Raw genomic sequence first — 1,153,433 nt, 5'->3', positions numbered from 1 at the left:
AAGATTATTTTATGTTGTAGAATGTTTAATCAACTTAACCTTGTTTAATCTAAAGGTTATTCTGATGGTGTTGGACTCCTAAAAATATCAGAACTTTTGGGAAAATATGTTGATTATACCCCACTGTAATCCTTAAAACATTTGATTCTCTTGAAAAAACAAATCGTACTAGAACAGATAGGAAAGATTTTTCTTTGGGTTTTGTTACTTGCTTGTGCCTGGCCCATACCTTATTCCATAAAGTCCCATCATAACAAATCATTAATTCTGATGCTATTTCTGTGAATTAAGAATATTCTTATCTCAAGTTTACAGGTAGGGAACTTGGGAGAGAAGCTGATTGACTTGCTCTAGGTTATTAAGTAAACCAAAAGCTTGGCTATCTGGGATACAGCCCAGATCTTCTCAGCCCCATGCTCTGTGTGCCAAAGGCTCTGCCATCAGTATACTATTGACCTTGTCTCCTTCTGAGCTTGCAGAGGTCTATCCTGTGTGTTAATGTCATTTCTGTGGTTCATACCTGAATTACTTTTCTGCCTGGCAACTTTGCAGTGTTGCACTATTTTCAGAATATGGAAAAATAGGTCATAAAATAATTTTTTTTTAAATGACATAAGATGGAGATAAGAGAATCCTTAAAGTATATTAACTCTTAATGTGTAACTTCACAGTAATAGAAAAAAATTCAAATGAACTTCAAAATTGAGTTTTTTAAAAAATATTTAAGGTCTACATAATCAACTACACAATATACATTTCAAAAGGTGAATGGCTACACTAATGTTTTTGAAGCATTTTGGGGATTTAGTAAGTCATAAGTTATATTATAAGTACAGTGTTCCATAAATTTACTCCATTTAGTCAGAATAACCTGGAATTACAACTTCTTTCCATCTCCATTCTGGCAATATGTCTCCAAAAATGTCATGAGTTGAAATGTTTATCTTTCAATGGATTCCACATTGTTTTGCTTGGAATTTCTTTTCTTAGAGTAACTTAGAATAGCATTTACTGTGAGGCTGGTAACATGATTTGTTTTATCATAACAAACCTAATTAAATAGACTGTTGTTTAAGATCTACTTAGGGCTCGATCATTCCCATTCACCCCAGAAATTATAAACAGATAATAAATGTCAACTTAAGGAAGTGTCTGATTCTTTGTGAGGAGTGGTTAGGAAGAACTTTCAGAGAGCCATAAGTGAAGTTACTAAACTTAAAAAGAGCTCCTAAGAATTCCAGGTATCTGGTCCTGCTAAAACAAGATATAGTGGCCTCTTTAACCAAAATTAAATTAGGACATAATTATATGACTTGTTACAGAATTTCTGGAATTTTAGAAGTTTAGTCCCAATATTCTCTAATTGGGAACACCAAATTTTCCTCAGTCCTTTTACTTAGCACTATATGAGAAACTTTATTTTTGCAATATTTTTCTAATGATTTAGGGAAGATAAATCAAGTTCTACTACCGTGTATATGTGAATAAGACATAATCTCTTGATAATGGAATTTTGAAAATGGTCTTAAAAATAAATCCATAGGATAGTAATATTGTATACCAAGTAAAAAAGTGACGTGTCTGGGTTAGACCAGGCACCAAAATCTATGAAGAATCTATAAATCTATGACTTTAGATTTTCCAGAGAAGCAGAACTAGTAGATTTTTAATATGCACATATGAATAAAATAAAAATTTTAAAAAATTTTGTTTTTAGAAATTGACTCTCAGGATTATAGAGGCTGCCATCTTCAAGGTGGAGATCCAGGAAAGACAGTAATGTAATTCAGTCTGGGTTTAAAGGCTTAAGAATCAGAAGAGTTGTCAATGTCAATCCCAGTTCAGGGCAGGAGAACATGAGATAAAATGTACTATTTCAGTGAGAAATTTTAAAAAAAGGCAAATTTTTCCACTTTTGCCCTTTGTTCTATTATACCTTCAATGAACCTTGGGGAGGATGCTGTCATTTGTCCTTTTTTGTTTGTTTTTTATGGTATTGGGGTTTGAATTCAAGGCCTCATGCTTGCTAGGCAGGCACTCTATCACTTTAGTCACTCCACCAATCCTTTTTTTTTTTTGTCTTGGGTAGTTTAGGGATAAGGTCTTACTTTTTTTGCCCAGGCTGGCATCAAACTCTGATCCTCCTGATCTCTGCCTCCTGAGTAGCTAGAATTATAGGCATTAGCCACCTGCACCTGGCTTTTGTTTGGATTTTTTTTTTTTATTGTTGTGCTGGGGGTACATGATGGCACTTACAAAAGTTCTTATAATTTATCAAATATATCATAGTTGAATTCACCCCCTCCATCATTTTCTTCTTTCTCCCACTTCCCCCCATACCTGGAACAGTTTCAATAGGTCTCATTTTTCCACTTACATTCATGTGCATGTAATATTTCCACCATATTCACCTTCCTATACCTTTCCCCGCATCTCCCCCAACTAGTGTCAACTCCCCAGACAGGACCTCTTGTCTCTGCCCTCCTGTTCTCTGATTTTATTTAAGACAATGGCATTTTTGTTTGTTTGAAATAACTACACAGGAAGTTTCCAATGTTTAATCTGGGCACCCCATGGGTCACTCAAGTTGACACATATAATTAACCACCACAAATCCACCCCTTTTCATTTTAGCATGCATACACATCTTTTAATATATACTTAATCTCCAAAATGAAGACAATAGCAAGGTTGTAATTTCACTTAACATGATACAGCTAACCTGCACGCAACTAGAACACAGTAACCCTTTCCCCAGAAGCAAAAGTAAAGTTCTTAGGTGATGCTTATTATTCTCCTTGATATCCTGATGGTTAATTACTATAGCGTAGAATTAACAATACTTAAATACTATGGTAAAACATTTATATATTTTATGTTACATGTTAACAGAATAAGAGGGAAAAATGAAGATAGACATAAACACGTATACAAAAATGGAGATATGTCAAATTGGCCTATATAATTCTTCTCCTAGCTTAGGCTCCTACAACAGAAATTTGTTTCTCATAGTTCTGTTGACTGGTTTTGTTTCTCCTGAGGTCTTTTTCTTTGACTTGCAAATGGCTACCTTTTTTGTTGCTTCTTCACATGGTCTTTTTTTTAAGTTATCATATTATTGTTTACTGGGGGTACATTGTGACAGATACAAAAGTTCTTACAATATATCATAGCTGAATTCTTCCGCTCCATCATTCTCCTTTATCACTGCCCCCCACTCCTGGAATAGTTTCAACAGGTCTCATTTTTCCATTTTCATACATGAGTACATAATATTTCCAGCACATTCATTTCTTTTGTGCATATACATCTCTAGTTTTCTCTGTGTGCCCTGATTTCCTCTCTTTGTAAGAGCACTAGTCATGTTGGAATGATGTCCTTTAACCTTAATTACCTCTTTAAAGGTTCTATTTCCAAAAACATTCACATTCTGAGGTACAGGGGATTGCAGATTTTTTCACTTTTATAAATTTTTTTCCTGCTTCTTAACTGAAAAGCAGTATAGCACAACAGCTAAGTGCATGGGATCAGACCATTTGGAGTAAGTCTTTGCTATGCATTTACTAGAATTTCAATCAAATGTAGGTTGCCTGATTTCTCTGTGCCTCAGCTTTCTTGCATGTAAAATAGAGGTGTTAATAGTAATTATCTCATTGGGTCAATGTAAGGCTTGGATGGATGGATATATATACCTTGCTTAGTGGTGGCTGGCACATTGCAAGCACTCAGTAAGTAGTAAGTATACAATCTAGTCATAAAATTGTATAATTTAACACTTATACATAAGAGGGCTCACAAATAAAAATTTGTATTCTGCGGAGCTGTATCCATTTTTCATCAAATGTCACAATCAGAAAGAAACATGTATAGTTTAAAATGACTATCACAGCTACAATTTGTGTCACTTATTATTCACATATTCACATAGAGCATACATCTGTCTGGCCATCTGTGTTTCTAAAATAACTTCAGTGATATTTCAGACACCTAATATTTTTAATAATAAAAACTTCATGTTTCTTTTGCATTTGTGTGGGTGATAATTCCATACTTAAATTTGTTGTTCAAAATTCACCCTATTCTAGCTTTTGGTTTTCTTATGCGTGGGTTAGTCCTTTTATTTAGTCCTTTTATTTTCTTTATAAATACATTGCAGCATTTTTTCTTTTTTACTAACATATAGTATTTGTGCTTTTCTTGGTCCTGCTCTAAGCACTTTCAATATGTTGTCATTAATTCTCACAACAGCACCATAAAGTAGGTTCTAGTATCCTCATTGTACAGATGAGCAAAGTGAGGTGCAAAGAGATTAAATTACTTGTCCTTCACCTCTTGAGTAGGTAGTGGAATCATCAACAGACCCTAGGTAGTCATACTTACATTTTTATTCTGGGCACTCTTTGGCTTACAGAGTACAATAGTCATGTGTGACCTAATGACATTTTAGCCAATGACAGACCTGACAGGTGACATATATAGTAGTTCCATAATATTATAATAGAGCTGAAAAGTTCTTGTCACCTAGTGACATTGTAATATCATAGTGAACTCATATTTCTGGTGATGCTGATATAAAAAAAAAATACCATGCTGCCAGTCATATAAAATAGTAGCACATGACAACTATGTGGTTTATAGATTTACTATATTGTATTTTTATCATTAGAGTGTACTCCTTTCACTTATAAAAAGTTTATTGTAAAACAGCATGTCATGTCATGCTGGTCACAGCCTCAGACATCTCATGTTTACCACATCTCTTGATTATATAAAGAGCCCACAATGAGTTAAGCCTGTATCATCCAGCATTGTGTTGGTATCCTCTGATATTCCCATAATAATAAAGTCACCTAATGATGCATTTCTCAGAGTATAGCCCTGTTGTTACATGATACATGTCTGTCCTCATTTTCCACCTTTCTGGTTACTCCTTAATATCCCCTATTGGGACATCATCTTTACATGAGATGGTTCTTGAATACTGGAACTTTATAGCCTTTATTATTGGAATGCTTGTTTTCCTTTTTAAATTCATTCTAGGGTGAGGCACAATCTAAATATTGATGGATTTTACATCTTTATCTCCAGAGCCATCTTTTCTGAGTAAATACATATTTCCAACCATCTTTAAGGCACCTCAAATTTGATGTTGAGCATGCACAAAACTCAACTCTTCATTTATCTCACTTCCTCCAAGTTGCTGCTTCTTCTGTTTCAATCCCTAATCCTCATAGAGAACTCTTTGGTGTCCCCTATTTCACATGTGAAATCTGGCAACAGGTTCTATTGATTCTAGCACCAAGTGGCTCCTTAATTTTGTCTCTATCTCAAATCTCACTATCATTGCTTTAGTTTAGCATTTGTGGATAGGTATTTCTAGGTTTCTATTATATTACCATCCATTAACAACTTTTGCTTGTTCAAAGTTGTTGCTTGACCATTGTTTAGTTCATACAAGCATTCTCTGCAGTTTGAGATATTTCAATCATTTCATTACTGTTATTTCCCCGTGATCCCAGACTTGAGGGCTTTGTTTCTTGAGTTGGTTTTCTGCCTTTTATTTGCTAAGAAAGAATTCATCTCAACAATGTTCTGCAGGAGCAAGACACTTTGAGGATCATCCTTTTTTAGAGTTTTAAAAAATAGATGAGTGTTTTGTTTCCTCACTCAGTGGTTACCAATGCACAAATGGAATGAAAAGAGATAAAGAACTTTTAAGAAAGACCTGTTATATTTTTCTTTGGGCAAATTCTCTGACTTATAAAATATCTCTAGGGGGGATATTAATTATATTATATGTTATCACTCAGTTGAAATATTGCAGATGCCTTCAAACTTGTCTATCTTTTCACTTGAGTTTATCCTCTATAGAATTTTCCTAAAAATGTGAAACAAAAGATTATTGTTAGCCACTGGATTAACCAAAAATCTTTCTGAATGACTTGTAGGATCTTTGACAAATCAGTAGAAAATGACCTCTCCTATCTCCTTCTCTTTGCTCACCATGGTCCCTAAAATCAAGTCACAATAAAAACCTGTGTTTATGCACAAGTTTTAATTTCTTTCTCTCATGACATATGCTTCTTCTGTGTATAAAACCACATATGTCATCAATATCTAGCCTTGATATGACTTCTGGATACTCAGTCTTCTTCATTAATTTTCAGATAGGATATTACTTCTGCCTTTGTTCCACAGCATACTAGATAAATGCCCCATAGGACAAAGCCTTCAGCCCAGATTCAGTCAGTTTTCTGGTTCCTATAAATCCAAAGGCACTTCAAAACAGGTAACACACAGTTTGCTAAATATTAGAATGAATGGGTCACTGCCTTCTTGGAATCACTCTGATAATCTATTCATACCTTTACTGTATAATGTATTCATACCTTTACTGTAATATCTCTGCTTTTAAATTATAGTCACTCTAATACTTGAGAGTCCAATCTCAGAGGGAAAATGTAACAGAATTTCTGCAACAATTCCATTTCTATTGAACACAATGTTTCTCCCAGAGTCCTTTATATCCCTTTCCCTACCTCTGCAGTCTCCCCTGTCTTAAATGTGCCTTTGCTTCCCTCAGCTCTCTCCACAATTCTGGTAGGTAGTCATGGTGATGGTGATATATTTATGGCATCATCAGGGATAGTGTCCATCTGGTCCCAGTTGTCAGGTCTGTCCTAGTGACATTTTGTCTCCCAATTATCTGTTTCCCTGTTTGTTCTCATTGTTATGGTTAAGGCATTTATAGTGCCTACGTCTCTTTCTCTTCCTTCTTCTCTTTATCTGTCTTTTTCCATTCCTGCTCAGTGCCCCTCCCCATACTTTCTTTATTTCAGCACTTAAAATAGGAACACTAACTGTTGTGTGTGTGAGTGAAAGAAATGACAATATGAGACCTTTGTAAATTAGGCATTACCCTAGTTTTACAAGCTTAGTGATATTAAATAATTGAAGGACAGGAATCTAATGGGTTAATACCAGAACTTAAATGTCATCTTCTGACTCTACATGAATTTGTCCATAGCACCCTCCTCACCTTACTTCACAATGCTCTTCAGATATCATGACTGTGTCATTGTGCTTGCTAATCAGGGACTTTCCTGCTCACAGTGATCTCAACCACCAGAAAAGCAAGTCACAAACATATACCATAGTCCTATTAGGGAAGGGAAGAGTCATTTCAAAGCCTTTGTCACTACTGGAAATGAAAACCAGAGTCTTCCTGATGGGTCTTACTCACTGAATATGAGCATTCATTAACACCTTTCTTTCTTCCATAGAGAAACTAAAGCTTCATTAGAAACTTACATGTAATATGATAAAGCATCACTTTTGATAACAGAGGAAGATTCCAGACATTATGGAAGAGAAGTACTGGGTTTTAGGGAAGGTATATATTTGCAGCTCAAATCAGAAAGAAGACCAATTAATAATGGGAATATTCCATGTTGGAAATGGAAGATACATACTCTAGGAAGATTTGATGGAAGGACAATGTTCTTAAGTTATTGATGTTACAATGAGCAGAGAATTCTCTGCACAGTTATCTTTTTAAAATCCCTCCCATTCTCACTCTTAGGGGTTCCAGGCCTTAGTGCAGGGTTTAAAAAGGCATCTCTGATACCTTCTGAGGAGAAGAGATGTCATGACCTCTCATTCCTGGGTATGTGTGCAGGCATCTGGATCATTCTGTGATAGAAGTATCTGTGCTGAGTTATGTGAGTGCAGGAGCTGGTGGGTTGGAGGTGCTCAGATATGTTGCCTAGCAGGAGGGAAGAGCAATGCAGCTGGAAAGACGTGATTTAGTTAATATGCTATGCTCTACCTCTCAGGAACTTTGGGGCACATCTTTTGTTATTCTGCTTATTTCTCCTGACAAGGGCATGATTTGGCAGTTTGTTAGGGAACAACATTACCATTTAGTGGAAGAACACTTGCCGTTTTAAAACTTTTAACTTGAATTAATGTCATGTAGAGTATATTTGTTTTAACCTATTGACTCTTAGCACTTAAACACCTTCAGCAAGATCTATCTGTATGTACAGAGCCTGAAATCATTTGCAATTTGGTAATGCATCTCATTGTAACATTTTTGAATGCCATTATGAATTAAATACAGTAGTATCATCTTATATTACATTTTGAGATCTTAAAGTTGACATTTACTTTTTGCAAATAGATTCCATGGAAAATCTGGCATAGTACTTTCTCCACCTTGTACATTTATAGTTTTTTAATCTTTTAATTGAAAGTCCTGAATAGTAACTTGGGGACTTTTCTTTTTCCTAAAGATATATTGCAGGGCCAGCATAGTGGCTCATACCTAAAATCCTAGCTGCTTGGGAGGCAGAGATTGGGAGGACCATAATTTGAGGCCAGCCCTCACAAAGTTAGCAAGACTCCATCTTAACAAATAAGCCAAGTGTGGTGATTCATGTCTACAATCCCAGCTATGCAGGAGTGTAGGGAGGAGTATCACAGTTTGAGACTAGTCCCAGACAAAAATGTAAGAGTCTATCTGGAAAACAGCTAAAGCAAAAAGGACTGGAGGTATGGCTCAAATATAGACTACCTGCCTTGTAAGTGCAAGGCCCTTAAGTTCAAACCTCAGTAATCTATATCTACTATTGACTATCTATCTATCTAGCTATCTATCTATCTATCATCTATCTCTATATATAATGAAGAGATACTTATAATAGGAGACACATTTAAAGGTAAATGGTAATTGGTACCTTCAGGATTGTCCCCCCCAAAATTTTAAGCTTAATGAAATTTGATCTCAGCTAAAACTTCTGTATTTTCTTCCTCTAGTGTCCACTGTCCTCAGAATGGCCTTTTAATTTGCTCTTCTATTTATATACTCCCTCTAGGAGTATGGGTCTCTTCTGTGTCACCTAAAGTCATAATGCCTCCTTCTTCCAAATGATTCCTTCCAGCTAGAGTCCAGTCTAGGAGATGCTGGCTGCACATACAGCCCTGGGTTTTCCAATTGCAGCTCAGCCTCTTTACACCTGAAACTTCAGACTAATTGATGACCTCCTAAATTCCATTAATTTTACTTTGATACAATGCAGTTTAAATTCATATTGAAGGAAAATTTATTGCCCTATTAGCATGCCCCTTTCTATTGCCCTTTCCTTTATTTTTATTTTTACTATTTTAAATTGACACATAATAATTGTACAAGTTTTTGGAGTGCAATATAATGACAACAGATCCCATCATTGGACTGAAGATCAATGTTTTTTTCTGGCCCCTTTTTGTGAAAGCAAAGTTTAGCTTTTATAGGGTATTCTCTTTCTGTTTATGGGTCAGATTCAGAAGTCTTGATTCAGAGACCAATTTTGATACATTCTTCTCATAAATTTAGTGCTTACTATGTCATAGGAATTGTTTGAAGTGCCATAGAGATAATGATAAACTAAGCAGACAACATTCAAACTCATACAGCTCATGTTCTGATGGGTAGGGGAAACAAACAAAAAGCTTTATGAGTAAAGAAGGAAAATATTAGGCCGAGTGTTACATGCAGTGATATGATAGAAAGTGATTTCAATTACTTCAGATTATCAGATAAATCTTCTTTGAGGAGAGGTTATTTAAGTTGGTTACTGAATAACAAATTTCATTGTCCACTTTATAAGCCATGTATGGTTTAGGGGGACAAGAGTGCTGGCAGAGCAAAGGCCTAAAGACTAGAATGAATATAGTTTGTCAGACTAGAGGAATAACTAGATAGCCAATAACTCTGAAAAAATCTAGGCAGAGGAAGAGGTAGGAGATAAAATAGGAGAGGCAGGAGGGAGACACATCGTCTAAGGTTTTGTAAAGCTTTTGAAGTAATTAGGATTTTATTGTGAGACTGTGGGGAGTCGTTGCTTGTTTTAAGCAGGGTACTGATATTCTAGAATGAGCATGTTGCCTGCTGTAGGGAAAGTCAAGCAATGCTAAAAATTCACAAGAAGAGAGAAGAGGACTAGCTAATTAGCACATGCTTTTCCCCAGAAGTCTCCCTTTACCTGTCTTCATCTTGTGAGTTCTTAGCAACTTTTGACTTGTACATGGTTATGACTGCTTGAGTCTTATTTAAAGTCTTGCCACAAAGATACTGCTTGGTACCCAGTATCAACAGATTAAATAAATGTCAACCTTTCAAATACTATATATCATCTAGGAAACCAAAAAAACAAAATTTTTAAGATAGAGTACTAGGCATGGGAAGTAGTATGTTTAATAGATATAAATAACTGGAACTGGGGAGGGAGAAGGGAGGTGAGGGGCACGGGGGAAAGGTGGCTCAAACAAGGTATACACATATGAATAAGTGTCAAAACAATAAAAAAAAAAAGAAAAGAAAACTGAAAAAAATTGGAACTGCCAGAAGGTGGTGACATTGTTTAGTCCTGGAAGAAAATGAATAATGTTTTAGCTGTAGCTACTTGGATGCTAAAACTATGTTGTTTAAGTAAGTTCTATATACTTCCCCATAGGTAAATCTAAGGCATCTTGTAAGCACATATGCAAATATCACAATGTATCCCATCTGTGCAACTATTACATGCTAAAAAAAGAGAAAAGGATAATAAATTACTTCACCACCAATGATTCTGATTGAAGTCACTCACAAAGTTGTGAAATCATCATATGTATCACCATTATTCACTTGAAAACTGCTTTTTTTAATTTGGGTCTTCATTATAACTAGAATTCAAACAAGTATGAATTCAAGTGTGCTAAGAGGCCATTGGAGAACAACTGAATAGATATGAGCAGCAATAGATAAGCACTCACTAGGACAGTTGTCTTCAGCAATTAAGAATGTCACTATTATTCCCTAATACAAGCTCCTTCCATTTTATTAGAGCAAATCAGGTCCATTACAAAAATCATTTCTTAGGTTTGAATTTTTCCCATCTCTTGTCAATGCCATAAGAGGTGTTTTTGTATAACTCATCACTTAAATTCTCACCTCTATAACTCATTCATATACTGTGACATTACGTCACATCAAGGTATACCATGAACTGACCCATAATGTGACTAGTACACTTAGAAATCAGAGTAATTTAGGTTCAGTTAGTTTATGTTTTTCTTTATTTTTATGCTGGATGGGGCACATGGCATTTATAATCAGTTAGTTTAAAATGAATATAAATACTGGAACATTTTTCCTTTGGGTAGATAGAACCTGTCTTTATTTCAGAAAAAAATTATAATTTCGTGGGCTTGTATTTTCAAATTTGTTATTTAAATAAGAAACATAAACAAAAACTTTTCAGAAAAGAGTTTGTTAAACATACAAATGTAAGGGTAAAACAAGCAGTTTTGCTGCTGGGGCAATGAGGCTTACTTATATGGATGAAGAAGGAAAGACACCTTTGATATCTGCTTGTTAATATACTCAAGAAGGCAAACAGGCCAATAAAATGTTAGCTACCAAGAAGAGAGTGTAGTCTACTACACTATAGTAGAACCCAGAGTAGCAATGCTTCCTGTCCCTATCAGAAGAAAGGTGTCAAATAAATGCCAAAGCTGAGATGGTAGAAAAGAACAGACAGAAAGTGGAGCTAAAATAGATTATTGACTACCAGGGTTCTAAGAGTCAAGTGAAACAAAATGTGGGTTGGAGAAGCACATGAGAGCTAGAATTATGAATGTGTTAAAGATTTATATAGTAAGTCTTATTTATTATTGAATGGGTCTCCTGGGAGCTCTTTTAAAACATATGAGTGTATCTTTAGGAATATGATCTGCTTTCACAGACACGAATGGAAATATAGTATTGGAACCAAACAGAAAACACCCTTCTATCCTCCTTTGCATTTAAATTACTTCTGGAAATTTTAGCCAACACTTTTGGCAACTTATAGGAGAACTACAAATTTCATACACAGACACTTTAAATCAAGGATGAGGAACTGCATTATAAAACAAAAAAATTAGGAAATTTAGTGAAGTCATGAATTATGGTTAGAAAATTCAATGGTAGAATAAAGTGCACCATAAAAATTCAGAAAATCATGAACAATACAGATGAACACTGACTTCATCAGCAATAAAAGAGCAAAATGTGTAAAACTTAAAAAGAAGTTGAGGAAAAAATAGAAGTACTAATGACCAAAAGATCATTTGCTGAGTTTCAAACTCCAGATTGTCAATGGCATAAAACAATAAAAATGTCCACCACTGACTGAATAGGGACTCTGTTCATGTCATGATCTTATTTACTCAGGAACCCAAATTAATAATGTTCCTGGCAGACAGAAAGAGGATATAGGAAGGCATGAACTTCCTATTAAATCTTCTTTCAGGAAGTGACATGCTTTACTTTCATTCCAATGGCCAAGAATAATCACAGGACAGTGCATGAGCTCAATGACTAGGGAAATACAGTCCTATTTCATTGCTATGATAGAAAGATAGATCTAGATGTTTAGGAATAGATATAACAATTGCCACTGTAGTGAACTTTAAAGACTCAGTGTTGTAAGAGTGGAATAGGCTAAATATATAAATAACTTCAAAAGAGGTTTAGCTAAATTACTGGGTGAATTTATAAATGGAATTTATTAAGAAGTTCAATGATGTAGAACACCCTAACATTTCGGTCTGATGTCAAAGGGAACAATCATGATCTTTCAAAATATTTCCCAGAGTATGTAAAAGAGAATGAGAATAGTCTATTAGTCACAATACCTGCTGTGGGATTATCTATTCTCATGAAACTCTTCTTTCTTATAAGCTAGATGTGCTAATTAATTTTCTAATCTAAATTTATGTATCTCCCATGGTTATGTGTTCAAAGTGAGAGTCAGTATTCATCCATATTGTTCATGATTTTCTGAATTTTTATGGTACTCTTTGTCCTACTAATGAATTTTCTAACCATATTTCATGACTTTGCTGACTATCCTAATTTTTTTCTGTCTGAATTGGCAACAGAGTTTTAGATGAATAAAAAGTTAAAAAAACAAACAAACCCAGAAGGGCTATTTTCCACATATTAACCAGATCTAGATATACATCCAAGAATAAATTTATATCCAGGAATAATTGTTCACATTATTTGTTCTTAACATTTGGTACACATCAGAATCATCTTTGAACTTGAAAAACGTGCAGATGCCTGAGACCTATCCCCCAATATATTGCATCAAAATCACAATAGGGTTTGTGCACATGAATTTTAGTAAAGTGGTGAAATATATTGTAATAAGCAGTAAAGTTTGAGAAACACTGATCTGCAAACCAAAGTACAACCTTAAAAGACTGAAAGGACAGAATTGTCCCAAGGGATAGTGTTTCAAAATTTCCCTGCCCAATTTCAAGAGAGGTTTGGCTATATCAAGTTCATTTCAATGTGTTTGGGTTGGAGAAAGGAACATGGGGAGCTTGGGATTCCAGAGAGTCCACTAGGTAAAAAGTTAAAGAACAGCGTTTATTGCTATTGCTTTTGGGATGAAGATATAATACATAGGGCCCTGATTTGTTTGAGTTCCCTGGTTAATCCACAGAACAGTAAGTGTTTGGGTAGGTGAGAGACAAAAGGAAAATTTGTTCCCTTTGGGCATATCCTCTAAAATTTATGCCTTTTAGACAATAGTTTAAAGGTAATATGATGAGTATATATAAGGCTGAGATGTGAAGTTATTAAAGAAAGTAGACTCAAGATGTAATTAATATTGAGTAATATCTTTTTAATATGCCTACTTTTCCACCCATCAGTGATGAAATCAGGTATTACTCCCAACCTAGAGTATTGCCTGGCTAACCTCTGAACTACCCTTTATTACGACCATTGTAGTAATAATTTGATTCCAAAAGAATCAAATGTCATAAATTTCTTTGGGAGAATGGAGTACTTGATCAGAAGTATGAGCATTTGGAGGGACGATAGCACATCAATGGGCACTGGGCAATTAGGAGCACTCTGCTTGAATTTGAGGGCCCAGAGGCTATTGGCAAAGTAAAGTTGTGGGGAACTTATCTAGGATATAATGCTTGCTTTGTATTTTCCGAGAACTTTACATGCAATACCCTATTTAATCTTTACAATTGCCGTACTATGCAGATGTTATTAACCCTATTCTACAAAAAAGAAAACTGAAGCTAAGGGATTAAATCACTAAATTTTGCAGTTAGTAAATCATGAAAGCAGGATTTTAACACTATTCTAAAAGACTCAAAAGCCATACCTTTATTGCTACAAAGGAAAAAGAGGTCATCCAAGCAAATTTTGACGCCATGATAATTTTGTGTTACTAAGACTTGACCAACTACACACTTTTATTAGGCCACATATCAGGAACAATAGTGGAATGGAATATAGGATAGCTCCACTTTCAAAATTCTGAAGGTGACTGAAGAGGGAGTGTGTAAATTTTCATACAACCCCAAAGAGCTTTTTGGGAGAGAAGACATTAAAAGTCCTCAAACTAGCTTTTAGTACCAGACTAAGTAGATTTGAAAGTAGTACTAATAAATTTAATTAAACCAGCAAAACAAGAGAGACCAAGCCTGAAATACATAAGTAAACCCTGGGAGGGGTGACTCAGGTAGTATTTAAGCCTTCGTTGTGTGTAGAGGGGAGTTGGAGGTTCATCTTACTATTGAACAAATATGCCCTACAATATACCTGTAAGGTTGGTGAGTGGGGCATGGCTACAAATGTGTCATCACCTGAAATGGCCTGTATATTTCCCTTTCCCTTCTAACATGTTATAGCTTCCCTTGAGTGTATTTTTTTCTCTCTTATCTACTCCTGAAACTTTTTATTCCTAAATTCAATGTATTGTAATTGGCGGTACCAAACTCCTTCAGAGACACATTCCCACTTTGGGTTGCCTCCTTTGTTAGCTTTCCGTCACTTTGACAAAAACACCTGAGATAATAAATGTATAAGAAGGAAATATTTATTTTTGTTCATGATTTCCAAGGTTTTAGTACCTCGTCACTTGGCCTCATCACTTGGGCCTGGGGTGGCACTGTACTTTATGGTGGGAGCACCTGTTGAAGGAGTTCTGTTCACCTCATGATGACCAGGAAGAAAAAAGAGAGACATTGACTGAACTTGTGCTAGGCCCCAACTCCTAAGAATTCTACCACCTCTCAAAAGTACCACAGGCTGGCAACCACTTCTTCAACAGGTAGGAGGACGATTCAGAGCTCCCTTGAAACCGTCAGTTATCCTTCCCATGATTGGAACCGGCCAGGGTTTGCAGTGCCATTAGGGTGGAGTATTCCATATCTGAGTCAGACTTGGTCCCATGTTACCTATTTTGTCCTGTTCTCATATCCTCTTCTCCGAACATATTATGTGGTTAAACAGATGTTCTTTTTTTGTTGTTTTTTTTTGGCAGTACTGAGGTTTGTACTCAGGGCCTACACTTTGAGCCATTCCACCAGCCCTTTTATTTGTGATTTTTTTTTTTTTGAGATAGAGTCTCATGAACTATTTGCCTGGGTTTGAGATGTGATCCTCCTGATCTCTGCCTCCTGAATAGCTAGGGTTACAGGCTTGAGCCACTGGCACCCACCTCTCCACCCCCCCCTTTTTTTTTACAGTTCTTACAATGTATCAAATATATCATACTTGAATTCACCTCCTCCACTGCTTTCCTTTATTCCCCTTATTTCCCCATTGCTGGAATACTTTCAACAGGTATCATTTTTGCATTTACATATCTGCGGATATTCACCCTCCTACCCACTTTCCCTGCAATCTTCCCCCTTTCACTGGTACTAATCCTACCGCTTCCCCTTGCAGGACCTGTTCTGCTCTCCTATTCTCCAATTTCATAGAAAAAAAAAAGAAAAAAATGACATTTTTGCTTGTTTGTGATAAAGGGAGTTTCCTTGTAATCTTTTCATGTATATACGTATTATAAGGAACTCTGGGACTTATGCCAGTGAGAGCTTCTCAGTCATGGACTGGGACTTAGAGTCAGGAGGACGGTGGCATGGCAAGAAGATGCTTCTACTGGACATTTATTTTGCTGGTGGAATTTTTGCATGATTCTTATACATGGTGCAAAATAAGGTCAAGATCTGGCTACAGATAAGTTTGGGTCCAACTCCAATCCTTGACTTTGCACTGTATGTATGGGCCCTTGCACCAGGTTTTGCTGTACTTTGTTCCACTTGTGGTGCCACCTCTAGTTCACCACACTGAAGGGTTGTGTTGATGTCAGAGTATCATTAATTCTGTACATATCTTAAGTAGCACTGACAACCTGGGTATCATTCCCAACATCTCTGTAGGTTCTATTGCAGGTGACAGGCAGTCTTCCTGGGGTGACTTCACCTATCTTTTCTGATGGTTTTTGTATTCAATTGTTCTGCAATGCTAATGGGCTCTTCTAATTGATGTCTTCTGCTTCTAATTCACATGGCAATGCCATGTTCTCCTAGATGATTTTATATTGTGCCTGATGAAGAATGGCCCTTCTTTTGATGACTGGGATCATTCTTCTCATCCTTTCTATGGCCTTTCAAATATTCTTGTTACTGATGGTACATAGAAGGCAGGAGTGGTAAACATCAAAAAAAGCTGTGGAGGGGTTGAATTCAAGTGTGATATAGCTGATACATTGTAAGAACCTTTGTAAATTCTCCAATGTACCCCCACCCAGCATAACAATAATAAAAAAGTTCACACTTCCGGGATGCTGTAAAGTGGTTTAACAAGTTCAAGAAAAGACATGGTTGAAGAAGTGCTTTTCTCCACTTAGGCTATAAAATTCTAAACAGTGAATTTAGCTATCAGATAATGAATGGTCATTCTCATTTTCCCTAGTACTCTGGGTTCAGACCTGCATTTGTTGTCATCACCAGTAAAACAGCAAGAACCTCTGAAAGACTCACTGGAAGGCAGTATTCATAGGTGGCACAATGAATGATTACATTATTACATGACTAATGATGTAGCCAACATTAAATAAATGGTATTAGAGAACTGTAGCAGCAAGAAAATCTATCATGTTTCAGTGCAAAAAGTACCAAAGAATCACAGCATTGTGAGTAATAACAGCATTGGTACATTTTTCTCCTATTTAGGAGATATGAAATAAGCTAGGATTAGAGCACTTCACATTAAAGGATACAAAGAGACAGTTCCTGGACTTGGACAAGAAGAAATAGTGGCTGAGCATTATAAGGAATCTTCACATGCACTGACTGGAGAAAAACAAATAATATGTAAGCATTTCTTCTCTCTCCACTATTTGAAACTTTATTCAGATAACTGACCACATGTAACATGGGTCTGTAAATTTCCAAATACATATTAATGTCCAATTTTTAATATTGTACATAAAGAGTATTTGCCCAAGGTCCTTCACAACTCAGAGCCACTCTAGTGTTAGCAGATTGTGCCAGATGAAACTGAAGGCATCTAGAATGTCTCTATTATAAAGGAACCTAAATGTATCCATCAATTTATGGGAACAAATGCCTTCAGAGAAAATCAATATTTACACCTAATTGATAGGCTGAGGGTATAGTGTGAGAAAGAGGAAACTCTCTAAAACATTAATCAAGGGAAAAAATGAATGGATAACTTTTTGTGCCAGTAAGAAAAGTATAGCACCAACATGAACGTTAGATACCTCCAAGTGCTAAGATCTAATAACAGGGGGACACAGTATAATAATAGGCCTAGATTTTGATTACTTTTCCTAATGAGAGTGAAGCACAGCATGGAAAAGTGACAACTTGAGATAATTCAAAATGTCACATCAACTCTGAGTTTCAATCTCTTCCACAACCAGTCTTCATAAACACCACTAATGAATAGTAAATTGGACTGATTTGAGCTTTACTTCACTCTGCTCCTAGGGCTAATCTTTAGAGAAAGGGTTTAGGCAGCAGATAGCACATTAGAGCAGAAGTCAAGTGACCCCTGTTAGAATCTGGGTTTTGCAATTAACAATTTTTGTGGCCCTGGGTAAGGAAGGCAAATAAATGAGCTGCTCACAAATATCTATATGTGCCATGCACTGCGCTAGGTCCAGAGGAGACTGGTGAGTAAGTCTAGGATCCTCAACTATTTCTCCATGGGAGTGGAAACTCACATGTAAAAAATATTGGGATATCTTATGACCAATTTATTACAGAGTTATGAACAATGGACTTTGGGAGTGCAGAATATAGTATGACTGGCCAACAATGAGAAAATTAATGATACATGTTAAACACTGCTGTCAATGGTAAACATTGAAAACTACATATGTAATCTTGACATTTTAGGAAATACATTGAAAAAGACACAGGTGAAATTAACTTTAGTAATATATTTTATTTAAACTAATAAGACAACTTTTCCAAATGTTATTTTAACATATAGTAGATATAAAGTTATTAATTGATGAGGTAGCTTGCATTCTTTTTTCATTGTCTTTGAAATTCAGTGTGAAATTCATTTATAGCACATGTCAATTCAGAAGAGCCACATTTGAAGTGTGAACAAGGTGGCCAAAAAGTCTTAGGGTGTATATGCACTTAAGTTCAATAAGGGGTCTCAGACCAAGCTTAACATGAAGACACATGAAAAAGACAGGAACTTTAATGCTCTTCAATAATGGCTCAATAATCAGTTCACAAACTGATTTTAGACTGAGTGCATAAGAATTTCTGGGAAGTTTGTGATAAGACAGACTTCTAGATTTCCAAGTCTCTGAGATTCTTAATCACTAGGTTTTGAGTGGAAGTTAGGATTTATAATTTATAAAAGAACTCTGATTATTTTTAGGTGTATCAGATTTGGGATTATTGGCCAATAAATTCAGTAGGAGTTACCTATAGGAGTCAAACAGGTAATTTGATTTCAGGTAGCATTTGCAGAAAGATCTTTCTCTGTGCAAATGCCTAACAGGTTCAGTATTTCCTGGAAAACTGCATCTCTTCTCTCTCTGGAGAGATGGATGTCTGGAGCCAGCCCTGCCTTCACTTCAGATCTGCCCACTTGCTCAGCTTATAGTTGATGGCTTCTCTGCACTAGACTTCAGGAAATCATGCAAGTTTCATTTTCTCCATGTTCACAATTTTCTGTCTGATATTTTTCAGATGAGTGGGTCTAAAGTCAGTTATGCATTACAGTTATCTAGGCAACATAGACTCTTCCCAAGATTTACTAATCAGATGCTTAGGGAGTAGAGCATACTGTATCTTTACAAACACTTTAGAGAGCACTGGTGTGTAGGAAGACATTTGGGATATAGTGATTTACAGAATCATTTGTGATTACGAGGTACTACTTTCACTGATAGATTTCATATGATTTGCCACAGGTTTTCCACATCAGCAAAATGGGGATGGAAATATTCAATTTGCAATTCTGTTGTTAGTATACTAGTTCTTGGTCCACTTTTTCATGCTTAGTAAATCTTTGTGATCTTATCTGGTCTTGTGGCTTTAAAGAGCATTTATAGCCGATGAGTCCAAAATTAACATCTCCAACCTAACACACTTGTCTAAGTCAAACCAACTGTGCCCACCTTCTCATGCAACATCTTTACTTGAATATCTAGAGACAACTGAAATCTATCATTCCTAAAACATGACTCTGTCCTCAGTTTCCAAAACCAGACTCTCACTCACTTCAGAAAATGACAACTCTAAACTTGCAACTATACTGGTCACAAACTTTGATCTATCCTAGTTCAGATGGTTTCCCTTAGAACAAAACCCAAAGACCTTAAAAGAATCTCCAAAGCAACTCTCAGATCTGATCTCTGCTTCTTTTTCAATCTCAAATCCTCCTCATTTCCTTCTTGCCTGTTCTACTCCAGCCTTATCCTTGCAACTCCCCATAGCATAGCAATCTCATTTATGGGTCTTTGCATATGTTATTTCTTCTGCTTGTAATGTTCATCCCTCAATGCTATACTTCAGATCTCTGCTCAAATGCTCTCTTATCTGTAAGGTTTTACCTGACCTTCTTACTTAAATAATTGATCCCCCTTTCTTGCTTGATATTTCTTTTGCATATTTTACCTTTTGGAATAAGGTCTGTCTCTCTTTACTAGAATGTAATCTACCCAATGGCCAGGGATAACAGTCTATTTTGTTGATTCACACTCACTGTTTAAAAAAGTAAATGGCACATATTCAAAAAAAGAATTTTTGAGACAGGATCTTGGTATTCAGCCCATGCTGTCTTTGAACTTGGGATCCTCTTGCCCTAGCCTCCTAAGGGTTGGGATTACTGGTGTGTATCAACATGCCTGGCTCACATATTTGTTGAATGAGTAAATGTATGCCATTATGAGGCATGTAGTAGGAACTTACGCAAATCAGGGTAAGGAATTTTCTTTTTGAAATTAATTTTTATTATCATATTATTATTGTACTGGGGGTACATTGTGACATTTACAAAGTTCTTACAATATATCATTGTTGAATTCACTTCCTCCATCACTTTAAGAATTTTTCTTAAGAGGTAGAATTCAGTTACATAGAATATTAACATTTTTAAGTTTTTTGACCAGAATGCCAGAGGCTTAAACAAAATAATTAGGTAACTGGCTAATTGGTGAGACTTTCATTTAAGCAGGTTATTAGTCCAAAAATTTTTTGAGAGAATCTCTTTGGCTGAGATGTTAGGTCCTTATTCACATAAGACTTGTGCTAATTCAAATTTATGCTTTAATCTTATTTCTTCTTCTTCTCCCTTGTAGTAGATATTAACCTGTTTTCCTACCACTGGGATTTTTCTTAGTCACTACCCACGTGGGTAGCAGGAGTTACTATGTTAGTAAAGTATGATCTTATTCTCCCATGCATTTGATTGAATCAGGGTGAACATCTACCCAAAAATCAGAGATTTCCTCCTTTAGAATTTGGAGTTGAGCCCATATCCTCATGAAAATATATAGTAGATCAATGTGTGTCTCACAAAAAGTCCTGACCCCTGGTACCTAGTAATGTAACCTTACTTAGAAATATGGACTTTGCAGGTCTAATTGTGATAGTTAGTTCTGAGGATGACAAGAAACTACACAAGAGAAGGATGACACTGTCAAGCCAAGAGGAGCCAGAGAGTAAAACCTGATGGCATTGGAATTTTTGGCTCTGTTTTCCTTCTGCTACAATTCAGTTCCTTGTCCTAACCTTATGCAAAATTCCCAAGTTAGCTTACACTGTTTCCAAATCAACTTTAGTTGATTTTTAATGACTTATTACCAAAGGAATTCCAATCCATATAGTTCTCCTTAGGGAAATTTCTTTTGTGGACAAACTTTTCCTTTAGGATTTTCCCATAATTGAACCCACTTTTACTGGTTCAATTAGTAGCACTTAAACCAACCATCACTGTTTTATCCCTTAGGACTCAAAAGAAACTATTTTCATGAAACATTAATGCCTTTACATTAGGAAATGGCTCTCATAGAAAGATTGTTAAATTCTGTACCACCTGTAAAAATAAGACAAATTGATCATCCCTAGAAAAATCTTCCTAGTTCTATGACTTCTTCAGAGACTAATACACTGAAGTGGCTTCTGAACTCTTTAATTCTGTAAACCTGCTATGTGTAAAGTACTGCTCTGTGTGCTAGAGGAATGCAGAGATGAATAAGACAATGTTATTTTCCTCAAAGAAGAAGTGAGATCCATAAGGGAAGAGACCCAATAGTAACACATTAAAAACTAGGATAAAATGGGTATGGTATCATGTTACTGTAATCCCAGGCTTTGGGAAGCTGAAGCAGGAGGATCTCAAGTTCAAAACCAGCCTGGGCTACATAGTAAGACTCTGTTTTAAAAAATAATAAATATCCACTCCTCTCCAAAAAACCTAAGTGAAGTAGGATAGTATGAAACAAGTGCTAGGCTAGAAGTACCACCAATGTGTTCAGGGGAAGAGTATGATTATTTCTAGCTGTATTATTAATGAATTGAAGCATGAATAGAATTTCGATAAATGGAGATAGATAATCCTACAAACCTTAAGAAAATCCAGGTTAGGTGTCTTTGTTAAATATTTGCATAGCTTCCTATTCATCTTCCTATTCAGTGTGTGAATTTGCCACTGTACTACAAGTTCTGTAAGTGCAATAATCACATTTGCCATTGTCAACATTTAACTTCAGAGCTTACCATTATGGTTGGTGCAGGATTCCAAGATGGCAGCTAGAGGGAGGAAGCAGAAAGCATGCTTCCTGAAGTAAAATCTTGAAGAGATGCTGGAGATACACATTACAGGAAAAGCCACCGAGAAGAGGCCAAACTTTGACTCCCCCACACCCCCAGCCCACTCATACCATCCCCACTCCACATTAAATGGAGAAACCAGGAGGGCCTTACACTGCCGCCAGATGGCTATGCCCAGACCACTTGGGAAGACGCGGACCTTAAGGTGAGCTAAGCAGCATGCAGTACTCCCACAGACAACCCTGGGCCAGATCAGCATAGCCCCCTGGACAGATGAACCCCTACCCAGGGAAAAAAGAAAAAAACTGAATAATAAGCAATAACAACAAAAAAGACATATAGCAAAGAGGGCGGGGTGCCCTGAGCACCAAAGAGGGGGGAGGGGCAATCTCTCATGGAACTGTAAATAAACAATTTGGCCAGAGAAAGTAGGAGTGGCAGTACATGCCCAGCAACTAGGAGTGGGAAAGCTTGTAAAAGTGGTGGTGGGAGGAAAACTCCACAGGAGACAGGGAAAGACCCATTTCCCATGTTAACTGTAAATAAACACGCAGGCCTGAGAAAGCTGATGCAGTGTCACCTCCCCCAGTGTGCTTGGAAAGGGGAGAGCTCGTAGCAGTGGCTCATGCCCAGGAGAACTCTAAGTAAACAAAGCCTGAGGAGCTAGGTGGGTGTTAAGCTCACCCCTGAGATCTGCATAAATAAAGCCTACAGCAACAGCAGGCTGACAGCAGCAGGCAGGTGAGCCACAGCCTCAGATAGCCATTCACAGAACTGTCTCCAGACTCTTTTTTTTTCTCCCTTCCTTTGATGAGACAACAATTGAAATACACCCGCATGCTGAAAAACTTACTGAAACTGTATTGCATTTGAACTTGGGAAACTTTATGGTGTTTTTGTTTTGTTTTGTTTTGCTTGGTTAGGTTTGGTTTGGTTTTTTTCCCCTTTGATGAGACAATGACAGAAATGCTTCAGAGACACCATCTCCAGGATTGGAGGCTGAGGGACTAACACCAAAATTATTAAGACTAAAACTTTATTGCATTTGAACTTGGGGATTTTTGAATTTTTTTTATTTATTTTTTTTTCTCAATCCTCTCTTTGTCTCTCTAATGCCTGTTTAGCTTACTGTTGATTAGTACACTGTCTCTCCCTGTTTATATCTTTGAAACTTTTGTTTTTTTGTTTGTTTTTACTTATTTGTTTATTTGCTTTTCCCTCTTTCTTTAACTTCTTCACTTTCCCTCTCCTCTCACCCTTCCATTCTAAATATCACCATTATTATTATTACGAGCTAGAAAATACTTAATTGCACACAGTACAGGGACAATAACAACACCAAGGGCAATGACGGGAAGACAGAAAAAACAGGGAAACTGGTTTCCCCACAGCAAAAAAATTAGTACAAGAACCAGAGGGAAATGAAGAAAACAGATACTCAGATCCAGACTCCAACAAAACGAAGATAAACTATGCCAAAGAACCCAATGAAGCCCACAAAAATAATTTAAAAGAAGACATACTACAGGTACTCAATGAGAATTTTATAGAGATGATACTGGATATGGTCAACCAAAATGTACAGGAGACCCTCAAGAAATTCCAAGACAACAAAAATAGAGAATTTGAAAAAGCACAAGAAGAAATAAAAGAAACCATAGAAGCACTGTATAAACACCAAAGTGAAACAAAGAACACGATTAATAAAGAGATAAATGAACTCAGGACAAAAATAGACAACATTAAAGAGGAAACAACTCAGGATATGGACAACCTCAGAAAAAAGAACAAAACAGAACTGCAAAACAAAATGGAAGGCCAATACAGCAGAATAGAACAAACAGAAGACAGAATCTCAGAACTCAAAGATGAAATGGTAATTAAAGGAAAAACCTAAGAACTATTAGTAAAACAACTCAAGACCTGTGAAAAGAAAATGCAAGAACTCACTGACTCCATCAAAAGACCAAACCTGAGAATCATGGGTATTGAAGAAGGAGAAGAGGTGCAAGCAAAGGGAATGTATAATATATTCAACAAAATAATTACAGAAAATTTCCCAAATCTAGAAAAATCTATGCCCATACAGATGCAAGAGGCCTCCAGAACACCAAACAGACCAGACCAAAATAGATCTACCCCATGGCATATTATCATTAAAACAACAAATACAGAGACCTGAGAAAGAATATTGAAGGCTGTAAAAGAGAAAAAACAAATAACATACAAAGGTAAACCCATCAAAATCACAGCAGACTTCTCAACAGAAACATTAAAAGCAAGAAGACCTTGGGGTGAGACCTTCCAGGCACTGAACGAAAATAACTTTAACCCTAAGATACTCTACCCAGCAAAACTATAATTCAAAATAGATGGAGCAATAAAAGTCTTCCATGATAAGCAGAAACTAAAACAATATGTGATCACAAAGCCACCACTACAAAAGACTCTTCAAGGGATTCAGCACACAGAAAGTGAAAACCAACATAACCATGAAAAGGCATACAGCACCAAACTACAGGAAAAGAAAAAGCAAGAAAGTAGAGAGTAACCTCAACTTAGGTACACACAATCAAACTTCAAACAACTAAGACAACTAAGTGACAGGAATCACCAAATACCTATCAGTACTAACACGTTAGTACTGTTAGTACTGATGTTAATGGACTTAATTCCCCCATCAAAAGGCACCGTTTGATGAACTAGATTAAAAAGGAAGATCCAACAATTTGTTGCTTACAGGAGACCCATCTCACCGACAGAAATAAGCATATACTTAGGATGAAAGGCTGGAAGAAGATTTGCCAAGCAAATGGCCCCCAAACACAGGAAGGAGTAACAATACTTGTTTCTGACAAAGTAGACTTCAAACCTACATTGATCAAATGAGATAAAGAAGGACATTCCCTACTAATAAAAGAGAAAATAGACCAAAAGGAAATAACAATTATCAACCCATATGCACCCAATGTCAACACACCAATTTCATCAAACATACTCTGAAGGACCTAAAAGCATCTATTAACTCCCAACACAGTGGTCGTGGGAGACTTTAACAGCCCATTATCATCAACAGATACGTCATCCAAACAAAAAATCAGTAAAGAAATTCTAGGTCTAAAATATACAATAGATCAAATGGACCTCGTTTATGTCTACAGAACATTTCATCCAACTTCTACACAATATACATTCTTCTCAGCAGCCCATGGAACCTTCTCCAAAATACATCATATCCTAGGGCACAAAGCAAGCCTCAGCAAATATACGAAAATAGAAATTATACCATGCATTCTACCTGATCACAATGGAATAAAACTAGAACTCAACAACAAAAGTAAAAACAAAAAACATGCAAACAGCTGGAAACTGAATAACTCATTACTTAATGAACAATGGGTCACTAATGAAATAAAAGAGGAAATTAAAAAGTTCCTGGAAGTCAATGAAAATGAAAACACAACCTACCGGAACCTATGGGACACAGCAAAGGCAGTCCTGACAGGAAAGTTTATAGCCATGAGTGCATATATTAAAAAGACTGAAAGATCCCAAATCAATGACCTAATGATACATCTCAAACTCCTAGAAAAACAAGAACAAGAAAATCCCAAAACAAATAGAAGGAAAGAAATAATAAAAATAAGAGCTGAAATCAATGAAATAGAAACCAAAAAAACCATACAAAGAATTAATGAAACAAAAAGTTGGTTCTTTGAAAAAAAACAAGATTGACAGACCCCTGGCAAACCTGACTGAAATGAGGAGAGAAAAAACCCAGATTAGTAGAATCAGTACTGCAAAAGGGGAGATAACAACAAATACCATGGAAGTCCAGGAAATCATCAGAGACTACTTTGAGAACCTATATTCAAAAAAATTTGAAAGTCATAAAGAAATGGACAGATTTCTAGATACATATGATCATCCAAAACTGAACCAAGAGGAAATTAATCACCTGAATAGACCTATAACACAAAATGAAATTGAAGCAGCAATCAAGAGTCTCCCCAAAAAGAAAAGTCCAGGACCTGATGGATTCTCTGCTGAATTCTATCAGACCTTTAAAGAAGAACTGATACCAACCCTCCTTAAACTGTTCCACGAAATAGAAAGGGAAGGAAAACTGCCTAACACATTTTATGAAGCCAGTATTACACTTATCCCAAAACCAGGCAAAGATACCTCCAATAAGGAGAACTACAGGCCAATCTCCTTAATGAACATTGATGAAAAATCCTCAATAAAATAATGGCAAACCGAATTCAACAACACATCAAAAAGATCATTCACTGCGACCAAGTAGGCTTCATCCCAGGAATGCAGGGTGGTTCAACATACGAAAATCAATAAACGTAATACACCACATTAACAGAAGCAAAGACAAAAACCACTTGATCATCTCAATAGATGCAGAAAAAGCCTTTGATAAGATCCAACACCATTTCATGATAAAAACTCTAAGAAAACTAGGAATAGAAGGAAAGTACCTCAACATTATAAAAGCTATATATGACAAACCTACAGCCAGCATAATACGTAATGGAGAAAAACTGAAACCATTCCCTCTAAAATCAGGAACTACACAAGGATGCCCACTATCTCCACTCCTATTCAACATAGTACTGGAATTCCTAGCCAGAGCAATTAGGCAAGAAGAAGGAATAAAAGGAATACAAATACGTAAAGAAACTGTCAAAATATCCCTATTTGCAGACGATATGATCCTATACCTTAAAGACCCAAAAAACTCAAAAGCTCCTAGACACCATCAATAGCTATAGCAAGTAGCAGGATATAAAATCAACATAGAAAAATCATTAGCATTTCTCTATACTAATAATGAACAACCTGAGAAAGAATATATGAAAACAATTCCATTTACAATAGCCTCAAAAAAAATCAGATACCTAGGTGTAAACCTAACAAAGGATGTGAATGACCTCTACAAGGAAAACTATAAACTTCTGAAGAAAGACACTGAGAAAAACTATAGAAAGTGGAGAGATCTCCCATGCTCATGGACTGGTAGAATCAACATAGTAAAAATGTCTATACTCCCAAAAGTAATCTACATGTTTAATGCAATTCCCATCAAAATTCCAATGACATTCATTAAAGAGAATGAAAAATCTACCGTTTTTCACAAGAGACTACGAATAGCCAAGGCAATACTCAGTCAAAAGAACAACGCTGGAGGTATGACAATACCCAACTTCAAACTATATTACAAAGCAATAACAATAAAAACAGCATGGTACTGGCACAAAAACAGACATGAAGACCAGTGGAACAGAATAGAGGACCAAGATTTGAAGCCACACAACTATAACCAACTTGTCTTTGACAAAGGCGCTAAAAATATACGATGGAGAATTAGCAGCCTCTTCAACAAAAACTGCTGGGAAAACTGGTTAGTAGTCTGCAAAAAACTGAAACTAAATCCATGTAGATCACCCTATACCAAGATTAACTCAAAATAGATCAAGGATCTTAATATCAGATCCCAAACTCTAAAGTTGGTACAGGAAAGAGTAGGAAATACTCTGGAATTAATAGGTATAGGCAAGAACTTTCTCAATGGAACCCCAGCAGCACAGCAACTAAGAGATAACATAGATAAATGAGACTTCATAAAACTAAAAAGCTTCTGCTCAACAAAAGAAATGGTCTCTAAACTGAAGGGACCACCCACAGAGTTGGAGAAAATATTTACCAGCTACACATCAGACAAAGGACTGATAACCAGAATATATAGGGAACTTAAAAAACTAAATTCTCCCAAAATTAATGAACCAATAAAGAAATTGGCAAGTGAACTAAACAGAACTTTCTCAAAAGAAGAAATTCAAATGGCCAAAAAACACATGAAAAAATGCTCACCATTTCTAGCAATAAAGGAAATGCAAATTAAAACAACACTAAGATTCTACCTCACCCCCGTTAGAATAGCCATCATTAGCAACACCACTAACAACAGGTTTTGGCAAGGATGCAGGGAAAAAAGAACCCTCTTACATTGCTGGTGGGAATGTAAACTAGTACAACCATGCTGGAAAAAAATTTGGAGGCTACTTAAAATGTTAAACATTGATCTACTAGCAATACCACTCTTGGGGATACACCCAAAGGAATGCGACACAGGTTACTCCAGACCACCTGCACACCCATGTTTATTGCAGCACTATTCACAATAGCCAAGTTATGGAAACAGCCAAGATGCCCCACTACTGATGAATGGATTAAGAAAATGTGGTATTTATGCACAATGGAATTTTATGCAGCCATGAAGAACAACAAAATGTCATCATTCGCTGGTGAATGGATGGAATTGGAGAACATCATTCTGAGTGAGGTCAGCCTGGCCCAGAAGACCAAAAATTGTATGTTCTCCCTCATATGCAGACATTAGATGAAGGGCAAACACAAGGGGATTGGACTTTGATCACATGATAAAGCGAGAGCACACAAGGGAGGGGTGAGGATAGGTAAGACACCTAAAAAACTAGATAGCATTTGTTGCCCTCAACGCAGAGAAACTAAAGCAGATACTTTAAAGCAACTGAGTAGAAGGGGGCCAGGACCTAGAGAAAAGGTTAGTTCAAGAAGAATTAACTTAGAAGGTAACACACATGCACAAGAAATCAATGCACGTCAACTCCCTGTATAGCTATCCTTATCTCAACTAGCAAAATCCCTTGATCCTTCCTATTATTGCTTATACTCTCTCTTCAACAAAATTAGAGATAAGGGCAAAATAGTTTCTGGTGGGTAGCGAGGGGGTAAGGGGGAGATGGAGGGGGTGGAGGTGTAAGGGAGGGGGTGGGGAAGGGAGGTGAAATGACCCAAGCATTGTATGCACATATGAATAAATAAAAAATTTTTTTAAATGCTTGGTGCAAAGCAGTTGTCAATAAATGCTTTCTTGCACAAGTGGATAAATTCAGTTACAGGGCCCTGCCACATCGAAAATAGAGTAGGAAGGGGAATCCTCTATTTCAATGATTTTTTTTTCAGTGATTTTGAAGGACCTCAATAGCAAGAACTCATGCAGTTTTACTCTGGTGTTTTACCTTAATGTTAATAGCTATGCTTCTTATGTTTCCCAGTGTCTACTTCAAGCAGTAAATTCTCTCTACAGCTCTGTTTAGGTACCTGAAAAAACAAAAGGGTTTGGCTGATTTGTAAATATTTACCAATTAGGCCATGAATGTCATTTCCTAGGTAATACAATGGTTATCCTTGGGCTATATGTCTACCTCTAGACCAATCATCCAGAAATGCAAGGAGGTTCTGTAGTTCAAAGCATGCATGTCTAAGCAGTATGATCTAGTTATGGAAGAGTTTTACGTAGAAAAGGATTTGAACTAGAAAGACAGTAACTAATGTATTTGGACTATTCCTTGTGTACAGTGTCCTAATATGTGTAACTAAAAACCTTCCACCACATTAATTGCAGCCACATTAGAATTTGGTAGAGGTTATTAAATAGGTCAACAGGAGAGCTGGCTCACCTAGGTGCAAATACTGGTTGAAAGATCAGTGTGGCCAATGCAGAAACACAGCTTCAGATTCACACCTCTCAATTCTCATATACAAAGGATATTTTTTTTCTTTTACCCATCCTCTAATTTTTCTGTTCCTTTCTCACTCTCTTAAAATAGTAAAGAAACATACAGCATTGTCTAGATTATCTATCAAAATATTCTCTTTATTTTGAACACAGATAAGATATGTTGGTTTAAATTTTCAATTGCATACAGAATTTATACATTATTACATATTTAGTTTTTTCTTTTCCTGACTTTTCACTCATTCTTCTCCCTCTAAGGGAATTTGGGTAAAGGAAAGTAAATGAAGTCATACTCATTATAATGATATGGTTGAGGAGGAGGAGAGTTCAGAAATTCAGGTTAGGTGATTGTAGGTCTTTACCCTAAATTCAAGTGAGGGGAGTTACGTACAGCAACAACAAAAAGCACTACAAATAAAAAGAAATTCTTTAGTGATGCTGTATTTGACTGTGTGCTTATACATATGACTGTTGGAGATATTTGTTGGCTGCTAAGATGGAACAAAAGAGGGAAGGAGTTGAAGTTACTGAGTGGCATGAATAAGATGTATGTGGTATCCATTTAATCATATTTCTGCCTCCTATTTCTTGAGTAATTTTTTTATAAATTACTTTTTAGGCCTTGTCAATAAGAAAAAAAAAACATTTGTTTGGTCTGAGGCAGTGTACATACACTTATTTGTTAGAGCTGTGTTTAGCTGAAATTTCATCATTTTGTTTGACTATATTTGAAGATAGTTCCTTTTTAATTCTTATTATGTATATAGACTCAGAATGAGTTAAGTGATCTATAGTCTCTATCATATATACTTGCATAGTCCAGGGCTACAAAGACAAAGTTGAAAAATAGGTGAAGATTGAGTTAGGACCCCTCCCACTCTGTTTCATAGTTATATGTAACAGTAGTTGTAATAGGCTGAAGTTGCCATTTTATTCAGGATAATTTATACACTATTTTTCATATTCTAAAACTAGAGACACTTCACAAGAAAAATGCCACTGACAATTCTAATTATCAAGATGAATAAATTTGCATTGCAGCCCTCATCCTTACCATTAGTGTGTATAACCCCCCTGTTCTAGACCAGTCTTCTTCCTAACCCAAAGGCCAGAGAAGCCAGTAAAGAATATGGGAGCAGAGTTGGCTAGGGCATTGGTGCAGTTATACTGCTCCACTAGTGATAGATAAGGAGTCCCATGGAGAAAGGGTTGTAGATGTTTCCGCAGGGAAGTAGCACAAGTCCTGGGCTTTGCTTTCCATATCTGGTAGCATTGGGAGCCTGAAACCAAAGTTTCTGCTGCTGCCCTGTATCTAGGCACAGGGACCCCTGACCTTGCCTTCACCTCCCCTGCTTACTTATCCTATCACTCCGGAAGACTGGACAGAGAGAAGACTATTGTTTGCTACCCTGAAGTCATATTTCCTGCCTCCCTGCTGGAAGAACCCTTGAAAATCACCATTGCCTGGATGCAGTACCAGGAACCATGGCAGTTTTCTTATAACCATGAGAGGAACTGGCTTGAGGACAAATTATACACATCGAGAATTGTGTACTAACAGATACAAAGGACTCTGGGTGGCTCCTCAAAGAAACCAGTAGGCTCCTAATTAAGACAGAAGTACTTTGTACTTTATTACATCATTTATTATTATTTTTGAGTTGTCTTTTTTATTTGCCATTGAAAGTTTCCCAAGTGCTGTGGCCAATACATTTTTCTTCTCTTCTGCCACCCTGTTTCCTTACATTCCCATTGCTTGCACTAGACTTAAGCTGAATAGTATGCTAAATGTTAAAGATTATACTTTATAATACTTATCTTTAAACAGTAGGTGAGATAGAGGAAAGCTTCCATAAAAAACTTAACTAGGTCTTAGGCAACTTGTATAATTTTTATTTTATTTTATACTTACAATATATTTTGAGTGCAGATAGTTTTATACCCATTTTTATACTGAGGATATTGAAAAAGGCACATACAACTTGTCTTAAATTACCCTTGGAGGAGGAGCAAAATTAGTTTTAACTTTTAACTTTTTATTGATAGATAATAAAAATATGTATACAAAAGTATATATATCATAAGAGCACAGATTGATGTATTTTCACAAATGGAATATATATAACCAGCCCCACGTCAAACACAAAATATTAATTATCAGTACCTAGAAGCCCCAGGCTTCTTTCCAAAACTATTCCTCCTTCCACCTGGGATAACTGTTAACTCCTACTGCAAATGCTTTGTAGGCTATTGGTCTTTCTCTAGTTTGAATCATAGAGTACATGCTACTTGTATCATGTGTTATTTAATATTTTGTGAAATTCATCCATATTGTTTGATGTGGTTTTTAATTGATTATTTTCATTGTTCTATAGTGTTTCATTGAGTGAATGTGACAATTTCTTTATTCATTCCACCTTTATGCTCTTTTAAAAATGCCATTGAAATGTCTAAACAAAAAAACCTTCAGTTTTGAGAGTAAAATTAAAATGGCAGAAAAACAGTTGAATATGGTTGATATTCTGGGGAAAAGTTTCCTCCCTTATTTTTTATATCTCAGATGCCTGCTTAAAAGTCAGCAGAGTAAAGGATTTTTCAAATCTTCTGAAACAGTTTAGGGTAAATGCTAACATTGAGTGCATGATGAGCATTCAAACTAGGCAGGATGTTCATGACTGATAATACTCAGAGTCCGTGGTTCTAAATAATGTGTTAAATGTCACACTAACACTGACCACTGTTCTCACTGTGACATGTGAAAGTCGCCCTTCTTCTCTTGGCTCAGCATTGACTATGTTGCCCCCAGGTTATGGCCATATTCTGACACTAAAAATGAGCAAATGAGAAAGGCTGACAGTAATAAATGGGACCTCACCTTTCTCCTTTGGTTCGTCCATTGTGTAGGTTTTCACAGGAATGAAAGCCTCTGGTCTTCTGTACCTTCTTCCATTCAGCTGTACAGTCTTCACTTTTAGGCCAGTCCATTTAATTTCCCATGCAATTTTGACTGGGGAGTCAAATATTAACAGCCTCATTCTCATTGAGAGGTGATAGCTAAAGATTAGTCACTTTCTTAGTGTATTGGCCATGTGAGGAGGTACAGGAGTTTGAAGTCTATAGCCTCTTTTGGGGAGGTAGAGGGTGATACTGGGATTTGAACTCAGGGCCTCATGCTTGCTAGGCAAGCACTCTACCACTTCAGCCACACCCTCAGCCTTTTTGCTTTAGTTATTTTTTAGATAGGGTTTCATGTTTTTGTTTTTCCCTGGGCCAGCCTAAGACCAAGATCCTCCTACCTCAGCCTCACATAGCTGGAATTACAGTTGTGACCCACAATGCCTTGCTTGTTGAGATGGGGTGTTGCTGGCTTTCTGCCCAGGCTGTCCTCAAACAGTGATCCTCTTGAACTCCACCTCCCAAGTAGCTGGGATTACAGACATGAGCTTGCCTAGGACCTGTTAAAATTTTAAATTAGAGTATTGGAAAACAGTTGGAATATGCATGTGATCAATTTAAGGTCTTGACAAAGATGGATCTCATTAAGGGACCTCTTTCCCAAAATGTTAACTGGATTCATTACTCAGCCCTTTCTGAATAGAGGTACAGGCTTGGTGAGATTTTCAAAGAATTGTCTTCACCCTGTGTCCTGTTTATTTTTAAGTTTCACAGTTTTTTCCTAGATTGTGTGGATACAGGTTTCATTTGATGATTAAAATTGAAGTTTTAATCTCAATCTCTGGGATTGAAAAGGTTTTCCTCAGATATTGTGAATCATTTGAAGTCATTTCCTTTGTATATTTTCCTTCTCAGTACAATAGCTTTTTGAACTATAGACTTTCAGTTTTAAGACCTTTGGAAGAGGCATAGAAAAGCACATGTGAAATACAGAAAATTTCTACTAGACAGGAATAGGAAAAATAAAGCCTTTCAGTTTGTAGAGGAGAAGTCTAGACAGAGGAAAAGAGGGAAAAGGTCAGATGTTACTGATAGATGTTACTGATTTCTCTTTGTGGGTCCCACCTGCCACACTCAGGTCCTTCTTGAAAGGTGGGGCAGAATATATAAACACAAAATACAGAATTTGTTGAGAAGTTGAAATAAAAAGAGCTGAGCTGTGCCCTGCTGATCTCCACATCAGCCTTGGTGTATAGATGGGTGCTGAGCTGAAGGAACTGACGGTGTGGTGTGTTTATGTAGGGAGGTGGCTGGGTACCAGACATTTCTTTTGACTCCTATATAGCATAAAAAAGATGCAGAATGTCCTTGAATAATCAGAAGAGATGATACAGAAGGAACTAGAAGTAGAGAGCCATATGGAGACTATGACTTTGGGCAGGGGCCACACAGAAAATGCAGCAGAGATTTTAGATATTATATAGTGTCTGGGGGAATCAGAATGGACCAACTCATCAGAGTAGGCAAGAAGATTACCAGTCATGCTGAGAAAATAGCCCAAGCTTCATAAGCTATGAATTTAAGTGACAGAGTCCAGAAAAATTTAAATAATCACAAGGAGCAAGGAACATTTTATGGAGGCCAAAAATTTCAAAAAGAAAGAACAAGAGACAATACTTTTGCTTAGGGCTCCCTCTTCTCTCCACCATGAAGATACTTAAGATGTTTGTGTCCATAGGCTATGTTAGTTTGGAGACCAGTAGGGGGAAGAAACTTGGAGAAGAACCACAAGAGATGATACAAATCTGATCATTTAAAGTGAACATCTGAAGTACTCATCTTACTTGACATTTACCCCACTGCTCAGTAACAAGAAGAACTTAAGAGCAACAGATCAGTAACAGAAAGTAAGCAGCCCATATTTTTTCATGCAACTGAGTTTATAGTATATTAAATTATTAGCCTCTATGATGAAATGAAAAACTCGTAATACATGACATGCAGTAACGTGTCTCTTCTTGAATTCAAAAGTAACCTTGGGTTACAAACATGTGTGTTTGGTTATGTGGTTTGGAGAAATAACCTTAATTCTGTGATTGTTGACTTTATTTGTAAGGCCCAGTTGTACAGTTTTTACCAAGTGTCAAATTTAGAAATTTGCCCTCTAGAGGATTTACCAGGGCTGAGATGGTAGGGAGTCTGTGATTAGTGGCAGAAAACAACCTTGAATAGGAAGCTATGCAGGGGAAACCTCATAGAACTTTGTAAATGTGCTGAGAAAATTAATGGGCAGTTGTGTATCTGGGTCCATTTCTCTCCTCCATTATGGTAGAAGATTCTTTCCCAGCACCAATCCTCCTGCTAGGACATTAGCTAGGATAATGATAACCCAGAATACCATAAATTCACGCCCTTTTCTGTTATATACAGACAGTGAGTTATCACTAGCTCTGAAAACTGGCAGCAGCAAACTAGTTATACTTTTTCCCATTTATTACTTTTTCCATTTTTGTGATATTTTTAACTGACAGTGTGGTCACATATTTTTAGCATTATGCAATCTGTGTAGAATGCAAGGTGAATTCCTGATACTACCCATTTCAGAAATAAAACTCAAATTAACAAACATTTGTTGAACACTTATGACTGGTATATTATCCATGAGGATACAAATATTAGTTAGTCATGGTCCCTGTTTTTGAGGATCTCATACAGTACTGGAATTTGATTTTAGAGTATTCTATAGGGTAAGCTAAAAAGAAAGATGATGGTGATGATAGCCACTGTTCAGTAACATCTGTTTTTAGATACTGCTATTTGCTTTACATATATTGTAATTAATTCTTTTGGTAATACTGTAATAAAACATAATTTGTTTGCATTTTAGTTGAACAGCTTGCATTTTATATATTTATCACATTCTCTTTACCTAGTCCTATATTGATGGACATTTAGTTTTTGCATATCTTGGCTATTGTAAATAATGCTTCAGTGAACATGGGAATTAATATATCTATTTGAAATTATTTCAATTCTTTTGGGAATATACCTAGAAATTGGATAGCTTAAGCTGTCTAATATGTTTATATACAGAGGCTATTTAGATTATATACTAATTTTATTTTTAATTTTTTGGAGAACTTCTATGCTATTTTCAATTGTGACTGTACCATTTTTATTATTACTATGAGTATACAAGGGTTCTCTTTTGTCTATATACTAACACTCATTAGTTAGTAATGAGTGGTTTCATTTTTTTGATAATAGCCATCTTAACAGATATGAGGTGATATCTCACTGTGGTTTTGATTTGTACTTTCCTGATGGTTAGTGAGGTTGAGCATCTATTTATATATTTCTTACCCATTTGTATATTTTTTGAGAAATATACAAAGTATATGTATATAAATATGCAAAATATACAAAGTACTCAAGTACTTTGCTCATGTTTTAATTGGGTTTTTGTTAGTATTTTTTTTTTTTACTATTGAGTTACAGGAGTTCCATGTATGGTTTTGTTATTAATCCCTTATCAGACATATGTTTTGCAAATGTTTTCATCCATTTGGTAAGTTGCCTTTTCATTCGATTGGTTATTTCCTTGGCTGTGCAGAAGCAATTTAATTTGAAATTGTTCCTTTTGTATAATTTTTCTTTTCTTGCCTTGTTTTTAGTGTCTTATAAAAAAAATTGCCAATTCCAGTGTCATAAGCTTTTTCACTTTTATTTTCTTCTAGCAGCTTTACATTTTCATGTTTTTTTGTTTAAAATTTTAATAATTTTGTGTATGGTGTATGTGCAGGGTCATATTTCATTCTTCTGCATTTGAGTACTCAGTTTTCCCAGAGCTTACATATTTGAAGAGACATACTTTCCTTAATAAGTAAGGAAATCCTGCCATATTCAACAACATGGATGGACCTGGAAGGCATTATGCTAAGTGAAATGCCCAGTCACAGAGAGGACAAAAGACAAGATGATTCCACTTATGTGACATATCTGAAATGGTCAGTCTCATAAAAACAAAGAGTAGACTAGTGATTATTGGGGCTGGGGTGAGGGACAATAAGGAAGTGCTTATAAAATTTCAGTTAGGTAAGATGAATAAATTCTGAAGATCAGATATACAACATCGTCCTTATAGTTAACTTACTGTATTGTGTATTTTAAACTTTAAGAGAGTAGATCTCATGTTAAGAACCCTTACCACATAATGAACACTCTAAATTAACTTCCCTAATTCACTGATATATATGATACTGAACCAGAATCTAAACTGAAGTCTGTCTGACTTGATATATTATAACAACTTCTCTGGCAATTGGATTTATTTTCCAAAATAAAGATATAATTCACCATAGGCCCATGGACACCAAAGAAAATCTACCAAAGAAACCACATCATTGTAGCAGTGAACAGTTAGGACAAGACTTACACAATTGCCTAAGACCAAAAAGAGGATGGTAGAGGAACAATCGTTTAGGTTTTCAAGGAAAAGCAGTATTTATTTACTGAAGAAGTGAATTAGTGACTGAAAAAATCATCAATGGCTAAAGTGCATTATTTCTGGACTCATCTCCTTTTTGAGCATTGTAGTTTCTCTCCTCTTCCTTCTAAGTCTCTCAGTCCAGTGGTATTTCTCTTTCCAACATTAGTCATTTTAAAATGTAGTGATAGCCTTAGTTGAGCTATGAACTGTGAATTTATACAGATCTAGTTGACATGTTTCCTGAGCCAAACAAAACCAAGTCTTGCTTTATGTTTCCTATACATTTACAGTTTAAAGAAGATAATGAAGATTTTTGGGAGTCAAATGCTTCCATTTGTGTATCCAGTAGATGTCAGCATTGGGCTGTTTCTGACTACTTAATCTGTTTCCATATTATTTTGAAAGGATCATAAATATTCAGTATGAAATATACTGAGATGTAAAGTAACAGGTGCAGCAAATCTGTGGCGAGGATACATTTAATGGGTGAAGGATTCAATATTCCATCTACCAAGCAAACAACTGTATATAAAAACCCCATCTGTAGCTTTTTTATCCATGTCCATTTTTAAAAATCAATTTATTTCAAAATACCAGTATACTATTTTGTAGAAGATAGCTTTATACAATTAACTGGCAAAATGGATTAAAGCCATTGACAGAAATGTAAATATTTGAGTAATTTTAGTTTGCATCTGCTTAAATCAGAAAGGGACATAGAAGGATTTAAAAAAAATCTCATTAGGATATAATTTCAACCACAAAGTTTTGGCAAAATGGTCATTTAGTTACTCTCTTTTCTCTTCAATATTAAAATTCCAGATCCTTTGGAGCACATTAAAACCACTTCTGGTAATATGCACGCTAATGAAGCCAAATGGATTGTTGATTAACATTAGCTGGAATATAATATGTATAATTCATACCTCTACTGAATCTAAAGTTGACACATGTGTTTCATATTTATAGTACATAGAACACAAATTTTCTAGGGTATTTCTCAGTTCTGTGGCTGATCTAAGTATATCAGTTCTTGAATCAAATAGAAATTAAGAAAGAAATCAAGATTTGTGTTTTCCTTAAAAAAGGGGAATCTTAGCTTTTCTAGATTCATTGTATGCAAATATATGGTAACAGAGGGACAACAAATGGAAAAAGTTATGGAGAACATTTTGTACAGCACTTTCATGAGGACATCAAAGACCAAAGAGGCAAAAAGGTTTGGTTGATGTGTCAGAGCCTAGGTATGAGCAGATGAGTTTCCTTATGGAGTTTCAGTTTATTTTAGAACAAAAACTATATATTGAGACAAATGAAAATTCTAGAGTAGATTCCAAGAGGAATTTAAAATTGCCTTTCTCTCAAGGATCTTGGAAAGTAGGATAATTGGGGAAACAGAAACATTAATAGAATATCAAAGAGCATTTTAGCAACTTTAACGACAGAGATATGCTCAGGGTGCAGATAAGGGGCGCTTAGTTTAGTTAGCATCTTCGTAGTTTCTATAAAATGAGCTATTTCTTGCTTGAAAACTCTTCTAGGAGCTATGTAACCAAACTATATTTTTATGCTTTGGGTTTTTCTCCCTTAAATTTGAGGACCCATCTATCCTGATATTTATCAAGTAGTGGCTAATATCTGCATTAGAATTATCTTGGTGGTTAGGATTCAGAAGAATGGATGGCTTAAGGAAAAGAAAAACAGGGGGCTTTTTTTTTTTTAACAGATGTGTGGTGGCACACATCTGTAATCCCCGCTATATGGGAAGCATAGGTAGGAAGACCAGCGTCCAAGCCTGGACCGGGGCAAAACTGTGAGACCCTATCTGATATCCAAAAAAATAACTAGAGAAAAAAGGCTGGAACATGGTCATTTGGAAGAGCAACTGCCTAGCAAGTGTGAGGCCCTGAGTTCAAACTCCAGTACTGACAAAAAAAAAAGAATAGAAGAGCAAATATAAAGACAATAGCAATTCTGAGGCACAAAATTAAGGAACCATTGCTCTAGCCTATATGAGCCAACAACTCTGCTTCATCTTGAGACCAATAGCATGGAATGTATCACTGTAAGGAATGTAGTTTTGATCCTATGAGAGAACCAAGTTAGATAGTTCTTATATAAATCAAAACCATAGCTATGAAATCTTTTATACTGTGTTCCCATCCACAAAAACTAAAGTCACTATTAGTATGACTACATCTAAAATGAATGACTGACTTGAGGTGTTAGTAATATGTGTATGCAATCATATAAATATGCTAAAATGACATTCAAAGTATGATCTATTTTGAAATAATTTAGGTAAGATTCAGTAATCATGCAATAGACTGCTATGGCAGTGAAATGATGGTTTAGCAAATCTTTTCCTTGCTTTTTTCTGAATGATGGGAAAGAACACCTCTCTTATGGGCACTATATAATATTTTCAACCATCTTTTTTCATCTCTTTGGAACACTACAGGGGGACACTATAGGTCATAACTCAGTGCTAGAAGAAAATTCTGATGATGAACCTAGCTTGTTCAAAGACTCTTTGACATTAATCTGCCATATGCAATCACTATGTGTGAGATTGAAGATCATATTTCAGTTCTGTGTACCAGAACACAAAACCCTATCATACAACTCATCCAAATCATTGGAGAGATATGCCTCTCCAGATAACAAGTATAGTGCAAGGAATATGGACAGGTTCCAGGGAATACAATTGCCTAGTTTTTCAGTTCATGGTGTCAGAATCAGTGACAAAAGTTATTGTGCATTTGCCTGGATATCTGTGAACTGGAATTATTCACATCGGTGGAAAGAAGAAGATGTACTTTAATACTTGAATAGCTTTTCATTTAGATTAACTAGCAAACATTATAAATAGCATTTTTGGTACATGTTCAACACTCCCTGTTTCTATATGCAGAGTAAGAAAAGCGGGTTAGACGTAGGATCGGAAAGATGGTTGTAAGGGTATTGTTTCCCAGAGATTGGGCATAGTAGTCCTTATTCTTTTATTATAGTTTTTAGAAATTAAAGTCAAGTTTGCATCTGAATGTGCTTATTTATTTTTTCAAATGTAATTAATAGAACTTAGACATTTAAAGCATAGGTATTTGTTATTTAGATCTTCCTGTACTCCTTTACAACATGAATTACTTTAACAATCTTAGCTCATTATTCTTGATACTTTAACCTGTTTTATCAATCAGTTGCCATTTGTTTATACTCCTCTTTTCCATGTAGTTAAGGCATTTTCTTTTGGGTTGGAAACCCCAAAAAATTGGCATGAGAGAAACTTGCTTATTTCTTTCCCAATGAGTAAATATCCTAGAAATAAAGTCTTTCTTGAGGCCATAAAATTTATTTTCAATTCCTAGACTTTGATCTAGGAATGCTAGTTCTGCACAAATACTCTCTCACTGATAGATATTGATTATGAAGTTGATTAAAATGATTGGCTATAATGGAATAGAATCTTACGAGAAAGTTATAATGTCTTTTTTGCCATTCAGATAAACAAATAGCTATTGTAATGCTGCTGTTGTATAATCTCTAGGATCAGTTTATTTTTGCCAGTGTACCAAAGTAGGCTCAGAGGGTTTTAGTGTATTTTTGTTAGCATTAACTGAGGAGTGTGTATGTGTGTGTGTTTGCAAAAGTTTTTATTAAAAAATTATTCATCATAAAAATTAGAATTATTTGAAAACCTTTTAATTTAGGTTAGTTTTTTTTAACTTGATTTTCCTTGCAAATTGCCTGTCAGTACTTCAAAAATATCAAATTTTATACAGCTGCCTGGGCGGCTATAGTAATGAAATGTGAATGTACTTTTATAATATCTGAAGACTTCTACTTGGGATTATAAGCAGAAAGACAGGTTTTTAAGAAGATTTTGGCATATTTTTCAAATGTTTTGAAAATGATGAAGCTTAAAATAACCTATCATGCTAGGACTACTTTAGTTTTATTCTAACAACAAGATCTCCTTCCATTAAAATTCTCTGTTTCTCTCTTGTGCTCTCTTTCTCTCTCTCTTTAGAGCTCATTATAACAGAAGTCAGCAGATCTGGCTCTCAAAGACAGCATAGTAATAAGCACCAAAGGGTTGTGCTCAAAGAAATGAGACACAGTCCTGCATGGGTGATATGTTAAAGAAAAGAAAAAGGTCTTTTTGGTATCTTTCCTGTGCATATACTTTACAATTTACAGTGATTTAGAAATTATTTCTGCATTTGAATGAGATAGATCATGTCTCCACCGAGTATGAATATTACAGATTTCTTTTACATCATATTAACATAACATGAAATAATTATTCCCTAAAAGAGAAAAATTTAGGGTCCTCTGAATAAGTGATAATGTTTAGAGATATAATTCAATAGTCTGATTTGGTCTCAAGCCTAAGGTGGCCCTGTGTGTGGATTGCTCTCAGACCCCAGCTAGGGAACATGCTAGAAGCCCAAATGTCACTGCTGGCAAAATGTAATATATTCTAGAGTCAGTCATTTGGGGGTCCTGAGCTGCCAAGAACACTGCATACCAATTATCATACAGAACTTCAAAGTATGGAGTAGGTGTAAGGGAAGAGCTTTCAGCCCACTAGGGGCAAAAGGCAAAGGCTCTTCTTAAATATAATACACAAATTTCACAGACCATAACTGGGGTGTTCAGTTCATTGGATGTTTGTTAAGAACAATGATAGGCAAGTAATATTATTTGGCTATAAATCAATCTTCTCATCTTAGTATATTTAAGGTCCATAGGAAATTCTGTATAAAACACATCTTTACACAAGCCAAATGTGCCATTAAGAAGTATACTTCTCAAATCATTTTTCCTTTATAAGAAAAATGCATACCATCTCAAACAACATTTAATACTATAGAACCCTGTTGTATTTCTATTTGCTCTAAAAATGCAATGGTCTCCTGTATATTTCTGTCTCAACATTTTAGCTTCAAGCTTTATTCTAAGAAGGCAGCTCTATTTACCTATCTTCTTTAGCATGAAATTTTATGGAATACTAAAATTTTCCTATATAGAAATAACAGTAGTGATTTTCCTCATTAAATATTTTTCTATTTTATCTATTTTTTACATGAGTGTATGCATCAAATTTAAAATTTCTCCAAGGAAAACTCTAAGCATATATAACTTAAATTAGCTCAACAAGTACATTCTACCAGCAGTTATTCAAACTCAATACTCATAGACAAACTAACTTGAAATGTAAATTTTTAAGTTTTTCTTAATACAAAGGACAGAATGAGTAGCAATGCATCTGCTGAAAGATCCAAGGATCTCCCTAGGCACAGAGAATAGCTAAGTGACTTCTAGACTTTTCCTAAGGGAAAATGCCATCAGGTATCAAATTAGAATTGATTTCATTTTAATTTTGTACCACTACCATATGTTTGGTATTTTTTTTAGGCATAGGGTTTGGGATATGCTACAATTATTTAAACCAAAGATTATATAAAACCAGGGTCATACTCACTAAGCTGCACAAGTAAGATGGTATGACTCAGGGACTGCACACTCTTCATCCAATGTTCATTTGGTGATTTTTTTTTGAGTCTTGATATTATGGGTAAGTTTTCTGGGTGAATCCTCCAGATGTAACCTTCTTCATGGGATAAGGATTCAAGAGCAATTGGTTTCTCAGGCAGTTTCTAGAAAACATTCTTAGGAGAGGGAAAGGGAAGGAAAGCCAATCTATGAACTCATCCAGCAAGTTACCACTTTTAGCAACTCTACCTTATTCCAGTTCGGGAACTCTGGGGTCACATGAAACATGCATGTGCCAGTTAGCCTCTCATGTGCTCTCTTCCATTAGTCATTTTTATAGGATGTTTCTGGGTTCATGAATTTCTCTGAATTTCTGGCCTGCCCCATGCAGTAACAGACCAAGCCTTGGTTGCCAGAGAAATCCTGCAGATGGAGTTGTAGATGCTGTCATTTGGTGTTTAGAAGGTATATGCAGATGTGGTGAGTGTGGATAGCATATGGGAGGACACTGACAGTATCCGCTACACTGGTTGGAGAAATAAGATTCGAAGATCTTCTATTAATTTCAGTTTGGCAGTAGACTAAATAACATTTAACAATGAACTTAAGTCATACAGATTATAAGGCAAATTTTACAGAAAGCAAAATTACCTTTAAAAATATATTAGGAAATATAAATCACCTAAATAGATCTACAAGAAATGAAATTGAAGCAGCAATAAAGAGTCTCCAAAAAAAGAAAATTGCAGGACCGGATGGATTCATGGCTGAATTCTACCAGACTTTTAAAGAAGAACTGATGCCAACACTCTTCAAACTTTTCCACAAAATAGAAAGGGAAGGAACACTGCCAAACTCATTCTATGAAGCCAGTATTACATTCATCCCAAAACTGGATAAGGACACATCTGAAAAGAAGAGCTACAGGCCAATCTCTTTAATGAACATTGATGCAAAATTCTCAATAAAATACTGGCAAACCAAATTCAAACAACATATCAAAAAGATCAAACACCACGATCAAGTTGGTATCATCCCAAGAATGCAGGGATGGTTTAACATATGCGAATCATTAAATTAATATAGCATATTAATAGAAGAAAAGACAAAAACCACATGATCATCTCAACAGATGCAGAAAAAGCCATTGACAAAATTCAACATCCTTTCATGATGAAAGCTCTGATGAAACTAGGAATAGAAGGAATGTACTTTAACATTGTAAAGATTGTATATGACAAGCCGGTAGCCAACATCACACTAGATGAAGAATATCTAGTTCTTCAGAACTAGATGAGGAACAATTAGTTCTTTAGAACTAGATGAGGAACATCTAGTTCATCTAAAGTCAGGAATGTCCTTGCTCCACTCTTGTCAATATAGTCTTGGAATTCCTAGCCAGGCCAATAAGATAGTGAGAAGAAATAAAAGATATACAAATAAGAAAGGAAGAAATCAAACTATCCTTATTTGCAGGTGACACAATCTTATACCTAAAAGTCCTGAAAAAGTCCACAAAAACTCTTAGACATCAAAAACACCTTCAGCAGTGTAGCAGGATACAAAATCAATTTACAAAAATCAGTAGCCTTTCTATATACCAACAATGTACAAACTGAGGAAGAATATAGAAAAACAATTCCATTCACAATATCCTAAAAAAATACCTAGGAATAAACCTAACAAAGGAACTGAAAGACCTCTACAGTGAAAACTATAAACCATTGAAGAAAGAAATTGAAGAATACTAGAAAAGATGGAGAAACCTCCCATGATCATGGATTGGCAGAATCAATATTGTGAAAATGGCTATATTACCTTAATGGCTATATGTACACATTCAATGCAATTCCCATCAAAATTCCAGTGACATTCTTCACAGAGATTGAAAAAAATCAACCCTAAAGTTCATTTGGAAACACAAAAGACTACAAATAGCCGAGAGAATACTGAGGAAAAAGAACAACGCTGGAGGTATCACAATACCTGACTTCAAACTATATTACAAAGCCATGGCAATAAAAATAGCATGGCTCTAGGGCAAAACCAAACATGAACATCAGTGAAACAATAGAAATCCATGCAGCTACGTGGATCTGATTTTTGACAGTTGCCAAAAACATACAATGGAGAAAAGACAGTCTCTTCAACAAATGTTGCTGGGAAAACTGGATATCTGCATACTGAAAACTGAAACTAGACCCATGTCTTTCACCCTGAACAAGTATCAACTCAAAATGGATTGAACACTTTAATATAAGACCTGACACTTTGAAGCTAGTGCAGGAAAGAGCAGGGAATACACTATAATTAATATACATAGGCAATGACTTCTAAATAGAACTCAAATGTCTTAGCTACTAAGAGAAAGGATTGACAAATAAGACTACATGAAATTAAAAAGCTTTTGCACAACAAAAGAAATGGTCACCAGATTGAAGAGGCAGCCCACAGAATGGGAGAAAAATCTTTGTCAGTTATACATCTAACATGGGGTTAATAACCAGAATATCCAGGGAGCTCAAAAAACTGAACTCCCCAGAAATCAATGACTTAATGAAGAAATGGGGAAATGAACTGAACAGAGCTTTTTCAAAGGAAGAAATCCAAATGGTCAAAAAACACATGAAAAAATGCTCAACTTCCTTGGCCACAAAGGAAATGCAAATCAAAACCACGTTAAGATTCCACCTCACTCCTCTTAGAATGGCTATCATCAAGGACACAAGCAATAACAAGTATTGGTAAGGATGTGGGGAAAAAGGAACCCTCATAAACTGTTGGTGGGAATATATTTTAGTATAACCACTATGGAAAACAGTATGGAGGTTCTTCAAAAAACTAAAAATAGAACTGCCATATGATCTAGCAATACCACTCCTAGGAATATACCTGAAGGAATGTAAGTCAGGTTACAATAAAGGTACCTGCACATCCATATTTATTGCAGTATTATTCACAAAAGTGAAGCTATGGAAACAGCTAAGATGCCCACTACTGATAAGTGGATTAAGGAAATGTGGTACTTACATACAATGGAATTTTGTTCAGCCATAAAGAAGAATGAAATTTTGTCATTTGCAGGTAAATGGATGGAACTAGAGAGTATTATCTTAAGTGAAGTTACCCAGGTTAAGAATGCCAAAATCCACATGTTTTCTCTTATACTGGAATATGGACCTAACACAAATACAAGCAATATTACAAAAAACAGGTCATGCTAAAGCAAGGTTACATATTAGAGAGGGAGAGTAAAAGAAGGAAGTTAAGAAGGTGAATATAGTTAATATACTTCCTATATAAGGATGAATATAGAATTTTTAAACCTGTTGAGATCACCATACAAAAGGGAATAAGGTAGAAAGGAGAAAAATAGAGAAGATGAGCCAATTTGAATTATAATACATATACGCATGGAAATGTCACAAGGAAATGAATGTATAGTTAGCTTAAACAAACAAATATATCATTTATTTTTACAAAAATGGAGAACAGGAGAGCAGAGCAGGTCCTGGCTATGGTGTTGGTACCAGTGGGAGGGGGAGGATGTGGAGGGAGGGCATAGGAGGGTGAGTGTGGTGCAAATACGGTGTACACATGTATGTAAGTGGAAAAATGATACCTGTTGAAACTATTTCAGGAAAGGGGAGGGATAAAGCAGAATGATGGGGTGGAGGGGTGAACTCAACTATGATATATTGAAAGAAATTTTGTAAATGTCACAGTGTACCCCCAGCACAACAATAAGAAAAATAAAATATATTAGGAAGATGTCACTTTAGAAATGGGTATACATAGATCCAATGTCCAGGTCAATGCTCACCGTTGGAGCAGAGCTCTTTTTCTGTGGTTGAGCATCAGATGAAGTGGTTGGCTTACATTTGGGTGCAGTGATGTATAAAAAAATGTTATCTTTATTTTTTCTTTCTTTTTTTCTCCATTTATTTTATCATTTTTATATTTACTTACATGTGTATACATTGTTTGTGCCACCTCCCCATCTCCCTACTCTCCTACCCTCCCCCAAAAGAACCTGTTCTGTCCTCTTCTTCTCTGATTTTGTTGAAGAGAAAACATAAGATATAATAAGAAAGACATATTGTTTTTGCTAGTTTGGGATAAAGGTAGATATACAGAGTGATTCCTAGCATTGCTTCAATGCACTTATGTATTGCAACCTACAATGGTTCATTTCTATCAGAAATCTTTGTTACTCCCTGGTCCCTTTCTCATAGTGGCCTCTGCCAATTTAAGATACCTTTATTCGCTCCTCAATAGGAAGCACATCAACCACATTCAAGTTGTAGGTTCCTTCCCTTTCCCTATTTCTCCCATGCGTGTTCTCCCCTAGTGTGTGACCCATGTCCAATAATATTACTGCATTGTTTTGGGTCTTTAATCTGCATATGAGGGAGAACATGCGATTTTTGACCTTCTGAGCCTGGCTAACTTCACTTAAGATGATGTTCTCCAATTCATCCATTTACTTGCAAATGACAAAGTTTCACTCTTCTTAGTGACCGAGTAAAATTCCACCGTGCATATATACCACATTTTCTTGATCCATTTGTCTGTTGAGGGGTATCTTAGCTATTTCCATAGGTTGGCTATTGTAAATAGAGCCGCAATGAACATGAGTGTTCATTGTTCATTGTAATAACTTGAGTCGCATTCCTTCAGGTATATCCCTAGGAGTGCTATTACTGGATCATATGTTAAATCTAGTTTAGTTTTTTAAGGAGTCTCCATAATGTTTTCCAAAGTGGTTATACTAGGTTACATTCCTACCAGAAGTATATGAAGGTTCCTTTTTCCCCACATCCTTGCCAGCATTTGTTGGTGGTGGTATTCTTGATGATAGTCATTCTAAGAGAGGTGAGATAGAATCTTAATGAGGTTTTGGTTTACATTTCCTTTATGGCCAGGGATGGTGAGCATTTTTTTTCATGTTTTTTTTTTTTTGGCCATTTGGATTTCTTCCTTTAAAAAATTTCTGTTTAGTTCAGTTGCCCACTTCTTTATTGATTCATTGATTTTGGGGGATTTTAGATTTTTTGAGCTCTCTGCATATTCTGGTCATCAGTCCTTTCTCTGATGTATAGCTAGCAAAGATTTTCTCCCACTCTGTGGGTAGTCTCTTCAATTTAGAGACCATTTCTTTTTTGTGCAGAAGCTTTTTAATTTATGTACTCCCATTTGTCCATCCTTTCTCTTAGTTGCTGGGCTATTCACCACAACCAAGTCAGCTTCATGCCAGGGATGCAGGGGTGGTTCAACATACACAAATCAATAAATGTACTACAGCACATTTCTAGAAGCAAAGACAAAAAACACATGATCATCTCAATAGATGCAGGAAAAGCCTTTGATAAGATTCAACACAACTTAACCATAAAAGCTCTAAGAAAACTAAGACTAGAAGGAATGTACCTCAACATTGTAAAGGCTATATATGATATCATACTTAATGGGGAAAAACCATTCCCCCTAAACTCAGGAATGAGACAAGGGTGACCACTCTCCCCACTCCTATTCAACATGGTCCTTGAATTCCTAGCCAGATCAATAAAGCAAGAAGAAGAAATAAAATGAATACAAACAGGTAAAGAAACAGTCAAAATATCCCTATTCATAGTCGACATGATCCCAAAAAATTCCACCCAAAAACTTCCAGACACCATAAACAGCTTCAGCAAAGTAGCAGGATACAAAATCAACTTACAAAAATCAGTAACCTTTCTATACATCAACAATGAACAAATTGAGAAAGAATATAGGAAAACTATTCCATTTACAATAGTCTCAAAAAAAATTAAATACTTAGGAGTAAACTTAACAAAGGATGTAAATGACCTCTTCAAGGAGAACTATAAACCACTGAAGAAAGATTGAGGAAGACTACAGAAGATGGAAAGATCTTCCATGCTCATGGACTGGTAGAATCAACATAGTAAAAATGGCTATACTATCAAAAGCAATGTACATGGTTAACACAATACCCATTAAAATTCCAATGACATTCATCACAGAGATTGAAAAATCTACCGCAAAGTTCATTTGAAAACACAAAAAACAGTGAAAAGCCAAGGCAATACTGAGCAAAAAGAGCAATGTTGGAGGTATCAGAATACCTGACTTCAAACTATACTACAGAGCCTTAGCAATAAAAACAGCATGGTACTGGCACAAAAACAGATATGAAGACCAGTGGAACAGAATAGAGAACCTGGATATGAATCCACCCAGCTATGTCTACCTTATTTTTGACAAAGGCACCAAAAACATATGATGGAGAAAAGACAGCTCCTTCAACAAATGTTGCTGGGAAAAGTGGCTCTCTGCCTGCAGAAAACTGAAAATAGATCTATGCCTATCACCCTGTACTAGTATCAACTCAAAGTGGATTAAGGGCCTTAATATCAGACACAAATCCTTGAAGTTAGTACATAAAAAAGCAGGGAATACCCTGGAAACAATAGGAATAGGCAAAGACTTCCTCAGTAGAAAAAAATGCTATCTTTAAACATTAGAATTACACTCATTTTTTTTTTTAGCTATCCATGAGAGCTGAGACTGAAGAAACACCATAAGTCTTGTTTTCACACTTAATTTAGGCTTATACTTCTTGAGTGGAATATGCACTCACCATTAATTCCACTAATTATCTACACTATTTAATTCTCTTGCTTTCTTTTTCCTGGGGACTGAAGTTGACTATGTGCAACTTAAATATGCATATGATGTGACTCTATTTGTATAGAGATGCTAAACTTAAAAGAAACATCAGTTGGTCTACTCTTTGGGTATAGTTGGAAAGAGATGCATGCTTGAGAATTGGAATGGATTTCAACCACCTGTCTTAGCAATTCATTAAAGATCCTTTAGTGATTGACATCATAAGTTCAGTAACTAAACAGATGTAAAGAACTAGCTACCAAAAGGTAAACTACAGACTCTGCTCTTCAAGATAAAGCAAAAGGATTAGGAATTCAAGCAGTGCTGTTTTATAAGAAGATGTGGAAGTAATTGTAGATCTTAATCCAGATCTTATTTCCATGAACAGGCATTAGGGGAAAACAAATCAAGAGTTGAAATGTAGGAAAATAAAGAGAGAAATGCACTGCAAATATATGGATCCTCAGGATCACTTCTTATTGCACCATTATTTAGAAATTCATTTTAAATGGTGTTTCTTCAAGGAGATAGAATTTTCTACAATAAGCCTCTAGTAACCTTCATTGTTCTTAACACTGGATTTACACCATCCCATTATTTTGAGCTCTAGCTGGATTATGGAATAGAACCACAGTGCTGAGATGTTGGAATATATGCTATACAGAAACCAAGATTTTTCTTATACTCCTTGTAATAACCCCACTGCCTATGCAATGCCTGTGTACAGCATACCATAAATAAATAGCTCTTGAAAGAATGAATGGTGGTTACTGTATTAAGGTGATTTCCTTCCTGATATCTAGCTGATTTCTCTAATTTCCAGTTCTAGGATCTCCATATGAAAGACTGAAAACTGTCCATAGAAAACAGGGTTCAGAGACATTTCACATGGTGGAGTAAGAAGGTCAAGGAAAGTCTATTGGAAGCTAGATTCAAGATTATGGAGAAGAAAGTTTCTATGAGTAAAGAGAATGATTCAATGAGCTAAATTCCGTAACAATTCTAAATGAGAGAAGGAATAGGTTCTGTAAGAATGTGAGACAATACTTGATGGCATCCCTGATTCCCCAGCATATTCCAAGGCTTCTTTTCACCATGTCACCACCTTTTGTATATATTTTAACTTGTATCATATTGTATTGACATTAGTTTTTGTAAACCTAGTCTTTTTATTTTTAGACTTCAAGATAACTGCTACAGATCCCTGGGTCAAGGGAGAGAGGTAACAGGGACCTTTAGCAGCTTTCTACATTGTACATAAACACTGCTATGAATAAGCTGTGGCAAAAATTTTCCAAGCAGATCCTGTATTCTCATGTGCTATGACTTTTTACCTCTTGTCTCTGCTAGAAATGCCTCTGATTTGCTTATCTGCTTGGCAAACAACTACCAAACTTTAAGTCTCTGCAGATACACTACATCTTCCATGAAGTCTCTGACTCTAGGACACTCTTGTTTTCCCACTGCCTAGAACTTACTACATTACTTTGTGATACCATACTTGTTTGCCCTCAAGGCTGTTGATAGGAGTCTTTGTGGCTCTGCTTCCGTAGTCTCACCATTTCTTTAGATCTTGCCATGACTGGAAGGCTTTCCTAAAAAAAGAGTTTCCTCAAAAGCACTTCAGTAACTAAGTTACCTGTCTTACAAAAATAGTGTGCAAGAAGGAGAAAGTAATCTAGGATTTTGGAGACTTGATCCAGGATTTTGAGGCTGAGTGTATTTGCTGCCTTTGGATATGACTTCATTCCTGCCTAGAAAACTCCGTTCCTGCCATCTTTGGTTCACCCCATTCTCTCTGAATTTGATTTTTTGTGATAACTTTCTTTTTCTCTTTTTCTGTTTCACCAAAGGTACTGGGGAGTGGATAGAATATGGCACATCAGTTTCTGGAATCCCTTGAAGTTGCGATAATGGATCTCATGACTTAATTGTATTTAGGCTTGTTCTTAGAGATGTATGGTAGCTCTCACAGTCTCTAACTCCATTATCTGTAAGTTCCCAAAAGTAGGTACTGGGGTGTTTCATTTTTGTATCCATAGCACTTAGTGAATTTGTTAGCTGAATCAATGTATGAGATTACATAGTTGCTTGTGCATTTCTTTACTATCCTGAACCTCTAGAATTTGATGTAAACCACCTCATGCTGAAGGTTGATAAACCTTAACGGCTAGCATCAGTGCTGAGTTTTTGACCCAACTAACATCTAGAAGACAGGAAATATTAATTCTATTCCTTCTCAGCCAATATTTGAGTTTATGGCTAGAAAAGAAGTACTTTAGGTCCTTGAAGCATTTGCCTTGTCTATAAAATAAGAACTATAGCTTTTTGTCACTTAAGATTGGAGGGATTTATTGACCTTACCAAATGGTTATCTTGAATTAGTCATGTATTATATTTTGTGTTCTAAAGATGTTTTATTCTTTTTGAAACCTGATCCTCTACCCTCTGTTATTTGGCCCTTTGAGCAATACAATGAAGGAAGTGAGGGAGCTATAAACTCAAGTGGTAGTTTAAAAAAAGGGTAAGAGGATTATCCTGTGACATCACAATCTTACAGCTAGTTAGTGACAGAGCCAGGTCCATCCCATGAGCTCACCTCAATTTTAATATACAGATGTAAAAACTCAGAACATTTCTTCTACTTTTAACATGTTCCACGTTCTGTTCTGTGTGATACATGCATTAACTTATTTTATCTTTACAACCACCCTCAAAAAGTAGGGTGTTTGGCTGAAATTTTAGCCCAATTGTTAACTGACCCTCCCATTTGGTTCTTTACCACATCTTTGCCATTGTCTTGTTGTAGGAGGTGCATATTTCTCTACTCTTTGACTTGGCCATGTTACCTATTGTATCCAGTTACATGTGTTTGGAAAGGCCAGTGTGTTTGCCCTAAAATGAAGCCAAAAGATTTTAATATTCTCACTTTTCCTTCCACATTTCTGCCATCAGACTGGAGAAAACTAGTTTGCAAGAAGGCTGTTCCATGCACAATTGCAGCACATGGCTGGCCATAGGTTTGCAACAAGAAGCAGAACTGCTCAAGCTGCTGCAACCAAAAAGCAGAGTATTTCCACCCCTAAACCAAGGCTAATATTAATCAGACTCTTGTCTATTTGCAGATTCACAAGAATGATAATTCTTTGAGCCACTAAATTTAAATTTAAAAGTGGTTTGTTTTAAGCCACTACATTTATGAGTAGTTTTCTTGGCAGTGTTATTATGGCAATAGCTTACTGATATATATATTTGTAACATTATTTGATATTTGTATGTTATGAATCAAAAACCACACTGAGTCACAGACAGACTAGGTAATTTGCTTCGAGTTGCTTAGTAAACTAAGGTTTGAGGATTTTAAATCTGGCATTCTGTCTCCAGAGTCAAAGATCTTTAATTCCATACACTGCTGCTCTAATATTCTAATGGAATTAATTCTAAAACTAAATTTAATTATGCAGAAATTCTGTTTGAAAAGGGAAATCGAAGGGAAGAATAGTATAGAAAAATCTGTGGGAATGTTGGAGTCAGATGTTCCCAGGTTCAGATTTCAACTCTATCACTTATGATGTAGTTGTGTGAATTAACTGATGAATTACTAGTTTATTCAGAAAAATGGTAAGGATTTGGACTATATTGTGAGTGAGTATTAAATAATTAATCCCACTCATTGAGCACCTAATCTGCTAGAGTCTGTTATAAGTACTCACAATCCTAAAAGGAGTAATATTTGCTAAAATTGTTTATAGTTTAGAAACAAAAACAGACAGTACACAGTGAGATAAAGGAGATGGTAACTCTGTGGTATTGGCATCCTAACCTGTGTGTTAGCTAGGGTTCTCCAGAGAACTATATTCAATAGAATTAATTAATTAATTCTAGGGAATTTGCTCATGAATTTTATGGTGGTTAAGGAATTCGAAGATTGGCAGTCAGCAAAATTAGAGACTCAGGAGAACCAATGGTGTAGCTCCAGTACAAGTTCCAAGACCTTAGAACCAAGAGAACCAATGGTGTAAGTTTCAGTTGGAATCAAAGTTCAGTGTTCCAACTTCAGACGGTCTAGCTTGAAAACAGTCAGGTAGAGAGAAAATTCTACCTTTTCTATTCAGTCTTTCCACATAGTGCATGAAACCCAACTACACTGGAGAGAGTAATCTGCATTGGTTAGACTATAATTCAAATATTAATTGCATGCAAATGAACCATACTAGTGGTTTTCACCACCAGCAGAAGACTCAGCACTTCTTTAGTTTAGCAATAAGTAAAAAAAAAAAAATTTTAAAAATCCCATGCTTTATGGCCTGAAAAAGTTCTTGCTGGGTTAAGAAAGTAGTATTTATTCTTATGACCTTTGAAGGTCATAAGAACCTTTGAAGGTCATTTCACTTCTAAACAGAGTGCTTTTTGATGGTGTTTTAAAATCTCCAGTCGTTTTTTACTTATGAGGTGAATTTACAGTGAGTTATGTTATAAGGTAATTTAACCTGACAAGACACACTGCACTAACCATTCACAGACACAGTTCTGTTTCTCCCTGGAGAAGAAGCTGTTAGAATAGAGTGGTAATTGCTAACATGATCAGCATGGGGGAGGTTGATCACACCTAGGAAAGTGACCTCTTGGAGGATCTTTGCAAAAGGCACATCTTTCTTGTTGATTGATTACACATCAGGGTGACCATCCCTGGGTGGAAGAACTCAGTGTGGTCCTCACCTTTTGCTGGCACATGCACTTTTTTTTTTGGTTAGTATTCATGCAAGATTGATATGCAGCAGCTGTAGTGTAGAATCCCAAATATTCATACTATGAAAACAGAGGATTTTGAAAAGAGAAAGGGACTTACTCTCCACAAATATAGTAACAACAAGCCCAATTCAAAATGATGATTACATTTTAATAAGCCCACAGAAGGTGATCCTCTTGCTGAGAAAGGGAGTATGGATGTATTCACAGAAGAAAGGACCACACTCTACATCTTGACCCTTACATGTCTCTGGATGGGTTGCCTGGGTGGATTTTACTCTCTAATTTTGATTCCAGAGCATTACTCTCATTTTCATACAAAGTGTCTGTTTATTAAGGCTTACTTTGTCTTCTACTCCAAATTGTTACTGTGGTCATCTGACTACCTAGTTACTTGCCTTCAGTTGGCACTGCTTTTATAGCTCTCTCCCCCTTCTTGCTTAACTTGGACATGCACCAGGACAGTAGGTTCACTGCAGTCTCAGTGCCTTCACTTACCTTCAGGGATCTTTTCCTTTATTAGCCCAGTCCCTAGAGTGTGTCATCACCTCCTTGCCATCAAGTTAAATGTTTCAATTCTGAAATGTTAATTTAAAATTGTCTAGTCTCTAGCCACATTTCCTCAACTTTCTTTTTTATCTTTGCAGCTCTCTTGGGGATTGTCAATAGATCTGTCCCTCAGGTTCTTAGGACCTCAAATATCTTACTTTTACTGTCAGATCCCTCCTATTCTCACTTCCTGTTCAAACATGTCTCTTTGTGGTTGTCCTCAAATCCTTTATCTTGTTTTCTTTTCTCTTATTTTGGTAATTCTGGGGTTTTGAATTCAGGGCCTTGCACTTGCTAGGCAAGAGCTCTATTCATTTGAGCCATATCCCCATTCCTTTTGTGATTTAGTTATTTGTCAGATAAAATCTAATGCTTTTTGCCTGGGCTGATCTTTGACCACTGTCCTCCAATTTATGCTTCTCAAGTAGCTGGGATTATAGACATGAACCGCAACTCCTGGTCTCCTTATTTTGTTTTCTTATGTCTTATCTATCTGGAAAATCCTCAGCTTTATATGAATCTGATTTTTTTTCCTCTTTCTGCCCAGTAGACTGAACATTACTAAAATACAAAAATCATACAGCTCTGAAAATTAATGCTATCTAATTGTCACTAAAACGAATTAGTTTCATGATCTCCAAATTCAGCTGGATTAATCTTATCTTACATACCTCTTATAAACTTCTCATCAGTTTTCCTCTTATTCTTAAAACCAGCTTTTTCAAAATTCCTCCATTTTCTTCAAACCTCTACACTTCCTGCCTCTCTGCTTCTCAACAGATAACTTGGTTCTGACTTTATTTTTAAAAAGGAAAGAAATAATTAGAGTGAAATGATTTTAAACTCCTGCCACCTTACCTACAAACTTAAACTGTATTTGACCAGATCTTCCTTGTTCTTGAATCTCTCAGTGAAAGTGGAACTGAAAATCTTATTTTAAAACCAGTCTTCTATGATTCATCCCCTTTCCCTCCCATCCTTCTTTGCCTATTTGATATATTCAATTTCTTTTGCCAGAAACTTGACTCTCATTTTTGACTCTATGTTCTTTCTCATTTCTCACATTAGACAATTGCTAAGTCCTGTTACAACTACCTTCGGAATATTTCTCAAATTTATCTTTTTCTTCATCCTGATGACACTGGGTTGCTGCAATAGCCTTTTTATAATGAGCCATTTGGCCTCCAGCTTTACCTCCATCTAATCTGCTTTTCATATCTCAGCCAGAGTGATTTTTTCCAACATGCTAATATGATCCTGTGATTTCCTTACTTAAAATCTTTCAGGGTTCCATATTTCCTTTAAAATAAAGTTTAAAGTCTGTAAAGCAGCTGGCATGTCTTTGTAAATTCACCTGATTTATTTTCCATAATACCTCCAACCTCATCTTAAAATCTAAGTTGTAAATCAACTAAGTACTTGAATTTCCACAAATTTGACACATCTGGTGTTACTTGGTCATTGCACATGCTGTTGCCTTTGTTTTTCTTTAATCTTGTTTTCCGCTCTACTTCTGGCTTCAACATAAGCATTATCTCCTTTTAACTTGACCTTCCCTTCAAGACGGAGCTAGATATTCCTCTTAAATGTTTTTGTTCCACCTTGTGTTATCTCCTCCAATTTTGTTCCTATCACACCTCATTGCAACTGTTTGTTTATCTGTTCAATCCTGCACTAGACAATGAGGTCAGAAGTTATCTTTTCCACAGGTCTAACTCCAGTGGCACGAAGTAGAGGCTCAGTAAATATTTGTTGGTAGAAAGAATTCCAGTAGCACAGTGACACATGCTGCAATTCTTCTTACTACTGATTTTACAGAGACATAGATGCTTGGAATAGCCAATGGCCAGGCAGTCAACCTGAAGAAATAAAGAGAAACACAATTATGGCAAATCTTATTTGATTAGTACTTTTATTTTTCAGAGTTCAAATGTTTCTGACAGTGTGTGAAATTTGTCCTCATACACCTATCTTTGTTTGTGAATGGTATGTTCCTTTACAGAGTTTTGTTTGGGGGAGGGAATATTGGAGGGATAAGACAATTTGGAAACATCATGCTAAGTTGTAGTATTTTGTTTGCTTGCTCGGTGGTTGGGCTTCATTCAACAGTGATATTATATTAGAAATATACTATCACAGATAATTTCCAGGAGGGCATTTTAAATGGATTATTATATGGAAAGGGAATTTTCAAATCTGTACTTAAAACTTCTGGATAAAATGGCAAGAACATAGTTAGTCTAATGGGACCACTTAAAATGCTGTGTTGCCAAGTGTTGCTAAAGACCACTTTTAGTTCTCCCATAATTTTAGGTCACACCCTCTCACTGCTAGCTCTAGTCATGTTGCAAGGAGGGTATCTGACAACTGAGTAATAATGAAGTTTAGTGTACATTTTATTTAACCTTCTATCAGGTAAGCCAATTAAAATATTATATCTGAAAAAGCACATTTTCCAATTTCAGCCTAGGGGTGTAATACATTAACTTACATTTGGATATGATTTTGTTTTATACCTTGCAGTTAGTGACATTTCACAATTTATTCTCTTGGGATAGTTAGCAGTTCTTCTCAAGGTCCAATGATAATACACCCGAACTATGGATTTGATCCTATAAAAAGCAGTTAGTATTCACTGAACACAGCATGAAGACATGTGTACATGCCTATGCTGTGCTTTAGCTGGCATTTTTCCAATTGTAGCCAAAAAAGCAAAAATGAGATAGAATTCTAGGGAATGTCATCAGTCTATGATAACACTGGGATCATTAAAAAAAAGCAATGTGACAAATTCTGAGGTATTTTCCATACCTATTTCTGTGCTTTAATTAAACAGGAAAATAATAATGTAATATTAAGCAATGGTAGCTAAATGTAAACGTAAAGACAGAGCAATAATACATTTAAAGAAACACAGATTCATATTACTGTAATTTAATTATGCCATGTATAAAATCATGTCAGTCTAAGAAATATCAATTACATTGTCCAATTTTTTGGCACATTTGGGATTTGCCCTTTAATTTTGGCCCTGTACTAGTTAGCTCAGGTTGCCATAACAAAATACCACAGATTGCATGATTTAAATAACAGAAATTTGCTTTCTCAGTTTATGAGGCTGGAAAGTTCAAGTATAAGGCTGAGGCAGGATTTGGTTTTAGGCAAGTGCTCTCTTCTGGGGTTGCAAATGGCTGCTTTGTCCTCATCTGACCTTTCCTCTGAATGTTCATGGAGGGGCCTCCATGAACATTATGACCTTGTTTTTGCCTAATTACCTCCTAACTACCTTATGTACAAGTAGATTCATTTGGGGGTTAGGGCTTTAACATATGAATTATAGAAGAAACATTTCAGTACAATAATGGCCCCAAGAAAAACTAAAAGAGATTATTAGAATTTAAGAACTAATGTCATACACATGTGTATAAATAGGGCCATGAGTAAAGAAGGTAGAACTTATGTAAACCTATTGATTTTCTTATTGAGCAGTTGAAATTAGAATCTCAAATTCTATTTATTAAAAAAGCAATGTTATTGCTGAAAAAAAAAGAAAATAAATTATGTGTGACGATGAAGATGCACTAACCAGTCCCTCCTTCAGGGAAGGACCCGTTGCTGAGCTGCTGGGCAAGCTGCCTAAGGCAGACTTCACTGGTCAGTAGCTAGTGCCTCTGCTGCAAAGAATCCCTTGCCCAGTTACACCTTTCCCAGGGCAGCCAAGCTCCAGTGATTGACCAAAGCAGACTTATTAGCAGTTGCTATTTTGAAACAGGAGGTGATAGCTCTCAGAGTTCCAGGTGGGGTTAGGTAGAACTGTTATTAAGCCCACAAGTCTACTTATTTCCGCCCCCATCTTAAGGGTGTAAATTGCATGTTCCACTCTGATAAGCCCTGCGTACCCTACCCCATCTTAAGATCTGCTTCCTGAAATCCCTTACCTTCAACAGGATTTAATGTGGTTTCATATGATTTATGATTTTACACCATTAAAAAGGATGATCAAAAGCAAAAGAATGAGATTATTTTTATATCCTTAATTATAAGTAATTTTACAGCCTGATTCATTTAAGACTTCACTTTCCCCCAAGAACTTGTGTTATTTTTAGTGTACCAGAATAATAATTTTTATAAAAATTCAATGGATATATAGCCATTTGTTAACCTGTGTTTGGATAAATCATGGTGGTCCTTCCTTTTATGTTAGCACATAGTTCATAGTATGTACACAGCTTCAATATTCATTTAAGATCCCAAACTTTTTTGACCTTTATTAACATAAACTTGACAAAATTACATATGTTCGATGTATACATTATGATGTTTTGATATATATGTAATGATTATCACAATTAAGCTGATTTTCATTTCTACCCCTCATATAGCTCCCTGTTTACATGAATATGCTGAGAACACTTAAGACCTGCATGTCTTAGAAAATTTTAAGTATATAATATATTGCTATTAGCTGTAAATACTATGGTGTACATTAGGTTCCAAAACTTATCCTTCTTAAATTTCACGTTTTTACTGTTTGACCAACATTTCCGCATTTTCCCTATCCCCTGATACATAGTAACCACCCTTCTGCTCTCTGTTTCTGAGGTTGACTTTTTCAGATTTCACATATAAGTAAGATCATGCAGTACTTGTCTTTTTGTGTTCAGATATTTTCACTTAGCATAATACCTTCCTGTTTCATTCATGTTATCACAAATGACAGATTTTTCCCTCCTTTTTAAGGCTGGATAGTATTCCATTGCATTGATTAATTAATTGATTGATTTAGATATATATTTTTACACATTCATCCATCAGTAGACACTTACATTGTTGTCAGAGCTTGGATATTGTGAAAAATGCCATGCTTATTGTGAGAGTGTAGCTACCTCTTTAGATAGTGATTTTATTTCCTATGGATATATATACTACTGATATCATAAAGTGACTTTTATTAAATGTCTCTTTAGTCATTTTAAGTTTTTCCTCTGCACACCCTTCCCTTTTTTTCTTTTTGGTGTTTTATGACATTAAACATTTTGAAGAATCTAAGTTGGTTGTTTTGCAGAATGACTTTCAATTTAGGTTTGTCTAATTGTTTTTCATAATTAATTAATATTACATAGATGACTTGTATCCTTCAAAGAACAATATACCAGGAACCACACATTATATCAATTTGTCCCACTGATGATGTTAATGTCCACTACATTTCTCCCATTATAAAGACCTTTTTCAGGATGTCAATTTTGTTTAGATTTATATAGGTTGAAACTCCTCTTTTACCATCTAAACAATTTTTTTAAATTTTTTTACACTTCAGCTTATTGCCTAAAGTCATACTAACCCACATCCCAAAAGATCTGAAGGAAGTAAACTTGTGTGAGTGTCACTCAGTTTCAACTTGGAAATGTTTGTCCTTAAAAGTATCCCATCCAGTGATCTTATCTTCTTATTGTGATCATTTGTCATTTTATGACATGCACTGTCTACCTAAAATAATTCCTATAAAATTTTTCTCATGGATTGGTGCCTTCCACAATGTCTAGTAAAACTAGAGACTCTAGTTTACTAAAACTTCCACTTTAGTAAAACTAAAGTAGATCAGATGAACCTCAACATTACAGAAATCCTATATATATATAATGGAAAAAAGTGAAATAAATCCCAAAAGGTAAAAAATGACATGCATGTTGCCCCCACATGTCTTTCTCCAATGTTAGGAAAATGAAGGATGTTGGAGATTATATTGATGAAGGAAATGGAAAAAAAAGATGGAGTGGAAGGCATGAATGGAAATGGACAAGTTTCTATGACTAGCTCATCCCAATTTCAGTGAAATAGTTCTCTTTTAATACCTGAAATACTTGGTTTGGATTTCAAAGGTCTTATTCCTTCTTTTTGTCACTGCTTGAGCTTGGACAGATTACTTATTGTCTTCCTAACCCTCATTTTCCTTATCTATTAAATGGGAAAAATAATGCATATATTGCATAGTTGTTGTAAAATCAGTAATGTTGACTGCTCAATCCCTAACTTCCAGTAGAGATTAAACAAACGGTATCAGTTGTTAGAACTCTTACTGCTGAACTTTTTTTATGGTGTTTGTAAGGTAGAGATAATATTCACATCAAACATTATTTGATCCAATTCTTACAAAAAATTACAGATAAGAAGTGGAGAGTCAGAAAATCCCTCAGAAAAATTGGCAACATTCCAAATCACATGCTGATAAAATATCAAATCTGGAAATTAATCCTGTTTACTACACCAAAGAATGAAGCAATAATGTCATCTTTCTGCAAGAAAAAATTTATTTTTAATGTCTTAAGGTAGGTAGATAATTATTGTACAGTTTATAAATGCTAATATTAATTCAGGGAAAAAGTTAAGTCCAAATTAACAACAATAAACCATTAATCAAAATTGTAAGAAACATTTCTTGGAAGCAAAATAAGATCTCAACTCTTTCTCATCCCAAAATATGTGTCTAATGACCACAACCCTGGTTCCTTTGTCTTTTTTAAGAGCTAAAACGAGATGGGTTTTTGAAACATGATTATTAGATGTTCTAGCTCTGTTTGGCAGGACTTCATGCTTGTTATAGAATAAATTGTTCTTTGTACTTGGCATTGTGAGCACTTGTTTATACTCAGATGAATTAGTGATGACAATGATTAATTATTCAACTATTTTAATATGTAAATTATGTGCTGGCCTGTGCTGCTATAACATGGTTAGTATCTACATGATTTTTAAAGCTTTTAAAGGAAAAGTAAATAAATACATATATAAATCAGTCAAATAAATATTAATTGAGTTTCTATTATATGTCTTGTACTGTTCTAGGCTGGAGATTAAAAACAACAACATAATACACTTATTGTCCTCAAAATAATAGTAATTTATTAGAGAATAAAAGAATAGACAAAATATACCATGTAATATACATAAAAGAAGTTCGGTAAAATCTTGATTGGGATACATACTATAAAAATAGCAAAAAGACATCATTTCAGGACTCCAGAGCATCAATTAGGACCCAAGTTGTTTTTCTGCAAATAACCAAGGATTATGTACCTTTAGACAGCTTTCTTGCTGTCTGGATCAACCACTGTGTTGAGATGTCAGCCTTTGGGTACTCCCCTGCCTGCAGTCATCTCTCTCTAGTCCTTGGAGTTAGTTTCCTACAGAGAAAACAGAAATAATTTCTAGTCCAATCCAAGGCCACCATGCTCTTAGTCCAGGGATTTTTTTTTTTTTTTTGATAGTACTTCTGAAAGAGTTTCATCAAATTACATGCCATTGGCACAGAGTAAACTGATTTTTTTTTTGACACCATACTTTTGGTCTCCATTTGAATGCTTTTTTCATAGTATAATGATGGTATTCAATGAAAGTGCTCATTGTAAATTAAGTTGCTGTTCAGAAGCCATCAAAATATATTCTGATACCTGTGGAAGAGCAATCCCTTCAGGATGATTTTTGTGTCTGGTCATTTGTTTTGCTGAACTGTTAGAATGTCAGGATCCTAACAGCTCCTAAAGAACTCTGGTTCTTAAAGCATTTTCATACATTACCTACCTCATCTGCTACTGACAATAACAGAGTAAGATATAGAATAGGTAGTTTTATTCTCCTTTTCTGACAGATGAGAAACTGAGACATAGATAGTTTATTTAATTTGTTAAAAATCCACATACAGAATTAAGGCTAAGATGAAAGTAAATGCAATCTTCAGGTTCCAAAATCATTGCTCTTTTCACCCCAACCTACCTTCTTTATGCTGTACATCTCAAATATTATAGTACCTTGGTTTCTGTTCTCCTTTTCTTCTACTCTCTGCTATCTTTTAGCTCTTCTCTTTGTATCCCTTCTTTTCCTTCTTCATTACATTCTGCATTCCCCATCCTTTGTCTTTTTTTTCTTTCCTTTCATTCCTCTATTTCCCTCTCCTCTACTCCTTTTATTCTGCTTGGAATTTTCAACTAGATTGGCATTGGCTAGCTGAGGAAAACTGTCAAAATCAAGCTGCCCCATCTCAGTGGTTTGAATCAGCAGGGCTATCAATTTCAAAGAAGTACACAGGACACAATACATTTATTGTAAAATGATAAACCAGGATATGGATGTGTAGAGTACTAGGGTTAGGATAGGACTTCATCACTTCTGTTTCTTCCACTGAGCATTTGATCTCCCTTATGTCTAATATTCAAGCCTAAGGGGCAGAAGTTGGCAGTCAGGCCACAAAAAATTCCTTCCAGGGAAAGAAAGTAAGAAGGGCATCAATATGGGCTTTTATGTAGTGATAGCTCTAACAAACAACCACGAGTTCCCAATGTTGTTTTCTGTCTGCTCTTCCCCATTTTTTGGTGAGTCAAATCAAAACATGGTTAACTAGGAACATCTGTTTATGAAGCATAACAAAAATAATGTGAGTCACGTATGTGACAAAGATGATATAAGAATGACCTTATTGTTGATGGTCTTGTAATTACAATCTAAAAAGGATAATTAGGAAGTGGGAGATTGAGCAGAAAAGTCATCTTAAGCACAATATGAAATTTCCATTCCTCTTCTAAACACAAGGCAATGCCCCTTCTATTTTCACTTTTGTGGACACTTTTGTGTCCATTTTGTCTCTACATCTTTACAATAAAGCACTTATTGAGATTTCTATTTGAAACTAATTTTGGAAATAACTGGAGCATGGAATTACTTGAGTAACATGCAGAACATTCAGTCTCCATTCTCCAGAGTTCAGAATTGTCCCCCTTGGAGATTGCAGCTCATCCACCCATCTGTGCATTTGGTCCCTAGAGCCCAGTACAAAGCCAAAAAAGAGAAAAGTCTATGCTTCTAAATATTAAACCCCTGAATCTAGAGTCAGGAAAAATCTGGATTATGTGTCCAAGATTTAGTACTCTGTGACCCTGGGCTAAACACTTGATTTCTCTGTGATATACTTACCTTTATTAATGAAGATAAAGACAAAATCCTATGCTTCTGAAATATTGTAGGAGCAGTCTGTGTTTATAAAATCTTGAATTGCCAAAGGAAATGCAGTAGGCCACTTAGGTAGATGGAAATCACTTTCCGGTTTATCTTTCATTGACTTTTACAATAACATTGTAATAGAACAGATGTTTTTAAGGATTAATGAATGATAGGTAAAAATTGCCATAATAATATTGCTTTACTGTTTCCATTCTGGTTCATTAACTGTCATTAAAGATATCATGTGACTTCTATTTTGCATGTGTTGTGATGTAATCACCTAGGAACTATATTCCTTCCCCAAGCCTACAATCTGAATCAATGCAAGTGTGAAATTCATTTCCAGATCATCTCTTTAGGAGACCAGAAGGTCATTGGCTCTCATCAAAAACACGAATGAGGAAAACAAGATACTGGAATAGAGTGAGAAAGAGAGAAGCTAATTCCCACTGCTCCCTGAAGTTTAAATAGTTCCCTTGTGGCTTCAAGTTCAGTTCTGTTCTGCTTTTAATTTAAAACTATTCTCTATCAGGCAACTGATTTTTGCTAGTCTCTTGGGTGATTTTCTAAGACAGATATCACTGTATTCTTCCCTTGTGTGTGCACTTAGCTCCCATTAGCAGTAATGGGTGTTATGCATGTATAGCTCCCATTAACAATAATGGAAATTATGCATGTGCATCCAGAGAAAAGCATGCTCCTCAATGTTGGAACTTTTTCAAGAAGAAAAGTACTCCTTATTTAGCATTTGGCTTTTGTTTTAGGCTCTTTATTGTAGCGATGGTTTGTGCTGCAGAGAATGAACAGGGTGTGAGAGAGTGCCAGCTTTTTCATGTGCAATCTGCACAGTATTTTAAAAAATCTTGGCTTATAATTTTTTTGTGCGACTAAAACAGCAGTCAGACAAAACCTGTTAAAGAAGTGAAACAGATCCAGATCACTTAATAAGAGGTTAGAAGGGGGCTATGTAAATGCCTGAAAGCTACAAATTATGGTAGATAATGTCACCTGGTTCAGGGCAATAAACATAGTGTAAATTTGAACAGATGGAGAAAATAATTTTTCAAAAATAACTGAGTGTTATTTATGCAGATCATAATGACATTTCTTCAGATAAGTGTGCTTTAGTCCAAAGAGATGTTTTCAATAATTTTATTGATATATATTGATTTATATATCAATAAAAATGGTAGACCAAAGGTATTATTACAAGGGGCTATGAATATGAATCATTAGCATATTAATTTTAGAACAAATCATGCAAAAAAGAATCTTTAACTTTTATATGGCATCAAGAACATGATTCATCTTCATTTTTATGGATGACAGAAAGCACAACACTTCAAATGTTTTTGGATTGTCAAAGTGTTAGTCTAAGTATTTATCTTTTCTGAAAGCACCTTTGCTGAATGTCTAACATCATTGTTAATCTGCAAAAGAAACTGGTCTGTGTCTAGTATTGGATGCCCCCTGGCACTGCTTGGAGGTGAAGAAAGTCAGAGTCTGAGAAAGGCTTGAGATTTGGTCATAGGAGTGAGGCACATAAAAAGCCTTGGAGTGTTTAAAAGTACAAGGTGCAGGGCAGGGAGAGGTCCACCCACATCCAAATGCTGACCCTGTCACTTGGGAATTTATTTTACTTCTCTGAATGGACTAAAGCTATCTCATTTGTAAAATGAGAATCATAATTCTCATCTTATAGCTGTTGTGAGAATTAAACGAGGTCTAAAATTACATTAAAAGAAGTATTATTAACAATTATTAATTTATTCAGAGAAGTAAAATTTGACAATACTAGATATCAAGGCATTTATCTAGGCAGATCATGTAGACCAGCACCTAATAAGCTGTAACCTGTTTTACATTTTAAAATAATATTTATTTTTTCATTATATAGCTATAAATATGCCTGCTACAACCTGTACTTCATTTTTTAAAGGAAGGATAAATGTTATACTTTCAGATAAAAACTCCAAAATCTACAGATTTGACACCTTCTTTGTTCTTCTACTTTGCTTTTATACTGGCCAAAGTTTAATAACTATAAACTCTAAATTTTTTAAAAAGATATAGCTATACAAAGTATGAAATTTTTTGAAGGTGATGAGAACTTGTATTTTCTTTCCCTTGTTGCCTTATCACTGTGATATTGTCTGTACAGAAATTTGTAAACACTTTTCCAGTTTCATACCATTATCTCTCAGTATCTGTGGGGTATGGGGTTTTAAGACACCCCTCCCCATACCAAAATTGGAGAATGCTCAAGTCACTAATATAAAATAGTATAGCATACAACAACTATGGAAAACATTATGGAGGCTCCTTAAAAACGAAACATAGATCTGCCATATGGTCCAGCAATTCCACCCCTAAGTATATACCTGAAGGAATGCAACTCAGGTTATTCCAAAAGCACTTTCACACTCATGTTTATTTCAGCAGTATTCATAATAGCCAAGCTATGGAAACAGCCAAGATGTCTCACAACTGATGAATGGGTCACAAAAAATGTGGTATCTATACACAATGGAATTTTACTCAGCCACAAAGAAGAATGAAATTTTATCATTCGCAAATAAATGGATGAAACTAGAGAACATCATCTTGAGCGAAGTTAGCCAAGCTAAGAAGGCCAAAAATTGCATGTTCTCCCTCATATGTGGATTAAAGACCTAAAACAAATACAGTAATATTATTGAACATGGGTCACACACTAAGGGGAAAACATGCACGGGAGGAATAGGGAAAGGGAAGGAAACCTAAAACTTGAATGTGGTTGATGTGCTCATTGTAGAGGAGTGAATAAAGTAATCTTAAATTAGCAGAGGCCACTTATGGAAGGTGACCAAGAAGTAGCAAAGAGGTCTGGTAGAAATGAACCAATGTGGGTTGCAGTACAAAAGTGGATGGAAGCAACGCTAGCAATCTCTCTGTACAGCTATCTTTATCCCAAACTAGCAAAATGTTTTTCTTATTATCTCCTAAGTTTTCTCTTCAAGAAAATCAGAGAAAAGGGTGGAACAGATACTGCCTGGAAGTGGGAATGAGGATTGTAGGGGGGATGGAGGTGGCAAAATTCATACAATGTATAAAAACGATAAAATAAAAGGAGAAAAAAATAGTATAACATTTGCATATAACCTACAAATAAATCATCTCTAGATTACTTATAGTAACTAACACAATGTAAATGTTATGTAAATAGTCATTATACTGTATTGTTTAGGGATCAATGACAAGAAAAAAATCCTGTACATATTTAGTACAGACACAATTTTTAAAGAATATTTTCTATGCCCAGTTATTTGCATTCATGAACATGGAACCTGTGGAAACAAAGGGGAATAACTGTTCATACATTGTTACTGTCTTAAAGGTATTGAAATATGTAAAAATATAGATCTTAACTCATTAACTCACTTAATTAACTAGGTAGTCACTTAGCACATTACAGTAGAAGAAGAAAGATAGTAGCCACAGGCATAATACTTCATCTCTTCATTGGCAAGATGAAAATGGTTGTGTTTATCAAGGTGGCTTGAAGAGTAAATTAACATAGGATATAACACAGGTGGTACTTCACCAGCATTGTTTCTCTGAGGAAAGTCTTGAGAATGGAGAGAGCAGCATCAAGGAGGTACCATGGTTGTAGGTTGTCGACAGCCAATACTACATGAAGTATTTTGGCTTTTGAGGAAATATTAGGGTGAAGGGTGAGTGGTCATATGAATGAGAAAGGCCCTGGAAGGCAATAAAGGGTACATGCTCTTCTGATTATTCAGGTTTTGCTTGGGTCAATTTTCACCAGATACAATCACGATGTCTTAGGTCCTCAGAGTAGTTTACTCTGATGTTGGAAGGGTAAAGCTTGTCTCCAGAAGATTTCAGCTTTCTCTTGGGATAGATGAAGAATTACAACTTTATCACAATGACTACTTGATACAACTCCCTCTATAATCTCTAATTTCTAGAAAGATTCACTTTCCTATCAAGAAAATTGTATGATATGTATACTTGTCAATCAGAATTTATGATTAGTCTGCATAGAACTTCCACAGAGTTGATATAATTTGTCTTAAGGTTTTTATTTTTATTTATTTATTATTTTGTGATACTGGGGTTTGAACTTAGGGTCTCATGCTTGCTTGGCAAGCACTCTACCATTTCAGCCAACTCCCCACCCCTCCAAAAAAAAAAAGATTTTTAAAAAAGGAGTTTGTAACGTTTTCTTTCAGTAAATATTTAATTTATGCTGTTTGTGTATTCATTTGAAAGCACTGATTATAATTCTTAGATTCTTATGGATCTGTGAAGTCAGGCTTTTTACTGTTGCTTAAAGATCTTTGTATGTGAATTGTGTTCATGTTGATTTGTTGAAATTGAGAAAAAGCCACTGGGTAACTAATAATTGCTACTCCAAATACCTCCCATCCTCTTACCTTACTTCATTTTCCTTATAGCCCTTATTAACGTCTGCACACACATACACACACATTTGCTTATTGTCTGCTTTCATGAGGACAGTAACTTTGTCTATTGTTCTTATTGCTACATCTCTGTAACTCAGATCATTGCCTAGCATACAGTAAGTGATCAATATCTGTTTGTTGAATGAAGTGGTTGATGAACAATTACCTCCTTTCACTAACTAACTCCATTCTCTTGGATAGATACAATGGAAGAAAAGAAGAAGCATTTTCTATGTGATTGTGTGTACTAGACAAGCAGCATGGTTCAAGAAACTGACTCCATTTCTAAGAAAGAAGACGTAGGTTTGAGTCCAACGTATTCTATGTGCTTTTTAGATAGATCAGTTAATTCCTCTGAGCTTTAAGTTTTCAGCTCTGTGCAAAGAAGAGAATAATACCACCTTCACAGGATTGCAGCAGAGGTCAAGGATGATAATATATTGTGTTGTTTTGTGGACTGCAAATCTGGTTGTTACTATCTATAGCATCACTGGAAAGCAAGATATTTGGAATATTGTCCAAATGGCTGCACTCTGCCTCCAAAGCTCTATGAACTTGGGGCAGATCTCTTTTCTAGGTCTTTCAATTCTTTATCTGGAAAGAGAATTGTTATTAGTGACCCTGAATGTTCTCTCCAGTTATGAAAGTCCATGTTGCTAAAGGCTATATTTTTCTTTTTATCTTCCTTCCTGAATTGTGTTAAGAATTGTGTAGATGTTCCTTCAATTTCTATGAAAATATCATAAAAGAGATTCAATATCAGATGTTTGCTTCATTTTCTTATCACCAATAAGGATTGTCCTACTTAGAATGACAAATGCACTGCCTAACAGTGCTCAGGTTTTCAGTTTCTTTTACTACGACAGCTCTTAGTAGCTACAAGGAGAACCTTTTCCCACATAGTTACTACTGTTGACATGAGACTCAGCACATTTGACAGAGGACACTTGCTGTGTTGGCAGGAAGAGTGCCCAGCTATACTGGTGTCCAGCCTTTCAATATTCACATTATTCTGGTTTGGAAGAACATGTCTTCCACTCCCCTCATCCCACTAAATATGAGAAAGAAAACTGCTTCGCCTGTACAGAACACTCTATTTTCAGAGCTTCTCTAGGGGAGATCATGACAACCAGGGGCTGGATTTGCAGGTGAGCTATGCTTTCTAGGTTACATTTTACACTGTAGGCTGATGAAGCATGCCATTCTTGTCAACTCTCTGGGCTACAGAGCAGAGCTCCTGTCTTTCGCTTGGAAACAGGAACTGAGGGCCTGCTTTGTATTGAGGGTCTTGATAGTGCAGGAGGATGCTATTATTAGGCAAATTTCCCATAGGGCAAGCTTTTTCCCCACCCCCATACATGGGATAGGGAACTGGCCTTGTACCTGTCTCAAACTCTATAGCTGGAGTTGTAACAGCAATTGTAACATGAAGCTATTGGGAAGCAGGAGAAAAAGTCAGTAAAAAATCAGCGCCTGGGCGGGCAGTAACACACTCGAATGATCGTGGATCGTGAGATAAGTGGAGTAACAGAGAAGCTGTGACAACCAACTGGGTTCAAGTACCTTATATTTAATTTCCATAAAATGTTTTAAGGCATACCATAACCTACTCCAATTTATAGGTCTAACTTCTCAGTTCTTCCCAGAACATGCTCTTAATTCTGATCAGACAAATCTTACAACCCTCAATAAGTCACATTCAAATTGTACTTGTTGGTTGGCTTCTGTTATGCCTTTGGTCTAGAGGAATTCACTTAATTCCTAGTAGTTTTTTAAGGTACAGAGCATTTCCTGCCTGTCCCATTTGACCCCACAAACCTTAAAAGTTTATCTTTTCTCTGAACTATTACTATATTTTATGCTCGCTTGTCAGATTTAACTCCAAAGGTTTTATATCCCAGCAAAGGTCTGTGTTGTTACTGAATGTAGGATTACTGAATGCTGGAATCCTAGTAGGGTCACACAAATCTCTTAATTTTTGGTTGCAAATCTCTACATGATTTTTAACAACTGTTCTTTTTTCTCCTTAATTAAAATGATGGCATTTTTGGCCATCCCATCCAATCATTTATTTGTTTTTTATCTCTCTTCTCTTAAAATCTCTGAAGAACTATTCAAAGAGCCCAAAACAACTATCCACAGCTATCAATTTTACTTACATTATGTTCTCTGGGTTTTTTTCTTATGGCAGAGTTTCATGTCAACACGGTATATGTTTCCCACTCATTCCTTCCAAACATTCATGCCCCTACGTCCTTTTCCAGAAGGAAGGGTAATCAGAATTCATTTGGGGATGAGTGGGTCACTGCTTTCTTTTTCTTTCTCCACCACCATCAAACTTCTTTCTGCAAGTCAGTATTATTACCAGCAACTTCTTAGTTCTTTTTACTTTGACCAATATATTAAACTGAAATGCTCTTTTCCTAGGAAAAAATTTATAAAATTTTTAGTGAAACTATTATGAATTATAACAATTTGGGAATTTTTGGTGTATTTTTTCTGAAATGTGGCAAGGTCTTCCAGTGACTATGTTTCATACACTCTCTAGAACACATTTGAAGTAATTTACTTAGATTTCCTAGTCATTCTCAATTAATTTAAAATGTAAAAAGAATGAAACATCTCTTCCATTTTAAAGAAATGTTATTTACCACAAAAGTAGAGCATGTAACAGTTGGTTGAAAGACCCCCAATTAGATGATTTTAGCATCATAAACAGAAAGATTAATTTTGTGGTTTTTTAAATTCTTTTATTCACATGTGCATATATTGTTTGGGTCATTTCTCCACCCAGCCACCCTCCCCTAACCTCTCCCCCCTTCCCCCCTCAGTTCCAGGCAGCTCCTGTTCTGCCTTTATCACTAGTTTTGTTGAAGAAAAGAGACAAGCCTAATAAGGAAGACAAAGTGTTTTTGTTAGTTGAGTTGAGGATAGCTATACAGAAATATTCCTGGCATTGCTTTTGTTTACACATGTTATGACCCATGTTGATTCATCTCTAACTGATCTTCACCCTGGTTACTGATCTCCTTCTCATGATAACTTCTGTTGCTTTAAGGTTTCTGTATTAGCTCCTCTGGAGTGGGGACATCAAACGCTTTCATGTTCTGGGTTTTCTACCTATTTCTATATCATCCAAATGTACTCTCCCATTATCAGATCCAAATCCAACCACATTGCTGCATGTGCCCTAGATCTAAAGTCCACATATGAGGGAGAACATATGATTTTTGGTCTTCTGAGCCGGGCTGACCTTGATCAGAATGATGTTCTCCAGTTCCATCCATTCACCTGAAAATGATAAGATTTCATTCTTCTTGATAGCTCAGTAAAATTCCACTGTGTACAAGTACCACATTTTCTTGATCCATTCATCATTAGTGGGGCATCTTGCTTATTTCCATAACTTGGCTATTGTGAATAGTACTGCAATAAACATGGGCGTGCAGGTGCCTCTGGAGCAATCTGTGTTATATTTCTTTGGGTATATCCTCAGGAGTGGGATTGCTGGATCATATGGCAGGTCTATGCTTAGATTTTTAAGGAGTCTCCAAATTTTTTTCCGTAGTGGTTGTACCATCTTGCATTCCCACCAGCAGGTGGATTAGGGTTCCTTTTTCCCCACATCCTCACCAACACCTGTTGGTGGTGGTGTTTTTGATAATGGCTGTTCTAACAGGGGTGAGGTGGAATCTTAGTGTGGTTTTGATTGCATTTCCTTTATGGCTAGAGATGGTAAGCATTTTTTCATGTGTTTTTTGGCTATTTGAATTTCTTCTTTCGAAAAAGTTCTATTAAGTTCAGATGCTCATTTTTGAATTGGTTCATTGATTTTAGGAGAGTTTAGTGTCTTAAGTTCCCTATATATTCTGGTTATCAGTCCCTTGTCTGATGTATAGCTGGCAAATATTTTTTCCCACTATGTGGGTGGTCTCTTCGGTTTAGAGACCATTTCTTTTGTTTTTAATTTTATGAAGTCCTATTTGTCCATCCTTTCTCTTAGTTGCTGGGCTGCTTGGGTTCTATTGAGGAAGTCCTTGCCTATACCTATTAGTTCCAGAGTGTTTCCTGCTCCTTCCTGTAGTAACTTCAGAGTTTCAGGTCTGATATTTAGGTCCTTGATCCATTTTGAGTTGATACTAGTACAGGGTGATAGACATGGACCTAGTTTCAGTTTCTTGCAGATGGATAACAACTTTTCCCAGCAACATTTGTTGAAGAAGCTGTCTTTTTTCCATTGTATGTTTTTGGCACCTTTGCTAAAAATGAGGTGGATATAGTTGTGTGGACTCATATCTGGATCATCTATTCTGTTACACTGGTCTTCATGTCTGTTTTTATGCCAGTACCATGCTGTTTTTTATTGCTATTGCATTGTAATATAGTTTGAAGTCGGGTATTGTGATACCTCCTGCATTGCTTTTTTTGCTGAGTGTTGCCTTGGCTATTTGTGGTCTCTTGTGTTTCCAACTGAACTTTAGAGTAGGGTTTTCAATCTCTGTGATGAAAGTCATTGGGATTTTGATGGGAATTGCACTAAACATGTAGATTGCATTCAGTAGTATAGCCATTTTTACTATGTTGATTCTACCAATACATGAGCACGGGAGCTCTTTCCATCTTCTATAATCTTCCTCGATCTTTTTCTTCAGGAGTTTGTAATTCTCCTTGTAGAGGTCATTCATATCTTTTATTAAATTTACTCATAGGTATTTGATTTTTTGGGGGGTTATTGTGAATGGAATTGTTTCCATATATGCCTTCTCGGTTTGTTTGTTGTTGTATAGAAAAGCTAATGATTTTTCTAAGTTGATTTTGTATCCTGCCACCTTACTGTAGCTGTTTATGGTATCTAAGAGTTTTTGGGTGGAGTTTTTTGGGTCTTTAAGGTATAGGGTCATATCATCTGCAAATAGGGATATTTTGACAGTTTCTTTACCTATTTGTGTTCCTTTTATTTCTTCTTCTTGCCTAATTGCTCTGGCTAGGATTTCCAGTACTATGTTGAATAGGAGTGGGGATAGTGGGCACCCTTGTCTCGTTCCTGATTTTAGGGGAAATGGTTACAGTTTTTCACCATTAAGTATGATGCTGGCTGTAGGTTTGTCATAAATAATCTTTACAATGTTGAGGTACATTCCTTCTATTCCTAGTTTTCTTAGAGCTTTTATCTTGGATCTTGTTGAAGGCTTTTTCTGTGTCTATTGAGATGATCAAGTGGTTTTTGTCTTTGCTTCTATTGATGTGCTGTATTACATTTATAGATTCGCGTATGTTGAACCATCCCTTCATCCCTGGGATGAAGCCAACTTGGTCGTAGTGTATGACATTTCTGATGTGTTGTTGGATTTAGTTTGCCATTATTTTATTAAGGATATTTGCATCGATATTCACTAAGGAAATTGGCTTATAATTCCCCTTTTTGGAGGTGTCTGTCTGGTTTTGGGATGAGAGTAATATTGGCTTCATAGAATGAGTTAGGCAGAGTTCCTTCCCCTTCTATTTCACGGAACAGTTTTAGGAGAGTTGGTATTAGTTCTTCTTTAAACATCTGATAGAATTCAGCAGTGAATCTGTCAGGTCCTGGACATTTCTTTTTTGGAAGACTCTTGATTGCTGCTTCCATTTCTTTTTGTGCTATAGATCTATTGAGGTGATTAATATCTTCTTGGTTCAGTTTTGGGTGGTTGTAAGTTTCTTGAAATCTGTCTATTTCTTCAAGATTTTCAAATTTATTAGAGTATAGGCTCTCAAAGTAGTCTCTGGTGATTTCCTGGATTTCTGTGGTGTTTGTTGTTATCTCCCCTTTTGCATTTTTAATTTTACTGATTTGGGTTTTTTCTCTCCTCATTTTAGTCAGGTTTGGCAGGGGTCTGTCAATCTTATTTATTTTTCAAAGAACCAGCTTTTTGTTTCATTGATTCTTTGTATGGTTTTTTTGGTTTCTATTTCATTGATTGCAGCCCTTATTTTAATCATTTCTTTCCTTCTGCTTGTTTTGGGATTTGCTTGTTCTTGTTTTTCTAGGAGTTTGAGCTATAGTATTAGGTCATTGATTTGAGATCTTTTTGTCCTTTTAATATGTGCATTCATGGCTATAAACTTTCCTTTCAGGAACCTTTTAATTTCCTCTTTTATTTCATCAATGCCCCATTTGTCATTAAGAATGTGTTGTTCAGCTTCCAATTCTTTACATGTTTTTTACTGCTGTTTTGTTGTTGAGTTCTAGTTTTAATGCATTGTGGTCAGATAGAATGCATGGGATTATTTCTATTTTCTTATATTTGCTGAGGCTTGTTTTGTGCCCTAATATATGATCAGTTTTTGAGAAGGTTCCATGGGCTGCTGAGAAGAATGTGTATTGTGCAGAAGTTGGATGAAATATTCTGTAGACATCAGCTAGGTCCGTTTGATCTACAGTGTGGTTTAGTTCTAGAATTTCTTTATTGATTTTTTGTTTGGATGACCTATCTATTGGTGATAGGGGAGTATTAAGGTCTCCCACTATCACTGTGTTGGAGTTTATACATGTTTTTAGGTCTTTCAGAGTATGTTTGATGAAATTGGGTGCATTGATGTTGGGTGCATATAGGTTGATAATTGTTATTTCCTTTGGTGTGTTTCCCCTTTTATTAGTATGGAGTGTCCTTCTTTATCTTGTTTGATCAATGTAGGTTTGAAGTCTACTTTGTCTGAGATAAGTATGGCTATTCCTGCCTTTTTTTGGGGACCATTGGCTTGGCAAATCTTCTTCCAGCCTTTCACTTTCAGCCAGTGCTTATTTCTGTCAATGAGATGGGTTTCCTGTAGGCAGCAGATTGTTGAGTCTTCTTTTTTAATCCCGTTTGCCAATTGGTGTCTTTCATGGGGGAATTTAGTCCATTAACATTCAGTGTTAGTATTGATAACTACGTGGTGATCCCTGTCATGTAGTTGTCTTTGTTGATTAAGAGTTTGATTATGTGTAGCTGAAACAATGTTCCCCTTTACTTTCTTGCCTTTTCTTCTTCTGTGGTTTGGTATTGCCTGCCCTTTCTTGGTTTTGTTTGCTTTCATTATCTGTGTGCAGAATTCCTTGGAGAATCTTTTGTAGTGGTGGCTTGGTGGTCATATATTGTTTTAATTTCTGCTTATCATGGAAGACTTGTATTGTTCCATCTATTTTGAATGATAGTTTTGCTGGGTAAAATACCCTAGGATTGAAGTTATTTTCATTCAGTGCTTGGAAGATCTCACCCCATGCTCGTCTTGATTTTTATGTTTCTGTTTAGAAGTCTGCTGTGATTTTGATGGGTTTACCTTTGTATGTTATTTGTTTTTTCTCTCTTACAGCCTTCAATATTCCTTCTCTAGTCTATGTATTTGTTGTTTTAATGATGATATGTTGTGGGGTATCTCTATTTTGGTCAAGTCTGTTCGGTATTCTGGAGGCTTCCTGTACCTGAATGGGCATAGTTTTCTCTAGGTTTGGGAAATTTTATGTTATTATTTTGTTGAATATATTACACATTCCTTCTGCTTGAACCTCTTTTTCTTCTTCAATGCCCATGATTCTCAGGTTTGGTCTTTTGATGGAGTCAGTGAGTTCTTGCATTTTCTTTTCACAGGTCTTGAGTTGTTTAACTAATAGTTCTTCAGTTTTTCTTTTAATTGTCATTTCATCTTCAAGTTCTGAGATTCTGTCTTCTGTTTGTTCTATTCTGCTGGAATGGCCTTCCATTTTGTTTTGCATTTCTGTCTCATTCTTTTTTTTGAGGTTTTCTATATCATGGGTTACTTCTTCTTTAACATTGTCAGTTTTTGTCCTTAATTCATTTACCTTTCTGCTTATGGTGATCTTTGTTTTAGTTTGGTGTTCATTTAGGGCTCATATGATTTCATTTATTTGTTTCTGTGTTTTCTGGTATTCTTGAGTTTTGTTGTGTTGGAATTTCTTGAGTGCCTCCTGTACATTTTGGTTGACCATGTCTAGTAGCATCTCTATGAAATTCTCAATTACTCGTAGAATTTCTTCTCTCGAGGTGTTCTTGTATACTTCATTGGGTTCCTTGGTATAGTTTATCTTTGTTTTTTTGGAGTCTGGGTCTGGGTATCCATTTTCTTCATTTTGCTCTAAATCCTGTACTACTTTATTTTGGGAGGAAGCATGGTTTCCATCCCTTTTTCTTCTTCCTATATTTCCACTAGGTACCATTTCTGTCCCTGGACTGTGTGTAATTTGGTATTAGCTGGGTTACAATATTAATAATAACAAAATTGTGAGAGAAGGATAAAAAAGAGAAAAAGAAGAGAAGATAAAAAGAAGAGAGAAGAGAGAAAAAAGGAAAGAAAGAAATAAAGGAAAAAAAAATCAGAGAGATGGTAGGTGATCAAACAGCAAACCAGGCTGCCAAACCCTTAAAGAAGGGAGAAAAAAAAATCACCAGTTCTGGAACAGTAGGCTTGCAGGCTTAATAGTTTTTAGTTCTTTAGTGTCCAGTATAGTCTGTGAGTGTCACTTAGGCACACTTGGAGCCCTCTAGTGGTGGCGGAGCAGGAGCCTAGTGGAGCAGTTATCTGGGAGGCCTATACAGCTGGGGCTGGCTCTACCCAGGGGTTGGGGTTCCTGGCAGGCTGGTAGGTGTGGCTTTTTCACACCAGGATGGTGCCTGTCCCAGCGGGGCAGGGCTGCAGTCATTCCACACTGAGCTGGTGCCAGGCAGGAGTCTGGTCATCCCATGTGTGGCTGGGGCTCAGCAGGGCCTGAAGGGCAGTGGGTTTGGGGAGAGGGGTGGGTATTCCAGTGAGCTGTGGGACCAGCTCCAGGCTAGGGTCCAGCCCAGATTGGTGGTGGGGATCCCAGTGGCTGTGGGTATAGTGGCACATCCAAGGCGCGGGTATTCTGGCAGGGTGTGGGTCTGAGGGCTGCAGGCCAGCGTGGGTGAGGGATGGGTATTCTGCCATGTTGTAGGTCTGGCACGGGGCTGTGGCCTCAGGATTGAGGGGTGAGATCCCGGCAGAAAGGAGCAGCAGCTCTGCAGACCTACATGGTGGGAATTTGGCAGGCTGGCTGTTCTTTTATTAGCTTGTAGTGTATTGAAGCCTTCCATGATCTAAGTCTTTAGAGTGCAGTGTTTTTGGCTGTCCCTGGAGCTTTACCTCAGTCAGGCATATCTCCAGCTTCTCCGCAGGATCTCTGGGTCCGCTCATGAGGTCTGCGCCTCTGTCTCCATTGCTATCTTGGATCCTTGTGTCTAATATTGTGTTTTTATTAACTTATTTTGGTTTGTGAAACTAGCTTGCATTTCTTCTAAAAGTTGATCTGGGGAAAGGACACAAGCTGTGTGAGGGTATCTGTATCCTGAAGTCAAATTCATTTTGGATTCTGGTTTTGTCATTCCCTAACTGGATGATCTTCTTCAATTTATTTAACTTTTCTGGCCTCAGTTCTCTCATATATAGAATGGATTAATATAGTTCCACTTATCTTGCAAGCTTTTCTTCTCTATAAAATTAAATAGTGTTTGTAGAAGATAAAACAATGTCTGGCATATTGTTAGACACTTGTTGTAACTATCATGCGATTGCATCAATCAGGAGGAAACTACTTATTTTGCAATACATGAATAATTTCCCAGGCACCTATTTTGGCCTGACATTCTTTGTTGCTTTAAATTCACTGGAGTCATATCAGCTATGGCCGTTTCCAAATGCAGAACTGGAATTTCACTAATTGAACTGCTTTGCCAGTTTCTGGAGGGTTCCCTATGAAACTGAGGAGAAATGTGGGGATGTTTAGCCATAAACATAATTATGGAGACAATTAATTCATGGTGTTTATTGCCTCAGCATTTACTTTTTCGATATCCAGAGTTGAAAATTGTCATGTGCGTGAGTATGCATGGCAGCAGATGTGGTTGGATCTGGCATTAATTCAGTTCATACACACAGCTTGAAGCAGAATATGGTAACTGGAATCCATGGTGATAAATGATAGAGGATAGATCCAGTAAAGAGACAGCAAGCTCTAATATGGAACACTCATTCATTTGTTTGGTTATCTGATATTTACTGAGGTCCTTCTGTGTTCAAGGCACTGGTCTGAATGCTTGAGATATATAAGTTATCAAGGCAGAATTCCATGCTTTGGAAGGATAAAAACTAGAAGAATAAAAATATACAATAAATTGACCAAATATATAACAAAATAGTATGGATATAAATAAAATTGTGGAGAAGTATAGGAAGCTAGAAGGGTAAAAAAAGGAAAATGTACTTTAGATATGGGTCATGGGAGGTCTCCTTAAAGGAGTATTATTTAAGCTGAGTAGGGAAGAGGGAATAATAGTAATAGGGAAGTAAAGCTTATTTCTAGGAGAAGAAAGAGCCTATAAAAAAGCACAAAGCCTGCTGGAAATGAAGGCTCTCAAGGCAAGCTAACATTTGCCACCCATTAAAATGGATATTTTAAAAACTATTTGTTCAATATTTATTTCTGTAGGCCAGGAATAAATTGATTTTTCTATTAACAAAAATTATATGCAAAAAAAATGCAATTAGTAATTCACTTCACCTGGGTCAAAGTAGAGTCAATATTGTGGAATTATTCAACAAAACATTCCCCATTTTCTTCAGTTTGCATGAGAACTTTTTGGGAGGTGTATTGAAAATGCAAAATTTAATTAACAAAATAAATGACTCATCCTTGATAAATAGCACTATGCTACATATTATTTGGTTTTAGAAATTCAGGTTGATGCCAACTTTTAACTGTTACTGTAAATTTGTTTTGCAGAAATACTTAATAAGTTGATGTGTTTGGTGAATGAGGATAATATTTTTATTTACATTTGATAGGCTGATTCCTCTTTCAGAAGCAACACCACAGTAAATTTTGCTAGTTAAACAAGGAGTTGAGGACTCAAGGTAGCAAGTCAGGTATTTCTCATGTGCAGCAATGCAGTAGGTATAATTACTTTAACCCATAGTCAGGTTCATAAATAATGTAAGGGTGACTGAGCATCAAGTGCAAGGTAGCATGAGCATGGGGTAAGACTGAAAGTATAAGTGGAGTCTCGTTTCAAAGTCCCTTGGATGGCATTATGTAGAGTTTGTCTGTAAGACCACCAAACAGTGTTAAGCAGGAAAATGACATTTCAAAATTTTTGGTTTAGAAAAATCTTTCTTGTTTTAGTGTGGGCCAACACATTGAAAGGAAGCAAGACTTCAAAAGGAAGACTTTTTAGTGCTGTGTTGTAGTGATTGAAGAAATGATAGTGACAGCAATAATTGACATAGGAGTTTAGTGTTAGTCAGGATGGTGAGAAGTAGACTTTAGGGAGTGTCTTGTTTCATAAAACATAGTAACCAGAAGTATTAATGAAGGCTGGCTAGTGTTAGGAAATACGCCACACAAAGAAAACTCATGTCCAAGGGCAGGGTTTAATGGCAGGTACGAGATAGTGCAGGAAGTGGAAAGAAAAAAAAGGGGGGTGGTTCAGGCCAGGCATGGCCTTTTATAGCAGAGGGAGGGTAGGGGGTTGGCGCATACACTGGGGTCACTGATGGAGGTGGAGCTTGAGTGGAGCTTGTTTTGGGGAGTGTGGGAAACCTTGTTAAGGGGAGGGGCTGATTACTGGGAATGGCTCCATTTTCCATGAGGTGCTGATGATTTACAAAACGGTGACATTATTGTTCTATCATTCCCCCATTTTTTCTTTAATAATGATGAGGGTAGGGGCTGAAGATCAGGAATTGGGGTGAAGCATCAATCTCTTTAACTGCTTCCTGCTGGCAGGGGGCATTGTATGGGGCAGGGTCCTCAGGCTCCTGTGGTGTCCTGGATGGGGACTTCACAGTAGTTTTCTGGGCGGTTTTGGAGAGGTTGGTATCCCTGGAGGTACAACTGGTTAAATTTTTGATTAACAACAGCAGACATACAGTCTAAAAGAAATCCTTGTATTGTTCTTATGATACAAGGGAGGAAGCTTAAGAATATGAGAGCAAGAAATATAGGCATTAGGATGGGCATTAACCAGGAAAATCACTGTGAAATGTTATTCTCTAGAGGATTCCAAGAGTCCTCCAATTCTCTTCTCCATTTTACTAATTGTTTCTTGAGAGGTGCCATCATTGGGGGAGCCCATTGAGCTTGACAGCAGTGGGTGTCATGAGAATGACTAGATGAGGGCTGGTCCATTGAAGTCCCAATGGAGAGGGTAGAAGATCCTTTTTGGAGAACAAGATGCCCTGGTTTAACAGAAATTGTTATAGGGTGTGCAGGATCTGGTTTCCATGCTCTCTGAGAAGTTCCCTGAGAAGACAGGTAGTCAGCCAGAGGAGCAGAGTCTGTTGGAGGCAAGTTTTCTAAAATAAATGGGTGGCCATACCTTATCTAAGATCCAAATAGGAGTATTAGGAGGAGCATAAAAAGGTGTCTGCTCAGGGACTACATACCTAGGGATCTAAATTCTGCAAAATCCTGTAACTGCCAGGAAAGCTGTAAGCTGTCTTATGGTATGGGGGTTGGGAAATGGAAGATTGGGTTAATGCATTTATGACTCAGGGAGTGAGTCTGTCCCTTTAAGCCCACACCTAGGTAGGTGACCTGTGGGAGGCAGGGGCTGTCAGGATTTAAATCTCTTGGATAAAAGAGAGCTTTAGTTCATTATTTTATATAAATTGACACATTTAACTTTTTAAACGTTTGTACCATATTTAGATAAAGTATAACATAACACTGTTACAAGGTGGTCACAAGACACATAAGGAAATATGTAAACGAACTCTGATTTAGTAGTACTTAAAGCTTGACAAGATCAGCAGAAAACATAAATAATTTCTTTGATAAAATCTTTCTCTGTAATGGTTTTTTGTAGATGTTACTCAGAGCAGAACAATATTAAGATAACCTTGCTATTTTATAGACATAGAGGATTTGATTTTAGTTTGACATGACCCCAAAAATCTTTTAGGCAACTCTTAGATTATATTCAACTTTATCACACACCGAAGTTTTTTATTATGTACCTTTAAAACTTACTTAGACCTTTATATAACATACTAAACCCTTTGATGGCTTGTTTTTATCCCTCCTATTTGAAACAATCTTTAGGATAAGCCCTTTTTTACAAAATCCTTTCTTATCCAAAAACATTTATTTTTCCTTTAACTTTTCAAAAAATACATTTATTACCTATCTATATCCTTTCCAGTTGTTTACTTTGTAACTTGTATTTTAAAATTAACTTTTATAAGAATTTTAAATTTATTATAGGGGCTGGAGCAGCTAATTAGTAGCCCTTATTGTTTTTAGAAATAGGCATAGGCCTCATGTCCCTCAGGCTTGAGGGGATATTGTTTTGGGTGTGGAAACTGTGAGGGATTTTTGAGTTTTATTTGAATAGGGAGGGCCATCCTGGCTCACCCTACACTCATCTCATCAGTCCACACTGTGGAATCTATTTATTCCTGAAGGAGGGGGCAGCAGAGATAGCTGCCTGGGGAAGGAGAATTTGAGCATTTAATTGAGATAGTAAATCCTGTCCCAGCAGGGACATTGGAGTTTCAAGTACTATGGGGAAAGAGTGACAGAAGAGGAGGTCTTCCCAAGAGAGGCCAGAGGCCAGGTAAACTAGCGCTCTAGGGGCTAGCAAGATTTGCCTTGAATGATAACTTTTGTCACTGGACCAGGGACCAGGAGAAAAAGGTAAAACAGAAAGATGGGCTCCACTGTCTAGGAGGAAAATGGCCTTTTGTTTTTCTGCCATTATGGCTCCTAAGCATTGATGCCAAGAAGTGGAGTGTGGACAGGAGGCTTGGACCCATCAATCCATAGGAGGAGGCACCTCGCCTTCCATCTGGTGATGGGGACACTTAGACGTCCAGTGGTTACCCTTGCAGAGGGCAGGGTCCCAGCTGGGGACAGGGCTGTCTCCTGGGCTGTTCCCCTTTAAGCATTCTCTGCAGAAGTGCCCTTCCTGTCCACCTTGGTATCAAGCTCAGGATTCAGGCCCCAGTCGGGTGGGGCCTTCTCTGAGAGCAGCAATGAGGCCATTGTGTCTCTTATCTTTTTCTCTCCTGTTAGTAAGGTCCCGGACATACAGACATAGCTATAAATACAGACACAGCTAGCTGTATTACTTGGTTCAATGACTTTTCCCTTCAGCCACAGTCTGAGTTTTTTATGAATATCTGGGACTGACTGTTAGAAATTTATCTTTGAGGAGAACCTCTCTCACCTGTGACTCTGAGTCCACCGTGGTATGCTTTCTGATAGCGTCCTTAAGATGCTGTAGAAAGGTAAGAGGATTTTTTTTTTTTTTAGGTTGTTGCTGTAAAGTAAAGTTGTTATTTTACATCGACACCTGACACTCTGGAGAGCAAGTCTCTGAACTGTTCTGGGCCTCAGTTTCCTCACTTGAAGAATGAGGGATCTGGTCTAGGCTAAACTACGTTTTTCTACTATGAGATGGCTGAAGTGACATTAATGCCACTTATCTTCTTTATCATTTTTTATTTTTTTAGTAATACTGGGGAATTGAACCCAAGGCTTTGCACACTCTGGGCATACATTCTCCCATTGAGCTACTTCCTCAGCCCCAGATATTATTATTTTTTACTTTGGCTATACTGGGCTTGAACTCAGGCTTTTGTAAAGCAGCTGACTTAAAGTTACTTTAGACTGAGAGGCCTGGCAAACTAGTTGGAATAACTTAAGTCATAAGGTACCATGCTACAAGTTTTTCATGGGAGGCAGGGTCCCAGGAAGCCCAAGGAGGGGAAGGCAGACAGAGACAAAGGACACTTGGTGAGACTATGGAGGAGGCAGAAACTCTTAGGTAAGGGAAGGGAAGGCAGAGCCTGGAGGCATGACACGCCTATGGGATTAGCCATCACCTGTGTCTCTAGGTTGCTCCCATTGACTGGTACTGCCAGGCTTTCAGCAAAATGAAACCTCCACTCTCCAGCCGCTGTCTCAGGAAAAACAGACATTAGATGTTGGGGGAAGAGAACCAGTCGTCAGATGCCATAATCAAATAGGACTCCACCAATGTAGCATGAGGCATATCCAAATAAATCCGGGGCTTGGTCTCAGCCCATAGGAAGGGAGCATGAGCTCTCCTAGAGCTGGAATCACCTTGAGGCCAGAATTGGCAAGGAGTGGCTTGCTTAACTCCATGACAGGGAAAGTTTTTCGGGAAGATAGGAGGAGATAGGTATGGTAAGCAGTGCAAGAAGTCTGCTTACATGGGGAAGGAGGAGGTTTGGGAGAGGAATTGGCTGATTTAGAAACTGGTTTACAGGCTAATAGAATCTGTTCAGGGGAACAGAAAGTACAGAGGGAGGGTTTGATGCAGAGAAAGGGAAAGGGTTGGACATACGAAAGTTCCTTCCATTTACCAGCACGCTCACAGAGATTGCATAAATCCCTTAAAATATTGGGATTGACAGTGCCATCAAGTGGCCATTTGGAGGCATTATCCAATTGGTGTTGGGGCTATGCCTGATTACAGAGAAAAGTGAGCTTTCATGGCTTAAGATCAGGCGTTAGGTGGAGGGGCCCAAGGTTGGCCAGGAGACATCCCATTGGGGAATCTGAAGGAATTTGGAAGGTCCAACTCCCATGGTGAAGGCCTGACCTGAGGAGAGATATGGCGGGTGTCCCTGAAATATCAGGTCCTCAGGAGAGAGAGAGAAATGTGAACACAACCCCCAGAGGGAATGTCTTCACCATGGGGAGGCCCACAGTCCCAAGTGGGGAACCCAGCACTAGGGTTTTCAAGGAAATGAGAGAGAGAACACAGCTCAGCGTGCGAGGAGGACTCACCGAGGGAGAGAGGACTGTAAGGGAAGATTGGCCGGTGGTGGATGGCGGTTGGAGGCACGCTGGGGAGGAGGAACTTCCCTGTGAGCTAATGAGAGAGTGGCGCTTTCTAGGATCGGGGGTCCTGGTAAAGCAGCTCAGATCCCGAGGGAAAGCCAGGACATCAAGGTCAGTGCCAGGAACTCAACCTGGTCCCGGGTTTCGGCACCAAATGTTAGGAAAAACGCTGCTCTCAAAGAAAGCTCACGAGAAAAGTCTCACGTCCATAGAGCAAAGTTTAATGGCAGGCCCAAACTGCCAGGCTGGCTGGGGAAAAGATGGCACAGCCCCCAGTTTGGGCGAGCAGTGGCTTTTATAGAAGGGGGAGGGTAAGGAAGTTAGTACAGGTCCAGTAGTCGCTGGTAGGGGTGGGGCTGTCTTAGAGCATGGGAATTTGTTTAAGGGAATTTGTTAAGGGCAGGGCTGTCATTTTGGCTGATTCACAAAATGGCGACATTATTGTTTTATCAGCTAGTAAAAAGCCCCATCCCCTAAATGAGTGCAAGAGCAAGACTCCATGGTCATAAGGGAATGATAAGACTAAGATGAGGCCTAACTATGTAAAGTGCTAGGGATTATACACCTCTATATGATAATAACAGGAATCTTGACAATGGGACTGACATGCTAGGTAAAGACTTTATTTTAACAAAAAGGATAGGAGAAGAAAAGGGGAGATAAATAAAAGGAAAGCTACAGTTCATTGGGGATGTGGATACTCAAGGGATCTCAGTCTGATGGCTTTAATTGTCATATTCTTGTATCAACAGCTAGTTGGAAGGAATTTAAGAGACTAGGACACGAATAGCTGATAATGGCATATTGTGTTTTACATATTCAATCTTTGCCTTGCTACACAGAGAAGCCAGAATTGTTAAATAGAAACCTAATCATGCATTCCTGTAATTTTAAACACCTGGGGGAGGGGATGGACAAAGATCAAAGTCTATGTTATGGTTTACACAGCCTAAAATATTCTGCATTCTCCTCCACCCCTATCATTCAGCCACCTGAGCATTCACTTTTGTTTTTAAAATTTGAAATAACATTTTGCCTATTTCAAAGCTTTTAAGCATGTTGTTTGTCTGTGTTAGAACTCTCTCTTCTTCCTTCTCACTTCCTTTTAAATTTTTAGTCTATGTGCTCCTTCCTCAGTAGAGTTCTCTGCTGTACACTCTCACAGCTACTTCAGTTTTCCATTTGTAACCCTTATAATTATAATTGAATAATTATTTTAGAATAAAATTCTCTTAAGTCTCTCTTCATAGACTGATTGCAAACCCTATCACAGGGGGTACCATGCTTGCTTGTTTATTGTATATTTTATACCTACCAGTGTCCAGCATATGAATGCCATCAATAAGTACTTGTTGAATGAATAGTTGAATTATTGGATTATTTTTATACACATTGTAGCTATGCTTTAACTTAAAGTATTGGTTCGTAAGTGGTAGCATCCAAGTCACCAGTGATAGAGAAACAAGCTTCTTTGAGTGGTGATATGATAGGTCTTCTCAGTATCCTTTGCAATGTATTACTTAGTCTGTTACTTAAGCAGATTATCATTTTTACCCAAACTAGCATATTGAGGGAGGAGAGGGAATGGCAAGAAAACTAGGTCTCTTAGTTTGAAGTAGTGAATCCCTAAACAGAAAGAATTCCTAAGCAGAAAGAAAATGTTTGACAAAGAGTTGCTAATGTGGAATTTTTTTGAGATGTTAATTTTTCTCCTTGAATCTCCCCCCTTTTCTATCTTCCAATCAAGCAGAGCAGATAGCAAGTTCTGTACTTCCTTGTCACATGAAAGGTTTTTAGCAGACTTTTCTGACTTCTGTTTGCCTACTAAGAAAGAGGAAATTGGTAACCCTGTGTGAAGCCATTAGAGACAGAAGGTTCTCCAAGAAAAAAACAAAAAAATAAAACGAGCTTTCCCCTGGTCTAGGGAAAGGTCTGGGAGTCTTTAAACAGAGGGGAATTCTACTTCTTCTCTGGTAGGGCTCAAAGGTATGGTAAGACTTCAAGGGAAATAGTGAAATAGTGAATCAGTAGGTTAGATTTCATCCTTGGGATACCAGCTTTGTTAAAGAGTGTCCTTTAAAACATAAAACCTGGCATACTGGTGGATTTGTTGATCTCATGTGGCTGCAGTGAAATCCAGCTTTGACCTATGTGGACAGACACCTATAGTGATCCATGTTCTGGAGAAAAGACCTCAGAACCTCAGCACAAACTTGGGAGAAGGCAAAAACCTGGAAGTAATTGAAGTTGAATTTTTCACTAACTCCATGGGACTAGGTACTCAGAATAGAAATTAAATGATTTATAGACAATAATAAAATGTGATTTTGCTTAATATCCAGATCTGCTACAATAAGCAAGTCAATTATAATTTGAAAAGTTTTATTAGTTTTTCTTATTTTGAGAATATAGTGCATTGTACTTAACAACTTAAATTTTTAAGTTGAGTTAAAGTTACAAAATTATTTCAGAGTTCAGCACTAAACTATCTGCACTGAACTAACAGATACCATCAGTAGAGAACTCTTAACAGTACCTTGACAATAAGAGTAATAAATAAAACTCAATTCACATCCATTCAGGTAATCACATCATGCTGAACATGTCTGTGGGGGCTGCCCTTTTTATCGGAAAGAAAAAATAACACTGAGCTCTAGTTTTCTAACAAAAAGGTGATCTATTATCAGCAAAGAGTGATTTATCTCACTGAAGCATGAAAGTATTAACTTAAATAGAGTAAGGAAGTCAGATATGCGTTTCCCCTTATAGAAGGAAGATGCAAAGGCAATATGTCTACTATAAGAGCATGCTGATGATGGCTCGCAATATCAACTTGACTTTGATGAAGAATTGATAACAAAGTGAAATTTTTGGAAATCAGTAAAAAATTACTTATGTAAACTGATACTGAAATAAACTTTTTCCTAATTAATCGTTTTTACTTGTGAACTGTTTTACCCATTTCTTTCTTAAAGGTATTTATTACTTTTTAATTTTTTATTAGTATACAATAGTTTTATGGGGGCTTCATTGTGACATCTCCATATATGAGTATGATATACCCCAGTTGGTTCATCCCCTTAATTCCATTTCTTTTACAACAAATGTATATTGAAGACTCGTTATAGGCTAGGCATTGAGTTAGGTGTTGTAAGGATATAAAAAATGAATTAACTGATGAAGTACTTGAGCTATTTTTAACTTGAGAAAGTGTAACAATTGTGCAACAATGACTGTCACACTAGGCAAGTAGTAAGTTTGTGAGAGGGAAGAACGATATACTTCTTCCTTCTTTCCTTTTCTCTCTTCTTTCCGTGCTTTTCTCTTTCCTTTCTCTCCCTTTCACACACTTATTTTGTGAAAATAAGCATACAATAATTGCATATGCATACAGATTTAAAACATATGTAAACAAGTAGGAAATGCCAGGTTGACAATTTCAGCCTGAGATACTAATACTGGGTGTGAAGGACACTGACAGTAGAATTTAAAGGATGATGAAGACAGTGGGATCTTTGAATTTATAGGCAATAATATTTCCCAAGGCAACCAGATGAGAGAGCATTTTTTTGTTTGGTAGATAAAAAGCCATAGAGAAAAACTGAGATAAGGCAAAATGAAGAAAGCAGGGTCAATGGTGTTTTGGAGCTAGCTTATACTCATGAGTAGTGATTGGCAATTACTTAATAACTTTGTGAACCAGTTTGTAAACTGGTGGTAGCTTGTAATCAGCCATGGTGGGTGTATTTATATCACAAAAAAAATAGATAAATACTATAAACCCTGACTTTAAAAGAAATAATAAACAATAAAAACACTACTACCCTGCTTCAAAACAAAAACAAAACCAGAAATGGAAACAAAACAGAACAGTAGAACTGAGGGCAATACTGAAACATCTTCCTGAAGTTAGAAAGCAGATATTTATTTTTGCTTTTGTACCTGCCTATGCCATTCAGATGTTCATTACTGTGTTTGCATATATATATATATATATATATATGTTAATAAACTGTAAGTATTGTTTGTTAATAAACTATAAATATTAGTTACTATTTATTCCAGTCTACACTGGAAAATAATTCTCAGGTTAAAGCTGTATCTATGTACCATGTCTTCTCATAGACTTATAATAAGAAACAGAAAGCATATTATATGAACATAATGTATATGTTTACATAGATAGAAACACAGTATGCCTGTCCTCCCAAAGCTAATTTGTATTATCTGCATGGTCTCACTCTAAGAGAAAATTCCAATTACTTTATCTTGTAATTTGGCAAATTGAGCCCCAAAGGATCTATAAATTTAAAATACACTTTGACTTAAAATCTTTATTGACTGATTTCGGTTATGATCAGAAATTTTGTCTTAAAATTCTATGTTTTATTTTAAGTGTTTCTCTACCAAAGGGATTCTCTTTGGAATTTAAATGCTTTGGGTTAACTATCTGCTAAAGACCTTATGAAACTATTTCTCATTCTGTGAGTCCAGTTAGCATTAGAAGTCATTTAAGGGGATCCTTTTGAGGTCCCTGTGAGGTCCTACACCTAGATTGCTCAAATGTCCCTCTCACAAGACTGCTGGCCTGACTTTCAGTCTTCTGGGGCTTGACCTGTCTATAGATGCCATCAGTCTGCTGTGATCGCACCAGTTCTCAGCTTGCTGTTTTTGTACATTGTAGATGCTACAGTTTTTGATATTTTCCTAAGTTTGACCTGGTTTTGTAACTCCTGTATGTATTTTTCCTCTGCTCAATATTATCCACTTAAGAAACTTTCCTATTCAGTCTAAGAAGAAAGATGTTTAGACAGAAAGTATCTGAAAAATTGATACTTATAAGTTTATTTCCAGAATGATACATAGTTCCTAATTGTTGAATTGTATGTCAACATAATTAATCTTCTGAGGATGAATAATTGATTCTCACAGGAATAATTTTGTTCAGAAAAAGTGACTCTCTTGTACTGAGATAAGGCTGATAATGCACTTTTTTTTTTTTTTGTCAGTTCTGGGGTTTGAACTAAGGACCTACACCTTGAGCCACTCCACTAGGCCTTTTTTGTGATGGGTTTTTTCGAGATAGGTTCTCACAATCTATTTGCCTGGGCTGGCTTCGAACTTCCTCCTAAGTAGCTAGGATTACAGGCGTGAACCACCGGTACCCAGCTTTGTTTTTTTCTAAGCCTACAAACCTTGGAGAAATAATTTGCTTTTATCTTTTTACCCTTTTTTTAAATAGGTGATTTAGGTTTCAGTGTGAAATTACCATTTCTTAATAAGAATGGAAAGCATGTTCCTCTCTTTGGTAGAAAGTGAAAAATGTTTAAGACAAAGGTTAAAAAACCATACCCAGTGGCCAAGCTGACCTGGGGCAAGTCTTTGTATGGACTGACCTAAGCATTTTCCCATTTTTAAAGAGCTATAAACATACACATTGAGGATTATGCAACAGATATCATATCTAGGCCTATAAAATCTAAAATTTTTACTACCTAGCCTTTTACAGAAATAGTTTGTAGACTCTTGTTTTAAAATGACTATAATAGGAATGGAGTAGAGTAAGAGAGTGTTGCATAACACTCATAAATAAGACTCTGGGTTTGATCCCCAGCATTACAAAACAAACAACACTCTGTCCCAGTACTGCCAAAATAATAAAAACAAAACCAACAACACAAAAGATATCAAATATGTTGAGAACTAAAAGATTGTCCCTATTTTGGAGGAAAAAACTGACATGTGAGAGGTTGATATCACATAATTCTAAATGTCAGAGAAAAGATTTATACTAAGACAGTTGAGAATTAAAGCTTGTAATTATAGCTACTATATTATACTGCCTATAAATGTGATTGGAAAATTGTCTGTTTGGGATCCATCCCACTCCTGCCACCAATCTTCAGGTAGTCAAAATAAAATTGTGTTGTGATTGGCAAAGCATTACTCATATATAGGGCAAAGTATACAAATTCCTTTAAGCATGTAAAAGCAGCACTAGTACACACAAACCAGGAATATAGTGCAGCAAATGCAGCAACACTTCCATCCATATGAGCAAGACCCTCTTGCTCTCCAATTCCCAATGATGTATCTGATTTCTAATCATACTACTTGTTCACTACCCTTCACATTCCCACAGTGATGTAATACACTGTTGGTTCTTCCTATCTCCTCTCTAGAGATTTGTGCTATGTGCTTGACTGTTTAACATTTAAAATTACTGTAACTGGAAACACTCCCAAAATATTCTTCAGTGCTATTGAAACATTGGGGGAGATTAAAGGTTAGTTCTGGGACTGCAACCCTCTTGACAGGTTAAGATTTCAATTCAGCCTGAGAATATTCCCAGAAACTTGTAAAAACATGACAGATTGTTGGTTTGATACAGCATATATATTAGTATTTCCCAGAGCAGTGGGCATAATATTTGTCCCTAGAGGTGCTCCATGCCTTAAAATTTCTTGTCATTTACCATTGGGAAACATTCCCAAAGTTCATAGTAAACATATGCACATGAAGCATTTTGAGCAGTCGAGCAAGAATTTTTTTAACTTAGCAATTCTTTATTTGACTAGTCCTTTTTTTTTCATGTAATTCTTATTAACATCATTTGTAATTTTGGGAAATGCTGGTATACATATAGTCCTGCTAATGAGATAAACTGAATGATTCCTCTTGACAGTATTCTTAATTTTATGGATCTATGAAATGTTCAGAATTGGACTTGTCATTGTATAAGGCCAATTAGGAAAAACACCCTTGTTTAAACTTTGAGTTTCAAAGTTGTTACTCTATGCTTTGTGCCTATGCTGTTTTGGAGAATAAATATTTGTGTCAAATATTCATTATTAATAAAATTATTTTCTAACTTTACATTATCATTTCTTTGCATATTTACCTGTGATTTGCTGGTAATTTGTGATTTAGAGGAAAACTTAGAATATATTGCTAAATACTTGGTGGTTGAAGAGATTCATACTAGTCAAGTTCAGAAAATTTATATTTTCTTAAATATCTTTGAACAACAGTATTATCACATTAATAGAGAAAGATAATTAATTTTGATTTCACTAAGCATGTATCAGTGCATGACTTACCTAAGCAAAATAAGTGTATTGAGTTCAAGTGGAAATTGAGAATAAAACTTTTGGCTCTTCTGACCTTTGTAACTAAATTCAAAATGTGATATACAATCAAGTTATTTACATCTAAATTTTCTGAGCACAGAGAGTTAACACAAAATTCTTCAGTATATTTCTTAGTCCATTTTGTGCTGCTATAAATAAATACTTGAGATGGGATAATTTATAACGAGCAGGAATTAATTTCTCATACTTTTGTTGGCTTGGAAGTCCAAGATCAAGGCCTCAATAGGTATGGTGACTGACAAGGGTCCAGTCTCTGCTATCAAGATGGCACCTTGAACACTGTGTCTTCCGGAGGGAGTAACACTGTTTTTTGCATGGCAGAAGATTAGAAAAGTAAAGAGAGAGAACTCACTCCTGAACATCCCCCTACTCTTTATTTTTGAAACATAGTCTTGCTCTGTAGACCAAACTAGCCTACAATGCCCAAGCTAACCTTGAGCTCACCATCCTTCTGCTTCAGCCTCCCAAGATCTTAGATTCCAAGTATGCACCACCATGCCTGGTACCCCCAAAACTGTTTTTTTCTTTTCTTTTTTTTTTCTGTTTGTTATTCATTTCCAAGCCATGTTTTAATGGCAAAATTTCACTCACGAAAGTGGAGGCTCCCTGGTATACTCACCTAAACTTGAGGGTCCCTCATCCCAATTCTGTTACATTGGCAATTAAGTTGCAACATGAGTTTTGGAGGGCAGATCAACTTTCAAACCATAGCACTTCATATTTTCTTTGTTTTTTTATTGTTGTGCTGGGTGGGTATACATTGTGGCATTTACAAAAGTTCTTATATCAAATACATCATACTTGAATTCATCCCCTCTCCCATTCTTTTTCACCCCTCTCTCCCTCCAGGAATAGTTTCAACAGATATCTGTAGTCTAAAAAAAGGTTTTTTGGTTTTTGTTTTTTTTTTGGCAGTACTGGGGTTTGAGCCTCAGGGCTTCTCACTTGCTAGGCAGGTGCTCTGCCACTTGAGCCACTCCACTGGCCCTAAGTAAAACATTTTATTCTTAATATTTTTCATTTTATTTTCAAAATACCAAATTTATCCCTTATTCAGAAAGGCCATGTAAGAGAGACAACAATCTATCACTTCAGTGATACTTTATGAAGTAAGGAGTACATTTAGTACATCTGCAAGTCTGAGGAAAATGAATTTTGTTCTTTTTTTCATCACTATTGAAAGCAATAGGAAGTTCACTTACATACCCAAGTCCATACTTGACGTATTTAAAGATATGTTAATCTTAGATTAAAGTGGTGCTGGATTGCATGGCAGACGTGAGATACATTCCCTGACACGTGGATTTTGTTGTAACATTTTCATAGAGAGAATGATCACTCTTTGAGAGGAGAATGGTGTAATGGTTAAGCAAAGAAGTACAATGGTGAATGACTAATGACCAGCCCTGGTGTGTGTGTAAGGGAGGATTGATTTGAGTGTTTGATAATGTCCACATTGTAAAACCTTCCATTGTGACTACTTTAAATTAGGAAACACGATGTCACTGAACACAGACTTGGGTAAGTGTGTGGTCACCATTTATAGTTTTTCTACTATACAGATAAAGCAGAAATAAACTCACAAGCACATATAATAATACATTATAGTTAGACACCTAATCAGTAATGTTTTTGGTATCTGTTACCTCTGCTTCAATATATTTTACTTAATATTAAATTTAAATGATTTAATTTTTGCTAACAACTATGTTTACCAATTACTCAAAAAATTCCTGCAAACCTAACAACCACCTCTTGTGAGCCAGTGTAGGTGGGAGTCCCATTCACCATCAAGTAAGAATATAAAGTTAAAATTAGATCTGAATTTGATCCTTTGCTCTGCCATTTTTTTTTTTCATTTTTCTTTTATTATTCATATGTGCATACAAGGCTTGGTTCATTTCTCCCCCCTGCCCCCACCCCCTCCCTTACCACCCACTCCACCCCCTCCCGCTCCCCCCCCTCAATACCCAGCAGAAACTATTTTGCCCTTATCTCTAATTTTGTTGTAGAGAGAGTATAAGCAATAATAGGAAGGAACAAGGGGTTTTGCTGGTTGAGATAAGGATAGCTATACAGGGCATTGACTCACATTGATTTCCTGTGTGTGGGTGTTACCTTCTAGGTTAATTCTTTTTGATCTAACCTTTTCTCTAGTTCCTGGTCCCCTTTTCCTATTGGCCTCAGTTGCTTTAAGGTATCTGCTTTAGTTTCTCTGCGTTAAGGGCAACAAATGCTAGCTAGTTTTTTAGGTGTCTTACCTATCCTCACCCCTCCCTTGTGTGCTCTCATTGTGTGTGGCAATGTGAAGTTTGCATTTTTTCTTTAAGCCTTTTGTTTTCTCCTATGAAAGATAAGGGTAAAATTATATTTTCCTCCACTGTTTGTTATGAGGATGAAATATGATTGATAGTCCCTTTCCCCAAAGAGCAGGGGCTCTACAGTTAAAAATTTCATAAGGCTCCTGTTAGAACTGTGACCACAAAGCATCTTTTTTTTTTTTGCTTTTTTTTTTTAACTAAGGGAGAAGTCATTAAGTGGAATATGCTCTGCTGTACATAATGATGTGATTTGCATAATTCAAGGGAAGACAAGCAGGTTTCTTTAAGGATTCAGACTGTACTATTGCCGACAATGAATATTTCTCCTTGGGATATGTGCAATTTGGTTCCACCATCATTTCTCCTGACTTTAGTGTTAAAATTGGGAAGATACTAATTCTTGGAGAACTTTTACATTCCCTGAGTGTCTTATGGGACTTGTAGGCCAAAGTCTGCTCCTAGGTTCCTACTTTATGGATTTTGTGGAAGACAGTGAAAAATAGGTGGAGACACAGGAAAAGGACAATTTAAGAAAGGCACATAAATCTGAGAATAGAACACAAGACTGAGAATAGGGAACTGGGAGTCTATATATGAAGAGCTCCCTTATGAAAGATTTATATTCTTGGACTTTGAGAAAATCTCCACTGGGTTTATAGCTTTAAGTCCTTCATATGATATGTATAATACTCATGCAATAATTAAATGAATATTTCTTGTATAATGCTACAGCTTAGATATTGAATAGCTTTCAAATGTCCATATGTTGAAGGGCAGATTCTCAGGTGGTTAGTATCAGAAGATACTGTGGACATTCAAGAGGTGAGGCCTAGTGGGAGGTCCTTTAGTCACTGGGGGTGCTCCCTCAGAGAAAACTATGTGATTCTGGCCACTTCTTGCTCTTTGCTCCTTCTTACTATATGCCCCTTGCCATTGGCTTCTGGCACACCCACAAAGCCCTAAAACAATGAATCTGCTCAGTCTTGAAGTGGAGCTTCCAAACTATGACCTCATATGCCTCTTCTCCTTATAAGTTAATTATCTTAAGTATTTTATTATAGTGAGAGAAAGCTGACTAACACATTCAGCTACTATGTGTTATATACTCTGAATAGCACTAAGAATACTATGGTGAACAAGAATCAGTGACCTTCATCCACATTGACCTTGCGTGCTATTGGAGAGGACACATTATCAGCAAGTAATTCAAGTGATAGAATGATAATTACAAGTAGCAGTAAGTGCAATGAAGAAAACAAAATAGTACACTAGAGGAACTCAGTTGATTGGGTAAGGGAAGGAAATTAAGACGATAAGAGATTTTATGAGTGGTGATTTTTCTTTTCCTAAAAGCAATAAAAAACATTTAAGAGATTAAATAGGAGAGGAGCATAATTCTGGCTGCCATGTAAAGAATGAATTAGAGGGGAATTATTGTGGTAATCTAAGAACATGATAATGGTAGGTTATTCTAGTGTGGTGGCAGTAGGGGTAAAATGAGATGGAGAGAGTCTAACTATATTTTACTGGCATGATCAACAGAATTAGCTATTATATTGAAAGCAGGTACTAAGAAAAGGGACGATGACTCCATTATGTTTCAAGATTATTCTAAACAACTTGGAATACACCATAGAGTTATACTCAGAGGAAGATTTAGAATTAAGACACTTTATTTTCATAGCCTCTTCCAACATCTAGTAAAATCTTGGTGACACATTTGTGTTAATTTGTAAAAACGAGACAGCTGTCTACCACAATCTCTACCTCTTCCTACTTTAACTTCCCCATTGCACCTCCTCTTTGTTGTGTAACATTGGAGTGGCTGTGGGCATTTTGGGGATACAGGTAAGAGGAAGGTGAACTGGACAAGCATTTGATTTTGTTTAAAACCCTCCAGTTGTGTCCATATATAATTAAATTACTGTGAGCTGATCTTGTCTCTCTGGAGTACTTACACCTGCCAGTGCCAGCATGTTCCATATTGGTACAGGGCTAGTAGTTGTAACATATTATGATTTTTTTAAATTGTTTTATTATTCATATGTGCATACAAGGCTTGGGTCATTTCTCCCCCCTGCCCCCACCCCCTCCCTTACCACCCACTCTGCCCCCCTCCCTCTCCCCCCCACCCCCTCAATACCCAGCAGAAACATATTATGATTGTGTCCTCCATTACCCAGCTCTGGAGGTGCTGTTGTAGAAATAACGTTTGAAAAGTGGGACAGGAAGCTAATCTATGGAAAATTCATCCAATTGTCAGGTATATACAATTGTTTCAGAGACAGAACTTTCACAGATATTTATTCATCATAAAATGCTCACACTGTAACAAACACTTCTCTGTGTGTTTGTTAGCTCTGCACAATGGAGTAGTCATTCAAAAATGAAATTCTAATATAATGGGAGGGAGACATCTTAATGGATGCCAGAAACATATACTGAGATGAGGAAAAATGGCAGAAATATAAACATTCCAAAAATTCTTTTATAGTATCCTAATAGAAGCCAATAACTCCATTGTCAATACCATAAAGGTAGAGAAAGGTGTCACAGTACTGAAAATACAGATGGTAAAAAGGATATCTCACAATTGGGAGTTAGAAGCAGGAGGATCACGTGTTGGAGGCAGCCTGGGCTTCAGGTGGGACACTGTCTCAAAAAAAGGACAAAAGATTATGAAAATCAGACATTGCTTTCCAAGCAAGAAACAAAAAGGAGAAGGAAAATAAAAGTAAAGATAAATCAGTTTTCATGATCATAAAAGCCAGTTGTAGTTTTATGTTGATAAAGTTATTGTCTTCAGTAAGTACTGTTATCTTTTGTTTTGGTCAGCCTCATAAAGAAATAATTTTACTCAATGTTATGTAATAATATAAAATTACTTTCTGAAATTGTTTCCAATATCAAACAGAGCATAAGTAGAAAAATGCTACCCAAGCAGATATTTTGAAAATGAAACTATTATGAGACTGTGGATTGGCAATCCTAAAACTTAAAGGTTGTACCTATTGTTATGTTCAAACTGTTTTTAACAAGACAGTCATTACATGCAACAGAAGAGCTTCCAGAACAGATGTGTAAAAGGAGAACCCTTGAAAGTCCTGAAGACTGCACAGAGCACAAGAAATCTATATTTATTTGTATTACAAGTTAATCAATTACACATGCCTGCACATCAATGTCTTGAATAACAGAGAAGAAAGAGAAAACATTTAGTATTATTTTGGAGAGCCCAACAAAAGCACCTTTTAAAGGTAACAGTGAAGACTGATTTTCTTCAATTTGCCAAATTTGATCCATTTTTATGTCACCAGTTGGGAAAATGTCAGAATGGAAAAAGTAAATGTGACACATCTAAAGCAGTTTAAGAAGAATTAACTTTATAAAAATGGAAAATGTGTACAAAATGAAAAGGCATATGTAAGAACAAAGACACAAACTACTAATCTGTTCTGGCCTCCAAACTGCGTATAAAACACTGATTAATTATCAACTATTGTACCCTACTGTTTTATCAAAAAAAAAAATCCATTGAGTGACTTTTTAAACTTTTTTCTTCATTCAAAACACCTAGCTAACTGTGACTTTAAATTCCAAAAAATGGACAAATTTGGAAAATGTTAACTAATTGCTGAAAAAATCAACAATAACTTACAATGACAAAACAGGTGTAATTAAATGAAATATAAGAACAAAGGCTTGCAAGCAGGGAGGGGGCAGAATAAAAGAAAAGTGTGAAGGAAGGTGTCCATGGTGGATATATTACATACTCATATATGAAAATGGAAAAATGAGACCTGTTGAAACTATTCCAGGAATGGAGGGCAGGGGGATAAAGTAGAATGATGGAGGGGGAGAATTTACTAAGATATATTATAAGCACTTTTGTAAATGTCACAATGAACCCCCAGTACAACAATAATATGAAAAAAAATAATTTAAAAAATAAAACTTTAATAATTAAGCAGAAAATGTGTATTTTAGCTCATTTCTTTAATCTTATCAGAGAAAAAGATGCCATGACAGTATGTGAAATTGTTGACTACTTAGTATTTTGCAACAGTTATGCTTTTTTTTTCAAAATTCATCTTATAGATGAATTTTAAGCAGTGGGATATTTTAACATTTTAACATACATACAACCTAGATTTCCATTGAAAATCCTTTATGTAACAAGAGGAATTGCCTATTACAAAGTTGCTTAAATCTTACATAATGGATATAATGATACTTAAGCATTAACTTTTTATAAAAGTTTTATATAAAAAGTTTATCTAAAAAGTTGATGAACTCTGAGTATGGCATTTTAACTGCTCTTCTGAAGACATTGTGGAATGTTTCATTAAAACAAATGAGAAAATACAGCCTCTCGATTTGGAAGTACATAAAAAGTGCCACGTTTTTATAGTCTTTAAGTTGTCTTTAAAACTTGAGAGAAAATTCATTTTAAAAAAGTTAATGGAACCTGACATAAGAGCAATAGGGTTGAGCAATGACCTTGCAGAAATATTCTGACATTGAGAAGCAAATAGAAATGCAACAGGGGCTTCTCTGATTTGAAGGAGGATCCAGTCATTGTCCTAATTTTATTTTGTCCCTCTGCCTTGTTCTCTTTTTGAGTCATTTCTTCTCTCTAGCTTTTCTCAAATTCTAGGAACAATGAGACTTACAGACAATCACCCCATGTCAAAACCCAACTTGCTCCACTAAGTGTCCTACAGAATCAGACCTGAGATAATGATAATCCAGGTCACAGCTTGACCAAGACTGCTGACTGCATACATGTTAGCCCACCCCTAATATAATCCTGCAGTTTTCATCAGTACCTTCAAGGCATAATTTAGCTTGTTAGATAAGCTCCTGTGCTTTCTGGTGTGGGGCACACTGAAGTAAATTTCTTTCCTGCTTCACTTGTGCTCATCTCTCTGCTGATTGGATTAATTTGCAGTCTGTTAGGACTCCCCAGAGCCGAGTTCTCTAGCCTAGGATTCCAGTATAGAAGCAAATCTTTTTGTCAAGTAATGCCAAAAATCAGTAAAATGAAGAGAGAAAGTTCAAGTAAAAGTACTGATCAGGTTTTATAAATTAATAATCTATTGAATAAAAAAGAGAAAATTATATTAATACACTAGGAAAGATGTTTAAGATGAAATGCTGGTGTATGAGACCAGAAAATGCTACCTCAAAATGTGCATCTTTGGGAGACCATTAATCTGAGTTGATTATGTAACTGGAGTTTAGGCCATGATCCCAACTCCAGAGGTTCCACATGTCAGGTCTGGTCACTTGTCCCAATATACCAAATAAAGAGATGAGTAATGGTGAAGGGTAGAAAAAGAATATTTAATTAATGTGAAACAGGCCTACCTAGGGAGGAGGCAAAATGAGCATTTCATTCCTCCTTCCCCTTACAGTCCGCGCTTTAGGTTTAAAGAGAAGAACAGAGAGGAAGAAGAGAGGTATGCATAATCATTAAACAGTCCTGGTCACAGGTGTTTTCCAGGTGATCTGGTCATTCTCCATCTCAGGATTGGTCAGGCAGGGACTTGTTACAATAAGAAAGTCATTGTATCCTGGTAGGGGTAAATTTGTCTCCTGTCACAGGATATTTATCCATCAGTCTATCTTTCTGGATTGGAAAGGGGCGGCAAACAACTGCAGGAAAGAATGGCTCAGAGCAAAGGACAAAGATATAAAATGGAGGCAGAGTTGCAAGTTTTTATCTTGGTTTTAGCTACCCTTTGAATATTTTCAGGGGTGACTCCAAATGAGAACTCAGTGTTTTTCTGCAAAAGCAGAATTGAAGACCCAAAGACCCAGGGAAAACTGGTTTTTTTAGTGCTTATATTTGATGAAGAATGGACACCCACATAGAAATGTGATTAAATAAAAGGATGTGATTTACTGGTAATGAACTGAGGAATAGAGAACCTGGAAAAGCCTGTCTAGATTCTTCTTGGCCTCTCTGTGTTGTTCCTCCCTTCTGGGTGTATCACATTCATTCTTTTGGAATGAAGGTCTTTAAGAAAGGAGAAAGGGGACGGTAATCTGTCTCAGTTTTATATCTTGCTTTGAGGAAGAAAGGTTCTAGTTTCTATGAAACTCCACCTCTATCTCCCCTTGAGGAAGAAGAAGTCTAGTTTCTATAAGTCACTTCAGGGGCAAAGAAGATCAGAGAGATACTTTGCATCTAAGGCTGCTTCTGAGGCTTCCCATTCTCCTTTAGCTTGTAGTGCTCAGCTGCCTAAGCATTGTACTTCGTGGCATCATGTCTGAGTCCTCAAAATCTAGCATTTAATAGATTTAAAAGTTTTTCAATTTATTTTTATTTTTTAACTTGAAATATTTACTAATGCTCATACTCCATAGTATATTTTGTATTATTGCTCTGAAGAGACACCTCAAATTGCCTAAGCTTTGGTCCCAGAAGACCTGTCTCTACCATGCATATGTACTGAGGACTCTGAAGGAACAAGGAGAGCAAGAAGTGGCCTGTTGCATATAAACCTCTGCTCTGGCCCTGAAGGAGAGGAGCAGCATCCTACTTGCCCACTAATCCAGGTATTTCTTGAAATGATTTACAGCAACCTTCTTTGTTAAGATCTCAGTTTTTGAAATGAAACTGCCTGTGTTTGTGGGTCTACCACTTACTGGATATTTATTTAATGAGGGAAAGGCAATAAGTACAAACAGTAGGGTTCAGGACATAGTGAAAAAATTCAGCAGTGCTAAGCAAATAGACATTTTCAAGACAGAGACCTATGCCAAAGAGAATGTCATGATAATAAGGCGGTAACAAAAGCACAGGAGAGCTGTCCTTAAATGGAAGCACATGTTCATAGAATTCTTTATTTCAAACTTAGTCTAAGGAAATTGACACAGCCTCACAGATGGGGGTACACTGGGAAATTTTAGGTGGTAGTGAGCATTATAATTTATAAATTCTCTATGTCCGTTGATTTTTTGAGTTCTGCCCTGCATAACTTTAAACTCCACAGGAATTCTCTCCTGTGGTTGCTAAAATGAACACACAGTGATAAACCTACATTCTCAAGAAAAGACAGCCCTTCCTTCATACTCCCTTAGATGGAGACCACACTGCCCACCAGAGTAGAGAGGCTACCCAAAGATTTGTTTTTTAACATTTTTAGTAGTGTGTATTAGTTGTATGGAGGAATTCATTGTGACAATTCTTTATATGCTTATACTGTACCTTGGTTAGGTTCACCCCCGCCATCATTCTCCCTCATCCCTATTAAAAATGATTTCAACGAGTTTCCTTGTTCTATTTTCACACAAGTAGATAAAGTACATTGACTATATCATCCTCCTTCACCCTGTCCATTCACCATGTTTCTCCCTCCAACCTGTACCCATACCCTAACAGGACCTGTTTCACATTCCTGTCCTTCATTTAAAAAGCGTAAATTCATTGTTCAAAAGAGTTTCACCATAAGAGTATACCCATGAATATATTGTATTTTCATTGGATTCATTTCCTTTATTATTATCTCTTACCCTTCGCTCCACCCCTTTTATTAAAGAGCTTTCAGTGCATTTTTATGTCATCTTCCTATACAAATGCAAAGCATTTCTATATTATTCAATATCATTCTCTTTTCCTCCCCTTTCTCCTCCTAATCCCCTCGGACAGTCACACTATTGTAAACATGGTATACATGTTTACATATATATATGTGTGTGTGTATATATGTATATATATGTGTATATATATGTATATATATTTGTATATATATGTACATGATCATGTTTGGTTTTGTGCATATGTTTATCTTTTGGATCTATCTTCCAACATGTGAAAGAGAACATGTGACCTTTGTCTTTCTGAACCTGGCTTACTTTGCTTAACATGATGATCTCCAGTTCTATCCATTTATCTGCAAGCAACATAATTTTATTTTTCTTTATGCCTGAATAATACTCCTTTATGTATATACAACATTTTATTAGACCGTTCATCAGTTGTGGGACATCTGGGTTGTTTCCATAGCTTGGCTATTTGAATACAGCTGCAATAAACATGGGTATGAAAGTGTCTCTCTTGTATCCTGACTTGCATTCCTTCAGCTATGCCCAGGAGCCTTATCACTGGATTTTAGGTACTTATATTTTTAGTTTTTAGAAGAAGCTCCATACGGCTTTCATATGCAGTATGATATTGGCTATAGGCTTGTCTATATAGTGGTTGTCCTAGCTTACATTCATACCATGGGTGAATAAGGGTTCCTTTTTTCCTGCATTCTTGGGAACATTTGTTCTTTGTGTTCTTGATAAGGACCATCCCGACTGGCACGAAGTGTAGTTTTCACTTGCATTTCATTTATGGCCAGGGATGTTGAGCAATTCTTATGCATTTATTGGCCATTTGAAAATTATCTGTTTATTTCTTCCTTTGAAATTTGTTCAGTTCATTTGCTTGTTTCTTCACTGTGTTGTTGATTCTTGTTTAGTTTTTTGAGCTCCCTGTAAACTCTGGTTATTAATACATTATCAGATATATAGCTGGCAAAAATTTTCTTTAATTCTGTAGAGTGTGTTTTCAGTCTAGTTACTGTTTCCTTTGCTGTGCAGAAGCCTTTTAGTTTAATGCAGTCCCATTGTCAATTCTTTTTTTTAATTCCTGAGCTATTTGATATTTTATCCAGGAAGTTATTGCCTAACCTATATGTTCCAGTGTTTTCCTTACTCTTTCCTATAGTAGTTTCAAAACTTACATTAAGATTTTTGATCTGCTTTGAATTAATATTAGTATAGGGTGAAAGACTCAGATCTAGTTTCAATATTCAACATGCAGATATCCAGTTTTCCCCAGACCATTTATTGGAGATGCTGTCTTTTTTCCATCATACATTTTGGGCTCCTTTATGAATAATCAGATGGCTGTAGTGTCATTGTGTTATATCTCAGTTTCCTAGTTTGTTCCATTTGTTTTCTGTCTGTTTTTGTGCTAGTACCGTGCTGCTTTTATTATTATGGCTCTGTAGTATAGTTTGAAGTCAGATACTGTGATATTTCCGGCATCTCCCTTTTTGCTTAGGAAATCCTTGGCTATTGGAGTCTTTTGTGATTTCATATGAACTTTAGGATTGATTTTTCTATCTCTGTGAAGAATGTCATTGGAATTTTGATGGGAATTGCACTGAACAAATAGATTGCTTTTAGTAGTATAGCCATTTTCACAATATTCATCCTGTTGATCCATGAGCATGGGAGATCTTTCAATCTTCTGATGTCTTCTTGAATTTCTTTCTTCAAGTGATACAGTTTTTATTGTAGAGGTCTTACATGTCTTTTATTAAATTTATTCCTACGTACTTTTTAGGTTATTGTATTCACAATTTCTTTCCCAATAGAAAAGCTACTAATTTGTTTATATTGATTTTGTTTCTTGCTACTTTGCTGAAAGTGTTTATCTTATCGAAGAGTTTTTGGTAGGGTCTTTAGGGTATTTTAAGTGTAAGATCATATCATTTGCAAATGGGGATAATTTGAGTTCTTTCTCTATTTATATCCCTTTATTTCTTCCTCTTATTTTATTGCTCTGGCTAGGAATTCCAAATGTATACTGAATTAGAGTGAGGAGAGTCAACACCCTTGTGTCATTTCAGACTTTAGAGGAGATGGTTTTAGTTTTCCACAATTTGGTAAGATGTTGGCTATAGGCTTGTCATATATTGTCTTTATTATGTTGAGTTACATTCCTTCTATTTCTATTATCTTTTATCATAAAAGGATGTTGAATTTTGTCAAAGGCTTTTTCTGTACCTATTGAGATGATCATGTGATTTGTGTCTTTAATTTATTGATTTGCCTATGTTGAACCATCCTTGCATCTCTGGAATGCAACCAACTTGATCATGGTGCATTATTATTATTTTTTTTAATGTGTTGTTGAATTCAGTTTGCCCATATTTTATTGAGAATTTTTACATCTATGTTCATTGAAAAGATTGGCATATAATTATTTTTGTTTCATCCTTGTCCAGTTTTGGAATGTGTACAATACTGACTTCATAGAACAAGTTTGGTTGTGTTCCTTTCCATTTTATTTCATGGAAAAGGTTGTGGAGTATTTATATTACTTCTTCTTTAAAGATTTTGTGAATTCAGCAGGGAATCCATAGGCTCCTGGACTTTTCTTTGTTGGGAAACTCTTTCTTAGTGCTTCAATCTCATTGTTTGTTATAGAACACCTTATGTGATTTTATTGAATTCTTGGTTCAACTTTGGTTTCTCAAATACATCTAGAAATTTATCCATTTCTTCTAGATTTTCCACTTTAGTTGAAAGTAGGCTTTTGAAGCATTCCCTAATGATCCTCTAGTTTTCATTGGCATTTGTTGTGATAGTTCCTTTTTCATCTCTAAGTTTATTAATTTGGGTCTTTTCTCCCTTTGCTAGTCAGATTGGTTAAAGGTTTATTTTTTTTGAAGAACCAACTTTTTGTTTCACTAATTCTTTGTATTTTTTTATTTCATTAATTTCTGTCCTAATTTTTATAATTTCTTTCCATCTGCTAATTTTGGAGTAAGCTTGTTCTTTTTTCTGGGAGCTTTAGGTGTAGCATTAAGTCATTTATTTGAGATCTTTAAAAAAAAATTATTGTAGATGCTCATAGTTATAAACTTTCCCTTTAACACTGCCTTTGCTGTGTATCACATGTTCTGTTAGGTTGTTTTCCCATTTTCATTAGATTCTAGGAAATTTTGGGTTCCTTCTCTTATTTTATCAATGACCCACTGGTCATTCAATAACAAGTTGTTTAGTCTCCAGGTGTTAGGATATTTTCTGTAGTTTATTTTATTGATAAGTTCTACTTTTATTCCATATAATTTGTTAAGACTTGCTTTTGTCATAAAATATGATCTATTTTGGAAAACGTTCCATAGGCTGCTGAGAAGTATTGTGTGGGGTGGTGGTAGGGATGACCTATGCACATTATGAGTGTGTGCTTTTAAGTCCCGTAATATTCGTTTAATAAGGTTGGGTGTGCTGACATTAGGCACATATAAGTTAACAATTCTTATTTCTTCTTGATACATTGTTCCTTTTATTCAGGAGTAACATTCTTTGTCTCTTTACACTAATTTATGTTTGAAGTTTATCAGTTATAATTATAGCTACTTCTTATTTTTTTCAGGGTCCTTTTGCTTGGAAATCTTTTTCCATCCTTTTGTCCTAGGCATGTGTTTATTTTTGTGAGCTACATGAATTTCTTGTAGGCAACAAATTTTCAGATCTTGCTTTTAAATCAAGCTTACTGATTAATGTCTTTTGATTGAGGAATTAAGAACATTATTGATCAGTGTTAATATTAAAAAGTATGTTGTAATTCCTGCTATGTTGTTGCTTTTTTACTGTAATTTTTTAATGTTTGAATCTTTTCTACTCTTCATTTGCTTATCTACTCATCTGGTGAGATTTATTTATTCCCATACTTTCATACCTATATTTATCTTCATCTTCTGTTTGTGGGATTTCTTTGAGTGTCCTTTGGAGTGATGGTTTAGTGGTCATAAATTGCTTTAGTTTCTGTTTATCATGTAAGATTTTTATGAATTATAGCTTTGCTGGGAAAAGTAACTTGGGTTTGAAGTTTCTTCTCAGTACTTGAAATATCTCACCCCATGCCCTCCTTGCCTTTAAGGTTTCTGCTGAGAAATCTGCTATTATCCTGATGGGCTTGCTTTTGAAGTGACTTGGTACTTCTCCCTTTCAGATTCCAATAGTCTTTCCTTGTTCTCTGTACTTAATATATTAACTATAATATGCTGTGGAGAGGTTCTGTTTTGGTTGTGTCTGTTTCGAGTCCTTGAGACCTCTTGTATCTAGATAGGCATCTCTTTTTCAAGAATTGGGAAGTTTCTTCTATTATTTTCTTAAATGTGTTTCTTGTGCCTTTAGTTTTCAACTCTTCTTCTTCTTCAATGCCTGTGATTTGTAGGTTTGGTCCTTTAATGAAGTTGCAGAGTTCTTATCTATTCCATTCATATTTCTTCATTAATTTTTCTATATATTCATCTGTTTTTCTATTATATATGCTTTGTCTTCAAGCCCTGAAATTACATTTTCCACTTAATTCAGACTGTTGAAGATTTCAACTGAATTTTTTTATTTGTCTGAAATAAGGTTTTATTTCCAGAGTTTTAATTTGTTTTTATTTCAGACATTTTATATCTTTAGTGAATTCCCCTGTAATGTTTGTATTGTCTTCTTTATTTCATTTAACTGTTTACTTGTATCTTTGTTGATTTCATTCAGTGGTTTATTTGTATCCTTTTTGATTTCATCTAATTATTTCTCTGCATTCTCATTGAATTCATTCAGCTATTTATTTGGATTCTCTGATTTCATTGACTTGTTTTTGCTTGTCTTTTTTCATCTCCTTAATTATTCTTATCATCATTCTTTTGAGCTTGGATATTGAGATTTCATCACCTTTAAATCCTATATTGTGTGATTATTGACTTTTTGAGGAGTCTTATTCCTCTGCCTCTTAATATTATTCCTTTATTTTGATATTTGTTAATCTGTAGTCAGCTAGTTGGTAGGGGGTTTTAGTTACCTAATATCTTTCCCTTGAATTATTTTCTATGTTTTAGCAGGAGTGGTTACTGGCAAGGTTGTTGTGCAGTTTCTGGTCAGTGGCCTAGGAGTGTAACCACAGTAATGATTCACCCATTCGATACCAAACCAGAAATTTGCATGAAGTAGAATGTCTTTGGCAGCATTATCTATGTAACTGATCATGTTATATGTGAGGGGCTATTTTTCTGGTATGGTACAGTAGGGGTTAGAAAAATAAAATGTTTTTGTATAGGAGTTAAAACTTAGTAAAAATAATGGGAATAGGGGAAGAGATAAAGAAGAAGGAAGATATATATAAGGGTAGTAAATTGTAAGAGCTGCAGGAAAGCAAAACCCTTGTGTGCAGAGGTATAGTTCAATTGTTGTGGAGAAGGGTGCTATAGTCAGGCATTGCAAAATGATAGAAAGGTTGAGAGTAATGTAAGAAGGAGGTATAATAAACCACTAGCTGAATGGTTTGTAAAAGAGTGATAGGAAAAGTGTAGAAAAAAGTAAATAAACAAAAAGAAATGAAAAAGGATAAAAATTAGCAATACAAGAGGGATAAAGAAGTTAAATCTCAAAAAACAATTTTAAAGAGTCAATATTCTTTCCTTGTTGAGAAGAAGAGTGGATGTCTTCTGTGCCCTAACAGTACACTGGATGCTTCCTTCCAATCTCTGGTCCTCAAGTTGTCTGCAGTTCTCCTGTTGTGTTTACTCATGTGTCCCCTCAGGGCCCTGGGTTGCCCAGGTATAACATGGGGAGAGAGACTCTGAATTGGGGCAGCTGCTAGAGTGAGGTGGGGCAGTTTCAGGTGTGAAAGGTAGCCATTGGTATCAGTGGTGCATTCTCTGAGTGCAGTTAGAGGGTTAGAAAGCACTGTGCTGTTTTTGGAGTGTGTGTTTTTCCCTGTTCTGGGAATTTAAAGGCTGCTCTGGCTTGTCTATGACAAGCTTCCTTCCTTTTCCACCTAGGCTTCCAGTTTAATGTTTTGCTTTGGGAGTAAGGGTCAAATAGTTCCTGTCACTTGTCTATATGTATACATTGTTGACTTGGGTGACAAGTTAAGGGCTACAGCTAGCTGACCAGCTCGTGTTGATGCCTTCCTTGTCTTGGGATATAGACTTGGATGCTGAGCTCACTTCCTACATTTCACTAGGATAGAGATGTTGGACTAAGAGACTTCACCTTGCTCCTATGGGGCCAGTCTAGGAACCTTCAATCAGTCTTCCTAGCCAAGCGTGGGGTCAGATTCAGCCTACTTAGCCAAAAGATTTCTCAGGGGTTGGATAAATTTGCTACTGGGTGTAGAAGACTGGATTAGAACTGAAACTGCCTAGCTTACTTAATTAGTTTTGGGGTTGGTCTTTATGGTCTCAGTGGTGGGTGGGTCTACTGGTCAGCAGTTGGTTTCTGTCCAGTGTCTTGGACAAGGTTTGCCAATCAGCTGTTAGCCTTCCATGTGGTTGTTTTACATGCAGGTTGATCCTCATGAGTGGCTCTTGCAGGAAGCAATTCAGGTCCAGACAGTAAAAACAAACAAACAAACAAAAAAACCTTAAAAATCTGAAAATATGTTGGGGGAATAGATGTGGGATGGAGCAAATCCAGCTCAGCTCCTGCATGCCCATTGTGTATTTGTACTTTTAGAGGCTTAGTTAGAGATTGGTAACGTTACTGATTTGCTCAGTCTGAGCCTGGTATCTTTGTCTTGCAATTTCAAAAAATGGCAGTCATAGACAATGAGAGCAAGTAAATCAGGAGAGTTCACTGAGACAGAAAAAATAGCAAAGAGTAGAACCCCCAGAACTGGGAGGGCCCCTAAGATATAGTTGCCAGAGAAGTGATATGGTCTAGTGTTTTTATCCATATACTCCAAAGCATTGCTCAATCTCTATGCTAATTAGGTGTGCAGAAAGTAGCATTCTGTTTGGCTGTGCCTGCAACATTTTGATTGCTTGTGCCCTTTAAACCATGGGGTTTGAAATTCCTATTAATCCTCATAGTGTCATTCTTATTTGTCCTGCTTTTTCTTCTTTCAGCCCTATAAGGTCACAAGGGAGGTCATAATGGAGTTGTCCAGGGGCCCTTCTGTTCTAGTGTTGGGGTCCAAGGTTGGCCACCCCTCAGAGGAACAAAAAGACACTCATGATAATGTAAGCCACAAAGCAAGGTTTATTTCCAGCCAGCTGGGGTCCAGGTATCTGCCCGACGCAGTGGGTTTCAACACGGACCCCGAATACAAAATTCAGGCTGCTTTTATATTTTTTTAGACATTAGTCACAGTCACACAGCAATTTTTATGGTCCCTGGGGTCACATATTTCTGATATCACCCACATCTTGGTGGTGGGGCAAGATTACTTGAAGATTATTTATCAGGAATTTGGTAAATGCCAGGTGTCTCAACTCATTGACTCACATATCGTTTTAGCAAGATTAACCAGAAACAGTCCCTGTTCCCAGAAACCATCCCACCTCCCTTAGTTCCAGTAAGTGGTGGCTTGGGTCATGTTAGCCATGGCCGGTTTCAGGCTGAGTGGGCTGCAAGCCTCAAAGGTACCCTAACATTTGTACCCTAACTTTCCCCCCTTTAGTTGTTCATAATGAAGAATCATGCTCATCTGGGCGACGAGCGTAAACATCCTCAGGGCTAGGTAATTGTTCGTATTGCTGCCTCAGGACCATTAGTTGGACTGTAGTAACTTGATCTTTCACGAAGGTCACTAGCTTATTCAGAATACAAGGACTGAAGGTTAAGATAAGCAGTAGTATGACCAGAGGGCCCACCAGGATAGAGACCAAGTTAGTGAACCAGGGGGACCTGTTGAACCAAGCTTCAAACCAATTTTCTTGGGCTTCCTTTTCCCATTTCCTTTTTGCCAGTCCTTCCCTCACTTTAGACATAGACTCCCTAACTACCCCTGAATGGTCAGCATAAAAACAACATTCCTCCCCTAAGGTGGCACATATTCCCCCCTGCTGAAGGAACAATAAGTCTAGGCCCCATCGGTTCTGAAGCACTACCTCAGATATAGAGGTAAGGGATTTTTCTAGGTGACTAATGGAGGCTTTTATCCTCTCTATATCCTCGTCTATGGCTGCACGCAGCGAGGACATCCCTTTATGTTGAATAGCCGGGGAGGCTATGCCAGTTCCTGCCCCAGCCACCCCTAGGCTAAGTAGGGTAGCAATGGTTAATGCAGAAATAGGCTCTCTCTTCTTTTTCTCACCTGTTCCTGTATTCCAGTATGAATATAGGCTCTCCTCAGAATGATAGATGATGTGGGGCAGCACAGCCACTAGGACACAGAATTCTTTAGAGCCGTTAAACACATTAGTTGATAGGCAAGGGGTGAGCCCAGACTGTGAGCATATCCACCATCCATTGCCTTTTGGAATTACTCACTTAATACCATCGTCCCAGGTGGGGTTGTTTTCTACAACAGCACATAGGTCCTGTTTTCCCACTGGCACCTTCCCTAAGCAGGTTCCTTGGCTGCTCACTTGTTGTATGGTCAGACCTCTCTTATGGTCTCCCCAGGAACATTGGGTGGGGTTTTCACTAGTCGAGATATTGTAGGTGACATTTAGCCCTATTGCCTCATAGAATGGGGGCCTCACATCATAGCACAGCCAGCAGAAGGTAGTCATATTAGGGTTGGTGTGGTTCAATGTTAGGAATGCAGCATTTACCAGATTCCAGAGGGGGTCTGTGGACTCAGTCATAAGACTGGTCTTCACCAAGGGAGGGCCAGTGCCTAATGGTTCTGGAGTTTTAATACTAGCCTTTGTGTGAGGCTGGGTAGGGACTGGGGTTGTGCAAGGTCGGAGAGGTGGCTCTACATAGGGCGGCTTAAGTACTTTGTTGGGGCCTACCATTTTGGACGGTGGCCCCATGGGCTCAACTTTTAATCTGATTACTACGGTCGAGCCAGAATGTCCACCATATTTATAAAACACAAGTCCCCACACCTTACCTTGTATCCACCCGGGGGTGTCCTCTTTGCCACTGTCAGTGAAGGTGACCTTGATTCTATCTGTATCTGTGGGCTGGCATTCATGGGTGGGTGATGGAATTCTGCGCCCCCAGGGTACCCTGTTTACAAAGGCAAATTTGACTAGGTCCGGTTTTGATATCCCCCACTTCCATTCACCATCGTTGGATGTGACACGTGCCCATGACTTACAGAAGGAGTATTGTACCCCCCCACAGTCCTTGTTCTTTTTGTGGCCAGGGCAAGCATAAAAACCATAACGTCGGGCTGACTCCTGGACAGTAGACTTGTAGGCAGGATTGATGTCTCTGAAGCAGAACTGAAGCTCCGGCTACCAAGTTCCTATGGGGGCAGTGCAAGTAGTCTCTTTAAGGGTGGTATGAGTCTCCCCATTGGTGAGTATCCAGGTTTGCTTATAGGGCTGGTGAGGGTTGGTTTCTGTGAGGCTCCTGCTCTGGGCATTGAGCAAGATCAGAGCGACCAGCCAACCCATCCATGGCTGCTCCTGAAGACCCTGCATGTTCCCGGGGTCACAAAAGCTTCAGCTTCAATGGGTTATCTGGGTGCCGCCGTGCGGTCCACTCTCTAGCCTCTTTCTGTTCTGATGATTGGCTTGACGCACGTGGGAGTGATGGACCCAAGGCCTGATGCTGTCAACCTTAAGAGCAGTGGGGGTAACCGGAATGACCAGGTAAGGGCCTTTCCATCTTTCTTCCAGAGTGCGGGCTCTGTGCCTCTTTACCCATACCCAATCCCCTGGGACTATGCCATGTTCCGGGTTCGATGTGTCCTTTGTCTCATACAAGGCATGCACTATGGGCCAGATTTCACGTTGGACCTCCTGTAGGGCTTTTAAGCTGGCCAAGTAACTTGGGGCCGTACTGGGGTCTTGGTCCGGTAGGGTTCAGACAATAATGGGGGGCGGAGCCTCATACAGAATTTCAAAAGGTGTCAATCCATGTACATATGGTGAATTTCGAACCCGGAAGATGGCATAGGGTAGGAGGGCCACCCAGTCTCCACCAGTCTCGATGGCTAATTTAGATAAGGTCTCCTTCAGGGTCCAATTCATTCTTTCTACCTGCCCTGAGCTCTGGGGGTTATATTCACAATGCAGCTTCCAATTAGTCCCCACTGCCTGGGCCAGCCCTTGTAGGGCGTTACTGATTAAAGCCGGACCGTTATCAGAGCCTAGAGTTTCAGGGCTGCCATATCTGGGTATGATTTCCTCCAGCAAAACCTTAGCTACAACCTGGGCAATCTCTCGTTTTGTAGGAAAGGCTTCCATCCAGCCTGAGAAGGTGTCTATCAGAACCAACAAATACCTATACCCATACCTTCCCGGCTTCACCTCAGTGAAATCCACTTCCCAGCTCCGTCCTGGCGCCCTCCTCTGTACCTGTGTACCTGTATGTAGGAGTCCCCTTTTGCTGGGTTTCATAGCCTGGCACCTGGCACATTGGTCCACAATCTTTTGAATCTGGGCTGTTTGGTGTGGGAACCAGAGGCGGGCCAACTCGAGGAAGGTGAGTAGTTTCTTCTTGCCTAAATGGTTGGCTCGATGTAAATTGGAGAGGAGAAACAGTCCTAACTTTTCAGGAAGGATCAGCCATCCTTCGATATCACGATACCAGCCTTGCTGATTGGGCTCTGGGCATCGGTGATCTTGGATCCACTCTTTGTCTTCCAGGGTGTACTCGGGTCACGGTGGCAAGCGTGGAAGCTCGGGCATGGGTAAGGTCAGCGCTAGGGTCATGGAGGCCAAAGCAGCATTTCGGGCTGCTATGTCCGCACGCCAGTTCCCCGTAGCTTCTGGAGTCGGGGCAGATTGGTGACCAGAAACATGTACTACTGCCACAGCTTGGGGCTTCTGCACCATAGTCAGTAGTCTCTGGATCTCCAGGAGGTTACGTAACTCCTTTCCTTCCGCTGTAATGAAACCACTTTCCCAGCAGATGGCGCCGTGTACATGGACGGTGCCGAAAGCATAATGGCTGTCGGTATAAACAGTCACTCGTTTTCCCTCAGCCCGCTCGAGTGCCTCTGCCAGCGTGATCAATTCGGCCTTCTGGGCTGAGGTCCCCGGGGGCAGCGGAGCACTCCAAATTATGTTCCCACCTTGGTCCACTACCGCTGCGCCCGCCTTACGCACCCCATCTGAGATGAAACTACTCCCATCTGTATACCATACCAGCTCACTGTTGGGTGGGTTTGAGTCCTGGAGATCAGGGAGCACTTGGGTGATTTCAGCTATAATCTCCTGACAGTCATGTAGAGGGGCTTCCAGGTCTGGATTTGGCAGCAAGGTGGCTGGATTTAGAGAAACCAGGTTGGAGAAGAGGATTTGGGGAGCATCCAGCAAGAGCCCTTGGTAATGAATCAGTTGGACGTTGGTCATCCATCTACCTGGAGGGTGCTTTAGGACTCCCTCTACTGCATGGGGGGTTACCACCTTCAGATGTTGCCCAAAAGTGAGCTTATCTGCGTCTTTTACCATTAGGGCAACTGCCGCTATGATCCGCAGGCATGGGGGCCAGCCCGCTGCAACTGGGTCTAACCCTTTGTATAGATAAGCAACTGGCCGCTTCCAGGGCCCTAGGCACTGCATTAGTACCCCTTTCGCAGGAGTATCCTATACAAAAAATGACAAGACAAACAATAAAAGTAATGTTGGCTCCTAATACACTATGCATAATGCTTTGAAGCCAAGACCTAGGATCCATACCTTGTAAAGCATCTGCAATACCTTTTGCCAAGACTTCATAAGAAATGCCAGGCAATTTACTTTTGAATGTGTTAAAAAGGTCCCTTTTTAATTCTTTCACATCTAAGGTGATATTACCTCTAAGATCTTGTAAATGGTATTTTATTTGTTCCCAACTATATCAGGAAGTATTATATTTTGCTGGAGTAACACAATACATAGCAACATTCCAATCACAAGAAAGCATTAATTGATGTTGCATGCTAACTATCTGATCCCCTAGTCATAATACAGCTTGTTTAGGTCTCCTATTTTGCTTTCTATCTTTTCATTGATTTTACATTGGGTAGTCCATAGCATGTATGATTGATTTTGCCATTGTGCAACAAATTCATGTGTTTGAATGGAAGTCTGTAATGCTACTCCTGCCATGGCAGCAATAGTAACAATGGCAATCAGACCAAAGAGGGTGAAGGGCTTTAGATGGTCTGGCAGCGCCAGGGCCAGGGCTCTCAAGAGGGCAGTCTTGAGCTCCTCAAAGGCCTTTTGTTGATCTGGCCCCCAGGCCCAAGGGGCCTTCTCCTTAGTTGCCTCATATAAGGGTTTTGCCAGTTCAGCATACCCCAATATCCACAGCTGGCAGTAGCCCGCCATCCCAGGAACTCGCAGACTTCTCAAGCCAAGGTGGGGACGGGGAGTCTGAGAATAGTTTCTTTCATAGCATTCATTAACCATCTGGTTCCCTCTTTTAGTTCATACCCCAGGTAGGTGACTGTTTGTCTACAAATTTGAGCCTTCTTTGCACTGGCCCTATAGCCCAACTTCCCCAGCTCCTGGAGGAGGTCTTCAGTGGCTTGCCAGCACTCAGCTTCAGATGCAGCTGCCAGAAGCAAGTCATCTACATACTGCAAAAGTGTGATGGAACTGTGGCTCTGGCAATATAAGTCCAGATCCTGATTAAGAGCCTCATTGAACAGAGTAAGGGAGTTTTTGAAACCTTGTGGAAGTCTAGTCCATGTTAACTGTCCGGGGGTTCCCGTATTTTCATCATGCCATTCGAAGGCAAAAATGTGTTGACTATTGGGTGCCAGGGCTATGCTAAAAAAAGCATCTTTCAAGTCCAAAGTGGTATACCAAACATGGGAGGGGGGCAAATGGCTCAGCAAGGTATAGGGGTTGGGGACTGTGGGGTGGATGTCCTCAACCCTCTTGTTTACTTCCCTTAAATCTTGGACTGGCCTATAGTCTTTTCCCCCGGGTTTCTTGATGGGGAGAAGTGGAGTGTTCCAAGCAGAACAGCAGGGCCATAATATTCCGGCCTCCAGGAGACGGTTTATGTGAGGGGCAATCCCCCTCCATGCCTCAGAAGACATGGGATACTGATGGACTCGGATGGGCTGAGCCGAAGCCTTGATCTCTACTATTACCGGGGCTCGATGTTCCACCAGCCCCACACCTGCTATTTCTGCCCAAGCCTGGGGGTAGGTTTGAATCCAATAAGCCATTTCAGGGGACCACTCAATAGGTTTCAGGGGAGGGTCCTGCAAGGAGAACAAGCGATGTTCATTCTCGAGAGACATGGTCAAGACTTGGAGGGGCTGTCCTTGTCCATCTGTCACTTTGATACCGTCCGGCTCAAAGTGAATGTGAGCCCTCACCTTAGTTAGCAGATTGCGTCCCAGGAGGGGGGCAGGGCACTCAGGAATGACCAGAAAGGAATGGGTCACCTGATGTCGGCCCAAATCCACCTGACGTTTGCTAGTCCATTGATATGTCTTGGATCCAGTGGCTCCCTGCACAAGGCTAATTCTCTGGGACAGTGGCTCTGTAGGTTTATTAAGGACTGAATGTTGGGCTCCTGTGTCCACCATGCATCTCACGGGCTTCCCCTCCACATATATGGTTACCCAAGACTCAGGGAGGGGGTCTGAGTCCTGTGCCCTCTAGTCACTGTCCATTCCAGCTAACAGGACTCGGGCGTCATTATTAGGGCTGCTATTTGGTCCTGGGTGACCCTGGAGTTTGGGACATTCCTTCTTCCAGTGTCCATATTCCTTACGATAGGCACATTGTCCCTGGTCTAGCCTGGGTCGATCTCTTCGGGGACGTGTGGGGCCGGTCCGTCCAGAACTCGGTCTGGCCAGACCCTGGACTCCTGCTAGCAATATCTTAGCCATCTCTTTTTGCTGTTTCTTGTTTTCCTTACTCTGGTGTTCCCTGTCCTCCTTCCGAATCCTTTCTTGTAGTTCCTGATTCTCCTTCCTGATTCTATCCTCTCGTTCTTCCGGGGTTTCTCGGGTGTTAAAAACCCTTTCAGCTACTTTCATCAGATCCCGGGTAGTCATCTCCCCAAGCCCTTCCTGCTTATATAGTTTCTTTCTAATATCAGGGGCAGCCTGATTTATGAAGGACATTATCACAGCTGACTGATTCACCTCCGCTAGTGGGTCTAGGGGGGTATACTGTCTGTATGCATTGTAAAGACACTCAAGGAACGCGGCTGGGCTTTCATTTTCCCCCTGCATTATTGCCTTTACCTTAGCCAAATTGGTAGGGTGGCGGGCTGCTGCCTGGAGGCCTGCCATAAGAGTCTGGCAGTAGACCCGGAGACGCTCCCTACCTTCTGTGGTCCCATAGTCCCAGTCGGGTCTGTTTAAAGGAAAACAATCATCAATCAGGTTTGGCAGGGTGGTCGGTCACCCATTGTCGCCGGGGACATTCTTTCTGGCTTCAGTGAGAATCCACTCCCGTTCCTCGGTGGTGAATAGGGTCCTAAGGAGCTGCTGACATTCATCCCATGTGGGACTGTGAGTATGCAAAATGGACTCAAACAGATCAGTCAGGCCTCTAGGGTCCTCAGTAAAAGGAGGATTCTGGGCTTTCCAGTTGTACAGGTCACTACTTAAAAAAGGCCAATACTGATAGGGGCATCCCCCATCGGGACCAGCACCACCCAGGGCCCACACCAGGAAGATGGGGGACCCGTGGAAGTGGAGGAGGGCTCCTCTTCTGGGGTTTCTTCTCACTGCCTATGGGGCCTGAGTCCCCTCGCCGGTCCGGAGACCGGGGCAGGGCGTGCAGACGGGGAGGCTGATGAGTGGGGAGGCTCAAAGGAGCCATCTGGCTCTGGCTGGAGTGGCGCGGCAGTGGCATATGGTGGGGGATTTACTTCACAATCTAAGTCTATCAAGGATGGATGGAGAGTTGGGTCTTCCTGCAGAATAGGCTTCTTAGGGGAATTAACGGGAGTGGGGGTGTTCCCCGACACGGCCAGTATTGCGGGCTGGTCTGTAGGTGCTCCATGGATAAATGGCCACAGCCAGGAAGGGGGGTCTTCTACTAAAGTCTGCCACATAAGGACGTAGGGATATTGATCAGGGTGGCCATGAAGACCAGGTGATTAATGACATCTTGGACCTTCTTAATCGTGTCCAAGGAGAAGGTACCTTGAGGAGGCCAGCCTACATTAAAGGTTGGCCATTCTGCTGAGCAAAGGGTGTCAAACTTACCTTTCTTAATTTTCACACCATAATTGTGTCCCTTAACGTGGATTTCTGAAAAATGACTCAGAAGAAGTGTCTTAGGAGTTACCTGAGCCTGTCCCATGATGATCAGGAGAGATGAACAGAGGAGACAGCAAAGAACAAAAGAGACAATTCCAGCAGACAAACAAATTCACACAGGACTTTCCAACATACACAAGTACCAGCCGGTCAACCAGACTACTCTCACAGGTGCAATTCCATTCACACCAGACTCTGGATCCTTACCCAAAGACCGACCAAACGGCATCCACTGAGGACGCCGGTGTGCCTCCTGACTGTCGGGGATGTCTCCCACGACTTCCAATAGTGAAGCCTCCAGGGCTGTAACCCCTTCCTTCCACTCAATGAGAATTCTCAACCAAATTCAGATGGGGACTCTAAGTCCCTCCAAACGGAGGTGGGCAATCCTCCTTCCGTGGTCTTTCCCAATTAAACTTTGGTATCGGAGGCCATTTGTTCCTCTCAGGGAGGAGCTGAGATCTCGCTGGGGCCTCCAGATCTTGGGGTCCAAGGTTGACCACCCCTCAGAGGAACAAAAAGACACTCACGATAATGTAAGCCACAAAGCGAGGCTTATTTCCAGCCAGCTGGGGTCCGGGTATCCGCCCGATGCAGTGGGTTTCAACACAGACCCCGAATACAAAATTCAGGCTGCTTTTATATTTTTTTAGACATTAGTCACGGTCACACAGCAATTTTTATGGTCCCTGAGGTCACATATTTCTGATATCACCCACATCTTGGTGGTGGGGCAAGATTACTTGAAGATTATTTATCAGGAATTTGGTAAATGCCAGGTGTCTCAACTCATTGACTCACATACCGTTTTAGCAAGATTAACCAGAAACAGTCCCTGTTCCCAGAAACCATCCCACCTCCCTTAGTTCCAGTAAGTGGTGGCTTGGGTCATGTTAGCCATGGCCGGTTTCAGGCTGAGTGGGCTGCAAGCCTCAAAGGTACCCTAACATTTGTACCCTAACACTAGCTATACTGATTTTAAATAATTGCCTAGCCTACTTGCTCAGCAACTCTAACTACTGTTCTTATACAGTATATTGGGTCTGGAGAACTAAGGCAGATTGTCGGAGACAAGGCTCCCTTTGTGAGCCATTCTGTCTTGACCTTGCCCTGGAACATTTTGCGGTTGTTTGTCCCAACTTCTCCAGCTCCAGCACAAGATGGCACCGTCCCTGCTTCTCTTCCAGGAGTTCACCTTGCCGCCGGCGCGAACGTGCACCCTATCAGAAGTCCTATAGCAGAACCAGCCAACCAGCCTGCACCTCGTCGTACCCCTCACTCCCTCAGCACATAAATACCCCTGTGTGAACAATAAAATTTTGCAGCTTGATCAGAACTCCTGTCTTGCTGTCTCCTTCGTGTCTCTTGTCCCTTCAGGTTCTTCCCCTTCTAGGTTCGCTACCCACGCTGATGTGTCCTGCAGGACGGGACATCTGGCGCCCAACGTGGCTGTAGCTATTCCTTTGATTGCGGGGAGAACACCGTCCTCCGGGAAGGCTTGGGCCCAAGCAGAGTCCGTGATCACCTCGGCAAACGCAACTGAGAGACAGATCCAGGAGGAGAGTGAGGATGGCGAACGGTGAGTGACCCACCCCGGGACAAGCAGTGTCGTCACATGATTTGTTTCTTTTAGGCCTCAAGGAGGCCCTCAAGACACGAGGGGCGCATGTTAAGAAAAAAGACTTGAGGTCATTATTTTGTTACATAGAAGATTTATGTCCTTGGTTTCCTCTCGAAGGAACCATTGATGGTAAAAGATGGCTCCGGGTCGGAGACTGTTTAAAAGACTATTATGAATCTTTTGGCCCCAAAAAGGTCCCTGTGACTGCCTTTTCTTATTGGAACTTGATTAATGACATTCTCAAAAGTGCACCCTTTGATAATGGTACTTTAAAACTTGTTAAAATTGGGCAAAATGCTATGCAGACGGCTTCCCGCCCTCCTACAGGGGTCTCTGACGGTGGAGGACCCACGGATGCTGTCAAACATCTTCAAATAATCGAGCTTTTAAAACCCCAAATCCCTGAACTCACATATCACCCCTTAATGTTGCCTAAATCTCAGATTCCAGATTTAGATCCCAATACATTAGATATTTTGGGAAGTACCTTCTCCTTGCTTAACACTTCCAACCCCACCCTTGCTAAGGATTGCTGGCTTTGCATGACCACAGGAGCAATAATGCCCATGGCAATACCTGTTAACTCCACCGTAAATAATCAGGATACCTGCCAATCTGGACTTCCCTTTAAAGTACAGCCTATGGATGCACCTACAGTATGCCTTCAAGGCAGGATGCAAAATAATTCTTATGATATTGACGTTGGGGTTAGTTCTTTTGGAAATTGCTCATCAGTTCTAAATTATTCCTCACCCACCCCAGCTCTTTGTCCCCCCAACGGTACAGTTTTTTTGTGTGAAGGAAACTCAGCCTTCCCCAGGCTTCCAGCAAATTGGACTGGTGGCTGTGTTGTTGCCTTATTACTCCCAGATATTACTGTTGTCTCAGGAGATGAACCACTGCCCATTCCTAGCTTAGACACCTTAATTAAAAGACATAAACAGGCAATACAAGCCTTACCGCTCCTTGCCAGCCTTGGAATAACAGCAGCTATAGGCACAGGTACAGCTGGCTTAGGCATGGCTATACACTCTTACCGTCACCTATCTCAACAACTTATAGATGATGTACAAACTCTATCTGGAACTATTAAGGATTTACAGGACCAAATAGACTCCCTGGCAGAAGTGGTCCTTCAGAACAGGCGAGGCTTAGATCTGCTAACAGCCAACCAGGGAGGTATCTGCTTGGCCTTAGGGGAAAGATGCTGCTTTTATGCCAATAAATCAGGCATAGTATGCACCAAAATTAAACAGCTTCAAGAAGATTTAGAAAAGAGACGAAAGGAGCTATTTGAAAACCCCCTCTGGACTGGGCTTAATGGAATTCTACCCTACCTTCTTCCACTATTAGGCCCCTTGCTAGGTCTACTTTTAATTGTGATCGTAGGGCCCTGCATTATAAACAGGCTGATACAATTCATTAAAGAACAAATTAACACCTTAGCCTCTAAGCCTATACAGGTCCATTATCATCGCCTGGATATGGAAGACCGTGCTCCTGAGACCTTCCTTTCAATAGAAACTTGTTAAATGCTCCATCTGGGTTTCAAAATTTCTCTCTGCCACCCCCTCTTCTTATATAACATTCTTGACCACTCATCGCCCATTGGGCCCTCCTCCACTGGGCCTCTCTGCTTGGGGGAGGCAGCACCCAGGGAGAGTGATCATAAAGGCTTTTCTAAATGAGGGTGCAGGTAAGACTGCAGGAGGGTGGATCCTAGGATCCCCAGACCCAAGACCTCTGTATGACATGCCCTGGTGCACGGCGGTTGGCATGCTCCTAAAAAATCCGCCTCCTCAAAAAACATGCCGAGGAGATTCTCTTGAGAACTTAGCAAGGACGCTTCCTTACAAAGCAAAAATGATCTCCACCCTGAGGAACTGGGCCTCTGTCATCCCCTCTCAATAAGCCGACATATTCTGGTCATGTTTGTATAAGAATAAGGGGGAAATGTCGGAGACAAGGCTCCCTTTGTGAGCCATTCTGTCTTGACCTTGCCCTGGAACATTTTGCGGTTGTTTGTCCCAACTTCTCCATCTCCAGCACAAGATGGCGTCATCCCTGCTTCTCTTCCGGGAGTTCATAACAGGTAGTTATATGTTCTTTTCTAGCATGCAAACTTGCCAAACTTGCCTTGAAGCCACCTACCTGAGGTTTTATTTCAGATTCACGGAAACTCAGGGACATGGTGCCTGTCAGCACTATCACCTTGGTAGTGCTCAAATTGTCCCCAGGACCTTTTTGAAGACAAGGTATCATTGCTCATAAATGTACAGGGAACACGTTAAGGAAGGCATGTTACCAGTGTTACCAGAAAGTCAGCACAGCTGTCTTCCTCCATCCCTGCATCTGGCAAGGGAAGTATTCATGCGAGATATGAAAATGTAGTGAAAGAAATAGTAAAGTTTATTAGGGAAGAAATTTAGCTTAATAGGGTAAAAGTAGGGGGCAATAAGGAAAAAGGGATAAACATTTCCTGTGCAAGGTGATAGTAATCTCTCTTTATCTCAAACTAGAAAAATTGCTAGTCGTTCTTATTACTTCTTATGTTTTCTCTTCAACAAAATTGTAGAAGAGAGCAGAACAGGTTCTGCCTGGAAGTGAGGGGGTGGGGGAGAGAGGATGGGGGCGGGGGGGGGTCAGTGGGGAGAGATGGCCCAAACAATGTATGCACATATGAATAAATGGATAAAAAAATTCTTTAAAACCCCCAAAAACCAAACAAACAAACAAAAAACATGTCCTGTGCAGGCAATGGGAGTAATGACTCAAAACAGTGGTCCTCCTCTCTGGGCTTATACTTTCTGAGCTGACGGAATACACATAGTTATGTCTAGCAATTTCTAATCACTAAGGTAATGGATCTGGGTGGCTAAGATGAGTGCTAAAACAGGGAGATCTTATCTAGGCCTACCCAAAACACAGGAGCAATATGTATATTTTAAGACTTCCCTTTGCCTGACATGCCTTTCATTCTTTCTGTCTCTTTACCCATCCAAGAAACCTTGAAGCTTGTTAACATGTCAAAGAGGAAGGCAGATGTAGATAGCCCCTTAATGTCTCCCCGCTCTGTTTTTGTAATTTAACATCTAAAAGGAGAGGGGAAGGCACTAGCTTTTCTGGTATTTTAGTTTTTACCTCTTCATTCCAATGGCTGAATCTGATCTTTTTTATATTTATTAAAATAATGTAATATCCTTGTCTCCTCATCTTTTTATCCTCCCTCACCCATTACTTAGGGCTAACTACTACCAATACTTTCTTAGCCAGGGCTTACATTTGACTCTTTGTACCCCTTCTACTAGGAGAGTAGCCCTTTAGAAGGAATGACCTGTTCTCAGCCCATCAATAATAATAACAACAAGAATAAAAATGACTAATGAACTGGGTGACAGTGGCTCATGCCTGTAATCCTAGCTACTCAGGAGGCAGAGATCAGGAGAATTGCGGTTTGAAGCCAGTCGAGGCAAATAGTTCACGAGACCCTATTAAGGCAGGATAGATAGATGAGGAGACAGAGAAATTATATTATTTTAATAAATACTTAAAAGTTAGACTTTGACATTAAAACAAGGAAGTACAGGCTGGAGAGCTAGAGCATTTACCCCCTCCCATCTCTTTTTAGATGCTAAGTTACAGAAATGGAGAGACAAAAGAGGAGCTACCTGCTTCTGCTTTCCCCTTTGAGATGTTAACAAGCTACAAGGATCCTTGGATGGACAGAGAAATAATAGTGTTTAGGATGTTATTTCGAGGGTGATCCCTCCCTGTCAGCCATCTCAGTCACCTAGCCCTATTATCTTTGACCACGTTCATTCCCCCAGCTCTCCACTATAAAACAAAGAGTTGGGGACCACCATTTTGAGTCTTTGCTCCCATTTCCTGTGTGGGGAACAGTAAATGTTTCTTCCCCCCCCCCACCTTTTCTATACTTTATCCTGTTATTCTAAAATAAATCCTTGATGAAACTTTCACCTTGTGAGACGTCTTGTTGTGAGAACCTTGAAAGGCTTTTCAGTGTTCATGGATCTCAAATACCTGAGATTTTGCATGGAAACTGTGGAACTGTGGGAGCCCTCTCACCCACCCTGAGTTCAAGCCCCGGTACTGCAAAAAAAAAAAAAAAAAAGAAAAAATGACTACTAATGTGATAAACCTATATGTGCCAATCCCAGGGTTGATTTTAAATATATCTTCAGTCTCCATACCCTCTGTACATCTTTTCTTAGGGCATTTACTTTGGCACCAAAGTGAGAGAAGTATATTTGGTAGAGGCTTTCTAAGTGTTTTTTTTTTTTTTAATCTCTCTCAAATTAGTAACTGCCCATTCACATTAACACTTTTAAAGTCACTCATTCTTGTTAATTCTCATATTCCTGTTTAAGTACAGTTATAATTAGCGGTAGCTTTTGTGTGTAAGAAATTAGTTCTCAGGTATGGACATGTTTTAAATTTTTTCTTCAGTTTTATAACCATGTCACATAGACATGTCACAGTCCAGAACCACTGGAGACTTGTTCTACTTAGGAATCAACTAATGCTACTTAGAAGCAGGCAATGATCCTGGATGTTATATTTTATCTAATGCTCTTTTCTTTATCATTGACCATTACTTTCAGGTTAGTGGACTCTCAACCTCTGGCCAAACTTAAAAAAAAAAATGCTGGTTTATACATTGCTCCAGGCTCAAGCCAGAGAAATCTGAGAAACTACATTTTTAAAATCAGGTTGAAAAAATATATATAAGCAGAAATAAGATGGCTATGGTTAATTATAAACTTATATTGCTGTTAGAAACTAGTTTCCTTCAATCATTTTAGCAACCAGGGTATATCTGAGAGAAGGAAAAAATAGGGACTGCCATGAAATTAATAAAATGAACATAATTTTACAATTGAGATAATCCTGGAAATCCCTTGTATTGTGGCTGTCCTCAGGTCTGAGAAGTAATTAGGATTTCATGTGTGAAAACTTCTGCAGACTCTGGGAATCCTCTTGGGAGACTGACAGCCAAGCTATATACATGAGGAGAAATATGTACACATATCTTGTTTCCTAAGTTCAGCAAAGGGTTTGATAAAGTGCCTCCATATTGTCATGAAGCCGAAGAAATGTGAGTGGAATGAGGTATAGTTAAGTGAATCTGTACAACTGTATTCAGATAGTGTATTTGACTTATAGATGCTGAGCAAATAAATGTTTGTAAGCTAAACTGATGTAAATTGATCTATGTTAATCTGTGCAGAATGCAGCAGTGATATGCATAGCATCATTCTTTACCTTGTCCTGTTTAGCATGCAGGTCACAGATCGATGGAAATTTCTAGTACTAACTTGTCAACCTACATGCCTTCAGTTAGTTTTACCAACTGTTTCCAATTAGTTAAAGTTCAAGGCTTTTTCAGCACTACCCCATTTGCTGTCTCTGGGCATTTAACACTAACTTCTACCTATTTTTAGAAAATTCATCTTCTTTGGCTTCCAAGGTCCTATTATTCTGGTTTTCCTCTTAACTCTGTGACTGTTCCTCCTCTTTCTTTTCTCATTTCCATTCTATCCACCCCTGAAATGTTCATCTTCCAACTTCCTCACAATTTTACTACTCGCTGAGTAATTTCATTCTTGCTCTTGGTTTTGCATACTCTTTATGAGAACTCCAAGATACTCTGTATTTTCTGCCTCAACCACTTTCTTGGGCACCAGAAACTCATGTCCACTCTTGTCATATAGCATGTTTTAATTTAGTTGAAGCTATTTAGCATGAACTATCTTAACCTTACTTTTCCCGATCTTCACATTTCTGATAACTGAAAAATTGGCATTAGACACAGAGCTGTTTGATTTTTACATCCATCACTTTACTAGTTAAGTAAAGCAAGGCAAATCATTTCACTGACTTATAGTAGTTTTCTATTGCTGCATAGCAAATTGCCAAAACTGTTGCTGTTGGCTTCCAGCAACACACCTTTTATTGTCTCTCAGTTTCTGTGGGTCAGAAGTCCAGGCATGACTTAGTGAATACTCCAGTTAGGGTGTCTCACAAGGCTGCAGTGGTTTCAGTCAGGGCTTATTTCTCATCAATGCTCAGTTGGGGAAGGAGAGGATCCACTTATTACCAGTTGTACTAAAAGAGCACACAACTTGTTTTTGTTTATCTGTAAAATGTAATTAGGAAAAGGATGTGGATAATTATAATGGATGTATTAACTACATGAATATTGGGTATCACAATCAGAAGTCCTGTGGGAATTGGGTTAAATCTGTGTTAAGATTTTTTTAGGTATCTTTTGTACCTACCCATTAAATACCATTAGTGTCTCCAATTCCTATAATTTCTTCTATAACAAGAAGAAACATCTCCAGAAATTTTCAAAACGTCCCTATGGGTGCTACTTCCCTCTTGACAGGCAGCAGATTAGGGGTTTAAAATATCATTCTTAACAAATAAACATGAACCATGAATATTGTTGCAGAAACCAACAGAATATTTACTGACCATGACATTGGGCAAATTCATCAGAATCTAAATGTTTCTGCTTCCTCATCAACAAAACAGTAGTGTTTATAATGATTGTGACCAATATACTGCATACCAGAAATGCTCTCAAGAATTGGGATTAAGAACTGAGGTCTTTGGAGTCAGATGGAATGGAGTTCATATCCCAGTTTCTTTGTTTACTAGTTGGGTGACCCTAACAAAATTAAGTTGTATCACAAAGCCTGAATTTCTTAAATTGTTATTTAATTAGAAATAAATGTGTCCATGATTCCAATTTTTTATTTCTTAAAAGTTTATTTTGTGTTTGAGTTAGTATGCATTAATAATACGAGGGGTTTCACTGTGATAATTCCATATATGGATACAGTATATTTTGAACAAGTTTACCCCATCCATTATCTTCCCATTCTTTCTGCTCCTCCTTCTCTCTTTTTCAAACAGTGTATGTTTCATTATGCTGTCTTCGTATGCATATATATAGCATACTTCCATCATCTTTGCCCCTCAGTATCCATTCCTTTCCCTCTTCTCCCTCACACTGATCACTCCCTAGACAGTCCCCATTTTACAGTTATATCCCATTATTATTATCATCCATGCTTCCTATTGCTTCTAGAAAAAAATTCAATCTACCACCATCCTTTGGTTTCTATGGAGGATTGGTTCCAGGATCCATGTGAATACCAAAATCTGTAGGTCTTCAAGTTCATTATATAAAATAGCATAGCATTTGCATATAATCTAAGCACATCCTCCTGCATACTTTAAGTCATATCTATATTACTTATAATACCTAATGCAATGTTAATGATACACAAATATTTGTTATGCTTTATTGTTTAGGGAACAATAATAAAACAATTATACATGTTTAGTACAAACAAAATATTTTTTTCTCCAAATATATTCTATCCTTGTTTGGTTGAATTCAATTATGTGAAACCACAGATTGGAGGACCAACTACTTACACAATGGTCTGATGCTAAGACCAACATGATCTGCCTGCTCCCTATCCATCCAAATTCATTCCACCCTCTCCTTTGCCTCCTTTAGACAGAGTGGTCTGTTCTGTGTTTGTTAAACAAGCCAGACGCTTACCAGTTAGTCCTTTGTCACATGACAAATCAATTTCCGTATGAATTCAAATAATACTTCTTCATGGAAGGTTCAAGTCACCACCTTATCTAGCAGAGCCCTCTGTTCCCTGTATCACCTACTATTCAGTGATTCCCTCTGACTTGATTTATTCTCACAGACACATAATTACTTACTTTGGGTGTTTTTTGTCTAATTATTTATTTATAGTCTATTTCTTCTACTAGAAAGTAAGCTTCATCTAGTCTGGGTCAATGCGTTTACTAATCTGATTGCAATATCTGGAAAAGTATAAGTGTTCCAAAAATAGAATTATATTCACAAATGAGAGAATAAATTTTTATAGGCGTTTGAAAAAAAATAAATGAAGTAATGTATAGTATCTGGCAGAAAATAAGTGCTGAATTGATGTTAGTTGTTATTATGATTACTTGTGACTTGAAGGTAGAAATGATCTAACTTTTGTAAAGTTTGCAAACTAGAGGAAGATGTGGCTATGTAACAAGCCAACTCTAACAATGATAAGGACAGGGTAAATGGGGCTGTTGTGATATATGACTGTGTAGATGTCCATAGGAAATACTTGCTGAACCATTGTTTTGCGGAAGCACTGCCTGGCAACAAGTACAGCATGAGACTGGAGGGTGGAATCCATGCCAATCCTTCGAAATAGAGTTAACACTTTGCTATTTTAGAGGTAAAGACCTGCTACCCAAGGAAGAGTAATGAAGTATAAGCAATGGCTGTTATATATTTGTTGAGTTTATCATCTGCTCCAGAACAGCTACTGAATGTACAACATATCCTAATATAGATCATGTTTATGCTTTCCTGACTTTTTTCCCTCCTCCCTAACACTGGCATCAAAAAGGAATTTATGTTATTTGGCCCTCACACAATCTCCCTAAGACCTCTCCAGCACTGCTCTAAATTAAATTCAATCTAAGTGAAGTCATTCGTTACTATGCTATTGCAGCTACACTACCAGTCCTCCAGCTACCCTCCACCCTACTTCTTTCCCTTAATTCTCTCAGATGCAGACATTTTGGGCTGCAACATCCCTCTTTACTCCTCCCTCTGCTCCTGCCCTGTAATCACTCTCCTGTATTCTATAGATTGCACATTTACCCTAACAGAAAGTTCTATATCTGGTCCCCTCTTCCCTCACCAACCTTCAGTAATTACAGTTTTATATTTAGGGAACACATTCCCTCCTATTAGAAAATCTTCAGAAAACAGTTGTGGAGATAAGACTGACTTCTCAAATTTTATGATTACAACTGTAATGTTTCCATGTTGATAAATTATAAATAGAACAAGGCAGTTTCTTTTCCCACCAGGATTTCTGTTTTGGCATACTAAAACTGCCTGACAGTAAGAAAGACAACATGATAATTTTTTTTCTTGTTGGTTGATTTCCTACATCAGGGATGTGCACAAGCAGGGGTTGAAATGTGAATATTAATTTTATTTTAAAATAAGGTAATAGATAAACCAAGATCTCATTGTTATGAGAAAAATATATTACTGCTAGGGATGGTTCTGGTGAGTCATCTCTCAGTACTTGCAGTGTGTTGACTTTGTAGACACAGAAGTTCAAAGATCACATAATGCCCACTGAGTTTGACAAAACAGTAATGACTGTTACCCTTCTAGCAATAATACCACTGAACTTGTTAAGAGTAGCAGAGAATCTGCCACAGAACCTCTCTAAGGGCATAAAAGACCCTTGGTAGGAAAACAGGGCAAGAAGGGGCTGTGCCTGGGCAAACAGATAATGGTTACAATCAACTAATTTTAGAAGGAACAAGATCAACCGCAACAACTTTGCCAGACAATACATTTCCTGTGAGTAACATTTCCAGAGAATCTGTATGTTCCAGAACTTTACGAAGATGCTTAAAAGAAAAATCCTTCAAAAATGAATGTGTGTTGCTAGAAGGTGAGACTTCAGGGTGGTAGTGATGCCTATTATCATAAATCATTATAATAAGAATTATAACTGGATTTGGGATGGATAGTATGTGCATGCCAATAAAAACCAGACAGTATCAGAGAAAGTGTAGGAGGGCTAGTGATGGTGGCTAAGAATTAGTGAACATGTAATGAATATTTTTATCTTATTTATTCACACAACACTGAAAAGATAGTAAATAATAACGGAGACAAGAAGCTTGAAACACAGGGTCTGGTTGGGAGTCTTGTGTTTTTAAAAAGTATTGATGGCACAGGTGTTTGAACTCAGGGCCTCAGGCTTGCTAGGCAGGTGCTCTACTGCTTGATTCACCCGATCTGTTCTGGCAGTCCTGTGTTTTTAACCAGTCACTAATATTGCCTTTACTGTGTATTGTATCATGGTTGTAGTTAATATTTACTTATGTATTTATACCAGTTTGCAGGCTCTGTGAGAGCAGGCACTGGGCCTTTACCTTTCAGTCCCCAGAAGCTAACATAGTACTAAACACATAAGTGTTCAAAAATGTTTAATGAAGGCCCACTATGAATCAGTAAAACTAAAAAAAATTGTCATTGGGTCTTAAAATAAAGACCTAAGGAGGAAAGGAGTATAATGTCAATGTGCATATTTCCTCTGAAAATAAAATCAAATCCCCTTGTGTTTTAATTAAGGTGATGGAGACAGATGAGAAAAAAAGAGAAAAGTTTTCTCAAAGGCTTATACTATATGTTTCTCAGTTTCTTAAAAGGCTTGTGAATATAGTTATCTGTATATGTCTGCCAGAGTTTAAATTGAAGAGAACCTCCCTGAATTTTGCATAGGTGTTCCATTTTAATTATAATTTTGCTTATAAGAGTAAGAGTAAAATCAACTGAAACATGAAGGACAAATTCCTTTTGGACCTTAGTTTACCATATTTGTCTCCAAAAGAAAAGCTGTGTGAATGGATTAGGAACACAAATTCTAGTTATGTACAAACTTTGTGTCTAGGATACTATGAGAGGTCCAGAAGATTCACCTATCATCCAATTATTCCAAAATATCACCAATGAATGGGTATGATTTAGATCATGAATTTCAGTCCCAAGCATCTCAGCTCTCAGCTCATGTTGGAATTTCAGCAACTTTTGAGGACCCAAGTACATATTTTTGAAAATATCAAAAAATTTCTTACATAAGATTATAAATTTGTATTAACTTCTGCCATGCTTTACTTGTGTTTCTGCTACAGTTACTCAGGCCTGGATTCACCTTAGTTTCTGGTGCTCTTAATCTTTGCAGTGCCATGAAATTTTGCAGACATGTTTAAGGGCAAAGAATATATTTATAATGCTTAGTTAGGTGGCTTGGGACTGTTTGGGCCCTGAAATGTTGAGCTATTAAGAGCACAATCATTTTATGCTCATACCCACGGCCTTTTGTCTCCTTGGGATGTGCACTGCCACTGAGGTCACTAGGTTGGGATGAGATTTCACTATCTGCGACCTCATCTCCTCACTGTATCTCTGCTCTCATTAACCCTGGTTGTGAAATTGCCCTTCTGGAATCCTTTCCTTGATATGCATTCATTCTCAGAAGTTTTGCTATTTTTCTGTGCCATTTGGCAGCCTTACTTTCTCCCCTTCTCAACTAGTCCAAAAATTAGTGAATATAAATTTGAATTCCTCTTCTCATGTTGTGAGTCAACCTCCAGGTTGATCAGTGAATATGAATAATGTGCAGGATGTTATTTGCACAGTGGTCCAGCTATTGTCTCATCATCTAAGATACTGTCATCAATTAGCTTCTCAGTCCCAAGGAATGTCTGTCAATAGGCAGGGCTTTGCTAGATATTACAAATCCTCACTCATTGGAATCCTCCCTCTCCTTGGAAGTTGGGAGAAGTGTTTGGGGACTGTATCTATCCATCTATCTATCTATCTAATCATCTATGAACATATATCTGTAACATATCTATTCACCTCCAGTATGTTCTCCTTTTCTCCACATCTCACTGATTTCCAATCCAGACAATCCTCCATGTAAACTCATGTCCCATTTTCATCATTGTAATCATCATCATCATCATTGTAGGTTTAAATTCCACATATGAATGAAAACATGTGACATTTGGTCCTTTGAACTTGGCTTATCTCATCCAACATGATGATCTATAGTGCTATCTAGTTTCTGAAAATGACATAATTCCATTTCTCTTTATGCTTTGATAATACCTCATTGTGTTTATATACACCACATTTACTTTATTCATTTATTGGTTATTGAGCACCTAGGCTGATTCCAAAGCTTGGCTATTGTGAATAGTGGTATGTAAACATGGTGTGAGGGTACCGCTCTGGTATGAATGTTAGGAAAAATGCTGCACAAAGAAAACTCATGAGAAAACTCACGTCCAAGGGCAGGGTTTAATGGCAGGTACAAGGTAGTGCAGGAAGAGGAAAAAAGGGGGGCGGTTCAGGCCAGGCATGGCCTTTTATAAAAGAGGGAGGGTAAGGGGTTTGCGCATGCGCCAGGGTCCCTGATGGAGGTGGAGCTTGAGTGGAGCTTGTTTTTGGGAGCACAGGAAACCTTGTTAAGGGGAGGGGCTGTTTACTGGGAATGGCTCCACTTTCCATGAGGTGCTGCTGATTTATAAAAATGGCAGCATTATTGTTCAATCTTTCCCCCATTTTTCTTTAATAATGATGAAGATAGGGGCTGAGGATCAGGAATTGGGGTGAAGCATCGGTCTCTTTAACTGCTTCCTGCTGGCAGGGGGCATTGTATGGGGCAAGATCCTCAGGCTCCTGTGGTGTCCTGGATGGGGCCTTCACAGTAATTTTCCAAGTGGTTTTGGAGAGGTTGACATCCCTAGAGGTACAACTGGTTAAATTTTTGATTAGCAATAGCAAACATGCGGTCTAAAAGAAATCCTTGTATTGTTCTTATGATACAAGGGAGGAAGCTTAAGAATATGAGAGCAACAAATACAGGCATTAGGATAGGCATGAACTAGGAGAACCACTGTGAAATGTTATTCCCTACAGGATTCCAAGAGTCCTCCAATTCCCTTCTCTGTTTTTCTAATTGTTCTTGGAGTTGCCTAATTTTATTTTTTACTACTTCTGACTGGCTAACATAGAAGCAGCACTCCTCTTGTAAAAATAGGCAGAGACCACCCTTTTCTCCAGTGAGCAGGTCAAGGCCTTGTCGGTTTTGGAGTACAACTGAGGCTAGGGAGTCAAGTTGTTTTAGTAGGGTTAGGATAGATTCGGCTACTGTTTGAAGATGACTTATCAATTGATTAGAGAGTTTTGTGTAGTAGTGGATAGAAGTTCCTATTCCCGCAGCCCCTGTTCCCATGGCAGCTGTTATTCCCAGGATGGCTAACAAGGGAATAGCTTGGATTGCCCATTTTGATTGAAGATGCGAGGTGAGGGGGATGGGTAGGTCCTGATCTCCTGTAATAATAATATCCATGTAATATTCATGTAATAATATCCATGTCAGAGAGTGCAGATGCCCTTCCAGGCTTGGGGTAAGCAGGGGTATACACTCTGACTGCATAGAAAGAGGGTCCCGGGAATGGAGGGGCAACAAATATTGTTTTCGGTTTTGTTGGCCACCCTAGTAGTGTGACATTTTTTTTGTCACCAGGGAACCTACCTCGACTATCCCTGAGGAACTCTGTAGGCAAAGAGGGGCTGGCTGGAAGAGGGGAACTGGGGAAGGGGTGGAGGCCTTTTGGTAAAGGAACAGTTTAAGGTAAGAGGTGTGGAAATATTTATGGGGCTGGTGATGACCTGAGAAGGGCTAGTTCACTGACACATCCAGCAACCATGGGCTAGAGTAGGATTGATGTGGTTGAGTAGTTGATGAGTGGTATTTATGTCCTGGAGGAGAAGGGTTTCAGAAAGGAACAGTGTTTGTAAAGGAATTTTGAGAGGCTTTCTGGTGGGAAAGAATAGGTTTTCAAGAACCTGAGGTACCTGGGTGCAGAGGACCTTCTTGTATGCTTGATCCTGGACTCCTCCTCTATCAGACATACCATAATGTGTGAGCTCAGTCCAGCACACTTGTTGCCCCCGATTCCCAAAGCAAGTATAGTCTGCATTGCTGCCTTTACTCCTTGCAGTCCAGTGCAGTTTTCCCCACATTGTACATGGGGTAGTTGTATCATAGCAAGCCCTGTGCTGGTATGAATAGGATGAGGTGCATGGGCAAGGGGGAAGTTTGGGGCTTGCAAGAGTACAGGTCATAAGAAAGAAGAGATCACAAGAAGTAAGGCACACAGGGCGAGGTATCCAAAACAGAGAGCTGAACGATGGGGCCATCTCCACTCAGGGGGGGAAGTTACCCATAGGCCAATAATCAGGAGGGAAGGGACAAGGACAAGAATTACCCATAAGAAGGGATGGAGTGGAAGCATAGGTGGAGTGGTTTACAGTAAGGCAAAGAGTATGTTGGAAAATGAGTAGATTTCTTCAGGAGTAAAGTCTGAGAGAGTACCTTGGAGATGTAGGTAGGCTATCCAATCTATGAAGTAAGGGAAATGAAGAGGAGGGAGGCTGATTATACTGGGGGTGGGAAATCTAAAACCTCAGAGTAGAGTGTATATACGAAAGAGTAAAAGCGTGGGCAGGAACTGACAGGAAAGAATGGGAGGGGGGAAGTATAAAGAGTGAGTAGGCGAGATGCCAGGTCCCTAGGCATAGGGCTCCTGCTCATGCCCCGAAAGTCTCCTTGAGTGTGTCTCTGTCTTCTGGGATCTTGGGGAGGCAGGAGATTTTTATTTTTATTGGTCCTGTAAGAAGAGATTGGTAGGTCTTTTGTGGGGCTGCCAATTTCAGATTTTGAACATGTACTCTGGAGGGAAATCCTGCTAGCTTAGCAGCCATGGATGTGGTGAGGATGACCTTAAATGGGCCTCTCCACTTTTCCTGCAGGTGGCCAGGTGTGGCTGCACTTTTTAGATAAACTAGATCTCCCATTTGGAGAGTGGGAGTTATTTTGGTGGTGTCAGAGGGCTGTGGTAATTGAACATGAGCATGCAACCAAAGGAGAGAGCAAAGAAAAGTGAGGAGAGGATTGAGGAGAGCAGGGGGAATGTTAGGGGGTTCTGGCTGAACTGTGATAGGGAGGAGTGGACAGCCATAGAGGAACTTGAAGGGGCTGAGCACGAGTGGTCTCCTTGGCAGGGCCTGGAGGTGGAGAAGGACTAGGGGTAGGAGCTTTGTCCAGTCTAGGTGGAGCTTGAGGGAGAGTTTGGTGAGAGTATTTTTTAGTGTGCTATTGGCACATTTGACTTTACCTGAAGATTGGGGGGGTGATAGAGAATGTGAAATCTCCAGTGAATATTTAAGACTTGTGCCAATTTTTGGGAAATAGAGGAAACAAACTCAGGCCCGTTGTCTGACTGAATAGAGGCTGGAAGACCAAACCATGGGATGATGTCTGTGACTAAAATCGTTGTTACTGTGGAGGCCTTTTTATTGGTCATAGGGAAGGCTTCCACCTATCCTGTGAAGGTGTCTACCAATACCAGGAGGTACTTAGTCCTCTCTACTAGAGACATAGGTGTGATGTCCACCTGCCAATCCATGGCAGGGAGGCATCCCCTGGCTTAGTGGGTAGGAAAGGGAGGGGGTCTAATATTGGAGTTGGGGTTTGTGTGCTGGCAAATTGGGCAAGATTGGGTAATCTGTTTAAGGTATTGTATGTCTCCTGGAGATAGGGAAAGGGATTGGCAGAGAAAGGTGTAAAGAGCATGAAGATTAGGATGAAAAAGCATTTGTAAATAGGAGAGAGGAGTTTTAACTTCAGAAGGGGGGAGAGAAAGTTTAGTGAGAGGAGGGGAGGAAGCTGGGGTAAGGGGGTACATGGCCAATTGGGGTGCAGTTTAGAGGGCTGCTCGCTTGGCCTTTGTAGCTGCTTGGTTATTTCCTCTGGTAATCATGGAAGAGTCAGTGTGGTGGGCTTTGCAATGAGTAATGCCCACCCAGGAAGGAAGGCGTGAAGCCTCTAAGACCTGGGCTATTAAGGCAGCATTGATAATGGGAGTTCCTCTTATAGTTAGGAATCCCCTTTCCTTCCAGATAGCGGAGTGGGGCAGTAAAGTGTGAAATGCATACTTAGAGTCAGTGTAAATGTTGACGGTTTTGTCTTTTGCCAGAGTTAGAGCTCTGGCCAGGGCAGTCAGCTCTGCCTTCTGGGAAGTAGTGCCCAAAGGGAGAGGGCATGCCTCAATGACAGCAGAATCAGACACGATGGTATATCCAGCTCTTTGCTGTCCATTGTGAATGAAGGAGCTGCCATCAATGAACCAAGCGTAGTCAGCCTGAGAAAGGGTGCCCTCCTGAATGTGGTCTGGGCAGGGGAGGAGCTCTTCAAGGATCTCAGGGCAGGAGTGAACTAGGGGTGTCACAGAGAGAGGAAGAAGAGTAGCTGGGTTAAGTGGGGGACACGAGACAAAAGTTAGAGTGGAATCCTTGACCAAGGCCACCTGGAGGGATAGGATACAAGAGAGGGGCATGGAGTAAAGTCCCTTATATGTGAGGAGTTCCAAGAGGCAATGGGGGGAATAAACAGTAAGGGGGGACCCAAAGGTAAGTTTTTTGCTTTCCTGGATCAAGAGAGAGGTGGCAGCCAGGGCCCTGAGGCATGGGGACCGTCCCCTGGTTGTGGGGGTCTAACTGTTTGGAGAGTTATGCTACTGAAGCAAAGGAGGGCCCTATGTTGTGTCCCAGAACTCCTAGGGCAAACCCCTGCCTCTCAGAAATGTAAAGGAAGAAGGGATGAGTGAGGTCTGGCAAGCGAAGTGCCAGGGCTTGTAATAGGGCTTGTAGGAGGGTTTTAAAATGACTTGACAAAGGCTGAGAAGGGTCTAAGGGCTCTTGAATGGAACCCTTGGATGCCTCATACAGGGGTTTGGCCATGAGGCTGAAGTTGGGTACCCAGGCTCTGAGATAGCCAGCCAGGCCAAGAAAGGAGAGAACTTCAGCCTTGTTGGTGTAGGTAGGGAGAGAGGCTAACAAGGCCTTACAATCTGTGGTGATAGCCTTATGAGTAGGGGAGATAGGTAGGCCCAGGTAAGTTACCTGGGTGAGAGACAGTTGAGCCTTGTTAGGGGACACCCGGTATCCCTTTTTTCCCAGAAAATTAAGCAGGAGGGCAGTGTGTTGTTGGCTATCCTCGAATGAGGGGCTGCAGAGCAGGAGATCATCTACATACTGGAGGAGTTTACTTGGAGAGAGATGGAGGGTAAGGAGATCCCTAGCCAGAGCTTGGCCAAAGAGATGGGGGCTGTCCCGGAACCCCTGAGGCAGAACAGTCCAGGTCAGTTGTTGGGAAGTATGAGAATCTGGATCAGTCCAGGTGAAGGCAAAGAGGTTTTGGGACTGTGGGTGAACAGGGATAGTGAAGAAAGCATCTTTTAGGTCCAGGACTGTGAAATGGGTGGTAGTACCGGGGATGAAAGACCGGAGAGTGTAGGGGTTGGGTACCACCAGGTGTGTATGAGTCACTGCTGCATTGGTTAAGTGGAGGTCCTTTACCAGCCGGTAAGACCCATTGGGCTTTTTTACAGGTAGAATAGGAGTGTTATAGGGGGAGTGGGTTGGGCAAAGAAGGCCCTTAGAGAGAAGCTCTGAGATGAAAGGCTTTAATCCCTGTAAGTGGATTAGAGAGATGTGATATTGAGGTTGGTTTGGGAAAACAGAGGTGTCCCTGAAAGTAATAAAGATTGTCTCGTGATGGGTAGCAACTGCAGTGTTCTGGAGGCCCCACACAATGGGATCTACCAGTGTAGCGGGTAAGGGCAAGGTATCAGGAGGGGCTTGTGGAAGCAGGGCACCCATGATGGCAAGGAGGGGCTGAGAGGATGGAGACAAGGGGTTAATGGGTCACAGCTTAAGAGGAGGTGGGTGTAAAGTGAGAATGGCCTGGAATTTTGACAAAATGTCCCTTCCCAAGAGTGGGGTGGGGCAATTAGGGAAGACTAGGAAGGAGTGAGTAAAAAGTGTATCTCCCAGTATGCAGGTTAGAGGAAAAGTCATTAAGAGCTGGGTAGGAGTTCCCTCCACCCCGACTATGGAGGTTAAAGAAGGCTTGGTAGGTCCCCAGAACTCTGGCAAGGCAGAAAAAGTGGCACCAGTGTCGAGGAGGAGAGAGATAGGCCTACCTCCAATAATGGCCATTACCCTGGGCTCCCGTGAAGTTACGGTCGTCGGGCCTGGGAGTCCTGGGCTCTGTTGGTCATCAGCTACAGTCACCAGACCTAAAAGATCAGTTAGGGAGGAGGGACGGTGGGGGGGCTTAGATCCTCCACCTTGAGGAGTGGAGGGGTAGTCCATCACCCAGTGACCCTCCTGTTTGCACTTAGGACATGGCCCTGGTGGGTGGCATGGTTTAGGACAAGCATGGGCCCTGTGTCCTTCAAGGCCACACGAAAAACATGGGTTGGGAGGTGTTTGGGATTTTCCCTGGTCTTGGGAGTTAGAGGTTGGAGGTTTTTGTCAGAGGGCTTGTGCCAACATCTGGAATTTAGCCTTATCTCTCCTCTCCTATCAGCCCTTTGTTGTTCTCGGTAATTATAGGCTTTGAAGGCCACGTTTAAAATTTCAGCCTGTGGAGTCTGAGGGCCATTTTCTAGCCTTTTAAGTTTTTTTCTGATATCTGGGGTTGACTGGGAGATAAAGTGGGTCATAAGGATAATTGTCCCATCCTTAGTTTCAGGGTCAACTTTTGTATGGTGTCATAGCGCCTCTGTGAATTGGGACAAGCAACTAGCTGGATTTTTCTCTTTTTCTTGTTGGATTTCTCTGAGCTTATCAAAATTAACAACCTTTTGGGCCAACTTTTTTAATCTCACCACTAAATAGGTAACCATCTGATCCCTAAGCGTTCTGTCATTGGTTTGGTAATTCCAATGAGGCTCCTCAGTAGGGATGGCTGTAGCCCCTACATGGTGGGTGAGGGTGGTGTGATGGATCTCATCTGCATGTGCCTGAGCCACGTCCCAGACCCGTTGTTTCTCCTCTGGAAGGAGGGTGGAGGAAAGAATGAGATAGATGTCATGCCAAGTAAGGTCATAGGATTGAGCCAAGTATTGGAACTCTTTAACATAAGAATCAGGGTTAGTGGTGAAGGAGCCAAGGCGCTTTTCTATCTGAGAGAGGTCAATGAGGGAAAAGGGGACATGGTCCCTCACAATGCCTTCCATTGTGGCCACTTCCCAGAGAGTGTAGATGGAAACTGGCTGACTGGGGGGTCTGTGAGAACGAGTGTGTGTGGGGCTCATGGGATCCTGTGGTCCTGGGTGGGTGGAAGGGTGGGCAGAAGGAGGGGCAGGAGGAAGGGCAGGAGGAGGAGTGGAAGGAGGAGCAGGAGGAGGAGTGGGAGGAAGAGTGGGAGCCAACTGCTGAAAAATGGAAGCCTGTCTTTGGTAAGGTGGAGGCTCATTAGCAGGGTGGAAAGAAGGGAAAGCTTCAGAGTCAGGAGGGGGTTCAGAGAAGGATTTGGCTGGTTTTGAGACTGGTTTAGAGGCTAGTAGGACCTGTGCAGGGGAACACAAGGTACAGAGGGAAGGTTTGGTGTGGAGATAAAAAAGGATTGAATGTAGAGAAGTTCCTTCCATTTACCAGTGCACACACAGAAATTATATAGATCCCTTAAAATATTGGGATCAAAAGTGCCATTAAGTGGCCATTTGGAGGCATTGTCCAATGGATATTGGAGCCAGGCCTGATTACAGAGAAAAATGAGCTTTCTTGGCTTAAGATCAGGTGTGAGGCATAGGGGCCCAAGGTTGGCCAGGAGACATCCCAATGGGGAGTCTGAAGGAATTTTGGAAGGTCCAACTCCCATGGTGAAGGCCTGATCTGAGGAGAGATATGGTGGGTGTCCCCGAAATATCAGGTCCTCAGGAGAAAGAGAGAAATGTGGAACACACCACCCAGAAGGAACGTCTTCACCACGGGGGGTCCACAGTCCCTAGTGGGGAACCTGGTTCCCAGGACAAAAGCGAGGTGAGAGAGAGAGAGAGATCACAGCTGTGTGTGCAAGGAGGACTCACCGAGGGAGAGAGGACCTTGAAGGAAGATTGGCTGGTGGTGGATGGCAGTTGGAGGTGTGCTGGGGCAGAGGAACTTCCCTGTGAACTAGTAAGAGAGTAGTGTTTTTTAGGATTGGGGGTCCTGGTAAAGTAGCTCAGATCCTAGAGGAAAGACAGGAGAGCAAGGTCAGTGCTGGGAACTCAACCCGATCCCAGGTTTTGGCACCAAATGTTAGGAAAAATGCCGCACAAAGAAAACTCATGAGAAAACTCATGTCCAAGGGCAGGGTTTAATGGCAGGTATGAGGTAGTGCAGGAAGAGGAAAAAAGGGGGTTGGTTCAGGCCAGGCATGGCCTTTTATAGAAGAGGGAGGGTAAGGGGTTGGTGCATGCGCCAGTGACCCTGATGGAGGTGGAGCTTGAGTGGAGCTTGTTTTTGTGAGCACGGGAAACCTTGTTAAGGGGAGGGGCTGTTTACTGGGAATGGCTCCATTTTCCATGAGGTGCTGCTGATTTATAAAATGGCGGCATTATTGTTCTATCTGTATGTTGATTTATACTCCTTTGATATATGCCCAAGGATGATACAGGTAGATATATTTTTAGTTTTTTGATTAACCTCTATACTGATTTCTATAGTAGTTGTACAGTTTACATTCACCCCAACAGTGTATGAGGATTCCTTCCCCCCACATCCTTGCCAGCATTTGTTGTCATTGGCTTTCTTGATGATAGCCATTCTGACAAAGATGAGAAGGAATCTCAGTGTAGTTTTAATTTCCATTTCCTTTATGGATAAGAATGTTGAACATTTCCTCATGTATTTATTAACCAATTGGATTTCTTTGGAGAACAGTCCATTCAATTAATTTGCCCATTTATTAATCGGATTATCTGCTTAAGTTTTGGAGCACTTCATATATTTTAGAAATTAATCTTTCATTCAATGAATAACTGACAAACTTTTCTTTCACTCCATGGGTTGTCTCTTCATTATAGTAATTCTTTCCTTTGATGTGTAGAAGCTTTTTAATTTGATACAACCACATTTGCAAATTCTTGTTCTCTTTTTCCTGGGCAGTTGTGGTTCTATTCAGAAAATAATTACCCATGCTAATTTCTTAAAGTGTTTTCCCTATGTTTTCTTGTAGTAGTTTCAAAGTTTTAGGCCTTACATTAAGATCTTTTATCTATTTTGAATTTCTTTTTGTACATGGTGAGAGATAGGGATCAGTATTAATCATCTATATGTGGTATCCAATTTTCTCAGCACCATTTGTTGAAGAGGCTGCCTTTTCTCCAACATATATTTTTGGCTCTTTTGTTAAAAAATAAGATGGCTACAGCTGTGTGGGTTTATTTCTGGGTCTTCTAGTTCATTATCTTTGTGTCTGTTTTTGTGTTAGTTCCATGCTGCTTTTATAACTATATATAATTTGAAATTCAGTATTGCGATACCTCCAGCATTGTTCTTTTTGCTCAGAATTTCTTTTACAATTTGGTGTTTTTATGTTTCCATATGAATTTTAGGATAGATGTTTCTATTCTATGAGATTGTCATGGTAACTGCATTGAGTCTGTAGACTGCTTTTGGTAGTATAGTCATTCCCACAATATTAATTTTGCCAATCCATGAACATGGGAAGTCCTCCCATCTTCTGGTTTCTTCAATTTCTTTCTTCAAGGTTTTGTTATAGAGTTCTTTTACCTCCTTGGTTAAATTTATTCCTGGGCATTTTATTTTTTGAGGCAATTATGAATGGAATTGTTTTCCTGATTGCTATCTCAGCCTGTTCATTGTTGGCATGTAAAAAATAAACAGATTTTTGTATGTTTGATTTTGTATCTTGCTACATTGCCAAAGGTGTCCATCAGATGTGGGAGTTTTTTGGTGGGGTCATTAGGGTCTTTTAAGTATAGGATCATATTATTTGTAAGTAAGGATATTTTGACTTCTTCCTTCCTTATTTGAATCATGTTTATTTCTTTCTCTCACCTTATTGCTCTGGCTAAAAATGAAATATTTAAGAATAAAGAGTATGGAAACCCTTGTCTCATTCCTGACTTTAGAGAAAATGACTTCAGTTTTTCCCCATTTAGTATGATGTAAGTCATAGGTTTATCTTATGTATCCTTTATTATGTTGAGGTACATTCCTTCTATTACTAGTTTCTTCAGAGCTTTTATCATGAAAGGATGTTGAATTTTGTCAAAGTTTTTTCTTCATCTGTTGAGATGAACATTTATTTTTTGTCTTTGATTCTACTTATGTGCTGCATCACATTTATTATTTGCATATGTTGAACAATTATTATGTCCCCAGACTGAAACCAACTTGAGAACAGCTATTTCCAACTGTTTTTGGGTTCATTTTCTTGGAAAATCTTTTTCCATACTTTCACCTTAAGCCAATGCTTGGTTTTGTCAGTGAGATGTGTTTTTTGAAAGCAAGAAATAGTTGTGTCTTGTTTTTTCATCCAACTTATCATTCTATATCTTTTGATTGAAGAATTAAGACCATAAACCTTCTTGGTTATTATTTAAAGGTATGCAGTATCTCTTGCCATTTTGATGATGTTTGCTTCTTTTCTAATCCTCTTTTGTTATTCTACTCATCTAGTGGGATTTATTCTCTCTTGTATTTTCCTGGTTTTATTTACCTTCCTCTTCTATGTATAAGATTCCTATAAGTATCTTCTACAGTGCTGGTTGAGTGGTCATGAATTCCTTTACCTTTTGTTTATTGTGGGAGGTTTTTTATTTCTCACTCTTTTATCTATTTATTTATTTGGCTGTACTGTGGTTCAAACTCAGGGCTTCACACTTGCTAGTTAGTGCTCTACTTCTTGTGACACATTTTCAGCCATTTTGCTGTAGTCATTTTGGAGATAGTTTCTCAGTTTTTGCCCAGTGGCCTGGACCACAGTCTTTCTATTTTACAAGTCTTGCCCTTGCTGGGATAACAAGAGTAAACCATCATGCCTGGCTTTTTCCATTGAGATGTGGTCTCTCAAACTGTTTTTCCTGGGCTGGTCTAGAGCCATGATCTTTCCAACTTCATCCTCCTGCATAGCTTGGTATGACAGGCATATGCCAACATACCCTGCTGTTGGTTTGAGCAGGATCTTGCTAACTTTTTGCCTGGGCTGTTATAGAACTATGCTCCTCCCAATCTCAGCATCCCAAGTCACCAGTGCCCAGTTTCATTTTTCCTTCAGTCAGTCAGTTTTATTGGATGTAGTAATCTAGGTTGCTTAGGGTTTGTAACATATCACTACATGTCTTTCTTGCTTTTAGAGTTTCTTTTAAGAAATCTGATGTTATTCTGATTGGTTTGTCTTTGCATGTGACTTGTTGCTTCTCTTGCAGTTTTCAGTATTCTTTTTTTGTTCCATATATTAATGTTTTAGTTATAATGCATCTAATCTTGCATGTTTGGTGTTCTTGTACCTAGAAGATCCTATCTTTCTTAAGATTGTTATTATTTTATTAAATATGTTATTTATATCTTCAACTTGTACATCTTCTTCCATAACCATGATTCATAGGTTTGGTCTTTTAATGTTGTTCCAGTGGTCTTGCATGTTCTGTTCATATCTTCTTTAGTGTTTTTCTTTGTTTTTGTCTGATCTAATTTCTCTCTGCTATTCTTTTTTCAACTTGCTCCTTTCTATTAGTAAGACTTTCAGCTAAATTTTTTATTTGGTTGGCTATTGAGCTTTTAATTTCCAGGACTGAAACTTGATTTTTTCATAATTTCTACATCTTTATTGAATTCATCTTTGTATCCTGAATTGTCTTCCTTATTTCATTTAGCTATTTATTTGAATTCTCTTAGAGTTTATTTAGCTGTTTATTTGTATCCTCTTTGAATTCATTTGGGTGTTTATACATATCCTCTTTAATTTTATTGATCATTTTTATTGTTCTTTTGAGTTCATTGTTTGACATTTCATGCATTTCATTATCAAGTTCTTTATGGTGAAATTGTTTACTTTGGGAAGAGGCTTGTTATCTTGTGTTTTTGTAATACTTACATTTCTTAGTTGGGATTTATAAATCTAAGACCAAGTATTTGGTTGAAGGTTTTAATTTGCCTTAAATCCAATTTATGTCTTTAAATTGGAGTTTTTACAATGTTTAAACAAGATTGGGTAATGGATAAGTTGTAGTGTATTTTCTTATTACTAGACTCAGGGATATAGCTCAGTAGTTCAAGCACTGAACCACAACACTTAAGACACTGATTCTTGCCCTCTAATCCACTCATGGAGAGGAAGCTTAGCTGCAGATGCAATCACACTTGACATACACCCACCATGATAACACACCAATTCTTAATAAAGAACAATCACTGCCCTTCCTCCAGTATCTTTAAAAGAATAAAGAAGCAAAGATAATACTTCATGAAGTAGGAAGACCTAGTTAATAAGGGTAGTAATGGCAAAAGATAGGAGGAATACTACTAATGAATAGTACAAGGTATATGGTGCTGTAATGCTAATAGCACAGTGGCTGAAGTAAATATGGGATGGGGAATGAGAAAATGAAATAAGATAGGTAAAAAGGTATATTGAGAAAGAAAGAAAGAGAAAAGAAGGAAAAAAACCCCAAATAAAAGGAAAGCAATCTGGCAATCTCACTATCTGATAAAAATAAAAGCAATAAAGAAGGATTGTAGATTTGGGAATAGAGAGAGAAAAAAGATAAGTTAGAGAGGTACTGTAATTGTAGACAGAGAGAAAATAGAAAAGAAGAGAGAGAGAGAAGATATGGTGAAAGATGAATGTTGAAAGGTAGGTATTGTGGCTCACATATATTGACTGTAAAACAAGGAAGAGTGAATAAGCAAAACTGAAAAAATTTGAGAAAAAGAGAACAAAAATACCCAAAATAAACAATAAAAAAGTCAAAGAAAAAACAGGTCTTATATGGGGGTTTGGTACCAGTGGGAAAGGTAAGGATATAAGGAAAGTGTGTAGGAGGGTTAGTATGGTAGAAATATTATGTGCACATGTATGTAAATGGAAAAGTGAGACCTATTGAAAGTATTCCAGTAATGGGGGGAGTGGAGGTAAAGGAGAAGGATGGAGGGAGTGAATTCAACTATGATATATTGTGAAAGTTTTTGTAAATATCATAATGTACCCAAAGTACAACAATAAATGAAAAAATAAAACAAACAAAAGAGAATAGTATTTACTTCCTTACTCTTCTGGGAAGTTTTTTTGTTTTTTGTTTTTTTTTTTTTTAAAGTCTGAACTGCTTATTTCAATTAGGGCAGCCTGGCTGGCTTGGAGTCTTAGTTCCAATTGGAAGGGTGACTGCTCTGAGCCCTGGGTTGGTTCCCCAGCACAGGAAGACAGACTTAGAGTTCTGATTATGGGCTTCTGGACACTCAACCCCACAGTTCCCAATCACTCCCCACTTAATCTGTGGTGGGCCCCATTTCCTAGGTCCTCACCAACTCACAGTCTGTTGTTCTCTGGTCCAGAGCCTTTTGTTCCTGGGTCAAATACTGCTCTGCTGTAGCCTGAGTTTTCTGGCACTCTCTCTGGTCATGCCACTTAGGTCTGCACTGTTAAGATTTTTCTAGATGGACCTGTGACTAGTAACTAGGCTATGCTATTTCTCAGGACTCTATCTTTTGTCTCACGAGGGTTTCTGTGATGTGGTTTCCATCGCAGGCCTGCCATACTTATCAGAGATCTCCACTGCTTTATCTTCTCTTGTACTTCTTCCCCTCTTCACACTTTGTAGTCTGTAAGTTTCATTCAGCATTGCCCACAGGTCCGTACTCAGTGACACCTGCTGGTAAGCTCATGGGATGCTGATGAAATTTTTTTTTTCATTTTTCTTTTATTATTCATATGTGCATACAAGGCTTGGTTCATTTCTCCCCCCTGCCCCCACCCCCTCCCTTACCACCCACTCTGCCCCCTCCCTCTCCCCCCTGCTGATGAAATTAAATTGAAATCAAATCTACTTTGTCATTAGCACTGACTTCCTTAACAGTTCTGCAGGGAGTTGATGTGAAAATAGCTATTCAAAAAGATATGTCCATGAGTAGAGACACTAGATAATGTCCCTCAGCTGCCATCTTGGACCACCAATCCCTTCTTCTGTCCAAAACATATTCTTGTCCAAAAACAACCTCATAAAAACTCCAAACTAATGTTTGACCAAATATCTTGGTCCCTTGTGGTTCAATCAAGGTGACATATAAATTAATAATCACAGGTACCACATGCTTTCATGTATTTACCTCCTAAATAGCTGTAAGCTTGGAGGGAAGAGAAACAAGTCCCCAAAAGCATGGCATCTTTTCTCTTGGATAAAAGAATGTAGAATGAATCTCTGTCATAGAATCGATAATATAATAAAGCAAAAATAACCCAATCAAACACAGTCACCCGGCAATAATCATCAGAACAATAGTTATGGAAAGAAGAAGTTCTAAAGGGGAGCAGTACTATTCTCACTACCAAAGAAGTCATTTGGGAATGTTGACAAAGTCCAGAGACTTCTCATTAATTCTTTCTAGCCTAGAGAAAATAAATTTAGCAGCATATGATTATGTTTTCCTTTTTCAAACTGACTGGTTTCAGTAAGAAACTGTAGAAATCAACAAGTGCTGAAGGTTTCTGAAAGAAGTTATATTATTTGGTTCAAAATCAGGTTACAAGTGACAAAAAAATTGGAAGTACTAGCTAAATAGGATATGCATATATTTCTTTCTCATCTAAATGTAAGTGGCCTTGGGCTTGTACATGCTATGCATTTTGAAAAACTTAGGCTTCTTTTCTTTTGGTACTTTATTCATGCAAAAGAAAACAATCACATTCAAGCAGTGTTAGGAGGAAAGGACAAGTGTGCTTTCTCTTATGGAACATTCCTGAAAATGTTCACACTCTTTCTTTGCATATATCAGTCAGAAATTGGTGACTACACTCAACTGCAAAGAAGTTGTAGAAATGTAATTTACAAAAATGCAAATGTAGTCTTAATTGTGACCAGCAGTGAGTAGAATTTAACATCAGGGATTCTATTACTATAGAAAAAAAGAATATGTAGTGGACAGAGGCAATCCAATAGTGATTTTAAGGACTATTCTGAATTCTGAGACTGTTTCCTTGAGAAATGGCATGTTTTTTCACAGTTAGATGAATTTAGTTCTACTATAGGGCATTTAATGAATTCTAGAAGAGCAGAACTCTGGGGTTATAGTCAAGACTGCCGATTAGTTCATTATGTCAACTGCAATTTGTTCACTTTACCCTTTCTCCCATGCCCTTGGGATATAGAATAATGTGTATCAAGAATAAATCAGTGAGTCCTCAACTGTAGGCAGTTTAGAAGAGAGGACAAACTGATTGCTGATACTAAAAGACACAATCAGAAAGTCACTCACACAATATAAGAGGAAAAAGGTAAAATTAGAAAATTAAAACCATTTAACTATGAGTGAATGAAAGGAATGGCTCAGTATAATCATCTAGGCAACATAATTTTTAAAAATTTACTATGCAAAAGAGAAAACCAAACTTTGAAGAAACAAAAACTCAAGGAATAGTAAAAATTCTCCAAAAGCCACTCATGCTATGAAATAATTTAAGGATATAATTAAATAAAACTAGAAATCAAAGAAGAGGTAACAGAACAGCTGAATGTGATTAAAATGGAGTTCGCATACCAAAAGAAACAAAATGAGTGAAAATAATATTTAGAACTACCTTATGCTATCAGGATGAGGCCACCCATTTGAGAGAGGGCAAGTTTACCCATTATTAAACTTAAAAACTTAGAAAGCATCTATTTTTAAGGATATATTTTTATTATGATAAATGGGTGAAAAAAAATTCAAGGTAAGTATCCATTAATGGTGATACATAATGAATATCATGATTAATCATTAATCATTATTAATGATTTTTTTATTTTGCAAAAACAAATGAAAATAATTCAGGGTTATACCTTAGAAACTTAGAAAGTATTATTAATAATATATTTTCATTATAATAGGATGATGTAAATGATTTGAGGGTATTCTCTGACAACAAAATCGGGCCCTTTGTGTCACATATACTATTTGATTAAGGAGATCATCATGGTTATCCAAACAAAACTTTTTTTCACGAGGAGTAAATTCCTCTTTTCTTTTACATTTTGTTTTTCACTTTAAACCAACAGAGGCTGAAGCAACAAATGTGGAGTGTGAAAATAGCACTGAGCATTTGACATTTTCAAATTTGTTTTCTATTAGTTCCATACAAACAATAGTCTGCCACAATGCTGGTCTGAGACTTGGACCACAAACAAAAGCACAGCATGGTGAGGTCCATGCCCTGTACAGACCAGACAAATGGCAATTTCCTCAATATTCATGGTAGGATTTGTTCCACCCACTCTCTTCCCTGTTGGTTTCCTTGAGATTGCTACAAAAGTCAAGGGAGGCACATGTGTATAGCTGTGAGAAGTAGTTTACATTTTTCTACTTGCAGGGACTATATTTATCTAAACTGAAACTTGGCTTGGAAAGGTATTGGTATTACGGCTATGTCTGTTTGTCTACATTTACTTAATTTATGCAGTATATGTTAATTACTTGCTCAATGTGAAAATATTTTGACATTACTTTTTCTCATTTCTTTGACTTTTTGAAAATTTCATCATGAGTACTGCTCTGAATCACATCTGCTCTCTAGGCTTGTAGGCTTTTAGTTAGTGTATATATCCTTCAATATTGGTGATCAGGTTTCTTGTTTCTGGTTTCCTAAACCATTTTTAGTAAAGCAGAATATTATCATAGTTATAACTTCAGTCAATGTGAAATTTGATGGCAAATTCTAGATTATTCCACATCTGGATGTTCAAAAAAGTAAAGATATACATACAGGCTAATCAAATATAGACTTACTCATGCTGCAAGAATAAAACAAGGAGCTCAGTTTTGAGCTGAGGCAGGTCATTCAGCAAAATTGGATCTACCCGACCCTTTTTAGAAGCTGTATAATGTGTTTTACCTGTTGCCAAAGGATGATCAAAACGATGCAATTTTTCTTTATAGGAAGGGAAGCATCATGTGTATTCAGAGATAACACTTTACAACTGCTCATCACTTTTAAAAACTACCTAAGATTTTGCATGGGGGAAGAAGACATGTGCTTGTGAACTTGGGAAATGGATTTTAGGTTTCTTCTGCTCAATCTAACACCAAGTCTTCTAAAGTCACATACTACAACCTAGATAGTGTCTACCCCTACAGGTGTGGGCCTTTCCTTGTCATTGCCTGGCATACACAAATCTGTTCCTCATCACCATCATTCTGACAAAACATCATTCTAAAGAGCCATTTAAGTGATTGACACAAAAGACTACGGTTCAGAAAGACTTGTTGACTAATCACTTTTCCACACAGTTGGTAAATCTTTATGGATTTTTGAGTTGGTATTCCTGAAACATCTTACCAGCTATTACTATTAGGAAAATGTTCACAGGTCCAATGAGAATATTATCCTTCTTGTTGCTACTAGCTTGATATCTTGTCTATTAGAGATTTAGAAAAAAAATGGGACTGCCATGCAAATTTTTCTCAGGGTATATTGAAACAGCCTTTGCTATAGCTGCAAGATTTTTAAAAAGTGTTTTCCAAGACATCTATCTTATACAGACAAGACCATTTTAAATTGGACTCATTAAATCATTTGTTGTCACAGGCAAAAGCTGTGTGGAGGCTAGTTAACAAATGAAAAATGAGCCTTTCTAACTTGTTTACTTTATATGGATGCTTCTTTTATTTTAGGTTTTTTTTTTATTTCTGGTAACATATTGACATAGGAGGTCCTATTATAATACTGCCTAACAAAAATTAAAAATATGAAGGTTGAAAATACTATAGATATTGTGTCTACATTTACATAAAATACTGGTAAAGCTCCTAGTGGCATTGAATTTTGGGAATATTTTCTACTTTAAGGAAGGGAACCAATTAAAACCTCATTTACTTTGTTGCAAAAAGTATTACTTGAGAAATACAAGGCTCTTGGCACAGGATCATAATTTAAATGATGATTTAAATTCATCTCTGAGGTTTTCCTTCTAGATTCTGTTCCAAGTTTACTCTCAACAATATAACTAAAGTGTCTTTGTTCCTTTATTCACTCATTCCTTCCTTCGCTCATTCATTCAATCATTCACCAGTCTTCATTGTGCCAATACTGGGGAGGGTACTCAAGGACTCATGTTTGCTAGGTAGTGCTCTACCACTTGAGCCATGTCACCAGCTGTTTTTGCTTCAGTTATTTTTTTCAGAGTGTGACATTTTTGCCCAAGGCTGGGCTTGGACTGTGATACTTTTACTTATGCCTCCTGCATAGATGGGATGATGTGCCCCATCAAGACCAGACTATTGAGTGTGATGGGTCTCACTAACTTTTTGCCCTGGTTGTTCTTGAAACAGGATTCTACAGATATTCTCCTCCAAATAACTGGGATTACAGAGGTGAGTCACCACACCCAGCCTTCATTCAGCAATCTTCATGAAAGTAATCTTGATGACATGTAGTGTTTTTCTTTCAACTTGTGATAAATCTTTGCTTAGTTTCAGTTTATAAATACTTTTTTGTTTTAAGTCAGTGTAGTTGGATTTTTGTCATCCTGTCTTAGCTATGGCTTAAAAGAAATATATGTTAAATACTCATTTGCTTGTTTTATTTTTCATTTCAGGAGTCTGTTTTAAAGTTTTTTTTTTGGGGGGAGATTCCAAGATGGCGACTAGAGGGAGGAAGCAGAAAGCGTGATTCCTAAATCAAAATCTTGGAGAGATGCTGTAGATACACCTTACAAGAAAAACCACCAAAAAGAGGCAAAACCCCAACTTCTCCACACCCCTAGACCGTGCATAGCATTCCCACTCCACAATAAATGGAGAAACCAAGAGGGTTCCCACACCTCCAGATGCCAGCTCCTACCATCTTGAGAAATGCAGACCACCAGGTGAGCTAAGCGGCACACGGTACTCCCACAGACAACTTTGGGCCAGATCAGCATAGCCCCCTGGACAGATTGACCCCCACCCAGGGAAAAAAAGAGAAAAACAAACTGAATAAACAACAACAACAAAAAAAGACATGCAGCAAAGAGGCTGGGTCACCCTGAGTGCTAAAGGGGGGGGGAGGGGCAATCCCTCACGGAACTGTAAATAAACAAGCTGGCCGGAGAAGGCAGGAGTGGCAGCACAAACCCAGCAACCTTGTAGAGGGAAAGCTTGTAAAAGAGGCGGTGTGAGGAAAGCCCCACTGGAGAGGGGGAAGACCCACTTCCCACGTGAACTGTAAATAAACACACTGGCCAGAGAAGGCGGGTGTAGCGCCACCTCCTCCAGTGTGCTTGGAGAGGGGAAAGCTTGTAGCAGTGGCGGTCGTGCCCAGGAGAACTCTAAGTAAACAAAACCTGAGGGGCCAGGTGAGTGTTAAGCTCACTCCTGAGATCTGCATAAATAAAGCCTCCAGCAACAGCAGGCTGACAGCAGTGGGCAGGTGAGCCGCAGCCTCAGATAGACATTCACAGAACTGTCTCCAGCCCTTTTTATTTCTTTTTTCCTTTTCTCTTCCTTTGATGAGACTATGACTGAACTACAACTGCATGCTAAAAGACTTACTGAAACTATACTGCATTTGAACTTGGAATATTTTGTTGTGTTTTTTTGTTTTTTTGTTTTTTTCCCCCTTTGAAGAGACAATGACAGAACTACTTCTGAGACACCATCTCCAGGATTGGAGGCTGAGGGACTAAAATCAAAATTATTAAGACTGAAACTTTATTGCATTTGAACTTGGAGATTTTTTTAAAATCCTGTACCTGTCTCTCTAATGCCTGTTTAGCTTACTGTTGATTAGTACACTATCTGTCCCTGTTTATTTCTTTGACACTGGTTTTCTTTTGTTGTTTGTTTGTTTTGTTTTTTTACTTGTTTATTTGTTTTTCCCTTTTTTTTCACTTTCTTTGCTTTCCCTCTCCTCTCACCCTTCTATTCTAGATATCACCATTGTTATTACTACAAGCTAGAAAATACTTAATTGCACACAATACAGGGAGAGTAACAATAGCAAGGGCAATGATGGGAAGACAGAAAAAGGAGGGAAACCAGTTTTCCCCCAGCAATAAATTAGTACAGGAACCAGAGGGAAATGATGAAAACAAATACTCAGATCCAGACTCCAACAAAACGAAGATAAACTATGCCAAAGAACCCAATGAAGCCCAAAAGAATAATCAAAAAGAAGAAATACTACAGGTACTCAATGAGAATTTTATAGAGATGATACTGGATATGGTCAACCAAAATGTACAGGAGACACTCAAGAAATTCCAAGACAACAAAAATAGAGAATTTGAGAAAGCACAAGAACAAATATGAGAAACAATAGAAGCACCTGTATAAACACCAAAGTGAAATAAATAACATGATTAATAAAGAGATAAATAAACTCAGGATGAAAATAGACAATAAAAAGAGGAAGTGACTCAGGATATGGAAAACCTCAGGAAAAAAAAAAAGAAACAGAACTGCAAAACAAAATGGAAGACCAATCCAGCAGAATAGAACAAGCAGAAGACAAAATCTCAGAACTCAAAGATGAAATGGTAATTAAAGGAAAAACTGAAGAACTATTAATTAAACAACACAAGACCTGTGAAAAGAAAATGCAAGAACTCACCAACTCCATCAAAAGACCAAACCTGAGAATCCTGGGCATTGAAGAAGGAGAAGAGATGCAAGAAAAGGGAATGCATAATATATTCAACAAAACAATTACAGAAAATCTCCCAAATCTAGAGAAGTCTATTCCCATACAGGTGCACGAGGCCTCCAGAACACCAAACAGATCTGACCAAAATAGAACTACCCCACGGCATATTATCATTAAAACAAGTACAGATACTTGAGAAAGAATATTGAAGGCTGTAAGAGAGAAAAAACAAGTAACATACAAAGGTAAACCCATCAAAATCACAGCAGATTTCTCAACAGAAACATTAAAAGCAAGAAGTCCTTGGGATGAGGTCTTCTGGGCACTGAATGAAAATAATGTCAACCCCAGGATACTCTACCCAGCAAAACTATCATTCAAAATAGATGGAGCAATAAAAGTCTTCCCTGATAAGCAGAAACTAAAACAATATGTGACCACAAAACCACTACTACAAAAGATTCTCCAAGAGATTCTGCATACAGAAAGTGAAAACCAACACAACCATGAACGGTCAGGCAGTGCCAAACTACAGGAAAAGAAAAAGCAAGAAAATAGAGAGTAACATTGATTTAGGTGCACAAATCAAACCATCAAACAACTAAGACAACTAAATGACAGGATTCACCACATACCTATCAATACTAACACTTAATGTTAATGGACTTAATTCCCCCATCAAAAGGCACTGTTTGACAAACTGGATTAAAAAGGAAGTTCCAACAATTTGTTGCTTACAGGAGACCCATCTTACTGACAGAAATAAGCATAGGCTTAGGATGAAAGGCTGGAAGAAGATTTACCAAGCCAGTGGCCCCTGAAAGCAGGCAGGAGTAGCAATACTTATCCCTGACAAAGAAGACTTCAAATGTACATTGTTCAAATGAGATGAAGAAGGACATTCCATACTAATAAAAGGGGAAATAGACCAAAAGGAAATAACAATTATCAACCTATATACACCCAATGTCAATACAGCCAATTTCATCAAACATACCCTGAAGGACCTAAAAGCATATATCAACTCCAACACAGTGGTCATGGGAGATTTTAACACCCCATTATCATCAACAGATAGGTCATTCAAACAAAAATCAATAAAGAAATCCTAGACCTAAAATATATAATAAATCAAATGGACCTAGTTGATGTCTACAGAACATTTCATCCAACTTTTACACAATATACATTCTTCTCAGCAGCCCACATAAACTTCTCCAAAATAGATCATATTCTAGGGCACAAAGCAAGCCTCAGCAAATATAAGAAAATAGAAATTATGCCATGCATTCTATTCTGATCACAATGCAATAAAACTAGAACTCAACAACAAAAGTAAAGACAAAAAACCTTTAAAGAAGAACTGATACCAACCCTCCTTAAACTGTTCCATGAAATAGAAAGGGCAGGAAAACTGCCTAACACATTTTATGAAGCCAGTATTACACTTATCCCAAAACCAGGCAAAGGCAACTCCAAAAAGGAGAACTATAGGTCAATCTCCTTAACGAACATTGATACAAAAATTCTTAATAAAATAATGGCAAATTGAATTCAACAATACATCAAAAAGATCATTCACCATGATTAACTAGGCTTTATCCCAGGAATGCAGGCATGGTTCAACATACAAAAATCAATAAATGCAATAAATCACATTAATAGAAGCAAAGACAAAAAACCACTTGATCATCTCAATAGATGCAGAAAAAGCCTTTGATAAGATCCAACACCATTTCATGATAAAATCTCTAAGAAAACTAGGAATACAAGGAAAGTACCTCAATATTATAAAAGCTGTTATGACAAACCTACAGCCAGCATTACATTTAACAGTGAAAAACTGAAACCATTCCCTCTAAAATCAGAAATGAGACAAGGATTCTCACTATCTCAACTCCTATTCTACATAGTACTGAAATTCCTAGCCAGAGCAGTTAAGCATGAAGAAGGAATAAAAGAATACAATAGGTAAATAAACTGTCAAAATATCCCTATTTGCAGATGACATGATCCTATCCCTTAAAGACCCAAAAAACTCTACTCAAAAGCTCCTAGACACTATCAATAGCTATAACAAGGTAGCAGGATATAAAATCAACACAGAAAAATCATTAGCATTTCTATACACTAATAATAAACAAACTGAGAAAGAATGTATGAAAACAATTCCATTTACAATAGCCTCAAAAAAAAATCAAATACCTAGGTGTAAACCTAACAAAAGATGTGAATGACCTCTACAAGGAAAACTATAAACTTCTGAAGAAAGAGATTGAGGAAGACTATAGAAAGTGGAGAGATATCCCATGCTCATGGATTGGTAGAATCAACATAGTAAAAATGTCTATACTCCCAAAAGTAATCTACATGTTTAATGCAATTCCCATCAAAACCCCAATAATATTCATCAAAGAGATTGAAAAATCTACCGTTAAATTTATATGGAAACACAAGAGGCCACAAATAGCCAAGGCAATACTCAGTAAAAAGAACAATGCTGGAGGTATCATGACACCTGTCTTCAAACTATATTACAAAGCAATAACAATAAAAACAGCATGGTACTGGCACAAAAACAGACATAAGACCAGTGGAACAGAATAGAGGACCAGAGGACCTGGATATGAAGCCACACAACTATAACCAACTTACCTTTTTTTAAAATTTTTTATTGTTTTATTACTCATATGTGCATACAAGTCTTGGGTCATTTCTCCCCCCCACCCCCTCCCTTACCACCCACTCTGCCCCCTCACTCTACACCCCATCCCCTCAATACCCAGCAGAAACTATTTTGCCTTTATCTCTAATTTTGTTGTAGAGAGAGTATAAGCAATAATAGGAAGGAACAAGGGTTTTTGCTGGTTGAGATAAGGATAGCTATACAGGGAGTTGACTCACATTAATTTCCTGTGCGTGTGTGTTACCTTCTAGGTTCATTCTTTTTGATCTAACCTTTTCTCTAGTTCCTGGTCCCCTTCTCCTATTGGCCTCAGTTACTTTTAAGGTATCTGCTTTAGTTTCTCTGCGTTGAGGGCAACAAATGCTAGCTAATTTTTTAGGTGTCTTACCTATCCTCACATCTCCCTTGTGTGCACTCGCTTTTATCTTGTGATCAAAGTGCAATCCCCTTGTTGTGTTTGCCCTTGATCTAATGTCCACATATGAGGGAGAACATATGATTTTTGGTCTTCTGGGCCAGGCTGACCTCACTCAGAATGATGTTCTCCAATTCCATCCATTCACCAGCGAATGATGACATTTTGTTGTTCTTCATGGCTGCATAAAATTCCATTGTGCATAAATACCACATTTTCTTAATCCATTCATCAGTAGTGGGGTATCTTGGCTGTTCCCATAACTTGACTATTGTGAATAGTGCTGCAATAAACATGGGTGTGCAGGTGCCTCTGGACTAACCTGTGTCACAGTCTTTCGGGTATATCCCCAAGAGTTAACCAACTTATCTTTGACAAAGGTGCTAATAATATGTGACGGAGAAAAGACAACCTCTTCAACAAAAACTGCTGGGAAAACTGGTTAGCAGTCTGCAAAAAACTGAAACTAGATGCATGTTTATCACCCTATACCAATATTAACTCAAAATGGATCAAGGATCTTAGTATCAGACCCCAAACTCTAAAGTTGGTACAGGAAGGAGTAGGAAATACTGTGGAATTAATAGGTAAAGGCAAGAACTTTCTCAATGGAACCCCAGAAACTCAGCAACTAAGAGATAACATAGATAAATGGGACTTCATAAAACTAAAAAGCTTCTGTTCAATGAAAGAAATGATCTCTAAACTGAAGAGATCACCCACAGAGTGGGAGAAAATATTTGCCAGTTACACATCAGACAAGGACTGATAACCAGAATATATAGGGAACTCAAAGAACTAAATTCTCCCAAAATTAATGAACCAATAAAGAAATGGCAAGTGAGCTAAACAGAACTTTCTCAAAAGATGAAATTCAAATGGCCAAAAAACACCACCAACAACAGGTATGGTGAGGATGCAGGGAAAAAGGAACCCTCTTATACTGTTGGTGGGAATGTAAACTATGTAAACTAGTATAACCACGCTGGAAAAAAATTTGGAGGCTACTTAAAAAGCTAAACATTGATCTACCATTTGATCCAGCAATACCACTCTTGGGGATATACCCAAAAGACTGTGACACAGGTTACTCCAGAGGCACCTGCACACCCATGTTTATTGCAGCACTATTCACAATAGCCAAGTTATGGAAATAGCCAAGATGCCCCACTACTAATGAATGGATTAAGAAAATGTGGTATCTATACACAATGGAATTTTATGCAGCCATGAAGAATCACAAAATGTTATCATTCTCTGGTAAATGGATGGAATTGGAGAACATCCTTTCTGGTGAGGTTAGCCTGGCCCAGAAGACCAAAAATCATATGTTCTCCCTCATATGTGGACATTAGATCAAGGGCAAACACAACAAGGGGATTGCACTTTGATCACAAGATAAAAGCGAGTGCACACAAGGGAGATGTGAGGATAGGTAAGACACCTAAAAAATTAGCTAGCATTTGTTGCCCTCAACGCAGAGAAACTAAAGCAGATACCTTAAAAGTAACTGAGGCCAATAGGAGAAGGGGACCAGGAACTAGAGAAAAGGTTAGATCAAAAAGAATTAACTTAGAAGGTAACACACATGCACAGGAAATTAATGTGAGTCAATTCCCTGTATAGCTATCCCTATCTCAACCAGCAAAAACCCTTGTTCCTTCCTATTATTGCTTATACTCTCTCTTCAACAAAATTAGAAATAAGGGCAAAATAGTATCTGCTGGGTATTGAGGAGGGGGAGAGGGAGGGGGCAGAGTGGGTGGTAAGGGAGGGGGTGGGGGCAGGGGGGAGAAATGACCCGAGCATTGTATGCACATATGAATAATAAAAAAATAAAAATTAAAAAAATATGAAAAAATGCTTACCATCCCTAGCAATGAAGGAAATGCAAATTAAAACCACACTAAGATTCCACCTCACCCTCGTTAGAATAATCAACATTAGCAACACTACTAACAACAGGTGTTGACGAGGATGTGGGGAAAAAGGAATCCTCTTACACTGCTGATGGGAATGCAAAATAGTACAACCAGTCTGGAAAAAAATTTGGAGACTTATTAAAAATCTAAACATAGATCTACCATATGATCCAGCAATACCACTCTTGGATATATACCCAAAAGAATGTGACACAGGTTACTCCAGAGGCACCTGCACACCCATGTTTATTGTAGCACTATTCACAATAGCCAAGTTATGGAAACAGCCAAGATGCCCCACCACTGACGAATGGATTAAGAAAATGTGGTATTTATACACAATGGAATTTTATGCAGCCGTGAAGAAGAATGAAATGTTATCATTCTCAAGTAAATGGATGGAATTGGAGAACATCATTCTGAGTGAGGTTAGCCTGGCCTAAAAGGACAAAAATCGTATGTTCTCCCTCATATGCAGACATGAGATCAAGGGCAAACACACCAACGGGATTGGACTTTGATTACATGATAAAGCGAGAGCACACAAGGAAGGTATGAGGATAGGTAAAACACCCAAAAAACTAGGTAGCATTTGTTGCCCTCAATGCAGAGAAACTAAAGCAGATACTTTAAAGCAACTGAGGCCAATAGGAGAAGGGGACCAGGAGCTAGAGAAAAGGTCAGATCAAGAAGAATTAACCTAGAAGGTAACACACACGCACAGGAAATTAATGTGAGTCAACTCCCTGTAGAGCTATCCTTATCTCAACCAGCAAAAACCCTTGTTCCTTCATATTATTGCTTATACTTATATTATTTTCTAATAACTGTTGCTGAATATGTTGCTAAGTCTTTTGTGAAGAGGAATGGGTTTTTTTCTGGTTAGACCTGTGCAGTAATATGTATCTTGGAGCATGCAATGTGGAAGTGTTAATGAAGAAAATGCACTGTGGAATGAGGTAGATCCATCAATTTTCTTATATGTAAAATGAAGGTCATAAAATCCTTTAGGAGTTAAACTAAAGATAGGATGAGAGATATGTAAAGTTCATTGCATATAATAGACACTCAACAAATGGTTCATCTATTCAGAAAATGTAAAAAAAATCATTCTTTTATGTTGTAAAAGAGTGTCAAATTTCTGCCTATTATACAACTGTCTCCACTAGCTCCTCAACTTTCATTTATTTGATGAATGAGTAGAGTCAGCTGAATTGTATGAAAATATTTGTATTTTAAACTGAGTTCAAATCAATTTTCATGTTTTAATAGACTTAGACTTTTTTAAGGTAATTGGTGTTACTTGAGAATTTATTCTATCGATACTTGCAACAAAAATCAGTTTGGAATTATTTGCAGTTCATAAGTGTGATACATATTTTCATTTCAAGTTCCTTATTAACAGCATTAACAATGCACAAACCTCACAACCCTAGAGTTAGTACTTTGAACACTCCCACAATTTAATTTATCCCCATTTATCTTTGTTTACCCTGCGACTTGAATGTTGATTTGCTTTGTAGAGAAAATGTAATAGCTGCTCATTTAGAACTGGAACTTTTAAAGAAATCCCAGCCATTGTCCTGCTGATCTGTTCTTCGTGTTATTACTCCATCCCAGCTTCACTTCATCCTGCGAGGGAAACTGCCTCCCCTCTAGTTCTGGAGCAAACACAACTCCCCAAAGCAGAAATACGTCTGCAGCCTTCTCAATCTACACATGCACGTTTTCTTATATCATTGTTTTCTTAGTCCCAATGAAGGTGGGTGACTGAATTCAGTTGGTTGGGATCTCTGACCAATAATATCACAGAAAACAGATCTGAACTAATCCCTCAAGTTATTGTACTTTCTTCAAGACTCCCATTAATGCATACATTCTATATACACATTTAGTTGTCACCCTTAATTACCCAAAATTTTATCATCCCTAACTTCTTCATTTTCCCTAGTATCCCAGTTTGAGTTAGATGTTGCACATCTATAGTCTTGTATTCATTCAGTCAATAGGGATGTACTGAAAGCCTATCATGTGCCAGAAGCAATGAATGAAACATAGTCTCCAACCTTTTGGAAGTTATATTTTAGTGGAGGGTGGAGAAAGGCCAAATGCTCATTGTGAAAGTAAATAATTGAACAATCATTTTTGAAATTGTGATGAGTGTTGTAAAGAAAAAATTGGTAATAGGGTAAGGACCTGGTGGGGTTAGGGTGCAGAGGTTATTATTTCAGGGAAGGTTTGTCTAAAAAGGTGGGATTGAAGTGAAGAGAAAGACTATTATTGGAAGAAGAGCAGAAATTTAGAAAGTCCAGTGATAGCAATGGGTATGTTGTTTCTGAGGCAGGAAAAGAAAGACATTTCTGGGGTAAAGTGTATGCAAGGGAGCAGGTTAGGAACTGATGTTACCACAGGAAGGAGTCAGGTCACATATGGCCTGTCAAATGTGGTAAAATGTTTAGTTTTTTCTTTTTTCCCAAAAGCAATGAAAATATGTGGAGTGGTCTTAGCAGCAGAGTCGATTGATATAAGTGATCATTCCAGCAACACATGGTTGTCAGATGGCTAAGAGCTGAGACAAAAAGTCCAGCTGTAGAAGTAAGAAATGATGGTGATTTAGATGAGAGTTCTGAAAGATTTGGGGGGCAGTGTCAACATCACTGGCAGGTTGGACGAGGAAGTAGTATTTTGCTAGATTTAGCACACGAAACCCACCTAGCAGTCTCCATTCGGTACTTGGTCCCTTCTTTATGGAAGCTCCTTGAAAATAGTAACTCTTCTAACTTATCTTTGGATTACCAATACCATAATATAGCTACAGCTCAATAAGTAAATATGGAGGTAAATGTAAAGTTATTCAGCTGGACGGAATAATAGCCACTGATTAAAAAACAAAACAAAACAGGCATATGGTATAATATGTGAATGGAGAACAAGTCGCCAACATACTTTATGAAATGGTACTCAGGCTTCCCTTGCCTTATTTTATAGTTTTGTGCCTTACTCTTGTTGTAGCTTTATTCTCAAATTGTTAAAAGATGGTGATATCAACTGCAGACTTTATATCCTTTGATTTTCACTGGGAAAAAAAGCTTCTTCACAATACTGGAGCAAATGTCTTGAGCCCGGTTCTCATTGACTCAGACTGGGCCACTTTGTCCAGCCCTGTGTCAATCCCCATAAGTGAAGTGGCTCCTAAAGGGAATTTGGGGTAATAATGAGAAGAAGTAACAGAAAATGGCAGCTCAAAATGTAACAAATATTTACTACATTTTTTTAAACATGTGTGTATGGTTTCAAGGTAGTGTATGTGTATATGTGTGTGTGTGTGTGTGTATGTGTGTGTGTTTAATCTGTCTATATTCCATATTTTGAGGAGATAGGCTTTTGGCTTTAAGATTGAAAGAATGCTCTATCATTCTTTTGTCCTCAGTGATCAGCAATATGCCTGATACAAAATAGGTAAGCAATATCACTTCTTGAGTGAATTAGTGAATACAAGCTACCCCTCAACCTTATAAAATATTCTGCAGGATTTCTCTATCAACTTGTTTCATAAAGAAAAATAAGAATTTCTATGCACATGTATAAATAATTTGGAAAAAACTAATCATAGGCTATAAAAATATTGTAAAGAACAAATTGTTAGACTCAATTACAGCCTCCTGAAAAGGTTTTACAAGTAGAGATTTTGGCCTGCATTTAAAATTTGAATTCTTTTTGATCTCTTTCACCTTTTGGGTAGAAATAAACACCATATTTTCTATGGCATTTCAGAGAACTGAACTTGATAATTCTGGTAGTGCTATTTTGCTCTTTCAAGACATTCAACAGCAAGCACATATGTGTCTGACTAAATGTCACTGTGCTTAAGGTTTCTATAATTTGGATTCAGATGCTGGCAGAGAGAGAAGGAAGATAGAACTTTGTAGTTTCTTATTACCCTGTCCCATGATGTTTCTTTGTTCATTTGAATTTAATGATTCCAAAGGAGTTGAAACAAAAGCTGGAAGATCGGCCTACCATGGGTTAATTACTTACTGGAAGGGCTATTTCTTGAGTCTGATGGTGGAGAATGGGTCAGAAAAGACTAATTAGACAAGCTTCAAGTTCTAGGGAAATGCTAGTGGAACAGGTGAAAATAAACTGGTGATAATTGAAGGGCTAATTATCCTCCACCTAGCAATTGGCCACCAGGTGTTCTGCAGCACATAAAAGAAGGACTGGCAGAGCAACAGAGGCTGTTTTTGTTCAGAGAAACAAGGAGATCTGGGGGGTTGGGGGGAAGAACAGAGGACTTTAAAATCCATAAGATGGTGTTTTTTATATTTCTGACTCATTCTTTCCTGCTGCATGGTATAGAAAACTGGACCAAGGATATATGGTGGTGGTTTATTTTGTTTGTTTTTAAACAACCTATATTCTATATAGTCTGGATATTCCAGAAGAATTTCAGCGTTAAGTGTATAGGTACAAATATCGTTGTAATTGAGCTTATGGTAACAATCTACATGGCACATTTAATAGGAGGAAAGTTTAGTGGCATTTAGAAGGCTATGATTAATAACAGGACGGGGACCAACCAATCTGAATTGTTATAAACAATGGTTTCATAATTACCACCTTTCTCTTTTTCAGGCAGTAGTAGAATGTAGCAAGAGTTCTCAGAGTATCCGTAGTGGTATAAGGCATATTACCAACATATCCTGTAAAAAGTCTTTCAAATTTCTATTACTGTCTTAATTTGTCATTTTTTTAAATAGTCATTCAGAAATTCAGTAACTTAAACAGAATTAGTAATTTCATTATTTTTTTGCAGTACTGATTTTTTAATTCAGAGCCTTACACTTGACATACAGCCATTCTACCACTCAAGCTGTGTTGTTTCAGGAGGCTCAGACAGAGACTGAAAGGGCACCAAAACTTTCAAGAAGCAAGTTTATTAAGCAAGCTGGCAGTGACTCAGTGGACTCAAGTCCAAAGGCTGAGCCCTGAGAACAAAGGGAGCCTTCCTTATATACCATTTAGAGCAGGTTACAGAACTGGGGCAGTGTTGTGCAGCCTGTCCCGTACATAATCACATGTCATTTCATTGGCTACTCTTACTTCTGGGGCGAGGTGACCCTTCTCTGGTCTCCAGGTAACATTCCCCAACTCTGGTTTTTCTTTGTTTCACTATAGCACTCATTAATCTCTCTTCCCCTACCCCCGCCACAATATCCCAGTCTTTTTTGCTGTAGACATTTTTCAAATAGGGCATTTATGCCTGGGCCTGACTACATTGAGATCCTCTTATTTATGCTACCTGTGTAGCTGAATGACAGGTGATCACTACCATGCCCCGCTTTACTGGTTGATATGGATTCTCACTAACTTTTTGCTGGCTGTCCTCAAATCCCAATCCTCCCAATTTCTTCCTTCCAACTAGCTAGGATTCTAGGCATGAGCCACCACACTTGGACTTAAGCAGAACTATTTTTAATGTAACACTTTATAGGTAATGGAAATCAATTAAAAGGGTGAATAGCTGGGGTTTATGAATGCCCCTAAAATAATATAGTATCCTATTCACAAATATGCTTACAAGCCAAAGAGCTTGATAAGGGTAGAACATAGTTTTAAATAGCAGAAGGTGAAAATTGGCTTGTCAGAAGAGCTAGCCTCAGGATAACTGATCATTACCTTGGCCCATGAGTTCTGATTCTACATCCTCATGATGAAGGTGAAGGTGGCAATGCTTCTTTGGAATAGGGCACTTGGCTCTGGAGCTGGAATATTTCTCTTACTGAACTCTCACTTCTCAGTGGGGATAGAATTCCCTTGAGTGACACTGCTTAGGCCTAAGAGAGCCAGGCTATAGATTAAATAGCTGCTTAATCCCCCCCCAACCCAAACCCTGGGTATTTCCCTGGCTCTGCCATTTCCCTTGTTAGGTAGAGCATTTTAAGTGTGACTTTGTAACTGAATTTTAATTAAAGCCCTGCTACTTACTCGTGCTGTGACTTTGAGCAAAGACCTTAAGTTTGCTGACTTTTGACTTTTCTCATCTGTGAAGTAGAGGTAATGATTACTACCTTTCAAAGAACTTGTAAGGATTAAATATGATGTGAAGTGTTTTCTGTATTATTAAGGTCAGATCAGAAAAATGAAGCACTACATAATGTATAAATACCATGAGTGCATTACACAGGGAATTGAATACAGAGAATACGTTGCAAACTTAATGAAAGAACCAAGAAGTTGAATAGGGAATGGTTAGGCAACTTGGTGGTTAGTACTATCAGGACTCAAGTTTGTCTTCTATTTTAGAGAATAAGTAGGGAGTCTGTGTTATTAGAACTCAGGGATTACCTTGGCCTTGGCCAACCAGAACCAGGGCCAATATGTCTGGCAGGAGTCATGGGGGATACATTGAGAATGATGGTCCCAGAAGCAGAAGAGAAGGAGAAATATCCTGCTTCTTTCTTGTTCCATCCTTCTGTGCCTCTCATCAGCTGAACTCAGCCAGAAGCCACCAGACATGGGAGCTTGAAACATACAGCAGACTACTTGACATAACTCCCCTGAGATACAGAGAGGATCATGAAAAGGTAAAAAATGTATCAGACACTAACAGTCCTGGGACTGGTACCTATCGCATGTTGCCTGATACAAAGCACCTAACTGAAGAATCCTTAGAACCATGTCCTTTCCTTCCTTGGGACCAGGAGTCTTGACTTGTTTTTCTTTCCCCTACTTCAACCATTTCAAGGTTCCTGTTGCCTGGAAGAGATCAGAGAAGAAACTTTAGCCTCTGTCTGTTGTCTCTATTCTTTCTGATGCTTCTCCCCTGTGTACTGACACTCTTGGAACCCATCTGTGCCTCCATTTTTTCTAAGAAACAATGTATCTTTTAGACTACATCCAGAATTTTCCTATGACCTCTCATCTTTCTTCCCCTCAGGGGAGCCTTCCATATTTCCAATTCTTCACCCTCAATTGAGGGAACTTGATTCACTTTGAATGCATACATCCAAATTATTTAATCATGTTAGGGACTAGGAAACCTTAATACAGATTAATGTAATTCTTCAGAGTAGTGCCCATGCCTGTTTAAAGAAAGACCAATTCCTAAACAGCTGCTAAAAATATGAAGCAATTTTATTCTTGACTTTTTATTTTTGCTTTTGGCAATATAGAGGTTTGAACTCAGGGCTTCTTGCTTGCTAGGCAGCTACTCTACTGCTTAAACCGTATCTCCAACTCTTTTTGCTTTGCTTATTTTGGATATAGGGTCTCCCTTTTTGCTCAGGCTGGGCTGGACTGATGTTCTCCTATTTTAGGGTTTCCACTGTAGCTGGGATGACAGGTGCATGTACCCAGGCTGGATTGGAGCTATCATTCTCCCAATATGAGCCTCCCACATAGCTAGGATGACAGGCAGGAGCAAATGGGTTGTCTGAACTTCTTGCCTAGTCTGGCCTGGAAACTTGATCCTCCTGATCTCAGTTTCCCAAATACCTAGGATTACAGATCTGAGCCACTTGCTGGGTGCTGGGCTATTATAGAGTTCTAATGGAGTGGTATATCTAGTTTTCAAACCCCATGCAGGTCATCAAAACAGCATGGTGGATGATGAGGAGAATGAGAACAATATAAAAATACACAAATTCTTATAGGTAAACCAGATTTTAATGGAAAAATAACAATGAAGGAAGATTGAGAACTAAAATTTATCAAATTGTATTCCCTTGCTAGTTTGGACACTGCAAATGGTTATCTTGAATAAAGGGATATTTAATTCTTTTTAAACATCTTTTGGCTTAAGGGGTTTGTATACCTCCTGAAACATTCTGAACCAAAAAATAGTTAGAGAGTTGAATTATTAAGTAAGTCTCAGTTATATGAATAATTTTCTACTTCATGCAACTACAGCCTCTTTTGTGTTACTCAAATAAGGTATTACTATTTGGCAAAGACGGCTTTTTCTTTTTCTTATTTTTTAAATAAGCTGCCCCACATAGAATCATTGAAAGTTCACAACTTTCTAAAAGCTGAATGAAGGACCAGATAAAATTTGTATTATAAAATAGATCACTTTTTCATTTTCCTGTATTTAATATGTATGTAGAAATTAGACATTCAAGATCAGAGAAAGACTTCAGCCTTCTTTCCCTTTTATTGTTGTGCAAGTACTCATTTAAGTAGTCCACAGACTTAGAGTAGGCATTAGGAAAGGTGTATGTGGAGTGGGTAGTCACGGGGATGATAGGTTAAAGATAAGAGAAATCTAAGTATGGATTTTAATTCACTGAGGAAGCTGTCAGTAGCATAATTAGAAGAATAAGCTGTGAAGAGAATGCAGCTGCTAAACCATAGCTTATGACAATTTTTTAAATCTATCCTTTTTAGCCTTAAAATAAAAGCTTTTCCTGCATCAAGGACTATCTGGAGAGTATGTCTTCCATAAACTGCATGCAGACTGATTTAAGATTACTGAAAGAAGAATGCAGCATATTTCATTGGGGATACAAATACCAAATTTGAATAGCTTTTTTTTAAAAATTTGTTCCATCTTGTAAACTCTTTAGCAGTTCAGAATTCCTGATTTTGTATAGATTATGTGTTTCTACTTTTTGAAATGGTACTTATTCAATGTCTAAGACATCTGGGAAGAATATAGTAATGGTTTGATGCAGTTAATTCCAATAGCCACCAGTTCCTAAGAGAAAGGATAAAAATCTTAGACAGGGCAAGCTATTTATTATCCAGAAAACCAGCACATGACAGGGTGAGACAAAGGGAAATTATAGACTGTAAACCAAAGTTGTAAATTTTATAAACACTATAGGTTTTTTTTGTTGTTGTTTATTTGCTTTTGTTGAGACAGGGTCTCATTATGTAGCCAAGGCTGGCCTTGAACTTGCAGTCTTCCTTTCTCAGCTTGCTGAATTTTGGGATTACACTGAAATCATTTAAGAGAACACTTGATGTTTCTGTTAGTGAAGTTTTATTATTATGGTTTGACAGTAATAAAAGTTAACTCAAGCTAGCAAGACAAAAAAGTTAAGATATTAATATATAGTTGTTCTCTTCATTAGCTTCATTCTTTTCCCATTTCAGATAGATACCCAGACTCATTGCATTTCATATCAGAGTCAGATATGGGATCTAAATTAGCAGCTGCTTGAAAGCAATGATTCGCCCTATCTTTTATGAAAGCCTAAAACTCCTTGAAGAGATTATCTAAGGGAGGAGAAAGAAGGCAATGCCTCTGAAAGAATTTAGGTGGGAGAGAGAAAGATTTACTCTTTCCTTAATGTGGTAAAAAGATAGACTTGATAGACTTGGTGGATACCATTGGTAGTTGGGACTTGTGATAGTGACATCAGAAGGAGAAATATCTCAAAAGGGATGGCGCTGTGGTCACTGCTGGAGCCTAGACCTTTCAGTTTCATTAACATTTCACATGAACATGTGCCATGAAAGCATCCGAGTCTCCAGATCCCAAGAGACTCTGAGGACTGAAAGAATGTGTGTCTCAGTAGTAACTCCTAATGACTCCTAATGATTAATTACTGAAAGACCCTTCTTGAACTGCTGGCATTTCCCAAGACCCTGGGACCTTCACATAATACTTGTGTGGGTGTGAGAGTGAGAGCAATTACAAATGAGATGGTGGATTAAAGTAGACTTAGAGAAATAAACTTTCATATTTCTTATAGCTTACTAAGATTTATATTATTATACTTAGGCAGAAATGAAAACAATTATCATAAGAATAAAGCAAGATCCTAGCCTTCTATCTCCAAATATACTTCATTCTAACAGCTTTCCTTCCTTGATGTATTCTAGACACACTGATGAGCCCCCAACTCAACTTGTTCCTTCATACCTAAGGACTTTTGAGCTTAAACTTCCTTTAGCTTAAAAAATAGCTGCAAATATTTGCACCTTCAAATATTTTCTTACCTTTCCTATCTGACTTAAAATTCTGTTTGTAGGAGATGTTATCCTAACTCACCTTAAATAAAATAATCCTCCTCCCGCATTCTTCTCTGACAAACCAGCTATTTTTTGATTATCCTGCTTTGAATTCCTTTGTAGGTGTCATTGTAACTCTTAGTTTGTTAGGGCTTCCAAGCCAAATACCACAGAATAAGGACCTAAGCAACAGAAATTTATTTTTTCATAGTTCTGGAAGCTAGAAGTTCAAAATCAAGGTATAGATGGTTTAGTGCCTTCTGAGGCCTCTCTGTTTGACTTGCAGATCAAGAGCTTATCATGCTCTTTTCTGTGTGCCTGTGTTCTAATATCCTTTTATTATAAGGGCACTGGTTGGATGAAGAACCAACCATATACTCTCATTTCATCTTAATTAAAATTTTAAATCTTAACTCCAAGTATAGTCACATTCTAGATACTGGGGATTAGGACTTCAAAATATGAATTTGAGGAGGTAGAGTTCAGCACATAGCAGAGATAGTGAGAGTCTGCAAGGATGATGAGAGATATTGGCCTGGTTGTAGGACTATGGAAGGGGGCTGTGGTCCTATGAGTCCTTCTACTTGCCCCAACCCATTTTCTCCTACCTTCAGAGATACCTGGCCTCTCTAATTCTGAAGCCTTATGTTGCTAGTGCCATGAGTCAGGTTGCTTCCTTTGATTTACTATTCCCTACCCTCGTTCTTTTTCTTTATGAGTCACTTAACAGACCATAGAACACTCAGATCACATTTAGTTACTAGCCTTCTAGTTGCCTCATATCTTCTGAAATATTGTTGACATTTCTTACTGGCTGTTATCTTTCTCTTATTCAGTTATCTTTTTAATTAATTAATTAATTAATTATTTTTTTCTTTTATTCATATGTGCATACAATGTTTAGGTCATTTCTCCTCCCTTCTCCCCACCCTTTCCCTTACCTTTTTCAGTTATCTTTTTGATTTTATATTTTTTCTCCTTCTTTCTTCATGATGATGCAGTGGTAAATGTGCAGCTTAAAATCTTGGTTTTTAAACCCTAGAGTGCTCCTTATCAATAGTTGTGAAAAGTTCTATTCTTAGTGCAAAAATACACTTATTTTTATAGAATTTAATTGCATAAGAAGTGTTATTCAGGAAATTATAAATACTAAATATAGCATTAGCTGTAATTACTATGAATTTGGTGAAAATTTTATGTATAATCCTGGGTTAATACATAACAAAATAGCATACCATTTCATAACATTTAGTTATTTAAAAAGATATTTGGTCGAGGTTATGTTTCTTATTATTTGCCATTTTTATTACCTGCCTATAGACACTCTACTGTAGCCCAACTAAATTATCAGCTTGCTGTTTTCTAGACTTGTTCCATAGATTTCAGACTTTGTGCTTTTGTTTGATGTATTTCTTCCTCCTAACATGATTCAGCCCTGCTTGTTAAAATCCTCTCCATATTCCAAAGCTTACCTCAAAAGCCACCTTTCTTGATGCTCTTGTGTTTTGTTTCTTCTTTGAATGTAGCATTTATCTTCATGCCTTTAGAGTCAAGATATGAGTGAACTTGGCTTACCTTTCTTGCTAGTCAATAAGTATCTTGAAAACAGAGTGTTCTAGTTGATTCTTAATGAATGCTTTTGCACTTAATAAGAGCTCAATAGTATCTATTGATTTGAATTGAGCTTCCAATTTGAATTGGATATAAATTTTCAGTTGATAAGCATTTAAAAATATAAACTTATTTAAGTACTAATCTTAACAAAATAATTAGAAAGCTAAATGTGTTGTTAATATTATTATATATTCTCCTGACAGATTAAAAAAAAACAAACTTAAACATTATAAACCCAAAATCATGACTAGTTTTTATATTAGACAGGTCATTTGGGGATGTGTTTTCATTTTTGAAAATTATGGCAATGTTGTAACTGATCACATAGAATCAATCAGCAAAGGTTTTAGAACAAATTTAATATACACTCAGAGGTTTGTCAGTCTAAGTGCAAAAGACCCAATGACAGTCTGGTTATTATTAGAATGATAGAAAATGAAGAAGACATCTGTTTAAGAGATATTTCTGTTGAAGCAGAATTGGGGGCAGAGATCAGCTCTCTAAGAAGGGAAGAGAGCAGAACTAAGCAGATGATACATCTAACAGTTTTTCCCCAAGACGTTTTGAGTGTAAAGAAGTGGTACTACCAATGCACTAAAAGCTCTTCAGGGAATCTTGAAGATTTGGTGCATTGATCTGTGCCACAGAATAGGATATTCAGAGAAGTGAGAATAGGTTGGTCTCAATAATTTCAGAAGAGTTTGTGGTCTTCAAAACCAGCACACATTTCAATGTAACAAATATATAATTTTTGGGCATTGGACAGCATTACTGAATGATAACTAGTGATTTCTTCATCTCCTTTGTTTTGTGGTATATCATCAGGGACAAAAATGAAGCAAATTTTCTTTTATGTATACTGTAAACATGACCAAACAGTGGAATATCACAAGCAAGATGAAAACATAGGAGGACACAAGAACATGCATTAAAAAAACTTATTAATAAAAGGTGTTACATAGTAAGTCACAATAAGTATTTGCTTAATAAATGAGTAACAGGCTAATGCCTCAAATCTAGATAATGATAATTGATGATTTTAAACTAGGATAAAAGCAATAAGAACTAATCAATGTATGTTTTTCTACATTGTGAAGTTAGAAAATTATACTCTATAGACCTGGAGCACATTAGATCACATTCATATTACATATAGAGGAGTCAAATGCAGGGATTGTTGAAGTCCTTTGTCCAATGCACAAAAGTAAGTAGTGGGAACAGGTAAGAGTCAAATTCCGGTCTCCTCTTTTTTTGGCTCAGTCACCATGCTTAATCTGCCCACCATACTGCCAAAAAGAAAAGCAACTGAGCAATAAATGTATCAACTATCTATTACCAAAAGGACTGCAAAAGGAGAGCATGTTAAAGCCTTTATTGTTTTAATCAGTATAACCCACTCAGTTCTCTATCTTTATATGTAGTGCTGTGTATTTTATATTTTGCTAGAATGAATATGACTTCATTTATTCACTTGACCAACATTCATTGTATTCCTATTATGAATAGTTTAGTTTCAGTTTATTGACAATCTCCTTGACCTTATGGAGTTTTGACACAAATAAGCACACTCATATGGTTTAAGGGGAAATAAATAGGCTTTACAAAGCACAAGGCTCTGTTTTATTTTAAGATCTTTTCCTTTGGTGACCAACCTGTTTTCTTCTATGGCTACAAACAATTCCTTTGACCTCAATCATTTGTAAACCAATGCCCTCAATTACAGAAGGATGGAGAAGGTGGATGAATCATTGCCATTTGGTCTCTCATATGGCAAGCATGTAGGAGTCATATTATTATAATCAGCGTTACACAAAAATAGAACTGGTTTATTATTACAGATGAGGTCCTGTGGTTTTTAAGGAATAGTGCACTAAACACAATGTTATATAAAAGGGAAGAAATCTTGATAACTACTTAACTCCCTTGTAAGAACTTGGTTGTTGGGCAGTGATATGGAGCTTTGTGGGAGCATTTGTGGTGGATTTCTTCTCATAACTTTCATGATTATTAGGCAAAAGTATGTCATGACAATAGTAAAGCCATGCCTTTTGCTTTCTGAGCAGGTCTCTGTAAGCAATTTAATATGGTTCACCGAGAGAGGTTATGGTAGCTAGTCCATGTTAAGCCTAAACAAACTGCAGTAGAAATTGAAATGGTTGTTCCTAGCTCAATTCATGCCCCTGGATTAAACTGAAATATTATCCATGTCATGTAGGGATATTGAGGAGAGTCGTAATTCTGTTGGTTTCAGCTAGGTACTGCCAGTGGTAACTGCCATATGAAAAATTGAAAATATAGTTCCCAAAGAATTATTAACAACAGGTGAAACTTCAACAAGGAGTGTAATCCAGAACAGTAATAAAGTAAAGAATAGGGAAAATTATTTGCTATCTAAAAGAGTAAAATTATGAAAAGCTGTCATCAGTGAAATTACCCTCCTCACAGAATAACAGAATTGTTTAGATTTCCTTTACTGTTTCTGTTGAGTAAGCTGAGTTTACATTGTTTCTAGAGATACACACATTATATTATTTATTTCCATAACTGGTAAAATTCCAGAATCATAAATAACTTTTCCCACAGCCTGCATGGTTTTATTTGGTACGTACATGTTAATGCCTTCAATTACATTTCTACAGCACGTTCAATGAGCATTCTAATAAAATCACAGCCGCTTCAATGACCTTGAGCCTGAACTTCAGTCCTTCTCCTACAGAATTTTAAAAATGCAAACATGGAGGAGGCACAGGGAAGATGCATAAGTAATTGTGGATTCAAAGCATATGTTTATCTCTGGGAGTATTTGCTTCTCAAATGTTGTTAATATTTAAATATACATTTTCTGAAAGCAGCCATACTCTAATAATGAGAACTCTTGCAACCATCCTAAAATTTTGTGGGCTACCAATCTTCCAGTTAGACCACTTGGCTGAGCTAGTATCTGTAACAGTAATTGCCAATTTGACAACCCCTTTAATCTCCAAAGCACATTTCAAATATTAACCAGGAATCTGCACATAACTCTTCTGAGATTTAGTTATCTCCCATTTTACAGAAGTGACAACTAAGCCTACGTGCTTTGTTGCAGAACTGTAAATGTGAGTGAGGGTCAGAGCTGGGATAAAAATTCTGGGACCAGCATCTACTAAAATCAATGATATAGTATTAGCAAAGCCATTTTTGAATTTTGTTTCCCTAGTGAGGAGTAAAATATAGAGACATATGATACTAAAGACTATTTAGTATTTTTATACTTTGCTTCTGTCATATAGGGTCATGTTTCCCTAATGCATTAGAGTGTGATTACAATAAAAAGTAGTATCTGGTGGGGATGTAGCTCAGTGGTAGAACACTTGTCTAGCTTTAAGCAGACCCTGAGTTCTTCTTCAGCACCAAAAGGTTTGGGAAAAAAGAAAAAGCAATAGGACCAAGTTGTGATAAGCTTTGTTATACTAATATAACCTTCAGTGATTCCCAAACCCACTACCTTGCAGTCCCCAAGAAATACTTGAGAAGAGTTGTCTCAGTATATTAATATAGAGAATCTTTCTAGGAAGGGCAATGTAGATTTTGTGGCTTAGTGTTTGCTTTCACAGGATTAAGTAAAACAAGTCAGAATCTGTTGAAATTCCCCACCTTTTTTTTTTCAGCTCTCATATTACCATAGTATTTTGCAGAGCAGGTAAAAAAATGATTTCAGGATAGCTGGCTTTGTGGCATCTTCTAGTGTAAAGAATAATAAAAACAGAGAGAAAACGATAGTTTTCAATTATTTACATTTATTTAAAACTGATATCATTGAACACTACAAAAATCTGAAAATTAAGTTTTGTGTATAATTTACTTAAAGTAAAGAAGATGGAAATATAAAAATAAATAAATTAAGAGAAAGTCTATTAAGATGAGAGAGAAGAAAACAAAGGAATGAGACATAACTGATTAACATTCTGGGCAAAGTTAATACTAATGTGTTCCACTCCTTAGAAAATTCTAAAACTGAATATTTTAAATCTGGAAGGACAGTGAAAGAAATTATCTCATAATGTGATATTTTCATTTGATTCTAAGAGCTACAATTTTTCACAACTTAACATTCTTGTATAGGAATCTATCTTATAATCAAAATCGTCTTGCTGTTGTTGTTAGTTAATAGTTCCAGATTTCTCAAGCTAATCTTTGGGATTCATGAAAGAAAAATCAGAATTCCTAGGAATTCCCTTAATCATGTTGTTGTTCATTTTTCATAGCAGAATGTTTTAAATAAAATCAAGTGATCACAATAATACTGATTTTTTTGTGATAGGATTATGCTAAGGGTTAATTTTATAAGAAATTATTTATTTTAAAATGATATGAAAATGCATAATTTATTGGCATTATAAGTCAATGTATTTTAATAACCTATAAATCTCTAACCTGTTATAGTTTGTAGTAGCTTACAAACTATAGTTTGAGTAAAAATTATTTGACGTATTTAAAGGTTCTAATAAATATTTAATATTTAAAAGTTATTCTTAAAATGAAAATTTAAAACATAAAGACCCAATTTGATAATCTTGTGGCAAATATTTTATTTCATGGCAAATATTCCAGCTCCAGTAAGAAAAGTTTCTTCTAATTTGCATTGATGTTGATTGCATTAAGAATATTTTCAAAGCAACTTTGTTTGACAAGTTTGTTGTTATATAAGCTCTATTTTTAATGGCCTGGTTTTAGTTTTGATGCTGAAATCAATATTGTTTTTGCTTTTTTCATACTTCAGATCAGTTTTTGATTTCATGTTGTACTCTCCTACAACAATATTCACACTTTTTGCATTTCTTCCATTAAAGTATTCTTAAGGAACTTTACTCACAGCAAATATTCAAATAGTGCAGAATAACAGTTAATATATTAATGAGCAGTATCAGAATACATTGGTATCTCTTAGTAGGATCAACAGTACTACTCAGAATAACATGCTGAAAATGCTAATTTAAAGATTTATTTTGTTTCCAAATCTTGTTAATTCTTGGAACACCATAAAGATCTTATAAATTATTTAATAATCATTTTATTTGCAAGAATGAATCCCTGATAACTGCAGAAAGGGTACAAAAACCTATAGCATTGTAACTATAAGTAACACTGATTAATTAGCAATATCTACACATTGATTGCTAAGTTTTCATTTTTCACAGGAGAATCAGAATATTTTTCCTATTCTTTCTAATGATTTTTCTAAAGATTTTAGATTCAGACAACCACAAAAAGTTTCAAAGATTTTTCCACGTGGAAATCATACTATCCTCAGACATCAGTTATGACACAGTTGTGGCTATCTGTGCATATGTAAACATCAAAAGAATCAACATCAATACAAGCATCGGCAGTTTGGAATGGTATCCAAGCCGCAAAAAAAGTTTAGGATAAAGAGTAGGGTTCTTTTAGATCTTGCTCCAAACTTAATGGTTGTGAGGAAAAGATAGAGAAAGGGCTGTATCAGAATTGTTTAAGAACATTTCTGGAGTAAGTGTCAAAAGGAAGATAGTTCTACATAATTGCAATGTGAGTGTGAAAGCCCAGCATGAAAGTACTTATTTCTGTTAGCATTTTTTTTCTTTTGAACTGCTATACCAAGTATAATTCTGACTGCCCAGAAGTTAGAAGATGTTAGAGTGTATAAGAGAATGGATACTAAATTACTCTGAATTGAAAGGTGATTCAGAAAATTAGAGTCTGAAAGTGAAGACCTTTTAGCAGGATACCAATTTCTTTTGTATACATTATATTTTTAAAAGAGGGATATGACAAATAATAAAAAGTTGCAATAATTAATTCTAAGACAATGCCTCCCATAAGTAATAAATACAATTTCAAAGTGATAAGACAATACTTTATCAAAATTTTATTGGCAGTGTTTCCTTTTTTGTTGTTATGTAAAATAATACTAAATACAGCTTACAATCAATGATATCTCCAATTTTATAAAAACTATAGATGCAGGAATTGAAAAGCTGACTTCTCATAGTTGATATTTTTATAAATGTGCATGATGGTATAATATTGTATAAGTGTATTTGTTAATGGACTCGAGTATTTTTGAAGTCTTCTCAGATCTATATTAATACATGTATATCAATACAACTAGTTTTAGCTCTTGAATAAGTATTACATCCTATTAGTAATTACTGTTACACTATATACCTCCCCCCCACAACTCTCTTGAATAGTAATCCACACTATCAGTAATTGGTATTACATTAATTAATAATTAGTTTTTCACCCTATGAATATTTCACAATTTACCACATCCCCTGTAGATGGACTTTTTCAAAGCTTATTAACAATTCTGCAGTATCTCTAGTATAAGCTAAGGCAACATTAGCAACTCTGAGAACAAATGCAACTCTACAATATGACAGACCTTTATTTTTAGCTTGCATAGAGACCAAAATGCATATTCTCAATGGGTGAAAGTCTCTCCTTCATGTTGGAGCACCCAGCTCCTTTTATCTTGTGGCTCCACCATCAACAAGAGTGGCTTTTAAAGTCTCTGCTGCTTGTTGGCTTCAAGGCAGTGGAAGAGGCATGGGAGTTGTGTGTGGATTTTTTTTTTTTATAGCCTGGATGGGCTATATATGACTTCCACTTCTGTATCGTTTTCTAGAGTTCCAATGCAGGGCCTCTCAAATGGTGAGGAACTGAGGAAGTTTAGTCTGTGTGCCCAGGAAAATGAGGAAATAGGCTTGGTGAAGTGCTACTCAGTCTCTGCCACACAACGTCTTTGTCTTTATGCCCATGTATTAATCTATCCAGGACATGTACCACCAGGTGGAGCTGGTAAGTATTAGTGAATTTCTCAACTCCATCAGCCTTATAAGTGTATTGCTATTTCCATTTCCTTGGCAACTAGTGAAATCATTAAACTTTTTAATCTTTTCCAATATGACAAATGTGAAGTATTATTTAACTTACTTTGCATTCCATTGACTGTAATGTTGAGGAACTTTTCATAATTGTCTGTCACTGAAATGACTTTTTCCATTAAAGCCCCCTATCTTTTGTTCACTTTCCTATGGAAGTTGTTATTACTATTGAATAGTATGAATACTTATTGAGTAGTTTAAGTTCTTTATATGCGCTGAATATTGATACCTGGCAATTTGCATTGCAAATATGTTCTCTCAGTTGTTTTATTGTACATGCATTTGGTTTATGATACCTCTTCTCAAACAGAAGTTAGCTTTAATGCATTTAAAGATACCCTTTCCTTTATTTCTTGTGCTTATTGTAACTTATTCAAAAAATTTCTTCCATCCTTACAGTCTGAACAAATTCAAATACATGTTCTTCTAAATATTTTAAAGCTTTGTCTTATATATTTTTACTTTTAGATCACATATGATTTATTTTTAGGTAAGTAGAATATAATTATTTAATTTTCTTCCATAGGTATATAACCAACTGTCCAGGACCATTTATTGAAATATTCTTTTTTCCCAACTTATTTTTAACTTTTTCTTTTGGCAGTACTGGGGTTTGAACTCAAGGCCTCATTTTTGCCAAAAAACTCTACCCCAAAACTCCTAGACACTGTAAACAGTTATAATGAGGTGGCAGGATACAAAATCAACTTACAAAAATCATTACCTTTTTTATACACCAACAACGAACAAATTGAGAAAGAATATATGGAAACAATTCCATTTACAACAGCCTCAAAAAAAAATTAAATACCTAGGAGTAAACTTAACAAAGGATGTGAATGACCTTTGCAAGAACTACAAACCCCTGAAGAAAGAGATTGAGGAAGACTACAGAAGGTGGAAAGATCTTCTGCGTTCATGGATTGGTAGAATCAACATAGTAAAAATGGTTATACTATCAAATGCAATCTACATGTTTAATGAAATTCCCATGAAAATTCCAATGACATTCATCACAGAGATTGAAAAATCTACCCTAAAGTTCATTTGGAAACACAGGAGTCCACGAATAGCCCAGGCAATACTGAGCAAAAAGAGCAATGTTTTTATTGCAATAGCAATAACAATAACAATGTTTTATTGCAATAGCAATAAAAACAGCATGGCACTGGCACAAAAACAGACATGAAGACCAGTGGAACAGAATAGAGGACAAGGAGATGAATCCACACAGCTATGCCCACCTTATTTTTGACAAGGCACCAAAAACGTGATGGAGAAAAGACAGCCTCTTCAACAAATGTTGCTGGGAAAAGTGGTTATCTACCTGCACAAAACTGAAACTAGATCCATGTTTATCACCCTGTACTAGTATCAACTCAAAATGAATCAAGGACCTTAATATCAGACCCGAAACTGAAGCTAGTACAGGAAAGAACAGGGAATACTCTGGAAGCAATAGGTATAGGCAAGGACTTCCTCAGTAGAACCCTAGCAGCTCAGCAACTAAAAGAAAGGATGGACAAATGGGACTACATAAAATTAAAAACCTTCTGCACAGCAAAAGAAATTGTCTCTAAACTGAAGGGACCACCCACAGGGTGGGAGAAAATATTTGCCAGCTATACATCAGACAAGGGACTGATAACCAGAATATACAGGCACTCAAAAAACTAAACTCTCCCAAAATCAGTGAACCAATAAAGAAATGGGCAACTGAACTAAACAGAACTTTTTCTAAGGAAGAAATCCAAATGGCCAAAAAACACATGAAAAAAATGCTCACCATCTCTGGCCATAAAGGAAATGCAAATCAAAACCACACTAAGATTCCACTGCACCCCATTAGAATAGCTATCATCAAAAACAGGATGAGGGGAGAAAGGAACCCTTTTCGTACACTGCTGGTGGGAATGCAAGCTAGTGCAACCACTCTGGAAAACAATATGGAGGCTTCTTAAAAATCTAAACATAGATCTTCCATATGATCCAGCAATCCCACTCCTAGGGATTTACCCAAAGGAATCCGACTCAGGTTACTCCAGAGACACTTGCACACCCATGTTTATTGCAGCACTATTCACAATAGCCAAGTTATGGAAAACACCAAGATGTCCCACTACTGATGAATGGATCAAGAAAATGTGGTATTTGTACATAATGAAATTTTACTCAGCCATGAAGAAGAATGAAATCTTATCACTTGCAAGTAAATGGATGGAACTGGAGAAATCATCCTGAGCGAGGTTAGCCAGGCTCAGAAGACCAAAAATTGTAAGTTCTCCCTCACATGCAGACTTTAGATATAGGGCAAATGCAGCAATGTGGTTGGACTTGGGTCACATGATAAGTGGAGAGCACATAGGGGAGATAAAGGAATAGGTAGAAACCCAAAACATGAAAGCGTTTGATGTCCCTACTCCAGAGGAACTAATCAGAAACCTTAAAACGACAGGTTATCATGAGCACGGGATGAGGAACCTATGTAAAGATCAGTTAGAGTTGAATCAACATGGGTCATAACATATGGGTACATGAAAGCAATAGTAGGAATCTTTCTGTATAGCTATCCTTAACTCAACTAGCAAAAACGCTTTGTCTTTCTTATTATTCATATGTCTTTTCTTCAACAAAATCAGTGATAAGGGCAGAACGGGACCTGCCTGTAACTGAGGGGAGGAGGGGGAAGAGGGGAGGGGAGGGGGGCTGGGGGGAGAAATGACCCAAACAATGTATGCATATGTGAATAAATGAACAAATAAATAAAAATAAAAATAAAAAAAGAATACTTCCAGGTTCAGAAGGCCAATGCTGCATGTTTTCTCTCATATATGGAATATAGACCAAATCAAATGCAGCAATATTATGAAAACCAGGTCATGTTAAGGTGAGGGTTAGGGTTAGGGTTAGAGCACATCAACCACATTCAAGTTTTGTGTTTCCTTCACTTTCCCCATTCCTCCTGTGAGCCTTCTCCCCTTAGTGTGTGTGATCCATGTCCAGTAATATTATTGCATTTGGTTTATGTCTATAATCCACACACGAGGGAGAACATGTGATTTTTGGCCCTCTGAGCCTGGCTAACTTTGCTTAAGATGATGTTCTCCAGTTCCATCCATTTACTTGTGAATGATAAAATTTCAATAATTTGTATGTTCTAAACAAACTACTTGCAAGGTAGGTATTTGTCTCTTGTTTACCTATGATATATCCAGAGTCTAAGTAAAACAGTCCTTCAATATATTGAGATTATATAAACTCATAAACTCATAAACATTTGTTGACTATGAATAAATGAATAGAACTGATGATTTTTATTTTTACTCCTTTACTTCCTTCAGTTCAATTACTAAAACAGTATTTTCATTTTCATTTTTCAGCTATTATTTTTATTTTAACATATGTGCTTAGTATTTTCTAACCAAATCTATAATTATTTAGTATATTTTTTGAAAATGAGAAGTACATTGACTTGCTTTTAACAAACTTCCAAATTTTCAATTGTACATTAACTTCATCTAGAATTTTTAGCTTCGTCCTTTATCTTAAATAAGTACTGCTAATGTAATTATTAATTATAACCAACCAATTTTAATCATAACTTTGCTCATAATTAATCTTTCTTTACATTGGATCTGATTGTCTTCTTTCATATCTCTCCTTCTCCATATTCCTCCTCCTCCTTTATTTCATCTATTACCTTTTTTCCTTTTCCTCTAACACACATAAAAACTCCCCTCTTAGGTTATACATACTGAAACCTACTATGTAGTCTTGATACCTTCCATAGAACCCTACAGAAATATGCACGAATGAGCTAATAATGTAGACATTTTTCTTTGTTTTGCTCTTCTCCCTCTGAACTCCCTTGTGGAAATTTTTCCAGAACAGTATTCAACTAATTCATTCTCTTTGATGGCTACATAATAGCTCCTGGTATGACTATCTTATATTTTATTAAATTATTTTCATGGTGATGGACAAAATCACTTTATTTCAAAATGTTTAACATCAAAAAGTAATGCTGGTTTAAACATTTTGATAAGTATGTAGTAAGATTCTCATCCCCACAAACGAAGTAGCATTGCCATATCTTATGATACCTGAATTGAAAATTTTAGTAGATATTTATAGATTGTTGTACAGAAGAGTTATTATAGCTCCAGTTTTCACAACTATATTTAATAGTACCTTTCTCTCCTCCTGTCCCCATTATGCCCAGCCATAGGGGCCATTGCTCCTTTGAATGTTTGCCAGTTGCACATATATAAAGTATTATGCTTTGCAGCTCTCTCAGTATTTTGTCATATATTTTTGACTATTTGTAATTGTATATTCATAAATTATCTTTTGAATTGTCATCACTTTGAATCCTTTATAATCTATATGTACTTATTTGCTTTTTTTTCCATTATCTGCCTTACAACTCTTTTCTAAAAATGACATTATTCTTTTGACTTCATTTGTGATATATTTCCTCCAAATATTTTAAGTTTTAGCATAAATAGTGCCTACTTCTTTTTTTTTATTAAGAAATTCAACATTATATGTATTTATTATAGCTATAATAAAAAATGGAAAATAAACATTGGCAAGGATGTGAAGAAACTAGAACCCTTAATATATTGCTGGAGGGATTGTAAAATGATGCAGCCATTATGGAAAACAGTTTGGTGGATCCTCAAAAAATTAAAAACAGAATTACCATATTACCTAGGATTCTGCTCGGCATATACTTACTGGATTGACAACAGAGACTCAAACAGATACTTGCATGGCACTGTCATTGCAGCATTAGTCCCAAAGTTAAAAGGACAGCAGAGGTGTCTACTGTCAGATGAAGAGATAAAGTATAGCCTATACTTACAGCATAATATTAATCAGCCAAAAAAAGGCACCAAGTTCTTATACATGCTAGAACATGAACAAGAGATGAAAACATGCCAAATGAAATAAAGCTAGATATAGGAGACAATTATATTATTTCAATAACATGAAATATCTGCAAAAGGCAGATTCATAGAGACTTAAGTAAATTAGAAGTTACCCTATGTTGAAAGGAGAGAAGATGGGAAATTATTGTTTAATAGATAAATTGTTTCTGTTTTGAGTTATAAAAATTTTTTTTGGAAATAGATATTGATACTGGCTGTACAGCATTGTGAGCATAATCAGTGCCACTCAACTGTGTACTTTAAAATGGTTAAAATGGCCAACTTCATGTTATATACATTTTACCATAATAAAAACTCTTAAAAGCCTTTGCAGTTTACAAGATTTCCTCAAAAATATTTATTTTCGCATACTATATTAAGTCTTTAAAATGATTTTTTAAAATGTGCCTTAATACAGGGCTCCAATTGTACCCTTTTTCCTTATGAATGTAGTGCTAGCCTCATTTATTAAACAGTCCCTCATTTTCCACTGAATAGGACTATAGTCTGTCATATATTAAAATCTTTTATTTCTGGTGTCCCATTTTTATCTATTCTGTAACACTTATCTATTTATACATTTCAATTATAATATAATCATTTCTTTAAAGTGCTTTAAAGAATATACTGATAACTAGAAGGGAAGTTTCCTCTCATTATTCTACTTTTATATATGCTTCTTGGTTAATCTTAACCATTAAATGCAGCTATGTAAGATTTAAACCATTCTATCCAATTCCTTCTAAAGTTTTTTAAAATTCTGTTTCAAATTATGTTAAAATATGCATTTTGTTGGTTTGATATTGTTTTACATTAAATTTTCTTAATATGTATATTTTTCCAATTGTTCAAAATGTTTTCTTTCTAACAAAATTTTGTACCATTTCTCTTGGAAAATTTATTCCTATCTGCTTTAGAATATCTTTCTATAATTGTAAATATAATCTTCTCTAATTCTATTTCTCAATGCTTGTTGCTAGAAGAGAGGAAAGGTATTTATTTTTGTGTATCTGTCTTATATACATGCACTTTACCAAGTTCTCTTATTTTTTTAAACTCAGATTTTCTAAGTAGATGACTATATCATACCTTTCTATTTTGTTAAATAGGTCATCGTCATTGTCAGTGTCACCACTGCCTCTTCTTCCTTGTCCTTTTTTTCCTTCCTTTTTTCTGTTTTCCTCTTCTTCTTCTTTTTTTTTTGCTTTTACTATATTCCTTAGAACTTTCAAAACAATGTTGAGTTGTAAAAGCATTCCCAAATATTCTGTCCTGATTTCAGTTAAAATAATCTTAATCTTTTATTAGTTAGGAAAAGACTACTACTCACTATTTTCTCTTTCTACTTAATTCTGTATTTTTATTAAAAATGACTTGTGATTTATCAAACAGTTGTCATCTATTGATATATTTGTGGTGGATTGTTCCCCAATTTCATTTCTCCCTAAATTCAAATCTATGTCATAACCTCATTATGGATGGAGTATTTTTTTCTTACGTCTTGAGTTTGGTCTTTGCCATGTGACTTTGCTTTGTTCAATGTTACTTGGGTGGAAGTGACAGTGTGCCATGGGTAGGCTGTAAGAAACCTTCCAGGTTTCCATTGCCATTCTATGCATCTGCAGTCACCACGAATAGAGCCTCACTAGTGAAACCAGGGAGTGAGCACATGTGGAGTAGAGCCACTCCAGACACCCAGTTCAGCCAAGGCAAGGATCAGCAGCAGCACTCCAGCTGGCCTACTTATCCATGAGTTAGTGCTTGTTACTTTAAAGCCCTCAGATTATTGTTTAATGCAGTTCAGTGTGGCAATAATTAAGTGATGTACAATTTGATGACTAGAAGTAGGGTGGTAATAAAATAGCAAATTCTAAAATATTTGGGACTAAGCCATGTTTGGGAGGAAACTCTTCAAGGATATTGGTAAAATGACAACCTGTACAAAATGACAGTGAAGCAAGTGGGTAAATCTGCCACCTGCAGTTACATAGATGATTAAGTATCTGATGACACTGACAACTGGGCAAGATGGTCTCTCAGCTGAATGTTCCAAATGTAGGTCAGTTGCATTTAACTGCATTTGATAATTTGCCTACGTGAAAGAGATAAGCTTAGAATAGACTGACTAGTTTATAAGGAAACTGTAGATGGAATATTGGGAGCCCATAACTTTCTGGGCTGAAGAATTAAAACTTTCATATCTTGGTCTTTGGAGTTAGTAAAACATCCTCAAGTTAAGATTGAGTTTAAATGCAGAGATTAAGTCAAATAAATGAGCACTGGGTAAAACCTGTGTACTTAGTACAAAACATGGAGGTGGGATCAGAATTTCATTATGATCTTTGAGATAATTAGGGTGACAAGTAATATGTCTTCTCAGATGAATAAAACAGTTTGTATAAAGTATAAGTTTGTAGTTCCATGGAAGCTTGATAGGCCCCAAGTATTTATAATTAAATCTAAGAGACACATATAAAGGGGAATTTTAAGTGTGTTTTTTGACAAAGTTGACTAGCATCAAATATATAGAAGACTCATAAAGTTTTGAAGAAAGATCAAGCTGGAAAAACCTAAATCAAAACTTGTAGACACAAGCAGGAACAAGGCTGAGAAAATGGTTCAGTCATCAAAAGGCAGCAAGTTTTCCAAAGCCTTCAACAGAAGTAACCAGTGAGGATTTTGGACGGGGAAACACTTCACAGAGGATAGAACCAAGGCCTGTGGATAATAACCCAGGACTAGGGATATACTCCCAGGGATCAGAAACAGAACCTAATCGATAATATTCCCTTTCTCAGAGGACAGTGACCTGGCAGCATTTGATCAATGGGATTTTCAGAATTGATTTTGGAGCAATGAATACTGTGGAGTTATCTGGTCCCTGATCCACCACATTTTAATGTCTATTGGGTAAGGGATAAAGGGGAGTGATGATTTGTTTTTTTTAGTTCATAGTTCTTTTGGTCGAGCTGTGTTTGGTAATGATATAGATCAAGTTCCTTGATTTTGAGCCTGATGTCGTGATTGGAAAAAACTGTTTGGAGTACTGGTGTAAGAGTGTATAGGGCAGTTTGAATTATTGTACTAGATTCTTTACCCCTCCCATACTTTTGCCACAGCCTAATCATAGCTAGAGAATATTTCCTTTGTTTGACTTTGCCCTTGGCCATGTGATGTTTCCACTTGATCTCTTGCTTTTCTGCTGTTATTGGAAAAGGAACTTCCTCCAGCTAGCTGCTGCCACTTCTTCCAGGATCCCAGAATGAACATGTGTGAGCAGAACGCGGTAGGCTTTCATGAAGGAAGAGAACTGCCCAGCAGAGTCCAGCCAAGACCAGCAGAGTTGCCTCAATCAATACACAAATCCATATGAATAAATAATTGCAAATTTTTTAAAGTATGAGATAATGAACATTTTAGGCTTTGTGGGCCATATGATCTAGTTGCAACTATTCAACTCTGCTGTGGTAATAAAAAACAGCCTTAGCAAAGCATAAACTAATGGGCATAGTTATATTACAACAGAATTATTTACAGACATCAAAATTTCAATTACATGTAAATTTTTCACATATCGAAGATATTATTTTGATACTTTCAACCATTAAAAATATAAAAGTCATGCTTAGCCTATAGGCTGATACACACACACACACATACACACAGACACAAATATATGTTGGCCCCCAGACCAAAAATCATTTGATGATTCCAATTTTAACTTACTGAGTTTTGTGGTTTTACCTTAATTTTTCTTCATGACCCAAGGTGGAGATTCTATAAGTTATCAAAGCAATATTCCTAACAATCCTTTTTAGATACATATTCTACCTCAACAAAGCTCTACTTCTTATGGTAGATGTTCAAACTTTTCTTTCTCCTCTCTTTCTCTCAGTCTCCAGAACATAGAATATTTTATCCCCATCAATGTACATGTAAATTCTTTGTTATGTAAAACATTCTTGGATCATTTTTTCTTCTATTTTTATCCATCATCTCTGATAAGTAAAAGACAAATATCTTTCTTGGGCCTTACGCTCTTAAAAAGCCAGGAATATGGGTAAGTATATATTTTGTTCATTTACCCAGACAATTTACTCATGCAAATAACATTACCACTTAATGCTACAAGAAAATCATTTAAAGTAATATTGTGTAATAAAACCAAATTTTCAAAAAGGTAGTATTTTATATTGACATTAACAAATTCAAAAAAGGAAAAAAAAAAAAAAACAAATTCAAGGCTGAATTGCCTTCTAGTATGGAGTCAAGAGGAAATGACCCACTACCTGATATACCATAGTTAAATGCAAATACAAACCAAGCATTTTTTAAAGTGTGATTCAGCATTGCAAGTATTTTCAACTCCATTTCCACTGATAATGACATTTAAACTGAGTTCACTGTGACAATTACAGCAAAGTACTATTAGGTTACACACATCTGCAGTTGCTCAGATAAACACACTCACTAGACTTCCTAATTCCCTTTTGAGGGAAAAGGAAGCCCATTAATGAGACCTCATCACTGACCAGGATAGAATTAGTTGTTTTATTAGGGACAGTTTATAACATATCCCCTGGGACCTAGGGCTATTTGAATTTCTTGTGGTATGTCAGACTGTGGAATATATTTTCTAGCCTAAAATCCTAATAAAATCAAGAAGGTGAAAAAAAGGCTTTCTCTTCTTTATTTTCTTTTCCTTCTGGCTTCTCTCATAATATTTTAACATGAAATTATTTTTACAAACTATTTTCTGGCACAAATATATGGATTGGGGTGTCAACTCTACAGTGGTCAAGTCTGATTCAGTGTGACCAAAACTTTAGAGAGAGAAGGAAGAGAAGAAAAGAGAGGAGAAATAAGGAGTAGGTCTGAGAGATGGCAAAAGAGGTGAGGGGAGAGAGAAGGACAACAAGAGAAGCAATGGGAAGAGACAGGAGGAAGAAAATAATCAGATTTACATTAGAGATAAGGGCCAATTCTCATGAAATCTGAATACAGAGGAAAGAAGGATCTGTCTCAGGTCCTGCTTAGTTGGAAAGATTTAATTAAAAAATTTAAAATCCTGAAAGTGCTGTTTTATTGGGACAGTAGCTGTTTCAATGCACACAGCATTCTTTACTTAAAATGCAGCTATTTTAAACAGCCATTTTGTCCCTACTTCAGAAACTCTGGAAAAGGGATATACATTTAAAAGTTCAAAGAGGAAAATACCACAGAATATGGGGTCTGAAATTTTGAGAATAGAAGGTAGCATAAAGAGTTCTTACCCACTAACTCTGATCAATTGATCTACGTAGAGCCCTCAGCAGAAAAAAGTCCTTTGCCACATGTAGGTGTGGTGACAGCAGAAGTGCTACCCAAATCACCATTCAAGGTAGGTTCTGCTGCCTCAGCTGGTGTTGCCCCAGCCCTCCAGTGTTCTATTTCTCCAGTATCTGCCTCAGTGGCAGAGGATCATTTCAATTAATGTCATGACGTCCTCAAGGCAGCCCATATCCAGTGGGTGATCACTGTGAGAATATAAAGCTCTAAACATTTTCTGCCTATAATGGATCAACTCTGATGGGTGAGAATAATAAGCATGTTTGTTTTGCTATGCCTATACCATTTGTATTGAAGAGAAAAGTTCTTCCTTCAAGTCTTAAACTATAATGGCAGAATAATTATTTATTTTCAGATTTTAAGGATAAAAAACAAAAGGAACATTGGAATCCTCTGGGAAAACACCAGAAAGATTCAAGCATTGAATCTTTATTCTTTAAGTATTGACTGATACTTGACCCATACCAGATAGAAAATAGCAATATAGGAAACAATTAACACACAATTTAATATATACTACCTGGAACTCCTCTAATGAGACTGTCTCGGAAACAGAGAGCAGCTTTGTTAAGAGAAGTTGGGAAGGAGTCAGTATTTTCCTGTTATAGAAAGGACATGGAAGGGCTCTTTCAGTGAAGAGAGTGGAATTCCCAAGGGCCTCAAGCCCAGAAAGGATGGTGTCCTTGGGGAACAGGTAGTTTTTGGCATGATGAAGTATAGGGTGAAGGAGGCTTGGAGAGAGGATCAGGTGGGGCAGCAAAATATCTGGTTACTGCTAGTTGGGGAAGGTGTTTTTTGCCTTGCTTAGGAGTTGGACTTTATCCAATAGCCAATGGGCACATTTAGAAAGGGAAACTGCAAAGCTATTTTGCATGTGTTAATGTTTCTGACAGATGTTAGATGTTTCTTGAACTGTTTTGGATTCTGATGTTGTCCTTTGGATTAGTTTATACTTCTGTGGGCCCTAAAAAGGAGAGTATTTCAGGGGTCCACCACTTAGGAAAGGCAGGTCTCAAAACAATCAGAGATGGGATTGCTGTTTCTCTCTGAATCTTTCTTGGTCTTAGACCTGCATTTTAATGAGGCTCAATATGCTAAGAGTTATTGGAGAGTTCTGGGATGTTCTGGAGGGAAAGGAAAGGATTTCTGATACATAGAAGTGAGCCAAGGAATAGAAAGGGGAATAGAAGCGTGTGGTAAAGATGAGCAAAAATGACCTGTGAGCCGATGGCTGAATCGGTTTTCTTTTACTATCCCAGAGCTTTCAGGAAATCACGTGTAACAGTGTGTGTCCTAGCTGAACTGGAGGTGTCTCCCTGGTGTTCCAGCAAGTAAAATTAGAAAGCACCTGCTGGAAGTCCTCCAGTTGCTCTGGGCAGGCTGTCTCCTTAATTGTGACAGGATGGTCAGGGACACAAACAGGTGTCCAGCCATACTCCCTGATTTGTCTGGGTCTCAGGAGCCCCATAAAGAGTCTATAAACTCATCTACAATTAGGGTGCATTACAGATACAGATGATAAACCCTGTGAGGAGTAGGAGTTCAGGGTGGTTGGAGGGAGAGGGGTTGGTATATGGTCTGGGGGAGGAGTGGTATCTCAGGATGTACAAGTGCAGGAGCACTCCACAAGATCTCTGGCGGAAACAACATGGAAAGCTGGGGGTGGACTCCACGGCAGGGCCAAATGTAGCAAAGGAGTAGGAGTGCTGGCACAGCAAGAAGCTGTGCTTGAGATTCTTCTCATAGCCCTGTCTCCTACAGGAGTCTGTGCTTCCTAGAAGGAACTGCCTGGGTGGTAAAACTGACAGGATCCTGGTTCAAATAATTTTGCAACAAGACCTCATTAAAAAAGAGCTGGAGTAAGGCAAAGGTACAGATCACCCCCAGCTAGAGAGATGATTGTGGTCCAGAGACTGGGAGGCAGGTGATGGAGCTTCACTGGTGTCATGACAGAGACGAGAAGATTCTGATCAATGATGGAACTGTGACAATGAAGTCTGTGGGGAATGTAGGTGGCAGCGTTAATAGATCATTGTGACATTAAATATGAAAGGTGAGAGAGGAAGATGATCTAACAACACTCTGTTGCTGCTTTCATAGACAGTGATATGACAATTCCGTGAGAGATGCAAGAAATCAGAACAAAAAGAAATGAGATTGAGTTTGATATGGAGAAAGTTTTCTTATGTTGGAACAGGTTGCTTGATTGTCTGTAATAATATTGGGTGAGAAAAAAAAAACAAAAAACCACCAGGCAGTTGGGTATAGAACTCTTAAGAGAAGTGGCAGATGAAAAACTAATATTGGAGACAGTTAAGAATAGAAGCTTGCAAAAATATATTTAAGCAATTATCAGAAGCAGTGGAATAAAGAGGATGCAGAGAATGCAGGGAAAAATACAGAAAACAAAGGGGCAGACCTGGGGATGCATATTTTGTGGAAGGTTGGGGGATTTTTCCAGACATATTCCACGGTAGTGAGATGAAATAAGAAAGGAGAAATCACCACTGAGTGACATCATATGGTCAGCAAGACCAAAGAAAAATGAAAGATGCCTTTAAACTGTTGGTCTGTGGTCATATATAGTAGCTGAGAAAAATCCCTTTGAGTACCTTCTGGTATCATATGTGAAGGGAAGACTGTAGTGCCAGGCAGGAGCTACCTTTCAATGATCATCAGTTCTCCAACCACAGTGCTATGCAGGTGGGGGTGTAAAACTGCGAGGGCATGCTGCTTTTCCAGGATTTCCCTTTGACTCAGATGTATTCCTGGTTGGGGAGAAGATTCAGCTACTTCTTCTTTGTCCCTTTACCAAGTCCTTCCTCAGATGAGCTGTGCTTTAAAGGAATTTGGGAAAGTCTCGCCCTATGCCTGTGATTACTCTACCCCATTCTCCACCCCACCTACAAAAATACCTCAACTGGATGTAGCATGAAGGATTACATTCTGCTGTTCTTCAAAGAAGGGCCCGCTTTTCACTTTCCTCAGATTAGAAAAAAATAAGCTCATGCCACATTTTTCTTGTATTATCATGCACATAGTAAGGAGGAAATGGAATTTACTCAAGAAGAACACGCAAGTACTTGTTGTTTCTAATGGAGAAAACAAAGGTAAAGTAGCAGGGGCAATTTGGCTCTTGTAGCCTCTGAATAGCATTCACTTTTATTGCAAATGAGATTTAACTGAGATCTGGTTTTTAAACTGCACAAAAGCAGAATTTATTAATATTTTCTTGGTTTTTTTTATTAGGGCTTTGTTTTCAAACACAAATGAGACAGCTGAATCTATTCATAACTAAAAATGTAAATGTTATCATTAACATAAACTAAGCAAAACTGAAACTCTTACAAAAGATGCTACTTAAAGATGCAAGAGAGCTGTCTGATAAAAAATCAATCAAAATAAGTCCAGAAGTGCTTCTTCTACTTGAGAAGAAAAAATAATGTAATTGGTAATTACAAAAAGAGAATAGAACAGAATAGCTACACTTTAAATAGTTGATTAAGGTTCAATGGTTTCTCTATAGTGTTTTGAAAAAAAAGACTATTTAGTGCATAAGGAAGACCTTCTGAGATAAACAAATAGAATTAGGTAAAAACATTTTCTCATTTATACTGAAGGGAAGAAAAAAAATCACATCAGCTGCTCACATTACAAATTAGTTTCATTAAAAACCTGAACTAATTTCAGTATTTGGAAAGATTTCATGTTACAGATAAGTACTTTCTTTCCCAAAGATCATATATTTTTTTTCTTTTCAATTCATTGATTGAAAGTATTATGAGATGAATTCTTGGAAATTCTCTGATATTTTTAACATGTTATTTTAATACAACACTCAGTACAAATTTGCTTTTAGCCATATGCTCCTCCTCCTTCTCCTTTCTTCTTTCTCTTCCTCCTCTTTCTCCTTCTTCTTTCTCCTTTCTTCTTTCTCTTCCTCCTCCTCCTTCTTCTTCCTTTTCCTCCTCTTCCTCCTTCTTCTTTCTTCCTTCTCCTTTTTCTCTTCCTCCTCTTCCTTCTTTTTTGAGACAGACTCTTCCTATGTACCCCAGGCTTGCCTCAAACTTGTCTGTGACTGCTGAGTGCTGATAATACAGGTGTGCACTCCCTCTACCCCCACTTTGGTATTTGTTTAATTAATTAATATATTAAAAAATATTTACTAAGTGCCCACAGTTTCCTAGGCACTATTGGACAGAACTCAGAAAAAAAAAAAAACCCACAATTTCACTTTATACAAAGAGTTAAGAAGAGTAAAGACATTTTTTCTCTCATAATCATGCAAGGATATACCTTCTTTTATCCCTTTTTGTGCTGAATTTTTTGGCATAAACATATTTTAACTTTTAACAAAAGAAATAAGTTTAATTTTTCACCACTGACAACAAATCTAGAGGCAGTTTTTAAGGTTCCTCTCTTAAGTTTGATTATTACTTGCTTTGCCTGGCCAGGTGCTCAGTACTGAAAGGGAATGTCTTTGTCTTGTCATCTCACTGCCCTGTACACTGTTTCTACTGCTTTCCTTTCTAGGACCTTTGTTAAGAACCTGGCTCAATACTAACAAATGAACTTAATGGTAAACATAGACTTGCGATCTTTTTAAACATGCTGGTTTCTCTAGTCTATTTATTAGAAATTTGACAACAGCTATGGCAGAGATCTTACCCATGGCCTTTTTGGACCATCAGAGGCCAGATCTGGTGCTTCAGATCTGTTTAACCGAGAGACAACTAAATTTAGCTTGTCACATTCAGAAGGCAAATTAGACAAATCAGCCACAAAAACAATCAGACAATTTAAAAGACAGGTGATCTAATTGGGATTACATTGCAATTGCTGGGAGGGAGGGGTCTAAAGAGAGCAAATTCCTTCTTGTAATCAGATTTTGTAGGTCAGAAGTGAGAAAATGTCAACAGTTCTTCAATCTGTCTGAAAATGAGTAGTTACAAAATTTCATGTGGATGAAGGGTTATGTGGTGTGCACTTCCAATGAACTGAACTCCTGACACTAACTTCTTCACCCACTTTCCTCCCTTCTTTTTTCCATCTCTCCTTCATTTCCTTCCTTCCTTTTAAAAAATCATATGCTTAACAAACAATATAATCCCTATTATATGCAGATGAAAAGCTTCTCACTGTAGTCCTCTTCAAGGATTAAATGGAAGTTAATAGATGTATTCTCAAAGAAGTCAAAAATGTGTGTTTAGTGGATAAAGGCATGAGTTTTGAAGTTAGATGGACCTGTGTTTAAGTCTCTCTCCTATTGCTTGGTGTCTGTGTGACCTTTAGCAACTGTTTCATCCTCTCTAAATCTTAGTTCCTTCTTCAGTCAAATACAGATAGTGATAGCCCTCACCTTATAGATTTGTTGTAATAATTAAGTGATAAAAGGCAGCAATGAACAAGTAAGACTTAGAGAAATTAGAGGCACAAGGAGAGGGAGCATTAAGTACTACAGATAATTGACGCAGCCTTTATTCCTTAACCTAGTAAAGGAAGAAATCAGAAACTGGGATTATGAAGATGGTATTTCCTTCTGTTCATATCTAGCATTTTCAAAATTTATCATTTGTTTTTGTTGGGAACATTCAAAATTGTCTGCACCAGCTATTTTGAAATATTCAATTAATTATTGTCATCCATAGTTTTATTACAGTACTAGAAAACATTAGAAGTTATTTTTCCTATCTAATGCACCACTGTACCCACTAATCATTCCCTCTCCATCCCTCTCTCCTGAGGGTTTCTAACCACTATTGTGCACTTTGCTTCGAGATCAACTTTTTAGCTTCTATGTATCAGTGAAAATATGTAGTATTTATCTTTTTGCACCTTTTTTTTTTACTTAACATATTATCCTTCTGTTTCATTCATGTCACTGCAAATGACAGAATATCATTCTTTTTATGGTGAAATTATAATCCGTTTTGTATATCTACCACATTTTCTTTATCTACCACATTTTCTTTATTGTTTTTGGACACCTATGTTGGTTCAATATCTTGGCTTTGGTGAATAATGCTGCAACAAACATGAGAGTATATCTGGGAAGGAGTGACTCATGCCTGTAATCCTACACTAGGGCATTTTGAGGTCAACCAGTACAAATAGGTCCTGAGAACCTATCTTGAAAATACTCAACACGAAAATGGCTGGCAGAGTGGAACAAGTGGTAGAGTGCCTGCCTAGCAAGCCTGAGGCCTGCTTTCAAATCTCAGTACTGCAAAAAGAAAAAAAAAAAAACCAATTTCCTCTTTGCATATGTATGTAGTAGTGGGATTTCTGGGTCATCTGGTAGTTCATTTCTAGTGTTTTGAAGAATCTTCACAGTGCTTTCCATAGTGGTTAAGCTAATTTACCTTTTCACCAACAGTGCATGGGAGTTCCCCTTTCTCCACAACCTTGCCAGCATTTCTCATTCTTTATCTTCATTGATAATGGCCATTCTAACTGATGTGAGATGATATCCCACTGCAGTTTTGATTTGCATGACCCTGATCACTAGTGATGTTGGATATTTTAATCATATGTTCACTGGCCAGTCATACATTCTCTTTTGAGACATGTCTATTTGTTCATTCTTTGATGAGATTATTATGGTTTTTACCATTGATGTGTGAGTTCCTTATATGTTATCGAATTAATCCTTTGTTGGATGAATAGTCTGCAATTATTCTCTTGCATTCAGTAGATTGTTATTTCACTCTGTTAATTGTTTACTTTGCTGCCCAGAAGCTTTTTGGTTTGAGGTAATCCCATTTGTCAATTTTTTGCTTGTGCTTTTGGGGTCATATCCAAAAATATTTTTGTCCAGATCTACATCCTTAAGTGTTTCCTCTACATTTTTCTCTAGTGGTCTTATAGTTTGGTGTTTTACATTTAACATTCTGATCCATTTTGAGTACATTTTCTGAGTTGATTTCCACACATGGTGAGAGAAATATTCAGTTTCTTTCTTCTGCATGTGGACCCATTATTTTTCAGAACTCATTTCATTCAGATATTGGGAGAACTTGCCTTCAATTTGCTATTTGACAGACTATTCAATTAAGTTAGATCAGAATTAGCAGTAGAGGATTTTTAGTTTTTATTTGTTTTATTTAGCCATTACTGAGGTTTTTGAATTCTGGGTCTTGAGGTTTTGAACCCTTGTTAGGCAGGTGCTTTACCACTTGGGCCATGACCCCATCCCTTTCTGATTTGCTGTTATTTTTCAGCTTGGCCTCATGCTTTTGTCGGGCTGGCCTCTGACCATGATCCTGCTACCTCCACTTCCCAAACAGCTTAAACTACAGGTGTGAGCTACCAAACCTGGCCAACAGTAGAGATTAAAAAAAATAAAAATAGAGATTCTGTGACAGAGATTAATTTACAGTTCTCAACATTGTACCAGGTATATCTACTTTTGGAAAATTCAAAAATGAATTTTTAAGAACCTCTATAAAGACTCACAATGAGTCTGAAGGATATCCTTAGTTGAAAACCATTAGTATACTAAGTGATTTTTATTACATTTCTTCAAATTATGATTCAAAGAAATACAGAAATATTCTTATTTCCGTATCCTTAGTTTCTTTAAAATTAAAGTAACATTAGAAAATTGCTAAGAGATTTAGAGGAAATATGATCAGTATTAAGCAGTTGGTAAGTACTCAGTAATACTAATAATTAATATTTGTGCCACAAAAGAGATGTTGTAAGAAATCATTTTATATATGAATGGAGTTGATGAATTTGGAAAAATGAAATATTATCAATATGAAGAGTCTTTGAATCTATTAAATGCTACTAGTTTACCCAGAATGATTATAGAATTAAGTATTTTAATTAATTTATATCCTTGGTCTACCCAGAAAATTAATTTTGATTTAATTCTTATTGCTGAAAATATTTCTAAAAGCTTTTTTGCTTTAAAATATCTTGTATAGTCCACAGAATTGAATCAGTTTTTGATAATGGCAGTGCCACAGCATTACCATTCAGAACAAATATTTTCTTTGTACAGCACTAATATTGCTTATTGAAGAAGACTAGAATAAGGATTTGGATATTCAAGACCTATTTGAGAGGTTGTTTTATTGCTTTCTGTTTAGTCCTTTGTTTCTAACATAAATCATGGTTCCCTGCATCCCTGGTAGTCACCTTGAAGAGCACTGTTATAGAAGAGTCTTGTGCAACAACAGTTGGAATCCGTCCTGGAGCATTCCCTCCTATATTGGAGCTTTATATCCTATCCCAGACAAAAAGTAGGAACAATTAAGACTGGTCCTTGGATATATGTTAGCACCTGGGGATATATTCTAGGGAAGAGAGGTGTAAAGAGACTAAATCTCCTATTCTAAGCTGTGGACTTTTGATACTCCTGGGAAAACATTATTTATTCTCCAAATGGCAAAAACAGTCAGTCTTTTATAATACTTGCCTTATCACCTTTTCATGAAGATCATGTGTGCTAACATTTGTAAAAGGACAAAAGGGCTGGTCATCCCAAATGCCTAGGAGAGTCCTCAAGGAAACCTGAGGAGTGAATAAATAAATATTCTTCCTTTTTCCACCATCTGAAGCACCATAACACTTTTGCTGTACCTTTCTAATGACATGTATTATATTCTATCTTGTAACCCAACTAGTCTTATTGTTTCTTACATTGTACAATAAACTCCTTTAGCACAGGGCTTACTCATGTCTCTCACAATTTTGTTTTCCCAAAGAACATAGCAATGAATATTTGTTGAGTAAATGTATGCTGTAAGTAAACTCAGCTACATAAATAGTATATGTAACGAAGGATCATCATGTTATTTTCCTAAGTGGTCTTGGAGACTCATAGAATTACTCCATTATACATATTGTAATTGCATTTAGCATAAAGAATATTGCTGAAAACATTTTATATTTTTCTTTCAACATTATTGAATAACATTGCTTTGTTTTTCAACTCTGACCATGTATGGTGACTGTTTTAACGATCCATAAAGTCCCCAAAATATGTAAGACCTATCATAATAGAATTCTTTGAGAACTGAAAGATATTCTAAGCCATGCACATGTTTTCTTTTCTTTTTTTTTTTTTTTTTTTGTAGAAGGCTATCAGTATTAGGTTCAATGAGAAAAATGGGGAAATTGGATTGATTCCTTATTTTTAGCGTCTGTTAGATGACTGTAATTCACTATTCTCTGGGGCACCTGAGGGTATACTTCATCAACTGTGATGGATTTAGAGTGCAGCTGCTTTGTATCTCTTGGGATCCAGCTTTCTCAGCCTATCACTCCTCCTGAAATCTCACCATTGCCTCCAAAGAAGTAGTGTGTCAATATTATGATTTTATTGATAGCCACACAATTCATGTTCCACTTCTTTCCCTAACCTTTTTTTTTGGTATGTGATTGTATCTGCTGATTTAGCCCTTTCATGCTAGCCAGTTTTTATTTCCCCAAGCATCTAGCCTTTAAAACTATAATGCATCAGCTTATTGAATAAGAGATGTATGACCGTGCTTATATTCAAGCATACTGTGCTTACATACTTAGTCTTACTAACGTACTTCAGCTACATCAATATTCTGTTAGTTCTCATAATAGCCTGCCACATTTCCTAGTCATTGTATAATTATTAATCCTCTACTATATTTAAAAAATAAGTTAGACAGGATAATGCTCTAAGACTGAAGGCTTTGATACCCTAGAAAATACTGTATTATTCAGTCTATCAATTTTCAAATGCAAATTTATGTTGCAAAGAGATGAGCCTTACAAACAAAGAAGAAACAATACATGTAAAATATCTTGTTTTCAGGTAGATTGGTTTCTGCCTCATTCTTATCTAGAAGCTAAAGATTAATAGATTAGAAAGCATTCTTCTAAAATATGAACTCACAATTTATAAGACAATTATAAAAAGAACGAAGCAATTGTTTTCAGCTAATGTAATGCATGAGCTCTACACACAGTCAATAAGTAGAAAATGGCTAATAGGCGATATTTACTGATGTACATTTGAAAATGCTATTTTACCCAAGTTTTAGAGACAACTTTTCAGAAGATTAAACATCTAGAGAAAACTTATTCTACTGCAGAGATAAGAATAGGATTCATAACTGATATTTCTAAACTACTGTAACTTGTTCATTCAAAATTATAGCATAGTTAAGGATCAGTAGATTACATGGTTGTAATATACAGAGAAATAAATAGCCACCACTTTAAGAAACTTCTTTTTTAAAAAAGAGCTGAAATTCAGAGTGAGAATACTAAATGTAAATCAAGTGTTAATGGGATGTGACCCCCCCATAACACCTTAGTGTCTTCATGACAGCATATTATAGCACTTATGAAAGCCTGTGATGTAGGTTATGTGCCCATCTTCTCCCATTGACTTGTGAGCTCATCCTGTAGTATAATTGTATTTGCAGCACCTAACCCAGTGCCTAGGGCAGGTTTACATTAACTTTTTAAATGAAATTACTATGTATTAATAATTAAATTGACAAATTGGCCATAATAAATAAAAATAATAATGAAATTAATTTTAGCAGTATTAAAAGAGGGAAGTAAATCAGCACTGACAGCATCTTTTAAAGTATGTTTTCTGTTTCACACTAGAACTTTTAAAAATAATATTGAGAAACTTGTTAAGTTAGAAAGAAAACAATGTAACTATTCAGAAAAAAGTGAAGACTGTATTCTAATCAATCCCACTCCCCCCAAAAAATTAGGAAAATTTTCATGGAATTTTACTATTTTTTTAAATAGTTAAGCCCATTAATTTCAAATATTTGTCTATTTAGGTATTCTTAGGATTGATTTTTAAGTGGATTTTAAAATAACTATACTACTTTCTACAACAGAATCAGGTTAAGCAACTAGTAACAAAGACTCTTGCCCAAATCTGCCCCCAAAATGCCTTAAACAACGTGGTTGCTTATTTCTCTCTTAAGAGCATATGTGAACAGGCTGATAGTTCCAGGTTTAGCTCTACTTACATGAGAAATCTGGGTTCTTTCCATTTTGCCTACCATTTTTACAGATTTATGTGATTTTAAAGTGGCTGAATCAGTCCTTGCATTTGTGTGCCAGCAAGTACTAATGAAGGAACCAAGTTTCTTTTAAGGAAACTTAGAACTTGCATACAAAAGTTCAACTTATATCTCATTGGCTGGATTCTCTTTTTGTTAATGAGGAAGATCAGCTTACAATATTGAGAGTCAATGAATAGTTTGTGTGGCATGGCAAAATAATAAAAACAACAAAAACAAACAAATAAAACAACCCCCCACCAACCTAACACTGTTAAAAACATATAAGCAAAAAGTGTAGAAGGTACAAAGTTGAAATTTTTCTGTCACTCACATTAATGGACATCTGTCACTGTAGTCTGTTTGCACTTTTTGAATGCTCTCTCCTCACAAGAAAGAGTTCCTTATACTTTACCCTCAGCTTTCTAAGAGGAAGAGAACAAACTTGTGTTTTGTAGGCATTTATTCTGGCCAGAGTGTGACGCAGGCTCTATCAATTGAATGCACCTGTGTGAGGCTTTGATCCAGAACTGATTTATTTGGGGAAATAGGTAGAGCTCAGGGAAGGCATTGGCTCTCAAAGGTTTGTAGTTCTGGCTACACAGTCAATGATTCTGATGGTGACTTCCTGATTCAGTGGCCACCTGATTGTGGCAGAGAGAGCACCTGCTTTAGTTGGTCAATTTTGTTGTGTGTTTCTGGGAGTCTTTTAGGAATCCTCAGCCTAGGAGCTATATTTTCAGGTTTAGATGCCTGAAGAGATTCTCCCACCTTCAGAAATTAAACATTACTGATAGAGTTGAAGTTCCTTGTGCAGTCCTCCCTGATCTATCTCTCTACAACACACTCCCTCCACCACCAAGATAATCACTATCTTAAATTGAATATTTACCATTTTCAAACATATACCTTTTTTAGCCTATGTGGAAGTTAATGTGGCTTCTCTCCATCTCCAAGATACCAGCCTGCAGCGTGAACGACTGCCAGGAGATGCTGGCTACTACTCTCTCACTGACTCCTTAAATATGTAGTGTGCATATGATATTTTATATGATTTTACTTGTATATGAATGATATCCTTTTACCATATCACTGTATGTTTATGAGATTCATCCATACCAATTCATGTAACTCTTGTTAACTCATAGCATCATGGAAGTTTAATGAAATGCATTTACCTATTGTATGTTAGTGAAAAATTAGTGTACTATTTTTTACTGTTATAAATAGTCTTGCTAAGAACTCATCTTCAAAAAGTATGTCTGCATGTTTTCATACAAGCAAGAGTTTATGCATGGTATATAACTAGGGATGAATTTGTAGGGTTAGGGTATTTATACCTTGAAATTTATTACTTTTATTATTTAGTACCAAATTCTTCTTCAAGGTGTCTAAGTGTTACCTTTTATCTGCATTCTTGTCAATACTTGATAATATCAGTTCTCTGTTTTTGCCAATACAATAGGTGTGAAATATTGTGTTTTAGGTTGAAATTTCTATAGCTACCACAAAGGTAAATCATCTTTAGTAGACTTATTGGCTATTTGAGGAACACCCTTGATTAATTTCCCATTTATATCCCTTTTCCTCACTTTTAATTGTGTTGTAAAAAAGCACTGTGGGAGTGCTTTTTTATATTCTGGGTAATAATTCTCTTTCTGTTATAAATATCCTTTCCACATCTGGGACTTGCTTTTTCATTTTTAAATGTGTTTTCACTTTAAGAAGTTTTTGAATGATAATATTATTGAAATTATCCATAATTGTTTCTATAGCTTTGTGTTTTTTAAGAAAATTTCCTCCATATTACTCTGTAAAAGTTTTATAGTTTCATTTATTTTATTAAGATGGTATATTAGTCAATACAATCAGAGAAACAGTACCACTAAGAATGGCATAAAATAAAACATTTATTTAGGGATTTGATCTGTCACTATGGGATCTGATAAAATAGTCTTGGTTCTGCTGTTTCTTCTGCATCTGGTGCTGAGTTTAAAGTCATAGAGCAGGCAGTAGGAAGCAAGGATAGATGAAAACTAGGACCATGAGGAAAAAGATGGAATCTGACTTTGTTTCTCATTGAATCAACCTTGTCTTCTCTCCATGTCCATGTCATCAGCCTTGCAACTGAGAATGACCTGCAGAAATCCTGGGGACTATTCCACAGAGCTACAATAGCACCTGAACAGGATGTGAAAAGATAAAGGAAAATAGCCCATGGGACTAGGACTCTGAACTCGGCTGCTGCTTATGTCGATAAGGCCATCCAGCAGATTGCAAAAAACGGGAATGAGTCAAAATAGGAGTAAATATGGCTACCGTTCTCCTCCTCTATTCTCACCTCAAGAAAGTTTCTTGCATGGCCAAACTTAACCACCAGAAATCAACAAAGGAATTCTAGGAAACATAGTTCAACTTAGCCAAGTTTACACTTTACAAAGCTATTTAAAGAATATGTATTTTGTGTATTCTATGACAGGTAATTAAACTTTATTTATTTTACCAAATAGATAACCCCTGCACAAGTATTAAATACTCCCCACTGATTTGCAATGCATTTTGTCATATATTAAATTTTATTATTATTTTGTTCTTCCTCTGGAATATTTATTTTGGCCCACTGCTATTTGTTGATTTCTTTTCTACTACCTGTGTGATACATTTTTAATAAAACACATAGTGATTACAGCAGCAAATAATATAACATTTGCAAGCTAGCTAGCTAAATATTATTGATTTCTAAACCTATAAAATACTTTCAGTAGGTAAAATAAATTGTCTTAAAGACTTTTTTTAAATCTCGGAGGGATATATGATATACAATACAACAAAGAATATATTTATTATAAGAGGAAAATGTTTTTAAACATTATGTTTCGTTGCTACAAAGCATGGCACAGTTTTAATTACTATCACTTTAAGTCTTAATTTTTATAGTACAAAAAAACTCTACCTAATTCATATTCCTTAGAAATACTTTTGCATAATCTGATCCTTTGATCTTATCTATAAAGTCTTAAATCTTCATCATATTGAGCCATTTTATATGTAAACATAACTCTACAGATATTTAGCCCTTTAACACTTTTGATAAAGTATTAAATATTAAAGTTTTAAATATTGTTATTGAAGTAATATCTCTTAACATGATATTTTGTACCTTTTTTGTTTATGCAATTGATGTTTACATTTTAGTCTTTATCTAGAAAGTTTCCTGAATATTTTATTAATTCTAGTATTTTGCTGAAACTTCTGTATACAACTAATAGTCCTGCAAATAAAGGTCATCGTGACTCTTCTTTAAGTTATTATTCTTATAATTATAATAGTAATGAAATATTCTTATATTATAGGTTGTATGCAATATATAAATTTAAATAAAAATAAAATTACTATATCTTATCTTTCCACATAGCTCAGTACCTCCATAATGCTAAATAGAAGTTTTAACATTTGTGTCAAAGTTTGTCAAGATCAGGTTTTGTGTTTATAACAAACTTGTGGTCACGATTACAAAATTCTGCCTATTCTATTTGCAGACTTGCCTAATATTTTTTAAAGAGTGCATTTAAACTAACATAGTTACAATTTTTGTTTGTGAAGGGCAAGTGGTTTTTAAAATCTGAAATGTTTGTTATTTCGACAGCTGTTATTTTTGCAGCTATAAAACCTTCACATTTACAAATATATTTTCTGTCATAAAATATATATTTTTCTTTTATGTATTTTATATCTCTTAGATCATTTTTATTCTTTCAATGTATTTTTAAAATATTGATAATAGAACCCATTTTTATGATGCTCACTGCAAGTATTATAGTAATCAGTAATGTTTTGCTACTTTGCAAATGTTACATTATTTGCTACATGTTTTATAAAAAGCTATATGTTGCTTGAAGTTTGGACTTGCTAAATTGTTCACGGTTCACACAGTACATCCTTTTAAGTGTTAAGCATCACTTTGAAAATATGGCATACTGACCCCCTTTGTATCTAGAGATGCAATTAAAAATAATGGTCTAAATATTCAAGTAGCAGAGAATGTTGGCAGTATGACTCTGAGGGTATTTATTTGACCTTCTTTTGTGGCTTGCGGGCATGCAGTTTGTTTTTAAATGGATGGCATGTTTAAGATCTGCAGTCATGTCATTTTTTTCCCTGACAATTAGTGAGATAAAGAAGGAGAAAACTTTTATGGATAGAGATTCCAACTAGGCTACTATCCACAAATCAATAACATCTAGTGTTTCCATAATGTAAATAAGCTCTAAATCCATCTCTAGGGATTGGGGAGAGATCAGCTTTGTATAAACAGGTCTTTATTTGATGACAAAAGATAAAGAAAAAGATCTCTGCTGTGGTTCTTTCACGGAGTGTTTCTGGGATTTGGAAATGGTGTACAATTATAATCTATGAACAAAATGTAGAAGAGAGGATTTTGAATGTATTAACCATAAAGTCATGATAAAAGTTTAGGAAGTATATGCTAATTTCCCTGACTTGATTATTATCCATTGTATAATTGAATCAAAACATCACATTGTATTTCATAAGCACATACAATTACAAGTCAATCAGAAGGAAAGAAAAGACAGGCTGAAGGCAGAGTGGCTCAAGCAGTAGAGTGCTGCCTAGCAAGCAAGAGTTTCAAACCCAAGTGCCACCCCCCAAAATTAAAAGTAAACAAAAGAGGAAGGGAAAAGATAAGCTAAATAAGGATCATAACCCTTGAAAACATTTTCATTGAATATCTTCCAGTCTTAACTTACATAGCAGAGAAGACTTCCCTGACCATTCATATTAAGAACCCTATGTTATATTCTCATATTATCTTGACCTTTTTACAGTTTTTAATTTCAAAAAGTATTTTTGCTACATTTCTGATCTTTGGGATAAGGGTTAGCTCCATAGTAGTGGACACATGTCTGTTTTTCCCAGTAGTATAATTCCAGAAATTAGCACAATTGTTGCTTAATAAATATAATGAACTGATGAATAAATGATGATTATTATTGTTTGAAAAATGTGTAACTGTGTAACTGCCTTTAATTTCAGCAACACACAATTTTGGGTAAATATAGACAGAAAAGGAATTTCTTGGATAGACCAGGGTTGGGTCCTATGAATCAAATGAGCACTAAGGTAGTCATCAGAGAAGCTCTAAGGAGTGTAGGATGCAGAAACCAACAGATGATCTCTCAAAGGCACGGCTATCAAAACACATCAACTATGTCTAGTTTTCTTGTTGCAGTGAACAATATAAAAATTCCAATGAGACTATAGGAAAAATTTTCTCTGTTTGAGAAATTCAGAGAATCAAAGAGAAATTCAACTTCTCTCTTCCTCCCTTCTTTCACTTTTGTGTATTATTGACATACTTAACATTGTTTCCTGCTTATTGACCACTGTAATTTTCTTTCAGCCAAAAATGTTTAACTTTCTATCAGGTTAGGTTTGTCCCTAGAAAATTGTCTTATTTATCTGGGAATGCCATGATTTTAATCTTATTTTTATCAATAGTGTTTGATTGACATATATTTCTTTATTGGCTATTTTTCTTTCTTTCATCTCATTGTCTTCCATTCTCAATTGCTTTTGAGTCTGAGTGAGACTTTAATCATGTATTGTTCTCTTGTGTGTTTCCTCTTTTTTGCTTTCAATGTTTTTTTGTCTTTCACAATTTGACTTTAATGAGTCTAGCTATATATCTCTTTGTGATTATTTTACTTTAAGGTTCATTAAACTTCTTAGATCTGTATGTTAATTTGGGAAGCTTTCAGCCATGTAATTTTTTTTCTTCCTTTTTTACCTTCTTCTTTTCCACAAAGGACCAGTATTGCTTGTATTCTATTCAATGTCTCCAAGGCGCTGCTTATTTTTCATCCATCTTTTTTCCTCTCTTCTTCATGTTGTACAATTTTGATTTTTTTCTTTTAGTGTTCATGGATTCCATTTTCTGCCACCGCAAATGTGCTGTTGAACCCATCTAGGTTTTGTTTTTTTTTCCCCCCATTTCTATTATGGCATTTCTCAAGTATTAGAAGTTCCATTAAAATAAATTCTATTGCTCTATTGAGATTTGCTAAATTGTTGAGATTTGTTAAGTCATTCTCGCCATTTCCCTCTTCTCTTTTCTTCTTACTTTCAGTAACTCACTGAACCTATACTGCAAAATTTGTCCATTTTTAATTTAATTGTTTTGTCTGATTTTCCTAAAGTGTCCTCCTGTGTTTATCCAATGGGTGGCTGCACCAAGTACCTCTCACAGTTGATCTGTGTGTGGGTTGCAGGGTATATTTGCAGTTATAGCTAGGTCTCAATTTGCCTGGCCATTATTTTTACTGAGCTCTCTCAGGTCTTCATGAAAGTGCATAGTTTGTTTTCAGGTCAGCCAGGAATGCTTCAAGAACTTACTTTAGCCCGTCTATCATTTCTATGACCTACTGTTAATTTTCTGGTATGTTCGCCTCTTGCTCCAGATGGACTACAACTTGGGCTATCAAAACTACAAGATTTTCTCATTCATTTCCTGTGGATTTTGTTAACTGACAAAACCAGATAACTTTTGGGTTGTTTCCTTGTTTTGTTTTTACTCTCATCTAAATAGAGTCTATCCTCTCCTGCAGCAAAGCTGCTTGTTTGTGCAGAAAGTCTCCCAATGGTGAATCTACAGTTTTCATCTGTAAGGAATAGTGACATCCCCAAGTAAAATAGACACAGCTTTCTGCTTCTAAGGCTGTAAGAGTTTTGGGACACTGAATAACGATTTATTGTATGATTTCAATCAATTTTCACAGTTAGTTTTTCTTGAAAATTTAGTCCAGTTTAGTTTATTTATTAGTTTATTAATTTTTGGCAGAGAGAATTTGCTTACCTCTTGTTGGTACCATAACATGAAGTACTTCGTTGTCTTACTGATTCAAAGATTCAAGTTTTTGTTCATTTAATCTGTCGTAGTATTTCTTCTCATTGGAAACAGTCACTGTCTATGCAGTAGGTAAGAGGGAAAAAATCAATAACTTAAGAATTTCTCACTTAATTGTTTTAGCAGTTCTGGGAATTGAACCCAGAGCCTTGCACTTGCTAGGTATCACTTATTTAACTATAAGTAGCAACATCCTATGTTAAAATTTCCATTTCCTCTTCATAAGGTGAGTGGCAACTCCATGTGGACAGGGACAGTGTTTTTCTTCTTCTTTTTTTTTATATTAATGATTCTACTCTCAACATCTGGCAGGGTGCTTGACCTAGAGAATGTACAATACTAAAAGGGAATTTAATTTAAACCTGGGGTGTGATGTGTCAGTGTAGGTTCATTGATCATAACAAATATAAAAAACAAACAGATAATTGAACAAACACCACAGTGCTCCTCTGACCACTAATAATTTACATTTCTCCCATGTTCAATAATACCTAATTTCTCCCAGGACTCTCCAAATATTTCATCCCCATTATAGCATCATCTCCAAGTCTGGAATTTTAATGTCTAATTTAAGGGGTGTTCCTAGGGCATAGTTTATAAAGTGCAGAGAGTTTATTTCATATTGCTAATTACTCAATACATAATTTTAGGAAAGGCATGGGTTAACTGCTATAAAATCCTCTTCAAAAAATGGGGTAAATAGAGGGTACAGAGGACTGACTAATGAAGCCATGGTATTTCTAAATCCTTCTTGACAAATATTAAAAGATTTTGGATTGGTTCTCAGTATTATTGCTATCCAAGATTGATTATCCAAGTTTCTGGGCTTAACAGAGTGGAATTTTGCTTCTGCCTTCCAAGTTATAATTAGTAGCTATGTCTCCATAGCTCACTGACAGAATTTATGGAGTTGAAAGTCATTTCATTTTGTACTATCTTTGGGGGCCAGGGCTCAAGTGGTAGAGGACCTGCCTAGCAAGTGCAAGACCGTAAATTCAATCCCCTATATTGCCAAAATAATAAAAAGGAATTTTGTACTGTCTGTCCCTTTAGGTGCTTCTACTAAAGTAATTCTTTAAAAATCTGTATAGGACTCAGGTAAATTTTATTGGAGTTCCTGTTACAAGTCAATGTCCATACCCCAATTGATTTGAGATGACATTTTTTTTTCTGCTTTGGGCTTCTACTATAAAGCAACAGTCATTAAGCTTCTTGGAATCTCCACTGTTTAACTAAATAGGCCTTGGGTCCAATCCTTAGGACTTTCTGAGACCTTACCAAAAGTAATAGCTCTGTTTCATTTAAAAAATTTGTTTTTGAGTTTTCCCACAATTTGATCTTATGGTTCAGAAGCTATTTTCTTAATTGTAACATTGTTTGTTATTTGAAGAGACCGTAAAATTTCAAAACCACTAAACCTGGATCCTAATTCTTATCACTTTCTTGTCATATTTTACTATCAGCAACATAAAGAAACCAGGTAGCAACTTCAACATTCTACTGTGAAATCTTTTGAGCAGATGACTTAGCTCATTAGACATGTCGTGGGCTTCTTACCTTAGTGGATGTATTAGCATTGCGAAACTATCACCACTAAAGTTTGGAAACCTCTATCCTTTAATTTCCAATGAAAGTTTTCTCACTATTCTTCAAGCCTGCATTGTAACTGCTTCAAAACTGTCCTACTTCCACAGATATTTTCTTCAGGTCACTCACATTTCACTGATACTAACATTCTTGAGAGTCTGTGTTGCCCCGCTGGCCTCCAACCTGTGAGTCTTCTGCCTTAGACTCCCAAGGAGCTGAGATTACAAACATTTGCTACTATATCTGCCCCAAAAATGGTATTTAAATTGATTGTAAGACAGCTGGATTAATTTTTGCATAAAAATATGTGAATTCTAATGGATTATTTTCAGGTCTTTTTTGTACAATTGTATTCATAGAGAGAAAGTCAGAGAAATGTGCAAAGTATATTTTTTTAAGAACACAGAACCTATAGAGAAATGAGGTATTATTTAAAATTCCAACTCACAACTCCAGATGGGCTTTTTAAAAAAGCAAGTGAGTTGTGCATTCTGTTCACTTGGCTATTAGATAATTTATTGATTGAATCCTATTTATATTTGCTGGATAGCTGAAAAGAAAATAATAAAGAATATTTGTAAGAAATATTCTGTTGTTTACTAGAAGAACTAGCAGGAGTTCAACATAGATTTTATAATTTTGAATTTAGGTATGATAGATGGGATAGCAGGGGGGAAGTACTCTTTTAGAAACTGCCTGAGAATTTTTTTTAGTAATACAAATAATGTGCAACTAATCTAATTTAATTAAATTTAGAATCATAACAGCTTCTTTGAAGAGTTAGTGGAATGCTTTTCTTTTGTATTTCTCCTTACTGTTGAAATGCAGTACATTAAACTGAATAAGAACAATAGACAGTTTCAGCTAATCTCATCTGAAACTCCATCTGATCAAATGAGAAGATTTTAATTAAAGCTGGACTTCGTTCAAAAAGAGGAACTATTGTAACAAACCATAATTAAGTTGATTTTTTTCCATAGTGCATAGGTCATACATTCATTATTTTATTGTATTTGGTTCTCCTAGTGCTATATTTTTACCTTTAATATTCCTGTTCACATATTCATAACAAACTATGAATTTTCCATTTTCTATAACAGGTATTATTCACTGGCCTCAATCATGATCTCTTTAATAATATTCCATCTTTAGAAACTTTTCTTCCCTAATCATTCTCTTTTTTAATCATGAGTCAATAAAAAATCATTTCTTGCAAAAAGCTAAAAAAAATACATATGGATATGAAATAAATATTCATGTATTATGTTTTATTTTTTTATCAAATTAAAAATAAAAAATTATGAATTTGACCTATTAACCTTAATAGTTTGAAATTGTATAATTAACAATAAACAAAAAACCCTCATAATGTATATTGCAATTGGAGCTGTTTGAAGGTCAGAGTATATATATATAAAGGAAAATATTGAATACATATGGAATCATTGGTGCATTTATACCTTAAATCCTGGAACATTCTGGCAGAGAAACAATACAATTAGATCAAACAACAATGATTGCTAATTAAGGCAATTTTGTTCAAAGTCACATTTAAATGAAATAGTATCTCCTAGTGATATGGAAACAATGGTGTTCTCCACAATACTTGGCTAGGGGTGTGTGTGGGGGGGGGGCATGATTTTTCAAGGGAAATTGCTGAGCATTTTTTCATGTGATTTTTGGCCATTTGGATTTCTTCCTTTGGAAAAGCTCTGTTTAGTTCAGTTGCCCACTTCTTTATTGGTTCATCGATTTTGGAAGAATTTAGCTTTTTGAGCTCTGATGTGTTTCTTCAACTCAGTTGAATAGGCCTATTTGGAAGAAAGAGAGCCTACCTCAACGTTGAAAAATCTAAGTTACAGGAAGTATTCTTTTCAAAAACTAACTCAATTCTCACAAGGAAACAATGTGCTAGATGCTCTTGCTTCTAACACAGCTAGTTTTATTTCAAGAGATATATGTGTTTTCAAATTAGCCAAAGAGCCTATTTGGAAAAAAGAAAACCTATCTCCAACTCCTAAATCATAAGTTGCATGAACTATTCCTTTCAAAAACTAATTCAGTTCTCACAGGGGAACAATGTGGTAGATGCTCCTACTTCTTACACAAATGTTTTTCTTTCAGGAGACACAGGTGTTTCTTCAACTCAGATATTTTGGTTATCAGTCCTTTGATGTATAGCCAGCGAATACCACTCTGTGGGTGGTCTCTTCAGTTTAGAGACCATCTCTTTTGTTGTGCAGAAATGTTTTAATTTCATGTAGTCCCATTTGTCCATACTTTCTCTTAGTTGCAGGGCTGCTGGACACAAAGAAGAACGAAATTTTATCAATCTCAAGTAAATGGATGGAACTGGAGAACATCATCTTAAGAGAAGTTAGCCAGGCTCAGAAGGCCAAAAATTGTATGTTCTCCCTCATATGTGGACTTCAGACCTAAAACAAATGCAGCAATATTATTGGACATGGGTTATATGCTAAGGGGAGAACGCATACAGGAGGAATACAGAAAGGGAAGAAAACCTAAAACTTGAAAGTGGTTGCATGCTCACTGTAGAAGAGTGAATATAGTCATCTTAAACTGACAGAGGCCACTATGGGAAGGTCACCAAGAAGTAGTGAAGAGGTCTGGTAGAGATGAATCAACTAGCGTTGTAATACACATGTGCATGGAAGCAATGCTAGGAATCTCTCTGTATAGCTATCTTTATCTCAAGCCAGCAAAAATGCTATGTCTTTCTTATTATCTCTAAAATTGGAGAAGAGGGCCAAACAGGTTCTGCCTGAAGGGAGGGGGCAGAGGGAGGGGGTGGAGAGCAGAGGGAGAAATGGCCCAAACAGTATATACACATATGAATAAATGAATAAACAATAAAAAAGGGAAATTGCTGGTTGTTCATCATTTTTTTCTATCCTAAACTCTTAAAAAAATCTCTTTAAGATAACTTCTTACTTCAAGAACCTAAATATTTAAAATGTACACAATATATACACAGAACCACTGATTGTGAGCTTATCTCACAGTTTTGTGAAAGGAATATTGTCTTTTACTTGAAAATCTCCTGAATCTCCTCCTAATCCTAATCTTTTTCCTTTAGCATCTCTGCAAATTTTCTATTTGTAATTTCCTTCCTTTTGTCTTGCTGTTTATTCATGTCTTTGCATACTATGATCCTTACTTTTTCAGGTCTTTCAAATTAGGATAACTTAATAATACTTTCTGTATTTGTTTACAACTTGATTTTATTTTTCTTCTCAACCTTACAGTTTTAAAATTTATCTTTTGATGTGTCAGTAATTAACTTATTTTCACTGCTGTATAGTCTTCTAATATGTAAATATTCATACACTATTACTTGTACTTACAATGGGTATTTTGGTGGCACCAGGGTTTGAACTCAGGGTTTCATGCTTGCTAGGCAGGTGCTCTGCCACTTGAGCCATTCTACTGGCCCTCAATGACTATTTTGATCATATGCATTTTTCTGCAAATACAAACAGCATTGCTATATAATATGCACTCTTGATCAATCTTGGACTGAGATCCTACTACCTTTGCTTCCTATATAGCTGGGATTACATGTGTTACTACCACATTCAGCTTATTTGTGGAGATGAAGCCTCACTAGCTTTTTGAACCAGTGGGCCTCAAACTATGATCCTTCCTAGTAGTTGGGAAGACAGTGCCTTCTTACTGTGTCTTCACATGGAAGAAGGGGATCAGGCATCTCTGAGGCCTCTTTTGCAAGGCCACTAGTCCCATTCATGGAGGTAAAGCCTTCATGACCTAATTACCTCCCAAAGGTCCAACTTGCTAATCCTATACCCATCAATGATTATGTCTAAGCATAATCAATTTTGGAGAACACAAACAGACCATAGCACTATATCTTCAAGTTCTTTTTCCTTAGACTTGCCTTTTTTCTTTTATTCCATCATTTAAAATATATTCTGAATACACATTTTTGTCTGCTGTGTTTCAATAAGCATCTGCTGTTTATGTCTTGAATTTTAATTCTACCTGTGGAGCACTGAACTGCCTTATGAATGGAGCGTCATGTCTTGTCTAAGAAGCCCTTCTCCATACCAAAGTCAAGGGGTTTTCTTTGCATGGTTTCCCCAAGATTTTAATTTTACTTTTCATATTTAAGACTTTGATTATGTGAAAGTGACTTTTGTTTATGATGTGGGGTACAGGATTGATCATTTATTACATGTGTATAGATTCACCCTTGTGCTATTAAACAAATAATGCATTATTTCTACAAAGATAACTGTCATAATCAAGTCTTTTTAAGTTTGAATTGATTTTGTATTTTTTAAAATTTTGTTCTATGGGTAGTTTTCAGTTCCTGAGCAGTACTACAATGTTTTAATTTCTGTAAATTTATGACAAATCAATATATAGCAAGGCAAATTCTCCTTTTTGCTTGACTTTCACAGTATTGGAACCATTCTTAGCTATTTACCTTTCTTTTATATTGTAAAATAACTAGTTAACTCATAAAAAGCATCTTATGATTAGAATTGCATTGATTTCTTGGATCAATATGGAGAAAATTAACATCTGATGATATACTCCCCATTTATGAACATATCATATTCACAATTTAAGTCTTATTTATTATTCTTCATTATCAGCCTAATGTACTGAATGTTTATGCATCATCTAACAGGATTGCAAAATACATGAAATAAAAATTGATAGAATTAAATGGAGACATAAGATATTCCATGATTATACTTGAAGATATCAATATACCTTTCTCAATAACTCACACAACAGGTCAAAAGGAAGTTAATGAGGATAGAGAATATTTGAAAAACACTGTCAACTAATTTGGCCTGATTTTCATTTTTACAATATTACATTTAACCTGAACAAATCACTGATGTGCTTCAGTGTCACAAAGTACATTTATTAAATTGGATCATATTCTGGTCAATAAAACTAAGTCAATAAATTTTCAAAATATTCAAACTATTCAAAGTATATTCTTTGGCCAGAATTAAATTAAATTAAAACTAAATAATAGAACAGTCTCTGGAAAGTTCCCAAATTAGAAGATAAATAATTCACATCTCATAGCCAAAGGTACAAAGAAGAATTCAAAATGGAAATGAGAAATTAGTTTGAGCTGAATATAATTATCATTAAACAAACTTAGCAAATTTATGTCATTAAGTTTGAAACTATAAAACTTAAAAAGAACAGGGAAAAAAACCTTTTGTGTTCTTGGTTTAGGCAAAAATTTCTTACATATGACACCAATAATCCAGAAAGACCAAATAAGAAAATTGATCTTTCTCCAAGTTTAAAAATTTTAATCTTTGAAAAACACTAAGAAAGAAAAACCATAGACCAAGAGAAAATACTTACAAATCATATATTTCAAAAAAGATTGTATCTAAAATATATGAAAATCTCTTTCCCTTAATAGGAAAAAAATAATGTAGAAAGATTTGAACACTTTCTCCAAGAACATATATAGAAGAGAAATTCAAGGCAAAACCACAGTCAGATATTTTGACACTACATATGTTCTAGAGTAGCTAAGGTTAAAAAGACTGATCATTCCAAGTCTTGGCCAGATTCTGGAAGACCTGGGACATTTATATGTTGCTGCTCAAACTTTAAATTACTAAAAACTTGTGTTTGTATCTCTCATTGTAATTGGGAATTTTTTTTCTTATAGTTGTTTTATATAAGTTTACATTATTATGTGCTGTCTTAATCTGTTTATCCCTCATGACAAAATATTGATTGGGTAATTTATAATAAGAAAAATTAATTTCTAACAGGACTGAAGTATAAGATGAAAAGATTCCATGTCTGGTGAGGGCTGTTCCTCATGGATGGTGCCTTCTATGTCACTTCGTATGAATGAAGAATGAAAAGGGGAAAATAACATCCTTAAACTTCTTTCATGGAGTTGGGGATATAGCTCAGTGTTAGAGTGCTTACTTGGGATGGGGGCAAACCCCAGAACAGAAAAAAATAAATAAAAGCAAACAAAACAAAACAGCAACAACAAAAAGTCCTTCTTTATAAGTTCACTAACCTCTTCTACCAGACAATGTCGAAAGGACACACCTCTTCACCTCTTAACACTATCACACTGACCATTGTTTTCAACATAAGAGTTCTAGGTGACCAATTCAGGCCATAGCAGATACATACATATGTAAGCCTGTTATCATGAAAAGCTCCCTCTCTCTCTCTCTTTCTCTCTCCAAATGTTTTTGTCTTAGTGTCTTATTTTTTATGTTGATATACCAGCTCTATAAAATTTTATTTTATACTTTATTTTTATTATTGTTTTATTGGGGGTACATTGTGACATTCACAAAAGTTCTTACAACATATCATAGTTGAATTCACCCCCTCAATCATTCTCCTTTATCCTTCTTCCCCCCATTCCTGGAATAGTATCAACAGGTCTCATTTTTCCATTTACATAAATGTGTGCAGAATATTTGCCCTATATTCATCCTCCAACTTCTTTCCTTATATCCTCCCTGCTCCCACTGGTACCCACCCTCCAAGCAGGACCTATTTTGACTTTCTGGTCTCTGTTTTTGTTTTTTAAAAATGACATTTTTGTTTATTTAAAATAGCTATATAGGGTGTTTCATTGTGACATGCTTTATATATTTTAATCCTTTTACTGTAAGCATGTGTTTATTCTTATTTTTAGGGCATATACCTTTCAGACTGCATACAGCAAAAATTTTAAATTTGGGTTTTAAAATCCTGTCTTTTGGGAAAACAGTGATTTATGTTTTTGGTAATTGTATTTTAATTTATAACATGTAACATGTATATTTTTCCTCATGACTTATCCTTATATCTTTTCTCTATTCTTTCCTTATATTGAATGCATTTTTTCTCATTTTATGTCTTTGATAAATGATTTTAAATTATGTATTCATACTCACTAATAATTAGCTTACATTTGCTGATGCAAGCTTAACTTCTGAAAAATCTGTTTGCCCAATATTTTTATTCTTTCAGACAGTACAAGAATTGCAGGATAGTTCAATTTTAATACATTTATTTTATTTTAAATTAATTTTTATTTAAATTTGTGAAAGTTAGATGATGTTGTGTTTCCTTATTCATTGTTGGAAAGGAGCTCTTTTCTCCTCCTGGTTTGAATCTGAAGAATAATGACACTACACATACTCCAAGAAGCTGTGAAAAACTTTATTACTCCTATAATGCCTCTTTCTTAAGTAAGTAGGACAGACTCCCTAGCTGATTCAAAAATGGGTTTGAAATTAGGGAGAAGAGACAAGTGAGGCTTTAATTTTGGGTTTGGTGTCCAGGGTTGTGTGCTTTGGACTCCTTTGAATGTCAAAGGAGGGAACAACGGGGTTTTCTATCAGCCTGCCCAGATATGGAGTAGAAGGGGAAACAGGAAAACTGTCAACAGTCAAGCATCAAAAACTCAGTTAGGCTCTATTACAATTTACCTTGATGTGACCAATGACTGACTGAAGTGCACCATTTTTCATTTAGTTGAACTCATTCAAATAAGACATTATATACTCTGTCAGGCCAGTGCCCTCAGTCTGGGAAAGTTGTTGAAAGTTCTACTGATACCTTGGTCAACATCAGTAATGTGTAGAATTCTGAGGAAATAGAGTATCTTAATGAGGTCATGTATTGTGACCTTATCCTAGATTTGGGTATCTCTGAGGCAAGACATTCTTAGAATTCTTTATCCCAAAAGGGAATCTTGGCTAAAAAGTTGTTGCTGCCATTGACTGGACTAGACCCAAGTGTCTAAAATGTGTAGATAATGATGATTGTTGGCTAAGGAGCCAATTTTATTGACCTTTGGTTTCTACCCCTGATCAGGAACATGTAATTGAAGGATGAAGTGCCATGATATGTTTTGGTGGTGCTGGCATCCTTACTAGATAGCTACTCTCCCAAGAGATTCCTGAAGAAGCTAAGAGGAAAGGAAGAGGGGTTATTTCTTTCATCACTGAGCCATTTGACAAAGAAGCAAGGATAAGACAGCCCACCCCACAAGTGGGAGAAGCTAGAGGACCTAGATTTGGCTCTGCCTTATAGTAAGGAGACGTCAATGGCCATGGTGAGCTCATGAGGTTCTATTTCTGTGACTCCTAAGGTTATAAGAGATACTTCATTTAAATTTAGTAGCATTTCTAGGAATAATGGTAATTTCAACCCTGGTAATGATTAAGCCTATGAAAGTTTACCAGTTGGTGCATTTTTATACATGTAAAAGTTTATTCAGAACCTATGTTATAAAGGCAAAATGACAATCAGCTCCTTTTTATCCTTTTATTGTATAAATTCTTTTAGTGAGTATTAATTTTGAATTGGCTCAAAATTTGAATCTCTTTTTTTTTTTTGTTTCCTCCTATATGTAGTTTGTGTGTGTGTGTTTCTAGATATCTGTTGGACCTCTGCACCATGATCATCTACCTGTAAGCTTATCATACAGAGATCCTCAAATCAGTGTTATCAGGGTTAGAGTCCTACTCTAGTGCTAAATTGCTGATCATTGCATAAGGATAGCATGTCTTTTCCTGAACTCTGATATGAAGAATTTCATCGAAATAAAAGAATAGCTCATAGCAACAGTATCAACATTTTGTAGGGTTCCAGAAAGTCACTTACTTTTATACATGTCACATTATAACTTTTCTTCATAACAGCCATCACTTAAATAGACCTATATAGTGTTCAAGGTATCGTCTTTCCCCTAAATATTCTATGGACTAAGACCAGTACTTATTCAGACACAAATCTCAATATCGTTCAGTAGGAGTTTCTTCCCTGACCCTTATTTTTAGTTATTTTGTTCTGGAATCAGGTTACTTGCTTCAATCTAAACTACACAGATAAGGCAAGAATGAGACATACTCCCACTGCCATTTTGAGGAGGTTCCAATCCCATAGTTCTGGCCCTAAACTCTAATTACTAAAATCTTCCAAATTAAGTTGGTCAAATGTAAACATTTTGATCAGTTGTTGTGACTGATAATGCCACGTGTGTATCATGAAGATGTGAAAAACAGAGCCTGACACACTGAGGTTGCTCACTGAGCTCAGAACAAGTACCCAAACTGGCCTAAAAATGGCTTGAGAGAACAGAAGATAGAGGCTGGTGACATTTTTTTTACTGCAAATCTAAATGAGACTATTCACAATAAATAGGATGGACAGACTGTGAGGTTTCCTGTGGGCTGTGGTCAGAACTTGCTTGGTTTGAACTTTTTGCTGATGTTAAAGAAGGGGGGTCTTGGGCTTTCTTATCAGCTTTTACAGATGAGGTTCTTGAAAGCTGTTGAAAGTAAAATACAAAAAATGGAGTCAGACTCTATTACAGTGTGGTTCTCTTCTCTTCCCAGTTGTGAGTATGCTTTTATTTCTCTTACTTGGGACTCTTGGATCTATATATTTGATCTTTCATGAGACCAGAAACATTCTCAGTCACCTCTTCTTCAAATATTGTGTTTGCCTTATTTCATTTTTCCTTCATTTGAAGCTCAAATTTCACACATTATAGAGTCTTCATAAAAACTTTGGCATTTTTACTCTTGTGGCCTATACATTATCCATGGTGTTTTATGACCTTTATTTAAACTCAATGATCTATTTTTGAGTTATACTTATTTTTCCCTATAAACCTATTGACTGACATTTAAAAATTTAACAAATAGATTTTTATTTGAAGTTTTACTAATTTGGTCTAATCTAATTAGTCATGTTTTAGCTTTTAATTATTAATTATCACATTCCTGTTTCTTTTATTTGTTCAATTTGATAACTGTAGTCTCAGAACTCTCTCTGGGTATGATTCTGCTTTTTGACTTCACCATCTGCCTTTTGCTCATAATACCTTATCTTTTATGTTTGACTATGAATTATACTTTTTAGAAGTTTATCTATAAAAATCTTTTCAGTTTGGAAGTAAAATGAGAATATTTACTCCTTCCAAGAATCTGGGTCATCAGTCCTACATTACTAAATTAAATTCTTCATTTAATTGTTTTTGACTACCTATACAGTATACAGTTTAAGTATCTTAGACTTAGAAATTATTAAGAAAGATATTTTCCACCTCTGTCAAGCTTTTTAAGATCAAAATTAAAATAAAGAGTTTTCCTTCCAGTATTTTTTGTTGTTGTTGTTGTTTGGTTTTTTGTTTTATTTTTGAGGCAAGATCTTGCTGTGTAGCTTAGGCTGACCTTGAACTTGCCATCCTCCTGCCTCTGCCTCTTGAGTGCTGGTATTACAGATGCCTGTTATAACACCTGGTCTTCCTGTAGTATTCTTCAGGAAGGTTCATGTTATTTTAATTCACTTCTATAAGGAAGCTGCCATCCTTTAGCACCTGTGTTAAGAGTGTCTTCTGTCAGAATCCCTAAAGTAGGTAGCCCACAGGCTTTGTGTACTGTCCTTAATACCTCTTGTGACCTTGAAAATCAAACTTCCTGTTAATCTGATTAAAATTATTTCAAGACATTAAATAGCTTAATAAAGTAGCCAGCAATGTGTCTTGGTTTGTTCCTTCACTTACTTTTTAGTCTGGTTATTCTTAGTGTTCTAATAAATTTATCAATGAATTTAAACAAGCTTATGGTCAATGCAGCTGTTTGGTTGTTTTCTTTGAGGTATTTAGTCAGTATACTTTTAATTTTTATATAATCATTATTATTTGCAGTTCTCCTAAGCAATAAAAAGAAGTCTTTTTGAATGGATGAGACATTTTTTAAAACCTTGGATAATGTTGGGTTTTCTTTTTGTTTAAAAACTATTTCTTAGGGAAAAAAAACAGTATAATTGTGAATGTTTGGAAAAACATGAATTGATCCATGGCAATTGGCTTTGTTATTTTTTTAAAAAGTAACATTTTGTACTAGAGGTGTGGCTAAAGTGTTAGAGCACCTGCTGTTCAAGGATGAAGCCTTGAGTTCAAACTTCAGTAACCCCAAAAAAGAAATAAAAAATAAAATGAAAACACTTGATTTTAGATGTGCTTTCTTGTGTTTATAAAAATGTAACAACTGTTTCTCAAAAAATTAAATAATTTCCCTTGTAATATTTCTTAAGGAATTCTTTTTGACTGAGATGTGAAAAGGGGAAGGAGATAATAAAATTGTTTTTCTCCATATCACAGAGTGATACAAGAAAATGGAAATTCAGCCTAATAGACCCTAATGTGTAAGTTAAAGCATATCTCATATGTGGTAGACTGTTTTATTGGGGGAGATGAAATGAATATGGCTCCCCAGTCTTTATGTCTTTGTGGTCTTCTCACACAATGATGCTTGACTTGGTCATGTTGATGGTTTGGTTAATGACACATTACCAAAAATGATGCAAGCAGGGTTTTGATATATGTTTTCATGGAGAGGCATATCCTCTCAGTTTGCTCTCTTTGGTAACTTGAGTGTCATGATATAAGTTCATCCCTACTCATCTGCTGGAGAGAGAAGCTAAGTGGAAAGATCTTGGAGGATGTGGAATCACATGGATTTCTAACAACAAAAGAATAATTGAGACCACCAGGCATCAGCCAATGCCAAGGCCCAGTATGTTAGGCAGGCCTTCTTGGACCTTCTAACTCAGCCTGTCCAGCTGACTACACCCCAGAGTGACCCCAGTAGATATCATAGAAAAGAGTTCCCATTAATCCTCACAATTATGAGAAATTATGATCAATCATCAATGTTTTAAGCCCTTAAATTTTGAATCATTTATTGTAAGTAATAGGTAAAAAGCATTAGGTGAGAAGCTTAATTTTACTTAATCACATAAAAGCCATATTGTTTATAAGCCAAAATGTATATTCCTTTGATTATATATTATGTACTTCATTTCCAAAGTACTTGGAAATCTGTATTAAAGTACAAATTTGGTACCTTTTCACACCATTCGCCTTTCACCAAGATATCTTAGTTATAATGAAATCATTTGGCAAAAGTCAAATAATTCTTTCTATTACTAATGTGATCTGTGTTAAGTGAAATGTTTATGTAAATGTTTGCCTTCACTGCTAGGAGCTGTCACTAAAGGATTTATATTCTATAATGATGAATAATGCCAGGCTGTCTCATACCCCTTACTGAAATTTTGACCTTATTTGCTCTTAAAAAAAATCTCTACTCTTAAAAGCTGTAACTCTTTTGAATGATTTCTTAAATGTTTGAGGAATCATACTGTGTAATATTGGCAATACTTCACAGTGTGCAACATTACCTTGCATGTATGCTTTCCTATTGAGTGGTTTCATTTTATAGTCTTGGTAGAAACATCATATAATTAAACTGTAAACTTGTGTGGTGTAAAGGTCAGAATCTTTAAATATACAAAAGCAAGTGCTATGTATATTTAGGGTTCTATCCATGACACATTGAAATCAACGTAAGGAATGAAGAAGGCATGTAAATTACATAGAATTTCTAGTATTTGGAATAAGATTTTTGTGGCATGCTGCAATTCTAAAGAAGTCTTACAGAAATAATTTAAAACTATGCCTTTATTTTCTTGGGCTCTTCATGGAAGAAAAACGTGCCAGTTAGGTATTTTCAACCTACTAATGAAGAAGATTGATCACTCTATTCATTGGCTACTTTTCTTCTTAACTTTTTCCTCTGTTGAGTCTTCTTAAGTTTCTCCTTGTTTTTTTGCTTTGTGGTTTCTTTAACAATCAGAAATACACTGTAGCTTTCTTCCTGATAATCAGAAATTTGGAATATTGCAACCTGATCAGTTTTAGTTTTCTTAATAGTTACAATAATTTCAAACTATTTATTTTGAAGTGTGTTTCTTTAAAGTACAAGAAAACATGATTGTTTATACTAGCTCTCTTTCATCTTAGCCTAGTCCCTGGAGATTCCAGAGAAATAAATGGGTCAAGATCCTAACATAATAGGTTGTTGTTAAAAAGTATTATAGTTATTTTTAGAGAAAATTCTGAATTAAATTTAAATGGATCAGGTGTTGATATGATAAAATAATACATCATTTTATTCTACCAGATTATTGTAGAAGAACACATAGAGGTTATTGATCCATTTATTTATAACAGAGAATTCTTAGAGTAGGTTAATATCTTCAAGTTCCAATCTTTTGCTTGATAATTGATGTCTTTTACTATAAGATTTCCTAATTAGTGAGTTTCTGAAGAGGTATCCTGATACAAAATTCTATGTATACATATCTATGTATCTGTGAAGCATGTCCAAAATTTTATCAAAATTCTCATGATTCTTTAAAATAATTTGGTTATTCTTTCACTCAAACCATACATCAAATTTTTTTATCTAGAATGGTTTTATTTGAATGATTTTCAGATTTAGAAATACCACAAACCCAAATAATTCAGCTTAATATATATGCTTAATAAGTAAAGCAAAATTTTATGCTTAAACACCCTTGCCATAATTACTATTGTTTAGGGATTATTCAGAAAATTAATTAAAAAATGTGAGTTACAGAAATATATCACTATCCATTATCACTGCATCACTACGGTTTTCCTTTTTTAGCTAGAATTAGGTCTTATAAATACATAATTTAATTTGATTTTTTAGATGTTGTGTTTTACTGAAAATATGATTTAATGAATAATTTCATGGCTCAAAGGTAATCTAAAAAGCTTTTTTTTTGTTCTGTAAATGACAAAAGATTAACTGCAACTTTATTTCCTGGTACAACTTGTGCTCTAATATTAATGATAATTACTATATTTTATTTGTACTGCCCATTCTTCCCAGCAAAGATAAATTCATTGTCTAGCCTTTTCATTAGCTGGCCCCATTCAATGCTATGGGGCATATCAATGTTTCTGTTAATTATGCTCTCCAGAAACCTCCTTCTTTACAGCATGCATCTCACTGTATTTATCTATACTGTGTGACCTCTTTTCTAGATTTTAAACTTCTAGCAAAAGATGTCATGGCTCTGTTCCCAATAAAGTATTTCAGTATCTAGTAGAGTGTGTTGTCCAGTAATTTTTGATAAATATTTGTGGAATGAGTAGATTAAATGTAGAATTCTAAGCAAAATAGAGTTATTGCAGATATTTTGCTTACCAGTTCCTGAAAGTTTTTAATTTCTGTCAAATTTTGTTTCTTCTAGATAACTTAAGAGATTTTGGGAAAGGCTTCAATGGCTTTTTTGATTTCAAGAAGGCTTGGCACACATATGTTCTACTATCCTGGGAGGGATGAGAATATATAAGGGTCTCACCACTTTCATATTCTTCTAAGCCATTCAAATCTAGGGAAAGCTACTGCCTACAAGCTTAACTAATGGAAGATTAGGAGTAATAAGAGCAAGAGTACTGAAAACAAAGATCTTTGCTAATGTACGTGAATCTCTTGGGGTAAAAAGTCTCAAGCCTTTCCACAGAGCCCAAAGTCTCCCTCCTATAAAGGCAAGGTCATCATTTGGTTGGAGGTACTTGGAATCTTACTGCACCCATTCATTTTCTCTATATAATTTTTGGGAGCTACACTTTTAAATCTGAAGATTAGTTTCATATATAAAGCATGAAAGGTACAGATGTATGCTAAAAGCCATTCAGAAAATTCACCCTTAAGTAATTTCATAGTATTAAAAACATGAAATCCATATGAATACAGAACATGCACTCATTTTTTTTATAATTCTAAGAAATGTGAAACTAGAATCATTCGTGTTTTGATGCATCTTCTTGGACATAAGTTCCTTCCAATTAGAATTACTAATGGAAATGTATTTATGAACTGTGAAGCAGATGGCTTGGAACTCACTTTTTTTCAGTGTTGCATTGTTTATGTCAAAATTCAAGCCACACCATTTTTAACATTTAGTGAAGAAAATATTCCACAAAATACTTTTAATCATTTAAATGTTTATTTTAAAATGATATTTCAATTTGGAAGATGAATATTTGTGGGTCTTGTGCAATGCAAGAAAGTATTTTAGAGCTAATCCATTAATTATTTAATATTTACAAAATTTTAATTTATATGCAACAATGAAAATTTTGGCAGATGTGATAAAAGAGGAGCTATAAAAATTATAGCATTTTTCCTGGGATGGACAAGATACTTACATGTAAACATCAATATTTCATAATGATCTTTCAAAAAGGAATATCTAAATCACTAATGTGTGAGTAAAACTTAGAGATATTTAATTCTAAAAAAAAGTTTACCAAGAAATGTTGGAAATATGTAAACAATATGTAAAATCTTGATTTATGTGGTGTGACATAAATGTCTGTCTCATTAGGTGCCTTTGCTTTTGTTTTGATTTTTTTTTATTTTTGTAGATATATATTTAAAATCTGTCTCTGAGCTGGATGTACAGAGAATACAACAAAGCATTTTTTACTCTTGGCAACCATTCTAACTATAAGTCTGAAGTAATAAAGATAAGATGAACATATCATTGAAAAGTACACAGAATATGTGCAGAATTGATAGAAAATATTGTCTTATGGGCTATATTTCCCCTGTAAAACTGACTGCCCAAAACTAAGACCTATACCTAGAAATAATCCTTTAAAATTCCTTATAGAACATTTCATAATTTAGTATGCAATTAGAAGAAAATTATATCTTGTTTCTGCACAACTAAACTACATAAAATATTTCCAAGGGATGGAAAACATCTTTTCCTTTTCAGAATATTTTTATGGAATTATGTGAAACAAATTTTCAACTTGTATCTGGATAAGTGCATAAGGCTTTGTTATTAGTAATTTTTATAGAAAGAAAAATTAATTTTGCTGTTTGTCATGAAAATGCAACATAATTGAACATGTCCAATTTGACTTCAGAAAGGGCATTATTAAGAGAGAAAAAATAATTATGATGAAGTCTGTATTTAGATAATAATCTTGATTCCTACCATCCAACAACATTGAAATGTTACTCTATAACTGGAATATTTCTTGTATGAGACTGTCATTCTTGGTCATAGAAGTATGGCTTTCTTATTTCACCCTTTCTGTGAATGTGGAATGCTGCTAGAAATTTCTTATATGTTATCTTTAAACAGATCTTTGAATAATAACAGAAAATATGTTGCTTTATGTACTCTCTAATTTTTTTACTTTAAATATTTATTTACAAATTAAAAATTATATCCCAAACTGCCTTTGAAACTATAGTTAAACAAACAAAAATGCATGGTGAAAAATTATTCTGATGAACATTCAGAAATTCAGCCTGTAAATAGCTTTTAAATGAGCTTCCTCTGTCAATCACTGAACTTCAATTTATTTATTTTCCTATCTCCCTTTTTAAACTGAAGTTAAAGAAAATCTCAGACACTATGCTATTTGTATTCTAAACATTCAGTATGTATCTTTCATTGATAAATATTCTGATAAGTATTAATTTAATTGATAAATATTCTGTTTTTAACATAGGTACCAGTCAGTGATTATGCTTCATGTAATAAAATAATTATTTCCCATCACCACTGTTTAGATGTTGAAAAATATCCAATCTTCAGGAAAGTTGCAAGAATAGTGCAAAGAATACCTGCAAACCCTCCCTACACTTAAATTTAGCAATTTGGTCATATTTGGTCTTTTTTTCTTGTTCAAGTAACCAGCATACACTCTTTCTTCTACTTATTTTATCTTTTGAAACCATTTAAGAATTGGTTGTAGATGTTGTGATACTTCATTTCTGAATACTCATGCCTGTGTGTCTAGTGAGCTGGACATTATCATACATATACAGTCCATATTCCATGTCCTTCAGTTTTCTCAGCATTTCTCTATATAGTTATTTATTTTCCTAACCTAGAAGGTAATCAAGTATCATACTTACAGGTATACTGCCTTAAATTTCTTTTATTTTCTAATAGTCTCCCTTCCTACTTTCCTTATGTTACTTCTCTTTTCATGTCATTCATTACTTTATTAGGGAAATGAGTCAATTGCTTTGTAGAGAAATCATTTTTTTTTAAAGATGTGCTCAACTTGTTATTTTGTTTCCCATATTTCCTTTAAACTGGTGTTGAGGTCTAAGTGTGATCATTCTAGTTTTTTTTTTTTGTGGTATTGGAGTTAGAACTCAGGGCTTTCTGCTTGCTGGGCAGGCATTCTACTACATGAGCTACATCTCAGCCCTTTTTGCTCTGATCATTTTGGAGATAGGGTTATGCTTCTTGCTAGGGGTTGGAATGATCACCTTACTTTGCCTTTCTGCTATAGCTGAGATGGCACGTATGTACCACCATGCCCAGCATTTTTCTGTTGAGAAGGGAGTGTCAGTAACTGTTCAGGCTGGCCTGGGGCTGTGATCCTCCCGAGCTCACACTCCTGCATAGTTGGGATGACAGGCACATGCCAACAAGCCCAACTATTGGTCAAAATGGGGGGTGAGTCTCATGAACTTTTTGCCCAGGATGACCTTGAAACATGGTCCTCCCAACTTCAGCCTCCAAAATAGGTAGGACTACAGGTATGAACCACTGGTGCCTGACCATTCTTTTAAAGGCATATATTTCATAAGTTGTGTTGAGAACTTTCTGTCAGTCATTCAAAGGAATACTATTAATGTTTTTCTGCATTCTGTCTAGTGCTTGTGCAGAAAATTTTATCATGTTCAACAGCATTTTTCTTCACTGTCTCAGTGCTCTTCAGCTTTCTATTGCAGTTACAAAGTGCCTGCATGAATCAATGTAAAAAGATGAAAAGTTTATTTGGACTCACAATTTTGGAGATTTCAGTGCACGATTGATTGTTCCTATTACTTTGAGACTTTAGTGAGGTAGAATATCATGGTAACAATGAATAGTAGAGCAAGTTACTCGCCTTATGGTGGCAGGGAAGCAGAAACAGAGTAAGAGGGTCCATAAATAATTCTTTCAAGGACATGACCTCAATGATCTAAGATCTCCCACATGCACCACTGTACCTGACCACTGGTTAAGATGGTGTCTCATGAAATTTTTGCCAGGCTGGCCTCAAAATGCAGTCCTCTCAATCTCCAACTCTTAAGTAGCTAAGATTATAGGCTTGAGTCACTATGCCTGGCCTTGCACATTTTCTTTATTCATTCATCTGTTAATAGGTACCTATGCTGGCTCTATAACTTGACTACTGTGAATAGTGAAGCAATAAACATGGATGTGCAGGTATCTCTGAAGTAATCTGAATTTGTTTCTTTTGGATATACAACCAGAAGTGGTATAGCTAGATCAAATGGAAATTTTATTTTTAATTTTTTGAGGGAGCACCATAGTGTTTTTCATAATGACAGGACAAATTTTCATTTCTATCAGCAGCATAGACAGGTTCCTTTTACCCTGCATCTTTATTTGTTTTTTGTTTTTTTAATGCTAGCCACTGGGACTTGGGTGAGATGGAATCTCAATATAGATTTGATTTGTTTCTTCCTGATGGCTAAAGACGGTGAACATTTTTTCATGTATTTATTGGCCATTGTACTTCTTTTGAAAAGTATCTGCTTAGCTCATTTGAATGGATTATTTGATTCTTGGCTATTTAATTTTTTGAGCTCTTTATATAGTCTGGATATTAATGCCCCATCAGATGAATAGTTGGCAAAGATTTTTTTAGTTTTTTCCAATATTGTACTGACACTTTTATGATTTCATGTGATCCCATTGGTCAATACTTCCTGTTATTTCCTGAGCTACTATTCAGAAAATGTTTTCCTCCAGTAGTTTCAAACTTATATTAAGGTCTTTGATTCATTTTAAGTTGATCTTTGACAGTAGGGGTTGAGCTTCAGTCTTTTACATGTGAATATCCAGTTTTTCCAATACTTTGTTGAAGAGGATCTTTTCTACAATGTATGTTTTTGGCACCTTTGTCAAGAATCTGATGGCTTAAACTGTGTGGGATTATTTTTGGGTCCTTTATTCTATCCCATTGGTCTACATGTCTATTTTTGTGCCAGTATCATGCTTTTTTTTGTTACTGTGACTCTGTAGTAGAATTTGAAATCAAGTATTGTGACAGTGCTAACATTAGTCTTTTGCTCAGGATTGCTTTGGCTACTTTGGGTCTTTTGTGTTTCCATGTGAATGATAGGATATTTTTTATAGTTCTGTGGAAAATGTAATTGGAATTTGAAGGAAATTGCATTGAATCTATCACTTTCATTAGTATGGTCATTTTCACAATATTAGTTCTGCTGATCTTTGTAACATGTTTTTTCTCCTCATTTTCCAGTGTCTTCTTCAATTTCAGTCTCTAGTGTTTTTGCAGTTTTCATCATAGAGGTATTTCTTTTACTTGGTTAAGTTTATTCCTAAGCTTCGCTTGCTTGTTTTGTTGCTTTTGAGGGTATGAGTGTTATGTTTCCCTGATTTCTTTCTGAGCATTGTCGTTATTGCTGTATAGAAAAGCTATTGATTTCAGTATGTTGATTTTGTATCCTGCTACTTTGTTGAAAGTGTTTATCAGATTTAAGAGTTTTCTGAGTGGAGTTGTTAATGTCTTTTAAGTGTAGGGTCATATCATTTGCCAATAGGGATAATTTTATTATTCATTTCCTATTATATACCTTTTATTTCTTTTTCTTGCCTTATTGCTCTGATTGAGATTTCAAAACGTATATTTATTTAATAAGAAAGTAGAAACCCCATTTCAACATTTTAGAGAAAATGCTTTATGTTTTTCCCCACTTAGAACAATGTTGGCTATAGTTTTTCATGCATAGACTTTATTATGGTAATATATAATCCTTATATTCCTTCAGGTATTTTATCATGAAAGGATGCTGAATTTTGTCAAATGCTGATTTGATTGAGATATTCATGCAATTATTTTTGTCCTTAACTCTATGTTTATTGATTTGCATGTGCTGAATCATCCTTACATCTTGTATGATCTTTTCAATGTGTTGTTAAATTCAGTTTGCAAGCATTTTACTGAGAATTTTTGCATCTATATTCATCAAGGAGATTGGTCTATCATTTTCTCTGTTTTCCTCCTTATTCAGTCTTGGTATTAATGTAATAATGACTTTGTAGAATGTTTATGAAAGCATCCTTCCCTTTCTATTTAATGGAATATTTTTAGGAGAATTTGTGTAGTTTCTCATTTAAAAATTTGGTAGAATTCTGCTGTGTATCATCTGGTCCTAGACTTTTCTTCCTTTGGAGATTTTTGGAAATTACTGTTTAAATTTCATTGCTCATTATACATCTGTTTAGGATTTTTATTCCCTCTTGATTCAATTTTGAAGGTCGTATGTGTGTAGGAATTCATACACTTCTAGATTTTTCCAACTTATTGAATATAAGCTTTCAAAATCTTCTGTAGGTACATCAGACTTCAGCAATGTGTATTTTAAAATACCCTTTTTATATTTAATGTTATTACTATATGTCTTCTCTTTCTTTTAATTAGTTTGATTAAGGGTTTGTCATTCTTATTTACCTTTTAAAAAACCAACTATATTTCATTGATCCTTTTGGTCTCTATTGCACTGATTTCTGCTCTGATCTTTACTATATATTCTACTAATTTGGGGTTTGGTTTCTTCTTTTATTTCTAAGACCTTCAGATCCATCATTGTTATTTATTTGATATCTCTCTGATTTTTTAATGTAGCCTCTCATAGCTATAAACTTCCTCTCAGTATTGCCTTTTCTTTATTTCACTGGCTCTTGTATATTATGTTTTCATTTGATTTTTAATTTCCTTAGATTTCTTCATTGACATGAACATTCAAACATTTGTTGTTCAATCTCCATGTGTTTACATATTCTCTACAGTTTCTGTTGTTCCTGAATTATAGTTTATTTCATTATGATCTGATAAGAAGCAAAAGGTTATTTCAAAGCCAGGCATGATTATACTTATCTTTAATACCAGTCCTTGGGAGGATGGGCAGGAGGGTTGTGAGTCAGAGGCCAGCCTGGACTACACAGTGAGTTCAAGGCTAGCCAGGACTACATGGTAATACCCTATCTCAATCTCCATCCCCCAAAAAAAGACAAAAATTCAAAACTATTTCAAATATTTTATATTTTTTTAGACTTGTTTCATGGCATAAGACATGGTGTTTTTGGAGAGACTTCCATGAGCTACTGAGAAGAATGTGTGTTTTGTAGCTGTTTGATAAAATATTCTATAGTTGTTTGTTAAGTCAATTTGACCTAAGGTGTGGTTTAACTCTGGAGTTTGTTTTCTAAATTTTTTGTTAGGATAATCTATGTGTTATGAGAATGGGGTATTAAGGTCATCCACTATTATAATATCTGGACCTGTTTGTCCCTTTATGTCTAGTAGCATTTGTTTTATGAACTTGGATGTGCAAATGTTTGGTGCACATATATTTACAATCATTGATCTTGAGCACTTTCTTTTATTTGGCAGTATTGTGGTGTGAACTCTGGGCTGCTTGCTTTCTAGGCAAGCATTCCAACAGCCCTACAATTATTACATCTTGATGGATTTTTCCATTTATTAATATGTAGTGACCTCTATCACTTTTAATTTTTGTTTGAAACCTGGTTTTTTATATATGAGTATTCTTGTTTGCTTTATTGTTTTACTAGTTTGGAACATTATTTTTCATCTCTATACTTTCAGTCTATGTATGTCTTTGGCAGTGAGGTGAATTTCTTGTGGGCCACAGTTGGATTGCATTTTTTAATTCATTCAGATGGTGCATCCTTTAATGTGAGAATTAATATTATTTACATTAAGGGTTGTTATTGGAAGTTACATGCTAATTTTTGTGTTTTTTTAAAATTGTGGTTATTTTGAATACTCTGTTCTCTTCTTTGCTTTTCATTTTAAAGGTCTGCTGATTAGCTGTGCTAATAATGTTTAAATTTTTATTAATTCTCATTTGTTTATCTAGTCTTCAGTTGGTGTATCCTCTCCTAAGTTTCCACAATTGTGTTTGCCTTTCTTCCCCTTTCTGTGTAGTATTCCTTTAAGTATCTTCTGACATGTGAGCTTGGTAAGCATGAATTATTTTAATTTATGCTTATGTTAAAAGTCTTTATTACTCCTTTAATTTTAAAGGATAACTTTGCTGGATGTAGTGATCTTGGTTGGCAGGATTTTTTTTGGGGGGGGGGCTTGAAATAAATTATCCCATGTTCTCCTGGGCTTTAGGATTTCTGCTGAAAGGTCTGCTATCATTCTGTTGGGTTTGAATTTACAGGTAAATTGGCACTTATGTCTTACAGTTTTCTGTATTCATGGTATTTTAACTACAGTGTGACATGGAGAAGAGCTTTTCTGGCTATTAAGTATCTAAATGCCTCCTATGCCTGAATGTCTGTATTATTTCCTAGGTTTTTGAAAGTTTCTGCTATTATTTCAGTATTCCAAAAGCTCCCAAATTTGGTCTCTTAATCATGTCTCACAGCTTGGAAAGCTGTCATCATAATTTCTTCTTTTTTTCTTACCCCTTTCTGAATATAATAATTCATCAACCTTTTCTTGAACCCTGATATTGTATCTTCTGCCTGAACAAGTGTACTGGCAATGCTTTCTATTGAGTTTCTACTACTAACTTTTTTCTTTCTTTTTTTTTTTGGCAGTATGGTGCTTGAACTAGCACTAGTACTAGCTAGTTCGAGCACTGTAAAATCTAATCTATTCAATTTTCTGGTATAGCATAAGGAAAAAAAGTTGGACATATCGTAGATATATGACAAAGGTATGTGATTGGATTTTGGAGGGTACTGTGGTTTGAGCTCAAAGACTTGCTAGGCAAATGCTTTACTACTTGAGGCACACCCCCAGTTCAACAAAATTATTTGTTACATAAACATATCATAGAGAAGGAATATGAGTTCCTTTCTCAGCTCTTTTAGGAAGTAGACTAAACATTTCAGTAAAACAGAAACATGTTGTTTAATTTTGTGTTTGGCAGAATGGACTGAACCTTAGTCTGATTATCTGACATAAGCTATTGCTATATTCATTAAAAAGTCATTTCACTAATGGCAACAAATGTGCAAATGCTGCTTCCTTTACAAATGATGAAATACTATTATAATAGTTGTTATTATCTCATTAGCTAGTATACCAAGCAGTTTTGTTTTTGTGTTCTTTAAAAAAAATCTGCTGCTAATTTAAAATCACTTTCCCTTGGACACCACTGGAAATTCTGAAAAATGAATGCTTTTATTTTCTAGATGGTCTTAATTAATCAGTCTATTTAAGGTGTTCAACAAAACTTTGATTTTTAGAGGGGAATTAATGAAAAAGAGCATCATAATTTAAATACCAAAATGTGATTAGCATCAATACTAATGTTTAGCAGATTTTTCATTAGTGACTACTTTAGTAACAATCAGAAAAAAGAAAAACATATTAGAGTCATACATTCCTACTTCACATTGTAAGCTTAATTTTATTTCTAACTTTATTATTATATATTTGGTCATGTATGTTATTTCAAAATAAGATCGTATAATAATATTTCAGACCCTTTCTTTTCTTTTTAGTATTTTTAAAAATCATTGATATTTGATATTGAAATTTTGGAGAATGAAAATCTGATTATCTAGAACAATAGAATGTGTGGTAATGAAATAGTAAAATTGAAATCTCACTTAAATAGTGAAATTTATGTTATTTTTATTATGTTGATATATCCTTCTATGTATCTAGAAAGCTTAACAAAAGGAAAGCACATTAATCTGAAAGTGGCATGATCATCAGATCTAACAATAGTCTCTTGAAGAATAAGGAACATCACATACATGTTGACTGCTATTTATTTTTGCTTTTCTAAGTGATAAGTAATGGTGGAAATAATACTTATAAAGGGATTTTAATGTGAACCTATGTTTTATGTCAGTTAGTAGTCAGGTTTATGAAAGAAGACCACAGGTAATAAAATTATGTCTACAAGGTAACAGTTTTTATGTGTTATTCATTTGTATCACATTTCCATTATGTTAGGAATTTTTAAAAATGCAAATAGAAAATTATTCATAGAATAAACTGCTAGTTTATGACATAATGTGGTCTAGTGTGTGCATGGACAGGGAATTCTATATTACTTTCCAAATGACAACTCCAAACTAGTAAGAGTATAGGATATATTCGAAAATCATGATTTTTGAAAATAAATTTTTAGATGAAGAATCACATATTGCTTCATTAAAAAATTTGAAACTTAGGTTGTAGATTGTTTATTACTCAAATCAATCAAAAAAATTTCCCAAAGACTAATTTAATGATCTGAGCAAAAGAACCACAAAAACAAAAAATATATTGATCATTATATCATATTGAGCTGTGTTGTAAAATGACTAAAAATTTCTGAATGTTTCAGTTTACTTTCAATCTGCAGCTTTCATGCAGTTTCCAAACTTCATGGGCTGTAACAATAGAAACTCTGAAATTGGGGCACTGCCTGAGTATTCTTCTAGGTAACTGAGAAGCCAGTGAAGTGGACTCCATTAAGTTCTCTATATCTGAGAGTCACAGTGTGGTATGTGAACCTAGCCGCTCTTAGAATTTCTTGTTATCAATCTGTAATGAGAAGAGAACAGAAGTTAACTCTGGGTATTTAGAGTGTCTTCTCTTTTTGTGGAGATGAGGATTGAACCCAGTGCCTAGAACATGCCAGATAAGAATTCTACCGCTTGAGCTACATCAGAACCCCCACTCCCGCCCACCTTTTTTTTTTTTCTTTTTACATTGGGTCTTTCCTTAAACTTGCAATACTCCCTGCATCCATTTCCCAAGTAGCTGGTATTCTTAAATTTTGCAGTGCCATGATATTATATCTGTATATAAGTATGTGAACTGTGGGCTTGTTTGTCATTGATTGTTTTATATTTTAATTGTAAGATTATTAAAATAATTGAGCTTGTTTACTGTGTATCCAGCTTTATATTTTCATTTCATTTTGTAATAATTTATTTTTATTGAATTTTACAAAGTAATAGTATACAGAAGATCGGAAATGAAAACAAGCAAAAAACTTCTTCATCCTTAAGCACTGAGTAGTCTTTTACCCTCCATCCAGAATCCAATATGGAAGGCTCAGGGGTGTTTACACTGTGCTTCTTGATGCCTGGCTTCATACCTGCCAATAGTATGGAAGAAATGGTAGTTAACTTTTAAATTTACCTTTTCTTCCCAGTTTAATTCAGGCATATTATTTAGGGTGGTGATGGAAAGTGCCAAATGGAATCTGGAACCAGACTGAAATAGGGCAATCTTGTCCACCATTATTCATTATTACTTATAATAATAACTATGTAACAATAATTAAGTCTTAATTTTTTTGATCTCTGTAAAGCCAATAGTATCTTTCTTGCAGGGTCACTATGAGGGTTAAGGGAAGTGATTTTTTTAAAATATCTAATAATTTGTGGGTATTCAATAATAGAGAAGACTTTGCTGTTTATTTTTCTTTCTCCTCTGAACACATATAATCATCAAGACTTTTAAATGGATGGCTGATATTGGCTCAAATAATCTTCATAAGCAGCCTTTAAAAATGTGAGTTGATTTCTCAGTAACATATTTTGGAAAGAATGCTTTTGTTAAAAAAATTTATGAGTGCTTATTGCTATGAACACATAATCAAAGGAAAAATACAAATCTGTTAGATTTTTTTCTCTACCTGCTGAGTCCTACTGGAAAGCTGTGACAATGGACAGAGGGATAATATCATAAGCCAGTATTATTATCTCATCAATGAAATGATTTATGATGATCATGGGGCAAGCTGTGTGCTAATAATGAAATCATCCCATACAATTTGTAAAAGCCACATATGGCGATATACCACTTCCTACTGTTTTACATCTATTTATAACTCAATTATCTAGTGTTATTGTTAAGGGGATTGTTTTCATATTGAATAGTAACTGAGATAAGCTGATGGTAAAAATATCTGTAAAAATGTATTTATCTTATTTTGTTATGTCTCTTTCTGTATCCCAGTGCTCAAATCTCTGCAATTTGAGATAGTAGTATATATTTGGTTTATAGATTAAATACAGTATTTACTTTCATTCTCTGCATGTAGAAGGGTTTTTAAATCTGGTGTCATTAGTAACATGATTGCATTGCTAGATCCAGTCAAGGAATAAATTAGGCTCATTTCAAAAGAACATTTTTGTCTCTGCTAAGATTCTGTTTCAAAAATTATCATTATGGTGGGTAATGACCACAAAAGTGTTAATGCCCTCTGCAGTGTACCTCACTTACTTTTTCAATGACTCATGAGAAATCAAGGTGGATGAATTTTCAGTGCCTTTTTCTTATGTTCCCTGTAGTTTGAGCAATGTATTAAGTGATAGCTGTTCTTTTTACCTACAGCATGCATAAATACATATGTATGATGCAATTAGGTTTCATACTTTTTAATAGTAGTTTAATAACAGTTATTGAGAGTCAGGAAATTGATTTTGTTTGCCTTTGCTTATATATTTTTGCTATTCTATCAAATTATTTGACTTTGATGCAAAACAATTAATAATAGAATGTTTGAATAGCATGGAAATACACTGGATAAATATTTCCTCAAAGAGCATATGGTTCACTGAAAATGAATTAAACTAATTACTGGTGTCCTGCATTTATATATTGTTATGAAACTACTTCTCATGCAAGCATATTGTGTTGCTTTGGTATCCATATCACTTAACTTGAGGAAATGCAACAAACTTCATTATACAAACACATCATTAAAGGTATTACAGTCTAAGCAGTAGAGGCACAATGCCTTAGTGTGGCATGATGTAATAAATAACATCAGATAAATAATAAAAATCTTATCATTTTCTAAAGTAGAATAAGTTTAAGTAATTTTGTATTGTGAGAGTGTTCTATGCATTAAGTAAATGACCAACATGACTCTCAAAGTTTATGTATAATCCTCATAGTAGCAAAAGCTCTAATAAGGGACAATGTTAGCTATCTGCACACATGATCAAAATGAGTAAGTAAATTAGGTAATTAAAAGTTTCAAAGACTTAAAAAATTTTTGTTATTTATTTAAGCTATCTCCTGAAAAAGCAAAGGGGAATAGTCATCACTTGATACTAGTAAAGAAGGTGAGTTTAAGTCTCAGACACATTTTTAGTTCATGCACAGAGGAATGTCCTAAACCAGAATGTAGCCTCAAGTGCCCAGAGAGTGGTTCAGATCCTCTTTATTCACTTTCATAGCTGATTGGAAGCAAATTCATATAAGGGTTGTGGGAATAGAGTTTGGTTACCTTTTCCCCAGGGAAAGGGTTTGGACCTAATATAGAGATGGTGGTGAACTCAGATGTCTCATATCCTTGTGTTGTGACTCCAAGAAAGCATTTTGTCTACTTATGTCTACCCTAGTCTCTGGATGAAGTAGGCAAGGGCCTTTCCCATTTGAGCTGAGCACCCCTCACCATGAGTGCACTTGACATAGCAGAACCAGCTGTGCTTGGCCAGCTGCTGCCATTAATCTTAAAGAGCACTGTGCCACCACAGTGCTCTTTAAGGTTATTTTTAAAAAAATTAATAAACACAGTTGAGTATCTCTCCCGTAGACTGGATCAAATTGAAGATTTGAAGACCAGGTATATATGTTAGAACATTCAGATAAAGATAGACAAAAAATAACTAAATTAGTACATCATAACATCCAAGACCTCTGTGACTCCATTAAAAGACCAAACTTACAAATAATGGGAGAAGAATAATTATGGAAGAGGGAGAAGAGTTGCAAAATAAAGGTATTTAAAATATATTCAGTAAAGTAATAGCAAAAACTTCTGAGCTCTTGAGAAAGATGTTCATCCAGGTACAGAAAGCTTTTAGGACTCCAAGTAGACAAGATCAGAAAAGAATCTCCCCATGTCATATTACAGCTAGTGCACTGGACATACAGAGCAAAGAAAGACTATTGAATCAACTATTAAGGCAAATCCATCAGAATAACAACATATTTCTCAACAGAAATTTTAAAAGTAATGACTGCAGATAATGTATTTTAAGCCTTGGAAGAAAATAACTGCCAATTTAGATTACTTGACCAAGAAAAGCTATCCATCATAATTGAAGAAGAAGTAAAAACTTTGAAGGATTAAAAAAACCTACAATAATACATGACTACTAAACCAGTGCAACAGAATATACTTAAAGGAATCCTATCACAGAAAAGGATAATAAATGCAATCCTGAAAATATGGGAAAGAATAAATCTCACTAGATGAGTAGATAAGCAAATGAGAAGTAAGGAAGAATCAAATACCATGAAAACCAATAAAATGACAGGAATTACTATATACATTTCAATAATAACTGAATATCAATGGTTTCAATTTTCTAAAAACAACAGATTAATATATTGGATGAGAAAACAAAACTCAATCATTTATTGACTATAAGAAATAGACCTTACCATCAAAGACAAACATAGACTTAGAGTGAAAGAATGGAAAGAGATTTTCAAAGTAAATACAGTCTGAAGGCAAGCAGAAGTAGCTATACTTATACCTGCCAATGCAGACTTCAAATTAAAATTAGAAGAGACAAAGAAGACAAACTTCATGTTGATAAAGGTAACAATCCAACAGGAAGAGATAACAATTTAAACATATACACTAAACATTGGCATACACAATTTTATACACTACTGGACTTACAAGAACAGATAGACCCCCCCAACACAATAAATACTGAAACTGTTTCCTCAAAATTCAGAGTATGGCAAATGTGTTCATTCTGTCCATTCTATAATACAGAGCTCGAATTTTTAGCCAGAGCAATAAGGCAAGAGAAAGAAATGAAAAGGGTAGAAACAGTAGAAATCAAATAATTCCTATTTGAAGATGATGTGATTCTGTGTGGGAAGCTGACAGGTGTATCAAATATGCTGTGTATTTGAGCTTGGTATAGCCCCAAATTGCAGAAGGGAGCAAGCATAGTTATGCCCAATAAATTGCATGCTTCAGTTGGCACAGCCTCAGCAGCAGAAGGGGGCAAGATGCAGTACAGCTGTTTTTTCCTAAGATGTTTGTGTTCTGAGAGAAGCTGTCACAGGTTCCTCCTGTTCCTGAGGATTACAATGTCACACTCCGAGAAATGCCTGTCCACCTTGTGCTGCTACTGTATGTAATAAACTCACTGGAGGTGGAGGAGTTGGTATGTCTCTATCTGAGCACCCAGCCTATCTGGCCCCAGCTTTTATGCATGTTTGGTCTTCTGTCTGTTGTCTTTTTCTGCATCTTCCATCACCCCCAGTTAGGTTTTTAGGACAAGCTTGCCCAGCACGTAAGAGTTTTGTACTTAAAAGACCCTACAGACTCCATCAAAAATCTCTTAGATTGATAAGCACGTTAGGCAAACTGGTAACATACAAAATCAAGATACAAAACTCATTAGATACCTATATACCAATTTGAACAGACTGAGAAAGAAATCATGGAAACAATTCCATTTACAATAGCCTCAAAAAAAAAAAAAAGAGCAAAATCTAGGAATAAACCTAACAATGGAGGTGAAAGACCTCTGTAATGAAAACTATAAAATATTGCAGAAAAGATTGAAGAAGACACTAAAATATTGAAAGATCTCATATTATGAAAATGACTGTACTACTAAAAGCAATCTACAGATTCAATATAATCCTCATAAAAAAAAATTTATATGGGTGCACAAAAGACCCCAAATAGCCAAGGCAATCCTGAGGAAAAAGAAGTGCTGAAGGTATCACAGTACCTGACTTCAAATTATACTACAGAACCATAAAAACAGCATGTCATTTGCACAAAGACAGACACAAAGCTTAATGGAAGAGAACAGAAGATCCAAAAATAAGCTTACCATATACCGACAGCCATATGACTTTCAATAAAAGCACCAAGAATCAAGAACATGTTGGAGAAAAGACAGTTCAAGAAACGGTGTTGGGAAAACTGGATATCCACAAATAGAAAACTGAAGCAAGCTCCCTATCTCTCACCCTGAACAAAAATTAATTGAAAATGTATCAAAGATCTAAATGTAAGGCCTAAAACTTTGAAACTGCTAGAGGAAAATGCAGAGAAGACCACTGAAAATGTAGGCATTGGTAATACCTTTCTAAATAGGACTTCAATTGTTCAGAAAATTAGAGAAAGAATTGAAAATAGGATTGTATACCAAATTAAAAATCTTCTACATGGCAAAAGAAGCAATTGCCAGAATCAAAAGGCAATCTACAGAATGAGAAAAACATCTTTTCTATTTACTCATTGGATAAAAGATTAATATCCAGAATATATGAGGAACTCTAATGATTAAACACCATAAAAATCAGTGATCTAATTAATAAATGGTTAAATTAATTGAACAGACAGTTCTTTAATTAACAAGTAAAAATAGCCAGTAAATACATGAAGTGTTTAACATCCTTAAGCCATAAAGAAATGTAATTCAAAGCTACACTGAGATTTCATTTCACCCCAGTCAGACTATCATCAAGAAAACAAAGAACAACAAATGTTGACAAGGATGTGGGGAACAAGAACCCTACACACTGTTGGTAGGAATGCAAATTAGTGTAGCTACTATTGAAATCAGTATGGAGGTTCCTTAAAACCTAAAAATAGAAAAGTAGAACTACCATATGATCCTGCTGTTATACTCCTCAGCACATATCAGAAAAGAAAGTGATACCCGAACGCCCATGTTTATATCAGCACTACTCAACAATAGCCAAGCTATGGAATCAGCCTAGGTTCCCATCTACTGATGAATGGATAAGGTGTTATATATACATCTGTATACATACAAAGCAGTATCACTCATCCATAAAAAAGACTGAAATTATGGTGTTTGCCAAGAAAATGGAAGGAACTGGAAATCATCATGTTAAGTGCAATAAGGTAGGCTAGGAAAAACATCACACGTTCTCTTGCATATGCACAATCTAGAGTTAAAATATGACAGGATTTTAAAATGGGTGGGCTGTTTGAGAATGGGAGCTAGCAGGAAGGGTGAGGATATAAGGAGAGGGTGAAGCAAAAGTGATTATGATCAGAGTACTTTAATAGCATGTACGAAAATAGAGTAATGAAACCTGTTAAAATTGTTTCAAAAAGGTGGAGGGAGATTCAATGAGTAATAGAGGGGATGAATTTAACCAAAGTACGTTTTTTTCATGTATGAAAAGATCACAATGAAATTTCTTTGTACAATTAATACATGCTAACAAAAAGAGAAAAATAAACTGTCACAGGTATGTATGTTTAGGAAAAAACATAGTATGTATAGTTTGGTACTATCTATGATTTTAGGCATTCACTATGGGTCTTGGAGAGTATCCCTCATGGGTAAATGGAGACTACTGTAATTATTTAAAGAGCATTGCTGTAGATGTACGGTGGTGAGAAAAACTATTGGGAGAAGTGAAGGTTACTGAAGATTCTTAAGACTCATTTTTGTCAACCTAATGCCTTTTCAAATACTTAGTCTGAGAAATAGAAGCTTTGGGGGCCTTTAATTAATCTTATTATGGCTATTGAGTAGCTAAATGTATGCCAAAAAGACACCTCATAATGACACTGAAGAAAGAAAACCCACAGACTAAGTAAGACCAAGTTTTATGGTATTACTTCTTATCTATATTAGGCTATTAGTTTTTAAATGATTGTAATCTTATTGAAATGATAATTTAGTCATGGATTTATTTAGCTGGATTATTTTTAATATGGTATGTACAACAATTGCTATAATTTTTATAGATCCTACTTCAAAAGTACTACCCATGAAGTTTAACTATGCCAGTTGTATAAAAATTATTTTTATTTTATACATTTTATAAACTTGTCATGTAAAAATATTAGTATTATTTCAAGGTGTCTAATGTTAACTGAAAATTAGTACATTAATTAAAAAATATGGTGGCCTCTTAATCAAACAATGTGCAATTATTAATTGGCTAGTCCTTTGGCTAGAAGTAAATAAGGATTTACTTTTCTGAATTTATTTTTCATTTGTGAAAAAGGTTCATATTGGGTTAAAAATGCAATTACATTTTATAGCTATGAAATGATTTCCACAGAACTGTTACATTGCCCTCACAATATAACAAGTAAAGTTTACTGCTAGCAACAGCTTGCTTTGTAATTATCACATGGGAACAATTTTCCTTAACTCTAATTCCAATAGACATTGGATTAATTTATCAGAATTTCCTATTATAGTGTTTTCAGGTAGGGCACTAAGTTATTATTCAAATACAATGGTGCCTGAGTTCTTAAGTATTACAAACTGAATGAGCAGATAGAAACAAAATTATATCTCATTCTAGTGAAAATGACAGCAACATTTTTTTCTTTAACAGCATCCTATGGGAGGCCCAAACTGATTTGCACTCTGCTCTCTATCTATTTGTATAGTTAATTAATCCAAAAGATGCATCCATTAACTTTAATTTTTAAAGTCTGTTTAATTTTTAAAGTTCCCTTTTAAGAGTGCATATTACTTAGCAGACAAGGACAAGAGAAGTTGATATAGGAACCTAAAATATAGTTAATAAGGTCATGGATTACTGTGTTTCTCTTCCTCTTTCTCTCATGAGTTCCATGTTTCTTTATGTTTTATGCGTAATACACAAGAGAGGAAACAGAGAGGGAATGAAATTGAATGTTGCATTAGTGTTCCATTGTTGTATTATCATATTATCACAGGTGTAGTGGCTTAAAACAATGATGTTTTTTCTTACAGACCCAGAGGTAAGAAGAAAGGTTTCACAGAGTTGAAATGAGGGTGTAGACAGGGCTGCGTTCCCTCCCGTAGGTTCTGGGGGGAAGCTGCTGTGTGATTTTTAAAACTAGCATTAAAATGAGAGTATAAAAATAAATTAACTGTTTGAATGATATTTCAATGTAGTATCTCGCCTTAAAATAACCTTTTATCAAATATTGTGATTAGGTATGAGTTAATAAGATCAGAAGTTAGATATTTTTACTGTGGCTGCAAATTCAGAATCATTTTACATTTGATTCATTAATAAAGCTTAAAATTCAAGTTATTGACACTATAATAGAAACCCAGTGACCCTACTGAGTCAAATTTTTCTGTAATCTAAAATCCTGTAAATGAATGCTTCTTGTGGATTATCTTCACTAGAGATACCAACCTGAAAAGTTATACATAATGAGGACATTGCTGAAGTAGCAATCTTTGTCATTTTTTTAAAGTTTCAGCAAATATCAGCTTCCTGATATCAGCAATGATTTAACAGATAGAAGAATAAGTGACTCTTGTCTTATGACCTTAACAGAGTGAAGCAATGAACACATTTCTCAGAAAAGAGGATGTGGTAGAAGCAGCAAAGAGCTACAATTTGTTTGACAATTTTGGATAATAGAAGAATGGAAGGTTACACTGATTTTATTTCTGTTTTTTTAATTTTATGATTTATTAATATTTTAAATTAAACAAATCACCAGTTTTTTTTCTATTTTATCATTTTTACATTTATTCACATTGTTTACATTGTTTTTCCCCCAACACCCTCCCACTCCCACCCAGCCCCTGCTTCCAAGCAGAAACTGTTCAGCCCTCTTGTTCCCAATTTTGTTGAAAACATAAGATATAATAAGACAGACATAGTGTTTTTGGTAGTTTGAGATAAAGATAGTTATACAGAGAGATTCCTAATGCTGCTTCCATTCATGTGCGTACTACAACCCACATTGGTTCATCTCTGCCAAGGCCTCTAACCTACTTCCTGTTCCCCTTCCCACAGTAGCCTCTGCCAGTTTAAGATTATTATATTTGTTCCTCTACAGTGATTTCATTTCTCAACAAATTTATTGTCTATTTGTCAACTTTAGTAAATGTAATGAGTTATGTTCATACATAGCTTTGTCATAGAACCTTAATCTCCAACAGACTTTAGTGAATCAGATCAGACTGCCGATTACCCTAGAACTTTTAACATTTGCAAACATGTTGTTTTAAGAATAAACTGAAGATTGGTGGTATAGAGAAGTGGTGAGAAGAACTGACTTGGAAATCAGATTGTCTTTTTAAAACTTAGTGAATAATTCACTAGTGAATTATTTTGCCTGTCTGTGCCTCAAGAGTTCCCATCTGTAAACGGGACATAATAACAATCCATATTACATAAGGTTACCAGATGAATATATGAGGAATAAGTGTGAAATATGTAGCCAATGGCCTGCACTTGATAAGCACCCAAAATGTTAACTATTTTATATGTAAATGGACCTTATTAGAGATGTTTAATCTAGAATTATTTTTCTGCTCAAGAAAAAAATTCTTCAAACTTTCTTTGAATCAAAGAAATCTCAAAACAAGGAGTTGCTTTTGTTTTAAGCCAACATCAACTTTTAGGTTTAAATTTCCTGAAAAAATGAAAATAATAACCAGGATTTTTGAAGTTGGAAGTCTTAGGTAAAAATACCCAAAGAAGTCAGCTAAGAAACTTACATGTCCTTAAACAAATAAAAATGTCAATTTTCTTTACAAAAATGTAAAACAGTCCTATCTGGGGGTTGGCACATGTGAAAGGGGAAGGATATAAGAAGAGTGTGCATGAGGGAGAATATGGTGAAAATATTATGTACACATATATGTAAATGGAAAAATGAGACCTGTTGAAATTATTCCAGAATGGGGAATAGTTATCCCCATAAAAGGGAATGATGAAGGATGTGAAGTCAACTATGATATATTGTAAGAACTTTTGTAAATGTCACAATGTTCCCCCAGTACAACAATAATAAAAAGTAAAACATAAACAAAAAAAGATGTTCTATGATTCCATTGACCAAATATGTGCAATGTAGAGTTTGAAAATTTCAATTTACTAAACTTTGGCTTCTATGTTGAATTTAGTTTTTGTTTTTATAGAATACAAATTTAAGAAGATATTTGCTTATATAAATTGACTTTAGGTAGTGTAATCAGAATATTCCTTCTGATGCCAAGCATAAGTATTTTTAACACCTAGCGCTGCATCCTAGTAGAAAGTGAAATCCTAATCTTAGTAAAATTATCATTATAGTCTGAACACTTTTCCAAGGGCATGTCCTCTGTCAATTGATGACATCAGGAAGCCAAATGAGCTGGATCTAGAAGTTAGTGAAAGGAGACATTAGCTAAGGATTAGACACCAATATCAAGGAACTTCAACAAAATGTCCTGAATATCTTGTCCTGAAATGGGACATTTCTGTATGTCCATGAAAGTGGACATTTCAGTATGAATTATCCTTAGCTATGCACTAAATTACTTTGATGTTACCCTGTACCCTACATATCTCCTTCCATGTCTTTTTGATTAGGCAGAAATCTCTCTTTCTCATTTGTCATGAAGATTGATTTCTTTTTCTAAATACTTTGTCAGTTTTGTTTTATCTTGTGTTTCTCATAATATTCTAATGCTATGGATGAGAATACAATTACTTCTGTTGTTATTAAGGAGTGCTTTCCTTAAAACATGGAGGATATTTACAGTCAGGAAAGGATGAGGTCATAGGACTAACAGTACATGGTTTGCACAGAACTATGGTTTTTGTATTATGGTATATGATGATCTCGATTTATGCTGGCTTTTCACATTCTGCTCCTACTATAATATGTAGCAATGGAGCCTGATGTTTAGATGAAGACAAAACTAAAGAAAATTAAAGAATGTGGGAAAGAAACTATTCTTCATTATTAATGATAAACCACTTTAGAGAGCAGTGTTGGTCTAAACACCAGGGACTAAGTAAATTATGGAGTCATTATGATTCCTCATGAAGTTGCCTACAAGTTTTTACTATAGGTTGCAAGACCATATATTGTGTTTTTCTTTAAAGTATGGTTATTATATTCTATATATTCTGTTTTTCTTTAAAGTATGGTTATTATTTCTTGTCTTCATTGGGTGCAAAGTGTAGTTTTTATCAACTATGATACATCTTATCCTTTGAGCTGGATGAAGAAAATCTGTTCTATGAATTATGTACCTTCTTGAAGAAATTGTGACTGTCACCTAAAGTTATATTTTCATTATTGGTCATTTTTAGTGACAAAATCTTTTCATTGAAAAGTTAATAGTGCTTTAGATCTAATCAGCAAATGTAGTTGCTGAGATACGAAAAAAGTAGTCTGTCCATTTTCTTGAAATGTCATAATTGGGTTAGTTATGCTGACACTGGATCAAAATACTCTTTGTATCTGAGACTTCCAAATATGCTTCTTGTCCATTATTTATCTGGTTATATGTCTAGTACTCTGCTTTTTTAAAAACTCATTTAACTTCTGAGAAACTTTCATGTCAAATTTCTGTTTTCCAGATCTTACCATGTGAAGTCTCACCTTCCTTGTAGTGAAGTTTTTAAATATTAAGCAAGACTTTGCTTGACTTATGTCAGAAAACATTTCATAAATATGTTTTAACAATAGAAAAAGAGAAGATTGTCTCAATTCATTTCATGTTTCCTCCTTCTGCATATCCCTTCAGCTCATCTGAAACAAATCCAATTATCATTTGTTTTATGCCATTTTTCTCAAAGCATGGGTAGAACTTTATACTCTGTAATGCAAATTTATTGCCATTTATAAATAAAATATTTTATAGTATATTGTTTTTGTAAAGCTATGTATGTTGCATGGTCTTATTGATTTTTTTGTTCTGATATTCATTCCCTATAGCTAGAACGAGCATATAACTTATTACTCATGACAGAAATCTTATAAAGAGGGAGCAATTAATAATTATGTGAGCTCAAGAGATGAAAACTGGGAGTGCCCTGGATAAATTATGATGTAAAGCAAGCATCAGCAAACTATGTCCCATGGACCTAATCCTAACCACCACCTGCTTTTGAATAGCACACAGGCTAAAGCTGATTTACACTGCAAATGACTGGAAAAATACAAAGGGGAGTATCTCCTGATGTGAATGTGAAATAATATTAGACTCTGTGTCTCTAATTAAGGTATTATTAGAATAGAATAATATCAAATCATTTATATATTGTCTCGGTACATTCATGTTACAATTAATAGTTGCAACATATCATATTGACTAAAGTATTTACTGTTTAAATCTTTAATAAAAAGTATACTGATCCCTGATATAATTTTAAACCTAACCCAATTTATTTTTAAATTGTGTACATTAATTATACAAAGATATTTCATTATATTTACGTATAATATTCACTATATTCATATTCTCTTTTATTCTTTCTTATCCCCTCCTCCTTTTTCCTTTCCCATTCCACTTTACTAGTAAGTTTCTTATAGTTTGATTTTTATTAATTGTATGAGCTAACAGGACTTATTTTGACATTTTTGTACTTGCATACTATGTAATTCAATAATACACACCACACGTTACCCTCTCTTGTCCCCCTCCATCCTCTTGTTACCTCTTTACTCCACAGTTCCCCTTCTGCTTTTATGTCTTTAAAAAATTAATTTAGAGTCCACATGTGACAGAAAACACACAATATTTTTCTTTCTGAGCCTGGCTTATTTCACTTACCATAATGATCACGAGTTCCAAACATTTTCCTGCAAATGACATGTTTGCTCTTTTTACGTGTATATATATATGTATACAGACAATAGTGCATTCTTTAGCCATATTTAATATATATGAGCTACACATATAATATATATGAGCTACATATATGTATTTTATATATATTATATATATATATATATGTTTTCTTTATCCATTCATCTGTTGATAACTTGGCTATTGTGAGTAGTGCCACGGTAAACATGGGTGTACAGGTTTCTCTATTGTATGAAGACTTTGATTTCTCCAGGTATACTCAGGAGTGATATAAGAGGATCATATGGAAAATCCATTTTTTAGTTTTTGAGGAAAATCCACAGTGATTTTTATAGTGGCTGAGCTAATTTATATTCCCATCAACAAGTATATAAGATTTCCAGTTTCCCTGCATCCTTGCCAACATTTATTGTTCTTTATTTTCTTGATGATAGCCATTCTGACTGGGGTGAGATGGAATTTCAGTGTAGTTTTGATTTGCATTTCCTTTATGACCAAACTCCAATTTAGATGATTTAGGTTTAACAAATCAGGATACTTTCTTTACTAATATTGCATGTGAAATAGAATATCTGTAAGTAATAATTACTTGTCCTTAATGCTGATGTTGAGGTGCTATTCTGAAGATGTATTTATTCACTCTGTAGTTTTCTGTTGAGTGGAAACATTCCCTGGTCACTTTCTGCTGCACAGAAAATTTACTGGGAGATCATTTAGACTTTTGACAAAAACCTTTGCATGTGAATATTCAAGTTAATAATTTGATATGAATTAAAAATAGGTTTTTCTTCAAGATCTAAACTACCCAGTGTTTCTATTTTATTTGATAAGAAATTATTATCAGAATTTGAAACAGTTTTGGTTTTTGTCTGACTACTTATAAATGTGAGATATAGCAATAGTTCAAAGTAACCTCATTGTGTCTCTTCAGTATTGAATCAAAGGAGTTATAGGATTTACCTTTCTCCAATAGGGCCAGGCAAATGTCTTCTGTAAAGTGATTACTTATGTGCTCACCCACTTACAAACCATATACTCTAAAAGTTAACATAATTGCTTTCAAGCCATTTGCAACATTGTTGTCTATCAAATTTACCAAAATTGTGTGGTGATAGAAACTCTTCCATTTTTCTGATTAGGATGGATCTGTCAACAGGCACATGTGGTACCTTTTAAAAGTTACATAGAATACAAAAGCTATGTAGATCTAGACAATAAGTTAATTGGAAGTTCTGTTACCAGTAGAATAGAACAAATATATTGTCCTTATATCTGTTTACCTATTTGTTGTCCAAATGTTGACATTTGTGAAACATGGTACAGTTAACAAATAGCAGCCAGTGTAAGATTTAGACCTGCTAGAAATGAGTTCTGAATTAGTATTCTCTTGGTACCAGAAATGTACCATTTGTATCTTTTCATTTATAACACTAATTACATATAATAATTCTAGGTTTTAGTTTTTAAAAAAACCCTTCATGTATAGGGTACTGTAAAACTATTCAGTTCATATGTCATCTTTAATTAAGGCCTATCCTGGAATTCATTAAAATCTGGCCCAATTGTTTAACATCTCTTATAGCAGTATACCTTTAGATGAAAAACACTGTACCTTCTATTTTTTCCCTTTTTACTTTTTGTTGTCTAATTAATAGAAACCATTAATTTGAAGAAGTGAATTAAAATGGAATAATAATGTAGCCTTGTGTAATTCTCTAAAGATTTTCTATGCCATAATCAAGGTGAAGAAAAAAATGCTTATTACAAATGTCCTAAGCTGACAGAACTATATATTTAGAATCATGATATCTGTGGTAACTAGTGAAATAAAACTTATAATGAGGATAAAATTAAGTGGGTGACATAATCTAAGCTTTAATGACTCAAAGAAAAAAATCCAAACTCCAGTTCCCAAGTCCATGCTTGTCAAAAGGAAATAAAACCTTTCATTTTTTCCTTTTCAGTAAAGAAAATTACATATTATGATGCTTTAGCATTTTACTCAATTTGTAGTTTGATGATGGGATTTTGTGAAAGAAGTGGTTCTGGTATATATTATAAATGATACAATAAAATATAGAATTTTTGGATATTCAGAGAAATTCAAGAAATATGATTCGCTGAGTAATTGAGCAATAAATTATATACTTTTAATGAGGGCAGAAAAGTGAGAAGTACTGTATCTTTATATCCATATTCCATATGAAAACTTTGAGACGATGTGTACATACAAAAGTCTCACTCATGGTTGGTAACATTGAAGGTGATTCACAATGACACAACTGACTTAGCTTTGCACAGTTCTCTATTAGAAAGGCTAAAACTGTAATGGTCTGATTCATTTCTTTGAAGAAATAAGGACAAACCTCACTCCTTGTTGATTTACCCTGGGAATCCTCATCAAAGAACTTTAGAGATGTTTCATTTCTGCTCCTGGTTCTTTTTTAGTCATAGGAAAGAACTATTTGTATGAAGCAAGAGTTTCCCAATAAACTCATAATTTTATCCTTATCCTAATCATCCTGTCAACTAAAATATTAGTAGGGGCATGAAGCTATAGTGTGGTCCTACTTTGGAACTTGATGCAATGGATACCAACACTCTACAGCCTCTGTCCTTCCAAGATTGCTAACAGACCTTCTGCATGAAGATCTTTAGACCTTGAACTTAATGATTTTATACTTTCATAAAAGAAAAACTAATATTACCTTAGAAAATCTATCTTTTGTAATGCTAAACACTTCAGGAAGGACATATGGTTCATTTTGATGCTATTATGAATTCATAGTTCATTTCTTTTAGAATGTGTTCACATACTTGTTTAATTCTCTTTATCTTGAATTACTATGGGTATGCAAGAGCTAAGAATGTTGAGCAAAATGCAGACAAGAAGCAAGCTCAAATTGCATGATTCTAAAACCCATGTTAAAAAAAATGGTCAGAATGAGGGTGTTTTCCCTTCAAAATCATGTTGCTTTTTGCCTTTTTTCACTTTGGAAGTAAAGCTATTCTAGCAGAGAATGAGTTCTTAGAAAATAAATCTCATAAGCATTAAATATTTCACAGAAGTTCAAAGACTTTCTTGACACCATTTTCTTACCTATCTTGATATCTTAAAAAATTCCTTTCTTCAACTCAAAACAATTCTTTAGACTTAATAGTTTCCCCGGGAACTACCTGGGTCCATAGCTATACTTCACTTCTAAGCCTTTCTTAAAGTTGGATATACTCACATGACTGATGTCTGGCTCATTAGCTCAAAGATTGCAGTGTAAGTGATATATCCTACTTCTGGTTCAAGAAATCAAAGAGAGTGAAGAAAGTATAGAAAGTTGGTAGCAGAAGGACTGGAAATATTACTATTGCTTCACTTCAAAATATAGGAAATAAAATTGAAACAGCTTGTTAGGGACCATGAAGATCTAGCCCAATAACAAAGATTAAATTAAGACTCCAGCTTTCCTGCTGGAGCAAAAATCTGGATTCCAAAGCTTCTGCAGTCCCAAATGAGGGCCTAATTCTTACATCAATCTCAGATGTACATAATGATCATGGAAGACTTTTCTGAAGAGCAGAGTTAGGTCTAGGGAGAACAAAGGATAAAGGAGATTTTTTTTCAGAAATCAGACTCAGGGTTGAGTCAAAGAATTATTCCTCTTGTGTGGGGTACTTAAAAATGTCTGTCTGCAGGATTTTATAAATCACTGCCAGTCACCTTTTTTCCTTTTCCAAATGGAAAATTTGATGTAGTTGTTCTATTCTTACACTACTTTCATAAACTAAGTATGTGTGTGTGGTTTCAGAGTAGTGGAATTCCAGTTCATGGGGAACTACATATGAACTTAATGGAGAGTTTTTGTATCATCTGACTTTGATCTGGATGGGACTTTAAGGGAGTGGAAAACATGTTCCACATGTGGGAACAAAAGGAAAAATACATATTTAGTGACTAAAGAGCAGAAAGGGGAATACACTGCCTAAAATTAATAAAATAGATTTCCCCTTTCTCTTTGGTACACATTATGCAGTCTGTCTTGAGGTAGGTTGGGGCTGAAAGTCTGAATGCTGATGAATGGAATGTAAACATGTATATGCCATGTGTCAACCTAGCCCACAAAACCTTCATGCATCTTTCTCTACTCTTTTCACCTTTGCCTTGTAGTTGATAACAAAGCTTAAGATAACATGGAATCCATGTTTTGATGATAGCAGAGGCTTCAAGAGCTTGTCTCCTGATTTTAGTTGCAATTATATTAGTAATTGTAAAACTTTACATCCGTGTTATCATCTCAACAATTAAATATCAACTATTACTGTTTTGGTTCGAACCAAAATAGTACTATTTTAGTACTTTTAACAATACTACTGTTATTGGCATGGAAAGATAAGGAGTTAATAATTTCTATTCCAATATGCTGTGATCTAAATATTTGCATCCCTTCTCCCCATTTCATATGTTGATGTCCTAATTCCCAGAGAAATGGAATTTGATGGGAAGGCATTTGTAGGTGATGAGCTTACAGGGCCAAATCTTCTCCAATGGTATTAGTACTTTTACAAAAGAAACCCAGAGAGTTCTGTTCACCCCTAAGACCAGATAAGGACCTGCCAGAAGGTACGATCTATAAACTAGAAAGGTCCCCTTAGAGATCAAATCTGCCAATGTCTTGATCTTAGACCTCCCAGTCTGAAGAACTATGGGAAATAAATTGGTGTTGTTTATAAGCTACCATTTTGTGGTATTTTTTTCACAGCAGTATGAATATATGAGACACAGCAGAGACATTTTGTATGAATACTTGGAAAGAAATAGAACATGATGTGACAGAATGACAATGTTGCACACAAGGTCGATCATTTCTATCTTAGCAACTTATTAAAGTGAATAATTCTAATTAGAAATATGAGTACAAATGAAATGAGTGTTTGACAAGGGTTTAAACTTGGTAACTTTTAGTGAAAAAAGAAGAGGAATCTGAGAACATATTCCTTTAGGATAATATGTTAGCATCCATTAAGTTCCAGGTTCAGAAGTGACACCACTTCAATTTCCACCTGGAATTCTGGCCTGGGCAGACTTTGTGTCAGGATCTATGCCTTTCCTCCTCTTGTTTGTTGCAAAGGCCTCTGATTTGGCATGAAATTTACATATTTTCACCTATCTTTTTAGCAAATTCTGCAGAACTTAGATGAGTAAACAGTCAGTATTCTATTACCCTAAACATTTATGTTTGTATTATTTATTTACTGAAAATATATATTGAACATATATTATTTGTCAAGCATGGCTTGTGGATATTAAAAATACAGAAGTGAATGTCGCATAAAAAAACTCCCTGCCATCATTGTATATACTCTGATGGGAAAGACAGAAAGCAAGTAGAAGTAAAAGCAAGAGCAAGTAAGTATATGGGAATAGTTAGAATACTATGAAGACTAGAGTCAGAGGAATATGTGGAAGAGTTGCAAGAGATGATTAAAGAGAGTTAATGAGATGTTGGATCACATAGAACTTTTGTGATTCATTGCAAAAATTTTGGTTCTTCTCAGAGTGAGATAGACAGATGGTAGGTAGTTTGTGGCAGAGAAATAACTTGATCTGACAGAATTGCCATGGTTTAGATGTTTAGAATAGAGAAGAGGCTGGACTTAGAGTGAGCAATTTGATGGTTATTACACAAATTCAGGAGGGTATTTCAGGGCAGGAAAGTAAAGTGATGATAAGCCATCAAATTCCAGATGTATTTTGGAGGTGGAGTTGACATCAGATGTATTTTGGTGGTGAAAGAGATGTGGAAACTGAGAGAAAGTCAGAAATGACTGTATATTTTGTGATGAGAACAACTGGAAGAAAAGTGTTACCATTGCCTGAGATGGGAAGCCAGCAGGCAGAGCTCGTACAGAGTGAAATACAAGGAGCTCAGTCCTGAGGTCATTGCAGACTTTGGGACTGGCGATACTGATAGGAAGTAGCAAAAGATGCTGCTTAAAGCTTAGACATTGAATGACATCACAAGAGTTGAGTGTAGCAAGAGCAGTGATGTAGCATAAGGACTGTACACTGACATTTAGTTATTTGTTAGAAAAGGAAGAACTGTTTTTTAAAAAAAACTACAACTGTAAAGGAGTGGTCAGAAATCCAGGAGAAAATGAGGCACACAAGGTTCCATAGAAGTTAAATGTTTCCTTGCAGAGCAAGTGATCTGTTAACCTTGCTAACTGCTGCTGAAAAGTCAAGGAAAAGAAGGACTGAAAAATTATGTTTGGATTTAGCAATGCGGAGATTAGTGACGACAGAGGTTTAGCAAAGTGAAGGGGACAGGAACCTGATTAGAATGGATCCACAGAGACTGGAAGAAAGAAATCGTTCGAGGCAATGAATATCAACTTTGTATTTGATGAGACAAGTGGTAGTGTCTGGGCCCTAAATTAAAATAAATTTCACTCTATTGACATATGTTGTTTCAAATGAGGACTCAGGCTCATATTTATCAATATATTTATATTTACTGCAATTCAAAGTCAACATGAAACTGTCACATCACAAGATTGAGCTTCAATGTCACCCTTTCTGTGAAATCTTTCCTGCCTTCCTCAGACAGTTAATCACTATGTTTTCTGTGCTTCCCAAACACTTAAATATACTTGCAACACTACATTGTGTTGTAATCACTTATTTATGGGTCTTACTCTCCCATTACTTTCTGAGTCCCTCAGCCTATATACACAGTGTTTGGTAAAAGTGCACTCAATACATGCTTAGTGAATGAAAGAATAACTGAAAATCATATTTCAATTAGTCTAAATGCTGTAGGGCAGTGCACAAGGCAAATTTATTGAGTGTTATGGATTACAGGGAAATGCAGTGTCCTCAATTACTTTTTCTAACATAAAAAAAACTTGGTGCTTCAGGAGAATAAAGGTGCCTATTTTTCCAACTATAGTCATGTACTAGCTCTTTTATGATGAAAAGATTAACAAAATAATAAGGCATGAACATGTCATTCAACTAATTACCATGATTTTAATCTTGTTTGCTTCAGATTATAGATTTTCAAACTCTCTTTTCCTCACTCTGTCATTCAGATTAATTCAATACCATCACAGATAATAACAAAGAAATTCTTTTGTCTAGGATGGAAATCTGGAACTTGGCTCATAGTCTTTATGAACACCTCTGTATCCTTAAAACTCAAACTAGCCTTACTATAACTTCAATTTAAAAGAGAGACAATATGACTTGTTCTGTGACGATACTTTCCTAGGGTAATTAGTTTTTATATTAATTTTAATATGACTCCGTTATAACTTTCTCATATGTGATTTTGTAGTGACACTGAGTTAGAGTGTAAGAAAAATATCTACTAAAACTGAAATATTAAATGTGCATAAAAATTCTTTTATGTTGCTCTACACCTTAGATAAACAATCATCATGAAAACCAAACTATTCCTGAGAAGTTCTTTATTAAAACTACGTAATAGAATAACTGCATGGGCTTAGGATAATGTGCTATATCTATTTTAAATACTATTAGAAATATTTAGAGAGGGGAGAATTTTTATCTATTAGTTTTGTTACTCTTAAAAAATGCCCTTTAGGACTGGAGGAGTGGCTCAAGTGGTAGAGCACCTGCCTAGGAAACATGAGACCCTGAGTTCAAACATCAGTGCCACCAAAAAAAAAAAAAAAAAATTAAGCAAAGGTTATGTTTAGACATATTCCCTTAAGAAAGTTTGCTCTTAAGGAAAAAGTTGTATCTGTTTTTCTGTCTCTCTCCCTATCTACCTATCTCTCCTCAAATTAAAAGATTAGTCTTTTCAAAATATTAGAATTTCTGTCAGTTCTGTTATATTTTTCAAGACCACAGTCAAATAGAAAACAACATTCTGGTGATTTTTTTCCAATATATTTATCTTAGTGAGCAGTCAAAGAATTTAGGTATAGAAGACACTAACTATAATAGGCATATTTGAATCTTTTCTTCAAGTTATAATTAAAATACAAGACCATTATTAAATTATCAGGGAAGCAAGTGTATAATGGCTTTCCATGTTCAATCTATTACAAACTCACCTTCTTACAGGAATGTGTGGTAAAAATTTTTCACACTTTGTCTAAATATATCTGGACAAACTTATTTGGAAATACCTACTATGAATAGTTCTTGTTGGAAGAAAGGACTGAATCTTCTGCTTCTAAATCTCAGGTAGTATGAATATTTCTTCCACCTGGCAACTCAGTTCTCTGTTTATAACTTGGATTTAACCAGCTGCTTAGGACTTTGGATCATGGGGAAGTGAAGCAGATAGAACTGTCAGATGTTACTCTGGGTCACAGAGTAGAGAGCTGAGATTCCAACAGTATTAGAGCTGAGAGTCCAGTGTAGGTGTCCATGGAGATTATAAAAGAAGTAAAAATTATTATTCCTATTATCCTCCTAGGATATCTGACTGGAGCCCTATACACTGGACTGACAAAAGACAAATTAACAAATGAAAGCATACAAATTTATTTAGATATATTTTACACAACATCAAAATCTTCATAAAGAAATGAAGTCCCAAGGAAAGAGTTAAAGCTGAATGTTTTAATAATAGACTTGATGGAGAGTGGCATTATTTAATAAAATTAATATATGTTCCTTCAGACTTTCCTTGGTTTCCTTTTGTCTCTGGAGATAAGGCTATAAGGATTCTCCTTTCTTCTGGGTGTAGGGCAGGGTGAGGGATCTCAGAAAATGGTTTTATGACCTACTTCAGGGAAAAAGGGAGAGGTCAGTGAGTCCTGCCAACACCTGTGGCATCTCAAGTTCGTTCAGCTTAAAATCAATATCTCAAGGTGCCATATTTTGAGGTAGTGTGTTCTGAACACCATCAGTGTGGTATCTTTACCTACTCTACTGGCATGCTGTTAGCTGTATGTTTGATTTCTATTGGCTATATTTCCTATCTTGGTGCCATCCTGCTCTTCAACTTTTCCATTATTCTGAGAGTTAACCCAGAACCTTGAATGAAGGAATTTCCAATGAATTTTTTTTCTGCTCAACTTAGTCTAGTGACACATGAATTCACTTTATGTCACAGATATAGGAGTTAAATTCTCAAGGATTTGGGGATGTTCTTTTGCAAACATCAACAAAACCATATATCTGACAATTATAGAAAGTCTGCCTCTTCATTTTTACTGTGCACATTTATAAAGTGATGACCTGTGTAAATTTAGATTTGTTTTCTTATTAAACACTTTCAGTAATTACTTAGGAGAATTCACTGACTTTCAAAGTCAGAAAGAAATGGAAGTTTTTTCCTTCATTATGTTGTGCAATATAATGGAATATTGTATTTTCTTGAGAAAGGATATGATGTACTACTGTCAAATCTAATTTTAGGTGAACAATAATCAAACTTTCAAAGAAACAAGGAGTGACAACATGGAAAATATAGAATAGCAATCTTTATTCATACTACAGTCTTTATTAACTGTAAATGTGGAAACTGAAGCCATATTGTAAAGACAAGCCATTGTTTTTCATGATAGAACCAAGCAGCAGGAAGTACACACACACACACACACACACACACACACACAAGCACATACGAAGTCTCTTCCAGCAACATTTTAAGGAAGGTACATTGTTAGCAACTATTTTCTCCTGAAGAAAATATACATAGATTTCTCGCTCTCTTTCCCTTTCCCTCCCTTGGTTCCTTCTTCAGTCTCTTTCTTCCTATCCCACTTCATCTCTCTTCTTCCTCTCTCTTGTGTGTTTTTCTTCTCTTTTCCTTTCAGTCTTAGGGTGAAGTTAGTTTCTTAAAAAAAGTATTAGCAATGTGTATCTTCTCCTCCAGTTTGGTAATAATCTTCTAAATATCCAGATGAACTCTGACACTTTTTTAAAGGTGGCCCTTCAAAGATTGCCTAAATCACACTTGACTGTTCTGTGGAATGAGTGAATGAGTGAGTGAATAGTGAATGAATGCCACAGGGGTGTTTCAAGTATCTGACAAAGGTTAAGGTAAATCTCTTTTCAGTCTAAACTCAATTGATGTAGAAAATTTCCCAAATCAACACAAGACAAACTCTTCTTGAGATGATTTTCATCTGAGAATGTACTTCAACATGAAAATGGAGACCATTGTATAAGTTCATGTGTAAACTGGATAAAAGACATGTATTTGTTATACATAAAACCATAAAGTCTTTTAATACATTGTAAAGATTAAATTGTAAGAAAACAAGAATTTTTGAATACATATGCTACATTATCTAAAACTTGGAAATATGCATTTCCAAATAAAGGAAATTTTTCTATATAAAAAGCAAAACTAAAGCCAGTCTTCAGTCTTGACAACATTTAAAGGTATTAGATAGTAAGACTGTCAAAAACATAAATTAGTTGTCTACCAACAGGAAAAATATATTTCTAGAAACAAATTTTATTCCAAATTTTTTAAAAGTCTGCTTTTCTCCATGTCAGTATTTAAAGCAAGTGCCACCTTCTGAATAATTAAAGCACAAGATATTCCTTATTTTAAAATCTTAACAAATGAAACTTAAACAGAGACTGTTGGTTGCACTGTTGTAATTTCATCTCCTTTCTCTCTCTCTCTTCTCTCTCTCTGTGTGCATGTTTGTGGGTTGAATATGTATATATGTATTTTGTTTGGAAAATAACATCAGCAATTTCAAATCTCTGGTAACCACTTCTTAAGGAAAATGTAAAAAATAAACTATTGATCACATTTTTGTCAGGTCATTTGTCAAATGCATAATAGGGAGATGTCAAGTTTCTGGGTAACCATAATTACATTTATGAAACTACTTACAAAACTGAAAGAGTTCTGTGGATACTATTAGGCACTTTAGAACAATCAGAAAACTCTTATTCTTCATTGTTAGTATATTATAATCTTTAAAGATTATTTTATAAGTTCTTTTTTACTAAAATATGCCCCCATTTTTCTCAGGATAATCCCATGTGCTTGCAGTAGTTGTTTAAGTACAATTCAGAACTGCAGGAGGTATAGCTCTGCTGTGGTGTAGTGTAAAGCTTAACTTTTCAAATGTAAAAAGGTCAAAATTAATGAAGAAACTAGCAAATTCAAAGTTCCACCAATGAACATCCCAATGCTTTTAGCAATCTACTTGAAATGAAGGAGGGGAAACCACCCCCTTTAACATTTTAAGGCTTTGAAAACTTAATGAACCATGCTACCTCCTGTAGTTCTTACCAAACCAAAATTTGTGCTAGGACTGGGCTCATTAGCACTAAGTGGAAGCAGACCATTCAGCTTTTGATACAGCTTCTTGCAATGTTCTTAACATTGCCATTGTGTTTGGTTGATGAAATAGTGCTATCTCAATTGTTACTTCACTTTTCTTGTTGATGTAAAATCTCTTTTATGACAAGAATTAAATGCCTCCACCCCATTTTCTCTTCAATTCTTTTAGCAAATATTCATAACACACTAAATTTTCAACAAGGTACATTCTTGAAGCAAGGTAGTTCTTGTTATAATTTTTTTTTTACTTGCTCTTCAACATGATCCAGATTATTGAGTGATGGTTTGTTTGATAAGGAAAAAAATGATTAAGATGTAGAGAAGGTAGAATATTAGATATATTGATACTTAGGGTTTTGGGTCAGTTGTTAAAATAGAAATTGTGCTATCAAAGTTCAAAATGTTAGCAATTCTTTCAATTTAACTGCCTTAAAATTTTTTACATCTAATCATTTTAGGAAAAAGCTTTCTTTGCAATGAAAACCCATGCACTATTTAGAGCACACCATCAGGTTACCTGATTCTGATTTTATGAGGTCTCTGTATGTTTCATTGCATTTGAACTCTTCCAAATTTGTGGATAAATGATATTAAAGCAAAATATTTTTTGTCTGTAGATATGAAAATAAATCATTTTGGTTCAAGATTCAATTCAATTCTCTTCACTCTGGAAGAAGCCAGTTTTGCCTCCATTAACATATTAATGTAAAAATTGCTTATCTGTAAATGTGAGTGTTCATTGAATTGTCTTTTTATCTAGTTTAACATCATACCATCACTTTCAATAGTGAAATAATGCCCTCATTGTATAAGTGTATATTTTCCTTACTTTTCAAACTAAAACATTATGTTCACAGGATTTACATTATTTTAATAACAAAATACAAATGAATTTCTTAGGTTGGGTTGCATGCATATATTTTAGTTTCTGAATTCAGAATCTAGAATTATTATCAGCCCTCTTGTTTTACTGTCCCAGCACAGATGTATACATAATTAGTATTATTATGTAATTTGGCTTAGTCGATACTCAAGATTAAACCCAGTATTCTATTGAGAATTTTAAAATGTGTATGTGTGTGTACTCTGACTCCCAGTTCCCCACAAATTCGTTTGATTGCAGGTGTCTGAGGAAGACTCTTAATGGATTATCCAAAACTTTGTTGGTCTTTTGCAATATGCTGTATAAAAAGAAGATAAAACAACCAAGGGATGTGTGTCTGAAACCACTGCATGCTTCACACTTCAAAAGTCTTAGATGAGATGTGCAATGTGATTTGTCTTTAAATCTTATACCCCCTGGAGTCACTGAAAAATAAAGGGATAACTTATAAACAAATGCATGTATGAATAAGTAAAGCCACTTATATGTAAATATGTAAACATAAGTGTACATATTGATGTTGCTGAAGTGGCAATGTCATTACATCCTTTTCCTATTCTTAGGAAGGCTATTGACAATAAAACAATAGGAGTATTTTTGAATCCGACATTTAGACCAAATATTCCACTTAATAGAAGTACAATCTCCAGCAAGTGACAAAATTTCTGAATCTCATTTCACTATCAGTATGTGACATTAGTAGTAAAAGACACAGTGCAATGTCTGCGAAATGCTTTGCCATCATAAGGCTGAAGATGGAAGAGTTGTGACATTTTAGGGGTGATTCCAACCGTCTTATCAGTCTCTGAGGTGAAACACATCTCTTAGGCCTACGACTTTGGGAAAATTTTGTTTAGCTTTTGGATGAATGTGTATGAAACTTCTAGGGAGTAGAATGAAATCTATTTCTCTTTTCTGTCTCTCCAAGAAGACTTAGATGAGATTATGTGATTTACTTTCAGTTTGTTCTTCTACTAGAGCTATTGATTTCTAAATATTTTCCGTGACTTTGGAATTATTCATCAGCAGTGCATGTGAATATCAAGGCATATGCTTCTTGGAAGTTCAGAGAGTATACATTGACCTCTGATGCTTGGATCAAATTCCGCTATTGAGAGAATTTTTCTTGGAACTTTTTCCCTTCAAGTCTTCTCTTGTATTCTTTCTTATAGGTTGAAGTGAGTGATGACTTTCTGAATTCTTACATGTCATTTTGAAGTATATATGTTTTGACCTATAATTGTTAAAGAGAAGGTAGCCCTATTCGAGTACTAGCTTTCCAGATCTGGCACTTGATGCTTTTGTTTCCATTACGAAATTGAGTTCAGAACCGAAGTTGGAAAGGGAAGAAATCATGAACCCATTGGAAAATCAGACATATTAGTGTGTTTTCGTTTCTTGTGAGGAGAGTGTTTTGATGTATCTGTTATTCCCAGAGCAGCAAATAACAGCCTTATTTGAAAATAGCTCATTAAACCAAGCATGATGTTTTTTCATTTGACCTATGTCATTGTTCCAACTTACTTGGTTGACCATCACACATACAGGTTTGGGAAAGAGGGCTTACATAATACATTTGGAATGCACTTTCATTTGTATATTATAGTACTCACAAAATGAGGGTTCTCAGACAAATCATATACTTTGTTTGGAAAGCAAGGTATTTAAAAGAAATTTTCTCTAAATGCCTTCAGGAAAGTCTACACTCTTCATTGTTTCATACTCAGATCTTTTAAGAAATTTTACCCTGCCTTGTTTCTACAGGCATTTGAATTTTCAGATGCTTATATTGTAAGGTCAGAATTTTATCAGCAGTCTCAATAATTAGTAACTCTACTTTTTCAGCAAGTAAAATTTCTAAATAATTGATAAAATATCTCCAGGAAAATTCCTTTTGGGCTAGATATAGTTCAGCTTGTCAAACCATTTGGGAATCAGCAACAGAAAAACTATAGCATGGAGCCATTTGAAACTGTAGCATCAAAAATTCTCAGCTAGTGTTGCTTTTGAGTACTGGAGTGAGCTTTTTCTCACTCCTGTTATTCCTGAACCTAACTGGGCTAACTGGGGGGTGACTGGAGATGCAGAAAGAACAAGTGATAGACAGACATGCATAAAGCTGGGGCCAGGTGTGCTGGGCTCTCAGATGGAGATGCACAGCAGCCTTGTTGCTTTTATTCTCTAATAACTCTTCTTTTACTTCTCTTCTCTTTACTCTGATTCTTTTCTCTATCTTTAAAACCTGACTTCTAAAGTCTTCTTTTGTGTTCTTTAAAGTCTCTTTCCTTAGACTCACTCTGTCCCATGTTTTCTCTTAGCTTTTCTTTAGCATAATCTCCTTAAAGTCTTTGCCCTCAGACTTGCACTGTCCCATGTTCCCCTTAAAGTCTCAGTGCTCAGACTTGCAAACAATGCTAAAAACTGCATATGCATAACTCTTAAAGTCCCAGTCCTTAGACTTGCACTGTCCCATGTTCTCTCTTTAGCTTTCCTAAAGTCTCAGTGCTCAGACTTGCACTGTCCCATGTTTCCTCTAATCTCTAGCATAACTCAGCAGCAACAGCGTCATTCTGTGGCAGCCACCTCAAAAGCGGCCAACCAATCAATCTATCCCCCATCAAAAACCCCTCCATCAAAAAACCCTGTGTCCTGCTTCACCAAGTCTTTTATATCCAGTGGTAAATAAGGAGGTGGAGCAACAGTCCTCAGGGAGGGGGCGTGACATTGTAACAAGAGAAATCTGCCTTCCTACTTCTTTCTCTGAAAGTAAACAATTTAGGAAAAGCAGCTGTGCTGCATTTTGCACTTGCTCTCTTCTGAGGCTGGGGCCGTGCCAAACTCAGCCTGCCAATCATTGGGCACAGCTCTGCTTATGTCAAGTTCTCATAGGCTTCTCATAATCCACTGGTACTCCAGAGAGTACCAGAAAGATGTGAGTGTGATTCAAGGTAGCAGAAAACGAAGAAGAGGGATAGCAGGAATATTATGTCTTCATTTTTTCCTCTTAAACTAGTAGAGTTTTAAAATGAATCAAATACATATTTTAATTGATAAACTGAGTTTATATTCACCTATTGGAAACAGTACAACATATTTTACATCAGATTTTGAAATATGGATGTTTTACTAAAAAACAGGAAGAACTTTTTCCAGTCTTTAAAGTAAATACATATTCAAAGGATCTTAAGGCATACCATTTATTCATATTCATATCTATTGAAATACTGTACACCCACATACTTCAATAAATAGTGAAAAACCTGACCTCTTTTTAAATCATTTCTGGATTTCAAAAAGCAATTTTTTATTGAAAAGATTAAATAGGTAAGTTTTGACTGTGTCACAAAGCTAAGCACAAGGGGTAAATTAACAATTAGTCAGTAATTTGATCAATATAGATGATTGATAATTCAGTTTTTTTAGAGTTTTCTGACTTCACACATAAGGGTATTTCTATATATATATATATGTATATATTTTGTCCTGAATTATCTGGGTAATTTTCTTAGTTCTCCAGTCTACTTTCTAGATATAGCTTACATGTTATGATGATACATTAATTTTTCTGTGAAGTTATAAACCCCCCAAAAGTGGCTTTAGGTTTAAAATTCTCTCTCAAATCTTAGTGTCTCAAAAAAGCACACAATGTTATATCTTGGGCAGTACTTTTCATTATATAATTGCTGCATAATAAGAACTTAGTGGTGTAACAGGATTTACATGTCGAATAAGATCATTGTAAAATATAATTACACCATTTGCAGTTAAACTGAAAATGCAAATGAATAAGTTAACTACCCTATTATTCTGGTTCTTTCCTCATTCTCATCCTCCCTTCTCTCTTTTCTTTCTCCCTTTTTTCCTCTTCTCTCTTTACCTCCTTTTCTTTTTTCTCTCTATTCTCCTTTATCAAGTATTTTTATTTTCCTTTCTTTGAAAAAAAAAAAATTAGGGGCAACAAAAGGAATCCCACAAATGGAACTTGTGGAAAATATAATGCTGAAATGAATAGCTGAAAAAACGTGTTATAGATCAAAAGATATATCAGTTTTATAAAACGCTATTCTGAAATTGCAACAATCTTGTACAGTCAGGACTGATAAAATGGAGTAATCAGACATTTCATATGTCCATAAATGTAAAATCATCTACTTGAACATTATATGCAATACATTCACACAAAAAAGCAAATACTGTAGCCTTATTTGAACAATATTGAACTCATAAATACTCATGATTTCACTCTGTCCAGGGGTCTAAGGACTAGGAAAGCTGCTGTGATACAGAAAAACATAGTGAATACCTCCTCTATTTAAAAATGTCACTCAAGAAAGTCTTTTCTAACATAAAGGCAAATACATATAGCTACTGAGCTATGACTGTACTTCTGTCACGTTCTATGGAAAAAACACCAGACTCCACAAATTCGGAATCATGACAACACTTTGAACTAATTATTTGGTTCATCCATAGTTTATACCTCAATTTACCTCACATTTACCCTACAAACCTTACAAAGAGGAGGTATTTTTTAACTCTAGGAAAACGGTCACTGTATAATATGCATTCTTGATCTGGTTCCTTCTCCCAAACAATGATACAGATGGTTAACACTTTTGTGGTAGCACCACTATTTCTAGTAAGTAGATTATTATGGAGTGTGCCACTTTAAAGCTGCAATACGAAGAAGATATTTTGTATTTTTGTTACCAATTCCACAGAGAATATTTTTTAAAAAGCAAATAAATAATAAATTTAAATGCCATATTAAAAAAACCCTCATTTTAATATATTAGTCAAAATGACATAAGTTTATTACAGCTCATAAATTTAATAGTATTGTGCCATATTATTGCCATTTTTGTGGGAAGATTATATATTTATGTTTCCTAATTTATGACTTATTTTTCTAATTAAAATAGATTTATGGTATACTTTGGGTCTAAATTTTATTTGAAAAAAAAAAAAAAACAATTTTCAAGTTATCCCTTAGAGGACAAAATTATGTATCTTCAGTTTGTATAACCTCTGTAAAGTGTCTTGTATCTAATTTTGTTAGTAGGATCATTGTTGTTTGTATGACCTGCAAAAGGTTTCTATTTGAAGAAATCTAGGTGTGCTGAAATTAGCAACTTCATCAAACCTGTCAAATGGCTTTCAAGGCTATGATCTTTGGTAAAAACTCAGACCATCGCCTACTCCTGTAATATAATAGTTAGACTAACAGCATTTTCCTTCAAAACTGTAGTTTTTGTTCTTTAAATAGAAAAAATGTAATACAATAATTTAATAACTATTATATCTTAATATATTCTCATGAATGGTGTCTTCATTTGATCATATCTTACATATATCATGTAAGAAGAAATAAAGCATGATAATTTTTTGGTTCAGTTTGAGCTGAAATGGCTATAGAGAAAGATTTTATTGAAGAAGTAGTTACTTCAGGGATTGATCTGCTGCATACTAATATAGACTATTTGTTACAATGTATTTTGGAACTTTTAAAAAAATGTAACATGCATTCCAGACTATCAACTGAGTAATGTTTTCAGATGGAAAATATGCAAAATGCTCCTGTCTGCAAGAGCACTGTCTCTGTCATGCCAACTTGCCTATCTCAAAACCAAATTATGTCTGAGTGCTTACCAACTCATGTAAAATTAGGTGATGGAACTCTGTGTCCTTTCTGACAAACCATCTTAAAAATTTTGGCTTGGACTAGTGAAAAGAAATATGCTGTATTGCTAGGCAATCCCTTGAGTAGAGTGTGCTGTCATTTTAAAAGGAATTATTTCCCACAGTGGATCTAACATTTAACTTCAACTACAGAAATCATATGGTACATTTACTGTACTATGTTATTAAATTGTTTTTCATCACAAAAACTGAGTTATTGTGAAGCAAAATTCTCAAAGCCCACTGGTAATGAAGCAATACAGTCCAATAGTTCTTTTGTTCTTTAGAGATAAGAGTTTAACTTTATCATTGTGGATTATGTTTGCTTCCAAATTGTAGGATTTCTAAAACATTTTATATTCATTGGAGACAAAGAGAAAAATATTATTTTATGAAGGCACACCCATGCTGAACTTACAGGAAAGAGAAGCAGAGCTGCACAGCCAGTTATATTACAAGGCTCATTCCTGAAACCTGAATGTCATGCGAGCAGAAAAATCTAGATATGTGTTATATTTTGAAGAAATGATCTGAAGGCAATTATTATTTACTTTTTTATCAAAAAAGAAAAAAATGCATCCTTGTAAATGTGGATTGACTCTTATTGAAACAGGGAACTGAGTGCTTGTATTGCAGCCTTAAAGAATCACATATTCACTGCAATATTCGTTTTTGTAAACTACAGCCTGCAACCTAGCAGACCATGACTGAATGCTTTTGAAAAGTTGTAGATTACAAACATAAAATCACAATTAATATCCTCTAAAAGTAATTTCAGAGCTTTCACGTCTTAAAAAAAAGGACAATGTGTACTGCTTCACAAGGTAATGTAGCTAATCAAAAAAAGAGTAGAATTAAAGTATTTACATAATGAGCGATTCTACAGAAGGCAATCATCTCCACGTAAGCACTGCCGATTATATTCCACGCTGCTTTTAACAAACTGTACCAGATTGGATCCAGCCATCATACTTTCAGAGAATCCTTAAAAGCCTTTATGGGTCTTTAAATTTATTGTAGAATGGCATTCTTCAGGTAGAATATGCTGGTGAAAGAGGACAGTGTCAACACAAGGTACCAGCAGGAGAAAAGAACGTCAGCGCTCCCGGTAATTCCATACTGGGCTGTACTTGGAGCTGGAAAGAAATGGAAAAGATTAAATCAAAACCTAATTTGTGTCTTTCAGGATTTTGACAATAATCAAAAGGCAGCTGGGTATACTGGGGAAAGCACTGGCTTTGGGGTCAGACAGAATTAGGTTTACATTTGGTTCTGCTCTCTGAGAATGTGTGGCCTATTTGACTAACCTCTCTGAGCTTCAGTTTTCTCAAGGACAAAATAGAAATAACAGAAATGATACAATCCACTTGGCTGATCTGTGGTGAGAATGGAGATGAAGCACACAGAGCACATTGCACTGAGCTAGAACCATGCTAAGTACTCAATAAACAACCACTGACGTTCTCATTCCTCTTACATGTATTGCAAATATTTGTATTAGTGGAGAATATTCACTGTGCATGTGTTTGTAAATCTTTCCTATCAGCCAAATTCTGTACAAAATGCTGGAAAAACAAATAAAGGGTTTCTCTCTTCCAAGAATTTTTGTATGTGGGAAAGATATCCAAACAATTATAATAAAATCTTTGGAATATTACAGGTGCATGTTCAAACTGCAGTGACACAGAAAAATTGTCATTTAAGTCTGCCTGGGGAAGGGAGGGGTGATTTAAGAGTTTTACTAGAGAGAACTGGCATTTGGGTAGAGAAAATAACACATTAAGGCATGAGAAAAAGAGAGAGCAGTTATAATTCTAGTATTTAGAAGTAGATTTGTCTTGCTAGACCATGGAATTTGAGGCCTGAAGGGGAGGGAATTGAAGCTGGAGTTCTAGGCAGGTAGAATGACCTCAGTTGTAATGAAAAGAGTTTAGATTTCTATTCTGAAGGAGATTTTGAAGAATTTGGAGCAGCTGAATGCATAACTGCATTTATATATTAGCAAGATCATGGTTTTATACATGGAGAAACTCATGTGATTTCATACTTGGCTAAGCGTCATGTTGAATTTTCTTGAAATACCTCAAGATTCAAATCTGGGATATGATTAGAGTTTACAGAGTAGATTACACTTCATTTCACAAGTGTATATTTGGCCTCCTTATATGAGGATTATACTGTGTTCCAGAAATTAAATATTACAGGCATGCCCAGACTTGCTCTGGATGGATTCTTATTTACCACAATAATAAAAATAGTAATAACAAAAAATTCACCACAATATTTTAACTACCCCTTGTTAATGAAACCTAGAAGAAACTGAATGATTCAATAAAGAAATATACTGTTTTATACCTAAATCCATTACTCAAATCCAGAAGCAGTTTTAGTGGCACTGAGTTTGAATTACCAGCTGGCATTTTTAATGGAACTTCCACATGTTGATCATGTTCCATGTAATAAGAAGAATAAATTGTGGTGTTTATACCTCCACAAAATTAAAGGGGATGAAAGATGCATTGTTCTCTGCCTGTGGGAAGATTTCTTGACTCTGCAATTGTCGATTCTAGGAGTGTGTGTTCATAGTGCTAAAGCTACTACTTTTCAATAAACAGAGTGCAAAATCAACCATTTAATGCATCTATATGCATCGATAATTTTTTATAAATGAAAATATGATAAAGCAAGTCTATGACTTAGGAGATAGCTTTTCAATATCTGCCTGACATGTAAGAGGTCTGATTTAAAACCATAGAATTCCTTATTCTCTCTTGATGAAGACCTAGAAGAATATTTATAAAAAGTTGGTTTATAAGCATTTAATAATAGCTATTTCAGAGTTGTCATTTCTTAAGAGTGTAATGAAACTAGAATAATAGTAAAGAAAAAATAAAATATATACAAAATGGTTTCGTACATTTCAAAAGGATTTTTAAGCAAGTATACAAAGCAGAGGTAGATTATTTTTGTTATCATGATAACTTAAATAGTATATAAGTTGGAAGAATATTAATGACCCTCAGAACTCATCCTTCTTTTAATCACATGTTAGGACAATCTTTCCCAAATCCTTTCTACTCATCTAAGTCAACCTCTTTGTGTCAATAGGCCATAGAGCCCTGTATTACACTCTTATGATATTACATTGTAAATATTTGTTTACACATCAATTTCTAGAACTAGGTTATGTTTTATTTACTATTATATTTCCTGATACAACGTCTGGTGCATAACAAATGCTCAAGAAATGTCTCAGTGATTCAATTAAAAAAATAATTTATAATTGCAATAGGTAGTTCTATCCTACAAAATTGAATCTCTTCTGCAGCAGGTCACATGATTTTAGTCTAGAAAGTAAACTAATATACTTTCCTTAATGCATACAGTAGGTTTTTATTGACCTGGGTACCAAGCACTGTATTAAGTGGTTAATGCAATGGATAAGATCCTTTTGTTTCTTAGTTCCACATTTCCTATACATACTCCTTTTTTGTCATCTACCTTCAGTGCCATCTGTTTTCTAATGTGTCTATCTCTTCTTCTATTGAATTTTCTGTTGTCTTAAACATGACAAAGATATTATCAAAAGTATCTTAAAATTCATGGTTAGTTTACAGTTAAAATAATACTTTAAAAAATCTCTGATGCCATGAATTGATGTATGTTTTAGTTGTTTGCAAACGTAGCAGTACTATTAGTCTTAAAGAAAACAAGAAGCTGCATTATTAGCCAGCAATTATAATAGGTAATGGACTGTAGAATAATGATGAGAAATCAGTAGGCCAAAGACAAAGGGCAAAGTTATTCAAGGGAAGGTGAGGGCAGATACCTAACGGCAAGTCATATATCATTGTTCACACTCTTAAACTATATGCTGAATATCTTTCATGTGCTAGTAATTGGAAAAAGCAAAACACAGGCAAAAATGAATTAAAACCCTATTCTCTCCTCCAAGGAAAATTCTTCTAGTAAGGGGTGCAAATAATCAAGCAAATATAGAACATAAGAGGTATGTAACTATAAAGATAATGCACAAATGTGGGAGAGCCCTCTAATAAATTATGGCAGGGTAACAGATCAGGCATCAGATACAAATGCAAACCCATTTTTAACAAACTGCAATGACACAGTATGTACATTTTAATTCATATATATCTCCTTTTCTTAAATAGCTGTATAGCAGTGCTTTGTTGGATATGCTATCATTATAAGGTTTTATTCTCATTGATTGACATTCGGTGTGTGTGGTTTTTGTGGATGTCTGTAACTTGAACTGGAGAATTTGGAGAACAAGGCTAAGGGTATTAAAATTAAAAGCTTCATTACTATTTGAATCAAGCAGATTTACGTAGCATGTTTAAACCAGCGACCATTTAATGTTGCAAAATTAAAGAAAGTAACTTAGTTATCATTAGAAATTAGCTTCAAGACTCATCTCAAGTATCACCTCCTAGAAAAAGAAAAAAAAAGTATAGAAAAAAAAAAAACCCAAGCCAAATTAAACACTTTTCTCACTAAGTAACATCACTAAGTAACTTATAACATCATATTCATGTCTCTTAGACTGATGAAACAAAAAATGTCATTAAGACAAGACTTATTAATATATCTTTATATTTAGTACTGATGTCAGAGGCCAGTGTTTAGTAGGTGCTCAGTAAATAGTTGTTAAATGATTATATGACTTATGCCATTTACCTCATTGATACCACAAATGTAGAAGGAGACAATAATACCTTGTATTTCTTTTTTCAAAAGAGTACTATCATTCCCCACTTGTATTTTGCTAAGTTTTTTCTTTCTGTTTCCAGGTTTATTGCTTTTGCTCATTGACTCAGAATGTCTGCACATGGCACACACTATACTTTGTTAAATGAATGAATAGTGTTTGTTAGATAATCCTTAAGGAAATAGCTATGCACTCTTGGATACTGCACTCGATTACCTTTATACATCAGATCACCTTACTTTAGCATTGAGCAAGAGGATTGATCAGTAGGTAGATTATATAGAAGTAGAACAGATGCTCCATTTTATAACATATTCTACTGCAAAAGACAGTATAGATAAACCCAGAAAGCCCCAGCTATAAACCCACATTCCTTAGGAGATATCCAGGTGTGGCTCTAGGATAGTCAGATCTGTCATAGGTTTTTTGCTATGTTTTTAGTTATCTGTGAATAGTGTATTGCTGTTCATCCTAAGTAAAATACGTGGATATGTCATGAGAACAGAGATGTAACTGGGCTGTGTTGAGGGCTTTGGTTTCATTTTTAAGGATATATGAGAAGCCATAGGAGAGTTTGGCCATTTAAAAATGATCACTTGGCTACTCTGAGGACAATATATTCCACTAATTGATGCAAGAGTAGAAGCCTATGTTAGCTCAAAGTCTTCAAGGATTCCCCATTGTCTGTTGAGAGATGCCAAAGCTTTACAGTGTTGCATTCAGAGACTTCTGTTTGCTGGTTACAGTCAACTATCCAGACTCATGCACACACTAACCTTGTCACACACCTAACATATTTTGTTTTATTATTCTCATGCCATTTGCACAAGTTACATCCTTAAGCCTAAGTGACCTTATCCCCCTTCTCCATTTATTAAACCCCTACTCATTTTAAATATACAAAATCCTACTTCTTCCATTAGGCCCTCCACAGTCTTTCTTATAAGAATTATTCATCTTCTGCTTACACCTGACTTAGTTTCTTTTTAACTTGGTTTCTCTCTTAACTTACACTATTTTGAGGTTATGGAGCACTTTTCCCAATAATATGTGTTAATGAGAATACTCTATCAAATGTGGACCGTCAACATTTTTAATCAAGTCTGGGAAAACATTCCTAAATATGTATTTGTCTATTTCTAGATAACTTTGGTAAAACATTCTATTTCAGTAGTTCTTTTAATGATTTCTTGACCTTAAGGCAAAGTGTATAATGGAGACATTTTTGTGTTTCTTTCTGAGCACCTATTTGTTTTTGAAGAGAAGAATCAATAAAGAAGAAAAGTTTAAAAAGGAAAGGAAAAAGAAAGGAGTAGAGAAAGCAAGAAGAAAACATAAGCATAAAGATTTAAAACAGAGAGAGAGAGAGAGAGAGAGAGAGATTGTTCCCAACCCTTTGGCAAGATATTAGATATTTTCATAGTCATCATTTTCTATTTTTTAAAAAAGAACAGAAAAATGTAATGGGTATGTCAGGGAGACTGCTTTGATGTGGTTTGCAGATCAAAATTTAAGACTGGTTGTCATTCTTCCTAGTCTCTTAGTAAAGGTAAGGCATTCTAATTTTTTGACATAAATGGACTGTAAAGACAGATGACATTGGTTTGAATTCTAACTCCACCCTTTTCAAACTGGACTAAACTAGGCAAGTTTCTTCACACTTAGTGGGGAAATATTACTTAGAAAGCTTAGTTCAGTATCTTCATTGGCAAATGAAGATGGGTAATATCTTGTTATTGTGAAGATGAGTGTATTGATACATCAAAACTACCCAGTGCTACATCTAATAAAGTAGAAGCACTCTCTCAAGTATTCTCAAAACATTCCCATTCACTCATACAATATTTGGCAAATAGTCAATGAAAAAAATAGAATGACCCTTGTCACTGTATCACTTTCTACTTAGCTGGAGTCCTTCCGTGGAACAACCATATTTGATCTCGTTCTTAACCTACACTGGTTTAATTAATGTATCTTTGTTCTACAAAGATATCCTCCACTTTACCTTACAAAAATATCAGTTTTCTTGGCTACTTTGGGAGAATTTTTTAAATACCATTCATTTATTGCTAGATAATTGTATAGTCTCTTGTTTTCAGTCTCATCAAATTCAGAGAAAATGGCCTCTTCTTTTCTTTCTCTCTACTCCTCTTTTGCCAAAGAGAACAGCATATGTATGAAGGCTTTAGAGAATGGTTTCAAGGCAGACTTAATGGCAAGATTGGCTTTGGAGGAGCTGTCTCATGCATGGAGCAGAAGTGCCCCACTAGGTGTGGAATGTAAGCCTTTGGGATTTCGTCCAGTTGTCAACAGGAAGATCCAATCTAGGTTTTAACATATATCTTATATCTTGTCTAATTATGAATATCATTCCCAATTACTTACAGCTGCTGCATATTATTTTCAGTCTTGGCAGTTTTCCCTTGTATTGCTCTAGTTTTTATTTTTAGGCAAGAGCAAATGTAACTGTGAAATACTTAGTTTTGGTACAATACCAATTACTCGCCCAGGCAATTTCCTTAAATTACTTAGGCTTTAACTAAACTAGCTTTGTGTCATATTTTTAAGATTCCTGTCACAATCTTAGGTAGAGTTACTTAAGCCACATTAATTCAATACAAAACTGGCCTCAACTTCCATTTTCCTGAGGAAGCTTGAATCTTAATGGAAGTGAATGATTTACACCCAAATTAGGTTTCATGCAAAAGACAGTGATTAATGTATACTCAAAATAGAAAGCACATTAGATGCTAAAAAATTATGCACCATGGACTAGATCACATTGTCAGTTTAACCCTACTTCAATACACATAGAATGGGAAGAGTTTGCTTAAAAGATAGTTTAATCCTTTCTTGAGCAATATTCACCCCTTCACAACATCATAAGGTACAGGGTGAAAGCTCTGAGTATACTTGTTTATTTATTTTTAATTTTTAAGACAGGCTCTCACCATGTAGCCCAAACTGACCTTGAACTCACCATCCTCCTGCTTCTTCCTTTTGGGTACTGGAGTTTTAGGCATGTTCCACCACACCCAGCTCTGCCTCATTTTTCTGTGTCAGTTATTTCTGCCTAAACACTGGGAAGAGTTTAAGGGAGGAATAGAATTGCAGGTAGGATATGTTTTGTATGTGGATAAATAACTTTTGTGGTATTTGTGAGAATCAGGCAGGTCTTAGCATAGGTGACATAATTATTCCTTATTTCCTTTTGTGTAATCAAATGATCCAGGCCCTTAAGAAGCGATGTGCTGTGTTACAGATGTACACAGTGAGGTGGTCTTCTCATATACCACCTCACACCAGTGACAAAGCAATTGCTGGAAAAAGAGTTTTGTTTGTGTTGATATTGCATGTTCCTGTACTGTAGATCCTCTGGGCTCTTCTTCCCCTAGACTTTGGGGTTCAAAAGTTGAGCCAACATAGAAAAGAGTTGTTGACTGGTGGAGCTAACAGTAGATAGATTTTAATTTTTTTAAACTAACACACCTTTATTATGTCATAACTGTTCCAGGGAATACAAGGAGAAAAACATACCATCGTTTCCTTTTCAAGCAACTCTCAATCTGATAACAGTAAGGCTTAATTTATGAGCTCCAACTATAGTCAACAACTCTGGCATTTAGAGAGAGAATGTGAGGATTGGATACATAACTTTGAATTCCTGCCAGTCATCCTTCTTTTCTTTAGGAGGAATCAGGCTAACAAGTGCACATTGGTGTACTTTTCTTAAATTCGAAGCTTAAGGTTATAGGAAACTCTGTATTTAGATTGTGATTCTAATGTTTCAGACTTTTTCTCACTTGATCAAAAACTGAATACCTAGAAGTTCCAGCATCCTTGTTGGATTAACTTTTCTTTCACAAGCATGAAAACATTTAAAGAAAATTTCACAGAAAGTCTGTTTTTGTGTTATAAACAATGAGGAGAATGTGTAGAGAAATTACACAGTTCTTTTCTCTTTCTGACCGGTAGAATTCTCTGTGTGCTTGATCTTAGCAAACTACGAAGCTATTTCTCTGGTATACCACCATTCTTGAATTTCATTCTGTTTGCCGAGTAGATGGTATACCTTCTATCTACTCATTATCCATTACATGAGGAATTTTAAACAGAAGTTTGTCTCTATTATTACCCATATTCAGCAATATGTCCATGTGTAAATAAAAGTACTTATGTATAAATAGCCAGAGGAAACTTTCCAAGACTATTACAGAATAAAAAACAATTGTCCAGAGAAAGACTAGGTTTTCTATTTTTTTTTTTATCCTTCTAGTCATTGAAAAAAGTCTCAAAACTTAAATTACTCATCAATATCTTCCATATGTGTTGGATTTTTTTGTTTATTTCTATAAAATCAGAAATAATTTAGATGAATATACTAGCTTTGTTTCGAATTGTGTTGTCAATACAGGTAATTTTGCAAAACCCTAAATGTCTTTGAACGTGACATGATCTAGTTAAATAGGCTTCATTGTGTGAAGTACATCTATGGTAAATAGAAAACAAATTGCCTTTACTGTACAGATTTTAATTTGGGCCTTCAAGGGATCATCTGGCTGAAAGAAAGTAGGGTTTTACAGAAATAAAAATAGAAGCACAGCTGTGTTCTTAAGGTCACTAATAGTCACTGCCATCAGCTGTATCTTTACTATGATACAGCTAGTGTGCTAGTGTGGTTAAAAAAGCAGGAGAAACTTCAAATTGGCAAACGTTCTTGAAAACTGAAGTTTTAAGATTCTATAAATATGGTTGTGTGGGTGTGAAGTTATTTAAGTTTTGAATAGTGTGTCTAAACATGAAACTTTAGTAATCACATTATCTTGTTTATTACATTTTATTCTTTGTATCTTTTGTGTTAAGAAGGTTGCCCCAAATCAAGTTATTTTCTATTCTTCTGCAACATTGTTCTTTCAGCATTAAGGATCCAGAATTTCCTAAGTTTGACTATTTATTCCCTTTTGGGGAATAGTCCACTCACCTTCCAAGATTTTTGTTTGTTTTTAGCTTTTCAGGTTCAATGAAAGTCAGTAGTTCTGATTTACTTGTTCCACTCCTTATGCTCAAGATTAATTTTCAGTTATTCTAAATGTTTCACTAATTAAAAAAAATAATACCTGAACATAGGTATGCTGAGTGTCTGTACTCTGATTTCTAATTTCTACATAGCTTCCCTGAATTACTAGATACTGAGGTTGGAATTTATCTATTTCTTCCACTTTTTTCCCAAAGCCATTTACTTTGACCTACACTTTATTCTCTCATATGCATCTCCTTTAGTAGAATCTAAGTTTCTTGAAAGCAAGTATATTTAATTTGTTTTTGTATCACTGATCACATTTGACCAAGCTGTTGGCACTATCAAACATTTATTACAAAGAGCTAAATTATGGATATGATGTTTTAATTTCTGCATTTTGAATAGGCTTTACTGTAAGGCTCAAGAAAAAGAAAAAAGCATAAAAGGAAGATGATAACATTATCAAGAATTCAGGACATGGAAACTGACTATCATTGTGAAGTACCATTGGTTCCATCTTATTGAAAAAGAAAAAAGTCTTGTTTTTTTCAAAAGACATAATAATGAACTCTGTTGCATGGCTCAAGAGGTAAAGTGTTTGCCAAGTATGGGGCCCTGAGTTCAGTCTGCAGTGCCACCAAACCCCACAAAACCCAAAAAACAACAACAAAGACTATTCAGTTAGGAGTGGGGAATGACTCAATTAGCAGAGTGCTTGCCTAGCAAGTGTAAAGCCCTCTGTTCAATATCCCAGTACTAAAAAAAAAGAGTAAAAAAGAAAAGCCTCAAAATCTAAAACCATCATGCCATAAATACACAATACGCACATACATACTAGTTTTCACACGTTTTGAGACTTGCCTTGCATCCTTATTACTTTAGCTGTTGCCCTGACAACCAGCTGTATGCAGGGCAAACAATTCTGAAGTAGATTCTGCTTGGCTTTTCTGAGGGTACCCAGTGGAATAGAGCCCAGTCACCCAAGCAAGGACTAGCTTAATAACATGCTTTAACTCCTTTCCTGTTTTACTTATTCAAATTGCCTGGCAGAGTTCCTTAAAATCTCTTTTGTTTTTTCCTTAAAATCTTTTCCCCAAAAAACCACTTACAAGCAGATAGTTCATTTTGGGGGTACCCAGACAAAGAAAACACATTCATATGAATAAAAAAATTAATAGATTAATAAACACTGTATCTAGTACAACTTCATCTCTCCTGCAGTACATGGTGCTTGCACATAGTAGGTGCATAATAAATTAATTTTGGATAAATAAATCAATTGAAAGTAAATAGTTATCCACTCTCAATGCCACCACTCTTCTTGGGTCATGATAATTTCCTCAGTTATATCACATTCATGAGGTCTGCCTGAATTATATTGTTAGCAGGTACATACTTTTCTGATATTTTTGTATGTATGTGTTTTGTATGTGGAACTGGGAATTTTGTGGGCTTTGTGCTTACAAAGGAGGCACTCTATTGCTTGAGCCACAGCACCAGTCTGACACAGTCTTAATAATGAAAAAGAGGTCTTAAAATCTTAATTAAATCTTGTATTTGTTTTCTCATAGTTTATCCTGAGACTATCACCCACTGTTTTACACTATAATCGTTTTGGTTTCTGCTATACCAGTAACATTATCTAATGAAAGTCCTGTCTCCTGTTGTATTTCTTAAATATTTAAAGGCACTCATGGTTTTTATATTTTTATTATGACTTCAACTATAAAATGCTCCTTTCCCCTACAACCTTGAAGTGCTCTTTCTTTAAGGCTCAATTTCTGCCTTAGGTGATCCAACTTTTATAATGGAAAGATAGGAAATACAATTATTTAGAGAATTCTAGTGAAAGAAGTGTCAAAAGGATGAAAAAGAAAAGATTAACTTTGCATAGTGACTCCAGCACTGACTGAATGAACACATTTTGCAGTCTGGACCTATACTAATTTTTAAGGACGTTTAGTAATTTCCTCCCAAAGAGGCACAAGTCAAGATAGTAAAAACAAGGGTGGCAATTTTTGGTCTTTTACATTGAAACACTTTACCTATGGCTCATTTTATCCTTCCACTCCCATTGGGCCTTCCCCATGCTGAAGAAGCATGCCAGCCCATCTTTCTTATTATTATGGTTACTCCACTTTGGGTATTTACCTTATAATTTGAAAGAGATTTTGACTGCAACAGCAATAACACTTCCTGCATTAATGTTTCAGTCTATCATCAAATTTTGATTCCACAAGTCCTTTGATGGCAAAATAGTCAGAAAAGCCTTGTCATTTCATATAATTTTATTGCAAGATGCCTCTACTTTAGTAGTATTTTAAATTTTTCTGAAACTAAACGTATTCATTTAAACCTAAAACTTGAAAATTGATTTATTAGATTCAAATAAAAATATTAACTTAGAAGTGCCTGGTTCTTGGGGCTAGGCATGGTGGTGCCCATCTATAATCTCAACTATGCAGGAGACTGAGATAGGAGGATCCTGGTTTGATGCCAGCCTGGGTAAAAAGTTAGGAAAGCCCTATCACACAAAACAAAGCCAAACCAAATCAGGCTGGGCATGGTGGTGCTCACCTGTAATTCCAGCTACATGATGAGAGGCAGGAGGATTAATGTCCAAGGCCAGTACTGGGAAAAAGTGTGACACCCTATCTGAAAAATAATCTAAAGCAAAAATGTCTGGGGGCATGGCTTGTGTGGTAGGGTGCTTGAACTCAGTACTCACTTGAGTACTGCCAAAAAAGAGTAGTTTTCTTTATACCAGCAATCATACTATTTATTCAATAAATGTTCGGTGAGCACCTTCTGTGTGTAAGGCATTGTTCTTGCTGTTGAATGCACAAGGATGATCAAGGTCTGTATTTAAAGAATTTATAGCTAAGTTGTAATAAAACATTCTACTGTATAAGACAAGGAATGATTTTTGCCCAATCATATGTTGTTAGAATTCCAATATCTAAAAGAAACTTTCAAAGACTCTATTCTTCTTTGTTAAAGTATAACTAAATCAAGAAATCTAGTTAGAGAAAGACATTCCAGGCATATGTGATCTTAAAGCCAGAAAAGACTAAGACCTTGAGAAGGAGGAATTATGCAGAGAATTAATGCAAGTGTCTAGACTTTGTTTTTAGTGCCCTTTCTGCCATATTGCACTGTCCACATTAATTTATTTAGTATCTTATTTCAGGCTTTCATAACTTTCATTGCTTATTAATATTAAATGTAGCAAATACAATAATAAAATGTCTCTAAATCTAGTATGATCAAAATAATTTCATAGTCTAGTAAATTATCCAACAGATATTGCTTTAATTAGGGATTTTAACCTCTAAAATACAGAATGGGTTTGTTCTATGTACATGCTGGAAATCTATGTTGAAGTATTAAATGCTGTAAATAATTTTTAAGTCGTATAGTTAACATATGCTTTATTTGCATCTCTATAATATATTAAACTTGTATATTTTAGTGTCTCAAGACCACAATAAATATTTCATGATAAAATATTAGTGATAGCTGAATTATTGTTATATTGGAAATGTGTTATAAATGACTAATTTATTTGTACAGGAAGAACTTTGTCTAGTACCAAAGGAATAGCTATCTATACAATTCCGTTATATTTCTAGAATATGTCTTGATTCCTTCATTTCTCAAAGGTGCATATGAAATCATAAAACTAGCATTCAAAACATTTCTGCATAAAGTGCAGTTTGGCTTTCTTTTTGTTTTTGTTTTTCAAGTGAAGGAGCAGCTTTGGTTTATTATTCATGCTTGAGGTCAGGACTTGAAAACTTGAAAATGGAAAAGGGATTAAGGGAAACATATATTACCAGAGAGCAAAGCTATAGTTTAAAAACAATAAATGTGTTAATTTGCTTTTATTGCAGTGAATTTTTTGCCTTCTAGTACACCAATATCTAAGAGTAATTGTTAATGAGATCAGAGAGCCAAATTTAAATACACGTGTTCCTGTTCTAGTGCACACTTTCCATTTCATACTAAATTTAACTAGAATCACATTCAATATGAACATTTGGTATCATTTCAATTGTCAAAAAGAATTTCTAATATTTACTATGAGTTTATGTGCAGGATTAAAAAATGCAATCTTAACATTTTGGTGATTCTCAAGTCATTTTTTAAAAGATTGAATGACATAATTACACTTGGTTAACTTTTTTAATTCTTAAAATTAGTAAGGACATCAATTATTTTCTCCCTTCACCAAAAAGTAAAAAAAAGATGTTAAATGTTAATACTTATATTTTCTCCCTGAAGATAAAGGGATATAAGAAGGATGCAACAAGTACTGCACATTTTCCTATAATCTTCCTGAATCTCCTATATCAAAGTATTTTTTGTCTATATGATTTATATTCTGCATATGAACAAGGCGATCTTTGCAAAGTTTAACCATTATGTCAGCTACCTGCTTACGAGAGTAACAGAGCATCTTTATCTCCATGTCTGATTTAGGAACAAAAACTCACCAATAATACAAATAGAGGTTTTCATTAAGCAGTATTCTCTTTGTTACAGAGCAGCAACAATAATTTTTTTCTTTCAATTTAACATTGAAAACAAATCCCAATTCCCTCATCTCTGATGCAGCTGGCTGTGCTGTGCATAATGTCTAATATACAATGGCAATGTCTATTGTTACAGAACTGGTTTATTTGTGTATTGAAAGCTTCATTCAAATTTGTATGGTTCAGAATGTTCAATGAAATGCACAAATTGACTGGTTCAATATTCCTCAATTTGTCATAATGGTTTCCGTGTGAGTGTTTTTCTTATTTAAGATTGCCATAATGCCATTTTTATTCTTTGAGGAACAAGGTGAAAATTCCTGTGAAATCTCACAGCTGAATACTAAAGGATGGAGGCTTAGGTCAAGTCAAAGTCATTTATAGAGCTATGAAAACCACGACAGACTAAATCTGGGATTTGTAGCAATAGGAAAATACTCCATGAAAGGCCTTGTATTATTGTTTGCTGAGAGGATGAGTGAAATACGATGTAAGGATATTATGGAAAAGATTTTATAAGTGAAAGGAAGTGTCTGAGAAGAAGTAAGGTGAATATTTAAAAAGAAATTAAAATACAAAATACATTGGAAACTCCATGGGAGTCTCCAGGGAGACTCCATGACTGAAAGATTCATGAGGAGCACAAATATACTCATTTTGGATCCTTGCAAATATATCTTTGTTACTGGACATTGTGAATTCATTTTCATTCTGATGTATGTTTGATACATTTTATGAGTTTTAAATCTAGTTATCCTTTGAAAAGCCTTCTTAAATGTACCTCCCACACCATTGTATTGCATTTAGGTTTGTTTTTGAGATTTGGAAAATAAATTTGACCATATGGTTACATTCTTGATCACTGAATCATGAAAGGAATAAATTCTAAAACCTATTTTCAAAATAAGGAAAAACTATACAATCCTAGAAAAAAATTGAGTGTCACTATTTCTTAGGTACCAATTATAGACATGTATTGCATACCGCTTATTCGAAAATTCGAAAAAAAGTAAACTTTTCATTACTTTATTGGTAAGTAGAGGTCAGAGCACATCTTGCAGCTGGTTAGACAAAATGTTTGAAAAACTAGACTATTCTGCCTACCATTGATAACTTACTATTTTAATCTCTGAGAAGATGTGTTTTTGGCATTAAATAAAGGGCAGAATAATGATCCCATTACAATTATCAACATTTGGGTAGGACAATAAAAGATATCTTTTAAAGTTGCTTTACTTCATTTAATTTGTCATTTCTATCACTGTGACCACTCCCCTTGTTTTGCAAAGCTAATTGTATTTTGCAAGTTTTGGGTACAAAGAATTAAGCCTAACAAAATACTGAAGTAGTGTGATTTTCAAATTTCTATACATACAATGAGGTTATTAATATCTTTGGGTTATTTTAAGCATTAGAGGAGATAATATTTGTGACTAACCTTTGCAATGTATATCAATTTATAAAAGCAATTTGATCTCAGGGCATAATTCTCAGGTGCTGATAATTGAGACTTCAAAGGGAGATCATCTCTTAAGTTTGTTGTCATTTCTTAAACAAATTCTCACCAGTGAATAGTAAATCTTCACATAATGACACAATACACTCATGGACATAAGGTGAGGTATAATGACCCCAAGCTAATTTATTCCAGTAAAAGAAAATTCTGCTTACTTAGAGGCTCAGTTCTACTTAATAGTGATTTTTAAGGTGACATAGCTGACATTTACTACTGCATGCATATGTGGATTCATTTAGGAAACATTTACTCTGACAAATCATGGTCAACATGGTAAGGAGAATTCTGATGACTCCCCTTCCCTGAGGATTCTTACCCTTGGTTACTAAATCAAACTCTGCTATAAAAAGTTTTGCAAGCCGGGAACTCGTGGCTCACGCTTGTAATCCTAGCTACTCAGGAGGCAGAGATCAGGAAGATTGTGATTTGAATCCAGCCCAGGGAAATAGTTCGTGAGACCCTATCTTGAAAAATTCTATCATAAAAAATTGGGCTGGCAGAGTGGCTCAAGTTCAAGGGCCTGAGTTCAAGTCCCATACCGGCAAAAAAAAAAAAAAAAGTTTTGCAGATGTTATTAAAGTCCCTTGTCAGTTGATGAGATGATTTGCATGGATCTAACCTAATCACATGAGTTTCTTTAAAAGCAAACAGTTTTTCCCACTGGTGCCAGAAGTCTGAGATTAAAACTCAAAGCGGGGGTTGCCTTGTAATTGTTGGGTTGATGCATCAAGGAATGAAGGTGACTTTTAGGAGGGAGCAAAAAAGATTCTCCCTCTGAAAGCCTGCAAGGAAATGAGGAAGTGAGTCCCACAAGACAGAAACCTGAACGAGCTTGAAGATGACCTCTTTGCTATAGCCTACAGATAAGAGAACTTTGGCTGATATGTCAGAACTGCACAACTATGAGGTAATTAGATTTGTGTTGATTTCAGCCAATACATTTCTGGCAATTGCTTCACAAAACAGAAAATGAATGTAAATCTATAACCTCCTGTCATATTGGAGCATGTAACATAAACTGTTGGAAGGGGACAAAAGTTAGAAATGGAAACTGATGTGAAGGTGAAGTAGTTGACTATCAAATGAAAGGCCGGCACACACAGTAAGTGCTCTTAGCTCTCAGGAGGGTGTTTCACGGTGAGCTGCACTGCCCTGAGAAGTTCTTTCTGGGTCAGGAAGCAAGGGAAGGTTTGGCAGGGCAGATTTTTTATACCTTCAAATAAATCTCCCTTGAAAACTGTTTGTCTACATTTTGAGCTTTTTTTTAGATCACATTCTATAATCGTGTGCGATATCTATTATTCGTGTTTTCTACAAACTTCTCTCCACCTATGAAAACAGAAAACAAAACCCAAAGGCTCCAGCCAGAGACTCAAGGGGCTTGGTACTATTGTTCTACTGAATTAAAAGGAAATAGTCACCAGCCACTTATAAATTCAAGATTACTCACAGTTCTTCACTGTGCCCTGGATGAGATAACACATACATGTACATAATCTCTATACAGAATACAAGAAAAGTTGACCTGAAGACCCATGCACATTTCTCTGTTTGTTTTTAAATGTAAAATATCCAAATCTGAACACTTCTCAATGAATAACTAATCCTAGTCAGCAGATAACCACTTCATTTTCCTAACTCTTTTGTGATCAAATAATAAATACAGATGATACAGAAAGTAGGGCCATGGCAAATTTGTACAAATAAAAAGACAGTGACAGAAACTTAGTCAAGCAAACTGCTCACAATACATAAAAGCAAAAACCAGGACAACAAATGTCAAACATTTCCCTGAGTCTCACAATTGTTTAAGAGGGTCCTTTGCATCCTTTGGTTTAGTATTACTTCCTCTTTTTGCAGATATCACACTCCTACAGCTGAAAGATACGTGGACTAGAACACTCATTATTTACAGCAACTACTGAAGCTGCAAGAACACATACATAAGTGCCTAGTGTGGAAGATAAAGAGTAAAGCCCTGGCTCATTTTATTTCCCCATGGTTGCAATCCAATTTTGTTTCCAACAGGGGAAAAGGGGCACACACATCCTTATAGAAAACCTTTTTTATGCAAGAAGTAGAGTCCACATACTTCTTCTATTTATGCCATCTCTCTGTTTAAGCTGGTCTTTGCTGCTTATCATGCATGAATAGAAGAATGGATGGCATGAACAAAGCATGGATTTTGTCGTTCCCGTCATGTGAAGTTATAGCAAATAAACTGCACAGAGAAAAGGATAAGTGTAGAAATAACCTAAATCTATTTATGTAGATAAGGTATAAAAGCAGTCTCCTTTAGAATTGCTTGTTTAGATTATAACAGCAATTTATGTTAAAAGTTACTGTGACAAATCAGCTCATAATTTATTTTAAGAAGTCAAACTAGCAAGATCAAGTGTACTGAAGGTGGTATTTCATCTTATCATATTAAAACAGTCTTCCCAAATGTAAAAGATAATCTTGACTGCTGTGTTCTGTAAGCAAGCAGAAAATTATGTAAATCTGATTTCCTTACTATGTGCTTGCTATCTCTTTAAAGCTTACTAAATCATATCCAGATTTGTAAACACAAAAGCACTGGATCCAAGATACATTTGCTTTTCAAACACTCAGAATGAGAAAAAGTATTTTGCAGGGTGTAATTGAAAAATTCCTGTCTGTTTTCAAAAGCTAACAAATCAACGGTTGTGTGAGATTTAAAAAAAAACACACAAAACATCACCTCTTCACTTATTATGAGTTTAATTGCTTCCTCATAATGGAGTGTGACAATGTGATTGCAATAAGAATAACACCTGCTTTGAAAAATCACATATCAAAGAAATGCCAGAGAGGTAGCAGGAAGCCCACACTGCAGTCAGAAATTCTTCCCCATCTGTTCCTTAAATTGTGCTGGTTGTAATCCCCCTGTCTGTTAGGTCTATTTTGGCCATTGACTGAACTGGTTTTACTTGCCCATCTGAAAATTTCAGCCCCTGTTTACACTACTTTGATAATAGACATAGAGGCATATGCACTTATTTGGCTATTTATTTGAACCTAATCTCATACGTTGTCTTCTTTGCAGACATTGAAGTCCCGTACATGGCCCAGCCTCAAGATACCCTGACAAAGTAAGGGAAAATAAACCTGTGAACCAGAATGAAAAAGCACCTTGAGTCAACAACTATGCCAGTAGGATGGAATATTCTCATTCTTCCTTTGTTCTGAAGAAGAAATTTCTTTGATACTATGGTTATTTAATTAAATTCATTGCTACTGTGAGTTTGCATTTACTTGCATTAACATAGTCTAATCTATTTGGAAATATATGCTTAATCTTATTTCAACACTTATTTCTTACTTTGAACTTAGAGTACAGTTTTATTAACTGTACTTTTAATAAAGAGTTCACCAAGTACAGTAAATCAATAGGTTAAAAGACTTAACAACTTCATTGCCTATGTTTTAGTTAATAGGAATGTATGATATTTCCTGAACCTTTAAAAAAAACAGAAATAAGGAAGCAAACTATTTTTTAGTTTTTGGCATCTAGCAGGTGATTAGATATTTAAATAAAGTAATTCTTATTCAATAACTTCAGTAAGTAATAAAATGTAAATTTTGGTTCTATATTAAGAGATTATGTCAAGTATAAAATAAGTGCAACATCCTAAATTTAAACATTCTAGAATTTTAAGTGATAGACTCAGATAGGTAGAGAATAAATAAACAGAAATCAGAGTTAAGATATGGTAGGAGCAATATGAAAAAAAGTCCAACAACAGCAACAGACAAACAACAGTAAGTGGACTCAAAGTGAGATATGTGCTCATAATAAGATTCACACAGATACGACACACACACACACACACACACACACACACACACACACACACACTTGCACACTAACATTTCAGTGGCACATAAAGATACTCATGGAAATGGCAAAGGGAAACTCAGAATAATAATTATGTTAGACAGTGAGATGGACTGGAAACTGCCCCCAACTTATGTGTTTGTGGATAATTAAAAAAACTGCAAAGGCCCTCTTGCAAGTCACAGAAGATTGAGTGGCAATGCCAGCTCTTGATGCTTGCCCTTCTGGCTAGATGACATTAAGCTGAGATACGTGTTTGTCCTGTGAGTTGAAATTTTCACAACTGCTGTCAATGCAATGTGTGTTAAGTCCACTCTAAACAGAATACATATAATATCCCTGTTCAAATCAATGTTTCACAAAAACAAAAATCAACTCAACTTCATTTATCTATAAAATTTCTTTAATGTTATTTAACTAGTACAAACCCTAATAAATTTGAATGCTGGGGACATAATATCTATGTGATCTCAGTGAAACATATAGCTAAAGAAGATAAATAATTGCTTATTTGAGGACCTCTGGAATTCAGAACAGAATAACAATTGCTGATTCTTACACAAACCTAGTACATTTAAGTATACTCTAGAAATTTTGCATATATCATTTCATAGATGGGAAAATTGAGACATTCATTGGATCTCAGATTTAATCCAGTCTATGTGGTTTTAAGATCTTTGTTTTTAATCACTTTGTTCTGTTGCCCCTGAGAGATAAGTAAAAAAACCACAGATTCTTAAAAAAATCAGAATAGGATCTGATCTGCCATCAAAAAACACACCTGTAATCTCAGGAGATTGAGGTGGGAGGATCATGAGTTCCAGGCCATCCTGGGCTACACAGAGAAATTCTGTTTCAAAAGCAACAGCAAAAACCTTTTGATTTTTTTAATAAAAAGAAAGGGGAAAAAAAGACTACTTTAAAAATCATCGTCACCTACAGATAACTGTTTTTAAGATTTAAGATTTCTCTTTAACAAGCAAACCAGGATGAAGTAAAGATAAACCTTGTCATGGTCAAGTTTTTGTTTCTTTGTTAAGGGGTGACATCTAGATAATTTTGGAATTTTCTATAAACCACATTGACTAGAACTACTGGTACTGGCAAACACAGTCATGTTTATTTTCAATGAACTTAAACTCAGTGAAAAAGTTATTTCTAAAAAATAAACACCTGGAATGTAAATGGATTATTTAGTGTCAGGAATACACATCTTTATGTGTTATAGTAGGTTTTGTTATTTTACAAAAGATACAATTAAAACAAAAAATGTCTAAAAGTTTATTCAAAATCCAAATTGCATTTTATATATAATCCAATTGCTTAGTGGATTGCACAACAAAATCCTTATTGATGAGAGACTGGCTAAGTAAGACTTCTTTTTGCTAATAGCCTCGGCCAAGTCACCCAGAGCCTCTGATCTCTGAGCAGTCTGTGCAGAGAGTCATCCATCAGAAGCTTTCTCCATCTGTTAGATCCACTGTATAGTGCATCCCATTTTCTTCTCACCCTGGGAACTTTCCAGCCAATTTTAGGCCCAATCATACCTCATTATTCTGTAGCCAGACAAATGGTGGCAATTAAAATATTGTTGCAGGGATGACATACTGTGGTTATGGTTGAGAAATTCCTTCCATTTTAAAAATTATGCTTTGTGATATTTACAACTATCTCCAATTTTCTTCTTTGGAAACTTTGTGTTTGCTTCAAAGTGCTTCTTTCGGAGAAATATTTAAGAGATCTGTTTTGGTTTCAAGTGGAAAATATACTGTGCGAGTTGGCCATACTTATTTAGGAAAGAGTCACTCGATGAATTACATTCATTATTCAATAAATATGTTGACCACTTACTATGTTCAATCCCCTCTGCCATCTCCTGTCTCTCTTCTCAGAACAGTAATAGACTGGGAGGGCAGATATAAGGCAAATGCATAAGAAAATGTTATACAGTTTCCAAGTCCCATCTACCACTGCAGAGCCACTATCCATGCCCTGGCAATATAATACCAAAAGTATCCTCGTAAACCACTGCAGAAACTCATCTCTAAACTTTTGGTACCTTCTTGATAACCATGGCAATTGTAGCTCCTGACTTCTGGGTTGAAGTCATTTCTTTTTTGTTTTTGGCTGTTTGACTGCCTTTGGACCTCATTTCCTTTCCTGTCTAAGTTGTCTCTGCAAACCTCAGCTGGAGCTGGCTTCCTCTCTTAACACAACAGGCCCTTTCTTTGTGACTGCATGCATTTCTGCCCTAGGGCTCAACTAATAGATGTAGATGTGCCCTTTTTCCTGTTTTTATTTAAAATTCATATTCATAGTTTTTATTTTCAATGATATTGAGTTTTTATAATTAAAATAGTTAATGCTGTATTTCCACTCAAAACTCTCAGATTATCCAGAATTTCCAAAATTCTTATAGCAGAGTTGTTAATAAAGCCCTTACGTTTTAACTTGGTAATACAAAAAGTATATAATTCTCACATGTTACTGAATTTTCAGAAGTAGTATCCCTTACAACTTTTTAATAGCTGTGACTCTCCATGTAAAAATAAAAGAGGAACATTATTTTTTGTGATCAGACAAAAACGCATTCGCTAGCATTCATTGTTTAGATGTATTCAAAACTTACAAATATGGATTTAAAAGCAATCTAAATGTAACTGAAAATATGATGAAGATATAAATCACAAATTCAGTCTTTTGAATTTTAAGATACACAAAATAGAGTTTGTTAAATAAAAAAAGATATAGCTTCCAGTTTTTCTAGTAAAGTGTGAATTAATGGAAGAAGAAAAGAAGGACCTTAAGCCATGCAGGATCACCTCAGTGATCAAGCCTCTTTGTCTCTAATATTTCATCCAATGGCTATAAAACAGAAGTCCTAAAGTCAAGTTTCTACTTAGTCTGATTAGAAAAATCTCCTAGAAAAGACTTTCCAAAGACTTTTGTTTATCTGAGTTCACTTAGCATTCTACTGTAGGATATCAAGAATGATTTTAAGGTTAAAGGTTAATCTATCTATAGTCCTAAAAACCGGGTTAGACATTTTTAATTAAATTTATAAGAATTAAAATCCTATAGAAATCCTGCACCTCTGTTGTACAGAGAAGAGGATGGATGTTTCTTTTGTTCTCATTCATTCACACATTTATGCAATCATCCATCCATTCACTCAGTCAACAGATGTTTACTAAATGTCTACTCTTATCCAGGAGCTTCCTAGGCATTACTAGTACTACAGCAGTGAGCAAACAAGCTTCTTGGTCCCAGGGAACTTACATTTAGACAGGACAAGGAGAAAATTAATTAAGCAAACAAATAAATAAAATATGAGAAGTGATAAGTACCAAGAAGAAAAAATAGGATAAGAATATAAAGAATGAAGGAAAGGATGTGTGTCTTTTAGGTATGGTTCAAAATCTGAGGTCTTAACTGGAGATTTGAATAAAGTAATGCCATGAGTTATTAAGATGAGACAAAACAGTAGTAAAAAGTGCTGTTTGGTATTAAGGCCCTGAGGCAGGAGCAGGTTTCTCTACAAAACAGCACAATGAGAATGGCTGGAGTAGACTAGGAGAGTCCAATGAGAGGGAGATTGTAAGACACATGAATATAGAACAGCCGACATGATCATACATGCCAAAGAGAAGACTTTGAACTTTATCTTTAGTGAGGCAGGAAGCTATTGGATAGTCTTGAGTAGAGGAGCAATCTGTTTTAAATATGTCTCTTGTGCTCCTTATGACAGAGAATAGACCAAACATGAGGCAATATGGGAAGTAGAGGATAAAAATTAGTAGTCTATAGCAAAAGTTCAACCAATAGAAAACATACATGTATTAACAATTGCTCTTTCTTAAAAATTATTTTCAGTATATATTTAAAGTGGATAAAATGATATTTTGCTATGCTTCTACATAGGTTGCTCTGATTTGAGTGATGTCTTTCCCTCCAAAATTTGTGTCAAAACTTAATCCCTAAGCTATCATTCAAAATAGATGGAGCAATAAAAGTCTTCCATGATAAGCAGAAACTAAAACAATATGTGACCACAAAGCCACCATTACAAAAGATTCTGCAAGGGATCCTGCACACAGAAAGTGACACCCAACTTAACCATGAAAAGGCAGGCAGCACCAAACCACAGGATAAGAAAAGCAAGACAGTAGAGAGTAACATCAAGTTAGGTACACACAATCAAACCTTCAAACAACTAAGACAACTAAATGGCAGGAATCACCACATACCTATCAGTACTAACGCTTAATGTTAATGGACTTAATTCACCCATCAAAAGACACCGTTTGACAAAATGGATTAAAAAAGAAGATCCAACAATTTGTTGCTTACAGGAGACTCATCTCACCGACAGAAATAAGCATATGCTTAGAATGAAAGGCTGGAAGAAGATTTACCAAGCCAATGGCCCCCGAAAACAAGCAGGAGTAGCAATACTTATCTCTGACAAAGTAGACTTCAAACCTACATTGATCAAATGAGATAAAGAAGGACATTCCATACTAATAAAAGGGGAAATAGACCAAAAGGAAATAATAATCATCAGTCTGTATGCACCCAATGTCAATGCACCCAATTTCATCAAACATACCCTGAAAGACCTAAAAGCATATATAAACGCCAACACAGTGGTTGTGGGAGACTTTAATACTCCATTATCATCAATAGATAGGTCATCCAAACAAAAACTCAATAAAGAAATCCAAGATCTAAAATATGCAATAGATCAAATGGACCTAGTTGATGTCTACAGAACATTTCATCCAACCTCTACACAATATACATTCTTCTCAGCAACCCATGGAATCTTCTCCAAAATACATCATATCCTAGGGCACAAAGCAAGCCTCAGCAAATATAAGAAAATAGAAATAATACCGTGCATACTATCTGACCACAATGCAGTAAAAGTAGAACTCAACAACAAAAGTAAAGACAAAAAACATGCAAACAGCTGGAAACTAAATAACTCATTACTTAATGAAGAATGGATCATCGATGAAATAAAAGAGGAAATTAAAAAGTTCCAGGAAGTCAATGAAAATGAAAACACAACCTACCGGAACCTATGGGACACAGTTAAGGCAGTCTTGAGAGGAAAGTTTATAGCCATGAGTGCATATATTAAAAAGATTAAAAGATCCCAAATCAATGACCTAATGATACATCTCAAACTCCTAGAAAAACAAGAACAAGCAAATCCCAAAACAAATACAAGGAGAGAAATAATAAAAATAAGAGCTGAAATCAGTGAAATAGAAACCAAAAAAACCATACAAAGAATTAATGAAACAAAAAGTTGGTTCTTTGAAAAAATAAACAAGATCGATAGACCCCTGGCAAACCTGACTAAAATGAGGAGAGAAAAAACCCAAATTAGTAGAATCAGGAATGCAAAAGGGGAGATAACAACAAACACCATGGAAGTCCAGGAAATCATCAGAGACTACTTTGAGAACCTATATTCAAATAAATTTGAAAATCTTAAAGAAATGGACAGATTTCTAGATACATATGATCATTCAAAACTGAACCAAGAGGAAATTAATCACCTGAATAGACCTATAACACAAAATGAAATTGAAGCAGCAATCAAGAGTCTCCCCAAACAGAAAAGTCCAGGACCTGATGGATTCTCTGCTGAATTCTATCAGACCTTTAAAGAAGAACTGATACCAACCCTCCTTAAACTGTTCCATGAAATAGAAAGGGAAGGAAAACTGCCAAACACATTTTATGAAGCCACTATTACACTTATCCCAAAACCAGGCAAAGACACCTCCAAAAAGGAGAACTATAGGCCAATCTCCTTAATGAACATTGATGCAAAAATCCTCAACAAAATAATGGCAAATCGAATTCAGCAACACATCAAAAAGATTATCCACCACGACCAGGTAGGCTTCATCCCAGGGACGCAGGGGTGGTTCAACATACGAAAATCAATAAATGTAATAAACCACATTAACAGAAGCAAAGACAAAAACCACTTGATCATCTCAATAGATGCAGAAAAAGCCTTTGATAAGATCCAACATCATTTCATGATAAAAGCTCTAAGAAAACTAGGAATAGAAGGAAAGTTCCTCAACATTATAAAAGCTATATATGACAAACCTACAGCCAGCATTATACTTAACGGAGAAAAATTAAAACCATTCCCTCTAAAATCAGGAACCAGACAAGGATGCCCACTATCTCCACTCCTATTCAACATAGTACTGGAATTCCTAGCCAGAGCAATTAGGCAAGAAGAAGGAATAAAAGGAATACAAATAGGTAAAGAAACTGTCAAAATATCCCTATTTGCAGACGACATGATCCTATACCTTAAAGACCCAAAAAACTCTACTCAGAAGCTTCTAGACATCATCAATAGCTATAGCAAGGTAGCAGGATATAAAATCAACATAGAAAAATCATTAGCATTTCTATACACTAACAATGAGCAAACGGAAAAAGAATGTATAAAAACAATTCCATTTACAATAGCCTCAAAAAAAAATCAAATACCTAGGTGTAAACCGAACAAAAGATGTGAAAGACCTCTACAAGGAAAACTATACACTTCTGAAGAAAGAGACTGAGGAAGACTATAGAAAGTGGAGAGATCTCCCATGCTCATGGATTGGTAGAATCAACATAGTAAAAATGTCGGTACTCCCCAAAGTAATCTACATGTTTAATGCAATTCCCATCAAAATTCCAATGACATTCATTAAAGAGATTGAAAAATCTACTGTGAAATTTATATGGAAACACAAGAGGCCACGAATAGCCAAGGCAATACTCAGTCAAAAGAACAATGCAGGAGGGATCACAATACCTGACTTCAAACTATATTACAAAGCAATAACAATAAAAACAGCATGGTACTGGCACAAAAACAGACATGAAGACCAGTGGAACAGAATAGAGGATCCAGATATGAAGCCACACAACTATAAGCAACTTATCTTTGACAAAGGTGCTAAAAATATACGATGGAGAAATAGCAGCCTCTTCAACAAAAACTGCTGGGAAAACTGGTTAGCAGTCTGCAAAAAACTGAAACTAGATCCATGTATATCACCCTATACCAAGATTAACTCAAAATGGATCAAGGATCTTAATATCAGACCCCAAACTCTTAAGTTGATACAAGAAAGAGTAGGAAATACTCTGGAGTTAGTAGGTATAGGTAAGAACTTTCTCAATGAAACCCCAGCAGCACAGCAACTAAGAGATAGCATAGATAAATGGGACCTCATAAAACTAAAAAGCTTCTGTTCATCAAAAGAAATGGTCTCTAAACTGAAGGGAACACCCACAGAGTGGGAGAAAATATTTGCCAACTATACATCAGACAAAGGACTGATAACCAGAATATACAGGGAACTTAAAAAACTAAATTCTCCCAAAACTAATGAACCAATAAAGAAATGGGCAAGTGAACTAAACAGAACTTTCTCAAAAGAAGAAATTCAAGTGGCCAGAAAACACATGAAAAAATGCTCACCATCTCTAGCAATAAAGGAAATGCAAATTAAAACCACACTAAGATTCCACCTCTCCCCTGTTAGAATAGCCATCATCAGCAACACCACCACCAACAGGTGTTGGCGAGGATGCGGGGAAAAAGGAACCCTCTTACACTGTTGGTGGGAATGTAGACTAGTACAACCACTCTGGAAAAAAATTTGGAGGCTACTTAAAAAGCTGGACATCAATCTACCATTTGATCCAGCAATACCACTCTTGGGGATATACCCAAAAGACTGTTACTCCAGAGGCACCTGCGCATCCATGTTTATTGCGGCACTATTCACAATAGCCAAGTTATGGAAACAGCCAAGATGCCCCACCACTGACGAATGGATTAAGAAAATGTGGTATCTATACACAATGGAATTTTATGCAGCCATGAAGAAGAACGAAATGTTATCATTCGCTGGTAAATGGATGGAATTGGAGAACATCATTCTGAGTGAGGTTAGCCTGGCTCAAAAAACCAAAAATCGTATGTTCTCCCTCATATGTGGACATTAGATCAAGGGCAAACACAACAAGGGGATTGGACTATGAGCACATGATAAAAGCGAGAGCACACAAGGGAGGGGTGAGGATAGGTAAGACACCTAAAAAACTAGCTAGCATTTGTTGCCCTTAACGCAGAGAAACTAAAGCAGATACCTTAAAGCAACTGAGGCCAATAGGAAAAGGGGAACAGGTACTAGAGAAAAGTTTAGATCAAAAAGAATTAACCTAGAAGGTAACACCCACGCACAGGAAATCAATGTGAGTCAATGCCCTGTATAGCTATCCTTATCTCAACCAGCAAAACCCCTTGTTCCTTCCTATTATTGCTTATACTCTCTCTACAACAAAATTAGAAATAAGGGCAAAATAGTTTCTGCTGGGTATTGAGAGGGAGGAGAGGGAGGGGGCGGAGTGGGTGGTAAGGGAGGGGGTGGGGGCACGGGGGAGAAATGAACCAAGCCTTGTATGCACATATGAATAATAAAAGAAAAATGAAAAAAAAAAACTTAATCCCTGATTAGCCTTATGAAGAATTGGGACTTCTCAGGAGGTGACCAAGCCATAAGCTTAGCATCCTTATGAAGGTAATAAATTCTTATCAAAAAACTTTAAGGTGTGAGTCCTTTTCCTCCTAGTGCCATATCAGGACTCAACAAAAAGGCCCTCTCTAAACATAGCATTCTAATGTCTTGATTTTGGACTTCCAAGCCTCCAGAACCTTAGTAAATAAATTTCTGTTATTACGTTATTCAGTCTCTGGTGTTTTAATTACAGTGGAGCAAAAGAACTAAGACAAGAGGGAAATGGTTATTATAGTCAAGTGAACTGACAGAGCCATCACCTCAGATAGTTACCATTACTAGCTATTTAAGGAATTTCAAAGTGTGCTGCACACTGCCCCAAAATGACCCTGGAAAATAAGAGCGTTCACTCCTGGAGCCCAGTGTGCATGTGAGTCAGATAGATTAACTTTATATGTAACATAAAGAAAGGTTTGTCCTTATTGGCAATAAACTTACTGGTTCTCTGTATTCTAAAATAATTTCACAAGCAAACACAAACTTATGAAAATATGTTTTATGAAAATGTAGTTTTTAAAAGTTGAAGTCACATTGAGGTTGTTGAATCAGTGCTGAGCTAATAAGTTAGAAATAAGTCTTGCTTTGATCCCTGGTCAAAGTGTGTATTATTCACATTCTTAACTGTGTATGCAGTCCTTGTTTTTGCTTGTTTCTGCTCTTCTTGAGGGGTGTTGGGGATTGAACCCAGAGTGTGTGCATACTAAGCATGCACTCTGTCAGTGAGTTATACTTTCTACCTCATCAGAAAGTATTAAGTATAAACTGGAATAGCAATTCTACAGTCTTTGCAGGTGCATGGCTTGGAAAAAAAAATTAAGGCTTTTAGAGTAGGGAAAGTATTTACTTGAATAAATTTAATCAGTAAAATCATTATAAAATTTTATGATTCGATTTCTATGAAATGTCCAGTATGGGCAAATATATAGAAACAAAAAGTATGGTCATTGATCATTTAGGGATAAGGGGATATGAGAGGTTTGGGGGATGACAGTTAAAGGGTAAAAGGTTTCTTTTGCAGGTGATCTCTTCTAGAAGTGATTCTGGTGATGGTTACACATCTCTGTAACTGAAAACCAACAAATTACATGCTTTTAACGGGTGAATTTTATGGTATATGAATTATATTTCAATAAAATTCTTGGCAAAAAATATTATAAAACTAGTGGATGAAGTCTTATCCAGGTGAAGTAATGGCCAAATTACAAATTTATGTTCTAAAAAAAGCTTGCTTATCAAGAAATTAAGATGCTTCTGTGCAATGTTTTTGAAAATGTTTACAAACTTTCTGTCTACTCTGCATTTATGGATGGTTCTGTTCACTTATATATTTATACTCTTTACTTGGGAAAATGTGGATGGTGAAGTTAGGTTAAGCATAAACTCCTTGGAGAGAAGAAAGGGTATCATTAATTGTTTACTCTTTGGAAATTAATGCCTGAATTTGTATTTGTCTAAGATGTATCTAGATATGACATATCCTCAGTGATCATGGTAAATTTCAGGCAAGGAGTTCTGTTCTGGTCAGACATTGAGAAAAAGAAGTATTTCTTTTTGAGTAAAAGGCAGGAGAATTGTATTGAATATGCATTTCATAAGATATCTTAAGGATTTTCATTATTGTTAATATATTTTTTGAACAGCCTTTCTGGCAGGAGCTGCATGCCTTACTGGACATAGTTTTTAAATCTGTTTCTATTAGCCACAGCTACTAATCTGTGGTTCAAACCAGATACCTTCCAAATTACAATGCTCATTGAGAGTTTCATTGGAAACAAATAAATCCATGTAAACTGTTTGGATAAATTTGAAGATGTATAAATGTTCTCTCTGAGCCTTTAGTCAAAGATTGTTTAGGCTGGTGGCATACAAATGACAAAATAACAGGTGTTGTGATATCTGGGGCTATGCTTAAATTTGGCACCAAGAATTAATGGATCTTATGCAGAGGTACTTCAGTCTGCTTCTTGTGAAAAATACATCTGTACTTATATCTAAACTCCTAGAATCTTTTTCTATTGTAAAGCATTTTTATCAAATTTTAATGATACTTCAAATATGATGAATTGTAGCACCTTCATTTTTTGTGTGGTGTTGAGAAATTACTTTGCATAATAATAAGCTCTTTAAACAAACATCATTGCCTTCTTATTCACTGAAAAGAGGGATGAAGAACCACTTTTAGGGCATAAAAGAAAGGTTTTTTGTTTTTATATATTTTCTCTTTTTTTTCCAAGTTGAAAATTACTTAGGCATGGTAATATTTTGTACTGACTTGGAGCACCAGAGACGATGGTCCACAGTTAAGGTCTATGATGAACTGGTCTCTATCCAAGCAACAATTTTGGGTGTCAAGAAAGTCTAAAAATTTCATGTAGACTATCACAAGTAAAATGGAGCAAGACACTATTGCGAGCATCTCACCCAATTTAGTGCTACTATGGTCAGAACCTGAATATGCTGATCTCGAAGGTTAGCAAGTATCCCTGTAACCATGATGGAGCAGTGGAAACCTCCCTGCTCTGGTACACTCATAGGAAGAGCAAGTACTACTGGTCAGAGGCACATGTGGACAGGTATTCACTTCTGTGTCTAACTGAACCATATTCTTTTTGCCCTGCCCTGATCATCAAGTAGCTGTTCACTACTGTTGGTCTATCATTCATAATAAAATCAACCATCCACCTCCTTATGGTCTTTTCCAAGTAAGCAAATTCCCAAATCCCATGTTTTTAAAACATCACTCTTGATTACATTTTCTATCACTGTTTTTATTCTGCAAACTACTCCAAATAACCAAGCTTTCAAGCACAGTCCAGGACCATAATAAATTGAGAATTGGTTCTGTGTACTAAAAGATCAACTCACTTTACAGGTCCAGAAACTGAGAAAGGTGGTGGGAAAGTAAGTGTTCAAGTAGGAATAAAAACAGAAAGTATGATTCCAATTCATTTTTTTTTTAAGTACTGGAGTTACTGGGATTTGAAGGCAGGGCTTTGTGCTTGCTAGACCAGCAGTCTACTGTGTCAGTCATGTCTCCATTCTGATTCCAATACATTGGTTTGGTTTCTAGGATTCAAATGGACTTCTGTCCTATTTTCTTTCCTTTGTTAAATTTTGAGTATATTGAACACATCTACCCAAGATTGCTGCCATATGCTTTACCTTAACGCGATTTGTAAACAGGACTCTGGCTAAGGGATTCTTGTTTCAGTCATATTACTGGTCTTCATCTCTCTGTCTCTCTGTGTCTCTCTGTCTCTCTGTGTCTCTCTGTCTCTGTCTCTGTCTCTCTCTCTTCCTCTCTCTCAGTTTGTACTTGTTTTTCTTCAACTTCGAGTAAATTTTCCTTTTATAGACCTCCTTAGAACCTGTGTTTGTTCCTTAGAACCTGTGCATTGTTTCTAGTTACCTTATTATATATTTCTGTTACTTGGTTTACAAACCCACTAAGAATAAGCATCATGTGTCATCTGTCATTGTTTCACCTTTGTAGTGCGTATCACCATGTCATGTCCCAGTAAGTATTAAATATTTTTAAATGAATATCTTTCCTAAATATATATGAATATAAGTATATGAATATATCCCAAATATAATGTACCTTATTCCATAAATAAATCAATGCATTTTGTTAGCTGACAAACAAAAACTGATGGCTTTCTATGAGTTGAGAAAGACTGAATTACTAACATATTCTGTAAATTTTTATAAACATCCATCAAATTTACTTGTCCAAGTACAATTTGGCATTTATGATCTACTGTCAGATCCCATGATGCAGTTATAAAGTAGTTGCTCTTCAGCCTAGTGCCCTTGGCTTATGCCTGAATCTTAACTACTAGGGAGGCTGAGATCAGAAGGATTGCAGTTTGAGACTAGCCAGGCAAAAAGTTTGTGAGGCCCCATTTAAACCAATAGCTGGGCAGGTGGCATGTGCCTGCCATCCCAAGTTATGCAGGCAGCTGAAATGGGGATGATTGTGGGTCCAGGTTATCCTAGGGAAAAAAGTTTGGGAGACTCTATCTCAACAGAAACAGGAGGATTGCAGTCCATACTGGCCTAGTCAAAAAACAAGACCCTTTCTCCAAAATAACCAGAGAAAAAAGAGCTGAGCATGGTTCAAGTGGTAAAGTATCTGTCTAGCAAGTGTGAAGCTCTGAGTTCAAACACCAATATGGCAAAAGAAAAAAAAAATGTAGGAAGTTGCTCTTTGATGAATACAATTTTATTTTAATTAGTGATCTGTTTCTAGAATATAATTTCTATTAATTATCAGCACACAAAACTTTAGCTGGTCTCTGATACATTTAATAATTCTATAATAATCTGTATGTTCAGGCCACTTCTATGTTTCTTAAATGCAGTTTCTGCATGACAACAGATAAGGATTCTATTCTGAAAAGGACACTACTGAGCCCTACAGGCTCTTACCATTCAATATCGTCAGCAGCATCAACATCAGCCCGAGCTCGTTAGAAATGATTGCTATCAAATCTCACCCCAAAGTACTGAATCAGAATCTGCATTTTAACAAGCTCCCCCAAGGGATTCAGATTCAAATGCATGTTAAAGTTTGAGAGACATACTGCCAAAAGCTTCATTACTTTCATTGGAATTAGAAATATTTATAGAGTTGAAAGAATAAAGTCTTGTTGTGTCTAGTTTTTGATTGGTCCTAAAACCTCAATCAGCATAGCTGATGCAGGAGAGCAGCTTCGTAAGGTTTTGAATATTAATATTTTTCAAATGATAGACTCATTGAAATATATTGGTAATCCATAATTTAAAACAGGATAAAGAAGTTTAAAAAATAACATTGATAGAGTACTCCCTTTGTTTAGAAACACAGGTGAGGCCCTCTAAGTCATTATGCATGAAATGGGAGAGATATTTCAAGGTACCAAAATCTACATATAGGAGACATGCTTATAAAAATATCATTATCAGTACAAATGAGGCCAAAATATACTTCTCTTGGGCAAAATGTACAGTCATGTCTTGGAATGTGACCCATGTGTGAGATGTCAATAATCATTCAAAAATAATATGAAATCAGTGTGGCCAGCAGCAGCACAAAAGAGCAATCAGAAGAGCACAAAAATCATAAATTTACACATAACCTGGTATGTTCAGTTGTTATTCGCTCCAATCCTTTAGCTTTTCTTTTATCCATGGTCTTTGTGATATACTGTCCAGGGCCATCTCACTGTGGGCAGTGTATACTTTCCTGCCTTAGGAATTTGATTCATCCATGAGACTCTTTAGCCAGTGACATGAAATAGAAATGACCATGTGCCATTTCTGACTCTAGGCCTCAAAAGAACTTGGTGCGACATGGTGAGCAAGAATTGAGCTGGATGATAACTGATTAGATCATTGAGTCTTGTAGACTACAGTAATGAAATTGGAGTTTGCTTTTAGCAATAGGGGAAGGCATCATGGGCTTATAAAATAATCCCCCTTTCTATTCGATAATAGTTATCTGAGTACATGTTGTCCCCTACACTAGATTTTTTTTAACTCCTTGAAGACGAGAATCTATATTATCTATCATCAAATACTTTCATGCTAAGTACAAGTTAGTTGTTTGGTAAATAATCCAAGGGTAACTGAAATGACTACATGTGCTATTATTTTATCAATATAACATGGACAAGCATTTACCAAAAAGATATTCCAGTCAGGAAAAGAAAACCATGCAAAATCACAGAAGATTATTTTAATCTAGTGAAATCCTTTGTAGTTTTCACTCCTTGAAGATGGAAATCTACATCATCTAACATTTTCTACATTTAGCAACTTTGTGCACAATGTTGAAATTCAGTATATATGTCAAGTGGTTGCTCATGGGAGAATGTAATTTATTCGATAGAGTAAAAATATTGGTGATGACAATATTCTATAAGAACTTGAATCATAAAAGTATAGGTGTTCATTTGCAATGTTAGGAAATATATTTCTATGATTTACCTTAAGAATATATCACCTCTATATAAATACATTTGTAAGCATACAAATATTCAAATATAAAAACTTTTAAATACAAAAATAAATCTACTTTTCTTTCTGTTTTAATGAGATTTTATATGCTACTTCTTTATATTTAATAAATAACACAGGAAATAATTGCCATTAATTGGACATCTTAATTTCACATATCACAGTCATAGCCTCAGTGATCATATGCTAGAGTAACAGAAAGTAGTCATGGTTGTAAAAGCTTAAGACAAAAAGGTGAGAGTAGCTCTTAGACAGCACTTGCAATCCCTCTGCAGAGGCTTGTTTTGATAGAAAGTTATAGTTGACTGACCTTTTGTCAGAAACAGTTGAGAGTTACCTTGTTCAATTATCTTGTGAAGATGTTAAAATGTCTGAGTTTTCAGAGAAAATCCTAGTTTAGTTTTCCCTTTTTGTTTTAAAGCTCGTAGTGCTTGGATCTGTGTCCTCAGGCTCAATTGGTAGGGACAGGTGCAGAGAGGGCAGAACTGAAAACTCCTGCCATACAGTGGACACTTACTGAACTTCCTTGTGGATCCTGGAGCAGGGTCCAGAAAGCTGGCAGTTTTACACATTTGTGTTTTTTCTTTTCACTTATCAAAACTTATTTATTTTTCATCAAATATTTACTGGGTATTTATCACCCTGAAAATCCTTTTGCAGTCACCTCTCTGGCAGGATGCTTTTATTGACTTCTCTAAATATCAGAGATCTATCTTCCTCACATCTGTTCTATCTGTTTCCTGTCTTACTTACTTGGTACCTAAAAGCAATGACTTCTAATTTCTTTTATTTTAAGTTTATGTTAAAACTTTTAACTGTCATTGTCCATTTTTATTAACTGATATCTCCCCTGTTCCTAAGGGGCAGAGGAAGTGTTTTATACATCTTGTTTCTGCAGCAGCAGCCCAGAATAGCCACCAAATGATTTTGTTTTGAACAAATAAATGAATGAATGATTGGGTTTTGACTCTCATCATTAATTCTTTCATGAAATTACAGTCACTGAGTATATAAATATGAGTAAGATATAGTTACCATACTCCTCAAGTTCAGTTTCTAATTGAAGAAAACTTATATCATTGTATTTTTAGTTGGATATACTTTGCCTAATGTGAGAATATTTTTTTGTAATTTTTGAGCAACATACTTTAGCTTTATGTTTTTTTAATGAACACAAATAATGCCCATTTGATTTTGTTTATAGAAGATATTATAGAAGACACTCTACAGGTAATCTTGATTAACTCTTGTACAAATTTTCTAGACTTTTTCATCAGCTCTTTCAACTGTGTCAAAGGATTAAGTGAGAAGTTATTTTCAATTTTTGTTATAAATAATTGTTGCAAAGTTGATAGACATAAGAAACCTAGCTCTTTATCGATTTATGTGAATCTTTAGCATCACTTATCAGCATCAATTCAGCATTGATTCTGGAATCAATAATTATAGGTAACTGAGTCTCACTAACAGGTATGAAATAATGCCTTTTTTTTTTTCTTGTATCATTAGCAAGTTTTAATTTTAGGAGCCACAGTCTCCCCACAAACTAAATTTTGGACTTTCTATATGTTTCAAAAATATGGAAATTATTATGATCAGATAATGTCAAGGAACATTCCCTTAGAAGAAAAGAAATTTTGGGCCAAGCATGGTAGCATGTATAGTCCCTGCTACTCAGGGAGCAAAGATTTCTGTTTGAGGCTAGCCTGTGCAAAAAAATAGGAGATCCTATGGGAGAGAACACTAAAAGCAAAGGGCTAGGGTAGTGGCTCAAGTAGTAGAACACAAGCACAAGGCCCTGAGTTCAAGCCCCAGTACCTCAAAAATAAATAAATAATAAGTAAAGAAAATAAAGAAAAAGTTCTGCTACATAGTTTGTCTCATATGTACAAATATTTAATTCCATTGTTACAATGCAGATATATTCATAGATAGTATATAAATGAATGTGCATGGCTGAGTGCCAACAAAATTGTATAAACACTGAAAACTTTTACATAATTTTCAAGCAACATGAGATGGTACTATTCTTTGATTTGCAAAAGCATTAAAAAATTCTAAAAACCATATTTATTTCACAATCCATACAAAAACAAAAGGTGGGTGGGCTGCCTGCTATCCATTCATTTACAGGTTGTCTGTGGCTACTTTTGTGAGACTGTTTCAGAGTTTAGTCCTTGTCACAGAATTGAATTATTATCAGAGGTATGTTAAGGCCTACAAAGTCTAAACTATTTGCTATTCAGCTCTTCAAGAAAAACATTTGTTAATCTCTTGTCTAGATAATAACTCCATCAAAAGCAGTACAAAGTACAATATAAGAGACAGTTTTTGACCAAAGGGTAACAAACATTCTAGTATAATAATATTTATCAATTCAAGTGATAGCGTTTTGAATAGCTAATATGTGCCAACTACTATTCTAGACCTTGAGGAGGCCACAGCCCAGACGTACAAATGGGAACAGTCTTGCCCTCATACAGTTTATTTCTTGAATAGGAGCTTAATAATATCAAGTAAACATGCACTTGCACAACCCATAAATGTAATAGACTGCCAAATAACTCCCACAAATACTTTTGGCTTTTGAGGAAAACTGAACATGGCAAAACAGTAACAACAATCCACTTTTAGGGTTATCCAAGCAAAGTGCTGGAGTTAATGATTTATCATGAGGAAAATCTTTCTTTGTCTTCTCAGAAACTGCAGAAAATCAAGGAGAAAATATAAACACAAGATTAAGACACAGGCTCAATTTAAAAAAAATAGTTTAGGCTGTTAAATTGTCTTAAAGCATAGATGATAGATAATAGGACAATATAATTGAACAAATGTGGAATTCTTTGCGGACACCTAAAGATAAAAATCTCTAATATTGTTTCACTTGAAGTTAGTTGAAGATACATGGTTTTAGAGGAGAGGTTGATGGACTATAAAAAACTGAATTAGGAATGATGACTAGAGATAAAGGTAAGGGATCTGGAGTCTGACACAACACACTACCAAGAATTCTAACTAATAAAGTTCTCCAAACAAGACACTTAAATCTAAACTGCCGATACCTGGGAAGAATTCAATTTAAGATGCTGGGAGAATAAGACCTAGAAAATGTGCATGACTGCAAATAAAAATGGAAATCTCCAATATACTTATTCTTATTTCAGCAAGCAGTTGGCTACCTAACGGGAACCTGCATGGGATGAGTTCAGTGGTCAAAAAGGATGCTGCAGTCTCAGTTGTGTAACTGACAGTACATTTCCAAGGACATTTTAGTAAATGTTCTATCCATTGTGGTTCTTAGTGCTACACCTCTGTCACTAAATTTCCTGACTTTCTATTATAAAGATAGAAAAAAAGAAAGGAAAAAATGATAAAAGACTATCATATCTTTATTTTCAAATTCTTCATCATATTTCCATATGAGATTGTCCTTTTATAGGAACTTGTCAAAATGGCACTAAAATGAAAACCCCTGTTGTTTTTAAAATAGTCAAGAGAATCAGAATGTAAAATTTGAATAAATTGCTGTAAGGAATTATCAGTATGGAGGTCTTTACGTGGCCTTTAGAGCATCTACGACCACATTGGAAGATATTTTTCCCTTTAGTAGAAGTCATGCTGCCTCATTTGAGATGAACTCATTGGAAATCATTTCACAGAAAACCGTGAGGAAGAAGAAATAGGAGGCATTTCAAAGCAGTTGTGTACCAAATAGATTTCTGTTTAGTTTGTTCTTAGATAACCATCTCAGAAAACAAAGCTGGGGAGGTTTCATGTTGCTTTAGAAGAGAGGAAATAAAAACTACATTTTCTTAAATGTCATGATATAGTGGATTGTTTCACAGAATTATGAGGCAAACCTCTATAATGTGCTCATTATTTTGAGGAGATAGTTGAATTATTTTTGGCAACATTGACTTTTAAGAATCACACATAATACTTTGAGATGGAGAAATAATTCAGAACTGGCATGTTTTACATGGATTATGTCCCCATGACCAATTTAAATGACTAAATTTAGTTGACAGGTTTAGATTTTAATTAAAGATGATAATATTAGGCAGCTATATATTCATAAAAGAAGCTGGTTCTCATATTCTTTTATTGAAATGTTCTTTTTAATGCAAACTTTTAATTGAAATATAACAGGAAAGTACATAAATTATTGTGGCATGGTTTGATAAATTATCACAAAGGAAAACTACCACAGTCCTTGAAACTACTTTGCTCCTTCTAGTAACTTCCCATTCCAAAGGGTAACCATTATGTTGACTTCTAATTTGCCAATATTTTAGCATTAAATAAATAACTTTGAACAGAAAACACTCATGTGTCTGACTTATTTTCATTCTACATTTTTATTTATAATTCATTTATAATGCTGGATGTGCCTGCATTTCATTTATTCTCATTATTGAATAAGATTTTGCAATATAAGACAACTTTATTCTACAGCTGATAGGCCTGAGGATTGTTTCTAGATACGGATCATTACAATAATTCTACTCTAAATATTCTTGCATAAGATTTGGTGAACATGTGTTTTCATTTTTATAGGTACACAAAGAAATGCAAATCCAGTCATAGGTACGGGTATGCTCAGCTTTATCAGACATGGCAAAGGTTTTCTTAAGTGTCCATGCCAAATTACACTCCCACCTACGTGTGCAAGAGTGCCGTTAGATCCTACCCAACCAATGTACCTTTCATTTTAGCAATCCTGATGGGTATGGATTGGTTTCAGTTTGTGGCTTTAGTTTATATTTGCCCACTGCCTAATGACATTGACTGCCTATTTGTACTCTTATTGATTACTTAGATATGTTCTTTTGTGAAGTACCTGTTCACATTATTTTGACCATTTACTTATTTCATGATCTTCCTTAACTGTACTGTTTATAGACTCTTAAGATATATTTTAGATAAAAGTCTAATATTATATATAATATGTATTACACTATCTTCTCTCAAACCATGATTTGCCTTTGCATTCTTTATGATGCCTTGTGTCATAATATCAAATGGAGGCACTGTCACTTTTCAGTATTATCTCTAGGTATTGTTTTTCTCTTACTCTTCCATCATGATATATTATAGTTTTAAGTCTTATGAAGTCCCAAATAGGAGGACCAATTGCTCAGAATCTAAATCCTTAAAAGGAATATCCAGGGTATTATTTAAAAATCAGTCTACATAACATTTATTCTATGTTTCTAATCATCAAATTAATTTGGACCTACCATTTCACTCTAAATTAATTATTTAAATTCATATATTTAACATGTGACCTTTTAAAATTTAAATAACTACTAAAAAACTTGAAATTCATTGAAGGTTGAAATAATGTACCTGATACTCTTGGTTCCTATTCAATTACCTGGTTTTCCTTGCAGTACCTGAACTGCACCTAGAATGACTTTGTCCTCGTCGTCTCTGTTTCCTGATCTCTGACTCCTCCTGCTCATACCTCACAGTCTTTGAAAAAACCTTTCCTAACTTTTAAGCACAACCATTCCTATGATGTATGCTCCCCAAATATTTGGACATATTTTAAAATTCTTTCTCCCTAAGAAATTGTGAAGATTCAGGGGGACTATGCTCTAGTCATCTTTGTGCTCACAGTGACTTAAAGAAGGTTAACAAACTGCCTTATATAATTTTATTGAGTGAATGAGTGAACTATTCTTTTATGAATTTTTTTCCTTTTTTAAATCAATAAAATTTGATGACAGAAATTATGTCTTCTACAAAAAAGAATAATTAGAAATAAAACAACAAAAGCATACATTTGCTACAGGGACTGGGAAGGGAAATGCTCAATAAACTTGCATGCTTTTCTGCTTCCACAGAGCTGAAAGATAGTCCTATAAAAGGGGAAAGTGACCCAAGAGAATAACAATAAACCTTTTTTCCATCTGACCAACAGAAGCCTAGTTTACTAGTCATCAAAAGGTGATTTAGAAATTGGAGTGTCTGGTGCCTTTGGTCAGTATTGAAAGAAGATAGAAGTGAGACTTAACAGAACTTAGAAGAAAAAGCTTGCTGTGCCTGCTGAGGAAAAAAAAAAAAAAAGGACATTATTTCTTATGCCCTTACAGATAAAAGAAATTCTTGGTAAGGAGAGACTGGGGAGATTAGAGAAGATGATGTAACATTCCAGAGACAGAAACCCTGGAAGCAGGTGGTAGGGCAAGGTCTCCCAAAGGATTCAGGGCAGACTTACAACCAATCCAGCCTGACAAAAATACAAAGAAAAGTCCTCCCCAACTTAGATGCAATTTATACAATTGGGTCCAATTGTAATGTAGTAAACATTGTAAGTTACATCACAAGGAGCTTTCTGGGAGCTTTGATTTTAGTAACAATTGAACAAGATAAAAATCTCATTGCTTTTCATTTTTATCCCTTTCAAAAAGCTTGTTATATGGTTTGGTGCTATGACTTTGTCAAGTTCATTTGTCAAAGAGTGACATGAGGCTATCACTGGCATGGCCTGGAAGCACAATGCTCTCATACTCAGCCTGAGTAGGATCATAGGAAGGTATAATGTCATAATTTGCACTACTCACAAGAAGTAGATACTTCATACAGTTAGTAGCTTTCCCCAAGTTTGCAAACTCTAAAATGATCATAACAAAATTTATATTCACTATTACAGTATCCAGCTTGGGAGAAGCATGGGAGTTAATGTAAAAAATTGCATCGTTCATTTGGAGATTTTATTTTTTCATCATATGAACTAACTGGATTAGAAATCATGAGCACCAATTAATTTGACATGATTTCTATTGACTAAAATTATATTCTGTGATGCCTAGATTTAAAGCTTTAAACTTTTTGAACAATCAATATGGAAAATATAAAACAAAACTGCATTCAGGGTGAATATTTGGGCCACCTTAGTGAGACTCAAATCTGAGCATACAAGTTACCTTTTGAACTTTTAGATTGGAACAATAGGCCTTATTAGAGGTGGTAATTTTAAGTTCTGTAAACTATTTTGGAATAAGAAATAAAGAGAACTATAGTGAAATTTTATGAACTGAATAAGAACTAAATTTTAAGTTCAACTTACTAAATTTTTGCTAGCATTATTTGATTTGATCATTAAAATTTATAATAATTCCATATGCTTTATATCACTTAAGTCTCACAAACTTTTAAGGAAAGCATCATTATTCTCTTCATTTTGTAGACTGTGGAATTCAGGTTTAAGGAGAGTGCTATGGGTTTGGAACTTACATAAATGGCTCAGAATTCCAAATCCTGAGTCACATTGTTGAATACATTCTTCTCAGCCTGACTGATTTTCTTTTTTTCTTATTTTCATTGATTAATATAATTTTGGAATTTTTAATGAATAATTTTGTTTTTTATATTTGACTTTTATTTTCCAAAAATTTAGGAATTTGTCCAGGTGCCAGTGGCTCATACTTGTAATTCTACTTATTTGGGAGGTTGAACTTTAGAGGATCACAGTTGAGATCACATGGGGCAAATAGTTCCCAAGACCCCATCTCCAAAATAACCCAAGCAAAATGGCCTGGAGGTATACCTCAAGGAGTAGAGCATCTGCTGTGCAAGTACACAGCCCTGAGTTCAACTCTCACCAAAAAAAAGAGGAATTTTTGAAATTTTATGTAGAATGCCATTCTTTACAGGCATTCTTTCTGTCATTAATTCAGTGTACAGCAAAATCTGAGGCACATTAAGGTAAGATATGATGTACCATTTGTATTTTGAGTGTTGCACATAATCAAAATAGAAACATTTTTTGAAAGATTAACACATAATATTGAAAAAAATTTAGTGTCATAATGATTATCTTTGTTGAAAACATAGGGAATTTTTAAAAATGTTTCTGTTCTTCCTGGGTAATCTTCAATGAACAGATAATACTCAGAGCATGGAAAAATGCACCTTTAAAAAAACCCGAGTTTAGCTGGTTGTGGTGGCTCAAGCCTATAATCCTAGGTACTTGGGAGACTGAGAGCTGAAGGATCACAATTTAAGGTCAGCCTTTGCAAATATTTTGCAAAACCCCATCTCCAAGTTAACCAGAACAAAGTGGACTGGAGGTGTGGCTCACATGGTAGAGCATCTGCTTTGCAAGTGTGCAGCCCTAAGTTCAAACCCTAGCCGCCCCCCACCCCCCAAAAAATATATGAACCTGATGCTAGGTACCGAAGTGTGCAGCACCATTATGGTCATCAGTGTTTTTGGGGTTCAACTCTAATCTGCATTTCTGTAGATCAGGATTCTCTTTTTATTTGTTAAGAGTTAAACCAAAAGGGCTCTTGAAAGGTGTCCCGTATAGGCTCAGAGTATTTCAGTGCTCTACCAGGCAGTGCAGATTGGCTGGTTGAAGAATAGGGGCTTTAATAACTATCAGAAGTACAGTGCATTAATGAAGTGCTGAGTTGTTTTTTGCTTATTTTGTTTTGTTTTTTCTTTTTCTTTCTTTTATAACCTCAGTCAATTCTATATGAAAAAAATAAATGATCCCTGGGGTGGGGGGTGGGGAAAGTGATGATCCAAGGAAAAAGCTAGTGGAGCTAAGAGCCCCAATAGCACTACAGATTGTTAGTAGCTGGTGTGTAATTTGAAGTCAATATTATGCATATAGAAAAGGCCAGAGTGCTGTCTCTGTCCTGGAGGAGATCATGTGAAAATCATGCTAGGTTTATAAAGCAAGCATTTAAAGTTCCTTTGAAATGGGATATCTTAAATCTGATTTTGCCCATCAAAATAATAATTCTATTCCATATTCTAGTACATAATTCTGAAAATAATGACTCTCAAGTGAGGTTTTTATTTTTGAACATGTGAATCTTCCCTAGACCTCCAATTATTTTAAGGTAGGATCCATACCTTATTTACTTTTGGTCCCATACCTTATCCTCAAGCACCATTAAGGGCTTAAAATTGGCACCTGGATTAGATGAATAAAGTCCATTCTAAAATCATGGCACAGACTTCAATGTTACATTGCAAATAGTTGTAAATTTGATATGGGGAAAACAATAGCCACTGATAATTGTGCCAATCTGTAAACCTCCTAATACACGTATGTACACTAACCCACATTTCACATTCATGGTTCCACATACCTCCGTTTATTTTACTCTTTGGAGTGTATTTGGATGGTTAATTCTCATACCCTTAAATTTTACTAGTGCACAGATGCAAAGATAATTATCAATGATATTACTATACATAAACCTCCACAGACTGCCATAATCTTTTCTATTTTTTAACAAGTTTTCTTGTAAAGTAGGAATCTACATTGCTATAAGGTTTGAAAATGATTTCTGACTTTTATAACCTAAGTATTGAAGGTTTTCTTTTAATGTCCCAGATACAACAGGGACTTCCATGGAGGGCAAGATGAAAGGAATGTTTCTAGATGTGCTCAGAGAAGAAGGTACGCTGTAAAGACACAGTTTACTGGGAGAAACATGGACTTGAGTAGTCATTAAATCCATGTTCCTATCTCAATATCAAATGTGTTTCAAACTGTCACTTTAGTAGGAAAATTTAAAGCCTATCTTGGCTGATATCCTCATCATAAGCTTTTCCTGGCCCTTATGTCACACTAACACTTCCATCCTACTATCAAATCAAGAGATTTCAGGGATATAAAGTGTTGTTAATGAGGAAAAATTTGATCCTATTCACTTAAAATGACTAAGGAGAGTGCATAAAAATAATTGCAAGGACAGTAATATTGCTAGCTCTAACAACGTCACTTGTACTAACAACTTTTACAAAACTGTGTAGTAGATTTATTTCAGTAGCATAAACACAGGAAGAGTCCTTTGACTTCCAAGAAGATGAAATAATACATAGGTCATTAATGTATGTCTTATTTCTATAACTGAAGTATTTCACCACTTCAAGAAGTATTTATGAGGCAAATTACTGGAATGGTACAGAATTAAATTTGGTTTTATGTAGCATCTTTCATACCCCAAGTATCTCAACAGGTTTTTGAAAGCACTGAAGTGCACTGACAATTGGAAACTGAAGAAGCCATTATACATTTAAGGGCAGATGATATAGGTTTGGATTCAGAGCCATGCTTTATGGATTTGGGGAACAGGATATTCTCCAACTCATCCTTTACAAGTTCTGTGGCATCTTTATATTCTACCTGAGTATAACCAAGGACATGCAGTAGGGCCTGTGCACAATAGCTCTTTTAATAACATACTGATTTGCTCCTGAGTTTCAGGGATGGAATTTCAAAGTGAACTGAGCTTTGGATATAGGATTTGAGGATTTGAAATCCTCAAATATCTGGCCTCATGATGACTGAGTCATTCTATTAAGCATAGTACACTTAGTGTAAAATGCCATTCAATGCCCAGGATGTAACTAAACTTACACTTAATTTCTTGGGAAGACAATAGTGACTTGTTGAAGTTCTTATGCCAATATGGGGGAAGAAATGCAAAAACCAATGGTAAATCAGGTTATCATGTGGTGAAACTACAACTTTTCCAAGCTGGAGAAGGACCCAAAATAATACCAGTAGCTTTTTCAATAACATATGGGCAAAAGAGTACAAACAAGTACAATTGCCCTTCAAGATATTTTATGCTGCAGAACTGTTTGTAACTGGAACATATTGTTCATGTTAGAGAGAAACTCCCAGGGAAATGAAAAGCTAATAAGGATCAGCATGAATCTGGAATAGTTCTGAATAGATTGTTCACTGATAAGAAACAGCACAAAATAGAGAAAACCCCATACTCACTAGTCAAAAGGTTAGAAATCAGAATTGTACACAAAAGAAGTAACCTCTGCCTTGTTCCTTTACTCTAAACTGAGCCACAATTACTCTGCAAATGTGAGTCTCACATTTAACCATAAATATTGGTGACTGACTGCCCCAGTATTTTCATTTCTTTTCTTCTCTTCAGCCTACATTCATAAGCTCACTTTCTTATTTTCAGGCTTGAATACTTTATTCTATAGATTTAATTTCTCCATTTCTCAAGACTATTCATAGTCTTAATTTATTCTCCACCTCCCTTAACAGCAATTCCCTGTCTGTCAGCATCAAATGACAATTTAAATTATTCCATTTTTCACTAACTTTAAGCATTCCCCGTGCATTTTTAAGAAATGCTTACTAGATTTCTTGCTTTCATTTTCTTTAGAACTTACAATGACTATATGAATTGCCATTAGTTTTTTTATCTAACTTTTTTTTCTATTTGATTCAGCTCCTTGTCTTGTTACTTGATGGAAAGATTCTTAGACATTTATAATATCTTCTACATAGATACTTTTCAAAACCATTAGCTCTACTCTCTGACATTTTCTCATCTCTCAAAATCCAATTATGTCATTCCTTTGAAATGCTTTCTAATTTGTTTCTGGAACATAGATTCTTTACAATTTGTTCAAATAGTCAGTTTTCTTTGTAGACTTTCTTTAATGTACCTTGCACCTTGTAATATAGATCATAAAATCCTGACTTGGGTAGAAAACACTCAAGAATAAGAATGAATAGTAGAAAAGGCTTAACACTTGTCACCAAAGGGTTCAACTTCAAATTTTGTCTTTATCACTTAATAATTATGTAAGCTTCACAAATCATTCCTTTTTGTTGCTCTGTCAAGAAAACAGAGATTTTTTTTATAAGCTCTGCCTACTTCTTCACAAATGCAAGGAGACTTCATAAACTATTATAGTGGACTTTGGAGTTTTTCCTTGCTAGTATCCTTCCTTAGGGCACCATCATTTCCCCACTCACACCTTGTGGTTTGGGTGGGGTGGCTCCATCTTCCTCCTGACCCAGATTGTAGCCCTGCAATCGAAGTTGGCCAATTTGATCCTATGACACTTGCCTTAGGGGTGGACATAGATGTATGTGAGGCAATAAAACTCTCAGCCAGGGACGTATATATATATTGAATAATAGTTGAGAGTGACTCATTGAGTCTAAGGATAGCATTCTGAAGATGCTATCCATTATTTTCTACCTTTTAGAATCCAAAAGCTAATTCCTATAAATTTTAATGTTTCCTACAATTTCAGGAGAAACTTACTATTCAACCCAAAATACTAGTAGTGTTGGTATTATGAAGCTCTTTCCTAGAGAGCCTAGCCCAGTGCTTGGAATATAATATATTCATTTCCTTACTCTTAACATTCTCAATTAGTTATTGAATGAATGAATGACCAGATGGATGCAGATAGATGAAATTATTATTTACCATCTTGTTCAAGTTCATCTAGTTAGCTTTTTAATCATGTGGGACTTGAGTTAAGATCTTTGGTTATGGATTTTTTTCCAAGATGGCGGCTAGAGGGAGGAAGCAGAAAGCGTGCCTCCTATAGTGAACTCTTGGAGAGACACTGGAGACACACCTTGCAGGCAAAACCACTGAGAAGATGCAAACTTTGACCCCTCCACATCTCTAGCTGGCACAGAGCATCTCCACTTCACATTAACGGAGAAACAAGGAGGGCCCCTGGGCTGCCAGTCGCCTGCGCCCAGATGGCTTGGGAAGACGCGGACAAGGTGAGCTTAGTGGTACCACTGTACTCCCACAGACAAGCCTGGGCCAGATCAGCATAGCCCTAGCCCCCTGGACAGACCAACCCCCACCTGGGGAAAAAAGAGAAACTGAGAAATAAGCAATAAGAACAAAAAAGACATGTGGGAAAGAGGGTGGGGTGCACTGAGCACCAAAGACTGGGGGAAGAAAATCCTTTCCGGAACTGTAAATAAACAAGCCGGGCCTGGCCGGAGAGCCTCCGGTGGGAGCCAGGTGTGCACCACAGCAACCTTGTGAGAAAGGCAGAGGGAGGAAAGCTCCACAGGAGAGGAGGGAAGACCCACTTCCCACATGAACTGTAAACAAACACTGTGGCTGGCAGGAGCAGCAGCACTGCCCATTAATCAGGAGTGGGAAAGCTTGTAAAAGTGGCAGTGGGAGGAAAACTCCACAGGAGAGGGGGGGAAGACCCACTTCCCACGTGAACTGTAGACAAACACACAGGCCTGAGAAAGTGGGTGCAGTGTCACCTCCCCCAGCACAGGAGAACTCTGAGTAAACAAAGCCTGTGGGGCCAGGTGAGTGCTAAGCTCACTCTTGAGATCTGCATAAATAACGCCTCCAGCAACAGCAGACTGACAGCAGTGGCCAGGCAAGCTACAGCTGCAGATACCATTCACAGAACTGTCTCCAGACTCTTTTTTTTTTTTTCTCTCTCTCTACCTCTGATGAGAAAACAACCGAACTACACCTGCATGCTGAAAAACTTACTGAAAGTGTATTGCATTTGAACTTGGGACACTTTGTGTGTTTTTGTTTTTTGGTTTTTTTTGTGTGTGTGTGCAGTTTTGTTCTACTTTATGCATCCCCTTTGATGAGACAACTACAGAACAACATCTGAGGCACCATCTCCAGGATTGGAGACTGAGACGGACACCAAAATTATTAAGACTGAAACTTCATTGCATTTGAACTTGGAGGGTTTTTTTTAAATTTACTTTTTTATTATCTATTTTTCATTTTTGTTTTATTTTACTTTTATATATACATTTCTTTCATTTACTTATTTTTCATTTTTATTCTTATCTTTATTCTTTTCATTTTTTATTTTCAATCCTCTCTCTATCTAATGCCTGTTCAGCTTACTGTTGATTAGTACACTAACACTTCCTGTTTATATCTTTGTAACTTCCTTGATTGATTCCTTGCTTCATTTTCTCCTACTTGTCAATTTGTTTTTCCCTTTTCTTTAACTTCTTGTCTTCCATCTCCTCTCACCCTTCCATGCTAAATCTTACCACTGTTATTATTACAAGCTAGAAAATACGTAATTGCACACAGTACGGGGACAGTAACAACACAAAGGACAATGACGGGAAGACAGAAAAAACAGGGAAACCAGTTTCCCCACAGCCAAAAATTAGTACAGGAACCAGAGGGGAATGAAGAAAACAGATACTCAGATCCAGACTCCAACAAAATGAAGATAAACTATGCCAAAGAACACAATGAAGCCCACAAGAATAATTTAAAAGAAGACATACTACAGGTACTCAATGAGAATTTTATAGAGATGATACTGGATATGGTCAACCAAAAAGTACAGGAGACACTCAAGAAATTCCAAGACAACAAAAATAGAGAATTTGAAAAAGCAAAAGAAGAAATAAAGGAAACCATAGAAGCACTGTATAAACACCAAAGTGAAACAGAGAACACAATTAATAAACAGATAAATGAACTCAGGACAAAAATTAAACATTAAACATTAAAGAGGAAACCACTCAGGGTATGGATAACCTCAGAAAAAAGAATGAAACAGAATTGCAAAACAAAATGGAAGGCCAATACAGCAGAATAGAACAAACAGAAGACAGAATCTCAGAACTTGAAGATGAAATGGTAACCAAAGGAAAAACCGAAGAACTATTAAACAACTCAAGACCTGTGAAAAGAAAATGCAAGAACTCACCAACTCCATCAAAAGACCAAACTTGAGAATCATGGGCATAGAAGAAGGAGAAGAGGTGCAAGTGAAGGGAATGCATAATATATTCAACAAAATAATAACGGAAAATTTCCCAAATCTAGAGAAAGATATTCCCATACAGATGCAAGAGGCCTCCAGGACACCAAACAGACCAGATCAAAATAGAACTACCCCACGGCATATTATCATTAAAACAACAAGCTCAGAAACTAGGGAAAGAATATTGAAGGCTGTAAGAGAGAAAAAACAAGTAACATATAAAGGTAAACCCATCAAAATCACAGCAGACTTCTCAACAGAAACATTAAAAAGCAAGAAGAATGTGGGGTGAGATCTTCCAGGCACTGAATGAAAATAACTTCAAAAAACCAGGATACTCTATCCAGCGAAACTATCATTCAAAATAGATGGAGCAATAAAAGTCCTCCATGATAAGCAGAAACTAAAACAATATGTGACCACAAATCCACCACTACAAAAGATTCTTCAAGGGATTCTGCACACAGAAAGTGAAACCCAACTTAACCATGAAAAGACAGGCAGCACCAAACCACAGGAAAAGAAAAACCAAGACAGTAGAGAGTAACCTCAACTTAGGCACACACAATCAAACCTTCAAACAACTAAGACAACTAAATGACAGGGATGACCACATACCTATCACTGCTAACACTTAATGTTAACAGACTTAATTCACCAATCCAAAGGCACCGTTTGACAAAATGGATTAAAAAGGAAGATCCAACAATTTGTTGCTTACAGGAGTCCCATCTCACCAACAGAAGTAAGCATAGACTTAGGATGAAAGGCTGGAAGAAGATTTACCAAGCCAATGGCCCCTGAAAACAGGCAGGAGTAGCAATACTTATCCCTGACAAAGTAGACTTCAAACCTACATTGATCAAATGAGATAAAGAAGGACATTCCTTGCTAATAAAAGGGGAAAAAGACCAAAAGGAAATAATAGTCATCAACCTGTATGCTCCCAATGTCAACGCACCCAATTTCATCAAACATACCCTGAAAGACCTAAAAGCATATATTAACGCCAACACAGTGGTTGTGGGAGACTTTAACACCCCATTATCATCAATAGATAGGTCATCCAAACAAAAAATCAATAAAGAAATCCAAGATCTAAAATATACAATAGATCAAATGGACCTCCTTGATGTCTACAGAACATTTCATCCAACTTCTACACAATATACATTCTTCTCAGAAGCCTATGGAACCTTCTCCAAAATAGATCATATCCTAGGGCACAAAGCAAGCCTCAGCAAATATAAGAAAATAGAAATTATACCATGCATACTATCTGATCACAATGCAGTAAAACCAGAACTCAACAACAAAAGTAAAGACAAAAAACATGCAAACAGCTGGAAACTAAATAACTCATTACTTAATGAACAATGGATCATCAATGAAATAAAAGAGGAAATTAAAAGCTCCTGGAAGTCAATGAAAATGAAAACAATCTACCAGAACCTATGGGACACAGCAAAGGCAGTCCTGAGAGGAAAGTTTATAGCTATGAGTGCATATATTAAAAAGACTGAAAGATCCCAAATCAATGACCTAATGATACATCTCAAACTCCTAGAAAAACAAGAACAAGAAAATCCCAAAACAAATAGAAGGAGAGAAATAATAAAAATAAGAGCTGAAATCAGTGAAATAGAAACCAAAAAAAACCATACAAAGAATTAATGAAACAAAAAGTTGGTTCTTTGAAAAAATAAACAAGATCAACAGACCCATGGCAAACCTGACTAAAATGAGGAGAGAAAAAACCCAAATTAGTAGAATCAGGAATGCAAAAGGGGAGATAACAACAAACACCATGGAAGTCCAGGAAATCATCAGAGACTACTTTGAGAACCTATATTCAAATAAATTTGAAAATCTTAAAGAAATGGACAGATTTCTAGATACATATGATCATCCAAAACTGAACCAAGAGGAAATTAATCACCTGAATAGATCTATAACACAAAATGAAATTGAAGCAGCAATCAAGAGTCTCCCCAAACAGAAAAGTCCAGGACCTGATGGATTCCCTGCTGAATTCTATCAGACCTTTAAAGAAGAACTGATACCAACCCTCCTTAAACTGTTCCACAAAATAGAAAGGGAAGGAAAACTGCCTAACACATTTTATGAAGCCAGTATTACACTTATCCCAAAACCAGGCAAAGACACCTCCAAAAAGGAGAACTATAGGCCAGTCTCCTTAATGAACATTGATGCAAAAATCCTCAACAAAATAATGGCAAACCGAATTCAACAACACATCAAAAAGATTATTCACCATGACCAAGTAGGCTTCATCCCAGGAATGCAGGGGTGGTTCAACATATGAAAATCAATCAACATAATAAACCACATTAACAGAAGCAAAGACAAAAACCACTTGATTATCTCAATAGATGAAGGAAAAGCCTTTGATAAGATCCAACACCATTTCATGATAAAAGCTCTAAGAAAACTAGGAATAGAAGGAAAATACCACAACATTATAAAAGCTATATATGACAAACCTACAGCCAGCATTATACTTAATGGAGAAAAACTGAAACCATTCCCTCTAAAACCAGGAACCAGACAAGGATGCCCACAATCTCCATTCCTATTCAACATAGTACTAGAATTCCTAGCCAGAGCAATTAGGTAAGAAGAAGGAATAAAAGGAATACAAATAGGTAAAGAAACTGTCAAAATATCCCTATTTGCAGATGACATGATCCTATACCTTAAAGACCTAAAAAACTCAACTCAGAAGCTTCTAGACATCATCAATAGCTACAGCAAGGTAGCAGGATATAAAATCAACATAGAAAAATCATTAGCATTTCTATACACTAATAATGAACAAACTGAAAAAGAATGTATGAAAACAATTGCATTTACAATAGCCTCAAAAAAAATCAAATACCTAGGTGTAAACCTAACAAAAGATGTGAATGACCTCTACAAGGAAAACTATAAACTTCTGAAGAAAGAGATTGAGGAAGACTATAGAAAGTGGAGAGATCTCCCATGCTCATGGATTGGTAGAATCAACATAGTAAAAATGTCTATACTACCAAAAGTAATCTACATGTTTAATGCAATTCCCATCAAAATTCCAATGACATTCATTGAAGAGATTGAAAAATCTTGTGAAATTTATATGGAAACACAAGAGGCCACGAATAGCCAAGGCAATACTCAGTCAAAAGAGCAATGCAGGAGGGATCACAATACCTGACTTCAAACTATATTACAAAGCAATAATGATAAAAACAGCATGGTACTGGCACAAAAACAGACATGAAGACCAGTGGAACAGAATAGAGGACCCAGTTATGAAGCCACACAACTATAACCAACTTGTCTTTGACAAAGGAGCTAAAAATATACAATGGAGAAATAGCAGCCTCTTCAACAAAAACTGCTGGGAAAACTGGTTAGCAGTCTGCAAAAAACTGAAACTAGATCCTTGTATATCACCCTATACCAATATATTTTTTTTTTGTAATCAAAATCTTTATTACAAGCTTCATTCCAAGCACACAAGAAGAATACAGTCAGCCCCACAGAAAACAGTCACCCAGGCAGTTCTATCATTCCTCTCTGACAAGACTGATTGTCAGAGATTTGGAAGAATACTTAATAGAGAAAAAAGGTACAAGTGTTTCTATAGACTTACTAGAAAAGTTACACAAACAGGATCTGCTGATCAAATTATAAAATGAAACCTCTCCCAACTCATAATCCAGAAAAACGCCAAACCGACTAACCTGCTGGTCATGCTGTGAATTTGTGTCCTTCTCAACTTGCCAACACCCATTGTCTTGGTAAGGCAACATAAAACGTTTAGAAGACAATTCATTATGCACTCCTAAGGACCATGAACCTGTGCCTCTTACTTCTACCTGCCAAAAATATCTCCCACTTTTAAATCTCTCCTGACACTGAACAACTGCATAAGAAGAACTTGAATAGAGAATAGAGTATGGGCTCCTTGCATCTAATTTCACATTTTTAAGATCTTTTGAGATCATAAGAGTAGGGTGGGCCATTCATCAATTTAATGTCAAATCTACCTGAAATGTGCTGATCATTTTTTGCAGACCAAAAAAATGTGGAGGGAGAGGGCAACTCTCATTTAATTGATAAGAAGAAACAGCTGGAGGTCTTATGTTTCTGTACTTGCTGTAAAGGTTTCTAACCCCTCCCAGCAAATCCAGATCTGTTTGCAAACACTTGTCTCTCATTTCACTCCATAGATTTTTCAGGGTGGATATGTGGCCTGAAATTTCACTTCTGTTTGCCTCTAGTTTTTCTTCCCCAACCTTCACTTTAGAAAGTATCCTGGTCTTTACGGCAACTTGTTGCCTTCCAATGAAATGGTTAAATTGTCTGAATTCCAGTTGTAATTTCTTCCTCCAATTTCGAATCTTCAGCATCAGTTTGATGGATTTTGAAACTTGAAGTTCACACTCCATTTCAGCATTTTCTAATTGCTTCCTCAGGTGACACATATGGTTTTTCAGCTTCTTCCGGTAACTCCCTGCAGCTTTGCTAATAGGTATCAGGTCATGGTTGTAGTGATCAGAGACAGCCCTGCACTCGGGGCACAATAGCTCCAGGTCATTCTCATGAAACAGGTCCAGAACCTCACTGTGCCTCTCACACAGAGGTTCCTTGCTTGGAGTGGCCGGCAGCTGCATCACAATATCAACTATGTGACGTAATTGAGTGTTGGGCTTGACAGTGTCGAGGCAATGGTGGAGGCAGACCGGGCAGGGCAAGATATCCTGGAGACCTTCCCAGCACTGCTGGATGCAGGAGCGACAGAATTTGTGTCCACAGTCAATGGTAACCGGGTCACTCAGGTAATTTAGGCAGAAGGAGCAGCTGGCTTGCTGTTGGAGCTTGGCCAGAGAGGATGCAAAGGCCATTGTGCAGTGAGGATCTGTCTTGGAAGACCCTCAGTGGGTCTGTCCTCCAGGAACTCAGAAAGGAGGAGCTAGTGATTCCTTAGCGCTCTCTTTCCTGAAGCTTCTCAGGGTCCCCAGGAGGCTGTGACCCTACAGACCTGTGACTGCTTCTTTCCTTCAGCTCCAGAAGCAGGAGGGATGGCCTCAGGCACTGATTCTCAAAACTGAACCTTCCCATCAACTCAGGCTTGGTTATTCAGTCTTCTTCCTCTGGACATAGAAAACTTCCAGAATTCATGGAAATTAACAACTCGGTAGGAAATTCCACTGTGGGACACTCAGAGGATCAACTGACCACGCTTCTGGAGCAGGAGGCTCTGAGAGGGTCTCGGAGGTGGGGCTCCCGGACAGGTCTGCAGAGCCAGTCTTGCACCACAGTACCCTATACCAATATTAACTCAAAATGGATCAAGGATCTTAATATCAGACCACAAACTCTAAAGTTGATACAGGGAAGAGTAGGAAATACTCTGGAGTTAGTAGGTATAGGCAAGAACTTTCTCAAAGAAACCCCAGCAGCACAACAGCTAAGAGATAGCATAGATAAATGGGACCTCATAAAACTAAAAAGCTTCTGTTCATCAAAAGAAGTGGTCTCTAAACTGAAGAGAACACCCACAGAGTGGGAGAAAATATTTGCCAACTACACATCAGACAAAGGACTGATAACAAACTCTTATTATCTATACCATTGATTTGTATTAGGTTACATGTTATCTTGTTTTCATCTATTGAGCATTTGTATTATGCAAACTCAAATAGCTTATGGGCTGTGTGATGTCTGGGATCAAGTTGTATATTTAATGATAGCCTCTATAAAGCCACCATCATAGTACTTTGCACAAAGCAGATTCTAGTTAAACATTTACTTTTGATTTTCAAGTAGCTTTGTTATGTTCTACATAATTTTATTCAGTTTGTCTCCTTGATGCTCAATTTTGATATGGCTTCAACCAAAAATGTAAATAATCATAAAAAGTAATCATAAATATCTTAAATTTGGGACTCTGTGTGAACTTTTATGAGCCCAGTTCCTATCACAGGAGCTGATACATGGCACACAATACATATTCATTAAATGAATTAATGAATTAGGGGCTCCTACTTCCTCATAGTAATAAGAAATACATTTTTCTAGATCCTTCTTCAATTATTAATAAAGTATATCTTAGACATAGAATTATATTGATCCCGAATTTGGTCATTTGTTATGTAAATAGCTTTAACTTTTCTGTATCACCTCTCATGTCTCAGTACCTTTCAGTTTCCATCAGTCTCATACATCTCTGACAAAGTTATCTCCCTGCACTGCTTCGATTATGTTACCCCATTCCTCAAAACCCTCCCCTGACACACAAAATCGAACCAAGTTATAGACTTAGAGCTTCCAGTTCTTTATTAGTCCTGGACATTTTTCTCTTGTGTCATTTATATTTATTTCCATTGTTTAAGTATCTTCTTTCTTTAAGAATTAAACTCTTCCTCTTCCGTTTTTAGTCATTATTTTGACAATACTATTCCAACTTGAAGATAACTTATCTTCTATAAGCCATCTTAACTCTGAAAGATCAGCTGTATGTTTTTTCTTTCACAAAGTCTTCCTGATCACCTCTAAGAAAAAAAAAACAAAATCTCCCTATAGATTCTAAGTTAATCTCTCAAAAGTTTCTAGTCTGAGATTAGAATGATCTCATACTTCAATTTCTCTTTTTTTTTTGTCTACGATGGCACCTGATTTGTCTCATAATTCTAAATATGTCATTTCCACACTCTACTGATGTCAAAGACATTCTGCAGCCATTAAAATTGGTCTGATATTTAAAGACACTAGCAATCTAGTCCTAATTTACTCTTTATTGCTTATCATGCTATTACCCTAGCCAAATTTTCTTTGTACCCGGCTAAGATTTCTTACCTCTTTTTCTTTGCTATTACACTTCCCATTTGCCCAGAATTCCCCCTTTGTTGCATGTCTGCATGTCCAAATCCTGCCCATCTACCAACACTCAGCTAAATACCCATTCTTCCATTGGACTTCCCCTACCTCCAGCCCAAACCCCCAACCTGAGTACCCATAAGGATTTCTTTGCACAATTTGTTACTTTTTGCACTGTATATGAATTATTTATGCATGAGGTTTTCTCTACTTGCCCCTATTCCTAGAATTTCCTTACTCATTCATGAAGGGATGTCCTCATTCTTTGGAAAAGGCTCAATCAAAACTTGCTCAGAATCCTTTTAAAAATACACAATTGGAGCAAATACTGGTAGTACGGACAATCATACATCATGTACTTCTTCATATTCTTGTCACAGTTGTCATTTACCTTTAGTGTTTGATTACTTCTTTACTTTTTTCTCCTCCTTCTAGGCCATTTAGTGCCCAAAGCAAGTACAATGCCTTTTTTGTCCCATCAATGTATGTATTACTAACCAGAAATAGTATTTGGATGGTAGCAGGTACTACAACTCTATGTAGCTAGTATTGAAAAATGAATGAATGACATACACATTTTTATTTCAGAGTTGGGATGATATTTCATAGAAATGATCAAATATTAAAGCAATTTATTAATTGATCAATGCCAGCAGTATTTCTGTGGTGGAATAGTATTGAAGCAGTGCCAAGCACAGACTTTGGATCCAGACTGAACTGCTTTTCATCAGATTGGTCTTCATCTAAGACCACAGACAACAGGTTAAAGTAATGCAAGCAAGGCACTTAGGGCTACTCACAGCTCTGAAAGTGAATATCATCTATACTCTAGGCACCTTACTTCCATCACACCCTAATCTCCAAGCCCTGAGGGGTATTTTTCTTATCCTGTCATCCCTGGTTTTCCCATTCATAAAAAGAGGGGTTTAAGAAAATTACACCTATTTTATAAGAGTTTGTTTTCACTATTATATGACATAGTATGACAGCAGATCTTGTATATAGGGCTTCTCAATAAGTGGTAGCGATACACTCACTGTCACCTAGCTTGTAGTAGGATTGTGAAGTAGAGAGTATAGGGTAAATTTGGATGGTATGACAAGGAAAAATTGGAAATTACCTAGAGAAAGAACTGAGAAGACACTCAATGTAGGTGGAAAGATATATAAAAAATTCCAGATATAAAAAAAGAAAAAAAATGGCAGAAACAAAGTCTTTGGCTATTTTTCAATTTGGCTAGGTCTGAACAATTTATACTAACAGTAAAAGTAAGTATTGGGGTTTTGTTTTTGGCTTAATTCCAGTATTATGCATTAAAAATATTATCCCATACCATTGCCAAGGAAATTTTATTGAGGCTGGCTGGTATCTGAGCCTAAAGTAAACTTCTTTCCTGTCTCATGGATTGAGATTCATCTTTCCAAGAGGGATTACTTATCTTCGTTATGTTTAAAACCTGCTGCTGTATTTTCAGAAGTGGATTGGATGTTCATCCAATATTATCTATTTACAGTATCAATTGTAAAATTCCCTAATGTATAATAAGCATACTTACCCATTGATGTTCTCAAAAAAATTGTTCTAAATCTTTAGTTAAATCACTAAAAATTCTTATGAAAGATTTTGTGAATCTATAATGTCATGAAGTTTTCTTTTCTAAAAAATATATTATTCCTAATGAACACTTTTTAAAATAAGACAGATCACTTCTAAATGATTGTCTTTAACATTTGCATAATTAGTTAAGCTAAATTAACACCCTGAACTTGGTCATGATTGGCAAATTTGAAGGTCTGACTTACGTTTTTTGTTGAAGAAGTTTGAACTAATTTATTCTCTTTATAAAGCTTGAATGCATAATCAGTTTCTAATCTGAATAAGCAAACTGGCCCAACAAAATTTTGCAAATTACTCTAATAAGTTCTCTTGGTATTTCCCACAGAAAGCTGAACAAATGTTGATAGAAGGATACATTGTTTGCTTATGTCTAATCTTCCCATCTGACTTATACAAATGTCACCAGTGAATCTCAGACACGTGTCCAATGTCAAATATCCATAAGATAGCCCTGGGAAGACACAATCTCCATTCAGCACAGATCCAAGAAGGTGATGTTTTAACTTGAAAGAAACTGATTATTGGAGGAGGCTGTATGAAAGTATAAAAAGAGCTTGAAGAAGGTTGTGCATCCAGAAATACATAAAATGAAGATGTTGATGAGAATATAGAACCAATGCCATTTTTCTTCCAGCTGCTATGTGCTAGATACTGCTATCAAGGCTTTACTGAACTTTTCTTATTTATTCTTTAAAGGCCACCTGACTGGGAGTAAATGAAGTCTCAAAGATGACAAGATTCAGCCAAGGCTGCCTCAGTGTCAGAACAAATGGCAGAATGGGATTTGGGATTTGAATCCTGGTCTGTCACATTCCTGGATTTGATTTTAACTTTGAAATCATACATGTGCTTAGCAAAATTAGTCAATTATCCTGTATCTTTTATAAACTTTTGTCATTGAGCAGACAGTATAATCAGAGTAGTAGATAATTCCATATGAAACCTTTAAATAAAACCCATTAATATAAAATCAATGATGCCATCTAATGCTTGGAGAGTTGGGGTACTCAGCACTAGCCTGAAACCCATAATTATATCTTAAGTAAGAATAGCCTAAATTTGTTAGAGTTGCTTTTTATCTTTGTCTCTCAGAATAGAATAAACCCTTTAAGATCAAATAAAGATTTAATAGCTGGTATTTGGAAAATTCAGCAGACCCTTTTAGAAGGGCCCTTTCATAATAGCATGCCAGTTAGAGAGCAATGGAGATGCAAAGAGGAAAATCAAGTACTAATAGGTGATCTCAAGGTAGTTCCCTTTTGTAGTGCAAAGCAAATCTTAGAAAGCAAGGCCTTGCTCAGCAGGATGGCCTCCTACCTCTCTGATGACTGTGAATCACAGAGGAAGATAACTCAAATGATTTTTATCCTGAAATGGAGGGAGAGAATCTTTTGTACTAAAACCAGAGATTTACACTGAAAGAGCAGTTAGAGGAGGCAGTCAGCCCTGATGAAACAAAAACCCTGACAATTCCTTTAAAAGAAAATAATAAAGAGCACCATTTGTTCCATCTGTTGAATAGTTTATTAAAAACAATCAGCCAATCAAGTAATTCATAAACAAGTTTTAATATCAAATTTCATTGTTGAATATCTTAAAAGGAATCATTATTTCAAATAAAACTGAGAAGATTTACAAAGATGTATACATGTTTGTGTTAAGAGTTAACATTCAATTATACTTAAATATTGAAGGAAATCAGAAGGGAAGGCAATGGTAGGAAAATCTAGCTGTATGCATGCAGTTAGGACCTGTGTAGTTCATTTTATATTGGCCCATTCATTCACCCAAGAAATACTTACTGAGTGCTTCTTATTCCTCTACGCACTGGGGAGTTTACCATGAACAAAAAAAGGTAAAAATTTCTGCCCTCATGTAAATTATAGTGCAAACTGAATGGGAGAGAAACTTGTAAACCTAACACTTAAGTAAGTTATGTATATTGTATGTAAAACGGTGATGAAAGCTGTGAAGCAAAATTAAGCCGTGAAAAAGAGCCTGGGGAATACTGGGAGAGGGGATAAGATTTTTTAAACAATGTCTTTTGAGATAGGAATGCACTTCCCTGCTCTGTTGAACTTTGACAAGATCATATGACTCTCCAGGTCCAATAGAATGTCAGCAGAAATTCTATGCATCATTTTAAAACAAATTTTTGAGAACTTCAATATTCTTTACATTTTCTTTCTTGATGGCAATGGGTGGTTAGATTATAAAGGTTCCTGAGTCCAGGGTAAGGAAACAGGAAGCATTGTCCTCTGCTGACCCTGATGTAACCTGACTAGGGAACATAAATTTGATGGGACTTTGTACTGTACTATGTTGCCTATCCTGATGAGTAGAGGCAGTCAGAATAAATTTTAAGTGATTTCTAACACCAGGCTGCCAAAATGTTTAATGAATTGTAGTGAACAAGTTTCCTAGGATATGTTTTTATCTTGCCTTTCTTATGTGATGCATTGAAAGTAAATACATAGTCTAAGTAAAGCAATAACCTAGGGACAAAATGATGCAACTGAACATTTTGTATAAGGCTCTCTGCTGAACTCTTAACCCTCCAGGAATTTGCAAACTAATTAGAGAGAAGGGGCCCAAAATTATATTAAATAAATAAATAAGTAAATGGGGCTTATGTTAGATGAGTTGTATAGTCAAAAATCCAAGGGAGAAATGTCACTCAGAATTGGGGCATTGGCTCTTCAAGATGTTAGAGTTACACTCATTTCTTTCCAGGGTGGTTGCTTTTCTTTTTAAACCCCAGTTGGATTTTGAGACATCTGCAAAGGCTCATGTAGTTAATAAAAGTAGATTAAAGACAAATTTTAATCCTCTGTCAACAGCTTGCTGTCTTCATTAAGGAATGGAAAGAAACTGTGTCTGGAGTCAAAGTTGATCTTGTGTTGTACTATCAAGTTAGGGATGCAAAAATGTCACGTGATACTTCTTATGAGTGAACTCTGAATTTAAATATGCCTTGCAACAAATGAGGGAGTTTTAGGAATTGACTGTGTCAGGAAAGATTGCAGTAGTTTTTAGGCTTCATTAATTCCATGGTAAGTTTAAAAAGGGAAGTAAAATGAATTGCAAATAAAAGTAACTGAAGATCATGGAACAAAGGAAGGGTTAGAGGAAAGACAGAAAGAAAAACCAATGGTACCTAATCAAATTATAGCTTTACCTATGTTAGTACCATTCCATTTTTATTTAAATATTCCAAGTTAAATAAATGATACTTTAAAAATATATATCAAAAATGGAAAATGGTACCGGGCACCAGTGATTCACACTTGTAATCCTAGCTACTTGGATTACAAGATTGGGAGGATGAAGGTTTGAGGACAGCCTAGGCAAATACTTCTCGAGACCCACATCTCCAAAATAACTATAGGAAAATGAACTGGAGTCATGGCTCAAGAGGTAGAGCACCTGCTTTGCAAGTGTGAAACCTTGAGTTCAAACCCAAGTCCCAACCAAAAAAAAAAAAAGAAAAGAAAAAAAATGGAAAATGAAAGGTTGAGATTTTATTACAGAGTATCATAGTCTCCTAAGGATGTAGTTATGTTACAAACTTTAAGTTTATAAAAAACCTAGATGTACATAAATTAAAGAGGTTTTTTCCATTATAGAGCACAGAAAATGAAGTGCACCTGTAATCCAACTCATCTGAGAATCTATGTTCTCTATAATTAAATAAGAACATGATGTCTCACACATACATACAGTGCATGCTATATATTGTTGAATAGATAGAACAATTTACATTGTGTACTGCAAGGTTTTAGTGTTGAAGAAAAGCTACATGATGGGGTCTAATAAAATAACAAATTGAAGTCTTATCTCAAATAGCTGAAGTACAAAAGCCAGTGGTGCACAATTTTGCAGGAAAGAATGGAGTTTTGCTGTTTATTCAATCTTCAGGAAATCCACATCAGCTATCTCCAGAGGAGTATAGGGATTCAAGACAGAAAAGCATGTCAGAGCCTTCATTGGATTTAATGTGAAAATCTAGGCCATTTGGGGACATTTGGATGTCATTTCAGACCTTAGAATTTATGCATTTTATCTCATTAAATATTTCAAATCCCTGTATTCCTACAAAGGAACTGTAGTAGACAGAATGGAAAACAAAACAAGAATAGAAAATTCAAGTTTCAATGGAACAATTGTGAATTAGTAGCCACTATACTAGATGCTGAAGATACAGCAGTGAATTAGACCATCTTGTCTGTGATGGAACTTGTAGTTCTTCTTGAGTGGCTGCCAACAGGATCTCTGAGTTATCTATTTAGTTATTTTATTTTATTTGTTTATTTTTCCTTTATTGTGCTGGGTGTGGGTACATTGTGGCATTTACAAAGGTTCTTACAATTTATCAACTATGTCGTACTTCAATTCACCCCCTCTGCCACTCCTCTTTATCTTCCCCTCCCCTGATTCATGGAATAGTTATAACAGATATCATTGCATTTGCATGCATATGTACACATTTTTTACAACATATTCACTCTTCCACCTCTCTTTCTTTGTTACCTTCTTGCTCCCACTGGAGCCAACACTCCCCTTATTATAAAATCTGTCTTATGCTGCAGTCTGTTGATAACTGGTCAGTATTGAGGTAATCAGAACTGGATGCTGTGTGTAAACCTAGTCTTCTATAACTAGTGTCACATTGTGCATACATGCCAATTTGCAGAAAAAAAAAGTGACAACAATCTTTTGAAGACAATGGTGATTCTAGAATTATATCCTATTTAAAACCTTGGTATTTGTGAATCCATTAAGTTAGATATCGGACTTAACTTTGGAGACCTTTTTTTCACTCCTGCCATTGCTAGTTTTTTCAAGTCTAGGTTTCTTGGAATGAGCTGTGAGGACAGAACGCAGAATCAGCAGGCATTTAAACTGAAGTTATATAATAAAGAGAATATGCATGTAAGGAGGACATATTGGAGGCCTCTGATCGCATTAATGGTGTGATTTAGCTGTACTTTAGGAAGATTAAACTAGCACAGGGTATTGAATGGGTCAGAGTAGAAAAAAAAGAATATCAGGAAATTACTATTTTAGTTCATGTGACAAATAATGGGTTATTGAATTCAAGTGTATATATAAAGGATAATAGGAAAAGTTATTATTATGAATAACTTTTACCAATTTAATAATAGAAATGAATATTTTGTGTATTATGTAATGGTTAGTCGCAAAGTCTCTGAGGATTGACAGGTCCATGCTCCAGTCCTGATTCCTCCATTTCTTTGATGTGTGATCACTTGTTTTCCTTGAATTCCAGGCCCCTCATTTGTAAAATCATGACAATGACAGGGAAGTAACAGGGGCATTGAATAGCTATATTATGGTATGTGTGAGTTTATTGTGTTTAACACACAGTATGTAGGCACCAAATGATAGTGCTTTGTAAAAGAAGTAATGCTAGTGGTTGTAGCAATACCCTAAAATGCCACATCCCCATGTGTAACCATTATTCAGAACTTGAAGCGTATGTTTACTGTCTTTAATTCATTAATTCAGCAAATAATTACTCACCAGTTACTTTCTGCCAGACTCTCCCTGTTGTAAGCCCTATGCATACTTTTACTTAAGAGCCCCTTCCCTTCCTAATGGAGCTTATGTGCTAAGAGAAGATTATAATCCATGAACTTAATAAATACTTAAAATACATGGCATATTAGAATATGCTATGTACTATGAAAAAGAATAGAACACAAGAAAGGTGATAAACAAGGCTGGGAAGTGTTGCCAATATACATTCCTGGTCAGACCATATCTCACTGTGAAGGTGACAATTGGACAAAAATTTGAATGGAAAGGGAGAAAGAGTCATGTGATGTTTAGTGGGGAGAAAGTTTTCATCACCAAGAGTGTGAAGCTCTGAGGTGGAACATGTTTGTCTCTAAGGACAACAGGAGACCAGAGTACAGGGAGAAAAGTGTTTAAACAAGGGAAAAGGGAGTTGGAGATAAGTCAAGGAGACCTCAGAGTGGGTGAGACCCACCAGGGCCACAGACTACACTTTGAGAAACTTTGTTAAGCTCCTGAAAGCTAGAGGAGAGGAAAGGAAAGAAAAGGTGAGGGGAGTAAACACAGTTGTCCAAAGATTCATATAAAATTATCAAGCCTGTACTATAAATTGTGGGTTGCCCTTGAATCAGCTTCTATACAAATCTGGAAACATGTTTTTGATAAGTATAATGGATTTTTGTTTTATGTTACAGTCAGAAGATTTAGTCTCTATTCATTGTGAATATTTATGCAGAAATACTAAAAATGTATGTTTATAAAATTCCTTCGAATATTAATGAATAACATGAAAATAAGACAAATTTGGCTGATGTCCTTCCAGAAATTATGATTTTGAGCATAAAGCTAGAGGCTAGATTATTTTGGTAGGTTAGTTGGTAGGTCAAATTTAGAGGAATTACATGAATGAATCCTGAGGCTGTATTGGAAATGTCTATGGTGTGAAAGAAACATGTCTGAGGTCTGTTAGTTTACTGAAGTAGGTGTCATGGTGTAAAATGAATACAAGGTAATAAATGAATGCCCAGAAAATCATGTAATGTACATTGCACTTGCATTTGTATTTCAGTCAAATTTCAATAATGTTTTGGTAATAGTATGCTAAAGGGTTTTATCATTTTCCAGTGCTATATTTTAGAAAGTAAGTGGTTTTTAATATAAGAGGAAATTTTAACTAGTGAAATAATTATTGTAACTAGTGGAATTTTTCTTATTTGCATTTTTGACAATTATTCATTGCTACTACAGATAATTAGAGGTTGTATGTTTTTCAAAATACTGTAAATACCATTATAGACATTAGTTCAACTATTAATTTCAACCAAGGATGAAACATTTTATATTTTGAAAAATTTTTGATCTTTAATAAAATTTCCTCCTATTTTAAACAAATTACTTATCAAAAGCATAGCTATCTGTCCAATTGATACCTATAATTGCAAACGAACTCTTGACTTACATATAGTATATTTAAGTCTTAAGTATTTATTTAAATAACTATTGAATATTTTCTTCATATATCAAATTCATTGGCTTTTTACGTTTTAAATTGTGTCATAGAGTATTTTATAAATAATAAGTTGTCATTACATTCTAGTACAAATGCTATATTTTTCAGAATGCTTAATTATCACATCTTTTAACATATCTTTGAGTGAAAAACTTAAGTTTTTCTATAACCAAGAAAGCAAACTATACTGCAAAATAGTATTATGCAATTAAAATATTAGCAACTTTAAATGATCTCGCAGTATCTTTTGTCTTTTCCTTATAATCTAATGTTTTTCAGAGAAGAGCTGGTATCTATACTTTACATGATTATTCTATGTTTAATTGATCCTTTCTACCTATTAGGTGACTTTAGACAATGGTGCTATGATCCATATCTAATCTTGATTATAAATATATTCTTTTATTCTTAGTGAGGTTCCCTTATTTGGATGAATTCATCGGTGTTAAAAGTCTTACTACCAAAATTGAGCAAATATATTTCTTAAGACCATATCAAACTTGGCATAGAGAAAAAAAAACAACTGGAGTAAAAAGCTGAGTTGAATTGATGAAAAGAGCCCCAAGTCATTAACTACTAATGATGGCACTTGTGAAGTACAGTGTCATTGGAGAATGGAACTGACTTGCCTTCTATACATCATATTTTTATCTGCATTTCAATACTGCTTAAATATGTACTTCATTACAGGGCAGGACTAAAATAGAAGGGCACCTGCTAAGTCAGAGTCATAAAACAGATCTATAGCCTGCTGGCATGTGAAATTTCTCTAATTTATATTTTTTATGAAACTACCCTCATATTATGTGGTTGGCAGCATAAATAATAAAGCATGTTACTTAAGCAATTTTACATTTATTGTATTAGTAAGTAAATGCAATGGCCACCTTTATTCTCAAACAATAAAAACTACCCAGCCTTTTCATGAAAGATGATTGCAATTTCCATTGGCCTGTATATGCAATAAAAAACCATAACTCATCAAAATTTTAGCTATTTTCTCTTAAGATAGAGGAACATTTTGCTTGAACATTGAACGTGATATTAAATATTCATGAAACTGAATAGAGTTTAAGTACTAAGTAAAACTCTTAAATTCTTTTCAACTAGATTGAAATGTGTTTTGAATCAGGTAAGAACTGCCTCTAACTGAAGAGGTGTTCAAAAACACGCTAAGGAGATTGTACAATATGTTTAAAGTGCTGTAGTTATTTGGGATTGATTTTTCTGAAAAGCCTGTTTCTCCTCTGAAATTGATTCATGATAACAGCCTCCATTTGGGTCAAACAGTATTTAACCGCTTGTAAATTTTAATTAAATGATTTGTCACTTTGAACACATAGTTTGTCATCTTGCAACTAAACGATGTGTCTTTATCAGAAAATGACTCGGGGGAAGGCGTTCATCTAATTTGTCACTTGGACACCCATTAAGATAATTTGGTTGTTGCATAAGGATAAAGTTGAAATTTGTAAAATAGAAAGCACTACTTTTAGTAAGCAGGATCACATTGTAAACTATTAAAAAACATAATTTGCTCTGTAATTAAATTCTAATAAGTACTTTACTTCTGGTCATTTTTCATTAACAGATGTTTAACTTTCTGAGAAGAGAAAATCCTTCAGTTGAATTTAGTCTCTAGAGGAAAATAGGGGGTGCAAATGAAAAGCAATAGGCTGAATTAGAATTACCTAGGAGGACAAAAACCTTTCACCAGAAGCACTTACATCACTTCAGACCCAACTGAGACCCTGTCTGCCAACTGGTTAATACAGAGATAGCTTGGGACAGAGTGAAAGAGGCAACCAATGAATTATTTAAAAAATGCAGAGAGCAAAAATCTTTCTTTGAAGAAGCATATATCTGGTAGAGCTGGAAACATTTAAGTGTATTAATTCTAGTATTAAAATTATTAAAAAGTTGGTGTATCTTTGCCTAAGAGTACTCAAGTAGGTTAAATTAGTTCAGTCATCTTTCTATACTACAGTGTAGCTAGTCCTTTCCAAAATGAGATAGTTATGACTACACTTTGTTAATATTACTCAATGAGGAACAGACATGTTAGCCAAAAATTTAAAAATCTTCATCCATGCATTTATTTGGAAAGTGAAGAGAAGTCTTTTTAGTCCTGTTACTGCCAGAAAATCCTGAAGAACTTGGTGCTGTCACAAATTTGAAATTAAGGGAGTATCTTTTTTAGAAAGTCTAGTGTTTCTTAAAGTTAAGCTCCAGGCATTAAATATCAGGTTTCCCTTCCCTGTTCTATACACTCACAGTACATCAAAATTACCTAGACAGTTTTTAAAAATTCTGATGCCCAGACTCTATTTCCACATGACCAAGTTCAATTGCTCTGGCATAGTGCCCAGACATTGGTATTTTACATCCCACTCTTTGCAGCCAGGGTTAAAAATCATGGCTGACACAGGGGTATTGGAATAATGTGCAAGAGATGGGCACAGTCCTCGAGAAGGAGTTGAGGAAGATCTGCACCTATTGGGAGAATTAGCTCTCCAATAGTCATTTAGGTTTAAAACTTAATATCTTTAATTTCTAGTCTTACTAGTAGCCTTTAACTTTCCCTTACCCCAAACACTATCATCCTACTCAATTGTTCTTTTTTTTTTCCTTTGGTCTTCATCTCTGCTCTCATTTTCTTTCATTTATTCAGGCACGTTCACTAATTGCTATTGCAAAACAACTTCCCAGTTGATGCTGCTTTCTGTCTCTCACAGAAGCTTTTCTTTCCATTCCCATGTTAGAAAAATCTTTGTAAAATACAATTCTCATCCTGCTCAATTTCCATCTCTGCTCAAGAGCCTCCAATGGCTCTAAGAACTGAAATGATCTATTCCTACATAGCTTACATTAAATGACATTACACAGCTTCGTTAATATGACATTACTAGTCCACTGTCTTTACTAACATTCTACTAACATGATTAAATCTGTTATGGTAATATCAGTTACCAAGAGAAGGAACTAACTCAGCACTATCTTATGAATAGGTTGTATATGTGACACTTCAGGAGACAGTATTCCACAGTTTCTCATTCCCAACTGAACAATGTCTAGTGTTCCTGGCACTCCAGACATTCCAGAAGCTGAACCCCGGTTATCTTTCTTATAACTTACTCTTTTATCTACACTATCCAGACCTTCTGGAAAGGCTTCTACTCTCTGCAGACATGATGACCCTTTTTATCATGTTGTATCCTCACACTGAAATTCCTCTTTAGGTTAGTTTATACAAGAACCATGATGTATGGGAAATTTATAATCAAACAATTGATTAGATGATCTCTATGGTCCCTTTTATTCTTTTAATTTTAAGATCTGCCCTTAATTCTGTATGTGTAGTGATAGAAGAAATGAGAGCTGCAAGAGATACTGGTTAAAAAAAATGGGATGGAATTGATTAATGATACAAATATGTCTGTTGTAAAATCACCTGAGTTAGTACTTTTTCTTTAACTTGGAGATATTTAGAAACTTCAGCTTTCATTTATTCCTGGCTGTCCTATTTATTTATAAGTCTGACTAACTATAGCTCTATCAAAATCTTGATATATAAACTTTTTGGTACTTCACTCTCCAGGATCATGATTCTTGTGTGAGATAAAATTCAATTGGCCTAGTGAGACTTGTACTTCATAAAGAGGGATTGATTATTTCTTAGTACTCCAAGATCTTAGGGACTTGAAAATAGAAGCATCTTGATGTATCTGCAGTTACGTTATCTTTCCAGGTACTAGAATTAAGCTGTTTGAGGAGTTCACTTGGAGTCTCTTTGTTTAAAAAGAGGTGGCATATTGGAAATCTTCCCTTAGACTGTATGATCAGTAGTGGTGACTGTAGATTGAGTTTATCTCCCCAAAATTCATGTGTTAGAAACTTAACTCATCAGTGTGGCAGTGTTGGGAAGAAAAGCCTGTGGGAGTTGTTTAGGTATTTGGGTCATAAGGGATTAATTCCTTTCTTGAGAGAATGGCTTAGTTATCTCAGGAGCTAACATGTGTCATCCTCACATGTTCACTTGTCATTTTGACTTTCCACCATGAGATGAAGCAGTACAAGACCCTGCTCTTAAACATTGCCATGCTCTTAAACTTTGCAGATTCTAGAGCCAAGAGGGAAAATAGACTTTTATTCTTAATATACCATCCTGTGTTAGTTATTGAGTTATGGGGGAAAATTACTAAGACAGTGATAAGGAAAAGCTATTTTTGTTTAATTTTGACTTATGAAAAGAGAGATGTACCCCAAGTGAGAATTCAGACATTCATTCAAAATAAGAAGTAAGTATCAAATGCAAACAGGCAGACATGAAATAAAAGTATAAACATGGAAAAAATGTACTAACTGTTCTAAAAATGAAGAATTAAAGTAAAAGACCAAAGATAAGGTAATCTTTACTCTAGGTTAGTGGAACAGAGAAAAAGTGAACCACAGGAAAATGCACAATGAGAGTAATAAAATGCTTTTTTAACAAGTATGTCCATGAATATCTGTGTAGTTAGGAAAAATAGAAGGAAACTAGAAAGACTCCAACAATTTTCTGAAACAAATTTCACCAGAAGAAAACTGGGAATAATAGGAAGTAATACTTGATAAGAAACAATTGAGATTTTCAGAATTAAATAAACATGTGAGTACTAAAATTGAAAGGGCAGAGTGAATACCAGTCAGGATAAATAAAATTAAATGCATACTAAAACACATGATAGCATTCTAAAGAATTTGTGAAGGACAACAATAATCCCTAAAAGTTAACAGAAATAGAGAATAGATTACCTACAAAGCAACTCAATTAGATTTATAGCAGATTTCTCATTAGCATGTAGTGAGTGTCAGGAGATAATGAAAGGGTAGTTTCAAAGTGCTAAGAGGAACACAAACAAACAAAAAAGCCCTCCAAACCTGTAAACCTAGAATTCTAAATCCTATGAAACAATTGAAAGGAAACATTGGGTATGATATATACGATATATTATAAGAAATTTTGTAAGTGCCACAATGTACCCCCACTCTGTACAATAATTAAAAAAATAAAGAAAGGAAATATTGGTTAGCATCAGACTTAAAATTCACTCTTTATCTAATGGGGCCAGCCAAGGGAAATGAATAGCCTTCAGTGTACTTCCTTATAAACATACCATTACCTTGAGCAGATATTTTTGTAGTAAGGTGATAATATTTGCTATACATGTGAGTCTTCATATCTATGATATATTTGTTGTAACAAATATATGTTAGTTTATTGCAAATGAACTTGGACCTTATGTATGGAGTATTTCTGTATAATGAGAAGGAGTGGTAATTTTATAAGCATTTGCCTATCTGTGTAGTTATCAGAGTATAAAACAAAAGATGAGAATGCATCCTGAAGCAGGGAAAGGAATATTTTGGGGAGCTGCATTTAGTCTTGAGTTCTTGCAGGAAATGAATGTCTTGCCTGAGCCTGCTGCTTGCCTGTATCTACTGAATCATTAATAAAGGTTGGTGCTAGGTGAGATCTATGATATGCAGAAGTGTTCTTTGCCAGTTCAACCCCTGGGTTAACACAGCTATCATTCAAAAATCCTGAACAAATTTTTAAACATACCCAGGTTAAGAAAGTTTGCCACCTATAGACTTGCACTGAAAGAACTAAAAAAAGGTCTTTTAACAAGAAAAGTTATTGTAGTGGAAAGGATGTGATAGAAAATGATGCATTATAGGAAGTATATTCCTATAGATTGGTATATTTTGGTAATTAACTGTAGCATAAAAAAAGAAAACACAGCAAACTAGTGTGTGCATGTCTGTGTGAGAGTAAAACAACATAACTAAAGTTCAAAAGAGTACAAGAAGACTGAGTATATGACAATGAGATTAGAAGTTGCTCAGTGAATAAGTGCACAATATTAAATTTCTTCTCTTGCTTGGGAAGAGGTTACTGAATATATTTGAACTTTCTTGGGAAATTTGTAGTTAACTCTGTATGCTAAAGTACAAGAGAAACCACTGAAAGAATAGGAATATGAAATATATAGCTTACAAATCAACATAGAAAAAAATGGAAAAATTTGAAAACAGAGAATTCAAGAGAGGTCTGATAAGGAGAAAGAATATATAAAAACTTAAAACATAATATCTCAAAACATATATTCTTTATGGGTGCATACAGATGTGGTTGGGAAAGATCCATTCTAAATTCAGGATGCCAGCAGCATAGAGGATTAGGACAAAGGGGACTTCACCTCTACCACAAAAGAGATCTGAAGCAAATAACAGTAAACATTAACATTTGCTAAGGATGGTTGGTGCAAACTTGAATTTTATTATGATATTCTTAAACTTCTCTGGATAATCAAATAACATGATTTAAAAAAATGCAAGTCTGCTATTTTATGTAGATGACTATTAAGTAATTACAAAATGTGACTTGAAACTCAGTGGGTGCTAGGCATTTCTTGAAAGAAATTAAAAAGGTATTTGAAAAATATTCAAAGTTTGAGTCATTAAACAACTCTCCTCCAAGTAAGAAGGAAATATAAAGAATTGGTTATGTTAATATTACATGTTGTGACAGGAGTAGAAAATATTTCTTGATGTATTTACATGTTAACAATGTATAATTTTGGATGTGTAATAAATACTCCCAATGGCATTTTCCCAGGTAAACTATTACTTAAAATTATAGAAGTTAAACAATAATAATAGCAAAAGCTATTTTGTTATAGCATAACTTTATTACATTTGAGTACAATGTTCATTTAAAAAAGTTAGGAGTGGCATAAGGAATACAGGTTTGCTTTAGCAAGGATAGAACACTCTTAAGAACATCTTTTAAAAATTATTCCTTTTTCTTTTTCTTTCATGGTTTTGGGGATTGAACTCAGTCTCATGCATGCTAGGAAAGTGCTTTACCACTTGAGCTATATCCCTAGCCCAATATTATTATTTATTGGGTTAGGAGACAAATCCTGGCTTAAACTTTAAAATACAAGGTATCATCACAGAATTCAATTAACCACTTATATTTCTTCTTTCTCTCTCATAAAAATTTGATATCATCCAACATATTTAATTTGTATTATAAAAATTGAGCACTACATTTTACTCCCATATTGTTTTACCTTAGAGCCAATGATATCTTCAATTATTGTTCATTTCATTGATGTTCACCTCTTCAAGTATTTAGGGTTTAATTCATAAGAATTTAGATACATCTCATAGTCATATAGTTTTATTAATTGACTTCTCCTTTGAGAGAACTTCCTGGAGATTGTAGTAAAATGGTTTTGTTTATTCCAGTCCTTTCAATACAATTTTCTTTAAGCAATATTTAAACACTCTTGATATGTGCCATTCTCTTTATAAAAAATATTCTCTAATGAATTCTTTATATAGATTTGGTCTATCTATCCAAAAAAAAAAAAAAAAGCCTTATTGAATTAGTTTGTATTTGAATGACAGGAAAGAAAAATGGGAAGATTGTAGAATCCATTCTCTGCTCACAGCTTTCTTTTCTACCTTCAACTGTCATTTTTGACAATAAAAATTAAAATTCAATAAAATAAACAAGATATACCTGTTTATATCAAGTGTGTAAATAATTTAATGTTGCCCCAAGAAAGGTTTAGCTTTTGACCTTGGTTTCTACGAGGCAATTTTTAGACCCTTGAAATATCATGTCAGACAGAAGGGTCTTTGTTTACAAGGAGGCCTTAGGCCAGCCAGTTAATAACAATATGGGATGCCATGTTTAAATCACAGCTATGTGATTTAGGGTGAAGGGCTTGACCTCTGTAAAGATTGGAAACTGAGAATAATCATGTGGGAAGACAACTGTGTCTATGTGATGCAGCCTCAATAAATGCAAAGATACCAAGGTTCATGTGAGCTTCCCTGGTTGGCCATATTTCATGTATGTTGTCATATATTAATACTGGGAAGGTAACACTGTCCATGATTTCTTTGAGAAAAGGAATGGAAGCCGCAGCTTTGCCTGGAACTTGCATGGACTCTGCCTTTTGTTCTTTTTCCCTTGTCTTATTTAATATGCATTCTTTAACTGTAATAAAGTGTAATCATGAGTACAAACAACTTTATGTGAGTTCTGTGAGTTCTCTGAATGAAATGCCAAAATTGAGGGTGGTTTGGGGGACCCTCCAAAGTTGTATCAGACAAAAAAATATTTGATTTCTGCTCATGTACGCAATCACAAGTTATTTCCCTCACATGGCTTGCCTCTAAAGGACATGTATTGCTGAATATCAGCTTGCTGTGTCCATGGTGAAGTGTATTGTCTTCAAATCAATTTTGATTGTCTTCAAGGCAATCAAATATTCCAGTATTAAAAATTTGCTTAACCTGTATTGTTTTAAAGTGTTAAAAAAAATAGCAGCTTTGCTTAATATTGATAATAAGAGGTAACGGACAGGAATTTCAAAGACCACTTTTATGTGTTTTAGCAGTAGATTTTGTTGACATTCACTGCAAATCCATCTTTAGGGCAGAAAATTTGGCAGATGCTTTTGTTCAGCAGGTTTCTTGACAACTGTGTATGAAAAGCTATTTTTCGCCTTTCACAGGGACTGGTCAAAGGCTGAGGTTTGCTTTCGGTGACATTGTGTTAATTGTCTCCCTTGAGACTGCCAGAGCGCTAAAGGCAAGTTAGCATTTCCTGGCTATTGCCTCCTTTTGAGCCCATGTGTCTTGCCTTCTAATAGTACTGTTTATGCCTGCAGCATGGCTGGCCGCCACCCTCCCTGCTTTGCTGGGACTTCCTCTCTTCACCTTTTACTTAGTCTTGTCTCCTGAATCAATAGGAGGAACTGTTGAGTTATTTTAGGTTAGTCAGCTACAGTTGATGCCAGCTAGGCAGGGGTGTTTTTAAGGGAAAGCAGGGTGATGAGAAGGTAGAGGCCTTGCTGGAAACTCCATGGCCTTCTTTCTGCTTGAGGCATTTTGTTCCGTTAGTAGATTATTGGTGTTCTGCTATGCTTGCTTTCTCTATACATTCTGTCACTTGATCTCAAATGTCTTACAGAGAGACTGAAGAACCGGCTTAATAGTTAGACACTGATATTTTACTCTGGGATTTTCTTTTTTGATTTGCAAAGCTAAATATCAAAACCTAGCGGAAGCCTATGGACAAGAGGAATCAAAATATTGCAATGATTTTATATATTTCTTGTATATTTTATCAGTGAATGTTTTCTCCTAAAATAAGCCAAAGACTGCTGAATTGGGGTGTTTTTCATAGGTTCTCATAAGATGCATGGGTGCCTTTATCTTTTCTATTTCATTCTGTAGAAACTGCAGTTCTCTCATACTTGATTTCTTTTGCTATTAAAACACAAAATTACTGTGGCAAAACTCAGGTGTGGATGTGTACACTCATGTGTATATACCATAAAAAATAAGGAATGGGCACAGTGGCTCATACATGGGATTCCACCTACTCAGGAGACAGAGCTTGGGAGAGTCACAGTTCAAGGCCAGCCCTTGCAAGAAGAAAAAGCTCACGAGATCCCACATCAACAAAAAAGGGGGATATGGTGGTGTGTTCCTATCATCCCGGCTACATGAGAAGCATAGGGAGAAGGATCTCAGTCCAGGTCAGACAGGGCAAAAAATGAAAGACCCTACCTGAAAAATAACTAAAGCAAAAAAACAGTTGGGGCATGGCTCAAGTGGTAGAGCATCTGCCTAGCAAACACAGGTCCTGTGTTCAAAACCTCAGTCCTGCCAAAAAAATTATAATCATCATTCTAAAGAATGAGAAGCCTGAGCATGTTACTTCTCTGATGAAAATCCTTTCTAAATCTCTTATAACTAGGGAAAACCCTCAAATTTCTTGGCATGGTATTTAAAGCATTTTGTGATCTGGCCCCTGAGACCCCTTTTCCAATCTCATAGAAGATAACTCACACTCACAACAGTTGTGAATATACTGCCATTCCCTACTATGCTGTGAAACATTTTGGAAATTGCTAAGTTGAGCCTGTGGAAAGGATGTTTCTGTTGCTTTCTTGATATCTACTCTCTCCTTTGCCCATAGAAACTTGATATTTATTTGGAAACTGAGCACTTTTTCTGCTCTCAGATTGTATAGGGTTAATTCCCCACCTCAGTTAACATTTCAGCATATCCTAGTCTCTGAACACATTAAGAAGTTAATGAACTAATTTGGACCACGGAGTGAAAGCAAGTCCCAGAATACCAGAAACAATCATCTCTTGCTTTGATGGTATTGTGTAAGAATGAAAGATGTGAAGCTGGTATATCATTTTGCTACCTCAGATGGAGAATTAGCATTGCCATATGGTAGCCTGAAGATGAAGATTATACCATGGAAAAGAAATAGGGGAAGAATGTCTCAGCAACACTCTGTGCACAGGTAGATCAAACTTAACCAGAATTCAGGGTTTCTTATTTATGCAATTATATAAGCCAACATATTCCTTTTATTGAGCCATATTCAGTTATGCCTGAGCCATTATGGCTCTACAAACCAAAGCTTAACACATACAAAATGTGTAATATAAGTGTAAAAGTTATTTTATTAAGAAAATATTTTTCCATGTGAACTAGGCAGAAACAATCATTTCATTTCACTATTATAAAAAGAGCAGAGATCAAAGATTCCGACATGGCTTTAGGAGTTTGCAAATCTGAAGTCCACTTCTAATAGGGGTTGATTAGCTGTTGTGGGTATTGATTTCTCCTGTGCTTTTTTAGTTGTCCTGAATTAGTTTCCTACTGTCTTAGTCTTCCTGCTCCTTTCTTCACTTGCTGCATCTTTCTTACTCATTTATGCACTGCAGCAATATCTTGACATGGGACTGAAAAACATATCAAAAAGCCAGCATCCCATTTTAGGTGGTTGGATATAATCCAGACAAATTCACTATCTAGTAGAATCAATCAGTAGAAAAAGTCATTATAAAAGTATGTCTCACTTGCTTGCTTTCTCTTCCAGACAGGCTAAATATTTAATAGGAATCTAGGTGTTATTTATTCATTTTTATTAGGTCCTTCTGACACTGAGTCCTGCATTGTGATGGGCAATTAAGGTAAATATATGCTTAAGGGAGGAAACTTTGCTTCTGGGAAATTGTTTTCATACCAATCTAGGTCCAATTGAGTTATAGCTTAAACACGTCTGTGCAAAATATTTATTTATGGCTATTCGATATACTTTAAACTTCGTATCCTCTTATTCATAAGAAAATCAGAGACTCTTGTTAGTAAGGAATCATTTTTTTCCTGACTATATTCAATTAATGTCATTGATTTTGTTATATACAGTGGTGTTGTTGCTTATTAAAATTTCTTTGTGATTGCTTGTATGTAGATGAATTGCAACTACTAATCAATTGTTTAGTACATGTTGAATATTTGTACTTCTTTTACATGGCTCATGTAAATTTTACTTGGTTGTGAAAACTTCCAAGAAAACTCATTTATAAATACTAACAGGTTTGAAACAGTAAAAATTGGGTAATTAGAATTGCCCTCAAACAACCAAATTGATAAAATATCTCTCACATAACTCCTCTACTTTCTATTTCTAATGAGATTAACTTCTTTAGATTCCAAATATGAGTGAGATAACATGGTGTTTGTCTTTCTGTCCCTAGCTTGTTTTACTTAACACAATGATTCATCAGTGTAGCTGCAAATGCCAGGATTTTGTCTTATTTTAAGGCCAAATACAATTCCATCGGTCATATTCCATTGTGTATATATACTATATTTTCTTTATCCATCCAGTCATTGATAGACTCTTAGGTTGATTCCATACTTTGGCTGTTGTGAATAGTTTTGCATTACATGGAGTCATTCATGTAATGTAAGCTTCAAAAAATTCTGTAAATTTAACCATATCATTTCCCCCATTTTTACTGAAGAAATTGAGGCCAGAGAGGTTAAGTAACTTTATATGTTTCATGATAATAACTACTAATAAGTAAAATTGCAAATGCCTATCCTCTTTTCTTTGATCTTTCACTTTCCTCCCTTCCTCCTCTCCCACACCTCTTTGATGCATTTATCACTTCTAACATACTGAATTACTTGCTTAGTTGTCATGTTTATTATTTGTCGCCTCCTGCTAAAAAGTGAGCTTTCTGAGAGCATAAATCTTTGTTTATTCACTGCTGTATCCCAAGCCTGTAATAGTGATGCCTCACAGTAAGTAGGCAATGCCTATTTGCTGAATGAATGAATGAAGTTGTAACCCCAACACTAAAACAAAGGATGACAGCGACCTTGCTTGTCTCTATAACACTATTCTGCCTCAGAACTTACTGGAGACACAGGTGGAGTTGTCCCTTGGAAAACAAGAAGAGATATTTAAAGTAATAATCTATGATACTTTGTATCTTACACACCTAATCTCCAATTCTCTGAAAGAACTCTGAAAGGTAAGAATTCTTATTGTTAGTTGAGAATTAATGAAGTAGGAGCTCAGAGGTCAAATAACTTACTTAAAAATTATATGTTAGTAAAGATTGGAGACTAAATCTGATTTCTCTTTTCACATCTAAATCTAAGGCTCTTTTTATTAAACCTTAGCTCCTTTATTTTATATAATAAAAATAGCTAATGCTTATTAAAAGATAAGCATCATTATAACTGTTTTGCATGCTTATTTCATGTAATAATTCCATTTCATAACTCAATAAGGTAGACACTATTGTTAAGCCTTTTTTCAGGCAAGGAAATGGACATAGCTCTTGCTGGAAGATACAAAACTGATCAGTGTGACCTTAGAAAGACTGAGCCCAGATTTTCCCATGCTATCCCATCCTGCCTTTTTCCAGCAACCTAGAGCCAGTCACTAGGTCACTGCTCATCTACCTGAAGGAATGGGAAAAATTTCTGATAAACTTATCTTCTGCTTTTTGAGAACAGTGATCTTTTCTTTCTATTAATCATTCTTCTTTACACAAAAATTTTTCAGGATCTAAATTATTTGCATAATTAGTCTTTCTGTGTTTCCCCTCCAGCCCCGCCAAATATATGTACGTGTCACTTTGCTTCCTTGTGTTCTCTCTTCCACAATGATAGCCATGATAAAAAATGAAGAATCTACTGAGTATCAAAATTAGAAAAAAGCTTTTAGCTATTGATACTCCTTGGTTTTATATGAATAGTCTAGATATTTCCACCTATGAAAACTTTAGTATGTATCGAGTAAACATTTTCTGTATGTTCTTTGAAATAAAACCACTTTGTAAATTATTTGGTAATAGGTGATACAGACTCTTTGGCATTGATTTTCTTCCCTCCCTCACCTTCCTCACCCTTTTATGTATTTATTTAAGAGAGGCTGTTTCAAAAGCATGAACTTTAAGTTATTTATCTCTGCAGTTTGTCTGTTGAAGTCATATTTTTTAGTCACTTTGTAGGCAAAAACTACATTCATGCATTTGGTTTAAAATGCATTAATTTTCCTTTTGCTCCTCTCCCATTTATCCTCTGAACTTTATTTTATCTCACTCTCCCTGTAGCTTAATTTTTTGGACACTAGCCTAATTCTGAAGAACAGAAGCCCAATTTCTATAGCTAATCACAAACCACTGAACCTCAGGACTAATGTACCATCCCATTTTCAGAACTAGGTCTTTTGATATTGATGAGACACTGAATCAGGAGCAATGAAGATTAAACTCCTGCTTTTTTTTTTTTAAAGCATTGTTAACTCTTCATACTTTTGTACACTAAATAGCCAAAGACAGAAATAAAACCCATATCACAAACAGGTGTTAATCTTCATTGTTGCCAAAGCAAAACCACATGGATATTAAAGTACTAGTTTTGGAAACAGTAGCGAAAAGGTATTTTGAGCTTAGTCACTGAGAAACACCTTGTATATGTAGAATTTTTTTAACACAGGAAGAAAAAAACCACCTGCCACAGTTCATCTTTCTAAACAAAATAGAAAAACCTGTTAGGTGGTGAGAAACAGTGAAGAAATGTATTTACTTAATTCACAAGATTTTGTTTTGATTAGAAAATACATACATTTGTTAAGAAAACGATCACTATTTCAAACAAACCCCAGAATCAAATGATATGACCAAAACGTTTTTATGTTGTGCTTTTTGATTTTTAATTCTCCTTTTAGTTTTCCAAAGGAATTTGTGTCATTAGAGGATTTTGAGGTTGTATGCTATGGAATAAAAATTTTGCTGTATCAATTACTTTTTAGTTTCAAATAGCAAATCTACAAACTGGACAGTGCAAACAGAAGTTGTGTTTATTGGGATATCTACTTCACATCTGTACTTCTCCAAATCACTGTGATAATAACTGTTGTTATTCATTGAGGAAGGACATATCAACTTAACAAACAATTGACAGCTGACTACCACCTGTAAAATGATGCTGGGGCAAAGTCATGCATAAAGGATCACCCTTCTAATTGAGGAGGAAAAGACAATTAAAAAGTGGAAAAATATTTTATATAGGTCAGATAAAGAAATTAATTAATCCAGGAAGAGAAAGTGAGAGTAGTGGGGTAGGGCATAATTAGAAAAAGGTTGATAAAGCTCACCCAGACTGGACAGCTAAGCAAAGGTTTGAAGAAGCCAATGAGAGGCCATGTGGATATTTAGAAGTGTGTCGCAGGTGGGCAAATAGCAAATGTAGAGGCCATGAGACAGAGTCTACCTGGTGTAGTATATTCTAGGAATAGCTCAGAGGCCAGTCTGATTGAAGGACAGTGGCCAAAGCAGAGAGAACTAGGAGATGATGCCAGAGATATGACATGGTTCTAGATCTTGTAGAGTTTTGTAGACTATAGTAAGATCATGGGTTTCTACTCCAAGCAAAAGGGGGACCATTGGAGAGTCTGGAGGAGAGGAATAATGTGATAGAACTTATGGCTTTAAAGTTGGGAATAGACTGTATGGAAACAGGAGCAGGTGCAGAAGATCCATTTGGAAGTATCAGAACAATACTTGATGGAGAGGTTATCAGCATTCTATCTCAACCTCCAGAGATGACTGGACTCCAGTGAGGCACACACACACGTGTGTGTGTGTTGCATAATTTATTCATACAGATATATCACGCCTTTAAGATATGTATGGCTCATAAATTTGGTCTTCAGTATCAAGTCTTATCCATTGGTGATGGTTATAAAGTGTTGTGATGACAAAGAGTCATCTAAGGTCATGTTTAGCCTCAGAGGGAGAGTTTCATAATTGTAAGTGATGAAGTTGCAACAATGAGGTCAGGTATGTTCCATCTCTGATCAAAGGCAACCATCAATAATGGATTTTAAATAGCTAAGACTTTTTGGCTTTTGGGTTAAAAAAGATAAACTAAATGAAAATGTTTAGCATTTAACAGTAATGTCTATAGTAACAGTAGCTAACAGATTTTTAAATGTCACTTTCATGAAGAATTTCCTTCATTACTATTATTATTATTTCACTATTATAGGATATAGAAAAGAGAAAATGAAAATAAAAGAAAAATATAAGAAAAGTAGAGATATTTTCTATACTCTCTGGAAAATAATTCCTATGATCTTGAGCACGAATTTGAAAATCATGTTTATTTACTTATTTATTTTTAAATAAATGATCAATGATTTATCATGTTCTCCTTAGATTGTCCTTAGTGTGATTATGGACTTTGATCCATGACTGAGAACTGGCTTTGCCTATATGAACTATCCATTCTATTTCAGATTCTTGTATTAACTATACAACACCAATTTCACAGTGGGATGAAATCTTCCAAAAGTGACTTCATTTGGGCATATAGATAAAATATAAGCTGGATATCAACTTCTAGTACAATTGAGGTAATATTCCCCCTCACACATTTTTTTAATCTCCAGAGTGAACTAATTTTATTTATTGCTATTGCCTATAACCCTTAAATGTACAAGAATCTCCATACATCTGTAGAAAATAAAGCCTTAAAATTATTTCTTCAAAATAGCAATCATTTGCATTTAGTTGGCAGCACAAATTTATCTTTCTGTATAATGCTGCAACATCTTAAAAAAGGCAATATCATAAATGAGATTATCCCTTCAGAAAGCAATCCTAGACTAGAATAAATCAAGATATGGAAACCTTATAAATGGCCTCTAATATAATGGATATTACCAGAAAGTGTGTGCAACTGAAATGTTCTCAGAAAATAATTTATTGCTGAATTCTCAGTGTAGGTTTTCCTTTTGGAAGCATTATCAGACTCTATCCAATGGTACGAATCTCCCATCATTTTGAGCTGAGTAAGTTGGGATGTTATCATACAAATTTTAGTCTTTCAGTCCAAGTTTTTCTTTATTGGGATGGAGAAACTGCAATCCACAGATACTTATAAAATCATCAGTGAGAAGGGGGAAGTGGTGGGGAAAGGGGGTAGGAGGGTGAATACAGTGCAAAAACCTGTGTACAAATGTATATAAATGCAAAAATGATACCTGTTGAAATTATTACAGCAATGGGGTAAAAGTGGTATAAAGGAGAGTGGTGGAGGGGGTAAATTCAAGAACCTTTGTAAATGCTACAATGTACCCCCACCCAGGAGAACAATTAAAAAAAAAAGAAAATCACAGTTAGTGAAAAACAAAGACAAGAAACTATTTCTAATTCACTAAGAGCTCTTCATGATACTACACTGATCTAGTCCACATTTTCCTTACCTGAAACTCTATCTCTGTCTTCTAGGCGAAATTGAATAGAATACAATTCACCTTTAATATTTAAAGGTGACAATTTAGCTATAATATTTGTCGCTATTGAAATTAGTCCTCAGAATATATTCTACTAGCAGACACAAAAATTATTAATTAAATAATGGTATCCAAGATTGAAGTTATCAAAGTGAGAAGGATAGGGTTATGTCTTTGGTGATCGTAGTCTTTGTTTAGCTAGCATGTGGGAGTAGATAGAAAAAGAAAAACAGTTCAAGCAACTCTCTTTTTTATTCTCCTCTCCTCTGGTCATATCCTTCACCACATGTTTTCTTCTTATTTTAGCATTTTTTATTAGACTTTATGTTTTAAGAGAAGGCTTTGATTTGTCAGATTAAGTAGAAAGCAAAGGAATTTCCCAAATACTCCCTGCTGCCACACATGCCTAGCCTTGCCCACTGTCAACAATCCCCACAAGAGTGGAACACATGTTACAGTTGATGAACCTACACTGAAACATCCATCGTTTTCATTAGGGTTCACTGTTGCTGTTGTATACTTTGTGGGTTTGGATAAATGCATAATGACATGTGTTTTCCATTGTCATATTATACAGAATATTTTCACTATCCCCCAAATCCTCTGGGTTCTGCCTATTAATACTTTCCCAGACCTTCCTCTCCCTAGCTCCTGACAACAACCAATCTTTATACTGCATCCATAGTTTTGTCCTTATAGAATGCTATATAGTCTTCAGGTTGGCATAGTTCACTTAGAATGTGCATGTAAATTTCTTCTATGTCTTTTGATGTTTTTAGAACAATTCTTTTTAGTGCTGAATAATGTTTCATTATCTGAATATGCCACAGAACATCCACTCACCTACATCTTACTGGTCTTTAAGTTATGGCAATTATGAATAAAACTACTATAAACATCTGTGTTCACGATTTTATGTACACATATTTTTTTTTCTAATCCTTTGTGAAAATACTAAGGAATATAATTGCAGGATTATCTGTCTACTTTCATAAACATTGCCAAACTGTCTTCCACATTGGCAACAGTGAGAGTTCCTGGTGCTCTACAGCCTCATCAGAATTTGGTGTTGCCAGTGCTCTGAATGTTGACCATTCCAATAGGTGTGCATCTATTTTGTTACACAGTGCATCTCATTGTTGTTTCAATTTACATTTCCTTGGTGAGATATAATATGAAATATCTTTTCATGTATTTCTTTGCCACATGGGTTTATTTTTTCTGAAGTATTTGTAAAACTCACTGGTCCAGTTTTAAGGTCAGATTGTGTTCTTGTGGTTGTGTCTTGGGTTCTTTTAGTTCTGAATAGCATACTTGGAAGCATAACATCAAATAGCATCCTTTCATATGATAAGTCCTCTGAAAATGCTCCTACCCTTTACCATGTAATATTCATAGTGAAAGAAAAGAAGGCAGATCTATTTCCTTAAATGTGAAAGAACATGACAGGATTAGGGAGGGTCACCTTTCCTACTAACCTAACTCAGGGTGCCATTACACTAAGCACAGCCTCAAACAAGGTGACATTCAGAGTCAAACATACCCGTCAGGCACAAAGCAGAATTTACACTTTTCATCTCTGGAAACCTCTGCTGCTAGTTTAGCTTATACTGCTACAAAATTGTTTTGTTTTATTTTGGAGACAAAATCTTACTTGTAGCACAGACAAGCCTTAAACTTGGAATGGAGGAAGTTATTGCATGTGGGATGCTGAGATTATAGGCATGAACCACTGCACCTATCTAAAAAACTGGTTCATAATGGAAGATTTTTTTCTATGGGCCAAAAATATAAATCTCAAACAGACATTTCAGCCATTATTTTTTCTTAAATTTAGAAAGAAAAATAAAGAGCTAGAGATAAAAGCATGTATGCTAATTCTACATTTATCACAGTTCCTGGCAAGAATAACAAATCAATAAATAATATTAATAATCACATTTATAACACTTTAAATCCTAACAATGATATATTTCTTTGTACTATTATTTTGCAAATGCATATACTCTCTGAAATTTTCAGTTACTTTTTTCTCCCCACCGTGCTCCATACAGCAGTCTGGAGACACTGGTCAGATGGAGGCTGTTCACATGAGTGTCCAAAACAGCAAAATGACTCAGCAGTTGTAAGACACTTGACCAATTCTCCATACAGAGACAGAAAAATTCAGAGGAAGATGCAAAATACACAGCAGTTTTTTGTCGGTGTTACTTGTTTGAGAATGAAAGGTTTACACTAGAAACATTTTTAGGAATAATCACAACAGCCTAGCAGAACAAAATTGGGAACTCTTGCTGAAATAGCCCCACATGTTAATTGCTGTGTTTTGATGTGAAATGTTCCGCCAAAGGCTCGTGTGTTGAAAGCCTGGTCACCCAACGCAGCAATGTTCAAAAGTGGGGCTTTCGCGAAGTGATGAAGGCTCTGACCTCATCAGTGGACTTATCCACTCATAGGTTCATAGTTTGAGACTGGGAGATAATGGAAATTTAGGAAGTGGGCTTGGTTAAGGGGACTGGGTCCTTGGAGGTATGATTTATCACCAGCTCTCCTTATTCTCTCTCTGACTTCACTTCTCCACTTCCTCACTGCTATGAGATGAGTAACCATCTCCAACACATGCTCCCATCACCATGATTTTTTTGTCTTGCCTCAGGCCTAAAACAATGGAATCAACCAAGCTTTAACTGAAATTTCTGAAACTATGAGCCAATATAAGTCATTCTTTCTTTTAAATTGTTTTTCTCAGGGATTTTCTTATAGCGACACACTCATGCTTTATCTAATGTCACAATAACATCTGAAGATATATCCTCTTCTCCATCTACCCTGGGGTTGCCTTCTTTCCTCTTTTCCTTACAGCTGTCTCTGGGCAGGTGATCTTATATAATATCTGTAACTACTCAAGAGCTCTCTCCTGTTGTGTACTTTGTTCTCTGAACCCTTTTAAGTTGTAACATCTCTGATCATTTTGGTTCCAGAGTTTCATGCCTCTAGCACATTGTTATTCTAAATTTCCTGAGTCATTTATTCACTTCTAATCCAGGTCTTTCAAGCCTCTTTGAGTTTGTACACTCTGTTCCACTCTATTTGTCTCCATTTTTGTAACATTAGCCAAAGTGACTAATATGAAATATTCCCTGTATGATTCAAAATGAAAATAATGAGCTAACTGAAGAGTAAATATTACTGATTTATGAATAGCAAAGTTTTGCTCAGAAACTGCTGATGATATGAGTAGTTTGTAATGATGTATACATACCCTAGCATGCATTAATTTTTTTTGGTAAAAATGATCAAAAATTTCCTTTTGTAAGCATAAAGAACTTTCCTTGAAACTTAAAAAATTATATTTGTTCACTAAATTTCTTCACTTTGTAATAAATTTCCAGCCACTAATCTCACATTCTTTTTATTTGAAAAAGATATTTTATAAAAACATTAATGACATAATAGATGGAACAGATTAGCTTACTTGACATTTTTCCGAACATCCTTCTGATTTTTTTTTTTTTTTATTGCAGCATTGGAACACTAAAAATAGCATTCCATGACTCTTTTTGAGTTAGGTTTTAAGACATAATTTATGTCCTCCAAATCAGAAGTGTATGCTCAAGACTTGAATTCAGAGCTCAATTTAATGAAAGGGAGGCAGGGGCTCATGTGAGTCTTACAGGAGTTGTGCAGCTCTGGAGTTCACAAGTACTGGTTCTTGCCATCTCAGGATTTGAATTAGGACAGAGTTTTTCCAGGTGCAATAGTTTTTGTGATGCACTTTGTAAAGCTGGGGAATTCCTTGGCCAAGGAATGTACAGTTTCTTTGGTGGGAAAATGTGTCATTTTGTTTTGGGAAACAATCCTGAGGCCAGTTTAGCACCTATTATTACAGCCCTCTCAAATAATTTTTCCAGTTCCAATTCCCTATAAAAATTCACTTTCTGCTTAGGAAACTAGAGCAGTTTCTTCAGTTGAGATTTCTCTGATTCAAGTTTGAAGTCCTGGAATTGGGGTTTGATGTACTGTCTTTGAATCTTCTTCAAAATTACCATTCCATTCTTCAGAGTTACTGTTTCTCCAACAGTACTACATAGCTTTCTACCTACACTGTAATTTAGTAACTCAGAGAACCAGATTCTTTGTCAAATTTTTGACTAAATTAATCAAGTACCACATGTACCACGAACCACCTGTATTCCTCCTTCTATTATGAACAAATCTCTAAGAACTTTAAATACACCTCAGGTAAGGACAATCTATCCCAGACTCTTATTGTTGAGTGCCTCTTTTCTGCAACCACTAATGCACCCAGAAATAGTCTATCATTCAAGATTCAAAAAAACTAGAGGCTTTCTTTCCCATAATGATGGTGTGGTACAATTGAATAAAACCTACAAAACATAGAAATAAATGGATCTAGACTTGGAAACTGGCTCTACCATTTTACCTATTATGGTAATGACTCTGAAAAGATTATTTAACCTTCTAAGTCTGTTTTCTGAGATTCAAATACCTTGCAGGGTTCTTAAATGAGATAATATGAATATATCCATGCTTTTTCCTATTAGAGAATTACTTCTCCAGTGCAGATAATATGAATATATCCATGCTTTTTCCTATTAGAGAGTTACTTCTCCAGCGCATGTAGCTTTGGGAGAACTAGTCATGACAAACAGATTATAGAATATAAGCCAAAGGAAGAAAATATTCTTTTTGTCTGTCCTAAGAAATATAAGGAGCAGAAATAATGACCTATGTTCAGAAAATTGGGAAGTCTTTCCTGATATATTAAATCTTTCAGATAGATTGGTTATTTATTAAAGCAGTCAAGAAAGTAGCACTAGATTTGGGCCCAAATTGCTTCATGCTGAATTTCCAGTTTTCTGATTTTTTTGTCCCCTAGTGATACCCTATTTCTTTACCCCTTTTCAGGTCTTGTTTCCCAGCTTCTGGTCCATGTTGCTAGTTACTAACATAGATTTCTAATTTTTTTTTGTATAAGGTATTCATAGTTTGCTTCTGTTCTTTCCCACAAAGAAAACTGATTGATAGACTGTTATCTTTTTTAATCTATAAATGAGGAAACTAGGCTTTAAAGCAGTCATGTTACGAACACAGGTCATATAACTACTAAGCATTAGAACCATGATTTAAGGTCAGGTCTTTTAGACTGAAAAACTTGTTTTTCTATTTAAGCAGAACTGTTTTTCTGCTTAAATAGAACTGCTAATTGCTCTTATTTCCCTGAAGGATATCCTGGAAGTTTCAATTCAAGTCAACTTGAGTTACTTTAAAACAGGAAGGGCAAAAAACAACAGCCCATATAGTTATAAAGGAGGAGGATTTGCTATATTGCTCTCATTTCATCACATATTGGCACCAAGGCAGAATAAAACTGAAATGATTATGCTTGCTGGGCAGAGGAAAAGGTCCCTTCCCCTCATCTCACCCAAAATTAAGCAATAATCTTATGCTATTCCATGAATTAAGTAGAATTGTATCATCACACAGGTATTGGTTTATTTAACCCACTTAAAATTTCATTATGTGATTCAAAATTTGGAAAGATACATGCTCTGTATTGTTCTTTACTTTTCATTATAAAATAATCTTGGGACTATCCCTAGTAGATACTTAATTTTTCATTGTTAAATAAAGACCTATTGCTTTCTAAAGCATTTTTGCAGGGCTGTGCTCTTTTTGATTATACAAAGAATGTATGAAATCCAGTCAAAGACAAAACTAATTTCTGTACATTTGTTTAAAATTTGAAATATGAATTCAAAATTTGAAATACAACAAAAACATTTGATACCCACCAAACAATATAAAATCTCATTATTATTGGAAACAATAGGGTACAATGTACATTGCCAAAGTCATTCTTTAAATCAACAGCATCAACATTCATGACACACAGGATGACCTAAATGAGCATTGTTCTTTAAAGTTTTCATTGACTTGTTTTATCTCCTAACACATTTATGGATGCATAATATAGCAGATATAGTTCTGTTTGCCATAGTCTCCAATGACACAAAGATAAATCCTTCTTAGTCTAAACCAGTCTAGGAAATGCAATTTCTCTTTCTTGTACTTGGATTAGAAAGAAGCATGTAACTCAGTCATGGCAATGACTGAATCACATAATGGCAAGAAGGTACAAAGGGAAGACTGCTGAGAGACCCTGAGGGTTGTTTCCTCACTGATGAAATGCAGAAGAAATGGCGTCTTTTCTGCCACTCAATCTTGATGTGTTGGTCTGGAAAGCTTAGAGCTATAGCAGTCAACTGGAATCTTGAAGTCTGTTAGCAGAACACTGACCTGGAACTAGCAAGAACAGACTCCTAGAATCACTGAATTATACAACTCTGGAAATGATATTTTTGATATGTGGAAATAATTCTTTATTGTTTAAACACTTTTGAGTTGGAGGTCTCTATTAAGTGCAGCTCAAATATCTTAACTGATACACATAGCAAATATTTCATGAAGCTTTGAGTCTAATGATTGGCTCATAGCAACTGTTCAAGTAGCATTTATTAAAAGGTTAACATCTGGTTTTATTACAGACTGGAGGAATCTTTTAGTAATCCATATTTATCTGGGCTAAAGATAAAATGTTGGAGGAAATAATGGATATAATGAAGGTGACTTGATAGGGGAGGAAGCAAATTTTGGAATTGCTAGTGACCATTTTAGTGCTTGACCTTTTTCTCTTGAGGTGAAAAAATATAGAATGCTCAGCACAGTATTTTTTCTCACCTTTCATCTTAGTGTGAATGTCAGTCAACCCTGCTATGGCAAAACCTGTGCCCTCCACATTTCTAGCCGGTAAACAAATGTTCTCATTTTTCCAAAGAACTGTATTTTCAAAATAGAAAAAAGGCCATTCACTAAAGTTGTAAAATACAAAACAAATCAAAAAATTTTTTATTGGCTTTTCCTTCTATCAGCATTCTAGCAGAGTGAAATTTGTATTTTGAAGGTTTTATTTACTAAGGCAGTATGATTTGTATGTATGTTCCTCCAAAATTTCAAACAGCAAAGTGATGGTATTAGGTGAGAATTTTGAGAGGTGATTATGTCGTGAGGGCTCCAACCTCATGAATGGGATTAGTGGTCTTATGAAAGAGACTTCAGAGAGCTCTCTCCAACTTTTACTGTTTATTTGTATGAGGACACAGCATTCAATGAACCACTTTAGAAGAAAATGCCTAGCCCTCAACAGATACTAAACCTGTTGCTACCTTGATCTTAGATTCTTAGGCTTCCAGAAGTGTGAGAAATAAGTATCTGTTATTTGCAAATTAATCAGTTTGTGACATCTTGTTATATCAGCAGGATTAGGATCAGACTAACATATAGTGCAAGTATAATATAAAAACTAAAATGCATGGAAGAATTTCAGATGTAAAATCTTCCTGAAGAGGATGTAATTTGTAGTGAGGAAGCCTGTCTACCTCTGCAAGTACCTCCTGGGCACAGAATATAGTTTTTTTTTTATGATGGAAAGTTATAAACCATTTTCAATAGAGTCATAACCTCTTGAAAGTCATCAACTAAACTTTTATTAAAAAAAATCACAAATGCCTTTTCTTATTCTATTGAGATCTCTGTTAGCTAGGTCCTTGATCTAGTAACACTTACCTGTGAGTGTCCACAATAATGCATGACCCTGATCCAATTTCTCCAAATTCCAGTCTCTGACTTGAATTTGCCCCCTTTGTTCTTCAAGCATTCTGCAGCCACTTGCTATTTTTTTTCTATATCTCTTGAGTTTTATATTTATGAATTTCTCCTAGACCGTCATCTCTAAATAATTTAGTACAAAATGTTTACTGAATATGTGCAAGGCACAAAACTGGTTTGATAAAACAAAATGATGCATAAACTTGCTCAAGAATCTCAGAATTCATTTTGAGTCGGACATTTAAACAGTTCTAATGAAAGATATAAATGTGCCACAATAAAAAGTCTTTAAGCAATGAAAAAGGAAGTAGTTTGCCTTCACTAACAGTCTGAATGTAAACCTTTTCTGATCTACTGCCTATTGGGTTTTTTCCTTCATTTTGAACTCACTATTTCCAAGATAGAACTCACCATCTTTTCTGAAAAAAATTGTTCTCCATTGTGATTATTTTGTTTCTACAAGCTGTTTCAAGTGTGCCTAGTGAGTCATACTTGAAGGATGGGGTTTCTTTGCATTTTCCACAGATTCATACTTCTCATCTAGCCATTTGCCAAGTTTTTGTTCACTTTTCTTTTGAAACATTCCTTTCATCTTTCTGATCCATGGTCATTTATTATCACTCTCTTTCAAAACTGAATCATTTGACATACATATTCCAACAATTTCCTAGCAGCTCTCTACAAACCCAGGCCCTCCCTCATCTAAATCATCCTGCATACTTAAAAAAACCCACAGAAATCTAAAATAGGAAAACAACATTATCTTCTAGAGAAAAAAATCCCTACAAATCATCCCTAAACTGTAAGAGAATAACTATCCACAACCTGAGTACTTATTGATGAGAAGCCCAAGTTTTCATAAAGTTTCTCTTTTAATTTAGAAATTACTTCAATTGACAGAAGAAAAAAAAAATCTCTCCTTAATTGAGTAAGCCTGCCCTTTCCTTTCTCTATGCTTCTTCTTAGAAGCATAGTTCTTCTTTCATGAAATATGAAATCTCATCAAGCTATTAAAGAAAACTATTTCAGGTCTTTAAGTCCTAATTTTTAAAAGCTGGTTAAACATATACTATTCCATAACTGAGTGTGATACAAATTTTAGATCTTAATATTTCGATTGCCTTCTTACTGGTATTTTACAATTGTCAACATTGTTTAAAATATGTTCAGAAATAAGATACTTCCAGGTTTGTTTCCTTCATTCTATTCACCTCCCAAATTCATGAATCTTAAATATTCCCAGTTTTTATTGGTCCATAGCAAAACTTCTCTGCCTCAGCTCAAGTTGACTTGAGCTGAGTATATGTATAAAGTTGACTTTTAAGGCCATTCAGAATTCCTGTCCTCTGCTTCAGCATAGCTTAATCATTTCATCTTTCTAAGCACATCTGACTGGGATTCTCTCCTTAGTATTCACTTTTATCCATCCATTCACCTTTCCAAACCTTTCCTTATGTTTTTCACTCTACCTAACTTTATCTTCTAGTACCTTTAAAACTTTAGTTTCAGATTGGGCAGTAAGGAATTTGGCTTCACACAAACAGAAATGTGGTTTTTGCTCCGGGCCATTATCTGTAGCCCCTAACACGTTCCGCCTGATAGGAGTTTTTTTTTTACTGGGGTCTTTGCACATCAAATCAATATGTCACTCATGGTGATGGCTTTGAGAATATCTCTACCAGTTCTGGCCTTGTATAGGATTAGTGAATAAAGGTAGGTTGGTCTTTGTGAGTGGCTGGAAACTAAAGAGCAGCCATACAGACAATATGTAATTAAGCCCCAATAAAAACTCAGGACATGGAAAGTATATTTCAGCTTCCTTGATTAACAATACACTCTTGTGTTTGATCACACATTGAGGTTAGGAAGAGGTATTGCTCTCCAAGAGTCCACAGAAGCTATGTATTTGGATCCGTTTAGACTGTGCCTTATGCATCTTTTCATTTGCTTGATCTTCTTATCCTTTCCCTGTAATAAACTGTGACTATAGTATTTTTCAAGGAGTTCTATGAATTCTTCTGGCAAATTATAGAACCCAAGATTTCTTGTGGTGAATCGCTGAATTTTTAGTCCCTTGGTCTAAAATGATAGTGGTCCTAGATATCGGAATTAGTTTTGGGGAAATATTTGTAAAAGCTTTAAAAAGTCTTGAAATGAGAACTGGTTCTGGGTTGATTCTTGGTTTAAATACAGAAGCAGGTGGGAGTAGAGGGGATATAAAGGATGAAGTTGACCGTTGGTTAGAAGTTTTATATCCTTTCCTTGAATAACACACCTTACTTTCCTGGATTTATTTTTACTTCTTTGTAAATGATAAGGGTACCAGATTCATATTTCTTTGGGCTGGGTTTATGACAGACTACATTCTTGGTGTTTTCCTTTTCTTTTTTTTTAATCCCAAAGCAATGATTTACAGAAAGAAAAACATCTCAAATAAGCATTCTGGGGAGCCCAGAGGAACCCTAAATTGGGAAAATTTTATAAAAATTGAATATTTGATTATCTTTTGCTCTGTTCATATCACAGATCCTGACTGAGAAGTGCAATAGCTCAGTAACAAAGCAATAATTCATTATCAACTTGTGAGAGCCTCTGATAACCTATAAAATGGAGTAAGTGCATGAATCCCACATTGTGAGCACTCTCCACATTCCACCACACTCTTTCCTAACTACTTAAACCACCTGCAACTGCACTGACATCCATTCAACACTGGAGAATAGATCAATCAAAACAAAGCATTAAATTTTGATGCATCAATCTGATTTCTGCTTAAAACATTAGCTTTTATGAATCTGATAAGCACAGTGAAGTGTGTCCATCTGGTTTCCATAACTCTGATTCTAATATACTAGAAAGAGTCATGGAGAAGAGGTTATTAGTATTGAAATTTCCAATAAAATATGCATCCTAGTCTAAGTGAAGTCAGTTAGCACTTTACATACTGGGCTGATAAGTTATTGACAGATCACTTTTTTTTTTTGTAGTACCATTGCTCTGCTAGTCCAACTTTTGTATTCTTGTTCTCCTGTAAAGAGAGACTACCCCTTTTGACTGAAAGCGATCCATGCATTCAGTAAGCAATGGATAATATCTTTATGATTCCCTGTACTCAAACAGTGTTCTGAAATAACACCATGTATGTTATATACATTGCAAAGACATGAAAATATCAGTGCTCACTCTGTGAATTGCTAGAAATCTTTCTCTCTCTTCCCCTTTTTTCTATCCTCCTCTCTTTCTCTTTCTTTCTCTGCCTCTTTTTCTCTCTCCTCTTCTGGCAGTACTGGGGTTAGGGCCTCACATTTTCTAAACAGGTGCTTTAATTATTTTCAGATAGGGTTTTATGATTTTTGTCTGCTGTTGGCCTTGAACTGCAATTCTCCTACCTATTCCTTTCCTGTAACTGGGATTACAGACATGAATCACCATGTCTGACTTGTTTATTTAGGTGGGGTTTCACTAATTTTTCTCTCAGGCTGGCCTCAAACTGTAGTCCTCCTGATCTTCAACCTGCAAAGTAGCTGGGATTACACATGTACACCACCACTCCTAGCCCTATATTACTCTTTTGAACAGAAACATTTATTGTCATTCCATAGTTTAAAACAAATCAAATGTACTTTTCCTAAGACAATTTGAGAACTTTTCTAAAACAGGGTTTTTAAAATCTATTTTATGAAAAAATTGCTGTCAAGGAAGCTAGAATTGGTTTATTGTTTCTCTAAATTGTGGTGCTTTAAAAACTCATGTTCTTTTAAAATATATAATCAATAGTTTTTATGAAGCTAAATAAAGGATAAAAATAGTTACAGTTACAAAACTTACAGATAGAAACACATGTAGCATAGGAAAAGATGGTGATATGTAGGTAAGCAAGTATCTAAGGCAAAATAAAACCTAACACTAATGCTTTCTGGTTAGAATCTCCTTTTACTTTTGTTAATATCTGCTTTATTCAACATCTGATGTTAAATTATATATTTTCTATGTTTCAGTTAGGAGAGTAAGAATCTATCCACACCTTTCCTTTCTAGAAATAAGCGTATGCTGAATTAAAGCATTTCAGCTACCAGCTACCATACCCTGAAACCACCAAAAAGTCAACATGACTTCACTAATACTTGTCTAATCAGATGATTTTTCTGTAAGACTGAGCCAGGGCCTGTCTAATAAAATATACAAACAGAAAAAGCATGGACTCCTCTAATAGCTGGGAAATACTGGTCACCTAATAGTCCCTTTCCTTGGAATCGTTTATCAATTCTTCCCTGAATGCATTAGGATAAAGTTTATAGGATTTAAAATTATAACATTATTAAACATGACTTTATCTCTTTCAAACACTTCCTTCTTGTTTAAGAAAGTTCCTTCAGTAAGAGTATGTGATAAGCTAGTTGACTTCCCAAGGCCTATTAATTTATGGAGTGAAAATTAATATCCTTTCATCAGACAAGTCTGATATCCAATTATCAGTAGAGCAGATGTTGTGCTTTTCTTCTGTGTATAAAGAAAAGGAATGTGCATATCATGATTCAAGAGGTGGACCAACACATGTAGGACATTCTCACTCTGCTTTATTGCTACCCTAAAGATAAATTGCTTGGGTGTGCAGCAACCTCTTGCAGTCCCTCCAAGTATCAGAAATGAAAAGCACAGCTATGCAAGGTCCAGGCTTGGCTCTCCATAGCAGTAAATTATGGGAATGTAACTCATACAGCTGCTATGGTACTTGTTGTCTGCCAGATCCCCTTGCTTCCATTTCTTCTGCCCACTGGGTATAGCCAGTCACTTCCAAAAGCTAATTTGCTGTTGATTATGCAATCTGCCAAGCCCAATCAATGTGCATACTTGTGACCACACGAGATCATTTGCCTTAATCATGGGCGACCTCTAGGTCATTACTCAACCATAGGGAATATATTCAGTGGAGATAGTTGTGGCAGTGCTCACCACCCAACTGCCTGCCAGGTCTCTTGGCTTCCATTATTTTCATCTCTTGGATGCAGCCAATTGTATACAAAGTCACTTCAAAGGCAAATCCATTCCTATCAGTGAGAAATCCTCTGCTGACTACTGGCTCTGAGGCAGCAGGATAAATACAAAGACCTTGAAGTTACTTCAGAATTCAAACTTCCTTTGTTTATGTTCTCATTTTAAAGACCATAGTGATATTCATTTTCAGCAAGAGTTTATTCTCTTCTAAGTAGAAAAATAAGCTTTCCTTAGGTGCCTACAGAAGAGTTTTCTAAAAATTGGGATTAATTGGGTTTATGATATCTCTCCTTATGTATGCTCCTGTTGGCAAATTTTTGTATTTGGAAACTTCTTTACAAAAATGGGCTTAATCTTTATGTTTCAACATGTACTCAAGGAATGTGGCTTATAGATTTTTGAAAGATTATAAGCTTCTAAAGCAAAGAAATAAAAAATATACCATGAATGCTGCCATTCTCCTTCCTCTCTTTTGTGCATGTGTGTGTGTGTGTGTGTGTGTGTGTGTGTGTATTTACATATTTGAGTATGTGTATTTTATATTGGTAACTATTTTAGGCACTGAAGATGTAACAAATAACAAAGAATACAAAGTTCCTTCCCTCATGGGTCTTACATTCTAGTGTGGTTAAGAGTATTAATGACTTGCTGGTTTAATTTCTCCCTGAGGCTTGATGCAGTCTTATGATTCTTCTCAGTCTTTACTCTACAAAGTCACTGTCTCCTGCTATTCAGGAGGCAGAGGTAGTAAGATTTCAGTCTGTGGTGAGCAGGGCAAAAGTGTGAGACCCAATCTGAAAAAAACAAACTAAAAACAAAAGGACTAGGTTATGGTTCAAGTGGTAGAGAGTTTGCCTGGCAAGGGCAAGGCCTTGAGTTCAACCCCCAGTACTTCCAAAAAGAGAAAAGAAAAAAGACAGGATTGGCATTAGTATATAAATTGTACCAAAGAATGAATATCAGTTTTCCCTATATTTATTATAATCTCTTTACTCCATACACACATGTAGGCAGGTGTCCATGCATATACATTTTTATGTGAAACTTAATAACAAGCTGGTACCTGATAAAGAAATAACTTTTTGATTAGTGGGCATATACACATAATTGATTTATATTATTAAACCAATGATGGCATATTTCCTTTATGATTTACTCATCACTTTTGAAGAAACAAGATGATTCAATAAATAAGATGAATTTCGACTCTATTATGAAATAACTATTTTCAGCATGAGACTTAATATAATTTGGGCTTTGAAATGATCCCACAGTTTAGAATATTGTTGAAAGAACCAACTTCACTTTTTTGAGTTATTGTGAACTGGATTTTGTCATGAATTGGGAAGCCTCTACTCAATGGCCTAAAAACATCTGAGAGCATTTTCTGAAAGAATGACTAACAATTGTAAATATGTAGTTTTTGCGGCTCAGAAACATCTCTCAAGGTCTTGAGAGCCATTTTTTAAGAATTTAGGCATGTGCCAACTTTAGAGTTTGTGGTCTGATATTAAGATCCTTGATCCATTTTGAGTTAATCTTGGTATAGGGTGATATACATGGATTTAGTTTCAGTTTTTTGCAGACTGCTAACTGGACTTTGAGCACATGATAAAAGCGAGAGCACAAAAGGGAGGGAGGGGTGAGGATAGGTAAGACACCTAAAAATCTAGCTAGCATTTGTTGCCCTTAACGCAGAGAAACTAAAGCAGATACCTTAAAAGCAACTGAGGCCAATAGGAAAAGGGGACCAGGAACTAGAGAAAAGGTTAGATCAAAAAGAATTAACCTGGAGGTAACACACACGCACAGGAAATTAATGTGAGTCAAGTCCTTGTATAGCTATCCTTATCTCAACCAGTAAAAACCCTTGTTCCTTCCTATTATTGCTTATACTCTCTCTTCAATAAAATTAGAAATAAGGGCAAAATAGTTTCTGCTGAGTATTGAGGGGGTGGGGGGGAGTGGGAGGGGGTGGAGTGGGTGTTAAGGGAGGGGGTGGGGGCAGGGGGGAGAAATGACCCAAGCCTTGTATGCACATATAAATAAAAAAAAAAAAAAGGCAGACCTCCATATCCTTGACTTTACTGGAGGACAGAATCCTAACTTGGATAATTAACAGTGCATAAATATAATTGGTCTAGTCTGATTTATACTAATCAACTCTTTGTATTTTTTACTTCTCTGAGTGTGAGCTCCCATTTCTGTTATTATAACTTGCTTTTAGTTGACTTTAAAAATCACTAATTCTGGGAAGTCACATAGCTAAACTGTATAGTATATTTTCCTCCAGCTTTGCTGTAGATAACACCTCTGTCATATATGTTACAGTTGTATTGTTTGCCTAGGTTGATTTTTGGGAACTTGAGGCTGTTTTTGTCCAAATCATGGACTCTCTACTTGGGCCTGTGCAGTTGTACAATGGGTAACTTTTTGAGATGAGGAGGTGGAAAACTTAACACTTAGATCATGCTTACACTGCCATTTTCTGAACAAGCATCCCATGAAGAGCCATGAAGTTGGATTAAGCATCCAAGAATCCTGATTACTTCATTCCAATCTCTTTTCCCATGCTTTAGTGGGTTTCAAACTTGGGTCTCCCCTTTCATGCTTGGCCACCTTGTGAGTAAACTCCTTTTTTTTTTGCAAAAATCACTATTTTAGTGATTGGCGTACCTTACAATGGATAAAATGGACCTGGTTCAATAATAACACGTACATTCTACCATCTCACTGTTAGGAAAACCTGCATGGCTCTAGAAAAGCCATTAAGAGTTGACAAACTTTAGTTAATTTCCTTATAAAATTAAGACTAGATAATCTCTAGGAGTCCTTTATAAATAAAAAAAATCAATGATTGTTGATACAAACATACTCATTCACTGGTAACATTTTAAAGAATGCCAAAACATACAATAGGAGAGTGAAAAGATAATGTTTGTAAAAACATAAGCTGTAAGAAATTTCATGTAGCATAACTACAGATGAAAAATAGTATATACACTTATATATGTATATGTAATGAAAGACTTTATATGTCTGCTTTTGATAGAACTTATAGCTATTATAAATTATGCTATAAACTCTTCTATTAAAATAAAGTATATTAATTCTTATATATTAATATGAAGGACATATTATGTACTCATGTATGAAAATGGAAAAATAAGACCTGTTGAAACAATTCTAAGAATGAGGAGAAGAAGGATAAAGGAGAATGATGGAGAAGGTGAATTCAACTAAAGTATGTTGTGAGAAATTTGGCAAATGTCACTATGTATCCCCAGTATAACAAAATAAAAAAAGTTAAAAAAAATAAAAATTTCTAAAACATGGAAAAAAGTTAAACATTGATAAGCATCTTGCCAGGCATATTAAGTTATATTGATTTGTTTCATTTTCAGAAGAACTTGAAGATATTATTACATATACCTTTTGGTTATTTGGCTTGAGGTCAGAGGTCATCTTTTGGAAGAAAAAGACATATGTAGATCTGAAGTTTGATACATTGAGTATATTCCTTTTTTTTTTTTTTAGACTGTGACATGTCTCCAAAGGCATAATTTAGTCAGTAAAACTCTTGTGACCTTAAATGATGTTAAAATGTTCCTCAAATATAGAGCACATGTCTGAGAGTGGCTGAATAATTTTTCAGATCCAGGTTAGGAAGAACTTTTGGAATGAGGCTTGTAAAATAAAGATAGCACTTGACTGCTTTTCAGCCATTTCAACTGCAATTGACCCCAGCATTCGGCACAAAGTAGATATTAGTTAGTAAATAAAAAAGGATGTGCAATGGTTGATTCTGATTTGATTAAGAGATGTGTAAGAAATTAATAAAGTATGCTTCTGAGCATGTGATGAGGTTAATTCCAGAGATGGGGGAGGGCCCTCCCTGAATGTGGGGGCACCACCCAATAGTCTAGGAGCCCCAATGGACAATCACAATCACTCTCTCTCTCTCTCTCTCTCTCTCTCTCTCTATCTCTCTCTCCCTCTCCTTCCTGGTTACCATAGGTGAGTAACTATGTCCTTTTAGGCCCTTCTGCAATGATTATCTGCCTTACTCCAATTCAGAAATAATGGAGCTGGCTGATCATGGGCTGAAAATTCTGAAAACATGAATCAAAATAAATCTGTCCTCCCTTAAATTGTTTCTCTCCAGTATTTGTTGCAGCAAGGAAAAAAAGTCTGATTAACATGGGTATTATTTGCCATTTAAGTGAATTTAGAGAATACTGAATTAAACAAAGTTTACCAATTTCCTTTATTGTTGGATTTCTTAGAACCTCTCATTGTCTAATGTATAATTTGAGTCTTTAAGTCAATGATGTAGTATGAGGGTCTCCAAATGTACTTGACTAACAAAAACATTTTGTCTCAAAATATATTACAAAACTAGAAAGTTCAACAAAGTATATAAATTCCTCTTTTCCAAAGCATTTATTTCACTATTACATATTATATGCATTATACTCCATTGTCTGTCAGAGATGAGGTTCAGCTACATGAAGTGGAAAGAATTGACTTCCAAGAACTCAGAAGTTTCCATAGAGGTTCTGAAAATTGAAGCATTATTTTAATGAATTGATTCTACGTAGATAATATCAAGATGTAAAACAAATTATCTGGTTAGAATTGGTGTTATAGCTAGGTTGAGATAAGCTGATTAAAAGATATATATTCCTTTGTTAATATTCTTATGGTCACAAAATATCAGCTTCTGTATTTGCATTGGTGGTTAGTGAAAGCTATCTAGAGCTCATATAAATCTAACAGATGTGAATAAACACGTAGTGAGGAAATATAATAAACCACATCTTTTTTCTTTTACATTCACACTTAAATTTGCTAAATTCTATATCAGGATTTTAGAAATTAAAAAAATGAAAGAATGCCTCCATATTAGAATGCCTACAGTGTAATTATGTTCTGCAAGCATAGGTAGATTTATTGGAAATGTGTAGAAAGTTAGAATTAATGAAATTTTAGATGCAAATAAATGACATATTTTAATACATGAGGAACCTCATAATAATTTGCTTAAAAAACTATTATGATTTTTTATTCTAAAGCCCAAACCAAGATTTCCTTCTCAAAGTTTCCTTTCTGTAGACTCAAGAGTAATTTAAAGTAGCTGTCAATTACATTGACAAAATTAAATTGTGCAAAATTGTGCAAGTAAAACAAGTTTTTGAATGAGATGTATAGAAACTAATACAATATTCATGTTGAAATATATGTATATTCATATTGAAATATGAATATTGAAATACAATATTCATGTTGAAATATATGTATATATTTACATATGTATAAAACAGACAAGAATGATCATGTATACATACTGACTTTACACTAATATCACCGATCAATTTCTTTTGACAGATGAGGTTATAAATATAATTTAAAATGCTATTTTGAAAATTGAATTCAAATGAATTTTGTGGAAATATGTTTTATTATTTTGTAAATATATTTTATATAGTAACTCAAAAATTTAAAGTCTGGTACTCTTTTTTGCATTAACTAGACATATTTAGTTCACCAATTTGCTATATTTCTCTTTACTTTCTGTTTGACTGATACAGAAATTTGTCTCTTCCTACCAAAATAAAGTGATCTATCAGGAAAAGAGTACAGAGTAGCTTAACCCTTGGTGAATCTGCCAATATTTAGGATCTGACTCTCAGGTTTGTAAGACCAGAAACCCATTTTTTCTGTATCTTGAGTTGATAAAATTGGGTGAGGATTTTTTAATGCATAAATTCAGGACAGGCTGAAGAATATATTTTCTAAATGCATAATAGCAACTCTAGTTGACCAACATCTTTTTCTGAAGGCAGGTCAAGATAAGTACTGCTATCTATGTTTCTTAAGTACATTAGAGTTCATAGATATTTTCTTATAATTGCTCAAAACACTATGAGATGCATATTTTTAGCTCCATTTTATAGAAGAAACTGAGGCTCAGGGAAGTGCTTAAGATCACATAATTTGTAAACCACAAAGTCATATTCAATCTGATATCTTAGGCAACCTATTCTAATACAGTGTTTCTGAACTGTATAAATTCTCTTTAAAGGAAAAATATGGAAATACGATGCCCCTGAGACCATATGAATGGGGCTGAGATTTTAAAAACTTGTTCATTATTCACTACAAAAGGAAATTTCTTTTTAAAAACTATCCAGTAACAGGATTATTTAAGGATTATCATAAAAAATGAAGAGACAAAATTTCAATTTCTCATAGAATTTGTAGGACCTTAAGAGTATAAGGTGAGAATGTCAGCTGAGAAGTGGCTTAATTTTTAAGATCACAGGATTTGGAGTCACATAAACACTGACTGCAATGACTTGATCACTTATTAGCTCTCTGAGCTTCCGTTTCTTCTGTAAATTGGGATGAAAACACCCACTGTTAGGGTTGTCATGAAGGTTAACTGAGATAATGCATTTAAAATTATTTAACACAGTGTCTGCCACAGAGTAATTGCTTAATAAATGGTAATGACTATGATTTAGATTTCCACCCAATGCTGTCCACTAAGACATGTTGACCTCCCTCGGGGTATCATAATGCTGCTTGGTAAGCATGGAATCAGATTTATTCTCAGGCATCCATTGCTCCCTGATAGGCAGACCCAGTTGCATTTGACTGCCAGAGAAATATCTTCTGGACAGTTCTACAGAGTGACAATTTTGGCTCAATGATGATTTCTATTAACAGGTTACTGATTCACACCCTTTATTTTTCAGATAGATTTGTAAACTGTTTAAAAGGATGTCAACAGCCAAAAACCCTTTCTTGCTTATTCAAAACAGTGTTTAAGTCTCTTCTCTACTCATGGAGACCAGATTGATGTCTAGATTCTTGAAGTAGCACTTCATTATGCACTATCTACTATAATGAATAACTTGTGTGAAAAATATGTGAAATCGACAAATCCATAGCTCTTACTTAGAGTCGTAGTCATGACTGGATAAGGGAAAGGCAATAGGGGAGAACAAATAGGGAAAACGGAAAGATGAACAAATCTGACTAAAGGCACAAGTTTTTCTGCTTTTACTTGTTAGTAGACATTTCTGTCTTTCCAGCCCGATCCCACAGGAGCTGAAGGCTCATTGGCTCATGTTTAGTTGAACCCACTGGAAATTTCTATAATTGCATGATATCCATATTTCTGGAAACTTGTTAGATTAAGGGACAAGTTAGCTGTGGCTTGCCATTATTGGGTGTTTTAATTAGCAGTCTAATAATATGGGGACTTGTAGAATTCTTTTTAAAAATATTTATTTATCTATCTATTTGCAATGCTGGAGATCAAACCCAGGGTCTTACTCATGCTGGGCAAGTAAGTACACTGAGATGCATCACTTGTCCTTGATTTTTGATATAGGATCTAACTGTGTAGCTTAGTTTGACCTTGAATTTTCTATGTAATTTAGGTTGGCTTCAAACTCACCATCCTTCTGCCTCCACCTTCTAAGCGTTGGGATTATAGGTTTGTGCCAAGATGCCTACCTGCAGAATTCTTTTCTCTCATGTGAGCTGAGTTCCAGAACCGCTGACTTGGGCAGTCAGAGATTTATGTCTGAGTTGAGTCTTCCTCATTTTACAAATCTATACTCAGTGCAGATATTTTAGAGTATGAAAATGGTATGTATACATCTGATTGGGAAACAGTCAACTAAGCTAATAAGGAATACCAAAGCAATTTCACAATAATATACACCTTTTATACCCAGTTTAGAGGAAATTCATAGAGATTAAGAGTTGAAAGTAAACTTTTAGATCATCTATACCAACTATTGTATTTTATGAGTTTGTATTCCCAGAGGAATGAGTTTGTTGAGGACAGGGGCCCCATTTTTTTTCAATATATTTGAATAAGTTGAGACATGCTTGAAGGCTCAAAAGTAATTGACAAGATATCAGACATTCTAGATAAGTAAGAGTGTCCTAATCATTATCCTATATTGCTTAAGTGTATTATTTTATTTTTCTTAGCCCCAAACAAATGAAATGTTAAGTACTTATAGACTGTGTGACAGTAATGAATTTTTCATTTTTCTTTTGGCAGTGAATATTATGAACAATTCCAATATATTATTAAAACATATATAGGAGCAATCCTTGTTCATGGATTAGTGCAAATCACAGTTTAATGAAATGTGGTTGCAGGAAGGGAGAAGATGCTACCAAATTCCAACACAAGCTAATACTTATATAAAAAGTCCACTTGTGAGGCTTCAGCAGAGACTATAGCACAGAGGTGCCACCTAGTGACTGCATGCTTTTTGGCTATGTAAAGCACAGATTTGTTAGCAAGAATGAGATTTGTGTATATATCATGTCATCTTCAAATACATTAGAATATAAAATATCTATTCACAGTTTTTTTCTGCTCTGCCAAATTCAGAGGATATAATGAATAATGGACAAGCTTTTGAAAGCCACAGGGCAAATATAACACCATCAATAAAAGCATGGGATATGTATCAAAGTGCTTTGCTCCTTATGGTGCACATCGCTTCAGTTCTAAATAAATATAATAAACAAAATTTCTAACATATGGTGGGATAAAATAAAGAAGAGAACACATTCTTGCCTACACCATTATATTTTTGGATTATTTCCTATACTTTTCATCATAAGTATAAAATAAGGTTATTTTATACTTAGCTTCACATGTAGTACATAATATATGCTTGATTAAGGATGCTGTTGAGTGAATGCACTTATGATGAATAGATAATATGATAATTTCTTGAAGTTAAAAATCAAGATAAGGTATACCTTTGGAAAACAAACTGTCTCAAATGGTCTTCTCTGCCTACATGATCATGTAAGAAAACTATCTAGTATCTGAGTATAATCACATATTTAAACCTGAGAAAAATCCTGAAATTAAGAGTGTGGTGGTTCAGGTGGAGGAGTGGGTAGATAAAGATAGAAATTAATCAAATGGGCCAAAAGAGTAACACAAATAAAATATGAAGTGAAAAAAGCAGTATTTCTTCCTGGCAGCAGAAATTACTTCTAATGAATAGACTGATGGCATGATACTAGTTGAGTAGTCATTATTAATTGTAATGTGCATACAGAATGCTCTCGATCCCTTCTGTATATATACACATTTTTTTAAAACAAGCCTGACAGTAAAGGTTCAGACTTATGCTCATGTGTGTGGTGGCCTCACAATTGTAATGTCTTGCTGAGTTGATTGGTGCTACTTTAATGTAATAAAAAGCAGTAAGTATATGTGATGGGTACTTCACGAACTGGAAAGGTTTTGATTGCCTGACCATATGATTAGAAGAGGAAAGTCAGTATGCCATGAACCAATCAATAGGTTTTGAAAAATCATGAACATAGACTCTCTTCAAAACCTCTAAGAAACATGGTGTGATATTAAAGGTGCATGCTTTTTTGTTTGTTTAAATGATCAAAAAATAGTTGGTTTACTTCAGGAGAAAAATTAGTTGGCATATTGTTAGAATAAAAGTGCCCAAACAAAAGCTCTTAACTTATGAGGGTTCAGATTTGTGATCATCCAGGAGCTGATCTGTTGATAAAATTGAGTTGTAGTGTTGTTGTGAGAAGAGGATGAGTATATGCTGAAAATAATGCAGGAAAATCCCCTAATATAGAACATACTGTTAAATTTGTGGGTCCTTGTGTATGTTGTTTAACCTCTCCCAAATTTTGATGTATTTATAAATTATTGATATGAATAATTTATATATCACAGGATTACTATTATTATTTTTTGTTGGTACTGGGGTTTGAACTCAGTAGTAGACAGGTACTCTTCCACTTTAGCCACTCTACCAGCCTTGTTTTGTGTTGAGTATTTTTTTAAATCATTTTTTGCATTTACTTACATATGTATTCATTATTTAGGCCACCTTCCCCCACCCTGTGTTGGGTATTTTCAAGATAGGGTCTCATGAACTATTTGCTTGGGTTGGCTTTGAACCATGATCCTCTTGATTTCTGCCTCTTGAGTAGCTAGGATTACAGTCATGAGCCACAGGCATTCAGCTCACAGGATTATTTTTGAGAAGTAGATGAAATTCTTTGAAAATACTTTTAAACCATAAATCATTTTGAAATATTAGCATGAATATTGTCATCTTCAAACAAAGCACAAAACAGCCTTGTCTGTGTGCTCTTGCAAACTCTGTAGTCTGTAAGATTTCTATAAGATAAAGGTGCAAAATGAGCTACTATAGCTGGCCAGTTAAACAAGTAAACCTGAGCACATGAGTCCTTGGATCTGGTGATTTATATGGCAACAGAGTCTGTCCTAATAATATACCCCAGTTCTCCCTGGCGATCAGGGAGAAGTATATATTTTTTGTTTTACTATTTTTCAGTTTGTAATCTCCTGTACTAGCACTCTGTCTGGTGATGTTTCCCTTAATTCATTCTTTTGTTTACCCTTCTTGTTGCTTGGGTTTCTCTATGTGCATCTAAATATGTATTTAGGTGTACCTAAATATGTATTTGTTTATTACATTGTTTTATTTCCTAGAACTTAGATGAACAAAGAATCATCTTGTATATTTCTTGTCTTATATAAAATGGTCACTTGTGTCAATGTTGCAAAAAAAAGAATTAATATGCCCCAAAGTGCCCATTTCACTGGGTGAAATTTCCACTGTTAGCCATAAATTCTTTAAGGTTAAATAGGTAGCTAGCTTCTTTTAAAACACAAATACTCCCAGGTAAGTGTACATTTGAGGTTATTGTCATTAAGAATATCACACGAGAATACATGGGTTTAACAACTTATCTGCTAGTAACAACTTGATGTCATTCAGACTTCAGGTACTGTCCTGGATTCCTAGTGCAGTGAGAAACCCTGGGCTAAGAGCACTGAGGATATGGATGTTCTAGAAGAAGCAAGTGAGTAGTAAAGGGAAAAATGGCACCATTCAAAGGTGAAAATATGAAGAAAAAAATTAGAGGTCTCTGTCTGAGCAATTTTATCCTATTTTCCTAAAGGCAAAAATCTCTATTATAATACATTTTTTTTTTCTTTTTGGTTTTGGCATTTCAGAACTAAATCCAATTTAAATGGCATTCCTACTTGGAACAACTAGCATTTGCTTGTTGGCTTTTAGAAGCTTGCATCTAGGAAAGGAACTGTTTCCTACATGTATTATTGACAGACTAAATCACGTTAGACTAAAAGTCATTAACTCCAATTGTTTCAAGATTAGCTTGCATTTCTGATTCTTTTCCATTAAAGAAGCTTTCTCCAATTGATGAGTTAGCCAATTGGGATTTATCTTTTAGGTTAAGATCGTTTAGTCCTTTATATAGATGTGCATGTGTGTATGTATGTATGTGAGTGTGTAATATCAGCTCATTTATTTTTATAAAAAATTATAATATTGTTGGAAATAATGTGGCCTGACAAATACAATCTTCATAATGAATATTTTTATAATTTCTCCAGTGAAATAGTTGCTTATAAAAATTTAGCATAAAATTCAATGATAAAATAACCTGTAGTTTCAAAAGCCATTACCTGAATATTTGAAAAATCCAAGGAGTCTTGAGAGGTTCTGAGGGCAATTGTTAGCTGTGGAGGAAAGGAATTATTTGTCCTGGTATGGTAGGCAGAGTAACAGCTTTCCAAAGTTGTCCACATCCTAATTCCTGGACCTGTGACTGCATCGCATTATATGGCAAAGTAGAAGTAAGATAGAAGATAGAAAGCATGGTTGAAAACTGGCTGACTTAAAATAAGGAAGTTTTCTTGGATTGGTTTAGTGAATCCAATGTAATCACAAGGTTCTTAAATATGGAAGAGGGAGATAAAGAATCAGCGTCACAGTGATGTGATAAGAGATTTGAATGGCGACATCTGGCTTTGAAAATGGAAGAGGAACATGAGGGAAAAAACCCAAAACGTCTGCAGAAGCTGGAAAAGGCAGAAAATAGATTTCCCCTAGAGCTCCAGAAAAGAATAGAACCCTGCTGATGTTTTGAGTTTACCCAGTGAGACCTATTTTAGATTTTTGACCTACAAAGCCATAAGACTATAAATATGTGTTGTTCAAGCCACAAAGCTTATGATGATTTGTTATAAAAGCAATAGGAAACTAATACATTTACAAACGCATTCATTTACTCAACCATTCATTCATTTGACAAATCTTGTATAATTCCTAAATGCAAGACACTGACACTTTTGCCTTGTTCAGCCAGTACAGCTGCCTTTTGCTAAATTAGCTTATTTTCTTCCTTTCCACTGGTACACCAGGAATGATAGGATGAAGAAGAAACTTTCTATTCCTCAAAGGGATTTTGGGAGAAAATTCTGTTTCCCATCAGCTTTTCATTCTCTCCTTGTTTTGACTAGATATATGATGAAAACTCTCTTCCATTATAAATTGGGCTTTATGCTGGACTTGGAATAGTGCATGGTTATTTAATTTATAAATATGATATAAAGCATTAATTTATATAAAATATAGTCATGAATTTCAAGTATTCTAAATTTTCATCCAGCTGAAATCTTTCTTATATTAACTGCTCATTCATTTATGGACTCATGCAGTGAGTTCAGTTCTTGACATGTTCTAGTCACTCTTTCAGATTCTGGAAAAAGAAAGCTTGAATGTGGTTGATGTGCTCACTGTAGAGAAGCAAATATAGTCATCTTAAACTGGCAGAATCCACTATGGGAAGGGGACTAGGAAGTGAAGAGTTCTGATAGAGATGAACAAATTCGGTTGTAATACACATGTGCATGGAAGCAAAGCTAGGAATCTCTCTGTATAGTTATCTCTATCTCAAACTAGCAAAAATGCTATGTTTTTCTTATTACCTCTTATGTTTTCTCTTCAACAAAATTGGAGAACAAGAGGGCGGAACAGGTTCTGCCCAGAAGAGGTGGGGGTGGGATGTGGCGGGGAAGTGGCCCAAACTATGTGAGTAAATGTAAAAAAAAAAAAAAAAAAGATGGTGAGAGAAAACTATTAATTTGATTTTTTCTCATAGTGACATTCTAATTAGAACAGTAATATAAAATTATAAAGAGCAATATCTGCCTAGGTTCAAATCCTAGGTATGTCATTTTTTGACTTTGTGTTAACTCATATTACCTCCTGTGTAAATTTTAAAAATTGTACAATAAAAGTACAGCTTTTTAAAGTTGAAAAAAATAAAAAAGGGAAGAATGTACAAAAACACTTGTACATTCTTGAATGGATTGGATTCTTGAATGAATGGATTAAGAAAATGTGGTATCTATACACAATGGAATTTTATGCAGCCATGAAGAAGAACGAAATGTTATCATTCGCTGGTAAATGGATGGAATTGGAGAACATCATTCTGAGTGAGGTTAGCCTGGCCCAAAAGACCAAAAATCGTATGTTCTCCCTCATATGTGGACATTAGATCAAGGGTAAACACAACAAGGGGATTGGACTTTGAGCACATGATAAAAGCGAGAGCACACAGGAAGGGGTGAGGATAGGTAAGACACCTAAAAAACTAGCTAGCATTTGTTGCCCTTAACTCAGAGAAACTAAAGCAGATACCTTAAAGCAACTGAGGCCAATAGGAAAAGGGGAACAGGTACTAGAGAAAAGGTTAGATCAAAAAGAATTAGCCTAGAAGGTAACACCCATGCACAGGAAATCAATGTGAGTCAATGCCCTGTATAGCTATCCTTATCTCAACCAGCAAAAACCCTTGTTCCTTCCTGTTATTGCTTATACTCTCTCTACAACAAAATTAGAAATAAGGGCAAAATAGTTTCTGCTGGGTATTGGGGGGGGAGGGGAGGGGGTGGGGGCAGGGGGGAGAAATGAACCAAGCCTTGTATGCACATATGAATAATAAAAGAAAAATGAAAAAAAAAAGCTGAAAAAAATAAAAAAGGGAAGAATGTACAAAAACACTTCCTTCATTCCTTAAAAGATTTTACAATCTAGAGGTGTGGTATATGTGTGTGTGTGTGTGTGTGTATACAAATATAATGCAAAGCCTAAGTGCTTTGATGATTGTGATATAATTATAAATTTTATACAATTCAGGGTATCTGGAAAGTATTTAATAGGGACTTACATTCATAAGTACATGTGATTTTATGTATATAAAGCAGAGTAGTAGTAATCATCAGTAATCTTAATACTTCTCTCTATATAAATCTCAATCATTTGATTTAACTACTTGTGATTAGTACATGAGGTGTTTGACTTTCAGACTTTGGTTCATACTTTGGTGGTGCTTGACTCTGGACCCAGAGTAAATCAGATGACAAATAGTTTAAAATTATATTTTGAAACAGAACTGAAAATATGTCAAGAAAGGAAGGATTGAATAAACACTGAGAAGCAGAAATTAGTGAGCACCTCACTTTTTCATCTTTTTTTTAAAAATAAGGATCATATTCTTAATTGTATCACAGGTTTTTTTGCTGTACTTGTATCTGGAAATTAATCAACTAATTATGGATAATTATAATTAATATCTGAATTCATTATATTGAGTTGCATTAATTGGAATGTAAAATATATTCTGAGCTATCTTAAATTCCTTACACTCTAACAATCAAAGAATAATGGAAGCTTGATTGTTTCAAATTAGGAAAATAATGCACAAACCTTAGAATAAATTTTGAAATAACATCACAAGTTCATTAATTATTTTGTAGGAATAAAGAGATGTTTGTTCTCAGGTAGTCATTTCCTAAGAGGAACCAAACTTGTTGCTAGTGACTGTGATTTCAGAGACTTCCTGATGACTCTTTACCCTCATTTTTCGGTTTCTGACTTTTACAGAATTTACACACACCGTGATATCATTCCCCCAGTTTAAAACAAAACAGACTAAAACAAAATATTGAATCCTTTCCTAAACAACAAGATAAAGTCCAAACCATTAAGCATGACAAGGTATTTCCATATCTCAGTTGGTGTCCCCACCATCTACAGAGACAGGATTCAGAGTCATCATTGTTTCACTCTTCTCTTCTCCAAAGCTAATCATCAACTGTGCTCTGTTGTATTTCTCTCATAAACAATTTCAAATCAGTCCCATTATCTCCTTCCTACTACCACTGTCCCATACCAGGCTCCCTCACTTCTTCATCTCTATCCTGTTTTATACAGTATACTATTCTTCCGTCAGTCTTACTCATACCAATTAATTCTGTACCCTAGTCCTCAAAGTTACATAGGAAGCCTAGTAATCAGCCTGTATCAGGTTAAACTGACCCAAGTTTCCAAGAAAGGTATATGAGGCTCTTCACGATCTCGTCCTGTTGACTTCCTTAGCTCCATTTCACTCTCTGCTCAATTTAACTCTCCAGAAATTATTTGTAGTTTCCTTCAGGTGTACTGTGCTATTTTATACCTTAGTTCTTTTGCTCATGTTGAGCTTCTGTGTAAAATCACTTTCCTTTGCTGCCATATTTTACCAAATTCAGGAATCACTTCCCCTAGAAAGCCTTTGCTGGTATTCTTCAGAATGAATCCGTTTCCACAGTGTGTTACGATTTTCTATTTTAGCACGCTGTATTATATCAATCTCTTCTGTTTCCAAGCCTCTCTCATTTACTGAAGTGTGAGATTCAAATGACAAGCAATGGGCCAATTACCTTTGCATTTATAATGTAGGGTGCAATGTGTGACACATTCAGACACTCAATAAGTTCTTAAAAACTGACAGAAACTACAGAAGCTAACTTACTTTCAACTTCCACCAGTTTCTCTATTTTTCTTAAGGCCTATCCCTATGAACTACATGTAAGTTGTCATCCCCTCATCTCTTCATTTATCCATCCTTCATCTATTCATCCATGGAGGTTAGGCACATACATTTGTTTAAAACTTTGAAATTTCTGAATTTTTTGTTTAGTAGACAAATGGATAAGTTTCTCAATCTGATTGTTATCTTGATTTTTGATACAGTATTTTTACCCTTTTCTATTCTTGAATGAATTTTATTACAGCATGCCATAGCTCCTTATGTTGTTGTTCTTATACTCTACCCTCAGCCTTCTAAAATGCCTATCTCTGACGTTTTAACAGTTTCCTTTGCTTGCTATGATGAAGACTCTGTTCACACTTTTAAGGATTTCCTCCAGGCAAAATTGTCTGCTTCTTTCATTGGACTGAAATTATAGAATATATTAAATAATGGTTAGTCACACATATGCCTGCCTCCTTAGTAGGTTACAAATCCCCTTACCATAAACTTGTGCATTCAGAGCTCAGTGCCTGATACAGTTACTACTCAAAAAGTGTTTGCTAAATGATGAACTATATTTTGCAGAAGAAATAGAAAATAGGGCTTCTTGAAGTAAGTTGAAAAAAGGCTTTTTACTTTTAAAGAAAACCCAATAAGCCAGCAAAGTGAATGATTATTTGCTAAATAGATGAATCAAATAGGAATTATTTAATTCAGAGTGGAATTTCTTTATACAATGAAGTATCTTCTGGTAAATTTAAACGATTTCCTATACAAACATTACACTTTACTTTTTTACAAAACACTTTGTGTTGTTTAAGCTGAGGCACACATATTTGATGATAATGTGCTGGACATTTTAATTTTGGTTTTGCCACATAGTTGCTGACTGTCCTTTGGTAAAATAATTGTTTTGTTTCTTTTCTCAAATGGTACTAGGTTTGTTTCATGGGCTTTAAAATGATGTTAAAATATGCACAATACAATATTATTTAAAATAGCTATTCTTAAGTAGTGAAGTTTTCCATTTAATTGAAGGGTTTGTGCTGCTTTTTGGTGGATTATCAAATATGGAAAAATCCTATTTTTGTACTACTTCATTTGCCTAAAAATATATAAGTAAAACCATTTTACTATGAATAGCAATGCTATGCACTTAAAATTATTTTCAGAACAATATTTTCAGTTGATAATTTGTTGATATTATTTTTATGGACAAATTAAGCACAAATATCAGGTTGGGTATTGGTGGTGCAATGAACAAACTTTTAATTTCATTCTTCTTCCTATTGTCCTACAATGATTCCCTAAATTAATGTTTATTAATTTTTGAATGTATATGAAGCCAAGTAAGTGCTTGCTTGACTGGAATTTAACTTTTGAAATTAGCATATATTAGTTGCACCAAAGGCTTTCATTGTGATACTTCCACACATGCATATAATACACCTTGACTAAATTCACTCCCTCTATTACTCTCTCCTCATTTCTCTTATTCCCTTCTTAAAATAATTTTAAAAGCTTTTATACCTTGGTGCAAAGTGCTTTCATCATATGCATGCCCACCTCCAGCTTTCTTTATTCACCCTCACCTTCTCATTGATATTCACCCCCACACAGGACTTGTCTTACATCTCTGTTATCAATTTCAATTTTAATGACTAGATTCTGCATATGAGAGAGAACGTGTAATATTTATCTTTCTGTCTGAATTATTTTGCTTAAGGTGATGATTTCTAGTTCCACCAATTTTCCTGCAAATGACATAATTCCATTCTTCTTTATAGCTGATAAAAATTTCTTTACTCACTCATTAGTTGATGGGGACCTACGCTGATTACATATTTTGCTATTTTGAACAATGCTGGTATAAACATGGCTATACAGGGTATCTGAATTGTATGCTGACTTACATTCCTTCAAATATATGCCCAGGAGTAGTATAGCAGGATCATATGATAGTTCTATCTTTAGTTTTTTAAGGCACCTGTGCACTGATTTTTATAGTGGCTGCACTAATTTACATTCCCACCAACAGTATATGAAGGTTGCTCCTCCCACCGCCCCCAATCCTTCCCAGCATTTGTTGTTTCTTGATGACAGCCATTCTGATGAGTGAGGTGGAATCTCAATGAGGCTTTGATTTTCATTTCCTTTATTGCTAAGGATGTTGAAATTTTCTTCAGGTACTTAGTAGTCATTTGTATTTCTTTAGAGAATTGTCTGGTCAATTCATTTGTACATTTATTCATTGGGTTATTTGTTCTTTTGGTGTTTAGTAGTCCGGCAACTATAATAAAACTAGTCGAAACTTTCAAATTCACCACATCTTATTCATCATGAAAAAAATGCCCTTTATCTTTCAATCATTGATACTAGGACTGATTAAGAATATTTTCCTTTTGTTCTTATTATATACCATATTTTGTAACCTTTTCTTGAATAATGACATTAATAATTCAGTTTTCATTCAAGTCAATTGTAACAGATTTTGACTTGTCAAGAAAATGTAAAAATATAAGTTATGACTTTCAGGGTCTTCATTTCTTTAGAACATGGACATTTATGGACACAAATTATATAAACCCACTTTCTTCAATTTGTATTCAGTGTGTCCAATATTTTCATAACTGCATCTACTTTATCTCTGCTTTAACTCTCTGGCAGTAATATTAGGAATTATAAGATCTGTGTCAATTTATTTTAGTTTCTCATTTTCACTTATGTAGAAGCATCAAATGAGCTAGTTTGCAAATCTGATATTTCTTAACTTCTGAATACTTTTGTGAGAGTTTTCATTTATTATTGTTCTTTGGATAACATTTTTTAAAGCTTTGTTTTAAACAACTAGAACTTTTAATGTTTGGTTTTATTCATAGACTAAATTATCTTCCATCTGCCTTTAATGATCTTTTGCTTAGAGTTATATATTGCCAAATCCTTCTCCTTTGTTTCTCGCTCAGCAGAGTGCAAATGCTTTTAAAAGCTTTTGTTTATCATTTATACCACTCTTTCAATCTTGCCATTACCACATACTATTTAAATTCCTGTCTAACCATACAGTTCCCCAGAGGCCTTTAACAAATTCACAATTAATGGAGGGTGAGTTTCATTTACAGCTGCACTTATTTTTCTATCCATCAATTCAATTCAATTCAATTTCCCATAATGATTTAAAAAAATAGCTTATGTTATCTTTTACAAAGGTGTTAGGAATTCAGTTTTAGACTATTTTCATGCAATTATAATTTTAAACCATTTAATCTAGCAACCAATTTATATAAGGGCTGTTGCTTAGATATTCTACAGGCAATGGCAACAATGATCAGTTCTTAGAGTTTTTGTGAGACGAATTCTTGCTCTTAAGCAAGTTTTACTAATAAGCATTTTTTTCTATTCTGGATCTCACAATGACAATTTATACATATATATGTAAATATTAGAAGGAAGAACATGTATATATATATGTATTCTATGCTAGACACTATTCTAAGTGGTTTATCAATATTGACTTCCTTGATTTTCACAGTAACTGTAAGTGGTAGGTATTATCATTGCTGTATCCTTGCCCATTTTACGAATGCACAGTATACATCAGAAAGAGGTTAAATAACTTGGTGAGGTTTATATAGTTCTTTTTTTAGGTTTATGTAATTTAAAGTTAATAAAGCTATGATTCAAAACTAGATGGGTGGCTTCAAAATTGATGTTCTTAACTGTTATACATAGATGAAGAAATATGAATCTTCTCAAAGGTAAGATCAATTTCTGATCTTGCTTTGGACAGGTGAATATTTTTTCCTATGGGCCTTTACCAGTGTAAGATATTTTGATACAGATAGAAAGAATCTTTCTACTGAGAAAGAATATTATTAAATTTATCCTATGTAAAAATTTTTTACAGTCAACAAATGTAGGCTTACTATATGCCACCAGACTCCACTTTTTAAAAATATGGTGCATTCCACTCTTCTTTATTGAGTAGATAGGAAGGTTCTCTATCTTTTTAAAATTGGAGGACTTCACAAAATAATTAGGGTAATGGCCTAAGAAGGAAAGTAAATAATTATCCAGTCTTCAGCTCTACCTACTAGGTGACATATGGAAATTACTAATATCTTTTTTAAAGTAAGGAAGAGAAGGAGATTAAAAAGTATATTAATAAGATCAGTTCTAAGGTCTCATAGGAACCTGAAATTATATTCTCCATAGCAGCCATAGGTTTTCATAGAAATCAAATCTAGTAAGTCCTTACAAGTTAAGAGAGAAATTGGATTCACATGAGTACTAATTGTATCAATATGATGCTCAAACTTGAGGGACTATTAATTGCATCTATAAAATGAGAAACTGTCATTAATCATATAACAAAACTTCATATAAATTAACTATAAAATAGTTTGACAGACTACTCAAATATGCTTAGTGTCGAAAGGTTATTAAAACATATTCTATAATTTGACCAGAAAACGTTAGAGTATGAGAGTCTTTAAATACATAATCATAGACTTGCTCAGACTTGTTTCATTTTAGGGGTGGGGTAATTCATAATCATCTAAGGCAATTTAAAGCATTTTTGATTGATTACAATTTGAGATATCTTTTTTTCATTTCTGAAACACTCAGTTTCTCAGATCAGCAAATCCTGTTTTAGACTAAAATTTGGTGCCATTTCTGGAATGAGAAGAGAAACAAGTATTTAACTAACTTATACCTCTTTATGGGTAGGCAGCACCAACAAATCCTTTAACTCAGCAGTTACAAGAAATCCCTATGAAGTTTTCAAAGCTAAATAACTTTAGTGGTTCCACTTTCTTCTTTAAATAGCCAGCAGTTAACATTCAAAATGAACTGCTAAATTCCTATATAGCAAGATAAAGGTTTTTCTAATATCAATAGCTTTTATCTCGATTTTGTGTCATTCAGAAATGTTCACAGTTGAAAACAACTCTTAAAAACACACTTACAGCAATAGCCTATCTTTTCAGATTGAGTATTTGTGGTTGAATTAGGAACAATCTGAAAATAAAGCCCAGGAACTGAAATAAGTCCTTTGCCTTGACAGTTTCAAGAGACCAAAATCTCCCACTGTAATATTGCAAGAGTAGAAGTATCGGTTTTCCCCCAGTTATTGTTCCTTTAGGAAGCACTAAATGCCTTCGTGTTTCATAATGATTTTATAATAATGGAATAGCAAGCCAAGGTAAATAGTTTTTTAATAGCTACTCAGAAAGCCTTGTAAACTCTCAACAGCTCTGTTTGCAAAGGTACTGCAGAAGCCAATCACCTTGCAATGATTCTACAATGTGACAATGTGTTTACTTCATAAGCCCTATAAAATGAAGTAAAGGATGTTAACCTCAAACCAGGGTCAGAGCAGGATCCAGTCACAAAATCCAAAGGAAGGACAAATCACAAATAGACAAGGACAAGTAATGGACATGAGGTCAGTGCCACAAGCATGCGGCCCAGAATCAACTCGCTTTGTCTTGTGACCAAGTGAAAGTCTTTGTTAATGGAAAAAGTACCCAGACATACTTTGGGAATGTATGTGGATACTGACCTGGACTTGTGACAGGACTAGAGGTAGTAGGCTCAATAATTTCTACAAAAAGGGAAAAGGAAAGAAAAGAAAAACATTTTGTGTATTAATCATACATAAAAGACAAACACTCATGAAGACAATCCAGTCATGCAACACATACACAGGTGATCTTTGATTTGAAGACTTCCCTGACCATGGCAACAGTCTATAAAAATCCAATTTCTGAAGTTTACACAACACCTTGTCCCTGTCTTTGCTCTTGGATCATCTTTTATGCTGAGCTAGCGTTGAGGAGTCATTTCCACATTCATGTTTACAGCATCAACTTTGACAGTTGGTCAGTTTATAACCTTGCCAAGGTTAGGTACCTGCCCTTGGAGTTCTCAAGCAGCAGTTTACAAGGTTTCCTTCTAGTAAAATACTAAAATCTAGTCTTCTGAAAGAGCTGATGCTAGTTCCTATAAAGTTATTCAATCAAGTATTGCTTCTCAATATGAACTAAAAATAAAAATCATGGGCAAAATTCAAATGATCCCAAAATGTCATTTTAAGGATAAAATCTCATGTTTTATAAGCACAGCTACAAAACTTGGCCACTTAGAGGATCAGTTATGTTTGCTTTTATGTTCTTGAATAAAATTAAACACAAACACATGTATAAGTCCCTACACACCCTGTACATGTACAAACATGTATACATTTAAAATTACCTGAAACATATGTGAATGTCTACAAGGTACTGATACATACATATCTGGTATAATTAAAAGATAATTGTATTGTTGGCTTGTTAATATAATTTTGCAGTAAGTATCTAGCAAATAATTTCTATTGTGATTTAAATCTTGTATATGTTTTTATTTAAGATTTCCATTTTAACTTATCTTTTAAAGGGATCTTTTCAAGTGATAAACTACAGTAATAATAAAAATTGCAGTGATATAAAGATTAAGAGCATCTGGCAATTCTAAATGACATGACTATTTTTAATGAGGAATTTGCAAAAATTGAAAGTGCTGAAATTTAGAGGAACTGTAATAATGTAGGGATCTGAAAGTCTAGTCATTTTTCTTTACTTTTATAGAAACTAGTTTATAAAAAGTTCTATGATAGCAAGAAAATGTGATTAAATTCTTAAAGCTAAATACTGTGTGACACTGAGAAATAAAAGTAGATACCTTCATGCGAAATCTTGTCTTTGGGTGCTTCCTTTACTTATCTCCCATAACCCACAAGAAATGCTACAGAGAAAAAAGAAAAGTGGCGTGTGTGTGTGTATACACCCATGCATGTATTTATCCATTTAATTTGAAACATTTTTTGATTCTGCCTTTCACTAACAAGGCAATAGCAGTTGTCAGTTCCATTTAATATAGAACTCATATCCTTTCTTTGTCTAGCTTGGCTATTGGTTTTAATAATAAAACCCTCATGTAGCAAGAATTATAAAGTCAGCCTTCAAAACACCATTTTTGAGAGTCAATTATTTGGGAAAAAGTTGTCCCTATTTGTCTTACTCTGCAGGGTTTACTTCCTCAGCTTTAGGCCCTTTTCTGATTGTTCTGGTCCAATGGACCCTGGAAGAGATCCATGAGAGCTTACAAGGTTTATGGACTAGGTTGCAACAGATCTAGGACTGGAGAATATGCTTTAAAACATAGCATTCTCAAATGTCAAAAGAATTAAACCATAAGCTACAATTGAAATTCAGAAGCCTAGTCATCCATCATACAAGGTGATCTTGGTGTTATTGAAAAGTTTCAAAATATGAGTATTCAATAATTTATCAAAATTTTATTAGTTATAAAAATTTACAAAATTCTAAATAAAAACTCATAAAAGAAAAATGGGCACTCCTTTTTTTTGGTAAGCTGGCAATAAAACCCCAAATATTCTTATGACTACTATGCTTTTAAAGATACTCTTTCAAAATAATGACAATGTTAAAATTAGTTTAATGCTATATAATAAATTCATTAATATAAAGTTAGAGAGTATGCAGTAAAATGGTAGGATTTTATAATTTGTAACAGAAATGAAAGTATTTAGATCATCTGTGGCTTAAAAGGGGAGACACTTAAGTGGATTATTTATTCATGGGAAAACTAAGTTCAATGGGATAGTGAAGTGAATTTTCTATGTTTTGTAAATTGGAAAATTGAACCTCAATTTCTTTAAGTGTTTGGCTTTCATTGTTTTGAATTTCTAATGCTGATCTGAAAATTTATTGAAAAATTGTTGTCATACAACTACAACTCCATCTCAATGAAAGGGTGGTAAAAACAAAGAACTATCCCATTGAACAAAGGTCTTCATTGTGCTTGCTTATGTAGAGCTAAATTGCTTATCTATAGCCACATTGTGTCACAGAAAAGCTTTGAAGAGAATGTAGAAATTTAGTGCATGAAAAATTATGTTGCATGTGAGAACCATGTCGTAATTTAAGCTTTGTAGCCAATACAAGATATTTTTTCCCACATAGATGAAGATAAGGTAGAATCCCCACTGAGATAATTTTATGTAAAAAATAATTTGAAACAGAGAAGTTAGTTGAACTGGTGATTCAAAGTATAAAATCTAGGGATCCCACAAATGGCTGGATGGGCATAAAACAAAAGAGAACTTGGAGTGCAATCAAAGCACTGAGAATGGGAGTACCTGATGCTAAGGGTTATGGGTGGTAAGAACTCTATATTCACCAATGTGAGAAAAGGATCCAAATAAAATGAGGATCAGATGTCACACCTGCTATTAATTATTCAGCTGTATGATGGTGAACGAGTTAATGAAATTTTCAAAGCCCCATTTACTTCATTTATCAAATTTAATTGAAAACTCCTACTTTGTAGGAATTTTTGAAGATTAAAGATACTTTATATATACAACCAAGTGAGAGAGAGGGTAACAATAGTAGCTTTGTGCTACCACTTAGAAGTAAATGGGAAAATATATGTGAATCAATGAAGAAAAAAACTGAAGTACAGTCTTAGAATATAAAGAGAATATAACTTTACCAAGTAGAAGCAAAAGTGGAAAACAACATGACCAGTTTAAACTATATAAATAAAAATTTTCCATCTAGAATGTAGGTATTTATTTTTTCCAATTAAAATAGAAAATATTTTAGCTTAGGGTTGTGAGTCATACTGGTATTAGATAATTACAGAATCCAGTGTATTTATAATAATTCTGATTGAAGTAAAAACTTGAAGCATAAATTTATAGATCGACATGTAGCAATTAGCAGGTTATGATGGATCATGTCTGTAATGTAATCCCAACTACACAGGAGGCAAAGATCAGGAGGATCACACTTGGAGGTCAACCCAGGCAAAAAGTTTGTGAGATCCCATCTTAGCCAGTAGCTAGCAGTATGTACTTGTGTGCACCTGTCATTCCAGCTATGCAGGAAACATAAATAGGAGGTTCTTCATCTAGGGCACTTGAGGTGAAAACATAAAACCTTATTCCCAGAAATAAGTAAAGTGAAAAGGGCTGAGTGTGTGAATCAAGTGGTAGAGTGCCTGCCTAGCAAGTTCAAGGGGCCGTGAGTTCAATACTCAGTACTACCCCCCAAAAAAAAGATGAGAGAGAGAGAGAGAGAAAGTGAGAGAGAGAGAGGAAAAATGTATTTGATCTTAAAATGGGACTTTTTTTGTCAAATCATAGGCATATATTTTCTAACATATAAAAGAATTACTAAAAATTAAACTCTTCTTCCTTTCATCTCTAAACAAATCAGAATGATTCCACTTAACTCAAGAAAACCAAGCTGTTTTTTAAAAGAAAATAATAATTTGTTATTTAGAACAATCTAGTCTGGGTAATAGCTAAAATTGACTAGAGCAGAGAAGTCTTCTCTGGATTTCCTTATAGTCTTCAGAGATCACTGATTTAGTGTTTCAGAAACTGCTTATTCAATAACCATGGAAACAAAAGTGATTATCATTATACTAATTAAAATTGGGGAAATTATCATACTCTTTGTATATACCAGGCACAAATGTAAATATTTTAATGTACTAGCTCATTTTCTCCTCCCAACTTTATAAAGTAGATATTAATTTCTGATTTGCAGATGAGAAAATGGGGCACTAAGAACTTAAATTTCTCATTCATAGTCACACAACCTCTAAGGAATAATGACGGGAGAGATATTACATCTTAGTATTTCATTCTCTCACCTTCCAGAAGAAATAATTCATGCATTTTCATTATATTAATAATCACCTTCATGGAATATTATTGTGCAAGGGATCTTGTAAGTCGTCACTAATACTGAATTTTTCTATAATAAGGTCTTTCTATCAGAGGTAGCTAGTAAGTGAATAACTTCTGTCACTAAAACTGAAAGGTAAATCCAATTTTAATTCTTGGAGACTATAATGGACTTTGCCTTAAAAAAAAAGGATTTGCACACAATTTTCCAATCTTGTTTGCATATTGTGAGCCAACAGCAAATATAGTTTCTTGGTGCTATAGAGGGACAATACTTCAGATAGTCCAGATAATGTCATCATAACAGAATTACACAATTGAATATGAATCTTGACCTTACAAACCCTCATTCTGGTAACACAGCAGTTTACAGAGATTACTTAGCTTTCAAGAACAACATTGTTTTTATGGGGATCAGATTGGAGCTGTTATTCTGTGTCTTAATAATCAACTTTTGTGCACTGAAATATTCTTCATGAGGTGCCAAGTGCACTCTCCTGATGAGCAACAAGAAAGATCTCCTCTGTGAGCCTTTCTTGTCTCATTATATCTAGAATCAGAGAAAGCACTCCAGGGTTAATGTCTGAATATATCATTGTGGGCCCTTGCATGGCATGGAGGATGGCTTGAGCAAAGGGATAGTTTTAATTGTACATAAAACAGGGGTGAAAAGAAGTTCACCATGCCAGACATTTTCAACAGCTATGTCACAAAATGAGGTATCATGTAAAAACAAGATTCTATTTCTTTAGTAAATGTAATTTTGTTCAGGGACAAGAGGAAATACTACTAAAACAAGTTATTGAGGAAACAATGTTTTATAGGAAAGGATCATTAGCAAAAGGCCTTTCAATAGATTAGATTAATTCTGTTTAACACAATACACATTACATATTACTTCATTCTTTAGCATTAAGACCTTGATTTCTGTACATTTTGATAGGCCATATTTAGTTTCAGTGTTGCTATTTTATCTTTGTGTTAATATATAGCAGTGATAACTCTCACATGCTATCTTTTAGACTGTAGAGAGATAACATGAATGTGCTATGGAGACCTGGTAGAAATTAATCCTTTTTGTTGCCATGGTTTCACCTGAAAACTATGACTCCCAATGGTTGTGGAGTGGAAGCAATGCCATTTTTACAGTAGAATGAAAATGATGTTGGTCTGGAATGACCAAGGTTAGTGCTGATGGAGTCACAGAAAACAGTCTATGATCTAAGTTGGACACAGAAGGAAAAACAAAACAAAACTCTTACTTTTCCCTTTTGTGTGGTGGCCCATAAAGCATATGTCAGTGTTCTTCGAGCACTGGAATAGTAGGGACTTTGTGCATAGAGTACAATTTAGGAATCGCACTTTTGCCTCCACAGAAGTAATGCATTGCCTTTGAACATTCATGTAGTGATAGTTGACACCACAGACCACTGCATCCCACTGTCTAATACATACACATGCTCCTGTCCATAGAAAATGTAGATTCTATCTCTTCTGATAACCTTAGGCATATGACTCTAATGCAAGCACTGAATGTCACTTTTTGATATATAATTAATAGGTTATAATTGTTGGTCCACACTACTTCACTGGATTATTTTTGTTTCCATTACTATTGTTTAAAAATGGTTTAACCCAGTGATTAATAATAATTGCTAACAATAGAGGTTCTGGACAAAGCTTACTTAGAACCAAATCCTACCTCCAATATTCAGAAGCTACTTCCCTGCTCTAAGTTTGTGCATATATAAATGAAGATAATGATAATACCTACTATACAATATTGTAGTGAAAGTAAGTGAGCTACCTCGCACAAATCACTCAGCACAGTGACTATCTGGGAAATAATCATGTCTCTGTAAATGTTGGTTCATTTTTTAATTGAAGTTATGATAAATAACTTTAAAACTATTCAGCACAATCAACATTTTATGCTGTTATAAATGACCATCATACAATTCAACTTTAAAAGTAATTTTTTTCTCAAGGAACCATTTCTATTAGTAAAAAGATTGCAAAAATATTTCCAAATGTCTAAAAAGGTAAGCCTACATATTATCATTAGCTCCATTGAACTACCAAAATTTTTCTGTAACTTTACAAATGCACAAGATATTTTGCTTTTATTTTGTGGTAACAGCTTTGTGCTATATGCAGCAATTGTTTGCAGATATTTGAAGAATATGTGTATAATGGAATAAAGGAAGAGTCACAGAGGGTCTAAGAATTAGAATATTGCCATAATTATCTGTACACATGTATATCTCCAGAATCCATTTGAAGTCATAGCCCTATTTACAAGTACAAACTGATGCATATCTATTATTGTTGAGGTTTGGGTATGGAGCATCCTTCCAAAGGCTTGTTTGCTGGAGGTTTGGTTCTCAACATAGCAGTGTTCAGAGGTGGGGCTTTTGGGAAGTTATTGGATCACAAGGATCACAAGAGCTCTAACTTCATCAGTGGATTAACCCACTGAAGGAATCATAACTTGATAAGGTATACTTTGTCCCCAGCCCCTTTTGTTTCTCTCTGCCTGCTTCCCAGCTGCCGTGAGGTGAGCAGTTTCCTCTGCCATATGTTCCCACTTCCATGATATTCTGCCTCAGGCTCCAAGCAATAGAGTCAGTCAACCATGAAATAAAACTTCTGAAACCATGATTCGTAATAAATCTTTCCTTCTTTTAAGTTGTTTATGTCAGGAATTTGTCATAGTTACAAAAGACAGACTAACACAATTATCATCCTGGTAAATATTCTGAGACATTGTAAATATTGTCATACTTAATTTTCATCAAAACTACTTTTTTAGTGTAAAAACATACTGAGTTAACCAAAAATTACTGTTTTGAGTGACAAAAATGTTTTCTGCAGTAACAAAGGAGCAATAATCAAAATGATAAATTCATGCCTTATAAAGCAACTTTCTAGACTTATATTCAAAGTTGCTGGAATATATTTCCCTTCTGGATGGAAAAATTTTGTAAGACTTTGGTACATTCTATAAGATACAACCAACTGGATATTTGTGCCAGATTTCTTCTAGGTAAATTTAACACATTTCAGTAAACAAAATTGAGACAAAAGGTCATTTAGGTATGCTGGATTTCAGTGAGTATTTTGAATAGCACTTTGAGACAAAGGCTGACTTTCTTCATTGTATAGATATTACTTTCTGGATAGAATCTATGAGTCAAGTATTATTCATGAAACATTCTTCCCCAAATCACAGAAGAATGCATTTCAAATTTCAGCAAATATACTTGGTTTCATTTCTGATACAAATAATAATGTAAATAAAAATAAGGGAAATGTCATGGACACAAGAATTCAAAAGAGACATATTAGTCACTTACATAATAAAGTAAGTCCTTTTTATTGATATTATAAAAAAAAAAAACAAAACCCAGGCTGTAGACACCTAGTAATTCATAGCTGGACTGTTTATTTCTTAAACCTACAAAATCCCAATTATTTCCAAGGACCGAATTGCAATCTGTTAGTTCTTTTCAGTTCTTCCACAAGTAAGACTATACAAAGGAATGGCTTTTAGAACTACCTCTGAGTCTTCTTGGCTAGATTTTTGAGGGATCTCAAGGAGCTGGTAAATGGACAGATGCTTTTAGGTACCCATTCTACTGAATTAACACATTATCATTACTTGACATATTGAATCTAACAAGTGAGTTGACAAATTCAAATCAACAATCCTACTAAGACTTATTTATGTGAGGCATTCATTGCTGTATTGGAGTCAAAGAGACCTAGGCTCAAGTCTCTACCACATACTAGCTATGAGATCCTTTGCACATTATTGATCATAGGTAATATGAGTTTTAAAAATAAATAACCAAGATGAGACATCTATCACAGTGACTAGCTTATACAATAGGAAGATCCCACATTTTGTATCATTCTTCTGTAACCAGGACTCAAAATTCTAGTACCATGGATAAAAGCTCCAATCTATAGCCATCTCCAGGCCCTATTTGGGCAGTATATTTGTAAATGACTGAGTAATAAAGAAGATAAAAACTAGCAACAAAAATGGCAGTTTAAGAATGGTACTAAGTGCCCTTTTCACTGTAGAGATATATAAAGTAAGTCCACTTGTTGACCAGTGTTAAGTCGCCTACATTTGCAAACCATGGCAAAAAAAACAAAGGATGCTATGAGACATCAAAGACAAGAGTGGAAGGACACTGTCATCATGAACAGTTTCTGTGAGCCAAGTGAGTAAGAACTGGTTCAATGCAGAACCACAGGACCAGAACAGGCTGGCAGATTTGTGTTACTACAGACCTCCCAGAGCTCTACTTGAAGCAATGTGGCAATGATACAGCATCCTGGGAAACTAATGTGAGCAGAAAACCAGGCCTGTCAAGAAGCAGCTGTACTATTGGCTCAGATAAGAAAAAATACGAAGGCCAAGGGCAAAGCTGCGTGGGGTGACTAGGGAGGCTTTCCTGTAGAACTGCCTTATCATTGCCACACTGATCAATCATATTATTTTACACCTACTTAAAGTATTCTGTTATCCTAGCATTATTCTAGTAAAACTGGTAAATAAAAGAAATTCCCTTCTATGTAAAGGGTGCTGTAAAGAAGATTGGTAATAAGTAAAAATAACAAAATCATGATGTAATTGACACTATTGTAGAACTATGGAAATTAAGGCTAGGATGTGTCAGGAGCATGTAGTGGGAGAATTTTTTTCATGGCCAGAAATTTGGGGAAAAACTTTCTGAGAAATGACATCCTAGACCTTAGTGTCCACATTTGATTCACATGCATTGTTCAGGTTGATGAAAGACAACAGAAGGGAAAGTCAGATGTATTCATTGCTGGTGTGAGCCTACTGAGAATGGTGGCTACAGCATATTCTACACTGAGAAATGCCAATGAGCGTAGGAGATATTGAGAAGGCATGATGTGATATGCTCTATGAGTGGTGAGGTACAGAGTAAATGATTTTTAGATAGAGACAGAGGACATTAGAGCCTGAAGAAATTTTAGAGGTGATTCTGATGCTATCAGTTTATCTTACAGATGAGAAAAGTAAGGCCCAAACAGATATACTGATGGATCCAAGTCATACAATGTGGATTGAATTAGAAACCTGGGTTTTTATTCTTGGTCTAGTGACAATGAAGAGGAAGAGGAAAACCTTTGCCGTGTGCCACTTCAACATTACTCTAAATATGACAAATCAACGACAGTCAAGTCTCTTTAGTAATTTGCTGGGGTAAGTGGTATTGTACTTGTATTCCTGTGAGAACATTTTGTCCTGACAACTCCAGAAGCAAGGAGCACAAGTGACTAAAGATCAAGGACTTGGTGTCACAGTCTGATTCACCAGACTTCTGGAGCACATTTAACTGTAGAAAACTTTGCCACTGTCACTTTAAATATGATCTGAACAAGTGAAAATGTTATGCATTGGAATGAAAAGTGAATGTATACACAATCACACATATGGGTGATTACTAAATCATACATAAATACACATATGTTTGTGGTGTCATATGCTTATGTGTGACATAATAAGCATTTTTGCTTATTTATTTCCTCTCTCACTAGAATGTGAGCCTCATGCCTGCTTTGTTTTGCTATTGCATCCACAATGCTTAAAATATCCCTGGTCAACAATAGTGTTAATAACTATTTATGATGAATGAAAGAACACATGTACAACTATGCATACATATGTGGGTGCACCTGCTTATGTGTGAATGTTTTGGCTTAAACATATATACATGTCACACACATGTGATGGACCTTGGAAATCTGCTACAACAGGAAGTTTCATGGAGAGTAAGGACATGGAACCCAGCCAAATATCTTATAGCTTAAATCTGATCACAACATGATAGAATTTCTATTACTGAGTCCAGTGAAAGTTTCATTTTAGTCTTCAGATAAAAGCTCTTTTTATAAAAAAAATTAAGGCAAGAGTAAAGCAGTTCTGGAAAAAAATTTTGAGACTTCTTAAAAATCTAAACATAGACCTGCCATATGATCCAGCAATCCCACTCCTGGGGATATACCCAAAGGAATGCAACACACCTTACTCCAGAGGCACCTGCACACCCATGTTTATTGCAGCGCTATTCACAATAACCAAGTTATGGAAACAACCAAGATGCCCCACTATTGATGAATGGATCAAGAAAATGTGGTACTTGTACACAATGGAATTTTACTCAGCCATGAAGAAGAATGAAATCTTATATTTGCAGGTAAATGGATGAGCGAGGTCATCTGGTCATTCTGAGTGAGGTCAGCTAAGCTCAGAAGATCAAAAATCATATGTTCTCCCTCATATGCAGACTTTAGATCTAGGGAAAATGCAGCAATGTCATTGGTCTGGGATCACATGACAAGGGAAGAGCACATACGGGTGATATAGAAATAGGTAAAAACCCAAAACATGAAAGAGTTTGATGTCCCCACTCCAGAGGAGCTAATACAGAAACCTTAAAGTGACAGAGGTTATCATGAGAAGGGGATCAGTAACCATTGTAAAGATCAGTTAGAGATGAATCAACATGGGTAATAACACATGTAAACAAAAGCAATGCCAGGAATATATCTGTATAGCTCTCCTCAACTCAACTAACAAAAACACTTTGTCTTCCTTATTAGCTTGTCTCTTTTCTTCAACAAAATTAGTGATAAAGGCAGTACAGGACCTGCCTGGAACTGAGGGGGGAAGGGAGGAGAGGTCAGGGGAAGGGGGCAGGAGGGAGAAATGACCCAAACAATGTATGCACATGTGAATAAATGAATAATAATTACAAAAGAGTAAATCAGTTTCTATTATGCAAGTTAACATACTAGCATTTGACTAAGATGCTAGAATAAGTTTTCTATTCTCTTGCAATTTAATTTCAAAATGACTCATTATCATGAAGAAAGAAAAGACAGGTAACACAGGAGGGCATAATGACTGGAGATCAATGTGTCCTAATTGCACAATCTACTGTACATACATAAAAGAAACACATATGATTTCAGTCAAAATTGATTTTGGAGAACAAAGCTCTACCAAGCTCAGCACATAGAGATTTTGCTTGGTCTGGATCTTCTCGTAGACATTATTTCCAAGACCTTTAATAGTCTCAAAAATAATTTATTCAAGCCAAATATCAGCTAAGATTGATTCTTATCCAGATTACATATTTCAGAGAAGCAAGTTATTCTTATGCATACAAAAGTAAATTTCTAGGAAGTGAGTACAGGTTATGAATCACCACGTTGGTAAGTTAGATAGAGTACTCAGCCATTCAAATTAGTAGACTTTGGGCTTTATAAAAAGTAAAAGCAATTGTTTCTTGGCCTTTTGGCTAAAATCAAGTACAGTATCTGTTCTTTTCAGTTTAAAAAAATAAAAGAAGTTTCTTTAACACTGTGTATTTTTTAAAAGTTCTTCTGTTCTTCATATCTGTATTGGAAGAGGATGCATGAAGGTAACTGTCAGAAATCAACTTTACCTTCATACTGCCTTGCCAAAATTGGTAACTTCTCAAACTTCCTCCAACTTGTAGGCTTTCCTTTTCCCTTCCTGCCTACTAAAATAGTAGTGCAACAGTGTATATATTTTGAGGGATATTTGTTCAATGTTCATTTTTCTGGATCATTTACATAGTGTATTTTTTGCATCAAAAGTGTCCAGATGCAATGGGTAATAGGGAAAAAAAATCCATGCTAGGAGGCAACAACCTTTGGAACAGGTACTGTACAAGCACTCCTGGCACCTAAGAAACAACAAACATTTACTAGATGAATGAAAAAACACATGTACAGTTGCATGTATATCTGGGGAAGCACCTTCTCATGAATGAATATTTTGATGTGGACATTTGTGCACATATATGTGCCATGCACATTCACTAGTTTAGTAACTTTGACCAAGTCACACATGCTTTGAGCCTCACTTTCTCACCTAGAAAAATGGAGAAAGTAGATATTTTATCACATAGTGGTGACACTGGCTAAATTAAATACCTTCTCTGAATGTCAGTTTTCTCAACTAAAAAGTAGAGGAAATAATAACTTATAAGGTAATTATGAAAATGAAATAAATTTTGTAAAGACCTTAGCCATAGTTCCCAGCACATAATAGACATTATAAAAGTTTGTAGTTATTATTAATGTAATGTACATCACATATATGTTAGGTTGCATACAGAGAAGTAGCCCACTGAGACATATCTTTAAGTTTGATAAGAATGTAATTTCTCTCTGGAACTTCTCCATTTATATATTTTGTATTTTGTATTATAACCAGCTATATTATTTTGGTATCACTTGCTACTATCTTTCCTATAAAATTATTAACTTTAATATATAATATTCATTGTGTAATCTAATCTAGAAGTATTCTTCTTAGATGACTTCAATTATTACATCTATGGAGAGGAATCTATATTGATAACTATACAGGGGTAAATTACCATTAGGAAAAGGAATATTTTATTTAAGATTAAAAAAAAAATCTTGAATCTCATTCTCTAGTGTTTCTAATTCCCAAGTTATTTAATCAACACTTGGTTGTATTTAGCATAATATTAGTTGGTCAACCAAGTCTTTTTAATCTGAATAAATCAGAAACACTTATGACAAAAATATTTTCTAAAAATGCTCATTCAGTTAACAAAGGGTAAAATAAAAATTTGACAATAAGAATAAAGTCACTTGGTTGACCTATTAATACATATGTTTATTCAAAAGGTAACTGAATCTCTATTGTGTGACAAGTACAAAGGTAAGTATGATAGCATTTGCTTTCTAGTGGGGATATAGCCAAGTAATTAAATTAAAATTTTACATGATGACATAAAATATATAATAAAGGAAATGTATTCTCTCTCTCTTTATATATATTGCCCTTTAATCTTCAGAATATCGATCATTTTAATTTTTAGAACAATCCCAAGAAGTGGTGCTGTGATTATAATGTGTTCCTTAAATTTCATGTGTTAGAAAATTAATGCTCAAAGTTACATATTAATGGTGTTTGAAAGGTGAGACCTTTGGGAGGTGATTGGGAAGAAGGCTCTGCATTCACAAATGGATTGATCTACTCATGAATTAATAGATTAGTAAATTAATTGATTATTGCAGGACAGGTTTTCCTGTAAAGGTGAGCTGCCTGTGCCTGATTGCATCTGTTGCAGTGATGAACTGCACTGCCCTGGGACCCTGCACAAGGCCCTCCCCAGATTTAGTCCCTTGCCATTAGACATTCCAGCCTCTAGAACTGTAAGAAATAGATTTCTTTTCTTTATATATTACCCATCCTTAGGTATCCAGTTATTACAAAAGGAAATGTGCCAAGACTAATATCACCATATTAAACAGGAGAAAATTAAACAGCAAAATCAAGTCCTTGTAAAAGGTGGCATAGGAAGCAGCACAGGCAGAATTTAAAGCCAGAGTAACTTGGCTCTAGAGTATATACACTCAATATGCAAGCCAGTGGTTCTTAGAAAGTATTGGATAAGGGGCAGCCCTCAGTACAACAGAGAAAACAGCTTATAGGACTTGAGGAACAAAGGTAATATAGGATAAGTTATTCATTACCCTTATCAGGTTCCCATAGAAAGAGTTTCCCTATTGGTTGAGGCTTCTGAAAATCATTTCTAACCACAAATTTAGATGAACAACAACAAACTGGAAAACTAGAGGGAAGCTAGCCAGTTGGTTTGAAACTCTAATCACTGTTCAAATTGTTTTCATTTTTAATACAAATTTTCTGACCATTCTGGCCAATAATAACTGGTGCAGAGTGGTGCCTATCAACTTCAACTTCCAGAATATTTTGACGTTTTGATGCTTTCATATAACTAAACTAGTAGAGTTATGAATAACTTTCCTGGTCTTTTCATCCAAATTGTTTCACTGCCAGTTCAAGGCAACAGTCCCTTCTCTTGTTCTCTGATATTGTCCATCTAACCTGTTCATTTGTCAACACATAGAGACAACAGACTGGGAAGTATTCATTTGGGGATAATTAATTAGAAATGAAAGCATGTGCATTTTGCAATTTAGCAAAACTACTGGAGTGGAACAGGGTTAAGATGTTTCTGCCACTCATAGTCTTTTCTTGTGTCATTCCTGTTTGGGAGAATGGCTTCTAAAAACTGGATTTATTGCTTTGAAGCTTTATCATCCCTTGAAGGAGAGTTGACAGTGACCATAGGAATATAATAGATTGAGGAAAATCTGTAGAGATATACAACCATTTCAAAAATAAACATAATAGGTGAATAAATGGAACATTCTTCCATATCAATGTGGTACCAGATGGAAGAGAAGATTGCATGTACATCTGATTCAGCAGAGGAAAGTGAGGGAAACAGGGAAGAGCAGTGCTTTGCTGACTCTGTTACAGCCATAGCTACTATGGTCACCTGCCACTAAGATGACCCCCAATGATCATAGCTTCTAGTGTTCACCTGTTTGTACTAGGATTGGTGTGTTTGACTAATTCTATGTGGAAATAGTTACGGCTTATCACTCTTATTTGGGATAAAAAAAACGTCACTGCGACTTGAATCTTGTGTTCGTCACCCATGCCTCATCCTTTCTGATTTTAGCTTGGAAAAAGGCATGCTGTGAGCAGCTTTATGGCAAAGCCTACATAGTGAGAGGCTGAGGTCTCTTACCAATGACCACCCTTCTATCTTGGAAGCACATCCTCAAGACTTTTCAAACTTGACATAATTACAGCCTTGTGAGAGACTCTGATTCAGAACCATGTAGGTAAATCACTCTTCGAATTCTGACCCAAAGAAATGAATGTTGGTTGTTTTCAGCTGCTGTGTTTGGGGTAATTTATTATGCAGAAGAACATAACTAATAGAGTTTAGCATGTCTCTTCTGGAGATGTGGCTGCTTCTATCCACACACTAAACCTTCCTATAGCTGGTGACTTGTCTGAGCAGCAGCATTCCTGCTGCATTGGGCATGACACTTCCTTGCAATCCCTCACACTAAGTGTGATGCCATCAAATGTGAAGGATTATAATAATGAGTATCTTAAGGATTCACTCCCTAAAGCCAGACTGTGCCCTACAAATTTCTCAACTTTCAGAAAGAAGAGACAACATCCTTTCAGGGATCAGGCTCCAATCTGGATTTGACTTTATATTTTTGTCGCTGTTTCAAAGACATCTTACATTCTTGGATATTTTTGACGTTTGAATCATGTGTCAAGATGTTGTTGATTTTATGATGGCAATGTTTCATCTCATATGCATAGCAGATTGTTAAAACATGCCGAGGCTGTGGTGCTCCTTTCCATTCTGCTTTTCTTAATTTTATTGTCACTTCAGAAATAAACTACAACATATAAAGGAGCACTGAGAAGGCGGCTTTAAGAGCCCTGGGGTAGAGCTAAAAGCAGCTCCCTTGATTTTATGTTTGAGCCATCTGGTGCTTACATCAGCTACCACTTGTTTTCAAATATATATTATTTGCGACTTTGTAGAGCTGAATAACATGAGCCCCTTTGGTAGAGCAAATATTGTCAACGTACAGTGATTTAACTAAAAGAAGGAGCTAGGCATTTTATATGAGTCTGTATGGATAGAGGTTGATAGCGTCACTACACTGAGAATAGGAGAGTTCTTTTGCTAAGAGGAGTATCTAAAACTTTGTTCTTTTGGACACTGAGAAAACAAAATAAAGCTTTTCAGAGAAACAAACTGTCTCTGAAGTCAAGATCAGCACTTATTGAGTGCTTATTACATCCTTGGCACTGTGCTAAGGACTTCACATACTTTATCTAATCCAGGTCTATATTAGAATAAATTAGACAATAGTGCAATAATAAGCAGCCTTGAAAAATCAGGAAATTAGCATACCAATGTTTAAGAATTGCTATCATACCTTAATATCTGCATATCCTTCAGAGATCAAGCAAACCATGTAGTTATGATACCATGTGGAAATAAAGAGCAAAAGGTCTTGTCTCCACTTAGGAGAGAATAAGAGGGTTATGCAATGGCTTGTTTCACACTTTGCTCTGGAAAACACACCTATCACAATTGTTTAAAATGTCATTGGTCAAAAAAAGTCTTATAATCTGGCCTAAAATCTTTCCAAATGCCTGAACAGAGAGGAGAACCTGAATGAGATGAATACTCTAAGTCTCTAAAATACTTTCTGTTAAAATCCAAAGCCCATGCTCTTAAGCACTCTATGTATAAAAGAGAATTACTGGCCTAGGGTAGCACTGACTGAAGGCAGGAGATGGGTCATACAGAATCTAGTCCACCTAATAATATATTTTTATGGAGTCATACAAATATTTATTTCTTATCCTTAAATGAATGAGGGCAGGGACCATTTTACCACCATTGAAAGCTCAAGGTCCTCAGATAAGGCCAGAAATGTGGCAAGTGTTCAATAAATTTTGGTTGAAATCTATTGACTGGTGAACTGATTTGTGCTGGGTATTATTATATGCTACTGTATATACCAGGAACCAGAATGTACACTTTGTGTTACTTTAAGAATAATATTTTCAATCATGTATACTTCCTTCCTCATTTACATGGTAAAATGGCAAAATTAAACTATGTTATAAATCACCTCCCCATTCCCAATAGCAGCAGTACCATCATTCAATCATCTCTACTATTCAAGGCCAAATGGTGCAGTAGTAAGTCTAAGAATTATTTTATATTCTTCATCCTTTGCCACCCATGAGTGGTGTTTGGAGCTCTTAAACTCAGCACAGATTAGCTTTTCCATCTATGACCATTTTCATTTTCATTCTCACTGACATATTACCTTCTAGCCATTCATAGTTTTTTTCAGTCATGTTAATCTGTAAGTGGCATAACATTATAAAGTTAAAACTGTGTTGGGTCTTTAAGAACTCCATCTCCTCCACCACCTTGGTATTGTTGTTTCCTAGAAGTACCATTACACCAAAGGGCCTTTCCCAACTCACACTTACTTCTTTCAGATTCAGGGTTGAGTTCTTTGCTATTTACTGAACTTTTCTCAAATCCAGCCTGTTAAGCCGAAGGGCTGAGACCAGAGACATCGGAGATCCACATTCTCATTCAGGTCTGAGACATGTGACTTACAAATTCTTATTCCTTTCTGTAAAGGAACAGTCATAGTCAGCCCCAGATCTAACTCTTCAGACCACAGCCTGTACTGGTATCAGAGAGATGTTGCCACTGTCCACTTTATTCTCCTTATCCAAATCACTTGTTCAAGACATAGGACTATGCTTTCCCATGGTATAGGAATATCTACTCTTAATATTTAGGGCAACAATCAACTTGTTAGAAGGATTTAGAGAATTTGGTTCCTTCTGGGATCTTGAAATATACCACCTGGCAAACAGTGAGATGAACCATACCTATGTATTCAGTAGAACACCTATATCTTGGGCATTCATGTTGCCTCAGAGACCAGAATTCTAAAAAGGAGTTTGTTCTTACATAGTGTGATAGTCTACATCCTATGCCCTTAGAATTTATATAGCTATGGTTTATAAGTACTTAATTAAATAATATTGCTTATTCTATCAGAATTGCCAGTGGAAATTTTTCTACCTAAATATGAAAAGTGCAAGCATTACTTTTTTACAATATGCAAATATTAGTTTTTTGCAGTCATCTTTATTTCTTCAAAAGTGAACATTGAGTTTCTGAAAAAGATTAGGTCTTATTAGAGACAGTCATGAAAGAAAAATCAAACATACTTTAATTTTGGAGGAATTTCAATCATACTTTCTTTTACTTTCAAATAAGTGAGACAGAAAAAATAAGACATAAATTGACTAATGAACTAGTCACATAATTGAATATTTCAAAGGCATATCCAGACAGCCATACAGATAACAATGCACAGCTAAGTGTTTTTAGTATAACAATATATGCACAAAGAATATACTCTGGCAGATTCAGTGTAAAGAAAACAAAGACTGGGGGAATCTTGTCTTTTCCTGTACTTATTTATGTTGAAGGTCTTAGGCAAATTACTTAATGTATGATATACAGCTACAAAAGAAAAATTTAAACAAGGGCAAAAAATAAATTTGTTAGTGTCTCCTCTCCCAAACTGCAAATCACTCAGCTCACTTACTTCTGCTGGTCAGGATGTCAGCCTCAAAACATTTCTCAGTACAGGGCTCCAGATTTTATTTTACACCTATATAAAGTCCATTGGTTGCCACAGGAAGATGATTATAAATATTTCTTCCTCAAGCTCATTTTTAAGAATACATGCAATTATTGAAAGGATTTGGTACCTGAAAATAACCCACTTTCATTCATGTGCATAATAACAAAACAAGTATGCAAAGTATGAAAACTTTATTTTTCATCATGAATCTTCTTCTTCCTTCTCCTTCTCCTTCTCCTTCTCCTTCTCCTTCTCCTTCTCCTTCTCCTTCTCCTTCTCCTTCTTCTTCTTCTTCTTCTTTTTTTTTACAACACACACACTTTCATTGACTGGAGCCTCTAGGCCCTCTAGGCTTCCATTTTGGTATTGACTGCTTTTTCCAGTTGTAGCAAGACTCTTGGTCCTTCAGTTTGGAGAGAATCCCTCACCAGTACTGTCTGATGACTCTCCATGTCTAGTCAAATTCTGCCATCAGCCCCAGGTGGTACCTGGTTATCTTTGCCTGTGTTCACCACAAATTCTGTGAGGTCTGTTAACAAGAATCCCACTTTTATCCCTGACATTTCTTCTTAATAATTTTCCACCCATTGATCCCCACAATGCTGTTTCAATATCAACCCCTACTTTTTCTTGCTATGTTCCATACTGAAACCTCTTCCCTTATAGCAATAATTCCTGAATGAAATGTTTCAATTGCTTCAACTACTGCCAGTTCTGTGTTATCTTTGATGTATAAGTAAGCAAAAGTACATTGCGCTTTATAGCATATTCTCAGAAGAATTTAACAATTAAAACTGCTGAATCTCTAGATATCACAGAGAATTGGCAATGTCAAGAAAAGATGTTTGTGTTTGATCTAAATATAGGGACATACATTGACCTTTTATTATTAGATTTTCATAACACATTTTATTATATATAATATATAATAAAATTATATATAAAATATACCTGTATTTCCACAAAAGAATTAGGTCAACTTGCAAAAATTATAGTCTTATGATACAATTTCCTTCTTTCTTTTCCCCATTATTAAAAATTCTTCTGAGTATATATTTTCTAGAAATAGGTATTTTCAAGTGCATTCTTTCCCATGGCAAATGTTTATTAACTATAGGCACCAGAGTATCTTAACTTACAATTTTACTTGCCCTCTTTTTGAATGTCCAATCTCACCTGTAAGTTTTTCTGTCTTTAAATAATAAGGCTATTTCAAGCATTTCAGAATGAATAATTAATTTCCTACCCTGGAATCTGTCTGGTATAAAAGTATTAATGCCTGAATTAATTTTCAACTTATAACTGTTTTCATTTACACCTACTTCCTTGCTAGTTATTTAAGGCAATTTCATCTTCCCCGTCTGTGACTTATATGTTAATGTATTTCATTTTAATGAACACTCTTTAAGCTGCAGAAGTAGGCCAGACGCTATCAGAATGTGTCATAAGTGGAAAAATCTGATTCAAAGATAAACCTTTTAGATGAAAAGGTTTAAAAAGAATGATACAAATGGAGATATTTTTAATTCATAGCTGAGACATAACTCATCTGAAATATATTGCTATAATAGCTTCCATCTTTTTTGAGGAATTAAACACAAATGAGAATTCACATCTGTTTGTGCATAGTTTTGAAAAAATTTTTTACCTGAGACTATGGTTCAATCTGGAAAGGAAAAATGTTTATTTGCTGATGGTCTTTAAAATAACTACTTGTGTGACTGAACTCACATTTGAGTGTGTGGCTACAGCCCAATTGTCTTCACACTATTATTATATGTGTAATAAGTACATTTAATTAGGTACAAAATATTTTCTTTAAAATATTTGTTTTTTAATATCAAATATCTTCATCATAGGACATTTAAAAAAGATTTAATAGTAAGTTAAGCTTTGTGGAAAAGGATGTTTCATTGAAATAACTAAGTCAGAATCCTAAATGAAAATTTGTTGCTTTAATTAATACTTTAGAGAATTAATAAAAATAATTTTGTTCTTTGGATTTCATCTTTATGCCTTTCAGGCATATTAATTTATAGGGTTGACAAAAATGGTTTATTATTATATAAATAACTTTAGTTAAGCTTTTAGTCATAAAAGGATTTCACTTTTTATAATATAATTTTTTTCTAATATTGGAAAACTGGGCATCGAAAAGAATAAATCCGATGGGTCAATCAAGTGCTAATTGTAAATATTATTTTGTTAATTAAACAATATAATATTGCTAATTAAAGGCAACTTTTTTTGGGATAGAATATTTAATATGAAAATCAAACAATGGTATTATTCATTGGTTAGCAGAAGCCACTTAAATACCCATAAGGAAGTGACCTCCTTGGCCTTAGGATAGTTTTTAGTTGCCTGGATAGAAAGTTTCTGTATTAAGGAAGAATGACTCACTTAATAGTACAAGTGTGAAAAGTTTGCAAGTAGAAAGTCATGTGTTATATTGGAATTTCTCACCATCTTGCACCTTGTTATTGCCCTCAAGTTTCAAGAAGTACATTGTTGGGTATTAAATTTCTCTTCCTGGAGAGAAGTTCCTCACAGACCCTATTCTCTTTTTCCTGTTCAAAAGTTTTGGGCAATCTAGAAGCAAAGTTTGAAGCCTAATTTATTATTTCTACTGTCAGAGATGCGGTTTGAACATCATCAAGCTCTTGGATTTCTTCTTTGGATTTTACCAATAAGGTTGCAAGATATGCTGCATGTACAGCCTGAGAGAAGGCTAAGATGAAAGCAGTTCATGTACATGAAGAGGAATCTTTAGAGAACTACAGGTTTATGAATTCAAGAATCTTAAATCTCTTCAATGTCCCTGATAAAAAACATAAAGAAGTCACCACAAAAGTACTCAACACCCTTGTTTTTCTCTATCCTTCCTGAAAATGCTCCTATTCAAAGGAATTACTTTTTTCTCTAGTACGTGGGTAGGTGGCATATCTCTGCAGGAGAAGTCACTTGGAATTCAATTTGAGACAGTTACTGGCCTTTTGAATAATGGATGAGTAGCTCCATTTGGAGACTACTCTACTGCACCTCCTCATTCCCAAATTACAGATAGCAGATGGTTTACATTATACCCTAGTTTAAACAGCTAGCCATTCTCAAAGCTGTCTAAGCAGATAGGTATTTCCTACATTCCACTTCTGACTGATTGGAAGTGAATGTTTGTAGGCTTTAATTGATCTAAGTAGCAAAGAGTTCCAAGGCTGATTAGCAATGTTTACCAGGGGAGAGGAGTAGGAAAAAGCTCAGTTACCCTTCCTGCCTTAGAAGGAAATAATTTCTTTTTAAATCTTAATTCATGATACTGTTTGCTCCCTAAAAATACACATTTTCAGAACCTTTACTACTTGAAAAGAACATATAAAATGACATATATCTGTTCTCTGCTCACAAAGAGGAAGCACATTAACTTATTTCAGAATAGTTGTAACAGTATTGCTGAGTTATACACAAAGCCATACAAAGTCTTAATGTTCAAAGTTTAATATTTTGCCAAACTCTACTTTTTTCTTGGTTAACAAAGATTCATTAAAAGAAAACTAGTAAAATTGTATGCATGGCATTCTTGAATTGGTTGAAACCACTTTTGGAACTCCTTTATCCTTCTTTGTAATTGTAGGAGTCGAGAATATCTTCAAAGTCTTTCACGCTCACTGGACTATTAGTAACACATAGGCTTGATGAAGACAACCTCAGAACTTCTTTCAAATTATTCTCATGTTTCTATTTGATAATGTTCTTACATATCAGCCAGAAAAAACAGTAAAATTTATTTTCTCAGGAAAACAAATTTTTCTAGCACATATGATGCCTTGGATTTGATTCTCAGACCACAAAAATAAAGAAAAGAAAAATACATTTTTCTGATATTACATAATTCAAAGAAATATGAATATAGCAGCTTGGTATGACTTGACCATAAAAGATGGTACACATTTCAGAGAATATTGTTCAGTGTACTATAAGATGTCATTTTCTAGACCAATTGTCTTTAAATGAAAATCAAATAGTTTTGAAATGAATTCTGAGAGCCCAGATACATCAAACTTTAATGCACAACAGCAGTCTCTATATTGTAGGGAACTTTGGAGTTTCCTTTCTGGGTTATAGCATTTGAAGCACAGAACTCATATTTCATATCTCCATGAAATATATCTGCAAACCTTTCTGCCTTATGTGTCTGAAACCATCTGCTTACTGCCCAGTTAAGAGAAAAGCCAGACAAAAAGTGCAAAGTGCTAAACACAGGTGCACTTAGCTCAGTTAGTGGATGGGAAAAAAATTTCTTGAATGTCTGAAGAATTAAAACAATGTGACAATTATGACAAGTTAAATATTAAAGTCTACTAGCAATTCCACCAGCATTTGATATAATAATATATATTTATTCTGGTGCACACTTTATCTTAGATATGCACAGTATTCTAAGAACAACCATCAAAGTGCAATAAATTATCATCCTATCCTTTAGTGACAATGTTTTAAAATGGACTTATCTGTTTCATAATTACGTACACAAGTTCATAGACATAAACAAACTCCCACACAACTACATTCAGAAGAAATGAAACACAAAGGAAGAGGGAGAATTACAGTCCCAACGTTAACCTTGGGTGGGGATAAGTATTATAGGTAACTATAAATGTTCAATTAACCTATTTCTCATGTCTTTTTATGACTATGTATGGTAATAAATATGCCTAAGAAGAAAGGTCAAAGAATAGCACGTGTAGAAGAGCAAAAGGACAACACCTGAGCCAAATGTATGATTTTCATTTTGCACAAAATGAGCAGGAATGTGGAGAATGCATTTTTCAAAGAACAAAAATGCCCTTACATTAGAAAAGCTTTGAGTTGGAATGGTTTTGGAAACATTATATGGATTTATTTAAAGTACTCAGAAAAAGCCTTTTCCCCACTCAGACCCTCAAGTACTGTGAAGCCTGATAGTTTGTATTTATAGAACTATTCCTTTAAGAGAGGTACAGTTCTTTCCCCACATTTCCCAGTAAAACACAAATGTCTTTGGTACGATGTAGATAATACTAAGGAAGGTATGCATGCTTATCAACCCCTGCATACACACATATCTATGTTTATCTTTGTATTATATTCATATATGTAAACTGACATAGGTTAATATTTATATCTCCTTCCAATCAATCACTACACAGTTCATTCTAGCATTTTCCCTTGCTTATTTGTAATTTCTTTCACAGATGACAGGAAAGTCAATTCTCATTATCTATAATATGTTTATTTGCTCCACTTTAGTATACATATAATATTAGTTTCAGAAATACTAACCATAATCCTATGAAAAATGAATTTACCAACTATAGTACAGTTTTTTTTTTATCTTCAGCCTAACAGTATCAAATCAAAAAACAATTTTACAAAGTTACTTAGATCAGCTCCTTTTATCCTCAGTCATCTCAGTGTGGTAATATGATTCATTTGTTACACAGTTGGGCTCATTTGTCAGAGTCTGCATTCCACCTCAGATTACCCTGACATCCTGTTTAATTTTTAAAGTAAAACTCACCTTTTATGGCGTACATTGTGGTGGGTTTTGACAATGCAGAATTGTGTCTCCACCACTACAGTAAAACTCAGATTAGTTCCATCACCCCAAAAGTTCTCAAAAAATCTCTTTTGAAGAAAAATAACATAGACAAAACAATAACAACATTTTAAGGCTTAATAAAATTCCAAAACAGGTATGTGAAGCACCTGCTGGGCTGGACTGTGAATTTGTCCCATACTGATCTCATTATCTATAGAGAACTTAATACCTAGCAAGTCACCATCAACTACACACACTTCTCCACACTAATGCCCCTCAAATCACAGTATAGTTCAGATACCATTCTGGTATAAAATCTCCAGGGATTCTGAATGATGTGCATATTTCTTGATGTTCAAAGACTCTCAAGATCAAGGCTTTGACTTGCCTTTTCAAACTGCTGTCATTTTTGCAGTGGTTACTATATTCTATCTCCAGTATCTAAGTATAGCTCAGTGACCAGTTAATACACCTTCACTTGAAGTGTTGTGTCCATAGTTGTCCCACACATAAATATTGCCCTAGTCACTGAGTCTATGTTGACTATAAAAATAATAATAATGATAACAATCTGTATGTGAATGTCATCACTTATAAAAAACTTTCATGGTCCTTTCATATGCACCTTATAGTGATTCTGAAAGATTTTAAGGGCACCTATTATTATAATCTCTGTACATAACGATGAAGAAACTGAGTCACAGAGATTATCTTCAGGCTAAAAAGCTAACAAATAGCAGAGCTAAGACTTATACCTAGATCTTTTTTCTCCAAATTTTTTATTTGAGACAATAAAAAATTACCTAAAAATAAAACATTACCTATGTTGATGCTCTTCAGTAGTACCGCATGAAAAGAAATAAAATCAGTATCTGATATGTCGTAGGCATTGTATAATTTTACATCTCGTATCTTATAAAATTTGCTGTCATTAATACTCTAAAAAATCTTCTCAGTTTGGGTGATTAAAAAAACTATATGATCACACTGTTTAAGAAACACGTTTTTCTGTACTCACTAGTTCATTCATTATATTTTACTCTTTAAAAATAAACAAAAGAGTCTTACTGAACTGGGCACCAGTTCAGAAGCCAAATTTGAATGGATAATTATCAACATTTTTATTTAAAGGATAAAAAACACTAACAAATAGTCATTTGAAATGGAAATGTTTAGGGCCCCAGGTTTTTTTACACTACTGCTACTCCACACACCATGAACTCTGAAGGCAGTCACTGTGTGTTCAATCAAGTTGAGCTCAAAAGTTCTCCCAGTTGAGCAGATGGCTTAGTTATCTTTTTAGTATCTGTTTTCCTATATCCAAATGAGAAAAAAAAGTGACAAAGTATTCTTTTTATTTCTTTCTTTTATGAAGATGCTAAATACAGCATTCATGAATCACTGAGATGTAGGAGACTGTCAAATTACATTTTTGCTAGAGTTTCAAAAGAAGTATACTGAAGAACTATATTTTCAAATCTAAGCAATTACACTTACTTCTTCAAAGGTCATTTTTGACCAGTCTGTTCCACTGTTGATTTATAGGCTGAAGAGAAATGGGGTGCAAAGATAAACTAATGATCAATTCTTGATGTTCTTCATGTTTTGTGGTTTACAAGGCTTTCTAAATGACAAGATAAGTGCCAAGAGTTTTATTCATGTTATCCTTAATAAACGTTATAAGAATATATGGAAAAATAATTAAAATTAATGATAGAAGAAAATAATCTTTTTTCAGAACTTACTCTGATCTATTGCCTTTTCTGTTATTATTTTGATACTCCCATTTGAGATCATGAATTTTCCCTAGAATCTGAAGAGAGCTTAGTTCCTTCTTCAAAACATTGTGCATAAGTCTTCAGGTACACCTTGGTGTTTTTCTTGATTCTAGAACAAGGATAGCAAATATACTGCTGTGCTTACCATTACTGCCATCACATAACAGATGTTAATAAGTTGTTTGGTTCTTCTTCTAATGACTCACAGTTATTTTCATCTCATCATTCAAGCAGACTTTTCCAATTAAATAGCACTAAAATCTTGGTGAAAACTATACATTTTCCGTAGTATAGATTTACTTAAGTACAAGGCAGAATGTGACTTTTAAGCCGTCATTTATCTTTAAAAACAGCTGTACAAAATTACTTGACATTTAGTCTACTCATTTTCTTCTCTACAGTTGAGAGGCTTCCTTCTCTTTTCTTTAAAGTCATCTGTATAGGTAAAAGCACTGATTTGGTCAGCTTTTGCTAGATTACACTGAGTAGTCAAAATCTCAGTGACTCCAACAAGAGATTTTGTTTCTTGCTCATGTAATTTCTTTTGGGTGTGGGTCAGGAGCTTGAACTCAGAACCTCATACATGCTACCTCACATATCTACTACTGAACTACATCATCCACCTTTATGTAACTTGTTGCCTGCAGGTCAACTGAAGTTCTGATCCTACATAGTATGTCTTTTCATTCTAGGACCAAAGCGTATCATTTATCTGGCTCTTCCTATGGTAGAGGGAAAATCTAAGACAACAGTATGAGTAGTTCTTGGAGCCTTTGCTCAAATATGGTGAACATCTCACTTATGCCACTTCATTGGTCAAAGTAAGTCACATGACAACTGATGGTACTGGAACACAGGCCGTGCATGTCTTTTGAAAATGGGTAGAGATGCATTACCCTCCTGCAGGGAGGTTAAGTGAGTATTTGTGGATATAGTAAGTCCAGTTAATTCATGGATTTACTATATGTGATTTTGACCAAATGCCTTAAAAATAACAAATTTTTAAAAATCAAGAGAAGGATCAAAAACAAAAACTTTCAATTCCTACATGTGCATTACACAGCTCAGCTGATGTGGAGAAGCTCTCAGTCACTCCCACCTTGTCATCAATTGTGTTTAAATAATGTGAACACTAAATGTTTCTCCACCATTAAATTTGTGAAAATGTGCCTCCCAAAAAAGCAAATGGTGCCATTGTTACCCTAAGAACTTCAAGGGTTTGTATGGCAGAACCAAGCATGTGGATTACCCTTTGAAAGGCAGCTGGATGGATGCTCTGGGATAGAGGATTAAGCATGTCATCAAGTAAAAACAAAATAAAAGCAAATGGTGTCCCAAAAGTAAGGTAAAAGTTAAAATGTGCTTAACTTAAGTGATCAAGTGAAAATTTGAGATTTGTTGAAAGGCAGCACATCTTTAGCAGAAGGTGGGTGGCATTGTGGGGAAAATGAATCAAGCATCCCCATTACAGTACTGAACTTTATGCATCCTGATCATTCACAGTTTTTTCTCAATGGAGGTCTCCTTGGAACCACATACTTGCAGATTCCAAGGGTCTACTGTAATAATAGCATCTCCCGTAGAATGTATTGTTTTCTTGTTTAAGACAGCCTGTGCTCCATGAGATAGATTGAAACAGAGAGAGAGAGGTCTACTTTTTAGTTATATCCACAAGAGAAGATTTTCTGTTTCCTGCTAACTCTGGGTGTTACTTAATCTCCTAGAAAAACATATCTACAGATTTCAGCTGGGAGCTAGTAGATAAATGGCCAGTCCATGAACCCAAGAAATGGTTGCTTTTTCTCTGAATGTTTTTATGCTGCTTTGCACCTGGACTCTATGAGTTAGATCACAGAAAGCCCACAGAGCATTTTTGTAGAATAATGTCCTAAATGCCCACATAATTTTAATTACAGACCAAGCTTAAATGGATAATTTAAAATATGTTTCAATCATACAAAGAGAGAGTAAATTATCATCTATTATTGACTGAAAGAATTAGAAAGACAAATAAATGGTTGCTAGGTCTTTCACTATCATTTAGAGAAATAGAAGAGCCAAAAAAAATAGTAAAACCATAACGCAGGAGAAATAGGAGCAAGATATTTTTGTTGTTACATTTTCTTAATAAGGGGATGTTTGAAACAAGCAAAAGAATATAATTTTACTGAGAACATTGCCTTTCTAGTGTAAAGGAGGGTGAAGCATTTAATCAATATTTTTTAGCATTTCATAACTGGTCATGGTGGCTGAGAAAAGGAAAGGGAGGTTCATGGTAGTCAGCAAAAGGTTGGAGGACTTGTCCCAGCAGGTTGACAAAAGATGACTTGAAAATGATAAACTGTTGGTGTTCTTTGTCCTGTCTATAGGTGACAGATGAATGTACAGAGCAGGCACACAGATCAGGGGGATTAAAAAGAAAAAAAGACCAGCATCTTAAAGTAAATTTGTACTTAGACTTGGAAATGAAAGCATGAAGGCCAAAGGAATTCTGTATTTATATAATGGCTCTCCATTTTGTATTTAAAGCTTTGGCTTCATCTAACAAATCATAAGAAATGCAGACTCTCAAGTCTCAGCTCAGACCTACTGAATTAGAATTTGATTTTAACAAAATCCCAAGTGATCTGCATGCATGTTAAAGTTTGAGAAATAATGCTCCAGGATGGCTAGCCCCTTGCTAGGGAATGTCTGTGTCTTACATCACTGTCACCACAACTCATAGTTTTTGTTTCTAAAATTTAAGAATTAGAGAACTTAGTCTCAGGTCTTATACATGGGGCACAATCATATATCTAAGTAAATAGTGAATTAAAGTTTCAGATATGGTTCATGACTCTATAATCTTTACTTTTACATCTTCTTAATTTAACTTCACTTTTACCAAGGAATGGGTAAAAATGTAAAAAATGTAAACCCTGGTGCCTCCTATACTCATATTTCCTCTTGCCACCCTCTCTCTCTTAGTGTTCACAACACAAACATATACACCAGACACTAAAAAACATTTGATCACAATTCTCACTTATAGTTCAAGGATATAAGGAAAAAATTCTTACTGACAACTACACTTTTTCAATTCTGGATGCTGGTAGTTTTCCTAAAATTTGACAGGCAGCAAGTAATATGTAGACATGCTAGACTACTTATAACTACAACTATGTCTCATAAGGATAAAACTGGAATGTGTATGTCATAATAAAAATCATTGGCTCAAAGCTATAAAGAGATTTAGAGATTATCTCATTCATTGTCTTGAAATTTTAAATGATTTTCTAAAAGAACCAAGGTTAAAACCCAGGTCTTCTGATTCCTAGTTTAGGTTGCATCCATTTCTCCTACAAAGGGAAAGTTAAGAGCTAGATTGAGTAACTCTGTTAGAAATCACTGTGGGAACACACAAATTTTGTGTGGCAATATAAGTTACAGAACCAGTACTGAGCTCCTCTTCCCAAACAAACAAATGGCCAATTTATTGAGTGGTATCCAGGTAGAGTAAACTGGTAGTAAAGCAAACACTCCCTGATGGGTCCTCAGAGGAAGCCATGCTTTCACTGCTTTGAGCCTTTCTGTGAATTCTATCCAAAACCAGGGTTGGATCAGATTTCTGCTGAGATCCTACTTGACTTAATCCTTGGCTTGGGGTTACTAGAGAATTAAGGCATATTCAAAAGAAAAGAAAAGGGAAAAATAAACAGCTGGAGTTTGTGTGCTTGTGCATGCTTCTATGTATGTACACACAATAGTTTAAGCCTGGCTAAGACTTTTATGATTCACGTCATTTCTTGTATACAGACTTCATCTCAGTTCTTAGTGATTTTCAGTAATAAGCTATTTGCTTAGCAGGGAAAATAAGTGTCTCTCCCTATGATTGCCAAAATTGTGCTGGTCTCTGTGCAGAGCACATTTCCTCATCAAGAACTCAGGCCTTCTAAATAGGACAGAGCAACAAGTATTGGCAGCACACAGGAACATGCAGAGTGCCAGCTGACAATTCAGTTTCTCCACCAGGTACATAGCAGAGAGAGTAAAAGAAACAGTGCATAAGCTTAGGAATAGGAAAAAAAAATATGAAACAAATGTGATGGACAAATTGGAAGTGGAAGATATTGGAAAGCAAAGAATATTATTAGGGCAAAGGCTGAATTATTAGGCTGGATAAAATAACTTTTAGGAATACTGAGGAGGAATACCCTTTTTAATTGAGCTATAAGATTTTTTAGAGTATTCTAAATTTCTTTTTCTCAATTCTGTATAATTAGATAATATACTCTTGTTGATCTATGTCCACATGTGAGACAAATTATAAAAAATATGCCTCAGTTTCCACACAATTTTGGGGACACAGAAAACAAGTCTTTGTGAAGACAGAGATAGGGATTGGATTTATGCTACCACATGCTAAGGAACACCAAGGATTCCTGGCAACTATCAGAAGCCAGGATGCAGGCATAGAACCAATTCCCCCTGAGTCTCCAGAAGGAACCAACTCTGCCAAACCCTTGATTTTGGACTTCTGGCTCCAAAACTATGAGAGAGAATAAATTTCTGTTGTTTGAAGCCACTCAGTTTGTAGTAATTTGTCTTTACAGTTTTAGGAAGCTTATACAGATGCCTACGTGAATACTGCTTTTACTTTAAAGTGTGAATTGTCACTATGCTATTTTGTTATTAGAAAATGCTATCAACAAGGTAAAGTAAAATATTTTATAGTGTTTTTTTTATTTGACATATAAGAAAACTGAGACATAGAGAGGGCAGCAATTAGTGTTAAAATTCTTAGTCTACTTTTTGAAGGAGCATTTATTTAATTCTGTTCTCCATCATGCAGTTGCTCTGATATGAACTTTTTCATTTATTCCCAGAAATACTACTCTGTGAGATGAGTATTATGTTCTCTAGATTAATCAAAGTACTAGAAGCAGCAGAGTTGAACTTGAACACAAGTCTCTCTAGTTTGAGAGTATACTTTTTTTTGTGGTACTGGAGTTTGAATTTAGTTCCTCTCACTTGCTAGGCAAGCACTATACCACTTGAGCCACTCCACCAGACCTGTTTTGAGTTGAGTATTTTTGAGATACTATTTGCCTGGACTGGCTTTGATCTGTGATCCTCCTGATGAGAGTATAGTTTTAAACAGAGATCTGCAAATTTTTCTTTAATGGTCCAGGTTGTAAATATTTTGGCATCTGCAAGGAACTCCTCAGCAATATCTGAACTCTGGTTGTAAGTCACCACAGATAGTATGCACACAAATGGACAAGACTATATTCCAAGAAAACTTTATTTATTGGCATTAAGATTTGAATTTATATGATTTTCATGAGTCATGAAATAATATTCTTTTTATTATTTACCTTTTCAGTCATTTAAAATAGTAAAAATATTTTTAGCTCACAGGCCATACAAAATCTGATGGTAACTGGATGTGGCTCATGGGCAGTAGTTGGAAGACCTCTCTTTTAACTCTAGCAAGACAAAAAGAGCCAGTCATGAAAAAGTCCTGGGAGGTAAAACTAGAATATACTCCACTATTATATAAGGATTTTATTTATTTAAATTTAGAAACAAATATTTTAATTTTCTTTTTCTGCTGTGTTTCAAAGATTTTAAGTGGTGCATCTCCCTTATAGTGCAGAATGTAAATGTTTCCCCTCTTCTCCACACCAATGTCACAGTCGGGTTTAGTTGGCCACTAAGGTGTTTTATGACAAAAAAAGTGAATATGGTTTTTGAGTTGAGAGGATATAGGTGGGGAAGGATCTGCTCATATAGCAGTCTCTTCTTATCCTTGGGGAATAAGTTCCAAAATGTTTTTTGGAGCCATGAAACTATGGTTAGTACTGGATCCTATATATACTGTACTATGATTTGTTCTATGCATAAAGGTTAACCTATGATAAACTTTAGCCTATACATTTGGCACATTAAGACATTAGCTTCATAATTAATATTATATGAAATAATTATAGCAATATACTGTAATGAAAGTTACTGAAAATGTCTAAATTATTTACTTTTGGAATTTTTCATTTAGTATGTTCGGACTGTGGTTCACTTCAGGTAACTGAAACCGTGGAGAGGAAAACCATGGAAAAAGTAGACGATAGTGTTAAAAAGGAACAAGTGAGAATGTTACACATACAACCTGTGTTGTCTAATCCAGAGGAAGATGTCAAAGAAGAGCCATTTCAAATGGAGAGGAAGTGGTTCAGGAAAAGTAAGGTGGGGGGATCCTGAGGAGATGTCAGCACCAGATAGGATTGGGCAGACTGGAAGCTACCCTGGAGCTAGCGTCTTGTCAGTCCACCTTCGATATATCTGCAACCAGGTCATAAGCCAGCCCATCGATCCCCAATCTCCCAGCAGGAAGGAACTCCACATTTTCTTTCCTATGGTTCTTTAATTAAATATACAGAATGATCAATTCTAAGTTAAAGCAAGAGATGTCTATGTCCCTTCTTGATGCCTTTCACTTCATGAAAATATCATACCACCATAAGAAGAGGCCTCCTAATAAAATCATAGGAGACCAGGACCTCAACCTCCTGTGAAGAGAAGCACAATGCACAAACACGACATTTATGAGCAAAGGACATGTTTAAATCATCTCCTTTGTCAATATTTTAAATCTTTGGTTTAGTCTACATTTTTCTTTTTATAATCACATTTAAAATTTTAAGTGTGATTACAAAAAAAGATAATCAATATATTATCACATTAAGCCTTTTTAGTTTGTATTAATGCAGAAGAATACAGTAAATCCTTACCTCAAAGGATTGAGCAGTAGAAATTTCCTTAGACAATTGGACTGCTTTAACAGATGACACTAGGTGGCTTATGAGCAACAGAAATTAATTTTTCACCATCTTGGAATTTGGGGTACCTTCTGACTGTGTCCTCACATGATAGAAAGGGAAATATGCCCCCTCAAGCCTCTTTCACAAGGGCACTACTAGCACTCATGATCTAATCACCTACCAAAGGTCCTACCGCCTAAATTTGGGGTTAGGATTTTCACATATGAATTTTGGGGAGACATAAACATTCAAATCATAAGAAAAGACTAGATTAAGCCTTCTGATTCTTAGAGGACAATTGGAGGAAGTGATAAACTGAGAAAAGAATGTCTCAACCTTATTTAGAGCAATATAGAACCATAACATTCTTTTCTATTTCTTGCTTTTTATTCTCTTTATCCCTATTCATATCATATTCCCAAACTATCTGCTAGAGATAAAATTGATTAAGTATTGCAAAGTTTGGTGCAATTTCAAGAGTGTATTTTTATATAGATTCTGCTATGACTGTAGAAGCTGAATTTTAGAAAAATGGCCTGAGGGAAGATTGTTCTAAAAATACTATCTCTAGCAAAAGGCAGAAGTGATATAGAAATTGATAAGCATTTCTATTACCTATATTTTAAACCAACAGTCTGTGATTTTTTTTTTGAGCAGTTGCATTTTCTGGTAATAATATTTATATGTGGCTGTTTTGCTTCTTAAAAGTGAATTGTGTCTTTGCTCCACTCTATTATTTGATTCCCACATAATGGAAATAAATATATATGGAATATACATATATATGTATATTTGTGTGTGTGAGATATATGTGCATTTATGGTTGTGTAGTAATTCAGTTTTCACCATTAGCTATTCAAGATTTCATGCAATTATTTCTATTACTGTTCAATTCACAATATGGTATATCTGTGAAATATATACTGAATGTTTGTGTGCCACCCTGAAATTTGTATGTTGAAATCTTAAACCCCAATGTGAAGGCATTATGAAGAAGTATGGTTTTGGAGGAATATAGGTGCTGAAGTTTGAGCCCTCACTAATGGTGTTAGTGTCCTTATAAAGGGACCCCAGATAGTTCTCTTATCTTCTTTCTCCCATGTAAGGATACAACCAGAAGTCAGTAGTTTGTAACCCAGAAAAGGCCTTCGTCAGAACCCAACCCACCTGGTACTCTGATCTTGGACTTCTATCTTTCCAAACAAAGAGGAAATAAATTTCTGCTGCTAATCAGTCACATACTCCTTGTGGTACTTGATGATAGCAGCCTGAACTGACTAAAACAATAGATAATATGTAATGTATAACTTCAATCGTTTGTGAAATGATAGTATTCCATGCCACCCATTCAATTGTTTTGGGTATCAAGAGAAAAGGATCTACTGTTTATTGTTGGTTGAATGATCGATTTCCTTAGCTGTTATAGGGAAGTCATTTTCTTAATCCACCTATGAAATGGGTCTCATGATGGGTAACATGCACTCTCAAGCAGAGCCCTCCATTACACCACAGAGTATAATGAACTCTAATGAAGAATCATATCTACACAGTGTGCCACTAATCCTATTCTGTCACTCTTGAGAGATTGTCCTGAGACCTAGAGTGAAAACCTGAGAATCAGGAACAGGATTGGTCTCCAGGAGTTATCAAGGCCTTGAAGGTTATCCATGCATTTGTGATGAGCAGACACAGAAAGAAAAAATTTGTCTATTAGTCATCAAATTTATCAAAGTTACTATGTGGCAAGTCCTGGTTGAGTATTAGATTTCTTATCAGAGGCCAGATGTGGCGGTTCATGACTATAAAGACCAGATACTCGGGAGACAGAAATGAGAAGAATTGCATTTTAAGGCCAATCCAGATAGAAAGTTAGGAAGTCCCCATGTCAACAGATAAAAAGAGCATGATTGTATGTACCTGTAATCCTATAATCCTAGCCAAATGAGAGGCACAGGCAGGACAGTGATGGCCCATGTAAAAACACGAGACCCATTCTGAAAAATAACTATTAACTAAAGCAAAAAGGAATATAGGTATGACTCAAGTGGTAGAACACTTACCTAAAAGTGCAAGACCTTGACTTTATTATTATTATTTTTTATTATTCATATGTGCATACAATGCTTGGGTCATTTTTCCCCCTGCCCCCAGCCCCTCCCTTACCACCCAACCCACTCCCTCCCACTCCCCCCACACCCTCAATACCGGCAGAAACTATTTTGCCCTTATCTCTAATTTTGTTGTAGAGAGAGTATAAGCAATAATAGGAAGGAACAAGTGTTCATGGATGAGATAAGGATAGCTATACAGGGAGTTGACTCACATTAATTACCTGTGCATGTGTGTTACCTTCTAGGTTAATTCTTTTTGATCTAACCTTTTCTCTAGTTCCTGGTCCCCTTTTCCTATTGGCCTCAGTTGCTTTTAAGTTATCTGCTTTAGTTTCTCTGAGTTAAGGGCAACAAATGCTAGGTAAGTTTTTAGGTGTCTTACCCATCCTCATATCTCCTGTTGTGTGCTCTCATTTTATCGCGTGATCAAAGTCCAATCCCCTTGTTGTGTTTGCCCTTGGTGTAATGTCCACATATGAGGGAGAACATATGATTTTTGGTCTATTGGGCCAGGCTAACCTCACTCAGAATGATGTTCTCCAAATCCATCCATTTACCAGCGAATGATAACATTTCGTTCTTCACGGCTGCATAAAATTCCATTGTGCATAGATACCACATTTTCTTAATCAATTTGTCAGTGGTGGGGCATCTTGGCTATTTCCATAACTTGGCTATTGTGAATAGTGCTGCAATAAACATAGGTGTGCAGGTGCCTCTGGAGTAACCTGTGTCACAGTCTTTTGGGTATATCCCCAAGAGTGGTAATGCTGATCAAATGGTAGATCAAAGTTTAGCTTTTTATGTAGCCTCCAAATTTTTTTCCAGAGTGGTTGTACTAGTTTACATTCCCACCAACAGTGTAAGAGGGTTCCTTTTTCCCCACATTCTTGCCAACACCTGTTGTTGGTGGTATTGCTAATGATGGCTATTCTAACAGGGGTGAAGTGGAATCTTAGTGTGGTTTTAATTTGCATTTCCTTTACTGCTAGAGATGGTGAGCATTTGTTCATGTGTTTTTTGGCCATTTGAATTTCTTCTTTTGAGAAAGTTCTGTTTAGTTCACTTGCCCATTTCTTTATTTGTTCATTAGTTTTGGGAGAATTTAGCTTTTTAAGTTCCCTATATATTCTAGTTATCGGTCCTTTGTCTGATGTGTAGATAGAAAATATTTTCTCCCATCTGTGGGTGTTCTCTTCAGTTTAGAGACCATTTCTTTTGTTGAGCAGAAGCTTTTTAGTTTTGTGAAGTCCCATTTATCTATGCTATCTCTTAGTTGCTGTGCTGCTGGGGTTCCATTGAGAAAGTTCTTACCTATACCTACTAACTCCAGAGCATTTCCTACTCTTTCCTTTACCACCTTTAGAGTTTGTCGTCTGATATTAAGATCCCTGAACCATTTTGAGTTAATATTGGTATAGGGTGATATACATGGATCTAGTTTCAGTTTTTGCAGACTGCTAACCAGTTTTCCCAGCAGTTTTTGTTGAAGACGCTGCTTTTTCTCCATCGTATATTTTTAGCACTTTTGTCAAAGACAAGTTGGTTATAGTTGTGTGGCTTCATATCTGGGTCCTCTATTCTGTTCCACTGGTCTTCATGTCTGTTTTTGTGCCAGTACCATGCTGTTTTTATCATTATTGCTTTGTAATATAGTTTGAAGTCAGGTTGCCTCCAGCATTGTTCTTTTCACTGAGTATTGCCTTGGCTATTTGTGGCCTCTTGTGTTTCCATATGAATTTCAAGGTAGATTTTTCAATGTCTTTTACGAATGTCATTGGAATTTTGATGGGAATTGCATTAAACATGTAGATTACTTTTGGGAGTATAGACATTTTTACTATGTTGATTCTACCAATCCATGAGCATGGGAGATCTCTCCACTTTCTATAGTCTTCCTCAATCTCTTTCTTCAGAAATTTATAGTTTTCCTTGCAGAGGTCATTCAAATCTTTTGTTAGGTTTACACCTAGGTATTTGATTTTTTTTGAAGCTTTGTAAATGGAATTGTTTTCATATATTCTTTTTCAGTTTGTTCATTATTAGTGTATAGAAATGCTAATGATTTTTCTATGTTGATTTTATATCCTGCTACCTTGCTGTTGCTATTGATGATGTTTAAGAGCTTCTGAGTAGAGTTTTTTGGGTCTTTAAGGTATAGGATCATGTCATCTGCAAATAGGGATATTTTGACAGTTTACCTATTTGTATTCCTTTTATTCCTCCTTCTTGCCTAATTGCTCTGGTTAGGAATTCCAGTACTATGCTGAATAGGAGTGAAGATAGTGGGCATCCTTGTGTAGTTCCTGATTTTAGAGGGAATGGTTTCAGTTTTTTCTCCATTAAGTTTAATGCTGGCTGTAGGTCTGTCATATATAGCTTTTATAATGTTGAGGTACTTTCCTTCTATTCCAAGATTTCTTAGAGTTTTTATCATGATGTTGGATCTTATCAAAGGCTTTTTCTGCATCCATTGAGATGATCAAGTGGTTTTTGTCTTTGCTTCTGTTAATGTGGTGTATTACATTTATTGATTTTCATATGTTGAACCACCCCTGCATTCCTGGGATGAAGCCTACTTGGTTGTGGTGAATAAGCTTTTTGATGTGTTGTTGAATTCAGTTTGTCATTGTTTTGTTGAGGATTTTTGCATCAATGTTCATTATGGAGATTGGCCAATAGTTCTCCTTTTTGGAGATGTCTTTGCCTGGTTTTGGGATAAGTGTAATACTGGCTTCATAAAATGTGTTAGGCAGTTTTCCTTCCCTTTTTATTTAATGGAACAGTTTAAGGAGGGTTGGTATCAGTTCTTCTTTAAAGGTCTGATAGAATTCAGCAGAGAATCCATCAGGTCCTGGACTTTTCTTTTTTGGGGAGACTCTTGATTACTGCTTCAATTTCATTTTGTGTTGTAGATCTATTCAGGTGATTAATTTCCTCTTGGTTCAGTTTTGGATGATCATATGTATCTAGAAATCTGTCCATTTCTTTAAGATTTTCAAATTTTTTTGAATATAGGTTCTCAAAATAGTCTCTGATGATTTCCTGGACTTCCATGGTGTTTGTTGTTATCTCCTCTTTTGCATTCCTGATTCTACTAATTTGGGTTTTTTCTCTCCTCATTTTAGTCAGGTTTGCCAGGGGTCTGTCAATCTTGTTTATTTTTTCAAAGAACCAACTTTTTGTTTCATTAATTCATTGTATGATGTTTTTGGTTTCTATTTCATTGATTTCAGCTCTTATTTTTATTATTTCTCTCTTTCTATTTGTTTTGGGATTTGCTTGTTCTTGTTTTTCTAGGATTTTGAGATGTATCATTAGGTCATTGATTTGGGATCTTTTAGTCTTTTTAGTATATGCACTCATGGCTATAAACTTTCCTCTTAGGACTGCCTTTACTGTATCTCATAGTTTCCGGTAGGTTGTGTTTTCATTTTCATTGACTTCCAGGAACTTTTTAATCTCCTCTTTTATTTCATCAATGACCCATTGTTCATTAAGTAATGAGTTATTCAGTTTCCAGTAGTTTGCATGTTTTTTGTCTTTACTTTTGTTGTTGAGTTCTAGTTTTATTGCATTGTGATCAGATAGTATGCACGGTATAATTTCTATTTTCTTATATTTGCTGAGGGTTGCTTTGTGCCCTAGGATATGATGTATTTTGGAGAAGATGCCATGGGCTCAATATACATTGAGAAGAATGTATATTGTGTAGAAGTTGGATGAAATGTTCTATAGACATCAAGTAGGTCCATTTGATCTATTGCATATTTTAGATCTTGAATTTCTTTATTGATTTTTTGTTTGGATGACCTATCTATTGATGATAATGGGGTGTTAGAGTTTCCCACAACCACTGTGTTGGAGTTAATATATGCTTTTAGGTCTTTCAGTGTATGTTTGATGAAATTGGGTGAGTTGACATTGGGTGCATACAAGTTAATGATTATTATTTCCTTTTGGTCTATTTCCCCTTTTGTTAGTATGGAATGTCCTTCTTTATCTCGTTTGATCAATGTAGGTTTGAAGTCTACTTTGTCAGAGATAAGTATTGCTACTCCTGCCTGTTTTCGGGGGCCATTGGCTTGGTAAATCTTCTTCCAGCCTTTCATCCTAAGACTATGCTTATTTCTCTCAGTGAGGTGGGTCTTCTGTAAGCAACAAATTGTTGGATCTTCCTTTTTAATCCATTTCATCAAACGGTAACTTTTGATGGGTGAATTAAGTCTGTTAACATTAAGTGTTAGTACTGATAAGTATGTGGTGATTCCTGTCATTTAGTTGTCTTAGTTGTTTGAAGGTTTGATTATGTGTATCTAAGTTGAGGTTACTCTCTACTTTCTGGCTTTTTCTTTTCCTGTAGTTTGGTGTTGCCTGTCCTTTCATGGTTATGTTGGGTTTCATTTTCTGTGTGCTGAATCCCTTGAAGAATCTTTTGTAGTGGTGGCTTTGTATTCACATATTGTTTTAGTTTCTGCTTATCGTGGAAGACTTTTATTGCTCCATCTATTTTGAATGATAGTTTTGCTGGGTGGAGTATCCTAAGTTTGAAGTTATTTTCATTCAGTGCCCGGAAGATCTCACCCCACATTCTTCTTGCTTTTAATGTTTTTGTTGAGAAGTCTGCTGTGATTTTGATGGGTTTACCTTTGTATGTTATTCGTTTTTTCTCTCTTACAGCCTTCAATATTCTTTCCTTAGTTTCTGAACTTGTTGTTTTAATGATGATATGTCATGGGATAGTTCTGTTTTGATCTGGTCTGTTTGGTGTTCTGGAGGCCTCTTGCATCCGTATGGGAATATCTTTCTCTAGACTTGGAAATTTTCTGTTATTATTTTGTTGAATATATTATGCATTCCCTTTGTTTGCACCTCTTCTCCTTTGATGCCCATGATTCTCAAGTTTGGTCTTTTGATGGAGTTGGTGAGTTCTTGCATTTTCTTTTCACAGGTCTTGAGTTGTTTAATTAATAGTTCTTCAGTTTTTCCTTTAATTACCATTTCATCTCAAGTTCTGAAATTTTGTCTTCTGTTTGTTCTGTTCTGCTGGATTGGCCTTCCGTTTTGTTTTGCAATTCTGTTTTGTTCTTTTTTCTGAGGTTTTCCATATCCTGGCTCATTTCCTCTTTAATGTTGTCTATTTTTGTTCTGAGTTCATTTATCTCTTTATTAATTGTGTTCTCTGTTTCACTTTGGTGTTTATACAGTGCTTCTATGGTTTCCTTTATTTCTTCTTTTGCTTTTTCAAGTTCTCTATTTTTGTTGTCTTGAAATTTCTTGAGTGTCTCCTGTACATTTTGGTTGACCATATCCAGTATCATCTGTATAAAATTCTCATGGAGTACCTGTCATATTTCTTCTTTTAGATTATTCTTGTGGGCTTTATTGGGTTCTTTGGCATTTATCTTCATTTTGTTGGAATCCTGATCTGAGTATCTGTTGTCTTCATTTCCCTCTGGTTCCTTGTCTAATTTTTTGCTGTGGGGAAACTGGTTTCCCTGTTTTTTCTGTCCTCCTGTCATTGCCCTTGGTGTTGTTATTTTTCCTGTACTGTGTGCGGTTAGGTATTTTTTGGCTTGTAATAATAGCACTAGTGATATTTAGAATGGAAGGGTGGGAGGAGATGGAAAGCAAAGAAGTTAAAAGAAAAGGGAAAAACAAATAAAGAAGTAGGAAAAAAACAGAACAAAGAAACAAACAAAAAAGTTTCAAAGATAAAAACAGGGAGAGACAGTGTACTAATCAATCTTAAGCTTGTCCGTGTCTATCCAAGCCATCTGGGTGCCGGAGTCTGGCAGCGTCCCAGGGGCCCTCCTGATTTCTCCGTTCAACATGAAGTGGAGATGCTCTGCACAGGCTGGAGGTGTGGAGGGGTCAAAGTTTTGCCTCTTCTCAGTGGAGAAGATATGTCTGCAAGATATGTCTCCAGCATCTCTCTAAGATTTCACTTTAGGAGGCATGCTTTCTGCTTCCTCCCTCTAGCCGCCATCTTGGGATCCTCCCTTGACTTTATTTTTTAACAGTATAAATTCTTTATGATTTTGGTTGTATACAGTTCTAGGAAAAGCAAACAAATCTATACCAAAAAAGTGAATCAATACCTTCCCTGATATGTAGTTAATAACTTCCTGGGGAAGGCAGGAGAGATTACAAGGGCTGTGAAGTAGCTTTAAGGATAGTGTAAATGTTCATCGTTGGTTCCCTGAGTATATACATCTTTCAAAACTTATCAAACATGTGCAGTCACTTCCTCATAAGTATAACTTAACAACATATTAAAACAAATTGTTGTTGGGCTGGGGATATAGCTCAGTGGCAGAGCACTTGCCTGCCATACGCAAGGTCCTGGGTTCAATCCACAGTTTTGCCAAAAGAAGAAGAAATTGTTGTGCATGAAAATCTGACTATACTTATTTTAGAAAGTTAAAAGTGTTGGCAACCATACATGGACTCTGCCATCTCTCCCCTCATGCATGAAAGTGAGAATGGCTGACTCCATCTCAATGCTCCATTCCTGGAGAACATGATCCACTTTCATGGAGTCTGTGGTAATCCACAAAATCTTTACATTGTTCTATCTGCTGGCAACTTTACTTATAGGACAGTTTTGGCATCCCTGAGAATTCTGGCAAAGCCTGAATCTTGCAAAGTCACTTTCAAGGGAACATCTGTTGATGTGCTTTTAGGACAGGTCCATTCCTGCTGGTTTGCAATGGTCTCTCCTACTCCCTACAATCTCATCCTATGTTTCTACACAAATTATGGGGCCACCTAGGCTTAGTGGGTCTTACAATAGAGACACCTGTATACCAGATGCTGAACTTCAGTGGAAGATGGGTCATTGGATGGTACCAGTTAAACAGTGCTTAGCAGTGCTAAGGGACAAGGGACCCAATTCATACTGCTTTCACATCCACTAGGCATTGCTACAACTTCTCTCTCCTCAGGATAACATAAAAATTCATGCTATTCAGGTCATAGCTTTCATATTCCAACATTGGTCCCACAAAGCACTATAATCATTCCTAGGCAGCCATGCAGAAATGTGTATGGAGTCGTTCTCTGCCATCCTGGGGTCCCTTCTTAAGTAATAAGTTTGTGGGTATACACAATACCTCTCTACTCTTTGGTTTAGTAGGCCTTATCTCAGTTCTCAACACTCTCCTGGTAGTGATCAGATCACACATTAAGGGTAGTTTTATCAATAAAACCCTCTCATCACAAGAACTAGAGCCAGTAGGTAGTTTGTTCAGGTAACATGGAAGCCTTGACTTTAAAACAAACAAACAGCAACAAAATGATTTCCAGTGGTAAATAAAAAGCATATAAATGGATATGTAAATAAATTCTTCACAATAGCAGTATAAGAAAAAAGATGTACACACATTTAGACATATATAGTAAGTTCATAAATATAGTATCTATATATCTACATGTGTATATATGTACACATTATTCACAATAGTATTACAAAAATTATATAAATGTTTATATTTTATATGTGTATATATGTGTAATTCACATAACACAACTTTGCTAACTATTGTTAGTGGTAATATATGAATTTTAGAATCTTAGAAAAATAAATTAATCACTTCATATAGTAAAGGAACTGACTAAGAAAAGAAAATATAATAATCTAGTGGTAGAAGGAGGGTTGAAAGAAAAGTAAAGAGGAAGTAGAAAAATAAGCCACCTAGCATAAAAGTGGAAGAGAAAATGAGGCAAAAAACATATTTGAGCAGTTAACATGAGGTTTAGTGCATTTTAGAGAGAAATAGATGAGGAGATATATTATTGTTGCTGGAATAACTTGTTGTCTCTCCTGTATCCCTAAGAAAATATTCAGTAATGATCTAGATTACTGCTTAAGGCTTTTCAATTTATTTATTTATTAAAACAAAATAACCCAATTTGATTGGGGTTACATGTGACTCTTGCCCTCACTAAGTGCAGAGTTAAGGTGATAAATATGTAGTTCTCATTTATTTGGGTTGTTTCAAGAGAGAGCTGCATTACACCTTCCTGGCAAAAGGAGACAGAAGTCATCACTATATGTAAAATCACTGAGAGAGTCTCCTCCCAGCTGGGCAGTAAACTGGTGATGTTAACTATATTTTACATGACCCTTAGAACAGTTCACATACAAACATTGTTCACTGCTGAGGTCACTACATCTCCTACTTTCTTGCTGAAGCACTATTTCTTTTCCAGGGGCTATGATAACAAATACTGAATTTACAAAATAAGGTTCTAGCTTCATATCTGCTAATAACTAGTTCTGTGACTTTGGGCTACTTACTTGATCTCTTAAACACACACATACACACAGTTTCTATGCAAGACAATTTGTGGATAAAATAAAGTGTTTTTAAACACTAAGTAAAATTGAAAATAATCTTTTGTTATTTTTTTTTGAATTTTTTGACACACATAGGACTTTTCCAAGGGGACCCTAAAAAGATCTCTGAGAATGAATCATGTAGTAATTTTCTGTCTCTTAAAATAAGAAGCTGTTTCTAATTTTTTTATAATTATAAACTTTTGTTTTCTTTGATGAGTAATAAATAGTGATACTTTTACACCAATGACACAGATACTCTCAGGGAACTTTAAATTCATCCTCTGTACCTCAAACCAGAGCTCATCAAAGGTCTGAATATATTTTTCCCCACTGGCTCTGGTGTATTTATTGGAATAATATTCTGGTTCTATATGACTTTAAAAGAAATAAAATTACCTACATTTATAAACCAGGAAATAACTAACTGCTATTTCCCAATAGTCAAATATACTTTTCAGGTGTAAGATAAAATATAAAGACACTACATTATAAATATCTTTTTTATTTGAGAATACATACTTCCAGAAGTTAATTATTTCTTTCTGTACAGCAAAATATTTTAATGGTCCTTAGAAACTTTATTTACACAGGTACTTGCTACTTGTTAAAGAAAAATGTTCTGAAATACTATTCTATGGTTCTAGCTACCTCTTTCAGCTAAATATATGAAGACACAATTAAATTTTTAAACAAGTCATCTCAGTCTACAGGTAAGTTTTAATCAAATCTAGGAGAGTTAACAAGTATTTAGTTTGTAGTTGTTGATTTAGTCCAAAGCTTTTGTAATTGTTCACTTGTTGTTGTGTTTATGTGGACTTCGTTTTATAGTCATAGAGAAAAGTGTTTTCTGATGTCTTTTTGCTGTTGCTGCCAGGGACTCAACTGAATCCAGGTTGTGCACATGCTAGGCAAGTGTTCTACCACTGAGCTATACCTCCAGCTCCAAGATAGCTATCTTTGATTGTAGGTATGTTAGATAATTGCCAAATTAAACTGATGGTGTATCAGGAAGTAAAAGGAAGTTTTCATTTTAGACCTTGCATTTAACATAATAGATTAATGGGTTAAGGGCTCATATATCTTGTGAAAATTAATATCAGGAAAAGGACACATTTGAACTATGAATAGTATTTTATCACTTTTTTTCATGAATATATTTTGGAACAGACTTATCTAAAGTTTTCTGAAAGTCAAAATGGAGGAACTGTATGTTTAGTTGACTCATAAAGTATATTTAGGAAAGTTAGCATCACATTATTTAATCAATATAGGACTATTCTCATAATTTCCTGAGGCACAAGTGTATATTGTTAATATAGTCTGAGTTGACATGCATCATGGATTTACCTTTTTTTTAAAAAAATACATGGTTTTCTGTATGATTAATCAATTGATTTTGCCGAGATCCAACTTAAAGTAATTTAACAGAATATTCAAAATCAATAATAAGTTTCAAAATATCAAATATGACCATGTAATATATGTCAGTTATCTTTAAAGCATCCTTCTTGGCATATACATGTTTTGTTTTGTTTTTTTTCCAAATATCACCTTTATTAGTCACAAAAACAAGTGTGGAGAATGCAGCTCAGTGTGAAACTTGCTAACTAAACTCTGAGGCGGACTTCCTCATTCTGCTGTTATAACAGCAGGCCTCTCCTATTAGAGGATTAGATCTGGTTCCTGAAAGGGCAAAGGAAAACCCTTGCCTCCATGGTCAGCTATATACTACGTGGGCCCAGCAAAAATGAAAATGAGTAAAGTCACATGTGTTAAAAATATTACAGACTAATGTGCTTTGTCTATGTCATAGCTATTTTACATAAAATATAAAGTTCAAGACCAGCACAGATTAGAGGAGATGGACCATTCCTATTCAGCACATTCATACTATGTTTCAGCCGTGCTTTGGCACTGTAATTTTTCAAATTAACTCAAATATCAACCTTCATCTTTTTACTAGAATATACATAATTCCTGCTTTAAATAGGCTTTATTTAGCCTCCCCACAAATTATTCATTAGAGTTTAAAACTCTAACAAGCCATCTAAGCATTGGCGACCTCTCTGATCCCTATTTCTTATTCTTAATCACAACTACTGAAAGTGCTTATTAGGCTTGTGACACATAGCAAGTCTAAACAAAGGCAGAAAGGGGCTTTTGAAATCCTGAGAAATTCTAATTGCTCCTAGGGAAGAGGACAGTAAACAACAGAAATGCAAAACCATGGAAGCAGCACTGTTGTTTCAAAGGTCTGCTATGTCTAATGCAAGTACAAATTCATAGCACATATGTATTTTCAGAATCCTGAAAAGGGATAATACAGTCAACACCAGTACTTCCCACATCAACTCTTTTTTCTCTATTGAGAAAAGGAAAGTATCTGGTGCTACTAATTGCCTGGCATTTTCACCACTGCAATGTCTTGCCAGCATAGAATCTAGACATGTATGCTTGGGGTTTGAGGGCTTTAAATAGAAGACTTATGAATAATGGTGATTTAAATATATGTCTGTGTGTTCAAGCTTGTTTAGCAAATGCTAAGTGTTTTAACTTAGTCAAGGTTGGAGTTATCACTATGGAAACAACAGTGGTTAAAAAATGTGCCTGATTGCATATATCATTGTGCTAGACACTAATGAGTGAACAGACATACCACCTTGGTTTCTGCTTTGTTACATCTTTAAATGGACTCCCAGAGGAGCAATCAGTGAACACTTGATAAAAGGTTACCATTCATGTCCCCGTTTACTAATACCATCTTAAAAGCTGTTTTTAGCTACTGAGAAGACACAAAGAAAACATTCACTGGTCTAGGTCTAGGTTAGGCTCCAGAGGCCATGTTCTCATAAGGATAAAGGTTATTTGGAGAATTTTCAAGGTCTAAGGGCCTCCCCCTTCCTATATATGAGTTTACCTGGTGACATAATCTCTTGTTTTCCATGTGGTCATGTTTTTGTGAGTGTAGATTACAGTCTGATGTTACATTAATGAGAAAGTAAAGAATTAGGATCTGGTAAATCACAATAAACAAAGCAAAGTCACCAAGGAAAATTAGGAGGTGGGATTCAAGGATGGATATGCTATTTGTCCCAATGAAAGAAAAAGGAGCCTAAATTATTGGATGTTATTCATGTTCTGTCTTACTGAAAAAACTGCTGTTTTGTGAGATGAAGGAAGCAACATTTATTTTAAACTAATTACATTAAATGTTTATTTATTTCCCTCTGTTTTGATTATATGCTCACTCTGCAACCTTCTGATTGTAACCTGGTATCCTGTGTAGATTTGATACATGGAGAGAGTAGCTGATCCTGAAGACTTCAAGTACTTTCTGTACTCAATGATTTTTTTTTTTTTGCAATGAATTAATAAAATGACTTCTGACTTTGATGTGGCTTCTCTTAGAGATCATTTTAGGGATGGAATGAGCTGATCATATTAATATGAATATCATAATCTAGCTCAATCTCATTATATATTAATAAAATAGTATTCTAGAGTCTCTCAGAACACATGTTATGGTCTTATTTACTTTTTAGATTGTGTCAGGCTGTCATAGTCTGCTAAATCCTAAATAGACTAGGAAGAACTTTCTAAGGACGTTTGAAATAGAGGTTCAGAATCTAGAGTATGGTATCCTAGCTAAGACTCTCTGAGACCCAACTAGACTTCTACAAGAGCCTTGTTAGCTGTGGTCCTTGATCTTACAACATTATGTACCCCTGAGAACTTGAAGAAATTCAGAATTTTAGGCTTGAACCTAAAATCAATAAATCAGAGTTTGCATTTTAACAAGGCCCTTGATATATTTGAATGTATAATAAGTAAGTTTTGAGATGTGCCATGTGGGAATATATCCACCATCTCTCTCTCTCTCTCTCCCTCTTTCTCTCTCTCCACTATATGATTGTTAGGAGACACTTCTTCATGGGTCTCTTGCACTACTTATTTTATTGTTACATATTTTGTTGAGAATGCCAAGAATAAAAGAACCAAAAAAAGCGATAAAAAGTAAATGTTCTTATTCAGGCCATTTCTTGTGGGACTGAGTCGATGTCTCCTTCTGAGACAAAGAGCAGGGTTAGATACTGGCTGCTATGAAACACTGGGCTCCCTAACTCAGTGTTCTCCTAGAAGAGAAACTGCTGCATGTACATGCATCCATCTAAGAAATCCATTTTACTCCTGTGGGAATTAGGGCTCAGGAAACTGATACAAACATGCTGTTAGTGTTTTTTCTATAAATAATAAAGTCATATATCTCTGACCCAGGAGTCTTGTGTTTTCTGGCAGCATCCATGAAATTGTGGCAAGCTAACATTAGCTTATGAGTAGGATAAAATCTCAGACACTTCACAGTTACTGACACAGATTTCTATATTCTTTCTTAACACAGCTGAAAAAAGTAAAGTATTAGGAGAACTGAGTTCTTATCTAGGTTCTAGCATTAACTGACTATGCAAAGAATAATTATAACCTTTTCCATTTGGAATAAATTCTTCATGTGAAAAATGAAGAGAAGAGGAGGATGAGGATGGATGAATTAGGTGGTGGGAGTTTATAAACAGTTCCAGAAGGCTAGTATTTATAAGAATTCTTTATTTTTGTCGTTTCCTTTAAGATTTAGCATGTTTCCTTGAATGTTGGAAATAACAACAAATTATGTTCTTTTGTAGCCTGAAGAATTTGATAATCTTTTAAAAATTTATTTTCCTTAGCTCACCCTAATTCTATATTAAAAAATGTACATATATTCTGTGCACATGTGATGCTACATTTGGTGGTGATAATTTCTCATTGAATTCAAACTACAGGAATCATTTTGAGTATCATTTGTTCAGTTCAATTTTGATAATTTTCATATTCCTATTCATTTGGGACATTATGGAATTTGGACCTTTTAGAAGATAAACTGTTTGTTCATTATTCAATATGAAGTTCTCCTGAGACTAAATCTATATTATAATTTTCAAGGAAGTGAGAACAATAGAATTTAGAAGGCTAATATGTCCTGCCTGATCTATGCCAGTTTTAGAGTCATGAACTCAGCATAGTGTTAACTGTTCTTCAGAGATGGGGGAGATACATCTCTGCTAAGGGAAAAGCTGCCTGCACTCTACAACCTAAACTGATGGAGTGTATCTTGAAACTTTGAAAATACCAACTGCCTTTTTTTCTAAGTAAAACAGAAAAGAAGTAATGATAAAGCATTAACCTCAACATGAAAGAAAGATAATGCATTTGTCATGGCAAGTTTGTGTGTTTTGAAGACACAGACAGGACCAAAACTACAGCAGTTCCCCCTCAATATCCATGATTTTATTTTCTGAGGTTTTTGTTATCCATGTCAACCACACCCTAAAATGAATCAAATGTTTAGAGTTGAAAAGTTTAAAAATAATCAACTTTTAAGTTTTAAATTGCATACCATTCTGAGAAGTGTGATGAAATATTGTTTTGCCCTACTCTGTTCATCCCAGGATATGAATCATCCCCCTTTTCTAGGACATATATCCCTTATTCACTACCCCTCATTAGTTGCATAGCAGCTTTCGATTATCAGAGCTGCTTATTATTATCACTGTTGCAGTATCCCAGTACTTGTGTTCAAGTAACTATTATTTTAGTTAAAAATGATCCTAATGTGAAAGAGTAATGATGCAAAAGAGGCACATATATGGAAGGAGAGATGAACTCAAGTATTTTGTGGCAACACTGCAGGGCGTATAGGATAGAACAAAATATGTATAGGTTCAAAATCACCCAATTTCAGACAGCCACAGGGAGACCTGGAATGTATCCTCCATGGGTGGGGAATTTATTGTCTTTACAACCAAACCAGTCATTTCAGATCTCTTCTATGCAGCTATTGATTGATTGAGAATAATACAGATAGCAAGTAGAAAATCGGAGCTATCAGTGTTTAAACACTTTCTACCAAAATATCTTTTCCTAAGATTCCTAACAAATGAAATAAATTAGATAGGAAGCTTCTTATATATATATGTTTTAAATATCAGATAGCTTTATTTGAGATTTTTTTTGTGTTTTTTACCTTTAATGATTATTATTTTTGTGTGTGTTTCTTTTTTCCTTTTTATTTATTTATTTATTTTTCTCTTATTCATATATGCATACAATGTTTGGGTCATTTCTCCCCCCTTCCCCCACCCCCTCCCTTACCTACCCCGCCCCCTCTCTCTCCCCCTTTACCAACTCGCTGCCAGGCAGAAACTGTTTTGCCTTTATCTCTAATTTTGTTAAAGAGAGAGTATAAGCTGTATTAGGAAGGACCAAGGGATTTTGCTAGCTGAGATAAGGATAACTATACAGGGAGTTGACTCACATTGCTTTCCTGTACATGTATGTTACCTTCTAAATTAATTCTTCTCGAACTAACCTTTTCTCTAGTTCCTGGTACTCATCTCCTATTAGCCTCTGTAACTAAAGTATCTGCATTAGTTTCTCTGCATTGAGGGCAACAAATGCTATCTGGCTTTTTGGGTGTCCTACCTATCCTCATACCTCCCTTGTGTGCTCTTGCTTTATCATGTGATCAAAGTCCAATCCCTTGTTGTGCTTACCCTTGATCTAATGTCCACATATGAGGGAGAACATAAAATTTTTGGTTTTTTGGGCCAGGCTAACCTCGCTCAGAATGATGTTCTCCAGTTCCATCCATTTACTTGCAAATGATAAGATTTCATTCTTCTTCATGGCTGCATAAAATTCCATTGTGTATAGATACCACATTTTCTTAATCCATTTGTCACTAGTGGGGCATCTTGGCTGTTTCCATAACTTGGCTATTGTGAATAGCACTGCAATAAACATGGGTGTGCAGGTGCCTCTGGAATAACCTGAGTCACATTCTTTTGGGTATATCCCCAAGAATGGTATTGCTAGATCATATGGTAGATCTATGTTTAGATTTTTAAGAAGCCTCCAAATATTTTTCCAGAGTAGTTGTATTAGTTTGCATTCCTACCAGCAGTGTAAAAGGGTTCCTTTTTCACCACATTCTTGCCAACACCTGTTGTTAGTGGTGTTGCTAATGATGGCTATTTTAGCAGGGGTAAGGTGGAATCTTAGTGTGGTTTTAATTTGCATTTCCTTTACTGCTAGAGATGGTGAGCATTTTTTCATTTGTTTTTTGGCCATTTGAATTTCTTCTTTTGAGAAAGTTCTGTTTCGTTCACTTGCCCATTTCTTTATTGGTTCATTAATTTTGGGAGAATTTAGTTTTTTGAGTTCCCTATATATTCTGGTTATCAGTCCTTTGTCTGATGTGTAGATGGAAAATATTTTCTCCCACTCTGTGGGTGTTCTCTTCAGTTTGGAGACCATTTCTTTGTTTTTTTTTTATTATATTGTTTTATTATTCGTATGTGCATACAAGGCTTGGGTCATTTCTCCCCGCTACCCTCTCCCTTACCACCCACTCCGCTCCCTCCCTCTCCCCCCCACCCCCTCAATACCCAGCAGAAACTATTTTCCCCTTATCTCTAATTTTGTTGAACAGAGATTATAAGCAATAATAGGAAGTAACAAGTGTTTTTGTTGGTTGAGATAAGGATAGCTATACAGGGAGTTGACCCACATTAATTTCCTGTGTGTGTGTGTTACCTTCTAGGTTAATTCTTCTTGATCTAACCTTTTCTCTAGTTCCTGGTCCCCTTTTCCTATTGGCCTCAGTTGCTTTTAAGGTATCTGCTTTAGTTTCTCTGCGTTAAGGGTAACAAATGTTAGCTAAATTTTTAGGTGTCTTACCTATCCTCACCCCTCCCTTGTGTGCTCTCACTTTTATCTTGTGCTCAAAGTCCAATCCCCTTGTTGTGTTTGCCCTTGATGTAATGTCCGCATATGAGGGAGAACATATGATTTTTGGTCTTTTGGGCCAGGCTAACCTCACTCAGAATGATGTTCTCCAATTCCATCCATTTACCAGCGAATGATAACATTTCGTTCTTATTCATGACTGCATAAAATTCCATTGTGTATAGATACCACATTTTCTTAATCCATTCATCAGTGGTGGGGCATCTTGGCTGTTTCCATAACTTGGCTATTGTGAATAGTGCTGTAATAAACATGGGTGTGCAGGTGCTTCTGGAGTAACCTGTGTCACATTCTTTTGGGTATATCTCCAAGAGTGGTATTGCTGGATCAAATGGTAGATCAATGTCTAGCTTTTTAAGGAGCTTCCAAATTTTTTTCCAGAGTGGTTGTACTAGTTTACATTCCCACCAACAGTGTAAGAGGGTTCCTTTTTCCCCACATCCTCGCCAACACCTGTTGGTGGTGGTGTTGCTAATAATGGATATTCTAACAGGGGTGAGGTGGAATCTTAGTGTGGTTTTAATTTGCATTTCCTTTATTGCTAGAGATGGTGAGCATTTTTTCATGTGTTTTTTGGCCATTTGAATTTCTTCTTTTGAGAAAGTTCTGTTTAGTTCACTTGCCCATTTCTTTGTTGGTTCATTAGTTTTGGGAGAATTTAGTTTTTTAAGTTCCCTATATATTCTGGTTATCAGTCCTTTGTCTGATGTGTAGCTGGCAAATATTTTCTTCCACTCTGTGGGTGTTCTCTTCAGTTTAGAGACCATTTCTTTTGATGAACAGAAGCTTTTTAGTTTTATGAGGTCCCATTTATCTATGCTATCTCTTAGTTGCTGTGCTACTGGGGTTTCATTGAGAAAGTTCTTACCTATACCTACTAACTCCAGAGTATTTCCTGCTCTTTCCCGTATCAACTTTAGAGTTTGTGGTCTGATATTAAGATCCTTGATCCATTTTGAGTTAATATTGGTGTAGGGTGATATACATGGATCTAGTTTCAGTTTTTGCAGATGGTTAACCAGTTTTCCCAGCAGTTTTTGTTGAAGATGCTGCTATTTCTCCATCGTGTATTTTTAGCTCCTTTGTCAAAGAGAAGTTGGTTGTAGTGGTGTGGCTTCATATCTGGGTTCTCTATTCTGTTCCACTGGTCTTCATGTCTGTTTTTGTGCCAGTACCATGCTGTTTTTATCATTATTGCTTTGTAATATAATTTGAAGTCAGGTATTATGATACCTCAAGCATTGTTCTTTTGACTGAGTATTGCCTTAGCTATTCGTGGCCTCTTGTCTTTCCATATAATGGAGACCATTTCTTTTGTTGAGCAGAAGCTTTTTAGTTTTATGAAGTCCCATTTATCTATGCTCTCTCTTAGTTGCTGAGCTGCTGGGGTTCCATTGAGAAAGTCCTTGCCTATACCTATTTGTTCCAGAGTATTTCCTACTCTTTCCTCTACCAACTTTAGAGCTTGGGGTCTGATATTAAGATCCTTGATCCATTTTGAGTTAATATTGGCATATGGTGATAAGCATGGATTTAGTTTCAGTTTTTTGCAGACTGCTAGCCAGTTTTCCATTTCTTACATTTTTGAACAAATTGTTTTGCCAAAGCCACATGAGATGGGCTTACAATACTCTACTTTAGGGAGAGTTCTATGCCCCAATATGCATCAGGGCAAAGTGGGCTACACCAGCTGTTCAGCCCTTAGTGCTTTCTTCTGATGTTGTCTGATGTTTCTTGTGAGTATCCACGAAACAGTGCCCAAGAAGACACAGGCAAGGGCTACAGAGGACAATGGATTTGTCGTTCTTCCAAGAGTGCAGATTGAGTAGGTACCCAGTGAGATATCTATGGAACATTGTATATTTTTGGAAAAGGGAGTTGTGACTTTTTCAGCTCCCAGGATCTGATTACTGCTACAGATAAGTGGATGCTGTTGGGTTTTCTTCTCTTTTTCTCAGAAAGAAAGTACTATTGTAGTTTTCTCATTTATAGTCCATCATAGCATGTTGGCTTATGAGTGACAGAAAACATTTGTTTCAACTCTAATGTCACCAGATAAGACAGATCACATTCAGGCTTATAGAGAAAACTGTGCATCAACCAGAGATGTTATAGTTCAAATAGACCCAGAATTTGAATGGAACCCTGTAGTTTTTTACCTTTCATGGCAATTAGTACATTTTATATATAGGAAGAAGACATGCCTGGATATTTGAGTTACAAAGGAAAGATTACAGTGAAGACTGTACTGTCCTCTAATAGTTATAATATCCTTTTCTTATAATAAAATAATCACATATTTTGGCAAAGAATACTCTGAACAAATTCCCAGCTTCCCATGCAGCTAAGAATTGGCATTTGAGTGAAGAACAGTGAAACATAAGTGTCAGTGGTATACACAAATATATATTTATAAAAGAAGGATAGAGACTTCCTTTCTTCTTTTCTGCTTCCTATAGCATGAAGTGTAGACATGGTGCCTGAATTGGCATGGCCATCTTGAACCTTAATGGGATGTTGGGAATGGAGGCTCCCCAGTTGAACAACATCAAAGAAAGAGACTGCGTCCTTGATTATGTGATGGTCTTCTATCTCTGCACTGTCTATTGCAAGTTCCACATGTGAGAGAAATAAAGTTGGCTTTTATTTAAGTTATTGTCATTACAAGTTTTGTCACTTGCAACTATTCCAGATCCTAATAAAGACAGATGCTTCAGAAAAGTTGTCTAAAAAGTTATTCACAGAATTGGAACTCTTTTGTGAGTTCTTTCCAAGTTTCATAGAATTTTAATATTCATGAATAAAAATGATAGATTAGTTGTTGAACTATTTCTGCCTTTCTAGTGGAGAGTCTATAAGCACTTAGTTTTAATAGAATTTTAATGTTAAAATAGAATGTAGATAGAATAATTTGTCTTTATTTCTAGACCTTTGTTTTAGGCATTAAGTTTGCAAAAGTTATTTTAAAGAAGACAAATTTTGGAAATTTGTAGCTTTACAGGATCACCTGTGAAGAGTCCTATGACTTTACAGGATCACCTTTGAGAAGCCATCAATAATGTTGGGGGATCAACCAAGCTCCAACAAAGTAAAAATCATGAACATGTATGCAGAAGACTATGTTTTGTCTCTTTTAGAAAGGATAGTTTTTAGTCAAAATATATAATGTCATCATTACATTACAATTAATATTGGGTGATTTTAATCTAATAATACATAGAAATACACAAAATACACACACACACACACACACACACACACACACACTATGAAATCATTCCCAAACTTATATTAGGTTCTAGATTTTCTCTGTTTTCCATTTTTGTGGTAATTAGTCCTATTTCTGGTCTAAAATTGTTCTCTGTCTAAGCTTGTCACTTTGCTGCATTGTCCTTTCTAAGCAATGGCAATAATAACAACAACATAGTAATATTTTTCAAAACTGTTAAAAGCTAGGCTTATCCCTTGATGAATTCAACTGTTGTTAAATCACAAAGGATAATAATATTGTCTTTATGTTTGAAGATAACGATTCTGAATTGCCATCAGCAGTATACTTGCTTGGAGCTATTTTTTTCCAGTACTGATACACACTCTCTGAACTCATGAAGCCATGATTATTGTATCTAAACATAACAGTACATCCCATTCTTCCTTCCTCATTCTCTGACTGAGCCAAGATACTAAATCTGATCTTATATCAGCCACACTAGACACTACACAAGAATAAAGTCTTGTGTACTTTTTTCCTAATACTTCTCTTTTCAGGGCTGGAGGTTTGGCTCAAGTGTCAGAATGCTTGCCTATGAAGTGCAAGACTCAGAGTTCAGTACCAGAAAAAATTTTTAAAAATTAAAAAAAACCACTTATTATCTTCTACACCCATCAGTTAGTACTGAGTGTGTAGACATAGGCATTTATATTATACTTGCTCATTAACAGAAGGATTGCATATGTGGTAACTCATCTGGGCTCTATCATTTGGCTCCTGTCATAACCAATTTCAAGACATCAGGCTGGGATTAGTGACATAGGTTATTAGAAACAAAAGCAAAACCAAACCAAAACAAGCAAACGAAGGTTAGTTCTTGCTTAGAGAACTTAAATCTTCCTTGATCTAGGACTAGTGACAGTTCATCCTATGTCAGAGAAATCATTGGGTACAATAATCCATAACTAAATGGTAACTATATGGGCTACTTTCTAGGACATATAGATAATATTTATTAGTAACCATTAATAGTGACATGGTTACAGGAAATTCTCTAGTCAAGAGATAACGTATTATAAATCTACATACTGAAGTTCTCTATGGATTAATTCAGGGTCAGAGTATTTAATTTTATTACATTACTCAGAGATGAAGAATTTTACCCTAAGTGTCTTTGGTGGGCAACTTGCAACATCCTGCATAATTTAAAAGAAAGAGAGATTGGATTAAACAATTATAATAAGAATTAGTGAATGGATTAATGCTGTATTAGAAAAAAGCTATAGAAGCATATATTAGTAAAAGGTTAAATAGCTCAATAAATAATTTAGTATTAATCAAACAACAAATTTGATCAGCATAGTAGATCAACAGAGTTAAATAATTGCTCTTCCTCTTAGTAAGAGCTGGCATAAAATGTATGACTTTCTAGAAACATATGAGGAGTTGAAAAGTACATGTATGTGAGAAGTGCCAAAAATGGTATGGTAGAGAAATTAAAGCAGACACTAAGTACCTAGGGTTGTTTCATAGGTGTGATAGGACATTTTAATAACCAAAGTATTACAATAGTCTAGTAATTCTATTTTCTTCAACAGTCACCAACATTTTTTTTTCCTTTGTAAACCCATTTCCTTTTTTTTTTTTCCTTTTTCTTTTATTATTCATATGTGCATACAAGGCTTGGTTCATTTCTCCCCCTTGCCCCAACCCCCTCCCTTACCACCCACTCCACTCCCTCCCTCTCCCCCCCAATACCCAGCAGAAACTATTTTGCCCTTATTTCTAATTTTGACCAACATTTTTTAAAGCTATCAATAGTATACAAAAAGATGCTTTTGGTTGATAACATTTCCATAAGATATTAAAGGTTTCATTTCCTTCCCAGGTCATTCATGAGCTAGTATTGTCTTTCTTTCCATCCATGTGTCTGTCCAATTTGCCTTTATTAAGAACATCTTTGTGTTCCACTAATTGGAATTTCCATTATTCACTCTTATTTCTAATTCTCTCATCTCTAAGAATTGATGACATTTTGGGGTAAATACTGTGTCTCCAATCTCCTTTTCAAAGAAAACATAGGTGAAACTCTTCAGGACAATTGAATGGACAAGGATTTTTTAACAAGATCCCTGAAGCATAGGAAACAAAAGCAAAAATAGACAAATAGGATTACATCAAAATAAAAAGGTTCTATATAGCAAATGCAACAGTCAACCAAATGAAGAGAAACCTATACAATGGCAAAAGATTGTTTACAAACTTACTGCTAATGTGAGGTTAATATTTGGATTACATCAAAACTCTAAAAACTCAGTAGCCAAAGGAAAAAAAAACAAAAAACAATTAAAAATTGTCAATAAATTTTTTCTAAATAGAAGACATACAAATAGATATATAAAAACTTCCAACATCAATAGCAGGGAAATAAAAATCAAAGCCACAGGGAGCTATAATCTCCTTCCAATAAGAATGGCTATTTTCAAAATGACAAAGGTAAGCACTGAAAGATGTGGAGAAAATGAAACACTTGCACAGTGTCTGTGGGAAGCTAATTAATACAGTCACTGTGCAAAATAGTATGGAGTAACTTACTGAGAGTGCTTGCCTGGTATGTGTGAAACCCTGGGTTTGAAGCCTAGAACCACAAAGAAGGAGAGGAGAGGAGAGAAGAAGAGAGAGGAATGGAGAGAAAAGAAAAAAACAGAGAGAGAAAGAGAGAGAGAGAGAGAGAGAGAGAGAGAGAGAGAGAGAGAGAGAGAAACAGCTACCATCTGGATCTGCTAAGTATATATCTAAAGAAAAGGGTAGCAGTATTTGTAGATATCTGCACGCCCAAATATATTGCAACACTGTTAACTGATAAATGTTTAAAGACAATGTGTTACATACATATACACAACAGAGTATCATTAGGCCAGAAAATGAATTAAATCTTGCCACTTGCAGTACCATGGATGGAACAGGAAATCATCATGTTAAATGACATACCAGGCACAGAAATTCAAGTACTGCATGATCTCACATGTATGTGGATTCTACAAAAGTTGATTTCATAGAAGTTGAGAGTAGAATAGTAGTAAGTAGAGGCCTTGAGAGAATAAAGGAAAGGGTGAGATGTGGACAGGCTGATCAGTGATTATTAAGTTATAGGTAGGAATATGAAGTTCCAGTGTGCTATTGCACAGTAGGATGTCTACAGATAATGATGACCTAGTACATATTTCAAGAAATACAAGATGGGAGTTGAAATGGCTTTACCACAAAATTATATATGTTTGAGGAGACAGATTGCTTAACCTGTGTATCTACGTATCCTGATACATGTATCCATGAATCAAAATATGGTACTCTATAAATATATTCAAATTTTATGTTTCTATTATCAGTTTAAACACCTAAATTAGCTCAAAAAATTAGTGTCTGAAAAGTTAGCAGTCAAGTCATCATAGATCTCCTTTGCATTTCCAACACAGCACAGGACTAGACATTTAGTTCAACAAATTGAGTGATAAAAACTCTGAAGTTTTACAGTTATGAAATTACTAGTTAATCTTATATCCCAAGGTGGGATATAAGGTTTTCAACCTACTGTTCTCTTCCTTTAAACAAGCAAGGACAATGAGAAAATATGACAATAAAACTATTCAAACTTGGGGTGGTGGTGGAAAGCAGGTGATATGAAAGAGAATTTATTCCACCTATTTCAAAGCAGCTTACAATATGTATTTCTCCTCTAACTGTGGCCAGGTTAGAGATATAACAATGGATCTGGATCCATTTGTGATGTTACTTTGAGGCCTTGAAAGATTTTTATGATTAAAACATTACAAGATAATTAGCCCTGGAGGTCTCATAACTTAAATCCAAAGAAATAGTGTTGCTTAAAACTTAGTGTGGAGTAGGAATGAAGAAGTGATAGGGTCAATGATGTAAGATGGAAATGTCTTGTGTTGCAGCCAATTAAACAAGAAATGCATCATGCATGTAACACTATGTGTTCGTCATAGAAGCATTTATATCTCAATTGTACCAGGAATCACTACATGGATTTGGAGATACTGCATTACATCACCCCTACCTCAAAATAGAGTTAAGGGAATTACAGATGTAGTGAAGCAGACTGAAACTATATAAAAGGAAAAGAAAGGACTCTAACATATAAATCCATAGCATGTACAAGCATTGTATACAAATCTTATTTAATTCTTCCAACTCCATGTAAGGTGTTACTAACTCCATTTTATAGATAGGTAAAAAAGAGATGAAGGGTTGTGTAATTTGCTTAAAGCTCATATGTGGAGGAATCATGGAGTCCTTTATAGCTACTGAGGTAGATAGTGGCATGCTGGAGCTGACTAGTACCGGTCATGAGAACCAAGTGCTAAATTTTTAGGAATTCTGTGAACTCTTCATTAAATGTGGCCACTATTAAAATTAAATTATAATTAAATATTGGAATTAAACAAAATTATATTAAAATCAAATACTGTAACTATTATATTTATATTGCAGAACTATTATATAATGGTGTGATAGAGCACATCTCTTCCTGACTTTGTATTCAGTAACATCACCTTAGGGGCCTGATATAATCCAAGGTGGGTATATTTATATTATGGAAATTAGCAAATATTTCAAACTGGAGGTTTTATTGGTCATAAGAAAATGTTAATGGAAATTAAATACAAAGGCATGTCAACCCAGGTGTACTAACTCATATTTCAACCCAAGCTACTTGGGAAACTAAGATGTGGGGATCATGGTTCTAGGTCAACACAGGCAAAAAAAAGTTTGTGTGACCCCCATTTCAATGGGAAAATGTTGGGTCTGGTAGCCTGAGTCTGTTATTCCAACTATGTTTGGAAGTCTAAAATAGGGGGCTCATGATCCAGGCCAGCCTAGGCAAAAAGTAAGACCTTATTTCCAAAATAACTGGAGGTGTCATTCAAGCAGCAGAGTGCCTTTCTAGCAAACACAAAGCCCTGAGTTCAAACCCCACTACCACCAAAAAATTATGTCAAGTCTGTAGCCATTACAGTGTGAATAACACAAAATATCAAGGGAATATTCTCATAGTATTCCAAAGCTGGAATACTGGATCAGCTCAGAAGCTATACCTATTACTTTCATCTTGTTATCATAAATAAAAGCACCAATCGATATTCGTGTTAGAGTGATGCTCATAGTTTGAAATACTACTCCATATATTGGTTAAATACAACTCTAAAACACAGCTAAATTATAACAATTAGTTGGTTACTGATATATGATTTTGGAAAAAATCCAATGAAAGCATTTGAGAGAAACAATTGGCTATGTGGAATTTATAATAAAGAGAATTGCATATTTTATTATTATTTCTGAATGTTGTTACATTTTTTTGTCAGTTAAATATTTACCAAGGCACAAATGAATACATAAAATATTATTTAGGAAGCCTGAATTGAAATATGGAGGTGTTTTTCAGGGTATAAAACTGAATCTATCTTATAAGTACATAAAATAAATACAGAGAGATAACATGGTTCATGTGAAAATGTAACATTTTGTGAGGAGGGGAGGTGACATACAATTGATGTACAGTACAAGGGGAAAAACCATGAAAAATAAAAATGCATGACAAAAGGCTGTTATGCCCCGGAGAGTATTTGTAATGTCTCTTTGTGCCAATCTTCTCAAATATTTTGGAGAGACATTGTCATAGAATGAAATTCTGTAGAGACCTGTAGAAGAATCTTGTGCTTCTATCCCAGTAAAAACGTTTTTGAAAACTTTTCTTCTAGAACTACAAAATGCAATTTGTTTCTGACCTTTCCCTTTATCTAATACCAGCATTTTATATTACCTTAGTTTTTTCTCATTAATTTTCATTTCTCCTAAATGCTAATATGCATATTAAACGATAGTAACTCATCTTTTCAAAGTCAGTAGAAATTCTTGGGGGGATGCAAAGTTTTCTCAAGTCAAAACAAACATAAATACAAGCAAACAAAATACCTTTGGGCAACCAATTCTGTGACTAAAAGAATATTTTTGAAAGGTATGCCTGCTTTCCCCAGGAACATATGAGAAAAATTTCCTGCAAATTTCAAGCAAAACCAAGTTGCTTCCCAAATTGGCCATTTGCACTCCAGGGCTAAAGCTGAAAACTCACAGAATTGCCTGAGTAATTCAATTGCAAGCAGAATCGATGCAAGTGTGAAGGCTGCCCTGGTCAAAGGTTGGCCCTTAGGCAACAGCTTAAATCAATTTTGGATAAGCTAAGTTTGATTACACTTTCAGTGATGAAGCTTTCAAAAGCAATTTTGAGCTTGCGTATTCAGAGGTTATTTGGTTCTGTCCCAAATCTATCCTTCTGGTTAGAGAGGTATTTATCTGTCTCTCTTTTGGTGATGATTAAGTACTGGAGTTATGGAGAAATGAGAAGAAAAATAAGAGGGAATGATCCAGAAAGTAAAAGTAAGTAAACAGAGAGACAGTTGATGATAGATAGATAGATAGATAGATAGCAGATGGGAGGCTATCACTCATATGTGAACCAGGAATGCTTTTAATCCTATTCTAGTAGTACAAGATAAGAATAAGAGGAAGAAAATCATTAAGGAATATGGTAACAAGGAAAAGAAAACAGATTGGAGGTTATCATGATGGTGATATATGGCAGTCTAAGATTATTTTGGCATCTGAGATCCATTCTTCCAGGTGTTGCTGGCAGGTGGAATGTTTGGGAAATACAGGTGGCTCTGCAATGTGAAGCAAAATGGGTGTAAGCAATGATGTCAGATATGAACTCCAACAGGCAATATGCTAGCTTGAGAGAAATAAAACCTTTCAATTTATCTTTCTCCAGTCGAGCTAGTCCTGAAGAGTTGTGCCTCACACAAGTCTTCCTAAAGATGTGTTAATTCAGTTAATATTGCTCAGTTTTATTACAGAATTTTTGTACGTTTTAAAGCACATTGTTATTTCATAAACCCTGATGTTCCCAAGAATTTATGCCTTTTTAAGAAAATACAGTTTCCCTATAGTTATGACCACAAATTTTAAAAGCATGTACTAATATCCTGCTAGTTTTAGGAAAACATATTGTTATGGCTGGTCTTACAAAGTTTTCTGGGATATATATATGTACACACATAGAAGTGTCATAATGAAACTCCTCTTAAACAAACAAACATGCCTTTCTTTCCAAAATGGTGGACAGGAAGATAAAACAGGTCCGGTGTGGGGGTTGTTACCAGGGTGGGTGGATATAAGGGAAGGATGTAGAAGGGTGAATATGGTAGAAATATTATGTATTTACATATGAAAATGGAAAAATGAAACCTGTTGAAACTATTCTAAGAAGGTGTGGGGAAGGAGAATGATAGAGGGGGTGGATTTAACTAAGATAAATTGTGAGAACTTTTGTAAATTTCACAATGTACCCCAAGTGAAACAATAAGATGATAATTTAAAAAAAAACAAAAACAATAAAAACTTGCAATTCCTTCTGAGAGGACTGACTAGTAACCTGAGTGGTTCTCTGACAAGAATTATGATCTGCCTTACTAATTAGGCAGCTCAATAGGTGTGCTAATTGCATGGATTTTTAAAATTCAAAGAAAGAAACTAAAGCGTATGCAGCTATCTAAAACCACATTTCAGAGCTAGGTAGCTCAAGTTGCTTCTTTGCCTTAAAATTGTTGAAAGTGAAAGCTAGATTAAAAAAAAAAAGGTAAAATTGGGAAAAAAATCCAATCTACCATAAATGTTGGTCACAGCATAGGTGAAATAACATTTCCCCACAAGCAAGTCTTGCTTGATTTATTCAAATCTTATTTAAGTATATACTGGGTGGATAGCTAATTTGTGTCTCTGTAGAGAAACCCCAATTGAATTACATTTATAAGTAAGGAAATCTGGCCCATGCTGAATAGACACATTCAATGAGGACATGCCATTTTCAGTACCTTCCCTATCAGTTTTATGGGTACTAAAACTGAATTTACAGTACTTTAGAGAAAGTGTGGGCTGTTGAAATATCATTGCTTTCACAGTTAATTCTACCTCTTTTGCCTTTATCTGGAAAATCAAAATGGCAAAAAAAAAAAGTCAATTTCACTTTACTTTTGGTGGACTACTCTATCAATTATGCTTTATATGGACCGAGGAAAATAGGAAGTTTAATTATAATGGCACTCAGCACTTCACAGTAATGATTTTTTTGTTCATGTATAACCCTGGTTCTTTTTTTAAGTTCCATTTTTTCAGAGGAAGAAATGAAAGCACTAAAGTAAAGGTGGGGGTTTGGGGTGCAGCTCAACTTGGCAACCTTATCATGTACTCAAGTTATGAGATCAAGATTCAAATCTAGTCATAGCTATAAGAAAATGATACATGCTGGACATGTATGCCTAGAGATGTCTCACAAATAATGGGAGAATCTCTTATTACAGGATCTCCTATAAGCTCTGCCCATGAAAAGAACAGGAAAGGTGCTTTTGAAGGAGCATCTGTCAATACATTTCTTTTAGACTGAAAATGTTAGAATGTTTTATAAAAAGTCCTAATAGCTGCAACTCCCATGTACACAGGGTCACGTTTTGGCCTAATTTGTTATAGGGTCAAGGCTGTGTGAAATAAAATGAAAAGCAGCAAGGTCTACTTTATTGCCTTTTTTTAAGGTTGCTGGCCCACAGAATTGAAACTGTGAACATAAAGGAAATTTCCCTGGAGAGTAAGAATCTTTGTAGAGATGGCAAAATGATTAGGCTAGCAGTGCTATTGAGCTAAATTTTATGGAAACTCACCACAAAACCAAACATATTAAAATGCATTTTTTTCTGTCAATAAAAAATAATTTTGAGTTCAATGACAAAAATACACAAAAGGGAAAATATTGGCAGAATTTTTACTTTGTTAGGGAGTAAATATAACTTTTAAAATAACAACCAATATATACTACTGTCTTTTTTTCTTAACTCATATAGATTTCCTAGGATCTTAAGGCATTACAGATGATAGATGACTTGGAGGTTATTTGTTCTAGCCTCCTCATCTTATAGAAGAAAAACCGTGGCCAGAGAGTTCAGTGCTGAAGTCATCTCCAATTTAAGATCATAACCTAAATTCCTTGACTTCTAGGCTAGGAGTCTTGGTAAAAATTTATGGTTAAATTTGATTTTTCTATATATTTTAGTTACCTAATTTCAATAAGCTTTCAAACTTTTAAGGCTGATCAATGACAACAGCAAATACCAAAGTTTCCTTCTCCCTCTGGCATTTACTGACCCTTGTCAGCTATGGGGATGTATGTGCAATACCAGAAGCTTGAAGGTGCTGCTGTTAAATTGCCTGTTAACCTGAGAGAAACACAACAGCAGAGTAATTAATCTTGTACAACCCTCTCTATCAACCTGCCCACTTTTCCCCACTCATTACAAGTGAATGCTTATGTGCATGGCTGATTTAATTAATAATTCTAATAAAAAGGAAAATATCATAATGATATGCACAGGAACATTGGGAAATGAATCAAAGAACAAGGGTTGCTTATTTGGATACTCTGTGAGATAAAGCTGCAGAATTATTCAGGTTATGTAGATCTGAGTCTGCTTGTGTTGTCCTCCAACATTTGAATTACATGTAACATAAGAAAGAAAAGGATACTAACATTTAATGGGCACTTATTTAGACTAGGCAGTGCATTAGCCATTTTGCATGTTCTATTTAATACAGAAGTCTTATAAAAATAAAATATTCTTCCCTATTTTATAAGTGAGGTGATTGACACTCAATGATTGAGATTAGTGTCCAAAATTATGCCAGATTATGGTCTCAATTTAGATCTGCTTGATTCAAAGATTTAGACACTCAACCTGTACAATGGAAAAAGTGTTTGTGCAAGGGTAGAAGAAGTTAAATTCTAGCTTTAGTTATGATGCTTGATCTTGGGCTCTGACTCACCCCCTTTGGGCCTCAGTTTATTCTCCTTTAAAATAAAAAAGTTGCACTAGACCAGAAGTTTTCAATTGACATTTTTGAAATTTTATGACATTTTGACAGGTGTCAATGTTACTGTGAAGTGTGATAGGGAGGGAAAAAGCAAATTTTTCCAGGTTTACCTCCAAGTCAACCAAACTAACTCCAATTTTATCTTTGTTATGCAAACATGCACAGCATAGTGTTCTTTCAGTCAGTGATAGACCACATATTAGATGGTGGTCCCAGAAGATTATAATGGTGCTGAAAATTTTCTGTAGCCTAGTGACATTGTAGCTATCATAGCATCACAGTACAATGCACTGCTCTTGTGTTTGCTGTGATGCTGATGTAAATAGACATACTTAACCAGTTGTACAAAAGTGTAACAAAATTATACCCAATTCTTGATAATTATTGTAAATCACTCTACTACTGGTTTATGTGTTTACTATACATTTTATCATTATTTTAGAATATACTCCTTCTACTTGTAAAACACTAGTTTGTATTACACTGGCAACAACCTTCATGATTGCCGTGTGTCTTGATTGTAGCACTCATGTTCTCCTGTGTTTGATTTAATCTCATGTTGTTTTGTTCACCATTGCCCTAGGAACATTAGGATTTACCATATATGTACCATATAACTTGGGTGTGTAGTAGGTTATACCATGATGGTTTGTGTAAGAACACTTTCATATTGGCATAATCATGAAATTGCCTAATGATGCATTTCTCAGAAACTCTTCATCCTTGACAGTAAGGGTTTTCATCAGGCTTCATTTGGGAGAAAAAAGAATTCCACTAATTAAGAAAGTTGGAAGGAAACTGACTAGGTAATATCTAAATCACTCTCTAGTTCTAAAGTTCAATCAGTTGGCATGAGTAACTGAAGTTCTGATAGCATATGTATTTGGTTTTCACTTGTGGCAATTTGGTAACCTTGAACACCTCAGGCTCCCACAGTCATTCTGACTGCTTCAGCCAGCTAGGGATCATGTTTCTTGAACAGCATGAAATCATCATTTTATATCTATCTTTTTGAGAATGCGCACAGATAAGGTGAGGAAGGGAAAAATCCTCTAGCTTCACTTACACTCCATTTCAGCAATTTGCACACATCCATTATGTGTACAATGATTATGTCTCTCTGTGTTGTTTTTGGCATGCATGCCATTTGATAGGCCTGTATTGATATATCAAAATCTGTCTATAAATGCAAACCTAATTTTTATCAAACTTTTATTTTGAGAGTCCAGGAAAGTCTTTCCATTAACATCTCAAAACTGTGAGGATATAGCAAAGCTGGTTAACAATGCTGTGTCCTCAATAATCACCAAGTCTAAATTTATTACTACCTCTTTCAACCCAAATTAAAACCTTATCTCTTTCAGGAAGAAAGTTTTAATCTAAAATATGAATCATTTAAATTTGTGATGTCACATTTCACATGGAATAAGTGTTCACTATAATAGGCAAAAGTAAGAATACAAGCAGTAGCTTAGTGGAATTCAGGGACATTTGAAGAAACAGAGTTGAAATATTACTTACAAGGACACAGTTGATTCTAGATTCAATGAATCAGTCAAAAAGTACTGTTTACTTGTGTCAGTTCTACCTGAACAGGGAAAAGCTGTCACACTGCCCACATTCTTACTTTCTCTGGTTGCTTCTTCCTTTTCCCTTTGGATACTAACAACTGACTTATTTTTGGTTGCAAAAGAGGTCTATCAAATTAAGTAGGCTAAGAAGAAATATTCTCTACTATGAGAGGAGATTTTCTAGAGAGTGCAATAGTATCCACTGTATATGTCACTTAATATTGGAAATGCATTATTGCCTCCATAGGTAACCCAGGTATTTAAAAGACAGCTTTGGCAAGTTCTTTGAAGATTTTATGAGAGATATTTTTGACAGAAATGCTTTGTTACTTTAAATAAATGCACACATACATATGGCCAGCAGGCCTGGTAGCATCTTTAGGTCATATATCAGCAAAGGATTTGAGACCATACTTTGGGAACACCTCACAGAGGAGTTTGGCATTCAAGCATTGCAGCAATGTTATTATATATTTTGGACCTATAAACAAAGACCCTGTCAATATGAAGGCTAGATTTGTCCTATATTTTCATTTATTAGGTCTCAGGAGAAGGTAAATTAAACCAAAGTGGTGTGAATTGTAAGCACTTTGCTTATGGAGTTTTCTTCTTTCTAATTAATTCTCCTTCCTTTCTTCCTTCTACATGGTGAGTCTTTTGAGACAGGTCTTAAAGTAAACATTTATCCTTTTGTGAAAGCTAAAAACAAAACATAAACAATATTTTTTGTTTATAGAAATGACTATATTTTACTGGTTACTGAATTCTTTCTTAAATGATGGTGTACATTTGATGAAGTGGACCCATAGATGGCAGGATGGGACCAGTCAGTTCATATTTTTTAAGGAACAGACATGGAAGAATATATTTTGTTGTTCGTATTTAAAAAGAAAATGCGTGGGTGAAAAATAAGAAGAAAATAAATAATTCTGAATCCCAAACTTTTTACTTAATAGGGGATTTTACTATGAACAGCTGGCACACTGTCATCCATTACCAATTTTGTTAAAGCACTTCCTCCTCTGAGGACTGGTCTACACTTATGTGTAGAATAGTCTCCTCTCTCTCTCTCTCTCTTTCCTCTCTTTCTTTCTCCCTACCTCCCTCCCTTCCAATAGTATACTTTTTAAATGCAAATGTATTTAGAAGTTTTGCAACAAAGGGGATGATGAAAGATATTCATTGTTATATTAGCTTTCTTATAGTTTTCCTACCTAAATTTTCTCCCCTCTTACTTTACCAAAAGTAATTTAAAGTAGTTCTATTGATAAAATTATGAAGATCCCTACTTAAAATGATAGTTACACTTACAATTAAAACCTAATAAGAGTTAAATCAAAACTCTTGCTTATTTCTCCAGAACTCAAGAAAGATATAAATAAGGAAGGCTTTTAGAAAAAAGGAAGTATAGCAAAAGCTCACCAAAGGTCACTGTGTTGTGGCTTTGCAAGTCAGGAAATGGTTGATATGCATATAGCCATGGGGCTATTAACCGGAAAATAAGCACATGCAGATAGCTGCTAGAGCATGTAGGTATAACAGTAGCTTTGAATTCTTCCTTTCATACAGTTACCTCTAGAAAGAATAGTTTGTTACCATGTCTCTATTTCTTCTTCTGTTTGCTAAATCTTAATCTAGAAATCTTGCTTCTACTCCCAGTTTTCCACAGAAACTGCTCTGACAAAGATCACCAATCACTGCCCAATTGCCAGATACAGAAGGTGACTTTTAGACTATTTCCAACCCAAGCTAGCAGTGAACATTGCTGCCCTTCTATCCTTCTAAATGATCTCCAACCCTTGGCTTCCATAGCACTGTTCTTCCTTTGATATCTCCATCCACATGGAATCTATACACTTCCACAAGAAATTTCTTCAATTCTGATTTAATTTGAATTTCTGTCCTTAGGCATCTTTTCACTGTCTATGCTTTTATGAGAACTCTAATTTACTTTCATGGATGAAATGACGACCTCTGTCCTGATAATTTCCAAATATTTATTTCCATTTTGGATTTTATATCTAACTACCTACTAGACATTTTTGCCTTAAACTAAAACTGTCTAAAATTGAACTCATCTTCTTCTTTCAATCTCTACCTCCTTGCAAACTCTAAAGCCTTAATCCTTCTCTAAAGTTCTTATTCTGGTTAACACCACCCAATCTAATCATTAGGAGTTAACTAGAGTCCTGAAACTCCCTTCTCCAGATCTGGTCATTAATTCATACCTCCTAACTATCTCTCAACTCTTTCAACTCTGCTACTCATTTTGTGCAATTATGCTATTGCTTTTATTATTGAAAAGTTAGTACCTAGGTTTAACATCCACTTTGCTTAAGAAAGTCTTTCAGAAATCACATCTGTTCACATCATTCGTTTGGTAAAGCCTTCCAAATCCAGGATAAAATCTATTCATTTCCAATTCTTCTTGTACTAATCCCTGCCAATTTGTCTGTCTGACCTCATCTTAGTATTCTTCAAAATTTCCTTTTCTTACCTTTTATTCTTACCTATGAAAGTACCACAGTGTCTTTAAATGTATGAAATGTCTTTATACTGCCACATGTTCATATGAGCTGTTCCATGTTAGCCTCTCCTCTCTCTCTCACTCACACTCACACTCTCTCTCTCTCTCTCTCTCTCTCTCTCTCTCCTTTCTTTCTCTCTTTCATCATCACCCTCATTCCCAGGACCAACCCAGCAGTGCCCTTAGTTCAAGGAGCATATAGCTCTATAGCTTGTCTTGAGTCCTTGAGACCAAGTTGATTGCTCTCTCATTTGTGCCAATCTACCTTGTGTTCATGATTGTTGTTAAATGAACTCCTGTAAATTTATGCCACTGAAAATGAAAAGTGAGGGCTAAAATGGTGTTTCAAGCTGTAGCTTAGTTATAATTCAAATAGTGATTTGAAACTACTCTAGGAGAAAAATCTTCCATGGTCCTTGAGACTGGATTGTGAGCTTCTTCTCTCCCACAGAAAGAGAGGTATCACTGACTGTATTACACTGAAGCTGCTTGTTTTCTTATCCCTTTCCTCTCACTTGTCTGAGAACTCTTTGAAATGGGAATTCCAAGTGTACTAATTCTTTTCTTTCCAACATCTAGTACAGTCCTTTGCACATTGTAGGCAGTCAATATACATACTTGATAAATGAATGCTGCTATCAAATGAATTATCTGGACCTCAAAATAGAACTGCCTTTATTTTTTTAGATTTCCTAGATTTATGGACTGCTAGGGTATCAGTATGATATATTTAGTCTGAAATTAATTCCATAAACTCTGGTTAGTGAACTAGGAAATAGATAAAGTTAAATTGTGAAGTGCATTTGGGACATTATTTAACACGTGCAGGCCTTCTCCTTAGCTCACTATGGAACTATTTACCATGCAACCTCTCCATATATTGTTCTTTCAAATGAATAAAGAAATTAGAATAGAATTTGAATCAGAGTAAGCTAACAGTGTTATCTGTAATTACAGTGATACTGCCTTGTATCTCTAGAAGTTACAAGTAAGCATTCTACAGCTAAAATATACTTCATTCATTCATTAATTCATTAATCTATTCATTTGCTTATGATTGCTTTCTTGGCTCACTAAAGATTTATTAGTTACCTTTTAAATAGCAGACACTGGGTTTAAAGCACATAAAATAAATTGAGACATTGAACCTGTCTTCTCAAAGACCTTACGATTTGGTAGAAAGACAAAATATATGGATAAATAATTATAAGGGATGGAGTTGTTGTCAAGTGGTAGAGTGCTTACCTACCATGCATGAGGCTTTGGATTTGATCCTCAGTACCAAAGAAATAAAATAAAAATTATAGTACAAAATAGAAATGCTTAGTACAATATGAGCTGCAGATGTTGTCATATAAGAGTTCTGCACATATAGACAGTTTATCTAACTTCCATGGGTATATTAATAATTACAGACAAGAGTTGCACACTTTGTCCCTAACAAATTAGTCCAAATTGTACTAGAAAGCAGTAGGAACCTCAGAGATCCCACTCCTGTTTCTGTAAAATCAAAATGAACATGTATATGATGAACAACAGAATATTTGCACTTTCCAGGGCTAGCTTACTATCCCAGGATGATAGCATAAATGTAAATATGTCAGGTTACAATAAATGTGTTAGCTGTAAAAGAAGATAATTGAGGTAACTGTGTAGTTGAAGAGCCAGTGTACTCTCTGTATTACAGTCTGACATTTTAGAAACACTTGATTTGAAAATTAGGAATTGGTTACTTAACTTCTAAAAAGCACTACAATTAATTGCAGGAGGAATTGGTAGGTAGGTTTTTTTAACGGATGCTTGTGCTTCTTTATCTGTATTCACTTATAGTTCCAAAGATGCGTTTGAGTTAGCGGCTAAGCAAGGTAGGAACTTTCAGGATTAAACTCATATTATTGTACCTTCCAAGAGTCCTTTGCTTTTTCCCAGCTAAAACATTTCAGAGAAAACTAAGCATGCCCAGAGCTGTTCCTGCCTGTCATCTTTATGATACCAGTTGAGCATGCCCAAAAGTGTTCCTATCAGCCATTTTAATCTTTCAAACAAACTATGACCTTGACCTAAGCATTTCTCAAAATGTCTCTGCCATCTTTCCTTCTTAAACTATGACCTTAAACTGAGCATGGTCAGAAATCTGCTCACTCCTAAAATGCTTTCCTTTATAAATATGTGTAGACTCCCCAAAGAAATTTCCCATACTTCATTTGTTTGAGGAGGTTATTGCTTTGGGAATAACTTCAATGATCTTCTTACCTGATATAGGTAATATATCTTTCCCCACTCTTTTATTTCTCAGACATGTTTCTTTTTGGATTTACACTTACCAAGATACAAGCTCATTGCATTCTGTTACATTCTGAATGTAGTATTTAGTTGAATGAATTCTTAAGCAACATTTAGAAAAACAGTTGCCAAATACAGAGTAAAAATGTTATCTATATGGATAAAATACTCTGTCAATGTTTATTTACCTACTCTAATTCTGTTTATTGCATGGGAAATTCTGACTATTCCAAGATGAGTATCTAATGAAGAATAAATCCAAGCCATAATTAATCTATGCTTCAAGATAACATAAAGCAAGAAATAAACATCATCCACCAAACCAACTATCTCAGTCAGGAGATGTGTTTCTGTTAGCCTTTCTATTTATGTAATGTTTTTTCCCTTTTCTCAGCTTTAAGATATTTTCTATGTACCTGTAGAGTTCTGCAGGGATTATAAAATTCTCAAATACCCATATTATTTGGAGACAAAGCTTTCTGTCTGTAAGGAATGTGTAACATCAAGCTGAGGTCTTAAAATAAACATACTCCATTCTTAGGTTTTTATCTTTGCTCATGTATAGGAGCCAGGAGACCCCTGGAAGCATTTTTTGCAACATTGTGTTACTTACGGTTAAGAGGCAGGCTTGCATTGGTCGTGCCTAGCTTGTTGGCAGCCACACAAGTATAGTTGCCAAAGTGCTCCTGTGTCACATTAGTAACAGTGAGAATAGATCTTGTGATAAAATTTTGAATAATAATTCCTTGTTGGCCATTGAAGAGCCTAAAAGACAAAATAAGCTCTAGGTAAATATGCGTTGTGAACACCAGTTTCATATTTATCGTAGGTGGAGTTGCCATGGCAACCCACAGACAGTTTGAGCATATCAATATTAGTATATAGCATGATATTAATGCAATTATATTTTTCTCCCTGATTTGAGGGAGGGAATGTTGCTGTCAGCTGTAGATGGCTCCTATGGAATTATTCGTGCTATATAACAAATTGAATTTAGCTATCCACAAGTCCTATTTATGCACTGTCCTTACCACAGTAAGGGCATTTCATGTATTAAAGTCAAGAAAGAGCAAAGGCAAATAGATGCAAAGATTCTACTTATAGTAGAAACTGATCTGATCAACTGGCTAGTGTATGCCTAGGCCATTTCAGATGACATTATTAGGTAACTCCCATGAGAGTTAACCCTCCAAATGTGATAAGATGGTTCTGAGTCCAATATTACTGTTGCCATGGACAATCCAGACAGATGACTTCCTCTAAACCTGAAAAGAAGTAGTAATATTGTTTGAAGATAGCATTTAAAATTCAGTAACATCTCTGCCACATTTTAGGAATGTGCCTGAGAAAGTTCTTTTACCTCTCTGGGCCTCAATACAAGATTTAATTTGATTTGATTTTATCCTGACTTTCCATGATCTCTCTCCAGTCTTACCACCCAAAGTCTTCACTCTGAAACAGACTGATATACCTTCACATTGTCAGTGTGCGTCATATCTCTCTTCATGCTTCATCCCTTTCCTGAATCTGCATGCTGCTATTACAACCCTTGTTTCTGTCATGTTTATTATTTCCTTCTGAAGAAGGCCTATCTCTCTTTTTCCAATGCTCCTTAAATGACTCTCTTCTCTCTCTCTCTCTCTCTCTCTCTCTCACACACACACACACACACTCTCTCTGTAAGCTTCTCTTGCATTGCTTTCACTATCAGTTTTGATCCACATAGCTTTTCAAACCAAATAAATTGAATTGTTTTAAGCTTCTAAAATATCAAAGCCATATGGACACACATTCCCTGATATTTGAATCATTTGCAGCCTTATATAGTGGTATTCCAGGTACATAAGAAGTTGCATATAGGTCAATGAAGTTGAGGTGACAGTCTCTCAATCATTATTAATCATCTTCTAGAAATTTTTTCTCTAAATATGAACTTTGCTACAATAAAGATTCCAATGAGATGTTAACTTCTCTCTGACTAATTTAAGATTTATTGAGAAAGGTGAACTGATCACAATATGGGCTTTGTAAATTTATAATCCAAATGGCATGTTAGTTGTTCCTCTTCAATGTGCTCATTTTTGTACTAAATATTTCTTTGATCATGAAGATGCTAATAAATGTTACCCTTCTAAAAATTTAAGTTGACTCTTTGCATAAATTTAATTTAACTCTTTGCATTGTGTTATGCAGCTTGCCCCTGAATGTAACTATAATATACTATAGTAAAATGCAGATTAAAAGTTGTTACACTTGAATACTCTGGGAGTTACTTATAATAGCTGAATTTGACTTATCCAAAACATAAACTTTAATCAGATTAACAAAACTTTAAGTTGAATAAATAACAACTTGAGCAATATATGTAATGCTTCCCAATTCTAACACAAGAAAATAGAGCATAAAGCATTTCAAACCTACTAAAATTTGTGCTAAATTCCCATAGTGATTATTACATATTTACATGTATCATATTGCTAACTTTATATTTAACTGATGATATATGTTGGGTGTTAAAATCAGCTTTGTTGCCCCGCCAAACTTGTCATTGGAGATCAAATCAATTTGCCCATATTTCTGTAACAGACACATACTCCAAAGGACTCAGAAGCTTCCTGGACTACTAAATCCCTGTTGTGCCCCATCTACCAAAACCAACACTGTTTTGCTGCTAAAGAATTGAGAAATAAATTAACCAGAGTCTTCAACTGTCTAGATTGGTGAGACATTCTCAAGGGAGTGCATTCAGACACTGTGTGACACTATTGGCTTATGTTCTTAACAGCTGCCTGTCTGAGTGAGTTGGCTCTTGATTCCCTGCCACTTAATATACCTGGAGGCAAAGCCACAGGTGTTACTGAGTCATGCAGTATACCCATGCTTTGTATGTGAAGGCCCATTTTTGGCTTTTGGCCAGCAGTACAATGTGTATCCTTACCAAAGTAGCACATTACTGCTCCAACCCCTGCTACTTGGATCAGCCAGGCAGCTAATTATAGCCAATAAAAAAAGATCCTTGAGGGATTTTCTTCTCTCTAGTAGAAGCTACCTTTCATAGATTACTGAAGTCTAATGCTTACTTTCTTCTACTGTTGCAAGTTTTAGAACTGCTGACTCCTCAAATACCACCATTTAAAACTTTGTCCTGCACCCCAAAAAGGAGATCTATAGGCCAATCTCCTTAATGAACATTGATGCAAAAATCCTCAACAAAATAATGGCAAACTGAATTCAACAACACATCAAAAAGATTATTCACCACAACCAAGTAGGCTTCATCCCAGGAATGCAGAGGTGGTTCAACATATGAAAATCAATAAACATAATAAACCACATTAACAGAAGCAAAGACAAAAACCACTTGATCATCTCAATAGATGAAGAAAAAGCCTTTGATAAGATCCAACACCATTTCATGATAAAAGCTCTAAGAAAACTAGGAATAGAAGGAAAGTACTTCAACATTATAAAAGCTATATATGACAAACAACAGCCAGCATTATACTTAATGGAGAAAAACTGAAACCATTCCCTCTAAAATCAGGAACTAGACAAGGATGCCCACTATCTTCACTCCTATTCAGCATAGTACTGGAATTCCTAGCCAGAGCAATTAGGCAAGAAGAAGGAATAAAAGGAATACAAATAGGTAAAGAAACTGTCAAAATATCCCCATTTGCAGATGACATGATCCTATACCTTAAAGACCCAAAAAAATCTCAACTCAGAAGCTTCTAGACATCATCAATAGCAACAGCAAGGTAGCAGGATATAAAATCAACATAGAAAAATCATTAGCATTTCTATACACTAATAATGAACAAACTGAAAAGAATATATGAAAACAATTCCATTTACAATAGCCTCAAAAAAAAATGAAATACCTAGATGTAAACCTAACAAAAGATGTGAATGACCTCTACAAGGAAAACTATAAACTTCTGAAGAAAGAGATTGAGGAAGACTATAGAAAGTGGAGAGATCTCCCATGCTCATGGATTGGTAGAATCAACATAGTAAAAATGTCGATACTCCCAAAAGTAATCTACATGTTTAATGCAATTCCCATCAAAATTCCAATGACATTCGTTAAAGACACTGAAAAATCTACAGTGAAATTTATATGGAAACACAAGAGGCCACGAGTAGCCAAGGCAATACTCAGTGAAAAGAACAATGCTGGAGGCAACCTGACTTCAAACTATATTACAAAGCAATAACAATAAAAACAGCATGGTACTGGCACAAAAACAGACATGAAGACCAGTGGAACAGAATAGAGGACCCAGATATGAAGCCACACAACTCTATCTAACTTGTCTTTGACAAAAGTGCTAAAAATATACGATGGAGAAAAAGCAGCATCTTCAACAAAAACTGCTGGGAAAACTGGTTAGCAGTCTGCAAAAACTGAAACTAGATCCATGCATATCACCCTATACCAATATTAACTCAAAATGGGTCAAGGATCTTAATATCAGACCCCAAACTCTAAAAGTGATACAGGAAAGAGTAGGAAATACTCTGGAATTAGTAGGTATAGGTAAGAACTTTCTCAATGAAACCCCAGCAGCACAGCAACTAAGAGATAGCATAGATAAATGGGACCTCATAAAACTAAAAAGAAATGGTCTCTAAACTGAAGAGAACACCCACAGAGTGGGAGAAAATATTTGCCAGCTACACATCAGACAAAGGACTGATAACTAGAATATATAGGGAACTTAAAAAACTAAATTCTCCCAAAACTAATGAGTCAATAAAGAAATGGGCAAGTGAACTAAACAGAACTTTCTCAAAAGAAGAAATTCAAATGGCCAAAAAACACATGAAAAAATGCTCACCATCTCTAGCAATAAAGGAAATGCAAATTAAAACCACACTAAAATTCCACCTCACCTCTGTTAGAATAGCCATCATTAGCAACACCACCACCAACAGGTGTTGGCGAAGATGTGGGGAAAAAGGAATCCTCTTACACTGTTGGTGGGAATGTAAACTAGTACAACCACTCTGGAAAAAAATTTGGAAGCTACTTAAAAAGCTAAACATTGATCTACCATTTGATCCAGCAATACCACTCTTGGGGATATACCCAAAAGACTGTGACACAGGTTACTCCAGAGGCACCTGCACACCTATGTTTATTGCAGCACTATTCACAATAGCCAAGTTATGGAAACAGCCAAGATGCTCCACAACTGACAAATGGATCAAGAAAATGTGGTATCTATACACATTGAAATTGTATGCAGCCATGAAGAAGAACAAAATGTTATCATTCGCTGGTAAATGGATGGAATTGGAGAACATCATTCTGAGTGAGGTTAGCCTGGCCCAAAAGACCAAAAATCATATGTTCTCCCTCATATACAGACATTAGATCAAGGGCAAACACAACAAGGGGATTGGACTTTGAGCACATCCAAAAGCGAGAGCACACAAGGAGGTGTGAGGATAGGTAAGACACCCAAAACATTAGCTAGCATTTGCTGTCCTCAACGCAGAGAAACTAAAGCAGATATCTTAAAAGCAACTGAGGCCAATAGGAGAAGGGGACCAGGAACTAGAGAAAAGGTTAGATCAAAAACAATTAACCTAGAAGGTAATGCACATGCACAGGAAATTAATGTGAGTCAATTCCCTGTATAGCTATCCTTATCTCAACTAGCAAAAACCGTTATTCCTTCCTATTATTGCATATACTCTCTCTTCAACAAAATTAGAGATAAGGGGAAAATAGTTTCTGCTGGGTATTGAGGGGGTGGGGGGAGAGGGAGGGGGCAGAGTGGGTGGTAAGGGAGGGGGTGGGGGCAGGGGGGAGAAATGACCCAAGCATTGTATGCACATGTGAATAATAAAACAATAAAAATTAAAACCTTGTCCTGGTCTGGTAGATATCTAGGCTGGAATGGTCTTAGCAAAGCTGCTTTTGAGGGACAGTAACTTCTGAGATTGTGTATGTCTCTAGAGGATGTACTTCTGGATTTTTCTGACAGGGATCTGAGATTGAAGGCCTTTCTCAAATGCTCAAGTTAATTCTGAAAATGTTAATAGTTACAAGGATGAACTCTACATAGAGTGATTAGGAACTTCTCTGCATAACATATGAACTCTGCCCTCGAGAAGGTCAAAGCTGAGGAAAGGAATCATACATGTAAAGACGTGTATACAACAGATGACCACATCTACCCTTAGTTACCGACACCTGTATTCACACTTAGAAGTTCCAGCATGTATAGCCTGAATGTGACAAAAAAAGAATGGTAAAAGTGCTCTTTAATTGATGACCTTTTCTTTTTGAAACAGATTTGTTCCAAGATGGTTATATATTATTATATTTTCTGTATAGAGAACCATTCTTGTATTGACTTAGATTATAGAATGAAAGATGCTTTCTTGTAGCCTCTCAATCTAAAGAAAGAGAAAAACATTCTACTGATGTAGGAGTTAAATATGGCATCTCTTTCTTCACCAGTAGATCAGCAGTATATGGTGCTTCCTTGGAATTACCTGGTCATTTTTCTCTGCAGCACTTTTACTGTTGGGAATATAGTTATGAGATCCTTCTACTGCTGTATATCTTTCTGTCCTCTACCTTCTGACACCAACAGAAGTTTGCTCCATATCCAGGTCCATTACCCTCACTCTTCTGTCTTTGCCAATGCCTCATAAATCTGTAAACTGTGGTCTATTTCCCTGGCCAACAGATGCTGTAAACCTGTGAGTTTCACAACCCAACCCACTAAGTAGTTCTGAATTAGAATAGCCTCTTATATTTCCTAGTGTCATAAATAACACATGTGGAAATCATGCTAAATAATTAGTGATACTTACATTTCTGACTCATGAAATGTTCACAAACTTTGCAATCATAACTCTCTCAGGCTCTATTGTTTAGGAAGACAAGAAGAGCCATAAGTGACATCAGCACAGAAAACCTATCCCAGTAGCCATCAGCTTTCAATTGTTAAAATTGCAAAAATAAATGGAGCAGCAACACTGAAGCTTATTCATTACATATATAAATCCAGTCTCACTCCATATTTTGAGATTATTGTTCATTGTCTTTTCATGTCAGGAATAACAATAAACATTATAGGCTCTGAATTGTAACTTCATTTTTAGTCTTTTCAGTCTGAACAGGAATGCTTTATATGTGTGGAAAATGTTAGCTGTTCTCAACACATTTATGACTGAAGTAATCTAAGTCTAGAAAATTTCAGTGTTGTGTGCAAAAATGTCTGATGTTAAGGGTAGGAAACTGACATTCAGTATGCCAGTAAGTATTTTCAAATGTATGTGTGAACTAATGTTCCCAACAACTGTAGAGGATAGGTGTTATCAATACCATTTTACAATTGAGAAAACAGAAGCTTAGAAAGATTGAGCTAATATATCTTCTACATCACAGAACCAAAATTGAAATCTGTAATTCTCTGATTATTGGTATCCTCCCCTAATGGTAGTCAGTATTCAAATCATCAAATAAAAACCTGGATGCTATGTTTGAGCTTGGAGAAACAAGTCAGAAATCATGGATGCTTCAAGAAGATTGAGTCAAGCCAGGAAATAAAACCAATGAAGCTTAATAGCCAACTGTTATGTGGTGTCTATGCCAGGAAAACTAGGTTCAATCCAAGGAGTGACTCTAATGGGGTAGAAAGTGAAATTAAAAAGCAAACCTCAGTTCAGCTAGCTATCTGGATACTTTTCTGGACCAGAGACCTCATGATTATTTATTTGAGGTTTAGTTATGCCTTTTAGTATGATCTCTTACACAGCTGTCATCAGACTCCACTGGTGTCAGTCTTTCAGGCTACTCTTAGCCTGAGATGAGAACAAAAAATGGTTCTTTTCTTTTTCCCTTCCCAAACTCCTTCCCAACACACACACACACTTTTTTTCTCTCTCAATTATTGTTTTTCTTCTCTGTATTCACTAAATATTTGAATGGTAGAAAATGTTTCTTCATATATATGCAGAATATGGTCAAGAATGGCAGAGAACTACAACCTGGCCAAGGGACAAAAATACAATATTTTGGAGTGATTCCAAAAATGTGAAGTTTAAGTTCTAGTGATGCTATAGTTATTGTGTTCTGCCTTAATTGGCCAAATTACTAGCATAGTATCAAATACTTCTCAATTTTAAGTTTTCAAATATTTGTGTGATTTTTTAATGCCTATCTTCCTCATTTGTGTATAATTCCATTATGATAAGATTTCTCAATGGTTTTGCTAATCATAGTATTCTAAGCACATACTGTAATAGTGCTAGCCACTTAATAAGTAGTTATACAGAAAGCATTTGTTGCAAGCTTTACTCCATGAATTATGCTATTATACTTTTGTAATTCTTAGTTTTTTCATCTGTGAAATGGGAAAAATAGCAAAGCATTGAAGTAAGAATGTTTTCAAAATATATAGTGTGTAATATCTATGAACATATATATCAAATGCAATAGACACTAGATTCTGATAGGTGATTTTTTTGTTCAGTGATAGGGTCTGTTTCTTAGACAGAACAGATACATTTCCTCTCAGATGGCAGCAAAATATTAAATATTGAGCATACAGGAAATTATTTTGAAGAAAAGATCTAGGCGAGAGACTGAAAAGATCATGGCATTATGATTTCAAAATGTGCCAAACTCAGTATCAATTACATGCACATTATCAACCTTATCTTGGCTTTTCACAGATCTGTAGGATAGATAACAACAACAAAAAAGAAAATAAAATGGAGAGGAGTAAAAAACTGCTGAAACCAGAGAGAAATGAAAATTCATGTGAACATGCTGCTATATCATAGCTATTAGTTTATTGTGTTGCTTGATACTTAAGGCTTGAAAGCAATATGATATCATTTATTCCTAGAAACAGACTGAAGAATATCATGCATCACTGTCTTAGCCCCTCGGGGTATCTATCTTTAGTTGCACATTTGAATAAATTAATGTTATTATAATACATTAGGAAACTTTAATGATTCTAGACTTTATTAAGCTATTTAAAATGTATGTCTTGTTTACTTTATCAATTTTAATGAAATTAATAATTTTAGATAAGAGACTTTTGGGCTGCTTTACTTGTGACAATTTGATTTGCACAAAGAGGATCATCCCTTTTAACCTTACATCAAATAAAAAAAGTCTACAGAGCAAGTATCAAACCTCACTGATTGCAGTGAGCCCCTATATCCCTGACAACCTGGCCTATGACTGAATTTCTCCCCTCTGCTTGAACTGCTTTTCTAATATAAATATGCCCATGATTTTAATGTCAAATTTCATTTTGCCATGAAACAACACAACCATCTTGCAGAGATGACATTCACAAAAAAGAAAGCCAGAATTCAGCAACAGAAACCACCTTCCTTTCTTTAACCATATATGAGCTTACAGTGTCCCACAACCTAAGGTGAAAGGATCAATTTGTTTTTACTTAATTTGTAAAAAGTTTTTTACTGTTGTGCTGGGTGGGAGTAAACTGTGGCATTTACAAAAATTCTTATAATATGTCAAATATATCATCTTGCTTTGTCCCTCCCCCCAGTCCTGAAATAGTTTCAGCAAGTATCATTTTCCCATTTACATACATGCATACACAGTATTTGCACTATATTCACCCTTCCACACCCTGAAAGGATCAATTTGGATTAATACCCTCATTTCAGTTTGAAAGTGAATTAAAATAAAAATGGCTCTACCTTATTGAAAGACTGTAACTCATTCTTGCAACACTGTTACTCATACCAAACATAATGTGGTAGGGACATGATAGTGTGCAAGAATGAAGAAATCTTTACTTCTAAGTAAAATAAAGCTTAGTAAGAGAGATGGATAAGAAAAAGAAGTTGAGGATAGTCTAATAAGTCCTTTAATAGAGGAGAGCACATGAGAGTACATTTGGAGAGCTTCCTTCCCAGGAAAAGGGAATTTCTGTACTGAGACTAAGCATAAAATAGTGGAAGGCAGATAGGCAGAGGATTGGGTGTGCATGCAAAAAGAGGCTTATAAGCAGAGAAGCCAGCAAATGAAGAGTCCTGACAGAGAGAAGACATGTCACAGTTTGAAAGCTAAAATCTTACAGGATTGATATGACTTAGGTTGTAAGAGAATAAAATGGCAAGATTCATGATCAGAGAGGTAAACAGGGGCCAAACATGAGGGCCTCCCATGCCATATGAAATAATGACTTTATTCATGGAAAATAAAGAACCACCAATGAGCTCCACATATAAAGTGATAAATCAGACATGTATTTTGCAATGTTCATTTTGAACTGTCAGCTGTTTACTGGTGGACTCTGAATACAGTATTAATGTCTTGATTCTGGTATGTCCCAAATAAATTTATCATGGCCCCTTCAAACATCTTTCCCTGTGTTCCAGCCTCAGCGAATGACCTCATTGTTACCTTGTTATCTGGATAGAAAACTTGAATTATCTTCAAATTGTCCTTTCTTATCTAATTTATCAATAATATATTCAAATACTCTCTTTTGCTTTTTTAGCTGCACAGCCAATATTGTAGTTGAACTCATATTTTATCTTTCTCATCTATTCCTTTCAACTCTCTTAAGAAACATTTTGTGAAGATTGGGACTGCATTGTTTTTCTGCTTTGAAAAAGTCCTTCAATAGCTTCCCAATGTCTACAGAATTGAGTCCAAATGTCTTATCACATTTACAATGTCCATGTTTTGTTTTATGGTGCTTTTAAAGCCCTATTTCCTATGATATCTGAACTCATATCCTGACACCAAGAAATTAAAATCTCTCTACATAGTCATCACATGATATTGAGAGACAAAGAGAGAGAGAGAGAGAGAGAGATTCCCATTCTGTACTTCTTTAAAAATGTCCTTTAAACTTTTGTAAGATAGTTATTCCTCAGGTATAATCTGGTTGTATTATACAAGAATGGGTAAAAAATATAGACTGAGTCAAGTAATATAGGAACAAGGACAAGAGTTAAATGTAGTTAAAATTGTGCCTGTAAAGCTCTTTAAAGTCCTTATATTTATGTTACCATACATGACAACATTTTCTAAAAGAACAAACATTCCAAAGTGAGTACCAAGTGGTGTGTTGGAATGTGAGAAGAAAATAACTAAATGGGAGATCCAAGATAGTGGGTAGGATAGGGAATCAGAATTCCTGAGTGCCATGATTTCAGAGACCACTTTGAGACATGGGAGCTACACTTGGATAATTCTGATTATTTCTAGCCAGAATAATAACTGCCAACACATTGGGTGTTGGCATATAAAATTCAAGGACTGACCCTTAGAACAACTTTTAATTGCACCTAACAGTCAGGAAAATCCCAGTGTGGCACAGCCAATACGGCGTGTCTGCCCTGGGAAAAAGATCCCTGGCCTTTTCTTTCCTTATATTTTTTTCTTCTCTTTCTTTTTTCAAAAAGGAGAAGATAAAGCATCAAACAGAACTGAACCCTGTGACATTCTGGACCCCTAACCTGTGGAAAGTGTACCTATACCCAGCTGGGCTAAACCCAGTCCCAGTAAGTGCCTTGAGAAAAGCAACATGCCATTACTCCCCACCGGCTGGTTTCAAAGCAGCCTGTGCAAATCTGCAGACCCAAATGGTGGTCACCACACACCACACATGACTCCCCCCTGCAACCCCAGAGAACATAACCCTGGGCAGATTAAACCCTCTCCCCCATCTTTGAACAAAGCTGAGAAAAAAAACCAGTGAATTGTAACCTACCACTGACAGTGGGGGTGTGGTGGAGTGCTGAACCAACCTCTAAGAATGGAGATGGAGCAAGGCAGTGAACTCTCAGGTAGTGAATGCAGGGCAAGGAACAAGCACTTAGAGCAGGAGTGGGTGACTAGCCAGCCTCCCAGAGGAGACAAACTCTCAGCAAGCAGAAGTGGGATGAGAAACAAAGGCTGGGATCAAGGGTGGGTGACAAGCCAACCTTCCAAAGTAGGGGCATGGCAGATCACTGAGGTAGTCTCTTGGGACTGAGGGTGGTACACAAAACTGAATTGCCCCACCTTGTTGCGTGAGGTGCTAAGCAGAACAGAGTTGTAGCAATAGGGAAATGCAGCTGCCACCTGGCAAAAACAACAGATTGGACCACTTTGCACAAACTGGTCTGAATTGCAACCTTCCCTGTGGACAGAAAGAAGCAAATACTGCTTCCAAGCCAGCTGTCTGATGAAACCACCTGAGAGCTCCCATTTGTAACAGATGACCCATAAGACCAAGGAAAACAGGGAAAAAATAAAAACAAAAAACCTTCAGCTGTCTCTCCGGGTTGTCTGATAAGATGAGCACACCCTTCCCCACATAGCCCAGAACAACAAGTGCCAATACCAGGATTGGATGCCAAAAGAATACATTCAGAACATTTGCCAAGCTGACTGAGCTTTTTGTTGTTGTACCTGTTTTTTTTTTTCAGTATTATTAACTTCACCATTACTATTTTCTTATCCCTACTATTACTTTCTCTCCCTTTCTTGTGTCACAACCCATTGTTCTCCCTGCAACTGTTCTTTCTGCTCGTTGTCATCTACTCTCTCTCATTGTCTTTGCCTCCCTCTCCTCGCCTTCCCCAATTTGTCACAACATTACCTTTCTCTCCTACACATTTACCACCAACTGAATAGCCTACTGTACTAGCCATACACACCCCCAGCCCTCTGCAATTCCTGACACAAGCACCCTCAACTACAACAGCAGAACCACACCCAAACACCCACAAAGGCCCCAAAATCCAGCAGCCCCCATGCCTCTTCCTCCACTCACACCATCTCCCTCACTTTTAATGCCACCTTTACCAATTAACTACATTTCTATCTCTAACCAAACAACCATTACTCCCCACTCCTCCAAACTCCCACTGTTCAAAGATATCACCGAGAGGTTTTTTTTTTATATGAAATGTAAGCAACTGGTCTGGCATTGAACCTGTGACTTTGTTATTGCTAATTTACAACTCCAGGTAGCCAGGGGCAGAAATAGTACATCAACCCAGCTAACAACTAAGACAGTCACAACACAAAAATAAAATCATGGGAAAGAAAACAGGCAATTAAATGTGCCAACAAGCCAATCAAGAACATAGTTCCACAACACCAATTAGAATGATAGGGATAAGAAGGCAAGGAAACTGAACTCTTTAAAAGAAAAATTCAATAGGAGATTTAGTGGGAAATCAAGAAAATGAATACCCAGTTCCTGACCCAACAAAACAACAAAACAATGTTAATAATGAGTTCAGTGACATCCACAAAAAATGTCTCAAAGAGGAAATCATGGATGAGATCACTGAGGAAATCATGGAGAAGCTATAAGACATGGTTAACCAAAACGTACAAGATGCTCTCAAGAAATAGCAAGACACCACAAATAAAAAAATTGAGAAGATACAGAAACAAGTAATGAACTCAGAGAGGACTTCAACCAACACCAAAGTGAAACAAAGGAGACGATTAAAAAAAAAGATATAAGCAATACAGAAGTCAACACAAGATATGAAAGAGAAGTTGAACAAAGATATGGACAACCTTAGAAAAAAGAATCAAACAGAAATCTTGGAAATAGAAATTTCCTTTAGAAAAATAAAAAATACAGTGGAAGGGTATCCAGCAGACTAGAGGAAATGGGAAACAGAATCTCAGGGTTCAAAGATAAAACAGATATTAAAGAAAAAAACAGAAGAAATATTAGTCCAACAACTCAAGAGCTATGAAAGGAATACACAAGAACTCAGTGTTACTCCATCAAAGAGAGAAAAATTGATAATCATGAGCTTTGAAGAAGGAGAAGATGTGCAAACCAAAGAGATATGTAATTTCAATAAAACAGTAGCAGAAAATTCCCCAAATCTCAAGAAAATTTTCCCCATTCAGGTACAGGAAGCCTCCAGGACACCAAACAGACTGAACCAAAACACAACCTCTTTGGCATATTATCATTAAAACAAATAGCACAGAGAACAGAGAAAGAATACTGAAGGCTATAAGAGAGAAAAACAAACAAACAAAAATAACATAAAAAGGTAAATCCATCAAAATAACAGCAGATTTCTCAACAGAAAACTTAAAGGCAAGGACATGGAGTGAGATATTTCATGCACTGAGAAAAAACAATTTCAGCCCTAGGATATTCTACCTAGCAAAACTATCATTAAAAATTGATGGAAGAATAAAACTTTTCCATGATAAACAGAAAATGAAACAATATATGACCACCAAGCCATCACTACAGAAGATTCTGCAAGGAATTCTACACAGAGAAGATGAGAGCAAACAAAACCATGAGAGGATAGGAAATATCAAACCACAGGAGAAGAGAAGGCAATAATCAGAGAATAGCATTGACTTGACTACACACACTCAAATCCTTGAACATCAAAAACAAGTAAATGGCAGGAGTCACCACAAACCTATCAATAATTTGAATGTCAATGGACTCAACTCCCCCATCAAAAGACACCATTTGGCAATCTGGATTAAAAGGGAAGATCTGACAATCTGTTCTTTACTGGAGACCCACTTTATTGATAGACATAAACACTGGCTTAGGGTGAAAGACTGGAAGAAGATTTACCAGACTATGGCCCCTGAAATCAGGCAGGAGTAGCTCAGGCAGGAGTAGCAATACTCATATCAGACAAAGTAGACTTCAAACTTACATTAGTCAAATAAGACAAAGAAGGTAACTTCATACTAATAAAAAGGGCAATACATCAAAAGGAAGTAACAATTACCAACCTATATGCACCCAATGTCAGTGCACCCAACTTCATTAAACATACACTAAAGGACTTAGAACTACCTATACACCCCGACACAGTAGTAGTGGGAGAATTTAATACCATTCTATCTCCAATAGATAGGTTATCCAGACAAAAAGTCAACAAAGAATCCTAGAACTAAATGACGCCATAGATCAAATGGACTTAGCTGCTGTCTGCAGAATATTTCACCCTGCAACAGCACAACATACATTCTTCTCAGCAGCCTATGGAACTATCTCCAAAATACACAATATCTTAGGGCAGGAAGCAAGTCTCAACAAATATAAAAAACCTGAAATAACCCCCTGCATACTATCTGATCACAATGCCACAAAACTGGAACCCAACACAAAAGCAGCAACAGATAATATGCAAACAACTGGAAGTTGAACAAACACATTGCTCAATGATTAGCAAACTAATCATTGCTCAATGATCACAGAAGAAATAAGGGAGGAAATCAAAAACTTCCTGGAATTTAATTAAAATGAAAACACAACCTATCAGAACTTATGGGACACAGCAAAGGCAGTCCTAAGAAGAAAGTTTATAGCTATAAATGCATATATCAAAAACACAAAAGATCTCAAATAAATGACCTAATGCTATATCTCAAACTCCTAGAAAAAGAATAACAAGCTAAACTGAAAACAAGCATAAGGAGAGAAACAATAAAAATAATAACTGAAATTAATGAAATAACCCCAAAAATTATTTCAAAATTAATGAAACCACCCCAAAACTCCTAAATACCATAAACAGTTTCAGCAAAGTAGCTGGACATAAAATGAACTTACAAAAATCATTACCCTTTCTATACACCAACGATGAGCAGATTAAGAAAGAATACAAGAAAAAAATGCTGTTTACAATAGCCTCAAAAAAAAAATCAAATACCTAGGAATAAACTTAACGAAGGATGTAAATGACCTCTACAAGAAGAACTACAAACCATTGAAGAAAGAGATCTAAGAAGACTACAGAAGGTGGAAAGATCTCCCATGCTCATGATTAGCAGAATCAACATAGTAAAAATCATTATACTACCCAAAGCAATCTACACGTTCAATGCAATTCCTATCAAAATCCCAATGACATTCATCACAGAGGTTAAAAAATCAACCCTAAAGTTTATTTGGAAACAGAAAAGACTGCAAACAACCAAGACATATGATATTAAGCAAAAAGAGCAATGCTGGAGGTATTACAATACCTGACTTCAAACTGCACTACAGAGACATAGTAATAAAAACAAACACAGCACAAAAACAGACATGAAGACCAGTGGAAAAGAATAGAGGACCCAGGTAAGAATTCACACAGCTATGTTCAACTAATTTTCCACAAAGGTACCAAAAATATACAATGGAAAAAAGACAGCTTCTTCAACAAATGCTGGGAAAAGCGGTTATCTGCCTGCAGAAAACTAAAACTAGATCCATGTCTGTCCTGTACTAGTATCAACTCAAAGTGGATTAAGGACCTTAATATCAGACCTGAAGCCTTGATGCTAGTATAGGAAAGAGCAGGGAATACATTGTAAACAATAGGCATAGGCAAGGACTTCTTCAGTTGAACTCAAGTGGCTCAATAACTAAGAAAAAGGATTGACAAATGGGACTACATGAAATTAAAAAGCTTCTGCACAACAAAAGACATGGTCTCTAAATTGAAGAAACCACCCACAGAATGGGAGAAAATCTTTGCTAGCTATTCTTCAGACAAGGGACTGATAACCAGAAAATGCAAGGAGCTCAAAAACTGAACTCCCCCCAAAAATCAATGATCCAATAAAGAAGGAGGCAAATGAACTAAACAGAACTTTTTCTTTCTTTTTTTTTTTTTTTCATTTTTCTTTTATTATTCATATGTGCATACAAGGCTTGGTTCATTTCTCCCCCCTGCCCCCACCCCCTCCCTTACCACCCACTCCGCCTTAATTTTGTTGTAGAGAGAGTATAAGCAATAATAGGAAGGAACAAGGGTTTTTGCTGGTTGAGATAAGGATGGCTATACAGGGCATTGACTCACATTGATTTCCTGTGCGTGGGTGTTACCTTCTAGGTTAATTCTTTTTGATCTAACCTTTTCTCTAGTTCCTGTTCCCCTTTTCCTATTGGCCTCAGTTGCTTTAAGGTATCTGCTTTAGTTTCTCTGTGGCACTATTCACAATAGCCAAGTTATGGAAACAGCCAAGATGCCCCAGCACTGACGAATGGATTAAGAAAATGTGGTATCTATACACAATGGAATTTTATGCAGCCATGAAGAAGAACAAAATGTTATCATTCGCTGGTAAATGGATGGAATTGGAGAACATCATTCTGAGTGAGGTTAGCCTGGCTCAAAAAACCAAAAATCGTATGTTCTCCCTCATATGTGGACATTAGATCAAGGGCAAACACAACAAGGGGATTGGACTATGAGCACATGATAAAAGCGAGAGCACACAAGGGAGGGGTGAGGATAGGTAAGACACCTAAACAGAACTTTTTCAAAGGAAAAAGTCCAAATGGCTAAAAAACACATGAAAAAAATGCTTATCCCTGGCCATAAAGGAAATGCAAGTGAAAAACACATTAAAATTCTACCTCACTTCTGTTAGAATGGCTACCATCAAGAACACCATGAACAACAAATGTTGGCAAGGATGTGGGGAAAAGGGACCCTCATACACTACTGGTGGGAATGTAAGCTACTAAAACCACTATGGAAAACAATGTGGAGGCTCCTTAAAAAAAATGAAAATAGATCTGCCATACGATCCAACAATATCACTCCTAGCAATATACCTGAAGGAATGTGACTCAGGATACTACAAAGGCACCTGCACACCCATGTTTATTGTAGCACTATTCACAATAGCCAAGCTATGGAAACAGCCAAGATGCCTCACTACTTATGAACGGATTAAGAAAATGTGGTGTTTATACACAATGGAGTTTTATTTAGCCACAAAGAGTGAAATTTTGTCATTTGCAGGTAAATGGATAGAACTAGAGAATATCATCTTAAATGAAATCAGTCAGGTTCAGAGGGTCAAAAATCACATGTTCTCTCTCATATGCAGATTGTAGACCTAAAACAAATGCAGTAATATTATCGGATATGGGTCACACTAAGGGGAGATCACACAGGAGGATAGGACAAGGGAAGGAAATCTAAAACTTGAATGTGGTTGATGTGCTTACTCTATAGGAGTGAATATAATAATTTTAAACTTTCAGAGGCCACTATGAGAAGGGGACTAGTGAGTAGTGAAGAGGTTTGGCTGAGATGAAACAATTTGTGTTGTAATACTTATATGCATGGAAACAACACAAAGAATCTTCCTATATAGCTATCTTTACCTCAAGCTAGCCAAAACGCCTTGTTTTTCTTATTTAACTTTTATGTTTTTTCAACAAAATCAGAGAATAAGAGGGTGGAACAGGTTCTTCCCAAAGGAGGGGCAGAGGGGGGAGGTGGTTCAAATAATGTCTACATATGTAAGTAAATGCAAAAATGATACCTGTTGAGACTGTTATGGGAACTGGGGGAGAGGGGATGAAAGAGAGAAGCAGTGGGGGTGAATTCAAATATGATATATTTGATACCTGGAATGATCTTTTGCAAATACTCCAATTTACCCCCCACCCAGCATAGCAATAATAAAAAAAGAACTTTTGTAAATATCACAATGTACCCTAATACAACAATAATAAAAAAGGTTAAAAATAAAAAAAAGAAAATCACTGAATGTCCATTTTTATTGTAGCTTATCTTTTATATTTTAACTTTTGTAGGGCATTAATACTAGTTCAGAAATACATACACCTAAGTAACAAATCAATGTAGATAGTGTTGGTTTTTGGTATTTTAAAACTTTTTTATGGGTATGTTCCAAAAATTGAAGCTGACTATTTTATGTGACTGGCCATGATTGAGTACCAGATGAAGTAGCTGGCTTTTGTTCTAGAGTCATGTTATATTAAATACATGTCTTCAATATTAGAGTTTCACAGAATGGAGATTTGTGCCACTATCAGAGTTATATGGATATGGAGAGCAATGGAAGGAGCAACAAGGTATTTACCTCCCATTGCTGCAGCTTTGAAACTTAAACACTAAGTGGAGTAACAAGTCTTGCCATTAAATTACTTTGTGTGCTTATCATGGAAGCCAAAAAACACATGAAAAAATGCTCACCATCTCTAGCAATAAAGGAAATGCAAATTAAAACCACGCTAAGATTCCACTTCACCCCTGTTAGACTAGCCATCATCAGCACCACCACCAACAACAGGTGTTGGCGAGGATGCAGGGAAAAGGAACCCTCTTACACTGTTGGTGGGAATGTAAACTAGTACAACCACTCTGGAAAAAAATTTGGAGGCTACTTAAAAAGCTAAACATTGATCTACCATTTGATCCAGCAATACCACTCTTGGGGATATACCCAAAAGACTGTGACACAGGTTACTCCAGAGGCACCTGCACACCCATGTTTATTGCGGCACTATTCACAATAGCCAAGTTATGGAAACAGCCAAGATGCCCCACCACTGATGAATGGATTAAGAAAATGTGGTATCTATACACAATGGAATTTTATGCAGCCATGAAGAAGAACAAAATGTTATCATTCGCTGGTAAATGGATGGAATTGGAGAAGATCATTCTGAGTGAGGTTAGCCTAGCCCAAAAGACCAAAACTCGTATGTTCTCCCTCATATGTGGACATTAGATCAAGGGCAAACACAACAATGGGATTAGACTATGTGCACATGATAAAAGCGAGAGCAAACAAGGGAGGAGTGAGGATAGGTAAGACACCTAAAAAATTAGCTAGCATTTGTTGCCCTTAATGCAGAGAAACTAAAGCAAATACCTTAAATGCAACTGAGGCCAATAGGAAAAGGGGAACAGGTACTAGAGAAAAGGTTAGATCAAAAAGAATTAACCTAGAAGGTAACACCCACGCACAGGAAATCAATGTGAGTCAATACCCTGTATAGCTAGCCTTATCTCAACCAGCAAAAACCCTTGTCCCTTCCTGTTATTGCTTATACTCTCTCTACAACAAAATTAGAAATAAGGGCAAAATAGTTTCTGCTGGGTATTGAGGGGGTCGGGGGGAGAGAGAGGGGGCGGAGTGGGTGGTAAGGGAGGGGGTGGGGGCAGGGGGGAGAAAAGAACCAAGCCCTGTATGCACATATGAATAATAAAAGAAAAAGAAAAAAAAATAAATTACTTTGTATGTTTATCTCTCTTTCTCACATAGCATCACAGCCTCAAAGAGTTGACTTTATATAAGTGAAATATTTAAGATGCACATTTTGCAAAACTACCATAAATGATGTTTTGAAAATAATAATGCATTATACAAGTGTAGTATATTTATAATTTGGCCTAAATAAATTACATGAAAATCAGCAAAGAAAAAGGATCCCTGAAGATACATATAAAGAAACATTTAACTCATTTTGCTGGTTTCCTTGATAAAATAACAAGGGAGAAGACCCTTCTTCCTACATTCCTTCAACAAAGTGAATGCTCAGATAAAATTTATGCTGTCTATAGCAAATATCTAGCGTGGGAAAGTGTAAAAAAAGGTTACTATACTTTATTATGATTTCCAAAGTTCATCTTACCTCTGGAAGGTCAAGAATGGAAAAATCATCATTAGCTAAAGTGAAACCTAACACTAACCTGACGATAAAAGGTCATCATGAGTCTAAAGTGAACATGGAATATGCTACATGAAGATTTCACACAGTTAACTTTAGGCATTTTCTTTTCCTTTCCATTATATCTGTACATTTCATCTATCTGTGTGTGCATGTTTTATGTACATAGACGTCACATCCTTCATACCAAGGAAAAATGAAAATGGCATTACATTTTCTCTGTAGTACTCTTATAAAGAATGACTTAAGAATTCCTAGGCCAGTGTATAGAAACATGTTGTTTAAAAGCAAAGATATAGTTTTCATATTGTCAGATGCAAAATATTCCATTTTAAGAGCATATTAGTTTTTTAAGCGATATATTGATAATTTATAATGTTTTACTATATACTTGATTTTCACTCATGAGAATAGTTTGTATTTTTTGTCATTCTTAATTTCTGTATCCCTATCTTAAATTATGATGGAGGATTAAGAAAGAAACACTTTTGCAAGCCTGCCATATAGTACATGCCTAGAATCCCACACTGTGGATGAGGCAGAAGGATCACAAGTTTGAGGCCACCTTAGACTACATGGCAATACTCTATCTCTAGAAAAAAAGAACAGAAGAAGAGAGAGAGAGAAAAATAGAGAGAGAGAGAGGAAAGAATGAAAGAATGCAAAAGGTTGTTGAAAATTAAGAATTTCAAAAAGAATTGCTATAATTGGCCTTTTGCCTGCAAATGGGTTAAGCAAATAAAATGTGTTTAAATTTATTCATTTAATATTTTGTTTTTAATTAAGAAATAATAATTGTGTATATATATGGGGTAGAGTATAATGTTTTGTTATTTTTATGCATTATAGCTTGATTAAATGAAGCAAGCTAATGTATCCATCATCTAAAAGCCTGAAGTAGTTAAAATGTTCACTAGAGGTCAGAGCCATGATATTCCAGGCCTTAGGTTTGACTTTTGGGAAGTCTAGATAGAGGAAGAAATTCAACTGAGTACAAGCACACAACAAAATTCTGACCTAAGACAAGATGGTAATGCTGGTTTCTCAGAGTGATACATAACTCAAGTTTTTGAAATACTTATTAAAATGAGAGTCTGTTATAACTTACAGTTTTAGTGTTAGTCCTAAATGAAGATACTGTTATCAAGTAATAGACTGATTTAATTTTATGTCATTAAATACATCTTATTAATGATACTTTGGATACTTTGGAATTGTCCTTTTATTGAATATAAAAAGATATTTCTTCTTATTAAAATTAACCTTCATCATCAAGAAAAAAGTTTAATTTTTTGACACTCTATATAATTTATCTCCAAACTCTGATTTCCCCAATGCCAAAATATATATGGAGTTAAAATTAAGTCTATTAGAACTGTCCCTGCTAGGAGGTGTTAAAAAACAACCATCTATAACAAGGAATAATATGCTAATAACAAAAATATACCTGTAATCACTCTTATGTGGCAATTAAAACTGTGCAATAAACTAATCAAATGTCTCATATTTCTAATATAAAAACAATTATATTACCCATAGCAAAAGTAGTGTGGGAGCCATCTTCGAAGATGGTATCTGATGATTCTTATCTCTCAATATTTGTGTCTCTTGTTTTTCCCTTCCTCATTGAATAGGGTTGTCTTGTGCAGCTAATAAGATACTGCAAAAATCATGATGACTTCTGAGACTAAGTCATAAAAGACAAAACAGCTCCTACCTTGCTCACTGCTGGACCTCTAATTTTAGAGGAAGCTCATTGCCATGTTATGAACACATCCAAATAGCACTGTGGAGATAACCTCATGGCAACTAATTAAGGCCATCTGCCAGTAACTAACACTAGCATTAACTTCCTAGGTGTATGAGTGTGGTACCTTTGAAGCAGGTCCTCCAGTCTAAATCAAGCCTTCAGATGGCCAGCTGCTGGTAACATCTTCATTGCAAACTTGTGAGACTCTAAGCCATAACCATCAAGTTAATCTGCTCCTTTACTCCTTACCCATAGAAACTGAGATAATAACTTTATTGGTTCAAGCTGCTAAGTTTGGAATTGATTTGTTAATTAGAAATAGATAACTAATAAAGGAAGCAGATATATGAGAAAGCACACGGACTAAGAGACTGACAAATATAAAATGTGTTCTGATGGAAACTTTAAGCTGAGTGCTCTTGGACCAGTTATTTTCAGTCTCTTGTGTCTCATTTTATCATCAGTAAACTGAAGATAGTATATTTTACTTTATAGGGGTCTGAAGAATGAATGAGATAAAAAAATTTAAAGGACCTTGAAAGTGGTTTTTACACAATAAGTATACGTTTCTTTTCTTTAAATTGTGTTGTATTTTACAGTTTCTTGTTTAAAGGGTTTCAAAGCAATTATTTGTAGCACACAGAAAATGGACTTTATGAGGTGCTGAAGAACTGCAGGCAAAGAAAGGGCAAGGCATTTTCAGGCTCAGTCTTTTTTTATTCTTGTATATTTATCTGAATGAAAATCTGGCTTTGAAGATCTTGATTTAAAGGAGATGGGTATTTATAAACATGTCCTTAAATATAGGTAAAAAGATTGTTTTCATTTTTTCTTATTTATATAAGCTTCAAGTAAAAAAGATCTCTAGGAGGAAAACAAAATTCTCCAAACCTTGCAAAAACCTTTACTCCATTCTGATAGCATCTTGCTCCTGGATGGGGTCTCAGGTGTCAAAAAGACAACTCTGAAATATGTTGTATCTGTGGTTACTATGTGTCCATCTTATTCCATTTTTTTCTTTTCCTTCTCTAAGTGAATTAGGAAGTTATCAACCTGAAATGTCTTTACTGTTGGTATTCATCATGGATATTTCAAATTACTTTTGACAGATTCTGCAGGGCCATGACCTATGCTAGGTGCCATAGTAAATGGGATAAATCCATGGACTCTTCATAAAGATTTATAAGACTTCCTGAGTTTAAATTCTAACTCTGCCCCTGACTGTACCAACTTGTCCAAACAACTTAAAAAACATACTGTACTTGCGTTTCTCCAAGAAAATAGATAAGAACAAAAATTGTATCTACCTTACAGGCTTGTTATGAGAATAAAGTTGGTTAATATTTGATGGCAACTTAGAACACTACCTGTCAAACAATAATAGATAGTTTTACATTTTGATGAAGTAAATATTTGAATAGCTTGGACCTTTATGATAGTTTCACTTAGTATAATAACAATAATTCAGCAACCAAAATCTATATTTCTCCTTCATTCTACATGCACTTTTTTTGCTTTGTTATAGTTTTAAAATGAAATTATTTTAATAATATTTTAGAATTTGTATCTTTCCTGAAATACAACTACAAACAATGATGAATATGTACTTCACTCTGAGTTTGTGCCTTTCCCAAATGTGTCTGATTTTCATAGCTGCTAGGTTTTTCACAGGTGAGTGTGTGGTGGAGAGGACATTAATTAGGGACAATCTATTTTTTCCTCGTTAGCAAGTGGTTCTGAACTTCATTGAGAATCTAATAACAGTGATAATTCATCTCACCAGTAGGGAAAAAGATCACTGAAGCAATGACTATGGTCACCAATTGACCCTTTTCTACATTTTTTATAGGTCAAGAAAGTGAATTAAGTGATTATTGTGGCCTTTTTTGGAAATGGTTTCTGAATTTAGAAAAACGAATAAGAGGTAGACCAGGAAAACAAATCCAGAACATCACAAAGTATTGGAAATAAGGTGATCGTTAACAAAGGTGCTCTCATTTGGACTATGTGCAATAATTCTGATTGCTAGCTTCTAATAAAGTAATGCTGCAGCTTAAAACTGACTTTGAAAGTCAGGTACAAAAGTCATTGCTATTTAAATTGTAGATCATGGAGAATCAGAGATTTGGGAGCTCTTGCAAGTATGTCTTAATGGATGGAAGTTTTGAACAGGTGGTATTGAAGCTCCATTTGCCTCACATCTACTAAAGAAGTGTTGTGTCTACAGACATTGCTTCTTAATTGGGCATCCAAGTAAGATTGTATTTGAACAAAAAGTTCCATCATTTTCAAATGGTTCAGAAACACTCTTGTAGATGTTAGTCCATATAGATGATCACAAGCAATATTTTTCAAACTGGATAATCAGAATATGAGGAAGACTATATTGGCAGATATATTGTCTTCTTGGGTGGAATGAGGGTGACCATAAACCAGTTGATCTAACTGATAGTATTTAAAAATATGGGGTCTTCCACAAAGCCACACAGAAGCAAATTTAGAACTAGTAAAAGGCATAAGTTAATTTGTAAAAAAAGGCTAAAATTTGAACAGCCTTAATTACAAAAGGTTACATAAAAAGCAGCTATGAAATTTTAGGTAAAAAGATAGCCAGTTCAGAACAAATAAAATAACTATGAAGATAGCCTTTATTATTAGATTAAATCTTATGTAAAAGTTAGAGAGTTGTCTTCCACAACCTTACATCTTGATTCCAATTTCAAAAAATAATCACCTGCTTGTATTACATTCCTTCTCACACACTGTGGCAATATGCACATTCTTGTGTGGTTTTTATCAGATCTCTGTTCAGACATTTAGCTGAAACTAGTTAAGAATCATGACCTGAGTATGGAAAACTCATACACATATGTTGGACAATATGGGATTATCAATATTTAGGATTTTGAAGTTAAAAATGGCAATTTCACATGGTTCAGCCTAAGATTTTCTTGAATATGTTCCTCCCTAGTTTTGAAGCAAAATATACATTATATAGATGATAGATATCCTCCCTTCTGCATTACATCTTCTAGTTAACCCACAGGTGTCTCATGCTTCCTATATGGCTTGATAAGAGCAGTTGAAGAGGCTCGAATGAGACTGTTGTTTGAACATAAAAGAGAGAATTGTCAGTCTATGTCTTTTCCTTGCTCAATAGCTCTTGCCAAGATTTCGGGGGCATCTCAAGGGCATAACAGTACAGAGCTGAAATTAGAGTAGCCCTAAAATCCCCTTGGTTAGTCCTTTATGTATTTTATTTCCTTTACAGACTCTGTTGTGATAGAGTATCTAAAACACAGTGTTCTATAAAACAAAATGTTAAAACTATCTTGTGGGAGAGTAAGGCAGGTGAAAGGGTTGAGGCTCATTAAGGCAGCCAGGCAGAAACAGCAGCTCCTATTGCTTTTGAAGTGCTCTTGTGGAAGCTATGTGCAAGTCCTTCAGAGGTGGGTTTACCTCCCAAGTAAACGTGGTTGCAAGGAAGAGCCTTGGTGTGCTGGTTCAGAAGGAAGGGAAAAGAAATTTAAAAAATGAAAGGCATCACCGATGGGGAATTTGCAGGAATTTCTGAGATTATATAAACCAATGTGGACATTTCTTCTGGATGCTATTAGCTACTCATCCTCCCATACAGGCCCCTTCAGTCAGCCTGCCCGTAAGGAGGCTGCTGAGAATCATTCAAGCCAGTTAAAGAGATGTCTTAAAGTAGTATCGGAAACACAAACACATTAGCTCCAAGTGCTTGAAACACAGTAATGATCACAAAGCCCTTACTTCTTCTCTCCTTTGTACCATTCAAAGGCTGGAGGCGGCACACCTGCACCTTCACATCTGATCAGTCCACTGCGTCCGGGGGTCACAGTGCCAGATTTAATTTCCTGAATTGTAGGAGCAACTGAAAAGGAAACAAAAAACCTGGTGGGTAAAGAAAAATAATCATAAGCAGAAATATAACATATGTATTTTTTATTCCTTCCATATTCAAAGCAATCCTATGCCTGATAGACTAATGCATCACATATTCAGTGTTTTATGCTTCAAACACAAGACTAGTCATTTTCAGTTTCATTTTTCAAGTTGGACAATAGATGAATGTTCTTGGAGAGTACAGAGTAAATGCAATACATTTTAGCCTTGCTTCCTAGTGGAAAAATAGCGTGGTGAGGGAACACTTCATCTATACTCCAGTCAAACTACATTCCAATAATAGCTTTCATTTATTCAGTGATCACTGGGAACTAGTCCTTGGGCTAGGTGTTTTATGTTCCTGATTTCCTGACCATAATGCTCTAATCTAGCTGGTATTATCCCTATTTTACAAATGTCAGAACTGAATTTCAGAGAGGGTAAATAATTCTTTAAGGTCACACAGCTACTTAGTTGCAGGATTTGTATTTGAAGTTAGCCACGTTGACTCAAGCCTGGGTTCTTTTCAGTATTCTGTGTTTTTTCCTTCCCTTCTCCCACGTGTTGGCAATATAGTAATGTCGTCATGTGGTTTTGACTACCTGGATTCTTTTCTGCTTCCAAAAATTCGATGCTTGTTTTAGGTGTTACTACCTCCATACTCTTCATTGTAGCTTTAGCTAGCAATAGCTTTCCCTTCTCTGGGCAGTTTATCTGAATTTTTCAAACTATATAGTTTCTCTCTTGAATTATAATTATTTATGAATATGCCACACTTCATAGTCAGCACCCTGATGACAGGGTGCACTTATGATTTGTCTTTTCACATTTAGAGATCAGAGCACAGTGTCTAGCACAAAGGGATTTTTTTGTAGCACAGGCATTTCTTTATTTATCAAGTGATTACAGAGCCCTTAATATATGCCATTCATTTCTTAAGGCACAAAGAAAGCCAGTTCCTGACATGATTAAGTTTACATTCTAGATAGGGTGGGACATGAAAAGCCAGACAATAAACAGTGAATATAATACACATACAGCTTAATAAAATGTTAGGAGGTGATAGGTGAGGCTGAGAATGTACCTCAGGAGTACAGTGCTTGCCTAGCCTGGGCTGGGCCTTCAATTTGCTCCCTAGAACTTCAAAAAAGGAAAAAAAAATAAAAAGAAGGAAGTGATAAACAATACAGTAAAACAAAAAGCAAAAACCTTATAGCAGCAAAGTAAGAAGAATTATAGGAAGGAATGGAATACAATTTTATATAGAGTGATCTGAGAAGTCTGCATTGAGAAAGAAAGATTTATGAAAAGGTGGAGATAAGTGAGTTAGCTTTGTGAATATCTGAAGAAAGTTTTCCAGGAAGAGAGAATGGCTTGCAGTATAGCCCTAAGACTAAAGGATTCTTGTTGTTTTGAAATAGCAAGATCAATGTGACTGGAGCAAAAAGAGAAAGCAGAGGGATTAGAGCCAAAGATGAGCAAAGGATGGGGGAATATGGCAGGACCATTTGGGCATGTTATGGTTTTTACTTGTTATTTGGTGTGCTGGGGATCAAACTCAGGGTCGTAAGCATGCTAGGCAAGTGTCCTACCACTGAGCTGCATCATCAGTCCGTGATCTTTTGAGAGAGACTCTCACTGTATAGTTCAAGGCCCAGCTGGACTTGAACTCATGATCTTCCTTCCATGTCTCCTGAGTGTGGGGATTACAGTTGTGTACCATCACACCTGCCTGAGGATTTGACTTTATTCTGAGTGAAATGATGAGCCACCTCAGAAGAGGGATATAATACTGGGTGATTTGAAAGGATCATTGAGGCTGCTGTCTTGAGGACAGCTTTGTATGAGGGCAGGACAGAAGGAGAAACTTACGTATGTAACTATTGCAAGTAAGGCAAGAGATATAGATGGAACACATAGGGTGGTTGCAGTGGAAATGATGGAAAGTTAATGGTTCTGGGCTCTATTGTAAAGTGGGAGCCAATAGAATTTGTTTCAACAGAATCTCTCTCTCTCTCTCTCTCTCTCTTTCTCTTCCTCAATCTCTCAGAACTGGGATTGAACTCAGGACTGGGATTGAATTCAGGACTTCATGCCTGCTAGGCAAGCACTCTACTACTTGAACCATACCCCAGTCATTTTGCTTTTAGTTTGATTTTCAGATAAAGTGTCCCACAACATTTACCCAGTTGGCATCATCTTCCTGTCTCTGCTTCTTGATTACCTGAGATTAGAGGCATTCACCACCATGTCTGGCCCCCAATAGGATTTCTTTACAGAATGAAGTAAGATATTAAAAAAAATAGAAGAGTCACAGGTTTAGGTTCATTAGGTTTAAGTTGCTGGAAGGTCAGTAAGAATGCCAGTTCATGAAGATGGGGAGGAGTACAAACAGAAGATTTTTAGAGGGAGATATAGGAGTTGGATACATCTGCCTTTTCATAAATATTTTTTTCTGCCATGTTTTTAATGTAGTACATATTTTAAATAATACTATGGGAGAGAGTTCAATACAACTGCAACCTTGATGATGAAAATACTTGGTAATTCAGAAATATGACCTAAGTAAATGTGTGCTCTGAATATAGAGGTTTATCGAGAAGGCAATAAAAAAATTACAAGGTTTAATGTTTTTTCAATATGTAGTGAATACAAAAACTGTAGGCACTCCTACAACAGAACATTACCTATTCTCTTAAAATCACCCTAGTAACTTCATCATTTTGTTTCAGGGTGATACTTCATTTTGAAATTATAGCACCTCTAATTCATTGTGGTATTTTTATTCAATTTTTAGTTCTAGAAAAAATTGCAAAGTCATATTTTTATTAAAGTACTTGCTATTAACTTGGTGAAAAATAATGCAAGAAAGTTTACTAAAACATTTGAACGAGAAAACATTTTGAGAGTAATATATGTACGCACATGTACATGCAATTATGTATATGTACATAATATACATATGTACCTGCACCCAAACAACACAAAGATTCATTTCATAACTAACTTTTATGTTAAGCCAAAATCTGTGTCCCTTTTATAAAGCAGTCAAACATACAAAAGATATCTGTAAATAAAACCTCACTAATCTGTTGATTTTTATAACACTGTTTTGCTTGTGAGAGATGCAGGTAAGATTGTCATTTCACCATTGTTCTCACAGACTTTCATCTCCCTCTCTCTGTCACACTAACAGGCTGTAATCTTTTATGATAGCCAACTATTATTGAAGATGAAATAACCGTATGCAACAGGAGATCCATCACAAGCTTCTATTGATAACCTGGTTAGTTTAATTACTCTCTTGCTTGTCAAGGGGGCCATGACTCATTACAAACAGAAGCATGAAATCCAGAACACTACCTGAAAACCCAGGTGTAATGAATTAAAATAAAACTCTAATTCATCATTAAAAGGCTTTTGTACAGTACAGTGTGAATATAGCTCAGCACTACGTGCTTCACAACAAAAGAAAAGGGATATAATCCTGCTACATTGGAGAAACAGGCTGCTGTGATGGACACTGTGAATAGAAAGAACCTAAAATATCATAGGGAAGCATGGATAAACAGCAAATCAATAATAATATGCATAAGAAAATGTCCAAAGAACGTTTTGTGTAGTAGAGAGTTAAAGGACTATGGACTGTGGTATAGTCAATGTGGAGAAGGCATCCTCAGGCAGATTTCATTTTATGGCTACAATTATAAACTTCAACCTAAAGGCTGTATTGATTTTTCTTAAGGACATGAAAATTTGCATTACTTATTCATATTACTGTGCATCTTTTGGAAATGACTCTTTGAGAAGATTCATTCATTTACTTTTCGTTCCTTCATCAGTTCAAAAAATAAATATTTTTATTAGAGATCCCATTAATGAAAAATAATATTCCTGGATTTATGCCGCTAATATAAACTGATATCAACTCAAATGGATATAAAGCAGAGTAAAGGAAAACAGCAGAGCCAGGTATATTATTTTATATGATACTGTTAGAGCTCCTTACTTGTAAGGTAATATTTGACCAGAAAATTAAATGATGTGACAAAAGGAGTCATATGGCTATCTGTAGGCATTATTACAACATGAGGAAACTGTGAGGGTACATATCATGGTTGGGGAGCATACCTGAAGTTCAAACATGTTTAGCAGGTTGACTTTTAGCATGCTGGTTAAAACACAGCAAAAATTGTTAACATGGCTTGAGCAGAATACAGGAGAAGAAGATTCCAGAAAAACATCATGGAGCACACAATTGGGGACCAGATTTTGTACTTTACCATGGTAGCCCATGGTAAAGGCTTTGAATATTATTCCAAGAGTATGAGGTTGGGGAGATTTTGAGTAGAAGAGTGATATTTGACTTAAATTCCATAAAGATTCTTTGACTATTGTGGAGGACACTATCTGCAAAGAGGCAGGAGAGGAAACAGTCAGGACAACTGGGAGACTGGTGTAGTAATCCTTGGTATGATAAGAAAGTCATTGGCCATTCAAGTATGATACATTTGATACATTGTAAGAACCTTTGTAAATGCTACAATGTGCCCCCACCAAGCAGAACAATAAAAAAAGCAGGAATTGAGAAAAAAAATTAAATGTACTCTTGGTCACACTGTACGTAAGTCAACTCCTTTAAGTTGACTAGCAATGAGTGAACATTTTCAGTGAAATTCCAAGTTTCGCCATTCCTGTGATTTTGTGTAAATGAGTTGTATAATCAACCACAGAAATATCTAATTTACACTCAGTAGGTTTCTTTTAGACAGTGCCTCTCTGAGATTGTGTTATCAGTGTACATGTTATGAATCTTTTTCTGGACAGAGTCTTTTTAACACTATGTGGCCATAGAATTCCAAAAGGTTTCATTTGAGCTTCTTGTGGACTTGGTGTTTCTTAGACCATATTCTGAGTGTGTTAGGTTGCTGGACTATTGGATCTTTAAATTCTAGGCCCCCATCTTTGATTGTGTGATCCTTGTTGTTAACATGAATAGTCATTATTAGTTCTGCAAGCTTCAAAGTTCTTATGTGCAATATTGAACTTATAAATTTCATGTGAGGAAGAAGTTTCAATTACTTTCATCATAAAGATATGCTCATTTACTTCCCTGGGATAATGACCCTGATAACACTTATGACTAATTAATTTCCAAATAGAGCTGTAACAGTGAGAATTAAGAGTATGCTTGGACAAGTTCTCCAAAATATTCCATTTTAAGAAATCCTATTGGCTCCTTCCTTGGAAAGATGATTACATAATATAACCTGAATAATTTCTTCCATATCTGCTTTCTTTCATCACTATGCTTTTGACTACTGTTCTGAATTTTGACACTGCATCAATAATGTAAGCTGAATTTACTAAAAGGAGGAGTATACATATATTCATCTTTATGCATTTACATTTCAGGAACTGCTTTTTCTTGTAGAGTTATTTTTTGTTCTGCTCAGTTATACTCTTTCAATAACACCGAAGTAGCAAGAAAAATAAGTGCTTGAGTTCCTCAAATTCACAGGTACAACGGTATCCTTTGGAATAGACTGATATGTGGGCACGGCTGATATTTAAGTACAAAACCCTTGTGCCGAATTGTATATGACTGTGAGCTGAAGCAATTGCACAGTGAAAAATCAATTTCAGAGAAATATTAGTAGACAGATGTAGGTAACAGCAAAGAACAGATGTTGAGGAAAACCAGGAAAGGGGTCAACAAGGGATATTTAACACCTGTATGATTAGATGCTCCAAAAGGAAGAGACATTCCTTTTCATTTACTCTGTGGGATTATTTCCTTGTATTGTTTAGCCAGTCATTTTAGGAGGAATATAATGAAAGGTTCTTCATCCAAAACTCCAGGCTCTGCAGGTGCAAGCAACAGAAACTCTGTACTTGGCACAGGAAAAGTCTAATCAAGATTCATTTTCTTAGTTACATGACAATAGCCACAAAGACCTTCTTTTACCATCCTCAATCAGAACTTTGGTATGAATGTAGTCTCATTATCAAAAAACGAGTGAGTCAAAAAAACTGCTTTAATAGCCTAAGTAGACGTAGTTGAAATAAAACCCATGTACCTAAAAATGAAGGGTAATGATGAAGACACTACACTAAAAAACTACAGTAACAAAGAATAGTGCCTAAATAGGAATAGTAAATTTAGTTTTTCTCATGGAAGGAAACCATGAAGAACTCAGTCCTATACAAGCTACATATTTTGATTTCACTGTTAAGTGAGCACACTGGCCTTAGTCTAGATTCTAGAATTTATAGATTAGCCTAAGGCTGACTTGATCAAGCAGATAGTCTTTGAAAAAATTTTAAGGCTTCTAGTACCTACTAGACAACAAAGCATATAACATCTGATCAATACATGTTTTTAAATTTTTTGCAGGGACCTTTGAGAAGAGTAGGCAAATGCTTTATCACTGAGTCAGATCCCTAGCCCTTCAACACACTATTGTTACAGATGAGGACTATGATAGCTGAAAATATCTTTCTTGAAGAACACAGGTAGAAACTCAGCGTGCAAAATAATGACAGAGTTTATCACAGATTTCACAGAACAAGATCACAGGGTCAACATACTCTTTCCATGAAGCAAATATGTCCTTGGTTTACAAACTAATTTTACTTTAAGGGGACCTAAGAACTTCATTTTATTGGTAAGAGAAAGTAGTAATGAATTTATCTAATCATATATATATACACATATATATATATTATTTTTTACCAAAATACAGTATAATCATTATCAGCATGATTTAAGGATGTTTACATTGACTCCATTCCCTGATCAGCATTCACAGGGGATGAAAACTATTCCCTTTTTCGTGTACCTTCAGCTTTTCCCAAAGCTTAACACAAAGGTAAAATAGAGTCACAAAAAGCCTTTACTTTGCAGTCAAATAATAGTGGGTCTACCATTCATTGAGCTACCTCTCTTTTAAATTTTCTTCTTTGTAAAAGAAATAGTACCTCCTTCACAGAAGTGCTGTACAGACAATATAAAACTACTCAGGGAAGTGCTGACCTTAGAGTTTGTACTGAGTTAGCAGTGAAAAAAAAACATTATCTAAAATAGGAATTATTATAAGGGAATAGGGTAGCACAGTCAGGCTCCCTTTAAGAGTATGGAATCATGTTAAGATACAGACAAAGGAAACTTTATCTGTATCATATCATTGCCATAGTACTGTGAACATGTGATTAATTTAATTAGAAACTGGATTAGTGTCCAGTTTACTGTCCCAGAATTTTGTCTATACACAGCTTTTTAGTGTAGTTAATCAAGAAAATCTTTTCTGTAAGGCAGATGTGGTAGACTTTGCCTTATTTTTCCTTGGCTGAAGAACAAGAGGTCTAGGTTTCCTAATGTGATAGTGATAGAACATGTAGTATATATACAACATGATGGTATCCCTTCTAGCAAAATGTACAACTATAGTGGGGATTATTTGTTTCAGTATACAAAATCAATGTATGGGTTCAGTTAAACATATGATGAAGTCATTTTTTTCTTTCACAAGAAAGACAATGATAGAATTTCACAGTAAATTTGACCTTAATGGTTTCATTAAATATTTAATATCCAATATAACAGTGTACTGGGCTGTGATCTCTGATTCCCTTGTACTACTAAAGCTACAGGAAAAAAAAGCAAACAGTTTGGTAAGAAATTTCATAAAGCTAAGATACATGACTATATATAAAATCTTCTTTTAGTAACATTAATGAAGGTCTTGCACTGGCCTCTTGTATGCTCAAAGAAATATCTTTCCACTGCTTAAGACTAAAGCGTAACACATTTTTTCCCAAGCTCAAATTTCATGCTATTAGAATATTTAACTCTTTAAGGAGTTAAATATACTAAGCTATTACTAGTCATTTACATTGTGGTGTAAATAGCATGAAATTATGGTTATGAGTGTGCACCTGATAGAGGTCATTAAAAGGTGGGTGGATGAATGAATGAATGGGTTAAATATAATTCATGAAGAAGCCTAAAGTGCAGTAAGGAGAGAAAGGGTTGCATAAAGAGAATCCATTCAGATCATGCTTTTGACGAGGGTCAGCTCCAGTGAAATTACATCTTGAAGTCGCACTTCCCTTGTAGTCAGCAGTGCTCATGTGAGTGATGCATCCACTGTAAAATATGCCTGAGATTTATTGGGCCACCAGCTGTATCAATAGGAATTAAATGGTTCACTGTTTTCCTAGCTCTTCTCCAAACTTGCTTTCTTTAGACTTATTCATGATTTTCTCTTTTCTTTGTTGTCTGTCATGCTGAAATTATAGCTATATGTGACTGATCTGGATATGTTGGACAAGTTTGCAAGAATTGTGAAGTTGGATTCTCCAAAGATATCTTTATTCTTAGCACATACAGTCTTGCGACTGAAGTTACCCTTCAGTACAAACCTTGTGGATCTTCAAACATTTCAGTGCAATCTTTACATATTGAAGTCATTACAAATTTCCTAATATAAAATCATTTTTAGTTAATCCCCACAAAAAGATTAAAATAGTTCCAGCTGTTTCCTGAGATTTACTTGTAAAACATGAGAATATTATTCAGATATTTTTCTGTAGGAAAAATGTTTCTATTTGTATTAATCAATCAAAATATGTTGGAGATTCTATTATGTTTATTGCTATATTTTAAGTCATATTATTCTTTTTGTTGGCAGTACTGTTTTTTCTTAATTCAAGACCTTGAACTTCCTAGTCAGATACTCTACCACTTTAGCAATGCTCTCAATTGTTTTTCTTCAGGTTATTTTTCAGATAAGGTCTTGCACATTTTGCTTGTGACTGGCCTCAGATCAAGATCCTTTTACCTATGACTCCCAGTAGCTGGGATTACAGATGTATACCACCATTCCTGTCTTGTTTGTTGATATGGGGGTCTCACTAACTTTTTGCTTGGTCTCATCTCAAACTGCCATACTTCTGACCTCTGCCAGACAAGTAAGTGGAATTGTACATATAAGGCACTATGCCTAGTCCAAGTGTACTTTAAAAGTGTGTTTTTGAAGGCTGATATTTATCTCTCAAAATATAAGTGAACTAGATATTAAGCATTTAAGGTTCTTGTAAGAAATCAATCTAAAAACGATAATAATGATGTACTTTGTAATAGATGGTGATAACTTTGGTGGACTCTTTCCTTAGGTCATTTCCTCACTGGATAAAATTTCTTTCTGGTTTCAAGGCCAGTTTCCTCCAAAGACCTGATCATAAAGCTGAAGCCATCAGACAGCCTGTGCTGGCTTAATTTCTGGCCTCACAGAATAAGCAGGGAATCACTTTCTTAGTTAACTGAACCATTTGTTATTTCTTCTAGTTACTGTGGCCTTCAATAATCTTAAAATAGAGCATTTAAAAGTTGATTAAAATTCAGTTATTAAAATTATTTAATTCTGGAAAATGAATAATTTATATTGCTAATACATTCTAAACAATCACTTTCAAAACACACTGTCTTAGAGGAAGAGAAATCTCTGAGTACCTAGAAAGAAAAAGAGAAATCAAAGAAAAAGTACAATTTATATCACAGAAATGTAGCTGTAAACTACTCTTTTATCCCTGCCTCCTTCACCCTCAAATGCATGAGGGAGAATGGTAGACAGCAAGATTACAGAAAATAATGTAAAGTGAATGACATTTTCCAAAACTATAAGATTCCCCAGTAAGAAAATTAGCATTAAACTAGAACCACTCTACATCTCCATTTATTTTTAGGTGAGAATCAGCTGTCATTTCAAATCTGCATCCTGGAGGATGTCATGCTGTATTATTTCTTTGTAGTTCAAAGGGTAAAGTGAAGAGAAGTCATGGCTATGCAACAGATGTGCTGTATCCATAGACTTTCCAAGAACTCATGGGCAAGGAGAAAAATGACCTGTGGGAAGTGATAATGGTCATAGAATCAAGAAATAATTTTTTGTTCTCATTTAAAAATCATTGTTTTCTTTTATGGAGAAAGAAAAAGAAATCAGAGAAAGCACAGTAAGTAGTAACTATGTGCAAAAGAATGAGAAGACAAAGTAGAAGAGACATTTTACCTACAAACAATATATCTCAAAAACAAATCAGATATGGGAAGAGAGGTGGTAGGAAAACTGTAATTTTCAAAAACAGTAGTATAAGTTTATTTGGGACTAAGAATATTTTATGGGGAAAAATGTTGCCTTTTCTACAATGATTCAATAAAAACATGGTATGAGAAAACTCTGCTTAATAGCAAAGGTATTTTGACAACTGAACAGTATGATAAGAAAAGTCTGACTGCTAAAAAAAGAAATCCCATGTCAGCAAGAGCAGCACATAAATTATTAGAGAAAATGTTTGGGCTCTTTTCTCTTCTGCTCAGAAAAATTTATAAAATGCATCTGATACCCTCCTTATAATCTTAATCTCACTAAGTGTTCCTTCAGTCAAAATCACTAGATTCTCATTTACTTCTCTCATCCTGCAAAGTTTGTTTTGTGAACTTGGTGAACAGGTATCATTATCAGTTCATCAATATCTTTACAAAGCATTTCTAAGCCTTGAGAGAGTATATAGTGTTGAAAATGCATTAAAATGCATCTAGAATCTAAACCACTTCTCACCAACTCCATAGCTATTATGTAAGTAAACATTTATTTTAAAAGTTATTTTTAATTGACACATAACTGTGTATATGAATGGGGTATGGTGTGATAATTCCTACATGCACACAATGTATAGTGATCTGATCAAAGTAACTAGCATTTTCATCTCCTTAAACATATAGCATTTCTTTGCTTGGTATACAATAGTAGTTTCATCACTGGTCCTTGTGGTTTTGCCTTTGCTTCCTCTACAGGTTGTTCTCAGTACAGTAGCCACAGTATTTATGTTAAAACAAGTGAAATCCTTCATCCTTACTAAACACTACCATTCTTCCCCTTTCATTCAGAGTACAAGTCAAGTTCATTACCATTTTCTACAAAGTACTAAACGATCTGAACTTTCTCTTATTTCTGTGATCACCACTACATCTATCCTCTCTCTAGCCTAATCTGCTCTAGTCATGATGGATTACGATATTTGCAGAACCCAAACCAAGAATGCTGCTTCTTCAGTTTTTAAACTTACTCCTTCCTCAATCTGGAATATTCATTTAAAAAATATCTGTATGTCTTGCTTGCATCCCTCTTTCCTTCTAATCTCTGCTGAAACTATGCTTATTAAAGAGGACCCTCCCCAACCTTTTCTAGAGAATATAAAAGTTAAAATTGCTCATCTTGCAACCTAATCCTTCTTGACATTATTGTTCTTCATATCAATGATCTCTATCTAAGATGGTTTATATTTACTTCTTTGTTCACTAATAGCTTTCTTATCTTCACTCATTGGAATGTAGAAGCCACAAGGGGAATCTTTGTTTTGTTCAACCCCAAACCCAATACCAGTGCCTGAAACATCATAGGCTCTTAATAAAAAATTATTGTTGTTGAATGATAAAGCATAAAAATTCTATTCTCTGTAAGCCAAGGAAGATGTCATAGTATTCCTCTTTGCTGGGTAGAACACGTCTGTAGCATTAGCATTTACATTTGTATGTTTAAAATCTCTAATGTAGACAGTGGGGGTGAGCTTAACCAATGAACAATATAAGCCTATTTGGAATTATCATAATAAATTCTCTCTGTATAATGAATATATCCTAATAAAAATTAATGAAAAATCTCTAATGTAAAAAAATACAATCTCTAATGTTGTGTGCCTCAAAATGAATATGCCTGCAAATATATCACTTTCACATTTCTCATAAGTTTTACCACGTAATAATACTTTATACTCTTTCATCCATCTATACAATCAAACTTAATATATTGAATATAGAACTTACATATTAAATGAATCAAAGAATCTGAAATGAAATGGTTAACTTTAGAATTTCATTCTTATATATTATACAATATTACATGTATGACTGGATATTAAAATATTATATACCTGGGTAGTAGAGTTATAGAAAAAATTTGAGCAGTTTTTACCTATGACTTCCATCAATATATTTTGATTACAAAGCACTCATAGTTAATCTTATTGGCAATGTTCTATTTTAATAAGTTATAGCCAAAAATAATTCTATGTAGCAAATAACTACAACATTTTAAGGACATACAATAATTAACATCTGTCTTTCACTCAGTCTATCATTACAGGAGCTGGAGGATATTGTTCCTCTTACATTTGGAGGGCAAGGGAAGCCAATATTTGACAAAGAATTATACAAACTCTTATCTGTAGGCAGAAATTTCAAAGTCTCAAAGTCTCTTCCACACCAATGCCACAGAGAACAGTATACATCTGACTTAAAAGTTTGTTTTATTCTCTGTAAGGAAATGGAGTGTCTGAAAAAATTGTGGATTCCAATCTAATTCAATTCAAGAAATATATGATTGAAATATACACAGAGAATAGAGCTCCCTGTAGAAACCAAAATGATAGCAAGTGCTAAGCAAACCAAGTACTGTGGGAAGCTAGCATGTTAGGAAGACATTATCAGAATTCCTAGGAAATACTTATGAAACCCACCATGGAAAGAGTCACTTCGTCAGTGACCACAGATGGGATGCATTTGGAAATTGGAAGATTTCTTACATTTTTATATGTCATCTATTGATTCTATATTTATTCTGAATTTTTTCTGTTCTACATTCATTTTACTCAGTGCTAGTGGTCAAGGACAGATTAAAATTATTTCTACTTGAAAGAACCTTAAAGTTTTGATGGAATTAGAAACTGGTCAGACCAGGGTCATGATCTTTTATATTTTTCTAAGGTCTCTTGGCTCAGTATCAGAAAGATTATTGACATTTAGAAAATGTTTGTCAAATAAATGAATACATTATGAATGAATGAATGAATGCATTGTCTTCATAAATACTATAATTCTATGTTCTTTTTGTAATTTCCCCTCCAGGTTTTTCAACTTAGTAAAGCTAAACTCCAATGAGTTAGATTTAATGTGGATAGTCTTACTGTGTTCAAGTGATAATTATCAAGTGATAATTAAATGCATTTGTATTCAATGGCTAAATATTTATGCCAATGCCATTTTCTAATAATGTACATTTTAAAGCAAAAATATAGAAATAGCAGAAATTTTGCATATATATAATATATATATATTTCACCTATAATTTAATCTAAAGATTAAAATTTCCCTCAAAGTGTTGTTCAAATAAATGAATATGGTTGTTAAGGATATAAACATTTGTTTTGATCAGAAATCCTTTTTATTAAATTAAATCTGAAATTCATTCAGAGTTCAAATAATCTATTCACTTTGGGTATAAATTGAAAGACACAATTTTAAACTAGAAAATTGATCTGTATACACTGGTCATATTAGAAGCAATTTATGTTTGTTTATTCAAGAAGCAAGATGGATAATTCCAAAACCACTTAAGAAGCAAAATGTGCTCTGCTCTCGTTATCATTTCTCTTGCATCCTTAATGTGGGCTTTCTGTATATATTTGAGTTTATCATTTTTTAAATTGGAAGCTTGTAGTAGGAGGCTAGTATGATCAATACTGTAAAAATACAAACATTGGTCAAGATGATGCTCCCCATTGGGTTTTTTATCTGAAAGCTCTTTTCCAATGTATACCATGGTGTGCCTCATGAAATAATGGCCCGTAAGAGTTTTATGTTCTCCTTACTGAAATATTCCTATGAAGTTGACTGGTAACAGCATCAAATAATATGTTTTGATGTGATGTGATGTGGTGTGTGTGTGTGCGTGTGTGTGTGTGTGTGTGCGCGTGCTCTGTTTCTTCAAAAATGGAAATAAGCTCGTATTTGGTAACTGAACCAAATGTTTCCGGACATTTTAAATGCATAATTCATAAAATCCAAAAATGGTAAAACAATGCACAGACTACTGGTGTTCATTTAGCTATAGAAAATATGCAAAAATGCTAGGTAGAACAGGTTTTGTCTTTTAACATTTTAATGAGCTTTGGGACTTTCATGCATATTAGTTATGTTGCCCTAATTACTCATTATAATTCTAATGTGCATTTTATATTTAATTACAATGCTTATAAAGATTTGGTGTGGACAGTAAATTATTATAACTAGCATGTGTATAATGATTATGAACTGAATTTATTAACTTTTACACCAGCATTCAGTGTTGGTAACTTCTAATTTCACCTTGGCGATTAAACACATTGTCTTATTGAAGAAATATTTCTGTGACATTAATTGTTAGTGTCAAAAAAGCAGTAATCACTTTTTTGCTTTTTGCCAATTTTCATTGAATTTTATATGTAGCTTCCTTACCTCATTCCATTACTAGACAAGTTCATTTCAAAACATGTAAGTAAATATTATCATTTTTCTTCAGTATTTAAGATATCATAGACTTGTTAAGACATTGTAACAGAAAACCTAACATCACATGATAGAAGTTTTCTGCCAGGGTCAGCAAAGCTAAGTAGTTTGCTGAGAGATCAGATATTTATATTCCCAAACCCAAAGATAAATAATTTTTAAAAATAATTCTCACATTTGGTAAACATTAAGAATAGTTGGTTTCTACCAACAAGAACTCTCTTCCCATCTGGCATAATGTATTTCTACAAGTCTTAGTTGTTAATTTTCTGCCAAGGCATTCATATGAAAAAAACACAAATAGCTCCAGATTCATTTTCCATCCTAGAAATTTAGCACAGAGCACTGTATCTAGTGGGCAATTAATGCATAGTAATTGATAATTAGGATGATAATAAGATTTTCTTGTAAAAATTCACATTCACTTAGAGAAAAATAACACTAACAAGAACTTAAATGTGACTTAAGCCATAGCTTTATCAGAAGAGCTCTGCAGTTTTGGACTCCAGATAGTCATATTTCTGATCCAGGCATTATGTGCTTTCCATAGACAGAAGAGTATATGAAAAATGAATATCATGGAAGGAAATTTTTATCTGAAAAATTCCTTAAAATGGACATCCACATAGGTGCAACATTTCAGAGCTTTGCATTAAGGAGCAAGTCAGTTAGAATCTTAGCATGTAACCAGTTACTACTTGTGGGACACTGGGCAAATATGTCAACATTTTAAAAATTTAATTCTTACATCTTTAACACACGGATGATAAAATGTAAACCTAAAGACTTGATGTGGTTAGTAAATGAGATAATGTACATAAAGAATGTATATAATAAAGACTTGAAAATACAAAGCACTATCATAAAAATACTACTGGCCCTGTTATTGAAGTGAGTATTCATTTGTTTCACTGAGTACTGTGTCTAACACTCACCTTCCTCAGTATTCCAGTATGATCTATCCATTGATGAATGTGACACATGTACATAAATAATATGTATGCAGATTATGTGTGCAGATTATATATTTTAATGTATGTAAGTGGATATAAGTACATAAATTTTTATTAAAAAGCAACAATTTGAGATAGGCATAGTGATACACAACTTAGTACCAGTACTCAAGAACCAGAAACAAGAGGATCAAGAATTCCAAGCCAATAAAAGAAATGCAAATAAATCCACATTAAGATTCCACCTCACTCCTGTTAGAATGGCTATCATCAAAAACACAAACAACAAATGTTGTCAAGGATGTGGGGGAAAAGGACCTCATACACTGTTGGGGAGAATGAAAATGAGTACAACCCCTATGGAAAGCAGTATGGAAGGTCCTCAAAACAGTAAAAATTGAACTGCCATATGATCCAGCAATTCTATTCCTAGGGACATACCCAAAGGAATGTAAGTCAGATTACAATAAAGGCACCTGCACACTCCTGTTCATTGCAGCATTATTCACAATAACCAAGTTATGTAAACAACCCAGATGACATACAACTGAGGGATGGAATTTTCTTCAGCCATAAAGGAGGATAAAATTTTGTCATTTGTAGGTAAATGGATGGAACTGGAGAACATCATCTTAAATGAAGTTAACTAGGTTCAGACAACCTAAGTCCACATTTTCTCACCTATGTGGAAAATAGATCCAATACAAATACAAACAATATTATGAAAAACAGGTCATGCTAAGGGGAGGTCACATACAAGAGAGGCAGGGTAAAAGAAGGAAGCTAAGAAGGTGAATACGGCAAAAATGAATATAGAATTTTTAAACCTATGGAAACCACCATAAGAAGGCACTATGATAGAAAGCAGAAAAATAGAGGGGATATACATTTGAATGCATATATATATATATTTATGGCGATATCACAAGGAAACTCCTTGTGTAGCTATCTTCAAATAAAACTGTCATTTTTTTTTACAAAAATAGAAAACAGGAGGGCAGAACATGTCCTGTTTGAGGGGTTGGTACCAGTGGGAGGGACGAGGATATGGGAGAGGATATTTGAGAGTGTATATAGTGAAATAATTGTGTACATATGGTACAAATGGAAAAAATGAGACCTGTTGAAATAAGTCCAGGAATGGGGGGAGAGGAGGATGAAGGAGAATGATGGAGGGGGTGAATTCAAATGATATACTGTATTTACAAAATATTATATTTTTTAAATGTCAAAATATACACCCAGTCAAAATAATAAAAATTTTAAGAAATTCTATGCCAGCCTGGGCTATTTAGCAAGACTCTGTTTCAAAAATTAAATAATAAGAAAATCCCCCCCAAAAAACATACTTTCCCATCACTTGGTCACTCTGGTTATAATAATTTTGTATGTAATTTCATTGCTTAGTATTTAATTGAATTTCTGATTCATTTCATGCTATTATGATAATAATCATCTATAAACACTTATTTACTTATGATATGAATTGATATCTTTTGACTTATGGGAAAACTTTCCAAGATTATAATTTCTTTCAAAGGCTATGTCTGCAGGTAAGGCGAAAATAATGAAGTGATAGATGAAACTTCCTATCAACCCACTCAGTGTTTTCATAGCAAGATTGTTTGAATATTTATTTAATTTCATGACTTGATAATAAGGCACATTTTATGAACTAAACATAACTGCAAGGATCTTTTAACATATTTCTATCGCAATTGAATTCTATAAACTTTGATACTGAGCTTTTAGCAATTGTATATGGTATAGGTCAATGTGATGAACAATATTAAAGTAAATATAAATGGTTCTTGTTTTTTAACCCATTTCCATCCATAAATTTGATCTAACATGCCCAAATGTCACTTATTAGCTATCTACTTTCATGTTACATTGTACCTTCTCGCTACCTAAATCTCCCCGCTATCAGGGAATGCCACAGGGATTCTTTGTTATGTTTTCAGTAATTGCATAGTACAGTCCCTTGGCAGTCACAGATTTAATGTTCATAGTTCTTAATTTTCACTGAGTAATTTCATATGCCCATTAATTGTATGATTAGTAATTCTTCTGTGGCCTAAAGTTGAATCTTTTGTGATTACACTGTGAGCAAGGAAGACTGAAAGAGTTGGAGTAAAAAAGTGGGGAAATTGGCTCAATTCAGTTCAGGAATCAAGGGCTGAACTGTGACAGCCTCAGTAAGAGCAGGAAGTCCTGACGAAGGGCTGGAAATGTGGGATCTGGAAAGAAATGCTTATTCTCATGGAAAATTAAGGATATTGGAGGGCTTTTCTTTTAATATTTTCTCAGAAATTTTGGGGTCTAATCATAGCTTTATACCTATGACACATGAATTAATTCCACTGATACTCTTTGGCTCCTCTCTACTCTGTGCTCACATCCACCCAAAGAAAGAACAACTGATGTTTGTAAATATAGGAGATAACGTAGTCATTACAAGATGAAGGGGTCATTCCATTATCCTGTGTGGCTAGCTGCCAGAAGGACATAAAATGTCTGATCATTAACTCACAGGGGAAGTTTTACAAGTGCAGTTAGTTGGTTTAGGGAGGCCTGTGGTTTTCCAGTTGTGGTTATGACAAGAAGACAGGTTCACTTATAGATGGTGTTAAAATATGGTACACTGGGCTAGAAACCTTGGTCTGTATAGATAAGGAGAAGAAGTTGGCAGCAAAATAAACATCGAGAAATAGAAAATTTGGGAAAGACAAGGGGTTGTTTGGACTTGGAGTTCATAGGTACTACATGGGTTATTTTTTAGTTGACTGTTTGTCTTTTACTGACTCTGACCAAGAATCTAGCTTTAGGTGTGGGCCATATGGGATTTTCACAGTACCTTAATGGGCCTTTGTCTTACGCGAGTGATAATTATTTTATAGGTAGACAGAGTTATTTTCATGGGAGTAGTACAAGCAAGCCAGAGGGCCATATCTGACCTTAGGCAAAGAGCAGGTAGATCCAGTGTATGCTAAGTGAAATGCTATTGGAAAAATAACCCTGGCCAATTGTGGGAAAACACAGGTAGCACCAGGGGAACCTGGCAGGCACCAGACAAGCTGACTCTGCATAGGCTTTTGAAGCTTAACTTTGAACTCTACTGGGCCATGTGGCCTGGGAGTAAAGATGAGGCAGGATCTTCCATGTTGTTATTATGTTTTTCAGCTAGGTCTACAGGATGAAAAGCCAGACTCTATCGGTCACAAAGATCCCAAGTTTCCAAATAGGTAGAAACAGCTAGTTCATCTGCCACAAATGCTGTTTCTCTTTAATATTGTCAGTTGCTTTTAGCACTGAGGAAGAGATCACAAAGGGACTGACACTGGAAACATGAGCTTATCCATATGCTCTTGAGAGTCACTCAACATTATTTGGTCTCAGTTGGGTTTGTACTTATTAATTATATAGTCTTCCAGAAGATCATTTTGATTGCTAAGATCCAAATTTTGACTTCATTCAAAAATGGGTCTTAAATTTTACTTCATAAATAAAAAGAATGAGGTACTTTATTATAAGTAGATTATTCTCTTTGGATGGAGAAAGAGAAATAATTCAATAATATTGCTGCAGGCTTAAAGATGTGAAAGTCAGATTGAAAATCCTGTGCATGCGGGAGTAAGAAATCACATTGGTTCAAGAAGCTAAGAAAAAAAATGCTTCTTTCAGCCTTATAATTGAAGAGCAATCAATAGATAAGTGAAATAGGAACCCAGAATATTTCAATGACAGAAGAGGAAATCCCCCCCCAAAAAAAGTGGGAGTCTTAGTGGCTAGTCTAGATAGACATTAAGGGGATCATGGGATATTAAGAGCCAGACGACAGTGATAAATAGGAGAAATGAATATTCAAGCTCCACTGCTCTTAACGAGGTATCAGCGAAGGGAGATGTGCATTTGTTAATACTCATTCAGAGCAAAGCAATCCCCTTTCCTCACACATAAAATAAACCCACAGAAAAGCAAAATTAAAATAAACTCATTTGGGCCGCAGCCTGAATCTAATCTTGGAGGAGAGCCACAAAGCACAGGAGAGCGCAGTCAGGAACATTGCAGCAATCAAGGTTGAGGTACAGAAAGCAGAGTTACAGTGACAGACATGCAAGATGAGTAAGGGTTGAGAAAATTATTTAAGAGACAAGATGGATAGAGTTAGTGATAGATTAGATATGAAAGAGTGATGGAGATGCTAAAAATTTCTCCTGGGTTGTTGGCAAGGGCAGTTGGATGGATGGTGCCAGTCCGATGTAGACACCATAAGTTGTTGATGATGGAGGACAGCTGAGACTCCTAAATTTACTATGTGAACATAGGGATCAATATGCTCTTGAGATTTTTAATTGTCAATACTAGATGAGGAGATATGTAAAAGTGTCTGGGACTCAGAGGAGAAGGTTAGCCTGGGTTATAAATGTTTGAATCACCTGTGAAAAGATGCTAATTAAATAATGGATAAGGAATGAGTTCTCAGGATTGACAGAGAACTTTTAACAACAAAAAATGTATGTCTTCTTCTTTGTTACTATAAATTTTAAGAATAATTCATGTTCTCTAAATCATTCCACTAATATGATATCTTGAATACCAATAAATATTTTAGTTTGTTGTATTGGAAAAACACCATTCTATAAAAGCTGAAGAAAAAGTTTTTGAAAAGCAAGTGAGCAAAGACTCAAAGACAAACTAAATCAAAGACAGAATTTTTAACAAGCTCTTAGTCTTTCTCCTGAGCTTATAATGATCTCTACTGCACAACTATTAATGAATTTTTCATACTTTTAAATTGTTCTCTGAATAGAAAACCTGAGAATGGTAATGTTTTTGGAGACCTAGAAATAACTAAATATTTTGTTTAAAAGTGTATTATATTAAGTTCTGAGAAAGATATTACCAGCTATACCAAAGGAAAAAGTAAACAATACAGTGAATTTTAAAAATCCAAGAAGCATGGAGGAAGTCATTCCTCTTTCTAATTAGTGACAGAGAAATTAATTATTGAGAACTTCTTTCATATGTATTTCATACCTCCCTAGTCTTTAGTAAACCATTTTACTTTTAAGTCTTTTATTTTGTATTTTATCATTGAAATGGTAGAATTAATTTTGAAGGGCAAGGGTAAATATAATTCTATCTGAATAACCAAAACTCTTGAAAGCTTAAAATTACTTCCAGGGCAAGGTTGATCATGGATAGAAGGACTGATAAATCAATAGGAAGTAGAATGAGTCATTGCCATCAAAAGGCAAGCTCCTCTATTTTGAGACAGGCTATCACAAAATTGTATCAGATTTTAATTGCTACTTTCTAAGACATTTCATCAAGTAATGTTTCCCAGCCATTCTGGGTATATTTGGATTTGATTTTTATGGAATACCTATATCATTTTGTGTTTTCATATTGTTTGTCTTTTTTTAATTTTCAAAAATTATTATTTTCATTACTGAACGTTATTCAATAGTGAGTTTAGTAAAAACCATAAAACATGTATCTGGCTTATTGCTGAATTTGTTCCGTGGTTTCATTCAGCAGTAAGCTGGATGGTATTTATAAATGCTCTTGGTGCTCCTCAGAAGAATCTTTTATCACAGATTAAAGGTGCTGTTTTTATAATAGTAACCCAACACTTTGAAGTTAGGGGAAGGACTAGAGATACTGTGTATGCAAATCCTTTCAAGTATTTATAGGAGTTGGATAAACAAGGAGAAATTTACGACATGAAATTTATGGTACAAAATCTGTCTTTTTTTAAGACAGAGAGGAAGGAAATGTGGCTTAATAGTTCCAAGAGTCATAGGGTTCTAACACAATAGTATTAGAAATCACACTAGTGATTTAAGGTATTTTGACCTGCCCTTCCTTCACGTGCATGTGTTCACCATTCCAAATATGCCAGAGCATTGTTGCATGCTGTCAACTTTTATGCTTATTTAAGACAAGTATTCATTAAGTAATTTATATGTCCTAGAACTCTGGAAAATTTATACATAAATAAAACAGATTCCTTTCCTTCAAAGTAGTTAAGATTTTTCCATATTATTCTTTGATTATATGTTCAATTGCATACAATAATTGAAAAATATAATACATTAATATAAAATTAAAGGGGTATTTAGTTTAACTGAGTTTGGCTTTAGAGATATGATTATCTTTATACATAAAATTTGGTATTATGCAAATCTGATTTCTGTAGATTGAAAAATAGAAAAGCAAAAAAAACTAAATCTTTTCTGCTTATAGAAATCTGTATAAAATATTATATTATGTAATCATAATTATTATGAAGGTACAAAAAGCACTTACACTGATGTCACCATAGTTAATATTTACTATGTGTATCTTTCTCCAAAGAAAGAAGGAAGAGAAAAGAGAATAAAGGGTGGAAAGGAAGAGAAGCAAGATCTGGAAGTAGAAAAGAGGAAGAGGAAGAAAAATCATCTAAGTCACAGGTTTGGCAGAGACTTGGAAAGATGGTCTAACTCATGATGTCTCCAGGCATCATGAACACAATTTCTCTTTATTCAGAGTCCCTAGTAATGATAAAATAAATGATTTAGAAAATATTAAGCTAAACTAAGCATAAATTTGCCAGAAACAGCACTAAGTTACTAAAATTCATTTGCTTATTTAAGAACCCCATATGTCTGGTAGTATTTATTTTTATCTTTTAGTAAAAACGAGAAAGCTGAAGTTAGAGAGGTTACATAGTCTTCCCAAGTTTACTTTACTTAGTTTAGATAAGCTATGTTCAAATCTAGCCTTGCTTTTCTAAAAATTATACTGACAAACAAGAATTATTCCACAAGCATGTTTGATATGGCTATCCCTGCTTAATTAATTTCATTATGAGAAAATAACTTTTCATCTCAGTCAAGACACCACTTCTTTGAAGCCTTGCTAAATCCTTCCACTAAGACATCATCCCTGCCTCCACTGTTTTCTCATCATGTAGCTTATTTGAGACTTACAAATCAGCAGCATGGTACAGTTTTGGAATGGAATTAAATTGTATTTGAATCTTTAAGCAAGTTCTCTAACCTCTATAATCCTGTTGATTCATTAGTAAAACAGGAATGGTCTCTTCCTTGAAGAGTTGTTTTAAAGATTGGAGAGTAGAAAAATAAATGATTTAGAAAATATCTGGTTGAAGAAAGACCTCAAAAACAAGAATATCTGTTCAATACTTGATTTCCAAAGCAGGATATTAGCTGCACAGGGGGAGAAATATAGACTGAGAATTTAATCTATGCCAGAAATAATTCTAAATAAATTCATGTGCCAACTCATTTCACCTTTTCAATTAGTACTATTTCTGTAAGTGTTATTATGATTTCCATGCTATATCTGAGGCAAAGAGATGCCACATGTCTGAGGTCATAGTCTTAACTACCAAGGTACCATGGATTATAAATCTTTGCATTGAATAACCCTTCACCTTCCTAGACAGGAACATTATTAACATATTGTGGCATCTCCCATTATGTTTCTAAATGTATGCATAGGGCTAGATGTTAGTATTTTCTGGATTCCTGTCAAGATGGCTTTGTCCCCTATATTACAGATCTTTCACTAGATAATATCACAGTATCTAAATATGGAGGGAAAAATTGTAGCTCTTAACAGCTATACTCACATTCATTTCACCTGTCAAAGTGGAAGAATTAAATAAATTATCATTAATGAGATTAAACCTATATTCCACATCCATAAGAGCTGAAGTCCCTTGTGTGCAGGTACCATTGTGTTCACACATTCATTTTCTCTGCCACATGTGCTGGTGTTCTGAGTATGTTGTGAGTAAACCAAAGCATATACAGTCTTTGCATAGAATACTTCTACATATTTGAACACTGATATACAAGGGGAAAAACAGGACAACAAACAAGTTTATTGTACCCAATCACAGGCTTTGACAACTAGGTGAGTTTATGCTTTACAATTATCATTAGCTGAACAAAAGAGTTACAATTACTGAGCATTTTTGCCTTTTTTCAGTGTGCAGTTCCAATGCGCTGATTCAACAAAATCCCTCTTCATCACAAAGATTTTTCGCTCTTATTTCTTTTGTTGCTGCTATTGCTTTAGACATTTTGTTAATATTTTCTTAGCCTCCATGTTTCAGGTGGCCTATGGGTGAGTATGTATAAGTGTGTGGGTGTGTGTGCACTTTTACATGTCTAGAGGATGTTGGAGGTTGGAAGGTGTGGCACAGTCCTTGGAGACTGGTTTAATAAACCTTTTCTTAGAACAAATACTGCATTGTTGATAAAGGGGTAAATTAGAGCCATTAGTCATTACTCCCTTGTGCTTGGGTTCCAGCATTTGTGATCTGTAGAGTAATACAGTATGAGCCCAATGAGTACATGTCTTTAATGAACCTGAGTGACAGAGACAGTCTGAATGGAGAAGTATGTTTTATTCAGAGTTTACTCATGATGTATTAATTGAGGAGTGGAAGAAGGGAATTGGAAGATATGAAATGAAGCAGGCTGTCTAAGGAGAAAAATCAGGACAACTTGTCTTAGTGTGCATTTCCTTCTCTCGGTTCCAAGGATGATTGCTACTCTTTTTCACACATCAATGTCATGAATTGAGGCAGAACTGCTTTGCTTCTTTTCTTGAATGGCTAATTACAGCCTTATGTTCTTCTGCCCTTACTTATACATCATATTTTCATTACCACAATTACATATCTATTATATGTCTCCTATTTTGTTATTCCGTAAGAATAAATAATGCTTCCAGTGTAGATGAACTGCTGTCTACCCAAGAGTTCTCAGTATGGGTCACCTGTACAGGAGCAAATTATATGTTAAATGCATTCAACTTGGGATTCTCTCTTGGTTGATGTGTGGCCACACAGCTATCACAACAAGAGGGGAATCTTGGCCATGATGAGAACTATGTAGTTTGCAAACTTGACTCTGAAGAGACTCATGGAGTACAGACCTCTAATCTGCCTGGAACATGAAGCTCCCTTGAAACTGAAACAATGCTCTAGGCTTCAAAAGATGCACTGCGGAGGAGGAGATGTCTCAGAGTGTCATAGTGAATTATTCTTCAAACCCTTCTCTACACTCCCCTAGTGATTCAAGCCAGGAAAATAACATGAACAGAATATTCTGGCAACTAACAATGGTAGGAAGTCTTGATAAAAGTGATAGAACATGATAAGTAGTTGGTAAGTGATAAGATGTTTAAATTGAATGTTCTAACCAATCTAAATCTCTCCCAAGGAGACAGTCACTTGAAAATTAAAGATCTTCATTAACAACTCAGAGTTGGACTAGAGGAAATTATCTCAAGAGTTGAGTATAGAAGAGATTAAATAGTCACCTTCCGAATGGAAAATAAAGTCATTTATTATTTATTAAAAATTGAGAGCTTCTTGCTAGAACACAATGTCTAACCACTGTAACTTGAAGTGATCAAATACATGCTCTACCAGTAGATTGAAATGAATAGATGAAAATAGATATTATTCCTTCTTTTATTTCCAATACTTAGAAGTGCAGCATATATAGTATGAATTCAATGGAGACTTATGGAATGGATGGTAGATAACTCCTCATCACTGGAAAATTAACTAAAAATTCTATAGCAAAGGAATTCCTCCAAATCTCCACAGAAAGACAGCTGTTAATTCTGCTGGTGTTGATTTTGCAGAACCCACACAACAAAATATGTAAATCCACTAATTCAGATTGTGTTTCTCAGGACACTGCTGATTATGACTGTATAATAAATGGGAGTGCACAAGTCACCATTAGCACAGAACAGATTGTTTGGGTAGCAAAGACAGCAGCTGTCACAGCTTGACAGCTTTCTTGTTAGTGAATCAGCTTTACTGACAGCCTATTTGATTGAAAACCACTGTTCAGTGACACTGTGTTATAGCTGATATACATATGTATCTCATGAAAAATGAGACAGTTGCTGAATACTCATGAAAAGTTGAGAAGCTACAGCTCTATGAACTATGTTAAAAAGGATGAAAGTCATATAAAGCAGGTCTATCAGTATATAAAATATTTTGCTTACTGAAAAAAATCCCACACCTTAACAAAAGTGCCTATGAATCATGGCGGGTAGCCAGTGGTAGGTTTTCTTTGTATTTTTTAAAATGATCCTTCTGTCATGGGAGTTGTATTTGCAAGTAAATGAGGCCAAGGTGAATACAGAGTCCTTGAGAGGGGAACACCCACCCCACTCCTTAAATCTACAGACTGTCACAGGATGAATACAGGGCTTGAAAATCACCTTTTCCATTTTGAACTTCAGGTTAGCGGTACCATGAGCAGAGCGGGATGACATCAGGAAGTACAACTAGTCATGGAGAATGCAGGCAGGTGTGGTGTATGCTACTTAGCACAAACTTGACAATGCAGTTCAATGAATGCTGCAAATCTGTTCCAGCAGCACAGGACCTCTGCATGAGTAGAGATGTGGGGATAAGAATAGTTCAGATATTCTGGGGTTACTTGAAAAGTGATAAAGGTGACATCTCGCTGGAGCAAGAAGCACCAGATTCACTCATTTGGGCTCCTCTACAAAGTTCACAAATTTATGCTCCCTAAGCAGTTCCTCAGAACTATCCATATGTTTCAGGCCTTAGGAAATATGGAGAGTTAATGCATTTACTTGATAGCTTTGTCCGGGTTCCCATTTGTCATCATCACATAATTTGGCAGAGTTTCTGGCCTCTATTCAAATGAGAGGCAGGATTAGAATAGCCAACATGCCTGCAGGTCAGGGGAGCAGGGCAGCCATACTCAGACATTGACTGGGGAAGGCTGGCAGGGCTGTGTCCCTCACTATTGGCAAACCAAACTGTTCTTCGTTCAGGTGCTGCTAATAATGATGGCAACACTGCAGAGAACAAGTGTCTGAACCAATGGTGAAATGTTTACACCATGAATAAAATTAAATGATATCACTGATCATGTTGAAAGAAAGAGGGACAACTGAAGTGTAATGGAGTGGAGAGAGAGAGAGAGAGAGAGATTGAGAGAGAGAGAGAGAGAGAGAGAGAGAGAGAGAGAGAGAGAGAGAGAGAGAGAAACAGAAACAACAGTAGGAGGGGAAAAAGAACACAAGAAAAAAGGGATCCACTTTGTGCAAATTAAATATTTTTTAAATAGTAATAAGATCACAATTAGGGAAGCAGCATTTTTGTTGCTTTCATTTTCTCCTTCATTCAATCATTCATTTATTCCCTAGACTTACAAGAACTAATAAAGTACACTGTTACTGCTTCTGAATTTAGTATGCAATGGAGAATCTGTAAATGTTTATTCTAGCTTACAGTAGGCAGTTTTAAAATATCTGTTCTATAAAAGTTGAATGTGTTTCTCCCTCATCTCTTTGGATATTTCTTTCTCTGGCAGTGGTAACAGCAAGAGTCCCAGGCAACTGTCCCTCTTTTATCCATAATTGAGCCTGTGAGGATCACTGAGACTTTCAGGAAGGGCTAAATATATTTAGGAGCAAGAAAGCAAAGTTTTGAATAAAGATGGAGAGTAAAAGTGACTTGATGAAGGAGTGAAACCACAGGCTAGGTGTTGCCCAGCCCATCAAATGAAGAGAATTGTTATTTTGATTGGGGCAGCCAGCTCAGTTTGATGAAATAAGCAGCCTTTTCTTCAGTGGGAAATAAGATGCTGTAAAACCACACAAATCCCCAAATATTTGCTCTATCCTCTCACTTAACCAGAAATTTCTCCAGTTCTTTCTATGATGTTAGGTTTCTCAACAAGTCTATAGAATACAGTTGCCAAAATACATTAATAAAATATACCTGGGCAGGAAAGACCATGTTTCAGATAACATGTCTTTTTTACTGAAGTTGATAGAGTGGTGGTTGGAGTATCTTAAGCTAGAAAAAAAAATTGGCTGTTGGAAAATTGGTGGTTAAATTTAAGAAAATATTGCAAAGTCAGGCTCAAATAGTTGCATTGGATAAATATTTCATTGGCTTTTCAATTTTATGAGGCTAAATTTCTCTGAAAGAAATACAGTTTACCCATCTGTTATATTGACTCTGTGTGTTTCCAAGACCTACTCTTATGAAATAGGATCCAATAGAGGAGAGAATCAGCCTTAATGAAAAAAGGGAGGAGATCAGTATTCCAGTCATCTTCAAAACACAAATGTATATGTGTATGAGTGGCTGCTGCAAATTTCTACACTTCTTCAAATTAAGACTCAGAAATAGTGTAATTTTCCTAAATCCAATAAGACTCCAGAAACAATCCAGACTCATTTGGTGGTAAATAGAGTGCCTTCAGGACTGATACTTGATATGATTGAAATCATACACATGCAATAGAAGTCATTCATTAGCTTTCCTCACAGATTTTGCAAAATGGGATTAAATTTAAATGAACAATAAACAATTGATGGCAGTTTTTATTACTTACAGAAAATATTATATAAATTTCCTATGTAAAAATATTAAACTACTACAGGAAAAAGAACACAAAGTAATGAAGCATTCTTTTCATAATCAGTTTAGAGCTTCTTCCATTTGTCTGGCAATGACATGGATCCCAGTTGCCCAAGGGAGTTCTATTTTCCATTGGAAACAAATGTTTACAAGTAATACAACAGCCCCCAGGATCCAATATTTTGGCACTCTGGCTTTCTTACTGCCTCTTGTATTCCTTATTAAATTTTAATTCCTCTCCAGTCATACCAGTCTCACTTTTTGGTCATGGTAGTGGCTTATCCCTGGAGCTGGGATAGTCTCTAGAAACCCACCTGGCTAACTTCACCTTCAAACCCCTGCTCAAACATGATCTTCTCAATGAGGCATACCGTAAAAATTCCAATAAAAATGCAATTGTGAATATCCAATCTTCTTTTACTTTCTCTACTTTTTCCCGAAATGGTTAGTGCATTCTAATAAATAATTTGCTTCCTTTTTGTTTTTCTTTTATTGTCAAGGCTTTACTGTCTCCTTCCAATGAAGTGAATGTGCCATAAAGCTTGGATCTGTTTTATTTATTTATGGAACCCACGATTCTTGGGCAGTGTCTGGCATGTGATTAGTACTAATTAAATAGTTTTTGAATGAGTGTGATAGGTGTGAGATCTTGGAAATGTATTTAAAATACATGATTTTTACATCTTTTAAATGGAAATGAGTGGTGTCCAAGTGCTAACCAGAAAGCCTGGCATATCTATAAAAAAGGTAACCATGCTTAAGATTTTTACTGGTCCTAGACATTTCTTGTGTTATTTGCTGTACCAGAAATGTCTTTATCCAAGAGCTTATCTGATAACTACCCCGAACTAGTTTTTATTCATTTACAGTAGTAAATGAAGGATATTGAAATGTACTCAAAGAAAAAAACTTTTCCCCTCATACAATTTCCCTCTATAGACATTCTTCTACTGGCTTTCTTATAGACTGTTCTCATAGCACTTACAAATTTGTACAACTTTAAACTGCATACAGTTTTCACACTGGACAATCTATCTATGTGAAAGCATTCTCCATTGTACACCATCCCTCAAACCCAAATTAGGAACCAACCCATCTGATAAGTGAGCTTTGCATTTCATTTTTCAGTTTTGCATGTTTTTTTTTTTTTTGTGAGTGTGTATGTGTTTGAGCAGAAGTCTTCAATTATATTACAATGGGAATTATTTTTGACCATCCATACATTTTCTTTTTTTTTTTTTAATTCTGATGATTCAAAAGAATCATTAATCGAGATAATTTATTTGACAATTTCTAGGTTATTGGAGAAAAGTTCTCTCAATACTGAAGCTGGAATGTTGTTGGACTTGGATCACAAGAAAAGGGGGGAGCACATATGGGAGATATAGGAATAGGTAGAAAACCCAAAACATGCAAGCGTTTGATGTCCCCACTCCAGAGAAACTAATACAGAAACTTTAAAATGACAGAGGTTATCATGGGGAGGGGATTAGGAACCAATGTAAAGATCAGTCAGAGTTGAACCAACATGGGTTGTAACACATGGGTACACGAAAGCAATAGTAGGAATCTCTCTGTATCGCTATTCTTTACTCAACTAGCAAAAATGCTTTGTCTTCCTTACTATGCTTATGTCTTTTCTTCAACAAAATCAGTCACAAGTGCAGAACCAGACCTGCCTGAAACTGAGGAGGGGAGAGGGGAAGGGGTGGGGGAGGGGAGAGGGGAGGGGAGAGGGGAAGGGGTGGGGGAGGGGAGCAGGGTAGAGAAATGACCCAAACAATGTATGCACATGTGAATAAATGAACAACAACACATCCATACATTTTCTGACTTTTGAATACAATGCATGAAATAAACATTTGTTGAAAGTTAGGGAAGTAAAACTTTGTGATATAGTTTGAGCATAACTACTGGATATAGCAAATATTCAGGACAGCAATCTTCCCTCAAAAAGTTTAATCTTCGGATGCAGAAAAAATTTAAGTACTGAATGAAGCGCTATGAATCACCCGTTAACTTTTATTTTTGTAATAAAGCTTAGGAATATAGTGTACTCCTGAATTAGGTGATTTTTTTTCTTAATCAGAAAACACCAAAAACTAGTAGTCTTTCAAGAATCATTTTTGTAGTGCAGTAACAAATGAATGAAATAAATCATACCTTAGAACTTTTTCTGTTTCTTAAATATTGAAAAGAACCAATCTTTGAAGCCCATGGTATGATTTAATTTCATTTAGAGGAAATGACTAAGTCTGAAGTTTCTGGACGTTTGAAGAATATACCGGAAGTAAGAGGCTAGCATTTATCTCCACATTGTCTGTAGTCCTTTGACAGATTAGGTAGAGTAGGAAAAATGGATATTAAATTTCAATCAGGGTTAATCAGCTGACACATTGAGCTGTAGAGAAGTTGAGTAATGATGGGAAAGTTCCATATTTAATCACTTGCTTGGCCATCTTACACAATATAGGTCACGAACTCTAGGCAGGTATTTTTGGATTGCCACATTAATAAGAAAGAAAAATTACTTCTTGGAATTTATGGTCTTATTGCTCATTTTTCCTATAGTGGTAAAAATGCTAGTGGTTGCTCAAGAATGTGAAAGCTTGCCATTACAATGTTTATATTTTTCTAGACTGATAGATTATTTTCCATTTCCAATAATATGTGTATGTGTATATGTCCATTGTACACATGTATATATACATCAATATAAATGTAAATGAATGCTGTATAATATAAATTAATCTATTAAGCAGCATTTCATTTTTCTTTCTGTGATCTTCTAAGGGGTAGTTGATCTGAGTTGGTTTATTCTCCTGAACTGACATTCTATCTCCTCTGAAAAAGGCGCATATCCTAGGAATTTATAACAGACTATAATGTAACTAATCTTAACCCTCATTACATAGGAAAATCTGCCAGAAACATCCAGAAATTAACTGATTTTTCTCCTGACAGTGGTGGAGTGTGATGATTAAGAGAAAGATTAATCCTAGGTCAGACCTCATAACACACTGTTGCAATCTGTCTCTTCTACTTTAGAGTGTGTACCAGAGACCAAGACAATCTGTTTGAGAATTGAAAGAAAATAATTAATGGGCACCACACATTGGAGCAATCACTTCTCTTTTCATCTTTGGAAATACCTGTATTATTTCAAAGTAAGTCATAGCCATGTCTGTTTATTCTGACCAGAGGTAATATCTAAGTCTTAGGAGAAACTCACCTGCTTTTCTTCCACATTAATGAGATATCTCTGCAGGGACTTCCCAACAGAAATTGAAAACTTATATATATGACACCAAAAAAGAGCAATTTATGTACTCTGAACTAATGTTTTGAACTTACAAAATTGTTCCTACCATATTTTTTCTATTACTAATAATTATTATGGATACAAACTATGGCTGAATACATTATAGTAATAGTTAACTGTAGATGCAGTATTTAACCTCAAAAAGGTAATTACATTCTTGTTTAGAATATGTTGTTTCTAGCCATGTCATGTTAGCTTTATTTTAAAAAGAAATGCTGAGGGCTGAGTATGGTGGTACATGCCTACAACCTCAGCTACCTGAGAGGTCAAGGTAGGAGGATCACAGTCCAAGGATTCACAGGCAAAAATGCAAAAGCATGAGATCATATCTGAAAAATAATCAAAGAATAATAGCATATGGTGTGGCTCAAGAGCTTTGCAAGTGCTGAGTTCAATTACTAGAACCACCACCACCACCACCAAAAAAAAAAAAAAAGACATGCTGAAGTTAAGCTACATCCAGTAAAAGCAAAAACAACAAAATTCTTTATACTGAATCAAATGTGTTCAGGACTCTTCTGTCGCCATTCATTTTTCATAAGTTTCAGTCTCAAGTCAGCCATAGGAAAGTTTATTTCCCCAACACTTTCAGTCCTTGAGAATCAGCTTGATGTCCTGATATATTTGGTAGGGTTTCTATATGCTTGCACAAAGAAATCTTTCTTTTCCAAATCAGGGGCTTATGAGTTTAGTCTTCCGAACAATTTTTAGAAATTTGATCAGCCAACATTCCACTGAATTCACAGAATTTGCACTGGTGTCATCTCTGATAAGGAATGGGAGTGGTACATCTTTTCCACATCCTTATTCATATCATTATTGATAAAGAAGTAGTCATTTGAAGGTAATAAATATTTGAGGCCACACATAAGTATTTTATATGTGTGCTAGTAGATGAATTGCCTGTAAGCCATTTCCTTTTTTTCTTCTCCTTCTCTCCTGACAAGCTCCAATGAACATTTAATGATTCATGTGTGAGCTTTTGTCTATTTATTGGTTTTCCTGTGGTACTGATAGGTTTATACTGAGTCCTCTGCAATTTCTCCTTTATTCATTTTTCCAAGTAATGTCACTATTTCCAGGCAGGTGTGGAAGAAATCAAAGAATAGGAGCTGAACTTATGATTTCAGTCTTTTAGCACCATATACTGAACTACATTAAATAATCTGTCTTGTGACAGGTATGTGCACTTAGTACACTATGCAAATATCCATGAAAATCAAATTGTGTCATAGATCAATAGATCATTTACAGTATATACTTTATATATGTGTGTCTATACACACACACAGAAAAGCAAGGAGGGCCCTTTCCATTTCAATGAAAAATAATATTTAACATATCCTACTAATTTTTCCTGAGCCAGAAAAAAATATATAGTCAACTGCACTGTCCCCATTCACAAATGTTTATAACTTTCTTAAAAGAATGCTTTGGGGTCTAAAATATCTTATAAATCATCTTGGCCAAGAAACAATTTTGTTCAGAAAATTCAATTTAAAACAGAAACTAGAGCAGTTTCTGAATTACCTGACCACAGGGTAGAAGAAAAAGTTCAACTCTTTAAAAGTGTATATGCAGGGAAACACAAATTTTTTTAAAGATCATGATAGCGTAAGAAGCAACCAATCTCATGATAGTGAGTTACATGACAATAAACATCCAATAATCTTGATAAAAGGAAAGAATTTGCATGCTCACTCCTTTGGTCCTATCCTCTCATTTTAAAGATGGGAAAACTGAGTTTCAGAGAAGTGGAATGATTCATTCAAGAGAAAAATATAACATTATAGCTGCTCAGAGGTATTTTAGTCCTGTAAAATTGTGTAAAGAGCATTCAGTTGGGAATTAGGAGGCATGCATTCTATTTTAGGAACTTCTGACAAGATGAGGCCCTGGGGCAAAGCACTGAACTGTTCAGTCTCCTCATGTGGAAACTGCATGGTTAGACTAAAACACCTCCAGAAATCCCTTATAACACTAAAGATCCATGATTCAATCACAGAAACGACTGGTTGTTTCTTGTCCCTTCAGTTTGTTTTTCCACGAGCTTTTAATGATGTCCCGACTACAACCTTTCCTGTCCAAACCTAAATCTTTTTTATACTCCTTTAATTCATTTTTCCACTCAGTTCCACACCTCAAATTCATTTCCCAATGACTTTTTAAACACCAGTTAAATGCCATTCCTGATTGTCTCATCTAAAATTAGTTATTCCTTTCTTTGTGTTTTTAGAAATATCCAAGAGACATGTGAAAAGTGTCCAGTTTCACTTTTAATCAATATAAAGCAAATTAAAATAAGATGCTCTATTTTACTAATCAAACACAAAATTATTAGGAAAAAAATAATATTCAGTGTTCCAGTACAGGCAGATAAAAACAAAATTTTCATACTCTGAAGTATTATTGCAAACTGGTATAGCCTTTTCAAAAGGTTAATTTGACAGTACAATATCAGAAAATTTAAAATGCCTATCTGCAGCTGAAGGTGCAGCTTAAATGGTAGAGCAGCACCTGCCTTGCAAGGACAAGGCCCTAATTTTGAACTCCATAACTGCCAAAAAAGTTAAAATAGAATAAAAAATAAATAAAATGTGTAAGTGATGACTCAGAAATTCCATTTCAAATAAATTATCCTAAGGACATACAAACATGAACAAAACATAAAAGTCTAGTGATTATCACCACATTATATAAGCAAACTGGAATAATCTATCAAACAATAAAATGCTGTTTTAAATTGTGATATAGTGTTTAGGCACGTTTGAGGATTAATTTCCTGGGAACAGCCTAAAAATGGAAATGATACAAAACTATATGCACACATGGTAAGGAACCACAAAATTTTACCAATGATTGTTTTATAGTGGATATTCCTTTTCTGTTTATCCTCAGATTTGTAAGACTGACAATGAACTTGTCTTACATAAAAGGAAGTCTCTCTACAAATGTGAAAAAAGATTTTGTTTCCCCAACATGGTTTGCATGGACACCCTGATAAGTGTTCATGCTGGGTGAATACTGAGGGGCCTACAGCTCAGAAAGCCAAAAATCACGTTATCCCTTATATGTGGATTATAGACCTAAAACAAATTAGGAGTAATACTATTGGACATTGGTACATGCTAAGGGGAGAATGCATACAGGAGGAATGGGGAAAGGGAAGGAAACCTAAAACTTGGAAAAAAAAGCAAGTCAGACAACTTCTTTGACTCAGCCTCTATATCAGAACACTGATTTGGAAAGGGTGATGTCTTTAATTAACTATCCAGTTTATGAAAAAGAAGAGAAAACACGTGGAGTTATACTCTTGCATACAAAACTTGAAACAAAAGTAATTAAACATGAAAGTGTGCAACAAGGAGTTGGTGCTATTAGAAAATATTTAATTCCTAAATCTGACACTTCAGATTTTCAAGTACCTTCAAATAAAATACATAAATAGATGCATGGAAGAAAAGCCTGATTTCTCCTCTTCTTTAGTTATTGGTGGAGAAATTCTAGACTGTGGAGTCACTCTACATAGGAATGCTGTGATGGTAAACAGAAATTTCACTGACCCCTGAATTATAGGAACTACAATTATCAGGATATTTTTTTCTGGTTTGAACTGGAAGTTACGGCTTATGTTATTTATGGTGAAATGACTCCATACAGATGAGGAAATCAGATCAAGTGGAATCAGAACGTTGGGTTTTAATTAGATCCAGCTGTTCATGGAAGCTGTCTTATCTCTAGGACTTAAAACTAGTAAGCCTAAGTTTTTTTTTTTTTTTAACTTTTTTTTTTTGTGGTCATCTCTTTTCTTTTTTTTTCATTTTTCTTTTATTATTCATATGTGCATACAAGGCTTGGTTCATTTCTCCCCCCGCCCCACCCCCTCCCTCTCCCCCCTCTCAATACCCAGCAGAAACTATTTTGCCCTTATTTCTAATTTTGTTGTAGAGAGAGTATAAGCAATAATAGGAAGGAACAAGGGTTTTTGCTGGTTGAGATAAGGATAGCTATACTAGTAAGCCTAAGTTTCACATTCTAAAGAGTAGTTTTAACCTATGAAGATAAAAATTCAGAAATAAATTGCAAAATATAGACTATGTCTGTTTTATTACAAATGAACCTTGTGTTTTTATTGTTATTGAGAAAAGGTCATACAAGTTTTCTTTCTACTGCTCACGTATGAGACTATTTGTTTTTCTTTTCTTTTGGCTTTGACTATTTCAAGAAAACATTCTACATAATTCTTTATGTTGCATATTCCTAAATTTTGCTTAAAACAAATATATTGTTATCATTGTGTGCTGTAAAACAAAATCATGATTTTTAATGAAAAGGGAAAACAATTTAGAAAGTGAGTATCAGCTAATATCTGCTGTGTGGAGATCTCATTTTGGTTTCTAATGACTTTGAGGCATCTGCTTTTCAGTATCTTTATTTAGGGGAGTAGAATGATAATTAGATAACAAATGACTTTGTGCTAGGTGTTATTCACAAATTACCTTATTTAATCTTCACAATTCTATAAGGTACCATAATTATTTTCATTTCACCTTTCTATGTTGAAATTTAAGTTACACAAGAAGTAAATAATTCCCTGTACATTCTTCAAGTGAAGAACCACATTCTAAAAATTCAGTTGTTCCTCATACAGGCTCTTTCAATTAGAGTAGATAACACTTTAATGAGGTAGGATTTATTTGTGTTTTATAAATAGGAAGTGAGGCTCAGAAAAGATAAGTAACTACTCATATGATCCACAAGTGACAAGATTAAAATCTATTCCAACTCTAAACTTTGTACTCTTCCATTGTACAATAAACAGCAGTGTCACTTCTACCAAGAGCTCAAGAAATATTTCTTCAAAAATCTGTAGTTCTTATACATATAACCATTCATTATGTGTCATAAAATTATTCCCTATTATTCTTTACACCATTTTTCACTTTGGGGTAAAAAGTGGTTTGATTCATCATTTTAGGTTGAAATGGAATAAAGTGATTCCTGTTTTGTTTTTTTATGCAAAATCAGCTTCATGATCAAATCTAGCAATCTCTGTTTGTCAATAAAGTTTTATTGAAACACAGAATACCCATTTGTTTACATATTGTCTATGGCATTTACCCATTACAATGTCAGAGTTGAGGAGTTATACACCATATGGTAAACAAAGCCTAAAATGTTTACATTTTTGGCCCTTTATAGAAAAAGATTGTCAGTCCTTATTCCAAATAATCATGGATTCAAACTTATGGTCTTTTAAGTAAATTATCTCCTCTTTCAACTCAACATTTTACAAGTTACAGATTGAGATCTTTAGTAAATTGCCCAAAACACGAAGAGCCATGTTTAAACTCATGGTTATCTGGCTCCAAAGTAGTTTTCTTTCTACCCCATGATACTTCAGCTTTCTCCATTTTTTAATAGAAAAAAATCCTTCCATAAATATGGTTTATATTATTTCTACTTAGAAGGGATGAGTTATGAACACAATAAAAAGACAAAGGAAATGTAAATACATAAGACAGTCTAAAAAGACAGTATGTAGTAAGACTTCAACTGTAGCACATTCTGGAAAAGGCAGCACAATGGAGACAGTAAAAAGGCCGTCAGTTGCCAGTTTTGGGGCACTGGTGGTGGTAGTGGAGACAAGGATGAAAATGTGAGCGCACCAAGACAATGGCATTATCTGGTATTGTGAGTTTGTCAAAACCTGTAATTTCTACAATACCAACAGTGGATCATCATGTAAATGATAGACTTAGTTATTACTAATGTGTCAATTTTGGTTCATTAATTTCTACAACGACACCACACTAAAGTAAGAAATTAATAATGTTGGAAACTAGTTGAGTGAAGCCAAGGAAGTATGTGAAGACACTCTATGCTTTCCCACAATTTTTTCTAATCCTAAAACTGCTAAAAATTATGTTCAAAGTAAAATAAATCATAAATATGATGTGACTTCATTCACAATTAATTCTCTTCCTTTCTCAATTTTGAGGTTTTCTGAAAGTGCATATCCTCTACTCTGAGCATATTCAATAGGAGGTGGAATGCCAGTGCCAGCCGTGAAGTAGGATGCAGGATTTATTGTAGGTTAATATCAAATAGGTCAAGTGATAGGTAATTTCCAAACTCTTTCTCACAGAAATGACAAGTGATACATTTAATGCAAGTGGATGCATTATAAGTACAAATAAAGTTTTGACATTATGGGATGCTGGTTTTTAATGAAAACATAAATTTGGGATGGGACTGTCTAACATTTGAGTTCAATGATGGAATACTAAATAGTTTCCACTGGCACAAAAGTTCCAGTAGTGACTGAGAAATGTAACGCATTTTATATTGTGAGGTCAGGGTTGAAGTTGCAGTAACATTGCCCATCACAACTAGTCTATATGCATTTGAATTTGTGTTTGTCTATTGAATTTTCAGTTCTCTTTCACTGTGTTCAACTTATGGAATCCAAACTACATTCTTTAATTCCATGTAGAGGAAAATTTATTAAGTATGCTTGTATTCATTTTTTCAAGGAGCAATTATTAATATCTTCATTTAGACAGAATCCAGAATTAATTGTTGAGGTGGAAGGTTTAAAAGGAATTACAGTGGTGTTCTGAACCTTTAAGGACCTTACAAAGAGGTTGAAGGGCTATCTTAAGCTAACGAATGTTAGAATAGCCAAGTAGGTACAGTTTATAGACATGATCAACTGAATAATAAACAGTCAGAAGTGCCATTGAAAGTAACATTATCTGTATCTAATTCCTTTAGCTAGACTTAAAAAGAATAGACCTCCTAAATTAAAGTTTCATGGAAACATTTTCACACAATTAGTCGCCCAGTTTTAGGAGATTTGTGAACCAACTTCCTCTTCTTATCAAGAAGGCTTCTTTAATACTGGAAATCGCAGCATTAATATATACAAATACAGAATGCAAATACTGCATAGATAACAAGCAGAATATAACACAAGTAGTCCTATGTCTCTAAAGGACCAGTATGTCTGGTGAAACACCAATTTTTGTGTTTTCAGATTCATGGGACTAAATTGATTCAAATTCCTTTCTTCTAACAGCCTTGGGAGTAAACATAGATTTGCACTTGTGAGTCAGAGCATGGACTTCTGAATATCTACTTCCCTCCATCATCCTCCTTTGTCTATACATTCTTTGCCATTTCAGAGTTGAAAAGACTGGACAGTCATATTTACTGTCTATTTGCCAGGCATTCTGTTAGTTACTTGGATGGATTGGGGATGTAATGGTAAAAAATACAGATCTGTCTTGTTCTCAAGGAATTCACAGTCTATATGTGTAGAAAGTACTGAAATATTATTACACAAATGATTGTCTAAATATAATTGGGAAAGAAATCATACAGGAAAGGCAAAAATTCACCATAATCATTTATTATAAGGCACTGCAATTTAATTTTATCCCAAGGTCTTCTTAGAACCTACCCCAGCAAGAATGTACTAAGTAACATTAAGTACTATCATTATTAGGCATATTAACATTATTATCTTTTTGAAGTATCCATTATTTGTTAGATTCTGTGATAGGAACACTTGCTCAACTTCAAAATATTTATGAATCAGAATTTTTAGTTGGGCATGATTGACCCCAATGTTTATTTTCATAACCAGCATCTAGGCAGATGTACTGATTGTTTTAAATATATTTGATATTGACATAAAAATGAAGTCATTATCACTAAACTATTACAATGTAGTTTTAAAAAAACAACCTTCAGGATTTTTCCACTAGAAGAAAAGAAAGTTTTGCTGGCCCTCTGCCCCTTCTAACAGGAAAGAATTTCTTCATCTCTCTCAACCTTGGTTTAATCTATATAAAATGAAAGATTCAACTAAATATATTTAGGCTGTTTCTATCATAAAAATAAAAAAATTATTGACTAGTTTCTTTGGCACTGAAATAAGGAGAGCCTGACTTATAAAGGAGGATATCTGGTGTTTTATCTCTACTGACAATTTACATATAATCTTGTGAATTGCAATTACCAGGAAGTACCTTGTTAGGTTTTTGGGAAAGGCTTTGACTTGAATTTTCCAAATAATTATAACATGTCTCTAATTCGTTTGTTGACATCTGGAATGAGTATTCCCAAACTGGTCCCAAGTTCACAATATTACAGCATGGACATCTCATAATACAGCCTGGCTTCAAAAATAATAGCCAGGATTTGTCACAGAGAATATAGAAAGATGCAAGAGTATTGAGCAAGGAACCCCACAGATCACTGTAGTTTGATAAAGGAGATCTGAAACTGCAGTCCACAAAGAATGTCTTGAAATAGCTTTACACTCAGACAGTGAATCACAATAGTATAAAGAACTAGAGAATTCTTTAAAAGGCAAACAAAACCTCATGTTTCTTCACAGGAACCATCTCTGGGAATGGGCTCGAACAATGGTTCAAAAGGATTCTATCTCGACCTTTACAAAAACTGTAATAAGTGTTGGAAAAAAGTCTAAAGATCAAGAATAAAATGAAATTCTTTGCCAAACATCTGTTCTTTGGGGAATTAAATACTCAGTTTTCTCTTTAAACATCACACTAATAAATAATATACACACTTTTTTATTGCTTTTTGTCACTAGCAAATTAACTCAGAACCCATAAAGAAGCTCCAAAGTTTTGTTGCCATATCTAGAAAGAAACAGTTTCATTCTCATTAAAAATGCCCAACATGAAGACACTAGTTTATAAACAAAAATGATCATTCAGGAAAGCAGATTTTAATAATGGCAAAGATAAAAAGCCAGGGAAATGTTAGGGTCTGGCAGGAGAAGGGAGCATATGTCAACAAGTAAGAAAACAAGCTTACAAAGAGCAGGCTGGGGATTTGGGCATGAACTTTACATATGCCAGTTTTGATGGTTTGATCCTCCTTCGGGACTACTATCCTTTGGTAATTGATAATGAGGAAAAAGTTTGTTACAAACTATTTGCCATGCCTAATAAGCACTTTTAAAATTAAGAAAAGAAATGCTGCTTTCAAAATCTGGCACTAGGTTTAGAAGTAAATAACTACAGCAGCACGGCTGAAAAGCCTATATTCTTGTAGTCTTGTGTAGTAACATTAACCCAAACAGGTTAATGGTTTGTTGGGAGCAAGGATGGTTTATTTATTACTAGATCCATATAGCTTAGCATAGTGTGTGGTGCATGGAGATTTCCATTAGTTAAGGGGATTTTGGTTTGTTTGTTTAGGGAAAATGATTATATGCTTACATTCTTAGTATAATAAACTTTCTGTTACTGAGATTTTTTATGATTAATTTGACAGTAATTATCATCTTTTCTGGGCAGTAATAAAACACGTTTCTCTTTTTTCTGTACTAAAGAATTTAGAAACCTGAATTTTCAAGTGTGTGCCAAAATTGTCTCTACATATGCCAGATTTCCCAATCACTTAATATTGGCCATGTGTAAGAGATACTGAATTGTTTATTCGAACAAATGACGGTTATTGCACCCTCGTGTAGTAAGTGCAATTTATTTTTCATCTGGGAAGACTGCTTTAAAAATATAGGCCCTGATTCTTTCTAAACAGAGCTGTTCAATAATTTGAAATAATTAGAAAAGAGTATAAAATTAAAATTATAAAATATACCAGTGTTTCTAGAAAAAAATTCTTATTTTAGATATTTATAGAGAAAATTAAAGAAATCTTTACAGAGCTACAGTCTGTTGGCAATATTTCACTACTCTGAGAAATTTTACCCTTGAAAAGTTATGTGAAGATATTATAAGCCCCAAATTATTACTCAAACAATAGCTTAGTTTGAATAATAAAACCAAAATGTGAAGAGATCTTACTTGAGAAGGAAATATTTAAAGTCTTTATTATTATTATTATTCAATCAAGACTGTGCATATTACTAAATCTTGGATTTTCTGTGGCAGGCTCTACTTAATCTGATGCACCATTATTGGAGGTAGAAGACTGTATAGGGAGACCACTGGCCTTGCAGGTGGAAGGCTTTCACTGCAAGATAACTTCCTGATCACAAGCTATTTGATGTCAAACAAGTAATTAACATCTTTGAATTCTGGTTATAAACTGCTAAAGGCTTTTAATCTTTAGGGTAATTTGAGTAGGTCAAACACAAAGAGCTCTGCAGTTTATGTATTGCACAAAGACACCACATGAGAAGATAAGCAAGCTTCAAAAGGCAGACTATTCTTCAGCAGCCAAGTTGTGCATCCTGCTGTTGAGGTCCCTCTATCAGGAGGAAAGGGCAGTTTTCATTCCAACTTATACTCTTAAGGTTGTATCTGCCTAGAAGTTACTTTTTCTAATATACTCAACTTTGCCTCATGGGTTAGCTCATGCCTTGATTATGAAAAGCAAAACAAAGAGACAAATAAAACCCAGAAACTGTACCTGTAGAATTCTGCTCATATTGAAAGTATTGCTAAATTAAGCTTTTTGATATGGTCCTTTAAAATGAACAGCATAGTAGCTGAGTCACTACACCATGAGCTAGTTAAGTAGGCTTTAGTTTATATTGTGTAATATAAATGATGATGATTCTATGGCTAGGGCAAATACCTTTTCAAAATCCTGTAAAATTACTGAATACACAGTACAAATGTTACTACATAGGATGAATAAGTGAAAATGTAATTGAAATTGTTACTGGCCTTCTACCACATGCAAAAAATACTACATATACCATGTCTAATCTCCATAACAGTCGTGCTAGGTAGTTATTATTATGGCCATCTAAAAGAGACCTGAACTCAGAAAAAATAAGTAAGTGTTCAAAGTCAAGTAGGCGATATGTGAAAAATGAGAAGTAGAACACAAGTCTATCTGACATCAACTTTTATGTCCTTTCTTTCCATCTTGCATCTTGCTGAACTCTGTTAATGGAGTTCAAACTTTTCTCTCTATTCTGCTTCTTACCAGCTCTATGGTTTCAAGCTGGTTGCTAGGCAGGCACTCTACTGCTTGAGCCATTCCACAAGCCCCATTCAAGCTGGTTTCCTACAAGAAATATAGCATTGAGACTAAGATTTTAGCCTAAGGAATTATAATAACTTGGGTTTAAAACGAATTCACTTTGTAACATTGGAAAACATATTTTAACTTCTCTAAATCAAGGATATTGGTCCTACTTGCCTTTTAGATTTGTTGTAAAGAGTAAGTGAAATAATATATACAGAATAATTAGCACCATGCCTGCCACATAATAAATCTTTTTTTTTTTTGGTGAAAACAAGGATACTTTCATGATGCTTTAGTGTGGAATTAAACAGGTTTGTAGAATTTGTGGTTTAAATTTAAATTTGACCATTGACTAAGTGCAAGTCTCTCAACAAATTATTTATGCCCTGTAGCCTTGGTTTTCCTCATCAGTAAATGAAAATAATACCAGTACCTACCTATCTCATCACACTCCAGTAGTATTCTGAACTATTCATAATCCTGGATGTTTTGTATTACTATTCTCAAATTTGGCAGTAATTATGTGTGCAGTAAAAAGGCGTTTAATGTAAAGCAGCAAATATTGGTATTAACATGTCCAATATTTATAGGGTGAATATTACTTCGACCACTTGCTTACTAAAAAGATAATTCATTTTTTTAATTTGAAAAATAATATTAAAAATGAATGTATGCTCATCAGAACAGTACTGGGGATTGAACTCAAGGCCTCAAGCTTGCTAGGTCGGCACTCTACTACTTGAGTCACTCTACCAGTCCCAGTATTTCTGCAAATATGAATTAATAATACATATGTATTATAAAATAGAAATCAAAACATTTATATACAAATATATTCATCCAAAATCTCTCAACATTCCAGATTCATTTTAAAGTATACCTAATACTAGTTTAGTTTTATTAAAATAATATATAAACATGACAAAATTTTCATCTATATAGAAATACCTCAAAAGTGTTAAAATATCGCTATCTAGTAACATCTCCCCATTATCTGGAATTGATTTTAAATAGCAGCTTTGTTTTTTGGCTTTTGGAATGCTTATTTGAATAACCTAAAATAGTATATTATTCTATTTGAACATATTTACTTTATGCATGTTAACTTATGGATATGAAAGATGAATATATTAGGAATGAACCATTCTTTCCTTTTCTCATTTCTACATTCTAATTCTGGTGTTATTATTTTATATTGCTAATGTTTGTGACAAACATTACTTTTTATCTACTGTTGTCTTCTCTTATATGTTGAATTTAGTAGTTTAAACATTGATCTTTAAGTTTTATAAACAGCTAATTATTCTTAATTACAAAAGGAAAATACATTTTGCTATGTCACTCATTTTTCTCTCCTGGAAGGTCTTCCAAAATGTCAAACTTTACTGAAATCCTGTTTAATTATATTCTCTTGTTTTTGTTTGTTTCTGCTTGTTTACTCAATGGTTGGATTTTGATTTATCTCATGCTATATTCTTTCACACGCCTAATAAATTTTTATCAGAGTATCTCATTGAGAGATTGAGCTAAACTCTGTCTTTGCCTATGTGAAAAATGTCTCAGTTTTTCTTCATAAATTATTGATAGTTTGGTTTGTATGGAATTCTAGAACCAACAGTAGGCCTTCTTAGTTGTATATGAAATATTAACAATGTGATTGGTGTACATAGGCTTGTGTGAAGCAGTCACAGGTTTCTTTTTCCAGATCTGTATGTCAGACTTTTTTTTGACATACATATCTTGAAAGATGATTAGGGGTTCTATATCAGCGGTGTTACTAACTATATTAACTGGCCACTTTTATTTTAGGACGCAGGAAGGTAAAGCTGGCATATATGCAGAATTCTTAATTGTCAAAATAAGAGACCAATGTGATGCCTGTAGCTTGTGCCTGTAATGTTAGGTACTCAGGAGGCAGAGATCAGGAGGACACAGTTACAAGCCAGTCCAGGCAAATAGTTTGTGAGACCCTATCTCGAAAATATGCAACAAAGAAACACATTGGCATAATTGCTCAAGTGGAAGAGCACCTGGTCTATAAGCAGTGAAGCCCTAAGTTCAAACCCCAGTACTGCAAAAGTGTGTTTGAATTTAGCACTGGAGAGTTTGAGGGCACTTCTTGTTTGTTTTAACTTGTGCTCTCCATGTTTTCTGTTCATATATGACATTTTCTTTTTCTTTTTGATAACATCATCCACATTATAAGCTTATTTGATGTAGAAAATTTTCTTAGAATACAATGCTTAGATTTTATCTATATACTGAGTGAGAGCAAAGAGGATGAAAGAATGGAGACCACCATCACAGGTGGTCTAGAAATACTTATTTCATTAGTTACCTATTGTTTACCAAAAGACTTTGGGATAGACACATGATACTTCTGAATGTGGAAAAGGTTGTTCTTGTCCCTTTATTTGCTACTCCATTATTTTCTATTTCTTTGTCTAACTTTTTTCCCCCTAAGATTTCCTTACAGTTTACAATTTTCTTCTGTCTCACTTTTCTCACTAAGAATCTTATGATTCTCTCTCTTTTTTTCATGATTTCAGTGGGAATTTAATAGAGAAAGAAGGTAGATGCATTGAATATGCTATTGCATAGTAGACTAAATAATATTGAAATTATTAAGTAATCTATAATGAAACTGTGAGAATTTATCAACTTCCTTTTTTTTTGCTATCAATCAAAATGTTGCCTGTGTTATTTGGCCTCTTAGGGAACAAAAAGAAAAGATCTTATCTTCCTGGCAAGGTTAAGGTATATTGTACAAAATATCTCTTTGTGTTTCTGACACTCTTTTTCCCTTGATCTGTTTAAGTTGATCCTATTATTGTAGCAGAATAGCAGCAGAATAGTAGCCTGCCATTTGGACTTACTTTATCTAGAAAAATGTAAGTTTCTAGGATAGATAACCTTTAATAAGAAGGTATAAACATACATTTTCTATCAAACCTTTCTTTGCAATGACTATCCAAATGTGGAAAGGACTTAAATCCAACAATATCAGGCCAAAGTGAAATAACTGTCAAAAGGTTAGGTCAGCAAAAGAAAATTTAATAACAGCATATCAAATATTTACCAAAGCTATTTGCAAAGTTAAATCATTCATGAAAATATATTAAACACTTTAAGATAGGCTTTCATGTGACAAATGAGGGACACTTAGGAAGTAAAAGTATAATATTCTGTAACAATAAAACTAATTTTTCTAAAACTACAGTTTTCTTTACGCACAATTTTCATCCATCATGGCTATCTGGGGATAAAAATACAAGTTAGTTCAGTTAAATTCTTAAGTTTAATGTACTTCCTGTTGGCTTTAAATTATAGGGAGTTCATGAGGCTTCTGTAAACAAAGTCAATATATATGTTAAGTGGGAGAAATGAGCAGGTCTACAATAACCCTGTGAGCTTTCTTTTGAGCCCATGCCATAGTCATTTTCACAAACATGAATCTTACTGCGTGACAGACATAGTGGTGGAGGTAGGGAGTATGATGTGGTTCCCACTCCAGGAATTCACATTTGGATTTGCTTGCATACTTGCCATGAAGTCATGCCCATCACAATATGCAGTCTCTTCCAATATTCAGCAAATCGAATTTTTTGCCTTTAAATTGAACTCCATGGTTCTTCATTAAACTCAGATCCCTTGGTTCTGATTCTTTTCTTTGGGACTGCCCAGATGTTTATTCTTTATTCATGCAGTAGAATTTCATTTATTTGGAGACTAATGATAGATTCCTAAAGCTTTTTTTGGACAAACTCTTCCTAGTTATTTCAATTGAACCTCATAGCATGTGTTCTACACCTCTTACTGAGGCAGGCTAGAAGCAGCTAAAGCTCAGAATTCAGATTTAGATTCTCCAGGGACAGCCGAGACCACCCACACCTGGCCAGGAACTGCCCATGCCCCGCCCCACTCATTGATTATTGGATGGAAATCACCTGGTTCCTCCCACTCTCTGTGCCAGCAGACTCCACCTGCACCCACCATGACCCCTGCTGTATTTCCCTTCCCAAGCACATGTCCTGCCATGGATTGTTCCCAGTGGGACACAAAGAATTTGGAAGTCTTCTGATCATAGATTGAAATGGTGCTGTTAACATTACCATTTTACTTTATCTCTTCTCAAAATTATGCTTTGTTTTGAACCTCTCTGAGCTCTCTGGTGCCTATCAGAGAGAGTTCAAATTCTTATACAGGACTCATTTGTGTTTTTAGATATTAAGTGCATTTGTTTTTTTGACAGAGTCTGTGCTGAGTATTTGGAATACAATAGTAAATTAGAGATAGCTGCTGCCTTCAAGAAGTTAACAGTTCAGTCATGTGTTTCATTTTACCTTAGTCTCCATTCACATGAAGCACTAAGACTCCCTCCATGGAAATAAACAAATGAACCTAAATCCTTCAGAGAGCCTGATTTTCTAAACTTTACTCAGGAACATTGCTTCAGACCTACTTCCAAGAAGTACTTTATCTCTTATACCATTTTCCTGCTCTTAACCTTGTTAAAAACATTTCTTTAGGATTTTTAAGACCACTCCTGACAATACTCATCTGCATTCAAACCATTGGTCTTAAACCAAAATAATTCTGTTATGGGAGCCACATACTAAAAAAGTCCTTAAGGGAGTTTCATTTGTCTAACTTTGATAATTAAGTGTGGAAAAAAGACCCACCACAGTAATAGAATAGTCAGTTCTTTTAAAAGCCAAAGCACAGACACTCAATCAACATTAAAGATGAAACATATTAACACCTATCCTGGATTTTGTTACTGAAGACCTTTTTTTTTCTATTGGGGTATAGAAATAGGCAGTATTTATCTTTGGAAATGCCATTCAAGCCTTTCACAGGCATAAGCAACACATCCATGGTGAAATATTTCAAACCCAAACTGCAATTACATTGGGATTTACTACAAATCTTCTATCTAGAAATATACCCACTCAGAAATAAAAGCTTGTTCTCCTTTTGTTCTGTAAATTTATGCTAAAGTATAGCTCTTGTTATTACCTCAAATGTTTCACATACCAGAAAAAGTTCTGCAGACAGGGCTGAATAACTTCTGCATTTCATCATTCTTTAAAGTGCAATTTTAAATGATTTTTTTCAGTTGCATTGTAAACCATATTCCAACCTGAGATTTATTTCACTACTGAAGCCATTCCATTATTTCCCAACTACAAGAGTCTATAAAAAATGTCTCAGGACCTCATATTTAACAAACCAATTTCAAATATTCTGCAGGCACCTGTCTGTAGGCATTAACAAATATTTGGTTCTGGTATTAGTATTCACGGTATGCCTTTCTACAGGAAAATATTAATTACTATGTCTCATCATAAATGAAGTCCATAAGCCAAAGGAAATGAGAGTACGGCCTTACAGAGGAGGCTGTGGCTTCCCCAGTGTCAACTGTTCCCTAACAAAAAAGGGAGAAAACACATGCCAAACAAATAGAATCTTTACAAATGCCAAAACTGCATAATTTATTCTGTTCTAGGTTTATGGCTAGAAACACAAGGTTTTAGTCTTCAGTGTGACTGACTTCAAGTCAGTTGAAAAGTATATTCTGAATGTTTTGTCATCCAATGAAAACTGTCAGAGTGGCAGTAAAAGCTGTTTTCTAAAACATGGTAATGAACTAAATTCTTCAGTGTAACTATGCAATAAAACCAAGGTCTGTGAAATACACACAAGTGTGGATGTAAATAATAACTTAAGAAATATTATGCCAGATACAAAAATCAGTGTTGCCGTTCAGAGACATATTTAACAAAGGCCTGTATAGGTTGGGGAACCTGGATTTTAGTTCTATTCCCACACTCTGTTCTCTGGTTGGGAAGACTCTTAAATGGGGGGAAATCTATGAACAGAAATACACAATTTAATACCTTTGAAGATCTTAAAGAAAATCTTCTTTTATTTTATAATTTTCTTCAGGGTAGAAAGGAAGATAGAATAATGTGCCTCAAAAGTGCAACATTGGATGAAAATCTTACTAAAATTTTTCCTTCGCATTGGAATTTAGTATAGTAAAATGATGAAGATCATGACACCCAAAACCAGACTATGTACATTCAAACATTTCCTTATACTCATTTCTTTCTAATTCTGACCAAATTACTTAACTTCTCCTAGTGTCCACTTCCTCATCTGTAAAATAAGCATCGTATAGACTGTGGAGAGTAAAACGTTTTTCAGTGCTTACTAAAATGCTTGTCATAGTTTAGACACTATGTAAATTTTAGCTATTGTTATTATTCTGATTTTGGATTTTGTTAATCCAATGGATTATAATTAAAAATTAGTTTATCTTTTTCCTTTTATGCTGAGATACATGATTTTAAAAAAAATTTTGTCTTCTTTTTAACCTTACTTTAAAAAATTCATGTTAAGGACTAATAGTTAAAATCATCGTTTCAGTTGGGTTTAGTCAAATATTTCTTCCTGGTGGGAAAATCTTTTTTTGCGTGTCATCTGGACAAGTTTGAACAGATCTCAGAGTGTTACATAACAGGTCATTCAGCTGGTAAGTTGCCCAGTACCCTATGCTTCTCTCATGGGAGAAGGATGCATTCTATTTGACCAGAGGAAACTAAAACTCCTTTTACTTCCTTTTATTAGAGGAAGACCCAGTTAATGAAAGCCTCGGCCTTTCCTAGAGTAGCAGTGGAAGTAACCTTTGAGAGACAGCATGTTGGTTTTTGTTACTGTTAGTTGATAAGAAGAAAAGAGCCCAGTGCATTTTAGCAGACTAATGAGAGTATAGGATTACTAAAATTTAGGGTTAGGACTCATTATGGAATAAGTATTATTTTTTTAATTGATAGATTATTTGTCTTTGAGAATCAAACATCATTAAAGATGTCAATAGTACTGGGAACATCATTCCCTGTCTCCTAGTAATTGAAAGATAGAGCTTGATTGAGAGGACCTGAGTTAATTTTTCCATGGGTCAGAGTATCCCATACTTTGATGGAAGCCTGAACATACCAGTCATTTGGATGATACCCGTTCTTTCTGGGGACTCAGGAAAGGATCAGAAAATGAGAGTGCCTTATTTAGAAGGGTAGGTACTCTCTCAATGATAGGGGAAAGATTTGGAGAGAGATATGTTTAAAGAAGGCTGGAAGAAACTGCCTCCAAAAAAGGGAAACAGCAAAATCTGTACAAAACAGACCATTCACTAGGTAACAATGACCAGGCTTCTCCCTCAAGTGATGACAGTAGTAACAATTTCTCTGGTGGCAATGCCAAAAGAAAGGACTGAAGTAATAATCAGCCAAAACATACTTTGACCAGGTCTGGCCATTCTTTGACCATTGTGCAAACCTTTTCCTCGCCTGCCCAAATTCTTTGTCTCTTTAACCTAAAGTTTTTGAGTAGGTAGATTATGTTTTTCTAATCTACTGAATTGTAACTTATTGTTTGCTTATATCATATATTTATCGAAAGAGGTTTGTTAAGTCTCCCATAGAATTGTGGAATTTCCCATATCTTTTAGTTATGTCAAATTTTGCTATATACACTTTGATGTTACAGATGTACATACAGATTTAGAAGTTCAGTGCATTCCTTACTAGTATACCCCTTCATCACTATGAATGACCATTCTATTTATTTTTTTTCAGCAACAAATTTATTTATTAATTTAATTTTCATTAGCATATTACTGTTGTACTGGGGGTACACTGTGACATTTACAAAGTGCTTGCAGTATATCTTTTCCCCTTATCTCCCTTGCCCCTGTTCCTAGAATAGTTTTGAACAGTCTCAGTTTTCCATTTTCATACATGAGTACATAACACTTTCGCCATATTCATCCTCTTACACTCTTTCCTTATGTCCTCCATGCTCCCACTGGCACCAAACCCTAGACAGGACTTGTTTTACCTTCTTATCCTCCATTTTTGGAAAAAAAAAAAGACATTTTTGTTCATTTAACATATCTACACAGAGAGTTTCCCTATGACATTTCATGTATCTATGTGTTATATCCTAAATTGGCTCATGCCCTCTATTTTTCTCCTTTTTACCTTAATCCTCTTAAGGTAGTTTCAGTAGTTTAAAAAGTCTATATTTGTTCTTATATAGAAAGTACATCTCTCATATTCATCTCCCATTCTATTTCTAATGAACTTTCTAACCTTAAAATCTAATTTGTTTGGTAGTAATGTCCTACCAACTTTATTCTTGTTCAGGTTTCGTGATCTCCGTTTCTTTTCAAATTCAATACAGCATCCTTCTATTTGGGGGGAGGTGTGGAACTTAGTCTTTTAATTAGAGTATATATTCTATTTGCTTTAATGTATTTAATGAAATATTAGAGAAATTTTCTTACTATAACTTAGTGTTTCTTTCTAATCTGTTTGTGGAGTAATTTTTTATTATTTTCTCTTTGTCACTTTGTTTAGTTTAGAATATTTTGCTGTCTTTTCAGTGGTTATTCTAGATGGTCAAGCACATAGTCTTGAGTTATTTCAATATATTTTAAAGTATTTTAAAGTATTGCACGTACTTCACTTATAATACTATGATCTTAGAAAACTAGTTTTATTATTCTCTTTAATGTTGCCATCAGATATTTTAATTCTGTATGTATTTTAATATTCTAAAACATCATTGTTAATGTTCTATATGATCAATGTTCACATATATACAAATATATTTATATACATACAAATATTCTCTCTCTCTCTATATATATATAATATTTACTTTTTCCATTGTTCTTTACTTTTTCCTGAATTTCTGTATTGCTATCTGTGATCATTTTTCTTTTGCCTAAAGAATATGTTTTGATGAATTTACTCAGCTTTGATTTATCTGAGAGGACTCTCATTTGCCTTTGTTTTATGAATATTTTGTTGGAATATGATTCCAGTTGAGTATTTTTTTTTCAAAGATTTAAAGTTATCCTTCCATGATCCTCTGAGTATCACTTTTAAAAATATTTGTTGTCAGTTTTATTGGTGCTCTTTTTAAACTATGGAGTCCTTGTGTGTGTGTGTGTGTGTGTGTGTGTTTGTGTGTGTATGTGTGTGTACATGCATCACTGCTTTTAAGATTTTTGTCACTATCTTTGTTTTTTTGATGATTCTATAATGTATTTACCATAGACTTATTTGTATGGTACTTCTTGTAGTTCACATATTTTTTGATCTTAGACTTCATCTCTCTCATCAATTTTGGGAAAGTTTTCTCTGCTCATTCTGGGAATAGTTTCAACATGTCTCGTAGTGGAAAGGAGGAAAATGGAGGGGATGAACCAGTTTGGGTTATAATACATATATACATGGAAATATCACAATGAAACTCCCTATATAGCTCTCTTAAACAACAAAAATGTCTTTTTTCAAATATTTCTTATTATCTTTTTTATCTTCATGCCATTGGTACTATGTCTATCATGACATATGTATTTGTCTGTGCTACCTGTCTTCTTTTTCTCTTTGGTTTTACCTTGGATTCTTGCTACTGACCCATCTTCTAATTCACTGATCCTTTGTTCTGCTAGGTCTGACACACCGTTAAGTTCATCTGTTGGTTTCTAACTTCAGTTATCATTATTTTTCAGGTGTATAATTTCTACTTGATTTTTGGAAGACTCCAATAATTTGGTGAAATTCCCAGTAATTTCATGAAACTTTTCATCATAATTATATTAAAGTCATTGTTACTCCAGGTTCTGGAGTATGTGTCAGTTTCTATATATTGCCTATATTTAATCTCATGGGTTTTGTGTTTATTTCTGTCTTTTGGCATGCTATTATCAATTGAATACCCTACATTATGTATTTAAAATTTATACAAGATCTAGATCATACTGTCTTCCTCAAAAATAGTTTTCCCTCTTCAGTTAGAAAAATAGGGCTGGTAACTAATTATTTTAATCAAATGCAACTGATCTATTTAAGCTTGAATTGAAATTTTGAAGCTTTCCATGTGTCTTTCTCTTTGGTCCTCATTCAAGGTTCTCTGTGAATTCCAAATGAAGGCTGGGGCTCTTTATCTGGACATTTCAGCCTAACAGTTATAGATAACAAATCTCATCTACTCAGCATTAACAGATATTATTCTCTTTACTTTTTTTTTCTGGCTTTCCCTTTCATTTTTCAATCCCTATCATACTCATCTTAAGAAATGGTATATTACTGCTTGTTATGGTGCACACCTGTAATCCTAGCGACTTGGGAGGAAGAGTTTGGGAGGAAGAGTTTGAAAGGATCAAGGTTTGAGGCCAGTCCTGGCAACAAGTTCCTGAGACCCCATCTCAACAAATAGGCCAGGTGTGGTGGTTCACACTTGTGATCCCAGCTACCCAGGAAAAGTAAATAGTAGGATGGTGACTAAGGCCAACCTAGGAATAAAGCAAGACCCTATCTCAAGAATAAACTACAGTGATGCACAGATGACACGTGCAGGAATTTTAGGTGCTCAGGGTTCTTGCATCCATGCATTTAGAGAAGTCAGCTAAAACTTTGAACTGAGCTGGAAAGATGTAATATGATTGCTAACTCAGACCCTTACTTCTCTGGAGAAACAGTGGGTACTAGAGCAGACAGTCACAGCTGGAGACAATTATCACTTAGATAAAAGCCTGTCTCAGCCTGTGCCCTCACAGGAGGAGGAGGGGGAGGGAGAAGAAAGACAAAGACACAGGATACCTAAAAGGGAACCTCAATTTCCAATTCCAACAGGATATCAGGCAATGCCTAGATATGACCCTAAGTAGGACTCTGAAAATGACAAGGATGAATGGAGCCATAACCATTTCATCCACTGCATTCTTGAGGGTCTAAGGAGAGCCAAGGTAAAATCTCTTAATTACTCCCAAGTCACAGCTATACAGCAAGGACCCTTAGAAACTCCAGTAGCTTTCCTACAGAGACTTAAGGATGCTTTACAAAAGCATACCAATATTATACCAGAGTCACAGGAAGAGGAAATCATCCTAAAATATAAATTTCTAACACAGTCAGCACCAGATATCTGTAAAAAGCTTCAAAAACTGTTGGCTAAAGGGAGCAGAGATCTAGACCAATTGGTCCATGTATCCACGTCAGTATGCTATAATAGGGACTTAGAAAAAGAAAGGAAGGATCTGGAGAAGGAAAGAGAAAGGATAAATGCCAGGAGGCTCTGATTGCAGTGCTCAGAGAGGCTTCCCTGGGGCAAAGTCCAAAACCAAGGACATGCTTTCAATGTGGTCAGGCAGGCCATTTTAGGAGGGAGTGCCCCTGAGAAAACTCCCTCCAGGACCCTGACCCATTTGTTGGGGAAAACATTGGAAGGCACACTGTCCCCGGTTCCCAGGGGAACTGAAGCCAGAGCCTCCCACCCAATGACAGGTCCAGGGGGGCTTCCCATCCAGGCTCCTGTGACCACCATAAAAGCAGGGGAGCCCAAGGTTATACTCACTATCAAAAAGCACAAGGTCAGCCTCCTTATCAATACTGGAGCAAGCATCTCAGATATTCCTTTCTCTTCAAGACCCAGGTTCTCCAAGAAAATTACTGTTCGGAGCAAATCGGGTCAGTCCCTAGAGTGTTATTTCACTCAGCCTTTAGCCTGCTCCTGGGGAGAATTTCCATTTCTGTCACTCCTTTCTAATTGTCCCAGAAACCCCTATCCCTTTGCTAGGGTGAGACCTTCTATATAAATTAGGTGTACAGCTCCTTTTACCCCCAGGAGAGTACTTTTGCTTGCCCCTAATAGAGGAACAAGTAAACCCCACAGTATGGATGGATGGACAGACTGTGGGATGAGCACGAACAGTGGTCCCTGTCCTAATTCATCTCAAGGACCCCTCCTGGTTTCCCCATCAAAGACAATATCCTTTAAAGCCAGAAACTAAGGAGGGGCTAATTCCCATAATCAAAGATACAAAGAGACAGGGACTGCTAATAAAATGCTCCAGCCCATATAATACTCCTATTCTTAGTGTCAAAAAGGGACCTCACAAATGGAGGCCAGTCCAGGATCTCTGCCTGATCCATGAAGCAGGGTGCCTCTCCACCGTGTAGTTCCAAATCCCTATACGCTTTTAGCCCAAATACCTCCAGGTATTGCTTACTACTCTGTCCTGGACTTAAAGGATGCCTTCTTTACATCCTAAAAGTCAACTTATCTTTGCTTTTGAGGACCCCCATAAGGAAGTCTGGGCAGGTCACTTGGATTGTCCTCCCCCAGGGATTCAGAGACAGCCCCCACCTCTTTGGTTTGGCTCTAACCCAAGACTTGGCAGAGTGGCAATATTCACAAGCTAGTCTGCTACAATATGTAGATGACCTCTTGCTCTGTGGACCAAATGAGCCTGTCATTTCACAAGCCACTGAATCCTTACCAAACTTCTTACCAGATAGAGGATATAAAATCTCTAAAGAAAAAGCCCAATTGTGTCAGTCTAGGGTTACATATTTAGGTCTTGTCATGGAGAAAGAAATGAGGGCTTTAGGAGAAGATAGAATCCGTCCAATCCTGATGTTTCCTCTACCTAAAACTCTAAAGCAATTGAGGGCCTTTCTGGGGGTCACAGGATACTGTAGAATTTGGATCCTGGGATATGCAGACCTAGCCAGACCCTTATATCAAATCCTTAAGGAAGCACAGAAGGATCCCCAGCCCTTTATTGAACGTGATGACAAGTCAGAAAATGTATTTCACCAGTTGAAAAAGGCCCCTATGACAGCTCCCGCCCTGGGTCTTCCGGTACAAGACAAGTTTCAATTATATGTCTATGAAAAGGGAGGACTGGCCTTGGGGGTGGTGACTCAGCTTCAGGGCAGCACTCCCCAGACAGTAGGCTACTTAAGCAAATAGTCATTAGGTAGCCAAGGAATGGCCAGGATGTCTTAGAGCAGTGGCTGCAGTAAGCCTTCTATTGCCTGAAGCTCAAAAACTTATCCTAAACTGGCTCCTGACAGTTTATACCCCACATGACCTAGGGAGAATTTTAAACTCAAAAGGAGAACTTTGGTTATCAGACAGTCATCCACTTAAATACCAGGCCCAGCTTCTGGGAGGGGCAGAAATAACTTCATTTATTTTTTAATATTTTGAGTTTGATTTTAAAAATTATTTTTTTTGGAGTGTTATTTTATTTTATTTTATCCATATGTGCATACATTGTTTGGGCCATTTCTCCCCCACAACCCCACCACTTCCCTCTCTCCCCAGCCCCCTATCTTTCTTATTATTGTTTATGTCTTCTCTTCAACAAAACTGAAGAAAAAGGACAGAACAGGTTCTGCCCAGAAATAACTTTAAGGACCTAAATTCTGCATCCCTTCTCCCAGAGGCAGAAGGAAATCCTGAATACTCATGTGAGGAGGTACTTATGGAAAATTATGCTGCCTGACCTGTCTTAACTGATCAGCCCTTAAAAACCCAGATCTAGAATTATACACTGATGGCAGTTCCTTTGTCAAAAATGGTGTCAGACATGCAGGGTTTGCAGTTGTAACAAAATTTGGCATCCTTAAATCAGGTCCTCTTCCTCCTAATAGAAGTCCTCAATTGGCAGAATTAGTGGCCCTAACAAAAGCCCTAAAACTCAAAAAATAGGGAGTCAACATCTATACAGATTCTAAGTATTCCTTCCTGATCCTACGTGCTCATGAAGCCATTCGGAAGAAAAGGAGAATGGTAACTATAACAGGAACAGCTTCCCATAAAGATAAAAGAGAGGTTACTTTAATAGTTTTAGGGATAATAGCATTAGTTACAGCCCTAGCTGGAATCAGCTGTGGGGTGATTGCCAATCATGTAACTGCAAAAAAACCTAACCAAAGTAATAGAGGACACTTCAGACAAGGTAGGCCTTGCCACTAAAGACATACAAAGGTCTTTGTTGTCCCTTGCCTGTATGGTCATGGACCACCCCCTGGCGCTAGATTTTCTTTTGGCTAAACAAGGAGGAGTTTGTGTCATGGCCAGTATTTCCTGTTGCACATATATAAACACTTCAGGCATTGTAGAGGAACATGCAGATTATATTCTCCAACAGGCTAAGTGGATCTGGGAGCAATCTCTTTAAACTCAGGTTTCTACACAGGTATGGAACCAAATAAAATCCTGGCTTCCCTCCAGGACTTGATTCCTACCCTTTCTGGGGTCTATAGTTGTCATTATTCTCTTGCTTGTGTTTGGGCTTTTCATCTTAAACTTACTTGTCAAGTTTGTTTCTTCTTGCCTAGAATCCATCAAACTACAAATGCCCCTGATGGAGATGAAAACAACCGACTATCACTGTCTCCTCTAATTCCTCTCTCATGGTCAACCCTGATGCTGGGGGCCCCTTCATCGCCTCAGAAGGAAGCAGTTACTGAACACACTTTGTTGTCCCTATCTCTAACAGCAGTTAGGGCGACCATTGAGTAGGGGGACTGAAGGACAGATTGCAGGAGGTCCCAAAAGATAAGTGATCAAGGAGACACCTCTCCTTCTCAGGAAGCTTCTGTCTGCACCTGAGAGACAATGCTGCCCTCAGGCAATATTCAAAAAAGCTATAAAACCAATCCTCAACCCAGAACCAGTGGCTGAGCTTGGAAAGATCATGCAGGCCAGTCCCAGGAAATAATTTGCAAGACTCTGTCTCCAAAATACCAGGGCAAAATGGACTAGAGGTGTGGTTCAAGTGTTAGAGTGCATCCTTTGCAAGTACAAAGCTGAGTCAAACACTAGTCCCACCAAAAAATTAAAACAAAACAACAACAAAAAACATTAAAGCAAAGAGGGTTTGGGGCATGGCTCAACTGGTAGAGTACCTGCCTGCCTAGAGCATGCAATGTCCTAAGTTCAACCCCCTAGTGCTGCTAAAAAGAAAAGAAAGAAAAGAAAAAGCACTGACTGTGAAGGAAGATGGGTGTGTGTCAACCTTGTTCTTTATCTGCCTTTTCCCACTTAGATCTTGAATCCTTTAAACTTCCAATTTTGTCTACTCATGTTGGGGACATTTCTAACAAAGAACCCAGCAATGTCCCTCTGCTCAAGAAAAACCTGAATCCTCAACAGCTGGTTCTGAAACTCATCAGCAGATTCCCAGAAAAAAAAAGATTGCAAAATGATCATTCTCACACACACCACACCCCAGCAAATATGTGCCTTCACATCTCATTGATCTCCATTTTTTTGTGTTTTTCCAATTTTTCTGGTGTTTCAACTCGAAGTTCTCAATGTATTTCATAAGTCTATCTCAAAAATATTTATCAGAGTTTGAAGCAGAACTCCAATAAGCTACAATTTTGATATCAATCCTTATTCTCTTCTGTCCCTTTAACTTCATAGTAGGTAATTTTATATACTCATCACTGTCAGGTTTGTTGATCTAATTAACATTGATGGGACAATATGATGGATGAAGGTGAGACTAATTTCCCTTCATATTTGCAGAGTTCCAGAGCATAAAAGACTACTGTACCCTGGTAATAATGAAGCCAGCTAGGGATGACCAATGAGGAAAATACAGTAAAAGACTAACCTTCAGATCACCCCATAGTTAGAAAACATCATTATTGAAAAGTCAAAATGGAGATCTGGGACTGATGGAGTGGCTCAAATAGTAAAGTGCCTGCCTGGCAAGTGTGAGGTCTTGAGTTCAAGCCCCAGTGCTGCCAATAAACAAATAAATAAATGTGGAAGACCCTGAAAAAACCTGGGTGGTGGTGTTATAACAACGCTTTGAAAAATAAGGGAAATGAGAGAAAAAACATTTATAAAGAACAGATAAAAGTAATAAAAGAAATTTCTTTTTAAGGAAAAAAATATATCAGGCTATTATTCTTAAACAATGGTTCCTAAGGCATTGTTTGTCAGCATACCATCTTGATAAACTCATCACAATCTCAATCATACCATCTTGGTTTTCATCCTTCATCTTTTACCCAGCCTCAATTTCCATTACAGTTTCTCATTACTTATGGCCTAATAGTTATGATGGGATGATCTTTCTCATTGTTTCTATCCTGTACAACTCAATGACTACATTGGGAGTTTGGTATAGCTGGATTCTTGACAGTATTCAAGCATACTTACAAATTATGTTTTATCTACTCTTACTGAATTGGTTGTTCTTATCTCAAAATTTTAAGGCATATTTTGTTTTTCTATTCTATTTATTTGTATCATTCTGTAAATTCTTATATTAAAAATTATATGTATTATATGTACCATGTCAAATATTTACGCAAAACAGCTAATGATATCCATGGATTAAAGGCTTAGCAGTTCAATACTGGCTTCTACAGTTAATATTTTAGTGTTGAGAAAATTGGGGATATAAACTGCAATCATAATATTAATATTTACCTTATTAATTAAAATGTTTCAGGAAGAGACAAAGTGAAATTAAGTAAACTTATTATATTCATTAAAAATTAAGGCATGACAACACCTTTGTGAGATGAAAGTTTAAAAACTTTTAGAGATGAAAGTTTAAAAAGATGCTCTTGAGGATCCCTTGAGGTGGCTTTGAGTAGCATTTTTAAAGTATCTTCTAAAGGATATGTATCACTTGCAAGGTTGTAAGTCCTCTTAAGGTAGAAACTGTGTCTATTCTTACTCACTGCCATGCAGCCCAGTCCTGGCATAATGGTATATAACAGTTGCCTAATAAATGTTTATTAAGTCAATGAATACATGAAAGAAAAATGTTGGAATCAATAGACTCAGTCAGACTCTTTAAAAAAGAGTCTTTAATTAAAAAAATAGACTTTTTAATTTGTGAAGGTGTGGATAGGTGCTTTTCGATCACCCCTAAGAGCGATAGGGTGGTAAGTGTTTTTTGTACTTAAATTTCAAGTGACACATTGTCATAGGCACTTTGACAGAGGTTTTTTAAAGCTTAGAAAAAAGAAAAGAAAGAAAGAAAACAAGCTTATTATCCAGACAAAATGAAATTGACACCAGAAAAATCTCGTCAGTGTCAATGAAATAGAAAATAACGAAACTAACAGATCATGAAAGAGGCAGTTTGAAAGAACGAATGTTAAGCTGAAAATTTTTAGTGCTCATCACGCCACAATTAACTGCTTGCTTGGCCCAAAGTTGATGACAGTCCTTGGGGTTGAGCATAACAAATGCCACTTAGGAGCCTATCCATTTAGTAGGTCCAAGTTTTCAGCCTACTATCTTGCTAATGCATAACTTTGTAAGAAAGTTCACTAGGCATTGAGGTGTAGACAAGGTTACCTAAATGTGTTAATTATCCTTTGTTCACACTTTATCAATTCAACATCCAACAGAGAAGTGTTTAGTTTCTTTTTATGTCAGGCACTGAAGATTCAGGATAACTACAGCTTATTCCTGCCTTTATTGAGCTTATGATCTAATATGGAAGACAACTTTAAAAACAAATTACTCTAGTACAGCATTATTAACTCTAATTTTTGTCATGAATATCAGTCACCTTGAAATTGGAAAATTATTTCTCTTAAGAGAGAAATTATACTCCCTTAAATAATGAAAGTAAAGAATATATAAAAATGTAAAAAGCCTCAATGCATTTTTACCCTTAAATAGTCTGTTTTATAGAACACTAAAGGATATATTTCATTTGACATCTGACAACATTGGAAATAGTCAAATCAATGCTGATGCTACTTATACAGGGCTGATGCCCACATGAATTTATTCCCATAAGCTCCTACTATGTTCTAGACACAGTTTAGTAGAGGTCAGTCTTTATGGAAAGCACAAAGATGGAAACAAATTATAGAAGTTTAGGGATGTTCACACTGTTACACATTACTTTTTGAGTTTCTATTACACTGAAGTTCCTTTTTCTATGTGAAAAATAACCTCTCAATCTTTTCTTCTTAACACTACAAAAAAGAAATGGTGGGATGTATGTGTTTCTCAAAAAGCAAATATTTGGTAAGAAAATCATTTGTTTCTACTAGCTTCATGTAAAGAAGTGATCTAAACATTTTCTCATGCTGTTGATAAAAAATAATGCCTAAAACCTGTCTTAAAGTTTAACTTCTTTCCATTCAATTGCTAGTATTCATAAAATCAACACATACCACTATTTTAAATAGGTCAAAATAATGAATTACGTGATTTGTCACCAGGAGAAAGAACTTAAAAATTGAAAAATAAACATTGGTCCCAGAAATCAAATACAAAGAATAAACCCAACTGGCTCATGTTGGTAGTTCCTGTACATTTATTATTGTATTCACTTAAAGTTATCATTCTACCTCCTCTATTGAATTCTTCGTTCTTTAAAGGAAAAAAATGGTATGCATTTTGCTACTTATACTGCTAAAATCTTATATTGCATTAACTTTCCTATGTGGTAAAATTTTTCATAAATTCTCTTGACCCAACTGATACACAAGTTCTATAGGCCTTTACAGAGAGGAGACACACACACACACACACACACATCATGCCAAGTGTATATACACATACATATTCTCTACTTCTACAGTATTCTAAATTTCATGATGTTCAGACTAGGTTTATCAATGAATTCATGAGTTCAAGAATACATATTACATAGTAACAATGAATTGGAAACAAATGTGTAGGTAAGACTGTCTTGAAGGAAGCAGGATACTCATTGTCCTTTCCACTGCTGTTTTCACTGGAATGCAAAGGTGACCTCAATGGATGGTCTTCCAGTACCATTTCACATAAAATGGAATTCCTCTCCTCTCTGGAACTTTCCAAGGTTTACACTTCTTTTTCCTTCATGGCACTAACCACCATCTAGCATATAAGATATTTGTTTATCATTTGTTTTATCAAAAACAATGTAAGCATCTTTAAATTTGTCTGTTTTGTATTGTTGATTTAATATTCTATTAGTGTATGTGAGAAACCAAATAAATGAGAGAGAGAGAGATGGTATGTGTGCTTGTGTGTGCTAGAATTCATAGAAGCAATGTGTAGTATGCCCAGTTAACAAAAAGTAAAGTCAAATTCAAGTAAGTCTTTAGGTATACAATTAAGCAAGCTTTGAACTCAGTTCAGGTGTGGCTGACATATACCTATCACTCACTCTGCACATGAATCTTTGGGAATGGTCAGGTCCTCAGGAGTCCTTTCACAGAAACATGCATGGTGTCCTGAACTAGTCTATGGAGAAGAAAATTTTTTCTTCATCACAAGGACAGCAAGAAAACCCAGGAAAGAGTTGCTTCAGAGCAGAAGTAAAACCCTATTCTTGGCATTTAGTATTATGAGTTTGAACTTGGATTGCAGTTTCCAAATAAGAAACTAATAATTACTCCTAGGAATACAGTCAATAAATTAGGTTCTGTGATCCAGCTGGATACCACATATACATATGTCATGCAAAACAAGAAACACAGGTTCTTGTTTAAAATAACATAATTTCAGTCTCAATATTGCAGCTAAATAGTGGCTTGACTTTCAGCATGATATTTAACTCTTATAGAACTTAGTTATTCTATCTTTATAATAGGAAAAAAATGACTTTTCCTATGTTTAGGATGGTTTTGAGCGCTAAATTAGATAATGTAATGAAAGTATTTTGTAAGGTCTAAATTTTAATCACTCTTGTTTTCTTATTTGAACAAATTATCCCAAGTCACTAAAGACACTTATTTTTTTACATCTGTGCATGTTAACACAGTCCAAATCACAGGGACAATTATCATTCTGGAAGTTATTGTTAAGAAAAATTTTCTTCTAATAGATCTCAACGGTTTTGTGGTTTAATTATGAAGTAACAGGACTGGATGTTTCTAAATTTATCTCTTAACTAAACACTATAGGCATCTGATAAGAAAAAAAGTGATTTTGTGGTCCACATCATATTTTCTTTTAATCCAAAGCTCCAGTGAGCTACAAACAATGAAAATACAGTGGCAGTTTAATAAAATGATTGCTGTAAGACAAGAACAGCAGCAGCAACAAACTACGAGAGACTTCCTATGCTGCAGGATATTTTTCCTTTCTAAAAACTTTCTGCCTTTCTCCAGTTATTATCTGGTGCCCTGTTTGAAAAGGATTTTAGTCAGTAGTCACCAGCATCTTGCTAACTGTCAATTAACATAGATCATGATGTAAAATATTTTTATTCTCAGCCTTCCTCCCTCCCCACCTTATAACTCATGCAGGACAAAAGGGTAGAAGAGAGACTTGAAAGAAAGATATGCCTAACAAACAGCTGTTAGAATATAAATGATAAATGTCATGACTGGCAAGCACCAAATTGAGATTGAGGATAGCTCATTTTGCAGATTTTCAATGGAGGGAATATAAGTACCAGTTTAACACTTGGGCTTTCCAATCAAACATACCACATTCCCCATTATGCAGTGTTTGACTATGTGTAAGTTAACTGAAACTCTCAGAACTTCATTTGCCTCACCTATAAAATGAAGATAATGATGTCCACCCCCAAAGTTTATCGCAAAGATTAAATGAGGTGATGTACAGTGTTTACTGTAGGGTTGTACATTGTTAATCCTCTATAAAAGTGGTATTATTCTGCCCCACATGTTTGCAGGGCAGCCCTCTGTTTTCATTTCCATCCTCCATGATTCATTGATGATGACAAGAGCCATTTGTTCCCACAATCTGGTCCCTGGATAGGATAAAATTGTAACTTACTACCACCCAGGCAGCATTATCTTTACTGCATGCTTCTTAATGATTAACAATCAATTACAATATCATCCTTTAAATCCAATCTGTAGCACTGTCGAATGATTATGTAGTATAATTAAATTAATGATATTGAACTTTAATTTTAGTTGCATGGATGCCTTTATTTGATGTCTGCTATACTTTTATTGAGTGAACACTGGGTTCTAGTGTTAAGTTATTGTATTTATTTTATAGCTACAAAAGACCAGCCCTTAATATAATTTAGAAAAGATAACCACAAAAAGAAATATTTTCGCATGAGCCTATTTGGAGGTTCACATTTCTATTCATTAATTTAGGATTTGACAATTTAACATAAATTAAAATAAAAGCCTGTTTCATGGAGTGTGTGTCTCATTTTTCACTGTCTCAGCATGACCGCACTGATTCTGGTGCTTAATAATGTCCTTAAACATAATTTACAAATGTGAAAGCTAGTGAGGCTGGAGTAATGTATATATAACTTGCAGTCTAGCTCCCTATGATGTTACAATCTTGTTAATCTAGACTCAAGTTGTGAAGGAAGAATCAAGATTATCAAGCATAAATCAACATTTGCTTTATAAATGTGATATAAAATGCTAATAAGATTTACTGGTAACAGGAAATTGGATTATAACTTATCTATTTTCAGCCAATTTGAAAATTGGCCTTACAATTTGTATCCTGATACAGAATAAGCCTCAGATTCTAGTGCATATTTTTCTCAGTCACAATGATAAATTTGAGGAACATGAAAATAAAAACTATGCACACCTCTAAAACAATTTATGTAAACAAGTGAATAAAAATGAATGCATTATCATGTTTATACTAAAAGAAAGACAGGGACTTGTTTATAACTAGTTGGAGGCAATCAGAATATAAGGGGAATTTTAAGCTTGATAATTTTTGTATATGTATTTGGAACACTGAGCGACTATGATATATGTAAAATGAATACTCGTGTTAAAAGCTTTTCTCTTTACTATATTACACTGAAGCTTGACATGTATTTCATTTGTCATTTACATGGTATGGTAAGAATGTGACATATCCTGTAACAAAATGACTATAATGCAGGAAGTAATTGCCTAGTTATTCAAAGTTTATCTTAAATGGATACATGTGGGCACATTATGAGGCATTGAGCATCAATACATGTGATAGTGTTCCCTTACTAAAACTTGTCAGGTCTACCCATAGCAAGTCTTATATAATTTCATTCATCAGTGGCTACATTCAATGGAATATTACTGCACTTATGTGTGGAAATTTCCTTCCACTGTGAACAGGCTGCCAGGAATGCGCCATTTTGACTTACTTATTCCACATTTTATTTCAGAGTTACTTATTGCATGGCAGGCATCCTCCGTGATTCTATGCTAGGCATAGTATTGAGGGGAGAGTAGGAATTGGTCATCATCATGAAAACAGAAAAAGAAAAAGTTCAAGATGGTGCATTCAGACGGTCAAAAGAGTTTTGGAAAACTTGGTAAGTGAAAGAAACTGGAGTCTTCTACTGGGCTGGACATCACACTAGGGAGAGTTGGAAAAGGGGAAACTGGAAGGAAACTGATGACACAGATGTCAGATAGAGAAGAGGCTAGTGTGTCCAATCAAGGGACTGACAATTCTGTGGGAAAGGGAAATTGCTGAGGAATTTTAAATAGGACAGTGGCAGCGTTAGGTGGGTTATTTGTAAAGATTATCTGCAAGTGATGTGGAGAAGTTTAGAAATGAACCAGATATAGAGTTTCAATTGTAATTTCTGCCCATTAGTCTTTTTCTCATCTCTCTCTGTTTTACTGTTTTACTCATCTTGCCTTCTATAAGTTATCTAAATACAATGATGTATTCCTTTTTTGTTCTTCATTAGGGCTGTCATGAGTCTTGATTTGCTTCAGTATGAGAACTTTACAATCAATTTGTCAAGCTAACAAAAGTATCTGTTGAGGTCTTCATTAAAATGTACCTAATTTATAGATTGATTTGGGCCTACTTTATACTTTTATTACATTTATACTATGAGTTTCCAGATTAAAAAAAATGTTGATTTTCATGTACAGCCCCTTAAATTCTTTTTAATAAGCTTTGAAAATATTTTTCCATAAAAGATTTGGATTTTTCTCTAAGATACGTGTTTATATTTACTTTTCTGTACTACAAATTAAATATTTAAAAAATTAGAGTTTCTGATTACCACCTGGTTTATTCACTTCTACTTCTAAACCCATAAATATTAATAATTTTATATGGATTTATTTGGCTCTATAGTTTAGAACATGATATTCCAAATAAGGCAGTTTGGTATGTTGTCTTAAGTTCTGTATGAGTTCATTCATGTGGCTATAACAAAATGCCTAATAAACAATAGACACATATTTCTTATAGTTCTGGAGGCTGAAAAATCCAAGATCAAGGCACCAGAAGGTTCAGTGTTTGGTGAAGTCCTTTTGCTCATAGATTGAACCTTGTTACTGGGTCTTCACAAAGTGGAAGGAGTTAGGGAGCTCCATTTAATCTCTTTTATAAGGGTGATAATCTCGTTCATGGGGGTTCCTTTCATGGCTTAATAATTTCCCTAAAGGCCCAACTTATTAATGCCACCACAGTGGCAACATGAATTTTGGAAGGACATATTTCTACCATAGCACGTTCTTAAATCTTTTCTTTTTTGTCCTTTTGATTAGCAAGTACCTCCACTGAAATGCCTAGTATATATACCAATATTCAAGTTTTTTTCTTGATCTGAAGGAAAAGTATATAATTATTCAAAGTTAAGTAAGATGCTTGATGTAGCTATTTTATACATGCCTATCATCATGCTCTCTTTATACTTCCTGAAAGTTTTTATGATAAATGTATGTTGACTTCATTGATTTTCCTTCTTGAATCTATTAAAATTTCCTTTAATCTAACTCCATATTGAACTCATAGAATAAAAACACTTTATGCTGTCCTTTGGAAAAAGTGATTCCATGGCTTTAATGATATAGGATCATTATGCTTCTGTTTCTCCTTTGGACTCTTTGGAAAGCAATATTTTTAGGAATTTATCTATTCCAACTTTCCAATTTATTATCATGAAATTATTAATGATAGTCTATTCATATCTGCTTTATTTCTGAGTATATAGAATTCTTTTCCCTTTTTATTCCTAATTTTGTTTATTGGTGGCTTTTATTTTACTTTTGACTAATCTCACTGGAAGTTTGTCTATTATATTAGTCTTTAGTTTTTAGCTTTATTCTATTCCATTATATGTTTCTATTTTATTAATTTTTGCTCTAAGATAATAAAATAGTCTTATATGTTTTTCCTAGTGATACAAAAGCTTTAGTACATTTTAACATTGCTCTCTTTCCATTTTTAAGATTGTTGTCTATCACTTGAGTTCTATCCTGTTTCTCACTACAAACTAGACATTTAAAAATATTTTATTAGTATCTATTTAGGTTTGCTCATTTCCCTACCAATATACATTTGCTGTATATCAGACATTCCATATGGCATTCTTTGGTCCAAAGTTTATGATTTAGGAATTTCATAATATATCAGTCAGCATAGGTCAGTTTACATTGTAGTAAGACACATTTCCAAATGTCAGTGGTTTTATGTTACAAAAGTTTATTCTTCACCCACGAAACATCATCTGTGGGTTTAGGTAACTCTCCAGAGCAGTTTTCTGTGTGTTAGATTGGCACTTCAGACTGCTTTAACTTATGGCACCTCCATATTAACCTGTGCTCCTATGATTATCAAGTATATTAAAGAGGCAGCTGATATGATCCAATGATACTGCTTCTGGGCATCTACCCAAAGGAACATAAGATAAAATACAATAGAGACACCTGTACACCAATGTTCATCACAGCACTAGTCATAAAAGCCAAGCTTTGGAAACAACCGAGGTTCCAAAAACTGATGAATGGATCAAGAAAATGTATATATACACAATGGAGTTTTACTCCACCATAAGGAATAATAATGATGTGTAGTTTGAAAGTAAATGCATGCAATTGGAGGACATCATGTCAAGTGAAGTTAGCCAGGCTCAGAAACCAAAATACCACCTGTTTTCTCTTATATGTGAAAGATAGATCCAAAAGAAAAATATATACACAAAACAAGCAGGATAATATACAAACTCTGATGTAGAACAAGATTATAATAGTGTAACTATTCTATGGAATTCAGGAAAAGAGGGAAAGGAAAAGAGAAGGATTGAACATCCATAATATTGTAAAACACAAGAAGTGAAGGTAGAGGATATAATGATGTGTGTTGAAAGCTGCTGAAAAATGGGGGTGGGAGGTAAAGGGGTAAGGGAGAGTAATGGAGGGGATTGAACAGATCAAAGCAAAGTATACCCACAGTGGGCATACATTGAGAAACCCCTCTGAATGTCAAATTAAATATTAATAATGAAAGACAGGACTGTAAAATAGGTACAGCATGTGTGAGGGGGTACTAGTGGGAGGGGGAGGGTGAATGAAAGAGATTAAGGTGAGGGTATATGGTTGATATAATTCATATACTGATACGAAATAGAACAAAGAAACTCCTGCAATTGTTTAAATGGGGAAGAAAGGGGGATGAATGGAAGAGACGATGGGGGCTATGTAACTATTGCACAATATAAGTGTAATTGGAATTGTCACTATGAATTCCCTTCATATAACAAGTGTATGTAATATATAAAAATTTTATTTATTTAATAAAAAATTTATTAAAAAAGAGGTAACTGGTTTTTTTTCAGATACCAGCAATTAAGTGCTTCCTTTTAAAAGTAATTTATGTCATTAACAACAGTGATATACTGTCTTCAAGGGTAGCAAAGTACTCCTTTGAAGTTTCTCTGGTTCCCACAAGAAAAGGTAAATAATATATTGCTATTAATAGACATGCTTATGTTAGAGAGTGAAGGTTACCTTAGAACAGACTTGCTTATTTGTCGTTTGAAGATCTGATTATATTTTGAGACATAAATAATTCTAAGTTTTCTCTCAGAATATTAATGGTACAACTATTTTCCTACTTCTCTGATATCCATTGTTACTGACAAAGTAACTGTTGGTATAATTCTTGTTGCTTTATAGGTTATCTATCTTTTAAGTTGTTTTTGATATATGTATTTCTTTGGCCTTCTGTAGTTTCAATATGCTGATTCTAATTGTAGATATCTTTTGTTTACCATAATTTAGATTCATAGGGATTGCATCAGTTTGAGAATGAGAATTTTTCAATAATGCTGAAAACCTCTGAGCCATCATCTTCTGTGAATGTTGCCTAATCTCCACGTTCCTACTCTCTATAATATATCCTTATGGAATCATGTTTCATTTTATTTCACTATTACCTTTATTTTGTGGCCTTGCATCTCGGTAGGTAAGTGCTCTACCACTGAGGTGTGTTCCCAGCCCTGGAAAAATATTTTATAAATTTAGATACTTATATTTTATAATGCAGATACCTCTGTTTTTTTGATTGTTTGCATTTTTGTTTTGCTTTCTTTTCTGCAGTCTTGGGGAAATAAACACATGCTTAACACATGTTAGTAGGCAAGCACTCGACCACTGAGATCTCATCTCCTATACCTCTCTTTGAAAAATTCTGTCTCTTGGTTTTTCTGGTTAAATTGTATATAATATTTTTAAGTTCTATCTTCCAACTTGCTGATTCTCTCTTCAGTTACATTTACTCTATTTTATTAGTTTGGGACTTTTTATTCAATTTTTGAGGGGTCTCCCATAGTTTCAGTTATTACTGAAATTTTTCTCCTTGCTTCTTATATCTTGCAACATTATCAAAATGAGTGCTCAAGTTCTTGAGCTCACCAGGCATTTTGAGAAAAAAGACAAGGACCACATTTATTTTTTCTTGTCTTCTAGAGATTTACATTTCGGTCATCATCAGAACTCAGAACTTGTTTTTGTTTTAGTTCAATAACAATGATGCATTTAAAACACAATTTGGCAATTTTATCCAATGGCCTGGTTGCAACAGTTTAGAGGGTTGCTCCTGGATATTCTAAAAAGAAAAATCTCTTTCAGGTTTTGTTTTTAACATTTCAAGATGAAATACTTATGTATTTACTAACATTCTTTGTCTTATTTTTCATAATAAATGGCTGTTAAATTTATAAATTTGCTCCTTAGTATAGTTTTCCTTGGATATGCTCCATTTTAACATATACTGAATTTGCTCTTGTTACTTCCAAAAAAAGCACACCAAATGTTATTTACAATTTTATGTTGATTTCCAGAGGTTTGGCATGTTATTCTGGGGGTTTGGAGATTTAAACTTTTGTTATTAAATGTAAATCACATAATATGACCCAGATAACTGCTGCTTTGGAAAATGTATTGAGTTCTTTTTTTGTGGCTTGGTAGATAAATAATATTTATAATAATTCTATGTATAATTATTATAAGGCAGTTTATTCTCTGGAAGTACAAAATTTGAGATATATTTTCATACACTATTAGTAATATTATTAAAATTCTTTAAAAAAATCTTTATTGATCTAGAGAACAAGAGCTTTTAAATAAAACTTTCTCCTAACATTTCTGATTTTGTGAGTATTTTTATGACTTTTTGTAAGATGCTATATAAATGCAAACAGACATGCACCACATACACATAAATGAGTGTATGAGCATATCATATATAATTTGATCTACAAATGTTTTTTATTGATATGGATTATCAGAGAAGGAAGATCAATTTCACAACCTCATAATTCCATGTGGAGAGTCTAGAATAATTTTCCTGTGTTGCCATTCCTGCGGGAGAAAGAGTGAGTTCTCAGAATGATGCATCGGAAGAAACAATTACGCATGCTGCTTAAGGCTTTTCTTTAGAGCAATCCTTCCTATAAGACACAAGCTGTTAAGCTGGTGTTCTACCAAATGAAATAATCCCTTAAACCCCAAATTAATATTTCTAGAAAATATTTTACTACCCTCTTTATTTTAAAATTACTTTATAACATATTTATCCATTTATCCCTTCAACTTTTCTAGGTGACACCAAATTGCTTTTCTAAGTCTTTGCTTCAATTTACATTTTCATCAAGTGTAGATGAGGGTTCTCTTTGTAGTACATTTTCACAAAAATAAGATATTGTATGACATTTAATTTACTAACCTGTGAATCTAAAATGATACATATTTATGATTAGTAACCAATAAGATTAGATATCTTTTCAAGTATTTATGATCCAGTTGATTTTTCTCTGCTATGAAATGCTAACTTGTATATTTTAGGGAATTGTTTTTGTTTTTTTTCAAAAATAAGAACTCTGCATTTTGTAAATATTTCATATTTTTTGTTTGATGGATTATAACATCTTCTCTAGGTTATGATTTTTTTATTTTCTCTTTTTGTAAGAGAAAATTTTCATTTTAATGTAGTATAGCATATAACATTTTCATTATGAAATTCTGTTTGACTCAAGGAAAATTTCCTTTTGCCAAAGAAGATATTAAAGAAGATATTCTTCAATATTTTTAGAGGTTTCATGATTTACCTTTCTGATTTACAATCTCAATGCATACAGAATTTATTTTGTTTTATATTGTGACATGGGGTTCCATTTCCCTTTCAAAATTTTTTGTGCAAGCTATTTTTATAGTTATGTTTTTGCTACTGATCTACATTATCTGCTCTTTCATATAACAGAATTCTTGAAAAGCATGATTTTTCTCGGGGACTCTTCTGTTGCAATTGAGGATTTTACAGTTTGTCACATTGATCAAACATGTTATTTATTTATTTAGCCAGTTTGGGGTTTGAACTCAGGGTCTCAAAGCTTGCTAGCTGGGAATCTACCTGTTGAACCATGCCCTCAACCCTTTTTGCTTCAGTTAATTTTCAAGCAGGGCTTTACAGTTTTGGGTAAGAATGGACCACAACTTCTTACTTATGCTTCTCACATAGTTGGAATAACAGGAGTGCACCATTGTTCCCAGCTTATTGGTTGAAATGGAGTCTCAACAACTTTTTGTTCAGGCCTACCTTGAACTGTGATCTTCCTGACCTCTGCTTCTCCAGAAGCTAGGGAAACAGATGTGAGTCATTGAATGAACACTTTTTAATGGCCATATCATTATAACACATTTTGATATCTAGTAGGTCATATTATTCACCTGAGTTTTTTTTTTTTTTCAGAAGGCCTTTATCTTTTCAATAAAAATTTTAGAATTAGCTTGTCAAATTTCATGAGAAACTGACTTTGGTCTTTACTTGAATTATAATATGTTATGTATTTTTTATGAGGATGGTAATGTCTTTAAGATATCCTTGAATATATCTTTCCATTTACTTAACTCTACTGTATTTAAATGATTCTATATGTATACTTTATTAGCTATGGAAATATTGAAATGTGTTCTGTGAAAAGTACTGCCTTTTCTTCTATCAAGCTTTGAGGGTGGATTATCACTCTGGCACCATTTCAACTTATTTTTCTACTGAGGTTTCCGTAGGCTCAACAGGTGGTCTGAGTACAAATGTACAAGCTTTTATGGCTGGGAATTCTCAGAGAAATCTGTTCTTTCACATAATCCCCTCCCTCACCTCATCATGTGTCAAGGTTGGGATAGGTGTTAACAAGGTGAGGTTTTGCTTATTTCCTATTTTATCCCCTTCCTCTACCACCTTTCCATTGCCCCACCTTTATGAAGGGAGTGTCACTTATATGATTTTGCTTACTCAAAAGGACTAAAGCTTTGACTCCAGTCTCACAAGACTGGCAAGTTAAAGCCAGAATCTGTGCCTCCAGGGAGCTGTTGCTCTGGACACTTTGCCCACAGACTAGCAATTGTAATATTTTCTGGCTCCAATATGCCTGTCTCATACTGCCTCAAGCTTAGCTATGCTATGAAAGACATATTTCTTATTCTATCCAACTTCTAGAAATTTCATGTTTTTAATACTGGGAGGGCTTTTTCTATATATCTAGTATGTATGGTTGATGGTAGAAAACTAAGTCATCAGCTTCCTTTTCATTACATTGGTCATCTTTATAATGTATCCTGTGGTTTTTTCCTCATTTTTTTCACCTCATCTTCATTTTTTTAATGCTTTTATGATATTTTGTGGAGAAAAATCTCTTATTGTTTAATGTAAAGTATGTTAAATTTTTCTATAGCCAACCATTTAAATAAGTTATTCATTTTCAAGATTTAATATACTTACATTTATTTCTTATTCTGTACATATTTGCCTAGGCTTCACTTGTCCTCCTGCCTCATGTTTTGTGGAGTTCTTGTTTGAAAGAATGCTTTCCACATGCAGATATGTGGGTTGTAAACACCCTACTCATTTTTTTCTCTCATAGTTGGTTAGATACACTGCTTAGGCCAAAGTGAAAAAGTCTATGGCTACTGTTGTCCTTCCCTTTGCTGTGGCTAGCAAGAATAATCAAACAGAATTTGCAAAATCAGCTTGAGTTTCCTAATTCTATTCCCTGATACCATAATACTTAGAACCAATGAAAAGCTACACTTTCTAGCATCCTCTGCTCCTAGTTTTCTGTTCAGTTGTTCTATTTCTACATATAAACTTTTTAAAATGTGTAAACATATTCCATGAAACACAAGGGGCCAGTTGATAATGGAGAGTTGGGTGAAAGCAACAAACTAAAACTCAGGTTCCTTCAAAAGTTGCAATCATATACAAAAGGGCAATTGTCCAGTTACATCTTTGATGTATTCTGGAAGTTTTGTAGTTAAAAAACAAAACCAAAACAGAAGCTCAGAAAGGCAAATAAAATTTTATGACTTCTCTCAAACAGTAAGGACTGCTTTCTTCCATGAGGTTAAACCAAAAGGGTCACTATTTTTCTTTTCATTTGTCTAAATTTCTTCCGGATTCTGGCTTCCTGCCAATTTTAGTTTTTGGAGGTTTTGCAACCACTGTTTGTTTTTCTGCATCTTCAGTCATATTTTGTTAGGCAAGTTCATCTCAGAGGCTGATAGCCAAATGCTGTTTTGAATTGAATTGTGTTTTATCTGAAATCAATGCAACTTCAAAGACTACCATGACTCACAAAATTTGCAAACAGAAATTCAGTTGGTTATGCTTCACACAGGAAGAAAGAGAGGTCCATTATCTCCACACTCTTCACAGAGAGCTTTTTATGATTGCTTCCAGGCTAGATTTTTGAAGTAGGGCAAAAGGCAAATATAAATATATATATATATATATTTATGCCTATATTCTTGATTTACTAGTCAGAGGAGTCTAAATTCAGGGAACAAATAGACTTGAACATGGAGTGAGTCAATGAAAAATAGATCTACTCCTCAGTAACCTAAAATTCATATTTCAGGGCAGTGAAAGTTGAGGAGTGAAATAGGGTAGGGAGTAGAAGTATTCTGCTACACATCATCATTCAGGGACACAAGGTAATGGCAGTTTGTCACCTTCAACATGTCATTTTAAGGTCATGCTTGAGGTTACTACCCTTGTTAACAAGAAAGGGAAAGAAGCAAGGCAGAGCACGCACGGAAAGTTTTTATGGGCTAAGTCTGGAAGTGGCTCACACACTGCTGCTTACATTTCTCTCACTGGAACTCAATTGCAGGGTCAAAACTCAATGTAAAACTAGGCTAGGCAAAATGGTTCAAGCAGTGGGTGTGGCTTGAAGATAAAACAAGGTTTTGATAAGGAATATGAAATCTTTATGACGTGACATAATTGAGAAAATTCTGTCAGAATTTGATTTCTAGAGTTACACAACGTAACTTACGGAGAATTCACAAAACATCACATTCATTCATTTCCTATTTGGCTGTGTAGAATAGTTCAGGAGACTGAATCTGCGGGTGAATTATACAGAGCTTCAAAATCCTTTCACCATCCAGGAGAAAAACAGAAGGGTTTGAAAAACCAGTTGCTCACACAGATGAAACCGCATTAAGCATGAAGCATTTGTGAGCTTTTGCTAATTACTGTTATAGCTCCCTCCACCGTTATGTGAATGTACACTAGCTGTGTATACTCAAAGCAGGAAACACTCTGAACATCTGTTCTGAACACTCTTTTGTTTAGAGTAGGTTCAAGTATGATGATTGTAAGAAAATTTATATGAATTAAGCTAATAGTTTGAATTACATTACTTAAAAACTTAAAAATGTTATCCAAATTGCTAACTCTAACTTTGAAACATTTGGAGGCTAGGCATAAGATATTTTGTCTTTACACTTTGCAGTAGCCACCAAACCACTTTTAAGTTTTTGGTAAACTGAATAGATTATGACCTTGAGGCAGGGAACAGAGTAATGAATCTTAAAATAGGGAACACACATAGCTTTATAGAACTTTGTTATCTCATTTTACTTATGAAATCCATAACTGTTCAATGCCCATGGCACATTGGATATTTTTTAAAGTTTTTGTTTGTGTTTTGAGCTGCTGTTAGTTTTACACTAGAGTAGCAAGCAAGCTGGCTACATGATGCTGAGACTTCAGTATGTTTAGGATTAAACAAAAGATCTTATTTCAGACAATATGTGAACAAACCTATTTTGAGTTCAGCGTCATTCTCAAGAATGATTTATTTTGACTGTTTTTCTCTTTGCTGAGAATTGTGATTTTCTCTGTACTTGATTTTGATGTCATCCATTCTCAGCACCCAGGCTGTCCGCTCAGATCTTCCCCACTCCACACAGTGTTTGGTCTTCTCACCCTTCACCCTCCACCAGCTGCCTAAAAGTCTCTGGAATTTATACAAGTGATACGAAATAATTGTTTTTCAATTTACATGGAGGCATACTGGTATAATGAAGGTATCCCAGATCTAGAATCAAGATTTTAATGATAAATTCTAAGTCTTTCTGTAAACTCTGTGATCCAATTTGTACCATTTACTTTCTTTTTTTCTATTTTGGTGGTAATGGGGTTTGAACCAGGGCTTCATGCTTGCTAAGCATGTGCTTTAGTGCTTGAGTCATACCTCCAGCCCCTTTTTCTCTGGTTATTTTGGAGATCAGGTTTCACTTTCCAGGGCACCTGGACTGCTGTCTTCATATTTTAGGTTTCTTCAGTGGCTGGGATGACAGGCCCTGCACCAGCAGGCACAGCTATTTGCATTTAGCTGATGTCCCACAATTTTTTTACGCTGGCTAGCCTGCAACTGTGATCCTCCTAACCTCAGCCTCCCAAGTAGCTTTGGATGACAGACGTACTCCACAGTGCCCAACTATTGATTGAAGTGGGGTCTTGCTAACTTTCTTGCCCAAGCTGGCCTTGAATTGCTATTCTCCCACCCTTGGCCTCCTGAGTAGCGATTATTATAGGCATAAGCCACTAGAGCCTGGCTAAATTCTAAAATTGTCTGAATTCAGTTGTATCATCCACAAGATAGACAGATTTGGGAGATTTTCCAATAATTTACTAAATGAAGAATTGTATACTTCCTTTTGTATGTATTTATTTATTTAATAAATATTTGTTACCAGGTACTATGGAAGGTATCAGCACTAATAATAATATGGACTGAGCCATTTTACGTATTACTTCAGGCGATCCTCATACTTTTCACCTCATAGCTGAAGAAACTGACAGACACATGCTTCATAACTTCACTAAGCTTGCGTAATTGTCAATGCAGAGCTGGAATTCAAAACCAGGAAGACCAGCTGCAGAGCCTGTCCTCAAGCCACTGTGTCATAGTGCCTAAACTCAGAGAGAATTTAGAGGCTTACCCTTTTCTAAATAGCCCACAGGCCACTAAGTAAGACATACAGTAACAAATACACAATGTGATCAGTGCTTTAAACTTGTAATTTTGATATAGAAAGTCAATGGCTTTGTATTGATAATATTATTTTACACATATTATGACACTTAATCCTCATAACAAATCCTTATTGTGGGTATAATTTTCTCTAGTTATTTTTTTATGTAGGGCAAGTGAGTTCCGGAGAGCTTAATTTCTCCAGTAATCTATAGTTAACAAGTGAATGAGCTGGGTTAAAAACTCTGTGTTTATCTGATTTCAAACCCTGCTTTTTAAAAACTCAGACTCCACCATAGTAGCAGCATTACTGCTTTGAAATTCTCTGAAATTTATTTCACTATTGCTATATATTTGTTTTGTTTTTAGGAAATAAATGTCAAGAGCAAAAAGATATCTCCAATTTGCTAACAGTGTATGAGAGAGCTACATTATCATGCTTAATAATTTCTCAAAGAATTCAGAAAAAAACAAAATAGGAGATTTGAATAATTGACAGTGAAGCCAAACAGTAGCTTTAAACCTTTTCTTCCTACCACTTTGGGACTTAAATCCATGTAAGTTTGAATACTAGATACTTATGAGAATCTTGGGTGTAGACAACAGCATAGAATAGTTCCTGCATTTTTTAAGTGATGAAACTGAGATCAATAGGCTCAGATTTGTTGTTGTTATTCAAAGTGGTACAATTAGTTAAGTAACTAAGTTAAAAACAGATTTCACATTTTTCACCTTTCTGCTGTGTCTAAATATCTTTGATAATCCTTAAATTTAAAACTTTATTATCAACTATAAATTTTCAAAAAGCAACTATACCCATTTATTTATGGTAAATATAGTATAGGGTGAATAATTTATTATATTTCATGAGAGATTATTCAGAAAGTTGTATATTAAATTCATTGCTATTATTCGTTCTAAAAATGTTTTTTGAAAGGTGGTCTAGTATTGCTGTTCAAGTGGGTAGAAGTATGAGGGGATGACAGAGCAAACAAAGTGATAATATGGAAAAGTGGGAATATTCTAATGAGAGAGGAAGAGAGGAAGAAAGAAAGAATAAACAAAAAAAAGAAAGAAAAAGAATAGGTACAGGGCAAGCAACTTCAAATATACAAAAGATATTTTGCCACTATTGGGTGCTATTTTTTTCAATTTTTCTACCAAATTTTTCTATATGCTGCTATTATTTCCGCCATTCTCTTCCCCTAGTCAGTCCATTTCACTTCTCCATATGCATATACACAAATATCCAGAACATATAAATGTGTGCAATATCAGATGTAAGAATATTTGGCAATTTCTGTGAAGTTTAATCATGATGATGTGGCAAAGACCCAAGATTAATTTAATGTTGTTGCATTCTATAAATGGTTCTCAAGTGCGGGTTAAAAATTCAATTCCATAAATATCTTTGCATGATATGCATGCTAACATAGGAAATATGCTGATAAAGTAGGATTTGAATAAATATGGGTTAAAAACATTATGTTTTTATTGACTAATGCAAGGTTTGAAACTTCTTGATCATTTTGAAGAATATATTCAGAAGCCATTTGCTGAATTTCAGAGTTTGACACTCTGGCACTCACTATAACATGAGAAATCTAGATGACTGTGCCATCCCAAATTATACACACACACACACACACGAATATGTAGAGATATATATGTGTATGTACGGATATAGATATATATGTATGTGTATATATATATATATCTCCTAACTTTAACACTTCAGTTTTAGCATGGAGCCATTTTCAATCCAGAGCATTTACATTCTTCTTGAATGTGTTTTCTTACTGTTAGTGGATGGTCAAACTATTATTCTTATTATGTTATTCATTCCTTTTCTGAAATGATGAATTTCAACCTAGAAACAAATACAAATACAACAAAATAAACATAGATCCCCATCTCTGTTTTGTTCTTGTGGCAAAGCAATAAAAGTGTTTCCTTTTTATTTTCAGAAGAAGACAGAATAATAAAAATATACATTTCATTACTGCAGATGCATTTTTATTTTCTATGAACAAAAGTGGAAAAGATCACTCATAGATCCTTAACACTAAAACTCCTCTCAAAACAGCTAAAATTTGGGGAGAATACATTTAATACACATTGAGTTTCAGACTCATTAAGCTAAAAAGAATCTTGACACACTAGTCAGTAATCAAAGTGCAAGTCTAACATTTAAAACAAAGGACCAATTATGTCTCCCTTAATAATAGAGATCATTACTGGACTTTATTTATTATTTGTTTTCAGTGCTAGGGATAGAACTCAGAGCTTTGTGTATGCTAAGCAAGCACTTTACAATGTGAGCAATGCCTTGACTGCATGTTTAATACTCAGTTTTATTTCAATTGAGAGATTATATGAATCATAATTAAATATGGACTTTTCATATCATGAAAGTCCTAAGGGCAAATGAAAAGTTTAATTTCTAATATTCACTTTTCAGTATATTCAGGGATTCTCCTCCAGATGTCCTAGTCCTCATATCTTTCCTAGTTGGAGTTGCTCTACTCAGTATTACCATTTCAAACCACTCTTTATCATTGCTGTGACTAAATGGAAGCCTTCCACATATTTTGCATAGATGTAGGAAATCAAAGTATCTAAATATATTTAATATCTAGATGTATTGCTAAATGGTGCTGTCACCTGAAAGTTAAACTTTTTTTTTGATCATGAAGTCCTGGATCTAAGTATACTTATGTGAACTCATTACCTCATGCCCAGTCTAGTCCAGCTTTCCTCTAAAGTATCCATCCTCCTCCCTTTTTGCTTCCTTCTTGGTCCACCTCAGCTCATTTCGACTGACTGAACAAACAATGCCTTTCCTCTGACTCTTATGAGAATAAGCAAATACTGCAGCTGCTTCTGTCTTGAAGAAACTTCTTTCCAGTTTTAAAAAAAAGGAATTGTCAAATTCAATTTCATCCTCAAAGTCCGTAAGGGTCAAGGTCTCTTACACACTTTCAGTGATACCTCAAGGCTATGTTTGGTGTATTTCTGATAGTCTTGCTTAACACCTGTCACACTGAATTATAATTGTGTGGTTTTTTTTGTCACTACTTTACTAGATAATGAACTTGTTGAAGATCAGTATCTCAGACCTGATCACCTTGATTGTCTCCTGGTAAGTAATAAGTAAATAACTAAATGAATGCAAACATAAATACAGATGCATAAAGGTATTTTGTTGTTACTCTACAGATGGCATATGAACTAGTACTTTATTTGGAAGACTTCTACATGTATTTTCATGCCCCAAATTATTAGTTAAATAAGTGTTAACTAATACAAAACATAAAACATAACATGAAATTTGGCCTAAATTATAAGCAGACCTGAAAACGAGCTAAAAAGGAAAGTAAAATGGGGTATAAAATGGAGCTACAAATAAGATGATGACTATAAATTCAGACAACACTTGACTTTCTTTTGGTCTTCAACAATATCTTTGTCCCACTCAAATCCCAAATGCTGAGATTTTCACTATATTCAAGGTGATGGCTACATGTCATCTGCAATTTCTTTTAGTCTTGCATTTGACATATCTTCCTCAATAGCCCCAGGTTTTGGGAAAACGACTTTATGAATAACCTAAGAAAGCTGGTGGTTTCCCTAGAAGCCTTCTCTTTCTATTACTTCTCCCTGTGGTCCCTCATTTCAGGCTTTGATGCAACTGTACTAAGTTCTACTAATTGGAACATTCTATTCCACATGTTTGGAGTTAGTTACATTGAAAGATAAAGTACTCATTTGCATAAATGAATATGTAGCAGATGCAAAATAATGTACAAATTTGTGCTTGTGGTATATTAGATATAAACTAACTTCAAAGCATTCCCAAAATATCTTTACTATTTATTTGACCATAGGACCATAGGAATAAATACTCAATTCCATTTTAGTGAAAACTGTGTGCTAAATCATTTCTAATATCAAAATGGTCAATGGATGAATCTATCATCAGTTAAAATTAAAATAATGTCCAGACTTCTTTTCACCATAATCTGGTTTACTCTATTTTTTCCAGTTAATAAATGGTTTTCTTCATTTCATTTCTATTTTGTTTTTGAAAATCAAGAAAGTAATTAAATGTCTTAGTCTTTCTGCACCTCAAATATCTCATCTGTACAAAGACTGGAATTAGTGTTTCTTCTTTCAGACTGAACGCACTATGTACGTATGATTACGTTAAGATGATCTTTGTTGAATTTACTTGAAAAATTTCATAGAAAAAAATGAAATCAGAAGTTAGTCTATGTACCATCTACTCATTTTCCTGGGAGAAAAATTTAATTATGAAACAAATCTAACACCTCCTCTCTCTTTTGTCCACCTGGTAGAACATAATCTCTTTATTGCTTCATTCACTCAGCAACTATTGAGTATCTTTCAATGGACCAGGTACCATTCTAAGTGACAGGAGCATGTCAATTTTCAAAAAACCAAGATGACACTTTTCCACATAGAGCTTATGGTCTAGATCCAATTGAGCTTATATTCATATACTTATAAAATTACATATTTATGAACATGATATTTATAAATATATATAAATTTTACATGTGTAAAATTTTTGTTATATATATATATGACATTATTGTCTTAAATTTGCAGAAGTGGAAATTGAAACTCAGAGAGGTAAGTTTGTCCAAGATCTCAAAGCCTAGTTAATTATGTAATGATCAGTTATCTCTTAATAATTATCTGCTAATAAAAGTTAGCAAATTATATCTGACTATAAGAGTCACATTTCCCAGATAGCCACTCTGAACTAGAAGAATGTACACATACAAACAAACAAACACCTGAGAGTCCCGCCTCTTTTAGTAGCAGCATTCACATTTTGGCTTCCCATGAGTGAACTTTGTTGAGTTTCCAGATTCTGATCTCTTCTTTCCTAATCAGATCCTCACATGCTTGTTTTTCTCTATTCAGTTAAATGTAAGGGCTTTTGAAACCTTCCCATTTTTGTGATTTACAATAAAAAATATGGGCCTAGTATCCACTAAGCTGCTGCTAAGGATGGAACAAAAATTTAAATAAAAATTAAAATGTTGAATCTGGGCTGAGGGTGTAGCTTAAGTAGTGGAGCGTGCTCCGAGTCCCTGGACACTGAAATAAAATACAATAGAATAGAGTAGGATAGGACAGCATAGGATAGGATAAAATAGAACAGAATAGAATAGAACAGAACAGAATAAAATAGAACAGAATAGAATAAGGGATCTGTCCAAATCTAAATCTACTGGTTTAGCACTTTAAACATCCCCTTTGCTCGCTCTTTCTCTCTCCTTGTCTTTCTTTTGTGTGCATGTGTATGTATGTGTGTGTGTGTTAATCTTGCAAGTTCTTGTAATGATAATCTAATATGACTGTTTATTATGATTTTAGGTTATTTTCAGTATAGCAAGCAATGCACATGTAAGAATAAACAAATATATAAATGTAAGAACAATCACTTAAAATTATTCCATTTAGAAACTTTGCATTAACCCTTAGTGATCTTCAACTTTTCATCTCTCTATCATAAGGCTTTCTATAAATAATTATGAATGAGTTGATTTATTCAATTAATAAACAGACCAATCTATATAAAATAAGTCAATAATATCAATTATCTTGGCAAACTATTTGCTTAAATTGAATAAAAATCTACATGAAAGTGTCATAAGTATAACATATGTGGCAAATATGATGCTCTGTATTATTTATTTGTATTTTTTTATATACAGTGTATGTGAAGACATTTTAGATGAATAGTAAAACATTAAATATTTCAAACTTGTAGGGAACCTAAATCTCTTTCTCAAATTGACTTACCACATGACTGAATCTACCAGAGCTTATGAAAATTTATTACATTTCATCTTGAACCTCATTTGGGAAAAAGGACAGAGTTTCTCTTCAAATTATAACCCACAAAGTTACTGTGATTCCATATGTACAATCAATACTGATGATTAATAATGAAAGGAAAGACTGCCTTGAACCTGGCACAACATTAGCTTCAGGGAATCTGCAGATTATCAGGGGATGTGCGGTTCCATGCTGGCGACATAGACCATGGTGCTCAATTTTGGGCTTTGGTGAACTAAAGTTTGTTCAGTAGACTTGGCTAATTTCCCTTGGGAAATCAGTTCAGTAAAATCGATAGGTAGCTCTCAATCTTTGGCTTTTAAAGGGACAATTTTACAAAATTAATACTGCAAACTTTATCACAATCAGAACATAGATAAACACATATACTCTCACTGGAGCACCTACATAACTTAGGTATCACTTATATATGTGTAACATCAGTGTGAAACAACAAAATGAATGTAATTCAACACAGTATGAAATACACTTCTACATGGAACATTTATAGAAATGTGACGTATCAGAAGTATGACTCAGGGAGAGACAAAAGGTAAAACTGATGGTTTATAATCGTCCAAACATCCTGTTTGGTCCATTTTTTATTGTGAGAGAAATTAATACTGTCCATGCAGAAATATATTCACTTATGACTATACTTACCTGAAATAAATTCTTTAGAAAGGCAGTCTTATGATTTACAAAGCACTTCCCCACTCTTTTTTACTTTTCTACTGTTCTTCCTGCTTTCCCTCTTAATTTAAAAAGTGATTAACAGAATTTTCTATCCTATTCTAAAGTCTCTGAAACTTTAAAAGAGCCACTAATGCACCTTCTCCAGATGAGGGAATTTGTTCCAAATCTTCCTCCTTCCGTCATGTATGAGAAGATAGTTTTTCATAGACTTCAGGGATTTCTGCACATCTTGAGACCAGAGGCTCTGATGGTTTCTGTTCCTAACTACCTTTTATAATGTTGGAAGATAGAAGTCATTCTTCCTTTGGAGTAAAGGGAAGATTTGCTTAAAGTCCAATATAATAAAGATTATTTTTCTTTCTGTGGCAAAGAAGCTTTCTTACTGCATTATAAAGAAATTGAGTTAGTTTAACAAAATGTACTGAAAACTGTCGAAAATGAGGGAGGAGGGAATTAATAGAGGGAACTAATCTGATTAAAGTAAAATACATTCATATGTAAAATACTACAGCACAACCCCTTTAAAAATAATATTCACTTAAAAAATGAAGGAAAGGAATGTATAAAACCGGTCTGGTTGGGGACGTATTAGCAGGAGAAAGGAGGATGAATGGAGAAGGTGAAGAAGGGTGAATGTGGCCTGTGTATTTTAGATACTTTTATGAAAAATCAAACAATGAAAACTGTTAAAATTGTCTTAAGAAGTCAGTAGGGAAAGGAGGGAGAATGATGGGAAGGGTGAATCTAACCAAGATGCATTTTAAGTATATATGGATATGTCACAATGAAACCCCCTTGTAAAATAAAAATATTAAAAAGAGATACAAATTAACAAAATAATAGATTAATTCCAGAAAATAAAGATAGGAACACACACACAAAGAAAAGAAAAGAGGAGAGAAAGGAAAAGAAAGGGAAGGAAGCAGAGGAGAAGAGGAGGGAAGGGGAGAAGAGAAGGGAGGAAGGGAGGGGAGGGCAGGAAAGGAAAAGAAATCGAGAATCTTATGTTTAGGGTGCTTCAGCAATGACATAAACCCACTGCATATGTTTATCACTATCATATCACCTGTAGGACTTAGATCCTGAGGGACTGATATAAGAAAATGACAACACTGGGGCTATTGCTACCATGATGAGTCATAAACTGCTTGTTGTCTCTCTCTTCTGTCATCATCCACAAAACTGGCAGAAATACATAGTTTTTATCATCTTGTTTTTCCAGTTTTTGTCCTTTTGCTTGTATGGGATGGATTCTTTTCTCTACCCAGACCCTTTAGATGATGTCTTAATTGGGGTGATGTGTCTTTATTTCTATTTAGTTTTTCTCCAAGTTACTGCTTCCTTAACTTGATCTTCTCAGTTTACAGTACCTACTTGTCTAGGAAAATAGAAAATCAAATGCAATAATAACAGACAGTGAACTAGAGTCAGAGAGATGAAAAGATTATAGGTGGAGATGACACATATTTCATTTAGTCCTATCAGAGGCATCCTTTTGAATACCTATGAGGTCTGGAAATTTGAGTAGGGTCATTGCTGGACTGAGTCTCTAGCTTATTTAACAACTTTGACTCTAGTTTTTCACTTTTCAGTGCTAAAAAAAATTACATATCCTGTTTTCTTTTTCCCAACTTGCTAAACCTCCAATAATAAAATCAGTACACCCAACTCAAATAAGTATGGTCAGTGGTAAAATAATCAGGAATATTTTCTTGTTTGTTACTTTTCATTTCAAAGAGAGCAGTTACTTCATCCAATAAAAGTCCTGAGGATCAGTGGGACCGTGTCAAAATGCAGAAATCTAAGCCATACAACCTAGGAATTCTGAGTCAATTGGGCTGATTGAATTGGGGCTTGGAAATTTCTCACTTTTAATGAGCTGCTTGGTGATTCTGTAGTTGTTTGTCTGATTATCACTGAGAAATTCTGCTTCAGAAACTGCCTCCCGATCTGGTAGCATGCACATTTGCTCAGCTTAGTAGAAATAGTGTAGAGTCACTGGCAAATGTTAGTTGACAGTGATTTGCTTTGGCAGATAGCTCAACTGCCAGGAGTGTTTTAGAAGTTATTATTTTTGCCCATGAGACTGAAAGACTCATATTCATATGAAATAACTTCTGATTAGATTTAACATTTCTGGATATATTTGGAATAATTTCTTATCATATGTGGTATAATGCTATGTAAACATTATTACAAAGGGTCATATATAGAAAGATACATAAATGCAAAGAAAATAATGCAAGAGGTAGCCTGTATATACTTTTGTAAAATACAATTATCCCAAAGGTGTTTTATTCAAAGAAGTTAAACAATGTGACAATTTTTTGAAAGAAAGAACAAGGGGGTATTATTGAAAAGTAATGATTATTCTAGTCACTAGTGTTGAGATAATAAGATATGCAATAAGAAATACAAGCATACAGTACAAATTTCTCTTTGAGCAGAGACCAACATACTCCATTAGGTCTGATGGGAGTTACATGCCATACTAGTCCCAGTGCCCTCCAAGTGAAACCCAAGACTGGAGTGTTTTAAAGACAAAGACAGCACCGGTTAGAATGCCAGGGACTGGACTAAGTTAATATTGGAAACATTTCAGTCTGCATACCAAACTGAATTACTAGGGGAAACATCAGTTGGGATAATTGATGCTACATAAAACAACTTGATCAATATTCTAACATGAATACATTTTTTCCTGTCTGCAGGTTATATTTACCAACACACCATCTCAAAAAATAGCAATGCCAATTGCAGTCATTCTTTTTCATGGTGTTTAGTCTTTTCTTAGAAGTTAACTTAATAAATACTGATGAGACTTACAGTTCACGACAACTTTTACTTTCTTCACATCTGGGAACGACACATCATTTTCGGCACTGCATTCATATTCCCCAGCCTGGTCCCTTGTAATTCCATAAATGTCCAAATATTGTCCATTTTCAAATGGTTTTGCTATAAAAAAATACAACATGTTTAATTGTAGCTACCTGAGGCTTCACTCAAGTAAAACAACAATCTCATGACTTCCTACTAGATATTGCTGACAAAACAATTCCAAATGAAACAGGGGAATTATTAAACTCTTTGTTCTCCTATATTCACAGGAAAATTTAGAGAAAAAAGCAGAAGCAGAACAAAGGGTACTATAACAACTGTTTCCCCAGAACAGGATATACATGTGTTCTTTTTAAATGATTATGGTCTTCTAACCTCCTCACACATCAAATGGAGCTCTGCACATTTCTGTAATTGAGTTCAACAACCTCCTAAGCAGCATAGATGAAATTCATTAATATGACTTGGTACGTATTGACTTTTATACAGTATGAGCTTGCAACTTGACACTTAACCTAACTAAATGTTACTTTTTTTGGGGGGGAAATTTCCTACTTATACTCAGGGTTTCAAAGCAGATGGCTTGCTGAAAGTATACAGCTCTATAAAAACCATTGCCATATTTCTTTTTCCAAAAATTATTAATGTTGCTAAGGAAGTTACACTGTAAGTATTATATGTAAATCCCACAGTAAATCTCAAACAAAAAGTCTTAATGACTTTCAAACTAGGAATTAAATGGTTATAAAAATAAAGTAAGTTGCCTGTATTTTTTAGCATTCCAAGGAAAACATTCTTTTTTCTTTTTTTAAGAAAAATAGCAGTAGATTAAAAATATAAAGATATAGTCACAGATGAAATAATATTCCCAAGTGAAGGAGATTTGAAATAAAGATTACTTCCTTTAGACATAGAACTTTTATTCAATTGAGAGTAGAGGATCATTGGGCAGTAAGGATTCTGATTATTAGAGGCATAACAAAGGAAGATGGGGCCTATGTGAATTTCAAGAGCAGGGACCCTCTTCTTTTTGTACAGGTCTTGAAAGCTCACAATTCAATACATACCAAAAGGAATTGAAAGTGAAGAAATGCTTCCATTAAATGGTCTGTTTTCAAAAGTCAATGTTATTTTTGTCTTCATCCTACTGTCTTACCAGAACTATTAAAATGATATAGAGTTGGAAAACTAATAAGATTCAATTTTAGTGAATCAAACAAAATAAAATTTAGTTATGGCCTTCCAAATCTAAAATCTATATCAATTAATTTTTCTCTTGTGGGTTACCTTGTCTGGTCTCATATTAGCTGTTACACAGTCTGCCCTCCAAGCAACAATGACTTTGCTAATTGAAAACTTGATTGTTTAGATTGATAGAATTAAAGTGTTTTTCATTTAGCTACTTGTCCCTAGATTGTTGATTGGGGAGAGTTAAATCCTGACATGATAGTTGGCTGATAAACTAGTAAATCTGATGTAAGTTTGCAAAAATAACAGTTAACTTCACAGTTGAAATCTTATACTCTGATTTTTTTTATCATTCTTCTAGCTCACTCCTGTTCCCGTATGTGTTTTCTATTATTACCTCTTTTTTGTCTGATTTTTTACCCTACAATGAAGATTTTCTTAGGTTTTAATGTGTCTGTAAAATTATTGAAATATAGTGGACTATTATTTTCATATCTAAAAATTTTTAAAGTACCAATTGAATTACAAAGTTAAGAACATATCAAGCACAAATTAAAGTATGGGGACCACTAACATATTACATTTGACCTCATTAGGCAAGAAAAATTGAAGCCAATCAAAAGTAAAAAGGTATATTTTTGTGAAACAATGTAAAAACAAATTTATTAAGGTCTAATTTATTTTAAAGATGAAAATGTTACTTGAATATTCCTAGTTTTGTGTACTAACACAATTTTAAAGAAATGTACACTGTGGGTGGAAATGCAAGCTAGTGCAACCACGCTGGAAAAAAATTTGGAGGCTTCTTAAAAATCTAAACATAGATCTGCCATATGATCCAGCAATGGTGGGGGGAAAAGGAGGAGAGGGTTGGGGTGGGGGGCAGGGGGGAGAAATGACCCAAACAATGTATGCACATATGAATAAATGAATTAAAAAAGCAAGAAGGAAATGGTATCTCAAATTCAAGTCTTTGATAACTGGCATATATTGCAATCTATTGGTTAATCAACTATTATTTAACTCTTAAATAGATCATTAAATATGGTATGTATGGGTATATGCATATAAGTTTTGCTGTTTAAACATGGCAGAAATATAAACAATGGCTTTTAAAATATTAAAGCACAAAAATGGGCACAATAGGTTTGTATGTATACCAGAAATCAATAAGAATAATGAAAAGTGAGAAAGAAGTGATAACTTAAAGAAGAAGAAAAACAACATTCTTCTATTTTTTTGAAACCCTGAACGGCTAACTAGCAGACTCTGAAAGATTGAAGGCAACTGTAAGAATCTGTATGACGAAATCTCACCGATGTTAAGACAATCACATCAGATAACTCCAGACAGCACTACTCACATCTATTGAATATTTGCCCCTGGAATTGAGTGCAGAATCTACATAACCATATTTGAAGATTCTTCTCCAGCCTCACCATAGAATGAGGTCTTTATGTGCACTACAAAGATTATCAGTAAATGCTCTATTCTCAGCCTGATCTTACTAGAATTGGATTTCAGATTGGAAATTCAGTTTTCTTTTCCCAGGGTATAAGCACTGGAATTTGCTAGTTGTTGATAATTTGATTGACTGCCTTTTTGGTTTTTTGTTGTCCTCTGTTTTACTTAGTAGTGATTCTTTAATTTAGTTCTATATGCACGGAAACAAATCTTGTCATTAAAAGTAAAATGATTTAGATCTCTTTTTCCTTTTCTCTATGGAGCAAGGATTTGAGAATAGTCCATAAAATGCAAAATAGAACATTTCAGTTCATTTGTGTGACTCAACTCAACCTATCACCAAAACGGAGAGAAAAGTATAAACTGAAAGAATACAGAGAAGCAAAGACATGAAGATGAACAATAAAACCAAGGATTTGCAATATACATGAGGGATAGGTACTATCTTAGTGTATGTATTATAAATCTAGACACTGTGATGTGATATGTTTTATCTCCCAGGGTGCCAGTTATAAATGTAGATGAGATATGAACACACTGTAATATGCCAGCTCTCTTCTGAACGTAGGTTTTTGCCATTCTTCACCAGTGCAGCAAACTGTTTCTGTTTTGGTCATTTCTGTGTCTTTAGCTGTAGCATAATGCCTAAAGCATCATATATTTTATAAATATTTAGTGCAAAAATAAATGAACAAATAAATTAATAAAGTCTCATGCACAGAAGTCTTACATTAGAAGTTACCACTTCTCTTTCAGAGTCAAGAAGAAAGAAAAGAAGTTTTTAAAATGTTGCTATTCTTGTTGACATCTTGAAGTGACAGGTGGTGACAGAGGTGAAAATAAAGTCTGTATAGTTACCATAGCCCCTTTAAGATTATAAAGATTAACAAAATCATTAAATACAATTTTAAGGAATGAGAGAAGTACTATCTACAATACAAGTACTATCATATAGGCTTTTCCAAGTAAAAACAGACTTTTCTTTAAAAAAATGAGGAGAAAAGAAGTCATGTAGCTTTTCAATTATGCCAATATCATCATCATAAAGGGGCCCTGAAAAATAGGATATTAGTTATGCTTTATAACATCTATCTGATACTGATTTCTAGTGTAAACTGGACAAGAAATAGTTTTCTGTTGACCACTCAACCATATCTACATTTGACTTTATGGTTTGGTAGGGCATCTAAACATTCATTTATGCTGCATTTAAAAATTGTTTTCAACAGCACTAACATTCTCTAGAGTATTTGTATATTTAAAAAATATTTTTGAAATTCATTGTTCTCTTAATTTCTCAGACACTATTCTTCACTAGTTTTTTTTCTCTCCCATCTCTGCTCATTTCTTTTCACTTTTATAAAATATCTCACATCTTCATATCCCTCAAGTATCATTTCTGTCCTATGCATTCCTTTACCTCCATTCAGCATAGTCTTTCAAGGGATCTTGTACATTCATTTACATTTCATTGTGAATTATATATTAACAAAACCTTGAATGATCTATTTAGCCTACATTGATATCTTGAATCTTAGGCCCATACATTCAACTTGACTTATAGTCAGCAAGACTTATAGTTTTATGTCTTATAGCCAGCTCAAAATCAGATCTATCTTTTTTACCATATCTGCACCTCCTCTTTTTTTCTGTCTCAGTAACTGTTTTATTTATGACCCTGGTGCTCAAGATAGAAATCTCAGTATTAAAAAAATTGACAGTACTCTTTACCTCAGCTATTCCTCAGAAGCTGTGTTCTGTCAGTTTTACCTACTAAAAAAAGTCTCAAACCTATTCTAGAAGTTCCTGACTCAGTCACTGATCTCTAAATGAACCAATTAAATGATATAATGATGGTACATACTGCTTTGCAGAGTCATTTCAGTCATTTTCCAAAACCTTTGCTCATGCTTTTTAAGAGTCATGCTTTTCAAAGCTTCTCTGAAGAATGGCATATCAGTAGGGTATCATGGCCATTTATTATCAGATAGTACTTTGCAACTAATTTAGAAAATACACTTGGAATGGTTTGTTTACTCTAATGAAAATACTTATTTTCCACCACTTTACTCAAATATCCAACAGCATATTTGAGATTATGAAACTATCTCTTACGTGCATTGTACCATTCATTCAAAGGACATTAATTGAACTATTATATCTGACCAGTGTACAAGATTATTTCCATTTCAAAAAGCTTACAGCTTACTGGGAAAATAAAAGAATAAGCAGATGATTTCAATAATGTCAATTTCAATTGCACTATCATAATTTCAAGGGAGATCCTGAAAAGTTGATTACACCTGAACATTAACTTCATAAGAGTATGATGAACTTGTAACTAGAGGAATTATTAGAATACTATAAATAAAAGAGTATTGGAATGTTTTTAAATAATTAAAAAAATCTAACTCTGGAATTCATATTATTGTGTTTAGGGAAATGGTCAGACATAGGTTTTTGATATTAACCTTGAGAGAAATGGAAAAAAAGACAACTCGTTTAAAACAGTGGGTAACAGGAAGCACAAAACTATGATGCCAGAAAATGGTAAACAAACAAACAAAAAAAATATGGGTCCCATGGCTTTCTATCTGGAGGCAATTTCTAGACTCCAAACTCAAGAGGTAGAATCTAGAGCCTAGTAGTCTTGCTGATTTGAGGAATGAGAGGTTGGAATCCATGCAGAATAAAAAATATGGAAGATGTGGCTCAGAGTGCTAAGGAGGAGGAACTTACACAGACAAAAAGCTGCAAAAAATCAACATTTAACTCTGTTTTCCAACTACTGGACTGTATACTCATAGGGATAAATCTCATGACATTGGGGAATGAAAAACTGGGGATTTTATAAGTAGAACTTTAAAAGGCCTCAAAGCAAATGAAGAGACATTGATCTCTGATTGCTAAAAATGTGGTCATCAGAGCTTTTAATGAAGTCTCCAGAGGTCTGAGGCTTTATTTTAAGGTTGATATAAAGCTGGAAGAAAGACAGTTCTTGAGCTGAATTTTAAATATGAAAAACAAGGTTCAAACTATTGAAATTGTTCTAAGAAGAGGAAGAGAGGAGATGAGGGAGAATGATGGAGGGGTGAATGAAAGGCCATTGTAAGGACATTTGTAAGCATCACAACACCCATCTACAACTAATATATACTAAAAAAAATTCATTGTTCAATAGGCCAAAATGATTTACAAATGATACAGCTGCCCATAAGGAAAAAGTCTAAAACTGTTTAAAGGAACAAACAAAACCTGGACATTCACCAATCTAACATTATGTCTCATATCAAACAAAAATTATAAAACATTCAAAGAACCAAGAATTCACGATCATTGTCTAGGAGAAAAAGCAGTCAACAGAGAGAAGACTACAAATAATACAGGTAATGGAACTATCAGACTAAGATTTTAAAATAACTGGCTGTTATAAGTATGTTCAAATATTTAAGAAAAAACCATGAATATCAGGAGAGGAATGGAAAACAGAAGAAAATCAATGACATCAATAGACATAAGAACACAAAATATACAAAATGAAATACTATTTGAAAAACTTAGCAGCACATTAGGCACTGAGAAATCATTATTAAACATCAAGGCATTACAAGAGTGTGTATTCTTGCTATATAGCATTTCCAATCTGGAGAAGAAAGAGAAAAAAATACTAAAGACCAGCCAACTACACAAATAGAGCCTAAGTGATACAGGGAACAAAATAACATGGTGTTACATACGGATATTGGGAACCCATAAAGCAGATGAAAATAATATTTGAAGGCATAAAGTCTGAATACTTTTTGAATTTGATGCTTGCAATATAAAGGCAAATCCAAAAAGTTAATAACTGCAAAGGAGAAACAAAGAAAAAATCATACAAAACAATATCATAATCAAATTGCACAAATCTAAAGGAAAGAAATTCTAAAATACAGCCAGAGATAAAATTCACATTTTCTATTAAGAAAACAGCAGTTGTATATTGTATATTATATATTGCTTTCTGAACCTACTGAAGCCAGAAGCCAAAGAACCTATTGAAGCCAGAAGACCACCAAAATTGGAGTAAAGGTCTAAAACCAATATTGTGAACTAAAGAACTTAGAGAAGCTAGAACATGAATAATAAATAAATGCTAAAGTAGATTTAATTATAAAAATAATAAAGAATGGAAGTCAGTAAAATTTATAATGATAAGACAACAAAGAAAGTCAAGGAGACCAACATCTGCTCCTTGAAATGATGACTAAAATCAATGAAGCTTAACGAAACTGATGAGGAATCAAAAGAGAAATGACACAAGTTACCATCATCAGAAATAAAAGAGAATATTTCTACAGTTCTAAGAAAAACTGAAAGGCTACTAAACATACATTAATTTAAAAAACTATGTGCTAATTAACTTGACAGTTTAGATTAAATAGACAAATTTCTTGAAAGATACAAACTTCTAAACTGATTTAGAAGAAATAGAAAATCTGAATTTCAAAGTATTCAATTGTGATAAATTGAATTTATAACTAAATAATCATCTACACTGAATCTTTAAGAACATATGTATATTACATTTTTAAGAAAGAAATAATACCAAACTTACACAAATTCTTTCTGAAAATGAATAATTAAGGAAACTCCATGATCAATTTTATGTAGCTACCATTACCCTTATATTAGAGTTAAAGATATAAAAAATACCACCCATGAGTACAGACCTCAACAAATCTAGCAATATGTAAAATGATTAGACTGTAACCAAGTATAATTTATGCTATTATTTAAAAGCTGGTTGTGGCCTTCTTTCCCTTCCTGTCTTCTGCCATGTAAGGACACAGTATTCTCTATTCTGGAGGACTCAGTGTTCAAGGCACCATCTTGAAAGCAAACATTAAATCAGTCAGGACCATTGATTTTGGACTTCCCAAACTTTAGAACTTATGACTCCCAGAGTTGAGATGGTGATTACTTCATTATCAGGGATCCTGAAGTACAGGGATTGGCAGCTTCTCCAGTGAGTCAGGGAGCCACGAAGAAGAAGAAAGGAAATATTACTGTACTTGCACTACTGAAATTTGGGGACCATTGTTACACCAGTATAATTATCTATCCTAATAATATCTCATGCTTTCTTCATGAGATAACACCTTACGTTTTCTTCAAAACATATAACTCATATATACTTCCTTTATCTCCATAGTGAGCTCATGACATCTTTTTCATATTTGACACCACAAGAAAGCTGGTTATAAAAGTGAAAAAGTAAACAATATAATTCATTATATTAACAACAAAAATATATGAAAAACTTTACACAGAGAAATACCATTTTCAAAATCAACAGCCATTTAAGATAAAAAATAAAATTTCAGAAAACTATTCATTGAGAACTTTCTCAACCTGACAGACTTCTATAAAAAATTACATCTTACCTAAAATTTAAAGGTCAATTTATTTTTTGCTAAAAGAAGGAACAAGGAAATGTTGTACACTCTCCACCACGTCTACCTTGTACATAAACTAAATCAACATTCATCATTGACCTAAATATGAATCATAATTCTATAAATATTCCGGAAGAAAACAAAGGGGAATCATTGTGACTTTGGGTTGGTCTAGGAGTTTTTAGAAATGCATAAATAATGTAGGAAGCTATTTATAATTTGGATTTCATCAAAATTAAAGAAAGTTTTGCTTTGGAAAGACATTTTTAATTAAATTAAAATTCAAGCCACATGAGGGAGAAAACATTGGTAAATCAAATAACAGGCAAAGTATTTGTCTGCAGAATATTTAAAAAAAAAAAAAACTCCAAAACTCAGTAAGGACATACAACTCAGTTAAAACATAGGGAAAATTTTTAAACAGATATTTCATTAGGAAGATAGTCACATCATAAACAGGTTATCAGCAGATGATAAACATGATTTATCATTAGGAAAATACAATTTAAAAACAGAATGAAAATCCACTGCACGTGTATTTGAAAGACTGAAATTACAAAAACAAACAAGAGCAGACTAGGAAACAGAACAACTGAAACTTGTCTCTATTGTCAGTGGGCATGTGAGATGGTAGTCACATTAAGAAAGAATTTGTCAATTTTTCATAACACTAGACATACATTCAACTCAATAGTTAAAAGCTTGTGTGCAAATGATTATATTAGCTTGATTGATAATTACTAAACAGGAAACACCTCAACTGTCCTTCAACTAGTGAATGAGTAAACAAATTTTGGTATATCCATTTGCAAAAGTGCAATGCCATTTGCCAATAAATGTCAAATACATTTTTCTAAGTGAAGGAAACTGGACCCAAAGGACTACATATGGTACCATTTTGTTTATATGACATTTTGGCAATGGCAAAAGTATCAAGTTAAAGAACATACTGTTTTTTTTTTTTTTTTGGCCAGGTGTTGAGGTAGAAATGCTCTTTGACCACAGAAGGGCAGGCAATGTGAGAGAATTTCCTATAATGATGGATCTGTTCTGTGTCTTAATTGTAGTGACTGTGCATTTGTCAAGTGTCATATAACTTACTGGTGTTTCGAGGTTTATTAAATAATATAAGGATATAAGGATAGGTATTATTTATTGTAAATAATATGAAAACAAAGATAGCTAGAAAATAGCTACATTACATATAATTGAGCAGAACTGTGTTAAAAGTAAATAGAATGGTTTATTTACTATTGGACACGACTACAGAGTTTTTAGGTATCACTTTATTTACAATAGAAACATCTACAGAGCAGACAGAAGGCAAAGAAGCCTGGTATCTAATGAAAATATTGCATAATTACCACATAACCTTCAGATCGTGCAATGGGATTTAAGACTCTCGTTAGGTTATGACTTCTAAAAACCATGTAGCATATTAAGGAGATGGACACATACCAAAACTGAACTCAAAATGTGCTATGACGATCTTTGCAAAAGAGTTAATAAAAGATGATATTTTACAACAATAATCGAGAATATTTAAGCATATGGACTTCAGAATATATATAGTTTTATGTGCTCTGGGTGTTATTATTAACCTCTCAGGGTCTATTTCCTCACATGATCAAAGGGAATAATATTTACTTTACAGGGTTATTAGCATTAAATGTGAGAATATATATAAATCCTGTGCAAAATCTCAATGAGATGAAGACTGAAATTGTTATTGACAATAATTTATTGAAAACATAAGAATGAAATTATGAAACATTGTTAGTGCATTTGTATTTAACAGGTAAGAATTGTATTGTCAGATTTTACAACATAATATGATTTTGTAAACCAAAATCTATTTGAGCCAGAAAAGTAGTTTCACACCTTAGAGTAAAAAAACAAAACCAACCAAGCAAACAAAATCATATGACCATAGGGTGGATATCATGGTCACTCAATACAGAGTTCATAGTCTTTTAAACTACCACCACACATTTTGGACTTTTGTGACTATTTTTCTGGCCTCTCTAAATTCTATCCCATTTAGCAGTCTGAGACTTATACTCTGGTCGATTTTCAATGTTAAGTTTAGTCATTGTTTTTCCCTTAAAGAGAAAAGTGAGAGAGGATATTACACTTTATACTAGGAAAAAAATCCTTCCTTCTACTCCCTTCACCCAGCACACATACCTTATTCAAAAGGGATAAATTATGGAAAGAAACCGGCTGTTACTGTTTATGTGTTACAGCTAGGTTCTGTTTGACCAGGTTGAATCCATTACTAGCAACGAATTATGTACTGTCTCTCTGAATAGAGCCACATGTCACTGATCTTTGCCATGAGAAACCTCTATTATGTTCCATTTGTAAGTATTATAACTTATGTGGATGCACTTGTCTACAAATGCTGTAGTAATAAAACTAACTTACCCAACTGAATGGTGTTGCTACAAAACATCACGTGCTGTGTCCTAACCCTTGGTTTCTCAGAATGCTGAATCAACATTGATTCAATGTTGATTGGTGTCCTCATAAGAAAAAAAAAAAAAGAAAAAGAAATCTGAAAAGATAATGTGAAGAAACAGGGAAAAGATGCCCATCTGCAAGCCACGGTGACAGACTTGGAATAGCCCTCACAGTTTCATAGGAAACAACTCTTGTCAATATCTTCATCTGAAACTTCTAGCATCCAGAACTGCCAGAAGATTGACTTTTGTTGTTTAAACCACTCAGTCAATGGCACTTTGTTATGGCAAATAAAGATGACATATGAAAATAGTAAAGCAAAATTCTGGCATTACAATATGCTAGTTATAGTTAAAGGATGAGAATTGGCATATTGCCTTGTATTATTGGTTTAATTTAGTTTATTTTAATTTGTGTTGCTGGAGATTGAACCAAGGGACTCACATATGCTACGCAAGTGCTGTCCCACTGAGCTACATCCCCAACTCTATTGATATTATTTTTGATTTTTAAAATGTTTTAAAAATTCTAAATATATTTACTATTATTTCATTATTTATCCTCAGCAGAATATGAAGAATTATACATCCTGTGATACATATTTACATACATGTATATACCTGTTATCTTTTTAATACTATACTCAATGTTTTCTGTAAAACACATGTAAAAAGTAAAATCAGTAATTCTTTTGTTATTTCTTTTCTGTCTCTCTTATACTCCCCTTCATCTCTATTCTTACACTACATTTTCTTTCCAGTAAACTAGCTATCTATTTCATGTGCTTAAGAGTCTGCCAGTTTGCACCAATTCCTTGATCCCTCTAACAAAACTTCAGCCAAGTACAAAGAAAAAAAAATCCACCAGATTTTCTGTTATGAACAGAAAAGTACTGCTTTCTTCATATTTGCAGCTGGAGCTGGGAAGATATATAAACTAAGGGTTTGAGTTATAAGGTGTCATGGAAAAGAGGTTTAGGAAATAAAATTGTGTCTTTCTCTAGGGAAAGAGTTCTAAAGTACTTTATGTTTTTGCCCCTAACACATTAAGCCTTTGGTTTCAGCAAAAGGATCATTTGGGTTCACCCTTCTTCAGTGAGAACCAACATGCTGATATATGAGGCTTAGGAAAGTTCTGCTTTTACGTTCCAACACTTGCTACATAGCCAGAAACTTAAAGAATTCAAAATTTCTGGCTTATTAAATACATCATAGGTCCCCACTTCATTTATTAAATGAAACAGTGAAAGATAAATGAATGAGAGAATAAGATGAAGCAAGAAAGAATACATACAGTAATTAATGAATTGCCTGGTCTTTCCAGAATTTTTTTTTGTGTGTGTATGTGTGTGTCAGTGGCGGGGGTGGGGGGAAGATTTTGAGACAGTGTCTCATTACGTAGCTTATTCAGGACTCAAATTTGTAATCTCCTGATTCCCCTTCCTCAGTCTCCTGTGGGCTGAGATTATAGGAATTTGCTATGACACCCAGTTGTATTGAGTACCCAAAGTGATCATCACTTTTTCAACTACTCACTGTGCTTAAAATTCCTGTCTTTTTAGTTATTATTGTAGTTGAAAGCATTTTCTTTTAGAAATTGTTGCTTAAAATAACAATGTTTTAGCTAAGAAATAAACATAAACTTATGGGTATTTATTTCCCTTAAGGCCTAATGTTAAGTTTTAGCTCTACTACTCGTGAGCCTGAGCAAATTATTGACCTCCTTTCAACAGCCATGACTTTAGCTTTGATAGATTTGTCATACCAAAGGAATATTAGGGAGAGGAGGTATTTGACAAAATGAGCTAGAATCATGTTTTTGATGACAGTTACTGAATAGATGTTTTGTTGACTTCCAAACTTCAAGTTTCATCATAATTTACATAAATGTGAGCACCCTTATACACCATCTTTGGTGACTCAGTATTCTTTTACTACAGGAAATCAATAATTAGAGCTGTTATCTTAGAACAGTGGGGTCGACAGTCTTTTCTCAGAGGAAACATCAACCAGCAAGCACTGCACTCAGCTTTTCAAATACAACAGGTGGAAGCAAGTCAGATTTGATAAAAGTATTAATTTATTTATGGCATGACAGAGGGAAAATCAGAGATGCCTTGAGTTTGCACATTTAAATGCAAATCATTGACCCTGCCAGGGATTTTAAAAAGTAGATTTCTTTTATAAGTTATGAGAAGAGTTTTACTTACATAAGTATGCTCGTGATCTTCCTCCCCTGTAGATTCTGGTAGTCACACCATTTTTCTTTTAAAACTTATAAAAAAAGGTGAAACCCTCCCCTCCTTTAACCTCAAATCATACTTTGAGGAAAATATGTTTTCTAGTATGATGGAAGTCAGTTGCAGAAATACTCAACAAGTTATATTTAATGCTTTAAAAAGAAAAAGTGGGTGGCATTCAGTCATGCAGTAAATACTTACTGATAAACCATTCTGTGTCACTCATTATTTATAGAGTTGATAATATAAGGCTGAACCTAAGCTATCTTCTTTTTTTTTTACTTTTAAAAAGTAAAAAAAGAAGAGAATATCTGATTATTATATGTGCTTTATAGGGAATCAAATGTTTTGTGAACCTTGGCCCTGCTAATATTTTATATCGTATAATTTTCTCTCTCCTGTGTGTGTATGTGTAGGTGTAGGTTTGTGCAATCCAATTTGTTTATTATAGGATGGTTGATGCATCATTGGCATTTACCCACTAAATAGCTGCAACAGCCATCCCCATTTCAAATATCTTCTCAAACATTTTCTTATATCCCTTGGGGGCCTTATTGTCCCTAGTAGAGAACCACTAAAGCACAGTATTGCCTAGTCACTGAATAATAGAGTTCAATGATCACAAAAAGCATTTAGGTAGAGATTTCAATGTCAGGGAGAAGGCATTTATGTGGAGACTGGGGAGAGAGATTCAAGTAAAGGGAGAAAATTAGTAAATAGGTCCAAAGTAGAAGATAATTGAGAGACAGAAGGAAGGTCAGTAAGGGGAAGAGAAGTGTGAAATATGAGTGGAGAGTAGAAGTCAGTTCATATATGGTTTTACATGAGGGTTGGAAGTTTTTATTTTATTCTAAGTATAGTGGAATGCTAAGAAGCCTTTTGTGTCAATGAAGTAATATTACTTGGTTTGTGTTTACATTGACATCACTCTGGTTTCTGTCTTGAGATCAGATTCAGAGTAGAGAACAGAGACAAGTTAGGAGGCAACAACTAAATACAGTGAAGTGATGATGATCTCAGTTATTTGTAATAAAAGCTCTCATTGAGCATAATCAGCATTTCCTATTTATACAACCTCTTGTACATGGTCTACCTCCTCTCCCATCTTTAGAAACACATTTTAGTATCTTCAGAAATCTGATCATCATTACATTTACATTTTTTATTAATTCATCCATGTCTCTATTTATATCTGTCTATGAATTCATTTATATAAAATGTGGTTCTGGAGATTGAACCCAGGTGCTTATGCTTAAGTGCTCTACCATTTGAACTTTTGTTTTTATTTTGTTTTAGGAGACAGGATGCTGCTAATTTCTTCAGGGCTTATCTGAAACACTCTATTGCCCTGTCTAGGCCTCCCAAGTCACTGGGATTACAGGTGTGTTCCACCACTCTTGCTTTATTTATATATATATCTTTAATTTATTAAATAGAATTAAACTGCCTTAAGGGATTTAAAATAGTATGTGTTATCTGTCTGAATGTTCCATAAATAATATGCTTTCATATAACAATGTATTATATCTGTAATTTTTATTTCCTACAGTCAGAAAGGCCTTTTAGAAATCTCTCATTTTGTCTGTACAAGATTTTTTTCTTGGCACTGGGGCATGAATTTAGGGCTCTACAACTAGAGCCACTCCACCAGTCCTTGTCTATACTAGAAAGAATAATGGAAGTAAATATCAATTGAATTTAGATAGATGTAGGTATTTTTATTAACTAGCCTTGGGAAAGCCTTTTTTTTTAAATAGGTGAGAAGAAAAATTCATCATTTAATGTATATTTTATTTTCAATTTTAAGAGGTTTATTCCAATATAACTGTCATATGGTAAATTACACATATTAGAATACAGTTTTATAAATTTTAACGTATGAATATACCCTTTCAATCATTACCATATTTAAGATGAGGAACATATCCACCACCCCCAAAAGTTTCCTCATGTACTTTTTAATCCTTCCCTTTTACTCTCTCCTATAATTCCCACCTCCAGGCAACCACAACTTCTTCTTTGTATCACAACACATTAGTTTATATTTCCTAGCATTTTATAAAATGAATTCATACTATTCTTGCATAGTTACTGAGTAACATCAAGTGTTATTTGTATATTTGGTCTTCTATATTGTGTCTTTCTTCCTTTGGCAACTAATAAGGTCTTCATCTCTTCCTGATGTTTTTATGCAGTGGCATTTTGGTGTGCTTTGTGGTTGTTGGTGATGTCTTTTTCTTGTTTGTGCTTAGATTTCATTGAACATCTTAAGTGTATAGGTGTGGTATATTTGGTCCCAGTTCATGGCCCAGGGCTTCTAAAATCTTTGGGATTTTATTATAAGTATAATAGGAATGTCAATGGCTTTAATGAGAGAAGCCGTGGCAGGCTCTGGGATAGCTTTAGATGAGGACAGGCCTCCAGGAACACCGTACTTGATTAGATGCTTGGAACTTTCAGTGCCACTCTCCAATCTATGGGAGAGACTGAAGACTGAGTTCATCACCAAGAGCTAATGATTTAATCAGTCATGCCTATGTCATGAAACGTTCACAAAATACCCTAAAGGAGGGGACTTAAGGAGCTTCTGAGTTGGCTAATACTTCCATATGCCAAGAAGGCAGTATATCTCGTTCTCCACAGGGACTGAACTGCAGCACTTGGGTGCTGTTTGGACTTCATCCTATGTTCTTTCTTATCTGGCTGCTTATTGGATCTTTTGTAGTAAGTCAAAGTGCTTTACAAAAAAGTGCCTTTCTGATTCATCTCAGCTTTTCTAGCTAATTATACAACCTGAAAAGGGGTTCGTAGGAACCCCCATTTATAAGTATTTAAACAGAATTACAGGTGTCCTAAAACTTACAATTAGTGTCTGAAGCTGCAGCAGTTTTATGGAACTCAGCCCTGTAATTTGTGGGCCCTGATGCTAATTCCAGGTAGAATCAGAATTTAACTGAGTTGTTGCACACACAAAAGATGTCAGAGAGTGGAGGAAGTGGTGTTAGGAAAGAAACCACGTATTTGGTGTCAGGAAATAAAAAACAAAACTAACAAAAAAATCTTTCACTGGGTTTATCATTTCCACCAAATTCACTATTAACTTTATGAGTATTTTCTTTTAAGTTACCTTTCTTTCCTTTCCTTTGGGGATTCTAGTTACATAATGAATGGGCTATTTGAAGCCAGGTGAGGTGGCTCAAACCTGTAATCCTAGCTACTTGGGAGGCTGAAATTGGGAGGATCACTGTTAATGAGCAGCCTCAGAGAAGTGTTAGTGATTGGGTGTAGTAGTGACAGCCTGTTCTCTCATCTCCATCAGAAAGCACAAATAGGAGGATCACAGTATAGGCTGGCCCAGACATAAAGTGAGACCCTATCTCAAAAATAACCAACACAAAAAGGGCTGGCTGAGTGGGTCAAGTGGCAGAGCACCTCCCTCGTAAGTGTAGGACTTCAGTTAAACACCCAGTCCTACCCCAAATTTTTTTCTTTCCTTTGTTTCATTGTAGAGAGCTTCATGACTATGTAGTCAATGTTTTCTTCTGCAATCTAATCTACCTTTAATTGCATTTAGTGAATAACATCATGAAGTATTGATATGTAGATATATAGATATATCATTTCAACTTGTACATATGAAATAAAGGTATAAACCTCATTTTAAAGACACTTCTAATATCTGTGTCAGTTATGAATCAGTCTTGATGGACTTGTTTCTTCATTATGCTTCTTTGCATGTCTATAATTTTTTAATGGCAATATATAATTGCCATTGAAATTATACTCTATTGGTAGATGGATACCATTATAGTACTATATTCTTGAAGTTTGTTCTTGGGTATATTTAATTTCTTAATATCTTTTACTTTTAAGATTTTTTTTCCAGTTTTATCAACGCAGTGCTCAGTTTTGACCTAGGAATTCATTCCCCACTATGCCAGGCAGTGTTACCTTTAATTCCTCCCTGTCGGTCTCTCATTCTCTCTCTCTCTCTCTTTCTCTCTCTCTCTCTCTCTCTCTCTGTCTCTCTTTCTTCTTTTTGTCCTATGAACTATTTAATCAACTTGTTCCCTCTGGATTCTCAGGCTCATCTCCTCCTGTCAGTGATTCTGGCAGTCTCTGATTGGACTTTGCCTCCCCATCCCACAGCCTGGTTCCTTGCTCAAAGCAGTAAGCTAGGGCAACAATGTGAGATTTGCTTTTGTTTTCTGCCTCTGAGGAATTATCATCCTTCACTGCCCAGTGTCTAGTGCCTTCCAAACTGATGTTTCATACATTTAGCCAATTTTGTGGATTTTGATAGAAAGAGAAAATCTGTTTTCTATAACTTCTTGTCTGAAAACAGACATCAAAATGTTTATAAGAGATCTGGTCCTCAAAGGGATTTCAACCAGGAATAGTAGATAGAATTTAATATATGTCAGACTTACATACTTAGTCTTGTAGGAATTCTAGTACTAATACTAGTTCTTTTATATACACTTATCTTCTACCAGAGTTACTTCTGCAACTACTCATTTTTTCCACTTCCATTTTGGGAAGTTTCACATCTTGTTACTTCTTTGTACATAGCCTTATAATGAAATTCCATCCATGCCAGTGATTTAAAAAAATTAATTAACTATAATATCAATTTCCAGTTAATTTTACAATTTTTAGTTTTCCACTCAGTCTTTGGGTAAGAAAATATAATTGCATCCCAAGTAAAAACTGGAAATATGATAAATTTTAAGATGACCAACTTTCTACTTTAATCAACTGTTATCTTCAATTAAAACAAAAACCAGACTGCTTAAACCACAATATTAGTGTTCTCAGTATCCCCATTTTCTGGGAACTTCTGTAGGTTCAGCTTCTTATGCAACTGTTATTATTCTCTTTGAGAATACTCTGATAGATCTAAGCTTGCCATTCTTGCTCAATTTCCTTTTGAATACACTTCTTAATTAGTATTGGAATATGGCACAGTTTCTTATAGCTATTTTGAAGCTTAGATAATATTCTAAGCTCACTCCAAATGAGGTCAGTATCACTGCTACTCCTTGATGACAGGAGAGTTGACTTTATCTGCTCAGCATCTCTCTACTTCTACATAAATGGCATTTGTTCTGGTGTCTGTCACCAGTTTGGTTGAGAAAAAAAAAATAACAAAAATGCTATCTTCAGCAAGTGGACATGTGCTGAAGAATTTATGAAAGATAGCTTCTTAGTACTGATTCTCCAAAAGAATGCTAGATGACAAATTGCTGCTGTTGTGAGTTATTGGAGTTAGTATTTAGAAAACTTAGGCAGTTGCTTATGTGATCCTTATTGAAGTACAGCTGTTACTGTCAAGTGTTAGCTAGAATCTCTCTTTTTTTTTTTCTGTGAAACTCAGACTCTGAGTGGTTCTTTCTTTTTTTTTTTTTTTTTTGCAAGTAATCATAAAGTATGGAGATTTTAATTCCCACCCAGTTTTGAAGTGACTAGGAGAAAGAAATTCTGAGAGCTCCTTCCTTCTCCTTTTTCTCTGCCCATATTACAAGTTCATTAATGTTTTTGTCTCTACAGAGTACCATATGACAACTGCATTAGCTATGATTTTTTTCTTTAAAAATGATAGAACTCAATTTAAGCTATTCAAACAGAAAAGATTTACTGTCTTAAGTAATTGAAGAGTATGAACATAGGAGCTCATGCTAGGAACTCAGTCATGTCATCAAAATTCACCAGGTCTGCACTTGGTGATGTTCTCTTCTGTTTTACTCTCAGGTTAATTCTATCTATGGGGTAATAAAGAGAGCTTCTCATTTCCAGACTTAGCTTGTCTTTAACGTCTTAATCTCAAAAGCATTGAAACCCTTTTTTTCTAGCATCCATATCTATTTGCCCCCAAATACTTGTTAGGCCCTGATGTGGTCACACTTGTATCTCTAGAGTAATCTTCATGGGCAAGTAATGAGGTGGCAAGATGGGGCCTCCATCCCATGTTCATCCTCATCTGGAACAGTGGAATCAGTGTAATTAACCACTTAGGAAGTTTCCTCCCCCAAAATATTGACTTCCAGAGAAGAAAACAAAGTCAGGCACACAGATGTAACAAATATCTACCATGGATGCCTTAGGTATGTATCTGTGGTACGTCCTACTCTATGTGAACTAAGATTCTGTGCATGACTGAAATCTTCAGAGATTCAGAAAATATGGTACTGGTTCTTGTGACTGAAGGTAACAACATCAGCAAGATGATGGGCCTCCTGGTATCTTGTCTTTCATTAATTATCAATAACTGCAATTTAGTGCCATTTGTAAGATTTGCAAGGTTTTATTCTGCATCACTCTGGTGAAACTATGTCATTTGTTCCCCTCTGTTCCTACCTACACACTTCCTTTCAGTTTCTTATAACTTGATTGTCTTTTGCTGTTAAGATTTGAAGGTAATTTATAAGTGTATATATATAAATTTAATATCACATAGAGGGGCAAATAAATACTGTTTGAATAAGTATCAGTAAAATCAAAGTTTGCTAAGAGATACATGAAACACTAAAGTGATGAAATAAAGCTTTGATAAAGGATTTAATTTGCACTCACCTCTCATACATTTATTAAGAATTTATAAGGGTCCTAGTACATCATTAAGTCAGGAGAAAAAAGTCAAATCATTCTTCCGGTTCTCAACAAGATGGCAAAATGATTTGAAACATGCACAATCACCAAAACTAGAACAATTACATGAAATAGCAGTTACGTTTTTGTGTGCTGCAGCATAAGAATAACATACAATAAACATTTGTAAAATTGAGTGAAGTCCTCACTCTTAGAGAGTAGCACTCTGGTGGGGAAAACAAGGCTTGTCTAGCCTGAAAGATAGAACTTGTATTCATGGAGGGCATTTCTAACAAAAAAGGAAAAAAGGTACAGAGACAAAAATGATCCTGTCTCACACTTGGTAATGGAAATCCTAAGTATTCTTGAGTAGAAGAACATTGTGGTTATACTAAAGAACTGTAAAAAATACTTTGAGAGCTGTTTAGTGGGGTGTGAGGCCCTACTAGTATGAAATGTTTAGAAGCAACTGCACAGGCCAAGATTAGAAAGAGCCAACAAAGACTGGCACAGGGCACCATAGGTAAGCCAGAAGTCATAAGACTGTACCTTTCAATGTAAGGACAGGTATATGAATTCCATGTAGCTAAACAGAATATAGGCTTGAGCTTGGATTCTGAATTGCATAGAAAATTAACTAATCTGAGCAGGTAGATCAAGAGTAGAAGCATCTACTCAGAAACGAGGCACTGACTGAATGGGCTGCTTATCTAGGGAGGGACCTAAGGATCCAGTGAGGAGTGGAATATTGGATTATTTCAATTCAACTCAACAAATATGCCACCAAGTTCTGGAAGGAAGAGACTTGTGCAAATAATCTGGAGACATAGGGGGATAAAACAATAGATTGGGACCCAGGCAGAGAAAGTGGAAGTATGAACTGGAGAGATAAGAAAATACTGACATTCTCCTAAGATAACTACTGGGACTTGTTTCCTATATACTTCCTTCTCAGGACTAGAAATGAAGGGGACCACAGATCTGTCACATTAAGACAGTTCGATATTGTAATTTTCTTTCTTTTCTTACATGTTCTCAGCATATTTTTATTCACATTCTGCGAAAAAAATTCTTTCATTAGAATCTAACTCTGCTTTTCTCCCTGTTCTGTAGAGTGGGAACTTAACTAATTTTGTGATTTTTAGATAAATTATATAACCTATTTGAAACTTCGTTTTACTTCTCTGGAAAGATGAAAACATTGTTTCTCAGTGTTTTGCAGACTAAATAATGCCTTAGGAAACAGCATAAAGCTACACAAAGTATAAATGAATTAACACAAGTTTTCTAAAGCTTTTCACTGCTTTCTTTTCTCTTTTCATATTTCCAGATACTGAAACATGTGGAGCTAAGAAAAGTAAGGATCTGTTAAATCAGAAGTTGTTCTTCCTGTAGTGATTTTCCACTAATAAGTAAAACCTGATAGGAGGAGAAGAATCAGGGAGGTGGGTGCCAGGGCTTTCTTGAAGTTTTGATGTGTCATTGGAAAACTCTTTCCAACTCTGACAAGAGAACACAATCAAAGAGAAACTGCAAAATTTTCACCATGGTCTAAATTTTCTCAGGACCTGGCCTGACTGGATCTCTCCAGGTCCATTTGCTTACACTCTCTCCCCATTTCCCTCTGTTCCAGCCACACAGGTCTCCTCATTTCTCCCTGAAAGTGAGATTCTCTTGCACCAGGGATGTTGCACTGGCTGCCTCTGTATTGCATGCTCTTCCCAACCACGGCTGTGGGCCTGATTCCCTCTTTGTTCTCATTTTGCTCCAATGCCACCTTCTATGGTTCCATTGTGACCATACTTAAATCACAACATTTTCCTCCCTGTAGAGCCTTCCCATCTCCTTTACTACAATACTAAGCTAATTTATTTGAGTAACCTTGTAACATGCTATGTGATTTATTATTATACATATTATTCATCTTTTTTTTACTGAAATGAAAGCTCTATGAAGAAAGAAGTCAATTTTGCTCACTTTGATACATGGTAGACTCTCAAACACTTGTTGAATTAATGAAGGCTGTGATTTATAAGAGAAATCTGGGACTTTTATATTAGCAACTTAACAAAGCTCATTAAAAGATATGGGTGAATAGTTTTAATGAGAAAAGAATTAATTAAAACTTATTCACTGATTGAAAGACAATGCTTATGACAGGGAATCCAAAACTAACTTTGCAATAAAATCTGATAAAAATTAACCAAAGTAATTTCCAAGTGAAAACATGTCAGTTAAATCTGGTAATGGAATAGAGGATCAAGAAGATTAATTTGGTGACGGATACAAGCTCTAATGCCAAGAGGCATGGGGAGTCTCCTAACAAAATGGTTTTTTACAATAAAGAGATGCAAACAACCAAGAGTCATCAGTTGGGAAAATAACTAGAATGTACACGTTTCTTGGAATCAGTACTGTTTGGTCCAGTAAGAGTGTGGTGACAACAGAGCAACAAAAGGAGGTGCTGAAGTGCTTTTTTCTCCTCTCTGATCAAGGACAGAGTTGATAGCAGCAATTGTGAAGAACTGGAAAATGAATGGCAAAAGACATAAAATCAGAGAATATAGATGTAGGTCTACATGTAGAGCATGCAACTCTTTGTTAATAATGAAGACCATAATATTAAAAAAAATTGTTTAAGGCCAAGTGTGGTAGCTCAAGCCTGTAGTCCTAGCTACGTGGGAGTCAGAGATCAGGAATATTGTGGTTCAAGCACAGCATAAGCAACTAGTTCTCAAGACCCCATCTCAACCAGTGTCTGGGCGTACTGGTGCTTGCCTGTCACCTCCACGTATGCAGGGAAGCACAAATAAGAGGAGCACAGTAGAGACCAACTAAGGAATTAAGCTGAGACCCTATCTCAAAAATAACAAACACTAAAAGGGCTGGCAGTGTTGCTCAAGTGGTAGAACACCTGCCTAATAAGCACAAGGCCCCGGCTCAATCCCCAGCACCAAAAAGAAAAAAAAAAAAAGGAGAAACAATGAAATTTATAATCTTGTCTGCATGAACTAACATTTGAGAGTTTTCAAATAATGTAGGATGCATACATTATACTATTATCATTTCTTTGCACATGTAAACATTATTTGGGAAATCTTTAAGATTTTCCAAACTGAAAACCGAACATGGTGGAGGTCACAGGGAAGTGGATTGCATCTTAGGTCAATCATGGGCAAAAAATGCTTGAGATCCTACTGGAAAAATAACTTTTAAAAGGGCAGAAAGCCTAGTTAAGTGACAAAGCACCTGCTTGCAAGCATGAGCCCCAGAGATAAAACCTCAGTATGGCCAAAAGAACAAAATAAAACATTTGAGAGACATTTTAAATTTATTTCCAGATTATTCAAAATATCATCAAATAGTTCACTTATATCAGTAACGCCTATGAAAGGTGACAAAGGTAAATAAAAAATTCTCCATACTTATAAACATCTGTTTTAATTTAGCTTTATTAGTCAATTGTTTGATAGTTAAGCATTTTCTTGATCAGTCAGAGGCACCTATGCTACTCATGTAGAGAAGTCCTAATGTGTCTGTGTGTGTATAATTTGATTACAGAAAGAATTTACTATGGAAAAAATAGTGAAAGATCAGTAGCACATAAGAAATTATTTAATTTTGTCATTATTAGCCTTTTTTACTTTTTCTGTTTTTAATAAACATTGAGGCTCAGAAAATAAGAAACTGTTGGAATTTGTTCATAAATGGATTAGTGTTTTCAACAATTTAATGAAAATAAGATCAAGGTTATAATTCTTATTAAAGAAACATAAGTCAGGAAGGTAAATTTTATATAATGAATTTTATGTGGTGTGTAATCTACAGCCTCTCTCCTATTTTTTGAAAACAATTTATGACTTGGTTTGGAGAATAATACATAGGACACAACTCCAAACATTGCTCTTTGAGGCGCCCACTCTACTTTCAAATGGCCATCATGACATGATTGCACCACAGTGAAATTCAGCTCTTTTGATTAGTATGTATTGTGGGGATACTCACTTTGATGTTTGAAATCATATGGCGTCTTTTCTAAAAAGCAAAAAAAATGTAGAGGATGTGTTTTCTTTTTAAATTAACAGAACTCTTGCTAATTAGAGATAGTTCTTCTGGTTAGAACTGTAATCTCAGTGAAAGAAAAGACAATTTCTTCATTAGAGAATGTAGAAACAAGACTCCATTTCTTTTTCTCTCTTTCTACATTTTTTCCTTTTTGGTACAAATTTCATTTAAAAATCACACTGTTTCTTTCTTGGTATCCCACTAGTGGAGCAGGCAAAATTGGACTTGCCTAAAATGATTGTTCTAGATAGTCCTCTGCAGGAGGAAATTCAGCACTGATATATTGTTTTCAAATACAGCATCTTCAGAAGATTTGTGTTTTACTAGCTCATAACTATTACATAGTACTGGTATAAAACTGTCAGGATTTAATTTTAAGGTGGCTTGAAAGTTAAGATTAGTATTTCTACAAAAGCTTGATTTCTATCTCTCTTCACCAATGAACAAAGGGAAGGCAAATGAAATGAGAGAATCAATTTAGCACAGTCATTGATTAGGCTTCTATTTTCCCCTTTATTGTAAAGCTATCAATTGATTCAAATTGAAGTCTCCAGTTTCCATGAGATATTGGTATGAAAAGAAGAAATCTAAATTTCAAAATTATATATGAACTTGAAGATATCTTCATTTTACTTTAAATGAATGGTTTGTAAATGTATAAATTTATGAGACACAAAATGAAGCCTGTGGTTTATGATTATTATTTGTATTTGGAATTATTAAATCAAGATTTTGACATCTTGGTTTTATATCAGGGGATCAGGCTTAGTCAATGTGCTGAATTGTATACTAACAATATCCTGCCTTAAAATCATCAGTGCCCCGTAAACAACAAAGACAACTAAATGACAGGAATCACTACATATCTATCAACACTAACACTGAATGTTAACAGACTTAAGTCCTGCATCAAAAACACTGACTGGCAAACTGGATTAAACAGGAAGATCCAACAATCTGCTGCCTACAGGAGACCCACCTCATTGACAGAAATAAGCACTGGCTGAGAGTGAAAGGCTGGAAGAAGATTTACCAAGCCAATGGCCCCTGAAAACAGGCAGGAGTAGCAATACTTATCTCTGACAAACTAGACTTCAAACTTACATCAATTACATGAGATAAAGAAGGACACTCCATACTAATAAAAGGAGAAATACACCAAAAGAAATTAACAATTACCAGCCTATATGTACCCAATGTCAGTGCACCCAGTTTCATCAAACTCTGAAGGCCCTAAAAACATATACAGACTCCAACACAGTGGTAGTCGGAGACTTTAATCCCCCCTATCACCAATAGATAGGTCATCCAAACAAAAAATCAATAAAGAAATTCTAGAACTAAATCACACCATAGATCAAGTGGACCTAGATGATGTCTACAGAATATTTCATCCAACTTCTGCACAATATACATTCTTTTCAGCAGCTCATGGAACATTCTCCAAAATTGATCATATCTTATAGGGTACAAAGTAAGCCTCAGCAAATATAAGAAAATAGAAATAATCCCATGCATTCTATCTGATTACAATGCATTAACACTAGAAATCAACAACAAAAACAACAATAAAAAACATGCAGACAATTGAAAGCTGAACAACACAGTGCTCAATGATCAATGGGTCATTGGTGAAATAAAAGAAGAAATTAAAAGGTTCCTGGAAGTTAATGAAAATGAAAACATGACCTACTGGAACCTATGGGACACAGCAAAGGCAGTCCTAAGAGGAAAGTTTATAGCCATGAATGCATATATTAAAAGAACAGAAAGATCTCAAATCAATGACCTAATGCTACATCTCAAACTCCTAGAAAAACAAGAACAAGCAAATCCCAAAACAAGCAGAAGGAGAGAAATAATTTTAAAAAAGGGGCTGATATATAAATTTGAAAATCTTGAAGAAATGGAGAGATTTCTAGATACTTACAACCATCCAAAACTGAACCAAGAGGAAATTAATCACCTGAATAGATCTATAACACAAAATGAAATTGAAGCATCAATAAAGAGTCTCCCAAAAAAGAAAAGTCCAGGACCTGATGGATTCTCTGCTGAATTCTATCAGACCTTTAAAGAAGAGCTAATACAAACCCTCCCTAAACTGTTCCATGAAACAGAAAAGGAAGGAACACTGCCTAACTAATATTATGAAGTCAATATTACTCTCATTCCAAAACCAGACAAAGACACCTCCAAAAAGGCCAATTTCCTTAATGGACATTGAGGAAAAATCCTTAGCAAAATAATGGCAAACCGAATCCAACAACACATCAGAAAGATCATCCACCATGACTAAGTTGGCTTCATCCCAGGGATGCAAGGATTATTCAACATACACAAATCAATAAATGTATTACAGCACATTAATAGAAGCAAAGACAAAAAACACATGATCATCTCTGTAGATGCAGAAAAAGCCTTCAACAAGATCCAACACAACTTCATAATAAAAGCTCTAAGAAAACTAGGACTAGAAGGAATGTACCTCAACATTGTAAAGGTTATATATGACAAATCTACAGCCAACATCATATTTAATGGTGAAAAACTGAAATGATTCCCTCTAAAATCAGGAACAAGTCAAAGGTGCCCACAATCCCCACTCCTATTCAACATAGTCCTGGAATTCCTAGTTAGAGCAATTAGGCAAGAAGAAATAAAAGGAACACAAATAGGTAAGGAAACTGTCAAAATGTCCCTATTAGCAGATGATATGATCCTATACCTTAAAGACCCAAAAAACTCTACCCAAAAATTCCTAAACACCATAAATAGCTACAGCAAGATGACAGGATACAAAATCAACTTATAGAAATCATTAGCTTTTCTATACACCAACAATGAACAAACTGAGAAGGAATATGTGGAAACAATTCCATTTACAATAGCCTAAAAAAAAAAATCAAATACCTAGAAGAAAACTTAACAAAGTATGGGAACGACCTCTACAAGGAGAACTACAAACACCTGAAGAAAGAGATTGAGGAAGATTACAGAAGATGGAAATATCTCCCATGCTCATGAATTAGTAGAATCAACATAGTAAAAACGGCTATACTACCAAAAACAATCTACGTTTAATGCAATTCCCATCAAAATACCAAAAACTTTCATCATAGAGATTGAAAAATCTACCCTAAAGTTCATTTGGAAACACAAGAGACCACAAATGGCGAAGGCAATACTCAGCAAAAAGAGCAATGCTGGAGGTATCACAATTCCTGACTTTAAACTATATTATAAAGGGATAGCAATAAAAATGGCAGGGTACTGGCACAAAAACAGATATTAAGACCAGTGGAACAGAATAGAAGACCCAGATATGAATCCACACAACTATACCCACCTTATTTTTGACAAAGTTGCCAAAAATATACGATGGAGAAAAGACAGACTCTTCAACAAATGGTAGTGGGAAAAGTGGTTATCCATCTGCAAGAAACTGAAACTAGATCCATGTCTATCACCCTGTACTAGTATCAACTCAAAATTGATCAAGGACCTTAATATCAGACCTGAAACTCTGAAGTTAGTACAGGAAGGAGAGGAAACACTCTGGAGGTAATAGATACAGGCAAGGACTTCCTCAATAGAACCCCAGCAGCTCAGCAACTGAGAGAAAGACTGGACAAATGGGACTTCATAAAATTAAAAAACTTCTACACAACAAAAGAAATGGTCTCTAAACTGAAGAGATCACCCAAAGAGTGGGAGAAAATATTTGACAGCTACACATCAGACAAAGGACTGATAACCAGAATAACAGGGAACTTAAGAAACTAAACTCTTCCAAAATCAATGAACCAATAAAGAAATGGGCAAATGAACTAAACAGAACTTTCTCAAAAGAAGAAGTTCAAATGGCCGAAAAACACATGAAAAAATGCTCACCATCTCTAGCCATAAAGGAAATGCAAATCAAAACCACACTAATATTCCACCTCACTCCTGTTAGAATAGACATCATTAGCAACACCAACAACAACAGGTGTTGGCGAGGATGTGGGGAAAAAGGAGTCCTCATACAGTGCTGGTGGGAATGCAAGCTAGTGCAACCTTGCTTGAAAAAAATTTGAAGGCTTCTTAAAAATCTAAACATAGATCTGCATATGATCCAGTAATCCCACTCCTGGGGGTATACCCAAAGGATGTAACACAGGTTACTTCAAAGGCACCTGCACACCCATGTTTATTGCAGTGCTATTCATAATAGCCGAGTTATGGAAACAAGCAAGATGCCCCACTACTGACAAATGGATTAAGAAAACGTGGTATTTATACCAATGGAATTTTATTCAACCATGAAATAGAATGAAATCTTATCATTCACAAGTAAATGGATGGAACTGGTAGACATCATTCTGAGTGAGGTTAGCCAGGCTCAGAAGACCAAAAATTGTATGTTCTCCCTCATATGTGGACTTTAGATCTAGGGCAAACACAACAATGTTGTTGGACTTTGGTCACATTACAAGAGGAGGTATGGGTAGAAAACCCAAAACATGAAAGCGTTTGATGTCCCCACTACAGAGGAACTAATACAGAAACCTTGAAGAGACAGAAGTCAATATGGGAAGGGGATCAGGAATTTGTATAAAGATCAGTTAGAGATGAATCAACTTGGGTTGTAACACCTTTGTACATGGAAGCAATGCTAGGAATCTCTCTGTATAGCTATCCTTAACTCAACTAGCAAAAATGCTTTGTCTTTCTTATTATGCTTATGTCTTCTCTTGAACAAAATTAGAGATAAGGGCAGAACAGTTTCTGCTTGGAAGCGAGGAGGGTGGGAGGAGAGGTTTTGGGCAGGGTGCAGGGGGAGAAATGACCCAAACAATATATGCACATGTGAATAAATGAATAAAAAAAATCATCATGCCACATACAACACACATTACTGAATCCCTTGATTGTGTGTCAGTTAGCTATTTTGATAACACAATATATAAATTGCTTATTAAATCAATTTTGGAGATATGTGGGGGACATTTAATGCAACATTCTTCTATCAAAAGTTAGCAATTTCTGGCTGGCATGGTGGTGCACGCCTGTGATTTTGGCTATTTTGAAGGCAGTGATCAAGAGGATTGTGGCTCAAGGCCAACCCAGGCAAAAAAATGAGAACTCATTTCAAGCAACAAGCCAGGCATGATAATACAGAATTTTATTCCAGCTACACAGGAGATATAGATAGGAGGATCACAGTCTGAGGCCAGCCTCGAGCACAAATGCAGGACCCTATCTAAAATATAACTAAAGAATAAAGATCTGGGGATGTGGCTCAAATGCTGGAGCATCTGCCAAGCAAGCATGAAACCCTGAGTTCAAATCCCAATATAACTCCCCAAAAATGTACTAGCTTCTGTTTCCATTGCATTACAAAACATGTTGTAGTTATTCATGGCATGATGCTTGGGATTGAGCCCAGGATCAATACATGCTAGATAAGCTTTCCACCACTGAGCAACATCCCCAGTCTACAAGTTCATTTAAAAGCACTTGCACTGGGATTGATAGGATGCAGATAATTCCTGCTTGTTGTCACCAAAGCTCTGTGAGCATACACAGCATTTAGAAGTCAGTTTTACTTTTCCGACACTTTGCAAAGATTTGCTCATTTTATATTACTAAAAGTGGGAACTGATGTAATTGACACATAAGTACCAAAGAAGGCAGAATCCTCTCTTTATGCCATCATACTGAAAAAGGCAAATGAAACACTATAGCATTTCACACCATCTGTTTTCACAAATACTAAGATGACTGCAAAACAACCACTACCGATAAAATTCATTTTATAGGACATTCTCTTAATAGGATTATGGAGAAAAAGTTTTTCCATAAACTTGAGAAATACTGGATTAAACAGAGAAAAACCATTCTTTTTATTGTTGGATTTTGAAAGACTTTAATATGTAATGTGCAAGGTGAATTTCTAAAACGGGTGCTCAGGTTTTCTCAAGTCAAATATGATTTCACGACAGCCCTTTTTTTCTAGAGATCATCTAGTGAAATTATTACTCCAAAGAAAACACTTCCAGAAATGCTATACAGTGCGCTGTTTACCCTCGTGATTAGACTGAAATTTAGAAAACATGTGAGTCTCCATTTTAATACTCAAATATCTGATATATTTGCTGCTCTTTAGAAGAGAAAACATTGTAGAAAATGATAAGAATCAGTGAGAGTTCTAAGGGAGGGTATTGTTCTGTTGGGCATAGTTTGCAGATGTGCAGTTTTGCATCTGATTCTGAACTTGATTTATATATATTAACAAAATAACAAGGAGCACTTTTAAGAATTTTTAGAGTATTTTCTAACTGCAGTTTGCCCCAGTCCAAATGTTCTCTTATTCGCTGCCATGCCTTCAATTTGTTAAAACTGTAAATGTCACTTGCCCAGATTGAGTGGAAGTTAGTAAAGTAGATCTGATGCATTATTTGTATTTCAGCCTCATATTACACTTTTAACTAAAGAGCCCAAATCTGTAAGAACTTTTCAATAAGGCAAAAAATAATCTGAGTTAAGAGAGGGTTGGAGAAGATAGAATGAATAGAGGGAAAATGTGAGACTCAGGAAAAGTTTAGTAAATACTGAGGAATTCATCTGTTAAAACATAATAAAGCCATGTATCACATAACATTTTACTCAACAATTGACAGTGATGATTCTATAACATTCTAATGGGGCTAAAAAATCCCTATCCCCTAGTGATGTCATGGCTATAGTAACAGCACAGTCAGTGCATTGCTGGCGTGTCTGAGATGATGCTAGTGTAAGCCAGTATACTGCACTGACAGTCATATAATGTCTAGCACATACAGTTATGTGCAATGTGTAATATTGACAAGATAATAAATTAGAATGTTATTGATTTATGTATTTACTATATGATATCTGCTGTCATTATTTTAGTGTATACTTGCATTTATGTAGAAAAAATATTTAGTGTAAAACAGAGTGCTTTGTCACACTGCCAACAGTCTTATATATCACCTATTTACAGAATATCTAGATTGCATCGTTTCTCTTGTGTTTGATTTAATCTCATGTTGTTTTGTTCATCATGGCCCTAGGAGAAACAGTCTATTCCATATGTACATATCCCACACAACCTAGCTAAGCTTGTATAAGTATGCTTTGATGTTGGCATAATGAGGAAGTCACCCAATGACACATATTTTGAAACCTGTGCCTGTGGCTAAGGGAGGCATGACTGAACAATAGTAATGTAATGTAACACTATGCCACAACTAAATTGCTCATAATTTGATGCCTCAGCCGACTCTGTGTATAGCATCAATTCCAGAAAGGCATGCCAGTAACACCCTGGGTTTTTTCATACCTTATTAAATATTTGAGGTGATCAGGCTCCTCATATCCCTGAGAACATTTGATTCACTTATTATCATACAGGACGATCAGGACTGATAAATTCCAAACAAACTGTGACTTAAGGATGGGCAGAGTACAGAATAAACAGGGAAAAGCATTTAATTTCTTCTCAGATTTAGAATTTTGTGGCTTTGCAAAGAACTGAACTGGTAATTTTCAGCTGAAGAAGTAAGGAGCCAGAATGATTTAATTGTAGAGCTGGGCAGTAGAACTGGATGGTTTCAGTCCAAATGAAATCTTGATCCTTCCCTAGTGGGGTGATTTTGGGCATGTTACTGAATACACTTAACCAAGTTTCAGTACCCTTCCCTGTAAAATGGGTATAAAATAGTACCTACTCCATAGAATTATTACAAGGCAATTGACTTCTTTTACATAAAGTAATAAGAATTCTACCTAGCATATATCATGAGCTTAATAAATAATTGTCATAATTATTTTTATTATCCCAAACACGTTTTTCCCATGAATTATTCCCTTTCCTCCTCTTATTGTAATATCTCTTTTATACTGGCTGCTCTCTTTTAGACCAACTTCCCTAAGGTAAGAATAATTGTTCTTTGAACACATCTTTCTCTTTCTCTTCACTGCCATACCGCCTTAAAGTCATTTTCATTCCTCTCAAACGCAATCTACCTTTATACTTCTCAAATCTGCATAATTCTGACTTTGACCTCTAGGGTACCAGGGAAGCAGCTTCCACTAAATTCACCACTGGGCTCTCACTTTTAAGTGTGGTTCACTGTTCCACCATTGCTGCCTTTGTTTCTCCTCTGTGTTGTCCTGCTCAGTTCTTTTGCCCCCACCTGCTACTCTTTCATCACCTCAGCTTTTTTTTGCTCCACATATCTCTTTACTGTAATTTTTTCCCCAAGTCTATCTCCTTTACTCCTTCAGATATATCTTGCCAACTTTTCAGTTTTTTTTTCAACAGATATTGCCTGCTTCTTGATTTTTCAATTACCAGTTACAATGACATTTTCACATGGTACCCTACCAGCACCTCTAACTCAGCATGGTTTCCCTATCTCTTGATACTCTGATTCATTCATTATAATGATACTACAAAGTCTCCCAAGAATTTCAAGCTAAATTTATCACTACTCTAAATTTTGTTTTACTTTCTTATTCATGGTTATTTTTACTTGTATAGCACTAATGGTTGAAAACTTAAAACACATCAATATAATTCCACAGTGCTTCAAAAACAAAAATGAACATAAAATCTGATATTTAATGATTGGCTGCTGAATTAGATGATGGAATACAAAGGAAGGTATTATCTCTTAAAATTGTAAATGAGATGGAGGGATTACATGATTAATATAAAAAACACATAGGAGCATAATGATTATAACACTGAATTAAAAAACCCCAAATAGTGACTATTGTATCAACTGCCAAGTGAATATTTTCATATAATGTACCTATGTATAATAAAGTATATGAGATACAAAAGCAGTTAATTATATATATACAGAATTGAGTAACCATAATACAGAAAGTACATTTTCGCATGGCATTTCAGATATGCTATTACTATGCTACTTTTATGGTGACAGGTGCCAGAGGGTAACATTGTAGATGACGACTCATCTAAGAATATTATCATATGCTCAAGGGCATTTGAAAGAAATTACTTCAAAATTGCTCCATATGAATCAAAGGGCCAGGAAGGACTGAGAAAGTCAATCACTTTAAACCCCTGCTGTAAGGTTTTAACACCTTACATTCCATAGAAATGATCCATTAGTACTCAGAGAGAGCGAACATTCATAATAGAGTTCCTCAGAACTTGCCTGAAAATCTCCATAGCTTGCTGCTGTTTAAATATTTCACCACTATCATCATAAAAAAGCTCAAAATTATCAAGAACACTGTTCGAAGCCTATCTAGACAATTAAAGTAACTGCCTTATTTTTAAAAAAGACAGTTTTATGCCTAACTTTAAATTTTTAATTTAAAATTTTTATAAGCTATCCCTACTAGTTTAGTCATGTATTATAGTATTAGTCTTTTTGATATATTTGTTGAAAATATTTTGATGATTTTTTTTCCAAAATAAGCTGAGGTTTTCATATTAAAAGACCTGATATATTTTTATGGAAATCATTTTTTCTTCTTTTGTTTGCACACAAATGTGATTAAAAGAGAGATTTTAAAAATGTGAAACAGGTTTAACAGTTTATTGAATTAAAATTTAAAATTTACTCCCTCATCCTTGTTATGGTTGAGCAGTGTCACTGGAAAAAATCATAATGTGTTGAAATAGTAATTGGTAAAAGGCTGTGTAACTGGCACAAAGTTGAATTTCTTGAAAAGGCATATTTCCTAAGTAAGTCGCAAAAGCTGCCACCTCATGGAATTGCTCAAGTTGTGTGCTTCTGTGTGGTGTCTCCAGGACATAATTTGAATGGAGTCAGAAAAGTCCTCCTGGACCACGATTTCCCCAAGATACTACCTTAGGACCAGGAACCTTCATTGTAATCTGTCCTTCAGATTAAAGTCTTCCAGTGTTTGGTATAGTAAGAGAAAATATTTGCTGAAGAATTGAATGCATTTTTAGATATGCAGAAGGAGAAAAAATGCAGATAACTATCAGCCTCTCTCACAATTACGAAAAGCAAAATTCTGCAATTCTATTCCAACCAAACTAAAAATGCCAACTGGTAGTTAACATCAGGAAGGCATTTTGGATGGGCCTTTGTAAGAGGACTCAGGAAGGAACACTCGAGAATTCAGTGCAGTAAAGTTGGATGCTTCCTAAAATTGTTCTTGAATATCAAGATGAGAAGAAATCAGAAACCATTCATACATGTTTTAAGCAAAAACAGTCTTATGTGTAGAACCAGTCTTTCAGCTATAATGAATCTCAAGCAAAACTAGAGATGTAACCTGAATTTTAAAAGAAATCCTTCTGATTTTTCAGCTTATGAAAAAGGAAATGAAATAGGCTCAACCATATTATATCCCAGAATGTCTGTTAAACTGTGACCTTTTACTTAACCACTTTTTCAATAGTTCTAGAATTACAAATTCTGGTCTTGATTTCCCTACATATTTCACATTCAAATCCCACTGGGTCAGAGGTAAAAAATTACTCTTTTTTGCCTGAGAGGGAATGCTAATGTTGACTGTAGGCTTTAGGCCCTAGCTTGTTCCATCCTTCACAATGGGGAATAAGAGGTATAAATGTTATTGTTACAGCAACAAAAAAAGAACATAATGAAGGAGATGGGAGAGCTCTCTCCAAGGCAAGGTGGTCATTTATCTTGCCCATAGTTTAAAAAAAAATTGAGACTATAAACATGCCAAACAAAATGGAGAGTAAAATTTTATACTCTTCAGTCTTTGTTCCTAAAGGCAAAGAAAAGGCAACAAGATAGTAATTTCCTTACAGGGCTGTTTTCTTAGCAAGGTAAAAGTTGGATAGAATTGCTAGTTCTTTCTGCACAGATAACATCCCCTTCCTCCTCCTCCTTCTGACCAATTTTGGAACTCTCTGCAGCTCAGGTGTTCAGACCACATGGGTGACAAGGATTACAGTCAGTTTAGGCAACTGTGCCCTTTCCCAGAGCCAGGGTTTGCTGAGAGATGACTTTTAAATTCATATGCATAACTATGGATGAAGTGGGTCACCATGGATTAATTAATTTCTATTATCCTTCTTCTCTCTCCTTTCTGGAAGAGATACTAGTAAATATCCATGCACCTCTGAAATGAACTTCTAAAAATCCTGCTAACTTCACTTGTCCTCTTTGTGAAACCTCTATTGACCTCAGGTTATCTTACTGAAATTATATAGAATTTCATCATATGAGCTCTTTGTTTTCTTTGTTCAGTTCAAATCATTATCTCTCTCTTTATGACTAGGACTAAAGAGAACAAACAGACAACTTAACAAAAAATGAACAAGTAAAAAAAAAAAAAAACAAAAAAACAAAACCTTCTTACACCATTCCTAATACTTTCAGCAAAATTGACTATTTCCTTTGCATTCTACCTGTGTGCAATTACACATTTTCCCATTGATTTTAAGGAGTTTCCTTTCCTTTCACAGTCCTCACAAAATAGGAATTGATTTATTGATTTAATAAGAATTTTTTTGAGCATCTATTAAGATCTAGGTGACAGGAGTACAACTGTGAACCAAACAGATAAAAATCACCACCTTTGTGAAGTTAATAGATTTTAATCTTCCTGTTCTCATATCCCTATAGGGTTTGTTTGATCTTTATAAAGAATGACTCTACTGTTTTTATTACATTGTTCAAAAAACTCTCATGGTTTTCAGTTTTTACCACATACAAAATAAAATCTAGGATCCCCCACCCTAAATATCCTCATGTTATTCTCCAAACACTTCTGTACATTACTATATGACACCATACTACAGATATTCTTTTCTTTCCCATCTTCTTTCATAGAGAGGGATTCTTACCAAGTTCAAATATGTCATGATGTCAGACTTAAATGTGTTCTATTCATCTGTAACTTCTCTAGAATTTTATTCATTGCTTCTCTAATAGAATTTACATAAAACATTTCTATAATATAGCTATTTGTATCATTATCTTTGTAATGTTTTGTAGATTTTGTAGATTTTAGAAGCAAGTCAATTTTTTTTTCTAGTTCACAACTATTCTCCAGTTTTGGCCTTTTATAGAGAATATGTGTCTCAAAAAAGGTGGAATAATTACCAATTATTCCAATCTAATATGTGAAGCAGTCTTTAGGTTTGCTGTGCTACTCTATGCTTTATGTGATTGTGTGATACTGAGAATAACATAGATTTAAGAGATGAATACATGGCAATAATGAAATTAAATATCTAGACTACCTGAAAACAAAGTTCCTTGTGAATCTCCCATATCCTACGAACAAATTTGAAAAAATGAACTTGTTCATGACACAAAGATATTTCTGGGGGCTGGTCTACTGAATATGGGAAAACAAAATAAGTGTTTATGTAGTTAAGTTTAAGATTTAGGCAAAATGCAATTTATAAGATAAATCATTCACTGTTATTCCTGGCAAATCTTGTGGGAGCATATCATTGGTCTCTTTAGAAACCAGGAGGCAGGCAATTTCGTTATTATTATTTGTATTAGCTTCATAATGAAGGGATTGGGACATTTTAAAGAACACTTCTGTAGTTGAATTAGACCATTGGAAATTTCATAATTGACAAGTGAAAACTTATTTTCAGGAATTATTTGGAAAGGCAATGACTTTACTTCAGTGAGACTGTGGACTGATGGAGACACCGCGCAGAGCTTTCTTCAGGTGCTTCATTTACACTAAAAAATGAGAACCAGTTTACTTTAAAAAATAATCTAACAAGAGGGAGGAACAGATTCTGCCTGGAAGTGGGGCAGGGGGTAGGGGCCAAACAATGTAACACATGTGAGTAAGTGTAAATATGATAAAATTTTTAAAAATCTAATTTAATGTTTCTAATTTAATGATTTCTTATACTTACTGTGTCCCAGTTAGGAATTCACTTATTTGATTTCTCACCAAAGTTCAGATCTTTCATTACTGTTCTAAGAAGTTACCTAGAATCAGTTAATTCTCTATGAGGGTCCTTTTGGGACTGACTGTTCAGTGATTATACTTGAGGAACACAAAATTGCACTAAAATCAGGGCTCAGAAAATATATTAAGATTTTTAATCATTAGATATTCTGTGCAGCTATGAGTGTTGTAAAAATAACAGAAATGTCATTGAATATCACAATTGTTATCTTTTGCCAGTATTAGTCTACTTTTAATTCATGTTGTAGCTGCTTCTCTCTTTTTCTCAAAAGTAGATAATCCATACTTCAAAAGGTTTCTTCCACATTAGTCTTCCTGGAATAACCCATTCTTCTCTTCATGTATCTATTTACCTTTCCTGCCAATATTTGCCTAAACCTATCATATACTTTTTGTCATGGATTGAATTTGCTACCCATCCCCATACAAAACCATATGTTGAAACAATAATTCTCAGTGTGAGTTATTTGGAAGTAGGATCTTTGAGAGGTAATTAGGTCATGTGGGTGAGACTCTCATGATGGTATTAATGCCTCATAAAATGAGATATGAGACATGATCTCTCCACCATGTGAGGTTATAGCAAGAAGAAATTCATCTACAAACAAAAATGTTCACACCAGGAACCAAACCAGTGTAGGTTTCAACAGGCCAGACAACTTCTATCCACCTTTGAGCAGGGTCTCCTAGAACCATGGGGGAACTCCCCTTGTCTAACACAGCCCTGAGCATGTGACCCCTGCCCAGAAGAGGTATGGAGAAAGGACCACTGCCTTAGTGGATCCAGAAGGTAGCATTTTTGCCACTGTGGGTTTGAGAAGTGGGTCCTCACTCCAGTGGATGTGGCTAGCAGGACCACTGCTTTAGCAAGTCTGCATGACATGCAAGAAAGAGTATTCAGCCTAAAAAGATTATTCTCAAGCTTTAAGATTGCAGGAATTTTACCATGCTACTAGGTCTTAGCTTTGCTTGATACTTGTTACCTCTTCCTTCTTTCTTATTTCTTCATTTTGGAATAGGAATGTCTATTATATGCCTGTCCAGTCATTGCATTTTGAAAGCACATGACGCTTGGTTTCATAGGTTCACAGCTGGAAATAAATTTTTGATAAGGATAAATTATACCTTGAATCTCATGTATTTATGATTTAAAAGATACTTAGATGAGATTTTTGAAATTAAGACCTGAGAGCTGATGCTGGAACAAGTCCAGACTTTGTTGAGTGTTGGGATGGAATCAATGTACTTGTCAAGGGAGAATGACATGGATTTGGGAGGATCATGTATAAAATGCTATGGTTTGAATGTTTATATACCATCACATTTCATGTTAATGTCCTAATCACTGATAGAATGGTCTTTAAAGATATTTTTTGGGAGGTAATTAGTTCTTGTGAGTGGTATCTTTACTATGTGAGGATTCGAAAAAGGGCATCCATTTGCAAACCAGGAAAAGGGTCTTTACCAGAAATCTAAACTGTTGATACCTACATCTTGACTATCCTACATTTAGAACTGTGAGAAGTAAATGTTTATTGTTTAAGCCATCCAGTCTATGATGTTTGCTATTTATGACAGCTCAAATTAGCAAAGACATTGCTTTTTAGGCAAGGATCTAGGAAGGATCAGAATGATGAAATGCAAAGTTATCTATCTCCAGAAAAATGTAGTTGAATATAACACATAAAAAAACAGAGGTGTGGACAATATGTGTAATCTGGATAACTCTAGTTACTTGTTATTTTCAGTAAGATTTTGATGTAAATAGTTTATAATTCAGCTATAATTTATTTCTTTCAAAGGCAGACTGAGAAAAATTTCTAAAATGTTCATAACCAGATCAGCCTCATTGTTAATAAAGAATTTAATTTTAACTAATGCTGAGTATGTTGAATATGAAAGTGACTGTCAGTATGGTATTTTTAAAAATAGTCTCATCCAAGCTGAAAACAGATCCTTATTTATAGAGCCCCTTGGATGGCATTGTTGTACTTTCAGGATCCCTAATGGGGGCCTAATAACATGCAGCACCATCTTGAGTGGGTCAAATAGTTCCCAAGGTCTCTGTGTTGATATGGCTGAAGTTCAGCCTGAAGCTGCAAAGCTTTGCTACACTTCTGAGGGTCTTTCTGTCCTGAAACTGGGTTTCATGCTTGACTTTCTCATTTAACTAATTGGTACCTAGATCTTATGAATTGAATTGTTATCCTTCAGTCAGATAATTGATGCACTAGACTCCACTCTGCTCCTCTTCATTCAAGCATCACCTCCACATTGTAAATTGCATATAAAATAACTGTCTTTTCTGTTGAAAGCTGGAGATGAGATCTGTCTTACCGTTGCTCAGAGCTGTCTTCTGGTTAATTCTACAATCCTCCTCCACTAGTGGCTTAGGCCACTTGAGGACTAATTATCCCAAAAGTGGTGATAGTACGATTTTGTATCTGGGGAGCCAAACTGTCAAGCTCAGAAAGGTGACATTGGCCCTTTCTCATTATTATATTTTTCTATCCTCAAACCATGAAGTTTAAGAGCATGGATTTTACACTTATACAGCTTTGGGTCAAAATGCTAGCTTTGCTGTTCAGCCTTAGTTTTTCCTCTCTAAAGGAAAGATAGTTATTATATATTCAGGATAATTAAATGAGCTATATATAAAAGTTTGGCAAGCATAGCAATAAATATTAGCAATAATAATAAGCTATGTAGGTTTAGAATCATATATATGAGTACCACATATATCCACCTCTATGATAAATAAATTTTAGCAAGTGCCATATATGCTCAGCTTTTACCTTCATCTTTTAAAACAGGGGTCAACAAACTTGTTTGATAAAGAGACTACTTAGTAAATACTTAAAAAATTTTTAGACATATGGTCTCTGTTGTACCTACTCTGTTGGATTGTGAAAGCATAAATAATCAATAAGTAATTGTCATGGTTATGTTCCAATGGAATTTTATTTACAAAAATGTTGGCAGACCAGATATGGCCAGGGAGTCATAGTTTGCTGATCCTGTTCTAAATCATTGGAGTATCTCTGCAAAATTCTCTGATTCATGTGTCTTCATATAATGATCTTGATCTAACTTAGTAAAGTGACCAATGCCAGTCCATATCTTTTTTTAACTAGGAAAATTAACAGAAAATAAGAGAATTTCAATGATTTATATCAAGATAAAGATTGATTTAAAAATGATTTCTTTTATTCTAATTCCATCCTTTCTTCTCTTTTGTGTTAAAGCATTTAAGTGAGAAATTGATGCTAATAGATAGTTCAGCCTATTTTTTTTGCAATTTTACTTGATCATATTAAAATCAGACTGTGTACACCAGCACTACTGCTAACCAAACAACAAAAAAAATGCATGCAGAGGTAATCCAAAGATATTATTTTAACTTCTTAAAGAAAAATATTTCATTATTAGATTGCAGAATTTTAATTCTACATTGACTAGCACCTTTAAAGACTTTCATTCCAACTCAGCCTATACAGGAATGGCCACTTGGTGTTCCTCATATATTCCAAAAAAGCAAGATGCTGCCTGAACACTTCTATCCTTACTACCTCAATGAAAACCATATAATTATTACAGCCCCAATAGAGTAACAATTTACCTTCCATTTACAGGATGTAGAGGATATACATGGCTCTTGGTCTGCCCTCCAGGATTATTCATAAAGGATTGAAAGTCTTATCCACATAACATCCTTTTGATATTTGATAACAACTCTTATCCACAATACAAAATAGAATAAATAAAAAACTTTGCTTTTCAAAACAAAGTAAACTTTTTCCCAGTTGTCCAATTTGCCTTTCAACCTCTAATACCCATTGCTTATCCTCACTCTCAGCTAATGACTTTGCTTTACAATCAGTTGAGAAAAGACAAGGAATCTTGTGGGAAATATCACAACCACTGACCATCACATATACATGCATGTGAGCATTCACAGCTCTACAAAAGTTACATTGAAAAGCTAAACATTTCGTTAAAGATGACTTATTGAGATTCTTTTTCTTTAAATATTTACTTATGTGTGTATACATTCTTCACTCCCCCTTGCCCCCGCCCCCACCCAGCTTCTGGGCAGAACCTGTTGTGCCCTCATTGTTCTCCAGTTTTGTTGAAGAGAAAACATAAGTGATAATAAGAAAGACATAGCATTTTTGCTAGTTTGAGATAAAGATAGCTATACAGAGAGATTGCATGCACATGTGTGTTACAACGCACATTGGATCATCTTTGCTACTTCCTGGCCCCCTTCCCATATGGTGACCTCGGCCAGTTTAAGATTACTATATTTGCTCCTCTATGGTGAGCACAACAAACACTTTCAAGTTTTAGGTTTTCTTCCCTTTCTCTGTTCCTCCCATGTCCTTTCTCCTATTGAGATTTTTAAAGGAAGAAATACACAAGATCAATGACTTAAGATTGAAAACATGTCAATTTTTCAATCTGGGGATTTTTTGTTTTATTTTTGGTAAACTTTTCAAAAATGTCACATACAAAAATCTTATGTTCTCCCTCATATGTGGACATTAGATCAAGGGCAAACACAACAATGGGATTGGACTTTGAGCACATGATAAAAGCGAGAGCACACAAGGGAGGGGTGAGGATAGGTAAGACACCTAAAAAATTAGTTAGCATTTTTTGCCCTTAATGCAGAGAAACTAAAGCAGATACCTTAAAAGCAACTGAGGCCAATAGGAAAAGGGGACCAGGAACTAGAGAAAAGGTTAGATCAAAAAGAATTAACCTAGAAGGTAACACACACATACAGGAAATCAATGTGAGTCAATGCCCTGTATAGCTATCCTTATCTCAACCAGAAAAAACCCTTGTTCCTTCCTACTATTGCTTATACTCTCTCTACAACAAAATTAGAAATAAGGGCAAAATAGTTTCTGCTGGGTATTGAGGGGATGGTGGGGAGAGGAAGGGGGCGGAGTGGGTGGTAAGGGAGGGGGTGGGGGCAGTGGGGAGAAATGACCCAAGCCTTGTATGCACATATGAATAATAAAAGAAAAAAAGAAAGAAAAAGAATCATTAAAAAAGGAGTAAAGTCAACATAAAAATGAAGGCAGGGGTAATTGAGTTATTCAAGTTATGCTATAAAGCAGTTTTAAAAAAAGAAGTGTGGCAAAAGTATAGGAAAAGAATAAAAGTTTTTTATTCTTTTATTCACATGTGTGTATATTGTTTGGGGAAAAGAAAATTTTAACAATGTAAGAAAATTATTTTCTCAGAATAAAATGGCATCACATAGATAAATAGAAAAAAATAAAATATTGATTTTAGATAATGTTAGCTCATGACTGTAATGCCAGCTACATGGAAACTAGAAATTGTGAGGATTATGACTCAAGGCTACCCTGGGCAAAAAAGTTAGCAAAGGCTGGGTGATGTGTTACACATCTTTGATTCTGTACTCAGGAGGTGAAGATAAGAGGATTGCAAGTTTGAGATCAGCCTGGACTACAAATGAGACCCTATCTCATAAGCAAAACAAAACAAAACAAATAATTGCAGCCATTTATTGGCTGGGGTGTGGTTCAAGTGGTCGACTGCTTGCAAAGCAAGAGCAAGGCACTGAGTACTAAACCCCAATACAATAAAAAAAAAAAAAGGGGGGGAGGATCTTCTTTACTCCCATATCCTGCATGTAAAGTGTAAGAAATGTTTCTCTCTCTCTTTATTTCTCCTGAATTGTCTTGTTTCACTAACATAAATACTTACTAAATTAAAAAAAAACAATGTTAACAAGATGCCATCTCAACAATAAGTTGTGCATGGTGGTATACTTCTGTAATACAGTTACATGGAACCACAGTAGAGGGATTCTGGTTTGAGGCCAATCAGGCAAAAACCAAGACCCTATTCAAAAAATAATTAAAGCAAATAAAGTGATGGGGAGAGTGGCTTAAGTGGTAGATATAGTGCCTGTCTAGTAAGCACAAGGCCCTGAGTTCAAACCCCAGTACCACCAAAAACTACTAAAAGAAAACAGAGAATTAAACAAATATATTAAAACAAATCCTGAAAATGAGAAATCTGAGTAATTAATACTATATATGAATAGATATTCGAATTGATTGTTATGCAGATAAAAGTCATTGTTTTAAAAAAATGAGATACAATAGTCTCATAAGGTTGGTCAAAGCTTCAATGCTGGCATAAAATTCAGTTTTGGTGAGGGCATATATGTATCTTTACCCTTATTCTTTTAATTAAAAGATAGATTGCTATCTTTTGGTAAATTATAAACAAATGTCTCCAGATAAAGGGAAAAATGTGATGATTTATTAAGAACTTTATCGATGGCTTATGATAGTTATATCTGCAAAAAAACTAGGTGAAACGTTCAGAGGCTGTACCCTTTGGTTTTGTGTCTTTACTTTTTCAGTGGGGTGATTAGTTTTTAGTAGGCTAATATCAATGAAATATATTTTCTGTCTTTTTAAAAATTTTATTATCATTTCCAGGAAAAAAATCCACAGACTGTCTTGTGCTCACACGATGACATAATTTAAAACAAATGAAATCAAATACAATTTCACTTTGGCATGAAAAATGTACAGTGTGTCTGAAGCTCTGATACACAGAGGGACTGAGTTCTAAAAAGGACTGTAATATGCTTCTTATGATTCACACAAGAGAAGCAAAAAAGCCATTTAGAGGCTGATTAAAGAAAAGTATCTAAAGAAAGTAGAATTGAAATATCACACAAGGAGAATGGAACCAGAGTAGGAAAAGGCCTCTTGGTAAATATTATACCAAGATCGTAGTACTCTTGCTTTTCTAGAAACCCGTGAGGCTTTATTCACTTAAAATAAGGATACTTTTGATTTGCCCTATCAAAATGTGCACTAATATGACTAAACACTAACAAAATATTTGTTTATAATCATAACATCTGGAGTGGAGTAGACTGGTGCAATATGGAAGAGGACATTTAATTAAGGAAGCAGTTCTCCCTGCTACTATTATTATTGAGGTATAGTGAGTATTTGATGAATCATCATGTAGCTAATTTAATCTTGAGTAAAACACTGAATGGAATTTTATTTCAATGGCAAAATATTCAAAATCTACATAGGCAAACTGTAGACTCACAATGTTTCTTGATTTAATATTTTTATGGAATTTATGTAAACCCAGACTTTCTCTGTGAGTAAAACAGACATGATAGTAACAGATCATTTTTGTGTTATCAGAATACAGATGGTCAGCATCCCTAAAGTACTTCCACACTCTCTGACATGATGTACATGCTCAGCAGGGGACAACTGGCTTATACAATTAGTTTAGAGCTCCTCTCTGGCACTCTACTTTTGAATTTTGTCTTGGGGCCCCTAATTTGCATTCATAGTTCCCTTCCATTTGCTTGGTCTGCCTTCCATTCTGCAGCAGCTATCTCACTGTGGCTAGGAACTTTGAGCTCTTGCTCTGTTTCATGAAATCTTATCAGAGTTCCAACCAATTTTTGAAGAGAATTCCTATTAAGTATTGAGAAGAGTAACTGGTTGTGTTGGATATTTTCTCCTCCAGCATTTCAATGCTATATTCTCATTGTGAAGTAGCACATGTGAACTGCATTATTCCACCCTTCCCAGATAAGTGTTTGTCTTTAACATTTACCAAAGATTAACACAGAAACAGTCATTAGATTTGTGCTGACTTTTTATTGTCCCTTATTTCCAGCAACATGTAAAACTGCATCTGAAACCTCAGAGGCATTTCCTGATGAAATGATTTTCTTTCTTCCTTTGGACCATTGTGTTACTTTGTTGTATGGACCAGCATGATTAGAGCTTAATTTTTCACTGAGCTGTTTACTGACTGTCCCATGAAGCAAAATATTACTTAATTTTTGTCTTCTGTACTTTTAAGAAACTTGATTTGTTTGTAACTCAAAACTTTCTTTGTTTAGGCTATGACTCTATGAGTACATATATGTAAATTCATGTATCTGTGTTTTAAGAGCATGTAATGAGACATAAGATATGAATTCTGCTTATGAATTTATGCTATGATTAGATACACAGAATTAAAGGACTTCAGAACACAGACTAGAGTGCACAGACTAGAGATTATTTTGTTCTTTCCTTTTGCAAATGAGACTATAGTAAAATATTTTATGTAAATCTATCATCATCTTTTGCTTGATAGTTTTATTCTTTCTTTTAGACTCTATCCTTGAGTACACAATAATACCCAATGTGATTGAGAAATTCAGTGGTTTCAATTTTTATATCTTCTCTACTCAGAGACAAACCCTTAGCTAAGGTCAGTAATGAGCAACCCAAGATCTGTCACTTTAATCTACCATTTCAAATTTATTTATACAGTTTGCTTATTTCACCTCTAAAGCATAGAGATAGTACTTATTATAGTTTAGATTGCAGTATAATTTAAACACATCAAGCAAAGTATTTGACTTGTGGAACAGTGAATGGTCAACATTTAACACAATGAATTCCTGCTGAGGGCATAAGAGACTCTACTGAGGACGTCTCTGAAGATCAATACTATTAAATCACACATTTTCCCATTGTTTGACTTCCCAAATCCTAGACAGAGACCTTATTGATTTTATTTGACAAGTTTTTTTCCCTACTGTTTGTTTCTTGTGCTTTCTGTAACCATTGGATGTTGATCAAACAGTGACTTTTACCTGACTTCGCAGGAGCTATTCAGCCCAGAGCTGCTTCTGTGACTGTCACTCAATGGAGGCCGGTAGGCCTCCTGGGCAAATGTGCCAGCTTCTAGTTCCTTTTCCAAGAAAAAATCCTGCCTCACTCATTAGTGGCTACATACATAAATTGGCTCAGAGCAGCATTCTTCCTAGAGAGAAGTCCAGAGACACATTTTTCCTATTAATAGAACAATATGGTCAAGCATGTGTCCCTTTAGAATTATGAAAAAAATATTCTTGACATAGACGTAGAGAAAATTGTGTAAAAGGAATACTTATAATAGTATAAAATATGAATTTTTAGATTGGCAGAATTTAAAGGAAATTTAGTGGTCATTTGGCTCACTGATTAACTTGAACTTGGCAAAGTAAAAACAATAGCGATTTATTTAATGCATTGGTTGAAGAATAAATGGAGAAACACTTCTCCATTAGAATTATATAATAAGCTGGCAGTGCTAAACATGAAATCAAATAGAGTCCCCCTAAAATGTAGCAGAAGCACATGTACTGTATAATACTGGAAGGAAACATAATACAAATAAGAGATGGGATATTTTTGTTATCTGTATCCAAGTTTTGGTGGCACTAGGGTTTGAACTCATGGCCTTTTGTTTGCGAGGCAAGCACTCATGAACCATACCTTCAACCTGAAAGTCCATTTTTGTAAGGACTAGATAGTAAATATTTTCATATGTGCGGGTCCTGAGATTGTACTGCTCAACCCTGCTGCTTTATGGAAGAAGCTGTGGACAATAGAAGGACAAATGGGTGTGGCTGTGGTCAAGAAAATTTTATTTACAAAATCAGAAATTTAAAGGGATTTGTCACACAGATTGTAGTTTTTAGTCTTTTATTATAAAAAATAGAGAACTGATCTGGCTAGATAGATCAACCAGATAGAGATGAATCATATGCAAGACTATCAAATATTCATTTTTGCACATGACTATATTTTACTCTAAATGTATGCCCTGTCCTATTTGTTTACATTAGCATATGTTTTGTTTATGAAATAATAAGGTAAGCAAATGGTAAAATTTGTTTATTGCATTTCTTTAATTGGTAAAATAAAGACATCTTCCACATTAAAAATATATTTTGCTGATATATAAATCAAATACCATTGGATCACCATTAATGTACCTTCTCACTGTCATAAGCACCAGTGTTCACTTAGGTGCACACCTGATGGGATATTTTTCATACTTTCTTACTATTTTAGTAATAGGGAGTTCAATACTTAATGGATATCAATTCCATTTTGCAACAGTTGTCTTTATTGAAAAATCTTGCAGAAAATCATGGACATTTTGATGTAGACATCTTTCTATAATAACACATGAGCTGGAGAATCTAACTCTTGATTATCACTTTTGTGTAGCCAGGGACTCACATTTTAGGTATAGTCAACAGCTAGAAGTTTGGTATCTATCAGAATCAAGTATAAATTCTAACTCTAAAAGATACTAATTACAGTTCTTGGGAAAATTACTAAATTCTCAGAGTTCCAGTTTCATTAGGTCCAAAATACTAATAACATCACATATAGTATAGGCATTTTAGTTTTAATTAAGAAAATGAATATAAATTGCCTAGAAGACAATTACATGGAGAAGGATATTGCTGAAATCATACTTTGCATTTGGTAGTGGAAGGATATCAAATCATTATACAAGTCATCAAATACATATTTCTGATTGCATCATTCAAAAATATATATTAGACACATAAAATGTCTTGCACAATGAAGATCAAGGTGCAAATGGATTTAGCTTTTCTGATCTTACACTCTAGCAGATAAAGGATAGTGTTGTCAATACTCACATGATTCCACAAAAATGATAGTAATAGGTGAGTATGATAAACGTCAAGTGTCTTTTACTCACGTATGAATACTTGATCCAGAATGATAAGTTCCATGCCTCTTAATAGTTATAGATCTACATACAATGCTTTCCATAATTAGCTATAGGACATAAATGATACCAAGACTTACTTGCAGATTGTTAACAAAATTCTTTCTCTGACTTTCTAATAATCATATATTTGGTTTCTGAGAATATGTTTAGCAGATCCATATAAACTTGCATGGGTATATTTCAAATAGAGGTATAAATGAATGAATAATTTTAAAATAATGAAATTGGAAAGCTATATATAAGAAGACTAAGTTTGAGAGACAATCTGAATTGCATCTTAATCTAGGCATGTTTGATGTTTAGTCTAGACATCATGATTAAAGATGATTATGTCAGGGTCTTAACAAGCTCAACATGCGTCCTTCAATTCAGTAGGGTTTGTAGAAATCATATTCTATTCAACCCCCTCACATCTGATTACCCCTCCATCTGTAGGAAGAAATCCTGGAGAGGACAAATTTGCAAACTGAAGCCAAATAGAGGTTTAGATACAACTCTGCTACCAAACCGCCTATGTCAGAATTATACTTCTGCTTTATATCTTTAGATTATTGTGTTAGACTATACATGGACCCAATATATCACAGGAGTAACTTGCAAATTCAACACAAATTTAAAGATCTAACAAACACATCAAGTAGAGCACACAAAACATTTTTTGCAGTATAAACTCAAATTGTACTTGAGTATTTTCTTTTTGAGGGTGAGTGAGTACATTTGCTATGGTACAAGTAAGAGTCAACAGGTACACAGGAAGAGCATGTTTTTCCCTAACTCTCTGGCAACTACACTCTTCGCTTTCTTCCTTCTTTCTGATTAACTTTGTGGATCTATCATATGCTCAGCAGCATTTCAGAATGGTGATGAGAGTAGTCTGCAATATGCAAGGGCTGCAGACCAGGAGAACACCTGGGAGGAGAAATGCTGGCTTTTTCTAAGACCACACCTTCTGTTATAGACCACAAGGAAAAGAAAAGGATGGTGACTCCTTTGAGTAATAAACTGCCAGGTGACAGTCCCAGTCAGATGCAGTGGACACCTGACGTGATGAATTGAGCATAAAACACACAATTTTAAGGTAGAATCATGGTATAGAACTAAGAGACAGTGCACATTATCAAAAAGAAAGGACTGCAAGCTTTCCTGAAAGAGCTGAGAAGACAAAAGCTTTCCTGAAAGAGCTGTGACTGAGGAAGTGACAGGAAATGGCCCAGCAAGCAGATGAGGAAAGAGCTGGTGAGAAGTACGTAAAACGCTCCTGCGTGCTTTGGCTCCTTATGCATCCTGTATTGATCAGCAAAATCTCTACCTCATGGGTTTAAGAAGAAAACATAAAAGAGAAGGGGATATCTCTTTTATAATTTCTACTATGTATTCCTGTTTTGTTTTTATCATAGGTTGAAAGTAAGTGTTTGTAATCATGATTGCTCATGGTCTTTTCAACATAAACCTTTTTTGTGGCAGAGAGCACTTTAGGTGAAATATTTGTTAGACTTTGATAATTGTTGACTCTGGATGATAGGCACACTGGGTTTGAAATACTACTCTTTCTCTTAAAATAACAACCCTCTCTTGAACCCTATACAATAGCCCAGCAAACATCCTATTTCCCTCTCTACCCTACTACAAAGCTTCCTGAAAACTTTTCTGTACTTGTTCCCCACCACCTGCATTCACCATTCAGTGCACCCTGTCTGACTTCAGTCCACATAGTTTCACTAAAATTGCTTTTATCAAAGTCAAAAATAGTCTGAAGACTGGGAAACAAAATAGGCGCTTTTTATGTGTATCTTACCCTCTCTGGTTTTACATCAATCCCTTACATAACTTCCTAATTACAAAAACTGCTTCCTTTCTGTGTTTCTCTCTCCTTCATCTTCAGATGTCACACCAGTTCTGAATCTCTGAAACGTACTTCTCATCTAGTTTATCTTATCTCAGTTAATGACATGCTCATTTTTGCAAGTCGATGTAATAAAAAAATTAAGAGGCATTCCCTATTTCCAGTCTATCAGTCTTTTGGTTTTATCTGTATAGAATTGTGGAGTTTGTTAGTCCTCTTTATCTCTATGCCATTACCCTTGTTAAAGTCAACATCTCAACTACTATAGTAAATAGTCTTCTTGACTCTGCTTCAACATCTCCTGCAATTCATTCTCAACAAAGCACCAAAAACATCTCCAAAAATTAAAATCAAATAATGTCACTCCTGTGCTCAGAAACTTTCTATAGCTCACTTTTGTACTGAGGAAAAAAAATAACTGCTTACTTCAGTCTACAACTACCACTTGACCTGACCTATGTACTGACAGCCTTCTTCAATATTACCTTAAGCTACTCTTTTCTCCTTTACTGTTTGTTCCACACCCACTGACTTCAGCCCTAGAACACATCAACTTTTTCCTTTCCTTCAAAATTTATAATGCTGTTTCTATCAATTAAAATGCATAGCACTGCTTTGCTTAGTAATTGTCTGCTCTTAAACTTCAAGGCTCAGTTTAAATGATAACCCCTCAAAGATGTCTGCTCAGAGTCTCTATTTAATGTATAATTATTCTTCATGTATCTTACAACAAACATGCAAACTCTTTGAAAGCAGTAGCTCTTCCTAAGGTGTACTCACCTTGATGTCTGACATAATTGTCCGATACGCAAAGTTCAACAGACAATGTGTCTATTGAACAAATTGTCAATAGACCAAAAATTATTTTGAAGAAAATAATTGTAAAATAAATAAAATGTAACCATTATATAATGATTTAAGTGTTTTATTTTTTAACTTAAGCAATCTATTTCACAAAACTTGAAAACTAGATTGAAAGCTTTATGTGGCAAATGAGTTTGTACTATGATAAAATTATTTCTGCATTTAATGTATAAGAAATACCTTTAAATTACAATAATAATAGGAATTATTGATCACTATAGAGAGCTCAGGTTGAACTTAATAAAAATCATCAAGAAGTAGGTAGGAAGAGGTGAGATGGCCTCTCATTTGTTTCCTGCAGATCAGTTTTTAGTCAGCCATTGGCTCTCTTTATTTATGTTTGAATCTTTAAAAAATGATATCTAAGATTTGAAAATGTTTCATTTTTTAAATCACAGTTTAACAAGCTAATCTGTAGGGCAACTATATAATTGATTTATATATTTTTTTCTTTTTTTGTGCCTATCACATTTTAATAAACTAATCTGTAGGGTAATTACATTATAGTTTTATATATTGAATGCAAAACATTGTTTATATATCCTCACCCCCCCAAATCAATTAAATGCCTCAAAAACATACCAAACTTCTACTGAGTTAGAAGCAGAGGAGTGAGAAGGCATTTTATCTTTTAGATGTATATTAAACCTCCACAATTATTCCTTGTCATGTCACAAAAGGAAAAGTGGAATATGCTTCCATGAAATAGCCAGTTATAATCAACTTCACAGAGAATATTGCTGGGAGAGTTCTTCCTTTCTTTTCAGCTGATCCTTTTGTCCTGTAATTGAATTGAATTTGCTCTTCGCCCATTCCTCCCAGACAGTTTCTCATTTGAGAGCTGAAGATGTATTGCACTAATATATCGTCAGAATGACAGTGCTGTGATGATGCATGGGAGGAATACATCTTCAGAGCTCCATTACTGCCCAGAAACAATATAGCTGCTCCTGGATTACATTCAAACCCAACGCAAAAAGGAACATTTTAAAAACTTGGCTAACAAGGAAAGAATGTGGCGGAAAACCTGTAAAATGAGGTTTGTTTGTTTGTTTTGGCAGAACTGGGGATTGAACCCAGGCCTTCTTCTTGCTAAACAAGGACTCTACAACTTGAACTATGCCCTCAGCCTTTAGTTTTTAAAACAGGGTCTCAGTAACTTTTGCCTGGGCTTGTTTTGAACTCACCTTCCTGCTTCCTTTCAAGTAGCTGTGATTGTAGACATGAAACACAATGCCTGGCATGTCATAGTTATATTAATGAATTCCACGATCCTGTGTACTTTGAAGACAAGTTTCCAAGTATACTAAAATACAGCTTATTATTGATGGTAAATTTATGTAAAGATATTATCTATTAATTTCTGAGGCATATAATAAAACATAGCCTTAGTTGGACACACAAAAAATCCAAAGAATCTAATTATTTAAGTCTTAATCTTTCAGGCAAAGTTTAATGCAAATTTTATGTACCATAAATATTACCTTTTTACATCTTGTCAGTCTAGCAAAGTTAGTTACTTATAATTTTATAAACACTTTTGTTATGATAGTAGATATTTCATGAATGTTGGTCCCTTTGAGAAAATTCCCCTTGCAACATATGTATAGAGGATGGAAGTGCTACTTTCTGATAGAAAATTCTGTTCATATTACTTTTGGGGCCTTTAACAGTCTGAAATTGGATTGGACAGTAAACTAGGATTAAGTAATTTATAGATGATGATGTTAATAATAATAAGCAGAAAAACATGACACCGTTACTCATAGTCATCTAATCAGTTTCTTTTATATATTTTTACCTTGGCTGCATTTCAATCATTATTATGTAGAAGTCTCAGAGAGACTGCTCCTCAATTATGATCCTAACTCCTTAGAAATCTATAGCTGTATGAAAGACTATTTTACAGAATAAAATTAGAGAAAATATTCTCTTTAAAAATGTACCCCTTCTCCAATACATTTGTTTCATGTCCTTCCCTCTCTTCATCCAGTTTTTGTGTAATCTGAATAAATAATTCAAACTTGCATTTCTGGTTCTTACTCAGTAAATATTCCTCCCTCCTGTACATAATGTGTAGAATAACTCAAAATAGTAGATACCATCTTACTAGTGTAAAAATGCAATTGTTACATCACATTTACTTAATTTTATGCTAAAAGAACACAGTATTTACTATCATCTGCTCTATCTCTCCTCAAGTAATTTTTGTGTAAAAACAAAATAATGTAAGAGAAATTTTAATACTAATAGCTAAGAATTGGGGCCCTTAATTTTTGATGAGTGTTCTTTAAAGCTCTTTACCTGTAATATCTCTTATATATAAAAACCAAGTAAAATTAATACTTTTATTTTTTCCATTTTCCAGATGAACGAATTATGGCACAAAAAGCTTAAGAAATCTCCCCAGTTTACACACATGCATTAAGGAGTCATGAGAGAGTTGAAATCAGGTAGTGTGAGTATTAACCATGTGCTTTTAAACACATTTGGTATATAACCTTTTAAAATAGAAGCTCATAATTAAAAATTTTATTTTTTTGTATGGGACTGGGGCTTGAACTCAGAACTTTTCTCTTACAATGCAGGTGCTCTACCCTTTGAGCCACACTTCCAGTCTATTTTGTTCTGGTTATTTTGGAGATGGGGTCTCAGGAACTATTTACCTGGTTTAGACTCATACCACAGTTCTCCTGATCTCAGCCTCCCAAGCAGCTAGGATTACAGACGTGGGCTACCAGCACCTGGTTGAGTTTTTTTAAATAGAAGCTTTTTTGAATAGAAGTTTCATAATTATACATATAGTAGAAATAATCTCTACATATGTATGTAAATGTAAAAATGAGACCTGTTGAAAGTATTCCAGGAATGGGGGGTGGGGGATAAAGGAAAATGATGGAGGGGTGAATTCAACTAAGACTTGAATTTGAAAAGTCATTATGAAGCTACTGTATCTTTCTTATTTATGGGTATTTTAGTATAGCATCAAAAACAACATAAAATTTTAGTAAGCCCTGTTTGTGTGTAAAAGCAACCATGATGAATGTGAGCTTACATATATGGGGTGAATAACCAAATTGTATCTTTATTAACTGTAGGGTTCAGATGATGACTTCAACCTGGGTTCAAATTGACATCATGCTCTTTTTCTCATGAACCTGGTACATGAAGTTACAATATTTTATATGATAACCAGATAACATATGCTAACTTAATGTGTTGAAGCAGTGCAAGTAACAAAATAAATACTTAGTAACTACTAATATAAGTATTAGGTGGCTCATTTCATAATGCCTAATGGTGTTCATTCTGAATCCTTATAGAATCCAATTAATATTATGAATGGAATTTTTATCCATACAGTCCCACCTCAGCTTGAATTAGCATGGAATTTACAACAAAATTAAAAGCTACATTTTCTAAGGTGGTAACCTTTAGCCAACCTTATTCTTATTTACATACACCCATTTATGTACTACCTTTCCCTAATGCAGATAATGTAACACTGAAATTACCAGGGAAAAAGACTCTAGAAAAATTCAATTTTCAAATGTAAACAGGCTAATGCTAACTATTATCTTCTCCTCCAATTCAGTCCAATGAGGAGAACCATAATTTATAGTGTTATTTTTTTTCTAATGCCCATGCTCTTTCAGAAAACCAAATTCCATAAAAAAAGAAAAAAATCTTTCATGAAATGCTTGATGGGTTCCTGGCTTTTGTTTGTTTGTTTGTTTTGTTTTTAATATGGGTAAGCACTTTCCTTTGAGAATAGTGAATTATTTTTATATTAATTCATCATATCATCAGGCACATTGTTTGGTCTTATATATGTTTTAAAATACCAAAAATTTTCTTTCTTTCTATATTCAAATACCAGGAATTAACAATTCTGAATATAAACAATTTAGCATAGCTCACCACTAACTGGAGAGAAGTAGAGAGGACTTTGGAAATAGACAAATGAAAGTTAAAATTATAAAGAAAACTCTCAGAACATAGAGGCAATTTTAACTGCATATATAAATTATTGGTGTGCAATCTTATGGTAAAAGTTTAACTTGCCATTATTATGTAGATTCATTCATTATATAATTACCCATTATGTAAAGCCATTACAGAAATTCACAAAAGTGCCACGTAGAGTGCTGCTCTACAATGGAACTGGAACCATAGCTTGTAATCTGAAGATCTAGCATTGTTGAAATGTCATCAGCATAAATTGCAGGTTTTACTGAATTTTTTCTTTCTAACATGAAAGAGCAAAGTGCAATGTCAGGATTGCAAACCTGAAACAAGATTTTTAAAGAATTACAGTGTTTGGGTAAAAGGCTGCTCTCCTAAGGAGCACACACACACACACAGCTTCTTCATCATATCACTTAGCCCAGTACTCAGGCATTTCAAAGAAGACTTTCTTTCACGAAAAAGGAACTATTCTCAGAATTATTTTAAACAATAGATTCCAACAATGTACATTCTTTTTAATGAACAATTTTCATTGTTTATTGTCTCCTACTTTTTCCTGATAATTAGTAATTAACATTTTCTGTCTTAAGGTTGTATTTAATATAATTATGGAAGTTTTAGTAGGTTCAACCTGTATGTCTGTCAGCTGGGAAACAACTCTATAATTCAATCCTGTTTTAAAGTATCCAATGCAGGAGTCAGCAAACTTTCTCTTAAGGAACCAGATCAAAAATAGCTTAGGATTTTTGCAAGCCATTTAGTCTCTGTTGCAACTGTTGGACTTCACTGCAGTAGAGCAAAAGCAGCCATAGGCCATATGTAAAGGAATGAGCATGGCAACGTTTGAAAAACAAAACAAGGCAACCTTTATTTTTAAAAATGGAGAGCAGAATAGGCTTCAGATTGCTGATCCATGTTTGATGAATACTTGATTTCATTTTCTCTATTTATTCTGAAAATATGCTCATTGAAAAAGCTCAAAGAACTTAAATTTCCTATTTTAGAATATGAGCTTTCTTTTCCATTAAAATTTTTCCATTAGACATTTACAATGTTTAACTTATAGTGCAAGTAAGCCAATAACAGTAATACTTCTTAAAAATACAGAAAATAACATTGTTTTTCATAAATTCCATATTTTAATACACATGATTTCCAAATATTCCCTTATGGTGCTTTTAATGTTATTAAAATAATAGTGTTATTATTATTATAATAATGAGTGATAAATATGTAGATATTTTTTATTAAACTCAGTATTCTGTCCTAAGTAAAAATACACCAAAGAATAAAAAATTAAAATACTCTCAGATGAAGAAGACTAAGAGAATTTTTCTACAGTTGACTTACCTATGTTTTTAAAATAGAAATAAAATAGTAACTAAGGAAAGTTAAAACCATAGGGAAATGGGAAAAATAAAAAGATAGGTAGATACAAATTACTTTCTTTCTCTTGAGTTTTCTAAATTTGCTTCCCAGTTGAAACAAAACCCATAATACTTTCTCAGTAGAAAATATTTTATCACATACAAGGAAAAGATAAATATATTTTCAAGGGCAAAGTAAGCGAAGTAAGGTTTATGTATCTTACTGGAACTGATAAAAGTTGAACATCCTTAGACTGTACATTATGTACTTATATAGAACAAATATATAGAATAAATACTACAAAAGCCATACAAAGAGATATACTCAAAAACACTATATATAAAGCAGAATTGTAAAAATTTCTCAGGTAATTTCCAAGAGGGCAGGAAAAAGAAAACAGAGAAACAAAAAACAAGAGGGAATAAACAGAAAGTAAACAAAGAACACTATCATATTTAAGCTCTAACAGATTCATAATTTAACTGTGAATGTTCTAAGTACAGCAACCAAAGTACAGAAATGGGCACAGTAGATTATAAATAGCAAAACAAAACAAAAAATTGCTACATCCTATCCTAACTATATGCTGTCTGCAAGATTCTCACTTAGAATATAAAACCATATGCAGATTGAAAGGTCAACTAATAGAAATAAGTACAACTCTTTACTTGTTGCAGCCAAAAACCTGGAAATAACTAAATATTCTGCAACAATTGCATGACTAAAAGTTAATGGTGCATTCATATCACAATATACAATTCAGCAGTAAAAACATAAATTATTGATGCAAACCACAATTTGAATAAATTTCAAGGACATTATGCTAAATGTGAAAGGCTAATTTCAAAAGGCTACATAGTATATGATTCCAATTATTTAACATTTAGACACTGGAAAAATTTAAAACTGGCAAAGAGACTGGCAGTTATCGGGATCAGGGATGTTGGTGGGTGGGGGTGAGTGCGACTACGAAGACAGCACAAGAGAGAACTTTGTGCTGAGGAATAGACCTACATCTTGATTGTGGTTGTGGTGACATGAGTCAACTTATATAATAAAAACAACATAGACATATACATGCACTACACTAATGTCCATTTTCAAGTTTGATGCAATATTATAGTTATACTTTGGTAACCATTAGGAGAAACCAAATGAAGGGTACATAGAAACTATATATGAACTTTCCAATTTCCTGTATATTTATTATTATTTCAAAGTACAAAGTGAAAAAACATACTTTCATTTGGGAAAATTAAACACTTTTAACATTTACTGTTCATCTGTATAATTAGTTTACTTTTGAGGATTAAGCAAGTAAAGTTCAAGTACCTTCTTCATCACCTAAGGAATAGAAGGTAATGATAAATGTCATTTTGCCCTAGATTCCAATGGTATGAGCTCTTTGTGTGAATGGGCTGTAGCCATACTGAGGCCATAAGGAAAACAAAGGATTAATTCATACTTAGGGCTGTGTGTGTATTTATAATAGTATAACAATAGAAGAATGGGATAATAGAGAAACACTGAAAGGAAACATTTGCATATACCAGTACCACATTACTTCTTTTCCATTATGTCTTTGCCAGTACCAACATTATCTCTAGGGCTAAGAAACTGTCAGGAGGTCAGGGACAGTAAGGTGCATCCATTGCCTATACTTTGATGCCAGACCCTATGCTAACCCTTGTAGTATGAGGAGGAGCACAATGCTTCTGGACACAAGGAATCCCCTGTCTCATGAAGCCACAGACAAATAAAGCCAATGGCTCCATTCAAGGGGTTAATTCTACTCAAGTGGTAGCACAAAGTTCTATGCAACCATAGAAGAAAGAATGCCTGAGTCTTCCTGGAATGCTTAGGCATGGTTCCATGAAAAGGATAAGTAGGATGAGTAAGAACTTTTCAATTAGATAAAAGGACAAAGCATACTCATAGTAGAGGAATCACCAAGTGTTAAAGCTGGAAAAGCAAATTTCCACCTTGTCTAATAATATAAATAGCAAGGCTTCCATATCTAAATTTTTTACTTCTCATGTACTCTGGTTCTTGATTTATGAATTTTTAGCCCATGATGTCTCAGAATTGCTGCAATGACTACCAAATCACCTCATGAATATATGAGTACTTGGTACCTATTTGACTTGATTTGCATTGTTCACCACTCACTTCTCAAGGAAACTTTTTTCTTATGGTTTATTGAAGCAATATCTTTATGACTCCATCCCTACATCTCTGACAATTTGTTTGAGGTCTCTTTTAGAAGTGCTGAATATCTTATTAAACAAAAGTGAGCAGTGTCAAGAGATTGACTTAGAAAAGAGGACTTGACTCTATTTAAATGTGGACAGGAGAGAGTCAACAGAAAAGAAGTGAAAAATGCTGAGGGAAAGGATATTTCATGGAACAGCCTGACAAATGAGAAGGGATGGAATATAAAGTAGTCTTTATCTTTAATGAGGAAATAGTCTTAATTCTTATGGATAATTAAGATAATATTATGCAAAAGTATTAGGCATATGGAAATTAGATAAAAAAGAGTTTGAGACATAGTTTGAGACCATGTGTTTATGGTCACATTTTAGCTTTACAGATAAGAAGAATGTTTTTGTCACCTAATAAGCAGGATCAGCTGTGAACATCTCTGGATATCACAGATAACAAAGAATAAGAATGAACTGGGAATTAGAGATCCAGAAAAATAACAATGAATACTGAGCAAAAAGAATGCTGGAGGTATCAGAATACCCAACTTCAAACTATATTGCAGAACTATAGCAATAAAAACAGCATGGTACTGGTACAAAAACAGACATGAAGACCAGTGGAACAGAATAGAGGACCCAGATATGAATACCTGTAGCTACACCCACCTGATTTTTGACAAAGGCACCCAAACTATAATATGGAGAAAAGACAGCCTTGTCAATGAATGTTTCTGAGAAAACTGGATTATCTGCATGCAGAAAACTGAGGCTAGATCTACGTCTTTCACCCTGTACAACTCAAACTGGATTAAGGACCTTAATACAAGACCTGAAACTTTGAAGCTAGTGCAGGAAAGAGCAGGGAGTACACTGGAACTAATAGGCATAAGCAATAACTTCCTAAATATAACTTAAATGACTCAACAACTAAGAGAAAGGATTGATAAATGGAGCTACTTCATGTAGATTCATACTAAAAACCTTCTGCACAACAAAAGAAATGGTCACCAGAGTAGAGAGGTAGCCCAAAGAATTGGAGAAAATCTTTGCCAGCTATACATTTGACAAGGGATTGATTACCAGAATGGACTAAAAAAATTACATTCCCCCCAAATTAGTGACTAATGAAGAAATAGACAAATGAACTGAGCAGATCCTTTTCAAAAGAAAAAGCCCAAATGGCTAAAAAACAAATGATGAAATACTCAACATTCCTGGTCATAAAGGAAATGTTAATCAAAATCATGTTTAGATTCCATCTTACTCCTGTTAGAATGACCAACATTCTAACAGGCAAGAATGTTGGCAAGGTGTGGGGAAAAAGGAACCCTCAGATAATGCTGGTGGGAATGTAAATTAGTACAAACACTATGGAAAACAGTATGGAGGCTCTTCAACAAACTAAAAATAGAGCTGCCCTATGATCCAGCACTACCACTCCTAGGGATATAGCAGAAGGAATGTAAGTCAAGATACACTAAACATGCTTGCACAGTGATGTTTATTGCAGCACTGTTCACAATAACCAAGGTATGGAAACAACCCAGATGCCCTACAACTGACGAATGGATTAAGCAAATGTGATACATATCTGCATACATACAATGGAGTTTTATCCAGCCATAAGGAAGAATGAAATCATGTGAATGAAATTGTAGGACATCATATTAAGTGAAGTTAGTTAGGCTCAGAAAGACAAGGGCAGCATGTTTTCTCTCATATGTGGGATATAGACACAATACAAATATAAGCAATATTATGAAAAACAGGTTACACTAAAGGGAGGAAACTAATGGGAGAGGGAGGGTAAAAGAAGGAAGTCAAGAAGGTGAATAGACATAATATACTTTCCATACAAGAAGGAATATAGAATTTTTAAATCTGTTGAAATCACTAAGAAAGAAAGGAGAAAAATGGAGGGCATGAACCAATTTCAGTTATAATACATATATACATGGAGATGTCACAATAAACTCCCTATACTGCTGTCTTAAACAAACAAAAATGTCATTTTTCAAAAACAGAGAACAGGAGGGCAAAACAGGTTCTTTCTGGGGGGTTGGTATCAGCGGGAGTGGGGAAGATAAAAGAAAGTGTGAAGAAGGCTGAATATGGTGGAAATAGCATATACTCATGTATGAAAATGGAAAAATGAGACCTGTTAAAACAATTGGAGGGATTGAGGGGAGGAAGGAATAAAGGAGAATGATAGAAGGGGTGAATTCAACTATGATATATTGTAAGAATTTTTGTAAATGTCACAATGTACCCCCAGTACAATAATCATATAATAAAAAAGAAAAATAAATAAGAATAAAAATTAAAAATAACAACGAATAAGTAAAGATTTGAAAAAGACTTTCAAAATGTTTCTATGTTATATCACACCTATTTTGAAAATTTATCTTAAATTTTTTCCTGGCTATATCTAGGTTTACTGCTATAATGACATGCCATTACTTATTTAATTATTTCTCAATATTTAAAGTCAAATCCTGTGTCAAGTTCAGTGTTCTCTAGAAGCTGGAAATGATTTACTTCATGATCGCCTCATTTGACAACTGTGTGGATTATATTCAAGAATCACAAATAGTCTCCTTAATTGCAGAGACAGGTTTGGAAATTATATGTGGTCTAATATTCTAATACATTTCAGTAGTATATTAATAGTTAACAGCATGGAATGTTTTCTGTAAAATATAAACCCTGTGTAATGTTCTATAGTATTCCTTTGAACACTCATTAAATTCTGTGAATTGAGTTCAATTTTCATAACAATTTTAATGAAGTTAACCATTTTAATGAAGTTAACCATTCTGTGTAACAGCTTACTGTTGGTAAGAGAAAGAGCTGGATCTCAAACCAAGTTTGTTTGAGACCAGGGTTCATTTTAGTTTTGTATGGATGAGATATGTAAATTGCTATAGAACTAGAATATAGTCATGAGGAAAAATGAGGCAAACCCTCAAACAATAGGCACTCTATTTAAAAAAGTATATGTTGGCATTGTTGAAAACTGTCATTGATCCACATTACAAAGAAAGGCTTAGGAACTAGTTCCTGGGCTAAAGGGGACCACAGTGGTATAGTTGTTTAATATAATACATGGTCTTGGATGGGATTCTTTATTACAATTTTCTTTCTCTAAAAGATATCATTGGATCAATTGACAAAATTAGAGTACAGATTAGTTAGGGAAAAGTAAGATGCAAATGTTAAATTTACTGAAATAGCTCAGTGTTATAGACAGAGAATGTCCTTACTCTTCAGAAATACTCACTAAAATATCTAGAGATAAAGAAGGCCAAGATCTATGCCTCTAAGGAATGCACTCAAAGCATTCAGTGAAAAATGTGCATATGTACAGTTCTCAACTTAACTATGGTTCTATTTAGGATTTCTCAATTATATGATGATGCAAAAAATGGCATATATTCAGTAAAAACAAAACTTGTAATTTTGATCTTTTCCTGAGCCAGCAATACGTGGTATGAGACTCACAATGCTAGGCAGTAGCAGCAAGCTGCTCTCTCAGTCAGTCACACAGGTAAACCGTCAGTATTCTGCAATGTGCTATGTTGCTAAGCAATGCTGTTCCAGTAAGCTAGATGTACTAAATGCATCTTTGACTTATGATATTTTCGACTTATGAGGGGTTTATTAGGATGTCACCCTTTCATAAGTCAAGAAGCTTCTGTATATCCCCAACACACTGAGCAAATTATGAAGCAAACAGGCAAAATGATGATGGATGAAACTGAGTAAAGGCTATAAGGTGTTTGTACTATTTCTCTAACCTTTTTGAATGTAAATTTGAAATTGATTTCCAAATATCAAACAGAGAAAAAATATAAAGAAACAAATCATTGGTCTAAGTGAACTCTAAGGAATTTCATATATCCAGAATTTCTCAGGGAAGATGGTTTTGGTGAAAGTACACTCAGTTGTTTGAATAAAAAAGTAAAATTGCAAGTCCAACTGGTAAAAAATGCAGATAAATCTCAAAAACTTGCCACTGCTTCTAGAATTGAGATGGAACATATCTATACCTGTTTTAACTTAAACCTGTTCACATGTTCTTGGTTGCTTTGAGACATATTTTCTTTCATGATATAACAAAGGAAATTACAAGCATATGGAAAATATTAATATTGCTTAGGTAAAATATGAGCAGTTCAAAGAAGCTCACAAAGATACTTTGAAATATAAATATAAAAGCTGAAACATGACTAATAAAATTATTAGACATGTTACTTAAAGCAGAAACTCCCCAGTGATGTGCAGTTGAATATAGATCTTCAATGAATTATAATTTAAATTATTGGAAGCATTTATAAATATATTCTCAGAGTCTAGATATTCATTAGGTAACAGTTAATAGTTATGCTAATTTTTACTCATTTGCTACGTATGGCAGGATCAGAAAAACAAATCTATGTACAGTTTAATTTATAAACCCAATCTGTCGTCTTTCAGCTTTATGATGTTATCTATTATTTTCTGGTAAATTCACTAAGCAACATTCCTGCTATTTAATTAAACTAAAAAAGAAAATGCATAATAACAAGTCCTGCAAAACAAGAGAGTTAAATCACATATTAATCTTAAATTAAATGCAGATAGAGATTGTGTGATCATTCTTATAAAAATTAGGGTACCCTATCAGATTAAATGACTGGAAAGATGATTAAGAATCAGCTGTACATTTGCATATGTCTTTATACTTTTAAAATCACATTCATGCTAATTACCTTATTTCAGTCTCACAATAGCCCAGATATAGTTGGTCAAACATATATAATTGCCAATAGCTAGAATGAATAAATTTAGGAGATCTATTGTACAGAATGTGGACTACAGTTAATGGTGGTACATTGCACTCTTGAAAAATGCAGAGAGAGTTGATCTTAAGTGTTCTCACCACAAAATATCTACGTGAGGTAATGCATTTGTTAATTAACTAGATTTTACCCTTCTGCAATGCATATATACATCAAACCATTGTGTGCATGATAAATACACATAACTTTCTTTCAATTTAAAAAAGTGAGTGGAGACTATTTTTTTTCTTTTATTCATGTGTGCATGAGTGGAGACTATTGTCATGCAATTTTTGGAAAGTAGAAAACTACTTTAGCTTTGGGATCATTAAGACTAAGAGATTTGCACAAGGATTGACTGAATTGATGAATAGAACTACTATTCCTGAGTTTGTTTCACTTCTACCCCATAGAGAGTCCTGCCATGAATTAGGTGTTCACATACAGTTTTTGATTTTGTAGCAGCTCTAGAGAATGAAGTGTTGGCAGTCAAGAGCACTCTCAAACTTCAGAAATATTATAGGGGCCATAATGCATATTATGTGTGTACTGTGGTTATATTGATTTTTCTCTCCCATTAATAGTAATACTAAGCATGTGATGTAAGTTTTATTAGACCAACTGCATAAATGAGGAAACTGAAATACCCTTAAGGATAAGTGATAGTAAAGAAAGCTTTAGCAGATAAAAGAGATGTCTGATTGTATTGTTTCTACCCCTACATAAAATGTTCCTTTCTGATTTCATTAAAAGCAATTTTATTGCTCTTGCTTTGTTGGAGTTACTTCTACCAAAAATAAAAATAAGAATAAAATAAAATTTTATTTATCTGAAAAGAGGTGGAATCCTATTTGTTAAAAGTATTTTTAACTCCAGGAAATGCCAGAACTATACAGTACAAACTTTTGAATTGTACACAACTGTTAGAGTGTGACAGTGAAGGCAGACCTATCTTGATAATGATTATCACCACCTTCCTGAAATTGACTTAATTTCTTTGGGAAGATGTTCACAGCAGCAAAAATGCTGGGAAACCATAAACATATTACTGCCCTTAATTTCACCTACCTATGCGATTTATGTGTGCAAGTTACTTTAACTCTGCAGTTTTTAGATTCCCTCATCAGTTAAAATTTAATTCTAACTCCAAAATCCTTGATTCTGAACATCAGTTTGAAATTAGACCCAGCAACCTCACAATTTGTATAATTTCCTTCTCCCCTGATTACTTTAGCAGTTCATGCTGGCCTATTAACATGTGAATGCCGATTGAATAAATCCCTTACCCATTTAAATGAAGATTTTTCTCTTGTGATATTTCCATTTGAGTCTTTTGTCTATTGATTTGTGATTATCCCCATATACTAAAGTGAAAATAACCCTGACTAGGAATCAAGAGATGGTTTTATTCTGGGATCTGACAAACAGTGCTCATTTGGCTTTTGTGAACTATATAGCAATTAGATAATAAAATGTATAAAAAATATGCATCCTCCCTACACAGAAATTTAAATAAGCTGAATCAAGTTCTGAATATGTGGAGTTACAGAAGAACAACACAAACAACACTGATGTATCCATTCCCACCTTACCTGATGGGGAGATATGCCGCCAGGAAATGGAAGGCTCTGGTTTCCCAGTGGCCAAACACGTAAGGGTGACATTGGTTCCTTCATTGATGGTCATATCACTTGAGATGTCATAAATCTTAGGAGGAACTGAAATGGCAAAACATGCATTGGTCAGATAAAACTTTGTTGGGTTACATATAACTAACTCTTTGACATCCTACAATAAAGGTTTAGCGATGAAATGTCCTTCCAGCCTCTGGACTTCACTTGAAAGATGAATTCTATAGAATCTCAAGATTTTGGAGAGTTTTATTCATCATTGGCTTTATTTGTCTCATCATTAGACATTAAATACTTTATGGTTAATGGAGTATTTAGTAATGATGGAGTTTTAATATTTAGTATGTATTATGAATAATTTGTTCTAAATAAATAAGAATACACCTATCAATTCCATTCCAGGCATCTTCACTGTAATCATGGTTTCCTATTGAAATAGTTAAATAAAAGTGGAAATTTTGAAGAAATTTCAGACAGCAGAACCATTATGCCTACATGCTGGTTTAAAAGCTGCATGAACATCCACAGGAGTGGAAGGTAAGGTGTCAGAGTCACAAATGCATTTTTCAACTTCAATTTTGTATCTACAAGATAGTAGGTCTGGACTTTCTCAGACTTTATGTTCTAAAGAACACAGATTCTAAGGACTGTGCAAAGTGGATTCGATGTGTTTTGTGTCAGTTAAAACTGGAAAATGCTGGCTAAAACAAATTTCTTCACTTCAAGAATTCTCAGAACCTTCAGTGTGTCTTTATGCATTATGAATTTACAAGGCTGATGGGGAGAATATTATACTGCATGTTTTCTGTTATATTACAATATGGAAACTTTTATCCCAGAATTTGATCTTGGAATAAAAGTTGGCAAATATTGGATAGAAAAAAACTCTCTAAGCTAAAATCCAGTATTAAATTTCCACATTCCCTGGGAAATTAAATGATCTAGTAATTGTCTAACAACATGAGTCCAATGCTGGTGACTTGTGTTATCTAAAGCAGTTACTAACTTATCTTAGTCTATGTGTCTCTGTGAGCAGGAGACAATCACAGTACATACCTTGTGCAGCTGTGGTGGGGATTAAATAAACTAATATATGTTTTAAAAATCAGAACTTACAAAAGTGCCTGGCATCAGTGTTAGCTCTTATAATCATATGTGGTAATACACATACACTGTGTTTGAATTTAATTTCAGTGTTGCTCTTTCTTAAGCCTTAGAAGAGTCCTCAAACTTCACCACTTTGGTAGTATATGTGATTGACTTGTGCCATAAATAGGTTTGACCAATATTATGAAAAAAAACAACTGCATGTTGATAACCCGGGTCATATCTAAGTAAATGGCAATTAGTCACACTGGTAGTTATTAGAAAAATATTATTTAAAAAAAGATAAATGATTTTCCTGTAATCATTTAAATTATTCCAATCTTTTACTTATGCAAGAAATGTGCTTTAATAGTCATTTTAAAGCCATAACTAAAACCTGTTGTAATTATAAATTAAATTACCCATACATTGAAAATTACTTTTGATTACTTTATGAAACTCTTTTTATGGAGACAAAACTCTGCCATAAGAAATCATGGATGATATGTTTACAAATACAAAATATTTGATCACATATAAATGTTGACATGATTGAGAAAAAAAAAACTTGTTCCTAAGTGACATACTGTTGTAACTATTTCTAAATGCCAATTTAATTGGCATTTGAAACATATTATTATCAAATTCTTTAGTGAGCTATTCTAAAAAAAAAATTTAAAAAAACCCATCCAACAGAACATTCTGTTCAGCTTAACTGCAACAGAGTGGAAATAAAGACATTAAAATGTTCTAGAAGGATAATATAGAAAAAAACTGCATGGCTTTATGGAGAAAAGGAAAGTTAATGAAAATAAAGTTACAATACTAAACAAAAATGTCATTTGGATATTATAATGAACATACAAACTTGCATATTTATTTAATCTGACCCACAAACACTTATAGATTATCTTAAAGAATCAATTCAGGATTTATTGAACCCACAATATTCTGGGAACCTAAACTGCTTGCTTCCTCAGTCATGGTATAAAGTCAGAGCATTGTTTCATGGGCAAGTGGATTCATTGTTTTTCCATTTGTTCGCTGAAAGTACAGGCTTCTTCCTTAAAATAGGTTTTAAGATACCTATTTGGATTATGCACACAATCAGTAGATCTGTGTCTTAATATGCCCATTAGGACAAATAAAATATAAATACAAGTGGTTCCATTTCTAATGTTCTACTTTACTTTACATTGCTCTACTACAACTTCTTCTACTCCAAGCTTACCACAAAGAAGAGTGAAATGTGAATTCCCAAGTGAGTGTTTTGTGTCACTGATGGCTTTGATCATCCTAAAGCAAGGTAGATTCTTTCTAGGTATGTGTTATTATCTGAATGTTTGCATCTATCCAAAATTCTTATGTTGAAATTGTAACTCCTTAGGTGATGACATTAGCAAGTAGAGCTTTGGGAAGGAATTGGACCATGAATGTGATTTGTACAAGAGACCTGAGAGCTACTTAGCCTCTTCCACCACGTGAAGACTTAGTAAGAAGGTGTCATCTAAAAGAAAGAGATCCTTACCAGCACCAAATTTGTCAGCACCTTGATTTTGGACTTCCTAGCCTCCAGAACTGTGAGAAATAAATTGCTGTTGTTTATAAACCACCTTGTCTATGATACTTTGCTGTAGTGTCCTGACCAGGCTAAGACAGCATGTGTCTTATTGAAATAATACTTGTACCCTTTTCTCTCTGTCCTTTTACATTTCTCTTCTTCCTACAGTTTCTTCATTATACTAATTAGTTGCTAAGTGTTGTCATTGGTATTTATTTAATTGTTTATCGTTTATCTTCTCTTCATAGAAAATAAGTAGAGACCCTGTTTACTTTATTCAACAGTGTATCACCAGAATCTAGAAAAGGCCTGACACATACAGACATAGAATCATTTTTTATATTCTTTCATGTGCTAATATTTCTCCAACTTCTCACTGAAGATTTCCTATAAAATTTCATACCCTTATAATAATGACATAATATAAATCCTGAGAATAAGGTAAAAATCCTGTTATAGTCTTAAGTCTCCTGTGCGACTTTTATCTTGGATTCTCTGAGTTTAGGGATTGATTTTAACTCCTTTAAAAGTACAGTTTCTCCTATTCCATTGCTTATTATAGTTTTTTACATGCAAATTCTGAGAAATAATTATTCAATAATCATAGAAATTATATTTGACAAAATGGCTGTTGTATTTTAGGGAGCACACTGTGTGGGCTAGATTATTTTTTACTTTAGAAGTTATGTAAATTTAGAGCCAAAAGGATTTGATTGTAATAGTATGTACATATTATTTCTACTTTTTTTTTCCTCTACTAGTTAGGAGTCAGAGTTACTTCAGATAAACTACATTTCTGAAGCTTTTCCAAACTGCTTGAGTCAACAAGCTAGACATAACTATAAATCTTGGGAGAATTGGCTTTTTTGCACTCCCATATCTGGTAATGGCTGGCAATATCAAAAGAACATTCATCCTTTCACTGGGCTGGCACGTCCCTTTTCCGTCTTGGCAAGTCCCCAGAAGGTGAAAGCAGATCTCTGTTATATATCAAATCTCCTGGAAAAGGTGTTATTCACAAACTGAGAGAAGAAATTGTTTCATGATTCTTTTTCTAAATTGTTTAGCTTGTGGGTGCTTGATGGTCTCATGGCCTTTGTCTAACAGCAACATTGCTTTCTCCAACTGATAGACCATAACTGACTTTTTACAGTTGATGACATTTCAGAGATTTCTATGACTTCTCCCCTCATCCCATCACTCAGAGATGGTAAGAGGAAAAGATATCTAAGCATGAATTCAAATGCAAACTTGCCAGATTCATGAATTGCCTACTGGTGGAATATGCCAGATCAACTCAGGGGGTAAAGAACAAGTTTCAGAAAAATATCTTTCCTATTTCAGTTCCAACTTTGTATCATGTTACTTTTTTTAGTGTTTTCCTCATTTATAAAAGCTATACACACATTTTAAAATCTATTTCTTCTTTAGGTGGTCAGCTATATAAGTGTGGCAAAGCAACAGTGATCTATTTTAATTCTTCCATCCATCCATCCATCCACCCATTCATCCATCCACCCATCCACCCATCCATCCATTCATGCAACACACATTTATTGAACACCAACTTTATCAGGGAGACTAATCTCAAATAGTTCATGTCTGTGCATTCAAAACATATAACATTAGTGATTACAATATAGAGTCACATTCCCTACAAATAATTGCCCAAAAGATGTTTTGGGAATGTAATCTAATCTTCCTATGGAGTCAGAATTGGAGGGAATATTGATATTTGATAAGGCTTTTTGAAATAAATGGAATTTGAGCAGTATTTAATGGTCTACAAACAATATGGTCTTTTTCCCTTTTCCTTTCTCCTTTTATTTTGCAGTAGGGTGTTGTATCCAGGTAATTATCAGGGAAAAGTTCATGGATTTTCCTCAGCCCTGGGGTTAGAAAAGAGTTAACTCAGGAAGTTTTAGACCAACATGTATGCAGTATAAACTACCAGTGCTTATAAAAAAATCTGTGGGTAGAAACGTATAGGAAAACAGAAAGACTTCTTAAATTTTCTGTCTTGTTTATTTAAAATCTGTCTTCTAATTTAAAGAGGTTTTTCTTCAGAGCACCTTTTGACTTCAGGGTCTATATTAAAATGTAACTCTTCCTAGAAGAGATGATGCTTTAAAAGCTTGCATTCATTTTTAAATTTACTGAGAGCAAGATGGTGGATTGGAAATGAGTACCATATTGGAGGTAAAAAGATGTCAACACGACAGGTTTTTTCCAATGTGTTATTTTCCCCTGGGAAAACACAGTATTGGGTCAATGTACTAGCAGTGAGTGAGTCAAACAGAAATAGGGAGAAGAAAGTAAACATCTAAGAGAGATAAATATCATAGAATGTGGAGTTATAGAAAAGTTAACATGGAAATAACTTCCCTCATTGTTTTATTTTTCTTTCCATTTTCTCTTGTCTGTCTAATACATGGATTATGCATCAGGGGATAAGACAAAGCAAAATTTCCCTAAATTTTAGCACAGGTTTTCTCATTGAAAAAATGCATATTGATTTTCTAGGTAGATACTCAGTGGCAAGTAAAAACAAACACACTTATAAAGAAGTTTTATTATCCATGAAAATTAAATGTGATAGAAGAATTTAAAAAGAGTACTGGTTTTATGGAGGACAGCTTCACACTTACGTAATGATTTTTAAGTTTTTGATTGAAGGCATATTTCTTAGTTATCGTAGAAACACATGAAAGCAAAATACAATAATGTTATACAAGAATTTCAATACTTTGTACTGTAAAAATTGTTATTCTTGCTTCATTTTGGCTAGATGATCAAAGGTTGGCTTCTACATGTGACTGTATATACACCAGAGTTCAAATCTTGCTGTACCTTATGCTAACTTCAGCTATTCTCTCACTTAGGTGGTTCAAAGATATAAAATACTGCAAAATTCTGGACCATCATAGCAGCTATGCCCTCAGGCAGCAGCAGTAGTAACAGCAGGAGCAAGAAGGCTAACACACACTTGCTGTATGTTATAGGGACTCTGCAGTGCCTACGTGATTTATACTCCTTACAAACAGGAGTAACAAAATCCATAGGAAGAACACCACAGATGAAATACCTTAGGGAATACCCTTGTTGATGTCCACTTCTCATGAGGCAGAATTCTCAAGGAAAAAACTCCATGTCTTCAAAATCTGTAGCGATGGTAACATTTTATTAAGAATTGATAATGAGCTTTTTCCTGGAACTCATTTAACAATATATTTTAAAAACATTAAAAAATTGAATCCACAGATCTAATGATTCCCTTTCCAGGAATTAATCTTAAAGAAAGTAGGTGCCTTATTTTAGTATAGTCACTCTTCCCATAAACCTGGTGGGCAACTCTAGTGTTCTGTTTGGAAATGTTCCAACAAGCACTCTCAGGAATGGCTAGAGTGAACTTTTCTTGCCCATCCTTGGCAGTGAATTATACTCCACATAAACCAGAGAAAATAGCCAAGCTGTATCAAACAAGAACCCAGCTGCCTTCTTTGCAAACATTCCCCATAGCTAAAAGCTTGCTTTAGGGTGTTTTAAAGCATGAGATTCCAATGTTTATCCTTGGAGTCATAGAGTTATAATGTAACACCTGTCTCTGGATTTCATGAGTTTAGCCTGTTCAGGGTCAATGTGAGTGTTCCTTAGTAGGCTCGGGGCTCTATAAATGTAGATTTTTTTTTTTTATACTTAAAAGCTGATGTAGTCTTTTTTGTACTTACAGAGTAGATGCGCAGTTTCAGCACCATTAGAAAAAATAATGTGCCTTCTTTGAAGTGGTCAGGTATCTTTGTTCTTGCAAATAATATTTATTATTCAAATTATGTAGTTAATATACACTTACTGAAAACAATGTGGAAATTATAAAAATACGAAGGAAAAAGAACCGGTGGTATGTCTCAAGTGGTACAGCACCGTTAGCAAGTATGAAGCTCTGGGTTCAAACACCAGTACCAAGCAAAAGAGGGTGAATATGGTTGATGTATTTTCTACTTATGTATGAATATGGAACATTGAAACCTGTTAAAGTCATTTTAAATAGGCAAAATTGGGAAGACAGAGAATAATGGAGGGGATGAACCAAATCAGGGTACATTGTATGCATATATGGAAATGTCATAACAATATCCCATGTACAGCTATTATATACTCATAAAAATGTTGTTAAAATGAAAGAAAAATAATATATTAGGATGTAACATCTAAAATTATCCTTTGGTAGTTTATAAAAATTGAATATTCATGATATCATGTGATCAGTTTAATATGATACCACCATTTAGTGAGAATCACTATTAATAGTTTGATATATTTCACTTCAGTGTTTTTAGGCATGTAAATTTATGTAGATCCTGAAGAATTCCATATGGCCCAACAAGCTCACGAGGGAATTGGTGCTGACATCTTGGAGTCTTGGATGAAAAATAAATAGTGCATCTTTCTCAAAATGTGTTCTAGAAAATGTGCTAGAAGTTAGTTGGACAGGAATTCAAAATGTCTCCCTTTCTTATTGGAAACATATTTAACAAACGATGAAAATTGACACATGCCATTTAACGAGGGCTGAATGACTTATTTTGTTGGTGGAGTTTGCATCTATCATCCAGCAGAGTTCTACATATCTAGTTCTCAACTCCTTCTCCCACCCACCTGTCTGCTTTTGTGGTAGACAGCTTCTGTGTGAGTGTACATAACATGGCTATGAACTCTTTAACATTTCTTCACTAAGAATAGGTGCCCTCTCCCATACACACACTGCCTGTCATTGAATTTGTGTGGGCTACTAGCTACTTTAAACAGAAGAGTTGGGAAAGAAGTAATGTTGTGTGACTTCCAAACTGGGTCATTAAAAATGCCATTTGTCTCTTGCCCTTTTCTCTGAGAGTGTTCACTCTTGGAGGACTAGGATACTGTGTAATTAGTCTGACCATTCTGGGGCTATCATGCCGGAAAAAACACATGGAAATACCACATGTGGATGCCACATGGCAAGATTCTGACAACAGGAACAGAGAGAACCTGGGAAGCACTCCAACTTGTCAAGGCCCTAACTGTTCAAGTCATCCTAGTGAGGTACCCAAACATTGTATTTAAATTGCCCAAAGTACAGTCTTGTGAGTAAAATAAATAATTGTAGTTGTCTAAAGTCATTAAGTTTGGACATGGTCTTAAGAAGAAGAATAAAAGTTGGAGGACTTATATTACTTGATTTCATAATTTATAAAACTACAACTGTCCCCGTTTACAACAGAGACAGTGTGGTGTTTCATCAGGATAGACAATGGAATAAAACAGAGAGTCCAGAAATAGTTGGTAAAACCCCCACCATTCAAAACCCTGATTACTCAGATTAAAAACTAAAATATTTGAAACTATTGATAAGAACATACATGAATTGTATGGACTAAGACCAAGTGTATATGTATACATTGTGAGTGGCACAGACTAGAAGGAGAACACCAGTCTAATGAGAACATCTACCACTGATAAGTTCTATCTAGAAAATGAAAGTCTAGATTTATTTAGTCTTTAGACTTGAATTTTAAAAAGTTTTGTGCCATACAAAATTCATCAGAGAATCTGTGGATTTAACCTGCCATCAACTAAAATAGCACCTTTTTAGGAATTGAAAGAAATTTGCTCTTACTGAAGACACATGTTAGAAAAAGTTCTATAATACAGAAATCTACACAGTCTGTTAAAGTAAACAATGTTTATAGATTTATGTGTGTACAAAATCTTCACCATATGCTCCAAACCCCATGTGATCGAGTTGAAGCCAGAGAGTTGCAGTCTTGCCATCTTTGCCTTAAATACTGGTAAGCCTTCAGCCTTTTTAAAAAATAATTTGCCTTGGAAGACCTAAGGATTCATTTTCACATTACATTGCTTGGTTTCATATAAAAACAAGTATATTATCACACTAAATGTGGTTGTTCACCTGTCATGGACTAGCCATGATTAGATCTCTAGAGTGACTGGAGTCTTGCCTTAGGAAATATGCTGAGAATAGGTTTTATTCATAAACTTGAATGCTAAAAACAAGATTCATGTTGGTACACTGCTTTCAGAAAATAATTATCATCCATCCTTTTTAATGATCATTGTCTCTTTATCTACTTTTCTCAAGGAGAATGATTTACTTATGTTATTTTTTAACGTTACAACTAAATGTTATCACACAAGTATGTGCCAGGAGATAGAATAGCCCTATGGTTACATGAACAGATTCTCTGTGAAATTGGGTTAAAAGGTAATTTGCCATGCTTCTTGACCCTAGATCATTAGTCATAGTGGACTAAGTATATTCTCTTATAATTCAATATCAAAGAAATTGCTTTTATGGCATTAAGTATATTATATTCAAAATTGTATAAATTATTGAAATACTATGCCTACTGCCAAGATATAAGACAGTTCACATGAAAAAAGTTGAGTTTTAAATTATTCATTGGAAAAAAAGGCAGTCTCTTGACAGAAATTGTTTTACACTGGGGCTAGCTTCTGGGATTTACATTTAAATATGAATCACAAAACTCTGAAAATTTCTGAGACTAATAATTTTCTTGACTTTGAATTAGAGGTTTATCTCTAACTCCCTGATTTCAAGTGGATTAAATATTATGTATTGTTTTATATCTAGGTGCCCTTCTAATGAGCATTGTCATTAGTGGAAAAAATATTATTAAGTAATCTTTACAAGTCATGATAAAATACCATGGAAAAACCATATAAAAATATTGAGATTTAGTGACTCAAATTTAGTATTTTGGGTGTAATATAGAAAACATAACTAAAACATAGTTATACATTTATAACTATATAGTCAATGAATTATATATGTGCACACATGTATCAACAAATAAAGTATATATGTATATCAGTATGTAGTTGTATATACATTATATACTGTATATATGCCTTACAACATCATTATGTGCCTTTGTAAATACTGGAATACAGTAGTAAAGGGGACAGTTTAATTATAAGATGTCTAATCTCAAAAGGTTTCTTTCCTGCAGCTTTATATGATATTCATTTGGGTTGAAAAGTTTCATTTATCACTTGCTATACATTAGGGACTATGATAGGTGTTAGTGATGTAAAATTTAATAAAATAGAGTTGCTGTTTTCTGGCAGGTTATTTATTATAAGAGGAAACAGACATTGAAATAGATTAAAATATAACTATATCAAGGTATATGAAAGACATGTACATAAAATTTTATGTGTATCTTAAGGGAAATTCAGACAGGCTGAATGAAGATGGAAACATGATGATGGTGAAATAAAGATAATTTGCAGAATAATTGCAATAAACAATCTAAATAGAAAAGTGCATTACACAAAGAGACAAATATGATATTTTCACTTCTATGCAGAGACTAGAGAACTTTCATTTGTGATGCAGAAAGTAGAATACTGGTCACTAGATATTAAGATGAGTGGTAATAGAGGGAGATCAGATAAGGGATACCACAATGCAGTTAGATATGAGAAAGATGCTCTGGTGTTCTATTATATAATAGAGTGACTAGAGATAACGTACTGTATACTTCACAAAATCTAAAAGCAGGATTTTGAAAGTTTTCATCAGAAAGGATGATAAATGTTTAAGGAAATAGTTTTGCTTACTCGAATTTGATCATTTCATATTAGACACATATATTAAACCATCACATGGTGCCCTAGAAACATATATAGTTTCTATGTCAAGAAATAAAATTTATTGTAAGCCTCATAAATAACACTCAGAAACTTAGATAAAGAAGAACAAGCCAAACTTAAGGTTAGTAGGTGGAAAGAAATAATAAAGAAACTAATGAAACCGAGACTGTAAAAACAACACAAAGTATCAATGAAAAGAAAAGGTGGTTCTTTGAAAAGATAAACAAGATTAACAAACCCTTAAACAAAGCAACTAAAGATAGAATGAGAAGATCTAAGATAATAAAATTAGACATGAAGAGGGAGAAATTAAGCAGAGATGGCTGAAGGAGGAGATGGGTAAAGACCTCTGAGAAGGCAGCATCACCAGGACATAACAACACTTCCTTGAAGAATGGAGGCAAGGAGGAAGGGAAGGGGAGGGAAGGAATTAAGAAATGACCTGGATTTTCTCACAACAGATCTGTTGGGGAAAGATCTTAAAGAACTGAAGTTGGTGGGCTATTCTTAGAATGGAGAGAGAGGTATGGGGAGGGACACAGCCATACTCACAGGGGGTCAGAAGGCCCCATTGCAACTTTGGTGCAGTCTTGGTTTGGTCCTGGAAAAGAATCCAAGAATGACTAATTGGGCCAAGAGCCACTCTGAGTGGAGATGAGTACCTTGGAGGTATGGTACAGCAGCTGGGAAATAGGAGACCAGGACTGAATCCAGTTGTGGGGGGTCATATATTCTACTGAGTTCAAGGATCCTCAGTAAGGTGTAAATGTGTGTGGGGGGGAGGGGTTAGTGGAAAAAAGACTGTGTGGAGGACAGGATGGGGGATACCCTAGATGTAATTTCTAAAATATGCAAGTATGTGACCTAACTGTGAGGAGTCAGAAAGGTAAAGTAATGCACTGTCATCTACTGACCACTGTTGCCCACTCCTGAGGCCTGAGGTCCAAGGCCTCCTGGTCAGTGTTCTGCAGTGTAGGAGGTCCAAGGAGTGGCCAGAGAGTTGCCTTTTAGGTGCTCCAGGTAACTAGATCTCTGTGAAGGATGTCATGATCCATGGTGACTGTGGTAGAGCAGCCACAGCTACAGGGGTAGCCAAGGAGCCTGAAGACAACTTATGGGTGCATGGCTCACCAGCCCCACACTGAGCTGGAGGAGGTCCCTGGCTCACAGAGCAGGAACAGCAGTGTGTCTGGGGAGGGCTGCTTCCTGGAGGACATGGGAGAAAGAATGGAGCATAAAGATCTACAGCACCTCTCCAGAAATATGGGTGCCATTGAGAATGCATTTCCCTCAATGAAACCGGGCGGGCAGTGTTGATGGAGATTGAAGAAGAAAAGGTGGAGACCATCAGCAAGCTGGCCAGAGACAACATGGAAATAACATGGGATGTTCGGGATCTGAAGGTCCAGCTTAAGGACCAGCACAAAAGGTGGCAAGGCAAATTCTGGCAGTCACTCACAGCTGTGCTGCTGAGCCTACCTCAGGGCCCCAGGGCTCCCAGGGAAAACATTTTTTTCTTTTTTAAATTGCATTTTTCTTTTAAAATCATATTATTGGTGTACTGGGTGTTCATGGTTACATTTACAAAAGTAATTACAGTATATCATAGTTAAATTTGCTCCCTCCATATTTATTCTTTATTCCTCCTCCCCCCATTCCTGGAACAATTTCAACAGGTCTCATTTTTCCATTTTCATACATGACTACATAATATTTCCACCATATTCACTCTCCCACACTCTTTTCTTATATCCTCCCCTCTTCCACTGGTACCAATCCCCCAGGACAATACCTGTTTTACTTTCCTATTCCCTGTTCTTGAAAAAAAGATATTTTTGTTTGTTTAATAGCTATACAGGTGTTTTTATTGTGACATTTCTATGTATATGTGTATTACAATCCAAATTGGTTCATCCTCTAGTTTTCTTTTTCTACTTTAGTCCCTTTCTTATGGTGGTTTCAACAGTTTTCAAAATTCTATATTCATTCTTGTATAGAAAGTACATCAACAATATTCACTTTCTTAACTTCCTTCTATTATCCTTCATCTCCTGTTATTGACTTCCTCTTAGCCTGATCTGTCTTTAATAATATTGCTTTTATTCATATTGGGTCTATTTTCCACATATGGGAGAAAACATTTGGCCTTTGTCTTTCTGAACATGGCTAATTTCACTTATGATGATGTTCTCCAGTTCCTCAGGATGAAAGCTAAGTTGTATGTGATGAAGGGGAGTTTGAAGATAACAGCCTCACTGATGATGCTCAGTGTGAGGAATGAGAGGTTGGAGCAGCTTCACCATTCCAAATGCAGCAGAACCTGAACCTGTGGTGAAACATCCCAAACCAGCAAGAGTATGTACAATTGGAGGACAACCTCTCCCTTCCCTTCTTTTATAGGGGTGGACAAAAACAGCCAAGTAACCATTAGGTGTGTTTAAAGTGGAGCTGATGGTCTGCCCTAACCCAGTCCTTGCCACCCCAGTCCCTGTCACCCTGTCCCTGCCACTCTTTCCCAGTTACCCTTTCATCTTTAATAAGATTAGACCCATCTTAAAAAAGGGTCACAAAAATGTACAAACTTTGTTGTCTTCATAAGGACAGATCAGTAGTTGAAAAACAAAACAGAATGTAATAAATAGCGATATTTTATTAAAGCTGAAAACTTGGGGAAAAAAGTGAATTACAAGTAGGTGGCGATTGCATTAAGGTACAGAGTTGAGAAGACTCATTTGTAGACCCCATTGTCATTCTGATGGCTATGGTAGTTGATTAAAGTACTTGGCTAGTGACACCTGAAATAATTTCCTTTCAAATTATATCACTACAATATATATCACATTCAAGCCATGAATGAATTTATTTTTCTCCCTACTTATTTCTGGATAAAGCAGATGAATGCAGGAACTCTTTTATATGTCCTTGGGTAGTATAGGATCATACTAAGTACATACTAAGTGTTCAGAACGTGCTGACTGGAAATACTTTCATTAGTTCTAAATAGTCCTTATTTGTAGAGTTAGTCTTTGATGTATTCACTAAAAAGTCATGCTTCTCCATATTGCTACATTATGAGGAACAGAAATGTCCTATAATTTCTCCCTTTTAAATTAAAATATATTGGGAATGAATGACTCCCTCTTAGGATATTAAGTTTTAACTTCACCAACATACTAGGTATATAACATATTTTGTATTCCAACTGAAAAACACTATGCATTTTTGGCACTCTAGATATTATCATACTCTATCTCTAAGAACTTGAAAATAAGCTTAGACATGAAAAATATGTTCCCATGGGCCCACGTGTTTGTTTTATAACTACCTCTCCAGCCTGCTGAATTTTCTGGTTTTGAATACTCCAAGTTCATCACTTGGTAAACCCTCTAAAGCCAAGTTAAATGCTCTTTCTTCTGGAAGTTTAAAAGCATAAATAAATGAATTCTATATTTTTACATATACCTCATGGTAATAATTATCATTTTTTTCTACAGCTACTACTGTCATGAAAAGATAGAAAAGTAGAAACTATTTCTAAATTTTTGTTTAAGTGTTGAGAGAAATGAATGACAAGTATTAGCTATGTCACAATAACCCAATTTATCTTTTGGGTAGGTTAACTAGATTATCAGATAAAGGGAATTTCCAGAACATATTGAGTCCATATAGATTTTAGGAGACACTTGACAATTGTTAATGACAGTCTAAGCAATAAAATGAAGTATGGTGCAGGTTCTTCCCAAAGTCAACAGAGTCTTAGCTTGTTAAATCACTACAAGGAATATTGGTAGTAGGTTTATTTCAGGATGGAGATATTAGAGAAGTTCCAAATAAACATATTTGGCCATTTCCTTTCCTCAATTTTAACCATCTTGGATGAATTTTTTGGAGACATATTAACTCATATGACCATATTAGAAGTCACGTGTTCAGTTAGTGTTACAATGTAACAAGCTAATATGTTATTTTACAATTAGAGATCAACCCAAATAGTGAAGTGCCCCAATGCAAGACTATATTAGGAAGTAGGGGTGTTTACATAAAGATAAGAAATATAAGGAAGAAAAACTTTTTGATTGGTTTGTGGATTTACTCTAGGCTGACCTAGTAGACACAATAAAGTTAGATTCATGTCATTACACTGAAGGATCCTAAAGAAGTAACCCTCAGATAAAAAAATAAGATGCAGCTCCCTGTCATAAAATGATTTTCAGAGAATATGTAAGACCAGTGGTAGAACATTGAATGGGTGTGTCAATCAAATATGGTATTAGTGTTTTTCAGCTGTGGTGTTCCTTGACTCTTTGTTGCACTGTATGAATTTATATGTAAGTAAGTAAAACAGAATGAAATACATTGAAGTCCCAGGGATATTAGGAACTAAAAATGAGATATGAAAGAGGTCTTTGATAAGCAAAGTATCTGAGGTCAGGAATGGTGACAGGAGCATTAGATAATTGAAACCAAGAGGATAGCAATAAAAATGTAAGGAAAATGAGCTGGCTAATGAAAGGAGGAAAATGGACTATTTTCTTATTCTTCACTTAGGAATACCAAGAATGGACATTCCCTTTTTTACAATACTTAAATAAAAATGTATAAATAGAAGAAATGCATTGATATGAAATGCAAAGTTTAATGGAATATACTTCAACAAGTGATGTACCAGCATCTGGAAACTGATCGTTAAGATTTTCAGGAATTTTAAGACTCGTATTTTAAATGGAACCATCATTAAGCTTACATTAAAATTAAACAAACTATGTTAAAAACAAAAGTAAAAACTCATCATATATCACTTCCTGAATAACTTGTTATATTTTACTATTGTGTATCCTCTGAGGGTTATTTATTTGTATCTCAACTATGTGTTGGAAATATTGGTCTGTTACTGCATATCTCTTATCAGTTTTATGTCTGGTGACATCACAGTGGAAACTTGAAATTGGCCACTCTGGGTCTTTCCCTGCATGGAAACTGACAAGTGCTACAAATTATGACTTTCATTGGGAGAAATGTATATTAAACATTTGTAGCAACCTATTGACCTTCATCTATACATACGTAAAGGATACGTTTAAGGTAAAAAATATTCATTTAATATTAAAATGTTTATAATAATGGAATATTCCATTGTGTCCATATTACCACTATGTTCTAGAAGGTATTGAGAATATAAAAAGGAATTAAAGGTATGATACTTTCCTCAAAACATCTAGGGTCTGCTTAAGAAAGAAGATGACTCTGCTTTGCTGGCCAGGCTCCCAAGGCCTGCACAGCCCTGCAGGAGGTCCATCTCGCTGAGCTGCGCTCCCCATCCCTGCACAATCTCTACTTTGCTGGTCACACCCCCAAAGCCTGCACAACACTACACAATATTCACTCTGCAAGGCTGTGCCCCTAAGGACTGCCAAGCTGGGGACCCACACGCACATGATCTCCATTCTCCTTGATCATGGCCCCCAAGCCTGTCAAGCCAGGGATCCATAGACACTCAGGATCACCACTCCACTGGCCTGCACCCTTCAGGCATGCCAAGCCCATGCTCCAAAGGCCCACTACTTCACCTCAGCTAAAGACTTCCACCTGAAGGCCCATGGGACCCCACCCACTGTCCACTTGCCACAGAAGACTCCAAACCTACCTAAGAGACACACACACAGACAGGTCTGGATGTTAAAGAACTAGCATCAGAACAACTAAGACGGCAATTCTACTGCTCCAGAACTGGTGACTTTTTTAATTTTTAATTTTTATTTTTCCCCTTCTTTAACGGATTTGCTGCCTGGTTTACTGTTTGATCATCCACCATTTCTACCATTTTTTTCTCTTTTTCTCTCTACTCTATTCCTTTTACCTTCTCTTTTTTATCCTTCTTTCTTGGTTTTGTTAGTATTAATATTGTTACCCAGCTAATACTAAATTACACATAGTTCAGGGATAGAAATGTTACCTACTGGCAATATGGGAAGAAAAAAAAGGGATGGAAACCACTACTCCACCCCAAAAAAATAAAGGACTACAGGATTTAGAGAAAAATGAAGAAAACAGATACCCAGACCGAGACTCCAACTAAACAAAGATAAACTATACCAAGGAACCCAACGAAGCCCACAAGAACACCCTGAAAGAAAAAAATCTTACAAGTAATTAATGAGAATTTCATAAAGATGTTTCTAGACATGGTCAACCAAAATGTACAAGAGGCAATCAAGAAATTCCAAGAGGACAAAAATAAAGAATATGAGAAAACACAGAAACAAATAAATAAAATCATAGAAGCACTAGATAAATGCCAAACTGAAACGGAGACCACCACAAACAGAGAGATAAACGAATTAAGGTCAAAAATTGACAACATTAAAGAAGAAGTAACCCATGATATTGAAAACCTCAGAAAAAAGAATGAAACAGAAATACAAAACAAAATGGAAGGACATTCCAACAGAATAGAACAAACAGAAAATAGAATCTCAGAACTTGAATATGAAATGGCAATTAAAGGAAAAACTAAAGAACTATTAGTTAAACAACTCAAGACCTGTGAAAAGAAAATGCAAGAACTCACTGACTCCATCAAAAGACCAAACCTGAGAATCATGGGCATTGAAGAAGGAGAAGAGGTGCAAGCAAAAGGAATGTGTAATATATTCAACAAAATAATAATAGAAACTTCCCAAATCTAGAGAAAACTATCCCACTCAGGTACAGGAAGCCTCTAGAACACCACACAGACTTGACCAAAATAGAACTACCCCACAACATATTATCATTAAAACAACAAGCACAGAGACTAAAGAAAGAATACTGAAGACTGTAAGAGAGAAAAAACAAATAATATACAAAGGTAAACCCATCAAAATCACAGCAGACTTCTCAACAGAAACATTAAAAGCAAGAAGAGCATGGGGTGAGATCTTCTAAGCACTGAATGAAAATATCTTCAACACTAGGGTACTCTATCAAGCAAAACTATCATTCAAAATAGATGGAAAAATAAAAGTCTTCCATGATAGGCTGACACTAAAACAATATATGACAACCAAGCCACCACTACAAAAGATTCTCCAAGGAATTCTGCACACAGAAAATGAAAGCAAACAAAACCATGAAAGGGCAAGCAAAACCAAACCACAGGAGAAGAAAAGGCAAGAAAAAGTAAAGGGTAACACTGATTCAGCTATACACAATCAAACTCTTAATCAACAAAGACAACTACATGACAGGGATCACCACGTACTTATCAATACTAACACTGAATGCTAATGGACTAAATTCCCCCATCAAAAGTCACCAATTGGCAAACTGGATTAAAAAGAAAGATCTAACAATCTTCTGCCTATAGGAGACCCACCTCATAGACAGAAATAAACACTGGCTGTGAGTGAAAGGCTGGAAGAAGATTTACCAAGCCAGTGGTCCCCGAAAACAGACAGGGGTAGCAATACTTAGACAAAGTAGACTTCAAACCTACTTTGATCAAATGAGATAAAGAAGAACACTCCATACTAATAAAAGGAGAAATACATCAAAAGGAAATAACAATTATCAACCTATATGTACCCAACGTCAATGCACCCAATTTCACCAATCATACTCTGAAGGACCTTAAAACATATATAGACCCCAACACAGTGGTAGTTGGAGACCTTAATACCTCCCCATCACCAATAGATAGGTTATCCAAACAAAAAATCAATAAAGAAATCCTAGAACTAAATAACATCATAGGTCAAATGGACCTACTTGATGTCTACAGAATATTTCATCCAACTTCTGCACAAATACATTCTTCTTAGCAGCCCATGGAACCTTTTCCAAAATTGATCATATCTTAGGGCACAAAGCAAGCCTCAGCAAATATAAGAAAATAGAAATAACCCCATGCATTCTATCTGACCACAATGCATTAAAACATGAAATCAACAACAAAAACAGCAGTAAAAAACACACAAATAATTGGAAGCTGAACAAAACATTACTCAAAGATGAATGGGTCACTAATGAAATGAAAGAGGAAATTAAAAGTTTCTTGGAAGTTAATGAAAATGAAAACATGACCTACCAGAACCTATGGGACACAAAAAAGGCAGTCCTAAGAGGAAAGTTTATAGCCATGAATACATATATCAAAAAAACAGAAAGATCTCAAATCAATGACCTAACATTACAGCTGAAACTCCTAGAAAAACAAGAACAAACAACCCCCAAAACAAGCAGCAGGAAAGAAATAATTAAGATAAGGGCTGAAATCAATGAAATACAAACAAACAAACAAACAAAAACAATACAAAGAATCAATGAAACAAAAAGCTGATTCTTTGAAAAAATAATTAAGATTGACAGACCCCCTGGCAAACCTAACTAAAATGAGGAGAGAAAAAACACAAATCAGTAAAGTCAGAAATTCAAAAGGAGAGATAGCAACAAACACGATGGAAATTCAGGAAATCATCAGAGACTACTTTGAGAGCCTATATTCTAATGAATTTGAAAATCTCAAAGAAATGGACAGATTTCTAGAAATTTACAGCCACTCAAAACTGAACCAAGAAGATATTAATCACCTGAATAGATCTGTAACACAAAAAGAAATTGAAGCTGCCATCAAGAGCCTCCCCAAAAAGAAAAGTCCAGGACCTGATGGATTCACTGCTGAATTCTATCAGACATTTAAAGAAGAACTAATACCAACCTTCCTTAAACTGTTCTATGAAACAGAAAAGGAAGGAAGGTTAGGTACTGCCTAACTAATTTTATGAAACCGGTATTACTCTCATCCCAAAACCAGACAAAGATACCTCCAAAAAGGAGAACTACAGGCCAATTTCCCTAATGAACATCTATGCAAAAATCCTCAGTAAAATAATGGCAAACTGAATCCAACAACACATCAGAAAAATCATTCACCACGACCAAGTTGGCTTCATTCCAGGGATGCAGAGATAGTTCAACATATGCAGATCTATAAATGTAATACAGCACATCAATAGAAGCAAAGACAAAAACCACTTGATCATCTCAATAGATGCAGAAAAAGCCTTCAACAAAATCCAACACCACTTCATGATAAAAGCTCTAAGAAAACTAGGAATAGAAGGAATGTACCTCAACATTGCAAAGGCTATATATGACAAACCTACAGCCAACATCATACTTATTGGTGAAAAACTGAAACCATTCCCCCTAAAATCAGGAACGAGACAAGGATGCCCACTCTCCCCACTCCTATTCAACACAGTACTGGAATTTCTAGCCAAAGCAATTAGCCAAGAAGAAGAAATAAAAGGAATACAAATAGGTAAAGAAACTGTCAAAATATCCTTATTTGCAGACGATATGATCCTATACCTTAAAGACCCAAAGAACTCTACCCAAAAACTCTTAGACACCATAAACCACTACAGTAAGGTGTCAGGATACAAAATCAACCTAAAAAAATCATTAGCTTTTCTATACACCAACAATGAACAAACTGAGAAGGAACACATAGAAACAATTCCATTCACAAAAAAATCAAATACCTAGGAGTAAATATAACAAAAGATGTGAATGACGTCTACAAGGAGAATTACAAACTCCTGAAGAAAGAGATCAAGGAAGACTACAGAAGATGGAAAGACCTCCCGTGATCATGGATCAGTAGAATCAACGTAGTAAAAATGGCCATACTACCGAAAGCAATCTACATATTTAATGCAATTCCTATCAAAATTCAATGACTTTCATCACAGAGATTGAAAAATCTACCCTAAAGTTCATTTGGAAACACAAGAGACCACGAATAGTCAAGGCAACACTCAGCAAAAAGAGCAACTCTGGAGGTATCACAATATCTGACTTCAAAATATATTACAAAGCAATAGCAATAAGAACAGCATGGTACTAGCACAAAAACAGACATAAAGACCACTGGAACAGAATAGAGGACCCAGATATGAACCCACACAACTACACCCACCTCATTTTTGAAAAAGGTGCCAAAAATATACAATGGAGAAAAGACAGCCTCTTCAACAAATGTTGCTGGGAAAAGTGGTTACCCGTCTGCAAGAAACTGAAACTAGATCCATGTCTATCACCCTATACTAGTATTGACTCAAAATGGATCAAGGAACTAAATATCAGAGCTGTTACTACAGGAAGGAGCACGGAAACACTCTGGAACAAATAGGTATAGGCAAAAACTTCCTCAATAGAACCTCAGCAGCCCAGCAACTAAGAGAGAGGATGGACAAATGGGACTTCATAAAATTAATAAGCTTCTGCACAACAAAAGAAATGGTCTCTAAACTGAAAAGACCACCCACAGAGTGGGAAAAAATATTTGCCAGCTATACATCAGACAAGGGACTGATAACCAGAATATACAGGGAACTTAAGAAACTAAACTCTCCTAAAATCAATGAACCAATTCAGAAATGGGCAACTGAACTAAACAGAATTTTTTCAAAAGAAGAAATTCAAATGGCCAAAAATCACATGAAAAAATGCTCACCATCTCTGACCATAAAGGAAATGCAAATCAAAACCACACTAAGATCCCACCTCACCCCTGTTAGAATAGCCATCATCCAAAACATCACCAACAACAAGTGCTGGTGAGGATGTGGGAAAAAAATGAACTCTGATATACTGCTGGTGGGAATGCAAGCTGGTGCAACCACTCTGGAAAAAAATTTGGAGACTTCTTAAAAATCTAAACATAGATCTGTCATATGATCCAGCAATCCCACTTCTGGGGATATACCCAAAGGAATGTAACACACGTTATTCCAGAGGCACCTGCACACCCATGCTTATTGCAGTGCTATTCACAATAGCCAAGTTAAGGAAACAACCAAAATACTCCACTACTGATGAATGGATCAAGAAAATGTGATACTTGTACACAATCAAATTTTACTGAGTCATGAAGAAGAATGAAATCTTATCATTTGCAGTTAAATGGATGGAACTGGAGAACATCATTCTGAGCGAGGTCAGCCAGGCTCAGAAGACCAAAAATCGTATGTTCTCCCTCATATGTGGACTTTAGATCTAGGGCAAATACAGCAATGTTGTTGGACTTGGATCACAAGAAAAGGGGAGAGCACATACGGGAGGTATAGAATAGGTAGAAAACCCAAAACATGAAAGCGTTGGATTTCCCCACTCCAAAGGAACTAATACAGAAACCTTAAAATGACTGATGATCACTAGCAGGCTATCAGGAACCAATGTAAAGATCAGTTAGAGTTGAATCAACCTGGGTCATAACACATGGGTACATGAGAGCTATAGTAGGAATCTCTCTGTATAGCTATCCTTAATTCAACTAGCAAAAACACTTTGTCTTTCTTATTATGCTTGTGTCTTTTCTTCAACAAAACCAGTCACAAGGGCAGAATGGAACCTGCCTGAAACTGAGGAGGGGAGGGGGAAGGGTGGGGGAGGGGGGAAGGTGGGGGAGGGGGGCCGGGTGGAGAAAGGACCCAAACAATGTATGCACATGTGAATAAGTGAACAAAAATAAAATGAGAGAGAGAAGATGAAAACATCAATAACTATAAAGTAAAGTGAGCATCCTAAGAGTTATAAGAAATGGCCAGAGGAAAAGGTGATGGAATTTTAAGTGAGGTAATTATGGGCTTTAACTGGGAGTAGTTAGAGTAGTGGCAGGTGCAGAGTCAGAGAAGACTTGGTAGAAGAGATAAAATTTGAGCTTGGCTTTGAATAATGAAACAAATTTGAACTTGGGAAGATGAAAATTATGATATCGGTGCCTGGAATTAAATGGTTATATAAACATATGGGTCATATTTGTAGATCAGGCAGTTAAGCTGTAAAGGAACTTGGTTAGAAACAAGATTAAAATGGTAGGATGGTCATCAATTATGGAGGACCTTACGTTAACCACTGCTAAAACAAACAAACAAATGCAAAAGCAAACATGTTGTTAAAGGTTATTTACTGTGTTCTCTCTGAAGAGTTAAAACTTAATAGACCCACGTAAGTTCTTTTTTAATTCTTGGAATGGAAAGAACACTTAATTAATATCTTCATGAGGTTAAAAGAGATTATTTTCTGATTTGAAAACTCAGTTGGCCAGTTCTGTATTTGTCTTTCCCCTAGAATATGAATATTACATCCAGTGTTTATACTTAAGCAAGTTTTTGTGAGTTTGAACACATTATAGCAGTCACAGTATACGCATCCAGATTGATGTGTTAGTATAAACAGATGGAAATATGTTTCTCAGCTGATGAGTAACATAAAAGCCCTTCTCATCCTATTTTACCAAACACCTAAACCCACACAATTTCTGCCCCAGTTTCTCTTCTCTTTCACATTTGTCTTTGAATTGTTTTTAATCTCTAGAAACGGGATGACCACCTGCCTTTCAAGCATATTGCAAAAACAGCAGTGAGTACAGATGATTTTTTGCCAGTTTTTTATTTAGGAAAACATGTACCAAATGGCAACAGAGTCACTAGCTGATGTGGAGATTTGTTATGTATATAACATTTTGCTTTTGGTAAGGAGTCATCAGAATTGTGTTATGACTGTGCTAGTAAACATTTTCTATCAGGCTGAGAGCTCTAACATTTGAATGTTACCTTAAAGGACTGAGTTGCATAGTTGTTAATGACTGGTAATTTTTTTTTAAAAAAGATAATTAAACAAAATTTATAGGAGAAAGCATATTTTTTTGGTAGAGAAGTATAATCTGTTCCTTCCTGAGTGTATCAAGGCTGCTAATTGATCACCAAGCCCATTTCCTCTTCTTGGCACACAAATAGGTTTTATTTCCCAGAATCCCTTGAAGTTACTTATGACTGAGTCTTAAACAGTAAAATATGATCAGAAGTGATTTGTGCTATTTTTAGGTTTGACTCACAAAAGTCTCTTACGGGCTATCCTCCATGCTGTTTCCTACAGATTGAAGCAATTTCCAGTTAGAAATTGGAATTTGAAAATCACATGTTGAAGATTATGGAAGACAAAGAGAGGAGAACTAGTCTCTAGAGCATGCAGGCTGCCTGTAAAGAACAATTGATTTGAATATTCTACTACCAAGATATGTAAAACAGGCCCACACAGTTTTATAGGAGATCAACTGATAATAAAAGAACTAGTGTCTATATTGCATAACCCACACAAAAAAGAAGATTCAAGAATCAAATTTTAAGGCAATAATTGTTATCTTATTAACCTATTACCTAAAATAAAAAGTCCTGCATAAATAAGATGTTTTACAGATGAAAATACTTAACAGTTCTTTATTTTAATACTTCATAGAAACAGATTGAAAGAGAAATATAAATATGTGATCATTTCAACCTATGGCAGAGATCATTATATAAGAAAGAATGATATAATATATAACAAAAGCTGAAGATTAGGGCTAGAAATTTTCATTATTCATAAAAGGATGTAACAAAAATTCACAATGCTCATTATTTGTAACTGTGAAGTATTTGACACATTTTACTAAAACAAAAACAAGGTAAATGGGTCCATTTTTACAGCTTCTATTTTACATTGCACTGAAGTTCCTAGACAGTTTGTAAAGATTTAAAATAAGTTAGAAGTATAAGTATTGAAAGATTTAAAATAAGTTAGAAGTATAAGTATTGAAAGCAAAAGTACAAACAATTCATTCCAGATAGAAAATATAATTTCTTTATAAAATATTTGAGAGAAAATACACTGTATTGTAGACTTGATAAAAGAGTTCATCTAGATTACAGAAATCATGTTAATTCTTCCCCCAAATAAGTCTATATATTTGATGTAATTACAATAAAAATTAGTTTTATTCACGAAGTTCAGCAAGACTAACCTAAGATTGATATTAAAGGAAAAAACAACCAAGAATACTTTAGAGAAGAAGCTCTAAAAAATTAAAATAAAGAGAACAACTTATTCTATGTTATATTTGAGACTAATAATAAAACATTGGGATAAAAATGCAGAATAGAATCAAATTGTATAAACACACAAAATAGCACACAACATGTACATAGCATATGCATTTACAAGTTTTGAACAGGATTATGGGGTATAAGCAAATCAGGGAAGAGGACAAAATCAACTGGGCTAGACAATTGGTTACCCTAAAAAAAAAGATAAAAGAGACCACTATCCTCACATCATCTATGTAACTAAGCTGTACAGGAATTAAAGACCCAAATATCATATGCAAGCATTTTAAATAGAATTGCTTTATGATATTCAAATTGGGAAAGAGCAAGACACAAAACATAAACTGTAATGAGAGACTGATAAAAATGACTACATTAAATTAAAATACAGGTCTACTTGTGTATATGTGAGACATAAAAAACACATTTAGGTGAATGTACAGATTTTTATGAGGTATTCAAAATGTAAAAAAACAAAACAAGTTTAATATCTGAACATATGAGGAATTTCAGCAAGTCAATATGTGAAAAAAGAATACAGCAATAGAAAAATGAATAAGTGATAAGAGTAGGACAGTCAACAAATGGGGGAACTTTAATGGCCAGTTACTTAATAGAATGTAGATCTTCAACCACAGAAAAACTTAAATGAAAAAAAACCCCACAACTTGAAATTTGTAATATCAGTAAAAGTTTAAAAATTAAATAATGCCAAATTGATGATGATGTCAGAAAATGAAAAAAATCATACACTGTTGAAAGCAACATAATCTGTAAACAATTTAAAAACAGCTAATGAAACTGAAGATACAAATATATCATTACAAATTTCATTCCTCAATATTTGTGTACCCTGGAAACTTGCTACATCAAAATGTGGCTCTGAATCACTGGAGAACTTGTTAACCAATGCAGAATCTCAGGTGCACTCACATCTACTGTAAAAACTGCAATTTAACAAGATCTCCAGATAATCTATATCCATATGAAAGTTTGAGAAGCATTTCCCTAAAGTGGTTGTTCTCAGTATTGGATTCACATTAGGATCTCCTGGGGTGTTTTTATGAGATTGACACACTGCGTACTGTGCTGAAGAGGCAGATTCCTCCAGACACATGGAACTGCCATCTACATATCAGGATACATTCAAAAGCTCCCCAGGTGGGAGTCACTGTGCATCCATGAAGAAAATTCTCACTTACATACATGTACAATCGTGTGTCCCTTAATAACAGGACCAGTTCTGGATATATCAGTAGATGATATCATGATTTTGTGAATATCACAGAGTATACTTACACAAGTACTATACTAGATGGTGTAGCATAGTCTCTGTGACCTTTCGATGCAATCAAAAGACATGGTGGACATGAGATATATGACACTTCATCTGGCACAACACTGCATACTATTGTATAGTAATTTTTTATAAATACAAAGAGTACACTCTAAAATAATGACAAAAAGTATAGTAGAATAAATTCATAAACCAGTAGCATAGTCATGTATTTTCATTAACTGTTCCCTAGTAGTTTGTGCTGTATACAGTTACAGGTCTTCTACTTTCATAAAGCTAGCAGCTCAGTAAGTTTGTTTGTGCCAGCATCACCACAGACAGGTGAGGAATGTGTTGCCCATGACATTATCCTAGCAGCGATTTCCCAATAGATGCTACAGATTTTCCAGCTCCATCATAATGTAATGTGATGTCATTATAGATGCAGTCTGTCCTGGATTGAAAGGTCATTATGTGACACATGGTTGTATAACAAAGTCTGCACAGTATGTAAAAGCAAAAACCTGGACAAATCCTAAATACATGTGGGTTTATGTAATGTTAAGTTTTACAATAGATTCCCCATCGTCAGACAAATGAGTTAACTAGGTCTGCATTTCAATGTCAACTGTTGCAAAAATAAAATGCTGAGTGCAAAAGCCAATAAAGAAAGAATTTCACAGTATACAACTATGATATCATTTATGAAAATATTGATGCTATATAAAGCTATTATGCAAAGTATTATTATTATTACATGTATAATACAATGTAAAAGTGTGGATATAAAGTATAAACACTAACTTAGAACAGATACAGCTAGAGATCATTAAAGGGAATTAGAAAGCAAAAATCTTTATATGTGTGTTATTTTCATTTATAAAGTGAAGTGAATCAATATTATCAAATGGCTAAATTTATGCACTGGTACATTGGTGTCAATATAATTTTAATACTTTTCTGTATTTTTCAAGTTTCATTACAGTTTTAAGTTAAATCAAATCTAGATTCATAGGCCCTTATTTCTAAAGAACCATTATGAACTTATAAATGAGACAATTTGGTGCTTGGATAAAGAAAAAGTTTTATGGCCAGGTTTGGTAGCTCCCAGCTATAATCCCAGCTACTCAGGAGGTGGAGATCAAGTGGTACAGTACCTACCCACCAAGTATGAGGCCCTGAGTTCAAATACCAGTACTGCCAAAAAAGAAATATTTTTGTGCAATGAGTGCTAAGTAACTATTAACTGTCTTTATTAGTAAAAAATCTATAAAGTTTTAATAGAAATGGAAACAAATCACAAATATCAGAAGCAATTAACATTTTCCAGCCTTAAGATATAGCCCTCTCTCTAATGATTCCTTTTCTCTTTTATGCTTTTCCATCTTTAACTGTACTTTTCAACCCATTCTTACTCTCCTTCTTTCTGTTTTCTTTCTTTGGTAATTACTTGCCTATTGCATTTCTATATAATTTCCTTATTTTCTGCTTCTTCTCTTTTCCTCCTTGCACTTTTTTTCTGTTCCTTTTATCTCCATTATGGTATGACATGAGCCGATCAAATAAGTAAATTATCATATAGCTTTAATAAATAATTTCTAGATATAAAACATTAACTATGTTTGACCCAATGGGATGGTTAATTTTATGATAAACTTGAAGTGTTTAGAAACAAACCAATCACACAAAATGAATATAAGAAAAAAAAATCAATGAATAAAACATTAATTAATTTTGATTGGGTTGTTTCCAGTAAGTTCTATGGTTATGACATCAAACACCAGATAAATAGATTGAGTGAAAGCCGGTACTAAAAGATGTACTATTTGAAAACTAGAAGTCTACATCATTCAGGAAAGGAACAGTGTTTTATTGAATGGTATATTGTGAAATAAAGAGCGTTACAATTTATACTAGACTAAACTTTGGGGGTCACTTCAAGTCTCAGTTAGTTACCAAGAAATGTTACATTTCTGAGGGTGTAGTTATGTCATTAAAATCTAGCCTTTGCAACAATGCTGGTGCTTATCTTGCTCTTCTGCGTGTAATATAGTATTTTAATTGTTGCCCAAACTCCCACCAAATCTCCTGTTGCTCCTCCAAACCCACGTTTACCATCACACACTCACACTCATGATTTTCCTTGTGACCATATGAAGGTCTTGTCTGTGTTCTCTCTGCTCACAGAGTTGGGGTCATATTTCAGCTAGTGCTAAATTAGTCCTATTGTTTATCCATCTCCCTGGGAAGTGTGTAGGGTACTTTTGAGAAAAAGGATGTACAATGCTAGCATCAGCTACAGGTTTTGTTGTTATTTTAAAATTTGGAGGTAGTTATAGAGACAGTTTTCAAAAAAAAGAGCGTCCAGAAACAGATTTTGATTTTATGCACTTTTATTATATTTAAATTATCTTGAAAATGGAGATCAAAAGTCAGAAAAAGGGTGCAAGTGATTAGGATTTCTGTAGTAGCCAAATTGTTTCTTTAAAAAAATATAGTGGCATATAATTATTAAGTGGAAGAATTTTTCAAAATGAATTTAAAAGCAACAAAGATTTTAATTTTACCATCAAAACTTTAGTAAGTACTTATTTTGTACAGGATGGTGTGGTCTCTTACACTAGACAGATGTCATATTCCCTTGTAATCTCCATAAAGAGCCGGGGACTGTGCATGTACAGAGACATCACAAAGAAGAAATTACATCGCTTAACACCAGAAAAGACGGTACAAATTTATTTCTGAAGGAGTTGAGAGAACCACTTTTGCCTGGAGTGGCACGAAAGACTTTTCAAAGGCTACAGGTTTGTATAGGAGCCTGAGAAAGATTACTAGAGGCTTAAGGGTAGAGACTATAGGTTGTTCATTTTTGCAATAGGCACTTATATAATTAGAGGTCACTGAATACTTGTCAGATAGTGAAAGAATGTATATAAAAGAAGAAAAGAAAGTGATTCAGGCAAGACAGCATGGTTTCTAGTAAGACAGATCAAAATATTAAGAGACAAAAGAAACTCTTGAATACATCACAGTGAAGCTAAGTTCTGCATATCTATTGATCTCATTTAGCAATATGCCTCACAGTATCAAGGTAAGAATTATGAATTATTAAACTGATTCTAAAAGAAAAAATCAGAGACCAAACAGATCATCATAAAGGTCAAGTGTAGGACTCACCCCAGGACTGCTGTTCACAAAAGTCCATGTTTGGTGTATAAAACATGCTGGCTGCTCATAAGGATCTAAGCCACAGAGTCAAGGTAATAAGATTCACAATGGAAATATCCCATATATACATTAAAGCCTGGAGTTAGGCTTCCTTGAAACTTTGTTGCATACTATTTGTTTGACATTGAAGAAATGGCTTATATTTTATGATTCTTGATTTCCTTCTGTAAAATTTGGGTAATTAATTAGTACTTTTGTGAGAATATGCAAGAAAATATATGTACACAGATAGAACATTACCTGACATAAATTATGTACTCGATAAACAATAGCTTTATGGGACTGTCATTTAAATACTCTTGCACTGAATAGCTTCAGCACTCTTTTCTGATTTCTGTGATTTTTTAATTTCAGAATGGTTCTGATTAAAGCATACATTTTTCTTAATTTATTTAGTTGTCTTTATATCATTCTAAATAACCCTCTTGGGCAAACTCCTCTCCTATGATTAGGTAGACTGCACCATAAACTTAGTCAGAAATTTTCTGTCTGTTCTATTCATTTTTTGTCAAATATCTTTAGAAATAATAAACAGGTTTATTATTTTGTTTAACTTGAGTCACTGTAGTACCTACTTATAGAAAGTGCTCAAGCATAAAATCCCTTTGTTCATTAGGTATCATTCTTTGTCATACTAAAAAAGTATATGAGTTTTTAACAATGGCCAATCAATGGCTGGTAATAAAAGACACAAAGAGACAGCCATTCCCAACCTTATAGACTGGATAGTCTCTCTTCATATAAAGCAGAAAGAGCACAGCTGGGTGAAGAGAAATCTGTAGAGAAGCCAGCCTCTTGAGGCTATGACTGGCTTCCCATATTGCCACTGACTCCAGCCCTTTCAGAGGGTGGAATCAGACTTGAAGTAGAGAATCCCCTCAATTAGCCAAAGATAAACAGCAGCTGAGAAACATCCAGGGGCAGTTAATCTTCAAGGGAAATTTCATGGTGAAGTGGCACCTTACATGAGAATAAAAGAGGAAGAGGGTAAATATTTTTTAAAATGAACTTTGACTAAGTATTAAGAAAAGACGATAAGAAACGAAAGACAACAATGCTAAAATACTAGGTAGATATATATAACAAAGTAATGTATAGTAAAAGGATAAATAATACCTGATGTTGATTGCAGATTCATAACCTGCCAGGTAATTTTCTAAGTCTTATACATATTAAATAATTCTATCATCACAACTACTTTTTCCATTTTAATGATAGGAGACTAGGGCTAGTATACTAACTTCTTCATATTTCTTAGGTCTGAACTAGGAATCTAGGATTCAATCTGAAGTGATCTGACTCCAGAGCCCATTTGTTTCTCCAAGGGTACATGCCAAAAAAGAGAAGTGATAGAGATTTATGAATCAAGTCCTGAAGAGGAGCCTGTTGCACAAAGAAATCATAGTAGCTCACAGAGCTAAGGAAGAGTGTTGGTATACTCCTCTCCTATCCCTTTCCATCACTTATTTTCTATTTTGTAAGTTGTGCTCATGAATGCATCCATAGACAGGGATGTATGCACAGCTTAAGTAAGTAGTTCCAGCTACTATATGAAGACACCACACCATATTACTAACTTTGTGTCCCCATTGACCTGCTTTACTAGACTGCAAGCTTCTTCAGAATAACGGAAAAGATCTTGCACTGATCTGTGTGTTCTCAATAATTCTGAGAGTGTCTAATATGTTGTAGGTGCTCAAAAATTCTAATTTTTTCCTCTCCCTATCCCATTTCCTTACATACTATTCATATTCTCATATTCCACTTTTTTTGGGCAGTACTGGGAATTGAAGCCTGAACCTCACTCTATCAATTTAGCCATGCCCCCAGTTCTACCCACTTTTCTGCAATAAGATCTTCCTAACTTTGCCTAGGGTGGCCTCAAATTTGTGGTTAATCTGCCTACCTCCATTTCTTCAGTAGTTGAGATTACAGGCATGAGCCACCACCACACAGTCTCAGGTTCTACTTGTAATCAAAACATTTCCTTCTTTTGCATATGCAAGCTCTTGCACCCTTATGCTTTGCCTTCTTCCTCGTTAACAGAGATGACTCTGTTCCTACCAGGTCTTGCCATCCACTTAAATACTAATCTATTTCTCTTCAAACACTGAAGGACTTATTGCACTAATTTCCCTGCTGTTTTCTACACCATCCAGTGTTTCATCATTCATGGATCATTCTTATAGCATGTGTTGTATTTCTCCAACTTCAAAGAAGAAACCCAGAAATAGAAAAACAGCAACAACAAAAAAACTTCTTGAGCTCTCTTTCCTCTTCAAATTCTACAGCACCTTAACCTTAGAGGTTCATCCTCCAGAACTGTGACAAAATAAGTGTCTGTTATTTAAGGTGCTCAGTCTGTGGTATTTTGTCTTGACAGCCCAAACAGTATAATATTCAATCATACTTAGAAAAAGATAATATATGTTTAATAAACATTTGTTAAATCGACATGTATTTATATATTTTTTCTAATAATCAAGGAATAATGATCTTCATATTTGCTTTCCCTGTAGCTATATAATAAATAAAAATATGTAACATTTTATAAGTATGAATAGAATGAAAATAAAATAGTTAATCAAGTATTAGCCATAAGTGAAAAAGTCAGTGCTTAATGAAATTAAGGAGAAGAATCAAGAGTGTAGAAAATATGACTCTAAAACCCTTTGTTTTTCATTTCATGTATTTATATGAAAGAAGTTTTCTGTGTAATATTTGGAAACTATTACTAAGAATATTACACTTATCTTAGGCTGTGTTTGTTTATTCATGTGTTATAGACTTGATGATAAACTGCAATCACAAGTCCTGTTGCCAATATTCCCAACCACTGTGAATGTTGCAAGGTGAATTAATTAGTAAGAACAGATGTCATGAATGTAATGCAGTTCTAAGAGATCTGCTGGCCAAGATCCAGTGGTTGGTCTCGTGGTACAGTGTAAGTACATACTGCATATGTAGATGCCATCCAATTTAGGTTCACATGTGGAATCATGGAGATGGCTTTGACCTCTTTTTGAATATCACTTTCAAGGATAATAATACACTAACACAATTTCAGAGATAATTGGAATGTTGTATTTAGCCAGAGATTTCATTGCAAGCTCATCACAGTTTGCAAACAATATTTACAATTTCTCATATTTCTTTTGTAAAGTGATTAACTGCTTACTTGCTGTATGTATAATAAGCACAGAATTAAAATATGTGCACACCTGGCTTATTTAAATGCCGATATTTATTTATGTTCTCAGTAACAGGCATTGGAAAAGCAAACAGAAATTAAATGGTTAATGAAAGAATAATGACTTTGAAATATTTTTTTGCCAACCTCTCAACTTCTCATTATCTAAATAAAAATGATTGAAAATAATCTCTTACATTTTCTCTTAAACAAAATCGGAGGGTGCAACAGGTTCTGCCTGGAAGTGGAGAGGGGTGGGTGAGGTGGTCCAAACAATGCATGCACTTGAGTAAATGTAAAAATGATAAAATTTTAAAAAAGAAAAGAATCTTAAAATGGTGTTAGGGTTTTAATCCATTTCCTTTTTGGCATGCTAATTTTGTGTGCAAAATAGTGATCTCACACTTACCAAGAAACTTCTATTATTATTTTTAAAATTAGGCAAGATATAACTCAACAACTCAATATTGAGAAGAACAATAAATATAAGATACATAATGAAAGATAATGTCACAATAAAAAAGCCTTTGTTTTCCTCATATGGACATGGTTATTTCTTAGTCTATACTTTTAATCTGTTGTTTATTCAGTCTGGACAAAAGTTGAAATATTTTAAAATATATTATACAACATTAAAAAAATCACTCAAAGCTAAGTACCATTTTAATTTCTAAAATAATGTTAAAGTCCTGTCTTTTATAGTGCAGTTGAAATTCCTATGATTAGTAGCTTAAAATGGTTAAAGAGTAAAGACTTACTTTAAGAAATATTTAAACGTTGTAATATAAACAATTTCAAGTGAGTGTGTAGGTTGATGAAATCCAAGAAATTATTTCAACTAAGAGTCCTCCAATCCATCCTTACACAAAAAACCTCAAAACAATTTCTCCTAATTCACCTATGATTTCTTTATGTCAGAACCATAAACTGATTTAGAAAACTGTTACAAACACCAATTCATATTTATGGAAGACTTACTAATTTTTTTCAGAACTTTCATAAGCAATTTGTATACATCATCTTATTTAATCTTTGAATAGCCCTATAAAGTGATATTCTTATTTTTCTACATTTAATAGATTTTTATGAAATGAGTAGTTAAATAATCTGCTCAAGTTAAAAAACTAGTGTATGTTTGATGTGGGTTTGGATTTAAATTTGGGTTTTGCACTGAAGCCATTATTTTTTATAACCATTCTATACTTGCAGTCTACCACAGAAACAAGTACTCCATACATATGGTTTTTTTTTGTGCAAATACGATATGGAACATTTTGAAGGCTTACTAGAAAGAATATTTCAATCAATTTTGTACAGTTAGTCATCAAAGTGTTACTTAAGACTTTCAATGTAAAATGAAAACTTGGAACATTTATGAAAAAAGAAATCCAACATTTTATGTAATAGGTAAGAAAATATAAATCAAATAAATAAACAACAATAACAAAAAAAATTCCCAAAAATTGATCAGAAGTACCTACAAATAAAAATTACAAAGGATAAAAACAGAAATAGAAAATAATAATACGTCATTCCAAATCTAGTATTTTAATGCATTATTACAAAGAGAAACTACAGTTAAGGGGAAATTTTCATGCTCAATTCAGCTGCATGCTATGCTCTGCTTCATATTCTATAACATAGATAAGTCATAGTTTATACTTTTCTTGCATTTACAAAGGCTAAGGAAATAAACCATTTCAAAGTTTTTTTTTTTTTCATTTTTCTTTTATTATTCATATGTGCATACAAGGCTTGGTTTATTTCTCCCCCCTGACCCGACCCCCTCCCTTACCACCCACTCCACCCCCTCCCGCTCCCCCCCTCAATACCCAGCAGAAACTATTTTGCCCTTATCTCTAATTTTGTTGTAGAGAGAGTATAAGCAATAATAGGAAGGAACAAGGGGTTTTGCTGGTTGAGATAAGGATAGCTATACAGGGCATTGACTCACATTGATTTCCTGTGCATGGGTGTTACCTTCTAGGTTAATTCTTTTTGATCTAACCTTTTCTCTAGTTCCTGGTCTCCTTTTCCTATTGGCCTCAGTTGCTTTAAGGTATCTGCTTTAGTTTCTCTGCATTAAGGGCAACAAATGCTAGCTAGTTTTTTAGGTGTCTTACCTATCCTCACCCCTCCCTTGTGTGCTCTCGCTTTTTAAATCAACATTTCAACCCAGGAGACCAAACTGAGGATTAGAAATGCAATTTTTAAAATTTAGAGGGGCTAAATCAGGTACAAACTTTTGTAAGACTTATTCTTACTTCCCACTTAAGTAACTTTCACCCTGCAGAAGTTCATTTGCAACTGATAGAAAAATAATGAGTGCTATCAAGGAAGCACTGAGATTTCCAAGGAGATTCTTTTTTTTCTATTTTCATACATGTAGAAATGTACAAAAAGATAAGATGGTCCATATCTCAGAATTGTTTCATCCTACCTGGAAACATCTTCTACTCAATATATAGTCATAATATATATTATCCATTAAAAGATTTTTAAGACATTATTTATTTATATCAAATGCATAATAATTGGAGTAACATGACTATAAGAAAAGTTTTTGGTCCCTGCTATACAAAATTATGCAGGACACTACACAACCTTTGACAAGGAAAATAAAATATACCAGCTCCTCCCCCAGGAACACCACTGCTAAACACCCAATGTTAAAAACTTTTTAAGAGGGGAAACCACTCTGAAACAATTTCAAAATGGAGACTTCATGTAAGTAAATGTAAAAATAATAAAATAAAAGGAGAAAAAAAGAGAAAAGAAATATTTGTCCTGGAATTTTTCCAACTTTATGAAACTTGCTTTTTAAATTCTTAACTATCTGCTAGGAGTTTTTCAGGTTCTGTTTTGAAAAACTTAGAATAGGCAGACTTTAGGTATGGTGGAGAATAAAAATAAATAATCTTTGTGTATGTACCATATGCCACCAATTAGGTGATTTAAATATGTTACTAATTTCCTATAATCATTGTGGCAGGTAAATATTTTTCCTATTTTATAGATGAAGAAACAGCTTTAGAAAAGAGGTTTGGGAGCCCATCAGCTACACAGATCAAAAGAGTCTTTATTATACTTTCTACCGTAGCTGCATGATTTCTGAATAAACAAGAAAGTGTACTTAATCTGTTGTACAATCCAAAGTAATATTAGTTCTGAACTTCTAAAAGCATTAATGTGAAAATGAATAGGATATTTTGCATAATTACTTTCCCCTCCTTATTACATATTGTTATTTCAGAAAAAGAAGAGAACAATGGGGGGGGGGGGAAGGAGAGATACTCAGAATGGTAGATGCCCAAAAAGGATATGTGATTTTACCCCTTAAAGTAAACCAACCATCTAAAGCTTTTAAATCAATGCATGCCAAATTAGCTCAAAGCAAATGAAAATGACAATAACAATACCTGTCTAGCTGTAGCCTGTTTTCTGTATATGTCAATTTGTCACTGGCTTGCAAAACCGGGTAAGAGTGTGTGTATGTGGTTTTCTCCATTTACATGATGAGATCCTTAACAGCATTGTGATTGAAGAGCATGCCTTTAAAGATCTGCACCTACTGCTTATTAAACATACATCTCCATGTGTGTGAGAGCTGCAGCAGCAGGGCTACTGACAAGATAAGTGATGGCTATATGGGAAAGAAAAATGGCTTTGCCTTCACTCCCTTGTTTGTTTCCAGTTTATTGGTGTTGCAGAAGCATGTGGGCCCTTGTGGAAAGTTGTGCTTCCTTGAGGTTTTGATTAACCTGGATCATCACACTTCTCCCATCATCATTACACAAGGCAGTTAAGTAAACAGATATAATAGGCCTTGGTTTCTGCTCTTAGAAATTTACTGCCAGGGAAATTCAGCTAGCTATCTCATTTATCTCACTTTCAAAGAGTGATTTCAAAGAGTGCTACCCATGTGGTGAGACAACAAAAGCTAAGTTGCTATAATCATTCATTCATTCATTCATTCATAAAACAGATCTTAGACATCATCTATTTCTCAGGGTTTGTTCTAGGCACTCAGGGCATAAAGGTAAATGAAATACCCTCTCTAATTCCTTGAAATGTAGATAAAAAACTGCTAATTAAAATCTAAAAGTATTTTACTTATCAAAGGTATCTATAGCAATAATGACTAATGTAAATTAGTAAATAAAATTGTCTCTATCTCTATTAACTGTTCTCTGAGTTCATAGTCATACCCTTATTGTATATGGCATGTTTTTATCTGCCAACAAGACACTTTTATGACCAATTTGGTGCTGTGATGGTGTGTGTGTGTGTGTGTGTGTGTGTTCAATAGTCTAAGTGATTCCAGTGTACTTTGATTACAGATAAGGAGTATAATATATGATTTCTTAAAGTCTTTTATCTTCTTGTGATATCAAAGAACTGATTGCTTTGAGCAAGTCAAGGAAAAAAATACAAAACAGAAGTTTTGCATTAAGGGAAGCTAAAACCATGTGAAACAAATGGTAAGTGTCTTTTGAAAGATTTTTAAGTTTTATTGTCAGTGAACTGGATGGTTTATCCAAATGAAGTTGATTATGAGCCATGAGCTCTGTTACATTTGAGGAAATAATACATTTTCATTTATTTAAGCTGGACTCCAAATTAGTAATAGGTATTACAACTCTAGCCCAACTGGAAATGGCAAATAGAGGGGAAGCTTGGGGGAAAGAAGAGGATCCTACAATTAGGTTAAGCTTTCCTTTGTGTTCCAGGTCATAACAGCTGTTCTCTGATTCATTTTAAACAGAAAAATAATGTCCAATTGTACTGTAATGGCATTTCAAGACCACAGTTTTCCTTCTACTGAGAGAATGGAATTGACAATGTAGTGTACTTCCCCTCTACTACCTCCAGTATTTGTTTAAGCCATTCATCTTATAGTAAATTCACAATTTCCCAGTTAGATAATTTTACCACCACCACGGATAGAACTGAAACAGTACTAATACTTTAATATCATGCCAAAAACATAATATTGAAACATATTAAAAGCTTTTCAATGAGTTTGCTGAATATCCAGTATTGGATAAAACTTGTCAATTTTTTAAACTCTTATTTATTGAAGTATTTTTAAATGTGTTTTTTCAAAAAAAGGGCATTCCTAGGCCAAGGTGGCCATTGTACTTATTGCTAAAAGTTAAAAATAAAACAGAATGTGAGTTTTTCTCGTAATCTAGGAGGAGTGCTCTAGAACTTCCCCAGTAGATAGGGCAAATCTTTGACAGGCATTCATCAGAACTTGACATGCTCCGCCTTCTGGTCTTGCTTTTTTCCTCCTTCCTTGCATAAGTATTTGTTCCTAATAAACATCTTACCACAATGTGTGTTCTGCTTCCAGAGAATCCCGCCTGTGACAGTCAATACCAGGAGTGGTTTGAGAAAGCAGGCTGGAAGATGAGTTTGGGGGATGTAGCTCACATGCTACCTGTCAGGCAATGATGACAAATCACTTCTAAGGGGGTGGGATAACACCTGTCATAAAGTGGATCCAATTGAAACTTTCACCTCTGTGGTTTGTAGAGTATGGCAATACATTAATAAAGAGGCATGTACTAGCAACTAATGTTGTTACTGTTTCCTTGAGACATATGGAGAAAACAACACATATAAGGATATCACGGTCAGACTTCTATTGCAAGCCTCTCTGCTGCTTTATAGCCATCCTGTCAAATGTAGTGGCCAAAATATGCATGCCTGATCTAATCTGGGATGTAAAGAATGAATAAATGCACATAGGATTTTAAATATTCAGTATAAAAATTATGAAAGTTCTCATTTATTTTTATGCTGATTACATTTCAAAATGTTTTGAATATTTGGGACTTAATAAAATACACTGCTGCATGAATTTTACCTGTTTTGTTTTACTTTTTAAAATGTAGCTACTGGAAATATTTGAAAGAACATATGTGGTTATCAGTATGTTTCTATTGTACAACATTGTGCTATAGAAAAATGCCTGGAGATTGGTTAACAGGTAATTAGAATGGAAACCAGTAGGTCTCTTAGATTTTATACAAAGAAGTTAGCATCTGCTTTAATGACAGGTTGAAAAATGTTGAGGGCTTAATTCTATATTTAATAATTAGATTGGCCAAACATGAAAGACATCTAAATACCAACTAACACCAAGGTCAGGAAGAACTACACACCCCAGAAAATTTTGGCTCCCAAAACTCTGAGCTTTCTGAGACTGTGGTACAGCCTACCCTCCCTACTCATAGCTAGCACTTAATTTGATCCTACTGAAAGGTAGTACAAAGTGTTCTCTCTTCCAAGTCAATAAGTATACATCTTAGGGCTTGCCCTCACTTCTGGCCATAGACCTGAAAATATAATAGAGTCACAATATAGCTCAGGAGGATATGATAGTCTATATGCCAAAGGACCTTCCAGGCCTATATAAAATGTTTTAACAAGGGTTGTGTGAGTGCATGTGGAAGCAGATACTTATTCAAAGGGACTGGAATATATAAAAATGTGGATAAGGAAGAAATTACTGACATGGGTGTGCTTCCCCAAGGTGAATGATTTCACTTTAAGAATCCATGCCCAAAGATGTTGTGAACTCCATACTACGATGACTCCTTAGAAATATGGAAGAAATGATGGTGCACACTGAGTAAAGCTGAAATAGCAGAATTTCCATGGCAGACTCTGGAGGAAGGAGGTATAAGGTTCAGGGAATAGAATTGTTAATGTACAGCTGATAGATCTAGTTTATGATTATTCTTCCCTTGAGAGCTAGTGGACATGCCTACCAAAGCCATGAGGGACTTAGCAAGTATCCTTGCTCAGTGCTTGGTGATAGTTTTCTGTACTGGCACTGGAAGGAGAAGAGGCTGTTACAGATTTTGGTCCGCACTATCAGGGTACAAGATGGGACTCATAATCAATAGAAACTGAATGGCATTATTTAACTGCCAGAGTCCCAGGGGTAATTAAATCTATGTAGGAATGATAGCCAAGGAAGCCTGACCCATGTATAGGCATGGAGATATTAGGAGAACACAGAATTCACAGGATTAAAAATAGGCCATCAAAAGGGTTCAACTCAGCTTGTATCAGCAAAAGAACTCAAGGTTATAAGAACAAGTGGATAAGGGAGGTCACACCAATAAAAATTCATATCTTGTCAAGTTTCTATATTGGTTTAGGCCAGATGAAGATATGTTACACTCTCCAGCAGTGAGGATTCTACAATTTTATTATAAATGTACCTGGGAATGATTCCTCCAGTCCTTCCCCAAATGGACTTTTTATTGACCATTCGGTTGAATATGTAGATATTCTGAGGACTGTTAGGCATAGATTCTAAGCTGACTGACATCCAGAGACAATCATTATGGGCTCCTTTGTAGGGTGGTGACATATACGGAACAGATGACAAAATATGATAAGTGAAGTGATTAATATCTACCTTACTATGTACCTATTATTAGTCCATTTCTCTTGTCCTTGAATGCAAAATCAGAAATAACATTTGAAAGTCAACAAAGTACTTCTATTGAATCTTTGTTTGATTGTGTATTGTCATATAGGATGAGGCCAAGCAAAAGTCCTTGAACCTATTTTGTTCCTCCTCAGCTAAGATAGAAAATATCATCCTGGGAGCGGGAGATGGTGCTAAGGTTAGTATCACTCTTACAGGTCAAAATGATGCAAAGATATTTGTTCTGCTAATATCACTATTTAATTTACTAGTCTGAGCCCTGGAGAAACAAGATGGATCCTGAAAGATAACTGCAAGCTTAACCCAGTAATAGTCCCTTTGCAGCTGCTATGCCAGATGTGGTATATTTGCTAGAGCAGATTAATATAGCCTCAGGAACTTGGTATGAAGCCCTTATTCTGGAAAAAATGTGTTCTTTTTTATCTCAATCAGAAAAGACAATCAGAAACAGTTCACATTTACATGGATTCAACAACAATATTAATTTACAGTTTTGCCCCAGGGCTATGTTAACTCTTCTGCCCTCTGTCTGAAAAGATCTGGACCATCTGCACAAACCACAGTATTTCACACTGAGCTAGTACATCAATTACATTGATCATGCCAGATGAGCAAGAGGTAGCTAACATTCTGGAGGCCTTGGTAGAACACTTTCATTCCAGAGAATGGGAAATAAATCCATGAAGATTAAGGAGACAGCCTGTCCAAAGCAATTTGAAGGACACTGAGTAATGCATAAATTATTACATTTTGTTACTACTTGCACAAAAGGAGCCCAGTGTCCTAGTGGGTCTTTTCAAGCTCTAAAATTGAAAATTGGCATTTCATACTAAGAGATATACTGGTTGATACAAAAAATTGACTCAAATTTGAGTGAATCTTAAAGCAGAAAAGAGCTCTCCAGCAGGCTTGGGCTAAGATGATTTGGCCCCACCATGTGATTCACAAAATCTGGTAGATATTATGGTGTTGGAGCTGACAGTAATGGGAAAGGATACCACATGGGATTTGTGGTAAGACCTAGTGCAAGAATTGCATCACTGTGCCCTAGGATTCTGAGGAGACATCAAGCTCTATCTAACGGGAAATCCACCTGCCCTTTGAAAAACAGTTCCTGTTGTGTTACTAGGTTCTGGTTCAGACAGAACACCTGCCATAAACTACACCATCCTGATCTTGGATTTTTCAAATCCATCAGTCCTCAGATTGTTGTTGGACCTTTCCCCACAACTATCAAAAGGAAGTGATACATTTGAGATTGGATATGAGCCGGACAAGAAAACTCAGGCAAGTTGTATGAGCAGATAATTCAGAACCCCATGGAAATACCAGAATACCTTCCTAAGTCCACGTTTATGCCACATGGAAGATCAAGTATGGCTGATCTTATAGAGGAGTAATCTGTTCCAATCTGGTTTCTAAAAGGCTTGTCTTAGCATGAAAATAATAGCCCAAAATTGATAGTGGCTGCACTATATAGACTTACAGCATACCTGGAAAGATTGTGGCAATGAAAACATTACCTCAATGAGTAAAGACTTCAGGCAGTGAATCTGGTCATCTAATTTGGATGGGAAGAGAAGAGATTCTAAAAGTGATCAGGAGATGGCCTGTGAAAATGTACTGGACATAAAAAATTGGAATGAGTAGTGAGCAGAGGCACACTGGTGAACCTGTAGGAGTGGGTAAAAAATGAGAAGATTTTTTACAGATTAATATCATCTAGAGGACATAAGCAATGGAAGAGACACTAAAGAACCAAGTAGATAAAATGATCTGGACAGATACTGTTAGCCAGCCTTTATCATTGGCCAAATGAATGCTGCACAATGAGTATAAGAAAAAAGCCATGATGGCAAATATGTGTAATACAATGGACCCAATAGCACCAGCTTCTGATTATCAAGACTGACCTACTTCCTTTACTACTAAGAGTCCAACTGTCTACAAAACACTAATGCTGAGCCTTCAACACGGCACCATTGCTTAAGGGGACTGACCACTTGAGTAGATCACATTCTTTTCCTTGCATTCTGGGAACTTACATTGTTTTGCTCACAAGAATGGACATACATTTTTCATATAAGTTTGCCTTTTCTGACGTTAGGGTCTTGACCAGCTCTGCTATTGAAAGTTTATAATGTGTTTGACCCACTCACATAGGTTCCCATTGACCAGGTCCCTATCTCCCCCCACACACTTTAAATTTTATAGCAAAGTACATGAGTGGATCCATGACCATGGGATCTACTGGTTCTGTTACATAGTTTATTCAGACTACTCTAATGAGTAATAACAGTCCACTGAAAACACAGCAGAAATGGCAGATTACAGGCAATATTTTGGAAAGGCTGTGCAATTCTCCAGAATATGGATTGAATTGGAGACCTTAATAGTTCTGGGTCCTGGGAGGAAGAATACACACATCTCAGAATCAAGGGACTCGTGATCAAGTAAACCTGGCAGTTCCCCTTAATTACTAGAATACATGACTCACAGTCTCAAATATCCCAGATCTAAAAAGTAATGGAGATGTTTCTTCCAAAGTCCAAATTTCTGCAGCATTTCTAGCCCTGTTTAAACACTTTTTCACAGAATAATGGATAGTGAATACAGCTATTACCTTCTGAAGAAAAAAAACCCAGCATATTTCCACTCAATAGGATTTTTTCCTCAAAATCTAGACATGATCACAAATTATTACTAAGTCAACTGGTTTACTCCACAATATTCACGATAACTTTGTTGTATCCTTTCTTTCATTCTGTATAGAACAATTGTGAAAGGGAATAGAATCTGGGAGATAAATAAACTTTCAATATTTAGGGAATATTTGATTTTCTACATAAAGGATAAATTAAACTTTGCTTTTCCAGGGTGATTCTTGCTGCCAAAACTGAAGGGAAATGAACTTGGCATCTTTTATGTATTTTATCCTCTATTTCCTGCATACTTTTTTCCCTGTTTCCTAGCATCTCAGGCCTGAGCCTATAATGTAAGAGCAGATTACCTAAATTGTTAGAAACATAAAACTTCACACTATAGATTCCAGTCACTGTTTTGTTTCTTCTTCCATATTTCCAGAATTTTTATTCCTGAGGAAAAGGCTGAACAGATAATGTGTTGAGAAAACAGTACCAATGATAGCAGACTTACCACCTGCCCATTTACTGCCTGCAGATTTATGGCCAATGCAGCCTATTTTGCCATCTGGGTCAAAGTCATATTTTCACTGGAAATATTTTGGTAAGTTATTGCTGGCATTTTTTACATTGCAGGTGGTGAGCACACAGGTTTTATGGCACTTTCATAACTGAGTGTCTGACTGGAGTGCACAGAAGCTGATCTTTTGTGAATGTCTACAGAAGCGATTTGATGAAGTGAAATGCGCTCTATTCATTACATTTGCCAGTGTGGGAGGTACTCCTTAAACATAAAAATGTAATTCTGAAAAAGGTGCCAAGTTATCTTCTCTGGTTGTTTCCAGAAGTATAGATTTTGGTACTCAGGAAAAGTGGTTACTCTTGTACATTGAAGCAAGTATAACTTATACAAAGAAGATTTAAGAACTGGCGATGACTGTCTATAGAGAAAAGCATAAAAACTAGTTGATTTTGAAGATTTAGCTTTTGCAATTTTCTTGCTTTAGCACTTTTATTTCTGAAAAAAAATTTATTAATTTTGTTTATTCTATAGATACTTTGTGAAGGAGAGACTTAATGATTATATAAAAGCAGCAGAAGCAGAGCACTGTGGTACACATTTTTAATTTCAGCACACAGGAGGAAGACTGAGGCACAAGGATTGTGAGTTAAAGGACAGCCTGGGCTAAATAGTGAGATACTATCTCTAAAAACCCAAAATATAAAGATAATAAAATAGTAATAAAAGCAATTAGAGACTAGAAACTGCTAAGACCCAAAAGCTGGAGATCTAGATTCTGATTTAAATTGTAGAGCCATATAATCCTACTTACCCTCCTCAATCCTTAGTTTTTTGTGAATGGACAATGAGGTTGCTAATAGAAACCAAATAATTTTTTTAATTGGGACATGCTTTAATTTACAGAGACATGTTTTAAGTGTGTTAAGAAATGAATTTTGACTGCTGTATACTATTGTACAACTATCATCTGAAACAAGACATAGGACATCCTGTCACTCCTGAAAGTTTTATCTCAGTCAATCCTTGCCCTTTTCCATACACAAAAGAAGCAATAACTTTCTTACACCTGTTATTGCAGATTAGTTTCATCTATGGTTGTATTTCACATAAATGGAATCATCACCTTTGTTTGCTCATGATCATGTCTGTAAGACTGACCATAATGCAAGTATCATTTGTTCATTATATTTTATACTGAGTGTATCTGAATACACAACAATTTATCCCTTCTGCTACTTACGGATATTTGAATTGTTTCAGTTTTTTTATTTTTTATGAGTTGGTTGCTATGGATATTCATCTACTAGACTTTTGTGGATATATATTTTCATTTCTCTTGTGTAAGAGTCTGAGGTATGGAATTTCTAGTTCATAAGGTAGCTGTGTGTTTAGCTTTGTAAGACGTTTCTTACAAATAGTTCTTCAAAATGATGCATTTTATACTCCCAGATGCAATTTTAGTTGTTCCACATCTGGGCCAGCACTTATATTACCAGATTCTTTTTAGCTTAAGTCATTGTAATGGGTGTGAAATAGTATCTCATTATGTTTTTAATATGCATTTCATAGATGACAAAGAGACTAAGTTTCTTTGTATATGTAAACCAGGTAGAATTTGAACTTGGTTTATATCTTCAGAAAATGTTCTAATTATACTTTCTTTGGTATTTTATAACTCACATATGTAGCCATTACAAACTACACATGCTTTAACCCTACTTACATTTAATTAAGAAGATCCAGCATATGACATCCTTGAAATATGATTCTAACTCACAAATGAACCACTGGATTATGCTCTTGATCTCTGACAGGTTTTTTAATACTACTATAATGTTTAATAGAGAGAGTAACAATTATAAATGTCAACTTTTAAATGAAGAAGAGTTAATAGAGAATCTTAGTCCTCATATCTATGAGATTTGAGGGGAAATGTCACTGTTTGAGATCTTGGCATTCTCAATCTTCATAAGCTAGTATTTTTATATCTCTATTCCATAGCACTCTTATGATGATATTTTTGATTATCAGAATAAAGTTTTCTTTTCCTACTACAATAATCACCATTCTTCCTGCTATTCACTCTTTTCACTAAATCTTCTCTTTAATGAAAACCTCTGTCATTCAAGGCTTATTCCAGCTTTTTATTTATTTTTGTTTTGTTTTGCAATCAGTTGTAGCTTCCTACTTAAATGGATCTTCCTTCCTTTAGCTGAACAATTTATAAATATCTCAATGTACACTTTCCAAAAAAGAATAGATTTATAAAAAAGAGTAGACTTTCATTTCTTTAACATTACACATGAGCCTGTGGAAATAAGGAAGAACAACTTTTCCTCTTCTTCTCTGTGTAAAAGAGTGTTTTGATGATTTGGTTTCAACCTCACATGAATGGTGTCTGTTATTTATTTGTACTAATATATAGAGCCCAAGAAGGAAAATTTGTGTTGAATCATTTAAAATGTCTGCTTATTGACAAAGAAAGGGTTAGCTAGTTTCCTATATAATTACATTTCCCCAATGTCAAAATACAATGGTCCTCTTCATACAATATTTTTTAACACATTAGTGAGACCCAGGAATAATGATAAAAGTGAAGAGAATACCCATGAAACTAATTGGAAATTTTTCTAAAAATAATATTTTATTAATGATGTCAGTCAACATTCCTTTAGTGAAGAAAGGTGAAAACAGCTAGCTTTTATTGCAGGTTAGTGTTTTTAGGTTTACACTTTTGCTCAGAGCAGTTGCCATTACTGGCTTTTCTCCTTTGACAACGATTTCCCAAAATCTGAGACTCATGGTGATAGCCCAGTTGGTATGACTGCCCAGTAAATAGATAATGATTATATTTAAAAAAACAAGGAAGGCTTTATTTTTGTATTCTATTGTATTCTATTTTATGAGGAAATAGAGCAGAGAGAAAAAGAAAAAGTCTTTCTTTGACAATATATAAAGCTTTTTACCACTGATAGAAACAATCCAAACTTTGCTGCTGATGGATAAAATTTGAGAGGCTGCTGAAAATCCTCACAAGAATGACTAGTCTTCTATTTTCCAAGTAAATTGAAGGGTCCACATCACTTACCAGTAATTATTTTGTCATGCAACCCTATTCAATCAATGAAGAAGTAAAAGACTCTCTGGAGATAATCATTCTTCAATTTCTGATGCCATGATTTTTTCCTTACAGTTTGTGACTCAGTGTGTTTTCATGGTAAACACCAATAGAGGGAAGAGTCTAATGTATTTTTAAATTATAGTTCTTAATTTATACCTCAGAAAATACAGAAATTGAAAACAAGAAAATATCCAGTATTCTATCTCTAAAGTATTTGTTCAAAAATTCATTTCTGAAGAAAAAAGTAGGCAACATGAAATTCTTCCTTTATTGTTTTCTCTTAAACTTTACTCCCTTTGTAGATCAGAAATTCTATGTAACTAACCCAAGAGATAAACAGGTATGATTTTTCTTTTTATTCCAATTAACCCATACAAAAATATGAATCCTATTTCAACTATCAAGATGTAAAAAAAAAAATAAAAGAGGAAAACAATCTTGTGGAGCCAAATGAAAGGTCAGATGAACAGTTCAGAAAATAAATATTTCATTTCTGACAGCTTCTGTAAGAATTCAATAATTCCTTTCCACTACATCTAAAATCTCAGAATCAGGTAAAGGGCAGCATTTTCTTTTAAAGCCAGAGGGTTATTTGAATTATGGAATTATACCATAAAACACTGTGTAATAAGTGCTATAAAATAATGCAAACTGAGTATTTTGGTTTAATAAGAATGGAATAAGGAATTGACTGCTCTTATTCAGTATTATAATCCTTTAACATCACTTGCTCTGCAAGAAGGCTGTGAATTTCAAAGCAAGAGTGCTTTTCTTTATGTCCAAACTGTTTAGTTCAGTTCTCAACTCATTGTGATGAGCTCTCAATAAATGTTTTAAAATTTTCTTTAGTCCTAAATTAGTTCTATTTTTCCTTCCTTCACATGGAAAACAAGGGGTAGGAATAGCAAATCAAAGGAAAAGGATGTAAAAAAGAGAAAATAGGACCTCTGCTTTGCTTTGGGTACCCCAAGAGAACAACTCAAAACACATTCTGTTGCTGCTACATAGGTTGTTGACCTTTTCTTTTCCTCCCATTATAAAAGACAGGTTTCCTTTCTTTCTCTTCTACTCTCTTCTCTCTTTGTTTCTCTCTCTCTCCCTCATACAATCTGTTCAGTCTGTTCAGTACCCCATAATTCCACTTTGTTTTTTTACTCTCCTAGATATATTGGTCATGTCTGTGGGATCACATTGCTTTGTCTTTCCCAGTCACCTATGTCTACTGCCATCACCGACCAAATTTTTTAGTTTCTAACTTTCTAGCAAAGTACACCTGCTGTCCTGCACTCCACAGGGTATGCTGTTTGTTCTGATTCTGTGTCATTATTTATTGCCTGCAGTGTGAGCTGTGCTCCTTCAAGGAAAAGGTTTGGCTTATGTTTTCTTCCCAATCAATGTACAATGAATACCACTGATGGCTGAGTGATGAGACAGGGCTGAGAGCAGAGAGTGAAGGGGCTGTGCACATGTGTCAGAGCAGGTTCATTTCACAGGGGAAGAAGAGGAAAACAGTCACATTTCGAAATTGTATTAACATCAGTGTAATTTAACTCTCCTTCCTCATCTCACAGTCTGTTTCTACTATCTGAAGTTTGGATCCAAATTAAGTTGAAAACAAGTCTTTGTTGTATTTTGTGACATTTTTGTTAATGGTTCCTGAGTTTTCAGGATTCAGGAGGTTTTTTAGATTTGTCTATTAGGCAAAGTCAAACAAATCAATTAGTATTAAATCCCCAAAGTTTTTTTTTGTCACATCACAAATTCCTTTTGGAATTTTTTATGGAAAATTAAACTGAAATCTTCATTTCTTTTGAGGTTTAACAGATATTGGATCCAGCAAATCTCTGGCATCACCAACCAGTAAGTAAAACTCTGTTATGTTTCCAGCAATACTCTAAATCTCAATGCAATAATCTCCTATCAACTTGATGAGGCAGACAGCCAGTCTTTTTCAGAGATATCACACTCCAATTATTTCTGGCAGGGGGTTCTGATATATAATCAAAGCTGCTGCCTACAGCTCTACACTCCCTCAGGTCTGGATTCTAAGGTCAGAACATCCTTTTGGTCTCTTGGCCTCAGCTTTCCAGCTTATAATTTGGTGCTCATTTCCACCAAAAAAAAAAAAGTAGCCAATGTTTTCTACCCTTTCTGAACAATAAAATCCAGGCAAACAAATGAAAAGAGAAAAACACACTCATTTTCTCCCTGTAACCAGCTCTTTCAGAGAAGACGGCTCTCTAGCCTAGTTTGGGGGTCTGCCCTAAAAGGTCTAGTTCTATTTTTGAAATTGCAGCACAATCCTGCAGGTGGAGGGGCCAGGACAGTATAAGACCCACCCTTGTATTATTCAAAGTATCTATATCGGCCAATTAGTCCTACTTGTAGTCTGCCTAACATTACCAGAATTCTTTTACTAAATAAGATTTTCTTTTAAGAACTTCATTAATCTTTTCTTCTAATCTAATCTTCTTAAAGTGATGCACAGATGACATGCAGGCATTTTCAGGTGTTCAGGGTTCTTGGGTCAACTCTGAGAATGAAAGAATAGGCAGACTCCAGCAGGAAAGATTTTATTTGTAGACAAGAGAAGAGAAAGGCAGCATGGGGGCATGCAGGGAGACCCAGAAACTGGTAGTCTCATGGGTCAGGTTGGAAATTGGGTATTTATAGCCCTTTTTATTACCTGAGGTGAAGCCGTCTCTCAGGTGCAAACAGAAGTTTCCTGGGAAGGAGAAGTGTCTCCTTGGCCAATTATCACTTTTTTGGGAGCTCCTGCAGTCCATCCTTCAAAAGGACACCAGCCCATCACAAAATATTTATGCAAATCATTCCCAAGTGTGGGCTAAATTCTCTTCCACAGGACTCTGGGCCTTTAGAACAAGAGTTTGCACATCTATTTTAGGGTCTCCAAACATTTCAAGACAATAAAAGACTTCAGAGGCAGGAATGGTAAAAGATTATATCTCATTTATTTATTATTTCATTCATCTAGCGGACATTTACTAAGTATCTATGGTGTAAGCCATTGATCTAAAGCAAGAGTTGAAAAACTTTTTCTGTAAAGCAGCTAATAATAATTATATTCAGATTTCCAAGCCATAAAGCCTCTGTGGCAACTATTCAATTAGGCTATTGCTGCACAAAAACAGTCACAGGTAATATATGAACTAATACTAGTAAGTATGTTCAGTAAAACTTTAACAATAACAAAACAGGCTATGGTCCAGAATTGACCTGCAAATGGTATTTTGCTGACTGCTATTTTTAACACTACTGGTAAAGCAACAACTAAAAGAAACAAAACTTTGCTATATTGGAATTTACAGATGAGAGATACAAGTAAAATGTCAATTCAATATTAATAAGTGTTTAAGAGAAAAACAAAGCTACAAAGCAGTCTAGGGAATGTAGATAGAAGAAACTCTCAAAGCATTGTTTCATTAGGATACTTCTCTACTTTGTTCTATATTGGTATTTTTCTTCCTCAGCTATTACAAAGTTTAGCTCTCAGTTATAATTCAGTCACTTACACAGTAAAAACTTATAGGATTTATTGTGTGTAAGATTCTTTGTGTTATGCAAAACCATAAATCTTATGAGTAAAATTTCCTACATTTAAGAATATCACATTGAGGGGGATAAAGGAGAGCAGTGGAGGGGGTAAACTCAAGTATGATATACTTGATAAATATATGATATATTTGTAAATGCTGCAATGCACCCCCCACCTAACACAACAATAAGAAAAGAAAAAAACACAATATCACATCATAATTGGAGGAAAAAATTATATACCACTAGTATCATTGAGATTTAAGGGTTTTGGAGATATTTTAATCTGTTGAGTTAGGAAACATTTTCAAGATTTACTTTATATTTTTCAATGTAGCTTTAAGTGTAAGTCTGTCACATAGACTAATGAAAATAAAAAATGTGATGTTCTTTGATTTGATGGTTCCATATATAAAGATATAAATAGTAATGTAATATATTAATAATCATATTGTATATAATTAATGATATAATGCTATCTTTCTGGGAAGTTTCTTTTAGGACAACAAATTTTCATCACGATCAACACTAAGAGTCATAGACTCTAGAAACCTAAACCTTTAAACTCCAGGCATTCAATTGCCATCACTGTATTAGGTGTTGTTAAAGGATCAAATGGATGATAAAATATTATCTCTGCCATAAAAAGTTTTATAGCAGAAAACAACTACAAATAAGATGATTGTTTTAGTGAATAAAAGCTCCTTTAGTATGGGATTATGCATGGTACTCATTACATTCTTCATCTTTAGGGACATATTGTTAAAATTCTATTCTGGTTTAGAAGTAAACATTTAATGATGGGAGAGATTTTTTAAAAATACTTTAACGAATTTTCATTTAGAACCTACTATATAACAAACACAGGTTACAAGGTTGAGCAAGATAATAACTCATTATTGAGTGTGAGACACACTCCTGTATACAATTATAACACACTGTGATAAATACTGTGAAAGAATATTAGTGTATGTTATAGAAGCACAGAGGATGAGAATGTCAGTGGATGCTATTACACAGGCATTGGGAAGAAAAGGACTATATTGAACTCCAATAGAATAAGAGGATTTCTGTAAGAAAAGGAATACCAAAGAAATCTGGGTTTGGGAAGAAAGCATAACAAAATCATTGAAGCTTTAATGTGCATGTTAGTTTTGGATGTGGTGTTCCTGGGATGTTTCTGAAAAGTAGGAACATGGTTTGAAGGGAGTAGGAGTACAGTGAGGATGAATTTTATTAGGTGGTGTGAGAGAATGACCCTAGGTCATTGAACACAGAATGGCAGAAAGACATTAAGACTTTAGGAACAGTGGACTTGTATAAGTACTCAAGATGGACTAGAAATGGAGAGAATTGCCTGAGCAAACATACAGTAATCATAAGCTTAGATTACTGTCATTATTATAGGAAAGGAGAGGAGGACAGAAACTGAAAGACAGTTCAAAGGCAAAAATGACAGCACTCAATGACAGATTGAATATGAAGTCTGAATGAGCGGGAAGAGTAAAAGTGTGGAAGAATGGTGGTACCAGCGACAGAATCAACATTGCACTACGAACTGACAAGCAGATGATCAAAGTGACATACCAGTCACTTGTACCATATGTCTGAAAGCTCATCACCAGAGATACACAGCTAAAAGGAGAGTTGTCTTTAGATTTTTCTTGCTCAGGAGTACATGAGTAAATGATGAACTCTACAAAAAGGTGCTAGTGGATGTGACCTCTTGTGTCAAATCAAATTAAAAGCCCATAGAGTGAGGGTCAGCTCTGATGTCCATACAATTTGGAACTGCAAATAGACATTACATTCTCCTTGTGAAGTTTCATCCAGGTCACCTATAAACCATAATAAAACATCAAATAACAATACTTGGTTGGCCCTCAATAAAGATTTGTTGAACCAGTTTGAGGATAAAAGGATTAACAACATGTCAGTGGAGAGCTGGTCTTCTCTTTCACATTGTATGCCATGTGAACAGAGTAGAAAAAGAACAACTTTAATCAATCACAAAGCCAAGGTCCAATTAGGCAAAATGGGATGACCTCATCTGAAACTCATAAGTAAAAGGCAGTGAGATAACTATACGGAGAATCTCAATCTTGAAAGTCCATCTTACCTCAATTTTGTCTCCTTCTTTACTTAAATTGTTGATTTTGATAAAGAACAGATATATTATTAAATAACTGGGTATCTGTTTATTTGTGAAAAGAACCAATTTTTCCTTGGGTCATGAAGTTACTAATACCTGGAGAGAAAATCATCATGAGAAGCAGACTTCAGAACCTGATGACAGTACATGGAGGGACACCATTACTTCAATTAATAAGGAGAATTACCCGTTTTCCTCAATACAGGTTACTGTTTAAGATGATAAGAATATACCATTGTTATTTTTACCATCACTCACCATGATATAAAGAGAAGTCAGATTTTGTTGAAATTTCATTTTCTTAACTGAGAAAGGTACTCTTTATACCTGGCAGTGACAAGGTGTTGGGATTTTTCTTTTAATAGGAAAATAAAATATATCTTGTACAATTCAGAGTCAGACACTGTTGTTTTCTAAAGGTGTATACTTTAACTCCCATTCTTAGGAGTTAGGAAGAAAAAATTATAGACTGTGAAAGAAAATAAAATTTATTTGCCCATGGTTGGTGAAGCCTAGAATTCTATACAGAGAGAATCTTTCTGGATGAAACCAGTCTTTTTATGAGTTAGAGGCAGTGGAGAGGAAAGAAAAGTTGCATAAAAAACAGATCACAAATGCCAGTTTAGTTCATTGGTTCTAGCATTTTGATACTTACTATGAGTACCTAGTCTGTCTCTAGTAATACATGAAGCTAGGTCAATCTTTTGGCATTTGACTTGGTTTTACAATTTTACTAGACCTGGTGTTATAAACCAGGTGCACTAGATTTGTACTATGTTTTCTAAAGAGTGGGTTGAAGTAATTTGGTTCCAAGTGCCATACTTCTTGTGCTTTATTATTTTGACATTTTTTCTGAAATTTATGTTCATTTCCTTTCCGATTTGTCTTTTTCTCTCATTGCAGTATAAGCACAGCATTTGAACTAGGTTTTCCATTAGTCTGCCTCCTTATGAATAACTTGTCTTACTCTCTGTAAATTATTCAGGTTAGACTTGTTTCTGAAATCATAGATTATTTTTGTATTAACCGCATAATAGTACCAAACACAAGATCTAAAATATGGCAGACTCTTAATAATATTTTTTGAATAAAATGAGTTTCACATCAGTACTTTTTTTTTTTTTCTTTTGTCAACTTGTCCAGGTCATGGAGTACCCAGAGTCAATACTTTCTCTGGGTGCGCCTAAGAAGGTGTTTTGAATTGAGATTAACATTTGAATCTGTAGACTCAGTATAGGATGTCCTTTATAATGGGTATCATCCATTCCATCCAAGGCTGGAATACAACAAAAAGCAAAGGAAGGAGGAATTCACCTCCTTTAAATTTTTGGTCTCATTTCTCAAACTTGGACATCTCCTTGCATCTTTTCCTGCCCTCAACCTGGGATTTATAGCATCAGTTCCTCCTGCTCTCATGCATTCAGATTCAGATTGAATTCTATCACTAACTTTCCTAGGTCATCAGCTTTCAGGTGACTGATCATAGAAATTTCAGCCTCCATAATTGTGTAAGCCAATTCCATGTATGTCTCCTATTGGTTCTGCTTTTCTGGAGAAACTTAACTTATATGACTGGCTATTGTTTAACTTTTCCCTTCAGAGCAGCATAGACTTGAGCTTAAAAATCAAACAATTTTGGAATATTAACCTTTCTGTTAGTATGTTCCTATAGCAAAATTTTGTTTTGTTATTCCTGAACTAGTAGTAATATTTACCAAACAGTTCTGTTTTCTGATTTTATGAGATAACATATATGTATTATCTATTGCTGTATAAGAAAGCATCCAAAAATTTAGTGACTTATTTGGTTTTGCTTGCAAATTTATGAAACTGCTGGGCAGTTCTGCTTATCTGGACGCCATGTGGCTGACCTCAGGGAAATTTTCTTTTGTTCTTCATCTGGTCATTTGCTCATTCAAATGCTGCTAGCTAGGGTAATGTATGACCATGTGTCTTGTTTCATGATATGACAGAAGTTAAAGGCAGAGGAAAAAATTCCTTTAATCCTCTTTAACCCAAAATGTAAAATTAGCATATTGTTCCTGGCAAATTCTTTTGGTCAAAGCAAGTCACAAGGGCAGGCAAATTCCATGGGTTGAGAAAACAGACTCTATCTCTTAATAGGAAGAACTAAAAAGACACATTACACAGGGTCAAGAACATAGCAAAGAGTTTAAAATTGTGCTGATTTTTGTAATCTCCAATAACATAAAAATTGTTAGTATAGTGTCATAGTATCTGCATATATAACCATTTAATAAATAACACTTATTGTTATTATTGGGCTTCAACATCTCTGCTTCCTTGTGAGCCTTTCTCTTTCATGCCATTCCTTTCATGTTTGTAACTCCATGCTTCTAACAATAGAGGAAAGTAAGAGTTGATTAGGTAAACTATCCTTCTGTTAGTGCCTTAATCTAATCACTAGGAATTGCTCATGTAATTTTCTTGAATTCTACAGTTTCTGAATATTCCAATTTATTGCTGCAGCCAAGGAAGACATAATAGCATAATGGTTAAATAGGCAGGTTCTCCAGTTGGATTACTTTGTTTTAAATCATGATCTGTCAAGTTATAACTACATGACCTGTGCTTGTTTCGTCTCTTTGTGGCTCAGTTTTATGACCTATAAAATGGACTTACTGAGTTCCTAAGAAGTTAACATCTTTGTGGGTATAAATAAATGTGTGCATGTATCAAATTTATTTAATTAATTTGTTTGAGTGACATATAAAATCACAAGTTCTATCCTCTCTGGTGATTAGCAGATAATAGACAGCTAGTGTTGTGTGGCTGACTAGCCTCATTCACTATGTCATACCTGCCCCAACCCCTAATCTCTGACCATGCATTGCATGTTTTTTTACTTTTTTTGAGTTAAACTTAATTAAACAAAATCCATGAGTATTAATTATACATATATTATTTTGATTTAGACACATAACAAGATTCATTTTTCTACATCTTATAGTAAAAGTTATTTTGTTAGGTTTTAGTTTGTAAAATTCTGTTTTCTGTTATTTATATTTATTTTCTTATAATAATACTAAAAAAATCATGGAAAGGATTAACTATATATAATTATATAGTAGTCATGTACATCTGCACTGATAACTAAAGGAACTTTGAAACACTAATTTTGCTCAAGTATAGTAAAATAAAACATTTACCAAAATTATTTGAAGTAAATACTCACATGCAGGTTCAGTTTGGGAAAACACCGCAAGCTGGTTAAATTTTTTTTTCTCATGTATGTCAAGACTTCCTAAGAAAAAATTGACACTACAGAGATTCCAACTTTAAAACAAATAAAAAAAATTCCTATTTGAAACATCTCAAAAAAAGAAAGGAAACTCTCACTATAGAATAAATGATAGTATACTTACATATTTGCCAACATTATAACATATGCAGCACTCCTTGTTGTTGGTAACAAGTAACAATAAATAAAACAATCAATTATTAATTCCTTATCAGCCATAGATAATTCCCTTCTACCACACTTCTAATGTCATATGGAAAAGCAGATTTGATAATTAAATGCTTTGCATAGGCATATAACTACATTTAACTATATTTCTAAGAAAAAATAACAGGAAGAAAGGGAAGGAAGGAAGAAGATGAGAGAGAGAGGGAGAGAGAGAGAGACCGAGACCCCAGGAAGAGAAAGGAAGAAAAAACCAGGAAGTTATACCTAATGATTTCCCAAAATTTTGATTTGTGTCAAGCTCATGTTTATATTAGTAATTCTGTGTATGTCTCATTTTCTATCCTCCACTAGCCTACCAATAAGCAAATCTATGGTGAGCAATCCTAAGAGGGCCCTGTGACTCTGCTTTGGAGCTCCTTATGAGAAGTAGCTGATAAAAATCAGAGAACTCATAAGAATTTTCATTTATAAAAGGGCATCTCTATATGCCTGACACCATTCTAGGCAAATTACTTATGCATCTTCATTCCTAGCTATATCTGACAAAATATATTCATGGTTGGCCAGCTGATAAGAGGAAGATTTAGGGTTCAAATATAGGTCTCTCTTATTCCAGACCTTATGCTCTTAGAGTGAAAATACTTGTAAACTGATAATGTATTTTCTCTTTAGACCTTTTGTTTCCACTTGAAATACATTCACTCTTTATCTTACCCAGAACAGTCAGTCATGTTTATTGTCCTCTTGTCAACACTCTCTACATTATCATATCTTTATTTCAATAATGGCCCCCCAACTGAACGAAGTACTCTGCTTACCTTATATTAAAGAAAGGTTAGGTAACCTTGTTTCCTACATGAAATATTCTTTTATTATTACTGCATGTACAACTGCACTCTCCCCCCACCTCATGGCACATCCTTAATTAACATCTACTTGAAAGAGCAAAGCAAGGCTCATGAAAAAGATATGAAGTTACTACTAATCACTCACAATTTGGCTGTCATCTAATTAGAACAAATGCTAAATTACATAATCCAGTTCCCTCATTTTTTTGTTGGATCAATGGGAAGCATATTTTAAAAGTAAGATGAGTTTGGTTCTTCTTGACATTTTAAAAATATTAGTGTCAGGAAAGACTATTAAATAAGACTGACAGGGCTTATTTTTCCAAAAGTTGTATAATCTCTAAATAACAGCCCATTTCTTCATATTATTTGAACTACAATGATGAAAATACGGTGTTAGTTTTTCCTTTTTAATCCAAAGATGCATATCTTTAAAATATGCATTTTGAAAAATATCATCAAGAAAGTCATAAAATTATGTTTTAGAGAAAAATACTTCCTTTTCCATAAAATAAAATTGAGTGATACAAGTAACACGTAGGCTAGATACCAAGAGGAAGATTATAGTACCACATAGATCATTCATGCAACATGAAACATTTTAAAAATGTAACTGTGTAAGAAATCACATGGCTTTGAATATTTTGAGAGTGATGTACACTTTTGTAATTAGCTATACCACTATAAATGAATTCTTCCTATAGAAAAACACTTTATGCACATATACAAAAAGACACTACAGGAAAAATCACTATTTATGCTACATAAAGAACTAGTTTTGAGTAAGGTAAAAATCATTGACACATTAGGGAACTCAGAATCCCACTGCGAACCATTTAGGTTAAAATAGAAGGTTTTACATGGGTTGCTGGTGAGCTAAGAGGCAAAATATGAAAGCATACTGTGAGTCTTGAGCAGTGGGTGTGAAGTGTTTTGTTTTATTCAGAGTAGCTTTGAACTCTACTCTGTTAAACATCTTCATAAATGATATGCAGGTAGTTGTTAATGACATTAATTAAATTCTCAGATGAGAAAGTATATCAAACAATGAGACATCATATCATAGTACAAATAGCCTAGAAATAGTGGCCCAAAATTAATCAAATGAGATTTTGAACTGTAAAGGCTAGTATTTGATTAAAAAATAGATTCAATAAAAGTTGAAGTAGTATTAAAAAATGGTTTCAATAAAGGTATTTCCAACAGTTAATATAAAGTTGATTTGATATTCTGTAGAGGGGTTGGGGAACATGCAAATATTTTTAAGACAGAAATGAATTTGAATTCCCTATAGTAATAATCACCACCAAAAACAATCCCAATGTCTGACTGACCACATTTGGAAAGCTGAAATGCTATGGATAGATGGATAGATCTCTGTGTTAGCAAAACATTTAGTACTGTCAGCTCCTCCCACCAATTGAAAGAACAAGGGATACCATGAAAAACAAAGGATACCAGGGAAACAAAGATTGAAAAAGAAGAGTGCACTTGGATGAAAAGAGACTAGATTTGTTACAAAAACTTTTTCTAAATTTGTCAAAGGAACCAAACGCTTCTAAAGAATAACAAAAATTGAAATTAGGGAAAACAGTGAAGAGAGCGAGAACATGTAGCTTAGATGGAAGATACATTTTTGCTTGTGATAAAATAGGCTGCTTCTTCCTTTCCAGAATTGGACATTTTATTTGCAAATATTTCAGGGAATTTGAGTTTAACTAAAGCATATAACCTCTTCTCATAATGAAAAATCCACCCTGGTTTCTGCAAAATTTAAGCACATTTTAAAGAAAATATATTCACAAAGGATTCTTCAAAATGCTTCTTTTGCAATAGTCTTACAGCTTTTGTATTTTTATTCTTTGAAGGAGATGCTGAAACTCAAGTGACATAATTACAGCTTTACAAAATAAGTCCTCTATTTTGAGGTTTTAGTGGTGGTTTCTTCTTACTTGTATTAGAATAATAGCATCAGAACATAGATGCAGGTGATGATGCAAAAAGATACCAAACAAGAATGTAATAAGGCTTTTCCATTTTCAGCAAATGTGATTATATGCATTATCTCCAGAGTCTATTTCTCTTTTTCTGTAAATATAATTCCTGGAAGCACTTGTTTTAGAGAAGGGTACAGAAGTGGCTCAGTTTGTGTTTCTCTGTCATACCTGGTTTTAGTGAATCAAGAAACACTGTATATCAACAACATTGGTAGGATTATGCACAGTGGCATAATACAGTTCAATTGCTGAGAATATTTTTAGGGTTTTTCTGTTCAAAAATCCCCTAAAATGTTAAGAATTACCTTATTATTATATATGTGTAAATAAGTATTTTTCTATATTCCAAGTAATTTTATTTTATCTTCAAAATTTACAAATAATAATGAAAATATTCCCAATAAGTAGATTTACTCTGATATTAAGGGACTGAGTCCTTTTGCAATGCCACGGATTTGTGTCTGTATTATTTCTGACATCAACACAAAAGCCCTAATTATTGTTTTTCACCATTGCTGTATTGAAAAATAAATTATTTGGTAACCCTATCTTAAGTTTTACTTTAAAATAACATAAAGGTTATCATATTCATAATAACCTAAAAATTCTAGTGGCTGAATGACTACATCAGAAAGTTTGAAATATACAGAGAGAATAGAAGTACAAAACCCATGTGATGGTTAATTTGGTAGGCCAACCTGGCTGGGACACAGTTTAGATGTTTTATAAAGGTATTTGGGGATTAAAAATAACATTTAATTATTATTCTTTGAATACAGCAAATTGCTTTCCATAATGTGGGTAGGCCCTACCCAATCAGTTGAAGCCCTGAATAGAACAAAAGATTAACCTTACCTTCCTGTATAAGAAGAATTTTAGCAGACAGCCTTTGGACTTGGAAAACAACACAAAACCTCTTTCCAGAGGCTCTACCCTATCAGTCTCCTGTACAGATTGTGAACTTGCTCATCTCAGTAGTCATGCAAACCAATTACTTAAATCTTTCACATCTCATAGGTTCTGTTTCTATGGAGAGCCCTGACTAACAAAGTCTGCAGAATCATCAGGTATCTATCGAATAGAGGAAACAAAGTCACATGAGGAATCCACAGAGAACAAAATTTTGGAAAATATAAATATTTCTTCTATTTCTATAGAATAGTGTAAACTTCAAATATTAATTTAAATTTAAACTTTAATCTATTTCATTTTCAGAAGAAATGCGATCTCCTGTGGATAGGAAAGTAGGACTACTTGCTATAATTTCAGAAATCAGGAAAAAGATTTTAACTTGTAAATGTCACAGTGTATAAAGATCATTTGAATCTTCTTGCAGGTGAATAAAGAGATACTGATTTTTAAAAATAGCTTTTAAAAGATATAACCAAAGTTTAGATTAGTTTTACAAATGTTCATTGAGTACCATGGTATCACATCCCAACTTTCAAAGACTAAATCATCCTTTCATTTACTTCTTTTCCAATTATGTGTATTGATATCTTTGCCATTAGAGACAATGTACTATCTCCAATGGTAAAGAAATCTGTATCACATATCTTTGTGGCAAAAAAAATGCAAAATGGTGGATATGAGTACCCATTCTGTAGTTATACTAGTAAAAAGTTTACGTCACCTCTCAGTCATTTAGGTTCCTCATCTGCAGAATAAAATAAAATATACCCATTCTGCAAAGTCAATGTGAAGGTAATGTATGTGATTCTCAACATAGCACATTGTAGGAGTACCATTTTTACTTTTAGCCCCATTTTATAACTAATTTCCAGCCCACAGATCAACTGACTTAGTACTTTTTAATCTGGTCCATTAGTCAATCACTACTGAAAATAACTCCCAATTCTTGTGTTATATGATAAATGGAGTAAATTTTTAAGGCTCTCACAAGATCACTTTGAAATTAGTACTGTTTTCCCCTTTTGTGGATGAAGAAGTTGAGGCTCCGAGAGTCATTGCTTTGAAAATCACACACTACTAATCAGCAGTAGAGACAGCATTTAATTCAGAACTAAATCAAAACTGTGCATTTTGCTTCAGAAATCACTAGGGAGGTTGTCATTGATCACAATATTCTGTCTTTTTATTTCCTTTGCCTGCTGCTTGATGATCTAGCCCTGTCACATTGCAAGAGCTAGAAATCTGACTGCTCTTGCATGTTAGACAGTGGGACAGAGTAAAAGGGAAGGTTTTGAAAGTGTCTTCCTTGGTGGTTCCTGAAGAGAAAACACATTATCTATTGAGCTTAATTTTTATATTCGTCATGCTTTGACAAGATACAAACTCATCATGGACAGCATTTATCTTTCAATAGTTATTTCCAGAAAGCTGAAAACAAACTGTGTGTGTTCTTAAAGTTCTTCTAGTCCCTTGGTTTTGAGAACTTAGCCAAATAAGGTATTGGTAAAGGATTTCTCCAAAAGTCCTAAAAATATTTTATTGTAACTAATAAAACTATATTAACAAATATTTGAAATGTGTTTTCATCTTCTATGTTAAATTAAAAGTGTCTTTCAAGTTCTTTTTTTTCTTTTCTTTTTTTGGCAACACTGGGGTTTGAACTTAAGTCCTTGTTCTGTCAAGCAGGCACTGCAACTTTTCATGAAATACTTTCTTCCATGCACTTTAGTTGCAGTATTAAAAATTTCATGAAAAAGAAAATCTTAAAATATTAGAATGTTAGTCTAGCTTCACATATTACTTTAGTATAGAGTGATTTTTTTCCTCAATTACTAAATACCTTTCAAATTCAATAGAACAAAATGTTTTATTCCTAAAATATGGCTAAAATGTTATTATTCTGATACTGTTGTTATCATATACGTTAACTCAGGAAACAGTGTCCTGGAACCTATAGATGGATCTTTTGTACTCAATAGATCTGTTGTTCTGAAATGCAGAATTTCGTTTCCAAGTTCAATATTAAATGATGCTAATATCATTTATAAGACACAGGATTATAGCACTTTTTTAAATTCAGGAATGTTGCATTTAAAAACTGAACTTCTTCTTTGGCCAATCATTTTGTCTTTTATATTTGCAGAAATTATTTTACATTTTTAAGGGAAAGTAATCATAGCATTGCCTCAAGTGTCACATCAGGTACATCCAAATGGCAAATGAATGTCATTATAGTACCCATTAGGGAACTCATTTTGATTAAAGAGGACATCCATGCCCAAGGACGGCTGCTGTCATAGGTTTCCAGGCTGAAGCAGCATCCTGTTTGTGGCAGAGAGACGTGAAAGGACTTGTACTATTGCATGGAAACACAAGATCTCTAATCTTTGGAGGGAAATAGACTTCATGGAAATAGAATATTAAATGTAAGCGCAAATAAATGAGAAAAAAAGAAATTAAGACTTGCTTCAGGGAATTTAAATAAATCCATTTCTCATTAGGCATTAAAAGAGCAGAAGTTGAGAGTATTGATTCCTATACATTGAAATGGCACCAAACAAGGTGTCTTCAGTAGTTTTATACTGACTGAGAAAAATCTACAAAGCAAGGGGTTGTCAAAGGCCAGTTTTGCAACTTCCATGTGTTCTGAGTGTTAGCAGGGCTCTGTCTCAGAACAGAATAGATTCTGTTAGTCACATTCTGTCATTGTTAGAGAGTCGATAACCATCAAGGCTAAAAACCACTTTAAACAGTTTTCAAGACCAAAAGACAAGCTGGTAGACCCAAAGCAAAGACTTCTGAATATAAATTTTAGTTCGGGATTTAAAATTTTTGAAATTGGCCTATTTTTACACTTCATTGTTTTTCTAATTGGAAAGACAAGCAAGTCAGGAGATGCCTTATCTGTTAGGAACAGAATCACTCCATTAATTCAATATTCTAGTGTTACCTTAATGTGTCTAATTGACAGAAAATGAAAGTTAAAAATGGTTGGATGTGATATTGTGCCAGGAATATTTGTTTCAGTTTCTCCAGAAAGTGAGGCTGTCTTTTTAATTGAACTGGGGAGGGAGTGAAAGAGAAGATGTCAGACTGCTCTCATTGATGAGTGTCACATCCAATTGCTACCCTTACCAGAGGGAATGAAACTAGGTTAAGGGGACAGGTTCTGTATTTTTAAAAATTACCTGCCATGTATTTTTTTCCCAAATGTCAGGTGGCGGCCTCTATTAGAAGTATATCATTAATCAAACTAATGAGAAGTACGGATGTAACCATCTCTTAACAAAGACATAATGCCTCAGTATGGAAAGAAGTAGAACGGGAGAATTTTATGATGTAGGCCTTCCCTGATGACCACTTGAGCGTGAATCACACCACAGTGCAAAAAACAGGGCCTCCTGATCCTTACAACAATTTCATTGCTCCCCAAGGAGAGAGTCATATTACCAAATTAAATCAATTTTACTGATGTTTAAAGATCAAAAAATAATCACATTTTCTGTACCACAGTTAGGCTTTTTAAAGTCAGTCTCAATGATTAGAACCTTACTGGTTACCCTTCAGGTTTCAAAGAAGCTGCTGAAGAGAAAGAAATAGTATATAGTGAGCTATGATCCAGGACTCAGTGTTTCCATAGGGACTGTCCTTGACCTTTTGCACAACTGTGAGCTCTCCTACTACTTTCTGTTAAAACTAGACTAGCAAGAGTGGCATGACATGAAATAAGGATTCTATGCTTTAGGCTTGACAAGAAATAGTAAGTTCCTTATGAGCCCTTTCCAGTAGTTCATGATAAGCTTAAGAGAAGAGATTTTAGAAATGTCTCTTACCAAGTCTTCTTGGGCTGGGCACTGTAGAATATGTCTGTAATACCAACTATACTAGAGGTACAGATAGGAGGATCACAGTCCAAGGCTGGTCCTGGGCAAAAAAGCAGGACACTCTAACAGAAAAATAACTAAAGCAAGAAGGGCTAGAGGTGTGACTCAAATGGCAGTGTACTTACCTAGTAAGTGTAAGTGCCTAATACTACCAAAAAAGTTTTTTCTTAATATGCATTAATCTGAATTCAAACTAGATATAGGTTTAATGTTAAGGATAATATACAATGATTCTTTTTTTTCTCAAACCAATGAGTGAAAACACTCATTGAGTTTTGTGGAGATTGTTCATGTTAAATAAGGGCTTATATCATCTAATTGCAGACTATAGAAACATTTGCTGTGCTAAATTTGATATAACAGAGGGTAGCTCAATTTTTATCTTAAGTTTTGGTAACTAATCAAAGATTTTATACATCTGCATAAATTATATTTCATAGTATACAAAATCATAGTGCATGTAAATAAGCAGACGTAAAAAGTAATATGTTTAGTACGTAATTAAAATTAAAACTATTATTTTAAACTTACAAAGACATGAGGGAAGATTAGGAGAAAATAAAGAAGTCCTACCTAAATGGAGTTCTCTAACTCAAAAGAAACCAGGCCTTTACAATTTTTTCATTAGATACCATTAAGACTAAGCAGTAATAACAAAACTAATTTATTATAATATAATAACCTAATATTTACTAATATTAATAAATATTTATAATTGTTGTACACTTAGTATTTCTAGTACTTGATTCTAAACACAACATTCAACTCAATTTTCCCAATAACCCTAGGAATAGGTCCTCTCATTATCCGTACTGGTAAACAAAAGAGAAAACTGAGGCCTGAGGGAACTGAGTTGACCCAATTCACATAGCAAAAGGGCAGCAGAGCCACGTTCCAACCAGGCAATCTGGCCTCTGGGCCTGTGTGCATATTCTCTCCTCTATAGAGCCAGGAACACAAAATGTTATTTCCCTCTTCTCTAGGACTTTCATAGCTGAGAGGAGGAAAGTTTCTCTCCCATATAACCAAAATTCTTCCCATAGGGTAGTGTTTAAACCAGAATGCTCATCTAATGCCAAGCAACCAAAACTACTATTAACCATGTCTATCTAACATATAAGAGAGTTTAACTTGTATGATTATCTTCTTTGTTCTTCAGACCTACAAACACACACACACACACACACACACACACACACACACACACTGATTCATACCTCCCACAAGCATAGTTTTTTGGAAGTTAAAAGATTTCTGACATGCTTTTAGGGTATGTTTTCCAGGAAGAAAAACTTAAGCAAGTAGTGAAGCTAGGCATTGGCCACTTGATACTTTCCTTTCTGCCTTCCTTATCTTCAGCTCTCACTGAATGTCATCCCTGAAGAACCTAGATACTCCACACATACTAACTAACTGCCCACTCTTTTCTTTACCACCACATATATTACCATGGTCTTTTCATTCAGCTATAACACAATACTTACTTATAAATAATTTATAAACAACAGTAATTTATTTCTCACTGTCCTAGAACCTGGGAAATCTAAGACCAAGATACTAGTAGGTCCCCATGTCTAGTGAGTGCCCATTTCTCATGTTTGGTACCTTCTCACTTCATCCTTACTGCACAAGAGGGGCAAAAGAGCTTTGTTGGGCCTCTTATAAGTGAGTTCTAATTTCACTCCTGTGGGCAGAGTCCTTATGGTTTCTTAAAGGACCCACCTCTCAGTTCTCTTGTATTTGGGATTAGGAATTAGCATTTGAATTTTTGGGAACTCTATTCTCAGAAAATCAACTTGTCTTCCTTGTCCTTTTCATAATATTACTCCTTTTTGCCATTATCAAGCAAAATCCCTTACCCCTCAATATAGACCATCTGACTCAAATAGCACTAAGTCAAGAACATTTTTCTACTGTGAGGAATAATACTCTGGCATCATTATCTCGGTCTCTGCATTTCTTTTTGTTTTATTAATCTTAAGTTTTAATCAACAAGGAAAAATTATAAATATATATATATTGTGTACAACATGGTGTTCTGATGTGTGTATACATTGTGGAATGGCTAACTTAAACTTCTTAACATACAGATTAGTTCACATATGTATCATTTTTGTTTGTTGCATGATGAGAACATTTCAAATGTACTGTCTTAGTAGGAATTTCTTAATTGTATTATAAAATGAGCACCTACAGAGACCAGTTGGAACATCCCTGTCACACAAATAAGAATTTGTTGTGATTTAATACATAGGTGTCTCTATGTTATTTATTTACCATTTAGTTTGAAGCAGAACTGTGAGGATATATTTCTTGATGTTTATGCTTTTGATTTTTATAATGCTTTTGTATTTTTTAGAAAGCAGTGAAATGAGACATATTTGACATCATGTCCTGCATTTAGATGCTCTAATATTTTAACTACAGGGCCCCTAAATAATATAATCCTGCTTATTATCTTGGAGTACCATAGTGATCAATAAAGACCCTAAAACTGTTTTGGTGGGCTTTTTTTTTGAAATTTCCTATATATATTACACTTAAAAATAAGTCCAGTGTTGAAACACCCAAAGCAGAGATTTAGACTATATAAGTTTAAACACAAGTCTGTCTCCTAGAGGCCTAAGAAACTGCTGAGTTGGACTATTTTGTATCGAGAAGGAAGGTTTCCTAACAGATCGCTTTGGCCTATCTACATGACAGCAAAGGAACATTTTGGCAGGAAACTACACAACACAGCAGGATACCCTGATTTGAACAAAATGTTTTTATGCAACGTGTTACCAGGGGAATTGGTTTGCATGCTGACATTACCGCCCACACACATAAGCCCTAGTTTATTCCCTGACCAAATGAGGTTTCCTTCCTAATATTTTACAAATACATCTTGTGCATGTTTTTCTAAATAATTTAATGAACAGTTTTGATGGACTATACTGAACCAAGATTTTTAAGCATTATGAGGCAGAGGAGAGCTGAAAGATGTAGACAAATTTTCTTTAAAAAGTTTTTATTTTTAATTAATATTTTTACTACATTTAGACATAGCACACTCTTTATATCAGTAAATGGATAAAATGCTTTAATTTGTATTTTTGTTAATTTTACTCTATACAATTTTATCAAGCTCTAACTATGCACAGATATCTATGTATGCTCACCAAGATACTGATCTTGTTTAGTAAAAGATAAATTTTGTATGTAAACTTTAACACAAAGTAGACTGAGAAATACAGGTCAAGTAACATAAGAGTTTAGTGGAGGAAGAAATTACTTCTGAGGAAGAGGAACAAGAGAACCATTATAGAGAAAGTGGCATGAGCTGGATTTAGAAATAAGTTCTATTTACTTAATTGCATATTCACTTTTCTATTTATTTAGTATAGTATCATGTTTAATAAAAAGAGACTCTAGACTAAAACTAGTGCATTCATATTGTGGGTCCATCTATCAACAATTTTGTGAATTTAGATTGGTCATGTAAGTCACTCCTCTCACTTGTAAAATGTGGATACAAATACTTTTTTTTACAAAGGGTTCTTGAGAAGACATGTATTATTATTATTCATGTATCTAGGAAACAGCATTGAAAGTGTAGAAGCTATGACTTTGAAATCAGACAATATTGCATTTTAATCATAAAAGTGACATTTACTATTGTCCTACTACCAAATCTCTCTTTTTCATTTTTTAAATGGGTATAATAATCCTCCCTCATTAAATTCTCATCAGAATCAATATTTCAACCAAGTTCACAAGCCAGCAGTCTGTCTTCCATATTCAGTAAGATCTATATGAAAACTGCAGATACAGATATATTCTGTTTGATCCAAACAACATTTTAAAACTGAGAACATTGTGGTGCTAGGGGTGAAGATTAGTGATAGAGCTCTTGTCTAGCATTCTTAATGCCCTGGGTTCAATACCAGTACCCCTCCCTCCCAAAAATATTAGGAAATTACATTTTAAAAAAAAAATTTCAAAAACAACTTTGTATGTATTTCAATATAAAAACCATCAGCTATAACTTAGTGCCTTCTATATAAACCTTATCTGGATTCTATGCACACCCCATTATCTTAATCCTAAGGAATTCATTCATTTTGTTACCTACTTGGCCCATTTAGGCACTTGAGTTGTCATCTTTAATGAACATGAAGGGACATGAGTGATTGTTTATAATAGAGGAAGATTTGTACAGGTATTTTCAGGAGTACTAACTACGTCTCTGCAATTTGTAGATTCCCCTACAGAAGAACCAGACTGGAGACAAGTAAACATGAGTGTTTGATAGTATAGATAAAAGTAAATGGGTCTCCAGTTACCACCAAAATAGCCAGAAAGAATTGATGTGAAAGTTGTTCCAGAGAAATAATTGGGAGGACATTGGTAACTGGGAAAAGGAGACAAATAAGAAAAAAAAAAAAAAAAAAGATAAAATCTAATTGTATCTAATGGATGGGAGTACACTTGGCAGAAATAGGATAACCCAGAGTGAAATTAGAAATGACAGGGATTTCACTTTGGGGCATAGTGAAATTTGTGTATTTCAATTTAAGGAAATTTCCAATAGTCATGACTCATGGCAAAAATCTATGCTGATCCTCAGAAATATTTGCAGCTCTTAATCATTAAAAATAATCTTTAGGATGAAGATGGAAGTAGATCTATTTGTGTGATTTCAGAGCTTGGCAAAGACAATGCCCTCAGTAAATGTTTATTGGATCAAATTATAGGAATATGCATAAATTTTTATCAATCTTCAGAATGTTGGCACATTTTTCACAGATTCTACTCATAATTTTGCTACAACTAAAAGATAAGGATTTGCCATTTTCAAATCTACAGTTTAATGAGCTCTCAGATACAACTGTACTCATTAGTTATTCCATGTGAAGTGATGATATGTAAGAATATGATGTGATTTTGCTGAATGAAAATTATAAAAATTCCAAGCAATACTTAGAAGTCTATTAAAAGGTACATGTAGCTGGGTGCCAGTGGCTCAGGCCTATAATCTTAGCTACTCAGGAGGCAGAGATCAGTAGGATCACAGTTCAAAGTCAGTCTGGGAAAATAGTTTGTGAGACTCTATCTTGAAAAACTCTTCACAAAAAAAAGGGGTGGTGGTGGTGGTGGAGTGACTCAAGATGTAGGCCTTCAGTTCAAACTCCAGTATCACACACACAAAAAGGATACATGACAGTGTTGGAATATTATGTCAAGTATAATGGAGTAGAATTCCACCAAATTATGCTTCAGTCTTGAAAATTTCAAACTTTGTAGCAAACTAGGTATTTAATTCATTCAGAGTAGTCGAAGGAGACAAAAATTAGGAGCTTTTACTAGAGAAAACTCACAGCTAACTGGATATACTCTTTTGATTCTCTGTATTTATTCTTTTGTGTCTTTGAATTTACAGGCTTTTTTTTACACAATAGCCAGATCCTGAAAGGATTTAAGACATAACAGAAAGAAAGCAACTAAACAATCATTGTGGCAAAGTGAAATTTTTTTATAAAAAGTGCCAAAAGATGTCTGTGATATTGTCGGGAAATGATTACATTTATGAGGTACTCCTCACTTTGGTTGTTTGCATTGAGAGATGTTTGTTTTTATATGAATGTGTTCAGTTGAGAGCAAAATGGAACAGTTGTGAAATGTGCAAAACAAATTGCTTAGCTTGAGATGAAACTGCTGGTTTTCAGCCCTCAGTGCAAAGGGCATAATGATGGGCAGCTGAAATGTTAATTCTGTATTCTGGTCTGTTCAAGATTCGATTTTTTATTAAGAATGCTTTCTCTGAAAAGTTCATCTGATGTAATACTTTTCACCTTTACACATTTTGATCATTCTGCTTTGCCCTATTCCTTGTCCATCTAGAAAACTGGTCATTCATGGAAACTGGTCTCAGGCCCTACACCCTCTACAAAACTTTCCTTAATTCCTTCCACCAAAGTGTAAAGGGTACCTTACATATATCTCGATTTCTACATTTAGCATGTTGACTTGCAATGTGAATTATTTCCTCTGTGGACTCTAGAATTCCTTCCCCTAACTTTGAGCTCTCATAATTCAAGTAAAGAGTATCTCTATATTTCCAAATTTTATGCTAGTGCCTAGAATATAGTAAGCTCTTGACAAATGCATTTTGAGTAAATTAGTAAATGAATAAAATATATTTGGCTGTATTTCTGTTTTCTGTCACATATAGGTATATTTCTAACATGGCACATTTTTAGAAGAGAATAAAATATGTTAGAGTCATTATATAAATTGTTTGATCAGCCAGGAGATAGGTAATATAATCTCAGTGTCAAAACAGAAGTTGTAACAGTACATCTTCATTGGCACCAAGATGTAAATAGTTGTGGAATATTCTATAGCAACACAAGGTCCACTATCTAAGTCTTGGATTCAACTTGTTCTTGACATAAGAGTTTTGAGGCTTAAATTTCAAATCTTGTACACTTATCTTTAAATACTCCCCAGTGAATTCCAAGTTTAGGCATATAGAAGAAGCACTATAAATCACTTTCCTTGCCCAATGTGCTTTTTGTAATTTGTAACTCGGCTGTGTATTTCCCCATATGCAGTATGTCAGGTCGAACTGCAATCCATTTTATTTTCTTTCAATAAACTGAAATCCCTGACCTGCCAAGTACCTTGTAAGGAAATGTGGCAATTAGAAAGCAAAATAACTTTTATTCAATCAATATGCAATTGCTGACAAACAATGTTTGTATAATCTCTGGTTTTCCCTGATAGACCTTGAGGAAACTTCATTTTTCTTTTGCAAGAGAAGTTATTTGGAAGACCCTCAAAAATAATTATTTTTTTCTTTCAAAATGAAATGAATGAATCTAGAGTCTCCCTTGGTCCTAGGAGAAAAGCTGTTGATTTATGAAGCGGAAATAGCCAGTTGTACTCTGGTAGAAGCTGCCATATCCATTTAACCTCTGAAAGAAAAATAAAAGTTCTTATAAGACATGTATATTGGCAGTTCCAAGAAGTTAAAAAAGTAATTGAAAAGATGTTTAATACTGAACTCAGAAGGTACTAAGAACAATAATTTTGTGATTAATCAAAATGTTTCATCATCTTTATGGTGCAGTAACTATAGCCTTGAATTGTGTATTCTTAATAGAGTCTTAAAATTAATAATGCTTTCTTATTTTGCATCACACTTTTCTTCTAAGGTACTCAAAGTATTTTAGAGTACATAGGTAATATATCACCATAAAAATCACTGTTATAGTAGTTTGGGGTGGCAATGAGGTAAAATTAATTGCACTAGGAAATGGCTGAATTTACAAAAATACATTCTCAGTGCCTTATGTTAGAATATGCTGGAAATATCACGCTTGAATATGTAAGTATAAGTCAAGATTTCAGTAAGCGGGCAGACATGATTACACTCTAGTTTCTAATTATACCCGACTGCCCCTCTACCTGGGCTGAAAGATGCTTTTTACAATTTTGTGTCTTGGTATGCTGCATCTGCTCCTGTAAAACTTCCTGGCTGAGATTAAGGATGGGGTAGAAAAACAATAAGATATTTATGAAGTGTTTATATTCAAAATACTGATTTCAAAAGAATGCATGAGAAGTAGTGCCTATTTTCAAGGAGTAATTGGCCAAGCAAAAAAGACAATTGTCTTCCCAAGGAAGCACTCTGACAGGCAATATATAGATTAAAATAAACTACAAGTTCATAAAAGTCATCTATAGATACAATTGAAGGATAACTTCAATAGATACAATTGAAAACAGTTTCTACTTAGGAGGTGATATCAGGAAAATGTTCATGAAAGAAGATCTTTTATGAGCAGGCACACCATCCAAGATAGAAGTGCTTTGCTTTTTATTGATTATTTGCTGTTTATCCGTTGATATTATCCATTTCATCCATCCATTCATTTAACAAATATGTTCTCTACAGTTTGTCAGCTATAGTGATTAGCAATTTTAGTTCCTTGTTTAAAGGAACTCACACTTCACATTATGGAAACAAAGACTGTACTTAACTGTTCTTGGTTTAAGTAAAGGAATGTAAAGAAAGTGTTGAAGAGGAAGTAAAGCAATAGTAAGGTAAGAGGAATTTCAAATTTATTACAAATATCATTCATGCATCCCTCCATCTATTCTTTTGTCCATTTTAAAGTGTATTGTACATTAGTATGCTAACTGTTGTATAAAATACAAATCCAATTTAAGTTGTAGCTTAAATTTTAGCTCTACTTGGAAAAATTTAGGATCAAAGGAAAACCCTCAGTGCAATATAGATTATTTTGTTGACTCTATTAGTGTGACTAAGGTCTGTTAGCATATACTGTCTTAATATTGTGAGTTGTTTAAGTGAGGAAATGTATGTTTTGTAAATTTTTTTATGGTGTAATGGAAAAAACAGGAACTTTGGAGTTAGAAGAACTGGATTTCCATTCTAACTGCAGAATGTATAGGCTTTTGATGAAAGTAACTAAGACTTAGTTTCCTTATCTGTAAAATTAAAAAAAGCCAATGGGATAGCCCAAGGATAACTCGCAAACAGGAAAGTATAAAGGAAGTGCAATTGGTTGGTGATTATTTCCCTCTAATGTCTGGGTGGTTGTAAAAATCCAATGCTAAATGTAAATATAATATTGAGTTTACTGATGTTAAAGGGAACAAGGTATTGAAACATATCCTAAGTTAGAATTCTAAAGGACTGAGTTAATAATACTTGCTCCAAAACTGTTTCTCATTTCATGTTTCTGCCCCATAATTTTCTCACCTAAAAAATATTCTGACCTAAAAACATCCTTGGTTTCATTAGAGAATGTATGTGAAAAACTTTATAAATGATAAAACTGTATAGCAATATATGGTGTAATTTTGGTTATTATTGATTATGATAATGTTAATTTTATCCAGTTTAGCTTTAACAAAATATACATTTTCCCTCTGCCTAAAATATTTATAAAATTCTGTGCTACCCTATAATTTGTAAGAGAATCTAATTGATGGGATTTTTTTTAACGGCTTGCTATATAAAGCCTTTCTTCTTCTTTTTTGCAAAGCTAAAGAATTTTGCACTATTTTCTTTCCCTCAGGATATTCTCTAGGGCATTGAATTTGGCAGACTTTGTTTTTCCTTTCAACTCTAACACCACGTGTTATAATTTGGCTTTCACTTTCTTCTATCCTAATTTTCATTTTCCTAAGCATATTTTCCCTAGTGTTCTCTTGAAGTGGCGATCATCAATGGTCATTCTCTGCAGGAGCACAAACACATTTTTGACTAGGTGAGCTCTCACATCAGCATCCTAGATAGCTACTATTGAGATGTCCTTCTTCTACACTTATCCAAAGCTCTCAGTGGAATGAGATCTTCCTAGTTTTCTTCTGCTATTCAAAAAAATCCTCTCTAAACCTCAGGACCCTACAGCTAAACTGCAGTTTCCAGCTATTCTTGCAAGTAATATTTAACAGCCATGATATCTTTTACACAGCATTAAATAGACTGCATGTAGAGCCATGCATTTGCAGCCATTTCTTTACTCCTCATATACTACCTGAAATTCAGGGTTTTAATAGGAAATTATTACAGTGGAACCTTGCTAATTCATGTTAGTGATGGTGAATCCTATTTTAAATTGTTGAATTTCTCAGTGATAATTGAGAAAAAGGAAAAGAAAGAATCTAAAGGAGCTTAACTGAGATTTTCCCCCTTTTCAAGGTGCCTGAACATCCACAATGGGGATATTGATACCCCAGGCTCCTTACGGAAAACAAATGAACAGGGGTGTGTGTGTGTGTGTGTGTGTGTGTGTGTGTGTGTGTGTGTTTCTCTTCTATAAACATAGAAGAAAAGTTAAATTATAAATATACTTTCATAAAACTAAGAAATTTTGAAATGACATCATTTAATTGACCATTTAATAGAAGATCAATTCTCTATCTTTATCTGTGTGCGTGTGTTTAGTGAAAAATATATTCAAACTTTAGCTTTCCTTACTACCTCCACTCTTATTTTTCAAGTCACCATTATCTTGTGCATGATTACCTACAGCATTTACTAGAAGGTCTCCTCTCCCTGGTTTTGGTTTTCTTCACCATCATAATTCCGAACTCATCAGTGAGAGAAAATCTTGTTAACGCATAGGTTATATGTCCCTTGGTAACAACCCTTTAGTGGCTTCAAAACTCACTCTGAACATAAGCCAAAGAACTTATGATGGCCTATGAGGCCCTGTAGTAGATGTATTGACTCCTCCTGCCCCTATTCCTTGATCTCTTACCTCTCTCTTCTTCCCTTACTCTGCTTCAGCAACATTGGCCTTTCTGCTGTGTACAGAGCATTCCAAGCACTGACCTATCTCAGAGCCTGTGAACTTGCTGCTCCCTGTCTTAGCATGCTCTTTCCTTAAGACATACAAGACTTATTCTGTTGTCTTCATGTGTTTTATGCAAATGTTAGCTTTCCAGTGACTTGTCACCTAAATATCCTATCTAAAACACATCCTGTTCTATTCCTTTTTCTGTATATATATTTTATCTATACTATTTATTAGCATCCAAACCAGGAACCAGAAGACATTTTCTGAAAAGATATAGACCACTTGGTTTCTGTTTCAAATACTCTACACTACTATTAGACCACAAAGCCATCACAGAAAATAAGTTAGTAAAAGTACATTGTTGTGTTCCAATAAATCTTTATTTAAAAAGCAGGTGATAGGACAGATTTGGCCCAGGATTGAATTTGCTGATCCAAGACCTAACATACTATACAATTTACTTATTTTATTTATCATATCTCTAGTCATATTTTGGATGTAAATTCCACAATAGCAAGGATTTGGTTTACTACTGTTTAACCACTGACTATAACAGTAAGTACCTGAAACAGCTGACATTCAACAAATTAATTTTTTTTTTTAAGAATTTTTTTCATTTGTCTATCTAAATATCAAGATAACAGATCACATTCCTGAATGAGAATGGTAAAAGAGGAGAATGTTTTTCCACAGCCCTGTTCTTACTTCCCTTGGAATATAACCAAGGACCATCTGCCATACTCACAATGATTAATAAAGGAAGAAGAACCGCCAACTGTCTGTTTCCAGATTCTTATTGCTTTTCAAATATAACTGAGAGTTCCCTTGTAAATTCTGCCAATATAGATTATATACAATTCTGTTATCATTGTGGGTACTCCAGAAACTGCTGAAACTATGGAATATACACTAATGTGTGACTGAAAGAAAGTTAGGACTTCTCACCAAAGAACTGTCTATGAAAGGGTTTGTAAGAGACAATATTCTCTTTCTTTCCTTTCAGCCTTTGCTTTCCAAAACATGATGTCATAATCTCTTACATGGTAGGAAAGATCATGGCACAATACAACCATACTTTCTCCTCTTTTTCATTTTAAACTGACAGTTTATAATTAAAAAAATTATTTGGTACAAATTGATGCTATGGTTTATGAATAATTTTTAGCATTACCTCTTAACAGTGAGTTTTACCATCTTTGCTCAGTAGGTCTTATGAACCAGCTAATACTGTCCAAAGATGGTAGCAGGTTGTTTTTGAATCACTTTCTACTGCAGGAAATTATGATTCAAATTTGCTCTGTACTTCATTACACTGATTCTTTAACCCTAATGTTTAATAAAAGCAATGATTTTTAAATCACTACATTAAAATTTGGACTTTTCACAAAATACAATGACAGTAAGGCTTATATTAATTGATTATGTGCAAAACCATGAACTTAAGTTGCTGGAATGCACAAGTACTAAAGGCAGAATAACATGATGCTTCAATACAATTTCTATGGAATTGAAGGAGTATACCATTTGGAGTTGAAAAGTCTTTAGAGATTTTAATTATATCTCTATCTTTTATGTACAGATAAAAAAATGAGCCCTTCCCCAGGCAGGATAAACAATCTTCCAAGTAATAAAGCATTTCTATGGTTGGGAATAGTGAACATATGGGTATGAAGACATTGGATATTATTTTTATAGAATAGCATATCTGCATAATCAAATTAAAATAGTATAATTGGGCTTCCATGAAACCATTGAGAGGACAATTACTATTTTGCTAAATATTGAAAGTTAAGAAGCTACTCTTTTAACTATAGCTTATTGTTTTACTTTAGGGAAGCAGTGATTACCTATAAATTATACACTATTTTGTTGGAGCTGTGTACTGAGAAGCAATTTAGCATAGTGTTTTGGACCACGAACTCTGAAGCCAGCAGTATGGATTCAAGTCACAGCTTCAACACATAATAGCTGTAGAATCTAAGCAAATTCCTTAATTTCTTTGTGACTCAGTTTCTCCACATATAAAATGAGCAAAATATTAATACTTAGATGGAGATGTCATGAACATTAAATGTAATGCATTTAGAATATTAGCTATCATATAAAAACCACCATGCTCCATTATTAGAAGCTAAGAAAGGTGGACTATGCAGCTCCTTGGATAAGTCTGGAGTAGTTAAATATTTTTTCCCTTGGGGGCAATCTTGGTGCCTTCCATGGAAGATGCTAGCAGCTATTCATGTGTGTATTTGTCTTGCAGACAGCTAAAACTGGAGTCAGATTTCCAGGCCCAAATTCAGTTGTCAATGGCCTTCACTTCTTTCCACGTTGCCCCTCCTATACCAAAGAGAGCAGGAGATAAAAGATCTATATGCATCTCTAGCCTTGGCTTCATTAGCACAATTCAGTAAGTAATGAGAAAGGAATAACTTGTGCTAAGAAAGATGGCTAACCTTTATAAATAAACTGATTATTTGCAACCATAAAATGAAATTAATTTTGGATTATTACAGAAGAGACATGAGTAAACTGCAGTTATTAGGGCATAATGCAGTCACATTAATTCAAGTTAGTGAGTAATTATCACTGTTTCCATTTTTCTTTTTAACCATTTAAGAAATCTGACTCAACAGAATTGAACTGAATAAAATATGCACCGTGAAGAGAAACTGTATCCAGATTTTCTGTATTCAGAAAAGGTAGCTGGGACACCATTTATAAAAGTCATAGCATTTCTTTTAAGACATGTCAGTTTTAAAAACACAGAGGTTAAAACAAGAAGACATAATGTAGTTTTTTAAGACAAAAGACAACAATATTTTAAGTAATTTGAAAAATATTTTATGTGTATTTTATGCCTGATCTACATGTAATCTATGGAATTTTCTTACTTTTCCCAATATGAACAACAATCATCTTTCTTGAGTGTTTATTATATGCAGGTCCTCTTCTAATCAATAAAAATAAACAAACACTTTCTTTAATTTTCACAACACACTGCCAAATTTCTAGAAAAAGATATTTGAACCAAAACAGGTTGAGAAAAGTATTTGAAAGACACAAAAAATGGAATTAAGTTTGTGAGTGCTGACATCAGAGCTCACAGTCCTCACACTTTTTGTTGCAAAGCTGTGCTTGAGTTTCCATTTCTAATATGCCATCATTGACCCATATTCAATAATCATTATGCAATAACTTCTCCTTCCCTTACTTTCTCTTTTCCTAGATCTCTCTTACCCAAAGCTGTTCTGGCCTAATGACTTTGTAAAACTGTCCTACCCTGTTTCCTCAGCTAAACCTTGGCTTTACCTATATAGGTTCCTCTGCTCTGTACTTCTATTAAAGAGTCCATGGCTTTCCTCTCTGTTTTGTGTATTTTAAATTCTATTGCACTGACGTCAATCACATGACCCATGTCCCTCCTTCTCAAAGGATGGCCACAGCCTTATTCATCTTTGAAGACTCATTATCTAGCACATTGCTGAACATGTCATTTGCCCTCAAAAATGAATTTGAATATATGCACAGTTGAAAGAGAGAATGCTCATTAAACTTGTTTTTTCAATTAGAATTCTCACACTTGGTTATTAAGTTTCCAAAGCAGATGGATCCTTCTCAATTGGGAGTGGAGAGTACCAGTCTCCAGAGCTCCCTCCGAGAATATAACTGAATAGTCTTGCATCCACCCAAGGTGATGATTATACATAACGAACAAGAAGGCTGTCCATTATCAATAGGACATTAAAGTATCATTTCTTAGCATTTGATATGTGCTAGTCATTTTATAAGTGTTGTCTTATTTGATCCTTCCTTTAACATTTTACTGTGGTAGCTTTTTCATTTTTTTAATAGATGAGGAAATTGAAACTTTGCAAAGTAAGTAACTTGCCCAAAGTCACATAGCAGAACTCAGATGCTACTTCTCACTTCTTTGACAAGAAGGTTTGTTCATATTTCACTAGCTTATATGCCCTCCCTACTTTGAGCAGTTTCCTCCCTCAGTCATGCACTGATGGACTGCCCACATGGTAATAAGGAGAGGTCACCAGGGTCATGGTATCATCTCTTTCATTGTATGACTTCATGCTAAGTGATTTAAAGTTGTGGAGACTGTGCAACTGATCCCCTGTAGACAACTCAGGCTTATGGTTTCTAGCCATTGATCATTCTCAAAGCAGGTTTGTTCCTTTCTTACTTTAGTCCAGGGTTGTTTTGCCGTGTTCTGAGTGGTCTAGCAATGCCTCAACTTTAAAGTTAAGAACAACATGTATAATTTACTGGTTTTCCCTAGAATCTGATTGCACCTAAAAATTAGAAGGTCATCAGAGGGAAACAAGGAAATAAATTTCTCTGTGAGGGAATTGTGACTAAAGTAATTTTTCCTGATACATTGATGAATGTTGTATAGTAGGTGAAAGAGTGGCAGATGGCATTTTTTATATCCTTAATTTATTGACCAAAGTGCCCTCCAGCCTCCAAAGCACCTTCATCTGACAGAAATTAAACAAAATTTCAAAGAAAAGGGCAACACAACACAGGAGCTATTTCCAGTGCTGAAATGGAACAGGAACCACAACAATAAACAGAAAAATCCTTCCAACAAAGCATACAATAAATAAAACATCAAAAGCACAAACAGAAGAGCTCAATTAAAGTAGAAAAGTTTTCAGTCTCCCCCTGAAGGACATAAATATTATTATTTATTATTTATACAGGTGCTCTAGGTGCACATGGCATTGTATACCAGGTTGAATTCATTTGAAACACAAAACATATTGTCCTGCAGAGCTTCTGATTTAGGGACACATTGAGAACAAGAATGTATTGACTACCTCATAAGAGGAAAGAAAAATGATGAAAACACTTCCACGAGCCACTTTTTAGAGAGGGCATTCTCTAGCACGCTTTTCAATGAAAGAAGTTCCAGGTTAGATCAGAGTTGGATGTTTCCATTATTTTGACAACCAGAAACACACCAAATAAAAAATGTAAATCAGTAGGAAAGATGAAATGGTTGGAACTTTCCAGTGGTTGCCTCTGATTCCTCATCTTACCCATTTTCAGCATTAGTCACTAGTGGATCAGATCTGAAATTTTTCCTAGCCAAACATGGAAGTCTGATGTAAACTTTCTCCAGCAAGTATGAGCACCTAATTCCCTATACAAGAATCTCTTGGAGTGGCAAAGCACTTGCCTAGCATGCACAAAGCCATGCTGTAGATCTCTCTTTGGGTTTAAAATGTCCTTAGTGGTTTCCTTTTCCTGACCTGAACAAAGGCACATACATCTTAGACATGGCTTATGAAATACACTATTATATTCCATTGCTCTGCTTCTGTTTGAAAGTTTTACTTTTACAATAGCAACACATAAAATATACCACAATTTCCCAAACTGCTATAGTTTGGATGTAGTGTACCTTTCAAAGGCTCATGTCCTAGAGGCAGTGTTGTGGTGTGAGAGTCATTAAGGGGTGAGGTCTAGTGTAAAGTAATCAGAGAGGTTCTGGAAAGAGATTAATGCTGGTCTCTCAGTGAATTGGTTCTGGAAACACTGAGTTATTAGAAAGCATGGTCACTCAAGGAGACTGACTTTTCTGCACATGGTTATTTTACTTACCACTTCTCTGTCATGTTGTGATGTTGCCAGATCCTCACCAGAGCCAGATAGGGCCACTTAATCTTGACCATTTCAGCTTCCAAAATTGTGAGCTAAATAAACCTCTCTTCTTTATAAATTACCTATCTCAGGTATTTTGTTAGAGCAGAAAACTAACTAATATGTTAATCTTGACTTGAAATACCCTAATTACTTGCCATGTGAACATACACAAAAATGTCTATAAACAGTAGTCTTTTCTCTTAATTAAAATAAGAAAAGAATTGAAGCAAAAAATGTGCCTCGGGCACTCTAACTTAAGTTTAAAAAAATCTATTTGACCAATCTAAAATCTCTAATTGAATAATAATTTTTAAAACACTAGAAGAATAGTAAAATGTCTCCTAAGCAGACCATTAGCTATTGTTAGAAAGAAGAATTTTGGCTTCAGTTGCAGTGCTAGAGTTGTTTTTGACATGATGTTCCATAACATATCATATTCATCCATTATAATGTCAGTAAGAATGGGCTAATCAAATAATAATGAAGAGCAGACACTTTCCCAACCATTTAATTCTTTTAAAATTTCAATATTCAAAAAAATGATAAAAGGCTATAGCTATTGTGAATAATATGAGCTGTAGTTACAGTAATGTCACAAATACCTGACCTTACAAAATTCTGCACATTTTCATTCATATGAATGTTATATTAGATTGTTTCATAAAAATGTTCCTTTAATATTTTAATCTTTAAAATATTCTATATTTGCTATTAAATACACTAATATTTTAAGTAGTCACAGATCCAACCTATGAGGACGAGATCCATCCTGATCATTTATCCCATGGCTGATTTAATGGTCAGTAAATAATGTTTATGTGGGAATAGCTATTTTAACAGGTATTATATATTTTCTAAATAAATGTAGTGAGAAGTGATAGGATAATGAGATGTTCTCTTCATGCAATGTCAGAAGATAAGTCAAAGTTCTACACCAACAACAATGAATTTGATAAATCATTTAACCTCTCTGAACTGAGGTTTCCATCTCTGTAAAATGGGACTGAATCTACTTCCATTTTGGTTGTGATTAAATGTGACAGTGTAAATGTAAGTTATTTATGAGGCACAAAGGTCTTGTCAATAAGGTCTCAATAGTGTTAGTAGTGCCTTAGAAAGGGGAAATCCTGAAAAGAAAGGTACGATATACTTCTCTGAAGGGAGAGGGGGAGTTAAATCTATCAGAATGGGTGGATTAAGCCTAAATTGTTTGTCTATTATATTTTGTAAGGGATGATGAAGGAATTTAGGTGGTTTAAATTGGTGAAATAAATACTAAAGAGATACTTGAGAATTGTATATAATTCTTATAATAGTCAAAAGTTAATAAAATGGAATAGGGGTGGCTTTGTGTTTCATTTTCTTCAGAGATAAAATATGTTAACTACCTTATGATATGTTAACTAGAACTGTCATGCTTAAAATTAACAAATATCTGTGGAAATAGTCTAGCAGTGAATGGAGCACTGGTATACATGGTATAGACAGGATTATTTTATTAGATGCAAACATTCAGATTCTCTTCAGACCTTTAAAGTCGATGGTCTTTACAAATATTTACACCAATTAATACCAAAATAGCATTATTTTAATTATCTACTTCTCCATACTTTAGGGTCAGCTATTGTATATACAAGTAAAGGAAGGCATACAGATTAAAAAAACATTTCTTTGAGGAACTACATCTCTTTTTATATATTTCCAAAACTCCAAATGAATGTCAGGTTTATGTAGCAGAATTCTAAATCAATGAGAGATGGTCTATTGGATTATGACAGGAGAGAGTGAAGGTTTGAAGCAAATAATTGGCCCTTTTAATTAAATATTATAAGGTCAAAAGTAAAGTGAGTAATTCAATTGTCAGTGTTCATGTAGCAATGAAATGAAATGATGATATTTATTCCTATAAGATCTCACATGGAAAGATGACTTCTGTTTGATATAGTTAAGGACAAAGATAAAACTATATGAACACTGAAAAAAGGAGTAATAGGGGTCAAATATCAAATTATAGAGCAGGAATGAGAAGAGAATTTGAAAATAACTAAAATGCTTAGTTTCCTTTGAATAGAACTGGTGGCTATATCAATCTGAAACTGGACTTTATGCAAAAGAGAAAGGTAAGATTAAGAAGTAGTGGTGAAAAAAAGCAAAATTTTGAATTACAGAAAGAGCTTTTGTAGATTTGGAGAATCCAGAATTGTGTTTATGGGTTTATTATGATGTGCATGCAGGCCACAATAATCCTGCTATGAGAAATTAAGAGAGATAAGTGAAAAAAATTATTGAAATCAAAGACAAATACCTCAGTAAGGAGAATCCTTCTGCCAGACACAGAAGGATTTGTGGGCTTTACACACTTTGGAGCTCTCTCTATAAGAAAAAGCTTTAAAAATCAGAAGAACAAAATTAAGACAAAGTTATAATACAAATGTATTAAATCTGACAATTTCAATTACCTGCCTGACCTACCTACATAGTACTTATTTTCTACAAGATAACTAACAAGATATTCTTTGACTCTTATAAAGTAAGTTACTTTGAAATAATGTTTTCTATAAAGAGAAGAGAAAGATTATTCCAGTATTGCCTTATTAACAATGTTCACCTTTGATTTTATTATTTTAGAAAAGTATATTTCAGCCCACCAATTAATTATTAATTGATTATTGGTTTTGTCCTGAAAGGATTGAGGTTTGAGGCCAACCTGGGCAAATAGTTCAGGAGACCCTTTCTCCAAAATAGCCAGAGCAAAATTGACTGGAATGTGGCACAAGTGGTAGAGCACTTGCTTTGCAAATGAAAAGCCTTGAGTTCAAACTCCAGTCCCACCCCAAGAAAATGTTGTTTAGATAAATATTTTCTAAATGAGTGAATAGATGAGGGGGTGGAGTTCTATAGGAAATTAGGTATACTAGTATTAAGTCAAATAATGCAAGTTCTCAAAACCTTCATTCTATGGAGTGAGAAATTGATAAGTATGGACAAATATAGTGAACCCATAAGTTAAAGCTATATTATCATGAGAAAAAGAATGAATAATATTGAAACAAAAAATGTAAAGTATAGATACTAGATATACAATCAATCTTAATGGAAAATGTACCAGGCAAGGGCTGGTGGAGTAGCTCAAGTGGTAGAGCACCCATCAAGCAAGCACGATGCCCTGAATTTAAGACCTAGAACGTCCCCCCCAAAAAAGTAGCAGACAAAAGTGTTTACCTTGCTGAATTTCCAGAAGACAAACAGATAGTCCATAGGGGAAATGCAATTAGTCTCACATATATTTAACTGATGAATACTGATTGCTAGATAATGTGGACTGTGCTATATACGGCTTGTTTTTTCCAGGTAAAAGTATTATGGAAAAGGTAGCTAAACAGAGTAGAAATTGGAATATTGTCCAGACAATATTTGTATAGATAAACATTAAAACATGATTAAAAACATATGGATTTCTATTTAGGTCATAAGTAAACAATTGCTATTAAAGAGCAACTATTTTGAATTCCTTTTCCCCCAAGTTCACTTAATGTAATATAGAAAATATTAGCATTTTGTGATAATCTGTGATGATGACAGTGGCTTTATACATTAGTGGATTTGTCATAGCTGCCAAAAGGGCAAAAGATTTATAAAGACTAAATTTTAGGGGATGAAATTAAAATAGTGAATGCAAACTTATACTAGAGTGTGGTATAAGTATTAGTGTGGTAGATGGCCAATAAATTCTTCCCTGGATTTTGTGAAGCACCAGATATTAGTTTGAAAAATATCATACTGATTAAAGGAAAACATCTTAAAATTTACAAATTGCTTGATACTAAAACAAAAAGTGGCCTAAAATTAAATTCATATTGTATTTGCACTAAGACTAGAGATGGGTGGGGCAGATAAGGGTTGCTGACTCATATGCCTAATTCCAGAATTTGGTATTGCAGTGTCTTAAAGATGAGGTGGTAATTTTATTATTCATTCTCTTTCACTGTGTGAAATTATGTTTGCCTAGAGCTAGGATGAAAAATCACAGAGCTATGAATGTGACTATTATCTGGCTCTGTAAGTGCTTTTTATTCATTCAAATCTGTGTGCTCAAAAGTGAGTTCATATTACACTCATGAGATGTTTTTTAATGAATGTGCTAACCTGAAGGGGTAAATGTTCAAAACACTGCAGAGGTAACATGCACCCAAAATGCAATAAACTAACAAATTTTGTACATGCCTTGCCTAAGCAGGATTTTGAAAATTCACCCTGAAGGCTAGAATATTCTGTTTATAATACCTGGGGATAAGAGACCAGTAAGAAGCAAGTCTAATGGAAGTTAAATTCTATTGCAGGATTGCATTAAATGAAGAGACATACAGAAGTTCTCTGTCTCAGAGTCTTTTTTCTCCATCATGTGTTACAAATATAAAATTCTCTATCATGAATGTTTCAGTGACTTGAGTGTATAAAGTATATCTTATATAAAAAACACTTATGTAGGTTTGCTAATGTACATGATATATTGTGCTGAAAAATGAAAACACATAATCATACAGGTGGTCTCAGAAATGAGGGGCATTGTCATTTTGAAGGTCTTAGCCTCAGATCTCTAAAATTTAAATAGGTCTTCAGACTCAAAATTGATAGACCCATATTTTTGGTAGACTTTGCTTGTGAACTGCAATGTTTTAGTATAATTTTGCCTGGTTAAGTAACCTCTAATGACTATTATAAGTACCTTAAGAAAAATCAAAACAAGCCAGGCATTATGGCTCACTCCTGCAATTCTAGCTACTTGGGAGGTGGGGATAAAAGGATAGAAGTTCAATGCCAGTCTGGACAAAAAATATTAGTTAGACACAATCTCAAAGAACAAGCTGACCTTGGTGGTTCATATCTGTAATCCCAACTATGTGGGAAGGATCAAAGTCTGAGGTAAACCAATGCAAAAGGCATGAGCCCATATTGAAAAATAAATAACTAAACCAAAGAGTGCTAGAGGTCTGGCTTCAGTAGAACAGTGATTGCATAGCAAGTACAGGCCCTGAATTCAAACCCAAGTACCACATACACACAAAGTCAAAATAAGAGTGACTCAGCACCAAACACTTTCTCATGTTGTATCTCAATTGTGGTGGTCATTTAATATTTACTCCAAGCTCAGAGTGCATTATTAAACAGCCCTGTCTATTGCACACATACCTCACACCGAGTATGCTTGTTGACAGTCATGAAGAAGCATCTTTTATAGTGGGTGACAATATATTCTCACACATAAGAACCTAAAAGACTTAGAAATCAGTAATGAAAGTTTTAAATCACATTACTTTGACCATCTTTACTGCCAACCAAATAATTCTTTTTGAGGCTTAGATGAATTTTTCTTATGTATTTTAAAAGAAATTTATTTTCCTTGTATCCATTATGGTTCATTCCTGAATTGAGATTTCTTCTAACTTGAGCTCCCGTGATCTACTTCTACTTATGAGTAAGTGAAATATCGATTTGTCCTTTTGAGAAATGTGATGTATTAGTCACAGAAACCCCTCTTAATTTTACTTACCTAAGATCAAATAAAGCAATAACAACCTTGTACTTTTAGGTTGTACAGTCTATAAAGTTTAGTACCTGGCCAACTAAATAATACAGTGCAAATAAAATCAAATGATGGCAATCATAGTAATGTTATAAGACCAATTGAAAAAGTACAATACATTCAGCTTTTAAACATTTCTAAATTCACCATATGATAATTATATGATTACATATTATCTAAAACTTACTGAAGCAGAAAACAATGATGTTTCTTTCTAGGTAAATAGTCGACTGATATTCTGAGGTGGTTTTAGTACATTCTACTGAGTTACAGTTGTCTTTCCTTCCCCATTGAGGATACATCCCAAGTCCCCAGCGGATTCCTAAATACACAGGTAATACCAAAACCTAACATATAAGGTCTGTTTCATCTTACCTAGGCATTCAACACATATTGTGGCAGAAACTTGTATAGTTTGAGGAGCAATAGCAATGCTAACATGAATTTCTTTTTGTTCTTCCTAATTTCATGAAGATTCATTGTTACTGCAGACCTCAGCAATCACACCAGATGATTTTTTTCTTTTCTCATTAAATTAAGGAATTGTACCTTTGCACCTAAAGGAAGAAATTTGTGGCTTCTCTTTGGTATATCCTAGCTGGAGCATCACTACCCTTGTGCTTTGGGGCTGTTATTAAGTAAAATAAGCATCAGCTGAATGCACACTACAGTCTGTGACAGTCCATCTGGTAGCTGAGAGAACTACAATATGACCCAGAGTGGGTAGTGTACACAGGGTGTGTCCTGTTTAAACATGATCAACACTGCAGGTGGGACAGAGAGGGATGGAAAAATATGTCATCACACTACTCAGAATGGCAAGCAATTTGAAACTTCTGAATTGCTTATTTCTGGAATTTTATATTTAATATTTTCAGACTGAAGTTAATCTTGGATAGTTACTATCATAGAAAGCAAAACCATAAATAAAAGGGCAGCTACTAAAACTACCAATTTTTTTTTACAAGTTCTATGGTTTTGCAAAGCATGATTCTAGAGGCTATTCTAAAAAGTAAACTAGAATTGTTATGTGGTAGACATTAACTCTGCTCAGCACATGCTTCTTTGGCAAGCCAGTTATGACGATGATAAGCAGATGTGACATATACCTCTTCCTGTTTGATTGGACACTACTGAAGCCTTCTTATCCTTTCCCTTCAGTAGAGCATAATCTCAAGATGGTGGCTGTTCTATCATTCTGAAGCTTTCAGAGACAATCATGAAGAAAGCATCTCTGTTCACCATGAGCAAAATATAAAATCTGGTTAGACTAAGCCTCTGAAAACTATGTGTATAACTTAATGGAGTATTAATTTAGCATATTCTGACATGTGTGGGTTGTTCCCATTTCAAATTTAAGTAAACACTATGGCCACACTTCTGAGAAGAGATTTTATAGAACCTGGAACAAAAGTAAGCCACAATATATCTAAGATTTTGATGGTATCATAACTAATATTATCATAAATAGTCATTCTTCTTTGTTTCTATTTCTGCTTCATTTCTTCTTTATGTTTTCTCCTGAACAATACTGTAGATGGGCAACAGAAACTGGACTACTCTTAAGCTCCATTGATGTTTCAAATTTTTTTAAAAAGTGACTTGCATTTCATGAATCAGATGTGCTTTTTATTGCTATGTCTCTTAATTCCTAAATTTAGGAATTGGTGAGCATTGAAATTAAATTTTTAAAGATATAAAAGAAAAGAATAGGGTACTTTGAAATTGTGAGTTTTGCTTTTTATTCCAAGAGTTCATCTGTTTACTTCCACAGAATAACATTGATGGTTGTAAAGTAATTGGAGTTTCAGGTTTGCAAAAAGTATTTAAATATAGAAATAAATATATGAAATGCATAAAGCACATGGCAAAACATTATCTCTAAGGTTTATTTTATTGTAGTTCAAATATCTGCTGATAAGAAAATATAAATGTGAAATTTTTAAAGGGAGACTGTACCATGCATTATGAAAGAATTTTGGAATAAAAATATTAGGTTAAACCTCTGATTTGAAATTGGCTTACTATATGACCCTGGAACATTTAATTAATATATATAAAATAACACTCCCTCCTTTTTAAAATAAAGAAAAATGACATCTAACCTATCAACTCAGAGGATAGTTACATAAAATTAAGATCATACACATAAGCACTGTGAATGGCAAATAACCTATATGTACTTAAGCAAGTGTTTTCATTTTATGGTTGTTAACAACTTCTCTTATTTTTCACCTCAGTCTTTGCACATACATCCTTCCGCTCAAATCAATGGGAGAAATATAAGTACAGTATGATTGGTAATGCCATCAGTGAGTCAAGTTGTAGTGGGTGTCACTGTAATAGTTCATATTCATCATTGCTATGGATGAAATGTGCATTTAGTTGTGGTTGAATAGTTCACATCAAAACAAAATCTCATCTGTATGACAGAAACTCTGTTGTGTTGGGCTTTGAACGTAATCCAAGACATTCAAGACAGTAGCAAAATTAAGCATTTGGAAAAATCAGAGTAAGAAAGGCATTTTTCATGCTTATTTGCTTCAAAGGATGCTCTGATTTTGTTAATTGCCTCAAAGAGTGCTTCGATTTGCTATTTTCTGCAAACAGTATTCTAATCTAGTTTAGCCTCTGAGTTGCAGCTGTGTTCAAGTATCCTAATAGGTTTGGTGTATGCCGAACTATTCTGCAATTAATTCACTTGGTTCTTCATGTGAAATGATTTACACCTATTTAAAACTAAATTGGAAGCCATTCCACTATTGCTTATGAAGTCATTAAGACAGCTTTTAAATGGCATTAATTTTCACTTGGACAGTACCTTTCGTCTAAGGATCTCAAAGCACTGTATGAAAATACACTATCATTAACGGAAGAAAATAGAATTGAACACTATATTCAGGAGTGATTTAGAAAGTAGGAAATAACATAAAAATTTATTATTTTTGAATATAAAATAGTGCTTATTATCTTTATTCTGTACAACTATCAGCTTTCTCATTTTTTTTCCCTTGTCTAGCTAGGTTTCTGGTCTCCACCTTCAATGACAAAACAGTGTGGCTATTCTTATACTTAGGAGCCAATATTATCTGAGATTTTAACCATATATTGTATCTTTATCATCATCACTTCCTGTCTTTTAAATATCCCAGCCTAATATAATTGTCCAACACTGAAAAGCAGAGAGGGTGTGAATTTGCTCTAGAGAAAAGGCCTAAGCTACCAGGTCTGCTTCTTAAGGAGTGCTGGCTTCCCAGGGCCAAGTCAAAAGAAGGCCATCAGCAAAGGACTTATGTAATCCATCTATACCATAGCATCACAAGTAAATATTCTGTAAATACTGAATGCTGAGGAAATTTTTTGATTTCCAAGCACTTTTTTGTACATAAAATGTTCATTTATTAAATCACAAATATATGAGCAATTGGTATACCTTAAAATGATAATTGTGTAGATACCATTTTTATAATGAGTTTCAAAAAAATAAATCTTAGGATCAATTTGTCATTCTCTCTATTATGCTTATTTTCTTTTATTATGGTAGAAAACAGGGCCCTTATAAATAACATTTTTAAAAAATCTTCTCAAATTAAAAATCAGCTTGGTTACAGAATAATCCTGTTTCTCTCTGTAAAGGCAGATATCTGACCATTTTGAGCCTTTGGAATTTAACCAATTCCTATTGTCACTAAAAGCAGTGGCAGTTGATATCTTCAACAGACTGAAACAGGGCTGCTGAGACTGGTAAAAGTCTGTGTGAATTATAAAAAATGAGGTCCAGCCCTTGGAATTATAGATTGGTCAGGAGCCCACACATCTCTGTGAACTGAACAACCTGAACAAATGAATGTTGTAGATTTGGCTTGGTTTTAGATTCTAGAAACATTTGTATGTTAGAGTATTCTGTTTTTTCAAAATACTATGCACTGACACGTTAATGAAAAACCTACCCAAACTCCTGGATTAAGATCCTTATCTGGCTAATAACTCTCTGTTTATGAATGGTCCCTTGCTTTTTTACTATTCAAAGGTAGACCAAAAAAAATGGAAAGGCTCAATGACAGTAAACCATTCCGTATTATCATAAGCTTGTCCTAACTCTCAGGTGTTGCTCATCAAGTAAAGACAGAGGTATAACATCTAATAAGATATATTCTCACTTAGTCTTAATCTTTCCTCTATTTGGCATCTATAATTTGTGTCTCCTCTAGAGTTGGTACTATCTATAATTCTCAAATGTTTAAACTAAGGAAGACAATAGGACTTTGACTTCTTTGAAGAGGGCATTTCAAAAATTTTTTAACATATTGACCCCCAAAAACCCAAGTGGTTCATGAAAATAATTTAGGAGTTTTTCTTTGTCTAGTGTCCTTCTACTATACAGTAATTCTGTGGTTCTAAGACAATAATATAAGGAACAGTTGGTTCATTCTCTACTGTTAAGTAATAAAGATTCAATATATTTCAGAAAATGGAGCATAGGTAACAGTGTTAAGGAAGATCTTTGGAAGAAGTGGGACTTGATCTAAATCTATATAATTTTATTTTTCTACATTATAGAGATACCGATTTGCTCATTCATAGCTAGCAAACTGTGGGTCTCAGATGCACCTGAAAATTACTTGGAAAGATCAGAGGAATGGGTATGGTATCCAGTGGGAGAGGAAAACTCATAGATTTGAACTGCCTGAGCATATGTACTATGTGGGAGCAGTGGAAGAAAATGATGTTAAAGTTCTTACATAATCCCATATTTTAGAGCATTTGAGATATATCACATAATCTGTAGGATCTAAAACATCACTTTTGAACTAATCTCTAAAATAGGAGGGATGAGTGACTGAATGAAATAAATCAGACCTCTGCTTTAGAACTCCCATGATACCTGCATTTTAGAACCTAAGCTGGAATAGAAGATACCTAAAGAAAGCATGCCTAGAGAAAGACTACAGTATTCCAGAGAAGAGATAATGAATCCTAGTAGTAATGGTGAGGATGGAAATAACTTAAAACTCAAGTAACAAAGATGGTTAAGTTTAAAGGATAGAGAGTGTAAGGGTGGCTAGTGGGATAAAAAGTGAATGAACATTCAGAGCAATGGTATGGAACCCAACAGGAACAAAAAAACAAAAGAGCTGTGGGAGTAAGAGAGGCAGCTCTACTTGAGAAGAACCCAGCAGGGAACTAGCCATATAGGGTCTTAAAAGAATAAGCACCTACAATAATCAATGGTGACTGTTTGCTAGGGTTGCATAACAAAGTTGCTTATGGCTTAAAAAATAGAAATTTATTTTTTCACAGTTCAAGAAGGTTAGAAATCTGAGACAAAGGTATTTTTCCTTGGATGGCCATCTTCTCCCTTGATCTTCATCTGGTCTTCCCTCTGTGTTTGTACCTGTCCTGACTTCCTCCTCTTATAAGACTCCCAGGCATACTGAGTTAATTCCAGCCCTCAGGACCTCATTTATACCTCTTTAAAGGCCCTTTCACCAGGACAGGCAAGGTCATGTATGCCTGTAACCCCAGCTACATGGGTGACATAGTAGAATCTCAATCTAACACCTGACCTGGGCAAAAACACAAGAATTTATTTGAAAAATACCAAAGGCAAAAAAGGGTTGGAGCGTGGTTCAAGGTATAGAGCACCTGCCTAGTACATACGATGCCCCGAGTTCAAATCCCAAATATATTCACATTCTGATGTAAAGTAGTTAAAATTTTTTGATATATTAATTTTGGAGTCAGGTATAATTTACTCCTATTACCCAACAGAATAGAGTAACCAAAAGAGGGAGATTATAGTTTTATCTTCATTATTTATACAATTTATAATAAAAACACATTATTTTTATAAGAACAAAACAACAAAAAAATGAATTTGGGGTTATTGGTCACCTTAGAACATATTTCAAGAATGTGAGCATTCTGTGAGATCCCCCAGCTCTAAGGATTCACTCTTGACCCCTTAATGGAGGTGTTATTGCAAATTTTAAATTATAATTTAAGAACTTCAGAAAAATATACCCTCGTTTGTCATGGCCTGAACTTAATTTAGAGATGTCAGGGTGATGATTTATTGCATTTGGTCAACCTACTCAAGTTAGATATGATTATAAAATTTTCCCCTCCTGGTAGTAATTTCACACACTAGAAAAATCCTACTCCATTATTTTATTTTTGTTTGGTAGTTGGAGGAGAAATAAGTAGTTGAGTATTCTTTTAATCAATTGAAAAGCCCAAATCAAGTCAGTAGGCAATCTACTCTAACCATTTTTTAATTTTCTAGAACATATAAGTCTAAATTTGCTTCCCTCATGAACTTTTTTAGCAATGATTTTTCACCTCCGAATAAAGTACATTCATTTTCTTTCCCAGCAGCGATTCTTTCATTTTAGCATTAATTAGAATCACCTGAAGGGCTTGTTTAACCAGATTGCTGGGTCTCATCCCCAGAGTTTCTGATTCATAGCATGTGGTGGACCTGAGGATTTTGCATCGCTAACAAGTTCTCAGTAATATTGATAGTGATGGTTTAGACACCATTCTGTGAAAACCCCTTCTTTATAGTGATGTTTGTAACTACAAAATCAAAGTATGCTTTTTTATTGTGACAGAGTATTTCCCGTCATGAAAATATACAGTTTTAATAATAAAATAATTTAAGTCACTCATTATTAATGAGACATGCTGGAAATAATAAGGAAATGTATGGTATCTCAGAAGATATGAAATCAATTACAATTATCACCACCAAGAGCCCATTCAAGGAATTAAATCTAAGAAGTCAACATATATTTGAAATATTTGTTACACAATCATATGCCAAATGGTCTTAACTGTAAGAGTGTCAAAACAATAACAGGTAATATAGAAGGCTGGGTCTTGTAATCCCGGCTACTCCAGAGGTGGAGGTCAGGAGGATCACAGTTTAAGGCTAGTCCAGGTAAAAAGTTAACAAGATGCATTCTCAACAAATAAGTCAGGTGGGGTGGTGGATCTGTGCCTTTCATCCCAACTACGTGGGTACGAGGATTGTGTTCTGAGGCTGTACTGGGAAACAATGTGAGACTCAATCTGAATAAAAAATAACTAAAATATGAAGGGCATGGGCCATGGCTCAAGTGGTAATGCACTCACCCAGCGAGTGTAAGACCCTGAGTTTAAGCCCTAGTAGCTCAAAAATAAAGGGGGAGGGACAGGGGACAGGGAACCTATTGTATCTATCAGTGAACTCCCTTATGAGATGTATCTGGGTCAATAAAATAAACATGTTCCCAGACCAAATGTATGAGATTTAAAATAAAAAGCAGAGAGCTTATAAATAGCAAACATAAGAAATACACAATCAACAATTGGCCATCAGATAAATTGTAAACATGTATTTATCTTTTCTTGTTGGCCTAGAATTGAGGCTAGGGTCCCAAATAAGAACAAAAGATAAGCCTTCCTAACCCCACCTCAATATAAGAAATGACTGAAAGGAATTACATTGGTAGCCTGGAAACAGTATGTAAAGAAACAAACACATTTTGAGGACTTGGGTGCCTTTAAGAAAACAAAATTTGCCAGTAAGTTAGCTCCAGCCCGTATAATTTTAGACAGACTATCAACCACTATGGAACTGTGGATTTTCTTGTTGTCTAATGCTGACAACATAGGTGAAAAGGTAATTATATTGACTATGGTAATTATACAATAAACTCTCTTAAGAGTTTAGGTTCCCTAAAACTGCAAAAAGTTCTGGTTCACCCCCACCATGAGTTGTAAAGAATCTTTTTTTTTTCCTCTAGCAAAAGTATCTTATCTTTCTTGCTCTTTACTAAAACATTTCACAAAACATCTTAGAAATGCCAGGTTTTGAACATGGCATTCACATTTCTTTGGTCTAAATGATTTTCCCCCCTCTATGTTCAGATGGAGCATTGAAGAAAACTTCAGAATTCTTTTGAATTTAAAAATCAATTTATAAACAATAAAACTTTAAAAGGACTAAAACCCTTTTCTTTTCTGATGGTCCACTTTAGAAATATTTAACTGACTAATGAACACTGCAGTATGAAATTATTTTCAACACTAGGTTCAGAAATTGAAGCTTTCATATGAATTCTGTAGGAAGACGTACCTTTTCATAGTAGTCAAATACATTAACCCTACTCTTTCTTGTCTTGACAGCTAATAATGTAAAATCTATTTCCTTTCCAATATTTTCAGAAGCATATCATTTTAAGATTCAGTTTTAGGATTTCAAAATGGAGAGACACTTAAGGCTTTATGTTTGAAAATTCCCCAGTTATCAAGGTAGAAAGTTTTGGGCATATGCTTCATAATAAAAAATTAATAGTTTTATGAACAGAAAAGCCTATAATTTTAAATATTTTATTATATCTTTCCTATAAAATGTCTTAATTGTTCATATTTTAAAGATGTATACCTGTATTTTAAAATGTCTTTCTGTGCCATGTTTCTAAGATTAGTAAAATTATCACTTTAATTCATTTGAAAGCATATTTCTATGAATAAAAATGATCATGTCCCTAGTTACACAAACAAATACTTCAAGAAAATATGGAGGTCAGTGTGAGAAGGAATAAAGACTCTTTTTTGACATTTTTGCCTGTCACTTTCTGTTCAAATTTAAGACATCCTTTGGTTCTAGATGAATTTTCCTTTGGTAAGTATTTTTTAACTCCTTTAAAATGGGCTTTAAACATTTTGATATAGATAGAAAGCCTTATTATTTTCAATGGAGCTTTTCAAAGTACTTTTTTACCCTCTGGTAAAATATTATTTTTCAGCTTCATGTGAAGATAACCTACTGCCTTCAATTCTAGCGTATGCATAAATATTTTTTTCTACTCATAAATGCAACACCTCAAAAAAAGGTTAAGAGCTTTCTCAAAAGCTGTATGCTTATAGCTGCTAGAATTTTCTGTAAGACCTTGCATCTTCTGACCAACATAAGGAATAAGCAGGTGGAGGGAAATTAATGCTTATTTAATTATTAATATGACTAATATTTACATTCAATTTTTGGCCAGAAACTAAGCTTCCTGGAATTCCATAAGATTGATAGGCCACTTATCCAGTACATATAATAATAAGGCAAACAGTACGAAGGGCTAAGGATGAATGGCTTACATGCTTTCACATACAAGAAATTTATTTTCACAGACTCACCTTCCCTTCGTATCTTGCTCACACTTTTTACCTACAAAGAATTTTCTAAAGAGTTCTCTTCTCTCAGAATTATTCCTCTAGTGCAGCATACCTCAAGCTTCAAGGAAATTCCTTTCCTAGAAAATGTATAGATAAAAGGATTCCCAAGTATGCAGATGTTTTATAAGAAGCTTTTGTCTGGGACAATATGGGTATGATGTAGAAAGGAATTATGGGGAAAAAAGAAGAATGGTGGTTCAAAGAGGAAAGTATCTGCTTTACAACAAATTCAGCATTTGATAAGAATACTATTGATGCTTTCTTCTTTCTATGCTGATGACATCACTTGCATACAACTTCCCTACAGAGTCTTAAATCTTAGTCTAAAATAAATTGTTAAGTGTTAATTGGCAAGCAGTTAGGCCTTTGCACAGATCTCTACATTTTCCTAACTAATCCGTTATTGTGCATGTCTATTTTTAAATAGACAATATTTAAGTATGGTGTTATAAATAAACCATTTAAACAAAGACTCTGCAAGGTGCATTTGTTTTCATTTGCTTTGTGACTATCAAATTTGAAATCTTTGCCATGAAAATGTGTGTGGGAACGATTACTGTAAATGTTTCCTGAATATAATGGCTATCATACGACTTTTCTCATCTGGGGTAATGTGGCAGACCACAAGTGAGTCCCCAGCTGAGTTATTTTAGACCTAATATGTTCCTTTTTGAAAGTCATTCTCCTTCTCCATACTGCTTCTCGTTTGTGGGTTTAACCTTATCATGCCATTTCAGTTGTATCTGTGTACTGTAGGATGCAGCTAGTTCTTAGTATGGCTGATAAACTGGATGGCTTCTGTAATCTACATTTTAGAGAAATACATTTCAGCTGCAGATGTTTCCAAAGGTAGAAAATCTGCGAAGAGAATTAATCTGTATCTGACAGACATTTTCCTATTAATATGGTTTGAGAATACCTTCTCTAAAACATGTTACCTTCCTGTGGAATTCAAGAGTGCTGTTATCTCACTTTTCTAGGCTCTTGAATCCTATAGCAAAGCATGAAGATGGACTGTCATCTAAATAAACAGGCACATACCTTTCTTTGTAGTTAGAGTGTACAATTTAAACCTGTTGACTTTCATATTTGCTCTTTTTATTTAATTCAGTTAGTTGAATAACTGCTGATAAAGTGTTCTTCATTCCTGTGCAAGGCACAGTGAGTTGTTTATATCAAAACTCAGAGTCAGTATAAATCCTGGCAGAAGATTTTGTCCTGTTTGGGTATTTTATAGCATCTTAGGGAATTATTTTTCCCCTAAGGGCTTTATTATTAATGGGAACTGCCCACGTGCTTTAAGGGAAGAATGAACTTCATCAATTAGAAGACCTTTCAAGAGACTTAATAGAGAATTTATTTTTCATTTAGGGAAGAGAATGTTTCCCATAAGAACACTGAATCTGGGAATGAAAACTAGTACAACCACTCTGGAAAAAAATTTGGAGGCTTCTTAAAAATCTAAACATAGATCTACCATATGTTCCAGCAATACCATTCTTAGGGATATACCCAAAAGACTGTGACACAGGTTACTCCAGAGGCACCTGCACACCCATGTTTATTGCAGCACTATTCACAATAGTCAAGTTATGGAAACTGCCAAGATGCCCTACCACTGACAAATGGATTAAGAAAATGTGGTATTTGTACACACAGGAATTTTATGCAGCCATGAAGAAGAATGAAACCTTATCATTCGCAAGTAAATGGATGGAACTGGAGAACATCATTCTGAGTGAGGTTAGCCTGGCCCAAAAGACCAAAACTCATATGTTCTCCCTCATATGTGAACATTAGATCAAGGGCAAACACAACAAGGGGATTGGACTTTGATCACATGATAAAGTGAAAGCACACAAAGGAGGTATGAGGATAGGTAAGACACCCAAAAAACTAGATAGCATTTGTTGCCCTCAATGCAGAGAAACTAATGCAGATACTTTAAAGTGACAGAGGCCAATAGGAGAAGGGGACCAGGAACTAGAGAAAAGTTTAGTTCAAGAAGAATTAATTTAGAAAGTAACACACATGTACAGGAAAGCAATGCAAGTCAACTCCCTGTATAGCTGTCCTTATCTCAACTAGCAAAATCCCTTGGTCCTTCCTATTATTGCTTATTCTCTCTCTTCAACAAAATTAGAGATAAGGGCAAAATAGTTTCTGCCTGGTAGCAAGAGAGTGGGGGAGAGAGGGAGGGGATGGGGGGTAAGGGAGAAGGTGGGGGGAAGGAGGGAGAAATGACCCAAAGATTGTATGCACATAAGAATAAAAGAAAAAAGAAAAAAACAAAGAACACTGAATCTTTCATAGCTGACTTTCTTGCAAACACAATGTGTAAAATTTTTAGTTCCTTAAAAATTAAACAGACACTGTGAAATTTAATAAGGCTTAAAAGGGACCTATCTTTTGTATCCTTGTTTTCTCACCAACCAGTACTCATGATAGCAGGTTATTAGCTCCATATACTTGAAAAAAAAATCTTCATCTTCAGGAAAAGAAAAATCATGTTGAGTTCTTCCAAAGGACTCAATTTCAATGGTTCCATGTCTAGATGTGGAGGAGGTTACAGGGTTAATTTTTGCCACTATTGACTATCTATGTGATTATGAGCAATTTCCTTTGTCTTTGGAACTTCTGTTATTTCATTTGAAAGCCATGTTACCTACTTTTACAGGTAGAAAAGATTGGAGAAACTATAAGAGAAATAGCTAACATATATAGACACTAAATAGACTGTGTAACCATTTGTTGATCAAATGTAAATGTAAACATTTACATTTTTAACCAAATGTAACATATATAAGATCAAAAAGTATAATTTCTACTTTGTTGCTGTTTGTCCTTGGAGCATCAATCTTTCTCCCCAGTTTCTACTATGCATAAAGGATTACTTCAAAAGTGCAAATCCCACATATGAGGTGACCTCATAGGTACCACTAGTACAGGATTTATTCATTACAAAAGTATATTTTCTCAACTACATTCTATGCAGAACAAAAAACTCTACTCTTGATTTTATAATGTTAGGCACTATAGGCAATAATAAAATAAATTTGATAACTTCCTCTACATTAAATACCTGAATTTCTTTATAGTCATGTTATACCTTAAGATTCTACAGTTGTGTGATATGCTGTAATTTTGACTAATTTTGGAATTTTTATCAATTAACAGAAAAATGAAGGAACTGATTTTTTTTTTTTTTGCTTAAAAAGAAGCTATGACCCAGATGGGTAATTCAACACAGAAATCTGTCCATTTGATAAACTTCATAGAAAAGATATTGTCTGCTTTGTATAGTAATCATTACAGGTTATTGCACTAAAATATACTTTTCAATAAAGCAACTTAAAGGAGATATTTTCTTAAAGTTAACATTGACTCAGTTTGATAACCATATATATATATATATATATATATATATATATATTCCAAATGGTCATTGTTGTTACAAATAACAGAGATTTAAACAAGCTAAAGTTTCTGAAAAAGACTAAACAGAAGAGTTAACAACAATCTAATTAAAGCAATATTTCTTTGCTCTCTTAGGGATTATAACTTTATGTCCTTAACCATAAATCATTCTACCATTATGCTGTTCTCAAATCAATGAAATCAAATTGCTCAGTTTCTCCATGGGGTCCCTTAAAGTTTACTAAAAGTAATTTGCTTCATTCCTTCCTTAGTTCTTATCTTTCTGAATATGGTCTTTAATTGGTTATTGCTTCCTCTACCTTGGGTTGTCAGTCGCTGATACCTGCTTTTAATTGTTTGTTCTTTCTCTTTGTAGGAAGAAAGACAGTTTGCCTCATTTCTTGGGAGAGGGTGTATGTAAATTGTTCAAAGAATTCCCTTTTTTCTGAAAATTATATATTATTCATGTGACCAGTGCACACATCACCCATTCATACAGACTCATTCATAGTCTAAATTCACATAGTAATGGGTCACTACACATGTAGATCATTTAAATATTAGTTTATTTGACAAATTTGTTTATTAAACACTTATTTTAAATTGATACTTTCATTATTTGGTGTATAAACCAACAAATTATTAAAATTATAGGATTTAAAAATGGGGGAGGTTGTCTTAAAATACATTTTGACCAAACTCAAAACCTAGGTCTCCCTACCTCCCAATAAAAGCTTCAATTTCTTGTTAAATATCTATCATACACCAAAACCTGGCATGTGGGAAACTGAGAACTAGTTAACATACCCACTCTTTCATGAAAGAAGTACACCAAGAAAAAGCATATTAAAAAAGTATATTTAATGATTATTCAGAATGAAACAGGAAAACCTGTTAAGAGGAAATCCCATCCAATGAATCAAACAAGTTGCCTGGTGGCAATTGTAGAAGGGCTGGATTTGATCTTAATTTCATTTCTTCCTGTAAACAGTTCTTTATATATGTTTGAGATATGAATGTGATGAAATTTGAAACAAATTTCTGAGGGTCACCCTTTTATAAGCTAAAATCACTGCCAAGTTCTTTCCTAATCTTGTTCATAAGCCTCAGAATGGCTTTGAATCCCTCTGCCTTAGCCAAAATGCTCTTCTATTACAGTCATATGAGTTTATCTTAGCACAGATATTGATAATTTTAGTTTGACATCTCCCCACCTGGGTGATTCTAAGGATGTCACAGAATAATGAGCACAGTAAACAATTAGCATCATCCAAGAAACAGCTCTCAAATAGTCTGTGGCATCTGTTTGTCCCTAGCTCTACAGCTAATAAGAGCCAGGACTCTCCAAGGTACCTTCCTTTTCAGCTTCAAGTCTAATTACACTTCCTGCATTTCAAACTGGTGAGGTACTTATGGCTAGGGAGAACACTCACATTATTTTATAGTAGAACAAATTAAAAAACCCTGCATAAGTGGGAAGACTGCCAGCTTGCAATTCTCCCAAAAGACCTGACTCACATAGCAATGTTTCTTGCAGGATTTCTACTTGTTTAGACTTTTTTTAAAAAGATTTTTTTATTACAAGGAATATTTGTGCATTAGCTGTTTTTAAAATTTAGGTGGTAAAATACAAGATTAACAATTCTACTGTAAGTAAGAGGATCTGAGTGAATTAAAAACACATGAAGTTTACACATAAAGACTGAAATATGCAATAAAATCTTCAAACTTCCTAGAAAATGGTTCACAAGACATTAATTAATCACATGAACATAATATTTAATATGCACAAAAACACTAGAGAATGAAAGTGCTTATATTTCAGGGAATTGTTTACACTTGATTATATACATTAACATCGTTATGTATCTAAATATCTGGTGATATATTATGTCTTTAAGCTTGTATGTCTAAGTTTATGGAATTTTTTCATAACAAAACAGGATCTTATATTTACTATGACAATTTATTAAATATGTTTTCACAAAAAAAGTCTTTATGGTATAAATTGAGTAAGATATAGAAACACTTTTAATAATCAGGTGGAAGACTTCAATGAAAAGATTAATACTTAAAATGCTAATTAAATCTTGCAATGAAGTTTCTATATCAAAAGAAGACAGCTTTTTCACTTATGCACTTCTGGGAAAAGACTATCAGCCATTAATAGTCTTATGACAAGCCTGAACTCTAATGTTTGCAAGCTTTCAAAGGAGTTGCTAATTATACACAAAGGAACAAAAGGTGCTGAAAACTCTAACAAAAGGGCTTAGATTAGTCCAGGGAACTTTCCTGAATTCAAAACCTGCTAAACATGTTCCCCATGGAGAATCGTGATTATTATTGATGGCCTAATAAGAATAACAAATGAAAATGTTAGTGTTTGCTGTAGCAGTACTAATCTAAGCACAATAAGGCATGAAGTTCCTCTTATTTTTCTCCCATAATATTAACTTGGGTATTCTATGAGAATGGTTATTGTATGTTATCCTTCTTTGTGTCTCAGACTATATATTAACCTGATTAGCTCAGAATGTGAGCTTTGTGGAAAAACAAAGGAAGGAAGGGAGAGATGGAAGCAGAATTTAGTGGTGGGGCAGATCAGTTCTGCACCTCTAAATCAGATATATTATTTGGGGTTAAACACTTAGTTTAACCCCAAATAATTTAAATAGTTTATTTTTTTTCCAAATAATTTAAAAGGTTTATTTTTTTTTCCCCTTGGTACTGGTGTTACTGGAAAATAACTGAGGAAAATAATTACCTCAGTTCTTGCATGTGGTAGAAGAATTCAAGCAAGACACAGAGATTAGTAAAAGTAATAGCAAAGTTTCTTAGGAAAGAAATACACTTTCAACACATTGAAAGCAGGTTGTCTCTAGAGTGAGAACAACAGGGTCAGGCTTAAAGTTGTTATATTTGTTGAGAAACTCTTAACTTTGGGTCCTTTTCACCCCTGGAGTGATTTCCTAGGTTTGGGTCATTGTTTTATTAAGAGAGACATTGAGTAGTAATCTACTAGTTCCTGATCTAATTGATAGAGAATTTCTGTTTGTAATATCTAACTTTTTGTTTTATTAAATTTTCTTCTGAAGACCATCTTGTGCTAGACCTTTTAATTGTTAGGATGTGAGTTACTTTAAGGTGAAGAGTGGAATAAGCTTCAGGTTATTGGGTAACTTCAAAGCATCTTGTGATAACACTTGGACTTTGGCTACCTGATCATAAATAGAGATTAGTGGAGTTGGGAAGTTGAATTCCTTTCTTCCTCTTGTGGCCACCTCTTATGTCTAACTGCTACCTTTCACTGGGGTTTGGATCCAGGGTCTCATTCTTGCTAGGCAGGGACTTTATTCTTTGAGCCATATCTTCAACACTGCCTTAAGTTTGTAGTTTCTAAAATGGTAACATAAGTGTTATGAGGCACATACAACACCTTTTTTACTCATCGCTCCTCACCTTGCCCTAAGCAGAAGCACCTTCCATGAAGATAAGTGAGATATTAAACTGTGTGAATGATATGTTTCTTTTAATTTTTATATTTATTACATTTGCTTGTTCTCTGAAATATGAAGAAAAGAGAAATGCAGACAAGGAGGATAGGGACACAGAAAGGAGAGGCTGTCTCTCTTATTCTGTACATTGACCATTTGGTGTAAAAATGATGACTTATTTACCTAAAAGTTTAACATCTTTTCAAATTGCAAATCCCTTTCTTCTTTCCTTACTCTTTGTTATGATCTTAAAGTTTCCCAGGCACCCATATATTGAAAATTTAATTCTCAAATTCATATCTTTTGTGTGTGGGTGTGTGTGTGTGGTCCTAGGGCTTGAACTCAGGGCCTTCACCTTGAGTCACTCCACCTGTCCTATTTTTGTAAAGATAGGGTCTTGCAAACTATTTCCCTGGGCTCATTTTCTAACCGCAACCCTCCTGATCTCTGCCTCCTAAATAGGTAGGATTACAGGCATGAGCTACGGGCGCCAAGCTGAAATTCATAACTTTATGGCATTTTTTTCTCCTTTATTCATATGTGCATACATTGTTTGGGCCATTTCTCCCCTCTCCCGCCACCTCTCCCTCTCCCTACCAGCCCCCCTTGCTTTCAGGCAGAATCTATTCTGCCCTTATCTCTAATTTTGTTGAAGAGAGAGTATAAACAATAATAAGAAAGACAAAGCATTTTTGCAAGTTGAGAGAAGGATACAGGGAGATTCCTAGCATTGCTTCCATGTATAAATGTGTTACATTCTAAGTTGATTCATCTCTAACTGACCTGTTCTCTAGTTCCTGATCATTCGAAGGTGGGGTTTAGGGAGGTAATTGGGGTTAGAAGAGATCATGAAGGTGGGGTCCTTATGATGGGTTGCCACTCTTCCTTTGCTAGGATATTTTTTAATCTTTTTGGGGTGTTTTTTATGGGGCTAAGGATACATTTTTTTTAATTTTAATTTTTTATTGTGCTGGGTGGGGTACAATGTAGCATTTACAAAAGTCTTTACATATGTCAAATATATCATACTTGAATTCATCCCCTCCATCATTCTCCTTTATCCACCGCCCCCCTCATTTCTGGAATAGTTTCAACAGGTATGATCATATGTACACAGTACAAAAACTCCCTGTGAATTTCCTACAGCCTAACAGTCCTTCACTCTCACCTGGAGTCCTAGTCACCTTTCATTGCTGCAATCTTGCTGCAATAGATGGCAACCAAAGAAAGTCAGGAGAGCTCAGACTTTGAAAGGCCACACCTATACACACCTCTGGAATAGCAATCCAGTCTCAATAGGTTTAGAGTCCCATATTTTTTTCTTCATGCTGCTATTTTTCCAGAGTAGCAGTTACACTACTATGTGAATTTGTCTCTGAACCTGTCTCTCAATAGATAAAGACCTAATTTGGAATAGGGGAAAAATACAAACAAGATCTTTTGGTATTATTTAAATATTATAGTTTTGAAGTAAAATTTTTCAAAGTCTAAACTATAAAATAATCCACACATAATTTACTTCACAGGAAGCATATATAAGTAGTATATGGGAAAATGTATGTACTAATTCTTATGCTAACTACCATGTGTCTCCAGAAGGACATTTTGGAAATGTTAGATAAGAGTAACTGGGGATACGTGTACATTTTGGTTCTAGTTTAGTTCTCATTGTACTTCTTGCTTCTAAACCTCAATTTACCCAAGTTTTATTATTATTGCCACTATCATCACCATCCAATCTTTATGAAGGCTTTCTATTCCTTAGGTACGGAGCTTCACTTCATGTATATTATCTAATTTTATTCTCACAATCTTCTAGGGTTTGAACTCAGGGACTCATGCTTGCTAAGCAGGTTTCTACCACCTGAGCCACTCTGCCAGCTCACAACCAGTCACTGAAGATTTACTTAATCATGTTTTTATTGAAAAACTGTCCTAATACCACAAAAAATTAATGATTTCCTATGCATGATTAAAAATATTTCAGTGTATCCACAAAGTTATATAATCTTTACCCTATTTCCATCCCTTCAAAAATAAATGACATACTTATTAGTATGCATTACCACTCTTCCATCCTTTTTCTATCTTTACAGAATTCTGAATTCTGGAAATTACAAATATATAGAAACAAACCGTGTGGTCTTTCATGTTTATATTCTTGTGTGATATTTTCAAGGCTCAACCATATTGTAGTATATCAGAACATTACCTTTTTGTGACCAACTAGCCTTACATTCTGTGGCTATATCATATTTATCTCTTTATCAATTATTGAAAATTTAGATTGTTTTCATTTTTTGGCAATTATCCCTAATGCATGAGCACTCAGTTATAAGTTTTTGCATGGACACATGTTTTCAGTTTTATTGGATATATATCTAAGAATGAGATGCTAGATAACATGCTAATTCTGTACAATATTGTTAGGAAGGGCCACACTGTTTTCCACAAGAGCTACGTCATTTTACATTTCCAGTAATCCTGTCTGAAGGTCCCAATACTGGTTATTATTTGTAACTTCATCATAGCTATATTAATATATTGTAATTTTGTAGCTCATTGTGGTTTTGATTTCTATTTCCCTACTGATGAATGAATTTGAATATACTGTTATGCAGTAATTGATCATTTTATATTGTATACATCTATTATATATTTTATGTATATAAAATATATATATTTTACTTGAAAAAATCCATTCAAATTCTGTGACTATTTTTTGAGTTAACTTCTAATTTATTGTTGCATATTAAGATTTTCTTATATATTTTAAATTCTAGTGACTTAACCAATATAAGAATTCAAATATTTTCTCCCATTTTTTAGGTTGTTTTAGTTTCTTAGTGGAATTAGTCAAATGTAAAAGATTTTAAATTTTTCTTAAATCTAAGTCATCTATATTTTTACCCAAATAGTTCTGCTTTTGTTACCAAATCTAAAAACTGGTAACCAAGGTTATGAGGCTAACCAAATTTCTGAAGATATACTCTTATGTTTTCTTGTCAGCATTTTATAGTAGTAGCTCTTAACCTTATGTTTTTGGACTATTTTGAATTGATATTTTTGTATACGGCAGGAGATAGGAATCCAACTTCTTTGTTTTGCATATAGATGACCTGTTTTTCCCAACACCCTTTGTTGAAAAGGCTGTTCTTTCCCTTATTGAGAATCTTGCTAATCTTGTTAAAAATTAATCGAAAAAGTTTGTTTCTGAACCCCCAACTTGTATTGTTATCACTATCTTAGAAAGAGAAGATTAAGACTTGCACAGTTAAATAATTTTCCAAAGATGACAATCTGGTGAGCTAGAATTCAAATGTTTGAATTGACTCCAAAGGCTTTTTCCTTAACTAAGTACTCTAATCCTCTCTGGACTGATTCTTTTTTACTCAGTGTCATGGTTGGTAAAGCAATTACTGTGCATTCTCTGTTCATATTTAAAGAATAGATACATATATATATATATATATATATATATATATATACTTAAAGTCATGGAATATATGTACATATTCCTGTAACTTGAAATATTACTATCTCTATTTCTCATTTAAAAAACATGTATAAATGTAAGGACTGCAAGAGTCTTCTCACTTTTCAACCTAAAGAGCGCATAAGTACTAAGCTCAATATAACATAAATGTCAGATAAGCCAATATGAAAAGACATATCTGTGTCTTTAATCCTAGTTTGAGAGGTATCCTTCAAATGAAGCTTATAAGTTTTATTTGATATTTATGTAAAATGAAGAGAAAATTATATCAGTCCTAAAATTCAAAGGGTATAACTCATACTTTAACACTTAGAATAGAAAACTTGCTGATGATATAGAAATCAGGATGAATCTGCAGTGAAAAGTGCATGTAATACATAAAAACTTAAGGGTTGAGTTTATTTACATTTTTTGCATAATATCTGGTCAATCTTTATGGTTTCAAATCCCAATAAAATTTTATCTGCAGTGAGATATAGCCACATATTCATTCAAAAAATTTGGTTAGTACTGAATTTTCAAGAACTATGATTAATATTGAATTCCAAAGAATTATATACAACACATTCATGAATCCAGGTGAAAACTATTTCCATTTTAGAAATTTTCGACTAATAGTATTGACTGTTTTAGAAGGTCAGTAGATGGTTTTCAATTAAAGGTAGTATCTTTTGAAAGAACTGATTTGTAAGTTCTTAAACATCAAAGTTATTAGTGTGTCATGGCAAATAATGGAATAACACTAATGAACTAGGAATGACAATGATTATGTAAATAATGAAGTCAATCTAGTTGATATTTAAAATTATAGTCATCAAAGAGACTAATAAGTTCTTTTTAGTGGTATGGCTGAATATCATAATTTTTCTTTTTCTCTCTGTACTAACACTTTTATTCTCTCTAAGGAGGAATAATCCCATAAAATGTTTATAGGCATAAAATCAACAGGTTTTCCTAAAAGAGAAAACTGCTAGGCAGTTTAAGAAACATTCAATGTTTAAGGAAACATTTCAAAATTTAAAAACATTTCTTGCAATAATTGAGATTCACAGTTCTACTTAGGTGAAAAAGGAGCAACTATCTCTATGTACACCTAGGAATTCTATAAAAAAAAACAAAAAACGGTGCCTGCAGATGTAAAATTCTTTGGAGAAGAAGCTCACGTTTGCCACTTCTAGAAAACTGAAAAATCAAAACTTTGTCTCCTGCATTGATGCCTGCTAAAAATGTTAACCTAAGCCATTTGTCATTGGTTTCAAAATGACGTACACATTTATGTAAGGACTCAGAATATTGATCCTAAACTAAGAAAGAGTGGATTTAAGATCTGGTTGATACTGATCTCTGAATTTCAAAGTATGGAGGATGATCTAAGAGTGTCTGAGTGGGAAGTGTCTATTGGGATGGGACTGCAGATGCCATCAACTAATAGAAATTATTGAATAGTAGACCAAAGAGAAAAGATTGGGGAAAGAAGGTAGGGATTTTAGCCTGAGAGAGTCCTTGAGCTGGGTATTGTCACATGAGTAAGGAAGAAACACTGAGGAAGGAACTATCATGTATATTAAAGGCTCCAAGTCTTCAAAGTGGTTAAAGAGTTAAATAAAAGCATTTCCATTTTCTTTTGCAGATATAATAACCTCATCTGTCCAAATTATCAGCATTGTTTTTATTCTAACTAAACATGATATAATTTCATCTATAGAAGCATTTTTGATTAGTGTTGGAATATCCAATGTCATGTTGCTTGTCGTTATGAACTAGCCACTCCACTTTGCTGGGAAACCATCTCTTCTCATGACTGGTTTATCTAAAGTTTCCATACTTGCCTTTTAGTCTCACCTCAATTTCATCAAACATGAGCCATTTCACTGAATGTCCAAAAAGTCAGTCCATTGTTTGAGTAGCCTCTAAGCTACTGATTTTTTTTGTTTTTTGTTTTTTTTGGCGGTACTGGGGTTTGAAAAGCTGCTGTTAATTATCCTCTGTCCTACAGCTCTCTTAAACCTTTCTGATAGAATAGACCTTGAAGTACTTCAGAATCTTTCCTAGTGGTTACAGAGAAAACATGAGTAGTGAAGGAAAACATTTGAGATATATACAACCAATAAAAACCTTCATCCAACACACTGTTAGATTCTATTTCCCTTCTTGCAGCCAAACAATACAGTATACCACTGAGTGTGAAATCCTGCTAAAGGAAAGTTCTGTGCAGTTTCCTTGGTTTGATATATGGGATTTCCTCATATGGTAAATAGGAAGGGATTAGCAACTCTTATAAGATGCTACAGTGGAGTTTAGCCAGTTCAAACACAGTGAAATGTTACAATTTATGAACTGGAAGTTTAAAAGTATAAAAACCTGTTTTCCTCTATTAGTCTGTTTAATATTTGCACGATCCATTCTTTATTGCAGTCATGCAAATAAGCACATTACTTATTGTTATTATGAATTAAAATTATTTATTACATTCACTTTATTATATTGAATTATCCAATTATTTTTGAGGCAATTTAACAATGTAAAAATCCCTAAGCATATTTATTTAGTTTTTTAAAACAAATAATTCATTTTCATTTAATAATATTCAAATCATCTTAATTGCCTTCACTGATACATGTAATGTTTTGAATCTTAATAATTAGAGTTATTTAACTTGCAGGGTAGCCAACTATGTACTGGAAAATGAGGGCAGGGCTCCAATTAATGTTGGAAAAGAATGTTTGCATGTTTTAATAACTTTTAAGAGGAAACATAAGATTTAGGCTGTACTCATAATTATAGATACTTGGGATGGAAAGAACATTTGTTTGCTTACCTCATCTTTCAATATTTACAGAATTATTCCACATAAAATGTAGGTTTGCTTTATTAATATTAATTAAATATCATACTGAGAAGGAGATATTAAAGGAGAAGACACTAAAACAAGAGGCAAGATCTGTTATGGGCCATGTAAGTATAAAATAAAAAGTGAAAGAAAATACACAATCACTATTACCATCCTAGTTTTAGAGAGTTGAGCACTGTTAAAATGTTCCAAAGTGTTCTTCATTTAATCTACAACCAATTTGCAGTAAATGATTTGAACACAGGTCTATTTGACATTCAAGCTCAGTTTTCTTTACAATAAAAGAAATTTAATCTTAGTTCTGGGATCTGTGTTTACTTACATGTCAATAAAGCAACCATATGGAATTGTCCAAACAATTTATCAATGCATGACTGAAATTCGAAAATGAGGTTTGAGTTCAAGGCTAAGTAGGTTGAAACAAAAATGATCCAAAAATAAGGAATAAGCTCCATATTTATTTCACTGAAAGCTAATCCTTACTAACATTGCTGCTACTGATAATAACAGCAGTTACTAGATGGCAGTACTTCTGACATATTGATGCTATTACTATTCTCTGATACCTTTCTTTTATGCTTTCCCCTACAATAGAACATAAGCCTCATGAAAACAGGCTCCTGAGGCTGTCTTGTGTTCTTCTGAATCCCTAGTTCTTATACAATACATAATACAAATAAAGTGCTGAAATGTAATTGTTGAAATTACATTGTTGAGATATGAACATCTTATATTTGTTTAACATAACACCACAAAATGGAAAAAGAAATTAAATGACAGTGGCATTTATTTTCCCTTAGAAACAACAAATATTGGAGAATGATGGAGGAGGCGAATTCAAGTATGAGATATTTGATACATTGTAAGAACTTTTGTAAATACCACAACATACCCCTACCCAGGACAACAATTTAAAAAAAAGATTCCAGTAAAAAACAACAAATGTTTATCTTGCTAATTATGTGTCTAGGGAAGTTTAGGAAAGACCTTATTTCTGTTTCAAAGAATTAGAAACTTAAAGAGGCAGCTAAAGAGGCACACAGAATCTTATAGATTCATTGTAATGCAGAGACTGGTCACCATGGTCCCTGTAACCATTGTCTTAGTATTTATTTACTATGTGATAAAATGTAAGTACAATATGTGATTAATGTGTTTTATATTTGATACAATCTAAAGAATCTGAAGAGAAACTAAAGCAGATACCTTAAAAGCAACTGAGGCCAATAGGAAAAGGGGACCAGGAACTAGAGAAAAGGTGAGATCAAAAAGAATTAACCTAGAAGGTAACACACCCGCACAGGAAATTAATGTGAGTCAACTCCCTGTATAGCTATCCTTATCTCAACTAGCAAAAACCCTTGTTTCTTCCTATTATTGCTTATACTCTCTTCAACAAAATTAGAAATAAGGGCAAAATAGTTTCTGCTGGGTATTGAGGGGGTGGGGGGAATATGGAGGGGGCGGAGTGGGTGATAAGGGAGGGGGTGGGGGCAGGGGGGAGAAATGACCCAAGCCTTGTATGCACATATGAATAATAAAACAATAAAAAAATTAAATAATAATAAAAATAAAGAATCTGAAGACATGTATTAATTGAAGCTTGTTTGTAGTTTGTGGAAGATTTGTCAGGTTATGGAACTTTATCAGCCCCTAAAATGCTGGATTAAGAGAAGAAGAAGAATTTTCCCATAAAAGTTACTCCTTAAGTACTACATTTTAATTTACAGGCTATTGTGAATCATTCATTTTATGAGGAGCTAAACCTATTAGCTACTGCATTTGTTTCAAGTGGCCAAATATTTTCTGCTCAGGAATTCAAGCACTATTTATTATCCACCTAAGTTTTCAATTAACATTTGAAATAAACACATTAGGGTTATTTATTTTACCTCAAAAATAAATTGGTGACTTCAGGACACACCCAATTTTCTCTTCACATAATTTAACTCAACATTTGTAAGGTCACAACTAAAAATGTGATACTTTTTGACATTTTTTTATTGCTAACTATCCAAGAGGACATATAACTTCTAAATTATTTTAACAAGTTTCTTTGGTAAATATGTACAAAATGGGTATAAAATGTCATTACCAATTCTCAAATATATTTTCAATTACAAACTGAATTATAAAAAGTTACTGCTTTTGATCATGAGCCCTATTTAAAGTTTGCATTTTCATTTACTCCTGTTATACTATATCATTAGCTATGTTACTAGTGCAGGGGAAAGAAGAATGATACAATTTATCATTCTTTAAATTTTTTGTTAGTTTTCTCTTTTTAAAGTTATCTATTTATGAAGTTTAATTCTTTTAGAATTTTCAAGTTAAATGAAAATGAAGAAATTTGATCAAAAATATGCAACCTTCAAAGATTCTAGTGAAAAGATCAGAAAACAAAGCTGTCTTTATATTACTGTGACTCAAGCCCTTGTCATTCACCTTTGTCTCCAAGCACAGGGTTTGCTGACTTTGAGTACCTCTGTGATGACATCTAACTACCTTTGTAATGTTGGCTTATGTCATTACCATGGTTAACAAACAAGAAATGAATTTTATTTAAAGTTCTACTCTATTAAAAATTATATCAGGAATTTTATTTTCACTGCTATTTCTATGCACTTCACTCTATAAAATATTAACTAAATGTGACAAAAGAGCTTTATATGAAGAGAACAGTTCAACTAAGACATTTAATTTGTCAGATACTGTTAGTTTTAAATCAGCCAAATAGCACCAGTGTGACCTCAACAGTTCATCTAGAAAGGGTTTAGAAGTCCAATGACTAAGGTGAAGCCTTTAATCATGTGACAAGAGTCATTATTTATGGACTTTGGTGTATCGAAATACATTTTCATTAGAAGATTCCTTTATTTTTAGCATTTATTTTAATATATATGTATCCTTTGTACAGTTATGTATGTGTGTATTTAAATGTATACTTACATCTCCTCTATATGTATACATGTATCTATATATCTATATCATCACTGTCATGTATAAACGCTCTCATTCTTTCTTTTTTTAATCTGTACATACATAAGCATTAACTTTCCATTAATCAGGCAGATGTATGATATGGAGGCTTTTTTTTTTTACTTTAATGTAAGTGTGTAGAAACAGATTTCTGGACCTATAATTTTTATGATTCTAATTCATTCAATTAAAGACAACTGATTATTGATTTATGACTTTGATTCTCCTATATACATAGTATGAGAGCTTATAATGAGGATATACTAAAATCCTTTAGTGTATCTTTTTTCTTATCAAAATGAAACACAACACGAAGCAGTGCCTGAGGGAACAAGAACAATTGTGATGGCATCACTAAGGACAATAATTGTATCTATCAGCATATCTGAAGAAGAGAAGAGAGGCTTGTTCATGTAGGTACTACTTAAGTAATTTATGTTGCTAATCAAAAATCATGTTGTAATCTTATAAGATGTCACCATTAATAAATATTATGTGCCAATTCTTCAGAAATGGGCAGTACTATTTTGATATATGTGGTATTATTTTTAAAAAATATTCAAATTTGATTTATGGTACAAAGCATTACGTCCACTCTTAAATCAAAGATCATATAATTGGCATACTAGAGACACAAAGCATGGTAAAGTAATATAAACAATGCAGTAGCAATGTTCCTTAAGCTTTTGAACACTGTCATTCAAGTTTTATCTCTATGTCTCTTCCAATATAGGATCTTGCAATATTAGTGGTATTTTCATGAGAAGTGAAAGACTGTCTCCATAAAGGTGGCTGGGAACAAATTTAAGCTAGACTTTGTATATATCAGTTGCTTATACAATCATCTATTCATGCAGGCAAGCTCACTAATGAATTGTCACATTTATTGGAACTCTATTCATTTATTACCCACACATTCAATCAGATGTCCAGAAAAAAAACCAAAATCTAGGATGACAGTGATGTCTGGCAATTTTACTAACTGCACACATTTCACAGAAAAAAAAGTTAGGAGATCTGACAGTCACTAGTGTGGAATTCTGATATGTTTCATATCCAAGATGGTAGCTTGCATGGGCATCTCTTCCTACATACAAAACTTCCAATATAGACAAAGTAATTCAAATCCATAATGCAGCCTTAAAATGAATGCTATAGTGACCCACTTATTTCTCTATGCAATTAAAGCATTCTTAAAAGACTGTGAAATATTTTTTTACTTAATCAGGATAGTTTTGAACAATCTCATTTTTTTCCTCATATAATTTTTCTTAAGTATAGACACTGTATCAAATATTTTGGTTGAGATATTGGGAAAGACACTAAAAGAGCCAATTACAATGTTTTTCTCTAATCAAGATTTTCAGTTCTATTTTAACTCTTATGGCATGCAAATACTCATACTTAAATTTTTCTTTTTTCAAAAGTCATGGTACAGAAATATTTCATTTATTTTAAAATATAACACTTTCAATGAAATATTTTCATATGAATTAAAGTGTAAATTTTCTAACTAATCACAGTTTTAGATACAAGATTTTACTTATATTTGTATATTATTCACAGCAATGAACTTATTATTGTAGTTTGAATTTTTCTCTTACACCAGAAATCTGTAAATATAATCAATAAAAATTAAAAGTCATAAAAATTATTTACTAACGTTATGCAATATGGGACCCACTGGTCACTATGTAGACCTTCAGAATCTTGATGGGACCAATAAAGTAAAATTTAGCTTGTGAATTTAACAACAGTTTGGGATAATATTCCTAATTTAAGAAGAAATAGAAATATTCACAGGAAGAAGATATATTTAAAGTAGGATTCACTGAAATTGCTTTCCAAAGAAATGAAGCTTCATATGTTAAGCAGTTTAACACATTATTTTCATAGGTCAGTAGAACTGGAATGTTAAAACATACCCATCATTTAATAAGAAGGCATGTCAGAGGCTGTTTACATTTTTTCAACTTGAAGGCCAATAGGCTGAACCTTTGGGAGCTTAAGTATACAAACTGAAGACTAATATAAACAAAATTTAAACTTTAACTAGAAACTACCATCTATCTTCCAGCTAGGGACTTCTTACCAGATCATACCTAAAAAAGACAAATGACTAGATATAGACAATCAAGTAATGTCTTTTTATTATTCATTCATTCATTCCTTTATGATTTCACTCTGTAGCCCAGGATAGCTTTGAGTTTGTGACCTCCTGCCTGAGCTCCTGAGTGCTGAGATCACCACCACATCAGGCTTCCTTCATTTTCTCCTAAATGCAAGTGGTTGGACTGATGTCCAATATATTTATTTATTTTTGATATCTTATTTAGCACTTTTTCACTTTCATTAGTGTATATAATTGTAAAAAGTGAAGTGTTTCATTGGAAGATTTCCATACATACATATTCACCTCTGCTACTACTCTTTCATATTCATCCTTACCTCCACATCCCTCATTTTTTAACTCTCTTGAATTTTTTTAAATGGGTTTCATTCTGACTTTTTCATACATGCATACAATGTACCTGAATTGGAATCTCTCCCTCTTTCTCTTCCTCCCACCTCCCACTGGTCCTCCATTCCAAATTATCTCCCTTTTATGTTCATTGTTCATGTACTTTTGCTTTAGATCCAGATTCTACATATGAGAAAAAAAAGAACATGTAGTATTTGTGATATATGACTCTTGGGCAATACCAGAAGTAACACAAGTCACATATGATAGGCACACCCATGCTTATATCAGTATTATTCCTAAGAGCCCATTTACAGAATTGATGTAGGTATGCATCAACAGATGAATGGATAAAGAAAATGTGGCAGATATGCACTATGGAGTATTATTAAGCCATAGAGAAGAATGAAATTATGTCATTTGCAGGAAAATAAATGGAAAGAAATAAAATGAACCAGACTCAGACAGTCAAGTAATGGTTAAGCTGCTATGGTGAAACTCTGAAATTCTTCAGGTTCAGCCTGATTCATGAATTCTACTTTGTTCAAGTAAACACTCTCAAATTTACCCTCTCGTAAATTTTTCTTTTAACAAGTTTTACTAGGAAGTTCTACTAACTTACTCCACCCAAACAAAAGTAACAAAAAAAATCCAGAAAGTATAATATAAAATGAAGTGCAATCTTTGCATTATGTTAGCTTAGATTTCAGAAGATGGCTCTGGATCTAACCCTGTAGCTCTTAGCTGTACCTAGCTCTTACCTACCCTAAGAAAAAATTAGTAAAGACAAACTTGAGAGAAATTAATTTGCATTTTATGAAGACTCTCGCTTTTCTTTCACCTTTAGGACTTTTTTTGTTTAAATTGCTGCCACCACCAGCTCACTAGTCAGCTCTAGTTGACTCTACAGGAAAATATTTTGCATCAGTCATTTTGTCTTAGCTCTGCTGTAGTCAGTCCTTTTGCTCTCTATCTATAATTGACTTTATTTGAAAAAGTCAAAGTAAAAATAGTAATCAATATTTATAAAGAAAATATTTATAACTCAATGCAGATTAAGCACATGGCTCAAAGTGAGCACTTCTATCTATAAAGGATGTAAAGTAATTTCTATGTCTGTTCACAGTGACTGAATAGAAATTAAATGATACTTATTAAATCCAACTTAATGTTTTAATAGAATTAGACAAAACATTGAATCTAAGCATTGATAGAAAGATCAAATAATTTATTTGGGACAGCTGTAAAATTAAGAGGGAGCGATAAGTACAAAAAGATACCAACTAAGTCCATATGGGGTAGTCACTGGGTCTCCTCCAGATAACATGCCCTTGAATGTTCTCCAACATAAAATTCATTTTAATTTAATGCAAACATACCCAAAAGTTTAACCACAATTATAAATCTGGAATACGGCAATGTTTAAATCCAAACACAACCAAGTATAGCAAATGTGCTGTAATTGAAAACATTCCAGATAAAGAGATAAGGAGGGAAGGGGAGGGAAGAACTTAAGTATCCATGAGTCAATCATGTGTGACACGCTTCCTATGTTACAGGAACGCAGCCAGTAAGTGTCTTAAAGGCTTTGGCACCCACATAATATCTTCAGAAGGCTGGAAGAAAGGAAGCTCTGATCATTTGTCCAACTAGAGAAAAAAAAAAAATCAGAGTTTAAACTTTGGTCTTCCTGACTCCTTGTGTCAGCTCCCAAAGTCATAAAACTCTAATGGGTGTTAGTACTTTTATTTGTCAATTGAGACTTGATTTCTAAAGCCTCTTCACGTTTAACATCTATTATTTTAAGCCCATATAATAAATTGCTATAGTGATTAATAATTTGTAGAAGCATATTAAAGCATTTATTCTCAATCGTAGATCAATTCATGTGTTATTTTTTGTTACTGAAGTAAACATTAAAGACTTTTTAGACTCTCTTTCCTTTCTTTTCTCACACCTAGAAAAAGTAGCCACCTTTCTCCCCTTCCTTCTTTAATGCACATATATTTTTAAGTAGTGTCAAGTTTAACATTGTTGACAAAGGGCAAATCATTGGAAACCACTCAGTTTTTTAATCATATAACTCCCAATAATATTAGTAAGGTTCAATGGCTCTAGCTGCTGGGACACTTGAACTCCCTTTGGATGGCCTGCGAGGCTTTCAAAACAATTCAGTCTTTTGCTACAGTGCTCTGCAGGCACAATCCTAAAGACGAAAGATGCGAAGGTCTGTTTACAGAGAGTAATTGTTAGAGAAGGCATTGCCTCATGCTGCCATGTAGCAGGGCGTATCAACAGGATTCTATTTGAAATGGTTGGAGTTCTTTTCTCTCATAAAGTATTCTACAAATCAGGCAATGCAGAAATGGAAAAGAAAGGATGTGGAGAAAGTGGAATTGATTCTGAATTTCAATTTTGTATTTTTTCGAAGATATACCCTTAACTAAAATATAGCCTTTTAATGTTCCTTCTGTTCCATGAATATGACTGCTTTGTTATTGTTTGGTTAATCTCACCAAACAACCTCTAAATTCAAGAGAAATTACTTCTTTCTCTTTTTGTTCTTAGCTAGGACAAGATGATAACAGTGGCTGGCACTTGTGAGTTAATTTTATAACCAAAACTGACATCCTACTCAAGGACCTACAATTTAAAAGAATAATGAATTGTCAGTTTTAACTGGAAAGCGGATTTTATATGATTTTAGAAGTCTTTTGAATATTTATTTTGTTCTACTTTATACAACTCTTTATATGATTTATCTTGTTAGTTCCAAATGTAAGTCTCTCTTGGCCAGAACTGGAAAATAAATTGGGCTTCACAAATATTATAAAGACTGAATCAATATATTAACACTGAGGAGATGTTTGAAAGATTTACTAACTACAAAAAGATCACAAATATTATATCAGAAATATTAAACATGCTTAATCAAAGTCATCAATTGTGGTTATACAAAGACTGCATAAATAGTGCAGAAACTTACTTAAATTTGCTACAGATTCAAACCAGTCTGTCATAGGATTAGAAATTACATAAAAATACGGAAGAAATTCAAACTAAATTCAACAGATGGAGTAAGACGCTACATCTTTTTTTTTTTTTTGTAAGTTATTTCCTCACTGGTTTTTAAAAGTAACTCTACAAACTCACACATTAAGTCATCAAAGTAATGTTCAGTAAAGATTCTCATTCATTCAACAAATATTTAATTATTATCAAAGGCTAGACCTCATGGTAGAGTCTGCTGATAAATTTTAAATAAGACATCATTTTAACATTTCAGTGACTTAGAATCCAGTGCATAAATAGGCAGACAGGCAATTGCAGTGGCAGACTCAGGCTCTTGCAAAGCTGTGGTCAATAATATACTTGCATATTTGTTAGGTAACAGCAGCCCTCAAAGACAGGCTTGATTATTCTCTTTTGACAGATGAAAAAAGTGAACCTGATTGATTATGGAACTTGAAATTGTTTGCTGCAGGTAACAATGCTAATCATGGTAGAATGGGAATTTAAGTATAGGTATTTTGATTTGAAAATCAATTTCTGTTTTACAACTCAGCCTATCATTCTGCCAATTAATAAGTAAGATTACATTCAAAGTTACATTCAATTTATCTGGCAAAATCTTAAACTTCTAGAGTAGGTTGAATGATCATGTCTGAGGATTTTCAAGAGCCTTGAATTACAGCCAGAAATGTATGTATTTATAAATACGAAGACCATTCTCATAAAAAGAATATTCTGCTGGCTTTCTTTAGTTAAAATCATTCTCCAGATATAAATCGTAAAGAAGAAAACTAAGAGACAATTCTATTAAAGTTATTTCTTCAATGCATTTGGTTAAATGTACATTGACTGGCAATGTATTTCCAATGCTTAGATCAACATAAAAATAAAGCATTTAATAAGAATTGTTTACTGCACTGTTTATTAAAATATGATTGTCAGGAAGTGGTGGTTCATACCTATAATCCAAGCTACCTGGGAAGTGGGGATAAGAAGCATCACGATTAAACTAGCTCAGACTAAAACCAAGTGAGGCCCCAATGAGCTAGTTGTGATGGCACACACCTGTAGTACAAACTACACAGGAGGCACTGGTAGGAGAGTCATAGTCCCAGATTGGTCCCAGGGAAAAATGTGAGACCTTATCCCAAAACTAAAGCAAAAAGGGATAGGTGTGTGACTCAAGTAGTAGAGTGACTGCCTAGCAATTTCAAGGCTCTGAGTTTAAACCTCAGTACAACCAAAAAAATAGAAAATACTAAATATGATATTAAATGTAGTAGGGTGAAAATAGCTCTGGCCAAAAGAAAATATCGATTTAAGACCTACCTCTTTTTAGCTTGGTATATTGGTGCATGCTTGCAATGTCAGTTACTGCGGAGGCAAAGGCAAGAGGATTGTGAGTATGAGGTCCCTGGGGAAAGTTATGAGACTTTCAAAAACAAAATACAATGTAAAGGGACGGGGCTCAAGTGGTGGGTTGCTAACCTACCATGTGGGAGACCCTGGGTTCAATCCCCTGAACTGGAAAATCAAACCAACCAACCAATACAAAAAGTGTCTCATATATTTGATACCTCTTTGAGGAAGCAATAAACTCTACTTCTCTACTTCAACCTTCTTTTCTGAAAAATGGGACAAGGTACTTATTCATTGGTCTTGAGGGAGTTATTGTACATAATGTAAAACACATTCAACAGTAAGTACGAATAAAGCTAAGGAATGGATTCTAGGCTCCCTGAGAGCAAGGATGGTTTGGAGGAACATCAGCATCAGAAAACACAAAATTACTTCTCCAAGTTATGTGCATATTTATTAGCAATGTTGGAAATACTCTGATAAAACCTACTGTAAGAGAATCTGATGTACACATTCTGTGTGTATACTTTAGAGGCAAGTATAGTATAGCCATCAGAGTTTTTAAACTTCTTTGACTACTCTTTATTGCATTTTTAAAACTATTGTTCCCAAGAATATACTTTAGCAGTATACTTGTTAATAAATGTACTATGAGGATACATGATAGATAGATAAATAGCTAATAAATGGGTGCTGGGTAAAACAGATATGTGTATGTACATGTCTCTTTTTTAGATATGCACAAATATATGCAAAGACATATAAATTTACTATTAGATTGAATATTTTCATATATTTTGTAATAGTTCTCAATTTTATTCCTTACAGTCATTTTCTCTGACCTTTCTTTAGCACAAATCTTAATTTCTTGAGACATGTGATTCAATGAAAGTCTCTGGAAGAGACTAATACATACTATACCCTAAGTTCATGTATTACTAATTCACTAAAATATGAAAACCCTCATTTTGTACATTACATTTTCGAGTTTTGTTTAGTTTGGACAACACAAGAAAACCAGCTTGCATATATTATGCATTTATAAAATCATATTTTGTATGTGATGTTAGTGTTTTTGTTTTTAGATTTCTCAATCTTAGTTATTCTCTAAGAATTTAAAGGGTAAGGAAAAATGCTAACTGAAAAAACACCCAATTCCAAATGATCTGCCTTCATCAACTGAGTAGAATTTCCTTTCTATTCATTTTGTACTGATTTCATTTTCAATTACTTTCTTTCTAGTTGTTCAGCACTTTCTAATCTTTTATAACAAAAGAATGGATAAGAAACACACACAAAAGAAAAAAATAGAGCTGCCATTCCTAAATTCCATTATTTTATACTCATTAACACATGGTTGCAAACTCTAGTAACACAAAGTGTTTCCTCTGCAGAAAAGGAAATAAAAAAGAACAGTGATAACTAAGTATACCCCTTGGTGTATGCAAGACAAACAATGTTTTTCCCAGCATGTCTCTAATCCCTCAGTGGTATAAACTTCTTTGTGAAGTGTTGATCATAATGCCAATATCCTCTTCCATTAACATAAGAATTGCTAAATTTAAAACAAAGACATTCTAATTTGAACAATATAAGAAGATTGTGAGATATTTCTGGCCCTTGAGACCAGAGCTTATGGTCAACCTAGGATATGGTTCTGAAGTTCCAAACCTGAGCAGAAATTAACTGTTTCTGAGCCAAACCATATCACATTTTGTGTCCTATGAGTAGACACTGGCAGGGTCCTCATGAAAATAGGAGTACATCACTTTGTTTGCTTCAGATTCATTCTGAAGCCAGTCTCATCAAAGACACACTTCATCCATCTTTTATTTCAACAATCAAAATTGAAATGAATGCTACTTTTTAATGCCTAATTAAGTTTCTCCTTTTTGCTGTGTTTCTTTACATTTAACAGAAGAAATAAATGAAACATACTGTTTTGAGTGGGAATGTATAAATTATCTGGAAATACCACTTGCTCCTGGATTTCCAGAGTCTGCCAACAGTGTCATGCCATGTCTGTCAACTACCTCTCAGAAGGCATGAGAACTTAAAAATAACATCCATAAGGACACCTAGCAACTAAACAAAAACAGAAGCTAAAACACACAAATGAGAAATGATCGCCTATTTTTTTTCCATTAATCAGAGTTTTAGGAAATTCATGAGTCTATAGAAGTGTAGGATTTTTATATTAAGTAAATATGTGCTTCAAAACACCATATACCATGGTTTTGTCAACAGATGAGAAATGAGAGAGTCCCATCTGCTTCCCAGTTTCCATGCAAATCACAGGAACTTGAGATCCACATTTGAAAAGCATTCCAAGGTGTCTCCACAACAAGAAATTGCACAAGGTGGAAGCTTTAGCAAGGATTTATTTCAGTATAACAGGAAAAAGTAGGGAGAAATGGGAGGGAAAAGGGAGAAGCATTTCTTGCTTCCCATGCAGAAAATGGGGTAAAGCATCTCCATGTTTTACAGTAATACCCATCTTAACCACCCAGCCACTATTGTCTAATGACCAGGGGTTGCTTGATAACATGACCTTATATATTGTTCCAGCTCAGAAAGTATATAGAACACAGATAAGAACCACCATTTGAGTCTTTACTCCTATTTCCTATGTAGGGATCAGGAAAGGAGAAACAGTTCTCCTTCCCCCTGCTCCTTCTCCCTAATTTAATATGCTATACTAAAATTTCTACCTTGTGAGACTTATTGGGAGAAATTTTGAAATTCTTTTCAAGTGCAGAACTCAAGTGCCTGTGATTTTGTGTGGAAGCTAGGATGCTGAGGGAACCCCCATTATCCATTAATGTCTTAGAAGTACAGGACATCAGCTGATGATGTGATCCTGATCCAGATGCTGACAACCAGATACTCTAAATCATTGCCATTCATTTGGTCATCCTACTTTTCATATGATTTCAGGTGCCAAGTGTTGGTGCTTTCACTCCCATTTTACCATTTGTTGCATGTCTCTTCTGTCTTTCCTGTAAAAATACATGGGTGTTGGCTTATCCTCATATTTTACACAAACATCCAGGCATTATTACACTATAGTATTCTGTCCCATAAAAAGATATATTCTCTCTTTCTCTCTCTTTTTCTCTCTCTCTTTCTCTCTCTCAATCTCTCTCCTCCTCTTTCTTTCTGTCTACCTGTCTCTAATTTTTTATCTGTCATGGTCTCTATTATTTTTGTCATAATATTAAAGACATCTGTAAACAGTGTTTCTTCCTTTTGAGTAGTTCCCCAGGGTACCACCAATTTACTTTGTAATCACTGCCTAGTATTTTAACTGGATGTATTTGCTTTTCTCTTCTTGTTTTTGGCTATTGGTAATGACTATCATTTTGTATATACAAGTCTTTTGGGATGCTATTAAACTAAACACTTTTCTAACAATTTGAACTTTAATTAGTCTGTCACTATGAAAGTTAGAGGGTAGAAGATGATTGGTCTAAAATAAAAAAAGATTAGCAAGAACGTTATTAATTCTAATAAATGAAGTAGTTGAGTGGCATTTTTACCATATTTAATTTTTGTAAGAAGTCTTTTGTCATTATAAAGTTGAAACATGTTGGCATGCACATTTTTCTATGTTGTACTTTCTTCATTCAGTAAAATAGAAAAATAGGAATCTGTAGATATGTGCAGCTAATATTTATAACAATGCTATTCAATAAAGCTATTAAATATTAAGAAGAGTGACAAGAGGTGAAACTGAGGATTTGAAGCAGATCATTCACCTCCAATCTGAGTGTAAGTACACATATAAATTTCCCAAAAGACTTTCATTTCAAATAATAATATTGTCCTATATTGAGAGTGACTTTTTGCCTATTTCACAATAATCTCATCTCTTAATTCTTAAGGTACTCGTGTGACATAGGTTTCATTCTCTACCAAGCCCCACATGGACTTTGTCTTAACTCTAAGATCACACAGATCCTAATGGGCAGAGAGGAGACCTACACTTATGTTAGCTGTACTCTATCATTTTCATCATTTCCATTGTGTAAGCCTATTTAATTGTATCATCATTTTGGAGAAACCATTTTGTTTTCTACAAAGTACGATGCCTTTATTTGGTTCATATCAGCTATTATAGCACTAATTATTTTACTAAGAAGCTTTGTGTGTGCGTGTGTGTGTGTGTGTGTGTGTGTGGTACTGGGGCTTGAACTCAAGGTCTTCATCTTGAGCCACTCCACCAACCCTATTTTTTTTTTTTTTTTTTTTTTGTGAAGGGTTTTTTTGAGATAGTCTCATGACCCATTTGCTCGGGTTGGCTTTGTACCGGGATCCTCAAGATCTCTGCCTCCTGAATAGCTAGGTTTATAGGCATGAGCCAGAGGGGCCTGGATAAAATTTTTTTTTTTTTTGTCTCTTAGGTGGTCGTGGCTCTTGAACTCAAGATCTCCCAACCTCTAGGCCCATGCTGTATGACTTGAGCCACCCCGCCAGTGGGTTGCAATACACAAGTGCATGGAAGCAATGCTAGGAATCTTTATCTTAAACTAGCAAAAATGATGTCTTTCTTATTATCTCCCATGCTTTCTCTTCAACAAAATCAGAGAACAAGAGGGAGGAACAGTTTCTGCCTGGAAGTGGGGCGGGGGTAGGTGGCACAAACCATGTATACACATGCAAGTAAATATAAAAATGATAAAATAAAAAGAGAAGCTATTTATTGAGAAGTACAAAAGTGCTATAGTTTGGATCTGGAATGTCCTCCAAATGTCCATACATTAAAGCTTTGGTGCTATTGAAAGGTGTTAGCTACCTTTAATAGGTGGTTGCTTAGTGGGAGATATTAAATAATTAGGGATATGTGGTCACTTGAAACAGACTGTGGAATGCCAGTCTCTTCTTCTCTTTCTTTGCTTACCAATAGCTGTGAGGTGAGCAGCTTGCTCCATCATAAACTACCCACGTTGATATGCTGCCTTACCACAAGGCCAAAAACAGTAGGCCCAACCAACTACGATTGGAATCTTCAAAACTGCAAGTCAAATAATCTTTTTCTCTTTTTAACTTATCTCTGGCATTTGACTACATTAACAGAATGTTTAATACATAAAGAAATATATTACCTGTACTCGTGCAGTTTACTTTTTTAGCCAGAAGAAGACATTTTAACAATAATCAATTATAATAAAAGGTAGAAAGGGTCAAAGATCACTCATAAAGGGCATGATTAATTTTACTTGGAAAAAGAATCTGTGTTCTGAACACAAATGTGTGAAACATCAGGTTCTTTAAGGACACTTCAAAGCGTCCAGTGTACCGCACAGTGAGGGTAATAAAAGGAGAAGGAAGGGCAGAAGGAATTGTTGCACTGATGGAATCAGACACTGGGAAGCAGCTTGCTTGACATTCTGGTATACCCACTTCCTACAGAGATGTCTTTAATCTCTAAGAATTTACTCAAAAGTCTACTTTATACTATTTGATGCTTCAATAAGTCTTCATTAAATTTTCAATTTTAAAAATTAAATAAGCTACAAAGTGAAAAGTATATTGAGCTTTATTAGAAACAAAATGTCTTATTTTCTTCCTTACCATCAGGATAGTAAGAAATAGAGAATTCAGTGATAAAGTTTCAGATGTCATGAAGATAACATCTTATATTATAAAAATATAGCCACTCACTAAGAAACACTGAATATGAAGAATCCTCAGGTCAATATACAAAAAAAACTCATAGAATTTTCAATATCCCATACACAATATATGAACATTTCATCAGACAGATTATTCTCATTGTTAGGTCTAGTATTTTATTCAGCCATATGTAATATTTTCTTTCTGGGCACAAAGCAAAGTAGTCCACGGACTATAGGTGATGGGCAATTTCTGATTACAGTACACTCTTGGTTACTACAAGTACAGGATTCCAAGGTGACCACTTGCAGAAAATCCAGGAATTCTCAGGATGCATAGAGTTCAGTATCTTACTTCAGATGCTTGATTCATTTTTCAGGCAGCACCATCCAACTTCTGCTAAAAATATGCCACCTTTCAATAAATGTCAAATTTTCACTTTATCACTTAAATTAAGCTCATTAAATTTTGCATTGCTTTTGGGCCACCATTTGCTTTTTTTTGGGAGGCAGATTTTCACAAAATTAAGGACAGGGGCACACTCAGCAGATGGCACAACAATTTAAATGCAACTAAAGATAACAGAGGACTGAGTCCTTCTCCCTATCAACTGAGCTGTGTAATGTGCATGTGGAATTTAAAATTTTGTTTTTTGAAATTACTTTTGATTTTATTTATTTATGCTACTGTTCATCAAAAACCATGTGTAATAAAACCACAAAGAAGGTGGGCTTAGTGTATTTGATGACAGGAATCTGGGAAAAGAAAAAGGCAGATGTGGATTAAAGTTTATTTCTCAGTGTTTTGTACACATGCATGTATTCTCGTGCTCTCTTTCTCCATCTTGTGTCAGTGTTGTTTGTTTTATCTGAAAGTCAGAGAGTCCTGAAGCCACACTTATCACCATGCTCTGTGCAGCACTGTGTGCCAATTTTTATTCATAAATATCACTTGACGGTGTGGATATTCAGTGTTAAGTACTGCAGTGGGACAAGGAAAGAAGTGAAAAAATTATGGAGCTCACTAAATCAAATGGGTATATTTAGTTGTCTATGAAGAGTAAAATGACATTTTAATAATATAAACAAATAATTCTTCTTCTTCCAGAAGGTAATGAACCAAGTCTGACTCCTTCACTTATTTCAAAGGAAGAAAACAGAAGGTAATTTTTGCTTCTGAGATACATAGCGCTTCCTGTTTGGTTAACTCTGTATTTTATGCCTGAAGTATGATCTAAAAAGCCACTGTGAATTCAAAGAGATCAGAAATGCTTACATTTCTTCCTTTGGGTCTCATAAGGCCATACCAATTTGTTAACTACAAGCAAATGCAAAAAATGATTCCTATTATATTTTGGAAGCAGCCAAATTGAATAGCAAACCACACTTCAGAAAGCACAGATTGAGTTCGGTTGCCTTTAAGGAAGACCTCTCTGCTATGTACTGAGAAGTTAAAAGAGGAACACATCATCTGTCAAAGGCGAGTGTGCTGTGTGAACTCTGAGCTCAAAAGCCTCACAGTCATCTCAACCACGCCAAGTCTCAGAAAGTGGGACAGTGTCTCCTTTGGAGATAGGGGAAAAAAAAAAAAGACCTTCTAGGTGTGCAAAGTCAACAACTCTCCATGAAGATGGATGAGCCTTGGAATGTTTCCTGCCTTCAAATAATTGTTCAAATGCTCTGTAAGGCATCTTCATTATAGGAATAAATACCTTGAGAGCAATTTTTTATTTGTCTAGAGCAGACTTAAAGTAACTATTTCCAGGAATCTTTAGTAGGTCAAAAGCTTCAAGGGTAAATTTATATTACTTTGAAAAATACACATAGCTTTTCTGTTAAAAATACCCGTTTAGGGATGTCTCACGTACAAAAGCCAAATATGGTAAATCTTAAAAAAAAAAAAAAGAAGTTTTCTCTTTTGTGTTGTTATCTGGCATTTCATTCTTGGTCACTCAAAGCCCAATTCACCAATATACTCAACACTTCATTCCATTGTTTGCTCAGAACAGACTGTATAACAGGAAAAGTCTGAAGGCCAAGTTTATCCATTAAAACTCACAGAAATGAAGTATCTATTAAGTCAGATAACTGACTCTCATGTGGTTTAATCCATATGAATTTTTTCCTAGATGGAGTAATATGAACAAAATTTGACAACATTGTAAAGTTTTGACCCAAAAAAAAAAAAACCAGGCATATTATAAATTAAAAATTATAGTGTCCATATTCATGAGTTAGGCATCTTTTATATCCGTCCTTCCATTTGTACAATATCCATTCTAGTTATTTACCTATTCAAGTGTGGACCAACACAATGGCTTTTCAACTGGGTTTTCTTCTTCATGTTCTTGTATTATAAGTTTATTCTGCAGCCGCCCCCACAAACTGTTATGCTATTTCACATCCCAAATTGATCCAAAATAATGCAGATTAAATCACCTATTTACTTTGTTATTCTACACAATATTTGAGCAGTGTGTTCAACATAATGATGGTAGGAATTCACCAAACAGCAAAACCTTTTGTGGATACATTGTTGACATGTATTTTCAAGCTCTCCACTGGTTAAATTTCTTTTCTGCCTTCTTAACACAAAAGATTTCAACTTAATTTAGTGTCAAGAACTTTATGAACAGGATAAAAAAATTATAGTTACTTTTCCCATGAGGAAAAATGATCAAAAGTACATAATATAACATTTACTCCATTTTGGGGGTGGGGAAGATTTGAATCTCTCAATTTAAAGTTAATTCTCCTCATTGGAGTCAATATAGCTGCTCTGGTTTTGGGTAAAAATTTTCCTTAGTAAATAACAACAACAAAAATAATACTACATCAGTCAAGGAAGCTTCTGTTAGGGTTGGAGAAAAGTAATTTAAAAATCTCAAGTCTACTTTGTCAATCTTGTCCATCTTTCAACATGTCTTTAAACACATAAGGCTTTGTTTCTGCCATCACCAACTGCTGTGATAGCATGGTGGATCTGGGTATAACTTTAAAGTTTCCATAGGAAAACATTCACTGTTGCATCCCCTGGCAGCTTCTTCTTCTTCTTTTTTTTCATTGTTTATTCATTTATTCACATATGTATACATTGCTTAGGTCATTTCTCCTCCCTATCCTCTTCCCCCACCCCCAACCTCCTCACTTCCAGGCAGATCCAGTTCTGCCTTCTTCTCCAATTTTGTTGAAAACATAAGAGATAATTAGAAAGACGTAGCACTTTTGCTAGCTTGAGATGAAAATAGCTATACAGAGAGATTTCTAGCATTGCTTCCATATACATGTGTATTGCAACCCACATTGGTTCATCTCTACCAGACCTCTTCACGACTTCCTGGTTACCTTCCCATAGTGGCCTCTGTCAGTTTAAGATTGAGTCACATGCTAAGGGTTGAACGTGTACAGGAGGAATAGGGAAAGAGAAGGAAACCTAAAACTTGAAAGTGTTTGATGTACCCCTGGCAGTTTCTTAATCTGTGGATGCTCCCAGCCATAGGAGAGAACCCTAGGGCTCTGTACTTCAGTTCTCTGTAGCTGTTCCTCTCAGCATTGGCTCTAGTCAGCAGTAGAACCCAGTAATTACAGCCTCTTACTGCTGCTGTCCAAGAGCCCCATTGCCTCTCACATGCTCAAACAACCTCCAACAGCATCTTGAGCTGCACAGTTGAGCATCTCTTTGTCAACACAACTTCTAAAAGACATCTCTGATCACACCATGCCACCAATCTGAAGTATTTGTCTTGTTCCCTTACCCAAACCATTATTGCCCTTTAATGAACAAGACAATGCTGCATTGTACTTCTGTCTTTATCACCTGCTGTGACTTGAAGTAGCTCCTTATTCAGCTCTGAATGATTTATCACATACACGAAGAGTAACTTCCAGAAATATTACTTTCCTGTTTTGTAATTAAACTTCAAGTCTCTATCCCTACCGATTACTTCACTTAAAATTTAACTATGACCCTCTAGGAAAAAAGAGGACTACTGCTTGCTTACATGTCCTACATATATATCTGTCCTAGCTCCCCATATAACTTTAGTTCATTCACTCGTCTCTAAGTCAGGATCTCCATTCTGATTTGTGAGTTCTTTGAAGGGAAAGGCCAAATCTTTTTCACAAAATTTTATATTCCAGCACTTGTAGCAATGCTTACCACAAGGCAAATGCTCAAAGAATGTGCCTTGGTTGCATTAGAGTTTGTGTTCAAACTCAGTAAAGTGGTTTACTAGAAAAGAGTGCCAAAATACTCCTCTCTAGTTTACCCAGAAGACACAGGTATAGCTGTAAAAATCAAGGCCCCAAATACACACTGTAGCTCTACAGCTTTTCTGTAGGTTATTTTTCTTGTAGTAGCAGTCTGTGTGGATAATGAAAAACTGCTGTTTCTACTCATGCCATTGTGTATTTGTAGCTCTAATATTCATTAAAGATGCAACTCAAATGTTAATGATAATTGCACCCAAAAAGCTAATAAAGAAAAGCCCAAGGCTCCCATAAATGCCAACATTTAATAATTATGCATACTTTTAGCTTTCCCCCCTAATTTATCTTAATTTCTGATAATTAGTTTAGTAAATCTGAGATACCAACATATGTGTAATTAATTATAAAATTTGCTTTTGAATTTTCTTTTTAGACTCAGGAAGAAGATATATTTTCCCCAGAATGTAAATTGGAATTATCTTCATATAAAAATGGTTACATAGATAGAGGATAGAATCTTTAAAACATGCCTCTGGAGAATATTTACAAGAAGTAAACGCTGGAAAAGACATGTATCAGCCAGGATCCCATCAGAAAAATAGAAAGTAATCTATGTCAAAGTAAAAGGATCCAATACAGGGAGCTATTTACACACGTGATGAAAAGCACTAAAGACAAAGCAGATGAAGGAGAGGCAACTTGGAGATCTGTGACGAGAGGCTACTGACATTGCTGCAGGCAAGTTCATGGCCACAGCCCAGAGGTCTGTTCCTCTGCAGCTCCATCCTCAGCACAGAGCTTCCTGGTGTGAACTGTGGCCAAGGGAAGATGGGTTTTCCAGCCAAAACTGGAGGCAAGACAGCGGGAAATGCCTTGTAGGAGTCACTGCCTGTGGCAATATGAGGAGACAACAGCTTGACTTGTACCTTTCTTCTGTTTCTAGTCTCCTACTAGTTTCTCTCACTGGGTGAATCCTGACAGAAACCAGAAAACATAGAGAGCTAGAGATACACTCTTGGGAGTGATACAGAGCCTAGGAAGAGAGGAGAAAAGAAAGGGCTTGAGATCATATAAGCAAAAATCAGTGCAGAATATCTTTAATTTTATGCTACAGCAATTAGTATTAAAAATGTGGATTTTCTTCCAATTATTCTAGCTTGAAACGTTAATATTGGTATAAATTTATTATATCATTTTCACATAGAATTTCCTGATAAGAAGAGAGAGTAATTAATTTTAGTAGTATTTTATACTTTAACTTTATTGTTTGTATTCTTAAATTAAAAATCCCTAGGAATCAATGAGAGCAATATTAATTATATTCTAACTCAGAGAGAAAGAGAAAAATACTTGGCTGTACACAACTACCTCTTTTGAAAAAGAAAGATTATAACATCCATTGAATACCTACTATGAATTACAAATTTTAAGAAATGTCTTCTATATCTAATTCTTCTTGAAATTTTCACAACAAACCTGAGAATTGTCATTGCAATTTACTTTCAGAGGAGGGAAGTAAGTCTTAATGTGATGAAGACATTTGCGTACCATAAAGGGAAATATATGTGTAACTTTTAGCAAAGTTACTTGTACTCAGTAGGTATTGAATTAAAGTGGGACTGCATGAGTCTTTACTGAATTAAATTGCCTTAAGTTTTGAACACTGTTAAAGTGGACTCAAGGATCTCAAGTACAGGGAGTAACAATGTCTGCTTCCCTCTGCACTGATAGATAGTTCTGAAATCCATCCTTAGCCTTAACATCTTACTTTTAAAAGTATCCATCTACCCACTTGCTCAAATCAAAATGTGGGAGAATGAGTGAAGTATTCGAGAGAAATTTCAATTGTTTAAGTCTTTTTAAAAATATTAACATCTTATTTGTTTGGCATTAGGATCCTTTCCTATATATAAAGCATTTTTTTCTCAAAATAGTATGCTAGGAAGAAAAATATTTCACAAAATGCTAATATCTCATTCGTTATTTTACAGTACAACATGCAATCACCACTCTCCATTTGTGAAAGCATGAGGATTAGCAGAGGATAAGGATGCTATGACCTGGAATGAAAATAAGCAACTTAAGTCATGAATGCCTAACTAATCCTTTTAATTTAAATTTTTTTCTTGTTATGTCAGCATTCTTGGTGTTAATTCCCTAAAGATAGCATCAATACATAGAGTCACAGCCTAAGCAAAATGATTGGCATAAAGCCAGAGAGAAAAAGTATGTGCATGTACTCAAACAATAAAATTCTACTGCATCTTTAACATGCCTCAGGCACTGTTCTAGATGTTTGAAAGTCACAAATGATTGAGCTCCTATGCTCACCCTTGAGAACTCACATGGGCTCTTATTTGAAGTTCTTAGAGTTAGAGGGTTCAAAAGACTTGCACTTATGCAAAGATTTATGTAAAATATTAAGGGAATGAATATTGTACTAAAGGCAGGGTTGACAAATTGCATCAGCTTTTGAAATGGGTTCATAACCACAAAATGTTTAAAAATCACTGGGCTAAGTGCAAGCCTACTAATATGGGTGAGAAAGATGACAGATTAGTGTAGGTGCACAGGCTATCTTCCCTGAGTCTCTGTACTGCTCTTGGTATATCACTAATGAGAAGACACTGAATGGATGGAGGTGAAATTCTATGGAGCAAAGAGACACTAGGACATAAACTTGGCTCCGCTCTCACTTGCGTTCATTTTACATTTGACATTATGATTATTCCTTATTTTTCTGTTACAAATCATAAGATAAGCTATTTCATTAGGACATTCAAATTTTTTTCTCCAGTATATTTAATTTTTGTCTTAAATAAATGTTACAAGAGAATTTAGTTAATGAAACTAACAAAACCCTAATTGCTTCCATAGTAATCTCTTAATTATACACATGATTTCAGAAGGAAAACAAAAAATTATTTCATAGAACAAGTCACATTACAATGACTTCCTAGAGAAGATAAGTTATTCCACCTGACTTAGATATTATTTGCAGTATTTCTCAAGATAAATAGGTCAGCTAGAGGTTGGTAGTTTTTTATTTGTAGAGAGATTTTCATAGTGATAGTACACATTGCACTGGGATTTCACATGTGTTACTTACACAGTTATTTTGTTTTTTTAAGAAAAAATAAAGATATTCCAAGACAGGCAACAAATGTAACTATTTTATAATGCACGTACCAAACAAAACTCAGAATTGTAGCCACAAACATGAAAATGTGTTCAATCTGAGCTTTGAGACACTTATCATGCTATGTGCTTCAGGAACTGTAATGGATATCCATTAATCATAAAAGCGATCTTTAAGGGCATCAAATCTTGCTTAAATGGTTAATTACTTTTAAATATTTTCAAAATATATTTCATACTTTATGGTATTAAAAACAGAAATACTGCTTTATTCAATTTCAACATAAAAAAATATATGATGTTGCTCTTCTTTTTTATACATCTTATTCACAGATACCTTATTTAATCCTTGCAAATGTGATTCAAAACATAAAACCTAAAGCAAAGGGCAAAATATGGCAAACTTTCAATACTGACCTCAAGGTATACAATCATAGTTTTCTTTTCTGTGACTGCCCTTTGTCACTCCCTCAAAATACTATCCAACTTATGTGTAGATTCAAGATACTGACATAGATATTTCCTATTGTCATAATTTCCTAGCTAGCAAAAATACCCCTTTAAATCACAGTATTGTTTTCTCTTTGCTGTTACCAGCTTACAGTGTCCTTTCTATATACAGGCAAAAGGGGATGACTTTCACAGAAGCCAGGGATATGCACTATCTATCAGTATTATTTTTCTTGCTTTTTCCTACTTGTTTGTCATCAGCAAATGACACTGTATTGAAAGTTTATGAGAAATACCATCAACTTATTCATTTCCTTTGTGTCTAGTAATCAGTAAATTATGGATTTCAACACAGTTTTAATGTACAATATTGTTCTAATATGAGGCCTAACATTAGACAATATATGTCTTCATGTACTGATTTTTGATTAGGAAAATATGATCACTACACAGTAAATCTTTATAGAAGAAAAATATTGTTTATTGAAATCTATCTTCTATTTCTGCTTACTTCTTTTATTCTGATTGCAGAAAAATAATGGACAATAATCCTGCTTTAAAGATAATGAAAGAAAAAAGAAAAAATAATTGAAGAAAAGAAAAATGTATATTCTTGAAGAAAAGCCAATATTCAAATGAGAATTTCACTAGAAATTAGTTCAGGTAACCTTATTTTTTGTGGGCCATGCTAGCAAACCAATAACTTAATCAATATATTTACAGGTAGAAATGAGGCAACATTTTCTTAGAAGTTAGCCTGATACACCATGTCTTGTAACCATAGCTATTCTAGAATGTCAGACTAGATTGTATGAAAACAGAAAATGTGTACTTTAAAAAAGCATTAGTTTTAACAATTAAAAAATTTTTTTTATTGTTGTGCTGGGTGAGAGTACATTGTGGCATTTATAAAAGTTCTTACAATATATCAAATATATCATATATGAATTTACCCCCTCCAACATTCTGCTTTACCCCCTCCCTCCACTCTTAGAGTAGTTTCAACAGATCTCATTTTTCCATTTACATGCATGTGTACACAGTATTTGCACTATATTCACCCTCCTATACCTTTTCCCCATATCTTCTCCCTCCCACTGGTACCCTGCCCCCAAGACAGGACTTACTAAGTTTTTACAATTGTTCATTGCTTAAAAGTGTTTCTCTGTGAAGCACAGATGAGTGTACCTAAGTTTATCTGTGAAGGTTTTGGGGAAAATAATCTTGCTGAAGTATACAGATCAGAATTTATACCTGAAAGGCTTATTTTCCCGGGTTTCACAAATTAGACATAACTGTTCCAAACTGTCTAGATATCAGACCATTATCTTTCTATACCACAATAACACTTCCTCATATACTTCAACAGATTAAATATTTCCCACTAGATAAAGTACCTGGGGAAAATAATGATAGTCCTATTAACTTATGAGGCATATCTCATAAAATGCTTGTAAGTTCCTATCTTTTTGAATTGCAAATGTGGATATTTCACACTAAAAAATAGGAAAATGTGGTGCTTTTTGGTGTGTTTTCATTGTTACAATTATCCTATTGTGAAGAAAAATCTGTAAGGACTAATACAAGCTTATTCAGATCATTTATTGAATTTAATTGGTATTTGGCCTTCTGATCTATAGTGAAGTATTGATTAAATTCTGTGAGGTCAGTACAGTTTAGCTCCCCTTGGAATTTAAAATATAATGGAAATTGGGGTAAACAAGGAATGACCAAAAACCAGTATGAATTCTTTACAGAAGTGAGAATGAGTATGCATAACTTTATCCCTATAACTTTTAAATTAATTGATAACATTTTAACCTAATTTTAGAGCAAATCATGGACATTTTCTTACAAGAAGATAACATGTATGTATTATCACATATAAGGCATTGCTACATCTCTGTTGTGTAGTTGCTGTTATAAAGAAGGTACAAAAATGTACAAAAGACTAAGGCCACTTTGGGTAGAACTTGTCTCTAATTTTGACTTACAGTAACTCCAACAAGTCACACTTTTCATTATCTAATTTGTAACTCTTTTATCTTTTGGGTATGCCATAAAGTTATATTCCTTAAGGACAAAAATTTTCAGGGTAGGGTCATGATACATAACATGGCTATGGAGTGGGTTTTTATTTTAGTTGCTTTACTATTTGCTTCCAAACTAGAAATACTGAGGGCATGCATTAGGGATCATTGTCCATTTCTTTCGGTTCTTAAGCATGTCTGAAACTGGGTTCCTATGCAAAGTCTTACTCTTCCCCATGGCTACTTTCAAGAAAATATTGTATTTATACACAATGGAATTTTACTCAGCCACAAAGAACTATGAAATTTTGTCATTCGCAGGTAAGTGAATGGAACTGGCAAACATCATCTTAAGTGAAGTTAGGTGGGCTCAGAAGACCAAAAATTGTATGTTCTCCCTTACATACTTTTCTATAGTTCCAAAACAAATGCAGTGATATTATTGGACATGGGCACACACTAAGGGGAGAAATAGGAAAAGGAAAGGAAACTTAAAACTTGAATGTGGTTGATGTGCTCACTGTAGAGGAGCAAATAAAATAATCTTAAAATGGCAGACGCCACTATGAGAAGGGGACCAGGAAGCAGTAAAGATGTCTCGTAGAGAGGAACCAATGTGGGTTGCAATACATGAGTGCATGGAAGCAATGCTAGAAATCTTTCTATATAGCTATCTTTACCCCAAACTAGCAAAACGATATATCTTTCTTATTATCTCCTATGCCTTCTCTTCAACAAAATCAGAGAACAAGAGGGTAGAACAGGTTCTGCCAGGAAGTGGGGGAGGATGGGACGGAGGTGGCACAAACAATGTAAACACATAAGTAAGTGTAAAAATGGTAAAGTCAAAGGAGAAAAGAAAAAAAAAATAACCTTAAAAAAAAAAAAAGACAGATTGGGCACCAGCATGAGGGTCTTGTCCTGAGCATGCATTGAATGCAGGCAACGACTTCTTTGCCATTTGCAGGTTCTGCAAAACTTCTCCTGGTCCTGATAATTTTTCTTTGGTTTCATTTCACCATTTGTTGTGAATTTTGAAATGTTCATTGTTGCAGAACAATGACTGAAATTTTTTGGTGAACATGGTATTTTGACATATTTTTTTGACCATTACACTTTTCTTCCTTGTGGGTCTTTCAGAGGAGACAGGCCCATGTCTTGGGTTGCTGTTATGTCCATCAACTCAATTTGGAATTGGACTGTGGTGTCCCTCTGTTCACTGATATGTACAGTGTCCAGGCTTCAGTATTTATACAAGGGATGTTAACATTAAATTGAGATGTTCTGGTCACTGAAGAATATAAATTTATACTTATGGCCTCATAGAATAATTTCTCTCCTGATATTCATTGGTAGGTATAATTTTAAAGTATTTGTACTTGATATTTAAGGGCTCATTGAGAGGAATTATATTTGTGGAGTTTTGCCTCAGGAAGGCAGGTTCTGAAATTTATTCATAGATTAAGGCAATAATAAAAAGCTATTTCCATATTATTAGACTGGCATCTCATTGAACTCATTTTTAAATATTTAATTTTTAACTTTCCTATCCTTTAGGTTATATTGAAGGTATTAGAAATAAAATTTCCAGGAAAAGATTGTAGTTTGTCCTATAGCAGTTACTGTTGAGATGTTCCTTATATCTTACAGTGGGTCTCTGAGATGATGCAGTAGAAATGATTCTCTATTTTGAATAACACAAACAGGGTACTGAGAAAAATGTTTTAACGTTATGGACCATGAAATGAATAACTGATCCTGTTTTTCTTTCTCTATTGGCTTCTAGGAATCTTAGAACTAAATATTTTATGAAGCTCTGAAAGTATATAGAAATCATGACATAGATTTTATCATCTGACTTCACCTCTGACTGCACCCTATTCTTACCTTATTTATCTTTTACTTTCTATTTCTTCTATTTATCTTGCTTTGCTGAACACTCCTTTATAAGCCACTTTAAATCCCTTCCATCATAAAACAGAATGTTAATAATAAATGGTGTTTGAGTGTGTTGTCTTTCCACTTTACAAAGACTCTCTCAAAACAATGGCTAAGCGAAAGATTTAACATTGTTATAGTTTGGTATCGTCGAGTAGCAAACTCTGAAATGTATAGAGTACCGGTTATGCATGTTGGACAATAACCTGACTTTCCCAGCAGGAGCTCCAAAGTTAACATGATCCACGAGAGTTAGCCTACATTGGGCTGCAGGAGAAGGGTCTTTGTACCTATCCCTGCCTTAACAAGGAATTGGGTGTTGTCTGTTCTAGGCAATGCTTGACCTTGGCCAAGGTGGATCTCCATAAATGAATCTATTTTGAAAGGACTGGCCACCTAAATGCTGTTAGATGATTGCATGCCCAGAAGCTAGACAAATATGCCCATCTTTGAGAAGGGAAATAAAAAACCTTATATATATCACAAATATGTTAGATAAGTCAGATGCCCTGAAGAAATGACAATCTGCTGTAGAAGTTAAATACACTTAAGAAATCATTTTGATCATAGATGTGTGTACTAAAGAAATCTCCTACTCTGCCCAGAAAACACCTAGAGTGTATCTCCCTGAAAGTGTATGATTTGAATGAGAAAATTTCATAAATACATACCTAATAATCAACATCTGAGTGTCTATATTGTGCTGCATACAACCTGGTCATTAGATATTATGGAGTACTCAAATTAGAAATTATGCCAGTACTATATGAACATCACATATATTTCGTGCTTTCTATCATTTCAGTATTGTAATTGGGACTCCAATTATAATTTTCAGGTCTTGCACATTTTTATACTCATGCACAATGAAGTTGCATTATAAGATTTGAAATATTGAATGGTTAGGTAATTTGATTTACTAGTACCACTTTATATATAAGTAATAAAAAATATATTCTCTTACTGAATATATTAGCCACTTTTCTGCCACCTTAAAGCCAAACTCCAAATTATCACACTCATTAAACACCATGAGTACATAGATTATTCAGCTCAGTTGATGAAAGGAAAATAAAAAGAGAAACAAAATCTACTTGTGGAGTAAATGATAATAGAGTCTAATCATAAAAATTATTTAGTATGGTGCTTAATATAAGCTGTGTAATACTTTTCATTTTTAGCTTAAATACCATCTTACCTTTTAAATAAAAAACAGTACATAATTTAAATAGGATTTTTTATTGTGTTTTACGTGAAGAAAATGGTGTTCATAGAGACTTGATAATTATTCACTTTACAAGGTAAAATGCAGAATCAGAATCCAGGTTTCCAACTTCAACTCCAGTATTTTTCCTTCCCTATTGTTCTTTCATTTATATTAATAATTATAAGAAATCAACAAATTTTCTATGCATGGTGTCTGTGTTGGCAAGATATCCTCTTTGTTATCTTATCTCTAAAATGATTTTTAAGAATTAGTTCCTTTGAGTACATAGCTGCAACAATTGAAAAGTGAGCTTTGTTTTTACCAATGTATGTTTGACATCAGTGATTAATATATTCCTCCCTCAATTGCTAAGTTTCTTTATCTTGGTGAATAAAGGATTGACAAATTGTTGCACAAAGAGCATATGCTTCAAAACTATGCAGATATACCTGAGCATCTGTGCACATTAGTTTATTTTTGTTCATTGAGTGGAAATGCAGCTGAAGTGGGATTGACTTTTTGTGACATTTATTTAGTTCTTGAATTGACTGACAAGCCTATTAATGTATTCCCCGAACTTTATTAATGTAATTGGAAAATGGGCCACATGTCAATCAACTTGTAATAAGTAATTATCTTCATAAATACTGTAAAATTATTAGCTTTTAATTTGATACATCCACATACTTTCAAAACAGTAGCATGGCTTTTCTTTTTCTAGAAGAACAACTTATACTGACAAAAATTTAGTAAGTACATTTTTAACTGCTCAAAAGTTTACTATCATCAGATGTCCAGTAAAATTGGTACAAAGTTATAGGAAGTCATGTAATAGTTTTTAAACTGCTTGACAGTATTAAACAAGTAATACAGTATAAAACCTAAAAGAAATCCTATGGGAATTAAATATATGTCTACATGGAGCTTATATACCACAGTCAGGTTTAAAAATAGATGTCTAACATAGAGCAAGAGAGAATGGAAAAAGGAAAAAGGGATATATTTAGTATTGAGAAATGTGTCATTTAAACCCACAAATTTACAATGTATAAGCAAAATGTCTGTATCATAAATATCTCAAATGTATTATTGTCCAAGTACAGTTTTCCTCAGATAATAAAAACTTTTGTAATCTTTGGTTTAGAAACTTAGGTCATGCCAGCTTTTGAAGCTGGACAAAATCCTGCCTCTGGAGTTCCTAAATAATCTCTAAGTGCACATGGACTGTGTTTGGGGATGTAGCTGAATGGCAGAGCATTTGCCTAGAATGGTATAGGCCCTGGGTTCAATCTTAAGCAAAAAGATGGATTCTGTTGAAACTTTATTGTACTTTCCTATGAGACTTTCACAAATTGAACATTACCATAACAAGCAATCATCTAAAATTCATTGGTTTATTTTTCAATGTATATTTTTTCCTTACAGCAAATTGCTTATAAAGTTTAACCTTTCTACACCACTAAAATATTTAGTAATATTTGAAGCTGTGTGAATTCAGGTTTATTTTATGTAAGGAAACAAAGCTCAATTATTAAAATTATTAGCGATATTTTGCAGACTCACTCCCCATACCTAAAGTAATTTTCAATAAGCCTGACTTATTGAATGATAAACTCAGAGATAACACAACTAACTTGCTCTCTCAACTTTCCCATAAGTCATTGAACTTGTACACACTGCCACCACATTTTCATATAATTTGTTATTAATTTAACTTAGAAATACTACGTTATTTTGAGTTCCAGAGAGCATAATAGTTCTGTACAACTAACACATGATCTATACAAAAACACAAGTACTTAACATAAAAGGATAAAAACATACATTTTCCCTTCACCTAGCATTATAGTTATATTTTTCTTGAAAGCATTTGTATTAAGAGTTCATCAAACTTTTACATTTAATATGCAAGAGAAGTAAAATAATTGATTTTATCTGTATTTGGAGATTATTAGCTAGCACAATTCACAATCTCCTGAAAGTAAATAAATTTAAAGCATTGTGTACATATTTTTTCAATTATATTTAAATGAAGTAACTGTAGAAGACTGCTGCTTTTTATTGTGTCTTGAATCAAAGTAAAGAAATCATAGAGACAGAGTATGAAAGACAAAGAAGATTGCTTTTAGAAAGTTATCATCCATATTTCAAAAAGTTTCATATGTATCTACTGAAGGTTTTCAAATATTTTTTTAATGTATCAATTATGGGTTCTGAAAGATTTATTTCAGAGATGATTCAAAGGAAGAGAAGAAGTAAAACATATGCAAAAATCATAACCTGATGTTCATGCATATTTCTTGATCTTTGTAAGTGGTCATTTTAATACCTGTAATAGCCATCACACTTAGTGTATCTAGAAACTTAATTCCCTGAAGACAAAGACAACGTATCTTTCAGCATTGTTAGTTGCTGCTGAGTCATTTTGATATTTAAACAAATATTTTAAGCACAGTTTTTCACAATTTAATACATCTGGAAATGCATACCTTGCACAGTTAGATGCACCTGCATTGTTCTCGGTGTATGTTGGGTCTGAACAGAACACGTGTATGGGCCGTCATCTGTCACATCTACATTCTGTATCTGGAGACTGTAATCTCTTTTATTCAATGTTGAAATTGAAACTCGAGGATCCACTGACCACTTATCACCTCCGGCAAAAATAATACTTGATCGGTTCAGCCAGGCACCCTTTGAAGCTCCATCTTCCAAATAACATCTAAAAATTACCAAACAGACACTATTAATCAAAATGAAAATGAGAGACAACATTATCTTTGTTCCATATGCTATTTCCATATGCGGAATAATAGGATAGCATCAAATGCAAACATCAGACATTAACTCAGTAGACATGGAAGTATTTGGGCATCTTGCTTTCCCAATGATTATGTGAAATGATAATGCTTACAGCTTTGTCTTTTAAACAGCTCCATCTTTTACTGTATGTGTATGCTTCATTGTGTGTGTTTCAATTGAGAACCAAACTCCTTTTTCATTCTATCTGGATGATAAATAAATCTAAATATAGTTAAATTAGTTCAAATAAGAATTTTTAACTAAAATATATTTGTTTGAAATTTTAAGTAGTAGGAAATATCTATTGTTTACATTGGTTTGACCCAATCCAATTGTGAATGTAATGTACCAGATGTGGGATGCATAAAATAGTTCCACATAAGTGTTAATTTTAAAAAATATTTGCTGAGTGCTAAGGCAGTACACTGAAACTATAAACTGAATTTTACTGATAAAACTGTAAACTGCTTTTACTAATGGTTGTTGTAATTAAATGTAATAAAGCTAATATAATACTTTTAGTAGCAATTTTTTGCTGTCTTTTCAATAAAGTATCCTATAGTTCTTCTAGGAAGTATTATTTGTCAACAAACAGTTATAAGGATTTATGGATTTAAAAAGGTATTGCCCTTGCTCTCTAAAAGTTTTAGTATAGAAGACAGTTAGGCAATCAGTTATTACTATACAGAAATAATATTTTGATTAAAACATGCACAAGATACATGAAAGAAAAAGGAACGTTGCTTGACCCAGAAAGGATGTTGGGTATATAGAGAAAGGCTTTCTGGAAAAGGAAATGTCTGAGATACGAAGCTTAGGGGTAGAAGGCGTAGTACTGTAGACAGAAGTGCAATATATGGGCAACATCATGTAGCATGCTTGGCATTTCATGGAAGTAGAAATAAGCCTGAGAGGCAGATGAAATATGAAATTGGGAAGATAAACTAGAACCAGATGATGACAGTAAGAAATATGACAATTAGTATACTTTAAGGCCAAATTTGAATCCATTTATTCAAAGTCAGAATCTATAACAAGATTCACAAATACAGCTTTGTATCTAATAGTAGTCAGGCGACTGAAGATTTGAACAGAAGGCTATGGTCACATGCCACTGATTTTGCTGAGTCCTGGAATTCTATGTTTCATCTTGAAAACGTTCTGTTACAAATTACAGACTGGTTTTCTTAAATGAGTACAAAGCACAGTTACAGAATGAAAACACACATACATGGAAATAGTTTGACAGCATTTCTACAGAATACCTTGGGGGATTGAACATAGTATTTGAGATTGCTACAAAATTGCAAGCTGAAAGCAACAGGGCAGGCTGTTGCCAACTGTATGAAACTAATCAGTGGGTGAAAAAGTAGGCAACAAGGTACATATACTGCAGAATCTAATTTTCAGTCAGCCTCACCATTAACAGGATTCAAACTAGTAGAAGTCATAAAGTTCAATGTTAATTGAAAAGCTTTCCTTATATATGTAATGAAGAAAATAAAACCTCCTTAATGACATAATTAAACAATTGTAGTATATTGTAATTCTTAAAAATACAAAAAAGAAGGTAGAGGGGACATATTTCTCATTTCACAAGATCACATTTGTGCTGATATTGGGTAGAACTGAAATATCTCTTTTAGAACTGGGACAATTCATTTAGTATTTGGGTTCACCAAATATTTACTATGTGATCTTTGCACTCATGGCCTTCACATTTTATCATATAGGGTGTTCATAACAACCCTGTAGAGTATAGATTCCTATGTTCTTCATCACTGGAAAAAAAAAGGAAATGTTTAGGTTAAGTGACTTTCCCAAGCCATACTATTAGTGGGAAGCAAAGTGGAATTTATAATCAAGGCTTCTTTTTCCACATTCAATGTTCTTTCCACTGTACCGCAGATCAAAGACTTTCAAAATGGGTTTCAGGAATGAGAAGATGATTAGAATGTTGCAGGTATTACTGCAAGTAATTTCTTATTTACTGAATGTGACCAACTGCTTAACCTGTCCTATTCTAAAGGAAGCAGAAAATTAATTATTAATGGATAGTTTACCATGAAAGTCTGATTTGGAGCACTCTGCTGGGCATTTCCCTTTCCCTAGAGATGGAAATAGCTTTACCTTTATTCTGGAGATGTCAGGAACACTACAGAGATTAATCAGTATGTCTTGGCAGAGGCATTATTTCTCTGTTTTGGCATGTCAGGGGCCATCACAGAAGAATAGAATTTAACTTCTTCACTGAGAAAAAAACAATGAAAAAGGGAGTCCTTTAGGTCTACTTTGCTAGGATAGCTATATTTCATTATTGTCATTGTTCTCAACCCAAAGTTATTCAAGATACATAACTGGAAGGCCCCTTAAACTTGAATCAGATGAAAAACATGGTTTTATTACTTCCTTTCATTTCTGTACATTTATTCTCAAATGACACTTACTATGAGAACCTAATTAATTCAAATTACCATATGAGGTATTTTTCAAATTGAGAATTATCAGCTTTAGGTATGACTTTCTATTTAAATAATCACACACTACTTATATACACTACATGTAGTGTTAAAGCAAATATGAGATGACTATAAAATACATGAAATACTTGAATAATACACAGTCATGTGTATAAGGGTATTCTTATCATTATTACAAAGACTCCTGCAGAATAAAACTATGTCTTTTACATGCCCACATCCTTTTGTTCTCCACCACCTGTCCACAACTTTTTCCTTTACAAGATAAAGAGCTACTATTTAATATATACATGCTGCATTGAGAAATTCAATAAGGAGGGAAAGTAGGCAAGATGGGTTAGAGTGGGAATGAGATTCAGATAAGGGTTTGATAACTATTATTTTTCTGCTTTGGGGTACCAAAAACTTTTCCTTTATGAATTCTGGTGTCTACAAATAAAAAATGTGATGAAAACCTGGTCCACATGGAATGTAGCAATGTTGGTAATGAATGCTGATGAATAACGATAATGCAGAACAAGAAGTAGAAAATTTTGCAATGAAATTGTCATTCTGATTGGACTGACCTGAGAGTCTCTAACTTTGGACATTGATACTTATTGCAAGATTCCTTCTTCCCACAAAAAGTAGCAAGAATTTTTTAGAGTTTAAGTCATAACATCAGTTAGTCCCAGTCTTCTTATTTCATTCATAAGAAAATACTATTCCTACTGTTGGTCAACCCATCCCTGTATAATCAGGGAACCTTGTCTCCAGTCCGTTCCTTCACCTTGACTATGTTCCACACTGTGGCCCTCTAGCTGTGCTTCTATCTAGCCAGAGTGGCTTGCCTGAACAAGTTTACACTAGCTGTTTCTTCCATCTAGAGCTGTTTTTCCCCAGAATACTGGAGAACTTCTTACCTATCTAACTTAGGTCTTTGCTGAACTATGTAAGGTGCTAAATAGAAAACAATAACTATACTGTCCTCTCATTCACACTCAACATACTGTTTACTTCATTATTTTCTGACTTCCTCCTTGTAAGGTGCCTATTTGGTTACTTTAGCATATTCCAAGGTAATACACATAATGGACAGCAAATATAAATGTTTGCTGAACAGATGAATGAAGGAAAAAAATTAAGTAACTTTGGAAGAAGGAATAACATAAAGTATACCAAAATTCCCAGTGTACAACATAGTTGAGAAACCAAAGACACACCTACATAAACTATGTTGAAATATAATTAAATGCAAATAGATGTAGCACAAACAAAAACTGCTTATAATATAGAGGCTGTGCTAAATCCTCTTAGTAGTGAACAACTAAAGTCAGCGTTGAGTGAACAGCATGAAGTTCTGTTCTGCACTAATTTGACTAGTAGTTCAGGAATCCTTTTTAACCATTAGACATTCTGCATAGTATGTTTCAAACACTTTGTTAGGCACTTTACATTTATTACTTATTTAGCCCTCACAAAACATAATAGAACTAAGTTGAGCCGGATAGTTCTATTATCCTCATTTATAGATGAAGAAACAAAGGGGCTAGGAGGTCATGACCTTAACAAATCCTATCACCTACACTCTTAAACAAAGTGACAACAGGGCTGAGGGGCTTTCCTTGTTCACAACACAGAAATTAGAGTCTAAAGGAGAGGGTGGGTAAGGAGAGAGTGGTCAGACCATTAATGGGGGAAGGGTGAGGCCACAGTTCTTTGATTGAAAACTCAGATCTTTTTTCTTCTTTGGATTTTACAATGGAACATTTCAGCAGCTAGTGACCTTAGGGTCTCTTTGAAGTATAGACAATGTAATAATCTGCATAAAAGTGCTTCATAATGGATATATCCTTTAATTGAATATGGCATGGCTTTTCTTGAAAGTGTTTTTTTTTCCCCAGTTAAAAAAAGAACCTGCTAGACTACCTACTTTGTAGGAGATGAATAAAGAAATTCCAAAAATACTCTCCTTAACAGAAGCTGTGTTAGCACCATACCAAATATCCTGACAAATACTCAGATTTTCAGTCAATCATCTTGGATGTTTTCTATACACATTGCCAGACATCTGGCTATTGGAAAATACACAAAAAATAGCTTGAATATTTTATTTTGTTTCACAGTGGTTAATTATAATATAAACCCAGGATCCAGAAGTTATGCTTTCCTAACAAGGATGGCATTGTTGCTTTTGAATTCTTTTAAGGACCTCCTTATAAATGATATTATTATACATTAGGTTGCTCCCAATTTGTGTGGTATAAAGTCCCATTTGATGACTTGCTGGTTGGTCAAACTGGCAATGGTATATTTCTAACAGACTCTGCCTGTGATACCACCCCCTGTGGAGATTAAATCAGGAAAGTGGACATCATAAAGTTTATTGGAAATTAGCATATTTAGGTTATTTATTATTTCTAAAGCTCTGTTAAGGAAAAGCCTATAGCTATTGAGGAATGATTTTCTCCTTTCACATCTCTAATTTCCATGTAACACATTGCAGAAGTATGGGCCTTAGCAACATTGCAGGTATTCCACACAGCAGGATTTACTCAGCTTTATGGAGAAAAGATCAGTTTTTCTCAAGACATGCTGATTAAGGAAAGGTCCTCTTAATGGCACTGATAAATAAAGAAGGAAAGTGCAATTTCCTTTAGATTCAAAGCTAAACTATGTGAAAATGATGCTTCTCTGAATGGATTGGCCAGTTACCTATATAACTGTCTTTTCATTGTATCACAAAGTCCTAAATTTGACAGGAGAATTTTTTCAAAAGCACACAAAAGAAATTCAGAGCCCTATGCAATCTTCATGCTAATTTTTCTCACCAAGACAGTTTTGGTATTCTGAACACCGGGTCAAAGAGAAGTAAAAGGAAAATTTAATGGGACAATATAAATTCTACTCTCTTCCATACCTGCCTTCTTAAAACCCTTAAGAACCATTATTCCTTAAATAATATGTCGCTGTGTATGTATCTATAAATTTATGTAGAATGTATTTATGCATAAATTATATAGCAAATATTTCTTAGACAATATCATTTTATGAATTATGATTGACTTAATATTTTAAGTTTACTCTTATTAACTACACTGAGACATAAATGAATCTTATTGTTTTTGCCCTTTGGCAAGTGTGAAAGGTGAGAGACTGTCAAGTGTGGGGAGTCTACAATAGTAGCAAATTGTCTAATGAACTTTAATTATTTAATAAAGTATTCATCCTTATAGACAAGATGTGTGTATGTAATTTCTTATGGCAATACAGGGGATTGACATAGTGCCTCTCACTTGCCTGGCAGACACTCTGCCACTTTGGCCACGACCCCAGGCCTTTTGCTTTAGTTATTTTGGGGATAGGGTCTGTGTTTATGATCAGGCCGGCCTGGATCACAATCTCCTTATGTTTCCTGTTAGCTGGGATAACAGATGGGTACTGCCATGTCCAGCTGTTGATTGAGATGAGGGTGGTTCTTACTAACTTTTTGCTTGTGTTGGCCTCAAGCCTCCATCTTCCTGAACTCTTTTAAGTGAGCTAAGTGAGAAATGTAGTTCTGCAGGTAACTGTTCAACACTGTGCTGAAAATTATAATGATGTACTAACATTGCCATGTACCAGATACTTTTATAGGCATATTATGCATATTTTCACAACAATCATTTGAGGGAGGCACTGTCAGGTAGTATCGTTATACAAATTTTTAGTGAAGAAAATAAGGCACAGAGATATTAAGCAACTTCCCGGTTGAAATTTATAGTGCATAGAAATAATTTAATTATGATATTATTACATTAAACCTCTAGGTCTAAGTATATGGTTGGAAATACATCATGTTGGTCATATTTTATTTATTATATAATAGCAAGAAAGAAAAATTACCACACAAATAATATTTATTTCTTATTTTTTGAGTGGCAGAAATTTATTTTTTAAAAAAAAAGTATCTTGGAACTCATGTATGATATATTGGATACATTGCAATAACCTACGTATATGCCACAATGTACCTCCATCCATCGCAATAAGAAAGGAAAAAAATAAACAGAAGATGAAAATTCTGGTGCTTTTTCTGGAGCAAAAATTCAAAATACATTTTTTTAAAAAGTATCTTCAATGAAGGATTGAAAGCTATCATTTACTAGTGAGAACAAATACTGAAACATCTTAAATATTTTTGGTACTATAAATTGCAGGGGAATGAACCTAAAAAAAAGCACTTTGTGAGAGTTTCTTGATTTTTGTATATAGAATTATATGTGATTCTTTCCTAAAATCTGGGCACTTTAATATAATGAAGTAGACATTGATACTTTTTAGTTTTTAATGAACAATTTAAATTCTTTATTTCTATGCTTCAATATTTCAATTTTTCAATTCTTAGGGTAAAATTCAAACTTAGTTGTGGATTAATAAGATTTCAAAACATTAAAATCATTCATTTTAACTTAGAATGAAATACTACAAATTGTTTTATTTTATTCTTTCCATTAACATTTAAATGAGACTTCCATTTGAAAATAAATGTTTGTTTTAGAGGGAGCAGTGCCAAATATTTAGGGTACACCAATTCATTATTTGTAAATAATTCAATATGTGAATTAGTATTTATTAAATAAATTAAGCATGAGTAGTTTGAACAATATTCTATACAGTAATACAAGAATCCAGGGAAGTGTGAATGCTAAAAAATCCTACAAAACACATAAAACTTCATTTTTGACCTGTCACTAAAGTTTAACAATCATCGTTTTGCCTTGATAGCAATATTTAGTTTCATTAGCTGTATGTTGCTATGGGTTAAGATGCATAGAAAATACTCTTGCGTATGATCCCATTCAAGACTCATACAGACATTTGGAGAGGAGGAAGATCTTATCCCAGCTTTCAGGATTTTTCTTCCGTAAATGCAGCAGGATTATGAATCAAGCAGAAAATGTAGAGGTCCTAAAGAGGAAGAGGTCTCACTGATTTGAGAAGTTAGTTTAAGGCTAGCTGTGTTCCAATGGCTTTAAATATGGATAGAGTTGGAAATTTCTTTGTCATTTCTACTTTTTAAATTTTGAATTCAGCTAAACCAGCTTGCTTTCTCCCACATGGACTCAAATGTGAGATATTTAGATCTGGAAGAGCTTCAAAATTTTTGCTAACTGGCAGGTGCTCTGAACCACTGTGGGGAGAGTTCTGTCTGCAGTGCTGTCTCTCTGGCAGCTGCTTCCTGGAGAAGTTGGACTTTCACCTCCGGAGCTATAAAGGGAATGAACACTACATTCTACATGCATGCAGAAGGTGTTTAAAATAGCAATATCAGAGAGGAGGGATGCAGTCAGGCCAAGAGAAGTGACTAGATAAAGCTCTAGGCTGTAGCAAAACATCTCTAGTTCATCCTCATTCTGATGAAGTGAGATACAGACACCTCATTCCCTAAGCAAGGAAACAAACAAGGATGCTCTGTTAAAAACACTATCCACAGCTCATCTCCCTTCCATCAACTATTTTTTTTTCTAAGCAATTAGGAATATTATATTTGCCTATAAATAGAAATGATAAAATAAACACAAAATGAATGTACAGGAAGACTGCATTATGTTAAACCAATTTTACAGTATCAGTAAGCATAGACATTCTAAAAGTAAAATTAATTGCTTTTTTTTTCTCTGTCTCGCTGCTTATGATTTTTTTTAACTTCCTGCTCGTTGCTGGTCATGGCTAGAATTTCTTCTTGCAATGTTTTCTAATAAGAAGTATTCTGAGCACAAATGTTTTATGAATAAAGAATGGCTATATAGCACAACTAATTAAAGCTACCCTTGCAATCATTAACTAAAGTAGTTATTAATCCATATTTATTTGTCCTCTCTTGAGAAGATTAAATAAACCACAACTCAATATGAACTATGCTTTAAAATGTAAATTGGGGAGTACACCCAGAGGAAAAAAAGCTAATGTATTTTCTCTTTATTTCAACCAGCTTCTGACAAAGAAACTTAAACTGTTTAAATTTTCTCAAAAAACATTAATAGTTAAAAACAGTCTCAGATTTGAATCTTTGTTATATATTATTATTTTTACTATTATTTTTCTTTAACAGACTTCATAGTGTAACAACTTTAGTTATTGATAAGTTTTAAGTGTCTTCTTATTTTGTGTATTAGCTGTGAAACTGGAGGAAAGCTCCATTTTGTTGGTTTTCTCACCTGTAAGATGGGTTACTAAAAGTACTTACCTGATACAGGATACATTTAATCCTGTTATGAGGATTAAATTAATTACCTAATATAATATGAGTCAGGTACATAATAAAGTGTAATTAAGGTAAATTATTGTTACCTCCCTTGCTATTACTAGGTATTTAAAAACAAAACAAAAATGTAGAGCCCATCACTAGCAACAAAACTGTGTATTATAAAATATAATTAGACAACAACACAAAAGGAAGATTCATAGAATATGGCTTGATGTAGCAAAATTTATTTATTTACTTCACCAGAGCACAGGGCTGGTTCAGTTTTAATTTTCCTTAAAAATTAATATTATCTGTAAAGTGTTTCTGCTGCTTATCTTCCTTGAACTGCCAAGGAAGTTGGCACTTTTAATGTTTTTTTGTACTTCCCCATCTTATAAGCAGAATACTTAGATAAAGAGAACTTTAGTGCTGAATTTATTGAGATTCAAAACTTATATGCAGAAAACAACTTCCTGGTTTACTAGCAATTGTTTGGGGCAATTAATACAACTTCTACAAAAGTTTTATTTGCTTATTTGCAAAATGGAGATAACACTACCTGCACTAAATAACTACTAATTTGGAATGACATCAAAGAGTCGGTGCAAAGGAGATAGGTTTTTAAAGTTAAGAGTTATAAAATGAATTATAACCGTAAGCATTTTATAAGGTTTTATGTGTTAACTCGTCTCATAACTTTAGTACTGGTGACAAATTTCTACTTAATGACTGAATGAGCCCAATGATCTTCCCAAGAACACTCTTGAACTTGTTACCTAAAATGTTCATCATAACTTGGGGCCTTTGGAAACCTATATTTTCTTATTACTATGAATATGTCTGTTTTAAAATAAAACTGTTAATTTTCACTTTAAAATGTATCCAAAGATATTAAATAACAGTGATTTGATGTTCAGTTAACATCCAGTAGAAAAATTTCTCTTCAAAAGAAATGCTGCATTATTTCTTCTTCTCAAACTGCAATTGTTTTCACTTTTGTCACACAACTTGATTCTAATCTAATTTTTTTCTTTAAAGTCTTTTGCTTATGTCCTATCTTCTCCGTCATTAAATTGAATACATAAATAAACATCAAATAAGTCTTGTGATCACAAGAATTAAGTAAAAATATTGTGAATAAAGTTATGACTTGTTAATAGTATACAATTGATCAAATCATATACCACACATTTTGATAAATATTTGTTATATGTATTTTTGTTTTATATAGTTAATAATATATGTGTCAATGAGCTCATGTATCTAAATATATGGACAAACTTTCTCATCCTTATGAGTAAGATTTTGCTTATTTAAAATAGAGTCCAGAATCAATTCTTCCTAGGTTTTGTTTTTTTAGATGGAAACCCTTAGAAAACCTATTTTTATAAAAAAGTCTATGAAGGTGTAAGGAAGCCTCTATGTCAATGCCACTCAATTCTTCAACTTCCTAAAATTCTTGTAGCAAAAATCCCTAGTAGTGTATTTACTAAAAGTCATTCATAATCCTCTATCAGTTGAAGACTCACATACAGATGTGCTGGAAAGGTTTATAAAAGCATATATTATATTCATATATATCATAAAAGAATTTACCAATCTCTATGTATTTATTATCTTGAAATTAATGTTTATATAATCTCTTTGTTTCATTTCAAGCCAGGAGGTTTTATACTTTGTGCCAGGGTCTATGATTTGATGTTCTAGACGTTTTATGAGAGAGGGAAAACAGGAGTTAGGAAAAGGAAACAGTCCATCACATACCTATTTTCAGGCAGCACATATGAAAATTGCTGATCAAAACTCATTCTAAAATAATAGTTTAAGGACTATTCTTACATAGTCCTCAAGAAAGTAATTGTGGACTTAAGTATATTTAATATCTGGAATCCTATACGTTGTATCTTTTTCTACTGTGAAGCCCTCAGTATATTTGCCTCTAATTTTCTCTTTTTCAATGTTTATTTTCTGTCTATCTAGTGGTAGGGTAAATAGACAACTGAGCATGTGTGAAAATTATTAGAATATTAGTTTACAGGTTCAAGGTAGTGACCTAAACGCATTCTATGTGAAGTACATGGACTGTTCTAATGCAAAGGTTGAAAACTGTTTTCATTTCAATTTGAGTTAAGACTATGTTTAAAGTTGCTAGAAATTTCTTTAAAATAAAACAAATAGCAGGTTATACACTGAAATGAATGAATAGGTTAATATATATCTGCTCACTTGATTTTCTCAATAGTGCTCTGTTAATTTTTCTAAATCTCATGAACTCAAATTTTTAAGTCAATATGCACGTAGTTGAAATACACAGATAAGAATTTGGTAGTTTTGTTTATTTTGGTTTTTTTATTGTTATACTGGGGGTACATTGTGACATTTACACAAGTTATTATAGCACATTATAGTTGAATTCACCCCCTCCATCATTCTACTTGAGAAATGAAACAAAACCACTTATCTTTTCTCTCCAGTCAGCTCTTCGGTTAGTATTAAAGCTTTGCTGGTTTAAGAGATGTTTGTATGTTTTAAAGGATGTGTGTGTGTGTGTGTGTGTGTGTGTGTGTGTGTGTTTGTGTACAAAGGAGAGCGAGAGAGAGAGAGAGAGAAAGAGATTGAGGGGATGTGGAGACATTTGGTGCAAAATGGACAAGAAATCAAAATGGATATTTATAATTACAAGTACTGTAAAGAGTAGCAAAATTTGAATATGTAGCTAACATATAATTTAAATTAATCTTAGCTCTTTCTTAACAAAAGTAGCAGAACCTTCACAAACATCAATGTTTCTCTTGTTAGAGGGTCTATCCAGCAGCAGTGTGTAGTGGACAGCTGGACCTGTCATATCTCAGTGACTGTCTGGCTCAGGAAAGAAAATGCCTCCAAGGGGAGTAAAATTCCACTGTGATTTATGAAAAGCTGAGATATCAGTCATGAATTTCTAGCTAAACCTCTCTTTACTAGATTGCTGCCTATTTTCCTACTCCCATGTCTAATCATCTCTCAAGGTCAGAATTCTCTGATATTAGTCATTGCTTCCTTGAGTCACTCTAATAACTAAACCTAAGGAGGAAAGAACAAACCCTGTTACTACAAATAGGTGAACTGAAATCTGGGAGAAATGTTGATCTGGCTTTTCCTAGCATAACTGTATCTTCAATTTGGAACAACCTGGGGTTGAATCACATCTCTTCCTGACATTTATTAGCCTGAGGGATTTATGAATTAAATTTCCTCAGCCTTAATATCTACTTCTTTAAAATGGGAATAGTGGCATGTTCTAAAAGGGCTTTGTTGTGAGAATTGAGTAAAATTTTACATGTGACAAGATCTAAGCAACTGATACTACATGTTGTTTATTTATTTAGGAAAAAATTCTTCCTGATGTTTCATGCCCACAGACAGGTTTAAAGTACACCTCCTAAAGTGTTCATTGCCCACCACACTAGCTATCCACTTTATGACATTGTATTGTAAAATCACTCATTTAATCATTTATCACCCCTGCTAAATTATAAAAGACACTGTTTTACTTATTCATTGTGATGCCAGTAAGAAGCACAGTGCTTATCTCGCAGTTGGTGCTTAATATTTGAATATTATGAGAACCCCAAGCAAAAAAATTGAGTGAATAATTCATAAACAGAAGACAACATGTTCTGCTGGAAACAAGAGTGGGTGGGCATAGTCAATCCAGGTTTAGTACAAGAGGCAGTATCAACCTTGCTGTATTGTTCTTCAGATTCATTTTTCCTTTCTTTCTTTTTGGTGATACTGGGGTTTGAACTCAGAGCCTCATGCTTTCTAGGCAGGCAGTCTGCAACTTGAGGCACTCAGATTCATTTACTCTTGAATATTCTAAATTGAAGCCCAGATAGAATCTCTGGATTTTCTCTATGATCCAAAAATGGAGCATATCACTTGGAACAAATGGGATTATCCACTATCTACAGAATTTACATTTACCTGCTTGTTCATTTATCTTTGAAAATCGCTTAGTGATGCTACATTCTAGCTTTGGCATAGTGAAAATAGAACAAACTGCCGTTTGTCTCAGAAAAACAAATAGAAGCCATTTGTATGGTGATATTTTCTTTCCTAAATTTCTAGAACATATGAGAAAAACTCAGAGGCTACAATAAATACATGAGTCAGTGACGAGGAAGCACTAAGCATACTTAATCAGTGAACAAATATTTTGTTTAAACCTGGGAAAATCTTACCCATTGGGTTTTAATTAGATTCAAACAACATACTTTTAATTATAGCCTCTTAAAATACAAGGATAGATTAATGCAAGATAGATTTTTCATTTTTTTCAGAATCTACAAAATTGATCTTCGTGAAATATTATTACCATTAGGCTAGATCAGAGTTCCTACCTCATGACAATAAGTGTTTCATTTATGAGCAAAAGGTAATTTTGTTTACCTGCCCTTTTTGTTGAACACATTAATAATCATTATTAATATAATTTCTAGTCAGCATAACACATACTTGAGGAAGATAATTATATATAATAAATTTTAATTATAAATTAGAGGTGAAGGAATGGACATTGAGTGCTTTTTTCAAAAATTAGAAATATAAAACAAAACTTCCCTTAAAATCATAAGGATTACTACATTTCAAATTCTTTTTTAGTTGAAATATTTTTTATCCTCAAATGCTCTGTTTTATTCTTGAAATGGTTTTCAATGTAAGGAGCTCTTTACAGTGTTGTCTGCAATTCTCTATTTTAACCATTAATCTCTCATGTGAAGCTGTCAAAATCTTTTATGAAAATTGAAATGTACTATATCTACTTTTCTTATCTTTCACAGTGCATTATTTTCAATAGTTAAGCACAAGTTAGTTAAGCACAAAATGCCTTGTAAAATCATGTTAGGAATACAGCCATACTTTCCTCAGCTCTTATTCTGTTACCTATATTTCACAATGATCTTTGCAATCAATACCAAACACACAGGCTTATTGTTTCCTGGATTTGCTTGTCTCCGAAGCTCCTTAACTCATAATTTTCTTCTAGTTCAAAAGGACTTTATGGATGTCATACTATTTGTACACATTCATCTTCTTTCTCTGTGTCTAATTATCAGCCCTTGGATGAAATATCATATTTTTCTTTTCGTCTTCTCTGAATCATTAGTTTATCATCTGTATGTTATCAGGATATCAATCAATAGTGTCCAATTCTTTGAAGGTCTACCTTTTTTTCATGTACTTAATGTAGAAGAAAAAATTGTGAGTTATTAAATAAATATAGTGCTATGGACAGCTGATAGATTTCAAAGTGGCATTTTATTGAGTTATAAGTAGATTAATGGATTAAATTTCCTTTGAAATACACACTGACACAATAATTAAAGGAAACCATTTTTGGCAAAGTGTACTTTTGATTTTGCCAAACAACAAATTGTCTTACACATAATGAGAAACATTTGTCTTTCATCTTTAGCAATGGCTGAAAGTCATCATTATCTAACAGATGCTCACTGACCCTCATGAAATGAGCTGGTCATCTCAATGAGCTATTAATGGGTGGGCAGCTAAAGCAGGCAAACCACCAATAATACTGCTAATTAAACTCCACTTTTGTATTTAAACAGAAAAAACAAGGTAAACCTGAGATGTATCCCTTTAATCTTAGTGAGAAATAACAAAACTTCAAAATAAATTCAATATTGCTATTTTAAGAGCACTCCAGTGTCAATTTTCATTTCATTTCCTTCAACAGAGTTTCTCTTTGAGTTTGGACTATGCAAATATACTAGAAAATAAAAAAGATAGATAAAAATATTTTTAAAATATATAAAAATATCTCCCTACTTTCAATAGGCTTACAACCTCTAAAGGAACATAAGCAAAATATTTGTACCATGACCACCATGACACATACCAAATCATCATAGGGGAGCACAATGACTTAAAGGACTTGAAGAAGGGAGAGAACTGCGTGATTGCATTAGAATTAGGAAAATTACCTGAAGAAATAGTCATGTGAGATGGCTCTCTATGGACAGTAAAAATTTAGAGTTAGAAAGGGGGATGAAAAGAGTGAATAACAGAAGAGTTCTTAGCAAGAAACACCAACAGTAGTATAAGACAAAAGTAGAAAACAGGAATTTGTGCAATAGCATGTAATCTGATTTGATGAATAGAAATGTATGAGAGAAGGGAAAAATAAAGTTCCAAAATTCATTTCCAGGTGAATGGCAGATTATTTTAAATAGCTTGGATTTGTGAATGATTTCAATAGGCAATGAAGAAGTTTTAGAGTAAATAAGCGACATTCTTGAAAAAAGTTTTGAAGAGAAAATTTTTGAATATATTCCATGAACTGGACAGTAAGCTCATATATACTCTGGAATTTAAATTTTTTGTAGTGACCCTCTAAAGTGTATATAATTGTCCTTTTTGCATACTTAAAAATAAGGAGGCTCAAGAGCTTTCAATAATTTTCCTAAGGTTAGAGAATAATTTAGTTGCTGACAATTTTATGTTAAATTTCATTCAAATTCCATCTTTTCTGACATTTTTATACTAACCGTCCATACAATAATTATTTCCACTTCCTTTACCATATCTGAATAATTTTAAATGTATGGAAGTGGGGCAGTATCTAACATTATTACACTCAGGACTTGGGGAAAAGTAATGGCTAAATATCTTATCCTTACATTTTTAATCAGTATATGTAGAAGAGTATTCTTACTCCTAAACATTTATGAACACAGACTTGGTCCTTATTTTGTGTTGACATAAAAAAAAGTCTAATTTAAAAGTACCCATTCTGGGTATTTTTGGAAAGCAAGGATCAACTAAAAAGAGAAATCATTTTCTTTAAGGAAAAGGACTTACTCTATACTGATTATCATGAATCCTTTGTTTTTTCTTGATAGACTATGCACTACATTTCCTGAAGTTAGGCATTGAAAAATTGAATGGCAACATTCTAAAGTTAGTTGAATATAGCCTAAACAAAATGAAGACCAGCAATCTTGCTGACCTAAGCTATTACCAGGATAATTCTCACATTTAATAGCCTCGGAATTAATGAATATTAAATTGAGAATCAGGAAAGCATTAGAGTAATTATCACTTCCATTAATCTACATTCCTTCCTCTTCCAAAAAGGAAAGTGGAGGAATCAAAATATTAAAAACAAAAATCTATACAAGCAACTTACCAAAAATAACAAGTGCAATCAAACAATCAATCCTGACAAAACTGTTACAGTCTTGTAGCTGTCAGCCACACATAGTAGCGATCAAATACTTACCAGCAATATTGCCATCATTTATTTTATGAAAATGTAGTAAGTGATAGACCAGACACTGTATCTGCATTCTCTTTCCCCTCAAGAGTTTAGCATTGGAAATTATTAGAGTAATGTCTATCAAAATATCTCAGTTATAGGTCAGCAGTGACACAGACCATGATATGCATCTTTGTTGTCAGTTCCTCTAGTGCTTTTGTGGCTGATAGTATGAAATTTAGTTTTCACAGAACCTTTTGCCCAGTTCAGTTAACCATGCTGCTGCCGCCAAGGAAAGAAAGGACTTAAAAACAAACCATACTGCTGTGCGGAGGCTTATGTTCACACGTTGTCTACATAAAACATTTGCTGTTTTAAAGATGAAGATGTGCTGAAGACAGCATTAACATGGATAAAATCAATTTCTTTTCATTTGTGTTTTCCAGTAAACTAGGTATATCTTAAATATATAAATAAACATTTTAAAAAGACAAGGCTAATATTGATTAGTTTGGATAATGAGCCAATATTCCACCAAACTAGTGTTTTTGTTAGTTTATTTCAATACTAAATATACCTTATATATATGAATTATCCTACCACCTCTTTGTTTTTTTTTTTTTTAATTATTCATATGTGCATACAAGGCTTGGGTCATTTCTCCCCCCTGCCCCACCCCCTCCCTTACCACCCACTCTGCCCCCTCCCTCTTCCCCCCACCCCCTCAATACCCAGCAGAAACTATTTTGCCCTTATTTCTAATTTTGTTGAAGAGAGTATAAGCCATAATAGGAAGGAACAAGTGTTTTTGCTAGTTGAGATAGGGATAGCTATACAGGGAGTTGACTCACATTAATTTCCTGTGCATGTGTGTTACCTTCTAGGTTAATTCTTTTTGATCTCACCTTTTCTCTAGTTCCTGGTCCCCTTTTCCTATTGGCCTCAGTTGCTTTTAAGGTATCTGCTTTAGTTTGTCTGCGTTGAGGGCAATAAATGCTAGCTAATTTTTTTATGTATCTTACCTATCCTCACCCCTCCCTTGTGTGCTCTCGCTTTTATCATGTGCTCAAAGTCCAATCCCATTGTTGTGTTTGCCCTTCCTACCACCTCTTTGAGTACAAGGATTTTATTGAAGCCAGGAGTCACAGAGTCAGTACAGTGTCTGAAATCTACTAACTGTTCAATAATTATTGGTGGAATGTAATACTAATTGAATAAATCATCTATTTCTATGATTATTAATGACATAAATATTCAATTTTTACAAAGGTAATTAAAAATCATCAATCCAAATAAATAATGATGAAATAATGTTCTCTTATAAAACTGAATTCTAACTTTTGTGTATGTGTGTGTTCTGCACGTGTGGTGCTAGTGATAGAACCAAGGACTCACATATGCTAGGCAAGTGCTCTGCCACTGAGATACATTCTTGGCCTTTTAATTTTTATATTTTTAATCTGTCTTATAAAATCACTTATTGCCAAAACTTCAGATAGTCTGAGGGTGGGGAAACTTTCCAGACATGATAAAAATAATGAGAAATAAGTAACTTGAGATTTGATTAGTAAAACTTGTCATCAAAGTCAAGGTTGGAGATGAAAATCTATGTTTTTAAAAATGATACTTTAAGTTACAGCATGCTTGTTAAATTATCTGTCAGTGCACATCAGTCGTATCAGCAGGAAATATTTTTATTTCACTTTCTATGAGTTTTAATGGTCTTGTAAGTAGACTTGTTTAAATGTCCAACTGTAAGAAGTGGAACTCTTCATAACACAACCTAGTGCAAGATGGCTCACAAAGAGTGCCTCATAACCTGGACCAACTGTTATTCAGGATTTAGTGCCTGTAGACCTAAGTACCCTCAATAGCTAAGTAGGATCATTATTTCCCAATGCAGATTTCATGAAATGACTCCCCTGGGATGTTAACAAGCATCTGTTCAAATTTTACTTTCATGTGCATATAAATGAATTAAAATAATCAGCTTTCCTCATTGCTGGAATACTCAGACCATTTGATATACTAATGCTCATGAGGACTCTACAAGAGAGCAATAATACACAGGCATTCCCAAGCTTTTTTTTTTTTTTGTCTCTAAATACAGAGAAGAAGGTTCATTTTCCAGAATTTGTCTTCCATAGAGGAAAAAAGATGCCAAACTGAAAGTCATCCGGTGCATACTTCAGACTGTCTCACTTTATCCATTCTGGCTTATTTAGAGATTCAGTCTACAGAGCAGAAAACTAAATGCCAGTAGTCTCAGTACTAGGATTAAATTCAAGGGTAATTATGATACCATCAGCTATTTGTTCTACATAGGTAATTTGATGCTCTAAAAATCCAGTTTTATGAGCACTGAATTTACTTCAAACCAATTCCAGGCAGCTAAATTGTTCACTCTCTATAAAAAAAGAACTGAAACAACTTGATGTATAATTGATATTTTTATGGATAAATGCAAATCAGTATAGTGATTTGTTATCAGAAAATGTAAAATAGGTCTAGGGTATAGCTTGATGGTAAATCACTTGCCTAGTATAGAGGAGAAGGACATTTGATGCCTAGTACTATGAAAGAAAAAGAAGGAAAGAAAAGCAAAGGAAGGGAGAGAGGGAGGGAAAAAAGTATATGTAATCTCATATAAGACTGTGTAAGACTAACTATAGATAAGAACTGTATAAAATAGTTGAAGATGACTAACAAGAGAGTATTTATGTTTCTGCAGTTGAGAGGAATAAAGCAGATGCTTTTTAAGTTCTTTGCAAAAGAGTAATATCATGTCTGACTGAACTACTTCTAAGTAATTACTCTTAAATAATAATCACATTAAAATGTTAATTGTTTTAAAACCAGTTCAAGGTATTGCTAATCTCATTGGTTTTATAATATTGTTTAAAGTAGATCAAATGTCCACGTAAATAAAAAGCACCACTGACAAATCAATAAATGTAAACAAATTATTGTGATTGACTCTATCAAACACAAGGGAGAAACTCAATAAAAAGTCAAGGTTTCTCCTTTTAGAGAACTTACAGAATAATCTTACAACCATCCTATCATTCTATCCACTTTTTTCTGATTAATTGTCCTGATGTTCTACTTTGATTGTACCATTCTTGTTCAACATCATCAAATCACTCTTCATGGTCTATAGAATCAAGTCCAAAGGCATTATCCTAGTATTAGAGTTATTTTATAATCTGACTTCTATTTATTTTCCAGTCATTTTTCCCTAGAATTTTTCAATATGACCTTTGTATAATAGGCAACTTTGTCTCTTTTCTCTTTTCTGAACAATTGTTGCACTGAGCCATTAATGACAGATTTGCCTGAAATGTCCTCATTCTATTTACCACATTTTAGAGCTCCACTTATCCTTTAGTGTCCATTTTAATTTCCCTCTTTGAAGTTTTTTCTTATCGTACCATATGAATAGAGTTTCTTACTACATTATGTGCAATTAACGTAGGTCATGGAGGACCTTTTTTATTTGCCCACATCCATTCAGTATAGGCATAGAATTTTCATGACAAAAATGTGGAAGGAAATTTAATGTCTTAGCTTATCTTTCTACTATATTTCCCCATAAGGGATATTGCATTTTTTAGCATCCACACCTTCCAATTTTCTAATACCTTTCCCCCAAAGTAGGAGTAAATAGTTTAATCCACATGAGTATGACAAGCAGACATTTTTGTTATTTAAACCAATAATTTATAAGCAGAAATGAAAATTTGGTCTCCTATAAAGATATCCAGAACATCAACCTTAAGTGAAGTTAGCCAGACTCAGAAGGCCAAAAGCTACATATTTTCTTTCAAATGTGAAATATAGAACTGACACAAACGTAGCAGTATTATGAAACACTGCTCACACTAAGGGAAGGTCATGCATGGGAGGGATAGGGAAACTAAGAATTTGAATAGGGTTGATATACTCTGTATACAAGAATGAATATAGAACTCTTAAACTGACTGAAAGTACAATAAGGAAGAAACTAAGATAGACTGAAGAAAATTAGAGGAGATAAACCAATTGGGGTTACAAAACATACATACATGGAAACATCACAGGGAAACTTCCTGTGTAGCTACCTTTATCTCAAACAGGCTAAAATGTCATATTTTTCATTTTATTTTTGCTCTTTTTTCTTCTACAGAATCAGAGAACCAGGAGGCTGGGCCAGGTCGTGCCCGGGGGCCAGGAGAGGACTGGCACCAGTGGGATGGGGGAAATATTGGGGAAAAGGGGTAGGAGGGTGAATACAGTACAATAAAATGTGTACACATGTAAGTAAATGCAAAAATGACACCTGCTAAAACTACTCCAGGAATCAGGGGAGGAGGGATGAAGGAGAATGGTGGAAGAAGAGAATTTATGTATGCTATATTTGATACATTGCAAGAAACTGTGTTAATGCCACAATGTACCCCTACCCAGTACAACAATAAAGGGAAAAAACAAAGAAATACAAATAAAAATGAAACAAAGTGGAAAACAGAGGTGTAAGAGAAGACTCATATTCCAAGGAATCCTTATACTCTCAAGAATAACACTGAATTTATACTTTCTCAAAAATTTCAGGAACATGAATTCACACTATATGGTCTTTCCCTTCAGTGCTACTCTACTGCTAATGAAATCAAATTCATCTTTTAAGGCTTAGTCTTTTGATCATAGTGCTCCCGTCTGTGTGAAATCCTTTAAATATTCCCTCACAACACATTGATTTTTTATTAATACTATTAAAGCCTATGACAAAAGACAACTGATTCCATCCCCCATGACCTAATTCATCTTTACTTTTCTATTACTATGTATAACAATGATTTCTAGTCTATATATCTAGAGCTAATCTCTCCCTAGCATGCCAGATCTTCAGAAATAAGCACTTATCTCTCAAACCCAATTAATTTAATATCTGATGAATTCTTCTTCCATATCCTGTATATCTACTTATCTTCATTATTTGGCCAACTATTACCAATACCACCATGTTAAATCATATAATTTTTCTGGTAAATGCTCAATAAGTTTCAAAGTTTAGTAAACCTGAACTTTTTAAGTATCTTCTTTGGTATTGTCCTTTATTGATTGGAGAAGTGTGTTAGGTAAGTTATGTTTTATTTTTTTTTAAAAGAAATTGCATGATAAATTGCTTTAAGTAAAATATCTTGGTATGGCCATATTACATAAAGTTTTCTGTGTCTCAAGGCTCTGATTTACATCAGGTCTAAATAAACTTTAGTGAGTAACATTGCATATGTTCTCTTCACAGCATGTGTTCTCTGGTTACTTGATTTCCAATAATTTATTTTTCAGACTATCACCATATGTCTAAATCTTATAACTATTTAGCCTTATCTAATTCTTATGTTAACTATTTTCATGATGCAAGTTGATTAAAGCCCTTAATAGTTGTTATTTTTTCACTAACACTTTGTGAATTGAAAAACTTTACATACCTAGTGTATTTCATGGAAAATTTGCCAATTAATAACCAAATAAATATAAACAAACAAGTAAGAAGAATCTAGAAACAACATCAAGAGATGATTATTTTGTTCAGATTATATTGTGTCACATACTTTCTATACAAGATGTACCAAGAATTATAAATCATACAAATAAAACAACCTATGTTTAATAGACATTTCACCATCATCCAAGTGTCAAAAACTTTCATCAGTAGGCATGGAGGCTAGCCTGTAGTCACTCAAAAGGGTACAAAGATGATGGTATTATCATTCCTGCAACTTGTCCTTATAGGAAAAGGATTTTAAAAGTTTCTCAAACATGGAATATTTGTGGAGTATCTTTCATTTTTACATAAATGTTTAAGAAATCTCACACGTCTTTCAATCAAGTTAACAGCATTACTGCTGACCACCTATGTAAAAAACATGGTGTTTGCCTTAGGAAGCTTCTTTTTGAACTGCTTCATGAATAAACTTTTTTTTCTTCTAAATTGTCTTAGAATAATGACACTAGTTTTTTGAGTTTTGTTTTATATTATACTGCCAAAGTTGTAACATCGTATTTGTTAATAGAGTAGCTCCTTTAAAAGAAGGTTTATTGCCACACATACTTGAACCTGATAAAAAGAAGCCACATATAATTTTACAAGTGTTTCATAATATCTTGAAAACTATCATAGCATAAAATGAAGACACAAATTTCCTTTATTTCCTATTAAACTTGAATCTTTAATGTCTACAGCAGATCCTCAAATTAATTATTTTACTGTTATTAGGTTTTCATAACTTGTATCCATCCTAATTCTGTCCGGCAGTCTCATGAACATTAGTGGCTCATTAGGAAGCCCAGAGTTATTCCGCAGGGCTAAATATTTGTTCCATCATTAAGGCCTGCTTTCCTGGGATTTAGAAATAAGCAGAATCTAATTTTGGTTAATTTCATTGCCTAGGTCATAGTAGTAAATTCAACCCAGTCAGCTCTTATAAAATTATCTTTTATTAAAATGAACTATATGTTTTGTAGAAATAGAAAAATGTCCCCACAGAGACAAAATTCCTTAAATGCCAGAATATGAAAAAAAATTGTGCTTATTTTCCTCATGTATCATTTGGTACAATATTAACCCTTTGGCTTATACAATGTGATCATCCTTAACTTTTCCATATGTAAATTTTATTATGCCTATATATCATATTTTTGTTGAATATACATATGGGAAGATTTCACCACATTCTTGTATTGCCTAAGCAATCCCTTGGTACATTTTAGCCTCAGTAAAAACCATCATTCACTTATGGAGTCTCCAATACCAACTTAACTTTAGCTGTGGGTGTGCTGAACACTAAGCCCAAGACTACTTAAGTACCTGTCATTTAGTACTTTCATTCACATAGTTAGAGTCTGATTGCAAGTTAAGGACTTCCTTGAGGAAGTTTCAGTGCTAGAATCAACTCTGATACATACTCCATTACATGTTACTTGTCACTGACTTTAAAGCAGGGCTCAAAGTGTAATTCTGCATTTGTAGATGACTCTAATTTTGTTTGCTGAGCAAAACGCCAATCTGATAAGTCTTATGTACATAGCAATCATGCAAGAAGCAATTTGGTAGTTAGTACATGTGAGTCCCAGCCCCCGGCCCTGCCACTTGCTATTTCTGGTCCTTTATCTCTCTGAGCATCAATTTTTTCTCAGTCATAAAATCAAGGATATTAATTCACCAGCCACACAGGTAGTAATGAGGATTAAATTAGGTGTGATATTGGGTGCAAAATCATTAAGACAGGTAAGGCACAATGCAAAGAGTTATGAGAATCAAGGGGCCTGAGTTCGAACTTCAAGGCTATTACTAATTTTGTCTTGCACAGTTCATTTCTTAATCTTTCATTTTATACTACTGCAAAATGTCAATATTAACTATTAGTAACTAGAACTGTTTTATGATTAAATGAGATGAAAATACTTCATAAACTGTAAAGTACCTAGCAAGGATTCATCATTGTAAGTAAAATATGATTAATAGCAGAGCACTAGAGTCATACAGATTTAGAATGGAATCCCATTTTGACATTTATTTTTTCTATGAGTTGGAAAAGTCACATACCTTCTCTCAACTCCAATTTTTGAAAAGTATACAATTGGGATAACTGACATCAGTTTTCTAATGAAGTAAAGATTATTTCATTAGAAATAACCTTTCTGGATTGGAGGAAACTGAAATATGGTAGTTTTATTAATATTTATATTCTTATTATTCTTAAGAAAGTCTTGTGAGTGGAGAAAAATGGCAAAGCCAACTGTTGGCAAGTAAAAGTAATGCTCTCGTGAAATAAAGTGCAGTACAGTCTTACAAAGTGATGAATGTAGAAATGTCAGATAAGACAGGGAAAAGGATCTATTATTGCATCCTATTTCTTAAAGAGTCAGTGTTTACTTGTCAACACTAAAGGTCAATACAATCGTGGGCATCATTTAAAAGGCTATTGGAAACAAATCAGGAAACATGATTTCCTTTTGGTTTTACACAGATATGTCGGGATGACGGTAAAGGCAAGTGTATAATTACTGTGACAAAAATCCACAGCATTGGCTTTTGCATATTCTCCATTTAAAAATAACTTCTTCCCTTGTTAAACTACCATTTTACTTGCTCTCAAGTAAAATGAGCAGGAATGAACATTTACAAAGGAAATTAAACCCTCTTGATCTAGCATGGTCATTGGTCAGATTGTATGAGTGGGGAATTAGCCTGCAATCATTGATATAATGATATCACATTATATTGAAAATCTGCCCTAGTTGGCTCTATTCAATATACTTAAACATCCTTTAGAAATTAAGTCGTACCTATCTCTTAGATAATGATATGTTAAAGCATATCTGATTATTGCATTTACAAATGCTAATTTAGCAGTATAAAAATGTCTCCCACTTATTTCTCTCAAAGGATACAATGTTAAAAGAAAAACTTGGACATTTACTATACTACTTCTAAATTTTCTGAGTACAGTTTTGAAACTTTACCCTTTGATTTTCCTCTTGCCTGCAAAAAATAAGTCACACCACTAACAGTTGTCTTCAACCCTGAAGGGACTTCAGAATTACCTTTGCAGCATTTTAAACCCTGATGATAAAAACTATAATAAAAACAGTCTAGTGTTTTGGTTTAAAAGCAGTGAATGCTCTTGATGAAAAAAACAATCATATAGAAATGTTCATTCTCCAAGAAGGGCTACAATTGTTCCCCCTACCTCCTTCTACATTAAGATCTTTACATTTCTTGATCAACAGAGTAATCTCCAACTCCAAAAGTTCCCTTCTTAAATGTAGGTTTGCCTGAGTGATTAGTTTACAATTAATACAATGCAATTGAAATTATTAAGCAGAAATTCTGAAGCTAGGTCAAAGACAGCCATATGGATTCCACCTTGTTTTTTTATGTTGTTCACTCTCCACATTATTCCTCTCAGGAGGTTTTTTTCTTGGAATGCAGTTGCCAGGGAGAGGCCAAGTGCAGATGATCTGATCTAATCCACAGTCCTAGCTGCGCCTTTGATTCCTGTCAATAGAGTCGCCACACATATGAATGAAGAGGACTTCAGATAATTCCTACCCTCAGCCATTGAATTTTCCCAGCTGAGGCTTTAGATATTTCTAGGCAGACATGAGCCAACCTCATTGTCCCTGCATGAATTCATGATCCACAATATTCATGGGCAAAATAAAATACTTGCAATTTTATGACACTATATTCATGTAGTTTATTATGGTTATGCATAGCTACATTACTGCACTACTGTTTTATAGCTTTAAAAAATGAAGAAAGAATATTTACTTATTCTATTCATACATAATCACAGACAAACAAAACATTCCACAAAGTATATTTAAGTTCTTGGAAGTTTATACAAGAGTATTCCATATTCAACTTGAGGAAATACTGGTGCAGGTACTGATAGTTGCTCGTCGAACTGTCCCAGATGGTGATCAATAATTGATCTAAATTAAGCATGCAAGTTCTGTTCTCTTCATTGATTATTAGTTTAGCAGTGTGCTTCTATCTAAGTTTGGCAGGTGGAACCATACCCAACACCCAAAGCCAAACTTTTGGAGATATTTTCCTTTCCTGATAAACTAATCAAAGGTCACACAGACAGCTATTTTGCAATGATCTGGTCATCACCAACTTATTATTATTATCATTTTAAATTTCCGTATGCTGGAAGCCATGGTGACTAATTTGTCAACATAAAGGTAGAGACAAGAAAATTGTAGATGTTTTTTACAAAATCACTGACATGAAATCATTAGCCATGGAACAGAATGCTTTAATCAGTCTTCAGTGAAGTTTTCTGTTGTTTACAGTTGAATGTATTATAAATGCTATACTGTGTTTAGACAACCTCTATATATGACCACATAGTCAATGTTTCACAGTCTATCATGGGAATATTATTACAGGATTTGTGCATTGTAGAGGTCCTGTTGATCTGCATTCTAAACCTTCTTTTTATCATGGATAATGTATAACAGGATTTTTACTTAATTTTCTTTTTTAGTTTGGAAAGATATTCTGTTTTGATAATTATCCCTTCATAAAGTGCTTTGGTATACCTTTCCTAAATTCTAAAATTATACTTCATTTCCTTTATGCTCTTCCAGACAGATTATATACACTAGAACTAAGCTTTTTGCATTAAATAAAAGTTTGATAATGATCAGAGTAATGGACTTTATTTGTATATCTTTCTGATATACAAATATCAGAAAGAGCTGACCAAAACCTAGGTTATATCTCTACCCATTCTTTCTTATAATTTGTGATTTTACATGTTAATTCCTATGCTAGCATCTCATGGCTCATTTTTGATTAAGAAAATATTAAACTTCTTAATAGAACTCAAAATAATAAAGCAGAATTTGGAAAATTTTATTTGGGAAATTACTTTGAACTCATTTCTATATCATCAGGAAAATGTATTAAGAGGTTTATCTTTACCTCTGCTTTAGATACTGGGATTATTTGATCCTAGCAATAATGCAGAAAAAAAAAAGAAAAAAAAATCATTTAACATGTTAAACAATAAAAGGTGACAACTATATGAAAGTTTTGCTGGACTTGAATAGTATGCTATATGATGGAAATGCCCATTCTAAGAACAGGAATATCATTGCATCTGTATACACATTCATTAACTCAGTAACTATGAGCAACACTGATGTCAAATGTTAATAGTATATTATAGAAAGTTTGATAATTCACTTCAATCCTTCAAATATTTTTTAGATCCAGGAATAGTATTATAGGTTAAAAATTGTCTGTATTTATGCTTACATACATATTTTAATTCTAAATAACCTCACCTCATGATCCTTAACACTGTGTGAAATACAGATATCTCTTATTTCATTACAGCACAATTACTTCTTTAAATAATAATTAATTTGACAAGCTTATTCAAGTTAAGGTTAAATGCTAATTTATTAGCACATGTTCTCTGCAAAAATTTTCTTTAAATATGTATATGGATCAAAAAAAGTGTTAGATATCATGACCAAAAGAGAATAACAATCCTTAGTGTCCCTGCAGTCAAATGTCAAATGGGGTAGATGGCTGTTTTCCTGCCCTTTTTATTGGGGATATTTGTATGCTCCTTCCATGTATCTATTGATTGTTCCATTCTAAAAAATTCCTCAAAAGCAGGTTCCAATATATGAGTCTTACATTTGGTTTCCCAAGTATGTTTGAAAATTAAAAGTCTCTAATTATTTCTAACTTACACAAAATAATCAAATGGTCTTCAAAAGAGTTAAAGTGAAAACAAAATTTCATATACTACATTTTCATTGAAACAAAACAACTTTTGTCACAAGCTGAAAATCAGCCAGGCCTCAATCACATCAGTAGGCCAGTCAACAATTCCTGCAGGTGATGACAGCCAATGCAGATGGCAACTTCTCCCCTCTGATTTTCTGCTGTATGGCAGGGAAACAGAAATTAAAAGAGTTAAAAGTAGCATATGGTTTGAGATCATAGAAAAGTGATGATCATGCCTAAAGGATGAAGAAATAAGCAACTCAAAAAAATTCTTCACAGTATTCACCCTGCTCATTTTTTGGAAGAAGGGTGCAAGTAAATTTTATCATAATTTTTATTCAGCAGACTAAATTTGGGCTCAACCAGCTGGGTTGTTAATACAGGTCAAGGAATAATTAGCTGCATTTGTTTCAGTTTTAGAAAAGCTAAATGAGCTCTGAGTATGGTCAGGGCTAAGAAAGAAACAAAGATTTCTTCACTGATGTAATAGGTTCTGACAAAAACATGAGAGTAGATTATTACACTAAAATGCACTTATGAAAAAATAATGAATGGAGAACTGATATTATACTTGCAAAATTCAAATAAATGCCACAAATCTGTAATAAATGGATTATGATGGTGTGAGAAGTCCATGCTGGGTATTCCTACTCACAGTAAGCAGTTAGGAAAAGAACATAGAGCAGTTCAATCCAGCCACCATCCAAAGGCACCAATAACTATTCTTCTGTGGTATTCTCACAGAATAAGGCATATAAATTTCATATCACCCCAGGCCTTTGTAGGGAAAGACAAATTATAAGCTTGAATTTTAAAGGATCTGCTCTCACCTTACTTTAAATCTATCAAAAACAAGGACAAAGTGAGGAACTGGGAGACATACATGAGTATTTATTTTACATTTAGGATTTCATCTCAAAGCAAAATTAATCTATCATCATAATTATGTATGTAATAAATGAAGAGTATCTCCATATAGTCAACAATTCAGACTTGGTGAATTTTCAAAGAGACAAAAATACCTGAAAATAAGTGAATTATCCAGGGAATGATACATTTCAATTAATGTAGATAATTCATAAGTTCTACATTTCTTCATAAAGTGGATATAGCAAATATTTTATTGCACATTAGTTATTTTCTTAAGAGCACATGTCTGGAAAAAACATACACATATAACTGTAGAAGTGGTTACAAAGACTTGTGCACAGTGCTTATTTGCAATGTAACTGTTTTTTACTCAGAAATTCATGTGGTGAGGTAGAAAAACATTTTTTAGGTACAATGGCTATTAGCCACATAAAAGACTTGAAAAATATCCAGTTTCTATGACTATGGAGAACTGCCTCAAGAAAGCAAAATGAATTTCTTAAATTGTCATGTTTTAAGCAAACATGCTTTCAAGGGTATCACTTTCACTCTTCAGTCTGCCAACTTTTCACTTCAATATCTGCCATCTCTAATAACTGGAACTTTATCAACTTTCCCTGCAGAAATAAATTTGTATAAGAAAATCTAAAAGTTTCACTGGAAAGAGGAAATAGGAAAGTGTCATTTAGAGGTAAGACTTCTGAAAGGAACTATCTTCAATCAATGAGAGACACAGAACAAAACACAACCCCTTATTGGTATGGCTAAAGATAATTTAAATAATGAATAATACCTACTGAACTTAATATGAAAAAAGTATTCAAAAATGGTTTTTGATATTAGATTTACTGCATTAAGTTTGTGAATTAAAGACACAGTATATTTCTTCTACATTTTCTTACTAATTCAAAATATTTATTGAGCACCTATTAAATACTAGGTCTAGACACTACAGATAGAACCACAAACAAAACGCATAAAAATCCTCTGGCACTAGCATTCTATTCACAGATTCCAAATTCATACTACAGGAGGAATAATCACCACTGTGCCTAAGCACAATGCTACTACAAAGAGAAAATTACCAGATTAAAAAAATACAGAAAAGATTTTGAAAAAGAATATAACTTTTTTAGTGTGTAGAAGTTTTCAAAGCATAGTATGAATTGAAGGCTGACTATTTGTTAGGTATTTTCTTCAGAAATGTATGTTTCCCCTTTAAAAATCTGACCTGTTATTTTCTAATTGGAAACAGCTAGGTTCATTATGTGTAGAATTGAATATTAGACTATAGTCACTCTACATGATGGAGAATGATATCTTTTTGGCAAGAGATAGTTGGATTGGAGGCATTTTTTGTAAGCAGCAATGTTTTTCTCATTAAAAATGGTCTTGATAAACTGATAATACATGATGTTCTCCCTCATATGTGGACATTAGATCAAGGGCAAACACAACAAGGGGATTGGACTATGAGCACATGATAAAAGCGAGAGCACACAAGGGAGGGGTGAGGATAGGTAAGACACCTAAAAAACTAGCTAGCATTTGTTGTCCTTAATGCAGAGAAACTAAAGCAGATACCTTAAAGCAACTGAGGCCAATAGGAAAAGGGGACCAGGAACTAGAGAAAAGGTTAGATCAAAAGGAATTAACCTAGAAGGTAACACCCACGCACAGGAAATCAATGTGAGTCAATGCCCTGTATAGCTATCCTTATCTCAACCAGCAAAACCCCTTGTTCCTTCCTATTATTGCTTATACTCTCTCTACAACAAAATTAGAGATAAGGGCAAAATAGTTTCTGCTGGGTATTGGGGGAGGGGAGAGGGAGGGGGTGGAGTGGGTGGTAAGGGAGGGGGTGGGGGCAGGGGGGAGAAATGACCCAGGCCTTGTATGCACATATGAATAATAAAAGAAAAATGAAAAAAAAAAAAAGACAGTGGAAACTTAACCCCACTGTGGTTTTTGGAGGGGGGCTTTTGGGAAGTGATGATTAGATAGGCCATTAGGGCAGAGCTCATGATTGGATCTTGGCTTTAAAAGGAGAGGGAGGGAGCCACATATATGATGCCATGTTCCGCCTCAGGACTCTGCCAGCAAGAAGGCCACCACCAGAAGTGCACTGATGCCAGTGCAGGGCCTGCAAAACTGTGAGCCGAATAAACTTTTCTTTGTAAAAAAAAAAATTAAAAAAAAAAATGTCACACTGTGCCACATGGGAATGTGGCTTTTTGATAAGACATTTTGGGAGGCAGTGGTTCAAGACCAGTCCAGGCAACCAATGAGCTGGGAGTGGTGGCATATATCTACAATTCCAGTTGTGTGGGAGGCATTAGTAGGAGGATCAAGGCCAAGGCTGGCCCCTAGCAAAAATGTGAAACCTTACTCAAAAAAGTAGCTAAAGCAAAAATAAAGCTCAGGTGGTAGAGGGCTTGTCTAGCCCTGAGTTCAAACTCCAGTACTTCCAAAAATGATAATAAATAAATAAATAAATAAATAAATAAAAAGAACTAAGAGAGAAAAATAAGTTACTGCCTGTCTAAATAACTCGGTTTGTAATACTTTGTTACAGCATCCCTGAAAATTAATGCAGGTATATGTTCCTTAATAATCTGCACAATTTGTGTGCCTAATTGCCTTTTCTGTAAAAATTGCAATACTAGTTAATATCTAATTTATAGCATTACTAAGTGAAATTTGTGAGATTATAGTTATAAAATACAGCAGTACTCTGACATATAATAAACAACTAAAGTTAGTTCTTATTACTATTGTGAAAGTACTAGCAAGACAATAACATTATTTAAATAATTAAAATGATTTTGTTTTTTAATGTATCACATCCAAGTTGATACTTTTTAGTTTTTTCAATTATCAATGCCACATTCCATGTTATTTAATGTTGAAATATTTACTTTTATTGTTAAATTGCTAAGTAAAGTAGCATTGCTCTTTAATCAAATATGATCATGTACTTTTATAGAAAATTCTAACAATTCCTTAAAATTCTATATTGCACTTTCTTTCATCAGAATATTTTCACATGTGTTTGCTAACTTGAAGTCTGCTTGTTTTCCTAAATTCAGTTTTTCCCTCTTCCTTTCTGAATAGTGTTAACCAAATAGTCTTACTTTAAAAAGGTATTCACATTTCGATATAATTCTCTTGAGACTGTTTTTAGGAAAATAATGGAATAAATGACAGAAATGAACTATCCATTGCAGTACAATTTATCATAGAGTGTTGCATACTATTATCTCAAAAACATGCAGTGTAGTAATCACTTGGAGTAGTGATAACACATAATTGTATGCTAGTCATAAATTATAGGTGAATGGCAGTTTCAGCTAATGAGTGCCAAATAGCAGAGCAGGCACTGTAGTGATTAGAGAAGATGTGGTTATGAATGCATTTATTACTGATGTATTACAAAGCTTTTCAAATTAAAAATGGCAGGTATATAAATAGATACCATTCTGGGACACCTATGTCTACAAAGTAAAATACCTAAAAATGCGTCACCATCCCTGCCTCCCCTATAAGTTTAATATAAGGGAGGGGGTTGGTAAAAGTAAATGAAAAGCAGAAACAAAGATAAAAATAAATTCTCCTGCTTATACAAAATTAGTTCTGTTATATTAAATTTATTTTATCTCACTTTAGAAAAAAAACCTGGGTATATCTAATCTCAGCTCCATTTTCTCTCTTCTTTTACATTTTAAATTTTATTTATGTTTTCTTTGATGTGTGAAAAAGGTCTTTCTCTACTGACTGTTAGTATTTGTTTCTCTAGAGGAGATTTCAAACTCTTACAAAACACCTATAATTTCATTCTCTGTTCCATAGATACTGTACATTCAACTAGCACCCATTTATGCTTGGAATACTATGAAATTTCTGTTTATTTTTTATACAGCTAAACACAAAGGTAATTTATGAAGTAGAACTGAGATAGATGATCATAGTAATAATAGTTCTTCCCCATTTGACTGTTCTTTTTAAGATATATTATATACTTTATTTTTGCCTTTTGGTTGGAAATTGGAAATTCAATAAGCACACTTGTTAATTCTAAGATTTAAATAATGATCCTCCCAAAGTCTACTCTTATGTTATTACAAAATTCACTTGCAGATGGGAAGAAACCTAAAATACATATAAAAATTAGCCATGTGGAAATTTTAGAATATAAGTAATATCATTTTCTCTCATTACAATCAAAGGAGAGAATTGTTACATTGCCAAGTTTTAATTGCCTGACTTTTCCTTATTGTTCTTCCTTTGATTCTGAACAACTGACTTTCTAATATTCATATAAGTAGGTCTGGTTGTTATTTGGATAAAAAGATAAGTGTGTGCTGCAATAATAATGATATTCTCTGGGAATGGGAGAACTTTTACTGCTCTAAATTAGCTCTAAAACGTCAAAAGCTATCACCTCTTTAAGAATAATCACTAAAAACAAATAAAAGTTACAGGGATGTATCTTCATCTGCTAGCTACATTTAAAAATAATTTAAAGGTAAAATATCTCTAAATCTTATATAATTAATAGTTCCTTTTATTTTAAAATTAGACTGATTTATATTCAAAAGTAGACTATTTTTGCAAATGCCTACATATGAATTAATTTACTTAAATCGTAGATTAGCACATCTTGCTATTTACATAAATATGACAGACTAATACATGTTATATACTAAAATGCATATACCATAATCATTTTGCTCTATATTCAAGTTCCCACTAAAATTAATGGAAGCTGTAAATAACTCAAGAATAGAACCAAATATTTTGAGACATTTCCGTCACTAATGTTTTTCAATTTCTAGTCTGGGGTTAACAAAAAAAGACATCGTCTAGTCAGATGCTGAGGGGTCATGCTTGTAATCCTAAATACTTGGAAAGCTGAGATTGGGAGGATTGTAGTGCAAGGCCAAATCTGTCATCCTAGTGATGGTTAAAATAGGAGGATCCTGGTCCAGGCTAGCCTGTACAAAAACCTCCACAACCACCACCACCACAACAGCAAAGGGCACAACTCTATCTCCAAAATAAGCAGTGCAAAAAGGATTGTAGGTATGACTCAAGCAGTAGAACACCTGCCTCACAAGCTCAAAGCCCCAAATTCAAACCTCAGCACCAGAAAAAGAAAAAAAATAAGACATCATACTAATAGAATAGTAGCAGGAAGAAGTAGTAGGAGAAGGTCTATCAACTCTTTTCTTAAGTCATTGTTCTTTCTTTAAAACAAGTTATTTTCTATCACACATATGTTGAATCACTTATTGAACAAACATTACAACAGTGAAAGTAGAATGTAGACTTTTTCAAGCACCTAAAAGATTTCAAATATATTCCTATGGCAATGTAGAATATAGTCAAGATAATTTTAGAAGTAGAAAACAATGCAAGCTTTATTTAGGAGGAAGTGGAGAGAACATTGATAGTGGATTTGTTCTCTGGTTCATTTTTTCCTCATTTCCTTTGCTTTCTTATATTTATTTCCCCCATTCTTCACAGTCTTTTGAAGGTGTGTCTGATATACCAAGGCTACCTCTAAGGACTTTGAAAATATTGTAATCTAAAGAAGTACTGAAAGTTAGATGGAGAAGGATGAGATAGGAGTAGCATTATGGATTCACCCTGGAACTCTGCCACCTGTATGGACTGCTCTTCTGTTCCATTTCTCATTCAAGATTTGGAAATCTGCAGTAATTTTAAAATGAGGTGTGATACTACTTTTGGAGAAGTTTCTAAATCTGTGCAATGGAATCAACCCAAGACTCATCCAATATTAGCTAAGTGTTCAAAATCTTCCTTCAAATATAACCTATATAGAAGAAAATATGCTTGACTGTGGATGCCACAGGCTCTCTCCTGCAGGTGTGCAAATTGTTAACCTTGTGGTTGAAAGCAAGTTTTCTGTAGATTACTTACTTGTATGTAAAACAAAGCATTATGGAACAGATAATTCTTAGATCCCTTCCAGCTCAAAACTATTAACAGTAAGGTGTGTTTTTACCATGTAGCCAAAGTGATTTATTTTGGAAGGAAATGTCGTTGAATTTAATCACCTGTTTTCTGGAAAGAAGAAACCACCTGTCTCTAATTTCTCTTGAGTGTGGAGCCTTTGAGTTTGTTGTGTGGTTATCATCAACTGCAATGCTTGGTCTTCCATAAATAGTAAATACGCCTTTAGTCTATGAGTGTTCCAGGACTGGGCACCAAAATCTTTTTTACTCATGAAAATAAAAGTTTACATGTAAGACTCATGAATGACCACAAAAAATGAATAGAAATATGAAACTCCCAAAGGAAATTTTATCTTTTCAAGATTTTTTTCTTTTGTTTATGCTTCAGTTAAAAAATTTACATGGCTGCATCATAACTTTGAAATATGTTTCATCCAAGTGGTTTCCACCCAAGTGTGGATCATTGAAGCAATGTGTATCCCATCAACTTATGCAATATGTACATGTACCAAGAGAAAAGAGAGCAATTAGACAGTATCTTTGATATTGTTCTGAAATTTCAGTGTTACTGACTTGCTTTGAGGTTTTCTGGAAGATTTCCTGTGAATATGCAAATTTGAAATATAATTGATCCATCCATATAGTTTAAATTCTATTTATTTTAATGATTGATAAGTGAATTTGATTGAGGGAGACCGACTCATGGCTGTAAAAGCTAGCAGAACAGTGTGTGCGCGTGTGTTTTATTTCAACTCTGGAGAATTATTTATTTATTTTTCAGTGTTTGGGATTTGAATAGTTTCTTTTCTTAAAAGTTACTTTTAAACAAAAAGCCCTTTATGAGTTTGTAAATAAAACAAAATAAAATTTTCTACAAGTTTTTGTCTTGTAAGTTGATTTTGTCTTTGTATGAGGGTTTTTATGTATAACTATTTCATTTCAAACACTTTAATCTCACTGTTTCTAAAAACAACAGATAAACTTCACTTCATATGAAATTTTCCAGTTCCATCCATTTACCTACAAACAACATAATTTCAGTTTTCTATATGGGTGAATAAAACCCTATTGTGCATATATACCCCATTTTCTTAATCCATTCTTCAGTCATGGGACACCTGTGCTGCTTCCAAAGCTTGGCTGTTGTAAATAGTGATGCAATAAACATGGGTGTGCAAGTGGCTCTGTCCTATCCTGAAGCACACTCCTTTGGGTACATAACTATGAGTAGTATCATTGAATCATGTGGTAGTTTTATTTTTGGTTTTTTGAGGGACCATTGCATTGCTTTCCATAGTGGTTGAACTAATTTAGGTTCCCACCAGCAGTGTAGAAGTGTTCCTTGTTCCCCACATCCTTGCCAGCATTTGTTGTCTATGTTATTGAGGATACCCATTCTGACTGGGGAGAAGTGGAATCTCAATGTAGACTTCATGTTAAGTAAAGTAAACCAGGCTCAAAGAGTCAAAGGTCACATGTTTTTCCTCATATGTGGAAGCTAGACCTGTAAGTTAAATGTATATATAGACACATATATTATTTTATACATACACACACATATACATATATATAGTAAGAGGGAGAACAAAATTGTATTAGTAAGTCTACCTGAGGGGACTACAGGAGGCAGGAGAGGTAAAGAAAATGTTAGAGAGTAAAAATTACTGAAACAACTCGTCTATGTATGAATACTATAATGAAATGTACTATAAATTATTGAATATTAGGGGAGCATGAGCAAGTAATGGAGGAGATTAATTTAATTAAAGCACGATGTATACAGACCTGAAGTACCAAGATGAACCCCACCTTGGGCTATCAATACACAATCAAAAAAATGAAGAGCAGAGAGGAAAATCAGATCTCTTCCGAGGATGGGAGGTGGGTGGGCACAAGGAAAGGGGGGATTAGGGTGAATACAGTGGGTGTATTGAGTATCCATATATGAAAATTGAAGAATTAAACCTGTTTAAATTGTTCTAAGAAGGAACAAAGAGGGAGAATGATGGAGGAGGTGAATCTAAGATATATTATAAACACACATGTAAATATTACAATGTATCCCTCTGTACAACTATTATATTGTAATAAAATAATTATTATAAAAGAAATACAAATGTCAAAAACAAAAGATATGCTTTGAGTGAAATGTCAGTAAGAAAAAAATATATTTTCGGCGTATTTTTCCATGGATTTAAAAGCAGAGCTCTTAATTTCTTTAAAAATGATGAGACAACAGTCTTGTAGTCTACTTTTAAAATCTCTGTAGAAGTTTTTTAAAGGCAAATTACATCTGGAGACTTTAGATAGTAATTATAGAATGTCAATAACCATGAGGTATAAAGGCTAAAACTAGGAAATAACTGCTTCGCCTGGATTTCAGAAATCATAAAATACTGAGGATGCTACTTGCTATTATTGAGATAAGCTCTTTGTCTGAGAAGAAACTAGGCAACTTCAAAATGTTCAAAGACTATAGCTCAAGATAGACTTTGTAGCTGACCTTTTTAAAGACTATAAGAACTGAACTTAAATGACTTTTGGTTTTTTAGAAACTTCTATTTCATTTATCAAAAAGGTATAAGAATTCCTGTTTTTCAAAAACAATGTGTGTGTGTGTGTGTGTGTGTGTGTGTGTGTGTGTGTACAGAGCACATATCAGGTTACATGCTTTTATTATCTTGTTAAAATTTTTTATAAAAATAGTTTCATCTGAAAAATTATAATGGAAAACTACTAGAGAAAATATTAATAACATAAAAGAATAAGACTTTCCAAGGACCAGAGCTAAGAGAAAAGCAGATAAAATGTAAAAGAAACTAGCATGATCCTCAGAAAGTATATTCGATACCCAATTTCACTATCTGACAGAATAAATTTCTTTCCAAGCGGTGACTCCTCAGGTGCTGCTGACAACTGTTTCAAGTAAGGTGGGACATGTTGGAGGAATGATTTTCCAATAGGACAGTCAGGTGGGCTAGCTTAACCAAGCTTACCACTGATGAGCATCGCTCAGACTACAGAATCTACATTATCAAAGATGTGTTTCAGAGAGGATGAGGTCTCTAACAGTCTTTCAGATGAGCTCCAGCACTTAAGATAACAACAGCCTTTTGCTTCAGTTATCAGGGGCTTCTTCAAAACTGTGGGAAAGAGAGCTGTAGGTCTTGCTAAACCATTCAGCTATGTGCTGTCTGAAAAATATAGGAGATCAAGAAAGTCCTATCTGAAAATGACATAAGCACAAGCAATAATTAACACTTTTCTTAAAATGTGGAAATTGTTTTGTTCTCTTTAAATGAGTACCAATTAAATGTACAAATTAAATGAGATAGATCAATCTTTTGAGGTTTTGACTTTTTTTGCCATGATACTAAACTTTTATGAGATTACAATAATGTCTTCAAGTTTTCTATCCTGGACTTCATGATACACTATAGAAAGAAATGATGATAAAACAAAATTGTGGTTATAAAACTGCTACCTAATAATTACCAAATTCAAGAACCTGTTTCTACAACTTATCAAACAGGGAAAATACAAGCTCCACCTGTGAAACAGTCCAGACTATGATTAGAATCCAATCAGGTGATATGTAAAATCATTTTACAGCTTTTAAATTATGGGGTTAACCAGATTGTATATGTTTATCCCTTCAATTAGTCCAAAAATTATACTAAAAAGTTAATGAATTAAAAAAAGAAAAAAGCCACAAAGATATCCAGAATAAAAATGGACATATAAATAAATGGGAAGAGGTTTTTTTTTATTCTTTCTACAGGGTCATATTATATAGCCAAGAGCCCCAAGATGGCTTGTAACTTGTTAAGTAACCCAGACTGTTTTCCCTGAACTCTACTGTCTTCACCTCCAGAATGCTGCAATTACAGATGTAATGATGGAAAATGATGGGTAACTGATTACCTGACTTAGTAAAGTACAGAAGAAGAAAACCAAGTTCCTTTTGAGGTTGTGACCAAAAGGAGATTAGTTAATCTGAGCTAGCATTTCAGAAGGGGTAGGAAACCAGAGGTATAACCAGATGTTTAGAAAGTATGAGTGAGGGTGGGACTGAAGAAAAATGAGTTGAGTATAACTTAGACCTTTCCCTTCATTAAGGAAAGGGAAGTTGTACCAAAAACAAAGGGTCAATGCCCAATAGGATAAGTCATCATAATGACAACAGAGCTAAAAACAGGAAGTTTACCTTTAAAATGAAATGCAGCATTCCCTTGCATCTACCAGAAAGGTGGTAGAAAGGTTTTATCACTTCTCAGAAAGAATATGGGAAGTCTATTTTTTGAAAAGAAAGAAAAGTTTGGTTATGTCTCAAAGACATGACAAAGAGATAACGGTATTTGGAGGTTACCACCAAACTGAATGTTTTACCTACACAGTCCTTCTACAGTGATCCAGTTTGTTCAACACATAATTCTATGAATCAGTTGTCTTTTGCTTCTTAATATAATGAAATAGAAAGCATCATCAAACATTTGAAGAAAACAAATAAATGTAATAGAACAAAGAACACCAAGGAAATAGGTGTTGTATAAGAACCAGAAGAAAAGAGAGGTACAGCATTATTAATGATTTTTGAAAGGTAAAAGAATGTTCTGCAACCATGGATAAGAGTTATTGGACGACAGTATAAGTGCTTAAGAAAAATAAGTAGAATGTTTAGAACATTAAGTAGAAAAATCTTAAGGCAATTTAAATATAACTATATGAACAACTATAAAAATGAAAACCAGAGTACTTATTAAATATAGTGTGTTTAAAAAACTATAAAGGAAAAAATATCATAGTATACTAGGTTATTTTGGTGTAAAAATTTTTTATAGCAGTGACATTGTGGTCACTGACTATTTATTTTACTCCAAAATGTGATACAACTCTAAGAGAGCCACAGGGAATATGGTGAGAAAGTTAAAATATCACTTTTCAAATTACAATTCATACAAATTCTCCAAATTAAAAAAGTCCCCAAATAACACAATATGCATGTTATTTAGAAGAAAAGAGATACACGCAGGAAGAAAAGGCTACATTAGTAACGACAGGTTGACTCTGGGGAACTAAAAGTAGAAGTGGTCAAGCTTGTGTTAATCTTTGACTTTTAAGCTACATGCATTATTTTCAAAAAAATTAAAATTCAATCAAAATAAAACAACAGCTGAGCATCGAGGCATATGCCTATAAGTATAATTATTTGAGAGGCAGAGGTAGGAGCATCACAGGTTTGAAACCAGCCTGGGCAAAGTTAGTAAGACCCTATCTCAAAAGCAAAATAAAAGCAAGTTTTAATAAAGCTTAAGTTTAAGGACATGGGTTCAATCTCCAGGACCATAAAAAAAAAGTAAGAAAGTAAATAAACAAAAAGTAATTTAAATGTAAGCCATGAAGAGTTGGCAACACAGTACAATATGAGAGTCATTCTTTATGGACAGTATTGTGGCCTGTTCAGCCAACACTGCTATAAACTTTTCATGTGTTAAGATTCATTCTAAACAATAAGGAAGAGTGCACTATCAAAGTCATAGCCAAAGCATGTAATACCTGATATCTCATTTAATTCTTCTAATAAGGGGTTAAATATTACTTTGTACATTTGAACACTTCTCTGTCCCAATGACACAGAACATGTGGCAAAATATGGCTATTAATGTCATCTGCCTTCAGAGCCTGGTATAATAACCAACCCCACCCTACACCTGTCGATAGTTTCTTTTCATCTATAAAATGAAGTCCAAATCTCTTAACATTTAACTTAGTGTCATCAGATGCAACCTCCATATCAAAAAATGCAACCTGAGGCTCAGAATCTTCCTGCCTATATACACTGAACCATCTCCACTGGAGCCTAGTGCCTCAAGGCTCCTTCATTCCCACGTGATTCCCTCTGACTAGAATGTTCTTCCCGTCCTTCTTTGTATTCTTTTGCATTTATCATTTAGTCTATCTTTGTGTGATCCATCTAAGAGGCCTCACCCAATTCTGAAATTGGGTTTTCTGCTCTTTTGTGGCTCCTTAACTGCAGTGCTCTTATCTATCTTACCACTTACACACCAACAGCTTAATATTTTATCTTTGAGAGATGTTGTGAAATTCATCATTGTGCCCCAAAGGCTGCTGTGTATAAAAATGACAATACTTCCTACAATAAAGAGTTCAAAATCTAACAGTAGAGAAAGCAAAAATTACATGGAAAGCAATATATAATTCTAGATGAAGGTTGAAAAGTACTGTGAAAAATGGGAGTTTTTTATTCTTTGAAGTGGTGTAGAAAGAAGATATTACAAGGAGTTTGTTGCCTAAGGAAAGCTTTGATAAGATCCATTATGTAATTAAAGCAGAGCAGAAAGTGCCCAGTACGGGAAACAAGCACGTCTTAGGCAAGGCCATCAGAAAGTAGGAGTCTCCTGCTGAGGAACACTAGGTCAGTTTTGCTAATGTGCAAGGATAGAAGGCTTAGGATCTAGAATTTGGAGGAAAATGAGTATTGTGAACAAGGCTGGGTATTTCAAGAACTACTTGACATGTGTACTATTGAAGGAAATGAAGTAAGAGGTAGAAATAAGATTTGAAAAGACTGGTGGTGTGCCATGACAGAAGCAGTGGAGAACAGAGGAGTAATGTAGAAGACACATTGGGTGACAGGCTCTGACAGGTTTGTGGTAGGTATACTGTTGATACTGTTGATAGAGAGATCATGTGTCCAAGGCATTGAATTTTGATGTCTGAAGGGCATAGCACTTACTTGTGTGGTTAATGTCTGATAAACCCACTTTACTGGTAAGCAGAAAGAAAGGCCATCTGTTGAGATTTAAGAGGGTAAGAAATATTAGAGGCTTCATGTATCACAGTGAAAAAGATGAAACATGTCCTGCAGTTTGTATTCATGATGTAAAGTATTTAAGGATTTAAAATCCACACCTAGATTTGAACCATTCAGCTTTCCCTTAGAAAAATAAATCATATATATTAGTCTTGTATACACTGAGAGTTAACAATGATGTTTAATGCCTTCTTTTGGCATCCATTGATCAATGTCCTATAAAACAGTGATTTGTGACACTACTATCTGGTTCTTTCTACTTAAAAAAGAAATAAGGGTTTTAGGATATGTAAGTTAAAAAATGCAATAGGAAATAAAAACTACACTGTGGACTAGAGCCTCAAAAAGTAAAAAAAAAAAGAATAAAAGACCTATAAAGAAAGAACAAATTTCTGAGTGAGACTCACAAATGGAATTTGAAGAAAGGTATATATCCATGTGCAATAGTGTTTACATGCCCTCAGTTATGGAGAAAATTGATCACAATAGCAAGCAAACAAATACACTAGCCATATTGGATCAAACTCTACTTTTATTTTTAATTGATTAGCTCTTCCCCCATCTATAACTTTAAAAGCACTCAACATATTTTTTTACTGAAAATAATCAGCTCTTATTCAAATAACGTGACTTAAAACATTCCTGAAATTGTTCTACAAGTCATAGAATAACAATATCAAAGGGCTGAGAATATTTTCATTACTTCAGCTAGATAAAACCTGTCTCTTTGGAACATTTTGTGCTTTTGATTCTGTGATATAAATCTAGCACCAGTAAATGCTTTGAGAGGTTAGTTTGTCATTTCAGCTAACTCTTTGCTACCCTTTGATTCTCCATTCTTTCTTCTCCTAGATCTTTCCAGCCTTTGCCTCTACAACTTAGTCATCACCTAACATACCCAACTCTCTCTGGTGTCTGCTGCTTGACAGAATAGTTATTCTGTTGAAATAATTTTAATATTCATTTGTCCACTTGTAAAGTTAACATATATCCATTATGGAAAATTTGGAAACTCCAGAGAAAAATAATAAAATTAAAATTTGCATAACGATATGCATGCTCTGAGGGTAGACTACTTTCTTTGGTTGGAGTTCTGGTGGCCTCAGGCAAATAGTTTAATCTCTCTCAGTCTCAGTTGGATAAAATGAGCATAATAATGTCTTACCTCATATATCTACAGTGAGAAGTAATTAAATGAATTCATGTAAAATGCATATAAAATGCATGGCATATAATGAATATCCACTAAATGTCATGCTATTGTTTTTCAGAGAAACCTCTTATATGCTAATAGCAGCATCAATATTTTCAGTAACATGAACATGAGATTAGGTCTATCTTTATTGCCATCTAGGTATGTAAACTTAAGCATGCTCTTAATAGTAACAATAATGAGATCAAAAGAGTGAGTTACCTTTCAGAGTAAACCAAGCTTTATTATAAGCCTTTGGCATACATTATAACTAAATTAATCCTCTTAACAACTGGAGTGTACAAGTACTATTTTTATTGCCATCTTGTAGATGAGAAACTTCAGGCACAGAGAGGTTTAAGCCCCAAGATTTCCCAATTTAAAAGTGGCAAATCCAGAATTTTCATCATGTTCTGTGTCTGCAGGATCTGGACTCTTAACCTTTCTATCATCCTGCATTAATTTCTGCTAGGTGAACTTTGTATTCTTCTTCCATATTATAAAAAAAATCTTCCTCAGAAGAAAAATATTATCATGAGTAGAAATCAGTATAAACCACAATTGTTTGGGAAGCATCACATATATTAAAGTGTTAGAATACTGTAAAATATGAAGATATGCTGAATGTCCCCTGAATTCTCCCTCTTCACTGTGCCTTTTAAGTCATGAAAACATTTCCCTGTGAGTCTATATAATAAAAAATGATCAAATCACTGTGGAAAACACTTTATGTGGAGTAGCTCATTTAATCTTCATAGGTTTGTTATATAAGAAAACTGGGGTGTAAATAGATTAAGTAACTTTCCCAAGGTTATACCATAAATTCTCCATGAGATTTAAATGTGTGCAGCCTAATATGACTGAATGTTATACTTTATACAGTTTCTAGGGGGAAGAAGATGATTATATTCATGTCCTAGGTTTTTCATGTAATAGCTCTGAAAATGTATGGACAAATCCATTAAATTATATACATATACAATTTTATGGTTTCTAAAAATGGTAACCATAGAGTAATGCATAGGAAAGAAGCAGAAGAACTTTATCTCTTTGAACCCATTAAGAGTTCCATTTACTTTACACCAGTGGCTCCCCAGACCATTTACAAAATTGGGATATTTGACAGGCTTGTTTATTCACTCTCTAATTGATAGAAAACTTGCCTTGCTTCACCATACTTGGAAGTGCATCATACTTGATGAAATAATTTTCTACAACCACCAGGGTTTCTCATGTTTGAAATGAGAAGATAACTTTGCTCATGAGAAGGAAATTGGAAAGGAAAGAAGTTGAAATACTTTAGCTGAGAAAATACTGTAAAAAGAAAATCTTTAGTGCACATGAAACTGAAAATACTCATATGTATTTATTTACATTTATTTGCTCTCCAATCTCATCTGGAAAGATACAACTAATTAAATTTGGTTTCACTGTGTGAGAATTCTGTGTGTGGCAGGGTAATTGTTTTTATCATTTCATAAAATATAGCTCAGCTACAAAAACATTTAATCCTCTAAATCCAGGATATTTATCACTAGCTTAAAATTGGGCTCTAGGCCTTCACCACAGCTGGTCATTAATCTACCAGACATGTTCCACACAATCGTACATTATGAGATCTTAAAAGAAACATTTGTCTTGGCCAAGTGAATGTTTAAGTTTTCTTTTCTTCTTCTTTGGATGTTACAACTTGATGTCACTAAGATGTCACTTGGCATGTCTGACATGGCTCTGTAGGCTGACCTGCATTCTATTCTTCACAACCCATTTTGCAACTGCCCTGCTACCACATTCTCTCTTGCTCCCATTGCATGTCCTTCATTTTTTAATGTTCTCTTCCTAGTACATTGACGATGAAGGCTTTCCAACTTCTATGTATGCAGAGGGGCTCCATGATACTGACAAAATCAAGAAAGGTGATTTCAAAATAATATCTAAGTGTTTCCCCGGAGCTACATATAATATAAAATAGACCCTCCTCTCACATCCTCCCTTATAAAAGAAAGTTCACTCTTTGTCAGATTTTCAGGTGTTAAAAGTTTATTCTCATCACTGTCTTTGAAGTAATGAATTCTAATACTATAATTCTCTTGTCAGAAATGACTCGAAATTCTTTAGACCTTTTTCCCTAGTGCAAAGATCTTGGCTGCAAAAAGGGAATGACCATTTTAAATCCAGGAAATTCAGAAACCAGGGGTCAATATAAAGATCTATAAAAGTCAAAAATTGCTATGTTTGCCTTGATATTGATATTTTAAGGCAGAAACATTATATCAGAACATTTAGTGCACTAAAAGTAGAATTTTGAGTGTTTTGTGCATGAGAAATTTCCAGGAAAAGATATTTTCTTGCTGTCTCTGGAATCAAGCAGGTTAAGAAGCAACTACCTTGCTTTTCAACAGGACAGCCATATCAGCTACACTAGAATTCCTAAAGAGTTAATGTCCAGTTCTCTCCCAGACCTGCTTAATCCTGTATGTTCTATAGCTTTCACTTACTGATTCCAGATAAAAGAAACAAGATGTAGGAATAGCAAGTAGTGAAAGAGCTACTTGAGGGTTTCAATCAAGGCCTGGTGTCAGCTTCACATCTGGCACACAAAAAAGAGATAAAGAGACAGGCGGGAGAGAGAGTGGGAAGCAATAGCTACCAGGGAGAAATACAAATCACTCACATGGTAGTTGATCTATGGAAAGGGGAGGCAAAGGAGGAGACAGTGCAGAAGTATGGCTAAATAATGCTGACCAAATAGTACACTGCTGAGCAAAGAAAGAAAGGGGCAGAAACAGAATGCAGGACATTGACCCTCTCACTCACTGCTGCAGGAACATGAATGTGCCTTGTGGTCTTCAATGATCCAATTTATTTGATTGCACAGGGATAGAGCATATTGGAGAAGATACCACACAAGCACATTCCCCACAGCATTTCAACCACTATTGAGCAGCAGGAAAATAAACACCCCCCCATTTGTTGCACAAAAGGGAAAATTACATCCATTCATGGTCAGGGTAAAATCTCTGGAATATTATGATGAATTGAAGAAATCAGAGGATTTTTATAAAATTTGCTTTATCAAAGCCCCTTACTTTCTGAATCTCTTCATCATTCCTTTTCTATACAATTAACTCTGAAAGGATGTGCATAAAATAATCAGCTTTGCCACATGGAATCCAATGGACGTCATTCAAAAGGGATGAGTCGGGGCCTATTCTAAAAAATCATTTGGAAATTCTTTGCCTGCCCTTAGCTACTAAAGAGGAAACATTCTGTTTCTTTTTCCCTAAGGCCACTTACTCTGAGGTTACTATGGAAGGAACTTCTGGCTTTTGTGGCAACTACCCTCTGAACAGCAAGGGGAATTCATGATTCTGCTGACCTGCCATCTCAGGCAGGCCATGCACTAACTATCTTTTTGAAACACTAAACTATCCTCAGAAAACTGAATCCTTCCTTTCAATTTTATAAACACACAAAGAGGCATATGTGAAAAAGAGTGGAAGAAGTAAAAAAGAGTGTCATGGAGAAGATATGAAGAATAAGGGGAGAGAAAATAGAACTATATATACATATAATATACTATATACATACAATATATATATAGTTGAGAAATTTATAAAACAGGTGGAGATACTGTAAAGAGGTTAAATTGAAAGGGGGGAGAATAGTACTAAATTGAATGTATGTATAGATTTTACAATGTTACAAAAACATGTCTATTATTAAAAACAAAAAACTACATGACTAGAGAAATCAAACTCTAAAAGCTGGCTATGGAAATGTATGATTTAAAATAAAATGACTATGACCATGATGCCAAACATCTGTGATCTGCAGTGCAAGGACAAGTACTTTTACCTGTTTTTCTGTCAGATTATCAGTGAGACTTGAAATTACATTAGTCATGTCTTGGGTTAAGTATTGCCTCCTTTCGAGGTCTTTTTTTGACTATTTCTGCAAACTATAAAATATGTGAAGCGACTAATAATCTGGTGTAAGTTATTTGGGAGATTAAAAATAGCATATTGGAATTAGGAAGAGAAATGAGGCAAAAGTGACTGGCTGAGCACAAGAAAATGCTGTATAAGTGAGTTGATGTCCCTAAAATAAACAGAACAGTTGTCCTTCTGTAACACACACTGTGGTGCTTTACCCTTTGACTTTCATGAGGGAGACACTGAATGCACAGTATGTGAATATGTAGTGTTAATGCAATGTGTTCAATCCTGCTGGATGAAAAAAGGCTTTCCTTGACAGGGTATGATTTGGGGAGACTAAGAAAAGAATAGTATTACAATTTTTTTTCAACTCAAGTATCCAAATTAGTTTGTTTCTCTGAGACTAAAAGTGGCAGGAAGAGAATAAACTAAACTTGGAGGGTAGGTATTGAAAGAAAAGGGAGAATAGAATGAAAGGAGCTGAAGTGTTGAAGACCTGTTTTGCCATCTAAACAAATTTGCCTAAGCTGATCCTGTAGGAGTGCACACTGAGGTGATAGGAGTCCCAAAGTACATGTAAGCCTTATACTTGTTTACCAGCTCTCCACTCCCACAGATGTTCAATGAGAACAAAATAAATTAGATCAACATTTTAAAAATGCATCCAGTAGCTATTTGCCCAGGGAAACAAGACAAGTGGCTATTTCAAAAGCTGATGTACCAGGTCAGAATACTCAATATATGATAAAAATTAATGAGCCAGTAAGTGATCCAGCTGCAGATCTGATCAATCCAGCAACTGCACTTTGTGTTGTCTAAGTAGTACAAATGAGTAATGGCATTTTATGGCTAGAGCTTACATAACTGCAAATATTATTAATGATTTTACTCTATCTTCAAAAATGATCCAAGTCCATTAAAAATATCCTACCAGGATTTTCTGTAAACTTCAGGAAAATAAAGCTATATCTGATGATAAATTGTATTGGTAAGTATATTACTGAAAAACACTACTATAGCTATTATATTAAATCTGCTGTTCAGTATATTTCTAAAAAAAAAAAAGAACAAGAAACCTCTACTTTTCTTTTATAAAATGTGAAACAGAATGAAGAAGACATAGGGATCATTTTCTATCATAGTTTCACATTTGTGACTCTCTCAACCAAAACTCTTATCTTGATTTTTCTCATTTATATAGAATTGAATTGTTTTTCCAATCAATCACTCATCATATGCAAATCCTAATGTACTTCTAACTATACTGGCTGTTTTGTCTGAACTTTTGATCTCTGACACACATTGTAAAGTGGAATGATTGAATTCAGACTATGTACAGCAAGGTTGAAAATAAGTCATTATGCTAATTTACTATTAAAGGTTTCCTCCTTTTTCTGTATAAAATAATTTTACTATTAACTACTGAAGTGTGAACAAAATTTGTCTTTAGTATCTGCAATCTTACTTCACTCACAGAATCCAAATGTTTGTGATATATAGTTGAGAAAGTTTTATCTTACATGGAAAAATTGAAGTCCATCTTTACAGCTAGCTGAAAGCTTCATGTTTGCTGAAACACCTCAACAGTTTTGATGTCTTTAAACACTGAAAAATAAAAACACTGCTCTTGTCCATTATATTCAACATATTCAAATACTTTTGTAAGTGATAGACAGGCATACTTGAGCAGTACTCATATGTCTAATCTTTCAATTTGCCCATCCTTTCTTCCCAGGCATCTTTAAGAGTCATCATAATACTTCATATTCATACCAATTATGATGTTTTGTGAAAATTATTGGTCATAGACATAGAATGCCTACCAAAACACATTTTTATACTTTCTTTTGCATAATTTTGGAAAGTAGTGTGGTTCACATCATTTACCACTGCTAAAATGATAATAATTTAGTGAAATTATAAAACATCTGCCTTTTAGAACAGTACTGTTCTACCAAAGTCACAGATTATATTAGTAATTCAGAAAAATGTGTAACATGAATTATTTCCCATTACCTATTGATTTTCATCAAAAGACTTAGTCTCTGGTCCTCTGTTAATGTCACTCTATATTCTTTCTTTTGAGACAGTGCTCAATCCACAAACATATTAATGGAACTATTTCTTAAGTACAATAATGACTTCCCAAATCTGTATCTCCAGGCCATATATATATATATATATATATAATTAATGACCAAATGATGTTTACAGATGCTATAAATTCAATGCATCCAATTGAAAAATCTTTCCTTGAATCAATATTGCTTATTTCCTTGTGTTCCTACCATTGAAAACATTGTCTTACAATCCACAGGGAAAGCTGAGTGCTTTCTTAGCTGCCTGTATTTTATTTATGCTCTGCCCTACTAATTACAGAACACAAATTCCTAAGCCTAAATGCTTGCCTGCACTACGGTAATGACCTCAATGAATTTCTAACCTCCACTTTCTCCACTATTTTAAACCTGATATCTATCCTCAAGTCTCCTATTAAAAATTGGCTCTCAAGTCACAAATTTCTCTCCATACTACTCTTTAATACTGAAGAGTGGGTTTCATATTTTAGAATCATATATTTTAGTGTCATTTGGCCAAATCTCAGCTCTTGTCACTACCCCCTTCCTTTTTAGCTTCTATTTCCTCTCACCAATAGAAAACACATACTGTGTGTGAAACCATGGAGAATAAATTTACTTCCCAAACAGGACACATTTCATTCTTCCATACCTTGGCTAACATTGCACCTGGAATGTTTGCACTTCTTCATTTTATGAGCATTAATTGATTCCTAGACCTCAACTTCTACTTTTTCAGTAGATTTTCCTATTCTGTGGACTGTCATAACAACTTATGTTTAATCTATCAAGGTGCATTTCTGTACACCATCACTAATTTTTCCTTATCCATTTAATTTACCAGATTACAAGTTATTTGAGAGCAAGAATCAAGTAAATAACTGTATATTCCAAGCCCAAACTATTATAGCTGTTTACTGAATGACAGTAGATTAGCAGATGAATATAATATTGCTATATAGCATTATACTCTGTTTACTACTAACTTGATAGTAGATTATAGAAATATAGTAGTAGATAATATAAAATGTTAGCTTCATTTTTGGAGAATAATAATATCATAAGCACTATTTTTAAAAAATTATATATATATATTTACTTTTGCTATAGAAATTGAATTGCTGATACAAAAAGAAAAAAATGAGACTTTAATTACAAATTACTACAAGATTCCAAAGACTGCAGCATTATAAACTACTTAAATGTTTGTCGGATTTACTAATGTATAATATTTTTTAAAGTATCAGCAACTGCATTTCTAGAACAGTGCTGCCCTATAGAAATATAAAATGGGCCATATTAGTAATTTTAAATCTTCCAGTAACTTCCTTAAGTGTGACAGCACATAGCAATAGGTGAAATTAATTTGATAATAAATTTTATTTTAAGCTCAACATGTCTGAAATATTACTTCAACATGTAAGATAAAAAATTATTAATAAGATATTTTACAACTTTTTATACTAAGTCTTTAAAATCTGATATGAATTTTAAAGAAAGAGTACAGGTTAATTCAAAATAGCCACACTTTCAGCATTCAGTCACCAGTGCTTAGTGGTGGCTCTATTTGGAAGTTCACAAAGGCAGTTGGTTCAAATCCATTTCATGATAATTCAGTTAAACTGCCCCTCTGAATGAAATCTGCATTGCAACTAGAAAGCTTTTTTGTATATTTCTATTTCAAGTATCAAAAATAGTGACCAAAGTAAATTTTAAATTCTTTGAAAAGAATTAATCTTGAGAGATATCTCCAATATAAAGTAAGGACAACTCAGGAAGTAGCATGTAAGTTTTCCCTGTCACATGATGCTATAACAAATGAGAAATTATACTGAATGCAGATTTCCAAAAAATTAAGGAAAATCATTTTTCCCTGCTCAAGCTTTCCTAAGGCAATGTTTAACACAGAACATGGTATATTTTCTGAAGAAAATTTCTCAGCATTCACGTCAGATTTGGTGTGGATGACATGGGAAGTCCATACTTTTCTCAATTGAAGACTCATAGTCCTTATGGCCTTAGTCACAGCACTAAAGCAACTTCTAAAATTTTAGAATAGTGTGCTACCTCCTAAACACTTTCTTAGCATATTTAAAAGAACTTTAAATTTTGCTTTCCAGACAGCAAAATAATTTTTAAATCAATGAGTCTGATGTTATGGGCAAAGAATAGAGAGTGGAATTAATAGGACAACTTGTAGATGGAAGTCATTTACTCTCCCTGTGCCTCCCTCTACATATAACTAAACTTGAGAAAATAATGTCCTATCGCATCGACAGGATTTATTCATAAAAATAATACAAACTGAAAGGTTTACATTATGTAAAAATAGATTGATTTACTAAGATATGGATATTACATCCACTTACACAGAAATGGAAGCTGGAGAATAAAGAATAATAGTAAAAATGAAAATAACTACATGTTAAGTGCTGGAATGGCCCCAAAGTATGTTGAATGTATGCTCTTACTTAATCTTCTATACAGAGACACCATAAACCAGGAGTTATTAATGATTTCATCTAATATGTAGACGAACAGACAAAGGTAAGAGGGAATGAAACCTTTCAAGTCATATTGTTATCAAATGGTGGATCTGGGACTTTAATTCTCTAACTCCAATGTCATGCTCTTAACCACAGTTACTATCTCAGAGAACTGCCCACAGAGACACAGAGTACTTCTCATATCCAACCGTTTCTTAAAGGAGTCCTACTTTTCCACCTGGCCCCTAGAACTACCTTTTGTTATCTGTCTATTCATATCTTCAACAATGTGACAAAATCTAAAAGAAGTAAGGAGACTACTTTTATATTTCCAACAGTTAATAGAACATCCAGAGTGATTCTGTTGTTGAAGGATTGTAAGAACAAATGAATGAATAAGACCTACCATTTCACCAATTTTATCCCAAATCATAGACTTCAGTTTACTAATGCATAAAGATTGAATGTGTAAAATAGTAACCAGTTATTACAGAATGCTAAAACTAAAGTTACAAAACTCACCGCAAATATTCAAATGCTTTCATGTCTTATCCATTAAAAATCTATCCTTCTTCTATTTGTTGAGAGCCAAGGGATCTATATTAAAGTCTATAATTATTATAGAAGTTTGATGGTCATTGTTTTTTTTTTCCAGATGATCTCCACCTACACAACTTGGAAGGAAGAAAGGGGAGTTTTTCAGTTAAGTCCCTATATCATCTGAATATAGACAGTGCTTATTGCAACACTCAGAACCTAGAACCATGGATTACTCTGCAAATTTCCTATATGACAGTGATGCATGCCCCTTCCCTGGAGGTATAAGGAATCATGAGTCACTTCTTTCACCTTTACATTGAATTGTGTAGTGGCATCAGTAACTGCCACTTAACTTCATGCTAGGCATCACTATGCCAGGAGACACTACAGAGCAGTGCATACATTAACAAAAATACCAAACCCCAAATTTATAAGAAGAAACAGCTTCCCTACTTGAGGAATCCCTTAAAAAAGTTATTTTCTAGAACACTAGCAAATCAGACCTAATTCATATGCTCAAGATAATAGCAGTAAATCCCAGAAACACCTTTCCCCACAGGGAAAACCTTTTGCTAGCAGCTGAATTGCACTCAGATCAGATTTAAGAGCTTGCATCTAAGAGTGGCTAGGAGGGATGGTCACAGACATCAGATGCTTCAGTTAGATAACCTCCTTGGTGTTGTCCAGCTCAATCCAACTACTGGAGTACTTCATACCTTAAACCCTTTTGCACAGACCCTACCCCACTCAACAGAGAAACCTATAAAGGATTTGTAGAGACATAATCCTATGTATTTTGATTACACCATGACATTTCTATTCTACATATGTATAGGAAGCCTCTATGAGAGAAAAGGTTTTAGAAAAAATATCAAGACATGGGCAAATACAAGAAAAATAACAGACAAAATAATTATAGGTCTGGAGAAAGGTAGAAATTCTTGTATTTTTAGCCTTTGTCCATTGTTATTTTTCTGTCGCTAGGGACAAATTAAAATTAATCCATTCAATGTATATTACTACAAAAACTAAATGTACTTTAATTTACTTAATCTCTTTCTATCAGGCCTCAAACATTTATCAGTCAGCCTTCAAGCATCTTTAAGGAAATGCTGAAAAGCTATACCTTGTGCTTTCTGTGTGTGAATAATTATGGTAAGAAATCTAAACTAATTTTTTAATGCCACAGGCAATCAACACGTTCTTTCTCTGATCATTTCATCAGTCACAATTACAACTCAAACATAATGTTCTAGAATAATTTTCTAAATGAAATTAATTGAAGTTTTGTTTTTAATGGCATTCTTATAATTATTTTAAAACTCTCCTTTGCTTTTCCTAGTAGCTAGCTTTGTTAAAGATCTTTTTAATTATCTGGCATTAAAGAATGAATTTTTCAGGTTGGGATATAGCTAAAGTAGTAAACTGTCTGCCCAGCAAGTTTAAAACCCTGAATTCAAACCCCATTACTATCAAAATAATAATAACGATAATAAATCCAAGAAAATTGAGAATGAATTCTCTTCAAAATTAGGAAAAAAATATATCTCTTAACTTTGCAGTTATAAAGAGTTAAGGAATGACCATTGGAAACTTTCTGGAAAAAGTTTCCATTTTCTGATTTTCCTGGACAATTGATAAATATGTAGTAACATTGATAGTATTATAAAAATATCATTGTATTTTAAAATCCACCCAACTTTCTCACATACTATAAATTAAATGTACTATATGCCTCCTTACATCATAAATAAATATGTATATTCATTCACTTTCAGGCAAATGTATCTGTGGAAGTTCACAAAATTGCTTTTATGGAGACAAGTTGGTATCATGCTGTCCTGCCACAAATGGGGCCTTGCTATTTCTTCTGATTATTCATTTGTGCCTTTCTATTATCTCTTTACAGTGATGGTCTAAGCCTTTCCTAAGACTCCAGAGGACCTAATAAGTTCCATCATTTTTAATACATTTCTTTTCAGTGCTATGGAAAAATATCAAAGTCATTAAGTTGTATACTCTCACAATCTTTCTAAACATCTCAAAAATATTTTTGAATTTTTACTCAGCTGTCCCTTCAGTAAACTATCTTCCCTGCCAAGCCTGATAAACATAATCTTGATCCCATTCCTCCTTGCTTTCTCTCATCAATCCTCACCTGAGGGAAGTCTTTAATCTTTTACTCCTATAAAATTCCAGCCACTATAAAAGGATCAAGAGACATAACAATAAATACAGTTATCTTTGCTTTCAAAGAGCTCACTTCTTTGTCACACACATCTCTCACATTTTAGCTTTGCCCCTTACATTCTGAATAAAGTGCCTTCTGAAATTACCAATGATCTCTGAATGGCCTATTCCACTCTTTTGTTTTTCTTGATCCTATTTGAAATATGCTCCTCCTTGTTTCTGTAATATTCTTTTTTCCAAATTTCCTTCTTCTTGCTCCTTCCACCTCCTTACTATAACTTAGAAAAGATAGATATGCTCCCTTTGTCTCTTTTTCTCAATCTGTTTCTAGATAAAATCAACATTGTCCAGTGTCACCTCTATATGATTTCTTTCAAAACTAAACATCCAGTGTTCCTTTCTATCCTCAGCTTCAGTTTGTTTTTTTATCTCAGACTACCTTGTGCATAACTTGCCATTACCAAAACTTCCATATGGTTAAAGTTGAGTTTCCCACTTTATAATTCTCTGATTCTCCTGATGTCTCTAAATACCAACAAAGAGATCCTAATTCAGCAGTTTTGAACTTTTTAGTCATCCTTGACTCCTACTGTACAAACCAATTATATAACAAATTTTATTGTTTCACTGGTCTATTGTCTCAGGACCTCATGACTTTATGCTTACATTAATTTAAAATCCTTCCAACTGATCTCTATTTTAGCATCTAATATCTTCTCTCGTTTGTGAATTCTATATTTTCTGACTGCTTAATTGTCAGTAATCATACCAATCAGTTGATTCAGAATTCAAATACCTTCCCTACATTCATGCAACCTCAATCACTATGAAATAAAATTTGAACTCCTTACATTGTTACCATATGCTTTCCATGATCTAACTTCAGTTTACTTTTTTTATTTTAAATTCCACTCTTACCTCCCCATTGTTCATCAAAATTACAGATAATAGACTCACCATGCTATAAACTGTAAATATGCATGGTGTATCACCAACAATAATGCAATGTCTCTCCATAAGCATGCTAAAACAAATCTTAGCTACCAATTCAACTCAAATGTTCTTTGCCATGAAGAGTGTACATAATAACACCGTTTTTATTCTTTAAATGGCGCCTACCACTTTCTATACTATAGTCTACCTCTTTGGTATATATAAAATATTCTATTCTCCTGTGAACTTCCTAAAGACAGAAAACACAGAATTTTTGTTGTTCCCTAAGAGTCTATCACAATACCTTGCCTAACTAAGACTCAAATAAATTTTTATTAAACAAACTCTTTTTAAAAATAACATGACATTATAATTTATACATGAATCAAATATCTATGACATTTTCTTTCCACTTGCATAAATTACTTATTTCTTTATGTAATTAGCAATATCAAATGAGCTAGATCAATTTCCTAGCTTCTAAATTTCAAATTTCACATAAGATCTGACAGTGTGCCACATCAAGCTAAAAGTCTTATCAGGTATAGTAAACATTTTTCAGCTAAGCATAAACATTTCCTAGCATTAACAAATTTATCTTTTGTTTGTAAAAAATTAGCAATTTGTAATACTAATTTTATATATAATATAAAAACTTGGATTTTTCTTTTTCAGTTTTTGTGAAGACTGAACAAAATAATTCATATAAAGTGATTTCTATGATAATCTGTGTACAGTTTGAAAATTGATATGTATTTTTACTAATCAATTTTGTTCCTTCCCATCTTCCATATGGGAGATTTCTTTTTTTCTCTCTCTTTTTTTTGTTTTGGCAGCACTGGGGTTTGAACTCACAGCCACATGCTTGCTCATGCTTGTTAGGCAGGTGCAAGAGAGTTCAATGAAAATAGTTGTATTGTATACTGATAGCAGGCCAGTATACAAAATTCAATTTCAAAGAATAGTCTGGAATTATTTCCTTGCAATTTCTCCTGGTTTTATCATTTAGATAAAATTCTTTGTATACAATGTGCGATTACAGCACATACAGAATTAAATGAACTAGACTCCTAAAGTGACCCTGCAGTTTCCTTAATAACTGAATTCTTGCAATTAGCAAAGACCATTTGTTAAAAGGGAAGATATTTCCATGAAAACTCACATGATCTTCTGTGCTTGTGAGATTACTCTTCCAATCCCATTGCAACAATCCTAATATAAATTACTATCATCTCTAACTTGTCCTACTGAAATGACTTTCCAAATATGTAAATTCAGTCTCTTCCCATTATTGCCACAGTTGCTTTTCTAACACAGTCCCAATCATGACTTTCTCCTACTTAGAAAGTTCACATGGCAACTGGATGCACTGACTAAAGTCTGTAATTCTAGCTACTTGGGAGGCTGAGATTAGGAGAATAACTGTTTGAGGCCAGTTTGGGCAAAAAAACTGAAAGACTCCACTTCAATCAATGTCTGGGTGGTACACTCTTGTCATCCTAGCACACTGGGAAGCATAAATAGGAGGATTAACAATTTGGTCCAGGCATGAAGTGAGACTATATCAAGTAAAACTAACACACAGAAGGCTTTCAGAGTGGCTCGTGGTAAAACACCTGTCTAGCAAGTATAAGGCTCTGACTTAAAACCCGTAGTACCCCCCAAAAGAAAAAAATACATATGGCTTTCTACTGCTCACAAAATAAATTCCAAAATTGTTCTCCTAGAATTCAATACATTTTGTAATAAAAGTCTAATTTATCATTCTGGTCTATTGTTTAATTTACCCACGATATATTAAAGTAGAATAAAAGAAATTTCATGCATTTAAACCCTATGTTTTTTTCTTCTTTTTACAGTGCCATTCCTGACCCCACCCCCTTTTCTTCCTGTATAGATTCTTACTCATACCTCAGAAGATGACTTAAAAGAAGGTTATAATTTCCATGGCTTACATTTTCACCTTATATGTATGTATATTTATATACATATAATTATCCTTATTATATTTGTTTAATATAACATGTTATGATCCCAAGCAACATAATGTAATACATATGAATAATGTCTATATATAGTACACATATAACTGAATATCATTTATCATTATATATGCACATACTCAGAATTATATGCATATATTTATATATATCATACCATGAATAATGTATATGTTGAATATATCTAATTGAGCTATATACCTTTTTCTTCTACTCAGTCATAAACTGTAAAATATATCTTCCCATAGCATCTGACACATATCAAATGATCATTATAGTTTTCTTAGATGTCAGAATATATCAAAACTGAATTAAGATTCTGCTTCACTCCTGTCAAGATGGCTACCAACAAGAACACAAACAACAACAAATGTTGGAGAAGATGTTAGGAAAAAGGAACCCTCAAACACTGCTGTGGGAATGTAAGCTAGTACAACCACTATAGAAAACAGTATGGAGTTTCCTTAAAAAACTAAAAAGAGAGCAGTCATATGACCCAGCAATACCACTCCTAGGGATATACCCAAAGGAATGTGACTCAGCTTACAACAAAGACACTTGCATACCCATTTCTATTGCAGCACTATTCACAATAGCAAAGCTATGGAAACAACCAAGATGCCCCATTACTGACAACTGGATTAAGAAAATGTGGTATTTATATACAATGGAAATTTACTCAGCCACAAAGAAGAATGAAATTCTGTCAATTGTAGGTAAATGATTGGAACTGGAGAATATCATCTTTAATGAAGTTAGCCAAATTCAGAAGGCCAAAAAGCTGCATGTTCTCTTTCATATGTGGAACATAGACCTAATACAACTACAGCAATATTATGAAACATTGCTCACACTAAGGAGAAGTCAAACACTGGATAGATAGGGTAAAAGAAGGCAATTAAAAACTTGAATATTGGTGATATACTCTCTATATAAGAATGAATATAGAAATCTTAAACTGGTTGAAACCACCATAAGAAAGAGACTAAGGTAGATAGATAACTAGAGAAGATAAACTAATTGGGGTATAACACATGTATGCATGGAAATATCATATCAAAAGGAAACTCTCTGTGTAGCTCTTTTTATCTCAAACTAGCAAAAAAAAATGTCATATTTTTCTTTTTTATCTTTTCTCTTCTGCAAGATCAGAGAACAGGAGGGTGGAACATGTACTGCCCAGGGGTGAGTTTGGGCACTAGTGGGAGGGGGGATGTGGTGGGAAAGGGAGTAGGAGAGTGAATAAGGTACAAAATATGTGTACACATGCATGTAAATGCAAAAATGTTACCTACTGAAACTGTTTCATGAATTGGGAGAGGGGAGAGAAAGGAGAGTGGTGGAAAAGGTGAAATCAAGTATGATATAGTTGATAAATTGTAAGTGTAAGAACCTTTGTAAATGCCACAGTATACCTCCACCCAACACAATAATAAAGGAAAAAAAGAATACATGAATAGATATATTGGTTTCTTTTTTATTCCATTTTTCTTTTATTATTCATATGTGCATACAAGGCTTGGTTCATTTCTCCCCCCTGCCCCCACCCCCTCCCTTACCACCCACTCCCCTTCTCCCTCTCCCCCCCCTCAATACCCAGCAGAAACTATTTTGCCCTTATTTCTAATTTTGTTGTAGACAGAGTATAAGCAATAATAGGAAGGAACAAGGGTTTTTGCTGGTTGAGATAAGGATAGCTATACAGGGCATTGACTCACATTGATTTCCTGTGCGTGGGTGTTACCTTCTAGGTTAATTGATATATTGGTTTCTATTCCATCATCTATGAAACACACATATGCCAGAATTTCCTCTGGCTTTCAGTTTTGCCTTACTGACAGATATCAATTTCTAAAATATACTTTCTGAGTCCCAATTATTTTGACATCACAAAATTATAGGGCAGAAAAGGAATACAAGAATGCCCACTCCAGGTTTCATTGAGGCCATCATTACTTGAAAAATACCTTCTATTTTAAAAGAGTTCAACTTTGAATAGGATTTCATAACCTGCCCTGTTCACTCAACCCTTTCATGTTTAATAATGTCCATTATTAGTTCCTGCAGACAGTTTTGAGATTACTTTTCAAGGTAATTGAACCACCCCCCTCCCTCCCCCATTCACACCACCACCAGTTTTTCTTGTCTGGGAAGATGACATAGCTCCAGAAGTCTTAAGAAAGTTAAATACATCAGAATAAGTGAGAATTATGACAGCTGGTTCTAGCTTCAGCACTGAAGGTTTTCATTTATTTATAAGCACCTGTTTTCATTCAGGTTTGTTGGTTCTGTCTTCCCATGATTCTAGTGTTTTTGCATTTTGATTACTGCATTTCTTTTGATCTCTAGCCCATGGCCTTCCATGTAATCACTTTTTAAAAATTTTTTATTTTATTTTATTTTTTATTTTATTATTCATATGTGCATACAAGGCTTGGGTCATTTCTTCCCCTTGCCCCCACCCCCTCCCTTACCACCCACTCCACCCCTTTCCTCTCCCCCCCACCCCCTCAATACCCAGCAGAAACTATTTTGCCCTTATTTCTAATTTTGTTGTAGAGAGAGTATAAGCCATAATAGGAAGGAACAAGGGTTTTTGCTGGTTGAGATAAAGATAGCTATACAGGGAGTTGACTCACATTAATTTCCTGTGTGTGTGTTACCTTCTAGGTTAATTCTTTTTGTAATCACTTTTAGTCAATAAAATTACTTAACTCTCACTTTATTTATAAACTGCAAAGATTCTTCCTTAGCTTTTGAGGTATCTACCTTAAAACCTAGCCTTGGCTATGTTTAGTACTTTGTGACAAGTTAATTTGCTTTCATTTTCCTAGTAAGATTTTTTTTTGTTTTTTAGTGGTGGTACTGGATTTTGAACTCAGGGATTCCAGCTTGCAAAGCAGGTACTCTACTGCTTGAGCCATGCCTCCAGTCCTACTTTTGTTTTCCTTTGTCTGTTTCCTTGGTCTGTTTTCTTGGTCTGAAAAGACTGGGGATATAAAGTAGCAAATATAATTGAGTCTCTATTTTGTGTTGGTCACTGTACTGTGAATTACATGTATATTGTTCTGTTTCATTCTCTTAATAATACTATATTAAAACCAAAGAAGTGTAAGTCAAATATTCAAGGTCTTAAATATATATTGAATTCTAACCTGGACTTTTAAATTAAATTTCTAGTTTATTCTGAAATCATGGTACCATAGTGACCATGATTCTAGAAAAGTCATTGTATAAGACCACTTTCTTCATAAATTTCCTTTAATTTTTATTTAAGTTTAAATTTTGGAATATTTAATAATTATGGGTATAAGTAAAATGGATGCTATTTATTTAGTGTTCATTAAGTGCTAAGCATATTACTCATATAGTCATATATTCTACTCTATAATACTGTTTTCAGTGGAAAGCCCCCATTTTTAAGTTTAATATAAATCCCTCAATCTTTACCAAAAATACAATTTGAAATTTCTTTTAAATATGTTTAATTTTGTGAATTTAAAATACATGTTTCTTAGACTCAATGTGATATGCTACAATATACCACAGGAAAAATTACATTGTTTTCATCACATCTTTTTTGAGTATTTTTTTTTTTACCATTGTTGTTATTGCTGCTTTCGTTTTCTGGTGGTATTAGGCTAAGAAATTACCTTTGTGCTTATTAGACAGGCACTCAATCATCGGAGCCAAGCCTCCAGCCCTCAAATTAAGTGTTTTAAATTTATTAAAATTTTTTTTGTGGTACTGGTTATTGATCTCAGGACTTTGTGCTTGTTAGGCAGATGCTCTACTGCCTGAGCCATGCTCCCAGTCCACATGCCATATTGTTTTTAAAAGCAGCTTACTAAGTTTTTTCTGTACTCTTATATCACAAAATCCTTGAATTTAAATAGTATCTAACAATGAACCAATAGGTAATTCATCAAAGGTGAGCTTTGCAGCGTTTGCTTCTTTTATTGACTCATTTTCATCATTCACTTTATAGTCTTAGGTTCTACATAATCCAAAATATTCTTCACCTGGAACTGTATTTGAAATGCAGAATCTCAAGCTACTCTAGATTCATTGGGTCAGAGTCTACATTGTAATAAGATCCCTGAATGATTTATGTGCACATTAATATTTAGGAACCAAATTTGGTGCATAATCACAAGAACATGGAACATGAAAGTTCTGCACTGGCTGCAAACTATTGCTGAATATTAAAATAACAACCTTAATATTAGGCACTATCCAAGAAAGGCAGAAGGAAATAAAACAAAAGATAGGAAACTAGACACTCATCAAATCATGACATTAAAAAGGGCATTAAAAATATTTAATCTAAGCTTATTGATAGTAACTAGAACAAACTAGTCTAGCAATGGAACAGATCATTAAGGGGTTTGAATAAAATGGAAAAATGACTTCCAGTGAACACACAAGAACACTTTTCCATAGGGTCTGCCTGAAAATGAGTAAATTCTTGATTCACCTAAGCATCTCATTACAAGGAAATTATCCCCTTTTGATATCCATTCTAAAGGCATATATTTTTCCCAATTGCCCCTCACCTCAAAATCAACTTGATAATTCTCTTCATAGTTTCCCATGTGCTGATATGAATTTATAATTTTCTTAAATCAAATTTTCATTTTTGAAATTTGAGATAGTAATAAAAATTTAGACTCCTGGTATTTTTTCTTAATGTCACAGCTTCTCAAGTTTTAATTAAAGTATTTTTGACTGTATGTGAAAATTCTTAAGCTGCTTTGGAAGAAAATTAATTCCTGCCTGGACTTAAATTCATTCCTATTGTCTTGTGATGTAACAGGGAGAGAAAATAAGTTGGGAGACTAATAAATGAGTCACTTTTTTTATATAAAGTTATCTGAAAATTGTCATAAAAATAAAAAAATAATAAAACTTTGAAGTTACAGTCATGAGATAACTTTTTTCCTTTATCCAATCTCATATTTTCTAATTCATCCACTGAATTCCTAGCAGTCTTCAGACTACGGGAAATAAATAAAGCACACTTCAACTATATTACCTGGGAAAGTAAGATGATGACTCTAATATCAACTAATTAGCAGAAGCTGTTCAACACCTGTTCTGCAATTTGAATGTGATAGAATCTGTAGCCTCAGGGAGCCTATGGTCCAGTGAAGTGATAGATCTGATCATGAGAGAGCAGTAAACATGAGCATAAAATTATATGTCATGATTTCATTATTTATCTGTGGACTAAATGTTTCATAGGAGTTTAAAGAATTGGGTGAAAGAGGTTGGAATAACAAGCTATATAGGTTGAAAAAATTATACAAAATGTAATATTCTTAATACTAATCAATAATGTCCTATTGATTGGTTACTCTTAAATGTAAGCTGATACTAACTTTCAAACATGCAATTCAGCAATTCATTAATTATTCTTTACAAATTGCACCAAAGAGTTTACCACAGATCTCTCATGGTTTCCTTGAATCAATGCAAAGGACACATCAAATATTTCTGTGCTTACTAAAAGTAATTGCTAGTATTAGGTCATAATTTAAAAAGCATATGAACAAAAATGATTTTTGGGGAGGCTACATCTGTTTTAACCTGTATAGTGGCTTAAAAGTAGCACTTGGAACTAGACAACATCCAAATGGGTACTTTCAAGGTCAGCAGATTATAATTTAATAAACCCAGTGATTTAAAGAAAAGACAGAAAGATATTATATCATATGTTCATTAGTAGTTTTCTTTGATTCAGGAAAAACCTAAAATACATATCCAGATTCTTGAGGTTTCCTTCTATATCCTTGATGTCTCTAAATCCTGTCTGAGTTTTGGTCTGGCTGGTCAGGTTTGACAACCCATCTGCTATTCCTTTGGCTTAGCCTGGTACAATATTGACTTTTACAGGATGCTCTGTAAATATCAACATTTTTGTACCTGAACTCAAGCTGAAGCACTACTGTAAAATGTGGCCTGTAAGCAAACATGCAATGCCACTCTAACAGGATACCAGCAAGCTTTAATTAGAAAGTTAAATAAACAAAGTGGAAACATTGCTTGAAAAGAAAAACACAAGGAAAGGGAGTAGAATAGTAGTTGAGCAAATAAAATTAAAGCCATTATAAAACAAGAAGCTTATGTTTGATATGTTTAAGAAGGTAGAAAATGGGATACTTGGAAAAGTACAAAATGAAGAAAGAGATGAAATGATCAGAAGATAAGGTTAAATTTTGTTTTTAGACCACATTAACTAGACTTGATTACATTTGTGGACCTTTACCCTCATATTAGGCTTATGTAAATAGACATGGTATAAACATGAAGACTGAGGTGGTACAGCACCTGCTTCATATGTGAAAGGCCCTGAATTCAACTCCCCTGCCCTGAAATATCACCCTCCAAAAAAAGAAGATCTTCCAAAGAAAAAAAATCAATGTGAAGGGATATATACTGCAGTCTTTTTTTTAACCATTATTATTTCAATATTGTGAAAACCTATAATATTGGAATGATCAAAACATGCTTTACTCCATTTCAGAATCATTATAGTATACAGTTTATTTATTTTTGTTGCAGTACTATATTGTTGACCTGATACATAAGCCATTTTTCATGAAGTAAGAGAAAGGTAAATGGTCAGATGAATGAGAAAATGAGTAGAAAAATAAAAATGAAATGTTTTTTTCTAATAATTTTAATTTGTGTGATCATGCATGCCTGATAAGTTGAGGAGGGAAAAGTTGTAAAAAAAAAAATATGGATGTAAGCAAACATTCCACAACCAACAATCACTTTAAACTATGATTTTATTCTTCCCAATTCCTTTCCTTCTGTCCAAATGCATTATTTTATTAACATAACATGGAAAAAGAAAGAATGGAGAATACTCCCTGGATTCCAGTTAGTGGAATCTTTTGTAACAACAGAAAGAGTCTAAGTGTACATGAAAGTTATTTATTAAATTTTATTCAGATAATCGTCGTACATACATATACCATAAAATAAAAATAATATCTATATAATAGTTATCTAAATTCTTAATATGTATAAAAATCACAAACTAATGTTTCAACTTACAACCAGATACTTAGGAAAAATAATTGCCTAAACATCCAATATCCTGAAGATTCAGGCTTCATTTGTCTAAGAACTCTCAATGTTTGAAAAGAAGCAAAACAGAGGCAGGAGAATCAAAATCTTACAATTTAATCGAAATTATCCACTAAGCATTTCAAAATAGATTTTATGGTGGTCATATTAAGAATGACTACATTAATTTTCTCCACTTTACGGCTGATTAAGTATACCTGTATGGCGTTTAGTTGACTTCTGATGGCACTTGCTTAGCAGTTTGCATCTTTCTCAGATAAAGCAGTAGCCAGCATTTACAAGTCAAGTGCACACCAACATGCAGGAGTGGCTGTGAATTAAAAATTGCTAATTTGCTCCTAATTCTGTAAATTACATTTATTTTGGGAATGGTATTTCTGCTATTATATATTGAGAACTGAGCAGGAGAGACTGAGCTTGAGAGGCAAAATATGGGCAGAGTTAACACAAAATGCACCAAACTACCATCAAGACTGAAGGAAAGATAGTTTAATCTCAGGCTATGTATAAGCAAAATCAGGAAGTCAGTAACTAGGATGCATGCATAATGCAAGTTATGATTATAAATCCTAACAGAGGAGATATTCATTTCATATTAAGTGTCTACATACACTTTCTCACTATAAATAAAAAAAATTAAAAGTAAGATAAAATATCAAAACTGTTAATGCTCTATAAATTACACATTCTTGTTTTATAATTAAATGTATCTAGATTTTTTATTGGAAATTTATAATCTACTATGTAAAAAAGATGGATTCAGATTGCTTTTGATAGTTTTAGTTGAGTTAGCTCTCCAAACCTTGGTCATAATAATGCATGTTTGCTTTATAAAACAAATTTCTAAAATTCTTTTATTTTAAAAGTAACTTAGTCATCTGTAAACTGTAAACTGCTTTTAGTGACTTCAATATTTCAAAATGTTTATCAGAGAGATTCCAGAAAGAAAGTTTAGAAGAAGGAAAATAAACTATATAATCAACCACTATATTTTCTTTTTATTTATCTTTTAATTGTCCTCATGTGTGAGTATTGCTCATAATAATTATCAAATATACCTTTTAGCTGTCCAGGCTTTTCCAATACAATTTCTCTCATTTTTAGAAGACAGATATCTTTTTCACCAAAAATAGCAAATGCTTAGATTCCAGTGGATAGGAAAAACCATGATAGGCTACCAATATTGCCATTGTTATGTCTGTCATTTAATTGTGGCATTTATTTAATTTCAAACCTCTTTCAGTGTTACTCAGATATATTTGAAATAAAATATGCAAATAAATTCAGTCTCTCGAGAAGGGTAAATTCAACCGTGAAGCAGAATAGATTTCCATTTTCCTACTGCACTTTGGCACTTCTGTGTGTCCACTTACATTAGCCTATGAGAGTATGCCCAGCTCCGTCAGTCCCCAACAATGTGTTAAAATGACATGGTGAATTTAGAGTTCTGAGAGTAAATAAGCCTTGTACAGAAAAGGCCTTCCAAACCACGTAGGTATAGCAGAAACATTCCATGCATTTTAAATGCCTATAATCATAATTCTCCACCAAAAAATGTAGTATATGTTCTACCAGAATAATTATTTTTCTTCTGTAAGTATCAGACTGCTACCAGACTGAGTATTCTGGTCAGTATTCTTTTGTGCTCAGTATACCTGGTAATGCTGCTTAGTTGCTGAAAAAGGAAGAGGGCTCACATGTCAGGTGCATCATATGTTTTGACATTAAGCACACAATAATTAGCCAAATACCTAACTGCATAATGTGATGAGGGAGAACATGACAATTATATCTGAAGAGAAGTGTTTTAGGAAAGTTCCACTAAAAATAATAACATTAGTAACCCAAATAAATGTGTAGCTGAATCTCCATTTGGAAAGTGTTGCCTGCAGGAAAAAACTATAACAAAAAAAAAATGTGGCTTGCAAAGACAAGGTTAGACTGCCTTTAACAAGTCCTGTGACCCGGGGTTGAATATCTCTGCAGCATCCTTACCTCTCTTACTGAGCACAGTGGGGATGACTACATTGTTAACTGCTTTTTGATGAGAGTGTAAAGTGAGAGATCAAGGTCAAAGTTAATGATGTTTCTTTCTGTATGTTTTAATAAGCCTATATTTCTCTTTAGTAAAGTCTAAGTCTATTCCTTTCAAAGGTAAAAAATCTTCATATAAAATAAATAACTTTCATTCATAAAAAGTAGAAAAAACATTAAAATAGGCATTTCGTTAAAAGGTGTCATTTAAATATCTGGGTCCCTTCTAGAAGAATTCAAGTATACTAGTAAATGTCCTTAGGCTTATTTATAAGATTGACCATTTCTTTCATAACTTTTTGTATGTTTCTTCTAATTTGGGGTTCTTTTTTGAAATAAGTGTTCCAGAATGAATTCCTGCATTAAATCCTTTTGTAAGTTTTCCCCTTCTAACTCCAAGGGATTAAAAAAACCACACACACACATAAAAGATGAAAAAGGAAAGAAATTTTCTCCTATCCTATCTAAACTGAACAATTTTCTGGGTCAAGCTCAGTGTGAGTTCAGCCGAATGGCAGCAGGGAAGCCAGGGTGCTCCTGAAGAAGGTCACTGCTCCTCAGCACTGGCAGCTTTTCTCTGCCATTGCCATGCTAAGTTACCAAGTGTCCTGTGCCTTCAGCTGCAAAATACATATAAAAATCAGGTGTTATATACAATACAGGAAGAAGAGAAGAGACGCAGCCTTAATAGTTTTCTAAATAAATGTGAACTCATTTAAAAAAGCATATTTATTATTGTTTTCTTGTGTTTAAAAGCTATATGTTTGAAGTTGGTTTAGGTTAATCCTAACTTAATTTTCAAAAAGCTATTATGAAAATAAAGGCTATTTTCTATCAACTATGAATAATTGTAATTCTTTCTTCATAAAGTACATTAATACAATACTGCTCAAGGTCTGAATCCTAAGTTTTCTGATTTTCAAGGAAATAAGTCAACTGAACCATTTATGTTTGAGTAATAATGAGATAGATGAGGACATAGAAGCTAGTTCTGGACAGGAAATAAAATTTGAGGAGATATAAAATGGAATTCTGAATGTTTAAGAAGAAACACTCAATATTCTTGAGTGTTTGAATAACACTCAAGAAGCACAATCTTAAGAAGCTCAAACATTGCTTTTGGATTGATAAAGATTGATATACAAGTTCAGTGGAGAATTTCAATTGCTATTTTTAACATTTTATAAAAGAGGGAATTGAGTTTCATAGTCACGGTATGAAAAGGCCACATAGGTAATAAACAGACTAATGAAAGAAGGGTTAGTAACTTATTTCTAGTGGCTATAAAACAGACATCTAACTCATGGTGTCTTTTCATGTTGCAAAGAAAAATTTCATCTTTATTAAGTTGTACCTACTTTGCCTTATTTTGATCTATTTAGTGTGAATCATTACATTTTTCCAATTCTGCACTTAAAGCATTCTTTGTGAAAGTGAAAAAGACACAGAGCAAGTTGTTTAACTATACTAGCATCTAATTTCTCATTTACATATGGGAATAGAATTGAATAAGACAATTTATATAAAGCAGTCACTAAAGGACCTGACCCACAATAAATGCTCATATGCTTTAAATATTATTACTCTGAATCACCATATTTTACATCTGTGATTGGAAAATCACTGAAAGTTGAGCCTTGGCTTATGGCCTATGTAATTCTCTTTATATAATATAGTTCCATGATTAATTAAGTACTCAATGTAACTTGTTCAGAAAAATAGGTGATTGATTGATTGATAGCCATACAAAAATATTTCAAGATGGAAGTGTGGATTTTTACCTTTAGACCATTTTCATTAAAATCACCTATATTAACTGCTGGGTTGATGTTTTGGGAAACCTCTTTAGAAATTGCCTCAGGTAGAATAAAGAAGTCAATAAATCTGCATCAAAACAAGGTTCCAGTATATACCAATGTTAAGAATCATTAAATCTACCTGAATTTCTTGTCAAAACATTTTGTGCAATATTATGTAGCAGATGAACAATAAATTTGACATTTCTTTCCTAAATTCTTCCCTTTATCTTCTATTAAAAAAAAAACAGAACTCCAATATAAGGTTCCTCTGTTGTCAACTATAGAAAAGGAGATGCATCAATCCATTCCATTTTCCATGACATGTCAGCAAAAGTTCCTCTTTGAAATGTTCTATATTTTCATGAATGTTAACATATGGATTCTTACATAATATACTAATTTTGATTGCATTTAATCCAAAATTAGTCTTCCCCAACTTGTGTTTTCCTTCCTTCTTTTATAAATCATTCTACTTTTAAAGGCAGTTTTTCTGTGTTTATAAAAAGCACAATCTTAAGACAAAAATTACTGACAAAGTAGTCCTTAAAGACTTTATCTGCTACCAAATAGAAATGGGCAAGTAGCATCCTACTGCTGCAGGCAGGACCCAACCTGTAACAGTTTGCATGTAACCCATGAAGTCATCCGTTCAAGACACCCAGACTTCATTCCCTGAATCAACTAAATTGTTTTGTATCTATCTAGTCATTAAATTCTAAGCCATTCAGTAATAGGAATCATGTGTTCTTCACATCTTTGGCCCCAACCTCTGACAACATTGGCTATCATTGATATTTTTGTTCTTACAGAATGAATGAAATAAAGTATAAATGTTTGTAACTTTAGGGATATAGTTAATTGTAGGGGGTCAAACACATCCAATCTATTGCTAATTAAATGTGGGAAGTGAAAAACAATCCTAGCTATTTAAAGCAGGAACTGGAATAAACAATGAAAATTATCTTAGCTGTCAAAAACATACATGGAAGAAATCACATTGGCAAAAAAAAAAAAAAAGAGAAAGAGATTTAAAAATAATTTGACAAAAAAATAAGTCTCTTTCGCCACTGTCCAGCCAGCTTGTCAATTTAATTTGCCATTGGAGAAAAGGAAGGGACAAGAGTCAAAACAAGTGTTTGTTTTGTTTCCATTTTAATGGGGGAAAATCAAGTGAAAGCACAGCTATACCAGCTGTGAAGAGCTGCTGACACCTGTGGTTGCCACATCCCATGCTTGTGAGATAGGTCAGAAGCAGCTAATGACAGCTGATAAAATGAGGTGAGGATACAGGGAGCTGGAGAAGTGAGGAGAAAAATAGTGCCAGATAAAAACAGAAGGAAAAAATGAACAAATGGTGCCCATAAATGTCCAATTTCAAAACGCCTATTTTTATCTTTATTTTTCTAATTAGTACAAAGTCATACTCTTTCTTTTCCCTCCTTCTGTTCACTAAAGAAAATGTGATGAAAATGGATAAAAATGAAATTTCTGCCTTATGTGCCATATACAACTCTAAGTACCTGCCAGGCTCAACTAAAACCTTGCAATATTCTCTCCTGACTATTTATACTCCTTTCCTCCTTCATTTCTCCACTTCTCCACCCCTTCTAGGACTGTGGTGAAAAAAGGATTCATTCTCTGAAAGCAAGATTGTGTGAAACTCAAAGGAAGCTTGACTTTAGCTACAGGTTTAAAGGGAGGTATGACATGCGGGTGGGAGGCTGTGAGCACTTGTGTGCTGGCAGAAGTGGAGGAGAGGGCGGGATGGATAGAAGTGGTTTCTTTGAGCACAGGCTGTCATTATGCTCATACTCAGATTTTAAAAGATAATTTAAAATAGATACACATGACAAATCGTGACATGTGCCCAAACTTTCATTGCTGTCTCCATCCTGAGATCCCTTGTTATAAAGAGGTCCTAGAAATAGCAATTCAGCATGATTGACAATGGAAAACAGCAAGGTGACATCATGAAAATGGTTAAGTTAGGATAAAGAATAAAGTAACAGGAGAAAAAAATTAACTATATATTTAAAACTATTCCTTTTGACCTTTTTTTTCTTAATTATCTAATGTAGGATCCTCTGCATGATTTGATCATGTCAATGAAGATCAATTTGGGCACTGTGGGGGCTGCTGAACATTCTGAGGCTCTATCCGGAAAGGGGGCTGAGAAAGAACATAAGAATTCAAAGGATATTAGTGGGCTCAGCATGTCTGAGAAGTTCATTACCAGCAAGTGCCTGAATAAGATGCAGTTGGTATTAGAATAATTCAGAAAATCAGTGGGTGAGCTGATATCTTTGAGAAAAGGAAGTTTAGGGTTTGTAATGAGGAGCCCTCTATGTTATATAACAGCACTCACATAGAAATATTGACTTAGCAGATCAAATGCTCCCAGATACTAGGTGGGAAACTTGGAAGGTTCACAGACTTTAAGGTTAATCCACCTAATGGAAATATTTCCTAACATTAATGAGGTCAATCACAAATAATAACCAGAGATGGAGCAAGGTACCACAGAGATGCTGGGAATTAATGAGCCATAATATTTTCCCTCAAAACTGACAAGTTTAGGAATAAAAAAGACACTCAAACAGATTATTAGAATACAGCATGCTCAATTCAAATGAAATAGAAGAGATAATGTAAAGGGGGACAAGATTGAATGATAATTACACCCAGTTTTTGATCAGGGAGTTAGAGAAGGCTACTAGAAATGGTGATGTCCAAGGGGAACAATGAGTAGGAATTAGCTGCCAAAAATGATGATACACACAAAGGCATAGAAGCAGACAATCAAAATAATCTAAAGTGTGCTGGGACTTATAAAACCTAAGTGAAGAAAGAGCATAAAGTGATAAAATGCATGGAGTTTTGGGGATGGGTAGAGAGTGAAGCACATTTAATGCCTTAGAGAATCTTATACTGTGTTAAAGAGCTCAGAGTTACATTGAAAGCAAAAGGAAGTTAGTTGTTTGTGCATCCCTCTGGTACAATGTAGAAGGTTTACTTTCCAAAACTGTAGATAGGCAGGACAATTAGAATAAAAATAGCACAGGTGAAGACAGAATTAGAGATTGTGAGGCTTACATTTCAAGTTTATATGTAATATCAAATGAATTTTTCTAACAGCCTGTTTTTATAATCAATTATATTAAGAATCTATGAACTCTTTGGGGAATAAGATAATGATCATCTTACCACTTATTCATCTGTATTTCTTTTTCTAAAAATGTAAATAACTGAAATCTAAATAGAACTGTGACAGTAAATAAATTGAAGGAGTCCGGGGACTGTCACTCTCAAATATGGCACCATGGTAGCTGACTGTTTCCAATTAAAGAAACTTGGAAAACAACAGATACTGGAAAAAGCAATATTCTACTACCTTCTTATCTCTGGAGTCCAAAGAAGTACTTAATGACCTCTGGTCCCTTCCCTGATTTCCCTTAACTAAACTCCTCCCATAGGAGGAGAGACAGAAGTCCGTTAACATACTTGAGCAGATTTTCTTTTCTGGTTTCTTTTTTTATTTTATCATTTTTAAATTTATTCACATATCATATGTGCATACATTGTTTGGGCAATATCTCCTTCCCCCCTTTCTGGGCAGAATAATTTTGGGGGTGTTTAGTTTTTTGAGCTCCCTGTCTATTCTGGTTATCAGTCCTTTGTCTGAAGCATAGCTAGTGAATATTTTCTACCACTCTGTAGGTTGTCTCTTCAATTTAGAGACTATTTCTTTTGTTGTGCAGAAGCATTTTAATTTCACATAGTCCCATTTGTCTATCCTTTCTCTTAATTGTAGGGCTGCTGGAGTTCTACTGAGGAAGTCCTTGCTTATACCTATTGCTTCCAGAGTATTCCCTGTTGAGTAGACTTTTGTAACACACTATTACCCTCTATTTCTTTCTTCAAAAGACTCATTTCTAAATCATGGTGTGTTCTATGGGCCAAACAGACTTTGTCCTAGTCAACTGTGTGTTCTGCAAACTCATTCATTTCCTCTAAATATTATTTACTTTTCCCTGGCATTTCTAGTCTCCTCTTCTTCTATAGAAGAAGGGGAGCATAAGTTTCTAAATAATTTTGACAAAGTAGATAATCATATTTGTATGATATTCCCCAATGCTGTCATGTTTACCATTTGCATGTTAATAAATTTGTGTTCCTCTCCTATTTGGTCTTTGTCAGTTCATTCAAGGAATCTTCACAAAACAGAAGGAATTTCCCTTTTCCTCTATAAAAACCAAGTAATATTTTCTTAGCATAAGTAAAATAACAATTTGTAGTATTTTGTTAACTATAAATAAATATATATCCATAAGTAACTGATATTAGATGGTATTAATTTAATATAATGCTCTTATGCTTATTGGTACTTCTAGAAAGGAGAGATTAATTTGATGAAGTTAAATGTATATTCCTAAAATATTCTGGGTTGCTGGCTATCATCTTCATGAACAGTCTTGGCAACGTTCGGTACTCTGACATTTGACATTTAGTACTTATTTTATTTTTAATTCAAGTAGTTTGAAACCTAAGCAATATGAATTTTGTATGGATTATGATTAATAGGTAGATATTTACCTAAGAAATTATTTAAGACAGTGTGTGGGGAGAATAATAGTTCTAAGAGATGATCTGTGGGAAAAGGGGGAGAGTATACTTCATAGTTAATTAAATTTGGCAATTGTAAAATTTCAAGAGATTCACAATGCACATTAGCATTTTAAAAGCTTTAAGGATCACTGAAGAAAAAAAGCTGTTCAATTATTTTCTGTGAAACATTTCAAAAATGCTTTAACCATATAACTTCTTTTATTTTGAAATGACAGTTAACATCATCGTCATGATACTATATATATTGAATTCTTATTCTCTAATACTTTGTAGTACATACTTAATCTTAATTAATAATTCTGTTCTTTAGATGGTACTGTGTCTCTCCCATCCAAGGAAACCCTAGCTTATAACTAACTGAAGTCTTACAAGTAGTGTCAGAGCAAAGTTTGAAACAAATACTTTAAGTTACACATCTATATTCTTAGCCAATGAATAATACCTTTTATATACAAAGTATTTGTTTCTTAAATTCACTTGTAAACATTCTTTCTGATATATTGATGCAACACTTTTCAATTAGTATCATTATTATTTCCAATCTTATTTTAAATTCAGGTTTTTGAATAATTTTCTGTTATATTAATTAGTATTTATTAATCTACTGTTCTGAAGACTCTAAATAATTTAATTTCTGTAGGATATTTTAACTGTATTATACTTATATGTCAAAATATAGCTAAATAACATGTTCAAATAAGCATTTCCATTTTATAAAAGCAATATTAGCATATTAAATTCTCATTAAATCATTGTGGACATTATGCTTTTAAAAGTATTTCTTTATGTACTATGATCTCCCCACTGAGTAAGAAATATATGCTACCTACTTTTCTATTACAACTAGAATAATCTTTTACATGACAATTATTACTATGTGAGCATAAATGTGACAATTAAGATACCTATGAAATATGCAATAAGAATGTACTCTTTCATAAAGTTTAGGGATTTAATTGTCATTAAAATTGTCTAAGAGGGTGTTCTAAGAATCTTTTAAGAAATTCAAGTAAATAAAACTATGTACCATATATTGGTACAGTTAGCACACTATTTGCTCCAACTATTAAAAATTAATTATATATATTTATGTTTAAATAAATACATAAAATTTTAAAACTCCCTGAATTTGTCATATAAATACACTTCTTTGACAAAGTACATTGAATAAAATCTTTGCTGGTGATGTGATGATTTATGACTGTAAAAGAAAATGGTAACTTATTTTTGCCTTTTTAAAAAAGTTATAGTATTTAATATGTCATTTTACCTATCTTCTTCTAAAATGAACACATAGATGAATTAAAATTTTTGGTCATATAAATAAATATACATTTTGTTGTCCTATGGGCCTGAGTATTCATAGGTATATCTTTCTGCTAATGTGGTGGGGACAAAGAGTGAAAGTTTAGGTTCTGTACAACTTTCTACTTTAGATTTCCATGGATAAGATGACTGGTAACATTTCTCAGATATTTTGGAGCCTGTGATCAAAATAATCTCAAGAAATACCAGAATAAAAACAGACCTCCAAGGATATCTAATTAGTTCTAAGTTAAATGCAAATCTAGGTTGTCATTTTATCTGGTCCAAAGAGAAATGAAAAGACCAACCATAGTGTTGTGACTTTTATTTAAAGTTAATGTTCTCAAAATAAGCAATTCTCCTTCATGCTGAGATCATTTAATCTTACGTTTTTGCATTTAAGTGGCTTTTTAAATAAATTTCCTGATGTATCACTGGTAAATTTGAAACCTACTTTAGATTAATCTAGACTCAACCAAATGAGAACAGAAGAGTTACTAAAAGCTAATGGTAAAATGTGAAAGAGAGGTATAAGAGCAAATTAACATTTTTATACACCATCATTTATAAATATTTTAATGAAATCATTATAAATAACTCAAAATATACCTGATTTAAAAGAAGACATTGTACCTCATAAATACCAATATTTATTATGTATCAATAAAACAAAAAGAACATTGAGATAGGATGTGTCACAGTCAGAGAAACTGAGAATTAGAGAAATTAGCTCTTCCAAGATGGTACAACCATGAGAGGGACAACCAGGTTTCAAATTCATGCTTAGACACTCTTAAACCCACATAGATGTGTAAGTCAAAAGAAATTTGAAGAACTGGATAACATGAGTAGACAAATAACTTTAATAAATGAAGATTATGTTAGCTGACAATAAACAAACTGAATAGTGCAGAACCTCAAAAGAGGGATAGGTTTTGTGAACTTAAGGACAGGTGACAAGTTCAACTTCATTCACTTCCTTGCATTGTGCAGTTCATTTTTTAAAAAATTAACTTTGACATGATATTTGTCTTTATTTCTTTACAAAATTAGGTCTCTGTGATAAAATGTGCTTCTTAAGAGCTCACATGTATTATAACCCTTGGAGGTGGCAAGATGCCTGACAGTTTTTAATATCCAAGAATGTCTGCTGAAGGAAAGGATGAAAAAATAATGAATGATCATTTTGTACAAAACTCAAGTGAACTTTTAAATTAACTAACATTTTTGCCATAGGAGATATCCCAAAACTATCACCCCAGCTGGATTTATACTGCAGACTATGTGCTTTTCTTAAGACAGATGCAGTGGGTCTTTCTTGTAAATCTATTACAATCCAATTATTTTCTTTCACAGAAAATTGGTTTTCTTTTAATTAGTCATAGTTTAAAAAAGATAGAACCTTCTGAAATTACTTTGGAAAGTATTTTAAACAGCAGCACAAAGTAACAGTTGCAATTACATTGAATTAAAGGAGAGGGAGTCTTTAAAGTAATCTTGCAACTGTTCTCAGAGACTTAAGATATTCTTACTTTGAAACTATAATCATCTACAGACATTTTACCAACAGCATGAGAATGTAAGTTTTTTGAGAGTGAAGGCATTTATTTTTTTACTCAACTCTTAAATTTTGAAAGCCTAGAATATTATTTAGCCTTGAAAGACATTAAATAAATATTTGTATAATGAATATTTTGATAAATGAACTAGAGGTACAGAGTTTACCAAATTATATAAAGCCAATATCAATGGCATATATTTATTATATGTTCTAGTTGTAGAGGACTTTCTAAGGCATTTTAGAAATTGTGAGCAAGTATTTATTTGAAGCCTATGAGCAGGAGAAGAACAAAAAATAAATAGATAATGCCCTTACTTGTGTGAGTTTACAGTTTATTGAAGGAAGAAAACCCAAACAAAGCAAATATACTGTACTCTTGGACTCTGACTGAAGAGATTTGTAAAGTTACCAAAGACTAGGACTCTTTTCTCCCCCCCCCCATTTTTGAAAGAGCATTATTAAAACTATCTTGTCTAGAATCTTAAAATATATACATATATATACATATATATGTATATATAGATAAGTATATATATATAGATTTCATTTACACTTATCTATATGTATACACATATATATAGACATATATGGACTTCACATATATATATATTTGTATATATATGTATACAAACACACAAATATAGACACACACACATGTAATCTCAGGTAATTCTAATGGTGTTCATTGTGTGTGTGTGTGTGTATATATATATAATTTTTAATATCTTCATAGATAATTCTGACATGCAGCTAGGCTATACAACATCCAAAGTAAATAAATAATCATAAAACATGCCAGTGATGACTGCTGTTATGAAGCAAACTTAAGCAGACAAAGAGGAAAGACCTTGGCATGGGCTGTTGAACAGTGGTATGGATATCCAGTGGAGAGCATCCCAGGAACATCCAGAATTCCAGGATGGCTGCTACTAAGCCAAGAGGAGCATGGTAAGACAATATTTTTTCAGGGGCCACAGCAAGGGTTTCTTGCTTTCCCTTAAGTATGATAAGAGGACATTTGGGGAATCTCAGTGAGAGCAACATGATCTAGCATTATTTAGAAATACAACCCTCAGTCCATACGGAAGAGAAGCTGTCTCCATGGACTGGAAAGGATCCGAAAGAGAAGGGTAGACACAGGATGACTCCTGGATTTTTGCCTCAAGAAACAAAGTAAGTGGCAGTTTTGTGCTCATAACTCTTGGAATTATAGGTGTTTGTATTCTTATCTAGCTGAAAAGGCAGAAGATTGGTCTTGTGACTTAAAATACTATGGTAAAATCATCTATTTAGAGTTCTCTTTCTTTTTCACATGTATATATAGTGTTAATCATATGGACACATGGCACACAAGCATATTTGCATAATCATATGCACAGCTATAAAATGTTCCTAAATCTAAAGAGACTTTTTTTTGCTGCACATTAGAAAATAGTGACAGAAAAAAAGAGAACAATACTATATTACAATGCATCTATGCCATAGGTTAGTTCCATCAATATGAACCTAGGAATTCTTGAGGAGTATTAAAAGCTTAGGAGGAATGAAAAAAAAATGAAAGTAACATCGAAAACAGAAATGAAATCTTGGTCAGATCAATGAATAAATTTCAGCTTTGAGATGGCAAAGGCATTTTTAAACTGGCTTTATCTTAATTTTAATGTTGCCACTTCTCTTTTGATAAAAGCTGAATAATGGTTGAGGTTCATTACTGTGCCTAATTTGCCTTACAATATTACATTTCCTCATTTTGTTCCATGCATCATTATAAATTTGAAGCTATACATTTTAACTTAAAATCACTTATAGTGTCAGTGACAGCTTTCTTCATTTCCATTTTGTTTTTAAAGGCACTTTTTACTTACATGCTGGTTTTTCATAGCAATATGACTTTTTATTGTTATTCATATTAATTACCAATACAACTAAGTATGAGCCAAGGGTTTCACTTATTCTAGCTAAAATAAAGAACTAAAGATGCAGATTAGGTGCTAGAATACCTGTTTTTTAGATTAAGATCCTGATTTATTAAAAAATTCAAAATGTTGCAAATTACTTCTAAAATCCTTCTAAGATTTTGATACTACATACTTTAAGTTTTTATTTTGTAAATAAATAATTATTCATTTTGAGGAAAATGGTCCCAAAATAGTACATCTAAAAATATTAAAGGTATATGGCTTAGTTGAAGGAAATTAAAAGAAGATAATTCTCAGGGGCCAAAATTTCAAAAAGGCTTTAACACAAGAGAGAAAAATCTTGAATATTCTTTAATGTTAAGGAACCTAGTTTAAATATCTCAAGCCATATATGAAAGCAATAAAGAAAATCTGGGAACCAGGACAGATGAGAGACTGAAAAAAATTATCTTTCATGTTACCAGAGCTCTACAAAAGTAGCAACCTTATTAAATAAGTCAGATAAAAGGAAAAGTGGGATTACTTGCTATACTGAGCCCTGTAAATAGACCAAACAAAGACTGTGACTAGATAAAAGAAAGTATATCTCAGCTTTATCTTATTTCAAAGAAAGGAGAGAGAGAGACAGAGAAGAAAGAGGGAGAGAAGGAAAATACATAAGAACTAAGTACTATGGAATGTGGAAATTAAAGGTCAAAGGTTAAAAAAAGATATCAGGTAAGTAATGAATAAAGTTAATAAATTAAATAATAAAATAAACCATTACTACCATCACCAAGAAAAATAGCAGAGATAATGGGAGATAAACTACATAGTTATGTATCTCAACTCAATAGAAATTAGTTAAAAGCCTTAATTTTCAATGTAATATAATACACCTTCAGAATATTTAAACAAAAATTTTTACAAAGCAACTGGAATACAATAACAAATCTATCTTTACAGCAGCATATTATAACACAACTCATTTGATAATTGTTACATTAATCATGTTTCAAGAAAAAAATCAGGAAATTATGTGAAATATGAGCAAATTAATTAATTGATACTCACTCAAACCTGCTTTCCACATGGAAAGAATACATTGTTAGAGCCACTGAAATGTTTACAAAATTATCATCCTTTGATATCCACAGGAGAATGGCAGAAATAAAGCACCAAGAAGAATCAAAACTTCGACACCCTGAATCCCCAGCCCATACAAAGTTTCTCCATGCCACATTACACTGAGAAAATAAGAGGGCTGCTGGGCCACCAGACATGGGCTCCAAACCTGCTTGGGAGACATCGGAAGACCAACAGGTGAGCACCAAGCATCACATGGTATTCCCATAGCCACCCCTGAGATAAACCAGCATAGTCCCCTGGACAGACTGACCCCCCACCCTGGAAAAAAATAACTGAATAATAAACAAGGAACTGCAAAGGAACACACAGGAGAGGAGGCAGGGTGTGTAAGTGCACTGGAGAGGGGAGGGAGGAAAGGAGCTGATATCTACATGAACTTTCAGTAAACAAAGACTGGAAAGCTAGAAGGGCTGACAGCAGGCAGGTGATAAGCTGTTGCCTGAAATGAGGCAGGTAGCAGTCTACAAAGCTTATCTCCTGAGCTAGTGAGCAATGTCCAAAGTCAAACAACACTGCAAAATTGAAAAACAATCAGCAAACCATCATAACATGCTGACAGAAAGGAGCTGGCTAACCGATCTCTGACCTTGCCCCAGACAAATGGGGCAAGGCAAAGAATCAAGCCCCCAATAAACCAACACAGTTAAAATCCAACTCCAAAACAGGATGGCTGGTGGGCTACAGAGCTGTTCTCTGGAACCTGAGGATAATATACATACTTAAAGAGCTACACTCACTAAGTGAGTAGCTGACAAAGCAGCTGCCATTGAAAGACAAGAAAAAAAAAAAACTTAGTCTCACCTCTTGGTGAGACTAAGACAGAGTCTCTGCTTAAATACCAACACCAAGACTGGATGCTGAGGGAGTAACACCAGAACTACTAAGAATGAAATTCTATTGTACCTGATCCTGGAATTTTTGTGTGTGTTTGTTTGATTGTTTTGTTTCCTGTTTGTTTATTTGTGTGTGTTTGTCCATCTCTCCCTGTTGATTTCTTTTTTTGTTGTTTTTAGTTTTACTATTGTGAGTTACCTAATACTAAATTACACACAGACCAGGGACAGAAATAGCATACACACACTAACCTAAAACCCAACACATTCACAGAACAAAATTAAACCAAGGGAAAGAAAACAGGTGACTGAAACCAACAATAGCCTACTGAGAACATAGTTACACAGTACCAAATGGAACAATGGAAAGACGAAAAAGGAAAAGAAACCATTCTCCCCCCAAAAATAATTAAATACAAGATTCAGAGGGAAATGAAGAAAATTAATACCCATTTCTAGACTCCAACAAAATGATAAACTACACCAAAGAACCCAATGAAGCCCACCAGAACAATCTGAAAGAAGAAATCCTGCAAGTAATCACTGAGAATTTCATGGAGCTGTTACTAAACATGGTCAACCAAAATGTACAAGAGGCACTCAAGAAATTCCAAGATACCAAAATAAAGACTATGAGAAGACACAGAAACAAATAAATGAACTCTTAGTAGCCCTAAATAAGCACCAAAGTGAAGCAGAGAACACTATAAATAGAGAGATAAATGAATTAAAGACAAAAATTGACAATATTAAAGAGGAAGTGACCCATGATATGGAAAACCTCAGGAAAAAGAATTAAACAGAAATACAAAACATAATGGAAGGCCACTCCTGCAGACTAGAACAAGCAGAAGACAGAATCTCAGAACTTGAAGATGAAATGGAAAATAAAGGAAAAACTGAAGAGCTATTAGTCAAACAACTTAAGACCTATGAAAGGAATATTCAAGAACTCAACAACTCCATCAAAAGACCAAACCTGAGAATCATGGGCATTGAAGAAGGAGAAAAGGTGCAAGCAAAAGGAATTCATAATATATTCTACAAAATAATAACAGAAAATGTCCCAAATCTAGAAAAAGCTAGGCCCATTCAGGTATAGGAAGCCTCCAGGACACCAAACAGACTTGACCAAAATATATTATCATTAAATTAAAATTAAATTAAAAATATATTATCATTACAACAACAAGCACAGAGAATAGAGAAATCATATTGGAGGCTGTAAGAAAGAAAAAATGAATTATATACAAAGGTAAACTGACCAAAATCACAAGATTTCTCAACAGAAACCTTAAAAGCAAGAAGGGCATGGAATAAGATATTCCAGGCACTGAATGAAAATATCTACAACCATAGGATACTCTACCCAGCAAAACTATCCTTCAAAATAGATAGAGCAATAAAAGTCTTCCATGATAAGCAGAAACTAAGACAATATATGACCACCAAGCCACCACTACAAAAGATTCTACAAGCAATTCTGCACACAGAGAGTGAAAGCAAACAAAACCATAAAAGGGCAGGCAGTACCAAACCACAGGAGAAGAAAAGGCAAGAAAGTAGAGAGTAACACTGATTCAGCTGCACACAAACAAACCCTTAAACAACAAAACCAACTAAATGATAGGAATCACCACATACATATCAATACTAACACTGAATGATAACAGACTTAATTCCCCCATCAAAACACATGGTTTGGCAAACTAGATTAAAAAAGAAGATCCAACAATCTGTTGTTTACAGGAGACCTACCTCATCAACAGAAACAAGCACTGGCTGAGGGTGAAAGGCTGGAAGAAGATTTATGAAGCCAATGGCAGGAGTAGCAATACTTATCTTGGACAAAGTAGAGTTTAAACTTACATCGATCAAATGAAATAAATATAAGAGATAAAGAAAGACACTCCATATTAATAAAAGGGGAAATACACAAAAAGGAGATAAAAATAATCAACCTATATGGACCCAGCATCAAACACATTTCATCAAACACATGCTGAAGGACCTAAAAGCACATATAGACTCCAACACACTGGTAGTGGGAGACTTTAATACTCCCCATCACCAATAGATAGGTCAGACAAACAAAAATTCAATAAAGAAATTCTAGAACTAAATCACACCATAGATCAAATGGGCCTAGCTGATGTCTACATAATATTTCATCCAACTTCTGCACAATATACATTCCCAGCAGCCCATGGAAACTTCTGTAAAATTGATCACATCTTAGGGAACAAAGCAAGCCTCAGCAAATAAGAAAATAGAAATAATCCATGCATTCTAGCTGGTCACAATGCATTAAAACTAGAACTCAACAACAAAAATAATAGCAAAAGACATGCAAACAGTTGAAAACTGAACAATACATTGCTTAGCAATCAATGGGTCATTGGTGAAATAAAAAAGGAAGTTAAAAGTTTCCTGGAAGTTATGAAAATGAAAACACAACCTACCGGAACCTATGGGATACAGCAAAGGCAGTCCTAAGAGGAAAGTTTATAGCCATGAGTGCATATATTAAAAGGACAGAAATCAATGACATAATGCTACATCTCAAACTCCTAGAAAAACAAGAACAAGCAAATCACAAAACAAGCAAAAGGAGAGAAATAATAATGGGCTAATAATAATAATAAAGGGCTGAAATTAATGACATAGAAACAAAAAAAAGCATACAAAGAATAAATGAAACAAAAACCTGGTTGTTTGGAAAAGTAAACAAGATTGACAGACCCCTGGCAAACCTTACGAAAATGAGGAGAGAAAAAAGCCAAATCAGTAAAATCAGAAATGCAAAAGAGGAGATAATGACAAGGAAATCCAGAAATCATCAGACACTACTTTGAGAACCTATATTCTAATAAATTTGAAAATCTTGAAGAAATGGACAAATTTCTAGATACTTATGACCATCCAAAGTTGAACCAAGAGGACATTAATCACCTGAATAGATCTATAACACAAAATGAAATTGAAGTATCAATAGAGTATCCCAAAAAAGAAATGTCCAGGACCTGTTGGATTCTCTGCTGAATTCTTTCATACCTTTAAAGAAGAACTAATGCTAACTCTCCTTTTACTTTTCCATGAAATAGAAAGAAAAAAACACTGCCTAACTCATTATGTGAAGCCAGTATTACACTCACCCAAAATCAGAAAAAGACACCTGCAAAAAGAACTATAGGCCAATCTCCTCAATGAACATCAAAGCAAAAATCCTCAATAAAATAACAGCAAACTGAATCCAACAACACATCAGAAAGATCATTCACCATGACCAAGTCAGCTTCATCCCAGGGATGCAGGGGTGGTCCAGCATACACAAATCTATAAATGTAATACAGCACATTAATAGAAGCAAAGACAAAAACCACTTGATCATCTCAATAGGCACAGAAAAAGCCTTCTACAGGATCCAACACCACTTCATGATAAAGGCTCTAAGAAAACTAGGAAAAGAAGGACTGTACCTCAACATTATTAAAGATATATATGACAAACCTACAGCCAACATCGTACTTAATGGAGAAAAACTGGAACCACTTCCTTTAAAATCAGAAATGAGACAAGGGTGCCCACTATTCCCACTCCAATTCAACATAGTCCTGGAATTCCTAGCCAGAGCAATAATACTAGAAGAAGAAATAAAAGAACACAAATAGGTAAAGAAACTGTCAAAATATCTTTATTTTCAGATGACATGATCCTATATCTTAAAGACTCAAAGAATTTTACCCAAAAACTCCTAGACAACATAAATAGGTACAGGAAGGTGGCATGCTATAAAATCAACTTACAAAAGTCATTAGCTTTTCTGTACACTGACAATGAACAAATTGAGAAAGAATATATGGAAACAATTCCACTTACAATTGCCTCAAAAAAAAATTAAATACCTAGGAATAAACTTAACAAAGAATGTGAATGAACTCTATAAGGAGAACTACAAACTCCTGGAGAAAGAGATAGAGGAAGACTACAGAAGGTAGAAAGATCTCCTGTGCTCATGGATTGATAGAGTCAACATAGAAAAAATGGCTATACTACCAAAAGCAATCTCTATGTTTAATACAATTCTTATCAAAATCCCAATGACATATATCACAGACATTGAAAAATCTACCCTAAAGTTCATTTGGAAACACAAGAGACAGCAAATAGCCAAGGCAATACTCAGCAAAAAGAACAATGCTGGAGGTATCACAATACCTGACTTCAAACTATATTACAAAGCAATAGCAATAAAAATGGCATGGTACTGGCATAGAAACAGACATGAAGACCAGTGGAACAGAATAGAGGACCCAGATATGAATCCACATAGCTATGCTCACCTTATTTTTGACAAAGACACCAAAAACATAAAATGTATGGCCAAATGGACAAATGGGACTACATAAAATTGAAAAGTTTCTGCACAACAAAAGAAATGGTCTCTAAATTGAAGAGAACACCCACAGAGTTGGAGAAAATATTTGCTAGCTATACATTAGACAAAGGACTGATAACCAGAATATACAGGGAACTTAAAAAACTAAACTCTCCCCAAATCATTGAACCCATAAAGAAATTGGCAACTGAACTAAACAGAACTTTCTTGAAAGAAGAAATTCAAATGGTCAGAAAAACACATCAAAAAATTCTCACTATCTCTAGCCATAAAGGAATGCAAATCAAAACCACACTAAGATTCCACCTCACCCCATTTGAATAGCTATCATCAAAAACACCACCACCAACAGGTGTTGGCAAGTATGTGGGGAAAAAGCAACCTGCCTACACTGCTGGTGGGAATGGAACCCAGTGCAACCACTCTGGAAAAAAAATATGGAAGCTTCTTAAAAATCTAAACATAGATCTGCCATATGATAAGGCAATCTCACTCATGGGGATATACCCAAAGGAATGTGACTCAGGTTACTTCAGAGGCATCTGCACCCCCATGTTTATTGCAGCGCTATTCACAATAGCTTTGTTGTGGAAAAATCCAAGATGCCCCACTACTGACGAATGGATGAAGAAAATGTAGTATTTATATGCAATGGAGTTTTACTCAGCCATGAAGAAGAATGAAATCTTATCATTCTCAAGTAAATGGATGGAACTGGAGAACATCATTCTAAGTGAGTTTATCAGGCTCAGAAGACCAAAAATTGTATGTTCTCCCTCATATGTGGACTTTAGATCTAGGGCAAATACAGCAATGTTGTTGGACTTGGGTCACACGCTAAGCGGAGAACACATATGGAAGGGATGGGGATAGGTAGGAAACCCAAAACTTGAAAGTGTTTGATGTCACCCCTGCAGAGGAGATAATACAGAAACCTTGAAGTGACAGAGGTCAATATGGGAAGGTGATCGGGAACTAGTGAAAAGGTCAGGTAGAGATGAATCAAACTTGTGCATGCAAATAATGCTAGGAATCTCTCTGTATAGCTATCCTATCTCAACTAGCAAAAACGCTTTGTCTTTCTTATTATTGCTTATTTCTTCTCTTCAGCAAAATTGGAAAAAAGGGCAGAACAGGTTCTTCCTGGAAATAAGGGGTGGGTAGCAGGGAGAGGGAGGAATTGGGGGGTAAGGGTGAGAAATGGCCCAAACAATGTATGCACATATGATAAATGTATTTAATAAAAGAAAAAAATAAAGTCACAACAAATTTTATAATGACCATATTATGACTATAGATAATTCAAAATCAAAAATAGCACATTACATATTTGAAAACCTCATTTGCTTAGGAACTTAAAGTTTTCCAAATGATATTTGTTTCAAAAAAGAAATCTCAATGCATATGTGAAAAAAATAACAACTCTACCAATAATTAGATATTTTAACTTGTCAAACTTGAAGAATATATTCATATATACAGAACTTATAGAAAGTAATTACAGACTACAACAGAAGACTGGAAATTGATGTGGTAAGTATTTAAATTTATGTTATTAAATGATAGTTTAACAAATTAAAAGGAGGTAAAAAGTAATTTTAATACAGCAGAAATTAATGAATTACAAATTCAGAAACAGTCAAATTATAACATCTTAAAGCTGAAGTAATTATTATATCCAGCAAAGTTAATAAAAAGTCAGAATTGATCAAACCTATATTGTAAATGAAGAAAGGAATAGCTAGAGATGCAATATGAATTAAAGACAATAAAGTGATATTTTGAAGGACATAATGTAGATATATTTAAAAGCATAGACAAAATATAAATGACCTAGAAAAATTTACTCAAAATGAAGAGTACTTTGATAACTTTTATTGCACTATTAAAGAAATTAAGTAATTACTAAAACATCATGCTCCATGTTTTAACTGGCAAATTCTATCAGTGATTTTGAAAAAAATAATCCAATGTTAAACTAATATGAAGATTAGAAATAAAGATTCTCTACTCATTTTTGAATAATTGCACATTGAATACCAAAACCAGACAAAGAAATGATGAGAACAAAAATCTACAAGCAGTTCTTATTCACAAATATTAAAAATTCTAAGCACACCAAATCAAGCAGTTCATTAAAGATACCATTTAAAGATATGTTTATTCAAGGATTAAATTAATTTTAATGGATTGAAAAGAAAAAATATGTGATCATCTCAATAATTGCATAAAATACATTCAATAAAATTCATATTTATTTTAAGAAGCATTCCATAAATGAATAGGGATATACATATATGACAAAACTTAAATTTATAAAGAACATAAGCTGAAGACTACAATAGAAGGAGTTGCTGGCATGGCTCAAGTGGTAAAGTGCCTGCCTAGTACGTATGAGGACCTGAATTTAAACCCCAGTGCCACAAAAGAGAAAAGATTAAAAGATTATAATAGATACTGTCAGTGTTGAAAACTGAATGAATTTTCTGTGGAGAATGACTCAATACTTCAATCATTACTTTTAAAAAGTTAGAATTATCTCAGCCATGGCAATAAGACAAGAAAAAGTAATAGAAACTATAGACTTGTTTAAATATCTAGGTTGTCATTATTAACACTTAATTAGTTAGAAGCAACACAAGAATCTACAAATTCATAATTCAATAATTGTTTAGTAAGACTGCTCTGTACACAATCAATATAACAGAAATCAATTACCTTTTTATGTAGTAGTAATGAATATTTAGAAAATTTAATCTTAAAAAGGTACCTAATACAACAATAATAAGGACCCAAGATTTCTGAGAACAAATTTAATAAGATAGCTAGGAAAACATGTTAAATTTTTAATTAATCAAAAATAATATATCTATTGAATTAAAAAACTCTATGAAATGATTTCTAGGTATTTTAACTTTAATGAAACTTGTAAAAAATTATAAAGACCCATAATATACAAAGAACAAAGAACTAGGGTGGTAAGAATAAAGCCTGTACAAGTCATACTTCTTTTGTTAACTGTTACTTTGTTTCCAAAAATCATTGTGGTACTGTGCATCAAAATTTCCTGAACTAATACAAACACCTGATGAAATAAGAATAAAATATACATATGTAATTCCTTTCTTTAAGTGGAATTTTATGTCCTCAATTCATTGCATTTCAGTGTTCTCACTGTTGTCACATTTGTGGCAGAAGTTAGTGAAAAGAAAGCAGACATAACACATAATATAATTCCTTTTCTTCTCTGCTCATGCAGAAGTTCCTGGGTTTTCATTGTCACAGTGGAGGTGATATTGCAACCTGAGCAGAGTCCAGACACTTGTCTGATTCAAATTAAACCCAAACCCTTTATTATACAAATAAAATTACCTCATTTTAATTGCTCATGTATCTGTAACCATTTAGCTAAGTGTTTACAGTTTCTCCCCACACCTATTTGGTGGATAAATCCTAAAAGCTGATTTATCAGGGGAATATTAAAAAGGCTTACAGTTTTAAAATGCAGATGCAAATTTTTCCACACAGAGGCCAACAGGGCTGCTTTTGTGTAAATGAGAGTTATACTGCTAAATCCCCCATAATGAGATTAGAAAATATCTTGTAAATTAAAGCAAGAGATTTTTAAAGTTAATATACTGCTTCCATACTAGATTACATTTTATGTTTAAAACATTTTGATGAAAAAATTCTTGATAAAAAACATAAGAACAATAATTACTAAAATAATTTTCAAATTAGAGTTGAGCCATGGAAAGCCTTTCAGATACACTGGGGATCAATGAACATTAAAGTGAAAGAGAAAACCATTTAATGAACAAACAAAAATAATATAGTAGGAGTATTAGGGACTAGTAAATGTCATTACATCTTATTATATTCTCTTGTCAAATTATATTATTCTCTCATACCTTGATATGCTCTATTACTTAAACAAAAGAATAACCATACTCTTAGAGATGTGATGAAAAAATAGGTTGCCTACAATTAGGATGAATATTTTTACCTTCATTTTATTAAAAATAATCCTTAAAAGCATTAAATAAGTTATAATATATTCTAAGATCACCATTTTAAACTCAGATATAATACAAAAGTCATTAAAATGCTTTAATTTGAGGAATAACTCTTGCTAAAACTTACATTAAAATGTTTTACTTGAGCAAGTAACCTCACATGCAGCATCTAGCTACATGACTTACTACTGAGTAACATGCCAGAACTTATTTTGGAAAAGTTCTATGTTTTTGTTCTTGTTTTTATCTGCCACCATATCATATATTTTCCCTCCATTAAAGTAAAAAGTGAAAAATTCATAATATAGAGTTCACATCTTTTCATGTTTTTTCTTTAGTTGAAGCAAGAGCTGTTTTAGAGCATCCTGGTGTTTACAGAGTACCTAAAGAAGATAGGAGGATTAGCAGTATTCTGTGTACTCAGTTTTTAAAGAAATTCTTCAATATAAAGTATCTGATGAACAATAAAAGTAAAATAAAGTAAAATGAAATAAGATAAAATCCTTTGGAATACTGTGTCACAAAAGTATCACAAAATTTTAGACTATAAACTGCATGCCCTCAGAAAAATGATGTATCCACTGATTCATTTTATTAGGCAATACAAACAAAATACTTTTCTGCCAAGCTCTTAATGAGAAAATTTCCAAATAATTTCCTTGGGTTGTTATGAACTTCACATAAAGATGCAAAATATTTTCTCTGGATGTTTCTACAGCCATGTAATACTTAATCAAGGTTATCGCTATATTCAGCTTTGTGTTTGCTGTCAAAGGAAAGATTCTGTCCTTATTATGCAATGTAAGAATGCTCCAGCTCCCTAAAACTGACAATTACAAATCTTTAAAACCTCTCTTTATGCAAAACTTCACAGCTACAAGCTTACCTCTTAAAAAGACAATATACATTGATGCACTATAATGATAAATTCAGATTTCTGAGCATAATAAGCACATTAGCATAATATAATTGGTTCTGCCTTTAGGGTAGCCAATCAGATTGTGCAAATGTGCCTATTCATGAACTTGTGAAATGATTTGCCACTTGGGAGATATATGAAACAATTCAATTTCTCTTTCTATCAATGAATTATGATAAAAAAACAAAACCCAAAATGTATATTAAACTTTTAAGGAATATGTTTCAGTTTAGACACCAAATATAACTTATAATACATATTCTTAAGTTTTATGTCTCATGTAATATAACCTTCATATTGATTCCATGATAAAAGCCAGTAGCTGCTCAAATTCTATGTATTTATAGCATTTTAAAACTAATACTTTAAGGAGAAGGCCAAATAGATAAGAGATTTATACAGAACCAAACTATCTTGTATAACATTTCTATAAGATTGGAGATTATGTGTTCCAAATGTACCTGCTGAGAAGACAAATTTTATTTATAGAAATGATTATTTTAGCTAGCTTAATATTATTCTATAACAGTCTTAAAAGCTCTTATATAGCAATAAAAAAATTCACTATGCTTATCCTTCACTCTTGTAAATCAAGAGTTAGCTAAGTACCATTCAAAGTGAGTTCAAAATCAATCCAAGACCAGTCTGCAACATTAACAGAGAAAAAATTACTGAGGAAGATAAACAATCCTGGGGAGAATAAAGCAAAGTTTTTGTTTCTGAGATCTACCTGGAATTGTCTGCTGAAATATGTTTCTCATTTAGCAGCATTTAAATATATCACTGACAAGAATGGCAGTGCAATTTTTGTCTTTATACTTTCTGCCAAAAAAACTAAGCCTCATTTCTGAAGAAAGGAGCTCCACTTTCAAGAATAGACATAATTAAAGCAGATGGTTCATTGGATCAAATAAAGTATTATCTCTGCTCCATCTCTAAAGTGGTTCTTCTCTCAACTGATGTACTGTAAAGAATGGAAAGATGTGGAAGAGATGGTAATGCAGCGTTTGGACTAGGTGATTTCAAGAGTCATATCCTCATTCTATTAAATGGATTATTAATGGCAAGACTAAAGCTAAAATTCTTGTCTCTACTTCCACCTTATTTCTTTTCCTATGAATACCATGGAAGTCTTCCATGCCAAAAAAGGGTGAAAAAAGTAGTTGTTAACAAGGTAGAATATTGACATTAAGATACAACTTTAAAATGAGTTTTGTGAGCTGTTCTAGCTCTTCTATAATTCACAATATAATTCTTTAAAAGAAAAAGTTTTTCCTATCGTTCTGCTGATTCTTCACCTCCAGTTCAATCTTCCAGCCTCAGAATTCTGGCTATCTCCCTTCAGGGGACTGAAGGGGAGAGATGATGGGGGCAATATAAATAATGTACAAAATAAGTATAATCAGAGTTGTAACAATGAACCCCCCTGTATAATGAATATATCCCAATAAAAATTTATAATAATAATAAATAAAGAATTCTGGCTTACCCCCTCACTCTATTGGTAGTTTTTTTTTTTTTAGTGGTAGTGGGGTTTGAACTTAAGGCCTCCCTTTTGTTAGGCAGGTGCTCTGCCACTTGAGCCACTCCACCAGCCCAGTTCCTCACTCTATTGAAATAGTCCTGGAAATAGTCACAAACTGAGCAAAGCAAAAATTCTAAGTACAACTATTTTGGATTCTATTTTATTTTCATTGTGATTTAGCTATGATGATATTTACAAATTCTTCTTGAAGCCCTCTTTTCTTTTGTTTGTAATGCATTGATGAGTTCCTGTCTTTATTTCTACCTTCTCTAATAATCTTCCATTGGCTTAGGAACTTATCATTTTCTGTGTAACTCTCAAATGTTCTTATTCCAAAGTCAGTCTTAGGCTTTATCATTTTATGCACTATTTATTTAGATCAATCAATCAATAAATATATAAATATAAATATAATATATAATTATAATTAATTATATATTTTATATATATATAAATATATTTATTTATACACAATCACTGGGTTCAAGTACTATTGATCTAAACATTTGGGTTTTCTCATTTGCCAGTTTGTTTTGTGATATTTTGAGAAAGGTTTCACCAGACTGCTATAACCATGAGATCTTTTTCACTTAAAAAATAATTATTCTTACTGGCTGCAAAATAACAGATCCATCAGCTCACCAAATTCCATGTAAAACTGAAGTAATTTCTTCCTAAATAAACTGCCAATAAGATCTTTGTTGGTAGGATAAATGAGTAAAAGGTAGGAATTATTAAAAACTTATACTTTATATGAAATCTTCAAGTTTTAAGAATAGTATAATTTGAAGCTTTCTTTAATCTCTCAAATTTTGGAAAATTTTATCAAAAAGTATTTTATAAAATGTTTAAGCTGTATAAACAATCTAATCTGGCTTCAGCTGTGACAAAAATACCGACAGCTTCTGAATTTATATTTCCAGCCCAGATCTCTTTGCTGAGTATTAAACACAATTATCTCCTAGATCCTCACTACTCAAAGTCTGGCCCATGGACAGTTATATGAACACCTCCCAGAGATTTTGTTGTATTTGTAGAACCTCAGGCATCAACTCAAATGCAGAGGAGAATCAGCATGTGAAAAGCTTCCCCAGGTCACCTGTATGTATTTTAAACTTAAAGAATCATTGTATAGATTTTTCTACCTGAATTTTTCATATTCAAAATATTCTACTTGCAGTAGATTTAATATTTCCCACTTAATTTCTCCTGAAATTCCTATCCTAACATTTGCTCCCCAAGTCTAACCAGTTATCCAAACCAATTATCTTGGAGTCTTCTCCATGTTACACATCCCTTTCAGTCACTGAATCTTACTAGGTAGAAAACTTTAGTAGTTCACAAACCTGTTTCTTCCTCTTCTTTCCCCTGTGTGGCAGTAATTCAAGCCCTTATAATTGCTCCTTAGCCATTGTAACAGCTTTCAAATTGACTCTGTGTCATGTTTATTTTAATTTTCATTCACTCTACTGGAATTAATTTTTAGAACCATGAATCTTATTTATATTCCCTTGATAAAAAAGGCTTTCATACAAAATATCTTTTTCAAAATAAGCATATATAGATTCCATATGAAAAAATACACTTTTGATACATCAAGAGGTCTAATATCTGAATATGAACAAGTGTGTGTAATTATTATTTCTGTCTATAGGATAAAATCAAATAACCCTCCATTTCCTCACCCCTTTCTACTTCTCTGACCACTTCACCCACAAATTATAGTTTCCTGAGCACACTCTACAGAGTTCAAAGCACTAAGTGATTTCATGTCACTGTCCTTATACACACTAACACCTTTACCTAACTAACTTCTCCCCTCCTTTTAAATCTGGACTATGTCTACTTAACCTTCAATATTCTGCTCAGATAGTTCTGCCTTTTTCAACTATATTAAGCTTTCTGCTTAATATTTCCACTGTATTCTACACATCTCTGTATCACAGAAATTTGAAAAAAAATTGCAAGATTTTCAACATTTATTTCCCTTATTAAAGCATGAGCACTTATTGGGTCAGGTTTATGTCTTCTATGTCCAACTCAGGGCATGATGGTCTATAAAATGTTTAATAATTGGGTGAAATAAAATGGAAGAATTTAGTAAACATTAAAATAAAAGTGTTAAAATATTTGCATGAGTATTTCCAAAATGTTCAAGAGTACAGGAAAATGACTCAAGTGACTAATTAAAGAAGTTATAAGATTACCCAGTTATTAAGATTGACACACCAAGATCGATTCTTCAATTCAAAAAGCAAAAATAGGCTAGAGTGGTAAAGGAGAAGGGGATCAAAATAAGAAAGGCATTTATTTAGAGGATAAAAGAAAGAAAAAGTAAGGAGAAGAAGAAAAGTCAGTATCTTTGAAATGTTGCTTTCACTTCCATTTTGTTGCATACAACTTTTGGTACACAGAGTAAAAGATCTATGAAAACTCTAGCAAGAGTCATAGCTAGAGAGCAATAGGAACGGTGATGTGACCTGTGCAGCGCTCATAGAATGGATTACTAATAACCAATCAAGTATTGTATGACTACAACAGATCATCCTGATATGTTTATTGACAAATAATGCTGCCTACTATAGCCTATAATATATGTATATTTCCTTGAAAAATATGGAAGGGGAGTTGTTTGTTTTGTTTTGTTTTTTGGAACAGCACAGGATGGCCTCAAATTCATAATCACTGTGTGCACCAAAAGTCGTATGCAACAAAATGGACCTGAAAGCAGTATTTGAAAGATCCTGAGTATTTCTAAGGACAAAGTATATTTCAAGAGATCCTTAATAATGTGTGGTAAATTATCGTTATGCATGATCTAATTAATGGAATAAAAATAAGTAAAAGGGAAATAAGTCAGAATGCCAAAGTAGATAATACTGTTCCATCTTTATGCTTTGTGTTATTTGAAAAACAAGTAGGCTTATAGATAAAAAGTGTGTGAATAAAACATAAATATATTCATTTTGGAAAATGTAAATGTGCTTCAGAAATTGTTACTGATTTCTTTTTATATCCTAAGAACTTTGTGTTAAGAAATGCTCTCCTAGAGATCTTAAATGTAGAAAAATTATCACAATTTTTCAAACAGCTAGCTAAAAAAAAAACCATAAGCCAATCCTCATATACCTGCAAAATATGTCTAATCAACACTCACTAATGTTCACTTATTATGACAATCTGGAAAGTAAAGTTCTCACACTTAAGACCACAAGTAGGGATTCTTTTGAGATACTATCATCTATTTAAGGATTGAGAAACAAAACAGACAATGACTTATGGACAAGCATATTTAAAATCGAATACCATACACTGACATGTGATGTATGAAAGTTTCTTTAGAAGACAAAAAGATTTTATCACTTAAAATTGTATTAGTATAGGAAGTATTGTTATTTTATTCATTAATAGAATAATCCTATTGGCTATACAAGTAAGATGAAGAAAACAGGGATCTTCTGTAATACAATCACTGTATTGATTAACAACAAAAAGCTTCTGCTCAAAGCAAGCAGATGAGCTAATCATTGAGGAATATATCTGTAATCCAGCATTTCGGAAGCTGAAGCAGAAGGATCATGCATTCGATACATAGTGACACCCTGTCTCAAAATAAACAGCAAAAAAAAAGAAAAATGAAACAAAATTGCAGAAAAATGAATAGAATATACTATATATAATTGCACTTGCACTAGAATAAATGCAATTATGGTCATTGAGATTTCAAAGTCATCAAGATTAGCATTCAAGTCATCTTGAAAAGGATGACAAGGACCATATTCAGTGTTTGCAAAGATCACTCAAAGTCAGTGGTTGAGAATTCTCCATGTTTTCCAAGAAAGAAGACATCAAAATTATACATGGGAAGAAAACCAACTGAAGGAAAGTGATTCATCATGCAACATTCTTAAAACAATCATGTTTTGTGTCCTCTTTCTTCCAACTGAGTCTTGAAAATTCCTAACATATATTACTTTTTCATTGTTCATGGTAGGCAATTGAAGTTAAATTGCCCTAGAAAACTTTCCTAGTAATTACCTACATTAAGCCCTTTAAGAAGTTGAGGAGAAGATACAGCAACCGGCAGCCACCAGAAACTAGCCTTTTCTTAGGTTTTTAAGTACCAGCAGAATAGGTAGCTGACATCAGCTTGCAAAAGAGATCGAAAGCCTCTTCTATAGTGGTTACCACTCGCTATTCAGTGGCAAAATGGGAAAGACTCAGAGTACCACAAAATATTACCAAATTTTATAAATGAGAGGAGGCCGAAAAATATCTCATATGAAATCATTTCATTTTCAGGTGAGAACTCTGGGTTCCAGATACATTCTGGGATTTGCGCAGGGTTATATGAGTCAAAGGCCAAGCAGAACACTAAAGTGAACCAGGAAAGGGTAAAAATGGTTCGGGAGGAAGGATGTCTGAGCCTAATACAAGGGATATTCTATGCTTCATAACGTAATGTGGTTTTCATCATTGGTAGTATTTAAGAGGATGGGGAGTTTCACTTCATGGAGATTTTCATAGTTTAATCTATGATGTGTTAAATAATATATATGCATCTTAATACTTAACACCTTTTGCCTAATGAATAGATGTTATTTGTTCAAGACTCCCAGATGAGAAAATAGATGTGGTTTGATGAAGTAAATTACCCAAACTCAGAGAGTTAAAAAATAGAAGAGTTGGAAAATAAATTAAGGTTTGTTTCACTTATGAACACTTGTGTTTTCACATTAAGATGCACCTAACCTGTGGGAAATTGTCTACTTCTCATATGAATTTGAATGACCAACTCAAGCATTTTTAAGGTAGCTGTGTGTAACAACTCTCAATTCCTTAACACCTAGGTTCTATGAGGATGGGCCAATTTTGGGTGAGCCATCATATGTACCCTAAATAACTGAAGTGCAAGTGCAAAAGATTCCAAGTTTTGGAACAGAAGCAGGAACAAAGGGGAACTTGGCATGCAGAATAAGGAATAGAGTGGGAAGCTGAAAGGAACACCAGAACACCTGCCAGGTTCAAAACTACACTCAAGTGTCCTTGCTTATTGTCTCTCTAGTCTTACAATAGCCTAGAGAAGGTTAAAGATAAAGGATGGGGCAAATTCTTCAGCTTTTCTGTATTCAGAATTAGTGAGTCATTTCTTGACTATAAGGTACCTGTCTTAAAATAGGATACCAGGACTCAAGATCATAGTTTAAGCAGTTTACTTCAGTGCATTCACATTAAAAATAAGGAGGTGATTTCACACACATAAGATGTTTTTGCAAAATGCTGTACTCACACAGTTCTCACATATATATGTGTATGCGTGTGTATCTATATACATATATATGTATATCTATACATGTATGTGTATATCTTGCTTACCTAACCTAATATTTGTCTTTGTCAAGTAAACTTTAGCATAAAAAAGTACAAGATACACAATCTGATGATATTGATTACAATTTTGATTTAGTCATTCTCAGTTGTAGAGTCTTAAGCAGTTTAACACCCTCAAACTCAGTCTCCTTATTTATAAAATGGAAATGGTGATAGAAATTGCCTTAAAGACTTATTTCAAGCATTAAATGATTCCATATCTCGCAATGTTTAGAACAGCCTGGTGCATAAAGTGATTGTCATACAAGTGTTAGCTGTTATTATTTAAGAAAATATTATTAGGTTGGTCATAGTGGTGCACTTCTATAATCATAGCTACTCAGGGATAGAGAAAGGAGGATAATGGTTTCAGCCAGCTGGAGCAAAAGTAATTAAGAGTCTATCTCAAAAACAAGTGGGACGTGGTGGCCTACATCTGTGTCCTAGCTCCTTGGAATGTAGGAGGATTGTGGTCCAAGGTCTGCTCAGGTAGTCAGCAGCAGACCTTGCCTATCAAGTTCAAGGCCCTGAGTTGAGTCCTCAATCCCCAGTACTAAGAGCAAAAAAGATATTCCTAAAATAGTATCATTAATTTTAGAAATTAAAAAAGATTTATCAATGCCTTACTAGTTAAATTATTAATCACAGAATCAATATTTTGTTACAATCTATGAGAAAATTTGGAGTATAATAACTAGAATATTTCTAAAAGCCCAAAATTAAACTTCAGGCTTAGTCACTATTATAAATTAATATATTTACTTAACTTAAGCAGCTATGAAATCTGTTAATATATGTATGGGATATGCTTGGCATGATAAAAGGGACTGCACTATTTCAGTAACCACATATTTTATTGAAGAGCCTTTGGGCTATTTTAATATTCAAATCAGCTGAATATTTAGCAGTAATAATGTAAGATTAATATTTGCACAGGCACTTGTTCCTTTAACAGCAGACATTACAACCAAGCTATTACTCTGTAATAATGGAAAGATGTTTTAAGGCACTGTCAAGAGAGAGACTTTTATAAAGGTTAGACTTTTATTCTGATGCCACATATTTCCATAAATGATGCTATTTCTTCAAGTGTGAAACATTAATCATTGGCTTTTCAGGATTTCACATTCAAGCAGATTCATACACTTTAAATTTTAACCACATTATCATAGGCAATCATCTCATGATCAATCGTGTAGCTTTTATTATTTAATTGATATCACAAAATATACCAAACTTTTGATAGTACAACAGTATAAGAGACCTAACTGGGTTTATGAACAAATTAGCTTTTAAGAATCTACATTTCAAGACTCTGTTAATGTTTTGCCATGTGTATATTGTATAGTAAAACTACAGATCTATGTGATTTCCTTTGTGTGTATGAATTCTGTTTCATAACATTAATACAACACTTCAGGCAGTACATTTCTGGGGGATTATTACATCTCTCTGAAGTGGATAAAGTCACTTGACTCAAGCTTTAAAATACTGCTTAAGGTATGCAATAATCACCCAGAAACATTGATTTGCATGACTTATTATTTAATTTTCATATTTTTACTTTAAACAAGAAATCCAACAAAATGCTGTCCTTTTTGTTACAAAATGCAAGTCACTATTACTGCATGTAATTCAGTAAGTTGGAACAACTCAGAACTGAATTATTTTCTTGTACCTTTTTTTTTATTTAGCACAGCAATCTCACAGCAGAGATACCTTTAAGTAATACATGCAGAATGGAATAAAGGTTTTGGGGGATTTTACATAAAAGAAGCCTCCGAATATTCTTAATTGAAAGCATTTGGCCAGTTATAATACATAGTGTCCTAACCAAAAGCACACAGGTGTGTTTACTTCCTCCAGGTATTGCTTTCTCTCTTTAGCCCTTGGAAAACACCAGGAGGGGCTCTATTGTGCATGCAGGTGTGATCTCCCACTGAGGAGTACAGATTATATCTCCTTTTAGATGAGCAGGAAAGGAAAGAATGCATTTGGGTATTTACCTCCTGGCTTACTAATTAACTCTGTAGTCCACTTTGTGAAAAATTACAAGCTGTATGTTTCAGTTTCTCTCTTTTGGTAAACTTATTCCATTTCTTTTTTATCCACAAAACCTTACTTTGTGAAAATATGTTAAGCGGGATGCCAAATAGGTAGAACAAGTAGAAAATCGCTCTTGTTTATGAAAGAACTGTAGTATTAATGGACAACTGCCCTGACTCAAAATACTTTTTAATAAGCTGAGATACACATTGTATTGTAGAATGGCAGTAAGTAATCTGAGTGCTTGATAACAGTTTTCACATTATCAGTACTGGGATTGTCATATTACTAGTATTGAGACTTAAACTGTCCCTCCATCTCAATGAATTACGTATTATTTCATTTCTTTTATTTTTTTTAATAGCAGGGGAGAGCGCGAACGTAGTCCCCCACTACCACAAATTATGCAGTCAATTTTCCCACATTTGGGGAAATCGCAGGGGTCAGCACATACGGAATTCAATGGATAAGCCTTGCCCTAGGAAAACCACCTTCGTGATCATCGTATCTCCCCTGCCAGGCAAGTATTTATTTCATTTCTTTAAGGATAAAGAGGACTCAAAAATCTTGAACATTTTGCTCAAATTCAAACAGTTAGTAAACATAGAGTCCAGATTTCAAAGCCCAAATTTAGTCTCTTTATCTAGAGCTATTTTTATTAAACACAACTCAGAAGTGAGTATGGCTATATGTGGAAGGATAACGGGAAGGAGGCAGGGATCCCGCTGGAACATCTGGAAGAAGGATACTCAGAAGAAAATGTTTAAACATTTTATGAAATTGGAAATTATTGACATGAATTGCCAATGTCTATGAGCCAGATTCTTAATTAGACCTTATGATTTCATTAAATTTTCCCCCAAACCACTAGGAATTTATGTTCTTTTAAACTTCCATTTTACATATGAGCAAATAGAGACCCAGAAGTTAAAATAATTTGTGAAAGCTCACATGATCCTTGAGTGGATAAAATTAGGATTTGTTCACATTTTTCCTGTCTTTCAGTTAGGAAAGTTCTTCCCATATCATTATACTGTAATAGTTTCACAAATCACAGATGGATAGATTCAGAAATGACTTTGAATGTAGGGAGTTATATTACCATTGAAAAATTTAAAGACACAAGATTTAGTTGTTGTGCTTTCAAATACCAGAACTATTTGATTCTTTCAAATACCATGACAAAAATTCACAATTTCTAAAACTGCTCTCTGATTTAGTGTAAGTACATTTCAGAGTACTTATATGAAGCTTTTAGGAAAGAACCATCTCCAGAAATCTGTCTTCTGTGGCTGATTGCTTAGATAGTCCTTATAACTTATTTGTGTAGATTGATAGAAATTTAGTCCTGCAATTTAAACCCCTATGGAAATGTGAAGTATTCTTAACAAGCATTTAACATTTTTGAGTGCCACAACTCTTTTTATGGTTCTCTGCCTTAGTAGGTTATGATATAAAAAAAAATGTCCATTTACAAAGTTATCCAAAAACAATAGTAAATTATATAGATGGAAAATTAAAGGTAAAGCCCAGTATTAAAAGACTAAAGACACTGTAATTAGATCAAATAGCTACAAATAATCAACATGGTTAATTCCTTTTTCTGTTTGTAATAATGAGTAATATAAATAAATATACTAGTGCAAATAATATCACACAAGGTAGAGGGAAAAAGAAATGAAAGCTTTTAAATACAGGTAATGTATACCTTACATATTTACTCACCAAGGAAATCACTACTCTCACACATATTCATCAGACCTATGTGATAGAACACAGATAATGATGGTGCTTGGTGTTTGGCCTTTGCCTATTCCAGTATCCTGCTACTTCACTATCAGTCACTGTTGTAAAATAATTTGAATCTGAATTTTTACCTTAAATACTTTTTCTATCTTTGATATTTTAGACATAAAATCTATGAAACAAATAGTGACATTGACTCTGAGGAATGCAGATTTTAAAGAGAAATAGGAATAGAAAAATTAGAGAATACATTTTAAGACCAGTTTAAAAAGACAATTGCCACATTTTATTGAGTATTTATTATATTTCCGGTGCTGCTGTCAACTCACTTCATGATTGTCTTATTTAATGTTCACAGTCACATTATGAAGTCTGTATTTTTGTTATTGCCACTTAACACTTGGCGAAATGTGCACTATATAACATATCTAACAACTGATGGAGCCAGTACATAAACTGAGACAAATGTGTCAGCACTGTGGTATATAGGGCTTCTTCCTTAGAAAACTCTTCACCTCTGTTATATCCATACATTGAATGTTCACAGCCATAAAAAGTTTGAGGTAGTTCTACACACTCTGGCAAGAAAAAATATCATGATGTAGTATTAATAAAAATGATAGCAAAACATTACCTACATAAATACTATTACATTTATTAAAAATTATGGATTAGAATGTCTAAGCTAAGAATGGAACTAGATCTATACCTAAAAGAAGTTCATATTCATTACATAGTTTTACTTTCAATAAAAGGTAAATTTCAACGTCAAAGAAACTGCTCAGTGATTCCAAATACAGCTGAGATACTGTATGTTGCCAATAAGTGTACAAACATGCACATATTTTTAAAATCTCTTTGAAATAATACCTCCATTTTTGAATGAGTTTCATTCCAAAATGCCAAGGTACAAAGATGAAAGTGATCATCTCTGTCTTCAGAATGCTTATAATCTTTTAAAATGATAATTTCATTGATGAGCAAAAATGGTAATTGAAGTTAAGAATACATAGACTTCTGTATTCTAGAAGAAACCATTATAAGTAAACAGAAAGGACATCAGTATTGATGCTCCATGAGTCAGCTTGTTTTAATAATAAAAATGGATTCCAATGTAAGTTTGTGTACAAGGCACTGAATACAAGAGTGTTTCTTGAGAGGTGCATCGCTCAGGGCATCAGTGATTTCACTATTGAGCAGAGAATACCCACATCTAAAAATCAAATGAGTCAGATTATGGTAACTTCTAGAATAAGAATATATAAAAAATAATTGTGAATACATGAGAGAGATTTTTTTCCCCCCAAAGGAGAAAGAAGGCAGGAAAAGCCAACCTAGACATTGAAGAATTAGTAAACTATCCTCAGGGAGCAATGTAGGAAATGGCCAGTCTAAGCAGACAGAACAGAATGAGTCAAGATGCAAGCTAAATAGACTGTGAAAAGTTCAGGAAACAATAAATTATGCAATGTGATTATAGTTCAGTGTATATTAAGAGGACAGTATATGATAAGATAATGAATGTTTGATGTGAAGGAATGTGAATGTTATGCTAAGAAGGTTAGCTTCTTCCTGTAAGCACTGAGAAGACACTGAGGTTTCTGACCAGGGAAGTGATGTGGGAATTTATGTGACTCAAAATCATCATGTAAAAGGATGGATCGGTGGATGTGGAGACGCCATTGCAAAGGTTCAGACAAGTCTCTGCAAGCAGTGCAGAAAAGCTAAGCAGGAGATATTTAAGAACGAGGCTCTTGTAAAAAGTAATAAAATGAACTTTTCAGGCTTCTAATAGTCCAACATTAATCTATTTTGTATTTAACAGTTAGAACTGCATGAGTTTCTGAAACAATGAAAAAAAAAACAATAAAACAATAAAATCCTTTGTTCTTTTGGATACCAGCTCAATACTGTGATCAAAATAACAAAAGGATTTTGGAATTTTTTTTGCTATGCAGAATCCCTTGAAATATATAAAGGATATTAGAGAAACTCTTAGTAACTTCATAAAATGAATGAATATGATATCAAGGAATAAATACTCAAGGAGTGTATTCCGGTGCAAATATGAACAGTGTGCCAAGAATGCAGTGAGATCTATAGATTCACAAAATCTGGAATTCTTTTCTGATTAGAAAGGCCTAAAGATTTATTCAGTTTTTACCTACACTGAAAACTAAAGTTAATGCTTAAGTGTTAACACTTAAGAAGTGTTTTTCATGAGGTAGAACACTGGTGGAAAGTACATTATTTGAGATATATAATTCTCATATATTTTGAAGTGAAAAAAAGAATAGAATTAAATTTGCACAGTTGTAAGAAAAGAATAGTGTCTAATATGCAGCATAAAATAAGATAATAAACATGCTCTGAACCTTCAATAATTTCATTTCTTGAATAATTAAAACTTTTACCACATATTATGATCTTAAATTACTTCTTATGTATATGAGTCTTTTTGATCTATTATTATTCTCAAGCTCCAAATGTATTCATAACACCTTGATGGAAAAGACTTTGTCATAGTCTTTCCCTAAATCATGGCTTAGAAAGTGTTAGAGGATAATGCAAGCCAGATAAACACTTGTTACATTAGAGGAAAGGAAATTCTCTGATGAATCTGAAATAGAAATAGACAAGAGCTAGAATCACACGGAGTGGACCATTCTACAGTATCATTCCCTGGGAGGACTGCATTCACAGAGCACAGAAGCCAGCACTTAAGCACCACTTAAATAAAAACACCTTCTTGAATGAATTGGCAACAATAGACCTTGAGTATAAAATGGAAATGGAATAGATGCTGATTATGATGAACTTGTCAGCTTGCTAACCCTTGCCAGTTAAATTGGCAAGTGCGGTAAGAGCACTGACAAAAAATCAGAGAACAAATCCATCAACTCTGAACCTTAGTGAAAGGAAAATAATTGGTGGTTTTGTCTGAATGCTGATGTGCATGCATGCACACACATGCAAGAAAGTAGGAAGGCCTAAGGATTCTTACAAGTTTCTTTGAATGAAATTTATGACTACGTGCAACCTATGATGAATATAAAAGAAAACTCCAGTTGAAATTGTGAAAAATAGCACTTCAAATTTGGTTAAAAACAAAATCGAACCCAAATTATGGCTTGCAACTATTTCCAGGATATCAATTTCATAATCTTTTAACATGTTTATCTCCTAAAGACTATGCCATAAGGTTGACATAACCTTCTCTGGATAGTAGGCTAAAAATCTAGTTTCTGTTTAAGACTCATCCATACATAACAACTATATTTCAAGTAATGGATGCCAATGGTGGTTAATTGGACTTTGTTGAAAAAGACAAATTTGTTTGAAATTATCAATTTTCCTGGAGACAAAATATTACAAATTTAACTTTCTATATTTCACTTTACTTTTAGTGCCTAATTCTTTTTTATACTCATCTATGTTGGAGTCACACTCCAAATATTCAATTTTATGTATCACTTTAATCCCTTTCATTCCTCTTCTGAAATGTCTCGAGGATTTACAAGTTTCTTTTTTTGTGTTCATACAGTTAGTAAATGTTTGCAGTGCTTCATTGTCTTGATTATAAATATTCAGTATTTTACAGGTTTTTGTATTATTCTTAACCCACATCTCTTTTTAAAATGAGATGTTTTCTGTCTTTAAATGTGTGTGCACTTAGACTAAGGACTAAGAAATACATAGCAGGTGTACCTTTATGCTCCAAAATGAGATGCTGAGTCATCTAACCCATGTGGTAATAAGTCCAAAAAAAGTAGTCAAATGCTGGTTTTGTGAAACAATGCCAGGTTCTACTTGGAGGTACAACAAACACAATTGATGTGTACAAAGCTAGGAGCTTTTTGTTGTTGTTGTTGGTTTTGTGTGCTTGTGTTTGTATGTATTGTGTGCTTTATTTCTTTATAATTACTAAGTCAATAGGTTCCATCTGTTTATTTGATGTCAGGTGACAAGGTACATGAGCTGGGGTCTATGAGCCACAGAGACAAAGGAAATAATTTATATATATATATTTTATTACTCAAACAACAGGGGCAGATGAAGTGGCCCCATTTGGGATTTTCTGCACTTCCTGGACCTGACAGTAAAAGAGAGCTCGAGCATTTCACTTGGATTACTTATAGACTGTGATGCAAAAACTAACCTGGGCTGACTTAGAGGCCTTCTACCTGAAAACACTGGCCTTCTCCAGTGTGTCATGGAGAACCTACAGAAACTGTAGACTGAAGAGAAGTCAAGAGAATTGAGCAAAAGAATGTATAGCCTGCATAAGAAGAAAAGCAATTGGATATTACAAGGTAGATATGTCGAAGGAAAATACTCAAGAAAATGAGTTTTGAACATCTGTCATGCACAAAGATATTAGATTACAAAGGCACAAATTTTGAAAAATTTTTTGCTTCTCATCTCTCCTCAATTTACCTTCTCTTCCATCAACTCTGGAAAGTTTAGAAACTACACAGGAACCAGTCAAGTTAAAGGAGAAACCGGTCACCTGCCAAGCCTCAGTTTCTCATACAAGTTTGAAACAGGCCAAACCTGGGGGAATAAAATTTGTAATATTGTCTATGGCATTTGAAAAGACATCATAGACACATTTGCTGTGAGCAAATATGTTTTCTAACCAAGTGTTTCCAGGTCTTCTTACCTTATACCATCCAAAAAATTAAAAAAATCTATACTAGGTATCATCCTTATAACAGTTTAAACAGACAAAGTAGATAGGGATAGAGATAAAACTGTTTTGTGCTATACTCTTTAGAATTTTTCTTTTCAACTTTAACCAAAAGTTTTATTTTTTTACATTATTTTTACTATCATGTCATATATGATATCACATATGTCTTACATTTTCTTGGCCTCATGCTTGCTAGTCAGGCACTTTAACACTTGAGCCACTCTGCCAGCACTAGATTTTTGCTTTTCAAAGCTTATCCAGTCAAATACATGTGAATCTGCATTTCTCTTTTGCAGGTCAACCTACAAGTCCTTACACTCAGCAAGTGCCACCTGCCAGGAGCTTTAAGTTCCCTAACTCAACTCAGTCAGGAAACTTTTTTCCTGCAAGGTCTGTGGGTGGGCACTCTTTCCTTAGTTCACACTTAGACTTTCTTCACAATTTTTCTCTTAGAACTAGTAATCAATGCACTTTCTTATACTCACCTATATTCTCCTATATCCTTCCAATACTTTTAATAAATCATTTATTTAATAAAGTTTCTCTGTTTGACATAGCCAGCATTGCTTTTTTCTTCCTTATCTGACTGATATGGATGATCTCACTAACTCTGAATATATAAATATAAATGTATGTGTTGGAGGATGTGGTTGAAATAAAGGTTTATTGATAAATTTTCTTATACATTCTTACAAATAACTTTAAATGAATTCAGAATGAATATCAAAGATCAATTTATAACTCATCTTAAAAACATTAAAGTTTAATTGCCAACCAGATTTTGTGGAAAGAACCACAAATCTCATAGTAAAAAGCTAGAATAATTGTGTTAGAGTGCCCAGAACCAGACTGTTAGGTGTTTTCAATTACATGCTATTTGAAGTTTTTTAATTTGGGTCTTCCATCATGTTCTGAAATGGTCTGAATGACATTGGAATAAATGTGCCTTATATTGACTTCCTGGGCAAGGGCACCTGAATAGTACAGTAGAACTTGCACTGTTCAGTGACCCATGCTGTATCAGCACCTGCTAGGAAAATACAGTGCTACTGGAAATATTCTGTGGACTTACTTTTTAACCATGTACAAAAGGGAAATGCATCAGAAAAATTTCCCTTAATTCTCAATGGAAAAGAACAAAAAGAAAAATTAAAAACTAAAAATGCAATAGTTAAAACATGAAGATATAAGTGAAATACTCCAGAAACAAAAGATTTACCATTGTGTACTATGAAGCTCTTAATACTGATCTGTATTCAGATGCTGTCTCCACCATAGAAGCTTTGAAAAATATTTAATCTCCTTGAGTTTCAGTTAATGTTCATAAAGTGCTGAACACTGCGCTTGACACAAAATAACTACTCAATATATAATGGTTGATATCATTAAGACTTGATTACTGGTGAGTGAATTGAAAGCTGAGAAATTCTTACCAAATAAAAAGACTCAATATTCTGTAAATTCATTATTAAATGTAATAAAACAAACAAAGTTAACATAAAGATATTCATAAAAAGCAAAGAAAGGAAAATGAAAAAGAAAATCCTTGGACAATAAAGAGGTAACTATGAATTTTGGGGAAATACTGGCTCTTCCATAATTCTATCTATTATTGTTTGAATAAATTTAAATAAATATCACACACAATGCCATTGAAGTATATCTTAACCTTAGAGTTTTGAATATATCCTGACTTTATTTTCATAGCCTAAAATGGGGGCACAGTTAAGTTGTATCTATAACCACTAAAAATATCGCATTAATAAACTTAAAAAATCACAAAATTCTGATCTCAGCCAATAAAGAAACAAACTCTGATATTATTAATCATCCTATAACCAAATACTTACTATTCTCTTGGGAAGCATTCACCTTGCAGTGTTACTAAGGATTAATCATAAGTAAAACTTGGCATTATTTGGTTGGAAAGGAAAATTATCAGATGTACACTGGTCCTCTTATTATTTTGATAAATGTCTTATGACTAAAATTTATACCTACTTTAGAGTTTTTTTCTTGTTGTTAGTTTTTTTTATTATAAAGGACAGAGGCAGCTAAAGCATTACTTCATAACAATCCATGTCTGAAGATATTCTTATGGTATTCAATGGCAAGGATAAAAGGCAGATTTTCTAGAATTATGGGGATCTTTTTACACCATCTGACAAGAAAGATGGTGGTCAAGAAACAATGCATATCATTTCATAATCTTTCGTATTCTCACAAGGAATTTCTAAACCAACTTCATAACATGATTCTGACTTCACCAAGCATAATGTAGCTGCCTTAGAATTGCAAAAAATTGAAATCACCTATTTATTTCACAGCTGGAATAAGGAAGTTCTTTAAATTTCTTTAAGTAGTTTGAAAGTAAAACCAAGTCTATTTGCCAGATTTTAATCACTATGACAAAATATCTGATGCAAACACTTAGTGAAGGAAGATTTTATTTTAAGCTCATAGTATGAGAGGGATTAGTCACTTGCCGTGTTTCTCATCCTGTAGTGAGGCAGCACATCATGGTATTGGGAGTATGGGAGCATACAGGTATGTAGGATAAGCAACTCACCTCATGGTACCCAGGAAGGGGGGAGGGGAGGAGAATATGTGTGTGTGTGTGTGTGTGTGTGTGTGTGTGAGAGAGAGAGAGAGAGAGAGAGAGAGAGAGAGAGAGAGAGAGACTAGGGAAGAGATAAGCCCAAGGACCTACCCCTAGTAACCTACTTCCTCCAGCTCTGCCCTACCTACTTATGTTTCCAGCACTTTCCAAAATAGTATCACCATCAGAGGACCAAGCCTTAAATAAATGAGTCCTTTCAGGGATATTTCAAACTATAACATAAATCAAGAATTTAAAAAGTAAATAAAAAGTTTGTAATCTACATTTTTTCCAAAGGAAAAATATAGAAGAAATATATAGACTATTGTTCTATGACATTGAGTCATATGTGAGTTAAAGATTCAATATTATGCCCAGATATATGATTGAAGCAATAGGCATCTATTTTAGAATAAAGAAGGTAAATTATTAAATTTATTTAGTAGTAAATGAAATAATGATAGTTGTTTAAAATATTTGAGCATTAAAGAAAAACAAACATCAAAGATTAAGAAATAGTACACTGTACACATCTATGGAATTATCACAATGAAATTGCCATGTACTATTAATGTATACTAATAAAGATATTTTTACAAAGAAGTAAACCTTTTTCTATGGCAAAGAAAAGTACTTTTATAGGATTTTTAGAGTGCTATATGTAATATGATTTATCAGAAAAAAAATTCAAATATGTAAGACATACAAGAAGGAAATACTAATTTAAAATAAGGAAATTTGCCAGAAAGCAATTCTATGTATAATAAATGAATCCTAAGAGGGTTAGAAGGTCTAAAAAAAAAGATAAATAATGTAGGCAAAAATATTAGAGTGCTATTTCACCTGCTAGTAGAGATGCAGTCTTTGTGACCTACAAACATCCATCTTCTAATATCTATGATTTTCAAGTAGGCAGAATGGTACACAGATTGTAAGAAAGATTAACCACCTTCCTCACACTTATTGAAAAAGCTCAGAACCTTTTAAATTGAGCATCCTCCTCTCTCTGGCTTCTGCCCAAGTTCATTTTAAAGATTAGTTTTTGCTATTTTTTAATACCAGCAATCTGTTCTTAGCCTTTAAAATATCTCCTCATCCATTTCAGCAAGCATTTCAAGCACATACAGAAAGAATGAGATTCAATATTAATAAGAGATCCAAAGTTAATTCTTTAGAAAACCATTTCAATATTTATTTCTGAGTATCTCTTGTCACTCATTGCATTTGTAAATGAAAAAGTAAGGCAAAAATATAGTTAAAATCTAATGAAAGTCATTCAATTCTAACAGCTACACTAGATGATCTAGTTCCTAAAACTAGACTCAACCCATGATTTTTAAATAACACAGATTGATAAATGATGAAATAAATAGGCACATTTTAATATAAAATAATATTATAGCTTAATGTCATGCATCATTGGGATGGTAATAAATATGAACTTCATAAATTTTAAGCGTTCTACTAAATCTTAAAAAGCTGCAGAATCCCTTGTAATAATAAAGATTCTAAATAGATTTCAGAATTCTTTTTGATCAGTATTTGTTTTACATTCACAAAGTGCATTCCTATTATAAGCAATCAGTCAACTTCTTATGCATCAATGACAGCAAATCCAGAAATATTTTTTTTCAGTTTTATTTTTAGCAAAGATTACTATTCATATTCTGATCAGAATTTGATTCATTAATTAACAATCAATAATTTAAATTTGTATTGTATTTATGGGTATTGTCTTATTTTCCTCTCAGCAAATGCAATACAGGAGAATATAATACAATGTGTAAAATTTTATTTGTACAGAAAGCAAATAAAATCTGCTGGTTCAAGACTGAAGGCCCTCCAGAATCCAACCTTAGATGTAAAGTTGGGCCAGTCAGAGTGGACCAGTTATTGTTTTGGTTTACTTCTTTCGGTTTTTGTGTGCTTCTATGTGAAGTTCCCTTCCCTATTCCTCACCTCCTATCCTCACCTCTTATTAAGCTTCAAAATCTAGCCAATCATATACATCCTTGAAAACTGCACTCAAACATAATTTTTCTTAAAGCTTTTACTTATTAGCCTGTCAGAATAGTATTGAATTCCTACAGAATTTTTTTCATAACATCTCATATTATAATATAGAAGCAACTTTGGAGTTTATTCACCCATAAAATCCCCCTCTCCACCTTTTGAGTACATCAGAAAACTGAAGTCTCTAATAGTAAGTAAATTGTTTAGAAGCACAGCACTCAGGCAAAAACAGACTTCATCCCTTTCTACCTTGTATTTTGGTTATGCCTTGCATGCAGTTCAATACCTTTTTAAAATGTATAAAAGTTAAGTTTTAAGTTTCTTTCTTTCTTTTTGTTTTTTGGTGGTACTAGATTTTGAACTCAAGGCTTTGCACAGGTACTGTATTGTTTGAGCCATGACTCTGGCTCTTTTTGCTGTAGGTTTTTTTTATAGGGTCTTCCATTTATGTCCAGTTGGTCTGGACCAGGAGCCTCTATTTACACTACTCACTTAGCTGGGATGACAGATAGAGGCCACCCCCACCCCCAGCCTTTTATTAGTTGAGATGGAGTCTTGCATACTTTTTACAGCATCGGGACTAACACCACGATCATCCCAATCTCTGCCTCCCAAACAGCTAAGATTATAGACGTGAGTAATTGCACTGGGTCATAATTACTTAAGACATATTTATGGAGCAATTATTTTCCAAGAGAGAGAATGCTTTATGAATGCAGTAATATGAATGACCATCAGGGGCAAGCCTTGATGGCTCTAACAAATAGAGAGCAAAATTTTCTCTATGAATCTGATAATGGACAACATGACTTTTAAGTACTCTTCTGGTTTTTCCCCTAAATTGCAGTGGCTAACCCTATATCATTTTCAAAATGAAGATACACTCATTTGGAGGGTTATTTATTTTCAGCTGTTACAATATTCTTAAGACGCTCCAAAAATTAATTAAACAATTAAATAACCTTCAAGAAACAAAGAGAACATCCTAGAGGAAGGATTCTGCAAGTGTGATTCTTATACCATCTGTCCAAAATCACATAGACTGGTCTGTTACCCTCATGAAGAAGCCAGCAAGGTAATCAGAAAACAAGAAAGACAATTATAGATTAAGTAGTTTTATTAAAATAATGGAAAGGATAATCAAATATAATAATTTGATGATCACTTTTGATAATTTCTCTGGGGAAGATATATTTTAATTGAGAATGGAAGATGAAAATAAAAGAATGATGCTTAAGAGACATGCAGGGTATAGTGAATGGTCTAACATACATATGATTGTCATTCCAGATAAAAGAGAGGAAGAACGGGACAGAAGTAGTACTTGAAAATTAATGACTATGTAAAAAAAAAAAAAGATATTCAGCCTCAAGAAGAATCGTAGGAAGTGTATTCTAGTCATGTGCAGAGAAATATTTAAATGACACAGGTGGTTAGACACTGAATTTTTCCATGGTTTAAAATGAAACAAATAAATCATATGAAGTTGTAGAACAGAAAGTTGTTTGTACTCATTTTGGTTTGGATGCTGATATTACATCACTAAGTTCAAAGCCTTTCTTCTGTGCTTCCTCTATTGCTGTGTTCTTGATAAAAAATACAACCCTAAACCAGGAAGTGAGGTAAATGAAGACATGTTAATTCCCTTACTGAAAGAGAAAGTTCTAGGAAAGCACCATCTCTTTCTCATCTTTGCCTCCCAATGCTTGGCACAATGTAGGCCATTAATAAAAGCTGGGTTGTGCTATATTACATGTAATTTTGCTCTATTAAATAGGCTAAATTTCAGAATGGATGAGCCTTTTAAAATAGCAATTTTTAAAGTGTAAGGCAATATATATCAGCTGCTGGCTAAGATGGAGGAAAGTACTTACTTTTTAATCTACATCTTTCGTTAATTCATAGAAAGTTGAAACATTTTGCATAGTGATAGAAAAAAATGCTAATATAGGGTAAAAAATTCAATCAAATTTATACAAGATTCAGTTCAAGTCTACTTTTTTCCAGATACGATAATATTTTTATACTAAAAGGGAAAATAACAAAGTTTAAGAAAATATGATATAAAAAATAATTAATATACATCAAATTAATGGTAGGGGTTAATATTAACAAATCATCTTAGCTGGGAATGGTGGCATATATCTATAATCCCAGCACTTGGAAACCTAAAGCAAGAGAATCATGTGTTCAAACTCATTATGGGCTACATAGTAAGATCCTGTCTCAAAAAAAAAATTAAAAAATATTAAAATCTTTAGTGAATTAAATTATCTGTAAATTAATTGGTAATTAAATTAATTTACTTGCTGATATTGAACTGTATTTTGACAATACAAATATAGATTTATAATGCTGGGGATTGAACCCAGAGCTTCACATGCTAGGCAAGCTGTCTAGCACTGAGCTACAACCCCAGATCACAAATAATTAATTCATTTAAATTTACATTTAAACCACAAGTTTGGCCCAACAATTTTTCATAAAACTATGTAATTCATACAACTTCAGATAAAGGAATCAATACAAATTTCACTGAAATACTTTGCTGGGTCTATTAGCTGAGTTATTCACACCCTAAAAAACTATATTACTCTTTAAAAGTTTTTTCCACTTTAATTCTAACATAGGAAAATGACTTTTTATAGCTATCCCTGTGTGACTCTTCTAGATATTCCTGTGCAATGACAGCAATTGTGTATTACTGGATATGGCAGCCAGCTTCCAAAATAGATCTCAATAATATTTGCTTCTTGATATTCATTCCCCACCTCACAGGGTTACCAGTTGAATATGAAGAACATGCCCACATGTAACTTCTGAGGTGAGATGAGTGGCAGTGGGGTTAGTGCCATGAAGATTGTGAACAGAGAGAGATGGATCCACAGAGGAAAGAAGCATAGTCTTCTGAGAGGGTGGAGCACAATTTGCCTGCCATATGAGTGAGCCATATTGGAGTAAGAGCTTAGCCCCAGGAGACCTGCAGATCCAAAGCTAAATAATAATAATCCTTGAAAGTCTAAATTTGTCTGGAGTGAAACAACACTGAGTCCTCATTTAATATAAAGCTATTTTTCTTAGTTAAAGAAGCAAAGAGTAAAGATATACTTCACTTACAATTTTTTGGTACTTGCTTCATGGACCTCAGAATCTTGGGTTTGTTAACCCTTGAATGTGATTCTTAAATTGTTTTATCTCTGTTTCTCATATAAACTTATCTTCCACCACATTAAACTTTCCACTATCCTTAAAAATTCCAAATGCACTTTCCACTTTTTAGGCTTTGAATGTGATGTTCCCTAAGTATCATAAGCCTCACCCATCTCTGACCAGCCATTCATCAGTAAATTTCTGAGACCTCATCACTGGCATTGATGTAAGCAAGATTTTGCTAGAAGACCAGACTTTTTAAGGATACCTTTACCAAGAGTGAAAGAGTACAGATCAAGACCACTGCCGTGAAAAGACAACTGAGTTTGAAAAAAATGAATTTGCACATGAATTTTGATGTTTTAAGTATTATGTTATCATGCAAAGGAAGATATACTTCTTTTGAAGTGAGCATTGTAATGCTAAGAGCCCTGGAAATATTCCAGCTCGTTTGTGGTTTGGAGCAGAATAAAATATTGTCAGTGATTATATCTACAAAATTGTTGCCCTTTCTATTATGTTGTATTATTTTACTACATTGAAGAAGATTTAGCATTTTCTAGGCCCCCTTTGAAAATTAAGGGCCATAGACTTCCTTCAAAATTGGAAAACTTTCTTTGCCAAGGAAAATCTAGTTTGGAAGAAAAGGCTTGGTAATGCACTGCACATACGGAGCACCTGTGATGCTTGGCAAAGCTCATGAATTTGCTGCTTTGGTGGAGAGAGGAGCTCCACATGACTGAGACTCACTGCTTTCTCAGTTGGCATATTCTGGTACTGAAAACACTGCCAGTAATCTTTAGAGAATTTTTGTCTACTGTCCTGAACGTTGTCATCTATATAAAAGCCAGGGTCTTGAATCACTGCCTTTTCAGGAAATACGTCAAGAGGATGGGAAGAGAATATGTGGTTTATCTGGCCTACATTTGCCAGCTTTCGGAGCATGTCTTCCAAAGTCCTTGATTTAACTTTCCATCAAACGTACAAGACAGAGAGAACACATTCTCAAAACAATTTGATAGGCCTTCTTGGTGTCTTTACTTACTAAAGGGGTATTTCTGTATTTCATGTACAGCCTGGTAAATATCATTCTTGATATTGATGATGCAAAATTCCACTTGTCCAAGTTGATAATTGAGGAGAGACGTTTAGAGGTGTACATCTGTAGAAAATTTCAAATGCTATAAAATGTGTTTCCTCAGGGTTTAGTTGATAGTGAGAAATATTTGCCATATTCTTCCAGGAAAAATGGTTTTAGATTCCAGACTCATAGGAGAACTTTTGAATTTTGCTTCTAATGGTATGAATTTAAAATTAAGTGCAAACTGAATAATTTTTATGTTCATATAGAAAATACTGGTGGAAGCAGTCATGGTCAAAATCTGACCCCATCAATTCGCTCACATGAATTCAAATGAAAAGGCTCAGAGAATTCTGGTGTTCCAGAATACAGTCAACAACTCACGGATGTAGCTGACAATACTAGTACTGATTCCTCTTGGTATTACTGCTGAGGTTTGCACATTTCTAACCAAAAGGAGCACAATATCGGCTAATATCAAAAATGATATTACATAACTGTGTTTCTTGAGTTCAAATTTGTATTCAATCAGCTATCTTCTCAAGAAAATTAATTTTGAACAGACTTAAAGTTTATTTTTAATTTGCACAAGTTTAATTTCTTGCTTTTTCTTCTTGTTTTTAGATTTGGGCCATTTATTTTGCATAAAAATAGTGAGGCATTTTATGAATAATTTAACTTGGTGTATGACTAAAATATATGGTAATGCATTACATAGATTTTACTGACAATTTTGCCTTTCTCCTTATATTTGCTCTATTTGCATTTGCCTTTCTGCCAGTGTCAGCTGTCCAATAATTCTACCAGGTTCTTGATGGTTTTGGTGACTGCACTGATTAAGAGTCCTACATCTCACCCTTTGGAAAGAGCAAGCTTTAATTTTTCTAGGCTATGTCAACATTGCTTTCCTTTGTATTTATATCACTCTGTTTTTCTACTTCTATGGTATTTTTAAACTAATTTGATTATAGTTTTATTTTTTCTGTTATTAGATTGTGGTATTATTTAGTGCAGAAAGTATATATTGATGCTTATTTGGTGCATATATTAATCTGTACAGTGTCTTGGAAATGGTTATGTGCTCATAAAACATTCCATGACTGAATAAATGCAATTAAGCAGACACTTTCCTCTGTTTCCATATTTTTTTGGTGGAGCCTGGGTTTGCAAGAGAAATGATTTCATGTGGGAAGAAATTTCAATCTTCTTCATTGCTTAGTATACAAAACTGAACTGATAACTAGGTAAGGAATTCATTATAAACAATTTATGTGAGACAGTTTAGGTTGTTTTATTACCTGACACTAAGCAAACAATCATTTTTAAATTACAAAAATATACTTTCTGCAATATTTAAATTAAATCAGTAATAAAAACAGTAATTATACTCATAAATTAAATTAAGAATCTATAAAGCATAAATATTTTAAGTTATCTTTTAATTTTTTACATCACATAAATCGTATTTTGCTCTAAATATAATTCACTTGATCCATTCTTAAAAATTAATTGCCAGGAATGATAGTAAGGTAATTAACATTAAACTCAAAGGCCACATATCCTTAGCCAAACTCTATCTGTAATTAGTTAACTTAGATAAATTAATGAAAAATTGGAGAAACTGAACTATTTAGACACTGCACTTATTTTCCACCCCTTTCTGCCCTCTCAAGACTTACCTAATTATACACTAGTTTCATGCTTTGTATTTACAACAGAATATCAGTATCAGATGATTTCAAGTATTTCTAAAATTAGCATGAACATTTTTTCTAATTTAATTTTATTTAAGATTTTTATAGCTTAAGCATATTAGAACCTCAACTAACTGTTTATTGAACTCAATAATCCAAATATTCAGAATGAAACCATCTCTTCTGACAGAAGGCATTGTTCAAGCAATTAGAAGAGTATAAAGTCATAAGGTGAGATGATAGGATCTAAACCTGACAAAGTTAATTAGCTCTGGGGAATAATTTTAAAATAATAGGTACATTAGTTAGAGGAAATTGCAGCAAAATATCTCCTCCACAAAATATAGAACATGTGGTAAAAATAAAATTGTAAAAAAAATGTGTTTCTATCCTAGTGCAAGGTAAATCATCAGAGCTTTTGCATGTTAAACCAGAAACACTCAGCATGCAAGCAAGCTCCTCAGGAAGTTCTCTGTTGTTGAGCGAATGATTGAAGAAGTCTGTGGAATATTCACATTTAAAGCTTTATAGATCTTAATGTCTTAGCACTTTCCATCTGTCTTTGTCTTCTCTATCTTTCTCTTTTTTCCTGACTTTAAAATGTTTTCTGAACTTTCAGTTTTTGGACTACTGACTCTTTGAAATAGTTTATTATTCTACTTCCTTGGCTCAATTCTATAAACTATAGTGCATAATTCTAAACAACTGAGTTTTGAAAGTGAATTTTGTTTTTAAAACTGTAAAGGAGAATGGTGGAGGGGGTGAATTCAAGTGTGATATATATATATTTGATATATTGTAAGAACTTTTGTAAATGCCGCAATGTACCCTCAGCACAATAAAACTATTACAAAACATGTGATTTATATCTCCAATATTATGTACCCCATTTATCAATAAATAACTACTTAATTGTTTTGATGACAGACATATTTATAAAGTTAGCTTTTCAAGTTTTGCCATCTTGAGCTAGCATATTATTACTAATTTAGCATCGAATCTCATTCATTATTTGACTTCTCATCTACATTATTTATATGATTGAAGCACCAGACTTTAAACACATTGTGTTTTTCTTTTCTGTACATAAAACAAAAAAATTTCTTCCTAATATCAAAACATGCATGAATTTATAAAGAGAGTTCTATCTGTATTAGGAGGCTGAACTTCTAATATAAATTTGAGAATAATGATTTACAATTTCAGAAGCGGGCATGAAACCACTAATTATCCTTAGAGATCAAAAAGATGGTCTATCATTTGCAAATACATTTAGTTTATGGAGGCTATAGTACAAAAATAATATTAACACGTATAGCACTTCTAATCTTCAAAGCATTTTTTCAAATAGTAAGTAATTAACAAGATTACACATTCAATAGGTGACATGTGGACCACATGTTTTTGATTAATTTATGGTAACGAGTGCTTATTTTTTCACTGCTAATGACATGTACTTATTATAATTTTTTATCTCTACTACCTATCATAAGTAATTGCTCTAGTTTCTCTAATGTGCAAGAATATTTAACAAAAGTTAGAGGTTTACCTTAAAAATGTGTACATCATCTTTATTTTCAATAGCAGAGACTAGTCTTTTGAAAAAGACATTTGCAGTTAGCTTCAATGAATGAATAACATAAAATTACTTCCCTATTCAAAGCAAATAATCATCTTTACTTTTGTTTCCATCTTTTCCACTGATTTATAATGCTGCTTGACTCGCCCTGGAATTCTCTATTGTAATTCTCAATTTTTAGATACAATGTAATCTTTACTGAACCTCACTATAAAAGATAGTAAATGAAATATGAATGAATGTATAGAATATGCCTTGATTGTAGCATTTAGACACATCAAGTAATATTTATTGACAAAATTTTATTCAAAGAAAAGGCCACTGTCCTCTTTCTAAATATATTAAATGTTTAAGGTGAAAATGTAGCAAATTGGAAAACCAAATACCAATTCAGATATGTTTTGGAAAATATGAAATGGAGTATGGTCAAATTTTTAAAAAATGTAATTCACACTGTACATATAAACTCCATAGCCCATTTATTATGCCCTTTGGAGATATAAAACACAAGGAAACAGGAGAAGATTGAGTTCCCAGAAATCTAGTTTCTAGATACCTGTTCTGTTTTACCTTAAGTAAGCTACTTAATTTCTCTGGCTTCCACTTTCATTATTCTTAAAATTCTGGAGTTAATTTTACGATTTTATAATTTGGAAATAAATATTTTCTTAATTTATTTTCTATTTTTATTATTGCCAAATTTGTAAATCAGAAATCTCCTCGAGAGACTGGAGTAGGCGTGACATGAGATATGAATCCCTCATGGTTCCATAAAGAGTAATGATGTGTACGGAGCACAATAATACCTATGCTCTGATTTTAGCTAATAACATACTACTTTTTAGGAGTAAACCAAACCTTTGTTTTTCTCTTTGTGAAGGTATGGTTTGGTTCAGGAGAGGTATGTGATAGGAGACACCTTAATTTATAAATCCTGAAAGTAGAATTAAAAATGTATTTGCACATTATTATTTGATTTTTTTTCCTTCTGGCCACATAAGGATAATCATTTTGTTTATTACTACACAGACAATCAAGGGGAGATACTTTGCTGGGTTTGGATAAGAATATAAGACAACACCTTTTCCTTCTCAGTCTCTCAGAGTTACAATTGCCAGTGCCCTTCCAGATTCTGTGGAGTAAACTGAAATTAGAATAGCTATCCATTAATTGAAGGTCCTCCTGGTATTACAGTGATTCAATTTAGAAACTCATCCAAGGGATAATAACAGCATAAGATTCTCACTAAGTTTCTATTTTAAGAAATAAATATCTCCTTATGCTCATTAGTATTTTCACTGATCTATGTCCTTTTACTATAATTAACATGTAGTACAGTAGCCAGTAATTAGTTCCTTTTCACTACACATAAAAATGTTTTAAGTAAGAATTAGTACATGTGAAACTTAACTTTTGTTTTGAAATCTATATTTTCTCTACTTGGCCACTAAAACAGCCAATTAATCAGGGATTTCTACTGACTGCATCTGAACTGTTTTTCTGATTCAATCCAAGCAGATTACACACGGGTCCTCCCATGACTATTAACTATTGGTTTGTAGGTGCATTCTTTGACAAATTTCTTATAGTGAGGCAGGCCGGTTGTCTCTCCCTTGTGTTCCATAGCACATGATATAGAGTTTCTACCTCAGCAGTTTTCATTCTGATTTACAAATTCCCCTCTCTAAGTGTAGTGCCTGCTTTTATTGCTGGTGCATAATGTTATTTATCGGATAAATTAGAAGAAAAAGTACTGAATTACACAACCCAAACTAAGGAAGAAGGAAATTACTTATTAAATTCCTGGGCTGCAAAATTCATATTGTGTAATATTGCAACACATCTAAGTTCCACTTTAATTTTATTTATTTATTTATTTAATCTTACATTGGCATGAAAAATATTTTGTATGAATCCAGGTAGTTAGATTCTGCTGAACACCCCAAAGCTTATACTTATAATAGTTTCACAGTTCTCTTAGGTCATGGTTACTAGTAAGTAACAGTTTTACAACTCATTTACTTTAAGATTTGGCAGAAGACAAAAGAAAAGTTATTTTCCATTCTTACTCCCTATAACCATTATGTGTGGCTGAGTGCCTGGAGGACTTAGGGAACATGTGCCATCCTTGTCAGTTCTGCCCAACTCTTCAGAAGCCCTCTCCCAGACCACTAACACACAGAATTGGTAGCCCAGTGTTCTATGACAAAATGCTATAGGCAGAGGCCACTATAGGAAGGTGACCAGGAAGTAAAGAGGAAGGTCTGGTAGAGATGAACCAACGTGGGTTATAATACATATGTATATGGAAGCATGTCTTTCTTTTTGTCTGTTATGTTTTCTCTTTAACAAAAGTGGAGGACGAAAGGGCAGAACAGGTTCTGCCTGGAAGGGGTGTATGGGGGAGGGGAGCAGGGGGGAGAAGGTGCCTAAACAATGCATACACATATGAATAAATATAAAAACAATAAAAAAAGTACCATAGACTGGGTGGCTTAAACAGCAGACATTTATTTTCTCACTGGAGACCAAAAGTCTAAGATCAAAGTATCAGTATGACAGTATCTGTGGTCTTGGAGAGGCCCAAAGCCCCTCCTTTGGGTATAAGTGATGTCCGCCTTGCCATGTCTTCACATGGTTGAGACAGAAAATCTGCTGTCTCTTTTTCTTCTTATTTATTTATTTATTTATTTTGGTACTGTTAGGGTTTGAACTCCGAGCCTCCTGAGCCACACCTCTAGTCCGTTTTGCTTTAGTTATTTTTCAGATAGAGTATCACACTTTTGGCTGGGCCAGATTCTGACCATGATTCTCCTACCTCTACCTCCCTAGTAATTGGGATTACAGGCATGAACCACCATGCCCAGCTTTTCTTTCTCTAAGACTGTCAGTCCTATTGGCTGCACTGTCCTACCATGATGATCTCATTTAATTTTAATTACCTCATAAAGACCAGAGAGTGAAAAGAAAGACTGACTGAAAAATCCCTAACACTAGAACTCAAAGCACACTCCCATTAATGCTGCTGTGTTATAACTGGCATGCTATCTGGTTAGCAGCAAGTCCAAGAGTTCAAGGCTATTGATTCTGTTAAAGGTTTCTGGTGATTCAAGTGGTTTCTATGTAAACATTTTAGTAAATTTTGAAGTACAGTGAGGTGAGAAGAAACATGAAAGTTTGGCTATGTCTCGTTGGTTTCATGTGATTGATCCCTTAACTAACATTAGGTAGAATCCATGTCCTGGCACTGACACTATATTTGTGATTTGTCATCTTCTATGACTGTCCTAAAAGTTTTGAGTTATTAGGCAGACAGAAATTTCATTTATACAAGGTAAGCTTTGCATTGTAATACTGTTGCCTATTTATTGCTCTGAAAATAGTATGTATTTTAAATTACACATATAATTGTTTTGTGTTTTGGTGCCTAATTCCTCTCCATGAAATACATGAAAAGTATTAAAATTTTCAAATTGTTTCCTTTAATTTCTTTCATGCACTTTTGTGGGAAGAATTAACCTCTATGTTCTCAAATGGTTGTATGCGTAATATTAAAAACAGAACATCTCATTTCCTCTTTATTTCCATTGTGGGGATTGTAAATACCAGAGGTATCTAATGAAGAATTTACTTTTACAGCAGCACAAAATGGAAAAGGCATATTAGAAATAAAACCAGAAGCCTGTCTTTCAGATTGGTCTCAAGATCTACTGCAGCTCATTGATTTCTTTTTATTTTCATTTTTCTTACTGCCTGTTTCTTACTTCTAAGGTTTATCAAATCTAAAGTGACAAGATGTCAGCAATGCAGCTGGATCTAGTTACAACCTAAGCCTTCTTTATTAGTGTCCTATTTTAAGCCAAGTGGTAAGAATTATGTGCATTTAAAGCCACAAAGCCACAAAATTCTGACTATAATGTAAATTCAAAAGAAATGGTCTTAACATCACTACCACTGCAGGTGTTCTATCTTTTAAACTTGTCTTGCTATGGACTCATAGACTACATCTTTCCTCTTTTTCTTTTCTATTGTTTTCTGATGGTACTGTGGATTGAACTCAGATACATTCTCAGTCCTCCCATTTTTCATTTGGTTTTGAGATAGGGTCTTATGTTTTTGCCAGGCCCAACCCCAGATGGCAATCTTCCTACTTCTGTCTCTCTAGTAGCTAGAATTATAGACATGAACCATTGTGCCTGGCTCATTTTTGAGCTGGGTATCATTAACATTTTTTGCATTGGATAGCCTTGAACTGTGATCCTCCTTTCTCTATGTCCTGAGTAACTTGGATTATAGGTATGTACCACCATGCCTTATCCCTCCTTTTCTGAAGGTGGCAACAAAGTTTTCTTGCCTTAACATGTCAAGTTGTTACTTACTGGGTCCTCTAGTTTAGTTGAATGTTGTTTTTATTTTAGAATTGTTGGTTTTTAGCAGGGATTCAGTATACAGTACAAAATGCATGGATAATCTGGTTGACAATTTTTAATACTGCATATATTTTAATAACTAATTTAAGTGACACTATATACAGTGACAAAACAAAAAAGTAGTCTCTAACTAGTTTTACTCATATAGAAGACAGAATTCTTTAATTCAGAATGCTTTAATAATAATGAAATCAAGTACTTCTAACAAATATACACATGACACATGGTAAATCTCAAATTGTATTTTTACTATTGGTCCTTCTATAAACATAAAGCATTTGGAAAACAAAGAAAATGTTCCTGTGGACTTGCTATCTTTGTTTCACACATGGACCTGTGCTCCTTTTATGACAAAGCCTTCAGCATTTCATATTTCATCATGATTTAATCAGAAACTCAGGTTTTAAAGAATCCATCTCGTAGTCCTCAGACAAAGTAATTGGCTGGAAAAATTATAATAAAATTTTCATAAAGTTCATATTCATGAAGTGGCAAAAAATTGCTTTTAGGAAATTATGATATTAATAATTTACAGCCATGTCAATAGCATTTCCAAATAACTCAAGCTTTTCCACCTCCAAGATTACGAACCTACCTTGATTTCTCCCCCACACAGACAATTAAATACGCTGAGACACATTGAGATCAAGATGCAGATTATTCATTGAAGAAGATAGCTCCTTGTTTAATTAGAGATTTATCATCTTAAGTAGCCATACTATTGCTCTGAATTAGTTTTCTAGGGTTTGCAGAATTAAAGATGGTAAAAATTGATGAACCTTAGCTGTATTTCCCCCTGAAGGGTACAAACTTTTATTACATTTCAGATGCAAAACACAATTAGCCTCTAACCTAACCATGTTAATCTCCTTGAGTTAAGTTTATGTGTTTTGCTTGTCTCGAAACTTTTAATGAAAGATCTGTGTCTTTTACAGCCGATTTTAATAACCTTTTTATTTGCATCTCTGCCCTTGTTTAGAGGAGCAGTTAATACGATAAGCTTCTGGATTACAGAGCATTCTTTCAAAATTGGGGATAAATAGAATTCCATGACATTCAATTGGAGCAATCCTCCACAAGAGATGGGCATCAGCAATGAACATTACTTAATTTCCAAGTTTCCATCTAATTAAACCAAGATGGAAACATTAGTGTCATCCATTAGGTTCCATTCTGTAAATTCCAGACTTCTGGTCTTTAAGCAAGACAATTTTGACAAGACTGGATTTTAAAAAGTCATTTACTACCTAGATTAACAGTTCTTTACAGGTTCTTTTTTTTTTTCTTTTTTTCAGTGAGAGATCAGTTTTAACTTACCTAAATGTTTTCATTAGCACAGTCAGAAATTCTCAGCCTACTCTAAAACTATATTTTCTACTGAAGAAAATTTTGGTGGGTTAAATAGAATCCATCTGAAAATGGAAAATAAATAGTCACTTGTGGATTTCTTTACTCAGGTCTAAAAATCTATGGCACAGTCAGTTCTTTGGCCCAATGAACTGTTTGATACATAGTGTGAACATTGTAATTTTATGTTTTAGGAAGAATTTAAGTCAAAAGAAAATAAACAGAAGACAAGAAAAGAAATATCCTCCTTTTTCACACTGAACTATAAATTTCAAAATTATCTTCTGTGGTACAGAATTATCTAAAATACAATAAAACAGTATCCTGGTTAACCACTATCTGTAGAGATGTTCTGGCACAATGTCATCTGTCTCATTACAAATATTTTATGAATAGTCATGGGCAAATTATGTCCTGAAATGATATTTAATAAGGATTTATTTTGGATAGTCAATGGGAATTTATCCAGAAATGCCAAGTGGGTGAAACATTTCCTATTCCCCATGCAGGAAATGGGAGCAAAGACTCTTAGCAATGCCAGTTTTTAAACAGAGACTTGCTATGACTTATTGTAATGGATAACATAATTTTTTCACTCACTTAACAGTGAGGTACCTACAGACAGAGGTTGCTTCTAATTGCACATCCAGTACTTAGTATGATGTATCACACATGGAGATTATCCCTAAAGATTTAGTGAATGAAGATTAAACACATGATTGAATAAAAAGACTAAAACTTTTACCTGCCAACAATTATGTGTCTGAACAATGTAAAAGCAATAATTTTTTCCCCAGGGTGGCCTCAAACTGGTGATCCTCCTGGCTCATCTCTTTGCCTCATTTACTACCAGTGTGTGCCACCATGACCAGCAAAAGGAAAACATTTTTAAAACATATATTTCATAAAATCTCACAGAAATTTTAGCTTCATCCAAGTAACTTAATTAAAATTATTTATAGCATTGTAAATTTTCTTGCTTGATAGTGATACTTATTTTTCAGTATTAAAGATTGAACTCAGGGCCTCAATGCTCTATGGTTGGAGCCGTGCCCTCAGTCCTTTGGCTTTTAATTTATTTTCAAGTAGGGTCGCTACTTTTTACCCAGAGCCAGTCTCTGACCACAATCCTCTTACCTCCTGCACAGCTGAGAATATAACTGTGTGCCACCACAGTCAATTTTGTTGAGATGGTGCCAGGCCATCTCTAGAGTGAGAGGTTAATCAGGACACTGTGTTCTTACATTTTATCTAATTCTGACCTTGAGCAGTAATCACTCTAATCTCTGATTCCTAAGTAGCTGGAATTATTTCCCTGTATCACTATTCTGGGCTCTCTGGTTCTTAAGATTCCACAGTCAAAGTATCAGGTTTTTATGAGGCAGGAGCTATATGACTTTCCCACTGGGTCCCGAGCAATGTTCATTCAATTATTTTCCTGTCTTGAATTGTTTTATGATTTTCATCTTAGGCTTCTTGTCTTCACTGTCCTCCAAGCCCAATACCAATTCCAGGCTATTTCCTGCATTCCAGAGCACATTTACTCTGGTAACAATGATACATATAAATTAATCCTGTCTTTTCATAATGCCAGTTTCCTCATGACAGTGTGTGATTCAAGATCCTTTCCAAACTTGTTCCAATTTTATTGTCTTGAACTACCACTCTAAACAAACCCATTTTTTGAACAGGGAAATCCTCTTTGCATATTATTCATTTTTATAGCTGTCCAGAATACTATAGGTAAAATTAATCACTCTTTATTCTGGGCTGCCATAATATTTACTTTTATGAGAACACCTACCATATCCAGTATTAGAATTTATTAGGTGCTAAATCTTGTACTACATGGATTTATGTCTTTCTCTCTCATGAACAGAAAAGGACTTTAAATACCTAGTAGGCAGACTGGTATGAAGAAGCAGATTAGTTCACTAAATACAAATAGAACATGAAATAAAGTAGTTATAAAGAATTTTGGGGACAACCATATTTTGCTTACAAACCAAAGCTAAGAAGTCCCAAAGTATATGTGACTCTTCTTATAGTTTTTCATTCCTTGTACAAGGGGGGAACACACTTTGCTCACATCCCAGTAACCTCTTGGTGGGAAATTGCTTTCTGACCTAAAGTAATCTCGAATTGACTGCTTCTTCAACATCCAGGGCAGGAGCTAACTTGTCCACTGAGCTGACTATAGTGGTTTGGCCTATCCATCTGTAGGTAGGTATGTTTTCCCATGACAGTTTCCCCTGAAAAGGGAACCAAGACCTACCCAGACGGTGTTATTCATCAACTAATAAATAAGTAGCTACTTTCAGGGAGAATTTTTCTCCATCTTCAGTCTCCTTTCTCCAGTCAGAAGGTAGTATATTAGTATAGAAGTGGAGTGAAGCCCTGTTAATCAATGGAACTAAGATTATGGGGAGTCAAGGACAAGAAGTAAGTTCTTTCTAAATTTTGTAGTTTTAAAGCAGCACTGACTTTGGAAATTTCTAAAGACATTACACAATATTTGCTTTGAAGCAAATGAAATTTTCTTATATCTGACTCATGTTTCAAACTGCATAAGCACAAATTATTTTCTAGGATAAATTTATGAATTTGAAATTGAACACTTTCCCTGGATAATCTCTTAACACAATGACCTAATAGACACTGTAGTTTATATATAGCTTCTCTAATTTTCTAAAATTTCTACAAGATAGATGATGAGTTTGGTGCTTACATAACTTAATAGACTTGCCCTATATCATAGCTGGTTTAGTGTTGGACCCAAAATTTGACCCTAAGTTTCACTTATTTTAAAGTCATTTTTATTTCTCAATGAAGCTAATGCGTGGTTTCTGTTGTGACTGTGTCGACTTATCCATGTAGATTAAAAATTTCAACAGATCATAAAACTAACTCACAGACCATCTTAAAAGTAGCATCCAGGGAGTACCATGAGTAACACAAAATGCACGAATGTGCACAATTTAAATCATGACTATTAGCCCTTAACATGGGCTACTAGCTACAACGCCAATGTTGTGGTGCTTGATCACAACTGACTGTGCTTTCCCTGAGACTTAATACTACAGAATCTCCCTGTAAGATGGAGTCTACAAAATGCTAGGTTTAATGTAGGTTTTGACAGCTACCATCCTGTAAAGTAATGCTCAGTGATGAGATGGCTTACAGACTCAATTTCAGCTTAAAACACAATTCAGGAAGCACATTTTATAAATTTTCCTATATTGCAGTGAAAAGAAATATCTGAAAGGTATAAAAAGAAAAGAAAAAAATTTTCCTTCTTGCATTTGTTTTACTCAAAATCGTGCTAGGCAAAAGAACAGTGCTTTAAGTCAGAAGGAGAGAAGTGATGGGTAATTAAGTCTGTGTCATTTATTTTGTAGAAAGAAGAAGCCTTTATCGCAAATCGTATTGCCTTTCCAATCTCTCAGAAAGAGCATTCTTACCTCGCCTTTTTTCCTCTTCAGTTATTAAAAATAAGCCCTCCAAATACAGAAACCAGACACAGTTACCTAAAGAAAAGAAAGCCTCTAATCCTCTCTCCAGGCATGTAGAGGAGCTGAAGATCTTTTACCTCCGCGGCTTTGTTAGTGCACCAATAACTGGAGCAAGGTAAACTCTGACTGAACAGGCAATATGATGATAGTGTCTGAGCATAAGCTCCTGTAGTTCAGCCAGCTGGGATCAAACCAGAGCACAGTGGCTTGAACCCCAATGGCTTCCTTTATGCTGGCCCCATTCTTTCATCAGTAGTGTCCAAGCACAGTCATTCTTGCCAACTGATGAAGATTTAAATTTCTTCCCAGAATGGATTTTTAATAGGATCTGTGTTGCCAGAAAAGCAAAGTGTACCTAGTAACCATTAATAATCTAGAATAATAACCCTACTATTTTTTCATATTGATAGTAATCACAATACTTGACATTCATATTTCTTACCTCATATGATTCCTGTCTTGTAGTGTTTCGTTTCTATAGAAGAGGGAACTAAGAAAGAATGTGCATGACTTGGTCTAGAATTTACATGACCTGGTTTAGAGACATGACATTCAGGTACATTTTCTGAATTATATATTATCAGTAGTTCCTAGTTCTGTTTTATTATTTTTATCATTATTGCTATTTTCATTATCTACAAGATTAAGCATTCCAAGATAGCCACTGTTATTTCGCTATATGTAGGTGTATAAGTCTGTATATATTTTTCATGTACACTAACAATGAGAGCAACATACAAATATGTATAAGGCTTCACACTACCTTTATGCTGTTTATTTCACTGGGCATCTTCACCTGTGTATGTACATTTTTCATACTTGTCCTATCATATCTTAATAAATTATGAGATATTTGACTTCTGGGTCCAAGAGTTGGCAACTTGTAAATATTCTAATAAAGCTGGTCTATCTACTTTTGAATATCACAGTTCTTCCTTAAAATGCCATATTTTCTTAAGTAATTTTTTCTCTGGTGCACCTGTCACTTAATGAATTGTCCTAGATGGGATGATTTTTGTGTCAAATGCAAGAGTTACTTATTTACTTCTTTCGCACAGATTTAGACAGGAAACATTGGCATTGCTTATTATCTACCCTAACTTCTAACAGAATAACAGACAAAATTCTTTGGGTGGTGAGCACCTTTTCCACATGTCTACTCAGAACCATACTGCAAAGGAGAAGGAAGAAGAACTGTAGCGATGGCTACTGGGAGGTGTTTGGTTTATTGGTTTGGATTAGCTGAGCTAAAACTTGAGCACAACAAAACAAACATGAAGCAGACTTTTAGCAAGGATTTCAGTTAAGAAGCATTCATCACCATTTTAAAATTTACATAATTAAAATACAGTAGGAATAACAATTCTTGTTTTGCATCAGGCTTCATTTTCATTACTCCATTTGACACTCACAGCATCACTATAAGACACTATTTTAAATTCTCATCTTGCCCATAAGCAAAAATTAGGCTCAGAGATGTTGAATGACTTACCAAAGGTCACCTAGTACAGAAATAATATAGCCAGGACACAATGAAGGCAGACTAAGACCTCCATATTATTTACTAAATTGCAATTAAAAGCATTATTTGCAAAATCTCTTTTTCATTTTAAAAAGAAATCCAAGTAAATCTTTAAATATATAGAATAGATAGAAAAATATTCTCAATAATAAAAATAGTTAATGCTTATAAGGTACTTAGTCTTTGCCAGCAGTTCTAATCCTTCATGAATTGCTTTTAAGGACTTATTAATATCAATTTTACACATAAGAAGATTGAGGCACCGGGAAATTAAATAGCTTTACCAAGATCTCTCAGCTGACTGGTGGAGCTGAAATACAAATTGATGAAGCCAAGTCTAGATACAAGAGCTTAACCACTAAGCTGCACTACTTCTCGCTACCATTCATTTCAAAATATATTTCCTATGTACAAAATAATTGTGCAAAATTTGGTCTAAATGTACATAATTAATATACTACAACTAGGGGCCTGCAACTGAGACCAAATTTTATCTTTTAGAGTAACAAGAGAAATATAAATAATAATTCATTATTATGTACTGAAATGTATCCTTCCAAAATTCATGATAAAGCCCCATTGCAACTATATTTGGAGATAGAGCCTTTAAGAAGGCAATTAAGGATGAATGAGAACATAAGTTTAGGGTTGTAACCCAATGTGACTGGCATCGTTACAAGAAGAGAGAGAGAAACCAGGGACACACAGGCACAGAAAAGGCCTTGTGAGGACACAGTCAGAAGGAAGTCATCTAGAAGACAAGCCGAGTGACCTCTGGAGAAACTAACCCTATTGGTACCATGATCTTATACTTTCTGTCCCCCAAAACTGTGAGAAAATCAATTTCTGTTCTTTAAGACACTTAGTACATTACGTTTTGTTACTGCTGCCCTAACAAACTAAGACATTGACCGACACAATAATATAACATTGGTTAAGTGTCAGGAGTGGGAGAAAGGGCTGAAAAGACTTTCAAAGACCAGGTAGCATGCAAGCAAAGTAGTCCCAAAGCAGAAGAGAATACATCTCACTCGCTCTCAGCAGCCACTCAAATTTTTGCCATAAATTTCCAATATGACCACACTTGCATACATTTACATTTCTTTTAACTCATTCTAGATGTATCCCACCTGGTTAAAGTAATAAAGAACTACCTTACTAGTTGTAGCAACATTTGGTAACAAAATGCCATGTTCTATATTTGTGAAAAAGATCAATTTGATTTGTAAACCAAATTATATACGTTTTTAATTTTAAGCTCCTAGCTCGACTCATGAATCTTTCATGTTTGGTAATATCCTGTACATTAGAGATTTAAATATTGTTGTGGTGTAATAGTGTCTGTGTATGTTCAATTTCCATTAGCTTTAATGAATGTTCTGCTCAAACTGGTTTGTAAAAAGTTCACAGTGTGAAGTGCATTTTGATTTTATGTATAGATGAGATTCATCTCGTCATACCTGAAGCATCAAGCAGAAGATAAAATGCACCATATCCATTTCTTACTACAGAAATAGATAGTCATCTAGACTACTAGATGTCTACTCCAAGAAGATAAAATGCACCATATCCATTTCTTACTACAGAAATGGATAGACATCTAGACTACTAGATGTCTACTCCAATTTTAGAAAGTACAACTTATTCAATTTGTAAAACTTTGAAGATAAGGTACCATAATTTACAGACAATTTACTTGCTCCAAATCCTGCTTGAACGGTAGTTTTACACTGAGTGATTTTCCTAATCTATGCTCTAGCTTGTCAATTTTGTTGTCCATTCTAACAAGAAACATAGTCACTGATGCATAATAATATCAGGTTTGTGGATTTGAATAGGCTTCACATCCTGGGGAGAAAAAAAGCTGTTCTTAAAATATATCATTTACATAAAAGTGTTAAGCGATGTATTTTTCTTAAGATGTGGGAATGAAAAACTCCTATTCATCTTTTAATCTGGTAGGAGTGGGTATAATTCCAGTCATAATTCTACCGTTGCTGAAGATTATTTTCATTACAAAATGTTTGTGGACACTTCCTACTAGAGATGTACCAAAGTGTTGCTTCTTTGTACCTTATGTATAAGTTTGTCATTCACGTGTGAAATATATATTGACAAGTTCTTCTTTGGCAGTTTAATGCATAGAGAATCAGCTCTTAAAGAGAGGATCATCCTTTTTCAGTACCTTCAAAAAGCACAATTGAATGTTTATTGATTATTGTTCAATATACTATATTGTGTGGATAGACAGAAGGATAGATAAGATAATGATGGAATGGACAACTCATGAATTTAAACATGTGTACTTTTACATCAGTCGTTTTAAATGGTTGCATATGGCAACACACTTCTTGAAGTAAATAAAATTTGTATAATTAGGTGTTATTTTAATAAGATAGAGGACAAGAATAGATAGAGTGAAAATACTTTAACATTCTTAATTAATAACTTTTGATAGTTATGTGCTAACAAATACAGTAATTTTCTTAAATGACTTATCTCCAAATAACAATTTGGAATTATCTTTTAGAAATTTTTTAGATATTAACATACATCAGGATCTATATTCTTACTTAAACTAAAAAAATTCAATTGTTTACCTTTAATATTATACCTACTTAATAGGAATAATTAGAGATAATTAAAACAGTAAAATTTTGGTCAGTTTACATGTGGAAAAAATATTTAGAGATGTCATATATTTCTAATAATGAAATCTTCATATTTTAACTAATAATTATTAATCTAAAATAATTTTCCTATATAATGTATCATTTGAGTAAGTTTAGTTTATAAACTGTTAATTATAGGAACTAATTTTGATTAATACATTTTTATAATAATTTATATATGTCATAAACCTACTTGTCTTTCATGCCACATGAATATCTTTCTGTGTTCTGTGTCCATGGCTTTCTTTTACACAAACCTACTACACTGTCTTCTGACTCTTTTGTCAGTATTCATTCCTAGTACCTCCAGCTGAAGTAATATGCTGTAGGAAAAGAAACAGCATCTAATAAAGATGACTTAAGTTTTCATCTATAATCAAGTCCTATTGTATTACTACTGAACTTGGCTTAAGTAGGACTTTTGAACATTCCACTGACTATACCTGACTGTGGCACAGCAAAGATTTGACCATCTCAAAATTCCATATATTTCTCATCAGCTTTGACCAGCAAATGTCTTTCTACATGGGCATCCAATACCCAGAAGTTAAATTCATATACTTCTATCTCTCATTTTTAGTTCCATCAAAATAGCATTTGATTAATTTTTCAATGTGTGTATATAATTCTTATTAGTAATGTGATGATTTATTTATTTCATTATATATAACCCAGGATAATTAACAGTGAACCATATGTTATATAATTTTAAAAGTCTTTTAATTCATTGAAAAGCAAAAATCTACTTAGTTTTCAAAATGTGTATTGCCATATTCCATAAACTTTGAATGCTGATCCTCAGATTACTGAATTTTTTTATAATTTACACAGGAAAGTAGATTGGCTGCATTAATTAAATTGGCTTCAAGCTTTCTAGAGGTCTCCAATAACTTTTTTTTAATTATAGCTTAATTTTTTTCTTGCACTTGCACATGAAATTTCTCTCCTAATGGCTATGTTTCTTATACTTGTTCTTTCTATTCTCTAAAGAGTTCTCAGATTCTCATTCCATATTCTGTCAACATTAGCTATCAGAAGATACTATTCAAAAAGTTTTTATGTTTAATACTGCAATTTCCTTTGTTTCAATTTTATCTTTTCATGTAGATAAGTATGAGATGTGATAAAGAAGAAAAAACTATATTTGTGAAGTAATAAAACATATAGCTTCTAAAATCAACACCTAAATATTTAGATAGAAACAATAAAATATGAGCTATTTCATATTAAGTTCTCTGGCAGCCTGGCATTAAAGCTCAGACTCATGTAATGGATTTGACCACTGTACTGGTCATCTATGACTCCATGATAAAATAAAGAGCAATGTGTGATACAGTATGCAAGTACATTCCATTATGCTTTGGTTGCTTTGTTTCGTTATTTTCTATCTTCTGAGGGTATTAAACAAAAATCTGGTCAACTTATAGTACAGAAAGTAACATATTAAAACTAAGATATCTCAAAATGTAGATCATATTTGCTTATACTAAAAATATTGAATCTAAAAGTTTATGCCATCTCCACATTTAAATGATGTTTTTCATTTTGTATCATTGTAATTTCTGAGATCACTAACTCGAAAAGCCCAATTACTGTTTTAAATTTCATTTAACATATCCTGAAAAGATTGAGGGGAACATTGTTTTTGCTAACAACTGAAGCACCCAGTTTAAGTTCTGAAGCATCCACAACTTAAACATAAGATTTTATTTTCCAAGTTCTTATCAGTAACTTAAGAAATGACAGGTAAAATCACAGGCTAGCTTGCCTTTCAAACATGGTGAAAGTGCTAAAATTGAGAAACAGTCATTGAAATGAGAAAAAGAAATTTCAGATGTGTCAAATATCAAATCAGACTCAGCTGAAGAAACAATTTATAAACTAAAAATCTAAAGTTAAGGAAATTATCCAGTGGTCAGTGAGAAGAATTAGGGAGATAGAAAATATTAAATGGAAATTAATAAAAATGGAAAGAAGAACTAAGAAAACTGGGAATACTAGGAACAGAGAGTGTAGAGAATGGCAATATTTGAAGAGAAAACATATTTCTTTCACATTTGTTAGCAAATCATAAACTTATAAATTCAGGAGGCAAAGTATATCCAAAACATGAATTTGGAAAGATACACACTTAGTCCAACATAGTAAACTGTTAGATACAAGATTTTTAAAGGAACCAAAGGGGGAAGGAAATACCATCCATGAAGGAAAGATAGTAAAATTTTTAGTAAGTTTCTTCACAGCAGTCATGTACCAAAATATGGTAGTAAAACATCTTTAAAAGCCAGAAAAGGTGTAACAATGAATTCAAAGTTTCAGCTGTCAGCTTAGAACTTGTACCAAGCAAAACTGATATGAATAAATGTTGAAATGAAAAGATTTTAACATCAAATGAATTTTGTTAAAGATACTACACATGGATGATCTTCAAAAAGGAAAATAATAATAACGGAATGAATTGAAATCCATGAACCAGTGAGAATAAAATGATAAACAATGCAATTTAAAATGCTGTTTGTTTAAAAGTAGCATAATAGTTATGAGAAGTTAAAGCTGACAAATGTAAAACTGAGTAACATAATTGTTATGCAAAAATACCTTTATTTTTTGTTATTAAGGGAGGAACTTTTGTAAATGGCACAATGTACTGGCACAATAATGTACCCAGCACAACAATAAAATACAAAAATGGAAAAACAGCTCTGTCAAAATAAATACACATTCCACTGTATATATATTCCAGCCTAATAACATACTCACTTTAATTGGATTCTTTTTTTTTGGTAGGACTGGGGTTTGGACTCAAGACTTTGTAATTGTAAAGCAGGTCTTCTACACACTTGAGCCACATCTGCAGTCCAACATACTCTCTTTAAAAAGCAATGTCAGTGAAAAGTAGCCCAAATTAGTTCATTACATAAGTGCTTTCTTCTCATAAATATTAATCTATTCAAACTCTGTGCAAGTTGTTCTTTTTGCCAATGTGCATCACTATTAGAATTTGCTATTACATACATACTGCCTGGGGTGATTCCTGATAAGCTATTCTTCATCACTGACCTAGGGTAAAACTTTAGTGTCATTATTGACTTGCTCCTCTCTCATTCCCCTTTTGCTCCATTTCTTTGGAGTCTACTACTGAAAGATTCTTTAAAAGGCCCTTTTCCTGTTTCTACAACTACTTTCCTAATTGGAAAACTGCTCTTCTGTTACCAGCATTTTAAATTCTGTCTTTGACCTCAGTATTTTCACTCTCTAATCTGTCTTCCAGTCTTTCTCCATGTTTTATGAAACAATTTTAACATTATAATCTCTTGCTTTTAAAACTTAAAATAGCTACTACAGACTTCAGAATGAAATATGAACTCCTCAGTCTGATTTTTCCAGTCCCTTCCAAGAACCTAAAGAGCATACATTTCATATGAATATATTTTACTTTTACTAATCTTAGTTATGTAGGATTGAAATAACCATTCATCAGTCAACACATGGAAAATTCATATTTCTCTCCTATATTTAAGCTCTAATATAAACCCCTTAAATAGAAGAAATTCAAACATGCCAGGATGAGTTTATCTTTTTTAATACCATTATATCATATTTGTATACTCCTTTAAGTATTGTATTATAGATAGAATAAATTGTTTTCACTCCTACTTGCTTGAAAACGCTTAAGACCACAGCTGTCTTCGTCATTATTGAACTTCCAATACTTAGTACGGTGACCAGAACATACAAGATTAGACAGAAATGGCTTTTTATAGCAGGACACAGCTCTTAACAGTCTTAAAATAGTGTTTAAAAGCCCCACAATATTCAATTTACGAATAAGCTGCATTTGCACAAGGCTTAAATAAAAATGAATTTAACATACTTTTTCTATAGTCATCAATCATTTTGGAGAATAGTTTCACAAACAAAATACCAGAGAAATAAAAGTAGTATTTTTGTATATAGTCCTTTCTTTAAAATAAAACCTGAGCAAAAACAATGAGTTTGATATAGCTTCCTAAGACACTAGATTGAACTCTCTGCAACACAAGAGCTGAAAGCCTTCATTTGGTGTTTTTCACTTCAGATTTCTTACCCTATCTGGCTCTCAAATGCATCCATCTGAGCTCTTTTCTCAGCACTCCCTTTGTGTTGGTAATACTGCAAACTTTGAGGATATTTAGTTAAAATATTGTTAAATAATGGGTGAAGAAACACATCCCCATTGTTCCTCCACACATAGAAATGATATTAAAATATCTCTGGGTTAAGTTTATAGTCCTGAATTCAAAGAAACATTTATGTACTTCAAGCATAAATTTTAGATTTACTTCCTGTGCATTCTAGGTTTGTGAAGACACATACTCCAAGATTAAGTTATTTACATTAATATGGCCAACCTGGTTTTGGCCTTGAACTCATCAATATATAAACCCATTGCATTTGGTTACAGGTACATGTGCCACCATGTCAGGTTCACAGGTAGCATATTATGAAAATATAAGGTTTTATCAAGTCTATGAGATGATTTTTCACATTTTACTACATCAGAAATGAGGGATGAATTTATAAAGGTATGCCATTTAATTAGATTTTTTATAGTGATATGTAAGTTAAAATGCCTTTCAATAGATGGTATTTGGATTTAAAGAAATGTAGCATTAATACAATACTGATACTGGACTGGATTATTGTCAGCTTTATCATTGCTCCTTGTACAATACCATAAGTGATGCAGGTGAAAAGGCAGATTGATAAATGTATAAATGATTGTTTGTACATAATAAAGTTTTTTGTTGGTCAGTTGGTTATAATTCAACAGAGAGGACACTTGAACAACAATAAAATGAGTCAATAATTTTCTCTATAAATCACTTTAAAACAACTCTAGATACTTAAAAAAAAATTACCACATTTCAACCACCAAAAACATATAGAAAAACTTAGCAAGTATTTATTTTTGCAAATTAAACAACTATATGATTTAAAGTTGTAAGAATAATTTAAATAAAGTTGCAAAAATATCTAAGAAGCAAATAAGTGGTACAGGTCTTAATGAATTCTGAAAGGAAGGTAGTATTCTATCGGCTTTTTTAAAAAGTGTGCTTGTCTCAAATGTTACAAAAAAAAAGAAAGTCAGTCTAGTGATGCAGACAACTTTAAATTCTGATTTACTAAAGAAAAGTAATTCTTAATACAATTATCCACTAAACATTGCACAATGAAATAGTTAAGACTATATATTAGGGCTAAAGCAGTATGTAAATGGGGATTTTTCTCTAAGTTTCAAAATAAGAAAAAATTCTGAGCTTTCAGCTACTATTTTTTAAAATTATTTTAGCAATGTCAAGCTGTGAAGCATCTACAGCTCATCTGCATATCCTAATTTTCATCCAAATTTTTATGGTGCTGACCATCTGGATGAATGAGTGCTACAGATGACTACCCAGGTCCTTTCAACAGAAGCTAAAGTTATGCCTGCTGCTATGGAAAAATATATTTTGGTTGAGCCTTAGGAAGTCCATTTGTCAACATGCTGGAAAGTGGAAATGTGCCTGGGTATGTTTTACATAGACTTTCTCCTCTCTGTATTAAATTATATTTCTGATAATTGTATGAACAAGAGTAACAGGTCTTAACTGCTGATGAAAAAGTTAAAGGACTAAGTTTGGAATCAGATTACTTGGGTTGACTTAGGATTTAACAGTTTGCCTGATTGTTGTTGATTTTTGTAAATCTCAAATTTCCTAAACTCTGCCTTCATCTTTTAAATAGGATAATAATACAGTGTTAACATAATTGTTTTAAGTGTTGACGGAATGGCTCAAGTTATAGCACACCTGCCTAGCAAGTGTAAGGCCCTGAGTTCAGCCTGGTACCACCACTAAAAACATAACTGTTTTAAAACCAAACCAAACCAATGTAAGCCAAACAAATATATAAGATATTTTTCTTATAAAGCCTAGTAACAATGATAAACATTTGCAAGACTGATCAAGAAAACAGAGAAGGCCAAAGAAAAGCACTAAAAGGAGAAAAATAAATACATAAAATGTGGCAATGGTTAAAATCATAAACTGCTAAAATTACTTTATGTAAAAATATGGAAATCTATATGAATTAGACAACATGCTGAAAAAATAAACTGTCAAAATTGACAGGTTGAAGATAAAACCTGGCTAGCTTTATAACAATAAACCAATTTAATGAAAAAACACACACAGACTTATAAAAAGCTACAGAATTTCAACATTAATAGACAACAAATAAAAACAAGGTATCTCTCCACAGAAATTAATATCTTTGAATACTACAAGTCAATATGACTTGAAGTAATAGAATGAAAGGAGAATAAGTCTGTGCAACCAGTTCATAAAGGAAATTCAGTAACACTAGAAAATTATACACTCATTTCTTCTAAAGTAGCAACTCCATATGTAGATTTCCCTAGAGAAAATCTTACACATGGATATAAGGGGATATGGAGTGGAATGTGTATATATTTTTTTAAAGTATTACAAATAAGAGCAAAAAGTAAAAACATCCTTAATAGTCTGTGAATAGAATGGATAACATACTGTTTTTTTTCATTAATATTATGTAACAATGAATCCATGTTGACTGAAAAAGCAAGTTGAGATAATATGCCCATCACTTCATTCCATTTCTCTACATTTTAAATATAAGACACACACATTTTAATTTGTATAATCCACATAAACTTTTGGATAATTACTTTTGTATATATCTTTCTATGTCTCTAAGAATATAAAGCAAATATGGCAAATATTAAGATTTATTTCACCTTAGGTTATGTGTCTGCCATATTTAGCAATGTTTCATTTGTCTAAGTGATTACATAATTCAACCAAAAGTGATTTGTATAACAAAAACAGTATAATATATAAGAATAGCTATAGGAATCATTAATTCATGAATATTTAAACCAGTCTAGGATAAAGTAAGTCATATTTACCATAGCTCATCTGGCTATCCAGTTGTAGTCTACATTTTTATTTCCCATTAAAGTAACCAGTGACCTTATAGTAAATTGCTTATTCAGAAGATGAGTTTACCATGCCTCACTGTGTAAAAAACCAAGCTAACTACCAAAGAGAACAGAGTCCTGTGGTAAGAAGGCAAGGCCATGTGCCTTCCGATTATGCACATGAAGTTATTGGTACACATTTATTGATTAAGTGTATGGATTTCCTCCCCTCACATACTCTATTGGTTTATTTGGGATAAGACACCAGAAGTAAAATGTCCATGGCAAGAACAACAATTAACTCATCGCCCCTAATTCATCACGCAAGCCATATTATCAAAGCAGGAATATCTTTCAATTGAGAAGACAGCTTGACATTATGATCCAATTTCTTTCTAAACCATTATAATTGTAATTTTGAGAAATGGAAGTTTTTTCAGAGTTTTACTCTGCTGGGGAGTAAACAAAAAGAGAAGGATGCAGAGAAAATGATTTTTTTGTTATGAAACAAAGTAGCATAAAAGTAAGCTCAGGAGTGCTTGGTCCACATTCCCATGTGCCTTAGTAGTAAAGGCAACTGCAAATATTTGAAGATTAAAGTCTAGACCAAGTGGCCAGACTCATATGATTGAGAAGGAAGAGAAATAGTTTCATCTCCTTCCCAAAGTTTCCTTGTCTGAACATCGGCCTCAAACCTTCTTGAATAACAACTCTTTCTCATTTAGGAAACTATCCACACCAGTGTACCCCAAGTTCCACTGAAACAGTGGTTTCAGTGGGATACTCATTCATTAGGTGGCTTAAAGTAATGTTCATTACAAAGGGCCTTACCTACCTTGAGATGGCTTTGCTTAAATGCAAATGTCTCTGACTCATGCATACACCATACTTCCATTAATATTTGCTTAATTAAAATCACACTAGAGCTGTGTATTATCAGTGATCCTTAGTATTCTAAGTTAGTAAATTTAGACATCATTCCAATGACAATATTTTTGGTTAGTAAAGCTCTGTAATATCAGTAAATAAGTATGTTAATGAATCCCAATTGTGTTTCTGTGCTCACTGGAAAGAAACATCCTTCCTCATGTGACTTAAAAAGCACTAATGATTGGACACAAGTCCTGCAAATTACCATTCTTTGCTTCATAGATGATTTGTCAAATGGTCTCTCTACAATGATTAGTCAGCAAAAAATTGTTAGACAAACTGTGGTTATGTTTTTGTCCTTTCCCCTGACTGCTGAACTATGACATTTCTTTAACCTGAACCAGCAAACAACCTCTTCTTAATGGTCCCTTCTATGAACAAGTGGACCTTAGGGTCCACTTAGGACACTGTTAGATCAGTTGTCCTATCCACTCATACCGCTTTCTTACGCCAGTTTTTTTCCAATTTTCTTTACTCTTCTCTATTAGAGAAAAACTTTTCTGCATAAATTTTGTAATATTTGCATATCTCATGGGATGAGCATGAAACAAGGTCATTTTCCCTTTCTTGTAATAATCCTTTTGAATTATTACATGGTCTCTCCTTACCTAAATCTTGATTTATTTTTTATTTGGCATCCATGACAGATTATTCTTGTTTTTCCCTAGTATTCATTTCCTTCCTTTTCTATACTAAAAGTAAAAAAGCATCATTGGTTTTAAAAAAATTTACATATAGTCCATATTTCCCAGCATCACTTATAATTAGATGTGGCCATGTGCAGTGGATGAAATAATACATGTCCTCTAAATTCCTAAATTGAGCTCTTAATCCCCAATGTGAAAGCTTTTCAGAGGTTATAAGGTCATTATGTAGAGCATTCCTGATTGTCCTTAAAAGAGATCCCAGAAAGCTAGCTAGACCCTTCTTCCATATGAGAACACAGAAAGACTACAGAATCTACAAACCAAAAAGAAACTCTCACCAGACATCAAATGTGTTGGCACCTTGACTGTGGATATCTCACCTCCCAAAAATTATGACAAATAAATTTCTGTTGTTTATAAGCTATCCACTTTGTACTACTTTGCATAGTAGCCCTAATAGACTAAAGTAGAGACTTCACCTGCTCACTGATCTCCCATTTCAATCTCAGGTTAGAATTACACCATTGAGTATTCTAATTCTCTAGTTTGATCACTTGATCATGACGGATCTTGGGAATTCTTGGCTTCCATAACCATGTGAGCCACTTCCTATTATAATAAAATAAATATCCATATATATGTATATGTATACACACATGTTCACATATGTGAAAGATACACACACACATTCACACTCACAAACACGTGTTCTTTTGGTTCTGTTTTTTTTTGGAGAAAACTGACTAGTGCATCATATCACACTGCTTTGTCAATGAGAGCTAAGTGGATTTGGCATGCAATATCCAGATAATATGAATAAAAAGAAATGTGGTCTTCCCTTATATCCTTTTCTCTTTTCTGCTAATAGAACATAAATGGGGTGCCTGCAAATTGGAACAGCCACATTAGACAATGTAATGTCCTCATTGTGTTGAGAACAGCAAGATAGAATGAGCCAATTGTTGTGATGGGTTCTAGTACTTCCAGCCAGACCTAATGCTAACTGAATGAAACACAACACTGAAGTTATTCTTCTTTCCACATAAAGCCTCTGGCTAAAAAGTTATAAGGAAAAAAAATCAAAACCTTTACCACCTCAGGGTAAATCTCACTTATTGAATGATTATTTTTAAAATTGTTCTTTCTCAAAGAAAGTGAAATTACTTGAAAAGAACAGAACTCAGAAATTAAGATAAAATGTCTATTGATTTAAATCTTTTTCTTCACTTCCAGTACAGTAAATAATTACAAATAAGCAGAACATACAGTGGAAATGTAGAACAACTAGTGACTGCTCTTTTGAAAATATGCTTCTTTGTTTATTAACTTGAAACTAACAATGCCTGGTTCAAGACAGTATAATTCTGACATCTCCGTCCATTACAAACAAAACAGTCTGTTTTTTCTCATTCATGATCAATTATGAGTATGACTTTATTATTCACTAATTTAACCCAAGAGATGTCCAAGTCACACGGTTAAAAAAAATTGATGCAGAAAACATGTCAAATACAGTTCATTGGTATGCAAACATCAAAATGAGAAAAAGCAACCATAGCATTACAACATCTAAGTGAGTTCATTTCAGTATAAGGCCACAAATAAATGAGGGAAAAATGACTGAAAAAAAATCTGTACACACTTTCTTTTACGCTTTTACCTTTGAGCAAAACTCTCATTAAAATTCATATATGGATTTTTGGAAAGGACATGCACACAAAGGTTGGCATGCATAAATAACAGACATAACCTTGAAAACTACAGACTCTAGATCTAGTTTTGTCACTTTATATGTGTTTACTAATTCCACTGATACCAGAAAAAGGATATATACTTATTTATATGTGAAAATCCATTGTTATTATAAATTAAAAAGGATCTAAATACTTGCTTGTATTAATTTATTATATATACTAATATACTTATATATTAATATGACATATTATTGTATTAATGATAATATGACTTTTAACTTTATCTCCATTTCAAAATATAACTCTTTTCTTAGAATATAACACTTGTTCAAATAATAAGTAAGGAAATAATAATACATAAAATGAAATAAATTGATGGTAATTATGGGATGTACGTGTGTGCATGTGTATATAGATAGATAGATAGATAGATATAAAATTTCCCCAAATTAAATGTCATATACTTTTAACAAAAAGTATATTAATTCATATTAAAATGTAATAGTAATTTCATTATTTTTAATACTCATTAATTCATTTAATCATATACCTGTATAATTTCTAAGTACTTAACAATCAGAATTAAGATTCTTAACAACCATACAATGTCACATTAATTCTATACTATGGTAAATTTCACCTAACTACTGTATCAGAGCAGAAGTATACCATCTAAGTCACTGTTTTAGTTATCGAAAGCTCATTTGACAATATGATGTTAGCAGAAAATCACTTTTCTGATTGTTAAGGATAATGACACTATCTGATGTAAATTGGTACTACTTAATAGTCTTAGTACAAAAGCAAAGAAAGAGATATAGATTTTATAATTTCTCTTAAGAGTATGACAATAAAATAATGCCAAACATTATAATAAGTATATATTTACATATATTTCATGCTTTGTATTCAGTTATGCAAATATAAGTAAGATGGGTCTAATGTGAATTATTACAAAATAATCAAAGTTGGGACAATCAATTTTCTTTTGATAACCAAACTATGCCCCTATTATTTCCTACTATATTGGGAAAAATCCCAAGATATGTTTTTGAATAATGATACAATACATAAAAAAGTATCCTTTGATAGTATCAAAATGCTAAGATTGAATTTGTGTAGTTAGATATATATTTCAATATGGGTCTGTGGCTTCTTTCATCAGATAGCAATTAGCCTTTCCCTTTCCATTTAAAAAAAGTTAGGCATAGAGTATTACCATGTTGCTCCAGCTGACCTCATACTTCTAGGCTCAATTGGTTCTCTTGCCTCAGCCTCTGGAGTAGGTAGTTTGATAAATAATCTTCTAAATATTTTATTAAGCAGCTTACCATCAATAGGGCTTCTTTTTATGACAATGGGTGATCTATACAGAATTCAAATTTTAGTGCTATTATTGTTGGTCTTATGAACTGTGATTTTATAATATAAATAAATCCATTAAATAATCCTCTATGGTTTCATATTAGGGTGCTTTTGAAGTTTGAATAAAATATTTAACATCATGACATATTGGTGGTGAAGTACCTTTGTTATTAAAAGTTTTTAATACCTGAATATACATTTATGTACAAACATCTAGATAGTTGTCCAAATGAGAAAAAAATACTTATTCCAGATGTGTATCTTCCAGAAGTATATTGACTAAATTTTTTTAGGTTCATGGATTACTACAAGATTTATGAATTAATGCATTAAAAATACTTCCCATTGACTGCAGATAATAAAAGGAACATATCTAACATGGGCTCCATTGCCAAGGGTTTAATATTTAATATGGGTGTTAGGTACTTAAATTTTTTTTAGCATTAAGCATTACACTTAGATAATGAATAAATGTCAGTGTATACAAATGAAAAATGATGCCTGTTGAAACTGTTCCAGGAATTAGGGGAGAAGGGATGAAAGAAAGCATTAGAGGGGGTGAATTAAAATATGATATATTTGATACATTGTAAGAACCTCTGTTAATGCTACAATGTACTTCCACCTAGCACAAGAGTAATGAAAAATTTAAAAATAAAAAAATGATAAATAAAAGTATAATAGTTGATAATAAAGATTCTAGAAACTTATTCTGGTCTGACCATGTTATAGCTATGAACTTTAATTTCCTCATTTTAAAAATAAAATAGTAATAAGCACAATCACTTCATAGCATGGCTGCAAGATATCAATGAGGTGAAAACATACAGAGTACTTATTTACTTATCACAGAAACTCAAACATGGAAAGCATTCTATAGATGCTATTTATAATAAAATTTCCCTAAAATAATCAGAGACTTCTTAAAAGTTTCAGCATATGCTCTGCACACTCTACCTTTTGGCGTTGTGACCAAAATGTGTGAGTGATTGAATGAATGGATAACTGAGTCTTGTTGGAAGAGGGTTTTTCAGACTAAGGAACTGGAAAATGCACTGTGGTTAGGTCTAGCTTTCAGATACTTTCCTTTACACTACCCAGAAAAATACAGGCAGGGCTTGAGTTCATTTTAGAAAACACTAGGACTAAAGGAAGGGCAGTTTTGATTATAAATATTAAAGTCAATACTTTCTGGAGAAACCAAATAAAACTACACAGTAATTGAGTACAGTATACCCTTCTCAAGCCTTGCTCTACCTGCAGGGAGAAGATTGCCTAAAGAATAGAGCAAGCGGAAACTGATGCATTTTCCCTACTCCTACTCTCATTATTTAAATATAAACTCCCTTTTTATGAGGATCTTGCAATTATTATGCTATAAAAATTTAAATCTAAAAGTAATCTCACAAATTATATAACCCCAAAGTTCACACAATTTTCAGTTACACCTCCCTGTGATTTCCCTACATTATACAAGTAATCATTTGTGTAATTAAATGATTAATCTCTGTCTCTGTCTAGTAGAAAGATAACTATCATAAGAGTAATGTTTCTTTTCTTCTTGTCATTATAAACCCAACAAAATGCCAGGCACTTGGGTGGTAAATACAAATTGAATGAATGAATAAATGAACGAGTATAAGATGAGGAAACTAAGGCCAAGGGAGTTTTGATATTTTCCCCTGGTTAACATGGCTAGTGAGTGACAGAATTTGGATCTAAAATCTGCTCTCTTAATTCCTATCTTACCTCTTTACTTTACCATGTGTAAGACATAGTCCCTTTTCTGATGTCTCTTAGCAATACCATGTACTTCCTCAAAATGATTAATTAGATGTCTTTAAATTTTAATGTCAATGATTATATCCCTTGGTTTAGTATGTCTTAAAACAAACTCAAATATTTGAATTTGATGATTTTAGCAAGATATACAGCTGTGTAAATGCCAAAAGACAGCCTGGACCCTTTGTCAATTTGTCCTAGCCAATTTTTCCAACCAAAAAGTTAAAGGAACTCTACTTGCCTTTTCTACTCTTCCATGGTAAGAGTTCTTTAAGCAACAAAGAGTAGAATGATAGAGGGAGAGAGGTAAAAAATGGGAAATAGAAAAAGATCCTTAATAGTTTTCCCTTTGAAAAAAGACAACCATTATCATATACACTTGTTCAGTAACTACTTTGTAATTCTTAGGAAGATGAAAATAAAGAATGACATTAAAATAGGGAGTAATAATGATTGTGTTAGTTTTCCATTACTATAAGAAATATTCAGACCAATTCTTTATATTACACTTAGTGGCCTCTTGGCTATATAACTTCTGAGTGCAAATCATTGAACTCTGTAACAAAGTATGGTAGATAATAAATCATAATGGGTGAAAAAAAAAGAAATACTCATTATAGTCAACTTGTAACTAGAAAGGTTTGCTTTTGCTCACAGTTTTGGATTTTTTAGTCCATGACTAGTTGGTGCTGTTTCTTTGGGCCTGTGACAAGGTGGTACATCATGGAGTAAACAAGGAAGATCAGGGCCTTCATCCACTTTAAAAGCTTACCTCTAATGCCCTACTTGCCAGAGGTTTCACAACTTCCCAATAATGCCACCCTGAGACCAAGTTTTTAACACAGGAGACTTATTTAACACTTTGTGATCAATCAAGGTTCCCAAATTAGAAATGTTATTGTATTTTGAATATCATCTTTATGAATATCTTAATTTAAGTACCAGAAATTACTTATTTTTCCTGGTGTGGATGTAAGAATCCACATTGCATATAGACATTTGCTATTCTCTTCAACCATAATTCATTCTTAGCAACAGAAAACATCATGTTATCTAAAGACACTCAAAAGTAAAAATTGGAAAAAAAAGGAATCATCAATCAATTACTCTGGTACATTTTTCCTCAACAATATTTCTCTCTGGGTTACTCACTGATAAGAAAGAATGCTGATACTACACTTGATAAGATTTTATGCTTATAAAACCATAACAACAAAATACAACTAATGGACAACAACTAATGGAGGACTTTAATTTCATTGACTGTCTTGTTATATTGTCATATAAAATGTTGCTTAATTAAATGTTTTCTTACCCAATTTTTACATCTATTTTAAGCCCAACATTTTTTATTTAAAAGCAAGAAAAATAAATACCAAATTAAACTATACACTAAAGATTTCAATGTAGGTTTCATTATGGAAATACAAAATTGTGAGAGAATGTCTTATCATTTGAATAAGTGGCTATTTTTTCTTTATAATGATCATTTCATCTAAATCACAAAACATGTTATCAATTTAGTTTTTGAAAAGTGAATGAACATTGATTAAAATATCCATAGTCCATGATATGAAAATCTTGGATTGGTACTTCTGAATTATAGAAAGAAATTACAATGAGAATCTCCCAGTGGTAACTATATATCTTTAAAATAGTTGGAATTAGTTGTAAATTAAAAAAAAAACTTTAGATGGTGATAGTCTATTTATGTCTTTAAAAAGTTTAAAATTATATATAAAAATAATCACTAGAAGTAGATTGTGTTAAGAAAATATTGTGGACATAAGTTAATTGCCTTCTAGGAAAAAATTCCTTCCCCTCTTTTATACATTATTTTTTGGGTGAGAGAGATAGGAATTACTCTCATGATTTCATTTTTTTATTAGAAAACTTTTTGTAAGATTAATTAGAGGTTCATAATTAAATTTGTAGAAAATACAGGGTGTCTCTAAAATCAGTAACTAGACAAGGATGTCCACTATCTCCACTCCTATTCAACATAGTACTGGAATTCCTAGCCAGAGCAATTAAGCAAGAAGAAGGAATAAAAGGAATACAAATAGGTAAAGAAAATCAAAATATCCCTATTTGCAGACAATATAATCCTATACCTTAAAGACCCAAAAAACTCTACTCAAAAGCTCCTAGACACCATCAATAGCTATAGCAAGGTAGCAGGATATAAACTCAACATAGAAAAATCATTAGCATTTCTATACACTAATAATAAACAAACTGAGAAAGAATATATGAAAACAATTCCATTTACAATAGCCTCAAAAAAAATCAAATACCTAGGTGTAAACTTAACAAAGGATGTGAATGACCTCTACAAGAAAACTATAAACTTCTGAAGAAAGAAATTGAGGAAGACTATAGAAAGTGGAGAGATCTCCCATGCTCATGGATTGATAGAATCAACATAGTAAAAATGTCGATACTCCCAAAAGTAATCTACATGTTTAGTGCAATTCCCATCAAAATTCCAATGACATTCATTGAAGTGATTGAAAAATGTACCATTAAATTTATATGGAAACACAAGAGACCCCGAATAGCTAAGGCAATACTCAGTCAAAAGAACAATGCTGGAGGTATCACGATACCCAACTTCAAACTATATTACAAAGCAATAACAATAAAAACAGCATGGTACTGGCACAAAAACAGACATGAAGACCAGTGGAACAGAATAGAGGACCCGGATATGAAGCCACACAACTATAACCAATTTATCTTTGACAAAGGGGATAAAAATATACGATGGAGAAAAGACAGCCTCTTCACAGAAACTGCTGGGAAAACTGGTTAGCAGTCTGCAAAAACTGAAACTAGATCCATGTATATCACCCTATACCAATATTAACTCAAAATGGATCAAGGATCTTAATATCAGACCCCAAATTCTATAGTTGGTATAGGAAAGAATAGGAAATACTCTTGAATTAATAGGTATAGGCAAGAACTTTCTCAATGGAACCCCAGCAGCACAGCAATTAAGAGACAGCATAGATAAATGGGACTTCATAAAACCAAAAAGCTTTTGCTCAACAAAAGAAATGGTCTCTAAACTGAAGAGATCACCTACAGAGTGGGAGAAAATATTTGCCAGCTACACATCAGGCAAAGGACTGATAACCAGAACATATAGGGAACTTAAAAAACTAAATTCTCCCAAAATTAATGAACCAATAAAGAAATGGGAAAGTGAACTAAACAGAACTTTCTCAAAAGAAGAAATTCAAATGGCCAAAAAACACATGAAAAAGTGCTCACCATCTCTAGCAATAAAGGAAATGCAAATTAAAACCACACTAAAATTCCACCTCACCCCTGTTAGAATAGCCATCATTAGCAACACCACCAACAACAGGTGTTGGGGAGGATGTGGGGAAAAAGGAACCCTCTTACACTGACGGTGGGAATGTAAACTAGTACAACCACTCTGGAAAAAAAATTTGGAGGCTTCTTAAAAAGCTAAACATTGATCTACCATATGATCCAGCAATACCACTCTTGGGGATATACCCAAAAGACTGTTACTCCAGAGGCACCTGCACACCCATGTTTATTGCAGCACCATTCACAATAGCCAAGCTATGGAAACAGCCAAGATGCCCCACTACTGACAAATGGATTAAGAAAATGTGGTATTTATACACAATGGAATTTTATGCAGCCATGAAGAAGAACGAAATGTTATCATTCACTGGTAAATGGATGGAATTGGAGAACATCATTCTGAGTGAGGTTAGCCTGGCCCAAACGACAAAAAATCTTATGTTCTCCCTCATATGCGGACATTAGATCAAGGGCAAACACAACAAGGTGATTGGACTTTGATCACATGATAAAGCGAGAGCACACAAAGGAGGTATGAGGAGAGATAAAACACCTGAAAAACTAGATAGCATTTGTTGCTCTCAACGCAGAGAAACTAAAGCAGAAACTTTAAAGCAACTGAGGCCAATAGGAGAAGGGGACCAGAAACTAGAGAAAAGGTTAGATCAAAAAGAATTAACCTAGAAGGTAACACACATGCACAGGAAATTAATTTGAGTCAACTCCCTGTATAGCTATCCTTATCTCAACCAGCAAAAACCCTTGGTCCTTCCTATTATTGCTTATACTCTCTCTTCAACAAATTTAGAAATAAGGGCAAAATAGTTTCTGCCGTGTAGCGAGGGGTAAGGAGGGGTAAAAGGATGATAAAAGAAAAATTAAAAAAAAAAAAGAAAATACAGGGCATTCTCATAAATCCCCAGATCCTGCACATGGACAGCCCTTCCCACTATGAGCACCGTGTACCAAGTGGTACTCATGTTAGACAGCTTACATCGAGATATACTGTTGGTGTAAGCATACACAATGAATATGCTCTCTCTTATATTACAGCTATAGATTAGCTTTTTTGTCCTAAAAATTCCCTGTGTTCTATCCATTGTCCTCCTTTAAGTACCTTCATAGTTTTCTCTTTTTTAACATGTTATATAGTTGGAATAATGTAATATGCATTAAATCTCTTCAGTATTATTTTACTTTGAGAGGCTCACCCTTGTCTATTTTCAGACCTGATGTGTGGTAGGGACTAACTGACATCTTCTCTGTGGAGAGCTTCTGATGTTTTAAGCCATTGAGATCATCACTTAGGCCAGAGGCACACACTATTCCCCCTTTCCCATATATCAGCATGGCTCCCTCCTCAGGGCTCCATTTAAATCTTAACTTCTTCTAGTGGCTTTCTCTGGCCATTCCAGGTACAATTATAAAATTAATAATCTTTGTTTATAATGTGTATATTTCTTAATAATTTTAGTTGTAATTATCAGTTATATGTCCTATATGCTTTATTTTTTTTTTCAGTTTATTGTCTGTACTCTTGTATGAAAAGTTAAGTTTTATGAGGGTCATATTATTGCCTAATTTATTCATAAATGTATCCCAAAGTCTATTTTACACCCTAAAATATAATATTTGCTTAATAATAATGTTTTGATTAAAGGAATAAACTATTCAATAAAATGTTTAATGTGGTTCTAAAGGTATTTTTGGAAGAAAAGTAGTATATAACATCTTCTAAATTATTGGCTAGGAAATTGTGCTATCTGGAAAGAAAATAACATTGAATTTTTGGAATATTAAAATGAAAAAGAAGCATGTATGTGCTACAATATCTGTTAAAAGTCACATGCTGCTAAGATCACAAAGTGATGATGCAGCTCACTTGAGAAGCAATTTTAAAGAGGGCATTGCATTCACTGAAGGCAGCACAAGGTTGTAGGTCAAAACCCTTTATGGAATGGCTTGACACATTTACGGACAAAATGAAAATGTGAGACACTCAAGGATTGAGCAGATTTTCAGAGTTCAAGTATTCATAGATAAAGCTCATTTAAGGAAGTTTCCAGATGATTGTGCAAGGTGATAAAATACACATATGCATCCTCTCACATGCACAGAAATACATCAGATTACTCTGTATTAGAAGAACTGATTTAATAAGTATAACAATTTTATTAAATGAAGTGTGTGTAATGTATAATTATGAGTGCATACACATATGCAGAGGTTTATAGATTAAATAGAATGGTGGAAAGATTAGCATTCATTACAGTAGTGTCAGAGAAGTCTTAGTCTTTTAGGAATTCATTGGCAATTATTTGAAGTTTCAACCTTGAAAAATTTTAAATAAGATCACTGAGTTAAGATTGCTAATCTAGGTATGTGCTAGAACATTTGCTATAGTAACCAATTATTACAAGTCTACTTATTTTGCAGTTTTCCTTTTGAAAAAGTTTTAAACAATTTTCCCTTATTATCCTGAATAGCAATTGTTAGACCAGGTCTGCACGTTTTTGTTCTTTTAACCAATTATTTCTCTGAGGTACATCATCTATATTCTTTCAATATTCGTTAAGAACAATGTTACTGAACACTTTGCAAACAATGCAATCAGGAACAAAAAGAAATTTTAGCCATCAATTTCCTCCCCGTAAGTATTATGTTTCCCATCAAATTTGATTCTTGGAAACAGAAATTTGGATAGATCAAGGGCCTATGCCCACACCAGTGAATGTAAGAGCAAAATGTCCTCACTAATAACTTGAACACAGTGATTTCTCATTAATCACCTAAAAACTAGTTCACAGTTATTAACCATATGAGATATACAATAAGCTTGATGTTGAAATGAAAATGTCTAAATGACAAGTTACAAGTTGATACCTAATTGTGACCAATTATTGCCAACACTTTCAATTAATTTTTCTCTTCAAGGGACTGATGATTTGATTTGTTTGGATTCACACAAAACAGACTATAGTACAAAAGCCTAACCTGAATTGTAAGGGCATGCATTGTTGTTAAGTTTTATAACATCTGTTGTTTTACTCTTTACTTGCCAAAGAGTTCTGTCAAGTATCCTTTAGGTACTGTATAAGATTGAAAGTAGGAAAATGAGAAAGAAGAGAGGAGGAAAAAAAAGAAAGACGAATTTTTTTCCTAGACCACTGTCTTGTTGTCTAGCATACTGAGTGTCCAACTTTACTTATATGAATGCATATTTTGTTTATCACATGAATTCAAATAACCTGCTGGACTTATTGCTATCAGTACTTATGCCATAAAATGTTTTATTGATCAGATAGTGCTACAACTTTGAACTGTTTGGTTTCTTTTGAAATGAAGTTGTTTAGGTCATTTGGTAATTTCTTCCATCTTGAATTAGTTGACATATTTACATAAAATTATGGGAGCTAATTTGATGTAAGGTGATGTTATATTTACAATGGAAATATCCTTAGTTATATTTTCAATTGTCTAAAACTTATTAATCACCAACTATAATATATTATAACTTTCATTTTTATACATATTCAATTACACATTCAAAGTTATTGTTAAAAATATCTTTATAACAATACAAACAATTAAGCACTTCATAAATTGTAATTTAAAAATACATGCTTAGACTTTAGGAAACCTGATGTATAATTATTTTAGTATATTTCTATAATACATGAATGTCCTGTATAATTCTGGATAAGATTTTATTAATCTTACATATGAACAGTAAAAATAGAAAATTCCTGTGTTCTCAAAATTCCATGACCACCGATATTTAGAATTTTTATGGCTTAACTTTAATATAACAAAAATCGTATATATTATATAAGGGTTGTGTTCAAAACACTTTATAATGGAATGGTGTTCATTCTCAGAACCACATTTGTAGAAACAACCATTACAATCTCTAAGGGCATATTTGTTTAATATGGAAGAGAGATCCTCTATGGAAGAAGATATAAATGTATACCCTCATAATATCAGGTGTTCCTCAAGTTCTAGCAGGTTTTCTCATTGTGCAACAAAAGTCCACCCAGTTTGGACAAAATATTTCCTTGACTTTCTAGAGTCAAAAATATTTTGTATGCATGAATATTAATGTAACCCACAGACTTTATTAAAGGATAATTAAATTAATTCAGGAAATACTATTGGTTATAAACATAGATGAAGACAAAGAGCAGAAAGGTGTGATCCTTAGACCAGTTGTGACAGGATCACCTATAAACTGTCTAGAATGCAGATCGTCAATAAATCAATCCATACCTACTGAAATCAGAATCTTTGAAAGAATGAGGCAGTAATGCAGTTTGAAAAGACCTTATAAGACCTTTACGATTCTTGTAAACACTAAGTAAAACTGGTTTAGGTTATTATAGCAGGCTAGTGTTAGTAATGAAATCAGCAGCTGCACCACATGGTATAGTTCAGACACTAAGCATGAGTAATCTCAAATTTTATAGATTTTATAAAAAGTTGTATAACTTTCAGAGATCAGTAAGTAACAAGTAGAGTCCAGATTTTCCTTAAACAGGATTCAAATGTATACTCATTATTCCCTTCATTAAACTAGCAAGATCAAGAATATTGGATTAAAATAATAAATTCTTAACTCAACATCTTTGCTTTGAATTTACATACAGTTTAATGATGTTGACCCCAAGGAGCTTTTGTGTTCCTTTCTAAACAGAGAAGCACAGGGTTATCAATTAGGACTAGAAAATGCAGTTCTAAAAGGAATGCTTTACTGAGAGCTAATGTCTCTATGCATTACTTAGGGATGGGGTTATTTTCTAAGAAATGTGTCACTATGTGATTTCTGTCATTTTTTTAACATCATAGAGTGTAGTGTACCTGCACAAACTAAGACAGGTGCAATGCCACTGTGCAATAATCTTGTGGGAACAATGTATATAAGCAGCCCATAGATGTTGAATAACTAATCCTGGTTTGGGGGTCTGGTTTCTGCTTTCTTAACAAGCTTTAGAGGATGTTAATCAACAGTGGATCATGCAATGCTTTTACATGGACCATATGTTGTCTAACAAGCATATGGAGGTTAAGATGACCGAACAACTCTGGAGCAAGATTTGAATTACGTGCTACCATTCATAACAATGTGATTTTGAACAAGTAAATCCCTTTGGGCCCAATCTATAAATGTGTCTAGGAATAAATTCATATCTTATAATGGTTGTCAGATTAAATGATGTGACACATTTAATATGCTTAGAAAAGTGAGTGAAAAATAAAAGCACATAATTTTTAGTTAATAACATTTAGAACAAGAACTTACTTATCAATACAAAGCATGTCAGTCTTAAAAGTGAATTAACTGACTTATTAATTCATATAAAATGTATGCATATCTGAAGCAACAGATCCTGTAGAAATGACTATTTTTTAATTAGTAGAATAATAAAGTTTATTTACTTAAGGACTATTATTTGACTCCTAACTCAAATCACATATTCATAGTACTTACTACATCTGTCTCCATCAATGATAATACTAGTAAATTTTCCATAAACTCTGTATATTTCCTGACAGTCTTTCTCTTTAATTTCATCTGGTTAGTTATAGCTTATGTCCACTTGAGGCAGTGTAAATAAACTCTTGCCCTGAAGACAGAAGATTAAATTATGGACTATTAAAAATATGTAACTAATTAATCCAGTGATTAATTTTAAATTTGATTACGATACGAGACACTGGATCATACCTAACTTCAGGGAATTGTGGTATGGAGATTCTCCTAATTCCTTAAATAGAAAAATGATTACTGTTATATTTTATGAGAAATTTAATCATTTAAGTAGTGTAACTGGAAATTAAAATCAGAAGTTAGGGATTTGCCAGATGACCAACATCTTGCCATTAGATTTCATCCTCTATCAAAGACTTGGATAAAAATGTAAAATCATTCATGAGTGCTCTAAATACCTAATATACATATTCATATTGGAGGAGAGCTGTGCAGTTATTTATTTAAATATATCTGTGGGTAGCACCTCTGGAGATTAAATCATTCCCCTAGAATGCTGCCACCTAGAGTCCTTCAGGTATATTATAATCATTATATTAACGAATGCCTGAAGGCAAAAAGCTCCTCAAAGTGTAATTACATACCTGAGTATCTGAGGCCAGAGAGTACTGAAAGCAAAACAAATCTGAAAATATTCCAACTTCAGCTTATAGAACTTTTTCCCATTAGAACATAAGAGTTTCCATTATTGCAATAATGGATAATGCAGAGAGGGCTTATTTTGTAAGTAACATGCATGGGAATTCCCATTCACATTTACAGGAATTACCTCTAACCTACATATTGACAGAAGGGACTCTCTAATTTTATGAGATCAAGAAACCTATCTAAGTGCCGAATTTTTTTCCCCATTGCTTTTAATTTAAAAGTTTCAGGATCATCTACCTGATAATTTAGATAATTTTTTTTAACAGGAAGCAAGTTTGCTCACTGAACACATTTGCTAAGGTTGCCTAATGACAACTATAGACTCATGAAAATAAAATAAGCACTTTCCCAACAGGCAATAGGCCCACTCACAACAAGTTAGACTTGTTTGCTTGCCTTCTTTCTAGGTAGACCAGACAGGTATGGGGCTTTGAGTAAGTCATGCAACCCTCTAGATCTAGTTTGCACATCTGAAAAATAAGGAAGTAAGCTAAGATCCAAGGTATTGCCAAGCTGAGTTTACATAAAATACCATAATATCTTTGAAGACAATTTCAGGGTTTTGTTGGAGATAATTTTAACAGGTTTTGGGGTCCATACTGATGTAATTCCCAAATATGAAGTTTGTGAGAAAAACATATATTCTCCCCCACCTGTGGTATGTTAATGTATTTCAGATAGGTTGGATAACCCTCCTTCCACCAAACTGAAATGATGGTTTCAGTCAGTCTTTCCAAGCACTCTAGAAACCTAGAAGTTTCTCTAGGAATGAGTACAAACTACTCCCTGTCGCAGGAGATAATAGCCTAAAATCAGAATTGCATGCTTAAAATAATTATCTATCTATCTATCTATCTATCCAGGTGGATATTATTTTAAACATTATTTTTGTGGGCACAATCAAATTTTACTTCTTAGTTCTAATCAGAAGGGGAAATTTCATTTCCCCTTAAACACTTACATATATATATATATACACACACACACACACATAAGATATATATTAAATCATCTATTGTCATAAACATTATATATCTATAATGATGGTGATTGATGATGATAGTGATAGATACACTTATGTATCAAATTCTTCTCTCCCCCTTTTCCTTATACGTCTCCTTTCCTCTCCCTGTCTTTCCCTGGTTCTTCTTCTTCCTCCTTCCTTTCTTTCCTTCCATCTTTTTCATTTGTGCCAGACTGTGACCTGGATGTATTGAAGAATATCACAAATCACATGAAAAAATAACTATAATAATAGACATGCATTCTCATACTACAGTTGTATGCAAGTCTCACAGGATCAAGGTATTAGCAAGGTACAATTCATTCTGAGGCTTTTTCTTTTGTCTTGTAAACCTAAGAGATCAGGGAACCACCCTATTACCTCTCTTAACATTACCTTCTTATCAGCCCATTTACGAATACAGTCACCCTAGAAGTTAAGATTTCACATAGGAATTTGGGGAAAGTACAAACACCCAGTCCAACCCATTGGTGAAAGTGTGTTGAATTAGTATGAGTAAGTGGTGGTGGATTGGATGGATTACATTTGGGGCATTATAAACATGTTCAGTACAACTAAGGGATCTAGAGTATGTAGACATTTGTCAGAAACAACAACAAAGAGAGTAGACAGGATGTTAGAGACTAGACTGAAATGTGATTCTCATGTGCTGAAGGGCGTACTGCACATAGTCATGTCCTTGGAAGATGTCTGCAGTATAGTCAATGCTCTTTCTCCTGCAACGACTGAAAAGCTTTTTGACTTGATGTACCTCCTTTTTTATTATGACTAGATGAAGAAGAAATACATCTATTTATTGCCTTTTCCCCCTGAAAGAAATGGACTTAAAACAAAACAAACAAATTTAAAAAAACAAAATAAAACAGGTTATCCTATAATTTTCATTGGTCTAGCAAATTTTTACTTAACACAAAGGACACAAACCACAAGTTAAATGCAGCCATGGTCTTTTTTATTTTTAGTATATAATGAACACACTAGAGACAAGCTCTTCCTCTCTGTGATACAATTCCTTAAATTCTTACCATTATCACCGAGTCTTTAATTTTACTTTGAACATTTTATAAGTCTTGCACCTAATACAAAAGCTCTGTAAAAACCCAAATGTTAAAGCAAAAATCTTTAAGACATTGTAGTTTTATGTGTACCACTTTCACCTTACATATCTTCTTATAAAAACCTATGCAATTGGCTTCTGAGTACTCATAGAGTTGGGGAAGTCATTCTAACCATCATCAATAGTTTATAAATGTGTAAATGCAAGATTATTTGGTGGCCATTATGTTTTTGTAATGTTAGGTAGTTATTATTCCAAATGCAGGCTATATTTACATATCAAAACCTAATGAGATATGAAACATCCTAACACTGTATTATGTTGGTAATATGCTTTTCTACTTAGCAAGATGTTTATAAATGTGAGTCTTATTTAGGCCATTACTTATAAATCAGCATTTTACTAAAACCACAGCTTAGTTAGATCAAATTTATAAATCTTGTCAGTAAATTTTCTCAACTTAATGTTCTGATTTCTTAATGAGCCTCACACAAAAGAAAAGGTTAGATAATTAGCATGCTGTCACTCACAGCATACATTCTAGTATTTCTAGGATGATGAACATCTAATTTCAAAAAATAATTGAACAACATAATAAATTTCACAAATATTTGCTGCTTAAAAGTCAATACAAATAAGGCATCCAGTTATAAGTATTTTGACTTATTTCATCATGCATTTTCCTTACTACTTAATAACTAATAGTGTCACTTCTCACTAAGTAAAAGATCAGCTTCCTGATATATTTTAAAATCATATATGTCAGTTTGATAATCTCCCAGTGCAAACAAATGGGAGAAACTGACTAAAAAAAGCTCACAAATGAATCTATAATTATAAATTATGAAAAGTCTCTAAAGGACAATTTCAGAATGTTATCAAAGAAAATTGAGAGCTAATTTATGCGTGGTGACAGACTATGAAGAAAAAGTCAGATATCTTATGGATTAAAAGGCACTGGTCAAGGAAAGAAGAACAAGTGTGTCAGGCAGAGGGAGTCACTTGTGCAAAGGCCCTGAACCAAAACAGAAACAAGTATCCTGCTCTAACCCAATGAAACCTTTAGTGAGCAGATGCTTTACATACTATGCAAGTTTTCATAATGTGAATTGGCAGTAAGTGAACTGATTAATTATGTAGCTCAATTTTCATTCGGAAGGTATGTTGTAATCCTCATCTGGAATTTGTCTGGAAGGCTCCAGACAAAATTTTTAGACGGGCATCACAATTATTTTGTCTGGATAGTTGTTGGTTTTATGTTGGTATGAATTTTAAAGGAAAGAGGGACTGGTATAAAGCAGTTGCAGTGGTGAGAAGGAAAGAAATGCCATTGCACTGTGTACAAGCCATAATCTAATTAAAGACTGGATTTCTTCAATGATATTTATTGCTTAGCTCTACATTTACAGTTTATGCAATACCTTTATTTCTGAAATTAGTTCAGTGAAAGTAATTTGCTATTACAATTCTGAAAGTCTTTGATTTTTTTATAATCTCATTTTTCCACTAGGACAATTGCTTCTGAAAGTAATTTTTACTAATTCAGATTTCTTAGAAACACAAATATATTTCTTTAGTATTGGCATATGATGTGAGCTATTGTCTCTTCACCCAGATAACTATCACAGAAAGCAAGAACTCTATGTTTCCTTTTAGCTGGATCTTCACCCTTTTCCAAAGTTGTCTGTGCTATGAGGATTTAATGATCCTGTTTTAGTTGTAATTCAAATACTGACCACTCACTCCATGTATAAACACGCTTATATAAAACATCATATGCTTATTTGAGCATCTGTTTTTTGGATGTTTTCTGTGCATCACATTCCTTAATTTTCTTCTTGCCCTACCAAAAGTGAAAGTGCTTCAACCTCTGACCTCATACATGCTCAAAACACATGCATACTAAGTTTCAAGCTACTTACTACATGGAGTAATTAGCTCCAGGAACTACTCTTTAATACTGACAAAATTCTGGATCTCTTATCCAAGTTTTTTTCCCCCACTTTTCACCTCAAATGTGTTGCCATGAATAATTCAATAATCATTCATATCCACATTATTCAAGTTAATGTTCTCAGCAGTTTCACATTTCTAAAAAATCATAATGGGTTCCTTTCTTTCCGTTGAACATCTCATTTATTTTGGAGGCCAGAAACTAAAATAAAGTGAATTAGAGTGAATGTTTGTACAGGTTAACTACTATAATATTCAGCTATGTTCACTTACAAATGATACAAAGCAAGGTGTCAAATACAAAAAACAAAACAAATCAAACCCCACAATACATTACTTATGTAAAGTAGAAGCCCCTGAGTGAGAATTTCTTTATTATTATTATTATTATTATTATTCATTTATTCACATGTGTGTACATTGTTTGGGTCATTTCTCCCCCGTCTCCTCCAACTCCCCCCGTCCCTCCTCGCTTCCAGGCAGAACCTGTTATGCACCTTTCTCCAGTTGAAGAGTAGAAATAAGCAATAATAAGAAAGACAAAGCATTTTTGGTACTTGAGATAAGGACAGCTATACAGAGAGATTCCTAGTATTGCTTCCATGCACAAATGTGTTATAACCCAGGTTGATTCATCTCTAACTGATCTTTACACTGGTTCCTGATCCCCTTCTCATGTTGACCTCTATGGCTTTAAGGTTTCTGTATGAGATTTCAGAACTCACTGACATCACTAGAACGTCATTATGTTCATTGGTCTACTTTTCTTTCAAATGTTGTTCTCAGCCTTTGGTTCCTCGTGTGGTAACATGAGGCAGCACTGTCTCCTGTACCTAAAACTTCTCAGCCTTCACAGGCAGAAAAAAACAAAAACAGTAAAATCAAACATAGTGTGCTTCTTCTAAAGAAGACTAGAAGGGTTACTGTTTCTTCTGAGTATGGTCAAAAATTTTTTAAATAACTGAAACCAGAAAATAACAGACCTCAGTTATTTAATAGTAATGTCTCCATAGGAATCATTACCTAACCAATAGCCACTTTGCTAGGTCCTGATGTTTAAAAAGACCTAACATTAGGAAAGATCAATGTTTGCAGGAAATGTAAATGTTTGTAATTATATCAAGTTGACCAAAAGTAACATGGTTAAATAAATGAAATAAGCAAGATATTAAATTTATATGCCTTAAGATATCATAATTCACAAACATTACTAGCTAGCTAGCGCATTACAATACCCCAAAAGTTAATGTAAGAATTTAACATAATGTCATCTATCTGCTGAGTTTTTTTCTTCCTTTCCCCTTTGTGTTTTCAAGACAGTGTTTTCTCTGAGTCTAAGGCTGACCTCTGACTCAAGAGACTCCTACCTCAGCTTCCCAGGTGTTGGGATTACAGGTGTGATACACTATGTCCAGCTTCAGTTTCTCTTTTAATGGAGCAAATTATTGTATCTCCTACCCTCCAGAAAACACAGAAGAAATTGTTTTACAAGTGAAGATGCCATGAAAAATAAAATTCCACAACTTAAAATAATGAAGTTGTCTGAATGTGAAGATGAAATGTGACAATAACTCATACTTTTCAAGCTTGACTTTTTATATTGTCTATATAAATCTCCACTGAGATTTACATTCTAAGAAACTACTTAGGTTAGTGGTGACTTTGAATTAAAGTACATTTCAATAGTTGAACAATAATTCATATTTATTTTTATGCTTAAACAGAAATATTACATTGTAACTCTAATAGGGATATCTATTCTCTGCTTCTTAATATAATGAGAGTGAAGTTGTGTTTTCCTAACTTTATCAGTGGTCTCCTTTTTTGTACATCTGAGACAAAATTATACTACTTTTAGGAGTATAATTATTTTATTGTATGAAACAAGTAGCAGATTTAACATTTGTACTAATTTCCTTTGAATGTCTTATAGTAATTATTGACTCTCCTTCCATCTACTACTCTTGGTACTAAACTTCTTCTTGATATCAAGTTCTGTTCTTTTGTGAATGTCCAGAATAACATACTGGTTACTTTTCTCAAAGTCAGAGTATCTCTTTCTTATCTTTATCTTAAAATTAAAACATAAAAAGAGACTACTAGTTACTTCATGCCATTGTCTATTATTTCTATTCTTTCCTATACATTTCATAGGCTATAAAGTATTGTGGTTCACAAACAACAAAACCACTGCTATTGTGAGAACAAACATTAGCCCAAGTAAAGCTCAGTTTAAGAATGTCTATGAGAGCTTTTTTTTTTTAAATTATTGTGCTGGGTGGGACATACATTGTGACATTTACAAAAGTTCTTACAATGTATCAGATATATCATAATTGAATTCACCATTCTCTTTCACCCCAGCTCCCATTCCTGGAATAGTTTGAAGGTTGTTCTTCAAGCAAGCCATGGGAGTATTTTCAATTTTCTCCTCCATCTTTTAACTCTGCTTTCCCTACCCCCATATTTACTCTTAATAATCAAAATAATACATTAGAAAATGTCCTTTTCTTTAAGCTTTGATCCAAAGTATATGATTTTAAAAGTATGACTAAGCACCCTGCTAAGACTTTCACAAAGCCTCAACTAGTTTGCAGGAATTTTCTTCTCTGTGTGGATCACATTTCTTTGCACTTCAAATACAAGTCTTAAATAATCAATTTTCCAATTAAGGTTGAAAATATCCCAAATAGCTAAAAATGATGTTTGATGTTTCAAGGTCAATCAGAACTTCATTTCATTTTAAGTGTTCTTAAACAGGCAACACCATCTTTATTTTAGTCTTCAGATTTATAGAATCCCCAGAGTTTGAGCAAACAAAAATTTAAGTAGAAAAAATAGTAAATCCAATGGTTATTTTAAATTATTTTTCTATATAAAAAAACCTTAATAAGGTTTAATTGGTTGAATTAATTGGAAAATTCAATGAAATTTGATATGAATCATGTAAAGCTAACTGTGTAGTTTCATCTAACTTTGATTTAGTTTCACATTAAATGAAGTTAAAGAAGTTCTACCTAATATAAAACTCCATGTTAAAATTTTATTTTGTATGTAGTACAGAAAATAATGAACTCAGTCACTAAGGGACATACTTATTTCACTTTCATACATTTTTGCAGTTTAATACATTTAAAAAATACACTCACATTAAAATAAAATTCAGACTTTCTTTTAGATAAAATATTTTTTAAAGTAAATATAAGAAAGTGGTTTACAGTGTTAGTTTTAAATTTTCAAGAAACATGAACATTTATAAAGTCTTACATAATATGTTTTTTAACTTTTATTTTCACTTAAATTTCCATTACTATTTGAGAGGTAATATTTTATAGCAGTTAAAAGTATAGACTGTCAAACTCTGTTTTTGAAACCACCACAAATACCATTTAGAAGCTAATACACATTTGGAAGGTTTTTGTTAACCTCACTTTATCTCAGGAAGGTAGGAATTGTAATAATTGTTATCACTTAAGGTTATTGTGAAGATTAATTGATTAATATTAAAAGCAGCTACAACATATCTGACCAGTACAAAAAAGTCTAAGCATTAGCTATTATCAGCTATCCAGATCATTCAATAATGTTAATTGTCTAAGGAAACTTACAGGCTTTCTCTGTTCTGCTTCAATTGTTTCCTCAATGGCGTAAGTCCCTCAGTCTTCCTCTACAGTAGTACTTGATATCACCCACCCCATTTTAACTCATCAATTTCCCTTTCATAGGAAATGCTATCTTAAAAGGTTTAGCAGAAAGGAAGTAAGCTGGGCCTTAAATTGAGCTCCAAAATTTTAACCACTCAGGAAAATCTTAGACATTTTTTTCTTTTGCCCCCAGGACTTCCCATTTCATGCTTTACAAAAGGCTCACAAAGTGGGAAGCATATTACTTGCTTTTGTTCAGAGAATAGCAGCAGAATCAGACAATTTCAGTAAGACTAGACAATGCTTCACCTGAGAGTTTCCTGAAATTGGACAAGTTGCTTTACATATTTTGGCCTTACCTGTTGATTTATCCTTACATTAAGAATATTATCGTAACATACTTACAGAGATGTTGGGATCATTAAGATGACTTTGGAAATGGCCTAAGAAACCAAGAATGTAGGTAATTTTGTTAATACTCTGTATCACTTTTTGTGTAAACTTTGCATAGGAAATGGGATCTGTTCTTCTGTTTACTTTGGGACAATTTTAGCTCTTGACTTGAAACTCCGATCTTAATCCTTTTGTATCTGTCTACTGCTGCAGACTCACATGTGAGCACCGCAGTTTTAAATACTGCCACACAGTCACTGTCCTGTAAAACTGGTGAAATAATTGATCTCTTAACAAGAAGAAGTAAAAGGGGAGACAACCACCTTTGGAAAAATCTATGACTCTGACCAATCAAACAACTGCTCAAATCTGAATTTATCATGGCCAGGACCACAATGGATCATTGTCCCATTTAAGCTGAAGAATAACCGAAAGGAGAGGTGAAAACAGCAGTACAAACTTCTTTTTGCCTGCAGAAAGCAATTCTATAGTAGTTCATACTCTCCTGGTCTCATGTTAAAAAATACATGGGTCAGGCCTATTTTTCTGTCCCTCTGGTAAATTTGGGAGCCAGTTAAAAAATATCACAGATGCTGACTCTAGGAAATTATTTTACCATAGAAATAAAAAAAAAGATTGCTTATCACTAATCATATCAAAATTTTGCCCCTCTGTTACCCACTGACTGAAAATTATGCTCTGCCTAATCCCAACCAATTATCAACTTTGGAGACTTATTTAAGTCAACCACTCCAGGCACCTTAAGAAATCTGTCTTGATTGTTCTATCTGCAGTATCTACTAAGAATATGTTTACTAAATCTTTATTTCAGCTCAACTTGATTAGTAAGTTTTTGTAATAGTATTAGAGAAGTCTATAGTAATTAAGATCTAATAACAACAGGTGAAATGAAAACAAACAGGGTTATATCAGAAGTTTTATTCTGATTATGACTCATTATAATAAAAATATTCAAATCACAACACAACTTTGCTCTTTTCTGAAGCAATGCTAACATGTAAGCTGTGTTAAAACTCATCGTCTGTGAATGAAGTGGCAGTTTACCTCAAAAACATACAAAACAAAGTAAAAAATAAAACTGAGTAGAGTGTAAAGCTTTTGATTTTAATTAAACTTACCAGATGCATTTCATTTGGAAATTAGCAGACATGTAAGATTTGAAATTTCAAATCTTGTAATTCTTTCCAACCCTTTCAGCTTTGTATCATCAACTCAGTATATTTTCTTTAATTACATAATATATTTTATTATTAACATTTGCTCTGAAGTGGAAATTTACAATTATTAAAGGATATCTTTGATTTTAAGATTCATTGGGTAATATGCAAGAATTTAGGGTTATTTTATAGTGAACTTTCATAGCATTCGTCATAATCCTGTTTTTTTCTCCAACATATCAGTTAATTCCTTGGTTATGCTTAGGAAAGATTTTATTTCAAAGTATTATTATCTGTACAACCTAGAATAAATCTATTGTATATATTATTGTACTATGTATCTTAAATGCGATTGTTGTACTTAAAAGAACATGTCCTATACATTATTCATAAAAGTTTTGAGATTATGATTTTTCTTCTTACATGGAAAATGCAAAAAGGCAGACTTTAATACAAACTTTGGCCTACTGATTTTCTACTTTGCTGCTATGGGAGCATTATAAACAGAATAAATTCTTTTCTATGTATGAATTTCCTTCTTTACTAGTATAATTAGTATTCTCGTTAGTCCTGGTTAGAAAACTTGATGAAATATTTTCTCTCTTAGAGATTTAATAGTGTATTTGTCACAGTAATTTTCATTTTTCATATATATTATAATTTTGACTATCTCAACAATTCAATTCGTGCTGATATAATTAGCATTTAAACTGCTGTATAAAATTTAGATGTATTTTTACTTACTTTATCTAAATTTATTATTCTCTTCTTCAAAGAGTGCATATAGCTCTTTTAATTGGTACAACTTTAAGTAAATACAAATTTGTGTATATTTACATAAGTATAGCAGTTTATATAAGTATAGTATACTATAAGTATATAAGAATAACTAAAATATTCTTTTAGTTAACCATTGCATGACAACTGAAATATAAATAAAACAGAAATAGTGATCTTGGCATTGACAACAGAGACGATTGAAATTTAAATAGTATAATGCCAAAAATCTGATTTTTTTTAAGGCCTAGAATAACATTATAAAATTTACTTGTAAGTTTTGTATCATTGATTCTCTATTTTGGAGCAATAAAAACAAACAGACTTAGAATTGTAACTATGACCAAGGACTCTAGAGTATAAATAAACACCAAATCAATACTTAATTTTAAAACATCTACAAGAAAGTTTTAGAACTACAACACAAACTTTTTATGCTAGCTACTGCAGAGAAAACCATGTGGATGTCCCTGTTTTACTTAAAATTGATTTTATCTGATTTCAGTTCTTTCTCCTTTTTTAATATTACATTTTACACAATTCCACCAACTCACTATATCTCAGCTCATAAAAAGAGTCTCCTAGGATCATGTTAACCATGTCTGTATTCAGTGTTTTGCAGAATTCAGTGGTTTGCTGTGCTTCTAGAACCTAGACACTCTAGTACAAAGTTTATTCCACCTAGTGTGGCCACATTAATTCTAAGTGCAATTCCTTGAGTTGTTCCAGTTGCAGAAGTAATCTGACATGGTTTCCATCATAGACACATATAAGACACTTCTAAATTATTGTAAATAGTTAGCAAATTAGTGAGCATTTCATATGACAGGGAACTTCATTTCCTGAGGACAAAATGAGCTAAGTATTATAGGTCAAGATCTTATAGTTAGATCATACTGTATGCATGCATCAGTCTGCTTGGGCTGTCATAACAAAATACCACAGATTGGGTGGCTTAATAAGAGAAATTTATTTTCTCACAGTTCTGAAGTACATAGTCAAGATGCTGGCAAGCTATGCCTCTGGTAATTGTTCTCTTCCAGAGTTACCAAAGACCACCTCCTTTTTTGGCCTTCACATGGCCTTTCCTCTGTTTGCAGGTGCACTGAGAGGGAGTTCTAGTCTTTAATCATCTGACCAAGACTCCAATCTCACAACTTTGTCTAATTTTAATTACTTCTCAAAGGTTTTATTTCCAAATAGCATCAAATTGGGGTTTGGGGCCTGAACACAGAAATTTTGAGAGTATATAGTTCAGTGGATAGTACTGCTAAAGTACAACTTTTGAACTTGATTTTCCCTTTTATCCAATTAAAACATTCCAAAGAGTAAAAATTATATAGAAGGTATTTGTGTAGGTTTTCAACAAAACAATAACAAATAAAATATCAACATAAATTTCATCAAAATGAAAACTTGTGACTCTATCACCGTATACATTTATGTATTCTCTAACAGGAAAGAGCAATCCACTTGAATGACTTTCTTAACATTTCTATAAAATACTTAACATGAAGAAAAACATTGCTAAATGTTAAATTTGAAGGTAAAATGTATATCACACTAAATTTGCTCATGAAAAATTTCAAATTACTACATATCTGTTCCTACTGCAGGGTGAAGAGTTAAACAAAATAAAACAAACTTGAGTAGACCAAAATGAATTCATCATGATTTCAGAACAATTTGAAGGAGACTCTTTTCTTTAGGAACTAATTTGAAAAGATTATAGGTTATTTTTTTTTAAAGACTCAAGGAAAAAGTGATGCATAATCCAGAATGATGAATCACATGATTTTTATTTCAGATTGTTCTAGAAATAGCAAAATATTGGTTTTAGACATAGCAAAGAAGTGCCATTGCTGATTTCATGGCTATAAGTAAGCAAGGAGGCTGAAGGAGCTCCTGATACAGCATAAGCCATTAAAATAAATGCTGGAAGTCAAATTAGCAATGGTCACAATTTTTACAGTGGATTTTCTTTTCTGTTTTTACATTAATTGATTTATTGAGTTTAAACAACATTATATTGTTCTTTTAAAGGTAGGATAGCTATTTACATATGTTTTGTTATCTTTCTATTCATCTGGCCATTCATTCTCTACCTTTTATCAAATCCAAACACATAGATTGTGAGAAACAGTAATGAGAATGGTGCTACTCTAAAGACCAGCTAAAGACACAGGTTTCTTAATAATTCTCAATCAATCCTGCCTTATAATGAATCCTAGAGCAGATTCAGGGTAAAAGCATACTTATAAATGCTGCATTTGTATGATGAAAAAATCAGTCAAGTATGCATGAATGTAAATGGAAAAGAGATATCTGTTGAAACTATTTCTCGAATAGGAGTTGGGGGGAAATAACAGAGAATGGTGGAGGGAATTAATTCAAGTATGATGTAGTTTACATATTTTAAGAACCTTTGTTAATGCCACAATGTATTTCTACCCCCTACAACAACAAAATTTAAAAAAGAAGAAAAAATCATTCTAAGTAATGTGAGGAATTACATGATGTAGGTAGTATTTGTATTATGCTCTAAATATTCTATTATACCCCAAAAGAATCACAAGCCTAATTGTCTTTATAGGTTTGACCTTCAAAATTAAAACTAAGTTCAAAAAAATGTCAATTTGTTATTTTATAAGAAAGTCAGAAGTAGAGAATATCCCTGGCTATAACTATGACCTTGCATCTCTAAGATACGAAAAAATAGCATTTAAGTTCAATGAACTACTCACATTTGAAAAACAGTAAAATCAGCCAGCCTACTTCTATAAATAAACTAGCTATGTAACTTTCTGCTAATGAGAGTGTAACTGAAAAGCTTTTAAAGTGAGTTTTCTTGTTAGCTTCATCTTAACTGAAACAAACTGAAGTGTTGCATCTTATGTAACAGGCAAATAAAATATTATGTACTTGTATGTACACACGTATATTTTATGTCCATACTTATTGCTATGAATGGAATATATGTAAATTATCCAGATGAAACATGAACATATTTATATTTGTTTATGTAGTTACTTTTACCTAATTATTGCTCATTTTGTTGCTTAAGCAATAACAGGAAAGTAAAATGAATCCAAATTTCTCTCAATAAATACCAGAAATATTTAAGAAGTAAGAAATTTCAACAATATACCTATGATATAAAATGAATTTGTAAAAAAAAATTTTTGCTGGATTAGCTGAATAACAATTGCTTTCAATCAATACTTTGACAATTCAAGATTTTGTCAAAAGATAAGGGGGAAAGAGGGTAAATATCATGAATGACTCCTAAGTGAATGGTCATATTTTCTGATGCTCTTATTGTACAAGGTTTATAATTGCCACTCTTATTTATATTACTCTATCTTCTTTTGCAAAGTTCATTTCTTTAAATATGCAATATTATGTGTGTTTTTTTGTTTTTGCTACAAAGTGAATTGAGGTTATTTAACCAGCTACGTTGATCATGGAGTCTTGGCCTTACATAAGTGTGCAGACTCCAGGAGCTTGTTTTGGTAAATTTTATATTGTGCCTTATAGAGGTTATTTGAAATAATTGAATCAAGAATACTTAAATATAATATACAACATCTTTTTTCCTCATCCCAACCCTCCCTTCTTAATACAGTAATTTAAAAAAATCATCCACTATAAAATTAAAAAATTACATTGTTGTTCTGTCTTATACTAATTAGGCAAGATTTAGGAAGGAAAAACTTTTTCTCTTCATGGGTGAAATACCCAGCATGTCTCATGTCTACTCTGTTCATTCATCCATAACAGTCATTGAGTCATCATCTCAAGTTGCTCATAATGTCAAGTCCAAAATTTTAATCAAGAATCTGGACGTGACTTAGTGTTAGGTAGCTTCTACTCTTAATTCAGACCTGCTTCAAGCTGGAATGTCTGTAGGAGGTATGATAGAGTGCCTAGTTTTTCTCTAGTTCTTAGGTTTATATTTTTTCTTCTTTCTCTTACTTTCCCTGTCACCCCTTGAGAGCCAAAATATGATCCAGCCCTGGTGTGGACATGGGGTTTTGAAAGGAATGCTAATGCGATAACAAATATCATAAGGAACTATTAAAGTTACTTTAGCCTCTCTGGACCTCTCAGAATGGTAATTATCCAACACAGAATGATGCTATAATGATGAAATTGAATACATTTTTGAAAGATCAGGAGTCATAGAAAAGGACATGACATATTTGATTTAAATTTTACAGCATATCTGTATTTTGGTATAAGACTAATGACTTTGAGCTTTCTGCTATGTCCTAAGAATTAACAATTGTTCATCCTCCTCTTCATTCTTCCCTCTCTCCCTTCATATTTCTCTTCCTCCTTTCTTTCTTCTCTTCTTTAGTCTTTCTTTTCTTCATCCCTTTTAACCATATAAATGTGTATCTCTCTCCTTTTTTTTAAAGATTTGGTGTACTGCAGGAAAATATAAAGTTTAGAAGAAGAATCCATATAAATTTGTTTTTCCTTCATGGTAGGCTGAATAATGCTTTTCCAAAGGATGACTAAGTCCCAATTCTCTCCAAACAGTTCTTTACACAGAAAAAAATCACTTTTGCAGATGTGATTAAGTTAAGAACCTTGATATTGGGATAATCTTGGATTATTCAATTGAGCCCAATGTAACCACAAAGGTCCTCAGAGGAAACAGGCAGGAAAGTGAGAGTTAAAAGAAGTGTGACACTGAAGTAGAGGTTCAGACAACTGGCTGTCTTTGAAGATGAAAGAGGGGCACAAGCCAAAAATATAGTTAAATTTTAGAAATTAGAAAACACAGGTAGTAGATTCTTCCTTAGAGTCTCGAAGGAATGTAACGTGGTCCTACTAACACTTTGGTTCTCGGCCTGTTAGACTGAGTTTGAACATCTGACTTCCATAATTACAAGGTATTTTTTTTGTTTTAAATTTGTTTTGTTTGTTTATGTGTGGCAGTGTGAAAGCAACAATAGGAAAATTACATATCCCTCTTCCTCAGTCTCATCTATAATTATTATATACACAGCTAATTTGATAGATTCTTATAGGAACCTTGAATTTCTATTTGTTAAAGTATTCCATTTAGTTTTATAAAACAAGACACTTTGCTTCCTTCATCTTTATATCTTATTCCTTAATACAATATTCAATTATATTTCCTGATTACAAAAACAATTAAATTGTCACATCTAAACAAATACAACTACTACTACTTACAAATACATAACTCAACAAGTGTGAAGAAATATGGCTGAGCTTATCAGAGAGTAGGCTGTTCACCAGGGGCTTTGTTGTACCATGGAATCATTCAGTATATTTATAAAAGGAATTCACACAAAGAATGGTTTAAATGGAAGTTTGTTAAAAGACATTGGCAAATCTGACTAAAATGAGAGGGAAAAGACTTAATAAAATTAGAAATGAAAAAGGGGAGATTACAAAAAACAACAAGGAAATCTAGGGAATCATGAAGAACTACTTTGAAAACCATATTCAAATAAATTACACAATTTTGAAGAAATAGACAAGTTTCTATATACTTATGACCATACAAAAACCAAACCAAGAAGATATTAATCACCTCAACAGATCTATAACAAGCAATGAAATTAAAGCAGCAATAAAGAGTGTCCCCAAAAAGAAAAGTCTAGGACCTGATGGATTCTCTGCTGAATTCTACCAGACCTTTAAGGAAGAAGGAATACCAACACTCCTTAAACTTTTCCATTAAATAGAAAGGAAAGAAACACTTCTTAACTCATTCTATGAAGTCAGTATTGTGCTCATCCCAAAACCAGACAAGGACATATCCTAAAATGAGAATTACAGGCCAATCTCCTTAATGAATATTGATGCAAAAATACTCAATAAAATAATGACAAACTGAATCCAACAACACATTAGAAGTATCACTCACCATGACCAAGTTGGCTTCACTCGAGGGATGCAGGGATGGTTCAATATACACAAAACATTAACTGTAATACAGCGTAATAACAGAAGCAAAGATAAAAAGCACTTGATCATCTCAATAGATGCAGAAAAAGCCTTTGATAAAAAATCAACACCATTTCAAGATAAAAGCTCTGATGAAACAAGGAACAGAAGGAATGTACCTCAATATAATAAAGGCTATATATGGCAAACCTATAGCCAACATCTACTTAATGAGGAAAAACTGAAATAATTTCCCCTAAAGTCAGGAATGAGACAAGGGTGCCCACTCTCTCCACTCCTATTCAACATCATCTTGGAATTCTGAGCCAGAGCAGTAAAGCAGGAAGAAGAAATAAAAGGAATACAAATAAGTAAAGAAATAGTCAAAATTTCCTTTTTCACAGATGTCATGATCTTATACCTAAAAGATCCAAAAACCTCCACTAAAAAACTCCTAGATTCCATAAAGTATTCAGCAAAGTAGCAGGATACAAATCAACTTATAAAAATCAGTAGCCTTTCTATACACAAACAGTGAGAAGATTGAGAAAGAATATAGGAAAACAATCCCATTTACAATAGCCTCAAAAAAAATCAAATACCTAGGAATAAACTTAACAAAGGATGTCAATGACCTGTACAAGGAGAACTACCAACCACTGAAAAAAGACTTATGAAGACTACAGAAGATGGAAAGATCTCCCATGCTTATGGATTGGCAGAATCAACATAGTAAAAATGGCTATACTACCAAAGCAATCTACATGTTCAGTGCAATTCCCATCAAAATACCAATGACATTCATCACAGACATTGAAAAACCAACATGAAAGTTTATTTGGAAACACAAAAGACCACAAAGACAAAGCTGAGCAAAAAGAGCAATGCTGGAGGTATCACAATACCTGACTTAAAACTATACCAGAGAGGCATAGAGATATAAACAGCATGGTGCTGGCACAAAAACAGATATGAAGACCTGTGAAACAGAATACAGGACCCAGAGATGAACCAATGCAGCTATGCCCACCTAATTTTTGACAAAGGCACCAAGAACATATGATTGATAAAAAAATAGTCTCTTCAACAAATGTTGCTGGGAAAACTGGATATCTGCCTGCAGAAAACTGAAACTAGACCCATTTTTGTCAACCTGTACAAGTATCAACTCCAAGCTGATTAAGGACTCACACTTAACTGCTTCAAGCAATTTTTTTGAGTATTGTTTGGTATATTTGAATTATAAGATGTTGTCCATCTTTCACATTTAATTTCTTGTTACTCCCTTATCAACAGTGAACATTTCAACCTTCCTGTATTTCTTAGGATTCTCAGAACAGGATTTAATTCACATTGTATTTTTTATCTTCCATCTTTTTATAGCTAATGCCTTACCCATTAAAACTCACATTAGACAACCCTTATTCAGAGCACATTTCTGACTTCTCCTAGATCCTATAGCCACCCTGACCTGATGCTCTTCTCAATCGATATCTATTGACTTTGCAATATTCCAGACCATCCTACTCACATTCAAAGAGATAGTAAAGTTCACAAGTTTAGAAATTATTTTGTTTAGTGGGGGCTGATGGCTCACACCTGTAATCTTAGCTACTCAGGAGGCAGAAATCAGGAGGATCACAGTTTGAAGCCAGCCTGGGCACATAGAGAGACCCTATCTTGAAAATACCCAACCAAAAAAAAACACAGGGCTGGTGGAGTGGCTCAAGTGGTAAATAGTCTGCATAGCAAGCATGAAGCTCTGAGTTCAAATCCCAGTAACACAAAAAATAATTGTCTTGTTTGCATTTTTCCTAGATCCTACCCAAGTGACTACCACTCAATATTTTAAAGTAATATTTAATTCAATATAGATAAGTTTGAATGGATCTAACATAAATATTTGACAAATTTTGGTAAAATGTGTTAACCTAAATATATACATTATACAAGTTTCTTGATTAAAATCAACATTATAACAGCTTATTTTTTAAAAGTATGATTTCTCTATAGAAATATATTTATTTTTCATGATGCCACTTTTCATTTCCAAACAAGATAAATATTATTTGAACCCACAACAATAATTTTTCAGTGCATCATTATTTAATTTCATTTAGTTTTCTGCTACTCAGAAAAAAATGCTTATTATGTATCAGTAGCAACATAAAACATAGACTATTGGAAACATTTTAAAAACCAAGAGTAACAGTTTCTTTATCAAAAACATTTATGCATCCATATGCAAATCCCCACTATAGACATGTGTGTTTGTATTATCAACTATGACTTAGCACTTTAAAAGTTTTTGAAATCAAACTTTGCTTGATTTATGATAATAATTGCAATTTAGGACTGTGCAAGGATAGATCAATTTAACAAAACGGTATATGCTCTTTCATATTCAATTACAAAATTAACTTAGAAGCATATAACCTAAGTGTAGAGAACAAGTAGAATATTCACTCACGTTTCTTCATAATATAGTAACATTTAAATGTATCCTTTTTGTAGACAACTTAAAATTAGCTTTATTTTTCAAAGTCCAGTGACTGGGAATTTTAGATGTTACTTAAGATGACTGAAATGGCATTGTTTTACAAATCCCAAAAATATCAGGAGTTATTTTAACCTACAAGAAAAGGTTTTGGGTTATTTTATCACTCTGATAATCTCGTGATAAAACTTTGAATTTTGTTGGTGTAAAAATGGATTATATTGGGTATTTATTGAAGACAATGTAATGAAAAAATGAAGAAGTGAAATTCAAGCAATTATTTTATATTTAAAGAGTGGTATCTAGGATAATAGTAATTCTATTAATTACTATTTGTTGAGAATGGAGACAGTTGCACACATCCAGCAGATAAATGATAGTTACAACAACTCTGAAGAGAGAAATAAAACTGGATATAAACATATAAAAATCTACTCCATAGAAATGGTAGGTGAATTATTGATATTATGACTTGGTCAAAGACCTAAGTCATATATCTTTGGGGAAGTACTACATTTAAGAAATGAAGGAGGAGTAACTCAGCAGGACTGGAGCGGTAGAGTTGGGGACTCACTCAACATTCCATTTGCCTCCCCACATTTCTCAGTCTCATTATAGACAGACAGATCTCATGAGTAATTCTGGACAACAGGCTCTAGAAGATGTGACAAGTGATTTTCCTGGTTTTCTGCATTAAAAACAGGTATTTATGTTAATAAACCACATTAACAGAAGCAAAGACAAAAACCACTTGATCATCTCAATAGATGCAGAAAAAGCCTTTGATAAGATCCAACATCATTTCATGATAAAAGCTCTAAGAAAGCTAGGAATAGAAGGAAAGTTCCTAAACATTATAAAAGCTATATATGACAAACCTACAGCCAGTATTATACTTAATGGAGAAAAACTGAAACCATTCCCTCTAAAATCAGGAACCAGACAAGGATGCCCACTATCTCCACTCCTATTCAACATAGTACTGGAATTCCTAGCCAGAGCAATTAAGCAAAAAGAAGGAATAAAAGGAATACAAATAGGTAAAGAAACTGTCAAAACATCCCTATTTGCAGATGACATGATCCTATACCTTAAAGACCCAAAAAACTCTACTCAGAAGCTTCTAGACATCATCAATAACTATAGCAAGGTAGCAAGATATAAAATCAACATAGAAAAATCATTAGCATTTCTATACACTAACAATGAGCAAAGTGAAAAGGAATGTATGAAAACAACTCCGTTTGCAATAGCCTCCAAAAAAATCAAATACCTAGGTGTAAACCTAACAAAAGATGTGAAAGACCTCTACAAGGAAAACTATACACTTCTGAAGAAAGAGATTGAGGAAGACTATAGAAAGTGGAGAGATCTCCCATGCTCATGGATTGGTAGAATCAACATAGTAAAAATGTCCATACTCCCAAAAGTAATCTGCAGGTTTAATGCAATTCCCATCAAAATTCCAATGACATTCATTAAAGACATTGAAAAATCTACTGTTAAATTTACATGGAAACACAAGAGGCCACAAATAGCCAAGGCAATACGCAGTCAAAAGAACAATGCAGGAGGTATCACAATACCTGACTTCAAACTATATTACAAAGCAATAACAATAAAAACAGCATGGTACTGGCAAAAAAACAGACATGAAGACCAGTGGAACAGAATAGAGGACCCAGATATGAAGCCACACAACTATAATCAACTTGTCTTTGACAAAGGAGCTAAAAATATACGATGGAGAAATAGCAGCCTCTTCAACAAAAACTGCTGGGAAAGCTGGTTAGCAGTTTGCAAAAAACTGAAACTAGATCCATGTATATCACTCTACACCAAGATTAACTCAAAATGGATCAAGGATCTTAATATCAGACCCCAAACTCTAACGTTGATACAGGAAAGAGTAGGAAATACTCTGGAGTTAGTAGGTATAGGTAAGAACTTTCTCAATGAAACCCCAGCAGCACAGCAATAAGAGATAGCATAGGTAAAAGGGACCTCATAAAGCTAAAAAGCTTCTGTTCATCAAAAGAAATGGTCTCTAAACTGAAGAGAAAACCCACAGAGTGGTAGAAAATATTTGCCAGCTATACATCAGACAAAGGACTGATAACCAGAATATATAGGGAACTTAAAAAACTAAATTCTCCCAAAACTAATGAACCAATAAAGAAATGGGCAAGTGAACTAAACAGAACTTTCTCAGAAGAAGAAATTCAAATGGCCAAAAAACACATGAAAAAATGCTCACCATCTCTAGCAATAAAGGAAATGCAAATTAAAACCACACTAAGATTCCACCTCACCCCTGTTAGAATAGCCATCATCAGCAACACCACCAACAACAGGTGTTGGCAAGGATGCTGGGAAAAAGGAACCCTTTTACACTGTTGGTGGGAATGTAAACTAGTACAACCTCTCTGGAAAAAAATTTGGAGGCTACTTAAAAAGCTAGACATTGATCTACCGTTTGATCCAGCAATACCACTCTTGGGGATATACCCAAAAGACTGTGACACAGGTTACTCCAGAGGCACCTGCACACCCATGTTTATTGCAGCACTATTCACAATAGCCAAGTTATGGAAATAGCCAAGATGCCCCACTACTGACAAATGGATTAAGAAAATGTGGTATCTATACACAATGGAATTTTATGCAGCCATGAAGAAGAATGAAATGTTATCATTCACTGGTAAATGGATGGAATTGGAGAACATCATTCTGAGTGAGGTTAGCCTGACCCAAAAGACCAAAAATCGTATGTTCTCCCTCATATGCGGACATTAGATCAAGGGCAAACACAACAAGGGGATTGGAGTATGAGCACATGATAAAAGTGAGAGCACACAAGGAAGGGGTGAGGATAGGTAAGACACCTAAAAAATTAACTAGCATTTGTTGCCCTTAACACAGAGAAACTAAAGCAGATACCTTAAAAGCAACTGAGGCCAATAGGAAAAGGGGACCAGGAACTAGAGAAAAAGTTGGATCAAAAAGAATTAACCTAGAAGGTAACACCCACGCACAGGAAATCAATGTGAGTCAATGCCTGTATATCTATCCTTATCTCAACCAGCAAAAACCCTTGTTCCTTCCTATTATTGCTTAAACTCTCTCTACAACAAAATTAGAAATAAGGGCAAAATTGTTTCTGCTGGGTACTGAGGGGGTGGGGGAGAGAGGGAGGGGGCGCAGTGGGTGGTAAGGGAGGGGGTGGGGGCAGGGGGGAGAAATGAACCAAGCCTTGTATGCACATATGAATAATAAAAGACGAAAAAAAAGAAATAAAAAATAAAAAAAAGAAATAGAAAAAAAAATGGAATGGTAGTTTGGTTTTCATGGTAGATTTGAAATTTCACAGTTAAGACTTTCTGTTAGGCTGTTCTATAATATGTTAAAAAGTGATGCCAGAGTACTCAAATTCAATTGAAGGAAGCAGTGACCCACAAATATGCAATATGAAAATTTTACTGTCTGCTTCCCCAAAGTTCTTTGTTCAGAGGTATGCCTCATTATATAGGAAAAAGTTCAATTACTGGTAACTATGTTAGCTTATGTTACTAGTAATAAATTTCAATATCAATTCTCAATACCAACAATGAAATGAGGAAGGTAGGATAGAAAAAAAATCAACTTATGTAATAAGGTTTTGATTTCTAGAATGATTGCATTATGCCTCTAAAATGACAGGTTATAAATTTTTTCCCATTGCCTTGAATGGAAAACTAAAATGAAAATATGAGTAAGGAAGATAATAATGCAGTTAAATAAACCCAGAAAACTTTCCTACAAAGAAGAGCTGAATGACCCAGAGCAACGGTAGTTTAAATGTTAATTTGTAAATATTGGATAAATCTTTAGACATGATTGTGAATTAAGCATCATTAGGCTTTTCAGGATTTTCACTGTTCTTTTTATATCAAAGGTAAAAAGTGCCATTATAATAAAACTAAAGATACAGATTTACATATATAAAAGTTTGCTATTTGGCTTTAGAACATCAGAAATAGACATTCAGCTATTTGGCAATAAATCATGAAAATTAGATTGTAAAATGTTCATATTTGATTTATATAGCTTCTTCAGCATACTGATATTTCAGATAAGAAGTTTCTCTCTTATTAGATCTGCATACAATGATTTGAATGAAATATCATTAAGATGGGAAGTAGTAATATATCTTCTTAAAAGTAGGATATAAAGAATCAATTGATTGTATTTAACTGTTTTCCTGTGATAACATTGCAAAACTTGTATTGAGAATATTATAAATCTCATTATGTAAAATTACCACATTACATCTGTGTTAAACCATCCTTATAAAAATAATGATCTAGAAACTTCATGGTAAGTATACATATAGTCTATCTAGCTGCAAGAGTATAAGTCTTCCTTAACAGTGTGTTAAGTGATATAAATGATAGGATGGGAAAAATATGATACATACTTACAGGTTTTTTCAGAGATTTTTTTATATTAAAATTTAAAATATACTAAATACTTTTTACCTATTTAATACAAGTTTGATATATTTCTTTTGGCTGCGTCACAAGTCTCATTTCACAGAAAAGCTAATTTTAGCATCTTTTAAAGAAAGATATTATATTCATTGTACTTTGGATTAAAAATGTTTCTTTATCCATGGAAACTCCAAAACTACTTTTTCTCTGAAGCTATTTTTATTTATGTAGATAAATAATTATATACACAGAATCTTCTAGTATACATACATACTTAATAAGTTGGTATCATTCTACATATAATATTTTTCTTTAAAGCTAACTAAATATTTTTGGCTGAGCCTTTATTCTATTTCTGTTCTATTTATTATGCTTAAGTCAGCTAAACTCTATGTTTAATAACTTTTTTAGGTACTGCAGGAATTTCAAGAAAAGAGAACAGTGTTCAGTAAAAATCAGTGCTTTGAAGAAAATATGAAATTTATACTTGTACAATTTCTAGAACAACTCAATGAATAAGTAAAATAACTGAATGTCTAATTATAGATATTTTTGAACTCACATTGAATCGCACACTCATGCACTCATTCATAAGCCCATAAGATCAGATACTTTGTGACAAAAATATTCTGAAATATTTTCTCATTATTTCAAGTGACCATTGCGTTTGTTTTGAATTTAAGCGATTAGTTCAATATAATGTACTGTCAATGTTCTCTACCAAGTTTTCAGAGGCATTCATAGAGACCTTCCCTCCAGTTGTGACTGTTTATATTTCATTTCAAGGTCATTTGACTACTGTTATAGTCATACAGTTACACAGCGTTATTCATTCTAGGTATTCAATTTTAACAAAAAGTAGTTTTCATATTATTTCAAAGATGTAAACTTGTTTAAAAGAATAAATGTTTTAGAGAAAAAATTTTATGGAATTCAAAAATGTATGAAGAGTTATTTGCTAAGGAAAGCATAACTATGAACCATGAGACTAGAACTTTGGAGTCAGGCATCTAAACCTTCTTAGTAATCTAGAGGCATGCCCAAAGACCCAGAGGTGGATAGTCATAGAACTTGAAATGAGTCCTCTAATTATTAATGCTTGCTCTCATTCATAACAACCTACAGCCCTCTAGACTGTGTATTAATTGTAATACAGTTTTTTTATGGGTAAGCAGCAATTACTACATTTCTTTTTTTCCACTTTAAGAACTTTCTTACATTTTACTTAAAACACTTATATATACTTAATATATTTTAATATTAATGTCTTCTCCTGGTTGCAATGAGTCAATGACTTCCCAGGTAAGCATGTGATATTACCAGAAAGGTTGTCATGTCTAGAAACAGATGACCTATTTCTTTAATCTCACCTTCACATAAACATACTTTCAACTAAACAAAGTATAAAATAGTTTAACTACCTGATTATTTGGACAAATTCCTTAATATGACAGCAGTAATCCCAGAAAAGCAAACTTATATAGAAAAGTAGTCTTGATGTTAAATTTTAAAAATTATGCTAAATATTAAAATACAGTACCAAGAAAATAAAGAAAAGAAGCCATATTTAAGCTTTTATTTTATTCTGCTTTATCTGAATTCTTCCTTTCATTTAAAGGAAGATTGAGGTTAATAGTTCAAAGAAAGAAAAGAGAGTCATAAATAAAAATAATTCATTTAATTCTAAATGTGATAAGTTGAAAGAACTGGTACCCTAATCTTTTTCTTTTAATACCTACAGAGATGAGCAATGTTAATGAAATTTTTCCTTAAAAAGTAGCTTAAAAATTTATTAACCTCCAATTAATTCTATGGATTCATTCTGAGCAAATATTAGAATCACTGTTTTTCTGTAGGACCTTTTATATTCCAAAAATCATACAAATATATTAGGTTTATCCCTGTCTTTGTTTTAGAAATTTTATTTGTTCTTTGTGTGAAGACAGCAACTTGAAAATTGTCTTTAATTCTTTCCAATGACAAAGATCACAAGGAGAAAATTAAAACTCATTGACAAATAATCACTTCTTAACTGGCTTTCATAACCCACTCAATATTTGCATTAACAAGGAACAGTATTTGTTGTCATACATTTAAAATAAGAAAATAGAACAATGAGACAATGGGAAAAATTCAGGCTGATTTCATGGTTATATTAATAAGGTATCCTATATCCATATAGACTCTTAAATTATAATTAGAAAACATTTTCCCCTCAAAGTTTCCTTCCATATCAAACATGTCAATTACATAATGTAAATGTTGATGTTATTACTTAAAGATCCAAAGTGAAAACTTCTAGGGCTTGTCTGTTCACTGGATGAAGAATCTCAAGAGATAAAGTAACTATAAAATAGGAGGAGATTAATTTTCAATTTGATGTGAGATTAAAAAGATACATTTTACTCACATAGATTTGACCAACAATTTAGAGATCTGTGCATATAAAAATTATGTGTAATATACAAGAATCTTATTTTCTCTGGTGTGAAATATTCTGCCTGTCTGCCTATGACACTAGAGAATAATTGTTTTAATTACAGATGTGTAGTCACTAAAGTGAGTGCACTTGATAACTTAAATCAAAAGGAGAAACAAAATATTAAAGGAATGAAAGAGTAATAAAGAATCTTCCTCAGATTCACTTAACTATTTATTTTATGGTAGCAATAGTAATTGATTGCTTTCCATGGGAGATAGTGTTTTCCCAGCACTAGTCTCTTTTTGATTATTACTTTTTAATTCAGTTTATGCCCAATTTTAAAATACTATATATCAGAAGCAGCTTTCTTCTCTATACGAGGTATAGAATTCTTAATTACTTCAAATATTTCCATTAATTAAAAAACTTGAGTAAAATGTGTAAACAATGAATAAACACAGAGAAAAGACAATTTGAAAAGGTGTGAAGAATCCTGCATACCTGGTTTTCCATAATTTTCACTTTTTCTAACCATTTTTACATAGCAGATATAAGATTTTTGATATGTACTATAGATATTGATTTTAATAATTTACTTCTAGATAAAAAACTATGTTCATAATAAAGATACAGCCAGTCAGAAAATACACTATTATCTTTCAGAACACACAAAGAAATAGAGAAAAGAACATATCAGTTAGTTATTTAATCCTGCTGCATATATCACTTGGTTTTCTGGTTTTAACTTTTGCTTATGGAGTAGAAATTAAAGGTAGTTACAAAAAATTGATGTTTGTCTGCACATACTTCTCAAACTCCATTACATATTGGACACGAGTTACATGATTTGGGACTAGTTATTCAACCTTTGTACTCTTTAGTTTTCTCTTCTTTAGAGCACAACTAACAACATTGATTTGTTGAGAAGATTAAGTCAGCTGTCTATAAAAATTAAGTAGCACACTGTGAGATGTAGTCAAAGCCATTATTATTATAGAATGTTTCCTGTCACATATTCCAAGATATTAAGTATTACAATATGTAATACATAGTCTAGTATATACTAATATTCTTAAGATGCATATTAGTATTATTATAATTATAATAATTAGATTTATTTTATCATCTTCTAGCTTTTAGAGAAGTTAACAATTGAACTTCATTTCCTCTCTTCTCAAAGCAGAATATAAATTGGTATCATGAGAAAAATGATTTATTTATATTATTATACCAACTTGTATTAAGTACTGTTTATTAAATCAATTAGTATTAGGTACAGTGTTTGACATAGTCTCATATGTAAACATGAGTAAGTTACAACAGGTACACATTAATGGTGACTAACAGAAAAAAATGCTTGTTGACAAATGAGTAATGATAAATATAAAAAGCTCATTTCCTTTTGTAATCCATATTATGGAAGTTCTTGTAGTTTGCAGTCATGGAAACCTTTTGTTCCCTAAAAAACCTTTATTGATATGAATAAGAGAATTACTGACTTTGAAACTGGGCATCTGGGAGTTATGTCGAGAAAAACTGGAGATAGGGTAAGGGTTATTGTGCAATTTCCTGAAATACTTGTGACAGGAATTTGTGTTTGTGCATACATTCCTGTGCTCCCACAAAAGAGGTGAGTAACCATGGGCTAGGTTGTTTTTACTTAGGCAGTTTTTACTTAGATAAAATCTTTTTTTTTGTAAATTTTATTTATTTCATCATTTTTATATTTACTCACATATGTATGTTATCTGCCTACCCCCCGGCCTGTCTCCTTGTTCTGCTCTCTTGTTCTCCAATTTTGTTGAATAAAAAATATAAAAGAAAATAAGAAAAACATAGCATTTTTGCTAGTTTGAGATAAAGATAACTATACAGAGAGATTCCTAGTGCTGTTTCCATGCATATGCGTATTACAACAGAAATTGGTTCATCTCTACTATGCATCTTCACTACTTCCTAGTCCCTTTCCCATAGTGGCCTCTGCCAGTTTAAGATTATTATATTTGCTCCTATACAGTGAGCATATCAACCACATTTAAGTTTTTTGTTTCCTTTGCTTTTCTTATCCCTCAGGTGTGTAGTCTTCCTTTAGTGTGTGACCCATGTCCAATAATATTACTGCGTTTGTTTTAGGTCTATAATCTGCATATGAGAGAGAACATGTGATTCCTGGCCTTCTGGCCTGACTAACCTTGCTTAAGATGATGTTCTCCAGTTCCATCCATTTACTTGTGAATGAAAATTTTTCATTTTTCTTTGTGGCTGAATAAAAATGCCATTGTATATATAAATACCACATTTTCTTACTCCATTTGTGGGTTGTGGGGCATCTTGGCTGTTTCCATAGCTTGGCTATTGTGAATAGTGCTGCAATAAACATGGGTGTACCGGTGCCTTTGTAGTAACCTGAGTGACATTCCTTTGGGTATTGGTAGATCTATTTTAATTTCTAAAGAAGCCTCCATATTGTTTTTCATGATGGTTGTACTAGCTTACATTCCCACCAGCAGTGATCATTAAATCTTCAAAGTAATGTCTAGAGAGCAATTATTTTATACACAAAGTGATAGAATTCATATTCCCTAATATGAGAAAGGTCTGAGACTGATAAGTAGCTTAAAGAAACTTGAAATTTATTTCTTTTTTATCAAAAATTCCATGGTCTACTCATAACACAAGGAAATCTATTTCATTTTTCCATTTTCATTCTTCAACTTGAGCTTAAGCAAAAACTAGACCTAATTCTTTAGAATATTTTTAATGTTTAGGATATCAATGGCTCTGAGTCTTACAACTTTTCCTCTGTCTACTTCTTTGGCTGATTTTTATTTACATAATTACCTGAAAATAAAAGGTAATAATCAGAGTTCTTTTTATATTATATATTAAAATTTATCTCTTTAAAATCTTTTCTGTAATTCACCACTTTTTCCATAATGTACATATTGTTTTCATGTTTTATTCTCTAACATCCTATTTTTCTCAACATTAGTTGATTCTGAGTTGAAACGTTTTTTCTGTGACTTTGCTAATAGTGTAATGCATAAATAATTGTTAGCATTTTTCCATCTCTGCATTGAAGCAGATAGTCAAGTCCATGCCCAATGATTAAAAGAAAAATAGGTCTTGGTCACCAACTGTAAGGGAGATATTTTTTTCAGACTAGAAAATATTTTCCCATGATTGGAGGAAGGGCAAAAGAGAATATAAAGAAGCTGGTCTTGTAAGTTACCAAGGAGAATGGAAATTCTTTGGTTTCCCAGGAGCAAGAAATGGCAAAAAACCATGTATGAAATGTGAAAAAAAAAAAGCTCATTTTTATTTGTTACTGATTATGTTGCTTAAGACTTCTTGTTTTCATCCCTACTTCTCTGCTTCTTCATTCGTTCCCCTGAAAAAGACTTCATTCGGGGAAGTGTATTGAAAATGATGTAAGGGTTTTAGATCTCAGCTATTCAAATATTTCTGGTTGGAATGGGTGATATATCTTCACTACTGTTTTCTTTTTTTTTTTGAACTAAATGATGGTCTTAATGAAAATCAAAATCCTCTCCCCACCTCACCTCCATAGTATCACTTTTGGTCATGGTGTATTTTAAGCTCCTTTCAGCTCTCCTCTTAAATAGGTTTTTGTTGAGGACTTTGGAATTTCTCCATATTTTCTCTGACTTAACATTTCTTCTTAGATTTCATTTTCCTCAAATTTTTTCTTTTAGGACTTTCTCCATGGCCATCTGCAACATTTTCTTGGCTTCTTTTGGCAACAAGTCCCTGACTTGTTTTAGTGATCTATAATTGTATTGATTCTTCAACAACCGCAGAAGTAATATCACATAATCAATGGTGCCCCATGATACATCTAAGAATACTGGATCACAAGGATAAAAAAAATCAGGAATCCAACCTGACATAGAGAGACAGAGAACCCCTATCTAAGCCTTTCATGGGGCCAAGTTTATAAATTTACAATGACTAAAAAACTGTGTGGACCAATGGCCTAAGTCTTGGTGCTGTATAAGCCTAAAACCATAAATCAAATTAAGACTTGGGACATGCCAGGAGAAAAACTGATTTATTTTCAACCATTTGAAAAGCAGAAAATAAAATTAAGTGGAGAAAGTAAGAAAGTATATTTCTAGCTCATCTCTTGGTGTGCAGAGTTGGGAAGTGGAAATAAATTTTATAGGAAAAAAATGTTCACTTAAGATTTCATATATAGAGAAATATAAAGATGTTAGGAAATATGCATGTTTAGAAATATATGCTTGGTTAGAAAAGAAAGAATAATATCAGAAGCAGTATCAGGAAAATAAACAGAAGAGTAGATGAGGGCATGGGAGAAGCATGATGGAGGATGATAAAGCTGGGGAATTGTACCTACTTTAGTGTGGTATTTCAAATTACTCTTTGTAAGCAGATTCAGACTATGCTCTTTCTCCTTTTAATCCTGGATTTTCTGAAGAGTTTTTCCTCTTACAGGTAGGTGACTTTCTTTCTCCCCAAATACCATTAGGCTGTCAGTTTCTTATTCAGCATCACCTAGCTCAGTATTTGAGATTGAATTTAACTCTTGTGTATGCCAGTACCACATAGATAGCCTTATTGATCAAGACACTGCTGCTTTTATAGGATGCTTTTACTTATACCATAGAACCCACTGAACCATAGCCTTTGTCCTTGTGTGGGCAAACATTTGTGCAGTGTTTTGTAATCATCTGATAATCATAAAAACAATGTAACTTATAGTTTTAAATATTTGAAGGTTGTCAGAATTGATCACATCGTTGTACCATATGCCCACGCACATGTATATATACAACACTGAACCAGTTTCACTGGACAATCATAGATAATATACTGAGCACTAAAATTAGGATATTAAATTATTACATAGGCAACAACAGTTTACTTTTTTTGTAGACATTTAAAAGACCTACAATTTTGTTTGTAGAGAGAAACCAGGCTCAGCACCATGACACAAACCTGTAATTCCAATTACTTGGAAGGCAGAGAATGGGAGAATTGCCATTTGAAGCCAGCCTGGGAAAAATAATAGGAGCTCCTAATTCAGTCAATAAGCCAGAGTGTAGTGACATGTGCCTGACATCCTAGATACTCAGTAGTAGGATTGTGGTCCAGGTTGGCCAAGGCTAAAAACATAATACCTTATCATAAAAAATAACCAAATCAAAAAGAGGTGGGACATGACTCTAGTGGTGGATCATTTGCCTAGCAAGCACAAGAATTTGAGTTCAACCCAAAATACCACTAAATAAAAGAAAAAAAAAAGGAGAGAAAACAAGAAAGTTTTGAGAGTGTTCTCCATCCTCTAGTACAAAGCATATAGGACTTGGAAGCCAACTGTTCACATTAGAGTTACACTTTTAGTTTTAAAAGCTACAATTTAATGAGTGTAAAAAGTAATTCAAGTACTCATGAAGAGTTTCTGCTTTTGAATAAAGTTGAGTCTTATAATAAGATGAGGCAGCACATTTGTCCCCCTTGCTTTTATGAAAAATAATATCCACTGAATCATGACAATGCTGGTTGTCCAAACCTGGATGCTTCTTGACTGCTTTGTAAATGATACAGAAATTTTGGTTGAGAGTTTTGGTTTGTTAATCTTCCTGTGTGAAACTTTTAGATATGTCAGTGTAAGGCAAAGAACATCCTCAGTAAAGGAAGTAGTGGAGAAATTGTTAATACTTCATTATTATCAGGCTTTTACATTTGTTTGTGATATTTTTATCACTTAAACATATATTAGGCACAGAGGCGTCTTGAAATGCTCTAAGAAAATGTGACTGGCATAGGCTTCATGGTGAAATTCAGTAGCAAGTTTTAAGTTTGTTAATGCTATATCTCTCCTCATTTGATCCAATTGTCTGGGAAATATTTTCAGGTTTCAGCTTAGCCTCAACACATGTGGGTCTGTAAGGCTAGATGGACACTAGAACTAGCAGTTCAAAGACTTGTACCAATATGGAAGCTTCTTAAAAAACTAAACATGGATCTGCTGTATGATTCAGCAATCCCACTCCTCGGGATATACCCAAAAGAATGCAACTCAGGTTACTCCATAGGCATCTGCACACCCATGTTCATTGCACTACTATTCACAATAGCCAAGTTATGGAAACAATCAAGATCCCCCACTACTGGTGAATGGATTAAGAAAATATGGTATTTATATACAATGGAATTTTACTCAGCCACAAAGAAAAATGAAATCTTGCCATTCCCAAGTAAATGGATGGAACTGGAGAACATCATCTTCAGCCAAGTTAGTCTGACTGAGAAGGCCAAAAATCACATGTTCTCCCTCATATGTGGACTTTAGAACTAAAACAAACGCAGTAATATTATTGGACATGGGTCATGCACTAAGGGGATAACACCTACAGGAGGAATAGGGAAAGGGAAGGAAACCTAGAACTTGAAAGTGTTTGATGTGCCCACTGTAGAGGAGAGAATAAAGTAATCTTAAACTGACAGAGGTCACTATGGGAAGGTGACTGGGAAATAGGGAAGAGTTCTGGTAGAGATGAACCAATTAGAGTTGTAATACACATGTGCATGGAAGCAATGCTAGGAATCTATTGGTATAGCTATCCTCATCTCAAACTAGCAAAAATTCTATGTCTTTCTTATTATTGCTTATGTCTTCTCTTCAACAAAATTGGAGAAGAGGGCAGAACAGGTTCTGCCTGGAAGCAAAGGGAGTGGGGAGGGAGAGGGGGAGGGGGAGGATGGGGCAGGGCAGGATAGGGGTGGAAGAAATAGCCCTAAAACAAAAACTTGTACTAGAACAATAGCCAGACTGTATGGATGTGGAAAGTGGGGAGAGGTAATGATTTGATTTTCGTGGCTGAGAAGCTCTCCAGGAGTTGAGTGAGCATGTCAGGGATGCTAGTACTCCTGCCATAACATGAAGTACCACAGATGATACACTAACTGACTAAAATCAAATATGAGACATATTTGGAATGGTAAGAAATTTCACACTTAGAGTGTGTTGAGGGTCTTCTTGCTTCTTTTGTGGTGCCGTTCTAATGGTGGGCATCGCGGCAAAGGAGTGCAGATAATAACAATACAGGCTCAAGAAGTAAACAAAGCAATTAGGCTTCAAATAGCAATAGGACTTCCCTTAAGAGTATCTGGGTAACATTGTCTGTGTATTTAAATTTCATTTCATGGAAAAGTTGATCCACTCCATTAAAATAGGAGGAGCATTGTATATGTAAGCAAGGAAACTACCCTGGAGAGTTTGTAATATCATGCTCAGTTCAGAGGTTTGATTGAAGGATAATAGAGATTTTTCATTCTCTAAACAGACACAGCAATAGTCCCACTTTGGGGAGTGCAACAAAGGAGTGGTAGTGAAACACTTTTATTTTTTTATGTAATAAAACCACACTTTTTTGAATTGTTTAACTTTGTGCTCATTAAAAGATACTTAGAAATGAAGCAGAGCCACAAACCTCAAGTTAAATTATATGTATATATCAAATATCTTTGAAAAGTACTTATGATCTGGAAAGCAAAAATGCATGAAGAGATGGCATTTTAAAAGAATTGCTTTGCAAAGCATAGGTCCCTTTGAATTGTGAAAAATAATACTTAATTTATGACCCTAAATTTAGCAATTTGGATTTTCTTAAAGCCATATGCAGCCTTAATGATTTAATTTTATAATCACAACTTCTTTAGGTGTGAATTGTGATCAATAAATATTTGTTAAATGAAAATAGGCAGAAGTGGTTCTAAGCTAATTACAGCTAATTTAATCCCTATTTAATGAAAAAAATATATCCCAAAATGATTACAACCCTTTACCCCCTTACAGAGTTGTTTTAATTAATTCACTTTATGTAGAATATTTATACTAAATTTAAGATAATGACTTAATTAAAAATATATTAAAATTATATAAATAGAGATTAACATTTAAATCCTCACATGAAAGTCTTTAAAAGTGTTTATATTAGTTATTTATTTTCACCTCTTTCTTTAATAACAAATTTGCTAACACTAAATGTGCTCCCATATTCACATCTGTAGAAAATTCTTTCAGTGATTTTGATAAGAATATTTACTGAAATGTTATTAAGTGACATTAAAATTGTTCACTAATAGCTTAGTGCCGTACACCTCTGAGAATGCATTTTCTTTTAGCGTGTTTTGCTGGCTAAAAAGCTCAATAGAAAGCTTACGTAGTTTTCTGTGAACTTTGACTCAAATAAAAGAGAATATATTGAAAGCCAGTTTTAGTTTAATCTCTTTCTTCCTTTAATCTTTGTATCTTCATCTCTAATTTATGAGTTTTACTAATACATGTTAAATGCAGTGAAACAATGGAGGCTCATTCTTTTCACATACTATAATGCATGTTCCTGGAACATCTTATGTATGGATTTTAAAGAATTGCCTAATTAAATCTCTCTTATTGAAACTACAGATGTTTATGCATGGCTTCTTTTGTCCTCAACAATTCCTAAACACAAGGTTTATTGGTTACATTTGTTCCTCTATTATTCATATCAGCAGAGCTCTGAACACGCCAATGAATTCCCTGTTTGGAAATAAAGATTTAAGGTAAACTTGAACGTAGCAACAGTGGCACTGATTTCTGTATTTTAATCTGTCAGAATTTTAGGCACAAAGACAGCAACTCTGAGATTTCTAACCATATTCTAATTGGAGTAGGAGCGGTAAAGAAATCTAATGGTGCTGGGAGAGATTTCATCTCTCCATAAAATTGTAGATATGGGAAGTCCAGTTCACTTTCACACACCATGACCTTAATATTGTTAATATTCCAGGAATGTTTCTCAAAACCAGAAATGCATTCCCAATGGAAAGTAAGTATCTTTTTTTGGCTTGTAGGCAGGATGCAGCTGGGCATGGACACCTGCTAGTTTAAGGTTCTTTATATAGGCCAGACTGTAAGCAGAAGGATGTTCACTTGCCTCAAGGTATTTTTGATTCTCATGTGCCACCTGCTCAAGTAACTGTAGCCAACTGTTATTTAAGATAAGTGGCACAAAGTATGGCAAAGAAATCTTGTGACTACACAAGAGTATCTAAACACTGTAGCTACTCATTCTAGAAAGTCATCTGCATTACTTTTCTGAGGATGAGATGGAAGAAAGCCATGCAAGAGTGACAGGAATTCCCCTCAGGCAAGAAACCACTGTTCTATTCCTTCCTCCTCCAGCCCTGTGGTGCAAATGATTGAACCCAGGGCCTCCTGCATCCTAGGCAAGTACTTTACCACTAAGCTATATCACTGGTCATTTTTAAAAACTTTATTTTAAAACAAGTTATCACTAAATTGCTGATGCTGAGCTTGAGTTTGCAATCCTCCTGCCTCAGCCTCCTGGGTAACTGCATTATGTCCTTCTTCCACATTTTTGTTTGTTTAGTTATTTTTCAGATAAGGTCTCATGTTTTTTATGCCCTACCTAGCCTCAGAATACAATCATCCTATTTATGTCTCTTGTGGAGCTAGAATAATAGGCATGTACTTCAATACTTGGCATTATTAATTTATTTTTTGTGGAGTTGAAACTTGAAACCATAGCCTCATGAATGCTAAATATGTCATCTATCCTCGCTGTCCCCTAGATATTTAATTTTCAAGTGTTATTTTATTTTTATTTATATAATTAATTAATTTACATATTTATTTATTATTGTAGTCCTGAAATTCAAATCCATGGCCTCAATCATATTAAGCATGAGCTTTACCACTATGTAAACCTTTAGCCCTATTTTATTTTTAATTGGTAAATAAAAATATAACACAGTTTACTCCAGAGGCACCTGCACACCCATGTTTATTGTGGCGCTATTCACAATAAGCAAGTTATGGAAACAACCAAGATGCCCCACTACTGATGAATGGATCAAGAAAATGTGGTACTTGTACACAATGGAATTTTACTCAGCCATGAAGAAGAATGAAATCTTATCATTTGCAGGTAAATGGATGGAACTAGAGAACATCATTCTGAGTGAGGTCAGCCAAGCTCAGAAGACCAAAAATCGTATGTTCTACCTCATATGTCGACTTTAGATCTAGGGCAAATGTAGCAATGTGGTTGGACTTGGATCACATGATAAGGGGAGAGCACATTTTGGTGATATAGAAATAGGTAGAAAACCCAAAACATGAAAGCATTTGATGTCCCCACTCCAGAGGAATTAATACAGAAACCTTAAAGCAACAGAGTTTATCATGAGAAGGGGATCAGTAACCGGGGTAAAGATCAATTAGAGATGAATCAACATGGGTCATAACACATATACATGAAAGCAATGCTAGGAATATTTCTGTATAGCTATCCTCAACTCAACTAACAAAAACACTTTGTCTTCCTTATTAGCTTGTCTCTTTCCTTCAACAAAACTAGTGATAAAGGCAGAACAGGACCTGCCTGGAACTGAGGGAGGAGGAGGGGAGAGGGTGATGGGGGGGGGCGGGGGGAGAAATGTCCCAAATAATGTATGCACATGTGAATAAAAAAAAAATTTTTTAAATTTTTAAAAATTACAAACATTGTGGAATAACAAATTGGGCTAACTAGAATGTCTATGAACTGAAATACCTATCATTTCTTTGTGGTGAAAATATTTTAAATCCTCTTTTAGCAATTTTGAGATATATAATATTATTAATTATGATTACTGTTCTGTGCTACAGCAGACCAGTTGTTACTTCTTTGTTCTAATTGCATTCTTACACCTGTTGTCCAAAGTCTCCTCCCCCATCACTCACCTGTCCTCAGCCACTGTTCTATCCTCTACTTCTAGGATTCATTTTAGAGTCCTCATGTGAGTGAGATCATTCAGTGTTTGTCTCTTTGTGCCTGGCTTGTATTACTTAGGTTCTTCCATGTTGTCATAAATGACATAAATTTCTGTATCTTAAGGTTTCATAGTATTCTACTCTGTACACATATCACAATTTTCAAATCCATTTGTCCATTGATGGACACTTGGGATGATTCCATTCATACCTTGACTCTTGTGAATAATGTGGCTGTAAATACAGGAATGTTTATATGAAATCAGCATACTGATTTCATTTCCTCTGTGTTTATATCAATAGTGGGACTATTGCTTTCCCTTTGCTGGTTGTGATATAAAGCACTGGTCCTGAAATCACCTTACTTGTGCCCAAACACTGACTCTGATACTTTTAAGCTATAGCAGATCCAGGTGTCTGATTTCCTCAGTTTGTTTTAGCAAACTACTTTTTTGCAGTACTTGGCAATGCCTGGAATATGGAGTCACAAAAGAGAAAAAAATTCCACACACCTTGCAGCTAAGATTCCAGCAGTGACTTGGTTTCTACCAATGAAAACCAAGAACTCAGTGAAGTGGGAAGACAGGAAAGGCGACATACATTATTCACTTAACTAGCAAAAATCCTGAGGTTTTTATTTCTCATGTGGCAGCAATTCTGGCAGTTGACAAGGTGTTGTGATCCTGAACGATGTTGTCTATAAAGTTTCATTTTCTCTGCTTTCTGAAGGGATCAGTATCCCTTATCCAAAATGCTTAGCATCAGATGAGTTTCAGATCTTGAATATTTTTGGAGTTTTAAATAATTGCATACACAAAATGGGGTATCATGGGGATGAGACAAAATTCTAAACATGGATTTCATTTGTTTCATGTACACCTTTTACATAGCCTAAAAGTCATTAATTTTTTTTGGAGGGGGAGATTTATGATTTTTCAGCTCTATGATTGTTTAGGGTTAAAATGTAGAATACAAAGTACAAAGTCCAATCTCAAATTTTTTAAATTTAGGAAAAATGATTAATAGAAGAAAATAGAGCAAAACCAACCTGGATATAGTCTATGGGTGTTGGAACTGTGAGTGAATATTATTTTCTCTAAAAATCATTTTACCCAAGATTTTTTAGTTTGCCTCTGTTTACACAACAATCTGTCACATGAGGTCAGAGGAATTTTCCAGCTGTGGCATATTGGTACCCAAAAAGTTTCAGACTTTAAGACATTATGGATTTTGGGTTTTTGGACAGAGATGACCAACCAGAAGTATTAGTTTTTCAAAGTAAATATCCTTACCAGCAGTCCACCATAGACCCTGATTCTCCAGCCTGTCAGGCAGTTCTAAGGTTCTCGTTGCCAGAACTAAACCCCTTTCAGTTTAAAATGCTCACAGTTTTATTACTTCCAGCTGACTCCATATATATATATGTATATACATATATATATATATATATACATATATATATATGTATATATATATGTATATATATATACATATATATATGTATATATATATATACATATATTAATGTTCATTGAAAAATTACATTTATTACATCCATGTGTATTAATATGCATTTTATTTACTTAAATCATAATGTCTCTATATGTTTGTATACTTGTATTTTGATAGCCATTACCAAACAAATGTTAAATGTAATTATGACAATTGAACATTTTATTTCTTAAGCAAAATTCTAAAAAGATTCAGCACACATAATATACAAATGGCATATTTAATTTTCTTGGGTCAAAATGGACACTTTGAATACAGAAATTATATACTGTAATAAAAGAGATTTTTTTGTTTCTGATTTACTTAGATTTTTCCATCAGCTCTAAGGTAAAAACATAAAGGTTATTTTACTTTATTCTAATTATCACATTCATAATTTTTCATATTTCAGATATGATATTGAGTAACAATTCTTGCATGATTACTCTACCATGAGTTGTCTGATGTTTTCAGTTTGACCATTAGCTGATCCTCAGTTTGTAAGTAAGCATTAATGTATGAATTCACTCATTATTAACTGATAATCAGAGAAATTAACTTTCCTAATATCACACAGTGAGTTAGTTGAATAGCATGTTGAAAGATTAGTGATTTTTCACTGGAACACATTTGAATATTCTAGCAACCATTTATTTGTTTACTGCCTAAGAAATGTACCCTTGTAGGCTAAATGATACTGGATAAGATAACTTGAGAAAGTAGAGCACAGGTAATGCGTTAGTTACTTACTGCCTTTATACTATTAACCATCATTTATGTCCAAGATCAAGGGCAATGTTTGAAAATAACGAACTGATAAGAATTTGTTTCATTCTAGAGTATGGTATGTAAGCTAACAGTCAGCCAACATTCACAGTGTGATGTGGTCAATGGAATTGTGTTTGCAAAAAAAAAAAAAAAAGTACTCTAGGAGCATAGAAGAGGAGAATATCCCCTTCACTAAAATAGGTGGTAGACTGAGTCTGGGTGGCAACCAGGTTTTGAAGGATGAATACAATTTGGAGTTTGATACAGAGAAGAAAGTAGGTATGTGTCAAATTAAATAAAGAGAATACCTTTGCACAGTACAATACTACAATGAGTGCAGAACAAATAAAAATAGGTAAACTTCAGGTAAATATAATGCTCTCAGGAAGTAACTCACTAAGTCATTTGAAATGAAAATAACAAATAAAACAATGTTATTTCTTGTTTTATTAACAATAAAATGGTATACCTTTCTTACATAAGAAAAATGACAAAGCTTTGTTAGTTAATGTATTTAGATGAAAATTTATAAATACCTTCCAAGATTGTCTTTTAGAAGGAGAGAAGAAGAGGCTTGGCATGTTGGCACCCACTTGTGATCCCAGCAATTAGGGAGGTGAAAGTAGAAGGATCATGACTGAGGCCAGCCTAGAAGAGGTTAGCAAGACCCTATCTGAAAAACAAACTAAAAGCAAATGGATTGGGGGTGTGGTTCAAGCAAGGTTGAAGCCCTGAGTTCAAGTTCTGGAACTCCCCCCCTTTAAGAAGAGCACATGCTCTAAAAATATAATATTTGGAAGATTTGAATGCTTTAATATTGCAAAAGGTAAGGTAATTATAAGGATACAAAAGCATACTAAGGTTAAAAAAGACCTTGTTGTTTGAAGAAAAAAACTGCCTGGGTTATCATACCGGGAGAAATATATCAAAAGATGGTGTTTACATTGTTGTGAATACCAGTATATTCAGTGGTTCTCAACTCAGGATGACTTAAACCCCCTGTCCCTTAGGTGACAATTGGCAATATCTGGAGATATTTTGATTGTCAAAATGGGCAGAGGGTTGCTTTTGGCATGTAGTAAATAAAGGCATTGGGTGCCTTTCAATGTCCTACCATTGTAGTCCCTCAAAACAAAAAATTTTATCCAGTCTGATGATCTGAAAGCTGAGGAATCTTGGACTACCTTCTATCATATATTTTCAAAGTAAATGTGCAGATTAATGACACCTGACCACACTCATGTCCTGTGAAACGTTGGGTCATGATGAAGGCAAGAAGCTTTACTTAACTGGGCTTATGGTGAATTTAAAATAAACTGTGATTAATAAAGAACTGTAACTCCAATCCATATGAACTCTTGAGCCAAAACTGCGCAAGAACAGGACTTTTGGATTTTACATGGTTTTAACCTAATAAGCCTTACTCTTGTCTCAGTGCTAATTCACTATTAGAGAATATCGATGACAAACAGAGTCTAACTCAGTGAATTTTTGGGAATTGTGAGCTTGAAAATAATTTTCATGAATATATTACGGTAAAATCATATTAGATATGAAGGTTAAATATATTTCCTTTAATAAAAATATTTGACTACAATTCAAAATGGAAAAGAAAATCTTCAAATATATTTTGGGATGAAAAGAATGGTTTGTTGATGAAATAGAATTTTTTAGAAAAATATATATTATTCAAGAGTATACCTAAAAAAGATAAGAAACTAAATGGCACATGTTTCCTGTAAATAAACACAGCAATTAGGGATGAAATTAGCCATCCACTACAAATACCTTATTAATGTGTCGTATATCCGTGCATAATTTAACATTTCTAGAGATGCTCATTTAACAACACCTATTTTTAAAGGATGGAAATAAGTCTATTATGAATTCAGTCCACTTTCCGTCACACATTTAAATTTTCAGTGAACAATGGATCATTCTGAAGCTGTATAATTTAAAAGAGTTTATAGTTCATTGTAATGTACAATGTTTTCATATAAAATTTTGTTTAAAATTGATTGGTTGTGGAGGTGCCAACTCTTGATGAATCATATTTCACTAGAAGAGGTTAGTGCACATTTTTGTATATTTGTATTTACCAAGTTAATCCTTAAACTTTGAATTTTGGGGTGTATAGAGATTCTGTTTTTAACATTGGTATCATTTTCTTACTTTTCTGTGGTATACTTTTTATATAACCTACCTTACCCAAAATCTTTCTGTTACTTTGACATGTTTTTTACCTTGTCATTTGCAAAGAAATCCCAACTCCTACCCATATACCCTAAAAAGGAAAGATCAATCTTTGAGTCACCTAGCAAATATCTAATTCTTTACTGATAGTTTTAAAATTTTCTGGAAAATTTAAAAATTAACTGCATAGCATTGAGTCAACATTTTCAAATGCAGTACTATCAAGAAAATGATGCCATACCATACTGGTGTCTACTTTAAATACATGCTAAAACTATAACAAATATATCATACCCAAGTATATGTTTTCATTATCAATCTGTGAGAAGATAGAATGCAAAGCTTTATCTTAGTTTTCCCAAAAGATGTTAGGAAATTTCTCTTAAGAAGTAAATGTCTAATATAAACTTTCTCTCTCTCTCTCTCTCTCTCTCTCTCTGTCAATAGGTTTGTTTGAGGGGACTATAGGAGACAGAAGAAGGAAAGAGAATGTTAGAGAGTGAAAAATATTGAAATATTTCAACTATTAATGAAAATAACATAATGTAATACTCTGTCAGCTGTGAAATAATAGGGGAGCAGACAATAGAAAAGGAGTAATGGGGGAGGTAGTCTGATTAAAGGATGCTATGTACATGTCTGAAACACCATGGCAAACCACCTTGGACTATCAATGTACACTTTTAAAAAATGAGGGACAGGAAGGTAAACCAGGTCCTTTCCAGGCATGGGAACCAGTGGAAGAGGGACAGCATAAGGAAAGGATGAATGAGGATAAATATAGTGGATGTATTTTGCATTCTTGTGTGAAAACAGAATAATGAAACTTGTTGAAATTGTTCTAAAAATGGGGAGGAGGGATGAAGGAGAAAGATGGAGGGGGTGAATCTAATTAATATATATTGTAAGCCCATAAGTAAATACCACAATGTACAACTGTACAACTATTAAAAGAAGCAAATGTCTACTATTGTGAAATAGGCAAAAGTGTAAAGGTACAGAAAGCAAAATATGTTGACAGGCAAAGCTGGGTGCATTTTATTTTCCTTTCTTCACTTTTTCAGAAAAATGATATTTTTAGATATTTGTTCAAAATCCATAATGATATATGAATAGGAATAAGAATTTACCAAATGAACATAACAAAAGATACATAACAATTGATACATAACATAACATATAAAATATTTTAGCTTCTTTTAAAGGGGCAATGCAGAGGATTATTAAGGTACAATTGTTAATGACTTTGGAAAATTTTTATGTAAATATTGTTTACCCAAATAGAAAACGGAATATCAATTGTGATCCTAAAACTAGTATTATTCTAAATATGCACAATTACTTCTTTAGGGAGAATTTGTAATTGTTGATAGTGTCATTGAAAGAATATATTTCTTATGCTTGTAGAAAAATACAAAGAAAACATAAAACAGAACTCTTATACCCAATAGGTCCCTAGCTTGAATTTGCTACAGAGATATCAGAACATGCTGTCTTCATTTATTTCCAAAAACATTAAACTATGGCTCTCAACAAAGTGTTACCATTTATAATGCTATGCACTTGAAATGTTAGCAAGTGGAAATACCAGAGCAAGTGAATAAACAGAAATCTTCATCTAGGTTTAACAATCCCCCAGGACCCTATTTGTAAAGAGATGGCCTTTGCAAGAACATGCACAAATGTGCAGTTTCATTACTTAGCAAAAACTTGTGAATTTTATTCCCAATCCACTTAGTAACTTTATGCTTTTTCACATTCACAAACATACACAAATTTGTGACCTTGGGTATATTATGAAAATTTTATATGTGTGTGATGTATATGATGTATGCATATATTTAATTCTATTAAATTCTATGAAATGGAGTGAAACAATGAAGGGTAAAGTAGACCAATTCTATGGCATCACATTTTAGAAGATACTACCTTTTAAAAATATTATTTAAATATCAGAAACCAACTCTTTAGCATGTTGGAGTACATTTCTCTGCAGTTCCATACCCACCCTAATAGAAGCAGTGACGTTCATAGCAGTGTTAAACTGTGACTATTCAAAAATGCAAAATAAAACAATCTTATATTCCATAAGGACAACATGTAAGTTCTAGACATATTCTCATATATCTAAATAATGATTGACATTGAGAACCTATAAGATATCTTGGAATATTCTTTTTAAGAATATTACAAATGATTCATGTTATTAAATAAACTTCATGTCAAAAATTTTATTTGGGGAGCACTATTCAATCACTGTATAAAAAGTCCTTAATATAACTTGAATACTCTTATTGGATTTCAGATTCTAAGATTTTCTGTTTAAATTCTTTCTGCCTTTGTTCGTTAACATGCAGTTTCAGCTATGGTGAATGAATATTTTATTTTTAAAGCCAGTATTGGTCAATATGAAAATATTATCAGAAATAAAATGATTCCTACAAAGAATTAAATTTATAGTGGATAATTCTGAGATTAAATTAGTATAATTCATGTAGGTGTTCATAAGTAGAAAGTCAAAAACCTCCTAGAAGCATGTGAGTAGGCTGAGAAATACCATTTGCTTAGTGCCACACACTCTAGGAGATCATAGTGATGGTAAATTCTGACTACAAGTGGTCATTCATATAGAGAAAAAGGCAAATGTTATGGCATGTATGAAAAATTCAACACTAGACAATACATTTAGTTCCTAAAAGTTTGTGTAAAAAAGTAGAACTTTGGAACTACAAAGAGCTTCTCACAGATTTTAGGCAATAGAGAATCCTGAAGAAACTACAGTCCTTTTGTATTAGGCTAATAAATTAGTTTCAAATATGAACAAATCATTAGCTAAGCAGATGGATAACATATTTTTTCATACACTTCATTTATTATGATGACTGACTTTGAGGTTCTGATCATTTTAATACTTATTGCAGAAGGAGAAATACTTATAAGCAGAAGGAGAAAATGATGTATTGGTTTCTGTAGACATAAATTTACAGAAGTGAAGCACAACCTGGTCCAGGGGATGATTCTGCTTTGGGAAGCACTGGTGTTGCTTAAACCACTTTTAAATGTTCCTTTAAAGTCATGCATAGATTATCATTGAAACAAGAAATTGATCACTTACATATTTTATATAGTTTGAGAAGTGATATTTGAGAAATTGGGAAAGAAATGAAAATGTAATTCCTCCTTCAGCCTCAGAAGCTGTTGAATTGCAAATGTCTTGTCTGGAAGTTTGTTGTCATGATGAGCAGTAAGTGAGGGGTAGGTTCTCTCCACTAATAGCAGGTTTAAGATAAATTTGCTAGGTGTCCTTCTCTTACTCTGATGGTCATATTAACTTCCTTACCTGCCCTCAAAGAATACTGGGGAAATCCCTGCAATATATTTAAAGAGAAATGGAAAGAAGAGACTAGCTCAAAGAAAAATCTAAGATTTTAAGATTGGGATAGAAGACAACCTAAATCAACCAAACAAAACTTTAAGACTACAACAACAAATCCTTGAGCAATTTGGCAAATAAAATAGTAAAACACAGGCACTTATAAAGGGAAATAAAGACCAGAGTTAAGATTAATTCAACTAAAATGAATGTGGGTTACCTGTGTAGAGATAAACGATTTCCAGATACCTAAATCTATCCTTCCTACTTTAGTAAATTAGTAACTGTCTTCAGAAATGCTAGTGGTAGACATCGTGGATGTTACCTCATTCCCAGCATTGGTGGTGAATTAATTTTCAGGCAACATTTTCAATAATAAAAATACTGGCACAAAAAATTTATTTGGAAATACAAAATAATCTAAATATTTAATTTCCTCATGTGATAGCATGTAAGTTAAAGATTAGAATGAGTAGTAAATTTTTTCCTTAACAAAAGTATTTACTAATGATAAAAAATGTGACAATTTATGAAAACAAGAATTTACTACTGACATAGTACATGAGTCTTTTATCATTACTGGTTAGTCAACAACAATCACAGTAAATAATCTGTTAATCTGGTTGTAAAGAGTGACATCTGAAGAACATTGAAGTTTCACAAAACTGCATTAAATGATATTTCTAAGACTTCTGTTCTCATGGCTCACTCAATTTTCTATCAATGAGACAAAATAAATAGGAATATTATTGTACAAGAAATAAAAAGCTTTCATCCTGGGACTGGGTATGGTGACTCACACATGTAATCCCAGTTACTTAGAGGGGAACAGGAGGATCACAGTTTGAAGCCAGCTCAGGCAAAAAGTTTGCCATCTCAACCAACAAAGCATGGTGCTGTTTTCCAGTTCCACATCATAAGTAGTGGTTGGAGGCTGGCTCCAGGCAAAAATGTGAGACCCTACCTGAAAAATAGCTAAACCAAAAATGGGTATGGGGCATGACTGCACTGGTAATGTAGAGCAAGCATGAGGCTTTGAGTTCAAACCACACACACACACACAAAAAAAAGCCTGCATCATCTCCTTCAGAATTGAACACTGGAAATAGAAATCTACATGTAGTTCAGGGAACTTTGATCTTTTTAAAATTAAACATAAATATTTTTAAATTTATTCACCACATCTAAAATAGCAATAATAATAAAATAACACAATTTTCACAACACTATCATAATTATCACATACCAAAATTTATACACAATTACTGTCAATCTGATTATTAGGAAGTTTTGCCATATTTTATGAGATTAGCAGGGAAATATTAATCTGTAATGGATATATAGAGAGCAAAAGTACTTTATAAAAGAAATATAATGCTTATTTTTAGCTAATATTTATTGTATTAAATGCATGTAAGACAAGATGTTGAGAAATATAGTATCTCTGAAAGTATTTAGATTGCTCATATAGAATTAAAAGCTAAAACTTTTATAACTTTTTAAACTTATTGAAAGTAATTAACTTTCATTTCTCCAGCAGAACAAGGTAAGAAACAACAAATTTAGGAGAGTTAACAGTAGTCACACAGCTAGTGACACAGATGAGACTAGAGCTCAGGTGCCCAGATTTTTAATTAAAATTTTTATTATATTTTAGTTTCCCACAAAAAAGATAATTCTGTTTTGAACAGCAATAATGTTAAATCACTATAAACTACCAAAGCTACAAGAAATAGTCTATTATGATATATGATTCATTCCTGAATGTCATCAGCAAGTAGTGTGTGTGTGTGTGTGTGTGTGTGTGTGTGTGTGTGTGTATGAGAGAGAAAGTTTTGTGAAAAGGAGGCAGTGTTGGAAAAGAATGCTTCTGTTACTATCTCCATATTATTCCCTAAGTTTTGCACATTCCAGGAACATACCTTTACATCAAACTATAATTATATAACCAGGTTTATAAAAATTTGAAACAATAATTTTTAGAAGTTTCTTTCTAGATTGCTTTATTTAAGAATGTGTGTTTTGTTATTTATGACTGATTAAGTCTTCACTAATGAAAACGGGAGCTGCTACAAAAAGTTCTATGTTAGCCTTCATTAATTTTGTAGACGATAACAAATTTAGTATTTAGGATTGAAAGTACACTTCCTAGAAATAGCATTCCATTATGACACAAGCTGAGAACCAGAGTTCAAGTACTACATTCTCAGTGACTAAGGTCTTGGACTAATTTTTGCCATTTCCAAGCCCATTTCCTCTATAAAATGATGGTCATGTCAAGAATTATGAAGGGTCAGAGATTTTATCCTATTTGAAAGCTATTATTTTAGCCTGTCACACTTTCATAAAAGCTGGCAGTGGACAGAAGATCCTTGAATCACATACAAAGAATTTTTTTACTCATTGCATGAACTTCATGTTCTCAGAAGTTCCTTTTCTACCACCAAGAACCTCTGGGGTGATGCCAAGTGGCCTAGGCAGATGTTTTGCAATAGTCTTATGTCATAGGTGAGGATCGCTGAACTTAGAAAACCCTCAATCTTGTAACTGGGCTTTCAGAAAAACTGTCCAACATCTACCCAGCAGAAAACCTGATCTTGATTACACAGGGCTGCATGCAAATACGATTTTTCCCTGGAGGGAGACACTGTGTCCTCCAAGTCTGTTTGCTTTAGAGACATCCTTGAAAAGATGGTTATTGACAAAAGCTGTCACAGGATGATAGAAATGCATGAAGAGTTGGTCATCAACACATAAAAGTACCATATTTTATAACTATTGATAGTTGTATTACAGATACATAATTAATCATACCTAATGTGAAAATTGCAACTTATTATATAATATGATCACTATAAATTTTTCCAAAAAAGTTTTTGTATAATGAAATGTTAAATAAGAAAAGGTTCATAACGATGACTTGTAAGTTTAATTTGTATGTAATTCTCAGTAATGTTTGACACTTTTAAAACATCTATTTGTTTCACTTATAAAATAAATAAATCAGTAAGTAGTAATCAACTATCTTCAGTGTTCCTACCTATTTGATAAACAGGCAATGGTGAACACAGTTCATCCCAATCAGGGAATAATTGTGTCACAATGTTTATAATTCTAAACAAGAAAGAAAATAGCTATAAATAAAACTCTCTATTTAAAAATCCTACATTATAGTTTCCAGAATTCAAAAGACAAGGTAGAAGAAATAAGCATTATTTCTAACCGGTTGTAAGGTAAAAACAAGACAAAGAAAAAGTAGCTAATAAACATTCATGTGTTGCAGTGACATTGTAGGAAGACAAACAATATATATAGTCTCAGTCAGTCAAATAAATGTAACTAATTCCCATAAAATAATAGCAATATTATAGTCTCTTAGCTGAATCATAAGGGACTATGCAATCTGACCTTAAAATGAGCTGGATAAAAATCACTTTCTTCCTTTGATGTCCGTACTAAGTAAAGCATGAAATATTTCTCATTTGGTACATGATATAGGTTGTTAAAAACTCAAGAAGTGTAAAAAAGTATAAGAAGCTAAAATTGCATTACACAATATAATCACATCAGATCATAATACATTGCATTAAAATGGTGTTAAGTCTCTTTAAAAATATCACATATTCCTGAAGAACAGGTATGGGATATTTGCGCAAGCAAGAAAATATTAAAGTATGGCAATAAATCATGAAACTCGTGCAACTAAAAAATGAATTTCTACCCTAAGAGTGTGAAATATAATAAACAAAGGTGCCATAAGATAGACATATCTAACAGTAATAGATTGAAATTAAAACATAATAATAGATAGTATTCATTATCTGAGTGAAACAAAATGAACCGGAGCTTTGAATACATATGGTAGTATATGAAAGTGATCCATTTATGCTAAATATGAAATAAGTTTGGAAATTCTATCTATGCTTAAGTAAACTTATTTTTAAAAGTTAAATACAGCTAGGCACCCGTGGCTCATGCCTGTAATCCTACATACTCAAGAGGCAGAGATCAGGAGGGTCACTTTTCAAAGCCAGCCTGGGAAATAGTTAGTGAGACTGTATCTTGAAAAAGCCCATCATGACAAAGGACTGGTGGAGTGGCTCAAGGTGTAGTCGTGAGTTTGAATCCCAGCACCACAATAAATAAATAAAGTTAAATGCATTATTTATTAATTTGTGCTGATTTCAGTATTATGCGTATTAATTTTATGTGTCAACTTGACCAAAGTGTGCCCAGATATTTGGTTAAACATTATTTCTGGGTGTGTCTGTCAGGGTGCTTCTTGAGGATATTAGCATTTGAATTAGTACATTGAGTAAAGCAGATTTCCCTATTCAATGTGGATTCTCATGATCCAATTTGCTAAGGCCTGAATAGAACAAACATTTGAGTGGAGAATTTCGCAGACGCTAACTGACTGCTTGAGCCTAGGCACTGATCACCTGTTTTTGGGTTTGGACAAACATCATCAGTCTATTGGATATTTGGCCTTTGAACTCATGCTAGAAATTACACCTTTGGCTGTCTTGGTTTCCAAACTTTCAAACTCAGATTGGATCTATAACACTGGTATAGAACAAACTCTTTACTCAGGGAGGAAAAAGTTCCCTAACAGAACAAAGTGATACACTGCTGAAGGGTAGGCAAATAAGAATATCTTGGGAGCTCTAATTTTATTTGAGTGTGTGATATATAATCTAAAGTTGCAAGATCCATGAAAATGAATGAAAAGAAATGCAACAAGTATTGTCTATTCTCTCATTGACAATATTTCTATTCTACTTGAGTTTGCTCAGAAGAACCAGCCTGGAGTGAAGCTGGATGTAAAAATTTGTCCTTTGCTGTCAGACTATATTGAATTTATTAGAAAATAGTGTTCTGTTTGTCTTCTAAATGTATTCAAAATGTAACCCTTCTACATATTACAAGGCGAATTGGCCCAAGATATTAAGAGTGTAAATAGTGAAAAGGGGTTACATTCAGAGGCAAATGAGACAGTTTCTCACCTAGATCATCTTCTCAATCCAGACTCTTGACTGGTCAGGGACTCAGATACTGGCATTCTTCTACTCAACTTTCCATTTCATTTGGAGTCAAATCTCCCACCTTACCTTGGTGGAACAGACAGCCTACTGTAGTATGCCCCAATTACCTTTTCTTTCTCTTAACAAACAAACAAACAAACAAACAAACAAAAAAACCTGAGTATCTTGACCTCAGTGTGACCTGGTGAGCTGTACTTCCTCCCCAAGGCTTGAACCCAAGCCCATTCCTTGAACATTTCTACTGGCACTGACAAAGTTTCTAGCAATGCTGTTGCTGGAAATACCTAGAGATCAAAAATACTTTTAAACACATTCAAATTCTTTAAACTTTCATGTAAATTCCATAACACAACTCTCAACTTGAGAACATACTTGGATATAACCCTTTTCTCAGTCTATCATTAAGGATGCTGAAACCTTCTGTATGTTCCTCTAATAAATTCTTTGTACTGCTTAACAATTTTTGCTTTGAAATCACAACTGATCCTATATTAGAATGGGTTGGGCAGTCCCTTATAGGAATCTTCTCGCTGTTGCTTTTAGGATGTCACAGTAAATAAACACCAAACCTAGACTCCTCCTCTCCCATTAATTCTGAAGCTTCATCCCCTAGCAATTTTTGCTTATTCTAACAATTCTGACCTCTTTAATCATCCCTAAATTCCCCTAAATTCCTGCCTTATGTCTCCAAAGCAATGGAAACTTCATGAACACAGAAGTACTTGTGTTACATTTGTACAATCTGTAAAGTTTTCTAGAAAAGACAACACAATTAAAACAGAACATAGTGGCATGAACTTAAAGTCCTAACACTTGGAAGGGTGAGACAGGAGGTTTGTGAGTTATAGGAGCTCCATGTCAGTCTGAGCTAAATAGTCTAAAAAAATAAGAAATTTAAGACTTTTGTACATCTAGATATTTGTTTGTTGGAAAGTAAGGCTGGATAAATGGATGATGGATAGATGAGAAACAGAATAAAGAACAGAGAAAGAAATTGATAAGAAAGTTGCTTGATGAAGAACCATATGGCTACAGGGATGTGATTTTAATGAGACAAAGATTCTGTTGTTAAATGCAATAATATTATTGGGCATGGGTCACAAGCTAATGGGAGAATGCAAACAGGAGGAATAGGGAAAGGGAATGAAACCTAAAACTTGGAAGTGTTTGATGTGCCCACCATAAAGGAGCAAATAAAGTGATCTTAAACTGACAGAGGTCACTATAGGAAGGTGACCAGGAAGTAGTGAAGAGATCAGGTAGAGACGAACCAATTTGGGTTGTAAAACACATGTGCATGGAAGCAATCCTAGGAATCCCTCTGTATTGCTATCTTTATCTCAAACCAGCAAAAATGTTATGTCTTTCTTATTATCTCTTATGTTTTCTCTTCAACACAATTGGAGAAGAGGGCAGAACATGTTCTGCCTAGAAATAAGGAAGGTGGTGGGGAGCAGGCATGGGGGAGCCATGGCTTAAACAATGTATACACATATGAATAAATGAATAAACAATAAAAAAAGAAAAAACATTTCTGATGTTAGTTCAAGTTGTTAGCTCACATATACTTCAGTCTAACTGGAAATACTGTTGCATTGTAAGATATGCCCTCTGAATCTCATGATTAATTTCAAAAATTGTTTTCCTATTTTTGTTCAAGTTTCTTGATAAGATTAACTTTGCATACGTTAATACTGAGAAGCCACCCAATGCATGTGCTTATCTTTTAATAGATTTGACAATACATATTGAACAAATGTTCATTATTTATTATATTTTTTCAGGTACTCTGATGTTTTAGAAATAAATTGAGAAGAAAACACTCTCCTTTCTTACAGTTTATCAGAGAAATAAGGAATACACACATACACAAATATGAAATGTAGGATGTAATAATTAATGAGAAATAAATTTCAGATTGAGTAGATTTAGAATTATTCAAACAAAGGAGTCACAGCATGTAATATTCCTATGAATATTTGATTCCCAAATAAAATATGGATTTTATTTGGAAATGGATCTTATGGATCTGGGGGAATGTTGGTAACCAAGTAACTGTGGAAATTACACAACTTCATTTTTAGGAAATGAGAAAGAGATACAAAGGAAGTTTCTATTAGTTCATCTTTTCCAGAAAAAAACTACATAAATCAAACATAAAACATATCAGATTCACTTATTTTCAAGAAAACCTTATAATATCAAATACAATTTAAGATATAAACTTGGGAATATATTCCATATGCCTTCATTTCTTGTCTGTAGGTTAGTGGGTGATGTTATCCTTACTGAGTGTCTTTTAGAGTTATTTTACCCCCAGTGTCCAAGAATATAAACAGGAGACAGCTGGAGTGGTGAACTAATAGAATATCTTCAACACCATGACAAAGTTATTCAGGAGTAAAATATTCATAATTTATTTACTACATGGAGAAATAAATTTATTTCATAGGTCACTTTTCCCAAGTATCATGGTGTGGTTAAATCTAGAAATGAGCAAATCTGAGGTAGGAAACAAAGGAAGCAACAGGATATTTCCTAATAAATCCAGGGAGAAACAAGATGTCTCCTTATAAAAATCCTGAAAGGTAAGAATGTTAAGACTAGAATCCATTTGGAGTTATTGCTAAACTCACAAGGCAGGTAGAGCATGACTATGATGTAGACAGAAAATCTGTAAGTGAAGACACTATGGCAATGTTTTTGAAATGCTATTCCTTTAGTTAAAATTAAACTAAAATATTACTAACTTTTAACTCTAATAAGTAAGAAAAAGAATAATCACCTAATTTTGATGATTTCATAGTAATCAAGAATAAAATAAGATATATGCTAAGTTCAAAAAGGCAATTATCTCATTAGATGCAAACAATTGATGGAGAATATACAGTTAAAATATTATTTTAAAACTGAAAACAGAATCAAAAGTACACAGTGCAAGACCCAGAGCATTTTAATTATCCATTGTAAGACAAGAGTGGGGTGGAGCTGACTGAATTTTTTTTCTGTCATTAAACAGTTGAGACATTGTCTTCAGTTTGGTTTCAGTTTGGGTACTGTAGTTTAAAATTCAACAATTAATTTGTCTTGATAGTGCTTATTTAAAAAGGCTCATAGCCAGTGTTAGTAATCAATCCATATCTACCTGCTTTGGTACTCTTGTAGATGTGCAGAAAAAAAATTTACAGCAAAATTGTTTACAATGTCATTCCTACAAGATCAAATTACTACTTTGAAACAAAACTTTTTGGTAGATATTGATGAATTGCTATCGTTCCTTCATAAAAAATGTACTTTCTGATACTGTACTGTACATTTAACAGGAAACATAGTAATGCAATAGGAAATGATTATTTTCTATAAGAAATTATTCTTTCATGGGGGTAAGGAAAAGGGAGGAAATTATATAGATTCTTTTATACTATGTAGCAAAGCTTGATTTTTATTTGTATCAGTGGAAAGTTTCTTCCACATAGATCAAGAGAAAATTGTTTCTAAATAAAATAACATTATGGTTGAAATTTCAGTTTTACTTGAACTAATATCAGTGTTCATATAAGTAAAATTTTAAAAAGGAAAAACATTTCTCAGACAAAAGCTGAAAGTATTTTGGCAGAGACCCACTAACATGTAAGTAGCAGAACAAAAAATACACTTGAACTTTAGAGTTAAAACAGAAATATGGAATTGATTATATATTATACTTTTGCATATATATTTAATCCCATTAAAATAAAATAAATTTCAAAAGTAAATTTTATTGGACTATTAAATAATCCTTTAGTTTAAAAACACTATTCAGCAATGCTTATTAAAGATTTCTTTAACTTTTAATTTGGCAATAAAGCATGTATCTTATAAAACTACAGTGTGTTAAAGCAAATTCATTCAATCTCATCTGGAAAAAGTTAGATGTCATTATAGCATTTTAGGCCCGAAAAGATTATCAACATCAAAACTTATGAATTGCCTTAAATGCTTGTTAATTTGTCACCTTTTATATTAATATCTTCACTGATGTTTATATTTAAACATTGCTGATTGCTGTGACTTACACATCCAAATCAACAGTGATTATTTAGGGGAATAGAATTATAAAGAATGTCATCAGGCATGACATATGACAATGTTGGTATTTTATTTGCAAGAAAATTTTATGAGTAAGAAAATTTTTCCCTTAATTTTTCTTTTTAGTGTAAATTAAATAGAGCAAAGTAAGGAGGTTCATCATGATGTTCTGTACATTCATATGTTGTAGTTTCCTCTTTCTTATTCTCTGTCTTCCTTCCACCCTTTCACTTCCCTTATCGCCTCCTAATAGTCCCCCCTTTACTATCATGACATTGCTTTTTTGCTTGTTTCTTTTGCTTTTCCTTAGCTTCCACAAAGTTTTCTAGTTCTTGTCATACTTAAAGTATTTATTTACTATTCAAAGCAGTTAATGAGGCTTTCTGCCTCCAGTCAAGATGGAGTAAGAAGGACTAGATTTATGTAGCAAGCAAAAAAATCAGACAGAATATAAGAAAACCCTGTCTGCAAGACATGATTTAGGCCCTGAGTACAGTGATCCTTGGGAGATGAGTGTCCTCCATGGCTGCATCAACTTACTGCTTTGGAGAGTTTCCAGACTGTAGCACAGGGAGAATAAGCAGAGGCAGACTTGAGCCAACTCCCTGAGTTGAAGAGACATAGCTGTGAGGCAGAGGATTCTATGACACAATTTCATAAAGAACTCCAAATGTTTGCATTGAAACCTCCTTAAATTTTCAGCAAAATATGGACCAACACAGTTATTTGAGGCAAATACCCAAAGCAGAAGAGAGGACTATCAAAAATTCCAAGGAGACATTAGCTGGCACACATATCTGTACATAGAAGAGTGGCTGCTGTCGCTAGCCGGAACTGAATCTCATAATTCACAAGGCAGTTGTGTCTCTGGGAAGGGGAAAAATGTACCCAAAATATCAAATATCACTTGCAAACTGAATATCACTTGGATATTCCCAAAAGACTTTAAAAGTAACCTATTTACATATAACTAAAGTAACTTACAACAGCAAAGCATGAAGCTATTTAAAGGATTAAAGCCATCAGGTAAAAAACAGCATAAAATTCATACTACTTGACATCCACCCAAACAACACCTATTATTATAAAAGTCAGGAAAATAAGGTCCATAGTGAAGAAAATCATATATATTTATCAAAACTATCCCAGAAATAGCAGATATTAAAATTAGCAGACAAGTGTATTAAAACCGCTATTAAAAGTGTATTACATATATTCAATAGTTGAATAGACATGTGGAAAATATAAAAATATTAAAACTATTGAAGGGGAAAAATACACAAGGTAGACTTATCACTAGACTGGACTTTTCAGAAGAAAAGATTAATTCCTTGAAGACATAGAAGTAGTGATTTCCAAAATGAGGAACTCAAGACTAAACATCTTAAATAAAGGAAAAGTATAAGTAAGCTTGGAAACAACTTCAAGTACTTAATTATAACTTTAAGTGGAATCTACAAACCAGAGGACCTGAAGGAAGAAATAACAACTTGAAGTCGTGATAGATGAAAAGTTCCCAAGTTTTTCACACAGGAAAACAAGGATCCAGGAAGAAAAGTAAAATGAAACAATAGGAAATATTCTATTAATCCAACTATTATATTATCTAGATATTATAGGCTGTGTAGCAGACATCGTGAATGAAATCATTATTTTGACCATTAAAAAATCATCAAAACAGCATGTTAGTACAAACTGTAAATGCCCAAAAAATAACTATGGTATAGTAGAATTTTAGATAGATAGATAGATAGATAGATATTTGAAAGTACATTAAACAGTGCTTACTATGTAGAAATAAAAAGTAAAGATACACTCTAACTTCAGGTTGCTTTTGAAGTGACCCTAGGTGAGGGGATAAGGAAATTAGATGGTGTGAATGTGTCACTTTATTTAAAATATTTTATTCATTATAACCTTCTAACTGTATCTTATTCCTTTAATAAGAAAAAAATCTGAAATAAACATTTCAAAATGTCAACATTTGCTAAATCTGTTTGGGAGATAGAATATTATGTTATTTTTAATATTTTATTTTCATTTATTTTAGCATCAGAAAAGATATTTTAATCTGAATCCCAAGAGCTTTAGCATTATAAAACTTGTGACAGTGATCCAAGCAGAAGTTACAAAACAGAAATTTTTTTTTTACCATATACCACCTTCATTATAATTGTGAGTAATCTCAATTGTGTTATTTTCTTTATATTTTCCATGCATTGACAACAGCGAGCTCTGGGCTGCTAGAAGCAACAGATCTTCCACTTTCCCTGGTATTTATTTGTCCTCCAGCCAGTGGATGAATTTGTCACTGCACTTTGCTTGCTGGTTTCTTGTAGAATTACATGATTATCATCATTTTTAGAATGAGCCTCTAGTTCTGAAGAGAGCTGTTATTGTGATGCACATAGAGAACCTGGTTGTAGAGGCACCATTTTGTTTCTGAAGCCATATGCCATGTTTACAATTCCCTAGCCTTGGTTTCTTTTCCTTTCTGTCCTCTGTGCTCCAAATGACTTAAGATGAATGTGCAATTTTTAAAAAAGGAATATATCTTAGTCTGCTTTGTGTTGGTATAATAGAATAAATGAGACTAGGTGATTTATAATAAAGATAAATTATTGGTTCACAAAATCAGAGGCTGAGAAATCCAATACTAACTTGGCAACATCTGATGAGAGACTATTTCCTACATCATCGTCAGAAGGATGGAAAGAGAGGGGAAGGAGTGATGAAGAGAAGGAGAAAGAGGAGGAAGAGAGAAAAAATAAGAGAGGAAAGGGGGCTGATTTTACCATTTTGTAGTGTCACCCATTCCATTCATGAGGATGGAGCCCTCCCCCATGGCTTAATTATGTCTTAAGGGTCCAACTTCTATTGCTGTTACAATGTAGAAATTACATTTCAGCATAAATTTGGAAGAGGACAAATATTCATACTATATCAAAGTAGTTGAGGGCTCTCTTTATTGATAAAATTAATCTTTTCCATCTACTGGCAGTTGTAATTATAAAAGGTATATTTTGCTCAAAATGCCAAATCTGTTCTTGTTTAAGTGGTTGAGGTTAGGATTTTTTACTTTTGCTTTCATGAATTCACATGTTATGTATAGTAAAGAGAATGAGCTCAATGCTAAAGTAATACTAAAAATGGGAACTGGAAATAGAGACAAGTTTTGGGCCAGAGACTTAATCTAAATTAGAGACACATGTTTAGTAATACATTTATAGGAACAGTTTATTATATACTTATAGTTAACTGGGAATTTCAGTTTGATACGAAGTAGTATGAGCAATATAAAACTTAATTTCTTTAGATTTTTTTTTGTACTGGATATAAAGATTAAAATGAAGATCCTGCCACCAGGCTAGGACACACAATGTAGTCCCAACATTTTATCAATGCCCAATGAGCACAGGAGCAAATTAAGAATATTGTTTCAGATAAAGGGGAAGAGATTCAAGTGAGAGTGTCTTATATGTAACATGGCAAATAGAGGTAGCCATAAGAAGTTCAATAGTATTAAAATATAGGCTGTGAATATTGAAGTACAACCTGGAAACACAGGGACAGGTCATGTGGAAATGTAAGAGCACTTTGTAAAGGAAGCACAATTTATGGAAAGGTCATGTCCAAGGAATCATCAAAATACAATTGCTATATGTAATCCGTACTTTTAAATCTTGATATGATACAGATTTATACCAGGGAGTTAAAAGATATCAAAATCTTATGTTCAGTAAACACTGTGAAATCTTATGTCAGAGAGTGTCCTCACCAACATTTGGAAATCGGCTAATAAAATTAAATAGGTTATGGAGCAGGGTTTGGTTCAAGAGGCAGACTGTCTGCCTAGCAAGTGGCAGGTATTGGGTTCAAATACAGTACTTCCAAAATCACATTAGTTATTTAACAAAGCTAAAACACTCTGCCATCTAATGGAAATACCTGTCAATTTACTGGTACCTTTTATTAAACTTTATTTTAGCAAAACAGTTGCTATAATATTGGCCAAGAGTGACAGCTTAATTCAAGCAACATATTTCCCTATTTCTCTGAGATTTGATTGGCAGAACCCTTTGTTTAAATGGTAACCACTTTCATGAAACAATATATAGAGACTTCATGAACAGTTTCTCTATAAACCTTGGAAACACACACAGTCCCTTGGGCTGAAGTCCACAGAACCAGAAAGGCTTTTCTCTAATACACTATGCCTTGTGGTTTATGACCGTCTAGTACAGTAAGGGGTTAGCAAAAGTAAATCTCCATAACTGCTATTCAAACATTGACAGTTAATAGAAGTTCTACTCAGTGCCATCAAGGTAGTAATTAACAATTTATAGCAAAAAGAAAAAGCATGATAATAAAAAAGTCAGCAGCTAATAAAGAAAAGAAATGAAGAAACTGCATGCTCAGTGTATCTAGGTCATCATTGTAAATAAACCGGCAGAGTAACTATCCCTTTAACAAGCCTCTTTGTACCAGAGAACAGACTGCAGGAACTGAAGGCAACCTATACTTCATCATTCATGCTACTTCACCAGAATCCAGCTCCATGCCCTCCTGCCCAAGGAGGTAATTGGTACTTAGATTTTATAATTTAATGCTTCGTTAGGAAGGTTCTAGTCTGTCAGATTGTGATTTTTTTATTTCTTACTAAGCAAAAAGCAATTTCAAATGATTATCAGAGACACTTAGAAATAAAGATACATGAACATGCAAAATGTGAGGTTGATCTTCAGCATAAGTAACTCAATTGTTACCTACTGAACAGTAAGTGACAAATCGAAGACCACACTATCAAAATGTTTGGCCCACATTTCATCAGAATAGACATATTTTCCCAATAAGACAATACAATTGATAGACACAATAACGTGCTAGCTAGTTAGACAAACAGATGAGTGAAAGCTGTGGTTTGGATGCGTGTTCCCCAAAGGGACACACATTTCCAGCCCCTGGCATTCTTTGGAAGTGCTAGACCTTTTTAAGAAGTAGAGCCAAGTCAGAAATCTTAAAGTCATTGGGAGCATATTCTTAAAGGAGCTACTATAATCCCACTTTTCTCTTTTGCTTCCTGGAAATGAGGAAAACAGCTGCCCTACCACGTGCTACCCACTGTGATGTGTTTCCTTGCCACAGGTCCAAAAGCAATGAGACCAACTGGTTATATACTGGAACCTACAAAACTGTGGGACCAAATAAACTTCACCTATTTATAAGTTATTTCAGATATTTTTTATAGTAACAGAAGACTGACTAACAGATAGATAGATGATAGATAGATAGAGAGAGAGAGAGAAAGAAAATACATAATACTTTATTGTTTAAACTTGGTTTTGTCTAAATATCCATAGATAGGTTTTTCCAGGATCCCCACAGATAACAAAATCTGCAGATGTTCAAAGCCTTTTATATACAACAGTGCACTATTTGTATAACCTATGCACACCCTCTCATATACTGTCAATCATCTCTAATTACTTCTAATACATAATGCATTGTAAAGGCTATGCAAATAATTGTTACACTACACTTTTGGGTGTAATGATAATAAAAATAGTTTGTCCATGTTCACAGGAGATAATAGAAATGGAAACTTTATTAAATTTCATGACTTCAATATACCCTCCTCATTTCTCGTTGATCAGTTCAGCAATGAGCATTCAATCATCATATGATACACACACACACACACACATACACACACACATATATACACTGCAAACACACATGTGCATGCTTTTCCTTGACATCCAAGGAAGATCTTGTATAATAAAAATTTTATGGCAATGTGTAGAAATCTCATTTCAATCAATTTGTTAAAATTTGTGAAGTTAGCATTATGATTTAAAAACTGAATGTAAAATTTTCATTCTCTCTCTTTTCAAAAAAAATTTCTAAGTTTTGGCAGAAAATTTTTTGTTGGAGGCTGAGTGGTCCAATAATTACTATCATGCTCTTTCCTGCTTTGGTTCTACACTACTTGAAAAATAAGGCAAAGAGACATGCAATGGGATCTAAAAATATTTCAAAGCTGAATATGATGAACCTTTCTTACATATGACATCAGTTATGTTTATTCAACTTGAACCTCAGAATATGGCATATTTATAAAATCAGAATTTCCCTGGAGAGCTTAAACCAAGCACTTCTAAATAGTTTTTCCACATTCACCTTTTCAGAAAGACTTTTTGCCACATGCTTATATTGTTACATCTCATTCATTTATTCATTCATATTTACATAGATATTTATTGAATAATCAGGCATATTTGAAGCTATAGGATAATGGGATATAATGCTTAAGGATAAACATCATAATTTAATAGTAGCTGATATTTTTCAACACCATTTGCATTTGAGATATTTCCTATTGATATAAAAGTATAATCACAAAACTACAAAAAATCCATCAAAAACAGTAAGCAATTAACCATGTACAGGCACATAAAGTGAAATTGCTATGGGCTACAAATTGGAAATTCAGAAGACAGAATTTATATGTGCATGGAGCATAGATTCTCTAATTAGATAGCTACATATTTCTGATGTAAAAGAAACAAAATAAGAATATTTAGATTTTCACCACATTTGGTATCTCTTAATAGTTCACTATATAACTAAACTGCACAGTGTCAAACACTTCTCTCAGAGACAGCTTCTCACCTCTCTGATAAATGCCCAAATGTCACACATAAGAATAAAAGCATTGGGTGAAACAGGAGCCTGTTAAAGTCTACATTTTAGAAGATAGGAACATGTGTTCCTTCCAAATATCTTCTTTCTTCCCATTGCTCACCAACATGCCTTAGCATCAATATATTCATACTTTCTGTCTGCTTTCTTTATAATGTCTTTCCTTAGTGAATTGAAAGAGAAGACTTGGTGTTGGTTTTTCATTAGAGCATAGATGCATAACTCAGTCCCCAAGACTGACATTCTCCTTCCATGATCTGTACACATGGCTTACACACCTACAAAACAATCTCTTGTGAAAGCAGGTCAGAGTCTGGTAGTTGTAAAATTTAACAAAGAACTATGTGGAAGACATTTGAAGTGTTTCCTTAATGACAGTGAGCCCAGGATTTTGTAAGGAGAGAGGTGAAACATGTCTTTGTCGTCCTTAGAGGAAGGAAAAAAACAGAATAAACTTAGAAGAACTTTAAATATCCTGTTTGGGACAATACTAATACCTGTCAAATCTTCTGACTAGTAAGTGGAAAGACATGCTCAAAGAAAAGGCATTCTCAGAGTCAGCTGCCACAAATTTACATGGTGTGTGTTCTTCTGACTTCATTAAAGTATATTTTTATTCTGAGTACATTAATCATTGAGAGTTCAGTTCAAGTGAATCGAGTTGTTAAACAGCATTTTTGTTACCCGTGAACACTGAATGTGAGAATAGAGAATAGAATTTTCAAGGTGGTGTGAAACAGGGAGTTTCGTTCAGTGTGCTGAAGCACTCATGTGCAAACTTCAAGCTGACAGAAGAATGAGCAGGCATCATGCTTTCCAGCAATCTTTGTCATTTCTGCTTACTCGAGGACATGGATGTTTTGATGTTAAATTTCAGTGGGTTGGATGGTAGATGTTGCATTTGTGTCTCTTCCTAGGCATTTGGTAGTAGAAGACACATGTCACAAAATAGTTGATATCCTAGGATAATTCTGTTTTCACTTTGTATTTTTCTGGATTCCACTCATTTATATTTATCTTGATGATTTTTGTTAATTTTACTTGCCTTACTCATCATTATAAGGCAATACTATGTTGCCTTTATTCAATTTTTTAAAAATAATGTTCCCCTTGGTGATTTTCACTGCAGTGGTTCATATACAGTGTAATTTTTAAAAAACCTACTCCATTCACCTTTCCATATATGAAAAGGAAATACCCAATTTTGTTTTTTTACTCAAATATGAAGAATTCCATCCCCTGTAACTTGTATTTTCATTTTGGAAATGAAATACTTTACTTTTCTCTTGAAAGTTGAAGGAAGTTATTGAGAAAAATTCCCATCTCTGTTATTTTTATATGCTGTATGATTTCTATTGTTTTTCTTTTCTATTGACTATCATGGTGATAAGGCATGGGTAGGAAGAGTTGTTTTCAAAAAAATATATTTTAATCCTGAACAAAATCCTTTCAGCATTTCAATGGCAAAATATCTGTAAAACTATTTTTATCTTCTGTTTTAAAGCTAGTGAGTAGGTGACATAAATGCACATAGAGAATTCCACTTATATGCAATCACACAATTCAGAGACTACAATTATAAGTAGAATCTACATTGTAATTTTGGGGAAACTTGGATTTCTTACTATGTTATGATGTACAGTTGATTTCAAACTCACAATGGCTTTTAATCTCTTCATTGACCTGTATTCCTAATGAAGACAATTTGATTATAGCTGACTTAGAAAATCTCTTTCTTTGAAAATAACATATGTATGTGTGTATACACACATGCATGTGTATTCTTGTGTTTGAATGTATAATGCTTTAGTCATATTTGGGCAATAAAAGCTTCACTTAAAACTTTACACTTAAATATTTATGAATCTATAAAATGAATGGTCATTAGTGAGATATTTCATCCCACATTTAAAGTAGAACTTAAGAAATAGTGTATATCAACATATAAAATTCTTAGGAGAAAGTGAAATACAAATCAATTAACCCAAACTACAAAGTTGTTATTTTAAATCCACCAAGTATTATTAATCTTGCATAATACCTCTAAGACCAATTTATGATTTGAATATTAGGGTTATATTCCAGAAGTCTGTCACACAGACATATATATTCTGTTTTGAATCTCCTCATAATTGGCCTCATAGGAATTCATTTCTATAGGCATTGAAGTCCCAAATCTGAGGGTCTTCAATAAAAAGATCCTATAGACTTCCTCTCCATTCATTTATTATTCTTTAATATTCATTTGAATCACTACCAATCCTGACACCTGTCATGAACCACAAGCCTTTCAAGCTACAAGGACACTATGAATTTGAAGCTGACTAACATTGACTTGGAAAGAAGAGCCATTTATCACTTCTTAAAAAAAAGAATATGTAAAAAGAAAGGAAACTTGGATGAAATTTCCTCTTAGGGGTATGATATGAATTTTTGCTTCTACAGTGAGTAAATATAACCATTGCAAAAATGAACTGAAACAAATCTGGAGAAGATATTTGTAGTCATTATTTGAAGATTAGTAAATAAAGTAAAACTAAGTGAGTATACCTGAAACCTTAGCAAATGTCAACATATAATATGCTTACTTAAAATCTTAAATTTTGGAACAGTCTTTGGTGGTATTTGACTGTCAGATACTTCTTAAAGTAAGTGGATGTATAAAATGGTTGACTACAGTTTGTGTAAAAACCTGGACTTCTGCAGCTACAATTGTCTAAAAAGATGTTACCAGTTAAGATCTGTGGATGATTTTTAAGTTTTCAAAATATGCCCATTTGCATTAGAGTCTTTACGTTTATATGAAATTCTAACCAATTTACAAAGCTACAATTGATAATTTCACTTATCCACAAGCATTTTTCAATGTTATTCTACAATCTCAACAACATCACAATATTACCAAGCTTACATAACCATAATCTTCTGGACTCACTTGCCTTCTGGTTGCTTCATTTAGTTCTACTACTAGCAATAATTTCTCTGACTCTTCAGCATGTTATTAAAAATAAAGAATAAATAAATAAATGGAAAACAAAAAAAGATGAGGAAAACAGCATCAAAAAATAGCTAGCCCTGCTTCTCTCACACAGAACTCTAATTTTAACAAATTCTTAAGATAATTTGTTATCATAAAAACAAACAAAAAATCCCAAAATAAAGGTAAAAGTTTCACATAAGTGTTATCTCATTATTTAGTCTTTTTCCTATAGATATTTGCTTTTGACAGGCCACATTTATTCATTTAATCATTTTTAAAAGTCTCATAAATGCTTATTTAATACTCACCATGTGTTAGATATCATGCTAGGTAATGGAGATAGAAGTGATGTTAAAGCAGCATATAGTGCGTGATATTTGATGGTGAAATACTAAAAGAACCTCCAACATAATGCTACAGACTTTAAAATAATAATTACCCTGACTAACATTATGCTAATGCAAAGTGTTCTGGAAGTTTCAGTTAATGAAATAAGTAAATAAAATATTTGAGATATATAACTATCATAAAAGACAAAGTATATTGTCTCTGACAATATGGAAATATCTCTGATATGGAAAATATTTCTGTGACTTCAGTAAGAGTTGGTTTTATCAATAAGACAAAAATCATGTAATCGAAAAATTTTTATGAATGTTATTACATCATGAGTGACATATTGGTGGTACTAGGGTTTGAACTCAGGGTCTTGTGCAAGCTAGGTGGGCATTCTGCTGCCCAAGTGCCAGCTCAAAAGTCACTCTTTTTTATGATAAAAACGGCCAATTCATTCAACAACTGTAGTAATCATAGGATGTGTAAAATATACAAAATAGCCAAATTTCACATAAAAGTTGATTGAATAGGAAGAAAATTTAAGCAATAATTAACAAAGCTGGAGATTTCAATGCTTCCTTTATAACATGGGTGCACAATTTTTGCAAAATATTACAACCAATAGAGGATATTTAAAGAACACAATTAATAGCATACATATAATGGGGATTTGTGGAACATTGCATAAAACTGACTGAGAATACACATTCTTCTCTAGCCTATAGGAAACAGTAATAAAATCATTTGGTACCAAGACTTAAACATAAAACTGACTTAAAGAAATAAGTAGGATTATATTCCATAATCTAACCCAACTAAATTAAAAACAAATAGCAAAAGAAATATTAAATTTATTATGCATTTGGAAATTAAAATATATATACACAGTGCATAACCAAAGAAGAAATTGTAGTGGAAAATTAAAAACACAGAAATGTGTCTTCCTAAAGATACTATTTACCAAATGCTGAGGAAGTTAGTGAGTGTGGTATTTAAAGAGATATTCAGAGCTTGAAATAAATATGTTAGAAAAGAAGAAAGGCAGGCATGAGTAAACTATCATCCCACTAAAGAAGTTAGAAAATCTGGTAATACATATTTAAGAAGACTACAAGGATAGGAAAAGTGAAGCTGTGAGGAACAAAAATGAAATAGGAAACCAAGACATAATAGAAATCAATGCTACCAACTGATACACTCCCAAAAAACTCATGTGATGAACACAACTGTGGTGGAATTTATCAGGAAAAGGTAGGAAAGGCATATATGCTATTTTAAGAAGTAAAGGAGAGGTATAAGATAATACATGTACATCACTTAAAAACCACATCATGAATAGCAATATTCCTTGAGAAAAAAATCCAAGTCAATAAAAGGGTTTGGGAACACATTATTAATATTAGAAGTTGATATATATACACTTTGATGTAATGATTCTACAAGAAGATTTTTTTTAAAAAGCACTAAATGTGTACCACTGAAGATCAGTATTGAAATAAAGGATGGAGACGACAGGTGATCAGGACAGATGATAGATAATGTTTGGGTGTATGTGAATATACATACAATATACAAAGAATAATTAAAACCACTCATATAGGTGAAAATATTCATTACATTGTTCATATAATCATTAAGAGTAAGAAGAGAATTTGACCTAAAAACAAAACTTGGATGGATAATAGCTTTTAAACAATGAGTGAGAAAAGATACTGAAGTTCAATAAAGAAGACAGAAGAATGGAATGAAACCTACCTTATCTCAACCAGCAAAAACCCTTGTTCCTTCCTATTATTGCTTATACTCTCTCTACAACAAAATTAGAAATAAGGGCAAAATAGTTTCTGCTGGGTATTGAGCGAGGCGGGGAGGGGGCAGAGTGGGTGGTAAAGGAGGGGGTGGGGGCAGGGGGGAGAAATGAACCAAGCCTTGTATGCACATATGAATAATAAAAGAAAAATGAAAAAAAAAAAGAATGCCAAGATGGAAACAAGCACAAGGTAATTCCTACCATGAAAGAGTGCTTACAATATGACCTGCTTAGAACTAAAATAACTTAATGATTGAAAATTTTCCATTGATTTGTGCAATATAAATAATATGGTAATTCTATGAAATACGAAGAAATGGTAGAAGTGAATGTCATCTTGTGAACACTTGAGACATATAGACAGAGGTAAAGCAGTAGCTTGAAAAGATTTAGGCTGAGAAAAAAATTGGTGGATACATTAGCTGTTTTTAATTTTAGGAGGTGGCATATAAATATGTCAATAGGTTTAATGCAATGAAAGAGAGAAATTTTAGTCACATTTTAAGTGATTGACTGTAATCTGTGTTTCAACCAAATTTGCTAGCCACTCAAAACAGGAACTCTAAAAATGCTTTTTCTGGTAATAATCTCTAGTGTCTGGTTCATGATTTTCTATTTGGTGTTGAGTCAGTTTTCCCAGAGTCTCTTTGAGAATTCACTACTCTTGTCAGTGTAATCCAGAAGACTGATTCCTTCAGGTCAAATTGGGTTATGTATATTTCTAGAGCAGAGGCATAACAAATACCCTTCTCATGGGAACTATTTCAGCAATGTTCAACTCAAGTAGAAACTCACAAGATCTCAAATATTTTTGAACTGGTTCAAACATCAACAAAATTCTAGAAACTGTGCATTTTGTGAAAAACTTATTCACTCAGGGTATAGGAAATCAGAGTGTATATAACATTTTATACTGACATCCAGAGTCACATCCTAAGATCCTATATACCTTTAGATTAGTATTTTTATATATGACTCCCAGGACAGATCTGAGTCCTGCTATTTTACCAGTTACCAGATGTCAGAAGGTCAATAAGTACATTCATACATTAGCAAATTATCCTTCAGGATGAATGTCAGAAACTGTGCTTGAATTGAACAGATTTAAAAAGTGACTATTATGAGAGAAATAACTATGAGTAATTATATTGTTTGAATATGATAACAAATATAAACATGTTATAAAAGTGATAAATATTATAGAATAGTTTTGCAAATTCCTGTCCCCTAGGGAAAAATACACAGTAAAACGTAGCACTACTTAAATGACCTTTGAGTTTCAAATTATTTTTTCTTTGTAAGTCTAATTTACTTTTGCTGCAGCCATTTAAAACAGTTTCATGGTGTACCACAAAATCATACATCTCAATTATGCCATGGGCACTTTCTAATTGTTCTAACCTTTCAATCATTGCTAAAATCACTATGACTCTTATCCCAGCAGTGGTTCCCAAAGCACTTCAAATATGAGCACTTAGAGGACACAGAAAAATTAACTATCAACTTCTGTAAAGAAGTCCATCCTTCATAATATTTCCAAATCACAATTAAGGGAAAAATGTCATAAGTACCCACATCACATAACCTAGTGCCTTAGTCAATTATCCTAAAAATAATAAGATTTCCATTTTGAAATAATTAACACCTTAGCAAGAGTAGTATCTCTTTATAGTTAGTCATTTTATCATGACACAGATCCTTCAGAACTGATATACTAACTACACTGTAGTTCATAGAGATTTTAGTATCTTCATTCACTTAGGTTATTAATTGAAAATAAAGTATTTGTCTTCATTGTCCTATTAGATGAAGAAACTTTAAATATATTTGCTTCGCTAGGCATAATCTACTCCAAAACCTGTAGACCTAATTAAGGCTTCTAGTCTTCGTATAAGCAGAATGGTATGTTAAATATACCATTTAGTATATTTAATATAAAATTTAATGGTTTGTTAATATACAAGCATAGAACTTGTGAAAGTCCTCTATATTATATTAGCCTCAGTTTCCTTATCTGTAAAATAAGGACAATCACAAGGTTTTTCTCATATACTGAAAGTGACAATAAAGGTAATATAATATTGGTATCTAACACATAAAACATATTCAATAATGGGTAACTATTAACAAGAAATCTCAAAAATAAATTGACAGGGTAGGTAGAGGAAAGGGAAGAAATAGATCTAAATGAAGTGTCACATTTGATTTATTCAAGAAATAGAATAGCATGCAGCAACATTGCTAAGTAGTCAAAATGCCCTTTTATACTTCTCCATTTCATATTTCAGGTTTTCTATCTATTTCTGGTCATTTGGATACTTTTTGGTACTAAAAAACTCTTAGGTCCTTCTCTCCCTCTATCCCCTCAAGATTTTCTAATGCTGAGACAGGAATTTCAGAAACTAACATTCATTTAAATATGTATGTAAAGTACAAGTTTAACATCCCTATTCTGAAGATCTGACATTTGGATTTTGCAATATTTTAGATTTTGGATTTTTGATTAGGCATGTAGAACTGTTTAAGTCTAGGCAAATATTCAAAAAATATTCCCAAATCTTCAACACGGATGATCCCAAGCAATTCAGATAAGGGATATTCAATTTGTACCTACTTTATGTCAAATCTACAATTCTGGTTGATTCTGACACATTTGCAGCCTTTACCCATATGGATCTTATAAGTTTAAATTACATGTATTTTATTAGTGCCACATCATTTTCACATCCTCCCAATATTAAAGCAAGGTGATTAAATAAAGCCACATCAAACTAATCAAATTAAAGTAAAGTGAAAGAAACAAACAAAAAATCATTTGGAAAGTGATTACAAGGTTTAAGCATAAGATTAGTCATGTTAATAAAAGTTTCACATATAAGAAAAGTACATGAAACACAACACTTGTACCTACAAACTCCCATAAAATTAATAAGAACATTCTAGGAGAAAGGCACTATATAGCAGGTACGTATAATACTATGGGAGTGAAAGATATTAGCAACTTGTGCATATTCTGAGTCTATCTGTTTAGGTCATCATTTTTTTGTGTTCTACATATTTTGAACAATACTTCAGATTCTTGTTGTAAATCTCCAACTAACATAAAAATCACATGTCAACCCTTGGCACTATTTGGGGCTTTGAAAATTACTGCTTAACCTCAAACATTACATACTGCAAGCAACCAATGAGGCCACTTACATCTGTTTGAAAAGGGTTCAAAAGATTGTTCAACATATGTCTGGAAAAAAAGACCACATTTTTTTCAAGCAGGGGAATCGTCATTTCATTTCTACTAAGTAAGTTATTTCAATGTTTCAAAATGACTTTGTTATTAGCAAAATGTCCTTTTTATCCACAATAAGAGACTGACTTTTCTTAATCCAATTGTAACTGTGTTTATGTCATAGGCCATGCATATAGACTATTTCCTCTTAAAGACAAAATTTACAATTGTTCTGCTTGTTTTGTTTGTCACTGCTGTTATTAATGTAGTCTTTTGTTAACTGTGAAAGTACAGTGTTTCTGTGATGGTCTTTCTTTTCACAAGTTTTACCAAATATGATCCAGTTAACAGCAGTTTTAGACTAAAACATGAAAGAGTATAAAGTTTCACACAAATAAGCAAACATAAAGAAACAATGTTTTCTACTTATTATAAACACAATTTTTGTTTTGTGCTACTGTCTGATTTTTAAAAATTTGTTAAAATTATTTATACTTAAAGTGATGTAAAATTTCCTACATTTTGGTCACTTGCTATACTCCATATAAAGAAGAGCTTTTATTTTTGTGTTTTTATACTGTTTTGGAAGTTAACAGTTAGTCAAATTGATTTCCAAAACAGAAAAATATTTTCCTTGGTAAGTCAATGATAATCATTTTGATAAAAGATATTTAATGTTAATGCTAATTCAATCCTTAATTGCAACAGATAGATCATTAACTTTATGACAGTGGGTTCCAGAGTCAATATATTGTGAATTTTGTATCTACCTCTTTTATACAGATATGTATGTAAGACTAGACTAGATGTGTAAGCTTGTAGCCTCTGTAAGACAGTCAATGCATACACAACTGGTGTCCGATTATAATAACACTGTTGTTTACATGAAAGATTGGTTTTTTTAATATTTGAGCCAGGCTAGATTTAACAATCCATCTGATATAAGCACATCTGCTGGTCTGCCACAATGAAGATATTGACAAAGGGAAGACAGTGGGGCCCTGACCACACTGACTGCTTGCTATGAATCCAAGCACTACTTCACCATGTGCGGCTGTGATCCATTAAAACTGGCATACATGCTATTGGATTCTGTTTGAAGACAAAGTTATCACTGCAACACACCTACTTAAGAACAAAGCTATGCACATAAGACCCTAAGAGTATAAAAAGTGGTCATGGTCAGAACAAGCATCAGTGATAATTGACTTGAGCAAATCTCACCCATTTCTACCACCTGATTATGGAAGTACTATGACAAAGAGTCAAGGGCTCCCAAAGCCACAGTGTAGCTCTATTCAGGAAAAAAAAAAAAAACATGCTGAACTTAGCCAATGGAAGGGATCAGTAATTTTGGAATGCTCTTCCAGCAACACATTTGAGAAATGTACAAAGACCAGGCATTCTTTACCACCTGAGGGAATGGGTATGCTCTCTTCTGTGGAAGATGGGCACTCAGAGTTTTCAAAGTGTTGGCTCTAAGTCAAAAGACATCGTGGGGACATATTTTATGATTATAATACTCTACAATACAATAGTGGCAGGATATAAAGTCTCTTAGACAATGAAAAAATGCTACTTGGTGGAAATTGTTCCCTTTCGTGTAGCTCTCAAAGACTGGTGCAGCTCTTGCATAGCTTGCAGACCAGACAGCAAGACTCTTGCTATGATGGAGATGAAGGAGTTAGTGCTGGGGAACAGTATTGTACTTTTCCCATGGTCCAGTGACCCAGTCAACCTTACTAATTTATGTACAGCCTAGCTGATGATCCCTCCATCTTCTGTACCCCTTTCCCTCTTCTTTGCCTCTACCAATGCATTTACTTCTAAAATTCTGAACACAATTTTAAATCAGATAGAACTGGGAAAGAGTAATCTCCACATGAATGAAAATGAAGACTTTTCTTTAGATTACTGCATTCCAGATTGGAAGACCATTTGTGCAATAAATCAAATGAAAATGAACAGCACAAGTGTATGGTCTACAATACACACTAGTTGATCACATGTCTCACAGTTTTTACTTTACTAAATATAAAAATGTGATGACTATAGCTGAAATCAAGATATTGCTGATTCTTAATCATAGTCTATGTCATGAATTACCTGAAAATTCAGCTAATGAAGATGGTACCCAAGAGAATCAAATTCACTGTGTTAAACTGCAGCTGAAATAAAATCAAACACAAGTGTAAGATCCTTGTAAAGCTGAGAAATACATTGGCTGAGACTGTAGGTGGTAAGAGTACTTTGCCTGGATAATATGAAATTAGTGTAATACATTCTAAATGTCTACTAAAGGTTAAACATAATCACTTCCTTATGTGCTCATCGATGTTTATCGCCATGCCAATTTTGGTACTTTGGTTTAATAGTCTGTTTAGGATATATTCTTAGCTGTAAACATTTACAACAGAGAATCAGAGTATTTAAGAGTAGGAAGTGTCTGCAATAGTTTTCTTGCTTTCCTATAACTTCCATCCTTCACAAGAGAGAAGAAACTCTTATCCTGAAGAAAGCAACAGCTTAACCATATAGGTCTTGATTGATTAAACACAACACCTTGAATATCACTCAGAAGTAAAAGAGGCACAGAAGAGTGCAGGTACAATATTGGGTTCACATTTGTAAGTAAATGGGTCACTGAATTTTGCACAATACAAAATCTCCCTATGGTCCTCAAGGACAACTTCAAGTATAAAGAATTACAGAACTTCGGTAATTGCTGGCTAACTTCAAATATTAACTACTGCAAGCAGGATCATATATCCATCATCTGCAAATGAAATAATTTGCTTTCTGTGAATTTAAATAACATGGAAGAATGTAAAGTTTTCCCAGGCATTATGCAATTTCATGCATGTGGACCAGAGTCCACAAAACTCTGATGAATTATGTCTGATATTTATCTGAATATAACATATGTTCCACTGCAGTTATTTTCCAAGAACTTTTCAATATTTGGGGCAAAGGTTAAGTGAGATATTAGAAAGACAAAGGTGATCAAATAAGTCTTATGAATGGAAGAACAGTTTGAGGTTTACATTTTGTAACTGTGAACTAATTTGATTTCTGAATAAAAACAGAGAGACTACAAATAATTTTAAATTGAGGTGTATTAAACTACCCAAAGTGTTTCTTGACTCTTTGATACAAAAATATTTTTGTAACTGTAGTTAAATTAGATGAATTTTATATGACCTATTTAATTTCTATTTTTGAAATTTGCCTTCATATTTTTGATAGCTGTGTTTTAAACAAATGGCCAAAGTTTCTGCCAGTAATGCCTCACTTTCTTCCAAAAGATAAGTGGTGTCTTCAGATGCTGGCTTAGCTCATTACACAGCAGCACTGAGTATGAAACTATCAAGGTTTCATTCCTTTTTCCAACTCAAACAGCTGCTACCATCTCGGAAGAAGCAGGTGTTGATGCGTGAACAATATTAGCACTAAAAAGAACAGACCGGTTGGTGATGACTTTTCTCGCTGGAATATTATATCAAAATACTTTTAAATTTCCTAAAGTGCCCAGGTGGGAAGGCAAATTAACTCAAAAAAAATCTAAAAATATCTCAATAGTTTCATTCATTCTCTTTGCCTTCTGTAAATCCAATATGCAATTATGATAATTTTATTATGAGGGATTTCATGTTTATGTGAGTCTATCTGAAAATATTTTAAAATATAAAGCCTATTTCAATAGTAGAAAAATAGAGTCAGCAGAAATAAGTCAAATTATTTTAAGTGTTGAAACCCAAATTTGAAACTTTGAAATAACCCAATTTCCAATAATATGTACATAGATTCTATCATGATACTATCACTGAAAATATTAACAAAGGGAGATTTTACTTGCTTATTTTTCTGGAAAGGTCACTAGAAAGTCTTTTATGTAAGTGCAGCATTCTCAGGATGTTCAAAATTGCCCCTTTATGTAGCATAGAATTCCTTCTGAGGCTAAATTTAATATTATACAAACAATACTATTTAAAAAATTGTGCAAGCAGTCTCTGCCTTCTAGGCCTAAGACTTCGATTTTTATTTTTGCTACAGCCTTTTGGTTCTTAGGGAAAAACAAATAAACAAAACACCATGTTGTAACTATTATTTAAGTTGCTATATAGTAAGAATCGCTCCATGCTTCATGGCAGATTGAATTCTGTGAAAGAACCAGAGAACTGCTGTGTTTAGTAATGTTAATTTGGTGCACAAGTTTGTTACATGTTTACTGAGTTGTATGTTATTTTGAGTGCTGTTTTAGTAGCTCCAGAACCTGAATAGAAAGAATTTCTGCCACAGGGACCTGTGGACCTAAAAGCTTCTTCAACAATATATGAGGACAGAAAAGACACTGGATTTGGAAATCTCAAAGATATTCTCAAAAGAGCTCATTTGTGGGGCAGTGAAGATACCAGGTGGTGATCCTTAGGTTGGTATAAAGAAGAACCTCTTATATACTTGGTGAAGCTTCCATCTAGAATTCTAGACATGTGGTGATTCAGAATATTTCTGGTGTTAAAATAATCTGCTGAGGATCCAAGATGGTGACTAGAGGGAGGAAGCAGACAGCATGAGCTCCATAAATCAAAAATTTTGCTGAGACACTGGAGCCACACTTGGCAGAAAAAAAATCACCAAGAAGCAGCAAAACTCCTACACCCTGAACCCCTAGCCCATACAAAACTTCTCTGAACCACATTACACTGAGAAAAGAGAAGGGCTCCCATGCTACCAGACACTGGCTCTAAACCTGCTTGGGAGAGTCAGACCAACAGACCAGGGAGAGAAACAGCACCAAGTGGAATAATAGAAAGACAAAAAAGGGATGGAAACTATTCTCCCACCAAAAATAAACTAGTACAGGATTCAGAGGGAAATAAAGAAAATGGATACCCAGTTCCAGACTCCAACAAAACAAAGATAAACTATTCCAAGGAACCCAATGAAGCCCACAAGAACACCTTGAAAGGAGAAATCCTGCAAGAAATCACTGAGAACTTCATGGAGATATTACTAGACAAGGTCAACCAAAATGTACAGGAGGCACTCAAGAAATTCCAAGACAACAAAAATAAAGAATATGAATAGACACAAATAAATGAACAAACAGGAGCCCTAAATAAATACCAAAGTGAAGCAGAGAACACCATAGACATATAAATGAATTAAGGATGAAAATTGACAATATTAAAGAGGAAATGACCCATGATATGGAAAATCTCAGAAAAAAAGAATGAAACAGAAATACAAAACACAATGGAAGGCCACTCCAGCAAAGTAGAACAAGCAGAAGACAGATGCTCAGAACTTGAAGATGAAATGGAAATTAAAGGAAAAACTGAAGGACTATTACTCAAACAAATCAAGACCTGTGAAAGGAATATGCAAGTACGCAACAACTACATCAAAAGACCAAACCTGAGAATCATGGGCATTGAAGAAGAAGAAGAGGTCCAAGCAAAAGAAATTTGTAAAGTATTCAACAAAATAATAACAGAAAATTTCCCCATCTAGAGAAAACTATGCCCATTCAGGTACAGGAAGCCTCCAGGACAACAAACAGACTTGACCAAAATAGAACTACCCCACAACATATTATCATTAAAACAACAAGCAAAGAGAATAGAGAAAGAATATTGAAGGCTGTAAGAGAGAAAAAACAAATAACATACAAAGGTAAACCTATCAAAATCATAGCAGATTTCTCAACAGAAACCTTAAAAGCAAGAAGAGCATGGAGTGAGGTCTTCTGGTAACTGAATGAAAATAACCTCAACCCTAGGATACTCTAACCAGCAAAACTATCATTGAAAATAGATGGAGCAATAAAAGTCTTCCATTAAGCAGAAACTAAAAGTATGACCACCAAGCCACCACTACAAAAGATTCCTCAAGGAATTCTGCACACAGAGAATGAAAGCAAACAAAAACATGAAAGGGCAGGCAGTACCAAACCACAGGAAAAAAAAGGCAAGAAAGTAGAGAGTAACATTGATTCAGCTACACACAATCAAACCCTTAAACAACAAAAACAACTAAATGACAGGAATCACCAGATACCTATCAATACTAACGCTGAATGTTAAGGGACTTAATTCCCCCAACAAAAAACACTATTTGGCAAACTAGATTAATGAGGAAGATCTGTTGCTTACAGCAGACCCATCTCATCAACAGAAATAAGTACTGGCTTAGGGTGAAAGGCTGGAAAAAGATTTACCAAGCCATTGGCCCCCGAAAACAGGCAGGAGTAGCAACACTTATCTTAGACAAAACAGACTTCAAACCTACATTGATCAAATGAGATAAAGGACATTCCATACTAATAAAAGGGGAAATACACCAAAAGGAAATAACAATTATCAACCTATATGCACCCAATATCAATGTACCCAATTTCATCAAACATACTCTGAAAGATCTAAAAACATATATAAACACCAACACAGTGGTAGTGGGAGAATTTAATAACCCCCTATCATCAATAGATTGGTCATACAAACAAAAAAATCAATAAAGAAACACTAGATCTAAATCACATCATAGATCAAATGGACCTTGCTGATGTCTACAGAATATTTCATCCAACTTCTGCACAATATACATTCTTCTCAGCAGCCCATGGAACCTTTTCCAAAATTGATCATATCTTAGGCCACAAAGTAAGCCTCAACAAATATAAGAAAACAGAAATAATCCCATGCATTCTATCTGATCACAATGCATTAAAACTAGAACTCAACAACAGTAAAACACAGGCAAACAGTGGGAAGCTAAACAACACATTGCTCAATCATCAATGGGTCGCTGATGAAATAAAAGAAGAAATTAAAAGGTTCCTGAAAGTTAATTAAAATGAAAACATGACCTACTGGAACCTATGGGACACAGTGTAGGCTGTCCTAAGAGGAAAGGTTATAGCCAGGAGTTCATATATGAAAAGGACAGAAAGATCTCAAATCAATGACATAATGCTTCATCTCAAACTCTGAGAAAAACAAGAACAAGGAGGTCCCAAATGAGCAGAAGGACAGAAATAATAAAAATAAGGGCCAAAATCAATGAAATAGAAACAAAAAGAAATTATACAAAGAACCAATGAAACAAAAAGCTGGTTCTTTGGAAAACTAAACAAGATTGACAGATCTCTGGCAAACCTAACTAACATGAGGAGAGAAAAAACCCAAATCAGTAAAATCAGAAATGCAAAAGGGAAGATAACAACAAACACTGTGGAAATCCAGAAACATCAGAGACTACTTGGAGAACCTATATTCTAATAAATTTGAAAATCTTGAAGAAATAGACAGATTTCTAGATGTTTATGACCATCCAAAATTGAACCAAGATGATATTAATCACCTGAATAGATCTATAACACAAAGTGAAATTGAAGCAGCAATAAAGAGTCTCCCAAAACAGAGAAGTCCAGGACCTGATGGATTTTCTGCTGAATTCTATCAGACCTTTAAAGAAGAACGAATACCAACCCTCCTTAAACTGTTCCACAAAATAGAAAGGGAAGAAAAACTGCCTAACTCATTTTATGAAGCCAGTATTATACTCACCCAAAACTAGACAAAGACACCTACAAAAAAGAAAACTATAGGCCAATCTCTTTAATGAAGATCAGTGCAATAATCCTCAGTAAAATAATGGCAAATTGAATCCAATAGCACATCAGAAAGATCATTCACCATGACCAATTGGGCTTCATCCCAGGGATGCAGGGGTTGTTCAACATACACAAATCTATAAATGTAATACAGCACATCAATAGAAACAAAGTCAAAAACCACTTGATAATTTCAATAGATGCAGAAAAAGCCTACAACAAGATCCAACCCCACTTCATGATAAAAGTTCTAAAAAAACTAGGAATAGAAGAAAAGTACCTCAACATTGTAAAGGCTGTATATGACAAACCTACAGCCAACATCATATTTAATGGTGAAAAACTGAAACCATTTCCCCTAAAATCAGGAAAGAGACAAGGTTGCCCACTATCCCCACTCCAATTCAACATAGTCCTGGAAATCCTAACCAGAGCAATTTGGCACGAAGAATAAATAAAAGGAATACAACTAGGCAAAGAAACTGTCAAAATATTCCTATTTGCAGATGATATGATCCTATACCTTAAAGACCCAAAAAACTCTACCCACAAACCTCTAGACACCATAAACAGGTACAGCAAGGTGGCAGGATATAAAATCAACTTACAAAAATCATTAGCTTTTCTATACACCAATATCGAACAAACTGAGAAAGAATATATGGAAACAATTCCATTTAAAATATCTTCAAAAAAAATCAAATACCTAGGAGTAAACTTAACATAGGATGTGAATCACCTCTACAAGGAGAACTACAAACTCCTGAAGAAAGAGATTAAGGAAGACTACAGAAGGTGGAGAGATCTCCTGTGCTCATGGATTGGTAGAATCAACATAGTAAAAATGGCTATGCTACCAAAAGCAATCTACATGTTTAATGCAATTCTATCAAAATCCCAAAGGCATTCATCACAGAGATTGAAAAATCTACCCTAAAGTTCATTTGGAAACACAAGAGACAGCAAATAGCCAAGGCAATACTCAGCAAAAAGAGCAAAGCTGGAGGTATCACATTACCAGACTTCAAACTATATTACAAAGCAATAGCAATAAAAACAGCATGGTACTGGCACAAAAACAGACATGAAGACCAGTGGAACATAATAGAGGACCCAGATATGAATCCACCCAACTACACCCACCTTATGTTCGACAAAGGCTTCAAAAATATACGATGGAGAAAAGACAGCCTGTTCTACAAATGTTGTTGGGAAAAGTCATTATCTGTCTGTAAAAGGCTGAAACTAGATCCATGTTTATCACCCTGTACTAGTATCAATTCAAAATGGATCAAGGACCTTAATATCAGACCCCAAACTCAAAATGGATCAAGGACCTTAATATCAGACCCCAAACTGAAGTTAGTGCAAGAAAGAGCAGGAAACACTCTGGAAGTAATAGGTTTGGGCAAGGACTTCCTCAATAGAACCCCAGCAGCTCAGCAACTAAGAGAAAGGATAGACAAATGGGACTTCATAATACTAAAAGCTTCTGCACTACACAAGAAATTGTCTCTAAACTGAAGAGACCATCTACAGAATGGGAGAAAAATTTTGCCAGCTATACATCAGACAAAGGACTGAAAACCAGAATATACAGGGAACTTAAAAAACTAAACTCTCCCCAACTCAATGAACCAATAAAGAAAAGGGCAACTGAACTAAACAGAACTTTCTTCAAAGAAGAAATTCAAATGGCAAAAAAATACATGAAAAAATGCTCACCATCTCTAGACATAAAGGAAATGCAAATCAAAACCACACTAAGATTCCTCCTCACCCCTGTTAGAATAGCCATCATCAAAAGCACCACTAACAACAGGTGTTGGTGAGGATGTGGGGACAGAGGAGCCCTCATACACTGCTGGTGGGAATGCAAGCTAGTGTAACCACTCTGGAAAAAAATTTTGAGGCTTCTTAAAAATCTAAACATAGATCTGTCATATGATCCACCAATCCCACTTTGGGAATATACCCAAAGGAATGCAACACAGGTTACTCCAGAGGCACCTGCACACTCATGTTTTTTGCAGCACTATTCACAATAGCCAAGTTATGGAGACAACCAAGATTCCCTACTACAGATGAACGGATTAAGAAAATGTGTTCTTTATATGCAATAGAATTTTACTCAGCCATGAAGAAGAATGAAATGGTATCATTCTCAAGTAAATGGATGGAACTAGAGGACATCATTATGAGCGAGGTTAGCCAGGCTCAGAAGACCAAAAATCGTATGTTCTCCTTCGTATGTGGACGTTAGATCTAGGGCAAATGCAGCAATGTGGTAGGACTTGAGTCACATGCTAAGGGGAGAGCACATTTGGGAGGTATTGGGATAAGTAAGAAACCCAAAACATGAAAGTTTTTGATGTCCCTACTACAGAGGAACTAATACAGAAACCTTAAAGTGACAGAGGTCAATATGAGAGGGGGATCAGGAACTAGTGAGAAGGTCAGTTAGAGATGAATCAACTTGGGATGTAACACATTTGTACATGGAAGCAATGCAATGAATATCTCTGTAAAGCTATCCTTACCTCAACTAGCATAAACTCTTTGTCTTTCTTACTATTGCTTATGTTTTCTCTTCAACAAAATTAGAGATAAGGGCAGAACACGTTCTGCCTGGAAGCGAGAGAGGTTGGGGAGTATGTGGGAGGGGAGAAATGACCCAAACAATGTATGCACATGTGAATAAATGAATTTTAAAAAAGTAATCTCTTCCACATCCACTTTGCAAGTGAGTCTCAACCACTGTGGTATTACTTCAACAGGGGGTAATTGACAATGTGGAGAAACAATTTTGATTTACATGATTTGAAGGGTATTACAGGCATCTCACAGGTAGAAGACAGGGATGCAGCTAAACACCCTACAGTGTATAGGGCACTCACCTTTGAAAAGAACAGTCAAAATATCAACAACAGATGTAAAACCTATACTTCTGTATTTTTTACTTTCCTTGCATTTATTCTTCTTTAAGTTTACAATCAATTGTGCTATCTGAAATATTGGTAATCACAACCAACTTTGGATAATTTAATTTAGGTCAACTAAGGTTGTTTTGAGTGCATAAGGAAAAGTCAGAGAAACAAAGGAAGTCATCAGTGAAAATGAATGTGTCTAGCAAGGCAGTGATATCTGATGTGACTTAGGCAATGAACACAGAAGTATTGTCATGAACAGAGAATCAGAGTAGAAAAACAAAAGAAATTTGTTCTCAGAACCACATAGTCCAGAAATCATCAGGAGACAAATTGAATCAGTATAAATGGGTCTTGAATAAAAATCATAATAATTAGAGAGTAAAACCCATCATTGTTATATAATTTTGTGTAGGCTACAGTAGTATTTACAAGATACTTCACTGAACAACAAATATTTATATACATATACCTATAATAAAGTAAGGAATGTTCTGAGCCCAGGGAACACAGCCATTTAAAATTGTTAAATTCATGTTCTCTTGAAGAGAACATTAAAAAACAATTGCAGCAATGCACAACTAAGTATATTAACAGTTTCTGACATATCTAATGAGGAAATTATTCTGTGAGAGACAGGTTTTTTTGGCAAGCAAGGGAAGCATGTCCTCCACAGTTTCCCTCCATAATTACAGGTATTTGATGATTAAGAAACATAGATTTACATTTCCTCTCATTTATTTTTCACATATGAAATAAAGCCACATTAAAACATTGAATAAAAGGTATTCTTTCTTGGAAAAAAGATTAGGAAAACAGTGTGAGATTCACCAAAAAAGTATGCTAACTTTATTTATCAGTATTCCATAATTGTGCTATCCTGAAGTTAAATATACGACAGTTTTCTGGATTACATTTATTTTATGGTAAGCATAGGAGGATAAGTACACATTAAGTATTTGTGAAATTGTCATTTAATCTTTGTACCAGATACTGTTGTCATTGTTGCTTTATGTATACAAAACCTCGTATACATAATCTATACAACATAAGTGATAAGACTCAGATCCAAACCTACATGTCCACAGCCTTTGCTACTAGCATGTGGTATAAAGTTAACAGTAAAGTTCTTTGTTTAATAAACATTTTGTTTAAAAGCTTTTTGACATTACTTCATGCTAATATTCCTTCTACTTGATTTCCACCATGCCCTACTTTACAAACAACACAAATATGATTAAAAAGGATTAACTACTAAAAAGAGTCCAGCTAGAAATGTGAAAGAATGTGATAACCAAATGGAGCTGAAAAGGCAGTTCCAGAATGATTAGATAGATGACAGGAAGGCTCAGAATTGATTTAGAACACTTTATTTGATTTGATTAAAGAACCTAAAAGTTCTAGTATACAAAACATGTCAAATCTTCAAAAAGTGAATTTTGTCTTTCTCTGAAACAGTATTAAGGAAGGTGATACACTAGCTTCCTTGACTGACGGAAAGAAAGACACAGAGAGACAGAGAGAGAGAGAAAGAGAGAGAGAGAGAGAGAGACAGAGACACAGAGAGACACAGAGAAAGAGAGATGGAAATAGATCTGAATATAGATTTATATATATTTTTATTCATAAGAAAGCAGAAATACAATGTATTTAATTATGGAATCATAGATCTACTAGGAACTGAAAAAGAAACAACTGCAAAAAGTAAGAATAGCTCTATATAACATTAATATTTTTATATGAGTTGAGGATATTTTTGACATTCAGAAATATCATGGAAGTGGATACTTCCCTGATAAAAGAAATATAAAATAACTCACACATAAATCTTCAGACAAGCACTTTTTAAAGTAAAGGTAAAAGCAGAAATCAGAGGAAAGATGAGAAAGCAGACTTCACCTGTAAGTGTGCAGGCACTGAAACAAGAGTCCTTAGGAGCTGGGGCAGCCTATTACTTTCTTTAAGCTACAGCTTACCTTGTGGTGAACTGCTTCTTAGAGACCCTACAAGATCATTAAAAAAAAAAACTAATATAATTCTAAGAAGAATAAGGTACATTCAGAATGTAGCCCTTGAACTTGAATTCTATTTTTATTTATGAATTGTTTTTCTGTGATATAAGCAGGAACATCCTTGGGCAGTTTAAGGCCAGGTATTGCTACCTGTTTTTCATCCCTACTTCTTGTCTCTACCCTGTCATCTCTTCAACCTTAAGATTCACCAGTCTCAAACATCTGCAATCAGCTCTAACATTTCCCCAAATTTTCAATTTGTATATTGTGTCCCCACTTCAAATGATAGCAGTCTTTTTTTCAGCTTCCAAATATCTGTCATTTTACTTATACGGCCACTTTAAGATCTAACTGAAAATCTTATGAAATGTGTATTACTCAAACATTTTACATTTATTTAAAGCAACTAAAACTTGTAATTTTATAGATTATCAGTATCTTAAATATTTACATTCACATCTTTGATTTTATTTTCTCTTCTTTTATCACTAAAGAAAGAAAATAGAGGTGGGGGAACCAAGTGAAGTGCATCTATATGACATTCTTAAACTACTGCAGTTTCAAATCTAACTGAAAAATCTGATGAGAAAAAGGAATGTGCTTTAAATATTCTTTGTATGTGCTAAAATGAATTATTTCCCAATCAAATACAAACCAAATTTTTTCTCTTTCTTCTTGGGAGCAATTCTTAAGATCTAACTGGGTATTTTATAGTTGTTATTTGTTTTTTAAAAAACGAGCACAATCATTTCCTTGCCTCTTGGGCAGCTAGATTCTTAACATAAGTCATCATATTAGATGTATTATCATTACTATTGTGTTAAACAGTTATGAATTATCAGAACAACATTTGTCTGGATAAATAAAATACTGGAAATGGGAATAACAGATAATCTACAGTTGTGTCCAAGTGTTATATTGAAACAGAGTATTATAAATTTTAATTAGAAAGATCACTCATGTTTAGAAAATAGTTTAATAGTGAAACATATTTTGATACATGGAAGATACATTGCTTAGGTAAAAGCAAAATACTTGGTCAGAACAACACATTTAAATAAATATGTTAATATTATTAATAAAAGAAGATTTTATAAAGAACTCAGAAAGCACTTATGCACAACTTGCCATGAACAGTTTTACACCTGATGACTCAAAGCAAGTTATGACACCTGATTTCCAAGATCATCAATCCAGGAGTTCCCATGAAATTTCTGACAGAATGAAGCAGTACAACAGTATTTCTTTTTTTTAATGATTTTATTACTATACAATAGTTACACAGAAGATACATATTGATATTTACATATGTGTTTAAAATATATCTTAGTTGGATATACCCCCATCATTCTCCACCTTCTCTCCTCCCCCTTCTTAAAACAGTTTCAACACACATGTATATGTATATATGTGATCATATATGTTATATATGTATATATATATAATTATATATGTATATATATATAATTTTAAACATATCGGTATAGCTTCCACAAATGAGGAAAAACATGTAACCTTTGATTTTCTGAGCCTGCCTTCCTTCGTTTAACATGAAGTTGTCCAGTTCGACCCATTTACCTGAAAACAACATAATTTCATTCTTCCTTATCACTCAATAAAATTCCATTGTGTATATATACAACATTTTCTTTTTTTTTTCTTTTATTATTCATATGTGCATACAAGGCTTGGGTCATTTCTCCTCCCTGCCCCTACCCCCTCCCTTACCACACACTTTGCCCCCTCCCTCTTCCCCACCCCCTCAATACCCAGCAGAAACTGTTTTGCCCTTATTTCTAATTTTGTTGTAGAGAGAGTATAAGCAATAATAGGAAGGAACAAGGGTTTTTGCTGGTTGAGATAAGGATAGCTATACAGGGCATTGACTCACATTGATTCCCTGTGCATGGGTGTTACCTTCTAGGTTAATTCTTTTTGATCTAACCTTTTCTCTAGTACCTGTTCCCCTTTTCCTATTGGCCTCATTTGCTTTAAAGTATCTGCTTTAGTTTCTCTGTGTTAAGGGCAACAAATGCTACCTAGTTTTTTAGGTGTCTTACCTATCCTCACTCCTCCCTTGTGTGCTCTCGCTTTTATCATGTGCTCATAGTCCAATCCCCTTGTTGTGTTTGCCCTTGATCTAATGTCCACATATGAGGGAGAACATACGATTTTTGGTCTTTTGAGCCAGGCTAACCTCACTCAGAATGATGTTCTCCAATTCCATCCATTTACCAGCGAATGATAACATTTCGTTCTTCTTCATGGCTGCATAAAATTCCATTGTGTATAGATACCACATTTTCTTAATCCATTCGTCAGTGGTGGGGCATCTTGGCTGTTTCCATAACTTGGCTATTGTGAATAGTGCCGCAATAAACATGGGTGTGCAGGTGCCTCTGGAGTAACCTGTGTCACAGTCTTTTGGTATATCCCCAAGAGTGCTATTGCTGGATCAAATGGTAGATCAATGTTTAGCTTTTTTAGTAGCCTCCAAATTTTTTTCCAGAGTGGTTGTACTAGTTTACATTCCCACCAACAGTGTAAGAGGGTTCCTTTTTCCCTGCATCCTTGCCAACACCTGTTGTTGGTGGTGTTTCTGATGATGGCTATTCTAACTGGGGTGAGGTGGAATCTTAGCATGGTTTTAATTTGCATTTCCTTTATTATTAGAGATGGTGAGCATTTTTTTCATGTGTTTTTTGGCCATTTGAATTTCTTCTTTCGAGAAAGTTCTGTTTAGTTCACTTGCCCATTTCTTTACTGGTTCATTAGTTCTGGGAGAATTTAGTTTTTTAAGTTCCCTATATATTCTGGTTATCAGTCCTTTGTCTGATGTATAGCTGGCAAATATTTTCTCCCACTCTGTGGGTGTTCTCTTCAGTTTAGAGACCATTTCTTTTGATGAACAGAAGCTTTTTAGTTTTATGAGGTTCCATTTATCTATGCTATTTCTTCGTTGCTGTGCTGCTGGGGTTTCGTTGAGAAAGTTCTTACCTATACCTACTAACTCCAGAGTATTTCCTACTCTTTCCTGTATCAACTTTAGAGTTTGGGGTCTGATATTAAGATCCTTGATCCATTTTGAATTAATCTTGGTATAGGGTGATATACATGGATCTAGTTTCAGTTTTTGCAGACTGCTAACCAGCTTTCCCAGCAGTTTTTGTTGAAGAGGCTGCTATTTCTCCATCGTATATTTTTAGCTCCTTTGTCAAAGACAAGTTGATTATAGTTGTGTGGCTTCATATCTGGGTCCTCTATTCTGTTCCACTGGTCTTCATGTCTGTTTTTGTGCCAGTACCATGCTGTTTTTATTGTTATTGCTTTGTAATATAGTTTGAAGTCAGGTATTGTGATACCTCCAGCATTGTTCTTTTGACTGAGTATTGCCTTGGCTATTCGTGGCTTCCTGTGTTTCCATATAAATTTCACAGTAGATTTTTTGATCTCTTTAATGAATGTCATTGAAATTTTGATGGGAATTGCATTAAACATGTAGATTACTTTTGGGAGTATGGACATTTTTATTATGTTGATTCTACCAATCCATGAGCATGGGAGATCTCTCCACTTTCTATAGTCTTCCTCAATCTCTTTCTTCAGAAGTGTATAGTTTTCCTTGTAGAGGTCTTTCACATCTTTTGTTAGGTTTACACCTAGGTATTTGATTTTTTTTAGGCTATTGTAAATGGAATTGTTTTCATTCATTCTTTTTCAGTTTGCTCATTGTTAGTGTATAGAAATGCTAATGATTTTTCTATGTTGATTTTATATCCTGCTACCTTGCTATAGCTATTGATGATGTCTAGAAGCTTCTGAGTAGAGTTTTTTGGGTCTTTAAGGTATAGGATCATGTCATCTGCAAATAGGGATATTTTGACAGTTCCTTTACTTATTTGTATTCCTTTTATTCTTTCTTCTTGCCTAATTGCTCTGGCTAGGAATTCCAGTACTATGTTGAATAGGAGTGGAGATAGTGGGCATCCTTGTCTGGTTCCTGATTTTAGAGGGAATAGTTTCATTTTTTCTCCATTAAGAATAATGCTGACTGTAGGTTTGTCATATATAGCATTTATAATGTTGAGGTACTTTCCTTCTATTCCTAGTTTTCTTAGAGCTTTTATCATGAAATGGTGTTGGATCTTATCAAAGGCTTTTTCTGCATCTATTGAGATGATCAAGTGGTTTTTGTCTTTGCTTCTGCTAATGTGATTTATTATGTTTATTGATTTTCATATGTTGAACCACCCCTGCATCCCTGGGATGAAGCCTACTTGGTTGTGGTGAATAACCTTTTTGATGTGTTGTTGAATTCGGTTTGCCATTATTTTGTTGAGGATTTTTGCATCAATGTTCATTAAGGAGATTGGCCTATAGTTCTCCTTTTTGGAGGTGTCTTTGCCTGGTTTTGGGATAAGTGTAATACTGGCTTCATAAAATGTGTTTGGCAGTTTTCCTTCCCTTTCTATTTCATGGAACACTTTTAGGAGGGTTGGTATCAGTTCTTCTTTAAAGGTCTGATAGAATTCAGCAGAGAATCCATCAGGTCCTGGATTTTTCTTTTTGGGGAGACTCTTGATTGCTGCTTCAATTTCATTTTGTGTTATAGATCTATGCAGGTGATTAATTTCCTCTTGGTTCAGTTTTGTATGGTCATATGTATCTAGAAATCTGTCCATTTCTTTTAGATTTTCAAATTTATTTGAATATAGGTTCTCAAAGTAGTCTCTGATGATTTCCTGGACTTCCATGGTGTTTGTTGTTATCTCCCCTTTTGCATTCCTACTTCTACTAATTTGGGTTTTTTCTCTCCTCATTTTAGTCAGGTTTGCCAGGGGTCTATCGATCTTGTTTATTTTTTCAAAGAACCAACTTTTTGTTTCATTAATTCTTTGTATGGTTTTTTTGGTTTCTATTTCATTGATTTCAGCTCTTATTTTTATTATTTCTCTCCTTCTATTTGTTTTGGAATTTGCTTGTTCTTGTTTTTCTAGGAGTTTGAGATGTATCATTAGGTCATTGATTTGGGATCTTTCAGTCTTTTTAATATATGCACTCATGGCTATAAACTTTCCTCTCAGGACTGCCTTAGCTGTGTCCCATAGGTTCCGGTAGGTTGTGTTTTCATTTTCATTGACTTCCAGGAACTTTTTAATTTCCTCTTTTATTTCATCGATGATCCATTCTTCATTAAGTAATGTGTTATTTAGTATCCAGCTGTTTGCATATTTTTTGTCTTTACTTTTGTTGTTGAGTTCTACTTTTACTGCATTGTGATCAGATAGTATGCACCGTACAATTTCTATTTTCTTATATTTGCTGGGACTTGCTTTGTGCCCTAGGATATGATCTATTTTGGAGAAGGTTCCATGGGCTGCTGAGAAGAATGTATATTGTGTAGAAGTTGGATGAAATGTTCTGTAGACATCAACTAGGTCCATTTATCTATTGCATATTTTAGATCTTGGATTTATTTATTGATTTTTTTGTTTGGATGACCTATCTATTGATGATAATGGGGTGTTAAAGTCTCCCACAACCACTGTGTTGGCATTTATATATGCTTTTAGGTCTTTCAGGGTATGTTTGATGAAATCAGGTGCGTTGACATTGGGTGCATACAGGTTGATAATTATTATTTCCTTTTGGTCTATTTCCCCTTTTATTAGTATAGAATGTCCTTCTTTATCTCATTTGATCAATGTAGGTTTGAAATCTACTTTGTCAGAGATAAGTATTGCTACTCCTGCCTGTTTTCGGGGGCCATTGGCTTGGTAAATCTTCTTCCAGCCTTCATCTTTACCCTATGCTTATTTCTGTCAGTGAGATGGGTCTCCTGTAAGCAACAAATTATTGGATCTTCATTTTTAATCCATTTCATCAAGCGGTGTCTTTTGATGGGTGAATTAAGTCTGTTAACATTAAGTGTTAGTACTGATAGGTATGTGGTGATTCCTGTCATTTAGTTGTTTTAGTTGTTTAAAGGTTTGATTGTGTGTACCTATGTTGAGGTTACTCTCTACTGTCTTGCTTTTTCTTTTCCTCTGGTTTGGTGCTGCCTGTCTTTTCATGGTTAAGTTGGGTTTCACTTTCTGTGTGCAGAATCCCTTGAAGAATCCTTTGTAGTGGTGGCTTTGTAGGCACATATTGTTTTAGTTTCTGCTCATCATGGGAGACTTTTATTGCTCCATCTATTTTGAATGATAGTTTTGCTGGGTAGAGTATCCTGGGTTTGAAGTTATTTTCATTCAGTGCCAGGAAGATCTCACCCTACGCTCTTCTTGCTTTTAATATTTCTGTTGAGAAGTCTGCTGTGATTTTGATGGATTTACCTTTGTATGTTACTTGTTTTTTTTCTCTTACAGCCTTCAGTATTCTTTCCTTAGTTTCTGAACTTGTTTTAATGATGATATGTCTTGGAGTAGTTCTATTTTGATCTGGTCTGTTTGGTGTCCTGGAGGCCTCTTGCATCTGTATGGGCATATCTTTCTCTAGATTTGGGAAATTTTCCGTTATTATTTTGTTAAATATATTATGCATTCCCTTCACTTGCACCTCTTCTCCTTCTTCAATGCCCATGATTCTCAAGTTTGGTCTTTTGATGGAGTCGGTGAGTTCTTGCATTTTCTTTTCACAGGTCTTGAGTTGTTTAATTAATAGTTCTCCAGTTTTTCCTTTAATTACCATTTCATCTTCAAGTTCTGAGATTCTGTCTTCTGTTTGTTCTATTCTGCTGGATTGGCCTTCCGTTTTGTTTTGCAGTTCTGTTTCATTCTTTTTTCTGAGGTTTTCCATATCCTGGCTGGTTTCCTCTTTAATGTTGTCTATTTTTGTCCTAAGTTCATTTTTCTGTTTATTCATTGTGTTCTCTCTTTCACTTTGGTGTTTATACAGTGCTTCTATGGTTTCCTTTTTTTCTTCTTTTGTTTTTTCAAATTCTCTATTTTTGTTGTCTTGGAATTTTTGAGTGTCTCCTGTACATTTTGGTTGACCCTATCCAGTATCATCTCTATAAAATTCCTATTGAGTACCTGTAGTATGTCTTTTAAATTATTCTTGTGGGCTTCATTGGGTCCTTTGGCATAGTTTATCTTCATTTTGTTGGAGTCTGGATCTGAGTACCTGTTTTCTTCATTCCCCTCTGGTTCCTGTACTAATGTTTTGCTGTGGGTAAACTGGTTCCCCTGTTTTTTCTGTCTTCCCGTCATTGTCTTTGGTGTTGTTACTGGCCCTGTGCTGTGTGCAATTAAGTATTTTCTAGCTTGTAATAATAACAATGGTAATATTTAGAATGTAAGGGTGAGCTGAGATGGAAAGCAAGAAGTTAAAGAAATGGGAAAAACAAATACACAGACTGGAGGGAGAAAACAGAACAAGGTATCAGACAAGAAGACTTCAAAGGTATAAACAGGGAGCTTTAGTGTACTAATCGACAGTAAGCTGAACAGACATTAGAGAGACAGAGAGGATTGAAAATCAAAAAGAAAAAAAAAGGTAAGAATAAAAATAAAAAATAAGTAAATGAAAGAAAAATCTATTTATAAAAATGTATTAAAATAAAATGAAAAAATAGAAAATTAAAAAAAAACCAAAAAACCAAAAAACCTCCAAGTTCAAATGCAATGAAGTTTCAGTCTTAATAATTTGGGTGTCCATCTCAGTCTCCAATCCTGGAGATGGTGCCTCAGATGTTGTTCTGTAGTTGTCTCATCAAAGGGGACGCATAAAGTAGAACAAAACTACACACACACGCAAAAAAAAAACCCACCAAGTGTCCCAAGTTCAAATGCAATACAGTTTCCGTAAGTTTTTCAGCTTGCAGGTTTAATTCGGTTGTTCTCTCATCAAAGGTAGGGAGACAAAGAAAAAAAAAAAGAGTCTGGAGACAGTTCTGAGAATGGTTTCTGCAACTGTGGCTTGCCTGCCTGCTGCTGTCAGCTTGCTGTTGGTGGAGGCGTTATTTATGCAGATCTCTGAGTTGAGTTTAGCACTCACCTGGCCCTGCAGGTTTTGTTTGCTCAGATTTCTTCTGTGCGCAAGCCTCTGCTACAAGCTTTCCCCTTTCCAAGCACTGGGAAAGGTGACACTGCACCCGTGTTCTCAGGCCTGCATGTTTATTTACAGTTCATGTGTGAGGTGGGTCTTCCTCCCTCTCCTGTGCGGTTCTCCTCCCACCTCCGCTTTCACAAGCTTTCCTGCTCCTGCTTACTGGGCTATACCACATTTTTTTAATCCATTCATTAGTCATGAGGCATCTGGCTGTTTCAAAAGTATAGTTATTGTAAATAGTGCAGCAATAAACATGGGTGTTCACATGGACCTATCATATCCTGGAGTAAATTTTTTCAATGTATGCCTAGTAGTAACATCACTAGATCATGTGGTAGTGCTATTTTTAGTTTTTTGAAAAAAGTCCATATTACTTTTCATAGCAGTTACACTAATTTACATTCCTACCAATAGTGCAGAAGTGTTCTTTATTCCCCACATCCTCACCAGCATTTGTTTTTGTTTGTGTTATTTAAAAATTTTTATTGTTATGCTGGGAGGGGTACATTGTGGCATTTACAAAAGTTCTTACAATGTATCAAATATATTGTACTTGGATTCATCACATCCCCTGCTCTCCTTTATCTCCTCTACCCCCCATTCCTGGAATAATCTTAACAGGTATTATTTTTGCATTTACTTAGTTGTGTGCTTTCAGGGATCAATTCTATAGTTTGCGTTATTGATGATGGCCATTTTGACTGGGGTGAGGTGGAAATCTTAATGTAGTTTCAATTTGTATTTCCTTTATGGCCAAGGGTGTTGAGCATTTCTTCATATGTTTATTGGCATTTGTACTTCTTCTTTTGAGAATTGTCTGTTCAGTTCATTTGCCCATTTATTCAGTGAGTTGTTGATTCTTTTAGGGGTTAGTTTTTTGAGCTCTTTACATAGGCAAATAGTATTTCTTTTAAACTCTATTTGTACTTATTTGTGTGATATTTCCTTCAAGTGCTATATTTTTGTACTTAGGACTAGAAGAATTTCTTCCCACTCTGTTTTCTTTCATTACAGTACTCTTTTCTGGCCAAATATCCTTCTATCTCTCCCATTCTCAATTGGGTGCCTATTTTACCAATCTTGGTTTATTAAAAGCTTGAAATAGGTTTTATATTAAGGAATAATGACCACTCACTCTTGGGATCTAAATATTTATCAAACTAACTCTGGCTCTATGGAGACTGAATCAAATGCATTCTCTAATTTGACAAGCATTCTTGCCACTATTCTCAAACTTTCGGAGCCAGTATATTGGGAGATTGATTGAGATGTGAAAAAATGGGAAGGAGGACTATGAGTAATGTGTAAATCTCTATCTCCCCTCCCAACTAGTATATCTATATTTGATTGCATATGAATGAAAAAGTGCTCTTTTTGTTTGGTTATCTTAGGACTTTCTTCATTTCCAGTGCCATAATTCAACTTGATCTGTGTCAGACCAAACTGGTTTACACATATAATCAGGAAAGGCAGCATTGTAAGCAGACCTGACTGCAATTAGAGTCCAAAAACATATTTCTCTATTTTTACTCCTCTATGTGTACTTTTTCTCTCAAACAAGATACATCAAAACAGAGATTCAGTTTCAAATTTGGAGTCAGTGCCCTTTGAGTTTATATGTTTAATTTTATTATGAAATAGGAAAAAGACTCTTGTTGACAAATTTCAGGTTGAAATTATATCATCTCACACCTATCCAAATGGCAGCTACTTATAAAAATAAGGATAAGTATAGGTGAGGAGCACAGAAATGGAAAACCTATATGTTGTGGGTAGGAATCTAAATCAGAACAGCATTAGGGAAAACTGTATGAAGATGATGCTAAAAATAGAAATACTCTCTGATCCAGCATTTCCATCTCTGTTATATATTCAAAGGATTTGAAATCTGTGTGTCAAAAATATACTCCTATTTTATTGCAGCAATAGTCACAACAGCCATGATATGGAATAAACCTAAGTGTCCTTATAGAAAATGCACTCTATATACATCACAGAGTACTGTTCAGCCTTGAAAAAGAAGGAGGTTCTGTTATTCACAACACAATGGATGAGCCTAAAGTATATGATGCTAACTGAAACAAGCCAGGCACAGAGAGAAAGATACTGCACGATCTCACTATATGTGGATCAAAAACAGTTGAAGTCACAGAAGCAGGGAGAAGACATTCTGGTTAACTATGTTTGGGGGGTAGTGTAGGGTGAAGAATATTGCACAGAGAGTATAAAGTTTCAGTTATACAAGAGGAATACATTTTTGAGATATATTGTATAATACGACAACAATGGTTAGCAATGAATTATGTATTTCTTCCTATGTTCTCACTACAAAGAGTGATAAGTATGTTAGATTATGAATGTCAATTAGCTGGATCTCATCATTCCACACATGTGTGCATATATGTACACATATTTATATAAAATCATAGAACACATCCATTGCATATATATGCAATTATAATTTATCAATGCAAAATAAAAACAAATAAAATTTATATACCAGAAAAAATTAAATGATTTGGTTTACATGACTGAATCCTGAATTAATCTTTCTGTCCACAGTAGTTAAGAGTTGTGATTTGTGTAGACTATGTTAGAAGCTCATGCTTTGGCCAATCCCTAGGGATACAAGGGTAGAGTCATAAAAAATCTTGGTGATTACCATTCTGAAAATATTGTTAGCTTGAAGTAGGAACTAATTCTGCAAAAGAAGAAGATGCTATTCCAAAAATGAGAGAATTTTGTGTGATGAAACAACAGTATCCTCCTACAATACTCCATCCTGCAAACCAAACCTTCTTTTTTAAAAAAAAAAATTATTCATTTATTCACATGTGGATACATTATTTGCGCCATTTCTCCACCCTGTCCCCTGCCCCCTTCCTCTCCCTCCCCAGCCACTCCCTTTGCTTCCAGGCAGAACCTGTTCTGCCCTTTTCTCCAATTATGTTGAGAGAAGACATAAGCAATAATAAGAAAGAGTGTTTTTGCTAGTTGAGATACGGATAGCTATACAGAGAGATTCCTAGCATTGCTTTTATGTACAACTGTATTACAACCCGAATTAATTCATCTCTACTTGACCTCTTCACTACTTCCGGTCACCATCCCATATTGATCTCTGTTGTTTTAAGGTTTCTGTATTAGTTCCTCTGCAGGGAGGACATCACACACTTTCACGCTTTGAAACTCAAGCCTTCTTCAAGTCATTTTATTTTCCATGATTCCTTTAGGCATATCTCTTTGTAGTAGAAAATGTGAGGAAGAGCTCACATAATAAAGAGAAAAACTTAAAACTTTTAGGTATTTATAAAACAAAGCAATTTAAAAAAAACCTCAGAGAACAACTTTAAAATTCTGTAACTGTGAATCATAACTAAGAATTAAATAAATTCATCTATTATCACTTTATTTTCTAAGTAAACAAATGTTTTACTAAACTTGATAAAACAAATTTTACTTTCAAATTTTCACACATACCAATTATCTAAATTAGTGGAATTCACTGTGCTATTTTCATACATGCATATGTTGGAAATTGATAATATCCATCCACAATTTTTCTACCCTCCTTCCCTTCCCCTCAGCTCCCTTCACAGTTCTTAAAAGACTCTCTTAATTTCTTTCTGTTCCCTTCCACCCTGCCTTTTCCTGTCTTTCTAATTAGGACTAAGACACATCATTTTGAACATAATATAACATATAGAGTAGTAAAGAATATATGACAATTTACAAAAATAAAATAATTATGACAATGTCTGCAATGCAAATAGGACCAAGTTTAATAGTTTCCTTGTGGCTATTTTCATTGTCACTGTAAAACTTCCCTTTAACTTAAAGTTTTGTGAATCTTTACAACAAAATTTTGTTTTTCAAAGGCACAGTTGATATTAATTAAGTTTTCTCTATAAAGTGAAATGCAAATAAACCTTGAAAAATGCTCATTAGATATCATTTTATGGGATAGTAAGGATTACATATAGCTTTTACTTTTGGATCTATTGATTTTCTTCAAACTAATGTGTGAGTTTATATTTACTGGCTTATATAAATTCATCACTACTACATTATCCCAAATTTGCAAATGAAGATTTATAAAAATTTTATAGAAAGTTCTATGCCAGAAATAGACAGAGAAGCCATTACTTAGAAAATGGTGAGATGAAAATAAGTTTAGTTTCTCTTTTTTTTCTCTCTGCTTGAACACACATATAAGCACACACACACACACACACACACACACACACGCAACTTGGAAAGAGAAGCACAGATATTTCCTACTTTTTTGGACCTGAAGAATGTGGCTGACTAGGATGTTAACATTGATTTAGGTAGAATTAGAGAGACTACCTTTCAGGACAAGGGAGGAGGATACCCCAGTCTAGTAGCATCAGTCATCTATAGAACATTGACAAACTGTAGTGTATGGTCAGGAAGATACTCAAAATTTAGTGAAGGTTTCGGAAGCTACCAAATACATAGTACTTGAGATAATTGGAGTGAACCTGAAAATGATGTGTGATGAGAGAAAAGGATATAAGAGTTTTTAAATGAAAAAAATCTTCCATAAAGTTGTATTTAACTCCTACACAATAAAAAAATCAGAATCATATATTCATGAGTAGTCAATAGCTCAATATCAAGAAGGGATATCAACTGTTGTGGAAAATTCTTCACATGTCTATATTAGGAAAATGTTCAATGCCAATCAGACTTTAAAAAACATATCCATAATTTCACATCACTTTGAGAAATTTTATTTTCCTTAAAATCAGCAACTTATAACTTACAGCACATTACATTAAATATCACTATACTGGAATTTTTAAAGACTCAAATGTTTCTAATAAACAATTTATTATATCATATATATTAATTTAAAAGTGAATATATTGCTCTATGGCATTTTAATTTTGATTTTAAGTCAATTACCTACTGTAAGATATTTTGTCTTAGGCCTGGACTTAATGCAAAATCTTATAATTTAGGAATTAAGAGTATTATCTCTACTGAATTCTTCTTTTGGTTTTTAATATTATTTCTGCTTCTGACCTTTTGTAAGATTCAACAGGTTAATGAAGTATAAATTCTCTAATGGTTATCCTTATGCAAATAGTGATTTTTTTCCTGCAAGGGTGTTTATGTGATCCACAATTCATCCTGAACCCTCCTTTAAATGGATATGTGCTGATGAGGCTTTCTTTTTGACCCACTGTTTTTAACATAAAATTATGTCTGACACTTCCTAATCCTTGAGAATCACTTCCAAAATTAGTGAACTTTAACAAATGTCAGTTAAAGGTTCACTGACAAATTATGGGTGAGTAGAAAGACAAATGAAAGACTTAACACAAAAATGTTCCATAGAAGTGGAGCAAAATATAGCTCTTGAGACCAGCATATCAAAAAGTAATAAAAATGTGGAATTTTAAGGTAAGGAATCCAAATTTAGAGTTATTCATACCCAATAATATAAATTATTTAACTTAGACACATGAACGATTCTTTTGTTTGTACCTTAATGTCTATTGAAAAATTTCCCTTAAATCTGTGTACTTCCCTAGTTCTCAGGACTCCCAATTCCTGGGCACAAATATTTTTTTGGATGGTGTGAATGTTGCATCTATAGCTTTGTTGTTTTTTAGGTGAAATGAATATACGTTTGAGACATTTCCTTACATATCTTTTCAATAAGACCTTTGTTGACCAACGTATATGAAATTGCAAACTTGCTATTATTTTTTCCTTATTTATTTTCAAATAAACTGACTCACTATAAGTTTTACTAATTTGTTTATCTGATGTCTGTCTCCCACAGATAGAAGTTAAACTCCATGAGAATGAGGCCATGCTGCTATGCTCTCTGTAATAAAGCCAGGATCTGGCACAGGACAGTTGTTCATATTATGTACTCATGTATGAAAATGTAAAAATGAGACCTGTTGACACTATTATAGGAATGGGGAGAGGGGAGAGAAGGAGAAAGATGGAGGGGGTGGATCCAACTATGATATGTTATAAGAACTTTTGCAAATATCACAATGTATCCCTAGTACAGCAATAGTAAAAAATAAAACAAATAAACAACATGAAATGTGGAATGAACAGATAAATGTAAGTTTTATCATTCTTGGAACTCAGAAGTTTGGAGGGTGGTATGTGTGTAGCTAAGGCAGAAAAAATTTAATCTTTCAAATGTGAGTCTTTGCAAGTCCTATGTTTATTTTCAACAAGCAGTGGAAAAATTCATTAGTTTTTATTGTAAACTTAAGCACTTAGTTTGCTAATTTGCTGTGTTTATTTTTTGCTGTAGCTGTAAATACCAGAGCAACATATTCTGAAGTCCTTATTTTTGTACCCTTTAGACTTTTCTAGGGACTTGTCTTGAGTAAAGTCAGACATGGAGCTCTTTCAACTCTGTTCACCTGTTACACAGCAGCCTATTGAGGTGTTGGTAAAGCATGACGGACGGTAAGCATTAAGTCATCTTATTAGATGCCAATCTTTTAGTGAGCCTGTGTGCTCTGGGCTCTTGACCTTGGTAAGTGCTACTCAGCATCCCTCTCCTCTGCCTTTAAATAAGGCAGAAATTCTGTAGGGAGTTAGTTTGGGATATTTCCTTTTCCTTTTAGGTTCTGGTAAAAACCTCACATGAATAATAGTTTCCATTGAGTGTCCACCTTGTTAAGAGGAGCAGAATGCTCTAAGTGCACTTAAGATATCTGCTTTTCCTTTCCCCATTATAGAAGGAGGGGGTTTTGCTCTGAGATAATTTAATGTGGAAGAAACAAAAATGTAGAGAACAGTAGCGATCTAAGAAGCAAATTCTAATGTTTGCTACAAACATCACTGCAGTTGTAGTAACCTCATTATAAAGATATTAGAAAGCTATATAGCTTTCTAAATCTGGATGTATACACTGAGCCTCAAAAATCTACAGTGGCTCATTATATAAGTGTACAAAACTATTTTGTTGCCCTTTTTGGCATCTTTTGGTAATTGCATCGAAGACACACTGTATAAGACAAATTCAGAAACTGAGGACAAGGAGAAGTGTCCCTGGCAGTTAAATGTTGTCTACAAGAAACTTAGGCTATGATTCCAGGAACTTCTGTAGTTGAGTCAAGTGAATTTTTACTGTCAATTCTCTGTCCATTGTTACTTTAAGATTTCGCTTCAATTTTTTTCTCCATAGATAGAATGTTGTAATTTACTCCAAATATACTTACAATGTCTTACATACATAAAGGGTAAAGGTGAGTTCTTCATGAAAACACGAACATTTAAATGTATAAAACTTTATTCAGAATCAACTTCAGTACTCTTAGTTGATTAAGAGAAAAAAATAACATATTTCCAAGAACTGTTTTTGCAGTATTTTGTAAGTTTTGTGGGAAACTACCAAAAATGTAAGAAATGAATACTAAAATATTAGACTGTGATTTCAACAACTAAACATCTTTTACTAGATCATCAAAAACCTGATTTGCTTGTGGATTCAGTATTTCTTATAGTTAACTTTTTTCATGTCAGATCACTTTTCTAAAAAGATGATTTCAGACATTTTACCAACAATGAGTCTTAAAGTAACAGTGCCTCAACAGAAAACTGTAGAAAAGCAGTTAGTGGATTACAAAGCATTCTGAGATTATGAAATAACCAACAGCAATAAGAGGTGCAGTTGAGAGGTCTCCAGGATATAAATTATAGAATGCTAATTATTGAGTTTGTTTTATTATTGAACCAATATGTTGTTTTCAAATAAAATAGTACAGATTGAATTTTGTCATTAAATGTACAATGGCTAGGTATAATAAAATATTTGCAATAGTTATTTTTCTATGTCAAATATTTCAACTGAGGTTTGTTTTTCATTTTTTTGTTTTTTGACTTTTTGGTGGTAGGTAGGTTGAACTCGGTCTTGCACTTGTAAGGCAGACACTCTGCCACTTGAACCATACTGACAGCTATTTTTACTCTGATTACTTTTTAAACAGAGTTTCACTTTATTTCTGGGTCAGCCTGAACCACAATCTTCTTGTTTATTGTCTTGGCATAGCTGATATGACAGGCTCACACCACCATGCCCAGCCATTGTTTGAGATGGATTCTTGTGAATGTATGTGCCCAGGCTGGTATAGAACCACAGTCCTTCACATCTTCCCCCCTTAGCAGCTAAGTTTACAGGCTGACAGTACATGCCTGCAATCTCAGCATTTGAGAGGTGTATGAAGGAGAATCTAGAGTCTGAGGATAGCCTGGTCTCCATAGCCTTTGTTTCTCAAAGAAAACAAATAACTTTAATAATTAACTTGACTCCTCACTCCCGTAATGTTTTAGGCTACTTAATTTCTAAAGGTTTCATCTGCCAAAGTCCAAATCTGGGTGACATTTCTCATAATATCATTTTGTTTGTTATTCCCATTCAACTAAATAATAGAAGATAGTTGAAAATAATTAGATAGTGATGATACTAATATAGTTGAAATGTATAATTACCAAAGCACATTCTCATTCTCCCATGTTTCACAACAATCTTCTAACTTGAGTACCCTGGGCAATTTTTAAAGAAAACGTTTTATTTTAATTTAAGTTTTTAGCTTTACTTGTACAAAGGGGTGCATTTATTGTCCTGTACTTTTTCATAAAGGCTTTACTTTTAGAGAACTTTTAGATTTCAGAGTAAATTGAGTGGAAAGTATAGAAACTTCCCATATAGTTCTCCTCCACATAAGCACAGCCTCCTCTTCTGTCAAAATCCACTGCTACAGTGGTATACTTGTTATACTTAATGAATCTATAGTAACCCATCATTATACCAGAACTCCAGAGTGTGCATTAGGGTTCACTCTTGGCATTGTTCATGTATGGATTGGGACAAATGTGTAATGACAGGTGTCCACGATTGTAGACCATACAGAGTACCTTCAGTGACCTACAATTTCTATATGTTTTGCTGAAACAATCCTCCCTCTCTCTTAACCCAGGGCACTCAGTGATCCTTTTACTGTCTCTAGAGTTTTGCTACACTGGATATTTTTAAATCCTCTTTTATAGATGATTTAACTGAGACATGAGAGGTTCACTGTCATTCCTTAAGCTACCTAGTGTCTGGATTTAAACTAAAACAAAAATACATTGCTACCAGGTGCATGTTTGAAAAAAAAAAACTTACTCTTTTCAAATGGTTAGTTTGCAAGGTAATGTTGAAGGGTCAAAAGTTCAGGACATTATTTTACATAAAAGTTTCAACACTAGAAAAAATATTTATTCTATTTTCTACTTTCACTTTCAATTTTACTGAATTACTTTAATCTAAGGAAGTCTCTTCTGGAATAATGGAAAAAACAAAACAACACCAAAACAATAGTATTTGAATTTGAGTATTCACTCACCTTTAATTCTTTGAGACATGGTCACTTTCATCTACAAGATATATAATATTTTAAATCACTAAGAACTCCATAGACCAGATTCAGATGTGGTTTATTTTAAGTCACTTTGTAAATTGTAAAGTTCTTTCAAATACAAAAGATCATGTAATTATTAGATGAATACACCCAGCTACTCATCAACAACAGAGGACTATCACTAATGACCTGCCTCAGGTGACACTTACAGATTGGTCAGAAGTTAATCATTATCCAAAATTAAGCCATGGAGAAAGAGAGGCTTATTTAGAATTTACTAGTGGTCTTCCTATTTCAATTAATTCTCTGTCCACATGTCCAAATCTGTACTTTTGAGAGTGATGAGTTTAATAACCTAATTGGACTTTCAGATTTAGTTTCTAAGAATCACTTGGATAATAAAATGTTCACTTTCCCCTTTATAAATGTCTAAAATTATTACCTATGTGATGCATCAAGATTGCTCTGAGTTGTCTAGGAAATAGTCCCATTACCCAAAAGTGCTGTGATAAAGTGCTGAGAAATATGTTGGAAAATAAAGCTGGGATATGTTTATAATACATATTTAAACTAGAAGTAACCTAAAAAAAAATGTGAACGCAAGTACTGATATTCTCTACCTAGAAGAGAATTACCGCTTGAATTTTTAGAAGTATTACAGATCCAAGCACTGAAATTTGAAATCATAGCTGTTTTTCTAGAAATGATTTTTATGCTTTTCTCATTAAAATATTCTATCAGCTTCATATTTTAAGCCAGCCTTGAACTGAGGCATAAGCACTATTAATATAAGTATTTCATGTCATTCACTTGAATGTATTTATGTAATCTCTATCTACAAAACAACAAGGAAGTGAAAAACTAAGAACTTTGTTGGATACTTCGTGGACCAGGAATGAATGGGTTTTTAAAAATATTTTTCTAAGAAAATTACATAAATTATACTAGTACAGAACAGCATATTAAATAACTTTTCTTAGAAATAAACTGGAAACTCATTTGTAAGTCAATTTTTTTCCTCACTTATGCTTTTCATATAGCTCTAAAAATTGCATGAAGAATTCTAGGTAAATTTTGTATCCTGCTTGTTTCATTTCAACACTCAGGCATTTCCCTGTGACTGTGTAATTTTTCTTTACTATTTTTACAATGTTCATAACAATGATGTCAGTTCAACATTCATTTGTTCAAAGCATTTGTAGAACAACCACTATTCTCTAAGCACTGTGACAACCACCAAGAACACTAATCTGAAGAATTTACTATCACTATACTCAAACTAAAATGAAGAAGAGCCAAAAAGAAGGAATTAAAACACATGCTAGGTGAGGTGCATGGCTTATGTCTATAATCCTAGCTATAGAGGATCAGGATTACAGGCCAGCCCAGGGCAAAACATTTGTAAGAGTCCCATCTCAATGATTGGGCATGGTGGTGCACACCTGTCATCCTAGCTTTGTGGGGAAGCACAAATAGGAGGATCACAGAAAAGGCTAGCCCGGGCATAAAATGAGATCCTATCTCAAAGACAACTAATGCAAAAAAAGGCTGGGTATATGACTCAAGTGGTGGGATAAGCTACCTCACAAGTGCAAGGCTAAGTTCAGAGTTCAAAAAACAAAACAAAACAACATAAAAATCCATGACAAACAAACAAACAAAAAAACCACACAAGGTAGTAGAAGAGATAATTTAAAACAGACACAGAGGTATCGTGAGAGTCAGAGAAGTAAGACTAGCTCTAGAAGGATGCCAAAATCACTGAGGTAAAATTTATTCTGTCAGTGTTAGCAAGTGATTATGAACAGTCACAAGTGACGTAGATAAAGGCACTGGCTTAAGAGAAAAAAAGCCTAATATTTTACAAGGGGGGAAAAAAAGCCAAGAATGGAGTGGTAAGAAGAGCTTGCAGTCTTAAGCAGGGACAAATCATGGAAGACATTTTTACCAGGGTAGACCACTAGTAAGATTTAAGTAGGGAAGTAACTTGGCCAGACTTAGATAGATTGTATTCATAGCTATGAAATAGTAATTTGATGACAGTAGAAACAGAACAGTAATTGGCAACAGTGAGGCAACAACTTTCAAGATGGATATGACAATCATTTTTCGTATAAAACAGATTTGCTTAAGAAATTGTTTTATCATGATCTTTACAATAGTGAAACACTAACATTCATTGAAGATATTGTCAGACATCAACCTAAGGTTGTACTTAAGTAGTCTTGGATAACATAATAGGATAGATGCTGATCATTTTATGATTTCCAATATGAAGAAACCGAGACAAGAAGGTACAGGATTTACTCATGGTACCTAATCAACAACTGGCAAAATCAGGATTCAAATCTGAGCAAAAGCAAAATGAACAGTGAGCAGGGAAGTCAGACAATGTAAACAGGGTGCCCAGTCCCTGCTAAATTTACCTGAATGCAGACTTCCCACTTGGGTTAAGATGCAATAGAAACTCATTATACAGTTTATTGTGCCATACAATTTAACCACTTTCTGATTATGAGACATTCATTTTCTAATATTTTATTATTATAATACTACTTGGAGTATGGTCATACATTTATATTCCAAGTTTTGAATAAATACACTTAATTTTAATGTTTATATAAATGGTATATCAAAGAAATAATTCCTTCAAAAAGTTTATTCATGTTAGCTACACTTTTTCCTTCCTAACTAACACTTCAATATTCTGACCTTCTAGAAAAACAAAAATGACATTATTTAAATGTAATTTTATAGCATATCTTTTTTTGTCCAAGTCTTCTAAAAATGTCAGTACACTCATAGGTTATTTTTGCAGTCACTGGGAAGCACCTGCAACACAGACAGTGAAAGGAGAGACAATAAGGTCTCTGTTGAGAACAGCAGAATGACTCATTGAGATAAGTGCACTTGCTGATATTCAGATCCTAACTATGGGCTTTGAGAAAGTCATAACTTAATAGAAACTTAGCATCTTAAAGAAGGATAGTATTTAATTTTCAGAGTTTTTTAAAAGGAGATTTTATTTATAAGTTCAAATATAAAGAATTAATGCAATTAAATGGTAGCCATAGATATCAAATTGCATAATTATTTTCTGGTTTTATTTTTGTTTATTTAGTGAAAGAAGTTTATACCAAAGGAAAGAATTTATTCAGTGTAATGGAAATAATGACTACTGTTTTCTGTATTCTTTTATTCTGAATTTTATTTAAAAATTACAGATGTTGACTTTGTGACAAATAGCCAAATGTATTTGTGACTTTGATGACGCATCCCTCAGGACAGTATAATCCATTAACTGGTCCACTTCTCTGAACCTCACACATCCATTGGCTTGCAGTCTCAATTAGCTGTCTTCTCAGCTGCACCTTGTCACCGCATTTGCCTTGTCTTCTACTGATTCTGCTTGACAGTTTGCATGAACAAGTAGGCTAAATCAGTACACTAGTGACTCACAGAGACTTGAGGTCTCTTATAGTTCTTTATACTTAGACTTTGTCTAGAAATATTATAACACTTCCTTTTCTCCTGTGGTTAGAAGAATCCCAAGCTCTAAAAAGTTATCTTCTTATTAGATGTGTTGGTTACATTTTTTATTATCCTGCCAGATGTGTTCTACATTGAGACTCTGCATAAGATTTATCTAGCCACTTGATGAAATAGAAGAAAGAATATTGTAAAACTGCACCAGAAGTAGAATTTCCTGAAAGGTTCAAGCACTGTACCTTAACAGTAATATTATCATAACTGTTTTTCTATGTTTCCGTTGTTGAAAATTCCTTTTGCTTAAGTCATGTATTGCTTGCATGCTGTGCTTATAATGAGGTTGTACTTTTGTAATATTTTTCAACCACGTGTAGAGTTTCTTGATGGTGATGGAAGGTCTTAAACAATTTTTTTCCTGTTTTGTTCGCATCCATACAGTGAGAATAAGAAAATTACTTGGCACTTAGCATATGTGGTATATTGTATTATCGGTCTCAATAAACCGTCCCTGCCTATCATGATACACTTTGCCATGTTACTTTCAGAACACTCTCACTTTAGATATAGCCTACTGCTCTGTGACTTGACTACTTTGCCTTATTTGGACAATTAAGGTAAAACTGACAGTGTGCTAGGTCTAAGCCTAAATTTAAAAAATATTCAGTAGTTTTATTCCATCACTAGAACTTTGGTTTTCTGTTTATTTTTCTTTTTTCATGATAGTAGTGTTGAAATTCTGGGTCTTATGCTTGCTAGGTAAGCACTTTGCCAGCGGAGCGATGCCTCTAGTCCTGTTTACTTTACTTGTTTTTTAAGTTAGGGTCTTGCTCTTTTTCATCCAGAGCTTCCTGGGAACATGGTCCTCCTAACTAAGCCTTCTGCATAGCTGGGAATATGGACATATGCCATCACACACAGATTGTTCTAGATAGGGTCTGGCTGCCACTACCACTTTTAATATAATTAAAGAGAAGAAACCCCATGTCCTGGCCTGTCCCCTTATTCCAGAAGATGAAGATATGTGAATCAGAAGCATCCCCCACATGACTATAGATCTGAATGTGCCAAATTTAAGCCACAACTGTTCAGCATGGATCAACTGACTTCTCAGTCACAAATTTCTAAATGTTCTAGAGATTTATGGCCTAAATACATGTTCATTTTTGAATGCCTCTGAGATTCTGCATTTGCTACACAGTACTTTAATGGAAATAATTATCTAATAAAGTACCGTTGGGAGAAAGCCATTAGATCATGTGAAATGTTCATAACAGTGACCAGTACATAAAGCAATGTGTGCTCAACAAGTGCTGAAGGATTATTTAGCTATATGCATTTGTCCTTACATAATTTTAAGAACTGTGTTGTACAAAAGAATGTTTAATAAGGGTCACAATGACTAAATTAAGATAGCATTCTAAATACTTCATTCTAGCCTTCAGTCACAAATAACACTATAATTTCTATTCCCATTTTGAGTCTTCTAGTGAAGAATGCAATCTGTTGAAGCAACTTATCAAAAAAGACCTTGTACCTAAATGTACCACATTCTTCCTAAGGCTAATGTCTGACTATATAAAATCTGAATTGGAGGAAATAATTACATAATTATAACTTTAATATAAATAAAATAATTTATATGTTATACATATATTTAAACATATCAAATATATTTATTATAAATACATAAATAAAATATATTCTGGAATAACCAAAGAAAAGAACCAATATGGGTTTGCTTTGTGACCTGCAAGAATGGTCCTCTTCGTAGTACTTTGTATCTTCCCTAAAATGAAAACCGAAAGGCTTTAGTGTAAAATTATACAACAGGAAAGCCAAGTATGCAAGGGAATAGTGACTTGTAGAGGTTATGCATCTAAGAATTGAAAGATTGGAAGAGGACTGGGGAAGAGTGAAGAGGACTGGTAAAGATGAACCAATGGGGTTGTAATACATATACGCATGGAAACAACACAAGGAATCTCCCTGTGTAGCTACCTTTATCTCAAACTAGCAAAACACCATATTTCTCTAAAAAAAAAAAAGAACAAAATCTAGGGCTCCTGCCCCCTAACTCAGCATTACTTTTGTTATAACTTTAGACATAAGCCCCATTCTCCAACACCTTAACTTAACAAGATTGAAAAGAGAAGTATTCTTATCGAAGCTCTGAATGGTGCTTCTCGGGGAAGATGGGTCACTGAAATCTCCCTTTAAAGATCCTGCTGCAGGGAGCATAGTAGGTTGTCCGCCTCCAGCTGTGCATTTTCATATCCACTATGGTATTTGTGCCAAGGGCAATCCTTTCTAGGGCTACTTCCAGTCAGTGGCTAATTAGGGATACTGGAACTGTGACATTTCTTACCATTGAGGTATCTTCTGATCTTTGTTCAGGAACATTCCATCAGCCAGGACAAGCCCATTGCAGAATGGAACTGCATTTTGAGACTCCTTTTTTCCAAACCTCCTTCCTCTGTCTCTTCTGTAAAAGTCTGGTGTATGTCCCTGACTGTGATGGTTTGAACATAACTGTCCCCATAGGATCTTGTGTTGAGTGTTTGGTCCCCAGCTCATGACACTATTTTGGAAACTTTAGGAGGTGATGCATAGATGAAGGAAGTGGGTAACTCAAAGTGTGTTCTTGTCCCTGTTCCTTCCTCATCCTCTCTTTGCTTAGAGTCAACCATGAGATGAGCAGCCTCTGCCACTGCTGTGAGGTTCTGCCCTAGCACAGACCAAGAAAAACAGTGAAGGAATGTCGACCAATATCTGTGAAATCATGAGCCCAAATAAATGGTCCCTCCTTTTACACCATCTTCTTAGGCATTTTGGTCACAGCTACATAAAGCTAACTGCCACACTGACTGAGGTCTCTCCCTACCTAATCCTTTCCTTTTCTTTTTTAAAAATTTTTTCTGAGGGTGCTGGACATCAAGTCCTCTACCACCCCTGCCATACCTCACACCTCAGCCTAGTTATTTGTTGTTGCTTGAGCTACTTTTTTATCTGTGTGAATTAATTGTACTAAGGGGTTTCATTATTATATTTAGATACATCCATATACCCCTTCTATTCTTCTTTTGTAAGTCTCCCTCTTGTTTTTAACAGTTTTAGTGTGTTTTTAGACAAGGTTTCATGCTTTTTTGTCTGGGCCAGTCTTGGACAATAATCATTCTATCTCTGTCTCTTGGGAAACTGGTATTTCAAGCATGTACTGCCACATTTGGCCCTGCTGTATGTCTTTTACCTTTACTAAGTGTTTCTCCTACAAATACTGCACATTCAATCCTGGATTGATGACGTTGACTGCTCTTTGGAGAATCTAAACAGACATGTTATAAATAAAAGACTCAAACATCTGTTGACAATCAACTGTGTCTGTGTAATGCCAGGTGCTATGAATGTGACAGTAAGAGGAACTTCTTTAATTTAAAGACCTCAAAATTTACTATTGGTAATGATTTTTTGCATTACCCTCAATACAATTTCTAAGTCCTATAATCTCTAGGTCCACAAAATGCAAAAGAACTAAAAGAGATGTTATTTCTTCTTCCAGAGGAGAAGCCATAACACTTAACAAATGAGGTGACATTTAAGATTGGCCTTCAAGTCTGAGTAATATTTTCTTAAATGGAAAACAGTGATGGAGAAGGGGATTGTAAGAGTACATTCTAAATAGAAGGCTCCTCATAACATAAATAATGCTGTGTGAGTATAAATGACATGTTAAAGAGATATCTAAGGACCAGGAATATAGTGGCTCAGACATGAAATCCCAGCTATTCTGGAGGCAGAGATGCAGAGGTTTACAGTACAAAACCAGCAGGAGAATAAAATTTGTGAGAACCCATTGCAATAAATATAAGCCAGGTATGATAGCACAAACCAACTGTGGGAGAGGCAGAAGTAGGAGAATCATGGCCTGAGGTCAGCTCTGAAGCAAAAAACAGAGACTCTACCTGAAAATAACTAAAGAAAAATAGCCTGTGACTGTGGCTCAAGTGGTAGAGTGCCTGCTGAATGACTGTAAGTCCCTGAGTTAAAACCCTAGTCCCATGAAAAAGGTAGAGTGGTAAACATTTTCCCTGCCAATGGCAAACTTTCATTGACTTGTTTTCTTTAAACTTTTTCTTGGTACTCTTGACAGATAAACACAACTTCTCTGCAGAGTTCCCATGACCTCTGATATTATGAAAAGCACTCAGACTTTGTAAAAGAAGACAATTTTAAGGCTGATGTTAGAAAAAGCTTTGTAGGAATAGAGGAACTTTATATGCCATGAGTAAAATAAGAGATTATGACAGAGTGGGTCCAGCACAGTGATTTTCCTTTGTGCTCAGTGGCGTCAGTAACAGCTACAGAAACATCCCTGGCAACATACATGGTTCTGAGACTCCAGAACACAGATGATATTTGCAAAAACTGAGACAGAAAAAAACACTTACCAAAGGCAGAACTGAATAAAAAAGATAATGAGCAAACAGGCAGAGTCAAAGAGACAATGTGTAGGAGGAATAACCAAAGTATAAGAAATCAAGAGTTCATGAAAGATTTGGATACAGGAATTAAAGGAGACTCTGACAAATTGTAGCTCTGGAAAAGGAATAACATGTGAGAGAAAGAATAAAAAATGGTTGGGTTTGAGTAACTAAACCAGTAGTTAGTAAACCTCATGCACAGAGGAGAAACTAGCTAACAACCAGTCCTGAATTAGTAGCATTGGCTTTTAAGGCTAAAACTTTTGTCTTCTCTTCTTGTGTTGTAGGCCTTGCTAAAAGCCCTCTGTTAGTCATACAAAATCCACTTATATTATTTAAGTCTATAATATTATGGTTTTAAAAACTTAGGCAAATACTCTGAAATGTTTGGTAGATCATTGTGACCATTTGATCTTATACTAGTTACTGAGTTCAAGTCTCAGATCTGAATTCATGGAGAATTACTTATTAGTTGGTCAATGTTGGCAATTAAAAAAAAATCTTTATATGGTAGTTTCTTCACCACTACAGGTGAGTAAAAATAATGAATACTTTATGGAATTATTTTGAGCATTAAGTAGTATGGAAAAGTGCTTAGCTCAGTTATAACATACAGGATATTCTCAACAAATGTGAATTATTTTATCAGTTAACTGTCATTAGTAAGTTGCTTAACCTTGCTGAATTTATTAAGGTGAGTCTATCAATACAATTTTTTAATTTGCAAGGATTAAACTCTATCAGTACAAAGCAGTTGTGGTACCTGGCACAAGAGGACAGGATTTCAATACAATCTTCTCTCTCTCTCTCTCTCTCTCTCTCTCTCTCTCTGTCTGTGTGTGTGTGTGTGTGTCTATGTGTCTGTGTGTATTTCAGCACCTCTCTCTCTCTCGGTATTGGAGCTTTAATTCAGAGTCTTACACTTGTTAGATATGTGCAGTATTCTCTTGGCCACGCCTTAGCCTTTTTGCTTTAGCTATTTTTTCAGAGAATGTCTTGTTTTTTTTCCCAGGACCATCCTTGGACTGTGATCCTCCTATGTATTCTTCCCATGAAGCTTGGATTACAGGCATGTATCACCTTGCCTGGCTTTTCTCTTTCTCTTCTTCTCACACGTCCCATCTCTCCCCAAATTATTACCAATAGTGTTATTTTGTTAATAATTAAATAAATCTTTATGTGAATATTAAAGGCAAAGACCAGGATTAGATGGTGTTTGGAACAAGAAAAATAAATTTATGCAGTATTGCAGCTACATTCACCATTATGTCCTAAAGAACTATGAATAAAGGGAAGAGTGTATAATAATTCAACAAAATATGGTACAATCTAAGAGCTGAACTCTCCAAAACAATCAATCAAATATGAATATACCTTTTGTGACTGACTTCATAAACTTAGCAATTACTTGTGCAGGATCTGAAAATTGAGAAACAATCAGGTCTGCCTTTCCCAGGAGAGTGGTAGAACTGCTGAGCGATAAGTAGGAAAAAAAACTGCACAAATGGAAATGGAATTCATTGAAATGTTTCCATGCATTAAATAGGGTTTCTGCCATTAAAATTATATTTCCTACTTGAGGTCACCAACATGGGGTAGAGAGTAGATGAAAAAATTAAAATACACCTAATATTTTATTAGTCAGAACTTGAGATTAAAAGCAGTTTCTGGTGGGAATTATTCTCAAATGACTATGTGAATGTTTCTTAATATGTTTCTCAGTTGTATAATAAATTTAGAAGGGCCCAAAACCCACACGTAGGGCAAGTTATGATGCATTCCATGCAACTGAGATAATAAATAAAACTTTCATGTCACTGGTCAAAAAAGTCACATATTTATCAATAAAGGTGAAATCAATAAATGCTCTCTTTTGTACTTACATGTGTTTTAGTTCTTTTGATTCAATAAAACATTTATATATATGTATATGTATGTATTGATGTTTTGGACTAAAATATGTACTGAATACTAGTTGTAATCTTTAAAATGATCAGAAGTGGTCAGTTATTAGTTATTCTGTAAATTTTAAACCTAGGAATTTATCTTAGAAAAGAAAAAAATAGTTTTATCTCTATTGAGTAAAAAAAAATATCTCTACAGTCAAGGTAGCTCTTGTACATGTCTAACTTGGAAAATATCACCTAACAAAGTTTAAGTCTTTTTGCCACCTGCTGATTAGATCCAGGCCAACTGAAATTTAATGTGCCATTTTGACTATTTTCATATGATTTGCAAAACGTTAACTCTACTCAATTTAATTACAAATTTTACTCAGTTCATGGAAATCCATCTGTTTCCTCAAAAGAACACATAATTCCCCAAGATTCACAGTCTGTTTCTCATTCATCCTGTCCTCTTACTTATTTAGTGTAGGTGATTTTCTTGAAGACTTTATATCTTTAAACCTGGGTCATTTTGGATAATTCATTAATTCTTATCTAAGGTACTGTATATCCTAAACCAATCAAAAATGCAGCATGAAGAGAAAAAAGAACTAGGCCCAATAAAATGGCACAAAGGAACTAAGACAAATTGAGAGAAATTCTTAATTGTAATTGGTTTAAATGTACTATCCAGAGTATTCTATCTGATTTATACAAGCTCAACAAATTTAAAAAAATTAGTGCTATTACTAAATCTTAATCTGAGGCTGTCTAATAATGTATTAGTCTTGGAATTTTGTTGAAGCTTAAGAATCTGCTGCTTAATTTGAAAGTAGAAATGATAACAACTAAGTGGGTTGTTTGAGGATGCAATGTGATAAATACTTGGAGGAACCATAAAAACTACAAAATGTTCTGCAAAAGATGGTCATCAGTCTTTTAGTAGCATACTTCTCATTATATTCTATGGGATCTTCACTCACCACTAGAGGGAAGTGGTACCCATAGTGTTCTTTCTCCAGCAGTCAAGTGCTTGCCAATTTTTCTCTTCAATAGCAGGGAAAAATCTGGGTCAATTTTGTTTTCTTCCATTGCTTTAAAGGAAATTCCTTAAAAATGTGGCCTTACACATGCTCTGGACTTAAGATGATTCCTTTTTAGGTGACCAGTATCAATGCACTGAAGATATACTTTCACCTTTGTATAATTTATATCCGTAACACGGGTTCAGCTTGGATATTTCATTAATTATTGACTAAGGTTGTGTATATTTCAAGTTGTCCAAGAGGGACATCAACAGGGATAATGGCAATGGACCAGGTAACATGGTGACATAGAGGCTGTGTATTAATTTCCAGGGCTTCTCTCTCTAGCTGGAGCAGACTATCCTTATCCTGAGGAAGTTATCAGTTCATATTTCTCCTGTCTATGAAACTCAGGCTTTAACAGTAAAACTTCTTATCCTTCAAAAGCTTATTATCAAGTTCTATAGTCTTTTTTCACTAAAAAGGAACATTATTCATGTTATTTGTATTAGACATTTTTTCTAGAAAAAAAACACATTGAAATAACATAAGAGATCATAGCACAGTACCTGAAACATGTTCAGTATTCAATATTCATTTATTGAATCTTGTTTCTTAATCATTGGATTTGATCAATTAAACCAAGATCTTATCTTGGTCCTTGTTAGCTGATTATTTGCAACTTAAACTAATCTACAATTTTGATGTGTTTTCCTGGATCCAAAGGTATAAACTTTTGAGCTTCTTGAGTTTTTCTTGTAACTTACTGAGTGAGTGGCCAGGACCAAAACAAGAAAACTAAACCTTACCAGTATTGTATTATTTAAAATGTATTCTGTAATACACAATACAAGGCTAGTATATTTGAAAGGAATAATAATAATAACAGGTAGCACTGATAGAACTACAAGCCAGTGGGAGTGTTATGAGCCTCCTATGCATGATCTTATCTAATCTTCCCAACTCCATTAGGCTAGGTATACTTTTAAAGTCCTACTTTGAGGAATGGGTAACTGAGACATAAAGAAATTAATGAAGATAGACCTACCAAATTCAAGCATGACTGGCTCTCACACAAGTTTTAAATATTGTGATACACTCCCTTACCTATACAACTCATGTAGTATTTTTTTAGAGTGCTCCAATCTGTTTAACTTAATCAATGAATGAAGAAGAATTAATAGTATTGTACCTACCAAATTACTCTAAGCATTAGTGTAGTTTTGGTTCCTGAAGTTAAAGGAAAGTTAAAATAATGTTAGTCTCTTTGCTCTCTTGAGAGAAGGGACTCACAGGAGCATTTCTATGCCATTTTCTACCTATTATCTATGCTTCAAGAATAGCTGAATTAAGTTTCAAGCTGAGACTATTTTACAAAGATAAACCTTTCAAAAGGCTCAGTTTTATCAGTAAATTATAAACTTGCAGAGATCAAGAAGATTGAGATTTTTTCTCTATAGCTATGTGCATAAATTTTCCCTTCAATGTGACCATCAACAGTAATTCTCTTCAATGTTCACATTCTGTATAGCCTGCAGGTTGCTTCACATTTATAAAACTGACACCCTTTAATTCTTGGTAATAGTTCATTAACTGGAGTGGAATAAATCATATTCTTGCTTTTAATGTCTGTACTTTTAAAAATGAGTTTTCTCTAGGATTTTAAAATTTGAACTCAATAAATTGTTTTTTGTTGAATATATGAGATAGTATTTGTTGCCTCTGCTTAAATGAAAGTATCCTTTACAATAGCTATCACTCATTTTAAGAGATGTTTGCAAATAGTATACATGGTACACAATAATCTCAAGAGGAACTGTTGATTGGCATACTAAAACAAGCTATCACCTTTGGGCTTCAGAGTGGTACTAAATTTGGCTTTACACAAAATTCCCTGAGTTCTACACTCCTACTGTTCTCATAAGAATTAAATAATTATTGATCTTATTTAAATAATAATCAGAGCATCAAGTCAAGATGGACACTTCAATTTTGAATGATTTGTAAAGGAGCTCTGGATAGGAGGCCAAAACAAAAGAAGAAATTAATTCTTAATGTGCGCTTTTTAAAATGTCTGTTCCTAATTACATAAACATATGTTCATTAAGCACTGAATCTTTTGCTCATAACCTAGCATGAAATACGATATTTTAGAAATGTAGCACATTTGCACATTTACTTTTAATAGTTTGCCAACAGCCAGTTTAAAGTCCACATTCCCTCTAGGAGAACAGTCTCTACTATTCAAATGATAAATTGTGCTTCTGATCACATTATAAATATCAATGATTGCATTTTTCCTTAAACATATAATCATGTTCTTGAGCTTGTAGTCCTTTTTGGAATGATCTCTCACAAATGCCATCCAAGTAGCAGGTCTTCTCTTATCTTTCTCCCATAATTCATTATAAGATACAATTCATGTGCTTAGAATTTCAGATTTCTTCTCATCTTGTGTTTTGCTCATAATAATCTCCTAAACTTTTGCCCCCAAATCTGGACAACCCTACCTTATCTTTTGAAGATCAGTTCAACCAGGCCAGTGACTCACACCTGTAATCCTAGCTACTTGGGAGGCTGAGGTCAGGAGAATCACATTTTGTGGTCAGCCCAGGAAAAAAAGGTCACAAGCCCATCTCAACCAATAGCCTGGAGTGGTAGCTTGCATCTGTCTTCCCAAGCTATCTATGAAGCTGAGATAAGGAAGATATCTCAGCTAGTCCTAGGCAAAATTGTGAGACCTCCATCTCAATAGAAAACAGCTGAACATGGTAGTGTGCCTGTCATCTTAGGGTCAGCAGGGAGCATAAAATAGAAAAATTGTGGACCAGGTCTGTCTGGGCAAAAAGTGAGACCCTATCACCAACATAATCAGTGCAAAAAAAAAAAAAAAAAGCTGAAGACATGCCTCAGCTAGTATAGTTCCTATCTAGTAGTGTGACGTAACTTCTAACCCCAGTAGTACCAAAAATAACCAGATTTAAAAGAAATTTCCTATTTTTCTATGCTGTGATACATACCTCTATTCTGAGCTCTCAAGTTTTGTTGTCTTTTACTTCTCTAACTATGTATATGTCTTTAACTCTTGATACTGAACTCTTAAATGCTTGGATGCATTTTATTAATGCTTATATCCCAAATGACTAGTATAGTAGAGGTCCAAAGCAAGTCCTTGACAAATGGTATTTGTTCAATGATTGGATTAGTGAAACCATAAATTTTTACCTACATAAGAAGATAGAATGTACATTGCTTGAGTGATATTTCCACGTTTGACATATTTTCTTTAATAAAGTTAATAAGCATAGTTATGAATGAGTGCATGATAATATCTGCATTTGTTGTTCATGATAGAAGATGGTTATTCTAAAGCCATGTATGAAGTGTACTTACACCTAAGCGGAATTTGAAAGATTCAGAGGTAAGTCTACCTTACCTACAGAACCTATCTTGGTCTTTAGTGTCAAATGGTAAAATGTATACTGTAAATTTTCATTTTTTCTCTATTGCTACTTTTTCCTAATTCTTATTTGTTTATTTTACTAATTTATAGAAGTCATTACTTTAGAAGCTCTAGATTTAATAAAACATTTTAAAGTATTTTTGCTAATGAAAAGCAAGCATTGATATACAAACAAAAATAACATATATGAATGGGAAATCTGAATTCCATTTATAAGAAAGAGCTGTGTTAAGAATAATTTAATGAGAAGAAGAATCAGAATATATGAATTCATGTTGCAACTTTACCAAATGTCACTTATGTTTTGTAACTCTCAGTTTTGTGAATGTGTGCATGATGCATATAGCCACACCATGCTTATGTGTGCAGCTATGCTTGTACAGAAAATAGTTAATGTAATAACTCTACAGCTTTGTGAGAGCCCAGGGTATAATTTACCTGAAGTGACTTGGTAAATCCAAAATACATGAAAATGCCTGCTGATAATTACCAAAGAGTTACCTATAATTGAACAATTTAAACAGAAACATGGCTTGACAATCTATATGGGGGATATATTTATTTTTGATATTCCATTTAAATTTGAAAGATGGTTTCGTTATTTCATAATGCATAAAAGTAATTATAGTTTTATTTTTGCCAACAAAGAAACTATGTACCTAAACATTACTTTAAATTTAAGTTGTTTTGTTACATTATTATAACACATCAATCAAATTTCTATGTATATCAACTTAATATTTTGGCTAAACTTTTTATAGTGGAAAGAAAGCCTACATCTGCTAATGTACCTGAATAACTAATAATTATGCATGATGGGAATAACTAGTGTCACTAAACTGCTCTTTGGGAATAAATTACCAGATGCTTCGTTAGGGAATAAAATTACTTAATAGTTTTTGATAGTTATGTGAAAATTAATTTAAAATGTAAACTTGTAACAATACATAAGATATACAATTATAAAAGCACTTCAACAAGTTAATTCATTCTATTTATTATTTGTTCTGTTATATGAAATGGGCTACTTATTTTATGTGTTATATTATTGGCCTTTGGTACTCTCAAACATATAAAAACAGAGGCTCAATTAATTTTATAACTTTTTTGTCATGTTGGTAAAAGTGTATAATGTTTTGAATGATGACTGCTTAACTATGAATTACTATTTCTACAGATCAATGGGTGTAATCCCATCAAATTCCTAACACATGTTCATGGCTCTACTGTCCTTCATCTAAAAATTATAGATTGCACTAATCCTGCATCTGTGATTCCATATGAACACAATGTGTGTTGATCCTTTCTCCTTAAACTTTCAGGTTCATTTTGATCTAGTTGTTTCTATGTAGCCAAAAGTTCAAAGAATTTCTCCTAAAGTAAATTTTGATCATTATGAGGCATCATTTGATGGTCTATGTTGAAACCAGGACACACAAACATATACACACATGCTCAGAGAGTGAAGGGGAGAGAGAGAATGAGAGAAGAGAAACTTGTAATATTAGATGCTTATTTCCATTGGCTTGCTTTCACAATCACATGAAAGTATAAGATGCTTCCATAGACTACAGGGTTCTTTCTTACAGTAACAAACCATCCTCAAGGTATGCATGCATATCACAATAAATAACTTCCTAATGGGGATTGTTTTTATTGGTTCTAGAATCCTTTGTTCCTTGATTACACTTAAACTCATAAGCTAATCATCTTTTTTGTGAAGAGAGCTTTTCAAAAATGCACATCCAAGGCCACTTGTAAATTGTAATTGTAAGTGGGTCAGCCAACAGCTCAGAGAGAACATCAAAATCTTCCCTAAGCTGCTCATATCAATATCTCCAGCTGCTTTGTCCTTGGGGGACAAGGAAACTGGATGGTGGGTCAGTCCAGCACTTAAAGTGACTTGCAGCAGCAGCTGGCAGTGCTGCCTTCCTCTGTCACAAATCAACATTCAGGAACAAGTATCTGCTCTTAAGGTAATTCAGGAAATCTTCCCTGCTGATCACTGTGATAGATATTATTTTATGTCATTTAAAATTATAGTGTTTGTTTTCTAAAAAGTACATTTGTAAAATAGTTTTGAAACATTACAAAAATTTTATTTAAATGGGTGACTCAAGCATGTTGGTTTAAATTAAACCACATGCTTGTGATGTTCATGGAGTTATGTAAGGACTATATTTTATGAAAATGCAGGGTGCAGAGCAGCAAAATTTAATCTGGAGGGCACTTGTCCTCAGCCATGCGCGACAAGATGTATTAGCCATGAATGGATTGCAGCTCTGCTACTTGAGTTTCTTTAATTTTCACAACCAAGATTGTAAAAGGAATCAGTGGTATTGAATCCCACTGGCTATGGCAAAAAGGCACTGCTCAGAGATAAAGAACAATTTATCTTCTGCTGTAAAAGAGAGCAGTTTTGGCAGATAGTAAAATACATCACAGTATAATATACTCTAGGAAAAGCATTATAAAGTAAGGATTTTTTTCCTTAAAGTTTTAAGAGTACTGATTCAATATACCTCTATCAATAAAAGGTAATGAAAGTGCTAATTGCAAATTAAAAATATTAAAAATGTAAATTACAGTCTAGGAGGGCATAAGCATATGTCTTTATGCGACATATTCTTAGCAATGATTCAGTAAGAAGAATAACATTTCACTAAGAAAACAAACATACTAATTAAGCTTCCGATATTCCATGTATTACCACTAACTCAAATTGGATATTGCCAGATTAGAATGGTGGGGATTTAATGGATTTTGTGGATGCTATTTTGTCTTACCAGTTTATAATATACACATTATGTGATTTATCATGCTCAGATTTTTATAAATGCCTGGGGACTTCACCCTTGAATGGTAGAATTATTTCCTCTCAGTTTGAAATCTTGTTTTTCACAGTTTTTTTTCCATGTGTAGTGCCTATAAAGAATTAGGTTACTGAAGGAATGATTGTGTCTTCCTTGTTTATTATTCCCATTCAGTACATATTCAGAAAAGTTTTGTGATCTTCCAAGTAATAATAATTAACATATTAATTTCTACATTATGACTTTTGAGCACTGGAACAAGAGAGAAATACTATTTCTGAGGTCATAGAACTACACCAGACAGACACTCACTTAATGGCATTAAGTATACACTTAACCTTTCTTTGCCTTGCATGAACGGAACAAGTTCCTCTTTAAGACAATAGAAAATTAGTTGTCTTATTTTGCAGATGATTGTGTACAGCTTTTATTTTCTCCATGTCACTAAGGTAATACTGATATTAGTGTGCTGATATTAGTCTTGTGTAAAACAAGACTTTCCTCTTTCATTGTTGTGATAATTTCATACAGCATAATCAAAAAGTGTTCTAATGTGTGAAGAAATCTGTACCATAAAAGCAGGTACAGGATGTGTAATATTTCTTTAATATCAGTACCTTTGCTATTCAAATGTAAAATTTAGGGACTGCATTACTCTGTCAAATGTGTACCTTTACTTTATAAAACTAATTATCAAGCAAGATTAATGTGAATGACAACAGCCTCTAATGGTTGTCAACATTATCATTCTTGTAAACATCCATGCCACTGAGCTTACTGAACAAAGAATTAAATGCAAAGAATCCATCAAAGGGAAAAGTTTATTTTAAGGGTAGATAGGTCATTTAATTCTCTTTCTAACTCAGTATCCAGGTTGTAATTTTGATATAATATATTCCTTTATTCTTAGATTACATGAATTCTTTTTCATAGGAAAGTATATATATTTTATAAAATAGTTTGTTTTCAATAATATTCAAATGCATTCCAGGTGAAATCATAGCCCCAAACACCTATCTTCCACCATGTTAATGGCTTTGGACTTAGCCTTATGTATCAGCTCCAAGGATTTGTAATTCATAGTGTACAGGTCTCATTAGAAAACATAAAATTTATGGATGATATTAATTTTTTAAATAATATTGGTCTAAGATATTATTTTATTTACTTTAATTCAGTAAATATTTTATGTATAAAATAAATAATACATAAAATAAATATCTTAATATTACAAAAATGTAAAGACATACCATAAAAATCTACAAGATAATTGAATGTATAACTTTAATTTACTGAAGTATTAGAACACTATTAATGGCACTTTTTTTAATGCTTTTTTTTTACATTTGCTTACATTGGCATTGATATTTGAACAGATATTTGTCTCAATTACCACTTCCCTGTATATGTGGAAACAGGGCCAATTTCTTTACAAGACTTAGATAAATGTTTCAGAGCTGCACAACCATGTATGTTCCCGCTCTTACATGCTCTCTCTTGACCTCCTTCCCTCAAAGAGAGGGAGAAAAAGAAATTGAAAAGACATATATGTGTGTGTGTATTGTATATACAGCAAAAATATAAAAGGATGTATATATATATAACAAAATATTATATCTAGCTATCCATCCATAAAATCCTTATTCGTATCAAAGTCCCAAGCAAGCAAGTTCTAAGAAGTTGCCAAGATTCTTTAGTTGATTCTCTCAAAATCATGTGAATTCAATCAATGATTTAGAGCTAGACTATAAGAAAACTTAATTATTGTACCTTTCAGAAAGATAATCAACAGTGACAATAACTATGAATCTCGTTTAACTCATGGTCAAACCTGTTTTCTTCAGCACGTGGGTGGGTGGTGCTGGTACAGTGAAAACATCTCGTAAACATTTGGGTGGGATTTGGGGAAACTCACTTTGCCCTCCATAGAAAGGGTTTTTATATTCCTTTTATTTTTTTCCAAAGATTCTAGCTTCATGACCATGTCACTTAAATGGTGAGAAGGGCTTTTCATATTTTCTTGTTGGACCTTCGTGCTTCATCCAGTGTTCTCATTAGCCTCAGCAACTTCCCATATCTGGAAAGGCCATGCAAGATGGGAACCAAATAGGGAAAATGCTTGCTGTGTCCTCTGTTGTGTGTAGTGATTTACATGTGCACATACCACAAACACAGTGTGTGCACACTGTGTGTACAGTGTGCTGTAACTTGAACGTTGAAAAGACTTCTCTGACATGCATGTCTGTTGTCCTTTTATGTCAATCATTTCACAATCCATAATAACAACGCAACACAGGGCTTTTTCAAGGACAGTGCCATAGCTCTACATTCAATATCCACCCTTAACCATTAAAATAGGATATTGGTTTAATTGAAGAAGATTCACTATTACAACAATGTGGAACAACCATTAGCAAAGTACTTAAGAAATGCCAGTATGTCCACTTGAGGCTGAAGGTTTACTGTTTTTAACTGCTGTGTGTGTAGTGTTTCCTAATAATTTCACATGTAACTACGGTGGCTCTTTCTACCCATACCTAACTTCCAGTACACAGTTCAGAAAAAATTATTTTTCTCGGAGATGGTAGACCTAAATTGCTTCTATATTTTAGTTGTTAAGGATAAAATGCTTTTAAAAGCCAATGTTAATTTTGTTAAAATTATTAATCTGAGATGTAATAATTCAGAAATTTTCCTTCTCATGTAATATATTGCCTTTGTTTAAAAAATAGCAATCTGACAAAGGGGAACAATGAGTTAAGTCTTGAAGATAAAATAGTGTGTTTTCAGAGAAATATGAAAAAATTATGTTTTCCTGCTCTTGCAAAGCTCTAGAAGGTGTAGTCAGAGAATATTTTTTGACTGAAGACCTATATTTATTTATTACTCTGAATCATAATATTCAGGTACCATATCTAATGTAAAATTTGTGGAAGTATAAATAGAATTTAGAATGACTGACACACTACACCAGCACTGTAAAATAATGCATATCTTCTGTGTGCATTAAGTACGTGGAATTGCATATTGTGTCCTACACCAAGAAGTTGCAATTTTTCTTTTTCTTGGTATTGTGTTGCTGATGATTTAAGTCTGGGCAAAACTGAGAGCATTTAGATACAAGAAGTAACCCAAAGGTATTTCAAACATTAATCTCAAAGCCAGTGCTTTCTCCTTCCTTCAGTTTCACCCACTCTCTTCCTTTTCGGTCCTTCCGATAATTTAGTTAGGTATCACCAGTTACAATGTACCACCTTTAAATTTTTTGTCTTATAACAATAAAAGAAGCATGTGGGGGGAAACAAAGAGTATTATGGAAGATTCTTAATAAAAATATAGCTATTTCAGATTTGAACTTTAGTTTTGTCTCAACGCATGCTAAAATTCAGAATAAAATATGTACCTATGTGAAAATGATAGGCAAAATGCAATTTTACACTTAGAAAAATAATCAGTGCCAGAGAGTAAATGACGTTCATGTAATTATAAGGAAAAGATTTCTGGCAAATTGAGATAATAAAACATCATCCCACAAGAAGTCATTTTAATAATTGAGAATGAAATTAAAATTTTAATAACCATTTTCTCATATCCCTGTGTGCCATATAAAAGTGGCAAGTAGGTTTGGGACAACCTTACATATAATTTGGGATAATTAATCAGAGAACTTAGCTGGTATCAAATTTTTATTTTAGTGCTTAGACAATGTGGCTAAAATTACCGAAAATTTTAGTGATATCCGTGGCTTTCAGGAAATTGAGGAAAGCACAGGGAGTGTATAGTACGTACCTTTATGCTTCGCTAAAAGTCAATGCTTTATTGTTCCTTTCCCCAAAGTGATATGAGAGCCAGATACAAGGAAATAATTGCTCAAATTAAGTTTTATTATTATTACTATAAAATAGTAACCAAATATTAGAAAATCTTACTCTTTGCTATTAAAAAAAGATGTAAGAGCAGTGTGTATAGCACCTTTGTTTAGTCAGTACCATTGCTACAAAGGGAAATACTTGAAATTGTAACTTTAATCAACAGAAGAACTGCTTTCACCATTTTGTATTTAGACTTCCAGGTACTGTATTGTTCATTTTGAACTTTGCAAAAATATTGTTTTAATCACTTAACTCCATAGCTTGTCAGCTATATCTATGAGAGACTCATAGACTGAAGATCAAATATTTTAAAATGATGGGATTTTTGGCTTTGTTTTTGGAATACTGGGGATCCATCCCAGGTCCTGCAGTATGCTAGAGAACTTTTCTACCATTGAGCCACATTTTTTTAGCCTTAAAAATGAGTTTTTAGCCAGACACCAGTGGCTCACACCTGTAATCCTAGCTACTTGGTAGGCTGAGATTTGTGGTTCACTGTTTGAGGGCAACCTGGACAAATACTTTTCTCCATCTCCAAAATAACCAGAGAAAAATGGACTACAGGTATGGCTTATGTGGTAAAGCAACTGCTTTGTGAGCACCTGCTGTGCAAGCACAAATCCATGAGTTCAAACCACCATCACACACACACAAAAAAGAAAAGAGTTTTTAAAAAGCAATTTATTCATACACTGATTAACAACAGAGTTATAACCCTGCTACTCAGTCACTAACACAGGGGCAGCTTAAAATTCAATACTTGGCTCTGTCTATTTCTAAATGTTAAAATTCTATTTTCATTTCTCAGATAAATTGTCTGCTACATAATACTCCATCTCCAGACCTAAGAATGGACGTTAACAACAAAGTAATAAATTAAAATATATTCCTCAAGAATAGACCAAGACATTTCTATTTTTGGTAAACTTCTAAGAATTAAAAAACAAGAAGACTTTTTACTTAGCCTTGGGTTAACAGTCAATTTAGATTATTTATGTTTAAAAGAAATTTAGTTTACCATTTTGGTTTGCATTTTTCTTTTAAGTGTTAGGGGCATTTTATTGTACCATTCCAGGACAAATGTTTATATTATAACCAATATGAATTATAGTCCTGGAACTATTCAAAGAAATGACAATTTACCAAGTACAAAATTTATAATTAATAAATATTTATGAACATAGAGGTACATAAGGAATACGTTCTGGTGGTACATGAAAATTATACTTTGGAAAATAAGATTGAAAATGTTCTGTCTTGCAGCTTATAATGGTCTATTGATATCCTAAGCTGAAAGATGTTTGATTGGTGGGAAGATGAGGTACAGCCTACTGCTGTTTAACCAACCAGCTTTCTCCTTTGTGAGCTAAAATGACACATTCAATTTTTAGATGTGTTCCCAAAATAAACACCACATGTCCCTATCTTCTTCATAACTAGAAACATACATATGATTAATTTCTAGCCAAAAACATCATGGGGAAGAAAGGAAAAGAACAAAATTTTTCTGTCAAGAATTTTACAGGAAGAGTGTATGATTTTCTTCTTCTGGGTCTAGATGCTTTCTCATTGGCTGGAATGAGATGTACTATTGGAGCTGGAGAGAACTTCAGCTAATTGGCAACATGGAGGTTAGGAGAAATGCAAGTCTTAGCAACAAGGTAGAAGGAACTTAATTTTGTGATAGTTAGGAATATCATACCATTCCTGAACCACCTACCTCTGAAACTGTCTTTGACTAGAATGACAACTAGGAAAAAATAATAAGATCATACCAGTGGAGTAAATAATTTGATAAACTTAGAGAAGTTAGAGGCAGTGGAGGATTTGGACATGAATGTGAATGTGTGGTACTTTGAATTGTAACGAATTTTCAATCTAACTTTTTAATTAGGAATAAGTGCAGAAAGTGCATTTTAGTTAGATAATGCATTTCACCAATTCCAAAATGCCTTTAATTGTGAGATGCACTTTTATGAAGTACTAGTGATAAAACGTCTCCTAAATACCACTAAATTTTCAGATCATTTCTACTGCCTTCAACTTAAAATGCTTGCAAGTGACAATTATTATCATATATTTTAATAGCAAAACAACACATTTTCATTGAATAGCATTTTACATATAGCTTTGAAAGGAAGTATATCCATTCCTCCAATATTGAATAATTGAATAATAGTTAATATTAAATGGGCATTTCTTTTCCTTTTTTATTTGTTTATTTTATTTTTTTGTTCATTTATTCACATGTGCATACATTGTTTGGGTCATTTCTCCACCTTTCTCTCCTACCGCACCCTTTCTAATAATATGTTTCATAATTTCACAATTTACTTTTGACCTATCAATGAAATAGTTGAGGACACTTTCAGTGGCAAAGTTGCCACCCTATGTTCTCAACAATGCACACGACTCAAGTGAAGTGAGAAAAATATGAAGAGTTTAGACAAAGTTTGTATATGTATTGGTAAGGTCATTATTGTCTTTTCTCCTGCTTGATGCAACACAAATGTAAAGGTAACATGGATGTGTTTTAAGATGTGTCACAACTTCCAAGATAATGAAGTGGATGCACTTCCTAAAATCAAAGACATTCAGGGGGTTTGTTTTCACTGAGCGGTTGTGTCATTTTATGCATAAAAGTTGATTAAATTCATCTGGATGAAACATCTAATTTTAATAGAAATTTGTGGGAAATAAAAATTGGAATGGTCAAATCCTTTAGATCCTTCAGCCTTAATACAAGTTTCACTTGATCTTACCAAATATTCATCCAGTAAAATGTCAGAAAATAATCAAATTTCGAAAAAGCTAAAATGGTACAAAACAAAGTTACATAGGGAAATCTTTGTGACTGCTTGAACTAAGTATATTTATTGACTATAATCACAAAGATCAATTGATTCCTTACAAATATCTTTAGAGCTGCTGAATTCTTTATTTAATGAGAAAAAATCCATTTCCTTTTTCCAAATTTTCATTTTTCCCTGTATAGCATGCAAGCTCCAAATAAGATCAAAACTGATTTTGAGAATAAAAAAATCTTTAGAGAGGTAAACTTAAGCCAATAAATGCTAACCAATCCAGTCATTTTAGTCAATAGTCATCATATCAGCAAAACCTTTGTGTTTTTCAGTTCCCTAAGCAGTGATATGCAGAAACAGAAGAATATTGAGCTTTCAGGGGGAAAAACTGTTCATGCTTGCTATCTTTCACAGCACTGTGGATTACTCACAGTTCACAGCATGTGAAACAATGCAATCTGTTTTTCATATATCCAAACTAATTACATGCTGACTTCCTCCCAGTATTGTTATGATTTGGGTTACAAGGACAAAAAAGTGGGATAAAAACAATCAAGACAGTATTAATGACCTAATATTTATATGTACATATAAGCATTGACTTTCACTTTTACTTCAAAGCCATTATACAGAGGAATCAAGACCCACATGTTTAATTTTCAAATGAGAATAAATATTATATAATTAAGGATCTAATAAGTTATAACTCCCAATTCTGATTTGTGAGCAACACTAAAATTATTTCTATTTTCCCTTATACACTAGTCATGGACAAACTAAATCAAGTTTTTAGATTTATACAGGCATACGACAGTGCAGAATAATGAAATGATATGTCCTTATGGAACATAATAGAAAACAATAAGCCAATATGAAACTGTGCTGTTGACAGTCAAAGCTTAGTACATGGAGATAAGAAAAACATGATTAATCTGCAAATGTAGAATATTCCTGAAATAGGATCATAATCAGAAAAAAACATACTATTTTAAAAATCAAAAATAATCACCTGGATCAGATTGCTGGTGTTGGTGATTTTAAATTACGAGTGGCAAGGTTCCTTTGCTTTCTATTACTTTGCAATTATCACCCACATACAAGTATCAGAGCTCTTCACTTTACAGCTACTACCTATTTGAGTTTTCAGGAATATGGAAACAAAATTGGGTAGACATTCACAACAAGGCTCTCGAAGCCAAAGGAATAAGAGGCTGACTCTGGTCTTCATCTCTTTAGAGACTGCCTTAAGATAACACAAAGTAGATCCTAAAACAAGTTCATGTCTAACTACATTTCTGTTAGATTGGCTTTAAGACTTTTAATCTTCTGAGTCTTCTGTGATTTTTTCTCATTCATGATTCTTTGCTACTTTTTAGCCATTTAAGCTTCATATTCTGGAGTGAAAAGTAACAGGTAATTTTTGTTAATTAAAAAATACTTCCATTCATTTGCTTGACTGCTTTTCAAAACAATACAGATACTGTCTTATTGAATATCTACTATATGTCAAACATGATGCCAGTTGCTGGGGATACAGAGATGAATGAGACATTTCCACTCTCAGGGGCACATGGTTTGGTGAACAAGACAAAGAGAAACACAACTAACTCTAATATGATGTGATATGGTAAATGTTATACTTGAAATATAATTAAATATGATGTGAGCACAGATGGTATGATTAATTCCATGGGAGAGGAAGGTCAGGCAATTCTGTGAGCGTGTATGGGAAATGCTATTTTTAAAAGCATCAAATACACATTATTAACAGATGATTGTATTTGAGTCTTGGCACATATCTATTTGTGAAAATCTGGGATATTATGAGAAGAAAACACAAATAACTTCAACAATTATGAACATATCTTAACCAATCACAAAACCAAATATTCAAGAAACAGCAATGCCCTAACTTCCAAAGCAAGTGATCACAAAGAGATATTGATTTTGGAGACAGTGTTAAATTGTCTCATAATTTGATGCTGCTGTTCACATGATTTGCTGCCTTCTGTATCTGCAATCTTTTTGTTGTTGTTGTTGGTTTTGGTGCTAAGGATTGAACCCATGGCTTCATGTATGCTAGGCAAGTGCTATAGCACTGAACTGTATTCCCAGCTATATATTTACAATACTGTCTTTACTAAGTGGACACATTTTCCAATGACTTAACCTTGATGTTTTACCTTATTCTTACTCTAAAAGTGAGCTTCTTAGCCTCCGTAGTGCTAGAAACACAGGTGTGTACCATCATACTTGGCTTTAGAAGTTGCTTTTGTCAGTACTTGGGGAAAACTTACAAGTTAGAGGACAAAGAGGCTGGGTCATCATTGTTAAGAAAAGACAATTATTAAGCCTGGAGGCAGGCTGGTGGTCAAGCAAGCCATGTTATATTTTGTGAGTTCAAGTATCATTTTTATTTTCACTCATGAAAACTATATTATTCAGGGTTCTCAAGAGAAATAGGACCAACTGAACAAATTTAATATGTAGGAGGAAATTTTTTTTGTAAGATGGAGGATCAGGGAAGCCACTAGGATAATCAGTCTGAGTCCAAATGTCTAACAACCAGGGAGCCAATAGTATAAATTAACTGAAGCCAATCTTACTTACAAAGTACTTGGGAGATAAATATTGGATGAGATGCAAAAATGGACAATTAACAAAGTCTGACTTGCACAATCAAGTTGAAAACTAAGAGCTAAAATGTAACAGTGTGAAATGTTAATTATATTTACAATAATTTGTATTTCGCTGATTTTAATTTTTTTGAAATGATAATTGCAGGCCAGCCATAGTGGCACAAATTAGTAGTCTTAGCACTTAGGAGACTGAGAGAGGGAAGACTCAAAGTTTCAAGCCAGCCTGGGGCATATATGGAGACCATGTCTCAAAATAAAACCAAAAAATGTCATAACTATATTGGAAAATGAAAACATTGACATCCAAAATATTTTAATATCTATTTAATAAAAATAAGTTAAGCATCTGATACAATGAATTAACAGATTCTAATTATTTTAAGTATAAGTAGTTAATATAATATAGCTCATAACCATAAAGCCAAAGTAAAAATTTCAGAAGCATATAACTATATTTATTTCTAAATGAATCTGCCGATTAAATTAATATTAGAAAAAAGCTTCAGGTTATTCCAGGCTTAATGGCAGTTATACAAAATCTGTACTTGTGTTAGTTGTCTCACATGATTTTTAAAAAAAAATAGAACCTTGTGTTACATTTCAGTGGTAGAATGCTTGTCCAGCATGCAGTAGGTCCTAGGTTCAAGACCCAGTGCTGCAAAAAAACAAACAACAACAAAAAGGTGACACTTTTGCTGGGCACTAGTGGCTCACACCTATAACTGTAGCTACTTGGGAAGGTGACATTAGGAAAATGTAAATCGTGGTTTAAGGGCAAATAATTTGTGAGTCTCCATCTTCTTTAATAACCAGAGTAAGATGGACTGTGGTGTGAATCGAGCAGTAGAGTGACTACTTTGCAAGCATAAAGTCCTGAGTTCAAACCCCAGTCCCACAAAAACAAGATGGAAAAAGTTTTTATATTGGTGTTAATATAAAATCTTATTTCATAACTATTTCATTCGAGGCCAGCCAGGTAAGACATTTTACAGACCACCTCTCACCCAAAAACAAAAAAAATTCAGTGTGGTGGTACATGCCTATGATCCCAGCATAAATAGGATAGGACCATGGTCCAGGCAGGCCAGGATATAAATGCAATACTCTATTCAAAAAATAACTAAGAACAAACAGGGCTGGAGGCATGGCTCAGGTGGTAGACTACATGCCTAGCAAGAAATAGGCCTCAAGTCAAATCCCAGTACCACTCACAAAATACCCATAATTCATTATTTGGTAATTAAATACTTTTATATAGAAATCAAGGATATCACTCTTAAGGATATATCTGAAGGAATGTGACTCAGGTTACTACAAAAGCACCTGCACACCCATGTTTGTTGCAGCACTATTCACAATAGCCAAGTTATGGAAACAGCCAGGATGCCCACTACTGATGAATGGATTAAGAATATGTGATATTTACACACAACAGAATTGTATTCAGCCATTAAGGAGAATGAAATTCTGTCATTCTCAGGTAAATGGATAGAACTGGAGAACATCATCTTAAGTGAAGTTACTCAGGCTCAGAAGGCCAAAAATCACATGTTTTTTCTCGTATGCAGTTTATAGACCTAAAACAAATGCAGTAATATTATTAGACATGGGTCACACACTAAGGGGAGAACATACGAGGGAGGGATAGGGAAAGGGAAGGGAACCAAAAACTTGAATGTGGTTTATGTGCTCACTGTAGAGGGGCGAATAAAGTAATCCTAAACTGGCAGAAGCCATTATGGGAAGGGGACTAGCCAGTAGTGAAGAGGTCTGGTATACATGAACCAATTTGAGTTATAATACACATATGCATGGAAACAACATCCATAGCTGTATAGCTCTCTTTATCTCAAACTAGTAAAAACACCATATTTTTCTTATCATTTATGTTTTTTTTTCTACAAAATTGGAGAACAGCAGGGCAGAACAGGTTCTGCCAGGAGGTGGGTGGGGGAAGAGGAAGGTAGCCTAAATAACGTATACACATGTAAATAAATGCAAAACTGATAACAAAATATATTTTAAAAAATGAAAAACAAAACAAAAAAACAAAAAGAATTCTTCTTGACTATATCACCTGTGAAACTTGATCTTGTTCATCTGTGGACATCTTTATGTGATGGCACTGACAACATGTTAAAGCCCTAAGAAGCATTTTCCTTATTTATACAATGCTACTTCGAACATTATCCATTTTGTAAATACATCCTATATTAAGTTTATGAACAAGAAAGTGAAAATATGATGTGCACGAGATACAGGAGAAAATAATTTGTGATTGAGCAAGGATGTCACACTTGAGGTGGGCACTGGCATTTAAGATGACAAGATTATTATTCACATGGAACCGGGCATTTGTTTCCCCAAAATATTATGCAGAATCGCTAACCATCAATATAAAAGTAAACTTTACACCGGTTAAAATTGCTAAAAACCGAAGCAAGACTAAAGAGGAGAATTTGTGGATACCTAGTTTTATAATAAGGAGTGAGAAGAACAAAACAAAAAAATGCCAAAGGAGACTGGGGTGGAATGAAAAATAAGAGAACCCACAAAATGAATCATAAAAGTAAGCAAAGTATATTAGAAAAAGAAGGGTTAGTTTTCAAATTGTAGAAATTAGTGATAAAAGTTATTCCAAGTAAGTGGCAGGGGAATGAAGAATTGAAGGCAAATATTATTGGAAGATGGTTAGGACTAAAGAAGAACAAGCAAAAACAATGAGTAAACAATACTATCTTGAAATAATTGGCTGTAAAACAAGAAAGATGCTGCAAGGCAAGCTGTAGAAGAAAGAAAACAAAATGACAACAAAGTGCCCCAAAATAGGCACTTCAAACACATTTATAATGAGGTAGATAAGGAAACTGAATGACTTTAAGAAGTAAATATCAAATAAATAAATATCATGGGTGATATACATCCACAGAATTTAAATCTGTAAATAGATAAAAGAGGTTAGCATAGAGGTAGAGTATAGGATTGGCCCATTTTAGATTAGATAGATGCTAGAAAGATTAGAAAGACAGATAGATAAAGATAGATGCATGCATACACACATACTTACATATTTATAACATATATCTAAATATATTTATATATATATATAGGGAATCTTTGACTTTTTTAAAGTAAAAATCGAAGTCATTTATTTAAGATAGAAAGAGTGAAGAAAAATTTAGGAAGCTAGAGAATTAAGTTTTGGAAGATCTTTTGTGTATAAAACTGAGAAATAGCAAACAAATTTTCCTAAAACCAAATAATTGATGTCTTTATAATTAAAATTCATTAAATTGATAGACGATGCATGTTACTTTACAGATATTTTACAACTACTACAAAAAATGGAGTATAAGGAAAAATACCTCATACTTGCTTTGAGAAAATTGGTTGTTAGGAAAAATTTTGAAACATTGGATTTATATATTATCATGTTAAGTCATTTGCAAGGTTCATACAAGAAAAACAGCCTGTATGGTGGCACATATCTGTAATTACACCTACTCAGAAAGCAAGAGCAGAAGAATTGCAAGTTTGAGACCAACTTGTGCAAAATTAGGGAAACCTTATCTCAAAAACAAAATACAAACGAAAGGGTTGGGGGCTTGGATGAAAGATTAACAGCACTTATCTAGCATGTGCAAAGTCTTGACTTCACTCCCCAGTACCTCAAAAATAAAAGAAACTAAAGGAAGGAAGAAAAACATATATTAAATGAATGTTAATTAAAATACTTGTGATCAAAATTTTGTCAAACATAGGTTAACTGTTTTTAATCAATAATTTCAATATTTTTATATTTTAGACAAATATGCATTCTATTGATTTAATATACTTAAGAGAGACAACTGAGTAGTTCTATTCTCTGATGTATTTGCTGTTGATGTGTTTTTCTTCATTTGCAAATTAATAATTCTACCTTGATAATAAAGTACATTTTACAGAATATAGTAAGGTGATAATAAAATGGAATGGATGGGCTGTGTATGTGTGTGTTTTTGTGTGAGTTTGTGTTTGTGCATGTGTGTGTTTAAAGAACTTGGAAAACTATAGAGCTGATCTGTTTTAAATATTAGTTTATGTAATTTTAAATGTCAAATACAGATAAACCAGAATAAGTATATCTTTAGCTTTCTGTCAATGTATTTCTCTTACATTGTGATAAGATTTTTGTTATTAAGTGTCTGAATAGAAATAGAATTTAGTTTTGTTTTACTTTAGATTCATTCACTTGAATAATGAATGAGAGTGACATATTAACTGTTCTCCAGAGACATTTATTCTTCCAGTACAATTTTAATGTAGAAGGACTTAAATATCTAGAATAGCATCATTAATATGGCTTCTTCATAAAGATAAGAACTAGTCTTTTAGAAATGACTGGTGCATGCTAATAAGGTAGATTATCACTATGTAAAGATCACTTATGAAAACATGGTTCAATTTAGTACTGTGAAGAGATTTTTTATCTCATTTCAATGTGTATCAGCTTCTTGAGGCAACCTTATTTCAAATACAAATAAATTGTAAATTTCATTTGATAATTCTGCAATGACTTAGATGTTTTCTTTTGTTAGTGTATGCTGTTTATATATTCTAACAGGGTTATTCTGTTTTCAATATTACTAGAAAAATCATTTGGTATTTGTGATTAGTGATATAAAATCAAGCCACTGTTTTCAATATTACTATGAGAAAGTAACTTGAAAGAATTTTAAAAAGAATGAACAATTACTTGATCAACAAACAAGTCCATTAGCAAAAATAAAATGAAATAAAACAGTGCAAGTTTCTTGATTGACATTTCTTTCCCCACAGTAGTGATTATCAATTTTTGTAGTCAGTTCTAAAATTTTTGCACATTTTACATTTGCATTTGTCTTGTGAAGATATAAAGCCAAATGAAAAGGTAGATGCATTTGTTTTAAAGTAATTACTTTTATTTTCACCAGTGAGATACTTAGAAATTACTTCTTCCTATTTAAATAGTTTAATTCTTCTTAACCACTTATCTAACATTCCATTGAGAAAATGTGCGAAATCCTTGAATTAAAAAACATTCCATGACCTCATGAATGACAGAAATGCAATGTCCATGAATCCATACTCAAAACCTGAAAATATCTTTTACTCTCCTATCTTTCAGACTATTTGATGTCTTTCAGATGTTTGTCACCTCTCCTTCATTCTCCAAATTCTCTCCATGCTTAAAATCTATGTCATTTCTCAGACTCCTGCAGTAGCCTTCTAACTGGCATCCCTTTCTTTCTTCCTTCTATTGTATCCCTTTGATAAATCTCCTTAAATTGTCTCTAATAGGATAATCAGCTAAAAACCAAATTATTCTAACACAGTGTTCTCATATGCAAACTCATTCAATGAATCCATCCAGAATTTTCAACATTGATAAATTTGTACAATTTTTATTTTTGTATTCTTATGTCCTTTCTATAACTATGTACATGCATTTTAAACATCTAAAATATATAACTAAGTATGTACTTCTTTTAGTATTATTTTTCTAATAAATATTGAGTATATGGGCATTAGAGATACAAGCAAATTTCTGAATCTCTCTGTCTCAGTTTTCTTATCTATAAAAGAGAGATACTGTTTCTAACTCAAAATATTATTGTAAAGAATTAATATACTTTATAGCATTTACATCTAGCATCAGATACATATTAGGTACTCACTCAACATTACCTGTAATTATAATGATAACAATTGTTATTTCAGAATATTTCCATATGAATCACTTAACTGAATTGCATTTGATCATTTAAACATATTATTTACATTTGTAAAGTAAAATGTAGGTGATGGAAGAATGAACTATGGAAGACATCCCTGAATATGTCATAATAGAAAAGCTCATATTATATAGTTTACCAGTTCTAAACTGTGGTTAATAGACACCTGTGGGTCCCTGAGTTTCATTTACTTCATAAATACAAATGTCTTTAATTCAAGCTACTTGGGAGAAAGAGATCAGGAGGACTGCAGTTTGAAGGCAGACTGAGCAAAAAGTAAGAAAGATCCTGTGTCAGCATCTTAAAAATTCTTAATTTTATTTATTCATTTATTCACATGTGCATACATTGTTTGGGCCATTTCTCCCTCTTGCCCCCCATCCCCTCACTCTCCCTCTCACTCCCATTGCTTCCAGGCAGAACCTGTTCTGCCCTTTGCTCCAATTTTTTTGAAGAATAGACATAAGCAATAATAAGAAAGACATAGTGTTTTTGCTAGTTGAACTAAGGATAGCAATACGGAGAGATTCCTAGCATTGCTTCCATGCACAAGTGTATTACAACCTGAATTGATTCATCTCTATCAAACCTCTTTACTACTTCCCAATTACCTTCCCATATAGACCTCTGTCGTTTTAAGGTTACTGAATTAGCTCCTCTGCAGTGGGCACATCAAACACTTTCAAGTTTTGGGTTTCCTGTCTTTCTCTATTCCCATGTATGTGTCCTCCTCTTAGTGTGTGACCCAAGTCCAACAACATTACTGTATTTGCCCTAGATCTAAAGTCCACATATGAGGGAGAACATATGATTTTTGGCTTTTTGAGCTTGGCTAACTTTGCTTAAGATGATGTTCTCTAGTTCCATCAATTTACTTGTGAATGATAAGATATCATTCTTCTTCGTGGCTGAGTAAAATTCCATTGTGTATAAATACCAGATTTTCTTAATCCATTTGTCAGTAGTGGAGCATCTTGGCTGTTTCCATAACTTGGCTATTGTGAATAGTGCTGCAATAAACATGGGTGTGCAGGTGCCTCTGGAATACCCTGAGTTGCATTCCTTTGGGTGTATCCCCAGGAGTGGGATTGCTGGATCATATGAGAGATCTATGTTTACATTTTTAAGAAGCCTCCATATTGTTTTTTCATAGTGGTTGCACGAGCTTGCATTCCCACCCACAGTGTATGAGGGTTCCTTTTTCCCCACATCCTCGCCAACATTTGTTTTTTTTGATGATAGCTATTCTAACAGGGGTGAGGTAGAATCTTAGTATGATTTTGATTTGCATTTCCTTTATGGCCAGAGATTATGAGCATTCTTTCATGTGTTTTTTGGCCATTTGAATTCTTCTTTTGAAAAAGTTCTATTTAGTTTATTGCCCATTTCTTTATTGGTTCATTGATTTTGGGGGAGTTTAGTTTTTTGAGCTTCCTGTATATTCTGGTTATCTGTCCTTTGTCTGATGTATAGCTGGAAAATATTGATACCTATGCTAAAAATAAAATAAAATAAAAAGAGAGAAAGATCCCATCTCAAAAAACCAGATGTCATGGTGCTGCATGCCAGTAATATCAGGTATGTGAGACACATAAGTAGGATCGTGAATTGAGACTGACTCTGGGCAAAAAGTGGGTGACACTATCTGAAAAGTACAAAAAAACAAAAGGGGTTCAAGTGGCAGAGGGGTTGCCTAGCAAGTGCAAGGCCCTGAGTTCAAAACCTCAGTACCAACAATAACCATGTCACTATGTTGACATCTACCCTGATTTTACAAAAGCAATAGTGGGTAAAATATTGCCAGGCACTTTAGTGAGAATTAGCACAACATCCTGTGGCATCCCTGAATTGAAAAGAACACCAAATGATTGAGTATACATGTATTTAACACATGAAGAACTTCTTTTGCATATTCAAAATAAAGTGATAGCAAGGAAATAAGTCCCAGGGTGATTGACATGCTAACTGAATTAACCATATTTTCCAAGCAACAATATTTTTCTTTGAAGAGGTGATTTTTCCTTGGCAAAATGAAAGTTAAACAAAAATAGGTATTTGGAAGACATTTTCTTTTAAATTGTTTGCTCTTTTTTCCTTTTTCTTGGTATTTTTATTAGGATACATTTATTATACGGGGGGGGGGATTCATGGTGACAATTCCAATTAGGCTTGTATTGTATATGGGTTTGATCACCTCCACCCTCTCTCCTCCTTAACTCCCTCCTTGCCCAACTTAAAGCAATGGCAAGAGGCTTCTTCATTCTATTTTATATAAGTACATGAAGTTCACCAACCATATACCCTCATCTCAATCTCCTTCATTTACCTTTCTCCCTCCCTCCCTCTAGTATACCCCCAAACACCATACCTATTTTACAGTCCTGTCTTTCATTGTTAATATTTAAGAAAGGAGTTTCTTAATATACACCCATGTGAGTATACTTTACTTTGGTCCATTCAACACCTTCCAGTACTCTTTCTTATCCCTTTGCCTCTTACCTACATTTTTTAACGATTTTCAGTACATATCCTTGTATCCTCTACCTTCACAGATGTTATGTTTTACAATATTACTTATGCTCTTTCTCTTTTACTTTCCCTCTTTCCTTGAGTTCCATAGAGTAGTTCCACTATTACAAATTTGTTCTACATATGAGTTTGTATATCATCATACTTGTTTTTGTGTATATGTTTATCTTTTTTACCTATATTCCAAGTATAAGAGAAAACATGCAGCCTTTTTCTTCCTGATCCTGGCTTACTTCACTTAACATAATGTCCTCCAATTACATCCATATACATTCAAACCACATGTGATTATTCTTTATGGTTGAGTAAAACTCTTGAAAATAAACCCTTCACAGGATTTCTGTTGCAAAGTTGCACATCAGTGAGAACTTAAATTAATTTCTGATGTCTTTATTCTAGCACTATAAACTTAAGTGTTTTGTAGTTCTTATAGCATATTTTAGATGATGTGGCTGGTGAGATTCACAAATGATATTCTTTTTTAGATTGGGGTATCACTCTAATATAATGAACCACTATTTTCTAATTCAGAAATGCATGATGCTACAAATCATACTTAGGTAAGAGACACATTTGAAGATCAGTATAAACAAATGGATTTTAATGCTACAAAGCAAAACTATTATTGACATATTATGAGGTTCCACAAAATAATCATTTAGAAATCATTATTTAAGTTTTGGTATAGTATAAAAGAATGATTAATATATTTATTTCCTTAATTGTAGTTATGGTATCACAAGTACATTCATATGTCCAAATTCAGGAAACTACCTAATAAACATGCACAGTTTTTAAAAATATTAATTATACCTCAATAAAGGTATTCACAATTTAAAAAAATTTTAAATACTTTCTAAAATATTCATAATTTTATGACAGAGCTGCTAATATATTCACCAACTTTCAAATCTATAAATGTGAGGACAAGATTTTCTTCCTATGCTCAAATATATTGTCACAGATTGAAGAATCAGAATAGAATCCAGTTGTCCTCTATTAAGGGAGATATTTTAGATATGAAAGAAATGTAAGTCAATATCACTCACATTATTTTAAAAACATATATTCAAAAATATTTAAAAATTATATGTATTATTTTATCATATGTTAACATGAAACAAGTTTGTTGTTTTATTTGTAAATGAACTGATACTATTTTTATTTCTCAATTTTAATCTCCAGTAAGATAAATATGGAAAGACATAAGTTATATAAACAGGATATCTTTGGGTTTTAAATACTTTTTTAGAGTGTGAAGGTGATGATACCAAATGCTTGGGAATTGCTGCCCACAGGATAAAGCTTACATAAAGTAGTGACACTAGGAGGAGACAGCAGTGGTGAAGAATGCCTTGCAAAAGTATCTCATAGTTCCTCACCATCTGTATAGGAAGATGTTTGGTCTAAGGCTCATCTGCAAAAGAAAGTGGCAAATGCATCAGAAAGAATTCTGAAAATGTTTTGCCAATCAAATGTAACTGGAATACAAAATCACAGACTTGCCAAATGAAATGCTTACTCCTAAAGGGAAAGGTCCATGATTCATACATTCTGATTCCTATCCGTTCCCAAGTGACAATATTTGCAATGATGTTACGCTCTTTCCAACTTCAGGATTTAAGTATACTAAAAGTATCAGAGTTGGAATTTTGCAGAAATAAGATAAAGTCTTCATATCAGAATTTTCTCTATCAACTCAAAATAGAAAATCATAACATTAAATCTTATTAATGACTTTTTTATTCAAAAAACACTGCAAAAATCATATTCTCATGTTATATTTTGAAGTGACTTTTCCTCAGTTTTTCTTATGCCCAGTGTGGCAGATGGCACATGGGTCAGGTGGTACCTTGAAGTGGACAGAACCAAATTAACACATTTGGCTGGAGGATATCTCAGGAGCCAAGCATGGTAGTAGGTAGTTGGAAACCAAATTAATCAAAAACTAAACAACAATTGCAGCCAAGACTTTCTCTAAACACACACATTTTCAATTTTTGAGGATATTCTTATAGTTCAGATTACTACTTACTTTCAGCCTTAATTATCATTACATTTGGTGCATTAAATTGTTTATAAACTTTCTATCTAAGCATATGGGAAAAATTAAGGAAGTGATAATCAAAATAGTATTCACATGTGTGGAAAGTAATCAATATGAATTTAAGAAACGTCAATTATTAATTCTAAAATTTCTTCTCTTATTCCATAAGATAGAGAAGCTACTTGCCATATGCTGGGTAAAAATAAATGAAAAACATCCCCATGTCCTGAATCTAATGTTTATTTCATGTGAATAATAAGACTTACCACATTATCATAAAAAGTTCAACAGAAGAAAAATTTTAAATGTACACTATGCTATGGATCAAGTGTGTGGCAGAGGCTAAGTGCCATGACCCAATAGTCACAGTTGACATTTTAGGAAAGCAGTCAGCAAGATATTGGGGTGGTGGTTACAAGGATCAGAGAAAAGAATTGGGAGTGAAGAGGCATGGCTAGAGAGACAGAAATGGGAATGATTCTGAGGTAAAGGAAAACATATTGCATCTTTCTGATCACACTATTGAAGAGGTCAAGCACATATAAACTTCTAAAGCTATAAACTGCTGGCAAATACTCATACTGTTTTGATCATTTCATGTGGGAGCAGAGGACAGAGTAGGCATATTGTGGAAGCAAAGTGTAACTCACAAGAATGAATGAGAACAAATTTAGTGTTTATGGAGCCAGATATATTTTTATCCTGTTGATTTTTCTAAGAGGTTTGCAAAACTGACTCAGTCTTTCCATATGTTTAGAGGATGTATTTTTGTTGTTTTTGTTCTTCTCCCCAAAATACACACATGGATTTGACACAGTGACAAATTATGTAGTTTTTAAAATCTTTAATAGAAATTTCACATTAGATGTTATGAAGATAGTCATGCATGTAATTTGCAAAAGAAATAACTTTTATTTATAAGCACATAGTTAGTTAGCACCAACTGTTAAATCACTTCTTACTAGAAAGAATCAGATATATTATATGGAATATAAAAATGAAATAATAATAAAAGTAACCAATACAGAAATTTCAAAAATAATATTCAAATAATGACATACAGTAGTGTTCCACCTTTTCCTATATCAGACAAGTTGCATGATATCCCCAATGCCTAAAATGGTGGATTCTGCCTAATGCCATACATAGCTATTTTTTCCCTATACATCTATAGGCCATGTAAAGTTTAATTTACAAATTAGGTCTGGTAAAAAATTAATAATTGTGGGTTATAAAGTACTATTAAAGTGTAATGCTTTAATATATATTACTTAAGATTTATGAATTATTTCTGGAATTTCCCATTTACTGTTTACAGACTGCATTTGAACCTCAATCAACTGAAAGAGCACAAAAGTGAAATGAGATAAGGAGGGACTATTTACATTTTGTTTATTGTAAATCAAAAGAAATATATATATATACATATTTTCATTTTCTATAATGGATGCTTCAAGAGGCAATTACTTTTGAATATGATATAACTACAAAGTGACTTGGATAACTATATCTGATTATCAAATATTATGGTAAAATAATATATATAAAATATTATTTTTGAAATCATTAAATTACAGTAAAGTTTAATATTGCTTTAACATTTCTGAAATTCTATAGCACTCTTCACTTCTCAGTATGTCAGTAAATCTTAGATAAGATACAAACAATATTTCTAAAAGACCAAGGATATAGCTCAGTGTCAAAATGCTTGCCTTTCAGGCACAAAACCCTGAGTTAGATCTCCAGTGCCACAAAAACAAACAAACACCACCTAATAAATAATAAATCAGCATGGTTTTTGTGAGGGTTAAATGAAATATAATACATAAAAGGAAGTAAGGGTGTTTAGTCCATAATGAAGGTTTGGTACATACAAATATGTTAACTTAATCTACCAGATATATATCACAATGTGACTAAATACAATATAAATATAGTTATGTTGTATTCATAGGTTTCAGGTGACCATTCATTTTGGGGAAACACTGTCCAATCCAAAAGAGTCAATGATTACATTTGGCTAAATTTCTTATAACAGGTATTTGGCTTTAATTCAAATTAAGATGTATTTGACAGGATTTGGGTGGGGGAACAAGGGAAATAGCAGAATCATAGGAGTTTTGAAATTGAAGGAAACTTATTCCATCATTTCTCAAATTTTATTTTGTGGAAATTTAATGTTACTAGATTAAATAAGTGTCAACTTTAAAATAAAGTGTGATAAAATACATTGTATGTCATATAATGTCACCTCCAAAATGTGTTTTCAACATTAGCTTTCTAACATATAGAAAAATCCTTACATAAACTTTCTTTAAACTGAATATTTTACTTGCTCACTAAGCCATTTCCCACAATGGCTATAAATATCTAGTTTTATAAAGCACCATTTATAATAAAGGATTTAGTCTGTGGTAATAGTAAAACACAGTTTCAGAGTCTTTGGTATTCTTCTCATTTAGAGGTAGGGCCTAGCCAGACTCCCGTAGTCCTGGGATTTACAATTGCCACAAAACTAGACCAGCCTCCACAGATACAGGATCCAAACCTGCCCCAAAGATTCAGTCATTATCCAACAAGGTTGAATCCATCAATCTAAGACTCTAGCCTTCCTTCCACTAATCTGAAGCCCTAGGTGTAAGCATAACAACTATAATCACAGCCTTCAAGTTGTCCTATGTGGAAACAGACTTCAGGCTGCATGCCCAGTGCCAGGTAAGCCCTTGTGGACCCAATAAACAAGTTCACCCTATGAACTTAGGCACCAGGCTCAACCCTATAGACCCAAAACTAGGCCAGGACTCTTAACAGCATGCCTACTCACAAACCACAAAAGACAGACTGCTCCGAATCTCTGAGTGTGCTTGCTAGTGAAGGACACTCTTAACAAATCCAATGCAAAAAAACTGGAGTAAGTCTACTTCAAATGCTGAGACACCACTGCACAGTCACAAGTATTAAGAATATTCCTGATATCACCAAAGAAACAGAATGAAGTGGCAGCAACTGACTCTAAAGAAATAGACATGCATGGCTTGCCTGAGAAACAATTCAAACTAATTGATTTAAAGATGTTCAGCAAATCAATGTGAGTCCATGCCCTGTATAGCTATCCTTATCTCAACCAGCAAAAACCCTTGTTCCTTCCTATTATTGCTTATACTCTCTCTACAACAAAATTAGAAATAAGGGCAAAATAGTTTCTGCTGGGTATTGAGGGGGTGGGGGGGAGAGGGAGGGGACAGAGTGGGTGGTAAGGGAGGGGGTGGGGGCAGGGGGGAGAAATGACCCAAGCCTTGTATGCACATATGAATAATAAAAGAAAAAAAATAAATGAAAATGTTCAGCAAACATTTTGAGATTATGTCCCACATGTATATTTAGGTAGGCTTCTTGTTCAGAGATGGATTTATTTGTGAAATAAAGTAAGGTAAGATAATTTCTATGTGCCTTTTAAGTTGTCACTTATTTATTTATTTATTTATTCACACGTGCATACATTGTTTGGGTCATTTCTCCCTCCTACCTCTGACCCCACCCTGTCCCCCTCCCCCTCCCTTCCAGGCAGAACCTGTTCTGTGCTTTTCTCCAGTTCTGCTGAAGAGTAGAAATAAGCAATAATAAGAAAGACATAGCATTTTTGCTAGTTGAGATAAGGATAGCTATACAGAGAGTCCTAGCAATGCTTTCATGTACAAGTGTGTTACAACCCAGGTTGATTCATCTCTAACTGATCTTTACACTCGTTCCTGATCCCCTTCTTTTGTTGACCTCTGTCACTTTAAGGTTTCTGTATTAATTCCTCTGGAGTGGGGATATAAAATGCTTTCATGTTTTGGGTTTTTTATCTAACCCTGTACCTCCCATATATGTTCTCCCCTTGTCATGTAACCCAAGTCCTACAACATTGCTATAATTGCCCTAGATCTAAAAACTCCATGTGAGGGAGAACATACAGATCTTCTGAGGTTAACTTAAGTCATTTAAAGGTGGGCATTTCGGCCTTCTTTCTTGGAATGCATGTATTTTAAAATTTCCCTCTTTACAAGAACACTGAATGGAAATGTCTTATCTACATGCTTAAGTCAACATTCCCAATCTCACTCAATTTAGACATCTGAGCCACCCAGTCTAGGTATTAGATATATGAGTGAAGATGTATCCTTATTAGAATTTTCCAGAAGTACTTTCTGTGATGATGGGACTGTTTTCTATATATGTACACTAATTGGGTAGCTGCAAGTTAGTCTTGGGCATTTAACATATAGTTAGTATGACTAAAAATATCTTTTAATAGCCCTATTTAATTTTAATTATTATAAATTTAAACACTATCATACCTCTCCTACTGGACAATGGGATGATAATTCTAGCCCCTACCCATTTATATTACCCTATGATGACTTCCAGAGACCATCAAGCAAAGACAAGCCAGCCTGCATGTCAAAACAACCTAGAGATTTCACATTCATTTTTGCATTTCTCCTCAAAGGGTGAAGTAATTTCTATGTAACACTAAATAGAAATAGAACTCTAAGCTCTTAAAATAAGCAAAGTTAACTCAGAAAATCTATGCTTTGCAAAATTCTGTGGCTGATTTATAGAAAAATTTACAATGTAACATAGGAAAGGGACATTTTCAAATCTTACCAGAAATAGTTTAATTTGTTTATAAGTTATTAGACTTAATAACCTAAAACTTATGAGTGAGACAGTTCCCTTCTACATCATTGCTTCCTAAAGCATGCTATTTAAGTGGTTGTATGAATGACTACACTTCTACCAGTCACATAAAGGCTATGATTATTTTCAATATATTTGGTTAAAAATGAAAAAAATTAAAGTATCATTGATTACATAAACATTATATCACTAAATATTAAGTGATGCATATCTGTTAAATACTGAAAAAAATAACATTAAAGTCATTTCTCATACTCATTGATATTCTTTTCTCTTCCCCTATCCAATGATGTGATTTGTTTATCAATTAAGGCTTCAGTGTGTTTTTTTTTAAGTCAAATATCTTTTTCCCACTTTTGATGTATTCAGTCTATAAATTAAAGGTATCAGAGAATAAATTAGCAACACAAATCAGAACCATCCAATCTCCTGGCAGCTTGACAGCTTTGCTATGGCTTAGAATCCCCAAGGAGAGCCTCAGCACCAAGATATTGATTTGCACTACTGCGTTTTTCTGCTAATTATTACCAAAGCAGTCCTCCAGCTAATCAGGGCATCCTCGCGGTAAGATTGGTCTTCAGTTTAAATTCATTAAGCTGATAAGTGACAAGGCTGGGGCTTTAGGACAAATGATTTAATTAAAAATATTTTTGATGAAGATCCAAAGACTATAATAGCTTTTTTTTTTTTAATTTTTCTTTTATTATTCATATGTGCATAAAAGGCTTGGGTCATTTCTCCCCCCTGCCCCCACCCCCTCCCTTACCACCCACTCCGCCCCCTCCCTCTCACCCCCCTCAATACCCAGCAGAAACTATTTTGCCCTTATTTCTAATTTTGTTGTAGAGAGAGTATAAGCAATAATAGGAAGGAACAAGGGCTTTTGCTGGTTGAGATAAGGATAGCTATACAGGGCATTGACTCACATTGATTTCCTGTGCCTGGGTGTTACCTTCTAGGTTAATTCTTTTTGATCTAACCTTTTCTCTAGTACCTGTTCCCCTTTTCCTATTGGCCTCAGTTGCTTTAAGGTATCTGCTTTAGTTTCTCTGCGTTAAGGGCAACAAATGCTAGCTAGTTTTTTAGGTGTCTTACCTATCCTCACCCCTCCCTTGTGTGCTCTCACTTTTATCATGTGCTCATAGTCCAATCCCCTTGTTGTGTTTGCCCTTGATCTAATGTCCACATATGAGGGAGAACATATGATTTTTGGTCTTTTGGGCCAGGCTGACCTCACTCAGAATAGCTTTTCAGTATACCAAAGCAACTATTGGAATGTCTGTCCCCAAAGAACTTGGGTCTCCATTTAGTACAACATTCGACATTTTCTAAGTTCTGAAAAGGAGATTCTTCTTTATTAACATTTCCCTTGAGAACTATGTCAGTAGCAATGACCCTATAAGAAAACTGATTGGAAAAGCTGTTACATTTATTGACTTTATTTCCTAACATATGGACATGTTATTTGAGATGTAATGAGAGGAGGTGGGAAAGTGAAAGATGCTGTGTGAAATGGGGTTTGTAAAATTCTCTCAGATGGGTATCTCTGGGAAGAGTTGCTTTACACAGGGATATGGAAATGCAAACACTTGAATTATTTGTTCTTTACGTGAAATGCTTAGTGTAGTTCTCATAACTTTCCTTTGAGGTAGGTCTTAATATTATTGTTTATTACTCACTATGAACTTGCTTGTCCATGAGGATGTCTAAGTTTCATACACAACTTGAATGTCACCTGAAGCTACATAGGTAGTGTATTGCAAAGTCTGGAGTAAAAAAAGCTTCTTGAATTTTAACTGAGTTTATGCTATTAAATGCAAAGCAATACTGCTTCTGACTCTTGATAGACGGGTGGAAAGAGACAAGCCGACACAGACAAACAGAGAGCCAAAGAGAGACAGACTCACGAGTACATTTGAAATATATCTGATTATTTTGATCTCATCTAGGGATAGCTTGTTTCTAGGCGTAAGAGAGAATATACAAGTTTAGTTAAGCTAACAATATTATGCATCGTTCTGAATGACTATTATTGCTATTAATTAAATTGACACTGTGACATTTTCTAGGCTATAATTATTTCAATGACTTTAAAAACTATACACTTAAATTTATGTTGAACTTTCCTAATAGACTTGAGTAGCGAAGTGAATGAATGAAAACATCTGAACTTGAAGGGGTGGGGAAGGCTGATGACAAAGGTGTTTCGTGTGCGTGTTTGTGTTTGTGCAGTACTGGAGATTGAACCCAGGGCCTTCTGCTTGCTAGGCAAGTGCTCTGCTTCTTGAGCTACACACCAGCCCTTGAATTTTTATTTTGTTTATGAGACAGGGTCTGGTTACCTTTGCTTGTGCTAGCCTCTAACTGGAGATCTTCCTACCTCTTGAGTAGCTGGAGTTACAGTGATGTGTCACCATGTACATTTCAAAGCCCAGTTTTGGTTATTCTTTGGATCACCAATGGACTACAAAAAGGAAACATATGCACTGAAAAACAAATGCTCATGTATTTACACACTCGTGGATGATACTAGTTGAGGCCTTCAGACCAGAATCAACATCATACAATCCAGAAAATTCTGGAAATGATAAGGGCACTATTTAATCTCTTAAACAAATATCTTTCTTGTGAGTGAAAAGATTAGAATCAATGATATACTTAGTAAAGATTATATGTCAAGAAAATTTCAAAATCTTTTGAAACATTCTACTTGCAAGGGAAACAAATTGGCCACCCATTAGACAGTAGTCATTAAAATGGTTAAAAAAGAAAGTATCTGAACCTTTATTAAGATATTCCCTGTTAAAAAATTCTAAGAATTGTTTCACCAATTCTGTCAAAAACTTGCAGTTACCATGTATGTTTCTCACAACAACCTTGTGAAAGTGGTTGTTGATATTTAAAGATGAATGAACTAAGAATCAGAGAAGTCAGTTACTAATGGTTCCTTTCTTTGTGAGTAAAAAAATGACAGAACTTTCCTCAAAACCAGGTTTCTGATTCAAGTGATTATTACTCATATCACACTGTTCCCCATTTCTCCTCAGAACTGGATTAAATGAGGTAAAGTCATGGCATATTTGTATAAAAAAGTTAGTTTATAATTACCACATCTAAATAAAAAGAACTCTTATTTTATTTAAATACAAGTTCTACACCAATAATACATTTGAAAAGTATTTCAAATGCAAAATTTTTGTTTTAAATACAAAATTTACTTTTTCAATATGTGAATATTCTAATATAGTATTTCAAATAAATTTTTTATGAAATATTGGTTTTATAAAGTAAATCATCAAAACTCTCCTACCATATATAAATTGTGCTCAGATTATTTCTTGAGCCAAAATAACGGTCTAATTATAATTAAAATATATATTTAAGAAATGAGGACTATTATAAAAATAAACCCTTACTAATAATAAACACATACATTAGGCATGTGTTCAACATCTTTAATGGACATCTATTATGTTTTTTCTGAGGAACTCTAATTAAATTTTAATGTATAGTGTACCTTGATTAGGAATTTTAATTCCCTTTTTAAAGCTAATCATTTCTAAAACAGTCTTGTGTAGGTAGTTAGGGTAAGAAAAGAAGTCAAATTAAATTATCATGGGCAAGACAATTGTGCTTTTCATAACAATTAGAATCAAATTTGATACAGAAACATCTCATTGAAAATGAATTGATGTTTAGTGATTTTGAAAGGGAATAAGTTTTAAAGACACTTAGATTTATATTAAGATAAAAATGTATATTTTGAGGAGTGATTTAGAAGGGGTTTATAGATAAAAATATGTAAGAAGATGCAAAAATAAATATATTGTGATCTAAATTGAAATAAATATCACTTAGGTGGAAGTAAAAGAGTAATAAATATTAAAAATTGCCTCATGGCTAAATGAAGATCTAAATTTTCATGGAAATGGTGATTTATTTTAGATATTACTAAAATGTAATTACATGCTCCAGTTTTCTTTGTTACTACTTAAAGAGAGTCTTTATTGTTCAAACAAACAGACAGTTGTAGACATAGTACAAAATGTTACTCTGCAAACTACAGATCTTTTCAAATGCAAGAACATCAAAAATGAATACCTAAAACAGTGTGAGATTAGTCAGAAAACTAAGATTCAAAAAGTTACATTATACAAATGATACATGAGCGCTCTTAATTTTCAAAGCCAATGCTTCATAGAGGGCACATACCTGCTTTCTGAATCATCAGTGTCGCAGGGCACAGAGTTTATCAAAAATCGAGAGAATGATTATCTTCTCAATGGCAAATGTTATAACCTTCAATTCCTAATTGTCTAGTGAAAGCTTACGTTTGACTTCATGCATAAATTCATACTTTCAAAAAGTCTCAAATTGCAATGAAGCTATATTTGCCCTTTGATGATTACTGACTGTACTTATCACTTACATATAGATATAAGAAACAAATATTTAAGAGTATATTCATGGTGTGTTCTTCAAATATAATTTTTCTTGATAAAATGATGGAACTCTCACTTATAATGGCTTGAAATTCAGAAAACAAAGCAATTCAGAAACTGAAATATCTACAATTATGTAAATATGTGTATTTACTTTTATATCTCTGAGCACAATAGAAAAAAAAACTAATTCTCTTCTCTGTCACATTTCTATTCTGTAACTTTAAAATGATATTAAGAAATATGAGAGATCAATTATTATAATATCAGAGTAGGCAACAAGGCTGGCCATCTACTCCATTTTCATAGGATAGCTAGGGAGGTCACTCCTTTCAGAAGAAAATGGAACCTATATGCATACAAAGTATTTGATCCTAAAATACTATGTGGAAATAATGTATTTAGGAACATGCATGGCCTAACTAAGCAATACTATTGGCAAGAATCTGGACTTTGTAGTCAGCAGTGGTATTCACACTCATATACTTCATGGCTTTGAAACTTCAGAAAAGTACATTAAGTTTCCTGAAACTTAGTTTCCTCACCTATAAAACAGGAATGATGAAAGTCTACTTAGCAGAAAATCATGGCTTTGAAACTTCAGAAAAGTACATTAAGTTTCCTGAAACTTAGTTTCCTCACCTATAAAACGGGAATGATGAAAGTCTACTTAGCAGAAAATCATGAGATTTCCCCCATGAAGCCTAGTGCTTCATAAATAATGAGTACCAAACAAATGTGAGAAAAGGGAGTTTAAAATTGCATCATCCAGGGCCAGGCATAGTGCTCCTGCTATAATCCCAGCTACTTTTGAGGTAGAGACAGAAGGATTACAGCTTGAAACCAAAGAGAGAAAAAAAAAATGTTAATAAGACTCTCTCTTGAAGAACAAGTTGAATACAGTGGTGCACATCTACCATGTCAGCCAAGTGCAAAGTGGATTTGGTATGAGGCTAGCCTAGGCAACAAGTGTGAGACCCTATCTGAAAAATAACTGTAGCATAAAAGATCTGTAAGGCAGTGCTCAAATGGTAAAGCACCAGTGAAGCAAGAATGAAGCCCTGAGTACAAAACCCAATTTGTCCAAGAAAAAGAAATTCTGGTGACGACTAGTCCCAGAATCTTTTAAAGGAGGAAGTTATGTCTGAGAAAATATATTAAAGTTCTGTGGACTAAGATGAATGATGTAATCCTAAAACAAGAAGAAAAAAGAAAGACCATGGAAAAAGTGTCAAAGGAAATATTGTGTGGGAGACCAGAAGAACCATTTTGCCTCTAAGAAGTAAAGACATAGAGAAAGCCAGTTATTGCCAAGCTGCAAGCTGTAAGGAGAAACAGTATACACATTATCCTGGAGGGAAGGCACTAACAAATATTCCAAGAATGAGAATATTTAGGTTACAATTGAAGTGTCTGGGTTTGCTTAACTAAGTTTATATTCTTCCTTTATCATGTATACAAACCTTTTGTAAGAGTAAGGGTTTTTCCCTAGTGAAAATTTAAGTGAGAGACATGGGCTTGATGTGGTGTAGATAAGTGATGGCAATTTACAAATCTGAGAGAGAGCATTACCAGTAATTCACAAAGTATGGAAGAATCCTCTGCATCTCACAAAAGGCAGTTCCACAGTTTTAAACTAGTGTTATCCAGTCCACAAGTGAATAGATTCCAGAACAGGAGCCAGACTGCTTAAGCTACAATACTGACTTCTGGTGCTATGCATCCTTGGGCAAGTTTCTTCACTTTCCTGTGCCTCAGTTTATCATCACAGTTACTGGGATAATAACAGCACATACACTGTACACTGATCATTTCATTGTTAATGAGATTAGAGTTTGAATTGAGGGACTCAGGGGAGTGGATTATCCTCTCTAGTCTTGGTGACATCATTGTGTGCACAAATCTGCTGAGGACCTGAATAAAACAAGGGGTGGAGGAGAAAGTAATCTGCTCTTTCTGACTCCTGCTTACCTGCTTGAACTGGCACATCAGTCTTTTTTTTTTTTTTTGTGGCTTATGGCAGATTTTTTTGTCTTTTTTTTTATTGTTTTATTATTCGTATGTGCATCCAATGCTTGGGTCATTTCTCCCCCCTGCCCACACCCCCTCCTTTACCACCCACTCCACCCCCTCCCTCTTTGACGAATGGATCAAGAAAATGTGGTATCTGTACACAATGGAATTTTATGCAGCCATGAAGAAGAATGAAATGTTATCATTTGCTGGTAAATGGATGGAATTGGAGAACATTCTGAGTGAGGTTAGCCTGGCCCAAAAGACCAAAAATCGTATGTTCTCCCTCATATGTGGACATTAGATCAAGGGCAAACACAACAATGGGATTGGACTTTGAGCACATGATAAAAGCATGAGCACACAAGGGAGGGGTGAGGATAGGTAAGACACCTAAAAAATTAGCTAGCATTTGTTGCCCTTAACGCAGAGAAACTAAAGCAGATACCTTAAAAGCAACTGAGGCCAATAGGAAAAGGGGACCAGGACCTAGAGAAAAGGTTAGATCAAAAAGAATTAACCTAGAAGGTAACACCCACGCACAGGAAATCAATGTGAGTCAACTCCCTGTATAGCTATCCTTACCTCATATGGCATATCAGTCTTTTCCTACCCTAGGTGTAGGCTTTACACCCACCACTCATTCCCCTAATCCCCAGTCTTTTGGGCTCAGACTAGAAAAACACCTCTGGCTTTCCAGGTTCTCCACCAGCAGACTGTGGGACTTGTCCATCTTCATAATGATATGAACTGGTTCTCCTAAGTCTCTTTATTATTGTGCACAGGATGCTACTTGACCAAGACTTGTATGAAGTCTGTAGAGGAATTGTGAGTACATCTTTACACCAAAGACTTTCGATGTTAAAGCTCACTTCTTAATTCAGCTATATTTCTTTGAAGAAAATTTAGCTCAAGTAGTCTGATCCTGTGGCATTTTAATAAAGTTTTGCTTCTTATAGTTTAGCTTCTTAAATTGGGAGGTCAGAGTTAGAGCAACTGACAATAGTATTAGGGGATTACAATTAAAGTACACTTTCCTGAGAATACTGTTGTCATTGAGGTGTTAACATGTCCCTATTACAAGAATTAAAAAAAAAATTCAAAGAAGGCTCTGAGTAGTATTCAAAATTTTCTGTGGTAAATAACCTATATTTCCTCAAAGAAAATATCTATTGATTAAGAGATTTAAATCTTTATTACAATAGCAGAACTCAAATCTGAAGAAAGTAATATTACAATGTAGAAAATACACTAATTGTTAAGTCATCGAGTGGCACATTCATGGTAAAAAATGTATCTTTTTGTTACTTGTTTGATGCTGATTTATAAAGAGACCTAATGATCAAACTTTGTAATGTATTTCTAAAGAACTTGTAAAATTAAAACTTGTTTAGGGAATTAGATTCATCCTCTCATTTCAAAGATGTTTTCCCAAATAAGAAAATCTGTTCTAACAAGTAATGAAAATTACATTTCTAAATTCCACATTCTTCTAGGACATTCTGCTTTTATCAAAAAGATTTTGTACAATGACTAGTGCACTGTGTAATTTTTCCACTCAATCCCTTTAAGAAGTTAGTAAAATGAACAATCAGTCCACATGATCTTTACACAGTTGCTCAGTACATTAGAATATATCATACAGATAATCACTAGTTCAGTGGGTGTTCTGTGATTGCAGAGGATTTAACTGTTTAAGCAACCACATTGGGTAGGATTCTTTGCAGATTTCTCTGCTGGAAATATCACATGAGTCATTTGCCAATCTAATTCTAGGAAAGCTAGCATTCCAAAGTTCACACTAAAAGTTAAAATCTTTGTGAGAATGGAGTTACCTGTCTCCCTCAAAAATTCTTTGGTATAATAATATGATCATTGATGACAAAAAACTATTTGTACCTAGTATTTAACTTTAAAAATGTAGTGCTGGCTGGCACAAATGGGACTTATGAAAATATTTTTACAGCTTTGTTGCAAGAAATGAATGTGCAGATAGAAGGTAAACATGGATAGACTTCGTAAGTTATCAAATATGTAATAAAATTATCATCTTCATTACAAATATAAATCTAGACTTCTGTTTAATGAATGTAAGCGAAGCACTAATGGCCTTTAGGTAGTTTTTGAATCTCAAATTTCTTTATAAAATATTCCTCTTAGCCAGCCATTTTCCAACTTTTTATTTCTCTTACAACCCAAGTACATTCTGAATTTGTTCTATTCAACTAATATAAAACTGAATATTCCTCTGATTTATCAGTTAATTTGAATTCAGATCTTATCATATCAAAATGTTCTGTCAATCATGTTCAACTTCCTATCATCCAAAACTTAATAAGCATACTCTGTTTTATCTTATCAAATAATAAATTCTATGAAATAATGATTCTGGAACTAAATCCTGCCAGATATGATTTAACATGGCCCTTTAGGTCAGCATTGAGTTGTTTCCAAATATACATTATTGAGCTATTCTAATAAAATGTATACTTTTTTAATGGTCATTGGTATTTTCAAAAACCCACATTTCTTGTGTGATCTACAACAGGGGAGGAATCCAAAGATATCCAGGAATGTCCACAACACTAATTCATGAATTACATAGAATAACATAGCAATCATAAACTAATGAATATATTAATGTTGTTGACTGACAGAGCAACCCAAGAGAGAGGGCAGATAGAACAAAGTAAAAGATTATCATTGTGTTTATTCCCATTTCACTGCAACCCATTCAGACTGACTTCCGCAGAATCCCCATGACAGTAACTTTTACAGCAGTTTTCCACACTTGCCTTTCATCTTTCTTTTCATTCTCTCTGTCAAATGATTTTTCTTTCCCTTTACTACCTGTTCAAATGTTGACTCTTACTTGAACTATTTTGATTGAACACAAGTTCTGAAATCAAGATTGCCTGGATAGGAATCTATATCCTCCATTCAGGTATTATGATCCATGGCAAGTACATGATCTCATTTTGCATCTGCTTCATTTGATCTGAAGACCAAATGAATATATTAAACCACACTTAAAACCATAGTTAAGTGGTATGTGAGTAATTATTATTATTATTATTATAGTTATTGGTGCTATGTGGTATCTTGTTTAACTTAACAGAATTCTTTTATTGCCTTTCTTCCCAAATGACTTTGTATCTAGTTATTCCAGAAAATACACAGCACAATAATTATTTTTTGTTATTTGTCTGGTTCTCTAACTATGCTATGAACAATTTGAGAGCAAGACCTACATTACATTTATCAAAAGATATTTTGAACATAGGTGGTGCTTAATTAGCTAAATTTATTTTTCTAAGAATAACAAATAGAAGAAATAAATAGTATAGAATTCATAATGGAAGTAAGACTTTGGTCTTGATTTTAATATAAATTTGGTAAAATTCTTAGATAATTCACCAACACAATAAAATCTCATACAGATGAAGATGGAATCCACTACACAGTGGTTGATGAGTTGTCTAAATCTGCCTCGTATAGGGGCATTTAAAAAACTATAAATGAGGGCATATAGGCATTGAATCATGATCTCTTAGAATTGCCTTGCCTTCTATTTGGACAAGTTTTTCAAGGGTAAGTCTAATGCGTAGCCAGTCACACAAACCACATACACACTACATTTTAATCCATTCAGGTAGTACATTATACTTCCTTAGAAAAAGGTGGAGATGGGAAAATATCTTTAGGTAACTGAATGAGCTGTGTTACCAACTGTCACCATGACTATAACTGTGTTACAGTCTGGCCTTGACAAACAATGTCTATGAAACTGTGTGCTTAAAGATGTACAAGTAATACTTTTTCCTTTAAAGTAATAGAAAATAGTTTCAATTCTATTATAGGGCCTTACTTTCTCATTTTTACAAGGTATTGTTCACTTGTCTAAAAGGACAAACAAACTGTGCGTCTGGGCAGATGAATATCATGAGGAACATAGGTAACTAAGACAATACAGGTCGTTATCCAACCTTCTATCTCCATGAATTTCATTGTTATCACCCAAGTGTGGATTTAATTTTCAAACCTCCTGAGAGCTGCTTTTTATGCCTTCTAGGGAAAACACCCAAAGGACAGGAAACATCTGAAAAGGCAGGAGGATGACAGTGAATTAAAAGGGTACACAGCAATGTCTTAAAAAGTAACTATCTTCCTATGCAGCTATATTTTCCTAAGTTTTAAGAAGCATTTAAAAGCTGATTATATACAGAAGAATGCAGATATACTGAACTATACAGAGAAAATAATATAGCTAATATCTCCCAAAGAATTGAGAATCTGCAAAGACAACACAACACGCACATGAATATATAGTTGAATATAAAATATAACTTATATTCATATATATTCACATATAATCCCTGCAAAAATCAGCATTTAAAAGCTAAGAGGACCTGGAGAAAAAAGTAGCAAACCATTATAGTTGCCCTTATCAGGGAAACTTTTACAAAGGAGGCCACATTTCTTCTTGGCCTGGAACAGTGTATCGAATATGAAGAACATGAGGGAAAGGATGGAAAGATAAAGGTACAACTATCCACTCCAGCAGATAGAAGAGTGCAAGTTAACATATGGAAGTGAGAAAGCAAAAGATGTACTTAGAGTATAATAGCATGTATTGTGTTTGGAACATCTAGTGTCTGTGAAGGTTGGCGGGTGAAGAATAACCTGGAAAGGTAATTTGGAGACTAAGAATTTTAAAGCCTACCCTAAGAAACCAGTGACTTATAAGGCAATGGAAGTCCATTAATAATTTTAGAATGGAGTAAAAAACCAAAAAGAAATTAATATTTTAGTGAAGTTTCTAGGAAGCAGAATCTGGGATGAATTTGAGAGTAGCAAAAGAGGATATGACATTAACATCAAGTTTGCAAAGGCATTTTATAAATCATGAAGTATAAAGCATGTATAAAATAGTGCTCATATTTTCAGTAAGAAGATATGAACAGTGAATATTTCCTGGAGGTAGAATTCTTATATTTAGAGCACTAAAGAGTATCATTTGCTGAGGATAGATCTAACTTAATAAAGAATACTGGGAGAAGTGAATACAGTGAGTTCTGAAGAGTGGATACTTACTTCCTTCCTAACAGGAAGCCACAGAAGCCTGTGTAAGAAGTCACATGAGAAAATTATGTACTAAGACATAACATTTAGCACACTTAGGAATGGGAGACTTACTAGGAATTTCTAGTGTAATTAGAAAAACATAATAATTAAGAGAATGTAAACCAAAGTAATCTTAATAAAAACATACATATGAAGGTCAATTTCTCCAAATGACAACATGGACTTTAAAAAAGCCAAATAGGAAGACTTTGTTTTGGTGGAGACATTCACTAATCACATGGCCTTAGGCAGTTGACATCATAAGTAATATTATACCTATGGTGGAGCCACTAATTGCATTATGAAATAATTTGGTAAACTTTCAGTGCAGCAGCCAGGTATGGCAGGTGTTCATTTAAAAGTTCTTCTCAATAATTCCTTCCCCAACTCTCCTCACTAAAGACTGCATTTTGTTACTTGTTTTACAACATTAAAATTATATTATTTTGTGATTTAAGTGTGTGATGATATATAATTGATAAATTTCCATCAATTGGTTTGACAAACATCAGATAGCTACTTTACTAACACAATCCGTTCATTAAGTACACTACTGGTATCTTCCTCTTTCCTGTATCACACAATGATTTCCTTGACTCTGTAATGAACGTTAACGATAGCATATGGTCTGTACTCTTCAGAACCTCAGATTCTAGTAGTAGAGATAGGCATGCATGAAAATAATCACAATATAATTTAACACACATAACTGAAAAATATGCAAAGTTTAAAACTCCTCTTAAATTTATAGTGTACTCTATAAATCATGCTAAATATCCATATTAAATTGATTCAGGAAATATCTACTCCTGACTACCAATATGTTAGTTTCATGAAATTAAAAACAAAAATATAATCTGACAAGGACACTAGGTTTCAGAAGTTGCCATGAAGATCCACTAGTCTTCTAAGCAACTCAAACCTCCTTGACCGAATGCAGGCTAGACATGAGATGTCAATACAGCCCTTCTGAGACACTCATGTCACTTGATGTCTGGTCCTGAACATCTGGCAATATAATTTGTAAAGAGTCCCTTGGGGTTTGCAGTCCTTTTCACTTTTATAAGTAATCCTATTGTATTTCATCTGGAATTGCATGGCTTCATGCAATTCCACAACTTCATTTATTAGTGAATTTCATGGGCTTCCAAGTCCTGGCTTCCCACTCTTGCTAATGATCCTCCTGCTGGTAGAATCCAAGGTCTTCCAAAAACTTAAACAAAACACAAACAAGGAATAAATAAGGAATTCTAAGTACTGAAAATGAACAAGATAGAATCTGTGGGGCAGAAGAATATTTTGGTGTAGTTCATATCACGGAATCTTGTCAGAATAGTATAGAAAGAAATCTTATCTCTATAAGGGACTTTTCCCAAGAGGTCTACGTTGCATTCTCCTTCTTGAGCATTGTTCATATGTTTTTTGTGGTGGGAACGAGGTGTCTAACATCCTTCATTAAGAAGACTTCCAAAGTCTTAAGTGAAATCTCACTTCACATAGGTTTTCAGGTCTAAGAAATAGCCCATCCAAGAATAATTACTCTATTTTGCAACTAAGAAAGGTGGCCAATAATAAATTAAAAGATGGCAATGCTAATCCATCTGTTTAGTAAAGAAAATCATGAGTAGAAAATACTCATGATTTTACATTTCCAGAATCAAAAATACTTTATTTCTAAGTATATAAAACAACAAACAAAGTCAAATCTACCCCCAGGGAAAAAAGATGTAATTTTTAATAATTAATCATCAAACTGTTATTTTGAAATTGTTTCTTAAAATTTTTCCTTGAATCAATTAGATGCTGTGTTGTATGTTTTTATTTATTAGTTTTGTTTAAATCTAGGAAAACAGATAATCTTTTAAGTATTACAACCAGATTATCATTTCTTTTTTGCTGTTTGGTTACTTAACTAATATTTTAAAATTAAAATAAAAAAATCTATTTAATGTGAAATTATATACTTTTCATTCAATGAAAATTGCTAAGTTCTTAAAATACAATGAAAAATATATTAAGGGAGGAAATATTAAAATTAGGTTAGATTAGGATTTACTTGAAAATTGCCTCTACCTCCTTTCTTCACTTTGTTCTAGAAAGACAGTATAAATGGCCTAGAATTGACTTCATATTCAGTAAAATTTAAATAGAAATAAGTGAGAAAAGTATGACTCCTTCCCCTGTATAACTACCATATAAAAAGAAATGATATATAAATTTGATAATACCAGTTTTATAAAGTCAGTTGCTTTTTAATCTCGGAAATATGTTAAACATGATATTTTGATTTGGAAATTGGACAATTTATTATTATAATTAAAGAATTATCATGAAGAAAATTTCAGAAATGTCTCTCATTTATGTGTTTTCACTGGTGAAACAACAGTCCTAGAGATCAAGTGAGGTACTTAAATTCAAACAGCAAATATTTAGATAGAGACAGAATCCAGATTTCTGGATATCTTGTATTCCCTCTCCACTATAATTATAAGTGAATTACCTCAGATTTAATTAACAAATTCTAGGTGAGAACTTTAAAAATGCAGTTTTTCTTTTGACCTCTGAGAATTTGAGAAATATGAATCAATGACTTGGGTTTTGTAAAATGGTATAAGAGTCCACAACAAATTTTCTCTTTACATTCTGACCAATGGCTATATATGTCATACTGAGAAAGATTCTGAAACTGTGCATTGGTTTGGCAGTCTTTAGGAAGTACCTGAATGATCACAGACAAGAGCAATGTTGCAGGTTTGAGGTGTTTTAGATCCTGAGTTACTTTTCCCATAAGCTGCTATTGCTTCACCTTGAAACAAACCAAATTAGATATCACTTTCATTATAAAATAATATAAAAGAAAACTTGACCACAGATTATCATGAGTTCAGATTTAAATTAACTATTACTTGTAGAAAACTATTGAATCAAATAATGACTAGCCAGTATAATAAACCCTAAATCTAGAAAGATAAATCTTTTTTAAAATGTCATTAACAATCTGTGAAATGGGTGTTTACCATATTCTACAGTAAGAAACATGAAGTATACTTTTCAACTTTCTCTTGTAGGCCTTTAAATAGTGAAGAAGATTTCAAAAGGGAGTCAAACTCAAAAAGGCGTCTTAATATTTCTTTATTTCAGATGGTCCAAAATTCAACATCTTTCTAGTAGAGGTAGTACAGCATAGTTGTGGTAATAGTGAAAATTCTGGAGTTAGATTTGTGCTCCAGCTCTGTCACCACTTTCTAAACATGAACATATTACTTAGGTTCATTCTGTATATATTTCTATACCAGTTAATATGTTTGATAATATGTCTTTGAGAAAGATATCAAGAGGATTTAACATCATGAGGATTTACACCTGGACAGTCCTCAGAACAGTGCTGGGCAGACACCAAGCATTCAATACACGTTATCTATTATGTAAAGAACTCACACTTTGCCATGAACTCTTCTATGTAGGGCTGCTTTTGCTGCTGCTACTGCTGATTTCCATACAAAATGTGAGGATGGAAGAGATAATAATGTGTTTTATAACACAAACTATTAATACTGAGTTGACAATAGGTGAAACAATTATGAACTTAGGGTGTCATTTTAAAACATATAGTTGATGCTATCCAAATTTTTATTCTTGACATTTCACTCAAATAAATAAAAGTGAATTATAAATAAAATAATTATCTCCTTGATTATTTTTCCTTTAAAATAAACTCAGGGCCTTCACCCTGAGACACTCCACCAGTGCTGTTTTTGTGAAGGGTTTTTCAAGATAGGTTCTCATGAACTATTTGCCCAGACTGGCTTTAAACTATGATCCTCCTGAGTTTAGGGCCATATGGGAGGTAAGAGATTTCATTCATTTCATTCAAAGACATTTCACTGATGACTTTACTAATCTCTTTTACCATGAACTAATAATTTACTCAAGATATCATATATAAAATACTCTTATAAGAATGGTAACTATCAACATTTATTAGGCAGTTATATACCAATAGGTTGATGATATTGTACAAAGTAACTAAGTCAGTGGTAAAGTTGAGAATTGAACTCAGTCTCATTCTTGAGCCTGATCTACACTATAGCTCCATGTTATAACTCCAGAGAAAAAGGGAATTCACTCTTCCTGGAAATAAAACTAAAAGATTTGTGGAAATATTACTATAGCGTATTGTTATTAATTTCCCTGGGCATTTGTACATTTGTACAAATTTAGATTAAATTTTGATAAAAATTAAAAATTATGTTAACACTATATTTGAAAACCATTTTGTAATATGACTATTAAAAGTATTGTTAATTGTACTCATATTAATCTTGCCCTTTTAACAGATAAACTTATTTAGCCATAAATTAAGGAAAGAATAAAAATAAGTCAAAAGCAATTTTTTTATTATTTATACATATTAACATTTTAATAACATGCTTTGCACATCTAACTAAGGCTCTGATAATGTTTAGAATAATATTTAATTGTTTCATTTTATTAAATAAGATAAGTTATAAGAATTACTCAAATTATTATTTGTGCATCCTAAAAGTATACTTCTCATGTCAATTAAAAACACTCAGAGTGCCCTTTAAGTGCAAACCTTAAATGGGCTATTTTATTTTTCTTAAAAGATAAGCTTTGTAAGTAGCAAGATAAACTTCAATTTCCTCTTTACTAAAAGAGAAGCATAAGTAGTATCCATCTCACAGGGCTGTTTTGAGGTTTAAATAATAAATAATCTCAAAATTTAAGAATTATTTATGTGTATGCTTTTAACATTGGATTTTGAGACAGAATAGCAGTCAAATTATTATGTTTCTGTCCAAGCAGTTGTGATACTATGTATATTTCTTAAGTAAATAAAATTATTTTTCCAAGAAACAGAATAACAACAAATGCACAAATTGACTACACTCATAACCACCTAGAAAATGAAGTTTATGATGTGCATAAGTTTTCTGTATAATATCCATTGCAATTAACTCATTGACTAATTATATACATTAAGAATCTCAAATACATTACCTATAATTCCTGTTTCATGCTATCTCCAATTACTTCTAAAATAAGTATATTAAAATGCTCTGTTGCATAAAGTTTGGATAAATAGCAATGTATTATTAGAATATATTTGAACAAGGTTTTTAATTTCCATTTGAATTAGAAATCAAATTCTCTTTGTTTTAGGTTAATAAGTGATATATAGAGAAAGCTACATTTATCCTTCAGATTATCTAAATATAGCACCTTAATCTGATTTTCCAGTATGTCAAATTTAGTCCTGATCCCAAGTTAATTCTGTTTCATTATTTATTTATTTTATTCAGTCTTCCGGTTTAGCTTTGTTTCAGTAACAATATATGATAGAGAACTTCTTTCCATTCATATGCCCCTTATTATTTATATTCAAAATATGTATTTTTCAGTATATAAGAAAGGATTATTGCATGAAGGCTGCTACAAATGCCTTAGTTTGGGTAACAATTGTGAGACTTACACCTTTTGGAAATTTTTGTCTCTGAAATAATTTATAGTAATTTAATTATCCATGACAGTAAGAAACTTTCTGTTAGATTTTGTAATTCTTTTCTAAGTACTTTATACTGTATGATATATTACTCAGAAAAATTTTACCCTATTTTTGAATACGAATTCATACACAGTTTTAAACTTTTTAATGTATCTATATATATGTTTATGCATATATGAAGCAAAATAAGCTATTTATGCATCTTTTACCTCACCAATGTGAAGTTACCAGTTGGGAATTGTAAACATAGTTGTGGTAGGTATGTTCTTTACTGTCCCTGTAAACACTGGATGGGCAAATAATGAATAATTGCTCTGGGAGAAAATGCAGGGTTAGGTTCCTGTATTTCCTGTTAGGTTCCAGTGAATCTCTGCTCCCAACATTTTCATTAATGTATCAATACATAACCTTCTAGGATGTATGTTTTTCGAAAGCCCTCCTCATTTAATATACAGTACTGGATCACTAACATTGAACGTATCAAAAGATCACTGTACCTCATGCCTGAATGAAGTTTACCTGACAGGCATTTTCTCCATAAGATAGGTCATAGCCTTCTGAAGCTGAGTACACTAGACAGTACTTTAGCACTCTATTTGGAGTCATTTTAAACAGTGAAATCACCAATAGAAAGCAAAACAAAATTTGAAAAAAATGTATTACTAAATAGACTGTGAAAAGGGCACTTGTTTACATTGGAAGAGCTAAAATAGATGACAGAGTATCACCTTCTGAAGTTTCAAATGCAAACTAAAACATTGGTCATCTCAAAATATTTGATCCTTGTTCATGTGCCTATGCAAGTGCAGTACGTACTGATTTCAGGGATACAAATAAAGTATAGTGACACCTCAAATATGGCATACAGAATGAGGGTCAACTTCATGTTGCCGGAATTTCCATACTGGACTCCCAACTCAACAGTTCCTTATTGGTTGAGAAAAGTATAGAATAAGTTTTAATTAACTTGTTCAGTAAAGCAACTAAAATTTATTAAAGAAATGTATAGGACTAAAAGAATTTTTACACTATTTCTATTGGGCTACTGGAAACAGGAAGTGAAAAATTTTTGGTCATAAATTCTTATCAACTTCCGGGTCAGTAGCACAGTTTTTGCATCATCAGTGATCTCTGAAGACATGCCACACATTTTCATGTGGCATCAATGAGTATTTAGTTGCACAGACAGATTTTAAACTTTTAAGTCATTAACATCAACATTTAAATGTTGAATGAATATAGAAAAATTTTGCAAAGAATTTTATGCTATCTCATCTAAATGTTTATCCTATGTTTAAAGCATATGTTTGAATCTTCTAGGTGATTAGCAAAATTCTTCAATATTCAAACCCCAGAACTGCCAAATAAATAAATAATAAAGCCAACTAAAAATACTAATTATTTCCCCTCCTACTTATGGTCTTCCTAGTATTTTTCAAAAATTTATTACTTCTTGAAATACATGAATTCTTTATTACAATGACATTTTCAATGCCTAATAGTTTTCTTATTGTAGTGTTTTATCCAGTTCATTAGAATCAAACTGATTTTATCTGCCCATTGTCTACTTGCAGTAACCTGCACGAATAATCCTACTTCTGCTCTCTTTTTCCATACACTACTTTTCTCAAATAGAATCTCAAGTAGATGACCCTGATGCTTGAAAAAACACAACCCAGTCCATAACATAAAACACAAACTTTACCATTTGTATCATGAAAATGAGAGTATTTTTTGTGCTACAATCATCAAATAAATGGAACATTCACTCAGTAACCAGAGGGTGCACAGAAGAGTTAAGCATCAAGGCAATTGAACCCCAGCAAAATTAACTTGCAAAAGTCTCATTTAGCAAGACACAGCACAGCCCTGAGAGACCTGAGACTTCTATTGCTGGGATTTGCTGGCCCCACCTCGGCTACCTCTCAGAGAACCTGGTCTCAGATCTGTCCCTAGTCAAGCTGATGCATGTTCCTTACCAATACCCAATTCTCAGGCAAACATCTCTTAACTTTGAATAGGAACATTATGCTTCATGGGAACCTGTAGTCATCATTATCTGAAACAGGCATAGAAAGGGAGAGATGGCCAGCTACAATACCATGAGAAAAAGCAGTGCTTCTTGTTGGTCAATAATAAGGAGCCACCAAACAGTCCTCATGTACTATTTTATTGTATACTTTTTGACAGTATAGAAGTTAGAACTCAGGGTCTCACACCTGCTAAGCAGGGGCTTTACCACTTGAGCTACAACAATGGCCCTTTTTGTTTACTCATGTTTTTATTTCAGACAGGGCCTTGCATTTTTATGTAGGGCCGGGCTCTGACTGTGATCCTACTTATTCCTCCTGCATAACTGTGATTACTTACATGCACACACCACCATGGCCAGATCTAACTTACTTTTTTGCCCAAAGTGGCCTGGAACCATGATCCTCTCAATTTCTACCTCCCAAGTAGCTGGGATCACAGTTATGTGCCACAACTCCCAGCCCCTCATGTACTACTGAATTCAGTATATTTAATACTTCATATCAACATTAAAGCAGAATTATACCAGGTTATTCATTCAAAAATATATTTATCTGGCAGAATGGCTCAACTGGTAAGAGCAGCTGCCTAGCAAGTGTGAGGCCTTGAGTTCAATCCCCAGTGAGATTTTATATAAATATATATATATATATATATATATATAGAGAGAGAGAGAGAGAGAGAGAGAGAGAGAGAGAGAGAGTTCCCACTATAGTTATTAATAATAAAACTAACAGCCAACGATTAGCCAAAATTACTATATTATTTGTGCATAATGAATGAAATAAGAAACTGTTCACCTTTGCCTTCATAAAGAAGTATACCTGGCAGGGAGATTGTTACACAATTATTGCAATTGTAATAATTACTTCAAATTGAAAATGTGGTGTGTTTTGTGAACCTATAACTAGTATGTAACTTATGTAGAGGGATACAAAGAGAAATCACATCTACTGAGCAGTTTGAGGCATAAAGAGTGCTTGAAATTAGTTGTTCATGGCTAGCCAAGTGAGATCTTGTCCAAAAATAAGAAAGAAGGGAGGGAGGGAGGGAGGAATGGAGGGAGATATCATAGGGAAGTATATGCTGATGTCCAAAGTTTCTTAGAATTAGCTAGAAGAGGCTGGGGATATAATGGATATAGCTCAGTGACAGACCACCTGCCTAACATGCTGAGGTGCCTGGATTCCATCCCCAGCACCTTAGGGGAGAAAAGTTTGTTAGTTTCAAAGAGATATAGTATATGTCCTTCCTTTTTTAGTCCTCAAGTTCCACCTATGGATATGCTGCTTCTGCACAGTGGGCTTTAAAAATGAGTAGTAATTTTAATTCTCCCCAAATAATATTATTTTTATGTTTACATTCCCTGCCTCAATATTTTGCATTTCTTTTTCCTTTAGTCTTTCTGCAGAACTCTTATTTATGTGGGGAAAAAGGAACCCTCATACACTGCTGGTGGGAATGTAAGCTAGTCCAACCACTTTGGAAAACAATATGGAGGCTTCTTAAAAAACTAAACATAGACCTGCCATATGATCCAGCAACACCACTCCTAGGGATATACCCGAAGGAATGCAACTCAAATTATTCCAAAGGCACCAGCACACCCATGTTTTTTGCAGCACTACTCACAACAGCTATGCTATGGAAGTAACCAAGAATGCCCCACTACCAAAAAATGAATTAAGAAAATGTGGTATTTATACACAATGGAATTTCACTCAGCCACAAAAAAGAATGAAACTTTGTCATTTGCAAGTAAATGGATGGAACTGGAGAACATCATCTTAAGCGAAGTTAGCCAGGCTTAGAAGGCCAAAAATCACGTTCTCCCTCATATGCGGATTATAGATCTGAGGAGGGGAGGTGACCTAAACAATGTATACACATGTAAGTAAATGTGAAAATGATAAAATAAAAGAAAGAAAGAAAGAAAGAAGGAAAGAAAGAAAGAGAAAAAGAAAGAAAGAAAGAAGAAAGAAAGAAAGAAACTCAAGCATTTTCTTTTCAGGAAGTGTTGACTATATTGAGAAATACATTTATAGTTTTCAACTTTAGAAATTTTAACATCCATTTGTTTTGCCTTTATTATGTTGGAGTAAGGCTCTACATGAATTGCAATGTCATAATAATAATTATTGCCACTTATTTAATTTTTTACCTAAATAGCTAGCAAAGTTCTTATCACAAAGCAGGTGATCATTAATTGTGTGCAGTTGCCTTCACTATTACTCAACACTACATTAGTGTGATAATTCTCCATTCTAAAAACCTCAGTAATAACACAGAAAATAAGAGTTTTTATTTTATACATATTAGTGAAACTCACATTGAAAGAATAAAAAGTAATTGAGAAGTTTGTTAAACATACCATCAATCTACTTTCAGAAGACTTGAAACATTCTGTCTTACTAGAAATTATATGTAATAAAATATGAACAGATTATAGCTACCAGTGAATGCTTTAATTAGCTGGGCACTCTTTTAAGTACTTTAGCTACATTAATTCACTTATTCTTCCCGGCATGAAATGAGGTAGGTGCTATTAGCTCTTTCACCAGTACAAGAAAAAAAAAGTTAAAAAAATAAACAGTAAAACACTTGTCCAAGAATACACAGTTGCATCACATCAAAAAATTTCAGACCAGAGACTATTTTTACTACACCCTCTGTACCTCAGGTGAGAGAAAAACACATTTCATATCCCAAGACCCTTATTATGAAATAACTGCTGCACTTGACCACTAAATTTCAAACTTCCTATTCTTTGACTCGATTGTCTTAAAATGCATGTATACACATGGCTTGTTGAAATCAAGATCCATATAAACTCAAACATTGTGTTTGGTTGACAGTGTCTATTAATTTCTTTTAATTTGTAGAAGTTACCTTTTCCACACTTATCCATTTCAAGTTACTTGGTTGCTGAGGGAATAGATCATTTTCCTATGTCATTTTCCATTTCTGTTTTTGAATTAATACATCATTAAATTTTTAAAAATTTAATTGAAAAATCAAAATTATATATTTATTAGGCACAACATGGTATCTTGTGATATGTATACAATGAAGATAGATAAATTGAGTTGGTTTAAAATTGAGTTAATTCGTAATATGTATGTCGTGCCTCAGAAACATTTTTAGTGTGAACACTTAGAATGTACTCTCAGAAATTTTCATTAATGTAACACATTATTATTAATTATAGTCATGGCTATATTAACTATAGCAGTTATCAACAGATCTTGTACAACAGAAGCATCATCATGACTTTCCCTTAAAGTTGTCTTCTGCCACTTACACTTCTTATAAAATGTGTAATTAGTTATAGAGGCTTAGAAAGATTCAAGCTTAATGTTTTTGGTAAGAATTACTTAATATTGGGAACTGGATAGTGCTTGTTTACCACATCAGGAACCCTATGGTTATCATATTTTTAGTGATTCTTAATGGTTCTCCCTGTATTCAGTGGTTATTAGAAGATATTATGGGATTATTATTAATATTGCTGACTGTGATGGTGATATTTTCCCAAATCTATTTGTGGATGACTTTATATGATGTCTGGGAATTGTTTCAAAAATGTTCAGCAAAAGGAAAAAAAGTATGTGCTTATGGCAGATAAGGTTGGGAAAATGCTGATAGCTCCTGAAGCTAAGTAATAAGCACATAGAAATTTATTATATATCTGTATTTAAAAATATGTATAATAAAAAGTTTTTAAATTTGAAAAAATAAAATGAATTTTATAATAAAAGATTGAATAATATCCTATATTTCTAAACAAAATGGCACATTTCAATTCATTCCTTGTGACTTGAAATCTTTGAATTGCTTTTGAGATTAAAACCAATTTAAGACAATTTATTAATGTTAACTTCTTAAGACTCTTTCCAAAACAGTAATGATTTTTATAAAAACTATAGAAAAATAAAGTTCTGTTAGTATTTTCTTCAGTTTGTGTTCTCCAATCTTTAACATGGTGATTAATGTATGTTATATACTGTACTTATAATAAGGTAATGAATTAATAAATATACAATCTAAGCCTTTCTGAACTGAGACCTCTATCTGCAACACTTACCTTATCAACTCCCAGTGTTCTTGAGGATGGGCAATGGAGTTAGCAAATTTCTAAGTCTATGTCTTAGAAAATCTACATTCCTCATCAACGTAAGCTCCTAAACAATATCTTATTGTTCTTTGACTAATGTGCATATTCTTAGTTCAATGAACAGTATATTGAGGACTTGTAGCTTAGTTTGCTAGAACTTCCCCAGACTGGGAATTTTCTCACAGTTCAGGAAGCTAGACATCTGAGATCAAGGTGTCAGCACCACTGATTCCTTCTGAGGACATTTAAGAAAGAAACATCAGGCCTTTCTCCTTGCCTTTTCCTTGTGACTTCACACATCTTTCTTCTGCATAGATCTGGTTCAAATTTCCTCTTCAGGTATGGAAACCAGTCATACTGGAATAGGGCCCACATAATAACCTTATTTTACTTGGGTTATCTCTGTAAAAGCTCTATCTCCAAGGGGGCAAAGGCTTCAAAATATGATTTTATTAGGGACATGTTTCAATCATAACATTCCCTAAAAATGTTTAATGGAAGAATCCCATGAAATATACAGGCTCAACAAGCTCACTATCCCACCTTTTTAGACCCGAGGGTGTAATCAACATAAAACTACTGTGAACTCTTAGTGGGCATCTAACTTTTGTCTTTTGGGCATTTGCAGGAACACTTTACAGTGCTGCCTTCTATACCGCAGTTATTTTATTATTTCCTAAATAATTTGGTATTTATAAGGAACACACCAGTTAAAAAATAATTGTCTTATAAAAACAATAGCTTTAATTGTATGTACAAACAACTGTACCTTACCAAATGCAACATGTGAAAATACAATAGGGAAATTCTGTTGTGTATTATGTAACAACAATCCTACAAGAGTAAAAAGAATTAAAAATACAATATTTTATATTTTTTCATACTTTCTTTAAAGTGATCTTTGTTTGCTACCCCATTAATTAATTTATACCTTCATTTATATCTTCAAATTCAGTACAAATTATTGCAAAGGTTGGAATGTTTATGTCCTCTCAAAGTCACACATTGAAACCTAATGACTAATGTGACAGTATAAGAAAATGGGGTCATTCGGAGGTAATTAGGTCAGGGGAAAAGAGCACTCAGGATTGAAATTTGTTCCTGTATTACACAGGCCTAAGAGCCACTGCTCACCTCTTCCACCACATGTCATCTGTAAACCAAAACTCAGATACTCACCAGAAGGTGAACCCACTGTCTTCTTGATCATAGACTTTTCAGCCTTCAGAACTATGGGAGATACATTTCTATTCTTTATAAGTTACCCAGTTCATGCCATTTTATTATAGAAACCCAAATGAGCTAGGATATGACCATCTTAGAGCCATCCTAGATGGTTCCACCATCTTTAATGGCAAAAATATAACACACACATTTTCTAGTAGCTAATTATAAGCTTAATATGAGGAGTCACATGGGGACTACAGAGAAAATATGATGTAAAGTCCTCATGCTAATAGGTGAAATACAAGATAGGTATGTAAAACAAATGGAGAATTAAAGACAGACCTCTGGCAGAAATTATAGGTATTAGATGATTTCAGATAAAGAGAGATGGATGTGATCATAAAATATTAAAAGAAATTTAACATTTATATTGAAATTGGATTGAGTTTAAATAAGTTGGATGAAGGAGGAGAGAAGGAATGTAGTTCCAGGAAAAAGAGAAAAAGCAAATAAAGATAATAATACCTACATTGGCTGGAGAGAAAAAAAAGGAGATTGTTTTGCTATCTTTCTCAACAAATTCTAAGCAGCTAATATTTTGCATATGATTCCTTTTTGTTACAAATATTCCAAATCTTCTTTCAATATTTAGATCTGTAGCCGTATCAGTGATAACAAAACTTGACTTTTACTGACAAGTGAGGCTAATTTTGCATCTATTGGGCTAGGCTATGCCTTTCAAATTGTTTGTTCAAGCAGCAGTCAATATTTTGACTTGAAAGTATTTCTCAGATACAAATAATACTTAAAGCAGTAGATTCTGAATAAAGGAGATCACTTTGCATAATATGGGTGGGTCTCATTGGTTACTTCTAAGGAGGTGAAGACTTAAAGAGAAAATACTGAGGTTTCTCAAACTTCAGGAAAGAAACTGCCTGAGTCTCCAACCTGCTATCTTTACACTGCAAATTTCATATTTGTCAGCTTCCACAATCTTTTGTAAATCTCTCCCTTTCTCTGTCTAATCCACATACCCCTGCATTGTTTATGTCCCATTGATCCTTTTTCTCTGTGAAATTCTCTTACATTTGTAGCTAATTATTTTTCTCCTTACCTAGTGAAAGTATTTTTTAACCTTACCATATACATGACATTCAGACAAAAGAATAATGATACTTGTTATGAAAAATAACCGTTTGAAATGCAGCTGCAATTTTGTTTTACCAGAAACAATGAAATATACATCCTTTGCATAAAATAATAGTCAAACATAAATATGTAAAAAATCATTGAAAACCATCAGTGAAAAATAGTTTCTTGTTTGCCATTCTGCCTAAAGATACAATATGCATAGTTCAAAATACTGTTTAATACTCTGCAAATCCTGTAATACCTTTGTACATTTAAAGGATTTAATAAGAGAATGATACATTCTACTGTGAAATTCCTTTCTTTTGCTAATTTTTATCAGAACATTAATAGTGATTACATGTGCTCTTTTTGTCATAATTAATTAAAAATCTTCATCTTTGATATATATTCAAAGTTATATGGAAACCTAAAAAATGTGATTTTCCCTGTTAGCAGCCATCTGAGACAGTGCTATATCTATATAGTCTAAACAGCTCACCCCTACTGGGAAATAGCAACCTCCCCATTATGGAGATGGCATTATTTTTCAAGATGATCTGCTCCATGTACTGCTACCCAGCATGCTATCCATAACTCTCCAGATAAATTGAAGGGACTGAAAGATTTATGAACTCATGAATTCTTTTATTATAGGGAACCCCAGCCAAATTCACTAGAGGATTTCTCATTCCTATGTGAAGATCCTTTGGCAAAGTAGAAAATGTATGGGGAGAGTAATGGGACATTAAAATCGACTCCTACTTACTAGAAATTCTCCTGTGATGAGTATGAAAAAAAGTTGCTTAAGAATTATACCTTAGTAGTTCATACACACCTTAAAGAGAGCTTATTATTTAGCAGACCATGATACCTTTTCCATGCTGCTTGACACTGATTTTTTTAAGCCTGGTGTTATTTCAAATAAAAAATTACTTATGCATTATGGATATTATTTTTCCAATGAACCATAATCTTAATACATATTAAATTAGTATAATAATCAATTAGATAAATAGAAATCATTTCATAAATATAAATATTTGTGAAATATAAATATCCAAAACAACACAAAAGACAAACACAAATATACACTATTTTGTTTTGCTTTTCTATCTTCACAATGAAACATTTTTCTCACAGCATTTCTTTAAAATGATTTCCCTTTGTTCTAAAAGTTACATCTCAGCTATATTTAGAAAATTATGCTCTCTAAAAATTTATTGATCAAAGAAAGGGTCCAATTAAAAACTCTCAGCACATTATTTTTTAGGGATAGACATGGTGTTGTACCTACAAATAATCAAATACATAAATATAAAACACTTTTTCTTATTAACCATATTTTATTTGAATATTCCCAGATCATTGATTTCTAAATTTTTGCATTAAAAAGTGCAACCTAATATCTTATAGGTTTGAATAGGGAACCTATTGAGTTTAATAAATAATGTTATGCTACTTACTCTTATTTCAGGTTATTCTCAAAGCTTGAGAAGCATTTCAAACATTAATATAACAAGTGCTAGAACTACAAAATAGATTTGATATACACAAATTTCAACAATTCTAGTATATGTCTATAACAAATTTGTTGATTTCTTTTCCTTAATAACTCAATTCTGTGACTTTACACAATTATCATAAAATGTATCAACTAAGAGACATTTAGAAACATTATAGAAAGAGTAAGAAGTGTCTATGTGTGCATGTGTATAAGAGAGAGAAATGGGAGAAGAAAGAAAGAAGAGAGACAGAGACAGGACAATTTTAATTTACTATTTCTTTTAGAATTCTAAATTCATATTGGTCAATGTTCATTTGGGAATATACATATATGATTTCCTGGAAATAATATATTGTTTGAACTAAGTAGTACTGGTTTATTTATAGATCTGTTATCACAAAATACACCTTCACACAATCTAGTTCAGATTGTTTATTACAAACAGTCAAAGTAGAATTTTTTAAGTTTTAAAAGGAATTACATTGCTAAGAATAAATAAATTGGTACTGTTTAACAAGGATATATATTTTTTTGCAGATTGTTTTATTGTTGTTTTTGTTCTTGTTTTAATTTAAAGGTTCTTTCTCAAGAAATAGTTTCACAAGTATGGGTCTTGGGAGGTTTTATTTAGTTGGTGTGTTGGTTCTTCTAGACAAGAAGATGCGGAAATTGTTCAAATTAAGTGATAACATAGCTTCAGAATTTATACCAAATTTGATGGGCAGTGTTTTTTAAGATCTTGAGCAATAATATTCCATTACCTCATCCATCATGTCTTCCTCATTGACAACAAAGAATAACTAATGGTTCCATTTTCATTTTATGTCTTTTGGAAATACTTGAAGAATTGAAAGGTTCATGTTAAGATGCTTTGGGGACTCTCTAGGAAATATTTCCATCTCATTAGGCTTGATGCCCAGAAGTTCAGGCAGGGAAGTCAGACAATGAATTTCAGATCAAATCACAGGATCACAATACATTTATAGAGTGACAATTAGCTTGAAGAAGGATTTAATAATAAATCAACACACATATTCACTTCAATATATTAGTCTTTCTGCCATATCTTGGGGTACGGCCAAGGATGGGTCCTCTTCATTCTGCCCTGGAAGAAGAAAACATGAAGAAAGACACAGGAAAATGTCTTAGAAACAAGAAAGTGTTCATGCCAAAGAGATACTACTGGAACATTATGTTACCCATAGAAGTGGAAATGAGAAATTTGTGAGAAATTTCAAAGGCAATACTAACTGGAAAGATATAAGAACGAAAGTACAGAAAAAAATTAACCCCATGATGTATGCTTTTAATTGAAATCAGTATTATTTGATTTTAGAATATTGACAGAGAGTAGAAATGCTAAATCCATGATATTAAAAATGGAGATTTCAGGAAACAGGACTAGATCTTGGGTATGTTTTTGGAGGAAAAGATGATGACCAAATATATACTAGATGAAATGCAAGATGAAATTCAAAAAGAAAATATGAATGACAGAAAATGTTCTTACATTTTTTTCATTTTACAGAGGAAAAGAAAATGAAATGATTTTCCAATGCTAAAACAGTATCCAAAGCAGGGTTGAATGCAGGGTTGGATGATATGTTAGTTACTCTTGCATTTCTGTTACAAAATACCTGACAGAAACAACTTTAGAGAAGGAAAGACTTATTTTGGTTCACAATTTCATAGGTGTTATTAGTCCATAACGACTGGGAGGCCATCGTGGAGCAAGATGTGCATTCATAGCAGCCAAAAAGCAGACAAAGAGGATACTAGAAAGAGCCAAAGCAAGATATAGCTCTCAGGACACAGTCCTCAGTGATCTACTTTCTTCAACTAGGCCTCCCACCTTTAACCACCTCCCCAAAATGCCATCATACTGTGGATCCATCAAGGAATGATTCTGTTGGTTGGATCAGAGCCCTCATGATGTAATTGTTCCTGGAAATGCTCTCACAAATATGTACAGAAGTGTGCTTTATTAGCATACTAGATATTTCTTAATACAATCAAGTTAGTAAAAATAACCATCAAGACAACATTCCCTAAAATGAGCTAGACTGACATATATTCTATCTTAAGCCATATTGTATACATAATCAAAAGTTCACTTCAAATCTTAAAACATTTCTTTGCTTTTATATTATGTGCACTCCCTTGTTCTTTGGATTTAAGTATTGCATATTATCTTCAAAATTTATTTGACATGTAGTGCACTGAAAACGCTTTCATGTATATATTGCTAGCTGCTATAATCAAATTGTTCTCTAATGGACACTAGCTTTATAATTTTCCCTCAATATTTAACAGAAATAAATTCAAGTAACACTTGTAGCTTACAAGAAATGAAAGCAAGGAATGCTGCTGCCTTTCAAGTCATAAAGTTAAAGTTTTTAAAGCTTTTGAGTTTTCAGAAATGATACCTTTGCTTCTACTTCCTATTCATGTCATGCAAAAGAATTTGATCCACACATGGTTCAATGTTTTTAATGTTCAATAAAATATTGATAAATTTCACATAAATTATTTTGTTTTCAATTGTTCCAAGAATTAGATCTCTTCTGTGCTTAAAATTTTATCTCTTTCATATTATTTCTATCTGAATTTTGTCCCAAATTTTACAGTCATTCTTATTTATTCAGATACTTCTTAGGAAGATTTATATATCTGAGTCTATAAACAAAGTAAAAATCCATATATGTCTATCTATATTTTAAAATACTTCTGGTTTTTGGTATTTTTTCAAATAACCGCATTAGGTTGTCTATTTTGTCAGATGCTCAGACTAATTTAATTATGTCGATCTGTAAATCTTGCTCATGCTTCATCACAGTTAGAATGTCCCAAAATGAAATTGACATATTATGGAAAGTGAAACTATGAGCAAGACTACTGTTGAGTAGGAAATACAGGTAAGTTAAATGGTCGCTTTGTGTGCAAATCTAACATGCACACCAGTATTTCATTTACTGTGGAGTATATTTCACTTATAAATAAAATAAATAAAATAATAAATTGAAGAATTGTAACTTGAATAAGGGCATTAACACCAATTATTTTATTTCTAGCAACATGAAATTATACTTAACATAGGTGGCATATGGTATGTAATGAATAGATACTTATTGAGTGAATGAATGAATAAATAGATCTTCAGAATACAACAAAATATCAGCATATCATTCATCTTAATTTTAACCATTAAAGTTACTATGGAAATGAAGTAAATATAAATTATCTTTTCTCTAAAATAATAGCTTAAAGTTACACTGAAGACCAATTTTGAAGGTTTTATGTTATATTTTAAATAGTAAATGTGAAATAACATAAACTACAATGAATAGACAAGTGATTTAATTCATTTAATATAAATGGTAGAAATTAGAATCCTGTCAGTGTGATTCACGCCTACACTGTCTCCCTAACATTAAATTTTAGTAGCTTGCAGTTTAGGTTAAAAATTAAGCATGCTCCACACACACAGAATAGATTTTCACCTTTTTGACTGAAGAGTGTTCACCAAATGATAATTAGAATCTGCTAAGTGCTCTTCAGACTAACATGATATCATCAAGAAATATCACAAAAGTGTTGACACAATGCTTATCCAGCTGGAGATTCCAAACAAGTCTGTTTTCATTGCCATTTACTGTAAATTGTAACTCTGCACCAGCTGGCCAGATCCTTTTCCTCTACCCAACTCTCAACAGAAGAAAATAAGAATGTGCTTTTTGTTTGTTTGTTTACCTACTTTATCTAGTTAAATTGATAAGGAGGTAGAAAATACACATTTAAAATTAAAATATGATTATGAATTATAATGATTCTGGCCATGTAACTTCAATATTTTATACATATCAAACATAATTTGTTTCCTAACATCTATTTTATTATTGTAGTTCACAGAAGAGAAAAAAATTAATGAGTTTAAATTTACGTAAAAACTAGAATACATATTGTAAGCAAAATCGACATCTTGGTGTTTTTTACTGCTATTTGTAACATTTTGTTTACTTGATTAGAGAACCATTATAGGTTAATTATAAATTTTGAACCTACATTAAGCAAAACATTGATTCACACCCAAATTTAGATCTATGACTTAACTTTTTCATATACTCTCTGATGAAACAGCTAAGAATAGCACAGAATAGCATTTCTGAATTTATAAAGTTGGGTGATGATTAAAGGAAAAATTAAATATCTGTCTAAGTTGATTTGTACTGTTCCTAACAAACAGGATGCACATATTAAATGTAACTTATTACCATTAAAAAGATGTCAATAAGGATATGTATTTGTAGCTCCATATTATTGCATGCCTCCTCTATCTTGTATGTCCCTCCAACATACTACTTAGAAATATATTCCCATTTCTTTTTTACATGATAGTAATTTTCCTATGAGGAATAAATATAAGGAATGAAAAGAAGAAGACAACATAATGACTATCTCTCCTGAAGTGTTTCCTTCCATCTTATTGGTGGGGTGCACTTCTGTTTTGTGCCATATTCTATTTCCTCAATCTTGAAGGATGTGAAGCATGATCTGAGGCTATAACATTTAACTTGAACACACTCTCTTTGTAATGAAACTTGCAATGACCACATATGCAAAATTCACAAAGAATGAAAATCCAAGTGTTACATATGTAAGTTTCATTTTCCCAAAGAAATCACTGATACTTTTGCAGAGAAGCCACATTTAGAAAAATTTTATTTTGTCATTGTGTTTTGATAAAGAAGCTTGAAGAATGCTGAGTTGAGGATGGTAATAGGATGCAAATCAATCTGTCCAAAATTTCTGCTCATGTGGGTTTTAAAATGTGTGGTCCATGAGTCAAGTTTCATTGGGTGAAGACTAAGTAGTTAGTGATTTTGCCTACAATGAGTCATTTGACAAAAACTGGGTACTAATTAGGTATTCAGGAATGGGTGCTTCTGTTATCAAGTGGATGAAGAATACTGCCAAACAAATATCCTGCAAATGCAGGACAGGTCCCACAACAAAGAATTATGTGGCTCAAAATACATCAGTCATGCTAAATTTGGAAAACTCTGGAATGAGTTTTTAGAGGTATATGATGGTCCTGTGAATACACAAATATTCACCAACCTTAACCCCCAGTATCATTAAAATTATCACAAACAAGTATGGTTCTAAAATGTTTCATTACCACTCTTTTAGAGTAAAAAATGTAAGTAGAAAGAAGAGATAAACTATACAAAAATAAGCTCAGAGCATTTATGAAATAAAATTATCTATGACCTGGAAGCCCAAAGGACAATTACTTAAATTATTATCTGTAATATAAATTTGGAATATATGTGAAGCAAATATATAGAATGTAAGTTCTTAATTTTTTGGAACATAAAAAATTGAAAAGGATAAAGAACAGTGGCTAAATATCTTATAACTGGAAAACAATTTGTTATATTAAATTTCAAATGGATTAACCTACATATGAAAGTACTAAAATTCACCTGTTATAGTTTTGTTTTCATGAATAGAATGTATTAGGAGCAAAAAATCTTATTTTAAGTTGCTTACTGAATAACTACATGTCCTTTACTATTTTATTTTCTTACTTCACTGCTCTCCCCACAAATTTCATTGAGCTGTTCTGATGATCAAGAGGAAGAATAAATTATGAAAGTTCTTTAAAAAGGTTAACTCATATAAAATATGTCTTTCTGCTGACTTCTAAGCTATTTTACTCCAATACATTAAAAAAAATTTTTTGTTTTCCTGTTTGCATCATGTGATTTGAGCAAATATGTGGTGTTATCAAACCAAAGTTTACAGCATAGAGTTTGTCAGCATTTATCAAGTCAAAAAGATTAGCATTAGAAAAGTACAAAGATACTTGGATTATAATTCAATTCTCTTCAGTTCAGTGGTAGTCACTTTCACTCAGGTAGTGTGTTAGGTGCTGAGGATACAATAGAGAATTAGCTAGCTTCCTGGAAATATGGTTTACAGATGCGCATGAAGTAGGTATGAACCTAGACAACACTGAAAAGGGACAGACCCCTTCTTAATACCACTGTCTCTCCTGTTCTCCATTAATGAACAGAAATACACTTACTATTTGTTCCTCACTCACCCATTGCCCTGTATAGTCAAATCTTGCCTCCTTGTGGCATTTGAAAACATGTTTTTGGCCATTAAGCCATCATCAAAATTATGCTAGTTTGTAGTATTTAAAGGTTACAGATCAAAACTAGACAGTTTTATCCCATCTACGAGATGGAAAAATGTTTACTGTTTTATTATATCACCGTGACAGTAAAGCTTCCTAGTGTATTATGGAAAGAGAGCATAGGTATGGAGAAAATACATCTCATTACATTCTTCTAACAGTTATGTATCATGTCTATTAGATGGACCAATTTAAGACCACAAACATGAAGAAAGCTTAGAAGTGTTCTTTGACAGTAATGAAGTACAGAAAATGCCTATACTTGTAAGTAGTTCTATCTTTCAAGTATGATGTATTTGATACATTGTAAGAACCTTTGTAAATGCCACAATGTATCCTCACCCAACATAACAATAAAGGAAAGCAAAAAAAAAAAAGGATTCACAGCTGAATTTGCAACACCTAGAAAGGTACTTGGTTCATAACAGAAATTAAATAGATATTTTGAGTGAAAATAAAAAGCTTCATGGGCAAATTTTAGATTTTGTTAATGCTTACCTCTTTTATTGTTCTTATTCCTCAGTTCTCAATAGTAATTCTTCCAATTTTGTTACATATCTTTTTTTGTATGTTTCCTTTTTTAATTAAAATGATTTTCTAAAATAATTATCTATTTCACAATTATAATAATAGCAAAACTTATCCAACATTCACTATGTGTTGAACCATGCTCTGAGTGTGCTATGTAACTTCTCAGGGATCCTTAGAGCAACCCTAAAAACTATGGACTCATCCCTGCTTTATCCATGATTGCTTTGAGAGGATGTGTAAATTGCTTTAAGTCAAAATGGCTAGGAAGTGAGACTCTAACTGAAATCTGATAGCTTAAAATTTATACTTCCTTCCAAAGGAAGTTTACATAGTATAGAGAAATTATCCTTCCTTGGTATCATCCAACATCGAGATTTGATTGTGAATTAGTAAGGCCAATTTGTATGAAAGGTTTTTTTTTTTTAAACTATGAAATTCTTTTAACCTGTTAAATTTTATGATGTACATGAACAAACACGTAATAATTTTCTAATATTTACTAATTACTTGTGGTGATCCAGACACTGTTTTAAGTAATATATAAACTTTATATGAATATATCTTTACAACAAAATAAGCACTATTGGCACAGAATAAGATAAGCAATTTGTCAAAAGACACATAAAATTGGGAGCAAATTTATGATTCAAGACAAAGCAATTAACTTTAGAGGTGCATTACAATATTCTTCTGTTGCTTTGTAAGGTACTCCTCAAGCTAACTGGCCCAATGGATGTTGTTGCAAATGTCAAGATGAGTATTAGATTATAATGTTTTAATTAAATTAAATTCAGAATTTCCTCATACTGTAAGGAAACCAACATTCTTAAAAACCGACATGTACAATGGATAATTATATTCCTTTCTGAACAGTGAAATGATTTTTTTAAAGTTTGGAAGCAAAATATAATTAAAACAATTCTTACAGATTTTTAAAATTAAAGTGTAAGAAGATTAAACATAAAATGTTTGACCTTGTCTGCACAAATAGTTCTGAAAGATTCTAGATATAAATATAAGATGATGGATTTATTTGTATCATACCGTGAGATATGCTTTAGAAGAATCACATGTAAGTATGCTATGAAAATGTCATTTGAATATTTTATCCATGGAGGAAGATATATGTATTTTAGAGCAATGTCAAAAGTGAACAAGAAGTACTCACAATTAGTAGAAGCCAAAATAGATAACTAAATAATGACATTCACTAGAACTAAAGGGTGAGGTCATGAAAATATGTAGCTTTTCTACTACCTTTTAAATATTTGTATTTGTCATTATTTAAGTTCATTATGAACTTCGAGACAAATATTATATTAGGACCACATGATATGCTATAAACATTCATATTCCCTTCATGTTTTTAATTAAAATATAGGCAAATCTTCAAATGTATTAATGTTTCTCAAAGTATATTATGCAGAATACTGGTTTGAGATCATCTCAGAAAAAAATACCCTAAGATTAAACAGGTTTGTTAAAAGTATATATTTGTTAAACTACATATTTGGCAAAATTATTATTTAATATGGTACTAAATGCTGAGAAGCTTTACAATGAAAAAATAAACTCATCCTGAAACTTTTTTTCTGTTAACAAAACTTTACTGATCACTAACTGGATCAGACATCATTTTGTTACTGTTTGACACAAAGTGTGCAAAGTCTCTACTCTTACAGAAAAGTTGTGGGAGATGGCTTATAAACATGATCTTCTAAGAGTGCATTGGATGGGAATGATCCACATCAATATTTGATTTCTTGATTCTGTGGCAGGGCAGGATCTCTGAGAAGTGCCTTCTACATTAAGATGTTAGTAACAAGAAAGACCTTAGAATGATACTTCACTTACCTACTGTCATGCTGGGAAATGAAGTGTGATACTATTAGTGAAAATAATGGTGTCTATGAAGTGTATGGAGTAGGAGATGTGGTTGTAGTTCCCCAAATTCTAAAAGTCTCTTGAAGCACACGTTCAAATAAATTGGCTTGTTTTGTAGTATTAGAAGACACCCAGTTGGAACAGACTAGTAGAACTGTAAGGGATCATTACATTTTTCATTGTCAGGAATTCTGTTTTCTTTGCGGTTGTTTTGATTATCTATTTCCATAGTTTTATCTTACAGTACATCAGCTTTATGAGAAAGGGTTTTGCTTTTGTTTTCTGTTTTTCTAATGGACTCCAGTCATCTAATATAATGCTCTCATATAGTAAGTGCTCAAAAATATTAGCTATATTAATCAATCTTGATTATCAGCATCCACCAAAGATCATGAGGCATATAGTCTCTTCTACTCTTCATACATATCAAGTTTAAAATGCTATTTTAAGGGGCTGGAAGAGTGGCTCAAGGAATAAAAGAGCCTGAGGCCCTGAATTCAAACTCCAGTACCATAAAAAAAAAAAGCTATTTTAGTTCCTTTTCATGAATAAGATGTTTGTTTAGGGTTACATTATTTGAAGATACTAGCTTCCTAAAAATTTCACCAGATTATATACTTTTACAGAATATTTTGAAAGATGAGATGATCATGTAAGTTACTTAAATAAAAAATTAATTATATGCATATCCTAAACATTTCATTTTCACTTAAAGTATGCAAATACACGCTCCTACACCAGTTTTAAAAGATATGGCCAATATGTTCTGTTATTAAGTAAGAGTGCTTGGTGCTGATAGCTCAAGCCTGTAATCCTAACTAATTGGGGGACTGACACCAGGAAGATCACAGCTTAAGGCCAACCTGGGCAAAAAGTTGAAGAGACTCCCATGTCCATAATAACCAGAACAAAATGCAGTGGAGGTATGGCTCAAAGTCTTTAGTGCTTTCTTTGCAAGCATGGAGCCCTGAGTTTACACCCCAGTTGCCCCCACCCAACACACACTGAAAAAAAAAGTAGGACTTTAGACTGAAGTTCCATGCTGTCTTTATTGTACTATATTTATTCTGTTCCCATCAAACATTAAAATAATTTCAATTTCAGTTCTTCAAAATAAAGTGAGAATTGGAAGACATTTATGAAACAATCTGAGTGTAGAGTGCAAATGGATTTTAATTATCTTCTTACAAATATTTTGTATAGCTATGCCATTAACATCTACCTAAACATAATTGTTTTTAACTATTGCTTTTATTATTTTCAAGTAATTCAACTGTATTTTTACAAGATTCTTTCTCATCATACTATATTTTAAATGACTGCTAATCTTTGAATTCAACTAACAGGAAGGTAAATTTAGAGTTGTATTAAAGAGAAGCTCACGTATATTATGTGGGCACCAGATAGAACTTTTTAGAGGAAATAGAATGTAGATCCAATATAGGTCAGTTCTAAGAGAGTTTTTTCTTTCTCTTGATTTCTTTATTTTCTTTGTTGTTGTATTAATGTCATGAAGATACATTAGTATTGTGTAGATAGAGACTATTTGGAAAATTCTTATCAACAGGGATTAAAGTGCTATATTCAGTTTTGGAGGCTTCTTATGAACATCTGATATTTTATTTCTCCAAGAGGGATGATTATGTGCTTTTTAAAATCAAGTAGTTTTTTTTATCCAAAATGAGAAGAAAAATCTGTGGCCAACATAAATATATGCTTAATTAAAGCAGCCTTAAATAATCTGTAAAAATCTCTGATGAAAGGAATTAAATGGATAATCTGTAGCAGTTAAAATTCTGTATACTTAAATAGCTTCTGTTCCTCTCTCTTAAATTATGGGGTTATGGTTATATTTTTCTGCAAAAAATTATCTCTCTTAAACTTCTTATCTGTTAAGTGCAGTGTAGTGGGAACGAAATTTCTCCACTGTATAATTATATGAAGAACCAGCATTAATAGATATTTACTCTCTCCTGGTATTTTCTGCTTTTGGATTTAGGGTAAAGGAAAGAAAAAGGCATCAAGGAGAGAGAGAGAGAGAGAGAGAGAGAGAGAGAGAGAGAGAGAGAGAGAGAGAGAGAGAGAGAGAGAGAGAGAGAGGACAATAGCAAAAAGGAAAGGCAATGGTATAATGATGGGAAAAGAAAGTAATTTTCATTACGTCATTCTTTCCCAAATTTTCTTCTCATATGGCATTTTTCTTAGGTCTTTTTCTTGTTTGCTCAGTGAACAGTCAGTGTAAGGGAGTAAAGCATGACAAGAAATGAAGCACAAAATGAAAAACACTGGCCCTGGAAATTAGAGGTAACACTAACTATGACAGGTCTATGCAATATGGAGACTAACATGTCACTATGAGTATTTTATGTTTTAAAACCAGTAATATGAAGCAAATTGCATAAAACAAGAACTCAGACTGAGTTCTCTAAGCTTTGAGGTTTATAAAATACATTTGTTGCTAATAACCAAGAAAGGCTTTAAATATCTATGCCTATGTTAATTAATCTACAAACCTGGAATATTAACACTTGCCCTGATTTTTCTCATAAGCCTATTGTGATATTTAAGTAAGAGAACATATAAATATTACAACATGTAAAAATACAAATATTAGAAAAGGATGAAATATTCTTATATTTGAATTTGAAGTTTATGAGACATATTTACCATCATAACTTCATTTCCATTTACTTGGATTATTTTATTGTATCATTTCATTTATTTAATATTATTAAAATGCTAAAGGTTTTATATTGAAGTTTCTAAGATATAGAAATCTAATGACCAAAAGTTATTAAATATATTTTAGTGATTGTAATTTTTGTTTTTGATTTTCCTAAACTTCCTATTATTATTCAAAGTAAAATACTGTATATGTAAGCCAAATATTTATAGAGCAGTATTTATTGAAATGGATGAATTACTTTTCACATTAGAGTGTATCAATTGTAGAAATAATGAGTTTCTTTATGATACTTTCATGCATGTATATAATGTACTTGGATCAATTACTTTTAATGACAGAAAATATTGCCCTACTGACCAGCATAAAATGTTAGATAATGAAAAAACTTTCTCAATAATAATCATATTTAAAATGCCATTATTTAATTTCTTCTTAGAAAATTTTCTCTTGAACATAGAAAAAAGTTAAGAATTATACTAAAGGCCAATTTTCTGTAGATAGAAAATATCTTAGCAAGAATTATTTCACACAATTTTGTCCTAAGATTATTTTATGCAAGTAATTTAATATTTATCATAAACTACTGTGCTGAGTAAATTTTTAAGTACTCATTTAATTTTCATTTCTTCATTAAAAAGTTCAATAGGTATGTATTTACCATTTTCTTCTTAGTGAAAAGTTTACAACACTACTACCAATTTATGTATATTTCACATGGTGGATTTTTTTCCCTAGGCTACACTTAACTCTATAATCTTGGAAAATCTTTGTGTTTTAATTATGTATGACTGATGATAGCTATCTGCCTGTTTGACCATCAACATATTTGCTGATGCCAAATGAAAATCATTAAAACAGATAATAAATTGAATCTTTTATTAAGGAGACAGTTTGGTCTTTAATTTTAATTAGTTTCATGATTCTACAAGTCAATCAGTTTCAGTGTTTCTATTTAATAGTAGAACACACCAAACTTCCTCCTTTGCATTTTTCTCTAAGGAAATATTTAAATTGCAAATACTCAATTTAACAATTAAGGATTCATTATACCAAGCATAATATAATTGATATATTGGTCAGAGCCTTTGTAAATGTTATAGTATACCTCTACCCAGCACAACAATAAAAAAGAGAGCTCACTGTAATGCTGAAGCGCATCATGAACTTACTATGGTATAACAAGTCAATACTTAAGAGTAGTTCAAGCTGTCAAGGAAATGCAATACAATCAATAAACAATTCATTGAATATTTCCTTGAATAATAATTATAAATGGGGCACACCAGAAACCAAAATTTCCTTATTTCTACAACCAAACTAAGAAGTTTTTTCTTAAATTTTTGAAGCAGCTAGAATTAAATATACCTACTAGGAACCTACAAAATACTTGGCAAACCTCCAGTGAGATTGTTTTCCAATTTTATGGATCTAAAAGTAATTTTCTTACTAGGCTATAGAAAACATAGATATTATCATCATTATTGCACAATATTCAAGAAAATTCTCTAATTCTGAAATTTATTTGTTTCTTTATAATTGGAATTTAATTCTTCCCACTTGTGATGTCTTATATAATGATCCTCAACTCAAAACATTAGGGGAAGTAAACAAAACCATGTTCTTTAGTTTTTAAGTAACTTCATTTAATCAAGTCCCCCAAACTATTTTAGCTGGCATTGTATTTTTTAAAGTACACAACTCATTTCTTAAACTCTGAGATATCTTTGGTGAGGTTATTTTACATTTGTGTTATTGTTTTGTAATAATGTTCTCAATATTAATATTTTCTGGGGTGTGGCAAAATATGTATAAGAAAACCATATCCCTAACTTTACAACATTTCTCAAGTGTGACTGATGTAACATAAAAATGAACACTAAGAAATGAAGATGTAGATGCACATATATTTCAAATGCCATCTGTGAAAACTAATTTTAATAATAAATTATAGCAACACATTTAAAATCTATGTCTATAAGTAGGCATATTCTCAAACTAAACATGTATCATAAGTAAATGTAATCTGAATCTAAATATGCATATGTATGTTGATATATTGTCAAGTAAAATTTATGAGTAAAACAAGTATTTTGTAGATTAACTGATAGTAGCTTTCAACTATCTGCAGAGGGTACACTGTACAACCCTCAGTGGATGCATTAAACCTTGGCTTATAAGAAAAAAGAACAGTATATTTTAGGCTATTAAGTGACTAGTTGGGAGGTAGTGCATACAACATGGATACACTGTGCAAAAGGATAATTTGATTCCTGGGAAAGAAGTAGCAGGACAGTGCAAAAGTTCATGGTACTTCCCAGAATGGTAAACAATTTAAAAAGTAAGAATTGTTTACTTCTAAAATTTTCCATTTAATAATTTTGGATCACCATTGATCACAAGTAACTGAAACCATGGGATGAAAAATTGCTTAATGGGGTGCTAGTGTATGCCTTTCTGCAAAGAGATTTCTAAGTGCCAACCCTGTGTAGAAGTCTTTTATAAAACATGTATATAAATAACTAAACCTGGCCAGGCACCAATGGCTCACACCAGTAATCCTACCTACTCAGGAGACAGAGATGAGGAGGATGATGGTTCAAAGCCAGTACTGGCAAATAGTTTGTGAAGCCCTACCTCGTAAAAACCCATCACAAAAAAAAAGGACTGGTGCAGTGGTTGAAGGTGTAGGCCCTAAGTTCAAACCCCAGCACAAAAAAAAAAAAAAAAAAAAAAAGGAAGGAATTTTTTTTTTATTCACTAAATGTGTTTTGTTAACTACAACACTGGTACACTATAATTGGCCTTGGTACTTGGTAAATAAATTTGTGAATATGCTTGTATGTGGTTTGTATAAACTTAAGGATATGAACAGATAGCATTGAGCTAAATTTAAAGAATGGATAGAACTTGGAAATCACTGAAACTGTTTTCAGAAAATCAGTTGGTGATTGGAATAGAGACCCAATAAAGATAGGAAAATAGCAAGAGGTCTTAGCTGAAATAAAGAATAATCAACATCCACAAATCTATGAAGCATTCTGGAGGTTATAAAAGTAATTACATTACCAGAGACTTTTGATTTTGGCTGCTGTCAACTAATTACATCTAATATTAATGAAAATTATTGTAAATATTTGTAAAAATCACCATAACAGATAACATTTATTTATTGTTTATGTTATACCAAATATGATGTTACAGAGTTTACAAACCTTATGTCAATTAATTCTTAAAACATATAGGGTAGGTATTATAATTAGCCCATTTTACAGTGAGGTCATTAATCTTTATCAGCTTGCCTATCCCACTTTTTGCAATGATTCAAATAAATATGCCACTGTTTTTTAAGGGTCCAATCACAAACACATATACTTAAATAGCTGAAGTAAAAAACAAATGACAAATACATTCAGGATTGTACAGGCAATTATGAGTCAAATATTCTTATATGGAAGAACAAAGGTGAAGAGGGTTTGTAATGGAATGAAAAACATCAAAAAGCACTTGCATTTTAGTGATTTCCTCACAGAAATATTTTTCACATTGTTTGCTACTTAAAGCTAGATGATATAGAAATGGCAACATATTGTCTGCCAGAATCCAACTGATTATATGTATCAAATATGAAGAAAAGTTTTGGAATATCTAAGGATAAACTGGAAAACCAATTCACCAATTACAGAAATTACAAAGAAGTGTCATCCATTCCATAGTGCTGGGAGGATAAAAATAGTTCAGCAAATTAAGTGAAAAAAGGAATGAAGTGCTATTTCATTGAAGAATTGTTTATAGAAGAACTGCAAATACCATTTGCATTGCTGGTCAAATAGAGTATCTGGTGGCAATTATGAAGTCTTCCTTACATGTATTATTTCAACAAGAAAAATAATAATGCAATATATTGAGAATAGCTTAGCATTCTAGAAGAAGCACATTACAATGGCAAGAAGGTTTCCATTCTAACAGAAGTTCAGAATACGTCAAAAGATGAAAATAAATGTTGGGGAACTTTGTATGAAAGTACTAAAGAGAGGACAGTATGAACACAAAGCAGCTCAAGTGTAGAAAAAAAAAGAATCTGAAAAGTGTTTGATGTCCCTACTAGAGAGGAACTAATACAGAAACCTTAAAGCAACAGAGGTCAATATGGGAAGGTGATCAGAAACTAGTGAAAAGGTTAGGTAGAGATGAATCAACTTGAGTTGTAACACACTTGTGCATGGAAGCAATGCTAGGAATCTCTCTGTATAGCTATCCTTATCTCAACTAGCAAAAACGCTTTGTCTTTCTTATTATTGCTTGTGTCTTCTCTTCAACAAAATTGGAGAAAAGGGCAGAACAGGTTCTGCTGGAAGTGGGGGTGGGGGGGTGATGGAGGGGGCAGGGGCAGGGAGGAGAAATGGCCCAAATAATATATGCACATATGAATAAATGAACAAAAAAAGTGGATGTGGATACAAGATGAATGGAGTGGTCAATCACTTGTTCAAATTACCTCTTCTCTTCACAGTATCAGAAATCTACCTTAAATTTAAAGTAGGTAAGACTCACAAGTTATTAGAAGCAAACAGAAAACCCTAGATCTAAAACTGTTTGAAATGATTCATTTAGCTACACATTATAGAGACTTGATAAAAAATATGTTGGAAATGAATGAATGACTGAATGAATATATTATCTATGGAAAAACTATAAAATGGATGAAAAAATAAAATCACCCCCAAGGAAACAATTTTAAAAAGCAGTTCAAGGTTTTGATCATTTATTAAACATATTCTATTAAATAATAATATGCAATGTTCTTTTAAGGGTTTGCAATAATGTACACACATGATCTTATAAGCAGAATTAGAGCAAGCATGCAGAGCATGACTTCTGAGTTTGTACTCACCATGTCTATGGATAAAATGGTTATGTATAGAGAAATTCTTGCCCACAAGTGCTATCTCTGTACTGTACATGTATTTGAAACATATAAGTGACTTAAGGAACTATAGGGTGAACTTAAACCTGGACAATTATTTGCTAAAACAACATAATCAAGAATTGATTATTTTAAAAAGTCAAACCACTTATCTATTATTCCAATGTTGCAGCCAGTTATCTATATCATCTTCCATTCTAAACTCTATCACAATGCTAATCTTCACCTTCTGACTCCTTCACTGCCATCACATTGCACTTTCTAATCTCTCTTACTTATTCCCTTTTGTCTTTTAATTTCTCCGTTATGTCCTTAAAATTTCTGTGACCGCCCAGTTACAATCCTCTCTTACAACTGGCAATTCAATCAAATCACCATCAATCTGTTAAGCACAAAGTCTGTGGTTTCACTACATTTGTTTACTGTGGATCTGCACGTTAACAGCTAATACCCCTTTTGGTATGTTTCTACTATCATATTTGTAGTCACTACACTTCTTTATTAGGCTTATGAATTATAAGAAATTCACATCTTTCCATTACATATAATCTTTAAAATGCAAGGTATATATTCAATGAGTATTGTACAAAGAATCACATAATTGTTACAGTGATTTAAATGCAAAAGTATATATACTCACATACATAGGTAAGAAGTGTCAATTAACTTCATGTTGAAATTTGAAGAAAAATATTTTAAAATTATTAACTGTTATAAAATTATTATTTGCTGTGTGTTTTATAGTATTATTGTTTTACATAAACTGCTCCTATAATACACATAGTCCTGCTGAGGAGGTAAATCATTGCTAAAAGTTACATACTCCATAAGTAGAGAGGAAAGAACTCAAAATGGTCATTCCTATTTTGGACAACTCAAAGCATTATGAATTTCAATAAAACTAAGCAATCACAATAGCAACACTTAGTGCATAAGCAAAAGTAATATTTCATATCTATGAGGTCTTTATATCTATTATATCATATTAATGATATATAAGCAAAACATGATCAAAGACATTTACTTGTGTCCTATTATTCAAAGATTTATATATTATTTTCCTTTATGAAACATACCAAAAAATACCCCTAACCACATCACAGGCCAATGTGTAGAGCTATCATATTTTAAAATAAACATAATTGAACCTGTAAGTTGAAAGGAAGTCATATCTTTGAGTTAAAAATAAAATTTCAATATTGTAGCAAAAATAGTGTACATTACTTTATCATGGGAATAATATAGGTTTAAGATAATTCCTATTATTTTATGAATGATATGAGAGGAATTGAATTTACTCATTTTGTAGTTCTATAGATACTACAGTTTCTGTGCTTCATTTTATGTCATTCCAATGAACTTAAAGTTTTAAGTAACCTGATTACATGTCACTCAAATAGTATAGCATATTTTCTTCCCTCCCTTTCTCCCTCTCTCCTTCTATTTCTTTATTCTACATTCAGGATTTAAGCATTAATTATATGATAAACATTACATTTAACATCTCATTTGTCATTTTCTATTTAGCTGATCAATTACCCAAGATATTAATTTGAAAAAAAGGTTCTATACAAATCAAATATATCTAAATATGTCTCCCTATAAGAAATATTCCATCTATAAATTAGGAAAGCTTTAGGATCTCTCTGATTAGCTCTTTTAAATTCCCTATGTAATAAATGTGGTATTCAAATTTAATTTAGTGCTATGAGAGGAAAAGTGTTTCTGAAGACAAGAGGACACTTCCCCATGACTTTTAAGTCACACAGAACCTCTAAATGCTTTATGGCTGTAGTTACAGCTAAAAAAATTTTAAAAATAAGACAAAACAAAACAAAACAAAAACCTATCATGAAGCATGAATATGGGAAATGAACCTATATCCATCCAAATGACTTAGTGACATTCAGTAAAGAACAATTTAGCTCTGGAGTGAAAAGGGTTATAAACATCTTCCTCAAACTGAGCAAATTACTAGCTATTTGGAAAGCACAATGCATTGGCTTCTATTCAAAGGAGCAACACTTAATGTGAGCAACACTGCCAAATTCCTCCTTTCCTCTATTCCCTCTCTTTTAGAGAAAGTGATTAAGAGACTGATTCCCATGCCAGCTGGATGTTCAAGAGCATCAAAGGTCCTCTGTCAGGATTCAAAACTTATGTGGCTTAAAAACCACTATGATAACAGATAACCTCCTTAACATTATAAATCAAAGCCTTATGACCACATTAAAATTCTATCATCTAGTATCAATACCCTGTGTTTTATAAAGAACTGTTGACCTACCTCTTCCAAGATTGTTGGAACAACACAAAACTCTGCTTTGTGTATATGGCTACTTTACAAAATTGTGATTGATCTGTCCACAGAAAAGAAAAAATAGCCAATTCTACCTCTTTTATCTTTATTGAATTCATTTAATTAAAGTCTTAGAGGAAGGGAAGAGTGGGTGCCATGAGTTGAGGTAGAAACAAAATATATGAAGTCACAATAGACATTTTGCTCTCTTGAACTGTTTCTATTATATGCAGATTGTAATTGCAAAGTGAAAAAGTCTTCTTGCACAATTTAAATTGTACATCTTCTTAAAGTTATAACCATATCTCAATAGTTTACAACTAGACTATTGTGTTTTAGACATTTTCTGCTGAAATCCACAGTAAGAAATGAATCTCAGAACTTGACAGGACACATTTTCATGGATGTACAAATACACAGAAGGAAAGCTTAATCAAGTGATAGCTGATTATAAATAATGCCTTACATATTCTAGCAGAGTACATTTTATTTTTAAAATACATCTGTACCCGGTATATATTCTTGAAGACCCTCTAATAGATTGTTTCTTGAAAATGAAGATACTGCACTTTTCCAATATTCAAGTGTTAAGCCACTAGAAGTTTTTTAGGAGTTAACTGAGACATACTGTTAGTATACAGATTGCATAAAAGAAGTCCATAATCTCTATAAGCATGAAAATCCAATACAGTATTAAAGACATTACAATTATTAAAATATGAAATAACAAACTAAAGTACAAATATATTTATTCCTTCACTTATACTTTCATTGATTTATTAATTAAAAATGTAGTGACTGTTGCCCTCATATATGCAAGGTATTGTACTAAAGCCATGGGAATAGATGAACAAGAGTTATGGTACTTAAAAAAATCCAGATATTTTTCTAATCAAAGAACATTAAATACATTTGGCAAAATATTTAAAATCTTACTTCTTCCAATAACAGTACAGTAGAATAAGTCAAATTCAATTAGATAATGACTATGTATATGCAGAAAAATCTGGAATTTTACTCTTTGGTTGTATGAGAAGTTCTTGTTTTCACTGATTTATTTGAAAAACATAGCATATTTGACAAAATAGAAGGTAACCCAATTTCAAATTTCCTTTATAAAAGAAAAAAGGCAGTGAGATGATGCTCTTAAGGAAAATAGAGCAACAATTTTTATTTTTATATTCATAGAAAGTGTCAGTTACAATTTTAACATATCAAAACACCTTGAAATAGATGGAATGGAATGACCAAGAATTTCAAATTGGCTCCCTCTTCAGAAATTTTGTCTAGAGCATCCCTCAGAGAAGATAATTCTATCAACGATGATTTTCAATTAATACTATTCCAGAAAATGCATGGAAAAAATATAAAGAAAGTAGGATTTGATGGTGATTGCTTTTTTACGTTGGAGCCACAAATACAAACGACTTTCAGAAAGTGTTTTGTAGAAGTGAGTCACTGGCTGCCACATCAATCTAACCCTTAAGGTGGAGAGTAAAAATACACAGCACGCAATAAACACTTCTGAAGCTTCTCATGCCTCTTCTATACAAGTCAAGCGATGTTTTAAAGTAATAAATAATTAATTGATGTCTTAATTTACATCATCTAGAAGCAACATTTCCAATCAGAAGATGTTATTGGTTTGAGAGACTAACTCTTACAACAGTCAAATAATTGAATTGTGAGCATTATTCTGGTTATATTCTTCATAAGAAGCTACAAACTTTGATCGGCTCCTCAGGTATTAAACTACACAAAACAAGACCTTTCATTCCTATTGATTTCAATAGGCAACACTAGGAATCATCTTAGCATTTTGATCATAGATCCACAAGCAGCTTCTAAGTTTTAGTTCTCTTTAACTTCATTCAAAAAAAAATAGTACTATCCAATCTTGTCAATATTTTCATCAACTTCTTTATTTTTCAGTCATAAAAATTATATATATTTTTTCTTCTGAGTTTGCTTATCTAGTTGTATGCTAGTTCAATATTTATACTCTTGGTTTTATTATTCTTGCCATAATCTTTGTATGGAAAATAACCCCAATATATGCACCTTTCATCTTTGTATTACGCTTCAATGCTATTGTTTTAAATTCCATGATGCGTCCTTAACTAATCATCACGTCTAGTGTTGGTGAGCAATGTTTTTGGTACTATGGATGAGTCATTCAATCAAATATGATCAAAATCAGTGAAAGTATTACTTTATTATGCATCAGTCAGGGCTCTGAAAGTAATACTTAAATATTCTGGATATTTAAAACAGAGTTGACCTAAAGCGGGAAGTTTATTACAAAAAAGATGGAAGTGCTGAGAGGCCAAATGCACTGGTGAGATAACTCAGTGTTTAGCTGCAGCTGGAAACTACTACTATTCCTAGGTTGGAGGAATGAGGCAGTAAACAGAAATCCAGGAGCCAGTTATTATGTGAAAGCTAGCACAAAAATGTTCCAGTGAGAAACAGAAATATTGCTGGGCAGTGGAAAGAAAAGAAAAAGGAAGAGAAGTACTCTGGACTCTTACTTTGTTATGCTTTTGCTTCTCTCAAAATACCTTACATTAACCATTCACAGTCAGAAGACAGGTGACATGAAAACTTGGCAGCCTGAGGCATTAGTTCCATCTCCTATCCCAACAGCACAGAATGGTAGAAGGATGAAGTTCTTCTTCTTCCTATCACTACTTCCTTATCAGGCCTACAATTGACTGACAGACCATCATGTTATCATTTTTCTAAATTCTTTAGAAGCCAAGTATTACAGAATTACTGTATTCAATGAAGCAGTTTAATTTAAAAACCAATCTACTCAAAGTAAGTAGTTCATTAACATGCTTGTGTGCAAAGATTTATACAACCAAATTGACTTTTCAATTATTCTGAACTAAAAAGATTGGGCAAAAATAAATTTATCTAGAAAATTTTAAAATGTGCTATTCTTCAATTAATAAGTGGTTGTTTATTAATACACTAAGTAATATAAACCATTAATGGAATAGTTCTGGAAACCCATACAAGTAGAACCATATAATTTTATTCAATTTTCTGGAACATATTTTTTTCAAATTAACTTATTATTATGGCTGGCATAGTGGCTCAAGTGGTAAGACTGCCTGTCTCGCAAGCATGAAGCCCTGAGTTCATAATTCAGTACTGCCAAAATAACAAACAAATTGATTCATTATTAGGACAATATATTATCCCTTCATTTTAAACAAAGAAACAACCTCGAAATTTTAAATGTACTTGTTCCATGATACTATTTAATAAACATATAGGTGTTAAAATAATGTCTTAATGTTATAAATTGAAAATGCCTATATAATCAAACAGTTTATTTGGAATATGCAATGCATCACTGTGTAGGAGCAACTCAACAGACAATGTGAATCTCCAATGATATTTTCAAAGTACAGCATAATTGATTCTTAGAGTTGTTGGTGATTCTGAATCCTCAGACATAAGTCATTCATTTTATTATAACCAATACCATACCCTTCAAATCAATACTAATTAATGTAAGTCTAATAAAATGTAGAATGTGTTGGACAAATCTGTTGAAAAAGAGTGAATACTTGTCATACTCATTTATATATCTACCTACAAAAGTTGTGTGGATTCTAATAGAAATGTCTGTAGAAATGTGCAGCATGGTATACACAAAAGTTGTCCTTATGATTACTATATCTTAGTGAGATATCATATAACTATATTTAAATCCAGATCATTAAAATGACAGAGTTGTGTTCAAAGTTGCTAAAGTAAAAGAAGATATCACATTTAAGGAAAGAATCTCTCTTCCTTCCATTGATTAAATCCTAACAAGCAGATAACAGGATATTTTGAATTCTTATCAGGAAGGTAGCTAAAATGTATAAAATTTATACAGTAGTGTAGAATGAAAACAGATTGAAGAAATTAGCTTAAATGAAATGTGTTTTAAAAATGAACAGGCATGGGGAATAAAATAAATGAGGATATTCACAGTGTTCTTTCAAAAGAATGTTAACCATTTTCAACCTGTTCATACATCAGTATTTGTTAATACGTAAGAATAAAGCAATTGACTGAAAAATGTCACCTGAAATTTATGTATAGTTCCAGGGCAAAGCTTGTCTTGATTTACCAGTTCTACAAAATGAGGGTCCTAAAGTGTGACCAATGTGCTTCTAGCTTCTTCTGTTCTTTGCTATTTCACCCCATGACACAGGAACTTGCGGTTGGAAGGGTGAAGGAAAAGTTAATGTTTCCATACACAGATTAACAAGTTTTGTTAGGAGCAAAGTACTGTATGTATTACATGAAGTAAGAATCAAAGTCTGTATTTAATAAACTTAATGGAAATAGTCACATTTACAGAAAACTACAATGTACCTTAGACACTCATGTATTTACTTAAACTGAAAGTTTCAATAACAGAGGTAGTAAAGGCTGCCATATTAAATAGATGCATCATTGAATACTTTATCAAGAAAGTCCAGCTAGCAGTGAATAACATTATTTGCTAATCTTTAAAGGCAGAGTTAAATGGAAATGATGTTAAAATGAAATTATTAAATGCAATTTTATTGTAATTTTTCTATTCAAGATAGAGAAGTTTTTTTATAAAATGATAGATAGTAGATAACAGAATAAATTCCCTTTGCGATATAGCTCCACTTAGGGAAACTTTTATGTTTTCTTATGATTCTCTTCTTAAAAACAGACATTCCAGCACTTAGGAGCTAGAAATGTATCAAACTTCTGTTTCATTAATGTAACTACAAGCAACAGAGTCACTGTCACTGACTGGCATGTTTACACTTTCAGGACTTTAAAGTTATTTGATAACTGTTGGTTCACTATTTGCTTTTTATTAGACACTTTGAAGAAAATGTTACAATAAACATTGTAAGAGAAGATACTGTGTAAAGCTTGATAAATGATAGCATGTAATTCAGTGAAACGTAAGGACTAGATTTGTATACTTTGATGGGAAGAGGGTGTGTGAAGGATAGAGTTTTGTTTTCTAATTGGAGAATAACATCAAATATGATTTTATGTACTCAAGTAATTAAATAAAAGATAAGTCTTTACTCTTGATAAAAAATATGTCACCTGAGTTGGCCACGGTCTATTAGTCTTTAAACTCTATCTATCTTTCAAGCTCTATCTATGAACAAAGCAAATACCAGGTGCAGGAGAAGTCAAGAAAGATAACTAATACTACTTAACATTTTAATGGAGAGAGAATTTCTTACAAATAAATGTGACCTTATTGTAAAAGCTGGGCAATATAAAAAGTTCATCAATAATTCCTAGAGAATTATAAAATGAATACAACAAATTGCTTTGTTAAAAATTTATGTTTTATGTGACAAAAATTACTTATTAAAATTCTTAGATATAATTTGTCAGACACCTCATTAGAAGAGACATATATCCTATTCTATTTAAGAAGTTTTATCAGTCCAAAGTTCCCAAAGATAAGATATTATAAAACTTACCATATGGCATATAATGGATGAGGTACAGTGCCCAGAAAGTAAACAAGAATTGAATCAAACCAACAACACTAAGATATTGTCCTCACAGGGTAGGAAAGCGTCATTGTTGGAAGCAATGAGTGAAATACATATAGGTCTCCTGGAGGTAGAAGGTGCTCCTGCTATTTTAATTAACCATACTATTTATTTGATTGTTCACTAGAAAACAAAATGTCAGGATATATCATCAAAAGACATGTAATCTACTAAATCCTGTAGGCTGAAAATGGGAATGTACTAACTACACATAAGCAATATGTTACTATGAAGTATATTGCATGTTCTGCAATATGTATTTGCTGCCTAGGCAGGCAGTATTTTTTCCTTAACACTCTTATTCAAACTTCTAAAATAAAGTTAATATAATGAATAAATGTGAGTTTAATTTATATCCTATATGTGACAAAGTGTTCATCACTACTACCAATAATGAAAACTTATTTTACTATGGTATAACAAAACATTGTTACTTTTGTATACTAAGTCATATTCATAACAAAATAACATATTATTAAAAACATGTTACTGGTGTATATTAGAGATTGTAACAGTATTTAATACAAATTTGGTCTCCAGCATGTTTCAAAAGGTGCAAATCATATACCACACCCACATCCTTAAATTTAAAATATGTTGCATGATTCAAGCAGAAATATATCCCACTCTTTTCCACCTTACCATGCACACTGATTTTGTGAAATCCACACTTTTAAGTGAACTATTATCCAGTGGAGAGGAAGAAGATCTTTTAGGAAGATTTGAGGTGTCTGTCAGGTGGGGGTGTAGAGTAGGTGGGGCGATGCATGGTAAATGAAGATCAGGGCACAGCCTTGTTTAGTTCTAAGCACTGCTGATCATCAGTTTGTATTTTCACAGGAAAGGAAATGTTTCCTGAAGATCACTGTGCAGTGTTGCTTAGGGGTAAAACCAGGCTAGGATGGCTAGGATATTCATTAAAGACAAACCACTTCAATGCTCAATCTTAGGGAACAGAAGGGAAGAAAAGAGGTATGTGTGGGGAGGAGTAAAACTGAAGACCAGAAAGAGGAGGGTTAGAAGGAATGGGGGACCAAGAGAGGGCCATGAGGGAGAGAGGGAGAAAGAAGGCGGGAGGAAGGCAGAGAGGGAGGGAGGGAGAGAGAGAGAGAGAGAGAGAGAGAGAGAGAGAGAGAGAGAGAGAGAGAGAGAGAAACTGAGAGAGAGAGAGAATGTATGAGTGATGGTGTGTGGAGCAAAGGAGAATATGAACGTGGAAGTGGTCATTAGAGCATGGAAGAGCCAGTGTGTATGTGAGGATGTGAGAGAGTATGTTTATAAAAATAAGATTGATGAGGGTGAGAAAATGGGACTGGAGGGGGAAAGCGGGAACATGCATGTGGGTGTGACACAGATGGGAAAAAGCATGGGGAAAGGGATATGGGAAATGGGAGTCAAAGAGGGAAGACAAGAAACAGAATAAACACATTAATTAGAGGAGAAGATAAAGAAAGACTGGGAGAGTGTTAAAGAAGTGGATCAGAAATTACAGTGTTGAGAATTAAAAGAAGATAAAAAGAAAAGGAACAGGAAAATTGAAAAAGGATAAAAAGTACTAATGGATGGCAAAGAGAGTAAGAAAGAGGAGAAAATGGAAAAGGGAAAGAGGAAGGGAAAAGGAGAGAACGGGAAAATCGGTAAAAGGAAAGAAGGCAAGCAAGCTGAAAAGCAAGAACATTGAGCCTAAGTGTCCAAGTGAGAGAGAAAATAAATGGAAGCAGAAACCCAGCAGTTTGAAAAAGTCGCATACACTAGAGTAAAATAGAAACAAACCTGATAAACTTGTCAGAGTACCCCTTGACAGTAAAACAGAGACCTTGTGAATTGAGTTTCAAAGTGGCACCTGCCCCTCCTTCTAAACCTGACACTTCACTCATCCCTGGGCTACTTGGCTTCCCAGTAAAGTGTTTTCACATCACGAGTCCAGCTTGCTACCTGCCCCAGTATAAAGAGGTCTGGGTTCTGGGAGGAATCAGCACCTGGATTTCTTGAGACGTGGTCTTTTGATAGTGAGCAGCACCAGTATTACTGCTAGGTTTAAAAGAAGGCAAAGAGGGTCGAAAAGAGAGACAGAAAGACAGACCGAGATAAGTATGAAAAACACGCCGTTCTTCCTACCTAAGCACCGCCGTGTCCCCTTTTCTGACCATCATGTTGTCCACAGCCGCCCAGGGGAAGTCCACACTCTGTCCAGCCGGGAGGCAGGAGGGTAGCAGGCAGCACAGGCTAAGGAGCACCGCCGCCAGCCACTGGTTCGAGCAACAAGCACCCTGCACCAAGAGCATCATGTCCATCCCTGCTAGGGCTGCTCACTCTCCAGCAGCTTTCAGCTCGCACTCCCCCACCCCCTGGTGCTGGCGAGTCTTCCTGGGAACCAGGCGGTGCACCACAGGATTTTTTTTTTTTTGAGTGGGTGGGTGGGTTTCGTCTCTTTCTTTCTTTCCCCCCTCCTAGTTGTTGGGTGTTGTTTCTCTTTTTTTCTGATTCTCCTCCTCTTCGTCTTCGCTGTCCCTCCCTCCCTCCCCTCCCACCCCTGGCACCACACTACACCTCCTCTCGGTTGCTTTTGGCCGCGTCCGGAGTGTATCTAATTCTCCGGCGGCTAGCACACCATCTAGCGAGGAGGCGAGCGTGCGGGCGAGTGAGGGAGCAGGCGCGGCGGCGGCCGGGCGAGCGGCGACGGCTGCAATCGCAGCAGCAGCAACAGCAGCGGCAGCAGCAGCAGCAGCAGAAGCTGCGCGGGGCGCAGTGGCGGCCGCCGGCCCCCGGGCTCGCGCGCGTTGCCAAGCGGCCGTTTCCTTAGCAACCCCGCCCCGGGATTGAGGATGGAACAGCGAGGGGGGCAATGAAGGAAAAAAAAAAGATAAAGGAAAAAAGAAACGGGGGGGGGGTGGAAATCACGAAGAGGTATACCACGATTGTGCAAACTGAAAGGGGAAAGAAATGTACCATATAGACTTAAGGTTTTCCTTACTGTCTTAAGTGCTAGAAGGATGCTTTGCTAGAAAAGTCTGTGTCAGGGATGGGATAGAGCGAGACGAGGGGCGCTCTCCTTTCCCTCTCCAGTACGTTTACCTTCTGAGGCCCCATAAGTTTAAAATCCTCCAAGTTGTGTTCGGCGCCATCATGACGCCGACTGTGAGTTGTGTTTTGTTGTTGTTTTGGTTTTTAATCTTGCCTAGGTGGTCGCGCTGTTAACAGGCTGCCAAGTAGTTCTCCTTTTGCCCCTTTTTGGAAGTAGGAAGGCACGCTGGCAGGGCGCCTTTTCTAGTGGGGACATGTAGGGCGGTGAGGCCTTGGGTAGAACAGCTGGTGTGTCTGTTGGGGCAGCCAGTACGGATTGAGGACGCCAGCCCATTCTCTATGGGTCTTGACATTAAGTTATGTGAGTGAGTGTGTTTGCGTGCGAGTGTGGAGGAAGGCACGGTCAACATGGGAGTGTGCGTGAGCGAGCGCTGGAGTGTATAGTACGCGCGGGGCTCGTGTGCGCGTCGGGCTCGGGGGCGCGCGGCACGCAGGCGCGCTGGGAGGAACCGGGCGGGTGGTGCCTGGATGCGGAGTCGAGAAGAGACTGCAATCAAGTGTTTTAATTGTGTAAAGCTAGGCAGTCCTGTTATGTAATAGGCAGTTTGAGCCTATCAGGCGGAATGATCAGCGCATCCGAATCAAGGCAGAGCAGAGCTATCGGGTTTAACGTGTCACAGGACTATATATTTTAACAACCTCAAAATTGGGTTGCACAGGCTTCCTTTTAGGTGGCGCGGAGCCTCAACCTCTGCTCTCCACGCCGCAGCCCCTTCGCTTCTCACCGGGATTTGGCAAGCCGCTGTCCTGGCCCAGAGCAGAATCTGGTGCTGGGCATGGGGGTGCCCCCTACACTGCCTCCCCCACCCTTTAACCTTCTTGTACTAATTTTGAAATTCAAGATCGTTTACCTATTCCCTGCCATTTATAATTCAGTGACAGACTCGGTGTTGGAGTCCATAGCAGTTATGCCAATCTTGTTTTGTGAGGAGTTCGGGAAGCCAAGTAGTAAAGTGGAGAGAAATAAGTAATTAAAAATAAACTACCCCTCTTCTACCTTTAGCACCCCTCTGCCTTTAGCAGCTTTTGAAAAATAGATTCTTCGCCTAACCCCAATCCTTCTACCTTTGGATAAAGTAAATAAAGCCAAAGCTTGCACATACTAACTCGCTTTCCATAGTGCTAGCAAGGTCCTTTGGCAAAGCGCATTGAAGCAATAATCTCTGCAGGGGTCAGCACCGGGCTTCCTCCCCAGACTGAGCTCTTTATGAGACAGGCAGGGAGTCGTTTTGCTTGGTAGTAGCGGTTCTCAGTGATTTTTATCGCCCTGTATGAGGATGTATGGGGAAAGGGAAGGGTTCCCATCACCTGTGACCACCCAGACTAACTGATCAAAGAGCCCCTAACCAGCAACCCTTCCCTGCTGAACTAACACTGCCAGGCTGAGCAATTAACCAAGAGCTTTGCAGCAGGAGTTACTGATGTTATTAGTATTCAGGCATAATTCTCAAAGCCGACTCGGAAATTGAAAGTGCGATAGTATTCAACCGCGTTTTGAAACATCAATAAAATGTTAGTCATTTGCGGATGAATGAAAACATTTTCTTTACCGTCTGGTGTGCTAGGGAAATAATTGTCAAATGACAGACTCTCGCTAATATTGATGCCAAATACCTAGATAACACTGTCATCTTGTTAAGTTATTTTTCATTCTTGCGTGCTACACTGATGGATAAAGCTTAAAATTATCTAGGGCAAACGAGGGATTAGAAGAATTGGCATGTCACATACTTTGGGCAAAACTCTGCAGTATTATTTATTATTTTCACTAGAAATGAACGAGATCCCAATAAAGAGAAGCAGCAGCACAGCTTCCGGGTAGTGACTCAGTTGAGGGTTTTTTTAATGAAGGGACGAGAGCCCAGTGTTTCTGGTACACGCTATGAAACGCATCCTTTCCTAACTGCTGCTTTCCAGAGATCTGACATCTTCAGTGTCCAGGGGGTGGAGCAGGGGAGAAGGGAGGAGGGATTTCTCTGACCATGGTTGGAGCTATGCAGCAGTTTTAATATGTACAACAACCCTTCAGGCTTGTAAAAGGAAACTGGAGCCACTTCCATTTAAAGGCAAAGAGTTTCTTTTCCTTATTTCTAGTTTCTAACTCAGCCTCTATTCACTGATCAAAAAGCACTTAACTCTTACCGAACCTACCCTAAGGAAGCAAAGACTACACCTAGTTTATAAATGCATGGGTTGTTGGAGAGATTATTTGCAGATAAGTCACTATTATTTAAGGAGTGTGAGAAGGTTGGGTAGGACAGCCTTTCTTGCCCTGTGTATTTGCACTGTCCTCTGACTACGAAGGAAAATGATTTTAAAAGCTTTTTATGACATACTTTCTTTTTGACCTTTCTAAGAGCGTATATCTGAGACATTTTAAAGGGTTTCCAATATTTGTTTTTGAGGTACTAGAGTTCTTCCCAGCAGAGACATAAATCCTGAAATTCTTGGCCCTTTTAAGGAAAAAAAAACAAACAAACAAAAAAAACCAGAACAAAGCAACAACAAAATGAAAAAAAAAAAAAAAAAGGCCAGGAAGAGAGAGATTCACTCCTCTCACCCCTCAGTATTAAGACTAGGTAACAACACTGTTTTAAACTTTTTAGAAGGGGAAGATTGGGTTGGGTTTAGTAGGGTACATCCTGGGTCAGATTTTTTTTTTTTTTTGTAACTGACATTGATATTAATTCTTTTTTTATTACCATGTGCTTTATTTTGTTTGTAAATCTCAACTTCTAATATTTGAAGAAATCTAGTAACCAGCATGGAGTTTGTTTGGAAGAAGAATGCTAGAGTTGAATTGTGATAGCTTATTATTCTATAATCTATATTAATTTACAGCCTTTCCTTTATGCCTTCTGGCCTGCATTTAGAATCACTCAAGAATGTAGGATAATGTTACAATGTTCCTTTAGTTAGGAACCCCTCCTGCCTTTTAAATATAACACTGTGAGATTGTTACTATGGAAAAAATAAAACATATATCCACTTTTTTTTATTTTAGTGTGAGTAAAACCAGCTTCACCTTTCATGTTGTTACTATTTGGGCATGAGAAATTTTAGGCAAGACAGGAACCAGGACCTGATGTTTGTTGTTAGAGCACTCTATAATTCTTGAAGGAGTTGATTTGGATGTCTTTATAAACAGGACATATGAATAATAGCTCTCTAACTGGTGGAAAATTGATTCTCTATTTGAAATACACGGGTTTAAGCTTGGAGTGCATTGCCAACGAAAACTGACCATTAGGGATGGTTTACAGGTCAGTGTGAGATATATAAAGCTCAGGAAATTTGTTGGAGGATTCTCAACCTAGACTCTTTTGATGTTTTGGGGCCAGATAAATTTTGTGGAAAATGTTATATATACATTGGAAAATGTTTAAAAGCATCCCTGGCCCCCACTCTCCAATCCCAGAAACACAAATAGATGGCAGTAGTTTTGAAAAATAGAATTTCTCCAGACATTGCTAAATGTCCTGTGAGTTGGGGGAGATGGATCATCCCAAGTTAACATTACATTTCTAAAGCTACTTACCTTTTTTTCAAGAAAAATAATGAAACAGATTTGTGGTCCAAACAAAAGTACCTTATTTGAATTCTTTAACTACAAAAGTTACTCCTCTTCATTAATTCTACTTTTAATCATTTACTGCATGATTGCACAGATGCTGTGAACTTAATGACTCACCACAACAAAACATTTTTTATGATTTTTCCATGCACTAGAAAAAAATATCCGTATGTACTGAGGGAGACTTGCGCAAACAGCAGTTTAATTTCAACATGCACTTACGGATATCTTCTGTATCATTGCAATGCATACTCTGGTCATAAATAGTTTGGTTATAAATGCTATTGTAAAGTAGGGCTGTGAAGCTCTTAGATTTAAGCCAGAATTAAATTTATAATTTCATGTATAAAGTAGTCACTTTGTAGTTTTCAAATATATATATGATGAGCTTTTCCCCAGTAAGAAATCACTTATACTTTGGCCTGCTTTATGTTGTGACAGCTATGCTCTTGAAATAGTGCTTAAAGCAGATGATGAACAGTGTCATTTACGTATACAATCACTCTGTTTAAAAATCGTAACTTCATTCATTCATTTTCCAGTTATTTATTATTTTGTCTATTGACTATCACTTTTGAGGGTAAGCCAAAAGAAGCATGTGTGTGTGTCTTGCCTGGGAAGGGTGGGGATACCTACTGTATTTTTAGAGATCTTCAAGCCATTCTGAAAGAATAACTATGACATTTTTATTTAAGTACTTAAACAGAAAAGAGAAAACATAGTAAGTGTGGGTGAAAACCATTTCTGAAGTACTAAAAGTTAATTTTTTTGCTTGGAAGATGATGAAGGATTTAATCACACTTCATTATATAATTTCATGGGTCCTGGAAAAAAATTATTATTTTTTTTAAGTTTTCTCCTCACTTATCCAAAATATTTAGGAAACTCAAGTACTTTCATGAAGAAAAAAAAACATCAAATTATATATTTTCTCTTCAGCTATGAAAAATGTAAAATCTTATTTTCTTAAACAAATATTTTCTTATGTTATAATTTTATTCCTAAAATTTCTGATTCATATTGCACCATATTTACTTTGTGTATTTTCAAATTCTACAACGAATTTTGTTAATTCATTGTTAATTTTGTTCCTTTATAATTTTCTCTATAATTATGTGAGCATGTAGAAGAGAAAATACTTCATTATGTGAACTTTTGGAGGCATCTTAAATTGGTATTTTTTGCGTGGAAAAAAATATATTACCAGGGTAGTTTTTGTAAAATAAGAGTGTGAAAACATGACTAGCAAGTATGACCCTAAGCAGAAAGAAAGTAGCTGTAGCCATTTTGTTCCATGATCACTTCGAGAAATTATTTGGGGCTTTTATTCATCTTGGTGAAAGTTATGATAGTCTCAGGGTAATAAATAATTAGTTCTTAAGATTACAGAAAACTATCATGGTTTGAAGTGGAATAACTTTAAAGAACTAAATCAGATAGCTTTCCAAATTATAATAGACATTCATTATTAGTTTCTTATTTTATTTTTGTTCTACCATCCAATCCACTTATAGCAACATTCTTTCAGAAGTACACCTTAGTAAGTATTCACTGGAACTTCATAATTTAATTCCAACCAGATTATGAAAGAAGAAATCACCAGCACCTCAGAAGTGTATACATTGTTTGGGCCACCTCTCCCATCCACCCCCACCCCCTGTTTGGGCAAGAACCTGTTCCACCCACTTTTTTTGTGGTACCCAGGCTTGAACACAGGGCCTTCATCTTGAACCTTTCCACCAGCCCTGCTTTTGTGAAGGGTTTTTCGAGATAGGGTCTCCGAAACTATTTGCCAGGGCTGGCTTCCAGCTGTGTTCCTCCTGATCTCTGCCTCCTGAGTAGCTAGAATTATAGACACCTGTAGCTAGGAGCCACCAGTGCCTGGCTTGTTCTGCCCTCTTGTTTTCCAATTTTGTTTAAGAGAAAAATTAGATAGAATAAGAAAGACATAGCGTTTTTGCTAGTTTGTGATAACAATAACTATATAGAGAGATTCCTAGCATTGCTTCCATGCACATGTATATTGCAACCCACATTGCTTCATCTCTACCAGACCTCTTCACTACTTCCTAGTCCTCTCCCATAGTGGCCTCTGCCAGTTTAAGATTACTATATTCACTCCTATGCAGTGAGCACATCAACCACATTGAAGATTTAAGTTTCCTTCCATTTCCTTATTTCTCTTTTTCATGTTCTCCCCTTAGTGTGTGACCCATGTCCAATAATATTACTGCATTTGTTTTGGTCTATAGTCCACACATGAGGGAGAACGTGCAATTTTTGGCCTTCTGAGCCTGGCTAAATTCATTTGAGATGATGTTCTCTAGTTCCATTCATTTACTTGCAAGTGACAAAATTTCATTCTTCTTTGTGGCTGAGTAAAATTCCATTGTGTATAAATACCACATTTTCTTGATCCATTTTTCAGTTGTGGGACATCTTTGCTGTTTCCATAGATTGATTATTGCAAATAGTGCTGCAATAAACATGGAAGTGCAGGTGCTTTTGTAATAACTTGAGTAGCATTCCTTTGGGTATATCCCTAAGAGTGGTATTGCTGGATCATATGGCAAATCTGTGTTTCATTTTTTAAAGAGCCTTCATATTGTTTTCCAAAGTGGTTGTACTAGCTTACATTCCCACCAGTAGTGTATGAGGCTTCCTTTTTCCCCACATCCTGCCCAACATTTGTTGGTTGTGGTGTTCTTGGTGGTAGCTATTCTAAGAGGGGTGAGGTGAAATCTCAGTGTGGTTTTGATTTGCATTTCCTTTATGGCCAGGGATGGTGAGCAATTTTTCATGTGTTTTTTGGCCATTTGTATCTCTTTCTTTGAAAAAGTTCTGTTTAGTTGCCCACTTCTTTATTGTGCACTTCTTTATTGGTTCATTGATTTTTGGGGAAGGTTAGTTTTTTGAGCTCCCTGTATATTCAGTTCTTTGTCTGATGTATAGCTAGCAAATATTTTCTTTGAAGAGACCACTCTATGGGTAGTCTCTTCAATTTAGAGACCATTTGTTTTGTTGTGTAAAGCTTTTTAATTTCATGTAGTCCCATTTGTCCATCCTTTCCCTTAGTTGCTGAGCTGCTGGAGTTCTACTAAGGAAGTCCTTGCCTATACCTATTGTCTCCAGGGTACTCCCTGCTCTTTCATGTGCTAACTTCAGAGTTTTGGGTATGATGTTAAGGTCCTTAATTCACTTTGAGTTGATACTAGTACAGGGTGACAGGCATGGATTTAGTTTCAGTTTTCTGCAGTCAGATAGCTACTTTTCCCAGCAACATTTGTTGAAGAGTCTCTCTATTCTCCCTCGTATGTTTTTGGCACCTTCATCACATATAAGGAGGGCTTAACTGTGTAGATTCATATCCCAGTCCATTATTCTGTTCCACTGGTCTTCATATCTGTTTTTGTGCCAGTACTAGGCTGTTTTTATTGCTATGGCTCTGTAGTATAGTTTAAAGTTGGGTATTGTGATACCTCTAGCATTGCTCTTTTTGCTCAGTATTGCCTTGGCTATTTGAGGTCTCTTCTGTTTCCAAATGAATTTTAGGGTAGATTTTTCAATCTCTGTGATGAATGTCATTGAGATTTTGGTCGGATTTACAATGAACATGTAGATTGCTTTTGATAGTATAGCCATTTTTACTATGTTGATTCTGCCAATCCATGAACATGGGAGATCTTTCCATCTTCTGTAGTCTTCCTCAATATCTTTCTTCAGTGGTTTGTAGTTCTCCTTGTAGAGATCATTTACATCCTTCGTTAAGTTTATTCCTAGGTATTTGATTTTTTTGAGGCTATTGAAAGCAGAGTTGTTTTCCTATATTCTTTCTCATTTTGTTCATTGTTGGCTTATAGAATGGCTATGGATTTTTGTAAGTTGATTTGTATCCTGCTACACTGTTGAAGCTGTTTATGGTGTCTATAAGTTTTTGGTGGAGTTTTTTGGGTCTTTGAGGTCTAGGATCATGTCATCTGCAAATAAGGATATTTTGACTATTTATTTACCTATTTTATACTTCTTTTATTTCTTTTTCTTGCCTTATTGCTCTAGCTAGGATTTCTAGGACTATGTTGAATAGGTGTGGGGAAAGTGGCACCCTTGTCTCATTCCTGGTTTTAGAAACCCCATTTAGGATGATATTGGCTATAGGTTTGCCATATATAGACTTTATAATGTTAAGGTACATTCCTTCTATTCCTAGTTTTCTTAGAGATTTTCTCATGAAGTGATGTTGAATCTTATCAAAGTCTCTTTCTACTTCTATTGAGAAGATCAAGTGGTTTTTGCCTTTGCTTCTATTAATGTGCTGTATTACATTTAATGATTTCATATGTTAAACCATCCCTGCATCCTTAGGGTGAAGCCAACTTGGTCATGGGGTATGATCATTCATATATGTTGTTGGATTTGGTTTTGCATTATTTTACTGAGAATTTTCTCACCAATGTTCATTAAGGAGGTTGACCTGTAGTTCTCCTGTTTTAATGTGTCCTTGTCCGTTTTGGGGATAGTGTAATATTGGCTTCATAGAATGAGTTAGGTAGTGTTACTCCCTTTGTATTTCATGCAAAAGTTTAAGGCATGTTGGTATTAGTTCTTCTTTGAAAGTCTGGTAGAATTCAGCTGAGAATCCATTAGGTCCTGGACTTTTCTTTTTTTGGGAGACTCTATTGCTCCTTCAATTTCATTACGTGTTATAGATCTCTTTAGGGGGTTAATACCCTCTTGGTTCAGTTTTGGATTGTCATAAGTATCTAGAAATTTACCTCCTCATTCTAGTCAGATTTTCCAGGGTCTCATAGATCTTGTTTATTTTTTCAATGAACCAGCTTCTTGCTTTGTTGATTCTTTGTGTGGTTTTTTTGGTCTCTATTTTATTAGTTTAGGCCTGTATTTTTATTTTTTCTCTCCTGCTTGTTTTGGGTTTTTCTTCTTATTGTTTTTCTAGGAGTTTGAGATGTAGCTAAGAGGTAGTGTTTTAAGAGAGAAGTAACATTTTCATCTTTGGGATGAATATCCCAAAGAGAATGTATGGGAACATTATTACTAACAACCAATGTAGTCAAACAATACTTCTCCATTTTGCTGCTGTAGCAATTCAGGAAGGCCCCTTGGAAGAAAATCTGAGGTGTTCATGAGGAAATACTGCTCCTGAGGTACACTGGCAGTGCTCAAGTATTGAAATGCTTGAACCATCCCTGCATCTCATTGTGTTCTCATTGTGTCAGTTCTCAAGGCATTTCAATTTTTAGCCTGCAACATTATCTGTAAACAACACTGTTATCCTCTCCTTAATGTCCTTAAATACTGGCATTGACTTGGCCTCCTTCCAATGAGTATACTTTATTTTCAGCTAGGAAGGTTTAATCCATATAAAGATATGTTTTGGTATACAATTTTTCTTGACAATTGATTTATCTAGAGTTTCCAAAAATTCTTCAGGTACTTTCACATTAGCACTTCCAGACTCATCACTCACTTGTCCATTAAATAGTGAACCAAGCAGAACTAAAGTAAATTCAACATTGTAGTACAATACAGCCTTTTATTTCAATATCAAAAACAAAATTTGGTTCTGATAGAGATATTCCCATGTTCCTGGTCTGTAGACCAGCACATTAGAAGTTTCTCTGTATGTGATATAGTCTGTTCTCTAAGTTTTATTAATCTCAGTTCCTTCAATGAATGTGGTCCTTTTAGACCTTCTGACACTTTGTTCTTGTTCTTCAAGATGTTTGCTTTGATTAACAGGGACTCAAGTGACTAGTAAGCAGTAACCATTGTTGATTTTCTCCTTAATTTTTCTTAATCATTTTTCATTGTTTCTAGTCCAATCACTCAATGAGGACTCTTATGACAATATTACCAGTGTATTTTGTATGCTTTAAGCCATGCTGTAAGCATGATTAAATTAAAGACAAGAGAAAATGTATGAGGTTGCTGCTGGCATAACATGACACACTATTTTATATGAAAAATTTTTGTAAGTAGGGTATACTCTAAAACAACAATAAAAGTATAGCACCATAAATACCTAAAACAGTAATAGTCTTTTTTTATCATTATTTGTTACTATCATTATCTGTTACATATACTGTGCCTAGTTACATGTTTAACATATAACTGGCAACATAGTTAGGTTTGTTTACATCAGCATTATCAGAAATACATTAGTATCTCATTGGAGTGCAATGTTGCAGTGACTATGACATTATTAGATTACTGGAATTTTTCTTCTCCATTATAATTTTAACATGGCCACCATGTTGTATGTGGTCCATCATGGACTGAAATATACTTATGTACTGCATGTTTAAACAGAGGGAGGAATGGAGAGAGAGAGGAAGAAAGGACTGAGGAAGAGAAGGAGGGAGAGAGGCAGGAGGCAAGGGGAGAGATAGAGATGAGAGAGAGAGAGACTCATTTTATAAAACGATTTTATGAGTTGTGGAAGCTAGCAAGTCCAAATTCTAAAGAGCAGAATGGATGGTAGACTGGGGACTGAAGACCTAGGGAAGAGTTGGTATTATAGCTGGTTCTGAGAGCAGTCCAGCAGCAAAATTCCCTTTTCCTCAAATGTCCTCCATCTGTTTTCTGTTAAAGTCTTCAACTGATTAAATGACTCCTACCCAACTTATGGAGGATAATGTGTTTTAATAAAAGTCTATAGATTTGAATATTAATAGCATTTAAAATAATAGTGCCCATAGTAGTATCCATAGTATCCATCCTGGAATTTGACAAAGATCTGGCTACTGTGGCCCAGTCAAGTTGACACATAAAGTTAGCCATCATCAGTTTACTTCCAGTTCACTCATGTGCTATGGGTAGTCCATCCCCATTTCAGCTTAAAATAAAACAGGTTTTTTAAATAATACCAACTCTCATGGATCAAAGACCTTAATGTAAGGTTTGAAATTTTGAAACTATTGTAGGAAAGAGTAGGGGATACACCAAAACAAAGAGGTAGAGTCAATAACTTCTTAAATAAAACTCCAACAGCTCAGGGATTAAGAGAAAGTATTGACAAATGGTACTACATGAAACCAAAAAGCTTCTGCATAGAAGAGGAAACAGTCATCTGACTGAAGAGACAGCCCAAACAATGGGAGAAAACCATTGCTAGTTATACCTCTGAAAAGGAATTAACCAGAATTGACAGAGAGTTCAAAAAATGAAACTCACAAAGAATCAATGAGCAAATGAAGAAATGGCCAAATGAACCAAACAAATTTTTCAAAGGAAGAAATACAAATGGCCAAAAAACACATGAAGAAATGTTTAAGATTCCTGGACATAAAGGAATGCAAATCAAAATCACATTAAGATTCCACCTCACTCCTGTTAGAATGGCTATCATCAAGAACACAACAACAAATGTTGTTGAGGATACAGGATAAACAACCCTTCCACACTGTTGATGGGAATGTAAATTATTACTACCACTATGGAAAACATTATGGAGGTCACTCAAAAAACTAAAAATAGAACTACCGTATGATCCAGCATATAATAATATGGGCAGATATATGATGTAATCTAAATCAGGTTTACAATAAAGAGATTTGCACACCCCTTTTTGTCTCACATAGACAAGCTATGGAAGCAGCCCACATGCCCTACAGCTAGTGAATGGATTAAGAAAATGTAAAAAACACACAAACAATGAAATATTATTCAGCTATAAAGAAGAATGAAATTTCATCATTTGCACTTAAATGGATGAAACCAGAAAACATCATGCTAAATGAAGTAATTCAGGATCCTAAAGGCAAAGCTTGGATATATGAAAGATAAATCCAAATAAAATAATAGCATTATATATTAGCATATGAAAAGGAGAGAAAGAAGACAATGAGAGCAAGTGAATAATATTGAAATACATTGCATCCGTGTAAGAATAAGATGCAATGAAATGAACTGAAAGCTTTTGAAAGGGGACAAGAGCAAGGAAGAGTAATATACGGGTTTAGACTGAGTAATATACAAAATATTTACATGTGAAATACCAAGGGAAAACCCTCTAAACAATGAGCAAACTTAAACAATAAAGGACTGGAAAGCAAAGAAGCCAGGTTAAGGGGAGGGTGCTAGTGGAAGAGGAGGGGAAGTGAAGAGAGTAAAGGACAATGAATATGATTGATGTGCTTTCTACACAGGTATAAATTGGGGCATTAAAACTTGTTGAAATCTTTTTAAGAATGGGGAAGGGGAAGAGGAAGAAAAATGGAGGTGATGAACCAAATTGGGGTAAATTTTTTCACAGAGAAAGTCCCGGTACAACTATTATATACTATTGAAAATTTGTAACTTCAACCTTTAAAATTGACAAAATTTGAACTCAGTTTGGAACTATAAATCCTCCTGGTACGTAGGATAAAGTACCAGAATTAGTTTTAAGGCTTTTCCCATCTTAAATGATATTTTAATAAGAACATAAGAAGAAAACCTGGGTTTTGTTGTTGATGTTGCTTGGGCTTATTTTAAACACAAACCTTTAAAAACCTTGCTATTTGAAAGTATATCAAAGTTATAAGGAGCACAAGCCAACTTTGAATATAGATATGCTAAAATACTGAATCATCCCTTCTTTGAAATGTTACCTAATCAAACCCACCTCTGTTACAGTCAGTAAATTTTATAATGTCTAATGTAATGCACAAATATTTTCAGAAAGTTTATTTCTTAATCTAGGACTCTTGCCCTTTTACCTTAATCTCTACATTTCGTTCCCATTCCATTCATTGCCCTAGTAACCATGCTTTTATTCTCTATCTTTGTATATTTGATCTTTTTGCTTTTCAAAGGCTATACCATGTTCATGGATCTGAAGAATTAATAATGGTAGAATGATCATGCTACTGAAAGCAATATACAGATTTATTTCAATAGCTATAAAAATTCCAATAGCATTTTTCAGATATACAAGAAAATAAAATTTGTGTAGAGTCTTCACATTCACAAATAGCAAAATAATACTGAGAAAGGAAACAAAGTTCGAGTCATCAACTTTGTTTTGATTTAAAACTGTCTTATAAGATCATGGTAATTGAAACTCAGTGGAAAACTGTGTTTCTATAAGCAAAGGAATGAAGTTGGGGCCTTACCTAACAGTATACACAAAAATCAAATTGAAAGGAATAAAACACTTAAATGCAAGAACTGAAAGCATAAAACTTCTAGAAGAAAACATAGAGGAAAATATCCTTGGCAATGAGTTTTTTGGATATCACACCAAAAAATTTGGGCTTAAAAGCAAAAATAAATAAAGAGGACTCCTTTTTAAAAAGCTTTTACACAGCATATAAACAATCAATAAAATAAAAAGTCACCTAAAGAAAGGAAAAATATTTTGAAATATTGAAAATATAGGTTCAATATCCAAAATTTATAAAGAACTTTTACAATGGAATGATATAAAAACACATAACTACAATTAAAACATATACAAAGGCATTGAACAGTTCTCCAAAGAATACATAAAAATGCCCAACAATCATTTTAAAATCCATAAGATCACAAATCATCAGTGAAATTTACTTTTTCTAGTGAGAGCAACCTCATTTTCATCTTTTCTTCTCACAATGTTGCATTAACTGAGCTGATTCATTACCATTATAGAATGTAATATAATTAATATATTTATAACAGAAACAAAAAATTAAATTTAGTGTAAGATAAAACTTAAAGAACTACTCTCAGTAAAGATTTTGAAACACCCAGGCTATGTGATACCAGTAAAATGGACATGTTTTTCTCTCTGTCTCTGTCTCTTTCTCTCTTTCTATCTTCCCCTCCTTCCCTCTCTCCATATATGTGTGTATGTGCTTTATATGTGTGTGTGTATGTGTATTTGTTTTTATCACTGTTGTTGTTTGTGTCCATCAGAAAACACTTTGTGGCAATATGAATCAATTTTATAGATAACTATGTTAAACAAAAAGACCCAAAGGTTAAAGTTAAAGGAAAATAAAATTTCTTATGGATGCACTTAAATTTTAAATCAGCAAATCATTACTTCTAAATTAAATGATAACTTCTGCTAGAATAGGCAACCTTAATTTGTGTCAGGTTTTAGCCACTAAATACTGAAAGACAAAAGACACAAATCTGTTTCCTTGGATTACATTTCAGCTGTTGTCATGCAAAAAGATGAACATCATGTAATCTCTAAGACTTCTTTCATAATAATTGGATGGACTATGTATCTTAATTATTGAATGTTTAGGTTTATTACTACAAAATCATGGGTCATCACAGTGGATGCCAGCAGAGGCATTTGTTTTTGCGCCTCAGTGTTCATTCTCTCTTTTAATTCTTCTAGATATTATAACTGGACCTGAGCAATCTTGGCAATGTTTTCCCATTTTATTATTGTGAAACATACTACATTCACTGTAAGTAACACCTAAACTCATTTTTTCTCTCAGAAACTAAAGTTGAAATTTATCAAAACTATGTGATGTAGGTTTGTACACATGGACAAATTACAATAACTAACTGTCAAGACTGAATTTACAGGACTAAAATAATTTGAATTTACCTAAATTGTAGTTTTGGTAGAAAAGAAAATAGTTTTATTTTATCTGGTGCACATTCTTTCCTGACTTGTGCATGCCAATGTAATCTTGCATTTATAAGAAATGATATTAAGAGACTAACATTAGGTTTAAAGACTATTTGACTTGGACCCATTCCAATAGTTTTATAATTAAGGCAAGTCTGCAGTCGAAAAAATATTTGCCAACCCAGACCCCAGATTTGAACATGAGACATATAAATGATAATGTCTCAAACAAAATTATATTCTATTCCTGTAATTATAATCTAGAATTTATAATTACCCTGATCTGTTAGGTTTAATTGGGTTTATAAGGTAAGATATATCTATGATCATTTATGGGTAATCTAATTTTCCATTACCCAGAAAGCAAACCCAGATGTTATCAGTAATTCTGATATTTAGTGATATTTAGTCTTGTCTCCTCTGAGAAAGAAGAGAAGGGTTGTGGCCAGACAATGGCATACTTTCTTCTGTTCTCATTAGATCATTTTTTCTGAATGCTTTTTCAGTTGACCATAGTACCATTCAGAAGCCTATTTTGACATTCCCAAATGGCTCATTTATTTGGAATACTCATATATAATGGTTGCATTACTTTTTTCATTGTAAACTAACATGGCTTTTGAAGACTGAAAAGAACTTCATTTTATTATGACTGATTTTCTAATGCTCCAGGCAATTTTCACTGCACAATAGAGGTAGCATAATGGACCTAATGATGGATTAATATTTATTAAAATAATTTCTCAAATGATGACTATTTATTTTTATCATGATTCTATATCACTAATAAATTTATTTTAAAAATGGTTTTGTTTTAGATGATTATTGATTTCTCTAAATTATCTTTTGTTAAGTGATGCAGTTATCACTGTGAAATTTTAAAAACAATTAAAAGGACTAAATATTGGTGCACAAGTCAAGAAAATTTAAGGCAAAACAGGTAAGTGTGAAAGCACTTAAAGCCTAATTTATTATGTACTAAATTCTGTAATTTCATTTTATTAACTTATTTTATGCAACATTATTTTATATATCTATGTAACAAATATTTTATTTTAGGAAACAAATTACATATCATAAACAGAAATAACATACTTAAATGTTTTAGTTGATCACAACTGTAATGTAAAGTATTCTAAAGCAATTTTGTCCATAGGATTCTGTTTTAACATCATTTGAAACCCAACTATTCTTTTTTCCTCCTGTTTTAGATAAATATAATAAATTTATAATATTTGATATTCACCACTAAGACACAAAATAGTATTTGAAATAATTTTTATTAAGGCTGTGTTAAAGCCTAAAATTTTCTTAGAAAAATTACTTAATAAAGCCTTGTCTGGCTTTTTTTTCATTTATTGGCAAAAAGTAATTTAAAATTCATCATCTCCCTTAATTAGGAAAATTAACTGGCCACCAAAATTCCTTCTTGTTCATATATAGTTTAATCACTCAGAGTAATCTTTTTAAAAGACAAAAAAAATTGTGTTGGTCCTCTTAAATTTTTCTATGGCATGATCATACTGTGAAAGAATAATCTAAAGCCAAAATTCATGTGAAGATGATAGCATTAGGATTCTCTCCTACTTAATAACCTTGCCATCATGAGCTGTGAATTCATTGTCTAGAGGTACCATATCAAAATTCTGCAGCCTTGGTGAATTAAGCAAAGAAATTTATTTTTCCATGGTTCTGGAGGCTGGAAGTCAAATACCAAGGTGCTTGCAGGGATAATTTCTCCTGAAGCTTGTTTCATTTGCTTGCAGATAGCAATTTTCTATTGTGCCCTCTCATGGCTTTTCCTCTGGAAAGACAACCATAGTATTTCATCTATCACTTATAAGAGCTCCACCTTTATGACTCCATTTAACCTTACATGTTTAATGGCCCTATATCCAAATACGGTTACATTGGGGATTGATGCTTCAATATATAAATCTTGGGTGGACAAATTTCTGTACACAATAGTCTGTATTCCTTGATATCTATGTCTAATTTTATCTACAGAATCTATCACAACACTTACATATAGCAGAGAATCAAGAGATATTTGCTAAAAGAATTAAAAAGTGAGTGAACTTGAACTCTGAACATGTAATATACATTCCTAAGCATTCAACAGGCTTTAAAAACCAAAAATATGGTAAAGACACCCCCCCTCTCTTTCACACACACACGCATGGACACCACACACTTACTTAAAATAACATATAAATAGTTGTGATTAACTGTTTGGCTCAAATGTTTTTACTTTAAGTTGGGGATATGCTCATGTCCAGAGAAAGAACTCAAGACATGCTGAGAGTGTGGACATTCACAATCTGTGCCCTGGAGAATGACTCTGGATGATCCTAATTCTTACTCTATTTAATTCAGTATGTCTTTGGTAGCTGCTACAGTTTCGACCAAGGATAACCTAGTGTCTAATGGTCTCACACATTCTGTCTGCTTATAGGAGTTTACTGCAATATGGAAGAAATCCAGTGGTATGTACACAGAGGAGTTTGCAATTAGTGTTTACATTGGACATAACATTTCAGCTTTGCCTTAAAGAATATCTACGACATATTAAAAAGAAGTTTATGCTTAACTATTAGTGTAGAACTAGATTCTGAAATGAGAAATCTGGCTTCCAATCCTCTATTTTCCTCTTTTCTACTGTTCTAACTTTAATTTCCATCTGAGCTAAGACCTGTTCTTCCTCCAGTATTTTTAGTTTCATACTCTTAATGTGATTTATTAGATCTATTTTTTTTGCCTCATTTTCCTCTTTCTTGTGGAACAAAGTTCAATCTCAGAATAACATATAATCAGCATATTCTTATAAAGAATCACAGGAAACTGAATATGCAGAACCACCTTTCTTAAAAGTAAAGAGAAAATATTAATGTTTTCATATCTGTCTATCTATCTATCTATCTACCTTTCATCTGTCCATATAATCTATCTAGTCTCCTTTTCCTCCTCCTTTGTCTTCACTTTCTAACTTACATTTATATACAAAATGTTAAAAAATCTTTTAGGGATTAAATTAAATGTTTCTCATTTTTAACTTATGTTATTTTGTATTTTCCAAAATATTTTATAAGGGATGAACATTTATTTAGTATTTATGTGCTTCAATTATTACAATATAAATGAAAGGAATTTTGATTTAAAATAGAATCAAATATTAGTATTTGATATTAATATTTATAATTATCCACAAAATGTTAAAAATTTACAACACTAAAACCTAAAACTGCTAAATAATCTGATTCTAAATTCTGGCAAATATCTCTAAAACCAAAAGATATGTAAGACTGAAATAGCAACGATATACTTTAAGACATTTGAAAAAAATGATAACAGTTCTATTGCCCTTTTAGAACTTTGAATTTTAGAAATTTAGGTATATATTAAATGATAAGTAGAAATCTTCTTCATAAATTATTTTAAATTAGTTTTAAAAAATTATTTGTATGACAAAACTTTATCACAGAAGATTTAGAAAACATATAATCCAGGAAAAAATCCCATAATTGACATGAGATGACATTTTAAGATTCATTCTTCTAGTATTTTATCTATGTATACATTTTATCTTATGTTGTGTTAAACAAAACATAATCATTTATGCTAAAGAGTGTGCTTTCTATACATCAGGGATTTGAGAGTGATTGGATATTTTTAACTAAAATCTCTAATAAAGTTATAGTTAGAAGTTGTCTAGGATTTTACTAATCTAAAGGCTTGTATAAGATAGGGCAAACCTTTGCCAAAGTAGTTCAATCACACTGTTGACAAGATATACAGGCTATGTTGGGAGACTTCAGTTTGTCATTTTCTAAATTATTACAGTTATTCAATCATTATTAATAATTGTATAAACTAATGGATTTCATTGTGACATTTCCATATGTTTTATGTGTATATATCATGCTTTGATTATATCCACCTCCCCTGCTACTCTCTCTTGCTCTCCTTTCTCTATTCTCCAAGTTCATTTCTCCTTCACTGATGTTTATTTGCTTATAAGAAAAAAACATGACTTTATTTTACTGTGTCTGACTAATATTGCTTAACATGATTACCTACAGTTCTCTCCATTTTCCTGCAAAAGACAAGATTTTATTCTTTTCTGTAGTTAACTAATGCTTCACATATATATATGCATAGTATATATGCATATTCTTTATATAATTCATTCATCTGTTTATGGGATCCAGGCTGATTCCATATTTTAGCTGTTTGTAAAATTGCCACAATAAACATAGCTATGTATGTCTTTCATATAGTGACTTCGTTATCTTTGGATATATGCCCAGAATAGGAATAGTTGAGTAATATAGTACATCTACTTTAAATTTTTGGAGGAACCTCCCAATTGTTTCCCATAGTGACTGTACTAATTTACATTCTCTTTTGTTCACATCAGTTCCAGCATTAGTTATTTTTTTAAGATAACATCCTTTCTGATAAGGTTGAGATGAAATCTCAATGAAGTTTTGATTTGCATTTCTCTGGAGGCTAAAGATGTTGAACACTTTTTCATATATTTATTGGGCATTTGTACAACTTTTGAAAAATACCTCTTAAAATTATTTGCCCCGTTGTTGATTGGGTTATTTGTCCTTTTTTTTTTATTAATGTTTGGGTTCTATGTACATTGTAGTTACTAATTCTCTGTCAGATGAATAGCTGTCAGTTTCTTTCCCGTTCTGTAGGGTGTCTCTTCATGTTGTTTCGTTTGCTATGAAGAAACTTTCTAATTTGATACAATCCCACTTGTGTGTTCTTGGTTTTATTTCCTGAGCTGTTGGAGTCCTGTTAAAGATATATTGAAGTATTTTTGCTACATTTTTGTCTAGAATTTTCAAATGTTCAGGCCTTACGTGAAGGTCTTTGGCCCATTTTGAGTTGATTTTTTTACAGGGTGCAAAATAGAGATCTAGTTTCAGTCTTCTACATGTTTTTCTCCAGTTTTCTTAGTACCATTTGTTGAAGATACTCTCTTTTCTCTAACATACATTTTGGCACCCTTTTTGAAGAACTATATGTCTGTAGATGTGTGGGTTTTTATATGGGTCATCTATTCTATTCTAATCTGAACATGTCTGTTTTTATGTCAATACCATATGTTTTATAATGACTAGTATGTTTTCAATTCAGGTATTGCAACGCCTACAGCATTACTTTTTTTTTTCTTTTTTTATTGGTCGAGTGCTTTTGCTACTAAGTGTCTTTTGTGCTTCCACATGAATTTTAGGATTGTTTTATTCTAGTACTATCAAGAATGTTATTGGAATCTCAATGGGATTGCATTAAATCTGTAGATTGCTTTTTGCCATTAGCAATATTAGTTCTCGTAATCCATGAACTTGGGAGGGTTTTCCATTCTCTCGTGTTGTATTCAATTTCTTCAGTGTTTCATAAGTTTATAATTCTCATGGTGGAAGTTTTGTTGTTGTTTAAAGTTCTTATGAATGGTCTTGTTTTACTAATGGCTTTGTCAGGGATTCATTATTGGTTTACAGGAAAGGTAAGGACTTTTGTATATTGATTTTGTATCCTGCTAGTTTGCTTAATTTCTTTATCAGTTAAAAAGACTATTTAAGTATTGTTTGTTAGAAAGTAAACAGGAAAAAAAAACTGTTCCAAGAATGGAGGGAGGGAAAGATAAAGAAGGATTGTGGAGGGGGTGAATTTAAGTATGATATATTTGATGTATTGTAGGCTGATGAAAAGAATGTGTATTCTGCCACAAGTAGATAGAATGTCCTGTAGCTGTCTCGTAATCCATTTGATCTACAGTATAATTTATGGGTCTTCATCCATCTCATTCATCAATGTTTTATAGTTTGAAGTACAAATCTTTCACCTTCTTAGTTAAATTTACTCCGAAGTATTTTGTTCTTTAGGATACTATTGTAAGTGGGGTGGTTTGCTTAATTTACTTTTCCAATAGTCCTTGCTAACATAGAAATTCAAATGTATTCTGCAACTTTACTCATTTATTTGTTCTAATGTTATCTTGGTGTTGCTGTAGGGTTTTCAGTATATGATCATGTCATTTGCCAACAGACAATTTAACTTCTTCTTTTCTAATTTGGATGCTGTTTGTGTTTTTGCTTATTTGTATGGCCTCTTTCTTAACTATTTTCTCTGTACTATTTTCACAGTACTAGGAGTGTAGATAGTGGCATCCTTGTCTTTTCCTCATCTTTAAAAGAAAAGCTCTTAGCATTTTACCATTGAGTTTGTTGTTAGTGGTAGACTTCTCAAATATAACCTTAATTAATTTGTGGTACTTTCATTCTGTGGATAAGTTGGTGAATTTTTATCATGGAGGATTTATTTAAATGGATTTTTTTTTGCATCTGTGGAGGTGATGATGTGATTTTTATCTGTCAGTCTCTTCATGTAGTATAGTACTGGTTTGCATAGGTTGAATTATCTATGTATCCCAGGGATAAATCCCACTTGGTTATGATGTATGATTCTTTTAATACTCTGTTGAATTTTGTTTGATATTATTCTATTAAGAGTTCATATCACTATTCATCAGGAATATTCTCCTTTAACTCTCTTTTCATATCCTGTGCTTATCTGGCTTTCTTATGTCAGCAACAATGACCTGGCAAAATGAGTTTGAAAGGATTCCCAGCTATTCAGATGTTTAGAAGGATTTGAGGGAGACTAGAATTGATTCTTCTTTAAGGATTCAGTAACATTTATCTGTGAAGATACGGGAACCTTTGTTTTTCTTTGCTGGGTATTTTTTTAACTATACTGTTTCAATATCCTCACTCATTTTTTATTCAGATTTTCTATCCTTTCTTAATGATTTAGCATTGTATGTTTCTAAGAATTTATTCACTTCTCCTAGGTTATCCAATTTGTTGAACAATAAATGATCATAATAGTCTTTTATAATTCTTTATTCTGTTAAATTTACAAGCTATTGTGATTCATCATTTGGATTGCTAACAAAATACCTGAAATTGGGCACTTTGTATAGAAAGGTGGTTTATTTAGCTCATAGTTTCAGAGGTTCCAAACACATAGTATTATTGTCTTGTTGAGGTCCTTTTGGCTGCATCACATGGCAGAGAAGCTGAAAGGGAAACAGCTGTGTGCAGAAGAGATAATAGGACAGAAAACCAAAAGATTTGGTAGACAAGTTTGAAAGGGTTTGCTTGGTGGTACTGGGATTTGAACTCAGGGCCACTTGCTAGGCAAGCACTCTGCCACTTGACCTAAGCACCCATGTCCTTTTGTTATTTTTCAGGTAAAGTCACGCTTCTCACCATGGGCCAGTTTGAAACATGATCCTCCTACTTAAGACTCTGTATACCCGGGATTACAGTCATGGTCCACCATGCCTAGATTGTTGTTTGAGAGGGGATCTTACTAGCTTTTGGCACAGGCACTCTTGAACCATGAGCCTTCAAATTTCTGGGGGTACATGTATGTACTACCATGCACACATAAGGCTTGTCATTTTTATAAAATTATGGTCCCATGGGACCTGATTTTATCCTTCAAGAACAATATTATTCCCATCTAGAATGGTGCCCCTAGGACCTACTTCTCTCCTTCTAGACCTCACATCTGAAAGGTTCCACAACCTCTTAATATCACTACAGCAGAAACCAAGCTTTGAGCTTGCACCTTTGGGTTATACGCTCCAATTTTATTCAAACATACGTATTCATTTTCTTGTCTGTCTCACTCTTTTCTTTATGAATGTTAATGCATTGTATGTTAAAATTATAAATATTTGTTATCATAAGGGTGTTTATTTTTGGAAACTTTCGATTTATAGAACAAGTGAAATATGGTACAGTATACTTCCCTATTTACTCTTTACATTGTTATGAAACATTTGTTAAAATTAATGTCCTTTTCCAGTTCCAAGATCCTATGTAGAATACCATACTTAGTTACAGTTTCTCCTTAGGCTACTCTGAGCCAGGGAACTATCTGATATTTTCCTTGTTTTTGATGAGCTGGACAGTTTTGAGAAGTATTTTGAAGAGTGCTCCTCTACTGAAATTTGACTGATGTCTTTTTTATGGCTAAACTAGGGTTATGGGTTTTGGGGAAAAAGACTTGAAAGGTAAAGTGCTATTTTCTTCACATCATGTCAAGGGTATGCATTACTAAAATGATTTACAGCTGTTGATGTGACCTTTATCACCTGGCAAAGGTAGTGCTTGTCAGGTTGGTCTACTATGTTTCCCTATCTTTCTTTCTGTTTGTTTGTTTGTTTTCACTTTATGCGGCCCCAAAGGTAATGACTCAGGAATGATGTTTCCTCTCTGTGAGCAGAGACTCCATCTAAAATACATGGAATTCCTCTGCAAAGGAAACTTGACTCATCTCACATTTATTTTATCACTCAATCATTTACTTACGTTATTATGGAAACATGGATATTTATCCTACATTTTGGGTTATATTTCAATTATACTTTATTTTGTCCTTCAAATTGTTTGGATTTTGGCCATTGGGAGTACTTTTAGTGGACCCTTCAGACATTCTTCCATCAATCAAAGTTATTCTTTTTGTATTTTTCGAGATGATCTATATGTTTTGGCACTAAAAGTAATTGTTAATTGGAAAATGCTATGAGAAACTAAGGTATAGGTACTAGGTATCCTCATTTCTACCAGGATGCCATTTCTAGGCTCTGCCACCCAAGTGAACAAAGAAATACATATGTTTATATGATTTATATATGTGTGTATATCTATAAATATTTCTACATGTAACCATCTGTGTCCATATTAAGCTAAATTTGAGTTCATGGTAGTATCCTCAATGCTTATTAAGCTGCATATGGATCATCCTAGCCTTCTCCTCTTGTTTAATTGTAAATTCCCATTGTAAATAATAAGAAACTTGGATTTCATATCTGTCATGAAGTTAAAAAAGTTCAATTCCATACATTTATGATTATGTCAGAATTTTTGGGACATACCTCTATGATAAACTACTTAATTCACTATAATATTATGCTTCTCTGGAGTTCTCTTAACATTAATCTTACATCTCTAGTAATTTCCAAATTTCCTACATAGTAGGAACATTTTCCTCCACCACTTTCACTGAAGCTTTCAAAATAAATACTGGAAATGCTAAATTCTTTCACCCCATTTTGCTTTCATTCTTATAATCCCTAGACCTCTTACATGAGACTTTAAAGTTTTTACACATTAATGTCACTTTTTGTGTTGCAAATTTTGTGTTTTTGGCAATGTGTAATATGTACCTATCATTACAAAGTTATACAGAATAGTTTTTACTATGCCCAAAATTTCCCTTGTTTTTCACCTATTCAACACCCTTACAAGCCCCAGGAAGTATTAATCTTTTTACTGTCTGTAGTTTGACTTTTTATAGAATGTTATATGATTGGACTAGTATTGTATTTTCAGGCTGCTTCTGTCATGTAGTAATGTACTCCGAGATGCTTAAATGTATTATTGTGGTTTAATAACACATTTTGTTTTATAGTTGAGTAATATTTGAGTGCATGGATGCACCCAGGACATTTTGGTTGTTTCCAAGTTATTTTGGATAAAGCTATTATAAACATCTGCATGCAGATTTTATGCAGATCTAAGGTTTCAACTCATTTGAATAAATATCTGGGAGCTTCGTTTCGGCTTTGTATTTTAAGATTATGTCTAGCTTAGTAAGAAACTGCCATATTTTCTTATACGGTTGGTGTGTTGTTTTGCATTTTCACGAACACTGGACTAGTGATCCTTTCCCTCTACATTCTCACAGGCATTTCATATAATTCTTAGATTTTAGTCATTTTAATAGAAGCAAATTGATATTTTATTGTTTTGATTTCCTATTCCTTAATTTAAAATAGTGCTCAGCACATTTTCATATGTTCATTTCTCATCTGTTTACCTTATTTAATAAGGTGTGTGTTCAGAATACTTCTCCATAACAAATTGAGTTGTTTTTTTTCTTTTTTCTGAACTTTATTTATTTATTTATTTACTTATTTTTATTTTTTTCTTATGGTTGACTGTTGAATTATCTAACTACAATTCCTTTATTATACATGTGTGTTTGCAAATGTTTTCTCCCAGTCTGAGGATTCTATTTTCATTACTTTTACATAGTACTTTGCAAACAGAAGTTTTTAATTTTATGAAGTTCAACATTTTTTTCTTTTAGATACCATTTTTTATTGTATCTAAAAAAATCATGACAAGCTCACAGGTCACCTAGATTTTTTTCCTGTTGTCTACCATAATTTTTGCAGTTTTTCACTTTATATTAAGTGTATGATACAGTTTTCATGTTTATCTCATTTTATTTTCTGACTCCCATCCTTCCTTCCTTTTTCCCTTCCTTCCTTGCTTCCTTCCTTCCTCTGTATATAGATGTCTAATTGGTCCAACACCATTAGTAAGAAAGATATTTTTCTCTGTTTTACTGCTTTTCTCCCTTATCAACAATCAATTGACTATTCTTGTGTAGGTCAATTTCTGGGATTTCTGTTCTGTTTCTTTGATCTATGTGTCTTTTTCTCAATAATGTCACACTGGTTTGTTAATTATAATTTTATAGTAAGTCATGCAGTCAGATAGTGTGGGACCTTCAATTCTACTTCTGTTTCTTCAACATCATATTAACTCTTCTGTGCATTTCTATTTGCCATATAAATTTGAGAGTCTCTTTGACATCTATATAAGATTTTTGTACGATTCATTGGGATTTCATTGAATTTATAGATTAATTTTGTATCTACTTTCATCTTAATAATTTCTGATGTATGAATAGTGAATATAAAAATAATGCCTTCTGTACAATAATTTGTATTACAATGTAACCTTATATAATATTATTTTAGACCTGCTAATATTTGAATCCATGAAAAATTTGTTTTGGTATATGAGATAATGCAAGAATAGACTTTTTATTTTTTCTTCATTCTCTAACCTATAAATGCTTATGTATCAGATACTGATTTTTTATGAGTTTATTTTTGTTTTCTATGTCTAATATTATAGTATTGTTAAATTATTTAGTGATTATGACTTTGTTATAATTTGTGATATTTACCAGGACTGACACCACAGAGTTACCTATTTATATCTGAAACATTCTTGGCTAATTTTATAAAATTTGGTTAGAATTTCATAATCTATATATGTCTTCTTATAAGGGTCAGAAAAATTCTCTCCCTCTTTCCAGAATTCATCCCACGCGCCTCCCAATCTCATCCCAATTTCTCTGTCCAATCCAACAGAACAGTTTCTAGGAGGAGGGTAAAGACAGAAAATTGAGTAGAAAGTTAGGAATTGCTTAAAATTTATTCTGATTATTATCTTCCTAATTAGGACTTTGATGTTTGAAGTGAAATTTTCTTTTTTTTTTTGTTTTTAGCAACAAAATGTTTAATTATCCACTAGAGCAAAATAATAAAATGAATCCTCCCTTCTCAGACGTTTGTAAGGGAAATTTTGTCTGTGAAAATCATAATTGAAGCAGAGTTTCTCTCTGCCTGTCCAACAGCGAGTGCTCATTCCTCTTTGAAAACAGATGAATACTATTGTTTAAGACTCTGTTCTCAGTTGATGAATCATGAAGGAGTCTGAGTCAACCACATAAAATCATTTTCCTTTGCTTTTGATTGTTTTATTTTTTTTCTTATTCTGCTTCATTTATTATGGTTTTGGCGTGTTTTGAGATTTCTTTTTTTGTTTTTTTTTAAATTATTCTTTTATTCACATGTGCATACATTGTTTGGGTCATTTCTCTACCCTGCCCTCCTCCCTCACCCTCTCCCCCTACCCCTCTCAGTTCCAGGCAGGTCCTGTCCTGCCCTTATCACTAATTTTGCTGAAGAAAAGACATAAGCATAATAAGGAAGACAAAGCATTTTTGCTAATTGAGTTAAGGATACCTATGCAGAAATATTCCTAGCATTGCTTTCATGTTCACATGTGTTACAACCCATATTGATTCATCTCTAATTCATCTTTACACTGGTTACTGATCCCCTTCTCATGTTGACCTCTGTTGTTTTAAGGTTTCTGTATTAGTTCCTCTGGAGTGGGGACATCAAACACTTTCATGTTTTAGGTTTTCTACCTATTCCTATATCTCCCATATGTGTTCTCCCCTTGTCATGTTATCCAAGTCCAACCACATTGCTACATTTGTCCTGATCTAAAGTCTGCATATGAGGGTGAATATATGATTTCTGGTTTTCTGAGCCTGGCTGACTTCGCTCAGAATGATGTTCTCCATTTCCATCCATTTACCTGCAAATGATAAGATTTCATTCTTCTTCATGGCTGCATAAAATTCCATTGTGTATAGATAACACATTTTCTTAATCCATTCGTCAGTGGTGGGACATCTTGGCTGTTTCCATAACTTGGCTATTGTGAATAGTGCCGCAATAAACGTGGGTGTGCAGGTGCCTCTGGAGTAACCTGTGTTGCATTCCTTTGGGTATATCCCCAGGAGTGGGATTACTGGATCATATGGCAGGTCTATGTTTAGATTTTTAAGAAGTCTCCAAATTTTTTTCCAGAGTGGTTGCACCAGTTTGCATTCCCACTGGGAGTGGACAAGGGTTCCTTTCTCCCCACATCCTCACCAACAACTGTTGTTGGTGGTGTTTTTGATGATGGCTATTCTAATAGGGGTGAGGTGGAATCTTGGTGTGGTTTGATTTGCATTTCCTTTATGGCTAGAGATGGTGAGCATTGTTTCATGTGTGTTTTGGCCATTTGAATTTCTTCTTTTGAGAAAGTTCTGTTTAGTTCACTTGCCCATTTCTTTATTGACTCATTGATTTTAGGAGAGTTTAGTTTCTTCAGTTCCTTGTATATTTTGATTATCAGTCCCTTGTCTGATGTATAGTCAGCAAATATTTTTTCCCACTCTGTGACGGTCTCTTCAGTTTAGAGACCATTTCTTTTGTTGTGCAGAAGCTTTTAAATTTTATGAAGTCCCTGTTTTCCATCCTTTTTCTTAGTTGCTGAGCTGCTAGGGTTCTATTGAGGAAGTCTTTGACTGTACCTATCAGTTCCAGAGTGTCTCCTGCTCCTTCCTGTAGTAACGTCAGAGTTTCAGGTGTGATATTTAGGTCCTTGATCCATTTTGAGTTGATACTAGTACAAGGTGATAGACATGCATCTAGTTTCAGTTTCTTGCAGACAGGTAACCGTTTTTCCCAGCAACATTTGTTGAAGAGGCTATCTTTTCTCTGTTGCATATTTTTGGCACCTTTGTCAAAAATGAGGTGGATATGGTTGTGTGGATTCATATCCAGGTCTCTATTCTGTTCCACTGATCTTCATGTCTGTTTTCGTGCCAGTACCATACTGTTTTTATTGCTATTACTTTGTAATAATGCTTGAAGTCAGATATTGTGATACCTCCAGCATTGCTCTTTTTGCTGAATATTGCCTTGTCTATTTGCAGTCTCCTGGGTTTCCAAATGAACTTTAGGGTAGATTTTTTAATCTCTGTGATAAATGTCATTGGGATTTTGATGGGAATTGCATTAAACATGTAGATTGTTTTTGGTAGTACAGCCATTTTTACTACCAATCCATGAACATGGCAGATCTTTCTATTTTCTGTAGTCTTCTTTGATCTCTTTCTTTAGGAGTTTGTAATTTTCCTTGTAGAGGTTAGTCACGTCCTTTGTGAAATTTACTCCTAGGTATTTGATTTTTTTTGAGGCTATTGTGAATGGAATTGTTTCTATATATTCTGTCTCAGTTTCTTCGTTGTTTGTGTGTAGAAAAGCTAAGATTTTTGTACGTTGATTTTGTATCCTGCCACCTTATTGTAGCTGTTTATGGTGTCTAAGAGTTTTTGGGTAGAGTTTTTGGGTCTTTAAGGTATAAGATCATATCATCTTCAATAAGGATATTTTGACTGTTTTTTATGTATCTGTATTCCTTTTATTTCTTCTACTTACTTAAGTGCTCTGGCTAGAAATTCCAGTACTATATTGAATAGGAGTGGGGATAGTGGGCATCCTGTCTCATTCCTGATTTTAGGTGGAATGGTTTCAGTTTTTCACCATTAAGTATAATGTTGGCTGTAGATTTGTCATGCACGGCCTTTACAATGTTGAGGTTCATTCCTTCTATTCCTAGTTTTCTTAGAGCTTTTATCATGAAGTGGTGTTGGATCTTGTCAAAGGCCTTTTCTGCATCTGTTGGGATGATCAAGTGGTTTTTGTCTTTGCTTCTATTGATGTGCTGTATTACATTTATACATTTGCGTATGTTGAACCACCCCTGCATCCCTGGGATGATACCGACTTGATCATGGTGTATGATCTTTCTGATGTGTTGTTGGATTCAGTTTGCCATTATTTTATTAAGGACTTTGCATTAATATTCATTAAGGAAATTGGCCTGTAGTTCTCCTTTTTTGGAGGTATCTTTGTCTGGTTTTGGGATGAGAGTAATATTGGCTTCATAGACTGAGTTAGGCAGTGTTCCTTCTCTTTCTATTTCGTGGAAGAGTTTAAGGAGAGTTGGTATTAGTTCTTTAAACATCTGATAGAATTCAGTAGTGAATTCATCAGGTCCTGGACTTTTTTGTTTTTGGGAGACACTTGATTGCTATTTCAATATCTTTTTGTGTTATAGATATACTCAGGTGATTTATATCCTCTTGGTTCAGTTTTGGGTGATTGTAAGTTTCTAGACATCTGTCCATTTCTTCAAGATTTTCAAATTAATTAGAGTATAGGCTCTCAAAGTAGTCTCTGGTGATTTCCTGGATTTTTGTGGTGTTTGTTGTTACCTCCCCTTTTGCATTTTTAATTTTACTGATTTGGGTTTTTTGTCTCCTCATTTTAGTCAGGTTTGCCAGGGGTCTGTGAACCTTATTTATTTTTTCAAAGAACCAGCTGTTTGTTTCATTGATTCTCTGTATGTTTTTGTTTGTTTGTTTCTATTTCATTGATTTCAGCACTTATTTTGATTATTTCTTTCCTTCTGCTTGTTTTGGGATTTGCTTGTTCTTGTCTTTCTAGAAGTTTGAACTGTAGCATTAGGTCATTGATTTGAGATCATTCTGTCCTTTTAATATATGCATTTATGGCTATAAACTTTCCTCTTAAGACTACCTTTCCTGTATTCCATAGATTCTGGTAGGTTATGTTTTCATTTTCATTAACTTCCAGGGACCTTTTAATTTCCTCTTTTATTTCATCAGTGACCCATTCGTCATTGAGCAATGTGTTGTTCAGCTTCCAATTATTTGCATGTTTTTTACTGCTGTTTTGTTGTTGATTCCTAGTTTTAATGCATTGTGGTCAGATAGAATGCATGGGATTATTTCTATTTTCTTATATTTGCTGAGGCTTGCTTTGTTCCCCAAGATATGATCAGTTTTGGAGATGGTTCCAGGGGCTGCTAAGAAGGTATGTTGTGCAGAAGTTGGATGAAATATTCTGTAGACATCAGCTAGGTCCATTTGAACTATGGTGTGATTTAGTTCTAGGATTTCTTTATTGATTTTTTGTTTGGATAACCTATCTATTAGTGATGGGGCATATTAAGTTCTCCCATTACCACTGTGTTGGAGTTTATATATGTTTTTGGGTCCTTCAGAGTATGTTTGATGAAATTGGGTGCATTGACATTGGTTTCATATAGGTTGATAATTGTTATTTCATTTTGTTGTATTTCCCTTTTTATTAGTGTGGAGTGTCCTTCTTTATCTCATTTGATCAATGTAGTTGAAGTCTACTTTGTCCAAGATAAGTATTGCTACCCCTGCCTGTTTTCAGGGACCATTGACTTGGTAAATCTTCTTCCAGCCTTTCACTCTCATCCAATGCTTATTCCTGTCATTGAGGTGGTTCTCCTGTAGGCAGCAGATTGTTGGATCTTCCTTTTTAATCCTGTTTGCCAATAGGTGTCTTTTGATAGGAAATTTAGTCCATTACTATTCAGTGTTAGTATTGATAAGTATGTGGTGATCCCTGTCATGTAGTTGTCTTTGTTGATTAATTATTTGGTTGTGTGTAGCTGAACCAATGTTACTCTCTACTTTCTTGCCTTTTCTTCTCCTGTGGTTTGGTCATTGCCTGCCCTGTCATGGTTTTGTTTGCTTTCATTGGAGAATCTTTTGTAGCAGTGGCTTTTTGGCCATATATTGTTTTAGTTTCTGCTTAACATGGAAGACTTTTATTGCTTCATCTCTTTTGAATGATAGTTTTGCTGGATAGAGTATCCTAGGATTGAAGTTATTTTCATTCAGTCCTTGGAAGACATTGCTCCATGCTCTTCTTGCTTTTAAGGTTTCTGTTGAGAAGTCTGCTGTGATTTTAATGGGTTTATCTTTGTATGTTATTTGGTTTTTTTCTCTCTTACAAACTTCAATATTCTTTCTCTAGTCTCTGTACTTGTTGTTTTAATGATAATATAACATGTGGTAGTTCTATTTTGGTCAGGTCTATTCAGTGTTCTGGAGGCTTCCTGTACCTGAATGGACATAGTTTTCTCTAGATTTGGGAATTATCTGTTATTATTTTGTTGAATATATTACACATTCCTTTTGCTTGCACATCTTCTCCTTCTGCAATGCCCATGATTCTCAGGTTTGGTCTTTTGATGGAGTCAGTGTGTTCTTGCATTGTCTTTTCACAGGTCTTGAGTTGTTTCCTTAATAGTTCTTCAGTTCTTCCTTTAATTGCGGATCCAAGATGAAGACTGGGACAGAGCCTCAGAACTCATGAGCTCCATGGACCAGGGACTCTGCTGAAACATTACAGACACATTTGACTGAGGTAAAGCAGCAGGGGGAGCTGAAAATACAGCACTCTAAACTCTTAGATCATGGAAGGCTTCTCCACTCCATGATCTAATAAAAGAACAGCCAGCCTGCCAAGTCCCCACTCCACAGGCCTGCAGAGCCACTGCTCCACTCCGCTAGGCTCTCCATCCCTCAGGCTGGGCTGGGCCCCTGGCTTGTGCCAGATCTATGCACCACCAGGATCCCCACTCCTCAGGCTGTACCGGGCCCCACTCCCATGCTGGATCCATGCCCTGCAGTTATACCACCCCTCAAGCCCCCCACCCCTCAGGGCCTGCTGGTCCCCAGCTCAGCGTGGGATGACAGGAGCCACACCCTGCTAGGATCCCTACCCCTAGGGTCCTGCCAGATCCCTGTTCCACTGGGAACCCGCCCCACGGGATCCCTGCCCCTTGGGCAGAGCCGGGCCCCAACTCTACAGGCTTGCCAGATAACCACTCCACCAGGCTCCAGCTCAGGCCGCCACTAGAGGGCTCCAAAACTGCTTAAGAGACACACACAGACAGGGCTGGCTGCTAAAGGAGTAACATCAGAACAACTAAAACTGCAATTTTACTGTTCCAGAGGTGGTAATTTTTTTTTATTTCCCTTTTTAAGGCTTTGGCTGTCTAGTTTGCTGTTTGATCACCCACCATTTCTCCCAATTTTTTTCCTCTCTTCCTTTTATCTTTCCTTCTCTTTCTCTTTTTTATCCTTCTCTCTTGGTTTTGTTAGTATTAATATTGTAACCCAGCTAATACTAAATTACACATAGTTCAGGGACAGAAATGGTACCTGGTGGAAATATGGGAAGAAGAAAAAGGGATGGAAACAATTCTTCCCCCCAAAATAAAGTAGTATAGGATTTACAGCAAAATGAAGAAAATGGATACCCAGATCCAGACTCAAACAAAACAAAGATAAACTGTACCAAGGAACCCAATGAAGCTCACAAGAACATACTGATAGAAGAAATCCTACAAGTAATTAATATTTCATAGCAATGTTACTAGACATAGTCAACCAAAACATACAGGAGTCACTCAAGAAATTCCAAGACAACAAAAATAAAGAATATGAGAAAACACAGAAACAAATAAATGAAATCATAGGTGCCCTAAATAATGCCAAACAGAGACAGAGATCACCATAAACAGAGAGATAAATGAATTAAGGGAAACCCATGATATGGAAAACCTCAGAAAAAAGAATGAAACAGAAATACAAAACAAAATGGAAGGCTAGTCCAGGAGAATAGAACAAAGAGAAGACAGAATCTTAGAACTTGAAGATGAAATGAAGTAAAATTTTCAGAGGAACATAAAAGAAATATTTTTGGGAAAACACAATTCTTAAGAATTCCATGGGTTTAAAAACCTAAAAATTGAGATGCCTTCATAAGTCAAATTAGCATTAGGTGAATGTTGGGTAGAATAATAGAACTGGTTTGGCACTTGTTCTAACAAATCAACTTTTTTATCGTTGTGCTGGGTGGGGTACATTGTGCCATTTACAAATGTTCTTACAATATTTGATCTATATGTCTTAAGGGTCCTGATAGGAGTGCTAAAACTATCCTAAATGTTTAAAGGAATAACTGCATTTAACCAAACAGATAAAAGCAACATCTATATACAGGAGAAAGATGAAGATTTTGTACTACTCTAGAGTATTCAATTAAATGAAAAAGATCAATACTTCTATGAATCAGAATCAGAATGTCCTAAGGAAATAATATACTGGGATGAACATAAACAAAACAGAACAAGACTATAAGAAAATGGAAATAGAAAGGAATTATTCTGAAGGATTGTTGGGAGATCAACAACAAAGTAGCAAAATTTAAGTTAACATTTAAGGTATTACAGGGTAAAACTGACAAAGTCTAAGACTTTGGTCAGTACATCGTTCAGCAAATATTCATGTGTTTATTTTTCTTCCTTTGTGGACTTCAAGGATTGCAAGGCAAAGGTTGTCTGTCTAGGACTTTTTACAGTAATAGAAACCTTCTAAAATTATTTTGCAAAAATGTTGTCTACATAATACCTGCTATTGAATTCTTAAAATATGTGCTGGAGTAACTAAGAACCTAAGTTTTTAGTTTTCTATAATTTTAACTATTTTAAGTAGCTGCACATGTTTGCTGATATGCATTAGACAGGAAAGAATAGACAATTAGTTAAAAAAAGATATTCTTGACTAAAGTGTATTATTTTCAAATTATGATCTATATAAGCTTATCTTATTATCTACTTCCTATCAATTCTCTAATTTTAAGGTGCATTTTACAAATGGCAATTCTACTAATATATGTGCAGACAAATAAAAACTTACATATGTCAAAACACACATAACCACTACTCAGTTCAAAATTTAGACTATTTCTGTCATTCCAGACATTTTCTTTATCACTCTTCCTAGTCAGTATCTCCTTTGAAGGATGGTAACTGTTTGCCATACATCTTCATAGATTAACTTGACTTCTTTTGAAGTAAAATAATGATATCTACATTTTATACCTAGCATCACTTTCTAATATTGAGAGGTGCATAAAATTTATGTGCATTATAAAGTGCTATTTTCCACTGTTGTGTAGTGTTCTATTTTATTAATATTCTGTAGGTTTATTTTTAATGATGTAATGGGAACACTTGGAATGTTTCCAGTATTATGATATTCTAAAAGAAGCTGCTATGGACATTCTTCATGCTTTGGAGACATAGCTATATATTTCTATACATTGAAGCATTTAAAAAAGTTCATACAGTGCACTTTCCTACCAACTATGAGAGAGACAAATTTCATATCAATTACCTGATCATTAACAGTTAAATGTATTGATCAATGTCATAGAGCTAGTGAATGGCAGAACTGGAACTTAAATGAGGAAATGTGGAGATAAAGATTGTGTTTTTAACCATCAACTTAATTCATAAACAACTGTGCAAGAAAACTTGAGTTATCCTAACAACAATGAAGGTAATGAGATAATATTTTAAAAACTCGAATAAAGTTCTGGTGTTAGATTTATTTCTTTGATTGCTTTTACCAATAATTAAGGGAGTAGATATTTCAAATTTTGTTAAGTTACTTTTTGTAAAAAAAAGACCAATCTATAATTCATATTATTAGTCAACTATTATGTGGATACAAAATCCAAAATAATTTTTTCAAAGAAAAATAAAGCACAATGAAACTCATGAATAACAATAGCAATTGACTACTCAAAATTTGGAAATTGAAATCTGTAATGTATATAGAGCATAACATAGGTCCACATTTTATCTGTATCAGGAATGTAAGATTCTTTAAACATTGGATATTCACTCAAGTAATTCATCATACTATCTAATGATATAAAATCAAATTCTCATTTGTAATCATTATTATAGAGGTAGCAAAGGCATTTATAAAACCTAAAATCCATTCATGATTGAAATAAAAGTTTTACTATGCTAGCAAATAGGACATAATTTCATAACCTGGTAACAATTACAGAAAATCTTTAGTAAACTTCACCCTTAATTATCAGAGGTTATATCATTTCTACTAAAATTAAGACTAAAGTTAAAAAGAAGTCAATCATAAATTACTTTTAATATCAGAGCAGTAGGTAAGAAAAATTATAAAATTAAAACTGTTCTATATAAATGATGCTGATTTAGTGGTTTCTATGATATAAAGAGATCTAAGGAAAATTAGAATTAATAAGAAAGACTCACAGGAATGCTGATAGCAAATTATGTATATATATGTATATATATTTGTATGTATATAATGTAAATCTTATGCCTATAAACTATATGTGAAAAGAATTATTTGAATTAACATAATGTTAATATGTAGCATTATTTAGGGGCACTTATAGAATTCCCAAGTCAACAGTAGCCAAAAAAATCTAGAATAATCTTTTTGTGGATTTGACAGAACATATATAGAGACTTAAAATATAATAATTAATGTAATGTACTAGTGCTGTAAGATAGATACTTTTTATTTGAATGCTGCAATAGTTAAGATAGTGTGTCATTGCTCTTGTGTAGACAAAATAGTGACCCAAAAGTAATTGAAAAACATGTGTAGACAGATATGGATGCATGACATGTTTCAGAAACACACAATTCTGGATAATTAAGAAAAGAATGAACTTTCCAGCTAATGGTGACAACTTGAGGATGACTATTATCTATAGGTAATGTGTGTGTGTCTCCATGACTTTTGAGCATGAAAACTATCTTTTATGGAATTTTTCTATAACAAATAATCATGAAAGGGAGATATGACCTCCATTTCATTCTCAACAAAATTTAGGCACTTTACTGCACATTTATTGTATTAATGATAACATCTTCCAGGACAAAATTCCTACTCTACCTCAAGCAAATTTTATGTCTTCCATGAAGTGCTCAAAGAAGTCATTACAATATTCTTTCTTTGCATTCACAATAATAACGATGGAATAGTATATTAATGATAGTTTTGATGCATAGAAAATTATCCACAGATAATACTTGTTGAGTATTTGCTTAGTGAGGAACATTGTGCCAAACACTCTGTTAATTCTCAGAATAACTCAGTGAAGACAGACTAACTCTTAGCCCCATTTTGCAAATATGGAACCACTGAGAGAAGAAGGTCTAAAGTAATTAGTATTGGGTCACACAGCTATTATGTGAGGAATCCTGGAAGACTCCATTATCTGAATTCCCTTTCTAAATATGAGATGAAACATGAAAGTGATCAGAAATAGTAACAGATTTTTAAAAATAATTTTCAATGAAAGGTATCCAGAAGTTTTTAAATTAAACACTTCTTCCTTATCCATTTTCAACCTCTGTATCATGACTTCGTTTATTTCTTTTATGAATGAGTTTAGGAAGATAGAATAAAAATTAAAATTCTCCCTGGGAAACATTACATGAAATATATCATAATAATATTTCCCAGTTTTTGACTATTGATATGTTCTACTTTCTTAAATCAGACAGAATTAGCATAGAATCCTGCTTCTGCCTCAGAATCCTTGTTCAAGTTATAACAGGTCACAGAGACTCAACTTCCTCACTTATAAAATTTTCATAATAAAATTCATAAGATTATTATGAAATGGCTTTTTTAAATGAAAAATGTGGAGTTTCATAAATAATTAGTGATATCTTTTTTCAGTTTGGTAAGAGAAGCAATAAAGAGAATTGAAAGTAAATATCCTTACTTTTTGGAGACCTTCACACCTTCACATATTTTTCTCCCAAAATATTCTGTTAAATTTATTTTTTATTCAAAAAGATTATAAAATAATTGTTTGTGAGGCTGGATTATTTTATGTGAAAATTCATCAAGTAAAACAACACTATTTTGTTAGTTGTAATACCTACCCATTTGTGTATGAAGATTGTGTTTGTGTTTGCATGTATATATTCTAATCATTTATACAAACTCTGAGATGTTTTAATTTCCAAAAAATATTCAAAGGAAAACAAATCATGATGCTAAACAAAATCATCATTCGTCATTCGATGAACCCATAGAAGAAAGAAGACCAAGAGATCCAGCTGCAATCAGGGAAGAACAAAAACGTCATTCTGGTGGTATGTTATATACCTGGGATGGAAAATCTAGGCTCCCAGATACTAAATTGTACACCAGAATGAACCCAGATGAGAAGTAAAGATATTGTGCTATTAACTCCTAAGTGAAGCAGCTTTGGGGGCAATAATCACTTCTCAATTCCCCAGAAGAACTCACTGCTCAGCTTCCTATGAAACCCATTGGACTGCTCAGGTTTATGCAATAATACACAGGGTACAACATGTGCTGTCCAAGAAACAGGAGTAAATATCATATACTCTCTTTCATGACCTAACTTCCGTCTCTCTTTCCTTTTTGTTACTCCCATGAAATTATGGTTGTGTTTGTAGGTTTTATGTGTACACATGTATGTTATTTGTGAAATCTTAAATTTTTGCTTTACATTATCCTAAGTAATGTTTGGAAAACCTTGTCTTTTCAAATGATCCTTAATTTGTTTATAAAATTCAAACTGAATAAAAGAAAAACTACAATAAAATGATTATTATAATTTGTAGCAATTGGTATTAACATAATCTCAAAAAAGTAAATCACAAATTAAGCAGTCATCTTAAAACATAGGTTTTAGTAACATCTCACAAACCTTAAACATGCTGAGTTGTATTTACTAAAATACAACAGTTTAATAACTGTTGCTGAAGCCATAGGGGATGGTAATCCTTATAATGGTTTATTGTGCTGGAAACACTGCAGGAGCTAGACTTATACATTCTGATCTCAAGCATAAAATATTGATAAGTGAATGACTAAGTGACTAAAATTTAAACCATTTTGCAGTGTATTTTGAGATTTACTTTTTCATTTGCTTGTGTGAAAACAAGTGGAGACAATGTTGCATGGTGGAGTATAAAAGTCACTGGTACTGTTCATGCACAGCCATTCAGGTAGTGGCTAGAAATCTGTAGTTGGAGGCTGTTTTCTTTCCTATGTATTTAAAACATCTGAAGGTGAAACACTTAAAAAAGTCATGTGGCACAAGCAGGACAGATTGTACAGCAGGAACTACAGTAATACAGATTATAGTGGAGTGAGGAAAATGCAGATGAAAGTTTCCTAGAAGACTGCACCATGCCTGATAAATTAAAGTGCTTCACCTCACAGAATTAGAGAATTGAAGATGAGTAGGGTAATTGACATGTACTTGTAGGAAAGGGAAAGGCAACAGAAACTAGCCTGTGGCAGTTTGTCACTAGGAACAGTATTTTTTCATAGTAGATTCTCAACCAGGACTGTTTTATAGTGTGTGTTAGGAAGGGTGTGGAGATATTTTTTAAAAAAAGAAAAGTTTATGATAATAAGGGAAACTATTCAGGTTGTCATTATCTCAAAGAGATTCATATTGCTCAAATTCAGAAAGTTATATAGGACTGGGGTAATTACAAACCACAATATAATATTAATAACAAAACAATGGCAGACTGTCGAGAACTGTAAGGAGTATGACGTTGTACCCCACTTGCCAGCTTACAAGGTATAATTCCACGTTTTCGTGAATACTAGAAGACTGAGGCATGTGGGTAAGGGACAAAAGAAAGGTTTAGTGCTCCCAGAACTAGTAGTAGACAGACTACTGGTATTTTTCCCACCTATTCTCCAAGTGTCAATTTTCATAAAATGAAGAAAAGAGGTCTGGGTTAGGTCCACACATGCAGTGTGTTACATTGCCACGAGGGAACCCAGACCTAAGGACAGCCTGTCCTTAGAATGAGCTTCCAGAAAACTTGCTCAAACTCTCTATAAATTTTAATTGGGCAGATTTTTTTTGCAGTACTTGGGTTTGAACTCAGAACCTATACCTTGAGCCACTCCACCAGTACTTTTTTGTGATGTGATTTTTTAAGTCCTTAACCACATATTATCTGCCTATGTCTCTTTATAGACTTATATATATGGCTAAGAATAGAGTCTAGCAAACTGTCCTAGGTTGGCTTCAAACTGCTATCCTCCTGATCTCTGCATCCTGAGTAGCTAGGATTATGTGCCACTAGTGCCCATCTTGGTTCAGATTAAAGACTGTAAATAAATTATTTTTATCAGGTCATAGACATGATCTATTTCTTACAAGACTTTACTCTAAAAACATCCTTCATTGTTTCTGGTAAGCAGAAAGGTGGGAAACTTTTGGAGAATTGTTTTCCAACACTTACATTTCACAACATACCCATCACAGTTCTAAACATTGTATTTCTATTTATAGGGTTTTTTTTATTCATTCATATGTGCATACATTGTTTGGGCCATTTCTGTTCCCCACTCCCTGTCCCTGCCTCCTCCCTCTCCCCCCACCCTCCTCTCTTCCAGACAGAGCTTGATCTGCCCTTTTCTCCAGTTTTATTGAAGAAAAGGCAAAAGCAATAATAAGAAAGACATAGCATTTTACTAGTTTGACATAAGGATCGCCAAGTTCCGCTTAAAAATAATGGGAATTACTAATGCAAAGCAGGTGATTTGATGGTGTGTTTATTGCAATGTGCTCTACATTTATACTTAAATGAAATGTTGAATTGGTTGCACCCTTTTGTTCCCAAATAATGACCTCAAGATTCCTAACCATACCATTTGCTATTTTTTTGTATCCAACCCCATGGCCCTTTCTTTTCCCTCCCCACCTCTGATCCCGTTCCTGTCAAATAGCATCCATCTACTTTTACATTCCAGTAGAAGAGAAACTTCTCCTGAATATGACTTTTTTGCTCAACATTATGATCTCCAGTTCCTTCCATCTTCCTATAAATGAAATAATTTCAATCTTCTTTATGGGTGAGTAAACCTCCATGACTATGTTTTAATAATAAAGATTTATTTAGTTACTAATGGTGCCAGCCAGTGTTCTAGGTACTGGTATGTACAGTGGTAAATGAGATAAAGTAGTTTAAAGTTTGGAGTTTGCATGTTAGTGGGGAAGAAAAATGAGAAACTAAAGCAGTTAAAAAATGTCTACAAATACAAAATACAATTGCTTCTCTGGATCTATGGAGGACTGGCTCTCATACTCTCATCAGATATCAACACATGCCAATGCCTGAGTCCTTATATAAAACAGCATAGTGTTTTCATATAACTCAGGCATATCCTCCCATACACCATAAATCATATGATACAAACAATATAAATGTATTATATAATAAATAATGTAAATGCTAAGTAACAAGTTTTTATCCTATATTATTAGGGAATGACAAGAAAGACTTACATGTTCAGTGAAGATATAATTTTTTCTGAACACCTTTGATTCATGATGAGTTGAATCTGCAGATGCAGAGTCCACGAATATAGAGGGTCCACTGTAATTAAAACATTATGAAGAAAAATACAATGGGGTAATATAAATGAGATTTTAAATAAAATGTTTATGCAATGTCCATAAGAAAATGCCTCTTGGCAAAAACTTGAATAAGATGACTTTCTAAAATACTTAACTAATGAATTGGCTCAGGTAATGTGTGAGGGGGATGCACCCATGTCAGAGGAATCATATAACCATTTCTATAAAATTACAATTTGGTGGGTCCTCTCTTTTAGAAACAATGCCAAGAATTTCCAATGTGAAAATTAGTAGTACATAAGGAGCATTATTTTAATTAGAAATAATTATCATTTTTGCAGCATGGATTTTGTGGTTGATTGTGTGTAATTAACCAGTTTCTTTTCCCAAGCCTATTAATCATGCCTATTAGAGCTGCCTTGTCATTGCACATGAGCTCAGCACATTACAACCTTTTTTTTTTGCATGTTCTTAAAAATCTCATTTTCTTTTTCTTCTTTTTTATTGCTTTTTTAAATTGTTTTGCTGGGTAGGGGTACATTGTGGCATTTACAAAAGTTCTTACAATATATCAAATATATCATACTTGAATTCCACCCTCTCCTGCATTCTCCTTTATCCTCCCTACACACATTCCTGGAATAGTTTCAATAGTCTCATTTCTATTTACATACACGTGTGCACAGTATTTGCAGTATATTCTCCTGTCTAAGCCCTTTCCTCACCTCCTACTTCCTCCCACAGGTACTAACCTCCCCAGGTAGGAGGACCTGTTCCACCTTCCTGTTCTCTGATTTTGTAAAATAAAAAAATATGTTTGCTTGTCACACTTGGAGTGCCCTTCATTTTTGGTAAAAGACATTTTTGTTTGTTTAAGATAGCCATATAGGGATTTTCATTATGACATTTCTATGTGTACATGTATTAGATCCCAAACTGGTACAGCCCCTTCGTTTTTCTTCTTTTTGCCTTAGTACTCTTCTTGTGGTGATTTTGACACATTTAAATATTCTGTACTCATTCTTCTATAGAAAGTGTGTCAGCCATATTCACCTTCTTTACTTCTTTCTTTTACTCTTCCTTTCCCATTAGTGTCTTCCCCTTAATGGAAGTCACACATTAAAACAAACAAACAAACAAACAAAAACTAATAAAACTAATAAATGCCAAACCAATTTGACATTACTATGGTACAATTTTGAGATTGGAAAATATGGCCAAAAGTGACACTATAAAGCATTTGTTGAGATAAAAGAATGGGTGTATGGTTGGTAGCATCTCCTGGATTCCTGTCAAATACTGAAGGGTCAGGATATCATTACCATAATGGGCTACATATGAAAAATGTTGGTTATAATGCTGACTTTGGAGACAAAGTTGGTTTTGAATTCTGACTCTGACTTTCTGGGTAATGACCATGTATAAGCTTACTTAAACTTCCTAAGCCTCAGATTTCATGGTATTAGTATAAGGATAACAATCACTAACTTGGTGTTATTGTGATTATTAAATACAATAAATCATATAGTGCTTAGCTGATTACTGCCTCGTTAGTGATCAATAACCAGCATTTATTATTGTTATAGAGAATTTTCTGGACAGATACATAATGAAAATTGATTCTAGAATGAATGAAAACATTCTTCATCATTGGTGTTATTTGTACTAAGAGACTTTGAGGCCTATAGAAACAGTAGATTAGAGAACATTAACTGGTGGGGACTTCTGTCATCACTCCCCAGTCTTACAAAATTGATTGTGTATTAGCATAAAATCCTAAGGCAAGGCTACAGGTTATGCAATGTGAGCACAGGAAAGAAATCCATATGCTCTGTATACTTACTATATATGAGACACCAGTCAAGCTACATGATGAGTGTTATGTCATTTATTTCCACATTTACATGTTATTTTAGAAGAAGAAAGTATAATTTCCACTAAAAAGCTATAAATGCTAAAGTTACTTACCCAAGATCATCCGGAGAATAATGGAAGATTTGATGTTTGAGGCTAAAACTACCTAGCTCAAAAATAGATTCTGTTTTCACTCTGACATGCTGACTTCTACACCTTATATTCATTAGATTTTGCTGTGATTCTGAAACATCTGTCTCAAGCATGAGAAAAAAGTAGAACTGATTGTTAGAAAACCAGAAAGCAGGAAAATACACATGGTGAAATTTAGATGTGGTATAGTTCTCAAAATACCTGTTTTTCCCAATAAATTTATTTTTAATATCTTTTATTGAGATCATGTATACATTTTAATAATAAGGTCTTAAGTTATTTCCTCTCAAAAAATACCAGAAATTTATTGTGTTCTGCAAGGCTAAAGATGCAGTTTTTCAGGCATTGCCTAGTGGACTGGGAGTAACGTAATACTCCAAAGCCAAAGCAGGATCTGTGCAGGTTTTTAAAAATGATTATGGACTCAGAATAATGACACCTCACACCTATGTTTCAAAATAATGCATATTTAATGACCCTTTGTGTATAAATGAAAAAAGCCAGAAACAACTTAAAGCATTATGACTTTGTTTTTTATATATTGGGGGTTTTTGTAGAACTCAAGTGTAGGAATGAATCCAGGCCTCTGCCTAAGACACTCAATTAGAATGTGCAAAGTGGTCAGGATTACTCTTTCTTATCTCCCTTTTGATACTGATTTTGTGGAATAACTTGCTCTAGTTCCATAGTGAAATACAACTTCTATGAGTGCATAAATGTGTATCTTACATCTCGGAACAAATAAACTTCTAGCTACTCACTCAAAGTCTGAATGCTAATTCTGAATTATGAGGAAACAGAATCTGAGTAGTCCAGTAAATAATTCAGTCATAGTATAATTAATTGTCTCCATGAGGCCAGGGTAAAATATAAGCATAGTATATGGAGTTTATTTTTGTTTGGATAAAAGAATGTCCTCCTGGAAGGGGAAAAGACTTCTTGTATGCAAAGATGCTATCTACCTTGTCTGCAACATATGAATGTATCACATAGTTTGCATATAATTTCAGACAACTCATAACTCATTCTTAAAGTTAGATTTGAAAATCATTTTTAAAAATCCTATTGTAGATGAAAAATTCTGCTCCCAGCCCTCGCTAATTTTTTTTCAGCTCTGGTGTGTGTGTGTGTGTGTGTGTCTGTGTGTGTGTGTGTGTGTCTGTGTGTGTGTGTGTGTGTGTGTGTGTGTGTGTGTGTATGGAAATCATTTTGCCTCAATTTGCAAAAATGGGATCTATTGCTTTAAAGAGCGACCCGATTATTTTCTGTATGTAAACACAGAGTCAATTTACTGAACTAAAGAGAATTTGGACTAGATAAGGGAAAGGAGATTCAAAGAGTATGTCCAGAAGGATATATCTTGTATAATCACTTGAGTTTTCCTCGCAGATAGGAGCTCAGCAAATGATAATGCTTTAATAATATTTATACCACGTGCAGATCCATGCTGGTCCCATCTTGCCTTTGCCTTTGCTGTGGTCAGCACATGTTTGCCTTTGCAATGTGGAGTCAGAGGTACCAGCTGTATTGAAAGTAAGACTGTGGTGTTGGTGCTTCTCTATTAAGAACCAAGCAATGACATATATACATTTTATGTAGGCTTGCTGACAGGCATTTATGATAATGACTTGTAAGATTTGCTGACCCTGGTTTGATTCAATCTGTTTTTTTCTGATTCATCCATTTCTATTAGAATGCTTATATATGAGTGCAAATATTATTGTTAGGGAGAAAGTAACTTTAAGATGCATTAATTTTGGAAAAAGAATTCCTGGAAATGCTAGTATTTTCTTTGAATCCATAAACTTTTATTTTCATATGTAGTGATTCTATGCCTTAAATCCACACACTATGTTGCTAAAAAATAATTTTTTATTGTAAAAGCTAACTTGTTATATTTAAATTTTACAAGTATAAAATTTAGGTGATAGCTTTTATGTAAAAAACATTAGATTTCTTACTTGTTTTTGTTTTCAAAGAAATACTTGTATATAAAATGTTTCATAAAGACTGTAATGAGAATTTATATAATTTATGGTACAGATTTAGAACTATGAAATAGTTCGAACTTGGTTTTGGGAATAGGGTTTAATTATTTGTGTAAATTATCTTAATATTATTTACATCAGTTTTTCCAACTGTAAAATAATAATAGAGTTTTGAAAAAATTTAAAGTGTTTAGCACATACCTGGCAGAAAATAAAGACCCATATATTTTGTATGTGATCATTAATGGTATATATTAATCATTATTATGATTATGATGATAATGTAAAATAAAGGAGTGCATTAACTAATAATTGGTTATAAATTATTAATAGAGCCACTAATAAACTAAATAAGAGATGATACATTTTTGAAAGAGAATAATACTGTTTTAGTAAATATATTAATTTCTAAGTACACCTCATTGCACACCTGCCATCCCCAAATTAAGCCAATTATTTTTACTATTCCAATGGATGTGACTAGAGTCTGAAATATGAACAACTATCTTTTGTTAATAGGAATACTTGTAGTTTGATAAACAAAAAAGTTGTCTTAGAACACAGCTCATTTATCCTGACGATGCTTATTGTAATTCATTTAAGAAGAGTGGGAATAAACAAGAAATAAATTTGGTCTTATGTAAGCCTAAAAATTTTGTAAAATAGTAATACTTGGTAGTTTAACTTACACATAAAATATCATTTTAAAATTCAGTTTTAAATCTAGAAGAGAATTATACTAACCTAAAATTATTGTGTTTTATTTCAATAGTTGAAAGAAAAAGAAAGTAAGCTATTTTCTAGAGGAAGAATGAAAATGAACTCTAAATTTTTTCTTAAAAGTACTGGTTTGCCAGGTGTTGTGATGCACACCTGTAATCCCAGCAGACAGGAGTATCATGAGCTCAAGGCCAGCATGGGATACAGAGTGAGTTTGAGGCCAGCCTGGGATGTATCAGATACTGCTTAAAAAATGATAAAAGGAAGGAAAGGACAAGAGTAGCAGTAAAAACTGGGTGATAATGTATTTTTTTAGCAAGTGACTTCTCTATTAATAATAGTGGTAAATTGACACAAAATGTCAGGGTTAGCAATTCTCACAATCAGATAAATAATATAATGATTACTTTTATTTGTCAACTTGACTAAGCTAAGGAATACCCAGATAGCCAGTGAAACATTAATTCCAGGTGTGTTTTTTTTTTCATTTTTCTTTTATTATTCATATGTGCATACAAGGCTTGGTTCATTTCTCCCCCCTGCCCCCACCCCCTCCCTTACCACCCACTCCGCCCTCTCCCTCTCCCCCCCCTCAATACCCAGCAGAAACTATTTTACCCTTATTTCTAATTTTGTTGTAGAGAGAGTATAAGCAATAATAGGAAGGAACAAGGGTTTTTGCTGGTTGAGATAAGGATAGCTATACAGGGCATTGACTCACATTTATTTCCTGTGCCTGGGTGTTACCTTCTAGGTTAATTCTTTTTGATCTAACCTTTTCTCTAGTACTTGTTCCCCTTTTCCTATTGGCCTCAATTGCTTTAAGGTATCTGCTTTAGTTTCTCTGCGTTAAGGGCAACAAATGCTAGCTAGTTTTTTAGGTGTCTTACCTATCCTCACCCGTCCCTTGTGTGTGCTCTTGCTTTTATCATGTGCTCATAGTCCAATCCTCTTGTTGTGTTTGCCCTTGATCTAATGTCCACATATGAGGGAGAACATACGAATTTTGGTCTTTTGGGCCAGGCTAACCTCACTTAGAATGATGTTCTCCAATTCCATCCATTTACCAGGTGTGTTTTTGAGGGTGTTTCCAGAAGAGATTGACACTTTAGTAGCAGACTTAGCAAAGATCTACTGTCACCAGTGTTGGATGGGCATCAGAAAAATTCATTGAGGGTTCTGTGCTTGTGCTAAGGCACCAATCTTCTGTCCTCAACATCAAACCATTGGGAATTTCTGGCTCAAGAACTTGTACCAGAGCTCCCATTTTCTCTGTCCTACCCGGGTTCTCAAGTTTTGGCCTCAAAATATGAGTTAGAACTCTGGGTCCCCTTGCTCTCAGGCCTTCAGATTTTGACTAAGTTTTACCACTGGCCTTCATGATTTACCAGCTTGCAAATATGCTATCCTGGAACTTTTTAGCTTCTATGAAGATAGGAGTCAATTTCATAATAAGTCCTCTTTGTATCTACTTGCCTATCCATCCATCTTTATGTCCATCCATTTGTATAACTATCCATTTGAGCGAGCTTTCTCTCACTCCTGGTTCTCCTGGCCTAACTGGGGGTGACAAGAGATGCAGAAAGGACAAACAATAGAAGACAGATATGCATAAAGTTGGGACCAGGTGTGCTGGGCACTCAGATGCAGATGCACAGCAGCCTCATTGCTTCTTTTCTCTATTATCCTCTTTTACTTTGCTTCTTTTCTCTATTCTTGAAGGTCTTACTTCTAAAGTCTTTCTTTAAAACCTTGCTTTTTTTTCTATTCTTTAAAGTCTCTTTCCTTAGAATCACTCTGTCCCATGTTTTCTCCTAGCTTTTCTTAAAGTCTTGATGCTCAGACTTGCAGACAAACAGCAGCTTCGTCTAAAAACTGCATTAGCATAACTCTTAAAGTCTCTGTCCTTAGACTTGTGCTGTCCCATGTTCTTTTTAGGTTTGCTTTAGCTTAACTTTTCTAAAGCCTAGGTATAAAGTTCTCAGTGCAGACTTGCACTGTCCCATTTTCTCTTTAGCTTTCTTAAAGTTTCGGTGCTCAGACTTGCACTGTTCCATGTTTCCTGTAATCTCTAGCATAACTCAGCAGCAACAGGGTCATTCTGCAGAAGTCCCCTCAAAAGCCACCAACCAATCAATACATACCCCATCAAAAAACCCTCCATCAAAAAACCTCCAGTCTTCCTTCATGGAATCTTTTATATCCAGTGGTAAACAAGGAAGCGGAGCAGCAGTTCTCAGGGAGGGGCGTGACATTGTAACAAGAGATGTCTGGGTTCCTACTTCTCTGAATGTAAACAACTTAAGGAAAAGTAGCCATGCTGCATTTTGTACTTCACTGTCTTCTGAGGCTGGGGCCCACCAAACTCATCCTGCCAATCATTGGGCACAGCTGTACTTATGTCAAGTTCTCATAGGCTTCTCATAATCCACTCCCCACAATCCATTCTATTAGTTCTATTTTTTTGGAGAATTCTGACTGATACCTATGTACTTGAGAAAAATCTTACAAAGCATAATTCCAATTTTTGTTTTGTTTTGTTTTAAGCAATATGATGTATTGGATGCACCAGGAAATCCTGCATAACAAAAACTTTCATAATCTGAATAAAGCAGACTTTTTATATAATCCAAAGGTTGCCAAAAAATAAGGAAAATTTTAATAACTACTCCACAACATAACAAATCGGGGATAGTATAACTGCTAAATTCAGACCAAAGGGGAGGGAATCTGCAAGGAAACAGGAGGTATGGGGTGATCATCAATAGTAGCATTACCTTTGATTATAGGAATACTAAGTTTTGGATATAAGTATGTAGTTAAAACAGATACTCTTTATGAAAGAGATTTTTGAGAGAATTTGAGTCCAGCACAAGAAGAGACAAATATCTCTAGAGGAAATCTTCCTCAGTTTAGGTCTGGAGGATGTTACAGTTAGGCTACTTGCCAATACTGTATAACTAAGTATGAAAAAGAACAAGCCACCATGTTTGCAAGTCAGTAGAAACAGTGACTTAGAATGCTTAAGTACTCAACTTTCATAATTGCAACAATGAAAAAACAGAGATCGATGTATAGAGATAGTGCCTATGGCTAGCAATAATACATTGCATAGTTAAAGGTTTTGTAAAAGGATAGAGTTTATGTTCAATGTTCTTCTTACTGAAAAAAAATAAAAGAAAGTGGGCAAGAGAAAACTTTTGGAGATGACAGGTACATTTATGTCATAGATTATAGTGAAGGTTTCATGAGTATACTTATCTCCAAACTCATCATGTAATATATAATAAAAATATACAGATTTTTCTATGTCAATCAGACTTCAGTAAAGCAATAATGAAATAATTGACTCATTAGACAGAAAAAAACACAAAACAGCATTTTATTATCAGAAATGATCAGAAAATTTAAAAAGAACCAAAGAAACTTACAGAAAAAAACATATAATTTATTTGAAACAACTCTGAAAATATTAGTAGAAAAATAAGTAAACCTAAAGATAAAATAGAGAACTTGAAGATATAGCTGACGAAATTATGCAGAGATTGGAAAGACCACGGTGCAAGGTCAGCCCACAGGCAAGTTAGGGAGATTCTCATCTCGACAAACAAGCTGGGCCTCATACCAGCTGTGTAGGAGGCATGGATAAGAGAATTGTGGTCCAAGGCCAGTCCTGGAAAAAAAGCACAAGGCCCCAGTTGAAAATAATTAAAAGAAAAAAAAGGAAAAGGAAAAAAGAGAAGATTAGAAGGGCAGCATTCCATGAGAGAAATAAATGGAGGCATATGTAATTCTAAGCTGCCATCATATATAAAAATGTACCTAATTTATAAGTTTAGTCCATGGGAAAAATAGTTTGTAGCTCTAGAACTGTGGAATAACAAATTATTCTAAAGTTTTTGAATTATTCAAAAAGAATGAAATATTTTTAAAATTTTACTTCAGATTTTATTGAAGTAATATGCATGGTTAAATTTCCAACATAATTATTATAAAAATAAAAATAATGTGATTCTAAAACCAGCAAAGAAAGAAACAGCAGAAAAATTAAAAAGAAAGGAAAAAATGATCTTAATGAAATTCAGGGGAATAGAGAAGAAAAGTAGAGGAGTAAGAATATAATCAATCAAATCAAATATAAATCAAAAAGAAAGAAAGAAACTTCCAGTTCCACCAATAAGGATATTTGAAGTTGTCACTCCTAAAGTCACATAAACAGTTGTTTAAAAAAAAAAAAAACCCTGCAAATTGAATAACTCTTCTTAGGTACATAAAAGGCATAAGGCCAGAGAGGAAAACTACTCACAACACTGGGGAGACGCACAAGAGTATATAGAGATTCACAACTCACTAAAGCTGAAACTCATGGGCTGAAAGCTTCATGTCAAGTGCATCATTTCATAGTTATCAAGAAAAATTACAATCCACGATATACCAAAAGATTAAAACACACACACACAGTTGAAAAGATAAAGAAAGCATCAGAACCAGATGGTAGGGATTTTGGAATTATCAGACTTGGAATTTAAAACACTATCTTTAATATGGTAAGGTTTCTACAAGTAGACCACATCATATATAAAACAAATAAGCAATGTAAACAGAGAGATATAAATCCTAAGAACAGAAAGCAATGCTAGAGATCAAAAACATTACCATAAAAGTGAAACTTGCTTTTGATGTCTCTGTTTGTAGATTGGACATGGGAGAGAATTTCTAAACTTCCCCCAAATAAACCCACATGTTTATGTTCTTAACCTCTTGTTTGCATGCGGGTTTTTTTTTTGTTGTTGTTTGTTTGTATTTATATATCTAGATTCTACATATGAGAGAAAACCTGTGGCATTGGTCTGGTTTATTTCACTTAACCTGATGATCTCTAGTTCTATCCTCTTCACAGTGGCAAGTTGGAATTTTAATAGATACTGCACTGAATGTGTACAACAACTTGAGGATCACTGGTAATTTAGGAATGTTAAATCATACAATCCTGCAGCACAGAATGGCTTTCCATTTTAGAATTTAATGTCTTTCTGCCAAATGCAGTACTAGTTCATCCTTTCCCTGCCCTCACTCATCACACAGTCTTGCACATTTGCTGTGCTGGGAACCTCCTTCCTTACCCTTTTCTCTTAGGGTAATAATGCCTGCAGACCCTTTCTGTATCAATTTACTTTCTTATTTTAAGTCAATTTCCCTGCACATTCTAACTAATTCATCTGTCAGTACAAAAGTATTACTGAAACATTCCTCGTATGTGTGATACTCAATATGATGAGTTAAAGTATTTTAATTAATACATTTTCCTACTTTTAAATATAGGCAGTATGAAAGTAGGTGTTGCATGTGCTTTCTGTCCCTTAACCGTGTTCTTTGAGAAGTACCCTATTCCTATTTCACTTGAATTTGGTGGAACTCCAATCAAGGAAATTGCCTTCCCTGTCTAGAAACAGTCTTATAAGACATTAGGACTAGTTTCTGTTTCCTAGAGCATGAATTGTTCACAATGGATGCATGATCTAAGCTGTGCCTACAAGATCCTTTTGCCAAGGGCAGTTTAGGTAAAGAGAGAGTGACATTTCATCTGGAATATAAAAATTGTGTAAACCCTCACATATGTGTTTGTCCATAGTGAAAATCTTTCTGAAAAGGTACTTAACACAGTCTAGAGTGATACATAGACAAAATCCTGAGGATCCTGTTTGACTCTTTCTTTAGTCAGCTCTCCCCACTTGAGATGTGAATTAAGGAGTCAATAAATTCTATTTTTATCTTAAAAGAGATTGACGTGGGCTTTTGTTACTAGCAACTAAGAATCCCAATTGATAGAACTGTTTACCCAGGTATATTCCCCTGAGGTTGAATTTCAAAGAGCATCCTTGTGATCTTGATCTGGGTTGCTCTACAGTCACTATTTCACCTTGACATTATTTTCTTTTTCCATGTTCTTTTTGGAAATGAATATGGTTCCTTTAAAAAGAACCATAGAATCACTGCTTAGTGAAACAATCAAGAAATCTTCAATGTAAACCTTCATACAGTCATAACAGCTATAACAATGACTCTATTGGTTGTGTGAAAGGCATAGTGCATGCTTTCAGATGATTTAAATACGCCATTACTTTGTTTAAGCATAATGATAGCTATGCAACTTTTGTATTAATGGAATAGTTTCTAGCATTTTGTAGAAGAAGAATTTAAAACTCATAGTTAAACAGTATTGGCACATTTGCTGGGCTAGGAAATAATAAAGTGAAGATTTAACCAGGTCAGTCTGATACCAAAGGCAAAGTTACTCCCATTAGGCTCTGCAACTGATGGGAAAGGCATAATAATCAGGAAATGGTGGCACTTTATGAGGAACATTTAATACCACTCAGAATTTAAAAGTACAGTTTTTTAAAACACTGTATGCATTCACAATGTTGTACAATTTGGCCAAGATGGAAAAAAGGGCAGTTTTCCCCAGCTGTTTACATTGAGTATTAAGTATAGGTATGTATTGACTATGTTGTAAAGAATGTCTCTTTAAAACAATATTTGTCATATTTAAATCTGCATAGAATTTTAGATGAACAATATACC

At 34.4% G+C, this 1,153,433-nt stretch overlaps 1 protein-coding gene, 1 long non-coding RNA gene, 1 other non-coding gene and 1 pseudogene across 3 annotated transcripts; 2 read left to right on the top strand and 2 right to left on the bottom strand.

Moving 5' to 3' along the window:
* Positions 1-256,320: 256,320 nt before the first annotated feature.
* Negr1 (neuronal growth regulator 1) lies at positions 256,321-1,101,776 on the bottom strand. Its single transcript, XM_074079759.1, has 7 exons — positions 1,101,376-1,101,776; positions 756,313-756,545; positions 618,892-619,017; positions 555,207-555,338; positions 470,223-470,343; positions 444,859-445,010; positions 256,321-259,952 (listed from the first exon to the last, which is right to left on the bottom strand). Exons 1-7 carry the CDS (start codon positions 1,101,549-1,101,551, stop codon positions 259,828-259,830), a joined length of 1,065 nt encoding a protein of 354 aa, XP_073935860.1. The 5' UTR covers positions 1,101,552-1,101,776; the 3' UTR covers positions 256,321-259,827.
* LOC141425111 (U2 spliceosomal RNA) lies at positions 385,377-385,556 on the top strand (annotated as a pseudogene).
* On the bottom strand, positions 853,856-854,019 carry LOC141425071 (U1 spliceosomal RNA). Its single transcript, XR_012450181.1, has one exon. It is a non-coding gene; the product is annotated as a U1 spliceosomal RNA (small nuclear RNA).
* A 14,467-nt stretch (positions 1,101,777-1,116,243) lies between the features above and the next one.
* Positions 1,116,244-1,133,259, top strand: LOC141424658 (uncharacterized). The gene is made up of 3 exons (XR_012449525.1): positions 1,116,244-1,116,318; positions 1,117,343-1,117,428; positions 1,133,135-1,133,259. It is a non-coding gene; the product is annotated as an uncharacterized lncRNA (long non-coding RNA).
* The last annotated feature ends 20,174 nt before the right edge of the window (positions 1,133,260-1,153,433 follow it).

This window comes from Castor canadensis, chromosome 7, assembly GCF_047511655.1.
Source record: "Castor canadensis chromosome 7, mCasCan1.hap1v2, whole genome shotgun sequence".
Classification (NCBI taxonomy): domain Eukaryota; kingdom Metazoa; phylum Chordata; class Mammalia; order Rodentia; family Castoridae; genus Castor; species Castor canadensis.
Note: the sequence above shows the minus strand (reverse complement) of the source record. Positions and strands in the feature narration are given on the sequence as shown.

Coding starts and splice junctions, on each gene's coding strand:
- Negr1 (XM_074079759.1), bottom strand. CDS start 1,101,551: ATGGACATGATGCTCTTGGTGCAGGGTGCTTGTTGCTCGAACCAGTGG. Junction 756,546..1,101,375: donor GGGGACACGGCGGTGCTTAG/GTAGGAAGAACG, acceptor GGTAATTTTTAG/ATGTTATTTGGAAGATGGAG. Junction 555,339..618,891: donor GCGGCATATCTCCCCATCAG/GTAAGGTGGGAA, acceptor ATTTTTTTATAG/CAAAACCATTTGAAAATGGA.